The 1,153,433-nt window shown below is 43.6% G+C and overlaps 4 protein-coding genes, 2 long non-coding RNA genes and 2 other non-coding genes across 16 annotated transcripts in view; 6 read left to right on the plus strand and 2 right to left on the minus strand.

Moving 5' to 3' along the window:
- LOC126443006 (uncharacterized) overlaps nucleotides 1-19,629 on the minus strand; it is a 44,930-nt gene extending 25,301 nt beyond the window's left edge. The window contains exon 1 of the long non-coding RNA XR_007581805.1: nucleotides 19,426-19,629. This is a non-coding gene — a long non-coding RNA (uncharacterized LOC126443006). The remainder of the gene's footprint in view (nucleotides 1-19,425) is intronic.
- A 104-nt stretch (nucleotides 19,630-19,733) lies between these two features.
- On the plus strand, nucleotides 19,734-133,727 carry LOC126443036 (protein AF-17-like). The gene is made up of 15 exons (XM_050090882.1): nucleotides 19,734-20,358; nucleotides 27,000-27,079; nucleotides 43,056-43,220; nucleotides 50,012-50,227; nucleotides 58,090-58,201; nucleotides 67,932-68,193; nucleotides 73,647-73,942; nucleotides 79,185-79,548; nucleotides 84,653-85,027; nucleotides 97,273-97,459; nucleotides 99,492-99,654; nucleotides 102,830-102,979; nucleotides 106,464-106,728; nucleotides 116,323-116,419; nucleotides 126,877-133,727. Exons 1-15 carry the CDS (start codon nucleotides 20,250-20,252, stop codon nucleotides 126,934-126,936), a joined length of 2,901 nt encoding a protein of 966 aa, XP_049946839.1. The 5' UTR covers nucleotides 19,734-20,249; the 3' UTR covers nucleotides 126,937-133,727.
- Nucleotides 133,728-174,231: 40,504 nt separating this feature from the next.
- On the plus strand, nucleotides 174,232-215,688 carry LOC126443018 (uncharacterized protein C1orf50 homolog). 4 transcript variants are annotated; one of them, XM_050090867.1, is made up of 5 exons: nucleotides 174,232-174,250; nucleotides 174,342-174,449; nucleotides 191,198-191,254; nucleotides 203,180-203,341; nucleotides 214,513-215,688. In XM_050090867.1, the coding sequence occupies exons 2-5, from the start codon at nucleotides 174,429-174,431 to the stop codon at nucleotides 214,732-214,734; spliced, it is 462 nt and encodes a 153-aa protein (XP_049946824.1). In that variant the 5' UTR covers nucleotides 174,232-174,250; nucleotides 174,342-174,428; the 3' UTR covers nucleotides 214,735-215,688. The 4 variants fall into 4 exon arrangements, with proteins under 4 accessions (XP_049946824.1, XP_049946825.1, XP_049946822.1 ...); XM_050090868.1 differs by having other exon boundaries at nucleotides 174,241-174,257; XM_050090865.1 differs by lacking the exon at nucleotides 174,232-174,250 and adding an exon at nucleotides 174,524-174,636 and having other exon boundaries at nucleotides 174,268-174,449.
- A 21,000-nt stretch (nucleotides 215,689-236,688) lies between these two features.
- LOC126443022 (proteasome subunit alpha type-6-like) lies at nucleotides 236,689-263,619 on the plus strand. Its single transcript, XM_050090869.1, has 7 exons — nucleotides 236,689-236,840; nucleotides 237,385-237,479; nucleotides 246,556-246,637; nucleotides 251,698-251,853; nucleotides 253,550-253,728; nucleotides 258,262-258,356; nucleotides 263,352-263,619. The coding sequence occupies exons 1-7, from the start codon at nucleotides 236,765-236,767 to the stop codon at nucleotides 263,407-263,409; spliced, it is 741 nt and encodes a 246-aa protein (XP_049946826.1). The 5' UTR covers nucleotides 236,689-236,764; the 3' UTR covers nucleotides 263,410-263,619.
- Nucleotides 263,620-270,366: 6,747 nt separating this feature from the next.
- Nucleotides 270,367-270,440, plus strand: Trnat-ugu (transfer RNA threonine (anticodon UGU)). The gene has a single exon. It is a non-coding gene; the product is annotated as a tRNA-Thr (tRNA).
- Nucleotides 270,441-302,190: 31,750 nt separating this feature from the next.
- Nucleotides 302,191-839,001, plus strand: LOC126443008 (amyloid beta A4 precursor protein-binding family B member 1-interacting protein-like). Of its 6 annotated transcripts, none has more exons than XM_050090859.1 (17): nucleotides 302,191-302,435; nucleotides 458,924-459,062; nucleotides 752,175-752,274; nucleotides 757,900-758,031; nucleotides 782,662-782,828; nucleotides 793,839-794,076; nucleotides 798,610-798,809; nucleotides 798,911-799,114; nucleotides 802,548-802,718; nucleotides 804,590-804,906; nucleotides 806,471-806,703; nucleotides 814,895-815,103; nucleotides 825,554-825,809; nucleotides 827,213-827,393; nucleotides 829,111-829,316; nucleotides 831,800-832,127; nucleotides 835,348-839,001. In XM_050090859.1, the coding sequence occupies exons 2-17, from the start codon at nucleotides 458,934-458,936 to the stop codon at nucleotides 835,745-835,747; spliced, it is 3,471 nt and encodes a 1,156-aa protein (XP_049946816.1). In that variant the 5' UTR covers nucleotides 302,191-302,435; nucleotides 458,924-458,933; the 3' UTR covers nucleotides 835,748-839,001. The 6 variants fall into 6 exon arrangements, with proteins under 6 accessions (XP_049946816.1, XP_049946814.1, XP_049946815.1 ...); XM_050090858.1 differs by lacking the exons at nucleotides 302,191-302,435; nucleotides 458,924-459,062 and adding exons at nucleotides 664,348-664,467; nucleotides 698,165-698,653; XM_050090856.1 differs by lacking the exons at nucleotides 302,191-302,435; nucleotides 458,924-459,062 and adding exons at nucleotides 664,356-664,524; nucleotides 698,165-698,653.
- On the plus strand, nucleotides 330,744-330,818 carry Trnat-cgu (transfer RNA threonine (anticodon CGU)). Its single transcript has one exon. It is a non-coding gene; the product is annotated as a tRNA-Thr (tRNA).
- A 34,040-nt stretch (nucleotides 839,002-873,041) lies between the features above and the next one.
- LOC126443012 (uncharacterized) lies at nucleotides 873,042-874,874 on the minus strand. The gene is made up of 2 exons (XR_007581808.1): nucleotides 874,756-874,874; nucleotides 873,042-873,261 (listed from the first exon to the last, which is right to left on the minus strand). It is a non-coding gene; the product is annotated as an uncharacterized LOC126443012 (long non-coding RNA).
- Nucleotides 874,875-1,153,433: the final 278,559 nt, after the last annotated feature.

Consider the following 1,153,433-nt stretch of genomic DNA (forward strand, 5'->3'; position numbering starts at 1 on the left):
CTCTTAACGAGACAGACCAATGAAACTGCTGCGGTAAAAATTTACACGTTAGCCTCAATATCATTTGCAGCCGAGTGTCTGAGGTGAGACAAATAGGCGTCTAAAGCATCCGCAGCAAGCAGCACGTGCCTTAACAATACCTCAAACACTCACATATTTCAGTTTCACACCACCGATAAAACCCGCTAGGAACTGAAGTGTACAGTAATGGTCACACAGTTAGTTCAGCACAGTGTGTAAAATTCCTTAGCGCCAGCTGCATAAGAAGCTAAAATGGAGTCAACACGAGGATAAACTAAGCGAGACACTCAGTTCGGCGTGTTGCGCCGTTAGAAGCACCCCCCGTCCTGCTGACGCCAACTCGAACGTGAAAGAATATTGGCTTATTCTGCATATCTTCACTCTTTGTCGTCTTGTCTTATAGGGCAGTGCAGAAAAAGTAAATAAAGAGCTCGTTCAGCAGAGGCGAGCAGTAAAACAGTCCGTAAAGCACGTTACCCAGAGGGCTTTTTAAGGCTGTCTAAGTTCTTACCCTCATTTCCCCAATACATTTACTATTCAACGGTGTACATTGGTGACGATACAATCTAGTTTCAGCTAAGTTGTGATGCACACTACATTTGTCAGCAAAATAGTAAATACACACAAAAACAATTTTCTCATAGACACTGCCCTCTCATCCAGACTTCAGAATAAAGTTGCATACTTTGATGAGAAGGTATTCGATAAGCTGCCATCTAACATAAAACAAGCAATTGATAACTCTACCAGTTCAGAAGAAAATTTAAAAACATTTTCATTAGCAACACTTTTTGATTTGGGAACTGCAAAGTTCTGTCAGCCACAGGTCAAGCAGCAATGTTTGCTACGAAGCTGCACAGCGAGTGGTAATGTACTGTGAATATTCACGTATCCCATTGTCCACCGTCATCACCTCCGGCTGCCGTACTGCCACAGACATCTGGACAGCTCCTCACTGAAAGTGTCCCCGGCTGTTCAAGCTGGCACTCTACGTTCATGTCATACAGTAGGTGTCTGGAGACTTTTGACCACACAGCGCACTTTCCAAACTCCACGGAAGCTCTCCCAAATATCGGAGCCCTGCCAGAGACGCGGAGGTTCCGGATTGAGAACCCCAGTCTGGCACACACTTCTGAGCCCCCGGGAATTTTTGCCATTCCCCTTCGACACAAACTGCAAGAGCGGCGTACTAATTTTATTCGATGCCAAAAGAAATCTCGGGAAATTTCAGTTATACAGTCTGCACAGTGATCGATTTGTGACGGTATGCACACGTGCCCCGTACCGGTACCTCTTGACAAAAAAAGTCATAACTGCAGGTTTTGAGATGCAGTACAGTAGAACTCTTTTTTTTTTTTTTTTCCTTTACCAGCACAAATGCTGTATTTGAACTTTTAAAATGGTAAGAAGAGAGTTACAATAACTTTTTAAGAAGTCTACAATGTAAGAAAATATAGATTAGCAATTTATCTTTTCTTCAGGCAAATTGACCCATTACGGGAACTATCACTCAGTACGAAATGACACACAAAACCTACAGACAACGGCCTCATCTGGCGGCACCGATTCGGCTGCACACAGAGTCACCTGTAATGACACGTGTAGCTTTGTGTTCAAATGATCACCTGCTGTCACGAAAATTCTCTTTATTGTACACACGTACAGCTTTTTTCAAATTTCAAATACAGACTAGGTAATCTCTCGAACTCGATATAATATAGGAACAGTGCTCAATCGAAACAAAAACTAAAATACAATGACGGTTCAAAAAGGTAATAATTCCTCTGTAACAAAAGGCTTATTGAGAAATCAAAGAGGTACACAAAGTTATTAATTCACTGGTCCATTTTAGTTTTCTTCACGGTCACCACCACTTTCTAAGCATTGGTGCCATCAGCAAACCATCCTGTCAAAATCAGCACGAAAGAAAACTGAATCCTGGTATAAGAGCTACTTGACAAAAGCCTCCCAAACACCATTTTGTCCCCCCTGACAATACGGTGCAGGACCTTACAACCCTCTACCCGATACGGCATCAAATGACGGAGACGGCACTATTCGCTCAGCTCCATTTTCGTCTGAAAGTCACTCCAGTGCTCGGCGAGGACACTTCTTCAAATTGTCCAGTGTGTTGTGCACGATATCATTCTATAATGGCAACACATGTGTCGGATTGTGTACCACACAGAGTCACGAGCAGCAGCTCGAATCGATTCTTCAATGCGACACGTTCCGTAATCTGCATTGCACGTACCAAGCAAACTTCTCCTTTGCCCCTTTCACACTTCTGTTTTGCCTCTACCAAACTGTTTGTTTGTTTTCTGAAAAGGAAAGTTGCTGCTCACCATATAGCGGAGATGCTGAGTCGCAGACAGGCACAACAAAAAGACTCAACAGTAGAGACACAAACAAACACACACACACACACACACACACACACACACACACACACACAGTGTCTACTGCTGACAGTCTTTTTGTTGTGCCTATCTGCGACTCAGCATCTATGCTATAAGGTGAGTAGCAACTTTCCTTTTCATAAAATTACTGCATTCCATCCTGGACTTTCCATCATTTTTTTTTTTAAATTTATTTAGGGCGCAAAATCAACTAGGATCATAAGAACCCGCGTCAGAACCACAGAACATGGAAAAGAGTTAAGACCACTGCACATTAGGCACAATCAATGGAGGGAAAGACAGCTAAAAACAGGGACTTGGAGATACGCCATAGAGAAACGGAGGTTCTGAACTAAAGATTAAATGTCTTTCGCCATTCGGTACAACGGATAAAATGTAAAACGTGGTTGATAGCCTCGATGTTCTCTAAATGGCCGATAACTCAGATGGCAAACTTAAAATGAGAACCTAAGTGTCAAAAAGAGTATTCGGCTAGGAAATAGCGGACCGTCAAAGGTCGAGAGCAACGATTACAAAGTGGTGGAGGAACAGCACTTAACAAACGGAGATGGCTAAAAAGACAGTGCCCGATACGCAACCCGGCTAAAATGATCTCCTCACAGCAAGAGGACCGAGAGGAGGCTGTCCAAGCCGCTGGTAGAGGCTCGATACCCCCGAGCTCGTTTCCACGGAGGAAGAATCACCTGCCCACAGGCGGCGGCACGGAGGTCGTCGCGGGAGTAGAAGAACTGGCAGGCCGACGTACGAGGACCGCAGCATCGGCAGCCTCGTTTCCGGTCAGACCGGTGCGAGCGGGAACCCGCATAAACGTCACAGTGGGTCGATCGCGAGTGAGCACGTGACGGCTTTCCCGGACCCGTCGCACTAAGTGACGAATAGTGTACGGCACACACACGCTCCGAAGGGCACCGAGCGAGTCGGAGCAGGTGACACAATCGAAAATCCCGTGTCGCCGGATATACCGAGTGGCCCGATACGGGGCGAAGAGCCCTGCCGTAAATACTGAGCAGTGTTCCGGAAGCCGATACTGAAAATTGTCAGCGCCAACGACTGAGCCGCATTTAACTCCGCACTCCGTCCGAGAGCCGTCACTGTACACAAAAGTACTAAAGCGAAGTTCCATCCGAAGGTTGTGAAACTTTTGGTGATAGAGTGAGGCCGGAGTAGTGTCTTTAGTAAGCAAATGAAGGCCAAAGTGAACACGGGTCACTGCACGGAGGTGGTGAAGGGTTCGCACCCACTGGGAAAGTGGCAGGGAGCGCGAAGTTAAGCTGCCAGAGAAAGAGTCAAAAGTGAACTCCACGAGGTAACAGAGAAGAGGGACGTGCCCCATTACGGCGATCGAAGGAGTCGTCGAAGGAGGAGACGTAGGACGGGTGGCCGGGCACGGCAGACAAATGGCACGCGTACCTGCAGAGGCGAAAGTCACGGCGGTACGACAGTGGTAGTTCGGCAGCTTCGGCATACGGACTCGACCGGGTTAGTGTAAAAGGCACCAGTGGTCAAACAGGTGCCACCACTGTACAGTCTATCCAAACAGCGTAACATGGACAGATGCGCATATGCATAAAAGAAACACCCGTAGTCTAGTTTCGATTGGACTGGATCGGACTGTTTGGGGGAAGAGACCAGACAGCGAGGTCATCAGTCTCGTCGAATTAGGGAAGGACGGTGAAGGAAGTTGGCCGTGCCCTTCCAAAGGAATCATCCTCGCATTTGCCTGGAGTGATTTAGGGAAATCACGGTAAAGCTAAATCAGGATGGCCGGACGCGGGTTTGAACCGTCGTCCTCCCGAATGCGAGTCCAGTGTGCTAACCATTGCACCACCAGAGCCTGTGACATCGTGGGGTCGAGAGAAAACTTGTTATATAGCTACAGTTAATCGACATCTGTTAATGAAGACAGAACATTTTTGGACTTTGTCCGTATCAGTCAATGTTTTTGCGACGTTCCGCAAAATGTAACAACTTTGTAATGCACAGTTACTGTAATTGATAATATAACAAACGAGACATCGTTAACGAGAATTGTCAAATTTATTTTGAAAGTTGGATTTGCACTCTCAACTTCCAGCAGTAGCTGCAGTACTTCAAGAAAAGAATTACAATTGAAAGATGTCGACGACAGTGGCAAAGTATGGTGAAAGCGGTTAAATAATGGCAGATCTTAGCTCCCGATCAGACCGTTTTGCCACCCAACATCACGGTACCAGTCAAACGTCGCATTAGGAGCATTCCCTGTGAAAGGACCCTTTATACCAAAGGACTGAAGTAGTTCAAAGTATTTGTAATAATAACTTTTCTACAGTGGAAGATTCCTTCTCATAACTAAACAATTTATTTAAAAAAAAAATATATACTTCATTATTTTTTTTTCTATAGTTATTTCGATTTCATCATTGTAGAACTACCCAGCAAAGGGAAATTACAGCTTGTGGGTTGACTGCCCTGATCACTTGCTCTTTTCTTTCCTTTTTGAAACCTTTTGGAAGTGAGGTTATGCCAAGATCTGCATTTTTCTACAACATCGTTTCTTTATAGCACAACTCTCTCGTACCTTAAACTGTGATGGTGTGTGACACTACTTTACTGCATTATATCAACATTTTTGATTCAGTGTCATACATCAAATAAATTAAACAGTTATTTCTTTGTTTGCCTCCTAGATGTCTAGCAAGATCACACATGTTTATACAATAACTCAAACAGAATGCAGTCAAGTATTCAGAATATCAATCAAAAGTGTCGAAAGGTTTAAATTACGAAGGATGAAAGAAAAACGAGCATTTCAAATGATGGAACGAAGTTAAAATTCGAGTGTGAGTGGGATAGGATAAGACAGAAGCAGCACAGAGAAAAGCTAAAATCATTCGGCAAGACAGGCAAAGGATTTCTAGAAAGTGATCTTAAAGCAGTACTGTAGCATGCCACTAGGAAAAGCAGCTGATAAGGCAATGACAAGTTTGCCAACACCCCAAGGAAATTAAAACTGGCAGAAAAACTGTTTGTTGAAAAGGTACCAGAATTTGTGAGTAATCTGAATCTGTGCCATAAATTAAAAAAAAAAAAAAAAAAAAAAAAAAAAAAAAAAAAAAAAAAAAAAAAAAAAAAAAAAAAAGATGTAAATGTCTGAATGAACAAATGAAAGCTAATGCGGTACAGTTTTATCTTTGTGATGACATTGGCAGAACAGAACCAGATAAAAAGGACAGAGTTACCATAAAGAACACCCAAACTGGGAAGAAAGGAGTGGTTCAAAAACGTATGAATATATGATGATTACCGCTAAAGGCTATGAAGTAGTATTCTGACTGTGTTATTGAAAAATCCAAGTTTTCTGAGCTTTGCCCACCATTTGTATTTCCTGTTTCCTCTATGTTCCGTAACATGTGCACGTAGATAGCACACTAACACGCAGTTAAACAGGAGTATTTCCACGTAGAATACTATAATTAATAGCCCTCGCGGGGGTGATCCTGAAAACTTTGCCTGTATGTCAGACAGGCTGAAAATAGGCAACTGCAACTTTGCACATATCTTCAGTGATGATGAAACAATTCGTAATGAAATACAATGTACCCAATGGAAGGTTTTGACGGACACCCCAAACTATAACGGAAACTGGATTTATATCTGCCTGTGTGAAAAAAGATACGCCTGCAGTTCCCAGCACTCAAAATTTCACTGTTATGTGGAAAGAAAAACAGCCTCGGCACTCTGAAGATGTAAAGAGAACATTTGTAAATTGTGATGCACTCATTCGGACAGATTTTGCGCAACACTACACCACTGTGAGCCGAGATGAAATTGAAAGTGTTCACTGGGATCAGCACAAGTCTACTATTTTCACTGCTGGCGTTTGGTTAAATTATCATATTATTGCTAATTATGCCATTATAAGTGACGATATGTCCCATATGGGCATTCTTTAAAATCCTCGTTCAGGATCTGAAGAAAAAACAGTCGAATTTTCAGCATGTCAAAATTTTTCCCATGGCTGTGCTTCACAGTTCAAGAATCACTTTACACTTTCTTATCTTCCATGTTTTCAGACTGAATTTGACATTTCTGCTCTGACTGGAATTTGCTGCCACTTCCCTCGGCAAAGAGGCAGGTTGACGGTGTTGGAGGAACTACGAAAAGAATCGTTTGGCAAATGGCAAAATCACCTCAGTAGACAGTAAACTTGCCATACAAATTATGTATATGTGCAAAACAGAATTAAAAATGTGTAACGCTTCTTTTCACAAGTGCAGGAGTAGTTCAGTCATCAGCGTCATTTCTGGATAGTCGCTGGAAAAATCTATAACCAATTCCATACCTTTGTGAAGTTCGTTACAGTTTGGTGGTGGTGGTGGTAGGAGAGTGAATAGAAAAGTCCTCATCCAGCAAAGGAAACAGTACCACTAAGCCAGGAGATTTTGTACTGCAGTGGGAAGATCCAGGACGAAGGAAGACTATTTGGCAAAAGTGAAGGAAAACGAGGAGGAAACTAACCCAGTATTACTCAACTACAAGCTGTATTTGGCCAGTAAATGAAGACAAGTCTTGAGAAGACATATCAATAATTGTGAAGAAAGTACAAACTCCTAATTTGATCAACAAAAGAGGCCAGTTTGTGTTTCAGCAGAAATAAATGCACATTTGCAAACTTGTCACTCTCCCCCCCCCCCCCCCCCCCCAATTTTGTATTGCATATATGGAATTGTATGATTGTTTTTACGTTAATTTCAATCATAAGTTCACTTTCATGCCTCCCATTTCATACTAAAGTACTACATCTCTCTCTCCCCCCCCCCCCCTCTCTCTCTCTCTCTCTCACACACACACACACACACACACACACACACAAGCAAAATGTAAAAGTGCACAAAAAAAAAACAACAAACAGGAAAGTGATATTGTCTGATCACAGTATCCACCAGTCATGTCTGCAATCAGTCAACTATTACAAATACCTGCTGTAACACTTTGTAGGCATACAAAGCAGAACAATAACCCGGGCTCAGTCGTAGGTTGAGAAGGTGCAACACTGTAGGGTAATATTGGGAAATGAAGTCAGTATACAGAGAAGACCACTTCCAGAACACTCGTTCAACTCATCCAAGAGTATTGCTCTAGTGTATCACAGACCCGTACCGATTAGGACTAATGAGGGGATTCTGAACTTACAGCAAGCAGGACAGCACAGACAGTCACCGCATCATCCGACTGACAGGATGGCACCACAGAGGTGCGGGAATACTGGATTTGGCAGAAATTCTGAGGTGGATACAAACTGACCCACGAAATCCTACTTACAACTATAGCCGGGTGCATATCATTCCGGTAGGGACCTCAAATAAAACATTACACTAGATTTTAAATCATCATTCTTACCGTGTTCTGTATACAAACAGAATGGGAAGAAACCATAAAGTGTGAGACTGAGAAATATCCTCAGCCGTGCACTCCGTCTGCAGAGTACGGACATAAATAACATAGACCAAAAGTGTGAAAATACTGAGGGATGCCGAGAGATAGGAATGCAAACATACAGGGAGAGGCAGGGGATTCATTGTGCTCCTGGTGTCAGTTGAAAACATATGTGAGCAGGGTCTGCAATGACCCATAATGGGAAGTTCAAAAAAATATTGTTACTTAAGTTTTGGAATTAACCAGGCTTTTAACTAATTATACACCTATTACATTCTAATTATCTTCTACTGCTGAATTAAGCTGACATGTATAATACCACAAAGATGTCTAACATCAAAACAGCAAAGTCCAAAAATTGACAAAAATGAACTTCCGTAGTCAGTTTAAAGTAGAAGTATATCACTATCACGTGAAGCAAGAATAGGCATCAAAATCAGCCTTTTCTTCGTCATACAGAGCACGGAATTCTCGGTCGTGCAACAGAATGCTCCGAGTTGTGCGAGCAGTCAATTTGTAATCGGCTCTGTCGAGCAACAATCTTTGAGTCAGAGCGTATAGCAAACTCTAGCTGTTTGTAATGTATATTCTCTGAACTTATAATGTTTCGTTTGTCTGTATCCTCAGACTTCTTACCATACAACATGCTGTGAAACATTATTAAATGCCTTCTCTAGAACAGATAGTTAAAACCTCACTCACAATGGAAATATATTGGCAACAAATAGACCTGACCCCTCTGAGGATGTCCACATCAAAACTGGTATCGGTGAACACGATGTGGTGGTTGTTGTTGTGGTCTTCAGTCCTGAGACTGGTTTGATGCAGCTCTCCATGCTACTCTATCCTGTGCAAGCTTCTTCATCTCCCAGTACCTACTGCAACCTACATCCTTCTGAATCTGCTTAGTGTATTGATCTCTTGGTCTCCCTCTACGATTTTTACCCTCCACGCTGCCCTCCAATGCTAAATTTGTGATCCCTTGATGCCTCAAAACATGTCCTACCAACCGATCCCTTCTTCTAGTCAAGTTGTGCCACAAACTTCTCTTCTCCCCAATCCTATTCAATACCTCCTCATTAGTTACGTGATCTACCCACCTTATCTTCAGCATTCTTCTGTAGCACCACATTTCGAAAGCTTCTATTCTCTTCTTGTCCAAACTGGTTATCGCCCATGTTTCACTTCCATACATGGCTATACTCCACACAAATACATTCAGAAACGACTTCCTGCCACTGTTGTGGCAACAATAATTATGAAAGTCCAAAGGACAACTAAAACATGCAGAAAGGTACGCATCTTCAGTAAACTAGATAAAAAATCAATAGTTTTGTACCTCTATGAGAAATTTGAAACTTTCAGCACGTCATGAGGATGAGGACAGATATTTATGCAGAAAAACAGTCCATAATGTAATGGAACCCCCATGGTGTACAGCCACTGTAAAGAAACTTGTACAGAAACACAGAGTACTGCACAACAGGTGTAAAACAAAGCACACGGCTATAAATGCAGAGATGCTGAATGAAACACATTTGGCTGTCAAGAGAGCAATTTGTAATGCCTTCAATGAGTACCGCAGCAGAATATTGTCAAGTGATCTTTTAGAAAACTCAAAGAAATTCTGGTCGTATATAAAGGTTCTCGGTGATAAAGTTAAAGTCCAGTCACTCGGGAATGAGACAGGAACTGAAATTGATGGTAACAAAGAAAAATGAAAGAACATAGCATCCTATGCCTACGATATCAGGAATTGGCCAACTCACACATGTACCTGGGTGTAACACTTTGCAGGGATGTGAAGTGAAATTATCACATAGGTTCAGTTATGGGTAAAGCAGGTGGTAGACTTTGGTTTATTGATGGAATACTGGGGAAGTGCAATCAGTCTACAAAGGAGACTGCTTTAAATCACTCACGTGACATTCTAGAATACTGCTCAAGTGTGTGGGACTGTACCAAGCAGTGGATATTGAGCGTATGCAGAGAAGGGCAACATAAATGGTCACAGGTTTGTTTGACCCGTGGGAGACAGTTACACAGATGCTGAAGAAACTGAACTGGCATTCTTGAAGATAGGCATAAACTAACCTGAGAATGTCTACTAACAAAGTTTCAAGAACCAGCTTTAAATGAGAGCTCTAGGGATATACTACAACTTCCTACATATCACTCTCATATGTACCATAAGAACAAGTATATAATAACTACAGCATGCACAAAGGCATCAAACAATCATTCTTCCCACACTCCATATGTGAATGGAATGGAGAGAGACCCTATGCCATCATCCAATTTATGATGAAATGCCTTTTTTTTTTACTGCTATAAAGGAAAGTAATTACAATGTCACTTTATTTATTACTTTTTCTGAAGATTTTGGAATTTAAACAGAGACAGACACAGACACAGAGAGAGAGAGAGAGAGAGAGAGAGAGAGAGAGAGAGAGAGAGAGAGAGAGAGAGGACAGGGTGTTACAAAAAGGTACGGCCAAACTTTCAGGAAACATTCCTCATACACAAAGAAAGAAAATATGTTATGTGGACATGTGTCCCGAAACGCTTACTTTCCATGTTAGAGCTCATTTTATTACTTCTCTTCAAATCACATTAATCGCGGAATGGAAACACACAGCAACACAACGTACCAGCATGACTTGAAACACTTTGTTACAGAAAATGTTCAAAATGTCCTCTGTTCGCGAGGATATGTGCACCCACCCTCTGTCGCATGAAATCCCTGATGCGCTGATGCAGCCCTGGAGAATGGCGTATTGTATCACAGCCGTCCACAATACGAGCACGAAAAGTCTCTACATCTACATTTGGTACTGTGGTTGCGTAGACGAGAGTTTTCAAGCGCCCCCATAAATGAAAGTCGAGAGGGTTGAGGTCAGGAGAGCGTGGAGGCCACGGAATTGGTCTGCCTCTACCAATCCGTCGGTCACCGAATCTGTTGTCGAGAAGCGTACGAACCCTTCGACTGAAATGTGCAGGAGCTCCATCGTGCATGAACCACATGTTGTGTCGTACTTGTAAAGGCACATGTTCTAGCAGCACAGGTAGAGTATCCCATGTGAAATCATGATAACGTGCTCCATTGAGCGTAAGTGGAAGAATTAAAATAAGCTCTAACATGGAAAATAAGCGTTTCCGGACACATGTCCACATAACATCTTTTCTTCATTTGTGTGTGAGGAATGTTTCCTGAAAGTTCGGCCGTACCTTTTTGTCACCCTGTATATGTAATTGTTGGATTCAATCGTATTCATATCATGAAACGTCTGCTTGTGTCTGTATATGTGCAGATGGATATGCGTGTTTGTGTGAGTGTATACCTGTCCTTTTTTCCCCCCCTAAGGTAAGTCTTTCCACTCCTTACCCTCTCCCTTAAAACCCACATCCTTTCGTCTTTCCCTCTCCTTCCCTCTTTCCTGATGAAGCAACCGTGGGTTGCGAAAGCTTGAATTTTGTGTGTGTGTCTGTGTGTCTATCAACATACCAACGCTTTCATTAGGTAAGTTACATCATCTTTGTTTTTAGATATATTTTTCCCACGTGGAATGTTTCCCTCTAATATATATATTAACCCTCCCCCCACAAACCATGGACCTTGTCGTTGGTGGGGAGGCTTGCGTGCCTCAGCGATACAGATAGCCGTACCGTAGGTGCAACCACAACGGAGGGGCATCTGTTGAGATGCCAGACAAATGTGTGGTTCCTGAAGAGGGGCAGCAGCCTTTTCAGTAGTTGCAGGGGCAACAGTCTGGATGATTGACTGATCTGGCCCTGTAACAAAACGGCCTTGCTGTTTTGGCACTGCGAACGGCTGAAAGCAAGGGGAAACTACAGCCGTAATTTTTCCCGAGGGCATGCAGCTTTACTGTATGATTAAATGATGATGGCGTCCTCTTGGGTAAAATATTCCGGAGGTAAAATAGTCCCCCATTCGGATCTCAGAAAGAAAACTGTCGTTTTACGGATTGGAGCGTGGAATGTCAGATCCCTTAATCGGGCAGGTAGGTTAGAAAATTTAAAAAGGGAAATGGATAGGTTAAAGTTAGATATAGTGGGAATTAGTGAAGTTCGGTGGCAGGAGGAACAAGACTTCTGGTCAGGTGACTACAGGGTTATAAGCACAAAATCAAATAGGGGTAATGCAGGAGTAGGATTAATAATGAATAGGAAATTACGAATGCGGGAAAGCTACTACAAACAGCATAGTGAATGCATTATTGTGGCCAAGATAGATATGAAGCCCACACCTACTACAGTAGTACAAGTCTATATGCCAACTAGCTCTGCAGATGACAAAGAAATTGAAGAAACGTATGATGAAATAAAAGAAATTATTCAGATAGTGAAGGGTGACGAAAATTTAATAGTCATCGGTGACTGATTTCTGTAGTAGGAAAAGGAAGAGAAGGAAACATAGTAGGTGAATATGGACTGGGGCTAAGAAATGAAAGAGGAAGCCGCCTGGTAGAATTTTGCACGGAGCACAACTTAATCATAGCTAACACTTGGTTCAAGAATCATAAAAGAAGGTTGTATACATGGAAGAAGCCTGGAGATACTGACAGGTTTCAGATAGATTATATAATGGTAAGACAGAGATTTAGGAACCAGGTTTTAAATTGTAAGACATTTCCAGGGGCAGGTGTGGACTCTGACCACAATCTATTGGTTATGAACTGTAGATTAAAACTGAACAAACTGCAAAAAGGTGGGAATTTAAGGAGATGGGACCTGGATAAACTAAAAGAACCAGAGGTTGTACAGAGATTCAGGGAGAGCATAAGGGAGCAATTGACAGGAATGGGGGAAAGAAATACAGTAGAAGAAGAATGGGTAGCTTTGAGAGATGAAGTAGTGAAGGCAGCAGAGGATCAAGTAGGTAAAAAGACGAGGGCTAGTAGAAATCCTTGGGTAACAGAAGAAATATTGAATTTAATTGATGAAAGGAGAAAATATAAAATGCAGTAAATGAAGCAGGCAAAAAGGAATACAGACGTCTCAAAAATGAGATCGACAGGAAGCACAAAATGGCTAAGCAGAGATGGCTAGAGGACAAATGTAAGGATGTAGAGGCTTATCTCACTAGGGGTAAGATAGATCTGCCTACAGGAAAATTAAAGAGACCTTTGGAGAAAAGAGAGCCACTTGTATGAATATCAAGAGCTCAGATGGAAACCCAGTTCTAAGCAAAGAAGGGAAAGCAGAAAGGTGGAAGGAGTATATAGAGGGTCTATACAAGGGGATGTACTTGAGGACAATATTATGGAAATGGAAGAGGATGTAGATGAAGATGAAATGGGACATACGATATTGCGTGAAGAGTTTGACAGAGCACTGAAAGACCTGAGTAAAAAACAAGGCCCCCAGAGTAGACAACATTCCATTGGAACTACTGACGGCATTGGGAGAGCCAGTCCTGACAAAACTCTACCATCTGGTGAGCAAGATGTATGAAACAGGCGAAATACCCTCAGACTTCAAGAAGAATATAATAATTCTGATCCCCAAGAAAGCAGGTCCTGACAGATGTGAAAATTACCGAACTATCAGTTTAATAAGTCACGGTTGCAAAATACTAACGCGAATTCTTTACAGACGAATGGAAAAACTAGTAGAAGCCGACCTCGGGGAAGATCTGTTTGGATTCCGTAGAAATGTCGGAACACGTGAGGCAACACTGACCCTACGACTTATCTTAGAAGCTAGATTACGGAAGGGCTACCCTACGTTTCTAGCATTTGTAGACTTAGAGAAAGCTTTTGACAATGTTGACTGGAATACTCTCGTTCAAATTCTGAAGGTGGTAGGGGTAAAATACAGGGTGCAAAAGGCTATTTACAATTTGTACAGTAACCAGATGGCAGTTATAAGAGTCGAGGGACATGAAAGGGAAGCAGTGGTTGGGAAGGGAGTGAGACAGGGTTGTAGTCTCTCCCCGATGTTATTCGATCTGTATATTGAGCAAACAGTAAAGGAAACAAAAGAAAAATTCGGAGTAGGTATTAAAATCCATGGAAAAGAAATAAAAACTTTGAGGTTCGCCAATGACATCGTAATTCTGTCAGAGACAGCAAAGGGCTTGGAAGAGCAGTTGAACGGAATGGATAGTGTCTTGAAAGCACGATATAAGATGAACATCAACAAAAGCAAAACGAGGATAATGGAATGTAGTCGAATTAAGTCGGGTGATGCTGAGGGAATTAGATTAGGAAATGAGACACTTAAAGTAGTAAAGGAGTTTTGCTATTTGAGGAGCAAAATAACTGATGATGGTCGAAGTAGAGAGGATATAAATTGTAGATTGGCAATGGCAAGGAAAGCGTTTCTAAAGAAGAAAAATTTGTTAACATCGAGTATAGATTTAAGTGTCAGGAAGTCATTTCTGAAAGTATTTGTATGGAGTGTAGCCATGTATGGAAGTGAAACATGGACGACAAATAGTTTGGACAAGAAGAGAATAGAAGCTTTCGAAACATGGTGCTACAGAAGAGTGCTGAATATTAGATGGGTAAATCACATAACTAATGAGGAAGTATTGAATAGGATTGGGGAGAAGAGAAGTTCCTGGCACAACTTGACCAGAAGAAGCGATTGGTTGGAAGGACATGTTCTGAGGCATCAATTTAGTATTGGAGGGCAGTGTGAAGGGTAAAAATCGTAGAGGGAGACCAAGAGATGACAACACTAAGCAGATTGAGAAGGATGTAGGTTGCAGTAGGTAATGGGAGATGAAGAAGCTTGCACAGGATAGAGTAGCATGGAGAGCTGCATCAAACCAGTCCCATGACTGAAGACCACAACAACAACAACAACCATATATATTAACAACAATCGTCAAGCGAGTTTGTTACTACGTACCTCAGCTAGCTTTTTACCACCAGTTTCATACGTATTTGTGTAAGTCACACACATTGCAGACACGTGTCACTCTTTGCTCTTTTACACTGCAGTACCCAGAGAGGATGTTACATCATTTTAAACAGTTTTACATTTAACCCTCCCCTCTCATCCACATCCTAATCCCTACGAGTAGCAGAGTTATCTTACGCCCACACTACTTTTACTATAAAAACTGGCCAAGTGCAAGTAGGATTTACGTGGTAAGGATTCTGTAAAAACTTAATTGCGTATACTGATAGTTAATCCTCCTCCCTCCTGGAATCGAGATGTTATTTATATTGATAATGGCAAGATATTGCTCCCAGGAATTCCAATACTATATTAAAATCTCTACAAAGAGATGTGGACTTTGGCTTATACATTTAGAAAGAGAAAATTTAATAAAATATTTTTTATTTACTTTCAAAAATAATACAACCTATATCTTATGATTACATGCAGTAATATGTTCCTCATAAGTTTTTGATGGATGATGAATGCAAAGTAAGCTCTAAAAGCAAAAAGATATTTTTCTGTTACATAATTATAGTTTGACAATTTTTCGATGTTTTTGTTTACTTGTACTGCGAATCCTCAGTTCTTGCCAAATTTCATTATTCTAGGTCAATGGGACAGGTTTCGGCGAGTGTGTTTGCTAATATCAAAATATGTAACATAAATGGCCATATCTCTTAATTGTATTGACTTAAGAGCTTTAATTTTTGGCACCACCGGAGAACTGTAAATATTAGTATCTGCCATAAATTTCAATTTGACACGCTTACCATTCCTGAAAGAAATGCTTCTTAACAGAGATGCAGGCAGGAGGGCAGACAGACAACAAAGCAATCTTATAAGGATTTCAATTTTACTGATTAAGGTATGGAACTCCGTTTTGTATATACCAAATTTTCTTGAAATTTCTTCAGGCATCTCCTACTTACACTTTTATGTCACCCCTTCTTACCCCACCCTCAGTCGTTGGGGTACTATGGAGGTATTGCTGAAACACACCTGGGCTGAAACACTGTTACCCTGAAACTATTGATTCAACACTAATATCAATCTTGTTGAATATGTTTATATATCGCGGCTTCTCATCCACACCCCCACCTCTAAGCGTGCAGGCACATGTAAACTGTCCACAGTACTTTCATAACGATAGTAAGTGATGAATACAAAAATTAGGTTGAATCTGGTGCAGACCCTTCAGGAGGGTCGGTTTGTTTAGGGGAAGAGACTAAAGTCCGAGGTCATCGGATTAGGGAAGGAAGTCGGCCATCCCCTTTCAAAGGTACCATCCCGGAATTTGCGTGGAGGGATTTAGGGAAATCAACGGAAAACCTAAATCAGGAGGACCGGACGCAGGATTGAACGGTCATCCTCACGAATGCGAGTCCTATATGCTAACCACTGCGCCACCTCGCTCGGTGACCTTTCGGTGTTATCCTCACACATCACCCCATTTTCACCCTATCTCCACTCCTGTGGAAGGCATCTCTACCTCTATGGAAGGCAGGTCATTCTTACTCAAACAGTGCTCCAAGTAATTGACAGATAAAATAACAAGCAGAACAACATTAAATCTCCATTGAATTAAGTACACCCAATCCAACTGCTACATTACATCGTCCCAGAAAATTGTAGATCAGGCAACATAATCAAATCGACACGGAATAATGTTAAAAGAGCAAGGGAACAGGTCTTAGAAGATGACAGTATTTCTACTAAAGAGAGTGGTAGCAATGTAAGTGTCGAAAAGTAGGAGATATTCAACAGATTCTTTAAAAAGGTATGTTAAAAATTGTTTCAGAGGTGAAAGCAAAATAGTTGGCCTACACTGGAGAATCGATAAAGTTGAGATTCAGTGAAAAGACAATCTGTCACATGGCCACATCTGGATTAAGGACAATAATCGTGAACCTACAAAGTAAAAGTCCATACGAAGTTGACGAAATCTCCAAGACACTAAAAGCTCGTATCTCTCTAATCTGCTATGTTCTCAGTCATATGTGTAACGTGATAATAGTTCAGGCCTTCTGCCCAGACATATCAAAATATGCCACTGTTAGGCACCTCTACAGAAAAATGTGACTCCACAGATGTCAGTAAATATTGGCCAGTCTCATTCCTTACATTATTTTTCAAAATTTCTGATTAGCTAATGTAAAAGAATATTGCAACCCACCTGAGTAATAATGGGATATGTAATGACTCACAGGTTGGATTTCAAAAGGACTGTTCTATTAAAGACCCTATTCATACCTCAGATGGATACAGAATAAAATACCACCAGTCTGGACCTTCTGTAACTTCGTAACGGAACTCTATTGTGTCAATCACAAAATTAAAACGCTAAGGCTTTGCCACATCATTCGGTATGGACTGCACTGTCATCCCCTGCCAAAGACACCATTTGGACGGGCGACGCGGCTAACACATCACTCTCCTGGCCATTGCCAGTTTGGCAGACATTTTGAGTCACCACACATCACTTGAGTAGCTTCTCAGCTGACAGCACAATCACGAATGCACCCCTGGTCTCTTCCCCCCCCCCCCCCCCCAACAACAACCACAACCACCACCACCACCACCACCACCACCACCGCCGCCGCCGCCGCCGCCGAGGAAAAATCCCAAACAGTACCAGGAATTGAACCTGGGTACTCCGCATAGGAGCCAATGGGCCACCACTCTACTACAGAGCTGGGCGATTGTGACAGTCTCTTATAGAAATTAAGTTCTTATGGAATAAGTAGTTATTTAAGAAACAGATTGCAGGAACTTGGCCTAGGCCATTGGTGTAATACAAAGAGGGACGATACATTGTCCGCACGGGTAGAAATTACAATCGGGGTCCCACAGTGTTCGATTATTGGGCCCTTACTGTTCTCTGTTCATGTTAATGAGCTAGCATATTATTGGAATCAGAAGACAGAATTAGCACTGTTTGCAGATGATACAAGCATTGTTCTGAAGCTGAAAAAGCAAGCAATTGTAAAGAAACAGTAACCTAAACAATGTTCTTCTGAAAGTTAATTAGAGTAGATTCAGTTTTCATTCCATCCCAAACATGAGATGATTCTTGAGTGTGTGGAACAAGTCAGGAAGTATAACATAAAAATAATGACTGGTTTTGCACAAATGGGGTAGCTTTAAACATTGGAAAAAAAACAGCCATTCCAGGTTTGCTTTGGCCAAAATATCCCAGTTCCTACTAATCAAATAACATAGGCTACAAACAAGAAATAATAAACTGAGAAAAAAAGTTTCAACTGTCTGGCTAATTCTGGCAGAAGAATAACTTTAGGAAGTGAGTTAACATATTTTTATTCACTGTTGTCTTATGAGATAATATTCTGGGGAACTCCTTGCTTATGCAAAAAGTATTCATTGCAGAAAAGAAAGTAATCTGAAATGTGTGTGGGGCACACAGACAAACATCTCATACACGTCTCTTTAAGCATCTGGGACTACTGGACTAATCTCACTATACAATTTTTCCCTCACAGAATTTACCATCAAAACGCCATGTGAGAGTGTGATTAACATAGATAATTCCAACTGCAACACTAAAAGGAAAAAGATATGGATTAACCTTTAATGAAATATATGTTTTGAAATGTAGATTAAAGATGTTTCTCCTCAACTACAGCTCCCATACCATAGAGAAATTCTTGAATGGAAATAGTCATTTTTACATAAAAGAGCCTGTAAGTGACCAGCACAAAGCAACATAAAAATTCTCCTAATGTTAACAATAAATGTGACTTATGGAACAATAACTATCAGATATAACAGAAAGAACATAGCACTCAAGCATCTGTAACTTCTACCTTGTGTGGGTATATAATAAGGATTGCCCCCCCCCCCCCCCCCCCCCCCCCAAGGATTCCAGGCCATCAGCATGAATCTATTCGCAGTGGGCACCACACCACAAAGATATAAGTTGTATTTCTGACACATACATTTCCAATACATTATATTATTATATATTTAATACATTTAACTTTCACAAATACTGACCATGAAAGACTTAATTCAAATTGCCCACTAATTTTCAATAATAGTTTGTCGACGTCTAAAAACTTAGTTCAGAGCTAAACTTTCACTCATTGTAAGATACCGGTATTGCAGTAAACACGTGCAGCTTTCACAACACGTCAAAGTAAAAACTTTCTTTGCAAAGCACAGATGATGCTTCATATTTCATAATGATCTTCCACGGGATTAAACTAAAAGGAAGCATGATATATTGAAATTTACTGCATTTAAACTATTATGTTCGTGTGATAACGTTTCACTTCTAAGTACAATTTTACGTATGTTGTAATATATGAGACGGTAAATGAGCAATTGTTTCAGTTTAAAACACAATGAACTTAACTGCAAACTACAGGCGTGGCTGCAAAGGCTTTTGAAAATCTGATATTTCAACGAATGCTTTGTATTTTGTACGGAATAGTATGTTTATCATTCTGCTGCGTCTAAAATTTTAGGGAGTATGTAGCCTCCCGTCATCTCGAACGGGAAACTAAATATTTACTGAAACATTATAGCCACTGCCATGACACACTAGTTAAAGTATGTAGCTTCCTCACCAGTGTCGACAAGATAGACTGTTGAATGAAAAACGACTTCTAATTTTTTGCTCAAAACTTATACCTACGTTTTACTATCGTTGTCTTCTATGTTAGCGTCCCAAAGCTCATCAATCAAAGATAATGCTTCGCTACAGAAGACCATGCCGGTAAGTCTAAGTGTGAACAAAATTTAGTTTTATGACTGACTGACTTGTTCTTATATATGGTAGGTGGTATTTGGTACTGTAGACATTGATCTGATACACTTGTTGAAGAAAAATAGAAGTATTACGGGGCTACTTAGCGTTCTATGGAGGTCGTTATAAAAGAGAAAGTCGGCAGCGCATCTTTGATCGAGTAACTATCCCGCCAACGCGCATGCGCGATAGTGTTTTGCTCGCGTACAATTCTTATTGTGTTTGGAAAGGCGAAAGTGTGGAGCGTAAAATGGTGAATTCGTCAATATTTACGTGAACTGATTAGTGAGGGAGGATTCCGTTGGTAAACACCGTTGAAGACGAGACGTCTGTCGCAACGGTACTACAGAGAAGGCCAGAATTGACCTGTTCACCACGGTTGGAAGCTCACATCACTCTTACTGTTTATTTCATACTTTTCCGTTTTCTGCTGTAGCTAAAAGGGAATTAATAATTTATAAATTGTACAACTCTTACGCGGATAGGAGAGCTCAGCAAGCGTGGCATCTGGCTCGGACTCTCCTCGAGACCGGGTTATACAAGAAGGCCCCGGGATGAGGTGACTTTTCGAAACGAGCCTTTTGTTCGACGAAGGCACATCCAAGACGCGGGGTCAAAATGAGACACGAAAGGGCAAGGGCGCTGGAGGACGGCGGAGAAAGAAGGGCGGACGAGACAATGGGCTAACACAGCAAGGTGCAGACCAGACAAGCATGAAGGAGATGGTAGGGGGGTGCTGTGTTTGTTCAGATGAGAGAGGGTGGGCTGAAAACCCACTCGTCTACTGTGATGGTCAAGGATGCACTGTGGCGGTACATCAGGGTGAGTTTTAGTCGCGTAAATACCATTGTATACGCTGTGCTTGTGCAGAGGACATATGCGCTAACATAACCTCAACGCTGTCCACATGAGAGTGTAAACAAACAGTGTTCGAATTTATCCATTTATTAGCCTTTGTTTTTTGAATTTGCTTCGTGCTACTAACTCTGATGCATTTTGTGTCAAAAGCAGTTAAGTCAGGTATTAACTACATAATGTCGTGGAACTACTGTCTGTGTTATGAGGGATGAAGTGAACAAAACTGCAGGATATTTACAGAAGTTCGTGCTATGACGAATATTTTAGAGTACTTTCTTGTCCAGATTTTGCCGTTGAAGGGGCCTGCAGTGGAATTATAAGGCATATGCCTTACAGTAGCATCATTCCAAGAATTTCTCTTGAGAAACACTGCTTTGCTGGATTTTTTTTTGTTTTTCCTTCTTAGCATTACCTATCCTACATAACAAAGAATAATTTCAGGGCCTATAGAAAGGTCTCATCAACGTTAGCTGAATAGTTTTCTAAGAACTGTTAATAGTTGAGGATGGCACATTTATTACATGAAACAAAAAATGGAGTGCCATGAGGTACTGTAGCACTTTTAGAAAGAAAACATGTAAGACTGCTGGAAACAAAAATATTTGTTGCGCTATTACTGGACAAAATTGAGCATAGGTATCATAACCAACTGCTCCATTAGTGCCTTTGAGATAAATCGTTAGATTTAACATGTAGGCCTATGTAATTTGCTAACAATTTAACGTCATATATTGGATATTTCTGACATAATTTGGGATCAGGAGACCAAGAAAAGTGTTAACTAAGAGATTGTATGTGTGAGGAAGGAATTAAAATAGGTAAGGAGAATTTGCTCTACTCCAATATGTAATTTCATTATTAAATAATTGGTGTAATTTTGAGGTGTGCATTAAAATGCAACAACATAGAAAAAGAAAGTTCTAATGCAGTAAAGGTTATGGAGATAATGTCTGATAAGTGTCTGTATCTTCACTTACCTATTTCTGAAGAATGGTCTGTTATGAAAATTCAGGTGCACATATTTATGTTATGTGATTGGTACTGTATTTATGTTAATGCTGCCAGAATGTGTGATTTTTTTGTGTGAATGATGCTGCCTTTGCAGTGTTCCTATTTGCTCAAATAATAATTATTTTAGGCTACACCATTATACTCTTGTTCAGTTGCTACATTTAATTGCAGTACTATTGTAACTTCAGTTAAATGTTTAGTTTGTTGATCTTTCATTGGTATCTCTTGTCTGAGTCAGTATAATCTACACTTATTCAACTGTTTCATGTTTGCAGTCTTTCTTAGGGTCTTTCCTAAATAATATGTTGTTAAAAGGAAAGTGGTATAGAATATCTTTCTTTCTGGCTTTGGTGGCCGGAAGATATTTGTATGTCCCTGTGAAAGACATAGGCATGTTGTCCTATTTATCTTACAGATGGAAATTAATATTCTATAACCAACTTAAAATGCACAATGTATGGTACCAATTCATTTCTTCCCCTTCTTTTCAGTTTGTGGTGGAATGCATTCTCTCTTCAGCTTAATTATTTTGATTTTTATCTTTTTCTTTTTTTTTTTTCATTTTGATCTTTATGTAAAATTTGTCTCACAAAGTGAAGTAGCTCAATGGTAGATGAAGCAGGAGGATGATTTCATCTCAAATTGTACAGGTCATGTCAACTTGTGGACTGAATTTCTCTGGAAAAAATATATGTTGGATGTCTATATCATAACTGTTAAGAAATAAAGTATTTTTGTTTTATCTTAATTTTTATAAATGGTTTGACCCTTTGGAAAATGTTTATTTTATAAATAGCTCTTAAAATAGTAGGGAACAAAAAAATTAACTAATAAACCAAAAATACTAGTGACCAGACAGTTGTTTTGTGTGAAAGCTCCTGTTCGTATGTTGAACTTTAGTTGACACCCGCACACTTATGGGCTCCCTTTAACTTACAAATTTAAGACAAAAATCCAAAATTTAAGTTAATTTTTCCACTTAAATTTTTTCCCTGATTTGGAAAGTCACAGAACACTATCTTTTTTGTCATATTACCAGATATTACTGATGTAATTATAAACAGTATCTTCTTTGCCCTGGTTATCTGTATTGTGTGAATATTAATTACAAAAAAAAATTAAGAAATAGCATTTAATGAATTGTTAAAAATTATTTAGCCTACTCAAAAAAAAAACCATCCAAAAACTTTCAAATGCCCATCATCGAAAGATAAGTGTACAGTTCCAATTTCTCAAGTACTGCTCTTGGTTGATCATCCTTGTCTGTGTGCAAATTCAGCTATACAGGTTCAATTGTGGGGGAGAGAGAGAGAGAGAGAGCAACTCATTTCAACAGTGCAATATTGATTGTTACATTGTAGGCAATTTTAATTCATGGAAAGTCATGAAGATATAAAATCATGGCAGAAGACAGTAATAATTTCATAAAAAGAAAAGTGGGTATGAATATTGTATATATATCTTTATTGTTATAAAATACTTTCATACGGAATTATGAATTGTTTTCCCACTCACTTATAATGTTGTAAAGTAATTATTTTGATTCGGAAATACCAGTTTTCCATGACATTTACTTAAAAATCAGTGATCAATTTAAATATTTAAGTGTCCATGATTTTTTTACCTTGAGAGTGAGTTAGGTCTACCTAAAAAGTTCCTCACACCTTGTACAGACAAGTATTGCCCACTCTGATCATACATTCCCTACATAGAATGACCAACTTACATAACATGAAGTTTTTAGCACACTTAGGATGAGGATTTATGTCTGTGGTTAGCTGTGCCTGTTCATGTAGAACTTATTGCTGAAGTGAGGGGTGACTATGTTACATCCGAATCCTAACTATACAGATACATCATTGAGATTGATTTATTTGGCTCTGTACAACTATGGCATTGTGTAAAGCATTACCGTTATATATATGATTACACAAATGGTTGACATATATAACCATTATTAAACCGACATTGCTTATCTTGTACGTAATTAGTTTTGTTTTATCAGATTGCATAGGCTAGGCTACAAATTAGATTGTATGTAACATAAGTGGTACAATTTGTTTTGTTCACCGTCACATTTATAAAAAAAAGATAATTTATTTCATTAAGTCATTGATGTCGTAGAATGCGTCTTCTTAGCCATGTTTCTACAACCATTTTAAATTTGCACGCAATTCCCTTGTGTCGTATGGTTGTTGTTGTTGTTGTTGTTGTGGTGGTCTTCAGTCCTGAGACTGGTTTGATGCAGCTCTCCATGCTACTCTATCCTGTGCAAGCTTCTTCATCTCCCGGTACCTACTGCAATCTACATCCTTCTGAATCTGCTTAGTGTATTCATCTCTTGGTCTCCCTCTACGATTTTTACCCTCCACGCTGCCTTCCAATACTAAATTGGTGATCCCTTGATGCCTCAGAACATGTCCTACCAACCGATCCCTTCTTCTGGTCAAGTTGTGCCACAAACTCCTCTTCTCCCCAATCCTGTTCAATACTTCCTCATTAGTTATGTGATCTACCCATCTAATCTTCAGCATTCTTCTGTAACACCACATTTCGAATGCTTCTATTCTCTTCTTGTCCAAACTATTTATCGTCCATGTTTCACTTCCATACATGGCTACACTCCATACAAATACTTTCAGAAATGATTTCCTGACACTTAAATCTATACTCGATGTTAACAAATTTCTCTTCTTCAGAAAAGCTTTCCTTGCCATTGCCAGTCTACATTTTATATCCTCTCTACTTCGACCATCATCAGTTATTTTGCTCCCCAAATAGCAAAACTCCTTTACTACTTTAAGTGTCTCATTTCCTAATCTAATTCCCTCAGCATCACCCAACTTAATTCGACTACATTCCATTATCCTCGTTTTGCTTTTGTTGATGTTCATCTTATATCCTGCTTTCAAGACACTATCCATTCCATTCAACTGCTCTTCCAAGTCCTTTGCTGTCTCTGACAGAATTACAATGTCATCGGCGAACCTCAAAGTTTTTATTTCTTCTCCATGGATTTAAATATCTACTCCGAATTTTTCTTTTGTTTCCTTTACTGCTTGCTCAATATACAGATTGAAGAACATCGGGGAGAGGCTACAACCCTGTCTCACTCCCTTCCCAACCACTGCTTCCCTTTCATGTCCCTCGACTCTTATAACTGCCATCTGGTTTCTGTACAAATTGTAAATAGCCTTTCGCTCCCTGTATTTTACCCCTGCCACCTTTAGAATTTGAAAGAGAGTATTCCAATCAACATTGTCAAAAGCTTTCTCTAAGTCTACAAATGCTAGAAATGTAGGTTTGCCTTTTCTTAATCTTTCTTCTAAGATAAGTCGTAAGGTCAGTATTGCCTCACGTGTTCCAGTGTTTCTATGGAATCCAAACTGATATTCCCGGAGGTTGGCTTCTACTAGTTTTTCCATTCATCTGTAAAGAATTCGTGTTAGTATTTTGCAGCTGTGACTTATTAAGCTGATAGTTCGGTAATTTTCACATCTGTCAACACCTGCTTTCTTTGGGATTGGAATGTTGTTGAAAAATATGTTGCTCGCTTGTACATTTTTTTTTTTTTTTTTTACTTAATCAAGTGTGACGAGTGTCTAGTAATTTCCTGTTTCTGGTTTCACATGAGGGTGCACGCAATCTGCTTTCAGACACACAGACATTCTATTTGCCATGTGTAAATACTTTGGGTGTGTATAGACTGAGGACTTTAAGTATTTTGTGTGCAACAAAAATATTGTCTGCAAGAAGTTATTTGAACGAAAAATATGTTTAATGGCTCTCTTTTGCCAGAGGCAGGTTTATTTTGGCCCAGGGAGTTCTGCTAAAGAAATATTCTGTCATGTGTGTATGGAAAAGGGCACTGTATGCTGTAAGCATGAGCACTCCACTCACATGACCCTTGCCAGCTCACTGCAGAGATTTTCTGTGTGGGTGTTCTAGTGTAATTTATTACTGACGATAGACGATTAGCAATTTTACATAGTGATCCTGTTAATTTTGTCTGTAGTTAATATTTTTAGGACAATATTTTAATTTCAAAATATGAATTCAGTTTTTAGCACGCAGTAACCATCGCAAATAAATGAAAGGTAGTCAAGAATTTATGGGTCATCGGAAGCATCAGATTTACCCTTCTGCTTCTACCCTCGATGTAATGGTGGTGTGGCGTGTGACGTCACTATGGCATGGTGTTTTTGAGTTGATCCGCACTTGTAGATTCCATGTCGTTGTTTGTTAAATATTTTAGTGATTCATTTGCTGTTATTAGCCGAGTGTGTGAGGTTGTCGTTGAAAGAGCTTGTTCTGGTTCGCTAGTTATTTACTTTTGATTTTGTCTGTTATGGGCGACAGATTAGTGATCGGTACTGTTGATGCCATGTGTTTGTTACGGGCAGAAATTTAATAGTGTTTTTCTTTTGTCAGTAATGTGTATGAGAGCAATTTATGAATAGGTTATTGCTTGTTGCAGTGTGTGTGTGTGTGTGTGTGTGTGTGTGTGTGTGTTTCTGGGGGGAGAGGGCAGTGGCCAGATTTTGTTGGAAGCTTTTGTTGGCAAGTAATTTTTGTTTTGCCTGCTGTAGCCTATACTTTCGTATGTGGATTGTGTTTTAATTGATCTAGTGAATATGTTTTTTCAGTTGTTGAGATTTTTGTTTCTGTACTGTTTTGTGAATTATGTGTTTGTGTGAAGTTTGTAGTTGTGGGTTTTTTTATTCATGGTTTGCTAGTAGGTATCAAGAGCTGTGTTAGAGTTGTATAAGGCAAGGGGAATGTACAATTCCACTTTTCGGTGTCGGTTTTTTGATACCATGGGCTTCATTTGAGCTGTATAGGTTGCGTGAAATGTGTGATTCTTGTTGCTTTTGTAGGTGTAGCATCATGTTGTAAGTTGAAGTTTTGTAATTTTTTATTTATTTTTGTTTTTGGATGGTGCAGTGTTTTGTATTGTTCTATATTATAGCTTGTCCTCACCCTAAACCCCCCTATTTCCCATTTTTGTCCCATTAGTTTCATTTTATTGTTGGGGTGAGACTTTGTTTGTCATTTTATGTTTTTGTTCATATTTGTCGGTGTGTTTGTGTAGTGACAACATCATTGTCATTTAATATACACTGGAAGTTGTAATTCCATCGTATTAATGATGTAACGGGTCAAAGTTGACAGGCAGAATTGGACACTGCTCTAATGCCGAATTTGCGCATTGATGCATGGAAAGGTTTGTGGATAAACAGTTGCAACACAGTATTGTCTTACTAGGTTTCCTACGGTGATGCAACAGTTAACCTATGCTGATGTATGTTGTGCTTCATGGCCCAAGTAAATTCTCAGTTTGTGGCTGAACGTTATCTTTTACTCAGTGTTTTGCACAATAACTGATTCCCACTGCAGTAAATCCAGATACACCAGACAACCCTCTCTTGTACAGTTCTGTAATTGTAATGGGAGTTCAATGTACAATCTGTTCACTATAAACTAAATAAATAAATACGATTGCAGTTTGTGTACGTGCACCTTTATTTTGTGTGAATTACTGTAAATCTACAGGAGCCCGGCACTAATCTCGTCTGCCCTCTCGTGTTTTGCAGCTTGTTACGGGATAGTGACTGTACCGACTGGACCGTGGTTTTGCCGGAAGTGTGAGAGTCAGGAGAGGTCAGCGAGAGTGGTGAGTATGCCGGAGAGCGGCAGCCGCAGCCCTAGAACCAGCTCTGCGCGCAGTCGCTCAACTGTAACTTATAGTGGTAATGGCGGTGATACGACCGTGTTGTGACTGACCTCGCAAAGTTAGACGTTTGTTACAAAATTATTATGACAGTGTTATAAAAAGGAGAGTTGCTACTCACCACATAGTGGAGATGCTGAGTCACAGATAGGCACAACAAAAAGACTGTCAGAACTCTCAGCCAAATAAGCCTTCATCGGAATTAGACAAAATACACAAACAACTCACATTCAAGACCACAGTCTCTGACTGTTGAGGCCAAATGTTAGGTGTACGTTACAAAATTTTTTACAATTGATTCTTGAGTCAGTTTGTGGTATACACGTATTTCCTTAAAGGTGTCTACAGTTTCTCGTATTTTCTTACGGCGCCCTAGGGCAGTGATTTTATTTCGTGCACGAGGAAAATTCTTCAGACTTCTTTTTAGCCACGATGTTGTATCTTTTCTTTCTTGACAGTGTCACCTAGATTTTGAAAGAATTAACTTTTCTTCTCAGCATTGCTTAATGAAAAGGACCAAACTTAGTTTTCTTCATTTTGCAACTGTATTCTTGATGTATTACAACTGATACTCTTATTCTCATCTGTGACAAATTGACTTCTAATTATTATTCATAAAAAAAGCTCTTTTTTTGTATAGCAACTTCCTTAATGTCCACGAGAAGCTCAAATTGCTAACCTTTTTGTGTGTGTGTTCCACTGCTGCCATATGGTGACTAGATTTTTTATTGATACATTTAGAGTACGTTTTCAATAATATAAGGCACATAATACTTCGTACAGTTCCAAGTCTTTTAATGTTGAGTAAGTTACAGTATAATCTAATTTTAATAATAATTATTCCATGACACAGAACATCTGTGATCAAATCATGATTTAATAAAAGAAAAGTTTAAAAGTTGTTATTTATTTATTTATTTTTTTTTTTTTTTTGCCTACTTTTTACTGATTGACCTTTCAGCATTTGTCAGAAAGAATTGTATAGATTTAGACTTTACCCTTCAGCCAGTATCGTACAACAGAATGGTGGTCTACATCACCTGCCGACACTCGAACCCTCCTGCTCGTACCACAAACTCTTTGAGACTCCACGGCCTCTCCTAGCGGCTCCTGGGGCAGTGCTTATATTACTGCATAAAACTTGTTGTTCTGGTAGCTGCTGGGGAGTACACAGCAAGGGTACAGCTTCGAGGACCTGCTGAAAAGTAGTGCCTCCAAATTTTGTATTCTGTTTTTAATATCGGTATAGGTATTACACATCGTGTGTATTTCTCTATAGACTTTCCCACTTCGTGAACACTGAACTATGACCCTCTGGCACTAGAGATCTCAGTTATACAGAATAATGTGATGGCATATGATGCAACTGTGTCCGTGCACAAGAAATGTGTCGTAAGAGCTTCAGATCCCACTAGTTCGTCCACGTGTCGACCGACACGACAGTGCCGGACCGCACACGAGCACCACGACACTGGCGACTGCCCGATGCCGTAGGTTCGCCATTATCGAGCGTCCTCCGTACGGTCCCGACTGAACCCCATCTGATTTTTATTTGATTTCAAAAGTTAAAGAAATGCTTTGAGGACTTTACTTTGATATTTATAAAGTGGTGCGAGCAGAGGTGAGGTCGTGGCTCCGTCGACAGACTCGGACTTTTTACAGCTACAGCATCGACAACCCGGTCTCTCGTCGGGAGAGATGTGTTCGGCGTTAGCGAGACTGTGTTGAGGAACGAATAGTTAGACGTGATGAATAAAGATGTAGATCGTTAACAAAAGTTGTTTTATTTAAAAACCTTTAAGACTTCTTACATTACAAAATTTTGGGACATTACTTTTCAGCACGCCATCATGTAATTTGATCTACAGTGAGTCCCAGGAATAAAAGTGTCAGATACGATTCACTGTAAGTGTGCATCGTCGCCGTGACTCGTATTTTGAGAGGCGTCGTCGGACACAGACGTGGTCAGACATTTATTTAGTAGTGTAGGGGAGGTGGGAGAACTCGCACACAGGTGAACGAGGAAGATTGAGTGCCGTGTTTGTGTGCCCTGACCCGTGCCCTCGTTCTGTTGAATCGCAGTACACAGATAGCTGAAGTAGTACAGCAAACAGTCACTTTTTGTACGCTTCGTTTTGCCGAGACACGTTTCGGCCTTTCGTCTATCTCTAGTGGACTTAATGTAATAGAGGGAAACATTCCACGTGGGAAAAATTATATATAAAAACAAAGATGAGGTGACTTACCGAACGAAAGCGCTGGCAGGTCGATAGACACACAAACATACACACAAAATTCAAGCTTTCGCAACAAACTGTTGCCTCATCAGGAAAGAGGGAAGGAGAGGGAAAGACGAAAGGATGTGGGTTTTAAGGGAGAGGGTAAGGAGTCATTCCAATCCCGGGAGCGGAAAGACTTACCTTAGGGGGAAAAAGGGACGGGTATACACTCGCGCACACACACACACACACACACACACACACACACACACACATATATCCATCCACACATATACAGACACAAGCAGACATATTTAAAAACAAAGAGTTTGAGCAGAGATGTCAGTCGAGGCAGAAGTGCAGAGGCAAAGGTGTTATTGAATGACAGGTGAGGTATGAGTGGCGGCAACTTGAAATTAGCGGAGATTGAGGCCTGGTGGATAACGGGAAGAGAGGATATATTGAAGAGCAAGTTCCCATCTCCGGAGTTCGGATAGGTTGGTGTTATCCACCAGGCCTCAATCTCCGCTAATTTCAAGTTGCCGCCACTCATACCTCACCTGTCATTCAATAACACCTTTGCCTCTGCACTTCTGCCTCGACTGACATCTCTGCTCAAACTCTTTGTCTTTAAATATGTCTGCTTGTGTATGTATATGTGTGGATGGATATGTGTGTGTGTGCGAGTGTATACCCGTCCCTTTTTCCCCCTAAGGTAAGTCTTTCCGCTCCCGGGATTGGAATGACTCCTTACCCTCTCCCTTAAAACCCACATCCTTTCATCTTTCCCTCTCCTTCCCTCTTTCCTGATGAGGCAACAGTTTGTTGCGAAAGCTTGAATTTTGTGTGTATGTTTGTGTTTGTTTGTGTGTCTGTCGACCTGCCAACACTTTCGTTCGGTAAGTCACCTCATCTTTGTTTTTATATATAATTTTTCTAGTGGACTTAATACATTTTATGTCTTTGTCAGGAAAATGTTTTTGTTGATTGCATTTTAAATGCTGCAGGTGTCTTTGTTTCTGAAATTTGTTCCTTTTGTGCGTGTATGTGCGCAGCAAAAATACTTTTAGACTCATTGAAACGAGTGCCTTTGCCATGTGGTGAGCTCGTGTGTTTCTTTATGTTGGAAAAAGGGGCAACGAGTTAAAGGGCAAATGACAGAAAGTGTCTAGTCATTGTATTTCTTCAGGTTATTCATTCCACAGCCACCGAGCTCAACCGTCACTAATACGATAAATTTTGACATTTAAATAGGTCATTTTGACGCCAAATTTAATGCTCTTTCGTTTTGGCAACTGTAAAATTTTCAACAGGGTCTATAGTTTCTGAGTAATAGGTGAAATAAAATCTCGTGCCTCATTTTTTACTAGCAAAAAGTACCCTGTTGCTGGACTATTTGACTGTTGACTTTAATTTGATAGGTAGCAGTCCACAATTTACATTCAGGAGCTCAGTCGGACAACACGTAATTGTAATCACCGTAATGCGAGCATTCGACCCCTCGCTGTTCAGTTTGTAGTCACACTCTGGTCACTGCTTTTACGATACTGTACGGCATTAACTCTGGGTGGTGTCATTATGGATTATTCCCTACAAAGATTTAGCTGAAACATCACACAGGGTAATTATTGGTTCTCATCGTTCACTCGATTATCCAGCTTGATCCGTTTGAGCCACTTTAAACTTGAATAGCACCTTACTACCAACTTGTCCTCAATATTACTAGTCCTCAATATTACTAGTTAATATTCTCCCTCACACGGAATCTCCCATCTTACATATCATTTATGTTAACTTCACATTTCATTTAGTCAGTCTTCCATGTAACGCTGTTCCCCAAAATTGACTTGTAGAGAGGAGTGAGTACATAATATTTTGAATTGGAAACCCGTACTGTTTCAGTGCTACAACGATTTGAAAACTTGTATGTAATGCAACCGTTTTTGCAATTAATTGATTAAGGGTGACCCAGTAGATCACTTGTTTTACAATTCCACTCATCAATAGCCAAAGAAATTGCTCCTGTACTCATCGAGGTGATGTAGTACGGCCTCTTCCGATTCGGGTACGCGGCATCTCCTCCGAGCACCACAGTTGCACCTGCCGAAGGTGAACATACCATTTTTTAAAGCCGTCACATAATTGTAGTGAAAAGGGTACGCGGTGGAGTCGGATGTCGTGGAGAACGAACTCGGTAAAGGCGACGCGAGGCTGCTCCGCCACCTCGAGCGTCGACATTTGCGAGGATCGTGTCAGTGTATTCTGCAAACGTGTGCTCGACCTTGTTGTTCTAACACTCACAGACACGTGAATGAGTCTCGAACCGGGTCAGAGAGGTAGGATAGAGAACAGATGACATTGGCCAATCAGACACAACCGTTCCTCACCTCGACTACCGTGTTGCGAGTACCTGCCGAGCAAATATGTTTTCGAATGCTGTAACACAGAAACGGTACATTTCCAGATGTGGGTTCCTATTCAGAATATTATGTACTCACTCCCCTCTACGAGTCCGAGAAGTTCGTAACAGGCATTTCCGGCCACCCTGTATAAATAGATGAGAATTTTTATAGGCCTGTATCATAAAGTTTTGAAGATGCGGAATCCACTTCGAAGGCGGTAAATTATGCAAAGGCACAATTATTGCCATTTTTACTGACACTGTTATAAAGTCTAGCTCATTGAATGTACAGCCAGAGGGGGGGGGGGTGAAATCCAGACCAAAATAGTCATTGTCGGCTGACAGCGCACTCGGTGATGAACGAACTTGCAGATCGTTCGTATGCATATGAAGGACTTTGTGTAATGGTGCAGCCTCAACTTTCAAAAAATAAAGAACTGACGATACAGTGGTTAAGGCGCTCGATCGCTGCCTCACCGAGCGAGTCACTTCCGACTTAAATTAAATGGTCTAAAATCGTGTACTACATACTCTGAAATCAGGAGAGCTGAAAGGTAGAGCATTTCACAGATAAAAATGCACTATGATAGTGAACCATTTATTATTGGCAAAAAACTTGCAGTAGACACACTTACACCTGTATTGTGCTGCTGCTAAAACAGGAAGAAGAAGGGAACAAAAGCAATACATTGTTTTTTCTCAAATAAGATGATTATACCTCCATAGGACAAAGATTAATATAGTGACAGTGATCTGCAAAGATGAGTTTTCAAAAGATACGTCGACTGTTGTATAAGTACAGCTTTTTAACTATTCATTTGTTGTAGCTGTTACAAGTCTAGAAACATTTCACTCACACACAAGAGCCCATCTTCTTTGTTTTATGAAAAGGTGCAGTAAAACTATAACACTTTGTTTAAATTTTTCTGTACCAGTGGTGCAATGAGCTATCATTGCTACTTTTGTGCAAATCTAATTAAAACTCAATTTTTTGTGTTTTTCACAAGGCTCACACTGCAAGTTGTGAGTGACCTATTGTTGCCAAAATTAGTTTTTAGTTTGTAGATAAACTATGTACATTATCTTAATAACCTGTTCATATAGTGTAACACACAGTGTGCCAACTTATGAGACGGGAAGTGAGCCACTTCTGGATCGAATCCTTTGCGTATCAAAGATTGCGGGCTGAAACCAGCCACTGTACAGTCTCCCTTGCTCATTTAAGCAAATGCTGGGTTGACCCCAAAATTCTGCCCCAGAGACTACGCTACAGAAACATTTAAAGTATAGTGACACACAAAACACAGTATACACCCAGTAAATACATGTTTTGATAATCGCAAACTCACTCGTCGGAGCCTGAAGGGTACTTCCTGTTGACGTAGAATCATGAAATTTGGCTAAAAGAAAGATTTCACATTTCAAATAAAGGAGAAAAAAAAATATTTATATCATGCAAAAAATATTTCGTCTCTTGTTATCTGACTTCAAAGTTAAAATTAAAATATTTATGAAAGAAGTAGAATTCCACGGACCGATAAGTTGCCAGTAGCACTGTCAGTGGCAGGCAAAAGTTGTCGAGGTTCTCGACTCCCGTTACGGACAACTCTCTGTATATATAATTGAGTTCGTGTGGAACCCTTGGAGCATGAGTACTACTCAACCCTGACCAATGTATTTAATGTGGAATTGGGACGTTGCCATTCTACACTGCGGTTTTTCGTTTAGGCCTCATAACAGTGGAATGGGCTTTTGACACTCGTCGGAATGCTCGTCAAAAAATTGTCTCCTCCGTTTCAAATCGTCCAAAGGGGACTCGGGTTGGAGATTCTTCTGTGAATTTTCACCGATAAAATCTTGGGTGTGTGGGCACTAGCTTATCGATAACCCCAGCTTTGGAGCCATTTATGCGCCAGACCTATTGCAAGTTTTGTTGCAATTTCATTCATGTAGACATGGCCCCAGTCTCTAGTGGACAGGTCATATCTTCCCTTTCCTAATTCTGTAGGCTTCCAGATTCAGATAATACGAAAGTTTTCTTGGTACGGTACTGGCTTATGTTGTGAAAATCTGTTGCTGACGAAACTGACATTTTGGCCACAGTTTAGTGGTCTCCTTCTGGATCTGATAAGCGTCTGGAAATATGTGCTGGCCGAAGTGGCCGTGCGGTTCTAGGCGCTGCAGTCTGGAACCGCGAGACCACTACGGTCGCAGGTTCGAATCCTGCCTCGGGCATGTATGTGTGTGATGTCCTTAAGTTAGTTAGGTTTAACTAGTTCTAAGTTCTAGGGGACTAATGACCTCAGAAGTTGAGTCCCATAGTGCTCAGAGCCATTTGAACCATTTTTTGGAAATATGTGCTAACGACTTGAGGCCATATAACAGCATATAGACTCTCTAAATTTAGGGCAAACATTGATTGAAATAGAATATGAATATGGTACAGTTGATATTAAAATCCACATTTTGTTATATGCTGTGTAGTGTGCTTCAGTTTCTATCTCGGTGGATTTGAGTTTCTTGTCTAGTGTGATAAATACACCAATTCTATTTCCCATTTGCCTATCCTTCCAATACACCCTTAAATTTTCCCCAAAAATGTCAGGTTTCAATAAGCCTGCTGTACCTAGTATTATGTGACCTTCAATACTTAATGTAATATGAAAAACTATCTATGTGTTTGTTAAAATGCATTTGGGGAATTAGGAGTGAACTATTTTCACCACCTGTGATGAATTCAGTGGATCATCTGCAATACACATCCTGAAAAAAATAATTAAAATTGGTATAGTGGGTCATATTTGCCTGGAACACTATACGCTTACAGAAACTAGACTTCCAAAACTTCGCTTTAGTTGGTGTTGCAGTATAATACACATTTTCAGGTTCTGAGATGCAGAGGATGTCGACTTTGGGAGGTAGTTCTCATTACAACAAAAAATGTGTGTTAAAGGTGAGCTGACAACAGTTCAAATTCAGAATAGCCTTTACTAGTCGAAAGAGGGTGAAGTCACAGAGAAAACTGTTTATAAATAAACCCAAAATACGCAAAAAAGGAAAAAAGCGGACAAAATCAACCATTTTCTGGTCTGCAGTGACCAGAAATGAATATTTCATCGAGTTTTGTCTCGAGATTCTAGGCTATATGCATCAATATCCGAACCCCACTCGTAACACTACGGTGAAAGCATACAGAATAATCAGCTACGTAATCATCATCATCTGTACGGCACAGTGGGAAAATGGGTGGGCGAGTGAGTCTCCTTCAGCCCGCTCTTGTCGGACGTAACTCGGCTCAGGTGGGTAAAGCGGCTCGCCCTTCCTGCCGATGACGTGCGACAGCTGACCTGGCGGTAAGCGCGGGGAGGTTAAAAGCGGAATACGTACACCTCCGAGAGGTGGTCAGAGGGCGACAACTGCGAGGCCCCACATTTCCGTCTCTCGTGTGTCCCGACACCACCGGCACACACGTGCCTGACGCCGTACTCGCACTCGTGTCCGTGGAAAACTTCTGTGTCGGATTTACCTCTCCGGCAAGGAATTTCGCGGATGCACGGTGCCGAAACCCAGTAATTGTGCGACAGTGAGTGAACACACAATCTTTCTTCTTAGTACGTCATTCGAATAGCTGTCATAACGGAGGGTCGCTAACGAGATCCGATACGAGCCTCGTACTGACCTAGTCCTGACCTCTGTCAGCTCGGTAACCGCCAGATAGGGGAAGGAGGCAGTGTGGTACCGAACCCTGCTCGGCTGTAATTTCACTGCTCACCTGCCTGCCCCCTCACTTGGCACTGGGCTGCAGCCTCGGGGCCGTCACTACAAAATGCTGTAAAAGTAGAAACGGAAAACTGTTTCTAACAGCACGGTGTGAGTCGCCATGTGCTCGTAAAAAAAAAGGTAGATATAGTAACAGTGGGTAGGACCATCGTGCTTAGTTTTTTGTGCGACACGCGAGGCGCCCTCAAAGAAATGAGTGAAATTCGCTGTGGTGCCCAGTCGAATGTGTGGCACTTCGGTTGGAAAACTCGCCGGGACTTAAAGATCGGTTATCAGTACTTTTCGACGGAAGCGAGTCCGATACCTCATTTTGTTCGAAGGTGGGTGTATAATTTGTACGTACTTTGTACCGCTAGATGCAGATTAGTGAGTTCTCGAAGTTGGGGAAAGGAATTTTCTAATAAAATTATTCGGTATGCAGGTACTGCGATAAACGTGCAGTATTTCTTAGGACCTGTAGCGACTTGTGGTAGCTTACCAGCTTGTGACATCACGGCCATGGAGATATTGCAAGTTGTTAGTGTGAAATTTAGTGTTGAAGCAAATTAGCCAGTAAGATTATTTGAAACTCTGATTTTGAGCCTTATAGTTGGGGAAATTATTGTATTTAAGTGGAATATAAATAGAATTTTTGAGTTGTTACATTCCACTTGGTTATCTAGCAACAGACTTTATGAGCATTTTTGCTCCTAGCTGTGATATGTTGTTATTTTTCAGAAACGTCTCTGCAGGTATGAACTGTCCGTCAGGCTGGGTCTTGAACCTGGGACGTTTACCTTTTGCAGTCAGATGTCACATACCGTATAGGCCAGACTGTGCATCAGAACATACAGAGAATGCCTATAGAGCCCTTTCACAGTGGACAGAACCCTCTCACTGGTAACATAAAGCGACACATAACGTAAGTAAAGAAAGGGATCGAGTTGGTCATCATCTCCCAGAGACGTGCCAAAACTGTCATGTGCAAACATTAAAACACCATGCTGGGGGAGAGGTGGGGAGTAGGGAAGTGGAATAAGGACAGTTGAAGGGATAGAGGGGGGAATGATGGAAGAGATGATGAGTTCGAAGTGAAGCGACCTTACTCTTTAAAAAAAGAGATACATTACAAGAATTGCTCTAATTCTTACAAACACTGATTTCTCAATACCAGATGTATCAATCTTCTAAGTTAGGTCATAGATGAATATGTACCCAAATCCCTACCCGGACCTCTCCCTCATTAACCAGTGTTGGTGATTTATTTACAATTGTTGTTGTTGTTGTTGTTGTTGTTGTGGTCTTCAGTCGTGAGATTGGTTTGATGCATCTCTCCATGCTACTCTATCCTGTGCAAGCTTCTTCATCTCCCAGTACCTACTGCAACCTACATCCTTCTGAATCTGCTTAGTGTATTCATCTCTTGGTCTCCCTTTACGATTTCTACCCTCCACGCTGACCTCCAATACTAAATTGGTGATCCCTTGATGCCTCAGAACATGTCCTACCAACCGATCCCTTCTTCTGGTCAAGTTGTGCCACAAACTTCTCTTCTCCCCAATCCTATTCAATACCTCGTCAGTAGTTACGTGATGTATCCATCTAATCTTCAGCATTCTTCTGGAGCACCACATTTCACAAGCTTCTATTCTCTTCTTGTCCAAACTATTTATCGTCCATGTTTCACTTCCATACATGGCTACACTCCATACAAATACTTTCAAAAATGACTTCCTGACACTTAAATCTATACTCGATGTTAACAAATTTCTCTTCTTCAGAAACGCTTTCCTTGCCATTGCCAGTCTACATTTTATATCCTCTCTACTTCGACCATCATCAGTTATTTTGCTCCCCAAATAGCAAAACTCCTTTACTACTTTAAGTGTCTCATTTCCTAATCTAATTCCCTCAGCATCACCCGACTTAATTCGACTACATTCCATTATCCTCGTTTTGCTTTTGTTGATGTTCATCTTATATCCTGCTTTCAAGACACTATCCATTCCATTCAACTGCTCTTCCAAGTCCTTTGCTGTCTCTGACAGAATTACAATGTCATCGGCGAACCTCAAAGTTTTTATTTCTTCTCCATGGATTTTAATATCTACTCCGAATTTTTCTTTTGTTTCCTTTACTGCTTGCTCAATATACAGATTGAATAACATCGGGGAGAGGCTACAACCCTGTCTTACTCCCTTCCCAACCACTGCTTCCCTTTCATGTCCCTCGACTCTTATAACTGCCATCTGGTTTCTGTACAAATTGTAAATAGCCTTTCGCTCCCTGTATTTTACCCCTCCCACCTTTAGAATTTGAAAGAGAGTATTCCAGTCAACATTGTCAAACGCTTTCTCTAAGTCTACAAATGCTAGAAATGTAGGTTTGCCTTTTCTTAATCTTTCTTCTAAGATAAGTCGTAAGGTCAGTATTGCCTCACGTGTTCCAGTGTTTCTACGGAATCCAAACTGATCTTCCCCGAGGTCGGCTTCTACTAGTTTCTCCATTCGTCTGTAAAGAATTCGTGTTAGTATTTTGCAGCTGTGGCTTATTAAACTGATTGTTCGGTAATTTTCACATCTGTCAACACCTGCTTTCTTTGGGATTGGAATTATTATATTCTTCTTGAAGTCTGAGGGTATTTCGCCTGTTTCATACATGTTGCTCACCAGATGGTAGAGTTTTGTCAGGACTGGCTCTCCCAAGGCCGTCAGTAGTTCCAATGGAATGTTGTCTACTCCTGGGGCTTTGTTTCGACTCAGGTCTTTCAGTGCTCTGTCAAACTCTTCACGCAGTATCGTATCTCCCATTTCATCTTCATCTACATCCTCTTCCATTTCCATAATATTGTCCTCAAGTACATCGCCCTTGTATAAACCCTCTATATACTACAGAAGAATGCTGAAGATTAGATGGGTAGATCACATAACTAATGAGGAAGTATTGAATATGATTGGGGAGAAGAGAAGTTTGTGGCACAACTTGACCAGAAGAAGGGATCGATTGGTAGGACATGTTCTGAGGCATCAAGGGATCACCAAGTTAGCATTGGAGGGCAGCGTGGAGGGTAAAAATCGTAGAGGGAGACTAAGAGATGAATACAGTAAGCAGATTCAGAAGGATGTAGGTTGCAGTAGGTACTGGGAGATGAAAAAGCTTGCACAGGATAGAGTAGCATGGAGAGCTGCATCAAACCAGTCTCAGGACTGAAGACCACAACAACAATACTCCTTACACCTTTCTGCTTTCCCTTCTTTGCTTAGAACTGGGTTTCCATCTGAGCTCTTGATATTCATACAAGTGGTTCCCTTATCTCCAAAGGTCTCTTTAATTTTCCTGTAGTCAGTATCTATCTTACCCCTAGTGAGATAAGCCTCTACATCCTTACATTTGTCCTCTAGCCATCCCTGCTTAGCCATTTTGCACTTCCTGTCAATCTCATTTTTGAGACGTTTGTATTCCTTTTTGCCTGCTTCATTTACTGCATTTTTATATTTTCTCCTTTCATCAATTAAATTCAATATTTCTTCTGTTACCCAAGGATTTCTACTAGCCCTCGTCTTTTTACCTACTTGATCCTCTGCTGCCTTCACTATTTCATCCCTCAAAGCTACCCATTCTTCTTCTACTGTATTTCTTTCCCCCATTCCTGTCAATTGTTCCCTTATGATCTCCCTGAAACTCTGTACAACCTCTGGTTCTTTCAGTTTATCCAGGTCCCATCTCCTTAAATTCCCACCTTTTTGCAGTTTGTTCAGTTTTAATCTACAGGTCATAACCAATAGATTGTGGTCAGAGTCCATATCTGCCCCTGGAAATGCCTTACAATTTAAAACCTGGTTCCTAAAACCCTGTCTTACCATTAAATAATCTATCTGAAACCTGTCAGTATCTCCAGGCTTCTTCCATGTATACAGCCTTCTTTTATGATTCTTGAACCAAGTGTTAGCTATGATTAAGTTGTGCTCTGTGCAAAATTCTACCAGGTGGCTTCCTCTTTCATTTCTTAGCCCCAGTCCATATTCACCTACTACGTTTCCTTCTCTCCCTTTTCCTACTACCGAATTCCAGTCACCCATGACTATTAAATTTTCGTCTCCCTTCACTATCTGAATAATTTCTTTTATTTCATCATACATTTCTTCAATTTGTTCGTCATCTGCAGAGCTAGTTTTCATATAAACTTGTACTACTGTAGTAGATGTGGGCTTCGTATCTATCTTGGCCACAATAATGCGTTCACTATGCTCTTTGTAGTAGCTTACCCGCACTCCTATTTTTTTTATTCATTATTAAACCCACTCCTGCATTACCCCTATTTGATTTTGTGTTTATAACCCTGTATTCACCTGACCAGAAGTCTTGTTTCTCCTGCCACTGAACTTCACTAATTCGCACTATATCTAAATTTAACCTATCCATTTCCATTTTTAAATTTTCTAACCTACCTGGCCGATTAAGGGATCTGACATTTCATGCTCCGATCCGTAGAACGCCAGTTTTCTTTCTCCTGATAACGACGTCCTCTTGAGTAGTCCCCGCCCGGAGATCCGAATGGGGGACTATTTTACCTCCGGAATATTATACCCAAGAGGACTCCATCATCATTTAATCATACAGTAAAGCTGCATGCCCTAGGGAAAAATTACGACCGTAATTTCCCCTTGCTTTCAGCCATTTGCAGTACCAGCACAGCAAGGTCGTTTTGGTTAGTGTTACAAGGCCAGATCAGTCAATCATCCAGACTGTTTCCCCTGCAACTACTGAAAAGACTGCTGCCCCTCTTCAGGAACCACACGTTTGTCTGGCCTCTCAACAGATACCCCTCCGTTGTGGTTGCACCTACGGTACGGCTATCTGTATCCCTGAGGCACGCAAGCCTCCCCACCAATGGCAAGGTGCATGGTTCTTGGGGGGGATTTACAATTAGATTGACATAATGGAATATGAATATAGGAGAACTGTCCAGAGGGAGGGGTAAGAGGAAGGGGGGGGGGGGGGTTGGATGACCAGAATGTAAAAGGTTTACTGTGATTAGTAGAGTGAAAGGTTTAATGTGATGTAAAAGAGTAGTGTCATTAACCATTAGAATATACCATTCCGAGCAAGATAAGATATCACCTCCAAGAAGCAAAGATTCTTCCCGGTCACATGAGTTACTCACTACGTAATTCCTGTTTTGAGTACTCTCAGATCCACTGAGTTCAATATTCCAATAAACGTTCTTCCAAACCGTTAAGAGAATACTGCTGCTGCATAGCTGCACAAAAATAAAATTGGCTAGGGGAAGGGGAGGTTGGAACGAAGAAGGTGTTGCATAGAGGACATAAGGTCAAGTAATGATCAAGATGGAAGTGAATAATGACAGAGTGTAACCGAACCATTAAAACTCAAAAGTTAATCACTCTAAAGTATTTTAGAATTAGAAGAGCCCGATGAAGCACTATTCCTCATTTTTAAACAGTGCAAAATAATGGTCGAAGTGAAACTCAACGTGCTCGTTCGATGCTTTATCAGGTTCCTTTAGGTTTCCCAGAAAATCTCCAAGTCTTGTACAGGGGTCACTTCGAAAGAAATGCACACTAATTTTGTAAAAATACAGTCGGTGGGCGAGAAGGTTACGTGATGAAAGCGGGCACGACAATATTGAGGATTGTCCTCGCAGCGGCAGGCCTCGTGCTGCACACACTCCAGACAATGTGCAGAGAGTTAACGAATTGGTGACTGCTGACAGATGCATCACAGTGAACGAATTGTCACGCTACGTTGGGATAGGGGAAGGAAGTGTTTGCAGAATACTGAAAGTGTCGGCATTAAAAATGCACGGCCACATGTCAGTCAAAAAACCGTGGAAGCCGTAACAAAATTCGGATGGACAACACTGAAAAACCCGCCATACAGTCCTGACCTGGCTCCGTGTCACTATCATCTCTTTGGGAAACTGAAAGACTCTCTTTGTGGAACAAGGTTTGAAGATGGTAACTCCCTTGTGCATGCTGCCAAACAGTGGCTCCAACAGGTCGGGCCAGAATTTTACCGTGCGGGTATACAGGCGTCGGTTCCGAGATGGCGTAAGGCAGCTGAGAGGGATGGAAATTATGTGGAGAAATGAAAATATTGTTACTAAAGGATGTATCTACACACTGTAAAACTTTCAAACGCGTAGAATAAAAGATGGTTTTTTTAAAAAAGTGTGTGCAATTCTTTTGGAGTGACTCTCATAAAGAGTGGAGACGTAAACCCTTACACACACGATGCAGCACTTCCACCCTTAACTGGATACCACTTTGCAGATCACTTTTGTCTCTTTAAATACTGGAAGAATGCTGTCTTATTAGCTCAGCTCTATGTTCCTTAAAGTGGTGCTTATAATATTTTTTTTATTTAGACATGGAGAAAGTGTAGGCTTCTCTATCTTTCATAAAGTGGCACAGTCTGATGTCATTATTGGGAAAGATTCCAGTGACTGTATTCAGCATAAAGTGGCCTTTTTTCGCTTTGCAATTACAGGACGTAATAGACTCTGGCTAAATGACGAGGTGAATGAGAGAGAGTTAAACATATTGCAACAAATTGCTGTTGCCTGTGGCTACAAGAAATCTGTTGTTACCCAGTTGTACAATAAGCACAAATGAGGTAAAATTCCAAATGCAGATAAGTATAAAAAAAATTTATCTACCCATTATGTGGGTCCAATGTCCTCAGAGTTAATGTAATGTTTTTCCTCGATGTAATTCACTTGTATGCGATTGCCTCTGTTTTACTTCTGTATAACCTCCCTTCGATACACTACACGTCGCATTTGACAGGTCTCGCAAGTCCTTCGCTATCTCTCAGAATTACAGACTAGTCTGCTAATCACAAACTTTTTATTTTGTATCTGTCAGATTTAATTCCTTTTCCCCAATGTACAAATCAAATAAAAATGGAGTACGCTACGTGAACGACTCCCGTCTCGTCCACTGCTTCTCTTTCGTTTCGTCAGATTCTGATAGCTCCAGTTTGCTTCTGGTGCAAGTTACATACGATCTTACGCACCCTGTACTTTACTACTGCTAACTTTAGAATTTCAGAGGGTGTAGTCCAGTAAGCACTGTCAAAAACCTTCCCTAAATCTACAAATGCTTCACTCTTATCTCACAAGAGGTCACCGGGGCAGTATTCCCGCGAACCCGAGCTGGCCTTCCCCCAGGTCATCTTCTACACATTTTCCCATTCTCCTGTAACTAACTGCCCTCAGCATTTTGCCACACTGACTTATTAAATTGACAGTCCGGTAACGGCATCGAGTAGTTTTGTCACGCATAGCTCTCCCGAGGATCTGGGTAATTACAGAGTGTCGTCTACTCCGATGACTTCAGATCGGCTCAGGTCTTTCGGTGCTGTGTCAGATTCGTCCTACAGTATCACGTCTCCATCTACTCCCTCTCCCTTTCCTCAGTGTTACCTCGAGTCCTGCGGGCGCTTAACGGGCAAAACAGTTTTATTGTGAAGTGTGGACCCCAGAGTGTGACCGCCTGAACTCGCGACGTCTGCGCAGAGGTGTGAGCTGTGCCCGAGCCGGGACGGTGCGCTGAAGCGGACGGACAACAATGGTTGGGCGCACGTGGTGTGTGCGCTGTACATCCCCGAAGTGCGCTTCGGGAACGTGACGACGATGGAGCCCATCATCTTGCAGCTCGTGCCCCCGGAGAGATTCAACAAGGTGAGCCTCTGTCTGTCTCGTGAAGGGTGAAAGCAGTATGCTGTAACCGGTTGCGGTGCTTTATTTTGCTTAATGTACGAGCTGTGTGTTACGTGCAATACTGGATTACTTTCACTCGTGTGATCGGAGGAGTTCTCCGATATTCGTCTCCCCTGTGGGAAAACATTAGTGTTTTAAAAGAGCACCACTTAGACCAAAGTTGACACAGTGTAGTACAACTCGGACTCAGCCGTGTTGCCACGTGGTGACAGATATCGGAGGACACTTGTATCTATCCGAGGGGTGAAATTAGTCAGATAAATCAAATAATACCTCGCCTTTTTATCTGTATTTGAAGTACAATTCTTGCTCTTTGTGCTGCAGTATACGTCCTCGTATCATTTTTTTTTTTTTTTTTTTTTTTTTTTTTTTTTTTTTTTTTTTTTTTTTTTTTCCCGACCTCAACAAATTTTACGAAGTGCATCCTATTGTAATAATATCCAACAGAGCAACTTTTTTATATTTTATCTGCTGTTATCAGTTTCGCGCGATGGCTCATTCTCGGGCCGTACTTAACGTACATTCCAGCATTTATCAGTGTGTGTGTGTGTGTGTGTGTGTGTGTGTGTGTGTGTGTGTGTGTGTGTGTGCGCACTCATGCACACGCACATACATACATAAAATAAGAGATATTAAATTTTGTATTTCAGGTATGATCAACTTACGTTTTGTGATATTTAACGCGGTTGCTACAAGTGTGATTTATGTGTCAAAGATAAGGTTTGTTGTCTCTTCGATGATAATTTATTTATATCATATGTACAATTTAGGTTTCTGTTTATGCTCTGAATTATCTACAGTAGATTTTACTACTTATGTTTTTGTTCTTCTTGGAGGCAAAAAAGGAAGACACTCCAATATCTTAGAGGAAATAGAAATTTTTACGGCAAACAATCTGAATAATGCGTAAAAGATGAAGAACGACCTTCGGGGGTTCGGGGGGGGGGGGGGGGGGGGGGGGAGGGACAACCTTCGACAAAATTCTTAATGGTCGTAGATGATTCAGAACAAAGACTATCCTAAATTTTACATATAATATAAGTCAATTAACAAACCTTATCTTTGACACACATATCAGTATTCCATAAAGAAAAAGAGATCTTATTTGAAAAATATCAATTGAGAGTGTATAATGTAAGCAAAAATTATAACACAACTAAAAATTGTTCATATATATATTTCATGTGTATGTTTGTGTTTGTTTGTGTGTCTATCGACCTGCCAGCACTTTCGTTCGGTAAGTCACATCATTTATCAAAAAACAAAGATGATGTGACTTACCAAACGAAAGCGCTGGCAGGTCAAAAGACACACAAACATACACACAAAATTCAAGCTTCCGCAACAAACTGTTGCCTCATCAGGAAAGAGGGAAAGACGAAATGATGTGGGTTTTAAGGGAGAGGGTAAGGAGTCATCCCAATCCCGGGAGCGGAAAGACTTATCTTGGGGGGAAAGGAGGACAGGTATACACTTACACACACACACACACACACACACACACACACACACACACACACACACACACATATCCATCCGCATATACACAGACACAAGCAGACATTTGTAAAGGCAAAGAGTTTGGGCAGAGATGTCAGTCGAGGCGGAAGTACAGAGGCAAAGATGTTGTTGAAAGACAGGTGAGGTATGATCGGCGGCAAAATGAAATTAGCGGAGATTGAGGCCTGGTGGGTAACGAGAAGAGAGGATATACTGAAGGGCAAGTTCCCATCTCCGGAGTTCTGACAGGTTGGTTCAAATGGCTCTGAGCACTATGGGACTCAACTGCTGAGGTCATTAGTCCCCTAGAACTTAGAACTAGTTAAACCTAACTAACCTAAGGACATCACAAACATCCATGCCCGAAGCAGGATTCGAACCTGCGACCGTAGCGGTCTTGCGGTTCCAGACTGCAGCGCCTTTAACCGCACGGCCACTTCGGCCAGCTGACAGGTTGTTGTCAGTGGGAAGTATCCAGATAACCCGGACGGTGTAACACTGTGCCAAGATGTGCTGGCCGTGCACCGAGGCACGTTTAGCCACAGGGTGATCCTCATTACCGACAAACACTGTCTGCCTGTGTCCGTTCATGCGAATGGACAGTTTGTTGCTGGTCATTCCCACATAGAAAGCTTCACAGTGTAGGCAGGTCAGTTGGTAAATCACGTGGGTGCTTTCACACGTTGCTCCGCCTTTGATCGTGTACACCTTCCGGGTTACAGGACTGGAGTAGGTGGTGGTGGGAGGGTGCATAGGACAGGTTTTACACCGGGGGCAGTTACAAGGGTAGGAGCCAGAGGGTAGGGAAGGTGGTCTGGGGATTTCATAGGGATTAACTAAGAGGTTACGAAGGTTAGGTGGACGGCGGAAAGACACTCTTGGTGGAGTGGGGAGGATTTCCTGAAGGATGGATCTCATTTCAGGGCAGGATTTGAGGAAGTCGTATCCCTGCTGGAGAGCCACATTCAGAGTCTGATCCAGTCCCGGAAAGTATCCTGTCACAGGTGGGGCACTTTTGGGGCTCTTCTGTGGGAGGTTCTGGGTTTGAGGGGATGAGGAAGTGGCTCTGGTCATTTGCTTCTGTACCAGGTCGGGAGGGTAGTTGCGGGATGCGAAAGCTGTTTTCAGGTTGTTGATGTAATGGTTCAGGGATTCCAGACTGGAGCAGATTCGTTTGCCTCGAAGACCTAGGCTGTAGGGAAGGGACCGTTTGATGTGGAATGGGTGGCAGCTGTCATAATGGAGGTACTGTTGCTTGTTGGTGTGTTTGATGTGGACGGACATGTGAAGCTGGCCATTGGACAGGTGGAGGTCAACGTAAAGGAAAGTGGCATGGGATTTGGAGTAGGACCAGGTGAATCTGATGGAACCAAAGGAGTTGAGGTTGGAGAGGAAATTCTGGAGTTCTTCTTCACTGTGAGTCCAGATCATGAAGATGTCATCAATAAATCTGTACCAAACTTTGGGTTGGCAGGCCTGGGTAACCAAGAAGGCTTCCTCTAAGCGACCCATGAATAGGTTGGCGTACGAGGGGGCCATCCTGGTACCCATGGCTGTTCCCTTTAATTGTTGGTATGTCTGGCCTTTGAAAGTGAAGAAGTTGTGGGTCAGGATGAAGCTGGCTCACTCACCCTTCACAATCTTTTCCAGCAAACCACAACCTCCTCTCATTGCACACAGACCCAGTCTCTCCCATCTACTCAATCTCCCACTTCCAGCTCCTCTCCCCCCAAAACCTCAAAATTCCAATCAACACAATCCGTAACCACAACACCCTAATTCAGTAGTTAACCTTTCCTCCAAACCTCTCTCCCAATCCGAAACCTCTGTCCTATCCAAAGGCCTCACCTTCAGCCCCACTCCCAGATTCAACCAAACAGCTTTTGTCAAAGATTTATTGACCTACACCCGTACTCTCTGCTGGAAATATCACTTTGCCACGAAGAAAAATGATCCTAATCCTACTCCTAATGGTCCAACTCCCCAAGACACTATCCAAATTGAACCCTGCCTGGAACAGTTCCGTCCTCCGTCACAGCGGGACCCACCTCCTCTTCCTCAAAATCACCCTCTCCAAACTTTCCAGGAATTTCTGACTTCCAGCCTTGCCTCTCAATCCTTCTTAAAAAACCTTAATCCTACTCCCAACATCACCACTGCTGAAACCGAGGCTATCTGTGATCTGAAGGCTGACCAATCCATCGTCAATTCTTCCGGCGGACAAGGGTTCCACAACTGTGGTACTCGATCGTCGGGAGTATGTGGCTGAGGGACTGTGTCAGCTTTCAGACAACACTACATACAAAGTTTGCCAAGATAATCCCATTCCTGATGTCCAGGCGGAGCTTCAAGGAATCCTCAGAACCTTAGGCCCCCTACAAAACCTTTCACCTGACTCCATCAACCTCCTGACCCCACCAACATCCCGCTCCCCTACCTTCTACCTTCTTCCTAAAATTCACAAACCCAATCATCCCGGCCGTCCCATTGTAGCTGGTTACCAAGCCCCCACAGAACGTATCTCTGCCTACGTAGATCAACACCTTCAACGCATTACATGCAGTCTCCCATCCTTCATCAAAGGCACCAACCACTTTCTCGAACACCTGGAATCCCTACCCAGTCTGTTACCCCCGGAAACCATGCTTGTAACCATTGATGCCACTTCCTTATACACAAATATTCCGCACGTCCAGGGCCTCGCTGCGATGGAGCACTTCCTTTCACGCCGATCACCTGCCACCCTACCTAAAACCTCTTTCCTCATTACCTTAGCCAGCTTCATCCTGACCCACAACTTCACTTTTGAAGACCAGACATACCAACAATTAAAGGGAGCAGCCATGGGTACCAGGATGGCCCCCTCGTATGCCAACCTATTCATGGGTCACTTAGAGGAAGCCTTCTTGGTTACCCAGCCCTGCCAACCCAAAGTTTGGTACAGATTTATTGATGACATCTTCATGATCTGGACTCACAGTGAAGAAGAACTCCAGAATTTCCTCTCCAACCTCAACTCCTTTGGTTCCATCAGATTCACCTGGTCCTACTCCAAATCCCATGCCACTTTCCTTGACGTTGACATCCACCTGTCCAATGGCCAGCTTCACATGTCCGTCCACATCAAACCCACCAGCAAGCAACAGTACCTCCACTATGACAGCTGCCACCCATTCCACATCAAACGGTCCCTTTCCTATAGCCTAGGTCTTCGTGGCAAATGAATCTGCTCCAGTCTGGAATCCCTGAACCATTACACCAACAACCTGAAAACAGCTTTCGCATCCCGCAACTACCCTCCCGACCTGGTACAGAAGCAAATAACCAGAGCCACTTTCTCATCTCCTCAAACCCAGAACCTCCCACAGAAGAACCACAAAAGTGCCCCACTTGTGACAGGATACTTTCCTGGACTGGATCAGACTCTGAATGTGGCTCTCCAGCAGGGATACGACTTCCTCAAATCCTGCCCTGAAATGAGATCCATCCTTCACGAAATCCTCTCCACTCCACCAAGAGTGTCTTTCCGCTGTCCACCTAACCTTCGTAACCTCTTAGTTCATCCCTATGAAATCCCCAAACCACCTTCCCTACCCTCTGGCTCCTACCCTTGTAACCACCCCCGGTGTAAAACCTGTCCCATGCACCCTCCTACCACCACCTACTCCAGTCCTGTAACCCGGAAGGTGTACACGATCAAAGGCAGAGCCACGTGTGAAAGCACCCACGTGATTTACCAACTGACCTGCCTACACTGTGAAGCTTTCTATGTGGGAATGACCAGCAACAAACTGTCAATTCGCATGAACGGACACAGGCAGACAGTGTTTGTCGGTAATGAGGATCACCCTGTGGCTAAACGTGCCTCGGTGCATGGCCAGCACATCTTGGCACAGTGTTACACCGTCCGGGTTATCTGGATACTTCCCACTGACACCGACCTATCAGAACTCCGGAGATGGGAACTTGCCCTTCAGTATATCCTCTCTTCTCGTTACCCGCCAGGCCTCAATCTCCGCTAATTCCAAGTTGCCGCCACTCATACCTCACCTGTCTTTCAACAACATCTTTGCCTCTCTACTTCCGCCTCGACTGACATCTCTGCCCAAACTCTTTGCCAGATCTCTGCCCAAACTCTTTGCCTTTACAAATGTCTGCTTGTGTCTGTGTATGTGTGGATGGATATGTGTGTGTGTGCGCGAGTGTATACCTGTCCTTTTTTCCCCCTAAGGTAAGTCTTTCCACTCCCGGGATTGGAATGACTCCTTACCCTCTCCCTTAAAACCCAGATCCTTTCGTCTTTCACTGTTTCCTGATGAAGCAACCGTTGGTTGTGAAAGCTTGAATTTTGTCTTTATGTTTGTGTTTATTTGTGTGTCTATCAACCTGCCAGCGCTTTTGTTTGGTAAGTCACATCGTCTTTACCAGAAATCCATTGGCAAACTTTCATCAGAGTTCGAGTATGGACCAAAACAAAAAAAAGAAGTCCATTAAACAAGGGCTCTAAAATGCATACATGGTACTTGTTCATCTTTGCTACTTTGAAACACTTTTCTTCTACTGAACATGTGGTCACAGCTGTTAAGGTATACATTTTGGAGCCCACGTTTACGGGAAGTTTTTTCTTGTTTTGGTCCGTAAGACCTCCTCCCAAAATACGAAAATGAAAGAGGGTGCAATGAGAGACATATTTTACAGCATCAGAGACGAACAACTGCTCACAGCTCTTAACATATGCATTTTAGAGACTTCTTTACCCATTTTTAATCCATACTGTCACCTCCAAAAGTTTGTCGGTGGAATTCCGCTTCACGATATATATACCGAGAATGGCACAATCGCGTGTAGGTATTGCCAGAGGACGAGGCATTTCTCGAAATCCACTTTAGTTAATGAAATATTAAAAAAACAACCGTGGCATATCTTATAGCTGTAGTACAGATGTCGTAAAACATTTTCTTTTGTTTTATCGATACTCCACTTTCTTTCATTTAGAAATTTTCTAGTCGACATTCTGTAAACTACGTGCCGATCGTTCCTCTAAATCGATTCCCGTCCAGATTTAGATTTTCCTCAATATCCCCAAACTTCCCACAGCAAATTCCTCGACGATTCTGTCGAGAGTGTGTCACCGACGTCCTCCTCGGGCGTCCCACCGCTACCCCGTGCCGGCGCCCCACTCGTGGGGTCGCGACCTCCCACTACCCCCCGTCCCCTCCCCCGCTAACGGCGGCCCGCACCCCTGTCGGCAGGTGTGCTACATCTGCGAGGAGCAGGGCAAGGCGGGGCCCGGCGGCAACGGCGGGCGCGCGACCGTGGGCGCGTGCATGCAGTGCAACCGGTCGGGCTGCAAGCAGCAGTTCCACGTGACGTGCGCGCAGGCGCTGGGGCTGCTCTGCGAGGAGGCGGGCAACTACCTGGACAACGTCAAGTACTGCGGCTACTGCCAACACCACTACTCCAAGCTGGTGCGTACGCCCGCAGCTCTGCCTTCTGCCTGTCTCGCTCCTCTGTTTCCTCAGCCTCTATTCCATCTGGCAGTGGCTGCTCTGTTGCAGGTAGGGAAAATTTTATTCCATTATTCAGGTCTGGAAGAAAACTGCACGGGATATTTTGCACGAATTGTACGGTTTCGAGGTCACAGGTTCTGAAAACAGCTTCCACAATATCCCGTCACGTAAACTTTCTTGAAAAATTACAAAAACTTTTTAATATAAACACTTATTTATTAAGGTGGTAAACACGGCAACTGGCCGCTTTATCGGTCGAGATTTGCCAATTTTGTAAAGGTGCCAAATTGTAGCCGACGGAGCAGTAGGCGTCGGTCGAGATTCCGACTGCGGTTTTAACTTTGGAGCCTCGGTGTCGAGTCGAGATCGGGACCCGCCTCCTAGTGTGGACACCGGCTCGAATGCTTGTCGGTTACGTAGTGTCACTTAAATGAGTATGTATTTATAGTGTCTTAAAAATATGTGTTTATCGAGTGAAATACGGAGATAGCATTAAACTTACAGTCTTATCGTGTGTGGGAATGTTTTCGGGGTCCTACAAACTATATTTAAAAAAAAAAAAAAAAAAAAAAATTAAGATTAGGCACTTAAAGAAAAGTAAATGAGCTAGTAGAAATTAATGTGCACAGTGTGAAGAAGAAAATGGAATCTTTGGATAAAGTTTTGCTGCAGGTACAGCTTTCCTAAAGAGGATGTAATCTTTGGAAATTTTAGGGCTCACAGAATTCGATAAAAATTCCAAATCTGTATCTCCGATTTGCAGAAAATATATGAAGTGGCCCGTATTGCAATTCAGTTTTAAGGTGGACATTGCTTTTGTCCCATCATACTGCTTCATACGGTTTAAACGAGACGTCATCCACCTGTGTCATTTTTTCCTTCGATTTTTTTCCGTGTGAGGCCACTACTAAATCCTCCTCGTTCCTCGTAATATCTGCTAGTGAAACTGTTATTAAGACACTGCTTTGAACAGCGGAACAGGAGTGACCCTGGCTCATTGTCAGAGTCAGCTGTGATTCCACGTGCCCAAATCGGTCGGTCCCAAACCCCCGGCTTGGTGAGGATGACAGGCCCGATGCCAGTGCATTGGCGACCGACGTTTGGCTGAATCCACCGGCTGTTGTTCGGGCTAGTGTTTGTGAACCTCTGTGGTGGACTCGGCATGTTATATTTTCTAATAATGAAAAATCGTTTCTGATTTGTACGCAATTTCCTACTTCGTTTTCTCGTGCAGTCTTTTCTTTGTCTCATTGGTGCTTTTATGAAATCATTTCAGAATTCCTTCTCTGGTTTCTTAATTGAGCAGCTAGCAGTAGTCTGCTAACGTATTGATGTTACATCATTCTCGGTACTGTCTCTCCGTATTTTGTGGACATCCCGGTGCGATCTTCCACTCCGTGCTACACTGTAGATTCCCATTTTTCTGGAAAATAGTCAATACGGCAGTGCAAGAAATGAAATATTAGCTCACCTCACATCCTCCAGCTTTGTACACTGCCGACGTGCGTCGTACAGTGTTTTTGTAGTCGGGACCCTGGGTATTTCCCAGAAACTCGTGCTCTACATTCTCGAAAGAGCTCCACTCTTCATTTTCCTTGTCTGCCACTGCTTTCAAAAAGAGGGGACCAAATAAGACTCCCTTGTCCTGATCTGCAAGTTTCAGTTTGAAATATGCAAAATAAACTTTCTTGACAAACTCACTTTAAGTCTCTTTGTTGACTTTTCACTGTGTATTCACCAGAAACATAACAGTAGCATGCGGGAGAAATTATCTGGCCTCTGTGAGCTGTACTCCAGAAATAAAAACACGAGCACAGTAGCCTTCGAGTGCTGAGTATAAACTGAGTGAGGTGTTCAATGGCCAGTGACTAACTGAACATTTTTAGGTTGTTGAAACACGATCTGATATAACGGCTGGTTCTTTATGTTTATTCCTAGTACCACAGATGACATACCGAAACACGTACTGCCCACTGTAGACAAGTTTAACCTGTTACGACAGGATCGTGTGGCATTCCTCGTAACACAGAAATTACTTTACACATCTCCCTCCGACCCTACTCTCTTCGACTCTTAACAATTTTTTTGCTTTAAAAAAGCCCACCATTACTTGGTTAAAACATTATTTTTTTAAATAAAAATAAATAGCTTAAAATTTAGTAATTCGGAATGTTATGCTTAATATAAACAGAAAATTGGCTGGAACAAAAAAATTGCCTGGTGCAATTTTTTTGGTGTGTTTTTTGTTTGTACTAAGTTGAAATCTATAAGAAAGTGTATAAAAATCCCGTGCAGCTTTTTCCTTGCAGACCTGCGACATTTAACTCCGCGGTCAGACGCCCTTCTCGTCACGACAGTTGCAGCTTTTTCCTTGCAAACCTGCGACATTTAACTCCGTGGTCAGACGCCCTTCTCGTCACCACAGCTGTCGAGTGAGGGGTGTAGTGTCCCAACTTACCGACGTCTTTTTTACGCCTCTGCCTCGTCGAACTTTTCCTATATTCTTCTTCCCGTGTTTATTGATTGTGTTCAGCTGTTATTAAATGATGTACAAAATACAAGACATTACATAATTCTTTTTCATTTATTACCTCACAGTTAAGTGTGACGACCAGCGTCTTAAAATGTGGCAGCTTCACTATTTTAACATAGGTGAGTGAGCTACACTTCTACATCTACATTTATACTCCGCAAGCCACCCAATGGTGTGTGGCGGAGGGCACTTTTATGTGCCACTGCCATTACCTCCCTTTCCTGTTCCAGTCGCGTACGGTTCGCGGGAAGAACGACTGTCTGAAAGCCTCCGTGCGCGCTCGAATCTCTCTAATTTTACATTTGTGATCTCCTCGGGAGGTATAAGTAGGGGGAAGCAATATATTCGATACCTCATCCAGAAACACACCCTCTCGAAACCTGGACAGCAAGCTACACCGCGATGCAGAGCGCCTCTCTTGCAGAGTCTGCCACTCGAGTTTGCTAAACATCTCCGTAACGCTATCACGCTTACCAAATAACCCTGTGACGAAACGTGCCTCTCTTCTTTGGATCTTCTCTATCTCCTCCGTCAACCCGACCTGGTATGGAACCCACACTGATGAGCAATACTCAAGTATAGGTCTAACGAGTGTGGTGTAAGCCACCTCCTTCGTCGATGGACTACATTTTCTAAGGACTCTCCCAATGAATCTCAACCTGGTATCCGCCTTACCAACAATTAATTTTATATGATCATTCCACTTCAAATCGTTCCGCACACATACTCCCAGATATTTTACAGAAGTAACTGCTACCAGTGTTTGTTCCGCTATCATATAATCATACAATAAAGGATCCTTCTTTCTATGTATTCGCAATACATTACATTTGTCTATGTTAAGGGCCAGTTGCCACTCCCTGCGCCAAGTGCCTATGTGCTGCAGATCTTCCTGCATTTCGCTACAATTTTCTAATGCTGCAACTTCTCTGTATACTACAGCATCATCCGCGAAAAGCCGCACAGAACTTCCGACACTATCTACTAGGTCATTTATATATATTGTGAAAAGCAATGGTCCCATAACACTCCCCTGTGGCACGCCAGAGGTTACTTTAACGTCTGTAGACGTCTCTCCATTGATAACAACATGCTGTGTTCAGTTTGCTAAAAACTCTTCAATCCAGCCACACAGCTGATCTGATATTCCGTAGGCTCTTACTTCGTTTATCAGACGACAGTGCGGAACTGTATCGAACGCCTTCCGGAAGTCAAGGAAAATGGCATCTACCTGGGGGCCTGTATCTAATATTTTCTGGGTCTCATGAACAAATAAAGCGAGTTGGGTCTCACACGATCGCTGTTTCTGGAATCCGTGTTGATTCCTACAGAGTAGATTCTGGGTTTCCAAAAACGACATGATACGCCAGCAAAAAAATGTGTTCTAAAATTCTACAACAGATCGATGTCAGAGATATAGGCCTATAGTTTTGCGCATCTGGTCAACGACCCTTCTTGAAAACTGGAACATCATTTGTAACCTTCCGTTCCTCTAGAGACTTGCGGTACACGGCTGTTAGAAGGAGGGCAAGTTCTTTCGCGTACTCTGTGTAGAATCGAATTGGTATCCCGTCAGGTCCAGTGCACTTTCCTCTGTTGAGTGATTCCAGTTGCTTTTCTATTCTTTGGTCACTTATTTCGATGTCAGCCACTTTTTTGTTCGTGCGAGGATTTAGAGAAGGAACTGCAGTGCGGTCTTCCTCTGTGAAACAGCTTTGGAGAAAGGTGTTTAGTATTTCAGCTTAACGTGTGTCATCCTCTGTTTCAATGCCATCATCATCCCGGAGTGTCTGGATATGCTGTTTCGAGCCACTTACTGATTTAACCTAAGACCAGAACTTCCTAGGATTTTCTGTCAAGTCGGTACATGGAATTTTACTTTTGAATTCACTGAACGCTTCAAGCATAGCCCTCCTTACGCTAACTTTGACATCGTTTAGCTTCTGTTTGTCTGAGAGGTTTTGGCTGCGTTTAAACTTGGAGTGAAGCTCTCTTTCCTTTCGCAGTAGTTTCCTAACTTTGTTGTCGAACCACGGTGGGTTTTTCCCGTCCCTCACAGTTTTACTCGGCACGTACCTGTCTAAAACGCATTTTACGATTGCCTTGAACTTTTTCCATGAACACTCAACATTGTCAGTGTCGGAACAGAAATTTTCGTTTTGATCTGTTAGGTAGTCGATGAAGTTCGAGAAGTCTACAAGTGGCAATGACCGAAAAAAAATTGTACTTTCAGATGCTTATTACTTACTCACTGTGAACTTTGCATAGTGATCGATAAATTCAGACTCCCGATAACTGTACAGTGTTTAAGTATAACAACAATGGAAACTCCTAAACGGACAATACATAAGATAAGCGAAAGGGAGCCACTCGCTTATAGCCGACTGACGTACAGCGTATAGAAACTTGCGACAGAAAACGGTATTCGCACTAGCTTCCGAGCTCTCGATGTTTCTCTACCGAAAGTACACACGTTTGTACACGTGACGGCACGGGCACCCGAAAGTGCAGACTCGTGGTGACACTGCCGATTATCGACGGCAGTAACACAGGTAGACACACTCGGGAGAGGGTAGGGAAGGCGAGGAGGGGTAGCAGGGTAGGTGGTGGTGGTGGTCTTCAGAGAGAGATATCGGAGGCTGCACGACGAAACGAAAGGAGTGCAGGGGGTAGAGCACACGAGAGGTAGAGATGGGGGGGGGGGGGATTGCGAGAGAACGGGATGTGCCGTGGTGACTTATACAGTCACTACTGTAAACACTTTTCACCTTTTCAACTAGTTTCACAACTAGAACACCCTGTGGAGGGTTGTGCCTATTAGGTAGAGCACTGTCTGGTGTTGAAACAACCTTCAGCTTGATGAGACCTTTACTCACTTTCTCACTTTAACATAATAATTTTTTTGTAAAATAGAGAAAGGCAACCACTTACCTACAGTGTTCGGAAAGAAGCAACAGAAAACGGTTAACTATGACTACGGAGCTCTCGCTCTTGTTATGGTACTCACGTTCACACACACACACACTCCCAAACGTACACACCTGTGCCCGTGCTAACGGCGGTCGAATATTTGGTACAGAAAGACATAACGTGGGTAGATGGAGTCGGGGATGCGGTAGGGAAGAATGTGTGAGGTAAGGAGGGGGTAGCAGGGTAGTGTGAGGCAGCTCTCGTGACACAGTAACTCGGCAGCTGCACAGGATGGTGAACATTCGGGGGATAGAGCGCATAAGAGATGGAGAGAGGGTGACGGGGGAGAAGAGGAGAGGAAGGTGGTGACGAGACGGAAGACAGAGAGAGAGAGAGAGAGAGAGAGAGAGAAGACACCAAAAGAAAAGCTGAAATTCTAAATTTCACGTTTAAGAAATCAGTTACCCAAGGGGAATGTTAGGAACGTACTGTTGTTCGACTGTCGCACGGACTCTCACATTGAGAGCGTGGAAATGGGTGTCACCGGTGTGTAGGGAAGCGACCGAAAGAGTTGAAAACGAGTAAGGCGCCAGAGTCAGATAGAATCCCAGTTAGGTTTTATGGAGAACACTCTGCAGCATCGGCCTCATATATAAAACTATCATTTATTGTGAGAGTCGCAACTGACTCGTACGTATAAAGAGGGTAAAAGAAGAGACCCACAGTATTACAGTCCGATAACCTTAATACTTGAGTCCTACAGAATTATCAAACATATTCTCATTTCGAATATAATATATTTCCTCGAGATAGAAAACCTTCTGTCGGCAAATTGGCACAGATTTAGAGAGCGTCGCTCGTGCAAAACATGACCCGCCCTTTTCTCATTCGATAACCTGCGAACATCGTACGGGGGGAATGGGCAGATTCCGCAATCCTAAATTTTCAAAAGCGTTCCCAGATACACGAGTGGGACGAGACTTCTTACGGAACAGAAACTGGTACGTAATCGTCGACAGTGGCTGCCGGATGACACGAGATGGCTCAAACAAAATTTCTAGTCGGTCTGACGAATGAGAGCGGGCAATAAATGTAGAATAATGTAAGTAAATGCAGAGGAGTAGGAAAAACTAAAACATAATGTTCGAATACGGCACCCTGCTCGACAGTCGTGTCAATTAAATATCTAGGTATAACTTTGCAGAGTGACACAAAATGGACTGCGAATGTAAGGACAGCAGTAGGGAAGGTAAACAGTCTAGTTCGGTTTATCCTTAGAAAATTTTGGGAAGTGTGGTACCTCTGTAAAGGAGACCACGTATAAGGCAGTAGTGCAACTCATTCTCGAGTACTGCTCCAGTGTTCGGGATCCCCACTGTGTCGGTTTAAAGGCGGGTGTCGAAGTGATTTAGAAGTGGGTGGTCGGTCTGATAAATGCACGAGTATTACGGAAATGCTCCGTGTACTCTAGTGGGAATCCCCCGAAGGAGGACGACATTCTTTTTGTCGGACACAGTCGAGAAAATTTAGAAAACCTACATTCGGAGTACTGCAGAACGTTTCTGCCGGCAGTGACGTATATTTCGCACGAGGACTGCAGAGGTGAGAGACTTTACGGCTCGTACGGAGGTATTTAGATGGTCGTTTTATTTGTGAGTGGGTGGAACGGGAAAGGAAGTGACCGGTAGCGGTACGAAGTATCCTCCGGAACACACTGTGCAGTGGCCTTCGGAGTGCGTATGTAAACGTAGATAAACGGAACGGCAGCAGCGACTCGGAAGTGGACAGTGAGATCCTGGGTGACATGTGAGGCGGGCTGAGTCCCTGTTAATACCTGTATCTAAACCGAATATCACACTAGAGTAATTTGAGGCCACTCTTATCAAATGGCTACATAAAAGTCCTCTCTTCCATTTTAAAAACGTTAAGTCTGCAGCAGGAAAGAAACTGACACTTTGCGTCAACACCGGTCATCGCATTAAAGTATTTGTCGATCTGACGGCGACTACACATTGCGAGAAGAAAATTGCAAAAATCTGCCGAAACACTAGAGGAAAATGTGGACGACAACTCTTTCACCAGCTGAGGACTACAATTGAGCAGCTAATTAGTTTTATCCTTTCTCTTAAAGTCTAGTTATATGAATAGTATTAAAGACCAATATGATAATTCTTGTTGAATTGAGGCCAGTATGCTGTTCAGTTACTTGTGCATTCACGTGCGTAGCTATAGTCCAAAACAAATTGTGTGAATGTAGCTTATAAACTAACTCTTTCTGCAACATAGGGACAAAAATTGTGAAAAACATGTTTGTAACGTGTAACTGAGTGACTAAACCCTTACACTATTTTTCAGTGCTGTGCGTGTCTTTTTACAGAAGAAAGGTGGCAACGTGAAGACGATTCCCCCCTACAAGCCGATCCCGGCTGCCGGAGTGTCTCCCAGCTCGTCGCCGGAGAAGGAGCTCGTCATCGACACCTCGGCCAAAGGTCGGCACGCGACTCTCCTACCCTCGTACTGCCTGCTGCCACTTTACAATTTGTGAGCCTTTTTTCTTTGCACCGAGTCCCACTCGTGTGAGGTTCGAGTGTGCTGCAGGCGCTCCGAGAGTCGGATTTAAATGTGTTACACGTTGTCTAAAGTGCGGGCATAAAATTTTTAGATCACCACGTGTGACGTATCTCGCATCGAAAATTTTTAGGTATTTGCCACAGTGGAACGGAGTGACTGCGTCCGTGTCTAACTTCCCATCCTCCCGGCTGTGTGTCCCACCTGCCCCCTTCTCGTTTCCGTTACGGTCTGGCGTGATGTCACGTCTTCCACTCCTCGTGTCGAGTGTGCTAAATATTTGCACAGTTACATAACAATTGTAGTTAAACACTCGACAACTTAAAAAGACACCGGGATGGGGTGGATTTCAGTAGAAGGGACTTACATGTACAGACAAGCAAATGATCACAATTTCAGAAAAATTGGATGATTTATTCGAGAGAAAGAGTTTCAGAAATTGAGCAGAGCAGTAACACATTGGTCCGCCTCTGGCCATTAAGCGGGTAGTTATTCAGCTTGGCATTGACCAGTAGAGTGTTCTCGGACGTCTTCCTGAGGTATATTGTGCCAAATTCTGTCCAGTCGGCATGTAAAAATTGTGAGCTGGTTGCAGGGCCCTCCCCGTAATACTCCAAATATTCTCGACGGGAGAGAGATCTGGTGACCTCACCGGCCGACAGGGGGTTCAGCGAGCACGAAGGCTATCGGTAGAAACTCTCGCCGTGTGTGGGCGGACGTTATATTGCCGAGATGTGAGACCGGCACGGCTTACCGTAATGAGGAACGACACGGAGCGTAGAACACTGTTTACGTGCCGTAGGGGTGCCACGGATGACGACCGAACGGATCGTGCTACGAAAAAAAGGACACCCCAGACCGTCACCCCCAGTTGTCGGGCCGTACGCCACGTGACATTCGGGTCGGTATACTGCCACTGTCAGGAGGTGTCTCGAGACACGTCTCGGCCAGACCACGGGCACCCAGTTTGAAACAGGACTCTCCACCGAAGATAATTCTGCTCCAGTTTACGAGATTAGGGGCGTCGACCGACAGAGGCATATCCGGATACGAGCCGAAGACAGTCGGATACCAGTCTGTCACCCGTCGTACAGTACGACAACTGGGAGTGCCGTTCCTTTTCACGGGTGGAGGCCTCCGGTCGCCACCTGCGGCACCACTCGCGGTTGTCACGGCGTACGGTGGTGACAGATCAGTATCTGACTGCCGGCAGCTTGTCTCCGGACGGGTCTTCGGTGATCGAGGCCTCTAATCTCGTCGCCCGGAACAGAATTATCTTCGGTGAAGAGTCCCACTTCAAACTGAGCCCCCACGACCGTCGAAGACGTGTCCGGAGACGCCCCGGCCGGCGGTAAGATACCGGCACGACTGTCACTGGCCGTACGGTCTGACAGCCGGGAGTGGGGTGGCGTTAGATTTCACGGCGGGACCACTTCAGTGGTCATCCACGGCACTCTTAAAGCACGGCAGTGTATCGACGGTAATCTACGCCCCGATACGTGGCCCTCTGTGGCAAAATGCGCCGGTCTCACATTTCGACAAGATAATGTCTGTCCACCCGAGGCAAGAGTTTCTATTGCTTGTCTTTGTGCTTGTGAAACTCCGTGCTGTGTCGTGTGTGTGTGTGTGTGTGTGTGTGTGTGTGTGTGTTTTTGCGTATATATATATATATATATATATATATATATATATATATATATATATATAAAAAAATCACAAAAAGTAAATTAACGAGACAAAGGATATGACCAAATCCACACTCAGTTAACATTTCTACAAAACTGAGCCCCACATAGGACATTGTCATCTGCAAGCAGTAAATTGTGGCTGAGTGTGAAGAATTATTTAAATAAAAATTAGTTTTTAATATAACACATTTTTAAAACAGGTTAGAAAGTATAAAATAGTTTCTCCTAGCCCTATACAGATACTTAACCCCTTAAAGTCTTGAAAATTTTTGGTTGTGAATTTTTAATAAATATGAAAATACTTATCTTGGTGTTGAAGCTCTTTTTTCTATGTTTTCTTTAACAGTAACAAATGTTTTTGAATGGGGTCCGCATTTAGCAAAACACAATTTTGTTTTTTGTCCCAGACATGTTTCACTGCAGTTGCAGCATCATCAGTGGGTTTTTTATTATTACGGATTCTTGCAACACGGTGTGGTTTTCCTGCTGTTATACGTTTTTACAGTGACTGTTTTTCTTTACAGTTTGTCACCTGCAAGGTTTCATTTTTCGTCACCTTCTTCATTGTCAAGTTCTACGTATTGAGTTGTCACTGTCACACTGACTTTCCAGGTGACAAACTGTAAAGAAAAACAGTCACTGTAAGATCGTAATACACCAGGCAAACCACACCGTGTTGTAAGAACTGATAATAGTAAAAAACCCACTCGTGGTGCTGCAACTGCAGTGAAACGTGTGGGACAAAAAACAAAATAGTGTTTTGCTAAAGGCGGACCCCACTCAGAAATGTGTGTTATGAAAATACTTTTAAGATTTAAAACAGAAAAAGATGTGGAGCATATATAGTAGATAATAGGAAGGAGATGAACTATTTGTCCATCAGTTGTGTGTTGCATGCACCAAAAATTTTCCATTTTCAGTCTTACAAGTATTTTCATAGCTATTAAAAATTCACAATCACAAAATTTCAGGATTACCTTTACAGGGATTAGGAATCTGCATGAGCCTGGGAGAAATTATTTTGTACTTTTGTGTTAAAATTTGATTTTTACTTAAATAATTATCTTCTGCTTTTTAGTTTTGATTGTGTGAAATTTATTGCTCAACATCAGACTTTTTGATGAAATTGCAACGGAAACATATTGTAAATTTCAGGTTTATTTCAGCATCTCTTCACCTGGGTCAACAGATCGAAATGAAACAGTAAATAGAGACGGCTTGTTACAGCTTTTCTGAGCCCAGAGGACACATTACGTTTCAACGATCTGCCACCTGTCTGCCGCTCGTGAACTTTTACCTCGACTGTTTGCGTTCCCGTAGTTTCTCAGTGCTGTGGACCTGCCGTGCTGTGCCACCAGCTACCACTGCAGAAGGTCGAGGGCTGCGAGAGATCGCTACAGTCGTCGAGCTACGAAATGACGAAATTGCTTTTTAGAAAATTCTTCCGTATTTTGTTGCTCTCGCGTAACATTTATACAGGGTGTTAAAAAAAAAAAATGTCGAATACGTCGAGAGGTGATAGCACTTGCGAAACGAGAAAAATATGTTCTATAAATGTGGTTCCGGAGAAACGTACTTTCTCAGGTAATCACTGTTTACGGGAAGGGCTTCGCTACGCTCGGCTGCAGATGTCAGTGCAGTCGTCGCACCGGCACTCCGTCACATGTGTCGGCAGAGTATTACTCGCAGTACTGTTCCTACCGTCAGGTGGTCTGCCGCCAGTCGTGTCGCGGGCTACATTATTTTTTGTCACGTTTGCGTGCCTTATTGTACAGTTCTGTAAATTCTGGGTACGTGTCACGTCGTTTTTACCTTATTCCGAACAAGATTTCACTTACGCGTTTACTGTTATTGCGCCGTATGTACGTACGGATGGTGTAGTACATTCGCATTTTCTCTGTTCCCCCACTTGCAGCGGCGGAACCCCACTACTCGATAAGTCGAAAGGTGCACGTAATGTACTGGCACAGTTTAGCAAACTGACGTATCGTGCGAGTCGTGCCCTCCGATAAGCTATTCGGCAGAATTTTCCGGCGTCCGAGGGACGCGGGGACCCTCACGCCTCGGAACACTGACGGTGGCAGGCCCCGCACGCCCGACACGGAGGACCGCGTGCCGTGTTCGATAGGAGAAACCCGCCGGCGTGCGCCGAGTAGCGGCGGCAGGAGACGTGTCTCGCTCTCTTATCCGGGTGCTACCTAATGGAGAGTCGCCGTACCCGCGTCGTACGCTGCGCATTCGGATCCCGAGGCCACGGGATGGTCGTGGCGGGCTGCATTTTTGTCGGTGGCCTTCGCAGGACCGCCGTTCCCGTCCGAGATTTTATTTACTGACGAGGCGGGGTTAACGAGATACGGTGTCGTGAATTTCCGTAACCGGTCTGTACGGGCAGATCCGAGTCCCCGAGCAATTCGGGAAAGAGGGCACCGGTACCAATTCTCGATCGGTGTACGGGCAGGTGTACGTGGCGACAGATTAATAGGGCCGTACGTGCTAGCACGGAGGTTAACTGGGGCACAGTATCTGGACTTTGTCGCTAATGTATTGCCTCCCTTGCTGCGGGCTGTGCCGTCACGGCAACAAATATAAGTAGTAGCGGTTTGTGCGTGATAGCACATCGGCACACTAAATACAAAAACCTGTCATTTGGCTGTTTCTTCTTTCTCAGTTTGTAGTAATTTTTTCTCGTGTGTCGGTTATACGTGACAGTAGTGTAGTTAAAATTGACTTCTTTCATCTTTTCTAGAGGGAGACAGTACGGTGTCACCAGCGGCTCGGGCATCTATTCTTCCTACCCTTTCTCAGTTTAAGAATCGATAACATTCTTCGTGACCCCTCCCCCCCACAAAATCGTTGCCGAAAGGAGACCGGAGCTCGTAGGGCGTGCACTGCATATGAAAAGCGGTAGAATCTGCAAATCTGCAATGTTGTGGGAACTGGTGGACGGACACGGGAGTAGAGGAAGACCTGGTGACACTCGGAAACGACATTTTACAGAGTACCTTCAGTATGCGGGCACATACTGTTCGAGCCTCGAGGAGGTGGCAAAACGAGGCCACGTCTCCACTCTGCGGGGCTAACCCGCACTTCCGAGACAAAATTTATAAAGTTATCGGTGTCATTTCCCTAGCGTTTCCGTACGGTCACCACGTGGTTTCTGACGACTTGTTACAGAGTTAAAGATAATTGACTTTGTTAATCCGAGTTACCTCCGATTCTGTGAGAATGCACACATAACAGTAGAAAAGTGTTTAATAAAACAATAATGAAAATCTAGAACACAAAAGTAATGTCGTACGGCTGGGAAGAGCTCGGTGCGGTTTGTCGTGCTGCCGTTCCGTCACACTCCGTGCAGCCACGCGTGACGTGCGTCTTGGCCGACCCTTCACTGTGTGACGGCACTGTCCCCACAGTCGAATTAGCGAGAACATCTGATGGAGGTGACAACTAAACACTCGCATTTGTTTTTCTGTAGCATGTCTGATTTATGAATGCAGAACAAAATCAAAGGGAAAATAGGGCTGCAGAATAGCTGTTCTATAGACGGTTGTTGCACAGACTGGAGGACAATGAAAAATACTCTCAGCTCATCGTCTGAAAATATTTGTGGAGTTTGATTCTTCGGGAGGTCCAGGTCTGAAATGTTTTAGCGAAGGTATTAATTTGTAGATAATAAAGTGTCATAGTGTATTGCCTATTTCAGTTTCTGAAAATTTAACTTCTCATTTTAAAATGTACTGAAATTTGTTACAGAGTACCACTATTAAATAATTGCAGATTTTGTAATTGAAGATACCGTATTTCCTTTCCCGATTATGAAAATTGACATTTCTTTTACGTACAGTGTTTAAACTAATCGGTTCACAAAATAATACTTAACTCTGTCTTACACAAAAACGAGTCGAGAGCGACTCGTGCGAATACCTAGCGGAGACACTCGAGAAACTGAACGGGGCCGTTGCAGGTTTCCAATGTCGAGCACTGGCGATTTGATTTCGCAGTGAGCCCCAGTTAACATTCTACCGAGAAAACGACGTTAGAGACGCGAACTCAATTTATTGAAATAAAATGACGTGTTGTTGAAGATAATTTTGAAATTGTTTTCACAATAAAACAATGCAAAATGCTGAAGTTTCTGTCAATTACTGATGAAAGAATTGATTGGAATTTTATACTATAATTAATTTATTAAAAATGGATTTCCAGAATATTACAGAAAATGTGAGAAAGAAAGAAATTTTGACTAGGTTTTCCGAACAACGTATCAGTCCTGTAGGCTCTCTTTTTGAATGTCAGATTTGCCGTTTTTGGAAAAATGGACGGAATCGCAGATTTTCTTAATCGAAATATATGTCGCAGTCTGCTACAAAACAGACGCCCCTGTGCACAGATTAGTTGTAACTGGCAGGCGTGTGCCTGCTGCCCAGTATTGTACAGCTGACTGAAATGAGCAGCAGCGAGGTCAGACTTCAGGCTGAAGACCGTGTGAGCCAGGCAAGTCTGTATCCATACATACACGCAAAAAAGAAACACACACACACACAGAAATGACATTTCCGCTGTTGTGCAGTGTGACACAGATAGAAAGGTAAATGTGATGCACACTACATTTTCGTTTTGCCAAACCACTCGGGAAATATTCCTGAACAATCTTAAGAATTTTGTCCATAGAGTTCGAGTTGACCCTGTCTAATTTAGAGCACGCTACATTGTGCTGTACCGTATTGGAGTGTGTCCATTTGCAAAGCCAAACGGTTCCTCTGCACAATTAGAACCCAGTCCTTTTTGTATACAGTTAGCGACAATTTTAGTGGGTACCTCATTTGCAGCAGACAGGGAGATATAAGGACCCCTTTGTGGCTAGGCTGCTAAAACTTCACCTGTGCACTTCCAGTGAGTATCTGTTACAGAAGGAGGCCTCTCGGCTGAAGGCTTATTTGTTTAGCAGTCTTTTTGTCGTGACTGTCAGCGACTGAACGTATCCTGTATACGGTGAGTAGCAATCTGTCCTTTTCAGAACATTGTTGTTGTTCCATCCTGGGTTTTCCATTGTTAGATAGTAATCTTCATCGTCTTAGGGTTCATCCGGGCTTTTTTGTTAAAAATACTGAATCACTTAATTGAGATTTTACTTTGACATTTTTATGCCAATGATTTCTATCACCCTTTCGATTACCTGAAGATTTGATTACAGAATCACAACATACCGCTTTTACACAACAGAGAGCCATTTGTGTATCACGTTTTGGGGGGGAGGGGGAAAAAAGACATTCTGTATGTGTAGTACAAGTTCTTACGTACCACAGCTGATTGACTCTCACTAAGAGCGAAGAAGAATGAGAAGTGGCAGTAGTCTGTATGCAGGGGGGGGGGGGGGGGGAATTGGCATAACAATTGATCTTTATCAAAGATTATGTTCTTTATAAGGAATGCTCAAGACATGAGCCGTCATTCGTCAACTGTTCCTGTAGTCAAGGGACATCGTTGTGAACAGCAGTGCACAGCATATCAGTAGGTGTGGCTGTCGGACTTTACCTCTTAGCGTCCCTAATGAGGTCGGACGATTGCGGTAGCCTTAGGGCTACGTGTAACCCCGCAACCGGTAATCACTCAGATTGTGATCCGGGAGGCCGAGCGTGACAAAAGTGACAGTTCGGCAAACGGTTCTCACCGAACGATGTGCGCGAGAGACGTTCTGTGTGCGCAACAATATTGGGAAGAGCGCCATCCCACTTAAGTCATATCTTCTGGCAGGTGTTTATCGGCCAGACTGGGGATGGTGCAATTGTCTAACTTACTGACATACCGTGTACCCGTCCCACTGACAGTTCAAAAAGCGGCACTCTGCATTTCCTCAAACAGGAAGGGTCCGATCACGGTGGCTGTGGTAAAATCACACCGCACCGGCTTTCTTGTCACGCTGTGATTGCTGACGTGTCTGACTCCCTCTCTCGCAACAGCTCATTTTACACGTGATTCTCGTGTGGCATCACTAACGTGTTGTTGTCCAGTGATATGTGGCTCAGCTTTGCACTCTCTCTCTCTCTCTCTCTCTCTCTCTCTCTCTCTCTCTCTCTCTTTTTTTTTTTTTTTTGGGTAAAATATTGTGTCATTTCAGGCATGTGTTATTCCGTGAATTAGTGCATATTCAAATGTTTACTGACTTTTGGATCATCCTGTATAAAGCAGTATTGCTTCCAGAATGTTCTAGAAATTTCAGTGCATCAAATTAGTAGGTTGCACAAATTTTTATTTATGAAATTCTGACAAATGTAAGTTAAATTACATTTTTTATGACTGCAAAATTCCCTGATATATGATAGAAGCAAAGATATTCTAAAATTATGAAAAATATTCAGTTATTTCCAAAGTATGCTACATTACAAGGTTTGTTTGTATTTAACTTTTACAACAACATAAGTTATTTCTGTGACTTTGGAGTATAAATAATACAATGAGCAACAAAGCTTTCTTTAACATTAAGTAAATTAAGTATGGAAAGTAATGGTGTCACCATGGTATTAGTTACAAATGATATGAAAGAACAAATAAAAACCAGATTATGTTTTTCATTTCGGTTACTGCAGAGCACAATCCCAAGGACAGTTAATTTTCGTAGCACAGCATTATCACACAGAAACTTACGGTACTGTTACTATGTTACGGACAAATTTAGAACAGTATAAAATTTCGTAAATGCACCGTGTATCATGTAATTATGTGACAAACATTAATCTCTGACTTCATTGACAAAAATCGGAATAAATGAAAATCAGAATAAAAATTACTGGAAAGGAGGTGGCCTCACAAACTCCATGTGACCTGTGAAGCTTTTAATTTTTTTATACACACACACACACTTACCAAACAAGTGTTGGTATGTTGATAGAGACACTACCAAACACATACACACACACACAAATTTCAAGCTTTCGCTACCCACGGTTGCTTCATCAGGAAAGATGAACATATCGATCTGCACATACACAGACACAGGCAGACATTTGTAAAGGCAAAGAGTTTGGGCAGAGATGTCAGTCGAGGCGGAAGTACAGAGGCAAAGATGTTGTCGAATGACAGGTGAGGTACGAGCGGTGGCAACTTGAAATTAGCGGAGATGGAGGCCTGGTGGGTAACGGAAAGAGAGGATATATTGAAGGGCAAGTTCCCATCTCCGGAGTTCTGATAGGTCGGTGTCAGTGGGAAGTATCCAGATGACCCGGACGGTGTAACACTGTGCCGAGATGTGCTGGTCGTGCACCGAGGCACGTTCAGCCACAGGATGATCCTCATTACCGACAAACACTGTCTGCCTGTGTCCGTTCGTGCGAATGGACAGTTTGTTGCTGGTCATTCCCACATAGAAAGCTTCACAGTGTAGGCAGGTCAGTTGGTAAATCACGTGGGTGCTTTCACATGTGGCTCTGCCTTTGATCGTGTACACCTTCCGGGTTACAGGACTGGAGTAGGTGGTGGTGGGAGGGTGCACGGGACAGGTTTTACATCGGGGGCGGTTACAAGGGTAGGAGCCAGAGGGTAGGGAAGGTGGTTTGGGGATTTCATTGGGATGAACCAAGAGGTTACGAAGGTTAGGTGGATGGCGGTTTCCACTCCCGGGATTGGAATGACTCCTTACCCTCTCCCTTAAAACCCCCATCCTTTTGTCTTTCCCTCTCCTTCACTCTTTCCTGATAAAGCAACTTTTGGTTGTGAAAGCTTGGAATTTGTGTGTGTGTGTTTGTGTGTTTTTTATTGTGTCTATCAACATACCAGCGCTTTCTTGTTTGGTAAGTTACTGCGTCTTGGTTTTTTATTTATATGTATATAAGAGAGAGGGGTAGGGGGTGAGAGAGTGCATGTTTTTTACATTTAGTCAGTCTCATTTACTGTGAAGGAGAATTTGTAGACAATATTCCCCAAGGCAATTTTTAAATTTTTAAACCCTAGTGCTCCTTCTCCACAGCGACTGGGACGAAGCGGAAGACGGCGTCCGGCATCACTTCCGGCGGCCCGTCCTCGGGCGGTGCGGTAGGCGCAGCGGCAGCAGGCGGAGTGAAGCCCGCGGCATCCCCCACCGTGCCGGGCAGCGTGTCCAAGGCCGGCAGCGGGCGCGCAGCCGATGGCTCGAGTCCCCTGGCGGTGGCGGGACCCGCGGCGGAGCTGCTCGTCGTGGGAGGGGACTCGAAGGACGGGCTGAAGTACGCGCCGGGGCTCGTCGCCAGCGGGTGCGTATGCCGGGCGTGCTTTGTCGTATGTTTAAAAAAAAATTCTGCGGCGGAGTTCGGGTCGTAACTTTTTGCAGTCACCGGCAGTCGGCCGAATACGCCCTCTGACTAACTCGGTGACTGCTCCCGCCCTGGCATTTGAAACTGTGTCACTCTGACCTCCACTTGTTTCTGACTTGTAACATAAAAGAGTAAGTGTCTTTTAATTGTGCCCAACTACAACTTAATGTATCTTCTTTACAGTAAGCTGCAGACTGTCTGCTCCAACATTGTTGTTATTCCTTCATTGAGTTTTCATTGCTTGGTCATAAAAAAATAAACATTTTGTGATTACCGTATTTACTCGAATCTAAGCCGCACCTGAAAAAAGAGACTCGAAATCAAGGGAAAAAAAATTCCCGAATCTAAGCCGTACCTGAAATTTGAAACTTGAAATTCAAGGGGAGAGAAAAGTTTTAGGCCGCACCTTCAAATCGAAACAGAGTTGGTCCATTGTAATATGAGACACAATTTAGGTCGAATGAAAGACGATACAGCTACAGTAGTTTGGTTCGATTCGTAAGCTTAGCAGTTAAGCTTTACCAGGTAGCCATTGCTATGCGTCAGGTGCTCCGTCCGTATTTATACGGGTACCCTTCCTTTTTCACGTGCTTCGTCTGGTTTGAATCGATTGCTTATTTTGCTTTGATCTGATAAGTGCCGTTTTCTTTGTTATAGGCGTTTACGTCACTCTAAGCTGAAAATGCATTACTGTACTGCGTCATGCATTGTTTGTCCCATTCTGATAGTGCCTGTTTACGGCCTGTCGCCGCCCGCGGCATGACTTGCTTTTGTGCGCGCTACCGCCGCTTACAATTAAAAAAAGAGAGGAATTGTCTCATTAGCGAAACAATGGCAAGTGACTGCTACTTGTTGTTACTTACACTGCTGCTGCTGCTGCTTTCTTTGATAATGATCAACAAGAACCAAATAATAGACTGCGTATGATAGAACATGTTCTGAACGAGAGTTACGCGAAAATTTTTCTCCGTTTGAAAATCTTTGCGGCCGCTTCATTAGTACATCAAGTTCTGCACAGAAATTAGTCATTTTAGATTTAAAAATCTAGTCAGTTGCCGTGTTTCATTTCTGACTGTATCACTATTAGGCATAAGCATAATACGAATATAAACATGACACGATACGTATATTCTTCCGCGTTTGCTGTTGTCTCACTCTAGTTTCGTAGTTTATTAGGCAGACAGGATTTAAATGAGATAGCAGCAAACAGGAAAGAATACATGGCAAAATGTTTATATTCGTATTATTCTTATGGTGAAGAGAAAACTGCACGTGATTCACATTTCATCAGGTTCCTATTAGCAACAGTCTTGCCAGTCGGATTTTCGTAGTACATTGAAATTCTGCTACTTTCGAAGATGAACAATACGGAATTTGTATTTACTTTGTTGGATAATGTATGAAAATGCAGTGGTCAAAACTCGGGGCGGAGGAAAAAAAGCTCGTCTTCCACTTTTTTTTTTTTTTTTTAATTTATTAACTGACGCAAAGGTTTTGGCGCCAGTATTTATCTCTGTGCCTACAAAGCATGCCTGTGTAGCGCTACATATATTCGACGGCAGGAGTTAGTTGTGGCGGCACCCACCAACATTTTTCAGAACTTCCGCTTGCTTTGCACTCGATTCTAAGCCGCAGGCGGTTTGTTGGTTTACAAAAACCGGAAAAAAGTGCGGCTTAGATTCGAGTAAATATGGTACTTCTTAAATTGTGCAAAACTTCGTTAAATACCTTCCAAGAAAGAAAAAATATGTACCTCGAAGAAATCATCGGCATAGGATGGAGTCAGTAGATGTAATGTACGTGCACAGACAGATGAATAATTAAATTTCAGAAAAGTTGAATGAGTTACTCGAGAGAGAGGCTTTCACAAATTGTGCATGTGAATAATACACCGGTCCAGCTCTGGTCCTTACGCGAGCAGTTACTCGGCTCGGCATTGGCTGTTGCAGTCGTCGGGTGTCCTCCTGAGGGATATTGTGCCAAATTCCGTTCAGTCTGTATACTAGATCGTTAAAATCTGAGCTGACGGAGGAGTATCGTGCCCGTAATGCTCCGAATGTACTCTCTCTATTGGGGAGGGAACTGGGGACCTTGCCGGCCGAGGTAGGGTTTGCCGAGCACAGAGATGATCAGTAGAAAATTATGCTTACCCGTTGCGGTTAGTTTAGAACTGGGACTGTATGTTGAATGTAAATACGTTATACAAAACTGCAACAAATCACTTTTTTGAGTAATTACGTTTCATTCCGTGAACCGGTTTTCAAAGCTTTTCAGGTTCATCTTCAGACAGTTTCAGTAAGTTACATCATTACTGCTAGCAAAATGCTGGGTGCTGGCTCTGACAAAACGATGGAACACACTTTAATGCATCGCCGTAATCTCTCGATACAGGTCTAAATTTCTTTCTTTACTTACTGCGTCAGTATAGGCAGCTTCTTTTGGTTAGTGTCCATCTGTCTGCCTCCATTTTGAACTCCAGTTGTTATATCACTACACACATTTACACACAAATTATATTAATTTACACTTTGATGGCGAGACTTTTCCGGCGTGCGCTTTGCCACTGTTGCTTGTAATAAAGATCTTGACAGGAAGATAGGCCTAGTTTGCACAGAGATGTAATTTGGTCTTTTGGTATTAAAGTCGATATAAGGGCAAATATTTTAATCATACTGGTGATAACATGAGAGCTCAAAATAAAATAAATAAATAAATAAATTACTACAAGAACAAACTTCATCTGATCTGATATGTGATTTCTATTTGTATATTACGTATATTACTGGCAGTTTATAGCCTTCTTTAAAAAATAAAAGAAATCATGATTGGCATTAACATGAATACCGAGGAATCAATGATACAGAGTTATTGTATCTGCAGTGAGATGCAGCTGTCTGTATGACTAAAACCTTTATATTTAAATTAATAACAAACCTTCGAATGAAAAGAGCAGTAGAAAGTCGTCGTGTGCGGACAGGCATTATGTTGCCGAAATGAGAGCTCGGGATTGCGTGCCGTGAAGTGGAGCAAAACGTGGTGTAGAATATGATCGACATACTACTGTGCCGAAAGAGTGCCACAGACGACAACCGACGGTGTCCCGCCACGTAAAGAAATACCACTCCCGGCTGTCGGGCGGTACGACGGGCGACAGTCGTAGCGGTATCGCACTGCCGTCTCGGGCACCTCCAGACGTTTCTCTGTTAGTCGTCGTGTTCACTTTGAAGCTCGACTCGTCACTGGAGACTGTTCTCTTCCAGTCAGTAAGTTTTCGGGCCAAAGACGTACCCCGAGATTCCTCGGACAGCGGCGGGATACTAATGTGACCGTCACCCGCCGTACGGCCCGACATCTGGGAGTGACGGTCTGGGACGCCATTTCTCTACGTAGCAGGACCCTTTTTGTTGTCATCTGCTGCTCCCTTTCAGCACAGCCGCACATTAATGATATACTACACCTTGTTTTGACCTCCTTCGTGGCGAGCAATCCCTGGTGATCGTTTCGGCGAGACAGTGCCCACCTGCGTGCGGCGAGAGTTTCTGCTGCTCGTCTCTGTGTTCCGAATAACTCCTTGCATAAGAACGAGAGGCGGTCCGATGTGTTATTGACTTGCTCAGTTTGTGAAACTCTTTCTCATGAATAAATTGTCCAATTTTTCTGAAGAGTGCAATCGTCTGTCTGTACGTGTATTCACATCTGCTGATTTCCATCCCATTTGGGCAATTCCTTCGTGGTGCGCTGCCCCCCCCCCCCCCCCTCCCCCCCCCCCTCCCTCCCCGTCCACATGTTTTGTGACAGTCACCAAAAAGATTTACTGACCCTATTAGTAAAATCTGCCCAGAAACTAGGAACTGGTGTCAACTATTTGCTGTAAACAAAAAATATGACAGAATATGATGTCTTTGATAAATTTTTGTGTGAATGTAATATATTTATTCAAAAGAAAAAGGAATGTTGTAATACATTTGGGTTACGAAATCTCAGAATATGTAGGTAGCTGTATGGTGAATATGTCCAAATACCAAAATAAGTTAACGGTATTCAGTGACTTTACTTTTAGACACAGTGTCATGTGTCGGCCTCTCAGTCCCTGAGGGCCGTCGGCAGGTGTCTCCCACACTTGTGGTGGCGTCGGTCCCTCACTGCGAGTACTGTGAGTGGCCGTTCTGCTCTCAGCTCTCGGGTATTATTAGCTTTGAGCACCGGCTTCAATTTAGCTGGATTTTGACCATTCTGTTATGCTCTTCCGGAGCCTGTGCCCGATATTTGAGCTAGCTGCGCACTAACATAATTTCTTTTATCATTCTCAATACACCGTGTTACAGTCGTAAGAATTAACATCTCTGGTCGTAGGAAATAATAAGCCAGTAGATTGTCGTTTCCGTCTTCCGAGTTTGGACTCTGAGGACAGACTACAGTATACTATGCTCCAAATACAGGGTGGTTAGGATTAAATTTTCACTACTCGTCAGGTGATCGTAGGCTGTTGAAACTTGGTGAAAACTTTTGTAAGAGTAATAATGAATAAACCGTTGAAAGAAACATATTTTTACTTCAACACAGGAAGGTAACATTTGTAAATTGCGTACCGTGTTTACCTTCCGGTTACAAATGTCACTCGAGTGTGACGACCACCTCTGTATCGTTTGCACAGGTGTCGTTTCACGATTGTTCACAGCGTTTTTCGAACGGTGGACCGCAGAATGTTCAGCTGTTGTGACGAGCTCTTTAGGTCACACGGTATGTCCGTCATTCTCGGCCCTGGCTACAGTAACATCTCAAATGATTTGTGGCTCCGTTGGAAGTCTGTCTCTCCCAGGAGCAATTCCCAAATCACCAGTTAATTCTAACTTCCGAAGGTAAAATAAATGTTCGAGTGAAGCCCTGCTCACCCCGTCCGGGCCCACATCGACTGTCTGCGGCTGTAATGCACACTGACGTTCCCGCTTCGACCCTACGTTGCCGTAGCAGTTGCAGTGCCCGAGGGTGAGTCGTCGCACTGACACTCCGACGACACATCCTGCGGCACACGTCTGAACGTCATTCCTATAAAGTTGGGTACCCGTACCGTAAATAGTTTTTTGTCTGCTCTGGCTCGAGTATCGGAAGTTTAATTGTAATAAACCTTTACTGTGTGGTCCGCAGTTATAGTGCCTCTTACTTTTCACTTATAATAAAAGCACCGTTACAGCACTTCCTGCTGCACGTTACAAAGTCTTCCGCGCGTGACTCTGCAGCGACCCGAAGCCGCGGTGTGTCACTCGGGCGTCTGTCTCTCTAGGGGTCGGGTGCCGTCACCTCCCGTCCCGGCACCGTACCGTACGTCTCTTTACCTCTTTGCTGGCAGTAAACACGCCACGGCACGCCTCCGAACTGTTACGTCTCTGTCGCAGGTACGAGACGGACGGCCCCACGGGGAAGAAGAGGAAGACGGGTGGCCGGCGGACGCCGACTGCCGCCTCGGAGAGCCCCGCCGCGTCGACGCCGACTCCGCCCCCGGACGTTGGGGTGGGGCCGGTCCTTCCCGGGGAGGTGGTGCCGGAGGTGGTCGGCGGCCGGAAGGTGAAGCTGGAGGTGGGCGCCAACGTGACGGTGGGCGGCGGGGGCGGGGGCGCGGTCCCGCCGGGGGCGCAGCCTCCGTCCGTCGTGGTGCGGTCTCCCAACGTCATCGCCACGGCGGGGGGCCCCGGTGAGTAAATGTGTGACGGCACCGTACTGAGGGTGTTGCTGCCTTTTTGACTTGTACTTCTTCGGACTAATATTGTTTTCGTCTGTGTTATATGCTGCGGAACAGAGCTAATTAATGGGGCTCTATTCCTTTCGTTCAGAGGTCTCGCACTGGAGCGAGAAAAAAATTCGCAATAATTATCGTTAAAATGAAGAACGGTGTCAGTGCGGTGTCCTGGGGCTCGTCCTCTAAACTTCGGTGGCCCATGTGGCGAGTGCAATGTATAGTGTCCCCCTTAGAACATTTTGCAAGTAAAATTAATTACGAGATCATTCCTGCGTTTCAGAATAAAGACAGATTTGTATGAATTTATACTTTTTGTGAACTAAAAACTTCTAGAAAAGTAATAGAAATAAAAGATGTTTATGTGATTATGAAAATAAAGTACTATTTTTCTGAAATATGCCAAATCGTAAGCATCACTTAATACAAGTTTGTAAATTAATTTAATGTATAAGGCATCTGTTAGAAACTGTATTATATTGATTTAATGAAGCAGAAATAAAAACAGAGGTCATATTTTGAACTTTGTCGTGACACTTGTAGGAAGACTAATTTTTGTAGCATAATCCGGAAGCGTGTAAAATTGTCATTATGTGGCGGATCAACTTTCAACAATACATAACTTCGGCAGAGTCCTAATGCATTGTGTAACTATAGAAAAATATGAATGACATATTTCATATCTGAAAATTGTTAGACCATTGCTGAAAATAAAGTGGTGTCCCGAGTTACCCCTACCTGAGGCTGTTGCCTTACGTCTCAGTCTGTTGTATACGGTAGCCGGTGCTGGACACAGCAGACAACCTGAGCCGGCTTCGGTGCTCACTCGCAAAAAACAAAAGTTAAAAAATATCGAACTGCAATCACAGAAGAATCAAATGTATTAATTAACAGTGCTTATTTGCACTATTATGTATTGTCTGTCAACCTTACCGTACAAAATGGAGATAATGCTGCACTTTGGCACCGTCAATGGTGGACTCCTCCGACAACCGACATTGGCTGAAGACATCCGGTGTTTTCAAATCGGTACATCGGTACGTGCGGAGTCTCGGTGCGACCAGTCTCCGTGTTCAAAAGTACAGACTTCGGACAGTGGTCATTCCTTTTTTTTCTTCTTCGTCGCCTTCGTCTTACTTTCTTTTTTTCCCCCCCCCCCTCCCCCCCCCCCCCCCTCCCCCACCTCCCCCCGCCCCAAATGAAATGCTAGAGATTTCCACATGTGAAATGTGGATCTTGAGAAATTTTAAAGCTCAGTAGAGGAGAGGAAAAGTTTACGGCATCCCGACGATGAGGAACGTAGTGACACGGACGCGTCTCCCAGTCTGACGTCTGAAGTCACTGCTCTGTTGGGAGATGTAAGCACGTTCTGTGGCTGTGAAGCTATTCCAGCCTCATATCTGTACTTGAAGCAGCACGTCATCTGCAATTTGGCAAAATTTGTATCCAGACTTTTAGGCCTAGTGTATAAGCTCAAAAAATTGTGTGTTCAAGCGAGAAGGGTGGCATATGTCTATTTTGATGCTTAATGTTACTGTTGTGGATCTTTTTTGGGTGACGGTAGGCAGACATTAGCTGTCTACAAATTATTATTAGTGCTTACTGGTGCTCTCGAGCCAGTACCATGGTGATTCTGTGTTTTCAAATGTGGCGTACGTGTTCAGTGCTTTAGGTGTTTGGATTATCGTACTCTAAAATTTATATTCGTCTTTAGCACATAAGCTGAATGACAGTCATTGAAGGTTCATTGAGATGCGTGCTTTTTGTTGAATTTGTGTAAAACTGGACGGAAAGTTCGTAATGTCAGTCTGTGTGGCTCCTGTTCGTCTCGAGTGTGCAGCAGAATATTTCTCCCTCTTTCTCGTACACTCGTATTACTTGTGTGGTTATTCCTGTAACTGAGTAAAGTATGTACAGTACAAGTCACATTCTGTCGGAACCAGATATCGGTTGGAATAGGAACAGAAGAGCTTCTCACCACAGACTGACAGAGGAGGTCGGACACTGCGAACGAACTGTCGGCCGACATCACGGGGCGAACGTCTGGAGACCTGTTGTCGGTGCCACTGTGGCTGCAGTCCGAGTATAACGATACCTGTGTTTACTACGTCTGTAGGAATGTGAACATTTGTGTCGAAATCGTTTACCGTTTTGTTTTCGCATTGAGACGTACGCTATGAAAAGTGACGGTGAAGAATTAATGATACTCGATGAAATGAACAGATGAAGAAAATAGTGCAGTGGACAAAAACTTGCTGTAGGAGATGCGGTGCGAATGACGTGACGTTAGAGCAGAGTTTGAGAGACAGTTACGTTTTTCGTAACTTCACGAGGATGTCGCCGTCAGATTTTGAAATTCTAATGGATATTACAGGGCCAGTTGTTTCAAAGAAAGACACAAATTTCAGTAAATCAATTCTGTAAAGCAAAGACTTGCTGTTTCTCTAAATTATTATTATTACTTTTCTTTTGACAACCGGAGATCCCCATCAAAGCCTCGCGTATTTATTCCGTATTTCAAAGCTGACCTTATCTCAAATATTTCCTACAGTTTCTGAAACTTTCTTTGAAGGATTGAAGGGTTATGTAAGCTATAATCCAATCATGTTAATCACTGAAACAATTACTTAATTGACTATATATATTTTTTTAATTTTCATATTAAAATTAACCCAAATTGTCATTTTCGGCTTCAGTTGCACTCACACTTGCAGTGAACGTGGCAGTGGATCTGCTGTCGACGGTTCTCCTGCCACTCCCACATTTACTGCGAACAGCTGTCTTCTGGGTGCATCCGTCCGTGCCTCCGAGAAAGCGTTGCACACTTTATTCGTCACTGCCATTTCCTGTGGCGGCAGCCCACATAACTTACCGGTGGCAGATTTTTTTCCAAACTCTTATAACGAATCCCGTCATTGCTGAAGCATTGAGAAATGAGAAAGTTAATTTCCCTATCTGTATCACTACTTTGGGGCTGAGCAGTGCAGCAGTTCTTTGTAGGGAGTTGTGCTTATGTTTACTATTCTTTGACTTCGAACATTCCAGGGCACTACTCTGCCTCCCAGAGTGTGACCAGTTCGTAAATCTCATTTCTCGTGCCCTCCATTTTGTAAAAGGATGCACAGAAAGACGATACGGGACACTGGTTTCGTGTTGCCGATACGTTCTGAACGTCGGTAGTCCAGAACTGGCCGTGAGAAGTGTCGCGGGGCGTGTTATGAACTCGGCACGTTCGTGCGTATACGGTGTGTGCCCTTACCAAACGAAAGCGTCGGTATGTTGATACACACACACACACACAAAATTCAAGCTTTTGCAACCCACAGTTGCTTCGTCAGGAAAGAGGGAAGGAAAGGGAAAGATGAAAGGATGTGGGTTTTAAGGGAGGGGGTAAGGAGTCATTCCAATCCCAGGAGCGGAAAGACTTACCTTAGGGCGAAAAAAGGACAGGTAGGTATACACTCGCGCGCGCGCGCGCGCCCACACACACACACACACACACACACACACACACACACACACACACAGATATATCCATCCGCGACCCGCAACCTTTCGTCTTTCCCTCTGCTTCCCTCTTTCCTGATGAAGCTACCGTGGGTTGCAAAAGCTTGAAATATGTGTGTGTGTTTGTGTTTGTTATCGTCTCTATTGACATACCAACGCTTTCGTTTGGTAAGGTACAGCATCTTTGTTTTTAGATATATTTTTCCCACGTGGAATGTTTCCCTCTATTATATATAATATATTCGAACCGACGCCGTAAGTGTGCCGGGCTGTCGAGCAGTATTCTAGATTTGATCAAACAGATATATCGTGAGCCAGCAAACGGGAATGTCAGTCACTATTCGATTGGCGTGCAGACGTACTGTGGCCGAAACCTCAGTCCGCATATTCGTTCTTTAACGAGTCGCCCCAGTGACGAGGACATTTCTCGCACCGAGAGACCGGTTCGTCGGTACCGTCTCAGGACCTCACCTCTGCCGGCACCACTCTCTCACTACCGAAGTGAAGTTCGTGAAGGTGTTCTTAGAGTTTTGGAAGCATTTCGCAACGAAACGGTGAACCCGGCTTTCACCACCTGTCACAGTATTGCCGAGGAAACTGTCAGCCTGTCACTCGTAACACGAAACGGACTGTCGACAGAGCCGAGTCTCCTCCATTTCGTGTCACGAATGGGCCTAATTTGGAGTCATCTACTTTGCAACTCGGGTCAGAGAAGGGGGAAAGTTGAAAAAGTAATATGTGTGACGTGCAATACCTTAAACAATATTGAGAACAGAGTAAAGAATTTGGAGGCATTATGTTTCAGCATAACCTGGTTTTCCGGTTTGTTACAGTCGTAGCACTTTTTCTCTAGTTTGAAAACTGTGTTCCTGTTATCGAGTAAGATACAATCATTTTCCGTTGTGCAGCTGTGGTGGAAGATATCCTAGAAAATAGTAATAGCAATAATAATAATAATAATATACTTGTACAAACAATGTCCACATGTCAGTGTGTGTGAGATTAAGCTTGCACGTACCCAGTGTCAGTGACAGCACGTGTATCGAATCCCCCTTCCCGTCGTTACGGCACAATTTCTGTGCTGACGTGTGCCCCCAGCTGTATGGTGGTGGCATTGTGTCGGACGAGCAGTAACTGCTTTCAAGATTCCAAAGTAAAGGAGCGATCCTTTTTAATCCTCTCGACCACTAATTGCGTTAGATTTCTCTATCTCTGTCGCTATCTCTCCCCTATTCGTATTACATTACGACCACGTATTCCAAATCGGTATTCACTTCTCTGCAGTTGCTTTTGTGCCGACCCTTCACATCTGATAAAACATTAGTACTTACCTGTAACATTCCTCTACTTTAACAGAATAAATTGTCTGACATACACCCCAGAGAACCAGTCCGTCTCAGTCTGGTAACTCCTATTACAAGAAAACACTGAAGTACTGTACATTCGGCGGCAACTCTCAACAGTCGGGAGATGCGCCCCACCGCTCGCCACTCGTCAGTCGGGCGTCACACACACGCAGAAATGTGGCACATTGCGACGCTGTGGAGACTTTAAAAATTACTGTTAAACTATTGTCTAAAATCAACAGTTTTTAGAATCAATACAGCAGTCAGCCTACTACATTTTTTGGGTCGGTGCCGAGTGCACACACGCATTCCGAGAGATTACAGGAACGAACTCCGGCGTACTCAAGTTCCAGGTGGCGTGTCGAGCCCCCACCAGGGCATCGTGGTGTCGGTGCCGCTGTCGGCCGCCAGCGCGGCCGTGCCCGCGGCCGCCCCCGTCTCCGCGGCATCCGCCGCACCCGCACCTCCGCCCGTGGCGGACGCCGCGGCGACGTCGTCGAACCCGACGCCTCCGCCGCAGGGTCCGCCCGCGCCGCAGCCGACGCTGTTCCAGCAGCTGCAGCAGTCGATGGCGCACTCGGCGCACCACATCCAACCGCCGCAGCCGTCGCCCCCGCCTCCGCGCCACACGCCGTCGCCGCAGCAGACGTCGACGCTCGTCATGGTGGAAGAGCCGCAGCCGGCCCACCACCACCCGGCCAAGAGGCAGAGGTGGGTGGGGCACTCCTTCGCAAAATGTCTCGGTCACCTTCGGCAGTGTCGGTTAGTGGTGTACGTTTGGGTGTTTGCGCAACACGTCTCCACCTGAAATATATACTCGTCGAGAATTCTACGTAAGCGACTCTGCTCACGTTGTAGACCGTCTCAGTCTACTGTGGCTCTGAGATACAGAAGTTACGGTCTGCTTCATTGTGTTCTCCCATTTTACTAGTTGCGGAAACATTAGACATTTGTTTGACCGAATTCTTTGCAGAAAGCCATTTTACACTTTATTTTCCGAATGCGTAACAGAGAACAAATGTTCCATAGTTTAGAAAATAAAAAAACTCTCACAAATGAATGTAAACAATTGTTTTGACAAAAGTTTACAAAATCAGATTGGGAAATACTCAATCAAAGTTTGACACAACTCTTCTCGCACAAAGTCAGAATCGTCATGGGAACTGTCAGTGTCCCATTTCACACTGTCGTCATGAACTAAATCTGGCTCTTATTTGTGCAAAATTTCGTCAGCCGTGTCTGTCGTTTCTGTACCTACTGGACTGATAGTTTCTGTCCTCTGGCAGCTCGGTTTTGCACAACGTACTCGATCTACCAGTCAATTTAGAAGCTACGTACATTTCAGAAATCTTATCAGCTGGCACTTGCAACACGAGAGAGAGTGACTGTGCCCGTCACTATACACGATTCCCTATTACAAAGTGTGAGAAATCGCTTCCCGTCGAGTGACAGGACTGGCAGCTATTGACATTGTCACGTCCCGACAGGTGATGAGATTGTCAGTCAGAGTGTTAAACTTTCCGGAATGCACCAGATTGTGAAATACATTGTGGGCATTTTTTACAGCGTAATAAACATTTCAGGTCTACATACAATAATGTCGAGTGTCCCAAATTATCGAATGTTCCAAACTTTGTTCTATAAACATTCTCGGGGTTGTGTACACGAGAGTAATTTCAGACTACAACTACCCACGTGCACCGAGCGAGGTGGCACAGTGGTATCGTGTACGTGTTACAGATAACACACGGAAGGTACTACGTGCGTACCGAGTCACTTTACACGTATCGGAAACTGGTTAATGGAACCCATCTATGTTACGTCGAGTGGAGTTTCTGACGTGCAGATGTTCGTTTCGGAGTCGTGGCTGCATACATTTTAACATTATTACTGGTTGCTGCCAAATAATTGTAATACACACGTTAACTTGGTACCAACTATGTCTTGTCCGTGTAACAAAGTATATCCTCCGACTGACTGCGTTGTTCGTAAATTTGGTGCTCGCCTCCGATTGACAGAAGCATTGTTCTGCACATCTACTTACAGTTAAGCATAATAGTAAAAAGCAGAATGAATTATTATGTTTTGATATTAACCTGAAAGAGCCAAAATTAGTGAAAATAAAAGTATAATTAGGAAATAAGTAAGTCTGTTTAACTGTGCTTTGGATAAAGAAAAAAATTGAGAAAATTATAAGAACTTCATGTAAACAATTTCTGCTTCTGCGGGGATCGCAGGGTTCATAGTTGTTTATTCATAAAGTGATATAGCTCAGTGAAAAGCACTCATTCTTCTCTTCTCAGTAAATGAGTGAAATTTTTTAAATTGAATGATAAGTAAAATAACGAATTCTAATGAAAGTAGACATTTTTGGAATCAGAAAAATAATGGCTACAGAACTATGGCATTTATTTTTGGTAGTAACCGTTATTTAAGATTCGAAGGTTCTGAAACACAAGAATGTTGATTACAATAATTTTTGAAATAGGACATTGGTACGCCTGCTAAACCCACTGGGCAGAACAGGTGATTAGGATTGTGGAAACGGCCAAATAAGGTTGGGGTCAGTTTCACCTTAAAAGTGTAATTTATTGTAATTTAACAACACATTTACAACCAAAGCGGCACTTAGCCGAACCTTTACAACTACGAGTTTCAAAATGCAATTCTTTCATGGCTCAAGACCTCCAAACAAGAAATCTAAAAAAATCAACAGGATAAAAATGCAGTTAAAATGGAATATAAAATCATTAAAATGTATGGGGTTGAAAGCTTCAAGGCAGTGGTGGTTAGACAAACATAAACAAGATGGCTGAAGGCCCACAATAAAATTTTCAAGATTTTAAAATTAATTACCATAACCTTTCAAAGGCAGAAGCTCGCAATGTTTAATCTTGAAAGGTAATTTTAAGAATAAGGTCATAAGCCACAATGTTTAATCTTGAAAGGTAATTTTAAGAATAAGGTTCCAAGTTTGGAGGACCACAATTAGTTTTAGAAAATTTTTATAAAAATTTTAACCATAAACCTTAAGTTTTTGTAGATGAAACCGGACTAAAAGAAAGACAACACAATGGCAATAACCTTTTAGCAAATATCTACGTGTCGGAATTCAAACGTACTTCCATAAAACACAGTACAACCGAGAATTTTTCTTTTTTCATTAGCTCTGATAGATTATAAACAGACAATTAAACGCCACTGAGGAAGACAGTAGAGACAACAGCACTCGGAAGCCTCCAGGGGGTCGGTCTGCCCTCGTTCACGTCGGTGAGACAGGTGGTGATCCGTCGGAACACGACCGAGTGACAGCCACGGACCGACCGACAGACGAGTGACTTGCCACCAATCGGTACGTGAGAATTCAAACACAAAATGATACGGGCACTATTATCCACAATCAAATATGTATACGTGTTAAGCTGTCGAACTACCCACCGTGTCGGACAGCGACAACAGGTGAGGAAAGGACACTGCCTGACCGGGGCAGGTAACTGGAACACTAACGGCCACAAGGCGGAAAATTCCGCCGGTGCACTCGAATTGTAGTCAGCCGATATAGTTAGTTCCACCACATGGCGGCTAAATTTCAGCAATATAAAGACTCGGTGTCGCTCACAGGGAAACCTCCCCAATAGTGAACCACCGAAACAAACCACGTAACGCGAATGGACGTGGCTCAGGTACACGAAACCACTAGTCGACTTTGACGTCCCGAGTCGGAGCACCACGAAGCTCGTAGCGATCGGACAGCTCCACACGTGCTCCGACACTGCACAGGGACTGCCTGCAGACTCAGCCGACTGCACCGCACGGAGACAACTTCCGCGGTCCACAGCATTCGACCGACTCACTCGGAATGCCGACAACACCTAAAATGGTCGTCATTGGAATCTGACAAACACTTGCACGAAGGCCTGAACGATACCCGACAGTAGCTAAGCACGCACAAAGACAAAAAGTGAGTCGATGTGCACACACACACACGGCCGACTCGTGAACGATCGGTGAGCCGAAACACGTCGTCTGGTAGGGCGACTGACCAAAGATCCGGCTCGAGTGACGGGTGGCAGCAACGGTCGGTCGAGCCGTGTCGACGCAGACCTCATTGCTGCACCGACCCGACTGCACTGGTGCCGCATTGCATCTCCCCGACTGGCAGGTCCAGACTGTGCACCAGACGCGTTGCATCTGACTGGCAGACCCGAACACCTTACGGCAGACAACAGCCGGGAACTAATAGCAGTCGAGCAGAGATACTACGAGAGGGGATATATCGATACACGCTGCAAACGCCACTCACGCTCAGGCAAAGCAGCGACCCATTGACAGCGTTGGGCTCAGACATTTTTGTAAAAATTAGGATGTTTACTGAGAAGAGAAGAATGAGCGCTTTTCACTGAGCTATATCACTTTATAAACAAACAACTATTTGCTCACTAAAATTTTAACTACATGTCTTCTTTACAAAATATAAATTCTTGGTATCTCTTTATAAAAATTATTTCAAGATAAACAAATTAGACTATTGTAATCAGGAAATTACAGTGTTAACAATCATATTTTATGAATTCCTGCTCAAATGGAAAGTAGCTAATGTGTGAAACTGTTATGTATGTGCCATTTGTAAAACGAGATCAAATAAAGAAAGAAAAACAAATTAGAATAATATCGACAATCGTATGAAAACAGATACGATGGTACCAACTTGCTCTGGTGCGAGACTGCTACAGTCAAATTTTAAAAATTACACTGTGATAGCATCTCTCATGACAATATATCATCCAATATTGTATTATTAAGTTTAAGGTCACATCGAGAATAGCCACTGTGGCCTATTTGAAATTATGTAAACTGTAGTGCTGCGCAATTGTCTCGCATATAATCGCTCCGATACTTAGGGACAGAAAAATTACATGAAAAAGATAATGCGAAATTGATAGTTTTTACTGAAATATCACGAAATAAGAGATTTTTATGCAATATCGTTAAATATGTCATTTTTCCCATACAAAATTGTTATAAAACTAATGATGACAACCAAACAATATTCGTAACCGGTAGTTATTGAACACTAAAGTTGCATTTTCTCTTCTCTTTCCTCTCAAGGCTGAGGTTCGTGTATAATCTTAAAATGACAGTTCATTGCCCACCTAACGAAGTATGATGTGACATCTGAAGTAACAGCCCCCCCCCCCCCCCCCAAAAAAAAAAAAAAAGAAAGAAAGAAAAAAAAAAGTATGTGGCAATGAAACTGAGAAAAAAATCACCAAAATTGACAAAATTAACCGACTTTGGTAATAAAACACATTAACTCTGGCAAGAAGTAACACCAAATTCAACAAAAAATAACACAAAATTTGGCAAAGAATAAAGCTGTGTTAGGGAAAAAGTAGCACTGAATTAGAAAAAAAATCAAATTTGACACATTAAAGAAACTCAGAATTTGGCAGAAAATAACTCATAATTCGGCAAAAAATGACACTGAAATTGGAAAAAACACTGAAATTGGAAAAAAGCACTGAAATTGGAAAAAGCACTAAAACCGGAGAAAAATAACACGGAAAAGGAAAAAGTATCTCAGAAATAGACCAAATAAAACAACTGAGAATTTGGCAAAAAAGAATGGAGGTTAATGTGACAAAAAGTAGCACCAAACTCTGCAATAATTAACACCCAATTTCGCAAAAATTTATACCAACTTTGGTAAAAGCTAACACTGAACTTGCCCATAAAATAAAACTATTTTTTCCTGTCCCTATCGATACCTCGTCACAGTGGAGCACGTGTAACGAAGTATGTGCATCCCGTGCAGGTCGCAGTCGACGGAGAAGCCGGGGACGTCCGCCTCGACCCCACCGGTCGACACGAAGTCGGCGGCGCCGGTCGCCGTAAATCGCAGCGGGAAACCGCGCCGCGGGATGGGCGGGAGCAGCAGTCTCCCGTCCGCCCCCACGGTGGCCCCCGTCACCAAGAGCCGGCGCGGGGGCGGCGATCCCACCCCTCCCCCTCTGCCCGTCAAGGAGTCCCCGCCGAGCAGCCCCGGGTCGGAAAGCGCGCAGTCGGCGCCCGCCGCCTCGTCGTCGCGCAGGTCCTGCACCGTCAGCAGTGCCGCCGCCGCCAAGGCGGCCCTTCCCGTCGCCGGCGTCAGTCGTGCCCGCCGGGAGAAGGACGAGCGGGACGTCAAGCCGTGAGTAGGACACTGCTGCTGCGTGCGGGAGGGGAGGAGCCACTGCCTCCGGAGTGCGGGGCGTGCGGTTATTTCTGGCAGGCGGTCATAAGGGTTTGCCTTTTTACGGTACTCGGTCTAAAGAGTGATTCCGTGCACTCTCCCATCTAAAGTATTCTTTGAGTGTTTCTTCAGCTGTGCACAACTACTCCGACCTACGTCCACTCGTACCCAGTCGAGGCTCGGTCTCTCCCTTAGAATTGTCACTCCCCAGGAGACTGAATTTCATTGCCAAATTGACCGTTGTTCATTGCCCAACCCCTTCTTTTAGTGAAGTTGTGCTGTAAATTTTTTTCTTAGCTTTATCGAGTCGTTCTGTAGTCCTCATTTCAAATAGTTTATTCTGTTATTGTTTCAACTGTTTACAGTCCGTATTTCAGTTATGTACGACACTATATTCCACACCGATTCCTTCAAAAAGAGACTTCCTAACTCTTAAATGTATATTTAACAGTAACAGATTACTTTCTCGAGAAGAACTTTCCTCGCTAACGGTAGTATGCGTTTTGTACCTGTCACATCTTATTTAGCTGCCGAGTTGTAAAATTATACTACTTTTAGTGTCTCATTTTCTAATCTACTTCTTAGATTCAATTTGAGTACATTTCTGTTATTGTTAATTGTATAAGCAATTTTCATTCAACTCGTTGCCTGCTTTCGAGACTTCCCAGTCCGGAAAAAAAATGTGAGAGCTTCGAGGACAGAGTCACTTTATTACGAGTGAAGAGACGGGTAGTTTCGTCACTGTAGGAGTGAACTGTAGCAAATTCGGATCTGTCGAAACACACGTCACGGTGAAGTGTACCCGAACAGTGTAGTCGGTGCACAGTGTAACCCCCTCCGGCAGCGAGGCAGGTGAGTAGACGGTCACAAAAGTGCCGAACGGCAGACCGCGATAGACTGTCCGGAGTCCGTCGCACCTCCCGTCGCGGTTCGGCGACAGTTCTCTCGGGCCCCGGAGTACGAGAAAGTTCTCGCTACACTGCAGCTCGTAGGCTACCGGCGAGAGATCTGCCGATCTCGCAGCCGTCTTACACCGCAGAGAGCACGTCACAGTTCGGCAGCCGTATGCGGACGTTCCTCTTCCCACCGGTAGAGCCCGTCACCTTCCGTTTGAAGAAATGACGGCGGCAGGAGAAGCGGGAGCTCTGTACGGTAGTGGGCACTAGAGAAACACCGGATGTGGCCACGAGCTGTAACTGACAGCTCCCCACACAGTGAAGCCCCGGTCGCGGGCGAACGTAGTCCGGAATAGGTCGCCAGCCAGGTCTGCGTCCTACACGCGTACGTCAGCAACTCACGTACCGTTCGAACCCGTTCTCGTACCTGTAAATGACAGAACACCGTTCCGGGCTCTGACCGACTGTTTCGTGACGCCACAGTAGGTGCGCTCGGCGGGAGTGTTGCCGGAGGCACGGACGATCTCGATACTGCCGTGAGCAGACACTTCCCACCGATCTCTGCCGACTCCGCAGTCGCGACACGTGCCCGTGCCGTGTCCCCGGACGACATCCGGTCGGCCGGCGCCGTTCGCGCGGTACGTAGAACTCTGTGTGTGTCTGCACTGCACGGACGTCAGGTACCCGGTCTGAGGGTGCGGGAATGTTCCGCTGTCGAAAGTGGTGAGACGCCGCCGGTGGCCGAAGCTGCATGACGGGAGTGTGCACTCGTACGCAGGGCACGGGCGTACTGTGGAACGAATGTCGCAAACACTGTTTGCCTCTAAACTCTGCACCGTTACTGTCGGCAGAGTCAAAACTTGAGGGACCACGGCTGGCCTCCCGAGCACCGTCTGGTCTCCGATAGCCGCGACTGATGAATCCCCGACACTACGACCTCTTAGTGTGCACATATTGTACCTGGTGCCACCGAACCTTTTTCTCGAGGGTGCTGCGTTACTCTGTTCCTACACCCCCCCCCCCCCCTCCCACCCCTCTGCACCTGCCCCTGTCCCGCAGTGTAAAAGTCATTAGCAAATGTGTAAAATTTTCTTTCTTCTCCCTGCACTTTTAATCCACTTTCCTGATTTGTTCGCAATTTTATTTATTGCTTCCTCATTCTACAAATTGCCGGGGTAGTAACCCACGTAATTAATCCCTTACTGGATCAACTGCTCTTATCTAGACTGAAGGATCACCTGTGTATGTGACACATAATGGGTTTTACTATTAGTGGATAGGCAATTGGTGAGGCATATTCAGATATGTTACTAAGAACGAATTGTGTTCTGCTTGTTACACTAAATACGTGTGTACCTACCTGCAGAAACACGAATATCTTATAGACGCATTGTGGACTGCAGGATAAGACAATCGATTCCTGTTTCTTGGATAGCGGTCTGCAGTTCCTCGTCTGACTGAACCGGCATTCACCCGTACTTTTCTTCGAGTTGCCCGAGACGTGAAAATCACGTGGTGAACAATTCGGGCTGTACGGAGAATGTTAGTTTTTGTTACTCAAATCACTGAAGTGTAGCCTTCGTCGGATCATCAGTGTGGGGGCATTATTGTGCGACGGGACGATTCCGTCCAACTGCATTACCGTAGATTTTGACTTTACGGCATGCCGGTCACAGTTCACGCTCGAGGAACTCGACGAGCGGAGGGTGCCTGCTGTCTCGGATGCTACGCTTCAACGATTCGGTCGGGAAACACTGCGTCGTCACCGTATAGCCCAGATGTTTCGCTGCGCGATTATGACATATTTGGCAATTTAAAGAAAGACATGGACGGACGCGAGTTTTGGTCGGACGAAGAAATGCTAGAGTGGGTGCGGTTATAGATCTGTCAGCGACCGACCGCATTCTACGAAACGGGAATTGATCGTCACGTCTCTCAGTGGAACGAACGCCTCGATGCGTGCGGTGATTAGTTTTGAATGTAACCGTCGTTACGGTTTTCATTTGTCGCCCCTCGTAAAAATATTGCCGCTTCAAAAAATGTGTCACCCTATACCGTCTGACGCTTTGAGAATGAATATCCTCGTATTTCAGTTGACGACTCGTCGTAAAAAGCATTGGCCGATAGAGATCTTTACTCGGGTTCTGTTTCTCTTACAGTCGAGTGGGACAGCTCTCATTTTCTCACTTTCTCTTAGGAATATTTTACCAGTTATTTTTGCCCACAACTCTGTACATTTGTACAATATGCCTATTTTGGCGAACCCCAAATCTGGAGAACTGGGCTGCAGGAAACTGCGAATCGGGCAGCGCACCACACTCGTCACCACTCGCGCCAGTTTGCGTCGCAATCGCCTTGTTCGGTCACCGTTAAAGTGATCGCTGTCTCGATTTGTACACTCGTTCGCATCTGCTCAGTTGTAGGTGAAGGAGGCTGCAGGACTGGGAAAATGCAGTCATTCTGTAACGGTACGGTACGGACCTCATTCTCTCGGCGTACGACGCACTGTCCCGCTCCCCCGGGGTGTGGGCGCAGTACGGCTGTTAGCTTTGTGTGTGGCTGACGGACGTCACTAGTGGGTTGCCGTACGCTTCTACTCTCTGTCCCGACAACACGGCGTAATAATGTGAGTACCGAAACCTCGTATTAGCGGTGAAATACTAGCAGACAGTTCGATAAAAGATGTACCGAGGTTGGACCTGTCGGACAAAATCCCGAAGGATAATAACATTGCTCGAAACTGTTTTCGTTTTTTGAGAGCACAGTATGTGAATGGCAGCCACACACAGATAAAGTTGGCCACCCCCAACAGACACGTCGGCCCGTAACCGATCTGTCGTATTCGGTCAGTCCTGTGGCAGTGAAACCGGCTGCTTGTAATGTTACAGTTGCAAACCTGAAAGTTTGAACGAGTGTGGGATGTACACGACACCTCGTTCAGTTTGCACTAACACGCACATTTATTCTTCGTTACGTTTGATTGTTAGCAATGGTGACCAGCTTGTCAACTATGAAAATACCTCAGCGCACAAAAACTGACTGGCATTTACAAATACAGTGGTGAAGTTCATTGTTCCGTTGTGGCACAAAACGAAGCTCATATTTACATAAAAATACCACAGTTCGCATTTATGATATTGCATTACACATCAGTAATTCATTTAATTTGAGCCATTAGGAGAAACACCGTGTCCGGCAATCACTAGTTCTGATGACAGTAGCATTCCGCACTTCCTGTCGATCGTGCACAGTTCAATTGAATTATTGCAATTGCTCAAAAGTTATTAAATGTCAGTATTAAAGAGCTACACAGTTGTCTGTTAGCGTATTTTACTTAAAGAATGTGCACGGCCATGTGCACTCAGAGTGCACTGGATGCAGGCCTTACTTGTAATCTTTCAGATTGCGAACTGCCAATTTTGAGTGATATCCGTGTGCTTACGGGCAGACTTGAAAAAACTTATTTTGTAAAGTAGATTATGCTTTAAAAATTAGATAGCTTGGATGTTACTATTTTAGATGAACTACAAAAGCTAGTGTTGTTTTGGCTGATAGAAAATGTAGATGATGAGAAATTTAGAAAAATATGTGGACACTAACATTTTTACAGGATATGACTCTCGTCATTTATGTTTTTGTTGTGTTGTGGTCTTCAGTTCTGAGACTGGTTTGATGCATCTCTCCATGCTACTCTATCCTGTGCAAGCTTCTTCATCTCCCAGTACCTACTGCAGCATACATCCTTCTGAATCTGCTTAGTGTATTCATCTCTTGGTCTCCCTCTACGATTTTTACCCTCCACGCTGCCCTCCAATGCTAAATTTGTGATCCCTTGATGCCTCAAAACATGTCCTACCAACCGAACCGTTCTTCTAGTCAAGTTGTGCCACAAACTTCTCTTCTCCCCAATCCTATTCAATACCTCCTCATTAGTTATGTGATCTACCCATCTAATCTTCAGCATTCTTCTGTAGCACCACATTTCGAAACCTTCTATTCTCTTCTTGTTCAAACTATTTATCATCCATGTTTCACTTCCATACATGGCTACACTCCATACAAATACTTTCAGAAATGACTTCCTGACACTTAAATCTGTACTTGATGTTAACAAATTTCTCTTCTTCAGAAACGCTTTCCTTGCCATTGCCAGTCTACATTTTATATCCTCTCTACTTCGACCATCATCAGTTATTTTGCTCCCCAAATAGCAAAACTCCTTTACTACTTTAAGTGTCTCATTTCCTAATCTAATCCCCTCAGCATCACCTGATTTAATGTGACTACATTCCATTATCCTCGTTTTGCTTTTGTTGATGTTCATCTTATATCCTCCTTTCAAGACACTGTCCATTCCGTTCAACTGCTCTTCCAAGTCCTTTGCTGTCTCTGGCAGAATTACAATGTCATCGGCGAACCTCAAAGTTTTTATTTCTTCTCCATGGATTTTAATACCTACTCCGAATTTTTCTTTTGTTTCCTTTACTGCTTGCTCAATATACAGATTGAATAGCATCGTGGAGAGGCTACAACCCTGTCGCACTCCTTTCCCAACCACTGCTTCCCTTTCATGTCCCTCAACTCTTATAACTGCCATCTGGTTTCTGTACAAATTGTAAATAGCCTTTCACTCCCTGTATTTTACCCCTGCCACCTTCAGAATTTGAAAGAGAGTATTCCAGTCAACATTGTCAAAAGCTTTCTCTAAGTCTACAAATGCTAGAAACGTAGGTTTGCCTTGCCTTAATCTTTCTTCTAAGATAAGTCGTAAGGTCAGTATTGCCTCACGTTCCAACATTTCTACGGAATCCAAACTGATCTTCCCCGAGGTCCGCTTCACCAGTTTTTCCATTCGTCTGTAAAGAATTCGCGTTAGTATTTTGCAGCTGTGACTTATTAAACTGATAGTTCGGTAATTTTCACATCTGTCAACACCTGCTTTCTTTGGGATTGGAATTATTATATTCTTCTTGAAGTCTGTGGGTATTTCACCTGTCTCATACATCTTGCTCACCAGATGGTAGAGTTTTGTCATAACTGGCTCTCCCAAGGCCATCAGTAGCTCTAATGGAATGTTGTCTACTCCCGGGGCCTTGTTTCGACTCAGGTCTTTCAGTGCTCTGTCAAACTCTTCACGCAGTATCTTATCTCCCATTTCATCTTCATCTACATCCTCTTCCATTTCCATAATATTGTCCTCAAGTACATCGCCCTTGTATAAACCCTCTATATACTCCTTCCACCTTTCTGCTTTCCCTTCTTTGCTTAGAACTGGGTTTCCATCTGAGCTCTTGATATTCATACAAGTGGTTCTCTTCTCTCCAAAGGTCTCTTTAATTTTCCTGTAGGCAGTATCTACCTTACCCCTAGTGAGACAAGCCTCTACATCCTTACAATTGTCCTCTAGCCATCCCTGCTTAGCCATTTTGCACTTCCTGTCGATCTCATTTTTGAGACGTTTGTATTCCTTTTTGCCTGCTTCATTTACTGCATTTTTATATTTTCTCCTTTCATCAATTAAATTCAATATTTCTTCTGTTACCCAAGGATTTCTATTAGCCCTCGTCTTTTTACCTACTTGATCCTCTGCTGCCTTCACTACTTCATCCCTCAGAGCTACCCATTCTTCTTCTACTGTATTTCTTTCCCCCATTCCTGTCAATTGTTCCCTTATGCTCTCCCTGAAACTCTCTACAACCTCCGGTTCTTTCAATTTATCCAGGTCTCATCTCCTTAAATTCCCGCCTTTTTGCAGTTTCTTCAGTTTCAATCTGCAGTTCATAACCAATAGATTGTTGTCAGAATCCACATCTGCCCCTGGAAATGTCTTACAATTTAAAACCTGGTTCCTAAATCTCTGTCTTACCATTATGTAATCTATCTGATACCTTTTAGTATCTCCAGGATTCTTCCAGGTATACAACCTTCTTTCATGATTCTTGAACCAAGTGTTAGCTATGATTAAGTTATGCTCTGTGCAAAATTCTACGAGGCGGCTTCCTCTTTCATTTCTTCCCCCCAATCCATATTCACCTACTATGTTTCCTTCTCTCCCTTTTCCTACTGATGAATTCCAGTCACCCATGACTATTAAATTTTCGTCTCCCTTCACTACCTGAATAATTTCTTTTATCTCGTCATACATTTCATCAATTTCTTCATCATCTGCAGAGCTAGTTGGCATATAAACTTGTACTACTGTAGTAGGCATGGGCTTTGTGTCTATCTTGGCCACAATAATGCGTTCACTATGCTGTTTGTAGTAGCTAACCCGCACTCCTATTTTTTTTATTCATTATTAAACCTACTCCTGCATTACCCCTATTTGATTTTGTATTTATAACCCTGTAATCACCCGACCAAAAGTCTTGTTCCTCCTGCCACCGAACTTCACTAATTCCCACTATATCTAACTTTAACCTATCCATTTCCCTTTTTAAATTTTCTAACCTACCTGCCCGATTAAGGGATCTGACATTCCACGCTCCGATCCGTAAAATGCCAGTTTTCTTTCTCCTGATAACTACGTCCTCTTGAGTAGTCCCCGCCCGGAGATCCGAATGGGGGACTATTTTACCTCCGGAATATTTTACCCAAGAGGACGCCATCATCATTTAATCATACAGTAAAGCTGCATGTCCTCGGGAAAAATTACGGCTGTAGTTTCCCCTTCCTTTCAGCCGTTCGCAATACCAGCACAGCAAGGCCGTTTTGGTTAGTGTTACAAGGCCAGATCAGTCAATCATCCAGACTATTGCCCCTGCAACTACTGAAAAGGCTGCTGCCCCTCTCCAGGAACCACACGTTTGTCTGGCCTCTCAACAGATACCCCTCTGTTGTGGTTGCACCTATGGTATGGCCATCTGTATCGCTGAGGCACGCAAGCCTCCCCACTAACGGCAAGGTCCATGGTTCATGGGGGGTCGTCATTTATATGTATTGCAAATTAGGCTAAATTATGTGAAATTATTTGTTAGTTAATGAATTTGTACTGTATGTGATATTAACTGGAAAATTAAGGTAACAAGGGTTAGTAGTTCAGATTTGCTGTGTAACATTGGTTACAACATACATTGGTGACAGAAAATTAGGCTTCGTACGAACTTAAAAGTTTAATTATTTTAAAGGTAACTAGTTTTAGGTAATTTAAAATGCATTTAAGGGACGGTGGAACTGTTAGTTTTCAAATAGTATGTCGCTATATGGGATTAAGGTGATTATGTCACAAAGTTTTGCACATATTGAACTAAAGTGTTAACTTCATTTAGCTGTAACTCTTAGTTATAGTGATTTATAGCAAAAATAGCTACTGACAATACTCTTAGAATTGGCGTAGGTGAAATGAATACCTGAACAATAAATGTAAATGGCGGCAAAGCTGAATCGTGTTTTTGGAATATCAGAATGTGCACCACATATTACTTGCATAACAGTATTGAAAATATGGCAAAAAATTAGAGAGAGAAAATAAAGATATTATTAGCCGAAGTCAAAAACTCGACAGGCGGGGACGAATCACCGTGCCAAACAAACGAGGTAGCTCGGAAAATTACTACCCGAACGTGCGTAACCTGCACCGAGTAGGACCGTCGGGGGATGTCCAACGTATACGTAGGGCGACGACACGAACGGTGACGAGTGCGTCTGACACTCGAGAGAGGGCTTCAGTTGAATCGGAGGACATTCGGTGATACGTGCAGACCATCCCGCCAAAGCTGGCTTAAGAAGTTAGAAATGGACTTCAGCTCCGGGTGTATCACTCCCAAAGAGATTGCAAACGTGAGACGAGACTCGTTACGGCGAACGTTCAGCAGTCCTCCTTCCTGTGAATAGATTGGAAGGTAATCTGGATATGTTGTGCAGTGGCAACAAACCCCTTCCGTGCTCTTTGTAGTGGTTTATAGAATATACAGGCGGTTTAAAAGAGACTTGTCACCTTTTCCTAAAGGAGATAGTATTAGTCTACAACGATATGTCTACAAATTGATAAGTGTCAAGATATATGCCGATACGTCCTCTCGTTCCCACGCGTCTCACATAGGAGAAGACGCTACAGGCAGTGCCTCATGTCTTCTGGCCCTCACTTGCCGTGAATCACGAACTCTTCGGAATACGTCCGAATCTGTTCTGATCGCACCGGTCACACGCTTCCGTAAGGTATCTGTTGACGGGTCGTGCGTACACTGGTGCCTTTAAACGTCCCCGTATCCAGAAATCTGACAGATTCGAGGTTGCAAACGGGAAGGTCGTGCTATCGGATCACCTCGAGCGATCCGTCTTTCGCGGAACGGAGCGGTGAGATAGTCCCTCACAGATGGAGTGACACACTGTCGCGCGTGATCCGCAGTCGTCTTCCTGCAAGAGCGATTTTCCCCGGTAGCGGTGGTAATTTGTTGTGCAGAAATCGGTGCCAGTCAATCTGTCCGGTGAAGTACGTCGCCGACAGTTTGTCCCCTACGTCGATACCGAAGCTTTTGCGACGTCTCGACTGCGATTGACGGCACGAGGATTTATGACTGCCCACACGTGCGTATAGTGGTAATTTACTGTGCCGTCTCGTGTGAATCTTGCCTCGTCTGCAAATAAAATTCGGGCTGTGTATTGCACATCCTCAATTGCCCGTATCTCAGTCGATATAGTTTTCCAGACTTATAATTACAGGAACTTTTCTTCTCGTTTTGACCAGTATGCCTCCTGTAGGAATATGTGATCTTTTGCCATTAAACATTGTAAATGAAATAATTGCCTTCACTCTTTCTCAGTCAAAAGTCGCACAGAAACTCTACGTGACAGGGTTGTCACGAGACTCGACATCTGTATTGTGTGAGTTGCAGTTGAGAGTACATCCTGTTGTATATCCTGTTGCACCACGTATTAAAGTTTAATTTAAATTAAATTAATAAAAATTAAAATTTCCGTTTGGACTTAGAGTTTGGTAAGAATGACTGGTTAAATCCTCTGTCTGTATTGTAATGAAACTCTTTCTGTGTACTAAATTGTTACTGTAGCAATACGAAGGGGTTCGGCACGTACTGGTCTTCGAAACTTTGTAATACACGGCTCACTGGTAGCCAGCGTTTTGCTAGAGTGTGAAACGAGTAATGTGTCACAGTGGCAGTAACTTATATTTGATGCAAACTTAGGCAACTTCCGAACAAACCAGCCACCACTTAACGTGAGACGCAGGAAGGAGAATGTTCCTCGGGACCTGTATGATGCGGCTGCGAAGATATGTAACAATTCAATTATTCCCACAAACGACACAGTGTGCATACACAAGTCTCAAAGGCCTTCTGTGATCCGTCTTCTACTTTACGCTCGTACAACTGAGGATTGTACCCTGCTTACTTGAATTTCTTTTCTGTGTCTTAGGAGGACTTATTTATTCTTCTTTTGTGGTCGTGTCATTTGTACCTCTGCTATAAAGAATAAACCTTATACATTTCAGTAATACACTGGGAACTAAAAGTTTTAAACATTTGACAAATTGTATTACCTTACTAAAGTTTGCTCTGTGTAATCGACACTCCTGTGAGTACAGTTGAAGAGTGGAAATAGAAAGGGTTCCGAGTGCTAAATCTCACATTTTTGACGAGGATTAAAAAAAAACACACAGTGAATATCTGTCCAAAAAATTGAGAAACTATTCTGATACCCCAGAATTCCGAGTCTGTCACCCACCTCGTCACAGCAAAAAATAATGAGACAAATGAGAGAATAAATAATTCGTTAAGTACATTCTAAGTGCCGTACCAGAGAACTGACCGGTTCTAAATGTCAATAAGAAAGTTTCTATTTCAAATGCCATTAACGCAGAGGCTTTACATTTATTTTTACTAATACAAGTACAGAAATAAAGCAGCAATATTTTAATTACAAGGTGCATCAGAAGAGTTTGGTTAGAGGTCTCAGAAAATAAAGGAATCGAGAGGTACGAACAAAATACTTGACTGTCAAAAGTAACCACCATTAGCTACAACATGCTTCTAATATCGGTTGCGAAGCTGTCGGAACTATTCGGGAAATTCTCCTCACAGAATTGCTAGAAACACTGCAGTCACGTGTGGGGGCAGTTTGATGCAGGAAACAAAAAGGGGTCTGCCGCCACCAAATGTGGCAACCTCACACTGACCGAGAAAGTCCAGCGTGCAGTCCTAGCGGATATCCGACGACGGGGGAGCTCAGTGTTCGCAGCGATTCTGTGAGAAACGTTTTCTGACAACTTTATAACTGATTTTGGAAATTTGTCGTTGTGAATAGTGATTACTTTGAAGACAAGTAAAGGTATTTTGTTTTTTGCTCTTATTTCATTTACTTTCTGAGACCATTTCAAATGCACCTTCTAGTACAACTGTAATCAACAAAAAGCACATCTCATATCTTTTAAACTTTTTGCAAGAGAATAACATAAGTAAATAGAACAAAAAAGTCTCGCTATTGACTTCTGTTTCGTACACAACTCCATTATTGGCATCACGTGTTGCAAAGTTTAATGTAAAGCTACCAGTGCCGTTTAAGTAGAAATGGCAGCACCGTCAACAGGTCTTCCCGTTTCATAACTGACAAACACGACCGGTCCTCAGATGAGACACGGCGCGGTAGACATCCACCGTGTCTGTTCCTGTGGCGAATACGTTCACATTTTTCCTTCCTCGTGTTTCAGAGTACAGCTTTTTATTTAGCTATTTCAGATAGACGAGTATGAGGCAATTTGATCGTACTGCATTTGCAGATCTTGTGCACCTGCATTGACAGCAATGTTTCAGCAGCAACTTTAAAAGGTCTGTCGTAGGCACTGGTATTACACACTTCCAGTTTACAGCTGTATCTGGGCAAACAATCTCGTGTAAATCTCACAGTCGAGAGGCCTCACTTACGTTTCTCTTCGATCACAAAATCTCTGTCGCAGCTGAAAAAACTGGGCCCGTCGGCGAATACTCGCGTGTCACCTCTCGGAATTATCCCGGGCTAAATGTGGGAGACCTCGACGTGCGGCACTCGGAACTCCTTCGGGAAGCACTGCTCCGTGTAGACACCGCGCACAGTCTAGTGGCGAATGTTCGAAACACTTTCTCCCCGATTTGACACTCGGAACGGGCCCAGGGGCGCACTGTGGAGTACCGAGAACGTGGGAGCACCGAAAATGCATTTTATCGAGAAATGGCACCGGTACGTTATCCACTTCCACTCTCGAACCGGAGATTTGCCAAATGTACAGCCGAGCCTCGCATTTCGGCTCGTCGTAACACCGAGTGTTCCCGAGGTTTCGAGTAGACGTCGAACTCTGACGACTCGTACCGCTAACAGTTTCCAGAATGGAGTGTCGGCGCCGCACATGCTGGGCAACCAGCTGAACCCCGCTTCGACGATGGCGCAGAAGATGTCGGACACGCTGTCGGCAGAGCTGGAGGCGCACGGCAACGCGTACGCGCCGGCCGACTCGAGCAACTCGTCGCTGGTGGGGCCGCCGCTGCACTCAAGGGTCATCGCTTCGGTGAGTACTCGCCCCGCCCCGCCCCGCCTCGCCGGAGGTGCTCTAAAATGCTAGTAGAAAGTTAACAGTGTGCGAATGAAAATACCCACATCGGGTTCGACGTTTAAGTAGACTATTTACTTAGCGTGTCACAGTTCGAATTTCAGAAAGGTTACTCGACTGAGAATGATATTTGTGCATTCGCTTGCCAAATATTACATCGTAATAATGTACTGCCAGTTAATATTTTCTGTGATCCTTTAAAGCCTTTTGGTTTCATTGATTGTGTTACTCTCTTGTAAATACTTAAGTATATTGTGAAATTGATGTCTTCAAGTGGGCGTCCATTGAAATCGGTGTGAAACGTTGAAAATTAGTGCCACACCGTAGTTTGAACCTGGGTCTCCTGCTTAAAAGGCAGATGCTCTGGCCACTGAGCCGTCCGGACACAGTGGTCATCGCAACTACACAGATTACTGTAGTACACCTCCTGCCAGATTCAAATTCTCGACTTATCTGCTCGCTACTAAAGTAGTACCCCTTGCCCATTATCCTTATTACCCGTGCCATTTCGCCGATTCTCGCAAGAATTTAAGCCCGGTGTGCGTCTGCATTAAACAGATCGTTGGCAGTCTCGTCTTAATTATGTATATATGAGGTGTCTGTTCTTTCGGACACGTCCAAAAGGGCAGACACTGTTTCAGTTGAGAATTTGGGTCTGACGGGAGGTGTGCCAGTGTAGTCCGTGCAGTTGCGACGAACACCGATTCTGGACGGCGTTTAGGTCAGGGCGGCCGCCCAGAAAGCGGGACGCCCGGGTTCGAATTGTTCTTCGAGACAAATTTTCAGTTTAACCCGTCGATTCCAATTGGTGCCCGCGTGCAGCCGATATCTGTAATTTCTTTGTGTCTCTTAATTCGTAATGACTGCCGGATCGGAATGGTGTCTGCTGTTTTGGATATGTCCAAAAGAAGACACTACATACTATTATTATTTATTTGGTTTATCTCGTGATTTTAAATTTTTATATAAACTCTTATTAAATATGTAGTACAGAAACAAACATATTATAAAAACCACGCACTCATATATTTTATAACTGAATATCTAGGTGTTTTAACTAGTCCCCTGATCTTGTTCACTAGACGCAGTCCATCGAGTCCACCGGGAAATTTTCATAATAATCTCTCCTCGGTGAATTGCTCTGTAGTTTGCGCGATGACCCCGTAGTTGCACGACTGGACGTTCTCTGACCCACGACGGTACGGACAGTCACCACACCTTCTAGCCCACACGGAATCGATTCCAGTCTGTCTGTAGTTTCCTCGGAAGACTGAAACTGTTTACCCATTTCGTAGTATCGGTAATAAGGCGAGAATTTTCTGGGGGAAGCTTCTGCCAAACCTCACTCCGTTTACAACTCCTACCGTACAGAAGAGGCTCGTCTCCTGTCGGTGAGGGTGGTTTCTCGGGTTTAAGTCTGCTGGCAGATACGTTCTGTAGCTAGCTCTGCAAAAGAGACTTGTGGCTAGTACCACACATTCGGAGCTCTCTTACAGCTGCCGCTTCTCGTTTAATTGACGATCGAGCGGTATTACACCGTACTGCCAGAGACGGGACTGGTGTCAATTTAGTGGTGCCACTAAAGGGCTTCTTTCAGCAGTACATCACTGCAGAAAACTGCACCGTCTGCAAAAAGTCCGATTTCATTATTAATATTGTCTGCGAGGCCATTAATATACGACATTTACGGCGAGGGTCCAGACACACCTCCCTGGGACACGCCCAAAGCTACTCCTACACCTGACGACAACTGGACTCGGTCGTATTACTCGAGAAGTCTTCGGGCCACTCGCGTAACTGCGAGTAGGCATTTCGCCAACACACACCGGTGAGGTCCCGGTACGGCAATTCCGAAGTCGGTCGTGTACCGTTACGTGACCTCCGAGGATGCGGCAGTGGGCGGGAAATAAAATTTGCAATGCGATACTCTCGGCGTGCGCACGGAGTTCGACGACGAGAATCACGGCGGCACTGCGTGTGTCCGACGCAGGCGCGGTCGGCGGCGGCGGCGAACGGGCAGCCGGGAGTCGGCGGCGGCGGGGCGGCGGCGGCGGCAGCTCCGGGCACGGTGCCGCAGAGCCTGGACCAGCTGCTGGAGCGGCAGTGGGAGCAGGGCAGCCAGTTCCTCATGGAGCAGGCCCAGCACTTCGACAGTGAGTACTCAGACTGTGTATGTAGTGCAGGTTGATAAGGTTTCAGATTAAAAATAAGTAGACGTTGCAGTTGTATTTTGCATTAAAAATTAAATGTTAATTTTAGTTTACCTCCCTATTATAGAACTCTTCTACCTGATACATGCATCTGGCCCCTTATGTAGCACCCGAAGCAATTGTATGGCACGTCTTTCACTGATAGAAACAGTTCATTGTAGAGCTTTATGCCAGTTTATTTCAACCTATTTTGGAACTTACTTAGTCTAATATATTCTAAATATATATTATTTCTGTTCTTTGTTCCACAATCATTGTTAGAGTCTCTGAGAAAATTAATGTCTTTGACTATTTTTTCATCGAGTGGAACCAATTAATATTTTTAATTCTTTGAAATGTGGCCAGTGTAACATTTTTTCAGATAAACACTGTTTTCACACTCGAAGAGTTGCATCGTGATATATTTCTGTAAGTTAAGTAGAGTGGAAGAAAGCTTAATACGAAGAGTGAAATTGTTTCTTACCGACACAGAATAGTCAATTTGTGTAGCGAGTAAATCACTCGTGATGGTGCTCTCTGTGTGCATCCCGTATCAGCTGCGAGTCCAGACTCACTCCTGGTACTCAGATCCACATCGTTTACCTTTTGATTTAGTTTCTGGAGATAGAAGTATGTAGTTTATTTTTGTGTAACCGTTGTGCAACATATCCACTGCTTCTCACTTCGTCTGTATTCGAATCTGTCATTACGAGGGTCACCGTCGAACAATCTTTTTTGAAACAGAAAGAAAGAGCGGGATAATAAAACACGGGGAAACTATATTACAATATCTACTCGACTACGTGCGGTCGAAAACGTAACGCAGTAACTCGTCAAAATACTATCGAGTAGGCAGAACGGGCACTCGTCGTGCTCCTCTCGGTGGAACTGAAGAACACAGTTGGCTGCACAATAGTGTGAGCTCGGTACCTTGCAAGTCGCAGTTATACGAGATCAAAATATTCAGTGTTTACAACTGACTGTGGGAAAAGCCTTTCACAGATTGTAATATAGGTTGTGGCACTTGGATGAAATATTTCTCGGTTTTCATTTTAAATAGTGCAGATACGAAGTGGGACACACAGATCGACATCTGGATATCTGTTATTAAGTTCCTCAGGGAAGCAGTTTTGATACACTTCAAGAGCTTGAAATTTTTTCCTAATTTTAAAAAATACTGACAACAGTTGTTAAATGAACAAAACCGTTTCCGTTTCCACAGGAAAGCCTTACCGAGTCACACGTTACTGTGTCTCTTCCCTTTTTGCATTGTATGGGCCGCACTCTTTGCAGGTTTGCCCTTACTTGATAGCAGGTCGGGTGTTTGGTGTCGTCTGCACGTACGACTACCGGTCACCAGTTTGCTACTCTCGGATCATGCTTGTAGGCAGGTGTCTTGTAATTGGCTTCTGTATACAGTGAAAACTCGCTTTTGCGCTATTCTAGGGACGTCAGAAAAATGGTGTTGTAAAGCAGAGAATGTAAAATGTGGGCTTTTTGAGCAGTAAAGGTTCCTTATATTATCCCCTCTTGCAATTTCATAGTTTACGTATGATGTATGTATAGAATAGGCATCAAAATATTCGTCAGCATATTGTTTGTAATCCAATAATGACTATCTGAATTTCTACTATGTTTACAAGCTGATGTAACTGGAACACAAAACTGTCTGTGAAGTAGAATTGTTTTATTTAATTTTATTAATCGTAATCGATGTTTTCAAGAAGCCTGCTGTTGGGTCAGTCTCTATTTAAGAATGATAGCACTGTACCAGTTACATATTTTTTCCTGCTCAGTGTGGTGCTTCTCGAGAATTTATTCTCGTTGTCGAGTGCAAATATTTATGTAAGTCTTACGTGTAATGTGTGCGTACGTGCTGTTCTTCGATGTTTTTGTAAGTGTGAAGAGATATGTAACAGTTGCAGTATTTCATTATTTAACACTGAAACACTGAGGCAGACAAAAAGTACAAAGGCTGCTCGCCTTCCCGCTTGCCGAAGCCTAGACCGGCCGTCGAGGTCGCCAGGTCTCTTCCCGTTCGAGAATGTTTGACGTATTGAGGGCAGCATTCTCCGACCGGCTGAGAATTTTGATGTTCTAAAATGCCAGTTGAACAGCATTTGTCACGATAACCCCCAGGAGGACATCTGGCTTCTCTGTTAATTAATGCCAAACCGAATACCTGCTTGCATAAGGACCAGAGTGAATGCATTATTGACTAGCTCAATTTGCGAAGTTCTTTCTCTTCAATAAATCGTCCAGTGTTTCTGAATCTGTATCACGTATTCGTGTACACGTGTACGTCACATATACCAATTTCCGTCCGATTCAGATAATTCCTTCGCGGTGCATCTTTTTTAGTGTATACCGTCCGTAAAGGACGGCACCGTGAGGGCTGCGACTGACAGTTCAGTAAAAATAAAACAGTTTTCTGAAGCAGGCACTTATGTAGTGTGTCACGAAGCATTTTTACAGTTCACACTGTCGACTTCATTCCGGTGCAGAATCACACAGGTACGTGCCTCGTACCGGTGAGGAGCACAGATCTCTTTTCAAAGTAGAAGTTACGAGACGAAACAGTCGGCCAGTATGTACTGGCAGGAGGTAAAACTTCTAGTACCGGCACTAAATGCACATTAAGAAACGGGAAACTGTCCTAGCTTTGGGAACAGTCAGCTCGTTCTTCGGGAAGGAATCGGGAACAGTTTTCCTCCCTGTCATCCCCCAGTGTCTCTAACTTACCACTTCGTTTCCCTCCCTCCAAACTGGGAAATGAACACAGAGTTCCTTTCGTGTGCTTCTGTGGGCAGTATTGAGGAGGACCGGTCGGCTATTCCGTCGCACGTATTTATAGTTTCTCAGTTTTGTCCGTTTCGTTTTTTAAATCTGCATTTGCAGTTTCTCATTTCTTTGCATCCCTTTCATTTTCCATTATTCTACCTTACAAAATGCTAATGTAGTTTCAGATACGAGAACCGGTTTAGTGTAAAGAAAAGGACACGAATACCACGTAACTGTTAAAGAATAAAGTGGGTCGGGCCGTACCGTTTCTTCGGCGACGGTACGAAATTGTCTGCCACGTAACCTCCGGCGCCCGACTACGTGGAGATGTGACGGGGAGTGTTGTGTTGTGTTGCAGTCGCCAGCCTGCTGTCGTGCCTGCACCAGCTGCGTGCCGAGAACCTGCGCCTGGAGGAGCACGTGAGCTCGCTGCTGCAGCGCCGCGACCACCTGCTGGCCGTCAACGCCCGCCTCGCCATCCCACTCGCCTCGCAGCCGCCGGCGCAGGGTGAGGACGCACACAGCTCGCGGTCGCTGCCACTGTCAGTGCCGCCGCTGTCGCAGAGCCGGTAGACTAGCCGCGAGTCCTCGTCGATTTCCACCGTATCCGACTGCGGACTATAGTCCGAACTACGTACCTGCCTGACGGGTATAATGTCGAGAGCTCCGACGTCGACAATGCTAGTTGTTTTTTCCCAGTGACGACTTCCTCTCGAGTAGTCCCCGTCTGGAGGTCCGACAGGGGGCCGTCCGACTTCCGAAATATTAGTCTCGAGGATACCGTCGTCAGTAATCCGTACGGCTGAGCTTCACGTCCTCGGAAAAAGTGACGGCTGCGGTTTCCCGTCCCTTTCGGCAGTCCACAGTCCCAGCATACCGAGAGTGCGTCGGCCGATGTTGACGTGCCGCGTCGGTCGACCGCCGGGACTGTCGTCACTGCGACTACCGGGTCTGTGGTGTCCACAGTCTGTGGGTGGGTGGGTGGGGACCGTCGGTAGACACTCTGAAAAAGCGTCGCTGTCACTCGCACTTGTCTGTGGATTCAATTTTTTTCTGCACCTGCGCCACATTTCAAGATACTGAAATATTTCACAAGAAAAGTTTTTAGAAAAAATAGCTAGCAAAACAGCCGAAAGAAGCTGCTTGTTTGCTCTTTCGTCTGAACGGTACGGCAGCACGTTAAGTGAATGCGGTCTGGGGATTCCTTCGAAAAAATGATTGTCCAGTGGTTTCTCGTGTTCCTCGTATACTCGACCCGGCGTGTAGCAACTTCGAGCTCCTCTTGCTGGCAGTACGTCGTCGATTTGGGCCACTGTTACATTGGCAGTCTTCTGGTGGTGAAAATGGGTTCCTAACTAAAAGCACGTTTGTAGCAACTGCAGAATTGTGGCACCGATACTGTATAAAGTGTGTGTGACGGCACCGAGAAATGACACTAGTTTCTAATAATTTGTAAAAAAAAAAAAGGACGATACCTTAGAACCTGAACGGATCTCGTAGTGAGCTGAAATAGGAGGGGACGGACAGATGTACAGAAAGTCACACCCGCACTGACAGACGAGGATATTGCGCCAGTCGTAGAGGTGGCAGAATATCTCTACGGATGAGGGTATGGGGCGTACTCTTCACTTTGGGAAATCAGTTAGAGGTAGTCGGAGCTCCGACACGGTACACGACACAGTTTCGTACAGTCGCGGGCGATTCCAATTAGCGGTGCGGGTGTACGTCGTACCCTAGTCGGCACTCGACAGAGGAGCGGCGAGTCCGTCTGCGGAGTATGGGGAGTTTGTCCCGGCATCGAGAGGCAGACGAGTTGGAAATAGGTGACAGCCGGTAACCCGGGGAGACTTTTACCTAGCCGGGTGGAGTGAGGCCTCGAGAAGTAGCAGTAGAGAACATTTTGACTGTTGCGGAACTTCTCGTGCATTTAATAGCTGCCACAGACGTGTGACAGTGTTGACGAGCTTATCTCGCAAACAGACCGGGCGTGACGGTATCGGCCACTGGGCGTGCTCCTGACGGTGAACGGGAGTTTAAGTTACGGCTCGGGTAGATATGGGAAAGGTACTGTCCATTTCTGAACTAGACTAGATCTGGTGGATGCACCGGTTATATATACCGTAAATTTGTGCCGAAATATATGGTACGTGCCAGTGTACAGATTACGTATACGTGGAAACTGGTGAACAATTCGGGATCGGAATGACAGCCAGCCGCCATTGCTCGTTAAGAAAGTTGGTGCCCAGGTTTTGCACCCGTATGAGGTATATACGTGCAGATGTTTAGCATCCGTGTTACCCCGCACTTTATTTAACTACCGTTTCATTTGTCACCGTGTCCACTTTGAGTTGGCTTATAATTTTCCAAACTGCTCGGGCACTTTGATGTGTCCGTAGAACGCTATCCTCCTTTCTGTAATTTTCTCTCTAATTTTTTGCACACAATTGTATAGTTCTGTTTCCTAATATCTGCAGATATTCTTTCCTTTCATTGTCTTTTTATACATTTTTTATTTATTATTTCTCAATTGCATTTTTACTTCCACCTCCTTTTCTTGTAGTTTTTAACTGCACTATTCCCTTCCTGTAACCTGCTTGTACTTTTCAGCTTGTGGGTGGAAGCAGGCTCAGTGCTTACCAGTGTACTACGAAGGCACACTCAAAAGAAATGCCTCCGAAATTTTTTTTCTGTCGTCGGTATCGGTCGTGCCGCATATTATTCGGTCGACTCTCCCACTTCACCGACACTAGTTGCGAACCCGTAACACTAGTCGGGGTCCGAATTGTAGTGTGTGGTGTGATGTGCTGTAATCGGGTCTCTGACTGCAGTAAACTTCGTCCACACATGGAGCACTGTCTCCTTCGGTACGACAGTGCTGGGCCGCACACAAATTCTGCACCGATCCGACACCTCGGGGTCACTGTCGTCTAACATCCTGTCACCTGTCTGCAAAACTTAAAGAACTCATACGGGGACTTCAGTAGTAACAAAGTCGGCGAGTGGAGGTGAGATCGTGTCTCCATCGACAGAGTGAAATGTCGTACAGTGACAATATCGACAAACTGGTCTCTGACTGTTAGGAAATGAGTTCGTCATCGGTGTGTTGAGAAATAAATATGTAGACGTGAAGAATGATGATACAGAATGTTATTAAAGATTGTTGTATTATTTAAATAGCTTTAAGATTTTTTACAAGAGAGTTTGGAAGCATTACTTTTCAGCACACACTCACATATTTTACCTCGTGCCCCTCGTCCTCTCCTCTCGACCTCAGCTTTGAGCATCCTGCCCTTCCTTTTTAATCTGCTCTGACCTACCCCTCTCTGGTCCTGTAAGAAGGTACTGACACTCGAGAGGAGTGGGTCCGTACCGTGAAGTGTTATCTGCTCGAATAACTTACGGGAATGCGGCCGGGTGACTGTTTCAAATGCCGATATTTCGACAGATACGCACCGTGTAACTTTTGAGGCAAAACTGCAGCGAGTAAGTGTTCTGTACAGAATTTAAGCAGAAACCTCCATCTCTATTTACTGGTTTACTTGCTAATTTAATCTCTACCGCATTCTTAGATACACTATCTCGTTAGCTGGAAGTACGGAAGTCTCCGTGTCGTTTTCTTCCGTAGGATGACAGATTGCCGAGAGTGTACCCCTCGAAGTCGATCGGGACCGTGACGGCTATCGTCCCGTAGATAAGGGTCGCTGCGAGTAGGGTCCCTATTCGCGGTCCGTCCCGACGGGGCTCTCGCAGGGTCCGTACTCTGTACAGTTTTGCCTCGAAAATGACAGGGTGTGCCCCTCTCGAATTATCGGCTGTCGTCGACTACCTCCCCCGGCCGCATCCCCGGAAGTTATTCGAGCACCGTAAACGCGAGGATAAACTCGAGTCGCGCAGTACTGTGCGTGTTTACGGAAGTACCCAGTTGGCCGTCTCCCGGAGGCGGCGGCCGCGCTCCGCGGCTCGCTCTGTACCGCCGCGCCTTCTGCCCGCAGTGAACAACGTGCACCCGCAGCACGGCGGGGCGGTGGGGGCGACGCCCGCGCCGGCGCCTCGCCACAACAACAGCTACCTGGCGCCGCAGCACTCGCACCACCACCAGCACCAGCACGCGCACGCCGGCCCGTCGCCCGCACCCGGCCCGTCGCCGGGGCCGCCGCCCGCGCACCCGGGCATCGTGGAGAACGGTCTGCCCCCGGAGCCGTACCCGCAGCCGCAGCCCCAGCCCCAGCCGCACCGGAACCCCTCGCCCAGCGTCAGGTAGGCTCCCTGCTGCTTCTGTGTCTCTGCTAGGTGATTACACTGTTTAATGAGGGCATATTGTCACCAAAGCTGACCCTAAAAATGTCACAAAAAGCTCTCGTTACTAACTGTGTGAAGGTGTGTGGGTGTCTCTGTAATGAAAGTATCAGGTAACAGTGTCTGTCCACGAGTTGCACAGCTGACAGTGTATATTATCAGGTCCCTAGTCTTATGAGTCTGTGTGGCCCTACTAATTGAAATACTGAAAAATCTGTTACCAACTGTCTGCTTTGACCTGTCACTTCATTGAGATGACGGACACGGGCGTATCTCCTATATCCGATATGGTAACTGTAACGTCACAAATTCGACAAAAAAATGTAAATACAAACAATTTGGTGAAGAAAGTGCAACTAAAGGGTTGCCCGTAAGAATTAGGGGTTTTGGTTGGGAAGAAAGAAAACAATTAATTTTCCTAGCTTCATACAGTACCCAAACAAAAAGATATGCAAAAATCGTTACACAAAGGCCACGAAAATAACCACGAGATGCAATATTGTCACCTTCGATTGACTTATTAGGTTAACTCGACCTTACTGTACTAACAGATGGTTGACCTACAAAACTGCTGTTAGAAAAGTCACTAACCTGGAAAACCAAACCTCACTGACAAATTTTGGTATCAGAAACTTCAGCCGACCTCCATTACTAGAAGAAATCTATGTTACTAGGAAGCTGTAACTCACTGCAAAAACTGGTCCCGAAAACATCACTTCACCTGTGTCAGTAGAGCAAACTCCACAATAACTGACAAATGTAAATAAACATTCTTAGCTACCAAACTGAAAAAAGCAATCCACAAATCCGTATGCAGTTTCATTAACATTAATTTTCATATACAGCTTAATCACTACACAAAATACACACACGACATACTTTTTGAAACAAAAAGTTAAAAATATACTTACCCCTCCCCTCCCAAATAAATAAAATCAACCTTCATACAGAAAAATCTGCACTAGAAAGGAAAAAAAGGGAAGAAAAAAGCTAAAACGTAAGAACACATCAAGAGGCAGTTGAAAGAGACTGGTACGTCTTAAAATCATTGGAAAGCACTGAAACGTACATCTACTATGTAGCGCCAGATATACAGATTTTTCAATCCAAAATTTTTCTTTTGCGTCCGTGTAATTTTTTTTTCCAAATTAAATTACTTGGCATGAAAATGAAAATTAACACGGATTAATAACAGGGAAGACAATATTGTTGTAAATTTCATGCATGTAACATCACAATTGAAATGAATGAGAACTAATCCAAATTCATTTTCTGATGCTATTAAGTGATTAAAATAAGATAAAATATCCAAAATCTATAATAAATGCACTTGTATCAAATCCGGAGATTGTAAGTCCTGTCACGGTCGCCAATTGTAGTGTTTCCTTTCCTCGGGGTTCTGCCGTGAAAATATAAAATAGAAAATGTGATTGGGTTTTGAATTTTGATGGAATAAGTTACGGATAAGGCGGACTTCGTATTACTGATTGAGATAGTTCTGTAATTTGACCGTGCATGGCGGACCGGGTCGGCAACACTACAAAAAGCGACTGTACGGAAATAGGATCAGAAATTAGTTCAAATTTACCTTATAAGTCTGTTAGAAACGTAGTATTAATTATATTATAGTCTTCGTGGCTGTCTTTTTAATTTTTTTGTAGTATGACCTGTTTTCATTGTTCTCTGTCTGTTGAAAATTTTTTTTAGTTGTCACTGTCAGGATTAATTTATAAATTTGGCGATAACCATTTCGAATCACTATTGAAATAACTTCGTTTCGTAATATAGTTTTAATTTCCACTTAAAAGCATATTTAACACAGCGCTGAAAAATACACGTCTTTCGTATGAAGACGAGAGAGAGAGAGAGAGAGAGAGAGAGAGAGAGAGAGAGAGTAATCAATTAGTTGTTAAAAACAAACACCTATGCAAAAGTAAAACAAAAAAAAAATCAAAATTATTTATAAAAATCGGTCGCTGGCGCAGTGCTCTTCTGCATGTGTGATCGTAAATCATATCTTTGTATTGGCGGAGGTGCGGTAGTCAAAGTACCATTACAATGCCTCCTCTACTGACACGCTCAGCAAGCGAGCGTGGCAGTATAGAAAATTTACATACATATATGAGAAAATAAGAAATTTACATATTACAAAAAATATTTCTGAGCACAATGCTCTTTGCATATCAGTCTTTGTATACAGTCTTTTTGGTGTGTATCTTCTTTAGAAGTCGTAACATTAATGTCTTTGAACTGCGGCGTATTATTGTTACTTAGCACAGCGTTTGAATTCAGTTCACATGATTCGTGTTTACAATGGAATTAATTCAAACAATAAATGTTTCTATTATATTGCTCGAATGTCTTTAAATGTAGTATCGGATTCTGAGCGTGTGTGTATTGCCTGGATCTCTTGCGTGTGACTTGAAGAAAATCCAAAGTTTGTTCATTGTGTCAACACGTAATTGTGATCTCCAGCAGTCGAATTTTGGTGGCGTCCGCCGGAGTATAAATGGTCAATGAGGGCACAGGAAACACCTCACTGCCTACGACAGGTGATGAGCTTGTCCTTTACACCAACCTGAACACCTGCCGGCTTCCACAACACCACACACTTCAAGGAAGGCATATTGACACTACGTAAATATTTCTTGACCAGTGTTCCATCACGTTGGTTTCTTCTTTGCATTTTCAGTTCCATTTATATGAATCATGTGCTACATGCACAAGTCCTTTGCAGTTAATTAACATCTCCTTAAAATACCTTTCTTGATATAATAAGTACATGAATATACAAATATTTACAATTAGTCGTTACATGAGATATTTACATTGTTGTCATATAGTACTTATACAGAATTAAGTGAATAATATAGTAAATTTTTACGTTACATTCAATATCATTGTGCTGACATGTGAATTACATTACATTCAGATTGAAATTAACATTTTATTTATTTTATTTGTTAGCTCATTCTTTTTCTTTTCTTTCCCTTTTTTTGTTCCTTTCCCTTTCGTTACACTTGCAACATTTTAATTGTGGCAACTTGCTAGAATATTCAACTTAAAATTCATCTTGCCTCCTGGAATAAAATTTACACATATTTCGAGCTTCAAGACAGCCCTCTGTAGGAGGATAGGTTCATGGGATGGTTGCTAACTACTTCATAAATACTAGTAAAGTCATCCCCTACAGTGGACTACACAAAATAAAATATGATAGACGAAATACATGTTTACTTAATATAATGTAACATTCCACGTGGTAAAAATATATCTAAAAACAAAGATGATGTGACTTACCAAACGAAAGCGCTGGCATGCCGATAGACACACAAACAAACACAAATATACACACAAAATTCTAGCTTTCGCATCCAACGGTTGCTTTGTCAGGAAAGAGGGAAGGAGAGGGAAAGACGAAAGGATGTGGGTTTTAAGGGAGAGGGTAAGGAGTCGTTCCAATCCCGGGATTGACTTACCTTAGGGGGAAAAAAGGACGGGTATACACTCGCGCGAACACACACACACACACACACACATATCCATCCACACATATACAGGCACAAGCAGACATATTCTGCCAGTCTGAGACTCAAACACGGGACCTTCGCCTTTCGCGGGAACATGCTGTACCGTCTGAGGTACCCGAGCGCGACTCGCGCCCCCGTCTTCACAGCTTCACTTCTGCCGGTACCTCGTCTCCTACCTTCCAAACTTTACGGAAGCTCTCCTGCAAACCTCGCAGAACTGGACTCCTGAAAGAAAGGATATTGCGGAGACACGGCTTAGCCACAGCCTGGAGGACGTTTCCAGAATGAGATTTTCACTCTCCGGCGGAGTGATACGAAACTTCCTGGCAGATTAAAAATGTGTCCCGGACTGAGACTAGAACTCGGGACCTTCGCTACCCCGAATATGAGCAGTCCTATTCACTTCTCAGCTGCTACTCTCTCTTCCCCAGCCGTAGAGCTCTTTCTGCCCTCCCGTCCTCGCAGACTCGGCCCGATAGGAAGCGGCTGACGACGTTCGTTCTAGTGACCACTTCCCACTGTGGATCCACCTACTGCGAGGCAGATCGTTCGAACGGGAACCTCCGAATCGGACAGTCGGGAGGGCCGACCAGACGCCGTTCGGCCAGCTGGCTCCGTTCGAACACTGGGACCGCGTCCAGGAACGGACGGACCACATTACGCACGCGATCCGTAGTGCTGCCGACGTACCCCTCACGAAGTCTCGGCATCGTGTCAGGTGGTGGCCTGTACCTCGGTGGGCGGGAGTGCAGCTCTCGGACAGTTTAAATGCCACTCGACAGCGAGTAACCTCGCAGCCTTTAGAGCTGCGGGGACCGACACTCGACGTACAATTGAGGAGAGCGGGAGAAGGTTGTGGTGAGCTTTCCCGCACTCCGTCAACTGTTCCACTTATTGTACGTTAGTGTCAGAAGCTTTGCGGAGAATTTCTGGTAGACGCAGTCGTTAACAAAAAACGGCAGTTCTGAAACGGGGGTGTCTTTAGACGGTGTCTGGAGTCGTCGCTCGGACGAAGGCAGTGCATTTTGCTACGACTACTGGCAATGTAGTACGGGATCTCACTTTGCCCGCTACCGTGCGACTGTAGAGAGGGCGTGTTAAACTTTAGATCCGACAGTTTTGACTCCTACAACTATCCTCTCTCCTGTGGGAGCTGGAATCGGCACTGTCGGAGACTCGTACGCTGCTTCCGGTCGCGACCGAATCCGATACTGCGTCCTTCGACATTTGCCTCCGTCGACGCGGTGTAGTTGTTAATAAAAAAGAAAAAGAGAAGAAAGGAAAAGAAAAGGTTGAAAATGTGGGAACAAATGGTGAATAAAAAGGGGGTTTTAAAATCGTTAATGACCGTGAAAAAAGGGAAAGAATGAAATGCAAAAATCTGCTGTCGCTGAGCACAGTATCGCAAAATAAACACGGAATAATGTTTGAGAAAACTAAAGTCTCATCCCGTGGTTACGTGTGCTCTCATTCTGTTATTAAAGAAGCAGAAGAAATTACAAGGTGCGAGAACAACTGTTACGTCAGTGGCTGTCGATACTGAGAAGACTCGGAGAGATGCACTGAATTGTTTACGCGACACCACGAGGACAGAAGTGGTCACAGTGTTCGGCACTGTGATTAAATGATTATACTGTACAGTGCAGTACTGAGAAAATTGTGAGAGTAACTGTTTTATCTGTCGGCTTTGGCTTTAAAAGGTGTCGCAGCAAATAAATTGTCACGCGTGACCGAAGAGGACCTAGCGGAAAGCATCGGAATTAAAGCAGCCAGTGATTTACTTTGACAGAATGTGGATTAGGCAACAGTACGCTTCGAATAAATGTTGTATAAGTGAGGGTATAAAAGTGCAGTCAACGTCACACTGCCGTTCCGTCCACGGGACCGGCGTACGGAGGTTTGGTGCGTGACACCACTCAACTGCCGAGACAGCGCGAGTGTCCGTCTCCTCGTAGGCGATTCGAGATCTGGTCGGCCTCCGTTATGGTCCGACCTCTACCGCAGCGAGCAGTTACTTGCGACCCCACCGTTCTTAAAATATTTTCAGTATTGAAATTGCCTTCTACGAAAACCTATTATTTTGATTACAAATATGTGTGCCGAGTGTCTAAACATCACAAGAGCTGAAGTTTCGTGCTCTCGTGAGCAGTAGATTGGGAGTTATTAACATTTCGTTCATGTTTGATAGAAATTGAGATTATCTGTAGGTCAAACCTATGAACACGAGCTTTGTTACGGGGGTTTATATATTATTTTTATTATTTTCTAGTCTAGCTCCATAACACGAAATTGAGGATCCAATCTGCACGTTCATGTTACGAATCAGTACGAGAAATTACACAAGAAAAATTAATGATTCATACATTTCCAGAAAAAAAATGCAACACTCTCGAGGACAATACAATTTTATTGACAAGGGATGTGATAGACAGGCGAAGTGTTATACGTAAAATTCAGACCGAATTAAACACACGACACAGTAAACGGTGCTCAAACAGCTATGTCGGTATGCAGTTTAGCCCCCTCCAGTGGCAACATGGGCACTTACTCTCAAATGCGAACGACGGTAAAGGTGCCAAAGGGTATCCGGCAATAGACCGCCATGAACACAGTGCTCCATTTTGTCGCAATTCGGCAACAGGTCTCACGGGCCCCGGAAGACGAGTTAGTTCCCGCTCCGTCCCACCCCGTACGTTTTCGGTCGACGAGAGACCCGGCGAGTAGCGAGTTGTGTCGTAGCAGCTGTATGTTGGCGTGCACCGTCCTCTGGAAAAGTACACCACCTTCCTGCCAAAGAAATGGCCGCCGCACGGGATAGTGTGCAGTGCGACACAGCGCGCACCACTACTTCCCTCTGCAGAAACGCCGAGTCGTAACTGACGGGCCCCACGCCGAAATACGCAACTCGCCAGGTGCGAGCCGTACGGGGGAACCTACTCCCCTCACCGAAGATGGCGGAGTGCCGTTCCGATCGACGCTCGACACTTTCGCGACACCGGAACGGTCGTGCTCGGCGGTAGCCCAGCTGGAGGCGTAAAAGATTTCGGTCCCGCTGCGAGCAGACCGTTCGCGGCGGTCCCCGGTGACACTGCAGGTGCGGCACGTGCCCCAGTCTCGTCCCCGCTCGCACGTCTCGACGTGCCTCCGTGTTGAGCGGATGTACGTAATCTGGTTTACGGGTGTTGAAATATTCCACAGAAAACTAACAAAAGCTGTGGCACACTGCCAATAAATTGTTCCCGATGCTTGTGGTAGTCCGTCAGTATAACAGTCTGACTGAAAGCGGGCCATTTGAACGGCCGAAATTGTACGACAGGAGTACGTAGTCGTTGTCAGGGTACGATTGTGCCGTAGAGTGAATGTTGCAAACAGTGTTCACCTCCAAACTCGGCACAGTTACTGCATGCAGTGTCAAAACGGACGGCGCGCAGACAGCTCTCTCTAGTGCCGTACGGTCGCCGTTACTGACACTGCGGCCCCTCTGTGAGCCTATATTGTACCACAGTGCCACTGAACGCAGTACATAAAGTGTGTCATATTTATTTTCCTGCCAGTGTAAAATTTACACAAGTTCTATGCAGACGACAAGCTATTGAGAATATATTAACACAGTCGACAATAGGGAGTGCGTCAAAAAGAATGGACCAGTTGTAAAAAAAATTGTAACTGTTATGTCAATTGAGATATGTGCGTGAATGACGTACTGTCGGAGAGAGAAAACTCTCGAGTTTTCCACGGTTCCGGCTAGGCAGAAGCTGTGTGTGCCCACTTCAGTTCCAGTAAAAATGGTGTCGGGACAACAGGAGGCGTTTTGTGTTCTACGTTTTGTGCAGTGCAGGCCAGTAATAACTGTTCAGCGTGCCTTTTGTACTAGATATGCTGTGCATCCTCGCAGAGCATTAGACAGTGGCACGAACAATTCCGAGATACAAGTTGCTCGTGTAAAGACAAATCTCTGGACCGGCCCCGAGTGTTCGACACAGACGTCGAACGCATCCGCCGTGGTTTCGCGAGCGGCCCGCAGAAATCCGCTCGCTGAGGGAGAACTGCAGTTCGCTGCAGACTGGAGCTGATGTGCGAAGCGTTCCGAGCAATTCTGATCGGTAGGTCGTAGGCCCGAGGCGAGGGGTCGGGTTGTACACATTGCTATGTACGCTGTGTGTGTTCATTTTGTAGAATGCCTTCATCCTTACGGTCCGACTAGGGAAATATGTTTAATGCTGCGTCCTCTACGTATATTTTCTGCCTAATTTGCTTGCCCCTATTCTGTGGCTCAGGAGTGTGAGAAAATAAATGAAAGTTCTCGATATCCCTATATAGTCGTCATTTTATGCTGGAGAGCTGTGTTTAAATATCGACATGTACTAATTATGCAACCTTTGTGTGTGTATTGCCGTAAGATTAATAAATAATAGTGGCTCGGCACAGCATTATTTTTCCAAACGTATATATAGAATGCTGTCACGCATTGACAGTAAGATTTTGCAGTGCCCGTGTTGTCGAGATGTCGATACGTTGTACTTCTGAACGACACAGGTTCTGCAGGTTCGCACTTGCCCACAGACACTGGGCAAGTGACTTTCAGTTAAAATGTCTCGCTTGTACGGAAATATGCGTAACGGATGTACTAGTGCAGGTAGCTGAGACACTGTCGACGACATACGGACGTTTGAGCCCGGCAGTGAGGTGATCCGTCAAATCGACTGCCGCTCCGGCACAAATTTTCATTGTCGTCATTTGATTACGCGGCTGACGGTTGTCTGTACTCACAACTGTGAAAACGTGCATTGACATTTCACGTATTGACAAAGTTTTTGCAGATTAGGGGACACAATAGCTCCTGATTTTTTGCTATTAAAAGTTTTCATCAAAGTCTTGTAAGATTGTTGCAGTTACTGATAGTATTGCTATGCTAACTGGTGATACTCCACAATTGCCACACAGCAACTTGCAGCAGTCTCTGTGACTCAGATTGGTTATTAAAATGAATTAAATTATTCTCGTTCCGATAACTTGGGGAGTGCAGCCGGGTGACATTATCGACAGCTGCCGATATTTCGGCAGGAGCCCACACTGCCATTTTCGAGGCAAAAGTAAGTTTACAGTATGTGAGAGAAGTTTAACCTTTCCAGAGTTTCTCTGAAAACGGTGGATTTAAATTCCCTCGCACTACTCGGTACAGGTTCGCCTCTCGTCGAAATATTGGCAGTTGTCAGAGCTGCATTGCAGTAAGTTATTTGAACGCAGCATATGCTAGGGGAAACTCTAGTTTTAAATGATTCGTTTCATTTTTAACTGTTTTTGTATCCTTATCGGGAACTGATAATTGACGTCGTGCTTTCAGCAGTGCACAGCTCGTAGATCTCCGTATCTCGCTACGTGTGAAAATGTTTTTTTGTGTCCACTGGACGTCGTAACGTCAGAAAACTGGAGATTACTTTAGAGAAATATTTTGTCACCTTATTTGGGTTCCAATTTCATCTCTGACCTCTTAATTACTTCAGGATTGTTATTTCCACTGCTGCAGTTGAATTATTTTTTTAAATAAAAGTTTTCAGCTAATAGTTCATCACGTAATAACAGATTAATTTTCAACAGTTCTCAAAGATTTAGTGTAGTTCAGTGTACACACTGCTGCTACATATTACATTAATTCACAAAGGTATGAAACCAAACACGGCTAAACACGAACAGATGTGAAGCATTTACAGTGTTGCCCGTATTTTCTCAATTTACCTTTTTACGACAGTCGGCAACGGCGTCTCGACACGACCGGATGAGATTGCTCGCGGGGAACTGCTATCGGATCGGCAGTAAGTCGGTCCGGTGTCTGCGAGCCGCACCGGAAGGTCTCTCCGCCGGTGCAAAAACACCAAACACCTGTAGTATTAACTTACTTACTGTGGTGGCACTATTTATCGTCGGTCGAAGTAAGAGGCCGTACTCAGTGTACCACGTTTCTCGACGGAGACATCGCTCGTAGTGCTGCAGATCCGGTGTGCTCACGTGTGCGTTCTGTCGGCAGGGCGAGTGTCCACCAGGCGGCGCCCCCGCAGTACGCGGCCTACCAGCCGGCACCGCCCCCGCCGCCCACCTCCAGCCCCGCCTCTGCCGCATCCCAGGTGAGCACTGTCACAGGTGACGACTTCTGAACGGTGCGAGTCTTCAGTGTTTCCAGGCGCGTACTGTGATTGTGAAGTACTCCGGCACACGACGGACCCGTAGTGGCACGCGGAGCGGCGTACTGGTGGGACGCTGCAGCAGGTGCTCTGTCCCACGTCCACCCTCTAGTGCGTCTCTCCGGTTACTGGTGCATTATTGTGACAGGCGCACGTGCTCGACTGGAGTCGTGCCCTGAGTCTTGTAATTTTACTGGAGTGTATATAATGACTCATTTCAGTGTGACACTACATCTTAAATGATAAAATTATTCTTCCTGTTACTTTTGAATTCCTGAATGTTTTTTCATTAATAAACTGAAGATATAAATAGGACTCTATTATTAGAACAACCTGTGACGTGAAAGTGAGCAGCTATTAAAACTGAAAAATTTCCTAATTATATCAGCTACCACAGAAATTATGTAATCTCTGAGCTCGCATCAACTTTATGTGACGAAATCAATTTGTTGTGAAATGTTACTTAACAATTTATAACTGCTTTTGTTCTCGGCTTTAGTTCGGCAGTTGCGGAATGTGTCGACAGAGAAAAAAGTGTGTCGTCAGCTGGCAGTTTTCCGTTCGCTACTCGTCACACGTATCGTGTCGCTCTGTGTAGCGGAGGGCACTGCTGTCCGATTCTTATTTTGGTGTCGGCTTACCGGTGACTGGAGCTTATTTCACTTCTGAAGGTGAAGTTCGAACTGTCGAAACCGGTAAAGCGCTGCTGACGACTCACTTCTTATCTGTGTCACAATTTTTGACTGCTTCAAATTTTAGTAACTAATTTTATCCTGGCATACGTTAGGTTGAAAACTATGATCAGTTGATGCAGTTTTATTTGTAAACAACTGATGTAGTTTTATTCATTAATTCAGATTCGTAACTGAAATTAAATAACTCAAACGGTTCGATTAGATGTCGCGTAAAAGGTGCTCGTGTACTTATGCCAGCTATTTGTGATAGCCGACTCTTCTCAAACTGGCATCCGGTACATTACAGTGGGTTACATTTTTATATTTATTGCCATTACAGTTACAGAGAATGTACAACTCGCTTATGCAATTTCAAAATTACGAATTCGGAGATTAGGGACAGTGAACGGTGGGATCTGCTCAGAACCACCGGAGGCTGGCCGACACTGAGGAGGGAAAACATTACGACCGTCGATCGTCAGCTTTCGCGATCGATATTTGTGTTATTGTCGACATTTGTTTCGCGAGTGTAATGCCGCGATCCGAGGCCTACTTATCTGCCCGACCTTTCGTTTTCTGACACCGGGGGCGTCGTCGGAGGCTTTAACGACTCGAAAAGCGGTTACAGTCCCGAACGAGCTCTGCGAGACGAACTGACCGTACGGGGTGTCCCGAGAGGAATGCTCCGTATTTGCGGGTATGAGAGGAACGAGCATTCTGAGCAAAAAGGTCTACTAAACGAAGCTCATAGAATGCGCCCGTTAAAGAGCTACTGGCACACTTGACATTGTGAAACAAATCAGTTCTGCTGCATGTTCTTCGCTTTCTGTGTATTGGGAAAGGGTATTATGCGCCAAAACAAGAGAAAAAAGTTCAATAAACGTGAGCTCTAAAGCCTCTAAAGCGCATACCTTTAAGAGCTCTGTGGACTTGGCCATCTCGCTACTGTGAAACACATATCTTCTGATGAACAAAGGCTCATAGCTCCTGAAGTGTGCTTCCAAAATACGGGAAGCAAAGATTTTGCAGTAGAAGAGTTTTGTTTAAAAAAGTATCAAAGATGAAGTCGTGCTTGTATCTCTTACGGTGCACTGAATACTGCGGACGGGTTAACTCGCCGTCTTCCGCCACTCTGCAGATGCCGAGGATCGTGGCCCCCGTGGTTTCCTGAGGTGCTGCTGACTCATTTGTGTGTCACGTTCCACCAGCTTCTCACTGCCGTGGACAACTTACATCGATATCTCGGTGGATAAAATAGTTAAGAGTATTTATCGCACCATGCGTGTGCATCTTTCTGTGCTGTCGTTTGCAAGAAATTGTGTTTCGGTATCTTCGACCGTTTACGAAGTATGACGATTGTTATGACCGTACGATTTGCAATTCTTAGTGAATGATATCTTATTCACATTTCGTACACTGCAATATACAAACTAAAATCGACTACAGGCAAAGTTTACAAGTGCATTTTTACATGTGCAAAATCTTTAAAAATTCGTGCAATGTTTTCTTAATTTTGGTGCAGCACACTAATTCTGGTGTACGACGAAAAGAGATTCAGTCTCGTATCGAGCAAAAATATGGGACTGTAAGAAGTGAAAAAATCAAATTTTTTCACCAAATAGTTTTTCTTAAACAAGTATTTTGTAGCAGCCAGAATGGCACCTCCCAGCTCAAGTAGCAGTATTTGGTGAGCAATAGGGAATGCAGAGAGCGCGTCGGTATCAGCGAAAGGGTTAAGGACTTTTTCCTGAAGTATTTCCCTGTTTAGCAAAGTTAACCCGTGTAGGTACACGTGCACGCAGTCAGCATTTGTTTTAGAGAGTGACAGGTCTGGCAACTCTTACATAAATACCGTGTGCTGCAGCTGAATACACCGAAACGACTGATGTCATTTGTAGACACCGGAAACCGAACGGTCGGAAATGCAGAGCAAACGTGGGCACCGCACATATGTAGGACACGCAGGCGACGTGAGTGTTTAACACTTCGGCTTAAACTGGTTTCAGTTTTTTACCAAATCTGGTCAGTTACATTCTCGTGCAAATTCGTTTAGCATTAATGGCACATTTAGCACCGGACTTCCCCGTGTCATAGACACCGTTCTCGTCTGTGCCGTTCGACTCGAAGAGTATCACTTACGGATACAATTCTCGCACGACGAAGAAGTAATCTCAAATCTCGGAAAATAATGTGAAGGTCCATTTATTTACTGAGGAAATGGCATACACCTGCACAATTTGAGAAAGAGAACGGTGACACCCGTTATCGGATTTCCCGCACGGACCTCGGTCGGCAATTGCGAGTCGGCCACACGTCCCGTGTCGACCGTGCGGTCTCTCGGGGCGAAATCTGCGAACGAAAGTCTGCCGAAGGACAAAACGGGAGCTGCGGCCGGGCCGCCACACTTGCGGAGCTGGCACTGGGAGCGTGGCTGCCACACGTACTCGTCTGATGGTGAGCGGGACGTGTAGCTTGAACGGGTGAGATTGCTGATACGGGCTCCTAACTTTCAAGATTACGTCCCAAAAGAATATGACAAATTTACAATTTCGTAGATTGGATACCACCTCGGTAAAGTTCGTGACTTCGAGCACCCTGCCATTTATCGCACCAAATAGAAATTCTGCCCGAGTCGTCCCGTATCCTCGGACAGTCACTCGACGACTGCACTGCCGGTACACTACACACGGTGTCACGGGAGAACGGTTGCAGATTGCCGCTCGCACGTCCTTCAGGTTATTTGTGTGTGTGTAGAGAACGGGCGTGGTCGTATCACACTTCCCCGGAGCAGCACTGACACTACCCTTGTCTCTGACGAGCGCTTGCTGTTGTCGTCGACGGTAGAGTTTTCTCATTTTCTTTTGAGTGTTTTAGAGTGGATAAATGAGTGGACGTCAGATTTGAATTATTTAATGAATTTGTACACAGAAAATTGACAGTGGAGTACGTTCAATTTTGTATAGAGGCTTTGCGTGAAAATGCTTCTCGTTTGTTGTCTTTTCTCTTCTGTGCAAAATTCTTTTGACAGCACAGATAAAAATGTGTACAGTTGTGAAAGACGTAGCCGCGTGTCTTGGAAACTAATGAAAATGATAATATGCAGGAGGGCTGTAACTAATTTCTCTTTCTGGTCTCTTCAAACAGCCGGCTGCGTACATACACGCTTTGAGTTACAGTATTTCTTTTCAGTGGAAAATGCGACAAAGTGCAGACCGTTTACACATTCCGGTTCACGACCTGCCGTTCATTCACAAACACGAGTTAATCTCTCACTCGACTGTCGATAACAACTGTGATCGCCTTCACTCTAAAGTAATTGTCTGTTCCTATGTCCGAAGAAGTAAACCGGGGTGTATACGACCCGGGAGATCTGGGAAAAACCCAGGAATTTTTTCATACGTGAGAAACCCGTGAATTTTTTAGAATTCTGGGAATTTTTCGTTGTTTTAGTTTTCAGTTAAATTTTTGTAATTTCGACTGGTAAGAACTGATACTCTAACAAAGTATATTATTGTGTCCCGCTACTGCAGAATAATACTGCAGCATTAAAACATGAACGAGAGGAAAAACGAAAATAAAACTTAAATTGCGAAGGAAATGAGCCGTATAAAATAACACAGTGCTCGTACAAGCGTCTGCCGACAGCAAAATGTGTCAAAGGCTTTCGGAAGACTATGCAATACTTCGTAACAACTAATTGCCTCCGATGAGCGTGACGTCACAACTGTTTGCATTAGACTCATTTAATCGATTACGAGCAGGCTTTTGCATACGCACAGTAGAGTCACGTACGAGTAGTACCTTCTCCCACTTCTGGCTACAGAAATATGGCTGTTGGCTGTGTAAGCAGCAGTAGCAGCAACCTGCCACACCGTACCCTGAAAAATATTACCGGCACACCCGAGCTGCCAGATTCACGCGTGCGCTGCAGACCCGGACGTAGTGGGGGGTGAGAGCAAACCGGGGTATGTAACCGGGCAGCAATTTCAGGGGGAGGGGGCAAATTCATATTCTTGAGGGGAAAAAACCTCGTTTCACAAAGCACCTAGCATCCAGCGCACGTCAGTCTATCGATTATTCGTATGATTTTGAAATGCACCCCTGCTGGTTTTTGAACACATTCTAAATTCGTTTCTGAATGAATTATAAGTTGATTTTTGAATGCATGCAGAATGTATGTGATGTTCCTGCTAGGGAATCCTTGGCACACCTAGACAAAAACTTTCCTACAGACAAAACGGGACGAGGCTATACGAGCTGAGCTGGGCGGAATAAAGCCAAAGTGGTGAATGCCACCTGCTGCTTGTTTATGTGGTGGATTCGGTTTGCGAATGTTCAGCGTTGTTATAATTACTAGCGAAATCCATAGATTCGGACTAACAGAGTGGAAATAAATGACTAACAGGAATAATAGGTAAGAAAGATTACGTATCATCTTGTCAGTGTATCCAAGAAAGTGAAATTTTGACAGAAAATTTTTGGCCAGATCGCTACACTAGAAAGGGCCAGTTGTAGGCCCCAGCTAGCTCCATTCTGGGAGTAGCGCGGAAAACGCATTGTACGAACACGTAATAACACCTAACTGGAGAATAATTGCTGGATAATTAAACCGGTGATTATGGCAGGGTCAGTAAAGTTAACTGGAGAACAAGTTTTGACAGTGGTAGGGATAGTTACAGTATTAGTGATGACAAGACTGTTTGTTAGAATGAGGAAGGAGAAGTAATGGGGGTATTACACAAATTACTGAAGAATATGATGATTCCAAATTTATACAAAAATTTTGTTCTACTACTTTTCAGTCCCTTGCATGAGAAACTGGAGCATATGAATGAAATGTGAACTATTTCCTAACGTAAAGCTGTTTGCTTGTAGTAAGCCAAGTAGGTATTTCGTATTGGTACTTCGTGAATTATATTCTGTTGTATTATAAAAATGATTATTATTGCCAAAACAGTCTCGCTTATTTGGTGTGTGTTACAATTGCTGCAATGTTAGAAAGGCCTATTTTGTTTTGTTCGGCACACAGTGACAAAATAGACGTAATCAGATCGAGAAACCACACCAGTCTTGGGTACTATTTGTATTAACAGCTTTTTCAGTATTAGACGATGACATTTCTATTTTTCGCATAGCAAAACGTTTGACGAACTTTGATAAGGTAATAGTTCTTTCACAGAAAGGAAAGCACGCCATGTAAAGCTGTAGCAAGATTACAGAGAAAAATCGCTAGGGCCTAAGGATTGAAGAAGTGTGTATTTTCTTCTTGCCTGTCTCTTGTCTTTACTGGTTTAAGGTATCCTATATTTAATTTTGTGTCACTCACAAGAACAAGTTATTAGCTAATAGGCAATAAAGACTCCAGATTTTCTGAAGAGTTCTTGTTCTCCTCCTCCTCCTCCTCATCATCATCATCACCATCACCATCATCATCATCATCATTTAAGACTGATTATGCCTTTCAGCGTTCAGTCTGGAGCATAGCCCCCCTTATAAAATTCCTCTGTGATCCCCTGTTCAGTGCTAACATTGGTGCCTCTTCTGATGTTAAACCTATTACTTCAAAATCATTATTAACCGAATCCATTTACCTTCTTCTTGGTCTGCCCCGACTCCTCCTACCCTCTACTGCTGAACCCACGAGTCTCTTGGGTAACGTTGCTTCTCCAATGCGTGTAACATGACCCCAACATCTATGCCTGTTCGCCCTGACTGCTACATCTATAGAGTTCATTCCCAGTTTTTCTTTGATTTCCTCATTGTGGACACCCTCCTGCCAGTGTTCCCATCTACTAGTACCTACAATCATCCTCGCTACTTTCATATCCGTAACCTCAACCTTATTGATAAGGTAACCTGAATCCACCCAGCTTTCGCTCCCGTACAACAAAGTTGGTCGAAAGATTGAACGGTGCACAGATAACTTAGTCTCGGTACTGACTTCCTTCTTGCAGAAGAGAGTAGATCGTAGCTGAGCGCTCACTGCATTAGCTTTGCTACACCTCGCTTCCAGTTCTTTCACTATGTTCCCATCCTGTGAGAATGTGCGTCCTAACTTGAAACCGTCCACCTGTTCTAACTTTGTTCCTCCTATTTGGCACTCAATCCGTTTATATTTCTTTCCCACTGGCATTACTTTCGTTTTGGAGATGCTAATCTTCATACCATAGTCCTTACATTTATGATCTAGCTCTGAAATATTACTTTGCAAACTTTCAATCGAATCTGCCATCACAACTAAGTCATCCGCATATGCGAGACTGCTTATTTTGTGTTCACATATCTTAATCTCACCTAGCCAGTCTATTGTTTTCAACATATGATCCATAAATAATATGAAAAACAGTGGAGACAGGTTGCAGCCTTGTCTTACCCCTGAAACTACTCTGAACCATGAACTCAGTTTACCGTCAACTCTAACTGCTGCCTGACTATCTATGTAAAGACCTTTAATTGCTTGCAAAAGTTTTCCTCCTATTCCATAATCTCGTAGAACAGACAATAACTTCCTCCTAGGATCCCGGTCATATGCCTTTTCTAGATCTATAAAGCGTAGATACAATTCCCTGTTCCACTCGTAACACTTCTCCATTATTTGCCGTAAGCTAAAGATCTGGTCCTGACAACCTCTGAGAGGCCTAAACCCGCACTGATTTTCATCCAATTTGTCCTCAACTAATACTCGCACTTTCCTTTCAACAATACCTGTGAAGATTTTACCCACGACGCTGATTAAAGAGATACCTCTGTAGTTGTTACAATCTTTTCTGTTTCCATGTTTAAAGATTGGTGTGATTACTGCTTTTATCCAGTCTGATGGAAACTGTGCCGAATCCCAGGCCATTTCAATTATCCTGTGTAGCCATTTAAGACCTGACATTCCACTGTATTTGACGAGTTCCGACTTAGTTTCATCCACCCCAGCTGGTTTATTGCACTGCAATCTATTGACCATTTTCTCCAATTCCTCAAATGTGATCCTATTTCCATCATCATTCCTATCCCCTTGTACGTCGAAATCTGAAACATTACTGACCGTATTTTCACCTACATTGAACAACTCTTCAAAATATTCCCTCCATACTGCCCAAGGCATCAACAGGATTCACCAGCAGTTTTCCTGACCTGTCCAAAATACTTGTCATTTTCTTTTTACCTCCCTTTCGAAGACTGCTGATTACACTCCAGAATGGTTTTCCAGCAGCTTGACCCATAGTCTCCAACCTGTTTCCAAAGTCTTCCCAAGATTTCTTCTTGGATGCTGCAATTATCTGTTTGGCTTTGTTTCTTTCTTCAACATAACTTTCTCTGTCTACCTGAGAGTTCTAGTATGTAGCCATTTTTGATACACCTTCTTTTTCCTTTTACAGGCTGCCTTGACTGTGTCATTCCACCAAGCTTTGCTTCATCCTACCTTTACACACTACTGTTCAAAAACATTCTTTACCCACTTCTAGTACTGTGTCCCTGTACTTTGTCCATTTCTTTTCCAATGACTGTAATTGACTATATTCAACTAACTGGTACCTTCCTGAGATCTTGTTCTCCTGGTTACAAATAATCCTATCCAGTATTAATTGCGAGGGGTCAAACTGGATGACTGGGAGCAGGAGAGGCACTACAGAACATTTTAATTTCCACTGTCCTGAAATAGTTTGATGGCATCCATCACAAACTACACACGGTTGAGTTCCACAGAGCGAAATAATACGACAACGTGTGGTATAAGATGGTTGTTTGAAGAGACGTGGCACTGCACTGAACACTTAGGACCAAATAACGCGTGTTACATTTCCTCGAAGATATATGTTTTATGTATCAGACTCTTCAGAGAGATGTCCGCTACAAAATGAACTTATTTTTGAACAGTTTTTGATGTTCTGGTGCACATAGCAGTGTGAGTTATAGTCGGGGAGTGGGTAGTCTGCACGTGACCCGTGTTTACATTTAGTGATTTTTCTGTTTCCTCTTTGTTTACTTCTCTCACGTCAAATGAAAACAAGATGGATTTCTGTGGCTGGGAGCTATCAGGTGAATTAAAATACATTCGCATAATTATGGAAGGTTATAATATGTTACTCATTTCAGATTTTATTTTATTTCCACCTTTCTGACAGTCAAGCATTAATTGCCTTGCAGAACAATGAAGTTATTTTTGTTGGTTTGCTAAAGAAATTTTGCTTTTATTAAGCTTTCCTGCTGAGGCAGTCAATTTATTTGAAACGAAGTGTTTAATTCCACACTATTGGCTACTTTAAACTATTCGCTGCATTTCAAGTGCACGTTTTCATTATCTAGCATGTACGAAATTATAGCATAATGAAGAACCAAACATGAGCTAATACAGTACTGGCACTCCAAGAAAATTTACGTCCCGAAAACCAAACCAAAAAGCTTACTATCAGGTCGAGGCCTACGTCATTGGCAGTCTGGACATACGAATGTGCGCTTTAAGGCGAACTATGCATTTTAGTATGATTCACGAAATTCCAACACTCTTGGAGTATCCTCTGGTGTCTTGTTTCTTTTCTGACATAATTTAAGATCTTTTAATGTCTTACACGTATGAACATACGTAGCTGCGCAAGCACGGTGACACCTCTTATCTGGCGTTCTCTGGCAACTGCTGAAATTAATCTATTTCTAACAGGTCGCGGGAAAATATTGCGAATTGTTGCTCGAAAAGCTTCATTTTCAAAGTAAATTTCCTTTTACGCAAGATGAACTACGTGTGAGAATGCACGATGAATCTCTTAAATTGCAGAGCATTTACTCTTTTTTAAAAATCAACTCTTTGATGACGATCCATTTAGAAGAATTTCGAGCCCAGATGACCAGAGATTTACATCGGTATTAAAAATTTTACTGGCGTATTTGTGTGATGTATCTTAAATTGTAACATGCGCTTAACACATCAGCATTGTATGTGAAACCTAGCTTCTCTTGTAGCTTATGAATGTTTGAGACAATTATCATATGCGAAATTTTTACTTCTCTTGTAGCAACACTATGTATATTAATTTAAACCGTTGACTTTTCCTGTTGGTGGAATCAGAATTTATACTTTCGTAATACAAAAATATGCAGTTTATCTGTTGCTGCATGTCAAAGATCTTTCCAAAACGTGTTTTTTCCCCTGAGTTCCATTTTCTAAAGTGCCGGGAAATTCTATGCTGCTGTATAAAACCATATCCATTCAAAGGATAAGTTTTACAGTTCCAAGGGAAAGTATACTGTCACACGGAAGAAGTGTATTTTCACCCGGGAGAAAATGTATTTTTAACCTGAAGATTCGGGAAAAACCTGGAATTTTTTTTTTCTTTGTCCGCATATACATCCTGTAAACAGAAACACACACTGTGCGGCACCTGCCGTGGCATCAGGATTTCAGCCGACCGACCCCGTCTGCCTCGTGTCGCCCGAGGCGTATCTCTCACAGGATAGTAAAACACAAAATGAGCATCAGAACGTACTAAAAATATTATCCGTGTGTAAATAAGAGTGCTTCTCGGACTACTTGCACATTGTCGTCCCTTTCACTCGATATTAAATTTCCAAAACTTTAGTTCTGCCGAATCCCGTACCTTCTCAGCTGTACGAAATGCGCAGATCGGCCTGTTAATCGGCGTTACTACCGCCGGAGACTCCCGTCGGCAATTCGCGGCCCCCGCACGTGTCCTCCGACCTTCGAGCACACGGCTCACCGGCCCTCTCTTCCCGTTTCAGATGATGCGGCGCGACAGCGGGGGTAGCCTCCCCGACCTCCACCACCCGCTGCCCCCATAGTCCGAGCGGTGGGCGGCGCAGCCGGGGGCGGAGAAGCGCGTGTGGGGCGCACTGCTGCTGCCGTCACCGCCGCCGCCGCCGGGGCCGCGCTCCCCGCCCCCGGGGCTCTGGTGACCGGGGGCGGCGCGCACTCGCCGCCGTCGGCCGCACTGCCGCCGCCGACTCACTTCGGCACCTCTCGCTAAATATTCAGTACAACGTTTTGCTCTGGTAGCGAACTAGTGAAGATGACGTGCAAACATTTCTTATCGTTAGTGCCGTAGTATAGTTCTGCTAGCCTGTTTTTGTAGATGGCATTCTTCTGTAATGTGTAAAGAGGAAAGCTTAAACGTGGATCGTGTCAGAAATTTGCTCGTCACGTCCGGATACGTTATTCTCACTGTAATTTTTTTCACTACGATATGTATTCTTTCTGTTTCTCGTACTTTTTCTAATGACTGAGGTCTGCTTTCTCCTTTTCCTGGGCCCAACTTTTGCATTTGTGTAGTTTTTTATTCTGCGGGGATTCGAGAAAAGTAGACGAGTGTCACGTACGTAAGTGGAATTCTCACTCTGCCCATTCACTCCTAATTCTGACATCCCATTTGTCCCGGCTCGTAATTTGAAGGCCGTTTTGTCGGGCACGCATTTATGAAGTAAGTGAAATGTTTATCGGATTTGTTGGGTGTCGTGAAATAGACTCGTTACCGTAAGGTGTTTCATCTGTACTAAAGAATGGACACTTCGTATGTGTCTATCGCGAAGAGTTAAGTGTTGCTTTCATTATGGCTGCTAAAGATATGAAGTCTTTTCTTTTATTATAAAATATGAGCTAGTTTCCTTTTATTATACAGAAGTGAAAGATTCGTAGATAAAAATGTAAAAGTTCTACGAGGAGCGAAAATATCCCGGAATTGGGCTTCATTTTAAACACAGTATTTTTGAGAAACAGCCTATGCATTTTCCATCATCTAGCAGTGTTCAGCTGCACGTATCACGTTTATTGCGCAATGATGTTGCTTAAATCAGGGATGTTATACTTACTAATGTGTTTCCAATCTGCTAACTAGCTGTGTGCCGGTTGTAAAAAAATAAAATATTTCTAGACATTCTTTATTTTTATCGTTTTTACTTGTACACTGGTGGGATATTTTGCAGTGTTACCACATTGTACACCTCACCTCGGGTCTTCATTTGCCCTTTCTTCTTCTTCTTCTTCTTTTTGATTGTGACCCCTGTCAGCAATATTTGAGAGCATGCATAAATTTTTCTGGGACTGCCTCTTTTGAGAGGGCTGCCGCTTTTGAGTGTCTTCGGTCGCTTCTGATGGATTGAAGTTTTGTAAAGTCTTGAGCTTCTCTACAGAAATGTAATTTCCACTGTCTGGAGTGTACTATAGTCCTTTGCTCTTGTTATCCAAATTTCCCTACTGCACAAAAATATCGAGCTAAAAATAAAAAAGTAATTTGTGTGTCTTTTGTATAGAGTTCCTCATAGCTTTTGCACTTACCTGGCAAACTAGCTTCACTATTCCTTCTTTTAATGTAGGATGACACATTTCTTCTTCGGATACGGAAAATTCGGTGCAAAGAAGTAAATAAATGAAATAGTGAAGGCCCGATATATTGTTCTTAGGGAAACGTCGAGTAAGGGATGGACACAGATTAGTGTTTCCTGTACAATAGTCACATCCTAGCGTCGTTAGTTTGTTCTGAGGTGAAAACGGAACTTCGACATCACTTCACACCTCGGTGATACTTGTCACTGTATCACACACAGCTGCCAACTGTTCGAGATTTCCTCTTTAATTCACCACTCGAGAACGTCGACGGTGGGTTGCCGTGCGTCGAAAAATGGATTTGATAAAATGGAATGCCAGAGGTGACTGCACATTGGGCACAGCCGAGGTATCAGAGTGAAATAGTGGTACTGTAGTAGAGGGTGCGAAGGAAACAGTGCGCTACACTCGACAAAAGAAAGGACTCGTGCTCAGTATTGCGACAGAGCACTCGATTCAGGAGTTAGTGCCGAGGGAGCATTACGCGTTGTCAGTTGCAGAGCACATAAGAAATCGATTGCAGGTACTGAACACCACAGGTCCCCGTCTGATCTTACCTTCGCATCTCTTACCGAGCCACGTCATTCTGAGCAACTTCAGAAAATATATATGAACTCGCAGAAAATACGGTGTAGCCAAATCTCAAAACATCGCAAAGGGAAAGATCGGCACGGGAACGAGCAATTACTTGCAGTAGGTTAACGTGTTAAGTCAGTGCGAGTGTATACGATCGAAAGCGAGGAACTTAACTGTGTGTTCGACTGAAGCTCTGGCACAGTGCAGTGACCCGAGGGTAGAAATCCCACCCGATCCTATCCTCCTGTTCCCCAGGTCCTCTCCTCACCACAGAATGGCAGAGTGAAGCACTGCGTGCCGTGTATTCCTCGTACCGAATGTGAGTCTCACCTCTTCCACTCGACACTCTCCCTGCTGCGGACTGTCTGTTATTTGGTAATTCACTCACAAGTATTTTTTTTTCTCTAATTGATCCTTTACTGGGCCCAGGAAAAGGCCATTTGTACATTAATCTAATGTAACTCTTTTGTGCCCTCGTGGTACTGTTTTGAGAGCCTACGTGCGTTTCTAATGAGAGATTGCTGTGTTTGTATATTTCCAGTATTTGCTGTACTGTGTAATCGGACGTACTGTTAAGGTGAGTCTCTTCGAGGAGGAGAAGAGAGGAGGATAAACGATTTAAAACCTCAGGGATAAATGACGTATTTGTATCTCGCTGTGTGCCTCACTCTACGCGGAAGTATTAGGTGTACGAATCCGTGTCCGTCATCTCGGTCTCCCGAATAGTAGTGTTAAGTAATGTCTAGTAGAACGGTCCGACTTCACGGATCTTGCCGACAGTCGGGTGTGTTTGTTGGCAGAAAACTTCAGGGATTATTTTAAAAAAATGTAAAAGTGATGATTATTTAGCTATCGTCCATTTTAGGGAATGCCTGTAGAGCCTCAACTTCGAACGTGGGGTAGAACAGTCCAAAATGCGAACCTCTCGGAAGTGCCCGAGGCACGTCGTGTCGTCCGTGTGTAGGTCAGGTGCGGGAAACGGGCAGTGGCTGTTATTTGGCAATTCACGCGATAGCTCGCCGCTGGCACCTTCGGGTTAAAGGTGACATCGTGCGAAGTGTATTTCTCAAATTACAATATAGGTGTAGTTCGTCCTGCCTCCGATTTTGAGCCAGTATTACTTCTCTCGAGGGTGTAAACTCGAACAGAAATCCTCACCGTATTGAGATTTTCCGGTTGTAGAAACTGCAATGCCTCACTCTGCCAAAGTAAAGTTCGAGGTCGCACGCGCCAGAAGGGACGAGAATCGGGAACTCGACACGAGTGCGATTTTACAGTGACCGAAACGGGCACGAAGGTGGTGCTCTAAATTTCTAAGTCATTAAAAATACTAAACACATTACTCGGAGGAAAATACGGCACGATGGTACATTACATTTGTTAGCAGTCTTTTTAATCGGGGCGAATCGGTGACCGAGTTATGGACGACCGAGTGTTCGCCGGCATGCCGAAACTGCGAGCTGAGGAGCTCGACTGTGGAATAAAATGTGTACACTTCACAGGTAGTGAAGTCGGCGAAGGAGCACGGGTCGAAAATAAAACTGACGTGTGGAACCTGGGACATTTCTGTCCCGAGGCACGAGTTTCATCTCCGACCGGCACTCTCGTGCTGGCAGTATCGCCTGCGAAGTGTGCTCACCTTACTCCACAGTACGGCTTTGGAATTCACACTTCTGGCATTTCGGCGCAGGAACGGGCACGGTTGCACACGGCGACCGTCGTCGACGATTCGATTCGGAGGCAGTTCGCAGTCAGTACGTCACAGAGAGAAGTGTCGTCACCACGGGTAGGCGCCAGAGTATCCCCTCTTCGCGAAAACTTTCGTAACTTGCGAGACGTGCCGTGCCGTTCGGTTCCCAAACTCCCCACAAAAATGGTGGCTCGGTGTCAGCGATTGGGAAGAACTCTTCGAAAAGTCGGCCTCGAGTGAGCTGGAGTGACTGGCCAAACAGGTAGTTAGCTAGCCGGCTGGAGCTCCCCTTTCACTCCCATTTGCAGCCGCTGCCGGTTCCTGTTGTGTTATCTGCATTTACCTTACAGAAAAGGATTTGCGAGTCGGTTCCATCCTCTGCGGCCCGGAGCTACCGGTTGCAGATTCTCGACAGGTTAACCGAGGTACGGGTTTACTTTTCTCTATTAAAAGTGCAGAACTTATTGTTTACTCTTTGACAGATTTTGTTCCACTTTCTGCCTGAAAATTACATCTCCACAAATGATAATTTTTTTTCAGTTTGCCGTCGGTATAGGTCTACATATTTTTACCCTACACTCGCATTTAATTGTGGCGGGCGGAAGCATTTTTGTCGACATTCGTCAGTCTGTCTCACGTCCCTCTCGTAATACGGAAATGTCGGATTTTTGCTCACCATCCACTTTCTTATTTCGGGACTACACGCGATAGGACAGTACACCGTACCTCGTAGAAGTAACTGTCGCACGAATGGCGCACCGTGTCGCCGTACACATTCTGTAATGTCGTTTCTCGGTCTAATTGTAATTGTACTGTTGTGTGAATGTGTGAAGAAGGGGGGCAGTGTAGTGTCAGATCTCGACTCCACCCGTACGACACGTTCCGGTGTAACGTGTAGTGTCGCGGCCCAATGTAGGATTCCTCTCGGTCACAATTCGAGTGCCACTTTTCTTCTGTTGTGTGAGAAGCCAAAATCTGCTGCCCCTGTTCCCCTTTATTCTCGTTTCCACCTGTCATTCTCTTTACCTGGCAGAAGACTGCTTTAAAGAAGTGGAGGTCGTCCAGTAAATAAGGGGCAGGTGTGTCGCTCCAGTTGTGGCAAGGGAGGTATTTTGAGCAGAGCTAGGACCACTCTGTACTGTTCGGAACAAAAATAAAATTGTGTGTGGAGCTCGTGGCCTTCACACACTGTCTGTTAGTAATCCAAATCTGTGACAGGAAACTGTAATTGAAAAGATTCATTTTGGGTTTGCACACTGTAGCATCTAGAACACAGTGTAATTGATTACGAATTTCTAGAAACCCTATGAAAGACACACAAAAACGTAATGTGCTCCGAAGACATTCCAGTACCGCAGATGAACTTATGCGAGCTAATAATTGGAACAGAGTATTTTGGGGAAAAAAGCAGAACAGCATTTTGCATCCTAACATAAACCTTTTGTGGTAGGAATTTTGTGGGGGCTGTAGATTTTTGCTGTTCTGCCGGAAAATGGGGAGAATTGTTCCGATCGGTTCTGCAATGTATTCCGCTCTTTCTGAAATGTCGGGCACTGAAATACTTATACAGTTACCGCAGTGTCTGTGAAACATATTCTATTACTTCGAGGCGTGGGCTGTCGACAGGTGTCACTTTCTTTTCCAGATCTGTCAGATAATTGTATCCTCAGCTTTTACCCGCAAGCCCAACTGTTCACGGTATGACGGTTACTTTACTGATTCGATAAATGTTCACTGTTGCGTACGTACTACCTGTGCAGATGCCGTACTGATGATTTTGTACAAAATGAGAGGCAAATTTGATGGAATATAACTAAATATCTGACCATTAGTTTGTACACAAAAGTCTGACAATATATAATAAATGCTCAATAAGATAGAAAGAAACAGTATAGAAGTGAGTGTTACAGGAAGAGAATATTAGTAGAGAAAAGGGTGAACCAGTTGTTACAGTAATCCGAATTTCTCTCGTTTGAAATCAGCTGTATTATTGATGCAGTCTTAGCAAAATTTTAGTCCCCAGTCAATAAGTTTTGATGCACACTTATTAAATAATGGAAGACAGTATTTCAAACGTTTGTATACTTGTCGAATAAATTTGTACACCACTGTTATAAGACTGCAGAATTTTTGGAAGTGAACTCCTCTGTAGTCTGCTCGTTGTATGGGAATCAGTTTGACTGAAGTGAAGTGTGTAATATTAGATACTCAATTTCGTGTAAACAGAGATTGAAATTTTAATAACCAGTCGCGTTAAAATTCGGTGAAACTAAACCTTTGCGGACAGAGATAGTATAGGTGGGAGCAGAAATTGCGATCTCAAAATTGACGCAACACGCGCTCCTATAATACTGGATGACCTCTGTACCGTGCAGTTCTACTGGGTCGGATAGCCTCAATTTTTCTTATGTGACAGCAAATGTTTACAAACAATGTAATAAATTATTTTTAAAGCCAGTACGGCTATTTTTTATAGTTACAGTAACTGCATAGCATTGTACAATTGAAGTATGTTCGTGTTTGCCCTCCTCATACGAGACATGTATGTGTGTACGTACGTATGTCCCCCACTGTCTCTCTCTGTGCCCTTCACGTGTGTCGAGTCTGAATGTCTCCGTGCTGACTGTGTCGGCAGTGGAGTGTATACTATTACTGTCAAGTGGTAGCTAGTGACCTTTTTTCATCTCTCGATCTTACGCCTAATGTGTGTTTGATGGTCTGTTTTAGAAAAGTTAGGTAAATGTAATTGTGATGAACGTGTGTTCTTTGAACTTTGTTCTAGGTTTTAAAATGTTTCCTTTTTTGTCATTTTTGTGTCCTTTGGTACTAGGTGTAAATATTCATTGAACAATGTTCTGATATGAGATGTGAAATAATCTTTTTTTAAGTTGTACATATGGACAGCAAATTTGTCCTTTAGTGAGAATATTCTATTACAAATTACTTCCATTTTATAAACAAATGTAATAAAAATTGTGCCACAAAGTATATATTTTTGGTGTTCATTTAACCTGTCGGGAAAGTCTCCACAGTTTAAGGCAAACGAACGTACGGGGTACCGAACAAAATTTGCGACCAGATTGAGGATTTCTCGGGAGTGACGGTGCGGCACATCGTCTCAAACGGAGACTCGCTGACAGATGTAGAATTTCTGCAGGTGTGCTGCGACTGTGTAGGCTCGCGCTGTCGTGGAGCGGAACAACCCTACGGGTGAGATTGCCTTCGCGTTTCGATTCGATCGTTCGGTGGAGGGTGGTCGAGGTTTACGAGTAATGCTGGGCATTCGCTGTCGTTCTACGCCGCAGGAAGTGAATCGGAGGGGGGCCGTCTCGGTCGAAGAACGACGTCGACATAACCTTTACTGCACTCGTGAGGGTGGCATTGGCTTTTTCTGGTGGTGGTGAGCCCGGACGCTTTGTCGTTTTTATTTCAGTTCGAAATGGTGACACGTGACTAGTCTCCGGCCACCACTCGAGTCGGGAACGCATTCCCTTCCCGAACACAGTGGGCCGTTCGACACGTTTCTCGGTGTGGTCAGAGACTTCGGTGCTCCCGTCGGCCACACACTTTGTGCACGTGCAGTCGTTCCTTCACGACGGTGCGAATACTTCAGACTCTCGATCCGATTACGGCAGATGCGGCTTTCACTGTCACCCGGCGGTCCCGGGTAATGAGTGCATCCTCTGGCTGGACGATGTCGTCGGTAGTGCAGTGTGGCGCTCCAGACCGTGCGTCGTCGGCTAACGATACCCGTCCTTCCCTGAAGTGCCACGCCTCGACGATTGTGAGGGACGTGCAGTATTCACCGTACATTTGTGACATTCGTCGACGAATGTCCGTTCCTCTTACTCCTTCTGCTGTCAGAAAACAAACGACACTTCTGTCGGTGCATCCGTGTCACTGTTTGCAATACGACTGGCAGCGTTGGACCATTGACGGATGCGGCTGCTAGCTCTGTATAATCACGTGACTCGCACGCGTGCCCTCTGGCGACGGGCTGTGAACTTGCGAGCTCTGGTCGGAACCGCACCTCATTACACGCGCCACGATATTACCGTCCTGTCACCGGGGTGTGCATTCTGGACTCCGGCTCGTTTCTTTTTGAACGCTCCTCGTACGAAGGCTCGCTGAGAACTGTGGCTTCTCCTGTGTCTCATTATATGTGAAACTTCGGAGATTTAATGTATCTGAGTACGACAAAAGTACCGGTATGTTGCAAAGTTCTGGTTCCAATGATAACTTCACAAACACTAACACTTAAAGTTCCAGTAAGTTAAATTTGTCAACCACGTTTCCAATTAACATTTAAGTTGCTACATAATTATAGCGAGATGTACAATATGAACACAGTTTGGTGTTACTTAAAATGTGTTTTATAGATCCAAAGACTTTTATTGCAGAGAACTGTGAGCTGACATTGTTTACATATCAATAGCAGAAAATATGTTTTACAGTCACACAGTTTAGTGATTGTATTGACTGTGTAATTGAAAATTACTCAGTTGCGAGTTAACGAGTCAGTCAGAATTAGTTATGTACTAAACACATAAAAAACAAAGTTCAGTAGTACTCAAAGTGAGTAGATACAATACGTGAGATCGGTACCGTAATGTGCAGTTAAACCAAAATATTGTCATATTGCCAGGTACCGAATGTGTGGTTCTCGAGCCGGCCGGTGTGGCCGTGCGGTTCTAGGCGCTTCAGTCCGGAACCGCGCGACTGCTACGGTCGCAGGTTCGAATCTTGCCTCGGGCATGGATGTGTGTGATGTCCTTAGGTTAGTTAGGTTTAAGTAGTTCTAAGTTCTCGGGGACTGATGACCACAGAAGTTAAGTACCATAGCACTCAGAGCCATTTGAATTTTGTGGTTCTCGTGTGTGCCAAATTACGAGGTGCCCCTGGGAAACATAATTGAACCCTTGCTGGTCACCTGACAGACAATGTTAACAGTAATGTAAAACTTTTTGCAGTTATGTGTAATTAAGTACTATCTGACAACTTGAAAGTGGTCAATTGACAACTGGTTAAGATGTGCAGAAAGGTGAAATACTGTGCTTCACAAACTACTGGACGGTAGTATCCTATGATTATAATATAGTGAGTAACAGCTGTAATTACTGAATTCTTACAAAGGAGACTCGCTTGCAAATCCTCCCAGTTCTACTTCAAATAATGCTAGAGTCTGTGGGACACATGACTAACGGGGAATTAAGAGCGTATTCGAAGTAAGGCACTGCGGACGATCACGGGCTCGTCTGACTCGCAGGAAAGCGTCACAGAAAGGCACAGAAACTTGTAGCAGTTAATAAGAAAGGAAAAGAGAAGAAAATAAAAGGTTGAAAATGTGGGAAGAAATGGTGAATGAAAAGGGGTTTTTTAAATTCGTTAATGACTGTGACAAAGGGAATAATGAAATGCAAATCGGACTTCGTATTACAGAAAAGTTATCGGACTTCGTGATTCGGAAAAGCTATTGTTGGGGTGGTCTTTGTGGCACTTCTGAGCAAAAGTCAAACCAATTTCCACTTCAAAAATTATTTGAAAGAGAACAGAGAATAACAAAATGTGATTAACAGGGGGAAATGGCGTAGATAAGAGTTCATCCATTACCGTGTTAACACGTCTTCTCTCGTGCGGCGTCCAGGTCTTGTTCTCCAAAAATCTCCTGCTTCATTTCTGCGTGAAAAGTCTTAGCTGCTCCGAAATTTTGCAATAAATTTCACTGTCCAGGATATACTAATGTATACAAATCAAAATTGTCTTGATATTAAATGCAATGTATTTTATGTTGCTGCTTCCATCCTCCAAATTTCATACAAATTTTCACAATACGTCTGCACATCAATAAGTTTTCTCGTCTTCCACTCTCAAGAGACAAAAGAGTTACAATTTTAGTACCTTCATTTTCTTGTATATTTTCTCTGCCGTCAAGCGCTCATACATCTGTGACGGTATAATTTATATCTGAGGGAACGAGTGTAGTGCGGTGAAATTCAAAGTCCCGCTACATCGCCCCCTCGACTGTCACGCTAAAACATTTAGCGTGGCAGGCTAGCAAACAATATAATAGATATACCTAAATGTCAATATATGCATATTTTCATAGGAAAGGCCATGTGCATTCATAGGGGATAATCTTTGTCAGTACTTACTTTCTAAACCTATATACTAAATACAATTGTCACAGTTTTGATCATTTTTACAAAATTAATATACATATATTTACATAGAGTTTGTTTGAACAAGCTGCTCGCCAGCGCAGTTAATGTTGTGCGCTTCCAGCGTTGGTTTCCCAATGCATCTCTGGCAGCACGTAGTCTTTGCGCATGTGCAATAGCATCACTGAATTTCGCGTGCGGCAGTTTCAAAATCGCCGTGTTATGACAGTCTTGAACAGTATTCACTTTCACATAGTGTTCATTACAAGTTGTTATTCCCGCATAAATGGCGTGTTAAGTCCGGAGACACCATAAGATTGAGCGTGTGCGTGATCTGAAGCAAAGTTCATGTCTTCTGTTACGGCACAACACTCCAGGTCCTTGTGCGTTTTATGACTATTGTTCCCGGGGCATATGTGGTCGATGTAGTTTATAGCCTCCACATCGCCTACGACAGGTGCTGAGTTTATTGTCTCCAAAGCATCTGAAGGCTGGCCAGGAACAACGGCGTCGATGTTCGCAAAGGTAGGTGTTTCATCACGTTGTTTACACTCGCCAACAAACGTTCATTTGCAATGTGAAAATCCTCATTATCGTCAAAGTAAATTGCAGTTTATATCAGTTTACAAACAGTTATTTGGTTTATGCGCCATAAGTTTCACAAATAACACAAAATTCGTCATTTATAACGTTCACAGTTTAACACAGTTTGCAACACATTTTGCCATATTTACATCTTAACAAAGTTCACTGTGTCCCAGCATGTTTACATCGTTAATTAAGAAAGCTTACTCTTGATGGTCACATTTCAAAATATGTTAACAATATGCAAAGTTTTAACACATATACAAATACATATAAGTTTACAAGAATATGCATGTGAAATATTTACACTAAAAAAATTATACTAAGTCCCATTGGCTTTCTTTTATTGGGGTATTAAATTTTTTTTTTTTTTTTTTTTTTTTTTTTTTTTTTTTTTTTTTTTTTTTTTTTTTTTAATTCGGGTTTGGGCGTGCCAAGGGATATCAGACTTAACATTTAAAGCACGGGCTTTCCTTCATTTATTATTTATTTCTTTGTTTTGATTCCATATCTTGGCTAGTGGTTGACCAGGCTTGTAATGCCACCAATATCCATGTCTTTTTATTCATACCTGAAAGTTTACTGTCACGCAATATATTCTTACATTCCATAAACAAACAATACCCACCTGCAGGAGGTGGTAATATAATGGAGATAGAAAGAAAGATAGACTGGAAGAAACTATTCACTACCTATAAACTACCAAATCCTACAGCTACTACATAAAAAGAGAACACAATACATTATAACATTTGCATCACCTTCAAGGGGTGTGTGAAAGGAGGTGCTTACAATTTACCAAATCATGGGTAAATGTAAGTGTCCTTACGTCAAGTCTGTGTAGTGTAACATCATGACAGATTCTCTGTTTGTGTTCTGACTGTCCATATGACTAAGAGTATTATACATTAACAAATCCTTGCATGAATAAATCACATAGCTGCTCAGTACTTCCTCGATATCTCCACTTCTTGTGGATACTGCCTATACAAATGGGAAATATATCTCACAGAGATTGTCTTTCTCATAATAACATATCAAATTTCCTCTCAAGAGTGCAACCATGAACTTTCTTCTACTTTAGTGAAGGTTAAACATCATGTATGTTGTGTATATATATCATTTCTTTCTATAAAACATAAATAAAGAACATAGTACTATAATTGACAGTAAAATGTCGATTTCTCAGTGTCCGTTGCTTGACGTCGGCTGCACGGGTGGTCACTTCTCCTTTGCACTTACCTTGCATAGCCTGAAAAGTCAAATGTTGTCTTCAACGTAGATGTTATTTTGTCATCTGTTCGCTTAAGTGGAGATGTTGTACGAGTCGCAAAAACGGCCTTAATAACTCTCCTGTCTTTTGCTTCCTCAGGGTTTTCTGTAGTGTGTAAGTATAATAAAGGCTAACATGGCACTAAATTTCACTTTCGTAAAAAAAATGTTTTACACAAATGTATTCACATGAGGGCTGTGTAAAAACTATATCTCAACTTAAGTTCCTTAAAATATCATTCTCCTGTCTGAACACGAACTATAAACGTTTTCTTCCACACAGTGGCTTAACAAAACTTAATGAAAGGTTACCAAGTTACACTTCTGCCATAAATTAAAGCTAATCTGTTTCCAAGTTACATTCTTATCACACTTATTTCCACAGCTGTAATCATCATTATGTTCACTCTGCTTTTCTTGCATTCGTTCATTTTCAAGGGCACAGAAAATAGATTCACATTTAGTGTCTTGTACTCATGCGTTCTAACTCATCACAAATGTTTTCTTTCAAACTTAAAGTCTTATGTAATCTTAAAGCTGTAGCCTATTTACTCAATTCTCTGTGTAACACAATATTACCAAAACATTCTCACTCATTCCTTACTCACAAATTTCTCTTATTCATTATATACACACACATTAAACATATTCCTCATCAAACATTAATATATCACATACGTGGGGCCATTTGGCACTTCCATTCTCATAAAACTCAATAATATTTTCCTCAAATAATCTCTTGTCTCCATCAACTACTTCACAGTAACTTACCTTCTCATATTAACCTAAATATTAACTCATTCATACTGATCATTCATTCTTACATCCTCATTGATTCTGCTGCATACCTTTGTCATTACTGATCTCAAGAGCTATTATCACCTGTCATTAGAGTGCCTTGAAATAACTAACTAGTTGTTGATTTATAATTTACAATTAACAACAAATGTAACCTGCGTAGATCTCATTCCTATATGAATATCTTTTCTCATTCAGTAAGTGTACTTACCTGGGTTTACATTCTCTTCATAATTGTGTGTACAAGTGTAACTGCAGTATATAATTTCCATAAATTAACGTTTGTGCTCTCAGGCCGTATAACTTAATGTTCGTGTATTCAATACAAATATTTATGATCTCGTTTCCACAGCAACTTGCTCATGTTCAAATTAGTTGTCATTATATTATGTTGTTTTAGTGCACAAAGGGTTTCAAATGTCTGTGGGGATGCAGCCCCCTCGGCTTGTTACATAACGGGTATTCTAGGGAGTAACAACCTGGGTGAGGTATGCTTGCTATTCTGAAAGAACCTGAATATAATAGCTGCCATTTTCTGTTCAGTTGTTTTAATTTTGTAGACTTGGGATGTGAACGCAAAAGAACAAGGTCATCAACCTGATAGGTTTGTTGATTCCTGTTCTGCTGTCATTTTGTCGTCGTACCTGAGGAAACAAACCGTCTCAGCCGTTGCGCTCTTACAACACCTCACGACCGAAGCACGAGCGCTTAGCTCGGTCGTCGACTGTTTTCCGTCGTCTGCTGTGTTTGGCCGGGTCCATTGACCAGCTCCACTATGTTTACATTCCGGCCGGTTGGCGCCCACGCGTCAGCTGATGGCGCGCCGCAATTGTTATTGCTACTTCGTGGCGGGGAGTGCATGACTGTGCTGGGGAACGGCGGCGGATTCCGTGGAGGGTTATGATTTGTCATGCGTGAATTTTGTGTGTTCCACATATTCTGTCGGTGATTGTTGGGATTGTTGTTGCTTTGGTGGTAATTGTGTCTGTTAAATGGCATGTTCCTGTCAAAGTAGCCCGGGTTGTACCGGTTGTTCTCACGTCTCCTATTGCAGTTGTTGTTGTACTGTCTGTGATTTTCATTCTGCATGTAGTTACGATTTTGATATGGGTGATAATTATTGTTGTTATTATTATTCCACGAATTTCTGCGGTTGTTCCTACCGTCATACACGTTTCGATTTGAATATGTTTCGCGCGCAGGCATCGTATTGTGTCGCGGCGCGGACGGATGGTTCCACCAACCACCGTCACTACGGTTCCTTTGGGGTGGGTGCTGGTTTTGGTTACTAATATGAGTAAAATTTGAGTGGCGTGAGTCGCCTCTGTAAACTACGTCCATTTGATCTAAGAAGTTTAAGAAAGTCTTAACGTCATTCTCCGGTACTCCTATTAATCTGTCTCGGTATGGAAAGGGTAAGTGGCTCTTTAAAGTGTCAATTATCGCTGGCAAGTCGGCTGGTTTGGACCAGTACAGTGTCTTGTCTAGGTACCCCTCAAAGTATTGTCTTAATGTCTCTTTTTTAGGGTCATAGGTCTCGGGGTTGCACACTTCACTCCTTAGACTCTGTTGCTCATTCTCGGACCAGAATTCGTCCGAGATGGCTTGTTCGAACTGTTCAAACGTAAGGCACCGCCGTTTCATAGCGGCACCCCACTTAGCTGCTCGTCCTCTCATGACTGATTTTATCGACTTCTGACCAACTACGTGGAAAAACACCGTCAAATGATGTAATAAACACAATAGGGTGGGCTTTGTGCTTGTCCTCACTGGAAAATGTCTGGAAATGCCCATGTCTTACAAACGTGTCATCGGCCATGCCGGTTGGCATACCTGTATTGACGTAGTTTGTGTCACTTGCTACTCTAGGTGTCGTACCGTAATATTGCTCGTTTGGTGGAAAAGAAAGCGGCACATTGTAATTTTGGCTTGAAATAGGGGATTCCACAATAGGTGTTCTGTGTCATTAGCCATGGTTTTAGCTGTTTTGTCGTTCCCTGACGATGCGTTTGCACCAATCACCAAACACGGCACAACATTGTCTCGTAATTTTGTCACTTCGTCTTTTATGTGTTTTGTCTCGTCTTTAACATGTCTTTGTTTTTGAAAGTATGTCCTGTGTAATTGTTTCAAGTTTTTTGTCCAGATAGTCGTCACACAATTTACATTCGTGTACAATTCTTTCGGCCATGTTGGTGTCGTTGTTTAGTGACGCGAGTTCCGCTCGGTCTTCTAATTTTTCTATCTTTTCTTTGAGGTGGGTTTGTTCGAGAACTACCATTGTGAGCTGTTGGGTAATATTTCCGACTTCTTCAGTCAGCTTTTCTTGGGTGGAGCTAGCTGAAGTGTGGGCCTGAGCTAACTCTTCACACGGGTGTTCACTTCCTGCTGCACATTAACTATTTGAGTTAACTGATTCTCACATCGGGCTATATTGTTTTTTGTTTCATGTGTGAATGTAACCAAAGTTTCTTCCTGTTTAGTGACTCGGTCGGACAATGTCTCAAATCGCTGGCTGAGCTGTTGAGTGGTGTTATTTAATCCTGTCATCTGTTTTGTCGTCCGTTCAAAATTTTTGGTCATAGTACGGTTTAATATGTCAATTTTCTGACTAACGTCTCATTTCATGTCTGCAAATAACTCTAATAGTCGGTCCAGTTTGTCAGTTTCCTGTGTCCGATTTGTGTCACGTTGCTGAATTTGTCTCGTATTCGGTTCTGACATTGATGTTAACAATGGCGCTGACGGTCTAGTCTCGCGTCCATTCCACATTTCGTCATTTAAAGTCGCCATCTGTGTATTATCACAAATGTTGCGAGTTTGAGGCAAAATCATTGCATTGATCTGTGAACTCGTCCATGGAGGGAAACGCGGACTTTCTTGTTGGTTGAAAGATGAATCTACTTCACTTAACTCATCTGCCGAAACTATCTCTACCTTACCACGTTCCATTGTAATAGGATGTGTAATCGTAAGTCAAAAAGGGAATTATATAAGTGTGATTGATAAACATTTGACTCAAATTTAGGTGGAAATATTTTCTCGTCAATGTAAATGATTGCTCTATTGCAACAATGGTTGAGAAAGATGCAGCAGGGCGGACAAAATTTTTCTTAACAGATGATTGTTTGGCCGTCAAATTCACGATCTCCATATGCAGCTACAACAATACTATAATTACCACAAACTACGATAGAGATAGATAATTTTGGACGAATCTAGAAGAAAACTACAGGATGTGTGGAAATGGAAAAATGGATTCTGCAGTTGGCTATTGAATGTTTGAACGAAATATAATTGTGTGACTCACCATTAAATTTTCTGTCCTGCAGCGGCTGGTCAATCACTTCTGCGTAAATCGTATTTGTCAAAATATGGATTTTCTTAATACATCTCCATCGGATAATCACCAAAAGGTCTCACAGTAACAGTTTTGCATCAATATATGCCATGCAAAGAAAAACAGATTGAATTAGTTATAAAAATTCTTTACAATATTGTATAATCATTTGCTTAGGTACAATAAATTTGGTCTTTTAGTTACCATTTAAACTTCAGGATTTTTGGTTATTCTCTGTTGGGAAAAAATACAAATTAAAGTTTCAAATTTGCTCAAATACGACACGTCCGAAAATTGCGTCCTGTCGCGGGAGCCAGTTGTAGTGGTTAATAAAAAAGAAAAAGAGAGAAGAAAAGAAAAGGTTGAAAATGTGGGAAGAAATGGTGAATGAAAATGGCTTTTAAAATCGTTAATGACCGTGACAAAGGCAAGAATGAAATGCAAATCGGACTTCGTGATTCGAAAAAGCTATTGTTGGGGTGGTCCTTGTGGCGTTTCTGAGCAAAAGTCAAACAAATTTCCACTAAGAAAATTATTTGAAAGAGAACAGAGAATAACAAAATGTGATTAACAGGGGGAAATGGCGTAGATTAGAGTTCATCATTTACCGTGTTAACACGTCTTCTCTCGTGTGGAGCCCAGTCTTGTTCTCCAAAAATCTTCTGCTTCATTTCTGCGTGAAGAGTCGTAGCTGCTCCGAAATTTTGCAATAAATTTCACTGTCCAGGAATTACTAATGTATACAAATCAAAATCATCTTGATATTAAATGAAATGTATTTTATGTTGCTGCTTCCATCCTCCAAATGTCATACAAACTTCCACAATACGTCTGCACACCAATAAGTTTTTTCGTCTTCATCCGATCAAGACTAGCTAATGAGTAAGCTAAACTACCGCTCTCAAGAGACAAGAGAGGGTAGAAAACAAAGAAGTTACAATTTTAGTACCTTCATTTTCTTATAAATATTTTCTCTGCCGTCGAGCGCTCATACAGCTGCGACGGTATAATTTATATCTGAGGGAACGAGTGTAGCGGGGCGAAATTCAAAGTCCCGCTACAAACTTTAACTGGCAGACGTCGGGAGGTAAGGGCCGACTGTCAAAAGCTACGAATGAAGGGTAACAGGCAGATTCCATATTTCTAGATTTCTGAGAAGCATTTGACTCTGTACCCCACCGCATACTCTTAACGGAGGTACTCGCATACGGAATAGGCTCTCAGATATGTGAGTGAATCGAAGACTTCTCGAGTAATGGAACACAGAATGTTGTCCTCGATGGCGAGTATTTTTCGAAGACGGGGGTAACGTCGGGAATGCCCCAGGGAAGTTTGATAGGGCTTCTGTTATTTTCTATACACATAAGTAATCTGGCAGACTGGGGGGCTAGCAATCTGTAGTTGTTTGCTGACGGTGCTGTGGTGAACGGGGAGGTGTTGAAGATCAGAGACTGATAGGAGATGATCTAGACAAAATTTCTTGTTGGTGTGATGAATAGCAGCTTGCTCTTAATGTAGAAAAATGTACGTTAATGCGGTCAAGTAGGAAAAACAAACCCGTAATGTTCGGACACAGCATTTGTAGTGTCCCGCTTTACACGATCACATTGTTTAAATGTCTGGGTGTAACGTTGCGAAGAGATACGAAATGGAATGAGTGTGTGAGGATTGTGGTAGGGGAGGCAACAGTCGACTTCAGTTTATTGGGAGAATTTTAGAGAAGTGTGGTTCGTCTGTAAAGGAGGCCGCAAATAGATGCTAGTGTGACCTATTCTCGAGTACTGCTCAGGTATTTGGGATCCTCACCGGGTCGGATTAAAAGAAGATATCGAAGCAGTTCCGAGGCGAGCTGCTAGGTTTGTTACCGGAAAGGTTCGATCGGCGTGTTACAGAGATCGAGTGGGAATTCCTGGAGCGAAGAAGACATTCGTTTCGAAGAACACTGCCAGGAAGTTTCATATCAGCGCACACTCCGCTGCAGAGTGAAAATCTCGTTCTGGAAACATCCCCCAGCCATGTCTCCGCAATATCCTTTCTTTCAGGAGTGCTAGTTCTGCAAGATTCGCAGGAGAGCTTCTGTAAAGTTTGGAAGGTTGGAGACGAGGTACTGGCGGAAGTAAAGCTGTGAGTACCGGGCGTGAGTCGTGCTTCGGTAGCTCAGATGGCAGAGCACTTGCCCGCGAAAAGTAAAGGTCCCGAGTTCGAGTCTTGGTCGGGCACACAGTTTCAATCTGCCAGGAAGTTTCACTACTGATAAAGTTTAGAGAACCGACATTTGAAGCTGACTGCAGGACAGTTCTCCTGCCACCAATGTATATTTCACTTAAGGACAGTGAAGATAAGGTACGAGAAATTAGTGCTCGTACAAAGGCATATAGCAGTCAGTTTCCGTCACTGAGTGGAGTAGGAAAGGAAACGACTTGTTGTGGTACACAAAAAACCGTAGACTATGTATGGAGATGAATGCACAAATGGGCTGGCTTTAAAGTTTGATAACACACGGTTCACTTGGTTTTTCTGTGTCAATAATATACCCTCTCCTTCTAACATAGTAGAGCAACAAGAAGTAATGGACAGGGCAGGAAGTTCTAAGATCTCAGATGTTAATATCAACTAAAATTTGAACTGGAAAACCGTATAGAAAAACTTGACCTTTAGCTAGTTTTATCGTAAGAATAATTGCAAATTCTGGGGGTATAGAAATCAGTAAGGTAACTTACTTTGCATATTTGCATTTACTGATGTCTTATGGGATAATATTCAGGGTAAGAAACTCCGCTATGTACATTTTTCAGGTACCTCTTTAAGCACTTTGGAATGTTAACCACGGCCTCACAGTATGTTTATTCCCTTATAAAATTTGTTATTAACAATCCTAAGTTTGAGAGTAACACAGATATCCTCAAGAGCAACACAAGAAGTAAAAATGATCTGCATTTCTCTTTAATGGCCCTAAATTTGGCACAGACAGGGCTGAAAGCACACAAAGCCCACACCTACTACAGTAGTACAAGTTTATATGCCAACTAGCTCTGCAGATGATGAAGAAATAGATGAAATGTATGACGAGATAAAAGAAATTATTCAGGTAGTGAAGGGAGACGAAAATTTAATAGTCATGGGTGACTGGAATTCGTCAGTAGGAAAAGGGAGAGAAGGGAACATAGTAGGTGAATATGGATTGTGGGTAAGAAATGAAAGAGGAAGCAGCCTTGTAGAATTTTGCACAGAGCATAACTTAATCATAGCTAACACTTGGTTCAAGAATCATAAAAGAAGGTTGTATACCTGGAAGAATCCTGGAGATACTAAAAGGTATCAGATAGATTGCATAATGGTAAGACAGAGATTTAGGAACCAGGTTTTAAATTGTAAGACATTTCCAGGGGCAGATGTGGATTCTGACCACAATCTATTGGTTATGAACTGCAGATTGAAACTGAAGAAACTGCAAAAAAGGCGGGAATTTAAGGAGATGGGACATGGATAAACTGAAAGAACCAGAGGTTGTAGAGAGTTTCAGGGAGATCATAAGGGAACAATTGACAGGAATGGGGGAAAGAAATACAGTAGAAGAAGAATGGGTAGCTCTGAGGGATGAAGTAGTGAAGGCAGCTGAGGATCAAGTAGGTAAAAAGACGAGGGCTAATAGAAAACCTTGGGTAACAGAAGAAATATTGAATTTAATTGATGAAAGGAGAAAATATAACAATGCAGTAAATGAAGCGGCCAAAAAGGAATACAAACGTCTCAAAAATGAGATCGACAGGAAGTGCAAAATGGCTAAGCAGGGATGGCTAGAGTACAAATGCAAGGATGTAGAGGCTTGTCTCACTAGGGGTAAGATAGATACTGCCTACAGGAAAATTAAAGAGACCTTTGGAGAGAAGAGAACCACTTGTATGAATATCAAGAGCTCAGATGGCAACCCAGTTCTAAGCAAAGAAAGGAAGGCAGAAAGGTGGAAGGAGTATATAGAGGGTTTATACAAGGGCGATGTACTTGAGGACAATATTATGGAAGAGGATGTAGATGAAGATGAAATGGGAGAGAAGATACTGCGTGAAGAGTTTGACAGAGCACTGAAAGACCTGAGTCGAAACAAGGCCCCGGGAGTAGACAACATTCCATTAGAACTACTGATGGCCTTGGGAGAGCCAGTCATGACAAAACTCTACCATCTGGTGAGCAAGATGTATGAGACAGGCGAAATACCCACAGACTTTAAGAAGAATATAATAATTCCAATCTCAAAGAAAGCAGGTGTTGACAGATGTGAAAATTACAGAACTATCAGTTTAATAAGTCACAGCTGCAAAATACTAACACTAATTCTTTACAGACGAATGGAAAAACTGGTAGAAGCAGACCTCGGGGAGGATCAGTTTGGATTCCGTAGAAATGTTGGAACACGTGAGCCAATACTAACCTTACGACTTATCTAAGAAGAAAGATTAAGAAAAGGCAAACCTACGTTTCTAGCATTTGTAGACTTAGAGAAAGCTTTTGACAACGTTAACTGGAATACTCTCTTTCAAATTCTGAAGGTGGCAGGGGTAAAATACAGGGAGCGAAAGGCTATTTACAATTTGTACAGAAACCAGATGGCAGTTATAAGAGTCGAGGGGCATGAAAGAGAAGCAGTGGTTGGGAAAGGAGTGAGACAGGGTTGTAGCCTCTCCCCGATGTTATTCAATCTGTATATTGAGCAAGCAGTAAAGGAAACAAAAGAAAAATTCGGAGTAGGTATTAAAATTCATGGAGAAGAAGTAAAAACTTTGAGGTTCGCCGATGACATTGTAATTCTGTCAGACACAGCAAAGGACTTGGAAGAGCAGTTGAACGGAATGGACAGTGTCTTGAAAGGAGGATATAAGATGAACATCAACAAAAGCAAAACGAGGATAATGGAATGTAGTCAAATTAAGTCGGGTGATGCTGAGGGGATTAGATTAGGAAATGAGACACTTAAAGTAGTAAAGGAGTTTTGCTATTTGGGGAGCAAAATAACTGATGATGGTCGAAGTAGAGAGGATATAAAATGTAGACTGGCAATGGCAAGGAAATCGTTTCTGAAGAAGAGAAATTTGTTAACATCGAGTATAGATTTAAGTGTCAGGAAGTCGTTTCTGAAAGTATTTGTATGGTGTGTAGCCACGTATGGAAGTGAAACATGGACGATAACCAGTTTGGACAAGAAGAGAATAGAAGCTTTAGATATGTGGTGCTACAGAAGAATGCTGAAGATAAGGTGGGTAGATCACGTAACTAATGAGGAGGTATTGAATAGGATTGGGAAGAAGAGAAGTTTGTGGCACAACTTGACTAGAAGAAGGGATCGGTTGGTAGGACATGTTTTGAGGCATCAAGGGATCACAAGTTTAGCATTGGAGGGCAGCGTGGAGGGTAAAAATCGTAGAGGGAGACCAAGAGATCAATACACTAAGCAGATTCAGAAGGATGTAGGTTGCAGTAGGTACTGGGAGATGAAGAAGCTTGCACAGGATAGAGTAGCATGGAGAGCTGCATCAAACCAGTCTCAGGACTGAAGACCACAACGACAACAGGGCTGAAATACATAGCTATAAAAGTCTTTGACAAACTATCCATGGAAATAGAATGTCTGACAGATAACAGAAGTGTTTTCAAATTTAGATTAAAGTTGTTGGTCTGTAGCAACTTCTGTGCCTTAGAGGGTTTTTTGAGTAGACGTATTTAGCCATTAAAGAAACCTGTCCCTACTGAAAATTGTTCATTGCCCAATTTGCAGTAGGGTACCTTTGCTCAGAGAAGCCAGCTTCAGTAGATACGGAAGTGAACTCGGCTACCGCTCTGTCTAGCATCACTGTTTTCCAGCTTATTTATAACTAAGACTCGTACAAGGTTACGCGTACTGTGCCATTTGTTTACACGATCGACAGCCTATCGACACCGTCGTTTAGGAGACAATATCGTGAATTGGAGAAGCCACAGGGTAAAGCACAAGTGTTGAAACTATTTAAAGTGTCATTGAAGTCATTGTGTTATCTGAAAGGGATGACAGATAAATGATATTGCAAGTAACTTGTTCAGAACAGTGATAACAAATTCTTTTTGTATCTTGCATGTGAAAGACAACCGGACCCCTTAAATTTTCTGCTGTGTGCTTATTGATAATGGCTTGATTAATGATTATGTGAATTAAAGGTGATTAAAATCGCGTGAATTTAATGTTAACAGCCCTCAAGATTGGAAGGTATTAATGCATGACAGTGATGTTTAGAGTCCAAATAAACATATGTTGCTTCGTTGTTTAATGCTTTATTAATTCAGTTGTATTTTTCACTAGACAGTGCTTTTTCTGAAATGGTGCTCATGTCTGGCAGTGAGGTATGAAAATGCAGCTTCTTTAGCAGAACACTTCAAATCACTGTTATTCCCACCTGTGGCTTTGAGTATATCTCTTACGTTTGGTGAAGCAGGTGCGTTAATAGCACACCATATTTAACTGTTTTTACTTGGATTTTACTACCACCCTTTCCTTTATGTGCAGCAGAAAATACTCCTGTGCATTTTTTGCAGTGAGAACGTAATACATATGCCTGTTACAGGTTAACATTAAACATACCAGGGTGTGTACATGGACAAGGAAAAAAAATTCCTGGATTTCCCGGTTAAAAATACACTTTCTCGTGGGTGAAGATACACATTTTCCGTGTTAAGTGACATTATACTGCTCCTCGGCACTGTAAAACTCATCAATCCTTTGAATGTTTATGTCGAAATGAGACGATCGTATGGCATTGTTGGCCAGGAGGCCCCATGCGGGGAAGTTCGGCCCCCGTATTGCAAGTTCTTTTTCGTTGACGCCACTTCGGCGACTTGCGAGTCAATGATGATGAAGAACACACAACACCCAGTCATCACAAGGCAGAGAAAATCCCTGACCCCGCCGGGAATCGAACCCAGATCCCCGTGCTCCGGAAGCGAGAACACTACCGCAAGACCTCGAGCTGCGGACTAATGTTTACGGTATTATATACCGACGTAGAATTTCCCGACACTTTAGAAAACGAAACTCGGGGGGAAAAAAACACGTTTTGAAAGACCTTCGATGTGCAGTAACACGTAGGCTGCTTATTTTCATATTACAAAGGTATAAATTTGAATTCCACCAAACACCGCACGTCACTTTCCGAAGCATCGAAATCGACATTGCGATGCGCTTTTGTAGGCCAGTGGTGGCTCGTGTCACGTGATCTCGCCAGCTGATGACAGCACAGGGCACGTGATGTAGTCAGCCAATAGCGAGATCACTCTCAAGTAATGCGAACACACAAATAAGAAAAGTGAATGGTTTAAATTAATATACATAGCATTCACAGATAATATTGGTCTCTAAGATTAATAAGCTGGAAGAGATGCTAAGCTTCCACATATAATGTTGATCTTTTTTGAGGGTGTTACGCTCTAAGATACATCACACAAATGTGCCAGTAAAATTTTTAATAAATACGTAAATGTCTGATCTTCTGGGCTCGAAATTCTTCTAAATGGTCGAGGACGAGAGTTGATTTTTAAATGAGAGTCAAGTCCTTTGTAATTTAAGAAATTCATCGTACATCTCGCACACAGTTCATCTTGCGTAAAAGGAAATCTGCTTCGAATGTAACGCTTCTCAAACCACCGTTCGCAATATTTTCCCGCGACCTGTTAGAAACAGGTTTGTTTCAGCAGTTGCCAGAGAGCGCCAGGTAACAGGCGTCATCGCGCTTGCGCAGCTACGGTGACGCAGGAAGACTGTGCGTGTAAAACATTAAAAGACCTTACATTATGTCATAAAAGAAACAAGACAAAAGGGGATACTTCAAGAGCGTCGGAATTTCGTGAACCGTACTAAAATGCATAATTTGGCGTAAATTGCACATTTGTATGTAAATTTTCTTCGAGTACCAGTACTCGATTATCTCATGTTTGGTTCTTTATTATGGCATAATGCCATACGTGCACTTGAAATGCAGCGAACAGTTGGAACTAGCCAATACTGTGAAATTAAACACTTCGTTTCAAATAAAGACAAAAAAGGAATAGATAAAATCATCAAACACGTGTGGAGGAGTTGCTTCACACACGCAAACGTCACAAGCACATTTCCCACGCTGCGTTGTCAAACGACTGACAGTAAGTGGAAAGTTGTGGCAGAACCGACAGCCACATCTTCTTAGTGATGACAGAACTCGCTCTGAGGTCTGCCGAGAGATGCAGTGTCGGACGTACAGGTAAGAATTAAGAAAACGCGCTCGCCAGTCGTAAGATTCTCAAACTGTGGGCGGTCCAGACTAGTCCCGGATGTACGGCGAGCCTAATTAGGCTGATAATTATGTTGCAAAAACTGCGAACGCCGCTCAGTTTATCCAGAGACAGAAAGTAATGTGACAGACACGAGATGCCTCTTAGACACTGGACTCGCATTAGGGAGGACGACGGTTCAATCCCGCGTCCGGCCATCCTGATTTAGGTTTTCCGTGATTTCCCTAAAACGCTGCAGGCAAATGCCGGGATGGTTCCTTTGAAAGGGCACGGCCAACTTCCTTCCCCAATCCGATGAGACCGATGACCTCGCTGTCTGGCCTCCTTCCCCAAACAAACCAACCCAACAAACCAGATGCCTCACTATACGTCCACCTAATAGGAGTGGTGTAAGTTATTCGTCTAATGACGATACGGGCCTTATGTAGCTGGAGCGTACATTGCTGTAAATAAATTCACGCACAAGTAGAAAAATTATGTCAGCAACTGAGAAACATTTTGCTCTAGCAAAACGAAGCTGCAGTTGTGCAGCAGTCGAGTCACCCCCTTCCCCCAGGCGGCTACGGAGTGCAGTGTGGACGAGTGCGCACCGCGGTGGTGGAAGATGCGACTGCAAACTAGGGCCAGACCGGTGGCGCGGTAGAGACACGAACCCGGGACTGCAAGCTCGCGGATCCCTGTCATCTCCTCGCTCCGCCGCTCCCTACTGGGACTGCAGATCTTACAGCTACTTGTACCGGCGACGCGACTGAATCCTACAGACGGACTGATCCGTGCATTATTGCTGCCGCTGCCCTCAAGAGTTTCACTGAACGAGCCTAGACTGGCCCAGCTCGCAGTAACGCGCCATCACACAGTGACGTCACCAGTTCACTTGCCAGCTACAAGTGGTTCCTGCAGCGCACCGGCACACATTTTCTGTCTTTTATTTGTAGTGGCACTACACCATTTCCACGCACTTTCTGTCTTTAAAACTAAAACGTGATGGTAAATTCACAGAACGCACATTAGTAACGTACAACTCTTTGAAGAGTATTTTGACGAATATTACACTACTGGCCATTAAGATTGCTACACCACGAATATGACGTGCTACAGACGCGAAATGTAACCGACAGGAAGAAGATGCTGTGATATGCAAATGATTAGCTGGCGATTAGGTGGCGACACCTACAACGTGCTGACACGAGCAAAGTTTACAACCGATTTCTCGTACACAAACAGCAGTTGACCGGCGATGCCTGGTGAAACGTCGTTGTGATGCCTCGTGTAAGGAGGAGAAATGCGTACCATCACGTTTTAGACTTTGATAAAGGTCGGATTGTAGCCTATCGCGGTAGCGGTTTATCGTATCGCGACATTGCTGCTCGCGTCGGTCGAGGTCCAATGACTGTTAGCAGAATACGGAATCGGTGGGTTCAGGAGGGTAATACGGAATGCTGTGCTGGATCCCAACGGCCTCGTATCACTAGCAGTCGAGATGACAGACATCTTATCCGGACGACTGTAACATTTCGTGCAGCCACGTCTCGATCCCTGAGTCAACAGATGGGGACGTTTGCAAGACAACAACCTTCTGCACGAACAGTTCGATGACGTTTGCAGCAGCACGGACTATCGGCTCGGAGACCGTGGTTGCAGTTACCCTTGACGCTGTGTCACAGACAGGAGCGCCTGCGATGGTGTACTCGACGACGAACCTGGGTGCACCAATGGCAACATGTAATTTTTTCGGATGACTCCACGTTCTGTTTACAGCATCACGATGGTCGCATCCGTGTTTGGCGACAATGCGGTGAATGCACATTGGAAGCGTGTATTCGTCATCACCATACTGGCGTATCACCCGGCGTGATGGTATGGGGTGCCACTGCTTACACGTTTCGGTCAGCTGTTGCTCGCTTTGACGGCACTTTGAACAGTCGACGTTACATTTGAGATGTGTTACGACCCGTGGCTCTACCCTTCATTCAATCCCTGCGTAACCCTACATTTCAGCAGGATAATGCACGACCGCATCTTGCAGGTCCTGTACGAGCCTTTCTGGATACAGAAAATGTTCGACTGCTGCAGATCTCTCACCAACTGAAAACGTCTGGTCAAAGGTGGCCGAGCAACTGGCTCGTCACAATACGCCAGTCACTACTCTTGATGAACTGTGGTATCGTGTTGAAGCTGCATGGGCAGCTGTACCTGTACACGCCATCCGAGCTCTGTTTGACTCTATGCCCAGGCGTATCGAGGCCATTATTACGGCCAGAGGTGGTTGTTCTGGGTACTGATTTCTCAGGATCTGTGCACCCAAATTGGGTGAAAATGTAATCACATGTCAGTTCTAGTATAATATATTTGTCCAATGAATACACTTTTATCGCCTGCATTTCTACTTGGTGTAAACATTTTAATGGCCAGAAGTGTATATAAACTACGAAAAATGCAAGGACCTAGACTCCAATTCGTATCGTTTACCGAACTTTGTTGTCAATAAAACCTTTATAATTGTGAAACACCATGTAATAAGTCGAAATATCATTATGACAGTCGAAAAAGAGATTTTAGTTATGATAAGGTCCATGGTAGTACGAACGTCCAAATTTTATTCACAGTAGTTGGAACGCCTTATGGTCGTGCAACGTTTGTGCATGGTAGTAAGAACGCCAGGTGGTCAGTCATGTATTGCCCATCGGACCAATATGGTCGTCCGAAGTTTGCACATGGCAACTCGAACGCTGCATGAAACTACGAACGCCATTCATATGATCGGTGAAATATGCCATGGTAGGACGGATTCTTAATGGTCGTGCAACTTACGTCCATGGTATTTACAAATGCGATAGAATGCGTTAACCCTAGTTTACACGACTACATTGGGTTGCGCCACTCGTTGCGTAGAATGAGTTGCATTCAAATGGTTTCATAATTGACTGTAGACATGGCGAAACCAGTACACACTTCAGTTTCGTCGTTTTGTGGGTTCCTGAATCGTGTCTGAAATGAAAGTTCTGGCGGCTGCACGTCGCACCTGTTGTGACAAAGTTAAAGCTTCTTGCGTGGAATCGCTGCATAAGAAAAAAATAAGAATCGTGTTTCTATTCGTGACTGGACGAAGGAAAGCCGTTAGCTCGGTTGCTCGGCATTCTTGCTGAAATAATTTGTAATGGAAGATCCAAGTAGTTCTTTTAATTATCTTAGAATGTCACCAGAACTGTTAATGTTTCTACTAAATAGGGTTACTTACACGATAAGGAATACAGATATTGTAATGCATGACGCACTGTCGCCAACTGAAATTACGTATCACATTGCATGCATTACAATCGAGGACGCTCGGCACGCTATAAGATGCGTTTTAGTTGGTGATGACGTTTTTTCATTAACACCAGTAATTATTAACAGTAATAATTACTAACATTAACAGCAGTAATTATTCGAAGGGGGCCGCATTAAGAAAAGAATGGTTTGCAAACTACTCTCTTGAAGATAGATCTGTATAGTGGCAATATTTTAAAATTCAAACATATGTGAATGGGGAGCACTGCTGTGACGTTTTAAACAGATGACTACTGAATACCAGGTTCCCGGGTTCGATTCCCGGCAGGGTCAGGCATTTTCTCTGCCTCGTGATGACTGGGTGTTGTGTGATGGCTTTAGGTTAGTTAGGTAACCATAGATGTTAAGTCCCATAGTGCTCAGAGCCATTTGAACCATTTTGAACCAATACTGAATAAAGAATGTAGCTTCTTGAATTGTGTAGTCTTCCCTCCTCCTCAAAATAAATAGTCGGCCAAATCGAATTATGGGATTTTAGCCTTGTAGACAAGAGCATTTCTACAGCTAAAATTACATTTGCCTGTATTTTTCTTAATTCAGTTGTATATGTGCTCCTAATTCAATAAATTTTGCCCTGCAGCTCAGATACAGTAAAACTATCTATGTTCCGATCGCACGTGACGGTCTCAGGAGCAGCAATATGTTGCTTACTTTTGTAATCAGCATCACTGAAATCCCACAAACACCTATGCAAAGCATAGATATCCAAAAGGCGAACATTATTCTCCGTTCCCCACTTCATATTCCAGTTTGTCTACACTCTACGAACACACATAACCTCATAACCCATGCAAACAGCGTCGCGAATGTTGGAACACGCCGAAACTGTTTAGTATCACCGACGAGTTCGGCAAACGCGTGGCACGCACGTGCAGTGGCCGGTAACGCAGTCGCCTGCAGCCTAGTGTCGTCGAGTAAACTAGGCTTTAAGTTCTATCCGTGTTAGAATGGTGTATGGTCAAGCTATTTTTGGTCACGGTAGTACTAACGTCATTAATATGGTCAACTAAGTTTTGTTTCACGGTGGTTGGAACACAGAATGGTCGAGCAACTTTTGTCCACGGTATTACGAACGCCAGAGAATGCCTTTAGTTTTATCCATGATAGTTAGAACGTTGTATGGTCATGCAGTTTTTGGGCCATGGTAGTACGAATGTCATTAATATAGTCAACATAGTTTTTTCCACAGTAGTTGTAACACTGAATGAACGTGCGACTTTGGTCCATGGTATTGCGAACGCCAGAGGGTGCATTCTGTTTTATCCATGACAGGACGTTGTATGCTCATGGAATTTTTGGCCACGTTTGTACGAACGTCATCGATATGGTCAACCAAGTTCTCTTCACGGAAGTTGGAACACTGAATGGTCGAGCAACTTTGGTCTATGGCATTACGAATGCCAGAGATTGCGTTCAGTTTTATCCCTGATAGAATGTTGTATGGTCATTCGATTTTTGCCCATGATAGTACAAAGGTAATTAATATGGTCAACCAAGTTATCTTCACGGTAGTAGGAATGACAAATGATCAACCAAATTTTGGCCATGGTAATGCAAACACCATCAATATGGCCGACAAAGTTTTGTTCAACTTAGTTTGAATGATGAATGGTCATGCAGCATTTATGGATGATAATTCGAATGGCAGGTGGTCAAACCTGTTTCGTCCATTGCAGTACGAAGTCCACCACATACGGTTTGTCAAAGTTCTGTACACGGTGACTGGAACACCGCATCTTCCTGCAAATTTTGTGCATGGTAGTACTAATGGCATCCACACAGTCAAATTATTTTTGACCCTGGTACTACAAACGCTGAATGGTCGTGCAACATTTGTCCATGGTATTATGAATGCTGCATAGTTTCCACGGTTGTTTGAATAGTGAATGGTCAGACATTTTTGTGTATGGTAGCTTGAATGCTGTTCAAATTGACTACCATGTTTTGATCGTGGTAGTTGGAACGCCAAATGATCAAACAAATTTTGGCTATGATAGTATGAATGCCATCCAAATGGTTGATCAAGATTTGTTATCTGTAGTATTGAACCCCATATGAAGGGCTTATTTCAATAGTGGTAAAAGTCTATTTTTGTTCATTCTGAGATACAGAGTCCTAAAGTTAAATATGCGCTGAAAAATCTGGAGTTGAGATACCAGAAATATTCAAGCATATGGCTTCTTGCTAGACATGAACATTCATTCCTGTTTGTTTGGATCATTAATTTCAGAAGCATTATAGGCACAAAAGTGGAGGTAATGGACTTGTACCACTATTGAAAGAAGCCCTTCATATGGTCGATCAACTTTGGCAATGGTAGAGGCCTCACAGAAGCAAATGAAAAGTAATGTGTATTAAGTACAGCTTATATATTTTTCGATTTTATTTTCGTTTTTAGATTGTTTTCATGCTAAGTTAATCAGAAAATTATTTCAGAAAGTTGTATGTTAAGCTTTGGACAAACATAAGTGTTTTCAGTGCCAATTTTCTTTTTTATTTTTGCCTGTCGTATCCCCATGAACTGCCTTCATTGTCTTCTTTTTCTGTGAAAGACTGTGAAGGCTTGTCTAAATAATCTTATACATCTCTGAGACATGGACCATAAAAAGTAGTAATGTGAGCAAAATTTCAGGTTTTATGTTGGTCAAAGATTCAATATGTAACAAAGACAGAAACCATAACCAATGCTTTCATTATACCAGAACACAGCATCACAAGAAGTTTATCTTCATGAACCAGTCAAGTATACTTCCAGTCCCTCATTTAGCGGGACTTTGAATTTCGCCGCGCTACACTCGTTCCCTCAGATAAAAAATATCCCGTCGCAGCGGTATGAGCGCTCGACGGCAGAGAAACTACCAAAATTGTTAACTCTTTTTTGTTTTTTTATTCCGTTTCAATTGTCTCTTGTTAGCCGAAGCTTAAGGCAGACGTGATCTGATGCTGACGTAAAAAACTTAATGGCTAATCTTGATCTGATTGTAATGTGTAGACATTGTGAAAGTTGTTAAGAAATTCGGAGAATGGAAGTAGCAAAGTAAATTAAATTGCATACAGTACCAAGATGATTTTAATTGGTATAAATTAGTGATTCCTGGACTATTGCAAGATTTCGGAGCAGATTTTTCACGCAGAAATGAAGGAGATTTTTGAGGACCTGGACGCCGCCCGAAAGAAGACATGTTAACCTGGTAAAGAATGAACTCTAAGCTACGCCATTTCCCCCTGTCAGTTACATTTTGTTATTCTCTGTCATTTTTCAAAATTTTTGTAGTGGAAATTGGTTTAACTTTTGCTCAAAAACGCCACAAGGACCACCCCAACAATAGCTTTTTCGAATAACGAAGTCCGATAGCTTTTCTGTAATACGAAGTCCGATTTGCATTTCATTCTTTCCCTTTTTCACGGTCTCTCATCTCCATTTATTTTTTTTTATTAACCACTACACTCAATGACATTTTGAGAAGTAAAGGGGACAATCTTGCAAAGCAAAATCTAAGGCAGAAGACCACAAGGAAGAGCAGCAAATTGGTGGTTGGGTCTAGTCAAGATCACTCTTCACTTTATATTGAAAAGAGCTGAAGACTGCTATGGGTGGAGAAGCGTAGTCAGCTATTTAAGAAATGTATGAAGAAATGAGATCACAGCTGTCACCAATTAGTTATCAAATTAATGATGAAATAATAAAATTTGTTTGTTAAAGTCACTATTTCCTATTAACGGGTTTCTCAAAAAAAGCGTGCATATGTACCAACAAAGTTTTTGAAATTTAACCTCACTTTTGAAGCTGTTGTTTCGAAGTATTTTGACACTATACTTGGTTAATCATAAGAATAAACCTGATGTAAACAAACACAAACACGATGATTGGTGAGAAGCCACAGCATACATACACTGTTTTTGTTACACTCTTGGAGGTAGGTCCTGCAAATGTATTAGATATATTATTACTAAGTTACTTTAAGATATTTTAGTGTATTAACAGCCATCAACGATTTTCTTAATCACACTTCAGATATGTAGTTTTTATTTCAAAACTCGTGTACAGTAACAGTCTCTGTACCACTGTTCTCTGATTGTAGCGCTGTTAATGCACAGTATGAAAATGCCAGAATGAGATTTTCACTCTGCAGCAGAGTGTGCACTGATATGAAACTTCCTGTCAAATTAAAACTGTGTGCCAGACCGAGACTCGATCTCAGGACCTTTGCCTTTCGCAGGATAGTGCTCTACCATCTGAGCTACTGAAGTACGACTCACGACCTGTCCTCACAGCTTCAATTCTGCCAGGTCCTGCGCACAGAATTTGCCAGGAAGTTTCAGTATGAAAATGGCTGGGATTTAATTCCGCTCTTTAGTGAGACACGCCTGTGGAACACGAAAAAAGAGGTGAGAAATAGGTTGTTTTTGATGTTTTTCATAAATTTACGGAACAAAATCGGCTTTGTAATTTTCCAAGTGACTGTATTTTCTACAGTTGTGATACAAACACGCAATGTCTGAACAGTGGACTTGGTAGTGTTGAATATTGAGAACCTAGGGCAATCCATGAGTTCGCTGGTTCATATCTCACCTTAAGTAATCTTTTTTTTCGTTCAATTTTAAATATCTACATCTTGTAATTATTAAATTCATCATCATTTTTATGAATAATACATGTCTCCTTGTTTCCAATTACATATTGCGTGTGGAATTCCTGCTTTCATTTCAAATATAAATGCTTAATTATCGATATTTTATGAAAGAGTGTTGCTTAAAACAAGAAAATATAACAATTTCATTTTTAGGGCAAAAATGAAAAACCAAATACCCTTTATTTGGAATATGTCCACTGTTTTATACCAAAGATATAGACTCACATGAACCAGAGTGATAAGTGTCATAGAAACAGGAAACAATCATTTTCACAGCATTGAGCACACCACGCAAATTCTGCAATTTTACATTTGCCACTGCACTATTACAATAAGAACCCAGCAGAACTGACGTGGAGTCAAGTTAAGGGATTGAGCCAGGGAAAGCACAAGACTGTTAAGCTGCCAGACATACTGGAACTAACGCATACAGCTTTTTCACATGTCACATCCGAATGCTGGTGGGATACAGAAGGTCACGTCATGAAAGAAGAGGAGATGATGTGGCGCCTGGGTGACTTCATGAATTCTGGTGTTGATCGATTTATTATCAGCATAGCAGATGACAATTCTAGAACTGAAATGTATTTCTGTGGTTGGGTTAACGAAGGAGCTGAGAGATTACCAAGACAACTGAGTGTAATTAATACTTTGAATGGCTTCAGTATTCTACAGTACTGTGAAATCACTTCAATGTGCTCTGCATCACACATAGCTCGCTCAGAAAATTACCCTGTGTATAAGTTGGGAACTTTCATCACTTTTGTTGACAATTAGAATACTATGTTAGGTGAGAAAGAGAGCATGTTATGCTTCCTGTCTGGTCACCTAAGACGTGTGTGGTAGTACTGAGGTTCCCTTTCAAAATTAAATGACATTCGAGGCTATGTTGTTTCTCTGCTCATCTCTTTTTACATCTGAACTGCAGCTGCTCACATCATTGCAGGTTACTTGGGCCACTGGCTGGCCAGTGCTGTCCAAGTTTACGCCCTGGTAAAGCTGTTGTCCCACATTATCACTCAGACTATGTGAGTGTAACACAGCATAAAACCTGTCCTTATGGTCGTACTGAGTGTACTGATCACAACTTGGCTTCCACTGCATGTGAAACGAAATCCAATGACATTCAAGTAAACGTGGAAAGATACGTGGCTTGATGTTTACATTAGGTTTATTCTTATGATGAGCAGACTATAGTATGAGATAAAACATTTTTGCATTGACTTAAGAGCATTGTGTATAAAAAAAGAAAAAAAAAGAAAAAGGAAACACAATGCTGGTCAAGGGAATGAGTGAAATTATAAACCTAATGAAAATTAATTTAAATACAATACTATTATGTTGTGCGTACAATATTGGTTTTTCCTTTTAACTGCTGGCCGGGGTGGCTGAGCGTTTATAGGCGCTACTGCTACGGTCACAGGTTCAAATCCTGCCTCGTACATGGGTGTGTGTGATGTCCTTAGGTTAGTTAGGTTTAAGTGGTTCTAAGTTCTAGGGGACTGATGACCTCAGATGTTTAAGTCTCATATTGCTCAGAGCCATTTGAACCATTTTTTTTCCTCTTACCTCTTTCTGCGTTACATATCGCTGTGAAATACGCAACGCCTCTACCAGCTTGGTAATTACCAGAGTCTGTTTGTTTTCTTTGCAATTGTGGAAACTCGCAGTACTGTGAGAAAAACTCTTTTCTGCTATGCATACCTGGCGAAACATCAACACAAACAACGTCCTACAACCTGTCAAATCCGCCATCAATCAAAATTTCTCCCCAAACATGTCAAACAGGATCTACGTTTGACAAGCACAGCAAACAAAGCCTTACACTGGCAAATAGCGGAGTTTGACGAATTGCTTCATCATTTACAGGGGGTCTTAATTGGTGGGAGCGGCAATAACAGGTTAGTGTTGTTTATTACAAAACGGCAACACTGTTGCCAACACCACAATCAACGTCAAAACTCGCTTCCTGTGAAACCTGGACTTTTGTCTCAGTTCTGTTGGCAGCCTGTGTGAACTCCGCCATTTGAGACGCGCTGTGGATTATTTTGGCGTTTCGTGCCGGCCTGTAAAGTGTGAATCGGCCCAAAGGAGCTTGCATACGTTCTATATAAATTGTCAAAGTTAGGTTGTCAGGCTTTCTATACATCGAGCCTCTCTCACAAAATATCGTCCGTTGGCAACACAGTTCCACAAGGTGAAGATGTCGAACTACCAACGAAAATGCGTGCTCTAGTTATATTAGCTATAAGTCGTAAATTACAGAAAACTATGAAAAAGAGAAAGTGAATCCTAGAATGACAGAAAAAGGTGTAGCGTTTTCTGACTAAATTTATCACTATTTTTGGATGAGTCTTGAATCATACAACGAAGTATTAACGTTGGTACAACATGAAGTAAAGAGGCCAAATGTGTCAATGAGAATGACATTTACAGGCGGCGATAGTTTAGGTACAACTATGAGATTTCTGTTGGGTAAGTTTGCTCGGAGTTTAGTGCTGGAATGTCAACAATCACAATTACCAAAGCTGTTACTGAAATTTGTGAAAGAATTATATTTGTCTTGTGATGATATACTCCTGTAATTAACACTTTTTTTTACATTTTGTTATGTGGTACCCATGGCATGTATTCTGCCAACCTCTTCAGACCCGTTCACATGGAACAACCTGTCTTCACAAATTTTTGTGCACATCAAACATCATTTACACAGAAATGAAATGTGTGCAGGCCTGGCAGTTGGAGTTAGAGGTTTGAACGAAACTGTTCAAATCAGTGGATTCAGATCACATCTGCACAGGCAAGCTGGAATGTATGGACACGAGGTCGCCACAAATCTAGTGCTAAAACATGTTTGAGTCATTTGTTTGTCCAGTCAGGTGTTTGTCGTCTGTGTGTACACAGTACATTTTTAAAATGGTAGCTACACATTAGTGTTCTAGATAGTTTACTGCCGAACTTATTGAATTTTATAGGGGTCATATATGTTTGTTGAAAATTAAAAGTAGGGGATAAAGTGATGGGGATAACATGGCAGCTGCTTATAATTGTTTGACAGAAAAATTATGAGTGGTTAACCCTATGACAAACAGAGAAATGGTACACAAAAAAGAAAAATTCTTTGCAGCCGGATTATCACAAAGAGCTAAGAAAAGTAACGAAATCTGTTCGATCTGGTGCAGGGGTTTCTTAGTGTACATCCACTCTGTACTCTCCCATGTCATCATCTAATGTCAACTGTAACAGTGTCACAGAAAAAAGAAGGTCCTACTTGATGTGCATCTTCATATTTGCTCTAAAGCAGAGTGCAGTGAGAATACTGTGATAACTTGATAATGGGACATGTTGGAACAATACCTTCACGGTCATAGTTATTATAACACTTGTATAACTTTCTAACGTAATACATGGTTCATACCAAGAGTCATTTAAAGGTGAACTGTTTAGAGTTTGGAATGGAATGTGGAATTTTATATTCTAGTGCAAAAGTTGCTGAGAACTGAAAATATAGACTTACAAAAAAACTGAATGATTGCTGATTGGGCACTTATATAGCTTATAAGAGTACACTGTATCTCAGACATGTCCAGAAATGTAAAAATATTATCCGTAACTTAGAACTGAGGTACAAATTCAGTACTTTTCTTACCTTCAGGTCAGCATGGAGCGAACAGCTCACATGTGTATGGTACGATTTCGTTCAATGCTTGGGAAACTTAACTTCACCATGATCTGATCACAGTGAGAAATTGCTCTCCTCATGCAAGCTTTTTTCGTGTTATACTAGGAGCTATGGGCATCAAAAGATAATTGTAGTACGTTCCTAAATCCATCCTCAAATAATTGCAGCAGTCGTCAAGTTCGCCCTGCTACTCGTGAAGTAAATTTTGTGAAGACCATTTTCATCAGTCTTTCTGTTTCTGACTTTTTGTCTGCATCTTTTAGTTTTATTTTATTTTATTTGCAACACAGATCGTTATAGAAGCTCCTTCATTTCTGAATAAATGAAACAACCTTTGAGGTTACTGTGCAAGAGTCCAGTTGCTTTGCCACCAAAATTCCTTTTCTGCACTAACAGATGGCCAGCGAGCAGTAGATCAGAACCTGTGTCATGTCAACACAACACATTTGTGCAGACAGATCGTTGCTTGATCGTTTCCAAAAGTTTAAAGGTTCACATTTTAAAGAAAATAAACAAATTAATAGCTTCCAAAATTGCAGTGAGTATACCAGTTGAGGATATAATAAGCTGCTCCTTTAATTCGCCTGCAAAACGGCTACCATCTACGTCAGATTATAAAAGTAAAAGCTTGTGTAAAAAAAAAAAAAAAAAAAAAAAAAAAAAAAAAAAAAAAAAAAAAAAAAAAAAAAAAGATCAAAACTGCATGTATATAAAAGGGTCTACTCTCCATCAGCTTTGCAAGAGTTTTCCTTAAAGTTAACACATGAAAGTTGGGAAGGAGTATGTACAGAAACTAAAGTGAATACCAATTTCTCCAATTTTATGTTTGAATTTAAATTAAAATTTGAAGAAACATTCCCCAATGTATTAATTCCTAATGGAACACTCACCAACAATAAATGGATTACCAAAGGAATTAGAAAATGTGCTCAAACTTGTAAATACCTAAACTCCATTAAAAAGGACAATAGTGGTCCAGTTTTTTTGCACTACTTCAAAAACAACAAAAGGATCTACAGGAAGATAATCAAACATTGCAAAAAAAAATCAGCTAACGATAGGTTCATAAATTTAGCCAATAATAAAACTAAAGCTGCATGGGCTGTAGTGAAACAAGAAACAGGAACTGTGATGCAGAGAGATATAAACACACAAATCAAGAACAAGGAAAACTCAGAAAGTAACCTGAAAGAATTAGTATATTATGTGAATACCTACTTTAGCAGCATTTCAATGAAGTTACAGAAAATTTTTCCAAAAAGTGCTAATCAACCAATACAGAAGCATATAGCAAACTGAATGGTATTGCTTCCAACTACTGAGGAGGAAGTATGCAATGTTGTAAGGCAATTAAAGTACCAAAAACTCGGCAGGTTTAGATGTGTGTGCTGAAAAATTGTGTAACTGGTATCAAAGCTCCAATAACAAAAATCATAAATGATTCTTTCAAAACTGGTTGCTTCCCTGACTATCTGAAGCATGCCAAAATCTTACCAGTTCACAATAAAAGGTGGCATAGAAAACTTTGAGAACTACAGACCAATAGCCCTACTGTCATGCTTTTCCAGAGTAATAGAAACAATAATGAAAAACAGGCTTATAAGCTATCTAAGTAAATTCAACCTCCTCTGCAATGGCCAGCATGGTTTCAGTCCTGGTAGAGGTACAGAATCTGCAATAGTACAATTTACAAAAAAAGTTTTAGAAGCACTAGACGAGAACAGCTATGTAACTGGCCTTTTTCTAGGCCTGTCTAAGGCATTTGACCATAGTTGACTACCAGAAGCTGTCGCATAGGTTAGAGGCACTAGGAGTAAGGGGAGTGGTTCTCAAATGGTTTCGTTCATATCTAGAAAATGCAGTACAGTCAGTAGAGATCACACATGTCTCGAGTGTATCAAAGTACATTGACAAACTTATATCGGATCTACAATATATAAATATTGGTGTCTCTCAAGGAAGTGTTTCTGGTGTATATAAATGATTTCCCACAACATATCCGCCATGGAGGAAACATGACACCAACATAGAAATCGTCATACATACTGGAAAATTCTACTGACGTGCTGAGGGATGTTCACAAATGGTCTCAGGAAAACAAAGTAACTCTCAACATAAAGAAAACAAATACAAGATGCTTTAGAATGAACAAAGAATAGAGTCCCTTAAATTTAAAGCTAGATAACATCTCCACAGATGATGCACCTACAACAAAATTCTTAGGGTTGCACATTGACAGCCAAATGAAGTGGAATGGACATGCTATGAAATTCTCGAAAAAGATATCCACAACATGTTATGCACATACAGTTCTTGTATCTGCATGCAGTAATGAATGTTTGAGAACTGTATACTTTAGTTATGTTCATTCAGTAATCAGTTACGGTATTATTTTCTGTGGAAACAGTGCTCAGAATTTACAAACAGTATTTAAAATGCAATAGAGAGCAGTAAGAATTATAACGAAAAGCAGTAAGCAGGCCTACTGAAGAGAACTTTTCAAAATGTTCGAAATTCTAACTGTTCCTTGTGAGTTTATATTCTAAACTCTAGTGTATATCAACAAAAGTATAGAAAATTACAGCACAACTAGCAGTTTTCATAACTGTAGTACACGAACAAGTCACTGTCTTCACCTAGACAGGAAGAATAAACATAAAACTGTATAATAAACTGTCACAGAAAATAAAAGAAACAGATAATATATACTCCTTTAGGAAGAATTATAAATTGTTTTTGCTGGAACACTTCTTTTACACTAAAGTGAATTCCTTAGTACAAAATGACTATAAATAACTTTTGTTTCACAATATTTAATTATATGTGACGTTTTGATAAGGAGCAAAAATGATTGTAGATAACTTATATGTCAGAATGTTTAACTACATGTAACAACAAACTTTATAACTATATGAATGTACACAAACTGACAACATCCATGCATTTTAAAATGTCCACAGATGGCTAAATAAATACGTAAATAAACGGCGACTCGGGCGATAACGAAAGTCGACATGCGGTCTCTGTCATCTTCCACACTGCGCTAAACATCACAACGACGCCACACATGGCTCTACCAGCGTGCAGTAGACCCATCCGTTCAGTCAATTAACATAGAAGTTTTTTTTCACTTTGTGATAATTTGGTGCAATTGGCATGCATTTCACTGACATCTTACTTGTCTTTGCAGATGTTGTTGTTTAGATTAGATTAGATTAGATTTACTTTCATTCCAATTGATCCGTAGTGAGGAGGTCCTCCAGGATGTGGAACATGTCAGAAAAACAACAATACATGACAAATATTTAAACTAAAACAAATAAGCTAATGTACCACAGGTCCCAAGTGGAATGATCGTCATTTTTTAATGAACACTAAGAGTCATTTTACAAATACTATTGCACTGAATTTAAAATAAAAAAGTTTTATATTTATTTATAAGGTAAGAAACATGTAATACAACTACTGTAATACTTATTTACAATGAACACATTACTGCACTGAAATGGTGCAGAAGTTAGATTATACTTACACACACACACACACACACACACACACACACACACACACACACACACACACACACAAATTTTCAGTGAACACATTACTGCACTGAAATTGTGCAGAAGTTATGTTGTACTTATATACAAATCAGTTGGTTTTCCTCAGAAATTCATCAATGGAGTAGAAGGAGTTGGCCACCAATAAATCCTTTAGGCTTCTCTTAAACTGAATTTCATTGGTTGTTAAGCTTTTTATGGCTGCTGGCAAGTTATTGAAAATGTGTGTTCCTGAATAATGCACACCTTTTTGTACAAGACTAAGTGACTTTAAATCCTTGTGAAGATTATTCTTATTTCTAGTATTGATTCCATGAATTGAGCTGTTGGTTTGAAAAAGTGATATATTTTTAATGACAAATTTCATTAAGGAATAAATATATTGGGAAGCTGTAGTTAGTATCCCTAGTTCCCTAAACAGGCTTCTGCAGGATGTTCTTGAGTTCACACCACATATAATTCTTACTGCACGTTTTTGTGCCCGGAAAACTTTAGCTTGGCTTGATGAATTACCCCAGAAAATAATCCCATATGACATTATGGAATGAAAGTAAGCATAGTATGCCAGCTTTTTCATTTTTATATCCCCTATGTCTGACAAAATTCGCATTGCAAACAGAGATTTGTTAAGACGCTTCAGCAGTTCTGTGGTGTGCTCCTCCCAGTTGAATTTATTATCAAGCTGTAATCCCAAGAATTTAACACCGTCCACTTCTTCTATCTTCTTGTCATCATATGTTAGACATATACTCTTGGGACACCCCTTACAAGTTCTGAACTGCATGTAGTGTGTTTTTTCAAAGTTTAGTGACAAAGAATTGGCTAGGAACCAGTGATTAATGTCTACAAATATTTTATTGGCTGATCTTTCTAAGACTACACTTGATTTGCTATTTATTGCAATGTTTGTATCATCAGCAAACAAAACAAACTTGGCATCTGGTAATGTTACTGATGAAAGGTCATTGATATACACAAGAAAAAGTAAGGGCCCCAAAATGGAACCTTGTGGGACCCCACATGTAATTAGTTCCCAGTTGGATGATGCCTGATAGCTTGATACATGTCTCTTTCCTAATAACACCCTTTGTTTCCTGCCAGAGATATAAGATTTGAACCATTTTGCAGCATTTCCTGTTACACTATAATATTCTAGTTTACTTAAAAGGATATTGTGATTTACACAGTCAAATGCCTTTGACAGATCACAAAATATACCAGTTGCCTGCAATTTTTTGTCTAATGAATTAAGTACATTTTCACTGTAAGTGTAGATAGCCTTCTCAATATCAGAACCTTTTAGAAATCCAAACTGTGACTTTGACAGTATGTTATTTGAGATAAGATGGTTATAAAGACGACTGTACATTACTTTTTCGAAAATTTTTGAGAATGCTGGCAACAGTGAAATTGGACGGAAATTTGATGCTATTTCTTTATCTCCCTTCTTAAACAGTGGCTTAACTTCAGCATATTTCAGCCATTCGGGAAATATTCCACTGATAAACGACTGGTTACACAGATAGCTTAATATGTTACTTAGCTCAGAATCACATTCTTTAATTAACTTTGTTGATATTTCATCATACCCACTAGATGTTTTTGATTTTAAAGATTTTATGATGGACATTATTTCTGTTGGGGTAGTGAGGGTCAAATTCATATTATGGAAGTTACTTGAAATGTCTGGTCTAAGGTAATCCATAGCAGCATCTACCGAACCTGACAACCCCATCTTTTCAGTAACAGTTATAAAATGTTTGTTAAAAAGTTCTGCAACACTATACACATCTGTCACCAATGCATCATTTACTCTTAATGCTATTTGTTCCTCTTCATGTCTGGTTCTACCGGTCTCCTCCTTCACTATATCCCATATTGTCTTTATTTTGTTATCTGATATGACTATCTTTTCCTTGTAATATATTTGCTTTGACATCCGTATTACAGTCTTTAATATTTTGCAGTATTTCTTATAATGTGCTATAGCATCAACATTGGAAATGTTTCGGATTGACAGATACAGTTTTCTTTTTGTTTTACAAGATACCCCTATTCCTCGAGTAATCCATGGCTTCTTTGTAGACTTTGCTCTAACCTTGGTAAGTTTTGGGGGAAAGCAGTGTTCAAATAAGGTAAGCACTTTATTAGCAAAAATGTTATATTTTTCATTCATGCCATGAGCACTGTAAACATCAGTCCAGTGAATGTCTCTGAGGAGTGTCCTAAAATAATCAATTTTTGGCTTACTGATTACCCTCTTGAGCTCAGATTTAACAGATTTTATATCCTGTTCAGTATTAACATTTAACAGAAGGAACTGCATGTCATGGTCTGAGAGGCCATTGACTATTGGTTTTGTAATATAATTTTGTTCATTTGACTTTTCTATAAAGATATTATCAATGGCTGTTTGTGAGCAAGTGGTTATCCTAGTGGGGAACTTTACTGTGGGAATTAAGTTGAATGATAGTGTTACTAACTCAAATAGGTTCTTATTGGGAGAGTCTTTAAGGAAATCTACATTGAAATCACCAGCAACCACTATTTCTTTGTTTTTGGTTGTTAAATGGGCCAGTACAGCTTCAAGGTGGTTTACAAACAGATTAAAGTTACCTGCAGGTGCTCGATATACACTTAATATTATGAAAGATTTTTTGTGAAAATCTAATTCTGTTGCACATGCTTCCATATGCTGTTCTAGGCAAAATTTATGAATGTCTATGTTCTTAAATTTATGACAGTTCCTGATGAATGTGGCAACTCCTCCTTTCTCCATTTCTGATCTACAATAGTGAGATGCTAACCTAAACCCTGTAACACTTAAAAGTTCTATACCAGTGGTCACATGATGTTCAGAGAGGCAGATTATGTCAGCTGGGTTTGAAGACTCTAATTCATCTATGCAGATAGTTAATTCATTAATTTTATTTCTCAGTCCTCGAATATTTTGATGCAATAAAGATAGCTGACATTTCACATTGACTGACTTAAAATTGGATGGAGTTAAAATATCTGCTGACAGTTGAAAATTCTTAACCAATGGCTGTTTATGTTGATGTAATAAGCTGGAATTATGTTTTTTGATTTCTTTCTCAAACTGAAGGTTTGTCTCAGTTCTAACCTCTCTTAAAATTTGTTTTCTTTCTGTCCTCCCTACCCTAAAAAAGGGTCTTTTCTGAATCCTATAACCACTGGTATTTTACCACTCATGACAGTGCCTCCCCCCTTTAACTTTCCTGCTATTTCCCCAGCCAATTTACCCTTCCCCTTCCTGTTGAGGTGAAGGCCATGCCTAGTATAATCCCACCTACTGACAGAATCAACATGAACCACACCAATGTGTGACCCCGCACCCGACATGAGCAGCCGTTCCAGCTCCAAATTAACTCTCTTGACAGAAGAGTTCAAATGAGGTCGGTCATGGCGCCCAAGAACAGATACAAACTCAACACTGGTATGCCTCGATGCTGATGCAATCTTCGCCAGGTCACACTCTATGCTGTACCCAGGATCTCTGTCAATACTGTTACCTGCCCCACCCCCTATAACCACGGTGTCTTCCTTAGTGAAATCTTTGCAAAGTGATCCTAAATCCTCTGTCACCTGCTCCAGACCAGCACTAGGTTTAAAAAAATTGGTGACCTGGTATTCTGATCCTAGTTCATCCTGCAAGAGTTGGCCAACACCTCTTCCATGGGAACTACCTAACAACAACACTTTCTTTCTCTTTACTGATTTCCCTACATTCTTACTTTTCAATTTGCTGCTGAAAGTTTGTTGTGCCCTGTCTACACCTGTAACTGCTTGAGGCTCACCAGCTTCTAACTGAAGCAACAGGTCAAATCTATTTTCCACATTCACCATAAAGCTGTCAGACAAAGTTCTAGGCCTGTTCCTCCTGTTGCCTGTTGCCACTTCCCACCTCTCTTTACCCTTCTCCCTCCTTAACCTGTCAAGATCTCCCCTGGCCTTGTCTAACTCAGCCTGAAGGGCAGCAATTTTCCCCTCCTGTTCCAGTATCTTCCTATCTCTACTACAAATCCTACAAAACCACTGATGAGTCTCATTTACTTCCCCTATTCCCACGCCACTACAGTCACCCACATGGAAAAAACTACAGCACCCATCACACCAAAGCCCCGACCTAACAATTCTACGGCAAGTCAAGCACTTTTCACTCATGATAAACGTAATAATTTATTAAGAATAAGTCAGTTAAATTACAGATAAACACGAAAATATGGTTACACAAATTTGGCCTATACGCAACTGTGTGTAAACAAAAACAAAAGTGCAAAGTTTCTGAAACAACAATTTAAACTTTACGCTACTTTCCGGAAATGCTAGTTAAATAATGAAGAGGTACGCTAAGTTAAATTGCTGGAGAGAGCAAGGAACAACTAAACGAAATTCTATAGATTTGCTGCAGCAGAACGTAAACAGAAAATACGACTGTACGGTCTTTTCGCGTTTTCTGCTATATTACGTAATGAGAAATGAAACCTTTAATGGTACACTTAAACGGCACACTAATACACTTATTTACCACGTAATCAGTACTAATCTATGTGTTTTATAATCTAAAATAACTTATCTTTACGAGAACACCAAACCTCGCGCTAGTCGCTTGGCTGCAGGGCTGCCAACCTCACCTGTTGTCGTAGTCTTCAGTCATGAGACTAGTTCGATGCAGCTCTCCATGCTACTCTATCCTGTGCAAGCTTCTTCATCGCCCAGTACCTTCTGCAACCAACATCCTTCTGAATCTGCTTAGTATATTCACCTTTTGGTCTCCCTCTACGATTTTTACCCTCCACGCTGCCCTCCAATACTAAATTGATGATCCCTTGATGCCTCGGAACATGTTCTACCAACCGGTCCCTTCTTCTAGTCAAGTTGTGCCACAAGCTCCTCTTCTCCCTAATTCTACTCAATACCTCCTCATTAGTTATGTCATTTACCCATATAATCTTCAGCATTCTTCTCTAGCATCACATTTCGAAAGCTGCTATTCTCTTCTTGTCCAGACTATTTATCGTCCATGTTTCACTTCCATAAATGGCTACACTTCGTACAAATACTTTCAGAAACGACTTCCTGACTCTTAAATCAATGATCGATGTTAACAAATTTCTCTTCTTCAGAAACGCTTTCCTTGCCATTGCCAGCCTACATTTTGTATCGTCTCTACTTCGACCATCATCAGTTATTTTGCTCCCCAAATAGCAAAACTCCTTTACTACTTTAAGTGTCTCATTTCCTAATCCAAATCGCTCAGCATCACCTGACGTAATTCGACTACATTCCATTATCCTCGTTTTGCTTTTGTTGATGTTCATCATATACCCTCCTGTCAAGACACTATCCCTTCCGTTCAACTGCTCTTCCAAGTCCTTTGCTGTCTCTGACAGAATTACAATGTCATCGGTAAACCTCAAAGTTTTTATTTCTTCTTCATAGATTTTAATACCTACTACGAATTTTTCTTTTGTTTCTTTTACTGCTTGCTCAATATACAGATTGAATAACATCGGGGAGAGACTACAACCCTGTCTCACTCCCTTCCCAAACACTGCTTCCCTTTCATGTCCTTCGACTCTTATAACTGCCATCTGCTTACTGCACAAATTGTAAATAACCTTTCGCACCCCTGTATTTTACCCCTGCCACCTTCAAAATTTGAAAGAGAGTATTCCAGTCAACATTGTCAAAAGCTTTCTCTAAATCTACAAATGCTAGAAACGTAGTTTTGGCTTTCCTTAATCTATCTTCTAAGATAAATCATTGGGTCAGTATTGCCTCACGTGTTCCAATATTTCTACCGAATTCCCGAGGTCGGCTTCTACCAGTTTTTCCCATTCGTTTGTAAAGAATTCGCGTTAGTATTTTGGAGCTGTGGCTTATTAAACTGATTGTTCGGTAATTTTCACATCTGTCACACCTGCTTTCTTTGGGATTGGAATTATAATGTTCTTCTTGAAGTCTGACGGTATTTCGCCTGTCTCATACATCTTGCTCACAAGATGGTAGACTTTTGTCAGGACTGGCTCTCCCAATGCTGTCAGTAGTTCTAATGGAATGTTGTATAATCCGGGGCCTTGTTTCGATTCAGGTCTTTCAGTGGTCTGTCAAACTCTTCACGCAGTATCTTATCTCCCATTTCATCTTCATCTACATCCTCTTCCATTTCCATAATATTGCCCTGAAGTACACTGTCCTTGTATAGACCCTCTATATAATCTATCTGAAACCTTTCGGTATCTCCAGGATTCTTCCATGTATACAACCTTCTTTCATCATTCTTGAACCAAGTTTTAGCTGTGGTTAAGTTATGCTCTGTGCAAAATTCTACCAGGCGGGTTCCTCTTTCATTTCTTAGCCCCAACCCACATTCACCTACTACGTTTCCTTCTCTCCCTTTTCCTACACTCGAATTCCAGTCACCCATAACTATTAAATTTTCGTCTCCCTTCACTATCTGAATGATTTCTTTTATCTCCTCATACATTTCTTCAATTTCTTCGTCATCTGCAGAGCTAGTTGGCATATAAACTTGTACTACTGTAGTAGGCGTGGGCTTCGTGTCTATCCTGGCCACAATAATGCGTTCACTATGCTCTTTGTAGTAGCTTACCTGCACTCCTATTTTTTTTATTCATTATTACTCCTGCATTACCCGTATTTGATTTTGTATTTATAACCCTGTAATCACCTGACCAGAAGTCTTGTTCCTCCTGCCACCGAACTTCACTAATTCCCACTATATCTAACTTTAACCTATCCATTTCCCTTTTTAAATTTTCTAACCTACCTGCCCAATTAAGGGATCTGACGTTCCACGCTTCGATCCGTAGAACGCTAGTTTTCTTTCTCCTGATAACGACGTCCTCTTGAGTAGTCCCCACCCGGAGATCCGAATGGGGGACTATTTTACCTCCAGAATATTTTACCCAAGAGGACGCCATTATCATTTAATCGTACAGTAAAGCTGCATGCCCTTGGGAAAAATTATGGCTGTAGTTTCCCCTTGCTTTCAGCCGTTCGCAGTACCAGCACAGCAAGGCCGTTTTGGTTAGTGTTACAAAGCCAAATCAGTCAATCATCCAGACTGTTGCCCCTGCAACTACTGAAAAGGCTGCTGCCCCTCTTCAGGAACCACACGTTTGTCTGGGCTCTCAACAGATACCCCTCCATTGTGGTTGCACCTACGGTACGGCTATCTGTATCGCTGAGGCACGCAAGCCTCCCCAAGGTCCATGGTGCATTGCATATATATGACGTATTTTTCCAAATGGGAGTGTTTTTCAAAATTGCTTTGCAACACAACGGTCTATACTATATTTTCAAATTAATGAAGTAAGCAATGTCATAGATAATCCTCTATTAACCATCCTAAAGCGGCATATAAAATGATTATTCTTAGATAGACCTAAAAGTTCTTTGTGATAGAAAACTCCTTAATAATTGAATCTGAGTTGTAATGCACACAACACAGAGTTGACAAAATAAATAGTGCACACTAACGCCATGTGACTTGTTTACGAAACTTTGTCAACATCTGAATGGAGAACATTGTCAAACCGTCAATATTTGACCTCACATGTTCAGTATGTATTGACAGTATTCAGAATGTTTTGAAATCCATCAATTTTGCTAGTTAATACTTTTGGTACTGGCAGTACGTCAATAGGCGCCTTACGATAGTGAATGCATTGACAGTTTCACTATATTGTTGAACGTGTGAGGGCCCCTAAATATCCTTGGTTTTGTCCATAGAATTTACTCTATGGTTTTGTCATTCCGATATGTGAATCTAGAGATCACTGTGTTGTGGGTTCTTCATGCAAAGAGCTTCGTAGAGTTTGTAGTTTGTACTTTGTTTTTGTTTTGCCTGTGTCTGTGTAATGACGTGATTTGTTCAAGGAAAACTGGAGAGTATTTTTGTCTGCAGAGTCGTGCTGATACTGAAATTGATTCGAAGCTGTTACGTAACATATTGGTGTTCGTATGAAGCGGCGTAGTATAGCAATGGACGCAGATGCCTTCATATCGTCGAAAGGTAAGCGGTTAATACTTTTGTCTGCTGTTCAAACCTTTATTCGAAAGATTTTGATTTACCGACTCTGTTCTTAGTTTCCCTTGTGGAAAGGAATCCCCAGCCGATGGGTCTGCAGCTGGTCAGCCCCACCGCCGTAGGCAGAACCGATCGAGCCAGCCTCATCGAACTGGCGCAGGAGATTGAAATGGTATGTAGGCCCCGTTCGTGGAAATGTGGGATTCACTGCGTAGTTAACAAACGAGACTCTGGAAGTACTCCGTGCTCATATCGCGTGTCATGTAACTACCGAAACTGTACGTCCTCAGGGTAATGGATGCCAACATGTTTTAGCACAAATGGCAACACGGTTATCCCATTGGTTAGATGCTACAACTGTGATAACAGAGCTGAACCACGGCGAGTTTCGAAACTATTTGGGTACATTCCTATGTTTTCACTAAAAATTTGTAACTCTTATTTAGTGCTGCCACGCAGATCAGTACTTGTGCACGGGACTGTCGGTTCCATGTAACGAACATTTGTTGTAGGTAGATCGTAACATAGTCAGCTGATAGTGGTCTGTAGGCGTTAATGTTTTGTCTGAACTGTTAGGTAGGAACAGCTGATTTGGTATTAAAGGAGCGGTGGTTTCTTCAAAGGTGATGATTTTTTTGCTCACGAATGTGTAAGGTAATCTAGAAGCAATGACATAGTCATCTGTTCCAGTGGATTTGTACTGGTCATAATTTATCGTTTTACTTTATACAGGTGTATCAAGCAATGGTTGCTGCTGCCTGTTCGTGTATAATTTGACTCGTTTGGCTTTCATGAAGGGATAAGACAGAACATGATGTGACTGAGTGAGGTGGCACAGGACGACCATGGTTCAAACCCACGTCTGACCATCTCGATTTAGATCTTTCGTGGTTTCCCTAAATCACTTTGGGTAAATGCCAGTATGGTTCCTTTGAAAGGTCACGGCCAATTTCTTTCCCCATCGTTCCCTAATATGATGGGACTGATGACCTCGCTGTTTGGTCTCCTCCCTCCAAACCGACCAACATGATGTGGGAGTGAGTTAATCACAGCAATGAGAACTCTTGTTTGACTGGCATTGAGTAAATGTATATTTGTTGATCCAGCCATAGACAGTATGTGTTTTGTGGATGAAGTAAAATTGTATGAATAGGTATGTAGGTAAAACTTTATAAAGGGCCTGCGGGGAAATCTGAGATGGCAGAACCGCTGAATTGTGCACCTGTGTTTCATATGATTGACAGTGAATCACCAGTAATGAAAAGTAATCTGTCTGCTGTCATTTTGGATAGAATTATCCTTGGCGGTATAACAATTATATTTTAGCTAAATAATGTTTCAGATCTGTCCTGAATGCATGTATATCTTTTGTCTTTAATCTGTTGTGGTAATCAGTTGTATAATTTAATTCCAATTTACAGTGCCTTGGATTCCCAGTGTGTCTGGTGAGGTAGAAATGCTGACAGGGTCGGCTCTTAGATTCCTATATAGACTTGATTGTGTGGTACTGATGGGAGTCTTCTTTATGCAGCTGACCAACTGCAAAGTGCATTTACGTGGGGCTGTCAGAATTCTCACAGTTGTAAGCTATTACTGCAGTGAGGCCTCTGCTGACTTCTTATTATAATTTGTAATGCCTTCTTTTCTATTTTAAATATTCTTTGCACATTAGTTTTGCCAGAAGGTAGTTCCATAACTAACTATAGAACACACACACACACCATTCTAGTTTTCATTAAAATGTTATTTTATAATTCACTTTTCATCTAGCGTGTATTGTAAGTGTTTTCACATTACTAATTGAAAAAGTTTTATTTATAACAAAAATTAACAGAATAAGATAAAGTTATGAAATTTGGAACTTGATGTACTGTATCTTCTGGTAGATACACTGTATTAGTGTAGGGTGAAGTGGGGTAAGTGTAACCATGGGGTTAATGTAACCACGGCTTATGGTGCCTTAAAGAAGCTGTATTTTTACCTCTGACCTATCACACATTACTCCTTTCTTTGTTATATTTAACCATAAGTTGTCATATCTGACATTAATTGGTAATTAATTTTTGGAGATTGATGTCTACATTTTCACTCTGCGAGAGAGTGACATGTTCAGAATTTGGTGGTCTGTCATTTTTGCAGTTTTGAAGATAACTGCACAATTTTTTGGTTACAATCTAACTTTTGCATGATAATTTCAAATATGAGATTTGCTTTACTCTTCTGATAAAGCTCTTGATATGCCAGGCATAGTTACACTTACCCCAACTTTTTCCCATGTGGGGCAAGTGTAACCAATCGGCTGGGGCAAGTGTAACCAGGGGAGGGCTACACTTGCCCCAAACAAACTTACTGGAGCATATTTACCTATTTAAGCCATAACCTTGTTTTTGCTATCACACTAGATCAACTAAACTGGCCTTCCTGTACAAATGGATACCAGAATACCTGATGTGCTGGATTTGTAGGTCCACTGAGTTTGTGTGAGATATATTTTATTTTTTATTTAAGTCTACTATATTTTTAAACCACGTTTCCTTTTATAAAATGACACAGAACTGTAAAGAATGCCACCATTTCAATTACAGCACAGTATGTGAAGCATTGTTTGACTGACAACAATGTTGAGCATGATAATTCATCCTGCAGCCAATGGGTGTAGCAGTGTTTAAGGGTGTGAAATCTACTTGGGACCAAAAGTTAACTTGTCACCAGAGACATCATCAAGGGGTAAAAATTAGCAAACGTGACTTTTCCAATCTCCTCGCTGCTGTATGGAATGAAACACCACATGAATTGTTGAAAAGTGGTTTTCAAAAAGCAGGAATATTCCCTTACAGTAGAGAAGTAATTGATAAAACTAAATATGATCCGGAGGCATATAAAACATACGTAGCTCATACCAAATCTTTGGCAGAAACAAATCCATTGCCAGCTCACGATAACGCAGCCATAGACTGTGTGGAAGCTATGTCTCTAACACAAAGTACTCAGATTTTTGGAAAGCTTCCAGTTGAACAACCTCCAGAATTTTATAGGCCTACATCTACTGAGCCCTGCAGTTCTCCCAGTATCAGAGTTCTTTCTCAACCATTCCCAAGCTAACCAGTATTTCATTATGTTCTGGAACTTCTGATTTGTCATTTGCAAGCTCATTATTGGAAACAGTCCGACAGTGTAGTCTCCCTGGTAAAACAAAGAAGAAACGGATTGCACCAGGAGCTGAAGTTATCACTTTTGAAAATGCCACCTATAAAGAAAAAGGTTTTAAAGGAAACAAGAATAATAAGGAGAAAGCAAAACAAAAAAGCATCATCGGCATAAAAAAGGGCTTGGTAATGAAAAGTAAATCTTCCAAACAAAGTGCTGTTACTTTATCCGAAATGGCATCTTTTAATGTGGAAAATAAAATCCCTGATTACTCATGTGAGTAACAAAAAAAAAGACGAAGTTGAATCAGTAAGTGAAGAAAGTGAAACTGAAGGAGGCCTATCTTTAATAAGTACTGATGAAGAAAATGGGACCATAAGAACACTGGACGATGTCAGGAAAGAAATGATAAACTATGAAGAAGAAGAAGACAAACTTTTTTGAAGCCAAATATAAAATTACAGTTTGAAACTATGTTCTGGTAGCTTTTGCAACAAAATGTAAGAAAGTTCATTTTATTGGCCAAGTTACCAAAATTAGTGATTTAGGAGATCCAGAAGTGATTTTCCTCAGATGCAAAAATAAGACAAAGCATGGCACCACATTGTACTGGCCTGATAGAAGAGATGAGACGGAAGTTCCATCCTCTGATGTCATTTCAGTGCTGCCTGAGCCTACTTTGGGTCACTGGGGAGACCTGACATTTGGTGTTACATTTGATTCATACAACATTCAGTGACCAAATAATAGTTAGGGCCTAAGTGTGAATATAATAAGTTGAATTAGGACAGTTTAGTATTAAACACAAATTGCCAACAACTTTAGTTCAATTACCATGAAAAATAATAGAAAGTGAACTTATAAAGTGATTTTTTCTTTTCTCTTGATATCAGATATTTTATTATTTTTGTTAAATTGCCTACTAAAGAAAAAAATATTACTTTTGTAGAATTTAAACTAATAAATTACTGGCTTAAAACAAAAATAAATCATCTATGAAGTATTCTGTTTCGGTGTTTTATGGTTTAGGCTAACACTTATTTTTTAGTTTAGCTAACATTTTCTGTGTATTTCATAATATACAAAGAGGTGTGTGCAAAAAAGTTCATCTCTTGAGTAAAATTTAAGATATTTTAGTAATTTAAAAATCCTCAAATTCAGTAAAAATTGCGTAATCAGGTCACTTACCCCAAGTCTCTTTTACAATGCTCTGTATGGGTACGACAATGCGGGGTTACACTTGCCCCGAACCGTGGGGCAAGTGTAACCTCACAACACAAAATTTTGAAAACAATTAATTGATCGTATAATTTTTTTTTTTTTTTTTTCAAAAACAAAATGTATATTGTTTAAAAGTCAATAAGTCAAACTTAAGCATGAGAAGTTTCAAAATCATATCTTCAATAACAAGTTGGCAATTTGATGTCAAAGTTGAACTATGCCAAAACGTGGTTACACTTACCCCACTTCACCCTATGTAAAAAATACAAATTCATAGTTTGGGTCTTTTGACACACCACATGCCAATGATAGAGTGCAGGTTCATGGGTGATGCCAGGTCAACTGAATCTAACGATACCAGATGTCGGCTTTGTCCTGTTGCATAATGACGAGGTGGTGTGTGACGATTTGTGTTTGCAGACAGAAAGAAAGCAGAATACTGACCATTTTTCTTTTGCATCCGTAATAGTTTCTGGGATGTAGGTTGTTTTTTAATACTGATGTGTAGTGTAATCAGAGGTCTTTGTTAGATCTGAATGTGGTGGCAGTTTGATTGTTAGTTGACATAGCAGTGTCGTATGCTTCAGTTAACCTGTGTTGTCATTTGCCACCCACAGTCACTGCTACCTCTCGGGTATATCATTGTTGATATATTGATAAACATAATATGCGCCAAAGTACTTAGTGTAGATTTATGGCCTCGGCAGCTGAGGAAAGTGGTCGTGTGTGTGTGTGTGTGTGTGTGTGTGTAAGTTCACTATATGGTGAATGGCAATCTATCCTTTTCATAATATTTTTGTTAGTCTATCCTGGATTTTCCTTTGTTTGCCACAGGTTTATCTATCAAATAATATTTCCTGTATTTTCTTTGCAGTTCATATTATTTCGTAATTTTTTTATTTTTACCGTCGTTCTTCACTTGCCTCTGTATTCCTTGATACGTGGTTTGTCTGATGCAACTAAAAGTAAGGCTGTTTGCATTGTGCCACACATGTTTCATTTCTATTTATTTGTGCAGCATCTTTCATTGTTTATAATGAAAAGTGCATTTAGTAGGAGGTGAACACAGCTCGTGCACTTACCAATACCTTTATTTTGGATTCGTGCTCTTTGGCTCCAGCTCACAACTGAACTGCTACATTACAGCCTCGCCTGAAACTCGATCTATACTACAGGTCAGATTGTCACTACAACAATGATTTTGAGGGGGTCACTGTTGCACTACAGAACTCAGCAGTTTCCCATCGGTACTGACTAAACCATCTTTCCTTGCGAGTAACTGCAGATGAAAAGCCTTGTTATCCAAACAATTTTATTCCACGTTATTTGAATATTGATAGAATTTTCTTTAGGTGGTGATTAATTTTGTTCAGTCATGAACTTCTCGAGATCTGACAAACACGAGAAGGTAATGAGTGAGAAAAGCATCAGATGGCAGTGTGTGGAAAACTAATGTACAAATGTGAGTGCAGAGTTCAACTCCCACAGTTGGGAGCAGGTACCTGAGTAATAATGTGGGGAAGTCGCAGACAAGCAAACCACAGCTTCGTAAGTGTACAGCCACAGTACCGCCCTAATCCAAATTGGACTTGTTCAAAAGTAAAAATTTTTGAAAGAAATGTTCATTAAAATCTGTGTTACTGCCCAGCCATAAAAAAGCAAAAGGAGAAAAAAAAACAGTAAGTTCACACACAGTTTGTGATTATCAGCTACTGTTGGTTTTTATCATATTTTAAGTAAATGCAGTTGTGGATGGAAGTGTCAATGAACTGTTGTTTTGCAGAAGTTAAGTTTTGAATAAGTCCTATTTGCATTATGCCACTACTGTGGTTGTACACAACAGAAGCTCTTAGTTGCTTGTCATTGACTTCTCTCTCGACTGTGATAGTTGAACTTTGCACTTAATGAAGTACCTCCCGTTTTGTGTAGATCTGCACCCATACTCTACAACACGCTTTGAAATGCACAGCAGAGAGTTCGTCCCATTCTACCAGTTATAAGGGCTTTTTTCCAGGCACATTCACATACGGAGCATAGAATGAGTGAGTGTTTACATACCTCCGTCTACGTTTACATCTACGTGATTACTCTGCTATTCACAATGAAGTGCCTAGCAGACAGTTCAATGAACCACCTTCCAGCTGTCTCACTACCGTTCCACTCTCGAATGGCAAGAGGGAAAAACGAGCACTTAAATTTTTCTGTGCGAGCCCTGATTTCTCTTATTTTATCGTCATGATCATTTCTCCCTATGTAGGTGGGGGCCAACAGAATGTTTTCGCAATTGGAGGAGAAAACTGATGATTGAAATTTCACGAGAAGATCCCGTAGCAACGAAAAACGACTTTGTTTTAATGATTGCCACTCCAAATCCGTGACACTATCTCCCCTATTTCGCAATAATACAAAACGAGTTGCCCTTCTCTGAACTTTTTCGATGTCATCTGTCAGACCCACTTGATACAGATCCCACACCACACAGCAATACTCCAGAGTAGGGCGGACAAGCGTGGTGTAAGCAGTCTCTTTGGTAGACCTGTTGCACCTTCTAAGTGTTCTGCCAATGAATCGCAGTCTTTGGTTTGCTCTACCCACAACATTATCTATGTGATGATTCCAGTTTAGGTTCTTTGTAATTGAAATCCCTTGGTATTTAGTTAAATTTACAGCCTTCAGTTTTGTGTGATGTATCGTGTAATCAAAATTTATCAGATTTCTTTTAGTACTCTTGTGAATAACTTCACACTTTCCTTTATTCGGGGTCAATTGCCACTTTTCGCACCATACAGATATCTTATCTAAATCATTTTGCAATTCATTTTGGTCATCTGACGACCTTACAAGACGGCAAATGACAACATCATCTCCAAACAATTTTAGACGGCTTCTCAGATTTTCTCCTGTGTTGTTAATATAGATCAGGAACAATAGAGGGCCTACAACACTTCCTTGGCAACACCAGATATTACTTCTGTTTTACTCAATGACAATTCGCACATCTGAGGCGATATTCCATAGGCACGCAGTTTGGTTAGAAGTCGCTTGTGAGGAATGGTGTCTAAAGCCTTCTGGAAATCTAAAAATATGGAGTCAGTGTGAAATCCCCTGTCGATAGCACTCATTACTTCACGAGTATAAAGAGCTGGTTGTGTTCCACAAGAACGATATTTTCTGAATCCGTGCTGACTGTCAATAAAACTTTTTCTTCGAGGTACTTCATACTGTTCCAAAACAACACTGCAAATCGACATTAGTGATATGGGCCTGTAATTCAACAGATTATTCCTACTTCCCTTTTTGGGCATTGGTGTGACTTGAGCAATTTTCCAGTCTTTAGGTACAGATCTTTCTGTGAGCGAGCGGTTGTATACAGGGTGTTACAAAAAGGTACGGCCAAACTTTCAGCAAATATTCCTCACACACAAAGAAAGAAAATATGTTATGTGGACATGTGTCCGGAAATGCTTACTTTCCATGTTAGAGCTCATTTTATTACTTCTCTTCAAACCACATTAATCGTGGAATGGAAACACACAGCAACAGAACGTACCGGCGTGACTTCAAACACTTTGTTACAGGAAATGTTCAAAATGTCCTCCGTTAGCGAGGATACACGCATCCACCCTCCATCGCACGGAATCCCTGATGCGCTGATGCAGCCATGGAGAAAGGCGTATTGTATCACAGCCGTCCACAATATGAGCACGAAGAGTCTCTACATTTGGTACCGGGGTTGCGTAGACGAGAGCTTTCAAATGTTCCCATAAATGACAGTCAAGAGGGTTCAGGTCAGGAGAGCGTGGAGGCCACGGAATTGGTCCGCCTCTACCGATCCATCGGTCACCAAATCTGTTGTTGAGAAGCGTACAAACACTTGGACTGAAATGTGCAGGAGGTCCATCGTGCACGAACCACATGTTGTGTCGTACTTGTAAAGGGACATGTTCTAGCAGCACAGGTAGAGTATCCCGTATGAAATCATGATAACGTGCTCCATTGAGCGTAGGTGGACGAAACTAAAATCAGCTCTAACATGGAAATTAAGTGTTTCCAGGCACTTGTCCACATAACATCTTTTCTTTATTTGTGTGTGAGGAATGTTTCCTGAAAGTTTGGCTGTACGTTTTTGTAACACCCTGTATAATTGCCAAATATGGAGCAACAAGTGGAAGTCACAGCCTGTGTGGTGACAACTTTCTTAATGACACATTTTGATTTATACATCATCAAATTAGTTCAGGTTAAGGAGATCGTGCCATACATAGTTATGGGGTCATGCATTTTATCCATAACACAATGCAAAAACTTTAATATTGTGACATATAAATCAAACACGTCATTGAAGAAAGAAGCCGCCACTCAACCTGTTACTTCAGTGTTTTTTATAGCGTCCATTACAGCACTGATACAACCTCTACATTACATAAAAATGGGCGCTTACCTCTTATACAACTTTACATCAGCGCTGATAGAACTGGAGTCAGTCAGCTCGACAGATACCTAGCCATAACACTGGGAATGGTCACATAAGTTCATTCATAGGTAAGGCAGCTGGCAATTTCAGTTCATTGTTAGGATACAGGGGAAATCCAGTCAGTCTACAAAGGAGTAGAAAATCCTGGTATGATACTTCCTACAATATTGCTCAAGTGTGCAGGGACCCGTAGCAAATAGAGCTGACAGTGGACATGGAACGTACACAGAGAAGGGCAGCACAAACATTTGCACGGATTTGTTTGACCGACAGCAGAGCATCACAGAAATGTTGAAAAAAGTAAATGGCCAGACTTTTGAAGATAGATGTAAATTATCTACTTACAAAGTAGCCTACTTACAAAGTTTCGAGAAATGACTTTAAGTAAGTAATCCACAAATATACTAAAACCCCCTATGTACCGCTCGCAAAGAGATTGTGAGGAAAAAATTAGATTAATTACAACGTCAGACAGAGCACCTCATGTTTCTGCTGCTAATAAGGTGAGTACACCATTCGCTTCTTGCATATTATCACGAGCTTCAAACGGGAGCAACTGCAGTAATGGATAGCACGTGTGATTGCTGCGTACAGATGTGAGCCGAGTTGGCAAACCTTCGCTCACAGCTCCAGGCTGTGTTGGCTTCTGTCTCACAGTTCGAGGCTGCAGCCGAGGGGCATCACTGTGGGGGGAGGGGGGGGGTCGGATGCAGGGATGTGTGGGAGGCCTAGCACATCCCACGTGTCCCCGATCGGTCCTCTGCTGTGGCCGCCCCGGATACTGCCTGCACTGAGGTTGACCCCTCACCCGTGGTCGAGTGGGAGATCATTCCAAAGTCTGGCATTCTTTCCGTGGGTCCGACTGATAGGGCCTCCAGAGTTCGTTTGACAAACAGATTTTGGGTGTTATCTGTGGCTGACAATGTCTCTGAGCCAGTGCAGTCGTCCATCCTGTTCCAGAGGAAGCTTCTCGGGAGGACGACGGTTCAATCCCGCGTCCGGCCATCCTGATTTAGGTTTTCCGTGATTTCCCTAAATCACTCTAGGCAAATGCCAGGATGGTTCCTTTGGAATGGCACGGCCGACCTCCTTCCCCGTCCTTCCCTAATCCGATGAGACCGATGACCTCGCTGTTTGGTCTCTTCCCCAAAACAAACCAACCAACCGGCAAGCTTCTCGGCCCTCGAGGTCTGGGGATTCACAGAGGGTGAATTTTCTAGCAGTTGGGAGCTCCAACGTTAGGTGCGTAATGGGGCCCCTTAGGAACATGGCTGCCGAGGAGGGGAAGGAAGCCATTGTGCACTCCATGTGTATGCTGGGGGGAGTCATTCCGGATGTGGAAAGGCTGCTTCCAGATGCCATGAAGAGTACAGGGTGCACCCATCTGCAGGTGGTCGCCCATGTCGGTACCAGTGAGGTGTGTCGCTTTGGATCGGAGGAGATTCTCTCTGGTTTTGGGCGGCTACTGGACATGGCAAAGACTGCCAGTCTTGCTTCTGAGATTAAGGCAGAGCTCACCATCTGGAGCACCGTCGATAGAAGAGACTGTAGTCCTGTGGTGCAGAGCTGACTGGAGGGTCTGAATCAGAGGCTCACGCGGTTCTGGACCGTGTAGGCTGCAGATTCCTTGACTTGCGCCATCGGGTGGTGGGTTTCCGGGTTACGCTTAATAGATCAGGAGTCCACTACACACATTAGGCGGCTACACGGGTAGCGGAGGCTGTGTGGAAGGGACTGGGTGGTTTTTTTAGGTTAGAGGGTCTCAGGGAACCACAGAAGGGAAGTCCGTCTAAAAGTGGGCAGGTAAGGTACTTGTAGAAACGATTGTTATTGTATGGTCGTACATAAAGCACACCACTGGCAACACTCAATACCTTCACTGTGCGACAACAACGGTGAAGCCACTGATAACAGTGCCACTGAAGAAGAGTTATTAAACGCGGTTTTCCGACACTCCTTCACCAAAGAAGACGAAGTCAATATTCCTGAATTCCAATTAAGGACTGCCAAGATGAGAAACATAGAAGTTAGATATCCTCAGTGTCGCAAAGGAGCTTAAATCACTTAATGAAGCCAAGGTCTCCATTCCAGACTGTATACCAGTTAGTTCCTCTGAGTATGCTGATAAAATAACTCCATATTTAGCAACTACGTACAACCACTCGCTCACAGGAAAATCCGTACCTAAAAACTGGAAAATTGCTCAAGTCACACCAATGCCCAAAAAGGGAAGTAGGAGTAATCCATTGATTTACAGTCCCATACCATTAACATCGATTTGCAGTAGGGTTTTGGAACATATACCGTATTCAAACATTATGAAGTACCTCGAAGAAAATTATTTATTGACACACAGTCAGCACGGTTTCAGAAAGTATTGTTCTTGTGGAACACAACTAGCTCTTTATACTCATGAAGTAATGAGTGCTGTCGACAGTGGATGTCAAATTGATTACATATTTTTAGATTTCCAGAAGGCTGTCGACACCATTCCTCACAAGCGTCTTCTAACCAAACTGCGTGCCTACGGAGTAACGCCTCAGTTGTGCGACTGGACTCGTGATTTCCTGTCAGAAAGGTCACAGTTCGTAGTAATAGACGGAAAGTCATCGAGTAAAACAGAAGTAATATCTGGCGTTCCCGAAGCAAGTATTATAGGTCCTCTATTGTTCATGACCTATATTAACGACACAGGAGACAATCTGAGTAGCCGTCTCAGACTGTTTGTGGATGATGCTGTCATTTACCGTCTCATAAAGATCATCAGATCATCGAAATAAATTGCAAAATGATGTAGATAAGATATCTGTATGGTGCGATACAGTGTCTGTGTGGTGGCGCCAGTTGCCCCTGTGCAGTCGGCACCTTGTGGTTCCCAGTTCCACATCTACGTCTACATTTATACTCCGCAAGCCACCCAACGGTGTGTGGCGGAGGGCACTTTACGTGCCACTGTTATTACCTCCCATTTCTGTTCCAGTCGCGTATGGTTTGCATGGAGAACGACTGTCTGAAAGCTTCCGTGCGCGCTCGAATCTCTCTAATTTTACATTCGTGATCTCCTCGGGACGTATAAGTAGGGGGAACCAATATATTCGATACCTCATCCAGAAACGCACCCTCTCGAAACCTGGACAGCAAGCTACACCGTGATGCGGAGTGCCTCTCTTGCAGAGTCAGCCACTCGAGTTTGCTAAACATCTCCGTAACGCTATCACGCTTACCAAATAACCCTGTGACGAAACGCGCCGCTCTTCTTTGGACCTTCTCTATCTCCTCCGTCAACCCGATCTGGTACGGATCCCACACTGATGAGCAACACTCGAGTATAGGTCGAACGAGTGTTTTGTAAGCCACCTCCTTTGTTGATGCACTACATTTTTGGACAGCCCTGTCCATCACGGATTTGAGCTGCCACGTGAGGCGACATCTCGTTTCGTCTGTGTGTCGAAGATGACGGCACGTGCGCTGTTCGAAAAGTCTGTCGTTGCCGAGGGTGTGACCTGGCTCCGTTCGGTAAGTTACTCAAAGGATCGTGATCCGGTCTGAGAGTTTACTCTAGCGTACGCGAACCGACCGTTTATCGAGTATCGTGCAGTTCGAGGTGGTGTCCGAAGTCCGAACTGTTGATCCCGATGCCGACAGACACGTTGTCGAGATAATGTGAAGCTTTCGGAACACATTTTAGGACAAAAAGGAATAAAGGAGAAGATACGTGTTAAGTTGAAGATTGGATTACATAGTGTATAAATGTGTGCTACAATATTATTTAGGTTGCAGTATCTCCTGTACAGGATGGCAGGTTTGAGGAATTGCCTGAATCGGTCGTCGTGGTGAGTAGACAGCTGAATATTTGAAGTCTCAGCAACTCTTTCCCACTGCAAGAAGTGGCAGTGTCACTGGCAATCTTTAGTGTACTGTTGCAGATTCTCCTGCACCTGTATCTTGTTTATCATTTGAGAATTAATAGTGCCAGAAAGGCAGAGATAGATTTCTTCATTTGTCCTTAGGTAATATAGCCAACGTTGAGGCTAATTCTTCAATTTAATGACAAGTAAATGACAGAATACATTTTTTGTTCTATCGGCCACTCTTTACGTCACACACGGACACTGAAGCCACAGGAAAAAATCAGTCTGTCTCTGCCGGCCAGCCTCCGTACAGGTCTGTGTGTAATCACCTTAGCAGCATTAAGACTGCTGTCACTGTTAAGAGTACGTGTGTTACTGCTTTGTTTGTAAACTGAAGAATGCCAATGTAACTGCTGCCAGCACCACAAGCAATAACACACACACACACACACACACACACACACACACAGTGATGGTTTCATTAATGAAAGGCGATAGGTTATTAGAAAAATGCTGATGTCCTTTCACAGGACACAAGAAGCAAAGAGCAGCTGAGAAGCACACCACACGGACTGGGAGCTGTCAAAGAAGCTCCTCAGTTCTCGGGTGCACGAGGGGTGAAGTGTCTGCCTGAAAATTTGAGAGAGAGATGACGTTCCAGGAACCTATTGATCATTATTTACTTAAAAAGGAATTTAATAGTGTACAGGAGCATACATGTAAACAATGGGAATGTTTAGCTTCTTTTATCTGTATACTGCAGACTTGCGTGGGAAATAATTTATGAATATAATACTGCAAGCCGACTATAGTTAAACTGTTGTATGTATTGCGTGTTCTTGGTGTAGGTCTGTGCTGTAGTTACTGGAGTTGGTTAACTTTAATATGTGAATATCAATCGAGAGATAAGATCATATTATGATTTTTACCAATTGTTTTGAATTGTAATGTGTGGGCTAAATATTTTGAGAAGAGAAGTGTGTGACGTTTTAAATGTTTACATAATAAAGTCGCTTAACAACTTTGATGTTCGTGTCATTGGTTTCGGCATTTGATTGCCATCTTCAGGTGTGGTGAATCCTCTAAATAGCTACACCAATATATACAATAATTCTAGTTAAGTTTTCTGAACATAATTAAGTCTTGTAAAATACAGGACTACTATAAATGATTCATTTGTCCTCAAAGCTCTATATTTTGCAAAGTGTAATGTGTACAAATACGATTGACGTGTCAATAGAGGCGTAACTCACAGAGTCGGCATTTTATGCTTTACAGTTGTTCTGTGAGTGCCCCTCGGGACACGTGACACACGCCCGAGTGGCGGTAGAGTTTGTTCCGACCTTATACGGGATGCCTCAAAGCCTTTTGGGTCAGATTGAAGCAGGTGACGGTGGGTCCACAACAGACTGTATTGACGTAGGGAACCAGTGGTCGGAAATGTATATTTATTGTGTTACGGACCTACACGGTGTACACTGTGGAACGACAGTGTAGCTCGTAGAATTGTTCAAAGTGACGACCGCCAGTCTACGCCCCCACATGGCAGCGGCGTGTGGAGTTCTGCCGCACTCTCTCGCGGGTCCCCGGTGTCTGTACCGGAAGACGGGCAGCTCGGACAGTAGCGAGCGGGTCTGCGTCCATTTCTACGGGGTTTTGGTACACCGACGTCTCGACGTAATGCCAGAGAAAAATGTCCAGAGGTTAGAAATCCGGCGATCACACTGACCTCGAGACGGGACCGCCGCGTCCGATACGACAGTGGAGGTACGTGTCGTCCGAGTGCCCGCAGCTGTCTTCATCGAAGTCGGCCAGTGCACCGTCGTCTCGAAACTGCTACCTTTTTCGGACAAGGAGGGGTACGGTCGCCGAGAACTGTGGCCAATGTCGACCGGTCAAACGGGAATTCGGATTCGGCAAACGAGGTCCTGCAAGTGAGCTCGGACAGTGTCGGCTCACAAGTTGACAGAGTAGTTACGGGTGTCCACCGATGTGAGTAGTGTGACGGATTGTCCTCACTTCAGATGTGGCTGTCGACAACACGGACGCGGGTGAATGTGGGTGCAGCCACGAACAATACGTACTGTACAGTGTGTGGCATTGAGGCACCGCGGTGGATAATCTACTGGCAGAAGTGAATGCGGGCTTCAAAATCCGTCGGTCCCAGTGGTCGTACAAATTCTTTGACAGTAAGGGTGTACAATACCTGTTCGACCACCACTCTCCGATCCGAGTGCTTCAGTGTGCGAGTTTCACGGGCACCGTGTTCTACCGCACCGTACATGAGGTGCGCGTCTGCCAGCTCTCGTGACGCGTAACGTTCGACGTCCGAACACGTGTCGTGCACAGTACACGGTAACACGTCTCACTGTGGACACATGACTACCTACGTGATGCGACAGTCGACCGATGTCGGAGTAGTGGTGTACTCGCGACGTAAGTTAATCTGCCGGTGTGACGCTTGAGGCCGTCACGTAGCACACGTACTACGAGCCGAGTCGCGTACGGTACGTCCGTTTTGTAGTCTGGGACGTGGGCCGGTAATCACGCGCCCGTTCCGGCGTACGGTAGACACCTGGGACGAGAGTGCGTCAGAACTGTGCACACCGGCATGATAGGGGCACCGAAACTGGTGGCCGCCGCTTCCGACAGTTACTGTCGGCTACACTGTAGTTACGCGGTGTACACTACTTGTGCCCGTAACACGATAAATATTCATTCTCGAATGCTGGTTCCCTATCTCAATATAACTGGTTGAGGACCCACTGTCAATTTGACCCAAAAGGTTCGAGACATTCTGTGCGGCAGTGTCCTGTCGGCGGTCGTCACAGAAGCGTCGGTGCACTCTGAGCTGTCCCGGTGTTCCCGGTAGTGGGGGGGAAAGGGGCAGGACGACACACAAATAAACACGGTCCTCAGTGTAGCCCCGAAGGAAAAAGCCATTAGGCGTCGGGTAGAGCGACCCGGGGGGCCGAGGGAACGGAGACGCGTCGTCTCCACTGCCGTGCCGACTCTGGCAGTGCCAGAGTCCGTCATTTGGGTAGCGACCGACACGGGTGCTCCGGCGAGCGGGTGCCCCGTCGTGCCTGAAGGTGAAACCCTCGATAGTCGGGTGGGGAAACGACCCCGGCTGCAGTATCTCGAGGTGAGAGTCACCCGTCGCACACTTCTCTCAGAAGAAGTGTCCCTCACAGATTCATCTGTTAAACTCGACACAAAACGTCAATGTCCGTCGAATCTCGTTCGTGTGCCACAATTTTGTGAGGATTTTCAGTGCTTCACACTCTCACATTGCGGCTATAACCTTTGTCAAATATCGGCACAGGGGCAAAATGTCTGCCGTCGAGTGCTTCTCGAATTGCGATTCAAAATTGGAGGCACAGATCACAATCTTCCGGTTTTAATTGTCGCGAGAGGTGCAGGTACGGTTGGAATTGTAACTACCGTCGCAAAATCTCCGTTAGAGCTCGCTGCAGGATTTAAGTTCTCGGCTCGCACGGATCGTCACTCCTTAAGGACTGCGTGCGAAACTTTTCCTCGCCCTCTCCGTGATCGTCGCCACCGGCACACTCGGTCGACCGGTCCTTTCCTGTTCACGGAGACGACCGGTGCCCCCAAATTGTCGATACAGACGCACGGTGCCCTGTCCTCGTGGTGTACCTTTTGCGTAATTCCTCATGAATGCACACGGCACTGTTGTAAGAGATAAACACCTCGACTATTCCGGCACACGAAAACTCTATTCTCACTCTGTCGCCATTTTTTCGAGGTACTGCACTCTTAATACCACGTGGCAGGCAGAATGCAAACTTGGTGAGTTTATGGTTCTATTGGCACATCAAGCGTATTTGTACATGTAACACTTCGGAAAGTATAGAACTCTGGAAATGAATCAATCGTTTATAGTAGTCCTGTATGTGTTGTGATGTGTTTCATACTCTCTGCAGAGAGAGAGAGATTGTGTGTTGTTGTTATCATTGTTGTTGTTGTTGTTTTCCAGTATAACTTGTGATGACACTCTTTCCTTTTGATGTGTGCAGGCAGATGAGTTTGTGCAGTCGACAGCCGGGGCACAGCTGCGGCTGATAGCAGAGCAGGTACCGCTTTCTCTTCTCTTTGGTTGGCTTAATATTCTCTCTCCCTCTCGCTGTCACACACACACACACACACACACACACACACACACACACACACACAGAATGTATTCCTGTAAAGAAACAGCATCATTTTCCAAAAGTTACTGTTACTGTGTGCGTAATGGACTAAGGCGAATACAGATTGTGGGAAAATAGGGTGGTGTAAAATAATTCCTCTGTGTCATCAATTGTGCAGCTATTCTTTAAATCAAAATTTTGTGCAGGTGGTGTCGAATGGCTTTCACGAACTTCTTTTGGAATGGCTTTATATAATAAACAGATGCACAGTACTCGTGTGTATTATTGAACTTAATTCCGAAAGATTATAAATTTTTGTTCTTTTTTTCTTGGAACAGATGGATCTAAAAGGCAGAAACTTTCTGAGAAAGGCATATATTTTCGAGTAGTAAAGTTTTGTAACTATTCGGTCTTAGACAACTCTCACTCACAGCTTACAGTGAGTCGTTTGTACCTCTCGGACACTCTGGGAATTCGAATTTAAATCGCTCACTCTTTGCTTCGTCTCGGAAAGCTACCTCGAATGTGTTCTTCTATTTTCTACATGCTTATAGAACTTTGATGTCAGTGCTCAGACAAGAAGTTCCTAAAGCAGCAGGAGAACTAAACTTACCTGCTGCAATCTGAGCTACCAGTTTTGTATTTAACGGCAGTGAGAGAGTTTTGAAGGTGGTGATAAAAATTGTCGTACTGCTGTAGGAAATAGAAAAGGACCCATAGCTTTTGCAAAGTAAACAAATTTTTTCATAAATAGGGACACCTCCTTCCAAAATTTTTGTCTCTGAAGTGGTTTTCTCGTGAATTCAGATTTATTAATCTTTATTAATGCCAAGTTTGGTGGTGTGGAGTATTTTCAGCAGCAGGTAAATAACCAGTTGTTTTATAAATTCAGTCACCTTTTCGTCTCTATTGCATATTATTTATTTACACCGTAGAGGCATTCCACTATTTTTGTTAAAGGCATTTTCAGTGGATTTTTTTTATTCACTTGCCTGTCCTGTGAGAATCTGTATTTCCTCTTGTCCGGATCAGAGACTAGAGGGCGCACTCCACTTGTAAAAATTAGGCACACAGCTGCATTTAGCTCTTTTGATTTTTTTTGTTTTCACACTTTGTTTTTCATTAGCTACATAATGAGAAAAGTGTCACTGTCGATCAATTTCGGGTCTTCAGTACGATATAACTGACGATTTTTGTCATACTTAAAGATTTGAAGCTATTGCTGGGTCAGATGAGAAGTGTTTCACGTTTTGTATCTAATGAGAAACAAAGTGCAGAAACGAGAAAACTGAAAGGTCTCAAGAAAAGTGTGTGCCTATTATAAGGGGCAATGCACATCCTGAGCTGTGATCCCACAGGAGGAGTCATAGATTTTGACAGGAGACACAAGTAACTAAAAAAAAAAGATACTGAAGGTGCCTTTTATTTTAAAAAAAAATGTGGAATGCATCTGAAAAGTAATACAAATATTATATTGTAGGAGCAAAAAACTTTTTGACTATACGAACTGAATCTCTGTTACTAGCTTCAGTACAGCACAGCGGCAAGCCTGTGGCCTTTGACTGACTGAGAAGTACTCGAGTAATTTCGTGTCGACGCAGAAAGTAACTTTTCAACCAGACTGTCTCAGATTTGTTTCAGACTTGGTGTATCCAGTGATCCAGATAATAGATGGAAAACTACCAGTTTACGGAGGCATATGACAGTTGTGAAGAAAGTTGCAGGAATGCAAAATTTGAGAAGTTCGTGAGATCTACGTGCATCTATCCCTACATAAATTTTTATAATTACGGTTCTAATCCAGAGACAGCAGTGAAACTTGTATAATTGAATACCTAATGAGTAGCGCTTTACACTGATATGAAAAAATGTGGGTTTCTAAGAATTTTTACATTTGAGGTCATTGGCCTCAACCTTTGATCTTGAATATATCATAACACCCCACCTTAAATAATAATAATAATAATTTATTTATTTTAATATACCAGGTGGTTATAATTAAACTTTCCCAATTTAACATGTCATAAAACGAAACTAATTACTGTAAGAGTACCAGACTTAGTAGCATTAATGTCAAGGACATGGAGAAGAGAGATAATGCAGAAGGAGTTCACTTGACACGCTTTTAATGTGCTGCTACAGTACACTACACCATTACATGCCGGTACCATTACTGCTACAGAAGGGGCTCAGTATGGCATCCATCAGTGTCCAGAAGAGTCTGGAAGAGCAGGATTGCATTTTGCACAGTAGAACGAAGCACTTCTGTAGGTATGCCGGCTACCTCTCTCGATACACTGCACTTCAGATCGGCACGTGTGTGAACGCTCCCCAGACAAATCCTGTCCTTCGGGTAGCCCCAGAACCTGAAATCACGGGGACTGAGATAAGGTGATCGTTCCAGCCGAGCATTTGAAAACGACCGGATGACAATTCGATCCTTTCCGAACGCGTTTCGGAGAAGTGGGTGAACTGCACGAGCGACGTGCGCCGGGGCCCCGTCTCGCACGAAAACTGTAGGTTTGACGCGTCTCCCTCCCGGAGGGTGGGTACGACACACCGGCGGAGCGTATCGCAGTAACACCTCCGATCCTCGAGCACCGTCCCGTTCGAAAAAGAGTGGACCGGTGACGAACGTAGCTGCGAAGTCACACCGTACGGCGATACGTTCGCCAAACGGAATAACTTCGTGCACAGTGACCGGAGGTGAAGATCCCCGTACTCGGCAGTTCTGCGTGTTCACCTCACCCGTCAGAGAAAAATGAGCTTCACCTACCCGTAGGACTGTTCGGGGGCAGTCCTCGTCGACTTCGTTCCTCGCGAGAAAGTGGAGAGCAGAGTCGACACACTGTCGTGCTTCCTGTGGTGCGAGCTGGCGTACGGTACGGATCTCGTATGGATACCGTCGGAGAACGGTTCGCGGCACCTTCCGTACGGTGGCCCGCGCGACGTCCGACTGTCGTGGCACGGCACGCGCACTGCCCGACGGTCGGAAAATGCCAGCAGTGTCGTCTGTCGTAGCGACGGCGATTTTCTGAACCGCCTGTGGTGCGACGGGTCGTGAGCCTCTTCCCGGGGTGACACCTAATTCTCCGGTCGGTTCGAACTTCGTCCTGCTCCACGAGGCGGGTGGAGCAGGAGGATTACCCTTTCAGCCGGTGATATTCTCGAAGTGGAGGTGCGGCATTACTGTCGTTTCGATAATACTGCTCGGTGGACAGTGCCCCGCTCCTTTAGTCTGAGCTGGTGTCGACACATCGACGAGTCCACTGCGACCGGTCGGGTCTGTGAGACTACAGATGACGGTGACCGATCGCGGCACCCGTCGGCCCTAGTCGGAAGTGGGCGGTGGCACAGTGACGTCTGGAAACCGTGCACCCCGTAGTCTGGACATTAGTGCAGCCGAGTTTGTGTTAAATAGGGAAAGTTTAATTATAACCACCTGGTATTGTATTGCCCCAGTATGCTAATATAAACATGGTAAATATCGAGAGAGTACGTCAGACATTGTGATCAAAAATTTATTTTGTCGACATCGATACACTGTCAAAATAGAAAAGGAAGCACATAAATATGAACTAAAAATAATTAAAAAATACAGTTCGTAAGCAGTGTTGTGCAAAATATGGTTTATATAATTGTAGTGGTATTATGAACCATTTACAGTGTAGCTTCAATGAAAAGACAATAAAAAGTGGTTGCATCTTGTTTCACAAGTCTCCAATAATTAAATTGTCAATGTTCATCAGATACGGTGCAAGGAGAGAGTATGTCCTTCCACTAGGTGTTGTCGGATCCAATCTCACGAGAACGCAACCCCTTCTGATAACACGAGTGTCCGGAATGGCAGGAAACACAAATGACGGGGACGGCCTGTGTGGATGCGAGAAGCTGATTCGATACGTGCTTTGTCTGCTTCTTTCGTCAGACGTGTGCAACTCGCCAGTTACTGTTGTACAAAATGGCGACAGATCCGTGTATGTGTGTTAACAGCATTTCTTTCCACATAGCAATCACCGACTCTTCCTGCCCAGCAAATAATTCAACATTTACATCTGGGTCTGTATCTTTGTCTTTCTAGCATGGCATGGCCCCCATATGATCACAGAAAAAAATCATACAGCTCAGTGTTCTCACAAGAGGTCTTACCTAGCTATGGATCTGGTGTATATAATAGAGGGAAACATTCCACGTGGGAAAAATATATCTAAAAACAAAGATGATGTAGCTTACCAAACGAAAGCGTCGGTATGTCGATAGACACACAAACACACACACACACACACACACACACACACACAAAATTCAAGCTTTCGCAACCCACGGTTGCCTCATCAGGAAAGAGGGAAGCAGAGGGAAAGACGAAAGGAAGTGGGTTTTAAGGGCGAGGGTAAGGAGTCATTCCAATCCCAGGAGCGGAAACACTTACCTTAGGGGGGAAAAAGGACAGGTATACACTCGCGCACACACACGCATATCCATCCGCACATATACAGACACAAGCAGGGTGTCATTGATATACCATGTTCTGCTACTAACTGTTTTGCTCTTTGCACCGTGTAATCTGAAGTGGAAAATTCTTTCACGGTTTTCCTTAACTCCAACTCTGCAGAAGTACTGTCAAAATTTGTATTTAGTCACTTGTAGGTACTGTAGTGTGGAACTTGTCTTTCAGTCAGGTAACAATTTCTCTTTCTCCATTTCTTTTACAGACTACTTTTTCCATTTGTGCAAAATAACTATGCTCTAATACTGAGACAGCATTATTTAAATTCTTGCTTCGGGCACTTGTTCTCATCCTAAAACCTATAATTTCTTTTCCACAGGAGATTCACCTAAAAACTGAGGACTAATATTTAAAGAATCCAGTGCCAGATCCAATGGTACTTCATCTCCAGTTATCATAATCTCTGGAAGTACTTAGCACAGCCGAGGCAACACCTGCAGGAGCGAGTGGGTCTTGTGATGTTTGCTTTCTAATTGTTGTAAATTTTTCCACCTAGGAATACACCAGGACTCTCGTTTACCATCCACTCGTCAACATTCCTCATTCTTCTGTAATCTTGCGTGGTCGTCTTTTTTAAGTAGCTTGCAACAGTACAATTTTACTTGGAGTCCTCTTTTTCTCTCTCTCTCGTTTTTTTTTTTTTTTTTTTTTCAAACAACTACTCAATACTACTTCACAGCACATGAACACTGCAGTTTGAGTAAACAATCCACACTCAAGAAACAAGCTAATAAGTGATTGAAATAAAAGGTCTCTCTGGACTAGCTGTTCCCAGCAAGAAATTTTCACAAACTTTTTAGAATAATAGTGACAGCTATTGTCTCCTGTTCCAGAAAAAACCAGATGCATAGCTGCTCGGATGTTGAGATAGATGTATGTAAATTTCATACAATTTCTGAACTTTGGGGACTTGTAGCTTTCTTCACGCACATCTGCAAATTGGTAGTTTTCCATCTTTTATCTGCATTATCGGATGCATCAAAATTGGAGGAAATCTGAGTGGGTCGGGTTGAGTGGCGTATTAAATTGACACCGAATTAATCCACTTACCTTCCGAAGGTGAAATGCCGAGATTGTCGATAGACACGCCGAAAGGGGGAAATAAAAGTACAGAGAGGCTTCGGAGGTGTCGGTTCCTTCTTGTCGAGGAGGCGAGGTATTGGGCTACCTCGCATCTCCCCTCATCCTGTGCTCTGAGGAGGGAACTGTTGTTTCCTTCAAAATATGAAAAGCTGCTATGTTAACTTTCTCACAATTTCTGAGTAGCACATATAAAGAGGAAACATTGGTAACAAAAATTTTCAAAAGTTCTTGACTGTTTTATCTCACATATGCAACACTCTTCTTAGCATTTGGACAGACATAGCCTATGTGAGGGGTTACTCAAAAAAAAGGAATAATTTTTAAAAGCTATATATTTTCAAATCGATTACAAAACCTCATTCATACCCATCAAAACTCTCTATTACAACTAACACATTTGGCCCTCTGGTACTTCATCTGTTCGAAACAATTTTTGCAGTCATGTTTAGAAATGGCTGACAGCCTCTCCCTTGTTTTTTTCTCGACTTTTGCAATGTTGTCAAATCGGTGTCCTTTGCGTGCACGAAAATAAGAAAGTCACACACGGAGGCAGATCGGACGAATAAGGTGCATGAGGCAGCAGAACTGTGCCATTTTTAGCCAAAAACTGTCTAACAGAGATGGCTGTGTGTGCAGGTGCGTTCCCATAGTGGAAGAACCGGCCTCCTGTCTGCCACAAATCGGGTGTTTTTTGACGAACACTGCTGCGCAGTTGTCTTAAAACTTGCAAATAAAAGGTTCGATTGATGGGTTTTCAATATTTTTGTCAATTTGGGCAGTTGACGGACGCCCAGAATGAGGTTCACCATCGGTCGACGCGTTCCCATTTTTAAATCGAGTGAACCACTCATACACGTGAGTTTTTCCCATACCGTCATCTCGGTGAGATGTTTACGACATTAAAACAGTTTCGGCAGCATTTTTACCGAGTAGAAAAAAAGTCAATGCTGCACGTCATTCACCTAAACTTGCCATCTTACAAAAAGGAGAAAACGACACAAACAAAAACGATCGCTGCCGACAAGCAGGTCGACAAGACACGTCACTGAACTGGCAGTCGGTTGTACTGTACATGCCTAGTTGCAGAAGTGCATACTACCCCCGAGACCAGCCCGTGGCGACGGGGTGTCTTTTTTTTTTTTTTACCCGGACCCCCTCGAATATTTGTCGGAACGACATTGTTCGGCCTTTCTGTTAAAACTGACTGCGAGAAAGAAAATGCTTGGCTGTGCTGTGAAAGTGTGCAGTTTTATTTCTGTTTAAGCAGGAAGCATATAAGGGAGGATATAAGATGTACATCAACAAAAGCAAAACGAGGATAATGGAATGTAGTCGAATTAAATCGGGCGATGCTGAGGGAATTAGATTAGGAAATGAGACACTTAAAGTAGTAAATGAGTTTTGCTATTTGGAGCACAATGTAACTGATGATGGTCGAAGTAGAGAGGATATAAAATGTAGACTGGCAATGGCAAGGAAAGCGTTTCTGAAGAAGAGAAATTTGTTAACATCGAGTATAGATTTAAATGTCAAGAAGTTGTTTCTGAAAGTATTTGTATGGAGTGTAGTCATGTATAGAAATGAAACATGGACGATAAATTTTTTCGACAAGAAGAGAATAGAAGCCTTTGAAATGTGGTGCTACAGAAGAATGCTGAAGATTACATGGGTAGATCACGAAACTAATGAGGAAGTATTGAATAGGATGGGGAGAAGAGGAGTTTGTGGCACAACTTGACTAGAAGAAGGGATCGGTTAGTAGGACATGTTCTGAGGCATCAAGGGATCACCAATTTAGTGTTGGAGGGCAGCGTGGAGGGTAAAAATCATAGAGGGGACCAAGAGATGAATACACTAAGCAGATTCAAAAGGATGTAGGTTGCAGTAGCTAGTGGGAGATGAAGAAGCTTGCAGAGGATAGAGTAGCATGGAGAGCTGCATGAAACCAGTCTCAGGACTGAAGACCACAACAACAACAAGCAAGAAATCTGTACGTTAATAAATCTGGATCGTCCAAAACCTTGTAGTGCAAGTAGTTCACAGATTAAAACTATGCAAAGTAATGCCATTAAAGGTACTAACCAGAAAGCCAGCAACTGGATAGTTCTCTCTCGTACATCACTTGCCACTTACCTCATTAAGTTTAAGGGACTAGAGTTCCCAATCAATGTTCGATTTACAGTAACAGATGTTCAAATGTCAGAATTGATTTACAGTGAGTGTTTTTTTTTTTTTTTTCTACGGTCAGTCGCACATTTCCCATTCACAGATCGGTAATTCGGAGAACCGTTTCGTAATTTTTCTCTCACTGTATCCAGCAAAACAAAAAAATGTATATTCCTAAGTCTTGTAGTTGTATTGTATACAAAAATTTAAAAAAAAATACTTAAAAACACTGAAAACTGAAAATGAAAACAGAGGAGTCTTTTTCATTAATTTTCTGTGTGTTTTATGATGATTTATTTTCACAGCTTCAAAGTAAGCAAGGTCATAATGAGGAGCTGGAATTTGTGTCCCGACACAATTCCAGGGATTTCCCCCAGATTACGACGTACTTCTAATTCCCGTACGTATTTTGCGTATGACAGGTTCGCTAGTAGTATTAAAAATGTGGCGAGGGTGGGTAGTGCGTTAACACGTGATAGGAGAGTGAGAAAGGAGCCCACTGTTCGCTCGCTTCACAGCTGTACAGATTTATAGGTCGTCATTTTGGTCACGTGCAAGCCCTCCCACAGCGCGTGTAACGCCTCCAGATAAATGTTGACAAACTGGGAAGTTATTTGTGTAGTGTTGTGGTACCTGCGCCTGTGACCTGCGGTCTGACTGGCGCCGGTCGTGCGCGACGTGGCGATAAGACGCGGTTCCCTGCCGGTGCTCTCCACCTCACCCGACGTCGGCCTACTCGCCCCCCGCTCTGTGTTCGAGATACTGTATCCGTTTGACGACCGGTGTTTGAAACTGTTATCACTCGGGTTCTCTGGTCTGAAGAACAGTTTGGGGAGACTCTCCACGCTAATCTGTCCTGTGCGAGCCGAGCCTCGGTCTCCCTTTGCAGTTACTGACCCCCGCACTTCCCTATGGGGGGGAGGGACTCGCGTGGGGTCACCGATTTTGACAGAGTTTTGGAAGGACGTTCTATATTGGATGTGGGCAGGTTGCAGACAAACTTCAGGTCTCTCTGCACACGTCCGTATGCCTTTCTTTCATTTCTGATGTCAGATAATTTTGGAACCCACCTCACACACACTTTCTCGAACAATACGGTGGGCCGATCTGACACTTACGTTTGTCATTGCGGCAGCATCACCCCCTGTAATATGCCCGCTTTCCCGTACAAACTCGTCAGCTCTGACAGTGTCGTTTTTCATGACCATGCGGTGCGTCTGAGGCGTGGCGAATATTCGACACTTGTTACGGCCGGTTTGAACTTATCTGTCCACTCGTACAGTTGTGTTAGACTCGAACCACTTTCACTGTACTGCACTGCCGTCTGCCAAAGAATTTAGATTGTTTTTGACCCTTCGGCCGACGGAAATCGAGTGACACTCGACTGCTCCCCGTCGAGGATGTCGCCGTCTCGCTTCACGGGTTCCCGGCATCCTGTTCGTGAGGCAGGCATACTGAGCACGTCTCGGACTCCGTCAAAAAAAAAACAGAGGAGTGCAAACTTGGCCAGAGTCAACACACCAGTTATTTATAGACTGAACATTGTATAATTCAGCGCTGTGCATTTGCCTGTAGAAGGAATTTGATTGCACTAGAATGTCGTAATGCATTATTTTCACAATTCTCGGTACACACTTTTTATTGTAAGTGTCATTTTGGTTACTCTACGTGCTCTCCTTGTCGAACTTCGCATTTTGAGAGAACGGACTTCCGTCTTTGGGGAAAACTGTTAATGTAGTTCTGTTGCACTGAACGGGAAGATGGGAGCCTGATCTCTGAAAACATTTAGTTAGACTGGGAGAAGAATATAATGTGGATTAATACAGTAATTTGAGGTATGAGTTAAGACTCGCAACCGCTACTACACCTCTGTCTCGACAGAGGATGTTAAAAGTGGTGCATTTGCTTATTTTGATGATAAATTTTGTTTTCTTGGCAGTGATTCGTACTTAGACTTTATTATAACATTTTTCATTCGTTTTGCTGTCTCAGTTTTATCAACAATGGCCTCTAGTATACTATAACCTTCCCCTCTACTGCTACAAAAATATGTAATAGAATGCACTTTTGTAGTTGTTTCGACGCTAGTGTTGTAGTGCGTGCTTTGTAAGTGACAAGGAAGATCGAATAATAGTAAAACGTAGTTTACTTACCTGCTTCTTGTAAATCCCTGTCAAAAACATAGCTGGCTGAAAAACATGGCTTTCAATAAAAATAAATTTCACATCTAGGAAGTAGGATTTGGTTTGATACTTTAGATTCCAATACTGTTCCTTCCAGTTTCTTCCATCCAATCTTTTATTTTCTTCATTTTACATTTCTGTATAATATTACAAATGAATCTTCACGTTACTACAGTTCACTGTACACACCGACAACCGTTACCGACTTCCTACTGTAGTCTGGTAGTCTGATTAAAATTACTTGATAGTTGACACTTCACACGTCAGAGCCGCCTTCCTCCAGTCAGAGCACATGCCACGCCCAAGCTGTTCGGCATTGCCAAACTGCCACAACAAATGGTCAGTTCACTTCTAATTCCGTGTCTGGCTTTTTTCCCTGGATGTGTTTCAACCCCAAATCCTAGGCCTGACTCTTTTATTTCATATTTTGTCGGATATGATAACTGCTCCAAAAGTAAAGCACACAAAACAGTAGTAACAAAATATGTATGTTTCTTACACAGCACTAGCCAAATATTACTGGATCATTTTGCACAAGATGCAATTTGGCGCCACATATTCAATTATTACTACCACAGAGATCGGACTAAAACATTGCACGAGGCTGAACTATTTGAAGGTAGCAAATGATAGTTGCAGCTTGTTGTACGGAGGAATAAATAAACCACCATAATGTGAAACAGAGCCGTAGCGCAGTGGTTAAAGTAGAATCTGGATGTGCAGAAGGTTTTGGGTTCAAATCTTGTCAGGTGTCATAATTTTTGTTTTTTTGTTAAAGCTCTGATTATTGTTATATTTTCAATTAATTGGCTTAAATTTGATTATTATTAATCTTTTTCACATCATTTTAACATTATATTGTCTTTTTTATTTGCTCTTATTGTTTCTTCCTATCATTCTTTTGTTATCTGCTTGTCGTGCCTACAACGTGGAACAGAGTGCCAGCCGGTACTGGTCACTGGTCGGTATCGTGTCGGCTCGTGTAGCCGTCGAGAGGACAGCTTCACGTAACTTGTGAAAGTGAGAAGTTACAGTTAGCTTTTAACGCTGAAGCAAATTTTTCCGTCTAGAGTTTGTTTGTAGAAATCGGCATTAATCGCCGTGAACAAAGGGAATGTGATAAATAGTTCTGTGCAGGTTGTCGACTGCTGTTTTCTCAGATATGTTGCAGTTCACGAGGTTGTGGTTAGTTTGGGACAAGAGTTTAAATTCACGGTTACAGAACGTGTCGTTTGCTGCAGTCCAGTCATCGGTCACTTAAAATCAGCTGCGGCTGCGAGCAAAGCGTCTCGTGTTGCCGCCAAACCCGACGGCGACTGCTTCGGACACTGACACTTTGGCACCTGTGGAGTGACGTGCCGTGTACGCGCGTCACCCTTACCCGAGTGACAGCCGACGTGGCGACACTTCAGCGCCAAATGACAGGTGTCGGCTCTCGAGTAATTTTAATCGGACTATAGTAACCTGTTAACTCGAGGAAAGATACGACAGCTTGCTGTACAGTGATCTTACAAAGTGCTGAAATTTTTTTTACGTCTGGATAGTTTGTGTACGATTATTGGCCTGACAGATCCTTTTAAACTATTACTCAGAATAAATTACAGAAAGAACAATAATGACAGTAATAATTATTATTTATTCTAAATGTATCTTCAAAATTTAGAAAGCAACTCTTTGGTATTTTAATTAAGAACAATTCATTATAACTTTTATAACTGAATAATTGTAGCATATCACTGTACTGTTTGTTCATATATATATAATTTTTTTCTTTTTTTTTTTTTTAAATGGGATTTCGCAATTCTTTTATCGTATTGAGTACTGCGGTACGTTAAAAAATGGCCCACTGACCAGTTCCACTATGAGGGCCTCTCCCTTTACCTTTCTGTCAGCCGCCTTCGGCATTCCACCGCCGGCCGTCTGTCGCAGGTGTCGGTGCTGCGGCGGCAGGCGGAGCGCGTGCTGTCGGAGGCAGCGCAGTCGCACCGCCTGCACCACGCGGCCTGCAACTTCCGCAAGGCGCCCGGCTCCGTCTACCACCTCTACCGCCGGCCCTCGGGACAGGAGTACCTCTCCATGCTGGCGCCACAGGTCTGTGAAACAGTGGGTCTCGAACGTCACCACTCGGTAGCGTTTCCGCCCCTCCGCGGCTCCCGCTCCGGTGCTCGGCGCCGCCGCCTCTAGGCCGGCGTGCCGCGGGTGTGGATCCCGGCCGGGTCGGAGAGATTTTTTTTTGGCTCGGAGATTGGGTGTTTGTATCGTCCTAATCGTTTCTCCTCATCTCCGTCACAAATGTGTGAAAGGCACCGGAGAGACTGTGTATAGAAAGTCGGCCAAACCACATCGGACAGATCTCCCGGCCAGTAATACCTGGTCGTCATTGGTTCGTTTATTCACTCGTTCGTCGATGTATTTGTTCACTCGTTCAGTATTTCTTCCTGTTCCATTTCCATACAGTGTGTTGAAGAATTACTGCTTAAACACCCCTGTGTGTACTTTAGTCAGTCCGCAGGAGTGGTACAGAGTGTAATGTAATATACTGCTAGTCTTCAGTTAACACTGGTTCTCAGAACTTTGTGTCTGGGCTCTTGTGGTTTAACTGATATCTATCTCACGTCTGCCATTACTGATTTTTCGACATTACCGTGACGTACTGTTGTGCATCGAACGAACCTGTGACCGTTCGAGCCGCATGTCTTTGCGTGTGTTCGGTATCCCCTGGTAGTCTTATGTGCTACTGGTTTGACGCACTCGAGCTATATTTTAGGGTTTATCTTGTGAGCAGTGCGTAAACGATCTCTTCTACGTCTGCACGTTAACATTACAGTTCACACTTGAGCACCCTGCAGAGAGTTCATTGAACCATCTTCGGAATTTTCCTCTGTGTTCCACTGTCAAACAGCTTGTAGAGAAAAATGAATATTTGAATCTTTCTGTGCCAGCTTTGATTTCTCTTATTTTATGGTCATCGTTTCTCCATATGTAGGTGAGCATTTTCGCATTTGGAGGAGATAGTTGGTGATTGACATTTTGTGAGAAGATCCTGCCGCAACAAAAAAACCATTGTTTTAATGATTGCCCCCCCTCCCAATTCACATATGATACCTGTGGCACTCTCTCCCCTTTGCGCTAATATGAATTGAGCTGACATTCGTAGACCCTTCTTGTCATCTGTGAATCCTATCTGGTACAGATCCTATACCCTGCAACAGTGCTCTAAGGAGGACAGACAAGTAGAGTGGGCACTCTCTTCAGTGGATTTCTCGCATATCCTAAGTGTTCTGCCAGTAAACACAGTCTGTGGTTTGTCTTCTTAACAACATTATCTACGTGATGATTCAAATTTAAGTTGTGCAGGTTCTTCACTTCTCTGAGGAGTTTCATTTTCTCGCACGGGCCCCTCATTTTCCTTTCCCGTTCTCTCTTCTTTTTTTATGCTCAATGTTTTTCATCAGCCTGCTGTGTCTGGTAAGGCTTTTGTTCGACCACTCGGCACTGGTTGACATCTCGGAAACCTGCAAATTTCCCTCTAGGTTATAATGCCGTCATATGATCGAGTATAGGCAGTGCTTCTTTGTGGCCGAATGCGATTTTTCTTCCCTCTCCATCTTGTGATTAGATGCCCATTTTCTCTGTATCTTTTTTATATGAATGTGTCAGAGTATTTTTGGTTTTCTGTCTAGTCAAAAACGTTGAAGATACAGTTATCAGGTTTAGTCATGTATTCTTCAGATGTGGCCACAAAATTGTTTGCATGTTAGATCATTTTAGAATATATCTGTTGTTCGGATTTTTTTTTTAAGTAGACCCCATTCTTGTAATTAGGACCCATTCTTGTAATTAGGACCTACTATATAGTGTAAGATGTTCCTCTCCTTTGATTGTTATTGCTTCGCAGAGGATAATATACTGACATACGTACACACACGTAAGCTGTCTCACATATTTGGAATGATTCTGTTATTTATAGGAAAACACTTTATGCTGTAAATGTTTCATGTGGTTTAGAGAGCTGTTCCCATATTTCTCGCTCTTACTTTTGAGGCTTTGTAATATTCTTTTGAATGTTCTATGTTTTTCTTTTTGTCTGGCTTCTCTGTTGACTTTTGTATAAACTGTTATTAGTGAAAAAAAACCTGAAACTTACTGTACTGTATAATTTTCTGCCTATTTGTTGCTTCTACAACTTAAAAAGATTTTCGGGACACTGTGCATATTGCCTTGATTTTTGGATCAGGAAAACTGGACTTCAGTTACGTTGAAGAAGCAACTTGACAGCAATACCATCTCACTATCATAGTCTGCGAATGGTAATTCCAAATGAATAACTGCGTAAACCTACACAATACCTCAAGTTCATTGTGACTTTACTCACAAGAAACACATAGTTTATTTAATTTGTGGCAATTAAAAGCAGCCACCAGTCCTGATATGGCATTTATTTACAAATTGCAATTATCATTTCTTTCCTTAATGGCATCTGAAAAGTGCGTTAATTTAGTGAAACAGTAAGGGGTGTTTTTATTCTCTCGTTGATATAATTAAAGTGAAACATTTATTTCATAGAAAACGGGCTGTACCACATGAAGTGATGCGTGTTAGTCAGCACGCTGACAACAATTTGAAATAACTGTGGTCTTCTATTGCAAACAATATTCTGTTCCATGCAAATGGAAGTCCAGTTGTTGTTAATTTAAAAATTTTTTTCAATCCTTTATTTATTTTAAATCATTTAGAGACGATAGATCGCACCCTTATTTTTCTGCACATATTTTTATATATCTCATAAGGAGTAGTCTGAAAAGCTTGTTGTAAAGCTGTTGCAGGGTTGTAATTGTAAGAAAAAAAATTAGTTACATTGCACCATTTCAGAGTTAATTAGAATCGAAGTTGGGCAAGTGGGCCACCACACGTGCAGATTCGGGCGACCCGTGAGAGACATCGTCACCGATGTGCTCTTTGTTCAGTTTTGTAAAACAGAATGAGAGTGATAATAAAAATTGCACAAGGGACGGTAGTGAGGATCGAACCTGTGCTGAAGGTCGAGTAGTCTCGTGCACCATTGTATATGCTGAGAGATCAGTTGCCACTAATTGTATCTGATGTGCCCCTCAAATTAGCGTGCGTGACAGCCCGATAGGCTAACTTCGGTGCTAATTAACTCTGAAACGGTGCAACGTATCAAATTTTTTTCTCGACAATTATTTATCGGCACAATCTACCCTAAGACACCCTCGAGAGCCTTTCAGACTGTTTCTGACCACCCTGTACGTAATTCTTCTATTAACAGGTCAGAGCCATACAGTCACTGCTTCGAACAGCTCGGTTAGTGGGATATCATCTTTTGCTTTTCGAGATCTACAAATACTTGGTGTCTTTCCAAATTTTTTTGAGATTTTTTTTCTATCAACTCGCACAGGGAGAATATATTATCGAGACATGATCTGCGTGCTCAAAATCCCATCGTGCTGTAAATCCCCTCTGTTCTTTGATATCTACATTTCCTGCTTCTGTTTTGTTTCTCAAAATCTGACCGTTTAAACTTCCTATCTATCTAACTGGCTGCACAGATGCCTTTACAATAACAACAGTCCTGTCGGTTTCCTTTTCGTAAATGGAACTTCCTACAGAAATATTAAAATTCTGCGGTAGCTCTTCACCGTTCCTCACCAGTTTATTAAAGAAGCGTGCCAGGAGCTCCATTAAAGCACTCGGTCGATATTTCACTAACTGTGGAAGAACCACAGCTCGAAGGGCAAAAACCGACTACAGATACACTTATAGTACAAAGGTGCTCGTGCTCTAGCACCTGTCAATGTTATGTAGCTGTGAAACTCCACAGTTGGGTATAATCAACGTTAGAAGGAGAACAAATCTAAAGATGGGAGGAGGACAAGTCACTGGTGCAATGGTAATGTGTAGTAGACAGTTACAGCCAGCAGATCTACAAAAGGCATAAATGAGGGAACAAAAAGCTACACAGCACTTGCTGTAAACAATGTAATATATTATCAGATGCAGTACATACCTGTCTGTATTTTCCAGAGTAGATGTTGTGTTGTGGAATGTTCTCCCCTCGTCATCAAAGTGCAAATCCGATCAAAACACGACGTAATGCGACAGTACGCACCCTCTACGAGGGCGTCGTGCGGACGTGTTACATTGTCTTCGGTGTATCTGCACTGCAACAGTCCAGTACCGGAAACCTCAGTGGACACACTATCGAATGATGCGACAGGAACACTGATGTTGTACCCGCACTTGTGCCACGTGTATGTTAACGTATGTGCAGGAAGTTGGTTGTAGATAACCTAGTGAAGCTGGTCGATGAAATATTGATTGTGGAGTGTGACCTGTGGTTTCTCATGTTGCGAGTGTACAAAATAGAGAAAAGTCTGCAGTAGAGTTTTGACTGTCTAAAGAAATATATGTCCAGAGGTTGGCAGTATTTGGTCGTCTTGGGTGGTAGTATCTGTTATATAATATTCTTGTTGGGGAAACATTCTTTTGTCCAGACTGTAGTCATTGTGCCCCGACTATGAAACACAAAGTAACAGACCGCAATCACCAACATCTTCACAAAGGGCTGAACTGAAGAAGCTTTTCGTGTGCTCGTTGGTCATTTTTCCACTTTTGCTGACTTCAGTAACGATGTTACATGGACACGTTGCTGCCAGTTTCTTTGCAACCTGCAAACTAAATGTTTCCTGCAAACAAATGTAAAGCTCGTTTTAATCTATTGTCTGTCGGCACAGCCACATTTTTTGTGTGTGGCACTGTGAACAAATTGTACCATACCAGATATTGCTTTTTTGCTTCTGTGTGTGTTGTAGATGATAAGAGTTCATAAAATATTGGCTCTAGTCGCTATTCCGTGTGTGTGTGTGTGTGTGTGTGTGTGTGTGTGTGTGTGTGTGTGTGTTGACGTTGTTTTTGTCTTTAATGAACATTTTTATATTTGCCACAAGTGTTTCTGCTCTCTGTCTAATATTACGGTCTTGTTCGGCCTATTCGAATGCTACGACTGTAGTGATAAGCCCAGACAAAATGTTATATTCTTCTTTTGAAGCCACTGACGAAATACAGAGAAACTTTAAAATTGTCGAGACCGACTGCCGTAGCAGCTTCCAAAGCCCGACCTCGAATGTGCCGGTAGTTGACTGCCGATCCGCACTCTCTGTTCTCTGACAGGTTGTTTTACTGACTTAAGTTGTGACGTTTTGTTCCCATCAAAGTGGTCCGTGTCTTGCCTTTCCCGCATAACCTAAAATCATCTCGCAGTCAGATTTTGAAGTGACACAGCTTTAACAGTTCGTAAGTTTTCTGTAAGAAGGGTGACTGTGATTACAGTAATCGTTGTAAATATTGGCCAGTGTTCAGTCATCAGTAGACTGCAGCACACTGGGGGTAAAGGTTCGTATTCACTGTGACTTGCACTTCCATCATTTGTTTGTGAGGACGCTCCAGAACTGGTGGAACTCTCACATTCGTGTGCAGCTTTTTGTCTGCCGTAAGTATCTGAATCGCTATTCCGATCCAATGTGTCGGCACGTATTTCTGTTCAATCCCCATAGTATTCTTGCATTATTGCTTGATATAACGTGCACACAAACAGCTCATCCCCCACTCCAGTTACACCCTATTATCCGGTACGTAAGTTCGACGTACTTTTCCACACGGCAGATTCGCAGGATTGATTTGCACCGATCCATTGACGTGCATTTCACTGCAGCGGGCACGCTCGTACTGCCGTACAGCTACGGATCGGTGGGTTAGTGCACTGACCTTCAAATGGTGCCCTAATAACAATCAATATTCAGGCATTGTCATAGATTTCAGATTGTGAATACAAAGGTTTAGTTAATATACGTAAGTGCACCCATTGATATAAGTAGTTGCAGTGGTACGTGGCTTTATGCTTAATTACAGACTTACTGATTCATCAGTTGATTTGTTTCCACCACGTAACGCCCACGGTTTACGTCCTCCTTCGTTGCTGAGCGATGTATCACTTTTTGTTCTGACGCCGCAACTCTTCCTTTCCTATACCTTTACTACTTTATATCTGTATAAATGATGATCTATTGGTTTTGCCGTTTAACAACTTTTTAATAACTGTGGAAGTATTACAGGCATCGGGTCCCCACTTCATGTGTCGCCTGCCTGTACGTTTCACGTGAACCTTTTAAGACTTGATCCACCTGTTTACGAAGAGAAAACAGAATATCTCTTCCTTCGAAGTTGTCCGACAACGACCTAGGAAGCTCGACGCCCTCGCGGCCTGGGCTCTTCCGCGGCTCGCGGTACTTTGCGGCATTCGTTTTATTCCTTGTCCACTTGCCGCTACGTCGAACTTTCGTGGTGATCATCGGGCAATGTCTTCCACAATATCTGCATCATAAATAAACTTTCTTCCCACAGTATTTCTGAAAACCCAAAAACAAAATTATTTGTATAAGTCTTGGTCGATTTAATGAGGGATGGGACAACACATAGTTGAGATCAGAAATATAGTTTTTTTGTTGGGGAAGGAAAAAAAAAAGCTGTATACACTGTTTTACAAAGGGGTATTACAATTTGAAATCGTCTACTAAATAACATCTTTTCTCTATTAATAAATGCTTAAGTTTATTCTTTAACGTGTTTAAATTAGCTGTCTTGAGGTCAGATGGTAGTCCATTATAAAAGATTGTTCCTGTTGTATGTCAACTACAGTCTGCAGCTCTTTTTTTTTTTTTTTTTTTTTTTTTTTTTTTTTTTTTTTTTTTTTTTTTTTTTTTTCTCTCCTCCCAAAATTGCAATTTCGTGAAAGTTTTCCCTTCCCCCTGTGTTGTGCCTACGTACATTACTGTTTGTTACGTGATACTCTAGATTTTGTTTCACAAACATTATTGCCTACAGGATGTACGTAGAGAAGATGCTTAGTATTTTGTACTCTCTGAAGCGTTCTCCACGGGGCTCTCTCCTGTTTACCTTACCTACCACTCTTACTGCCTCTCTTTGCAGCCTGAAGAGCCTGTCTGCATAGGCAGCTGGTGGCCGACTCGGTATCTCGATACCATACCGGAGGTGTGGAGAGGATAGTATATTTGTCTCAAGCTATCGTGCTCCACGAGTGCTGAGACTCTTTTCAGTAGATACACACTTGTACCGATTGTATTGCAAATATAATCTATATGTTCTTCCTGTGATAGGTGTTCCTCATCAAATTATACCCAAAAACTTGTATTTTTTCTTTTTATTCAGGTAGCTTAAGATAACTTGACAGAAAATTAGAATTGATTGCACTACTGTTTGTAGTAGTTTGTATACCACGGCCCCAGCTGATGAGATGTGCTGTCAGCATAGCTTATGACCTTATAGTTTTGAGATTCAGTGACATTGTTAACGTACAACATAAACAAAAAAAGGCCTCAATATGCTTCCTTGGGGCACACCGCATTGAAGTATCTTGTGGGTTGATTTGGTTGTTGCCAAATGTTCATTCCTTTTGTAACTTAGTTTGACACATTGTTCCCTGTCCTTCAAATAGGAGGTTAGTAGTTGTAAGGCTGCCTCTCACAACCTGTACGCTTCTAATTTAGGCAATAGAATTGTATGATTCACTGTACCAAGAGCTTTACTCATGTCCAGGAATATGCCTGTTACCGTGCCTCCTTCATCTAGCTTCTTCAATATTTCATGTATAAAAATTGCTACTGCTGTTACAGTAGATCCTCCCTTTCTAAAACCACATTGTAGACTGTTAAGTAGATTGTGTTTGATGAAATATGCCTCCGATTGATTTAATATTACTGTCTCTAGTAATTTCCCGAGCTCTGAAGTTAATTGTATTGGCCTATAGTTTTTCATGTCAGCTTTTATTACCTTCTCGTACACCGACACAATTTCGGTGAGTTTCAAAAGGGCGGGGAATTCTCCGTGGCAGAGGGAGATATTTATTAGATGTGTCAGTAGCTTCACTAATTCTCCTCTGCATTCCTTTAGCAGCTTAGGTGAAATGTGATCCCAGCTGCAAGACATTTTAGTTTGAAGTTTTGAAATGACTGCTAGGAGGTCCCTCTCGGTAATGTCACGGATGAAAAAAGATCGGCTAGTATTTGTGTCGTTTAAATTTGGTGCCCAGTCACATGTCCCATTTGTGTTAATTGTATTAAACATCTGTATGAATTTCTCGCACACTTCTTTTGGATCATTTGTTAAGTCTTCATTGTCTTTAAACGCTATGCTGGTGTGTTTGAGAGACTGCTGTTTCTCACATTTTTATTCAATGTTTTCCAGTGCATTTTGCTAACACAAGTTCAGTTGTTTATTTGATACGCATATTTATGAGCTTTAATGTTAGTCAAAGAATCTATTTTTTTCTGGACAGTTTGTATTTTGTTAAATAGTATTATAATTTAGTATCTCTAAAGAGTGTCAAACAGTCTTTCATGTCCTCTCTGTCCAGTGATTTCAGGAGGGAAATTCACAGTTTGTGATTAATAGCTTTGTTTACTTGTTTTACCAAAGGACATGTTTCATTTAAAGTTTTATTGAATAGTTCGTGGAATTTTTCCATTTATCATTCAGATTTGTGACATTGTAAACTGCTTCCCATTTTTTATTGCCTAATGCACTCTTAAGTGTATTATAATTAAATTTTCTTTTATACGTAAACGTATCAGTTTGTCATATCTACATTCCTTACATAAATTTTCATAGTAAGGGCTCTACAGTCAGATATGTTGTTTTCTACAGTGGTTATGTTTGTTCTCCTTTGTTATGTTTTTGAGAATGTGGTCAATGCATGTCTATCTGTGTTTCTACAGTAATTCTTGTAGGTTCTGAGTTTGTGGTAATAGTTATAACACTGAAGTCAAAGTAACACAAATTATAAATCCTATTATTTAAAGAGTCTATGTAGATGTCTCCAACAAACGGCACATGTTTTCCATACACTGATGTCTTCTACAGCAGGTTTTCCAGACAGTTGAAAAATTCTTCAATACTGTTTCCAAGTGATCTATAGAGAGCTGCTATAATCGAGCTGTTGTTCCCTAGTTTTAAATTTACTGCCACAACCTCGAGCGCCATTTCTTTATGCTGATCATCAATCCATTTGACATTTTCACATGCTACGCAATTTCTGCTACAAATGCCCACCCCTCAATCTTTGTGTGTGTGTCTTTCTACAGCACAAGTTTTTGAGTTCGTAATTTCTTAGCCTGTATCCATATGCTTCCTCGTCCTTGCAACCTAATTTTCTTGGTATGAAGAAATGAGAGGTTTTGACTCATTTAGGTATATGTCACAAAGTGATCTATTTTGTTCATTATATACTGAACATTCTGGTATGTAAGGGTTAATTTGCTCATTTTACTCTAAAACATCCCTATTTCCTTTGTGCTTGATAATTTTTTTTTTTTACGTCACCTATCTCTGCGATAATTTTCTTTAGTTTCTCACATAAGTTCCTTGCATTCGAAATTTAGATGCATCCTGAACTCGGTATGTATCATTTGTCCATTTTACCCATATCCACTATTCTACATTTTCCAAACGAATCACACATCTGTTTAATTTTAATGTTTGTCTTTCGTATCTCCTTGTTGGCATATAAATAGTATATTAACAATGAAAACAACCAATTATTGACACACACACACATACACACACACACACACACACACACGATGGTTGTAATTGGCAAGCTTTGAAGCCAGTGGCTACTTCTTCAGGTAGAAGGATTGAAGGGCAAGGAAGAGGGGTGAAGGAAAAGGAAAGTCAACGTACAGGATATCATCCTGTACGATGCGTCCCCACTGACCTGCGCTTCTGGATTACTTCTCCGAACTCTGTCCCTCTCCATGAACCTCTCCAGCCCTTTTGCTTCACCACTCGTCCTTCCCCTTCAACCCTTCTGTGTGAAGGAGGAGCCACGGGCTCCGAAAGCTTGCCAATTACGACCGTCTTATGTGTGTGTTCTGCCGCCACTTGGTGAGTAGATTTTTTATCTATCCAATTAAATAAACAGTATATTAAGTCATGCCTGTGAGGTAGTGTTGTAATAATTGTGTATCGAGATTTTTTTTTTTAGCTTCTGAGAACTTTTCCAGGCGTGCTAAGCGATTTAGCGCCTAGTTTCTTGTGACATTGTTGGCACCAGCTATGCACGTGATATATTCATTTTCATCTTTACTTTTTTCCTGCAGGTCGACATGGGTAACATTTTTCGTACTTGCACCCAGTTTTACTATTCTCATCACTTGGAAGTCTTTGTGATCGGCTTGTAAAATACTCACCAAATTTCCGCTGTGGCTGTCTGTTAAGAAAAGAAAACTGCGATGGATTCTGGGTTCTGTTGTCACTGTGTCTCACTATTTTTTAGTTTGTTACGCCACTGCACTATTTACAAACTTCATTGCCACCACACTTCACATTTTCACGTTTGCTGCAAACACTTGTTTCTGTAGTAGTTGCAGTCCACTTATCTGGAAGAGTTTGGTTGTCATCCGGAAAGGTATGCGATTTTTGTAGCAATAATGGTTCATGACACTTTTTACTTGTTAGTTTTTTCATATTCACGTTTGGAGCAGTTTGGCTATCACCCGGAAGTGTACGCGATTTCTGTGATTACTGAAGAATATTTATAAAATCATTTAACTTTCTGATCTCACTGTTACAATTTCTGCACACACTGCTGTTACTGGTATAATTTTCACTTTTTTCACACGAACACGAGCCACCATTACAGCTACACGACAGGTACAAAGGGAAAAACCCTCTGTCATGTACTTCACAGTAGACTGTTAGATAGGTAGCTTAAGATCTACAATCGTAACATATCACAGGAGAGCATGTTCATTTAAGTGAGCAAGCAAGGTGTGTCAGCAGTGGAGGTATGTGCGCACGGTTTAACATTTGAATCGCTGCCTGTAGCGTGTCCAGTATAAATAATCTGAGTAAAGGTTCCCCGTTCTTAAACAGTTGTTTAGTGGTGTGTGATAAGACACTGTGTGATGGAAAAAGTATTGATATCGGAGTGCTTCTTAATCGACCAGTGAAGCCTCAAAATTCGAGTGATAGATACTACAAATTATCTTTCTGTGACAATTAGTGAATGTGCTTTACGTATTTGGGAAGGGGGAGGGCTACAAGTGTGACGACGGATGTAGACAGTAGATACGGGTCTCTGCGGAATACGCTAGAGGAATCTCGACTTTTCTGTCCCGTCACCACCCGTGCGGTTGCACCTCTCGAATTACCGCCTCTTCTTCCAGGAGTGGGGTCCGAAGGGCCCGCCAGCGGGGCACGAGTTCCGCGGTTCGTTCAGGCTCGAGGCGGACCGCAGTTGGACGCCGGCGGGCGAGGGGCCCCCGCGGCCTGCGGCACGCGCCGTCGCGGACATCTTCGGGCCCGCGGAGGACGCAGCCGCACGTTTTGACGTGACGCAGCCGCTGCGCGCCATCGAGGGGCGCACCCGCGCGGCCTGGACGTCGTGACGCGAGCTCTCGGCTCGCGTGCGGCCGCGTTTTGTCGGCGGGTACTGCCGACGTGTGTCGGCGTAGGGAGTGAAGAATTCTGTGTGGAAAACTGCTCCCCTTTCTGAGAGCTACCCCCTACACCGTGAAGGGAGTGCTTGGAATTGTGTGCGGTGTCTGCCCGAGTTCCTGCTTATCTCAATGACTTAAAATGTCAAGAGTTTCATTTCAGATAATATATGCACTACTACAATTAATGTTACATGAGAAAATTGTAAACATATAGTAGAACAGCATTATCCGCTTCTCACTTTTAATGCACAAACACATTCACCACCTTCAGAACAGAGAAAAATTTGAAATGGATGCGTGAGGTTACTGGCCTTTGTCTCCTGTGACATCCAGCGGATGACTGCCAAGTGCTTCACGTCACTGTGAAATAGACTGGAGGTAATTTTCGTGTGCTTCATATTTGTCTCTATGCACACTGACTATAATTGGCTCATTGATAATACGTTTCGTAAGGTTATCAATTCGCAAAGACTGCGAGGAGTCTGACTTTATTAAGCTACTGCTCATTTGCCATTATACAGGTGGTTGACTTGGTGCGACTTCACTGAAGGCGAGCTTTGTAGTTGGATACATTTGATTGAACTCTTAGTGTGCTCAACCACTTGTGTGTGCAGGTTTTTGACAAAATGTTAAAATACAAAGTGATTCTGCTAACATATCCACTTTGTGGGGCGACGGGTTAATAACTTTTACGAGAGCCCGGAAACTATTTCTGTGATCAGCCAGAAAGCGACGGAGAACGTACTGGCCGTAGTTTCCGGTCTGCGAGTCCACATTCTTGTCCGGCCCACTGAAAGAAATGTTTCTATTCTCTATTTGCTCAGCGGGATCAGGACTGTGATTATAAATGAAGATTCTGATTTCTAATTGATACATAAATTTGGTAATGTTTCACACGCACAACATTGTAATATTCTTTATGTTCATACTGACACAAAATCTCTCTATCCCAAACAGCACTACGAGCAGTTCAGATGCGACCTCTACTGTAAGTTACTATTAAATTGTCCTTCACCCCGACTTCTGCTAATCAAAATAATTTCTCACCACAAAAGTGGAAAATAAGTTTGACCACCGGCCGTGTGGGTTTGTTAACCTTAAGGGCAGCACACTGACAGTTACTTCAGTGAAATCTGAGCGATCCGGGACGGTGTACAGTCCTCGTAAGTTCACTCTCTATTATTACTGAAAGTGTGAGTTTAGTAACAGCCTGTAATGTCATCCTAGGCAACGTGCACTCCAGTGTTTGACTGACGCAGATCATACAGCGGCTGGGTGCGAAGTAGAGCCTGGTCTTGCCTCCCGGACTGTATTGATATATGTGGCACAGCGGAGGGCTGAGGGAACACCTGCTGTCATCCAGTCTGTGCCCACGGTAGTAGCCTCCAAATGGCCACTTCCTCAGACCTACAATATTTTACAAGACGGTTGTGTATTAATTTTGAATTTTTGTATGCATGTAGTAGGTAAGTTGGTTAAAATCACAGAAAAAATTTTAGCTTGCCTGCATTTAAACTTTGCCGTCTAGAATTTTCAGAACGGAACTTACAGTAGAACCTGACCTCTGAACTACAACTTTAACAGACCTTGTACTTTTTATCATTTACATCCAGACCTTGAAACTTGTTACAGCTCTATAATTAATAGGTTTCATGATGTACTGTAAACAAAACTTTCTAGCATTAATACAACAGATACTACTACAAATACGGATGTTTTAGTTCCAATTTGTATGGAGTGTAGCCATGTATGGAAGTGAAACATGGACGATAACTAGTTTGGACGAGAAGAGAATGGAAGCTTTTGAAATGTGGTGCTACAGAAGAATGCTGAAGATTAGATGGGTAGATCACATAACTAATGAGGAGGTATTGAATAGAATTGGGGAGAAGAGGAGTTTGTGGCACAACTTGAGTAGAAGAAGGGACCGGTTGGTAGGACATGTTCTGAGGCATCAAGGGATCACCAATTTAGTATTGGAGGGCAGCGTGGAGGGTAAAAATCGTAGAGGGAGACCAAGAGACGAATACACTAAGCAGATTCAGAAGGATGTAGGTTGCAGTAGGTACTGGGAGATGAAGAAGCTTGCACAGGATAGAGTAGCAGGCAGAACTGCATCAAACCAGTCTCTGGACTGAATAAAACGATGACGACAACAACAACAACAACAGTTCCAAATTTAGTTTTCTGCAAATTACTCAAAAACTGTTAGAGAAAGCTTAATGGGGTTACATAATTAATGTTTTTGTGTTGAAGTGAAGCTTCATATAAATTTTCATATTTCTAAGTCCAATATTGAGCGCCTTCCATTTTTCTTAAAAACACAGATTCTGACCAAAATATTGGATTAATCATGTTGAGACTTCCACCAGTTAATTTTGACGTACATCTGCTCATAGTGAACAATTTTTGGGTTTCTAACTTTATTATTTAGCGCCACTTACTTTTTTCTTAAAACTATTTATTTAGGATAAAATGTTAACGTGATCGTTTTGAGATTTGATATTTCACTAACTAATAAACTAAAGCACTTGCTGACAAAGTTTGGAAAAGTGACTGTAACTTGTAACGCCATTCTTAAATTATGGTGCAATACTTCTGCGCTTCACACAGACGCGTTGTGGCGACATTGTGCTACTAGCAGTGAACTGGGGTAAGTCCCGACACACTCGCTTGCCTCTGTATTTCACCAATGATACAGCACTTGTTTCGCCACAACTTTGACATGTTACACAATTTTGTTATTTTCGTGAAAAGTATTTTTGCTGATGATTTACTTGGCCAGTTAACCAGAATACATCACCACCTGCCAGTTGTGAGGTAATTGATGTTCGATGAATAATAAAAGTTTGAACATTCGTAAATCGTACTTGGTTTTCGTGTTGGGTTGACAGGACACCGATACTTTCTTCCAACGTATCTTTTATTTGCTTCAGGCAAGTGACAAAGTTATAGAGATCACCACAGACACCGTTATTTCGGGACTCACATTCGGGAGGACGACGGTTCAATCCCGCGTCTGGCCATCCTAATTTAGGCTTTCCGTGATTTCCCTAAATCGCTCCAGGCAGATTCCGGGATGGTTCCTTTGAAAGGGCGCGGCCAACTTCCTTCCCCGTCCTTCCCTGATCCGATGAGACCGATGACCTCGCTGTCTGGTCTCCTCCCCCAAACAATCCAACCGTTATTTCTGACACTGTTATTTCTGCCACCGACCAACTTGACAGCATCTGCCTCCTTCCTAGTTGTAAAAATCTCCAACCAGCTTCTTACAGTATATCCTTTTTTGGATTCAATAGAATAGCTTTTCCCATTTTGCACCAGTTTTCATTATTTATTATTTATTTATTTATTTATTATTATCTACAATAGTAGAGCATTTAGCATTTTTAAATTAAAATTGAGAATTATCAGTGTAAATCCAGTGCAAAGACTGAAGAAAAAATTCATGGATATGAAATATATGTGTACTGATTAGTTTTATGTATTGTGTTCTACAACACTATTTTACAGTGTGGCAATCACTTTACATTACATATTCAATAACAACAGAAAAGACAGGAATGGCCGAGAATACGTGTACAGTTTTGGCAATGGAGTTACTTTAACTATTAGCTGTATATGCTTTAAGTATCATAAACGCAGGTTCTGAATTCCGTAGCATAAATTTGAGTGAGGACTTTGGAATGTAACACGCCTACCATTTCCAGAATGAGATTTTCACTCTGCAGTCGAGTGTACGCTGATATGAAACTTCCTGGAGATTACAACTGTGTGCTGGACCAAGACTTGAACACGGGACCTTTGCCTTTCGTGGGCGAGTGCTTTACCGTCTGAGCTACCCGAGCACGACTCACGCCCCGTCCTCACAGCTTCACTTCTGCCAGTACCTCGCCTCCTACCTTCCAAACTGCAAGGTTCACAGGAGAGCTTCCGTAAAGTGTGAAAGGTAGGAGACGAGGTACTGGCAGAAGTAAAGCTGTGAGGATGGGGCGTGAGTCGTGCTCGGGTAGCTCAGATGGTAGAGCACTCGCCCACGAAAGGCAAAGGTCCCGTGTTCGAGTCTCGGTCTGCCACACAGTTGTAATCTGCCAGCAAGTTTCACGCCTACCATTGTTCGGGCGTCTTACAGAGGTGGACTACATAAAAGTTTTTGTACTTGACATTACTTACCTATATTGACTGTGAGACTCGGCAGTGTCGCTATCTCTCGATGAAGCGACACTCCTTTCTCGAAGCTGCCGAGTCTGTTTCAACTGGAATATCAGACGCCTGTCCCGACAAAATAAATTCACGTACCATTTCTCGATTGCGCACATATTTCACCTCCGTTATCTGCGTTCCGCGTTACGGCATAAGACTTCAGTACGTATTAGTGTTTGTCATTTTCACTCCGTACGCCCTCTGAGCTTCCCTCAAAGAGTGTGTCGGGCACACCGAGGTTCTGTGGCCCGTGGCAAATCTTGGGAGGCGGACAGCGTCTCCACGGAATAAATACCCCGACCTGCAGGTGCCTCCGCACGCAGGTATGCGGGTGCCCGTCACCCTTGCCTCGCAGTTCACTTTCACTCTTGTGATATGTGCAGAAGGAATGGAAAGTTTCTTGCACAATATGCTGTCCAAAACAAACACTATAACAATTATCACCAGAAATTATTAAAACACACCAAGAAACTTGCAGAAGCCCAAATTTTCTAACTGAAATGTGTCATAAACTAATACGTTTGCATAAGGTGAGTATATGTTTTGGAAACTGAAAAATTAGGGCTACTAGAGAGTAAGACTGGACTTGAGAAAAGATTGCATTTTAAATTCAAACATTGTTGAACTCTCAAGGTGGCAGAAAAAACAAAATTTTCATTAGGGAGATGTAGATATGAGATACAACATGGGTTTGTCAATCCTAAAACAAACATTTATTAGTGAGGTAAAATTGTCAAGTGCACATGGTTTTTGCGAATTTTAAGTTTTTAATGTTTCATTACAAAAATTCTTCATGAAACATTTGCACTGTTATCACACACACACACACACACACACACACACACACACACACACACACACACACACAGAGAGAGAGAGAGAGAGAGAGAGAGAGAGAGAGAGAGAGAGAGAGAGAGAGAGAATAGTTGGCTCGCTTCACAGCCCATGTTATTCTTTCTCAAGACAGAATAATTGAAAACGTGCCATGGACGGCTGCTCTGTCTTCGTGTTGTTCTGCATGTGCTGTTACTTTCAATTTATTGCCCACATCGCACAAACTAGCTACTAACAAAAATACTGTACTATTACCTATTACACAAGTAATTGGTAAATGTGTTGTTGCCCTCCTAAATACTGTCTCTACTGTGTCAGGTGGTTAATTACAACAGTTGTGATAAACATCATGTTTCTTCACTGTTGTTGGAATGATGTAGTGCAATTGCAATTTGACTTCTACTGTGTGGCATATTGGCACTATATTAGCAAGCTCCAAGCAACAGAAATACTATATGCGGGTGTGAAGAGTGAAAATCATTTGCACATTTATAATGTAATAATTTTGTGCCTGGAACCCACGTTTTACATATTTTTAACTTCCTCCACTGTGTTAGTGCGGTACAGGCTGTCGTGATCGAGTGACCGAAGCTAATTGCGTCGACTCGGCCACCTTACTCACGAGAGCCTACGTGTGTCAAACTCTTCTGATTCGGCAAAACTTGAGGCTCCTGACAGAACCTCCCGAGTTACTCATTACAGTAATTATAAGTAACTCAACAATTTGTGGATAAAACACTATTTAAACTTCACTCTCTATACGACAACTCACTCTCATCGCATTTTACTGACGAGCTCTTAAAATGAACGCACAAAGAAGTCTCGATGCCGTCAGACGTTCGGGTCGTCAGTATTCCTCAGAGCGGCGTACAGTGTGGACGTGTCTCCGCTGCTGTCGTGGGTGGTGTCAGGCGCAACTGGACCGACCCCCGTGTCGGGCAGAGCCCGTAAGGAATACCTCTGAGAAACTGAAGACGACAGCGACGACAAAAAAACGTAGTCCGAGGGAACTGGGATCCTTTCTGCCGATAACTTCGATCCTCTCGCTATGTTTTCCACTCGGGCGAGACTTACCCGATTGCTTATATGCTATTGCAGTATGCGATTTTTCCCGCCAGTCTGTCACGTACACCGGCATTATTACTTATAAAATCACGGGAGGTGTCGTAGCCTCGCGTACCGGTCGACGCACGGGGCAGCAGACTCGTTTTCCCACCTCACGCAACTTCTTCCTTGCAGAAGAATAGTAATGGGCACACGTGACAAAAACCCCGGTTTTGTAACTTAACTCATTAACGATACACAGATGTAGATTATTTTTAAGCTTATTTGTGGAATTTCTCTTCATTTACCAGTCGTCTGAGTGATTTGAAGTTTCCCACCAGAAATGCCTCTCCTGTGCCAACCGGTGTCCTCAATTATTTGCCGGATGTATTCAAACCTCCATCTTCCTCGATAACCTCTGCAGTTTCTACCCTCTACAGCTCCTCCTAGTGCCACAGATCTTACTCCCTGAAGTCTTAACACGTGTCCTATCGTCCTGTCCCTTCTTCTTGTCAGTGTTTTCCACACATTCCTTCCCCTGGCGATTGTGCGGAGGACCTTGTCGTCCCTACGTTTGGCGTTATTGTGTAGCACCACATCTGAAACACTTTGATTTGTCTCCGTTCCGTTTCACTCACTGTCTACGATTCACTACCGAACGTGCTGTGCTCTGAGTGTCCATTTCTTCCTCAAATGGAGGCCTATGTTTGATACTGGAAGATTTATCGTGGCCAGGAATGCCCTTCTTGTCGGTGCTCCTTAACGTAGTCTGCTTCCCGATAACCGATGTCGGTGTTAAGTGTCTCGCTATTCTCATTTCCGCTGTTTCTCATTGCTTTGGTCTTTTTCTGGTGTACTCTCAGTCCAGACTTCATACCCATTATACTGTTCATTTCATTCAGCTATTCTGTAATTCTTCTCCACTTCTGCTGAGGATTTTAATGTCACGAGCGAATCTTATCGGTGATTCCTTTCAGCCTGAATTTTAATCCCACTGTTGAATCTTTTTTCCATTTCCATCATTGCTTGTTTGATGTATAGATGAAATAGCAGGGGGTGATGGACTACATTCCTGTCTTACACCATTTTTAATGCAAACTCTTTGTCCTCGGTCATTCGGTCTTACTATTCCTTCACAGCTCTCGTACGTACTATATCTTACCTGTCTTTCCGTAGCTTACTATTATTTTTCTCATCATTTCGAATATTGTGCTTCATTTTACTTTATCACATGGTTTTTTTTCCCTAGATTGACAAATCCTGTGAATGTGTGTCGATTTTTCTTTGGTCTTCCTTCCGTTATCAAAGACATCGGAACCAACTCTCTGGTGCGTTTACCTTTCCTTTAGCCGAACTGATTGTCATCTAAAGCACCCTCAATTTTCTTTTCCGTTCTTCTATGTATTAGACTTACCGGCAGCTCAGATGCCTGAGTTGTTAAGCTGACTTTACGATAGTTCTCGCACTTATCAGACTGTGTTATCTTTGGAATTGTGTGCGAGACATTTTTCCAAAATATGACTGTACGTTGCCAGTCTCATATGTTCTTAAATAGTCAATCGGTTGCCAATTTCGCCAATAATTTTAGGAACTGTGATGGAATTGTGTATCTCTTCTGCCTTATTTGATCTAGATTGACTCCAGTGCTGGATCCCCTGTGTCCTAAATTTCTTCTCGAGTCGTGTTCTCAGACAAGTCCTTCCTCTCACAGAGGCCTTGAGTGTACTTTTCCACCTACCTGCTCTCTGTTCTGTGGGTAACAGTGGAATTCCTATTGCAGTCTTAAAATTACCAGCAGACGTTGCTTTCACTTTTCTATAAGCCAAGTCAGTTATTCTGACCAGCTCATCTTCTTTAATTTCTTCATATATTTCCTGCAACTGTTTCATCTCGGCTGCCCTGTGCTCCCTATTTACATTATTTTACTGGCTACAAGGTGCTACGGGCTATAAGATGCACCTCAATTTTAACCTTTTTTTAAAAAAAAATAACATATTTACCATTTTCATTACTAGATTGCAAAGCCAGACAAAAAATTCCTAGTTTATAAAACCAAACTGACTTTTAAAATCATCATCTGAACTTTCTTCTTCCTCTTTGTTGTCGTCATTGTCCTCTTTCTATATAAGATGGTCTTCACTGCCATCGAGTGTGTTACTAATGCCGCACTTTGTGAGAGATTTAACAGTAATGTCTTCTCTCACTGTAGACGATGACTGTTACGTGTACTGACACACTTATCCGATTGTAGATCGTTTTAAAGCTGCCTTCACCACGAATTCGTATTGGGTTTCATCCGTGGTCCATTTCTTCCATTCCCCTCTCACGTAGACTTCAAATGGTTTATTTATCAAGATATCCAGAGATTGCAGTTGTGAATTAAGTCCTCCCAGAATAGCAGCAAGCTCTGTATTTCCTTGTCTCAGTTTCTCTTTCACATAATTTTCCAAATGACTATTAAACAGGTGTAGCGCAAGAAGACAAGTGTGCTTTGATAAAGCACCTTTCCTTCTCCGTAACTTGGTGCCGACCTGTGACGTGTACGTGGCCACCACCACCTGTCATTGGATTAAGTTTAGTGCCGTAAGCACAGCATGAAAGGGCAACAGTGTAGTGCATTTTTTCGTGTCCACCTGTTTCTATAGTTGCAGTTTGAGCACCTTTCGTACCAGCAGTTCTGTTACTAGGCACATCAAATGTCAGAGGAGTTTCATCCGTATTCTCTGTTTGACTTAGTTACATGCTTCTTTTTCCAATGTTGACTAATAAAGTGATCTAAAGATAATATTTTCTATTTGTACTTTTGTGGCATTTTCTTAGATATTGTGGTTTTCGTTTGTGGGATGCTCGATAAACCTTTAGCACAAACCAACTCCACCCTGAAAGTCTGTCAAGTTCCCCTGTAGCGCTAACTTACAGCCGTGTATTTGAATTATTTTTATATCAATATTAATGTCATTTTGATGGCGTCCTCGAATCCGTTTCAGAATGTCGTATTGTAGTTTTGGCCATTTTGCATTCAGTCCTGTGTTTGCACATTTAGTCTTCCTCATTTCTTATCGGTTCTCCTCTACCAGCCCGCCAGTCGCGAACGGTTTCTTTTCCGTCGGTGGAGGGCCGAAATGCCGCTCGGCTGCTCTGTCTCCGTGTTGTTCTGCGTGTGCTATTACTTTCAATTTATTGCCCACATCGCACAAACTAGCTACTGACAAAATACTGTACTATTACCTGTTACACAAATCATTTTCAGTTAAAGTTCACTGGCACCGTAGACTGCAATGACGTGTCGTAGGCTATACGGCGTTCTGGGTTCGTGACAGTGTGTGCTCGGAGGGAAACAGTGTTAACAATTTCGTAAATCCCTGCAGCTCAGGTTCGTCGCAACGGTACTCCGCTGCTGCAGGTTAAATAGTGTTGCCAGATAGAGATAGGTGGCCCATGGCATCGAATTGGTGGCCATTTTTAAGACTTGCAGGAATTTTAAATCGATCACTGAATAATTTTATATTAAGTTAAAGACACACCTGAATTTTGGTGGCAGTTTTTTTAAGATAAAAGTGCTTCTTGTAATCAATTAAATACAGTATTCTGTTCCCGAGTGATTTATATTTCTGTATTCCCTTCTTCCCCTGAATATTTTTGTACTTTAATCGGTGGGTGGGACGTAATGGGGTCGACTCGGCCCACCGATACGGATCGAGTAGCGAAACGGCCACTCAGAGATCTGCAAAGTGGGCGACGGCCGGGAGAGCAGTGAGGCGACCCGCGCCACTCCGTACTGCACCGAAATGGTGCGACCGGCTTAAGGGCGACACGGTATTCGGTCGGTCCCGATCGGCCCGGGCTCCCCCGTAGTGACGTTCGCAGCTCGGCTGTGCGTGTCGGAAGGAGGCAGATGGGTTACGCACTCCGGTCGGGAGTCCCGGACCCGTAACACTGGAAAATTAGTCGGCAGGAGGCTTTGGAGCTCCCGTCTTTCGGACTGACACCCGTAAGTGTCCATTTCCAGATGCCAGGCACAGTTCCACGTGCGTCAGTGTACGTGTCGACACGACCTTGTGGGGCGGCCGGGTGCGCAGTTACGCGTCGGGTCGGACGTGCTCCGTACGGGAATGTGGGGTGGCGTGGCATCCGGTGTGCTCGCGCGGGCTGCCGTCGTTCTCCCTCCGGAGCTCCCCGTCGGTGGGCTACGGTAAGCGGTGCAGTCGTGGTGGCTTCCTTCTGCCACACTGTACTCTTAGTGACGGACTTTATCGGAGCGTACGACGAGCGACGGTGCTCGCAAAAAGTGATACGGGAAGACTACGAGAGTAGCAGTTTGTACACTCGGTTCTACATTTGCCCTCCTCGAAGAGAACAGTAGTGTCATCTGTCACGTTTAGTGCCAAATCGTTGATATATATCGAGAAAAGTGGTGGAGTCACAACAGATGCGCACGGTACCCCTCTTTAGATGACCCGAGTCACATTCGTACCTCCTACCCATTTGTCGACATCGGAGGATGACCTTCCACTTCCTGCTTGTCGTATACGAAGTGAACCGTTACGAAACTTTTCCCCCTGTTGCGTAGTGTTCCGACTTGCGTAAAAGTGCTGTACGGTCCACACAGTCGGAAGCTTTTGTCGAAGAAAACTGTCCTCGGTGTACTGGAGAGCCTTGCTAGGGCCTCCGACACTAGAGAATAGATAGTGTGTTTTTGTGGATAGTTCCTTCCTCGAACCGAACCGAGCGTGACAGCAAATTGTGTGTACTGATATACTGCACTTCTTCACATTGCGCTTTTAAAAACGCTGGTAGTAAAGAAACTGTTCGGTAATTGTGTGTTGTCCATTTCAGCCTTTTGTTATAAAGTGGTTCCAATAACAAGCGTCTAAGTCTGTTAGAAAATTGGTCACACGTGAAGGTACATCGCACACACGATTTGAGTGCAAAAACCAGTTTATGGTGCACTTGTCTTTACAATCCGACTAGAAATTCCACCGAGTGTGTAGGAGTCTTTAATCTTTAGTGATGTGATAATTGATTCAATTTCATCTTTGTTCCCTGTAGCTCCACACGTGATGCATTGGTTTCAGAACACCAGCTTTAGTAGTTCTACAAATTTAATATGTTACGGAAAAAAGCTACAAACTATTAATTTAAAGACTTTTTGTTCAACACATTTTATTTGTATAAGATATGTTGAACAAAATGCCTTTGAATTTTTTATTGGTAGTTTTTTATAAAATGTTTTGTAATACAGCCACAGATCCCTCAAAATGTCAGTTTTCGACACAAAAGGTGTAGTTTTGCTAATTCACCTATGCAAATAAAATTTTGATTTAAGTCATTGACTGTTGACGAGTAGTAGTTATGTGACAAGACTTCAGTACTAAGATTTGCTTCTGTCTTGCTGCTGTTTGATCAGAGCAGTGTGATTGCTGTATTAGCTGTATTCCTTAACTCGAGTACCACATTTTCTTCGATTTTTATCGACGCTATTAACTGCGGTACCTATTTCTGTAGTAGCAATAATAATATGTGTTCAACTCATTTTCACACAGAATACGCCAGCAACTAATTTTCTCGCTGTGAAGGATAACCGGAACTGGCAAAACTCCACACGCCGTGCAGTTGCACGGGTTTGATCCTTTACGTGTAGGCTCCTCGGTGTGCGTAAATATGGCATTTTCTGAACATTTACAGGCTTCTTTATTTCGTTTTATATTTTTAAACACACGGATGCGAGTTAGTAGTTCCTACCCACCACCTTTTACACAACACAGTATTAGAAGTTCTGCTACTGAATAAGAGGGATTGTCAAACAAACTTTTTCAGATTGTTTTCAAATTTTACTTTGCTATTTGTCCGACGTTACATAATACTGGATGAGTTACCAAGGTTTTTCCCACACCTTTTGGTGGTTAAGACAGTTTTAATGTGGTATAATGAATGTCATTTTTTCTTCCGGTCTTGTATGTGCGTCACACTGTAGTGGATTATTTACAACAAATTTCGTGAGGGAATAAATGTACTGAGAAGCAATATTCAGCATGCCAAACATCAGTAAGCAGATGTCTACAAGACAATTGTGAGTCAGCTCCACATATTATTCTAAAAACATGTTTTCGAGCAATGAATATACCTATTCCATATGTATGTTATTGAATGAAAATGTCCAGAATATGTCAACTTACTGAATTGTGTCTCCCGAAAGTGTTCAATGATTCTAAGTGCAAATTAGTTGAACTAAGTTGTTTTAGGAGTTCCAAAATGTGCTTTTTCCAGTTTAAATTCTCATCAATATGGACACCTAAGAACATCAAAGTTTTCACTTTATCTGTTATATCCTCACTGTGTGTAGTACCACTAGCTGTGCATAACTGAATATCTTATTTCTTTTTTAAAAATTGAAGGTGAGACATTTTGTGGAAAATCAGGCAGTAATGCTTTTAAGAATATTGTTTAAAATTTCTTCACTTTCTGTACATACGTGTGTACTTACAGGAGTCATTCCACAAGTCACAGCAACTACGGTGTATGTCGAGATAATGCGAAACCGTGATAATTCCACGTCGTGCATTGAACCGGTACGGCTGTTTGTATCTCGGTGCCGACATAAAATAAGGTTCCAGCACGGGAGGTCACGGCAGAAGTTGTAACAAAACACAGACGTTGGAACTCTGAGTAAATTTATTGTGCACGAGTACAAATGAAACAAAAATTAATCAAAATGAAATACCGTGCTTCAGAATAGTTCCTCCTCAGTGAATACGCACAGCATTGCCAACAATGTGGAAGCGACGAATGCCACTGGCATTTCTGTCAGTGTATGCCGTGACCTGTCACCGAAATGCCGTGAGGATATCTGTGCTGTTTGCAAAGCGCCTCCCACACTGTGGTCTCCCCAGTCGTGGAAAGAGGTCGAAGTAGTGCGGACCGAGGTCTGCCGAATAAGGTCGGTGGGGGAAGGATCCGTCTCGTAGCGCGGCCAACATCACGCCGAACGTTTCAGACGCCAGTAACGAGCCATCCTTGCCTGTGGTCCCAGTCTGGCAGTCGATTTCGGTGACGTCTGCCACAGCCTTTCAAATGTATTTACTGCTATTATCGAGTTGCCACACGTTCGCACGATATACCGTAGCTGCCGCGACTTGAGGAATGACCCTCACGTGTGTGATGTGATGTGATGTGATCTGAAGTTGAAAGCCCTTTGTCCTGGAGCTAACTCCTGCAGTGTGCGCAGCTGTGGTCATTAATTATCAACACGGCAGGGCCTCTGGTCCGGCATAGCCTGGCGGGGCAAACTTCCGCCACGACGCATCCGGCAGTCGGCGTGTTAATAGATACTGCATCAAAACACAGTTGACCGTACTGGGAACTGAAGTTCTACATCTATATATATACACTCTGCAAACTACCGTGGGGTGAATGCCAGAGGGTACATCCCATTGTACTAGTTATTAGGGGTCTTCCCATTCACATATGGAGCGCAGGAAGAATGATTGTTTGCACATATTCTTGAGTTCAGTAATTATTTTAATCTTATTCTCACAATCCCTATACGAGTGGTACATAGGGGGGCTTTAGTACATTCCTAGAGTCGTGATTTGAAGCTGATTCTGGAAATTTTGTTAGTAGGCTCTTTTGGGATAGTTTAGATGTCTGTCTTCAAGAGTCATCCAGTTCATTTCCTTCAGTATCTCTCTCTGACACCCTCCCACTGATCAAACAAACCTGTCACCATTCGTGCCGCCTTTCTCTCTATACTTTCAATATCTCCTGTTAGTCCTATTTTCGTGATCGAGATCTGCCCGAATATTTATGCACCTTCTTGCAGATAATAGTTTGTTACAGATAACTGTATCATCTGCAAAAAGTCTGAGGTCACTATTAAAGTTGTCTGCAAGCTCATTGATATACAATATACCAACACACTTCTCTGGGACACACCTGGAGTTACTTCTACACCTGATGATTCTACATCCGAGATAACGTGCTGTGTCATGTTTACCAGAGAGTCCTCAATCCAATCACAAGTTCCACCCGATACCCCATACAATTTTGGTGCGATAAGTGTAAATGTGGTACCGAGTCAAATGCTTTTCTGAAATCGAAAAATACTGCCTTGATTAAAGCTTTCAGTTTGTCGTGTGAGAAAAGTGCGAGTTGAGTTTCACACGATCAATGTTTTTGGAATCCGTGCTTGTTGGCATTGAGAAGGTCATTCAGTTCGAGATACCTCATTATCTTTGATCTCCCATTCTACAACAAATCCGTGTCAAGGAACTTGGATGGTAGCTTTGTCGATCATTTCGGCTACCCTTCTTGTAGATGGGTGTGACCTGTACTTTTTTTCCAAGAAGTGGGCACAGTTTTTTGTTTGAGGGATCTACGATTGATTATCCGTAGAAGAGGCGCTAGCTGTAAATTCAGTATAGAATCTGATAGGAATTGCATCGGGCTCTGGAACTTCATTGAATTTTAACGATTTCAGCTGTTTCTCAACACCAGTGACACTAATACTTATTTCATTCGTCTTTTCAGTGGTACGAGGATTGAATTGGGGCAATTCTCCTGGGTTTTCCTTTGTAAAGGAACATTTGAGAACAGAATTGAGCATTTCAGCTTTTGCTTTGCTACCCTCAGTTTCAGTACCTGTCTCGTTCGCTAGCGACTGGACACTAACAGCCTTTACGTACAACCAGAATTTCATTCAGTTCTGTGAAAGATCACTTGACAATATTCCGCTGCGGTAGTCATCGTAGGCAGCTAAATGTTTTACCAGCGTACCTCTACCTATAGCACTATGCTTCACCTATTATGCAGTAATGGCTGTTTCTTTAGAAGTTTCTGTACAGTTAATGGATACCGTGGAGGTTCCCTCCCATAATTAACTGTTCTACTGGGTACATATGTACCCAGTACAAAGTCAACTATTCTTTTAAACTTGAGCCCAAGTTCCACTATGTGCTCTTGCCCTGTCTGGACGTTTGAAGTCACTCATTGAGGTGTGACACTACCGATTTTTTAAAATCTGGTTTACTGAAGATATATCATTTTCTGCTTGTTTTAGCTGCCCTTTGTACTTTGGTAATCATTGTTGCCACAACCGCATCATGGTCACATATCAGTTTCTATGGGGATATTCTCAAAGACGCCAGGTAATGTGTTGCCGTTGGATCCAATATATTTTCACGTGAGTGGGTTTCCTGTGTGTTCTGGGTAATGTGCAGAAACAGCATCGCCCACGACCAACAGAAGTGTTATCATCATGACAATCGAAAAAGAATTTGCATTTACGATAGTAAAGCCGTGTGGTGAACAGAAGTCTTTTGTCCATGGTAGCACGGACGCCAAACATGTGGTCAACGGTATATCTAACGCCGCCTGCTCATAAAACATTTATCCGTTGTAGTTCAAATGGTGCATGGTCAAGCAACTTTCGGCCATGGCAGTACGAACGCTGTATGGTAGGTGACGGTACTGCGAAAGCCATCAATATATTCGTCCAACTTCCCAACACGGTAGCTGGAACGCCATGTAAGAACTCCAGGTTGTCAGTCAAGTTTTGTCCGTTCTACCAATATGATTGGACAAAGTTTTGTAAGAACTCGAACGCTGCATGGTGGTGACTGGTGCTGCTTCTGTGCATGGTACTTCGAACATCTCCACATGGTCAGTGAAATTTGTCCGTGTTAGTAGGAATGATTGATGGTCATGCGACTACTGTTCAATTATTACGAACACCATAGGGTGTGTTCAGTTTCATGGTGTGTGTTCAAGCAACTTTTGGCCATGGTAGTGCCGACGTCGATAATATGGTCAACCAAGTTCTGTTCATGGTAGTTGGAATGCCAAATGGTCAGGGAAATTTTGGCCATGGTACTGCGAACACAGTCAGTATGGTCGACCAAGTTTTGTTCAAGGTAGTTCGGACCACAGTCTAACATAACAGTCCCGACACTTCGCCTCGTTTTTGTTGCCTACCGCGCCAGCAGTGCCCCAAGCGGCCAGTAACTTAAACTGCGAGTTCGGCGCGATCGTGAAAGCTAATAGTGGTTGTTTATTTTGATTTCTACAATTGTTTTCACAAGCGGGAGCGTTTGTAGCGCAATAGATTGCAGCAACAACAGGAAAAAGACACCACAGCTGTCTCTTTTTAAGTTCCCTATGGATCCTGAGAGGTATATACCATCATGTTACTAAACTGTATCGTCAGGACTCACTTGCAAACTACAAACGTATTAATGTTTCGTTTTAGGAGCAGAAAATGGCTAGTTAATAGCAGACGAGAAGACCTTATGAAAAAAGACCCAGTTTAGCCGCATAGTAATATCAGATTTTGCTCATTACATTTCGAACAAAACCAGTTCATGAACGCAGACAATAATAAACTCGCGTGGAATGCAGTACCCATACTGTTTGACATCCCAAATAAGCCACCTCAACTGACGATGATTCGACAATCCAGCCAAAGCTGTAAAACAGTCCTGTGACACAGAAGCAGCCAGTTCAACTCTCCAGGTATCAGTGCCAGATTCTTGTGAATCGTCAACACAGACCTGCTTTGACGATGAAGTGGTTAGATTAAGTGCAGTTATTCGTGCCTTACAAAAGCGTAATGTTTGGTATGTATTTCATTCACTTCTGTTGTTAGTCTCTAAATTTTCCTTGCTTCCTTCGTGTAATGACATTATTTTGTTAGCACCTTGTTCACTGACAGATTGTTTGAAAATTATTCAAATGTTTGGTTTTGCGTGAAATGTAATCAGCTCATTATAATGTTTTCAACATATTTCTCCCACTATTTGGCAGTTGCTTGTCCCACTTAGAATAATATAAAGATGAAGATCATACTTGTGGCAACAGGCGACGACAATGACAAACACAGTAGGCCTACAGAACGATAAATGAGCTGTCGATCGCTTTTGCATGTAGAGGTACATGTCTGTGCTTCTTACGTGTGAATCTGTGTGTTTATATTCTTTTGATATCAACGTGGTAAGCTGCAGTTCTATGCAACGTCACAAGTGTTTCTTCACGAATGTGTTTAGCTTGCCACTCGAGTCACGGTTTTTTCCATACTTGCGCTTTTTTTAGAATCTTTTGTAGAAATACATAAGCCTTCTGATACTACACAAACCCTTAGAGGCAAGAAAATAACTCAAATATTTCATAAATTACGTAGGAAATGATCCACAACAAACATTATACTTACGACGCGTCTGACGTTCTCCTTACTCGCCGCTTGGAGCGCTAGTGTCGCTCCATCTGTCAGACGGTAACAACTTTTACAGCAGTGAGTGTCGCGACTGTTATGTTAGACTGTGGTTCGGACGCTGGATGGTCGTGCAACGTTTACGAATGATACTTCGAACGCTGTGCAGGCAATCATGTTCTGTCCATGGTAGTATGAACTCCACTCCATATGGTCGATCAAAGTTCTGTGCATAGTGAGTGGAACGCCGCATCTTCCTGCTAATTTTGTGCATGGTAGTACGGTCGGTTCAGTTATGTTCATTGTAGTTCGAGCGCCTAATGGTCAAACAATTTTCGTCCATATAAGTACGAATGCGATTCAAAATGGAGACCAAGTTTTGTTCATAGTTGTTAGAATGCCAAATGGTCAAGCAAATTTTGGCAATGCTTGCACGAACGCGATCCAAATGGCCGATCAAGACTTGTTATCAGTATTTTGAACCGCATATGGTCAATCAACTTTTGGCTATGGAAGCAGGCCTCAGGGAATCAACTGAAAAGTAACTTGTGGTAAGTACAGCTTATACTTCCCTATAACTTATTGCCATTTTTAGATTGTTTTCGTGCTATATTTATCAGAAAATTTGTTCAGGAACTTGAAGATTAATTTTTGGAAACACACAATTTTTTTTATGACCCCATGAACTGCCCTCCTTTTCTCCTTGGATCTGTGAATGATTGCGAAGGCTCCTCTAAATGATCTTATACATCTCAGACCTGGAACAGAAAAGGTAGTAATGAGAGCCAAATTGACACCTTTCAGGTTTTATGTTGGCGAAAGATGCATTATGTAACACAGACAAAAGCGTAACCAATGATGTCTTCGTAGCAGAACACAGCATCAAAAGAATTTTATCTTCCTGAATCAAATATACTTCCAGTTCCTTGAAGACATTTTGACAAGAGAAGGTGATGATTTACAGAAGACCACCTTGCAAAGCAAAATCAAAGGCAGAAGACTACGAGGAAGAGTATCCAATTGGTGGTTGGATCAAGCGAAGATGACTCTTCACTTTCTATTCAGAAGAGCTGAAGATTGCTGTGGGTGGAGATGTGCTGTCAGTTACTTAAGAAATGAGATTGTAGCTATCGCCAATGAGTTATTGGACTAATGATCATGAAATAATAAAATGTGTTTGTCAAATTCACTATTTCCAATTGATGGGCTTTTCACAAAAGCGTGCAGTTACCAACAAAGTTTTTGAAATTTTACCTTACTTTTGAAGCAGCTCTTGCGAAGTATTTTGACACCAGTGGGAATGACTAAAGGTAGATATTGCATTTTTGCATTGACTTAAGAGCGCTACGTATGTAAAAGAAAACAAGGAATTGGGTGAAATTATAAATCTGATGAAAATTAACTTAAATACCACAAGGAGGGGACAGATTTTCTTTTATTTATGGCACTGCCATTGCAGAATATTGGTTTTTTCCTTTCATATCTTTGTATGTTATATAATGCTGTGAAAGATTCAACACTTCAACCAGCTTGGTAACTACCAGAGCTTCTTTGTTTTCTCCAGAATTGTGGAAACTCACTCTGAGAAAGACTCTTTTTCACTATACATAGCTGGCGAAACATCGACGCAGACAACGTTCTACATCCTGTCAAATCTGCCATCAATCAAAATTTCTCCCCTAACGCGTCTAACAGATTAAATGTTTGACAAACACAGCAAACAAACCATTACACTACCAAATTGTGAAGTCTGACAAATTGCTTGATCATTTACAGGTGTCTTAACTGGTGGGAGCGGTGAAAACAGGTTATTGTCGGTTGTTAGCAGATGATAACACCTTTCCAACACCACTGTCAACGTCAAAACTTGCTTGCTGTGTAACCCGGATGTTGGGTTCAGTTCAATTGACAGCCTGTGCAAACTCTGCCATTTGAGACATGTTATGGGATGTTTTGGGGTTTCGTGTTTGCCCGTCAAGTGTGAATCGACCCACAGGAGTTTGCACACATTCTGTATAAACTGAGAACATTAGGTTGTCAAACTTCTGACATATTGAGGCTCTCTCAAAATATAGTGTATTGACCATGCAATGCCACAAGGTGAAGACGTCTAACACCCAACGAAATGTGTGGTCTAATTATAATAGCTATAGCTTGTAAATAACAGAAAACGACAAAAAAGAGGAAGTGGGTCCTAGAATGACCAAAAAGGTGCCATGTGTCGCGTGCTCGTTTTCTGACTAAAATTATCACCCCAGACACGAAAGATGCCATAAACTATTTTTGGATGAGCTTTGAATCTAACAACAGATTATTAATGTTCATACCACATAAAGTAAAGAAGCCAAATGTGTCAATTAGAATGACAGTCACAGGCGGCGATAGTTTAGATACTACTATGAGATATCTGGTGGGTAATGCTTGAAGTTTAGTTCTGTAATGTCAAAGTGATGGGGATAAGAAGGCAGCTGCTTATAATTCTTTAACAGAGATGTTATGAGTAGTCGACTGTATGGCACACAGAGAAACGGTATATAAAAAGGAAAAATTCGTTGCAGCCGGATTACTGCAAAGTAACAAAATCTGTTTGATCTGGTGCAGGATGTTGTTGGCATTCTTCCACTCAGTGTGTACGTATCGGCGGTCTGCGTCCCTGCCGACTCGGCGTCGCTCGGTGAGAGCCGCAGGCGGCCAGCTGCGGCCTTCTCACCGGTGTGGCTGAGATCGTGGTGACAAAAAGCGCCCGTGATCCGGTATCCGAATCTGCAGCTCTCGCCTCGCATGCCTCTGGCGTTCGTTGGAAGCCAGGACGACTGCCAGTGGTAGCGAGCCTTGGAGTGGCCCGCTGCTGGCTGGCTGGCTGCAGACCCCGCGTCAGCCTCAGAGGGTCGAACCAGCGACCAGCAGTGGACTGGAATGCTGGCGCCCCATCTGCTGCTGCGTGTTGGTGGTGGTGTGACACGCCCCGCCGTCCAGGAGAGCTGCCACACTTGAACGAATCTCGTTAGAAACCCATACCTATTTATACGCTGCTGTGCGCCTGTTTTTCCATATGCGCCGCTTCGTGTCACATATTCGTAACACGCTAGGTTGGCCAGTGGGCCCCTTCTGCCTGTGACTTCCGACATGCAAAACCGTTACGTATACTCTTTCACCAATTTGCCAGCCCTGTGGCTTCTATTCTACTTCGCAACTGTTGGTGTGCGTAACTCACTGCAATCTGGCCCACACCTGGCTGTACCTTGTGCTCAGAATATTGGACAAAACTAACTTCCTCTATCATAACGGTGGTGCTGCTACAGTTGTTAGAAAAAGAGTTTTTGTAATCAGTTGATGTTGGATCTAAATAAATAAATAAACAAATTTCCTTTCCAGGTGAAAATGCGCTCCAAACATGGCAAGACATGTTCTTTGCATGAAAATCATGGGATTTCTACAGTAGCGGACTCAAAGATGCTATTATATATTTAAATTAACTCTATACAAACAGACTTAATAGAGCTTCATTAACTGTGACCAACAGCAGTGACTTTACTTGGATACAGGTTTGCAACAAAAATAATCTCATGTTTTGCTCTTGCATATCTGATTCTTGTTTCGGCCCATTGATTCTACCGATTTAGAAATTGTGGCATTGTAGTGATAGAAAAGGGTAGAGTTTATACTTATACCTTGCAAAACTTTTCCTGTTGTTTTCGCGTCATCATCTGCTTATATTCCCAAATTTTTGACACTTCTTGAGTAGTTGCAAATGGATTTAAAAATGGGAAAATTACCAAAAGAGCTTATCAAATGTATGTTGCTTTTTTATCTTCTTCAAATGAGACATCTTACTGCTTCCACAATATCCACTGAGGAAACTTCCACTGAAATTCTTCTGCGTGACAAACCTCGTCGATGCATATTGCATTTGACATATAATAACAAGTTACTGTCATGTTGTACGTTTACTGACGTGGAAAACTTGTCTTTCAACGTGTGACATTAAGTGCATACCGACCATGCTGTTCTATACCGTGCTTTACTGCTGCAGAATGTTTTGTTTATGTGTATAATAACTTTCATTTGTTCATATTCCACTCTTTGCTATCTTAATGGGGAGAGTAATAGTGCTTCGTTCTTGCACAGTTCTGTTAATCATAACCTCAACGAGTGTGTATTCCACAGAGTATACCATATACTTTACGATTTTAATACGTCTCGTTTTCGTATATTATTATTATTTTAGACTTGTGCTAAAATTCCATTTGTGGCAAGTTGATTCGGAAGATCGTTAACGATTTGTTGTTGTTTCCAGCCCATAAACGTAAAATTACTCTTATCTCCAAGTACAACAGTTTTGTTTTGAACGTGCACAGAACTGGCATTGCAGAAAGTCAGAAGCCTGGAAGTTCGTTTGACACCTGTGCGACGTCGTTACATTGATGACTAGGCTTGTCAGCAATGGGGAAAGAGTATCTGTGTATTTCATTGCTAATTTTTTTTGTGGTTTGAGATGATATCCACTAGAAGTGTACATTTAAAAATGTAATTGTGGATATTTTATGCTAATTATGTTCTTTCAAAGTGATAATTCGAGAAATTGAGATAAGTCAAGGATATTGGAAATTTGTTAGTGTGTGTAATATCTTTGGTAGTGTAAAATAACTTCCACGAACTCGTCATTGGTCGTCAACTGCTGTTGAGTACTGAATAACTATGGCGCGAGGTAGTAGTGCCGGGTTTGATAGACATATTACTATATTTTCTCCAGAAGGGAGATTGTATCAAGTTGGTAAGTCCTACAGCTAAATTTAAGAATCTCCGCTTCGTTATTTGCAACAGTGGATTTCTGCCATTTTCTATTTTTAAGTCTGAAGAGAAGTGGTTTCTCAATGACTTGACACAATGGGAGAACTTTTAGGTTAAGGATGCATAGCTTTTGTACTTATTTACCTTCGGTATTCATGTATGGGACTGGTTGTTGTTATGTATTGTTTCTTGTTTTTACGAGATAGTTACGTGTCTATTACTGGTCCGTTACGCATTACGACTGGGTAGTGTTTCTGCATAGTCATGAAGGCTAAATTACAATCGGTTGGGTTTAATTTGAGAGTGAAGTAGTTACGTCTGTCTTGTAACACTACTGAATGCTGTAATGTGTCTTTTAAATATATATATATAGTGCAGTGATGAGTAAATTTAAACTTTTGTACAGCTAACAGGAGATTCATCACAAAGTTAGTACTATGTTTGTACGTTAAATCCTACTGTTGTTTATTGCCTGATACTTCCGTAGAGTGAATTGTTCGATATAAACGCCCAGTTTCGTTTTGCAGAATATGCATTCAAAGCTATAAGCCAAGGAGGACTAACGTCGGTGGGCCTGAAGGGAGTAGACACTGCAGTTGTTGCCACGCAGAAGAAAGTTCCTGTAAGTTCATTACATATTTTTCTTAAGTTAAGCGTTTTGTACTGTGCCACATCGTCCGCTATAAGAGTAACACATGCATAATTTTCTAAACTTTCGAGAAAGCAATTAAAACTGAATTACATGTCTCCAGATCATTAAGTAACTACTGATACACTATTATAATATGCATAGTATGTTTTAAGTTACTGTAAGCAAATCCTTAATTGATTAAAAGTCCGTAAAATTGTTTGATTTTGTGGGTGCTTAAATTTTACGTGAGCTTATGACATTTTAAAATACCCATATTAAGTATTGTCTACTATACTCACAATGATATTCCTCAATAATGATGATTGTTTAAACACAGATGGGTCTATAATCTTTAAAGCTGGTGAGTATGAGGTGGATGCATCAGGGCATATTTGCCAGTACTGTAGCCCATTATTTATATTTGCAGTGTATTTAAATCACTTTGTCATATTTGACACACTTTACATTACAAAACTAAAACTGCTAAGTAAATTCTGAAAACATATTAAATAATGTACAGATAACAATGTGTTTTGATGCATTTTATGTACATCTATGATACCTGAACATCAACAAAAATGCAAGGGTGTCAGCTGTTGAACTTCCACCAGTGACATATGCAAGTACTGACCAGTTAGTGTATGAGTCTCGTAATCTTTAATACGCTCTTAATGCAAGCAAAGGTCAATATGTGAACTGCAGCATCTCACATGTGAAATGCTACCCCTGCAAAGCATTCTGAGGAGCAATGAGTACTCCACCAGTAAGAAGTGTAACAGGTTCAGACACTCGGGAAAGTGTCACATCGGAAAAACAAATGTCGGGTAAGGCCTTTGTGCCATACTGTCCCAGAGTGACAGACGGAATTGGTCATAAATTGCACAAACACGGCATAAAGGTTCTTTGTAAACCGACAAAGAAGACCAAACAGTGTCTCGGATCGGCAAAGGAGAAAAGTGACCCACTTGCAATGTTGGGAATATACCCCATACCGTGCACATGTGGAAAAGTTTATGATTGAATGACTGGACGATCGATCAACACCAGGATTACAAACCATAAGGCATTGCTGGTTGGGGCAGGTGGAGAAATCAGTTGCACTGTGCGAGGCCAGCCACATAGTAGAAATTCACCAAAACAAAAGAGCTGTCACACCCTCTAGTTCAAAGAAGCTATAAAAATACCCAAGCATGAGAGTAGCTTCAGTGAGAAAGAAAAAGCCTCAAGGTGAACTGATTCAGGATTCCTGTGCTGCAGCAAACACCAGTTGCAGGTAGTAATAGAGAAACCATACCAGAAATTACTGTGGAGAAGCCCTCGGACATCGGTGCACGAGGTACATATAATCTGCACGAGTCCACCACCAGTAATGGTGAGGCTCTGACAATACCAGCCATTCGTGCTGCAGGAAAATCGTCAAACGTCGGCCGAAGAACCTGAGCCGGAAGCCAGCAGGCATCTCAATAAGTGGCAATGAAAATCTTCACAATTTTGTAAGCAAAAGTTGCCCATTTCAGAAGACTTTCCACAAAATTAGGCCTTCAGTGACTAAGGAATTGCACTTTTATGAGATTCCAAAGTTTGGGCTTTGACTCCCCAATCTTGTTCGTCCGATTAATGGTTTCTGCAATGCAGATGAAACGTATCAGGCTAGTGCGAGAAGATATTTTCTGTAACGGTATTGTCAGACAGCTTAGCCCTTTGTTCAGTTCACGAAATGATTATACCCTATACATAATTTCTCATTTGTATTTGCAAGTTCGCTGTTGTATATTCAGTCTTATTATTGTATTTGTATAGGCTAGTGTGTGTGTCTGCATGCTAAATGTTCACATATATTGAGTGAATTTTTTTTTTTAATACTTAAGGAGGAGAGATAAGAAGGTAGCTATTGTGTATTTGCATTAGCTATCGATACAACTCTCCGAGAGAAAAACTGCAAGCGAACAACCTCCATCAGGAAGGGCATGTGGTGAGGCTACAGCTTGCTGGACACTTTATAGCTGGCTTAGTGAAGCAGGTGCCTTGATGCTTAAAGAAATAGTCCATTTGTCCTCTCAAATCCTCTCCCAATTTTTAATGCTACTTACACTTGTCTGACCGATGGCATCCAGTACCAGCACGTGCACACAGTGATTTGGACCCTTTGCCCTCCACAGAGGCACCTAACCTGAGCATTAAGACAGAAAACTGAGATATGACGAACAAAACAAGCAGGGTACCGTGGAATGCTCTCTGTGAGAGGTAGGTGGGCACATAACTGGACGCATTACTTTGTTGTATGTGTGTTTGAGAACAAGGCAGTTAATAATTTCAAAGTATGCTAGATGTGATACTGATGACCTGCTGGTATAGCTTAATGTGCAGCATCCTGTATAATGATAGGGGGGGGGGGGGGGGGGGGTGTCACGCGAATCAGTTCAGTGGGATCAGTTAATGACCCTAGCTCTGATAACATTGGGCAGCTCAGTCTCCTCCCCTGCCCTTCCCCATGTTTGTTTAGATAACAGGTGACCAGTATCCAATCTGTGCTTCAGAAATTAATCTTCCAGAAGCCCACTGTGATATGTTTTTGTGGTGACCTGGGCCAGTTGTGTGCCAAAATAATGTACAAAAAAAATCCGGCAGGTGTTCACAAACTTATTGAGGATTAAATGCTATAATTTCAATATCTGGTGTTCCCCAAGGAAGTTATCAAAATAGTCATGCCTGTGGTATATAAAGGAATCTGCTAAATTTCGGTTACACTATAAATCTCACACTCTAAAGACTGTCAGTTCAGCTAAATGCCTAGTAATTAAAATTAAGATTGGCTTAAAATTGGAATGATTACATAGATAATGATATGGGAAAAGCAAACTAAACACTGCATTTTATTGGCAGGGCATGTAGAACATGCAACATATGTGATAAAGAGACTGCCTACACTACATTTGTCTGTTCTGAGCTGGAGTATTGCTGGATAAGATAGGTGGACGACATTGAAAAAGTCCAAAGACGGGCAGCTCGTTTTGTGTTACCACTAAATAAGGGGGAGAGTCACAGATATGACAGGTGTGTCCGGGTGGCAATTATTAAAACAAAGGTGTTTTTCGTTGTGGTGAGATCTTTACACAAAATTTCAATCACCAGCTACTGCCTAAAAGGTATTTACAAGTGTGTCGAAATTTTACTCGATATAATTAAAAATAACACTACCTCTGCAGTTTTTTCATCCACAGATGACAGCTGCTCCTATTTTCATAAACCTTTGGTTATTCATAATGCAACACCACATATGTTAGCAATATTAGCTTATTCCCAAGAGTTAGCAGCTTTCACTCAGTTAATACCAGGCAGAAATCAAATCTGCATGTGGAATGCACTTCCTTGACTTTTGTGCAGAAAGGAGTGCAGTATTCTGCTGCATCCATTTTCAGTAAGCTACCACAAGAACTCAAACATCATAGCAGTAGCCCAAACACTTTTAAGTCTAAACTGAAGAGTTTATTTCCTCATGGCTCACTCCTATTCTGTCGAGGAGCTCCTGGAAGAGCTGAAAAATTAAGAAAATTCCAGTGTTACATTGTTGATTTTATTTACTTAAGACTTGTTGCCTGAATATGTTTCTTATATTTCATTTTATCTGTTTCTACTGTCTTGTTATAATTTCATGTATTGACTAGTTCCATGAGCATGGAGACTTCTCCTAAATTTGGTTCCATGGAACAATAAATAAATAAAATAAAAAAGGATAAAAATTTGCACTGAAAACACCCTCAGAGCATATCAATGAGGTTTTTGATTGAATAGAGCATTACGGACCAGCTGTTATCGTAAAAAGCTTTTCATGGTTTTGCGACTAGAATTGTATAAAGCACTAAATGAATTGCCTCTGTGACAAATAAGGATGATTAGTAAGCACTGAAGGACAGAAAGGCGAAGAATAAAACGACCGTAAGCTCTTGTGTAACAGCTGTTGTGAGACATTGGGACAACGTCTCTGCAGCCTTGTTCAACAGGGTGCTGCTTAGTGTGCTGCAGAGTACTGTCGATGTGCAGTTACGTTAGCACTAACTGGCGAGATTGCAATTGCGGTAAGAGACGTAAACACTGTGAACGAAATATTTCAAGTAACAGAAGCAGGAGCAGCAAAAATTTTACTCGATGTAATTAAAAATAACACTACCTCTACAGTTTTTCATCGACAGGCGACTGCTGCACCTGTTTGCGTAAACCTTTGGTTATTAGTAATGCAACACCACATATTAATTTATCATCCCTGTTACTAGTCAAAACGAAGAAAACACCCTGAATATTCTTCACTGTTGTAGTCCTGTGAGCACCCTTTGTTAATGGCTGCTATTTTGTCTACGTGATAAAGTCCCTTGCCTCTTGACGGTACTAGGCAAGGTCCCAATGACTGTGGTTTGCCGTTGCCTTCTGCCGACCGTAATAGGGATGGGTGATGATGACGACGACACGACACACAGTCCTCTCGAGGCAGGTGAAAATCCCTGACCCTGCCAGGAATCGGACCTTGGACCCAGTGCTCTGGAAGTGAGAATGCTACCGTGAGACCACAAACTGCGGACTTGATTTACGTAGATAAGCAAATGTCTATTGCTGATGTATGATTATCTGGCAATTTTGTTCTATTTGATGATCTACATATGGAAGTGAGAGGAGGGGAGGGGGCTAAAAGTGTATGAAACTCATTTTGGAAAGCTTTTCTTGGGAACTGTTACAGAATTCATCACATTTTCCATTAACATTTGTGTGGACTGTACATCTTATGAGACTGTATTTTACAAATATGCCTTAAGATCCACAGTTCATTTTCCGTTTATTAATATTGTAGCGTGACTATAAGCATTTACACACTATCTATGCAATCTCTTTGTTTCTGTAGAAATGTTGCCAACAACAGCACTGTTGGTTCCTGTAACTCTTGTTGTGAACTAATATAGCAACAAAAACAATCCAATTTTTTAAAATATAATTGGATAGATAAAAAAATCTACTCATCAAGAGACTGTGAAGAGTCTACGGATTTTCTGCTGTGTAATGCTTTTGTATGGGGTGAATTTTTCACTTTCCTTGTCATACTTGACACCAGTCCTAGACATTTGAGAATTGTCAGACTAGGGATAAAGTACAAAATACAGCATAGTGAACTCGTATGTTATAGACATAGAGTGATTCTTCCCCCCCCCCCCCCCCCCCCCCCTCCCCCCCCCCCCTCTTCCACCGTGTACAAACTCGAGGGACTGATTGATGAGAGGATACGGAACACAAAAGGTCTAATGAACTTATATCCGGAAATGCACGGTTTCCCTGCTAGATACCATGTATGCAATCGTACGGTGTTAGAGAGACTGAAGTCTAATACGTGGTGTACCATGCAGCCACAGTTATATTTTGTGTCAAAAATGATTTCCACGTACCTTAATGCACACGCGTACGCACTGTAGCACGTTCTGTCTCGTACGTTCGTACATTGGCCGGGCTGCACCCGAACATTGTCAAAGGCAGAATGAATACACTGTTCCAGAGTCTCCACATCTGGAATGGGCTCCGCATACACGATACTTGCGAAGTGGCCCCGTAACCAGAAATCACACGGTTCGAGATCCAGTGATCGAGCAGGCTACGCAACCGGACCCCCTTGTCCGATCCGTGGACCGAGGAAGACAAAATGGAGATGCGTCCCGATGCTAATGACGAAGTGGACCGGAGTACCGTCATCTAGCAGCCACACAGACCTTCGAATCGTCAGTGACACCTCTTCCGGTAGGGAAGGTAAAGTCACCAGCAAGAAATGCCGGTAGTTCCAGTCTGGTAGGCCACGCGGAAGGAAGAGTGGTCCCCAGAATACGGTTGCCAGTTGTCCCGACCCACACATTCCAGCTGCACCGGTGCTGACGATTTGCTGTCACCGTACTGTGGGGGTTCTGCGTGCTACCTGACAGATGACTGTTATTAAAGTTGAAGATACCGCTCCGTGTAAAGGTGGCCCCTTGTATAAGTAGGAGGGATGACACAAATCCCAGAGTCATAGTTTCTGGTGAAGAATGACAAAACTGGTCGCAATGTGGAAAATCTGTCGTTATTTAGTCCCGCACACATTGTAAGTGATCAGGGTAGTAAGAATTGTCACGGAGAATGTTCCACACGGTCATCCGTGTTACACCGTAATGCCAGGCCAACTGCTCGGTACTGACACGGCAGTCGCTTTCCACAGTGTTAATTGTATTTTCCTTAGTCAGGTGTCCGAACATTTTGTGTAAATCTTTCCCAATTTCCTGCTTCCTGAAACACTGACTCAGGCAAATGGCGAAACACTGTTGCAAACATCGAACGGTGCAGTTGTTTTCAGCGGGGATAGATCTCCCGATATAACCTCGCTTCCTGCCGCCTGTTGCCATTTGCCCTTCTGTAAGTAAACACAATGTCGGCAAGCTTTAGATTCGGATATGGAACCGTTGCTTGTGACACTGTATCACATCCACTAAAAGGTGAGTCAGCAAGAGGAGTGAATCTGACACAACATTACCAATTACTGAGGCAGGAGGGGGCACTAGGGCGTGACGTATGAAAAATTGTACCACTCGCTAGGAGGAAACCGTGCGTGCTGTAACCGTTTGTGCACGGTACAGTGTGTACTAGACCGCAGTCTTTGTTACTGAGCAGCATTGAATAAATGGTCTCCTGGCAACCGTGCATTTCTGGACTTAAGTTCATTAGAACTTTTTTGTTCCATATCCTGTCACTGATTGATCCTTAGAGTTTGTACATGGTGGAAAAAATCACCCGGTGCTCATCAGTGACACTAAAAATGCAAATATTAACTTTTACATTTTGTCAGTTTCTTAATAAGAAACAGAAACTGGGGGGGGGGGGGGGGGCAAATTAAATGAACTCAAAATAATTGTACAAGGGAGTCGAATCAAATTTCACGATTGAGGCTGTACCTGTATTTGACAAGCTCTCTGTGGAATCTTCACTTTCATTTTGCCGTAGAAATTCGCAGAATGGTACTCTAATGCTAATCTGTGAGATGACGACATTTATTTTATTTTTGTAATGCGCGCGAGTGTATACCTGTCCTTTTCCCCCCTAAGGTAAGTCTTTCCACTCCCGGGATTGGAATGACTCCTTACCCTCTCCCTTAAAACCCGCATCCTTTCGTCTTTCCCTCTCCTTCCCTCTTTCCTGATGAGGCAACAGTTTGTTGCGAAAGCTTGAATTTTGTGTGTATGTTTGTGTTTGTTTGTTTGTGTGTCTGTCGACCTGCCAGCACTTTCATTTGGTAAGTCACATCATCTTTGTTTTTAGATATAATTTTGTAGCTGCATTGAAATGCATTTCATTTTATCATTTCTCCATACATAGCTTCTTATAGGGTGGAAAATGGTCCCAATTTTTCTCAATATTTTTTATGAAAATATTTTGTTTTTGTTTGCAGTGCCTTGACATCTGTGTGTTACTGACATTAATTTGTTTTTGTCTTGAAGCCTTGTATTCAGCGTATCCAGTAAAGTCTGTCAAAAATCCAATGTTTATTAACAGCTCAGTTGTGTCAATTTCTTTCCCGAGGTCAAAAAAATCTTTTCAGTTTTGCACATTTACATGACCATCTCACTTCAGAATAATAGAGAACATCTCTGTGATCTGCTTCCGTATCTGAATGAAACTCTCGAAACAGGTGATTTATTGATCCTGTCCTTCTGATGAAGTTTATAGTGGATATCATGAAGTCTGTCACTTCGTTCTGTATGAGAATTTTTCAGCATAACGCTTCTTGCCGGAGAGTGCAATGGTAGAAAGTGGGACATCCCAATTATCTTTCAGTTTGCTTTAAATTCTATTGAAAGCCCCTTCCTTCGTCGACTCGTCCTCCTGCCTCCATCAGTTGACACACTTACCAATTTTAACCGTAGTAATTACGTTGATACTAACGGTTTTTTCTAAGCAGCAAAATAAATCTTCCCCTGGGGTTATTTCAAAATGCGTAGCTGTAAAAGCTCCTCAAAAATAATAAAATTGTGATCAGTTTTCCACAAACGAATATTACTTGCCGCACAGTATTTGAAACTTTATCACTTTCATCGATAACTAAACGGACCGATTCAGATAATCGCATCTATCATTGCCCAAATACTCTATATTCTGGGACCACATTCTGGCAGCTAGACAAATATCTATATTTTTTTAAAAAAATGCCTGGACAAACCTCAACCTAAAGCATATTGTTTTATTAGTTTGCTGTCAATAAATGTTCGGTCACACTTCCCGAGTAGTCGGGCTACCCTTAAACGCTGACGTACACACGACTCGATACTTTTAACCTGAACACTAAAATATTTTGGCGGTTCTTTACCAACTCGAGTGCTTTAATTTTATTTTTCCACAAATCACGCACAAAACTTGCAGATTTTACTGAATGCTTTCTATCGACACAGTGTTAAAGATGATAATCTTTTTGAACACCAATATTAAGCGTAGGGGTTTTCCTGCACAATCGATAGAAAGTATAATTCTGTCTGTGCATCAGTAAACCCTTTATTTTCGTCCGGAGTAAACTCTGCAACATTGGAAGTATTTTGTGTTGGATGTGTGCTTTGTAAATTCAATTGTCAAATGATGAAACTCACATTTGCCAAAATTCAAAACAAAATAGTTTTTAGTTTTGCTCAGTGCCACAAATGTACAGTAATTTGCTTCTGTCAGTAGGCAGTGGTGATTTGTGGGTGGCAATTGTCACAGAGGCGAGCATTTAGTCTGATTGTCATTGTTTATTGGATTAAAATAATTCCAAATGATCAGGTCTTCATTTACAGTTGTGGGTGATAAGGTGAAGGGTGATCTCTCACGCCACACTCGTGTGTCATATATGTACGGACCTCACGACCGGGCAGCAGTCTGTCGGTTGTCGGTGGGGGAGGGGGAGGCAGCGTCAGTGGAGGGCGGAGAGTGAAGATTTATCTCACTTCCCTTGCAGTAGTTGCTGTGTAGTACTCCACATTGGCCTTAGTTACTGAGTATGAGACACTTCTGCGAACTTGTCAATGGTGTTTGGTTTCAGGACAAGCTGATAGACGCATCGACAGTGACGCACATATTCAAGCTGTCGGACAGCATCGGCTGCGTCATGACGGGAATGATTGGTGAGTTTCCGACTGTTTCTGCTTACGTAGCCCTGTTGTGTAAGTTTTGCCGAGTAATCTTAAATTTGCACCACTCACGATCTACAGTTGTGCTGCTTTCATTTTTCATTCTTCTGAAAATACTGTTTCTGTGGATACATCCCACTAACTTGTAACATTCTGCAAATTCTTTCTCTTACATTTGTGTTGCCCAGTACAGAGGCAGTGAAGTGTTATTTTGCCCACCTTCTTATGTGTTAGGAGATGAGTCTGAACACTTACATTTGATATTTCACCTGAAATGATGTGTGTTAATTTACCTTTAATGTAACTCGGTCACTGTCGAGTCTTCTTAATGCGGAGGTCTTGCAAAGCGGTAGGTTCGTAGAATTGTGCTTGACCCTGGAACGACTCAAACTCTTCTCCTTTGCAGCTGTTATCGGTATAAGGAAAAAGATGCCTATTTTAACTGCGCAATAATGTCGTCATTTCGTCATTGCCTGTTTTGTATTCGTTTCAATGGGTGTACAGTTCACAATTACTGTGTAACTTGGAGCAGATACAATATAAATTAAATTTTAACATTCACCTCGAAGGTTTGACAGGCAGTGACATTTCATTTTAGAACTACCTCGGTTCATTGCTATTTTCATTCTCGGAGAGGATGTGTTCTCGTCTACAGTGGAGACGCAGACGAGCCACTACGTCGGAACGTGAAAGACCCCGCCTGTAGCGGGTGAAAGCAGTTCAGCCGCTGTCACGTCTTGCGGATTACTCGAACTCTGCACAGACGTCAAACAAAAAGACTTTGCACAGTACGTGTTTCACAACTTATTCCATATCTAATACTACTTCGCTGTTTTGTCACAATCGTCTTTCCTTGTCACAAATACAGAGTGGAAAACGTCATTTGCCTAAAGGGCACAAACAGTACAGCAGGTACTCTAGATACGAATATTATAATTCGCATTACTCCTCGTGTATTGAGAAGTTGAGGTGAATTAGTGTGACGTTACAGTGGTCCTCGGGTCAGATCGTTGTACGTGTTTGCAGTCTGTAGCTGTGCTGTGGTGGCTATGGGGTTGTGCACTGTAGTGCAGTCTGTAGTGTTTCAGCCACAGTGAATGGCTTTCTCACTCGGCTACTGGCAACTTGCCTGCACTGGAGAACTGAACTGCTGCCATTCTACTGTACACCTCTGGGAGGAGGATCATTTTGTGGCACTTCCTAAAAGTATTCTCTCACGAGCCAAATTAAATAACTTCACGTTCTTCTGTCTTGCCATTTCGCGTTTCTATCGGCACTATTACGTGGAGTTCAGTGAAGTTGGTGATAGTGGCTGGCCAGATGACCTTTCTGGTACTACTGTCCCCACGGGATGGAATTCGTGTACCACGTATTTCTGTGCCTAGAGTAAGTCTCGTGTCAGTGTGTATACACTCGCGCGCGCGCACACACACATATCCATCCACAAATATACAGACACAAGCAGACATATACAGATATATATTGCCTCTGTATATGTCTGCTTGTGTCTGTATATGTGTGGATGGATATGCGTGTGTGTGCGAGTGTATACCCGTCCTTTTTCCCCCTAAGGTAAGTCTTTCCGCTCCGGGATTGGAATGACTCCTTACCCTCTCCCTTAAAACCCAAATCCTTTCGTCTTTCCCTCTCCTTCCTTCTTTCCTGACGAGGCAACAGTTTGTTGCGAAAGCTTGAATTTTGTGTGTATGTATGTGTCTGTGTTTCTATCAACCTGCCAGCACTTTCGTATGGTAAGTCACATCATCTTTGTTTTTAGATATATAAAGTAATAGCAGAACTGTTTATGAAAAGGGGTAAGGATGTAAGTGTACTGGCAGGAGGCTTACCAGCAAGTCTGTTGCTTTGTTAGCCTTCTTTTTCTTGCCTCGGCATTATCTCGCTTTCGGACCGGCATCTCTCGTCCGGGTTTCGGTTGTAGGTGCACCCTCGTTATGTGGCATTTATTCATCGACTACCCGTCCCACAAATATTATGGTTTTACCTTCTAAGGGTGGGCCTTCTGCATTCTCTGCTAGTTTTAATTTTTGTAAATACACTTACATCATTATCCCTTTACATAAATAGTTCCGCTGTAACTTTTGTGTGTACAGTTCGATCACTATCATTGTTTATTTCTTGTTCAGATATGCACTTCGTGTAGCTACAAGCCACAAAACTGGTTGTGTCTTAACAAAACTGGTTCAAGGTACAGCTGTTTGTTTGGGTTTCTTGATATAAAACAAGGCAGAATTATTAGGTTTTGTATTCCTCCAGTGGTGCAATTTTTTCAGTGTCACCTTATGCTTTGTTAGGAGAATAAAAGTAGATGCCGGCTAGTTCACTGAGCATTAGCACTAAAGTTTTGCGCCATATTTTACAGGAGGAGGAAGTAGTGGTTGGTTCTGCCTAACGTATACATCAGTTCATCCCGCATCCGTGGGGTCTCTGCTTCATTACAAGAATACAGTGTGTGAGCAAGTGAATGAACCCTTCCCCTTAGAAGCAGAACTTTTTTAAAAGCTGAGTTACACGGGAATACTGTCTCGATAGTTCATTAGGAAAGAATATTTCCCGCAAAATGTGGTGGCTGGGTTTGAATCTTAGTATGGCACGGTTTTTCAACCTGTGGGAAGACATTCCCACATTTTGTTCAGCCAAAATCTTGGTATTTTACTGGGCAATTTCATCTCAAACTGTACAGTGTATGTGAATTAATCACCATGAAATTCGCTAGAAAAAATATAAATTAACTTGAATACCATACATGTTAAGAAACAAAATATTTTAATTTTCTCCTAAATTTTTTTTTTTTTTTAAATTATACGTGCCTCTGGGAAATGTTTATTTTGTAAATGACTTTTAACACAGTAGGGAACTTACAAAAAATACGAACAATAAATCAAAAGTACTGTAGGGCTGGCAGATATTTTGCTTTAAATGTCCTTCTCAGTGTGTTGAAGACACGTACTTCTACACTTTCATTTTACTTTACAAATTTAAGAAAAAAATATAATGCAAATCTTCTGGTTATATTACTACATATAACTGATCCCTCTATTAACATTGTGTGTTCTGATCTGGCCAACTTATATTTCATAAATATTTTATTAATAAGAACTTTAAAAAATCACATTTTTAAGAGCTTTTACAAATTATTTACCCAAGTCCCCATCATAAAATTTATGAGATTGCGCAGTGCATTATTTGGATTTGGTGCAATCAAAGTGGGCAATTTTTTGTGTGTAAAGTGTTAAATATTTTTCAACATTCTCCATATTTTTCTGTGTAACTTCAAGTGTGATTTAAGCATGTGTCATAAACACACCTAAACTTAAAAGTGAATCTTTCTGCTCAGTTTTGTGTGTGGTTTGAACTTTTTACTGTACACTGTGTCAGTGAGCTAATACAGTAGTAGCAAAAGAGTGAGACTGTGAAAATACACAAGATTATGTTAAAGAAAAATTAAAAACATTTCACAATTGCTGGAAATTTGGCTACGTTACTGCAGAAATATCAGTTCTCGGTTAACGGTGGTACCGTCACAGTCATTGTGCAAAAATTGCTATACTCTTGTGTGTATGGGTGAGAGAAATAACTTGGTCTCTCTCATGAACAGCCAGTTCCCTTAACACCTCATGGTCAGGCATATGCTTTCAAATGGCCATCATCAGCTTACCAGTGTACAATTTCCTTTTACCAAGTGCAGCTCTTGCTGAATCATCTTTGTTCACATGCAAATTCGGCGTGGCACAAACGTTTGGTGAGAAGCAGGATGAAAAACAAATGAAGTCTTTTCAGCTGTGCGGTGTTGTTACAGTTGACCTCCTTTCAGCAGACTTGCTATAGCAGTTGAAATATACACCCACAGCATTAAAAAGAAACACCTGGACAGTAAAGTTCACACGCTTCGCCTTACATTTCAAACCCAGAGCCAGTGCTGGCAGTTCTAATTCACAGACTGTTGTAAATAAGTAAGATCAAGATAGGAAAGAGTAAAAATTTGTGAAAAATAACTAACAGAAAAATGTGTAAAGTTGGCTTACATTTTCTCTACATCATTATTTTATAAAATGCTTGAACAAAATCAAAAATTTTCGCTCTCACAGCTATGTAAAACAGTTATTTTGACTGAGAAATATCAATTCTGATTTACTTTTACTCGGCAGCAGCAAACATTTTAAGTATTTAAGTGTCAGATACCTTGACCTTGAGTATGGATAGGACTAACTTAAAAATATCTCACATTTTGCACAGAAAAATATTGCCTTTTCTGATTGTATCTGCTATAAGTACAGTGACTGGGTAATACCCCATGCAATTATTATAATATTCCAGATGGGGATTTTAGAGAAAATAACTTACAAGGAATTCTAAAAATCAGATTCTCATTTTAAAGAAGTAATATTTCGATAGTTCAACCAGTTAAGGCATTAAGGTCATTGCTGACAGCCAACTTTCAGTATTATCATTTCTCAAGAGAATTGACATCCAATGACTATTCGTGTTTTCATAAAACACAGTTTTGAAGTTTGCATAAAGTTACTGGTTTCCTTGTGTTACCTTTCCAGATTGTTTAATTACTACTTTACTTTCCCTTCCATTAAGAAAACGGTTCAATCCCGTCTCCAACCATCCCGATTTAGGTTTTCCTTGATTTCCCTAAATCGTTTCAGGCAAATGCCGTGATGGTTCCTTTGAAAGGGCACGGCCGATTTCCTTCCCAGTCCTTCCCTAACCCGCGCTCCATCTCTAATGACCTCGTTGTCGACGGGACGTTAAACATTAACCACCTGCCGTTAAGAAATTTTTATAAATAGCCGCAGTTAGACAAGTCTATAAAATTTTAACAAATCGACAGAACATGAAAATGTTTTATTGATTGTCATGTGGAGCTTAAAAATATATATTTTTCAGCAAACTTGTAAATATCGATGTAACTCGTTCACTGTGAACCTCTAAGATTTGAGACGAAATCGGTCCGCCGCGACGAGTGGACTGCGGTCACACTGCCAATACTCCGCACTCACACGGCCTCCCCCGTTTCCCGTTCGCAGCCGACAGCAAGTCGCAGGTGCAGCGGGCGCGCTACGAGGCAGCCAACTGGCGCCACGTCAACGGCTACGAGATCCCGGCGGACGCGCTGTGCCGCCGTGTCGCCGACATCTCGCAGGTCTACACCCAGAACGCGGAGATGCGGCCCCTCGGCTGCAGTGAGTAGCTCAGCACAGCAGCCGCGGGTTGGTGTGGCTGCCGTCACTGCTTATTCACCTCGTACTGCGTTCTTTAGTTCTTTAAATATTTTAATTTTTATCTGCAACTTCATATTGTCCTTTTTGTCGTTTAGCTGTATTTATTGATGATATGCTGAAATTTTCCATAGTCTCAAGTTTTGTTACCTTCTAATCGTGTTCCCCTCCCCCCTTTGTATTCAGATTGTCAGTTGGAGGGATCTGAGGACTTTGAAGTGAATCCTAAATTGATTTACTTTAAATCATTGGAGTAAATTTATATGTGGTTGAGGTGCACGTATGCTGCAGTACTTATTTGGACACGAAGAGGCTCGCACAAGATATTGTAGGGTAGAGAGCTGCATCGGACCAGTCGTCAGGCTGAAGAGAAACGAAATGATACATGTTTGTTAATACTGCGCATCGTGACAATTATCACCCGTATATTACTATTCGTACGTTTCGTATGCAATACCAGTAAACTCACAAGCGGCATTTATACTTCGTCTACTCACAATAACGTGAAAAATATGACTGACACAGAAGGTACGTTTTAGTTGTTCAATGTAGTGTGTGATCGGTTGATTTGAACAAAAGTTTGTGTAGACCCTGTTGTACGCCTTTTGTAAAGGTTAGGGTCTGCAGCATGCAATACACAGCTGTAGTTGTTTTTATTTTGACAATGTTTTTCAGTTAAAGTTTGATCATTCTTTGGTTATGAAGTACACAGGGAAGACTTCCTGAATGGGATGAGAGGGAAAGAGTTATTTATTTCGTAAGTCACCCCTGGTGCCCTTTAAATTTTGGAAATAGATGAAAATCAGTTGGGGCCGAGTCGAAACAGCACGGAGGATACACGAAGTGTAATCGCAGATACGAATACGGACTAATACCGTCTGTATAACGGCAGTCTGTGCCAGACTGGGACTCGAACATGGATTTCCCATTTATCGTGAGCAGTTGCCGCACCGTTAGGCTCCGAGAGCACAGCTCGCTGCCAGACCAAACTTCCACGTGTCGTCAGCAGCATTCCTTTAGCCAACTTTACCTGTCCAAGGGAACATTTCATTCTAATGGGGAATAACACGGGCACTGCAATATCGTATCGTACGGAGGACGGTAGATGACAGACGACCCGAGATGTCGCAGTGCGCGTGTGTGGTCTAGTCTGGCATTGTCGTGCGAAAGGAGTGTGTGCTCCGTATGTGGATGAACTCTTCAAATTCGTGCTGTCAGAAACTCAATTGCAACATGCTGTTCCTCACGCACGTATGTAGTTACGTGCTACACACGAGAATTTAAAGCCCTGTAGTGCAGAGAGTTGCAACTTACATCGGGAAAGTGAGAAAGTTGACCGAGTAACGTGCGTGACGTGTAGTACCTCGGCTGACATTGAAAACAGAATAATAAAATTGGGAGGAATTACTTTTCAGGAAGCCCTGATTAATTACAAGATTGAAACTATGGCAAAGACAGTGCATCAGCTATAAACAGGTACTGCAGACAACATCAGACTTTAAGATTGACGTGGAAAAATCACACCTCTGTTCAGATCTGGCACTATACTGCAAAGGCTTAGTAATGAGTTATTAAATTTTTGTGTGGAGTATTTTTACGTACAAGTTTTGACTGGAGATTCGCTCAGATCGACGGCTAACCGGCGGCGGTGATGTCGCAGGTATGATCGTCGTGGCGTACGACGAGGAGCAGGGGCCGTGCGTGTTCAAGACGGACCCGGCCGGTTACTACTGCGGCTACCGCGCCGTCACGGTGGGCGCCAAGCAGACCGAGGCCAACAGCTACCTGGAGAAGAAGCTCAAGAAGAAGCTCAACTACAGCGGCGACGAGGCCATACAGGTGCGTACCGGATAACTGGCGTAGACATTACAGCAATGTCACTCACTGCATAAGAGGCAGAAAGAGAGGGGGGGGGGGAGGCACACACGTGGCCCCTGTCTCCGGGTGTCTGGGTCCGAATACGGCCACACCTGCATTTTGAGCTACCCTGCTCTCCCTACTCCTCCCTGCCCATTACCCCTCCACCGACCCCAGTGGGCAGCTGTCAGACACGGAGATGGTCGTGTTTCAGTCTGGACACCCAGAGACAGTGGTCGTGTGTGTGCGAGCTGTGAAAGTGTGAGAGTTTTCAATATGAGGCTGTCAACTGAAAACAAGAAAGATGGAAAAATGTAAACTGTTTATTATTTCAGAAGCAGTTGCCATAACTGTTATACATTTATACCTCTGTGAGACAAAACAGTCAGTGCGTTAATGGAAAAATGTTTGCAGTTGCCTACAGAACTGTCATTGTGCCCAGGCGTGCTCCTCTTTGTCCGAAGCAAATTGATGGCTACAAATGCGTTCCCTCAGGGCTATAAAAAAAGAGGAAGTTGCACGTAGAGAGATCTGGACTGTATGGAGTGTAAGGGCTTCCCAGCAAATCATTTGTGGCACAGTCAAAATATTCTCGGCAACATTTGCGTGGGCCCCGAAGAAAGGCATTTGCCGCAATCCGTTTGCTTTGCACGGCGAGGTGCAGTCGTGGTTCTGTAGGCAGTCTTTTCCACTGTGACTGACTGTTACTCTCTGCCTCGTCTGTGATGCCTTCCCCTATTGTTATTCTGTCCCGGACTTTTCATTGTTCGATAGGTTGACAGGAGCGATGTAATGGCAAAAGTGTGGACAGAATTTTATCACGGAGTCGAGTACGTTCCTCCGAGAACCCGAGGCAGTATTCGGCAGGAGCCTGAAGACCTGAGGGTGCAGTCTAATTTTGGGACCACACTGAGTTTTATTGCAATAACTTTGTCGTTAGGAATTTATTCGACGTCTGAATTTGGAGCCTCGTTCGGTGTTCCACTTCTCACGTGTGGTCGGTACGTCACGGGTGATGGGTTATACACTTCTGTTTTGACACAGATTTTACCTCGTATGCACTCTTCTCCTTCAAAGTGTTTGCGGATTTCTGTATTGGATACAGCAGTGCCTGCAATATTGCTGACTTTATCCACATTGACCACAATCATTTTGGGTTGATTAATGCGGGTGCTATATCGGGCTGTATGCTTCGGTTCCAGTTATTTTTGAATCCTTAATTTTGTACAAAACTGAGAAAATTAAACCCACACTACGGAGGAAAGAGTATTATTACTACTACTATTATTACTACTAGAAGCGTAGTAATTAAGTGACCAATCCCGAAGCTATCAGATAGCTGCACAGGCCTACAGGTGGTTCACACCAGCTCTTAACAGCTCAAAGACTTGTGTTATGCAATTCAAAACGAGCACTAATCACCACCTAGTGAGAGAAGTAGACGTAAATGGTTATACACAGACTGGAGCACAGCAAGTGAAATTCCTTGCAGCCCATCTGGATAAAGGCACGACTGATCGCTTGTTCAGCATATTTTCACTCCTTGCTGCCTTCTCAAATTATCTTATAGGGTAGTGCATCTAGAGTAAGTAAATAGTGTTCAATTCATCAGCAGAGGCAAGCAGTAAGGGTATTGTGTAGAGAAGATAATGCTACAGCTTGCAGAAGCTTTCTCAAGGAGTTTTTGAACTCTTGACTCGCTTGCCAACACATTTACTCCTTAATAGTTTTTGTTGCTGGTATTAGATCAGTTGGAACCAAAGAGTGAGGTACATACAATCACAAGGCACAAAAATAATTTTCATGTAGTCCTTGCCTCCTTGTCCTGGGTTCGGAATGGAGTTCTGAAATCCGATGGTAAGACATTCGGTGAGCTCCTGTCTAACACAAAGCAAGAAATTGAGAATCCTTGCGAGTTCAAAAGTAGATTGAGACATCCCCATTAGCCATTGTTTTTGAAAATTATCTGAATATCTAGATTCAGAGACAGAAAAGTTCTGTTGCTGGCACAGAAAGTAGCAGTTTTTATGAGAATGCTGTATGACAAGCAGTAATCTGTACTAATATTACAAATGTGAAACTCTGCTGCATTTTTGCGACTAAGCAGACGAACAGATTATGACTAAATTTAGTGCGGAGATAGCGTGAAACCTGACGAAGAGCATAAGATACTTTGGAAAGTGTGTTAAAAACGATATCTATTCATTTCCAAAATATTATGTAAATTACCAATGACATTTACTCATTGAAAAAGCTATTTACTTGCTGACTTTTGAACCTTATCATATTTGTAAAACTGCTTCTATTGGTTATGTTCTGTGGGGTACGATTCAACATAATGAATACATTTATTATACAATCCTCAACACATTTAATCCGTACTTCCGTTATAATATTACTAAATGTGAAAGTAACTCTTACATATTCGTGAGTAAGCGGCTGAACAAATTTTGGTAGATTTGGTACGGAGATAGCTCAAACCCCGAGGAACGACAGACTATTTTAGTAAAAACGAGAAAGTCTATCCCTAATAGGGGGAAATAGGGAATTAAACTTCTTTTTGTACACCAGTGAACATAAACCGTCTTTAAAAATTGTTAAATTGGTTCTACAATGTACACGTTGTATAAAGCGTAGCTGCTTCAATGGCACTCCTGCCCTTGCACTGCTCGGCTATTTAGCTGTGTGCCGTGCAGTTGCGAGGAGGGTCACACACACACACACACACACACACACACACACGAGGGCAGCTGATATTGCATGTACAACAGCTTACATACTCACCATAACATCACATAAAAAGCCACTCATATGCAGCAGTGCTGGTAACAGCTAGTGTGCTAAAAACAGCACTCAATATTTCCAGAGGTAAACATATTTTCCTTGAAAAATACTCCACTACAATCAATATTAAGGTGCTAATAGCAGCTTCTTTATTTTTTTATTTTACATGTCTAGTTCTGCAGGACCAAATAGATGAGAAAATCTCAAATGTCATGGAACGTGTTAGTACATGAAATTAAAACGTAAAAGTAATAAGATAAAATGCAGTGTTTACTAACCCCAAAAGATACTAGCTATAAGTTTATGTAAACGCAGTCAACAGTATGGGACAGGAATCGGCTTAATTTTCAAGGAACTCCTCAACAGAATAGAATGAGGAAACCCTTCAGTTTCAGTTTGAAAGCGAGTGGGTTACTGCTAAGATTTTTGAATTCTTGTGGTAGTTTATTGAAAAATGGGTGCAGCAAAGAAGTTCTTTGAAACTACGGTGAGCTGTATTGTGTTTTATAGAACACTGGATCTTAAAATCGGTACAAATGTACTCCCAAAATGAATCGAACATGGAAGAAACGAGTTCATGCGTGCATTACTAAACGAGGCAGCCATTTTGTGCATATGTTAAGAATGCTTGTAGTCCCATCTGTAAGTACGTTAACTTCAGATACACTGGCTCGTCATTTAGCAACTGTGGGGGAATCGTGCTAAATGATTTCTAGGTTAGAGGGCCTCGAGGAACCACACGGAGGGCGTCAGTCTAAAAGTGGGCAGGTAAAACACATTAACGTAGTTGTAGAAACAATTGGTATTGTAGTTGTAAATTGTCGTAGCTGTGTTGGGAAAGAACCAGAGCTCCAAGCCCTAATAGAAAGCACTGTAGCTAAAGTAGTTGTAGGTCCAGAGATCTGGCTAAAGCCAGAAATAAGTTCAGCCGAAATTTTTTCAAATGGTCTAACTGTTCAGAAAGGATACATTAAATACAGTTGGTGGTGGAGTATTTATTGCTGTCAGAGGTAGTCTGCCTTGTAGCAGAATTGAAGTAGATAGTTCGTGTGAAATACTATGGGTCATTTTGCAGCAGCGTGCACCCCAAGCAGTGTGTGCTCGACATTTCAACTTCTGAATCGCTTATTGTACAAAATCTGAGATTCGACAGATAGCCTCGAGAGACATTTTAAAAGTGAGCACGGTCTGACATAATTAAAAAAAAATAGTTTCTTGGTTTTCTTCTTGTCTGAAACGACTGATCCCGGAAACGGGCAGTTAATCTCATTATCGTTGAATTTTTCGGCACTGTGGTATCTGGTTATTTCCCACAAAGTACCTGCGTGCCTGCATACGATTGACTGGCAGAATGCTGTTTAGTAATGAAAACCAGCTTTCGTGGGAAAATGGCACGTTTACCAAACAGTGAACTGCACAATACTATAGACGGGTAACCGTTATATTACAGTGGTGTTTCCAGTTGTTTGTAATACCTGTGGCGCTACCTGACAGTGTGCGATTAAAGAAATGCGGTACAATTCCAATCGACACACACATTTATTTTTGTGCGCACGAATTTTCTGTCGGACTGTATAACTCGGGATTGTGCAGCTTAATGTTCCTACAGTATGCTAAAATTTGGAAGTGAGCTCTTTTTGAAACACTTTGTATTTAGTGAAGATGAGCATAGTTTATAGATAACATTGATGTGTGAATTCACTGTTTTTTATAATTTTACTCGTGTTACAGTTGGCAGTATCTTGCCTGTCGTCTGTGCTGGCAGTAGACTTCAAGCCGTCTGAAATTGAAGTTGGGGTGGTGTCGAAGGACAATCCGAAGTTCAGGTACGTACTTCTTTTATTTCTAGCCTGTGAAACCTGTCGTGTAATGGGAAGTGCAGACGTTTTAATTCGTGCCGATCGGTACTCGGTCCTGTAGTCTAGAGTTGCGAAGACTGGACCGTCAATTAATTTTACTCGAACTGGCTAACACCTTTTATAAAAAAATTTAATACATTTGCTATCTCTGTGTATGTACGTGGGTGAGGGTCTACAAAGTTAATGCGTAATTGGTCACATTAGTAATATTCTGAAAATATTGTGAAATATCAGTACCATAATCCTTCAAATAGTGTCATAAAAGTCAGTCAATTAAACAAAAAAGATCCGTTATATACTTACTTATACATGGTGCACAGACCCAATTTGACTAAAAGTGTAGGGCAGAAAGCAGCACAAAATGAAGCCATTTGGTAAGTTTGCCAAGCAGGTAATGTTTTTATTATTAAACCCTTACAAACTTCAATTCAGTATTTCTTCGTGCTGTGTACACTTCATTTTGCCTTCCGAGCAGCATAAATTCTGTCATTTTCAGTAAAACAACTCATTGAAACTTAACCGTGACTGAACTTAATCAGCTTGAAGTATGCTACAGAGCTCGTTTCAGAAAACAGAAAATGTTCTCCACTTTTGGAAAGCTCCTCTAGTTTTGTTCGTACGAAATCAGTATTTGTTCTTTGTTTTGAGCAACATCCCCCACCCATATACTCGTGCTAAGAACATTCTCAGGTGAAGTAAATTCTCCAACTCGCTTTATTTGTACGAACCTGAGAGTGCTCTCCGAAATTTAGAGTATAAAGTTTATTCTTTTTATTTGTATGACCCACGGTTTCACACGGAACGAGCTAAATGACACACACTCGGGCTACGGGGCCGCCGGTTGCAGTACGAGGGCAGGCCGCGAGATTTTCTGGGAATGTTATCCGCACCGAAAGCCACCTCGGAGAAATACTCTTGTGACAGTTGACAAACTTAAGAGAGCAACAGGATCTTTATGAGCTAATAAACACGATACAGGCAAGGTGCTGTGTTCGTATAGTAAAAGTTTGATGAAAATGTGTTAAATCACACGGAGCAAGATCCGATGACAAATAAGAGACGAATCGCACGTGAAGTTGCTGTGGACCAGTGTCGGGCCTGGAGTGTCGTTAACAAGATCGTTCTGTATCCTTTCTGGCAACAAAAGGTAAAAGTTGTGAGTCCGGACGACTTCCCTGGGCGTCTGGGATTTGTCGATCGGTTCCTACGACGAGTAGCAAAACAGCCGCATTTCCGTGAACATTTGATGTTTACAGACCGGGGTTGCGATGTTCTAATGTGGTATGATAATGGTGGCCGGTTTGAACATTTGCTGTGAGATACTTGTGTTAGGTAACTTACGGGAAGTTTGTGTACAAGTGCATACTCATTTTTCATTTACTTTGACCTTCATAGGACATGCAGCCTGAAACATGGAGATGTGATTGTTTCAATTATTAAAGAACTGCTGTATTGTATGTCAACTAAGTACAGTAGACGTGTATGTGAGGCTTTGTTTTTCTCTCTCTTCACGATTAATTAGTCCAAGCATTTTGTTTACGTACACATTTTCTGTGAATTACTTTTCACTTCGACAAAAGACATCCGTACACCAATTTCAATCAAGTTTGTATAGCACCAAAAATATGCAACTGTGATCCGTAGTTCCTACACTCAGATTCCTTCACTTGATGCTGTCTTTCTGCCCTACACTTTCTGCACCCTATATATTAAAAGTGCCGTAAAAACGCACACCCGCGCATGCGTATGTACGTATGTAAATACTACATCTGGTCTTGATCAGAAATTTTGTATATGAAGGAACAATATTTTGTACGGCAACTACATTTGTTAGTATCGTATGCTTTGTTACTTGGGACTGGAATACAACTGGGTACAGCATTTTGAAATATAGTTAAGAACAAGAAATACTATAGTAGTCTTCAGTTATCCAGAAGTTACTTTTTAATTAACTTCTCATCCGCATAGTCCTCCGTCAACACATTGGGATTGTTTCCCATATTGTGCCTTAAGAATGCACTTTTTCAAGTTACCTTAACGGTTTCCAAATGGCGCAACCTTCCCGATCAGTTAGTAGATTTGTTGGAAGACCGAGCTGACGTGCTGTTAGGTGGCCGGTTAGAGCCGAACATAAATATACGAGCATTTCTTCTTGTGCGGCAAGGAAATTAATAGTTTGGAACAATGACACAGGTACAGTCTTTGAGTACGCTTTCCTAGGTCACAGGTGACTAAAGCCAGAGTAATCATTAATTGTGTAACTCGGCTATTTTACTTCTTCAGAGGTGTTCGAACTGAGGAGCACAGAATTCCGTCGAGACCAAGTTTGCCGAGCATCCTTTATCGGAATACTCGTTTAAGCTGCTATCCCGTACTTGTCTTTTCTTTATGGGAGGTGCCCTCTGTTAGAAGGGCCTGCTGAAAACCTTTACATAAACACCACTAACCGAACCCTTCTGAACAGAGCGTCAGAGAACTGAGCATTCTCTCACTGCAACCAGTTGGTGAGGGCGAGCAAACGGCATTCGGTCGCACTCAGTTCCCACTATCCCGTATTCCGCAAATTGTCGGGATTTCGACGAATCGTCAAATTATTTTGCATACCTGAAAATATTGTGAAAGAATTTGTGTTGTCAACTAAATGGAAAAACGAACGAAATGGATCTTTGGTTGAACATAAAAAAACTATTCATATATTTTAATTTCAAAGAAGATTGCTCTATTTTCTCAAAAATCAGAACAAATTAATGGTGCTACAGTAAGATTGTACTACCGAACTTGTGAATTACACAAAAGCATTAAATGCTGAAATATTTCTATTTTAAACAATTAAGTGTGAAAAACAGTATCAGACATATGTCTGCTAAAACTTTAACACACAAGTGACTTCGGGTAACCCCCACAGGAAACAGTCGCACGACACGAGATCTCGGTGGCCGGTAGTTGCCTCAGTGTTGCGATGTGGCACAGACAGGAAATCTCTCCCGTGACAGTGTGTGATGCACAGGTGGTACGACCTTGCTCACACCACTCGGTCCGCTCACTCTGTTTGGGGCAAGGAAACACTCTCACCGCGTTGCGATAACCTCTGCCATTCACAATCTTTTTCCCCCCACACCCATTATCCTCTCCAGACTGTGGCCACCTGTATCGAGTGTTGCCTGGCAGGTTTGTTGGCCCAAATCTGGCAGCTGTATGTGATCGATGCAACTGTCCAGTTGGAAATGGGTCTCATCACGAAAGGTGACTCTTCGCGAACCCGATGTCCTTATTTTGGTTTCGCATCAGCCAATTGTACCCAGTTCTTACGACAGTTAGCACTAGAAGTTGCGTCAGTTGAATCTCGTAAAAGTTCTCGCGAGGGATGACGGTTTGAGATTTGGGGAACCTGGAGCTACTTTCTCACTTACTGAGACAATATTTTTAGCAGACGGGCAAACACAATCACCTCAGTGTCGTAACATCAGCAGCTGAAACTTTCTGCAAACTTTTTAATCATTCGACAAATTGTGTACGTTTCACTGACCGAACTTTGTACGCAATTTGAGAAGTGTCGCTAAAGGGCTTACCCAGTATTTGTAATAAGGTTTGGTGGTGGAACTGTGTTCTTAGACTATAAGTGATTCATTTTCACCGACCACAATGTCTTCAGGTAACTAGTGAGCATTGCCACCTGACTTGAAAAAAAATAGACAATTTAGAAAATTCCACTGTGCAGTCTTATCAGGGGGAGTTGAGGCTCACAACCTCCACAAAACTTTTTCATAGAAGCAATTAAATTCTTGGATATAAGGTGTGTTCAGAACAGAACAAGGATTTTTGTTTCTGAAATGAATTTAATCCACGTCGAGATTATCGCTCTAAAAATTCTCGATTGGATGTTACGTGCTTAAGATAGTTTCCCAATCCCTGAAACAATTCTGGAACTTGATTTTTGGGATTGCTTTTGGCTCTCTCAGCAAAGTGTTATTAATTATTACATTAAAATATTCTATTTATCTTATCGTACGCAGACAATGTACTATTATTATATTGAAACATTTTATATATTTCAGTGTTACAATAATTAAACGTGCATGTTAAAAGTGGGGATTAATATAGAGCTACGGGAGAAAGTAGGTAACAAACTGCAACCCTCCTCCTGCCACCTTCTCGAATAGAAACCTTGTTTTGTAGATTCCTATTGGGACACACATTGTAATCTAAAAAGCTGAAAGCTTTCTTTGTCCCTAATTTTGCAAGTTGCACATTGCCAGTCTGTATTTTATATCCTCTCCTCTTCTGCTGTCAGTTTTGCTGCCCAAACAGCAAAACTGATCTTGTACTTTTACTGTCTCAGCTCTTACGCAATTTCCCCAACATTGCCCGATTTAATTAAACTACTTTCCATTTCCCTTGTGCTTTTGTTAAATTTCATCTTTTAAAACCTTTTGCAGACACTATCCATTCCATTCCATCCAATTTATGTTCCAATTCTTCGCCATCTCTAATAGACACAGACTTAAAATGTCATTGCAAATGCCCAAGTTTGTATTTCTCCCACCTGGACTTCAACACCTGTTCCAAATTTCTCCTCAGTTCCCCTCACTTCTTGCTCAATGTACAGATTGAGTAATATTGTGGATAGGCTACAACTTTGTTTCACTCCTCTTTCAACTATTCGTTTTTACCTATCGTGTACTCACTCTTACAACTGCAAATTAGTTGCTGTTAAGTTGGTAAATACCATTTTGTTCCCTGTATTTTATTCGTGTTAACTTAATTCTGAGGCCCTTATTTCGATCGAGATTCTCAAAAGCTTCTTCTTGATTGTCAGATGTTATAAAATGTTACCAGAATAATGGTTTCATTCAGTAGCAGTAGCCTGTCGGACGTGCAGTGTCACACATTAGGCTTTTTCTCAGTTTTAATTTAACAGAGTTACCGAGACGACGACGCTGTCATTAACTCGTGTCGTTCCAGGATTCTGACAGAGCAGGAGATCGACGTCCACCTGACGGCCATCGCGGAGCGGGACTGACGCTGAAGCGGCGACTCGGAAGTCCGCCGACAGGTCCGAGGTCGTCTGCCGAAGAGTCGCGGGCACTTTGCCACTTTTGGAGAATGTGCTGTCTTTTCTTTAAAAGTTACTCTGTTTGGCTGGCACGCTATTTGCCTCCATCCTTGTTGTCAGTGATTTTTAAATAATTTGTGTAACACACAGGTCTGGTAATAAATGAAGTGTCATACAGTTTTGTGTCTCGTTTAAAATTTCCAATGCGGATTGATTTGGTAATCTAAAATGCTTTTCAGGTTATGTATGTGCACAGCCAAATAAATGCAACACTGTAGGAGACAGCAAGTTGCTGATAAGGACCAAACACCTAAACTAGTTGGCAGTTGTAAAGGGGAGCAAACGTAACACGGTGGAGAGGTGTGTGCGTGCGCACTGCACACGATGAAACAGTCAACAGCTAGTCCAGACCCGTTTATAAGGACACTGGCTAAGTATATAAGTACTGTGTATATGTGGGGGGGGGGGGGGGGATGATTAATAAACTGGTATGGCAAAACATATATTGTATTTATTCTGTTGCACATAGGCTGTGGTGTCTCTTGTTCTTTAAAGGAAGGTAGATAGTGTCTTCCTTTACAGGATACACACCCCGGCATCTGTTCTTTCGACCGGCGTTGCCTGTGAGCAGAAGTAAGCCGGATGGAAAACTCACCGTCTGGTAGATGTGACCACCACCGTGTCTCTCGTACGTTGCAGAAACTGTTGGAGATACACACGAATACGACTGACTGTCCCGAAGTATAAATACAAAGAGGAAAATGTGAAGCGAGGTGGACTCTTTGTATTACTTGCAGTGTCGTGTAAGTTAAGGCTGGCACAAAAAATTCCAAGAAACAAGTGGCAGGAACTCTGTGGCTTACAGTTTCTCCCTTCAGTAGAACGTTAATATGAGGGTGTTATTTGTTTGACAGTTCATTAAATATATTTTGTTGGTTTAAAAATACAGGTATTAAAATTTCTGTCAGTGTGAGATTTAGTGAGGTGGACCGTGAGACTACCAACAGGTAACATTGAGACTGCAGCCCAATTGAAAATATTTTTAATTTTGTTATTCAACGTCTATAGCTATGTGTACACCACTACATCGTTATACGTATTAGGTATTTATTAATTTGCAGGTCTGACTATTTTCGAGAAGAAATAGTTAAAAATTTGCACGAACTTTGTCGTAATGCAGTTATCGTGTCGTTTAGACTGTTCGTAATTATGTACGTATGTCGTGTCTGTTCTTTTGGGCGTGTCACCATTTTGATCCGGCAGCCATTACGGATTATGAAACAGAGGAATTGCAGACATAGATTTCAATCGGTGCTCACTCGCAGCAAATATATGTAATTCCTTAGTGTCTTAATAATTAATATTGTCAGAGGGATATCTGGATTTATTATATGCTGCCAGTCAAATATAAATTCAGTGATTTCTGCTGTTACGTATTTTATAGTTACTTTCAATTATTTGGAATAAAACATCTTTCTTTCACATTTCATTACTATTTCACTAGAAAGTATGTCTCGGTGAACTATATTAAAACCAGAGATAGCCCTTATCACCTTTTGTATTGCTCACAATATGACTCTTCCGATGAAAAGGCACATTGGACGAGTGCAGGAAGCAGTCACCCGGGCACCACTTCGTCAGGCAATCGCAGTGTCACGACTTCGGGGTCACTGGGGGTGGCAGTGATCTGAAACGGAACAGTCGACACGTGGTTCTGAGTGAATGGTGACGACTTTTAACAGTCAGTACTCGGAGGCCGGCAGTCAGCTTACTGCACCCTCGTTAGAGGCACTGTGTTGGGGGCTCTTAACGTAACGTACTAGTGTATGTAGCCTAACAGTTAATAAGTTTGATACGTATCCGGCCCGAGGTGACCCCCCCCCCCCCCCCCCCCCACAGTCAATAGTGGGTCTTGTGCAAAAAAAATTGCTGACCACAGGGGTAAAAGTTGTGAGAAAAGTATTCCAGAACTACTATTGCAAAATTAAACTACATCCTACATCTCAAAGAAGTTTTTAATGCTATCGATTTTAAAAAAATAAATGGTCAAATGATTACAATGAAGCTAGTAATAAATTAATCAGATGTGAGTCACGCATTTAATCAACCCTTTCACTGTACTGTATCCACAAAAATAAGATTTTTGCAAAATTAATGCAATTGGATAGATAGCGTACTCACCGGGCAGTGGCAGGAGAACACATTTAAAATTGCAGTTAACAAATGTGGTTACCAAAACATAAATAAAGTCGTCTAACCACCTCAGATCACCTTCGCACGTATCTTGTCATGGAATGAAAGGGGGGGGGGGGGGTAGGAGAGAGGGACATAAATTCCATAAAAACTGTTCCCCTCCTGAGCCAGCTGACTGGGAACACTAACAAGAGTTGTTCAGTTTCTGCATTTTACAAAATGGCCTTTCAGCTGCATTTGCCCCACAAGAACAACTTTGTGCATCTCTTTCCTGTTGGTAGTTAAAAAAAAATAATGTATGTACAGTAGACTTTTTAAACACTTAAGGGGAGGCGGTGGCAATCTTGCACTGATATTTTTTGTAAATCCATATCTTTGCCATTTTTTGTTCAATCTCATTGAAATTTTGCACACTTATGTATAGAGATCTAATATGATTCTTTTAAAAATTCAGAATTTTTAATAACAATCTAATGCAGTGAGATAATTTTAAGTTTTTTATTGCATTATTATTTTAAGATACACCTTTTCATAATTTCGAGGGAAATTTCGCAAATTTTTTAATGGTAAAATAATCTACACTAATAGGTGTTCAATTAAGTGTAGTAACTTGTTGGTAAATTAATGCTATTATTTTGTCATATTTTGGATTCGAACATTTTTTACAAGCAAACTTTTCAATATATTATCAACTACAAAACTGTGTATAATACCTCGATTAAAATTTTGTTCCACTTAAATATTGCTTCAAAGTAAAAGAATAGGTGTGCCAAATTTCATTGCAATCCTTCCAGTAGGTCCTGAAAGCAGAAAACCTCAAGTTGCAGAAAAATCATTTTAAAGTTTGGCTGAAATGTGGTTAAAAAAAAACCATCATACCTTAGCTAAAACTGCCCATATCCATATTCCATATCATCATCATCATCATCATCTACAACTCTTTTAGCTTCTCCTTTGCCGAGCAATTTTTTGTGTGTTCCGACTGAAGTCTCCGCCTTCGCGATTCTTTGCTTATCGATGATCTGCAGTATCTGCTCAGTGAAGACTCCAGGTGTAAAGCCCAACTTGCTGAGGATGTGAAGTCTTGCCACATTCCCATCATTAAACACTGCTGCAGCTTCCAAAGCAGAAATCTTCACCACCAAATTGGAAACAGTGTCTTTGGACATCTTTTCCAAATAAGAGTGTTGAAACTTTCATTTGGGTTCTGTGTTTTCCCATGCAGACATTTTTCTAGCAGTTCTGGTGAAGCCAGTGCTCTAAAAGTTGGTTTAATGGCCATTGAAGCCTCATAAGGAAGGTTATTTTCATGGGTACAAGCTTCCCCATTTCCCTTACTTTTCAAAAATTTGAACCATTCATTAGAACAGAGGCCATGTCGAGGTGTAGTGTCTGTTGGCAAGTAACGAAACCGAATGGCCCGTACTGCTTTCCTCGTACTGTCCGAGCTTGTGAGGTCACTTCTAATTGTGGCACCATAATAGACTTGTAGGCTGTCAAGTCTCTTCTTTGTTAGTCTGATTTTACCTCCCAGTGGCTTCCCATCCTCTACTAGCTTGCCTTTATTGTCTGCAACAAGTCTTCGGAGTCGTCCTCCCGTCCTCTTCTGAATATGACCTAAGCACTCCAGTTCCTCAATATTGCAATCTTTCCCATAGGGCTGACTTTCAACTACATTCTTGAAAGCACTAGTCTCCATCTCCTAAATCTGTACATGTCTTACTCCATACTTTTGCAAAGATGTATGGAAAAAGTATTTCTTACCTGCAGCTTCCATCCCACCACTGGAGCGTGCATAATTTCTGCTACAAACAGCTTTATGGGCTTCTTGCATTCTGTTTCTTTACCTGCATCAATATATTTCTTGTGCGAGGAACATGCAGAACAATATTTAGACATCACCTCCAAGTCTAATATTTTTCCAGTGTCGACACTAACGATTGCCGAAACTCCGTTCGATGAAGTATGTGCCCCCTCTTCATCCGGGAACTGTTACGGGAAACTGCTATATCGTTGCTATTAGTTGCTTCACACATTTCTCAAAGGGAAACTGCTATATCGTTGCTATTAGTTGCTTCACACATCTCTCAAATTGCCCCCAGGACTGCCATTTTTGTGCTCTCTTCACTTCTGCAACTGCATTGAGGAGAGCAATATTCATTGCAGAAAATTTTAGGGGAGGACCAGACACGTTCATAATACCACATAAAAGGTTTCCACCATCTCTTCCAATCCCTATACATCTTAGTCCATAAGCAAATCGCATACAGATTCTATTACTGACCTTAGATGTCTTGAATGGTCTGTCAGCAACACAGTTTTGACACAAAATGTGCAATGTGCGAACCAAACCTTCTCTCTTTCCACCATCGACCAAATCCACATACAGAGCTCTTGCAGGCTTTTCTAAGTGCTTCTGCCACCATTTCCAGATCCAAAATTCTGACACCTGTATTTCTGTCAAGATTTGTTTCTTCTGACACAATCCCTGTCCCAAGTTTTATTTTAGATGCAGTTGGAGACAAGCTAATGTTTGCATCTGCAGGCCCGACCCTAACCTCAATGTCAGTTTTTCGCTTTATATTGGAAATATGGAACGTACTATATTTTTTAAATACTTTACCAGGCCTAGGCATTGTTATAAGGGATCAACAGATTCAACCTTGCACAAAGAATGGCGCACTAAATCGAGCGATACTCGAATTCCACCGAACAGAACAAAACTTGTTTACAACGCTCCACAGCCTTCTATACCACACTGATTGAACCAGAAAATGGCTCCACAGCCTTCTTTACAACACTGCTGTTACGTATACAAAAAAAATCACAGCCTTCTAAAGCTATATTTCCTAGGTTCACAGGTCAAATTCTGCAATAAAATTTTTCCTCCATTTGGTACATCGAAAAGCGGGCTTGGCACATTACGCTGCTTAGGGTTTTAATTTTTTTATGCCACTTGTAGTTCGAATTTCAAGAAAAAAATATGGGATAATAATCTGTTATATTTACTATCAAATAAGCAAATAAAAATAATTTGTAAATTTTTCATTATTTCTGCCACCATCTCCCCTTAATACAGAAAAACATACAAGGCTCCAAACAATTTCGTAGAGGACCGTCAACTGAACTGGCTACGGTTACCTTAACAGATGACATACTACAATCGATAAATCGTAACTTACACGTCACTTAGTATGTGGGACAATCACAGGTACAGTAATCCATTTTGACTAATAAAACTGCAACAACTGCAAAGAATTATTAAGAAATAATTCAATCACGACTACTTTCACGGGTGCGTGTTTCGTACACCAATTTTGAACGGGAAGATAGGGCCCTCCATTATTTACCCTCAGAGAGATGTGATCACAATTTAAAATCCATAATCGTCTCCTGTAATTGACACTGCGGGATGCTGAAGCAGTCGAGCTAAAGTTACAATTAGAACTAAACTCTGCGCGCTTAGGTTCACCTGATTTCCACCTGAAGATGTGACTTAATTGTCACGAAACTAGTTGTGATAGAGTGGTCAATAAATAAATTCCTGGCAGCTGTTGTGGTTTTATTAGTCAAAATCTCAAACTGCTGCCGTCGGAAACATTTCGTGCTTCGGCTAAGTCTTCACAAAAGCCCTGCTGCTTCCAACACGTTGGCCCGTGTCCCTGCAGACACAGCTTCGTCCCTTCGGCAGTTCTCTTCATTCCGTGTACGAACGGCATCCCGTCTCACCGATCATATTTTTTAGATAGGACATTTGCGGTGTAACATCCGTCATTTTCTCTAGAATCTCGCCTTTAAAAATCTTTTACGAGAGAGTATCGTCTCTAATTAAAGGTCCGACGAACTTTGCTCCGTGTCGGCCTACGACTTTGAGTTGTTCTTTTTTTCCTTATACTTCTCGTACGACTGTTACTTCTTACGAGAGGTCGTCGTAGGTGTTTTCTCGGTGTGCTCATTCCACCGGTGACTACTCTTACTTCGGGAGCCACCCTCGGCCAGTGCTATTCCTATCTCGATTTCCTCGAGACGTCTGTCCGGTTACGTCCTCGAGTTTCTCACTGCTTATTCTTATGACAGTCTTTCTTACTCTTCTTTTTTCGTCTATAACCGTGTAAGATGATACGGGGTACCACTGTCTCACTTTCCGTATCATTTCTTGCTTCCGTCCTGCTACCATTAATAGTTCAGTACTTTGACTTTTAGTATACTCGAAATTAGTTGTCTGTCTTTCCCTACTGTGAATGTGGCTTTAAACAACAATTTCCAAACAATCGTATCGTAAGCCTTTCCTAGCTCAGTAAACACTGCGTACCGTTTTCTGCCTACTTCTGAAATGTGCGTGTGGCTAGGACCTCCCATCGGGTAGACCGTCGGTGCGAGCCACTTTGGCGACCGGCTCGTATGTGAGGACGCGACGGTCACAGAGGTACTCGGCCCCCGAGCGGGGAAAATCTCTGACCTGGCTGGGAATCGAACTCGAGCCCTTCAGCTGGTGTTCTGCTACACTTACCACACAGCTGTGGTGACGGACTGTCTAATTCGAATGTTCTGTTACGCACGAAGACGGTAAAGGAACGGGAGGGGGGGAGAGAGAGAGAGAGAGAGAGAGAGAGAGAGAGAGAGAGAGTGAATTTTGGTATATACATATGTAGACTTGTGGACGGTTGGGAATGTGGGTCTCACGGGAAACGTGCAAGGGATAAGTCCCTGCAGTCGTGCTATTCATCTGTGTCCTCGGTGGCTCAGATGGACAGAGCGTCTGCCATGTAAGCAGGAGATCCCGGGTTCGAGTCCCGGTCGGGGCACACATTTTCAGCTGTCCACATCGAGGTATATCAATAACATCTGTCGGCAGCTTAGGTTGTCAGTTAGTCATCATTTAACTTAGTTATTTAATTGCTGTGATGGTCAGGTAGGATACTACCGACACTGTAACCAAACATTATAGGATTGTTTTTCCCACTCATCTGCATTAATTTACATTTTTCTACATTCAGAGCTAGCTGTGATGCATCACACCGACTAGAAATTTCTTCGTACATCCGTAGTTGAAAGGGAGGACTGTGGGACGTCAGCTGGTATAAATTTATATTAAAAATGAAGAAACTCCTACAACTGTATTTAAGGTGTCGATTTTATTTTGGCAACGAGTTTCAACGTTGTAACATCGTCATCTTCAGGCCCGTACACTTGTTGACGTCAACTGCGTGTGGCCGATACTAGAAGTCAGTTAATACCCATCTTCCACACGGAGCACGTCCGTATCTCACCACTGACTTTGTATCAGCCGCACGCAGTTGACATCAACAAATGTACGGGCCTGAAGATGACGTTGTGACGACGTTGAAACTAGTTGCCAAAATAAAATAGACATCTTAAATGCAGCTGAAGGAATTTCTTCTTTTTTAATATAGTGGGGAAGCCAGTGGGCATTCTGGTGAGATCCTCTCCTGGAACTGCAGGTTATGTAGCAATAAGTTGATAGAGGAGTAGGAGCGTAAGACTCGTGCAGTTGAAAAACGCACAGCAGGAGCTAGATAGGATGAGGAGGGGGTTGGGGAATGGGAGCTGGCTGTTGGCAAGAGATCTGCTAGGAGGAGGAGATATTCAGATAGTTTCACTATTGGTGTTTACAATAGATATGCAACTGTTGGAGTATAGTGGAGAGGAATCTCTAGTAGCTGTAGATGTAGGAAGTATGCAGCAGACCTCAGTAGTTACGGTGGCTAGGACAGTTGCAGAGTCGAAGAGGAAGAAGGAGGTTCTGCTGTTAGGTAGTTCTCATGGCAGAGGTGTAGGCCAGCAGTTGCAGGAAGTGCTGGGCAGTGAGTACCAGGTCACCAGCATTGTGAAGCCTACTGCAGGATTGGCTCAGGTGACTGTTAACATAGGGGGGTTATGTAGGGATTTTACTAAAGAGGATCACGTAGTGATTGTGGGTTGGGTTGGTAATAGTATTGATAGGGATGGGGAGTATGACATAGATGGTGACCTGGAAAAGATAGCCACTCAGACTGGCAACACGGATGTGCATTTTGTGGAACTGTTTCAGCGTCACGATCGGCCTCACCTTAATACAGCCGTCAGGCGTAATAACGTGAGACTTGGGGGTGCGCTGATGACAGAAGGCATGGGTCACATTTCAGTGGTGTCAGTGGAGTCTATCAGCAGGACGGGTTTCACTAGACATGGCCTGCACCTCAACAGGTATGAGAAGGGGAGGTTGGCAAAGCTTATAGGTGACAGCATAGGTGGGGGTGGTGGGATCACTCATAGGAAAATTCCTGCAGTAGTGGGTTTTAGAGCTGCACCTTTTTTAGATTGAAGTCAGCTGATAGGTATTCCTGCTTAAGGGAAGTCTCTCTAACAAAGAAACCACTTTCGACAAAGCTTAGGTATCCGAGTAATGAGGGAATTAGTATATTTCATCAAAATATACAACGTATTAAAGTTAGTGAACTGTTTATACATGTTGACACTGAAATTATTGGTATATCTGAACACTTCTTAAACAAAGAGATAATTCAGAGGCTTCGTTTACCAGGATACAGGTTGGCTGGCAGCTTTTCTAGGAGCTCTTTGCGGTGTGGGGGAGTAGCCGTGTATTTAAAAAACGGCATCCCATTTGAGTCAATTGATGTTTCAAAGTACTGCACTGAAAAGGTGTTTGAATGTTGTGCAGGTGTGGTTAAATTTAGTGGAGTTAAACTTCTAACTGTTGTTATTTATAGATCCCCAGACTCAGATTTCACAACATTTTTGCTAAAGCTAGAGGAGGTTCTTGGTTCACTTTATGGGAAATACAAAAAGTTAGTTATATGTGGTGACTTCAGCATTAAGTGTATAAGTGATTGTGCAAGGAAAAGGGTGCTGGTAGACCTCCTTAATTCATATAATCTTATGCAAACCGTATTCTTCCCAACGAGAGTGCAAGGGAACAGTAGAACAACCATAGACAACATTTTTGTTCATTCATCATTACTAGAAGGGCATTCTGTTAGCAAAAAAGTGAATGGTCTTTCAGATCATGATGCACAAGTTTTAACTTTAAAAGATTTTTGTGCTGCAACACATGTTAAATATAGTTATCAAGTTTTTACGAAAGCTGATCCAGTTGCTGTAGAGACCTTTGTAAACCTTATCAAGGAACAAGAGTGGCAAGATGTTTACAGTGCTGACACAGTAGATGATAAATATAATGCTTTCCTCAAGACTTCTCGTGCTCTTTGAAAGTTGCTTTCTGTTGGTACGTTCAAAACAGGGTACTAGCACAAACAGCCAGCCTGGGTGGCTGACTAGAGGAATAAGAATATCTTGTAGAACAAGGTGGCAATTATATCAAAACGTTAGAAACAGTGAAAATCTAAATGCAGCAGCCCATTACAAACAGTATTGTAAGGTGCTTGAAAAAGTTATTAGGAAGGCAAAAAGTATGTGGTATGCAGATAGAATAACCAAGTCTCAGGATAAAATTAAAACCATATGGTCAGTCGTAAAGGAAGTGGCTGGTCTGCAGAGACAGGTCGAGGATATAGAATAAGTGCGTAGTGGGAATGTCTGTGTTACTGATAAGTCACATATGTGTACAGTATTTAATAATCACTTTCTGAATATAGCAAGTGAACTAAATAGAAACCTAGTCCCCCACAGGGAAACATATAGCGCTCGTAGAAAAAAGTGTTCCGAGACTGTTACCTGAAATGCTCCTCCATGATACTGACAAGAGGGAGATTGAGTTAATAATTAAATCACTACAGACCAAGAACTCTCATGGATATGACAGGGTATCTAGCATAATACTGAAGTATTGTTCTATGTATGTTAGCCCAGTACTTAGCCATATCTGTAACTTTTCCTTTAGGAGTGGTCGGTTTCCTGACCGATTAAAGTACTCGGTAGTGAAGCCACTTTGTAAAAAGGGAGACAGGGATAATGTTGACAATTATAGACCTATTTCTATGCCATCAGTGTTTGCTAAAGTTATTGAGAAGGTTGTATATACAAGGTTACTGGAGCATTTAAATTCACGTAATTTGCTGTCAAATGTACAGTTTGGTTTTTGAAACGGTTTAACAACTGAAAATGCTATATTCTCTTTTCTCGGTGAGCTTTGGATGGATTAAATAAAAGGTTGCGAACGCTAGGTGTTTTCTTTGATTTAACGAAGGCTTTTGACTGTGTTGACCACAAAATATTACTGCACAAGTTGGACCATGATGGAATAAGGGGAGTAGCTTACAATTGGTTCGCCTCTTACTTTAAGAACAGAAAGCAGAAGGTAATTCTCTGCAATATTGAGAGTGGTAGTGATGTTCAGTCCCAATGGGGCACTGTTAAGTGGGGCGTTCCCCAAGGGTCGGTGCTGGGGCCACTGCTGTTTCTTATTTATATAAATGATATGCCTTCTAGTATTACAGGTGATTCAAAAGTATTTCTGTTTGCTGATGACACCAGCTTGGTAGTGAAGGATCTTGTGTGCAATATTGAAACAGTATCAAGTAATTTAGTTCATGAAGTAAGTTCGTGGCTTGTGGAAAATAATTTGATGCTAAATCACAGTAAGACTCAGTTTTTACAGTTTCTAACTCACAATGCAACAAGAACTGATATTTTGATCAGACAGAATGGGCATATTATAAGCGAGACGGAACCGTTCAAGTTCCTAGGCGTTCGGGTAGATAGTAAGCTGTTGTGGAAAGACAGTGTTCAGGGTCATGTTCAGAAACTAAATGCTGCTTTATTTACCATTAGAACAGTATCTGAAATAAGTGACAGTTCGACGTGAAAAGTAGTCTACTTCGCATATTTTCATACGCTTATGTCGTATGGTATTATTTTTTGGGGTAATTCTTCTGATTCAAAAAGGGTATTTTTGGCTCAAAAATGGGCTGTTCGAGCTATATGTGGTGTAAGTTCGAGAACCTCTTGTCGACCCCTATTCAATAGTCTGGGAATTCTAACATTGCCCTCACAGTATATATTTTCTTTAATGTCGTTTGTTGTTAGCAATATTAGCTTATTCCCAAGAGTTAGCAGCTTTCACTCAGTTAATACTAGGCAGAAATCAAATCTGCATGTTGAGTGCACTTCCTTGACTCTTGTGCAGAAAGGAGCGCAGTATTCTGCTGCATCCATTTTCAATAAGCCACCACAAGAACTCAAAAATCTTAGCAGCAGCCCAAATGCTTTTAAGTCTAAACTGAAGAGTTGCCTCACGGCTCACTCCTCCTATTCTGTCGAGGAGCTCCTGGAAGAGCTGAAAAATTAAGCAAATTCCAGTGTCACATAGTTGATTTTCTTTATTTGAACTTACGAATTGTCACCTGCATACGTTTCTTGTATTTCATTTTATCTGTTTCTACTATCATGTTATAATTTCATGTATTGACTCGTTCCATGACCATGGAGACTTCTCCTTAATTTGGTCCCACGGAACAACAAATAAATAAAAAAACAAAGTTCCAGCTGGTCACTGTACATTTCTGAAACAGATTATAGCTTGAATAAAAAAGTCAGCCTTTATTAAATAGTGACTGCTGATATTTAACTTATAAAAAGTATCAAGTAAAGTGAAATATTTCTGTATGCCATATAAATTCAAAGATGGCGAAGTTATTTGTCTCGCATGTAGCCTCGTAGGGGAGTGGAATTTGCATGGTAAACAGTTCAGAAAGAACACAACAGAAGCTTTTGAAATGTGTTGCTACAAAAGAATGCAGAAAATTAGATGGGTAGATCAGATGACAGCTGAGGAGGTACTGAACAGAGCTGGAAGAAAAACAAATTTACGGCACAACCAAATTAAAAGAAGTGCTCGGGCAACAGGAGACGTTCGAGCCTTCGAGGACTCGTCAATTCGGTAACGAAGGGGGGGGGGGGTGTTAAAAATTGTAGAGGGAGACTGAGGGATGACTGCAGTGGACAGGTCAAGACGGATGCGGGTGGCAGGAGTCACCGGGAAGTGAGGGGACTCACACAGGATAGAGCAGCGTGGAGAGCTGTGCCAGAGGCAACGAAGACGGTACGGCCCACACGTTTCCCGGTTTTTATGTAGCCCTCTTGATCGTATGCAGTACAGTGTGCTAGGTGATATCGGATCTAACTTAAATACAGTTTTTTACAGAGACGAGTAAGCATTCAATTACCGAATACAGGCGGTGGCACTGCCAATATTCTCTAATAGGTCTTTTGAATGCATTTATATTTACAGTAATACGTAACGGTGGCAGGGGTAAAATACAGGGAGCGAAATGCTATTTACAATTTGTACAGAAACCAGATGGCAGTTATAAGAATCGAGGGGTATGAAAGGGAAGCAGTGGTTGGGAAGGGAGTGAGACAGGGTTGTAGCCTCTCCCCGAAGTTATTCAATCTATATATCGAGCAAGCAGTAAAGGAAACAAAAGAAAAATTCGGAGTAGGTATTAAAATCCATGGAGAAGAAATAAAAACTTTGAGGTTCGCCGATGACATTGTAATTCTGTCAAAGACAGCAAAGGACTTGGAAGAGCAGTTGAACGGAATGGACAGTGCCTTGAAAGGAGCATATAAGATGAACATCAACAAAAGCAAAACGATGATAATGGAATGTAGTCGAATTAAGTCGGGTGATGCTGAGGGAATTAGATTAGGAAATGAGACACTTTAAAGTAGTAAAGGAGTTTTGGTATTTGGGGAGCAAAATAACTGACGATGGTCGAAGTAGAGAGGATATTAAATGTAGACTGGCAATGGCAAGGAAAGCGTTTCTCAAGAAGATAAATTTGTTAACATCGAGTATAGATTTGTCAGGAAGTGAAAGTATTTGTATGGAGTGTAGCCATGTATGGAAGTGAAACATGGACGATAAATAGTTTGGACAAGAAGAGAATAGAAGCTTTTGAAATGTGGTGCTACAAAAGAATGCTGAAAATTAGATGGGTAGTGAACAGTAACGAAATCCTAGACACAGAATGGAATATATACCGCAAGGATAGGATAAACGCCAATGGTGGAGGAGTATTTATAGCAGTAAAGAATTCAATAATATCCAGTGAAGTTATTAGCGAATGCGAATGTGAAATAATCTGGGTTAAGTTAAGTATCAAAGGTGGGTCAGATATGATAGTCGGATGCTTCTATACACCACCTGCATCAGCAACCGTAGTAGTTGAACGCCTCAGAGAGAACCTGCAGAACGTCGTGAAGAAGTTTCGTGATCATACTATTGTAATAGGGGGAGACTTCAATCTACCAGGTATAGAATGGGATAGTCACACAATCAGAACTGGAGCCAGGGACAGAGACTCTTGTGACATTATCCTGACTGCCTTGTCCGAGAATTACTTCGAGCAGATAGTTAGAGAACCAACTCGTGAAGCTAACGTTTTAGACCTCATAGCAACAAATAGACCGGAACTTTTCGACTCCGTGAATGTAGAAGAGGGTATCAGTGATCATAAGTCAGTGGTTGCATCAATGACTACAAGTGTAATAAGAAATGCCAAGAAAGGAAGGAAAATATATTTGCTTAACAAGAGTGATAGGGCACAACTCGCAGAATATCTGAGTGACCACCATCAAACGTTCATTTCTGAGGAAGAGGATGTGGAACAAAAATGGAAAAAATTCAGAAACATCGTCCAGTACGCCTTAGATAAGTTCGTACCGACTAAGGTCCAAAGCGAGGGGAAAGATCCACCGTGGTATAACAATCATGTACGAAAGGTACTACGGAAACAAAGAAAGCTTCATCATAGGTTTAAGAGTAGTCGAATCATAGCTGATAAGGAAAAGCTGAACGAAGCGAAAAAGAGCGTAAAGAGAGCAATGAGAGAAGCATTCAACGAATTCGAACATAAAACATTGGCAAACAATCTAAACAAGAACCCTAAAAAGTTTTGGTCATATGTAAAATCGGTAAGCGGATCTAAATCCCCTATTCAGTCACTCGTTGACCACGATGGCACCGAAACAGAGGATGACGGAAGAAAGGCAGAAATACTGAATTCAGTGTTCCGAAACTGTTTCACTGCGGAAAATCGTAACACGGTCCCTGACTTCAGCCGTCGCACGGACGCCAAAATGGAAAATATTGAAATAAACGATATCGGAATTGAAAAACAACTGCTATCACTTAGTAGCGGAAAAGCATCCGGACCAGACGAGATACCCTTAAGATTCTACAGTGATTATGCTAAAGAACTTGCCCCCTTTCTATCAGCAATTTATCGTAGATCGCTGGAAGAACGTAAAGTACCTAGCGACTGGAAGAAAGCGCAGGTCGTTCCCATTTTCAAGAAGGGTCATAAATCAGATGCGAATAATTATAGGCCTATTTCGCTTACGTCAATCTGTTGTAGAATAATGGAACATGTTTTGTGTTCTCGTATTATGACGTTCTTAGATAATACAAATCTCCTTCATCATAACCAACATGGATTCCGCAAACAGAGATCATGTGAAACTCAGCTCGCCCTATTTGCCCAAGAAATTCACAGTGCCGTAGACACTGGCGAGCAGATTGATGCCGTATTCCTGGACTTCAGGAAGGCATTTGATACGGTTCCGCACTTACGTTTAGTGAAAAAAATACGAGCTTACGGAATATCGGACCAAGTTTGTGATTGGATTCAGGATTTCCTAGAAGAAAGAACACAACATGTCATTCTTAACGGTTCAAAATCTGCAGATGTAGAGGTAATTTCGGGAGTACCGCAGGGAAGCGTGATAGGACCTTTATTGTTTACAATATACATAAATGACTTAGTTGACAACATCGGTAGCTCCGTGAGGCTATTTGCAGATGACACGGTTGTCTACAAGAAAGTAGCAACATCAGAAGACTCGTACGTACTCCAGGAGGACCTGCAGAGGATTAATGCATGGTGCGACAGCTGGCAGCTTTCCCTAAACGTAGATAAATGTAATATAATGCGCATACATAGGGGCAGAAATCCATTCCAGTACGATTATGCCATAGGTGGTAAATCATTGGAAGCGGTAACGACCGTAAAATACTTAGGAGTTACTATCCGGAGCGATCTGAAGTGGAATGATCACATAAAACAAATAGTGGGAAAAGCAGGCGCCAGGTTGAGATTCATAGGAAGAATTCTAAGAAAATGTGACTCATCGACGAAAGAAGTAGCTTACAAAACGCTTGTTCGTCCGATTCTTGAGTATTGCTCATCAGTATGGGACCCTTACCAGGTTGGATTAATAGAAGAGATAGACATGATCCAGCGAAAAGCAGCGCGATTCGTCATGGGGACATTTAGTCAGCGCGAGAGCGTTGCGGAGATGCTGAACAAGCTCCAGTGGCGGACACTTCAAGAAAGGCGTTACGCAATACGGAGAGGTTTATTATCGAAATTACGAGAGAGCACATTCCGGGAAGAGATGGGCAACATATTACTACCGCCCACATATATCTCGCGTAATGATCACAACGAAAAGATCCGAGAAATTAGAGCAAATACGGAGACTTACAAGCAGTCGTTCTTCCCACGCACAATTCGTGAATGGAACAGGGAAGGGGGGATCAGATAGTGGTATAATAAGTACCCTCCGCCACACACCGTAAGGTGGCTCGCGGAGTATAGATGTAGATGTAGATGTAGATGTAGATCACATAACTAATGAGGAGGTATTGAATAGAATTGGGGAGTAGAGAAGTTTGTGCCACAACTTGACGAGAAGAAGGGACCGGTTGGTAGAACACGTTGTGAGGCATCGAGGGATCACAAATTTAGTATTGGAGGGCAGCGTGGAGGGTAAAAATCGTAGAGGGAGACAGAGAGATGAATACACTAAGCAGATTCAGAAGGACGTAGGTTGCAGTAGGTACAGGGAGATGAAGAAGCTTGCACAGGATAGAGTAGCATGGAGAGCTGCATCAAACCAGTCTCAGGACTGAAGACCACAACAACAACAATACGTATTTTAAATAATTTCCCTGGCAACTCAGTGAACAATTCTACTCCCATCGTAGCTGTGCCTTTCTGGCACAAACTTGTATTAGCTAGGATTTCGTATAAGTTTCCCTTCAATAAAGCATTCTTCGTGTATGTTACAAATTTTTTTCATAATACCATAATTGCCAATTAACTTTTAAAAATATGTGTTAGTGTGACCACAATATACTTGCACTCTGAGGGTTTTATGTGACTTTGTTCCTCTGCTGCTTGTGCTGCCCCCAGTTGCTATCTCTTCTATTCTGGAAGTCCCCAGAAGTGCTCGGTATTTTCCTCAGAATATCGGGCCGTGTTCCAGATACGCATTAAAATGTGTAGGTACTCGCTAGCGAATGACTGTCCGTGCATCCTTTTAAGAACCTTAAAGATAACAGTCTGTACCTTTCTCAGAATTGTGTATTCCCATGTTCGGTCACTTTCTATCCAAATACTAAGAAACTTGGTGTCTGTAACATTCACCAGAATGTTTGCAGATGTCTGCAAAATCATTAGACGCAAGGGAAACTAATACGGCCTGAAGGGGGTGAAAAACCATACACTCTAGCTGGAAAAGAAAAATATAAGCACCGTACAAAAAAAAGACGATACTAAAGAATTTGCCCCAGATTACAGCTCACAACATGTAAACCAACAAAAGAAAAATTACATAAAAGTACTTCACCAAAATATTCAATACTTTGGTAACAAAAAATTAGAAGCAGAAGTACTCCGGACTGAAGTAAAACCAGACATATTATGCACAAGTGAACATGGACTAACTGAAAGTGTTGCAATAAAGGACTACAAACTAGCTAGTTACTTCTGCAGATCTAAATATAAGGGTGGTGGCGTTTGTATATACATTAAAACAGGTACTCTATCAAAGAATGTAAACAGTGAAGCTGCTACATTGCCCATAGCTAGAGAAAAAGACTTTGAAGTTACTGGTATAATGACAGAGGATTTTATAGTGTTTTGTGTGTACAGGGCACCATGTGGCAATATTAGCATCTTTCTGAAAAAAATTGCTAGCTTATTGAGAATGAATATCAAGAGAAATCTTATTATATGTGGAGACTTCAACATTGACATGGGAAAGGACACAAAAATAAGACAGGATTTTGAAGAACTGTTAACACAGCATAACGTGAAAGTAACAATAACTGCACCAACAAGAGTGACAAAATGAGACAGTTATTGACAACATAATTACTAATTTGTGTAACTATGAGTCACATGTAGTTCATACAGAAAAATCTGATAATCATGGACAACTAACCAGCTTTTGCAGAAGTAATGACACAGTATCAGAACCAAAACAAACAACCAAAGAAATTAGGATCATCAGTGAACAAAATATCAACATCTTTAGAACAATGTTAAGGAAACCTGGAATGAAACCCTACAGGCCCAGAGTGTAAATGAAAAATATGATGCATTTATTTCAAAAATTAAGTACCATTTTAACGTAGCATTTCGCAAAGTAAAGAGACGAGAAAGGCAGCAAGATCAAACACAGTGGATTACCAGTGAAATACTAGAATAGTGAAGGAAGCTTCAGGATGTGACACGGATGGGTGAAGCTGAAAACCATAAAATTTTAAAAGAGAAGTATAGAAAAACAATAATAGAAGCCAAAGCAAGAGCAATTGACACCACCATAGCAAACTCAAAAAAACAAGGCAAAGGCAGCTTGGAGTGCAATCAATGCTGAAAGAAAGGAAAAAGATGGGTCAAACAAAGAAGAGAAGGTATTAGGTCAGTTAAAATAGACAACACAGTGGTCACAGACGGTATGGAAATCACAAACATACTGAATAATAGTTATATCAGTGTTGTAGAAAACTTAAAACTGGAAAGAAATAGTCAAAAACAGAAGGGTATTAAGGTACCAAAAAGATCATGCAGTATTATGTTCTTAAGACCAGTCACGGAAGATGAATTGCAGAAAACTATACAGAACTGAAGTCCAAGAAATCAGCTGGTGATGATGAAATATCAAATCATGTAATAAAGCTGGTAAGTGAGGAGATAATAACACCTCTGCTGAACATAGCAAACTGTTCTTTCAGAGATGCAGTTTTTCCAGAAAGACTGAAGATAACGAAGGTAGTGCCAGTGTACAAGAAAGGGTATAAGGATGATCCCAACAACTACAGACCAGTTTCACTGATATCAGGTTTCTCAAAAATCCTAGAGATGCTTATGTATACCAGATTAGTTAACTATTTGGACAAACATAACATTCTCATACCCTCACAACATGGTTTCAGAAAGGGTAAATCTACAGAATCAGCAATTGCCAGTCTAACAGAATACATTTCACAGCCCTTAGATGAGAAAAAGGTTGTCTCTGCAATGTTTCTGGATCTTTCAAAAGCATTTGACACCATTGGCCATGAAATACTGATACAAAAATTAAGCAACTATGGAATTCGAGGGCAACCAGGTGAACGGATAAAATCATACTTGTGCAACCGCAAGCAGTATGTATCATGTACCAAACCCATCGAATATGGAGTGCCACAGGGTTCGGTAATGGGGCCATTATTATTATTTAATGTGTTTGTTAACGATGTAGGTGTTGAGGAGGAAGAAAAGAAAATATTGTATGCTGATGACATGAAAATACTAAATAGTGACCAAAATATGGAACAGCTTGAGAGAAGAGCATACATATCTGCAAATGTCACAGCTCAATGGCTGTTGGAAAATGAACTGGTTATAAATCTAAAAAAGACTATGTATGCAGTGTTTAAAAACAAGAAAAATGCTGTAGACATGGATTTAGAGGTTGATGGAACAAGGCTGGAAGAAGTAGAATCGGCTAGATTCTTAGGTATTCTTGTGGATAATGAACTGAAATGGAAAAAAAACATACTAATAATGTCTGTAAGAAACTGAGCTCTGTCATATTCTTAATGATGCAGCCATCACAGTATTCAGACAAGAACATTCTGTGTACAGTCTATCATGGACTTTTCGAACCATACTTACAGTATGGAGTGACTGTGTGGGAAAACTCAAACAAACAAGACACAAAACAGATCCGCCGTCCAGGAGACCGAGACGGATAAGTTGAGGAAAGAGCAGGTGAGGAAGCGAGCTGGAATCGAGATGTTCCCTTCAGACTAAATCAACATCCAGATTGAAGTGGTCCACACATTTCACGAGGTTTGAGACTACGAGAACAGCCCGAATAAACTCGGAAAGAGAGACGGAACGAAAATGTGCAGTAGGAAGACCCAGAACCAGTTGGACTCAATCGAGGACGTCTTCGCTGCCAGAGGGAGGACAGTGGACGATGCTCCCCATGGCAGGTAACATGTGGGCAGAAGGGAGGGGAGGGGAGGGGAACTGGAACTGGAACTGTATGATGATGATGATGGATGATGGATGATGGCGGCAAAAACAAAGGAAAAAAAAGCTGTTCACACAGAATCACATGAAAATCATTTATTTGTCCACAGTGAAAAATTATGTCTCTAAATCCAGTGGCAGGAAGGAACACCAAAGATAATAAAAAGCCCAAGAGAAACAAAATGATGTGTACTGCTGGATTATCATCTACAAAAATTAAAAACTGACACAAAACTGAAGAAAAAAATAGCAACCAGAATACTATAGACCCACTGCTGTTCTACCAGTCATACCAAAAAGATCTGAATGAATTTACACACAGACTCATTACATTTCTGACGACATACAGGGTTATCGAGCCAGGTTTACTTCCACCAAGATAAATGTGCGATACGTGCAATCGTGGATATCACTGAGAACATCGTAAACAACTTATACTCTTAATAATATACGTGTAGAAATATTTACGGATCTAACAGAGGCTTCTGACTGTGTCGATCCAGAAATATTAGTATAAACAGATATGTTCGGTGTAACGGGGAATGTAATACAGACACAACTGTAGTGATAAATGAGACCGACACAGAAAATGGGGAAATAGAAGTCGAGTTGGAAATAAATAATGCTATTAAAACATTTGCTGGAACAAATTTCCATAACAACATTGCTAAAACACTTGATTTAAATTTCAGACTAAAAAACAAATAAATTAAAACAGCAACATTTGTATTGACAGGAGCATAACAGAAATCATACACAAAATTCCTTGGGATAATAACTGATGAAAATGTAAATTTTCCCCCCTTCTGAGCCAAAGTTAGATTTAACCTTGAGTAGTGAATATCATCCTTCCTCCTAGTGTTGTAGCCACGTACACTGCTATTACTTTTGAATTCGTTTGGATTGTTAATAACAATTTTCATAAGTGAATATAACATATATTGTGAGGCTACAGTGAAGATCTCTAGCTCTTTTAATAAGTTATGCTTATCTATTACGGATATTTTAGAACCGTGACTGTATATTGAATGTAAATAAGTTATACAGAACTGCAACCAGTCACTTTTTTGAATAATTATGTTTTGTTCCATGAACCAGTTTTCGAACCTTTTCAGGTTCATCTTCAGATGGTTTCAGGAAGTTGCAGTTCTGTATAACTTATTTACATTCAATATACAGTCACGGTTCTAAAATATCCGTAATGGATAAGCATAATCTGTTGCTACCACACCAGGTAATTAGAACAATGCGCGAATTTCGGTAATGTAAACTTAAACTAATGAAAACCATCCTTGCAATAAGATTTAACAAAAAGTGTCTCTCAGAAAACGTGACTCGAAATTATATCAGAACAAAAATAACGAGTCAAAGTATGTCAGCCAAGATAGCAGAAGCACGATGTGAAATTATTTGGTTAAAAACTGAAATTAGGTCTCTTTACAAAAAGAAAGATCTGCTCAATTCAAAGTTGTATAATATGCACTTAGAACTTAGCCATAAACTTGTTGTTCATGTCTTCATGGTCTTCCTAGACTATGTCAATATATATGTCAACAAAGAACATATTATCATCTTACATAGACATGAGAAAAAGATAAATGCTCTAATTTCAAAGAATGCAGTGAAGTCTCCGATTATCTCTTCTCAAACAGAACATAAGTTTTTTGATAAAGTGATAAATACTACAGAAATATGCTTCAGTATTAATGAATTAAAGCTGTTAAACAAAGGCCTTAAGCACACATTACCCCCTCACTAAATAAAAGCAACATTTTTTATGAGAAGCATTCACCAGAACAAAATGTACAATAAGATGAATACTGAACATAAGACATTATGTGACATAAACAAGAAACTTTCAGCTGAAAATGCCCTCGTTGTCAGAGCAGACAAAGGTAGCACAGCTGTTGTCATGTATGAATCAGACTATATTAGCAAAACTTGTGAATTCTTCAGAAAGAATAATATGAAGGAAATAGCATATGACCCTACTCCCAAATTGCATGGTAAAATTAAAAAGTTTCTTAAAAACTGCAACTTCTTGTTGCAAAGCACTGTACAGTGATGAACCCATCAGCACCAAAACTGAGATCACAGCCTAAGATCCACAAACCAGAATGTCCAATACGTCCCATTGTGAACTCCATCAATAGCTGAAGCTATAAAATCACCAAAAAACTTAATGATATTATCCGCAAGGCATATGTTTTTGAAAATAACTACTCCATTAAAAACAGTTATGAGGTCATCAATAGTATAAAAGATATCGCACTCCCAGTCACAGCTAAATTTGCATCTCTTGACATAGTAAACCTATATACAAACATACCTGTCAAGGAAACAATTATTTTATATATCTAAAAACAAAGATGATGTGACCTACCGAACGAAAGCGCTGGCACGTCGATAGACACACAAACAAACACAAACATACACACGAAATTCAAGCTTTCGCAACAAACTGTTGCTTTATCAGGAAAGAGGGAAGGAGAGGGAAAGACGAAAGGATGTGGCTTTTAAGGGAGAGGGTAAGGAGTCACTCCAATCTCGGGAGCGGAAAGACTTACCTTCGGGGGAAAAAAGAACAGGTATACACTCGCACACACACACATATCAATCCACACATACACAAACACAAGCAGACATTTGTAAAGGCAAAGAGTTTGGGCAGAGATATCTCTCTCTCTCTCTCTCTCTCTCTCTCTCTCTCTCTCTCTCTCTCTCTCTCTCTCTCTCTCTCTCTCTCTGGTGTGTGTGTGTGTGTGTGTGTGTGTGTGTGTGTGTGAGTGATGAAGCAACTGTTGGTTGCGAAAGCTTGAATTTTGTGTGTGTGTTTGTGTCTCTATTGATCTGCCAGCACTTTCGTTCGGTAAGTCACATCATCTTTGTTTTTAGATATATTTTTCCCATTCAAACAATTATTTTAGTAAGAAATAACCTACTCAAACATGGGACAATGCGTAGAGCTGAAGTCTATGAACTCATAGAGATCCTGGAACTTATATTGTCACACAACTACTTCTTGTTCAACAACAAGTTTTACATTCAGGAAGATGGACTGCCAATGGGGAGTAATCTTGCAGGCTTGCTAGCAGACAAATATATCAATAACCTTGAAAATAACTTTTTTAGGTCCCAAACCCAACTAAAAGATAAGCTGCTTTATTACAAACGCTATGTTGATGACACACTCATGCTGTTCAATGGAACAACAGAAGAAATAGATAATCTAGCCAAAGAACTTAATAAAATACTCAAGAAAATCCAATTCACAGTAGAACATGAAACGCCAGAAGGCATTAACTATCTTGATCTAACAATCTCGAATAAAAATCAAAAGCATAAATTTCAAATTTTCAGAAAGCCAACAACAACCAATGTTACCATACACAAATCCTCTTGCCATCCAGACCAACATAAAAAAACATTCTTCAGAACAATGGTTAATCACATACTTAAAATCCCAATGTACACAAGTGAAAGACAAAAACAAACAGAAATTATTAAATCAATTGCCTCCACCAATGGGTACAGCCCCGCAATAATAGATAAACTAATCCATACAGCAAAACTAAATCGACCAACTGCTGAACAACCACCCACAAACAAGAAAACCACATTTGTTAGCCTGCCTTTCCTAGGGAAGATTTCTCACCAAATTGCCAACCTCTTCAAGACATACAACATAAAAATAAGTTTCTTCACCAACAACAAAATACAAGATAAAATCATACACAGCACTGAAACCATTATACAACCGTATCAAAAGTCAGGTGTGTACAGACGCTCACTTGCAACTCGTGTCCAAGCTTCTACATTGGACAAACTGGCAGAAGCTTCACAACAAGATTTAAAGAACACATTGATGCACTCCGTCTTAACAACCCGAACAAGTCCAGCTTTGCCTCACATCTTGCCCAACACAATCATTCTGCAAACAACACAGAACAAAATCTCCGAATACTACATTTTGCCAACAAAGGCACAATACTTCACCTTCTTGAAGAAACTGAAATATTTATCTACACAAATACATCACCTGACTACCTACCGAATGATCAAACTGAACTGAGAAACAAATTCCTCTCCTTACATCCTAACTACACTGGTGTAAATGTAATCTCCTACCACTGAATAAAACTGGTACTATATCTCTAAATGTTAAAGCCCTCTACTGCTAACATAAATCAGTACTTTTATACATATTAATTCTAGCTGGAACAAACAAAAGCTGCCTTTACCAATATTCCAGATCACTCTAAAGTAAGAATAAAAATAAGTCAACAGTTAAAGAACTTTTGTTCATGATTTTTTAAATATGAAGTGTACAGACATACAAACAGCTTTAGTCCATTACAATCACTATAACTCTTATACATATACCTTTAGCTAAAATAAACAGAATCTGCTCTTGATAATACCTCAGATCATGTTAACACTGCAACAGAAATAAGTCAACAGTTCATCTGAAGATCTGTTATTAATTTAAATATAAAGGTCCTAGTCATGCAGATACAATAACTCTGTATTATTGATTCCTTGGTATTCATGTTAATGCCAAACATGATAACTGCAATTTAAAAAAAAATAGAAATAAGATATCAGACCACCTGAAGTTTGTTCTTGTAGTTATTTATTTATTTATTTATTTTATCGTGTGCTCTCATGTTATTCTAATTAAAATAGTTGCCCTTATATCGACTTTACTACATGTAAAGAACAACAAATTACATCTCTGTACAAAGTAGGCCTATGCCATATCTTTCTGTCAAGTTTTTTGTTACAAGCAACAGTTGTGAAGCGCATGCTGGATGCTGGAATAGTCTCGCTGTCAAAGTGTAAACTAATATAGTTTGTGTCGAAGTGTGTATCCTTATAAAACTACTGACCATCAAAATGGAGGCAGACAGTTGGACACTAACCGAAAAAAGCCGCCTATACTGTCGCAGTACGTAAAAACTAAATTTACATCCATATCGACAGATAAGCTAGAGTCATCGCGATACATTAAAATGTGACCCATCTTTCTGCCATAGAGCCAGCACCCCCATTATGCTACTACCAGTAATGATGTAACTTCCTGAAAAGGTTTGAAAACCGGTTCATGGAATAAAACATAATAATTCAAAAAAGTGACTGGTTGCAGTTCTGTATAACTTATTTACTCTTTAAATAAGTGTCTGCAGGATGATCTCGGATGAGCTCCAGCAATTATTCTGATTACACGCTTTTGTGCAATGAACACTCTTTTACTCAACGATGAGTTACCCCAGAATATGATGCCATACGAAAGCAGAGAATGAAAATAGGCGTGGTAAGCTAATGTACTGAGATGTATATCACCAAAATTTGCAATGACCCTAATAGCATAAGTAGCTGAACTCAAAAGTCTCAGAAGATCTTCAGTGAGTTTTTTTCCAGTTTAACCCCTCATCATTGCATAAACCCAGAAATTTTGAATATTCTACCTTAGCTACCGATTTCTGATCAAAGTCTATATTTATTAATGGTGTCATTCCATTTACTGTGTGGAACTGTATATACTGTGTTTTGTCAAAGTTTAATGAGAGCCCATTTGCAGAGAACCACTTAATGATTTTCTGAAAACATCGTTTACAATTTCACCAGTTAACTCTTGTCCGTTGGGTGTGATAGCTATACTTGTATCATCGGCAAAAAGTACCAGCTTCGCATCTTCGTGAATATAGAATGGCAAGTCATTAATATATATTAAGAACAGCAGAGGACCCAAGACCGAACCTTGCGGCACCCCATTCTTGATTGTTCCCCAGTTTGAGAAATCACCAGTTTTTTGCATATTATGTGAACTGTTTATTTCAACTTTCTGCACTCTTCCAGTTAGGTATGATTTAAACCATTTGAGCACTGTCCCATTAACACCACAGTACTTGATCTTATCTAGAAGTATTCCATGATTTACACAATCAAAAGCCTTTGATAGATCACAAAAAATCCCAATGGGTGACTTCCGGTTACTCAGAGCATTTAATATTTCATTAGTGAAAGTATATATAGCATTTTCTGTTGAAAAACCTTTCTGGAAACCACACTGACATTTTGTTAAAACTTTATTTTTACATAGTTGTGAAGCTACTCTACAATACATTACTTTTTCAAGAAATTTGGATAAGGCAGAGATTGGGTGGTAGTTGTTGACATCAGACGTATCCCCTTTTTTATGCAGTAGTTTAACAATGGCATACTTCAGTCTATCTGGGAACATACCCTGCTTCAGAGAGCTATTACATATGTGGCTAAGAATCCCACTTACTTCTTGGGAACAAGCTTTTATTATCCTGCTGGAAATGCCATCAATTCCATGTGAGCTTTTATTCTTGAGAGAGTTTATCATCTTCCTAATTTCAGAAGGAGAGGTGGGTGGAATTTCAAATGTATCAAATCGTGTGGGTAAGACCTCTTCCATTAACTGCCTTGCTTCTTCTAATGAACATTTAGATCCTGTTTTCTCTACAACATTTAAAAAATGATTATTCAAAATGTTTTCAACTTCTGGCTTGTTGTTTGTCGAGTTTCCATTCGCTTTGATGGTGATGCCGTCATACTGTACTCTTGGTTGCTGTCGCCCTTGCAATAATATTCCAAATTGTTTTAATTTTGTTATCAGAGGTATTAATCTCAGACATGATGCACATGCTTCTGGACTTTTTAATAACCTTTCTTAATGTAGCACAGTAGTTTTTATATTATTTGCCTGTTTCTGGGTCATTACTCTTTCTTGTTGTTAGATACAGTTCCCTTTTGTGGTTCCAAGATATTTTTATTCCTTTAGTAAGTCAAGGTTTTTTTTGCATGGTTTCTTATAATTAGATTTAACACCTTTCTTGTGGAAACAATTTTCAAATTCTCTTACAAGTGTATCATGAAATAAGTTATATTTTAAATTAGCATCGGGTTTCTTGTACACCTCATCCCAGTCTAACTGCTGAAGATTTTCTCTGAGTCATTAATTGAATGCACAACTTTGGAGGGTAGTTTTGAATTACTGAATGGAGCTATGCCATATACTGTAACTAGCTGAGCATCAAGATCAGAAAGGCCATTCTCAACAGGTCAAGAATTTATGTTTTTAAACCTATCTTGGTCTATAAAAGTGTTATCTATCAATGTGCTGCTGTCCTTTACTACCCGAGTAGGAAAATTAATGACAGATGTCAAACTGAAAGAACCAAGCAAGACTTCCAGGTCATTCTTCCTATTACACTCTTTCAGTGAATCAACAATGAAGTCCCCACAAATAATAATTTGTTTTCCCCTATCTGACAGGTAGCACAGCAAGGCGTCCAAGTTTTCCAGGAATAAATGAAAGTTTCCTGAATGGGACCTATACACTGTTACAATTATAAAAGAGCCCTCCTTCAGTTTAAGTTGACAGGCACGTGCTTCTATATGTTGCTCTAGACAAAACTCTTTTGTATCTAAGCTTTTTACACAGTGATAACTTTTGACATATGTGGCAACTCCTCCTCTCACCTTATTCTCTCTACTCATATGTGCAGCTTGTTTATAACCACTGATATTTACCTTTTCCATATCAGACAAAATGTGATGCTCAGACAGGCATAGTATATCTATTACATTATCAGATTCAATGTCATCTAAACAAACCAGGAGGTCGTCTACTTTATTCTTCAATCCCAGAATACTTTGGTGAAAAATGGTAACATTATTTTTTACTTTACTTTTGTGAGAATCTACTTTTTTCTTTAATCCACCAATATTTTGGTTAAATATGGTAACATAATTATTGACTTTACTGTTGTGAGAATCTGGTGAGTTCTGGACCTCTTTAGCACCTGCCTGCCTAAACTTCTCAAAGTTATAGACTGTATAACAAAATTTTTAGGGATAAATATTGATTACGAATTAACACGGAGTGAACACACATTGACACTGGTAAAAAGAATGGCAGCAGCACCTTTTGCTCATACGGTTTTGTCATCAGATAGTAACATCAACTGTCTGGTGGTGACATTCAATTCCTACAACACTCAGTTTTAGCTACGGGATTCTTTTCTGGGTAGATTCTTATTAATACTCAGTTTGTAGCTACAACACTTTTTTCTGGGCATCAGTGGCACAAAATATGGACACAATTTTTAAACAGCAAAAAAGGGCCCTAAGAATAACAACTAGAAGTTGTAAGTGGGCTCGTCATAAAGAAACGTTTAAGAAACTATGTACCCTTACCACACCGAGACAGTACATCCAATAATATGATGTGCACATTACACCTAATAATCTATTGTATATATCAGGGAAACTAAGTATTTCACAAAGAGTCCTATACATACAGGTAGTACAAGACCTAGTTTGGATTTACATTTACCAAGGAAAAAACAACCAAAGCAATTAAAATAGCATTTTCTATCAAAGAATAAAAATATATGATAAGCTGCCCGAGATGAAAAGGATTACTAAAATACATCTGTTTAAAAAAAGCAACTAAAATGTTCTTTGTAAAAGTAATGTATACTTCGTACACGAAGATTAGTTGGAGGACTCGGGCAAGGGGTTAATGTCACATTACAGTATTGCAACATTTTTGTAAGAAAATCGTATGCCAAGATCCATAGAGCATGACAGTAATGTCTCGTCATTGTCCCGGGTTTAACATCCCACTCATCTTTCCAGGTGCACTTACAGTGAGAGCAGTTTTTACACTGTGTGCTGCAATTGGTAACTGTTTGCACAGCGAATGATGGGGAGATGGCAAAACCGATGAGGAAATAGTGTTTGGAAAAAGTCTTCACGAAGTGGTTCAAATGGCTGTGACCACTATGGGACTTAACATCTGAGGTCATCAGTCCCCCAGAACTTAGAACTACTTAAACCTAACTAACCTAAGGACATAACACACATCCACGCCCGAGGCGGGATTCGAACCTGCAACCGGGACAGAAGCGCGGTTCCAGACTGAAGCGCCTACAACCGCTCGGCCACCGCAACCGGCCCGTGAGGTGCAGTGTATGAAATTACGCAGCAGCACAGTGGAATATATTGTGGAAAATGTTGTCGCACAAACAAAATTTAAACAGGACTCTTGTTGTTATTCTTGTGGTCTTCAGTCCTGAGACTGGTTTGATGCAGCTCTCCGTGCTACTCTATCCTGTGCAAGCTTCTTCATCTCCCACTAGTTACTGCAACCTACATCCCTCTGAATCTGCTTAGTGTATTCATCTCCTGGTCTCCCTCTACGATTTTTACCCTCTACGCTGCCCTCCAATACTACATTGGTGATCCCTTGATGCCTCAGAACATGTCCTACTAACCGATCCCTTCTTCTGGTCAAGTTGTGCCACAAACTTCTCTTCTCCCCAATCCTATTCAATACTTCCTCATTAGTTATGTGATCTACCCATCTAATCTTCAGCATTCTTCTGTAGCACCACATTTCGGAAGCTTCTACTCTCTTCTTGTCCAAGCTATTTATCGTCCACGTTTTACTTCCATACATGGCTACACTCCATACAAATTTTTTCAGAAATGGCTTCCTGACATTTAAATCTATACTCGATGTTAACAAATTTTTCTTCTTAAGAAATGCTTTCCTTGCCATTGCCAGTCTACATTTTATATCCTCTCTACTTCGACCATCATCAGTTATTTTGCTCCACAAATAGCAAAACTCCTTTACTACTTTAAGTGTCTCATTTCCTAATCTAATCCCCTGGCATCACCCGACTTAATTCGACTACATTCCATTATCATCGTTTTGCTTTTGTTGATGTTCATCTTATACCCTCCTTTCAAGACACTGTCCATTCCGTTCAACTGCTCTTCCGCGTCCTTTGCTGTCTCTGACACAATTACAATGTCATCGGCGAACCTCAAAGTTTTTATTTCTTCTCCATGGATTTTAATACCTACTCCGAACTTTTCTTTTGTTTCCTTTATTGCTTGCTCAATATACAGATTGAATAACATCGGGGATAGGTTACAACCCTGTTTCACTCCCTTCCCAACCACTGCTTCCCTTTCATGCCCCTCGACTCTTATAACTGCCATCTGCTTTCTGTACAAATTGTAAATAGCCTTTCGCTCTCTATATTTTACCCCTGCCACCTTCAGAATTTGTCAGAGAGTATTCCAATCGACATTGTCAAAAGCTTTCTCTAAGTCTACCAATGCTATATATGTAGGTTTGCCAGGACTCTTAGATACCTGCATAATGACAACCTCAGAAATCGGAACTTTTCAAAACTACCCCACAAAGTTTTCAGAACAACCACAGCGCTACACTACTGACTGGACCATTACAGTGCTCAGTTTTCCTTTGGCCACTTTTGTCGGCATCATCAACTCACAGCGACAGTATAACACTGGAATACGAAACAATATACCAAGAAATGTACAGTGAATCCGAGACATGTACAGTGCAAGAAATACACACGAAAACCACTAACCAACCATAATTGCCAAATCGATAATCGTCAGTCCCACACAATCTGTGTCGAAAACATAACTCGTGGACGCGTATTTTCCATTGAAATGAGACATTAGATTCGGCGATTCTCATCGGCTATTCTACCCTGTCACCCAATTGGCTACAACTGATGGAAATTAATTTCCACCAGTAGCACCCGGCAGAAGAGCTGCTGACACCGTAATAGCAGTTTAACCTTTCGTGTGGACTGAAGGGAAGAGCTAAATATCTGCATGAGAAGTAGTGGGACGCTGACAGGCACAGAGTCAGTCTTTCGAACAGACAAAAATTAGTGCGAGGAGCATAGCGGCACGTTCCACAGTTGCCGTCACCGGCACATGTCTTCTGTGTGTGCAGTGCAGTGATGGACAGTGAAACTGTGTGCAGATCAGAGAGCACTGTACAATGGGGACCAACGCAATGAGGCATGGCAGGTGTTAACACAATGACCTCGTAATTGGGAGGATGGAATGTATTCTGTCCAGCACTCCCGATTTATGCTTTGCGTGGATTTCCAAAATCATTTCAGGCAAATGCCAGGATGGTTTCTTCATCAAGACCTTGGCCAACCACCTGTCTTAACAACAAAACTGTGACGCAAGGAAACAGTACTACTTCCATAAGCCCAGACACGTCACCATGAAATTCAAGTCAAAGCCATCCCATCCAGGTTCACAAGCCCTAGAAATACTCCTTTCATATTTGAGAGAAAAATCCCCTGCGGTTAACAACCATAGTTGTAAATCGGAGCTTGCTCCAACTAAGGTTGACAACCTTCGAAAGTCAAAAATGGAAAGGTCTTTTAGGAAAAAAATTCCACCGTCCTGCTCAAAAAGGCAGGAAAAGGCTACATCGGATTCAGTGGGTAGTCAGCTAGAAGACAGCAACGAATCGGAGCGTTTACAACCGTCAAAATGCACACTAAAACACAAAAAGAAGATTAAACATGAGCAAATAAATTATATAGCAACACACAAAATAAACTCACTACTTCAGACCGAAAAACTCAAGGAGCTCACAGATGAACTAAATAAACAAAAAATTTTAATAACAGGGATCCGAGAAATGAGAAACACCACAGAGGATCCATTTGAATCACAAGGATACAGAATTTATAATGGGATACCAGGACCGAGGGCAATGAAACAATGTCCCCAGTTTGGAACAGGGTTTTTAGCAAACATAAAAATAATAGATTCAATAATGGATTTCCAAGCAGTATCACCAAGAATTGCGACTCTAAGCTTTAAAACAATGAATAAAACCTATACAATAATAAATTCTCATGCCCCAACAAATGAAAAAAATTGTCTAACAAAAACAAGGGAAGAGATAGATAAATTTTGGGACCTCCTAGAACAAACTGTGATCAGAGTAAATAAAAAGAATGTAAAAATCTTATTGGGAGATTTCAATGCTCAGTTGGGAAAAGAAAGGAAATATAAAGATATAATTGGAAAATGGAGTCCACATAAATTTACAAACAAAAACAGTCAAAGACTTGTAGAACTCTGCAGAGAACACAACCTTATATCTAAATCAACATACTTTAAGAGGAACCAAGTAAACTTAAAACATGGAAACATCCAGACTGGAGGGTGGGGGAGTGGCAGCTAGACCATGTCTGTATGGTCAAAAATTTTCATAAGGAGATCCACAATGTTAAAGTACTGAGAGGAGTAGACACAGGTTCACACCATTATATAGTTAAAATTAAAATCAAACTCACTCCATTAAAGAAGAGGACCGGAAAACCTAATTAAAAAAAGGAGGTTTGACCCGCATCAGCTAATTAAAAATAATAAATACCAACAAATAACACAAACCGTCAAATTAACAGATGATCAAGAACAACTAGTGCCTAATCTTAAAAAAGAAGCAGAGAATCTAGCTCCATTGAACCCACAAAGGAAACATGCATGGTGGACATCAGAATATGACAAATTCCATGAAGATAGACACCAAGCATGGTTAAAGTTTCAAACACATAAAACTGAAAAAAATGCCATCAACCTAAAAAATGAAAGAAAATAATTCACACAAAATGTTGGAAGGATCAAGAGAGGATTCCATAAAGATATTATAAACTCTATAGAAGGTAAGTATCATAAAACCAACTTCTGAAACTACTACAAAATCTTTCGGAAACAACTACAACAATATGAGGCCCCTACACTAATAGTGAAAGATGAAGATGGAAGAATGATATACAGTAACAAGGAAAATGCAGAAATCATGGCAAAAGCATTTTACAAACTTCTGAATTACGAGTAACCCAAAGAACCCTTACAAATCAACGTAAATACCCCAATAAAAACCAAACCTAACAAACTAGACGCTCCAACTTCCCAAGAAGTAGAAAAAATTCTTAAAGAACAAAAAAATTATAAGGCATTTGGAGAAGATCAGGTTTTTGATGAAATGTGGAAATATACAAGTGACACAGCCAAGACCTCCTTACACATGGCTGTAACAAAAATTTGGGTAACAGAATGATTCCCCGAACATTGGACGACAGCTATCATCCACCCACTACACAAAAAGGGAGATAAGAGCAACCTAGACAACTACAGAGGAATCTCTCTCCTAGATTGCACATACAAAATTCTATCCAAGATCCTATACGAAAGAATCAAGGAGCAATTAGAACAGGAGTTAGGGGAATATCAGGGAGGTTTCAGACCACGGAGAAGCTGTGCGGAGCAGATAATTAGTTTAAAATTGATTATGGCATACTACAAGAAACAGAACAAACCTCTGGCAATAACATTTGTAGATTTTAAGAAGACCTTCAGTATTAAAAATTTTAAGAACTCTAGGACTCCATTCAAAACTAATTAAAATAATACAACTCACTCTAACCAACACCAAATCAAAAGTGAAGTTTAGAGGAGAAATCTCGGAACCATTCCTCATAAAAACAGGCTTAAGATAAGGTGACTGCCAATCACCATTACTGTTCAACTGTGCACTCGAATACATAATGAGAGAATAGTACAAGGACAATCCAAAGATGATAAGAATTGTAAGTGCAAAAGATGATATTAGTGTAAACAGCTTGGGATTCGCTAATGATCTTGCTCTCCTAGCCAACACTGTTCAAGAAGCCAGGCAACAAGTGAAATCGCTACAAGAAATAGCAGAGAAAGTAGGCCTTAGAATATCATTTGAAAAAACAGAGATTATGCTAACTGATCCACCACTTGTAAACAAAATTACAATAGGAGAGCAGGAAAGCAAAAACGTTGATAAATTTAAATATTTAGGCGAAATAATAACATACAATCTAAATGAGAAGCCATCTTGGCAGAATAGAATAAAAACAACTGAACTACGCAAATTACATTACCAAAACTACATACAACAAAAAATGCCTATGTATAGATGCAAAATTAAAACACTATAAAACAGTTACACAACCAGAAATAACGTATGCAGCTGAAACTATCTTCAAAACAACTAATACAGCAGAAATTGACAGAATACTAAAAATAGAAAGCAGAATAATTAGGATATGTATAAATAAACAGTATAAAATAAATGGACACTGGAGAATAGCATCAAATGAAACAATATATAAGAAAATAGAACCAGTCATGTGCACGATCAGGAAGAAACACATCTCATTCTTTGAACATCTGATGAGAACTCCAGAAAACAGAATTAGTAAAAAAATAATACAAAAATTGTGGAATAGCAAGAGCAACATTAAATGGATCACAGAAATTAAGGAAGATATAAAAGAACTCCAAATTACAGTAGATGACCTAAAAAACAAGACAGAGAAAACCAGAATACTGCAAGACCCGCAAACCAGGCTACAAATGAAAATCAATAAAAGGTGTACAGGAAGAGTGGTCTCAGACGAAGAAAGAAAGAAAATATCTGAAAGAATGAAGAAATATTGGGCAGACAGAAGAGCAAAACACCTTTCATATAAGAATAGACTCTAATAATTATATTACCTAAATATCATATTAAGTTATTGTTGAGCCAAATTGTATCCCTGTGTAACAACTTGTTTACAACTTTGTATTTTTGACTATAGTGGTCCAATGAAGGCCATAAAATAAATAATAATAATAATAATAATAATAATGAGAGAAAAATTAAAATGGTACTTGAAAAATCGCTTTAAATATTATTTCAAAAAATCTGTTTCTATAATATGTACGATTTCATATTTATTTATTTATTTATTCTTTGCCCATGGACTCCAGCTGAAAATCCAGCTGAGAGTATTGGGTGTGTCATACAATAGCCTATTAACATCAAACTTGATTTCAATATATATATAAATGAAACAGATGATTAAACAGAAATAGTCCATAATCATACAAAGGTTTTACATGTTCCTCATTATACGTACACACAAATAAAAAAAAAACATACAGAAATGATAATTTTTACAGGTAATTTCAGTAATGATATATTTAAACACCATCTTAGTATTCACTCAAACTGTATATACATTTCTCTGTGAGATATAGTTTCAAATGATTTTTAAAACATTTTAGATCTGTTTCTTTTTTAATGATTTTGGGGAGTTTATTAAAGAACCTTTTGCCTGCTTCTTCTGGGGCAGTCACAGTCAGTTTTAGATTTCTGTTTATCATGTAGTAATTTTCATTTCCTCTTGTACCGTGTTTGTGTACATCTTTATTTAGAAGGTGTTTATCACTTGACCTTACCACCATTATACTTTGGTATATATACAGTGAATATACTGTCATTATATTATAGTGTACAAAAGCTTGCCTACAGGTCTGTCTTGGTGGTATTTTTGCAATGCATCTCACTGCCCTTTTCTGAATTGTGAATATTCTTTTTAGGTAGCCAGCTTGTGCATTTCCCCATATTTGAACTGAATAAGACAAATGTGGGAAGACAAGTCCATAATACATTGATCTGAGGACTTTATCACCCACAGTCTTAGCTGTTTTATGCATGATGAAGATCTGTTTGTTTATCTTTTTACACAGTGCATCTATGTGCTCCCCCCATGCCAAATGTTTATCTACACTCCTGCAAATTGAAATAAGAACACCGTGAATTCATTGTCCCAGGAAGGGGAAACTTTATTCACACATTCCTGGGGTCAGATACATCACATGATAACACTGACAGAACCACAGGCACATAGACACAGGCAACAGAGCATGCACAATGTCGGCACTAGTACAGCAATGCAGGCTGCTATTCTCCCATGGAGACGATCGTAGAGATGCTGGATGTAGTCCTGTGGAACGGCTTGCCATGCCATTTCCACCTGGCGCCTCAGTTGGACCAGCATTCGTGCTGGACGTGCAGACCGCGTGAGACGACGCTTCATCCAGTCCCAAACATGCTCAATGGGGGACAGATCCGGAGATCTTGCTGGCCAGGGTAGTTGACTTACACCTTCTAGAGCACGTTGGGTGGCACGGGATACATGCGGACGTGCATTGTCCTGTTGGAACAGCAAGTTCCCTTGCCGGTCTAGGAATGGTAGAACGATGGGTTCGATGACGGTTTGGATGTACCGTGCACTATTCAGTGTCCCCTCGACGACCACCAGTGGTGTACGGCCAGTGTAGGAGATCGCTCCCCACACCATGATGCCGGGTGTTGGCCCTGTGTGCCTCGGTCGTATGCAGTCCTGATTGTGGCGCTCACCTGCACGGCGCCAAACACGCATACGACCATCATTGGCACCAAGGCAGAAGCGACTCTCATCGCTGAAGACGACACGTCTCCATTCGTCCCTCCATTCACGCCTGTCGCGACGCCACTGGAGGCGGGCTGCACGATGTTGGGGCGTGAGCGGAAGACGGCCTAACGGTGTGCGGGACCGTAGCCCAGCTTCATTGAGACGGTTGCGAATGGTCCTCGCCGATACCCCAGGAGCAACAGTGTCCCTAATTTGCTGGGAAGTGGCGGTGCGGTCCCCTACGGCACTGCGTAGGATCCTACGGCCTTGGCGTGCATCCGTGCGTCGCTGCGGTCCGGTCCCAGGTCGACGGGCACGTGCACCTTCCGCCGACCACTGGCGACAACATCGATGTACTGTGGAGACCTCACGCCCCACGTGTTAAGCAATTCGGCGGTACGTCCACCCGGCCTCCCGCATGCCCACTATACGCCCTCGCTCAAAGTCCGTCAACTGCACATACGGTTCACATCCACGCTGTCGCGGCATGCTACCAGTGTTAAAGACTGCGATGGAGCTCCGTATGCCACGGCAAACTGGCTGACACTGATGTCGGCGGTGCACAAATGCTGCGCAGCTAGCGCCATTCGACGGCCAACACCGCGGTTCCTGGTGTGTCCGCTGTGCCGTGCGTGTGATCATTGCTTGTACAGCCCTCTCGCAGTGTCCGGAGCAAGTATGGTGGGTCTGACACACCGGTGTCAATGTGTTCTTTTTTCCATTTCCAGGAGTGTATTATAGTTCCTAGAAAATTTGTGCTGGTTACTTCTTTAATAGTCTTTCCATTTATATTAACATTTATATTATAATTTTCACTATGCTTGGTCTGAAATACTACATTCATTGTTTTAGACTGATTCATTAACAGGTTGTTTTGTGTTAAATATTTATTTGCATTTTCAATAGTCAGGAGAGCTTCCTTCTCAAGCTCCTCCTTTGTGTCAGCTGTGCAAATGATTGTTGTGTCATCAGCATACATTATAAGTTTCTGATTTATATAGCTAGGGAAGTCATTTACGTAGAGTATAAATAGTATTGGCCCAAGCACAGACCCTTGCGGCACACCGTGTTTAACTGTTTGTAATTCTGATATGTAGTTTGTTATATTTCCCCCACTAGTATGTCTGATTTCTGTGCATTGTTTCCTATTTGTAATGTATGATTTAAGTATGTCATAGCATTTTCCTCTAATTCCATACTGATATAAGTTCATCATTAATTTTGAGTGGTTCACACAATCAAATGCCTTAGATAGGTCCATAAAAATCCCACAAGTCTTTTGTTGCCTGTCAAGTAAATTAAGAATGTGCTCAATTATATCTGTTGATGCTGTTTTTGTTGACTTCCCTTCTCTGAAACCATGTTGTGATGAATGCAGTATACTGTACTTTGTTATAAAACTTACAGTTCTATTCTTTATTATCATTTCATAAATTTTAGCAAATGTTGAGATCAATGATATTGGCCTGTAATTTCCTAATTCATCCCTGTTCCCTTTCTTAAATATTGGCTTCACTTTACTTACTTTCAGTGAATCTGGAAATATACCTTCTTCTATCGCAGCATTCAGCAAGTGTGTCAATGGTTTTAATATACATTCTCTGCATTCCTTTATGAGATGTGATGTGACACCATCCAAGCCAGAAGAATGTTTAATTTTAAGTTGTTTTATTAGGTTTGACACTTCTGCATCTGTTGTAGGTATGAAAACCATAGTATGATTTGTATGTGGGGGGTTTAACAATTTACTTACTGCATTTGTTTTATTTTGACTTATTAATTTGTCTGCTACAGTAATATAATATCTGTTAAAAGTATTGGCTACTTCTAGAGGGTTTGCGTTGCTTTTCCCACTCATCAGTGGGCAGATGTCCTCTGCCCGATCTGTTACTTTTCCTCTCGCTCCATTAATGAACGACCATAAACCTTTTGAGTAGTTCTTTCCCTTATCTATAGACATCCTGATGAATGATGCTTTAGTTTCTCTGATAAAACTACAGTACTCTTTCTTTTTTATTTTATACAGTGTGTTGTAGGCCTCATTATTTTTTTGTTTGGATAAATTTCAATGTAATACAGTATACAAAATGGAGATGTAGTCACATAAACCACAAAATATTTTGTTAAAAGTGAGAGAAAAACTTCTGAAATCATATGGAAATGACATATAACATAAATGGTGTAATCAAAATTGTAATTTAATGTAGTGTAAGTGTAGATTTTTGATGTAGTTAATTCGATGTATGGCAGCTATTAAAATATGTACAATTTTCTGTGATAAAAATTTGACTTGATTCCTGCATCTATACTCTGCAAACCACAATGAGATGCGTGGCAGAGGGTACGTCCCATTGTACCAGTTATTAGTGTTTCTTTGTTCCATTCACGTACGGAGCGCGGTAAGAATGATTGTTTTAATGCCTTTGTGCGTGCAGTAATTATTGTAATTTTATTCTCACGGTAGCTACGTGAGCTATACGTAGGAGAATGTAGTATGTTCCTAGTCATACAATGCTCTGTTGTCCACGGATCCAATAAAGATTGCGTTAAATTTCGAATAACTACACTTATTTTTCTGTACGTTACATCTGCTTCAATTTATCACCTTTATTTGGCTATAAAATGTACGCCCAGAGCCTGTTTCATTATTTAAAGTACAATCACGAAACTTTTTCACCTTTCGCGACAAAATGGAGATCATAATCTGAAGTAAATGTAATCAAAATAGAATTTTATGTAGCCCTTGGGAGTGGGGGCGTTATATTAAAAGCGGAAAATAAAGTAGTTTCACTAAGGTCGGTGTGTTACTAGTAAACATATTCCTAACCTACAAGTTAAGAGTCGGGACTATTTGACTACATGTCTTTCAAAAATGTATGTAACATGCTATTTGTTAAGGAATGGAGGGACAAATGTTGATTTCTTCGGCCTGTTTAGATGTAATCCAACAATACAGCAATTTAGATTAACAGTTACGAGTAATGTGACAGCTGTCAAACAAATGCAACTAAACTTTACTTATTCATTTGTCTCTCGCCGAAGCGGCGCTGCCAGCGCAAGCACGGTGTGGCATCTCTTGCTGTCCAAAGTGCGTAGAACTACGGAGACGGCGAGTGTTCTCAGAAGGCACGGATTGCGTGGGCGCCATAGCAGTGGCAGACAGCTTATTAGAGTGGAGAAGAGTGTGTGCGCCGCAGGGCGATGTGAAGTGAAGTGCGCGAGATCAGATCGTGTCGCGAGTGAGTGAGTGCCGGCGGTTTGTTCGCGATCCTCGCACGAAACTCGGAAGTCAGCGGGCGGCTGCTTGTCGACCAGTCACGCCCACGTCTTTGCCTTTCGTCTTTTTACCCTGGTGAGTACTCTGCGGCCTGGCCGAGCTGCACCTCTGGCTGTCAATGACTGTGCTGGCCCCGATTTCGTCTTGACAGTAACAGATTTTCGTGCTCGTGATGATGTAATACGCCGGGTAGTCGTGGTGGCTTCTTCTCAGGGAATGCGGGATGATTCAGTCAGCTATGCGGGCTAGTCACACGGGGGACAAAGTGCAAGGCACGGCGGAGCAGCCATAAGCTGCAGTATCGATGTGCTCGCGAAACTGCATTGCGTTCTTCCTCAATTTTTTTCTGTCTCTCCCGACCCATCGTTTGCTAGCACTGATTTCCTCGCAGCCAATGCTGTGTGTGTGTGTGTGTGTGACCTAATCTTCTAAACTTCCTCAGCAAGCCGGTGTCGTGTGCGCGACTTTAATATTTTTAATGCGCACCATTACAACACCGGGCGTGATTAACGTAAATTAAATGCTTGCTTCGCATGGGTGACCTGTTTCTGAGTAATGCATTGGCGTCTCAATGGATGTGGGAGACACGCAAACTGTGGTGTGAATGAGTGTGTGGCTATCGGAGTAGTGAGCAGCGACGAAAACCGGCTGATTGTTCTCGCAGAAAAAAATTACGTAAAAGCTGTATTATTAATCTAGACTTGCTGCTCTCCAGTAGTTCAGTCGGTGAGTATCTGGTTATCATTACGCAGGTTAATACATCCCTATCCTTTACCCAACGCCTCCTCTAACCTATTTTTTCAGGATCAGCCTCGCGACTTCCCTCTTTTAGATTCTGTCGAAATTGGCCACAAAGTTAAAATAGATTTGCAAAATGATTAAACACAGCGTTATAAACGCAAGCAATTATTGCGTGTCTTCGCCCACTATTGTTTCTACGTTTTGTAGCAGGCTCTCTCGTGTCAGGAATTGCGCCGTGGTGGGACTACGTATGAAGCCCCAACAGGCTCGTAATGTATCGCTTCCCTGTTATTTTTTTTTTTTTTTTATGATTTACGTCACGCGCTTGGCTTCTTTTATGGCCGTGCGAGGCTGTCCGTGCGCAGCAGTGGCGAAGGCAGGCAGCAAATGAATAGGAATGGCCCGTTCAGCGATACGCCGCCCCTGCCTTCTTTGGAAATGTGGCTGGCGGCGATTTTATTCAATCGATAAGGCGGGCAGGCTGTGCGCGCTCACGGTCATTACCAGCGGCCGAGCCCTTGCCCTTTTGCCAGCTCTGGAATTTTCTGCGCACGGTTCGGGAAACGGGGTGGCTTCAGCTTGCAGGCCGACGGCGCATAACGTAATATAATATGGCGAAGCAATCAATTCTGGAGTGACCCAGACAGAGGATGTGCGCAGACGAAATCTATAACGTCATATATCTTCCGTCTGACACAAGAAGCAGAATTATACTTTCTATGGATGACACCAGTACTGTAATCAACCCAACCATACATAGCATACAGCAACAGAATAAGTCGTAAACAATCTTCTTGAAACTATCATTGACAGTTTTTCTGCGAATGGCCTCGCCATCAATTTCAGAAAGGCACAGGATTTTTTTTTATTTTTTATTTGTTGATTCGTCCTTGGACCATTCTGTACAAAAGTGTCGGGCATGTCAACCACATCACAGGTATAAACACAAAGTACGAGAGAATTAAACGAGGATAGTGCGGGAAGTCGGCCCATCGCCTAATCAAAGGGATCATATCAACATTCATCTTGGCAGCTTGGGAAAACTCAAGTCAGGATGCGAGTCCTGTGCGTTATGACTGGAATAGCCAACTCGCCCAGCATGTGATTGGAAGGGAAATTACAGACACGGACTGGAACATGCACAAGAAGTAATTCAGCGATGTAATTAGAACATGAAACTTTGATTTAAAACACTTCTGAAAAGTGTAATACATGAAAAACATGGCACCACAATGTCCAACACCATCTAGCACTTTCTCTGAGGAGATGAAACTGCTTTGCGTCTGAAACAGAGGAAGTAGAAAACACAGTAGAAACACTCGTTTGCAAACACACACACAGCATAAACAGCACATCAGCTGACACAGGCAAAAGAACTCAACAATAAGTGAGGGCACAGGGTAATATTTCACTTACATTCTAGAAACACTACTCAACAAGAAATGATTTTAACTCTGCTCTAAAAGCCCTTTCCTTTCCAACGTCTTAATGTAAGTTGGCAGTGCATTGCAAAGAACGACCCCATGGTGGCTAATACGTCGTTGATAAGAGTTATTCTTTCGTTTTCTATATGGAGTGACCAAGAGCTGCGAGTATTAAAACTGTGGTAATCGTGGTTGGTTTGAAGGTCACGAAGTGTAGCAGTTATCAACATACATTTATATATGTAAAAGGATGATTCAGTAAGCAAACACTACTCTTTTAAATAGAGTCTTGCAGTGAGCTTTAGTAGACCTGTCTGACAATATTCGAAGACCCCTTTTCTTTAGTGTAAAAATTTCACTTAATGTGCTATTAATTTTACAACAGAAAACTGTTTCGTAAGTTATATGGCACTGGAAGCAACCTACATAAGCCACTGTGGCACCCTCTGAGGAGCAAACTTTAGAAATAACAGAGTAAAACATACAGAAAGATCACCGTAGATTTCAAAAAGTTTTGATCATCATACCCTTTCTAATTGATCTCTGCCTAGTACCAGTTGGAGATCTTGGTTTTGATTCATCTTTCCAAATAGAATATAATTTGTTTCCTTCACTTTAAGGGTCAACCTGTTGACATTGGGCAATGAATGCAAGGACTTCGAAGGCTTAATCAGTTGTTGTAGACACAGATTCCTTAACATCAGTCGCTATTACGCTGTCGTATGCAGACAGCATGATCTTAGATGCAGCTTGTGTTCGTCATGTATATAACCGAGGAACAGAAGGGGCGAACACACTACACTATGGTACACCTACTTCTGATTTTTTGATTAGAATGAGTTGATGTGAGTTCCACAAGCTGCGAGCTGTTAGGTAACTATAATTGATTTGAAACCACTTGTTTTCAACCTCTTTTATGCCTGTTGCTTCCAGCTTATCTAAAAGAATTTCATGACTAACAGTATCGAAAACTTTAGAAAGATTTAAATTATCTCCCTCAACATAACTGTTTTTTCCAACAGTTTCATTTTTATAATCCTCCATCACTGTTTCTGTACATCTACCTATGCATAAGCCATGTTGCTTATTGTTCAGAAGACAGTGGTCATGTAAGCACTTGGCAATTAGTTATTAATCTGTTATTTTAGAGAATAATGAGAGGAGTGAAATATGTCTATAATTTTCAACTTTATGCCTGTTACTACCCTTCAATAAAGATATCATTTTCGAGATTTTTAGTGTTTGGAGGAACACTCCATCAGTGAATGATAAATTAACAATGTGAGCCAACATATTGTTCTGAATGTGTAGCGGTACTACGCCAATGATGAGTGTAACAAATGGTTAGGATGTAATAAGTGGGATGGAAACTTAAAAATTTCCACATGTTCATACTGTTGAGAATTTAAACTGGATAATAGCACATTTCGAAATTCCAAAATCAACTTTGTACTTAGGATTACCACACATCTTTTGGAGGAGCAAATCAGTGAGTTGACATCCTTATCATATTTCCATTCAGTAATGCCATATGGAATAATTTTCTGGCGTGCCTCATCTTTAAGAAAGATCTTGATTGTTCTAAAACGTACTATAGGAATAATATATGGTGCTAACCCATGGTATTATAGACATCCGTAGATATTAATACGGTTTCCGACACAGTTTCTTATATTCTTTTTTATTAGTGACTAGTTTGGAACATTTTCTTTCATTCTAACTATTATCTACATCAGAAGGTAAAGTTTTATTAGCACAACATGAAATACAAAATTTTGAAACATTTTGTATGCACAGATTACAATACCGCAATAAATGTTTTATGGCATACCTGCAGTTCCAAATTTTCGCCGTAATAGTTTGTTTCTACATGAGATAAATCCAAAAAATCGTATTTAACCGTCTTAGATTGTCTTGGCACCTTCAAAATTCGACAGGCATCTGTAGTTGTTTACACAAAACAATTTGACAAGAGATTCAGTTGTTTAGTGTGTTGACATGTCCTCTTTCCACAGATGATAATGTTACAACCAAGGAGATAGAACACCATAGAGTTAACACCACGATCAGAGTGAAGCAAATTGAACAAAACTCCGTTTTTGGAAGACAAAACAAAGATGCGGAAGGAAATTACGAAACCTAGCACAAAATAATTAATTCACATAACAGTACACACGTGAAAGTTTGTGCTGGTGTATAACTCAAATTTGCAAAAATCACTAACTGATAATATTTTTAAAAAGTGCGTACATGAAATGAGATATATTAGTAATCTTACTGCTTTTGTGTGTGCAGTTACACACTGAACAAACTTAAGGCATGATTTCGAAAAGAAATTCGGCAACTGCATATTTTCAAGGCACAACCGCTTTCGATTGGCGTTCGTCTGAAATCGGTCACCTGAAATCCCACGCTCGTTAATTTTCAGAGGATTCACTGTATTTCATTGTTTCCGTATTAGATAACTTGCTTGTTATGACAGTATACTGTTTCAGGCCTTTGGTTTTAGTTATGTCATGTTCCGTAGAAAATTTTCCCGATTATTTTATCGATTATGATGTGGAATAAGTCAGATTACAAGATATATATACACACACACATATGAATAGTGCTAATATTAATATTACTGAAATTTTTAGTTCTACACATGCAACTACATTTAGAGGTACCTTTTTTTTTACCATTTCTGAAACAAAAACTCGTCCATGGAGTAGGAGTAGTTATCCAAAAGAAATGATTTTAAGCTAGATTTAAAACTTTATCTGCTACCTGCCAGACACTTTATTGTCGGGCAAATGATCAAAGATTTTTGTTGCCGAATAATGTACTCCTTTTTGAGCAGCTGACAGCTTCAATAAGGGATAGGAAAGGTCATTTTTCCCTCTAGTGTTGTACGTACGAACATCACTGTTCTTCGCGAATTGCGATGGATTATTTGTAACGAATTTCATTAGCGAATATATGTACTCTGATGGTGTAGTTAAAATACCTAACTGCTTGAAAATGTGCCCGCATGACGTCCTTGGGTGAACACCGCTAATTATTCTCACTGCTCTCTTTTGTGCAATCAATACTTTGTGTAAGTGGTGAGTTACTCCAGAAAAGTATTCCATAAGACATTATTGAGTGGAAATATGCAAAGTACTTTAGGAGGCTGATCTGTTTATTACCAAGGCTAGCGACTATACGAAGAGTGAAAGAAGCCGAACTTAGTTGTTTGAGTAGCTCAGTAATATGCCTCTTCCAGTTCAAGTTGTCATCAATCTGAACACCCAAAAATTTGGAGAAATCTACCCTGTTAACTGAGCTCTGTTCATATGCTATATCAGTTGTCAGTATGACTCTGTTCGGTGTAAAGAACTGGATATAGCGAGGTTTTTTTTGTTTTTCAAAATTGAGGGACAGTCCATTTTCTGAGAACCACTTAATAATTCTTTGAAAGGCATCCTTAGCAATATCTTAAGCTACTTTTTCTAGAATGGGATTTATTATAACACTCGTGTCATCTGCAAAAAGTACTAGTTCCGCTTGCTGAACGTTAAGTGGGAGATCATTCACATGAATAAGGAACAGCACAGGACCTAAAATTGAACCCTGTGGGACTCCCTTTGTGATAACTCTCCATTCACTAGAATTTACCACCCTCCCAACATTATTTGTGCTGAAACTTCCTGGCAGATTAAAACTGTGTGCCCGACCGAGACTCGAACTCGGGACCTTTGCCTTTCGCGGGCAAGTGCTCTACCACTTTTGCTTTTTGTTCATTAAGTATGATTCAAACCAGCTGTGTGTATAGCGTTCAATTCCATAAAACCTGAGTTTTTTTAAGAGCGTGACACGATCCACACAGTCAAATGCCTTGGAGAAGTCACAAAATATACCAACTGGCGATAATTGGTTATTTAGGGCTTGTACTATTTCATGGGTAAATGTGTAGATAGCATTCTCATTCGAGTAACGCTTCCGGAATCCGAACTGTGACATGCTGAGTAAATTATTTTCACTTAAATGTGATACTACTCTTGAATACATAACTTTTTCGAACATTTTAGAAAATGAAGTCAGCAATGAGATTGGTCTATAATTATTTAAGTCATTCTTGTCCCCTTTCGTATGAAGAGGTTTGACAATTGTGTATTTCAATCTGTCTGGAAAAATTCCCTGTGTCAGCGAAGCATTACATATATTGCTAAGGACTCCTCATTAAATTAGAACAACACTTCAAAATTCTGTTAGAGACTCCTTCAATACCACATGAGCTCTGGTTTTTCGGTATATTTATAATTCCCTTAATTGCAGTGGGGGGTGTTGGTGCTATTTCTAAAGGCCTAAAGTCCTGGGAACAACATTTTTTTGCTTCAACTGAACCGTTTAACACAATTTTTGCTGCTACACTCAGAAAGTGATTGTTAAAAATACTTGCAGCTTGTGAATTAGCACTCACAACATCACCATGTAGCTTTATTGCTATAGTATGCTGTGTACTGTCAGGCTGCCCCGTCTCCTGTTTGACAATATTCCATATAGTTTTTATCTTATTATCCGCATTATTAATTTCTGTCAGAACACACAAGCTTCTCGACTTCTTAATGACTTTCCTTAAAATATTACAGTATCTTTTGTAATAAGCAAGTAACGTCAGATCCTGGCAAATTCTGGCCTGTCTGTATATTTCGCTCTTCCTCTTACACGGTATCTTAATTCCCTTAGTAATCCATGGCTTGCTTGACGTTGTAATGGCTTTTTTGGATAACGTTTCAGGAAAGCAATTCTCAAATATTGAGATAAATTTATGATGGAATAAATTGAATTTGGCATCAGCATCATTTTCTTTGTATACATGTTCCAGGCTGCACTTAAAGCTCTGTACCCTGTTCGCATTAATAAGCCTCCCTGCCTTGTATGAACGTGCCTGAATCATGTAAGGTGCTAATGTGTTATTTCCATTAGCTGTGCATCATGATCACATAGCCCATCGACGACTGGGTACACATTAATTGTTTCTGCCTGAGCACTGTCTATCAAAATGTTATCGATAAGTGATCTATTATCCTGTTGCACACGAGGTAGAAAATTTACAACAGACACTAGATTGAAACAACCAAACAAAGATTCTAGCTCATTTTCCCTATCGGTATCTTTTAAGAAATCTTCATTAAATCACCACAAACCATTAACTGCTTCTTTTTGTCTGACAGGTAGCTTAATAATGCCTCAAGATTTTTCACGAATAGCTGAAAGTTACCTTGAGGGGCTCTGTAGATTGTTACAATTACTATAGAAGTACATTGCAGTAGCAATTCACGAGGACATGCCTCAAGGATCTGATCTACACAAAAACTATTTGTTTCAATATTTTTGACTTTGTGTCCAGTTTTTATATAAGTAGCAACTCCTTTTTCCACGTTGACTCTACACGAATAAGATGCTAATCTGTAATCCCTTAAATTTAACTTCTCCATCCCTGCGGTTACATGGTGTTCAGAGAGACACAAAACATATATACCTTCAGAATTCACCCCATTTTCTAGGCGTGCAGGAAGCTCATCTATCTTGTTTTTCAGTCCTCTAGTGTTCTGATGAAACACCTAAATTTTATTTCTTTGGACACTGCTACAGACATTATGGCACTGTTCTGTTTTAATCTCTTTCAATACTCTGTCTGCAGCCTGACTCTAAGCTAAAAAATGTGTCCCTCTGACTCAGGTATTTTGTTTTGTGTGCATGTGGCCCCCCTTACATTTTCTGCGAGATGATCAACTAATCTATCCTTCCCCCTCCTAAGGCGCATTCAAGATTTATCACAAACACGCCACCCTAGGGGCGGTCTGTCATAATAAAATGTTAGTTACGGGCACAGCAACTGTAAAAGCCCTCCTAAGACAAACGATGATGCTTTTCGAAACTAGACAATCGCTGCAGTCAGCGTGACACGTGCTTCTCTCTGGGACTTTCTTACTCACATAACAGAGTTACATTACGCAACGTTCGATGTTATCTGCATATAAGAGGGTGCGCTATCAGGAATGAGTGCTTAGATTTCGTGACTTTCTCGGATTAAAAAACCGAGAGACGACGCTGTTGCGAGTGAAATAGCCAGCTGTGACATTTATATTTTTTCTTCTAACAAATATTTGACTTTTTTCCAGAATGTTTCGTGATTTCAAAGCGTGTGATTAGACAGGAATCTAATTTAATTACTGCGAGTGAAGTGAGCAGCAATGACATAAAAAGGAGTCTAGGAAAGTTTTGCAATACGGCTTCATTTATTTAATTTTTTCGAAGTAATTTCCGCCGCTTCGAATACACCACTCCATCCTCCGGTACCAATCCTTACACCAGTTCTCCCAAGTTAACTGTTGTTGTCCCTAGCACTCAGCAGGTCCTCTTCACTTGAAAACTGCACTGCTTCCAGCTTCATTTTCACGTACGAAAACAGTGGAGAGTCACAAAGTGCATGGTCTATCCGAAATTTGAGCCACTTCGCTTGTAGCACGCCAGGTGGAATAGTTCTGTCATGGCTGCCTTGCAGTATTTTAAAGGAATACGTGGACAGAGGTGGTACAGACTGCGCGTAACGCCACTACATTGAAACAGACTTCTGGACCAAACACTAGCAGCAGCAGCATCCAGAGGGACTCAGAATGTGTTATCTGCCTGCTAGCATCCATTTGCAGATCGCTTCAAAGAAGAACGCAACAAAAAAAAGTCGAGGCGATCTTGTTCTTCCACGGACAATGTTTGCTCCAAAGCTGTGGTATTTTAATAACTTACATTACAGGAACATGTAGACGAGAATAGGTTTTGACACATTGCGCCTTCATTTGCAATTTTGTAACATTCTTTAAAAACTTTTCTCTGTAATACCCCATTGAATGAATGCCTCAACTAGGAATGCTTACAAAACTGGAGTTATTGTGTAGCGTGTTCTAAGTGCGAATGGTGCGCTTACTCTTTGTTATTGTTAGCAAAAACTTTATACGAACTGATTGCGCAATGCAACTCGCAATACCATTAAAGAAATACAGTCATCGCAAAATACACTCAGCCCCCCTTACGCACTGAATCCTCTGGCCCTGCTCATAACTGGAAACTTTGGTCCCTGTGCACATTAAAAAAAAAAAGTTTTACCTCGACAGCTGCAACAGTGCATCGCGCAATGCAACTCGCAATACCATTAAAGAAATACAGTCATCGCAAAATACACTCAGCCCCCCTTACGCACTGAATCCTCTGGCCCTGCTCATAACTGGAAACTTTGGTCCCTGTGCACATTAAAAAAAAAAAGTTTTACCTCGACAGCTGCAACAGTGCATCGCGCAATGCAACTCGCAATACCATTAAAGAAATACAGTCATCGCAAAATACACTCAGCCCCCCTTACGCACTGAATCCTCTGGCCCTGCTCATAACTGGAAACTTTGGTCCCTGTGCACATTAAAAAAAAAAAGTTTTACCTCGACAGCTGCAACAGTGCATCGCTATATATTCTGGTCTCTCATGAAGAAGAATAAAATAAGAGCGTAAGTCAATTTTTATCCGCAATTTAGCTATTTTTGTTTATTTCGGTAGTACTGTCGTTTTACGTCGATGACCCATGCTTTATTTGTTGTCGTATCTCTGCAATTTCCGACCTGCTAGGTTAGTTTGGTTATCGCTGCCGTGCTGTCAATCGTGGCTGCTCCGCCGTCTATTCGCACCAGAGAAGAGCGACGTCCAGTGATCCGCTTTTTGTGGTCGGAAGGCGTATCAGGGGCCGGAATTCATCGAAGACTTCCGGTACAGTACGGGAACAGTGTTTTGCACAACGGAGTGTCTACGAATGGATTGAAAAATTCCGAAATGGTCGCACAAGTGTTACGCACGGTGTAGGAGCCGGACGACCGCCTACCGCCACAAATGAACAAACCATTCACATGAAATGATTCTCTTAGACGATTAACTGTGGACCAAGTGGCACATGGTCTGCACATTAGTCACGTTTCTGCCTACGAAATCATCCACAACAGGCTTGGGTTTCATAAAGTTTGTGCAAGATGGGTCCCAAAACAACTCCCACAGTTGCATAAACAAACGCGCTCGGACATCTCCAAAAAACGTTTGGATCGCTTCTTAGACGGCATCATTACGGGTGACGAAACATGGATCCACCATTACGAGCCGGACAGTAAACGGCATGCAGTAGAAACATCCAAATTCGCTGTGCAAGTAGTACTTCAAGACCCAACCGTCCGTACGAAAACTGATGCTCACGGTTTTTTTGAACGTACGAGGTCCAGTACTGGAACATGGGGAAAGGGGCACAACAATAAACAGTGTACGCTGAAGTGAGATGCCTACTGCCAGGCTAAAGGCTGCAGTTCGAAGCAAACGCCGAGGACTGCTGTCAGAAGGTGTTGTTTCTGCACGACAATGCCCGTCCTCACACTGCTGCCCACACTGCTGAAACGCTTCAGAAACGCAAATTTGAAGTACTGGATCATCCCCCGTATAGTCCCGATCTTGCCCGTTCTGACTTATCGCTTGTTTGGTCCACACCAACGAGCATCAAGGGGCCGTCGATGTGCCTCGGACGAAGCAGTGAAAGAAGTTCGCAGCTCAACCGAGAACCTTCTTTTATGACGCCACCAGGAGGCTTGTGCAACGATGGACAAGTGCGTTGCCGGCCGGTATGGCCGAGCGGTTCTGGGCGCTACGGTCTGGAACCGCGCGACCGCTACGGTCGCAGGTTCGAATCCTGCCTCGGGCATGGATGTGTGTCATGTCCTTAGGTTAGTTAGGTTAAAGTAGTTCCAAGTCCTAGGGGACTGATGACCTCAGAAGTTAAGTCTCATAGTGCTCAGAGCCATTTTGAACCAAGTGCGTTCAAACGAACGGAGACTATGTCGAAGAATGATGTTCTTGTAAGTTTCCTGTTTGATTACAATAAAACTTTATAACTACTTTGCGGATGATTGACTTACCCTCGTATTTAACATCTTTACCTTGCTTGCGAGAAGACTTCTGCCTCCACATCTACGTTTCCAATAATACATGCACTCTCAATTCCTACATTATAATCTAACACTTGGTGGCTTTACAGAGCACGCCAGAAAAACTGCCTACTTCATCCTCTTTCTCTCACAGACAGCGCACTCTTACTGCAACACTACGATCTCAGACCAGAAGCAGTATCTTTGGCTCGGCAATCGTGCAAAGTCAGCGATCCCCTTTATAGACCCGTCAGAGACATAACATCGTTTATAATACAATAGTTTCATTTTAGTGTACGTTAGTACCATTACAATATTCGAGCGCCACATGTAAAGGTACCCCAGTATACTCCTTTCCATTTTAGTGCGAGGTAATTGAAATACCTTATTAAAAGGTTAACAAACAGTCAATTTGGAGAAAATTAGTGTAATCTTCATGTTCTGAGTGTAAAATTTCCTTCAGCAGATTTTGATGGGTACATTTATGTGGGCCGTAAGCGCGTTCGTCTTATATTGTGTACAGACAGTGCTAAAGTTAATGGAGAAATGCTTTGTCTGCACAGATAGCGACAGGATGACAGCTGCTCGAAAAGTAAGGATAAATTTGACAAACCTGGCAGGTACGCGTACGTGCTTGTTTGACAAACTCGTGGACAGCTAAACAGTGAATTTGAGAAAAAAGTTGGACATGGTTTCAAATCTGAACACGGGAGAGAGGGGGGCCGTGGGCAGCCTGTACTGGTCGTCAGCATTCGGGGTTGTCACAGGAACTCACGGGCTCTAAAATGGATTCCTTAACAGCTATGAACACGATCTTCGCTATGGTGAAGCGTATCTCTTCTCCCGTAGCTTTTATGGTATGCGTTTCAGAGGCTATGTTTAGCACTGTTTTTAAAAAACCAATCTGATTGGAATTATTTTCATTAAAATGAGTTCGGAACCACCGGTGCACATTTATTTACACATTTTTATTACCTTCTGCATTTATGTCTGCAGAGTTGCGTAATTTGAATTTGCCGCTGAGATATTTGTTAAGATGGCGGCAGACAATTGATAGACTTTCTATTGTTAGAGCAAATTTCATTTTAACAGGATAAGTATTTGAAATGCTTATTATACTTTACCTTTATATTCTGCACTATTTAGACTAATTTTCATCGAGCAAACCTTTGATGCTTTCGTAAGAAACACAGATAAAAACGCGATACAAATCGCTATCATCAATGGCTGCGCTCCTTGCAGCGGAAAGAAATAATTAATACAAAAAAATGGCTCTGAGCACTATGGGACTTAGCTACTGAGGTCATCAGTCCCCCAGAACTTAGAACTACTTAAACCTAAATAACCTAAGGACATCACACACACCCATGCCCGAGGCAGGATTCGAACCTGCGACCGTAGCGGACGCGCGGTTCCAGGCTGTAGCGCCTAGAACCGCTCGGCCACCCCGGCCGGCATAATTAATATAGATAATGCTTATTGAGAGAGGAATAATTATTCACTCATATGTATAATAATAATAATGAACTCTATTCTCAAGTAATAATTAACAAATAATTACCATTTCTTAACAGACCTCAGTTTGATATACGTCTTGCGTCCGCAACCTACAAAAGCCAACCAACAAATGGTAAAGACAAAAGTAAGACAAACGCAGATCATAAAAGGAATTTACAATCCTTGTTGTCTTTGTGTGATACACATCGATATGTCCAATTACATAATAAAATATTATATAAATTATTAATATTTATCGTCGTTTTATTTCACTGTTTTTTCATATGTCGGATAGATAATGTTCATAACTGTTAGATGCATTATTTCCTTTCGTCGCACTGTAGCTAAAATTATCTCGTGGACGTTACAGTACGTTCATTGTGAAAGCCGTAGGAATTCTCCACAAAAGCTATGCAAAACTTGCGAAATACTTGGAGAAGCAGCTAACAGATGGCGCCGGACACCGTGCAGCTCGTGCATAATCTAAATCGCCCCCTCTGCAGGCAGTACGGAGGTGGCGCAAGCGAACAGTCAAACTTGCCCTGTAGTGCGTCAACACGCCACACAGATCGCCGATGCGAGCTCGCCCGGTGTGGTGGGATGGCTGGCGAGGAGTGAGATGGGCGAATATTGAGTCCAGTCCGTACCTGTGCTGTGCTGTACTCACAAGGGAACCTCCCCATCGCACCCCCCTCAGATTTAGTTATAAGTTGGCACAGTCGATAGGTCTTGAAAAACTGAACACAGATCAATTGAGAAAACAGGAAGAAGTTGTGTGGAACTATGAAAAAATAAGCAAAATATACAAACCGAGTAGTTCATAGGAAGATAGGCAACATCTGGGAACGCAGGAACGCCGTGGTCTCGTGGTAACGTGAGCAGCTGCGGAACGAAAGGTCCTTCGTTCAAATCTTCCATCAAGTGAAAAGTTTAATTTTTTATTTTCAGTTTGTGACACTCATATGTTTTCATCACTTTTTTGGGAGTGATTATCACATCGACAAGAAAACCTAAATCGGGCAAGGTAGAAGAATCTTTTTACCCATTCGCCAAGTGTACAAGTTAGGTGGGTCGACAACATATTGCAGTCATGTGACGCACATGCCGTCACCAGTGTCGTATAGAATATATCACATGTGTTTTCCTGTGGAGGAATCGGTTGACCTATGACCTTGCGATCAAATGTTTTCGGTTCCCATTGGAGAGGCACGTCCTTTCGTCTACTAATGGCACGGTTTTGCGATGCGGTCGCAAAACACACACTAAACTTATTACAGTGAACAAAGACGTCAATGAACGAACGGACAGATAATAACTATGCAAAAATAAAGAAAGTAAAACTTTCACTCTAGACAAGACTTGAACCAAGGATCTCTCGCTCAGCAGCTGCTCACGCTACCACGGGACCACGGCGTTCCTGAGGTCACAGAATCCTTCGTGTTGCCTATCTTGCGCATGGACTACTCAGTTTGTATATTTTGCTTATTTTTTTCATAGTTCCACACAACTTCTTCCTGTTTTCTCAATTGATCTGTGTTCAGTTTATCAAGGCCTATCCACTGTGCCAACTTATAACTAAATCTGAGGGGGGTGCGATGGGGAGGTTCCCTTGTCAGCACAGTGAGCATGTCTGAAGTATTCATTTACAAAGCAAAACATCTGTCGGGTGCGGGATAGAGATCCTCCGACGTCATCTGTGTGGCCACAAATTGTTCCAAAATTGCAACGTAGTCTTCACCGCTGACCGTTTCTCGCATGACTAACGCCTCTGCTGCTTACTACACCTCAACAGCGACTTTGCGAGAATACAGCAGTTTTGGCTCACGTAAATGAAGATGTTTATTCACGTGGACGTGAGCATCGTCTACGAACAAGAAGTAGCCAATAATATAAAACACTTCACTGTCGGTCATTGTGAACATCTGGTTCGCAAAGTCGGCTGGTACAGGTGTGGTCTAGTGGCTTTGGATTTCTAATTGACACGTGTGTAGGCGACGTCTGCTACCTACAACGCTTGAAACCATTATCTTGGATTTTGCTGACTAATTCCAGAAACGGTGGCGCCATTTTCAGGAGTAACAGCAGTTCGCCTGACGCCGACATTCCACATCTACATTCTCCTCTAGATCGTCAGCTACGCTGCCCTTCCGTTGCAACTTGGCGAATAGCTCACGGATCGTTAGCGAATCGGGGCTTTCCGGGACATTCCATCGCGCTTCAGAGCTGCGCCTCGTTGCGGCACGACTGTGTTCTCGCCTGCGCTATTCCGGTACCAGCAAACACGTTGTTCAGTTAAATACGGGGGCGGTGGCAAGGGGGTGTCATATTACACTGGATAAAATGACTTCAGAAATCAACGAATATAATACTTCAACAGAATCAATTATAAAAAAAAAATAATTATGTAGCAATATAGGTTGCAATGTATTGGAAACACATTTTATTAAAAGAATAATAGTGGCAAATAGCTTACTACCTAAACCAATAAATATCATTTAACTTAAAATAGGCATCTTATTATTTATTAATACACATTTTTTACACTAAACTCCAAAACAGTTATCAAAACTATTTTAAGCAACACCAAATTTTACCAATTTGTCGGTAGAGGACTTCCAACTCTCCAAGCTTATTTCACTCCCCCAGCCCCCCCCCCCCCCTTGACTGACTTCTAGGGTCACCCTGGTTGAATGCCCCGTTTCAGCCTCTTCTTTCTATGCTCTAACATCCATTCAGTTTCAGCGGTGGAACCGCATAACACCAAAACTCCAGAAATGCCAGGGTACGGAAAGAGAGACCGACAGTGGCGCTCCGAGTGGCCTGGCAGTGAACTTCGACTTCGGGGAGACCATCTGCAGTGTTTCTTTGCGAAATACGAGCACTAGATGCTGATATTTCTCATTTATGCTTTATGCAGCGGTCTGGTAGTCTGGTGGTAAAACGTATTTATTTGCAAAGCAAAGTATTGCAATTTCGACCGTGTGGCTGTTATCAAGTGGAAATTTTATTTCAGCCATGTTGGATAAAATTCAACCAAATGGAAATTATCTTCCTGATTACAACTTTGTGTGTATTGCTCTCTTCAATTTGCAGTGTAAACATGTCGCTCGCATTCTACTTAATTTTTACTTTCATCCCTGACAGTAGTTACCGCAAATGATTCCATATTTGCTTTTGTTTCGTACGAAATATAAGCTGGTTCCGTCGTAATGTGTTCTGCAGACTCCTTGTCTATTTGTTACTGCTCACGAATCTGCGTGCGAACTGCTCGATTTAAGTGCGCTGTAAGTATCTTTATAGTATTCCTTGTTAATATTGTTTCCATCCGTTTGTCGTACTCTCGCATTCAATGGAGCCACCGACTTTGTCATAGACTTCTGCTAAAACGTGTTGTCTGTAGTACGCGTTAGTAAACTGTGAAGACATTTGCGTAACTACTGTCGCACTTTCACCATTTGCAAAGAAGAAAGCTCCACCCACCAAAACAACAACGCATCTACATCCATGCGTTGACCGCCTGGCAAGAAACTACGCCATCCGACGCTGGATTAATTCCGTGACAAGACGTAATAAAGCTGGATTCCAGTACCGTCAAAACCTGCCACTTTGTGCGAGAAAATGCGAAAAACGGGTGCAAGCAAAAAACGTAGAACACGATCAATATACTTAACAATGCATTTAAATCGAGCACTTGTCCCACACATCCGTAAGGAATAACATAGACACCTAAGTCCACAGAATATCATGCAACGAATGTTTCGTGTGAAACAAACACTAATATGCTAAATTTACGCCACGCAGTATTACGAATGCGAGAAGAATGCAGTCAGAATACGAAAAACATATTTTACATGTAATTCAAAGAGTGCAATACACACGAAAAGTCGTAATCAGAAGCACAGTGTCTGTTTCTATTAACTAGGAAGCGAAAAGAAACACGGAACACCAAAGTCAGCCAGTATTAAAGCGAAATAATGGACTGACATACGTGCAGCGCTCCAAGTGGACTGGCACCGAACCAACGTGAAGTGCCTGTACGAGTTGCGAACGTAGTTGAACGGTTGCTCTTCTAAACTGCGTCCCATGCGAGCAGACCAGTCGCTCCTCTACCTGTGGTTACTCCTACTTCAGATGCTTGGTTCTGTACAGACATAACAGATCAATGTAGTCATAGGGTGGAGCTTTCATGACCCGCAGCTGATCCGCCGCGAATAGTCCTCCAGTCACAGTCACGCGTTCGTTACAGCTGCGAGTTAATAAAATACAAAGAAGTATGGAAAAAGATGAATGAATAACTTAATAATAAGGGTTTTAGCCTATTGATGTAGACGACAGAGAAATATGTCGAATACTGTTTATTCGAGAAAGAGCATCTCAAAAAGGATGTGGTCCTATGATATTCACTTAAAGTACAGATAAAAAAATACCCTTATCAAGTGGGACAAAGTTCCGCTGAGAGCGTTACAAAAATGGTAGCAAAGTTCACATACTAAAGTCACCAAAGATAAAATTAAGCCCATTTCGTGAACACAATATTATCATACACGATACGAGGACTTAGTACCCCGTACTCTCCCAGTATTCTGAGTTCTGTAAATCAAGGGGAAAATGTTACGAGGCTTACTGTGGAACACATTCAGACCTATCGAAATATTAAGTGAGAGCATTGTAGCGGCTGTGCGGCTCAATCGCGCACGTTACTCTAGACAGGTTTGAGTCCTTCCAGAGCTCCGGAATCGCTCCCTCCAACTCGTCACCCGAAAAGTCGCAGTCTCCACTTGACTCCCATAGTGTTCCGCTTCAGTGTGCTGAAGACTGTCCCCATCAAAAATACAAAGTCTACAAGCTCTGGTTCAACTTTGTTGTTGTTGTTGTTTTCAGTCCTGAGACTGGTTTGATGCAGCTCTCCATGCTACTCAATCCTGTGCAAGCTCCTTCATCTCCCAGTACTTTTACCACAATAATATTGAAATAAATAAATGTCATAAACATACGGTCAGACTCCGATTACTAACAATAAATATAAGCAATAGTTAGTTCATAAGTAAATGAGCTAGCATTACTGCGCAAGTGAGCCCACGATAAATAACAAGAGGCTATCGCTAAATATCATTTATACAATTACGTATGCCTTCTTAACACAAAGCATCTTTCGGTGCTCTTCTCAATTGTCGTTTCCGCTAACACGTGCAACTGACCCATTTTATATTAGCTGAGGTTTTTAATAGCACTTGCGATCGGTCTTTAAATAAAGTTAGTGCAAAATAGTAAACTGTTCATTAAAAAATACACAAGTATGACAATAGTGAGATATTTATGCTGTACTCATTTGCTGTGTAACTGAGGCAAGTACGATGTTATGACAAACATTTGCATTATGAAAAGGGTATAAAAGAAGTCGCAAATCAGTAAATAAAATATACAGGTCGGTAGCTTGCAGGGGTGACAGCTATAGTGCAATGCTAACGTCAGAACGTTTTGTGGAAATCGCATGAAACTATTTCAAGTCGTTAGTCCAGAAGTTCATTGTGTAAATGTTTATTCGCTGTGAAACATAAACTTCCGCAGTTTTAAAGATATCAGCTTAATAAGTCACGGTTGCAAAATACTGACACGAATTCTTTACAGACGAATGGAATAACTGGTTGAAGCCGACATCGGGGACGATACAGTTTGGATTCCGTAGAAATATTGGAACACGTGAGGCAATACTGACCCTACGACTTATCTTAGAAGAAAGATTAAGGAAAGGCAAACCTACGTTTCTAGCATTTGTGGACTAGGAGAAAGCTTTTGACAGTGTTGACTGGAATACTGTCTTTCAAATTCTGAAGGTGGCAGGGGTAAAATACAGGGAGCGAAAGGCTATTTACAATTTGTACAGAAAGCAGATGGCAGTTATAAGAGTGGATGGGCATGAATGAGAAGCAGTGGTTGGGAAAGAAGTGAGACAGGGTTGTAGCCTCTCCCCGATGTTATTCAACCTGTATATTGACCAAGCAGTAAAGGAAACAAAAGAAAAATTCGGAGTAGGTATTAAAATCCATGGAGAAGAAATAAAAACTTTGAGGTTCGTCGATGACATTGTAATTCTGCCAGAGACAGCAAAGGACTTGGAAGAGCAGTTGAACGGAATTGACAGTGTCTTGAAAGGAGGTTATAAGATGAACATCAACAAAAGGAAAACGAGGATAATGGAATGTAGTCAAATTAAGTCGGGTGATGCTGAGGGAATTAGATTAGGAAATGAGGCACTTAAAGTAGTAAAGGAGTTTGGTATTTGTGTAGCAAAATAACTGATGATGGTCGAAGTAGAGAGGATATAAAATGTAGACTGGCAATGACAAGGAGAGCGTTTCTGAAGAAGAGAAATTTGTTAATACAGAGTATAGATTTGTCAGGAAATCTTTTCTAAAAGTAGCCATTTTATATTTCATATCCTCTCTACTTCGAGCATCATCAGTTATTTTGCTCCCAAAATAGCAAAACTCGCCTACTTCTTTAAGTGTCTCATTTCCTAATCTAATACCCTCAGCATCACCCGACTTAATTCAACTACATTCCATTATCGTCGTTTTGCTTTTGTTGATGTTCATCTTATATCCTCCTTTCAAGACGCTGTCCATTCCGTTCAACTGCTCTTCCAGGTCCTCTGCCGCCTCTTGACAGGATTACTATGCATGTATGTATGTGTGTGTGTGTTGTGATACTGACACAAAGTAGCCCTCACCGCAGCGCCCGCGGTGTCTCGCTTCGAATGTATTATGCAGAAAGCAGAGGCGCGGGGAAACGGGTACTTTGCGCGCGCCAGTTCTTTTGTATTCGGACGCCGTCGCCGCCACCGCTAAACCGTAGAGTGAACGGGCGAGGCGGTTTCGTCAGCGAATTTCCCGCCGTGTCTCAGCGCTCGCGAATAGGCCGTGACGGAGCGTCGGGTCTGCTCTTTTTCTTTTATTTATACCGCGGGCCGCGCTTTGGTTTCTGCTGCGACCCTTTTTTACTTTCGCGAGTCGCGGCGCGTTGGATCGTGAATCAGTCACGCGGCGACCTGTCAGAAGTCACAAGTGACTGGGAACCCGCGGTTTCCACAGTACCGAGCCACCAGTATCTGGCTGTGGTTTCAGTCGCAGCTAGAAGTCACAGGTGACAACTAGAAGTAGCAGCACCGTAGCATTCCGTCACGCCAGAGAGCCAAGCCTGTCGACCGACGTCGTGTTCCATTGTAAGAACGTCCCGTCTCGCGCTGTCGACGTACATCTTGAATCCTCACAATCGTCTCTCATGTGTGTGGACAGATCAGTAGAGGAGCCAGCAGTTCAGAGTTCAAATGTTCAAATGTCTGTGAAATATTACGTGAATTAACTGCTAAGGTTATCACTCCCTAAGCTTACACACTACGTAACATAAATTATCCTAAGGACAAACACACACACCCATGGCCGAGGGAGGACTCGAACCTCCGCCGGGACCAGCCGCACAGAACATGACTGCAGCGCCTCAGACTGCTCGGCTAATCCCGCGCGGCTGCAGTTACAGTGGCAACTGCCTCTGGAAATGGGCCTGTGTTCGAACATTATCAAATACACTACTGGCCATTAAAATTGCTACACCACGAAGATGACGTGCTACAGACGGGAAATTTAACCGACAGGAAGAAGATGCTGTGATACGCAAATGATTGTCTTTACAGCGCATTTACACAAGGTTGGCGCCGGTGGCGACACCTACCACCGGCTGACATGAGGAAAGTTTCCAACCGATTTCTCATACATAGTTGACCGGCGATGCCTGGTGAAACGTCGTTGTGATGCCTCGTGTAAGGAGGAGAAATGCGTACCATCACGTTTCCGACTTTGATAAACGTCGGATTGTAGCCTATCGCGATTGCGGTTTATCGTATCGCGACATTGCTGCTCGCGTCGGTCGAGATCCAATGACTGCTAGCAGAATATGGAATCGGTGGGTTCAGGTGGGTAATACGGAACGCCGCGCTGCATCCCGACGGCCTCGTATCACTAGCAGTCGAGATGACAGGCATCTTATGCGCATGGCTGTAACGGATCGTGCAGCCACGTCTCGATCCCTGAGTCAGCAGATGGGGACGTTTGCAAGACGACAACCATCTGCACGAACAGTTCGACGACGTTTGCAGCAGCACGGACTATCAGCTCGGAGACCGTGGCTGCGGTTACTCTTGACGCTGCATCACAGACAGGAGCGCCTGCGATGGTGTACTCGACGACGAACTTGGGTGCACGAATGGCGAAATGTCATTTTTTGTGATGAATCCAGGTTCTGTTTACAGCATCACGATGGTCGCATCCGTGTTTGCAGTGAACGCATATTGGAAGCGTGTATTCGTCATCGCCATACTGGCGTATCACCTGGCGTGATGGTATGGGGTGCCATTGGTTACACGTCTCGGTCACCTCTTGTTCGCATTGACGGCACTTTGAACGGTGGACGTTGCATTTCAAACGTGTTACGACCCGTGGCTCTACCCTTCATCCGATCCCTGCGAAACCCTACATTTCAGCAGGATAATGCAGGACCAGCTCCTGTACGAGCCTTTCTGGATACAGAAAATGTTCGACTGCTGCCCTGGCCAGGACATTTTCCAGATCTCTCACCAATTGAAAACGTTTGGTGAATGGTGGCCGACCAACTGGCTCGTCACAATACGCCAGTCACTACTCTTGATGAACTGCGGTATCGTGTTGAAGCTGCACGGGCAGCTGTACCTGTACACGCCATCCGAGCTCTGTTTGACTCCATGCGCAGACGTATCGAGGCCGTTATTACGGCCAGAGGTGGTTGTTCTGGGTACTGATTTCTCAGGATCTATGCACCCAAACTGCGTGAAAATGGAATCACATGTCAGTTCTAATTTAATATATTTGTCCAATGAATACCCGTTTATCGCCTGCATTTGTTCTTGGTGTAGCAATTTTAATGGCCAGTAGTGTACATCCAAGAAAACGGTATTCAGCGCCAATTCACAAAATCTTATTCTTGTGCAACAGAACTGACGTTCTATTCACACGAAATAATGAGTTTATCGACAGGGATTTCAAATCATTTCCATATTTCCAACTTTCCATTGTGGTTTTCCACCGTTCCTGACAAGCATATTCCGCGCCTATGGAGTAGCACTTGTAGTGCGACCGGATTCGTGATTTCCTGTCAGAAAGGTCCACAGTGCAGAGTAATCGACGAAAAACTATCGAGAGTAAAACGGAAGTGTTGGAGACCCACTGCTGTCGCCGGTGTACAAAACCTGTTTAGGGGAGACCGTGATCGGCCCTCTAGTAAAGTCATCAGAAGATCGAAACCAATTTGCAAAATAACGTAGAGAGAAATCTGTACGGTTCGAAAAGTGGAAATTGAACGTAAATAATGAAAAGTGGATGGTCATCCACGTGAGTACTAAATGGAATCCGCTAAAGTTCGGTTACACGATAAATCACACCTATTTAAGGGTACCTAATTCAACCAAACACGTAGGAATTACGAGGAACCTAAATTGGAACGATCACATAGATAATGTGGAAAAGGCAAACCGAAGTCCGCGCTTCGGCAGAAGATGCGACAGATCTGCTAAAGAGACTGACCGACCACCCCATGTTTGTCCGTCGTTACCGTCGCCAAATAGGGGACAGAGCGGCGCGGGTGTGATAAGAATTGGGGCGGTGGTCGTTGAAGCAAAGGCGTTCTTCGTCTATATTTGGAGAAATGATCATTGTAGTAAATGAAGAGGGATTATCCCGCAACGACAGATTTAAGTGTTCCTTTCCCCTGTGCGCTGCTCCAGAGTGCAACGGCAGACAAATAGTGTGACATCGTCATTTTTATCTGTTTTCCGTCATTTTCTTTCAGTTGCCTTGAATTCGTGAAGGTACGTGCCGTCTATGCAACTAAATGCAGGCGGTTTGTTTGTTGCCTTACGGGTTTCGCTGCATTTATTTGGGCAGTGGCCTGAAATACATGTTTCTTTTTATACACACAATAAACGTATTATGTGATAGATTTAATCTGCTGATATATTACCTTTGTTTTTTCTTGTTTTTTAGGTTAGAAGCTACTTTTGTAGCACAACTTCCATATTGTGAATGTATCTTTCGTGTTACTTCAGATTTCGAGCGCTGCTAACACACATATCTGTGTTCCTGGTTACGTATTTGATAGTCTTCATACTCCAGTTAATCGAATCTGGCGTTGTTTATACACATGTCACATCACATGTTTGACTTTCACTGCCGTTCCGCGATCAGCATTGTGTGTTCTCGGTGTGTAGTGTTGCCAACTGTTCTTGTGTCTTTGTCTTTTGTTTTCTGTTGTGTTTGGTGTTTTCATTTGGGGTGTGTGTGTGTGTGTGTGTGTGTGTGTGTGTGTGTGTGTGTGTGTGTGTGGTTCGACGAACACTCTAGCAGGCACTTTAAATGTTCACACACAGGTGTCGAGTGACTGAAAATGTAGTTCAGACACCTATGAACATAACAAAGCAGTTGCAATCCGTATTCTAAAGACGAACTCGCACTGTATTGTACTGTATGATAATTTGTTATGATTCTCAACATCACATTTTTCACACTTGTTTCACTGGTACAAACATTTGAAGCCAAAGGAAGAACAGACGTAAGCGATACTTACTACAGACTAGTTTGCTGGGATGACATTTTCTCTTTGCTCAAGCCAGCTAATTACTAACACAACTTGTGTTTACCGTGTAACATATGACGAAGAGGAGTTGCAAATGTTAACAGAACCATTCCGCGTAGCATTTTGTCGGTTGCATTACCGAAAACGCCAACATTAGTCCTGACAAGTAGTTGGCGCTAAGAGGCGAAAACGTGTAACTTGTGTTGCAGTGTGCGGTTGACCTGAACACAGAAACCGGGTCCTTACACAGTCGACCTCCCTTGTATAAAACTCGCTCAAACGTCTGATTACCGTACAAATGAGTTCATGTCTTAAATATGTGATGTTAGGCATGTTAGTGAGGAAAAGCTTGAACTTATGACTTAAGTTTGTTGGTAGTTAAACAGTGAATGAGTGTTCTTTGACTAATTCGCGTTCCATTTGGAAAAAAGGTTGTTTTTTTCACGCATCTGGACGTTTACGGCGTCTTACCTCCTGAATTTGTCGTCGAACGATATAATTTTGCACGTACATTCGGTGTAGATAGTTCCTGCAAAGCGGTGTCGCCAATAGAGTTGGTAATAAAGAAGCAATAAATGAAAACGTCATATCTCATTCTGAAATCGGAGTACGTGAAGAGCCAAAATGTAGTAGTCGGTAAACTTGTTTTCTTTTCATCATTTTGTGGGACTTGTCAGGGAGAAAAAGTCGCCTAAATGGGTGGAGTGTTTGTCTGGAAGTCGCTCACCGCTCTCGTGCTGCTGAACATTGTCTGGATAAACTGCAGTCGTTTCAAAGAAAAATGCCTTGTTTTCATGCTGCACATAGAAATTATTATTTATGGGTGCATAAGTAAAAATAAAAATTTCGGTATGCAGCATGCAAAAAAGGCATTTTCTTTGAAACGACTGCAGTTTATATAGAGCTGCTGCGAAAATTGCCACTACAAGAAACGTCTGGGTAATTTGGCCGTAGCGAGCCACACAGCTTCCGACTGTCCGCTTCTCTTAGTGTGTTGAGGCCTTTAACGTAAGATTACACATCTTAATGAGTAGACTACGGTAGCACTTGACATTTTTAAAATCGCCGTGTATACATGGCGGGGAAGTGTGGGGGGGGGGGGGGGGGGGAGGGAATGTCCTAGAGCTCCTGCCGCATCCCAAATCTCAGTCTCCGTAATAACCCAACATATTTTGTCTGTCTTCGAGGTTAAATCCCTGCTGGGCAGGGAATGGAGTCAGAAGAAATTTTCTGTACTCTGAATCCATTTTACTTGCCTCTGCGCCTTGGGTTTGTCTATCTACTTACTTACGTACTCGCTGGTCATACCGGACTCGAGAGTCCATTACCGCAGCAACGTATTTTCGCCACCTGTCCCTGTCCTGGGCTATTTCCTTCCATTCCCCTTCAGTACCTAGGCTCCTCAAATCAGCCTTCACGTTGTCCTCCCATCGGCGCCTCGGTCTCCCCACAGGACTTTTTCCCTCCACCAGTACTCTGCGCGCTGCCCTGCCCTCATCCATTCGAGCTACGTGACCCGCCCATCGCAACCTACTTGATTTAATAATACTGATTGTGTCAGGGCTCGAGTAGAGTTCGTGAACCTCTTCGTTATCCACTTTTCTCCACTCTCCGCTAATGTCATCCCTTTTTGCTCCGAAAATTTTCCTCAAAATTTTGTTTTCAAATACTCGAAACGGCTTTCCATTTTGCACAGTGAGGGACCAAGTCTCACACCCATACAACATAACTGGTAGAATAATACTTTTGTGTATTCTAATCTTTAAATTCCTAGACAATATCCGTGATGAAAGTAATCCATTCAGTGAGAAGTAGCACGCATTTGCCGCCCGTAAACTCTTCTTCAGTTCGGATTCGATCTCATTTCTCGAAGTGATGTCCACGCCTAGATACTTAAATGTGTTCACTTTTTCAAACTGCATGTCTCCAACTCTTAACATTTCCTGATCTACTGCTGTTGGCATTCTGGTAGTAACCAGGTATTTAGTTTTGTCTTCACTTATCCTTAGACCTACGTCTTCACTAGCCTCGATTAACGCATTCGCATTTGCTGTTACAGATTCTTTCCTATCGCTAATGATGTTTAGATCATCTGCATACCCTAGTGTCTTAATATTTCCATTTAACTCCACACCCTCCGAATTATCTGCTGCCATTCGTACAATATATTCTAGGACTAAATTAAAAAGTAGCGGAGACATGGCATCTCGCTGCTTAAGTCCGTTCTTTATTACAAATTCTTCTGACTCCAATTTCCCCATGCGTAGTCTACCTTTTGCGTTTCTCAAACTCGCTTCTACAAGTCTAACATACTTCTTTGGTATCCCAAGTTCCAAAAGAATTCTGTACAATTTTGACTGCAATACTGAATCATATGCTTTTGTAAAAACTATGAAAAGATTATGAACTGGTTTATTGTATTCCCATTTCTTTTCCAAAATTTGACGCAGGGTCAATATTTGGTCTACAGTTGATCTACAGTCACACATAACTTTGGGTATTCTTTCATGTGACGAAAACATAAAACTTGTCCGCTTTCTATGCCATCAATTATAGTATCTTTATAGTGTGTTGTTTGCCGGAACTCATTCGCTGTGTGTTCCAAACGGCACGCTCATTTCAGAAGGGGCCCCCACCTACAGCTTCAGTCTACTCGCTGTTCTCCGGTAATCACCCAGCACTCCGAATCGTAGATGCTAATTCGATTTACATTTTCGGTTTTATTGGTGCTTCACAGGAAAGAAACGAAACGCGAAAGGTACACTTCAAACAGCCTTTGATTTAGCTGCACCAGACGACGCACAATCTTCAAAAACATACAAGCAAGTGAGGGGACGACGAAAGACATGTACAGTTAGACGGCGCAATGCGATTTTAAAACTGTGACGAATCGCGACTAGAAGTAGCTGTTGCAGCGAAAAGTAGCGTTCACAGAAATCACCGTTATCGCGAAGTGACAGTTTTAGCCCATCCCTGCCGGGGAACGTTTAGTCACGCGGTCTCTTGCGTGTGTTGACCGCGGACTGACGTCGGCTGACGTCACGGTTTTGCAACGGCCCCCTCCGTGGCCGCATTTGACTCTCTGTCCCTCTCTCCCTCCCTACCTCCCAGACCCAAAGCAAGTGCTGTGTGTACCTTGCGGAGACGAGATGATTTCGTAACGCACCGCTCGCTCGCTCGCTATCTCGCACTGCACGCGCACACAATGCACCGCTTGCCAACACAGACGGCGGTTTTTCTTTTCTTCTGAGGTCTCTTCTCAGAACGGTAGTTCAGGTGGGGGAGTCCACTCTACTTCTTATGTCCTGAGACACAGCAGTGGTGGGGCGATTCGACCAAACTGCAACGCAAGCATAGCGTCTATCACAATTAATGGCGTGTCGGTACCTCGTAAAATGACATTAAAAAAAAGTGTGTGATACCTTATGGGACTTGGCTGCTAAGGTCATCAGTCCCTAAGCTTACCTATTAGTTAACCTAAATTATCCTAAGGACGAACACACCCACACCCTGGCCCGAGGGGGGACTCGAACCTCCGCCGGGATCAGCCGCACACTCCATGACTGCAGCGCCCAGACCGCTCGGCTAATCCCGCGCGGCTAAAATGACCTTCCATCGCCACCCTTGGTCCTCTACTGCCTGTGTATATCAATGACCTTTCATCGTTAACATTACCAAATGCCAAGCTTCTTCCGTTTTCAGATGATACAAACATAGCAACATGTAGCAAATATAGTATAGAGTACTCCGTCTTCAGGCCACGAGTGGCCTACCGGGACCATCCGACCGCCGTGTCATCCTCAAGGAGGATGCGGATAGGAGGGGCGTGGGGTCAGCACACCGCTCTCCCGGTCGTTACGATGGTTTTCTTGACCGAAGCCGCTACTATTCGGTCGAGTAGCTCCTCAATTGGCACCACGGGGCTGAGAGCACCCCGAAAAATGGCAACAGCGCATGGCGGCCTGGATGGTCACCCATCCAGGTGCCGGCCACGCCGGACAGCGCTTAACTTCGGTGATCTCACGTGAACCGGTGTATCCACCTCGGTAAGGCCGTTGCCAAAGTATACAGTGAATCACTTTAATATTGGGACACTATGATATGCTAACCTTGCAGCCTCATAACTTTATTCGTAAAAAAACATATATCCGAGCATTATATTCCGTGATATGTCTTGTAAGTAACAGCATAAACTTTACTAACGTAACGTACGTAAGTTCTTTTATAATACTGTTTAAATACAACTCGGTCCTATATATTCGCGTTAGCTCAATATTCGGACACTTTGCAGAACTAATCATTTCAGGACAAGATTTTGTGGAACATGAAATGTTTCAATATCTTGTCGGGTAGCCATTCTGTTTTACCACTTCTTTCAAACGCTGCGGCATATTGCAAATGATCTTTTCTAAATAGTCCGCATGTGGACTGTCCCAATCTTCTTTTCATCGACGATACTGGTGCCTTTCTAATACGTCGCTCCACTTCTCAGTGGGGTTAAGATCTGGTGATTGAGGTGGGGTTGTAGGACTTTGGGCCAATTGTACAACAAATATTCGTGCACAGCGCCAGCCTTACGCTTCGCGTCGTTGTGCTGGTAAAACTTGAACGTGTTTGATATCCACACGGTTCCAGCACTTTTCCGCAAATTGTTCTTCAATGTGTTCAAATAGACACATTTGTCCATAATACTGTCGACGAAGAGCAATTCGCCCGGTCCAAATATCGATATACAGCCCCAGACGAGAACGCTGTCACCCGCATGCTTTACAGTCGGTTCAGTATTTGTTGACTGTGAATTCTTCGTTCTTCTTCCGCCACACCATGCTTCGTCCATCCGACCCAAAGACGTTAAATTTACAGAATGAGATTTTCACTCTGCGGCGGAGTGTGCGCTGATATGATACTTCCTGGCAGATTGAAACTGTGTGCCCGACCGAGACTCGAACTCGGGACCTTTGCCTTTCGCGGGCAAGTGCTCTACCGACTGAGCTACCGAAGCACGACTCACGCCCCGTCCTCACAGCTTTATTTCTGCCAGTATCTCGACTCCTACCTTCCAGGCTTTACAGAAGCTCTCCTGCGAATCTTGCTTCGGTAGCTCAGTTGGTAGAGCACTTGCCCGCGTAAGGCAAAGGTCCCGAGTTCGAGTCTCGGTCGGGCACACAGTTTCAATCTGCCAGGAAGTTTCACGTTAAATTTACCTTCGTCGGCAAAACTGCCGTCGTTCCACCGTATTTCATCCTTCACAATAAACTCCCTGGGCAAAGTACGATACCTTGTTCCGGTTCTGTTCACTCACGTACTGTTTCTTCACGGCCACTCTTCCACTGCAGCCGCTTTTGTTGAGGGCACTTCGATCTGTTTGAGGATGCGCCCTTTCTCGCCAGCCTCTTTTAGCAGCTCACGTGATAAGCCGGCTGCACTGACTGACGGATCCTCCTTCATTTTCCGTATTAGCTGCGCAGTAGTTTGTCCACATGATTTACCTTTCGCGTTGCGACACAAGCTGTCTGTCGTACCTCGAAACTAGCGTTTGCTTTGCTTGGCGTTATGCCGTGTGGTCAGTCGGCCGCGCTTGTAAACACACACTTGCCGTCTGACCCGAGGCTTTCACCCCGGTGAGAGCGCTGGAAGCGGGTGCAGCCCTGCCATCCGTCCAGATAATAAAGTAACGACACCATCGCTTTATTTCAGTCGCTTACTTAACGAGTAGTATACTATTATTTACTAGACACCTGGCTTCATATAATACGTGCATATATACACTACTGGCCATTAAAATTGCTACACCAAGAAGAAATGCAAATGATAAACAGGTATTCATTGGACAAATATATTATACTAGAACTGACATGTGATTACATTTTCACGCAATTTGGGTACACAGATCCTGAGAAATCAGTACCCAGAACAACCACCTCTGGCCGTAATAACGGCCTCGATACGTCTGCGCATTGAGTCAAACAGAGCTCGGATGGCGTGTACAGGTACAGCTGCCCATGCAGCTTCAACACGATACCACAGTTCATCAAGAGTAGTGACTGGCGTATTGTGACGAGCCAGTTGCTCGGCCGCCATTCTCCAGACCGTTTCAATTGGTGAGAGATCTGGAGAATGTGCTGGCCAGGGCAGCAGTCGAACATTTCCTGTATCCAGAAAGGCCCGTACAGGACCTGCAACGTGCGGTCGTGCATTATCCTGCTGAAATGTAGGGTTTCGCAGGGATCGAATGAAGGGTAGAGCCAGTATGGCGATGACGAATACACGCTTCCAATGTGCGTTTACCGCCATGTCGCCAAACACGGATGCGGCCATCATGATGCTGTAAACAGAACCTGGATTCATCAGAAAAAAATGACGTTTTGCCATACGTGCACCCAGGTTCGTCGTAGAGTACACCATCGCAATCGCTCCTGTCTGTGTGCAGCGTCAAGGGTCTCCCAGCTGATAGTCCGTGCTGCTGCAAACGTCGTCGAACTGTTCGTGCAGATGGTTGTTGTCTTGCAAACGTCCCCATCTGTTGACTCGGGGATCGAGACGTGGCTGCACGACCCGTTACAGCCGTGCGGATAAGATGCCTGTCATCTCGACTGCTAGTGATACGAGGCCGTTGGGATCCAGCACGGCGTTCCGTATTAGCCTCCTGAACCCTCCGATTCCATATTCTGCTAACAGTCATTGGATCTCGACCGACGCGAGCAGCGATGTCGCGATACGATAAACCGCAATCGCGATAGGCTACAATCCGACGTTTATCAAAGTCGGAGACGTGATGGTACGCATTTCTCCTCCTAACACGAGGCATTACAACAACGTTTCACTAGGCAACGCCGGTCAACTGCTGTTTGTGTATGAGAAATCGGTTGGAAAGTTTGCTGATGTCAGCAAGTTGTAGGTGTCGCCACCGGCGCCAGCCTTGTGTGAATGCTCTGAAAAGCTAATCATTTGTATGTCACAGCATCTTCTTCCTGTCGCTTAAATTTCGCGTCTGTAGCACGTCATCTTCGTAGTCTAACAATTTTAATGGCCAGTACTGTAATTACCTCGCAGACAAAATTAATACTAAAATCAGGCTTTTTGAAGATGATGGACATATCTACAATGAAATACTGTCTGAAAAAGTTGAACAAGTATTCAGTCAGATATCGATAAGATTTCAAACCTGTGCAAAGATTGGCAACTTGTTCAAACGGTAAAAAATGTAAAATTTTGCACATTACAGAACGAAAAACTGGCGTATCCTAAGATAATTTCAGTGAGTCACAGTTGGTGTCGATTAATTCGTACAAATACCTGTGTGTAATCCTTTGTAGGGATATGAAAAGGAGCGGTCACTTCATTCAGTGGCGGGTTAAGCAGGTCGGAGACTCAGGTCTACTGGTAGAAGAACACTGCGCAAAGTGCAGTCAGTCTAAAGGAGATGGCTTATAAATGACGTACAACCGGTTCTAGAATACTGACCAAGTGTGTGGGACCTGAACCAGACAGGGCTAACAGCAGGCATCGATCGTATACAGAAAAGGGCAGCACGAACGGCCAAAGGTTTGTTTCATGCAAGGAAGAGCCTCACGGACGTGGGAAGAAAGTGAACTAGCAAACCGTTGAAGACAGATGTAAAGTCTCCCGAGAAAGTTTCAAGAACCGGCTTTAGATTGTGCCTCTAGGAATACACTAAAACCCCCCTACCTATCGTTCACATGGGGATAACTTCAGTAAGATTAGAATATTTCCTGCACGAACAGACAACTCTTCCCGCGAACCGTACTTGAATGAAACGGGAAAAAAACCTTAACTGGCACAGTGACATGTACCCTCTGCCACGCACCTCAATGGTTCGCAGAGTATGTAGAGGCCTAAAATACAATTTCAGGTCGATTATGTTTTCTACGGAATCAGGAAGCAGTCACCATTGTAGTGCTGTTGCTATAAACATGTCCTGTGTACAAAAATATTCAAAATTGCTCTGACAAGGGAACCTTCCCATCGCACCCCCCTCAGATTTAGTTATAAGTTGGCACAGTGGATAGGCCTTGAAAAACTGAAAACAGATCAATTGATAAAACAAGAAGTTGTGTGGAACTGTGAAAAAATAAGCAAAATATACAAACTGAGTAGTTCATAGGAAGATAGGCAACATCAATGACACTGGGACCGCAGCAGCGCCGTGGTCCCGTGGTAACGTGAGCAGCTGCGGAACGAAAGGTCCTTGGTTCAAATCTTCCATCGAGTGAAAAGATTAATTTTTTATTTCCAGTTTATGTGACAAGCTCTTTATGTTTTCATCACTTTTTTGGGAGTGATTATCACATCCACAAGAAAATGTAAATCGGACAAGGTAGAAGAATCTCTTTACCCCTTCGCCAAGTGTACAAGTTAGGTGGGTCGACAACATATTCCTGTCATGTGACGCACATGCCGTCACCAGTGTCGTATAGAATATATCAGACATGTTTTCCTGTGGAGGAATCGGTTGACCTATTACCTTGCGATCAAATGTTTTCGGTTCCCATTGGAGAGGCACGTCGTTTCGTCTACTAATCGCACGGTTTTGCGGTGCGGTCGCAAAACACAGACACTAAACTTATTACAGAGAACAAAGACGTCAATGAACGAACGGACAGATAATAACTATGCAAAAATAAAGAAAATAAAATTTTCACTCCAGGGAAGACTTGAACCAAAGACCCCTCGTTCAGCAGCTGCTCACACTACCTCGGGACCACGACGCTCCTGAGCTTATTATGTCCATTATGTTGCCTATCTTGCGCATGGACCACTCAGTTTGTATATTTTGCTTATTTTTTTCATAGTTCCACACAACTTCTCCCTGTTTTCTGGATTGATCTGTGTTCAGTTTTACAAGGCCTATCCACTGTGCCAACTTATAACTAAATCTGAGGGGGGTGCGATGGGGAGGTTTCCTTGTGAGCACTATGGGAATCAACATCTTAGGTCCCCTAGAACTTAGAACTACTTAAACCTAACTAACCTAAGGACATCACACACACCCATACCCGAGGCAGGATTCGAACCTGCGACCGTAGCAGTATAAACATATTGAAATTACGTATTACCAGTAAAGGTTAGGCGCAAGGAGTGTGTTGCTATTGGTCGTGATCGACTTTGCTGAGTAATCGATAGTCGGCTATGGAATTGTATCACAGTAACTAGCCGCGAGATTCGATTAAAGCAGGTACTGTAACTGCTTTCTGTACACCCTTCCTCGATCTGCTGGGTGACGTTGGGTATCTGATAATAGATGACTTATCTGGTCTGAAACCAGACTGTTCTTTGTAGATGACAACAGAAAACTCGATTTACAATCATTCTCTCCAGAACTTAAATAGGCGGCACAGAAACGACATATGTTTCAAGTGCTTGGGGCTATTAGCTGGCTTAAGCAATGCCACAACTTTATACCACGCACCAGAGCTGTGGAATTATCATTCTAGTTAGACAAGCGTTCATAATTTTCAGGAACCATTTCAGGGTTACAAAGTTTTTTTCTTGCTCCAATGTCTCGGTTTTTTTTCCGCCCGATGAATAGCAGTTCAGTCCATTGTGTGGGGATCGAGTGTCAATGCTATTATTCGAAATAAGCGCCCAAGGAATAGAAAAGCAACTGAAATCATTCAATAGAGGAAAGTCCACTGGATCTGACGGGATACCAATTCGATTCTACACAGAGTACGCGAAAGAACTTGCCCTCCTTCTAACAGCCGTGTACCGCAAGTCTCTAGAGGAACGGAAGGTTCCAAATGATTGGAAAAGAGCACAGGTAGTCCCAGTCTTCAAGAAGGGTCGTCGAGCAGATGCGCAAAACTATAGACCTATATCTCTGACGTCGATCTGTTGTAGAATTTTACAACATGTTTTTTGCTCGCGTATCGTGTCTTTTTTGGAAATCCAGAATCTACTCTGTAGGAATCAACACGGATTCCGGAAACAGCGATCGTGTGAGACCCAACTCGCTTTATTTGTTTACGAGACGCAGAAAATATTAGATACAGGCTCCAAGGTAGATGTCATTTTCTTTGACTTCCGGAAGGCGTTCGATACAGTTCCGCACTGTCGCCTGATAAACAAAGTAAGAGCCTACGGAATATCAGACCAACTGTGTGGCTGGACTGAAGAGTTTTTAGCAAACAGAACACAGCATGTTGTTATCAATGGAGAGACGTCTACAGACGTTAAAGTAACCTCTGGCGTGCGACAGGGGAGTGTTATGGGACCATTGCTTTTCACAATCTAACGTTACCGCTGGATATATTTCGTAAACCACATCAAATACTGACGAACCGATTCCACAGACCGAACGTGAGGAGAGGGGCTAGTGTAATTGTTTAATACAAACCATACAAAAATGCACGGAAGTATGTTTTTTAACACAAACCTACGTTTTTGTAAATGGAACCCCGTTAGTTTTGTTAGCACATCTGAACATATAAACAAATACGTAATCAGTGCCGTTTGTTGTATTGTAAAATGTTAACTACATCCGGAGATATTGTAACCTAAAGTTGACGCTTGAAACCTCCGACGTTCAGTTGCGTGTTGTAACAAACACGGGCCACGGTCGGCGAGCAACATCTGCAGGGACATGTTTACGATGACGACCGTGTTACGAGTGTGGCTGTAGTGCACTGTTGTGGTTTGGTCTCGCTGTCGCAGTGTCCGCATGTAGCGCTTGCTGCTATTGTTATTCTGCATTCGCCTCCGCACGCAGACCAACTGTAGTACACCGTGTTACCAGACGTCTGTGATAGTGTAGTGTTGTAGGAACTGTGACCATGGTGTATTCGAACTCTGAAAAGGCGGAGATGATACTCATCTATGGCGAGTGTCGACGAAATGCAGCTGAAGCCTGCAGGGTGTATGCAGAACGGTACCCGGACAGAGAGCATCCGACGTGCCGCACATTGCAAAACATCTACCGCCAGCTGTATGCAACAGGTATGGTCGCAGTACGCAAACGGGTCCGTAACAGGCCCGTCACAGGAGAAGCGGGTGCAGTTGGTGTGTTAGCTGCTGTTGCCATGAACCCACACATGAGTACACGGGACATTGCGAGAGCCGGTGGACTGAGTCAAAGTAGTGTCATGCGCATACTGCATCGTCACCGCTTTCACCCGTTTCATGTGTCGCTACATCAGCAATTACATGGTGATGACTTTACTCATCGAGTGCAATTCTGTCAATGGGCATTAACAGAGAATGCGTTGCAGCTCTACCTGTTTACCGATGAAGCGGGTTTCACAAACCACGGGGCAGTGAATCTACGGAACATGCATTACTGGTCCGTGGACAATCCTCGCTGGTTCAGACAGGTAGAGCGACAGCGACTGTGGACTGTAAATGTATGGTGCGGAATCATTGGCGACCACCTCGTTGGTCGTCACTTCATTGCAGGGGCCCAAACAGCTGCAACATACATCGCGTTTCTACAGAATGATCTGCCAACGTTGCTCGAAAAGGTCCCACTGGAAACGCGTCGACGTATGTGGTATCAGCATGATGGTGCACCTGCACATTCCGCAATTAACACTAGGCTGGCCCTTGACAGGATGTTCGACGGGCGTTTCATAGGACGTGGAGGACGCATAAATTGGCCAGCCCGTTCTCCTGATCTTACACCTCTGGACTTCTTTCTGTGGGGTACGTTAAAGGAGAATGTGTACCGTGATGTGCCTAAAACCCCAGAGGATATGAAACAACGTATTGTGGCAGCCTGCGGCGACATTACACCAGATGTACTGCGGCGTGTACGACATTCATTACGCCAGAGATTGCACTTGTGTGCAGCAAATGATGGCCACCACATTGAACATCTATTGGCCTGACATGTCGGCACACACTCTATTCCACTGCGTAATTGAAAACGGAAACCACGTGTGTACGTGTACCTCACCCCTCATGGTAATGTACATGTGCGTCAGTGAAAGAGACCAATAAAAAGGTGTTAGCATGTGGACGTAATGTGCTGTTCCAGTCTCTTCTGTACCTAAGGTCCATCACCGTTTCCTTTGGATCCCTACGTAATTCGGTGCTCTCCGATACACACGATCGAACAGCGGAGGAGTGGTACTCAGGCGTCAACTTTAGGTTACAGTATCTCCGGATGTAATTAACATTTTACAATGCAACAAACGGCACTGATTACGTATTTGTTTATATGTTCAGATGTGCTAACAAAACTAACGTGGTTCCATTTACAAAAACGTAGGTTTGTGTTAAAAAACATACTTCCGTGCATTTTTGTATGGTTTGTATTAAACAATTACACTAGCCCCTATCCTCACGTTCGGTCTGTGGAATCGGTTCGTCAGTATTTGATGTATCCAGCGGTAATGTTAGGTGACTCACCCTGTAATATATATATATATATGGCCTTGTAGGTAGTATCGGAAGTTCCATGCGGCTTTTCGCGGATGGTGCTGTAGTCTACAGAGAAGTTGCAGCATTAGAAAATTGCAGCGAAATGCAGGAAGATCTGCAGCGGATAGGCACTCGGGGGCAGGGAGTGGCAGCTGACCCTTAACATAGACGAATGTAATGTATTGCGAATACATAGAAAGAAGGATCCTTTATTGTACGACTATATGATAGCGGAACAAACACTGGTAGCAGTTACTTCTGTAAAATATCTGGGAGTATGCGTGCGGAACGATTTGAAGTGGAATGATCATATAAAATTAATTGTCGGTAAGGCGGGTGCCAGGTTGAGATTCATTGGGAGAGTCCTTAGAAAATGTAGTCCATCAACAAAGGAGGTGGCTTACAAAACACTCGTTCGACCTATACTCGAGTATTGCTCATCAGTGTGGGATCCGTACCAGGTCGGGTTGACAGAGGAGATAGAGAAGATCCAAAGAAGAGCGGCGCGTTTCGTCACAGGGTTATTTCGTAAGTGTGAGAGCGTTACGGAGATGTTTAACAAACTCGAGTGGCAGACTCTGCAAGAGAGGCGCTCTGCATCGCGGTGTAGCTTGCTCGCCAGGTTTCGAGAGGGTGCGTTTCTGGATGAGGTATCGAATATATTGCTTCCCCCTACTTATACCTCCCGTGGAGATCACGAACGTAAAATTAGAGAGATTAGAGCGCGCACGGAGGCTTTCCGGCAGTCGTTCTTGCCGCGAACCGTACGCGACTGGAACAGGAAAGGGAGGTAACGACAGTGGCACGTAAAGTGCCCTCCGCCACACACCGTTGGGTGGCTTGCAGAGTATGAATGTAGATGTAGATTCTCCTCTTACACACCAGCGGATGCATCTTCGACCACCAGAGGCACTGGCTACAGCGTCTGTAGCAGTGAATACAGATGAACACTCTGTGCGGTGCCAGATACAGAACAGTCCGTGCGGATGGAAGCGGCTGGCGGGGGCGTAAAGCTAGTGAGGGCGGGCCGACGTTCTCTGCACGGACTGTAGCCGGCCTGCGCTGCCGAGGCGGCTGCCGCTCCGTATCAGCTGCCACGTTGGCGGCACTGATACCGCCTTCAGAGTTCGTCGCCGAGTACACGGGACAGCCAGAGATCGCACGGCGTTGCTTTTACACTAAGCCTTTCCTTAAAAAAGATTTTTGTGTCAGGATTATATAGTTACCAAGGTATGTCGACACACTTACACACAGATCTCTTACCTGTACTACTAACCCACTATCCCGGAATTCTTTAGAAGTTACAGGTGGCCTCTGTAACAGCATCCACGGGCCACGAACATTTGATTTTCACTGTCTCGTATAATTGTTGTTGTTGTGGTCTTCAGAGATTTCTTTGATGCAGCCCTCCATGCTACTCTATCCTGTGCAAGCTTCATCTCCCAGTACCTACTGCAACCTACATCCTTCTGAATCTGCTTAGTGTATTCATCTCTTGGTCTCCCTCTACGATTTTTACCCTCCACGCTGCCCTCTAATACTAAACTGGTGATCCCTTGACGCCTCAGAACATGTCCTACCAACCGATCCCTTCTTCTAATCAAGTTGTGCCACAAACTCCTCTTCTCCCCAATTCTATGCAATACCTCATTAGTTATCTGATCTACCCTTCTAATCTTCAGCATTCTTCTGTAGCACCACATTTCGAAAGCTTCTATTCTCTTCTTGTCCAAACTATTTATCGTCCATGTTTCACTTCCATACATGGCTACACTGCACACGAATACTTTCAAAAACGACTTCCTGACACTTAAATCTATACTCGATGTTAACAAATTCCTCTTCTTCAGAAACGCTTTCCTTGCCATTGCCAGTCTACACTTCATATCCTCGGTACTTCGACCATCATCAGTTATTTTGCTCCCCAAATAGCAAAACTCCTTTACTACTTTAAGTGTCTCATTTCCTAATCTAATTCCCTCAGCATCACGTTATTTAATTCGACTATATTCCATTATCCTCGTTTTGCTTTTGTTGATACTCTTTATATCCTGCTTTCAAGACACTGTCCATTCCGTTCAACTGCCCTTTCAGGTCCTTTGCTGTCTCTGACAGAATTACAATGTCATCGACAAAACTCAAAGTTTTTATTTCTTCTCCGTGGATTTAAATTCCTGCTCCACATTTTTCTTTTGTTTCCTTCACTGCTTGCTCAATATACAGATTGAATAAGATTTGGGATAGGCTACAACCCTGTCTCACTCCCTTCCCAACCAGTGCTTCCGTTTCATGCCCCTCCACTTATAACTGCCATCCGCTTTCTGTACAAATTGTAAATAGCCTTTCGCTCCCTGTATTTTACCCCCGTCACCTTCACAATGTGAAACATAGTATTCCAGTCAACATTGTCAAAAGCTTTCTCTAAGTCTACAAATGCTAGAAACGTAGGTTTGCCTTTCCTTAATCTTTCTTCTAAGATAAGTCGTAGGGTCAGTATTGCCTCACGTGTTCCAACATTTCTACGGAATCCAAACTGATCTTCCCCGAGGTTGGCTTCTACCAGTTTTTCCATTCGTCTGTAAATAATTCGCGTTAGTATTTTGCAACTGTGACTTATTATACTGATAGTTCGGTAATTTTCACGTCTGTCAACACCAGCTTTCTTTGGGATTGGAATTATTATATTCTTCTTTTAGTCTGAGGGTATTTCGCCTGTTTCATACATCTTGCTCACCAGATGGTTGTCCTCGATGGTGAGTGTTCATCGGAGGTGAGGGTATCATCTGGAGTGCCCCGGGGAAGTGTGGTAGGTCCGCTGTTGTTTTCTGTTTACGTAAATGATCTTTTGGATAGGGTGGATAGCAATGTGCGGCTGTTTGCTGATGATGCTGTGGTGTACGGGAAGGTGTCGTCGTTGAGTGACTGTAGGAGGATACGAGATGACTTGGACAGGATTTGTGACTGGTGTAAAGAATGGCAGCTAATGGCTTAACATTGCAGAGCGATATGAAGTGGGACAAGCATGTAATGGCAGTTGTGGGGAAGGCGGATAGTCGTCTTCGGTTCATTGGTAGAATTTTGGGAAGATGTGGTTCATCTGTAAACGAGACCGCTTATAAAACACTAATACGACCTATTCTTGAGTACTGCTCGAGCGTTTGGGATCGCTATCAGGTCGGATTGAGGAAGGGACGTAGAAGCAATTCAGAGGCGGGCTGCTAGATTTGTTACTGGTAGGTTTGATCATCACGCGAGTGTTACGGAAATGCTTCAGGAGGTCGGGTGGGAGGAAAGGAGTCGTTCTGTTCGTGAATCACTACTGAGGAAATTTAGAGGACCAGCGTTTGAGGCTGACTGCAGTACAATTTTACTGCCGCCAACTTACATTTCGCGGAAAGACCACAAAGATAAGAGAGATTAGGGCTCGTACAGAGGCATATAGGCAGTCATTTTTCCCTCGTTCTGTTTGGGAGTGGAGCAGGGAGAGAAGATGCTAGTTGTGGTACGAGGTACCCTCCGCCACGCACCGTATGGTGGATTGCTGAGTATGTATGTAGATGTAGATGAATTTTGTCATGGCTGGCTCTACCAAGGCTATCAGTAGCTCGAAAGGAATGTTGTCTACTCCCAGGGCCTTGTGTCGACTTAGGTCTTTCATGCTCTGTCAAATTTTTCACGCAGTGTCGCATCTCCCATTTCATCCTCATCTACATCCTCTTCCATTTCCATAAGACTGCCCCTCAATCACATCACCCTTGTATAGACCCTCCATATAGTTCTTCCTGCGTTCCCTTCTTCTCTTAGAACTGGTTTGCATATAATTATTGGCTGTAAAATGTTGTAATAGTGTACTACTTAAGAAGTAAAAATGTTAGCAGCGGAAAAATTCTTCTGTAGGAAAGCAAAAAAAGGCGAATACGTTCCTGATTAAAAGACTGGCGGGAAAGTGGGGAACCAGCCGCTTCAGTCGTCATTCGGTTACCCTTGCCAGGGATTCTTGTTCGCAGTCCCTCTTCGTAGTGAAGCCTTCATACTGTCCCAACTTTTGCTTCTCCTGTGTGTCCTTCCCACAGCCTCCCTCTCCCCCTCCCCCTCCCTCTCCCCCTCCCCCCTCCCCTCCCCCTCCCTCTCCCCCTCCTCTCGCCCTCCCTCTCCCCCTCCCTCTCCCCCTCCCTCTCCCCCTCCCCCTCCCTCTCCCCCTCACCCTCCTCCTCCCCCCTCGGCCACTTCCGCTGTCTCTCTGCGCCACTGCCACGGTCTTTGTCCCATTATTTCTCTCTCCCATTGCCGCAGTCTCTCTTTGTCGCTTACTGTCAGCTGTCTTTCTCTTCAACCTCCTATCCGAACATGGCAGGTCGAGGTAACCTGTGTAGGCGCGAAGTCCCCATTATGCAGAAGCAGTGCGTCATAAAGTTCTAAAGCGGTGAAAAAATACTGACGAAGAATCTTCCCGATGGTCCTAGAAACCTTACCATTTGTTCACTGTCAGTTAAAAACTGCATTCACGTCCCACACATTCGTGCATACTTTACATGCTTAAGTAAGGTAACTCCGAACCCATGTACAGGGTGAGTCAGGAGGAAAGGTACATGCTTTGAGGTATATTAGTGACTGAACAAAAAAAAAACTTAGTATGGACGTATGCCCTATTCCGAATGGTTTCCGGAATAGAACACATTTAATATCACTTTTGTACGTACAAAAATGGTCCTATTCATTTTTTTCCCTCTAGAACTAATGGTTTGTACGAAGAGAGCGCGAGAATGTTGAAAACTCGCTCGACGCGCTTGCGCCTTGAGGTAGTTTCGCGACTTGATAGACCACAACTGTTCGTCTCAAGGTGCTGCCTCAATCAATACGGTACCTCAAAACGGCCTACAAAAACTACGTAAGCTACAGCGCATGATGGTGCGTCGAGCGAGTTTTAAACATTCTCGCGCTCTCTTCGTAGAAACCATTAGTTGTAGAGGGAAAAAATGAATAGGACCATTTTTGTACGTACAAAAGTGATATTAAATGTGTACTATTCCGGAAACCATTCGGAACAGGTCATACGTCCATATGAAGTTTTTTTTGTTCGGAATCACTAATACTATCAACTTTCCTCCTGACTCACCCTGTATGTCGGTAACGAATAATGATATCGAAAATAGTTTGTTCTCCGAGAATATCATCTACAGAACAAACATATCGTAAAAATTCGGACGATTTGCCGTGAATGGTAATTATAGAAGTGGCCATCCCCACAACTCGTATTCCTGGCATCCAAAAACCACGGTATTTCGGTGTTTTCTGAGGAACCACCCGTGAACAACTGGTGTTCTTATAAGCCGCGTAATGCAAAAGAGCCAACTAATTTGCTCAGTTTGCCTGGTCTGGAGGAAATGTGTAATGTTTCAACTTTGACCCAGTACTATAGGATAGCCACAGTCCGCCCTTTCTTGCGATAGCTGTACAAATGGTTGCTAGGCAAAGCTCTATCCAAAACACTTGACCCCCTTATCCATAGAACCCGAGACAAACACCTTAAAAATGGTTCAAATGGCTCTGAGCACTATGGGACTCAACTGCTGTCGTCATAAGTCCCCTAGAACTTAGAACTACTTAGACCTAACTAACCTAAGGACATCACACACACCCATGGCCGAGGCAGGACTCGAACCTGCGACCGTAGCAGCAGCGCGGCTCCGGACTGGAACGCCTAGAACCGCACGGCCGGCGCAAACACCTTAAATGTCGCTTTTTCGCACGCGTCTTTTTGAGGAATATTGGTACCGGCCAGTGTCGTTCGTGGCCCGATGTTGAAAGCTTTAATACAGTATTTACAAATTTGAAAAAAAAGTTTTGTATATATACCTTGTCAGCACATCTTTCGGTTTTCCAGGGTTTTTATGTTTTTATTGCACGCGTTCTCTTTCACAGTTTGTCATCTGCGTTAGAAATGCCACGAATGAAGAAATTTAACACTAAACGAAGGTGAAGAGCAGTAAATGCTGTTACCGCGGAGGCTAGGATGAATAAAAGAATGAAGAGAAAGCGAGGAGGATAAAGAAACGTACGACCAACAGCAATATGCATAGTTCGTAAATCTTATTTTGCAATTTACCGGAAGCAATTTTTAACATTCAGGTACATTTTTCTCCTAAATGACAAGTTAAAATCACCAAAATTGGCACATATGCTCTGAATAACCTTCTCTGCTTCCCTTGCCTCTATTTAGAGAAATTTCTAAAATATGGCAATGATGTGTGTGATTTATTGATCTAAATGTTTAAATATACTTCTCGTAGTAAAACAAACTTTGTATTTCACAGATTAGCATCAGAGGAGGAAATGGCTGTAGAGCAACTGTTTTTCTAAGCTGTGCAGTCAGTGAGACCAACGAAAATTGTAGCTCAGCTTCTGCCATAGATTCTAGTAGACTGGCCTTGCAGTGCAGAGGATGTAGGGCTGGTGTGGCTCCAACATAAACCACGTGACTGTTGGCAAAATGTGGCGGGATTTCAAATCAGCGGTCTGCCGTCCTATGTTTGTATCGTATTTTACCCACATTTCTCAGTTGACTGCCAAACGCTGCCAACAAAAATTACTTTTTTATTTGCGAAAAATTACGTCAGAACTACATTTGACCTTGATTTGTTCACAGTACCATTTATAAAATCTAACAAATACATGGAACGCCCCTATGGTGGGCAGCGGGACGAAATTACTATAAACTATCAATTAAAGTAAAATGTAGTTAAAATTATTTTAAGCAGTAAGAGTGGGCTCGTGTCGAAGCTTTAAACATTGGATTCGCCGCGTTTTGAGCTCTAGTCACTTATAAGATTTCTCTTATACGGGAATTATGTCAACTATAGGTGCCGAAATTGTCGACTTTAGGAGCAGGTCCATTTTAGAGTGTCAATTTTAGGTGCACTCGAAAGGTTCAGTTGCTACTATTTTTACAAAAGTTTAAACTAACAGTTTTAAAAAAATATTTTAGATGAAAGGTGAGACTTTGAAGTTTCAGAAAATAGTTTTGGAGCCTACATTTATTTAATAGTATTAGAAGGTAGAAAAAAATTCTCTTCATGTGTCGACTATAGGTGCTCTTAGCTTATTATAATCTCACTTATATATACAAAAAGGCGCATATGTGCAGAGGGCTTAAAGTTTTCCCGTTTCAGGGCCTGTATCCAAAGCTGCCTTCGGTATTCATCCTTAGTGAACCTATGCGTAGGAACGAGAAACAGTTGTACTTACTTCTGTAACCGAATTATGACAGATACTTTCCACAATGTAATATGAGTCTGACTTTACAGGCATCACTTTCAACACTTTAATTTACGTGATACTCTATTTCAAGTGTAAAAAACATATAAAACTCACTTTAGCAGATTTCAATAAACTCATCTGCACTGCCATAGAAACACTTACACGTGAAATGTAATGCCATTTCCCCCGACAAAACGCTGAGTACAGCCATAAGCGCAACACGAAACTACCATGTTTTGCCAACATTCACGTGACTTTAGCCCAGAGATGTTGGAGCCACGAAAATGACGTCAGGGCCAGTCTATTATATTTATGGTCGAAGTAGCTCAGTTAAACGGTGTTCTGTTTCTTAGTCATTCATAAATACCGTTGCCAACATCACGCTATAATAGAGATACGGTTTTCTCAGAAATGCTTTGACTAATAACGCTCATTGTTTGTACAAATTTCGAACAACTTCTGCTTTATAGACTAGTAATGCTGCGAGAGGGAAGAGATTGTTAAAAAGTCGTTCAGGACGGGTCTCCTTAAGCTGTGTACGCAATATAGTAAAACTCATTGACGTTCAATGCAGCGAATGAGAAAAGCGTCGATGCATGGGCAGTGCAACTCGTCAGTTTGTAATACATCGATGTTTATCGTCAGTCGCCTAGTCTTAGGGAATGCGGCGGTGCATCGTGCAACGGCGGAAAAGTGCCAAAGAAAAGCGAAAGCGGAAGAAGCCAGCAGCGGTGCAACAACGCGGAAAGGACGCCAAGGGCAGAGAAACAGCTGCTACACGGCCGGCCGGCCGGCCTTCGGACGTAGTCGGAAGCGCTCGGCTGTACTCGGGCCTCAAGGTCGACATTGCGGGCAGAGCGCCGCGCTGCATTGTTCTGGCGCGTGACCGGGGTTGGGAATTCCGTGGATGAATGTCGATATTCGACTTTACTGAATTTCGCCATGATAAGTATCGATATCAGCCGTTTTAGGAAGAATACAATCGATATCTCAACGTATCGGTACGAAAATTTCAGTTTTAAAATTTAGATTAAGTCTCATGTTTTCACGTGTTATTCAAAACTGTGGGGAATGAGGTTTATGAACTAATAAAAAATCAAGCAAAATCAAATATAATGATACATTACTTTCCACATAAATAGAGAAATCTTATGAAAAGTAATAGAAAAACAAAAGATAAACACAATCACTTTTGACAGGCTCCCCTTCTTCGTCTTAACTCTCCAAAATCAAAGGAACAGACAGACAACTATCAGCGAACAACAGAAAGAGTGTTCTTGAGAAATGCAATTCAAATATTTCTACCAACCTTACTTTCGAGTGAAAGATTACAAAAATGCACTATTGGCGATAGTCAAACTTTCTCTAATAACTTCAAAATAAGTGTCTGTAGATACCGTTCTTATCGTGCAAATATTTCACTATTAAAAAGAAGATAGAGCTGAGTTTTCTCTATTATAAGATGGTGATGATGTTGATGATGGTGATGATGGTGATGATGTTGATGACGTTGATGATGATGATGATGGTGGTGATGATGATGATGGTGATGTTGATGATGGTGGTGATGTTGATGATGGTGATGATGTTGATGATGGTGATGATGTTGATGATGGTGATGTTGATGATGGTGATGATGTTGATGATGGTGATGATGTTGATGATGGTGATGATATTATCCGGTTATATCGCCAGAAATATCGTTGTTGCGATATATCGATTGGACGAAATATCGTATAAGTAATTAGGATGTATTAATATTTCGATATTTCGCTGTCAACCCTTGCCTTACCACTTCAGTACAATGGGCGATGACAGGAACACTGTTTGTATAAAGCTGCTGTTTGGTGAATATACTCGTATATTTTCATGAGTCCTGTTGTTCACTAGACTTCTTTATAGTAAACGTTATGGTAACGTAAACGTTCTTAAACAGTGCAGTATTTCAGAAAAATTGCTTTATATTTCTGCTTTATTTGTAATTAAAACCACAGTGGGTACTACCTCGCAATGTCTCGCTGATTATCAGCATGGACATGTTACAAATTCCCAAAATGACTCTAAGGAAAACCACATTTCAGTTATAAGAAATTTTATTTGGAATCAATTTTGTGTTTGCTACTACTGCAATCTGTAATTCTATGAAAAGAGACTTTGCCACATTTTAATTCTAAAAGATGAAGTCGCAGGTAATTAAGTATTCGTGTGAAGGCCTTAAACACTTCCAGCCTGCATGCATTTCACGCAGACGTTCCTCAACTGTTTGAGTCTCAGTAACATAAAAAATTAAAATTTTTCGCAAAATTCGCCATCATGGTAAGCAACGAATACAGGAAATAGTTGTCAAAACTTAAAGGCTCATTTGTTTTAAGCAAGAGGTTTTACTTTGGAATCAATAGGGCATACAGCTTTCAACCACCCACCGTTTGATAAGGCATTTCAAAGCAATTTCGCGATTATTTAGAAAGAAACCCACGTGTAGACACTTCCCTGCACTCATGATGGCCAAAGGAAATAACATTCCTAAGTTGTTGTTGTTGTTGTGGTCTTCAGTCCTGAGACTGGTTTGATGCAGCTCTCCATGCTACTCTATCCTGTGCAAGCTTCTTCATCTCCCAGTACTTACTGCAACCTACATCCTTCTGAATCTGCTTAGTGTATTCATCTCTTGGTCTCTCTCTACGATTTTTACCCTCCACGCTGCCCTCCAGTACTAAATTGGTGATCCCTTGATGCCTCACAACATGTCCTACTAACCGATCCCTTCTTCTGGTCAAGTTCTGCCACAAACTCCTCTTCTCCCCAATTCTATTCAATACCTCCTTATTAGTTATGTGATCTACCCATCTAATCTTCAGCATTCTTCTGTAGCACCGCATTTCGAAAGCTTCTATTCTCTTCTTGTCCAAACTAGTTATCGTCCACGTTCCATAGACGGCTACACTCCATACAAATATTTTCAGAAATGACTTCCTGACACTTAAATCTATACTCCATGTTAACAATTTTTTCTTCAGAAACGCTTTCCTTGCCATTGCCAGTCTACATTTTATATCCTCTCTACTTCGATCATCACCAGTTATTTTGCTCCCCAAATAGCAAAAGTCATTTACTGCTTTAAGTGTTTCATTTCCTAATCTAATTCCCTCAGCATCACCCGACTTATTTCGACAAGACTCCATTATCCTCGTTTTGCTCTTGTTGATGTTCATCTTATATCCTCCTTTCAAGACACTGTCCATTCCGTTCAGCTGCTCTTCCAAGTCCTTTGCTGTCTCTGACAGATTTACAATGTCATTGGCGAACCTCAAAGTTTTTATTTCTTCTCCGTGGATTTTAATACCTACTCCGAATTTTTTTTTTTTTTTTTTGTTTCCTTTACCGCTTGCTCAATGTACAGAAGATTGAATAACATTGGAGAGAGGCTGCAACCATGTCTCACTCCCTTCCCAACCACTGCTTCCCTTTCATGTCCCTCGACTCTTATAACTGCCATCTGGTTTCTGTACAAATTGTAAATAGCCTTTCGCTTCCTGTATTTTAACACTGCCACCTTCAGCGTTTCAAAGACAGTATTCCAGTCAACATTGTCAAAAGCTTTCTCTAAGTCTACAAATGGTAAAAACGTAGGTATGCCTATCTTCCTTCCGAGATAAGTCATAAGGTCAGTGTTGCCTCAAGTGTTCCAACATTTCTACGGAATCCAAACCGATCTTCCCCGAGGTCGGCTTCTACCAGTTCTTCCATTCGTCTGTAAAGAATTCGCGTTAGTATTTTGCAGCTGTGACTTATTAAACTTTCACATCTGCTAACACCTGCTTTCTTTGGGACAGGAATTATTATATTCTTCTTGAAGTTTGAGGGTATTTCGCATGTCTCATACATCTTACTCACCAGATGGTAGGACTGGCTCTCCCAAGGCCGTCAGTAGTTTCAATGGAATGTTCTCTACTCCCGGGACCTTGTTTCGACTCAGGTCTTTCAGTGCTCTGTCAAACTCTTCACGGAGTATCTTATCTCCCATTTAATCTTCATCTACATCCTCTTGCATTTCCATAATATTGTCCTCAAGTACATCACACTTGTATAGACCGTCTATATACTCCTTCGACCTTTCTGGTTTCCCTTCTTTGCTTAGAACTGGGTTTCAATCTGAGCTCTTGATATTCATACAAGTCGTTCTCTTTTCTCCAAAGGTCTCTTTAATTTTCCTGTAGGCAGTATCTATCTTACCCCTAGTGAGATAAGCCTCTACATCCTTACATTTGTCCTCTAGCCATAGGGATACAGGTAGTCGTTTCTCCGTCGCTGTTTTTGAGAGTGGAAGAGGATAGGAAATAACAGGTATTGGTACAGGAGACCCTCCGCTATGTACCGTACCGTGGCTTGCAGAATGTACGTACCTAGAGGTAGATGGTGTATGTACGTGGTGCTCTTCAGCGGACACTGGTGGCTTGAGGCTTTTGCCAGCAGCGGCTTTTAGCATCGGTGACAGACTGTACCACGGCCAGGGATGGCGAGGACGTGTCGCACTGAAACATTCAGCTGGTACCGTGTGTGTGTGTGTGTGTGTGTGTGTGTGTGTGTGTGTGTGTGTGACAGTGAGGGGGGGGGGGAGGGAGGGAGGGGACAGCTGGGAGCGAGGCCACACGTGGCCAGCCTACCCCCCTTTTCTCCCCCCCCCTCCTTTCCCCCTCACTCCTGCCCGGAAGCTGGAAGCTGCCCCATTGCACACTACTGCGGCTGTACACTCTGTTCATCAAAAGAATAAAACCTGATGTAAGCATTACACCGTGTATTCTTCCGCGCCACCTCGAACCTCATTGGATTTCGCTTCACGTGGAGCGTACAGTCAAGTACGATCGTAAGCGTACACGCTCCGTGCTGTGCGTTACACGCACACAGACCGGACCGCAGTGCGGGACAACATGTTTACGGACGCGGTTAACTTGGACATTACTGGGCAGCTGGCCGTTCCAGCTCCACTGCACTCGTGTGAGGAGTCGCAGTTTTGACGCAAAGAAACAGTTTACGTAACTTCGAATGTCACTAATTTTTAATGAGAATGAAACACTGTTCGGCAAAACTCCAGCACGGCCGCGCGCGCCTCCTGCGTGACCAGACGGAAAGCATACAGTGCTCTCACCTAACATAGTATTCTGATTACAGACAAGAGTGATGCATTCAAATAACTTCCGGGAATTCAGCCAGGCAACACTTTCAGCGACCTTGCATTGGAGTCGGCGCCTTTGAAACCCGCCTGTTTCTTTACATACGTCGCCGATACCTTCGTTGTTTGGCCTCGTGGTAGGGAGAATTTGAATGTCCTTCTAGAACATCGGAACTCGATCCACCCGGACATTCGTTTTACGGTGGAGGTGGAAGAGGATGGTTGCCTTCCCTTTCTTGACGTGTTGGTTAGGAGGAAGGATGATGGATCATTGGGACATGCAGTCTACAGGAAACGTACTCACACCGACTTGTACTTGCAGGCTAATAGTTGTCAACATCTAGCTCAGCGTGGAGGGGTACTTCGTACCCCGGTACACAGGGCACATGTTGTTTCTGACGCTGAGACTTTGCCAGCTGAGGTGTCCCATCTTGAAGTTACGTTTCGTCAAAATGGTTATAGTGATAGACAGATTGAACGTGCGTTGCGCTATCGACCAACTGTACATCGGGTGATTGACGATAATTCTGAGTCAACACCTAAGTCTACTGCCTTTTTGTCTTACGTAGGAAACACGTCCAACAAGATAGGCCGTATTTTACGGAAATACGATGTGAAATGTGTTTTCCGACCAGCGTCTAAAATTAGAGCACTTTTGAGTTTCGTCAAGGATGATCTTGGACTGCGTAAGGCGGGTGTACATCGTATTCCTTGTAGCTGCGGCACGGCATATATTGGTCAAACTATCAGGACCGTGGAGGACAGATGTACTGAGCATAAACGGCACACACGGTTACAGCAGCCAAGTAGATCTGCTACTGCCGAACATTGCTTGGATACTGGTCACCCCAGTTTATATAACAACACCGAGATCTTGGCATGCACGTCCAGCTATTGGGTCAGTGTTATTAGGGAGGCTGTTGAGATTAAATTAGCGAGCAACCTCGTTAACAGGGATGCAGGTTTCTGTTTAAACTCTGTTTGAAATCCGGCTCTCTCCCTTGTCAAAAATCAGAGGGGCAGAGTCAATGCTGCCTCACCTGCGAATTCGTAGTCTCACCATCGATAGCTCTGACTTTGGTCATCTTTGGTGGCACTAGTGTTCAGTGTGTGTGTTATCTTTCCTGCTTCAGTCCGAAACCCAGGTTTTAAATTTGCACGTACGCCGCCTGTGCCTTGCAGTTTGCTCTGAAAATGGCGGCGTGTTCTCCCGCCGAAATATCGGCGGTCGCTGAAAGTGTTGCCTGCCTGAATTCCCGGAAGTTATTTGAAAGTTGTATACGCCAGGAGAAACTCAGGTCTGACAAGAGTGATGCAAATTCCCAACTTAAACACAGAGTAGTTCTGGGCGAACTATGTGTGACGCAAAAGCATACTGCAGGGATTTCACCGTACTGTTGAATACTGAAGCCACTGGAGGTGTTAATGACAGTCAGTTGTCTGGTAATCTGTTAGCTGTTTCCTTATGCGAATCCGAGAAATACACCGCAGCTCTGGGACTGACACCTGCTGCGTTGACAACGAATCGATCGACAGCGGAATCCACGAGGCCGCCCGGGCGCACCATTTTGTCCTCTTCTTTTATGACGTGACGTTCTACACCACTGGCCAGTAAAATTGCTATACCAAGAAGAAATGCAGATGATGAACGGCTATTCATTCGAGAAATATATTATACTAGAACTGACATGTGACTATATTTTTACGCAATTTCTGTGGATAGATCCTGAGAAATCAGTACCCAGAACAACCACCTCTGGCCGTAATAGCGGCCTCGATACGCCTGGGCATTGAGTCAGACAGAGTTCGGATGGCGTGTACAGGTACAGCTGCCCATGCAGCTTCGATATCGCAGTTCATTGAGAGTAGTGACAGGCGTATTGTGACGAGCCAGTTGCTCGGCCACCATTGACCAGACGTTTTCAGTTCCTGAGAGATCTGGAGAATGTCTACTGGCCAGGGCAGCAGTCTAACACTTTCTGTATCCAGAAAGGCCCATACAGGACCTGCAACGTGCGGTCGTGCATTATCCTGCTGAAATGTACGGTTTCCCAGGGATCGAATGAAGGGCAGAGCCACGGGTCATAACACATCTGAAGTGTAACGTCCACTGTTCAAAGTGCCGTCAATGCGAACAAGAGGTGACCGAGACGTGTAACCAATGGCACCCAATACCATCACGGCAGGTGATACGCCAGTATGGTGATGACGAATACACGCTTCCAATGTGCGTTCACCGCGATGTCGCCAAACACGGATGCGACCATCATGTTGCTGTAACCAGAACCTGGATTCATCCGAAAAAATGACGTTTTGCCATTCGTGCACCCAGGTTCGACGTCGAGTACACCATCGCAGGCGCTCCTGTCTGTGACGCAGCGTCAAGGGTAACCGCAGCCACGGTCTCCGAGCTGATAGTCCGTGCTGCTGCAAACGTCGTCGAACTGTTGGTTGTTGTCTCGCAAACGTCCCCATCTGTTGACTCGGGGATCGAGACGTGGCTGCACGATCTGTTACAGCCGTGCGGATAAGATGCCTGTCATCTTGACTGCTAGTGATGCGAGGCCGTTGGGATCCAGCACGGCGTTCCGTATTACCCTCCTGAACCCACCGATTCCATATTCTGCTAACAGTCATTGGATCTCGACCAAAGCGAGCAGCAATGTCGCGATACGATAAACCGCAATCGCGATAGGCTACAATCCGACCTTTTATCAAAGTCGGAAACGTGATGGTACGCATTTCTCCTCCTTACACGAGGCATCACAACAACGTTTCACCAGGCAACGCCGGTCAACTGCTGTTTGTGTATGAGAAATCGGGAACTTTGCTCGTGTCAGCACGTTGTAGGTGTCGCCACCGGCGCCAACCTCGTGTGAATGCTCCGAAAAGCTTATCATTTGCATATCACAGCATCTTCTTCCTGTCGGTTAAATTTCACGTCTGTAGCACGTCATCTTCGTGGTGTAGCAATTTTAATGGCCAGTAGTGTATATCCCGCCAGTGTTCGGCAGTGACGTGTGAACAATCTGCGTGCGTGAGACCCAGTACGTGTGGCTGCTGAACACTCTCGTCATTTCTGGCGACAGATCCATTAACTTGGCTCCAGATCAGTTCTGTTGAGTTCATTTTGTAATGGTACAGTGGCAAATGTAGAAATGCAGCGTTTGTATGGTGTGCTCCAAGCTGTGAAAATTATTTTCCCGTTTCTACACCACCACTCTGGTTCGTGTGATCGGCCTGTGGTATAGAACAATGGACTCAGTCCAAATAGAGTATTTGTGCTTTTTTTCCGTTGGTCCTAAAAATTAAATTTTCTTAATTGTAGGAACCATTATTAAGAATCTTTCATAAAATATCGATAATTAAGAATTAATATTTGAATGAAAACAAGAATTTAGCGTGCAGTATGTAAATAGAAACAAGAAGACGTGCATTATTCATAAAAAATGACGATGAATTTTACAGTTAGGAACTGTATTTTTAAAATGAATGAAAAAAATGGAGGCGAAGGTTGAAGCAGCGATCTATGAATTGCGCCACATTATAATTGTACTAGCTCTGAGGGATGAAGTAGTGAAGGCAGCAGACAATCAAGTAGGTAAAAAGAAGAGGGTTAGTAGAAATCCTTGGGTAACAGAAGAAATATTGAATTTAATTGATGAAAGGAGAAAATATAAAAATGCAGTAAATGAAGCAGGCAAAAATAAATACAAACGTCTCAAAAATGAGATCGACAGGAAGTGCAAAATGGCTAAGCAGAGATGGCTAGAGGACAAATGTAAGGATGTAGAGGCTTATCTCACTAGGGGTAAGATAGATACTGCCTACAGGAAAATTAAAGAGACCTTTGGAGATAAGAGAACCACATGTATGAACATCAAGAGCTCAGATGGAAACCCAGTTCTAAGCAAAGAAGGGAAAGCAGAAAGGTGGAAGGAGTATATAGAGGGTCTATACAAGGGCGATGTAATTGAGGACAATATTATGGAAATGGAAGAGGATGTAGATGAAGATGAAATGGGAGATATGATACTGCGTGAAGAGTTTGACAGAGCACTGAAGGACCTGAGTCGAAACAAGGCCCCCGGAGTAGACACTATTCCCTTGGAACTACTGACGGCCGTGGGAGAGCCACTCCTGACAAAACTCTACCATCTGGTGAGCAAGATGTATGAAACAGGCGAAATACCCTCAGACTTCAAGAAGAATATAATAATTCCAATCCCAAAGAAAGCAGGTGTTGACAGATGTGAAAATTACCGAACTATCAGCTTAATAAGTCACAGCTGCAAAATACTAACACGAATTCTTTACAGACGAATGGAAAAACTAGTAGAAGCCAACCTCGGGGAAGATCAGTTTGGATTCCGTAGAAACACTGGAACACGTGAGGCAATACTGACCTTACGACTTATCTTAGGAGAAAGATTAAGGAAAGGCAAACCTACGTTTCTAGCATTTGTAGACTTAGATAAAGCTTTTGACAATGTTGACTGGAATACTCTCTTTCAAATTCTAAAGGTGGCAGGGGTAAAATACAGGGAGCGAAAGGCTATTTACAATTTGTACAGAAACCAGATGGCAGTTATAAGAGTTGAGGGAGATGAAAGGGAAGCAGTGGTTGGGAAGGGAGTAAGACAGGGTTGTAGCCTCTCCCTGATGTTGTTCAATCTGTATATTGAGCAAGCAGTAAAGGAAACAAAAGAAAAATTCGGAGTAGGAATTAAAATCCATGGAGAAGAAATAAAAACTTTGAGGTTCGCCGATGACGTTGTAATTCTGTCAGAGACAGCAAAGGACTTGGAAGAGCAGTTGAATGGAATGGACAGTGTCTTGAAAGGAAAGGCAAACCTACATTTCTAGCATTTGTAGACTTGGAGAAAGCTTTTGACATTGTCGATTGGGATACTCTTTCAAATTCTAAAGGCGGCAAGGGTAAAATACAGGGAGCGAAAGGCTGTTTACAATTTGTACAGAAACCAGATGGCAGTTATAAGAGTCGAGGGACATCTCACCGATGTTATTCAATCTGTATATTGAGCAAGCAGTAAAGGAAACAAAAGAAAAGTTAGGAGTAGGTATTAAAATCCATGGAGAAGAAATAAAAACGTTGACGTTCGCCGATGACATTGTAATTCTGTCAGAGACAGCAAAGGCCTCGGAAGAGCAGTTGAACGGAATGGACAGTGTCTTGAAGGGAGGATATAAGATGAACACCAACAAAAGCAAAATGAGGGTAATGGAATGTTGTTAAGTCGGGTGATGCTGAGGGAATTAGATCAGGAAATGAGACACTTAAAGTAGTAAAGGAGTTTCGCTATTTGGGGAGCAAAATAACTGATGATGGTCGAAGTAGAGAGGATATAAAATGTAGACTGGCAATGGCAAGGAATGCGTTTCTGAAGAAGAGAAATTTGCTAACATCGAGTATAGAGATTTATGTGTCAGGAAGTCGTTTCTGAAAGTATTTGTATGGAGTGTAGCCATGTATGGAAGTGAAACACGGACGATAAATGGTTTGGACAAGAAGAGAATAGCTTTCGAAATGCGGTGGTACAGAAGAATTCTGAAGATTAGATGGGTAGATCACGTAACTAATGAGGAGGTAGTGAACAGAACTGGGGGGAAGACGAGTTTGTGGCCCAACTTGACCAGAAGAAGGGATCGGTTGGTAGGACATGTTCTGAGGCATCAAGGGATCACCAATTTAGTATTGGAGGGCAGCGTGGAGGGTAAAAATCGTAGAGAGAGACCAGGAGATGAATACACTAAACAGATTCAGAAGGATGTACTGGGAGATGAAGAAGCTTGCACAGGATAGAGTAGCATGGAGAGCTGCATCAAACCAGTCTCAGGACTGAAGACAACAACAACCACCTTGACTAATTTGCAGGCGATGTGCCACTTGGTCAGTAGTTAATCGCCTGTGTAAGAGAATCATCTGACGTGAACGCTCAATCCTTTCTTCATTTGTGGCGGTAGGCGGTCGTCCGGCTCTTTCATCGTTCGTAACACTCGTGCGACCATTTCTGAATTTTTCAATCCATTCGTAGACACTCCGATGTGCAAAACACTGTTCCCGTACTGTACCGGAAGTCTTCGATGAATTTCGGCCGCTGATACGCCTTTAGACCACAAGAAACGGATCACTGAACGTCGCTCTTCTTTGGTGCGAATAGACAGCGTAGCAGCCACGACAGCGACAACGAAACTAACCTAGCAGCGTGAAAATTGCAAAGATATAACAACAAATTAACAAAGCATGGGTCATCGACGTAAAACGACAGTACTACCAAAATAAACAAAAATATAACTAAATTGCGGATAACAGTTGACTTACGCTCGTAGTTTGTGCGGAGCGCAGAGAATGCGCCTTCCGGGTCTCGTGGCCAGCTTCAGTTCGTGTTCGCATCGTGCCGTTTTTTCAGTTTCCTCTTCGACGCGGCCGTAACTCTCGCAGTCGTTCGGCACAGGACTCTTCACGCTTCTTGGATTCCTTTCGACGCGAGCTTTGCTCTGACTCGAGTTAGCCTTAGTGAAACGAGACATTTCGTCGTTTTGTAGTTCACAACGCCACGCCGATTCTCTCTCACTGTTACTTTCCCACTGCTTTCGCTATTATGTCTACGCCTTTTGCCCAAGCCCTTCACAGCTTAGGACTTAATTTAAGATTTATGTCCGAACGGCCTACGACCACCTGCCAGGGAATTTCTCTCTTTATTTTTTTTAAATGAGCGTAACAACTCTTTGCGGGAGACTTACAATAGCAGAGGTGTGTTAAATCGCAATGCAACTGTACAATGAGGCGACCTCTTCATTGCGGCGCCAAATCATTCGTTCCAACTGTCCACAGTGTTCCTCAAAACCACTCGCGAAGAGTTGTGGCTGACCTGGCGCATTTCCATTCATAAAAACTGCGTCGTTGTTTGGGAACACACAGTCCGTGAATATGTGCAAATGATCTCAAAGTATTTATTTAAAGTCAAAATGGTTCAAATGGCTCTGAGCACTGTGGGACTTTACATTTATTATTATTATTATTATCGGGGGAGGCGAAGAGTGGAGGAGGGAGTGGTTCTATGGTTCGGTAGGTGCGCTTCGGAGAAACTAACCGCTGCCTCGACCCGTAACCTACGGCTGGTTTCTGTACAAGTTGTATACGAGCTTTCGCTCCCTGTATTTTACACACTCCTAGCACCACGTACAAATTACGAAGTAACTCTATCCAGGTAGGGTAAAAATCACAGAGAATGAAGAATGTATTTACAATCAGGAGTCGAAATCATAGATAGAGTAATTCCAATTTGTTGCGTCTCAGGATGTTTACCACTTGGTAGAATCCATATCGTAATTTTCCGTGAACACAGAAACGTCTCGTATCAGTTAGAGAGAGAGAGAGAGAGAGAGAGAGAGAGAGAGAGAGATTTGTCCCGCTCGCTTTGCGCAACCGCAATGCACGGCCAGGCCAGCAACCGCCAAGCAGAAACAGCTGACTGTCGCAGCACATTCCTGTCGGGCGATGCGGGAGCCGCCTGCCGGCAGCGCGCCCAACCAACCACTGCAATTCGCGAACACAGCTACCGCCTGGGACGGGAAAAACCGTTACAGATATTTTAGTTCAGATTATTCGGCGTTTTTCGGTATTTTAGTCTCGCTTATGACAGATTTTTTTGATTTTTTACTAATAACGGGTTGAGAAAACCGAAATAAGAAATAGTCACAGTAGCACTACTAACGGTTTTTCTTTTTAAATAAACTTTTTTTTTTTAAAAAAGTTATTCATGAAATCAGGATTGCTTTGAAATGTTGCGTTATTATAGGAAATGAGAAAAGCAATCAGTGCCATTTTAACCCATTAAGTCCTAAATTAATTTTTTTAAAATTGATTTTTTATTCCTTAATTATAATGTACATAGTGTATGAACTACAATAAGTACAAAAATAGCCAAAGAATATACATGCTGATACAATGGCCGTCCTCAAAATAGGACGCTGGGATCTAACAGTACCGTATAGCATACTAAACTGTATTCAAGTCTTAACTATTTATTTCTTGTGAAAAACACTTCACCATAGTGTTCCACGTCATTTAACACAATATGTTTTCGGTTTCCCGTTGCATTTAGCTCTTACACATCTTCTTTGCGTGCTTCTTTTGTCAACCATATGACCAATTCCATCAAACCTGATGTCTTGTATCACTCTCAACTGACTTGATGGGTATTCCATTGGACGTCCAATATTCGGTCTTCCAGAGTCCAATTTCAAGTATGTAACTGTAACAGCACGTCGTAAACCCAGTGCATTTTTCCCACGTACTAGCCTGTAGAAGAGACAGACATTTACGAGGGCCATTTCCAGCATACGTGTAAATAGGACCCAGCACCATTTTTTCCCTCTGATTACCGTTGCATATTTTCCAACTAACCAGTCATGGTGGTCAACACCTTCCATGTACGCGTTATACAACTTCAAAACGACAGGCTGTTGCACTTGTCTCTTCTTACTTGCTTGTCTACTGTACCGCGTAGCTGCTCCCAAAGGTTCAACTTGGTCAAAATTTGTACCAATTGTAACGTATCTGTTGTCGTGCCATCGAACAAATAAGACTTCACCATTCCTGTCGAACTGGTAGTCATAGTTTCCTCGAAGTTCGTTGCTGCTCAGTAGTGGACAGTCAGAGTTGCTCGAAAACCCAAATTTCTCAGGTGAATCAGAAAATCTCTACTAGTGAAGAAATTGTCAAAGTACACACAATGATTCTCGGGCTGCTGAATGCAGTCAAGCATGTTTAGGACTACTCCTGATCATTATAATTTATATAAAATGAAATAAAATAGAATAAAATAAAGTGAAATGAAAGAATAATACATTAGCACAAACTAAAACAGAAAAGGGAATGTGTAAATACCTCTGTCCATCTGGAACTGTATTATTTACTAGTGGGTAAAATATATATATATATTATGGGTCGTTACTTACCTCAGCAACAAAATCTGGTAAAATTACCACGTTCTAAGAAGAAAATACATCAGCAGTAGGAGAGTTTCATGTTGGAACGTGCAGCAATACAAATAACTGAAATGATAAACACCAAGTCGCAGTGTCCCATTTCGAGTACACCAAATGTTATAACAATAGAAAACGATGAATATAACTCCAATTGAGCTAACAATGCAAGTAGTTTAAAAGACACTTTGTTGACTGTAAATAATCACAAAAAGGTCTTTGCCACATATTTCAAATATTACTAAATTGTCGATAAAGTAAATACCTGTAATAACGAAAAGTGTGCCTTAGTATTCAATAATCAATTAATGGTAAAAAATGGAAATGTCGTGTGGCTAGGGCCTCCCGTCGGGTAGACCGTTCGCCTGGTGCAGGTCTTTCGATTTGACGCCACACTTCCGCGACCTGCGCGTCGATGGGGATGAAATGATGATGATTAGGACAACACAACACCCGGTCCCTGAGCGGAGAAAATTTCCGACCCAGCCGGGAATCGAACCCGGGCCCTCAGGATTGATAGTCTATCACGCTGACCACTTTTTTTTTTTTTTTTTTTTTTTTTTTTTTTTTTAATCTCGTTTTGTTTCCTTTTGTTCGTTGCATCTGCTCGGGGCGGACGTCGTAAGACAGCCGTTTAGTTCGTTGTTGATCGATTAGCTCAGTTTTTTCATTACAGAGGGCTGCTAACCCTCTGACCGAACACGCTGAGCTACCGTGCCGGCTTGTTGCTGCTTTTGGTGGTCTTAATCGTGTGCTGGAAAAAATACCACTCAGCTACCGGGGCGGTAGGAGTTATTGCTTTTAATTTCCTGTAACCATACATTTGTTATAAAAAGCATCAACAAATGACGTAGAGCAGTAATAGTTGCAAATTAATAATTGTGTATTTATAAATAAATATGTGCTCTGTCCTCAAAATAGGACACTGGCACTTAATGGGTTAGTAACAATGCCGACAGAAACGAGCAACAAATAAATTGGCATAAGAACTGACACACGATTGCCGAGACAATAGTTGTACGGGTTACCATGGTGCGTGGTCCGTTGGATGGTAGGCGTGTACATGCAGTGTACGAGGCTTGCTCCATCTGATCTACAGTGGTGGAAATATTTAATTCCATCACCACGAATTACTTCGTCTTTTTGTCTTTTGCAGCAGTTTGCTTCAGGTTATACCAGTCCTCTTGTTGCTAAACTTTGTTGACTTATTCTCCCCTCAATACTCTGGCTTCTTTCACACATGTTTTCCAACCATACACAACTCTTTGTTGTTGTCGTGTGGTTTTACAATGAAACCATTGTTTACACTGCCATTCTGAGTTGAGACTTTGCAGTGAGAAGATGGGCAGGCCAGTTGAATTAACGCCAGAAAAGAAAGCCGCTATACTTGCTTATTCGTCTTTTGGTCTCAGAACCAGAGAGAGAACCTCCAACACAGGATTTAATATAAAATTAAGAGGTTACTGAAAAAATACAGTGAAAAAGGAAATGCTGCTCGTGAGAAAGAAAGAGGTCAGAATAGGGCGCCTACTGCCAAACAAGACAGGGTATTGAAAAGTCTTTCGCTCGACGGTCGCCGGCTGTCATCAACTGAACTAAAGCGAGACTGGCAAGAAATGTGCGGCATCTCGGTAACCTGTAGAACTGTAAGAAACAGACTACTGGAGGCTGGACTCTCAGCCCGTCGCCCTAGAAGGGGAGCCTTTATTGACCAAGATAATGCGACAACAGAGACTGCAATGGGCAAAGGCACGTGCGACACGGACACCAGAGACGTGGAACAAAGCAGTCTCTTCAGACGAGTCAAAATTGAATCTGTATGGCTCAGATGGAAAAGTGTTCTTGTGCCGAAGAAAAGGTGAAGAATTTTTACCATCATGCATAACACATACAAACACCCACAAGGACAGGTGGTCCGGGGGTGCATTTCCAGTCAACGCAGATGCCTACATAAGCATCCTTGAAAGGAAGCTGATGCCAACCATCGGGAAATGGTGTCACCAAACAGAAGCCACGGAATAAATGGGAGCTGTTGGAGACTTAGAGAAAGCTTTTGACAATGTTGACTGCAATACTCTCTTTCAAATTCTAAATGTGGCAGGGGTAAAATACAGGGAGCGAAAGGCTATTTACAGTTTCTACAGAAACCAGATGGCAGTAGTAAGAGTCGAGGGGCATGAAAGGGAAGCAGTGGTTGGGAAGGGAGTGAGACAGGGTTGTAGCCTCTCACCGATGTTACTCAATCTGTATATTGAGCAAGCAGAAAAGGAAGCAAAAGAAAAATTCGCAGGAGGTATTAAAAGCCATGGAGGAGAAATAAAAACTTTGAGGTTCGCCGATGACATTGTAGTTCTGTCAGACAAAGCAAAGCACCTGAAAGAGCAGCTGAACGGAATGGACAGTGCCTTGAAAGGAGGATATAAGATGAACATCAACAAAAGCAAAAAGAGGATAACGGAATGTAGACGGATTAATTCGGGTGATGCTGAGGGAATTAGATTAGGAAATGAGACACTTAAAGTAGTAAAGGAGTTTTGCTATTTGGGGAGCAAAATAACTGATGATGGTCGAAGTAGAGAGGATATAAAAGTGTAGACTGGCAATGGCAAGGAAAGCGTTTCTGAAGAAGAGAAATTTGTTAATATCGAGTATAGAGATTTATGTGTCAGAGGTCTTTTTTGAAAGTATTTGTATAGAGTGTAGCCATGTATGGAAGTGATACGTGGACGATAAATAGTTTAGACAAGAAGAGAATAGCTTTCGAAATGTGGTGCTACAGAAGAATGCTGTAGATGGGTAGATCACATAACTAATGAGGAGGTATTGAATAGAATTGGGGAGGAGTTTGTGGCACAACTTGACTAGAAGAAGGGATCGGTTGGTAGGGCATGTTCTGAGGCATCAAGAGATCACAAATTTAGTAATGGAGGGTAGCGTGGAGGGTAAAAATCGTAGAGGGAGACCAAGAGATGAATACACTAAGCAGATTCAGAAGGATGTAGGTTGCAGTAGGTACTGGGAGATGATGAAGCTTGCACAGGATAGAGTAGCATGGAGAGCTGCATCAAACCAGTCTCTGGGCTGAAGACGACAACAACATTATGCTGTTCATATATTAGACTATGTACAACTAGTTTTGACGTGTTGGTCAAACACAGAGCGCGTTTGGCTTGTTGGAGAGAAATTTTGATTGACGTGAGATTTGTCAAGATGGCGGACGTTGACTTCGCCGACGTTTCGCCGCTTCTGTTTATTGAGAAACCGTTTCGATTAAAATTTGTCACTGTAATGCGAGTTGCCGCAATTGTAGAGTCATCGTGAAATGTTAAAGCAAAAGGACGCTGGCAATTACGAAAATGGTAGAGATGATGCGTCTTTTCCAGCCATATGTTATGGAGGAACACTTAACAGAAAAATTGAGATTCTGCGCGCAACATACAACCGGGGGTGCAGTGAAACGAAAATAATTGGAGGCTCTCGGGTTGTGCCACGGACGGTGTATGTGTTGCCACTTTGTCGTTTAGAGAAAGGAGCGGAAGAAAATATATTTTCGCATAACCGTGTTTTTCTTTTTCAGTGTGACAGCGAAATTAAGTTCAAGTAATTAGGCGAGCGACGTGGGGCAGTGGTTAAGCACTGGACTCCATTCGGGAGGACGACGGTTCAATCCCTCGTCGGACCATCGTCATGTAGGTTTTCCGTGATTTCCATAAATCGCTCCAGGCAAATGCCGGGATGGTTCCTTTGACAGGGCACAACCGACTTGCTTCCGCATCCTTCCGTAATCCGATGAGACCGGTGACGTCGCTGTTTGGTGTCTTTCCCCGAAAGCAACCCAACCCTCCGAGTAATTATGAGATCGTCTGGTTACTCGGAGGAAGTTGACGCAGTCCCCGGGTCCTGAGTATAATATTTGCTTCGGCAGAGCTTCAGCCATTCCGTGGAACAGCGTCTCGATTTCTTCTTCTTCTTCTTCACGCGCAGCGTCAAAGTAAATGCAATAAGTGCTTCGTCCCTCCACTGCTACTAGCATCAAAATCCTTGCCGACACGAACGGTGTCTATTCCGAAAGTGAGGTTACGTTTGACGAATTCTGTTGGTACGTGAACGACCCTTTTTGACAGTTCCGTGGATAGGACTGAAGGAATGTGAGAAATAAGCCTCATCGGTCGGTTTCAATGTACCGGGTGATCAAAAAGTCAGTATAAGTTTGAAAACTGAATAAATCACGGAATAATGTAGATAGAGAGGTACAGATTGACACATGCTCGGAATGACACGGGGTTTTATTTGAACCAAAAAAACACAAAAGTTCAGAAAATGCCCGACACATGGCGCTTTATCTGATCAGAATAGCAATAATTAGCATAACAAAGTGAGACAAAGCAAAGATGATGATCTGTACAGGAAATGCTCAATATGTCCACCATCATTCCTCCACAATAGCTGTAGTCGAGGAATAATGTTGTGAACAGCACTGTAAAGCATGTCCGGAGTTACGCTGAGGCATTGGCGTCGGATGTTGTCTTTCGGCATCCCTAGAGATGTCGGTCGATCACGATACACTTGCGACTTCAGGTAACCCCAAAGCCAATAATCGCACAGACTGAGGTCTGGGGACCTGGGAGGCCAAGCATGACGAAAAGTGGCGGCTGAGCACACGATCACCACCAAACGACGCGCGCAGTAGATCTTTCACGCGTCTAGCAATATGGGGTGGTTCTAATGAAACCTCATGTCATTCCAAGCATGTGTGTCAATTTTTACCTCTGTATGTACATTATTCCATTGTTTATTAAGTTTTCAAATTCATACTGACTTTTTGATCACCCGGTATCCGTCGTCTAAGATTTGAAACAGGCCTCACTTGAAGCCAGAATGTGCACCTGCACCTCACGCGCCCCCTGCCGGTCCGGTGTGAGGTGTGTGGCAGGGGGCACTCGCGACTGTCGCTGCGCGGGTTGAGCGGATCGCCGACGCGATGACGTCACGGCGCGCTATCGCTTCCGGTCGCTCGGCGCCTCTGCTCAGCTCAGCTCAAAGTGGGTCGCCGATAATCCGCAAACATCCGGCCCGCACTGTACTCTGCCGCCGTCCCGAGCCGTCCGTAGTGTAAATACGGCGTACTGCGTGCTGCGGAGTCTTTAGCCCGTCTGCACCGAACACGGCGTCCCCCGAGATATCGCCAACTGCCGGCTGCGCGCACAGGGCTGCTAGGTAGGAATGTTCCGTTCGTTTTCAGAGCTCTGCATTTTCCCGATTACAGGGGGCGGCGCGGGGGAGCTCAGCGTTGGAAACGGGCACCGCGCAGCGGCCTGTCTGAACTGCTGTGCGGGTCGCGGGCAGCACTCACCTCAGGCTAGGTGAGGAGAGCCCTACGTCAACGCGACGTAGCCATATCGACTGTTGTGTGCGTCTTGAATCTGCATTACAGATGGGCAGACTCAAACACGTAACTGTTTCGAAACAAATGAAACAGCACAATGTAATGTTTCGATACGATGTTTCGAAACACTGAAACAGTTTGTGTTTTGTAATTTAATAAACCTACACATTTTATCATCTTTAATGTATACTCTGTAAGTATGTCCACATAAACACAAATGAGGTGCGAGAGCGCTAATCATATCGCAGAAAGCATGAAACTATCACTTGGGCGTCTTGGCAGTTTCGTATTTCCTGCAGCAAGTGCGCTGCTTTCGTGTCGTGTGACTTTCATACTTTTCAATTGGTTGAGGACAGCCATAGCTGAAGACAGAAGATGGGAGCAAACTGCAGAAACAACGGATATTCTACTGGGATTCCCACATTCCGTTAGTGTGGGTAATATACCCATCCTGCTAATTTCCATTCACACAAAGGGAATGATTGTGGATAATAGGCACAGCGACTATAGACTCACAGATAACGCCGAATAATTCAAATAAATAACAAAATAATTTTGTCTTTCAAGGTGTTTCGAACTGTTACTATAAATTCACAATGCGTCCCAGCCCTTCCCGTTCACCATTACACTATCAGTGATATGTCAAACAGATTGCTTGCATCAAATTTATGTATGTGTCTAATAACTGTCACTCTACGCCTTTTTTTATTCAAAATGTTGTAGGCTTACTTGCGTTTCTTAATGTGATTACTGTAGATGACCAGAGAAACGTATGTTATAAAAAAAGTGCAATTTAACTGAATGATTTTCACATATTTATTATTTTGAATGTGAATAGTATGCGTTGTTTTATTGTTTGGTTAGTGTTTGTAAAGCAGATGTTACACCATTCCGGAATAGGACAGTCAGCTAGAAACGAAGCTTTATTTTCGGATACCTTAAGCTTCATGCTATTGCTTGTCAAAAAGATTTCGTCGCTCTTGAAAGTGTTTCATGAAGTGGTATGTTGTGTTTCAGTACCTGTGGCGAGCCCGAATCTCGTCCGACACAGAGCGGAATGAAACACCACAGCCGGCCGCGGTGGTCTCGCGGTTCTAGGAGCTACAGTCTGGAACCGCGCGACTGCTACGGTCGCAGGTTCGAATCCTGCCTCGGGCATGGATGTGTGTGATGTCCTTATGTTAGTTAGGTTTAAGTAGTTCTAAGTTCTAGGGGACTGATGACCACAGCTGTTAAGTCCCATAGTGCTCAGAGCCATTTGAACCATTTTTTTGAAACACCACTGTTTCGAAACAGTGAACCACAGCCGTTCCGAAACACTGAAACAGTTCCACGTATCGATACACTGTATCGAAACATAGAAACAGTGGCCAAGTCTAATCTGCATTATTGTTTGTTTGTGTGCTTTCCTTGTCCTATTGTCCGGTGCTGCTAGCCTGCACGTCGTTCTGAACATGGGCACTGACGGAGATGAGAGAACTTTCGAGCAGATCCACGAAGATAGTCCGAAAGATTTCACTCTCTTTCTTAGTTGGTTTACAGCACGAAGGCAAAATTAAATGGAACTAGATGGTTTAATGTTTCTAGCAACATTCGGAATTGTCTTCAGAACCACTTCAATTTCTCAGTTTAACGTTTCTGCCCACATGAATTATGTACAATTCGTTGGATTTTATAAAAATACGAAACACTTTAATTTCTTCCTATGTCACGTTTTTATCCACACGATTTATTCAATATTAATCGGATTGAAAACATGACTAGACACTTCTTTAACTTTCGTTATGGTTATGATTGCTTCAAAAAAAATGGTTCAAATGGCTCTGAGCACTATGGGACTCAACTGCTGTGGTCATCAGTCCCCTAGAACTTAGAACTACTTAAACCTAACTAACCTAAGGACATCACACACACCCATGCCCGAGGCAGGATTCGAACCTGCGACCATAGCAGCAGCGCGGCTCCGGACTGGAGCGCCTAGAACCGCACGGCCACCGCGGCCGGCTATATGATTGCTTCATTCAGATATTGGTTACGTTCACGAAACACACAATAACATCCCACATTCTTTGGATTGCAGCTTAATAATTAAGTACTTCACTTTTCTGTCGACACGATTTATGCACGATTCATCGGATTTAAAAAGAATGACAAGCTTTTTTTTTATTTCGTTGTGGCTCCTTCGCTCAGACATTAATTATGTTCATGGAATACACAACAACATCGCATATTGTTGGGACTACATTTGACAATTCATTCAGCGGATGAGCATATCACACAGCTCCTGCCACTTCGTCTGTACACATGTATTCACATTTAGCTCTGACGTTATCGGTAAAACTGCAAAGATCGATATACGTACTCATTTAGTCGATTTAGGTTATTTACGTCACGATGACGTTGCGTTACGTCATTATGACGCAGGGTTCTCCTCACCTAGCGTGAGATGAATGCTACCCGCGGGGGTCGCGCTCAGTGTTGCCAACTCTTCGAAACGAAATAAACTAGATGTGTCTAAAATTTAAAAAAAGAATCTGATGTAAAACAAGGTGTGTAGCAGGTGTAGAAGTATGCAACCGGAACTTCCCCTATAGGTGGTGCTAGCCGTCATTGTAGGGCCCGTGAGACGTGGAGAGCCTGTATAGGGAGAGAGAGTGGCCGCAGGTGGAGCTGCCCGCGATCGGTCGATCAGCTCTGGTGCCATTTTTCTGCCGAACTTCTCTCGCGCTTCCTATGTTCGCCACGCTTTTGACTTGCATTGAAGTTCAGAGGACTTTTGGAAACGATTAAAAGGTATTCGAATTATTGCGAGACTCGTTATGCGTTGTGCACGCATGTTCGACTCAGTTGTATATCGTTTTTAGTACGTAATTCGCGTCTGCGATCTTAAATACGAGTCGAAATAATGAAACGTTTTGTGATGAAGTCGGCAGGCCTGCGTGTTTGTACGTCAGTAATTTTGTGCAGTATTGTTTTTGACATCCGTAATTCGTTGTGCAGACGTTCGTAAAGGATGCCAGGTTGTGCTGCATTTGGTTGTTCCAATAGAGGCGTTACTTTGGTTCCAGTATTATTGCCTGACTGTTGACGCAGGCGAGTTGTAGGCACGTTTTCCGCAGTCGTCGTGGTTGCTGAAACATTATTCGTAGTAAATAATCGTAGGTACTCTCTAAGGCAGTTCTTAATAGGCGTACTTGCTGTGGAGTAGAACGGATACAGTAGTTTTCTTGTTATATTTGGTCGTTATTACAGTAGCCTACATTTAACATTACCTGATTTTTGTAATCTTTTTCGTTTGTTATCTACGAGAGGTAGCCAGTAAAGTCGTAAGCAGTTATTTACTTGTGACATGCAAAAAGTTTGAAGACGTGACAAGAAGTACTAATACGTCTCACACTTTTTGCACGTCACAAGTAAACAACTGCTTACGACTTTCATTCTTCTGACGTAATACAGGTATGTTAAATCTTATGCTCTTCCGATACAAAACAAATGCTATACACTATACTTTTTTGTATTTACGTTACTTTCGTTGCAATATGTCTAGTAAACGATCTTTAAAGGAGACAAATGCAAGTAACGAATAATTTTTACAGCCACTGTGTTGTACGTAGTAGGCTACTATTCAGATTCAGATTCTTTATTAGTCATTCAGCATTATTACACGCAATAGACTTCGTCAGTTCACTTAACCTATTAATTTTACAAAATAAATTTTTACATATTTAAGTTGATATTGGGCATTTCTAAAAATTCTTCTAATGAATAAATGGGTTAGTTAGCAAGAAGTTATGAACATTGTCTTTAAATAATTGGTCAGGCTTGATTGACCCATTCTTAGACAATTTGTTATATATTTTAATTGCCGTATACTTATGACTATTGTTAGTTTTAGCTAATCTATTTTGTGGCAACAGCAGAGAAGCACACGTTCTTGTATAGTAGCCATGCCTTACATTTGTTACACTTAAATTAGCTAGTTCAGCAAGTATGTAGTTAACACTGTCAAGAATATATAAATTAATTACTGTTAAAATTCTATATTTAATGAACAATGGTTTACAATGTGTTCTATTATCTACACTAGCCATTACTCTGATTGCTTTCTTCTGGATCGGCATAATTTCATTTATCTTTCTGCTGTTTCCCCAGAGTATTAACCCATACTTTAAAACAGATTGAAAAAAGGCAAAGTACGCTGTCCTTAGGTTCAAAAATGGTTCAAATGGCTCTGAGCACTTTGCGACTTAACTTCTGAGGTCATCAGTCGCCTAGAACTTAGAACTAATTAAACCTAACTAACCTAAGGACATCACACACATCCATGCCCGAGGCAGGATTCGAACCTGCGACCGTAGCGGCCACGCGGTTCCAGACTGAAGCGCCTTTAACCGCACGGCCACACCGGCCGGCTCGCTGTCCTTAGGTAGTCAAATGTCACACAACACATCAGTCTCTTGACAACCTAACCACTATGTGATCAACATCAGAGTTCCATGTCACACTGTTGTCAAGTACAATACCTAAAAACTTTGTCTTTTGTTTTTCTGTTTTTGTAGTCTTTGATAGACTGAATCACATATTCTGGGTCTTTTCCTCATTTAATAGCAGACCATTGGCATTAAACCATGAGGCTCCATTTTCTTTTGCCAATTTCATATCACTTACAAGGTTATCAAGTACATGGCTTACAGATAGAAAAGTTGTCATCTGCATACGTATATGTGTGAGTATATCATAGCTGTAAAGAAAGGCATTTAACGAATGATTTCGCCGTATTGTCTTGTGCTTTTGGTTCGGTGAGTGTGTACTCCACTACTCGTTGGCCACTCTCTCTCTCTCGCCCTATACAGGCCCTCTAGTACAGCACTGCGTCTGCTCCCTGTAACGGCCGACGACGAATGTCAACACACAGTGACCCGAGTTCCGTTCCTCGGTGTCTGCTTCAGACCCGTAAACTCGTCGAGTTTTGCGCCCACGAACTAAGATTTGCCGACACCACTGGCTCTCTGTTATTTGGAGAAAACTGCTGCAGACTGAGTCGAATGTACGTCAGTGCATTCGGCGAACATGCTCTTGGAAAAAACGCAGTGTTTCGAGTGGTTAAACGAAAATTCAGAAGCGCTCATTTTGACGTGAGAAGCGACGAGCGCTGGAAACGACCGAAGAAGATGGAAGACAACGAAATGCGAGCCTTATTGGATGAAGATGATGAACTGAACAGCAGCTCGGCGGCACAATTCAGTGTGACGTAGAAAGCCGTCTGTCTAGACTGAAAGCTATGCGAAAGGTGCGTAAAGTGGGGAAAGTAGGTTCCGCACCAGCTGAATCAAAGACACCGACCACATCGAAACACCACTTGCGAAATGCTCCCCGTCAAGTACAAAAGAAAGTCGTTTCTCCTTCGAATAGTGACAGGTGATGGAAAAATGTACATATTTTGAGAATCCTAAGCGTCGTAAACCGTGGGTGAATCCAGGCAAACCGTCGACATCCACTGCCACACCAAATCGCTTTGGAAACAAGACAATGCTCTCTGTGTTTGGTGGCACCGGAAGGGTGTCATGTAGTACGAGCTGCTAAACCCCGGTGAAACCGTTAACACTGATCGCTTCCAACACCAAATGATGGATTTAAATCGAGCATTACGTGAAAAACGACCGGAATGTGGAAAGAGGCAACACAGCCACATTGCCCCGTGACAACGCCGCATCGTACACAGCAAAACGGGACGGGTCAGGGAAACGATCGATCCGTTCAGCTGGGAAATACCAGGGCAGGGGGCTTGTTCTCCAGACACGGTTCCGGGAAATACCAGGGCAGGGGGCTTGTTCTCCAGACACGGTTCCGTCCGACCAGCATCTGCTTGCATCACTGGGACGCGCTCTAGCTAAACAACGCTTCCTGAAAACGCACGAAAACGGCGCTCTAACTGGCTCCCTTCGAAAGAATATTTTTTTTTTTTTACGAGGCATTCATAGCCTGCCTGGGGGGGAGGGAGGGAGGTGGGGGAAATGTATAAATAGCAGTGGAGATTATTTAGAATACAATATTGTTTATCAGTGTCAAACAACAGACGTGCAGTTATTGCAACCAAATTCAGGTTTCATACTTGTACACCTGGTAACTGTGCAGTTTTATTTTCGCAATAATTACACTGCGTAAGACATCTGAGAGGGGGATGGATGTGTACGAAGACGCAGCTACGTGCGTATTATCAGACAAACCCAACTTCATGAACAACAATTGGATCATACGATATACACAGACAAGCCAAATGTGCACCACGCTGGTACTACTTTGATGGATTTTATTTTCTTTGGAATTATGTTCTTAAAAATAATTTACTGACATGTACGCGTAGCAGGTATGCAGATGAGCTTAAAAGTACTTCAGGAAGTAACTGTTCTGTGGCATTCTGCATCATACTTGAAATGCATGTATGGCGTTTCATTTTAATGACTTCAGTAGCGGGAGAGAAAATGTGTAGATATTAAAAAATTTAAAGCTTCCCAAAAAACAAAAGAATAAAAATTTAGAGGGTTGCCTCGTGGATCTCGTTAGGGAAATGATTTCTGGATGCACTTGTACTTCGAATGCAGATATAATAATTTGAGATTTCTTTCTGCGATACGCATATACAAATCGGTCCATTTTTTAAAAAAACAACTCAGTATTCTGAGGCAAAAATGTATTTAAATAAAAGTTTTCGTCTGAGTTGCTTTCACATTACTTTCTTTTTCTCACCATAAAAATAGAAATAATGTTTGTACTAGCTACCTGTAGGACGAACTTGACAATATCTGCACTGCATTCTCGTTTCAAATTCTATCGAGCGGATAGACGTGTTGGAGTATGGAGACAACGTCACGAATTCGTGCACCCTGGATGTCAGCACAGGACTGTTGGAGCTGGTGGAGGCTGTGTAATGGTGTGGGGCGTGTGGAGTCGGAGCGATGTGGCACCCCTGACACGTCTAGATACGACTCTGACAGGTGGCACGCACGTAACCATCCTGCGTCATCAGCTGCATCCATTCTGCATTTCGACTGACTTGGGCAGTTCCAGCAGGACAATGCGACACGTCACACGCCTAGAGTTGCTAGTCTCAGCACTTCCGCTGGCCACCGGACTCCCCAGACGTGGAACACTACTCAGCCTGTCTGGGACGCCCTGCAACATCTCCACCCACTCGTACTCTTCAGGATTTATGGACAGGCCTTGAGCTCCCTCCAGCACTGCTTCAGACATTAGTCGAGTCCGTGGCGCCCTACACTTTATGGACCGAGCGAGGTGGCGCAGTGGTTAGCACACTGGACTCGCATTCGGGAGGACGACGGTTCAATCCCGTCTCCGGCCATCCTGATTTAGCTTTTCCGTGCTTTCCCTAAATCGCTTCAGGCAAATGCCGGGATGGTTCCTTTGAAAGGGCACGGCCGATTTCCTTCCCAATGCTTCCCTAATCCGAGCTTGCGCTCCGTCTCTAATGACCTCGTTGTCGACGGGACGTTAAACACTAACCACCACCACCACCACCACCACAAACACTTCATGAGCAGGTGTGCCGGTTTCTTTGGCGCTTCAGGGCAGGAGTGGGAAAAGTAGAAGCAGCTCCCCGTTTCGAGTACCTAGGAAGCACGACCTCGAAAGAGATCGCCACTGAGCAGCGAGCACTGAGCAGGACACAGAAAGCATCCAAGTTGTACACTCGAATCACAAATCTCCTCTGGGACGACAAAATGCCACGAAAAAGCAAAAGCGACTGTGTACCACACGCATTTCACACTAGTCCCAACATACGGTTTAGAATCACGTAACCTAGTGTACAGAGACCTCGGCAGAATTCGGGCGATAGAAATGAACCAAACAACGGGAAAAAGGGCACAGTCGGGAATGAGGAGAGTAGAAAAGCAGCTGGTGTTGAGCTTGCTGTTGAGAGTGTCACGAAGAAATGCAGGCTTCAGTGGGATGGGCACGTAATGGGAATCGACAGCAAGAGAGCTGTCAAAAAGCATTGCAGCCTGAACCTCGTCGTAAGAAGACTGCGGGGAAGACCGAGAAAAAGCTGGATAGAGACTGTAAGGGCAGATCTGCAGGAGGGAGGACACAAATGGGAAGTTGTTGCGGAAGGAAAACTGGAGTTGGGTGGTGGTGGTTGTCATGATGATGGAGTTGGTGGTGGTGGTGGTGGTGGCGGTCATGATCATGATGGAGTTGGTGGTGGTGGTGATCGTGGTGGTGGTGGTGGTCGTGGTGGACGCTGTTAGATGGGTAACCTGGAGCGTGACCACAGCAGCAGGAAGCCTTTGAGTGTACAGCAGACGGAGTGAGCGCGAGAGCAGAGCTGGCGGGCTGGTATCGCACCGTAGCGGCCTCCACTCCCCCCGCCGGCTTCCTCAGGAGCAGATACGGGGTATTTTTAGCGGTGCAGCGGCGGGTCGCCGCCTCCGGCCGCTCCAGCACGCGCGCGCACACACACACACACACACACACACACACACACACATAGCGACAACAGCTGAGGGGGCCACACACGCGTCAGCACGCGACGGCACACACACAACCTGGCCAGGTGGCGGCGACCTAGGCAGGCAGAGTCCTGAAGCATCCAGCGTGCTTCACACGCCACCATCGGACCATTTCCTCTGCAAACAGGGCCGCAACGAGTCGGGCTCCAGTGGAACACTCATCCCCCGCAGCCCCTCCTCCCCAAGTCTACCTGCACTGCTGGCCATTAAAACTGCTGCACCACGAAGATGACGTGCTACAGACGCGAAATTTAACCGACAGGGAGAAGGTGCTGCGATGTGCAAATGATTAGCTTTTCAGAGCATTCACACGAGGTTGGCGCCGGTGGCGACACCTACAACCGATTTCTCATACACAAACAGCAGTTCACCAGCGTTGCCTCCTGAAACATTGTTGTGATGCCTCGTGTAAGGAGGAGAAATGCGTACCATCACGTTTCCGACTCTGATAAAGGTCGGATTGTAGCCTATCGCGGTAGCGGTTTATCGTATCGCGACATTGCTGCTCGCGTCGGTCGAGATCCGATGACTGTTAGCAGAATATGGAATCGGTGGGTTCAGGAGGGTAATACGGAACGCCGTGCTGGATCCCAACGGCCTCGCATCACTAGCAGTCGAGATGACAGGCATCTTATCCGCACGGCTGTAACGGATCGTGCAGCCACGTCTCGATCCCTGAGTCAACAAATCGGGACGTTTGCGAGACAACAACCATCTGCACGAACAGTTCGACGACGTTTGCAGCAGCACAGACTATCAGCTCGGAGACCGTGGCTGCGGTTACCCTTGACGCTGCATCACAGACAGGAACGCCTGCGACGGTGTACTCGACGATGAACCTGGGTGCACGAATGGGAAAATGTCATTTTTTCGGATGAATCCAGGTTCTGTTTACAGCATCACGATGGTCGCATCCGTGTTTGGCGACATCACGGTGAACGCACATTGGAAGCGTGTATTCGTCATCGCCATACTGGCGTATCACCCGCCGTGATGGTATGGGGTGCCATTGGTTACACGTCTCGGTCACCTCTTGTTCGCACTGTTAACAGTGGACGTTACATTTCAGACCGGTGGCTCTACCCTCCATTCGATCCCTGCGAAACCGTACATTTCGGCAGGATAATGCACGACCGCATGTTGCAGGTCCTGTGCGGGCCTTTCTGGATACAGAAAATGTTCGACTGCTGCCCTAGCCAGCACATTCTCCAGATCTCTCACCAACTCAAAACGTCTGGTCAATGGTCGCCGAGCAACTGGCTCGTCACAATACGCCAGTCACTACTCATGTTGAACTGTGGTATCGTGCACGGGCAGCTGTACCTGTACACGCCATCCAAGCTCTGTTTTACTCAATGCCCAGGCGTATCGAGGCCGTTATTATGGCCAGAGGCGGTTGTTCTGGGTACTGATGTCTGAGGATCTATGCACCCAAATTGCGTGAAAATGTTATCTCATGTCAGTTCTAGTATAATTTATTTGTCCAATGAATATCCGTCTATCATCTGCATTTCTTCTTGGTGTAGCAATTCTAATGGTCGGTAGTGTAGTCTCTCAATGCTTTGTCAATATGCAACAGGACATAGGTGACGATGACAAGGGAGATACGATATTGCGAGAGGAGTTTGACATAGCACTGAATGACGTAAGGCCTGGGGAATAGACGACCTTTCCTCAAAACTTTTGAAAACCTCGGTACAGCCACCAGCTACGACAAAACTCTTCCGTGTGGTGTACGAGATGTACGACCCACGCGAAACATCCTCTAACTTCAGGGAGGACGTAATAACTCCAATTCCGAAGAAATCAGGTGCTGACACGTCAGAATACTTCAGTGGTGAATCGTCGTTGCGAAATACTAACACGATTTCTTTACTGAAGAAAGTAAAAAAACTGGTCGTATCGACCTCTGGGAACATCGGTTTGCGTTCTGGAGAAATGTAGGAACAAGCAGTGCAGTACTGACCCTACGATGAATCACACAAGATAGGCTAAGGAAAGGTAAACCTACGTCTGCAGAGCATTTCTAGACATACAGAAAGCTTTTGACTCTGTCCACTGGAATTCTCTGTGTGAAATTCTCAAGGTAGCAGGGGTAAAATGCAGGGAGCGAAAGGCTATTTACAGCTTGTACAGAAACCAGACAGCAGTTACAAAAGCTCAGGGCATGAAAGCGAAGCAGTGGTCAAGAAAGGAGACAGGATTGTACCCTATCTCCCATGTTATTCACTCTGTGGGATAATGGAATGCAGTCGAATTAAATCAGGTGATGCTGAGGGAATTAGATTAGGAAGTGAGACAAAGTAGTAGATGACTTCTGCTGTTGGGGGAGCAAAATAACTGAGGATGGTCGGAGTAGAGAGGATATAAAATGTAGACCGGCAATGGCAAGGAAAGAGAAATCTGTTGACATCGAGGAAAGATTTGTCAGGAAGTCTTTTCTGAAAGTATTTGTATGGAGTGTAGCCATGTATGGAAGTGTAACATGGACGATACACAGTATAGACAAGAAGGGAATAGAAGCTTTCGAAATGTGGTGCTACAGAAGAATGCTGAAGATTAGGTGGGTAGACCACGTAACTAACGAGGAGGTAGTAAACAGAATAGGGGAGAAGGGGAATCTGCAGCAGAACTTGAGTAGAGGCAATGATCAGTTACAGGACACATTGTCAGACGTCGGGGGATCACCGGTTTAGTGTTGGAGGGAGGGGCGGGGGCAAAAATCGTGATGAAGGGAAAGAGATGAATACAGTAAGCTGATTGCGTAGTAGTTATTCGGGGATGGAGGCTCGCACTGGATGGAGTAGCATGGAGAGCTGCATCAAACCGCTCCAAAAGACTACAAAAACTGTTTTGAAAATTAATGTTTTATTTATACATTTTGTTAAGCTGATAATAACCTATTTATTATTAGTACAAAGGATAAAGACAACTTTACCCTTATTTATTTCCACAATTTCTGTTTAACTAATGATATGTCATACAATTAATGAAAAAAAATTTTATTACGATTTTTCATAATTTCGGCAAGTGGCGCAACAATCAGGCAGTTTTCGCAACGCCGTACTTTTATACTCGAATGAAAGAACCGAATGAAACTATTTGTGGTCATGCCAGTTATGTGAATGTTTTCACTCCTGTCGCTCTCTCGGTTTGAGTGATTTCACTTGGATGCTTTTTCAGCTGTTTCGATTACAAGTGAACAGTGATTGGGTTTTGCAAACTTCCACCGAGACAAGTATCGTAAATCATTTCCTTTCATTTGTGGCTCCTTTAGCGATTTGTTTTATGTTGTTTATATTACCCGGTGCAATATCAACGGCGTTTAATATTCATGTTATTGCCCAAAATATTGACCCTAGAGCACATGTCAACCACTGTTTTATAACTCTTCGTCTTTTTAACAAAACTTTTGATACTTTATAAGCTTATTACAGATTTTAACTATTGTATCCCCCCTTTTATTTTAGCTATTTCAATTAATTATTGAAAAATAGTGGATGCTGACATTAGCGACATTTGGTCAACTTACTACACACACACATCTTGTGGCTACTGTGCGGCAGCTAGTTTTAAACAGTAGTTTTGCTGACAACATGATTCGTGCGTGTGATGTGATTTATATGTATTTGACGATGGTGGTGCTGATTCCGCATTTAACAGTTGACTATGCCACTATGGGTGCAGTGCATTAGGACTTTGATTTTACGAGACAGGTATGCCTCTTCACATTTAAAGCGCACAAATGTAAATTTTGTCAGTACTACTTCTCAATATGCTCTATGTATTGTTCTTCAGCTGTTTACGGGTTGCGAGTGTATTTATATTTGTCCCATTCTTGCTGCAGATCTGATGATGGTCATTAGAGACCGAAACCGGTAATCTGTTAAACAGAAAAGATTGTGACCATGGACGTAAATTAAAGGAAACTCACATCGAGGAGAGATGAAGAGAAAATATATTTCTAAAAATGACTTACATTAAAAATTTATGTACGCGGGTCATTCAATAAGTTATGTAACACAACTTTTTTTTCTGAAAGCAGGTCGGTTTCATTCAGGTTTCCGATAAACCGTATTACGCCCCAATCTTCCGGCTACAAAGCCAGCCTAACGCCACCTTGCTGGCAGGCTGTGCACGTCCGACGTCTGGCTGCATCAGTGCGCCCCACCCCCCTGTGACCCACGTACCCCTCCTGCAGAGTCCGTCCTCCATTGCTTTTTATAGTCCAGTACCCCAGCTGGTGGAAGAGCCTGTCACCACTGCCGACGGAGACGCCCAATTGAGCATCGGGGTGTTCGGTTGTGATCCGTCGGCTCACCTCGAATGCCTGTGTCCGCACGTCCCGACGTGACACGAGTCCCAGCCGTGTGCGGGATGTCGGACTGGTTTGCACCACCTGGTTGGCCGACGACTCACCGTGCTTTTGTTCACCGCCAGCTCTCGGTAGACATTCTGCAAGCGCCTGGGAACATCTGCGGCACGCCTGTTTTCCGACAAAAGAAACTCTTCGGGAGCTCTCTGCTGCGAACGCACCTCCGCTGGAGTCGCCATTTTGAAAATGACGCACGGCGGCGCCGACTGTCGGAAGTTCGTGAAACTACAGGGGCTGAGGCGAGAATGTTGCACAGCGCACTACAACAAACTCTGTGCTCCTTCAACCGAAACTGGCCAAGGAGAAGGAAAAAAAAAGTGTCGCATTACTTAGTGAGCGCCCCTCGTATTTACTTAGTTGATTACGATTGTTTCGTAATTCTAGTATTAAATATGAATTTTTGAGTGATATTAACGTGTTAGTAACTGGTGGTACTGTAGACATTTATGTTTAAATAGATGTGCAACTGCTCACTTATGTAAGGTCCCGTCACACTGCTCTCGCTGGTGTCCACCCATCGCCGACGATATTATTTCAGCAGACGGTGGGGTGACTCGGTCTGAACAGGGAACATACGTAGAGACAATTTTCTTCCATTCTTTAGCGACTTCATCACTCGATTTTTGATCGGATTTGTCAGAAGTACTTTTTTGTGATAAATATTTACCACTCGTTCACTTTACTCGAATTTCTTTAATACGGTTTTATCTACATCTACATCTACATCGATACTCTGCAAATCACATTTAAGTGCCTGGCAGAGGGTTCATCGAACCACCTTCACAATTCTCCATTATTCCAATCTCGTATAGCGCGCAGAAAGAACGAACACTTACATTTTTTCGTGCGAGCTCTGATTTCCCTTACTTTATCACGGTGGTCGTTTCTCCCCGTGTGGGTTGGCGTCAGCAAAATATTTTCGCATTCGGAGAAGAAAGTTGGTGATGGCTATTTCGGGAGAATATCCCGCCGCAACGGAAAACGCCTTTTGTTGTAATCATTTGAACTTGTTCGATGTACTCCATCAGTCCTATGTGGTAAGGATCCCACACCGAGCAGCAGTATTCTAAAGCCTAGTGCAGGCTGTCTCCTTAGTAGATCTCTTGCATTCTCTAAGTGTCCTTCCGACTAACCGCGACCTTTGCTTAGCCTTCCATACAACACTTTCTGTGTCTTCTTTCCAATTTAAGGTGTTCGAATTGTGATTTATAGATATTTTGTCGAATTTACGGCCTTTAGATTTAACTGATTCATCATGTGACCGAACTGTAACAGATTCCTTTTCGCATTCGTGTGGATGACATCAAATTTCGTTATTTAGTGTCACATAAAAAGAACCATTATTAGAGGTAATTACACGGCCTCGAATTATATCGACGGTTGCTTTTTATCCATTTGCGATTTCTCGCGTTCCCGCGCCACTGGCCGATTCGTCATTCCCACCAACGCGCCGAGTTCGCTGTTAATGCAACGCCTGTTGGTAAACGTGGACGAGAACTAACAGCTGTTCATTGGCACTCGGTGAAAAGCAACTATCGGCAGACAGTAAGAGTGGAGCGTGGCGACAACTGCCTTCGACAATAACAAGCTGACAGCGGCGTTCGAGTTAAGAGATGGGCAGACTGGTTCATCCTTGGGAACTAGTTCACTGCTCATCGTTCTTTTTTGGGAACCGTTCGTTTTTACTCGTTCACCGTTCATTTGTGCTTGGTATATGGTTCTTATGAAAAACTGAAAACTAGTGGTGTAGGTGACTGAAGGATGTAGGGTACCAAGAGGGGACACTTCCCTCCCCCCCTGGAGTACAGAGTTTTTATTCATTACAGAATTCTTACACACTTGTAGAAGTAATTTCTGTGATTCTGCAGAACCTCTAGTTTAGCCAACCGTAGCCTTGTGTGGCTGATCGCAGGGAAATAATTCAGGGTGGCGCACGGAAAACCGGCCCCGAGTACAGACTGCTCGCCGATTACGGACGATGTGTTGCCTGTTACGAGCAGATACAACAAACAGACAAACGTGTAATAATTGGGCAGTGGAGAAATAACAAGCTAATGCAAGCAACAATTGCGAAACAACCGATCACGATGTGTAGAGAGCTGGAGAAGAGAACATGAAAATCTCACGCGACGCGCATGGGCTATAGCTCGTGTAGTCTTGTAAACCTGTTGGTGGCTGTTTCCCAACTTAATAGACCACAAGTGTCTTGTATAAAATTCTTCGTTTCGACTTCCACTACATAACTATGCTACGTTGTAAACAATAATCGTTTACACCCTACATATACTTCACGTTGTCTAAGAGTTCGTAGGCGAAGTAGAGACTTCATGGAAGCATAAAATAAAATGTGGTTTTCTCATACTTCCGTCACACGCTTAGTAAAAATTTGGTTTTTATGTTGCATTATTAGAGTTAATGCAGCAATAATAATAATTAAGTTCGCAGAAATAAAGGTTTTGGTTTGAAAGCTCCTTCTGAACAAATGTTTTTGAGATAATAAGTAAATACGATTTTATGGCAATCTGTGTGTTTTCAAATAGAGAGGCACCGCTTTTCCTACTGAGCCAAAATGACCCAGAACCTTTTTTTTTTCCCCAAAGAAACCAAACTAGCAGGTAATGCAAATTGGAAACAACCAAACTTAAATATAATTAGGGCCTTCGTAAATGCAATGTTTTGTGTATGAAAGATACACGAAAATCGTTTTATACAAATGTTCTTACACTAAAAATTGAGCAAATTATTGAAAGTTAGCTGCAAAATCAAGTCGATGAAACCAAAAAATATGACAAACGTCCCGAGTTCGAGTCTCGGTCCGACACACAGTTTTAATCTGCCGGGAAGTTTCATATCAGCGCACGCTCCGCTGCAAAGTGAAAATCACATTCTGGAATGATACGGTTTATTGAAATTCTGAATAAAATAGACCTGCTTTGAGAAAAAAAAGTGTGATGCATTACTTATTGAACGTCCCATGCAGATGGCAGGGCACTTTTGATCAGGTAGCGTGTGTTCGGCATTTCACGCACAAGTTGGTCGATCGGTAGTTATCAGGTACGAGTCTTCAGACGTCGCTGGTGAAATGGGAACGAGTGCAGATATCTCGCCAGCGTGGCAGATCCCTACAGCAGGGTTGCAACTCAGCACTTCGCACACTGACGGGTCGTTACTTACAGAGGTTTTCGACGTCTGCCGACCGGCAGGTGAGACAGCTAGCACGGCCCGGGTGTCGAACTCGGGAGCTTCGGGTCGGCCGCTTCCCCTGCACCCGCCACCAGACACGCGCCCCACCTGACTCCTAGCGTCCCGCTGCAGACTGTTTTGCGTGTTACTGCGAGCGACGTATCTGCCACTGATTCCTAATGTTTCTTTTTTTTCTTCCTTTTCACAGGTAAGCGTGCAGCGCCGCGACGCCCGGGCCGCAAACGAGACTCGGGTGAGCGCCTCTGTCACCACCTCCAGCAGAAGCCTTGCTGCTCCACTACTTCTTCTTCTTCTTATGGCGGTGCTTGCTATGAAAATAGGACGAGGATTCCGCCGTATGAAAAGCACATTTTGAGTCTGATGTTTACCCAGACATGTCTCAGCAATTTTTCTGCCATCTTCAGTGGGTTATTTTATTTATTATTATTTGGGACAGCCAGTCCTGACAAAACTCTACCACCTGGTGAGCAAGATGTATGAGACAGGCCAAATACCCTCAAATTTCAAGGAGAATATAATAATTGCAATCCCAAAGAAAGCAGGCGTTGACAGATGTGAAAATTACCGAACAACCAGTTTACTAAGCCACGGATGCAAAATAGTAACGCGAATTGTTTACAGACGAATGGAAACACTGGTACAAGCCGACCTCGGCGAAGATCAGTTCGGATTCCGTAGAAATGTTGGAACACGTGAGACAATACTGGCACTACGACTTACCTAAGAAGTTAGATTAAGGAACAGCAAACCTACGTTTCTAGCATTTGTAGACTTAGAGAAAGCTTTTGACAATGTTGACTGAAATACTCTCTTTCAAATTCTGAAGGTGGCAGGGGTAAAATACAGGGAGCGAAAGGCTATTTACAATTTGTACAGAAACCAGATGGCAGTTACAAGAGTCGAGGGGTATGAATGGGAAGCAGTGGTTGGGAAGGGAGTGAGACAGGGTTGTAGCCTCTCCCCGATGTTATTCAATCTGTATATTGAGCAAGCAGTAAAGGAAACAAAGGAAAAATTCGGATTAGGTATTAAAATCCACGGAGAAGAAATAAAAACTTTGAGGTTCGCCGATGACATTGTAATTCTGTCAGAGACAGCAAAGGACTTGGAACAACAGTTGAACGGAATGGACAGTGTCTTGAAAGGAGGGTATAAGATGAAGATCAACAAAATCAAAACGAGGATAATGGAATGTAGTCGAATTAAGTCGGGTGATGCTGAGGGAAGTAGATTAGGAAATGAGACACTTAAAGTAGTAAAGGAGTTTTGCTATTTGGGGAGCAAAATAACTGATGATGGTCGAAGTAGAGAGGATATAAGATGTACACTGGCAGTGGCAAGGAAAGCGTTTCTGGACAAGAGGACTTGGTTCACATCGAGTATAGATTTAAGTGTCAGGAAGTCGTTTCTGAAAGTATTTGTATGGAGCGTAGCCACGTATGGAAGTTAAACGTGGACGGTAAATAGTTTAGACAAGAAGAGAATAGAAGCTTTCGAAATGCGGTGCTACAGAAGAATGCTGAACATGAGATGGGTAGATCACATAATTAATGAGGAGGTATTGAATAGAATTGGGGAGGAGTTTGTGGCACAACTTGACCAGAAGAAGGGATCGGTTGGTAGGACATGTTGTGGGGCATCAAGGGATCACAAATTCAGCATTGGAGGGCAGCGTGGAGCGTAAAAATCGTAGAGGGAGACCAAGGGATGAATACACTAAGGAGATTCAGGATGATGTAGGTTGCAATAGGTACTGGGAGATGAAGAAGCTTGCACAGGATAGAGTAGCATGGAGAGCTGCATGAAACCAGTCTCGGGACTGTAGACCACAACAACAACATCTTATGTTCTTACTGTAAAATTGTTCAAAATTGTTGAGGCTTTCGTGGCCATTTGTTGACAAACTGCCTACTGGCTCCTGTCTCGGGTTCTTCGGCCGACGTTCATCTAGTGATTTTTCTGACGTTTCGCCAGCACGAGTGGCTGGCATTGTCAAAGCTTCACCCTCCATTGCCGGTGGTGAACTGGAGGCGAGCTCGCTGCCGCAGACTGTATGTACCTGGCGCGCCAACGTCCGAGGGCTTCTCCGCGGTCATTTCCGGTGCGGTTCTCCTCTTGCTACCTGCGGCGGTCGTTCACTGCAGTACGGGAAGCCAGGATCCGAAGCTTTAGGTACAAAATATTTACAATTGTGGATCAGTAAGTGTTGCTAAATATTATACATCATTTGTTGCCAGGTGAGGTAAGTATTAACGGGAGATGCAGTGTGTGTTCTTAATAACATGTCTACATTTCTAGTTGAAGCTTAACTGGCAAAAGAGTGGATGTATGCGTTAGTTCACTTACCTTTCACGTTGCTGTTGGATATTTAAGCTGATAGCTATTCTGCTACACAAGCTACAACTTGTCGTCTGCAAACAGCAAAACGTAATTTTTATTTTTCGTTTATTACGCATTTACAAACGGCAACGAGTGTATATGACGTTTTTTGTGTGTAATTTGCTGCATTGATGTAGTGTTTTGTCGTACGTTGTTTTCGCTGCCATTACGTGTTTTTGGGTCGTGTGTAGTTTTCATTTGTTTCGTAGAGTATTTGGCTGGGTGAGGCGCGGAAGTTCGCGTTTGCGATGTTTCGTTCGTTCGTTCGTTCGTTCGTTCGTGTGTGTGTGTGTGTGTGTGTGTGTGTGTGTGTGTGTGTACTAAAGCAGAGAGAGAGAGAGAGAGAGAGAGTGTTTTTTTTAACATGACGTTGTAGATGGTGTTGCAGAATAGCTACCAACATATCCAACAGCATCGTGTGAGCTATGTGAAGTAATGCATACGTCCACTCTTTAGCCAGTTAAGCTACAAGTAGAACTTCAGACGTAATGTTTCAAACAAGACACACTGCATCAGCCGTTAATGCTTACCTCAAGTGTGAACAAATGATGCATAATATTGTATAACAATTACTGATTCACAGTAGTAAATATTTTGTTCCTAAGGTTTCGCTAAATCTTAATATGTAACAACAATTGAAACGTCCCCTTAGAAAAAGTTTTGAATTACTGTGCTGATAAACTCCTTACGTTATTTGATTTTACGACAGCTGAGCAGAACTGAACGTACTCAGACATTTCTCTCTTTACTTATTCTGATCAACACTAAACTGACACACAATATTTTTAGCGCAACGCAATCTGACTTTCAAAAGTCCCTACAAAAGAATGACCCTGAGTAACATTAACCTATACCTTTCATGAATCACTTACCTCACAAAAATCTTCGTTACTCGAAATACTGCAATACAGCGAGCGCCACTACTGCCAGCTAAATAAAAGATTCAAACTACTGAAGGCACTAACTACTGATAGGCATAGTTAGCAAATGAAAGATTTTGATAAAGAACAAACAATGTATTTACCTTAATAGTGTTCAAAAGTCATAATATATATATATATATCAGTTCATGATATCCAGTCTTACAAATTTAGTGTCTCTGATGGACACACGTCCCGATCATCCGCTCTCAAAACTCCGCCATCTCTCTCCCCACATCCACCGCTGCTGGCGGCTCACCTCCAACTGCGCAACGCTACGCGCTGTTCACAGCCAACTGCCCAACACTACAATAGCGAATATTCCGACAATGCCACCCAGCCACAGACTGCACACAGCACAGCCAGTGATTTTAATACAGAGCGCTACGTGCCGTTACCAATATAAAAACCTAAAAAGCCTACTTACACAATTTTATAGTTAGAAAATAAAAAATAACCCACTGAAGATGGCACAAATAGTTCTGAAACATGTCTGGGTGAAACCAAACTGAAAGGGTGTCTCGGGGTAAGGCGGAATGCCTCGTCCCACCACCCGGGACGTGTCGCAGTGGCTTCTCGCCGAAACTCGCGAAGAGCTGCCTGTCAGACGCGGTGCGTTGTCGTGCTGGAGCGCGCAGCGCCAAGTGTGGTCTGCGTTTCTTTGGACGGCACGCTAGCGGCGGAAAGCACCCCCGTAACGTAGCGTAACGGCAGCGCATGCGCGATGGCAGGTAGTGTTGTACACGCATTGCCGGCAGCCAAACTGTGTGTCCTCGCGACAACACACGCCGCGGCTCACCGCTCCGAGTCACTGGCTCCCGCTGGCGCCTCTCCGTAGTCCACTCCAACCGCCGCGTCGGTCAGCCGTGACCACAGGAATGTGTGACCTGCACTCCGTGATCAAAAGTATCCGGACACCCCCCAAAAACATACGTTTTTCACATCAGGAGCACTGTGCTGCCACATACTGCCAGGTACTCCATATCGGCGACCTCAGTAGTCATCAGACATCGTGAGAGAGCAGAATGGGGCGCTCCGCGGAACTCACGGACTTCGAGCGTGGTCAGGTGATTGGGTGTCACTTGTGTCTTACGCCTGTACGCGAGATTTCCACACTCCTAAACATCCCTAGGTCCACTGTTTCCGATGCGACAGTAAAGTGGTAACGTGAAGGGGCACGCACAGCACACAAGCGTACAGGCCGACCTCGTCTGTTGACTGACAGACACCGCCGACAGTTGAAGAGGGTCGTGATGTGTCACAGGCAGACATCTGTCCAGACCATCACACAGGAATTCCAGACTGCATCAGGATCCACTGCCAAGGACTGTGGCAGTTAGGCGGGAGCTCAGAAAACTTGGATTTGACTGTCGAGCTGCTCATGAGCCACACATCACGCCGGCAAATGCCAAACGACTCCTCGCTCGGTGTAAGGAGCGTAAACATTGGACGATTGAACAGTGGGAAAACGTTGTGTGGAGTGACGAATCACGGTACACAATGTGGCGATCCGATGGCAGGGTGTGGGTATGGCGAATGCCCGGTGAACGTCATCTGCCAGCGTGTGTGGTGCCAACAGTAAAATCCGGAGGCTGTGGTGTTATGGTGTGGTCGTGTTTTTCATGGAGGAGGCTTGCACCCCTTGTTGTTTTGCGTGGCTCTATCACAGCGCAGGCCTACATTGACGTTTTAAGCACCTTCTTGCTTCCCACTGTTGAAGAGCAATTCGCGGATGGCGACTGCATCTTTCAACACGATCGAGCACCTGTTCATAATGCACGGCTTGTGGCGGAGTGGTTACACGACAACAACGTCCCTGTAAAATGGACTGGCCTGCACAGAGTCCTGACCTAAAGCCTATACAACACCTTTGGGATGTTTCGGAACGCCGACTCCGTGCCAGGCCTCACCGACCGACATCGATACCTCTCCTCAGTGCAACACTGCGTGAAGAATGGGCTGCCATTCCCCAAGAAACCTTCCAGCACCTGACTGAAGTGGAAGCTGTCATCAAGGCTAAGGGTGGGAGAACACCGTACTGAATTCCAGCATTACCTCGCCAGTGGTTCCTTCGGCTGGTTCTGTGCAGCGAGCCTCCGCTACGCCAGACGGACCCCGTGGCTCAGTGCGAGAGGGCTGTGTGTTCGTTCCTCTGCTGCAGTGCTCTTGCCCTTTTACGCTGGCTGGCCAGGCTCCCGTGACGTCTGGTGGTCAGTTCCTCATTACGCAGGCTGTGCCGGTACTTCTGAGCAGATAGTGTACGGCTGCTGAGCCCCTTTACTTGGCCGCTTTTTCGCTGCTACTAATGAGAGTCTGCTTGTGTTAAAGATTCAACCATTTACGGATTTTGGCGTGGCTCATCATCAGAACTTAGTTTGCGTTTATCGCGAATCTCTTGCCCAACGTAAAGTCCCGAGCGACTGGAAAAAAGTGCAGGTGACGCCTGTATATGGATCCTCAAAATTACAGACCAATATCCTTAGCATCGCTTTGTTGCAGGATTCTCGAACATATTCCCAGTTCGAATATAATGAATTTCCTCGAGACACAGAAGTTGCTGTCAGTGCATCAGCACGACTTTAGAAAGCATCGCTCCTGCGAAACGCGACTCGCCCTCTTTTCTTACGACATCTTGCGAACCGTGGATGAAGGGTATCAGACGGATGCCATATTCCTCGACTTCCGGAAAGCGTTTGACTCGGCGCCCCACTGCAGACTCCTAACTAAAGGACGAGCATATGGGATTGGTTCCCAAGTATGTGAGTGGCTCGAAGACTTCTTAAGTAATAGAACCCAGTACGTTGTCGTCGATGGTGAGTGTTCATCGGAGGTGAGGGTATCATCTGGAGTGCCCCAGGGAAGTGTGGTGGGTCCGCTGTTGTTTTCTGTCTACATAAATGATCTTTTGGATAGGGTGGATAGCAATGTGCGGCTGTTTGCTGATGATGCTGTGGTGTACGGGAAGGTGTCGTCGTTGAGTGACTGTAGGAGGATACGAGATGACTTGGACAGGATTTGTGATTGGTGTAAAGAATGGCAGCTAACTCTAAATGTAGATAAATGCAAATTAATGCAGACGAATAGGAAAAAGAATCCTGCAATGTTTGAATACTCCGTTAGTAGTGTAGCGCTTGACACAGTCACGTCGATTAAATATTTGGGCGTAACATTGCAGAGCGATATGAAGTGGGACAAGCGTGTAATGGCAGTTGTGGGGAAGGCGGATAGTCGTCTTCGGTTCATTGGTAGAATTTTGGGAAGATGTGGTTCATCTGTAACGGAGACCGCTTGTAAAACACTAATACGACCTATTGCTGAGTACTGCTCGAGCATTTGGGATGCCTATCAGGTCGGTTTGAAGGAGGACGTAGAAGCAATTCAGAGGCGCGCTGCTAGATTTGTTACTGGTAGGTTTGATCATCACGCGAGTGTTACGGAAATGCTTCAGGAACTCGGGTGGGAGTCTCTAGAGGAAAGGAGGCGTTCTTTTCGTGAATCGCTACTGACGAAATTTAGAGAACCAGCATTTGAGGCTGACTGCAGTACAATTTTACTGCCGCCAACTTACCTCGGGGAAGATCAGTTTGGATTCCGTAGAAATGTTGGAACACGTGAGGCAATACTGACCTCACGACTTATCTTAGAAGAAAGATTAAGGAAAGGCAAACCTACGTTTCTAGCATTTGTAGACTTAGAGAAAGCTTTTGACCATGTTGACTCGAATACTCTTTCAAATTCTGAAGGCGGCAGAGGTAAAATACAGGGAGCGAAAGGGTATTTACAATTTGTGTAGAAACCAGATGGCAGTTACGAGAGTCGAGGGGCATGAAAGGGAAGGAGTGGTTGGGAAGGGAGTGAGGCAGGGTTGTAGCCTCTCCCCGATGTTGTTCAATCTGTATACTGAGCAAGCAGTGAAGGAAACAAAAGAAAAATTCGGAGTAGGTATTAAAATCCACGGAGAAGAAATAAAAACTTTGATGTTCGCCGATGACATTGTAATTCTGTCAGAGACAGCAAAGGACATAAGAAGATCAGTTGAACGAAACGGACAGTGTCTTGAAAGGAGGATATAAGATGAACCTCAACAAAAGCTAAACGAGGATAATGGAATGTAGTCGAATTAAGTCGGGTGATGCTGACGGAATTAGATTAGGAAATGAGACACTTAAAGCAGTAAAGGAGTTTTGCGATTTGCGGAGCAAAATAACTGATTGTGGTCGAAGTAGAGAGGATATAAAGTGTAGACTGGCAATGGCAAGGAAAGCGTTTCGGAAGAACAGGAATTTGTGAACATCGAGTATTGATTTAAGTATTAGGAAGTCGTTTCTGCAAGTATTTGTATGGAGTGTAGACATGTATGGAAGTGAAACGTGGACGATAAATAGTTTGGACAAGAAGAGAATAGAAGCAGAAGAATGCTGAAGATTAGATGGGTAGATCACATAACTAATGAGGAAGTGTTGAATAGGATTGGGGAGAAGAGAAGTTTGTGGCACAACTTGACTAGAAGAAGCGATCGGTTGGTAGGACATGTTCTCAGACATCAAAGGATCACCAATTTACTTCTGGAGGGCCAGCGTGGAGGGTAAAAATCGTAGAGGGAGACCAAGAGATGAATACACTAAGCAGATCCAGAAGGATGTAGGTTGCAGTAAGTACTGCGAGATGAAGGAGCTTGCAGAGGATAGAGTAGCATGGAGAGCTGCATCAAACCAGTCTCAGGGCTGAAGACCACAACAACTTACATTTCGCGGAAAGACCACCAAGATGAGATAAGAGAGATTAGGGCTCGTACAGAGGCATATAGGCAGTCATTTTTCCCTCGTTCTGTTTGGGAGTGGAACAGGGAGAGAAAATGCTAGTTGTGGTACGAGGTACCCTCCGCCACGCGTCGTATGGTGGATTGCGGAGTATGTATGTAGGTGTAGATATCGCACGACCGCCGTGTCAAAGGGTCTGAGGTGTGAGGGCGGCGCTCTGCAGCGCTGAGGCAGGAGCTGAGCTCCAGCCGTCTCTCGCGCTCGTCCAGCTCGGCCTGCCCACACACTGGCGGCGAACTCGGCGACCCGACGCCAGTACAGAGCGGCGGCAGGATGGGCAGGGAGGCGAGCGTCGCTCCCTGGAGCACTGGAGCTGGCTGGAGTCTATTAATAGCGCGGCAGCGGCCTCGCTTTGTGTGCGCCGGAACCGGTCCGCCGACAGGAGCTTCTGCCGTTGCCATAGCGACGGCGTCGGCGCTCCAACCCGCGCCCCTCCCTCATCCCCCCATCCGTCCCTCCCTCCCTCCCTCCTCCCTCCCTCCCTCCTCCTCCCTCCCGCCCTCCGTGTTTCCGTGCTCCACCTCTCCGGCGCGTCTTCGCCTCTACACACGTCCACCCCAACCTGCTCGCTATAGTCAAGCCTCGGTTTCCCATCTCCAGTTCTCAAGCCCCCCCCCCGCCCCCCCCGGACTCCATCACGGTCATCAGTTTTCTGTGTCTCGAGGTTAAAAGTGGTGACCCAGCTCGATTGCCTCGACATCCTGTCCCCACTGTTGGCCATCTTCTCCATCTCGCCCAGTGTTCGCCCTCCCCCTTCGTCTGGTCCGTCCATCGTCTCGCTGGTTTTCCTCGCACTCTTTTTCCTTTTATCTTGCGAGGTGCCGGGACCAGCAGTGTATTTAACACTAAATTCTTCTAGAGTCTTCGTATGTAAATGATTAAGAAGAAACGCGAACTGACTGAAATCGATCCTGCAAGTGGAGTAGAAAAGAGTTTGGCACCTGCAATAATTTAATTGGATAGAAATTAATTAGATAAAGGAAAGTTTCATTAACACAGTGAGAAATGAAAGGGTTGCTCTACCGATTAACCGAATGAAAGTTCTGTCCAAAATAACTATTTGATTCATTATGACTAAACTCAAAATAATAAACAAAACACATGAAACACTTACAAAACATCAAATTGGATACTCAAATAAATGCTGTAAAGATGTTGTCCCTAAACTAGATTGTGAGGTTTATGACGAAGTGGTATGTGGAGCCAATTCCTTGCACCTCCAAATCTTAAGAGAGACACACAGCTAACCCAACATTAGTTGCTGCTACAGTAGTGAGAACTCTGACAATGAACACCCAAGACAGAACAAAGTTAGAAAAGACGAACAGGCGCGCTCTGCTGAGCTCTGATTATCACCTGGGAAAGTCACTAATCTGCCAGTGCTGCGGACATACGTTACGGAGCTGTCTTCTTAACTGCGAGGACACGATCTGGCGTACCGGAAGCGATGGCGGGTTGCTTCGACGTCCCGTCGTGGTGATGATAATGTCGCGAGTATAGCCCAAAACAAATTATCCTCGTCTGTTTGTTCCAGACTAAAAGCTTCCTAGCAACACGAATACGCCTTTGAGGGAGACGAAGAAGGCTCGCCACTCAATCACTGACGGTACAGTGAGTGATTTTAGCAAGAGAAGTCACACAGTAACTCCGATACAGTAACTCCGATACAGTAACTCCGATACAGTAACTCCGATACAGTAACTCCGATACAGTAAACTTCAGGCAAAACTGATCGAAACGGACAACATAGGCCGCTTGTACACAGAACACTCAATTGCCAACTGTAATCGGAAAGTTACGTTGAAGTCGAAACTTCAGCAACTTTGTCAAAGAGTTACAATTAAATCAAAGTATATTAGACAGCCAACGCAGGGCAGGCTGTCCAGAGCAGCGAGAACTCAGTCTTGTAACCTACCCTGACCGAAAGGCGAGAGCTGACTACCACAGGAGCACCCGTACAAGCCGAACACAGAACATTCCCGCCCCCACGACAGTGGTCGTGGTTAAACGTTCCACAGGCGGAAAATTCCCCTCTATTGCCGCCACACTACTATTCCACCAATGGAGATACCTGCGCCGATTTTGCTATGTCACGGAGCTATGCCCTGAGCAAGCAAATCACAGTTATGATTTTGCAAAAAAATGGTTCAAATGGCTCTGAGCACTATGGGACTTAACTGCTGAGGTCATTAGTCCCCTAGAACTTAGAACTAGTTAAACCTAACTAACCTAAGGACATCACAAACATCCATGCCCGAGGCAGGATTCGAACCTGCGACCGTAGCGGTCTTGCGGTTCCAGACTGCAGCGCCTTTAACCGCACGGCCACTTCGGCCGGCTATGATTTTGCAGAAAACGCGGGAATTTGCCCGCCAAGACTGCCTGGGAACACAAGTCACTCCCACGCTTTCACCACTTTTCTGTGAAGTAACGGAAACTCTAGCCCAGCCGCTCCGTCAGACCCCTGCGGGCGTGTCCCTCCCACTCTTATGACAATGTCAGAGCCTGGACAGCATCCACTCGACTCCCTCACACCCGTCGGCTTAACCCTTTCGAGATCAGCAGAGCCCGCCTGTCACCAGACCACCCGGCTGACGAGAGACGCTGCGTGGGAAGTCCGCGTGTGAAGGAATAGCGACTTTTCACCGCACGCAATTGGAGAGGAAAATCGAATTACTCAGAGTAAGATAGAAATATGAGAGGGGGTTCGTGCCACCTCTCAATCTTTGCCTCGGAAGATCACTTTTCACGAGTTACCCTCTCGTCGAACGACACCGAAGAGCCAGAGAAACTGGCGCACCGGCCAAATATCGCGCAGGGCCCTGGCGAGAGCGCAGAAGTGCCGCAGCACGACCTACCGTAGGCTCCAGCAGTGTCTGAAGCAGTGCTGACTCCACGAATCCTGCAGGGCTGACTCTCTTCTCGAGCATCCCGGAGAAGCTCAATAATGTCCGTGTCTGGTGAGTTTGGTGGCCAGCAGGAGAGTGCAAACTCGGAAGAGTGTTCCCGGAGCCACTCTGCACGTGTGGGGTGTCGCATTGTCCTGCTGGAATTGAATTGCCGAAGTCAGGCGATGAGACGGGATGCTCACATACCTCCCACCTGTCGGAATAGTACCTAGGCGTATCACGGGTCCCGTATCGCTCCAACCGCACACGCCCCACACCGTTACAGGGCCTCCACCAGCTTGACCAGTCCCCTGCTGACGTGCTGGGTCCGCGGATTCGTGAGGTTGCCTCCATGCCTGCACCCGTCCATCCACTCGATACAACTTGAAGTGAGACTCGTCCAACCAGGCGACACGCTTCCAGTTCTAACATTCTGTGTGGTGTCTGTCTGTTCCGAGTCGTGTCTCCCTGCCACTTTCGCGGAACGACACTCTGAGCGTGTTTTTTTAGGGAATTGACTAGTTGGAACCTGCGACCACATGACATGGGGAGTTCAGAAGAGTTCAGTGAGACTAGCGATGATATAACCAAATACTTAATGATTTCAGCGTCAGCTCCACTGCACTCCCTGTAAAAGAATCTTAATACTAACTAAATTTAGTGGAAGGGGTTCAAGACTTTCCTATTTTTAGTTAGCTGGTAAAATAACGTCGAAAAAGCAGTTAAGTTTACCATTGGAAATTTTATTCTACTCACAAAACATTGTTTATAAATTGCGCTATTGATGAAAGGAAATATATTAATATAGGATGATAAAAACCAACTACGTTCAACAAAAATGTGAACGAATATTCCCTGAATGGGTTTCCAACTTCTACAATGGATCGAAGGGTGAGCTATGCCATATCACATCTATAATCTAGATTTAAGTTAAGTTTCATAAAAGAGAAAACTATCAAAATGGTCTACAGTGACCCTCAATTATCTTTAATTATTTATCTAACTTGTCGTAAATTACAGTGGCTGATGTGGCTTCTCAATAATTATGTAACAGAAAAATCATCGCGTTTCAGATCTTAACTTGTAGAAGCAAATGTGAATACCACGAAGGTTAATTGACGATCGACACTAGTATTACGCAAAAAGGGGGTGTAACAGATGAGACTTCTGCAGTTCTGAGTGAAGCCTTATGCAGCATCGCGTGCGTTCATTACCTTGTCGGTGGTTAGGCAGCGTCAGGGGGCGGCGGCCGGCGCAGCTCCACACACCTCGCCGTCTCGGTAGCAACTCTCTCTCTCTAACATCTCTTTACTACTGTTTACCGAAGTTGGTTTAAGAAAAAGGTATCAGGCTGTGTTTTCAACTGACCAATCAGTGTCTCAATATTAACCTTAAGCTCCGCCTACAGAACTTTTGTCTATCCGATGAGAAACGTTATACTTTTCGTGGTGGGGCAGTGTTTTTAACGTTTGCTACGTAACAGAGACGCGTATAGTGTCACGCTAAAACTTGCAGCTGGTGCAGTCCTTTTAGTGTTACTGTAAGATCTATACTGTTCTACTGGAGGGCTCCATCTTTTAACACGGGCTGGGGGGTGGTCCTGGCGGTCGGCTGGCATCGTGGGTGTCCCTCCCTTATCGTAGGGCCTCCTAGCCTACAAGGCTCTGCTCTCGCCTTCTGTTCTCGTTTCTCCCCTCGGAACTGCGTCTGTCTCACGGTGGGAAGGTATGACATGCATTTAGGCCTTCTTGTGTTAGTCTGTGGTATTCCATTTGCTCACTCGTTGATCGTATTACTTTGGTTAATTTAATGTCAGGATTTATTCGGAGCTATGTGACATAGTGCCGGATTTGCTATGATGTCAGGGTTTTCACGGAAAGTGTTGGATTTGCCTGACACCTTGCAGAGTGATCAAAAGTCGAATGTCGGTGGTGACGGGCCCAGGCGAGACGTAAAGCGTTCTGTTGTGCAGTCGTCGAGGATATACGAGAGGGCCTTCGACTCCGAAAGCACGTATCGACCATGTTTCGCCGATTGGTTCGCCCGCTGACACTTGCTGACGGCCGAGCACTGAAATCTGCGGAAGTTTGCGGAAGGGTTGCACTTCTGTCGCCTTAAACGGTTCTCTTCGGTCGTGGTCGGCCCCGTTCCCGCAGGATCTTTTTCCGGCCGCAGCGACGTCGGGAATTTGATGTTTTACCGGATTCCTAATATTCACGGTACACTCGCGAAATCGTCGTACGGGAAAATCCCCCAGTTCATCGCTGCCTCGGAGATGCCGTGTGTCGCATCGCTCGTCCGCCGACAACAGCACCACCTTCCCTCCCTCTTACGTCTTGATAACCAGCTGCTAAACAAGCAACAGTCGTAACGTCCCCTCAGAAAAATTATACAGGACTGTGCAATATTTTTAGCGCAACGCAATCTAACTTTCAAAAATCCCTACAAAGGAATGGCCCTGACTAACATTAACCTATACCTTTCATGAATCACTTACCTCACAAAAATCTTCGTTACTCGAAATACTGCAATACAGCGAGCGCCACTACTGCCAGCTAAATAAAAGATTCAAACTACTGAAGGCACTAACTACTGATAGGCATAGTTAGCAAATGAAAGATTTTGATAAAGAACAAACAATGTATTTACCTTAATAGTGTTCAAAAGTCATAATATATATATATCAGTTCATGATATCCAGTCTTACAAATTTACTGTCTCTGATGGACACACGTCCAGATCGTCCGCTCTCAAAACTCCGCCATCTCTCTCCCCACATCCACCACTGCTGGCGGCTCACCTCCAACTGCGCAACGCTACGCGCTGTTCACATCCAGCTGCCCAACACTACAATAGCGAATATTCCGACAATGCCACCCAGCCACAGACTGCACACAGCACAGCCAGTGATTTTCATACAGAGCGCTAAGTGGCGTTACCAGCATAAAAACCTAAACAGCCTACTAACACAGTGACCGACGTAACAGCTGGTAGACACACTTGTTTTCTTACGTACGGATTGCCGATCGCACCGGCTTATCCTGCCTGTTTAGATATGTGTACTGGATTATCCATGGCTATACCAGTTTCTTTGGTGCCTCAGTGTGTATGACCGAAGAACTCAAAGATTTACTAGAAACAAATACTGAACAACCTTTTCTTCTCCACGCTGAGTTCTTTGAATGATTGATTAGTCTCTTCGCTTGTCCATCGGTGATATTCTGAGCACCCTTCTGTTTGTCGACACCTCAAAAGCACCAGCCGAAGACGTTCGTGCAATAACGAAAGTCTGCACTCTTTCTCAATCTGAACTTCTCGCTCATCTTCAGGTCCGGCAGTCGCGCATCTGCACTTTGCGGCGCCACAGGTGAGACCGGAAGTCGGTAAATAAAAAGTTGTGACCCACAAAGTGTTTCTTCATTTACGTCCCCTTTTCGGCGGAAAATGTTGTTCTACCATTGTCAGCTTTGCAGATGGCTCGATCACACACACACACACACACACACACACACACACGTGTGTCCGCGAGTTCGCCTCCCGTCGCGTCAGACACTGCTGACGTGACGTGGTGGTGGCAGCTGAGACAGCTGATTCTGCGCTCACATCTCTGTCTACAAAATGTCGTCATGCTTCAACAAACAACCGTCGATTCATTTTGTAGAATTCACGCAATACACAGTGATTTTTTTTCCGCCGCCTGCAAACCTTACGGATTGATCTCTGAGACGGTATACAACGAAAAAGGGCAATGAACTTGGGTCCGGAAATGCACGGTTTCCACGCTGCAGACCATTTTCTGGAGACCGCCGTCTAATACTCGCTCCGCCATGCGCCACCTCGAGGCAAGCAGACGCACATTTCCTAACCGTAACACTCGCTTCTCTCTGCTAAACGTTTAACATACCGATACACCTCTTAATGAGTTGACTATGACAGCATTTTAAATGTTTAAATCCGATCAATAATTATATAATTTTCGTTGCCTGTACGCCTCAAATGGTGCCGCATTCCCGGATAACGTTTTAGTAATATACGGCGTGTTCAAAAAGTCTCTCAGCAGTGCCGTATGATTGTTAGCCGTATGCCGCAGTGAATATACCGAAATGAAACTCAGCGAAATAAAAGTTATTAATTCATACAATATTCATTTGAACTTACAAATTTTCACATTAAATGCTCAAAGTGTCGCCTCCCTGTTGTTGAATACACAATTAAATTCACCTAATCGTGTTTCCAACCAAGAACTGTAACATTTGTTCTGTAACATTTGTTCTGTAACATTACATTTGTTCTGTAACATTTGTTCTGTAACATTTGTTCTGTAACATTTGTTCTGTAACATTTGTTCTGTAACATTTGTTCTGTAACATTTGTTCTGTAACAGAAGCAATCAAAATGGATATTGCATTCACCGATGGATTTTGGACGCTTTTCAGACAGTTGCTTTCGCTGCATCGCAGAAGCAAAAGCCAGTTGGTGTTAGGCCAGGCGATCGTGGAGGCGAAAGTCCCTGTGAAATTATGCGATCACCAAAAACATCCGGGAGCAGTGACATTGAAACGCAAGCTGTATGCGCGGTTGCGCCATTATGTTCAAAATAACCGTTCAGTATTTCACGTAACACAAGTTCTCCTACGAATGGACACAGAATATCACTGCAGTATCGTTGTGCGTTTATTGTTTCGTTGAAAAATATGGGACCCACAATCCGACGTCTAGAAATTGCAATCAAAACTCCTATTTTCACATAATGAAGTGGTTCCTCGTGAATACACAAAGGATTTGCAGTACTCCACATACGAGAATTTTGCGAGTTCATGTACCTGGATAAATGAAACCGCGCCTCATCCGTGAAAAACGTCTCATTACGAATATCCCTTTTATTTTGTTGAACGAAATTTTTGAACCATTGCCAATTATGCAGCCTCTTGCCATTATAAGTATTTTTCAGTTCTTTCACGACTGGCACTTTGCACGTAATTTTTTCCTTAGAGCTGTGTGGGTCGTTCCGACACTAACATCGATTTCGTGGGCGAGTTTTCTTACTGACTTGTTCGGACTCGTGGACATTTTATCTGAAATATCGAGCAGTTTGTCCCCAGACAAAACGCTAGGACGACCACTTCTCGGTGGATCCGTCCCTGAACCCGTACTTGGAAATCTGTTAGTCAAATCTCGCACAGTATCGCGATGTGGGCGTGTTGCCTCCGGGAAAACTGAATTAAATGTTTGACGAAATAAAACTACGTATTTACCGATAGCTTTGAACACTCGTTCGACTAAAAACACACGTTCTTGAATGGTCAGCATTTTAACAGTGACAAAAAACGAAACAAACGAACGAAGGAACTAAGACGTTCACTTCGACACGTAACGACACACACACACACACACACACACCAAAGATACTACTGACGCTGGCCGAGATAAACGAAACAGTGGAATGTCGGGAGAGTCCGCTTGGAGGGGACTAAACCAGTGACTCGGATGTGAACTCAGTGAAACAGTTGTCAGGATGGCGTGCGCGTCCTTCTGGAAGTGGATCAGTGACAACTCGCTTCACCCTGCTGTCCACGTTCCGTTATTCCATATGCTGTTACACATTTCATGCAGCATTTCGGCAGTAATCGTGTCACGTCCGGGTGCGTTGTTATTTTGCAGTTGAGTTTTAAGCTGTTAGCTTATTTCTGCAGTGAAATGTTTGCACTATCAAGTTGTCGACTTGCAGTACGTTCTCCGCGGATCAGCTGGCCGTTGTACAGTGGTTACGGCTGTGACCCTTACACGGAGTTGACGCTCCCTTGATGGCTCGCTATGCGCCCTATCAACCACTCTCTTCATTTAATCAACTTGCGCCATAAATTCCTTTCCTCTCGAATTCTCTTTAGTGCCTCCTCAATGGTTACTTCATCTACCCATCTAATCTTTCAGCATTCTTCTGTAACACCACATTTCAAATCCATCTATTCTCTTCTTGTCCAAACTATTTATTGTCCATGTTTCACTTCCATACATGCCTACTGTCCATACAAATACTTTCAAAAAAGACTTCTGACACACAAATCTCTATACTCGATGTTAGCAAATTTCTCTTCTTCAGAAACGCTTTCCTTGCCATTGTCAATCTACATTTTATATCTCCTCTACTTCGACCATCGTCAGTTATTTTGCTCCCCAAATAGCAAAACTCCTTTACTATTTTAACTGTCTCATTTCCTAATCTAATTCCCTCAGCATCACCCGACTTAATTCGACTACATTCCATTATCCTCGTTTTGCTTTTGTTGAGGTTCATCTTATATCCTCCTTTCAAGACACTGTCCATTCCGTTCAACTGATCTTCTTAGGTGATTTGCTGTCTTTCAGAATTACAATGCCATCGGCGAACCTCAAAGTTTCTATTTCTTCTCCATGGATTTTAATACCTACTCCAAATTTTTCTCTTGTTTCCTTTACTGGTTGCTCAATATACAGATTGAATAACATCGGGGAGAGGCTACAACCCTGTCTCAGTCCTTTCCCAACCACTGCTTCCCTTTCATGTCCCTCGACTCTTATAACTGCCATCTGGTTATTGTACAAGTTGTAAATAGCCTTTCGATCCCTGTGTTTTACCCTTGCCGCCTTTAGAATTTGACAGAGAGTATTCCAGTCAACATTGTCAAAAGCTTTCTCTAAGTTTACAAATGCTAGAAACGTAGGTTTGCCTTTTCTTAATCTTTCTTGTAAGACAAGTCGTAGGGTAAGTATTGCCTCACGTGTTCCAACATTGCTACGGAATCCAAACTGATCTTGCCCGAGGTCGGCTTCTGTAAGATTTTCCATTCGTCTGGAAAGAAATCGCGTTAGTATCTTGCAGCAGTGACTTAATAAACTGATTGTTCGGTAATTTTCACATCTGTCAGCACCTGCTTTCTTTGTGATTCTTCTTGAAGTCTGAGCGTATTTCGCCTTTCTCATACATCTTGCCCACCAGATGGTAGAGTTTTGTCAGGACTGGCTCTCCCAAGGCCGTCAGTAGTTACAATGGAATGTTGTCTACTCCCGGGGCCTTGTTTCGACTCAGGTCTTTCAGTGCTCTGTCAAACTCTTCACGTAGTATCGTATCTCCAAAAGTCATCTTCATCTACCGCCTCTTCTATTTCCATAATATTATCCTCAAGTACATCGTCCTCGTATAGACCCTCTATATACTCCTTCCACCTTTCTGCTTTCCCTTCTTTGTTCAGTACTCGCTTTCCATCTGAGCTCTTGATATTCATACAAATCGTTCTCTTTTCTCCAAATGTCTCTTTAATTTTCCTGTAGGCAGTATCTATCTTACCCCTAGTGATATATGCCTCTACATCCTTACAGTTGTCCTCCAGCCATCCCTGCTTAACGATTTTGTACTTACTGTCGATCTAATTTTTGGGACGTTTGTATTCCTTATTGCCTGCTTCATTTACTGCATTTTTAAATTTTCTCCATTCATCAATTAAACTCAATAGTTCCTCTGTTACCCAAGGATTCCTACTAGTCCTCGTCTTTTTACCCACTTGATCCTCTGCTGCCTTCGCTACTTCGTCTCTCGGCGAGATACCGGAAAGTACGGGCGCCCCTCATTCACCGCCTCGCAGCTTACCTCATCGTCGTGTCAAAGACATTTGCCGCGCTGCGCCTGCCTTCTCACCTTACAGTTTAACGGAAAGACAGCACGTGGATGTAAGATGGCGGGCCATCTTATTGTAGAACGGGGTCCTCTGACGTCCGGAAAGCGCGGCAGAAGCATTCGTTGTTCGGAGACGGATGACTGAATGGCTCGTACACGTCTTCCGTGACGTGAGTGCAAGACGAGTTAAAACAGTCGGATTTTAATGTCTGAGCCGCTGGTTGCTGTGAACAGAGAGAAATTAACGGCTGCACGCAATATACGTTAGGCTGTTACGTCTCTCCAGAATCGTCTGCCGATTGGCTGCATCCTGTCTGTAAGACGTTACACGACAGCAGAAAGTCCTCTACTTCTCCACACTGGCAGTAGCTAGATTTAAAACCAATACGAAAGTTTTAAAGATACACCGGATTTAATTACTTTAAGCCAGCGAACATTACAACTGAAGCACAACGAACACACAATGCCTATCCGCTACGACAGACTGTCAGAGAAAGAGAGAAACGGGAAAAAATGTCAGTGAGCTGCCGCTCGTATAGAGACACAAGAGAGAATTTTTTCCTGCTATATTCTGTTTCAAAACAGTATCGCCGGTCATTGGTAAATTTCCACAAAGAGCCTATTAAAGGAAAAGATAATGTACAGGACATTTGCTTTTTACAAGTAAGGATTTCTTATTTCCTCCAAGAAGTGCTACTTGATATTTAAGGGTTAAAACTGGCAAATAATTTTTTTATCCTGAAAGGGCCAGCCAAATACACTACTGGCCATTAAAATTGCTACACCAAGAAGAAATGCAGATCATAAACGGGTATTCATTGGACAAATATATTATACTAGAACTGACATGTGATGACATTTTCACGCAATTCAGGTGCATAGATCCTGAGAAATCAGTACCCAGAACAACCACCTCTGGCCGTAATAACGGCCTCGATACGCCTGGGCATGGAGTCAAACAGAGCTCGGATGGCGTGTACAGGTACAGCTGCCCGTGCAGCTTCAACACGATACCACAGTTCATCGAGAGTAGTGACTGGAGTATTGTGACGAGCCAGTTGCTCGGCCACCATTGACCAGACGTTTTCAGTTGGTCAGAGATCTGGAGAATGTGCTGGCCAGGGCAGCAGTCGAACATTTTCTGTATCCAGAAAGGCCCGTACGGGACCTGCAACTTGCGGTCGTGCATTATCCTGCTGAAATGTAGGGTTTCGCAGGGATCGAATGGAGGGCAGAGCCACGGGTCGTAACACATCTGGAATGTAACGTCCACTGTTCAGAGTGCCGTCAATGCGAACAAGAGGTGACAGAGACGTGGAACCGATGGCACCCAATACCATCACGGCGGGTGATACGCCAGTATGGCGATGACGAATACACGCTTCCAATGTGCGTTCACCGCGATGTCGCCAAACACGGATGCGACCATCGTGATGCTGTAAACAGAACCTGGATTCATCCGAAAAAAAACACGTTTTGCCATTCGTGCACCCAGGTTCGTCGTCGAGTACACCGTCGCAGGCGCTCCTGTCTGTGATGCAGCGTCAAGGGTAACCGCAGCCACGGTCTCCGAGCTGATAGTCCGTGCTGGTACAAACGTCGCCGAACTGTTCGTGCAGATGGTTGTTGTCTCGCAAACGTCCCGATTTGTTGACTCAGGGATCGAGACGTGGCTGCACGATCCGTTACAGCCGTGCGGATAAGATGCCTGTCATCTTGACTGCTAGTGATGCGAGGCCGTTGGGATCCAGCACGGCGTTCCGTATTACTCTCCTGAACCCACCGATTCCATATTCTGCTAACAGTCATTGGATCTCGACCGACGCGAGCAGCAATGTCGCGATACGATAAACCGCAATCGCGATAGGCTACAATCCGACCTTTATCAAAGTCGAAAACGTGATTGTACGCATTTCTCCTCCTTACACGAGGCATCACAACAACGTTTCACGAGGCGACGCCGGTCAACTGCTGTTTGTGTATGAGAAATCGGTTGGAAACTTTCCTCGTGTCAGCACGTTGTAGGTGTCGCCACCGGCGCCAACCTTGTGTGAATGCTCTGAAGAGCTAATCATTTGCATATCACAGCATCTTCTCCCGTCGGTTAAATTTCGCGTTCTGTAGCATGTAATCTTCGTGGAGTAGCAATTTTAATGGCCACTAGTGTAAGAGTTACGTATTCAGCATCGTTTCGATACTAATGCAGTAACGCAATACTTGGCCGCCAAAACAGTTTTTTCGGTGCGCAGGACTCGTTCCTAAATGCCAAAGCTGGTTTTGTAAGCGGAAATGTGATAATTCTTCTTTTTTTATCATTCCGACTCTTATCAATGAGGAAGACGAAGTACTGTACGGACGTGTTTGAAGGCCGAAGAGGAAGGAAATCCGTGTCGAACAATCGGGACTGCGGTCGTGTGCTATCTAATGGGGGCAGCGAAATGCGTTCAGGCGTAACGAGTGGGCTAAATGCGGCAGCGAAAAAACACTTCCGGTGTTGTGTTTTCGCCTCGAGTTAGTTGTGTCGCCTTGGGGGGGGGGGGGCGACAGTCGGGGGGACAGAGAGAGAGAGAGAGAGAGAGAGAGAGAGAGAGAGAGAGAGAGAGATCAGGATAAGGAAGACGCGGCGCCTGGCAGGAATGCCTGGCTCTTCCGGAGTACAAGGAGTGGGGGGCAGCCTTGGTGTACGCGTGTCGGGGAAGCGGTGGGGCAGCAACAGAGGAGGTTCGTCCGAGTAAAGCCGTCACGAACGAATGCACCAGTTTTCAAACTGTCTCTACTGCGCATGCGCACCTTCGTTATAGTTTCGACCGTCAGAAAGAAGCCTTTGCGCTTACTCGAACGCATATTCCGCGTGTTTCGTTGTCTCACCACCTGTAGCGCTAGGTGCTGACATCTCTGCCCACGTCGCGTTGCTCAAATGTTTCTGATTTAAATGAGGAGACAGTGCGCGGGGGTCGTTTTTTCTTCTTCTTCTTCTTCTTCTTCCACGCTCAGCATTACGCATTTCGAGAATTTGTTCCCATCGTCGAGTGAAAATATGTGCATAAGTATTTTGAGTGGTGTTTGTGTGACGTTTCGTGCCTCTCTTGCACCGTACTTTCTCGAGATTAACGTACCGTTCTGTGTCTCTTACATCGTGTAGAAAAGTACACGCACACATACACTGCAAAATTTCACAAACAGTAGGAGTGATGATTCGCGTGTGTCTGGTTTTCTGCGTAATGGAGAAGGCGCGGTATCTTGTAACTGCAAGAAGACGGCTACGGCGGAACAAAAAAATATTAATGCAAATATTTGATGATGACGATCAGAAATTCTCGAAATGTATCGTGCAAGAACCGTGAAGAAATACTTAATTGATGCAGTGTTTCATTACCGTATTTAGCGAACGAATGACAGCTGCAGACATACCAAAAACACGTTGATTACGATGCATGAAATTGAGTCAAACGTTTTTGCATCCCATTTGTGACCGGCATTTTTTGGAGAACCAGTTATACAAAATGTTAACTGAAGCCGTTCACAATTATTCCCGACACCACTTTTGTCATCAGCAGCTGGCCGGAGTGGCCGAGCGGTTCTAGGCGCTTCAGTCTGGAACCGCGCGACCGCTACGGTCGCAGGTTCGAGTCCTGCCTCGGGCATGGAAGTCTAAGTTCTAGGGGACTGATGATGACCTCAGAAGTAAAGTCCCATACTGCTCAGAGCCATTTGACCCATTTGAACCTCACCAGCATCCTGTTTTTTTTTTTGACATATTGTGATTATTTATGCTTGTGATGAAACAAATTGATGCGCTTGTGTCATTGATTTTCGTAACAAATGGTTCAAATGGCTCTGAGCACTATGGGACTCAACCGCTGTGGTCATCAGTCCCCTAGAACTTAGAACTACTTAAACCTAACTAACCTAAGGACATCACACACATCCATGCCCGAGGCAGGATTCGAACCTGCGACCGTAGCAGTCGCACGGAATCGGACTGCGCGCCTAGAACCGCGAGACCACCGCGGCCGGCTTTTCGTAACACAAGTTTTGTTTAACAAGCTGCGACATCGTTGCGAAAAACACAGTGACTCGTATATGTAATAAGTTTCCTTTAATTTACGTCTACGGTCACAATCTTTAACAGATACAGATCTGATGATGGTCATTAAAGACGGAAACCAGTAAGCTGTTACACAGAACAGATTGTGACCATTGACGTAAATTAAAGGAGACAAGTTTTGTTGCTGATTGACAATACATTCGAGGTAATTAGTACCAGTGTTAAGAACCAACAATATGGTAAATCCCGAGACATTGGAAATACCGGAAGTTATCGAATTGGAAGAAAAATTGTAGTTGGTTCAGTTGGTAGGGACTGGCCGCAAGTTGTCCCGTGTTAATGATCTGGTGAGCAGCTTAATTTCGTTATTACATGTGTAACAGCGTAGCATACTTACTTACGCTTGTGCTCGCTCCCCTCTTCAGTGAGCCAGCTTAATGTGCCGATGTCACTTATAGTAATGAGCATAGTATGTGGCTCTGTTATCGGCTCTTGTGATCGGATCGTTGTGTGAAAGAGAGGAAATTTATTCATTTTGAAAATGACGTCCGGAACCGCGCGACTGCTACGGTCGCAGGTTCGAATCCTGCCTCGGGCACGGATGTGTGTGATGTCCTTAGGTTAGTTAGGTTTAAGTAGTTCTAAGTTCTAGGGGACTGATGACCACAGATGTTAAGTCCCATAGTGCTCAGAGCCATTTTTTTGAAAATGACGTCAACAGAAGACAGTGGGGTTGTTTTGCTTTCGATACCCGAGGCTTCATACACGTAACACATTTGTGCAGAAAAATCCCTTAAGGGAATGAAATTACACTCGGTTGCCGTAAATATTCGCACGATTGAGATATAGAGTTCGTGTGAAAGCTTAACAGGAACCTGGGTCTAATTTTCAGCAGAGAGAGTGCGACGAGAGAGAGCACAAACGCCGTCTCTGTGCAGCAGGCGTAGGGAAAGGCTTTGCAGCCACACACAATAATTTTATCGGACGACTGGAAACTAAAGTTGGAGTCACGTACGGTCCGACAGCCAATGAGCGTTCACTATATCTTCTAAGCCCTCTTACCGTGTTTGCCGTAGCTAATCGCGAGCAGTAAGCGCAATCGTAGCGAGATGTTGAGTGCATTTCGACTGCAATCGTTGCGAGTTGTCATTACTGACTCTGGCGGTAGGTGATAAATTCCGCATAAGTAAGCGAGAGACGTAATTTTCAGGATATACCCTTTGTTCGAGCGGAAAGCGTGCGCATGCGCGTACCGCAGCTGGCGCTTGGAGTCGTCAACAATGCAGTCGTCAACAATGTAGTCGCCGTCCGTCCTGGTAATGAGGGGGGGGGGGGGGAGGGAGAGAGAGAGAGAGAGAGAGAGAGAGAGAGAGAGAGAGAGGGGGGGACGGATGAGTAGGGGGGAGTGAGCTTCCGAACTGGAGTCAGGTCTGCGCTCAGCTATAAATAACTGGCCAGCACACGGCTGTAGAGAGTGTGTGTGTGTGTGTGTGTGTGGACTGGGTACACATAGCCACATACGGCACACGCCGCGCTGCCGAATCACAGCTCATATATAATAGGCCGAATCGTCCGCCACGTCTTCCCCAACTCAGACGATACGGCAATGCTTCCCTTCTGGGTGGGCAACCTATTCTCGCAACTTGGTACAGTGTTTATTGTAAAATATTTGATACTGCATGTACGAAGTGTACCGAATTAATGTGTATAGATATAGTTAGATTTGCCTTTTCATACAACAGAAAAATAGAAACGTAATATTTCATGTGTGGTACTTTCCAAGTATTAAATATAATGGATTACAAAGTCAGTACGAATGCCTTCAAACAGGGATGTTGTGAAGTAACACGAAGATATGCAAATATTTTAATATATTATTCTACAAGTAAAACTAAAGAAAAAGGTTCATATAAACATTAGCAACTTCGCTAATATGAAGCATCTCAGAACTCGACGAGCTCAAAGTAAACGACGATTTCCATTTACTTTGTTGTTTTTGGTCTGGTGAATCTAATAGAACATCTCCCAGGCGTGTATCTGCAGGCGTTTTCCAGAACGCCCAGAGAAGCAGAGGTTATTATACGGGTACATTTGTTTACTTTCCATTAAGAATGTGGAAACGTCATTGTTGGCAACCGTCAGTAAGTTGTTTCAGTCCATTCCTAACCTTGAAACGAGTTAGTTTTCTGTATTGTTGAGTGAAAGAACGTAACAACAGTGTATTTAAGTGCAACCACGTAGTAACAACCCTGACAAACTGAAACGACTAACAAAATCTGTTCGTACACGTGCAGCTAAATGCACTGAGCTCGGTGGAGACTTTTTGAACATTTCTTGTGAATGTATTCTGAAATCGCATGTACACTGTACAACTTCCTGAACACTGAGCTTTATTTTTCGCGGTTTAACATGAATTCGCGTGTGCTATGGTATTAATAAAAGCAGATTACCTGAAACATTCATACAGTTTCAGTTCAGAGGAGATGAAAGGCAATTTTTATCCCTGTTCTGCCAATGCTATTTTACTCTTTGAATAGGTACACTTTTCAAAAGAACTGTGCTAAAAACAACGAAATTTTAAACATGTCTTAATTTACAACTAAAATGAACGTAATACCTCTTATGGTTTTGAAGGAGGAAAAAAATTATTCTTTCACTAGTAAAATTCATCTTTGTTTGTACATTAATTATTATAAAAAAGTTTGATTGTTTTGTGGTTCTCAATAACTTATCCCATCTGCACCACAAACTGACCAAATTTCATGTTTGTAACCCCATTAGTTTATCAAATAATGGCACCTGAAAGTAAAAAAAGAAAAGTAGTTTTAAGAAAAATCCATTTAAAGTTTAACATTGCAATTCTAGTATTGTTATCGATGAGAATTACCATTAACATTTTCCCGCCCCATACTGAGCATCATCTGTGTCGTACTGATCTTCTTTTCTTCTCTTGGTCCCTCTTCTTCTCTGCCTGGCTTCTTTTGTGCATTTTAAGTTAGCAATATCTGCTCTGCAGATTCTCTCTTTATCTATTTGCACCAAGGATTTTGCAGTATTTCCACTAGAATTTATGCCCAACAATTCCAAAACCTCCAGTTTTCTAATTAAGCTTTCGTTGAAGCAGAAAACAGCACCATAAACACCAAATTTGAGGGTTGTAAGCTGAACAAATACTGTTTTCGGTAACCGGTTCCAAATGACAGAATTCACACATTCGTTTAAATTTTGAGTTTTTCCATGAGGAGATTTCTTCAACAAGGTATCTTATAAAGGTCTCTAAATATGGGTTTAATTTCATTCATCACTGATGGAAGTAAAGAATGTTTGTGGTCATATCCGGCATTTCTCCTGTACTTGCAGCAAGTGTCAGGGTCATTTGGGCAAAGACTGTGGAAAGCTTATGGAAAAAGATACCCCATACAGCTTTGTTCGTGTCCTCTAAATTCCCTACATTTCTTATGGCCAAGTCATAATAATTCTGTAATCCATTTCATCATTTGTCAGGCGACCTTTACCACCAATCTTCTTACAGTCTTCCAATACTATTTTTTACTTTTCTTTCAATAATCTTCTCAGCCTGGACCTCATTCTCTTCTGGACATGCCCAATGCACTCTGATTTAGAAATTATGACATTAGGACCATAGGGTTGTTCTGCATATAGCCTTGCTGTCACCGTTCCCAGATTGCACAGAGCGTCAGGAAAACAATCGTCTCTCACGAAAAAATTGTATTTATATACAACAAAAACCGTTTCACGCAGGAAAGACGAGGCATTTCAAATATGCCCAAATCTAAAAATCGAATATTTGAAGCCCACTTGGCTTCGGTCTACCCTTAAGGTTATTACCATCATTTTTCGAAAATTAAATTCTGTAAAACTTCAGTTGAAAACTTTGTGCAATTGTCTGGTATTTAAAAAACGAATTCGGCCAAGTAGTTAATTTATTAAAAAATTTAGGAAATTACTTCTTTGCTTCTCCGGATGTTCTGGAAAACTACTGCAGATACACGTCTGGGACACCTTTCATTAGATTCACCGGACGAAATAACAACGAAATTAATGGAAATCGTGCTTTACTTTAACCTCCTACAGCCGGCCGCTGTGGCCGAGCGGCTGTAGGCGCTTCCGTCCGGAACCGCTCTGCTGCTACAGTCGCAGGCTCGAATCCTGCCTCGGGCATGGATGTGTGTGATGTCCTTAGGTTAGTCAGGTTTAAGTAGTTCTAAGTTCTAGGGGACTGATGACCTCAGACGTTAAGTCCCATAGTGCTCAGAGCCATTTGATCCCATTTGAACCTCGTACATTTGTGAGATGGCTTTATATTAGCGAAGTTGTTAAATTTCAGGCAAAATCTTTTACTAGCCGTAACTCGGCAACTAAACATTTGCCGACCTGTGTTTATATGAACTTTTTTCTGTAGTTTTACTTGTAGAATAACGTATTAAAATTTTGCATTTGTTCGCGAATGACCCTGTAGACGAGGGATTCCCAAAGTGGTCGATGTCGACCCCTTGGGGTCGATATCGGTTTCCTAGGGTCGAGATAAACGAAAACTGATTTTGGGGGTCGACGAGGTCTAAAAATCGACCCTTATTAAATTAACACAAGTTCTTATTTAAAACTTTCAAGATAGGTAGGTACTGTATTGTTTATGTTGTGTTGCGTGTACTAAGAATAATTAATATTTTTGTAGGAAATAGCATTGTTGTAGTAATGTAAAGTCTCAAGTTCGTACAAGATGAAAAACCCGGCAAATCTGTGTGGACAAGCTTGTGCAAGATAATGAGTTCGAGCGTACGTCTTTCAGGCGCGTTTTGACTTGCTCTCTATTTGACGCTTACGCGATTTAACACGAACGAACTCATGATCAAGTCCAAACATGTTCCTGATATTTTACTATTTAACGAGCTTGCACTTCGGTTGAAAGTTCATTTGCGTTTTGAAGAAGTTTGAGCATCTTTTAAATTTACAAATTCCTCAATGGATAATAAATCTGTACAATACCACAGCCACAGAAGAAGCCAATGTGATAATGCAAGAAGAGTTGATGACCATCAGCACAGACGAAGAGCTTAAGCAAAAGTTCAACCAAGGCTGTCAGAGATTCTGGATGCAATGCAACATTGAAACACAGTAACCTACATTGTCGAACATTGCTGAAAAATACCTTATCGCTTTTCCATAATCATACATAGTTGAAAAAAGCTTCAGTGTGGTAACAAACATTTTGACGAAACAAAGAAACCGTTTGAAAATCAACGAACGTGGAGATTTAAGGCTGCAACTCACCAATATTGAACCGGATGTAGCTAGATTGGTAGATAGCCGCCATGTTCGTCCATAACACTGAATGTTTCATTTTCTCTTTGTGAATTAATACTTTTTTAAATATAATTTCCTACCTACTTAAGATTCTGTAAGTACTTAAATTTTAATAATCATTATAAATTAAACTTGGTATTTACTAAATTGTATGTCTTTTTATTTTGTTAAATTTTGATGTGAAAATGAAGTCAACTTTACTCACTTAACCAAGTGCAAAGTTTTCCAGTTGGTACCTTAGTACCTAGGTATTTTGTATCAATAGGAAAAAACTAAAGACAGACCCCCTTATTCATAACACTCTGCTAACTTAAAGCATTGCTGATTCTCACTCTGTCTTCTTCTATTGACCTAAGTCAGAATGAGAAATAACACTCTGTAGCAGTTGTTTTAAGTTAGCGGACCATTACGAATAAGGGGGTTGATCTTAAAAGTAGGTAATTTGGCCATGGGGGTCCGAGGTAACAGTTCATTTTGGAAAAGGGGTCACTTGTCCAAAATAGTTTGGGGATCCCTGCTGTAGACAGTCGCTTTGCCCCACTGTCCGTCTGCGAGTGGAACGGGAGAGGAAGCGGCTATAGTCGGCGTCACGAAAGATGGCGGCAGCCCAGTGAGCGTTCGGGCCGGCGCGAGCACTGAACGCGAGCGGCGAATTTTTGTTCCTATTTGTTGCCGTTTTTATAGATTTAGAAAACGCTTTTGACAGAGTTCGGTGAAACACGCCGACGGATATTTTGAAGAGGAAAGGAGTAGATCGGAGAGAGAGACGACTGATACAGAATCTATATTTACATGAGAAAGTAAGGCTAAGGATCGGAAACGAAATGTCTGAAGGAAGCAGCAGCGGAGGAGGTGTCTGACGTAGTCCTCGAAGAGATTATGGCTATAAGGTCAGATGGGAAAAGAGGAATACGTATTGGTGGAAAGAGAATATAATGTATAAGATTTGCTGACGACACGGTATTAGTGGCAGAAAGTGAGCAGGCAGCGAGGAACGTGCCGAGAGATCTGAACGAAGCTCGTGTGGAATACGAGATGCAAATAAACACAGGCAAAAAGCAGAGTGTTCTGTCATCAGTGGAGGCCGCAGACTGTCCGATATTAAAATAGGACAATCTACCGTTAGCCTGGTAAGTGCATTTACATATCTCGGAAGCACGATAACTGAAGACTCGAGATGTCACCAGGAAGCATTCGACAGAAACAGGAGATTGTCGTGTGGCAAATTAGATAAAGGTCTAAGGAAAAAGCTCGGCGAATGTTTTGTCTGGAGTGTGGCACTATATGGGGCAGAAACGTGGACGCTGAGACGAGAGGATGAAAAAAGGTCAGGAATGGAGAGAATAAGCTGGATGGAAAGAGTGAGTAATGAAAGAGTATTGGAAAGGGTTGGTGAGAGATGATGTCTGCTGAAGGTTGTAAGAGAAGGGAAAAAGAAATGGTCGGGACATTCATTGAGAAGGGAGTGCTTGCTAGTAGATGCTTCGGAAGGATTGGTTTGTGGGAGAAGACTGAGAGGAAGAAGGAGATACAAGATGATAGACGACTTAAAAGGAAGAGGAAATTATGCAGACGTGAAGAGCATGGCAGAAGAGCGGACAGCCTGGAGAACTACCATGTGAAAACCTGCCTTTAGGCAGAACACAGATGATGATGATGATGATGATGATACGATGATGATGATGATGATGATGATGATGATGATGATGATAGTTACTGAGCCTTTCCGCTGGTTTACTTAACATGGGACCAGGACCTCTTTCGATTTTCCGCCACATTTATAGAGAGACTTTCGTTGTGGAAACTGTTAAATGCATCTCGCATTGAAATCCGCACCAAATTTCGAGCCTCAGAAAAACTTCGCCAGTCTTGGAGATTTTGCGCTCGTCTAAATTACACGTGCCTTTTTCGGTGCTCCTGCAGCAGCTTTCTGTCGTGTTTTGTGTACCGTGGGGTATCAGTTCAGTCTCTTATTAATTTATTTGGTACGAATCTCTCGAGTGCTGTTGATAACATTTCTTTGAACTTTAAGCCTCATATGGTCTTCATTTACATAGTCTTAGAAAGACGTCAACCGAATTTTTAGTTGTTTTTATAAACAGATATATTTCGCCTTTAGTTTTGGTGAGTTTCTTTGTTCAAGGAATTGAGCCTCGCTGCGACTGTGTGTTCACTAATCCCTGTATCCGTCATGATGCTCAGGATTATTTGTGGCTAAGAGGTCAAGCGTGTTTTCGTCACCGTTTACAATTTCAATGGCCTCGTGAACTAATTGTTAAAAATAACTTTAAAAAAGCATTTAGAAGAGTTACGGAAATTGTTTTCTATCTACAATAGGGTCTGAAAATGTATTTTTGTCAACATACGGAAGGTAGATTGAAGTCACTGCCTGCTATAATTGTATGAGTGTGGTACCTATTTGTGATGGGACTCGAGTTTTCTTTGAACTGTTCAGCAACTGTTTCATCTGAGACAGGGGATCGGTAAAAGGAGCCAGTTATTAATTTATTCCGGTTGTCGAATATAACCTCTGCCCATACTAAGTCACAGGAACTATCTGCTTCAATGTCACCTGTGAGATGGAACACACATACACTATTTTTCGTTCAGTTGTGCCTCTTGCTTCTGTTGCAGTGCAGATAATTACAATTACTGCTTTTCCCTCCAAAACTTAGGATGCTTTCTCTGTGACCCTGCAAATACCAGAGCTAAACAATGTAGAACAACAACGTACGTTACAAGCATAGCATTCTGTATTACGTCATTTCCTTATTTCTAACATTTTAAAATTGTACGTCGACTTTAGATGACATCTCAATCATAGGTGTTCTTATCTCTATTTAGTGAACGTATTTTCAGCCACGTTTTGAACATTGTCCCGCTACACTTTTTTAACTAATGTTTTGCCGCAAAAGATATCGGATTTTAGAGAGCAAATTAATATGGAGTATCTCGTTGTTCTTTCCAAACATTCACATACCCATTTATTCTTTCCTTATTGTCTTTTGGGCATGCAGTTGTAGTAATTAAAGTAGGCACAAATGCAGCGTTCAAAAAGAAATGATTAGCCTATATTCGCATTCTGTTTACATCGTTCCTTTCTTGTTGCTCCCGTGGCGATGGACTGTTTCTACCGCAATCAGTAAGCGTGAAAGGAAGCTACCGTACAGACAGAGGAATCTATATTTATACTCGGCAGAAGTAATTACATGCGGACATAATCGTGGTATTGCTTTCGTTTCCCAAAAGTTATAAATATTTCGATTTCGGAAAAGAAGCTCTGTATTTGGCCAAGATGTCGAAGAAGCAGCTCCCTTACGTACCGGTTGTATCGAGTAAGACGTGGAGGCGGCGGTTTGAAAGCCGACAGAAGTAGTGCGAGGAAGGGCGTCCCTTACGTGAAGGATCGCTACTCGAGCTACCTGGCCAAGGGGCTGGTGTGGCGAATGTCGGGCATTCGTGAGTGTGTGTCTGACTCTACAACTCTGAGTTCTTTGCGGGCAGCAGTGACGCCAGCACAGCAGCCGCGAAAACGTGTGTGTGTGTGTGTGTGTGTGTGTGTGTGTGTGTGTGTGTGTCGGCCCTGTGTCTCAGCGGGTTTTTTGAGGCGTTGCGTCAACTGCGCGGCCGTCCCTGTGAGACGCACAGCCAGCCACTGTGTGTAAACACGAGCCACGGCTGCCAACTTCGGCGTTCCGAACCGCCACGTCGCCGACACTGCCCTCTCTCTACCTCCCTCCCACCCTCCCTCCCACCCCTCCCCCCCCCAACACCACTTGCCCATAAAACTGAAACCATCCAAGGGAAATTTTTTGACACGGGCAGTAATCTCGCCACAGTCCCACGGTGGACGAACGAGTGTAGTGTAAGCTGTCTATTTAGTGGACTTGTTGCATCTTCAAAGTTTCCTGCCAGTGAAACGCAACCTTTGGCTCGCCTTCCCCACAATATTATCTATGTGGTCTTTCCAACTGAAGTTGTTCGTAATTTTAACACACAGGTACTTAGTTGAATTGACAGCCTCGAGAATTGTACTATTTATCGAGTAATCGAATTGAAACGGATTTCTTTTGGAACTCGTGTGGATCACCTCACACTTTTCGTTATTTAGCGTCAACTGCCACCTGCCACACCGTACAGCAATCTTTTCTAAATCGCTTTGCAACTGATACTGGTCTTCGGATAACCTTACTAGACGGTAAATTACAGCATCATCTGCGAACAACCTAAGAGAACTGCTCAGATTGTCACCCAGGTCATTTATATAGATCAGGAACAGCAGAGGTCCCAGGACGCTTCCCTGGGGAACACCTGATATCACTTCAGTTTTACTCGATGATTTGCCGTCTATCACTACGAACTGCGACCTTCCTGACAGGAAATCACGAATCCAGTCGCACAACTGAGACGATACCCCGTAGGCCCGCAGCTTGACTAGAAGTAGCTTGTGAGGAACGGTGTCAAAAGCTTTCCGGAAATGCAGAAATACGGAATCAACTTGAGATCGCCTGCCGATAGCGGCCATTACTTCGTGCGAATAAAGAGCTAGCTGCGTTGCACAAGGAGGATGTTTTCTGAAACCGTGCTGATTGCGTATCAATAGATCGTTCCCTTCGAGGTGATTCATAATGTTTGAATACAGTATATGCTCCAAAAACCTACTGCAGACGGACGTCAATGATACAGGTCTGTAGTTCGATGGATTACTCCTACTACCCTTCTTAAACACTGGCGCGACCTGCGCAATTTTCAAATTTGTAGGTACAGATCTATCGGTGAGCGAGCGGTTGTATGTGATTGCTAAGTAGGGAGCTATTGTATCAGCGTAATCTGAAAGGAACCTAATCGGTATACAATCTGGACCTGAAGACTTGCCCGTAGCGAGCGATTTGAGTTGCTTCGCAACCCCTAAGGTATCTACTTCTAAGAAACTCATGCTAGCAGCTGTTCGTGTTTCAAATTCTGGAATATTCCATTCGTGTTCCCTGGTGTAGGAATTTCAGAAAACTGCGTTCAGTAACTCCGCTTTAGCGGCACAGTCGTCGGTAACAGTAGCATCGGCACTGCGCAGCGGAGGTATTGACTGCGTCTTGCCGCTTGTGTACTTTACATACGACCAGAATTTCTTCGGATTTTGTACCAAATTTGGAGACAACGTTTCGTTGTGGAACCTATGAAAGGCATCTCGCATGTCAGACGCTCAGATCGATACCAAACGTCGTATATGGACAGAGCAGAACCAAAACAGCGAGTTACTTGGTGCTGCCTGCTGTCCTGCAGTAGAACACGCGTGAACGGCAATTAAAAGCAGCCAACACCAGAAGCACGGCCGCAACTGCCACCAACACACACGTATACCTTCCGCGGGAAGTTGGTAGGCCGTTACGTCGTGCTATCGAGGGTCCTGCGTTCAAACGCCAATGACGACGACACTTCCTTTACTGTGTGATGCGTGAAAGTGTTACGTGGGGCTGTTGATATTTCCACACGCCCTATCCAGGTGTTCCTTTATTCTACTGCTCGGATTGTTTATTCTGTGAAACTACAAATGCACCGGCAGTTGCATCGTCGCGACTGCTGTATGTCCGATAGAACAGCACATCCATCTGTACAAGTGTACTCTATATACACTACGTGATCAAAAGTATCCGAACACCTGACTGAAAATGACTCTCAAGTTCGTGGCGCCCTCCATCGGTAATACTGGAATTCAGTATGGTGTTGGCCCACCCTTAGCCCCGATGACAGCTTCCACTCTCGCAGGCATACGTTCAGTCGGGTGCTGGAAGGTTTCTCGGGGAATGGCAGCCCATTTTTCACGGAGTGCTGCACTGAGAAGAGGTATCAATGTCGGTCGGTGAGGCCTGGCACGAAGTCGGCGTTCCAAAACATCCCAAAGGTGTTCTACAGAATTCAGGTCAGGACTCTGTGCAGGCCAGTCCATTACAGGGATGTCATTGTCGTGTAACCACTCCGCCACAAGCTGTGCATTATGAACAGGTGCTCGATCGTGTTGAAAGATGCAGTCGCCATCCGCGAATTGCTCTTCAACAGTGGGAAGTAGGAAGGTGCATAAAACGTCAATGTAGGCGTGTGCTGTGATAGTGACACGCAAAACAACAAGGGGTGCAAGCCCCCTCCATGAAAAACACGACCACACCATAACACGACCGCCTCCGGATTTTACTGTCGGCACTACACACGCTGGCAGATGACGTTCACCGGGCATTCGCCATACCCACACCCTGCCATCGGATCGCCACATGGTGTACCGTGATTCGTCACTCCACACAACGTTTTCCCACTGTTCAATCGTCCAATGTTTACGCTCCTTACACCGAGCGAGGAGTCGTTTGGCATTTGCCGGCGTGATGTGTGGCTCATGAGCAGCTCGACAGTCAAATCCAAGTTTTCTGAGCTCCCGCCTAACTGCCACAGTCCTTGGCAGTGGATCCTGATGCAGTCTGGAATTCCTGTGTGATGGTCTGGACAGATGTCTGCCTGTGACACATCACGACCCTCTTCAACTGTCGGCGGTCTCTGTCAGTCAACAGACGAGGTCGGCCTGTACGCTTGTGTGCTGTCCGTGCCCCTTCACGTTTCCACTTCGCTGTCACATCGGAAACAGTGGACCTAGGGATGTTTAGGAGTGTGGGAATCTCGCGTACAGACGTACGACACAAGTGACACCCAGTCACCTGACCACGTTCGAAGCCCGTGAGTTCCGCGGAGCGCCCCATTCTGCTCTCTCACGATGTGTAATAACTACTGAGGTCGCCGATATGGAGTACCTGGGAGTAGGTGGCAAGACAATGAATCTAATGTGTTTTCGGGGGTGCCTGGATACTTTTGATCATAGTGTATATGGGGCTAAGACACATTTCTTAGACTTTCTGCTCTGATTTGAAAACATTGTTGTTGTAGTTGATGTTGTCTTCAGTTCTGAGACTGGTTTGATGCAGCTCTCCATGCTGCTCTATCCTGTGCAAGCTTCTTCATCTCCCAGTACTTACTGCACCCTACACCCTTCTGAATCTGCTTAGTGTATTCATCTCTTGGTCTCCCTCTGCGATTTTTACCCTCCACACTGCCCTCCAATGCTAAATTGGTGATCCCTTGATGCCTCAGAATATGTCCTATCAACCGGTCCCTTCTTCTGGTCAAGTTGTGCCACAAACTCCTCTTCTCCCCAATCCTATTCAATACCTCCTCATTAGTTATGTGATCAACCCATGTAATCTTCAGCATTCTTCTGTAGCACCACATTTCGAAAGCTTCTATTCTCTTCCTGTCCAGACTATTTATCGTCCACGTTTCACATCCATACATGGCTATACTCCATACAAATGCTTTCAGAAACGACTTCCTGACACTTAAATCTCTACTCGATGTTAACAAATTTCTCTTCTTCAGAAACGCTTTCCTTCCCATTTCGAGTCTACATTTTATATCTTCTATACTTCGAACATCATCAGTTATTTTGCTCCCCAAATAGCAAAACTCCTTTATTACTTTAAGTGTCTAATTTCCTAGTTTCATTTTAAAAACGTGGGGTATCAATAATTCATTTTCATTCAAATGGTTACTTATGCGAATTTCGAAGACCATCTTGCACTTCCAATCTCGGAAACATTTTTTTTGGTAAGGCCGAGAGATTCTGAGGAGGAGTGTCGATTATTCATAAGCAGTGGGAGTGTTTCAAAATAGAATTGGAGTCCGGAGTCGTGAAAACCTCTACGCCGGCAGCTGTTGCTGAAAGGAGCGCGTCTTTCCGAGAACTGAGCTGTCTCTCTCTGTCTCACACACACACACACACACACACACACACAGCCCGCGTGTGAATGGCCGCTATAAATACATCGCGGCACACGCGCTTCCTGTTCCGGTGATAAATAACGCCCCCTACCCCCCCTCCCCGCCACCTCCTTCCCCCCTCCTCCTCCTCCAGGAGACGTGCGCAGCGCCTCTGGTGGTCAGTACAGTAGCATAGCTAACCTGTAGCTGGCAGCTGCCAGGGACCTCACTTCCACGAAAAGGGCTGTGTTTGGACTTCAATCCACAACGTGCGAGGCGACCTTCGCGTTTCAAACGATAGCGTTCGCCTAAAAAAAAAAAGCTACCACTTCAATAAAAGGTTGTTTATTCGTCACACGACCGGTTTCGGGCTTGCACCCATCTTCAGGTGTTTATACTGTTTCTACTGTTGGAGATCACTGTATAAATACAAAAAAATTATTTGCTGGTGACTACACAGATACAAGTGGGACAATTTTAAGTGGTAAGGCGGCATTTGACGAAAATATACGTGTGTACTTACATAAAGATGAAGCACCATTATTACACTTGTGCTCTGATGGTAGTTTTGCCACTTAGTTACACACTTATGGTCATTTTCGCGTCCATGCGTCAGGCATCACACCGGTGGGTGCAGTGTGGCGCTGTCATACCTTCCCTCTCAGTATTCAGCTGTCGTCGGACTGTGCTTGTTTCGCGCCACCATGCGCCGGGTACATCCGGTGAGAACCTGGAGTTCTTATCTTCCTTTCTTTTTCTTTTCTTTTTTTCCTGACCACTCCTTTTCCCTTCCGGCCGTCGTATTTTTATCAGGAGCTCGTTTCCACTACACTATATCCGACGTTAGTACGTTCGTGGCACTGTACATACGGTTATTTGCCTCCAGGTGAGCACAGTAGAACAGACTGTAGTAAGCGTGTAACCTCGCCGCGTCACTTACCGACCTTAATGACAGTGAAGAGTTAAACCGCGTGCACCTAATGGAAATTTGGGAAAAGCAATCGTCACCGAAGTTAATCTGTCGGTAAAGAAGGAGGAAAGGGTTACATCCAAGAGAAAGGAAAAATACAAACGAAATTGGTCGAAATTAATTTTGAAAAAGGGTAAAGTTAATGAAGAAAGTAAATGTGCGGTCGTTACGTAAACAGTTAACTGGCGTTAATTAGATACTTGAGATTTGGGGAAAATTACGCTCGCCAGTCCTGTGGACAACTACTATAATAACCGAAAAGGAAAGGTTATTGGTCGTATAATTAGCACTAGAAGCGTGGCAACTGAAGGTCGACACGTGTTGTGTGAAAACTGAATGTTTGTCAGAAGTAATAAACTTCGCTAAACTCTGACTTAATTTAGCAAAAGAATTAATAAAACCGGAAAATTGAAAGTTAAAGTAGTGACTGACATTGATAGTGAGCTTTGCTTCTGAAGCAGTACGGAATTAAATAAAATAAGGTTGGTCTTGCGCTACCTCAACAATCATCTCAGAAGCAACTTGAATCGACGGAATTTAGAAATAAGAGATTTAACTTCGAACTTGAATTAAATGATTCTGAACAATTAACAATAGTAAAATTTAGTACGTACCAAGCTGAGCTGCAGTCACAGGCAAGCTAAAATACGGTAACAAAACACGCACTCTTAATTTGTGCTTGTGTAATCTAAATATTGTAGCCAGCTATGAATACTTTAACTGAACTTCGAAATTAAAGCAGTGAAATGGAATGATATTACTTTAAGGCTGGCGTATGAATTTCAACGACACTCTGGTTCATTCCGGGAAAGGAAGGGACCCTGCTTGGTAACGCAATTGGGACAATGAGCAACAAAGGTTCATGCTAAGTTGCTGTATTTTACTGATGATAATTTGAAAAGCTGAGGTCTGCCATACAGTTCTCAAACTTTATACGTGCTTTTAGTCTTCCTTGTTGGTTGATTGAAGGTTTGAAGCCGTCGATCGAGGAGGTGGCGACAGTCACTCATTGTCGGCCGTCGCTGTTGCAGAAGCTCGATGTTGGCGCGCCTTCTTCTCGACACGGTCACCAGGCGAAACGGGCTCTCGATGTGCGCCAGCCCTCCATTATTTCCTGTGGGAATATATAAAGTCTTAATTTTGATAATCAACAGCCTCAGCTGCACCGTTTACCTAGAGTTTGCCTAGATTTCAGTCGGGATGACCCAACCTTCTTCAGAGTAACAGTAACTGCCGTTTGTCCATAGTGAACACCGTCAAGCTAGAACTAGAAATCCATAAATTATCAGCCTGTAAGAACTCGTGTGAAACTTGCTCGGCCCCTGGTGCTGCCACGGGAACTGACCGTAGTAGCGGCGTGGGGCCGACACAGTACCTCGCGGCTGCGCATAAACTGTCTGCTAGTCACTTGCTGACCTCGAATTTACTGCTAAAGTGAAATAAAAGGTACAGCTGAGGGAAAGAGCGTAAAGGACGTACTTAGATGGACTGTCCTAACATTTATCAACTACTCATTGGTCACGATACGACGAAGATAGCGTGTGCTTACAAGGTATGGCTTGTCTAAGCACGAACTGTAATCACGTAAAAAGAACTCGGCAGTGGGAAGGGTAATGTAAAGCCAACATCGCCACTATTATGAGCAGGTCTAGAAATTTTTAAGGCGTAATTGTCAAACACTTGCTTAGCTACGGTTACAACGCACCAACATCCTATTGCCTCGGCACAGAAATGGTCACGATTGCACTTGCGAACAATTCTATATCTAATCTGTAACAGTCGCAATACGGGCCTTATAAAACAATGATCATTATTCGAGATTAGTATATTTGACCTGAAATGGTCTAGAATCGTATTTCTACAGTTGCTGACAGGGCAGCGAAATGTCGAATATTCAGTCCCTCGTTTATACGGCAGTGGACAAGGAATTACCTGCCAGACCGCAGAAGCGGAGACGTGATTCGAAACACGTCAGGGATACAAGGTGCGTCATCGTCGCGGAAAAACAGTGATCCGTATATGTAATAAGTTTCCTTTACTTTACGTCTACGGTCACAAACTTCTTGTTAACAGGTTGCCGGTTTCGGTCTTTAATGACCATCATCAGATGTGTTTCATAAAAACAAAGTCCTAATGCACTGCAGCCGTAGTGGCATCGTCAAATGTTACGTGCGGAATCAGCACCAGCACCGCCAAATACGTATAAACCACATCACATCACACGCACGAGTAATCTGTTAACAGAAAGTTTGTGACCACAGGCGTTGTTGTGGCGTGGCAAGACAGCCAGGCCACTAGGAGGAAGCCGAAAGGCACGCGTTTAAGCTCACGCAGGCTGGCGTGAGGTCTGCAACAGGTAAAGTAATTGAGACTAGCAAGAAAAGTACGTAGCTGCTGGAATACTTAACTTTAATCCATAATTGGTGAACATCGCTCGTGACGGTACATGTTTTACAGCATCAATAGTAACTGGTAATGGCGCCTTGCTAGGTCGTAGCAAATGACGCAGCTGAAGGCTATGCTAACTATCGTCTCGGCAAATGAGAGCGTAATTTGTCAGTGAACCATCGCTAGCAAAGTCGACTGTACAACGGGCGAGTGCTAGGAAGTCTCTCTAGACCTGCCGTGTGGCGGCGCTCGGTCTGCAATCACCGACAGTGGCGACACGCGGGTCCGACGTATACTAACGGACCGCGGCCGATTTAAAGCCTACCACCTAGCAAGTGTGGTGTCTGGCGGTGACACCACAGGCGTAAATTAAAGGAATTTACTACGCCAGGGATATTTGTCAGGGTGCGTCAGAATTTTGTTCGCCGACGTCGTGCTGGCATTGAGATTGGTGGCCTTCAGTTTCAAAAGATTTTGTAAAGAACATTACAGATGACATGTTCATCGTGTCAGTGGTGGTATTTGCTGTTAACTAATGTAAACAAGAAGTAGACAGTAATGTGATTTTATTGTTATTACCTCCTTAAACTGCCGTCTCCTACGCCATGTTCGCTGCCTCAAATCGGTGGCTGGCGCATCCTCTTTGTCCTGTCAGCTCTTGCACGCTCTTACGGAAACACCCTGTAGATATACGTCCAGAACTGGGTACTTTCTTTGCCGGCCGGTGTGGCCGAGCGGTTCTAGGCGCTACAGTCTGGGACCCCGCGACCGCTACGGTTGCCGGTTTGCATCCTGCCTCGGGCACGGATGTGTGTGTGTGATGTCCTTAGGTTAGTTAGGTTTTAGTAGTTCTCAGTTGTAGGGGACTGATGACCTCAGATGTCAAGTCGCATAGTGCTCAGAGCGATCTGAACCATTTGGGTACCTTTTGGAAGTCAGATGGCGCCAAAACTTGTGCTCCGTAAAAATGGACCCAGTGGGGCAGAAATCCGCTGCACTACAATGGAGCGGAGAAGTGCTGTGGGCTGAGTGACTGTGTGTGTGTGACCCGCAGCAGGTCAAGTCGTCCACAAAGGCGCGCAGATAAGCCCCGGTCTGGAGTCCGACCCAGCTGCAGATAGAGAGACTACAACACAACAGGCGGAGCCCGCCCGAAGCATGTGTGAGCCCCAGCCGAGGATAAACACACCTTCTCCGTCATCCAGGACTGACGCAACTCCACACTTGCGACTTTGTTGCTGCAGAGACACCAAAAGCAGCGGCAGCGCCCTCAAAAGTAACGGCTCCGCATTTTATATGTCAGAACCCTCAAATCAAAGTTTATTACCATTCTGCCTATTTTCTTCGTACCTAGATACTTATTTCCGAGCATAGGCACCATGGCGAAACACACACACACACACACACACACACACACACACACACACACACACTTCTCCCGACAGACGACTATGTTGTAACGTTGTAACGGGACATCCTCCCCCTCTAGCATTACATTTCCTCGACAGCAGTTGTCGATACCAGTATTGTGTGTCCAATTTTGGTCGGGTCAGTATTATCTCAGCTGCTTTTCTGAAAACTATAATATCATTTCTCGCACAGTATGTCATATTTCTAAGTAAAATTTATGAAAAGGTATTATTTTATTTTCGGTGTTACAATCGTTACAAATTCGGAGTAGGTATTAAAATCCAGGGAGAAGAAATAAAAACTTTGAGGTTCGCCGATGACATTGTAATTCTGTCAGAGACAGCCAAGGACCTGGAAGAGCAGTTGAACGGAATGGACAGTGTCTTGAAAGGAGGGTATAAGATGAACATCAACAAAAGCAAAACGAGGATAATGGAATGTAGTCGAATTAATTGGGGTGGTGCTGACGGAATTAGATTAGGAAATGGGACAGTACTAAAGGAGTTTTGCTATTTGGGGAGCATAATAACTGATGATGGTCGAAGTAGAGAAGATATAAAATGCAGACTGGCAATGGCAAGCAAATCGTTTCTCAAGAAGAGAAATTTGTTAACATCGAGTATAGATTTGTTAGGAAGTCGTTTCTGAAAGTATTTGTATGGAGTGTAGCCATGTATGGAAGTGAAACATGCACGATAAATACTTTGGACAAGAAGATAATAGAAGCTTTCGAAATGTGATGCTACAGAAGAATGTTGAAGATTATATGGGTAGATCACATAACTAATAAGGAGGTATTGAATAGAGTTGGGGAGAAGACAAGTTTGTGGCACAACTTGACTAGAAGAAGGGACCGGTTGGTAGGACATGTCCTGAGGCATCAAGGGACCACCAATTTAGTACTGGAGGGCAGCATGGAGGGTAAAAATCGTAGAGGGAGACCAAGAGATGAATACACTAAGCAGATTCAGAAGGATGTAGGTTGCAGTAGGTACTGGGAGATGAAGAAGCTTGCACAGGATAGAGTAGCATGGAGAGCTGCATCAAACCAGTCTCAGGACTGAAGACCAGAACAACAACAATCGTTAAGTAGTAGATCTGAATGTACAGTTACAAATATTTTTTTCAGATAGATTTCAACTTACGAATTATTTGACACACTTAAAATTTGTATTATTAACTACACAATCTAGTACTGTTTACTATGTTTATTTCTGGATTCATTTATGAAATAATAATCGAAATTAATAGAAATGCGTGTGTCAAGAAAAACTGTAAACCCTTTGGAATACGGTTATTTCCGCTGAGTGAGACAGCACTAACTCTGTCTCGTGGGATCGTATTTTTGTATTTTGGGGAACAATGTGATTTCGGCTGTGTTAACGTGAAAATTCGAAAGACTGTATGACATACTTAAATGTGACAAAATACCGGGTGATCAAAAAGTCAGTATAAATTTGAAAAGTGAATAAATCACGGAATAATGTAGATAGAGAGGCACAAATTCTTAAAATTTTAGAAAGCGCTCTGGTAATGCAGCGTCAAGACAGATCGGCGTAAAATGTTGAAATTGAGTAAAGCAGTCTCGATTCGAACGGAAGAGTTTTTTTTTTTTCAGGATGACAATGAGTTCCCTCTACAATTGAAACCCCCCGCATGCCGTAAGCCGTGCAATACATCAGAAATACGTATTCAGACCGGCCTACGATGTACAACACCCGTGGTGGGGAATGCTTACAGCGGACGGCCACCTACGAGGTGACAGTTACTGAACTGTACGAAATAAAACAGTCCAGGCTTCTGAACGGTTTCCGTTTGGACGCTCAAACTGCACGGTTGGGCGTCAGGCGTGATAGCGTGTGGTTTGGTTTTCCGGCGAAGCCCAGCTTCGTTTGGATGGGTCCGTCAGTAGGCGAAACTGGCGCATGTGGAGGGAGCGAGAGTCCGCATTTCGCGATCAACATGTGGCTGTGTCCTATGCAGTGTCCACTCATATAGTACGAGGTGCATTCAAGTTCTAAGGCCTCCGATTTTTTTTCTAATTAACTACCCACCCGAAATCTATGAAGCTGGCGTTACTTCTCGACGTAATCGCCCTGCAGACGTACACATTTTTCACAACGCTGACGCCACGATTCCATGGCGGCGACGAAGGCTTCCTTAGGAGTCCGTTTTGACCACTGGAAAATCGCCGAGGCAATAGCAGCACGGCTGGTGAATGTGCGGCCACGGAGAGTGTGTTTCATTGTTGGAAAAAGCCAAAAGTCACTAGGAGCCAGGTCAGGTGAGTAGGGAGCACGAGGAATCACTTCAAAGTTATCACGAAGAAACTGTTGCGTAACGTTAGCTCGATGTGCGGCTGCGTTGTCTCTGTGAAACAGCACAAGCGCAGCCCTTCCCGGACGTTTTTGTTGCAGTGCAGGAAGGAATTCGTTCTTCGAAACATTTTCGTAGGATGTACCTGTTACCGTAGTGCCCTTTGGAACGCAATGGGTAAGGATTACGCCCTCGCTGTCCCAGAACATGGACACCATCATTTTTTCAGCACTGGCGGTTACCCGAAATTTTTTTGGTGGCGGTGAATGTGTGCTTCCATTCAGCTGACTGGCGCTTTGTTTCTGGATTGAAAAATGGCATCCACGTCTCATCCATTGTCACAACCGACGAAAAGAAAGTCCCACTCGTGCTGTCATTGCGCGTCAACATTGCTCGGCAACATGCCACACGGGCAGCCGTGTTGTCGTCCGTCAGCATTCGTGGCACCCACCTGGATGACACTTTTCGCATTTTCAGGTCGTCGTGCAGGATTGTGTGCACAGAACCCACAGAAATGCCAACTCTGGAGGCGATCTGTTCAGCAGTCATTCGGCGATCCCCCAAAACAATTCTCTCCACTTTCTCGATCGTGTCGTCAGACCGGCTTGTGCGAGCCCGAGGTTGTTTCGGTTTGTTGTCACACGATGTTCTGCCTTCATTAAACTGTCGCACCCACGAACGCACTTTCGACACATCCGTAACTCCGTCACCACATGTCTCCTTCAACTGTCGATGAATTAAAATTGGTTTCGCACCACGCAAATTCAGGAAACGAATGATTGCACGCTGTTCGAGTAAGGAAAACGTCGCCATTTTAAGCATTTAAAACAGTTCTCATTCTCGCCGCTGGCGGTAAAATTCCATCTGCCGTACAGTGCTGCCATCTCTGGGACGTATTGACAATGAACGCGGCCTCATTTTAAAACAATGCGCATGTTTCTATCTCTTTCCAGTCCGGAGAAAAAAAATCGGAGGCCTTAGAACTTGAATGCACCTCGTAATGTGCGACATTCCTCGGTGGCACGGCCATTACCCAACTACGTGAAGGTTTCGGAAGATGATTTCGTCCCCATTATCCACAGCGACCCTGACTTGGGGAAGATGTGTGCTTCGTGCAAGACGGAAGCGGGAGAGTGTCTGGTGTCCTCGAGGAGCAGGCTGGGGACGGCAGTCTGGCTCTGCGGAACCCAGAGGCCTCGCTTCGCCGCCATATTCTCCAGATCTCAACATACGCGAGTCCTTTTCGTGGGGGCTGTATTAAAGGCGAGGCGTACAGCAGTGACCCCAAAACCACTGCTGAGCTGAAAACAGCCATTCAGGAGATCAGAGACAGCATCCATGTCCCGGCACGTCAGCGGCTCGTGCAGAAATTCGCGATTCGTCTGCGCCACGTCATCGCCAACGATGGCGGCCATATCGGACATGTCGTAACCAAAATCCGACTGCCTGTACTGACGTCTACATGTGGAATGAAGTGTGTGCACTGTAATGGGACACCCTCGCCTCACATTGCCCTTTTTTATAGAATTAGCCGATACCACATTTTCGCGTCGTGTGTAGGTGGACATCATCTCTGCCGCTTAACTAAAAGAATGTCACATGATTTGTGTTCGATGCGTTATATTTCGGGCTACAATGTATAGAAAGAAATTATTTTCTTACAATCAATATCTACAATATCTGTATATACAATAAAAGCCGACCGCGGTGGCCGAACGGTTCTAGGCGCTGCACTCTGGAACCGCGCGACGCCTACGGTCGCAGGTTCGAATCCTGCCTCGGGCACGAATGTGTGTGATGTCCTTCCGTTAGTTAGGTTGAAGTAGTTCTAATTTCTAGGGGACTGATGACCTCAGATGTTAAGTCCCATAGTGCTCAGTGCCATTTGACCGATTTATACAGTTAAAATTAATTTTCTTTTAGAAATATTTGAAATTACAAGATATCTGCCATATTTAAAATTCCTGTTATTAATTTCGCAATTTGACGATATTAATTACATTTATTTCTGGACTCGTTTACGAACTAATTATGCAACTTCGTGACGGTTCTTCGTTCGTCAAGAAAGTTTATAAACTCTTTTGTTTTGTAAAGTCTTTGGAATATCGTGAGTACCGCAGAATCTAGGCGTGCCTCTGATGGAATCGCACGTTTTTAACTATATATGACGGTAGTATCTGTTCCCGAAAGAACAATTACCGCAGATGACTGTGCAGCTTTACTAGAAATGAAATGATAATTAAATGTACACCCTAGCTGCAAACAGGCACACATTTTCAACATGTCCCCCGCGAAGTACGTCAACGCCTGTTTCCAGCTAGGGTGTACATTTAATTATCATTGCATTTCGGACGTTTTTCTTTTGTGATTGGCAATAACAGTGTAATTTGTAGTGTTATACAAGTGGAAATTGTAAAAACGGGAGTCATATTGAAAAGATGTGACGAAAAATAAAATTCAAGAGTAAGACAGGCAAATCTTCGAACACTACGTCAAGCGGAAGCCAGAGAGTTAAACAATTTCAGCCTCAAGAATCCTTCCGTAGACGTGACTGGAGCCAACAACGAGAAGAGGAAAATAAAGTTTTATATCCGGTGACGCCTGTGCGCTAAGGACGACACGGCGGCCGGACGGAACCCGTTGACCCTTCACGGCCTGTTCGGGAGGAGAATATATAAAGCCTCTCAAGCTTTTAAAACTGATGAAGAGACTAAAACTTCACTCGTCATGTGTAGAAGTGTAAGATTGCTACATGCTGTAGTTTGTAACTAATTTACGTGGTTTCTTTCTTTTTTTTCCATGTTGTGTTGTTGTGGTCTTCAGTCGTGAGACTGGTTCGATGCAGCTCTCCATGCTACTCTATCCTGTGCAAGCTTCTTCATCTCCCAGTACCTACTGCAACCTACATCCTTCTGAATCTGCTTAGTGTATTCATCTCTTGGTCTCCCCCTACGATTTTTACCCTCCACCCTGCCCTCCAATGGTAAATTGGTGATCCCTTGATGCCTCAGAACATGTCCTACCAACAGATCCCTTCTTCTGGTCAAGTTGTGCCACAAACTCCTCTTCTCCCCAATCCTATTCAATACCTCATTAGTTATGTGATCTACCCATCTAATCTTCAGCATTCTTCTGTAGCACCACGTTTCGAAAGCTTCTATTCTCTTCTTGTCTAAACTATTTATCGTTCACGTTTCACTTCCATACATGGCTACACTCCATACAAATACTTTCAGAAACGACTTCCTGACACTTAAATCTATACTCGAGGTTAACAAATTTCTCTTCTTCGGAAACGCTTTCCTTGCCATTGCCAGTCTAAATTTTATATCCTCTCTACTTCGACCACCATCAGTTATTTTTCTCCCCAAATAGCAAAACTCCTTTACTACCTTAAGTGACAAATTTCTTAATCTAATTCCCTCAGCATCACCCGACTTAATTCAACTACATTCCATTATCCTCGTTTTGCTTTTGTTGATGTTCATCTTATACCCTCCTTTCAAGGCACTGTCCATTCCGTTCAACTGCTCTTCCAGGTTCTTTGCTGTCTGTGACAGAATTGCAATGTGATCGGTGAACCTCAAAGTTTTTATTTCTTCTCCACGGATTTTAAATCCTACTCCGATTTTTTCTTTTGTTTCCTTTACTGCTTGCTCAATATACAGATTGAATAACATCGGGGAGATGCTACAACCCTGTCTTACTCCCTTCCCAACCACTGCTTCCCTTTCGTGCCCCTCGACTCTTATAACTGCCATCTGGTTTCTGTAGAAATTGTAAATAGCCTTTCGCTCCCTGTATTTTACCTCTGCCACCTTTAGAATTTGAAAGAGAGTATTCCAGTCAACACTGTCAAAAGCTTTCTCTAAGTCTACAAATGCTAGAAACGTAGGTTTGCCTTTCCTTAATCTAGCTTCTAAGATAAGTCGTAGGGTCACTATTGCCTCACGTGTTTCAACATTTCTACAGAATCCAAACTGATCTTCCCCGAGGTCGGCTTCTACCAGTTTTTCCATTCGTCTGTAAAAAAATCGTGTTAGTATTCTGCAGACTTATTAAAGTGATAGTTCGGTAATTTTCACATCTGTCAACACCTGCTTTCTTTGGGATTGGAATTATTATATTCTTCCTGAAGTCTGAGGGTATTTCGCCTGTCTCATACATCTTGCTCACCAGATGGTAGAGTTTTGTCAGGACTGGCTCTCCCACGGCCGTCAGTAGTTCCAATGGAATGTTGTCTACTCCCGGGGCCTTGTTTCGACTCAGGTCTTTCAGTGCTCTGTCAGACTCTTCACGCAGTATCATATCTCCCATTTCATCTTCATCTACATCCTCTTCCATTTCCATAATATTGTCCTCAAGTACATCGCCCTTGTATAGACCCTCTATATACTCCTTCCACCTTTCTGGTTTCCCTTCTTTGCTTAGAACTGGGTTTCCATCTGAGCTCTTGATATTCATGCAAGTGGTTCTCTTTTCTCCAAAGGTCTCTTTAATTTTCCTGTAGGCAGTGTCTATCTTAACCCTAGTGAGACAAGCCTGTACATCCTTACATTTGTCCTCTAGCCATGCCTGCTTAGCAATTTTGCACTTTCTGTCGATCTCATTTTTGAGACGTTTTGTGTCATAGAGTTCAATAACTGCCGCGCTGTGTAAAAACTCTGGTTGCAAACGGGGCTGTTCTACTGAACTGCAACATCCTGCCGGTTACGTGCTCTAAGTCAAATACTCGGCACGTGAGCTCATTTGTGAAGCAATCAGACTTTAGTGTGATACAGGTTTTGATTCTTCGAGGTATTGTCGGTGGGTGGTTTGACGGTGTGCGACAACGGAGACGAGCTCATGAATCGCGCTGTCTTTTGAGCCCTCGCCTTGGCTGCTGAGCTGGCTCTGCTTAGCTGGCTGGCTCTGGCTGTTATCAGTTCAGCGCCTCCTCGGGCAGCCGTTGCCCTGCAGATAGCGCCGGCCTATCGCGCAGCCCGCTTCCGCCAACCCTCCCTCCCTGTCCACCTCCTATTCTCCCTCTCTCTATCTGACCGTTACCCCCTTCATTGCTGTTGCAAAGGAAACCTTAACTCAAGTCGCTCAAAATTGCGTGACTCGGTTGCGGGGCAGGTACGTGGCACAGTTTTAATCTGCCAACACGTGGCATCACAAAGTGTCCGGCGACTCGCATTCCGTACCAGTACTCTGAACACCTACACTTCTCTCCAATTCTACATCCACATCCGTACTCGGCAAGCCACGTGAAGGCGTGTGGCGGAGGCTACCTTGAGTACCTCTATCGGTTCTCCCTTCTGTTCCAGTCTCGTATTGTTCGCGGAAAGCCGGCCGAAGTGGCCGTGCGGTTAAAGGCGCTGCAGTCTGGAACCGCAAGACCGCTACGGGCGCAGGTTCGAATCCTGCCTCGGGCATGGATGTTTGTGATGTCCTTAGGTTAGTTAAGTTTAACTAGTTCTAAGTTCTAGGGGACTAATGACCTCAGCAGTTGAGTCCCATAGTGCTCAGAGCCATTTGAACCATTTTTTTTGTTCGCGGAAAGGAGGATTGTCGGTATGCCTCTGCGTGGGCTCTAATGTCTCTGATTTTATCCTCATGGTCTCTGCGCGAGATACACGTAGGAGGGAGCAATATACTTCTCGACTCCTCGGTGAAGGGATGTTCTCGAAACTTTGACAAAAGCCCGTACCGAGCTACTGAGCGTCTCTCCTGCAGAGTCTTACACTGGAGTTTATCTGTCATCTCCGTAACGCTTACGCGATTACTAAATGATCCTGTAACGAAGCGCGCTGCTCTCCGTTGGATCTTCTCTATCTCTTCTATCAACCCTATCTGGTACGGATCCCACACTGGTGAGCAGTATTCGAGCAGTGGGCGAACAAGCGTACTCTAACCTACTTCCTTTGTTTTCGGATTGCATTTCCTTAGGATTCTTCCAATGAACCTCAGTCTGGCATCTGCTTTACCGACGATCAGCTATACATGAGCATTCGATTTTAAATCACTTCTAATGCGTACTCCCAGATAACTTATGGAATTAACTGCTTCGAATTGTTGACCTGCTATATTGTAGCTAAATGATAAGGGATCTTTCTTTCTATGTATTCGCAGCACATTGCACTTGTCTATATTGAGATTCAATTGCCATTCCCTACACCATGCGTCCTGCATTTCAGTACATTGTTATAACCTCTCGATATACCACAGCATCATCCGCAAACAGCCTCAGTGAACTTCCGATGTCACCCACAAGGTCATTTATGTATATTGTGAATAGCAACGGTCCTACGACACTCCCCCGCGGCACACCTGAAATCACTCTTACTTCGGAAGACTTCTCTCCACTGAGAGTGACGTGCTGCGTGCGCAATTCAGCGCGTCGCGGAGGGTTCGTAGACTTCGCCTCCGACCACTACTCCGCCGTTCCACCCTTCAACAGCACGCGGGAAATGCCAAGACGTCTCTCTTTCTCTGTGAGATCTTACTTCACTTATTTCGTCATTGCGATCATTCCTCCCTATCCAGATGGGTGCCAACAAAATACTTTCGAATGTTTTTTTTATTCCAGTCTTCGGTCACAGTATCAGTTCTTTAGGCGCTGACCGGTTTCAGTCAGTAATGACCATCCTCAGATTTAAAATATAAAAATGTAAACACCTAGTTAGCAGCGTGCCTTTCAACACAATACGGCATTACGTATCACAGTATCCTATCGTACAACCAGGGAAATGTACAGATAAAATACGGTAGAACGTACCTTTTTCTACACCGCGTCTTTAACTGGAATGGCCGTAATGACGTCGTCAAAACATAAATATGCTCAGCACAGCATCGTCACATAGATATGTGGGAGACATATCAGGATGTATGTAAACCCCTCCGGTGGTTGAGTTGTTACGATCGGTGCGCGCCTACATAAAGTCCTGGTGCCGACCCAACAGAGGGCGCTGATCTTTCCTTCAGCTGTCATACAGACGTTTTACCTTTCATAGGCAAGTTATACGTTGCTACAGGCAATGTACAACCTATATTAATTGTTGACCGTAAATTCACCGTAAAAGTGTCATACCTATTATCTTTATACATTTCCTTTTAATAATTTTATATGGGTAACTGTATTCTTATTTTACTGTATCACAATGGGTTTCTATAATGATTACCAATATTTAAAAGTCTGCTACGTCTATTGTACCTAATGTGTTCTTATCAGATTATGTTTCTTACGTAAATGATGACTACATCTAAGCCCACAGTACCGACATCTATGTAGGTTGTAGGCAGAGGTATTTCTGGTAGCTATCTCGCGTCCGTCCACCGTCGTAATTTGATATATTGTTATTATTTTGATTATTGCCGACTTACATGGTGGGCCTTAATAAAAGTGATATTTCATTTTATTTTCAATTTCAGTTAAATGCTTTTGTGAAGTTCTCCTTTTCAACAATATTATTCTTAAATTATTTGTTGCGTTAATGAATGTTCGACTCGCTGAATCTTAAAACATGAGCATATAAGTTGTACAATGGAATAAACTTTTCATATTAATTTCTTCGGCTAGTCAGTTCACTTTAAAGCAAAAAATCTTTAGTTATTAATTACAATTACGGCCAACACACGCCCGAGAGTATTTTCTGTTACCTCCGTTAACCATTACATTGCAGTCGTAGTCCTGGCTCTGGCTCTAGGCTGTCGTACTGAAAACAAGAATCTTAAAGCTACGTATTTTCTGCAGCGTCCGGCGACTGTGGAGAAAAATGAATATTATGTTAATAGCGGGCGAGTTGTTCGCTTCCGCAAATTTTTTGTAAGTTAATATCGCCACGTAATGGCGTCGTTGGCTGCATCGGCCGCTGCGATTGTTGAACTGTAAATTACTCGAATGCAGGCTAATTCAAAGGAAGGCGGACATGAAATCGGGATCGCAAATTAAAAGTGAACAATGATATTAAATCAATATATTATCTGCTTAATTAGTACAAATATGCTTACATTTGCCAACACTAGCAAGATGTCCGTCTACACGCAACCGAGACAAGAGAAGTGAAGACGACTAAAAATCAACAAAAGAGCGTATCTTGTCGTCTCTTTAGACCATTACGTTATATTTCTTTGCCCTCGAAACTTACACAGAGAAATTATTATAATACGGATACATGATAAAAATGTATATTATTCAATTTTTAAATGTCTCTTCTTTATAAAGTCTTTTCGTATTATTTCGCTGGGCCGGGCGCTGGTGGCCGAGCGGTTCTAGGCGCTTCAGTCCGGAACCGCGCGACTGCTACGGTCGCAGGTTCGAATCCTGCCTCGGGCATGGGTGTGTGTGATGTCCTTAGGTTAATTAGGTTTAAGTAGTTCTAAGTTCTATGGGACTGATGACCTCAGACGTTAAGTCCCATAGTGCTCAGAGCCATTTCGCTGGGGACGCAATAGCTACTGTACTTCAGTAGCCAACTGCAAAAATGACTGTGCGGACAATGTGGCATATTCTACACCTTATTTTAGATCAATGTGACGATGCTGTGCTGAGTATATTTATATGATTCGACGACGCCATTGCGGCCTTACCGCTTAAAGACGCGGTGTAGAAAAAGGTACGTTCTACCGTATTTTATATGTACATTTCCCTGGTTGTACGATAGGATACTGTGATACGTAATGCTGTATTGTGTTGAGAAACACACTGCTCTCTAGGTGTATATATTTTTGTATTTTACGTCTGCGGATGGTCATTACTGACTGAAACCGGTAGTCGCCTAAAAAACTGATATTGTGATCGAAGACTGAAATAAAAAACATTCGACAGTACTGGATCACTGTTCGTATACGTGACTACGTCGCAGCTGGTGAAAATATTTTTGCACTCTGAGGAGGAAAATGGTGGTCGTGAATTCGTGACAAGTTCCCGCCGCAACGAAAGACGCCTTTGGTTCAAATGGCTCTGAGCACTATGGGACTTAACAGCTGTGGTCATCAGTCCCCTAGAACTTAGAACTACTTAAACCTAACCTAAGGACATTACACACACCCATGCCCGAAGCAGGATTCGAACCTGCGACCGTAGCAGTCGCGCGGTTCCGGACTGAGCGCCTAGAACCGCGAGACCACCGCGGCCGGCAAAAGACGCCTTTGTTTTAGTCATCGTCACCTCAATTCCGTATCATTCCTGTGGAGCTTTTTTCTCTATTTCGCCACAATTCAAAACGAGCTGCCTTCCTTCGAATTTCTTCGACGTCCTATCTGGTCCCGAGTTCGAGTCTCGGTCCGGCACACAGTTTTAATCTGCCAGGAAGTTTCATATCGACGCACACTCCGCTGCAGAGTGAAAATCTCACTTTTAATCCACTTGCAGTTTCCAACAGAAATAGAAAGTAGCGCATGCGCGCTTGTGTCTACAGAATATCTGCTCGCAGCCCTCGAAAACGGACAAAGTAACTCGAGAACAGATTTCTTCGACATCAGTTTTCACTCATTAGCACCGAAAATACTGTGGTCTCCGGCTGCAGCACATTTCTTGAGCAGAGTTTCAGAGAAATAGAGGCAGTAGGAGAATATTGGGGATTTTTTTGTACTATACAACCACCTATCACTTTTCGAGGCAAACGGCGAACCGTGGATGGACTAAATTACTTTAATTTCCCACCTATCACTTTTCGAGGCAAACGGCGAACCGTGGATGGACTAAATTACTTTAATTTCTCTATTTCACTTAATATTTTGATTCTGTGTATCTCGAAACTGACAAGGGGAGGCCGCCAATTGTGAAATTCAGATTCGATTCATACTGCGCATACTAAAAGCTCATGGCCAGAGGTGTAATGTCGCAAAGCACCAGGATGCACTTCTCAGCCGTTGTCGAGAAAATCGACAGTTAAAAGAAACCGTTGCGGTGAAATACTCTCTACGATTAATAACTTCCTACAGCGTCGTGGCGCAGCGGTAAGCGCTCGTGTTCGTAATCCGAAGGTCACCGTATCGAATCTCGCGTCATGCAACCTTTTTTTTTTAATATTTGTTTTTTGTAATTCAAATATATATATAATTCCCGGCAATCAGTTGCAACAATTATGCATATAAGTTGTTGAAAGTCGTTTGTCGTGGAAAAACTGGCGACTTCGAACATCGTTATGTTTTCCGTACACAAAGTTGTATTTCACAAATGTTATTAATTGTCTTCATAATGTTAACCACGTATAGTTAACGGAAGACGTAGAAACGATATTCCGAAACGAATACGTATAGCGTAAGTCAAACGTTCGAATTAGAATAGAGACCCCCACGAACACAAACTTGCTGTGGCAGGTATGAAATATAAACTCCGTTACTCGCTCGTTACACTTGAAGGACAGATGTTGAATGGGGCGAAACGAGCCGCCGCATAACTAGCGTAGTTGCCTGCTAACTTCGAAAGAAAGTTGATGCGGGCCCTAGCGCACCATACATCGTCGAAAATCAGTGCGGACGGGAGAGCTTTGGTACACCTTGTTAAACAAACGGAAAAATGGAGGCGGTACAATTTAAGAGCGATCCGCCTTCACCAACATGCATAAGGAATTCATATATTTGAATTAAAAGAAAAACTAATTATAAAAAGAATTGCATGGTGCGAGATTCGATCCGGCGACCTTTGGATTACGAACCGGAGCGCTTACCGCTGCGCCACGACGCTGGAGAAATTTGTTAATCGTAGAGAGTATTTCACCGCAACGGTTTCTTTTAACTGTCGATTTTCTCGACAACGGCAGAGAAGTGCATCCTGGTGCTTTGCGACATTACACCTCTGGCCATGAGCTTTTAGTATGCGCAGTATGAATCGAATCTGAATTTCACAATTGGCGGCCTCCCCTTGTGAGTCGAATTTGTTTCATCTTTATTCGATTTCTACGTTTATTGCCGGCATAATAGGAATAAAAAAAAGGAAAATCGATTACGGATTAATCGTAGGTCAGCAACTTCTGTCAATCGATGCAATGAAGAAGCAGCCAAAGTTGCAAATTTCACTTTTTTTTATTGACTCGACGATTACTTTCGGGCAGTAACTGTTCGTTTCCATATTTTTGACACGGTTTTTATATTTTCGGTAATTCCATTTACGACTACGTTAGGATGACTCGAAAATGGGTCCCGGCGCGGAACTACTCAGCGAACGAATAAAGGGAATTTTGCAACTGTAGCTGGTCCTTCATTGTACCGGAAGTCCGTTATTTCAGAAACCGGTTATGTGGTGCAGTTTCGACAGTCAGGTTAAATTGGTATCGAAGAAACTGTATAATCGCAAACCGGTTGTTTCACCGATAACCGCCGTCCCTAGGGCAGGGACACGAGGGGCAAGCAATTTAGAACGTATATCAAATTCGCATACAGGAATTACGAAGCTTTACATAAGTTACAAATATCCCCGTAATTTAGGAGGAAACCGGTCAGCTTCGGCATACGAATAAGAGGTGTATGGCTCACTTTGAAAACACACATTAGTTTATTTTACTTCGGCGTTCATCAGTGTGGTATGGTACAGCGCATGTGGCCGCCCCTCCACGTGGTTGCGCAACGCGCCGTAAACGAGCCGCTGCGACTGTCGCTTGTTGCCGGAGCGACGCATGCGCAGACATCCCCCCCCCCCCGATCGGCAGTCGCTTGTTTTTTGGCCGTGGCGGCCGCCTTCTTCATTCCTGTGTGCGCCGCCTGCCTGCTAGGACGCTGGTGCTCTTTCATTTGTCTGCTCTACGTTTCCCCCTCCACTGTTTTCGCATCGCGTCGTCGGTTTTTCGTTTCAGCATCCGTATTAATTCGCGCGATATAAAAATTATCACAGCGATGCTTATTAGCACCGACTTTAAATGAAGTACAGCGCGTTTACAAACTCTGTATGTATGGTTAAAAACGTACTACAAACGTGGGATAAATTGCAAAATACTCACGAAACCTTTAAGTTTTACTTGTTGCAAATATTGTGTGTGTCCACCTGTAGCAGCACGAACGTCATCTACACGATAGCGTAATTCGCCATCTACTTCACGCAACGTATCTGCTTTAACAGAAGTTACCGAGGCTGTTATTTTGTTAATTTCTACATCTACACGGATAATCTGCAAATCACATTTAAGTGCCTGGCAGAGGGTACATAGAACCACCTTCACAATTCTCTATTATTCTAATTTCGTATACAGTGCGGACAGTACGAATACCTATATATTTCCGTACGATCTCACAATTTATTTTATCACGATGATCGTTGCTCCCTGGCCGTGCTGTTCTAGGCGCTTCAGTCTGGAACCGCGCGACCGCAACGGTCGCAGATTCGAATCCTACCTCGGGCACGGATTTGTGTGATGTCCTTAGGTTGGTTAGGTTTAAGTAGTTCTAAGTTCTAGGGGACTGTTGACCTTAGAAGTAAAGTCCCATAGTGCTCAGAGCCATTTGAACCATTTTTTTGTAGGTCAGTATATACTTCCACACGTTTATGTACTTAAGCACATATAAACAACAAATAAGAATGTGCGATGTCGAGTTCACACGAAATTGTATACTTTACATTTTTTCTGGTTTCTGTGCACATCGACCGCAATCGTCGAAAATGCGCGACCCACGATTTGTGTCTTAAAAAGAGTAAAAATGTCGTTAGAAATATTTTACGGAACCCGCAGTCTTTCCAGCTTTACATTAGTTTTGGCAGTCCTTTTATTTTCTGGCACGTTAAGACCCTTTTCGGCCCTTCTTTTCTCACTGCAGTGCCACTGACCATTATACGGGGACACTCCGTCGTTAAGGTTTATCGGTGGAAAAACGTGCTGACTACAGCACAGTCTGGTGGCCTCAGAGCCCTACAATCATTCGCACGTGCTCACTACGCCAGTTGAATCTACACCCACGCCTCAGACCGGATGTTACGTGCACAACTAGGATAAATGTGGACCTCTAGATCTCGGTAACGGATAACGATATCGAAAAAAGTTTAGAGATTCCCTGAGAACATCTGCCACGAACAGAAGTTGTACAATAGGCCATCCCCACAACTGGTCCTTCCGCGTCCACAGAAACCCAGATTTTTCGAAGGTTCCGTCAGAAACCGCCGGTCAGCAGTGTTCGTCGTGTAACACGCCCAGTTCGCCGCGGCTGTCGGAAGTGTGTGTTGTTTAAATTTCGCGCCTTTACTGTGTGCCCGCGTGTCAGACAGCTGGGCAGAGGTCTCACCGAAACACTGCAGCCCCCATCTCTGTGTACAGTGGAACCCGACACACGAGCGCACGTCGGCGCGCGAGTCTTGGGAACGCACTGCTACTGTGGACGGACCGATGGAATGTGAGGAACACGATCACGCGAGAACACTCACACTCGACACCGTACTTTGTCCATTCCGTCCGAGTGGAAGAAGTACAGTGTCACCGACAAACCTCATTCTTATTTCTTGTCGCTGAAGCTTAATTCCTCCTCCAAATTTCTGTTAGTTATCCTTTCCCTCCTCAGCCACTGCTTCCCTGTCGTGCCTTTCGACTGTTGTGACTCTAGTCAAAGTTAGAACTTGTAAAGAAACTTCCCGCGGCTGTATTTTACCCCTGCTGCCTTGATAATTTCAGAGGGTATATTCCAACAATTTGTACAGAAACCAGATGGCAGTCATAAGAGTCGAGAGACATGAAAGGGAAGCAGTGGTTGGGAAGGGAGTGAGACAGGGTTGTAGCCTCTCCCCGATGTTATTCAATCTGTATATTGAGCAAGCAGTAAACGAAACAAAACAAAAATTCAGAGTAGGTATTAAAATACGATGACATTGTAAGTCTGTCAGAGACAGCAAAGGACTTGGAAGAGCAGTTGAACGGAATGCACAGTGTCTTGAAAGGAGGATATAAGATGAACATCAAGAAAAGCAAAACGAGGATAATGGAATGGAGTCGAATGAAGTCGGGTGATGCTGAGGGAATTAGATTAGGAAATGAGACACTTTAAAGTAGTAAAGGAGTTTCGCTATTTGGGGAGCAAAATAACTGACGGTGGTCGAAGTAGAGAGGATATAAAATGTAGACTGCCAATGGCATGGAAAGCGTTTCTGAAGAAGAGAAATTTGTTAATATGGAGTATTGATTTAAGTGTCAGGAAGTCATTTCTGAAAGTATTTGTATGGAGTGTAGCCATGTATGGAAGTGAAACGTGGACGATAAATAGTTTAGACAAGAAGAGAATAGAAGCTTTGGAAATGGGGTGCTACAGAAGAATGCTGAAGATTAGATGGGTAGATCAGATAACTAATGAGGTATTGAATAGAATTGGGGAGAAGAGGAGTTTGTGGCACAACTTGACTAGAAGAAGGGATCGGTTGGTAGGACATGTTTTGAGGCATCAAGGGATCACCAATTTAGTACTGGAGGGCAGCGTAGAGGGTAAAAATCGTAGAGGGAGACCAAGAGATGAATACACAAAGGAGATTCAGAAGGATGTAGGCTGCAGTAGGTACTGGGAGATGAAGAAGCTTGCACAGGATAGAGTAGCATGGAGAGCTGCATCAAACCAGTCTCAGGACTGAAGACAACAACAACAACAACAACATTCCAACCAACATTTTCCGAAGCTGTCTCTACGTGCTATAAGCGTTCCTTTCCCGCTCCGTGGTTCATCCGCAGTACCAGTGTTGTTCGACAGCCCTTCGTTTGTTTCGGGGACGGGACGGCGAGCACGCCCGCGCACGTGTCGGTCGTCGGTCGATCAGTTGGTGAGTTTCTCTTCCCCCCCCCCCCCCTCCCCCACCCCCTCCGCGCCGTGATGTGACGTGAAGCGGCCGTGTAGGCCTACGCCACGCGCCATACATCACAATCGGCGCCATTCAGCGCTCGACCGCAACAATCGGCTTCATTCAGCGCTCCCTCCCTCCCTCCCTCACCCCCCCCCCCCCCCGCATTCCTCTGTCCGCTTCTTCCGCCGCGACAGCGATACGTCACAGTGACAGTCTCCCTCCGCCAGTCACCGCCGCTCAGAGCGCCTCGTTATGCCCGGCCGGCGGCAGCGCCCCCTGCTGGAATGTCTCCAGCACGCGGCGCCTGGAGATCTCGCCCGGATATTTTTAGATCCGTGGCCGTCGCGCTGCCGCAACGTAACTGCCCATTATAATGATGATTATCAGATGAGGTGCGTGCTGCACGTGCTCGGATTCTGAGAGAAGGTAGCGGTAAGCTGTAGGGGAAGACGGATAGTACACAGGGTGGTTTCACGAAGATATGCAAGATGTTATTCTACAAGTGAAACTAAAAAAAAAAGTTGATATAAAAATAGGTCCGCAAATGTTTAGTTACGAAGTTACGGCTGAAAAAAGATTCTGCGTGAAACGCAGCAACTTGGCTGACACGAAGCCGCACAAAACTGTACAAGGTTAAAGTAAAACACGATTTCCATACCTTTCGTTTTTATTGATCTCACGAATCTAATAAAAAATGTCTCAGAACTGTATCTGCAGTAGTTTTCCAGAACGTCACATTCGCCATAAACAAATACTATCGGCCGGTATTACACTATCAAATTTCTTTGACAAAGATAAGATGAAATATTCCGTAAAATATATTTGGCCAAGATCTTTGACGTGGCGCTAAGAAGGGGTATTACACTGTCATCTTTTTTTTCGTCAAAGCTCGAGAGCGCATTCGACAATAAATTGTACCACAAGCAGTTTCATGTACCACAATTGCACTGTGTGCGCATCCGGAAGAGAAGCGGGGAAAAAAAGGAAACTTACCTGGGTGAAGCCGTGGGTTTTACGAAGACACGATAAAAGCATTCGACAAAACTTGTTACGTGAGCTTACAGTGCAAGACGTCAAGTAGTGCATTACATCAATTACTTAAGAATGGATGAGCATACATTTCTGTATGTGCTCAGTGAAGTGTGTCCTCATATCACAAAGCACAATATTCACTTAAGAACTGCTACATCTGCAGAAGGCAGGCTCACTGTAACACTCCGATTCCTTGCTACAGGAGAGGGTTGGGTTAGGTCTGCAATCTTCTTAATCTATTTTCGTACTGAGGGTGCCTCACGTTGTAAAGCGCCTCATCAGCTTCATACACGTCTATTAGTTTTGTAGTCGACGGTACACACCAATTGTATTTACCGGCCATTTTTATGAACACACTACAGATTACACAGCACTGCAGCTTCACGTGGTCACGAGTCACACTGCAGTGAACAGAAGACAATCGACTTTTATGATCAAATCTGCAGCGAGGCCTTAGATTTGATCAAATTTATTTGACGACAGACGAGATTTGACAAAGTGCCCTATTACACCATCAAACTTCTTAGACATAAATATTTGACATATGAGCTTTGACAAAGAAATTTGATTAATACCGGCCATATCGGCGTATTCCTCTGTCGTAAACTTGAAAGGCATCTCTATTTCATAAATAATCTAGGTAATTGGACAGTTACTATGTGGTTTCACTTAAATACACTGTTATGTTCTGTCACTGAACAATACGGGAAACTAACTCGTTTGAAGGTTAGGGAACGACTGTAACAACTCACTAACTGCTGCCAACAATGACATCGATGTTTCTACACGAGTAATAGAAAGTAAACAAATATACTCGTATAATAATCTTTGCTTCTCTCGACGTTCTGGAAAACTACTGCAGATACACGTGTGGGACATGTTTTATTAGATTCACCAGACGTATAACAACGAAATACATGGAAATCGTGGTTTACTTTAACCGCGTAGTTTTGCAATGGATTCACATTAGGGAAATTACTAGATTTCAGGAAAAATCTCTTAGTAGCCGCATTTCCGCAAGTAAACCATTGGAGACCTATATTTATATGAACTTTTTTTGTTGTAGAATAACACATTAGAATGTTTGCATATGGTCGTGAATGATCCTTATACACTCCTGCAAATTGAAATAACAACACCGTGAATTCATTGTCCCAGGAAGGGGAAACTTTATTGACACATTCCTGGGGTCAGATACATCACATGATCACACTGACAGAACCACAGGCACATAGACACAGGCAACAGAGCATGCACAATGTCGGCACTAGTACAGCGTATATCCACCCTTCGCAGCAATGCAGGCTGCTATTCTCCCATGGAGACGATCGTAGAGATGCTGGATGTAGTCCTGTGGAACGGCTTGCCATGCCGTTTCCACCTGGCGCCTCAGTTGGACCAGCGTTCGTGCTGGACGTGCAGACCGCGTGAGACGACGCTTCATCCAGTCCCAAACATGCTCAATGGGGGACAGATCCGGAGATCTTGCTGGCCAGGGTAGTTGACTTACACCTTCTAGAGCACGTTGGGTGGCACGGGATACATGCGGACGTGCATTGTCCTGTTGGAACAGCAAGTTCCCTTGCCGGTCTAGGAATGGTAGAACGATGGGTTCGATGACGGTTTGGATGTACCGTGCACTATTCAGTGTCCCCTCGACGATCACCAGTGGTGTACGGCCAGTGTAGGAGATCGCTGCCCACATCATGATGCCGGGTGTTGGCCCTGTGTGCCTCGGTCGTATGCAGTCCTGATTGTGGCGCTCACCTGCACGGCGCCAAACACGCATACGACCATCATTGGCACCAAGGCAGAAGCGACTCTCATCGCTGAAGACGACACGTCTCCATTCGTCCCTCCATTCACGCCTGTCGCGACACCACTGGAGGCGGGCTGCACGATGTTGGGGCGTGAGCGGAAGACGGCCTAACGGTGTGCGGGACCGTAGCCCAGCTTCATGGAGACGGTTGCGAATGGTCCTCGCCGATACTTCAGGAGCAACAGTGTCCCTAATCTGCTGGGAAGTGGCGGTGCGGTCCCCTACGGCACTGCGTAGGATCCTACGGTCTTGGCGTGCATCCGTGCGTCGCTGCGGTCCGGTCCCAGGTCGACGGGCACGTGCACCTTCCGCCGACCACTGGCGACAACATCGATGTACTGTGGAGACCTCACGCCCCACGTGTTGAGCAATTCGGCGGTACGTCCACCCGGCCTCCCGCATGCCCACTATACGCCCTCGCTCAAAGTCCGTCAACTGCACATACGGTTCACGTCCACGCTGTCGCGGCATGCTACCAGTGTTAAAGACTGCGATGGAGCTCCGTATGCCACGGCAAACTGGCTGACACTGACGGCGGCGGTGCACAAATGCTGCGCAGCTAGCGCCATTCGACGGCCAACACCGCGGTTCCTGGTGTGTCCGCTGTGCCGTGCGTGTGATCATTGCTTGTACAGCCGTCTCGCAGTGTCCGGAGCAAGTATCGTGGGTCTGACACACCGGTGTCAGTGTGTTCTTTTTTCCATTTCCAGGAGTGTAGATATAGATCTTGTTCGGGTTTGCTGTTTGAGTCTGTAGAGCACGTGCTCTCTTAGAAAAACATTCAAGTTTTGTGGAGTTTTTGTCTCTACGGCCACCTGCTATGAATCGTAGGCCTAGTTAAGAAACAGAATGTAAGAAGTTACGGTGAATAATGTAAGCAGTGAAAGAAGCGTAGACAGTTCCGGTAACTGGGGTGACGTGAGAAACGGAGTCCCAGAGGTTTCAATTCTGGGTCCACTCGTTTTCCTCGTAGAGATTTTTTTTTTTTTTCTTTTCATTCTACTGACTGGTTTGATGCGGCCCGCCACGAATTCCTTTGCTGTGCTAAGCTCTTCATCTCAGAGTAGCACTTGCAACCTACGTCCTCAATTATTTGCTTGACGTATTCCAATCTCTGTCTTCCTCTACAGTTTTTGCCCTCTACAGCTCCCTCTAGTACCATGTAAGTCATTCCCTCATGTCTTAGCAGATGTCCTATCATCCTGTCCCGTCTCCTTATCAGTGTTTTCCACATATTCCTTTCCTCTCCGATTCTGCGTAGAACCTCCTCATTCCTTACCTTATCAGTCCACCTAATTTTCAACATTCGTCTGCAGCACCACTTCTCAAATGCTTCGATTCTCTTCTGTTCCGGTTTTCCCACAGTCCATGTTTCACTACCATACAATGCTGTACTCCAGACGTACATCCTCAGAAATTTATTCCTCAAATTAAGGCCGGTATTTGATATTAGTAGACTTGTCTTGGCCAGAAATGCCTTTTTTGCCATAGCGACTCTGCTTTTAATGTCCTCCTTGCTCCGTCCGTCATTGGTTATTTTACTGCCTAGGTAGCAGAATTCCTTAACTTCATTGACTTCGTGACCATCAATCCTGATGTTAAGTTTCTCGCTGTTCTCATTTCTACTACTTCTCATTACCTTCGTCTTTCTCCGATTTACTCTCAAACCATACTCTGTACTCATTAGACTGTTCATTCCGTTCAGCAGATCATTTAATTCTTCTTCACTTTCACTCAGGGTAGCAATGTCATCAGCGAGTCGTATCATTGATATCCTTTCACCTTGTATTTCAATTCCACTCCTGAACCTTTCTTTTATTCCCATCATTGCTTCCTCGATGTACAGATTGAAGAGTAGGGGCGAAAGGCTAGAGCCTTGTCTTACACCCTTCTTAATACGAGCACTTGGTTCTTGATCGTCCACTCTTATTATTCCCTCTTGGTTGTTGTACATATTGCATATGAATTGTCACATTAATGTGAGCACCGCGTGTGGTCGACTTGACGGCGCAACGAGGAAGGCGGCAGCTCTAGGAGTGGAGGGGAGGGGAGGGGGCGGAAAACAGTGCAGTAGTAGCCGTAATGCGGAAAGGGAGCGGTCTGCCTGACGTCCCTAAGGGCACGGCTGCCGGCTTTCTGCCGAAGGGTGGAAGCAGTTCCGTGGCGGCTAACTTTGTAAAGTGTTTGCGAACCGGAGTGGCGCCGTCCGTAACCGGCAGCGAGACAGTCGTGGTGGAGCACGGGCCGTGCTGAGTTGGCAGGCCGCGGAGGTGTGTAGGAGCGACTGCCCGCACGGAACGACGAGTCGAACGGGCTACCTACAGCATGCTGCGTACAGGCGTGGCTGGTGGCTGGTGGCGGTGGCTGACACCTTCCCACAATCGTCAGAAGGGTCCGGAGCCTTGTGCTCTGGGGAATGTCTTCGTCGTATTGCCTGGGTGACCTCGCCATTCGGCAAGGCACAGAGCGTGAACGAAAGTGTGTGTTTGTCGTCGGGGACTGTGTCGAGCCCTGCACGCAGTTTGCTTCGCCGCAGCTGGACGGCACTCTCCAGCACGACAACGCGCCGTGTCGGCCAGCTCGCGGTGTACGTGCGCGGTGCCCCCCTGGGGCCCTATTCGTACCGATCGGTGCAGTAGGTTAGTCTCGGTAGTGACATCATTTTCGGTTCCTTATCGAAATACCGTATTCAGTAAGCTTCTGAGACCTGTTACCGAACCGTCCTCCCACCGAGAGGATCTGGGTTTCGGTCTGGTCCCGTCGATAGGTGAGCTGTCGTTTATGTACACCTATAATTTGTTACTTTAAACACATTTAGCGGTTTCAGCTTTGGATTTAGTGATTGTGTTACTAAAGAAGCACCAGAGGACGCATCCGGTTGGAAAGTGAGTTCATAATAGACCATTTTCCTTTGTTAGAAAATGGTTAGGTTGTTACTGTGAATGATTAAATAAGAAAAAAAGGTTTTCGGTCAATATTCTCTCAAAATACGTCTTATTTTAATGCAAATAAGAGTTTAAGCATCATTAAATATTAAGACATCGGCTGTGCTTACGTATATTACATGCGCGTGAAGTGATGTTACTAGTGCCTTTGTGTACTTCTTCTTCTTCTTCTTCATACAAGTGGGTTGGTTAGTAATTATCGAAACGTGTTTACAACTTTCAAGTAACAATGGAAAGCAATTATGTGAAGGCTGATATTGCAAACCTCTTAAAGTATCACGCATTTATGACTTACGCAGCACCGTTTGACAACGGAGTCAGCCCGCGTTCCTCCGCAATAGTACAAGAACTCAGCCCGGGGTGGCTGTTGTTTGGCGCGGCCAAGTGGTTAGCGCGCGGGAATGAGATATGTGAGCACGCGGGTACCCGCACGGATGTCTGCAAATTACATTTTTTTTTTTTTTTTTTTTTTTTTTCCTCTTCACATGTGGAATACGTTCTGAGACATGGTTATTCGCGTTAAGTTAAGAACTTTCTGCACTATTCGTTATTACTTACACGTAAGAGCGCACTTACTCAATAATGATTTCGTGATTTGTGTGTGTCTAAAATACGAAATATGAAGTTGCTGTGAGTGAAACAACCGGCAGTGACCTTTATATTTTTTTCTTGTCACAAAAAATTCACCATTTTTTCCGAAGATGTAGCGATTTCCGACTATGCGGTTAGAGAGAAATCTGAGGGCACAATTTAAATTACTGGGAATGTAAGTAGCAGCAGTCATCTTCATAATCTTGCTTCTCACAAGTCTTTATCTGCGATCGAATCCCCAACCACGGTATACAGAGGTGAAAGATGTCCGCCGTAATATCTTTAGGTTGTGTCATCATATACGAAACATTTTCATTCATGAGATGCATGTTATTAACTTCGACGAAATGCAGGAGCTCTCGAAAATGCGGTTTTTTTTCAGTTTTCTTTTTAAGATCCAAATCGTTGACGCATCACATAGGGAAGTGGGCCACTTAATCATTTGGATCTCTAGGAGCGAATTATAACCACATTCTGTATATCTTCTTATTCTTCGAAACTCTCAGAATCAATTTTTCGGGTGTTTTCGTAGCTGTTTCAGTACAATGTGGTACTACACACTATTCCTAACTCATTTTTCGAAACGTAGAATCCAAAACACGATGTGAGTGTGAATAAGACGACATAGTGCGGCATTTAGGACAATCTGCAGAATACAGTCAAACACGCCATCTTTTCGGTACTCTGAAGAATAGCCTGCCTGTGTCGTCTGCCAGCCGCTTTGTGTTGGTGGCGCTGTGCGCATGCGCGGATGTGCGGCCGCTCGCTTTTGATTGGCTTGCGTGACACGAACCGACGACACCACTTCGGTTCTGTAGCCCCCGAACGGTATCGCTGCCGAAATGCGCACTGGATAAAGGCGGGACTCAAATTCGAGTACTAGACCGTTCGGCCCTGTTGAGTACCGAAACGATCGGCACAGTGGCGGAGAGACACAGAAGAGGGACCCTGGCCACCGAACTGGCGGGACTGGAACGCAGCGGCTGGTTCCTGCCACCACCTCACCGCCTGCCTGCCTGCCTGCGCTCCAAAAGCTGGTCGATCGCGCTCTTCGCACGTGGCCACCCTAATGTCACTGCACAGTGGCAATAGATACAGACAAACGTGTTACTTTCGTATACATCGAGTGTTAGATACCCACCGGCATTGCAAGGTTCCTAGTAGGCATTAGGCATTTAGTTTTGATACGTAGATGGGTAGACCACATAACTAATGAGGAGGTATTGAATAGGATTGGGGAGGAGTTTGTGGCACAACTTGAGTAGAAGAAGGGATCCATTGGTAGGGCACGTTCTGAGGCCTCAAGGGATCACCAGTTTAGTACTGGAGGGCAGCGTGGAGGGTAAAAATCGTAGAGGGAGACCAAGAGATGAATACACTAAGCAGATTCAGAAGGATGTAGGCTACAGTAGGTACTGGGAGATGAAGAAGCTTGCACAGGATAGAGTAGCATGGAGAGCTGCATCAAACCAGTCTCAGGACTGAAGACCACAAGAACAACAACAACAACGTATTAGGCAGACACGGCGAAACGAACGGTCTGTGCGCTACGTGGAACAGCAGGCCCTGAACAGGTGTGTGTGTGTGTGTGTGTGTGTGTGTGTGTGTGTGTGTGTGTGTGTGTGTGTGTGTGTGTACACACCAACACTACACTACAGTGCAGCACTGGAACTGCCCGTACTGCTGGAGGATTCTCCAGGCGTGCCGCGCCGGCTCCAGGCTGCCTGCCTGCATCCATCACGCTTCTATTTCCGGAGCCCTGCGTGACTGGAAAAACGCCGAGGGGTGGTGGATGGGGGGAGGGTACGCACACACGCGGCCGTCACGTGCTCTATCCTGTCCTGTCCTGTCCTGTCCTGTCCTCCCTCCCTCCCTCCCTCATACCGCCGCCGACAGGGCACCCTAAAGGCTTTTGTCGCTCTGCTACGGACGCGCCGCTAAAATCAGACAGTTTTGTTTCCACGGGTGTGAAAGTTCACATATAGCGGTTTGCGTCAAAGTCCGGAATAACAGTGAAACACGGGCAGCGAAAGGCAGCTCACGGGACAGGCCGTCACTCGCGGATGTGTACAGGGTTTTCCCAAACTGTTCGTTCAAATGAGTACGCGAGCTGGCGAACGCCAAAGAAATATATATATATATATAATATAGTTTTAGTACGTATGTTGCCCGACGGCAGTTTCCGATGATAACGACTTGCTGGAGGGAATGAACAGCCTAATCAGTACCGAATATGGGTGGAGAGTAAATGGAAGGAAGAGGAAAGCAGTGCGAAGTAGCAGAGATGGGAAGAGCGTGAAACTGGACGGTGGGGTTGGTGATGAGAGAGCCGAGCAACTCTGCTGCCTAGGCACCAAAATAACCAATCACCGACGACGTCAAAAGCAGAGCAGTGATGGCGAAAAGGGAATTCCGGGCCAACAAGAGTCTGCTGGTATCAACCGTAGTCAGTAATTTGTGGAAGACATTTCTGAGAACGTACGTCTGCAGCACAGCATTGAACAGCAGTCGAAGTAGAACTGGGAAACCCGGAAAAGACGAGAGCACAAACATATCACATGTACTGTGAACAGTGATTTATTTTCAAAGAATATTCTTAAGAATTTATTTTACTTACAAGCGATTTATCAAGAACATTAACACATTTAATCACACTATGTAAGCGTCGAAGTAGTTGCCAGGGACTGACTGATGAAATCACAACCAAATTCCTTTTAACAAATGGGAATTTTATTCACTCGAATAGTGCCTAATAGCATTTTTTAAAAGAAACAAATCAGAAAGCACCCTCTAAATATCAAACTTACAATGTATTCAGAGGCAGAAAGAAGTTTTGACTGTATGAGCTTTCGGGCAGAGAACCTTGCCGCTCCGTTTTGACACGGCCGTAGTTACGACCGCTTACAACAGTCTCCGAAAGACTACACTGGTGGAAACCAGATAACTTTAAACTAAGAGTTTTAACAATTTACACAAGCACACAACTATGCACCCCAGTAGGAGGGATGGAAATGGTACAAAACACTAACAATGAAAATATGAACTTTGCCACCGAAGGTGCAACTTGATTTTAAGTTCTAAGAAAAGTCTTACGGTGAAAAGGTGGCAACTTTATTTACTAAAATGGTCATTTAAATAGAAGCCCATGAAATGCAATCTTACATATAATTCTACAAGGTTGGCCAAACAATAGTTACGATGCTGTACAGTACACAGATACCGCCTCTCAAGATCAAAGGCAATAATGTCAAAGGTTCCAAAGATCAAAACATATTTCAGGTATTAGGCCGTTACACTGCAAGCAATAAATTCGTTTACACACCAAATCCGACAAACGTGACAGAGGCAGCTACTAACGTACGGTAGATCGATATGGAGATTACCGAACAACCCGAACCGCAGGTTGCTCTAACCCGCCCCTACCCCACAGGGGAAAAACAGACCAGCCAATTTATAAACAACCACCTTCCTGCGGGTGGGCAAACGGAGAAGAATGGTGGAACCACCCCCTAGCAAAACGGCTGGTGACCTCACGAAGAAAACAAGTGGAATTTAACAAGAGTAAATCAAACAACGTATCTCCAACCACTTAACTTGTAATAAACTGCGGTTTCTCGAGAAGACCTGGCGCAGCACCCCCAAATCGCTCTCCCGAACCGTCGGCTGCCAGCCGCTCCAACGGACGCAGGAAGGCGCGCCGACCTCCCGTCTCTCGCGCCGGCCAGACCGACGTCGTGGGTTCACGACTCCTGCTGCCCTCGTGTACAGACGTACTAGCACCCTGAACGACAGACACACACACGAACTGCCCAACAAACGCGGCCGAGAGACACACTAGCAAGCTGGGGACGAGACACTGACCCACACTGACCGACTGAGTCTCTCTCTCTCTCTCTCTCTCTCTTTATAACCCCTATCTGTCTTTCGCTCTAGCCACTGTCTTCCCTTCTCTCAGTTCCGCTACCTCTCCGTGCCAATGCTTGTCCCACTCTCTCTCTCCCATCACCACTTCCTCTTTCCCGCTTGCAGTCTGCCCTCTTTCTCTCTAACCACCATTGTCTCCTCTCCTCCCCGCCCACGCCCTTGAGGATGACTATATTACGGTTCCGACAACTAGACCAGGCATAGGAGATGGGGGGAAATTGGGAAAACTTTACCGTCTTAAATGTCCCTCGCTCTTGAGGGGTGGAGCCCGCCCCCTTGCCACCATCTGAAGGCCGTATGTGGTCTCCACTCATCTCTGTTTTTGATTTCCATCGTCTCCCCGTCACTTGCCGCCACTGCTTAAGCCTCCTTCCGCCTCTGTTTCTCTTATATTGCCACTGTCACTCACCGTCACTTCCTCTCTTTGCCTCTTCATTTTCCTTTCTGTTTCACTGCCACCCTCACTCACCATCACTTCCTCCCTGACTCTCCATCCATTTTTCTCTCTCTTTCACTGCCTCACTGCCACTCCTCGTCTCTCTCTCTCTCTCTCTCTCTCTCTCTCTCTCTCTCTCTCTCTCTCTCTCTCTCTTTCCCCCCCACTGTCCCCGTTCTCTGCCTCTTTTATACTCACTCTGTCAGCACAAACTTCGAATACCTTCACATAGCAAAATTTTTGTCGATGGATAGCGTATCATCATTCAGGCAGCTGGTTGCCCAGTTTGCGTCAAAGAGGAGTGTATTCGCCTGCTTTGTGCTCAGACAGCAGCAGTTTCCGTGGTACAGCGAGATGTGCTGCTTATATAAAACGGAGTTCTGCAGTTCAGAAAAGTCGTAACACTTTATCTATATGCTTAGACATGTTTATATAAATTGACATTCAGAAACAACAAATTAGTCTGCGTGATAGATCAACACGGAATGGCCTGCTTTAAATTTTTTTTTTTTTTTTCCTCATCCATCGCAATTCGTCCAAAACGCCCGGCTTATGACTATTTTAAAAATAGTAAAAATCTGGTTAGAAACATTGTACTGAATTTGCAGTGTATTCAATTCTATACAATTTTCAGCAGTCATTACAAGTTTTTTCAAGCCTATTAACGGACTTTTTAGCGCACTTTTTATCACTTCGGTACCACTTTCGGCATACTTGTCTAGGCGTGGAGACCTGGTCGACATTGGTGTAGAAATGGCGTCTAAAAGCACAGTTTGGTGAGTCGAGAACCCTTACCGTGTGTTCCCTTCGTGAGTTAAAACTAAATTTACACATCAGACGGAATATTAAGTGTTTATGCACGGTAACTTTGAACCTCTAGAAGTAGTCTTCCCGAGAACATCATCTTACGAAGAAGTGATAAAAATTTCGACGATCTACCCCGAACAGAATTTATAGGACGTCGGTGGTTGGAATTTCTGTGTTCGTGCAGTGCCTGCATCTTCACAACACGATGTCCTTCAGGCTGCGAGACACGTTGGAGCGTGGGCGGCTCGTGCAGGCGTGCTGGGATCCTCCAAGCGGTCTCGCTAAGACGGGACATGCCGGTTCGTGCACAGGCAGAGCGTTTGTCACGACCCGCCAACTTATTTGCTAGGAAATTGCACAAGTCGAGACCCCCCCCCCCCCCCCCCCACGACTGGCACTTTTCATACCCCAAAAGTTAGGGATTTTTGGGTTTTTTTTCTCGGGAAACCTCCGCGAACAAAAGGTGCACAGATTGGTTTGCTTGCGTGGCCACCGTCCGCAGCGGTCACAGGGCTACTTGTCTTACAGATAGAACCGCCTCCTCTTTCTGCAACTTAATTTATTTTTCTCAGGCGCTTGTTTGTTACTCTAAGGCATCCTCTGTGGGCTGTACACCGATACAGTTTCGTTATTTTTAGATTATCAAACAGTTCACATCGCGATTTTTCTAATGTAAATAAGTAATTACTTACGGTTATGCTGATCGTTTCCTCTCACATGATATGGAGGCCGCACTGCCACTTTAATTCCAACACATCAGCGCAATTTTGTGTTCCGCACTTTCTCACGCCGTTCACCATGTTTCTCTTTCCTTTTTGTGGTGTACTGTTATTGTTTCCAGACTCGATGTAGCTGTTTGAACAGTGAACTTTTGTGTTGTTGTTGTGGTCTTCAGTCCTGAGACTGGTTTGATGCAGCTCTCCATGCTACTCTATCCTGGGCAAGCTTCTTCATCTCCCAGTACCTACTGCAACCTACATCCTTCTGAATCTGCTTAGTGTATTCATCTCTTGGTCTCCCTCTACGATTTTTACCCTCCACGCTGCCCTCCAGTACTAAACTGGTGATCCCTTGATGCCTCAGAACATGTCCTACCAACCGGTCCCTTCTGCTGGTCAAGTTGTGCCACAAACTGCTCTTCTCCCATATTCTATTCAATACCTCCTCATTAGTTATGTGATCTACCCATCTAATCTTCAGCATTCTTCTGTAGCACCACATTTCGAAAGCTTCTATTCTCTTCTTGTCCAAAATATGTATCGTCCACGTTTTACTTCCATACATGGCCACACTCCATACAAATACTTTCAGAAACGACTTCCTGACACTTAAATCTATACTCCATGTTAACAAATCTCTCTTTTTCAGAAACGCGTTCCTACTTCGACCATCGTCAGTTATTTTGCTCCCCAAATAGCAAAACTCCTCTACTACTCTAAGTGTCCCATTTCCTAATCTAATTCCCTCAGCATCACCCGACTTAATTCGACTACATTCCGTTATCCTCGTTTTACTTTTGTAGATTTTCATCTTATACCCTCCTTTCAAGACACTGTCCGTTCCGTTCACCTGCTCTTCCAAGTCCTTTGCTGTCTCTGACAGAATTACAATGTCATCGGCGAACCTCAAAGTTTTTATTTCTTGTCCATGAATTTTAATACCTACTCCGAATTTTTCTTTTGTTTCCTTTACTGCTTGCTCAATATACAGATCGAATAACATCGGGGAGAGTCTAAACCCTGTCTCACTCCCTTCCCAACCACTGCTTCCCTTTCATACCCCTCGACTCTTATAACTGCCATCTGGTTTCTATACAAATTGTAAATAGCCTTTCGCTCCCTATATTTTACCCCTGCCACCTTTAGAATTTGAAAGAGAGTATTCCAGTCAACATTGTCTAAAGCTTCCTCTAAGTCTACAAATGCTAGAAACGTAGGTTTGTCTTTCCTTAATCTTTCTTCTAAGATAAGTCGTAAGGTCAGTAAAGCCTCACGTGTTTAAATATTTCTACAGAATCCAAAATGATCCTCCCCGAGGTCGGCTTCTACCAGTTTTTCCATTCGTCTGTAAAGAATCCGCGTTAGTACTTTGCAGCCGTGACTTATTAAACTGATAGTTCGGTAATTTTCACATCTGTCGACACCTGCTTTCTTTGGGTTCGGAATTATTATATTCTTCTTGAGGTCTGAGGGTATTTCGCCTGTGTCATACATCTTGCTCACCAGATGGTAGAGTTTTGTCAGGACTGGCTCTCCCAAGGCTGTCAGTAGTTGTAATGCAATGTTGTCTACTCTGGGGGCCTTTTTTCGACTCAGGTCTTTCAGTGCTTTTAATGAACGTGAATATTGTAACTTAGATAAATGCGGTTGCAGCAACGAAAGGCGGTTTTATTTACAAAGCAAGAATATCAAATGGAGCGTTTATACGCCTTCCGAGGTCCACACCCAACGGGAAAGCACCAGCTCATTGGCCAAGTTTGCCTGCGCCTGACGGAGGTGGTGTGTAGTGTTTACACGTGGACCGCCTGCTGCAGGCTAGCTGCAGCCACGCCGCATCTTCCCGTAGGCGTGCGTACAGACGGCCGCGGCGCCAAACGAGGGCTGCCCGGGACGACACTGGCCGCCGACCTCTGCGGGGGGGGCGCGGCTGCCTGGAACTCTCCAGCCTCCTCCAGTCGGCGCCTTTGTGCGCTGACGTCACGCGGCGGTGCGGCGCCGCCGCCTTCCGGTCAGCTCACGCGCGCACGCACACGCGCGTCCGGCCATTCACGCACCCCCCGCCATTCACGCCGGCTGCCACGCAGCTTCCGCCGCAGCATTCGGACGCCGGTTGTGACCCGCCACGTGGACGGCTGCCCACGTGTGTACGGCGAGTCGCCTCTGCAGAAAATTCCTATCTCGATTTTGGCAATGTCGTCCGAAAGGAGTCACGTGTGGTGTGCGGCGATCATATGTCCAAGTTTCTGAGACGCGACCGACCGATACGGCAAACAACATCGACTCAAAAAATCCCGACACCGAGAAATAATTAACGAAATTTCGGGAATACATTTGTCTACGTAACATATCTACATCTACTCCGCAAGGCACATGACGGTGTGTGGCGGAGGGTACCTTGAGTACCTCTATCGGTTCTCCCTACTATTCCAGTCTGGTATTGTTCGTGGAAAGGAGGATTGTCGGTATGCCTCTGTGTGGGCTCTGATCTCTCCGATTTTATCCTCAAGGTCTCTTCGCGAGATATACGGAAGAGGGAGCAATATACTGCTCGACTCCTCGGTGAAGGTATGTTCTCGAAACTTCGACAAAAGCCCGTACCGAGCTACTGAGCGTCTCTCCTGCACAGTCTTCCGCTGGAGTTTATGTGTCATCTCCGTAACGCTTTCGCGATTACTAAATGATCCTGTAACGAAGCGCGCTGCTCTCCGTTGGATCTTCTCTGCCTCTTCTATCAACCCTATCTGGTACGGAAGGGCTTATTCCAATAGTGTTACAAGTCCATTACCTCCACTTTTCTGCCTGTAACGGTTTTGACATTAATGATCCAAACAAACAGAAAGAGACGTTCATCTCTAGCAAGAAGTCATATGCTCGAATACTTCTGGTATCTCGACTGCAGATTTTTCAGCGCTCATTTAACTTCAGGACTCTCTGTCTCAAAATGAACAAAAACGGAGTTGTGCCACTGTTGAAACGAGCCCTTCGTATGTAAGTGATCGACACTGGAAGATCAGAGGTTAATGTAAGCGCGAGATAAGCCGCTCCAAATCTGAAACAGAAGAAACAAACTCCTCCCGAATAGGCCCGACGGGACCGCCCGGCCGCCGTGTCGTCCTCGGCTCACAGGCGTCACCGGATGTGGATACGGAGGGTCACGGGGTCAGCAGACGGCTCTCAGCTGCCGAGATCTGCTCAGTCGAGTGGCTCCTCGGTTCTGCCTCAGCAGGGAGGAGTGCACCCCGCTAGCCGACACCGCTCGGCAGACCGGACGGTCACCCGTCCGAGTAGTAACCCGGCCCGACAGCGCTTAACTTGGTGGATGTGACGGGAACCGCTGTTACCACTGCGGAAAGGCCGCTGGCGCAAATCCCAAATGCCGGTACATGAGTGACAGATGTGACGGTCAGAACAGGCAAACGTGCATACACTCTGATGTACAGGTGCCCTAGGTCAGTGTGCGGGATAGAGTTCCGTGCCTGTTTCAGTCGGTCGGTGAACATAGAGACGGTTAATGGTGTTCATGCATGACGCTCGAGTCGTCGGCCCACGGTGTCCCATACGTGCTCCGCTGGAGACACATCTGGTGACCGAGCGGGCCGAGCCTACCCGTCGACACTCCGCAGAGCGTGTACTATTGAAACAGCCGTGTGTATGGGCGAGCGTTATCCTGTTGGAAAACACTGCCTGGAATCCTGTTCATGAGTGGCAGGACAACAGGCCGAGTCACCAGACCGTAGTACGGAGTGGCTGTCCGGGAACGTGGGATGACCCCAAGAGTGCTGCTGCTGTCAAACGAAATCGCACTCCAGCCCACAACTCCAGGTGTAGAGTCCAGTGTGTCCAGCACGCAGACGGGTTGGTTGCAGGCCGTCAACTGTCCTCCTCCTAACCAAAACACAGCCATGACCGGCACCGACACAGAAGCAGCTGTCGTCAGAAAACACGACAGACCTCCGGTGAGCTCTCCCTCGGCACCACTCAAGTCGTAAACGGCAGTGGTTCGTTCGGGGTCGGTGGAATGCACGCTATGGGGCGTCTGGCTCGCAGCTATCCTCGCAGTAACCGTTTTTTAGCACAATGAAATGTTTTCCCGAGACTTTAAAGTCTCTTTACTATCTACGATAATGATGGAAGCAGACGAAATGAATTAAAATTTGTGGTGTGGCCGGGCCTCGAACGCGGGTCTCCTCGCTCGCTCGGCAGAAATGCTGACCGTTACACCACCGCAGGACGAGGGTGAAGATTGCTGCAGGAACTACCTGAGCCGAGTGCTCTCCCAACACAGACTTCGAATCGTTTTTCCCGTACGTATGCTGCGGTGCTTCCCAATATCGGAGACAGTACGTAAGGGAAAAATGAATAGAAGGTCGTGTTAGGGAGGCCACTCAGCTGAGGTAGTTCGTGCAGAAATCTTCACCGTCGTACTTCAGTGGTGTAACGCATAGCATCTCTGCCTAGCGAGTGAGAAGACCCGGGTTCGAGTTCCGGCCGCAGCACAAATTTTAATTCGTTTCGTGCGATTCCACCATTACCGTACATAATAAAAAAGACTTAAATGTCTGAGGGAAAGATTTAATTATAAGATCTGTAAGATCACAAACGGTACAAGGACGTCCCATTACGTCCAATACTGGGGTGCCTGCCAGTATCGGACAGCCCTAGCAGTAGTGACGCCGTGTGAGGGAACTAGTTTGTGTCGGGGAGGGCACTCAGCTTAGGCATACACTCGCCGCCGATGGTGTCTACGATGTAGCGCTGTCGTGTCGGTGCTTCACTCTCTTCTCTGACCAGTGTATGAACGATATCTCCCAGGTGCAGGGTTTGTGTGGGGGCGTCCACGCGGGCTGACCCCCAGCTCCAGTTTCTGTGAGGCTGAGAGTGTGTGGCTGGTGTGTTGCAGACCGGCGGCCATGGAGGGCTACCACCGATATCTCCCAGCTGCAGGGTTTGTGTGGGGGCGTCCACGCGGGCTGACCCCCAGCTCCAGTTTGTGTGAGGCTGAGAGTGTGTGGCTGGTGTGTTGCAGACCGGCGGCCATGGAGGGCTACCACCGATATCTCCCAGCTGCAGGGTTTGTGTGGGGGCGTCCATGCGGGCTGACCCCCAGCTCCAGTTTCTGTGAGGCTGAGAGTGTGTGGCTGGTGTGTTGCAGACCGGCGGCCATGGAGGGCTACCACCGATATCTCCCAGCTGCAGGGTTTGTGTGGGGGCGTCCACGCGGGCTGACCCCCAGCTCCAGTTTCTGTGAGGCTGAGAGTGTGTGGCTGGTGTGTTGCAGACCGGCGGCCATGGAGGGCTACCACCGATATCTCCCAGCTGCAGGGTTTGTGTGGGGGCGTCCACGCGGGCTGACCCCCAGCTCCAGTTTCTGTGAGGCTGAGAGTGTGTGGCTGGTGTGTTGCAGACCGGCGGCCATGGAGGGCTACCACCGATATCTCCCAGCTGCAGGGTTTGTGTGGGGGCGTCCACGCGGGCTGACCCCCAGCTCCAGTTTCTGTGAGGCTGAGAGTGTGTGGCTGGTGTGTTGCAGACCGGCGGCCATGGAGGGCTACCACCGATATCTCCCAGCTGCAGGGTTTGTGTGGGGGCGTCCACGCGGGCTGACCCCCAGCTCCAGTTTCTGTGAGGCTGAGAGTGTGTGGCTGGTGTGTTGCAGACCGGCGGCCATGGAGGGCTACCACCGATATCTCCCAGCTGCAGGGTTTGTGTGGGGGCGTCCACGCGGGCTGACCCCCAGCTCCAGTTTCTGTGAGGCTGAGAGTGTGTGGCTGGTGTGTTGCAGACCGGCGGCCATGGAGGGCTACCACCGATATCTCCCAGCTGCAGGGTTTGTGTGGGGGCGTCCACGCGGGCTGACCCCCAGCTCCAGTTTCTGTGAGGCTGAGAGTGTGTGGCTGGTGTGTTGCAGACCGGCGGCCATGGAGGGCTACCACCGATATCTCCCAGCTGCAGGGTTTGTGTGGGGGCGTCCACGCGGGCTGACCCCCAGCTCCAGTTTCTGTGAGGCTGAGAGTGTGTGGCTGGTGTGTTGCAGACCGGCGGCCATGGAGGGCTACCACCGATATCTCCCAGCTGCAGGGTTTGTGTGGGGGCGTCCACGCGGGCTGACCCCCAGCTCCAGTTTCTGTGAGGCTGAGAGTGTGTGGCTGGTGTGTTGCAGACCGGCGGCCATGGAGGGCTACCACCGATATCTCCCAGCTGCAGGGTTTGTGTGGGGGCGTCCACGCGGGCTGACCCCCAGCTCCAGTTTGTGTGAGGCTGAGAGTGTGTGGCTGGTGTGTTGCAGACCGGCGGCCATGGAGGGCTACCACCGATATCTCCCAGCTGCAGGGTTTGTGTGGGGGCGTCCACGCGGGCTGACCCCCAGCTCCAGTTTGTGTGAGGCTGAGAGTGTGTGGCTGGTGTGTTGCAGACCGGCGGCCATGGAGGGCTACCACCGATATCTCCCAGCTGCAGGGTTTGTGTGGGGGCGTCCACGCGGGCTGACCCCCAGCTCCAGTTTCTGTGAGGCTGAGAGTGTGTGGCTGGTGTGTTGCAGACCGGCGGCCATGGAGGGCTACCACCGATATCTCCCAGCTGCAGGGTTTGTGTGGGGGCGTCCACGCGGGCTGACCCCCAGCTCCAGTTTCTGTGAGGCTGAGAGTGTGTGGCTGGTGTGTTGCAGACCGGCGGCCATGGAGGGCTACCACCGATATCTCCCAGCTGCAGGGTTTGTGTGGGGGCGTCCACGCGGGCTGACCCCCAGCTCCAGTTTCTGTGAGGCTGAGAGTGTGTGGCTGGTGTGTTGCAGACCGGCGGCCATGGAGGGCTACCACCGATATCTCCCAGCTGCAGGGTTTGTGTGGGGGCGTCCACGCGGGCTGACCCCCAGCTCCAGTTTGTGTGAGGCTGAGAGTGTGTGGCTGGTGTGTTGCAGACCGGCGGCCATGGAGGGCTACCACCGATATCTCCCAGCTGCAGGGTTTGTGTGGGGGCGTCCACGCGGGCTGACCCCCAGCTCCAGTTTCTGTGAGGCTGAGAGTGTGTGGCTGGTGTGTTGCAGACCGGCGGCCATGGAGGGCTACCACCGATATCTCCCAGCTGCAGGGTTTGTGTGGGGGCGTCCACGCGGGCTGACCCCCAGCTCCAGTTTCTGTGAGGCTGAGAGTGTGTGGCTGGTGTGTTGCAGACCGGCGGCCATGGAGGGCTACCACCGATATCTCCCAGCTGCAGGGTTTGTGTGGGGGCGTCCACGCGGGCTGACCCCCAGCTCCAGTTTCTGTGAGGCTGAGAGTGTGTGGCTGGTGTGTTGCAGACCGGCGGCCATGGAGGGCTACCACCGATATCTCCCAGCTGCAGGGTTTGTGTGGGGGCGTCCACGCGGGCTGACCCCCAGCTCCAGTTTCTGTGAGGCTGAGAGTGTGTGGCTGGTGTGTTGCAGACCGGCGGCCATGGAGGGCTACCACCGATATCTCCCAGCTGCAGGGTTTGTGTGGGGGCGTCCACGCGGGCTGACCCCCAGCTCCAGTTTCTGTGAGGCTGAGAGTGTGTGGCTGGTGTGTTGCAGACCGGCGGCCATGGAGGGCTACCACCGATATCTCCCAGCTGCAGGGTTTGTGTGGGGGCGTCCACGCGGGCTGACCCCCAGCTCCAGTTTCTGTGAGGCTGAGAGTGTGTGGCTGGTGTGTTGCAGACCGGCGGCCATGGAGGGCTACCACCGATATCTCCCAGCTGCAGGGTTTGTGTGGGGGCGTCCACGCGGGCTGACCCCCAGCTCCAGTTTCTGTGAGGCTGAGAGTGTGTGGCTGGTGTGTTGCAGACCGGCGGCCATGGAGGGCTACCACCGATATCTCCCAGCTGCAGGGTTTGTGTGGGGGCGTCCACGCGGGCTGACCCCCAGCTCCAGTTTGTGTGAGGCTGAGAGTGTGTGGCTGGTGTGTTGCAGACCGGCGGCCATGGAGGGCTACCACCGATATCTCCCAGCTGCAGGGTTTGTGTGGGGGCGTCCACGCGGGCTGACCCCCAGCTCCAGTTTGTGTGAGGCTGAGAGTGTGTGGCTGGTGTGTTGCAGACCGGCGGCCATGGAGGGCTACCACCAGCACGACTCCTCCTACAACTCGACCAGCGAGAACGAGGTGGAGTCCGACGCCGAGGACGACCCCGAGAAGCTGCTCAACGCCTGGCTGGGCGAGCTCCACTCTCTCACCGGGGTGAGTAGTCTGCTCCCTACACACTACTCCCTACACACTACTCCCTACACACTACTCCCTACACACTACTCACTACACACTACTCACTACACACTACTCACTACACACTACTCACTACACACTACTCCCTACACACTACTCACTACACACTACTCCCTACACACTACTCCCTACACACTACTCCCTACACACTACTCACTACTCTGTCTGTAGCGCTGCCAAACCACGCAGCCTCTTCCATCTCAGCCGGCTTCAACAGTTCCGTCACAATCTTATAAACTCTTATCCTCTACTTTTGTCATCACTCACATATTTGACAACTTCAATAACAAATACTGTGTACAAAACTACACAATGGATTCGTGTCTGGATTTACACTCCGAAAACGTGAGTGGAAACGGCAAAAAACCGTCCGTCAGCCCGTTTCCAAAATTGGCATACGCTGTCAATTTTCGTATGGAAAATGTCTTTATTACACCGTGCACACATCGGCTGTTACACAATACACGTTACACACTTTCAGAGGTTGCAGAAGCGACTTTGCAGATAAAGTTTTACAGGCGAACCCGTGTTCCCCAAGTCTGATCCAATGACGCTACAGAGCGTCATACTTAGGGACGCCGACCCGTGTAATTGTGTCTGTACACAGGGTCATTCCGCCACGATGATACAAACTTTTTACGATGACAGACGAGGATAAAGGCACGAGTTTCATCGAGGATCCCTCTACCAGAAACGAATGTGTCGAAACTTAAAAGAGAAAATGTTGCCTACACCTTGCAATACATCTACCGACACTGTTGTTCCTAACATTTTTGGGTAGGCAATTTTCAGATTTGGCAGTGTGGACGAAAACAAGAAAAAAGTGTCTGCCAAACGTCGACTCTGAAGCGAGCAGTGTTTGAAGCAGAGAGCTGCCATCGAGTTTCTTTGTCTACGGCGACCTGGCAGTGAACAAAAGCACGGAGCCGTTGGCCGAGGCGTCTGTCAAAATTGCGCAGGTCGCACCAGTGTTCAAGAAGGGCAGTAGGAGTAATCCGTCCAACTACAGACCTATATCATTGACGTCCGTCTGGAGTAGGGTTTTGGACCATATACTGTATTCAAACATTATGAATCACCTCGAAGGGAATGATCTACTGATACGTAATCAGCACGCTTTCAGAAAACATCGTTCTTGTGCAACGCAGCTAGCTCTCCATTCGCACGAAGTAATGGCCGCTATTGACAGGGGATCTCAAGTTGATTCCGTATTTCTAGATTTCCGGAAAGCTTTTGACACCGTTCCTCACAAGCGATTTCTAATCAAGCTGCGGGCCTACGGGGTATCGTCTCAGTTGTGCGATTGGATTCGTGATATCGTGTCAGGAAGGTCGCAGTTCGTAGTAATACACGGCAAATCGTGGAGTAAAACTGAAGTGATATCAGGTGTTCCCCAGGGAAGCGTCCTGGGACCTCTGCTGTTCGTGATCTATATAAATGACCTGGGTGACAATCTGAGCAGTTCTCTTAGGCTGTTCGCAGATGATGCTGTAATTTACCGTCTAGTAAGGTCATCCGAAGACCAGTATCAGTTGCAAAGCGATTTAGAAAAGATTGCTGTACGGGGTGGGAGGTGGCAGTTGACGCTAAATAACGAAAAGTGTGAGGTGATCCACACGAGTTCCAAAAGAAATCCGTCGGAATTCGGTTACTCGATAAATAGTACAATTCTCGAGGCTGTCAATTCAACTAAGTACCTGTGTGTTAAAATTACGAACAACTTCAGTTGGAAAGACCACATAGATAATATTGTGGGGAAGGCGAGCCAAAGGTTGCGTTTCATTGGCAGGACACTTGGAAGATGCAACAAGTCCACTGAAGAGACAGCTTACACTAGACTCGTTCGTCCTCTGTTAGGATATTGCTGCACGATGTGGGATCCTTACCAGGTGGGATTGACGGAGGACATCGAAAGGGTGCAAAAAAGGGCAGCTCGTTTTGTATTATCACGTAATAGGGGAGAGTGTGTGGCAGATACGATTCGCGAGTTCGGATGGAAGTCATTAAAGCATTGACGTTTTTCGTCGCGGCGAGATCTATTTACGAAATTTGAAACTTTCTCTTCCGAATGCGAAAATATTTTGTCGAGCCCAACCTACATAGGTAGGAATGATCATCAAAATAAAATAAGAGAAATCAGAGCTCGAACAGAATAGGTGTTCGTTTTTCCCGCGAGCTGTTCGGGAGTGGATTGTTAGAGAGATAGTGTGATTGTGGTTCGATTAACCCTCTGCCAAGCACTTAAATGTGAATTGCAGAGTAATCGTGTAGATGTAGATCGCAAGAGCGTCGCGCGAGCTCGCCTGACCTCCCGCCGCACACAGCTGAGAGGCTGCTGCAGTGTTGCAAAGTGCGGAGACTCACTGGAGGTGATGGCCGCACCACAGCCGCACACCTGCCTGCGCAACCCGGCGCTGACACAGCGGTCCACTGGCTGCGGCTCGGCTCGGCTCTCAGGGGCGCGCGCCACACCTGCAGCGTCCGTCTGTCTGCCTGTAGGGACGCAGCTGGCGGCCGGCACATCCAGCCGCTGCCGTGTCACGCACCGGCTGTCCTGTGGGTACGGTACGCCCAGTTATCTGGGACAACGTAAAGACGTAATGTCTTACTGTCGACAACACAGACGTTCTTAAGCGCTAAATGAATGTTTCGTTATGTTTCCTCTGCAACTGTCACGCCTAATAACTGTACTGCGGCACGCCTATTCGTTCCCTCGAGCGGAGCAGGATGAGTTAAGCAGCTGATTTGAAACCGTGGTAGAACGCAGAGACGGTACTTTCCCCCGACACGGGTTGCTGTTCAGAATATTACGTACTCTCTGCCCTCTACAGGTCCTAGAAGTCTGTCACGGAAATTTCCGATCATTATACACTCTGGGTGAATCACCTAAAACTTGCACCGGAAATACTGCGGAAGCGAAAAATGCTATTGATGCGCGGTTTTCACAGAATGGACTGGTAATCAGGGGCTCGTATTGTTAGCCAGTCACCACATTCTAATAATATTTAGAAACTGTGTTTTTCTACAAGTGTACAATTTCTTAAATGGGACAAAATTCGAAATACCTAACCCCTAACACAACAGAATAACCAGCAGTGAAGGACCATTTGCAACGAATTGCTTGCGCGTTACGAGGCCGATCGTGGTAATTTTTTTTTTTTTTCAGTGTTGTCACAGGCGATCCAACTTAGGTTCATCACTTGGAAATGCCAATCCCTGGAGTCGATCTCTCACCACGTCTGCACCCTCAGCCCCTAAAGTCGTGCTGACGTTTTTATGAGGCAGTCAGTGAACGGCTTATTCTGTTTGATCTCCTCCCTTATGGTGCAGTGTTCAACAGTCAAGGTAACTGAACAAAAAAAAAGAAAAAAAAAGATGTCCGCGTCGTCGTCGCCACAAAAACGCAAACTCACTCCTGCTCCTACTCCTGCACACCCCGGAGAAGGTCAGAAAACTAAATCTGCCTGAACCTCGTTCTTCACGTTTCCACTTAACTGTCCCACCGGAAACAGTCGACCTAGGGATGTTCAGCAGTGTGGAAATCTCGCGTATGTCGTGTGATTAGGCCTTGCGGTCGGGTAGACCGTTCGCCGAGTCAAGTCTTTAGATTTGACGCCAGTACGGCGACTTGCGTGTCCGTGGGGATGAAATGATGATGAATAGGACAACACTCTGTCTCTAACCGGACAAAATGTCCAACCCAGCCGGGAATCGAATCCGGGCCCTTAGGTTTGACATATCACGCGTGCAGACGTACGACACAAGTGACACCCGATCAGCTGACCACGTTCGAAGTCCGTGAGTTCCGCGGAGCGCCCCATTCTGCTCTCTCACGATGTCTGATGACTACTGAGGTCGCTGATATGGAGTACCTGGCAGTAGGTGGCAAGACAAAGAATCTAATGTGAGAAACGTATGTTTTTGGGGCGTCTGGATACTTCTGATCACATTGTGTATGTTTGTATGAACTTGTATCTTCAGTTTTACTTGTAGAATAGTATATTAAAATATTTGCTTATCTTTGTGACTCACCCTGTCTATATGTTCAATGTCCAGACATGTTGTTGTTGTTGTTCGTGCAGACATGTTGTTGTTGTTCGTGCAGACATGTTGTTGTTGTTCGTGCAGACATGTTGTTGTTTTGTTCGTGCAGACATGTTGTTGTTGTTCGTGCACATATGTTGTTGTTGTTCGTGCAGACATGTTGTTGTTGTTCGTTCGTGAAAACACGTTGTTGTTGTTGTCGTCGTCTACAGTCCTGAGACTGGTTTGATGCAGCTCTCCATGCTACTCTATTCTGTGCAAGCTTCATCATCTCCCTGTACCTACTGCAACATACATCCTTATGAATCTACTGCAACATACATCCTTATGAATCTGCTTAGTGTATTCACCTCTTGGTCTCCATCTACGATTTTGACCCTCCACGCTGCCCTCCTATACTGAGTTGGTGATCCCTTGATGCCTCAAAACATGTCCTACCAACCGGTCCCTTCTTCTAGTGAAGCTGTGGCACGAACTCCTCTTCTCCCCAATTCTGTTCAATACCTCCTCATTACTTATCTCATCTACCCATCTAATCTTCAGCATTCTTCTGTAGTACCGCATTTCGAAAACTTCTATTCTCTTCTTCTCCAAACTATTTATCGTCCATGTTTCACTTCCATACATCGCTACACTCCCTACAAATACTTTCAGAAACGACTTCCTGACAAATCTATACTCGATGTTAACAAATTTCTCTTCTTCAGAAACGCTTTCCTTGCCATTGCCAGTCTACATTTTATATCCTCTCTATTTCGACCATCATCAGTTACTTTGCTCCCCAAATAGCAAAACTCCTTTACTGCTTTAAGTGTCTCATTTCCTAATCTAATTCCCTCAGCGTCACCCCTCTTAATTCCACTACATTCCACTATCCTCGTCTTGCTTTTGTTGATGTTCATCTTATATCCTTTCAAGACACTGTGCATTCTGTTCAACTGCTCTTCCAAATCCTTTGCTGTCTCTGACAGAATTACAATGACATTGGCGAACCTCAAAGTTTTTATTTCTTCATGGATTTTAATACCTACTCCGAATTTTTCTTTTGTTTCCTTCACTGCTTGCTCAATATACAGATTGAATAACATCGGGGAGAGGCTACAACCCTGTCTTACTCCCTTCCCAACCACTGCTTCCCTTTCATGTCCCTCGACTCTTATAACTGCCATCTGGTTTCTGTACAAATTGTAAATAGCCTTTCGCTCCCTGTATTTTACCCCTGCCACCTTCCGAATTTGAAAGAGAGTATTCCAGTCAACATTGTCAAAAGCTTTCTCTAAGTCTACAAATGCTAGAAACGTTGGTTTGCCTTTCCTTAATCTTTCTTCTAAGATAAGTCGTAGGGTCAGTATTGCCTCACGTGTTCCAACATTTCTACGGAATCCCGAGGTCGGCTTCCATCAGTTTTTCCATTCGTCTGTAAAGAATTCGTGTTAGTATTTTGCAGCTGTGATAGTTCGGTAATTTTCACATCTGTCGACACCTGCTTTCTTTGGGATTGGAATTATTATATTCTTCTTGAAGTCTGAGGGTATTTCGCCTGTTTCATACATCTTGCTCACCAGATGGTAGAGTTTTGTCAGGACTGGCTCTCCCAAGGCCGTCAGTAGTTCTAATGGAATGTTGTCTACTCCCGGGGCCTTGTTTCGACTCAGGTCTTTCAGTGCTCTGTCAAACTCTTCACGCAGTATCGTATCTCCCATTTCATCTTCATCTACATCCTCTTCCATCTCCATAATATTGTCCTAAAGTACATTGCCCTTGTGTAGACAACCTATATACTGCTGCCACTTTTCTGGTTTCCCTTCTTTGCATAGAACTGGGTTTCCACCAGAGCTCTTGATATTCATTACAGTCTCATTTGTGTCTGTGTGACGTACGGCCCCCAGATACTGGCACTTATATGCAAACGTGTGTCGGCATCCGCTCGAGTTGTACGCAGATATTTGCCGGTGGACTTGTGGGGGACGGAGCTTCATCTGGGTGAGTGGAGGGGGCGGCAGCGTTGTGTGTGTGTGTGTGTGTGTGTGTGTGTGTGTGTGTGTGTGTGTGTGTGTGCGTGTGCGCCGACGCACCACTCGGCGAGCGGGCGATATTAACAGGGGCAGTAGGCGCGTGACGTCACCAGGGGCGGGATTCCGCAGTCCGGCTCGCGTGTAGCGAACCCCGCAGCTCGGCTCTCTGTCACTTCCCAGGGTTTCCCGTCCCAGCCGGTGAACACTACGTGGCCGTAGTAGGAGACGAGGTACTGGCAGAAGTAAAGCTGTGAGGACGGGCGTGAGTCGTGCTTCGGTAGCTCAGTCGGTAGAGGACTTGCCCGCGAAAGGCAAAGGTCCCGAGTTCGAGTCTCGGTCGGGCACACAGTTTTAATCAGCCAGGAAGTTTCGTAACGGCGCACACTCCGCTGCAGAGTGAAAATCTCATTCTGGATACCGTATTGTCCTCCGTCTGTCTTGACTGTCCGAGTGTTAAAAACCCTTCTAAATGGTTAATGCATTTTTCCGCGTGAATTTAATAATTATTTTTTAAAAAAGGACCATTTGAGTAAATTGACACGTGTGACGTCACTGGCTGCTGCTGACGTAACGGTCGTTCACAGCGTTGTCTCGTTTTCGAATTTACGTCTCGCAAAACGGCTTACAAGTGGTGTGTTGACAACACAGTCTATAAATATATCTATAAAGATTGTAAAACTTTTTTTTTTTCAAAAATGAGATTGTGCTTAAAATGCGTTATCAGTGATCCAAACGAGACAGTGATCAGTAAGTGTGTTTGTTTCTGTGAGGACCATCATGACTGAACACTCGTTGTTGTCGCTTGTAGCGCCGTGGGCTTCAAATGCGGTGCTTTTTTTCCCTCCCCTCCCTTCCTCGTCTCTCCGCTTCATTCTCCTGTCCCTTTAAGTTTGGTTTGCCCGTAATACATTTATCTGACACCCATAAATTCCACTTCATATTACATTTTAATATATACACTATTGGCCATTAAAATTGCTACACCACGAAGATGACGTGCTACAGACGCGAAATTTAACCGACAGGTAGAAGATGCTGTGACAAAGAAATCATTAGCTCTTCACAGCATTCACCCAATGTTCGCGCCGGTGGAGACACCTACAACGTGCTGACATGAACAAAGTTTCCACCCGATTTCTCATACACAAACACCAGTTCACAGGCGTTGCCTGGTGAAACGTTGTTGTGATGACTCGTGTAAGGAGCAGAAATGCGTACCATCACGTTTCCGACTTTGATAAACGTCGGATTGTAGCCTATTGCTGTAGCGGTTTATCGTATCGCGACATTGCTGCTCGCGTCGGTCGAGATCCAATGACTGTCAGCAGAATACGGAATCGGTGGGTTCAGGAGGGTAATACGGAACGCCGTGCTGGATCCCAACGGCCTCGTATCACTAGCAGTCGAGATGACAGGCATCTTATCCGCACGGCTGTAACGGATCGTGCAGCCACGTCTCGATCCCTGAGTCAACAGATGGGGACGTTTGCGAGACGACAACCATCTGCACGCACAGTTCGGCGACGTTTGCAGCAGCACGGACTATCAGCTCGGAGACCGTGGCTGCGGTTACCCTTGACGCTGCGTCACAGACAGGAGCGCCTGCGATGGTGTACTCGACGACGAACCTGGGTGCACGAATGGCAAAACGTCATTTTTTTTCCCCCAGATGAGTCCAGGTTCTGTTTACAGCATCACGATGGTCGCATCCGTGTTTGGCGACATCGCGGTGAACGCACATTGGAAGCGTGTATTCGTCATCGTCATACTGGCGTATCACCCGGCGTGGTGGTATGGGATGCCATCGGTTACACGTCTCGGTCACCTCTTGTTCGCACTGACGGCACTTTGAACAGTGGACGTTACATTTCAGATGTGTTACGACCCGTGGCTATAACCTTCATTCGATCCCTGCGAAACCGTACATTTCAGCAGGATAATGCACTATCTCATGTTGCAGGTCCTGTACTGGCCTTTCTGGATACAGAAAATGTTCGACTGCTGCCCTGGCCAGCACATTCTCCAGATCTCTCACCAATTGAAAATGTCTGGTCAATGGCGGCCGAGCAACTGGCTCGTCACAATACGCCAGTCACTACTCTCGATGAACTGTGGTATCTTGTTGAAGCTGCATCGGCAGCTGTACCTGTACACACCATCCGAGCTCTGTTTGACTCAATGCCCAGGCCATTGTTACGGGCAAGAGGTGGTTGTTCTGGGTACTGATTTCGCAGTATCTATGCACCCAAATTGCATGAAAATGTAATCACTTGTCATATTCTGGTATAATATATTTGTCCAATGAATACGCGTTTATCATCTTCATTTCTTCTTGGTGTAGCAGTTTTAATGGCCAGTTGTGTATATTTTTATTTATGTACTTCATTTCACGCCTGTTCAGTTTGAAATGAATCGCAAGGGTGGCATTAGGGAGCCGCGCCTCATGCCTGTTGTAGCTCCTACTCTCAAGAATCTCACAAACCATTTAACAATGTCCAACCACACTGTGCTTTGCAAACCAATGGACTGCATCGAGCCGACTGTGAAACTGCATGCTTTTGAGAGAGAGGGGAGTGAACATTGATTGTAAGCTATGAGGAAACATAACGAGTCCTGGGTACTATGCCAAGATGAAAGCGGCACTTTGAGCAAGCAGCACGTCAGCAGACACTTTCCTCTGCTGCGTCAAGTGCATGTTTTGTGGCCACAGTTTTCCGGCCGTTTAAATTAATTACCTGGAGGAATAGAAATACTGAAATGTGTAGAGCCACTGAAGGCAGACTCGGTGATTCTCTACGGTTCACCACGAGTGTTACGACGCTGTCTTAAAATCTGAAATTTGAGGGATGAGGTATCTGGAAAACAACAGTATCTGTGGCCGCAACCAGAGCAGTTAACAATCACAAGTACACTCTGAGTGAAAACGGTTCCACTGTACAATGTTTCAGAAGTATTCTCGGAAGCCTTTTCAGCACAGTCAGAGCACACGATCCACACCCAGATCGAGACAGCTCGGCTGCCCTCATGACCGCCGTGTTGGGCGGGTAGTATCGCAATGCGTCGCAGGCGGCGCTCGATCCGACGGGCAGTGCGCGGAGGTGAATATTGCTTCTTCTCTGTCTGTCGGTTTCTGTACAGCTTTTCAACTAATTTTATACTAAGTTCACAATGAATTAGAGACTTCAAACTACAAATATAGCTCAGAAACAGATGGTTCAAATGGCTCTGAGCACTACGGGAGTTAACTGCTGTGGTCATCAGTCCACTAGAACTTAGAACTACTTAAACGTAACTAACCTAACGACATCACACACATGCATGCCCGAGGCAGGATTCGAGCCTGCGACCGTAGCGATCGCACGGTTCCAGACTGTAGCGCCTAGAACCGCTCGGCCACTCTGGCCGGCCAGAAACGGATGGCACAGCTGTATTAACTCGGTTTTATTGTCTGGTGTGTGGTGGAGGGTAGTTTGTTTCACCAGCGTTTCCCCTTTTCCTGTTCCAGTCGCGAATGGTTGGCAGGAAGAACGGTTGGTGGAAAGCCATTGCGAGAGATCGAACCTCTCTTAGTTTTACGTTCGCGGCATTTTCGGGAGCTACATGCAGGAGAAAGTGGTATGTTAGTTGACTCGGACGAAGAAAAATTCCAATAAACGTGACATTTACCACATCTCTCTTCCGTAATCTCATCAAAATGTTTGAAATCGATTGAGAAATTTTACATACACAAGACTAAAAAAATTGTAAATAATTATTTCAGTCAAAAAGAATATTTAATGTATCACGTTTTTAAGCGGGACTAGAAACTATAAAAACTTTCTCTTAGCCCCCATACAGACTCCTCGCACATGCAGATAGTCCTAAAAATTTCCCCCCGTGAAATTTTAATAACTGTGGAAATACTTTTCGGATTTAAAACGACAGACGTGGTGTGTGTGCAGTACATAACTGATGGACTGGTAGTTAATTTTCTTACTAGTTACTATTGCATGTGCCACACGTTTTTCGTTTTAAATCTTGGAATTTTCATAGCTACTAAAAATTCACAGTAACAGATTTTCAGTCCTATCTGTGTGGGACTAGGAGACATTACTTTATACTTCCTTTTAAAATCGTAGTCACATGTTACAAGCACATTTTTGTTCAAACAATTACATCTTTATTTATTGTCCTAAGACTCATTTCAAGGAATGCATCGCAGTATGATTTTCCGCGTAGTGTGGCATCTCGAGCAAGATATTTGCGATGTGCGGGCTGCTGCATTGTTCTGGTGACTTTACTGTCACGTAAAGGCGCGCATTTGCGTGATAAGCGATGTAATGCACGCAGCAGATGACGCCGAATTGCTTTGTAGCGTTTACTCAAAATCATCACACCTCTGACTTGAATGACGTATCTTGTGTTCCACGCTAAGAAGTTCTGTCTGTCGCATTTATCGAATTATATATTCTCGAAAGTCGTCGCTATTTGCAGGGAAGGCACACGATAGTAGGCATAAATAATTCTAATGCGTGATTCGAAGGCCTAATTGTCTTCGCTTCTGATGAGAATCGGAGACTAATGTAAGGAACAAGTCGGTTCTTTTGAGAATTTGTGCAGTAAAGTTTCAATGAAATATCACAAATAAGTTGTTTCAAGTAGATCCATTATGAGTGTTTTATGCAGATGACTCATTGTTTTTAGGTACTTCTTGAGTAACGACATAGCAGAAAGTTGTAATTGCAGTGTAACTACCGACGTCCAGGCTCTAAGTAGTATCGTATGGCGGGAAAAGTTGGTAGAGAGGCTAACGCGTTAGTGTGCAACTTATTTACCTTGAAAAAAAAAAGTAGTTCCAATTTTGGCCACCAGGTGTAGACCTGGCGCTGTATAGCGTCCCGTTGATGTCTCCGGTGCCCATACTGAAGAAACTGTTTAAACGGCCGTTTCTCACACGTTCGACTCTTTCTGCCGACCTCCTGGTCCTGACCCAGTACATACGGGTAGTTAACATCTTCCTGGTGTTAAGTACGTTGAAACATGGGCCTTATATAAAAGAGCTTTGCAACAAGTGCTCGAAAGTAACGTACTCCTGAAATAACGTAAAACATCTCGGATTTATTTTAATAGCAACCCCTATCTCCCCTGCCCGTGGCATCTGCTCTCCCTTCTCCCTCTCCCACCCACCCACCCCCCTCCTCCTCTCTTGGCAGGTCCCCGGACTCGTACACGGTTAGTGAACATTCGCGCGCCGGAGATCATCGCCTCGTGTTCTGTGTCTGCCGTCGTTTTGTGCTTAAGTGGTTCAGTGTTATTCGTTTTGTGCACCTACGTTCACGTGTGACAATTTTCGTATATGTATGTGTCGAAGTGTCTGAACAAATTTTATCTTGGACTCTACGCCCGTGAACGGCTCCATGTATTTTAAAAAGTGTTTGTCTCCGTTTATCTGTCCACCGTATTTTTTTCTCTAAATGTCTTCATTTGTATCTTTTGTGTTTCTCTGAGCCCCAACAGCGGCGTAGGATGCTGCTGCTGGCCTGCCTGTACACAGGTTTCAAAATAACAATAAAGAAAAAAAAAATTTATAGCATAACATGGAGTCGTAGGAGCAACGACATACATGGGATAATTTACTACCAAAAAATCATCCATAAAGTAAGTTACAATGCGCCTAGTATATCTGCAAGTACGAGTTGTTCCCGCATCAAAATTACAGTGCATCTGATTTATAATGTTTCCTTACCATCATCATAATTTAGATACCCGAAAATGGCTTAAGGCCGAAATTGTTCAATCGTACATGAAATACAGAGAATTTTTCGAAACATACCGGGTTCTGTTACTCGGGAACTCTTTCAGCCATTCACGTGGCTGGGAATCCGCTGTGTGCGCCCTTACCTCCGCGACCAGACGCTTTCGGGAAATCGAATACACGTGGATCCTGCCTGTCGCTCTTGCTCCATGGTTCTCGGTACAGCATTTGATAAAAGGGCGAGCTGAGTTCCACCGGAGCGGTGCTCCCTGAATCCGTGCCGATTTGCAGACAGACGGTTTTCTGCGTGAAGGAAGTTCGCCTCGGGCGATGCAGCAGAATGACAGGAAACGCGCAAAGCCGGCTTGCTGCCCCGGGCAGCCCGGCCGCTCGCGTGACGTTTCGGAGCGTTAGTGGCCGTCCTCAGGTGCTGGCAGCATTGGACGCCGGACACAATGCGAGACGCCGGAGCAGGCGCGGGGCGTATTGTTCGGAATTTGGGTGATTGTTCCCAGTCGACGTGGAGCTGGGGAAGACGGCAAATAAATCCCCACCGCTGCTGTTTTATATATATATAGTAATAAACTCCCCTGGCCGGGGGATGCCCCTCCCGTCCATTGTGGGAGGGTATGCAGTATACCCGGGTAGGCCTACACAGCGGGCGTCGATAGCCGTCCGCTTTGTTCCGTACATTGTGTGGCGGGCGTTATTGTAGCCGAGGGGAGCGAAGGGTGCGCCGCCAGAGGCACCTGGTGGCGGCGATAGGAAACACACACAGCTCGCTGTGGCCAACTCTCTCTCTCTCTCTCTCTCTCTCTCTCTCTGTGTGTGTGTGTGTGTGTGTGTGTGTGTGTGTCCGTCACACATCATCAGGGTAGCAGGGCTGTTTTTTCGATCAGTTTTTGTCAGCTTTGCGCCTGGTTCGTACTCCGTTGATTCCGTATTTCTAGATTTCCGGAAAGCTTTTGACACCGTTCCTCACAAGCGACTTCTAATCAACCTGCGGGCCTACGGGGTATCGTCTCAGTTCTGCGATTGGATTCGTGATATCGTGTCACGAAGGTCGCAGTTCGTAGTAATAGACGGCAAATCGTCGAGTAAAACTGAAGTGATATCAGGTGTTCCCCAGGGAAGCGTCCTGGGACCTCTGCTGTTCGTGATCTATATAAATGACCTGGGTGACAATCTGAGCAGTTCTCTTAGGTTGTCCGCAGACGATGCTGTAATTTAGCATCTAGTAAGGTCATCCGAAGAACAGTATCAGTTGCAAAGCGATTTAGAAAAGATTGCTGTACGGGGTGGGAGGTGGCAGTTGACGCTAAATAACGAAAAGTGTGAGGTGATCCACACGAGTTCCACACGAGTTCCAAAAGAAATCCGTTGGAATTCGATTACTCGATAAATAGTACAATTCTCGAGGCTGTCAATTCAACTAAGTACCTGGCTGTTAAAATTACGAACAACTTCAGTTGGAAAGACCACATAGATAATATTGTGGGGAAGGCGAGCCAAAGGTTGCGTTTCATTGGCAGGACACTTGGAAGATGCAACAAGTCCACTGAAGAGACAGCTTACACTACACTCGTTCGTCCTCTTAGAATATTGCTGCGCGGTGTGGGATCCTTACCGGGTGGGATTGACGGAGGACATCGAAAGGGTGCAGCTAGTTTTGTATTATCACGTAATAGGGGAGAGAGTGTGGCAGATATGATACGCGAGTTGGGTTGGAAGTCATTAAAGCAAAGACGTTTTTCGTCGCGGCGAGATCTATTTACGAAACTTCAGTCACCAACTTTCTCTTCCGAATGCGAAAATATTTTGTTGAGCCCAACGTACATAGGTAGGAATGATCATCAAAATAAAATAAGAGAAATCAGAGCTCGAACAGAAAGATTTAGGTGTTCGTTTTTCCCGCGCGCTGTTCGGGAGTGGAATGGTAGGGAGATAGTACGATTGTGGTTCGATGAACCCTCTGCCAAGCACTTAAATGTGAATTCCAGAGTAGTCGTGTAGATGTGGATGTTGGTTGTTGAGAGTTTGGTCGTATGTAAAATCAGTAAGTGGGCCAAAGTCATCTATTCGTTCTCGCAGCGACCACGCCTTCACCGAAACGGAAGATACCAGAGAGAAGCCCGAAATACTGCATTCGGTCTTCTGAAGTTCTTTCACCGCGGAAGATCGAAACACAATCGTCCCGAGAACGTCGAAATGGCGGATACTGAGGAACTGCGGAACTGAAAAGCAGCGGAAAGGATTCAGGACCAGATCAGATACATGTAAGATTCCATAAAGATTGTGCGAAAGACCTTCCTCCCCTTGTAGCAGTAGTTTAGCGTAGATCGAGAGAGCGACGAAAGGTACCTAACGATATGGAAAACAGCGCAGGTCATTCCCGTTTTTAAGAAAGGCCGTAAGACAGATCCACACAACGATAGACCTATATCGTTGACGTCAATCTGTTGTCAAATTGTGGAACATGTTCTATGCTCAAGAATTGACCTTTTTGGAAAATAATAATCGACACGGATTCGGTAAACAGAGATCCTGCGAAACGCGCTGCTCTGTGTTCCTCACGCCGTGTTCATTGATTTCAGTGAGGCGTTTGGAACGGTCCCGTCGGCTGTGGTGTCCGAGCGGTTCTACGCGCTTCAGTCCGGAACCACGCGACTGCTACGGTCGCAGGTTCGAATCCTGCCTCGGGCATCGACCTGTGTGGTGTCCTTAGGTTAGGTTAGGTTTAAGTAGTTCTAAGTTCTAGGGGACTGATGACCACAGATGTTAAGTCTCAAAGTGCTCAGAGCCATTTGAACAGTCCCGTACTGCCGTTTAATGAAAAAAGTAGTCTACGAGCTGACGCAGTATCGGAGCAGATCTGCGATTGGATTGGACACTTTCTAGCAGACAGAAGTCAACACGTCGCTCTTAACGTAACTAAATCGACATATGTAAACGTAATATCCAGAGAACCACAGGGAAATGTGATGGGACCGTTGCTGTTTATGGTCCGTTGATAGTGACCGGGCCAAATATCTCACGAAATAAGCGTCAAACGAAAAACCTACAAAGAACGAAACTCGTCTAGCTTGAAGGGGGAAACCAGATGACGCTGTGGTTGGCCCGCTAGATGGCGCTGCCATAGGTCAAACGGATATCAACTGCGTTTATTAAAATAGGAACCCCCATCTTTTATTCGTGCAGTACGTAAAGAAATATGAATGTTTTAGTTGGACCACTTTTTTCACTTTGTGATACATGGCGCTGTAATAGTCACAAACGTATAAGTACGTGGTATCACGTAACATTCCGCCAGTGCGGACGGTATTTGCTTCGTGATACATTACCCGTGTTAAAAGGGACCTTCTACCAGTTGCGGAAGAGGTCGATATCGTGTTGATGTACGGCTGTTGTGATCAAAATACCCAACGGGCGTGTGCTATGTATGCTGCTCGGTATCCTGGACGACATCATCCAAGTGTCAGAATCTGGAATCTCAAAAACGTCGGTGTTAAGAATGCTAAATCAAGATCGATTGCACCCGTACCATATTACTATGAACCAGGAATCGCATGGCGACGACTTTGAACGTTGTGTACAGTTCTGCCACAGGGGACAAGAGAAATTACGGGACGATGACAGATTTTTTGCACGCGTTCTATTTAGCAACGAAGCGTCATACACCAAGAGCGGTAACGTAAACCGGCATAATATGCACTATTGGGCAACGGAAAATCCACGATGGCTGCGACAAGTGGAACATCAGCGACCTTGGCGGGTTAATGTATGGTGCGGCATTATGGGAGGAAGGATAATTTGGCCCCCATTTTAACGATGGCAATCTAAATGGTGCAATGTATGCTGATTTCCTACGTAATGTTCTACCGATGTTACTACAAGATGTTTCACTGCAAGACAGAATGGCGATGTACTTCCAACATGATGGATGTCTGGCATATAGCTCGCGTGCGGTTAGAATAGCATATTTCGTGACAGGTGGATTGGTCGTCGAAGCACCATACCGTGGCCCGCACGTTCACCGGATATGACGTCCCCGGGTTTCTTTCTGTGGGGAAAGTTGAAGGATATTTGCTATCGTAATCCACCGATAACGCCTGACAACATGAGTCAGCACATTGTCAATGCATGTGCGAACATTACGGAAGGCGAACTACTCGCTGTTGAGAGGAATGTCGTTACACGTATTGGCAAATGCTCTGAGGTTGACGGGCATCATTTTGAGCATTTATTGCATTAATGTCGTATTTACAGGTAATCACGCTGTAACAGCATGCGTTCTCAGAAATGGTTAGTTCACAAAGGTTCATGTATCACATTGGAGCAACCGAAATGTTCACACGTACCTACGTTCTACATTTCAGTTTAAAAAACCTACCTGTTACCAACTGTTCGTCTAAAATTGTGAGCCATATGTTTGTGACTATTACAGCGCCATCTATCACAAAGCGAAAAAAGTGGTCCGAGTGAAACATTCATATTTCTTTACGTACTACACGAATATGTAATTTAAAAAATGGCGGTTGCTATTAAAAAAAACTGCAGTTGATATCCGTTTGACCTATGGCAGCGCCACCTGGTTTCCTCCTTCAAGCTAGACGAGTTTCGTTCGTTGTGGTTGTTTCGTTTGACGCTTATTTTGTGAGATATTTGGCCCGGTCACTATCAATGGACCACCCTACATATATATATATAAGTGATCTAGTAGAAAACGTCGGATGCTCTTAAAAGGTATTCGCTGATGATGCAGTTGTTTGTACCAAAGTAGCAACGCGGGAAGATAGTAAGAATTTGCAGAACGACCTGCAGAGAACTGACGAATTACGCAGGCTCCGGCAGTTGACCCTGAACGTAAACAAATGTAACATATTGCGCTGACGTATGGAAAGAAATCCACTACTGTACAGCTACGCTATTGATGACGAACACGTGGAGGCAGCGTCTGTCGTAAAGTATCGAGAGCGACCTTAAGTGGAATGACGATATAAAGGTAGTGGGAAAGCAGGCGCCAGACGCAGATTCATCGGAAGGATCGTAAGGAAATTTAACTTATCCGCGGAGGAAGTGGCTTGTAAGGCGCTTATTCGCCCGACTCTCGAGTACTGTTCATCCATCTGGTATCCCTGTCAGGTGGCAGTGGCAGAGGAGATGGATACGTTCGAACGAAGAGCGCCGCGTTTCGTCACGGGATCGCTTTGCATCACCACCATTCCGAGAGTTCCGGAACCTGTACAGAGATTTGGAATAGAGATAAATATAAACATCATTTCCGACGTTTTTATTGCTCACGAAAACCGCACTTTGCATGTTGCACCGCCATACGCAGCAAAAGTGGGTCTGACGCGACGACTGCCGACGGCCCAGCACTGAAATCTGCAGCAGTTGGCGGAAGGGCTGCACTTCCGCCACGTCGGTCGGTCCTCTTCAGTCGTCGTCGGTCCCGTTCTCGCAGGATCTTCTTCCGGCCGCACCGACGTAGGGGATTTGATGTTCTACCCGATTCCTGATATTCACGGTACACTCGTGAAACGGTCGTACGGGAAAATCCCCACTTCATCGCTACCTCTGAGATGCCGTGTCCCATCGCTCGTGCGCCGACTACGACACCACGTTCAAACTCACTCACACCTTGTTAACCTGGCGTTGTAGCAGCAGCAACCGATCCAACAGCTGCAGCAGACACCCTTGCGTCATATCGACGTTGCCGGCCGCAGCGCCGTACTCTGTTTACATATCCCTGTATTTGTACACGCATGCCTGTACCAGTTGCTTTGGCGCTTCAGCGTATGTTTCAGTTGTCACATTCTCACCCCCCCCCCCTCTCACTCACTCACTCTCTCTCTCTCTCTCTCTCTCTCTCTCTCTATCTCTCTTTTTCTTTCTTTCTCTCTTTTTCTCTCTTTTTTTCTCTTTCTCTCTCTCTCTCTTTTTCTCTCTCTCTCTCTCTCTCTCTCTCTTTTTCTCTCTCTCTCTCTCTCTTTTTCTCTCTCTCTCTCTCTCTTTTTCTCTCTCTCTCTTTTTTTCTCTCTCTTTTTTCTCTTTTTTTCTCTTTTTTTCTCTCTCTTCTCTCTCTTCTCTCTCTCTCTCTCTCTCTCTCTCTCTCTTTTTTTCTCTCATATCTCCTCCACCTGTCCCTGCTACTTGCGTTTCCTCTCCACCGACTGCGGCGCTTTGCCCGCCTCATGACTCGTTAACCAGCCAGCCAGCCAGTGGCGGCCCGCCCCCGCCGTTGTAACCACTGACGCCGCGTCCGCCTCCCAGCGGGGTGGAGGCGAGAGCTGGGGGCGGCCCGTCAATCCTCATTACGCCGGCTGCCTCCAGATTTCCGCCCCCGCATCTTCCGGCTGCGGCTGATCCGCCACCGCCCCCGGGAGACTACAGTGTGTTTCCGCGGCCCGTATCCTTCCTTTCGCAACACTGCCTGCATCCAGGGCGGCTGTGTCAGCTGTGTGCTTCACACATACAGAGTCTGCTGAAGCAGAACACAGTGGCCAGTTGGTCAAGTTTTGCAGCGCCCCTGCCTGGCAGATTACAACGACGCTGACTAACGCGACCCAAAAGAAGCACGAGCTTTTTCAATACATTAAAAAGAAAACCATAAGACGCAACTATACTCGACTACCTTACTCACCCTCTGCTTCGCTCGAGTACACTGCACGCTCTACACCGATATCTTTATGTGGAATAATCATATACTGCTGCAGTCACTTTTTAGTAACTTTTTAGTAGCAAAATGCATTTCGGCAGCATGCTGCCATCATCAGGTGCATTATACAGTTACTTATACATCAGCTGATAGGTTATCTACATTAGCTGAGTGTGCAGGTCGGGTTAAGAATCGAAAAATAAACCTGTGTCGAAGAATACATTATGTGAATAGCATGATCAGGTAATACATATTAATACGTTTTTGATGGCGATATTTTTCAATTTCCTTTAATCGAATTTCTATGTTGTTTGCAAATAGTAAAAACTTCCATGCTTTTCACGCTAATTGCCGGCTGGAGTGGCCGAGCGGTTCTAGACGCTACAGTCTGGAACCGCGCGACTGCTACGGTCGCAGGTTCGAATCCTGCCTGGGTCATGGATGTATGTGATGTCCTTAGGTTAGTTAGGTTTAAGTAGTTCTAAGTTCTAGGGGACTGATGACCTCACATGTTAAGTCCCATAGTGCTCAGAGCCATTTGAACCTTTTTTTTCTTTTTTTTTCACGCTAATTGAGACCATAGAAAGATGGTCTTTCTCGAATGTACTTCTGACCAAAAAGCGATTACGGTAGCTGCAGTCCAGTCGGACATGTTTGATGATCCTGCCTTCTCAGCTCCAGTTGTGATATTTCCAAAGGAACTTTAATCCCCCCCCCCCCCCCCCCCAACACATATTTGTTTTGCTAGTGTATAACCACTTTTCCTAGATTTACCTCTGAAAATGTTTTAATATAACGAAATGTTTTCATAAGAATAGTCATCTCCTATTTTATCCCCTTATCAGCTGAATTACTTAAAATGCTGAAGCAGTTTTTTTTTTGTCCTGACTGAGGAACCAAACACCATTTTTCGTTGTTTTGGAAACTGCCTAAATAGCGACATATTTTCAGAAAACCTTTCATCTCCTGTTTCACCCAGTTAGTGGTGGAATTCCGAAAAATCCTTTTCTCATTGCGTTAGACAATAGCACGTGTTAACGTTGAGGGAGGTAACATTCGTTATTGTTTTATTTACCGCTCTCTCGGTCGTTGCTGGTTAACTGCAGAGAACAGCACGGCAGAAACGCCTAGCGCAGCATCGTAAGTAAATAAGCTTCCGAATCACATCGCTACCAGGAAATTACGTAAGATGGCTCTGAGCACTATGGGACTTAACTGCTACGGTCATCAGTCCCCTAGAACTACTTAAACCTAACTAACCTAAGGACAGAACACAACACCCAGCCATCACGAGGCAGAGAAAATCCCTGACCCCGCCGGGAATCGAACCCGGGAACCCGGGCGTGGGAAGCGAGAACGCTACCGCACGACCACGAGATGCGGGCAATTACGTAAGAGTTCTTTGCTAAATGAGGCCTGTAAATAAGGAAGAGGGAGAAAAGCAAAGGGACACAAAATTAGGACGGCTTTTGCTCGGCTACAGCCAGGGCGATAATTTTGTGACCTCTACACTTGGAACAGATCTCGTTTACAAAAGGTGTGCGAAAACAGAGTAGCTCAGCAGAGAGACCTGTAGCGCTGCGTAGGATCGACAAACCCAACCGCTACACGTGTAGCGACGTATGGTGACGTCACATGTCCTACATTTGTCATCCACTTTTGGGGTAGTTTCTCGAAGCATCTCTGTGTACAGGTTACAGTTTGATAAAAGTGGAGATTTTGTAAGAGTGTAACACGATCTACGTAGTGAAACGGCTGGGGAAGACCGCCTGGCGATATTTTATTACGAAAGGCTCGAAATACTCGGTGAGCGATCTCCTTGTGGACGGTTTAGCGGGTGGCGGGAAGAGAACGATGCAGCGGACAGGGGGTCGGGGTGGGGGTGCAGAGTCGGCAGACTGCAGGCAGGGGGTGGCCGTGATCGATGGCGGGCGGCGCGCCCAGTGGGGGGGTGGGGGGGTGGGGGTGGCCACCCCCGCGCCTGCGGCCGTTCACCCCGGCGGCCTTGAACTGGACTGCCCGGGCAGCGGGGGCGGCCGGGGCTGCTGTACTCTGCCGCCCCTACACGGGGTGTCGGGGGTGGTGTACTCAACAACGCTGTATCGGCGTCTGCTCCATCTGCAGACAGGTAATTACAGCGGCTAGGAGCTGCAGGTTTTGGGGGCGGTACACGTGGCAACAGTGAGACAGTAGTGCGTATTTTCCCCCAGAGCTGCAGGTCCGGTCGATACACAGTGGCGGGCGTAGTCCGTTTACATTCCCAGGTGTCAGTACATGATCTTCACGAAAAAATTTGGTGGGTGTGTAGATGGTGCTAAGTAGCGCAGTAGTTATTTCCTTTTTTTTTTTGTGCCCACTTTAACTTTTAAGGCACAAAGCACAAAAGTTAATTCGGCATTTTAGACTAAGGGGAAATAGCTTCGAAACGATGATAAATAAAATATATGATGATTTTTATATCGGCACCCTAGCTGCAAACAGGCGTTCGTATACACCATTGGGGACATGTAGAGAACGTGTGCCGCAACCGGGACTCGAACGAGGTACCTGCTTACGTGGCAGACGGTCTATTCGTATAATTTGCATTTTGTTGCTTGTCGATCGTTGTGCTCGGTCGTTGCGGACGTCACATGACATTCGCCTGTTCGTCGTTGCACGCAGTTTCCTGTTACAGAGGTCGGCCAGCTCATCTGAGCCACAGAGGATAGTTGGCCTGCAGGGACTTGTCCATCCCTCGCACGCGCTTGCGTGTCCCCAGTGATGTATGTAAACGCCTGTTTGCAGCTGGGGTGTCTGTTCTAATTATCATTTCATTCTGCAGAAGCTGCACGTTCCATCGGTGGTATCTGACGTTTCGGGAACAGATGCTACGTTGGTATACAGTTACGGAATATACGGTCGGCGACGTGGAAGCTGGCGCCCGGCCGCGCGCCGTGCTCGGATAGCCACATGCCGCGATGAGCGGCATATGCGGGTTCGATTCCCGGGCCGGCACAAATTTTCGTCGCCGTCGTACCGTTCTACGGCCGATCGTAGTCCTCATTCGCAATTGCGAATTCATCGGATATATCAGTAAAAGGTCTTTCTTTTATTTACAGATTCGTCTTACCGACGTGCAACAAACGCTGTCTAACAGACATTCCGAATAAAACGTTTTTATTAAAGGCACCGCCTGTGGTCGCCAGCCGCGTACCTGAGTAATGGCGCGAGGTCACACACAGCGTGCAGTGGCACAGATGCGGCGACTGCTGCATCAGAGAGACCGCGGCGAGGCGCTCTCTCTCTCTCTCTCTCTCTCTCTCTCTCTCTCTCTCTCTCTCTCTCTCCCCCTCCCCCCTCTGCAGCCTGCTACCATGGTGCTACTGCTGGGGACGTTCAGCTGCCAGCACAACAAACTGCTGCGCTCAAATTAACCCATTAGCGCCGGAATTAATTTTTTCGTCATTTTTTTTTTAAATTGCGTTCTTATGTCTGTAAAACGCATAAATTACACAACAGATGTCTTTCGACGAAAGTAATTACCTCCATTAGTGAGGTATTTGATGTCGCCACTTGGCAACGCTAGGAGCTTTCACTACCTACATTTATATTGATTACAACTTCAACTAAAATAAGTAGGTTATTGAAATTTCTTATTACATAAACAAGTTTTGTGCAAGTTTATTATTCAGTCTTCATCGTACAATTGATACTTTATAACACAGTACAATTAATAATCAAAAATCAAACCTCGAACTCGGCATCATTTTACATGAAATGGAATGAAACAGTCAGTACACAGTCCCACATTACACTTTGAACACATTGTTCTCACAATACATTTACAGTCGTTGTGTGCACACCTTTTCTTCTTCTCCTTTCCTTCTGTGTGCTGGTCGAGGTGGTCAGTGTTACCAAACCTAATTGCATCTGACACGCGGCTGTCGGAACGTGCCCTTCATGCAGGTCTCCCGGCTCCTTCCGGTAAAGCTTGGTGTCTTTTCATGTACACTGTTGCTACTTCTCTCTTGAAATCGAGCTGAGAAATAGTTTGGTTTCTTGCTTTATTATACAAATTCCAACTGTTTTGTATAGCGACATCTAACATCCACGTAAAGACACACCAGTACCATTTCTTGCTTCTTGTTGCAATGCGATAGCAGGCTAGATTCTGATCCATCTGATCAGTACCTCCCATATATGTATTATCTTTGGCTACCAGTTTTGGTCTGCGAATCATAATTTTTTTTTTTTTCAAGAATCTCTTGACTTTGTCAACTTCTTGTGCACCACATGATGAAGAGATCATTGTGACAACTGAGTTCTCCAGCCACCGCACATACATCATTCTTCTCTATTGCTGTCTCAAAATATGGGGGCTCAACAAACACATCACCTTCAATATTGTCATTATAAGGAATCTCCACCGCCTCAGCAAGCGAGAAACCTCTTCTAAAACAACTGAGTACAAGCGCCTAGCGTTGCCATATGGCAACACCGACGTTCAAACGGCCTAAATGAACGTAATTTATTTCACAGCAAGCAGTAACCTTAAAAGAATATATATTTTATTTAAAGCACAACCGTAGTAAAAAAAAAAAAACTAAATTATATATCGTAAGTTACTGTGTGAAACATACTCACTCGAACTTACACTGCATTTTTCTTCATCATTCAGCAACGGCGACTTCCAACACTGCTTACGCCGCAGAATTTAAATGTATTATCAAAACTGTTGCATTGTAGTGGTCTTTACTGTCGTGCGGAACGGAATCCAGTGCTGCCAACACTCTCGCTTCGTCGATGTCGTGGAACCAACGATTTAAAAAAAAGTGTTACAAATGTTGCCATATGGCAACGCACAGCGCTAATGGGTTAACGCTGCGATATTACACTCTGGCAGCATCCAATCTCGCAGGCGTACGTTCAGTCAGGTGCTGGAAGGTTTGTCGGGGAATGGCAGCCCATTCTTCACGGAGTGCTGCACTGAGGAGAGGTATCGATGTCGGTCGGTGAGGCCTGGCACAAAGTCGGCGTCCCAAAACATCCCAAAGGTGTTCTGTAGGATTCAGGTCAGGACTCTGTGCAGGCCAGTCCATTACAGGGATGTCATTGTCGTGTAACCACTCCGCCACAAGCCGTGCATTATGAACAGGTGCTCGATCGTGTTGAAAGATGCAGTCGCCATCCGCGAATTGCTCTTCAACAGTGGGAAGCAAGAAGGTGCTTAAAACATCAATGTAGGCGTGTGCTGTGATAGTGACACGTAAAACAACAAGGGGTGCAGGCCCCCTCCAGGAAAAACACGACCACACCATAACACCACCGCCTCCGAATTTTACTGTCGGCACTACACACGCTGGCTGGTGACGTTCACCGGGCATTCGCCATACCCACACCCTGCCATCGGATCGCCACATGGTGTACCGTGATTCGTCACTCCACACAACGTTTTCCCACTGTTTTCAATCGTCCAATGTTTACGCTCCTTACACCGAGCGAGGAGTCGTTTGGCATTTGCCGGCGTGATGTGTGGCTTATTAGCAGCTCGACAGTGAAATCCAAGTTTTCTCACCTGCCGCCTAACTGTCGTAGTACTTGCAGTGGATCCTGATGCAGTTTGTAATTCCTGTGTGACGGTCTGGATAGATGTCTGCCTATGACACATTACGACCCTCTTCAGCTGTCGGCGGTCTCTGTCAGTCAACAGACGAAGTCAGCCTGTACGCTTGTGTGCTGTACGTGTCCCTTCACGTTTGCACTTTACTGTCGCATCGGAAACAGTGGACCCAGGGATGTTTAGGAGTGTGGAAATCTCGCGTACAGACGTACGACACAAGTGACACCCGATCAGCTGACCATGTTCGAAGTCCGTGAGTTATGCGGAGCGCCCCATTCTGCTCTCTCACGATGTCTGATCACTTCTGAGGTCGCTGATACGGAGTACCTGACAGTAGGTGGCAGCACAATGCACCTAATACGAATAAGCCACGTTTTTGACGGTGTTCGGATACTTTTGATCACATAGTGTATATACTCTTCGGTAATATAGATCATCTTATATACAATAAGAAAGCTGCTGTTTGTTTAAGAAGATGCAGTTCCTGTTTCGTCCTGTGCTACTCTCGCAGATTTAAGCAAGTGTTCGGTTATGATGCGCATCCTGTTTGTAACGATGGGAACGTAGGGAGGATGAAGTTATGAGAGGGAATGGGCAGTAAGATTGAAGACGTCTTAAGAATAGATTTACTAAGTGTCTCTACAGCTGGAAAGCCAGTTGAATGCCTGCTACAGGAAAGAAGGCAGCAGAAAGAAATCAGCAGACAAATCTGGGGCCTTCTGAAGAGGTGACACAAGAAAAAAAAAATGTTACGTTCAACTATAAATTGCCGAACGGTGCGGCCGTGCGGTTCTAGGCCCTACAGTCCGGAGCCGCGCGACCGCTACGGTCGCAGGTTCGAATCCTGCCTCGGGCATGGATGTGTGTGATGTCCTTAGGTTAGTTAGGTTTAATTAGTTCTAAGTTCTAGGTGACTGACGATCTCAGAAGCTAAGTCGCATAGTGCTCAGAGCCATTTGAATCATTTTTTGAACTATAAATTGCGTTTCCAGGATATTATATGTATTTTTTAAATTTTTGCACCTTTTTTCTCAGAATCTGTGAGAATCGTGAGATTTCGTGCGCATTTCTATAAACGCAATAAATGTTGTGTAAAGAGCAAATTTTGAAATTTTTATTTTAAGGTAGGATACGGAGCAGAATGCTTCGTTTTTGAACGAATTTTATATTTTACTTAGAGAATTGTAATTCGGAAATTATTGAAATTCTACGATTCGCTATATTAAAAGAAAGTCTCATAAGGGTTTACTGTATGCAAAAAGGTTAAACAGGCTAAATTTTGTAGAAATCTGATGCGTAGTTTCTGAGGGAAAGGTACATATTGTTTGTGAAGAAAGTTTTTAAATTACATAAAAAAGGTAAATATTGTATATATAATGCAAGAAACTTTGCAGTAAATGTGTTAATTTCGTGTAAATAGCGGTAAAAAGTTTCTGTGCCGTATCTTTCAAATTGTGGATTTGGTGCATCTCTTAAGTGCTCTGTGTTTTTCATAAACGCCCCCTCTCGAGTACAGAATTGTATCGAGAAGCCTCGTACACTTAGTAGAGGTGTCACCTTGCGGCAAAATACTGAAAGTTTCAACCCGTACAATCAGTTCCACTTCGGTTCAATGCGTCTGCTATTGCTCGTACAGCAAATTTCGCATCTGGAGTGAATTCCTTCCCACACTGGCAAATGCTGGGATGGTTCCTTTGAAAGGGCACGGCGATTTCCTTCCCCATTCTTCCCTCACGCGAGCTTGCGCTCCGTCTCTACTGACCCCGTTGTCGACGGGACGTTAAAACAACACTAACCTAACCTAACCTTCCCACACTTTTATTCGTCCTATCCGGCATCACTTCTGCAGCTACATAATATACCATTTTGTCGTTCCTAGTGGCTGAATTCGGTGTGATGGAAACACGATGCGTTTTGCTGCTGGATGGATCCTTAACCTCACGCCACGTCTCAGTATAAGTCTGCATTTAAGTCAAGTTGTAGAATCGTTTCAGAATCACCCCTTATTAACAGCAAAACGTCACGGCATATGGCCGACATTCAGCGATACGACGAATGCCGGACATTCGCCACACTCGTCCCTTGGCCAGGTAGCTTGAGTAGCGATCCCTCAGCTAAGGGACGCCCTTCCTCCTACTACTTCTGTCTGCTTTCGAACCGCCGCCTCCACGTCTTACTCGATACAACCAGTACGTAAGGGACCTCCTTGTTCGACATCTTGGCCAAATACAGAGCTTCTTTTCCGAAATCGAAATATTTATAACTTTTGGGAAACGAAAGCAATACCACGATTCTGTCGGTATGTAATTACTTCTGCCGAGTATAAATATAGATTCCTCTGTCTGTACGGTAGCTTCCTTTCACGCTTACTGATTGCGATAGAAACAGTCCATCGCCACGGGAGGAACAAGAAAGGAACGATGTAAACAGAATGCGAATATAGGCTAATCATTTCTTTTTAACCACTGCATTTGTGCCTACTTTAATTACTACAACTGCATGTCCAAAAGACAATAAGGAAAGAATAAATGGGTATGTGAATGTCTGGAAAGAAGAACGACATACTCCATATTAATTTACTCTCTAAAATCCGATATCCTTTGCGGCGAAGCATTAGTTACTAAAGTGTAGCGGGACAATGTTCAAAACATGTCTGAAAACACGTTCACTAAACGGAAATAAGAACATCTATGATTGACATGTCATCTAAAGTCGACATTCAATTTTAAAATGTTAGGAATAAGGAAATGAAGTAATACAGAATGGTATGCTTGTAACGTACGTTGTTGTTCTAGATTGTTTAGCTCTGGTATTTACAGGGTCACAGACAAAGCATCCTAGGTTTTGGAGGGAAAAACAGTAATTGTAATGATCTGCACTACAACAGAAGCAAGAGGCACAACGTAAGGAAAAATAATGTAATGTGTGCTGCAGCTCACAAGTGACATTGAAGCAGACAGTTCGTGTGTCTTAGTATGGGCAGAGGTTATATTCAAGAGCCGGAATAAATTAAGAACTGCCTGCTTTTACCGACCCCCTGTCTCAGATGAAACAGTTGCTGAACAGTTCAAAGAAAACCGGAGTCTCTCCATAAATAGGTACCCCACTCGTACAATTCTAGTTGGCAGTGACTTGAATCTACCTTCCGTATGTTGACGAAAATACATTTTCAGACCCTATTGTAGATAGAAAACAAATGCTTTTTTAAATTATTTTGAACAATTAGTTCACGAGACCATTCACATTGGAAATGGTTACGAAAACACACTTGACCTCTTAGCCACAAATAATCCCGAGCATCACGACGGATACAGGGATTAGTGAACACACAGTCGTAGCGAGGCTCAATTCCGTAACAAAGAAATTCACCAAAACTAAACGCGAAATATATCTATTTATAAAAGCAACTAAAATTTCGCTTGACGTCTTTCCTAAGAGACAGTCTCCAGTCCTTCCAAACTGTGTAAGTGAAGACCATATTTGGCCTAAGTTCAAAGAAATAGTATCAACAGCACCCCAGAGATTCATACCAAATAAATTAATAAGAGACGGAACTGATGCCCCGTGGTACACAAAACACGTCAGAAAGCTGCTGCAGGAGCACCGAAAAAGGCAAGTATAATTTACACGAACGCAAAATCTCCAAGATATGCAAAGTTTTTCTGAGGCTCCAAATTTGGTGCGGATTTCAATGCGAGATGCATTTAATAGTTTCCACAACAAAAGTCTCGATTCTGGTTGTATGTTAAGTAAACCAGCGGAAAGGCTCAGTAAGCGATGAGGAGGAGGGGGTGGGGCTGGGGGGGTGGGGGGGAGACAAGGGACCCAACCCTTCGGAGCAGGTGAAAGCGTGGCAAATGTCCGCACACCGATACGACATCAGCGGTCATTCGGGGGAAAGGACTCGGGCTGTCGCTCCTACACGGGTTTGTGAAACAAGCGCGCAGCAGTACCGGTCAAGTTCGTCAAATCTAAACTCGCATTCTGAACGAGCCGCCACAATGCGCGTGTATGTTCGCGAGGTGCATAGAGGCTAGTTCGCAACGTACGAGCCGCAATGCGAGATACAAACTCTCTTTTTTTTTTCTGCCAGATGTCTAGCACGTGTCCAGTAAGAAACTCACTGTTGCCTGGTAAAGAAGAAAGTTCCGTGAATGTTTTCCCGTAGACAGAGGAAAAGGTCAAATTCTCAGGGCGCAACATCAGGTGTGCGTAGAGTCACTTGCCAGCCTAACTCCTGCGCAGTGTTTTTTGTCAGTCCAGCAGAATGCGGGCGGGCAGCATCGTGGACTAGGATCACTTCCCGCAGCCTTGCCAGTCATTGTTCTTGCACTGCGTCTGCAAGATGTCTCAGTTGTTGATGGTTACACCTCGGCGGAGTTTCGAGTCCTCCCTCGGGCATGTGTGTGTGTGTGTGCGTGTGTGTGTGTGTGTGTGTGTGTGTGTGTCCTTAGGATTTAGGATATTTTCGGTTAAGTAGTGTGTACGGTTAGGGACTGATGACCTCAGCAGTCGAGTCCCGTAAGATTTCACACACATTAGCATTTGTTAGACCTCGCGGAAGGAATTCGTCGTAGACCAGATGCGTGACATTCTTCTGACGACGTGTGCGGCTGTTCGTAACGATACACGGTAGGAATGGCCGGCGGTGTTGACGAACCGATTGGTGACGAGCAAGCGGAGATGTACACGTGGCCTCACTTTTGTGGTTTCAGCTTACGGCAGGCGAGTTTTGAATCTTACCAGGTGGATGGAAATGCCGCGCGATGGCGCAGTGAGCGCACAGCTGGTCACGTGCGCCAGTTCCCGAGTACACCCACCAGCATCGTCGTGGATTAACGGATTACAACCATCTCCATCAGACCCTGCCCGCCTACCTCGACGTAGAGACTCACTGATGTCGAAACGACCCTCTCCAAAACGAGAAAACCATTCTCTTGTCGCGCTGTCTCCAGTGTCATTATTCGCACACACGGCGCAGATGTTTCTGCCTGCCTTCAAATTGTACGGAAGAATATGTCAGAAGTGTTGCGATTTCTCCATTTGGCACTCCATTTTCTGACGTCCACATCTCCACTCACTACCTGCAAATGACACAGTGACAATTTGCACACGCAAATAGCAATAGTGAACTAAAAATAAAAAATGTCAATCGATAAAGAAACCTGTAGCAAACGGAATGCCAACATGCAAAACTAAAACGCTATGAAGTTATGCACCAGTCTAATAGGTTGTGTTCCTTTTTTCAGGCTATCGAATATGAAAAAGTGCTCATAGGTCTTACGGTACCTATTTTAGACCCCATGTTTACCTCAGCTTTTTCCTGGGAATGATCATTCGTGATATATCGCAGAGTTCTGTCCGTTCCTGATCGGAAACCCTGTATAGCGTTGTTGTTGTCGTTGTTGTGGTCTTCAGTCCTGAGAGTGGTTTGATGCAGCTCTCCCTGCTACTCTATCCTGTGCAAGCTTCTTCATCTCCCAGTACCTACTGCAACCTACATCTTTCTGAATCTGCTTAGTGTATTCATCTCTTTGTCTCCCTCTACGATTTTTACCCTCCACGCTGTCCTCCAGTACTAAATTGGTGATCCCTTGATGCCTCAGAACATGTCCTACCAACCGATCCCTTCTTCTAGTCAAGTTGTGCCACAAATTTCTCTTCTCCCCAATTCTATTCAATACCTCCTCATTAGTTATGTGATCTACGCATCAAATCTTCAGCATTCTTCTGTAGCACCACATTTTGAAAGCCTCTATTCTCTTCTTGTCCAAACTATTTAGCGTCCATGTTTCACTTCCATACATGGCTACACTCCATACAAATAATTCCAGAAACGACTTCCTGACACTTAAATCTATACTCGATGTTAACAAATTTCTTTTCCTCAGAAACGCTTTCCTTACCATTGCCAGTCTACATTTTATATCCTCTCTACTTCGACCATCATCAGTTATTTTGCTCCCCAAATAGCAAAACTCCTTTACTACTTTAAGTGTCTCATTCCCTAATCTAACTCGATCACCATCACCCGACGTAATTCCACTACATTCCGTGATCCTCGTTTCGCTATTGTTGATGTTCATCTTATATCCTCCTTTCAAGACACTGTCCATTCCGTTCAATTGCTCCTCCAAGTCCTTTGCTGTCTCTGACAGAATTACAATGTCATGGGCGAACCTCCAAAGTTCTTATTTCTTCTGCTACTCCGAATTTTTCTTTTGTTTCCTTTACTGTTTGCTCAATATACAGATTGAATAGCATCGGGGAGAGGCTACAGTCCTGTCTCACTCCCTTCCCAACCACAGCTTCCCTTTCCTGTCCCTTGACTTTTATAATTGGCATCTGGTTTCTGTACAAATTGTAAATACCCTTTCGCTCCCTGTATTTTACCCCTGCCACCTTCAGAATTTGAAAGACAGTATTCCAGTCAACGTTGTCAAAAGCTTTCTCTAAGTCTACAAATGCTAGAAACGTAGGTTTGCCTTTCCTTAATCTTCCTTCTAAGATAAGTCGTAAGGTCAGTATTGCCTCACGTGTTCCAACATTTCTACGGAATCCAGACTGATCTTCCCCGAGGTCGACTTCTACCAGTTTCTCCATTCGTCCGTAAAGAATTCGCGTTAGTATTTTGCAGCCGCGACTTATTAAACTGATGGTTCGGTAATTTTCACATCTGTCAACACCTGCTTTCTTTGGGATTGGTATTATTACATTCTTCTTGAAGTCTGAGGGTAACATCCGTCATTGGCTGCCAGCGGTGTGGTGTGCTGGCACAGTGGCTGTGTTGTCGTACGCACGCCGGGACACGTGGAGCAGACCACACCTCCCCCTCCACCTCCCCCGCGTCTTGTGAATACTGCATCGCGCGGGCATCCGCAGCGGACGGAAGATACGTAAATATTATAGGGGGGGGGGGGAAGCGGTTCACGTGAGCGGCCTCTCCGGCGTCCTAAAAAACCCCCGCCACTGTCAAGGTCGAATTCGAGGGGGGTTCAGGTGGTGGCGGCTGAGGGAGGGGTGGCGTACATCACTCCCTCCCCTGTCTGTCTGCTACGTCGACGCGCCGCCTACTGTCCAGGCTGGAGGGTGGAGCACATCGACTGCCCAGCGGAGCTTCGGCAGCGGATCGCAGCGCAGAGCCACCTGGCGGCCGCGCGGCGCAACCTCGCAGCGCTTCGCCGGCCTAGTTCCGCTCGGGCGCCGCTAGATGGCGAGAGCAGAAGCTCCGACAGTTGTTGCACTGGTCCCGGCTATTGCTTTGATAGGTTATATTTTATTGGCAGCAGCCCCTGCGTTTTTTCCGCATGTCTCTTTTTTAATCGATTTATCGATAATCAGCCGTCCTTTCAATATACGATAAGATATTGTGTTCGATCGTCGTCATCGTGAGCTATTTGATACCTCGGTTCCTTCATGTACACATCGGTGGCTCTTAACTTTCAACTTTCATGTTTCTTAGTGCTGCCACGTAGTTGGGTTAAATGGCACGATGAAACAGTTCCGTCTAATGTGTTCCCACAGGAAAGAGGGGTGCCGCGCCCTTTGGCCACTAAATTTTGAAAAGAAACAGAAATTACGTACAGACCTTATCTACGACACACATTATCCGAGAGAAATATGACGTTGAAGTATCTGATTAACAGCTTAATTTTAATTTGTTTCTTGTTCTTTCGTTTCACCCTGTTTGCGGTACGCTGGATTACTCATTTCTTTGTGTGGTGTTCTTTTCTTAGGGCCCAGTATTTCTTCATTCTTTCTGATCTTATTTTCCTCTCTTTTTCCGAGATGAGGGGTTTGGACTTTTGTGTAGATTTGTCTTGAAACCTTATGTTTTCATCTTTAGTAATTAATTTAGCTGTTCAATCAGTAAGTGAATTTCTTTATTAATTTTGTCCTACTAATTTTAGTAATTCCATCTCTCAACGCTACAACGGTGAAATTGGCAATTTTTGCCAGTTGCAATACGGCTAGTTTAAATAAAATTAAATGACTTCATTTCTTTCTAAAATATTCCCCTTTAGCAGCAGTACACTTTTGCGTTAGCTGAAACCAGCCCTTAAAGCAAACATACCACTCTTCCTAAACAACTTCAAGAAACTAGATTATTATAATACTCCACTCCTTCATTTCTTTATCTTTTTTGGGAACACAAAATGCTGGGACACGTCTGTATGGTGAAAAGGCCATGGAGCTGATCCATACGCCATGCAAATATTCAGTTACAGTTTTGCTTTGTCGTGGTGGTAAATTTTTTTCGTTTTGGCCGTTTTTCACGAAATTTTTCAAGAATTTGTGGTTAACAGACACTAACGGTACATATATCGTCTAATGCTATAGTAGCAACATGAGCAGTTCCGTAAAGAAGGAAAAAAAAACTTCTAACTAGCCCTGCGAATTCGGACTTTTCTAAGATTAGACTCTGTCGGGAAAAACCCATTGAGCCGACTGGCTTTTCTTTTCAGGGCCATAACAGTAAATTCAAGATTCATTACCTGGTACGATATTACAAACCAAACTTAAAGTACCATTTGGAGGTTTTCCAGAGTTGTTCTGATCAATCGGTGCGTTGTTGTATCTGATCGGAACTAGGTTTATATGGAAACCACCGACAACTAAGTTCTGTTACGTCTAGGTGTCGATATAACATGTTTCGGATTTGACTCTTACAAATGCCCAATGTCGGCTGAATAATCTCGTAAGATCTTCTTCGATCTTGTTCAGACGTTGCTGGAACAGCGGCAGTATTTTCATCAGTTTCACAAGCTGCGACAGGGTCGCGGAAGCGTAGAAGAAATTTCTTTCATTTTTATTAACGACCACAAAACGTCTGGTCCTTAGACTACAGGTTTCGGTGGCGACGCCACAATGCCTTAATCATACTAGGACATGTTGTCAAACGAATCTGAAGATGGTCACTGCTGTCTCAGATGGGTGGTCCAGGGACCACGTGGTTTGTGAACAGTCACGGGAATAAAGGTAGTTTATTTTCATCAGTAACAGCAGGCTTTAGACAAATGCTTCATTGCATCTTGACGTTCACCAGCGTCTTCGTATGTGTGCTTACAAAGTGCAAATTCCGCTGCATCTGACGCCGAATTTGTTCTCAGATGAGGCAACCTTTCATCTATCAGGAAAGGTTAAGCGGCAAAATTTTCGGATTTGTCGTTCGCAAAATCTGCACGTTGTCACGAACATGGCAAGAAATTGAATATAGACTCGATATTCTTCGTGCTACAAATAGTTCGCACGTAGAGGTGTATTGATGATAAATAAATAAATTCTTTGAGATGCTCTATAATGTGGTGCATTTTTCATTGTCGTATCTACTGTGGTTCTTTTTCTTCCTGTGCCTTTGAAATCTGGCAGGTTTGAGTGGGACACCCTCTCTGTTTACACGGGCCGTACAGAAAATACACCTGAAGCCTTTCGCTTCTTACATCAAAGACAGAGTTGTCAAGGTAGTTTGAAGACATGGCTTCTATGGACTTTAAATAAGACATAATTACATTTTTTCGTATACAATACTAACTAAATTTAACGTCCTTTTGTCCTGTTGCTGGAACTTTCTCGAAATTAACTCTGACGCAACACTATCTGAACTGGGCGTGAGCAGTTGTGCTCTGAGGAAAAATGATGAGGAAGGTGTGCAGGATAGCGAGGCAAACGATCGGAATACGACCACAAGTATTATCAGCTTCGGATAGGTTGTGGATTTTTTGTTTTCTTTCGCTTTGAAATACACTCCTGCATCTACGATGGCTGTTTGAAAAGTCCGTGCAAAGTCCGAGAGATGGCACCACCGGCGTGTATAGAGGTCACCTTTAGTTAGTAGCATCTTTGGAAAGAACGCGCACCAAGTTTCAGCCATATTGATCTATTTCTTTGTGTTTTCCATTCGTGTGAATGAAGGAAGTCGGGTGAATGTCAAAAAATTGACCAAGTATTTCGTCTGGTGATTAAACATTACTTTATGAAAGCCAAAACATCTCATGAGACTAAAGAGAAGGTTAATAAACATTACGGTGACTCTGCACCTACGATCAGAACAGTTTATAAGTGGTTTAAAATTTTTCGGAGTGGCCGTATGAGCACAAGTGATGCTGAACGTTCTGGACGCCCTGTGGAGGTTACGACTCCAGAAATCATCAACAAAATCCGTGATATGGTGACGGATGACGGAAGAGTCAAGGTGCGTGAGATTGCTACTACTACGGGCGTTTCGAATGAACGGGTACATATTATTTCGCGTAAACATTTGGACATCAGAAAGGTATCCGCAAGGTCGGCTCCGCGATTGCTGACGCTTCACCAGAAACGGAATCGTGTGAAGTGTTGCAAGGATGGTTTGCAGCTTTTCGGGAAGAATCCGCAGGACTTTAAGCGTCGTTTCGTCGCTGTGGATGAAACATGAATACATTACTATACTCCTGAGACCAAACAACAATCTAAACAATAGGTTACCGAGGGAGAATCAGCACCAAAAAAAGGCGAAGACCACTCCTTCGGCCGAAAAGGTTATGGCGAGTGTCCTTTGGGATTTGCAAGGGATAATGCTCATAGACTATCTGGAAAATGGTAAAACTATTACAGGTGAACATTATTCATCGTTACTGGACCGTTTGAAAACCGAGCTGCAAGAGAAATGCCGGCGATCGGACAGCAAAAAAGTCCTTTTCCATCACGACAATGCACCAGCACACACCTCAGCAGCTGTGGTCGCAAAATTATTGCAAATACGATTCCAACTCGTTTCACATCCCCCTATTCCCGAGACTTCGCTCCCTCGGACTACTATTTCTTCCCCAATTCGAAGAAATGGCTGCCGGGACCAAGATTTTATTCAAACGAGGAGATGATAGCAGCTACAAATAGCTATTTTGCAGACTTGGATAATTCTTATTATCCGGAAGGTATCAACAAATTAGCGTTGGACGAAGTGTATAAGTGTAAAAGGGGATTATGTCGAAAAATAAGAAAGGTTTTCTGCAAACACGTGAGTAGTTTTTATTTTTTCACGGAGTTTTCAAACGGCCCTCGTATCTTACTCTAACCGACTAATGCGATTCGGAGTTCACGATCCCAATTTCAGGTTGGCTACCAAACAGCGTACAGGGATGTTTACTGTAGTTTATTTTTGATCGATTCGAAAACTGTAAAATGCTGCCACTACCTGCTCATTAACAGATAGAATATTGCGTTACAGGTTCGCCACAAATAAACAAGCCTTGCAGTTGTTACAGACTGTGTGTGTCTGTCCTGAGTCGGCATTCTACGCACAGTATGCGGAGGGACATGCCCCGCCTGCCCCCCCCCCCCCCCCCCTGTCCTGGCAGTGGCGGACCGTAGGTCTGTTGAGGAGCGAAGCGTTCGTAGTGATTGGAAAAAAGCCTTGGTATACGGTATACCCGTTCATAAGAAGGGTCGACGAACAGGAACACAAAGATATATATATATATATATATATATAGGGCCATTAAAATTGCTACAGCATGAAGAAATAGAAATGATAAACGAGTATTCATTGGACAAATATATTATACTACACCTGAGGTGTGATTAGATTTTCACAGAATTTGGGTGCATAGATCCTGAGAAATCAGTACCCAGAACAACCACCTCTGGCCGTAATAACGGCCTCGATACGCCTGGCCATTGAGTCAAACAGAGCTTGGATGGCGTGTACAGGTACAGCTACCCATGCAGCTTCAACACGATATCACAGTTCATCGAGAGTAGTGACTGGCGTATTGTGACGAGCCAGTTGCCTCTGTCGTTTATTTCGATATCTACCATTTTGTCATCTAGAGAAGGAACTACAGTACAGTCTTCCTCTGTGAAACAGCTTTGGAAAAAGACATTTAGTATTTCGGCCTTTAGTCTGTCATCCTCTGTTTCAGTACCATTTTGGTCACAGAGTGTCTGGACATTTCGTTTTGATCCACCTACCGCTTTGACATAAGACCAAAATTTCTTAGGATTTTCTGCCAAGTCAGTACGAATTCATTGAACGCCTCTCGCATGGCCCTCCTCACACTACATTTCGCTTCGCGTAATTTTTGTTTGTCTGCAAGGCTTTGGCTATGTTTACGTTTGCTGTGAAGTTCCCTTTGCTTCCGCAGCAGTTTTCTGACTCGGTTGTTATGCAAGGGGACAATGTTGTTGTTTCGAAAAAATAAAAACTTGACTTCGGTAGATAAAAAAAACTCAGCCTCATTACTTTCCTCTCACAGACCTCGTGCACGAAAACCACGTTAGGGCTCCTGAGGAGGCGTCGAAACGATCATTGTTCCCGCGCTTCTGCAAGTGAACGGTACTGGAAAGAGCCCTAACAAGTCGCACAGTGATACGCACCCCTTCCACTCACTTGACAGTCACTTCCCTGTTACGGGATATAGATGTAGATGTAGATGTCACGAACGCTAGAAGCAATTTCTAGATCAGCAGATTCGGACTATAAAGCGGGAAGACGCATTAGTGTGCATATTTACCTATGGCACACACAAAATTCAGCAGCCAGAGGCACAGTTTAGTGGCGCCACTCACCAAGTATGTCACAAAATTAATAATAATTACTTTGGAGTCTTGTTCAATGCGCACGCGAGAGGAAAAGGTATAATTAACGATCTACATCTACACGATTACTGTGCAATTCACACTTAAGTGCCTGGCAGGGGGTTCATCGAACCACCTTCACAATTCTCTATCATTCCCCTCTCGAATGGCGCGTGGGAAAAAGGAACACCTAAATCTTTCCTTCCGAGCTCTGATTTCTCTTATTTTACTAACGATGATCATTTCTCCCTACGTAGGTGGGTGTCAACAAAATATTTTCGCAATTGGAAGAGAAAGTTGGTCATTGAAATTTTGTAAATAGATCTCACCGCAAAGAAAACTGCCTTTGTTTCAGTGACTGCCACCCCAACTCGCGTATCGTATCAGTGACACTCTCACCCCTATTGCGCGAGAACACGAAACGGGCTGCCCTTCTTTGAACATTTTCGATGTCCTCCGTCAATCCTACCTGGTAAGGATCCCATACCGCGCAGCAGTATTCTAAAAGAGGACGGACAAGTGTAATGTAGGCTGTCTCTTTAGTGGGTTTGCCGCACATTCTAAGTGTCCTGCCAACAAAGCGCAGTCTTTGTTTCGCCTTCCTCACAATATTATCTATATGGTCTGTCCAATCTAAGTTGCTCGTAATTGTAATTCCTAGGTATTTAGTCGACTTGACAGCCCTTAGATTTGTGCGATTTATTGTATACCCAAAATTTATCGGATTTCTTTTAGTACCCATGTGGATGACCTCGCACTTTTCTTTTTTTTTGGTGCCAATTGCCAGTTTTCGCACCATACAGAAATTCTCTCTAGATCATTTTGTAAATTACAGCGTCATCTGCAAACAATCTAAGGGGCCTGCTCAGATTATCACCTAGAGCATTTATGTAAATCAGGAACAGCAGAGGGCCTATGACACTACCTTGCGGAACGCCAGATATCACTTCTGTTCATGATTTACCGTCAATCACTACGAACTGTGACCTCTCTGAGAGTAAATCACGAATCCAGTCACACGACGGAGACGATACTCCATATGCACACAACTAGATTAATAGTCGCTTGTGAGGAACGGTATCAAAAGCCTTCTGGAAATTTGCGAATATGGAATCGATCTGAGATCCCTTGTCGACAGCACTCATTACTTAAAGGGAATAAAGAGCTAGCTGCGTTGCGCAAGAACGATATTTTCTGAATCCGTGTTGGTTATGAATCAATAAGTCATTTTCTTCAAGGCGATTCATAATGTTCGAGTACAGTATATACTCCAAAATCCTACTGCAAATTGAGGTCAGTGATAGGGGTCTGTAATTCAATGCTTTACTGCTATTTCCTTTCTTGAATATTGGTGTGACTTGTGGTACTTTACAGTCTGCAGGAGTGAATCAGAAGGTTTATCCGTCACTGACCTACGAGCACTGTGGATTACACGTAAACTCGTACCCAGACACGTAGTCAGCCATTCTAAATTTTTTCACATCCTGTTAACGTTATAAAAGTGGACAATTTCTGTTGTTGATAATTCTTCCGGGTTATGTGGCCGTGGTCCATGGAATACTTCAATTCCTAACGCTTCGTCCAATACTACGTCGGACATCTTCAGAGGTATGGCTGGTCCTCCCGACTGACGAGTCTCGCGTCGGAGAGCGGCCTAAATACCGAGGAAAGTGGGCGTGGTCTAGCAGAGAGAAAACTAGTCAAAGATAAAATGTAACTATCGATAATAGTCCGTCATGGATAAAAATCACTTATCGATTCTGTAACGCCACTGTCCATATCTCGCTTAATTTCAAGGCCTCTTCTTTTCTATTAAAATATTAAGCGAGATGTGGACAGTGGCGTTACAGAATCGATAAGTGATTTTTATCCATGACGGACTATTATCGATACTTACATTTTATCTTTGACTAGTTTTCTCTCTGCTAGACCACGCCCACTTTCCTCGGTATTTAGGCCGCTCTCCGACTTGTCAGTCGGCAGGACTCGGCAGGACCAGCCATACCTCTGAAGATGTCCGACGTAGTATCGGACGAAACGTTAGGAATTGAAGAATTATCAACAACGGTACCATCCGGTCGTGAAAGCCTTCATTGTATGATCGACAATTTCTGTTCCGTTATGAAATTAGTTCCAAGCAAGACGCTTACTTCGGTACAAGCGAATGATAAATGTTCGTACTCAGACTGGCTGGAGACGAATATTGGACAAGCGGGACAGGCAGTAAGCTACGTGGCTGGGGGTGCTCTGTTAGCGCCTGCACACTCGTCCACACGCTGCCCGCCACGCACGTCTGTGCGGCAGGCTGCATACGCGAGTTGGGAACAGGGGACGACCTTTCGTTCCGGGAAACTTGGGTAGCCCTTGTAGCTACCAGGGTGGAGGTGTGCTGAAAAGTAGTCGCTCCGAATTTTGTATGTGCAGACTCTTAGCGCTATTTAAATAAAACGCAATTTATCGGGATTCTTCAGGTCTACATTTGTTTTTCTCAATGCTGTCTCACTGGCGACGAACACATCTGTCCCAGTGACACGCCAATTTGTCGATACAGTGAGTGCAGAGTGTTTGCCTCTGTTTCCGCGGCCACAACCTCTCCCGTGCTTGCACTGCTACGCCACTATCAAAGCGAGGCCCTCGAACGTGTTCTTACAAGGGAACCTCTCCATCGCACCCCCCTCAGGTTTAGTTATGAGTTGGCACAGTGGATAGGCCTTGAAAAACTGAACACAGATCAATCGAGAAAACAGGAAGAAGTTGTGTGGAACTATGAAAAAATTTGTAAAATATACAAACTGAGTAGTCCATGCGCAAGATAGGCAACAGAAAGGAAACTATGGTCTCAGTAGCGCCGTGGTCCCGTGGTTAGCGTGAGCAGCTGCGGAACGTGAGGTCCTCGGTTCAGCTCTTCCTTAGAGTGAAAAGTTTACTTTCTTTATTTTCGTAAAATTATGATCTGTCCGTTCGTTCATTGACGTCTCTGTTCACTGTAATAAGTTTAGTGTCTGTGTTTTGCGACCGGACCGCAAAACCGTGCGATTAGCAGACGAAAGGACGTGCCTCTCCAATGGGAACCGAAAACATTTGATCGCAAGATCATAGGTCAACCGATTCCTCCACAGGAAAACACGTCTGATATATTCTATACGACACTGGTGACGGCATGTGCGTCACATGACAGGAATATGTTGTCGACCCACCTAACTTGTACACTTGGCGAATGGGTAGAAAGATTCTTCTACCTTGCCCGATTTAGGTTTTCTTGTGGATGTGATAATCACTCCCAAAAAAGTGATGAAAACATACGAGTTTGTCACATAAACTGCAACAAATGAATGCAACAGTTTCACAGTCGCACAGTTTTCCCTGTACTCTGTCAAAACATATGTTTTTAACATTTCAATTTTTTCCGTTTAAGTGCAGTTACCTCGCATCGGACGGACGGATAGATAAAAATTGTGTGAAAATAAAAAATTAAACTCTTCGCACGAGGGGAGAATTGAACCAAGTACTTCTCGTTCCGCAGCTACTCACGCTACCCACAGGACCACGGCACTCCTGAGTTTACAATATCCTTGATGTTGCCTCTCTTGCGCACGGACTACTCAGTTTGTATATTTTGCTTATTTTTTCATAGTTGCACACAACTTCTTCCTGTTTTCTCGATTGATCTGTGTTCAGTTTTTCAAGGCCTAGCCAGTGTGCCAACTTATGACCAAATCTGAGGCGGGTGCGATGGGGAGGTTCCCTTGTGAGAGTTTTGGAAAGGATTGTTGCAGATGTCCGAGCGTTCGCGAGTGGTACGAATCTGTCATGCTCTTCCCCGTGTGTGGAGAAACTGTTCTGCTGTCAGAAAGTCGATTGCAGCACTCTGCTGCTCCTGCACCGACATAGTTACGTACAGAGCCGTGTTACACGCTACAATTCGGAGCCGTCTGGCGGCAGAAGGCTCAGATATGTAGAACGTTCAAATAACGTACGGGTTTGCTGCCGGGTGACTTCGTCGACCACCGCCGATATTCCGACAGGAGCACACCCTGCCATTCTCGAGGCACAAGTGCGAGGAAGAAGGAATGTGCAAGCGTGCAGGAGTACTTCGCGCCTCGGTTCACAGGGCCCACGTCATCTCAGACCCTGAAAGTTTGGCAGCTGGGCTATCACATCTCCAAGTCACCTTTCGTCAGAATTGTTATAGCGCGAGGCAGATAAAACGTGCGTTGCACCATCAGCCTTCTGTGCAACGGGTGAGTGACGATAGCAACGAAGTGGCACCCAAGTCTACGGCCTCTTTGCCTTACGCAGGAAGCATTTCCAACAGGATTGGCCGTATTTTGCGGAAATACGATGTGAAATGTGTTTTTCGACCACCTTCTAAGATTAAGACCCTGTTGGCGTCCGTAAAAGATGCTCTCGGTTTGCGTAAGGCTGGGGTCTATCGTATTCCTGGCAGTTGTGGCATGTCACATATCGGTCAGACAATCAGGACTGTGGAAGGCCGGTGTACTGAACATAAGCGTCACACACGCCTACAACAGCCGAGCAAATCCGCTATTGCAGAACATTGCCTTGACACTGGCCATCCTATGGAATACAACAACACGGAGATTCTCGCTTGCACGTCCAGCTATTGGGATAGTGTTATTAAGGAAGCTGTTGAAATCAGACTATCAAGCAACCTTATTAACAGAGATGGTGGATTTTGTTTAAATGCTGCTTGGAATCCGGCTCTGTCTCTCGTCAAAAAACAGAGGGACAGAATTTGTGCTACCTCACATGTTGATTAATAGTAACTATCGATTTTTCTGATGTTGGTTATCCTTGTTTGTGTTGACACTTGCTCTGTGTGTGGTGTCATCCTTGTTCCTCCTCTGTGAACCGAGGTATTAAATTCCCTTGCACATTCCTCCTTCCTTGCATTTGTGCCTCGAGAATGGCAGGGTGTGCTCCTGTAGGAATATCGGCGGTGGTCGACGACGTCACCCGGCAGCAAACCCGTGAGTTATTTGTACAGCCAAAGTTAAGGTCTCACATGTAGGATGTTGATAACGTTGTTTTATTTGGCAAGTTGTAAGATTTTCCACATACAAAATTGGAAGGAATTAGTTTTCAGCACTCACCAGTACTTATTAACACGCAATGTTGCGGCCAACGGTGGAGAAGCAGAGTGAGGTTGTTGTTGTTGTTGTTGTTGTCTTCTGCTCTGTTGCAGCTGTGTGCGTTGCTCCACCCTCGTGAAGCCTCTTCCTCTCCAAACGACCCCTGCAGCCCTCATAAACTCGGTCAGAATGGTCAGGCCTATCTTTGCACCTACAGTTGGTTTTTTTTTACTACCGACACTTCCCTGCAGCAGAAAACTGACGATTCCTGTATGCCTCGAGATATACGCTGCTGAGCGTTCCATTCTCGTCCTAGAGTTACATAAATTTGTTTTCTCCCTAATTCTATACAGCAGGGGAGTGGCGGAATTCAGCGCACCTAAGGCATTTTGACTGTAACCTATATTCTGTAATATACACAGGCTCCAATTTTCGTCTAACATTAGCCGCATGTGTTCATTGTCACGTAGCTTAAAACCGTAAATATACAGCTATATGTTTTGGAAAAAAAGACGTGCTAATTATGATATTATTACAGTGCGTCATTTTACCCGGCATATGGTGCAATGTACTTAACTCCACACATCTTATAATGCAAAATCTATGTATTGAATATTATGTTTTTGTAAACGAAACACTGAACAAGGAAGTTTAGAAAAATAAAATAGCGAAAACATCAGGTTAATAAACTATGGAAGAGGTACAACACAATAGTAAGTTTTCTTGTAAAATAGCGACACAAATGAAGACGTCGACTAGAGTATAAGCGTATTCAATCATTGGTCTCGTGTATATCCGTAAAGCAAGTGACGTTTCTTCAGACACGAGTCACAGCTTGCGATACAACCAAACCCACCGGATTCAGAATGACGCCTAAACGCACAAGAAATACGAAGGACCTTTGAAAGCTCCGTGAAAAATTAAAAACTACTCACGTGTTTGGGGTAAACCTTTTTTTATTTTTCGACATAGTCTCCTTTTAGACTTATACACTTCGTCCAACGCCGTTCTAATTTTTTGAACCCTTCCGAATAATAGGGTATTGTCCAAGTCTGCAAAATATCTATTAGTTGCTGCAGTTACCCCTTCGTTTGAATAAAATCTTTGTCCCGCCAGCCATTTCTTCAAATTTGGGAACAAATAGTAGACCGAGGGAGCCAAGTATGGAGAATAGGGGGGATGTGAAACGAGTTGGAATCCTAGTTCCATTAATTTTGCGACCACGACTGCTGAGGTGTGTGCTGGTGCATTGTCGTGATGGTAAAGGACTTTTTTGCTGTCCAATCGTTGGCGTTTTTCTTGCAGCTCTGTTTTCAAATGGTCCAATGGTGATGAATAATGTTCACCTGTAATAGTTTTACCATTTTCCAGATAGTCTATGAGCATTATTCCTTGCGAATCCCAAAAGACAGTTGCCATAACCTTTTCGGCCGAAGGAGTGGTCTTCGCCTTTTTTTGGTGCTGATTCTCCCTCGGTAACCTATTGTTTAGATTGTTGTTTGGTCTCAGGAGTATAGTGATGCATCCGTGTTTCATCCACAGTGACGAAACGACGCTTAAAGTGCTGCGGATTCTTCCTGAACAGGTGCAAACCATCCTTGCAACACTTCACCACGTGCTCATTTCTTTAATAGATGGCCCAATTTTACAAACGTGAGTGCTGTGCATAAATGGGACTTCTGTCCGACAGTGCGCCATCCACCGCAACATACAAGAGCCGTACATCCGTGCAAAGATTGCGACCGATGGTGGGGCACCGGCGTACGTGGGGCGTTTGAAAAGTCCGAGAGATGTCACCACCGGCGCATATCGACGTCATGTTTATTTAGTAGGATCTTTGGAAAGAACGCACACCAAGTTTCAGCCGTGTTGGTCTATTTCTTTGTGTTTGGCATTCGTGTGAATCGAGGAAGTCGAGTGATCGTAAAAAAATGGACGAAAAAGAATTTAGAGTGGTGATTAAACATTACTTTATTCGAATCCTGTTAATAGCACTGAAACCGGTGCATAATAATACAGTTCAGTTAGTGATGTTCTAACATTCTGTGTGGTGTCTGTCTGTTCCGAGTCGTGTCTCCCTGCCACTTTCGCGCAACGACGCTCTGAGCGTGTTTTTTAGGGAATTGACTAGTTTGAACCTGGGACCTGTTGCTGGTAAGGAGACGCCAGACCACAAATGACATGTAGAGTTGAGAAGAGTTCAGTGAGACTAGCGATGATATAACCAAATACTTAATGATTTCAGCGTCAGCTCCACTGCACTCCCTGTAAAGGAATCTTAATACTAACTAAATTTAGTGGAAGGGGTTCGAGGCTTTCCTATTTTTAGTTAGCTGGTAAAATAACGTCGAAAAACCAGTTAAGTTTACCATTGGAAATTTTATTCGACTCACAAAACATTGTTCATAAATTGTACTATTGACAAAAGGAAATATTTTAATACAGGATGATAAAAACCAACTGCGTTCAACAAAAATGTGAACGAATATTCCCTGAATGGGTTTCCAAGTTCTACAATGAATCGAAGGATGACCTATGCCATATCACATCTATAATCTAGATTTAAATTAAGTTTCACAAAAGAGAAAACTCTCAAAATGGTCTACAGTGACCCTCAATTATCTTTAATTACTTATTTAACTTGTCGTAAATTACAGTGGCTGATGTGGCTTCTCAATAATTATGTAACAGAAAAATCATCGCGTTTCAGATCTTAACTTGTAGTAGCAAATGTGAATACCACGAAGTTTAATTGACGATCGACACTAGTATTACGCAAAAAGGGGATGTAACAGATGAGACTTCTGCAGTTCTGAGTGAAGCCTTATGCAGCATCGCGTGCGTTCATTACCTTGTCGGTGGTTAGGCAGCGTCAGGGGGCGGCGGCCGGCGCAGCTCCACACACCTCGCCGTCTCGGTAGCAACTCTCTCTCTCTAACATCTCTTTACTACTGTTTACCGAAGTTGGTTTAAGAAAAAGGTATCAGGCTGTGTTTTCAACTGACCAATCAGTGTCTCAATGTTAACCTTAAGCTCCGCCTACAGAACTTTTGTCTATCCGATGAGAAACGTTATACTTTTCGTGGTGGGGCAGTGTTTTTAACGTTTGCTACGTAACAGAGACGCGTATAGTGTCACGCTAAAACTTGCAGCTGGTGCAGTCCTTTTAGTGTTACCGTAAGATCTATACTGTTCTACTGGAGGGCTCCATCTTTTAACACGGGCTGGGGGGTGGTCCTGGCGGTCGGCTGGCATCGTGGGTGTCCCTCCCTTATCGTAGGGCCTCCTAGCCTACAAGGCTCTGCTCTCGCCTTCTGTTCTCGTTTCTCCCCTCGGAACTGCGTCTGTTTCACGGTGAGAAGGTATGACATGCATTTAGGCCTTCTTGTGTTAAGTCTGTGGTATTCCTTTTGCTCACTCGTTGATCGTATTACTTTGGTTAATTTAATGTCAGGATTTATTCGGAGCTATGTGACATACTGCCGGATTTGCTATCATGTCAGGGTTTTCATGGAAGGTGTTGGATTTGCCTGACACAATGTAATTTTGAGGTGAGTATCTAAACAAAAGAATGCAAATTGCACATACTGTAATTCTTAGTCCTACAGCAGTTAAATTATTATAGATATCATATTGTGCTTCACAGAAATAAAAATCTCACCCACAGAAGATGACACGAAACGGTCGAAACATGTCTGGGTAAATATAAAAATAAAGTAATTGTCTTTGCATAAGGCTCATTTTCAAAAGAACCCAGTTTCCCCGTACAGAGCCACGCATGCACTCACGAGAGATGAAGCTGAGCATCCGGTGGGTCAGCGACGGTGCGGCGTACCCCGAATTGCTTTCCCTGGCGCCTGGCGTGTAAACGTCAGAGCTGACGTTTGTTGTCAACGGCTGAGGCGTCTCGCAGACTGCGTGGAGTGGCGCTCCAACACGATAACGGCCGCCCTCGTTCTGCTAGACTCACAAAGAACGCTGTACGGGGAGCCGTCCACCTGATTCTGCACCTTTTCCGCTCTCTATCGAACAACCTTAGAGGAACTTTGGTTCCGGGTGAAAATGTGATCCAAACATGGTTCGAGGAGTTCTCCACCCGAGAACCACGGTTGCGGAATCGAGAAGTCACCTCCGCGTTGGCAGACCGCTGTAAGCAGGAAAGCAGAATGTATTATTTACATGCATGCTGTGAGTTCTTTTGGTCGTGTTCGAAAGCGGGCAGTGCCACATCCGCAACTGTGATACGTATCATGTAAATTGGACGGCGAGGAGCGCGAAAGGATATGAATTTTTCCAAAGCTGTTTCACAGAGCAAGACTGCAGTGTAGTTCCTTCTCTAGATTGTCGCACAGATGACAAAATGGTAGATACCGAAATAGACGACAGAGGGATAGAGAAACAATTAAAATCGCTCAAAAGAGGAAAGGCCGCTGGACCTGATGGGATACCAGTTCGATTTCACACAGAGTACGCGAAGGAACTTGCCCCCCTTCCGTGTACCGTAGGTCTCTAGAAGAGCGTAGCGTTCCAAAGGATTGGAAAAGGGCACAGGTCATCCCCGTTTTCAAGGAGGGACGCCGAACAGATGTGCAGAACTATAGACCTATATCTCTAACGTCGATCAGTTGTAGAATTTTTGAACACGTATTCTATTCGAGTATAACGACTTTTCTGGAGGCTAGAAATCTACTCTGTAGGAATCAGCATGGGTTTCGGAAGAGACGGTCGTGTGAAACCCAGCTCGCGCTATTCGTCCACGAGACTCAGAGGGCCATAGACACGGGTTCCCAGGTAGATGCCGTGTTTCTTGACTTGCGCAAGGCGTTCGATACAGTTCCCCACAGTCGTTTAATGAACAAAGTAAGAGCATATGGACTATCAGACCAATTGTGTGATTGGATTGAAGCGTTCCTAAATAACAGAACGCAGCACGTCATTCTCAATGGAGAGAAGTCTTCCGAAGTAAGAGTGATTTCAGGTGTGCCGCAGGGGAGTGTCGTAGGACCGTTGCTATTCACAATATACATAAATGACCTTGTGGATGACATCGAAAGTTCACTGAGGCTTTTTGCGGATGATGCTGTGGTGTATCGAGAGGTTGTAACAATGGAAAATTGTACTGACATTGAGGAGGATCTGCAGCGAATTGACGCATGGTGCAGCGAATGGCAATTGAATCTCAATGTATACAAGTGTAACGTGCTGCGAATACATAGAAAGAAAGATCCCTTATCATTTAGCTACAATATAGCACGTCAGCAACTGGAAGCAGTTAATTTCATAAATTATCTGGGAGTACGCATTAGGAGTGATTTAAAATGGAATGACCATATAAAGTTGATCGTCGGTGAAGCAGATGCCAGACTGAGGTTCATTGGAAGGATGCTAAGGAAATGCCTTCCGAAAACAAAGGAAGTAGGTTACAGTACGCTTGTTCGCCCACTGCTTGAATACTGCTCACCGTTGTGGGATCCGTACCAGATAGGGTTGACAGAAGAGGCAGAGAAGATCGAACGGAGAGCAGCGCGCTTCGTTACAGGATCATTCAGTAATCGCGAAAGCGTTACGGAGATGATAGATAAACTCCAGTGGAAGACTCTGCAGGAGAGACGCTCAGTAGCTCGGTACGGGCTTTTGTTGAAGTTTCGAGAACATACCTTCACCGAGGAGTCAAGCAGTATATTGCTCCCCCCTACGTTTATCACGTGAAGAGACCGTGAGGATAAAATCAGAGAGATTAAAGCCCACACAGAGGCATACCGACAATCCTTCTTTCCACGAACGATAGGAGACTGGAATAGAAGGGAGAACCGATAGAGGTACTCCAGGTACCCTCCGCCACACACCGTCAGGTGGCTTGCGGAGTATGGATGTAGATGTAGATGTAAAGGAAAGGAAAGAGGAGGAACAAATGACGTCAGCTACATCGGGACTTTGCGCGGAATCGTCGGCGGCGAGTAAAACTGTGTGCCGGACGGGATTCGAACCCTGGTCTGCTCTTACAAGGAAGTCGCATTAAGCCCTGCGCCACGCGGACAATGGGGGAACTGTGCTGACAATCTCTGCTCGATGGGCCGCGAATCCCGCCCGCACGTGTGTGTGTGTGTGTGTGTGTGTGTGTGTGCGTGTGTGTGTGTGTGTGCGGCTGATGCCGCACATACTCCCGGTGCAGTGGATATGAGTACTTCCTTCCCTTCGCTCTCCGTTCTCACTCCTGCCTCCTTTAATTTACGTAAAACAATATATCGTTCAGTTTTTGCTGTGTTAAAGATATTCAAGAACGCTACAAACTTACGCACCAATCCAATACGTGTGTGCCTTTTTCTCACTGTCGCCCCTGTTATTTCTCTTTGCAGGTAAGTCGCCGCAGCCTCTGGCCACATCGGCAGACCGATGGTGTGTGGTGAGTACGGCGAGTTTTCGACACGCACGCATGTAGTCTCCGCTCGGCCCCGTAAGCGGAGAGCACTTCTGCCGTAGCGACCTTTTGCACCGTTCCCCTGTTTCACTCCCGAATGTCGCGTCGGAAAAATGACGGGTTGGTAAGCGCCCGAAACATCTCCCGTCTGTCTGTCTGGCTGGCTTTGTCCTTGTGCTCGTCTCGCGAGACTCGCGCTGCCCAGCCAGCCGTCAGAAGCCCGGGTGACCTCCGTCTGTAGCGCGGACCGCCGCGAGGTGCGCGGGCAGAGAGGCAGAGAGTTTCGTGGCCGGGGGCGTACAGGAAACTCACAGAGACCGGCCTGCAGGTAGCTGGAATTGTGGAAAGGGGCCAGAAGGGGGCTGCCAGTTACACTCAAACAATGTCATCTTATTTAGTTGTCCAAACAATGCCTTAAAAGCACAAACACATGTAAAAACTGCTGAAAGCCATTAACTTAAAATTGAGACTCAAAACAATATTTATAAGGCAGAAGGCCTCACGTAAGTTAGTTCTACAACTTGGCTGAGGGCTCACAATTTATGACTGCAGGAAAAATTAAAAAAAAAAAAAGAGCACAAGGCAGAAGGCCCCACACTGTCTGATACTTGAAACACAAGAACTTCAATTTAAAAACGGCTGAAGGCCGATTACTCAAACCAACTAAAATAATTTTTGTAGGCAGATGCCCCAAAGGTTTATGTTTAAACCTTGTTTTACGCACGCTGAAGGCCCAAATAATCAAAGATTTAACAAGTAAGGAGTAATTTTGAAAGCAGCTGAAGGCCCATTATTGAAAATTCAACTAAAAGCGTACAAATTCAAAGCATCGGCTACGAGCCATTGAAATCCACAATCAAACACCAATAAGAGAAGGCAGTAGGTTTCCGGGGGTCGGTCTGCACCGGTCGCTTAGGAGAGACAGGTAGTCGGCCCAGCTGTGTCCGATGCACCCAGTGACGCGTTCGGGTAGCAGTGTCGTCCTGTCACGGGTTAAGCCTCTTCCGCTTTTGCCTCTCCGTAGCCAGTCTTTCCATTTCTGAATATTTGTCTCCTTTTATACTGTCGAGCATTTGATGTCTCGGTTTTCCTCTTCCCCTTTTCCCCTCCACCATTCCTTCTATTCCTTCCTTCAATAAACAGTCCCTCCTCAAACAATGTCGAATTCAGTTCCGTTTTCACTTTCTGATGACTTTCAGCACGTTTCTTTCTTCTCCAACTCTTCTTAATACTTCTTCATTCCTTGCTCGGTCTCACCATTTCACTTTTTCCATTCTCCTCCATATCCACATCTCTAATGCCCCCAATCTTCTCTCATCTTCCTTCCTCAATGTTCAGGTCTCCGCACCGTACAGTGCAACGCTCCAAATGTAACATTTGGCAAGTCTGTAATGGTACTTTGACTTCCGCGCCTCCGCCAATACAAAGATATGATTGACGATCGCGCACGCAGAAGAGCGCTGCGCCAGCGACCGATTTTTATAAATATTTGTTTTTCTTTTTTTTTTACTTTTGCGCAGGTGTTTGTTTTTAACTACTGATTCCTCAGATTTTTATTTAGTAGTCCACAAAGTAATTTCTGTTTCCTCTCGAATCCTTCTTTTGCCATTGCAATTCTTTTCCTAATTTCTGTCGAACAATACATATAATCCATCATTACACTTCCCAAGTAATTATTCACTTGCCCTACTTCCTCTCCCCCTATTTCCATACGGCATTTTCTCCCCTTTCCTCCAGTTACCGTGCTTTTCGTTTTCTTCTTGTTAATCTTCACTCCGTATTCTTCTGATTTTGTGTTTAGATCATCTAACATTTGTTCCATCTCTCTTGCACTCTCTGCCATCACAACCGCGTCGTCTGCAAATCTTATACAGTCCACTCTCGGACCCCCTATACAAACTCCTCTCCTTCCATCAAAAATTTCATTAATAATTTCCTCCATATAGATACGGAACAGTGTCTAATGTACTGTAATGTTTAGAAGAGGTATCGATTCCCAAAAAAGTTGTACCGCTAGAATGCGTATAAAGGGTTCTGGTGAAAATTGCAACGCCTACGAAACAAGTTACACTTCTAGCGATCGAAATGAGAAGAAATGTGTGTTTTCATTGACTACGAATGGTTAACGAGAATTTTAATTAAGACCTTGAAATTGTTCGATGAAATAACGTGGGCACCTGTCCGAATAAGGTCAAAAATTGTGGAATTGGTTGCATTGGGTTGAAATTGAGTTTACGTGCCTAACCTGTTCTTGCACTATGTACAGTTTCAGGCAAGACGCGGGCGAGAACTCGGTTGAAACGGCAAGATATAAAACCTTTGAAAGTCACTTAACATCACACTGAACACTTTGTAATAATTCAAAATCAAAATTAACAAGTAACGCGGCAGTGATAACTCTGTTTAGGTTTCACCGAGTTTCTTTCTAATACACAAGACTCATTACCAGAAATATAACTCGACATCGAATAGTTGACAGTAAGCATCAATGGAAACAGCCAACGCCGGAACTACGCAAACTGACAATCACACATCGTGATATTGCCACGTGAACATGGAAAACTCAAGTACCGATTTTTAACAATTATAGGAAGAGTCCACTAAAACTTGAGTTATTCGACCGGTATTTTACCATAGATGTGCACAAAAATAAAAATCGTGTGTGTACGTAGGTGTAAATAGAGCTGAAAAGGAAGTAGACAACCACACACACGAGAAAAGTTTCCCTCTGTCTCTACCAACATCTACCCCACGTGCTCTGCTACAGAAGACACACAGAAGTAACGACGCTTCGTGAAATCGCATTGTAGAGCCGCCAATATTCAAACGTTGCAGATGGTTCATTTGCTGTAACTGATGCAGCTACAATGGCGTAACTGCTAGCTCACTGATGTCTGCAGAGGAAAACAAAACATAGCCGTGTCGAACCCTTAGAGGACAACGGACAGACTGTACATTGCGTTATTTGTTGGCGTCGCTTTTCGGTTCACTGTTGTCTAATAGGAGTAAACTTAAGTCACCTTGCGTCCGTTTGCCGCAGGTACCACACTATCAAAGACTCGCACTAAAGACCGGACAGTTAAGAGAAATCAAAGAATTATTTCAGTAGAATTCCTGTCTACAGTGCAGTGTTTGCTAAGGCCATTTCTGAGGCTGAAATTTCAGATACAGTTTTACGCTGTGTGTGTGTCTGTTAAAGAAACGTGACATTTTTTTTACATACAGCTCTGGTCGTTCACCGTGTTCTACATCTACATTTATACTCCGCAAGCCACCCAACGGTCTGTGGCGGAGGGCACTTTACGTGCCACTGTCATTACCTCCCTTTCCTGTTCCAGCCGCGTACGGTTCGCGGGAAGAACGACTCTCTGAAAGCCTCCGTGCGCGCTCTAATCTCTCTAATTCTACATTCGTGATCTCCTCGGGAGGTATAAGAAGGGGGAAGCAATACATTCGATACCTCATCCAGAAACGCACCCTCTCGAAACCTGGCGAGCAAGCTACACCGCGATGCAGAGCGCCTCTCCTGCAGAGTCTGCCACTCGAGTTTGCTACACACCTCCGTAACGCTATCACGGTTACCAAATAACCCTGTGACGAAACGCGCCACTCTTCTTTGGATCTTCTCCACCTCCTCCGTCAACCCGATCTGGTACGGATCCCACACTGATGAGCAATACTCAAGTATAGGCCGAACGAGTGTTTTGTAAGCCACCTCCTTTGTTCATGGACTACATTTTGTAAGGACTCTCCCAATGAATCTCAACCTGGCACCCGCCTTACCAACAATTAATTTTATATGATCATTCCACTTCAAATCGTTCCGCACGCATATTCCCAGATATTTTACACAAGTAACTGCTACCAGTGTTTGTTCCGCTGTCATATAATCGTACAATAAAGGATCCTTCTTTCTATGTATTCGCAGTACATTACACTTGTCTATGTTAAGGGTCAGTTGCCACTCCCTGCATTTCGCTACAATTTTCTAATGCTGCAACTTCTCTGTATACTACAGCATCATCCGCGAAAAGCCGCATGGAACTTCCGACACTATCTACTAGGTCATTTATATATATTGTGAAAAGCAATGGTCCCTTAACACTCCCCTGTGGCACGCCAGAGGTTACTTTAACGTCTGTAGACGTCTCTCCATTGAGAACAACATGCTGTGTTCTATTTGCTAAAAACTCTTCAGTCCAGCCACACAGTTGGTCTGATATTCCGTAGGCTCTTACTTTGTTTATCAGGCGACAGTGCGGAACTGTATCGAACGCCTTCCGGAAGTCAAGGAAAATGGCATCTACCTGGGAGCCTGTATCTAATATTTTCTGGGTTTCATGAACAAATAAAGCGAGTTGGGTCTCACACGATCGCTGTTTCCGTAATCCGTGTTGATTCCTACAGAGTAGACTCTGGGTTTCCAAAAAGACATGATACTCGAGCAAAAAACATGTTCTAAAATTCTACAACAGACCGACGTCAGAGATATAGGCCTATAGTTTTGCGCATCTGCTCGACGACCCTTCTTGAAGACTGGGACTACCTGTGCTCTTTTCCAATCATTTGGAACCTTCCGTTCCTTTAGAGACTTGACATTGTGCGCGGAGTTACATTTTGTATGACACCGTCACAGTTAGTCGAACCTAGACCACCGGCGATACTTGTTACATAAGTACATAAAATTATAAAGTAATGCTAATTAATCTTTTGAAATTTCCTTTGGTAGAACAGTTAATTATAATACCTTGTCAGATAATGGCCTTCTCAGAAAGATGATGGAGGCAATATAATATGAAATAGGACGTTGAATTACGTTTCAACAATTACCTTTCGTTGGGACAACAATAAGATTTATTTTGTGGCTCTTTCACGAATTTAATGTGCCATTCTTTATCATCAATGCGACACACTATAATTACGATAGCAACAGGATCCCACTATTGCTAGTGACCACTTAGAAGGATGGGAATAAGAAGTTGACCAAAAAATTCTAATGTTCAGTGAAACGAATCAACCGCGTTGGCAAGTCTTTTGTCTCAGTTTTAAGGTGGAGCTGCTGCAGATGCGACAACGTGAACTGGTGACTGATCTTATTATGAGAACAATTAAATACGTGTGGCCATAAAGCAGTCTTCTTCCATCAGTGACTTGCAAAGTAATTCGTATGCGGGAGAGGTTAGCGGGACTGGGGAAAACCGCCTAACAGGCGGGCAGCTAAATCTTTTCAGCCAGAGATACTCGCTCTTGCTACGACGCAGAGCTAAAACCGGCACGATCTCAGTTTACCCAGCGAAAGATACTCATTAGGAAGAAGTGTTTTGAAACATTTTTCGGCCTGACAGGGGACGCTGTTCCAAGTGAACACATTTGCGACAGGAATTTAATCTGTTCTTTTACGTTCCTGGCTAACCACATTCTCGGTGATTGCTACATATTCGGAAATGAACAGCCAAATGGTTGTGACAAGCGAGGAATATAAATCTCATTCCAGCTCGTTTCTCTGGTAGCATTTTTGAGATGCTTTATTAGGTTCCTGCCTAAACGTCGCCACATTTCAGGAAAAGACCGAATGTTTGTGACGGCCAATAATAAGATATGTATATATGTATTAAAGTGTTTAGATTATAATGTAGATTGCGGTCGGCATTGTTTGTAAAAAGGTAAGACATTTGATAGACTGTTGGTGTCGCGTGTATTCTGTACACTCGTAAATGCGGCTGACACATACGCAGGCATAAATGTTAATAAAAATGGGAACAGTTTTGCTTGCAGTGCTTTAATTACGTTACCCATACAGGCGGCTAGCTCGAAGATAATCGGAAGTAGCGTGAAACTACTATTGTTATTGCACGAAAAATGTAATTGTTGCGAGGAGAGAGGCTACGTACCGTAGGGATACGTACTAGCGATAAATAATTCCCGTTATCACACTGGCTTGAGCTTGGCTAAGCATTTGCTTCACAGAAATAAATTTAATTGCCAACTCAAAGATATCGCTGAGCAAACCCAAGCCTTGTTGCCTGCCGCAGTTAAATTTATCTCTGGAATTCCGTAAAAAATCTGATAAAATGAACATCGCAAATATTAATGCTCGAAAATTATCATCAATATTCGAAGCATTTATTATGTTAACTTGACGGTCAAGCCCAATATTGAATATTTTAATTAAATTCCACGCGATGGCCGCCTGGCGCCATTACGACAAAAGAAAGTCACATAGGCAATCATCTACAAAACTCACTGTAAAAATTTATTTTCACTTAAATATTTCCACAGGGGTTTCGAATAAGAAAAGGAGAAATTCACTTTTTACTATGTATTGTAACACAAGATACGTACATAGAAGTCTTATTTAACCTTAATGAGAAGTTAGTGGTTACAAAGAATATCTTTAGATTGTATAGTTAATCTTTGATGCTGAAATATATATTTTATTAACATTTTAACACAAAAATATCATTAATGAGCTGCAGGATTTATATTTATCTTTCGTATTAGCTGAGGTTTTTATCGACAGAAATACACTCAGATTTGAACTTTCTTTACACTTCACATTTACACGTGTGGTGTAGGTTTAGTTTGATTTTTGTAGGGCTTTCCAGGTGGTGTCACAAGGGGCTGCAGAACTGCACTGCCGGCCGTTCCAGCCGCAACAAATCCGTCGTTTGCTTTCAAACCAGACAGGAGTCACAAAATCGAAGAAATTCATTTGTGAGAGAGTGCTCTCTTCTCTTATGTAACATCGAGCGCTGCAGACGAACTTCTATTAACACGGATAATCTCTTAAGAACGCTACTGCAAAAAAAAAAAGAAGAAAAATTGGGAATGAGCAGGATGCGAACGTGCACAGCTTACTTCTCGAGCCGTTTTTCCCTTTCTGTTTCTCCATTTTGTTTGTCACTGTTCTCGTTATTTGTCATGGTCGAACACTTGGCTCGGCTGCCCTCTGAACGCTGGTATCTGCCACGCCGGCGAATGTCTCGAGAGTTTTTATCGCTGGTGCGTCAGCATTGACATTTAATGATAAGAAATCGAGACTGATAAACCTCCTTCAGCGTATCGTTGTCTTGGAAGTGCATACTGCATTTATTATTTGAGAACCGTGAAATGCGACGAATGAATAATGGTGACTGTCGCACGGTCGCCCCGAGTGACACGTCGTTCCCAGCTAGCTTGCTTCTCCCGCTACAGAAACTCTTGGGTTAAGAAGCTGCCCATTGGCCAACAGCGCACCAAGTGGCACTGCTGGGAAACAATTTTATTCTATGCGCCAGCACAAGCTGAATGGTGGCTTCATACAGCTCTTCGAAATGCGACTGTAAATCGAAGTGAAACATTAATGCAAATCCAAATACATCTGCGATCTCAAAGAAATGAGGTGCATTCAATGACACAGCAGTATTTAAAAGTCCTCAGCTCGCAGTCCAGTGGGCTAGCGTCGTTGCCTGTGGATCACGGGGTCCCGGGTTCGATTCCCGGCCGCGTTGGGGATTTTCTCCGGCCGGGGACTGGGTGTTTGTGTTGTTCTCATTATTTCGTCACACAGAAAATGAAAGCACCACCTCATTCGCTATCATACTTGTGTAGTAATTTGATGAACATTTTACTATTTTTCCAGTAATTTCATTTAGATGTTGAAAGTGCTATTAAAAAATCACGGGAATTTAAGAAGTGCTCAATTGCCTTTGTTAGCTGACACCACATCTGAAAAGAGAACCAAAAGACGCTTCCGTCAAGAAGACATAAATGATCATTTAAACCATATTTAAAAACAATTCGTAGTCATTTAATGTGAGCCAATTACACAAGAATACTGGCTTTATTTGTGAACAAATCTTTATTATAATTTATTGTGAATGATCTTAGTGTGACCAAATGTTTATAACATTTCTTTTAATTAATTTTGTTGCAGTATGTTATTTTAAACTGGGAGGTGGACAAGTGGAATCAAATCGTGTCTGCAGTACATAAGAATGACACATTTTTAGTGGGGACAGCCGACTGCCAATGGGAAAGCAGGCAGTGGCGGGACTCGAGTGGAGAGAGACGTTTTTTGCAGTCAAACTATTCTGAACATTTTTCGTTTGGCTCTTGAACAGGGCACTTTTGGGTTGGGATCTGGTGGCTGCGATAGGACGTGATATTTGGTCGTGTCGGCTGTAGGTTCTGGGTGCTGAAGAGGCCACTCTTTCTCCAGTCGCATTACGGAGTTGATGACAGACGGGGTATGAGTTTCTACTCGTAATGTCACATGTGTTAATTTTTTAAATAATCATGTTTCGAGCTGCTGAATATTTTGTGTATTTTGATCACGAAATGTACTTGGTTTTCATGTGTCTTTGATTATTTAGTTTGAGGACTTTGCCTCAACTCAACTTTGCCACATCTAATAGGGCTATTTTCTGTTTTTATTTTAATTGGATAGTGTAGGACCGCTTTCTGTGTATTTGAGATGTCCTTTCTTGTATAAACGTTCTCCAACATAATTCTCTGTCGTCTATATCAGTTACGGGGGTTTGAATAGAAGCCTTGTTAATAACCATTCGTGTAACTTTTATTTCGCAGTTCTAGCCAGTGCATAAGACTACATTTGACAGCAAGATGTCAGCTACAGGATGTTATTTGCAGCCAGTTAGCAGCGGGCCACGGAAGCGGACGTGCGCGGCTTCACCGTATGACTACACCGAGCTATTCTTCTTAAACGAAGCCGTGCACAGTCCCAGTAGCTGAGATTCGAGTAACCACAGATCAAGACGCAGCTGGTTTCCTCGTATGCGAAGCTGCCTAGCAGAGCAGACACTGAGGTAGCGTCGGCTGCTCTCGAGACACTTTCGTACACACTGCCTTGCCTAACACTTCATTGCTATGTAGTTGGGACAGTAAGTTTTGCGCACGGTTTCGCAGTTAGTCGCGTTCGACGTAGCTCAGTGTCGTTAAGTGTGTCGGCGGTCTTACGTGGCAACCAGTCCTACTTCCGTGCCGGTACGATTAGACACAGGAAACACCTCGACTCTGCAGGGAGTCTGCTACATAACTTACAATGTAGTTTCCAAATCAATTGGCACAGGTGGTCATTGCAATAGTTCTAGCAATTGGTATTGACAATGCAATGGCAAAATATACTGGGTCTGCAACTTTGCTTCCGACGTTTTTTCTTGGAGTTCGGGTCTTTATTGTGCAAAACTTGTAAAGAAATTGTGATTCATAGTATTGCCCATCGCTGGCTACTACATTATCCCATCCTCCACATAGCATACGAATCCCGTGGCGGAAGAACGGTGCGTCTTTGGTGGGGATCCACGAATCGATTCAATTTTGCACCTGTTCATGCGATCGGAAGTGCTGGTCAGCCAGACTGTATGCCACTGATCGGAAAAGTTGGCAGTGAGAGAGCAACGCATGGAGAACACGGCGAGAGGGATAGGACTTCTCATTTCAATGTTTCCATGAGCATTTTGACGGGTTGTGCGAGCACTGACCTGCTGCAAAATTACCTTTACGTGTCTCTCGCTGTATTGTGTGTCAGTGCTGGGCTCGAACGCATCACTTGCTTTCGATAGTGATGTGCTGTGACTCTCTTCGTCTGTTTCAGTAGCTACCAAAACGTTCTGTCTTCCCCCGCCGTGCAGGTCTCTGTCATCAGAATCAGCGTTCTTGAGGCGTTGAAAGCACTCTCTGCACGTTCTTCCAGTAATAGTTCCCCCACCACTGGTCTCACCCAGCGTTTTAAGAGCCACAGCCGCACATTTCTTCATGTTAAGGCAGAAAATTACAACTTGCCGCAAATGGCGAGAAATGTGTATGTAAGTTGACGTACTTAGTCGAGAATAACCTTACGATGCAATCACAAATAGACTAATATTTTTATGGCATTACGTTTACAGATGCGTAAGCTTATTGTGTTACACTTATGAGCAACCACCTGAACCAGACTTGCCGCTGCTGCCGCCTATTGTAAAACGGCGGAAGCAAAGTTGTGGAACTAATGAGGTAAAGGCGGGACAGACGCCGCACACTTTTCAAATTAATTTTTATCAATATATCAATATATATATTTTATCAATATATCAATATATAAACACTTAAACCGTAATAAAATTAGGCAAGATGGATGTTTGAACATTGTTTTTTTAATTATAGATACCATCGCATTACAAAAAACTTTATAACAAAGGAACAGTCTTATGATGTAAAAAGGCTTGTAAATTTCAATTGCCGGCCGCTGTGGCCGAGCGGTTCTAGGCGGTTCAGTCGGGAACCGCGCTGCTGCTACTGTCGCAGGTTCGAATCCTTCCTCGGGCATGGATGTGTGTGATGTCCTTAGTTTAGTTAGGTTTAAGTAGTTCCAAGTCTATGGGACTGATGAACTCAGATGTCAAGTCACATAGCGCTTAGAGCCATTTCAACTATTTTTTGAAATTTCAATTAATTATTAAGTGCCGGGCAAGATGCCGCAGAAGGGGGAGGGAGAGATGACCAATGGCAAAATACATAGAAAATGTCATTGACCTTGCTTTTTGTTTTTTAAGTTTATTTTTAAGTCGTCCATACAAACGACACATGTTCTCATAGAGAGTGCACGATTTTGTTAAGTCACCAAAAACATCCTACACATTGAGTTCAGTCAGAGGTAGACGTTGATCCTTGGTAAAGTTTAAGGCAATCTACACATTCGTTTTCTTCGAAATTTAATTCATCGGAGACACTTCCGTGTAGGAAAATAACATCGTCTTCTTCTGAAACTGGCTTCAGACGGACGCCTCTTTGGCGGTTTTTCCCCTTCTAGTTTGGGGGATTTGGTTTCTTTTAGCTGCTACATTTTTGTGGGCAAGAGCTTTTCCTTTCTTGTTTCTTTCGGTGATGTTCTTTCTTTTTGTTGCTATAAAATCGTCTGATGCTATACTTGTTTCTCATTGCTTTCTTTTGGATTGATTTCTCTGAGACAGTATAGGAACGGGTGAAATCTTTTCCAGCAATTTTGATGGAGTCTCTCCGTGAGTTCTCATTCAGAGAGCAGCTGCCTCGATTAGTAGCCAAATTTGTGCAATGTTTGCAGGTAGGCATCTGTCCCACAGTAATGGCGCGTCATCTGTCCGTCTTCGTAGGGACAGACGCCGCGCCCCCCATTTTCACCAAAGACGTTATCGGAAGAAGCCATTACAAGACCGACATAAGGTACAATGTTTCTACTGCACAATCTAAATAAAAGTTTTAAGCTACTAGCCGCGTATCTACTAGTACATACTATGAAGCCGTCGGCTCACGGACCGTGCATCCGTGGAATAGCACGTTCGGGAGTCTTTCCGAACGTGCAGAGCCAATATCTGGCATCTCAGATATTCTGCGCGTCGACCAATGAGATGGCGCAACGCCGCCTACGTCACACGCACGCCGTCTCCCTTCAGTACAGAGCTGTGAGGCGCCATATTGGCATTCATTTCAAGCTTATATGTATATATGCCGTTCCGAGCACTAGAAAATTGAGAATCACTGGAAAATTCGTTGTTAACTGTGTGATTCGTTCCAATAAAATAATGAGAAAGATATTCGTGGCAAAAGAATTATTGCAATTTGTGTATAATGAGAGTAGGCTATTTGAAGGCAGCGACACACTGAAGATCCACATAAAACGCATTGCTCTTGGTACAATTTGTTATATTGGTAAATGAAATTTAATTATATCTACGATTAAAGTTTTTAGCAAGTGGTAAGATATTATTATTAGATACTAAATGCATGATGTTGGTTTAGCGTTATCTGTTGGTTTAGCGTAATGAGTAGCCTTACTGCCTTCGAATGAGTTTATTTTGTTGGGGCGGTGGTTCGCGTACTGACACAACCGATTTTTTTCCCACTAACATTCGCGTTTTTATTAGGTTCTGATACTTTATTATTAGTCTAATGTAAGTATTGACTATAATATTTGATGTTATGCAAATGCAAGTTCACCTTTTTTTGAGGGGTGACTTTGTTCGATTGGCTTAATCTTGTATAGCTACTTGTATAAAAATATTTTGCTCCTTCTTCTTTTATGATTCCTAAGTCACATGTTGCAAAGATTCTGCTACTGGGTAGGAACAGTCATAGAGTAAGACTGACCTTGGGGTTTTACTGAAATGTGGGAATGATGAAATAATGTTTATCTTATGCGGAGAAGTATTCCAAATTTGTAACGCACATTTTGTAATGGAACTTCTATAAGCCTGTGCCCTTATTGACTGGACACGGTACTTTCGTTTTCGATCGCGTATACCACGTCGGGGCCCACGTACCGTATGCACAAGTCGCATCGTTCCCGAGCGTTCAGCAGCGTGTTGGCACGCTCAACGTTCACGTTGGCTCTACGTTAATGTCAGACAGCACGGTCCGTGTGCCGACGGCTTCAGAAATGAATCGTAAAAATTTTGACTTACCTCGGTCTCTAAATGCTATTTTCTTAAATTTCTCCTCTATTTTCCGCTCCTGAAGTACAAAAACTGGAGTAAACTGATCTGACCAGCGGTTATGACAACAATGAGCGCCGCGCGCACAACAATGTGTGCTGGCGAATTTGTCGGAAGCGCGGCGCCTGTCCTCCCGCGCCATCTGTCCCGCCTTTGGCTTATATGTTACCGATCTCGAGTTACTATGAAAAGTGCGAAAAGAAGAATTGCGACGTTGTAGTGTTACAGTCGGACGGACCTTTGGGTCTCGGTGGCAACGAGTGGCTGGCCCGAGCGCCTGCCGAGTCTGGACGAGCGTTGTCCTGTTGGAAAAAGACACCGATGAACCGTGACTTGTTTTCAGAGAGTGTACTTACGAATTTATTTTATTTACTAGCGAATCAACAAGAACATTAACACATTGAATTACACTATGTAACCATGGAAGTAGTTGCCAGAGAGTGACTGATGAAATCATAACCAAATTCCTTTTAACAAATGGGAATTGTATTCACTTTAATAGTGCGTAAAAGTATTTCTTTAAAAGAAACAGATAAAAATTATAATCAGAAAGCACCCTCTAAGTATGAAACTCACAATTTATTCAGAGGCAGAAAGAAACAAGTTTTGACTCTATGAGCTTTTGGGTAGACCGCTCACAACAGCCTCTGAAAGACTACACCGTTGCAAATCTGCAACACACCAGATAACTTTAAACTAACAAGGGAACCTCCCCATCGAACCCCCCTCAGATTTAGTTATAAGTTGGCTTACTGGATAGGCCTTGAAAAACTGAACACAGATGAGTCGAGAGAAGAGGAAGAAGTTGTGTGGAACTCAAAAAGAATAAGCAAAATATACAAACTGAGTAGTCCATGGCAAGATATGAAACGTCAACGATCGTACGAGCTCAGGGGCGCCGTGGTCCCGTGGTTAGCGTGAGCAACTGCGGAATGAGAGGCCCTCGGTTCAAGTCTTACCTCGAGTGAAAAAGTTTAATTTTTTATATTCAGACAATTATTATCTGACAAACTTATGTTTTCGTAACTTTTTTGGGAGTGATTATCACATCCACAAGAAAACCTAAATCGGGCAAGGTAGGAGAATCTTTTTACCCATTCGCCAAGTGTACAAGTTAGGTGGGTCGACAACATATTCCTGTCATGTGACGCACATGCCGTCACCAGTGTCGTATAGAACATATCAGACGTGTTTTCCTGTGGAGGAATCGGTTGACCTATGACCTTGCGATCAAATGTTTTCGGTTCCCATTGGAGAGGCACGTCCTTTCGTCTACTAATCGCACGGTTTTACGGTGCGGTCGCAAAACGCAGACACTAAACTTATTACAGTGAACAGAGGGAAACACCAAAGCTGCGATTGCCACAGCTGCACTACCGCCAGAAACTGAGGGCGACTGCTTCACACTACGCGCTGCGGCGCGCTCTTCAAAACAGCAATTTTTACCACGGCTCAACCGCCACACTGGCGTCCGAGACGTGACGCACGGCGCCGCTGCGTGTCCGCGACGTCACGTCACGTCACGTGCACGGGAGCAAAGACGGTCGTGTGACACCCAGCTCGCGCTATTCGTCCACGAGACTCAGAGGGCCACAGACACGGGTTCCCAGGTAGATGCCGTGTTTCTTGACTTCCGCAAGGCGTTCCATACAGTTCCCCACAGTCGCTTAATGAACAAAGTAAGAGCATATGCACTATCAGACCAATTCTGTGATTGGATTGGAGAGTTGCTAGATAACAGCCGGCCGAAGTGGCCGTGCGGTTAAAGGCGCTGCAGTCTGGAACCGCAAGACCGCTACGGTCGCAGGTTCGAATCCTGCCTCGGGCATGGATGTTTGTGATGTCCTTAGGTTAGTTAGGTTTAACTAGTTCTAAGTTCAAGGGGACTAATGACCTCAGCAGTTGAGTCCCATAGTGCTCAGAGCCATTTGAACCATTTTGCTAGATAACAGAACGCAGCACGTCATTCTCAATGGAGAGAAGTCTTCCGAAGTAAGAGTGATTTCAGGTGTGCCGCAGGGGAGCGTCGTAGGACCGTTGCTATTCACAATATACATAAATCACCTTGTGGGTGGCATCGGAAGTTCACTGAGGCTTTTTGCGGATGATGCTGTGGTATATCGAGAGGTTGTAACAATGGAAAATTGTACTGAAATGAAATGCAGGAGGATCTGCAGCAAATTGACGCATTGTGCAGAGAATGGCAATTGAATCAAGTGTAATGTGCTGCGAATACATAGAAAGAAAGATCCCTTATCATTTAGCTACAGTATAGCAGGTCAGCAACTGGAAGCAGTTAATTCCATAAATTATCTAGGAGTACGCATTAGGAGTGATTTAAAATGGAATGATCATATAAAGTTGATCGTCGGTAAAGCAGATGCCAGACTGAGATTCATTGGAAGAATCCTAAGGAAATGCAGACCGAAAACAAAGGAAGTAGGTTACAGTACGCTTGTTCGCCCACTGCTCGAATACTGCTCAGCAGTGTGGGATCCGTACCAGATAGGGTTGATAGAAGAGACAGAGAAGATCCAACGGAGAGCAGCGCGCTTCGTTACAGAATCGTTTAGTAATCGCGAAAGCGTTACGGAAATGGTAGATAAACTCCAGTGGAAGACTCTGCAGGAGAGACGCTCAGTAGCTCGGTACGGGCTTTTGTTGAAGTTTCGAGAACATCCCTTCACCGAGGGTCAAGCAGTATATTGCTCCCTCCTACGCATATCCCGCGAAGAGACCGTGAGGATAAAATCAGAGAGATTAGAGCCCACACAGAGGCATACCGACAATCCTTCTTTCCACGAACAATACGAGACTGGAATAGAAGGGAGAAGCGACAGACGTACTCAAGTACCCTCCGCCACACACCGTCGGGTGGCTTGCGGAGTGTGGATGTAGATGTAGACGCAGAGTTTCCTGAGTCACTGCGAGCCGTGACCCGCATTCGTACCCGACGGCTCGACACCCCGTGACGCGAGGGGTGACCGCGTCTTGCGTGTGCAGAACATCGTCAGAGCCGGACCTCTCTCCAGGTCGCCAACATCTCGCCAGATCCCTCGCCACTGGTCAGCAGTCAGAGTTTCCACCATTCCAGACAGTCGCTTAGCTGTGTGGCGCGCGCCCCCGGACTCGAACCGCGTGCTGATGTAGTCGACGCCGTGGAGCTGCTACTGCCACGGCTTTCGCGGCAGAGTACGGACACGATGCGATATAACGTCAGTCCCCGTAGATTCACGGGAGGAAAAAACCTGAAAAACTTCCGAAAAGGCGTACCTCGCGTAGTCGTTAAGTCCGCAGCGTTTCCACTTATGCGACCTGTATAATTGATACTTTTCATTATTAATGTTGCATTGGTAATTGCCCGGATTTGCAGTAGGTACTAATTCTTCTCACGTTCGCATAGCACACACGACTGGTTGCGAGGAAATATTTTAGTTAACAGTGGTTTTTTACGCTGTTGTCTCGTTGCTATGGAATTGTATGCAGCGAGATCCAGAGATACTCTTTGATTCAGTCTCCGTAAGATTGCGTCGTAATACGAAAATATTTTAAAGTTCACAACTAATGACGTGAATATTTGCACTTAAATGAAGTAATCTTTCACGAGTAGTCGTTCATTTAGTCATTTATCAAACTATTTAATGATGTAGTCCACACCGGGTATTTAACTGGTAACGAACAGTTTATTGTTATTTTGTCACTAAATTACTTATAACTCCCGCACCACACGCACACAGAATAGTTTAGTTAAGTCAGTCCGATTGGATTATTAGCTTTTTGGCAATTACCACAACTCAACACTTTAGCGTAATTGTTTTATCTTCACGATGTCGTGTTCTTTGGTCCTACTCGAGACTAATTGCGTGTATTCTTTCATAGAATGTTCACTTCTCCTTAAGGTCCAACTAATTTAAAGTCAAGTCCAATGTTCACTAATTACGTTATTAGATTTCAATTAACCCGTAGTGCACGGTTAAATGAGTCTATCTGTTCCTGTCTCAGTTTATAAAATCAGTTTCTTAAGCCGTGAATCCCGTCACGCAACAAACACTTCTAAACTCGAAAACAATGTCGTCACGATTCGCACTCTCAGTAATTCAGATCACAACTGCTCACGTACGTCTGCACTGGATGAGTTCTAGCAAGCGACTTCTTCTGTGGAAGTGCATTGTAGGCGCGTTGAATTTCTTCGTTGCGCCTACAACTCTCTTCCACATAACAGTTATCTCTGATGACATTACTTTGGACTCAACTTTTGAGATATTAATTTCACATTTGTCACACGGATATTTGTCCATTGCTGAAATACGATGTTTCTTCTTTCTCTTTCGCTAACAAATATGCTCAGTGGTGTACAATGTTGTTGTTGACAAAACTCTTTCGTGTTAGCTCATCGGCAAAGATGTCGGAACTGCCAAGATAACTTTCCCTTCTTCATGTTCTTTCTTAATTGACTTTAAGGTGGTCGTTGGGGCGTTGCAACTGCCAGTCGCTTCAGGCAAACGCCGGGATGGTTCCTTTGTAAGGGCAGCGCCGACTTTCTTCTTCTTCCCCCGTAATCTGAGCTTGTCCTCCGTCTGTAATGGCCCCGTTAAAACCATGTGTTGTCGGACTCTGTGATCACTGCGTATGTTGGGAGGCGGAAGGCGTGTGAGAGATGTGACAAGTGGCGAGTTGTGCGAAGGAGAGAGAGAGAGAGAGAGAGAGAGAGAGACGGGCAGGTGCGGCCGCGCTCGAGATTTGCATGGAGCAGGTGTGTCTGGAGCTGGAAAGCACGGCGGCAGGTGCTGGCCTCCAGCAGGTTCCAGCAGCGGCATCTGCCACCGGCGCGCCCTGGAAGTCCGGACGCCAACACCGCGCTGCTGGCCTAGCAGATTACAGTACCGCCGAAACTTTGGCTCAACAAAACGCAGCCGCTAACACCGTCAGTTTAAAAACTGCTTCGAATGGCTCTGAGTACTACGGGACTGAAGTCATCAGTCCCCTAGAACTTAGAACTGCATAAACCTAACTAACCTAAGGACATCGCATACATCCATGCCCGAGGCAGGATTCGAACCTCCGACCGTAGCGGTCGCGCGCGGTTCCAGACTGAAGCGCCTAGAACCGCTCGGCCACACCGGCCCACTGGTATTAATAGGCACACAAAAAAATCGTTTTATTTTGTTGCCAAATTCGCAGTCATTTTTTTGCCGAACTTGATGTTCTTTTTTTTTTTGCCAGACTCGATGTTATTTGGCAAATTCGGTGTTCCTCTTTGTCAATTTCGGTGCTATTTATTGCCACATTCAGTGTATCTATGCTTTATAGATCTAGAAAAGGCATATGACCGGGTTCCTAGGAGGAAGCTATTGTTTGTTCTACGAGATTATGGAATAGGAGGCAAACTTTTGCAAGCAATTAAAGGTCTTTACATAGATAGTCAGGCAGCAGTTAGAGTTGACGGTAAATTGAGTTCATGGTTCAGAGTAGTTTCAGGGGTAAGACAAGGCTGCAACCTGTCTCCACTGTTGTTCATATTATTTATGGATCATATGTTGAAAACAATAGACTGGCTGGGTGAGATTAAGTTATGTGAACACAAAATAAGCAGTCTTGCATATGCGGATGACTTAATTGTGATGGCAGATTCGATTGAAAGTTTGCAAAGTAATATTTCAGAGCTAGATCAGGAATGTAAGGACTGTGGTATGAAGATTAGCATCTCCAAAACGAAAGTAATGTCAGTGGGAAAGAGATATAAACGGATTGAGTGCCAAATAGGAGGAACAAAGTTAGATCAGGTGGACGGTTTCAAGTACTTAGGATGCATGTTCTCACAGGATGGCAACATAGTAAAAGAACTGGAAGCGAGGTGTAGCAAGGCTAATGCAGTGAGCGCTCAGCTACGATCTACTCTCTTCTGCAAGAAGGAAGTCAGTACCGAGACTAAGTTATCTGTGCACCGTCCAATCTTTCGAGCAACTTTGTTGTACGGGAGCGAAAGCTGGGTGGATTCAGGTCACCTTATCAATAAGGTTGAGGTTACGGATATGAAAGTAGCTAGGATGACTGCAGGTACTAGTAGAAGGGAACAATGGTTCAAATGGCTCTGAGCACTATGGGACTTAACATCTGTGGTCATCAGTCCCCTACAACTTAGAACTACTTAAATCTAACTAACCTAAGGACATCACACACATCCATGCCCGAGGCAGGATTCGAACCTGCGACCGTAGCAGTCGCGCGGTTCCGGACTGAGCGCCTAGAACCGCTCGGCCACAGCGGCCGGCGAAGGGAACAATGGCAGGAGGGTGTCCACAATGAAGAAATCAGAGAAACTGGGAATGAACTCTATAGATCTAGCAGTCAGGGCGAATAGGCTTAGATGGTGGGGTCATGTTACACGCATGGGAGAAGCAAGGTTACCCAAGAGACTCGTGGGTTCAGCAGTAGAAGGTAGCAGGAGTCGGGGCAGACCAAGGAGAAGGTACCTGGATTCGGTTAAGAACGATTTTGAAGTAATAGGCTTAACATCAGAAGAGGCACCAATGTTAGCACTGAACAGGGGATCACAGAGGAATTTTATAAGGGGGGCTATGCTCCAGACTGAACGCTGAAAGGCATAATCAGTCTTAAATGATGATTGTGATTCAGTGCTGTTTGTTGCCTAATTTTCCTGCCGTCTTATTTTTTTGCCAATTTCCACGGTTTTTTTTCTTTTTTACTTGTCATTTTTAATCAATTTCGGTGTCCTTTTTGCCAGTGTCGATATTATTTTTCCCCATCTTCTGCATTATTTCTTCTCAAATTGAGCTTTACTTTCTAAAATTATATTTTTCGCCAGTTCACTGCTACTTTTTGCTCGACTCTTGTTACGTTTTTGCCCGTATCGCCTCGCTGTTGCTCGTTTTCGGTCGACCCGGTTCTACCAAAGCCGGTGTTGCTGTTTTGGCAGAGCCGGCGTTACTTTTACCAACTTAGGTGACTTTCTTGCGAAATTCTGCGTTCTCTGCCAGTGAGGCTGTAATTTGTTTGCCGATTTCGGTGTTACGTTTTGGCAGATTTCGTTTCTGTCTTTGACGACTTATCACAATCTGTTAACTGTAAGCGGGAAATGAACTGTTAGTGAGTATACAAAAACCTCACTCTTTAGGAACGAAGAAGGTAAATGCATTTCACCATTCAATAACAGTTACAGATATTGGTAAGCTGTAAGCTGTCGGCCACACTTTTGTAATACTTTTTCCAGCGGAAAATGAGACTATATCACGTTATTTCGTAAAAATAGTAGATCTCGCATTTCTTCGATAAAAACCGCCAATTTCGCGTTATCGTTCTCGCGATATTTTCCTGATCCTACGTATTAATACTAACAACATTAATAACTAGCAAACCCGGCAGTGCTTCGCAAGTGCTAAATAACTGTGGGAACGGGATCAACGTTCAACTTCCGTTCCCTTCTCTCTTTCTCTCTCTCTCTCTCTCTCTCTCTCTCGGACTTTGGGCCTCGTTTATTGTTATTGCAAACAAAAGCTTGACTCGGAATTGAATTCGCTCGAAATGAATAGAGAGGGAGAGAGAGAGAGAGAGGGAGAGAGAGAGAGAGAGAGAGAGAGAGAGAGAGAGAGAAAGAGAAAGAAAGAAAGAGATCTGTGAGGACAGTAGCTCCGATGACTCTGCATTGCACAGTTTTAACCTGCAAACGGGTACGATGATTCAGGTCGCGTAGTAATGTTCTAATCTCAATCCGATAAGCCGTAAACACAACTTCGCTATTTTCTGCAAAAACAGAGTGCGAGGGAAAAAAATGCCGCAGTTTTTTCCCGTAGTCGGTTTCTAACAAAAAACTTGTACAGTCGCGTTCGATAACATATATAGTCCGTGCCCGTCTGAATGTTCGTTAAAGTATTGTGCAAAAATTCGAAGTAAATTGGTGAAGAACTTTTCGAGACTTTCGCTGACAGCGATTCACCTTTGCGTAGTACACTACTGGCCATTAAAATTGCTACACCACGAAGATGACGTGCTACATACGCGAAATTTAACCGACAGGAAGAAGATGCTGTGATATGCAAATGATTAGCTTCTCGGAGCATTCACACAAGATTGGCGCCGGTGGCGACACCTACAACGTGCTGACACGAGGAAAGTTTCCAACCGATTTCTCATACACAAACAGCAGTTGACCGGCGTTGCCTGGTGAAACGTTGTTGTGATGCCTCGTGTAAGGAGGAGAAATGCGTACCATCACGTTCCCGACTTTGATAAAGGGCGGATTGTAGCCTATCGCGATTGCCGTTTATGGTATCGCGACATTGCTGCTCGCGTCGGTCGAGATCCAATGACTGTTAGCAGAATATGGAATCGGTGGGTTCAGGAGGGTAATACGGAACCCCGTGCTGGATCCCAACGGCCTCGTATCACTAGCAGTCGAGATGACAGGCATCTTATCCGCACGGCTGTAACGGATCGTGCAGCCACGTCTCGATCCCCGAGTCAACAGATGGGGACGTTTGCAAGAAGACAACCATCTGCACGAACAGTTCGACGACGTTTGCAGCAGCACGGACTATCAGCTCGGAGACCGTGGCTGCGGTTACCCTTGACGCTGCATCACAGACAGGAGCGCCTGCGATGGTGTACTCGACGACGAACCTGGGTGCACGAATGGCAAAACGTCATTTTTTCGGATGAATCCGGGTTCTGTTTACAGCATCATGATGGTCGCATCCGTGTTTGGCGACATGGCGGTAAACGCACATTGGAAGCGTGTATTCGTCATCGCCATACTGGCGTATCACCCGGTGTGATGGTATGGGGTGCCATGGGTTACACGTCTACATCTACATCTACATTTATACTCCGCAAGCCACCCAACGGTGTGTGGCGGAGGGCACTTTACATGCCACTGTCATTACCTCTGTTTCCTGTTCCAGTCGCGTATGGTTCGCGGGAAGAACGACTGTCTGAAAGCCTCCGTGCGCGCTCGAATCTCTCTAATTTCACATTCGTGATCTCCTCGGGAGGTATAAGTAGGGGGAAGCAATATATTCGATACCTCATCCAGAAACGCACCCTCTCGAAACCTGGACAGCAAGCTACACCGCGATCCAGAGCGCCTCTCTTGCAGAGTCGGCCACTTGAGTTTGCTAAACATCTCCGTAACGCTATCACGCTTACCAAATAACCCTGTGACGAAACGCGCCGCTCTTCTTTGGATCTTCTCTATCTCCTCCGTCAACCCGATCTGGTACGGATCCCACACTGGTGAGCAATACTCGAGTATAGGTCTAACGAGTGTTTTGTAAGCCACCTCCTTTGTTGATGGCCTACATTTTCTAAGCACTCTCCCAATGAATCTCAACCTGGTACCCGCCTTACCAACAATTAATTTTATATGATCATTCCACTTCAAATCGTTCCGCACGCATACTCCCAGATATTTTACAGAAGTAACTGCTACCAGTGTTTGTTCCGCTATCATATAACCATACAATAAAGGATCCTTCTTTCTATGTATTCACAATACATTACATTTGTCTATGTTAAGCGTCAGTTGCCACTCCCTGCACCAAGTGCCTATCCGCTGCAGATCTTCCTGCATTTCGCTACAATTTTCTAATGCTGCAACTTCTCTGTATACTACAGCATCATCCGCGAAAAGCCGCATGGAACTTCCGACACTATCTACTAGGTCGTTTATATATATTGTGAAAAGCAATGGTCCCATAACACTCCCCTGTGGCACGCCAGAGGTTACTTTAACGTCTGTAGACGTCTCTCCGTTGATAACAACATGCTGTGTTCTGTTTGCTAATAAGTCTTCAATCCAGCCACACAGCTGGTCTGATATTCCGTAGGCTCTTACTTTGTTTATCAGGCGACAGTGCGGAACTGTATCGAACGCCTTCCGGAAGTCAAGAAAAATAGCATCTACCTGGGAGCCTGTATCTAATATTTTCTGGGTCTCATGAACAAATAAAGCGAGTTGGGTCTCACACGATCGCTGTTTCCGCTGTCTCGGTCACCTCTTGTTCCTATTGACGGCACTTTGAACAGTGGACGTTACATTTCAGATGTGTTACGACCCGTGGCTCTACCCTTCACTCGACCCCTGTCAAACCCTACATTTCAGCAGGATAATGCACGAGCGCATGTTGCAGGTCCTGTACGGGCCTTTCTGGATACAGAAAATGTTCGACTGCTGCCATGGCCAGGACATTCTCCAGATCTCTCACCAATTGAAAACGTCTGGTCAATGGTGGCCGAGCAACTGGCTCGTCACAATACGCCAGTCACTACTCTCGATGAACTGTGGTATCGTGTTGAAGCTGCACGGGCAGCTGTACCTGTACACGCCATCCGAGGTCTGTTTGACTCAATGCCCAGGCGTATCGAGGCCGTTATTCGGCCAGAGGTGGTTGTTCTGGATACTGATTTCTCAGGATCTATGCACCCAAATTGCGTGTAAATGTAATCACGTGTCAGTTCTAGTATAATATATTTGTCCAATGAATACCCGTCTATCATCTGCATTTGTTCTTGGTGTAGCAATTTTAATGGTCAGTAGTGTATATATACACTATATATTTAAAAATGTGTAGCAATTGTCCGCCCGAACGCTTATTAGAAAAACGTGTAAAATTCTGAAGTGACTCGGTTAAGGACCTTTAGATATTTGTGGATTTTTCACATATCCAAGTGGAACACTTTCTGAAGTCAGTCAGAGTAACAGAAAGGAGAAAGAATAGCTGGAATACCTATAAATGAAACATGTCAGAAAGGACAGTGGTGGAGAGTACCTTGGAGAGGATACAAAATGAAGAACGGCAGTAGCAAGAAAAACATTTCCGAGGAACAGAAATTTGTTAAAGTCGAGTAGAAATTTGACTGTTGGTAAATATTTTGTGAAGACATTTCTCGTGTGTGTTGGCCATGTGAGACGTGGATGATAAACAGTTTAGGCAAGAAAAGAACAGAAGGTTTTGAAATGTGGAGCTGAAGATTAGAGGGGCAGATCACGTAACTACTGGAGATAAACTGAACAGAATTGGCGAAGCAAGAAGTATGCGGCACAACCTGACTAAAAGAAGGGACTTTCTGAGATGTCGAGGGATCGTCAACTTAGTATTGGAGGGAAAAGTAAGTAAGCAAGTAAGTACGTGTGTGTGTGTGTGTGTGTGTGTGTGTGTGTGTGTGTGTGTGTGTGTGTGTGAGAGGATTGGGGGGGGGGGGGGGGGGTAAAATTGTACAGGGAGACCAAGAGATGAATACAGTAAGCAGGTTCAGAAGGATGTAGGTTGAAATAGTTACGAGAGGCTTTCGCAGGATAAAGTAGTGTGTGAATTGCATGGATCCTTCAGTTTGGTACCACTGTTGTATCAGTGGCGTGTTTTTGGAAGACTGTTGTAATACAGTTGTTTGTTCACTCTCTGTAATTCGTAATGCGGGGGACCTTACAAAAAAGTTCGAATAATTTTGAGTAAGATTTGCCGATCATTTCGTCAATCCGTTGATCGGAGGAATCAAGACGAAGTCAAAGTACCGGTTACCACTTTCATAAATGAACTTAGAATATTTTGTGATAGATTCAAATAAATGCCAATACATTGTGCAAGAATTCAGTACGCAAAACGTTTTTGTACAGTACGCACCAATAACCATGTAATTGAAGGACAGCGGCGATCCTTCGTGTGTTTGAAGTATCGCTGTATCTCGATTCTCTCCCTCGATGCAGCAGTGTTTGCGTATTAGGGAAGACCGACATTATCAGAAAAACTGGGGGGAAGAAGAAAGGGAGTGAGTGCCTCAGGGCGAAAGCGAGAGAATGCCTTTGCCCGGCGGTGTTTCGCGAGCGAAAGCACACCGTGACGTTTGCGCAATGAAATATGCATCGGCGCAACGAATTACTGCCGCCGGATCGTTTGCCGTTTCATTATCGTCACCGCCCATTGTGTCTGGCTCGCGCTACATTGTGGGACCACGAAGCTTCCCCCCAGCGTGTTTTGCCTACATCCCGCGCCGAGATTTGCGTTGTTTCCCGTGCTTGCGTCTGCTAGTCGCGCGATTAACCAGCGATATTCCTTGGCGTGGAAGCGAATGCACGCCACTGCAACAGCGAAGTCGCGTAAAAGAACAGCAGAGAGAGAGAGAGAGAGAGAGGGGGTGGGGAGGGGTGAGCGGGGGGGGGGGGGGGGAGAGAGACGAAAGGCAGGCAGATCCGAGCACGGCGTTAACTGCACTTACAATGGCCGCCTGCCGCCATTGTGCTACCAGCGCAGTCTGGCGGCAAAACGGGCAGGCGGAGGCGTTTACAACAATTGCCTGTCGGCGGGCGTCAAAGAGAACCGACAAAGCAGATGCTTCACATGAAGATTGTGTGTCTGCATCTCGCAAATTGCGTTTTTAATACCAGGTCTGCCTTTCATGTTTTTACAAAAAATGAAATAAAACATTTTGTAATACTAATCGTTATGTAGTTTCCCAAAATATTTGCTTTTAAATTTTTCACAGTTCAGCATGTGTTACAACCAATTGTGGAAACATATTTTTCCACTCGGATGACGACAGCTGTTGAACTAGATTTTGCAAGGACTACACAGCTTCTTGAGGTGCTGTTTTATGGGAATGAAAACAAATCGTTGGGCAGTGAATTACGTGAATACGGATAATGGGACGTCAATTCCATGTTTTTCTTCCAGCAAATAATAAGCTGTGTGAGGTCTGGCGTTGTCATGGTAAAGTACGATACTAAGTTTTCGGCTTTTTATTTCTCTATTGTTTGTATGTGTCTGTCGCCGATTATTTGCAGCAGATAGAGCACACACTATTTGAGTGCCTGTACTACACTAGATTACTGTGCAACTAGCTGGTAGTAAATATAAATATGGTAAAAATACGTATGTGTAGTGTCTCGCAGACACGTACGTGACTTACTGGGCTGTATCCAAATGTCTTACCTGTGTAAAATCATTACATCTCCGCCGCTGTTGGCTCTCTATTATTGACTTTCAGTTCACTGCTGTGATCAGTCTACAGCAAGACATAAATTAGCGGCGCTTCATTCAAAGAACATTTATCAAACCAGCGAGACAACTTAAGTGTATGTAGCAAAGTAGTCAACATATAAATTTGTTTATTTTTATTTTATTCATTTGTCCTGCGATGTACAACTGTACCGTGCACGAAAGATATTGGACCATTCCTTAATTACTAATGCACTTTTTCCAAATCAGTGCCACATCATTTTAGTAAAAAGTAATATTACACGATATTTCATTACTTTATACACTATGCAGATACAATCCTAATTGGCGCAAAAATGTGGTTTCTGTAGATACTGTGTAGAAGCAATGCTTGTCGAAGTAAGCCTTCACGGTTGATGGCTGTCCTCCTCGGGTGATGCTTTCTACACTCTGATGCCGGGGTGGAGTAAGACTGCGCATTTCTGTCTGTTGCACATTTAGAATCATTACTTGCCTTGTGTGGTGCCTCTGCACAGATTCACTAAAGGTCATGTCTGGACTGTAACAGTTTAATTTTTCCTTTGCAATAATTACATTTTCTACTAAGTAGATACGTCGAAGTGGTTGTGGTTGTTGTTGTGGTCTTCAGTCCAGAGACTGGTTTGATGCAGCTCACTCGATCCTGTGCAAGCTTCATCATCTCCCAGTACCTACTGCATCCGACATCCTACTGTATCTGCTTAGTGTATTCATCTCTTGGTCTCTCTCTACGATTTTTACCCTCCACGCTGCCCTCCAATACTAAATTGGTGATCCCTTGATGCCTCAGAACATGTCCTACCAACCGATTCCTTCTTCTAGTCAAGTTGTGCCACAAATTTCTCTTCTCCCCAGTTCTATTCAATACCTCCTCATTACTTATGTGATCTACCCATCTAATGTTCAGCATTCTTTTGTAGCATCACATTGGTCGCACTCCATACAAATACTTTCAGAAACGACTTCCTGACAGTTAAAACTATATTCGATGAGAACAAATTTATCTTCTTCAAAAACTCTTTCCTTGCCATTGCCAAGTACATTTTATATCCTCTTTACTTCGACCATCATCACTTATTTTGCTCCCCAAATAGCAAAACTCCTTTGCTACTTTAAGTGTCTCATTTCCTAATCTAATCCCCTCAGCATCACCCGATTTAATTTGACTACATTCCATTATCCTCGTTTTGCTTTTGATGATGTTCATCTTATATCCTCCTTTCAAGACACTGTCCATTCCGTTCAAATGCTCCTCCAAGTCCTTTGCTGTCTCTGACAGAATTACAATGTCATCGGCGAACCTCAAAGTTTTTATTTCTTCTCCACGGATTTTAGTACCTACACCGTATTTTTCTTTTGTTTCCTTTACTGCTTGCTCAATATACAGATTGAATAACATCAGGGATAGGCTACAACCCTGTCTCACTCCCTTCCCAACCACTGCTTCCACTTCGTGTCCCTCGACTCTTATAACTGCCATCTGGTTTCTGTACAAATTGTAAATAGCCTTTCGCTCCCTGTATTTTACCCCTGCCACCCTCAGAATTTGAAAGACAGTATTCCAGTCAACACTGTCAAAAGCTTTCTCTAAGTCTACAAATGCTAGAAACGTAGGTTTGCCTTTCCTTACTCTATCTTCTAAGATAAGTCGTGCTATTTTATTTTTGCTAAATAGCTGCGTGGGTGATGATATTTGGTCTGCCCCTTCCATTAGCCTAATAATATTTTTCTGTTACCTAAATACACACAATTTCCCCAAAATACGTGACCATAATATTTTAGAATCTAGTGAGGAAATGCGAAGTATATGGTGAGCCGCCAGAACACAATGGCCACCTACCGAATACTCGGTATGCCCACCTTTGGCACGGATAAGAGCGTTCATTCTACATCTATCTACATCTACATCCACAGTCCGCAAGCCACGTGACGGCGTGTGGCGGAGGGTACCTTGAGTACCTCTATCGGTTCTCCCTTCTATTCCAGTCTCATATTGTTCGTGGAAAGAAGGATGTCGGTATGCCTCTGTGTGAGCTCTAATCTCTCTGATTTTATCCTCACGGTCTCTTCGCGAGATATACATAGGAGGGAGCAATATACTGCTCGACTCCTCGGTGAAGGTGTGTTCTCGAAACTTTGACAAAAGCCCGTACCGAGCTACTGAGCGTCTCTCCTGCAGAGTCTTCCACTGGAGTTTGTCTATCACCTCCGTAACGCTTTCGCGATTACTAAATGATCCTGTAACGAAGCGCGCTGCTCTCCGTTGGATGTTCTCTATCTCTTCTATCGACCCTATCTGATACGGATCCCACACTGCTGAGCAGTATTCAAGCAGTGGCTGAACAGGCGTACTGTAACCCACTTCCTTTGTTTTCGGATTGCATTTCCTTAGGATTCTTCCAATGAACCTCAGTCTGACATCTGCTTTACCGACGATCAACTATACATGACCATTCCATTTTAAATCACTCCTAATGCGTACTCGCAGATAATTTATGAAATTAACTGCTTCCAGTTGCTGACCTGCTATGTTGTATCTAAATGATAAGGGATCTTTCTATGTATTCGCAGCACATTACACTTGTCCACACTGAGATTCAAAAAAATGGTTCAAATGGCTCTGAGCGGTAAGGGACTTAACATCTGAGGTCATCAGTCCGCTAAAACTTAGAACTACTTTAACCTAACTAACCTAAGGACATCACACACATCCATGCCCGAGGCAGGATTCGAACCTACGACCGTAGCAGTCGCGCGGTTCCGGACTGAGCGCCTAGAACCGCTAGACCACCGCGGCCGGCACACTGAGATTCAATTGCCATTCCCTGCACCATGCGTCAATTCGCTGCAGATCCTCCTGCATTTCAGTAAAATTTTCCATTGTTACAACCTCTCGATACACCACAGCATCATCCCCAAAAAGCCTCAGTGAACTTCCGATTTTATCCACAAGGTCATTTATATATATTGTGAATAGCAACGGTCCTACGACCCTCCCCTGCGGCACACCTGAAATCACTCTTACTTCGGAAGACTTCTCTCCATTGAGAATGACATGCTGCGTTCTGTTATCTAGGAACTCTTGAATCCAATCACACAATTGGTCTGATAGTTCATATGCTCTTACTTTGTCCATTAAACGACTGTGGGGAACTGTATGGAACGCCTTGCGGAAGTCAAGAAACACGGCATCTACCTGGGAACCCGTGTCTAATGGCCCTCTGAGTCTCGTGGACGAATAGCGCGAGCTGGGTTTCACACGACCGTCTTTTTCGAAACCCATGCTGATTCCTACAGAGTAGATTTATAGTCTCCAGAAAAGTCGTTATACTCGAAGACGTGTTTCAAAATTCCGCAACTGATCGACGTTAGAGATATAGGTCTATAGTTCTGCACATCTGTTGGGCGTCCCTTCTTGAAAACGGGGCTGACCTGTGCCCTTTTCCAATCCTTTGTGACGCTACGCTCTCGTAGAGACCTACGGTACACGGCTGCAAGAAGGGGGGCAAGTTCCTTCGCGTACTCCGTGTAGAATCACGTCTGAGGCGAGGTGTGTTCGGTCGGGTTCAGCTCTGGCGAGCTGGGGGCCCAGGACATCAGTCAGAACTCGGCACTGTGTTCGCCGAGCCACTCCGTCACACTGCTCGCCTCGTGAAACGGCGCATTGTCTTGTTGATAACATATTTCGCATCCATAGGGAAAGGAATTCACTAATGTATCGCTACACTATTCGTGACAAATTACTGGAAACAGTATCCACCATAAAATATCTAGCAGTAACTATCCAGAGCGATCGCAAGTAGAATGAACACACAAAAGACACAGTGGGAAAAGATGGAGATACAGAAGAAGACTGTAACTGGTCCGGCAAGGAAGTGGCTTATACGGCGACCGTTCGGCCGAACCTCCAGTAGGCAGAGGTCTAGAACGCTTAGCAGGTAGGACGGAGAGGAAGGATAGAGAAAATGCGACGGACATTGGCGGGTTTCGTGACGGGACCGTTTGGGTTACAGAGGTGGCCAGTAAACTGCACTCGCAGACGCTGGAAGAGGCTATGTGCGTCGTCGACTCGTCTCAGTAGGCCGGGGTTTTCCAGTAGTGTAGGGGCCAGCCAGGAGCCAGGGAGAGGCGACGTCGTGCTGTCAGCGAAGGCCGTCTGCTGCCGTAGCACCATTAACGCCAGATTTCGCCACTCGTCCTGGCGGATTCGTTCGTCCCACACTGATATGTGGTGTTACTGCACGCAGTGTTGCTCGTCTGTTAGCACTGACAAATCTGCGCAATCGCCGGTGCTCTCGGTCGTTAAGTGAAGGCGTTCAGCCACTGTGTTGCCCCTGGTGACAGGTGAAGCTACTCTCGACACTGTGGATGTCAGAATAGTGAATTCCTAACGATTTCCGAAATGGAAGGTCCCGTACGCCTGCCTCCAACTACCATTTCGCGTTCAAAGTGTGTTAATCCCCACCGTACGACGTTTTCAGACGGCTCACCTGAACACAAATGGCAACTCCCCCTAATCCACTGACCTTTCGTACCTCGTGTACGCCGTACCACCGCCATCTGTGTGTGTGTGTGTGTGTGTGTGTGTGTGTGTGTGTGTGTGTGTGTGCGTGCGTGCGCCGCGATCGCTGTCTCACGACTTTCGTGACCTCAGTGTATTACATCCCCCCGCATACGTCCCGCCAAATGGCGAGGATCGGAGAAAATTCGAGCAATGGGAGCCAGTACAGAGGTTTACCGACAATCATTCTTCCCAGGCGACATTCACGAGTGGAAGGGGGGATCGGTTAGGCCGGTATTACACTATTAAATTTCTTTGTCAAAGATTTGATCAAAGATGAGATCCAATATTCCGTCCAATATATTTGGCAAAGATCTTTGACGTAGCGCTGCAAGGGGTATTACACTGTCATCAAATTTTTCCTCAAAGTTCAAGATCGCTGACAACAACTTGTTATTAACCGCAGCAGTTCTACGTACTCCAATTGCATTGTGTGCACATGCGGAAAAGAAGTGGGGGGGAAAAAATGGAACCATACATACGAGGTTGACAGCCTTAAAAGTCCTGGGATTACAACTTGATAATAAATTCAGTTGGGAGGAGCACACCACAGAACTGCAGAAAGGCCTTAACAAATCTGTATTTGTAATTCGAGTGTTAGCAGACATAGGAAACATAAAAATGAAAAAGCTTGCATACTTTCATTCCATAATGTCATATGGGATAATATTTTGGGGTAAATCTTGAAGTCAAACAAAAGTTTTCTAGGTCCAAAAGCGTCTAATACGTATTATTTGTGGAGTAAATTCACGGACCTCTTCAAAGAACTGGGTATACAAACTACTGGCCTCTCAGTATATTTACTCCTTAATGAAATTTGTCCTAAATAATATATCTCTTTTTCCAACAAACAGCTCAGTTCATACATACAACACGAGGAACAAAAATGATCTGCACAAGGACTTAAAAGCACTTACTTTAGTTCAAAAAGGGGTCCACTACTCGGGAACACTCTTCTTCAGTAATTTGCCAGGAAACATAAAAAATTTGTTTAGAAATAAAGATCAGTTTAAAAGGAGCCTGAAAGACTTACTACTGGCCAACTCCTACTCCATTGGCGAAATTTTTAATAGAAACAAATGATGTATTGTATTTATTCATACTATTAGTATTGTTATTTCAGCTTAAAACAAAAAAAAATCGACATGTTCCACATCCACGAGGATCTCCTCAGCACAGATCTATGGAAGGAAAAACTAATCTAATCTGGGTGAAGCCGTGGGTTTTACGACGACACGATAAAAGCATTCAACAAAACTTGTTACGTGAGCTTACGGTGGAAGACGTCAAGTCCTACATCAATTACTTAAGAATGGATGAGCATACATTTCTGTATGTGCTCAATGAAGTGTATTTTCATATCACAAAGCACAATATTCACTTAAGAACTGCGACATCTTCAGAAGACAGGCTCACTGTAACACTCCGATTCCTTGCTAACAGGAGAGGGTTAGGTTAGGTTAGGTCAGGTTAGGTCTCCAATCTTCTTAATCTATTTTTGTATTCAGGGTGCCTCACGTTATAAAGCGCCTCATCAGCTTCAGACATCTCTATTAATGTTGTAGTTGTCGGCACACACCAATTGTATTTACCTGCAATGGTTATAAAAACACTACAGACGACAGAACGCTGCAGCGATGCCAGCGCTCCATGCGGTAACATGTCACACTGCAGTGAACAGAAGACAAGCGACTTCTTTGATAAAATCTACAGCGAGGCCCTAGATTTGATCAAATATTGGACGACATTTGACAAAGTCCCTATTACACCATGAAATATCTTTGACAAAGATATTGGACAAAGAAATTTGATAGTGTAATACCGGCCTTAGTGAAGTACCCTCAGGCGCACAGTTAGCTGGCCTGCTGGGTACTGATGTAAATGTAGCTCCAGATGGCGGCGTGGCATACGCAACTGCCCTTTGCTTGTCAGTGCCGAGAGAGGGACGGCGAGGGAATGAATGAGTGAGTGAGTGAGTGAGTGAGTGGAGCAGCGTCCAATGGCGGCTGCGGGGCGCGCGCGTGTTGCAGCCCGGCCCGTAGTGTTTGCGGCCTGCCGCAGGGCGTGGCTCCTCCGTCGCCGGGCGTCGAACCCGGCACCGCGGAAGTGTGGGAGGAGTGGGGGAGGTGTCCGGCAGTGTGCGCGGCGCTAGTCCAGCGTCGCAGACCGGAAGTGGCCGTCAGCGCGCCGGAAATGTGTGTGTGTGTGTGTGTCGGCCAGGTGTGCGCGCACACGTGCAGGCCGCGCCTTCCCCCGGCACGTGATCGCAGCTTCCTGCGCGCAGCCACGTCACATCCGGCGGCTCCCGCCTCGCCTCCTCTCGTCTCGTCTTGTCTTGTCGCCCAGCCCTCGTGCTCCCCTCCTAATCTCCAGTTCGGTTAACTTTATAATTTTTATTATGTAAGCTAATTCTTAATTAACAGTATTTAGTGGAAAATTTGGAAGAAAGGTTTTCGAGGCATGTCATTAATGAAAATAACCGACGGTCGTGAGTTCCTCATCGTAACAAAAATAATTAAATCGAAACTGAACTTTATACTCCTGAGCAATCTTACGTAAGTATAGTTAGTGGCGTCGTGACGTAGGAACAGTAGCTAACGCACACTTTCGAGTACTTCACATCACACGTCACGGTAGTCGGATAATAATCAAATAGTAGACACGTACAACATATTCTATTAATTTTCAAAGGTCAATTATAGTAACATTGTTTCCTGGCTGTGACCGGAAACCTGTCGTTAAGTTAATCCCCGTAATTCTGACTGTCGTAACTGTAGCGAGCAGAAAGATTGTTTTAATTTACTCGTCGGTAAGGACGATCATTTACGGAGCAGTTACTGACATTTCTTTGTAATCAAAGTTGTAAATTATGCCACAAGCTATAAATTACGAACTGTGCTTTCACTGTGAAATTCAGTGCCCAAGTTACGTAAAGTTTTACTACCAATTTTTTTATGATGAAAGTTACTGTTTTTAGGAAACCAATTAATACTGGCTTTTGCATCATTCTATTTCTGACATTATTCGTACCACAGCCAAAGATTTCATTATTGTTTAATTGTCCAAAAGTTGGAAAAATTATGTTTTGATAATGTAATAAATTAATGTTCGTTACATTTTCAGTTCATTTTCCCCATTATCTCGGTTCGTACAAAGGAATAGGATCGATACTACTCGGATAACGACTTAGCAAAATTATTTACGTCACAATATGCACGAAAACAATGTTATTTAAACAAAAATTCCAACTACGCTGGTCTGTCTATTACACTTCCAGTTATAAAAAATGTAGATCTTACTTTATGATGCCGTCGGTTTGTCGAGCGGCTTCATTTAGTGGTAAAACAGGGCACAGGTTGATCTTCTTGCCATATCGTAGCAAATACCAACGGTCGACAGTGCTCTCGATGTTATGTGAATTACTCTCGCTGCGTTTGTACTGTGCCCAATAAACGCCATACAATTAGCTTGCCCGTATTAAACAACCATTTCAGTTTTCGCTGCTCCGCACTTCGGAAACATACTTTTAGTCTGCTCAGTTTTGCCAAGCCACACCGGCGAATTCACACAACCGACGACACCAATTGTCTCCTCGCGACTCCGAACTGCTGCTGTTTTTTGGCGCGCTCGCTCGCCCAGCGATAATGCATTTACAGTTTATTACACTCTCTGACAATAGCTTTTCCCTGACTAGCCAGCGTGTCTACTTACAAAATGTTAACTTTCCGCGCGTATTCTGTTTCGTAAATAACAAACAGCATTTGTAACTTGACAATATATTTACGAGAATAATATTCAGCAGAACTAATAAAACAAACTTCGTAAAACACGTAGAAAATGTACGATCATCCACAGAGGCGATATGAACACAGGCTTGACTCAAAATCCAGCAAACATAAACGCGAAGTATACCTGTTGAAGAAAGCAGATAAAAATTCGCTCGACGCCTTCCTGAGAGACAGTCTCCACTCCTTCCAAATGAACGCGGCTCGAATTCAAACAAACAGTATAAACAGCAATTGAGAGTTAAACCACAAGAAACAAATGACTATCGGTGTCGTAAGTGTAGCCCGCTCAATGATAGTAAGTACAGGATGGAATGTAATGTTTTTTAATCGTTATTTCTGTTTTTTTTTTAATTTATGTAGTTTCGCTATTTTTTAACTATTTACCGGTGGCACAGTACAGGACACCGTATGTCTCAGACGTCACTTTTTCTTCGCATAAGCAACGGCTTCAGTCCGTATCAGACTCTTGCTTGTCCTACGTCACACTTCGGACTAATGTCACCTGTTGTTATATGGTATGTAACTCTGTGGTGCTACGTTATCAAATATCTTACATTTGTACCCGATTCTCCTGTTTTGCAATTTTTAGTGCTGCAGATGACTATGTAATAGTCGAAATCTAGATCTGCTATAATAAAACGGCGGATTTGGCGATCGATTGCTGTTCTTTTCTCCATTGTCTAAGAAAACGTCTCTTTTGATAGCATTATTGTTTCTACTTGCACGATTTCTTCTGAGTTGTCATCTCTCCTTGTGTTACTTAATCTGTTTTCCTGTTTGTACAGCATTTACTTCTATCTGCTTGACTTTTCTTGCTCTCTCCGCCCTCGTTTTATTTCTTCCGGATTTTTTGCGTCTCCCTCTTTTGCTTCTTCCCTTACTTTATCTATTTTTTTTGTCTCCCTTTTCCCTGGTCTACTTTTTCGGCCCTCTTCGTTTTACTTCTGTTTTTTTCTCTCTCCCTCTTTTACTCGTTCAACTTTTTCTGTCTGCCCGTTCTACTTCCCTAGCTACCCCTGCTGCCTTCTCCCCTACTTCCTGGTACTCCACAGCAGAGAGAGTAGCCGTGAGAAGTGCGGCCCCGCCGCTACTAGTGTCCCGGGAAGTGCCGTTTAGCCTCTGCCCTCGCGTAACCGGACTCCCGGGGTCGCCAGGAAGCGGGCACAACTACACTAGACCAGACCGCCTCTCCCCGCGCGGAATACATCACAAACTGGCGCTGCAGTACGAGCGAGCGTCTCTATATACAACACATCTCTATTGGACCAGACGACAGCCAATCAGTGCATGCAATCTTCCTCGTCAGCCTAGCATCTAGTGCCTTCCACCTGTTATTCTTTTGAGATTAATCGTCACAGAAATTTGACATGTCTCTTCGTGGATGACACCTTCACTGTATTTTCAATTACGCGATACTCCGTCTGCTCAAAAAGTTTTTAAAAATTTTGGCATGCCAAAATTCTTGAGTGGCCGGACGTTGTGGCCGAGAGGTTCTAGGCGCTTCAGTCTGGAACCGCGCGCCGCTACGGTCGCAGGTTCGAATCCCGCCTCGGGCACGGATGTGTGTGATGTTCTTAGGTTAGTTAGGCTTAAGTAGTCCTGAGTTCTAGGGGACTTGTGACTTCAAATGTTGAGTCCCATAGTGCTCACAAGGGAACCTCCCCATCGCACCCCCCTCAGATTTAGTGATAAGTTGGCACAGTGGATAGGCCTTGAAAAACTGAACACAGATCAATCGAGAAAACAGGAAGAAGTTGTGTGCAACTATGAAAAAAAAAGCAAATTATAAAAACTGAGTAGTTCATGTGCAAGATAGAATTTTAGAACATGTTTTTTTGCTCGAGTATCATGTCGTTTTTGGAAATCCAGAATCTACTATGTAGGAATCAACATGGATACAGAAAATATTAGATACAGGCTCCCAGGTAGATGCCATTTTTCTTGACTTCCTGAAGGCGTTCGATACAGTTCCGCACTGTCGCCTGATAAACAAAGTAAGAGCCTACGGAATATCAGACCGGCTGTGTGGCTGGATTGAAGAGTTTTTAGCAAACAGAACACAGCATGTTGTTATCAATGGAGAGACGTCTACAGACGTTAAAGTAACCTCTGGCGTGCCACAGGGGAGTGTTATGGGACCATTGCTTTTCACAATATATATAAATGACTTAGTAGATAGTGTCGGAAGTTCCATGCGGCTTTTCGCGGATGATGCTGTAGTATACAGAGAAGTTGCTGCATTAGAAAATTGTAGCCAAATACAGGAAGATCTGCAGCGGATAGGCACTTGGTGCACGGAGTGGTAACTGACCCTTAACATAGACAAATGTAATGTATTGCGAATACATAGAAAGAAGGATCCTTTATTGTATGATTATATGATAGCGGAACAAACACTGGTAGCAGTTACTTCTGTAAAATATCTGGGAGTATGCGTGCGGAACGATTTGAAGTGGAATGATCATATAAAATTAATTGTCGGTAAGGCGGGTGCCAGGTTGAGATTCATTGGGAGAGTCCTTAGAAAATGTAGTCCATCAACAAAGGAGGTGGCTTACAAAACACTCGTTCGACCTATACTCGAGTATTGCTCAACAGTGTGGGATCCGTACCAGATCGGGTTGACGGAGGAGATAGAGAAGATCCAAAGAAGAGCGGCGCGTTTCGTGACAGGGTTATTTGGTAAGCGTGATAGCGTTACGGAGATGTTTAGCAAACTCGAGTGGCAGACTCTGCAAGAGAGGCGCTCTGCATCACGGTGTAGCTTGCTCGCCAGGTCTCGAGAGGGTGCGTTTCTGGATGAGGTATCGAGTATATTGCTTCCCCCTAATTATACCTCCCGAGGAGATCACGAATGTAAAATTAGAGAGATTAGAGCGCGCACGGAGGCTTTCAGACAGTCGTTCTTCCCGCGAACCATACGCGACTGGAACAGGAAAGGGAGGTAATGACAGTGGCACGTAAAGTGCCCTCCGCCACACACCGTTGGGTGGCTTGCGGAGTATAAATGTAGATGTAGATGTAGACGTAGAACATCAAGGGTAGCGAGAGCTTAGGAGCGCCGTGGTCCCGTGGTTAGCGTGAGCAGCTGCGGACCAAGAGGTCCTTGATTCAAGTCTCCCCTGGAGTAAAAAATATATTTTCTTTATTTTCGCAAAGTTATGATCCGTCCGTTCGTTCATTGGCGTCTCTGTTCACTGTAATAAGTTTAGTGTCTGTGTTTTGCGACCGCAAAGCAAAACCGTGCGATTAGTAGACGAAAGGACGTGCCTCTCCAATGGGAACCGAAAACATTTGATCGCAAGGTCATAGGTCAACCGACTCCTCCACAGGAAAACACGTCTGATATATTATATACCACACTGGTGACGGCATGTGCGTCACATGACAGGAATGTGTTGTCGACCCACCTAACTTGTACTCTTGGCGAATGGGTAAAAAGATTCTTCTACTTTGCCCGATTTAGGTTTTCTTGTGGGTGTGGTAATCACTCGCAAAAAAGTTATGAAAACATAAAAGTTTGTCACATAAACTGCAACAAATGAATGCAACAGTTTCACAGTCGCACAATCGCACAATTTTCCCTGTGCTCTGTCAAAACATACGTTTTAAACGTTTTCAAATTTTTCCGCGTGTAGACCGTCAAATCCTGCATATGTCCAAGCAAATCTGAACATGTCCTGGAATTTTGGAGAGCGAAGTTGATTATGTGTGAGTGCCTCAACTTTGATAATTGTCTGAAAATAAAAAATTAAACTTTTCACTCGAGGAAAGACTTGAACCGAGGGCCTCTCATTCCGCAGCTGCTCACGCTAACCACGGCACCACGGCGCTCCAGAGCACACACCCCCCTTGAAGTTGCCTATCTTGCGCACAGACTACTCAGTTCGTATATTTTGTTTATTTTTTTCATAGTTGCACACAACTTCTTCCTGTTTTCTCGATTGATCTGTGTTCAGTTTTTCAAGGCCTATCCACTGTGCCAACTTGTAACTAAATCTGAGGGGGGTGCGATGGGGAGGTTCCCTTGTCAGAGGTATTTGAACCAAAAGTTCTTGGGAAAAGTTTTGAAGGCGTTTACTTACGTCAGATGGAAATAACGGAAAACTACTTTTGCACCTCAGACTAGATTTTACGTGCACAAAATTTTTGCCTGTGCTTCGGTATTACATCACGCGGTTGTGACAAGCGCTGTGGTCGTAACGGCATCTTTACAGCACGTTTCTGCGTCCTAGGCCACTTCATAAGTTACGTTTTCGTCTCGCACCGGATTTAACGTGTACGAGAGAGGTAACATTGAACCGAACGGATAGAGATACCGAGAACATTTGCAAGGTTGTTGGAAATCGGGATGCTAGGAAAGTCTCGTAAAAATTTTCAGCCGTTTGCTTTGTGTGTACCCTTCCTGGAATCCACAGGTCGGTTTTGGTATTCGAAAACAATGTTTTTTCGGGTTTTCTCGGGAACCGCCCACGGAGTAGATGATATCTCCGTAACTCACTTATGGCGTGTCTGTAGCAGAAAGAACCAGACGATTTGGTCCATTAACCTAAGTTGACTGACACCGGCGCAGTCCTCCTGTATAAATGGTCCCTAGCGCAAGGGCTGACCAAAACACGAGACACTACCTTTCTGTCACCAGCAGAACGCGAGGTATGACCCCCTCTCCCCCCCTCTCCCCCCCAAAAAAAACAGTTTTTACGCGCGGCTTTTTGGAAGACATTGCATGGCGAATCCTATCGCATGCGTAGCGGTTAACAAGCGAAAATAGTGTTTTCAAAAACGAGACGCGATCCCACGTTGTTATGGAAACACAGATAGATGAAAGAATAGCACGCGAGACACTGCACGGAACTGTCCTACAAACGTGTACCGTTGTGCACGTGTGACGCACTGGAGGGACTCTCGATAACGCACCGTGAAGCGTGCGTCAGCAACATGCCGATGAGGAGAGCTGCCAGGAAGTGAAGTCGTGTGTATGGTCAGTGTGTGTGTGTGGGGGGGGGGGGGGGGGGGAGCAGCGTTTCGGTGCGTACTGTTATACTGGACCATGGACCACAGGAACTCAGACCAATTGACTGAAGTGGCTCCACTAAATGACAACAATTCAAAGAATCAGGAAAAGTACTGTTATAACCTAGGCTAATTACCACGGGCAAAAATGTGGATTTACGTTTTGACAGGAAACGTTTTGGAAGTCGGGAAACTGCCACTTAACGTCAGCGGTATCTATAGTTAAATATAACGCGATATTTACTTATTATGCTGTCGAAATTCTTCCAATCCATATGTGGCATATAGCAAACCAGTGCTTCAAAGTATTGGTTAAAAACAGTCTTGGTTGCAATTTAAAAAAAAAAATTTTTTTTAATTTTCAACTACGCGTTTTCGCCTTATTTAGGCATCTTCTGGTTGATCTTAATTTTGTATTTGTTAGAACGATCCTTTAGACAGTGTAGCCAAAGGGCATCGTCGAGTACATCAGGCCAACATCGCCTTCCTTAAACTCAGTAAAAGCTTTTCTAGATGGACGCGAGTCACTCCGAGACCTGCATAACGCGTTCACGTTCACAGCAGCTTAAATGCTTACTACCTAAGCCCCATCTTATTCTATTATTTGCTCATGTGAATTCTCAGTCATCAACTCAGGCAGGGGAAAAACAAAACGGGTAAAAGAAGTTGAACAGGACCTCAGACAAGCACACATAACAGGAAACGATGCAGAAAATAGAACTGAATCCAGGAACATCCTCAAAAAAACATAAATTTGACACCACAACACAGAAGAGACCAGGATGCAAATGGACAGCGGAGCGAAAGAAACAACACAGTCAACACATGAAGAAAATTTGGGCTCAGGAAAAACATAAACAATCATCATAAAGAAATTAAAGTTCAAACGCTCTCTTTAAATTGGAATAATCGAAAATAATAATAATAATAATAATAATAATAATAATAATAATAAAACAATAAACACCAGATATTACAGCAAGCATATTATTAAAGATCCCAATACCACAACCGATAAATGCAGACTTTGCAAACAACAAATAGAAACAGTAGATCACATCACAAGTGGATGTACAATACTAGCAAATACAGAATACCCCAGAAGACATGACAATGTATACATCAACAGCTTGCCTTACAACATAAACTTATAAAACAACACGTTCCTACATACAAGTATGCACCACAAAGTGTACTGGAGAATGATGAATACAAATTATACTGGAACAGAACCATTATAACAGATAAAACAACGCCACATAACAAACCTGACGTCATACTCACCAATAAAAAGAAGAAATTAACACAACTAATCGAAATATCCATACCCAACACAACAAATATACAGAAGAAAACAGGAGAAAAAATTGAAAAATACATCCAACTGGCTGAGGAAGTCAAGGACATGTGGCATCAGGATAAAGTCGACATTATACCAATTATACTATCAACTACAGGAGTCATACCTCACAATATCTACCAGTACATCAATGCAATACAGCTACATCCAAACATATATATACAACTACAAAAATCTGTAATTATTGATACATGTTCAATGACCCGAAAGTTCCTAAATGCAATGTAACACATGCCGTACAGTTAAAAGGAAGTCACGCTTGATCAAGGTCCGCGTCACTTTCCATTTTTGACCAGACCTAAGGTCTGAGAAGAGAGAGAATAATAATGATAATAAAGGAATAGCAAGCAAAAGTAGGCCAGTAGCCTAATGTCTCTGTGATTTCTAAAACACAGTAAATATTTAACCAATTTCTTCATGAATAGCATATATCGGATTTACACAAAGACATAGATGGATAAATATGTTTATAAGCATGCTGCTACAGTTTTTTCGTGTAACTGTGGAGTACTTACGGCCTGACGCGATCGATAGTAATCGGCCATTTTGACCTCCAATAACTCGTGTACTATTAAAGGTACATGCCTGTAAGTCGTAACAATTTAAGTTTACACTAATAGCTTTCTAAAGACACACAGATCGAAGAAATCGGATGAACCGTTTAGATTTTGGAAATTCGTTGTTGCGTGTTACTTGTACGATTTTGTCAGATACTAAACTTTAAACTAGTAAAGACTAGCTGACCCTTCAAACTCTGTTCCGCCTTAAAGCAAATAAGTAATCACATTTTGGATGTTAAGTTCAATTTTTTATTAGGAAATACAAATTAAAAAATAAGTATTTTAATGATTCTTTATTGATTGTTTTTTGGTGCATAGCTTGCACTCTTCAATTAAGTACCTTGTGATACGACATTTTCTGTTTTATTACGAGGCGCAAGAACATACAATGCAGACGGTCTTCTGACCCGTGAACATGCCACATATAATTAACCGTGTGAAAAGCACGGATATTCCAGATTTAAACCAAAATATTTTCAAGGATCGGCCTTGTGATTTGTTAATGGTCATGGCGAATGCAAGACGCATCGGAAACTGAAGTCAAACTCAAACGGTATATCGGTTGGGATCCTCGGAATGAGAACTTCGTCACCTTCGAATTTTCCTTTGATGAACGACGCGTAAGTAACATAGTTCGTCAGTTTACTTACCACCAAACGCGTCCCGTTGCACAGTTTCGGCCGGTTTGTGTTTCGAAGCACGGTTACCAGGGAGCCGAGCATCAGGCGTAAGCTGTGCGGGTGGTAGGCCAGGCGCATCCGAGGAGTTTAAAAACTCAATTCGATAGGCGGTGGCTTCATCTTCATCTGTTACACCGTTAGTAGATTTGAACGAATGCATTTTACCAATGATCTCATTCTGAATTGTCTGCATGTTGATCTCTGTCGTTCGCTCGACGATTTCGCGCACTGGCAACCGAGCCGCTTCACGTGGGGCCGCCTCACTTTGCTCTCGTGACTGAGAACCACGCAGTCGAGCCGTACTAACGCGGCGCTCTTCACGGGAAATTTGTTGTTCTTCTCCAATCCTTTCATTCGCAATGTTTTGTATCCTTCCTGCATTACGGCTTTGTCGAGAAATATTCGATCGTGTCGGTCGTCGCATTTTTAATGGTGATTCGAAGAAAATACAAAATTTTCTTTAAATTTTTAATTAATGATACATACTGATGCTTAACCGTAGATGTTTAGCTGCCATTTGCGTTTTGTCATTCCATGCCAGATTCGTTTTTGTTGCGTTGTTGTTGTTGTTGTTGTTGTTGTTGTTGTGGTCTTCAGTCCTGAGACTGCTTTGATGCAGCTCTCCATGCTACTCTATCCTGTGCAAGCTTCTTCATCTCCCAGTACCTCCTACATCCTACTGAATCTGCTTAGTGTATTCATCTCCTGGTCTCCCTCTACGATTTTTACCCTCCACGCTGCCCTCCAATACTTCAATTGGTGATCCCTTGATGCCTCACAACATGTCCTACCAACCGATCCCTTATTCTTGTCAAGTTGTCAGAAATTTCTCCCCAAATGTGTTCAGTACCTCCTCATTAGTTACGTGATCTACCCATCTAATCTTCAGCATTCTTCTGTAGCACCACATTTCCAAAGCTTCTATTCTCTTCGTGTCCAAACTAACACTTTCAGAAACGACTCCCTGACACTTAAATCTATACTCGATGCCAACAAATTTCTCTTCTTGAGAAACGCTTTCCTTGCCATTGCCAGTCTACAATATATATCTTCTCTACTTCGACAATCATCGGTTATTTTGCTCTCCAAATAGCAAAACTCCTTTACTACTTTAAGTGTCTCATTTCCTAATCTAATTCCCTCAGCATCACCCGACTTAATTCGACTACATTCCATTATCCTCGTTTTGCTTTTGTTGATGTTCATCTTATATCCTCCTTTAAAGACACTGTCCATTCCGTTCAACTGCTCTTCCAAGTCCTTTGCTGTCTCTGACAGAATTACAATGCCATCGGCGAAGCTCAAAGTTTTTGTTTCATCTCCATGGATTTTAATACCTGCTCCGAAATTTTCCTTTTTGTTTCCTTTACTGCTAGCTCAACATACAGATTGAATACCATCGGGGAGAGGAACCCTCACTTTGTTATACCACGTTTTATAGCGGTGCCCGCAAACTCTGAAATTGAAATATTTCCAGGGCGCCGCAACCCGCCCGTTACACGTTCCTTGTCGGGACTCGGTTCGAGGTGGGGCTCACCACTCAACACAGTTTCCAGTTTCGTTCTTTTACCTTTTCCTAAGTGACAGACCGGGCGCTAATGACCGAAGCAGTTTTGCGCCCTAAAACCATAACAAAAAAAAGGACATAGAGCAATAGGTGTTGAGCCCAGCACCTGCTTGCATAACTGCCAGATGTCGACCAGCACTTTACTGTGTCGCTCAAGTTGGGAAGAATAAATGATCCAGTTTCGTGAGTTTGTAGTCGTCCGTTTTTGTCTTTATGTACATCATTTCTGCCGATTTCCGTCCCATTTGGATAATTCCTTTACTAGTGTGACTTAGTTCGTTCTTCTTCTTCTTCTTCTTCTTCTTATGGAGACAGGACGCCATACAGATGTGCATTCCTCACAGACCGGGTTTTGCTTGAAGCGGGGCGCAAACTACCCGGACCGTACTGATGCAGTCTTCGACAGTGAGAGAATTTAGCGAACATTGCGGGATGTGAGGTCGTGCTCCGAGAAACCCCTCACTTGCTGACGTTTCGTCCAGGACTGCGCCGGACATCCTCAGAGGCGCTCCTCCGATGTGTGTTGCCGACTCGCCGGTCGGACGTCCGAAATCACCTGTAGCGGAGCGTGCTCTCCAGTCAGCAAACGACGAAGTGAACTTCCCCGAATCGGAAATTCTATCTAATACGGCATATTATTATCCAAATTTGTAAGCATCTGGATGAGTTTAATAGGAAAGACGAGGCAATGAAACTGACGACGTACGGACACTAGCTCTCTACAATCGCTAGGCAGTTTCATCTTTGACAAGACGACTGTCGATAGTTGTGTTTTACCTCTAACATGCATCATCTCTGCTCGTGACGAGTTATTCTGACCACGCCCCCCTCTCCGACAGTATACAGGGTGAGTCACCTAACATTACCGCTGGATATATTTCGTAAACCACATCAAATACTGACGGACCGATTCCACACACCGAACGTGAGGAGAGAGGCTAGTGTAATTGGTTAATGCAAACCATACAAAAATGCACGGAAGTATGTTTTTTAACACAAACCTAGGTTTTTTTAAATGGAACGCCGTTAGTTTTGTTAGCACATCTGAACATATAAACAAATACGTAATCAGTGCCGTTTGTTGCATTGTAAAATGTTAATTACATCCGGAGATATTGTAACCTAAAGTTGACGCTTGAGTACCACTCCTCCGCTGTTCGATCGTGTGTATCGGAGAGCACCGAATTACGCAGGGATCCAAAGGGAACGGTGATGGAGCTTAGGTACAGAAGAGACTGGAACAGCACATTACGTCCACATGCCAACACCTTTTTATTGGTGTATTTCAGTGACACACATGTACATTACCATGAGGGGTGAGGTACGCGTTCGACGGGCGTTTCATAGGATGGGGAGGACGCATAAATTGGCCAGCCTGTTCTCCTGATCTTACACCTCTGGACTTCTTTCTGTGGGGTTCGTTAAAGGAGAATGTGTACCGTGATGTGCCTGCAACCCCAGAGGATACGAAACAACGTATTGTGGCAGCCTGCGGCGACATTACACCAGATGTACTGCGGCGTGTACGACATTCATTACGCCAGAGATTGCAGTTGTGTGCAGCAAATGATGGCCACCACATTGAACATCTATTGGCCTGACATGTCGGGACACACTCTATTCCACTCCGTAATTGAAAACGGAAACCACGTGTGTACGTGTACCTCACCCCTCATTGTAATGTACATGTGCGTCAGTGAAAAAGACCAATAAAAGGGTGTTAGCATGTGGACGTAATGTGCTGTTCCAGTCTCTTCTGTACCTAAGGACCATCACCGTTCCCTTTGGATCCCTACGTAATTCGGTGCTCTCCGATACACACGATCGAACAGCGGAGGAGTGGTACTCAAGCGTCAACTTTAGGTTACAATATCTCCGGATGTAATTAACATTTTACAATGCAAGAAACGGCACTGATTACGTATTTGTTTATATGTTCAGATGTGCTAACAAAACTAACGGCGTTCCATTTAAAAAAACCTAGGTTTGTGTTAAACATACTTCCGTGCATTTTTTTTATGGTTTGCATTAACCAATTACACTAGCCCCTCACCTCACGTTCGGTCTGTGGAATCGGTTCGTCAGTATTTGATGTGGTTCACGAAATATATCCAGCGGTAATGTTAGGTGACTCACCCTGTATATGTCGCTGTCGGACGTCGGAGCGGTCAGTCGGCCAGACTCGTCGGAGGAGCGCCTCTGAGGATGACCGGCGCAGTCCTGGACGAAACTTCAGGAACTGAAAAGTTTCTTGCAGCACGACCTGACATCGCGAAAGGTTTAGCAGGAGCTGTGTCACCCGGTACTGAAAGCCTTCATTCTACGAACAGTTTAGCGACTTGGAACCAACTTTGAATTTAATTTGAAACGCTTTCCACCCGGATTCTGCCTCTCACGCTTAACGTCAAGTATTTAACGCGGTGACTCATTTCTAAAGTAAGCATAGAAAATGTTGTGGGGAAGGCCAACCAAAGACTGCGTTTTATTGGCAGGACACTTAGAAACTGTAACAGACCTACTAAGGAGACTGCCCACACTACGCTTGTCCGTCCTCTTTTAGAATACTGCTGCGCGGTGTGGGATCCTTACCACATAGGGCTGACGTATTACATCGAAAAAGTTCAAAGAAAGGCAGCACGTTTCGTATTATCGCGAAATATGGGAGAGAGTGTCACAGAAATGATACAGGATTTGGGCTGGAAATCATTAAAAGAAAGGCGTTTTTCGTTGCGACGGAATCTTCTCACGAAATTCCAATCACCAACTTTCTCCTCCAAATCCGAAAATATTTTGTTGACACGGACCTAAATAGGGAGGAACGATCACCACGATAAAATAAGGGAAATCAGAGCTCGTACGGAAAAATATAGGTGCCATTCTTTCCACGCGCCTTACGAGATTGGAATAATAGAGAATTGTGAAGGTGGTTCGATGAACCCTCTGCCAGGCACTTAAATGTGATTTGTAGAGTATCCGTGTAGATGTGTTTGCAGCTTTTTATACGTCGGAGTTGGAGTCTTTAAAGAATCTGGTTGCAGGTACTAGTGTCTGCTGAACGTCGACTTTGACGCTCTGTCACGTACGGACCTCCCGTCTTTCAGTAGCGACGAAATTTCGTCCGCTTTCGAGCTGCTAACTGATTGTGCGCATCACTGTCCAGGGGCGAGGAGGTGTGGACGTTGGCAGGGCGTTGAGCATGTGTGTGTGTGTGTGTGTGTGTGTGTGTGTGTGTGTGTGTGTGTCGGCGTGAGTCAGACGCGAGGGCGTGGACCCTGCGTGCACACGTGCGCGCCGCGTGCCGTATTGATCAGCCACGTGCGAGGACGGGCTGGCTGGCCACTGTGGCCGTGACGTCACTCGGTGGCTGCGCCGACCCCGGCGTTGATCGTCGGCTGCTTCCGAACCTCCCTGCCAAAGAGTTTACCCTCCACAGGTTCACCTGTCGGCGCGGGGAATCCCCTCCGTCACGAAGTGGCGCATCCCTCACAAGTGTCGACTCAGCTGAGTCGATACGACCGGAAACACTCGAGGCACCGGACACTAGAGAACGGCGCGGCAGTCTAGACGCCGTGTGTAAGAGGCAGTCAAATGAAGAGAGCACGTAAACTGTTTATTATTTCTTAACACTAATCGCCACAACTGTTGAGACACACACTCTGGAGAAATGTTTTCGGCTGTGTGCACAACCGTCATGGCACAGAGCACATGTTCAGCAGAAGCAAATCGAAGGCACGAAAGTCTTTATTTACTTTTTAATATACACGTCCATATCCGTAAGACAATATTATGGAAATGGAAGAGGATGTAGATGAAAATGAAATGGGAGATACTATACTGCGTGAAGAGTTTGACAGAGCACTGAAAGACCTGAGTAGAAACAAGGCCCCAGGAGTAGACAACATTCCATTAGAACGCCGGCCGAAGTGGCCGTGCGGTTAAAGGCGCTGCAGCCTGGAACCGCGAGACCGCTACGTCGCAGGTTCGAATCCTGCCTCGGGCATGGATGTTTGTGATGTCCTTAGGTTAGTTAGGTTTAACTAGTTCTAAGTTCTAGGGGACTAATGACCTCAGCAGTTGAGTCCCATAGTGTTCACAGCCATTTGAACCATTTTGAACTACTGACGGCCTTGGGAGAGCCAGTCCTGACAAAACTCTACCATCTGGTGAGCAAGATGTACGAGACAGGCGAAATATCCTGAGACTTCAAGAAGAATATAATAATTCCAATCCCAAAGAAAGCAGGTGTTGACATGCGTGAAAATTACCGAACTATCAGTTTAATAAGTCACAGCTGCAAAATACTGAAGCGAATTCTTTACAGACGAATGGAAAAACTAGTAGAAGCGGACCTCGGGGAAGATCAGTTTGGATTCCGTAGAAATATCGGAACACGTGAGGCAATACTGACCCTACGACTTATCTTAGAAAATAGAATAAGGAAAGGCAAAGCTACGTTTCTAGCATTTGTAGACTTAGAGAAAGCTTTTGACAATGTTGACTGGAATACTCTCTTTCAAATTCGGAAGATGGCAAGGGTAAAACACAGGGAGCGAAAGGCTATTTACAATTTGTACAGACACCAGATGGCAGTTATAAAGAGTCGAAGGGTATGAAAGGGAAGCAGTGGTTGGGAAAGGAGTGAGACAGGGTTGTAGCCTCTCCCCGATGTTATTCAATCTGTGTATTGAGCAAGCAGTGAAGGAAACAAAAGAAAAATTCGTAGTAGGTATTAAAATCCATGGTGAAGAAATAAAAACTTTGAGGCTCACCGATGACATTGTAATTGTGTCAGAGACAGCAAAGGACGCGGAAGAGCAGTTGAACGGAATGGACAGTGTCTTGAAAGGAGGGTATAAGATGAACATCAACAAAAGCAAAACGAGGATAATGGAATGTAGTCGAATTAAGTCTGCTGATGCCGAAGGTATTAGATTAGGAAATGAGACACTTACAGTAGTAAAAGAGTTTTGCTATTTGGGGAGCAAAATAACTGATGATGGTCGAAGTAGAGAGGATATAAAATGTAGACTGGCAATGGCAAGGAAGGCGTTTCTGAAGAAGAGAAATTTTTTAACATGGAGTATAGATTTAGGTGTCAGGAAGTCGTTTCTGAAAGTATTTGTATGGAGTGTAGCCATGTATGGAAGTGAAACATGGACGATAACTAGTTTGTACAAGAAGAGGATAGAAGCTTTCGAAATGTGGTGCCACAGAAGAATGCTGAAGATTGGATGGGTAGATCGCATAACTAATGAGGAGGTATTGAATAGAATTGGGGAGAAGAGGAGTTCGTGGTACAACTTGACTGGGAGAAGGGATCGGTTGGTAGGACATGTGCTGAGGCATCAAGGGATCACCAATTTAGTACTGGAGGGCAGCGTGGAGGGTAAAAATCGTAGAGGGAGACCAAGAGATGAATACACTAAGCAGATTCAGAAGGATGTAGGTTGCAGTGGGTACTGGGAGATGAAGCTTGCACAGGATAGAGTAGCATGGAGAGCTGCATCAAACCAGTCTCAGGACTGAAGACAACAACCACAACAACGACAACCGTAAGACCAGATCAGTAAATCTAAGAGGTCACTCAACGTTCTGTACACAAAAATACAACATAAAAGTAATAACAGATAAAAATAAAAGGTTTATGAACCCTAAAAAAGTCAAGCGATAAGTTTAAATAAATGCAATCAACAATATAACATAAGGATCAGCTTAATTTTTCGGATAATTCCTCAACAGAATAGGAGTGATCCAGGAGGAAACACTTTAAGTTTCGACTTCAAAGGGCGTATTAGTGCTAAGATTTTTGAATTCTAGTGGCAGCTTATTGAAAATGGATGCAGCAGTATACTGCACACCTTTGTGCACAAGAGTTAAGGAAGTCCGAAACAAATGCGGGTTGGATTTCTGCCGAGTATTGACTGAGTGAAAGCTGCTTATTGTTGGTAATAAGCTGATATTGTTAACAAGAAACGACAGTAAACCAGAGAGAGAGAGAGAGAGAGAGAGAGAGAGAGAGAGAGAGAGAGAGAGGCCAGATTGGTGAACAGGGGGCTGACGAGAGGTCCACGGACTTGCTCCACGAACTGCCCGAAGCGCCTGTTTCTGAGCCAGGAATATCCTTTCAGAATGGGAGGACTTACCCCAAAATATAATACGACACCACATAAGGGAATGAAAATAAGCAACATAGACCAATGTTCGCGTCGAACGATCACTTTCTTCAGATGCCGTTCGAATAGTAAAAATGGCAGCATGAAATCTTGGAACGAGGTCCTCAACGTGGGCTTATCGATGTACACTAACAGATTTGAAAGTATCGTGATGTAATAGCAGATGGTTAAGAAGAACAAGGAACGGATGATTTTTGTGTGCGACGGATGGAATTTGAAGCATTTTTACGTAAATCAACCGAGCTATCAATTTGAAAGTATTATTCCAGTCTAGGATCAGTACGTGGAAGGTATTGGTAAGGCAGAACGTAAACACCCCTAAGGCTGCAGTGTTCCGCACTTAAAAACGGGCTACAATGTTAAATTGCTCAAGTTTCCGACCTATCAGTCGTATGGAATGTAGCGCTGTTCATATTCCAATGTGAAATATACACTGCTGGCCACCGTAAATGCAACACCCTGAAGGAAGCATCCCAATCAAGTGAAATTTACACCATGGGTTTGCAGCGATGAGATATGCAACTGATTAGAAAAAAATGGTTCAAATGGCTCTGAGCACTATGGGACTCAACTGCTGAGGTCATTAGTCCCCTAGAACTTAGAACTAGTTAAACCTAACTAACCTAAGGACATCACAAACATCCATGCCCGAGGCAGGATTCGAACCTGCGACCATAGCGGTCTTGCGGTTCCAGACTGCAGCGCCTTTAACCGCACGGCCACTTCGGCCGGCTAACTGATTAGAATTTCAGCGCAGACGCACATCACGCGCGCCTGTGGCGCCACCTCATAGCGCCATTTAAGGCTTGGCGATTTCGATGAGTGTACGTTCGGCACGTGTGTTTACCTTCTGGTTGTTTCACAAGACGATCAGTTATGCCTCGTAGACAACAGCGAACATCTTTTGATCGAGTATCCGAGTTCGACAGAGGAAGGATAGTGGCTTACCGAGATTGTGGATTATCATACAGAGAAATCGCTAGTCGTGTTGGACGGAACCAAACAACTGTAATGCGGATATGTGACCGTTGGATGCAGGAGGGTACGACGGACCGACGTGGTCGATCGCATTCACCTCGGTGCACCACAGCACGTGCTGATAGGCAAATTGTGTGCATGGCAGTGACGGATCGCTCAGTGACATCCCGAACCATAGCACAGCACATTGCGTCTGTAACGCATCATCCAGTGTCTGCGCGTACCATTCGACGCCGTTTACAGCAGAGTGGTCTGTCCGCAAGACGTACATTGCTTCGTCTACCACTGACGCAGAACCACAGACGTCTCCGTCGCCAATGGTGTGATGACAGACGGATGTGGACGGCAGAATGGAATGACGTTGTCTTTACTGACGAGGCACGCTTCTGTCTGCAGCACCACGATGGTCGGATTCGAGTGTGGAGACACCGTGGAGGGAGGATGCTGGACAGCTGCATTATGCACCGCCACACTGGTCTTGCACCGGGTATTATGGTATGGGGCGGTATTGGATATTACTCTCGCACGCCTCTAGTACGCATTGCCGGCACTTTAAATAGCCGGCGCTACATATCCGAGGTGCTGGAGCCAGTTGTCCTTCCTTACCTTCAGAGCTCGGCCACAGCCATATTTCAACAGGATAATGCGCGACCACACGTGGCACGCATTGTCCAAAGGTTCTTCGTCAATAACCAGTGCTTCCCTGGCCGGCTCGCTCTCCGGATCTTTTGCCGATAGAAAACATGTGGTCCACGGTTGCTCAACGAGTGAGCCAGATTACATCCCCAGCTGCCACACCAGATGATCTTTGGCAACGTGTGGAAGCTGCTTGGGCTGCTGTACCCCAGGAACACATCCGACGTCTCTTTGACTCAATGCCGAGACGTGTGGCAGCGGTGATCTCCAACAATGGCGGCTACTCTGGCTACTGATTCTGGCAGGAACCACATGTCACAGACGTCTGTAAACGTAATCATTTGATACTTGGTCAACATGTTATCTACAAAATAAATCTTGTTGTGCTACCTCTTGTCTTTCTTGGTGTTGCATTTACGGTGGCCAGCAGTGTATTTCGAGCGCATGACATACATCCTTCTTCACGGTTTCTCTACGATAAACTGTGTTATGGAACCATAAAACGAAAACGGGTACAGTATAGCTTTCTGTAGACGCGTAGTGTCCGATGTTCACATCCAATCACGGTTCAGAAATTATACTACGCATTTATCGGCCCTATAGAAAAGGATCGTTAGTAACGGCGAATACAGCTTACAAGGGAACAGATAAACATGCGAAAATTAAGTCATTCCGTCACTAACTCTGTAAACAGCACATCCGTCAAATAAATGTATACAAGTGGATTACAATGCCTCACAAGCACCTATCGCTAACTTAGTTATGAAGCTGAAGTCTCGATTTTACACTCGAGATCCGACAGGGGATGGAGTACATCGCATAAATCGTAGTTCGTTTAGAGGAATGTGTGACATTTCGGCGAGATGGGACTCCTCCGATGTCCGACATGTTTTGCCGTTAACGATCGCAAGTAGACACTGCTCTACATCACATACAGAAGACGTGGCTGTATACGAGTCGAACGGAGGCTACGTCACGCGACTGGCGCATCCTGACGGAACGGCGGATGGAATTGACCTGCAGTATCTTCTCGCTCTCTAGCGTGCATCATCAGTCCAGCATCGAGTCCGCCACCCTGCCCACTCTCTGTTATCCTTTGACGCAGATGTGCCTAAGTCTAGAGGCGGACGGTTCACCTACAGGAGTCAACTCGCGTGTGCCTGTGGTACTGAGCAGTGCGCGGCTCGTGTTCCTGCCGTTTACTGTTCGTCACATTCTGTTACGGTACTGCCGCCTCGTGTCCTTATTCCATTCACTGGCGTCACCAACTTGCTGCCGTGAGCGGCAGTAGCAGCGCGTGCGGATAAGTGGACGGTTGTGCCGTCTCTGGACCGACCGACAGTATTTCCGGGTCGTCGTGTGTCTGGCAGGCAGGCAGGCAGGCGGTTCGGGACGGACCAGCAGTGCAGTCGGAGGACGGAGCGCGGGTGAGGCGCGCACTACCAGTGCTCATCAACTGTCCGACACAGGGAGATTGGAGCTGCGCGACTGTCGGTCGGTCGGTCGGGTCGTTCGTTCGGTCGGGTCGTTCGTTCGGTCGGGTCGGGTCGTTCGTTCGGTCGGGTCGGTCGTTCGTTCGGTCGGGTCGGTCGTTCGTTCGGTCGGGTCGGTCGTTCGTTCGGTCGGGTCGGTCGTTCGTTCGGTCGGGTCGGTCGTTCGTTCGGTCGGGTCGGTCGTTCGTTCGTTCGGGTCGGTCGTTCGTTCGTTCGGGTCGGTCGTTCGTTCGTTCGGTTGGTCGGTCGTTCGTTCGGTTGGTCGGTCGTTCGTTCGGTTGGTCGGTCGTTCGTTCGGTTGGTCGGTCGTTCGTTCGGTTGGTCGGTCGTTTGGTCGGTCGTTTGGTCGGTCGTTTGGTCGGTCGTTTTTTCGGGTTCGGCTCGATTCGTTCGGGTTCGGTTCGATTCGTTCGGGTTCGGGTTGAGTTGGTTCGGGTTCGGTTCGATTCGATTCGTTCGGGTTTGGGTTGAGTCGGTTCGGTTGGTTCAGGTTCGGTTCGATTCGTTCGGGGTTGGGTTGGTTCGGGTGCGGATCGGTTGGTTCGGGTGCGGATCGGTTGGTTCGGGTGCGGATCGGTTGGTTCGGGTGCGGATCGGTTGGTTCGGGTGCGGATCGGTTGGTTCGGGTGCGGATCGGTTGGTTCGGGTGCGGATCGGTTGGTTCGGGTGCAGATCGGTTGGTTCGGGTTGGTTCGGTTGGTTCGGGTTGGTTCGGTTGGGTTGGGTTGGGTTGGGTTGGTTCGGTTGGGTTGGTTCGGTTCGGTTCGGTTCGTTCGGGTTGGGTTGGTTCCGTTCGTTCGGGTTGGGTTGGGTTGGTTCGGTTCGTTCGGGTTGGGTTGGGTTGGTTCGGTTCGTTCGGGTTGGGTTGGGTTGGTTCGGTTCGGTTGGTTCGGTTCGATTCGTTCGGGTTGGGTTGGTTCGGTTCGATTCGTTCGGGTTGGGTTGGTTCGGTTCGGTTCGGTTCGATTCGTCCGGGTTGGGTTGGTTCGGTTCGGTTCGGTTCGATTCGTTCGGGTTGTTTTGGGTTCGGTTGGTTCGGTCGCCTTATCAGCCGACATGTACTTGGTACTCTGGCCTGGGCTGCTGCTTGCGGGTGCTACGAAGTTCGTCGCCCGCTGACCTTGGACATGAAAGTTGAGTCCTCACTTAACCTACTATGGAGCCTCAGCTGTTTACACTTCTTCGTTTGATCGTGGTTGTCTCTTTTGGGACATTCCCACGAGCAACGTGGTGTGTGTATTCGAGTCAGCTTAGATTCCAGCCGTCTTGCTGTGCAGTTTAACTTAGTTTATTATCGAAGCTGACCAGCGGTGTCTTCTACCTTGTGGCCGTTGACGTTCCGGTTACCTGCACCGGTCGTTGACGTAACTTCCTCATCGTGTTGTTGGTGTCCAGCGCGGTGTGTAATTCGACAGCTGAGGTGTTGTCGGTCGTTGTGGGCGCCAATAGTTTGGGAGTGTCGTTGTATTGACACCTTGTGGTCGTTTTGCTGGTGGCGTGGAGCGGAACTGATTTTGTGGATTGGTCTGTCGACTGTCTATCCGTTGGGTTGCCTTCAGATTGAGAAGTCGCTGGACAGGTTGCCTGTTTCACCGTCTCACCTAAACGGGCGTTGGTGTTACAACCCCAGGCCGACCCTTGGAAACTTGTGACAGCCGTTCCTCGTGTTTGGGTTTTAGTTATTTGGTTGATGTGTGGCCTTCAGCCGACTATCAACATCTCTTAAATAAATGTTCTGTCGCCGTTAAGGCATGAGATTTTTTATTCTTCGTGGGGATCTTGAGACGAATTTTTTTAATATGAAATTCGCATCATTGCTGTAATATTGTGTGTCGATAAACAAAGTTCGTATGTCGAGTGCAACTCACAGGAACTCACTTTGGCTTCCTTTCCACAACCTGATCCGCTCTGTCCTGCTGGGCCAGCCACCTCAGCGGACGTACAGTATAACGCTCCTCGACGGGAAGAAAACTGGCTGCTCCCCCGGTTCCCTCCGCTTCCGTGTCGACGTTTTCGAGGATTCCTCTCGCTGCCGCTTACTTGCTCCCATGTGCGAGTCGTTCTGCGCCAACCAGATGGTACGCAAGCACTTCCTCGATTCTCCCCATTTCGGTGAATATTCGGTCAATTTAAACCTATTGCCTCGTCATTTTTTCGCAGATCTATGGAGTTTGTCAGATGTATCCATGCGAGCATGACGTAACCTCTTGTTCTGTGTTTTAAAATTGATTACACACCACTGGCCACTGAAATTGTGACACCAAGAAGAAATGCAGATGATAAACGGGTATTCATTGGACAAATATATTATACTAGAACTGACATGCGATTGCAATTTTCACTCAATTTGGGTGCATTGAACCTGAGAAAACAGTACCCAGAACAACCACCTCTGGCCGTAATAACGGCCTCGATACGTCTTCGCATTGAGTCAGACAGAGCTCGGATGGCGTGTACAGGTACAGCTGCCCGTGCAGCTTCAACACGATACCACAGTTCATCGAGAGTAGTGACTGGCGTATTGTGACGAGCCAGTTGGTCGGCCACCATTGACCAGACGTTTTCAACTGGTGAGAGATCTGGAGAATGTGCTGGCCAGGGCGGCAGTCGAACATTTTCTGTATCCTGGAAGGCCCGTACAGGTCCTGCAACGTGCGGTCGTGCATTATCCTGCTGAAATGTAGGGTTTCGCAGGGGTCGAGTGAAGGCTAGAGCCACGACTCGTAACACATCTGAAATGAAACGTCCACTGTTCAAAGTGCCGTCGATGCGAACAAGAGGTGACAGAGACGTGTAACCGATGGCAAGTTACACCGTCACGCCGGGTGATACGCTAGTACGGCGATGTCGAATACACGCTTCCAATGTGCGTTCACTGCAAACACGGATGCGACCATCGTGATGCTGTAAACAGAACCCGAATTCATCCGAAAAAATGACGTTTTGCCATTCGTGCACACAGGTTCGTCGTCGAGAACACCATCGCAGGCGCTCCTGTCTGTGATGCAGCGTCAAGGGTAACCGCAGCCACGGTCTCCGAGCTGATAGTCCGTGCTGCTGCAAACGTCGTCGAACTGTTGGTTGTTGTCTTGCAAACGTCCCCATCTGTTGACTCGGGGATCGAGACGTGGCTGTACGACCCGTTACAGCCACGCGGATAAGATGCCTGTCATCTTGACTGCTAGTGATACGAGGCCGTTGGGATCCAGCACGGCGTTCCGTATTACCCTCCTGAACTCACCGATTCCGTATTCTGCCAACAGCCATTGGATCTCGACCGACGCGAGAAGCAACGTCGCGATACGATAAACCGCAATCGCTATAGGCTACAATCGGAGCTTTATCAAAGTCGGAAACGTGATGGTACGCATTTCTCCTCCTTACACGAGGCATCACAACAACGTTTCACCAGGCAACGCCGGTCAACTGCTGTTTGTGTATGAGAAATCGACTGGAAACTTTCCTCGTGTCAGCACGTTGTAGGTGTCGCCACCGGCGCCAGCCTTGTGTGAATGCTCTGAAACGCTAATCATTTGCATATCACAGCATCTTCTTCCTGTCGGTTAAATTTCGCGTCTGTAGCACGTCATATTGGCGGTGTATCAGTTTTAATGGCCGGTAGTGTACTTCGCAGCCGCAAAGACCACGTGATCGGTGCGTACACGCAGTGCGTGTCCGCCGCCTCTCCAGCAGGCTGCAACGAGCAAAGCGACTGACGCCGCGTGATGGCGGCCGAAAGCGAACCGCGTTGAAAAATGACTCCGCGCTGCACCCGAGTTGAGCGGCCGAGGGAAGCTGCGCGCCAGCCTGGAGGCGCTGACACGTAAGCCGAGACACGTGAGCCCGTGTGGCGTACGTTCAGTTTGTGCACGTGTCAACTCCTGACTGGCTGTCGGCGCCTGCGTCCACGTGGTTGCTCTCCTATTGACAGTGTCTCTCTTCCGTTCCACTCTGGAACGGCGGGCGGGAGAAGCGAGCACTTCAGTTTCTCTACGCGAGTCCCGATTTCTCTGATTTTTATCGTCACGGTCATTTCGCCCTGTGTAGGGCGGCGTGTAACAAAATCGTTCGCATTCGGAGGAGCAAATTGGTGGTAGAAATTTCGTGAGAAGATTCCGTTGCAACGAAAAATGCCTTTGTTTTAATGTGTCCCACCCCTCCCCAAAAATCCTGTATCATTTCAGTGGCACACTCTCATATTTCGCGACGATACAAAACGTGCTGTCCCTCTTCGAACTTCCCCAGTGCACTCCGTCAATCCTATCCGCTAAGGATCACCGTCTCTTTAGTAGACCGCCAATAAATGACAGCCTTTGCTTCGCCTTCTCCACAACATTTTCTTTCTTATTTCCAAGTAAAGTTGTTCGTAATTGTAATTTGTAGGTATGTAGATCAATGTTCGGCGTTCGGACAGCACTGATTCGTCGTGTAAGCCAAGTTTACCAGCACTCTTGTCTATGACGTCACACTTGCCTTACTTAGGGTCATCTTTTCCAAATCGTTTTGCAACTTGTTTTGATATTCTGATAACTTTATTTGACTACGGACGACAGCGAGATCTGCAAAGAAGCTAAGACGGCTCCTCAGATTGTCTCCTAAATCGTTTATATACGTAAGCAACACCGGAGGGCCTATGACACTACCTTCGGGAACGCCAGAAATCACTTCTCTTTTACTCGATGGCTTTCCGTCAATTATCAATGTGACCTCTCTGGCAGGAAGTCACGAAACCAGTCGCATAACAGACGCGATATTCCATAAGTACGCAATTTCACTACGAGTCGCTTTTGTGCTACAGTGTCAAAAGCCCTCCGCAAAACCAGAAGTACGGAATCGATCTGAAACCCCCTTGTCAATAGCACTCGACACTTCATGTGAATAAAGAGCTACTCGCGTTTCACAGGAACGATGTTTTCTAAACCCATGTTGATAGTCTGTCAATAGACCGTTCTCTTTGAGGTAATTCATAATGTTCGAAGACAACACGTTTTCCAAAATCCTTCTGCATATCGACGTTAACGATATGGGCCTGTAATTTAGTGGATTACTCCTACTACCTTTCTTGAATACTGGTGTGACCTGTGCAACTTTCCAGTCTTTGGGTACGGATCTTTCGTCGAGCGAACGGTTGTATATGATTGTTAAGTATGGAGCTAATGCATCAGCATACTCCGAAAGGAACCTAATTGGTGTACAGTCTGGACCAGTAGACTTGCTTTTGTTACGTTACTTAATTTGCTTGACTACTCAGAGGATATTTACTTCTACGTTACTCATGTTGGCAGCTGTTCTCGATTCGAATTCTGGAATATTTACTTCGTCTTCTTTTGTGAAGGCATTTCGGAAGGCTGTGTTTAGTAACTCTCCTTTGGCAGCGCTGTCTTCGATAGTATCTCCATTCCTATCGCGCAGAGAAGGCATTGATTGTTTCTTGCCGCTAACATACTTCACATACGACCAGAATCTCTTTGGGTTTTCCGCCAGGTTTCGAGACAAAATTTCGTTGTGGAAGCTGTTATTAGTAACTCGCATTGAAGTCCGCGCTAAACTTCGAGCTTCTGTAAAAGATCGGCAATCTTGCGGATTTCGCGTCTGTTTAAATTTGGTATGTTTGTTTCTGCAACGGTCTTCTGACCCGTTTTGTGTACCAAGGAGGCTCAGCTACGTCCTTTGTTAATTTATTTGGTATAAATCTCTCAATTGCTGCCGATACTATTGCTTTGAATTCCAACCACATCTGCTCTTCGTTACCAATCTTTTGTAAAACATTTTTAATCAAAATTTTTTTTAAAATCGAGATTGTAAAGTTAAAGGCCACGAATTTTTTCCGTCTTTTTGTGTTTTCCGCTCGAAAAACATGCACAGCTGTTTCAAAATATGAATCCATCTGGTATCGAATCCAGGCTCCCACTGCAACGAGCAAGCACGATAGCGCAGAACCACACGAGTTGTCGCAAAAAGACTCCGCCTTACTTTGCTGTATTAGAAGTGGTCGGTTTTCTCGAGAATCGTTCAGAGTTTTCTTTGGCAGAACTGCATCTAAGTTTTGAACTCGAGACGTGCCATCGGTGTAAGAAGTTACAAAAATGCGACTGTCGTGTGGTGTCCTTGCGGTGTGGTCACGTGTGTAGGCGCTGTGCGATTCTGCCCTCGGAAATTTTGACTCCTAATTTGATAACATTTGTGCGTTCATCTTGCGTGCGGCGTGCGCTCCGGGACGCATTGAGTGTGTGTCGGTACACGGGAAAGCCTATTTCTATGCCATCGGTGTTTGCTAAAGTTATCGACAAGGTTGTATATACGGGGTTACTGGGGCATTTATATTCACATAATTTGCTGTCAAATGTACAGTTTGGTTTTAGAATTGGTTTAACAACTGAAAATGCTGTATTCTCTTTTCTGTGTGAGGTTTTGGACGGATTAAATGAAAGGTTGCGAACGCTTTTGAGTGTGCTGACCACAAAATATTACTGCAGAAGTTGGACCATTATTGAGTAAGGGGAGTAGCTTACAATTGGTTCGCCTCTTACTTTAAGAACAGAAAGCAGAAGGTAATTCTCCGCAATATTGAGAGTGGTAGTGATGTTCAGTCGCAATGGGGCACTGTTAAGTGGGGCGTTCCCCAAGGGTCGGTGCTGGGGCCACTGCTGTTTCTTATTTATATAAATGATGTGCCTCTTAGTATTACAGGTGATTCAAAAACATTTCTGTTTGCTGATGACACCAGCTTGATACTGAAGGATCTTGTGTGTAATATTGAAACATTATCAAATAATGTAGTTCATGAAATAAGTTCGTGGCTTGTGGAAAATAATTTTATGCTCATGTTCAGGATCTTGTTCAGAAACTAAATGCTGCTTTATTTACCATTCGGACAGTATCTGAAATAAGTGACAGTTCGACGTGAAAAGTAGTCTACTTCGCATATTTTCATACGCTTATGTCATATGGTATTATCTGTTGGGGTAATTCTTCTGATTCAAAAACGGTATTTTTGGCTCAAATACGGGCTCTTCGAGCTATGTGTGGTGTAAGTTCGAGAACCTCTTGTCGACCCCTATTCAATAGTCTGGGAATTCTGACATTGCCCTGACAGTATATATTTTCTTTAATGTCGTTTGTTGTTAGCAATATTAGCCTGTTCCCAAGAGTTAGCAGCTTTCACTCAGTTAATACTAGGCAGAAATCAAATCTGCATGTCGAGTGCACTTCCTTGACTCTTGTGCAGAAAGGAGTGCAGTATTCTGCTGCATCCGTTTTCAATAAGCTACGACAAGAACTCAAAAATCTTAGCAGTAGCCAAAACGCTTTTAAGTCTAAACTGAAGAGTTTCCTCACGGCTCACCCCTTCTATTCTGTCGAGGAGCTTCTGGAAGGGCTGAAAAATTAGGCAAATTCCAGTGTTACATTGTTGATTTACTTTATTTAAACTTACGAATTGTCGCCCGAATACATTTCTTGTATTTCAGTTTATCTGTTTCTACTGTCGTGTTATAATTTCATGTACTGACTCGTTCCATGACCATGGAGACTTCTCCTTAATTTGGTCCCACGGAACAGCAAATAAATGAATGTTAGAACCGTGCCGCCAACAGAAGCACGGTAATGTGGCGAAACCCTGGCCGCAGCCAGGGGCAGAGTCGGTAGCGTCCAGCAGACTCCGCCTCGGTCAGCTTCCAGCCGGCCGCTCCTCCGTGTGTGGCGCGCCGGGGGCCCTGGAAGGTCCCCTCTCGCTGGCCGAAGTCCGCCTGCGGCACACGAATCTGCAGCGGCACGCCACCTGCAGTGTGTCTGTCAAACTCAAGAGCGGGCAGCGCTTTTGGTGTGGGGAGTGGCCTTTGCCGGAAGAAGGCTGCCGCCGGCCTACAGGGGCAGCCACAATGTGTCGCCCTACACCTGTCTAGCGGAGTAGATCGGCGTGCAGTCATACACGTCCTTTCTGTTCCTGGAATATTAGTCGCCAGTGTCAGTCAGCTAACATTGTATACTTACTGATGGATAATCGTCTAGCATTGCAAGAAAATGTACAGAACACGAGGAAGATGAGGTATTTGGGGAGAAACGAGCGTTCGATCGTCTCTAATGTTATTACAGCGTGTATTAAAGAGGCGACCCAAAAGGAACTGTTGCCTAATATTACCAGTCCCAATCAAAGGGCTGCAATTTATGCAAACGTCAGCCTCCTGCAATAGGACGCATAAGTAAGGAGTGGAAAAATAAGCCGCACGGTTTACTAGAATCGCCACGAAGGAAAACTAATAATTTTGCGAGGAAACCCATCGTTAGAGACCGTTTCAAGATCTCGTAAAACCTCTGACGCTTATGGAACACTGAATCTCTATCTCGGTCGCTATTCACCTGATTCTGAGACATATTGCTTGAAATTTGTTCGCAATAGCTATTCTAAACACTGCTGAAATTTCCTTAGGAAGGTGTACACTGATTCTGGACTTGAAAGCAAAAAGCTTGACATAGGTGGTGCGTTCAGGTATTAATTTTTATTTTTTGATGAGAACTTTATTTGTTAATCTACAGCAATGTTATCCTCTTTTAAATATTCCCCATTACATACTACAGACTTATAGCAGTGCTTTTCCCAATTCCCTAAACACTTTAGGAACTGGAATGAGATTTTCACTCTGCAGCGGAGTGTGCGCTGATATGAAACTTCCTGGCAGATTAAAACTGTGTGCCGGACCGAGACTCGAACTCGGGACCTTTGCCTTTCGCGGGCAAGCGCTCTACCAACTGAGCTACCGAAGCACGACTCACGCCCCGTCCTCACAGCTTTACTTCCGCCAGTACCTCGTCTCGTACCTTCCAAACTTTACAGAAGCTTTCCTGCGAACCTCATTCTGGAAACATCCCCCAGGCTGTGGCTAAGCCATGTCTCCGCTATATCCCTTCTTTCAGGAGTGCTAGTTCTGCAAGGCTCGCAGGAGAGCTTCTGTAAAGTTTGGAAGGTAGGAGACGAGGTACTGGCAGAAGTAAAGCTGTGAGGACGGGGCGTGAGTCGTGCTTCGGTAGCTCAGATGGTACAGCGCGTGCCCGCGAAAGGCAAAGGTCCCGAGTTCGAGTCTCGGTCGGGCACACAGTTTTAATCTGCCAGGAAGCTTCACTTTAGGAACTGTTTCTTCGGTGTAGTTTATAGGTCTCCTAACTGTGCTTTTTTAATGTCATCCGTGCTTGTAAAACCGCTGTCCTTAAAGGTCTGCTTTGAAATGTTCATATCACTTGTCTGCCCTTGGTTTACTCATAACGCGCTCACCAAAAGCAATATTTACCATTTCTAAAAATTTCATAGACTTTATTCGGTACTTATGACAAAATTTAATACGGATTCTCTAATTCTTTTAATGCAAAAAAAGTAATCGTTGATGCTACGAAAACACACGTAACCTTTCTGACAGATGACAACAGAGTGAATACCGAATATGCATATCATTGAACACACGCTTTAGAGGCGTGTTTACGAAGACAGTGACAAAAAAGTACTGCAAATCAGACTAATACAAAAAATTGTAAATTTCTCCTTACTTTTTAAACACTCTTCGTGCTGCAAGAATCGTTAAGTTTCAGTGCAGTTGTGTTGGGGTCGGGTTGTTTGGGGGAGGAGACGAGACAGCGAGGTCATCGGTCTCATCGGATTAGGGAAGGATTGGGAAGGAAGTCGGCCGCGCCCTTTCAAAGGAACCATCCCGGCATTTGCCTGGAGCGATTTAGGGAAATCACGGAAAACCTAAATCAGGATTGTCGGACGCGGGATTGAACCGTCGTCCTCGCGAATGCGAGTCCAGTGTGTTGACCACTGAGCCACCTCGCTCAGTTTCAATGCAGTACTTCAAAGAAAACACAAACTAGGAATAAGCCTTAAATTCTACAGACTGATCGCATCATATTGGGTTCCTTTTACGAATAGCAGTAGAGGAACATATATTCACACGAACAGGCATTCGGTTCTATGTTTGTAGAAGAATACTAACTCCCGTTCTTATGTTAATATTATTTACTCTATCGTTGTGTTTGGAAAGAAGCTATCGTTTTTTGCATCCCTTGTGGTCCTAGTGCATTTGTCTAAAACTGAACGCACCCGAGACGTATGTGCACACGGCTTCGCCGCAGATTTAAATGGCGCGCCGCGGCAGGGCCGGCACTACAGCCTGTAGAAGCGCCTCGTGACGTAGCTGGGTAGCCAGAGTTGGGACTCGGTCGCTCGCTCGCTCTTCAGTTTACCGACAGACTATAGCAGTCGCATTTTTGATATTTATAGTCCGTGCAGTTCAGAACTCAAAAGCAAACCCTCCGAAGCGAGCCCACGGAACTCGGCCACGGTCACCATTAGACGCACAAGAAGGCCGCTGCAACCGTGGCCCAAACTTTTCTTTTCTTTTTTTTTTTTTTTTTTTTTTTTTTTTTATACCATGTGACGCGGTATCGTAGCCAGAAAACTTTCATGTCGAGTGCCTCTGGCCGCGGAAGCCTAAGCAATTAAAAAAGAACACTGTCGCACTACTTCTCTCCGTTCCTATTTCATTATTTCATTCTCTACTTTTCTGCTCCAACCATCACTCTCTGCCTCTCTCTGTCTCTGCCTCTCTCTGTCTCTGCCTCTCTCTCTCTCTCTCTGCGCCTCTCTCTCTCTCTCTCTCTGCCTCTCTCTCTCTCCGCCTCTCTCTCTCTCTGCCTCTCTCTCTCTCTCTGCCTCTCTCTCTCTCTCTCTGCCTCTCTCTCTCTCTCTGCCTCTCTCTCTCTCTCTGCCTCTCTCTCTCTCTCTGCCTCTCTCTCTCTCTCTCTGCCTCTCTCTCTCTCTCTCTCTCTGCCTCTCTCTCTCTCTCTCTCTCTGCCTCTCTCTCTCTCTCTCTCTCTGCCTCTCTCTCTCTCTCTCTCTCTGCCTCTCTCTCTCTGTCTCTCTCTCTCTCCCCCACTTGTAACCTGCCCCCTCACTTATCGACCTTAATGACAGTGAAAAATTAAACCGCGTGTACCTAATGGAAATTTGGGAAAAGCAATCGTCACGGAAGTTAATCTGTCGGTAGAGAGGGAGAAAAGGGTTACATCTAAATGAAAGGAAAAATGCAAATGAAATTGGTGGGAATTCATCTTGAAAAGGGGCAAAGTTAATAAAGAAAGTAAATATGCGTCCGTTACGTTAACAATTAACTGGCGTTAATTAGATACTTGAGGTTTGGGGGAAATTACGGTCGCCAGTCCTATTGACAATTACTATAGTAACTGAAAAAGAAACGTTATTACACATATAATTAGCACTAGAAGCGTGGCAACTGAAGGTTGACACGTGTAGTGTGAAAACTGAAAGTTTGTCAGAAGTAATAAATTTCGCTACACTCTGACTTAATTTAGCAAACGAATTAATAAAATCGGAAAATTGAAAGTTAATTTAGTGACTGAAATTAACAGTGAGCTTTGTTTCTGAAGCACATCGAAATTCAGTAAAATACGGTTAGCCTTGGGCTACCTCAACAAACATTTCAAAAGCTACTTGTATCTACGCGATTTAGAAAGAGGAGATTTAACTTTGATCTTGAATTAAATTATTCTGAACAATTAACAATAGTAAAATTTAGTACGTACCAAGCTGAGCTGCAGTCACAGGTAAGCTAAAATACGGTAAGAAAACTCGCACTCTTAATTTGTGCTTGTGTAATCTAAATATTGTAGCCAGCTATGAATACTTTAACTGAACTTTGAAATTAAAGCAGTGAAATCGAATGATATTACTTTAATGGTGGCGTTTGAATTTCAACGACACTCGGGCTCATTCCGGGAAAGGAAGGGACCCTGCTTGGTAATGCAATTGGGACAATGAGCAACAAAGGTTCATGCTAAGTTGCTTTATTTTAGTGATGATAATTTGAAAAGCTGAGGTCTGCCATACAGTTCTCAAACTTTATACGTGCTTTTAGTCTTCCTTGTTGGTTGACTGAAGGTTAGCAGTCGTCGGTCGAGGAGGTGGCGACAGTCACTCATTGTCGGCCGTCGCTGTTGCAGAAGCTGGATGTTGGCGCACCTCCTTCTCCACACGGTCACCAGGCGAAACGGGCTCTCGGTGTGCGCCAGCTAATGCTTCCCGTCTGCGACACCGGGCCAGAAAGTATCGCAGCGAGTCGAGCGCAATTACATGCTGCCAAACCCCGAAAGCGCGCCAACTCGCGGGAGCGTCACTCAACACACCTGCTCCACCGCCCTACTCCAGCCAGACTCTGCTCTCTGCCCGCGCTCCACGCGGCAGAGTTAACACTACCAAAGATCCTAAACATTTTGGTTCTCCACACGACCTATCGATGTATTCGTTCGATAGCATAATTTTCCCTAGGCAAGACCCAGCGTAAAAATACAAATAGTATTTACAAAACAAACCAATTACACATCGACATAAATGCATGTATATACAAATAGTAAAACAATTACAATATACAAAGACACAGAAACGTCATATCTTCAGGTAACAAAATAAGGAAAAAAAATTGTAGTACAGTAGATGGAAATAGGAGGATATGCATTTCCGGCGTTACACACTCTGCCTGTTTTCTCTGTCCTTGGTCGTTCTTACCTCGCCTCCTGCTTCTCTGTGCCCCTCTCCTTGTTCCTTTTGCGCTGTGATAACTATTTGGCAGAGCGCGCGAGTTTCCCTCGGTAGCTGCGGCGCTGACGTCAGAGGTCCAGAGCGCCGCGCTATCGGCCAGTGCTGGGACTCGAGTGGGTGGAGCAGAGGTCGCCACAGTAGCAGAACCCCGGCGGCGGTGAGCCGGCCTTCATATTAATGTGGCAGGGGCGGCACGTGACAGAGACACACAGCCTGCACACACCACAGGCAGCTGCAGCTGCCGGCTCGCGGCAGGTGTGCCCTGCCGTGGCACGCGTGCAGCTGGCGCCAGGTGCGGCCGCAGCTGCAGCTGCCTGCGGCGTCTGCAGGGTCGCTGCCAACACCTGCTGTTCCCCCCACCCCACCCCGCTGCCTTATAAACCAGCGGAACGCCGCAATCCCGCACATCACAGCGCTCTGGTAACAACAACACGGGCCCCGTATCTGCTTCTCCTACATCAACACCCGTACTGCGCAAGCCACCTCACGGTGTGTGGCAGAGCGTACTTTGAGTACCTCTATAGCTTCTCCCTTCAGTTCCAGTCTCGTATTGTTCGTGGAAAGGATTGTCGGTATGCCTCTGTGTGGGCTCTAATCTCTCTGATTTTATCCTCACGGTCTCTTCGCGAGATATACGTAGGAGGGAGCAATATATTGCTTGACTCCTCGGTGAAGGTGTGTTCTCGAAACTTCAACAAAAGCCCCTACCGAGCTACTGAGCGTCTCTTCTGCAGGGTGTTCCACTGGAGTTTATCTATCATCTCCGTAACGCTTTCGCGATTACTAAATGATCCTGTAACGAAGCGCGCTGCTCTCCGTCGGATCTTCTCTCTCTCTTCTATCAACATTATCTGGTATGGATCCCACACTGCTGAGCAGTATTCAAGCAGTGGCTGAACAGGCGTACTGTAACCTACTTCCTTTGCTTTCGGTCTGCATTTCCTTAGGATTCTTCCAATGAATCTCAGTCTGGCATCTGCTTTACCGACGATCAACTATACATGACCATTACATTTTAAATCACTCCTAATGCGTACTCCCAGATAATTTATGAAATTAACTGCTTCCAGTTGCTGACCTGCTATGTTGTATCTAAATGATAAGGGATCTTTCTTTCTGTGTATTCGCAGCACATTACACTCGTCTACATTGACATTCAATCGCCATTCCCTGCACCATGCGTCAAATCGTTGCATATCCTCCTGCATTTCAGTACAATTTTCCATTGTTACAACCTCTCGATATACCACAGCGTCATCCGCAAAAAGCCTCAGTGAACTTCCGATGTCATCCACAAGGTCATTTATGTATATTGTGAACAGCAACGGTCCTACGACACTCCCCTGCGGCACACCTGAAATCACTCTTACTTCGGAAGACTTCTCTCCATTGAGAATGACATGCTGCGTTCTGTTAACTAGGAACTCTTCAATCCAATCACACAATTGGTCTGATAGCCCATATGCTCTTACTTTGTTAAAAAAAAATGGTTCAAATGGCTCTGAGCACTATGGGCCTTAATTTCTGAGGTAATCAGTCCCCTAGAGCTTAAACCCATCTAACCTAAGGATTCAGTGATTTATTCAGTTTTCAAATTTATACTGACTTTTTGATCACACTGTATATTAAGAAGCCGTTGCTGAAAATTTACATTCTCTGTTGTATTTTTCCCAAAATACCACAAACCACCTCCAGTAGAGTATTCAAACTTTCAAGGAGTAATAACGTACATATCTTGCGTCTACTGAACTAAAAGGAGAATATAATGTTACGTATAAGTAAAATTATTTAGGGTAACGTAAAAAAAGTACACAATTTTGACTGTGTAATTAAGAAATTGTATTTCCGAAAGCAGTGGCTGCAATGCAACTATTGTACCTCAGAAGATACAGTTTAATGTCCTGTAAAAGAGTCGTGCCAATGGCTGCAGTGGTTCCCGAAATAGAGGGAAGCCACCTGACTAAATTTAACGTTGCTGGAATAGGGCGCTACCTCCGCAGCGCAAGCTTAGGCACTGCTGTAACAATCCTACTTGGACAATAAGTCCAGCACGGAGCTCCTGTTGATTTACGACCGTTTGGCCGGCCGGAGTGGCCGTGCAGTTCTAGGCGCTACAGTCTGGAACCGCGCGACCGCTACAGTCGCAGGTTCGAATCCTGCCTCGGGCACGGAAGTGTGTGATGTCCTTAGGTTAGTCAGCTTTAAGTAGTTCTAAGTTCTAGGGGACTGATGACCTCAGATGTTACGTCCCATAGTGCTCAGAGCCATTTGAACCATTTGAAAAAAAATAATTTTGTCGATCTAACTCAACTTAGGTGTCTTTGTTTGAACGGGGCAAGAAGGTCAACAGGTTCTCGTATCGCATTACGCCGCGATGTTGCAAATATGTCAGGCGTATTCCCGTTTGACTGAATTTTTGCAGCGAAGATTGGAGCTCCAATTGCCGATAATCTTATGACTGTCTCTAGCACGTCGAAGCACGACTTGAATCTCGTGCCGACAGCTTATATCAAAGAGAAACGTCTGCGTTTCGCACATCGCACCCATCATCTGCAGTGAAGCAGATGACACGCGGAAGCAGCAAGCTTTCGCGAACGTGCAGTACAGGTATATTCGTGTTCAAACCCGGTGCTCATTTGTAGTGCTGAATGTGAAACTGAATCGAGCCCCGTGTAAGGCACTTACTGTTACATTCCAAAGGTCGGTATTCGAGCCGGAATGGGCGAAAAATCTGCCGATCTGAACTACGCCGCCCGTCTGTCATTGCACGTTTGCTTTTAAGAATTAGCTCACAGTGCATCGAACTGAAAATAAACGTAAACACAGTCCATTGTACGGTGTAATACGATATTTATTTAACCGCACGATTAAACAAACATCGCATCGCAGCCTACTGCGGACCGTGTTAAAGTTTATGAAGCGTCTGGAGGCCGTGGATCCCCAGAAATACAAAATTTTAAACTGAAAATTTGTGACGTGTAGAAATGCAAACCAATTTCCGTACTTTCCACTAATGTGACTGTGCCATTACTATCATTTTATTAGTTGCACAGCAGCCTTACGCTAGGTAATATGGATTGGTTTTGTTCTACTATTGGTTAAACTAATGCATGTTGTTTTCAAACTTTGCTTCTTCGGAACCAGTTTTCTTTCAGCCATCCCTTCTCTGTATGACGCTTATTCATTTGTTCCTTTCTTTTTTTTTTTAAACAAAAGTTCATTTTAATAGGAGACACAGCAAGACATAACTGTCACGTGTTTTTCAATATAATACTGAATTTTACGACAGATACTTTAAGAGTGTATTTGTAAAATTATGTGGTGAATTTTATGTAGTTTTCATTGATGCGGTATACTGTGAAACTGGTTCGAAGCGTATTTTACACTCCATATCGTAGCCGCATTGGACGTCGAAAATGTAACATGTCTTGCATTTCTGATGCCTTGGTACACTACTGGCCATTGAAATTGCTACACCATGAAGATGACGTGCTACAGGCGCGAAATTTAACCGACAGGAAGAAGATGCTGTGTTATGCAAATGATTAGCTTCTCAGAGCATTCACGCAAGGTTGGCGCCGGTGGCGACACCTACAACGTGCTGACACGAGGAAAGTTTCCAACCGATTTCTCATACACAAACAGCAGTTGACCGGACCGGTGTTGCCTGGTGAAACGTTGTTGTGATGACTCGTGTAAGGAGCAGAAATGCGTTCCATCACGTTTCCGACTTTGATAAACGTCGGATTGTAGCCTATCGCGACTGCGGTTTATCGTATCGCGACGTTGCTTCTCGCGTTGGTCGAGATCCAATGACTGTTAGCAGAATACGGAATCGGTGGGTTCAGGAGGGTAATACGGAACGCCGTGCTGCATCCCGACGGCCTCGTATCACTAGCAGTCGAGATGACAGGCATCTTATCCGCACGGCTGTAAAGGATCGTGCAGCCACGTCTCGATCCCAGAGTCAACAAATCGGGACGTTTGCGAGACAACAACCATCTGCACGAACAGTTCGGCGACGTTTGCAGCAGCACGGACTATCAGCTCGGAGACCGTGGCTGCGGTTACCCTTGACGCTGCACCACAGACAGGAGCGCCTGCGATGGTGTACTCGACGACGAACCTGGGTGCACGAATGGCAAAACGTCATTTTTTCGGATGAATCAAGGTTTTGTTTACAACATCACAATGGTCGCATCCGTGTTTGCACTCAACGCACAATGGAAGCGTGTATTCTTCATCGCCGTACTGGCTCTACCCTTCATTCGATCCCTGCGTAACTCTACATTTCAGCAGGATAATGCACTATCTCATGTTGCAGGTCCTGTACGGGCCTTTCTGCATACAGAAAATGTTCGACTGCTGCACTGGCCAGCACATTCTCCAGGTCTGTCACCAATTGAAAACGTCTGGTCAATGGTGGCCGAGCAACTGGCTCGTCACAATACGCCAGTCACTACTCTTGATGAACTGTGGTATCGTGTTCAAGCTGCATGGGCAGCTGTACCTGTACACGCCATCCGAGCTCTGTGTGACTCAATGCCCAGGCGTATCGAGGCCGTTATTACGGCCAGAGGTGGTTGTTCTGGGTACTGATTTCTCAGGGTCTACGCACCCAAATTGCGTGAAAATGTAATCACATGTAAGTTCTAGTATAATATATTTGTCCAATGAATACCCGTTTATCATCTGCATTTCTTCTTGGTGTAGCAATTTTAATGGCCAGTAGTGTATTTCCTGTAGCCTTTGACAGTCACATACGTCGAAACACGTAACACATATTGGAGTAACAAAAATTTTGCCGAAGCTGTCTCATAATGTGGAAGCACGAGGGTGGTTTGAAAAGTTCCCGGAATCACCACGAGAGGTCAGCGCTAGCGCAATGAGTTGGTCACGTGATATTCACTGGACTGTTACCTGTAAACAGGTGCCACGTCAGCGCTCTAGGAAGAGCGCTTTGACGTTGACGTGGGTGGCTATGTTGTAGTTCGCGCGCAGTGATTTGCGAAGATGGAAAAAAAAATAGAGATTCGAGCACTGATTAAGCACTTCATAAAGAAAAGTACGAAAGCAACGGGTGTTAATGCCCATTTCAAGAATACGCTGGGGGACTCTGCCCCCTTCATATTCAACTGTTGCCAAGTGGACAAAGGAATTTAAGTTTGGTCGGGAGAGCCTAGATGAGGATCCGCGCAGTGGTCGGCCAAGATGTGTCACTACTGCAGAAATCACTGCAAAAGTGCGCAAAATGGTCACACGGAGGATCGCAGGGTGAAAGTGCTTGAAATTGTTCACGCTTGGCACAAGTCATCTGAAAGGGTGGATCACATTGTAACTGAGGACGCAGAAATGCAAAAATTATCTGTAAGATGGGTGCCGCGACTCTTGACGATGGATAAAAAACGCACGACAATGGGCATATCGAAACAACGCTTGGCCCGTTTTAGAAGAAACGAACGCGGTTTTTTGCGCCGGTTTGTGGCCACAGATGAAACTTGGAAACGTGCTGATTCTCCGCCACCAAAGAAAGCGATGACAGTTCCTTTGGCGGGAAAGGTGGTGGCATCAGTGTTGTGGTATGCGAACAGCATTCTGTTCGTAGATTATATCCCCACTGTGCAAACAATTACTGGAGAATACTATGCTAACTTCCTCCACAAATTGCAACAAAAGAAACGCTAAAAAAGGCCGGGTTTAGCACGGAGGAAAGTCACCTTCCATCAAGACAATGCGCGCCTGCACACAGCCACCTTAATCACCCGATATGGCTCCGTCAGAGTTCCACCTCTTCCCAACCTGAAAATTTTTCTCGGTGGACGAAGATTCACTTCAAACGAAGAATTGATAGCTGGAGTTGACAACTATTTTGCAGGCCCTGAGGAAACTCGCTTTCGAGATGGGATCAAGGCAGTGGAACGTCGTTGGACCGAGTACATTATTCTACAAGGAGACTACACTGAAAAATAAAGTTTCAGTGTTGTAAGTCCTTTTTTTTTCTATTCCGTTCTGAGGACTTTTCAAACCAGCCTCGTACTTTCCAGACCACACTGGAACGCAACTTCCACACCCGTCCACGTGCAGAGCAACTGGTCTGGGTAGCAGCGACCGCTGCGTGTCTAGGAGCACTGACGTCGTCTTCCAACAAGATAACGCCAGACCGCACAGTGCCTGCGTTGCCTCGCATTGTCTGCACGAAGGGAGCCCTGCTGGGCTAGAGACAGTGTTCGTACCATAGGCGCCAGCCCGGGAAACTAAATTTCCCACCCTGCGTATCCGCAGATCACATTCGACTTTAATTCTATACTCACCCTACTATACGAGGGGCGTTTGAAAAGTCCGAGAGATGGCACCACCGGCGCGTATCGAGGTCACGTTTAGTTAGTGGCATCTTTGGAAAAAACGAACACCAAGTTTCAGCCATATTCCTCTATTTCTTAGTGTTTGGCAGTTGTGAGAGTCTAGGAAGTCGAGTGATTGTCAAAAGATGGACGAAAAAGAATTTCGTTTGGTGATAAAACATTACTTTATGAAAGGCAAAACGTCTCAGGAAGCTTGATAAACATTACGGTGACTCTGCACCTTCGATCAGAACAGTTTATAAGCGGTTTCAAAATTTTCGGAGCGGCCATATGGGCACAAGTGGCGCTGAGCGTTCTGGACGCCCTGTGGAGGTTACAACTCCACAAACCATCCATAAAATCCACGATATGGTGATGGATGAGAGAAGAGTCAAGGTGCGTGAGATTGCTAGTGCTGTGGGCATCCCGAATGAACGGGTACATAATATTTTGCACAAACATTTGGACACGAGAGAGCTATCCGCAAGCTGGGTTCCGCGGTTGCTCACGCTTGACCAAAAACGGAATCGTGTGAAGTGTTGGAAGATTGGTTTGCAGCGGTTTAGGAAGAATCCGCAAGACTTTCAGCGTCGTTTCGTCACTCTGGATGAAACACGGATACGTTACTATACTCCTGAGACCAAACATCAATCTAAACAATGGATTACCAAGGGAAAATCGACACCAAAAAGGCGAAGACCATTCCTTTGGCCAGAAAGGTTATGGCGACTTTCTTTTGGGATTAGCAGGGAATAATGCTCATCGACTATCTGCAAAAGAGTAAAACTATTACAGGTGCAGATCATTCATCGTTATTGGACCATTTGAAAACGAAGCTGCAAGAAAAACGCCAACGATTGGCCAGCAAAAACGTCCTTTTCCATCACGACAATGCTCCAGCACACACCTCGGCAGTTGTGGTCGCAAAATTAATGGAAATAGGACTCCAACTCGTATCCCATCCCCCCTGTTCTCCAGACTTAGCTCCCTCGGACTACTGTTTGTTCCCCAATTTGAAGAAACGGCCGGAGGGACAAAGATTTTATTCAAACGAGGAGGTGATTGCAGCAACAAATAGCTATTTTGCAGAGTTGGACTGTTCCTATTTTTCGGAAGGGATCAACAAATGCCAGCCGGTGTGGCCGAGCGGTTGTAGGCGCTTCAGTCTGTAGCCGCGCGACCACTACGGTCGCAGGTTCGAATCCTGGCTCGATATGTGTGATGTCCTTAGGTTAGTTAAGTTTAAGTAGTTCTAGGGGACTGATGACCTCAGCAGGTAAGTCCCACGGTGCTCAGAGCCAGTTGAACCAGCTGATCAACAAATTAGAACAGAGTTGGACGAAGTGTATAAGTCTAAAAGGAGACTGTGTCGAAAAATGAAAAAGGTTTACCTCAAACACGTAAGTCGTTTTTATTATTGCACGGAGTTTTCAAACGCCCCTCTGGCTGTTGCCAGCACTGTCCTTGTAATTCCGAAGCGCCACGATGTGAAAACTCCTCGTCCAGTCGTACTGTCTTATTTCCCCGTAGTTTGCCGTACTGCTCGTTTTGAATTTTGAATGATTGTTCAAAAAAGTTGTATTTCCCCACAACCACACACGGTACCATAACGGCGTTCCCACATACGGCTACTAAGCCAGAGGTAATGCTTCTGTGTTGCAGTTTATGCAGGTGTGTAGTGACTTTCACACACAGTATAGACAAACGCAGAACAGGTTCATGACTCCATCTCTCTTCTTATGTTTTTTGATAAATTGTGACATTGTGTGTTTGTGTGTATAAAACGTGGCCTTCTCTGTCTTTTGCAGGTAAGTGTCGGATTTCATCTCATCTCGACAGTTCTGTCCAGGGTGCCGTTTTGGTAAGTAACACCAAGTGTCATCGTCCGACCTGCGACCACTCGGCTTTCGCGGCTCGACTTTTTAACTTTAGCTCAGTATTGCCGCCCTCCGTTTCCTGCGCTTTTCCCCTCCACACTCGCTTTTCCCCTCCACACTCGCTTTTCCCCTCCACACTCGCTTTTCCCCTCCACACTCGCTTTTCCCCTCCACACTCGCTTTTCCCCTCCACACTCGCTTCCGCTTTTCCTCTCCACACTCGCCTTTCCTCTCCACACTCGCTTTTTCCCTCCACACTCGCTTTTTCCCTCCACACTCGCTTTTTCCCTCCACACTCGCTTTTTCCCTCCACACTCGTTTCTTCGGTACACATAAAAATGCGAAAATGTATCCCAGTACAAAATTTAACCAGATTAGAATTCCTACAAAAACGGCCTGTTCATTTTCTTCTGCAGGACTAATACTTCACACGTAGCGAGCGGGGTAATTGAAAATCTTGCGCGTGGGCTTTGAAAGTGTTGGGGGTTGCATAAAAACCAGAGCTGACTCACCGAGGGCCCGGGCATTGCACCGGCTGTCTAAAGCCTTCTGGGCAACTATAGTGGGCGTCATGTACGACGGCGGCCGAGTTTAGGTTCGTTCTGCGCATCTGACGTCACAAAAAAGTCAGCCAATGAACAGAGAACGACGTTGCCAGAGCTCGACTGCAGTGCAGAGCACGGACGAGTGTCTTCAGTTTTAGAAACGTTCAGTCATAAATAAAGTAACTGAGCAAAAGCAATGTCTTGATAGCAGACTTTCTTTTATAGAAAGTTTGGAGAAAGCATTCTTTATACCAATTGCTTCATATTCTATTAACTAATTAAACCAAAAAAGCAATAAGCCTCCAAATTCACGCGATAGCAAGGAAAGGTGTCTGTATCATTCTCTCTAACCACTTTTTCGCAATAAAGAACAGCGGTGATTGTTCATTTCCTATTGTACTTCGATGAAACGTGAGTAATTCATAGTCATACCAACAGTGTTAGTCGGTATTTTGCGTGATGTTTTAGACTCCTCCAGGAGTTCTGAGGAAGGACGAGCTGTGTTAGCGTAATGGTTAAAGTGTTTGACTGCTGAGCAAAAGGTTGTGAGTTCGAACCTGAAGGTGTGTAAAAATGCCGGCACGGTAACTCGACGTGTTCGGTCAAAGAGTTTAGCTACCCTCTGTAAGAAAAAAAACTGAGAGAACGAATCGACGATCAACCTGAACAGGCGTCATCGGATGTCCGCCACAAACAAATTCAACAAACGATATAGAACAAAATGAGATAAAAAAAAACCTTGATCAGTGATTAATATTTCCTTTATTTAAAAACAATATGAAGTGTCTTACTTCATGAATTTTATTCGTTTGAATGTAATTTTTTGAAATTTCTAGTGCTTTCTCTCCTCATTCTAATCGTAATAAGTTTCCGGGTTTTGTAATTTTGTCCTCCAATATTTCTTTTCACAGCAATTAAAAACAATGAAAAGGCACACATGCAATATTCATGTTGTCTGTTTTGTTTGTATATCTTCTCTTCCGCCGTCGCTGATTTACTGTCCATATCGAGATACAGTCTTTTGCGACAATATTAAAAGTATGATTTAGAGCAGAATTGCAGGTCGTACGTTGCCGAGCTACTCGACCGTCTGACGCAGTTCTTTGCTTCGCTGCTTTGGCAACATCATCTTCAACGTTTTCGTCGGCTGATCTATGTTTTGGCAAGTATTTTGGTGTCCGTTGTGACAAAACACCAATTGCTTCGTGCAATGGTTTACTACATATAATGCTGCACAATAAGTACGTTGAACATCAAAACATAATTACAGTAACTCATTTATGGGGAAAAGGTATCAGTCAAGAAGATGTGTATAAATCAAATTTTTGGGCCAAATAGTTTTTGTGAAATCGAATAATGAAGTGTGTCAAAGTCAGTCGGAACACCGTGTGTCTGCACAGGCGAGCAGTGCAGTGATGACAAAATGCGGGGAGCACGTCTCTGAAGCAGCGAAAGGGATAATGCGGCCGTGGTGGCAACACTTCATAAACTGCGCGCTCCCCCCTAAACGTAAGTCTGCGACGTATACTATGCTATACTATGGCGCTGCTTCTCTTGGCGCGTACAACTGGCAACGCAGCAATATCCCGCGTCTGGGTGGACATGCACTAACCACCAAGATAAAAGAATTAAACTATAGGCACACGGCCTCAGCTTCAGATACTCCCCGGATTGTTGTTGTTGTGGTCTTCAGTCCTCAGACTGGTTTGATGCAGCTCTCCATGCCACTCTATCCTGTGCAAGCTTCTTCATCTCCCAGTACCTACTGCATCCTACATCCTTCTGAATCTGCTTGGTGTATTCATCTCTTGGTCTTCCTCTACGATTTTTACCCTCCACGCTGCCCTCCAATACCAAATTTGTGATCCCTTGATGCCTCACAACATGTCCTACCAACCGATCCCTTCTTCTAGTCAAGTTGTGCCACAAACTTCTCCTCTCCCCAATCCTATTCAGTACCTCCTCATTAGTTATGTGATCTACCCATCTAATCTTCAACATTCTTCTGTAGCACCACATTTCGAAAGCTTCTATTCTCTTCTTGTTCGAACTATTTACCGTCCGTTTCCCTTCCATACATGGCTACACTCCATACAAATACTTCCAGAAACGACTTCCTCACACTTAAATCAATACTCGATGTTAACAAATTTCTCTTCTTCAGAAACGCTTTCCTTGCCATTGCCAGTCTACATTTTATATCCTCTCTACTTCGACCATCATCAGTTGTTTTGCTCCCCAAATAGCAAAACTCCTTTACTACTTTAAGTGTCTCATTTCCTAATCTAATTCCCTCAGCATCACCTGACTTAAATCGACTATATTCCATTATCCTCGTTTTGCTTTTGTTGATGTTCATCTTATATCCTCCCTTCGAGACACCGTCCATTCCGTTCAACTGCTCTTCCAAGTCCTGTGCTGTCCCTGTCAGAATTACAATGTCATCGGCGAACCTCAAGGTTTTTATTTCTTCTCCATGGATTTTACTAGCAACTCCAAATTTTTCTTTTGTTTCCTTCACTGCTTGCTCAACATACAGATTGAATAGCATCGGGGAGAGACTAGAACCGTGTCTCACTCCCTTCCCAACCACTGCTTCCCTTTCATGTCCCTAAACTCTTATAACTGCCATTTGGTTTCTGTACAAATTGTAAATAGCCTTTCGTTCCCTGTATTTTACCCCTGCCACCTTCAGAATTTGAAAGAGAGTATTCCAGTCAACATTGTCAAAAGCTTTTTCTAAGTCTACAAATGCTAGAAACGTAGGTTTGCCTTTCCTTAATCTTTGTTGTAAGATAAGTCGTAAGGTTAGTATTGCCTCACGTGTTCCAACATTTCCGCGGAATCCAAACTGATCTTCCCCGAGGTCGGCTTCTACCAGGTTTTCCATTCGTCTGTAAAGAATTCGTGTTAGTATTTTACAGCTGTGACTTATTAAAGTGATAGTTCGGTAATTTTCGCGTCTGTCAACACCTGCTTTCTTTGGGATTTGAATTATTATGTTCTTCTTGACGTCTGAGGGTATTTCGCCTGTCTCATACATCTTGCTCACCAGATGGTAGAGTTTTGTCAGGACTGGCTCTCCCAAGGCTGTCAGCAGTTCTAATGGAATGTTGTCTACTCCCGGGGCCTTGTTTCGACTCAGGTCTTTCAGTGCTCTGTCAAACTCTTCACGCAGTATCTTATCTCCCATTTCATCTTCATCTACATCCTCTTCCATTTCCATAATATTGTCCTCAAGTACATCGCCCTAGTATAGACCCTCTATATACTCCTTCCACCTTTCTGCTTTCCCTTCTTTGCTTAGAACTGGGTTTCCATCTGAGCTCTTGATATTCATACAAGTGGCTCTCTTTTCTCGAATGGTCTCTTTAACTTTCCTGTAGGCAGTATCTATCTTACCCCTAGTGAGACAAGCCTCTACATCCTTACATTTGTCCTCTAGCCATCCCTGCTTAGCGATTTTGCACTGCCTGTCGATCTCATTGTTGAGACGTTTGTATTCCTTTTTGCCTGCTTCATTTACTGCATTTTTATATTTTCTCGTTTCTTCAATTAAATTCAATATTTCTTCTGTTACCCAAGGATTTCTACTAGCCCTCGTTTTTTTATAGCATTCGTTATTTCGTGAGGACAAAGAGCCGGTTGTGTTGCACACGAACGATATTTTCCCAATCAGTAACGACTGAGAGTGTCAACAGATACTTCGACGTAATTCATAATATTCGAATGCAGTATATGTCCCAAAGTCCTACTGCAAATCGGCGTCAGCGATATGATTACCTCTAATTCGCTTCTCGAATATTGGTGTCACTTGCGCAAGTTTCCAGTCTTCGGGTACGGGTATTTCGTAGAGCGAACGGTTGTACACGATTGCCACGTTTGCGGCTATTACCTCGGCATACTCTGAAAGGAGCGTAACTGGTATACAGTCTGGACAGGAGGCCCCGCCTTTACCGACAGATTTGGGCTGCTTCTCCCCACCTGGGAAATCCACCCCTAAGTGAGTCGCGACTTGAGCTGCTCTAGTTCCCAAGTCTGCGATATTTCGTTCGTCTTCTTTCGTCAAGGAATATCTGCCAGGTTTCGAGACACGGTTTGGTTGTGGAAGCTGTGAAAAAGCATGTAGGGACAAGTCGTAGTTTAACGTTGCTATCAACAACTCGAAAAGTTCTTGACCGCTATCCCTCAGATTTTTGCACGATACTCTTAATAAACTTCGGACAGACATAGGGGATAAATTTTTGAAGTATATGCGGTAAACAATGATGTATGTAAAATTTACAGTTATTAATGACAACAAGTTGTTGGTTTTAAGGTTGTTACTAAAAATCTCCAAACATACTACATTGATCTACTTCCGGTTTTTACAATGTACTCTAATAAAAGTGTGTACGGACGTAGCCTACATATTTTTTAAAACTGTGTGTGGTATATAAGTATATAAATGCTATATAAAGGAGCAGCGTTGTTCGCAAAAAGCTCGAGAAGTTGTTCAACAATTTACTTCAGGTTGCTACACGATACCCTGACGAACATTCAGATGGACATAATCCACACGCAGTATTTCTTTAATGTATCAATGTATGTAAAGGGAAAAAGTTGTCCAAATTTTCTAAAATTTGTGACCAGTTTAAAGTAAACTTTTACAGACGTTCAGACGGACATGAGCTACATAGTTTTGAAACAAGTAGTACAGGTTTTCTGTCTAAATCGACTGCAAGGAGGAAAATAAAGCGCTGTGCTCTGCTGTGAAAATGTGAGGTTTTGTTTTCTTTATCTGAGACAGACGGATTGTTTCTCCCATATACAGGGTGGTCCATTGATCGTGACCGGGCCAAGTATCTCACGAAAGAAGCGTCAAACGAAAAAACTACATAGAACGAAACTCGTCTAGCGTGAAGGGGAAAACCAGGTGGCGCTATGGTTGGCCCGCTAGATGGCGCTGCCATAGGTCAAACGGATATCAACTGTGCGTGTTTTTTTTTTGTTTTTTTTTAATAGAAACCCCCATTTTTATTACATATTCGTGTAGAACTAAAAGAAATGTGAATGTTTTAGCTGGACCACTTTTTACACTTCGTGATAGATGGCTCTGTAATAGTCACCAACGTACAAGTACGTGGTATCACGTAACATTCCGCCAGTGCGGACGGTATTTGCTTCGTGATACATTACCCGTGTTAAAATGGACCGTCTACCAATTGCGGAAAAGGTCGATATCGTGTTGATGTACGGCTATTGTGATCAAAATGCCCAACGGGCGTGTGCTGTGTATGCTGCTCGGTATCCTGGACAACGTCATCCAAGTGTCCGGACCGTTCGCCGGATAGTTACGTTATTTAAGGAAAGAGGAAGTGTTCTGCTACATGTGAAACGTCAACCACGACCTGCAACAAATGATGATGCCCAAGTAGGTGTTTTAGCTGCTGTCGCGGCTAATCCGCACATCAGTAGCAGAGAAATTGAGCGAGAAAATCTCAAAAACGTCGGTGTTGAGAATGCTACATCAACATCGACTGCACCCGTACCATATATCTGTGCACCAGGAATTGCATGGCGACGACTTTGAACGTCGTGTACAGTTCTGCCACTGGGCACAAGACAAATTACGGGTCAATGGCAGATTTTTTGCACGTGTTCTATTTAGCGACGAAGCGTCATTCACCAACAGCGGTAACGTAAACCGGCATAATATGCACTATTGGGCAACGGAAAATCCACGATGGCTGCGACAAGTGGAACATCAGCGACCTTGGCGGGTTAATGTATGGTGCGGCATTATGGGAGGAAGGATAATTGGCCCCCATTTTATCGATGGCAATCTAAATCGTGCTATATATGCTGATATCCTACGTAATGTTCTACCGATGTTACAACAAGATGTTTCACTGCATGACGAAATAGCGATGTACTTCCAACATGATGGGTAACCGGTACATAGGTCGCGTGCGGTTGAAGCGGTACTGAACAGCATATTTCACGACAGGTGGATTGGTCGTCGAAGCACCATACCGTGGCCCGCACGTTCACCGGATCTGACGTCCCCGGATTTCTTTCTGTGGGGAAAGTTGAAGGATATTTGGCATCGTGATCGACCGACTACACATGACTACACATGACTACACATGACTACACATGTCAGCGCATTGTCAATGCATGTGCAAACATTACGGAAGGCGAACTTCTCGCTGTTGACAGGAATGTCGTTACACGTATTGCCAAATGCATGGAGGTTGACGGGCATCATTTTGAGCATTTATTGCGTTAATGTGGTATTTGCAGGTAATCACGCTGTAACAGCATGCGTTCTCAGAAATGGTTAGTTCACAAAGGTACATGTATCACATCGGAACAACCGAAATAAAATGTTCAATCGTACCTATGTTCTGTATTTTAATTAAAAAAGCCTACCTGTTACCAACTGTTCTTCTACAATGGTGAACAATATGTTTGTGACTGTTACAGCGCCATCTATCACAAAGCGAAAAAAGTGGTGCAAGTCAAACATTCATATTTCTTTACGTACTACACGAATATGTAATAAAAAATGGGAGTTCCTATTTAGAAAAACGCAGTTGATACCCGTTTGACCTATGGCAGCGCCATCTAGCGGGCCAACCATAGCGCCATCTGGTTTCCCCCTTGAAGCTAGACGGTTTTGTTCTTTGTAGTTTTTTCGTTTGACACTTATTTCGTGAGATATTTGGCCCGGTCACGATCAATGGAGCACGCTGTATATTCTTCCTCATCATACATTTTTTTAATTGTGTGCGCAACAATGTGTGATTCCGTTTTGTTCCTCTCGGTCTTGCAAAAAAAAAAAAAAAAAAAAAACAAAAAAAAACAGAAAAGCTGTATATATGGATTATCGGCTTATGATTACAATAGTGCTACAGGACACTAATTTACAAAAAAAAAAAAAAATAAATAATGAAGGATGCATGAGGCCAGAGAGGGATGGGAAGGGTAGATGGTCAGAGTGTTGGGGAATGAAATGGACGTAGAGAGGGAGAAAGAGGGGCTGGGCAGGTAGATGGGGGGAAGGAGGGAAGACAAGGCGGACGCAGAGAGCGGGCGTGTATAGCCAGTTGCCGGGTTTGCTAGTTTCGTATAAATTTCTCAGTTCCCTCAGATACTGTTGTATCCATTTGAACTCAGACGTACACTTACATAGTTCAGAAATAGTGGATACTTTGTCTTAGGATGGCGCTCTGTTTTTTTGTAGCAGGTGCACTTTGCCTTTATTTTTGTTGCTTCTGGATGTTAGGCCGGTATTACACTATCAAATTTCTTTGTCAGATATCTTCGTCCAGTATCTCTGTCAAAGATATTTGATGGTGTAATAGCGAACTTTGTCAAATGTCGTTCAATATTTGATCAAATCTAGGGCCTCGCTGTAGGTTTGATCAAAGAATTCGCTTGTCTTCTGTTCAGTGCAATGTGACACGTTACCGCGTGGAGCGCTAGCATCGCTCTGTCGTCTGTAGTGTTTTAATAAACATTGCTGGTAAATACAATTGGCGTGTGCCGACAACTACAAAATTAATGGAGATGTACGAAGCTGATGGGACGCTTTATAACGTGAGGCACGCTGAATACAAAAATAGATTAAGAAGATTGGAGACCTGACCTAACCTAACATAACCCTCTCCTGTAGCAAGGAATCGGAGTGTTTGGTGTGAGCCTGTCTTCTGAAGATGTAGCAGTTCTTAAGTGAATATTGTGCTTTGTGATATGAGGACACACTTCATTGAGCACATACAGAAATGTATGCTCATCCATTCTTGAGTAATTGATGTACGACTTGACGTCTTCCACTGTAAGCTCACGTAACAAGTTTTGTTGAATGCTTTTATCGTGTCGTCGTAAAACCCACGGCTTCACCCAGATTAGATTAGTTTTTCCTTCCATAGATCCATGCTGAGGAGATCCTCGTGGGTGTGGAACATGTCAATTTTTTTTAAAGCTGAAATAACAATACTAATAGTACGAATACTTACATCATTTGTTTCTATTAAAAATTTCCTCAATGGAGTAGGTGGAGTTGGCCACTAGTAAGTCTTTCAGGCTCCTTTTAAACTGATCTTTATTTGTAACTACATTTTTTATGTTTTCTGGCAAATTATTCAAGATGAGTGTTCCCGAGTAGTGGACCCCTTTTTGAACTAAAGTAAGTGCTTTTAAGTCCTTGTGCTGATCATTTTTGTTCCTGGTATTGTATGTATGAACTGAGGTGTTTGTTGGATAAAGAGATATATTATTTAGGACAAATTCCATTAAGGAGTAAATATACTGAAAGGCAGTGGTTAGTATACCCAGTTCTTTGAAGAGGTTTCTGCAGGAGGTCCGTGAATTTACTCCACAAATAATACGTATTACACGCTTTTGGGCTCTGAAAACTTTTGTTTGACTTGAAGATTTACCCCAAAATATTATATCATATGACATTATGGAATGAAAGTATGCAAGCTTTTTCATTTTTATGTTGCCTATGTCTGCTAACACTCGAATTGCAAATACAGATCTGTTAAGGCGTTTCTGCAGTTCTGTGGTGTGCTCCTCCCAACTGAATTTATTATGAAGTTGTAATCCCAGGAATTTAAGACTGCCAACCTCGTATGTACTGTTCCATGTCTCCCCCCCCCCCCCCCACTTCTTTCCCGCATGTGCACACAAAGCAATTGCGGTACGTGCAAGTGCTGCGGTTAATAACAAGTTTTTGTTGTCAGCCATCTTTAAGTTTGACGAAAAATATGATGGCAGTGTAATACCCCTTCTAGCGCTTCGTCAAAGAGCTTTGTCGAATATATTTGACGGAATATTTGATCACATCTTTGACATAGAAATTTGATAGTGTAAACCGGCCTTAAGGAATTAAGTCCGGCCACAACGCCCTTATGGCCACTAAGCCCTGTATACGTCACAATTGTCTCTATTTGAATTTTCTTGTCCGCGGAGAACGCGGCGCTGTGTTGCGTTCGCCGGGAGCTGCTCGGCTGTTGTCGCTTCTCTGGCGCACGCGTGCCGCCGCCGTTTCCCGTTACGACAGAGCAGAGCAGGCAGTCTGCTGCACTGCCGACTCCACGCTCTTAGGACCGGTCCGGTGTGTTCGCCGCCACGAGTGATGGTGTGGTGGGCGGGGGGGGGGGGGGGGGGAGAGGAACGACAGGAAAACGGAAGACGGGAGAGGGGAGAGGACAGCACAGGACGGGCTGTTTCCAGGTCTCGCCGACAGCTGGCGCCGGCGTGCTACTAGCCGTGCTGCAGACATCCGACCTGACCCTGGCGCGTACAGCCCGTGCAGAAAACATGGGCGCCGGTCGCTAGGGCGCTACGCGCAATCTCAGAACAACACACCTGTTCAGGGGCGCCCGCAGGTTTTTGTCTCAGTAGGGGCAAACAATTTTCACAGGGGTAAAATACAGCGAGCGAAAGGCTATTTACAATTTGTACAGAAAGCAGATGGCAGTTATAAGAGTCAAGGGACATGAAAGGGAAGCAGTGGTTGGGAAGGGAGTAAGACAGGGTTGTAGTCTCTTGCCGATCTTATTCAATCTGTATATGGAGCAAGCAGTGAAAGAAACAAAAGAAAAGTTCGGAGTAGGTATTAAAGTCTATGGAGAAGAAATAAAAACTTGGAGGTTCGCCGATGACATTGTAATTCTGTCAGAGACAGCAAAGGACTTGGAAGAGCAGTTGAACGGAATGGACAGTGTCTTGAAAGGAGGATATAAGATGAACATCAACAAAAGCAAAACGAGGATAATGGAATGTAGTCGAATTAAGTCGGGTGATGCTGAGGGTATTAGATTAGGAAATGAGAGACTTAAAGAAGTAGGCGAGTTTTGGTATTTGGGGAGCAAAATAACTGATGATGGTCGAAGTAGAGAGGATATAAAATGTAGACTGGAAATGGCAAGGAAAGCGTTTCTGAAGAAGAGAAATTTGTTAACATCGAGTATTGATTTAAGTGTCAGAAAGTCGTTTCTGAAAGTATTTGTATGGAGTGTATCCATGTATGGAAGTGAAACATGGACGATAAATAGTTTGGACAAGAAGAGAATAGAAGCTTTCGAAATGTGGTGCTACAGAAGAATGCTGAAGATTAGATGGGTTGATCACATAACTAATGAGGAGGTATTGAACAGAATTGGGGAGAAGAGGAGCTTGTGGCACAACTTGACTACAAGAAGGGATCGGTTGGTAGGACATGTTCTGAGACATCAAGGGATCACCAATTTAGTATTGGAGGGAAGCGTGGGGGGTAAAAATCGTAGAGGGAGAGCGAGAGATGAATACAGTAAGCAGATTCAGAAGGATGTAGGCTGCAGTAGGTACTGGGAGATGAAGAAGCTTGCACAGGATAGAGTAGCATGGAGAGCTGCATCAAACCAGTCTCAGGACTGAAGACGACAACAACAACATATTTTACAGGTATTTTAAATCATACATAACTGAGCCATAAAGTTACAGGTACTTTTTATATTGGTAAACTGAATGAATTCTCACTAGGGGCAATTGCCCCCACTGCCCCGCCCCCCCCCCCCCCCCTCTCTGCGGGCGACCCTGCATCTGTTGCTGTGTCACGCGTGCCACGGTATCTTTTTCATTCTTTACGAACTCGTCTCGTGAGCACCTCTTCGAGATGACGTTATAACTGGGACGAAATCGATAGTTGGGAAGGAATCCCAGCAGCAGCGCTCCGAGAGAGTTTTGTAGGGCCGTCACTGTTTGCAGCGTACACGAGCGATGTGCTGGCTAACATCGGAGGCTGCGTGGCGGCGTTGGCGAACCGTGCTGTCATCTGGAGGGAGGTACTTACGCCACAGCGCGGTGGCGGAGTGCTGGAATACCAGCAGAGCGTCCAGAAAAGCTCCAGGACGATAGTTAGTTAGCTACGTGTTTCACTGATCAATCTCACGGTAACCTTTATGGTGTGGAAGATCCTAAGTGCATAATAAAAACACACATTGAAACGTCCCCTTAGAAAATTATATGTGACTGTGCTTAAGCAGCCGGCCGGTGTGGCCGAGCGGTTCTAGGCGCTTCAGTCTGGGACTACGAGACCACTACGGTCGCAGGTTCGAATCCTGCCTTGGGCATGGATGTGTGTGGTGTTCTTAGGTTAGTTAGGTTTAGGTAGTTCTAAGTTCTAGGGGACTGATGACCTCAGAAGTTTAGTCCCGTAGTGCTCAGAGCCATTTGAACCCCCATCTTTTTTTTTTTTTTTTTTTTTTTTTTTTTTTTGTGCTTAAGCTGACACACAACATTTTTAGCCCAACGCAATCTGACTTTGAAAAATTCCTACAAACGAATGGCCCTGACTAACAATAACCTATACCTTTCATGAGTCACTTACCTCACGAAATCTTCGTTACTCGAACTACTGCAATACAGCGAGCGCCACTACTGCCAGCTAAATAAAAGATTCAAACTACTGAAGGCACTAACTACTGATAGGCATAGTTAGCAAATGAAAGATTTTAATAGAGAACAAACAATGTATTTATCTTAATAGTGTTCAAAAGTCATAATATACATATATCAGTTCATGATACCCAATATGACAAATTTACTCTCTCTGATGGACACACGTCCAGATCGTCCGCTCTCAAAACTCCGCCATCTCTCTCCCCACATCCACCACTGCTGGCGGCTCACCTCCAACTGCCCAACGCTACGCGCTGTTCGCATCAAACTGATCAACACTACAATAGCGAATATTCCAACAGCGAGTCCAACCAGCCACAGACTGCACACAGCACAGCCAGTGATTTTCATACACAGCGCTACGTGACGTTACCAACATAAAAACCTAAACAGCCTACTTACAACATGTATCAAGGTTTTTTTTTTTTTTTTTTTAAGAAATTGAAATTATTACCTACCCTATTCCCTTAAATGGTACAAAGTGCACACATTATACTTCTAGATTTAATTATTCCTACTGGCAGTTGACCCTCAAGGTCAATAAATACAACGTACTCGGCGTAAACAGCCTCAGACACGAGTCAAGCAGTTCGATACATATTTGACAGCTCGTTTGTGTCCAGCCTAAAATGAAAGACTCGGACAGAATCCCTCGTTTTTGAGAAAAACTTCCCCTAAAATTTATGAAGCGCCAACTCAAAACAGAGGGGACCATTCATTAATTAAAACTTCCGGGATCATTTTTCATGGACATACACACATCAGAGGAAGTGCTGCATCAGCCCTGTTCCCAGAACTCCTGAACATAGACGTTGACTGTGCGAATTATATCGCAGACACAGTCCTTTTGACTGTTCAGAGATGTCACTAAACCCGCCAAAGATGTAAAGAACTGACCAGCGCCTATTAGACGGAGGGGGTCCGACAGCCGATCAGTTCCAGTCATTCCACCAGGAAGGAGGTACACGGCAAGTGTTGTCTGTAGTTCAACCACACCTAGACGGTCAATACAGCCGTTCGATCGCGTCCGCATTGTTACTTTGTGCCAGGAAGGGCTCTCAGCAAGGGAAGTGTCCAGGCGTCTCGGGGTGAACCAAAGCGATGTTGTTCGGACATGGAGGAGATACAGGGAGACAGGAACTGCCGATGACATGCCTCGCTCAGGCCGCCCGAGGGCTACTACTGCAGTGGATGACCGCTACCTATGGATTATGAGCCAGAGGAAAAAAATGGTTCAAATGGCTCTGAGCACTATGGGACTTGACCGCTTTGGTCATCAGTCCCTTAGAACTTGAAACTACTTAAACCTAACTAACCTGAGGACATCACACACATCCATGCCCGAGGCAGGATTCGAACCTGCGACCGTAGCGGTCGCGCGGTTCCGGACTGTAGTGCCTAGAACACCCCGGCCACTCCGGCCGGCTGGAGGTTTTTACCTCATGGCGTTAAGAAGTTGGCGAAGTTGGAAAAGATTAAGTTGGAAATATATATATATATATATATATATAAAATGTGTGTGTGTGTGTGTGTGTGTGTGTGTGTGTGTGTGTGTGTGTGTGTCTGTGTGTGTAGAGGGTGTTTCAGAAGTGATGGTCAATATTTACGGATATGAAAGCAATGACCATTTGAAACCAAAAAAGTCTACTAAACATGGGGTCTGAAACGCATAGCTTAAGAGCTATTAGCAATTATTGATCTTCGATACTGTGAAACAAATCTCTTCTACTGCACAAGCTCTTTGCTTTCCATATTTTGGGAAGCGGCGGTACGGACCAAAACAAGGAAAAAGCGTCCACTAAACATGTACTCTAAAATGCGTACGTTAGGAGCGATCAGCATTTTTTGACCTTCGCTGATTTGAAACGTAGCCCGACTGTTCTAATGAACGAATGGCCATACGTTTTACGGTATGCACTTTAGAGCACATGTTTAGTGGACATTTTTTTCCCTTGTTTTCGTCGATACTGCCACTTCCCAAAGTATGGAAAGCAGAGAGCTTGGAGTAGAAGAGATTTGTTTCACAGTATGAAAGATCAAGAATTTGATAATGCATTTTTAACTATGTGTTTTATATCCCATGTTTACTCAGACTTTTTGCTTTCAAATAGTCATTCCTCTCTCATATCCCTGTATACTGACCATCACTAACGAAATACCATATACACTCCTGGAAATTGAAATAAGAACACCGTGAATTCATTGTCCCAGGAAGGGGAAACTTTATTGACACATTCCTGGGGTCAGATACATCACATGATCACACTGACAGAACCACAGGCACATAGACACAGGCAACAGAGCATGCACAATGTCGGCACTAGTACAGTGTATATCCACCTTTCGCAGCAATGCAGGCTGCTATTCTCCCATGGAGACGATCGTAGAGATGCTGGATGTAGTCCTGTGGAACGGCTTGCCATGCCATTTCCACCTGGCGCCTCAGTTGGACCAGCGTTCGTGCTGGACGTGCAGACCGCGTGAGACGACGCTTCATCCAGTCCCAAACATGCTCAATGGGGGACAGATCCGGAGATCTTGCTGGCCAGGGTAGTTGACTTACACCTTCTAGAGCACGTTGGGTGGCACGGGATACATGCGGACGTGCATTGTCCTGTTGGAACAGCAAGTTCCCTTGCCGGTCTAGGAATGGTAGAACGATGGGTTCGATGACGGTTTGGATGTACCGTGCACTATTCAGTGTCCCCTCGACGATCACCAGTGGTGTACGGCCAGTGTAGGAGATCGCTGCCCACACCATGATCCCGGGTGTTGGCCCTGTGTGCCTCGGTCGTATGCAGTCCTGATTGTGGCGCTCACCTGCACGGCGCCAAACACGCATACGACCATCATTGGCACCAAGGCAGAAGCGACTCTCATCGCTGAAGACGACACGTCTCCATTCGTCCCTCCATTCACGCCTGTCGCGACACCACTGGAGGCGGGCTGCACGATGTTGGGGCGTGAGCGGAAGACGGCCTAACGGTGTGCGGGACCGTAGCCCAGCTTCATGGAGACGGTTGCGAATGGTCCTCGCCGATACCCCAGGAGCAACAGTGTCCCTAATTTGCTGGGAAGTGGCGGTGCGGTCCCCTACGGCACTGCGTAGGATCCTACGGTCTTGGCGTGCATCCGTGCGTCGCTGCGGTCCGGTCCCAGGTCGACGGGCACGTGCACCTTCCGCCGACCACTGGCGACAACATCGATGTACTGTGGAGACCTCACGCCCCACGTGTTGAGCAATTCGGCGGTACGTCCACCCGGCCTCCCGCATGCCCACTATACGCCCTCGCTCAAAGTCCGTCAACTGCACATACGGTTCACGTCCACGCTGTCGCGGCATGCTACCAGTGTTAAAGACTGCGATGGAGCTCCGTATGCCACGGCAAACTGGCTGACACTGACGGCGGCGGTGCACAAATGCTGCGCAGCTAGTTCGACGGCCAACACCGCGGTTCCTGGTGTGTCCGCTGTGCCGTGCGTGTGATCATTGCTTGTACAGCCCTCTCGCAGTGTCCGGAGCAAGTATGGTGGGTCTGACACACCGGTGTCAATGTGTTCTTTTTTCCATTTCCAGGAGTATATATATATATATATATATATATATATATATATATTGTGTGTGTGTTTTGCATTTGTATTATATAAGCGAGAAAAAAGGACGGCATAATAGGGGCGCTTGTCAGTAAATGTGCTCATTCCACCTTAAATCGCTCCTTTCGCACGCTCCAAGACGTAATTACGTGAGGAAACGCAGCTGACTAGCCGGATGTGTGTAGCTTTCTTTAATCGAAGGACGTACTTTTAGTTTAGGCACCCACAAGTTCCTTAACACCTCGAGCTCTACGCCACAATGAAGTGTCTCATCGGCCGCATTTTGGATGCCGCTGTTGCCGTGTGCGACATGACACAGCTGCCGCGTGTTCCCAGTCGGGTGTTTACCTTTAAGCAGGCAAGAGAACAAAAGTACGTGCACATAAGTATTAATTGAGGCTAAAACGACAACTAGGGGACAGATGAAGGGGGTGTCGTACTGTACAAGGCGGCGGCGGCGGCGGCGGCAGCGTTCGGAATGCAGTCCCATAACAGACGTTACACTGACGAACATGTGGAGGTGTTACGCAAGTCGAGGATGGGAGAAAGCCCGAAACGCGTCCCTGCGTACAAATAAAACTGAACGGATAAACGTGCCCGTTTGCCGAGTTGTCTCAAGTACAGGGGTCCAGTCCACGGCGTAGCACTTGGCCTGCCAGTAATCTACATCTACATCCATACTCCGCAAGCCACCTGACGGTGTGTGGCGGAGGGTACCTTGAGTACCTCAATCGGTTCTCCCTTCTATTCCAGTCTCGTATTGTTCGTGGAAAGGAGGATTGTCGATATGGCTCTCTGTGGGCTCTAATCTCTCTGATTTTATCCTCACCGTCTCTTCACGAGACATACGTAGGAGGGAGCAATATACTGCTCCACTCCTCGGTGAAGGTTTGTTCTCGAAACGTCGACAAAAGCCCGTACCGAGCTACTGAGCGTCTCTCCTGCAGAGTCTTCCACTGGAGTTTATCTGTCATCTCCGTAACGCTTTCGCGATTACTAAATGATCCTGTAACGAAGCGCGCTGCTCTCCGTTGGGTCTTCTCTATCTCTTATATCGACCCTATCTGGTACGGATCCCACACTGCTGAGCAGTATTCAAGCAGCGGGCGAACAAGTGTTCTGTAACCTACTTCCTTTGTTTTCGGATTGCATTTCCTTAGGATTCTTCCAATGAATCTCAGGCTGGCATTTGCTTTACCGACGATCAACTTTATATGGTCATTCTATATTAAATCACTCCTAATGCTTACTCCCAGATAATTTATGGGATTAACTGCTTCCAGTTGCTGACCTGCTATATTGTACCTAAATGATATGGGATCTTTCTTTCTATGTATTCGCAGCACATTACACTTGTCTACATTGAGATTCAATTGCGATTTCCTGCACCATGCATCAATTCGCTGCAGATCCTCCTGCATTTGAGTACAATTTTCCGTTGTTACAACCTCTGGACATGCTACAGTATCATACATGTGGACAAATTAGCAGCCCAACATGTTACGTGCGTGCGAATGCTTCCAGGGGTGGTTGTGCCGCTGTGTCGTTATACAGTAAACACGCTACGTTTCCTACATTTCGCCACCCTGTCCCGCTTTCGCGACTTGCCTGCGTACACCGGCACCATCCGCAGACAGCCTCACGGAACTCTGCTCGCTGTGAGCTCCACTGCTTCTCTTCGTGCGTTCCTCCCCTGCGCTCACCTCTGCAGGCACCGCCTCACGTTTACGCAGAGCGCTTTCCTCGGCAAACATTCCCGCCGCGGCGCCACGTCACATAAAGAGGGCTGTCACAGACTTAGAGGCAGCAGCCGAGTGGACTTGCCAAAAACATCCTGAAGCCAACATCCGATGAACATTTCAACGTTTAAAACAAACGGTGTCGAGAGACTCTGCTGTCATCTTCTGACCTTAAAAAATCTTCTTGTTATGGAAGGCGTGTTCTGAGACCTGAAGATGACGCCAAAGTCAGCCGAAACCGGTTGTTTTAAATATTCGTGCGATCTTGGCTTTAGAATCTTGTTAGCAAATAAAACAGACAACTGTCTTCTCAAGATAAGAACATTCTGTCAGCTGATTGTTGGTTGATTTTTTTGGGGGGGGGGGGGGGATGGGAGGGGGGGGGGGGAAGGGGACCAAACGGCGAGGTCATCGTTCCCGTCGCATTAGTGGAGGATGGGGAAGGAAGACGGCCGTGCCCTTCAAAGGAACCATCCCGGCATTTGCCTGAAGCGATTTAGGGAAACGACGGAAAACGTAAATCAGGATAGCCGTACGCGGGTTTGAACAGTCATCCTCCGCAAATGCGAGTGCACTGTGCTGACACACTATCAGCTGAGTCAACGTAGAAGAGCGTGTTTACCTTTTTGTGCGAGGCGAGTAATTTATGAATATGCGTTCGTTTACACGAGATATTTCCACTTTGTTGTTGTTGTTGTGGTCTTCAGTCCAGAGGCTGGTTTGATGCAGCTCTCAATGCTGCTCTATCCTGTGCAAGCTTCTTCATCTCCCAGTACCTACTGCAACCTACGTCCTTCTGAATCTGCTTAGTGTATTCATCTCTCGGTCTCCCTCTACGATTTTTACCCTCCACGCTGCCCTCCAATGCTAAATTTGTGATCCCTTGATGCCTCAGAACACGTTCTGCCAACCGATCCCTTCTTGTAGTCAAGTTGTGCCACAAACTCCTCCCCAATCCTAATCAATAGCTCCTTATTAGTTGTTTGATCTACTCTTGTAATCTTCAGTATCCTTCTGTAGCACCACATTTCGAAAGCTTCTATTCTCTTCTTGTCCAAACTATTTATCGTCCCCGTTTCACTTCCATACATGGCTACACTCCATACAAATACTTTCAGAAAAGACTTCCTGATATTTAAATCTATACTCGATGTGGGGCGCCTTACGAAATTCCGACGCTGCTGGAGCGGTCTGTGAGGTCCTGTTTCTTTCACTAAGATCTCTTAATGCTACGAACATACGTAAATATTCACTTAAAGCTGACGATTTTGGAAAAACAGACATAATGTCTGCAGGGATACCGCAATCACTTTTTATACAATATTACGATCAGTCTCGATTGGGAAAATGTTTATTCACATGGCAGGTTTCGGTTGCTCTAGAACCATCTTCAGACGTGCAATTTCGGTTACAGCAGGAACCCGTCCAGACTCAGCAACCTTGACATGCTGCATCACATTCACGCAGCTTGTGAAGGTTGCTGGGTGTGGACGGGTTCCTGCTGTAACCGAAATTGCAGATCTGAAGATGGTGCTAGAGCAACCGAAACATGCCATGTGAATAAACATTTTTCCAATGAAGACGGATTATAAGTAATATTGAAGCTGACGAAGCGGCCATGTTTTGGTCAGTAGTTTTAAGTTGAATATTCTCTTTCAAATATATTGACAGCTTTAGCAGAATTTTACAAATCTGCCTCTCGTCAAACACAACGGTTTTTCGATCACACGACCCTTGTATACTAGGCTTGATGTTATTTCCTAATTTGTGTTTTTAAAATCTTAAATTTATGGGATGCCATTCCATGCTAAATTTTAGACTGTGTTTTATGATTTCAACTCCGCACGTGGCTTTTTACAGTAAAAACTCTGTTAACCGCCACTCTTTAAACCGTCAGTTTCTGTTGACCGTCAGTGCTGTAACAGCATAATAACACAGGTACTGTAATAACAGAATGCTCTAAGGTGCAGTGACGCGTTCGCTTTGTTTATTTACTCTATTTTAGTGGTAAGTGAATGTACCCGCCCGCCGTAGAATGGTACATAAAATATGACCTCCAGCTGACGCGCTAACACATCTCCCCCTTTCCTTGTCTTTGTCTCACTTGTGAGTCGACAATCACCACTGGATTGGTTTCCAGTTGTGGCGAGAGACTGTAATTGTCACAGTGTATCTGACGGGCTGTGCCGTGTTACGTGTTTTCCACTTGAATAAGCTTTATTCACTAATATTTTACACTACCGTATTTAGTGCAGGTGTGTGTGATACAGTGACTTGATGAAATGTCTGAAAACGTAAACGTGTTGTTTTAGGACTTAATCAAAAACTTGAAGGCAGAAGAAATGGACTATTTCCAAGCTAGATAAACTGTTTCACCTGTAAGTTTATAGTACAGTACAGTACTGTACATTACGCATTTTGCAACTTTTGTAGCTACTGTACGGATGTTTTTATCATGTAATAAATAGTTTTATTTGCTTTTACAATCGTGTTTAAGTTGTTTTCGCTCCAAAATATTATTATATTACTGTGAGAGTGATATGTGTCTGTACATAAAGTAATTGATTGAGGTTATGTTTTGGAGGAGTACAGTGTTTCTGTTATCCGTCTATTCGCTCAACCGTCACGACCACGGTCCCGAAGATGGCGGTTAACCGAGTTTCCACTGTATTTATCGCTGTACAAACTGTCAGTTGTACAGTTCCTTTGCCTCACAAGCAACCTTGTTAATTTTTTACACAATTTGAAATAGTCATAAAATAATTTATTGTCCTTTATTCTGGCGTAAGCTACGCAAGGAACTGCGTATTTTCGCAAGAAAAGTCCTTCCTTCTAACTTTTTGTAGTGCTGTAAACGTGATTGGAAATGCCACATAACAATATTGCAGATACGGATAAAAAGAAAATCCATCTTAAAGTCACGACATAGCAAGATTTCAGAGTAATTTGAGCTGTGGAGTCTAGTTTTGAAATGAATATTACGCCAAGAAGTGTTTCCTCATTTGCGTTCCTTATCCAAGTAGGATATGATAAAAAAAATTAAGAAAATGCTCTACATACAGCTCCGTGTGTCTCCTGAACGACACGCCGTAGGGCTGCAAACGGCCTCGCCAGGGATGGGCAGACTCGGTCATCCTCGGGAACTGGTTCACTGCTGATGGTTCTTTTTTGGAAACTGTTCATTTTTACTCGTTCACCGTTCATTTGTGCTTGGTATATGGTTCTTATGAAAAACTGAAAACTAGTAGTGTAGGTGACTGAAGGATGGAGGGCACCAAGAGGGGGCACTTGCCTCCCCCCTGAAGTACAGAGTTTTTATTCATTACAGAATTCTTACACACTTTTAGAAGTAGTTTCCTTGATTCTGCAGAAACTCTCGTTTAGCCAGCCGTAGCCTCGTGTGGCTGATCGCAGGGAAATAATATAGGTTGGCGCACGGAAAACCGGCCCCCAGTACAGACTGCTCGCCAATTACGGACGATGTGTTGCCCGTTACGAGCAGATACAACAAACAGACAAAGATGTAATAATTAGGCAGTGAAGAAATAACAAGCTAATGCAAGCAACAACTGCGAAACAACCGATGACGATGTGTAGAGAGCTGGAGAAGAGAACATGAAAATCTCACGCGACGCGCATGGGCTATAGCTCGTGTAGTCTTGTAAACCTGTTTGTGGCTGTTTCCCAACTTAATAGACCACAAGCGTCTTGTATAAAATTCTTCGTTTCGACTTCCACTACATAGCTATGCTACGTTGTAAACAATAATCGTTTACACCCTACATATACTTCACGTTGTCTAAGAGTTCGTAGGCGAAGTAGAGACTTTATGGAAGCATAAAATAAAATGTGGTTTTCTCATACTTGCGTCACACGCTTAGTAAAAATTTGGTTTTTATGTTGCATTATTGAAGTTAATGCAGCAATAATAATAATTAAGTTCGCAGTAATAAAGTTTTGGTTTGGAAGCTCCTTCTGAACAAATGTTTTTGAGGTAATAAGTAAATACGATTTTTTGGCAATCAATGTCTTTTCAAATGGAGAGGCACCGCTTTTCCTAGTGAGCCAAAATGACCCACAACCCACTTTTTTTTTCTCAAAGAAACCTAACTAGCAGGTAAATCAAATTGGAAACAACCAAACTTAAAAATAATTACAGCCTTCCCAAATGTAATGTTTTGTATATGAAAGATACAAGAAAATCGTTTTATATGAATTTTCTTACACTAAAAATTAGGCACATTATTGAAAGTTAGCTGCTTAATCAAGTCGATGAAACCAAAAAATATACGAATAACAAAAAAACTTGCCTCGTTATAAATATGTCTTTTGCTGTTCATCGATGTAATGAAGTGAGCTGATATGCTCTTTTGTTACCTGAAAAGACGTACCTATTACATACGACGTAATGTTTATGTAATTCACGTAACTATAAAATACTTTTTGATTGCCGGTCGTGGACGCTGAATAGCCAGAACCAAGTGCAAGAGCAGTTTGGAAGGCATGAAAAATGGGCGAGCGCAGTGAACGAAACGAACACCTGGATGCTGAACTAACTAGGAGCAGTCGGCAGTGGAAGTGAGACAGGCGGTCGTGCGAAGAACGACGAGTGAGGCCGAGGGAGACCGAGACTGAGACAGACGAGCACGTGACCCAGGCTGGGACGAGAACTGCCCGAGTGACCGCCGCGACCGAAGTGAACTAGGGACCGATCTTTTCCTTGGAATTCGTTCCTTTCGTTCATCTTGGTGAACCGTTCCTTTGCACCCGTTCGTTCGCCAACTACCCATCGCTAGGCCTCGCGATTCCCCACCAAACAGAAAGGCGACGGAAAGCGTACACCAAGCACGGGCTGGCTACGTCGTGCGCAGTACGGCCTGTTCCCTGGCGCTCTCTGCCAACTGCTCAGACGAACCTCCGAGCAGCCCTAGGGGTGGGGTCTGACACTGCCCACCACAGCTGCCACGTGAATACAGCCCTGGCACACACACCGGAAACGTGCGCTTCCCTCGGGATGTGTTCCCGCCAGACCCTTCCCTCCTCTCCCCTCCTCACCCCGACATCCACGACACTCCACAGCCAGGTCCCACAGGCAACACTACTGCACCTCAGCATAGACATTAGCGATGGGATAAACTGCGATTTTCCCACAGCAGTGATTTCTGTAGATCCTACTTTCCGGTAACTGCGATTTATCGCAGTTAACGACTTCATAACTTGTTGTTGTTCTGGTCTTCAGTCCAGAGACTGGTTTGATGCAGCTCTCCATGCTACTCTATCCTGTGCAAGCTTCTTCATCTCCCAGTACCTACTGCAACCTACATCCTTCTGAATCTGCTTAGTGTATTCATCTCTTGGTCTCCCTCTACGATTTTTACCCTCCACGCTGCCCTCCAATACTAAATTGGTGATCCCTCGATGCCTCATAACATGTCCTACCAACCGGTCCCTTCTTCTAGTCAAGTTGTGCCACAAACTCCTCTTCTCCCCAAATCTGTTCAATACCTCCTCATTAGTTATGTGATCTATCCACCTAGTCTTCAGCATTCTTCTGTAGCACCACATATCGAAAGCTTCTATTCTCTTCTTGGCCAACTATTTATCGTCCACGTTTCACTTCCATACAAACAATTTCAGGAACGACTTCCTGACACTTAAATCTATACTCGATTTTAACAAATTTCTCTTGAGAAATTCTTTGCTTACCATTACCAATCTACATTTCATATCCTCTATACTTCTGCCACCATCAGTTATTTTGCTCCCCAAGTGGTAAAACTCCTTTACTACTTTAAGTGTCTCATTTACTAATCTAATTCCCTCACCATCACCTGATTTAATTCGTCTACATTCCGTTATCATCGTTTACTTTTGTCGATGTCCACCTTATGTCCTCCTTTCAAGATACTGCCCATTCCATAAGGGAAATTTACAAATAAACACTATTCATTTTTGAAAAGTTTATTTAAAAACCAATAATTTTAACACTGCCGCTACGGTGTTGTAACCGTTTAATAGCAGAAAATAAAAAAAACACTCATTGTAACAGAAACCAAACAAATACGGAAAAATACAGGTAACAGTCTTCAACCGGGCCGATTTTTCCAGCGCTAGGTTGAGCGCGAAGGGATGCAGGTCGGAGTCCGTAAAATGTGATTTCAAACCTCTAACAAAACATATCTAAAAATACCAGTTACTGGAAGGTAACATTAAGAGAAATAACGTATCGGCAATTCTTCAGGCTGTTTCTGTCCGGCGTTGCAACTACAAAAATGCGTGATTTTTTTTCTTCACCAAAGGCGTTTAGCTTTATCGAGGTAAAGCTTCATCAGTGACCTGTAATTATGTTATTTACATTTTTATTTGCTTTAAGATTAAAAACAGTTCGTTAAGAATATGTTAATTTGTACTAAGGGTGATATTGCTCGATTTCTCTTACATCGGGCCGGCCGGAGTGGCCCTGCGGTTCTAGGCGCTACAGTCTGGAGCCGAGCGACCGCTACGGTCACAGGTTCGAATCCTACCTCGGGCACGGATGTGTGTGATGTCCTTAGGTTTAATTAGTTCTAAGTTCTAGGCGACTGATGACCTCAGAAGTTAAGTCGCATAGTGCTCAGAGCCATTTGAACCATTTTTTTCTTACATCGGGAAATACCGTCTGCTAGCACAGCGTTGTTTTTCTGCGTTGCATACTGATAAATTTATGCTTATGTGGATACGGTGTCTGTTCTTTCGAACTCTTACGTCTTCCACGAGCAATGAGTTGACGGCTGCGCCGGCGCCGTTCTGCCCATGTGGGCAATTGCTGGCGGTCCGCCACATTTTAACGTCCTGTCCGGATTTTAGCACACTGCGTCTTGATCTTGGCCAGCCATGTACTCTAGAAGCCATTTTAGCGGATGACCCACGAGCAGCTGCTCGCGTTCTTCGTTTTATCAACTTGACAAACCTCTCTCAGGACATTTGATTATGCTGGTTTTTTTTAATCCTATGCCTTTTAGTCGTCTTTTATCGTGTTTTCCCTTTTAGTTGCTGTTTTAAACTTTTGCCTCGCGGTGCATTCCTAACGTAGTCTGGGCGCTATTGACCATTGAAGTTGTGCGCCCTAAAACCACAAAAAAAAAAAAAAAAAAAAAATACGAGCAATGAGTGTGTTGGGCTGGGACACTACGAATGTAGTGTGTGTACATGTGTGCCCTCGGTGGCTCAGATGGACAGAGCGTCTGCCGTGTAAGCAGAAGATCTCGTGTTCGAGTCCCGGTCGGGGCACACGTTTTCGCCTGTCCCCGTTGATCTATATCAACGCCCGTGCGCAGCTGACGGTATTAATAAAATACTGATAATTTTGGTCATTACTCTTTTTCGATCTTAAAGCAAATCCAAATGTAAGTAAGTTAATTACAGACCACTATTGATGTCCTACGTCAGGGGTCTCCAAACTACGGCACGCGTTAGCTGGCGGGACATCCCTGGTCTCCGGCCCGCCGAATATTTGAGGTGGTACCTGTACTGCCGACAATTGAGTTTGGAGGCCTATCGCGACCGAAAAAACCGCGACATTGTCGGAGCTCTATCTTTACAAAGCGGAATGTCGTGGTTAAACTTGTGGCTATCCACAATAAACAGACAGACCATTCTCCGTGCGATAGTGAAAAAAAAGAACGGTTAACAGACTAGTTTGGCGAAAACATTTTAAGTAAAAAAACTCTTTCCATTTTATTCTACTCACGAGTCTGGTGCAAGTCTTTCAAATGGACGCCACTTCGGCGACTGTCTTTTGTAATCAATCATTATGGAAGATGCTTCTTAAGCAACTTTCTTTACGTATTTCGATTTTCAGATTTTCCTTGTCTCTTCGAATTCAAATTTTGAATTGTCCCACACCTACTAGTAGAGCGCATAAAACACTAAAAAACTCGTGAGACACTCGCAACATAGAAGAAACAATCACGCGACAGAACTATCAAATATACGCTCTGGCTCTGCTACTCGCTACAAGACTACATAACTAAACTTATTGTTGCGCTGCTTGAAATAACAATGCGTTGACATACTCTACCTCTGTTACGTCTTGTAGTAATAGTGTTGTTACCAGTGATTTTTGAGATTTCGTTAACTTTGCAGGACGCTTTCGTGAAGAATGTGCAGTGACATACTTTTTTGTCGGTGAAATTCGCCAGAATAAAATATGCCAGAAATTCGGTCATGTACGTCCCCCAATCAAAATTATGTAATTAAATAAAAATCGTAGTTCGTTTCAGTGCTGGCTATTCCAACAACCTTAGATTTTTGCGATTTCATCTTTCCTTTAGCCTTACATTACGGTGATCGTGGAGTGCTAGGATTGTTTAACCCTAGGACGCCCAATCCTTTTTTTCTAACTTGGATGCGTAATGGGAGGGTTCGGCGAGCCCACAGATTTTAATAAGTTTACTGACGAAAAATTACAACTTCCAAATTGGTTTATGTATTTTAACTAAGGCATCGGCTTATAAATGTTGTTAATTGTTATAAATATCGGATTGAGTAAATAAAAAATTGACATATTACAATACAAAATACAGATGTGTTCATATACAATAGACTACTGACTCCTCAACTTCGAGGCAAGAGACACACTTCACAGTTTTTTCTGAATGTGTGTTACACACATGTTTATGACACTGTCCACAATACTGTTTTGGTTTACTTAGATTGTTGTACTTCTGCTTCTTTGTTTTAGCTTCTCTTACACAAATATGGCACCGTCCTTTCCCTGCAGGAGGGTGACGTGCTTCTGTTGTCACTTCTTTGATTTTCTTTTGTAGAATAGTCTCTATTGATTAATCACTTTGGTTAGATAACCCTCTTGCATTGGCACTTCTTTCTTCTACCTGCAATTTCACTACTTCCATCCCAGCTTGCAGAAGATAAAGTTTCCGTTTGTTGTGTTTCTTTTCATTCCATCTCGGATGTTGCTGGATGAATATGGTGGTTGCATTGATAGCACAAATGTCGATGAGAGAGTAAAATACAGATAGAGGCCATCTCTTTGTTCCCCTCTTGCAGGTGTACATACGCACCATTTGATCAATGGTATCAATTCCACCTTTAGTGGAATTACAATATGCATTTATCTCGGTTTTATTATTCTCTCCTCCAACAGTGCCTTTATCTGGGTGCGTTGTTGACAACATCAGTAATTTTTTAATCGGTTTCATTTTTGCTGTGTAGGACACCAAAATTACTGGAGGCCTACGTGTCGGAAACTGCACTAACTCACTGCAAATGTACAAGATAAATAACAGCTGACTGACATCAACAATCACTTCCTCTGAAATTAAACTGATTGTTGTGAATATCAAGAATACCAACCAACAAGAAACTAACTTGCATTGCTGTAGAAATGAGAAATATGAAATCCTAGTAAGGGAAATTTTCTATAGCACGGAAGCCTCAGGGGAGGGTTTGTTGGACCCATAATAAGTTTATTTTTTCTTTCAAAGCAGGAATTTTCTATAAATAATATTGACACTGACGTTTCTTAAAATAGCCAACAAACAATAACTCAAAGGGAATAAGTAGTGTGAAAGTTACTTGGGCAAAAGCAGGGGACATAAAAAATTTTGGGTCCAACGAACCCCCGCCCCCTCCCCCATTAGGCGTCCTAGGTGTAACTTCCCCGTGAGAAATTTAGAAAGTCAATGATTACAGAAATGGAGCCAAATGTTGTCTTCCCACAAAAGTGAAAAATAAAAATGAGCCAAGCGTAACCTCCTTGCAAAATTAAAGAATAATAATGGCCCAAATATAAACTCCCCACAAAATATCGTTAAGGGATGAAGATTGATCACAAACCCACAATAACATTAATTAAATAATGAACCATGAACTGAATGTAACAACTCAACAGCAATAATTAAGCCTGACAAATTTTATAAGGACAGCAGCGCTGACCTTCGGCCCTGTGAAATAATTAAACCAAAATTCGTACCTCAGTAAAACTGCATCTATATCTGATTTTTCGGCATAGCTTCGTGCAATGCTGACTTAAATTTAATTTTGATTCTTGGAGGGAATGCATAGGAAATATTATTTAGCTTGAAATGAATCTTTTTCTTTAAATGAGTTACTTTATAAAAAGTTATTATTGGGGCATCATTTTGAACAAATGAATTACAATTAACATACGTTATTAGCTGAGCGCAATGCTGCTTCATTAGCTTCTACAATAATATACATATCGTCCACCACATTCCTGACCAGACTCGTGGGCAGAGCACACCGCGGACGCATGCCGACTCGCTACACACTGGCACTGACTGAGTACAACTATCCAACTGTCTACGCCCTCTGCCGACTCGCCACACACAACTAAACTCTCGCGCGGTCAAGCGCAGACTAGCCACGATAAATAACTCTCTGGTCAGAGATTCTGTCATGCCTCGCCATCGCTGGTAATGAATACATATGAAACGTACGCGTTTCATAGGGTTAATCCCACTAGGTAGATCTTGGCCCTTATGACTTCGTGGAGGAATCAATGTGACCCGCAGACTAGAACGTTTGGAGACCCCTGCTCTACGTCAATAAAGCGAAACGCGTCTGGAGAAAAAAATCACGCATTTTTGTAGTTGCAACGACAGAACATAAGTACCTTCCAGAATTGTAGAGCAGCCACGGACACAGTATGGCCGCAGTTTAGTCCATCCCTTGTAGACCGGAGGAGACGCCGGCGAGGTGACCTGGTTAGCTGCCCCCCCACCACTCGGCCCCGGTTAGTTACCTGGCAGCACCTGCCCCCCCCCCCCCCTTCCACCTTATCCTGCACGCCGGCCAGGCAGAGATTGTTCGCGCCGCTACCGGTTTGTCGGGCAGTCAGTCGGAGGTGCGTGTGCTCCGTGCTCGAACGCATCTGTCGGCGCTGCGGTTTCCGCGATCGCCGCCGTGTGTCGGAGGAAGGAAGAAGAGGTTGCAGCGGGGCGGTGCACCTGCCGGGCCGCGCAGCTGCCGGAGAGGGGGAGGGGCGGTGGAAGTGGAGGGGGGAGGCGGCAGGAAAATCTCGGCCGCCGGCCGCGCCGCCTCCAGTGCTGACGCAGGTGCGCCGCGTTCCGAACGCGAGCAGTCTCCAGCTGGACAAAGGAGCTCTATCCAGCAGGGGAGCGACAGCAGACCGTGCCGTTACCCAGCCTTCGTTCTACTCCCACCGACTGGAAAGTCGGCCGCGCTCGCGTCCAGATATTACGTGAGCTCACCTTCGCTGCCTGCCTTCCTAAAGGAGACACACAAAAAAATTGAACGGCGCGTGTGAAATTTAGCATACTTCGCTCTTTCGTCAATGAACAGTTCAGTCTGTGCCTGGCATCAGTAATATCGACGCCACAGATACATTAAAAGGCGTATATTGTGTGAAATATAGCCGTGTGGGCACCATCGCAGATGTCCGACAAGCGCCGTGTGGTACGAAACAATCCGAACATTTACTAATTCGTTAAAAATTCCTCACTATAACTCTTCTTCGTACTGCACTGCGAAAAATGTCAGTAATCTCGTAATCTTGCCCTTTTTTCTGCACACTATAACTGCGTAAAGAACAGAACAGTCGGCTAGCTCGCTTCGCCGTGCTATCCGCGAGTTGTTTGTTGCCGAGACACTGCCGGCCGAGTTCGCAGATATTAACTCGTGTGACAATTGCCGAGCGCCAACGACGTTACTCGACAAGTTCGGGAAACACCTGAAGTGCGACTCTCGGTGAGACTGCGACGCTACGATTCGCAGACAATTTACGTGCTCCGTCGGCATTTCGTAACGAACGGCGAGAAAGAAAATAAACTCGAGGTGCGATTGTCGGCGGGTCAGCGACAATAAGAGTGCTAATAGTGCTCCGGCGATGTTACGTAACGAGTAAGAGGGAAAGCAAAAACATCTGTGGTTTGTACTGTGAAGCGGCAGCCATTACAGACGACGGAATGGCGGCTGGAGAATCGTGTGTCGTTCGCGTGACGCGCGGGCGTGAGTGAGTCAGGTGTTGGCGTCGCTTCGATCGAGCGAGACACGCGGTGAAAGGAGCTGACTCGCAACATGCTGTGCGGCATTTCTCGGCCGCGCAGGGCGCCCTCCTGCGTCGACGGTTTCGCCGAGGATCGGGATAAGGATAAGGATAAGGACACGGGACACTGCAGGACCTGCGGCAGGAGTCCTGTCATGGCGCCCAGGAACACACAGGTGAGTCGCCAGCAGTGTCTCCCCATTGTTTTTTTTTTTTATTGCCAGACCCTTCCACTCAGATCTCAATTACATCTGTTATGGATTACCAATAATCGAACTCTCCTGTAAAAGAAATAGCTTCGCACATCTGATTACTTTATAGACGAATTTCAATGTGTTTTCATTTAATTTTCATCAACATGAGTGCTATGCAGTTCACACTTAAAAGCCTGGCAGAAGGTTCTTCGAACCACTTTGTTAGTTTTCTCTACCGCCCCATACGCTAATAGCGGGTAGGAAAAATAGACACTTAAATCTGTCTGTAGGAGGTCTGATTTCTCTTATTTCATTTTAATGATCATTTCTGCCTGTGTAGGTGGGTTTCAACAAATTATTTTCGCATCCCGATGAGGAAGTTGGTGATTGAATTTCGTGGAAAAATCCCTCCGCAATGAAAAATGCCTCGTTTTAATGACTGCCATCCCAAATCGCGTTTTATATCTGTGACGTTCTCTCCCGTATTTCGCAAGTGTAGGAAACGCGTTGCCCTTCTTTGAACTTAGTCGATTTTTCTCCGTCAATTCTATCCGACTCCAGGGCAGGGTGGACAAGCGTAGTGTAGCCAGTCTCATTAGTAGGCGTGTTGCATCATCTAAGTGTTCTGCCGATAAAACGTAGTCCCCCCTTTGACATCACCGCAATATTATCCATGTCATCGCTCCAACTTGTTCGGTATTTAGTCGAATTTACAGCTTTTAAATTCGCGTGATTTATCGTGTAATCAAAATTTAAAGGATTTCTTGTTGTACTCATGTGGATGACATCATACTAACTTTATGGAGAGAGAATTGCTACTTTTCCCACCATTCAGATGTAGTGTCAAGTCATTTGCAATTGGTTTTGATATTCTGATGACTTTACTAGACGGTAAATGACTTTATCTGCAAACAATCTAAGACGACTGTTCACATTATCTGCCAAATCGTCTAAGTAGATTAAGACCACCAGAGGGCCAATAGCACTTACTAGGGAACGTCGGATATCACTTCTGTTTTACTCCATGACTTTCCGTCAATTACTTCGGAGTGTGACCTTTGCTACAAAAAAATCACGATTCCAGTGGCAGAACTGAAGCGAAACTCTCTAGGCATACAATTTGAGTAAAACTATCTTGTGGTGGAAAAGTGTCAAAAGGCGTCTGGAAATTCAGAAAAATGGAATGAATTTGAGATCCCCTCTTCATAGCACTCGTTACTTCGTGCTAATAAAGAGCTACTTGTGTTTGACTAGAACGATGTTTTCCGAATCCGTGCTGACTGTGTTTCGCTGGACCGATACCGTAAGGTAGTTCATTTCAAACATGTAAGCGAGAAAATATTCAGAAAAAACAGTGAAATTAAATTTAAAGTTGGTTGGAAGTCGCTAAATACATGCATTATCAAACAATGGGTTAATTTGCGTTCATTTCGTATCTCACTTCGCCCATCATCGGTTTTGCTGCCCAAACAATAAAAGCCATCTAGTAGTTTTAGTGTCTGATTTCCCTCTGTATCACCTTATTTTATTACATTCCTCCATCCTTGTTTTAATTTTGTCGATGTACATCTTATAATCTGCTTTCGAGACTCTCTCTCTTCCGTTTAGTTGCTCTTACAAGTCCTTCGCCGCCTGCGACTGAATTACAGTGTCATCGGTAAACCTCAAAGTTGTTGATTTCTTCTTCTTGAACTTCAATTGCCTGTCGAAATTTTTGTTCGGTTTCATGTATTGTGCGCTGGTGATAGGCTGGCTGGTTGGCTCTAAACATTATGGGACTTAACATCTTAGGTCATCAGTCCCCTAGACTTAGAACTACTTAAACCTAACTAACCTAAGGACATCACACACATCCATGCCCGAAGCAGGATTCGCACCTGCGACCGTAGCAGCCGCGTGGTTCCGGACTGAAGAGCCTAGAACCGCTCGGCCACCTCGGACGGCTGGGGATAGGCTATACAACCCTAGTTATGTTGAAATACCAGTTTCGGAACATGGGAAAAACAAATCAATGGGCCTGTGTTCTGACATGGAAGTTCGAAGCTCTGTTTTTAATCAAGTTCAGTTTTGAAAATGTCCTTTTCCAGTGATGTCTGCAATAATTAGAGACAGCTACACTGTTTGAGCGACCCTAAAATTCCGAACACTTTTTAACGGCTAGTGTGTAACAGTTTGTATGAAATGAGGTGTGCAAGAAGTTGACCTTCCTCGCAATATAACCCATTTTCAAACTGCCGCAATTCCGTTAACCGTCGTCTTAAAAACCTCAACGCGACCCGTTTCACCGGCCGCCACTGAGACTTGGACGCGAGGGAGGGGCGAATGCAACCTAATTTTTATTAGCTGCCCGGTGAGACATTCAGTAGAATAAGCCCTTACTGGTTCTGAGGCATCTGTATCACTCTATGGCATTCAAGACTTTGTGTTTAGTTTCGACTTGTCAGTGTGCGGTATACAGGGTGCACCTGTCGATGTTGTTTCATGCAACCCGCCATGTTACGCCTGGCCTTCAAGAAAACCACGCCCGAGATTTTTGCATTGTGTCGCTAGCTACGCGCAGACTGTTGGCCCGACAGAAAAAAATGGGCAGGACCTTTTTGTAGGAAATGTAATGTAGCTAAATTTTGTACCGGGATAAGTTTTCGCTGGAGGCCACGGTTTTACAGTCACTCAAGAAAATCGTAAAAAAGTGACCTCGAAACACGCCTCAAAGCCCAATCGCATCCCTCGCCAGCCAGTACACCTGTATGTCGTGTGTTGTTCCAATCGAGTTTCGGTCTCTCCTGCATTTCGTCCCACAAGTCAGCAAGGGAGACTTAAGTTCGCCAGCCGCTCCCCAGACTCCCATCTCCTCGGCTGATGCTGGATATGTACCAGTCCCCGAGTGCTGAAATGAGATTTTAAATGCAGCCAGATTAGCCATAACCCGACAGTTTTTTTTTCCTTCCTGGTGATTCTACATCCGTACTCTGCAAATGATACGGGAGTGCATGGAAAAGTTGACGTCCCACTGTTAGTAGAGCCTTTCCAGTTCCATTCACATTTGGAGCGGGGGTGGGGGGAAGGGGGAAATGATCGTTTAGATTCTTCTCTCTGTGTGTGTGTGTGTGTGTGTGTGTGTGTGTGTGTGTGTGTGTGTGTGTTGCAATTAATCTAATCTTGTCCTCACAGTTTCTGTGTGAGCGATATGCAGGAGGTTGTAATATATTCGTACAACCATCATTTCGTCCGCAGCTCGTGGCTAGTGTTGCTGCCACGGGGTCCCGGGTTCGATTCCCGGCCGCGTTGGGGATTTTCTCTGCCCGGGGACTGGGTGTTTGTGTTGCCCAAATCATTTCATCATCATCATCACTCATGACAGTGGAAAAAATCGGACTGTGTGGAAAAAATCGGACTGTGTGGAAAAAATCGGACTGTGTGGAAAAAATCGGACTGTGTGGAAAAAATCGGACTGTGTGGAAAAAATCGGACTGTGTGGAAAAAATCGGACTGTGTGGAAAAAATCGGACTGTGTGGAAAAAATCGGACTGTGTGGAAAAAATCGGACATCGGAGTTTGTACGGGCGCTGATGACTGTGCAATTGAACGCCCCACAAACCAAACATCATTACGCATCATTTAAAATCGGTTGTTGATATTTTTTTTAGTAGACTTTCTTGGGAAAGTTAACACCTGCCTTCAAGGGTTTGGTAGTTGAGTTTGTTCTATATCCCCGTGACACACTCCCACGGATCAAACAAACGTGTGACCATTGGTGCTGCCCTACTGTTAGTCCTATCTGGTACAGGCAGCCTTACACTTCAGCAGTATTCTAGGATGTGTCGCAAGAATGATTTGTAAGTAATCTCCTTTGTAGACTGATTGCACTTCACCAATATTCTACCAGTACCCACGACTGAACCTGTGTTATCATTCTTTTCCTGTCCCAACAAAGCGTTACACACAGATATTTGTATGCGTTGGCCGATTTCAACTGTGACTCAGTGATTTTTTATAGCCACGAAATCAGTGGCGGCTCGTGAGTATACGTTTTGGGTGTTCTCAAATTTTTAGATTCAGATAAATTCGAGTGTGTGAAATAAATAGCGTCTGTTGTATAACAGTAGTGCTAATCGACAAGTGCCGGCCAGGGTGGCCGAGCGGTTCTAGGCGCTACAGTCTGGAACCGCGCGACTGGTACGGTCGCAAGTTCGAATCCTGCCTCGGGCATGGATGTGTGTGATGTCCTTACGTTAGTTAGGTTTAAGTAGTTGTATGTTCTAGGGAACTGATGACCTCAGCAGTTAAGTCCCATAGTGCTCAGAGCCAGAGCCATTTGAACCATTTTTGAATCAACAAGTTTATACAACTACAGCCACTGCCAATAATAATGATGATGATGATGATGATAAGTTGCGTAACGAATCTGACAAAAACAATTCTTTGTCGAATTTTATTCTTTAGTGCGTAATTAAGTACAGTTTGGGGCAATATCAAAATAACGTATAAGTTTTGACAACTCTATTTCGCATTTTTGTGTAAGTGAGAGTTTTCGAGCTTTTCCATTTTTTTTTTTCGGAAAAATGTTCAAGGTCCCTAACAATTTTATTCGTTCGCGAATTTACTTCCGGGCGGAAAATCAGATATTCTTACGCTGCACCCACACAACAACCTGTGCTAACTGTACACTTCCTTCTTAAATGTTCGCTTGTAGTCAGGCCCAGTTGCTTTCGTCACTCTCTCAATCAAAAGATACCTTCTTCGAGGCCCTAGTTCCTTTTGCGGCTGACTGTTCCCGGTAACTTACTTTTCTGTCCCCGGAATGGGATTTTCACTCTGCAGTGGAGTGTGCGCTGATATGAAACTTCCTAGCAGATTGAATCTGTATGCCGGACCGAGACTCGAACTCGGGACATACGCCTTTCGCGACCAATTGCTCTACCGGGTGAAGCGCGACTCACGACCCGCCCTCACAGCTCTGTTAGCATTTTTAAAAAAAATCAACGTAGGTGATATTTACACTGCACACGAAAGCCGATTCCCGCACACTAAACGACCAACTCGAAATACAAAGTGCCATTTGTGGAAACTGTTAAACCCGAGGAATAATGTCTACTAACGTGGTCACGTGATGCGCTGCCAGCCACAAGGGCCTAGAGCACTCTGCTGTCGATCCCTCTTTCAAGTGATACAGTTTCCTGTGAGGTTTCATATGCACAATGTGGGCCGATCGACGGGACTCACTATGGGATTTCAGAACTATGACTAAACGCTAGTCTCGCAATGGACAGTTATGTGGCTCTGAGCCCTAAGGGGGCTTAACATCTGAGGTCATCAGTTCCCTAGAACTTTGAACTACTAAAACCGAACTAACCTAAGGACATCACACACATCCGTGACCGAGGCAGGATTCGAACCTGCGACCGTAGCGGTCGCGGGGTTCCAGACTGAAGCGCCAAGAACCGCTCGGCCACACAGGTCGGCAGCACGAGGCAGCCGAGGTTGAAGGCGGAGGGGCGAATCCGACGTTCCGGCACGGACCCCAGTTATCACACGGAAAGTGCCGCTTAACGCGATCTGCGGCAGTTGCCGGCGTTATTCGGATCTCGGACCGTACGCTTTGTTCACGGAAACGGACACGCGTAAAGTTCCTGCGTCAGCACATTTCCTCCCGTATCCACACGGTAATCGTGTTCCCTCCTTAGCGTATATAAATAAAAGGTCAAACGTGCACGACGAACATGTTTTAAGGCAAAAAGGAAAATTCCGTCTGCAGTCAGTAAGTACGTCGGCTTACGAAACTTCAGGAACCCGGACAAAGTCGGTGGTCATAAAGGCAGCACCTAACATCTACGTGACGGAAAGGCGTTCAATTAAGCAGTGGAACAAATTTTTCCCCGGATAATTTAGGTTACAAAATACAGAATCGTGGAGAACTCCCCCTTCAGTGCCCACAGTTCTTCGAAGCTCCGCTAGCTGGCGGCGCTGTACGTAGCGTCTGGAGCGGAGCTGCGGTCCGAGCAGAGAACGGGCTTCAAGTTTCCTTTGCCGGAAAACCAGAGTTTTCCAGAAATTCGTAGGCGCTCGCAGAATGTCCACGGTTCCCTCCAATGCTAAATTTGTGATCCCTTGATGCCTCACAACATGTTCTACCAACCGATCCCTTCTTTTTGTCAAGTTGTGCCACATACTCCTCTTCTCCCCAATCCTATTCTATACCTCCTCATCAGTTATGTGATCTACCCATCTAATCCTCAGCATTCTTCTGTAGCACCACATTTTGAAAGCTTCTATTCTCTTCTTGTCCAAACTATTTATCGTCCACGTTTCCCTTCCATACATGGCTACATTCCATACAAATAGTTTCAGAAACGACTTCCTGACACTTAAATCAATACTCGACGTTAACAAATTTCTCTTCTTGAGAAACGCTTTCCTTGCCTTTGCCAGTCTACATTTTATACCCTCCCTATTTTGACCATCATCAGTTATTTTGCTCCCCAAATAGCAAAACTCATTTACTATTTTTAAGTATCTCATTTCCTAATCTAATTCCCTCAGCACCACGTAATTTAATTCGTCTACATTCCGTTATCCTCGTTTTTCTTTTGTTGATGTTCACCTTATATCCTCCTTTCAAGACACTGTCCATTCCGTTAAACTGCTCTTCCAAGTCCTTTGCTGTCTCTGACACAATTACAATGTTATCGGCGAACCTCAAAGTTTTTATTTCTTGTCCACGGATTTTAATATCTACTCCGAATTTTTCTTTTGTTTCCTTTACTGCTTGCTCAATGTACAGATTGAATAACATCGGGGATAGGCTACAACCCTATCTCACTCCCTACCCAACCACTGCTTCCCTTTCATGCCCCTCGACTCGTATAACTCCCATCTGGTTTCTGTACAAATTGTGAATAGCCTTTCGCTCCCCGTATTTTACACCTGCCACCTTTAGAATTTGAAAGAGAGTATTCCAGTCAAAATTGTCAAAAGCTTTCTCTAAGTCTACAAATGCTAGAAACGTAGATTTGCCGTTCCTTAATCTTTCTTCTAAGATAAATCGTTGGGTCAGTATTGCCTCCCGTGTTCCGTTATTTCTACGGAATCCAAACTGATTTCCCCGAGGTCGGCTTCTACCAGTTTTTCCATTCGTCTGTAAATAATACGCGTTAGTATTTTGCAGCTGTGACTTATTAAACAGAAAGTTCGGTAATTTTCACATCTGTCAACACCTGCTTTCTTTGGGATTGCATGTTCATTGGGTGCAGAATACTCACCAGGAGTTCAGTACTGCGCCTGTCTAGTTCCGCTCCCTCCTAATCGGTCTCACTTTGCGTGGTTCGTCGCCCATACGTATTTTGTACATCACGTGACAGAAGGCTGGCCGCCGCTCCACGTGTGTGGCTGCGGAGTGCCTGCGCGCGCTTGCCCTTGCCGGCCGGCGCCGAGGTCACATTCCAGCCTGGAGCCTCCAGCGGGCGCCGGCCCGGCAGCGCGACTCCGCAGCGCCCTCTGCTCACCCAGGCGTGCCGGAAGCTGGCTGACTGGAGCCTTCTTGTCCGGCACGTTTGTCCACTGCTGCTGTCGAGTTTCGCGATCGCATCCAGTTTTGTGGAAGTAGGATGTGTGGGTGGAGGAAGCAAGGTTGGGGGTGGGGGCGGCCAGATTGTGACGAGGTCTGCCCCCCCCCCCCCTAAAGGAAGACGATGCGATGCCAGCACCTAGAGAACGTTTAGCTAGTGCCACTCTGAAGTTACAATCGGAGGCCAGTTACTGAGATGTATCCGGTAAAAACGCATGTCTCTAGAGACGGACGCTCGAATTCGAGAGCTCTGTCTTTCGTGGGCAGGTTACAAGACCCCCCACCCCCCACCGCACTTACAGGAAACCCCCCAGTATAGCCAGTCGGTCGTCGAGATGACGTAAGATGCGTAACTATGATTGGTTGTGCTCCCCCATCCTAGTTTTGCGGAGCCCGAGACAGCCCGTCCTCGGACTCTTGTGAGTCGTCGTGTGGGGCTCTTTCTTCCTGTTTTGCCGACAAGCTCTGCATGCCTGTATCCCTCGCAGAACACTTCTCAGCGACGTCGGGTTCTCTGCAAAGTGCACCTCTGCTTCCTGCCATTCTAACTGACGAAGCGGGAGACTGCATTACTCGGAATAATGTTCAAAAGGGATGCCGTTAGCATGTGTGGCCGATCGGTTCTAGGCGCTTCAGTTTGGAACCGCGCGACTGCTACGGTCGCAGGTTCGAATCCTGCCTCGGGCATGGATGTGTGTGATGTCCTTAGGTTAGCTAACTAGTTCAAAGTTCTAAGGGACTGATGACCTCTGATGTTAAGTCCCATAGTGCTCAGAGCCAGGGATGCCGTTATGACGTACTTGTTTACTAAATTCCGCAAGCTGACAACATCTTCATCCGTACTGCGCAAGCCACCTGACGGTGTGTGACGGAGGGTACCTTGAGTACCTCTATCGGTTGTCCCTTCTGTTCCAGTCTCGTATTGTTCGTGGAAAGAAGGATTGTCGGTATGCCTCTGTGTGGGCTGTAATCTCTTTGATTTTATCCTCACGGTCTCTTCACGAGATATACGGAGGAGGGAGCAATATACTGCTTGACTCTTCGGTGAAGTTAGGTTATCGAAACTTTAACAAAAGCCCGTACCGAGCTACTGAGCATCTCTCGTGCAGAGTCTTCCACTGGAGTTTATCTATCATCTCCGTAACGCTTTCGCGATTACTCAAATGGTTCAAATGGTTCTGAGCACTATGGGACTTAACATCTGTGGTCATCAGTCCCCTAGAACTTAGAACTACTTAAACCTAACTAACCTAAGGACATCACACACATCCATGCCCGAGCCAGGATTCGAACCTGCGACCGTAGCAGTCGCGCGGTTCCGGACTCCGCGCCTAGAACCGCTAGACCACCGCGGCCGGCTTTCGCGATTACTAAACGATCCTGTAACGAAGCGCGCTGCTCTCCGTTGTATCTTCTCTATCTCTTCTATCGACCCTATCTGGTACGGATCCCACACTGCTGAGCAGTATTCAAGCAGTGGGCGAACAAGCGTACTGTAACCTACTTCCTTTGTTTTCGGATTGCATTTCCTTAGGAGTCTTCCAATGAATCTCAGTCTGGCATCTGCTTTACCGACGATCAACTATGTATGATCATTCCATTTTAAATCACTCCTAATGCCTACTCCCAGATAATTTATGGAATTAACTGCTTCCAGTCGCTGACCTGCTATATCGTAGGTAAATGATAAGGGATCTTTCTTTCTATGTATTCGCAGCACATTACACTTGTCTACATTGAGATTCAATTGCCATTCCCTGCACCATGCGTCAATTCGTTGCAGATCCTCCTGCATTTGAGTACAATTTTCCATTGTTACAACCTCTCGATATACCACAGCATCATCCGCAAAAAGCCTCAGTGAACTTCCAATGTCACCCGCAAGATCATTTATGTATAATGTGAATAGCAACGGTCCTACGACACTCCCCTGCGGCACACCTGAAATAACTGTTACTTCGTAAGACTTCTCTCCATTGAGAATGACATGCTGCGTTCTGTTGTCTAGGAACTCTTCAATCCAATCACAAAGTTGGTCTGATAGTCCATATGCTCTTACTTTGTTCATTAAACGACTGTGGGGAACTGTATGGAACGCCTTGCGGAAGGCAAGAAACACTGCATCTACCTGGGAACCCGTGTCTATGGCCCTCTGAGTCTCGTGGACGAATAACGCGAGTTGGGTTTCACACGACCGTCTTTTTCGAAACCCATGCTGATTCCTACAGAGTAGGTGCATATTGAACACGTACTGAAAGTTATGGGAAAAAAACTTCTTTTTGTGTTCCCGTTCATCAAAAACAAAATCATTGTATATGTTCATTAGTTTCAAAAATATACAGGGTGAAAATTATTTAAACCGACAAACACTGGGAGGCTATAGGGGACATCAAAACAAATATTTTTCCCTAGTGTCATTTTTTCCTATGAGGTGTATTTAAACCGATAGTGGAAGATTTCTCTGGCTGCAAATTAATTAAAGCGACAAACACTTTTCCATTTTTTTATGACCAAGGACAACACATTAACACAATCCAATTTCAATTACGGTAGATTTTCAAAAATGCCTCCATTGATATGTAAACAAAGGTTGAACCATCGGATCATGTTCTGTCTGACACGGGCAAAAACCCCAGGAGTATCCTGAATTGTTCCTACTGCTGCTACCATCTGGGCAACCAGATCCTTTTCTGATGAAACAGGAGTTGCAGAAGCAAGGTTGCGCATCTCTCCCCACACAGAAAAGTCCGGAGGGGACATATCTGGGGATCGAGCAGGCCACGGTACAGGACCACCTCTGTCAATCCACGTTTCTGAGAACCGTCGGTCTAGGAATCGACACACACGACGCTTGAAATGTGCCGGCGCCGCGTCACGTCGCAACCACATGAGTTGTCTTGTAGGGAGCGGGACGTCTTCCAGCAATTCTGGCAATGCTCTGGCGAGAAAACTGTTACACTGCCTGCCATTTAATGGCCTGGGTAGCAGATACGGCCCAATTAAACAGTCCCCAGCAACACTGACCCACACGTTAACGAAGAACCGCACTCGATGAGCGCTAGTAACTGTGGCATGTGGGTTATCCCCATTCCAAACATGCGAACTGTGCATGTCGAAGACTCCATCACCCCCAAACGTTGCTTTATCGGTAAACAACACAGAAGATGGAAATGTAGGATACATTTGACACTGTTCCAGATACCACTACGAAAACTGTGCTCTGGGTGGATAATAAACTGGTTCCAGGTTGTGGATACGCTGTAAGTGAAATGGACGTAACAATTTCTCTCGAAGGGACTGTTCTTACATTCGTCTGATTCGTCCCCGTGTTACGTGCGAATGCACGAGTGCTGATTGAAGGATCCCGCTCCACATGGTGCAAGACAGCTTCCTCGAATTGCAGCGTTCTTACCGTGCGACGGCGTCCCTGTCCAGGTAATCCGCTAAATGACCCGGTCTCACGCAGACGTCGGTACACAGCAGCAAAGGTCGTATGATGCGGGATACGTCGATTAGGACGTTGTTGTTGATAAACCCGCTGTGCAGCTCGTCCGTTGTGGTGCGCTACGTAGTACGAACCAACCATATCAGTGTACTCACTCCAGGTGTGTCGCTCCATTAGTAAACAGAGACAATGCAGTACTACACTGGTGGACAGCAGTTGCCTACAACTGAAGAGCGTAATACCGCCTCTAACTACTGAAGAGCGTAATACGGCGTCCACAGGTTTAAATAATCCTCATAAGAAAAAATGACATTACGGAAAAGTATTTGTTTCGATGTCCCCTACAACCTCCCAGAGTATGTCGGTTTAAATACTTTTCACCCTGTAGATGTGCCGAATCGGGTGATTCTTTTCTATACACCCTGTATAGTAAGAAGGTAGGCTTCCCTTAACGTCTGCTTGTGTCAGCAAGTATTTACTAAGCGAGATTACTTGCTTCGCCTGCGTTCCTCGCTAGTGACGTAACGGGTGTTGCCACGTGTAGCCACAGAGCCACACTCCACCGTCCACTGGTGACGGAAACCTCGTAACTCCATTGTGTAGACTTTTACAAGAGAAGCGTAAACAGTTCCTTAAAAAGTAATACCAAGTGATGCAGCTAAACGTGCTACTTGACTGACTATGTAGTAAAAGGCCTTTGGTAATGGAGTTACTGGTTGTTTTCACACACACACACACACACACACACACACACACACACACACATCCGTATCAGAGGTTTCGATTGCCTCTCGTCGGCAGGATCCCCCGGTCTCTTCGGTGAGCGTCGGAACTCACATCCTACTCCCGAGTGTGTGCTTCGTGCAGTACCGCTCTACCTACCGAATGCTACACGATGTCTGCAGACGCGATGCGAAATTGTAAAACTGCGAGATGGGAAAATAAAATGTCTCTCCCTACCTCACACAGAACCTCTGCTGCGGAACTTGAGACTAGCACTCGGGGAAGAGAGGCTTACGGCTCTGAGCACTATGGGACTTAACATCTGAGGTCATCAGTCCCCTAGACTTAAACCTAACTAACCTAAGGACATCACACACATCCGTGCCCGAGGCAGGATTCGAGCCTGCGACCGTAGCAGCAGCGCGGTTCCGGACTGAAGCGCCTAGAACCGCTCGGCCACAGCGGCTTAGCCACAGCCAGGCGCGATGTTCCCACGGTGAATTCTCGCTCTGCAGCGGAGTGGTACTGGCTGAGTCGCTAGAGCACAGGTCTGGAGTTCGAGTCTCGATCCGGCACACAGATTTAACCTCCCAGCAAGTTTCGTATCAGCGCACACTCCGCTGCATTTCATTCCGTAAAGTCTTCTGTTGTCAACACCATCCCTTCCCCACCCCCCTGCATCTTCAATAAATCGAACTCCCGCCTATAAAAGAGCCTCAAACGTGCGACCACTTTGCGTAGCGGGAATTTTCGCGAGACAAAAAAGCACGACACACAGTAAGAAGTATACAAATGAACAATGGACAGTTGTGTAGGGAATAAGTGTTCTGTATAAATGTAAAAAAAAAAAAGGCTTAGTTATGCAGAGTAGTGAAAAATCAGATTGCAAGTATCAGTGCCTAATAAACAAAGAAACAAAGTACGTGCCAGCAGACGGCATTTCCTGATGTAGGCGAAAAACAAAGCAGGAATGACCGTAAATGAAAACCGACAATTTGTTAACGAACTGGTTTTAGATCTAGAAAAATGAAAGTATAAATATTTTTAATTACAGACCGTTTATGATCCTCTACTTCAGTAATGCGAGACGCGTATGGTGAGGAAAACACGCACTTTCTTATAGTTGTAACGACGGATCAGCTGTTAATTTTGTCTGACACACTGTGTAACAGAAACGTAGCATCTTTTTTAGTAGCGATGTGAATGAACTCACAATTTTTGTTGTTTAGGGGAGATTGCCAGTTTTCGCACCATACAAAAATGTTGTGTATACTTTCTACACATCTTACGCTTGTGTGTGTGTGTGTGTGTGTGTGTGTGTGTGTGTGTGTGTGTGTGTTGGCTGTAAGCACAGGCGAGACCAGAAAAAGAGCCTAGCGGATCAGATGTGTGCGAGATGACGCAACAGCCGGCGCGCGAGGGAGGGGGATTCCCCCCACTGTGCGCCAGCTCATTGTCGCTAACTGGCCAATTAGTCCGCGTTCCCCGGCCGGCTTTAGCTGGCTTCCCGTACACACACACACACACACACACACACACCGCTTCACTCTGCTTCTGTACTTTACAGGCCGCTTTGAAGTACGTGCCAGAGGTTACCTTACTTTGTAGGACGTGTTGCAGTTTCTTACTGCTGGATTTTCTTATCGGCGCTGTAATTTGTCTGCCCTGGTCCTCACGGTACCTACACGGCTGTAATACGCAGCTGAGTTCCTCAGTCAGCGTAGAACCAGTAAAAGCTGCACTCATTCACCCTTTCGTGAGCCGTGGGAAACATGCTTCCCACTACAGTCAACCCGCTCCTAGTCCCGTGGGATTCACAGTTCCCACCTCTGTACGGTCCTACCAGCTAGTGAACAGTATACGGTACTACTTCCAATCGGAAGTTCCCGCCGTTTTTGCTGTACCTTCGCGCAGAGCCATTGTATAGCTGAGTGTTGCCCTGTAGAGGAGCCTTTTAGTGCTGTTTGCGTGACATTCTGTGATTTTCGCCTCAAAGCTATAGTATAAGCTAAATACTTTTGATTTACCCAAATTTATGAAGAAAAACGTAAAACTGGAACGAGGAGAATTCCAGTTTGAAACAAAAGGAGCCATTTCTGCAGTAAAATAGATGGTCAACCGTCCAGTCACTTCCCTGTCCTCAATTCGTGACCCGTCAGAAACAGCCACAGTGAAAAGGAAAAACAAGGATGGTACTAGTACAGTGATTTCTTGTCCTGAAGTTGTGGCAGAATACAACAAAATAATGGTTCAATGGTTCAACGGTTCAAATGGCTCTGAGCAGTATGCGACTTAACTTCTCAGGTCATTAGTCGCCAACAACTTAGAACTAATTAAACCTGGCTAACCTAAGGACATGACACACATCCGTGCCCGAGGCAGGACTCGAACCTGCGACCGGAGCGGTCGCTCGGTTGCAGACTGTAGCGCCTAGAACCGCACGGCCACTTCGGCCGGCAACAAAATAATGGGTGGTGTCGATAAGTTTGATCAGTTACGAGAAAGTTATGCTACTGGCAGACGTTCTGTAAAACGGTGGCACACAATATTTTATTTCCTGGCGGACGTTGCCGCAGTGACCAGTTTTATCCTGTGGGAAATAAGTAAAAGAGAAAGTGGACAGCACGATCAGCTCACATACAGGATCCGTGTAGCCAGACAATTGATCGTTGGCTTCTCATCCCAAAAAAGGCGTGGACGAAAACCTGTCTTTCTGGCAAGAAGCGGTAAAGTACCTGAAGATTTTCGTCATGTGGCTGTAGGGGAGCATCGACCCATTGTAGGAGAAATCTACTGGAGGTGGCATGATTGTAGTACCAAAGCTACGGAAAAGCGCACTCGCTGTGTTGTACATATTGTCAAATACTACTTTGTATAGACACAAGTTTCAGAAAATTTCATGGCAGGTAATTGTGAATAAGCATTGTAACAAGAGAAGAAAATTTATCAAATAAATATGACGTATATAGCCGGGCGGAGTGGCCGTGCGGTTCTAGGCGCTTCAGTCTGGAACCGCGTGACCGCTACGGTCGCAGGTTCGGATCCTGCCTCGGGCATGGATGTGTGTGATGTCCTTAGGTTAGTCAGCTTTAAGTAGTTCTAAGTTCTAGGGGACTGATGACCTAAGATGTCAAGTCCCATAGTGCTCAGAGCCATTTGAACCAGTTTTTTTATGACGTATATTGAAAGAGTTGTTTTTGTCATTTAACTCCAAGGAATGGCAGTGGGAAGAATACTTACCACCTTGTTGTGTAACCTCACTTTCACAGTTGGAGCAAATTTGATATTCTGTATGATAAATATACCTATCAGTTAACTACTATCTGCTCTCCATTCATTAAAAAAACTGCTCGACAATTCTGCCCACGAAAGGGTTGAAGAAGAAATTCAGCTGCCACTCACTTGGGCGGTCGACGTCCCCATTACTTTACAAACGAGTTAACGTGTTAAGTACAGTCCTAGGGGTAAAAAAGGCACACCTGGACAGAATTGTCCGAATGGGACAGAAGTCGGTAGATCCGACGTACTAATGATAACTTTTTCATAAAAAGTGCTTCACAAATCGATAAAGGCAGTGAGAGGTTGGTCCACCACTGGCCCCTGCCGATTGGTCGACTCGTTCGATGCCCTCCTGAGGCATAACGTGCCACACTCTCTCCAGTTGTCTCCACAGAGCGTTGGAGGGCGCTACCCGAGTGCTCCCCCCGTTCTCAACTGGAGGCAGAGTTTGGCTGCTCAAAGAGAAACAGCACCAACTCCTGCCGCGTGCGGGCGGCCGTTATCGTGCTGAAAGGCGAGCCCAGAGGGCCGCGACATAAAGGGCAACACAACGGGACGTAGTTTCGTGTCGCAGATGATAACCAAAGGTGCGGTGCTGTGAAAAGAAACGGCATTGCACTTGAGCAAGACAGTGCCCGGCAAGAGTTTGTACTGCTTGGCAAAGCAGCAAAGGGAGTACGAGGTGCATTCAAGTTCTAAGGCCTCAGAGTTTTTTTTTCTCTGGACTGGAAAGAGATAGAAACATGCGCATTGTTTTAAAGTGAGGCCGCGTTCATTGTCAATACGTCCCAGAGATGGCAGCACCGTACGGCAGATGGAATTTTACCGCCAGCGGCGAGAATGAGAACTGTTTTAAATACTTAAAATGGCAACGTTTTCCTTACTTGAAGAGCGTGCAATCATTCGTTTTCTGAATTTGCGTGGTGTGAAACCAGTTGAAGGAGACATGTGGTGATGGAGTTACGTATGTGTCGAAAGTGCGTTCGTGGGTGCGACAGTTAAATGAACATCTTGTGACAACAAACCGAAACAACCTCGGGCTCGCACGAGCCGGTCTGACGACACAATCGACATAGCGGAGAGAATTGTTTTGGTGGATCGCCGAATGACTGTTGAACAGATCGCCTCCAGAGTTGGCATTTCTGTGGGTTCTGTGCACACAATCCTGCATGACGACCTGAAAATGCGGAAAGTGTCATCCAGGTGGGTGCCACGAATGCTGACGGACGACCACAGGGCTGCCCGTGTGGCACGTTGCCGAGCAATGTTGACGCGCAATGACAGCACGAATGGGACTTTCTTTTCGTCGGTTGTGACAATGGATGAGACGTGGATGCCATTTTTTAATCCAGAAACAAAGCGCCAGTCAGCTCGATGGAAGCACACAGATTCACCGCCACCAAAAAAATGTCGGGTAACCGCCAGTGCTGGAAAAAATGATGGTGTCCGTGTTCTGGGACAGCGAGGGCGTAATCCTTACCCATTGCATTCCAAAGGGCACTACGGTAACAGGTGCATCCTACGAAAATGTTTTGAAGGACAAATTCCTTCCTGCACTGCAACAAAAACGTCCGGGAAGGGCTGCACGTGTGCTGTTTCACCGAGACAACGCAGCCGCACATCGAGCTAACGTTACGCAACAGTTTCTTCGTGATAACAACTCTGAAGTGATTCCTCGTGCTCCCTACTCACCTGACCTGGCTCCTAGTGACTTTTGGCTTTTTCCAACAATGAAAGACACTCTCCGTGGCCGCACATTCACCAGCCGTGCTGCTATTGCCTCGGCGATTTTCCAGTGGTCAAAACGAACTCCTACAGAAGCCTTCGTCGCCGCCATGGAATCGTGGCGTCAGCGTTGTGAAAAATGTGTACGTCTGCAGGGCGATTACGTCGAGAAGTAACGCCAGTTTCATCGATTTCGGGTGAGTAGTTAATTAGAAAAAAAATCGGAGGCCTTAGAACTTGAATGCACCTCGTATAACACTGCCTCAGGGAACGCCAGACTCCTGTATACTCGATGGTTTTCCGTCCGTTGCTACGAACTGTGACCTCTCTGACAGGAAACTACAAATCCAGTCACATAACTGACACGATACTCGATAAGCACGCAATTTCACCACAATCCGCTTTTGCGGTACAGTGTAAAAGCCGTTCGGAAATCGAGAAATACGGAATCAATTTGAAATCCCTTATCAATAGCAGTAAATACTTGGTGGGAGTAAAGAGCTAGTTGTGTTTCACAAGAACGATGCTTTCTAAATCCGTCTTGACTGTGTGTCAATCTATCGTTCCCTTCGAGGTAATTCATAGTGTCGGAACACAATATATGTTACAAAATCGTGCTGCATATCGACGTTCGGTGGAATGGGCTGAATATTTAAAGCTGCCTTTGAAGGTAAATCGTCAGTTGATGGTCCACAGACTCTTGTCTCGAAGTACAGCATTTACAAAAGAACAGTTCTAGCTGAAACTTCCTGGCAGATGAAAACTGTGTGCCGGACCGAGACTCGAACTCGGGACCTTTGCCTTTCGCGGGCAAGTGTTCTACCATCTGAGCTACCCGAGCACGACTCACGCCCCGTCCTCACAGCTTTTATTCCGCCAGTGCCTCGTCTCCTACCTTCCAAACTTGATTCTAGAAACATTTCATTCTAGTTCTAGCTGAGACTGGAGTACGGGTGGCGTAAAGCGGTGGGGAACTGGCCCAGAGCGCTCCGTGTTGACCTCCGCTGCTGAGCGGGTTGCAGCACTGCACGGCGAACGTCCGTGTCGCGCGATTTCGGTCTTCCGTCGCTAGTTTGGTGCGGCTCGAAAACGACGACAACTGCAAAAGTAGAGGGAGAAAAATCTTCGTAACGTTGTTTCGGAAAGGAAGCACTTCTCGAGGAATCGGAGTAACCTCTGGGAGACGTGCTAGTACAGTGAAGACTATTATAAACACATTTAATCGGAAGTAATCGCACGGAAACCGGTCACGAAGCGGCTGTCTGGGGCGGAGAGACGTCAGCTACTTGGGCCGGGCGAGAAAAATGCAGCAGTAGGCGCTCCACAACTCGCTGCGGCAGTCCAGATGAAGACAGGGGGAAGTCTGTTCCAGCAGACGCGTGGTTTGTGGAGGCCGAACAGCCCGTGGTAAACACGGAGGCGACGGGGCAGGTTCCACTCGCGAGAGAAGATACGAATCTACTGACGGGGGTGCATCTTAGCTGTTAAAAGTTAAGTGGGACAAAAAAAAGATAGTAATCGCGAAAGCGTTACGGAGACGATAGATAAACTCCAGTGGAAGACTCTACAGGAGAGACGCTCAGTAGCTCGGTACGGGCTTTTGTCGAAGTTTCGAGAACATACCTTCACCGAGGAGTCAAGCAGTATATTGCTCCCTCCTACGTATATCTCGCGCACAGACCGTGAGGATAAAATTGGAGAGATTAGAGCCCACACAGAGGCATACCGACAATCCTTTCCACGAACAATACGAGACTGGAATAGAAAGGAGAACCGATGGAGGTACTCAAGGTACCCTCCGCCACACACCGTCAGGTGGCTTGTGGAGTATGGATGTAGATGTAGGTGGGCCGCCAAGTTCATATAAACATCCTAAAAATATATATATATCTATCCTGGGGTGTGAGTAATACGTCCCTTTCTGAGTATACTTTCACGCATGATAATGACGTAAAGGATACGGCTCTAGATACGTGGCTCTGGCGGTCGTACAACACTCCCTGGTGGATGCTGGCGCCAGACATAAAGGGGACCAAACCCGTGTCAATTAGGCACGTATTTGACCCATTTGTGAAAAAAAAACCTATTTGATGCAGAACCTTGATACTTTTACTGTATGTTACATGATGCTAATAGTGTCAACTATAGCAAAATCTACTTTATCCGTTTTATAGTTTTTAAGAAATACTTTTTAAAATTTATTAACAAAAAATATTAACTATTTTTCTGCACAAAATATTTTTTGTTAACTTCCTAATGCGGGAATATTAATGAATCTAGTACCAGAGGTGGCGTTTTATGTTACGCACAGTCTCTGTCATTCATTTATCTATGATACTTTCTGATATAATGGGACATATGTACTGAAAATTCTAGTTCGTGAGAAATTTTCTTTAAAGAAAAAAACTTTTCAAATTTGCTACTTACAGTTAATTACAACTGTCCTCCTGCATATGATAAGCCTTCTTTGGCCTCCAGCAGGTGTTCCAGCTTCTTTTTCATCTTCCTGGATGTTTGTCTTGCCTTCTTCGCCATATTAGATGCAGACCTGTCTGCATCGGCTATCCTAATTTTATCGAAATGTTGCAGCCCAGTCATCATATTTTCACCAGGATTAATTCCCAGCTTTTTCAGTACCCAACACTCTCCAATATTACCGCAATTGAATGTAATAACGAAAAATGTTCAAATGTGTGTGAAATCTTATGGGACTTAACTGCTAAGGTCATCTCTCCCTAAGCTTACACACTACATAACCTAAATTATCCTAAGGACACACACACACACACATACACACACACACACACACACACACACACACACACACACACACACACACACACACACACACACACACACACATGCCCAAGGGAGTACCCGAACCTCCGCCGGGACCAGCCGCACAGTCCATGACTGCAGCGCTTCAGACCGCTCGGCTAATCCCGCGCGGCGATGTAATAACAGCATCATGAACTCCTAGTAGAAAACTCCTACTAGAAAAAATATGACGAATGGTTCTTAATAGTGGTCGGAAGAATAAAGCGATATTGAAGTACAGTATCGTTTAACAACACTTGAACAGTACTAACAGAGATTCTTTTTGAAAAGTGATGGCGGAAAGGTAACTGCCGAAGAGCCAATCCCCATTAAGACGGCTATAACCTGAACTGAACTGTCCCCCATGATTTCCTCCAAGTCTAGGATATTCACAGTTCACACACGAGTATCGATGAGAGTGGAGATTTCTAATTAAATATATCGTACAATTCCTCGTAAATTGCGAGAATGGCTTTCGCGTGTCGATGTTTCCTAGTGACCCTGGCTGAAGGAGGATATGGGCCGTAGGCTGGCGGAGAAACAATGGAGAACCACCCGGCGCTCAGTTGCGTATTGCAGATACACGTTGATAAAAGTATGTATCTGCCTTTCTTCCCAGTCGAAAACTGAAGCAGTTCGTCTCCGAATTTTTAGATTACTGAGATATTTTCGCGATTGGCTAAGTGAAGCGGAATGATTACTGTGCAGTATTTATATTGAATTTAATTGATGAAAGAACCTTTGGAGAAAAGAGAGCCACTTCTATGACTATCAAGAGCTCAGATGGAAACCCAGTTCTAACCAAAGAAAGGAAAGCAGAAAGGTGGAAGGAGTATATAGAGGGTCTATACAAGGGCGATGTACTTGAGGACAATATTATGGAAATGGAAGAGGATGTAGATGAAGATGAAATAGGAGATACGATACTGCGTGAAGAGTTTGACAGAGCACTGAAAGATATGAGTCGAAACAAGGCCCCGGGAGTAGACAACATTCCATTAGAACTACTGACGGCCCTGAGAGAGCCAGTCCTGACAAAACTCTACCATCTGGTGAGCAAGATGTATGAGACAGGCGAAATACCCTCAGACTTCAAGAAGAATATAATAATTCACGTCCCAAAGAAAGCAGGTGTTAACAGATGTGAAAATTACCGAACTATCAGTTTAATAACTCACGGCTGCAAAATACTAACCCGAATTCTTTACAGACGAATGGAAAAACTAGTAGAAGCCGACCTTGGGGAAGATCAGTTTGGATTCCGTAGAAATGTTGGAACTCGTGAGGCAATACTGACCTTACGACTTATCTTAGAAGAATGATTAAGGAAAGGCAAACCTACGTTTCTATCATTTGTAGACTTATAGAAAGCTTTTGACAGTGTTGACTGGAATACTGTCTTTCAATTTCTGAAGGTGGCAGGGGTAAAATACAGGGAGCGAAAGGCTATTTACAATTTGTACAGAAACCAGATGGCAGTTATAAGTGTCGAGGGACATGAAAGGGAAGCAGTGGTTGGGAAGGGAGTGAGACAGCGTTGTAGCCTCTCCGCGATGTTATTCAATCTGTATATTGAGCAAGCAGTAAAGGAAACGAAAGAGAAATTCGGTGTAGGTATTAAAATCCAGGAAGAAGAAATAAAAACTTTTAGGTTTGCCGATGAGATTGTAATTCTGTCAGAGACAGCAAAGGACTTGGAAGAGCAGTTGAACGGAATGGACAGTGTCTTGAAAGGAGGGTACAAGATGAACATCAACAAAAGCAAAACGAGGATAATGGAATGTAGTCAAATTAAATCGGGTGATGCTGGGGGAATTAGATTAGGAAATGAGACACTTAGACTAGTAAAGGAGTTTTGCCATTTCGGGAGCAAAATAACTGATGATGGTCGAAGTAGAGAGGATATAAAATGTAGCCATGTATGGAAATGAAACATGGACAATAACCAGTTTGGACAAGAAGAGAATAGAAGCTTTTGAAATGTGGTGCTACAGAAGAATGCTGAAGATTAGATGGGTAGATCACGTAACTAATGAGGAGGTACTGAATAGGATTGGGGAGAAGAGGAGTTTGTGGCGCAACTTGACTAGAAGAAGGGATCGGTTGGTAGGACATGTTCTGAGCCATCCAGGGATCACCAATTTAGTATTGGAGGGCAGCATGGAGGGTAAAAATCGTAGAGGGAGACGAAGAGATGAATACACTAAGCAGATTCAGAGGGATGTAGGTTGCAGTAGGTACTGGGAGATGAAGCTTGCACAGGATAGAGTAGCATGGAGAGCTGCATCAAACCAGTGTCAGGACTGAAGACAAGAACAACAACAACATTTATATCTTGTTATCGTAAACGTACATATTTTCTCGGTATCATAAACATACATATTTTCGCGATTGTAGAAGTGGAGAAGAATATTTTTCATTGTTTTGTACGTCTTATCATAAACATAGATACATAAACTGAATAGTACTTAACCTTCATTTCTTAGTTACAGTAGCACAAGAAATTTTTATGGCGGACTGATCATTGTGAACTTGGAGAAGCAACATAACCTTCAAAGAATTACGATCTGAACTCAACTCGACGAGCAACAAACCTGTCATGAAGTACAGAGAATGAATACCGGTTAAATGGTAGATGAAACTATACTTTCCCCCACCCGTGTACAATAAATTCCGGAATTTCTGAAAGTACCTCCTGAACAAAAAATAAACGCCACTAAACCGATATTGAAGTCATTGGTACCGAGTTCTAAAGTCATTACATTCAAGATTTACAAACGATCACGCAGGTCCCGAGCCTACGTTTCTACAGCCGTGTAATGTTAATTTCAATTTTTCTGTTATACGAAAACGGCATTATAAATATCCCCTTAAACACTAATTGCTGTTTGGTCCACTTCATACGTGCAATATAAAAAGATACATTGTGAAAGATGTGTGAATAGGTTAACCACGTGGAAGGTAAACACTGGTGAATCCTCTGATATAGAGAAAACATGGCGGACTACTCAGCCTGTTACAAAGGAGCTCTAGCCGCCACCATTACGTCACGCCTTAGTTAAGATGAAGGGGATAGCATAGAAGCAATAGAAATAAAATCTTGGGGGCAGATAAAGCTGTAGAGCAGTGGTTCAGAACAGGTGGTTCGCGAGCTATGCCAGAGGGGTCCGCAAGATGCTATTAGAATAAAAAAAATAGATTAATTATATTTCGTATGATAACAGGTTTTTTTGCATCGATGATGCAATAAACAGAGCTTTAGAAATTACACAAAACACAGATAAAACATACTCCTTGGCAATCATGATAGACATCGCAGGAGCATTTGACAACCTGTGGTGGCCAGCACTGTTTCTGAGGTTACGCCAGATGGAAGTACCCGCAGCCCTATACAACAGTCTTTTAGACTACTGCAGAGACAGAATAGTGGAATGGCGCGTGGGCAACCGGAAGGTAATAAGGAAAATTACCAAGGGATGTCCGCAGGGATCGATCTGTGGACCCATCTTCTGGGACATAATTTTTGAACCTCTCCTGCAACTGCTGGAGGAGGATATGAGGACAGACGGTGCTGTCGCCTATGCAGATGACCTACTGGTGGTCATCTCAGCAAATACAAGAGCCCAGCTAGAGGAGAAGGCGAGTGGCACACTGCAAACAATAACACAATGGTGCAACACAAACAAGCTCAAGATAGCAGGCAACAAAACAACATACACACTGCTCAAAGGGCAACTCAGACGCAATCCATCTATTAAAATACAGAACAACAACATAAAGAGAATGACGGTAACCCGCTACTTGGGCGTATACATAGATGAGAAGCTGAACTTCCATGAACATATCAGAATAACAACAAACAAGGCAGAAAAATTACTACATAAACTGGCAAGGATTAATTCAGGACAATACAGACTTCCTCTGTCAGTCACACGAACTTACCACTGCGCACTCTTCGAATCAGTGCTAAGCTTTGCGGCCAGTACATGGGTGCACAGACTCAACCTCGTCACAAACAGAACAGCGGTTGGGCGAGGGCAGAGAAGCGTCCTTCTGCGACTATCGGGAGCCTTCGGCACTACATCAGTTGAAGCACTGTGTGTCGTGCTAGGAATCTTCCCGATAGATATCACAATCAAATATCGGGCCGCTCTGTACTGGTTAAAGATGGGTAGACTAGACCAGGTCAACATATTGACTGGTTCCCCGCTGAACAATAAGCGGGACCTCAAAAAATGGAAAATCGACACATGGCAACAGGAATGGGGCACAAGTGATAAGGGACGGAGAGTCTATACATTTTTTCCGAACATAACGGAAAGATTAAGAATGAAACATGCCGATCCTAGCCGCGGCATGGTGCATTTCTTGACTGGCCACGGACCTTATCCCACGCACTTAAATCGCGTGAGTCTTAGAGACACATCAACGTGTACATGTGGAGGTATGGGAACCCCCGAACACACAATCCTATTCTGCGGGAAATACAGACAGCACAGGAACACAACTGGGATACAACACATACAGACAGAGGAACACATATACGACGCGATCAGAACACCTGAACTTTGGGACATACTGAACGCACTAACAGACAAAATTTCTGACGAATGCCACAAAGAGTACAGGAACAGAAGACCACACAGACAATAAACCTATATGCAGCACCCAGACAGACACCATAGTGCGGAAGAACTATACTAAGTCTCAATATAAAACAACTGACATGCAATAGACTTACATAAGTAGACCTAAAACTGACAATAGATTAATGTATAAAATTAGACATAAACAGTGTCGGCGCACCGTCGCAATTGTCATCAGCTACCACGGCACTCTAAACCTGTATACAAGTAACCAGATAGAACATAAATAGAGATATCAAACGCCATAAATAGAATAGAATAGAACTTCCTAAGCTAAGGTTAGGGGACTGAGGATCAGAGGCTTGAAGATAAATCCCAAGGCGCTCATCCTCAGTCCCCTACGGTGGTGGGACTATCATCTCTTCCTTTCCTATCGTCTTTTCTCCTCTTCAGACTAAACTATTCTTTGTATTTCCTTCTTCCAATTCAAAATTAATTTTTGTAAAATTTTTGTTAAATCGGTTTTGGGAAAGCTGCCAAAGTAAAGAAACAAAAAAAAAAAAAAAAAAAAAAAAAAAAAAAAAAAAAAAAGGAAAGTGTGGCCGCTTCCTGCATGAGCAGAGCTTTAGCGAACGCTCACTTCTACGGCTAGCGGATTTTTTTCGCTGACTCCTTCTGGCGTTTTTCAGTTGCGTACTTAGCTGATGTGTTTGAACAATTGAATGTGTTAAACTTGAGTTTACAAAGGAAAAAAATGTAGACATGTACAAAGTCGAGGATAAGATTAGTGCTATGGTCAGAAAGTGACAGATCTGGGCGTCAAGGATAGAAAACGAGTCACTAACTTTCCTACTTTAAAACAATTCTTGGAGACATCAGAGGAGAGTTTGCCTGACCAGATCAAGATCAATGTAGCCGAGCGTCTACGCAGCCTAGCCACCACTTTTAGAGAGTATTTCGCTGAACCTGACCCCGACGACAGATGTATTCGAAATCCCTTCAGCTGTGAAGAAATAGACAAAATCTGAGGCCTCACTGAAGATGAGCAAGATCAACTTGTGGATCTGTCCAGCTGTGGTACAAAAATGGCTCGCTATGGGACTTAACATCTTAGGTCATCAGTCCCCTAGAACTTAGAACTACTTCAACCTAACTAACCTAAGGACATCACACACATCCATGCCCGAGGCAGGATTCGAACCTGCGAACGTAGCAGTCCCGCGGTTCCGGACTGCAGCGCCTAGAACCGCACGGCCACAGCGGCCGGCAGCTGTGGTACGATGATAAATATTTTCATCGGTGATAAAACTACAGACTTCTGGGCATCAGCGCGCAAGGACTACAAGAAACTCGGAGATAAGGCAATGAAAAAGATCCTTCCATTTGCAACCACATATCGGTGTGAGCAAGCATTTTCTTCTATGTGTTTCATGGAAAACAAATATAGGAATCGGCTCGACATGCGGTCGGCTTTGAGAGTGAAAGTTTCAAGTTTGGGACCTAATATTTCAGAAATAACGGACTCAAAGGTCAGATTGAACTCGTCTCATTAAGAACTAAAAATTAAAACTGACTGTATACTGATGGAGTTCTCTGTTGTAACTGTAGTTTTTCAAATAAATAATACCTCGTATGAAATTAGTGTTTACTAATTTTTCACACATGTCTACTCAATGCAATCTCAAGTGTAGTACAGTTGAAAGACCAATCCACTCAGTTTAAATCTCTTCCTGTCATTTTTAGTTCATTCTCAATTTTTATTTTTTTAAGGAGTGTGTTACACTAAACACCCAGATTGTGAGCAATAATCAGAAATTTAACAATAACAATGATGGCTAAACTGAAAAAAGTTTTGAGGTCAATATTTCCTTAATAATGAATATGTCAATGTTTTTTCTAAGTACCAAAAGTAGAAAACGTATAAAAAGACACTCAGTTTGGCTTTTTTAGGTACTCGATACTGTGATATGACAAGGTACCAATAATGCTCGATGAGGGGGGGGGTCCACGAGAGAATTTTCTCGGTAACCCCTGCTGTAGAGTGTAGAAAAGGAAAAATACCGCTACACTTTAAGAAGTTTGAGTGCTGGAATCGAATGAAGGAGAAGAGGCTAGCTCGTGGCACGTGCAAGTTGAGGCAGCCAGTGTGTTTGTGTGTGGGAGCAGGTTAACGGTCCGCCGAGGCCCTGCCACAATACAAACACAGCAGCGCTGGCCGGGCCTGAACAATGGCCGCGGAAGGCGCCGTTCTCCCGGCCCCAGCGGAGACAATGGCGGACCGCCAGGGGAGGAAAGGCCGCGAAACGAACGGATCTGGCCGCGCCACGTTTGTCCTGCACAGTGCGCCGCGACGACTCCGCTCGCCGGACACCCAGCCACGGGGGCGCACTCTTCTCGAACGCTTTGTAGGCACCCGCTACCAGAAAAGCGCGGTTGCATCTGCTACACGCAGCAAACACACACACATCGGTACTCGGCAAGCCCCTTCACGGTATGCTGCAGACTTGGCCACTGTTTCTACGTTTCGATACGTGGAACTGTTTCAGTGTTTCGGAGCGGCTGTGGTTCACTGTTTCGAAACAGTAATGCTTCATTCCGCCCCTGTCTCGGATAACCGGACCAGATTCGATCTCGAGCCAGACACAGAAACTGTATCGTTGTTTCAGAATAAGGCTGTTTCAGTCCACCTGTGCTTGGAACGGACTAACTGTATGGAAACAGTGGTGTTTCATTCCGCTCTGTGTCGGACGAGATTCGGGCTCGGCACAGGTACTGAAACACAACACACCACTTCGTGAAACACTTTCAAGGGCGTCGAAATCTTTTTCACAAGCAATAGCATGAAGCTTAAGGTATCCGAAAACAAAGCTTCGTTTCTAGCTGACTGTCATATTCCGAAGTGGCGTAATATCTGCTTCATAAACACTAAACAAACAATAAAACAACGCATACTATTCACATTCAAAATAATAAATATGTGAAAATCTTTCAGTTAAATTACACTTTTTTTTATAACATACATTTCTCTGTTCAAGTACAGTAATCATATTAAGAAACGCAAATAAGCCTAGAACATTTTGAATAAAAAAAAAGGCTTAGAGTGACAGTTATTATACATATACATAAATTTGATGTAGGCATAATTGCAAGCAATCTGTTTGATGGTTCAAATGGCTCTGAGCACTGTGGGACTCAACTTCTGACGTCATTAGTCCCCTAGAACACAGAACTAGTTAAACCTAACTAACCTAAGGACATCAGAAACATCCATGCCCGAGGCAGGATTCGAACCTGCTACCGTAGCGGTCTTACGGTTCCAGACTGCAGCGTCTTTAACCGCACGGCCACTTCGGCCGGCAATCTGTTTGACACATCACTGATAGTGTAATGGTGAACGGGAAGGGCTGGGAAGCATGGTGAATTTATAGTAACGGTTCGAAACACCTTGCAAGACAAAATTTTTTTTCTGTTATATTTTGTTATTTATTCGAATTATTTGGCGTTATTTGTGAGTCTATAGTGACTGTGCCTATTATCCACAATGATTCCCTTTGTGTGCATGGAAATTAGCACAGGACGGGTATATTACCCATACTAACGGAATGTGGGAATCCCAGTAGAATATCCGTTGTTTGTGCAGTTTGCTCCCACCTCCAGTTCCGTTCGTGGTGGTTCTTCTGTCTTCAGCTATGGCTGTCCTCAGCCAATTGAAAAGTATGAAAGTCACACGACACGAAAGCAGCGCATTTGCTGCAGGAAATACGAAACTGCCAAGACGCCCAAGTGATAGTTTCATACTTTCTGCGATATCATTAGCGCTCTCGCATCTCATTTGTGTTTATGTGGACATACTTACACAGTAGACATTCAAGATGATAAAATGTGTAGGTTCATTAGATTACAAAACACAAACTGTTTCTCTGTTTCGAAACAGCGTATCGAAACATTTCATTGTACTGTTTAATTTGTTTCGAAACAGTTACGTGTTTCAGTTTGTTTGCCCATCTCTAGTACATTATGTCGGTAAACTGAAGAGCGAGCGAGCGACCGAGTCCCCACTCTGGCTACCCAGCTACGTCACGAGGCGCTTCTACAGGCTGTAGTGCCGGCCCTGCCGCGGCGCGCCATTTAAATCTGCGGCGAAGCCGTGTGCATATACGTCTCGGCTGCGTTCAGTTTTAGACAAATGCACTAGGACCACAAGGGATGCAAAAAACGATAGCTTCTTTCCAAACACAACGATACAGTAAATAATATTAACATAAGAACGGGAGTTAGTATTCTACTAGAAACATAGAACCGAATGCCTGTTCGTGTGAATATATGTTCCTCTACTGCTATTCGTAAAACGAACCGCACATAATGCAATCAATCTGTAGAATTTAAGGCTTGTTGCTACTTTGTATTTCTACTGAAAGCTACAAGTTTCTTTGAAGGATTGTACTGAAACTTAACAATTCTTGCAACATGGAGAGTGAGAAAAAAGTAGTGCAAATCGGACTAACACACAAAATTATAAATTTCTGCTTACTTTTTAAACACTGTCGTCGTAAACGTGTCTCAAAAGTATGCGTACAATGTTATGCATATTGCCTATTTACTCAGTTGTCAGTTGTCAAAAAGGTTACGTGTGTTTTGGTAGCATCAACGATTATTTGTTTTGTATAAAAATAGATTAGAGAATCTGTATTAAATTTTGTTATAACAATGGAATAAAATGTATGAAATTTTTAGAAATGCTGAATGTTGCTTTTGGCGAGCCTGTTATGAGTAAACCTAGGGCATAGAAGTGGTATAAACATTTCAAAGTGTGTCTTAAAGGGCAGCAGTTTCACAAGTGTGGATGCACAGTTAGAAGACCTATAAACTATCCCGAAGAAAAAGTTCCTAAAGTCTTTCGGGAATTCGAAAAAGCACTGATATAAGTCTGTAGTATGTAATGGGGAATATTTTGAAGAGTATAACATTGCTGTAGACTTACAAATAAAGTTCTTACCGAAAAATAAAAAGTTAATATGTAAGCGCACCTCGAATATCAAGCTTTCTGCTTACAAGTCCAGAATCGGTTTACGTGTTTCGAAGGAAATTTCAGCAGTGTTTGCAATAGGTATTGGGCGCATGTTTTAAGCAATGTATCTTTAGTGACAGAGGCAGAGATTTAGCGTTCCATCAGCATCAGAGCTTTTACGTGATTTTGAAACCTTCTCTAACGATGGGTTTCCTCACAAAATTATTAGTTTTCCTTCGTGGCGATCCCAGTAAACCGTGCGGCTTATTTTTCCATTCCTTACTTATGCGTCCTATTGGACGAGACTGACGTTTGCATAAATTGCAGCCCTTTGATTGGGACTGGTAATATTAGCCAAGAGTTCTTTTTGGGTCGGCTCTTTAATACACGCTGTAATAACATTAGGGAAGATCGAACGCTCGTTTCTCCCCAAATACCTCATCTTCCTCGTATTCTGCACATTTTCTCGCAATGCTAGACGATTATCCATCAGTAAGTATACAATGTTAGCTGACTGACACTGGCGACTAAGATTCCAGGAACAGAAAGGACGTGTATGACTGCACGTCGATCTACTCCGCTAGACAGGTGTAGGGCGACACATCGTGGGCGCCCCTGTAGGCCGGCGGCAGCCTTCTTCCGGGAATGGCCACTCCCCACACCAAAAGCGTGGCCCGCTCTTCAGTTTATACGTGGCTAGGTGTTACGCGGCCTCGGAAAAACGCGAGCGGAGGCCTGGCGGGGGAGTGTTGGGGCGCTTACAGGAATATTAGTGCCAGAGAAGAATTGATAAAACCAAACTGAGAGTGGCATTCGTGGACAGGAAAATATGTAAAGCTAAATTATCTAGACGCGGCACAAAAACGTATAATAGTTCAAAAGTTGCTCTCGTCTTAGAAACTGCAAGTTTATGAAAGTTTAAAAGCTAATATTTCGACTATGTTTTGCCGGATTGATATAAACAAAGTGTCTACGGATGCTGCATCGAGCAATCATAGGATCAAATGGCTCCGAGCACTATGGGACTTAACGTCTGAGGTCATCAGTCCCCTAGAACTTAGAACTACTTAAACCTAACTACTCTAAGGGCATCACAAACATCCGTGCCCGAGGCAGGATTCGAACCTGCGACCGTAGACGTCGCGTTCCAGACTGAAGCGCCTAGAACCGCTCGGCCACTCCGGCCGGCAGCAATCGTTGGCGATTTAGCAGAATATGTACCATTTTTAATTAGAGAGCGCAATATGGGATTCGACTCAGAAGAAACTGTGTTCTTGCTAATAAATAAATTTAAAGAGACGAAAGTAGCGGCAGCATTCTAAAGTTGAAACAGGTTGGTGAGTAATACTGTATATACTTTTATTTGTTTGTATATGTTTAGTATCAAAAATTCGGGAAAAGCAAAATCAAGCCACAAGAGCATTATTTGTGAAGAAAACAGAGGCGAAAAAAAAGGACTTTAAATTGTTACTGCCCGGAAAATTTCCATATTTTTCATTGCCTCGTAGTTTATTGCTTGAGTTAGGTCGTCGTGTCGAGGGTGTATAGGGTAGCCATCTTGGAGTAGAGTGGAGTTTGAGCGACGCTAAGAGCCGGAGGTCTCGTCCATCTGGGACAGAGTATTGGGTCGGTAGCCACGATCGGGGACAAGTATGAACCTAGCGACGTTCGAAAACGATCGACTTGAGCGCGAGGTAGTGGTTTAGGACTGCAGACACCAGCTCTGAACGGACTGTGTAGTGCCGCGATCGCGACATACGAATTTTATAGTCGAGTGTTGTAGCATCACTTACTGACGGCCCCTCAGACTGCATTTTAAGTGTTTAGTCAGTATATTGATGGCTATTCGCGGAAAAATAGAAATAAACTACTTGTTGAAATTATAAATCAACGCGAGTGACTCAATATTTTTAAATTTCACCGCAGTACCGGCCTGCGTTGTTTTTTTTTTTAAATATTTTATTTCAGCCTGAAAATTGGGTTTACGACAGGTGTGAGCTGGCACCCTATGAGGAAAAACGTAGCCAAACATTGAGCCACATCTCTGGGGCCGCTCGATTCACGGTGAAATATTTGGCAAACATGGTGAAGTTTGACAAACAGACGGTGTGCGGCGAGCCCTGTTAGACCGCAAAGCACGGAGTAGGAGTCCGCGTGCTGGGCCCGCCTAGCCTAGCCTAGCCTAGCCTAGCCTAGCCTAGCCTAGCCTAGCCTCTGGATGTGTTTACGTGTCCCCCTTCCCCAGTGCTGCGGTGCGTTGCGTCAGCGCCCTGTTGGCGGCTTTCGCTCACACGCCACGGACCGCGCTCCGATGTAGGTCAGCGCGTTCACACCGCACCAGCGCCGGCACGCCAAAGCAAAAAGGGAGTCACCACTGTGCACACCAGGCCAGCCTGCGAGCCCGACCTGGGAGCAGCCGCAGAGAGACAGCGTACAGGGCAGGGCGGAAACTGGGCTCGAAGCCGTGGCCCGGGTCTGCCGTGTCGAAACACAAGACGCAGCGGGGTGTAATCTGAAGCAGTCGACTGTTCAAAGGGTTTAGAAATCCCTACATCCAGAAACACGGGGCCCCAATATGGCAGCAACCTTTATTTCTGAAAGATGCAAGTGGAGCCTGAAGGTGGCACACTGGAGTGCCGAAACTAGTAGTGAAAATAAAGTAACGTCCAGTTGCACAGGTGAACTCGTTGTTAAATAGTTGACTAGCCGCTGTTCCCAGGTCCACAGCGGATTAGCAGAGACCGGAATATCGACTTTGTCGTCTCGGGAGGACCGGACTCGACACCTCGCACGACCTCGACGGCCCCGTGCGACTAGCGCCCGAGAGGACACTGGCGTTATTAGCGCCCGCCTACATAGGACAGCGGCGCACACCGCTCTCTCTATGACCGACGAATATTTCCGCAGGTACACCGTACACGCAGGATGCGTTCGATTTCCTTACCTGCTAGTAACGCTGTTGACAAATTTCCGTACATCGATTTTCCCTAAAAAGTATCTTTATGCGTCGGCGATATGCTTTTCGCAGATATGTTGCTGTCTCGAGTCCAGAGACAGGTTTAATGCAGCTCTCCATGCAACTCTATACAGTGCAAGTTTCTTCATGTCCGAGTACCTACTGCAACCTACATCCTTCTGAATCTGGTTAGTGTATTATCGCTTGCTCACCCCCCCCCCCCCCCCCCCGACGATTTTTACCCTCCACACTTCCCTCCAGTGATAAATTGGCGATCCCTTGATGCCTGACAACATGTCCTGCCAACCGATCCCTTCTTCTAGTCAAGTTGTGCCAGAAGCTCCTCCACAATTCTATTCAATACCTCCTCATTACTTATGTGATCTACCCGTCTAATCTTCAGCATTCTTCTGTAGCACCCATCTCGAAAGCTTCTGTTCTCTTCTTGTCCAAACTATTTACCGTCCATGTTTCACATCCATACAGGGCTACACTCCACAGAAATACTTTCAGTAAAGACTTCCTGACACTTGAATCAATATTCAATGTTAACAAAGTTCTCTTCTTCACCAATGCTTTCGTTGCCATTGCCAGTCTACATTTTATACCCTCCCTATTTTGACCACCATCAGTTATTTTGCCCCCCAAATAGCAAAACTCATTTACTATTTTTAAGTGTCTCATTTCCTAATCTAATTCCCTCAGCACCACGTAATTTAATTCGTCTACATTCCGTTATCCTCGTTTTTCTTTTGTTGATGTTCACCTTACATCCTCCTTTCGAGACACTGTCCACTGCGTTCAACTGCTCTTCCTGGTCCTTTGCTGTCTCTGACAGGATTACAATGTCATCGGCAACCTCAGAGTTTTTATTTCTTCTCCAAGGATTTTAATTCCTACTCCAAGTTTTTCTTTTGGTCCCTTTACTGGTTGCTATATCGATACCGAAATGGCTGTATCGGGAGCGATATTTTTATTTTATAAATTTTGTCGGAAAATATTGAAAATTGTTCCTGACCATAATTTTACCTTCACTGTGTGAAGGAGTCTTAAGACTTTGTCACGTTTCATCACGTGCTATGTTTTTCTTCGATTGTGTGAAGTAAGTATAGGGGGCACAAAAGTACTAGTCCGATTGTAGTGGGGGGGTGGGGGGGGGGGGTGGCGGTGTCAGTGGAACGACTAGATAGCCGATGTGGAGAGGTAGCGCTCCATTTGCGTCGAAAACAGTTTGTAACGCAGTTGGTGTGCTATTTCTTCATATCGGCATTCTTTGAAAACAGTTGCTGAAAGTGACGGGCAAAGATCTAAATGAGAAATCCGGTCTTCGCAGTGGGTAGAGATGTGTGATGAGAAATGCCGGTGTAATCGGCGCTAGGCGGTACGAACAGGGATGCAACGATCGTCAAGCTTTAAGTGCATTTTTTTCCCTTTAAATTCTTGATGTAAGGGGGACAAGCGGGCTCTAGCTTGTTGATATATAGAATATCTAATAATAAATCTTTTAGATATATCGAGGGCCGACAACAGTATCGGTGTGTGTGGTTCCCGATGTTTTTAAAAATACGGACAGTCGTACTGCTAGAGGCAGGTTGTGTGTGTGGGAGTGCGTGGGAATGTGTGGGGTCCACTCCTCACCCCCCCCCCCCCCCCCCCCACCGCGCGTTCTTACGACCGGGCGTCGGCCCTTTAGCCCTGCGCTGCCCTGCTGGGGCCCTTTACAACCTGCGGCAGCGCCCAGAAACACCCACCGAGGAAAACAAATCTTTACTTTTTATTTGCTCCGAGTCCAGTCGCTGTATCCAGACAGACAAAGACGTACACGCAGCTTGGGGCCTGCCACACAGGTTTTGTTTCCAGACGTGTGTAGGGCGACCACGCCCTACCAGCGACCGTGCCGGACAAAGGGATGCAGGGCAGGCTCGCGGCCCGCAGCCCTACACAAGGTGTTCCCGCCAGGAGGTACGAGGCAGCAGGCTGTCCCACGTACACTTTGCGACACTCCTGCTGGCAGTGTGACAGCGGGCCCACAAGGTGCAGAACTCGACTCACTTGCAGTCTGGACGACAGAGAGGGAAACCCGCCAGGGACATCCCAAACCGACTGACAAGTGGAAACGCGAAGGGACAACCACAACTGACGACGGGGAGCCGCGACCTTCGGATGACGTACCTACTTGGAACTCTGGTAGGCCGCTAAAACATCTTGTGCAAGTAGTAACGGGCCGCTCCGAGAAAACCGCAGCACAAGTTTTACGCGCCTCGTGTAACTGGTGTACCTGTGCGGTGGTACCGGTGGTAACAACGCACTGAGGCCGAGCGGTTCGCTCTGTTCGAGGAATTCGTGGTTAAGGCGACGGTTCGAATCCCGTTAAGGCTTATTTTGTAATCTGCATTTTTTCATGACATTATTTAACTTAAATGGCATACGAGACGTAATACGAGGGCTGTTCAATAAAGAACGATCGTAATTTTTATTTTTACACAGTACCTTTAATCAACGTCATAATTTTGACGGTCCTTCTGAAAGTAGTCTCCCACAAATGCGATTCGCTTGTCCCAGCGTTTCTGCCAGTCTTCGAATACAGGTTGGTGACCATTTTTTGAGAGGTCCTTCAAAATCGCCTCCGCAGCCTCCACCACTGTTTGTGGTATCACTGATAATGCCTCCCACGGAGACGTTCAAATGGTTCAAATGGCTCTGAGCACTGTGGGACTTAACTTCTGAGGTCATCAGTCTCCTAGAACTTAGAACTACTTAAAGCTGACTAACCTAAGGACATCACACACATCCGTCCCCGAGGCAGGATTCGAACCTGCGACCGCAGCGGTCGCGCGGTTCCAGACTGTAGCGCCTAGAACCGAACGGCCACCTCGGCCGGCCACGGAGACGTTTCTTCGTGTTAGGGAGTAGAAAAAAAATCACACGGGGCTAAATCCGGACTATAGGGGGTGGGGGGGGGTGTCAGGGATGCACTTCACGTTGACTTTTGCAAGACGTTCATAAACAACACAGGCCGCGCATTATCGTGGTGCAATATACAGCCTGCTTCACGGAAATGTGGTCTTTTCCGCCTGATATATACTTACGATGTTTTCAGGAAATGCCTGTAGTATTGTCCAGTTACTGATGTGTGTGTGTGTGTGTGTGTGTGTGTGTGTGTGTGTATCGAAGCACAACATGCTGATAAACCATTCCACGAATATCAAAGAATGACACGAGCATAACTTTCCCAGCAGAAACAACCATTTTTGCTTTCCAGAATGAGACTCTGCAGCGGAGTGTGCTCTGATATGAAACTTCCTGGCAGATTAAAACTGTGTGCCCGACCGAGACTCGAACTCGGGACCTTTGGCTTTCGCGGGCAAATGTTCTACCATCTGAGCCACCGAAGCACGACTCACGCCCGGTAATCACAGCTTTACTTCTGCCAGTACCTCGTCTCCTACCTTCCAAACTTCACAGAAGCTCTCCTGCGAACCTTGCAGAACCAGCACTCCTGAAAGAAGGGATATAGCGGAGACATGGCTTAGCCACAGCCTGGGGGATGTTTCCTGAATGAGGTTCGCAGGAGAGCTTCTGTAAAGTTTGGAAGGTAGGAGACGAGGTACTGGCAGAAGTAAAGCTGTGAGTACCGGGCGTGAGTCGTGCTTCGGTAGCTCAGTTGGTAGAGCACTTGCCCGCGATAGGCAAAGGTCCCGAGTTCGAGTCTCGGTCGGGCACACAGTTTTAATCTGCCAGGAAGTTTCACTTTTGCTTTGTTTGGGGGCTTGCTACTGAAGGAGATTTCCACACTGGGCTTTCCTGTTTGCCCTCGGCATCAAGATGAGGTAGCCAAGTTTCATAGGCAGTGATTACATTTGAAGGTAACTCCTGATGTTCCTCCAGCATCGACTTTAACTGCATGCAGACCGGCACGCCAGAGTCCTTTTGTTCGGGAATCGAGAGTCTCGGAACCCATCGCACACGAACACGTGTCGTGTGTAATTTTTCTGCGCCCGACGTGTGCGTGGCATCCAACGAAACGTTCACTATTTCAGAAAGTGAACTTGAGGTAATTCGTCGATCCTCTCTCACAGTGGCAGCAGCACTGTTCGATATTTTGTTCCGTAAGAGCACTAACTGGAGCGCCGGGCCCACCTTCGTTTGAAATTGATTCTCTCTTCAAACATTTTAAACGACCTCAGAATTGAGCAGTAGCGAAGAACGGAATCTCCGTGGGCCTCCTGTGACACTGTATAGGCCTCGGATGAAGGTTTATCGAGACGAAAGCCGCATATTTTTCCTCGCGTGTTACCTCTATTGCAGCGGCAGGCGATACCGAACACGTCTGACAGGCGGGAACTGGGAATCGCAACAATGAAACTCTACTGCAGTGGCTTTTGTTGCCGGAGACCTGGTGTGGTGTGTTTCCACAGAAGAAAACATCTGGAGCGGAGCCGGCAGCGTCCCACCTGGGCTAATGTTGTGTTCGCAGGTGACTCCCAGAGTGGTTCTCGGCGTATTTCCGGACCCAAACATTGTGGAAACAGACCGATATCGTGGAGGATCCCTAATGGTGCGGGCAGAGATCGTGTTCCTCTTCGTGGAATTATACGGGCGAATCGGCAAAGTCAAAGTAGTTTCCGGTAACGCGACGAGATGTGGGAGCTGACACGCGGTTTTTGTGGGCCCGGCCTTCTTCGGATTGCTGGTCGACAATACTCGCCCTCGTGGAGCACCAGTGGTCCGTCTTCTCCCGGAAGCGGAAGACACCGCTCGTGTGGCGCGGTCTGCCCGCTCTCCCGATCTGAATCCCAAAGGGAACGTCTGGGAGGTGGTTTGCGTCACGTCAGCGTCCGTCGACTGTTCTCACAGATTTGCGAGCCGCTCTGCACGAAGAAACGGCGTCATTGCCTCGACACGAGACTGGTGACGTCATTCACAGCGTTTGTCTGGTCTGTATTGCTGCCAGAAGTGGTCACAACCCCATACTGAGCGCACTAACCACTTGTCCCAATGTTTGTGCAAAATCCCTTACGGTGAAAAAAAAAAAAACGGTGAACATCTTTCTCTACCGTTACGCATGTAGCAGTTGTTTGCGTTCTGTATTTTGTTGTTTCTACGAGGGTTGTTCTTTTAAGTAAGGGCCGTTTTTATTTTTAAAAAAAGATACAAATACTTTCGTAAAAAAAACTTTTCTTTTCTGATTCTACACACTTTTACCTATTTTTCTGCATAGTTGCCTTGTTTATTTAAGCACTTGTCATACCGTACAAGCAAGTTTTTAATTCCCTCTTCAAAGAATTCGGCCGCCTGCTCCGACAGCCAAGAGTTCACGGCCGCTTTCACTTCATCGTCGTCATTGAAGCGCTGCCCGCCAAGATGGTGTTTCAGGTACCGGAAAAGGTGAAAATCGCTAGGAGCAAGGTCGGGGCTGTGTGGTGCACGGTCCGAAACTTCGCAGCCAAAAGAATCGATCAGATCCCGAGTCTTTCGAGAGGTGTGAGGCCTAGCGTTATCGTGCACCAGCAAAACTCCTTTCGTCAGCGTGCCGCGCATTTTGTTTTGAATTGCTCTGCGGAGCTTCTTTAGAGTTGCGCAGTTGGCATCTGCGTTGATTGTCGTTCCTCGTGGCATAAAGTCCACTAGCAAAACACCGCGCACAGCTGCCGTAATCTTGCGCTTTGACAGCGTCTGTTTGGCTTTGACCTTGACGGGTTAGGTTGTGTGTCGCCATTCCATCGATTGTCGCTTGCTTTCGGGAGTGATGTGGGATACCCGTGTTTCATCTCCAGTGACAATTTGACACGACGTGTCACCCCCTTCTTCCTCGTAACGAATCAAAAAGTCCAATGAAGTGGCAAATCTCTTCCCTTTATGGTCCTCTGTGAGGAGTGTGGGCACCCACCGAGAACACAGTTTCTTAAAGTTTACGTTTTCAGACACAATTATGTACAAAACCGATCTTGAAACTTGTGGAAATTCCAAAGAAAGAGTGGAAATTGTGAATCTTCTGTCCTCACGAATCTTTGTTTCGACTGCAGCCACCAAATCATCAGTGATCACAGAGGGCCGGCCCGAGCGTTCTTCGTCACGGACGTTTTGACGGCCAATTTTTAAACTCTCTAACCCATTCACTCATTGCATTCGAGCCATAAACTTCTGTTAACTGACGACGAATTTCTGCAGCTGATAGGCTTCTCGCGGTCAAAAAACGTATCACTGACGGTATCTCACACGCGGCGGGCGATTCAATAATCGTAAACATTATAAAGTAGCACAGCGATGCGTACACGTCAGCTACAGAGCCGCAACGGGAAGGATGGCGGCAAGTGGCGCGGTGGCTTGTTGCGGCGTCCGCGCTAACTACAGGACTATACGCGCGAACGGCCCTTACTTAAAAAACAACCCTCGTACTTCACTATCATCGGAATAAACTGTATTATGGCAAACTAAACGCAAGCTTTCAAAAATTCGGTTCGGTGCTTTAATTTTGGACACCAGTGTAGTGAGCGAGAAAGCGTTCCGCTGAGGCGCAGCAGACTACAGTCGGAGATGACGATTCGCGACTGGAACAGTGAAGGGCCAAAGTCATCCTCGTACTCAAAGTACCCTCCGCCACACACCGCGAGGTGGCTCGCGCATTGTGGATGTTCGGCTGTTCCTCGTGTTGCGCGAGATACGCGAGAGAGGCGAAATACCCACAGACTTGGAAAAGAACGAAGTAGTTGCGAATAGAAAGAAAGCGGTTGCTGGCGGCTGCCATTACCACCTAACTGAGACGTCTCTGCAAAATACCTACACAAATTATTTACGGAAGAACGCAAAAACAAACAGAGATCGAAATCTGAGAAAAGCAGTTTGTGTTCCTGAGGAGCGTAGGAGATCGAGCGTCATTTGTGTAACACTATATGCCGGCCGAAGTGGCCGTGCGGTTAAAGGCGCTACAATCTGGAACCGCAAGACCGCTACGGTTGCAGGTTCGAATCCTGCCTCGGGCACGGATGTTTGTGATGTCCTTAGGTTAGTTAGGTTAAAGTAGTTCTAAGTTCTAGGGGAGTGATGACCATAGATGTTAAGTCCTATAGTGCTCAGAGCCATTTTTTTTGTTGCTAAGCAGCCAACCGAGTGGGGCGTAATGCTCGACGATTACGGTGATGAGGCAAATCCCTCAACACTGTACATTGAGGAAGCAGTAAAACAAACCGAGTAGGAATTTGGGAAGAGAATTAAAGTTCAGAGAGAAGAAACAAAAATATCGAGTTTTGGTGACGATATTGTCAATCCTGTAAGCAAAGGGCTCGGAAGAGCAGTTACACGGAATCGGTAACGTAACGTCTCGGAAAGAGGTTATGGGGTGAACGTCAGGCGAAGCTAATAAAGCGTTGTAGAGTTTGGTAGAATTAATCGGGAGGTGCAGCCGCCGGCTTATGCAGCCGAGCCGCAGGTTGCAAGTCCCTTATTTACATTGCCGTCTGAGCGTTGGTTCTTCTATGTTAATACGTACCAGTGCAAAACTGGGAAATCGATCTGTTTAGTAGTCTATAACACACTAGATTTCTTTCGATATTTTGCGAGTTTTTTCAGGTTTTGTTGTTCGTCCCTCCCCCCCAGTCACATCAAGAAAACACCCTCCAGAAGTTGTGTAGTGTGCAAAGCAAGGAGGGAGAAAAGTGAGATGTAAACTGGAGGGGATCGTTCGTGTCAGCAGGAGCGGGACGTTTTCCGAGATTTGGTACGTAGGAACATCCACAACTGAGAGGCGTCATAATTAATTAAGAGATACTCCCTGTAGTACAACTGAAACGGGTCTCTCTAAATTAATTAAGATTTTTTTTTTTTTTTTTTTTTTCACGTGAAAGCCTCTGTTTGCTCGTCAGTCGAACTCTCTCGTGTGACAAAAATGCCGGCAGATTTGAATCGCTAATAACTACTAATAGTGCGTAAAGAGTAGTTATCCCGCAACGGACAGATCGTGTCTGTATTACTGGGCCTGCGTTTCGGCCGACTGGCGGGTTTCTTCGGCTGTGCGCTTGAAGCTCTGCTGTTTCAACGACAACGTGCCGGCCACTCACAGTGTGGACTTTGTTTACTGCAGCAGTACAGCGTCTTTGTCGCGCTTTGTTTGTTTTGCCTGCGGCTGTTCCGTCAGCGTTAGCAGCGTAGGCACATGCGCTTGGCTGTTACGAACCAGCTTTGTGTAAAGTTCTAAACTAAACGCGTTAAGCCAGGACACTGATTTGGGCTGTTAGCTACTAGGACACGAGTCACCTTCCAATAAAATAAAATAATTGTCCTTTCCTGATCGAGCTGCATATGAAAGTTTTATCTTTACGCTAGTGGTCGTTCAACATAGCTTTTCGAAAACGTGCAAGCCCACGATGTGGTCTGCCGTAATTTACGAGGTGCCTTCAAGTTCTAAGGCCTCCGATTTTTTTTCTCCGGACTGGAAAGAGATAGAAACATGCGCATTGTTTTAAAATGAGGCCGCGTTCATTTTCAATACGTCCCAGAGATGGCAGCACCGTACGGCAGATGGAATTTTACTGCCAGCGGCGAGAATGAGAACTGTTTTAAATGCTTAAAATGGCGACGTTTTCCTTACTCGAACAGCGTGCAATCATTCGTTTTCTGAATTTGCGTGGTGTGAAACCGATTGAAATTCATCGACAGTCGAAGGAGACACGTGGTGACGGAGTTACGGATGTGTCGAAAGTGCGTTCGTGGGTGCGACAGTTAAATGAAGGCAGAACATCGTGTGACAACAAACCGAAACAACCTCGGGCTCGCACGAGCCGGTGTCTGACGACACGATCGAGAAAGTGGAGAGAATTGTTTTGGGGGATCGCCGAATGACTGTCGAACAGATCGCCTCCAGAGTTGGCATTTCTGTGGGTTCTGTGCACACAATCCTGCACGACGACCTGAAAATGCGAAAAGTCTCATCCAGGTGGGTGCCACGAATGCTGACGGACGACCACACGGCTGCCCGTGTGGCACGTTGCCGAGCAATGTTGACGCGCAACGACAGCACGAATGGGACTTTCTTTTCGTCGGTTGTGACAATGGATGAGACGTGGATGCCATTTATTTAATCCAGAAACAGAGCGCCAGTCAGCTCAATGGAAGCACACAGATTCACCGCCACCAAAACAATGTCGGGTAACCGCCAGTGCTGAAAAAATGATGGTGTCCGTGTTCTGGGACAGCGAGGGCGTAATCCTTACCCATTGCGTTCCAAAGGGCACTACGGTAACAGGTGCATGCCACGAAAATGTTTTGAAGAACAAATTCCTTCCTGCACTGCAACAAAAACGTCCGGGAAGGGCTGCGCGTGTGCTGTTTCACCGAGACAACGCAGCCGCACATTGAGCTAACGTTACGCAACAGTTTCTTCGTGATAACAACTTTGAAGTGATTCCTCGTGCTCCCTACTCACCTGACCTGGCTCCTAGTGACTTTTGGCTTTTCCAACAATGAAAGACACTCTCCGTGGCCGCACATTCACCAGCCGTGCTGCTATTGCCTCAGCGATTTTCCAGTGGTCAAAACAGACTCCTAAAGAAGCCTTCGCCACTGCCATGGAATCATGGCGTCAGCGTTGTGAAAAATGTGTACGTCTGCAGGGCGATTACGTCGAGAAGTAACGCCAGTTTCATCGATTTCGGGTGAGTAGTTAATTAGAAAAAAAATCGGAGGCCTTAGAACTTGAATGCACCTCGTAGAATGCGTTTAACGTGAAAATCAAATCGCGACACGATAATCCTTCACGGCTGTAATAATCTTGATACATATTTGAACTTCTTCAGTAAAAATGCAGGTTCCGCTGTACAGTGAAAACAAAATTACGAACAAGTTAACAAATCTCGCCAATGGCGGATGGAAAACCACATCAGTCCTTTGCGTAGTCTCCGCAATTAATCTGAAAATTGTTTTGAAAGTGACGGGTTAATGCATCAAAACTTAGGAGAGAACGACCGGACCGGTAACGTAATGACAAAAGTAAAATTTGTCTTAAAATGTCGTTATTAATCACAGTCACAGCCGTACAACAAAGAGATGCTTACGCTACCTCCCAAAACATGTGAAAGCTGAATCTTCTTTTGTTTATTGAGATATAAATTAAATATTTCACTTCATTTGACAACTGTTTTAAATTAGAAGATAAAAGTTTTCTTGGAGGAAGTCTCTCAGACCCGAAATCGGACAATCAAACTATTCGTGGCAATATAAGTGAAATTTTCTATTGGATCGAAAACGAGCAAAGAAGGAAAGGTCCTCTCACATGTATCCTAAATATGCTGGAAATCGCAGTAGACGCCGAGGCAGAGCAAAGTTCGCGTGGGAAAGAGCTGCAGCAGCGTCGGAGAGAGGGAGAGAGTGAAAAAAAGGCGGAAAGCCCTTACTCACATTTGTGGGGGAAAAAGTATTCACACGCCGTGGTTCATGAAGAATAATTTTATTTATTACAAGTAAAGATCACAACCAGAGATGTTATTTCGTAAACTAAGGCCTGCGATCCGTGCTGGGAGTTACGAGCACCGGGATAGTTCCCCGACGTATGCTTGTGCTTGCGATCACTGCTCAAACAGAAACCTGTGCCTAAACTCAAGCTCCAGCACAAGTGTGTCGACAAATGAAAGTTGCCCAACACCAGTCCTCCACCACCGTACTTCCTATATTTTGGGGTCCAGCTCCTCCACACCAAAATTCAGCCATCGTTTACAAATATTTCAAATTTACTTTTATATGTGTCGCAGAGTAAATTCAAGTCTCAATTTCTCGTTCGCCTTGATGATGTATGGTTTTCTCATACGTGCCCTACCTCTTCAACCTGCACATCTTACAGTGCAGCGAACAACCCTCGGTGCAATTTCCCTCCCGAAGTGATAATTAACATGCGCAAATAACGGATCTCTTTGGCCATTCTTATTAACATATTTCGTTCTCTTTGCATTAGCACCTGTGGCCGACCTCTTCTCTCGCTGTTAATAGGCGTATCTATTTCTCTAAATCGCGATATTATGCCTGCAGAGTTGCCCGCCTTAATGTAATATCATCAATTTCTGAAAGTGATTGTAGCATTTCATGCTGGGAGATAACTATTCGCCTTTCGCCTTCTAGTTGTTTCCTTCCTATTGCGTCCCATTTCGCAGCTGCACGGCATCCACCTCGTGTCAGAATCAACACGCACGAACTGCAGCCTGCCACTGAAAGCGGTTCATTAGTCTTTTCCGTGTTTACCTTTCTAGCGGTATACAAATGTTTATTTCTCCGCCGTCTGAAACCAGCAGGTACAGAACTTTTGTTCACTCGTTGCATCGGGCTAATTCAGTCAATCCTTTTATACGTACTGACTGGGAAGGAAAAACCTATAGTGTTTGTTTGCCAAATAACATCTGTTGTTACGATCGTTGGTTATTAGTTCTAATAAAAAGAGTTGTTCTACATGAACAACAGACTACGAATACCTTTCTCCATGACTGTAACTGGGCCAGCGACAGTCTAAACCTCTGCAGCCATGGCACCACTCGGTGTAAGCATTGCAGTAAAGAGAACGAAAATTAAATTACGTGTTATAACGAAAAGCTTGTTACGATTTTACCCCGAAGTTTTCACGAAAAATCTACAGCGCGGGCGCGAAGCGACTGCTGCTGGGATGCACACTGCCGGCGGGTTACACACAGCAGTTACGCCGTTTCTCGCCTCCGCTCTGCTCGCATTCCACGCGCGCAACAAGTTTCCCGCCAATTACGGCGCCCATTAAAAACACTTGAGCGTCGCGGACGAGTGGGCGGCGGCGGCGGCGGCGGCGAATCGGCGCCTCTGGGTGGTGAGTGGTGCTTCTGCCGAGTGGAGCTCTTTGCCCGCGGTGCGACAGCGTTTTGTCTCGGCCCTCTTCTGCCGCACAGCGCTAACGCGTCTGTGTGTTGAGCGGTCAAATGGGGCAGCGCTGCAGTCCTCTCTACAGGGGGCGTCAGTAGGAGAGACTCCTGTATTGAGCAGTCCAACTAGGAACTAATTACGTGTGGTGTCCCACAAGGATCAGTCTTGGGACCGTAGTTTTTCTTGTGTATAAAATAATACAAGATGTTTGAAATTCTGAGAAAAATAAGGGTAAGCTTTAGGAAGAGACGGTTAATGTGTAATGTATACGGTAGCCGAGAAAGAATAATAAGAGTGGACGACCGAGAACCAAGTGCTCCGATTTTAAAAGATGTAAGTCAGGGATGTACCCTTTCGCCCGTATTGTTCAATATGTACGTGGAAGAAGCAATGACGGAAAAAAAGAAAGTCTCAGGAGTGTCTCAGTGTGAATGGATGTCGATGATAAGATTCGCTGACGACATTGTTGTCCTGAGTGAAAGTGAAGAGGAATCACATGATCTGCTGAACTGAATGAGTAGTATAATAAGTACAGAATATGGATTGAGAGTAAATCGAAGAATTACAAAAGCAATGGGAAGTATCACACATGAGAAGAGCGAGAAACTGAACATCAGGATTGGTGACCGCGAAGTAGGCGAATTAAGGAATTCTGCTACCTAGACAGCAAAATAACCAATGACGGACGGAGCGAGCGCATCAAAAGCAGACTAGCACTGGCAAGAAGGGCATTTCTGGCCAATGCAACTCTACTAACATAAAACATAGTCCTTAACTTGAGGAAGAAATTTCTGAGAATGCACGTCTGGAGCAGAGCATTGTATAGTAGCGAGATACGGACTGTCGGTAAACCGGAGCAGAAGAGAATCGAAGCATTTAAGATGTGGTTCTACAGATGAATATTGAAAATTAGCTGGACTGATAAGGTAAGGAATGAGAAGGCTCTGCGTAGAATCGGAGAGGAAAGGAATGTATGGAAAACACTGACAAGGAGAAGCGACAGGACATCTGTTTAAGAAGAGACGAGGGAATGACTTTGCATGGTGCTAGAGGGAGCTGTAGACAGCAACAACTGTAGAGGAAGACAGAGATTGGAATAGATCCAGCAAATAATTGAGGACGTAGGTTGCAAATGCTGCTCTGAGATGAAGAGGTTGGCACGGGAGAGGAATCCAGACTGATGAAAAAAGAAAACAACGCTTGGCGACCCCTATGTTTAACATTTACGCGCCAATCATTTGAAATTTTTAATTTAAGTTATGTACCTATTAATTTTTACTATTATTTACATTGAAATTACAGTAGTTCAAAAGAAAACGTCGTTTGTATGTTGCATTTTTAGATTTTTATTTATCTTGTGCATCCAAATACGTTATGCCTTAGTTACAAGGCAGCTTCACTGCGTATCCTGAAACATTATACGATTTTATCGTTTGCGCGTATAGGTTATACATTTAGAACAGTTCAGTGAGACTTTTAACGTAAAAAAAAGATACAAGAAAAAGTCCGCAAATTTGACATTCAGCGCCGGTATCTACATTTTTCCTTATCACGACCCAGAACACGTTTGATTTTCACGAATACACGCATTTTATTGGAGAAACGTGAAGGTCCGCACCCCATTGTCCCCAAGTTGTTCTTCTGAATGACCCTTCGCTAGCAGAACTGTGATCACTGGCTGTTGTAAAATGGTCGTATTTCTCGTACATTTCTTAATCTGTATCGCTGACACCTTCTTGCACCCACCGTCCGCCAATTTAATCGAACTTAGGGTCGTTAAAACGGACACGTTCTTGCGATTTTATTGTAGGTATACTACACTGAAGAAAGGAGGTGCGTATTCACGAGATACAGAAGGCGATAATGCAACGTTGCAGGGTCGCCAAATCTACGTATCATACCTCGTGAGTTAACCCTTTACAATGAACTTTGATCAACAACATTATCACATCCGAGGTCTTTTTCGTTGGTGGTGATTTTCATTCAGTGACGTATTACAGGGAGTAGTTCTTCACTTTGACAAAAAGCTTCTTTGCACAAGAGGTGTTGGACATGAACACTTTTTGTCTGACAAGCAGACCACGTCGCAATCGCATTTTTTTTTTCAATTAATGGTTCGTAAAGATCAGATATCAACATTTCAAAGCAGTACGACGCAACTCGCAAAATTTCTCGAGGAAATCGATTTTGAACTTACTGAATATTCTAAAGCAAGGACGGTTCGCCTCTACAGGACAGGCAGCGTGGAGTTGTGGTAGAATGCTGACGTGTCATGTATGGGTCTCAGGTTCGATTCCCGCCAAATTCAAAATTTTAAATGTAGATGCATGTTCTACAATAGCATTCCCATGAAGCGTAAAATACATAACGCTGGGAAAAAACAATCAATAGCTTTCGAGACGGGTAGTCGCCGGTTCTAGTCTCGTTTCGTCCATTATTTTGTCGCTCAGTTCGAATATCTACTTCTTTGTAATATAAAATTAATCAGACATGGATTAATTCAGAGGTATTCGCCATTTTTATTAGAAATGTAAGTCGTCTTATTTCTAATTGAATACTGTACGGAAAAAAATCCAGTTTTAATTGCAGATATAAATATTACGAATACTTTATAAAGCATTGATTAGATTGAAAAACATTAGAATTGAATTCGTTTTTCATCCTTAACCCAAGTTACACCGAGACCGTTCTCATAGCGCACTTAACGCCCGAAAAAAAATTAAAAAACTAAATTTGTTAATTGTTGTTGAATTATATTAACAATACACTTTTTAAACAGCTACTGATGTGTAAGTAGGATCCAGAACCTAAAATTTAAAAAATGTAAATTTGTTTAAATGTGGTTGCTTCTAACCTCAACATACTTTTTAGAGAGATAGTGATGCGTAAGTATGGCTCTGAACCTGGAAATTCTGAATACGTCATTCACTAGGAAAAGTGACATCTGCTACGGAGACATAAATTTTTGGATTAAGTTTAACTCAACAATTTAAAACGTATATGGAGTCTGGTAGAAGACTTCACTAGAAACAGTATTCTTCCCAACCTGTATTGCGAAGGTTAACGTACGAGCGTAATCCCAAAAGTAAGGTCGCCTATTGTTTTATAAGTATATAGACCTGTTTATTTCTACAATGGTTTACATCAGTTTACTGGTTGAACATTTGGCTATTTTTTCGAGATAATCACCATTTCTGTCGATGCATTTTTGTAGACGCCGTGGCAGTTTTTTTTTATGCCCATGTCATACCAGCTCGCCGCCATGCTGTTCAGAAAGTTACGAACCTCTTCTTTCACCTCGTCGTCGGAGCTGAATCGCTTTCCGGCCAGATGTTCTTTTAACCTAGGGAACAGGTGATAGTCACTGGGCGCCAAGTCAGGACGACGAGGTGAAAGAAGAGCTTCAGAACTTTCAAAACAGCGCAGCGTGGCGGCGAGCTGGTATCAGATGGGCATACAAAAACTGCCACAGCATCTACAAAAATGGTGATTATGTCGATAAATAGCGAAACGTTCAAGCTGTAAACTGATGTAAACCATTGTAGAAATAAACAAGTCTATGTACTTAATACCCAAAAAATAGACCACCTTACTTTTGGGATTACCCCCGTATTAATGCTTCACGGAAATGTTTATGGAACGTGTACTAGCGTTTAAAATTTTAGGACGGATCGGCATCAAAGGCAAGCCAAAAAAAATCGAAAAAATCTTAATGCCACTTTGTCTCCATTGCGGGTGAGGGATTAGCCCAGAATGTTATGCAGAGAATATCCCGTTCAGTCATCTGGTACCTGCTCCTCACTTCTTTTGTAGTAATCTAGGATAGGGCACACGATTTATATGTAAGCATTGTGCTTCGTAAACTGACTACATTTTCCTATTGCCTTACTAGTGAAACCTGCATCAGCTGATCGTTCCATTTCGTATCCCTGCAGGCTGTTACATCTGACGGATTTCCAGTTCTGAGATGCGATGTTGTTTGCGCTTTGTAGACTGCATAATTTTTCATTTCTGAACATTTAAAGCGAGGCTTTTTCTATTTGTCAAGTGAATATCAGCCGACAATGTAGGTTTGGCAGTATTAGCTCGGCCTGACAGGAAACGTTTTCCCTTTGTCTGTTGCAGGTAAGTCGGCGCTGAACCCACGTGGTGTGCTGTCCGAGTGCCGGGTGAGTTGCAGGTCTGGGACGATTCACCTGCTGTGCCGAGCGATTTTGTTTTCGGAGACGTCAATAGGGGTGAGCCATCCTACAGAGTCGTGCGAGATTTTGTGCTACCTAACGGTGATCGAAGGGAATCGGCAGAAGTGGAAGCGGGCATAGTGCCAAGTCATTTGCGCGGAAAAACGTGACACTGCATTTCAGATGTTTTCTAAACTTTTTTCCGCTTACATGTGTCAGACACATCAACTCGTTTCTAAAACAATCAGAAGTTTGAAGCTGTTTTATGCACGTGGGTTTGCTTCTGTAAAGAATCACGGTTATAGATTTCACAAAGTATTATCTTGCGGCAAGTTGTTACTGTCGATAAGACATAAAACAGACGAAGGCAAGCAATCGCCGCCAACTGGAAATTAAAGAGTGACTTTCACATTCGTGGCGAGAGGTCGCTCGTCCCGCTTAAAGTTGACTGCTGTAACGTAAGGAAGCACAATTAGCAAAATATCGAAACCTGGGACGTAATTACATCACTTCCCCTTACTTTAGTGGCAATGTATTTTCGCGCACCTGTTAGTAGTCATTGCATACAAAGGGTGGCCTGCTAAAAGTTGCATCGCAGATATCGCGAAAACGGAAAGTGCAGTTGATGTGCGGTTTTGGCATCACGGGTTGGTACTCGAGGGCAGAACACAGATTGTAATAATATGTAGGAAGTGTACTTCTTGTGCAAACACACAACTTTTTAAAGCGGAACGCTACCTACAGACATTAAAAACTTAAAGCAGGGTAAATTAGAATGTGAGCGGTGTTTGTTGCAGAGGTGTAGTGCGAGCCGCTTGTGACGTATCGTATTTTGAAAAAGCTTTCTCACCGGCACTTGCCTGTGCTGTTGAGAGGTACGCTGTCGGTGTGTTCTGCGACTCGCTTGTCTGTCAGTCAGTCAGTGTGTGACGGCGAGTGTAGCAAGAATGCAGTTATCGTACGGTGTATCCCAACAGGCGTCGACCGTGTCGGCGATCATTTATCAGCCTCTAGAGCCAGGTACGTGAAGCTACCAGGTGTTCCGGTATGAAATGAGCGTTAAGATACTAATGTGTCGATAGGGAACATTTGTTGTGATCGAGCCTTATTTTTTATTTATTTATTTTTATTTATTTTTTTGTTTGGTTGGAATGACATCTGTCTAAGATATTTAGTATAGATCAACTCGTGGAGCAAACAACATAATATGTTTTCGTCGTGTTAACAATGTCGAATTTTGTACCAGAAAGTGATAATTTGCGGAAAGCATTAATTTTTTGTTTTCATTTTAAAAAAAAGTGCTGCAGAGTCGCATCGAATGCTTGTCGAGGCATGTGGTGATCGTGTTCTATCAGAAGCAACGTGCACAAGATGGTTTCAACGGTTTAGAAATAATAATTTTGATGTAAGAAATGAAGAACGTGGAAGACCAAAAAAGTTCGAAGACGCCGAATTGCAATCAATAATGGATGAAGATGATACTTTGAGTCAGAAGCAAATGGCAGCAATGGGAAATCTTGCACAACAAACAATTTCTGACCGTTTGAAAGCTATGGGAAAGATCCGAAAGTGCGAAAAAGGGGCCGGTACGGTCGCAGGTTCGAATCCTGCCTTGGGCATGGATGTGTGTGATGTCCTTAGGTTAGTTAGGTTTAAGTAGTTCTAAGATCAAGGGGACTGACAACCTCAGAAGTCGCATAGTGCTCAGAGCCATTTGAACTATTTTTTGGAAAATGGGTGCCACATGAATTGAATGAAAGACACATGGAAAACCGAAAAACCACTTGCCAAATTTTGCTTCAGAGACATGAAAGAAAATCAATTTTTCATCGAATTGTTACTGGCGATGAAAAATGGATTTATTTTAAGAATCCTAAACGGGAAAAATCATGGGTTAATCCGGGACAAGCATCAACATCGACTGCAAAACCAGATCGATTCGGTAAGAAGACAATGCTCTGTTTTTGGTGGGATCATAAAGGTGTGGTGTATCATGAGCTTCTAAAACCCGGTGAAACTGTGAATACTAATCGCTACACACACAACAAACGATCAATTTGAACTATGCATTGATCGAAAAATGACAAGAATGGGCCAAAAGACGTGGCAAAGAAATTTTTTTACACGACAATGCACCTGCACGCAAAGCAAAACTGGTTCAGGATAGACTGAAAGCACTCGGCTGGGGGCTGCTACCCCACCCGCCGTATTCACCAAACTTTCCTCCTTCCGACTACCATTTGTTTTCATCAATGGGACACCCATTGGCTGAGGAACACTTCGATTCCTGCGAAGAAGTCGAAAATTGGATGTCTGATTGGTTTGCTTCAAAAGACGAACATTTCTATGGGCGTGGGGGTCCACAAATTGGGAGAAAGGTGGTCAAAGTGTATAGAAAGCAATGGTCAGTACTTTCAATAAAATGTTTTTATTTTTCAATTCAAAATTAGTGTTTCATTTTCACAAAAAGCGCTCATTTCGTACCGGTACACCTGGTAGAAAGTGCAACAGAGGGAAACGAGAGACGACTGTTCTGCTGGTGTCGGAGCCGATCCGCATGAGGAAAAGCGGCAGCAGTCAGGCAAGCTGCATCCCTATCACATCGACAGCTCCACGGAACTGAGTAGGAGAATGTGTCAGGATTCTTCAGATGTACGGCGTATCTGGTTTTGTGACGAAGCCACGTATCTCAGCCTCCTAACAGAACATCTTCCAGGGACGCTAGGTGAAGTTCCTCTGGAACCTGTGCTGCTGACATAATGCCGGTGCGCCGAGTACTACAGCGTGTCTTCTTCGGAACTGTTTCCAAATCGGTGGATTAGACGCAGGGGATCTGTAGCGAAAGCTGAAAGACGCTGCCTAGTGGAGCTCCCAACTACAGCCGACGTATTACTGCAGCGTGCTCGTTCCGTACCAGACTGGAAGCTGAGCACAACCGCCGGCCTCCATACTGCTCACAATCCACACGACTAGTGTTGTTCTCTACATGTGTCGGTGTACGTACACTCACATTTTAATTTACCCTACTCCTACTGTATTACCGTGAATAGGCGTTGTTCCATTTAACACGGTACATGTTTTATGAAAAATACACTTTCTAATTACTATTACAATCTGTTGATAGGCTAGTTCCACGAGCCCCTCATTCTGTGTAAAGAGCACATCACTAACGCTTCCCATTTCCGCAGTATTTGCGATGCTAGTTTTAGGCAATTTACCCTGTATACAACGTACGTTCTACCATTTCCTACACTGTTTTGTGGTGCAACGAGCTAATAGGCCTACAGTGTTTTCAAATTAGTAGAGGGAGCAATGCCCCGTATTGGCATATTAAAAGCATTTTATATTGGATAAACCACAGGAAAAATCGAATCTGAGTAATGATTCGCACGCAGACGAACTAAAAACACAAAGAGTGCGCACTAAGACGGTGTCGCCCCTCCACGAATCTCTGTCGACAAGCGAATGGCGATTGATGTCAGATCGTCAGTTGTCGACCTCCCACGGTCAGGAAATGTCGGCGTTGCTGAGAAAATTTTTGGAACTGTCAATAGTGGTGGTCAGTATTTGTACCGATCACGCGCCCTATATTGCGCGTTTGACAACATTATTAACGTGTGACGGTTGAAGATTGCTGTGCAAATCTGCGGTGATTGTCAGTCGGTCAGAGATGATACACTCTGTCGGCCGTGGCGCTGCTGCTATGTTTAACAGCCGTCATTTGTTTTTTGCCGCGTGCCTCCCGCTTAGCAGTTGGAGCGGAGTCTGCCTCTGTCTCTCTCTCTGTGTGTGTGTGTTTTCTGCGTGCAGTCGCTGCCCCGCTCTCGCCTACAGCTGGGTTTTTGCACTCCCCTGGGAGTCTGCAAAACACATCGGGGCGGCAGATATGCTCCACAGTGGAGCAGAGCCGCAGATGCGGGCGACTGAGCCAGCTGTTGCCGTCTGCGGATTACTCACAGGGAGCGGCAGGGAGCCCACAGCCCGTGCCGCAAGTCGCGTCGGGGAAAAGTAAATGCAACAGCCTCGGTGACACAGCCGACCGGGAGCTAACGTGTCGTTCCAGACTCCAGGAGGTACAGTGTGGGGTGTAATTATCGTATGCCAAAAAGCTCGGTAGATCTGCTAATGTGCGAATGCCCGACGAATTTGTAGCAGTTCAGAAGCGAATGCCGCGAAGTGTTTCCTTCAGTTTAGTAATGGAGTTGAACTCGCGAGGGCTCGAATCAGGGGAGTGCAGTAGGTGGTATAGCACTTAGCTGCCCCATCGGTCAAACAAACCTGTAACTGCTTACACTGTACGTGCTTGAGCGTTGTCCTGGAAAATGATGTCCAGTTCCAGCAGAAAGTGTCATTACTTCTGTCTCTATGCTGTTTATTTTTGGAACACGACGTACGACCAGATTAGAGACAGAAATAATGACACTTTCTGCAGGACCTGACCATTTTCCAGGACAATGCTCAAGCACGTACAGTGCAAGCTGTTACCGGTTTGTTTGGCTGATGGGGCAGCTAAGTGCTGTACCACCTACTGCACTCCCCTGACTTAAGCCCTCGTGAGTTTAACTTGATTTCTGAACTGAAGGAAACACTTTGCGGCATTCGCTTCACAACTGCTACAAATTCGTAGGGTTCTTGGTTCCGCACGTGTTTTCTACGTCCCACATTCACAGATTGGCCTGGAACTGTAATGAACAAAAACTTCACGTCGTTGGGTAGGTATGTGACGTCTTTCTGTAATGCATGAGATGATGTCTGCTGTTTACTGTGAGTTTATTTATTTATTTTTTCAGAGAAGAAACTACTTTAGCAGGTATCGGTGTTTTATAAGACGACATAAACAATGTGATGCCAGGGTCCATAGGAAACTAAACAAACACAAATGTGGCGTCACTTTTTAGTTACTGACGATCTTTATTGGACCACATACGACGGTGGTTTGACCAGTCGGTTGAAAAAGCAAGAATTACTTTTCCGCATAGTCTCCTTTGGGGGAATATACAGTTGGTCCAACGGTCCTGCAGCTTTTTCGTCGTCGCACTGGGTAAAACAGCTTGCGTCCTCGACCGCAACTGCCGGTTCCTCACTCGATGAAAATTTCTTCCCAACAACCCGAGGTTGCAAGTTAGGGGCAGGAAGAAGTCAATTGGCGCTAAGTCTGATGAACAGGTCGGATCAGGGACCAGTTCAAATCCCAATTCGTGTACTTTCGCCATTGTCGTCACCGATGTGTGGGACTGTGCATTATCCTGATGAAAGAGTACTTTTTTGCGTTTCTCTCAACCGACACAAAAGATTTCGAAAATGAAACATAATGGAGTCCAGTTACGGTTCTGCCGTTTCCCAAAAAACCTTATGACACAATGATCTGTCCTCTCGTTTGATTACAGTCACATGTAAGAAGTTCACGTGACCATTGATTTCCTTTTCCACAGTGAATTGAATTCTCGGAATAATACTATTCATATGTAACAGGAACGCATCCAGTTGTTCTTCCCCACGGGTCCACATAACAAATGTATCGTCTACATAACGGTACGGTCTTTCTCTAGCTGTTTGCAGCGCCCATTGTTCAAAGTTCTCCACGAACAGGTGAACCAGAGCTGGACTAAGAGGACTTGTACCTAAAGGAAAAAAAATTCCGGAAACGTCCGTGTGATGTAATGGAGCCCAGAAGACTTATTCTTCGAGCTTGCAGTGAAGTTACGGAAGACATGTGCCGTAGGGTAATCACAAACTTCCGTGTTCGTTTGAAGGAAGTTAGGAAACGAAATGGTGGACATATTGAGCACGTGCCGAGTCAGAACAAATCTCCACGGACGGCTCTTCATTGTAGTATATGTTCGTTTCAGATTGTATTGACAGTGAAGTTTATATTCGAAAACAAAATGTTAACACATCTCGTGCGCCACCCTGTAGAATGTGGAGGACGCCTTCCGCAGTCGCAGTCGAAGGCGAAAAGTCAGGTGAGAGTTTTACGTATCGACCAGGGCATCTCAGCCCGGAAGTGTTAAGTGATGACAACACCTGCCGTGAAAGCCTTCATTCGATGATCGACACTAAATACTGTTGACTTCGTACGTGCAATTCGAAATATTTTATAAGAAATATTGTAGAAAAATTCCGTGAATAAGCCGACCTCCCAGAAGGTAAACACTGGCGAATCCTCACAGTTGGGGAGAACACGGCGGAAGGTACAGGCTGTTTACTGTGTGGGAGGTGTAGACGCGGCCCGGAGTGAAGGCGGAAGCGGCCGTGGCGCGACTTGCGGGGCAGGCTGTGGCGGCCGGCCGTCCCCCAGCCGGCGCCGCTCCCCCCCCCCCCCCTTCCCCGCCCCCACCCAGGCTGCGGGCCTCCCCCGCATCGCCGCTGTCAGTCGTGTGGCGCGGTCCGGGCAGTCGAGCCGTGGTGTTGTGTTGCCGTGCTGTAGTGCTCTGTAGTGTGTACGTGTGTGTGTCGGCTGTAGCAGAGCTGTGTGCCGTCGCAGCTGTCTGGCATAGCAGTGAGTGAGCCGAGCCTTTCCACTAGTTACGGGCTTGGGCTCGGGGTCACACGGACGGTAGGTGTCGTCAGCGATTCCCACTGTAGTCTCATATACTCGAACGAGTAAGTGGTCGTGGTAGCCGATTAATGCCTAGCGTAGCCCGAGGCCCAGGTCGCCTTTGGGTCGTAGATTGGTCGAGAGTTGGCGAAGGCGAAACGAATGTGAGCGCGGAATAAAGCTTGTGACAGAATAACCGGCATCCCTAGATGGCGAACGCTAATCAGAAAGCTAACTCCGCTAATGGCTAATACGTTACTTAAAGAAAAGAGACTCTTCTGCATTAAACGTTAAAGCGTGGCTCCACAGCAGATTTGTCGGAAGCTGAGGTTAATCGTTAATCGTGAACTTCACGTCGTGGGTGTAGTGAAACGAGCGGGTGAATAAGGCACATTTGCCGTAGCTCAAATAAAATGCCAGTTGCTGGTGAAACGTGCCCTTAGAAAAATTATTGAATTACTGTGCTGATAAACCCCTTACGTTATTTGATTTTCAAAACAGCTGAGCAAAACTGAACGTACTCGGGCATTTCTCTCTTTACTTATTCTGATCATCACTAAACTGACACACAATATTTTTAGCGCAACGCAATCTGACTTTCAAAAACCCTCAGAAAAGAATGGCCCTGACTAACATTAACCTATACCTTTCATGAATCACTTGCCTCACAAAATCTTCGTTACTCGAACTACGGCAATACAGCGAGCGCCAATACTGGCAGCTAAATAAAAGATTCAAACTACTGAAGGCACTAACTACTGATAGGCATATAGTTAGCAAATGAAAAATTTTGATGGAGAACAAACAATGTATTTAGCTTACTAGTGTTCAAAAGTCATAATATATATATCAGTTGATGACATCCAGTCTTACAAACGTACTCTTTCTGATGAACACACGTCAAGATCATCCGCTCTCAAAACTCCGCCATCTCTCTCACCACATCCACCACTGCTGGCGGCTCACCTCCAACTGCGCAACGCTACGCGCTGTTAACAGCCAACAGCCCAACACTACAGTAGCAAATAACAATGCCTCCCAGCCACAGACTGCACACAGCACAGTCAGCGATTTTCATATAGAGCGCTACGTGCCGTTATCAACATAAAAACCTAAACAGCCTACTTACACTGCGATGTCAAAAAAGACTCACTCCGATGTTGTTCTCCTGAGATGGCTCCGCTGCCTATACCTCAATGCCGAAGCTTCATTTTTCTTTTCGGCTTTCCACCGCAGGACGGTGCCTTCACTGTTTCTTCAAACTGTGCACGCTGACATTCGTGTGATACGTCTCGTTTCAAATTGTTAAACTTCGCAACCCTAATTGTTGATTTTCTTTCAGGCGAGCGCAGTTTACCAGTCCAAAAGTATTTGGTCCCCCGCTCTGTATACAAAATTAACGGAATCACCTAAATCCGGCTACATATGTTCATCAGTTGCAGAGCTCGAACACGATTCCACGCTTTACTTTCCAGAGTCAGTCCAGTAGCACAAACTACTACTTCACCCCAACTCGCAAGGGAACCTCCCCATCGCACCCCCCTCACATTTAGTTATAAGTTGGCACAGTGGATAGGCCTTGAAAAACTGAACACAGATCAGTTGAGAAAACAGGAAGAAGTTGTGTGGAACTATGAAAAAAATAAGCAAAATATACAAACTGAGTAGCCCATGCGCAAGATAGCCAACATCAAGAGGGGTGTGGGCTCAGGAGCGCCGTGGTCCCGTGGGTAGCGTGAGCAGCTGCGGAACGAGAGGTCCTCGGTTCAAGTCTTCCCTCGAGTGAAAAGTTTAATTTTTTATTTTCAGACAATTATCAAAGTTGAGGCACTGACACACAATCAACTTCGCTCTCCAAAATTCCAGGACATGTTCAGATTTGCTTGGACATACGCAGGATTTACCGGTCTACACACGGAAAAATTTTAAAACGTTAAAAACATATGTTTTGACAAGAGCACAGGAAAAACTGTTTTGTTGCATTCATTTATTGCAGTTTGTGACAAACTCTTATGTTTTCATCGCTTGTTTTGGGAGTGCTAATCACATCCCCAAGAAAACCTAAATCGGGCAAGGTAGGAGAATCTTTTTACCCATTCGCCAAGTGTACAAGTTAGGTGGGTCGACAACATATTCCTGTCATGTGACGCACATGCCGTCACCAGTGTCGTATAGAACATATCAGACGTGTTTTCCTGTGGAGGAATCGGTTGACCTATGACCTTGCGATCAAATGTTTTCGGTTCCCATTGGAGAGGCACGTCCTTTCGTCTACTAATGGCACGGTTTTGCGGTGCGGTCGCAAAACACGGACACTAAACTTATTACAGTGAACAGAGACGTCAATGAGCCAACGGACAGATCGTTGTTGTTGTTGTGCTCTTCAGTCCTGAGACTGCTTTGATGCAGCTCTCCATGCTACTCTATCCTGTGCAAGCTTCTTCATCTCCCAGTACCTACTGCAGCCTACATCCTTCTGAATCTGCTTAGTGTATTCATCTCTTGGTCTCCCTCTACGATTTTTACCCTCCACGGTGCCCTCCAGTGCTAAATTTGTGATCCCTTGATGCCTCAAAACATGTCCTACCAAACGATCCCTTCTTCTAGTCAAGTTGTGCCACAAACTTCTCTTCTACCCAATCCTATTCAATACCTCCTCATTAGTTACGTGATCTACCCACCTTATCTTCAGCATTCTTCTGTAGCACAACATTTCGAAAGCTTCTATTCTCTTCTTGTCCAAACTGGTTATCGTCCATGTTTCACTTCCATACATGGCTACACTCCATACAAATACTTTTAGAAACGACTTCCTGACACTTAAATCTATACTCGATGTTAACAAATTTCTCTTCTTCAGAAACGATTTCCTTGCCATTGCCAGTCTACATTTTAGGTCCTCTCTACTTCGACCATCATCAGTTATTTTACTCCCTAAATACCAAAACTCCTTTACTACTTTAAGTGTCTCATTTCCTAATCTAATCCCCTCAGCATCACCCGATTTAATTTGACTACATTCCATTATCCTCGTTTTGCTTTTGTTGATGTTCATCTTATATCCTCCTTTCAAGACACTATCCATTCCATTCAACTGCTCTTCCAAGTCCTTTGCTGTCTCTGACAGAATTACAATGTCATCGGCGAACCTCAAAGTTTTTATTTCTTCTCCATGGATTTTAATACCTACTCCGAATTTTTCTTTTGTTTCCTTTACTGCTTGCTCAATATACAGATTGAATAACATCGGGGAGAGACTAGAACCGTGTCTCACTCCTTTCCCAACCACTGCTTCCCTTTCATGTCCCTCGACTCTTATAACTGCCATCTGGTTTCTGTAGAAATTGTAAATAGCCTTTCGCTCCCTGTATTTTACCCCTGCCACCTTCAGAATTTGAAAGAGAGTATTCCAGTTAACGTTGTCCAAAGCTTTCTCTAAGTCTACAAATGCTAGAAACGTAGGTTTGCGTTTTCTTAATCTTTCTTCTAAGATAAGTCGTAAGGTTAGTATTGCCTCACGTGTTCCAACATTTCTACGGAATCCAAACTGATCTTCCCCGAGGTCCGCTTCTACCAGTTTTTCCATTCGTCTGTAAAGAATTCGCGTTAGTATTTTGCAGCTGTGACTTATTAAACTGATAGTTCGGTAATTTTCACATCTGTCAACAGCTGCTTTCTTTGGGATTGGAATTATTATATTCTTCTTGAGGTCTGTGGGTATTTCGCCTGTCTCATACATCTTGCTCACCAGATGGTAGAGTTTTGTCGTGACTGGCTCTCCCAAGGCCATCAGACGTGTTTTCCTGTGGAGGATCGTAACTTTGCGAAAATAAAGTAAACTCTTCACTCGAGGGAAGGCTTGAACCAAGGACCTCTCGTTCCGCGGCTGCTCACGCTAACCACGGGACCACGGCGCTCCTGAGCTCCCATTATCCTTGATGTTGCCTTGTCTTGCGCACGGAATACTCATTTTGTATATTTTGCTTATTTTTCTCGTAGTCCCACACAACTTCTCCCTGTTTTCTCGACTGATCTGTGTTCAGTTTTTCAAGGCCTATGCAGTGTGCCAGCTTATAGCTAAATGTGAGGGGGGTGCGATGGGGAGGTTCCCCTGTCAGTAAACGGGCCGGCGCCTCGTTACTCTGGCTGCCGCTCGGCTGTCTACACCCCCGCACCCACACACCCACCCACACACCCACACCCACGCGCGTCCCCGCAATTTGTCAGAACTCGATGCCCGCGCCGCCGGTGCTGCGTCATTTCTGTCATAAATAGTAGGTGCCTGGGTGACGGTTAAAGGACTCGCCAAAGTTACTTGAGATTAGACAGCCCGTTAAGGTTTCTTTTAAAGAGTTGACTCGAAAAAGTTAACCCGTTAGTCGAAAAGGTAACATCGTTAACAAAATTGCGAGATAAATTCAGAACACGGATGTTCCACAACGCACAAGTCTCGGACAAGATTTTCGGTACGTGAAAAGAAAAGAAGAAAAAAAAAAAAAGAAAACAAAATTTCGCGTGGCACCACGGCTCGGTGCAAGTATCTGAGTTGCGCCCCACTCTGGCGACTTGGCTGGCCTTGACAGCGACGGCTCGCACGTTTCTCCCAACGGTCACCCATGCAGGTGGTAGCCGAGCCCAAAGAGTGCTTAAGGGTCGGGACCGGCGTTGCGAACGTGGCGCCGGTGCAGGTTAACTACACGGGTTACGAAAAATGCTACGGAATTCACTGCGCGTAACTTTATAACGCGGTTTGCTGTACTCTTCGCATTATTCTGTCTTCGATTACACGAGCTCAAACTACAAGTTTGCGGTAGTCGATAACGGTTTCCACTGCGCGATTCTGAGGTTGCAAACCACGCAAGATCGTACACATTCGTGTCGAGACAGGTACTTCGATATTTTCCGGTAGTGCGACACAAAGACGAGACACCGGAACACTGGTTTTGTGGAGGCGTTTGACTGCATAGGTGGGGCGTGCTGGTGGCTGCACATCGCTTACACTCGGGCACTGGGCGTGCGATCGTGTAACAGTTGAAAAACAAAAATAACGTAATTCCTCTCACGGTGGATCACCTAAGACTTGGAACTGCAAATATGGCGAAAATGGAACGAGCTGTTGGCGTGCGGTTTTCGCAGAATGGATTCATAGTGAGCAGATCGTATTGTTAGCCGATCAACGGATTGTAAGAACACTTGGTGTATTTTTTTTTGTGCAAAGATACACTTTTTTTAAATGGTACAATGGCTGTTGACTTTGTTGTTGTTGTTGTTGTTGTCGTCTTCAGTCCTGAGACTGGTTTGATGCAGCTCTCCATGCTACTCTATCCTGTGCAAGCTTCTTCATCTCCCAGTACCTACCGCAACCTACATCCTTCTGAATCTGCTTAGTGTATTCATCTCTTGGTCTCCCTCTACGATTTTTACCCTCCACGCTGCCCTCCAATGCTAAATTTGTGATCCCTTGATGGCTCGGAACATGTCCTACCAACCGATCCCTTCATCTAATCAAGTTGTGCCACAAACTCCTTTCTCCCAAATCCTATTCAATACCTCCTCATTAGTTATATGATCTACCCATCTAATCCTCAGCATTCTGCTGTAGCACCACATGTCGAAAGCTTCTATTCTCTTCTTGTCCAAACTATTTATCGTCCACGTTTCACTCCCATACATGGCTGCACTCCATACAAATACTTTCAGAAACGACTTCCTGACACTTAAATCAATACTCAATGTTAACAAATTTCTCTTCTTTAGAAACGCTTTCGTTGCCATTGCCAGTCTACATTTTATATCCTCTCTACTTCGACCATCAAATAGCAAAACTCCTTTACTGCTTTAAGTGTCTCATTTCCTAATCTAATTCCCTCAGCATCACCCCACTACATTCCATTATCGTCCTTGCAGAACTATAGTTGAATTGTTTTATCTTGGCGGTTCGCGCATGCCCGCCCAGACGCGGGAGATTGCTGCGTTGCCAGTTGTACGCGCCAAGACAAGCAGCGCCATAGTATAGCATAGTATACGTCGCAGACTTACGTTTAGGGGGGAGTGCGCAGTTTACGAAGTGTTGCCACCACGGCCGCATTATCCCTTTCGCTGCTTCAGAGGCGTGCTCCCCGCATTTTGTCATCACTGCACTGCTCGCCTGTGCAGATACACGGTGTTTCGACTGCTTTGACACGCTTTATCATTCGATTTCACAAAAACTATTTGGCACAAAAATTTGATTTATACACATCTTCTAGACTGATAACTTCCCCTCATAAATGACTTTATTTTGTTTCCATGTTCAACGCAGTTATTGTGCAGCATTAGATGTAGTAAACCATTGCACGAAATTTTGAAGAGTTTGCAGGGGTAAAAGTCCATAGCGTATACTTTCTGTATGGTCGATTTTAGTTGCCACTAGAAATTTCACAAAATTACATTCAAACGAATAAAATTCATGAAGTAAGACACTTCGATATTGTTTTTACATAAAGAAAATGTTAAGCACCGAACAAGGTTTGAACTCAGAACCTTTTGCTTAGCAGCCATACACTTTAACCATTCCGCTAAAGCAGCTCGTCATTCAATATAACTTCCGGAGGACTTTAAAATAGTACACAAAATACCGACAAACACTGTTGATTTGACTATGAATTACTCAAGTTTCGTCGAAGTACAATAGGAAATAAACAATTACCGCTGTTCTTTATTGCGAATTCGGAGGCTTATTGGTTGTTTGGTTTAATTAATTATAGAATATGAAGCAATTGGTGTAAAGAATGCTTTTTCCAAACTTTCTATAAAAGAAAGTCTGCTATCAAGACATTGCTTTTGTTCAATTACTTTATTTATGAGTGAACGTTTCTAAAACTGAAGCCACTCGTCCGTGCTCTGCACTGCTGTCGAGTTCTGACAACGTCGTTCTCTGTTCATTGGCTGACTGTGTTTTGTGACGTCAGATGCGCAGAACTAACCTAAACTCGGCCGCCGTCGTAAATGTCACGCACTTTAGCACTCCTGAAAGAAAGGATATTGCGGAGACATGGCTTAGCCACAGCCTGGGGGATGTGAGGACCATGCGTGAGTCGTGCTTGGGTATTTCAGTTAGTAAAGCACTTGCCCGCGAAAGGCAAAGATCCCGAGTTCGAGTCACGGTCCGGCACACAGTTTTAATCCGCCAGGAAATTTCACCAGTCACATTGTCATTCACCCTACTTTTTGTTTGTTAATGTCAATACCCAGTGTCTCATATCAAAAACGGCATGTTTGCACAAAACCTACACCAACTTTATTACAATCTGTTTGTCGGTTAACAATACGAACCACTGGCTACCAATCCATTCTGCGAAAATCGCACGTCAGTAGCACTTGTAGGTGATGCATCCTTTACACACGTAGCCCTTCAAATAGGGGCCTGGTTCTGCAAAGGTGCGACAGCTACTTGGCGGTGGCCATATAGCAGCTACCGTCCGGGTATTCACCTATCTGGCTTTCGTCGTGCCTATATAGCGAGTGAGATGTTGAGCTCAGACAGAAGAAAAGTTGTGGGAATTGTATACCGCACACCTTTGGGAGTAACTTTTTTACAGAAAAGCAGATTGTTTGTGAACGTCTTACGTGAAATTGTAGACGTGTTATCGTCATTGTTAATTATTTGTATTGGCTTGCTTTATGAAATTACTACTTTGTGCCGCCTAAGTAAACCGCCACAGGATAGATAGCATTGCTTAGCTGTCGGTAATGTGAATGTGCGAGTACGTTCAGTGCTCACGCGCTGCGTTTCTTACGTCACACACGCTTGGCAGTAAGTGACGCTATCACGCCTCCAGGTACTTAGATTTACATTACAAGTATGGTAATTCGTCTGTGGGTTGTTAGCGAAACGCGGAATACTTGCTCAACTGCAAGGGACCGGTAGCAGGTACGACTGACACGGGATATGGAACGTATACAGAGAAGGGCGCCACCAATGGTGACAGGTTTGTATGGCCCGCGGGACAGTGTCGCAGAAATGGTGAAGAAACTGAACTGGCACAGTGTTGAGAAACGCTACTTAACATTGTTTGAAGAACCGACTCTTTACGTGATGACTCCGGGAATCCTCTACAACCCCCTACGTATCGCTGCCGTAGGGGTCGTGCGGTAAGATTAGGATAATTTCTGTTCGCACATTCAATCATTCTTTCAGCGGTCCGTGCGTAAATTGAACGAGAAGAAACGCTAATAACTAGTACAGTGGGACGTACCCTCTGCCACACACTTGACAGTGGGTTGCAGAGTTGCAGACTGTATGATGAATGTTACCCAAAGCCAAAATAAGTAAATTATGACTAAGTATCATTGTACATGCAGGAAGATACTCTATAAAAGAAACATTTCATTTGTTTTGTTTCACAAAACTTTATTTTGGTGCGACCCGGGTTTCGGGTTGTGAGCACATTTTCATTTCTGCACGACGTGATAACTCCGTCGTATGGAAAGAAATTTTTGTGAAACAAGGCAAACCTTCTCGTTTGATTTACGCGAGTCATTTACGTTATTTTTCACTTTTGCAGTCAAACACATCCGCAAAACTTTGAGCCTTAAACTGAACTAGCGTTTTTTTTTTTTTTTTTTCCGGACGGACAATACTGCCACGCTCATTAACTGAGACGAATGCACTAGGTGGTCGAGGCTAACCGTCCCGAAAAAGCGTACTGGAAATAAAAATGAAATCTATTGTGACTGGTAAAAGCAAAGTTGTACTTCCGATTCGTGTACTCATTGTGGTCGCGGCGGAGCCTGACTGGAAATATCCGCATTTAGTTATACTCGTTTTAGAGGATGTTCTACTTTGCTTCCCGATTCGATAATGATGAAAAGTGATCTTCAGTATCTAAGAAACCACCAACCGTTTGTGTGGCCTGAGCCCAACCGAAATATGTAATATGGACAAATAACAGTATTTACGTGAGTTTGCATGCTTTGTGTGTGTGTGTGTGTGTGTGTGTGTGTGTGTGTGTGTGTGTGTGTGTGTGTTATATTCCCGCAAGTCTTTCTCATGCCCCATTCTACCTGTCAAATTCCACGTGAAGTTTCCAATTTCGGAATTGTATAGGTATTTTCCAAAATTGCCTAACTATCTAGGGTTAAAATTCAGAAGCGAAATGAGTGATTCAAGATCTAAGTGGTATTTCGGGAGGTCGGATGTGAGACACTGCCTTTCGGAGCTACTGTGCGAGTCGAAGTACTTTCTCGCAGGTGAATACTGCGTGGCGGAATGAGACTCGAACCCGGAACCTTTCCGAAAAGCGCAGGTTTAAGCCAGGGCACACTCTGCTGCAGTGTGGATGGTCATTTTGGTATTGTGCGAGTGCTCAGCAGTTACGCAAGTAGCAGAAAGCAAGCTCTTGAAGTCTGTTCGCAGATGAGCAGGTTGTCTACAGGAATGTAGCGACGCCAGAAGCCGGTGGATCGATTTGCGGCCGGTGGGTTGTGCAGGCTGTGAGCGCAAATAAATGTAACGTGTTGCGCACACACGTAGGGAAATGAGTCCGCTACTACTGACGACGAATTGCCGGAAACAGTATCTACCGTCAAGTAGCTACCAGTAACTACGCAGAGAGACCTTGTAGAACAATTAGTGGGGAAAGGACTGCCACGCCTGAGGAATGTTGAGGACGTGTAACTGACCCACAAAGGAAGTGGCTTACATTTACATCTACATCCATACTCCGCAATCCACCGGACGGTGTGTGGCGGAGGGTACCTTGAGTACCTCTACCGGTTCTCCCTTCTATTCCAGTCTCGTATTGCTCGTGGAAAGAAAGATTGTCGGTATGGCTCTGTGTGGGCTCTAATCTCTCTGATTTTATCCTCACGGTCTCTTCGCGAGATACACTGCTTGACTCCTCGGTGAAGGTATGTTCTCGAAACTCCGAGAAAAGCCCGTACGGAGCTACTGAGCGTCTCTCCTGCAGAGTCTTCCACTGCAGTTTATCTGTCATCTCCGTAACGCTTTCGCGATTACTAAACGATCCTGTAACGAAGCGCGCTGCTCTCCGTTGGATCTTCTCCATCTCTTCTATCGACCCTATCTGGTACGGATCCCACACCGCTGAGCAGTATTCGAGCAGTGGGCGAACAAGCGTACTGTAACCTACTTCCTTTGTTTTCGGATTGCATTTCCTTAGCAGTCTTCCAATGAATCTGTCTGGCATCTGCTTTACCGACGATTTTTTTATATGGTCATTCCATTTTAAATCACTCCTAATGCGTACTCCCAGATAATTTATGGAATTAACTGCTTCCAGTTGCTGACCTGCTATTTTGTAGCTAAATGATAAGGGATCTTTCTTTCTATGTATTCGCAGCACATTACACTTGTCTACATTGAGATTCAATTGCCATTCCGTGCGCCATGCGTCAATTCGCTGCAGATCCTCTTGCATTTCAGTACAATTTTCCATTGTTACAACCTCTCGATATAGCACAGCATCAGCCGCAAAAAGCCTCAGTGAACTTCAGATGTCATCCACAAGGTCATTTATGTATATTGTGAATAGCAACGGTCCTACGACACTCCCCTGCGGCACACCTGAAATCACTCTTACTTCGGAAGACTTCTGTCCATTGAGAATGACATGGTGCTCGTTCGGACGATTCTGGCGTACTGTGCACCATTGTGGTGCCTTCCGCCACGGGACGGTGTGCGTCACGGGGAGGTTCTTAAAAAATTTCTAATGTGTGTGAAATCTTATGGGACTTAACTACTAAGGTCATCAGTCCCTAAGCTTACACACTACTTAACCTAAATTATCCTAAGGACAAACACACACACCCATGGCCGAGGGAGGACTCGAACCTCCGCCGGGACCAGCCGCACAGTCCGTGACTGCAGCGCCCAGACCGCTCGGCTAATCCCGCGCGGCGGGGAGGTTTTAATATTGGAATTGGGGAAGAGTCGGACGACCTACAGGGCTATTACAAATGATCGAAGCGATTTCATAAATTCACTGTAGCTCCATTCATTGACATATGGTCACGACACACTACAGATACGTAGAAAAACTGATAAAGTTTTGTTCGGCTGAAGCCGCACTTCAGGTTTCTGCCGCCAGAGCGCTCGAGAGCGCAGTGAGACAAAATGGCGACAGGAGCCGAGAAAGCGTACGTCGTGCTTGAAATGCACTCACATCAGTCAGTCATAACAGTGCAACGACACTTCAGGACGAAGTTCAGCAGAGATCCACCAACTGCCAACTCCATTCGCCGATGGTATGCGCAGTTTAAAGCTTCTGGATGTCTCTGTAAGGGGAAATCAACGGGTCGGCCTGCAGTGAGCGAAGAAACGGTTGAACGCGTGCGGGCAAGTTTCACGCATAGTGATGTGAAAGCTTCAGTGTTTAAACCTCCTCTACCAAGAAACGTGCCAGAACTGCGAGCTCGCATCAACAATGCTTTCGAACTCATTGATGGGGACGTGCTGCGCCGAGTGTGGGAGGAACTTGATTATCGGCTTGATGTCTGCCGAATCACTAAAGGGGCACATATCGAACATTTGTGAATGCCTAAAAAAACTTTTTGAGTTTTTGTATGTGTGTGCAAAGTATTGTGAAAATATCTCAAATAATAAAGTTATTGTAGAGCTGTGAAATCGCTTCAATCATTTGTAATAACCCTGTATTACTTCGTCCGAGATATACCTCGCGGAATGACACCGGTGACAAAATTCGAGAAAATTGAAACCGATAAACGGGCTGACCGAGAACGATCGTTGACGGGAGGAAGTGCTAGCGGTGCGAGAAGTACGCTGCGCCACACACGGGAAGGTGTCCCGCAGACCAGGGTGGCGCAGCTTTTGCCGCCACTCGTGTTCAGCTGTGAGGCGAGGAGGAAATTCCTGCGCTATCTGGGCGTGTTGACCCCGCGATAACCGCCGACACACACAGAGAGCGTCGTACCAGCTGCGCAGTCGCTGGGTGAGAGAGCCGAACTGCAGGCGGCCGCCTCTGACCACAGTCCCTCACTGTGGCAACGTGTGGCGGGACTCGGACGTCCCGCTCGGTTGGCCGCGCTCGTTACAACACCGCTTGCGGGATCCGGGGAGGCGCGCCGGGGCATTGACGACGAGCGTGGGTGTGGATTTTAGGCGGTTCCCCACATCCGACTACCTGAGTAATACAAGTAGTAGAACCCAGTACGTTGTCCTCCACGGTGAGTGTTCATCGGAGGTGAGGGTATCATCTGGAGTGCCCCAGGGAAGTGTGGTAGGTCCGCTGTTGTTTTCTATCTACATAAATGATCTTTCGGATAGGGTGGATAGCAATGTCCGGCTGTTTGCTGATGATGCTGTGGTGTACGGGAAGGTGTCGTCGTTGAGTGACTGTAGGAGGATACGAGATGATTTGGACAGGATTTGTGATTGGTGCAAAGAATGGCAGCTAACTCTAAATATAGATAAATGTAAATTAATGCAGACGAATAGGAAAAAGAATCCCATAATGTTTGAATGCTCCATTAGTAGTATAGTGCTTGACACAGTCACGTCGATTAAGTATTTGGGCGTAACATTGCAGAGCGATATGAAGTGGGGCCAGCATGTAATGGCAGTTGTGGGGAAGGCGGATAGTCGTCTTCGGTTCATTGGTAGAATTTTGGGAAGATGTGGTTCATCTGTAAAGGAGACCGCTTATAAAACACTAATACGACCTATTCTCGAGTACTGCTCGAGCATTTGGGATCCCTATCAGGTCGGATTGAGGAAGGGACGTAGAAGCAATTCAGAGGCGGGCTGCTAGATTTGTTACTGGTAGGTTCGATCATCACGCGAGTGTTACGGAAATGCTTCAGGAACTCGGGTGGGAGTCTCTAGAGGAAAGGAGGCGTTCTTTCCGTGAATCGCTACTGAGGAAATTTAGAGAACCAGCATTTGAGGCTGACGGCAGTACAATTTTACTGCCGCCGACTTATATTTCGCGGAGAGACCACAAAGATAAGAGAGATTAGGGCTCGTACAGAGGCATATAGGCAGTCATTTTTCCCTCGGTCTGTTTGGGAGTGGAACAGGGAGAGAAGATGCTAGTTGTGGCTCGAGGCACCCTCCGACACGCACCGTATGGTGGATTGCGGAGTATGGATGTAGATGTAGATGTAGATGTAGATGTAGAGTACCCACGTCCGACCGAGACAGGCACCATGTAAAGAGGCAGGAATCATTCTCACACTTGCAGAGCAAGTGTTCCCAAAGTTTTGCTCCGACGTAACGCTTTGAGAGCCCTAGTACGTTGCTGGAATACCTTGTTTGTGTGGAAGGTTAAACTTTTTTTTAAAAACAAATTAGGAAAAGCTAGTTTTATTGACCGATTACTTGAGTTTTAAGTCGTAAACGATGACACAGGAGTGCTAGCAGCGTGCGAGAACTGCAGGAAGAGGTGAGGGGGGGTTCCGGAAGGAGGTCAGCCGCGCCAGGTTTGTCAGCTGAGGGTCCGTGATGCAAACAGGCCGGTCGGGTCCTACATTGGGTGGAAGTCTGGGGAGTTTGGCGACCAGGGGAGTTCGCTAGATCCTCGTGCTGTTCGAACCACGCACGCATACTGCGAGGTGTGTGGGAGGCGTTGCGTTGTCCTGCTGGTAGCTGCCATCGTGTTGCTGTAAAACAAACTGCGTGAGTCGGTGGCTACAGTCCCCAGGGACAGACGCATACTTACGAGGTTTGTCCCGAAAATACGTATAAAAGTTGAATAATAACTATTTTACAATTATTCGGGTATTGCAATACGGTCTCCTTCAAAGTACTCGCCCTGAGACACGATACACTTCTGCCAACGTCGCTTCGACTGTCGATAAAATTGCTGAAAGTCTTCAGTTGTGATGGCGTTCAGTTGCCGTGTCGTTTCCGCGTCGGTGGCTTCCACATCTGCCAAGTGCCGCCGCCGAAGCGCCATTTTGCATTTCAGGAACACGAGGAAGTCACACGGGGCTAAATTGGGTGAATAAGGCGGGTGGTCTGTCTCGGTGGTTGAGCTTGGGGCCAAACACTCGCGCACAACGAGCGACGTATGAGCGGGCGCATTGTCGTGATGAAGGATCCACCTGCCCCCTTTTGCCAACTCCGGTCGAACTCGGACCGCACGAGCTGTGAGACGTGTCAGAACTTGGACACAAAAATTTCCGTCCACTCTCTGGCCGGGAGGGAAAAATTCCTTGTGAACAATGCCCCTAGAATCAAAGAAAACAATCGACATTGTCTTCACATTGGACCTTCTTTGTTCTCGGTTCTCCTGCTAGTTTCCATTCCTCGCTTTGAGATTTGAACTCCACAGGACTCGTCTCCGGTGATGACTCGGTCGAGAAAGTCCCCTCGTCGCTCTGCTTCCGACCAATCCTCACAGCACTCGACCCTCTTCGCTTTCTGTTCTGGCGCCGAGAGCTTCGGTACAATTTTCGCACACAATTTCTTCATTTCGAGTTTTTGTGTCAGGATTTCGTGAACGATTGATTTGGTGCTTGACAGCTCGTCAGCAATCGTTCTGACTGTCAATCTACGGTCTTTAAGAACACGAGCCCGAACTCGTTCGACATTTGCATCGGAACTCGATGTCGACGGGCGTCACCGTTCACTTCTTCTCGGCCGTCCCGGAACCTTTTTAACCACTCGTTCGCGGTCGGATCCTTCAGAGAATTGTCTCCGTAAACCTGTTTCAAACAGTCAAAAATCTCACGGCCATTCTTGCGCAGCTTTGCGAGAAACTCTATGTTGACGCGCTGTTCCTCGGTCAGAGAGAGAGCTCCGTGGCGACGGCAGGTGACAAAGGGTGACTGTCGACAAGCCGCCGCACACGCAGACTGCTCCGACTCGGACTGAGCGTCGGTGGGATTGATTACAGCAGTACTCCCACCTGGCGGTGACTGCGACCTGTAACATAAAGACATTATTCGACTTTTATACGTATTTTCCGGACAAACGTCGTACATTGACGCACTGTGGCGCGTAGAATGTCGACATCAGCCAGAGAATACCACGGAAATATTTCTCGAGACCGTAACTGTAGCAGGGTATGTACTTTAGGACGCAGAGCAGAGCGCGTGATTCACCCGCCAGCAGATTGCCCTAGTGGCGTGCCGAGTGCGGCCTTGGTCGCCGTCGAGCGGCAGTGAGCGACCCCCGCGTCGGCTGCTCGAGGTCCACACGGAGTAACGCTCGCTCAGGAGACACTGTTTGTGGGCGGTCAGCTGGACGTCGTCCGTGGCCCGGGCTACACCTGTTGCCTCGGCGCAGCTTGTGGACACCGCCGCCTTGCCACGCAGGTTCTACTTCGACCAGAGCGGCACGGGAGTCGTTTATAAAGTCGGGCTGTTACCGAAATGCTTCCACCCTCTGGCCGAACACCTACGATCGTGGTGGTTCGTTCATTGAACCCTTTGCCGGGCACGTTATTGCGAACACCAGAGTGATCACGTGGATGTAGGTGTTTCGGAGGCGAGATAACTCGTCGTGTTTCCGCGTTACGTTAGCCCATTAAGTCCGAAATTAATTTTTTTTTAAATTGAATTTTTTATTCCTTGATTATAATGTAGATAGTGTATGGACCACAATAAGTACAAAAATAGCCAAAGAATATTTATACATGGCCGTCCTCAAAATAGGACACTGGGATCTAACAGTACCGTATAGTATACTAAACTGTATTCTAGTCTCAACTATTTATTTCTTGTGAAAAACACTTCACCATAGTGTTCCACGTCATTTAACAAAATATCTTTCTGGTTTCCCGTTGCATTTAGCTCTTACACATCTTCTTTGCGTGCTTCTTTTTTCAACCATATGACCAATTCCATCAAACCTGATGTCTTGTATCACTCTCAACTGACTTGATGGGTATTCCATTGGACGTCCAATATTCGGTCTTCCAGAGTCCAATTTCAAGTATGTAACTGTAACAGCACGTCGTAAACCCAGTGCATTTTTCGCACGTACTAGTCTGTAGAGGAGCCAGGCATTTACGAGGGCCATTTCCAGCATACGTGTAAATAGGACCCAGCACCATTTTTTTCCCTCTGATTACCGTCGCATATTTTCCAACTAACCAGTCATGGTGGTCAACACCTTCCATGTACGCGTTATACACCTTCAAAACGACAGGCTGTTGCACTTGTCTCTTCTTACTTGCTTGTCTACTGTACCGCGTAGCTGCTCCCAAAGGTTCAACTTGGTCAAAATTTGTGCCAATTGTAACGCATCTGTTGTCGTGCCGTCGAACAAATAAGACTTCACCATTCCTGTCGAACTGGTAGTCACGGTTTCCTCGAACTGTCTTTCTCAGTTCGTAGTGGACAGTCAGCGACTCGATTCTCTCTGAGAGTCCCAGTTGCTCAAAAATTCAAATTTCTCAGATGAATCAGAAGATCTCTACTAGTGAAGAAACTGTCAAAGAACACACAATGATTCTCGGGTTTTTCAATGCAATCCAACATGTTTAGGACTACTCTTGATCCCAATAGTAGGTCATCCCTTGCAGTATCTTCTGGATCCTTTACACAGTATAAATCAAATTTGAAACAGCAGCCACTTGCTCCACAAAGAGACCACAACTTATAGTCAAATCTAATAGGCTTGCCTCGGATAAACTGTCCATCTGGAACTGTACTATTTACTAATGGGTCACATAGTCATAAATACACTTACACAATACACTGTAAATTTCAAAAGTAACTTCATATCGTATAATTTATATATAAAAGAGGGGTCGTTACTTACCTCAGCAACAAAATCTGGTAAAATTACCACGTTCTAAGAAGAAAATACATCAGCAGTAGCAGAGTTTCATGTTGGAACGTGCAGCAATACAAATAACTGAAATGATAACACCAAGTCCCAGTGTCCCATTTCGAGTACACCAAATGTTACAACAATGGAAAACGATGAATATAACTCCAATTGAGCTAACAATGCAAGTAGTTTAAAAGACACTTTGTTGACTGTAAATAATCACAAAAAGGTCTTTGCCACATATTTCAAATATTACTAAATTGTCGATAAAGTAAATACCTGTAATAACGAAAAGAGTGCCTTAGTATTCAATAATCAATTAAGGGGAGGATTTATTGCTTTTAATTTCCTGTGAGCATACATTCGTTATAAAAAGCATGAAGAAATGACGTAGAACAGTAATAGTTGCAAATTGATAATTTATTGTGTATTTATAAATGAATATGTGCTCTGTCCTCAAATAGGACACTGGTACTTAGTGGGTTAAGGACCGCACTGTGACCCCGACACGCCGTGACTCCAAGAAGGCCTCGGCGCTAGGCACGGCGAACGAACTATTGGCGGTAGTTGACCGACACACATTGTTCTCAGAGATTTCTGCAATCAATTAATTGTGCAATTCGTTACACTTCTTAACAGGTAGTGTACTCCTGAACTTAAATTTTCCACCTGTTTTAAGGGTTGACATACAAAAACAACTTCACGGCCCAGCAGCAACAGAATTCGTGCTTCTTTACCTTATTTGTAAATCTGACGTAGTTACGTTCGTACTGGGTTGCTTTTACAAGAAACTGTGAACATATTGGTGCTCTTCTTTATGCATCTTGGTTGGCTATGGGGTGAGGAGCACTGAATGTTAATGAAATATCTTGCGAGTGTACACGTTCGGGGAGGGGGTAGGGGACAGAAGAAGGAGGCAAAAGAGAGATACTTGTTTTATCAAATAAAATTTTTTCATCTTACGAAGTTTCTCCTTTCAGTTGCAAGAGGGGAATATTTATCTTTTCTAATGTGCATGTTTAAAAAAGTTTAAGCTCAGCAGTATTTTCGATGTATGAAGCTATTTTGTTTCCTGTTTAGAATTCCTTTCGTTGAAAACGACTGCAATCTAATGACTGGCAACAGTTGAACATTTACACATGTAAATTAGTTCACATTTCCAGTGACGATATCAGACGAAAATAAATAAATAAATAAAAGAAACGAGTTAGTTGTAAGGGGGTTGGGGTAAGTTTCGATAACAAAATGGATCAAGTAAATATAGTTACTTGAATGTAAAATTTCCGAAGCTTGCAATGGCGCAAAGCATCTTCTCATACTGATCTACGTTTATTTCGACAGGATTCAGTAATACAGAACTACGATCTTCATTTGTAGCTTTACGATAGTCAGGAAATCTTTCATCTAAATAAAACTGCAGAATCGGAAACAATACCAAACATTTTGTCCAAAAATAAGAGATTTGTAGTGGTAAGCAGGCGCTGGCGTTTCTGCCTGCAACAGAGCTGGCGTTCGCCGTGCACAGCCTACGTGACGTCACCAACAAGCGCCGAGGCCTTCCTTGGAGTCGGTGTTGCCCGAATGCCCTCCACTGCCAGTGCTGCCACACGGCGTCTGCCAGGGCTCACTGCACGCTGGCGTCCGACACGTTAGTGTGGCTCGGCCGTGTAAACAGGGTCGCCAAAACGTGGCAAACACGCCACCTGTCGGCAGAGTCTGGGAAACCTGGTCTCGACGGATCGGTTCAAAATGACTCCGACCACTATGGCACTTAACTTCTGAGGTGATCAGTCCTCTAGAACTTGGAACTACTTAAACCTAACTAACCTAAGGGCATCACACACATCCGGACTGAAGTGCCTAGAACCGCTCGGCCTCCCCTGCCGGCTAGACGGATGGAGCCTACAAGATAGGGAAGCTTACGGCACAAGTTGGCTGAGAGAAGAGATCGGCTGGCGGAGACATTCTGAGGCATCGAGGCATCGCCAGTTCAGCACTGGAAGAAAGCGTGTAACTAAGCAGATTTTGCAGCTTACATGGTGCTAAATCAGTACTAATACACCAAATAATAATTGATAATAGGCCCACCGGTGGGAGAGAATGGACACAGAAAAGGAAGTGGTGTGTGTCATGTCAGACTAACGAGATGGGGTCAGAGGCTGGAACACGGCCGGAAGCCCTAAGGAAGGTGTTTATGTCGTGTCAGACTAACGGGATGGCCGCGGCCGGGTCCCTTCGTCGGCTGGCACTGCAGACCACCGAAGACGTTGGGAGAGGCTGGGCCGTCACAAGAAGCGAGAAGCAGCTATATGCGAAAAAGAGAGAGAGAGACGATTTCGCGCCACAGTGGAAAATTTGCGGAAGACTGTCACGGGATTGGCGCAGAGCGCGTAGAGATACGTGTCAAAAGTTTGGCGGCAACAGTAACCGCGGGAGAATTCTGTGTCGCGGTTGGCTACAAACGCGCACGGATACACGGAAGTCTGTGTCGTGATTGGCTACCAACGCGCGCGGATCCGTGCGGCGAGGAACGGCCAGGTATGCAAAAACTCTGAAGGAGGGCTCTGGGGTCGACTGTGGAGTGGCGGTGTCTGGCTGCCCTGCTCGGAGAGAAGTTACCGGCATTGAGTCCGGTGGCTACTCTCCAGTTCTGGATAGTGCAGAGCATACGAGTCCACGCGCGTAGCATTATCGATTCCTCTGAGGAGAGAAACACATTTGTACTAACTTGTGGTGTTCGTATGTAATCTGAAGTGCACCTTTGCTGCCGCGCACTTGAGTCGACCAACTGCTCTTGGCATATCTACATCTACATTTATACTCCGCAAGCCACCCAACGGTGTGTGGCGGAGGGCACTTTACGTGCCACTGTCATTACCTCCCTTTCCTGTTCCAGTCGCGTATGGTTCGCGGGAAGAACGACTGTCTGAAAGCCTCCGTGCGCGCTCTAATCTCTCTAATTTTACATTCGTGATCTCCTCGGGAGGTATAAATAGGGGGAAGCCATATATTCGACACCTCCTCCAGAAACACACCCTCTCGAAACCTGGACAGCGAGCTACACCGCGATGCAGAGCGCCTCTCTTGCAGAGTCTGCCACTCGAGTTTGCTAAACATCTCCGTAACGCTATCACGGTTACCAAATAACCCTGTGACGAAACGCGCCGCTCTTCTTTGGATCTTCTCTATCTCCTCCGTCAACCCGATCTGGTACGGATCCCACACTGATGAGCAATACTCGAGTACAGGTCGAACGAGTGTTTTGTAAGCCACCTCCTTTGTTGATTGACTACATTTTCTAAGGACTCTCCCAATGAATCTCAACCTGGTACCCGCCTTACCAACAATAAACTTTATATGACCATTCCACTTCAAATCGTTCCGCACGCATACTCCCAAGTATTTTACACAAGTAACTGCTACCAGTGTTTGTTCCGCTATCATATAACCGTACAATAAAGGATCCTTCTTTCTATGTATTCGCAATACATTACATTTGCCTATGTTAAGGGACAGTTGCCACTCCCTGCACCGAGTCCCTATCCGCTGCAGATCTTCCTGCATTTCGCTACAATTTTCTAATGCTGCAACTTCTCTGTATACTACAGCATCACCCGTGAAAAGCCGCATGGAACTTCCGACACTATCTACTAGGTCATTTATATATATATATATATATATATATATATATATATATATATATATATATAATAATGAATAGGAAAATAGGAATGCGGGTAAGCTACTACAAACAGCATAGTGAACGCATTATTGTGGCCAAGATAGATACGAAGCCCACACCTACTACAGTAGTACAAGTTTATATGCCAACTAGCTCTGCAGATGACGAAGAAATTGAAGAAATGTATGATGAAATAAAAGAAATTATTCAGATTGTGAAGGGAGACGAAAATTTAATAGTCATGGGTGACTGGAATTCGAGTGTAGGAAAAGGGAGAGAAGGAAACATAGTAGGTGAATATGGATTGGGGGACAGAAATGAAAGAGGAAGCCGCCTGGTAGAATTTTGCACAGAGCACAACATAATCATAACTAACACTTGGTTTAAGAATCATGAAAGAAGGTTGTATACATGGAAGAACCCTGGAGATACTAAAAGGTATCAGATAGATTATATAATGGTAAGACAGAGATTTAGGAACCAGGTTTTAAATTGTAAGACATTTCCAGGGGCAGATGTGGACTCTGACCACAATCTATTGGTTATGACCTGTAGATTAAAACTGAAGAAACTGCAAAAAGGTGGGAATTTAAGGAGATGGGACCTGGATAAACTAAAAGAACCAGAGGTTGTACAGAGATTCAGGCAGAGCATAAGGGAGCAATTGACAGGAATGGGGGAAATAAATACAGTAGAAGAAGAATGGGTAACTTTGAGGGATGAAGTAGTGAAGGCAGCAGTGGATCAAGTAGGTAAAAAGACGAGGGCTAGTAGAAATCCTTGGGTAACAGAAGAAATATTGAATTTAATTGATGAAAGGAGAAAATATAAAAATGCAGTAAGTGAAACAGGCAAAAAGGAATACAAATGTCTCAAAAATGAGATCGACAGGAAGTGCAAAATGGCTAAGCAGGGATGGCTAGAGGACAAATGTAAGGATGTAGAGGCCTATCTCACTAGGGGTAAGATAGATACTGCCTACAGGAAAATTAAAGAGACCTTTGGAGATAAGAGAACAACTTGTATGAATATCAAGAGCTCAGATGGAAATCCAGTTCTAAGCAAAGAAGGGAAAGCAGAAAGGTGGAAGGAGTATATAGAGGGTCTATACAAGGGCGATGTACTTGAGGACAATATTATGGAAATGGAAGAGGATGTAGATGAAGATGAAATGGGAGATATGATACTGCGTGAAGAGTTTGACAGAGCACTGAAAGACCTGAGTCGAAACAAGGCCCCCGGAGTAGACAATATTCCATTGGAACTACTGACGGCCGTGGGAGAGCCAGTCCTGACAAAACTCTACCATCTGGTGAGCAAGATGTATGAAACAGGCGAAATACCCACAGACTTCAAGAAGAATATAATAATTCCAATCCCAAAGAAAGCAGGTGTTGACAGATGTGAAAATTACCGAACTATCAGCTTAATAAGTCACAGCTGCAAAATACTAACACGAATTCTTTACAGACGAATGGAAAAACTAGTAGAAGCCAACCTCGGGGAAGATCAGTTTGGATTCCGTAGAAACACGGGAACACGTGAGGCAATACTGACCTTACGACTTATCTTAGAAGAAAGATTAAGGAAAGGCAAACCTACGTTTCTAGCATTTGTAGACTTAGAGAAAGCTTTTGACAATGTTGACTGGAATACTCTCTTTCAAATTCTAAAGATGGCAGGGGTAAAATACAGGGAGCGAAAGGCTATTTACAATTTGTACAGAAACCAGATGGCAGTTATAAGAGTCGAGGGACATGAAAGGGAAGCAGTGGTTGGGAAGGGAGTAAGACAGGGTTGTAGCCTCTCCCCGATGTTGTTCAATCTATATATTGAACAAGCAGTAAAGGAAACAAAAGAAAAATTCGGAGTAGGTATTAAAATTCATGGAGTAGAAATAAAAACTTTGAGGTTCGCCGATGACATTGTAATTCTGTCAGAGACAGCAAAGGACTTGGAAGAGCAGTTGAATGGAATGGACAGTGTCTTGAAAGGAGGATATAAGATGAACATCAACAAAAGCAAAACAAGGATAATGGAATGTAGTCTAATTAAGTCAGGTGATACTGAGGGAATTAGATTAGGAAATGAGGCACTTAAAGTAGTAAAGGAGTTCTGCTATTTGGGGAGCAAAATAACTGATGATGGTCGAAGTAGAGAGGATATAAAATGTAGGCTGGCAATGGCAAGGAAAGCGTTTCTGAAGAAGAGAAATTTGTTAACATCCAGTATTGATTTAAGTGTCAGGAAGTCATTTCTGAAAGTATTCGTATGGAGTGTAGCCATGTATGGAAGTGAAACATGGACGATAAATAGTTTGGACAAGAAGAGAATAGAAGCTTTCGAAATGTGGTGCTACAGAAGAATGCTGAAGATTAGATGGGTAGATCACATAACTAATGAGGAGGTATTGAATAGGATTGGGGAGAAAAGAAGTTTGTGGCACAACTTGACCAGAAGAAGGGATCGGTTGGTAGGACATGTTCTGAGGCATCAAGGGATCACCAATTTAGTATTGGAGGGGAGCGTGGAGGGTAAAAATCGTAGAGGGAGACCAAGAGATGAATACACTAAGCAGATTCAGAAGGATGTAGGTTGCAGTAGGTACTGGGAGATGAAAAAGCTTGCACAGGATAGAGTAGCATGGAGAGCTGCATCAAACCAGTCTCAGGACTGAAGACCACAACAACAACAACATATATTGTGAAAAGCAGTGGTCCCATAACACTCCCCTGTGGCACGCCAGAGGTTACTTTAACGTCTGTAGACGTCTCTCCATTGAGAACAACATGCTGTGTTCTGTTTGCTAAAAACTCTTCAATCCAGCCAGACACCTGGTCTGATTTTCCGTAGGCTCTTACTTTGTTTATCAGGCGACAGTGCGGAACTGTATCGAACGCCTTCCGGAAGTCAAGGAAAATGGCATCTACCTGGGAGCCTGTATCGAACAATTTCTGGGTCTCACGAACAAATAAAGCGAGTTGGGTCTCACACGATCGCTGTTTCCGGAATCCGTGTTGATTCCTACAGAGTAGATTGTGGGTTTCCATAAATGACATGATACGCGAGCAAAATACGACCCTTCTTGAAGACTGGGACTATCTGTGCTGTTTTCCAATCATTCGGAACCTTCCATTCCTGTAGAGACTTGGAGTACACGGCTGTTAGAAGGGGGGCAAGTTCTTTCGCGTACTCTGTGTAGAATCGAATTGGTATCCCGTCAGGTGCAGTGGACTTTCCTCTGTCGAGTGATTCCAGTAGCTTTTCTATTCCTTGGACACTTATTTAGATGTCAGCCATTTTTTCGTTTGTGCGAGGATTACATTTGTGCAAGTAGCTCGGGTATTGACTAGTGACGGACTGCGCAATTGAACACTTGCGTACAGGAGTTTGCGGACGCAAACCACGTCCACGTTGCAGGTTGAAGCCGAGCTCGCTCACGGCAGAGACGGCGTCACGACGTCGGCTGGGCCGACCGTCGTAATCATCGCGGAGAATTACGGTGATACTAGCAGTCGTCAGCCAGAGTAGGGCACTGCAATTCTAAATGAGTTGGTATTCCGCTAGCTCTTTGACTGGCGCTCTCTGAGTGTGTGTCCGTTCACGCAGAACTTCAATAGAGCCACTTGCGGGTTCAGTGTTGACTTTAAGTAGTTAGGAAATGGGGATGCATTGTGCCAATGGTAGGCTAGTTAGGTTATCGAGTGTATTGGATTGTCACGTTAGGCTAGAAATATTGCTCATCCTGTTCCGAATAAATCATAATTTGGTATCATATGCTGATCACCGCATTATTGATTTCGTAGCTAGCAATCACCATATTTTTGTTTAATAGTTAGAGTGCAATGATAACTTCGATGCAAATTATACTGGGGGCGTAACCGTGCGTTTAAACAGAGCCAACTTCAGTCATGATAGCAACTCGAGGTCTTCTGAGACTACCGATAGATATTTTTCAATATATCGATGACTTTACAATAAACCCCCGTCCGTTGCAAGCGTGCGAGGTAGAACTGGTAGAGCGAGACCGAGAGATGAATACAGTAAGCAGGTCCAGAGGGCTGTCGGTCGCAGTAGCTAGAGGCCCACGCAGGATAGAGTAGAACGGAGAACCGCGTCGGAATGGAGAACCCGACAACAACATTCGTACGTAGACCCGATCACTATCAAAATCGTGTCGCAGGTAGCTAAAGGAGCTCTGGTGAAACCTGCGGAAAAAAAAGTGCCGTGCAGGCAAGCGCGGAATCGCCTACTTGCAAAGTGTCTGCTGACTTTGGGCGCGGTGATGGATGTCGTCACCACGCATGTGCAGGCATATAAATGTTAAATGCGAGCGTTTCCGGGAACGGTGAAACAACGACTACGGGAGAAAAGCTTTCCTTTATTTGTTTTTGTTGAGCCGTAAAACGCGGCGGTCGTATTACTCTGTGTCGTGGTTGTGTTCGTCAGTCCAGAGACGGGTTGATCCACCTCTCGACGCTACTGCATCCTGTGCGGGACTCTCGGCCGGCTGTACTCGTTCCAGGTCTCCGCACACTTTCCTCCGTTACCAAACGGACGATTCGTCGACGCGTCCTCTGAAACGACCGCTCCCTGTAGAGGATCGGGAACTGACGACAGTGGGCGGTAGCGGGAAGTGAGTGTGTGGTGGGTGGCAGGGGGTACTTCCTCTTCCGTGACGTATTTGGCTCGCGCTTCCTGGTAACAACGCGTCGCTGGACTGCTGCAGGCGCCTCATCTATATCTACATCTACATGATTACTCTGCAATTCACATTTAAGTGCTTGGCAGAGGGTTCGTCGAACCACAATCATACTATCTCTCTCTACCATTCCACTCCCGAACAGCGCGCGGGAAAAAACGAACACCTGAACCTTTCTGTTCGAGCTCTGATTTCTGTTATTTTATTTTGATGATCATTCCTACCTATGTAGGTTGGGCTGGATAAAATTTATTCGCATTCCCAAGAGAAAGTCGGTGACTGAAATTTCGTAAATAGATCTCGCTGTGACGAAAAACGTCTTTGCTGTTATGACTTCCATCCCAATTCGCGTATCATATCTGCCACATTCTCTCCCCTGTTACGTGATAATACAAAACGAGCTGCCCTTTTTTGCACCCTTTCGATGTCCTCCGTCAATCGCACCTGGTAAGGATCGCACACCGCGCAGCAATATTCTAACAGAGGACGAACGAGTGTAGTGTAAGCTGTCTCTTTAGTGGACATGTTGCATCTTCCAAGTGTCCTGCCAATGAAACGCAACCTTTGGCTCGCCTTCCCCATATTATCATCTATGTCGTCTTTCCAACTGAGCCGGCCGAAGTGGCCGTGCGGTTAAAGGCGCTGCAGTCTGGAACCGCAAGACCGCTACGGTCGCAGGTTCGAATCCTGCCTCGGGCATGGATGTTTGTGATGTCCTTAGGTTAGTTAGGTTTAACTAGTTCTAAGTTCTAGGGGACTAATGACCTCAGCAGTTGAGTCCCATAGTGCTCAGAGCCATTTGAACCATTTTTCCAACTGAAGTTGCTCGTAATTTCAACACCCAGGTACTTAGTTGAATTGACAGCTTCGAGAATTTTACTATTTATCGAGTAATCGAATTCCAACGCATTTCTTTTGGAACTCGTGTGCATCACGTCACACTTTTCGTTATTTAGCGTCAACTGCCGCCTGCCACACCGTACAGCAATCTTTTCTAAATCGCTTTGCAACTGATACTGGTTTTCGGATGACCTTACTAGACGGTAGATTACAGCATCTGCGAACAACCTAAGAGAACTGCTCAGATTGTCACCCAGGTCATTTCTATAGATCAGGAACAGCAGAGGTCCCAGGACGCTTCCCTGGGGAACACCTGATATCACTTCAGTTTTACTCGACGATTTGCCGTCTACTACTACGAACTGCGACCTTCCTGACAGGAAATCACAAATCCAGTCGCACAACTGAGACGATACCCCGTAGGCCCGCAGGTTGATTAGAAGTCGCTTGTGAGGAACGGTGTCAAAAGCTTTCCGGAAATCTAGGAATACGGAATCAACTTGAGATCCCCTGTCGATAGCGGCCATTACTTCGTGCGAATAAAGAGCTAGCTGCGTTGCACATGGAGGATGTTTTCTGAAACCGTGCTGATTACGTATCAATAGATCGTTCCCTTCGAGGTGATTCATAATGTTTGAATACAGTATATCCTCCAAAACCCTACTGCAGACGGACGTAAATGATACAGGTCTGTAGTTCAGTGCATTACTCGTACTACCCTTCTTAAACACTGGTGCGACCTGCGCAATTTTCCAGTCTGTAGGTACAGATCTAGCGGTGAGCGAGCGGTTCTATGTGATTGCTGAGTAGGGAGCTATTGTATCAGCGTAATCTGAAAGGAACCTAATCGGTATACAATCTGGACCTGAAGACTTGCCCGCATCAAGCGATTTGAGTTGCTTCGAAACCCCTAAGGTATCTACTTCTAAGAAACTCATGCTAGCACCTGTTCGTGTTTCAAATTCTGGAATATTCCATTCGTGTTCCCTGGTGAAGGAATTTCGAGAAACTGCGTTCAATAACTCCGCTCTAGCGGCCCAGTCGTCGGTAACAGTACCATCGGCACTGCGCAGCGGAGGCATTGACTGCGTCTTGCCGCTTGTGTACTTTACATACGACCAGAATTTCTTCGGATTTTCTACCAAATTTCGAGACAATGTTTCGTTGTGGAACCTATTAAAGGCATCTCGCATTGAAGTCCGTGCCAAATTTCGCGCGTCTGTAAATTTTAGCCAATCTTCGGGATTTCGCGTTCTTCTGAACTTCGCATGCTTTTTCCGTTGCCTCTGCAACAGCGTTCGGACCTGTTTTGTGTACCATGGGGGATCAGTTCCATCTCGTAACAATTTATGAGGTATGAATCTCTCAATTGCTGTTGCTACTGTATCTTTGAATTTGAGCCACATCTCGTCTACATTTGCGTAGTCAGTTGGGAAGGAATGGAGACTGTCTCTTAGGAAGGCTTCTAGTGACACTTTATCCGCTTTTTTAAATAAAATTATTTTGCGTTTTGTTTCTGGTGGATTTGGAAGAAACGGTATTGAGCCTAGCTACAAAGACCTTGCGATCACTAATCCCTGTATCAGTCACGATGCTCTCTACTAGCTCTGGATTGTTTGTGGCTAAGAGGTGAAGTGTGTTTTCACAACCATTTACAATTCGCGTGGGTTCGTGGACTAGTGTCGGAGTCGATGTGTGCAGGCTCCACTGCCTCACCCCGTCACGCACCACGCCTACAAACTCTTTCGCTGCCGCAGACGAACCGTTCGCACTGCGTCCTACTTCCGCGGCTGTGTTGCTGGCCCCCTCCTCACAAGGGAACCTCCCCATCGCACCCCCCCCCCCCTCTCTCACATTTAGTTACAAGTTAGCACAGTGGATAGGCCTCGAAAAACTGAACACAGATCAATCGAGAAAACAGGAAGAAGTTGTGTGCAACTATGAAAAAAATAAGCAAAATATACAAACCGAGTAGTCCATGCGCAAGATAGCCAACATCAAGGGGGGTGTGGGCTCAGGAGCGCCGTGGTGCCGTGGTTAGCGTGAGCAGCTGCGGAATGAGAGGCCCTCGGTTCAAGTCTTACCTCGAGTGAAAAGTTTACTTTTTTATTTTCAGACAATTATCAAAGTTGAGGTACTCACACATAATCAACTTCGCTCTTCAAAATTCCAGGACATGTTCACATTTGCTTGGACATTTGCGGGATTTGACGGTCTACACACGGAAAAATTTGAAAACGTTAAAAACATATGTTTTGACAGAGCACAGGGAAAACTGTTTTGTTGCATTCATTTGTTGCAGTTTATGTGACACACACTTATGTTTTCATCGCTTTTGGGACTGATTATCACATCCACAAGAAAACCTAAATCGGGCAAGGTAGGAGAATCTTTTTACCCATTCGCCAGGTGTGCAAGTTAGGTGGGTCGACAACATATTCCTGTCATGTGACGCACATGCCGTCACCAGTGTGGTATATAATATATCAGACGTGTTTTCCTGTGGAGGAATCGGTTGACCTATGACCTTGCGATCAAATGTTTTCGGTTCCCATTGGAGAGGCACGTCCTTTCGTCTACTAATCGCACGGTTTTGCGGTGCGGTCGCAAAACACAGACACTAAACTTATTACAGTGTTCAAAGACGTCAATAAACGAACGGACAGATCATAAGTTTGCGAAAATAAAGTAAACTTTTCACTCGAGGGAAGACGAACCGAGCACCCCTCGTTCCGCAGCTGTTCACGCTAAACACGGGACTACTCAGTTTGTATATTTTGCTTATTTTTTTCATAGTTCCACACAACTTCTTCCTGTTTTCTCGATTGATCTGTGTCCAGTTTTTCAAGCCCTATCCGCTGTGCCAACTCATAACTAAATGTGAGGGGGGTGCGATGGGGAGGTTCCCTTGTTAGAGGTGGCGTTCCGGCCGACGTGTAATACCTGTCACGCGACTTTTCGAAAACTATTGCTTGAAAGAATTAGATTTTCCGAAACGTTAATCTCATACTTTAACTCCATAAAGAAGTGAATTTCTTCTCGTTATACCTCATAGTTACTGCTTTGCATGAAGATAACTAAAACGTGACGCTAAATTTTAATGATTTTGCAGTCGTAAAAAGGCATTGCACGAACTTTGCGAGCGGTTCATTGTAGCTCAGACATTTCCCCAATGAAATGTAGACAAGATGTGGAAATTCTGTTTAAAGTGGAAAGCAGAACGGTATCTCACCGCGATACCGAGTTACAGGGTTTTATGCGTGAGGCGCACATGCACGTTCCTTCGCGTCGCGAATGGTGCGCTCATGAGGACCTCGTATGTGTCGTAAACGGTTCGAGATATCTGGACGAGGTTACATTCAAATGGCAGCAGGCAGCGAGGCACTTACGTTGTGTTACTCTTGGATGCATTATGGGAGAGACAGTGATCAATGTCAAACAACTATTTACTATTAAAAACAGTCATGATCACGATTTATTTATAAAGGGGACCGTCTGACGTTGACAGTCTTCGCCGTTCCACTTCCGCGACAACTTCGTTGGAAAGAAGCGTGCTGCCACATCTTTGCACTGGCGTTAGTCGTCACCATGGCAACCACTAGTTCGCCTCTCGACTTTACAGCAACTTCAGTGGAAAGGAGAAGCTTGCTGCCTCATCTGTGGAACTGCGTCCAACTTCACCATGGCAACCAGTGTTTCCAAATGGTTCACTAACAGGCCTTCAGAGGGCAACCCGTGTACTGCCAAACCGAAGTTCATTTATCCTACATATTTAAATATTTATAACGCTTCTTAATTGACAATAGTTGTTTAATAAGCTAAGTGTATTTATTTTGAATTCTTGACAATGTTCTTTTAAATTGTAATTCGACTTATGACTCATTGGTTAGTAGTGACATCATGCCGTCATAAGTGGGCGGAGCCTCCATTATATATATAGTAGGACGTGCACTGGTTTCTCCAGTAGTGATTCTCCAACAGAAAGAGGCTGCTACTCAATGGCAATTTATCGTTTTATAGCTTTGTATTTTCAGTAATGTATGTAGCCCTCTAATTGAAGCTCTGTATACAACTTGTAGGTCTGAAGATGACGACAGTAGTGGTCGAAACCGGTCACCTTGATAAATAAATCGTGATGAAGACTGTTTTTAATAGTAAATACTTGCGTTGTACGATGAGTTCTCGAAGCCCAGTGCGAGGTGGGTCGGTCACGAGCCGTAGAGACGTCCGTAGCACGTGTGTGTGTGTGTGTGTGTGTACACGTCCACAACAGGGAAAGGGTTCGTACAGGCCGACAGACGTTCCCACGTTGTTCGCGGATATCTCCCGCGGAGTTTGGAAGATAATTGACCCCTGGTCTCCACTGGCTGCTTGCACAGTAATCGCGTTCCGTTAGACTTCTCACCGCCTTTACTCCCGTGTCTCTGTTTGCACTGGAAATACCCGCACTTCCTCGTAGTCGGTTTTGATGCGAAGAGCCTTATCGGTTTATGATCGCAATAGTACTACGGAATACGAATTTTCAACATTGCACAAGGTTAAATGTCAGAGAGAGAGAGAGAGAGAGAGAGAGAGAGAGAGAGAGAGAGATAGGGGGGGGGGGGGGTGAGAAGGAAAGTTCGACAGGGAGGATTGAGAAGTATATTTGCATCTAATTCGCCGGGCTCGCTAGTGTACAAAGTAGAGCTTAGTGTCTGTGAGGAGTGAGTTTGATCTATGTTGTGGACCTGCCACGGTATGCTGACGAACAAAATGTTGACAATGGTGTTCTGCACAGTAGGCACATTGAAACTTCCTGGCAGATTAAAAGCGTGTGCCGGACCGAGACTCGAACTCGGGACCTTTGGGTTTTGCGGGCTGCAAGTGCTCTACCACCTGAGCTACCCGAGCACGACTCACGCCCCGTCCTCACAGCTTTACTTCCGCCAGTACCTCGTCTCCTACCTTCCAAACTTGGTCTCGGGTAGTTCAGTCGGTACAGCACTTGCCCGCGAAAGGCAAAGGTCCTGAGTTCGAGTCTCGGTCCGGCACACAGTTTTAATCTGCCAGGAAGTTTCATATCAGCGCACACTCCGCTGTATAGCGAAAATTTCATTCTAGTATGCACATTACTGCTGAAACTGCGGCTACGACGTCCTGATGTAAGTAGTAGTGTCTCGTAAGTAGTAGCAGAGACTAGCTGTCCCGAGGTCACTTAGCTGTCACTCTGTCCGTTGTTCCCCTCCGGTTACAGTGCGTGGTGACAGTACGTAGTAAGTACCCCCCTGCCACGCGCTTGCCGGCGGCTGGACAGCGAGATGCGCCGTGGAAGGCCAGAAATAGAAACGTGCGGCAGACAGCACAAAGGCGGCGGCACGCCCCCACACGCACGCACGCACGCACGCACGCGCTTCCAGGAACCGCCGCCTTGTGCGTGCGCCGTGCCGCCTGCCTCTTCCCTTACTTCCCAGTTCGGCACTCCCTCACCTGCTCGGCTCTCCTCAACATGAGGCGTCTACTGCCCGGTGCTTTTCTTTCTTATAAAATAACACACCCTGTGGCCGGACACGATTTTCCCGTACTGCTCATAAACAGCTCACTGGATGCAAAACACTAACACGAATGGAACAACGGGAAAACTGGTACAAGCCGACGCCAGGGGCCATCTGTTTGCATTCCGGAGAAATGCTTGAACACGCGACGCAGTACTGACCCTACGACTTACAAGACGGGTCAATGAAAGGCAAACCTCCGTTTATACCATTTGGAGACCTAGAGCAGCCTTTTGACGATGTCGATTGGAATACTCTCTTTCAAATTCTGAAGGTGGCAGGGGTAAAATACAGGGAGCGAAAGGCTACTTACAATTTGTACAGAAACCAGACGGCAGTTGGACTAGTTGAGGGACACGAAAGGGAGGCGGCGATGGAGCGGCGAATCAGACAGGGTCCCAGCCTATCCCCGATGGTATTCACTCCGTGCATTGAACAGGCAGTCAGGGGAACCAAAGAAAAATTTGGAGTAGGAATTAAAGTCTACGGGGAAAAAATAAAAACTTTGATCTACGCCGATAACATTGTAATTCTGTCAGAGACAGCAAAGGAGTTGGAAGAGCAGTTGAACGGAATGGACAGTGTCTTGAAGGGAGGATATAAGATGAACATCAACAAAAGCAAAACGAGGATAATGGAATGTAGTCGAATTAAGTGGGGTGATGCTGACGGAATTACATTAGGCAATGAGACAGAAAGTAGTAAAGGAGTTTTCTATTTGGGGAGCAAAATAACTGATGATGGTCGAAGTAGAGAGGATATAAAGTGTAGACTGGGAATGCCAAGGAAAGCGTTTCTGAAGAAGAGAAATTTGTTAACCTCGAGTATAGATTTAAGTGTCAGGAAGTCATTTCTGAAAGTATTTGTATGGAGTGTAGCCATGTATGGAAGTGAAACGTGGACGATAAATAGTTTGGACGGGAAGAGAATAGAAGCTTTCGAAATGCGGTGCTACAGAAGAATGCTGAAGATTAGATTGGTAGATCACGTAACTAATGAGGAGGTATTGAATAGAATTGGGGAGAAGAGGAGTTTGTGGCACAACTTGAGAAGAAGGGACCGGTTGGTAGGACATGTTCTGAGACATCGAGGGATCACAAATTTAGCATTGGAGGGCAGCGTGGAGGGTAAAAATCGTAGAGGGAGACCAAGAGATGAATACACTAAGCAGATTCAGAAGGATGTAGGTTGCAGTAGGTACTGGGAGATGAAGCAGCTTGCACAGGATAGGGTAGCATGGAGAGCTGCATCAAACCAGTCTCAGGACTGAAGACCACAACAACAACAACAACAACAACAACTCCAGACATTGTGTTGAAGTGTTGTGCCGTACACGCTTTAGGTCGACTGTGGGAAATCGCGACATCCACCTCGCACACAGCTTCTAAATGGCGGATTGTCCGATCAGGATATTACGCACTCGCTCAGTTCACGTGCCTACAGACTCGGCAGTCTCCTGTATTTTTTATTCGGGTGTCTCGCATTACCGCATCACGGATTTTGTCAGTGGTTACGATTGTGTTCACCACAGTTGAACAGACGGAGCGTGTTCAGTCTTCGGTGCTCGTCCGTCCGCTTTTGAATTCATTAACGCAGACGTAAATGGTTTCAGCGATGGTTCAGAGCCCGCGTGACTTCATCCAGTTCTGTTTTGATCCGTGCGCCAGTCCAACTCTTCAAATGAAAATGTTGAATGACAGCACGAAAATTGGTGTTCTCGGATTCGCAGTCGGCACACAAACTGACCTGCTTAGACGGTTGTCAACAGTAAACTGTCGGCTGTACGCTGTCCAAATTCTTTATACGATTCTTGCAATAGTCAACCGTCACGACGCAGGAAAAATGTTTCATTCTTTCGTGGAAATTTACCAGACTTACCAAACAAACTTCGGAAATTGTGCGGTTCTTTGTTCGCAAGTTGTTTCTCTTCACCGCTCCCTTCCTGCATTCCCCCTCTGCCGTGTGTGTGTGTGTGTGTGTGTGTGTGTGTGTGTGTGTGTGTGTGCCAGACAGACAGAGAGAGAGAGAGAGAGAGAGAGAAAATCACGATCATGAAATGATCGGCTTGTAGTCGCTTAAGGCTAAGGCGAAGAAAATAACATCGATTATACACATTCCATAGGGGTGTTCTGCTAATAGGCTGGGATTGCTTCCATCGGCAGGTACAGGTGTGACGTAACGCAGAGCGACTTGGCGGCTATCGGTGGAAGTTAGAGCAGCGGGCGGCGTTTCTGCATTTGCTCGACATCGGCAGGGAGCAGAGTCAGAGGCGAGGAGCTGTCGCAGCGGAAACAAGCGACAGGCGCGGCTGCGGTCAACGTTGACGATGACAAAGTGCGCGTGAGCCAGCCTCGGCGACGGCGCGGAGCGAAGTGCGTGCGTCCGGCCGGCACGCGCACGCATTGTGCGTGCGGCAGACAGATAGGGGAGAACGTGAGTGGCGAGGAAACGATAAACGGCAGTGAAGAACAAGAGGAGGAAGCAGCGCGCGTGCGCAGAGCGGCCGCATGGCGGCGCTGGCGTGCCGCTGGCGGGGAGCGGGTGGAGGGGGAACGGCCAATGGCGGCGCACAGCCGCGCCCCCACCACCGCGACGAGCGCGGCGCCTTCCGAGACGGCGACGTGGAAGACGAGGACGACGACGAAGGAATGGTTCGTAAACCGAGCTTCTTTGTCCTTGTAGGACGCCACACTGCAGTGGACTTGCTGTAATTTTTTGTATTTATTGTGCCGCAAACCGGGTATACTTTGACCGATTTTCAAGTCCAAAGGCGATTACCGTGACTGTTTCTTAGCGTCTGATATTTGTGGCAGTGGACATAGGGGCTTGTATAAGAACATTACATCCCAAATAGTACAATACATTTTGTAAATTGCAGAGGAAGTAATGAAAAGAAATTGTAGGTTGTCAAGTTAGCACCGATATATTGACTGCCCTATAATTTCGACATATCTGTCAACTACCATTCCATTTGTGGTCGATATTTCAAAAACACAATCAAATTTTACCACCTAGAAATAAATACATAAACTTAAAAGTTTTCTTGAGTCATGTTGTAAGCCTCATAAAAGAAGAAAAAAAGCATGTTATGGTACCTTACATAAATTACAACATTCTGATCGACCAACGAAATCTTTAAGTATAATGAAAGGTTTTTAGGATATAGTACCACACACATAGCTCCAAATTTAGTTCAGCATTATAGGCCTACCTTCAGTTTGATCTATCGTAAACCTAAATCCTCGTTTCAAAACATCCGGTGCAGTTAAAACAAAGGTTATAGTACTTCCTGGCAGATTAAAAGTGTTTGCGGGACCGACACTCGAACTCGGGGCCGAGTATAAAACAGCTTGTAACGTCTGATTACTTTACAAGTGAGTAAATGTGTTAAACATTTGAAATTGTAATGAAAGTTTCTTGCAGCTCACCAACAAGAAGTACGAACTTGGAACTCACGACTCAACCCCCGCAGTATCAAAGGCTTAATGCCGACCTTCTGAAAATATTGTTGTCATGTCACGTACTTTACAGTCTAAAGTTTTGAAAAAAAAGTATCTAGTGTTTTTTAATCATTTCTTGTACCAGATTCGGCAGTTCTTTTGTATTTTCGGTAAAACGTAACACAGAAGTCTTAGTAGTGAATGTGACTTTCCACAACAAATCTCATGTTCGTATTTCTAAGTTCAGGATCCTTCTTACACATGTGTATACGTTTTAAAAGTATGTTGTTGTTGTGGTCTTAGGTCCTGAGACAGGTTTGATGCAGCTCTCAATGCTACTCTATCCTGTGCAAGCTTTTTCATCTCCACGTACCTACTGCAACCAACATCCTTCTGAATCTGCTTAGTGTATTCATCTCTTGGTCTCCCTCTGCGATTTTTACCCTCCACGGTGCCTTCCAATACTAAATTGGTGATCCGTTGATGTCTCAGAACATGTCCTACCAACCGATCCCTTCTTCTTGCCAAGTTGTGCCACAAACTTCTCTTCTCCCCAATTCTATTCAATACTTCCTCATTAGTTATGTGATCTACCCATCTAATCTTCAGCATTCTTCTGTAGCACCACATTTCGAAAGCTTCTATTCCCTTCTTGTCCAAAATATTTATCATCCATGTTTCACTTCCATACATGGTTACACTCCATACAAATACTTTCAGAAACGACTTCCTGACGCTTAAATCTATACTCGATGATAACAAATTTCTCTTCTTCAGAAACGCTTTCCTTGCCATTGCCAGTCTACATTTTATATCCTCTCTACTTCGTCCATCATCAGTTATTTTGCTCTCCATATAGCAAAACTCCTTTACTACTTTAAGCTTCTCATTTTGTAATCTAATTCCCTCAGCATCACCCCACTTAATTTGACTACATTCCATTATCCTCGTTTTGCTTTTGTTGATGTTCATCTTATATCCTCCTTTCAAGACACTGTTCATTCCGTTCAACTGCTCTTCCAAGTCCTTTGCTGTCTCTGACAGAATTACAATGTCATCGGCGAACCTGAAAGTTTTTATTTCTTCTCCATGGATTGTAATACCTACTCCGAATTTTTCTTTTGTTTCCAGAGCATTGATATCCTCTCACGACGCGTATGCGCTGTAGCGTAGGAGTTTTTTTGTAGGCCGCCGTGAGGTAATGTGCAAACTCCATAGGTCACAAATGCGGCATTGCTCGTCTCGACTTCCTGTGCGCTGCAGTGGTACGTTGTAAACAGTGACACTGTACTGAATAATACGAGGGCGGTTCAGAAAGTAACCTCCGATTGGTCACAGTGCGGGTTGTGGGGGGAGTAGCGACGCCATCTGTGCGTTCACGCACTCAACAGGTCAGTCCGCATCAAGCCGTGGTCGAGTGAACGTCGTACCTGCGCTGGTTTAGTTTTAGTGGCAGTTTGAAATGTGTGCTGCAATAGAAAACCCCGCCAAACGTGAAGTGCGTGCTGTCATAAGGTTTTTTACAGCCAAAGGATATTCTGCAGCAGCTATTCATCGTGAGCTTTGTGCCGTGTATGGACCAAGAGTTATGAGTGAAGGAGTTGTCCGTGAATGGGTACGTTTATTTAAAAGTGGACGAGAAAACGTTCATGATGAAGAGAGGAGTGGTAGACCATCATTGGTGACTGACGAACTCGTTCAGACAGTTGATGCAAAAGTTCGTGAAAATCGACGTTTCTCAATGTCGGAGTTGTCTACTGGTTTTCCACAGATTTCTAAGACTCTCTTGTACGAGATAGTGACAGCAAGATTGGGTTACCGTAAGTTCTGTGCCCAAAATTCTTACCGACCACCACAAAACTCAAAGAATGGCCTCTGCATTACACTTTCTGTCACGTTATGAGGACGAAGGAGAACCATTGTTAAACAGAATCGTGACCGGTGACGAAACCTGGATTAAGTACGTGAACCCTGAGACAAAAGAACAATCAAAGATGTGGGCACATTCAAATTCGCCTACCAAACCAAGAAAAGCCTCGCAAGATTTTTCTGCCAGAAAACTGATGGCAACGGTGTTTTGGGATGCAAAAGGGGTGTTGTTGGTTGAATTCATGGAACGTGGTACGACCTTTAATCAAGACGTGTACTGTGAAACAATAAAAAAGTTACGACGGGCTATACAGAACAAACGCCGTGGTATGCTGACTTCCGGTATCGTTTTTTTGCACTCTGCTCGCAGAACAATGGCCCTTCTTGAGTCCTTCAGGTGGGACGTTATCAACCATCCACCTTACAGCCCAGACCTGGCCCCAAGTGATTATCACCTCTTCATGCATTTGAAGAAATGGCTCGGGTCACAGCGGTTTGATGACGACGAAGAGCTCAAAGATGCGGTCACAGGCTGGCTCCAGGCACAAGCGGGTGATTTTTATGCAGAAGGAATTTCAAAGCTTGTGAAGAGATACGATAAGTGCCTCAATCGCTATGGAGACTATGTAGAAAAATAGTGCAAAGATGTAGTTGTAAGATGTATATATTAAAATATTTTTATTTAACTTGGTGTATTTTTTTAAATCAACCGGAGGTTACTTTCTGAACGGCCCTCGTACAAAAAAATAAATAAGGATGTGCATTAAATGTGGTCTTTGTCGGAAACCATTCGGCATAGGTTATACGCTCGTATCGAATTGACTGCTTCAAATGAACGTTCCTGTCGCACATGTCTCCGTGTTCATCCCGAGAGAGCCTGTATTCAGCCAGCAAGTGTGAACGGAAGCAGTCGAGCACTGGGAACAAGCGCCCCCGCACAGTTTCAAAGCTTCACGTGAATGCTGCCAGCTGGTGCCAGCCGACAAAATGGTGAGAGGAAACGAGTGTACTGCGGGTTGGCGCAGCAGAACGTGGCCGCCGTGCAGCAGACAATGGCCCCTGGACGCCGCTTCGACAACTCGCACAGTTCGGGAGAGGCGGCGTCCACGTGTCGCGGTGCAGGCTCTGCCAGCCTCACTGCTTACGTTAAATCAGTAAGTGGCTCGAAACAGCATACCCAGGCACTCCGGGATGACGATGGCATTGAAACAGAGGATGACACGCTCAGAGCTGAGATACTAAGACACCTCTTTCCAAAGCTGTTTCACAGAGAAAGACCGCACTGCAGTTCCTTCTCTAAATCGTCGCACGAACGAAAAAATGGCTCACATCGAAACATGTCCAGAATGAGATTTTCACTCTGCAGCGGAGTGTGCGCCGATATGAAACTTCCTGGCAGATTAAAACTGTGTGCCGGACCGAGACTCGATCGCGGGCAAGTGCTCTACCGACTGAGCTACCCAAGCACGGCCCACACCCCGTCCTCACAGCATTACTTCTGCCAGTACCTCGTCTCCTACCTTCCAAACTTTACAGACGAGATACTGGCAGAAGTAATGCTGTGAGGACGGGGTGTGGGCCGTGCTTGGGTAGCTCAGTCGGTAGAGCACTTGCCCGCGAAAGGCAAAGGTCCCGAGTTCGAGCCTCGGTCCGGCACGCAGTTTAAATCTGCCAGGAAGTTTCGGAATGTACTCAAATTAAACTAGGTGGCGCTCAGGTCATTCAATTTCGAAAGGAGATACTGAAAGTAGTTGAAGAGTTTCATTATTTGGGGGACAAGATACCCGAAGATGAGTGAAATACTGGAGGTATAAAATGCAGGCCGGCAACAGCGAGAAAAATGTTTCCGAAAAGGGGATGATAACCTGAAGTGTCAGGAAATGTTTTCCGAAGACACTAGTCGGGAGTGTAGGCTCGTACAGAAGTCAACTGTGACAGTAAGCAGTTCAGACGAGAAGATAATAAAGGTTTTGAAGTGAGCTACAGAGGATACTGTATATTAGGCGAATAGAACAGGTAACTAATGAGGAGCTACTTACTCGAACTGGGCACAACCGGACCGAAGGGCACGAGCGGTGGGTAAGGACACGTGCGGTCAGTTCGGTAACGGAGGGAAGTGCGGGGAGTAGAAATTGTCGAGGGGGACACAGAGGTGAGAAGGACGAGCAGCTGGAGTGGGCTCAGGCCGCCGCAGTGTGGAGGCTCGCACGGGACAGCTCTGCAGAGATACCGACCGCGCCGGCTCTGTATTCACTCCCACCGATGCCCTACACTGCAACACTTACTCGAGAACTCGCAAAGCAGTTTTTATTTCTGTCGGTGTCGGCTGTTGCACTTAGCTGCATACATAAAAATGTAAATGTACATTTGTACAAAGTAGTAAATCTTCAAACGATTTTGACCGATTGCTCTGAAATTACAATCGTGTTGCACGCCAAATACTCGCGTGTTTTTATATCCCTATTTTTTAATGCATTCAATACGCAAACAAATATGTAATACATAAAGGGGAAACATTGTTACAGAAAATCTCTAAAAGTTAAATTTTCACAGGATATTCTAGTGCACATTCAGTGGAACTTTTACATATATTCTCTGTATGGAATAACAAAAAACACGGCTGTAGGTCAGAAAGAGGGGAGGAGAAGAGGTGGACAGAGAGGTGGGAGGAAACAGGCATTGAAAACAGGAAGGGGATATATATATAATATATATTAGGACGCATATCGAACTCGCATACATGTCGTGTGGGAAACATGTGTTGTCTGTTTCCTTTCTGAGAGACTGAGCCGTCAGCAGGGTGCGGGCAGGAACAGCCAGTATAAGATACGCAGTCCAGAGTTTCCCACCTTCCGAGTTCACGTCGAGAGTGGCGGCTCGGCACGACTGCCTGCGACCGAACACCCCGTCGCCTCGAGTCTCCGTGTGCGGCGCTACGTAGCGCCGGTTCCCCGTGCCAGCTCCGGCGGCAGTACGTGTCAGGTACGGACAGGTCTGACACGACACACTCGGAGAAGGCAGCCTCTTACCGAGATTCAGTACGACAAAACGTCTGCTGCGTACGGGCCCGACAGAAGCACTTCCGAGTGTCGAGCCCCGGAGGTTCACTCTCGAGAGATATTCGACCGCCAGTTTCCTCGCCGAACCGTTTATCGCAAACTGCAGTATTCGACACATCTCCGCGAGGTACCGTACTCCGCCGACCGCCGAGAACTTCCCCGGCACTTTGCCGCGATAGCCCGGGCCGCGCCGGTGCTCCGACGCGAGAGCGTGCCCCTATTGCTCAAGTATACAGACAAGTTGCAGCATTAGAAAACTGCGGCGAAATGCAGGAAGATCTGCAGCGGATAGGCACTCGGGGGCAGGGAGTGGCAACTGACCCTTTAACACAGACAAATGTAACGTATTGCGAATGCATAGAAAGAAGGATCCTTTATTGTACGACTATATGATAGCGGAACAAACACTGGTAGCAGTTACTTCTGTAAAATATCTGGGAGTATGCGTGCGGAACGATTTGAAGTGGAATGGTCATATAAAATTAATTGTCGGTAGGGCGGGTGCCGGGTTGAGATTCATTGGGAGAGTCCTTAGAAAATGTAGTCCATCAACATAGGAGCTGGCTTACAAAACACTCGTTCGACCTATACTCGAGTATTGCTCATCAGTGTCGGATCCGTACCAGGTCGGGTTGACGGAGGAGGTGGAGAAGATCCAAAGAAGAGCGGCGCGTTTCGTCACAGGGTTATTTGGTAAGCGTGATAGCGTTACGGAGACGTTTAGCAAACTCGAGTGACAGACTCTGCAAGAGAGGCGCTCTGCATCGCGGTGTAGCTTGCTCGCCAGGTTTCGAGAGGGTGCGTTTCTGGATGAGGTATCGAATATATGGCTTCCCCCTATTTATACCTCCCGAGGAGATCACGAATGTAAAATTAGAGAGATTGGAGCGCGCACGGAGGCTTTCCGGCAGTCGTTCTTCCCGCGAACCGTACGCGACTGGAACAGGAAAGGGAGGTAATGACAGTGGCACGCAAAGTGCCCTCCGCCACACACCGTTGGGTGGCTTGCGGAGTAAAAATGTAGGTGTAGATGCGGGTGCAGTACGGAGTACGCTGTGTACTCCACTCTGTCCCCGTGTGTGGCGCCTGCCGCCTTCTGCGAGCGGTGTCCCGGTGAGCCGCCGACTCGCCGGGGTGGACGGACTGCAACCCGCCGAGCAGCCCGGTCTGCGGCCGGGGCGTTGGCGGCGCGTTGCTTGCGGGTCCGTCTCTGGCCTCTCTTGTCGATCTTCTCGCAGACTTGTGCCGCACGGTGTGCCGGCGCCAGCAGCTTACGCCAGCACAGCTGGTATCTTTGCATTCGCCACCACGAGACACGACACTGCCGTGGCTCGTGGTGCACGGCCAGTCGACAGCGATGGATGCCTCGTCAGTCAGTTTGACCGGAATAGGACCCCATGCTCTTCCAAGTGCCACACCCACCTCAGCCGTGTTTTTGCATTCCTCCTCCTCCTCCTCCTCCTCCTCCACCACCACCACCACCACCACCACCACCACCACCACCTTCGTCTTCTTCAACCGATTCAGTGACATCAGTCTGTCCTCAGACCTTTCAGCTCGGTACTCTCTGAATGTTGCACTCTAACTGCTGCCGTTCGTGTGAAACAGTTTCAATAATCGGACTGGATTCACGAGGTGGCCACATCCCGACAGACTGCAAAATTTAGCCGACTGAAGACGACGTTGTAGCGAGAAACTGTTATTCGACGTCCTGTTACTAATATGACAGGTACAGATTTGGACGGTGCTGCGGTGACGGTTTTGAGTAAGGGACTGAATGTTGCACCCACGCCACAGGTTCTGTCATTGCCTTCGTTTATTGGCGCCATTGAAGAAGCTGTTCGACCAGTTCCATCTGATTCGGCAGAGGAAATAAGACGTGAAACGTGCCGTGCAATTGTGAAGGCTCGCCCACAGAGGAGCAGTATATCTGTGGCAGAGAGGGCTGCTCTACGCGAGCTTCGCCTGCATACTCAGACGGTGGTACTCCCACCAGATAAAGGTAATGCTACTGTTTCATTGTCTCGGGACCAATACCACGATAAAATGTACAATTTATTGAGTGGCAGCATGTACCGGAAGATCGGCAGGGTTCCCACCGAGTAGGGAAGAAAACTGTTTCGCTTCTGAACGATTCTCCCTTTACACTAGAAGTTGTTCGGAGATTGAAACAGAGTGGTCCGGTGCCTGCTAGACTTCGTGGACTACCGAAGGTCCGCGAGAAACGTGTTGCTCTACGCCCCGTAGTGCGTAACGTAGGCTCTCCGACCGATGACGTTGCCAGACGTGCGGCATCATTGTTGAGGCCTCTTGCGGGAAAATGTACTCGGCACATCAGAAACTCTGCTGAGTTCATTACTAACCTCAAATCATTGAAAATGAACCCGTCTGATATATTAGTTAGTATTGATGTGGTGGCTTTATTTACAAAGGTTCCCCTTTCAGAATCTCTAAAACTTATTGAAAGAGGTTTTGACAAAGAGATGTCAGCTTTATTTAAACATATTTCTTATTTAACAACGAATTTTTTTTGAACGGACGGACGGAGTCGCCATGGGTAGTCCCTTATCCCCTCTGGTAGCCAATTTATTTATGGAGGACTTGGAGCAAAAGCCGCTCGAATCTACTGACTTGAAACCCACGATATTCTGGAGTTATGTTGATGACACATTTGTAGTTTGGCCCCACGGTTAAGACAAGTTGCAAGACTTCTCAAGACATCTGAATTCCCTCCACGATCAAATAAAGTTCACAATGGAAATTGAAAAGGAGGGATGCCTTTTCCATTCTCGGATGTTTTGGTTCGGCGCACAGAGGATGGCACTTTGGGACACGGAGTCCACAGGAAGCCGACGCACACCGGTCTATATTTACGTGCAAATAGCTGCCACCATCCTGCCCGGACGACCAGTGTTCTCCGAACTTTGACCCACAGAGCGCATATTGTTTCTGACGAAAGCAGTCTGCAACAGGAATTTTCCCACTTACAGAGAGTGTTTGAAGAGAATTGGTACTCTCCACAGCAAATACAGAGGGCACTGAAAATGAAACCGAAAGAGGCCACAAAGAAAGCAGAATAAGATGAAGAAACCTTTAAATCGATGGCCTTCCTGCCACATGTGGGTAGCCTCTCGTCAAAAATAGGACGCATTCTCGGCAGACACAAAGTAAAAGTGATTTTTCGTCCTCCACCCAAGACAGCTGCACTCGTGGGCTCCGTCAAAGATGATTTTCTGCTCCGAAAATCTGGAGTTTACAAAATTCCACGTGAATGTGGCCTTTCTTACATCGGACAAACAACTCGTACTGTCCAACAAAGATGTACAGAACACCAGATGTACACACGGCTTTTACGACCTAACAAGTCGGCAGTGGCAGAGCACTGTATTGATAATGGTCACAGTATGTTGTATGACAACGTCGAAATTTTGGCAACTACATCATCCTTTTGGGACTCGATACTGAAGGAGGCAATTGAAATTCGCTTGACGACGAATTTAATTAATGGAGATAGTGGTTTCAATCTCGATAAATCGTGGAATCCGGCACTTGCTGTAATAAACTCACAAAGATGTCGTCACAGTGCAGCTCACAATGACATCTGCCGCCGACCGACGTCTCCGGCGCATTTGCATCTGTGGCCGCATGCGCAGTCGCGCGGCACAACAGTACGAGGAGCATTCAAGTTCTAAGGCCTCCGACTTTTTTTCTCCAGACTGGAAAGAGATAGAAACATGCGCATTGTTTTAGAATGAGGCCGCGTTCATTGTCAATACGTGTCAGAGATGGCAGTACCGTACGGCAGATGGAATTTTACCGCCAGCGGCGAGAATGAGAACTGTTTTAAATACTTAAAATGGCGACGTTTTCCTTACTTGAAGAACGTGCAATCATTCGTTTTCTGAATTTGCGTGGTGTGAAACCAATTGAAATTCATCGACAGTCGAAGGAGACACGTGGTGACGGAGTTACGGATGTGTCGAAAGTGCGTTCGTGGGTGCGACAGTTAAATGAAGGCAGAACATCGTGTGACAACAAACCGAAACAACCTCGGGCTCGCACGAGCCGGTCTGACGACACGATCGAGAAAGTGGAGAGAATTGTTTTGGGGGATCGCCGAATGACTGTTGAACAGATCGCCTACAGAGTTGGCATTTCTGTGGGTTCTGTGCACACAATCCTGCACGACGACCTGAAAATGCGAAAAGTCTCATCCAGGTGGGTGCCACGAATGCTAACGGACGACCACACGGCTGCCCGTGTGGCACGTTGCCGAGCAATGTTGACGCGCAACGACAGCACGAATGGGACTTTCTTTTCGTCGGTTGTGACAATGGATGAGACGTGGATGCCATTTTTTAATCCAGAAACAAAGCGCCAGTCAGCTCGATGGAAGCACACAGATTCACCGCCACCAAAACAATGTCGGGTAACCGCCAGTGCTGAAAAAATGATGGTGTCCATGTTCTGGGACAGCGAGGGCGTAATCCTTACCCATTGCGTTCCAAAGCGCACTACGGTAACAGGTACATCCTACGAAAATGTTTTGAAGAACAAATTCCTTCCTGCACTGCAACAAAAACGTCCGGGAAGGGCTGCGCTTGTGCTGTTTCACAGAGACAACGCAGCCGCACATCGAGCTAACGTTACGCAACAGTTTCTTCGTGATAACAACTTTGAAGTGATTCCTCGTGCTCCCTACTCACCTGACCTGGCTCCTAGTGACTTTTGGATTTTTCCATCAATGAAAGACACTCTCCGTGGCCGCACATTCACCAGCCGTGCTGCTATTGCCTTGGCGATTTTCCAGTGGTCAAAACAGACTCCTAAAGAAGCCTTCGCCGCTGCCATGGAGCCATGGCGTCAGCGTTGTGAAAAATGTGTACGTCTGCAGGGCGATTACGTCGAGAAGTAACGCCAGTTTCATAGATTTCGGGTGAGTAGTTAATTAGAAAAAAAATCGGAGGCCTAAGAACTTGAATGCACGTCGTATAAAGGAACGAAGCGAGAACCGGAGCGGCAGTCTCGAGACTCGCTCTGAAGATGGCTGGACGGTATACAGCGGAAATATTAGAAAAAGAAGAAGAAGATTTCTCGCGGCTGCACACCGGAAACTTAATGGAACAGTTTCACTAACGGCGTACGGTCTGCAGTCTCAGTAGCTGTAGCGTTCACTTGCGTTACGGCTTGCCAAATGGGAGCGTTGATGTATGAACAGTGTACAGCGCCAGATTTGCACCTGGCGGTCAAAACTGGGACTAATTTCTTTGTGGCGTAAATCGGTTCCCCATTAACACGTCTGTGTATCTACAGAGTTTCTCTGCGATGCGACAAATACACAGCTTGTAGTGGTTCTTTGTTTACTCCAAGCCCAGTTCTCGATACCACTAACATCGTGCTACTTTTGTGCGAAGTAACAGACGTATTTTCGTGACAATATTCACATTTGGTTTCATTAATGTATATGTACGCCGTTGTATCGATATGTCACAGTGATATGGTTCTTGTGTGTGTTCATTTCTGCGAGACTGTCATACTTGTTTGTAACCGTTTTGGCGCGAATGCGCACAGAGCAGTCTTTGTTTCTCATTGCAGAAGTTAAGTTGTTATTTCGCTTTGTAAAAGAACAGTCAAGTTAAAGTGGAAATTGAATATGTGAACATTGATACAAAACTGTTTTCTTCATGATGTGACAATTAAGAAGTAGTATACGTAAATTTACAAGAATTATAATAAAAATGTCGATCTTGAACACCAAGTCAAAAATTATTTCTACCATAGCATTGTTCTGATCTGCGATAGTTTGATCACTAAGAATTTCCTGAAAAACGCGCTTGTTAGGTCTATCAGACATTGCTTCAATACAGATCTCGACCTTCTAGCAGACAAAGTGGAATCACCCTAGAATCAACAAGATGAGCCATAACAACTTGGACGAAATCTAGGTGGGAATCCATTCGAGATAAGTGCCACAATTAATGACTTTCTTACAGTGACTTCATTATTTCCATTCTGACGATGCCATCCACAGTCAATAACTTTGTTGTTGCCGATAAAGCGAACATGTGCTGCGTGAGCAACATTATGAATCTGATTCCTAACCTAGTTTGCAGGTGGTGGTGTCGTGAGCAGGTGCACTTTAATTGGAACCCCCTTTTAGCAGTGGCAACCGTAGCGCCAGTACTTCCAGGGCTCGTGACGAAGGGACACGTGAGAACGGGCTGGCGCACCTATTTTTTTTTTTTGAGAGTCCCTGTGTAGCTGTGTGTAGTACGTTGTAATGTTGTTCTACGTATCTGTGTAGTGTTGCAGCAACGTAAAGTTTCTGCCACGTTGTACCTGGTGTTTTGCCGTGACCCTCGGCAGGGGCGGACTGCCTGTTTAGGGGGTGGGGCGCGCCCCTTACCTCTGACGCCCACCCCCCCTCCAGTCCAAACACGCCGCTGCCCCCTCTTACTCTTTAATTATGCCGCGTCCAGTTATCGTGCCGAAGAGCTCGCAAAGGCCCGCCCTCTGAATCGCAGTTTAAAGCCTGAACACGCTTCCACCCCACCCCCCCTCCCCTAAGTGCCTTCTTTTTTTATACGCCTCGCCCCCACTCTCGCCTCACGCGCGTTTTTTTCCGCTGCCTGGACGCCGCGCTGTTACGCTCCGCTCGCAGCGGCGCCTAATCACTCTTCCCTCGCCTGTTTCACGTGCATTCGACTTGCACACTTTCTTGTGTCGAACGAGCTGAAACATTTGGTGGTTAATAAAAAAGAAAAAGAAAAAAAAGAAGAAAATGAAAGGTTGAAAATGGTGGGAAGAAATGGTGAATAAAAAGGGGTTTTTAAAATCGCTAATGACCGTGAAAAAGGGAAAGAATGAAAAGAAATGCAGATCGGACTTCGTATTACAGAAAAGCTATCGAACTTCGTGATTCGGAAAAGCTATTGTTGGGGTGCTCCTTGTGGCGTTTCTGAGCCACAGTCAAACCAATTTCCACTACAAAAATTATTTGAAAGAGAACAGAGAATAGCAAAATGTAACTGACAGGGGGAAACGGCGTAGATAAGGGATCATCCTTTACCAGGTTAACATGTCTTCTTTCGTGGGGCGTCCAGGTCTTCAAAAATTTTCATTTCTGCGTGAAAAGTCTGCTCCGAAATCTTGCAATAAGTTTCATTGTCCAGGAATTTCTAATGTATCCAAAACCGTCTTGGTATTAAATGCAATTTATTTTAGTTGCTTCTCTCCATCCTCCGAATTTCATAACTTCCACAATGTCTACACATCAATAAGTTTTTTCGTCTCAATCAGATCACGTCTGCATAAAGCTTCCGCTCTATAGAGACAATAAAGAAACGGATAGAAAAAAAAGTTACAATTTTACTATTTTCTCTGTGGTCGAGCGCTCTTACCGCTGCGACGGTATACTTTATGTCAGAGGTAACGAGTGTAGCGCGGCGAAATTCAAAGTCCCGCTACAAACACATCGGCATGCTACGTGAGGTACCACATGCAAGCTGTGAATCATGTCAAATCCGCCGTCAATCGAAATTTCCCTCAAACACGTCGCAAACGCGACCGACATTAGCGGGCGTCCGCAGAGAGACGAAGAAAAAAAAAAAGGAGATATTGAGCAGGAGTTACGCGAACTGGTCACAAAGCGATGTATTCGTTGCAGCTCTGGCGCGACATACCGTCGGAAACGTGACGTAGGATTGTCGAATGTACGTCACGCTGAATCGCCCACTCTCTTACGTTCCTGATGTGGTCCGGGCTGCTGTCGAACAGCTACATCTATATCCATTCTTGGGAAGCCACCGCACGGTGCGTGGCGGAGGGTATCTTCCTTCGTCGTCGGCGTTGTCATTGTTACTGTGAGGCACCGTAATACCAACTGGAAAGGCGCATCGATCTTAGAGCACGAGATATGGTAACCTTAAGCCACTGACAACACACAACGGTCACGGTAGCACCCGATTCCAGAATAGCTGCAGTAGTTAGGATCTACCAACTACCCGCTCTTGACCAAGTCTCCAAAACTTAACTCGTAACGAGATTGTCATAAAGATCATCCATAAAGGCTTCGTACAACGATGAGAAATGTTACAGTTTATGGAATAATAACGGATACGACCAAACTGTCTTGTTTCTTCTGTTTTATTTAACGTAACTTTGTTCAGTTTTATTTCGAATTCACCACTCATTCACCGAAACACTTTGATGAACAGTTTTGGTTGCTTGACACCAACAGTCAATGATAATGATACAGTTTTTCTCCTTTTCATAAATTGGAGCCCGCTCTCCGCGATATAATAATAATAATAATAATAATAAAAACTGCCTCAATACCGCGTCCCTCGTGAGATGCGTATAGATTTATCCCGGAATTGACCGCCCCGTAGGTGTACTCACATTAATGACCACACTTCGCTATCAGCGATTTCGTGTAACTAAATGTCCATTTGTTAGTCTGATTGTATACCGTAGCTATTTAAAATTTGCCCCTATATTTTTTCACTACGCACAATTAGCACTTCTTTACTTGTTTATTTCTAAGAGTAAAGGGAAAAAAAATTACGCCGTATCATCGGCTTCGTCGGTATAAAGCAAATCACCTTAATATGCCCAATTTTACCTCTTCTTATAGGATCGGCTACCTTACTCATTAATTTACTACATATTATTTCTAATAACACTAAACGGGTATCGTCGTTATATTTTAATTGTATTCAAAAGCATGTTATTATTATTATTATTATTATTATTATTACCGACCAAATCGTAACAAATCGCGCGACGCGTGTTTTTAACGATAACTTTACACTCGCCCAGCCTTTATTCAGGCAATATTCTATATAAATATACCGACAGGACCAAAAGATCGATCTCCCTACCGTAACCAATAGAGGCAAATACGCTACTCAAGTTCCGTTACATCTATCTTGACTCGTAATGTTACAATACCTTCCCTTTTCGACTCTCAGGTGCAGCGAGGCAAACACGATTCTCTGTTGCTCTCTTATGTTAGTGCTCCCTGTGCGGAAAGTACGCTGTCGGCGGAAGCATCGTTCCGCAGTCAGCTTCAAATGCCGCCTCTCTGAACTTCTCACTACTGCTCTTCGAAATCTACATCTACAACTACATGGATACTCTGAAGATGACATTTAAGTGCCTGGCTTTTGAGGGTTCATCGAACCACCTTTAGAATTTCTCTGTTATACCAATCACGTATAGCATGCCAGAAAGAATGAACACCTATATCTTTCCGTGCGAGCTCTGGTTTTCCTTATTTTATCTCGGTGATCGTTCCTCCCCATGTAGGTCGTCGTCAACAAAATATTGTCGCATTCGGAGGACAAAGTTGGTGATTGGAATTTCGTGAGGAGATTCCGTCGCAACAAAAATCGCCTTTGTTTTAATGATGTTAACCCCAAATCCTGTATCATTTCAGTGACACTCTCTCCCTTATTTCGCGGTAATACAAACCGTGCTGCCCTTCTTCGAACTATCCGGTAAGGATCCCACACCGCGCAGCAGTATACTAGAAGAGGAGGGACAAGCGTAGTGTAGGCAGTCTCCTTAGTATGTCTGTTACATTTTCCAAGTGTCCTGCCAATAAAACGCAGTCTTTGGTTACCCTTCCGCACAGCATTTTCCTCAGTTCATTCCAATTTACGTTGTTCGTAATTGTAATTCCTACCTCTTTGGTTGTTTTTATGGCCTTTGGATTTGACTGATTTACCGTGTAACTGAAATTCAATGGATTGCTTTCAGGACTGATATGGATGACCTCACACTTCTCGTTATTTAGGAACAATTGCCAATTTTCGCAGAATACGTATACCTTTTCTAAGTAGTTCTGCAATTTGTTTTGCACTTCTGATGACTTTTGTAGTCGATAAACTAAAACGCCACCTGCAAACAACCCAAGACACCGCTCAGACTGTCTCCCGTTTATATAGATAAGGATGAGCAAAGGGCCTGTAACACTATGTTGGGGAACGCCAGAGATCACTTCTGTTTTACGCGATGACTTTCCGTCAATTACTACGAACTGTTACCTCTCTGACGGGAGCTCACGAATCCTGTCACGTACAGTGTGTAAACTTTTAGATGGCAGACCTCTCCCTAGCCCTGGATCAGTAGAAGTCGGTAAGCGCCGGGAGGCTTCGGTAGGCAGGCAGTTTCGACTGCTGCCAACATCACGTAGCCGACCGTGTTGTACAAGGTAGCCATTGTCGTCTGCTTCGTTATTGTTTAGCGCTGTACTGTTCCGCGTGTTTTTATTGTGCAGTTGTGCTAAACATTATCAAAATGAGTGAAGAGGCAGTTGCTGGCCCATCTCTGGAGTCGCCAGCAACCCCTACCGGTAGGCATACGGTTAGAAGGAAACCAGTATTACGTAGCGATGCTCGCAAAATTATATTGCGTGTGATTGAATGCTGCGAAAGGGAAAGGGAGCAGAAAAAGTTGCTTCACCCCATTTACAAATCTTCAGTGAGAGCTGCTACATACACAGGACACAGCATGCGTAGCATAATGGAAGATTCAAACAGTTTTCCAAGAATAATCCTGGCGTATCACCACAAACGCCTGGCAAGAAAAGGTGAGTTTCCATTTCAGATATTTAGTTCGCGGTCACTTTGAAGGAGCCCCCTATTTCGTCTGAATTACCTTATGTTTCATGTACATGACGATTTCAGTTCCGTTTACGAACAACATTTAAAGCGAGTTTTACTTCCAAGCGTTTCGTCTGCTTTCGTGTAAGCATGACGCGCAGTTTGTAGTGGCAGCACTGCAACTGGTAGGTATGCGTGCCTTGTCTCTCCCCCCCCCCCCCCCCCCCCCCCCGGCGGCCGCCCGCCCCTCGCCAGCCAATGCTTGCTTCCTCCTCTCCCCGCACAACTCTGCTCTGCCGTTTTACAGTTTACACACTGTAACTGAGACGATATTCGATAAGTACGCAATTTCAGTACAAGTTGCTTGTGTGGTACGGTGTCAAAAGCGACCTAGAAAAGATATGTCTGATTCAAAAATTGCAAATTCTTCCGAAATAATGAAAAGTGTGAGGTCATCGACACGAGTGCTCAAAGGAATTCGTTAAACTTCGGTTACACTATAAAACAGTCAAATCTAAAGGCCGTAAATTGAACTAAATACCGAGAAATTACAATTACGAAGAACTTAAATTGGAAGGAAAACACAGAAAATGTCGATTAAAATTCTTCTGCGTATTATGCCACGTCATCGCTAAAAACTAACAATAATAATAAACTAAAAGTGACGTTTCGGCGGAATTGCAACGGCCTTCCTCAGATCACGACTAGTCTTGCATGGGGTATAGGTGCTTCTGTTTATTACAGACTATCGATCTCTGACTTCACTGCTGTAAAACTTTTAATTGGCCGTCTAATATGATTGGCTGGTCACGACGTAAGGGCAGATGGAAGGAAAGAGTCTATTCGTGGATGTCCACGTCGTCATCGATTGGTAGCTGTCCGCCAATCAGCGTTCCGCTCCTGGTCGGCAAGTTTTCTTCCCGGTGTGCGCGGAAGTGGAGTGACAGTCGCTCCACAGGTACGCCCGTGTCCCGTGCGGCTCCTGCCCGTTGGACTGGGATGGCCGGCAGCCAGGACGCCGGCCGGCACTTTGTGGCCATCTTCTCTGTCGATGCTGTCGGGCTGCCCAATAATCTCGACCGCCTCCCGCATTCTGCGCCCCCGCACCCACGATGCTTTCGCCAGTACTCGGGCTTCCTGGAACCTGATAGGCTGTCCACAGTCACGGTGGTGCTCCGCTGTCGCCGATTTATTATGTTGTCGTAATCGTACATAGCGCTCGTGTTGTGCTACTCGTAACCTGACATGTCTCTCTGTTTCTCCTATATGGGTAGAAAATCTTGTCGGGAAGGCTAACTGGAGGCTGCGTGTTACTCGCAGGTTGTTGTTGTGGTCTCCAGTCCTGAGACTGGTTTGATGCAGATCTCCATGCTACTCTGTCCTGTGCAAGCTTCATCATCTCCCAGTACCTACTGCAACCTACATCCTTCTGAATCTGCTTAGTGTATTCATCTCTTGGTCTCCCTCTAAGATTTTTTACCCTCCACGCTGCCCTCCAATGCTAAATTGGTGATCCCTTCATGCCTCAGAATATGCCCTACCAACCGATCCCTTCTTCTAGTCAAGTTGTGCCACAAACTGCTCTTCTCCCATATTCTATTCAATACCTCCTCATTAGTTATGTGATCTACCCATCTAATCTTCAGCATTCTTCTGTAGCACCACATTTCGAAAGCTTCTATTCTCTTCTTGTCCAAACTATTTATCGTCCACGTTTCACTTCCATACATGGCTACACTCCATACAAATACTTTCAGAAACGACTTCCTGACATTTAAATCTATACTCAATGTTAACAAATTTCTCTTCTTCAGAAACGCTTTCCTTGCCATTGCCAGTCTACATTTTATATCCTCTCTACTTCGACCATCATCAATTATTTTTCTCCCTAACTAGCAAAACTCCTTTACTACTTCAAATGTCTCATTTCCTTATCTAATTCCCTCAGCATCACCCGGTTTAATTCGACTACATTCCATTATCGTCGCCGGCCGTTGTGGTCGAGCGGTTCTAGGCGCTACAGTCTGGAACCGCGCGACCTCTACGGTCGCAGGTTCGAATCCTGCCATGGGGATGGATGTCTGTGATGTCTTTACGTTAGTTAGGCTTAAGTAGTTCTAAGTTCTAGGGGAGCCATTTGAACCATTATCCTCGTTTCGCTTTTGTTGATGTTCATCTTATATCCTCCTTTCAAGACACTGTCCATTCCGTTCAACTGCTCTTCCAAGTCCTTTGCTGTCTCTGACAGAATTACAATGTCATCGGCGAACCTGAAACTTTTTATTTCTTCTCCATGGATTTTAATACCTACTCCGAATTTCTCTTTTGTTTCCTTTACTGCTTGGTCAATATACAGATTGAATAACATAGGGGAGAGGCTACAACCCTGTCTCACTCCTTTCCCAACCACTGCTTCCCTTTCATGTCCCTCGACTCTTATAACTGCCATCTGGTTTCTGTACAAATTGTAAATAGCCTTTCGTTCCCTGTATTTTACCCCTGCCACCTTCAGAATTTGAAAGAGAGTATTCCAGTCAACATTGTCAAAAGCTTTCTCTAAGTCTACAAATGCTAGACACGTAGGTTTTCCTTTTCTTAATCTAGCTTCTAAGATAAGTCGTAGGGTCAGTATTGCCTCACGTGTTCCAACATTTCTACGGAATCCAAACTGATCTTCCCCCAGGTCGGCTTCTACCAGTTTTTCCATTCGTCTGTAAAGAATTCGCGTTAGTATTTTGCAGCTGTGACTTATTATACTGATAGTTCGGTAATCTTCACGTCTGTCAACACCTGCTTTCTTTGGGATTTGAATTATTATATTCTTCTTGAAGTCTGAGGGTATTTCGCCTGTCTCATACATCTTGCTCACCAGATGGTAGAGTTTTGTCAGGACTGGCTCTCCCAAAGCTGTCAGTAGTTCCAATGGAATGTTGTCTACTCCCGGGGCCTTGTTTCGACTCAGGTCTTTCAGTGCTCTGTCACACTCTTGACGCAGTATCGTATCTCCCATTTCATTTTCATCTACCGCCTCTTCTATTTCCATAATATTGTCCTCAAGTACATTGCCCTTGTATAAACCCTCTATATACTCCTTCCACCTTTCTGCTTTCCCTTCTTTAGTTAGAACTGGGTTTCCATCTGAGCTCTTGATATTCAAACAATTGGTTCCCTTTTATCCAAAGGTGTCTTTAATTTTTCTGTAGGCAGTATCTATCGTACCCCTAGTGATATAAGCCTCTACATCCTTACATTTGTGCTCTAGCCATCCCTGCTTAGCAGTTTTGCACTTCCTGTCGATCTCATTTTTGAGACGTTTGTATTCCTTTTTGCCTGCTTCAGTTACTGCATTTTTATATTTTCTCCTTTCATCAATTAAATTCAATATTTCTTCTGTTACCCAAGGGTTTCTACTAGCCCTCGTCTTTTTACCTACTTGATCCTCTGCTGCCTTCACTACTTCATCCCTCAAAGCTACCCATTCTTCTTCTACTGTATTTCTTTCCCCGATTCTTATCAATTGTTATGCTCTCGCTGACACTCTGTACAACCTCTGGTTTAGTCAGTTTATGCAGGGCGCATCTCCTTAAATTCCCACCTGTTTGCAGTTTCTTCAGTTTTAATCTACAGTTCATAACTAATAGATTGTGGTCAGAGTCCACATCTGCCCCTGGAAATGTCTTAGAATTTAAAATCTGGTTCCTAAATCTCTGTCTTACCATTATATAATCTATCTGATATCTTTCAGTATCTCCAGGATTCTTCCATGTGTACGACCTTCTTTTATGATTCTTGAACCAAGTGTTAGCTATGATTAAGTTATGCTCTGTGCAAAATTCTACCAGACGGCTTCGTCTTTAATTTCTGTTCCCGAATCCATATTCACCTACTACGTTTCCTTCTCTTCCTTTTCCTACTGTCGAATTCCAGTCACCCATGACTATTAAATTTTCGTCTCCCTATACTATCTGAAAAATTTCTTTTATCTCATCATACCTTCCATGAACCTCTTCGTCATCTGCGGAGCTAGTTGGTATATAAACTTTTACTATTGTGGTAGATGTGGGCTTCGTGTCTATCTTGGCCACAATAATGCATTCACTATGCTGTTAGTAGTAGCTTGCCCGCACTACTATTTTTTTTGTTCATTATTAAACCTACTCCTGCATTACCCCTATTTGATTTTGTATTTGTAACCCTGTAATCACTTGACCAAAAGTCTTGTTCCTGCTGCCACCGAACTTCACTAATTCCCACTATGTCTAACTTTAACCTATCCATTTCCCTTTTTAAATTTTCTAACCTACCTGCTCGATTAAGGGATCTGACATTCCACGCTCCGATCCGTAGAATGCCAGTTTTCTTTCTCCTGATAACGACGTCCTCTTGAGTAGTCCCCGCCCGGAGATCCGAATGGGGGACTATTTTACCGCCGGAATATTTTACCCAAGAGGACGCCATCATCATTTGTCCATACAGTAAAGCTGCATGCCCTCGGGAAAAATTACGGCCGTAGTTTCCCCTTGCTGTCAGCCGTTCGCAGTACCAGAACAGCAAGGCCGTTTTGGTTAATGTTAAAAGGCCAGATCAGTCAATCATCCAGACTGTTGCCCCTGCAACTGCTGAAAAGGCTGCTGCCCCTCTTCAGGAACCACACGTTTGTCTGGCCTCTCAACAGATACCCCTCCGTTGTGGTTGCACCTACGGTACGGCTATCTGTATTCGCAGGACACTTACTAAATGTAACAGAGCTACGAAGTAGACTGCCTACATTACACTTGGCCCTCCTAGTTTAGAAGGCTGCGCGATGTGGGATCCTTGTCAGATAGGACTGATAGTTGGCATAAAGTTCAAAGAGGGCAGCACGTTTTGTATTATCGCTAGATATGAGAGAGAGTGTTACTGAATTGATACAGGATTTGGGATGCACGTCATTTTTTCCTAACATTTGCGTTTTTATTAGGTTCTGATACTTTAGTATTAGTGTAATATAAGTATAAACTATAATATTTGATATTATGTAAATATAAGTTCACGTTGTTTGGAGGGTTCACTTCGTTCGATTGGCTTAATCTACAGGACAGCTTGCGCTAGTTGTATAAAGATATTTTGCTCCTCTTTTCTTTTACGCTTCGTAATTCACATGTTGCAAAGATTCTGCTACTGGGTAGGAACAGTGATGAAGTAAGACTGACCTTGGGGTTTTACTAATATGTGGGAATGATGAAATAATGTTTATCTTATGCGGAGAAGTATTCTATATTTGTACCGCGCTGTTTGTAATGGAATTTTTACAATCCTGTGTCCTTATTGATTGGACATGATATTTCCCTTTTCGTGGAAGATGGAGGAAATCAGCGATTTAATAGAGCTGAAGTGGGAATTTTACGCGCACCCGTTGAGTAAACAGTGTGATTTGCGAACTAGGAACATCCCTCAACTGCCGCTGGAGTGCGTTGCGATCGCGTGTACCACGTTGGGGCCCACGTACCGTGTGCACGAGTCGCGTCGTTCGTGGGCAGACTTGGCCACTGTTCCTACGTTTCGATTCGTGTCGGACGAGATTCGGGCTCGGCACAGGTACTGAAAAACAACATACCACTTCGTGAAGCTGAAGGGCGTCGAAATCTTTTTGACAAGCAATAGCATGAAGCTTAAGGTATCCGAAAATAAAGCTTCGTTTCTAGCTGACTGCCCTATTCCGAAGTGGCGTAACATCTCCTTTGTAAACACTAACCAAACAATAAAACAACGCATACTATTCACATTCAAAATAGTAAATATGTGAAAATCATTCAGTTAAATTACACTTTTCTTACAACATACGCTTCCCTGTTCATTTACAGTAACCATATTAAGAAACGCAAGTAAGCCTACAACGTTTTGAATTAAAAAAAAGGCGTAGAGTGACAGTTATTAGACATCTACATAAATTTGATGTGGGTATAATTGCAATCAATCTGTTTGACACATCACTGATAGTGTAATGGTGAACAGGAAGGGCCGGGAAGCATGGTGAATTTATAGTAACGGTTCGAAACACCTTGCAAGACAAAATTTTTTCTGTTATATTTTGTTATTTGTTCGAATTATTTGGCGTTATTTGTGAATCTATAGTCGCTGTGCCTATTATCCACAATGATTCCCTTTGTGTCCATGGAAATTAGCAAAAAAATGGTTCAAATGGCTCTGAGCACTATGGGACTTAACATCTATGGTCATCAGTCCCCTAGAACTTAGAACTACTTAATCCTAACTAACCTAAGGACAGCAAACAACACCCAGCCCTCACGAGGCAGAGAAAATCCCTGACCCCGCCGGGAATCGAACCCGGGAACCCGGGTGTGGGAAGCGAGAACGCTACCGCACGACCACGAGATGTGGGCGGAAATTAGCACGGGATGGGTATATTACCCACACTAACGGAATGTGGGAATCCCAGTAGCATATCCGTTGTTTGTGCAGTTTGCTCCCACCTCCAGTTCCGTTCGTGGTGGTTCTTCTGTCTTCAGCTATGGCTGTCCTCAGCCGACTGAAAAGTATAAAAGTCACGCGACACGAAAGCAGCGCATTTGCTGCAGGAAATACGAAACTGCCAAGACGCCCAAGTGATAGTTTCATGCTTTCTGCGATATCATTAGCGCTCTCGCACCTCATTTGTGTTTATGTGGACATTCTTATAGAGTAGACATTCAAAATGATAAAATGTGTAGGTTCATTAGATTACAAAACACAAACTGTTTCTCTGTTTCGAAACAGCGTATCGAAACATTTCATTGTACTGTTTCATTTGTTTCGAAACAGTTACGTGTTTCAGTTTGCCCATCTCTACTCCTGAGCGTTCAGCAGCACGTTGAACTCTGCACTCTCGCCGTTGAAGTTCGACAGTACGGTCCGTGTGCCGACGGCTTAAGGGGCTCCGGAACGCCCTATACTTGCAATGTTAAAATAATGCTTATAAATTACACCTTTCCTCACAAAGTATTTGAGGTAGGAAGTTGAACTTTCTACAGATTATTTATTGGAATATGGGCTACAACTTAACACAGGGATTTTACAAAATTTTAGTTCAGTTATTAAAGATGATTTTTTTTCAATTGTAATGAAAATTCACATTTTTTTGCAATTTTTTATTTATATATTCAAAACTATACAGTTTTTTGGAAAAAGGCTGTGTTAAATTATGCAGAAGGTACTGTGTAACATTTACTGAAAGTTTGAAACAAATATGTTTGGAAGATCCTTAGAAGACATTTAATTAGTATGAGAAAATAAAAGTTTTGGGAATCGAGCGACAAAGATTGGATTAACTTTTTAGTGCATTCCAGGTCCATAGGATGGATTATCTTCATCCTCTGCAAACTCCTCCTCCAGCTTCCTCTTGTTCCTCCTCCTGTTTACTCTTGCTTGTATTTCTAGACTCTTTACAGCCCTGTCTGCAGCCCGAAGGCGTTCCTTGTCTAAAGCAAGCATCGCTGGTTGTTGTGTTCGTAGATTTTGCTACCATTTTCTTCAGTTGCAGTTACTGCAACACTGTTCCAAAAGGTGGTCATGTATGAACACTTATCACATTTCAGTTGTATTTCACTAGCTAGTCCTGCGTGCTTTATTATGGAGAGTTCCAGACCAACTTCACTACAATGAATACATCTTACACAGTTTGAAAAAATTCCTTTGAGAACCGACATATCAAATATTTCATTGACATCCGATTCGCCCATAAAACATTCATAGTTTTCACTCATTGAACCAAGCTTCTTCTGTGAAGTATTTTCTTTCCCACTTTGACTGCTATGGGCAGGTGTACTTGAGAGGTTAGGTTCACTCACTTGGTTATCGTCTTTATTGTTTACAGTAATAACACATACCTTTGGCTTTCCAACATTTCTCCTTTTCTTAAAAGCCTTCAGAGGATTTCTATTAACTTTACTTTCACTCATTATTATACTTCAACAAAACAGAGACTCAAGAAACAGAATTAATTACGAATATTTTCGAGATAACGACAGAGTAAATAAACATGAAACAATCGACAGTCACACCAGCGATATATATTGAGCCATCGCAGGTTAGCCACAACACATACTTTATCTCACATCACTAAAATGTACCTGATGAACACGGACGTTAATAATAACACCATTTGACAGCAGTTTAACAGCGCCACAGTGGGTCACGCCCATGTAGAACACATTTCAAAAAAAATTTTAAAAATAGTCTTCGGAATTGAATAAATTATATATCTATTAAAAGGTAATAGTCTGCAGATTCAGAAAACGCAAAAAAGTAAAAATTGAACTTTTCATGATTTTGCGCCTTTCCGGAGCCCCTTAAAGGGCTCGAGACACCTGCGGGCCGTGACATCACAGAACAATAGGCGGGGAGAGCATATCAGTCCCGGCGTTACGTGACGTCACACTGGGCTAGTCTGCGGCTCATTAGCCTGCTCGGCTGGTCAGTAGAGAGAGAGAGAGAGAGAGAGAGAGAGAGAGAGAGCGAGCGCGTGAGAGGGGGGGGGGGGGGCGGGCCCCGCAGTCTAACGGGGCAGTCCGGCACAGGCAGGCAGTTGACTTGCACCACGTGGGGTTGGCGCGTCGATAAGCGCCTCGGAAGATGCTTGGCAGTCTTTTCAGGGCGCCGTTCTGGACCCGCTGCAGAGTGGGCGAACCAGTGAGGCCGTGTTGCGGTGGCAGTGTCGGCAGCGGATACAAGCCGCGGAGGCGTCCAGTTGCTCTCCCTTCCACATCACGGATGTGATGCTCCCAGGTGAGCCGGCGGTCTAGGGTAAGCCCTACGTACTTCGCCATCCCACTCCGCGGGATACGTCCTCCCAGGATTTCGACCGGCGTAAGTCCTGGCGGCACAAGTCTTCGGGTGAAGACGACTGCCTGGCTCTTTGTGGCGTTGAATTTCAACCGCCATTTTGTTGCCCACAAGCCCGAGGCGTGACTCCGCCCGGGCCAAACTACGCGCCCGGAACAGTCCTCGCTGCTCCACGCACACCGACCGGCTAATCGCACACCGCACAGCCGGAACTACACTACTGGCCGTTAAAATTGCCACACCAAGAAGAAATGCACACCATAAACGAGTATTCATTGGACAAATATATTATACTAGAACCGACATGTGATCACATTCTCACGCAGTTTGGGTACAGAGATCCTGAGCAATCAGTCCCCAGAACAACCACCTCTGTCCGTAATAACGGCTTTCATACGCCTTGGCATTGGGAGTCAAACGGAGCTGCCCGTGCAGCTTCAACACGATACCACAGTTCATCGAGAGTAGTGACTGGCGTATTGTGACGAGCCAGTTGCTCGGCCACCATTAACCAGACGTTTTCACTTGGCGAGAGATCTGGAGAATGTGCCGGCCGGGGCAGTAGTCGAACATTTTCTGTATCCAGAAAGGCCCGTACAGGACCTGCAACTTGCGGTCGTGCATTATCCTGCTGAAATGTAGGGTTTCGCAGGAATCGAATGAAGGGTAGAGCCACGGGTCGTAACACATCTGAAATGTAGCGTCCACAATTCAAAGTGCCGTCAGTGCGAACAAGAGATGACCGAGAGGTGTAACCGATGGCACCCCATACCATCACGCCGGCTGATACGCCAGTATGGCGATGACGAATACACGCTTCCAATGTGTGTTCACAGCGATGTCGCCAAACGCGGATGCGACCATCGTGATGCTGTAAACAGAACCTGGATTCATTCGAAAAAATGACGTTTTGCCATTCGTGCACCTAGGTTGGTCGTTGCGTAGACCATCGCAGGCGCTGCTGTCTGTGATGCAGCGTCAAGGGTAACCGCAGCCACGGTCTCAGAGCCGATAGTCCGTGCTGCCGCAAACGTCATCGTCAGAAGTCAGAAGTCCCATAGTGCTCAGAGCCATTTGAACCATTATCCTCGTTTCGCTTTTGTTGATGTTCATCTTATATCCTCCTTTCAAGACACTGTCCATTCCGTTCAACTGCTCTTCCAAGTCCTTTGCTGTCTCTGACACAATTACAATGTCATCGGCGAACCTGAAACTTTTTATTTCTTCTCCATGAATTTTAATACCTACTCCGTATTTTTCTTTTGTTTCCTTCACTGCTTCCTCAATATATAGATTGAATAACATCGGGGAGAGGCTACAACCCTGTCTCACTCCCTTCCCAACCACTGCTTCCCTTTCATGTCCCTCGACTCTTATTACTGCCATCTGGTTTCTGTACAAATTGTAAATAGCATTCGCTCCCTGTATTTTACCCCTGCCACCTTCAGAATTTGAAACAGAGTATTCCAGTCAACATTGTCAAAAGCTTTCTCCAAGTGTACAAATGCTAGAAACGTAGGTTTACCTTTCCTTAATCTAAAGATAAGTCGTAGGGTCAGATTGCCTCACGTGTTCCAATATTTCTACGGAATCCAAACTGATTTTTCCCGAGGTCGGCTTCTACCAGTTTTTCCATTCGTCTGTAAAGAATTCGCGTTATTTTTTTGCAGCCGTGACTTATTAAACAGATTGCACCTGATTTCTTTGGGATTGGAATTATTATATTCTTCTTGAAGTCTGAGGGTATTTCGCCTGTCTCATACATCTTGCTCACCAGATGGTAAGAGTTTTGTCAGGACTGGCTCTCCCAAGGCTGTCAGTAGTTCTAATGGAATGTTGTCTACTCCCTGGGCCTTGTTTCAACTGAGGTCTTTCAGTGCTCTGTCAAACTCTTCACGCAGTATCGCATCTCCCATTTCATCTACATCCTCTTCAAGTTCCATAATATTAAGTTATAGATTGATAAATTCATCACGTTAGGCCCTATCTTACTTGCGCCAAGCCGGATGCGATGTTTCTTTTGGGATCACTGACATCGGAGGTACTAGCTGCGCTTCGAAATTAGATGAGAACAAAAATAAAAAGAAATGAAGGGTGGAGATGGGTCGACAGCGGGGCGCGATGTATCGATAGTGCGACGGCAGAGACAGGCCGCGTCGCCTCGGCCCTGTTCCGCCAGTCGTCCGGGCTGTGGCCATCTAGTTAGCTGAAGTGGCCGCCAGGTGGCTCCGGCGCCGCCGCGGCCCGCTTGCCCTGGATATCCAGGCCAGTCGGTGCTCTCCAGGAGCGGCGGGGCGGCTGGAAGCGCTGGAAGGGCAGCGCGCGGCGCCGCCTGCCTGCCCGGAAGGTCGCCGCCGCTCCAGCTCCAGCCGTGCGCGGCTGGAGAACACTGCTCTCGACACCACTACTTATCGCGTCCGTCACACCGTCCGTGTTTCACCCGCCGTCGCCGTGTCTGTTCGGCAGACCGGATGGTGCCCGCGTAATTTTTGTTTGCTGCTATCCGGCAGACGCGCGATGACCGAGGCTGCGACGCTCGAACTAGGTGACGAGCCGCCGGCTGTGACCCGTGTACAACCGACGTTGTAAGTACTCAGGAGACAAAACGGTGCCGACGGTCACAGAAGCGACGAAACAGTGGTAGAACTAGAATAGTTTCTAGACATAGTGCGCTTAACAGCTTTCGACAGACAGTTCTGTTGATTTACGGCGCTTCAGACTGCGAAGTGACCGGCGGAGGGTTCTATACGCTAAAAAAAAGCTGAAGCTCTCATTGAAACAGATATTATTTTGAACATCGTACAGTGCTCTGTCTTCTAGGCACTGCTTTCGTCCTAGAGGCTTACCCACACCCCTCCCTTGACCCGAGGCCGTCTCTCACATTGGCTGTTTCATAACCACGGGTTTGTCAAGCAAGCAAGCAGGCGGGCAACTAACTTTCACGCGATGTGTCTCGTGTTGGCGGAGTGTTTTGATACGTGGAGGAATGGCTCCAGTGCAGATAAACCATTTCTTGCGATCCGGCTTTTGTAATTTAAAAAAAAGGGTACGTATAGTTCAGAACTCAAGTATGGCTCCTTCGAAGCGGTTCTACCTTTACATGTACATCGATACTCCGCAAATCACATTTAAGTGCCTGGCAGAGGGTTTATCGAACCACCTTCACATTAATTCCCTATTATTCTGATCTCGTACAGCGCGCGGAAAAAACAAACACCTATATCTTTCCGTGCGAGCTCTGGTTTCTCTTGTTTTATTACGGTAATCGTTTCTCCGTGTGTAGGTCGGCGTCAACTAAATAATTTCGCATTCGGAGGAGAAAGATGGTGACTGAAATTTCGTGAGACTCCTTCGTTTTAATGGTGTCCGCCCCAAATCCTATATCGTGTCAGTAACATTGCTCGATATAACACAAAACGTGCTGTGCTCCTTCGAACTTTCTCGATGTACTCAGTCAGTCCTGTCTGGTAAGGATCCCACCCCGCGCAGCAGTATTCCGAAAGAGAACCGACAAGCGTTGTGTAGGCAGTCTCTCTTTAGCAGATCTGTTATATTTTCCAAGTCTCCTGCCACTAAAACGTAGTCTTTGGTGAGCCTTCCCCACAACATTTTCTGTGTGTTTCTTCCAATTTAAGTTGTTCGCAATTGCAATTCCTACATACTTGGCTGAATTTATGGCCTTTAGATATGACTGAATGGAAGTTTAACGTATTATTTTGAGCACTCGTGTGAATGACCTCACACTTGTCGTTATTTAGCGTTGCTTGTCAATTTCCGCAGCATGTAAATCGTTTTTCAAATTTTTTTGATTCTCTGACGAGTTTCCCAGTCGGTAAACTACAAAGCCATCGCCAAACAACCTAAGACAGCTGCTCAGTCTGTCTCCCGTTTATATAGATGAGGATCAGCAAAGGGCCCAGAACACTACCTTGAGGAACGCTAGAAATCACTTCTGTTTTACTCGATGCCTTTCCGTCAAGTACTACGAACAATGGCCTCTCTGACATGAAATCACAGATCCAGTCACACAACTGAGACGATATTCCACAAGCACGCAATTGCACTACGAGCTGCTTGTGTGGTACAGCTCGATCCAACAATCAAAGTCGATTTTCTCGAGAATTTTGAAGTTTTCCGCGTCTCCGTAATTCACTAAAGTTAAGGCGATTTTTACGTCGGGTAAGTATGGTTGACTCGGTAGCGTTGAAGAATGATTATTGGGCGATGATTGGATCACTGGTTCGGATCACAGTGTGGCCTTCTTTCCTAGTTCTATATTTTTTCATTGAGTTAAAGTACCTACACCATTTAAGTAAAAAAGTCTTCAAATACACACTAAGTAAGACGTATCTAATCATCATTTTCAGTGTTTCTTGTTTGTAATTACATATCGGGCACAATATTGTACTTTTCACTCAAATATAAACTCACAATTACGGATATTTTATAAAAGGTTGTTAATAAATTTGTAATATTTTTAATTTAAACAATGTTTTTTCTATAAAACATGTAAAGAATTTATAATTGCTGTGCGTGTGATATGTAGTTACAAAGGGGAAGACGTACATTTTTTTTGTACAAACGATTACATGTTAGTTAACCTTTTATCAATATTACGTTTAAATGATGTAGATGTTCTAATTAAACGAAATAACTAACGGGAAAGAAACAGGAGCACAGCGAGATTCGAATCGGCGATCCTTTGACAATCTGATTCCTATTTTCCAACGCTACCCAACGGGCAGCGCGACCCACGGATAAATTGGCCGTAAGTTAAGTGAATTTAAGTTGCTCGGAAATCTTCGAAGTTCATTTTCTCGAGGCTTTTTGAGCGTTGCGTGTAGATGCTTAGGAGCGTCAGCCGTGAGTGTGGAAAGCGATGAGCAGTCGAGGCGAAGACGGGTTTCAAGTACAGGGATGTGTATACAGGCAGAAGACGGCGCTGCGGCCTGTATAAGACAACAAGTGTCTGGCGCAGCTGTTAGATCGGTCACTGCTGCTACAATGGCAGGCTACCAAGATTTGAGTGAATTTCAACGTGGTGTTGTAGTCGGTGCACGACACACGGCATCTCAGAAGTAGCGATGAAGGCGGGGATTTTCCCGTACGACCGTTTCGCGAGTGTCCCGTGAATATCAGGAATCGGGTAAAACATCAAATCTTTTACGTCGCTGCGGCCGGAAAAAGATCCTGCGAGAACGGGACCGGCGACGACTGAAGAGAATCGTCGAACTTGACAGAAGTGCAACTCCTCCGCAAACTGCTGCAGATTTCACTGCTCGGCCGTCAGCAAGTCTCAGCGTGCGAACCGCTCATGGAAACATCACTGGTACGGGCTTTCGGAGCCGAAGGCCCACTCGTGTACCCTCGATGACTTCTAGACACAGAGCTTTACGCCTCGCCTGGGTCCGTCAACACCGGCAGTGGACTGTCGACGGCTGGACACATGTTGCCTGGCCGGAAGAGTCTCGCTTCAAATTGTATCGAGAGGATGGACATGCACGGGTATGGAGACAACCTCAGGAATCCGTGGACCCGGCATGTCAGCAGGGGACTATTCAAGCTGGTGGAGGCTCTGTTGTGGAGTCGGAGTGATGTGGGACCCCTGGTACGTCTAGATACGACGTCCGTAAGCATCTTGCCCCATCACCTGCGTCCATTCGCGTGCATTGTGCATTCCGACAGACTCGGGCAATTCCAGCAGGGCAATGCGACACTCCACACGTCCAGATCCGCTGCAGAGTGGCTCCAGGAACACTTCCGCTGGCCACCAAACTCCCTGGACGTGAACATTATCGGGCATATCTGGGACGCCTTCGCAACGTGCTGTTCAGAAGAGATCTCCGCCCCGTCGTACTGGTTCGGACTCATGGAGGGCCCTGCAGGGTTCGTGGTGTCAGTTCCCTGCAGCACTAGCTGTCCTAACTGCCTACTCTCAGAATTGTGGACCAAACTTTCGTCCGAGATCGACTTCTGCGGCCGGTATCCTGTAAGTGTGCTTTCTTTTCCTTAGCCCTAGCAATACCGACGCATTTCCCAAATTTCCAGAACGCGTACTACGAGAGGGAGGGATAGTTCGTTGTCGTGTTTTATCGACGACATACCTTTTAAAGACATACACATGTGTAAGAGGGGTCCTGAACTTGGAAATACGAACATGAGATTTGTTGTGGAAAGTCACATTCACTACTAGGACTTTTGTGTTACGTTTTACCGAAAATACAAAAGAACTGCCGAATCTGGTACAAGAAATGATTAAAAAACTCTGCATACTTTTTTTCAATACTGTAGACTGTAAAGTACGTGACATGACAACAATACTTTCAGAACGTCTGCAGTAAGCCTTGCCCCCTTGATACTGCGGTGGTTAAGACACCTGAGTTCCAGTTTGTTCCTCTTGTTGGTGAGCTGCAAGAAACTTTCAGTATAATTTCAGATATCTGGCACATTTGTAAAGTAATCAGACGTTACGAGCTGATTTATGCTTTGCAGTTCGATTCCGGGGTTTATTGGTCGAACGTAATATTGACTGCGTAAGAAGAAGACCACACGTGATCAGATTTTCGTATTTTTTTCTTTTTAATATATTTATGCTCCGTCAACTTCGGAACCCAAAATTCAATTACCTAAAGCAGTTCGACGCAACTCCCAAAAATTCTTCACAAAATCGACCTCGAATTTTTCCGACCATCTTTAATGCCCTAAAACGGGGTCGCTCTTCTTAAAGGCTATGTACGTAGCTTCGCGGTACAATACTTTTGCGGTAGGAAACTTGCCTACAAGTAGGGGAGCCCTTTGTTTAAAAGTTTGCGTAAGGCAGGAATCGAACTAAGGTGCATCTTCTACGAGCATTTCAGTATAGCGTACAAAACACACAGAGATGAAAGATCTTTTTTAATTTAAACAAGTAACTAAGAATTGCTGTGAAAACTGGGTTTCTGACTGTGATATGTCATTAGAGTACTGAATCCATCGTGAAAATGACAGCTACACGTGTGTTAATTGTCACTGAATTGATGAACATAAATGACCTAAGTATCAGAACTCAGCGTAAGAAAAACGACGAAAAAATAATGACTAAAAGAGATTCAAATCAGCGATTGTCAGTCGCCGGTGTTACTTCTTTTTTCTTTTCTTTTTTTTACTGCGAATAGTCCATCCGAGAACCACGTTCCAATTTCAGTTTTTCATTCTGTCTTATTTTCGTTTCTTCCAGTATACTTTCATCTATTCACAATGTTTCTTCTTTCTGTCTTCAGACGAGTTTGAACCAGTCTTTTTAGTTATCCTGACTTGGAATCCTTTTATTTCCAATACTTTTTCCCGAGAGGATTCTCTGTTGTTTGTATGTCCTGTTCTTATATTTCTGTTTCGTTGAGCCAGGTTGTTGTGGATTTGTTACCCCCACAAATATTTGAAAATATTGTTTGTTAATCTGCCACCTTTTTTCCATTTTTGCGCATTTTACTCCTCACGGAAATGCTCGTAGACATTGCACCTCTGTTCGACAATCTGCATCTGCCGCGAATCCTATCCCAGGACCCCTAGCAGAGAAGCATTCTACAGAGGCACGATGGCCATCGACAAGCAAGTAAGACGCTCGGAAAACTTGAAAGTCGATTTTCTCGAGAATTTTTCACAGTTGTATCGATATGCCTCGGGTGATGGATATTTTAGTTCCGAATTTCACAAAACCGTAGAGTGGGTAGAGTTTGACCATTTCATTCATCAAAAGCTTTGCGGCTGCCTGTTGGCTCTCAGTACATACAGTTTTGTGGTATAGATGCGACTCTTGACAGGTGACACGTATGTAATCATTCTGTTTGCATCCATTCGTATCCATTGTGCATTCCGACACACTTGGCCAATTCCAGCAGGACAATGCGACACCCCACATTTGCAGAATTGCTACAGAGTGGCCCGCGTAACGCTTCTGCTGCCCACCAAACTCCCCAGCATGTCGGGGACGCCTCGCAACGCGCTGTTCAGAAGAGATCTCCACCGCATCGTACTCTTCCGGATTCGTGGTGTCACTTCCCACCAGCACTGCTTCAGACATCAGTCGAGTCCACGCCACGTCGCGCGTACTCGCGGGGGCCCTACACGATATTACGCACGTGTACCAACAGATTCTTTGGCTCTTCAGTGTAAATAGGAAATAAAAATTTGACACTTGCTGCAGGGAGGTTTGTACTCGAAACAGTGTCCTTTTCCATACCGGCACCTGCAGATTTTTTTTCCTTTACAACTGTTATGCAGCGCGTTTGAACTTACTTCGGTGAAGTTCTTACGTTCTCTTAGATGTAACACGTGCTTCAGTTTTAAACTGATGCTTGTCGACCGAAGTTTTGAATGCAACTCGCTCCTGCACAGTTATCTTTGTAATGCCTGTTTCCTGTAGATCTTTTCCAGTTTCGAGTATCCGTTTGCTTTTGACTATCATCGAGAGTGAATCCTTCCGGTCAGTCCCTTTATCGTTCGTTCTGAGAAGGCCACCGTAAAATTCTTTTCCTGAAAGCGTGCGACATTTTCTGCAAGTTTTGAAATATCTCTCGAGACTTCCGTCTCATTAGATTCTGTCGACACAGACGGGACGATAAATGTTCTTAATTATGTGCTCCCCTCTTTCTTTGTCTTTTGTTTATGATGTACCTCCAAAGACTACAGTCTTTGATGCAAATAACGCTTCAGATTTGACTACTTTTATGTAATGTTTTAATTTTGCGTTACGAGGTACTGATTTTTTTTTTATTGTACCCATTCCGTGTAATTCTAAGTTAATCGTCACTTAATGATTCTCTCTTTATTTGCTGCGCGATTTAATCCACAGGACTGGATGATTTGCTAGGTATTTAAGACATGTAGCTGTTGAAGAGAACCTTCCATTTACTGTTTCATACCAAACTGCCAGTCCACGCTTAGCTGCTATTTCGTGGTGTTTTTCGAGGGAATTGAAATATGTCCACGTCAGTACTCAGCAAGCCAGCTGACGGTGTGTGGCGGAGAGTACTTCCGGTACTACCAGCTGATTCATCCCCCCCCCCCTCCCCGCCTTCCCTGTTCCACGCGAATGGCGCGTGAGAGGAATGATTGTCGGTAGGCCTCTGCGTTGCCTCTATAACTTCTCGACTTTTCTCGACTCACTACGCCTCTCTTGTAACGTCTGCCAGCGGAGTGTGTCTGGAACTCCCTCGCACCGAGCAAACGATCCCGTGACTAAACGCACCGCTCTGTGTTGGGTCCTTCCTATAGCTCCCACCTGGTAAGGGTCCCACATTGATGAACAGTATTCGAGAATCGGTCGACCAAGTGCTTTTAAGCCACGTCATGAGCGAATGAATTACATTTCCTTAAGATTCTTTCTATGGATATGTTAAGCAGTGGATTTTTTTTTCCTCTGCGTGCGCAATATGTTACATTTATTTACGTTCTGGTTAACTGCCAGAAGCTGCACCATTCATCAGTCCTCTGCAGGTCGTTCTGCAAATTAGTACTGTCTCCTGGCGTTGCTGGTTTCTATATAAAGCCGCATCACCTGCGAACGGGCTTAAAGAGCTTCCGGCGCATTCTACTAGTCCATTTATATATATGGCTTTATCGCAATTCCTTGAGATACTGCGAACGCTTCTTTTAACATCCGTCGGTTCTGTTCCGTCGAGAGTGACGTGTTGAGTTCCGTCCGCAAACGAGTCTTCGATTCATTCGCAATTTTCCATTGAGCTCGTTTGCTTGGCGTCACCAAATGAAGTCGAGGAATTGCCTCCTCGCTTTTGTTTGAAAACATCGCTTATCCCCTGCGTGTGCTAAACAACGTAAATGAATTATTATTAAATGCGAGGCAACATCCTCGAAGCGGTTAGTCTTTGACAGCGAATTATACTTCGGGAAGTGGAAGGAAGGAGGGAGGGAGGGAGGGAAACGAGAAACAGTTACCCTTCCCGTACAGACGATGATGTTGAAAAGAGGGTAAGCGGCGATGACGGACGGTTCAACTCTGAAAGCGACACATCGAGACGGTGGGACTTGGGAGCGAGCGACCTTGTCGCTTTCAGCTGTTGAGCGTGTTATCGCGCGTGTACGCACGCACGCACGCCCGCCTGCGTGTGTCCCTGAACCACCGCGCGCGCGCAAACGCCGCCTGTATAAGCCTTGTACTCCTCTGGCTCCGGCGAGCTTCCATTGTTCGGAGGCAGCCAGCGACAGGCTTTTGTTCCGCGAGTAACCATTTCAATTTCCTGCACCTGTCTCGTCTCACTGCTCCCAGAGGAGGAAACGAGAGAGAGAGAGAGAGAGAGAGAGAGAGAGAGAGCGCTAGCTAGCTCCGTTTCGACCTTGTTGCTACACTTTAAGCGCAAACTCCCTTGGCTGCTTGTTTTTTTTTTTTTTTTCTTCGTCTCGTTTTCTTTCCTTTTTTTAATTCCAGCACGCCGGAAACGCGGCACTCGTCGAAACTACGGCATTGCGCGTCTGTCCTTTGTTTTTTCTCTCCTTTTTTTGTGCGTACAAGGTTGCCACTACCGAAAGCGCATGCGGGCGCCCGCAGTCTTTTGTTTACGGATCTGCGAGTTGTAGCGGGAGAGGGGTGTGGGGGAGGGACATCTGTCGGCCTCGGTGCGGATACCCGTGAAGTATTGTCTCTCGAGCGAAGTTTCTTTACGCTCGCGTGAATTTAGTGTCCTTTGTGCTAAACAGCGATTGTCTTACTGGACGCAGAATCTCGCGGTCTCCTGTCTGTGAAGGCTGGTTTGATGTAGCTCTGCACCGTACATACACTTGCTCTTGCTTATCGTAGTCGAGTGTTGGTCTCCTCCTACAATTCTTACCTCCGACACTTACAAACTGACAATTCTTTGATGCCCCACGATGTCTCTCAACAACCGATCTCTTATTTAGTCAAGTTGAGCCATTAATTTCCGTGTTCACGAATTCGATTCAGTCCACGCTCAGTACTCAAAAGATGTAGGTGTCCAGAGCCGGCGGGAGTGGCCGAGCGGTTCTAGGCGCTACAGTCTGGAGCCGAGCGACTGCTCCGGTCGCAGGTTCGAATCCTGCCTCGGGCATGGATGTGTGTGATGTCCTTAGGTTAGTTACGTTTAATTAGTTCTAAGTTCTAGGCGACTGATGACTTCAGAAGTTAAGTCGCATAGTGCTCAGAGCCATTTGAACCATTTTTTGTAGGTGTCCAGTCTCGATCGTTCCTCTGCAACGCCACATTCCAGACGCTTCTGTTGTCTTCTTGTCGCCCACATTTCACTTCCGTGCACGGCAACACTCGACGCGGAGGCCTGCACGAAAGACTTGCAGTCGTCTAAAGTTATAGTAGACCTTCACTGTCTCCTCTTTTTCAGAAATGCCAATCTGCAGTTTGTACCTCCCCAGTTTCGGCCATCGTAAGTTATTTTACTGGGAACAGTAAGTTGCTAGGAGCAGTCATCAAGGGACAGGTTGCTGTAGTACTGGCGCTTTTTGCTCCCATCGTTGGTACAACCAATCTGTATTAGTAATCGGCTAACGCGATATACCGGTAAATCAAAGTTTCTCTCAAACTCGTCCAACACTTTGTGCCTAAGACAAACAAGTCGAAACGGACCGTCGGCGTTCAAATATTTGACAAACATTGTTAAGTTTAGCAAACTGTACTTCCTAACCTACGATTTACTTTAAAATGCAAGTATTAGTGTAAGTTGTATTTCGTCTACACAGATTTATTTTAGTTAATTTACGCTCTCTTCTGTTGCGGCGACATGGCGCGGTAAAAGGTAAACTGCATTCGGAAAGCAGACACTCTTTTTTTTTCCTAAAAAAAGCCTTGTTGCGCATTTAAAGATTTTCCGGATGCGGACGTTACGGAGGTGTGCTTGTCGCAGAGGACTTGTTTCCTGTGTGTAGGAGAGGGTACACACACACACACACACACACACACACACACACACACACACACACGCCTGCCCCTGCTTTGCATGCTTTATAGTAGCGGCTCTCGGCTCTGCATAATGCATATGGCGGCGGTTGTTCCAGAGAAATCCCGAAGCGAAGAGCAGCCCACCGAACGCTGCCTTTTATCTCTGCAGCGTGGGTGCTGCGGCCGGAAGCGGAAGTTCGTGCGGGGGGGGGGGGGGGGGAGGAGGCAGGCGGACAGCTGCGGCCGCGCCACAGGGCGACCAGCAAGTCGCGCCACGATTTCAAGAAGTGCTTCCTTCTACCGACGATTTTCTGACGCGTTTAGTCCGAAACGGGGCGTGTCGTGATCTGACACACACACACACACACACACACACACACACACACACACACACAGTGTAGGGGTGCAAGCTGCGCAGAATTTCATTTCACAAACTTCGGGGCAAACCGGTACATAATGACGATAAGTAAAATTTCAAATTCATCTGCTTTTTATTTTTTGTTTAGTTGTTCGTTTTTAAACATTGCTTAAATCAGAAGGTACAGTATTAATAAAAATACAAAACTGAAAATGTTAAAACTCGTAAATAGTTCTACGGAATTCTGTATGGACAGATCACAGCGGTGCAATACATTGTAGTTACATTCCTGACCTATTGTGTCTGACTGTTATATAATTCTAATGGAACATTGGTAACAGTTCTTAATTCACGATGCGAACGTAACAAATATAGTTAGGAGAACTTAACACGGGTCGTCCCGTTGTTCGCTAAGTTTTCATGCGTACTGTCACCGCTTACAACCGAGAGCACAGTTTCATATTTACATTCGGAAATAAACTCTAAAAAAAATTTTTTTAACAAATTTTCATTTTAAAACTATTTTCATTTTCGTCAGCCGGCCGCGGTGGTCTCGCGGTTCCTCGGGCATGGATGTGTGTGATGTCCTTAGGTTAGTTAGGTTTCAGTACTTCTAAGTTCTAGGGGACTGATGACCACAGCTGTTAAGTCTCATAGTGCTCAGAGCCATTTGCACCATTTGAACTATCATTTTCGTCAGTTGCGATTGTCACATTCCACCAGAATCGCAAACGAAATTATTTGGAAGTGTGAATAGGCCAGTCCTCTCCAGACCTCGTCCGCTTCAATCCATTTGAGCCTCGGTCTCCGTCCACAATAACACTCCCTCCCCTCCCCCCCCCCCCTACACACACACACACACACACACACACACACACACACACACCTCTTTGAGAAATGCTTTTGTTGCTGTTCGCCATCTGCATTTTTTCTGACCAAATACCGAGACTCCTGTACTACTTCCAGTATCGCCTTCCGTAATCTTTCCCAAATCTTGTCTTCGGTTTGCTTCGCTGCTCCCTCGGTGTACGGGTCGAATAACACTGGGAATAAGCTACGACCCCGTCTTACTGCCGTCTCGATTAGCGCTCCCCTTTTGTGCCCTGCGACTCTCGGAACTCCAGTGCTGTTTCTGTATTCGTCTCGGCGAGACTGGAATTTTAGAACTGGAATATTGTGGCGATGCGGCTGGTCCCGGCGGTGGTTCGAGTCCTCCCTCGGACACGGGTGTGTGTGTGTCCTTAGGATAATTTAGGTTAAGTAGTGTGTAAGCTTAGGGACTGGTGGCCTTGGCAGGAAGATTTGACACACATTTGAAAATTTTTGAAAGCCGACGTTCTCCCTACGAAGGCAGTGCTGTACTTGATACGTTCCGGGCATAAATAGTAGTGTCGTTCTCGGCGTCGCGCAATATATTGAGCCAATATTATTGGCCAACAAATAATGACCGTTTAAGGGTCCCCCTCCTTCTAAACCGGCACACGTCTCTCCTTGTTGTAACACGTCAGCGGAGACTCCACCTCCCGAGAGCGTCAAGTTGGGCAGGTGTGGATGGGACTGTTATGGATTTTGGGGCCGTCCCCCTTCACCTTGGCGGCGGTGACGTCACGGAGGCCCAGTTTCCATGGCGACGGCTGACCTTGGCTGCAGCGGCTGCACACTGCAGATTGCAGTCCGGCCGCCGCCGAGCGGTCCCGAGTCGCTCCGGAGACGGCCGAGGCGGACTGCCTGCCTGCCTCTGCAGCGGGCGTGCTGAAGGCGGCGTTTTATTGGCGAAACAGTTGACGCGGTAAACAGACTGACGTAATGTCGAAAAAGTTCAACGAAGGGCAGCTCGTTTTGTATTATCGTGAAAATGGGGGCGGAGAGCACCAGGCATGCGATACGCGAGTTGGGGCGGCGGTCATTGAAGCAGAGGCGTTCGCCGTTGCTGCGAAATCTTCTCACGAAATTTCGATCGTCAGCTTTGTGCCAGAGTCCGGAAATGTTTTATTGGCGGCCGCGTACTGTGGGGAAATTTATCATCCTAATGAAATTAGACAAATCGGAGCTCTCACGGGAATAGTTAGATATTTAGTGGAAAGGTCCTGTGCAAAATCGCTAAGCAGGTCAAAGGCTCCAGTCCACTCACTCATTGTCCAGCTCGATGTCGCTTTGGGATACAACCGAAAGCAACGCTGAAGATTAAAATTTTGCGTGCGTTCAGGAAATCGTCCACGCAGGAGAGTCGTACAATCGCACCGTCATTCGACCAATGGACAGACTCCTGTGTGGGCGACTTAGTAATAGACGTCCGCGGCTTTGGTAAACACCCAAAAGAGTTGAAAAGAAGTACGCCGGCAGGTGCTGGTGGAACACCGGTAGTGGGCGACATCGACCCCTGGCTTCGGCTCCCATTTGTCGCGAATATCCGGCGCAGCGCACTAGGAAAAAGCGCACACGCGACTCCCGCAGCCGAGAAGGGTAAAGCAACGGATCCGCAAAATAGCACACCAATATCCCTAACTTCGGTTTTGCTGCAGAATCCTTGGACGTATTCTCAGAGTATGTGGCGATATATATATATATATATATATATATATATATATATATATATATATATATATATATATATATTGAATTTTTGAAAAGAAATAAAATATGCATATGGCACTTTAACTTAAGAATTTTTGAAAGGCTTTCTTACGGACTGTATTGACGGGCTTGAATGCGGACAAATTCAGAGCTGCGTGAAATTTGCCTGTAATATAATTTACAATTCCGATTAGTAATGTTTTTGAATTCTCTCTCATTGTTGATTTATTCAGAGTTCTCACCTTAAACGTAGACGCAATTCATTAGTCGCCATCGATGTTCTTCTCTTTGTTGACCGTGAGGATCTTCATTAGTCCGCATCGGTTTACTTCACGATGACGGTCTAAACAATGGAATACAGTGCTACGTCACTTACAGTAATTGTGGCAAAACTTTGATTTTCACTATTTTTTACTCACAAGACAATAAGACTTGCTATGCCCGTCGCACAAACCATAAATACTAACAAGGTGGCTGCTTTTGAGCACACGCCAAAAATTACGTCCGTCCACTACAAGGCAACAATAGAGAGTGTAACTCCTACTTGGAGTAGGAAACAAAAGAGAATCGAATATGAACGTTACAGACATTGTATTCTGCATTCCTCTCAATTTAATCTTTGGCGCAGACGTTAAAGTATTGTATCTCTCTGCGTCGTAACGTGTCACTACGAGTATAATAAACTTCCTACACACTGAGAAGCTTATTTCCACGAATCGGTACGGCTTTAGAAAACACTCAGAAGGATGTAGGTTACAGTAGGTACTGGGACATGAAGAAGCTTGCACAGGGTAGAGTAGCATGGAGGGCTGCATCAAACCACTCCCTGGACTAAAAATCACCACCACCACCACCACCAACAACAACAACAACAACAACAAATGCGAGTACCATCACTGATACAATGAACGAGCCATCTGCGCTCTATCCTTCAAAATGTGCTCAACCGACGGCCGTCAACCTCAGTGGAAGCACCACAGCGACCAACAAAATTCTGACGCACCCTGGCGAATACAGGCAGCTACAGGTGCGACAACGACACGACTGGTCATTAAAATTGCTACACCGCCAATATGACGTGCTACAGACTCGGAATTTAACCGACAGGGAGAAGATGCTGTGATATGCAAATGATTAGGTTTTCAGAGCATTCACACGAGGTTGGCGCCGGTGGCGACACCTACAACGTGCTGACACGAGCAAAGTTTCCGACCGATTTCTCATACACAAACAGCAGTTGACCGGCGTTGCCTGGTGAAACGTTGTTGTGATGCCTCGTGTAAGGAGGAGAAATGCACACCATCACGTTTCCGACTTTGATAAAGGTCGGATTGTAGCCTATCCCGATTGCGGTTTATCGTATCGCTACATTGCTGCTCGCGTTGGTCGAGATCCAATGACTGTTAGCAGAATATGGAATCGGTGGGTTCGGGAGGGTAATGCGGAACGCCGTGCTGGATCCCAACGGCCTCGTATCACTAGCAGTCGAGATGACAGGCATCTTATCCGCACGGCTGTAACGGATCGTGCAGTCACGTCTCGATCCCAGAGTTAACAGATGCGGACGTTTGCAAGACAACAACCATCTGCACGAACAGTTCGACGACGTTTGCAGCAGCACGGACTATCAGCTCGGAGACCGTGGCTGCGATTACCCTTGACGCTGCGTCACAGACAGGAGCGCCTGCGATGGTGTACTCGACGACGAACCTGGGTGCACGAATGGCAAAATGACATTTTTTCGGATGAATCCAGGTTCTGTTTACAGCATCACGATGGTCGCATCCGTGTTTAGCGACATCGCGGTGAACGCACATTGGAAGCGTGTATTCGTCATCGCCATACTGGCGTATCACCCGGCGTGATGGTATGGGGTGCCATTGGCTACACGTCTCTGTCACCTCCTGTTCGCATTGACGGCGCTTTGAACAGTGGACGTTACATTTCAGATGTGTTACGACCCGTGGCTCTACTCTTCATTCGATCCCTGCGTAAGCCTACATTTCGGCAGGATAATGCACCACCACATGTTGCAGGTACTGTACGGGCATTTCTGGATACAGAAAATGTTCGACTGCTGCCCTAGCCAGCACATTCTCCAGATCTCTCACCAATTGAAACCGTCTGGTCAATGGTGGCCGAGCAACTGGCTCGTCACAATACGCCAGTCACTACTCTCGATGAACTGTGGTATCGTGTTTTAGCTGCATGGGCAGCTGTACCTGTACACGCCATCCGAGCTCTGTTTGACTCAATGCCCAGGTGTATCGAGGCCGTTATTACGGCCAGAGGTGGTTGTTCTGAGTACTGATTTCTCAGGTTATCTGTACCCAAATTGCGTGAAAATGTAATCACATGTCAGTTCTAGTGTAATATATTTGACGAATGAATACCCATTTATCATCTGCATTTCTTCATGGTGCAGCAGTTTTAATGGCAGTACACGAGTGCGAGGGGGATTCAGTTCGGTAGACCTCGCAGGCCGTGCAGTAGGACGTCCCCCTCCGATCCGGCGACCAGGAAATTCTGTGCCGGTACTGCTCCACCCTACTGCACTGTACCTCTATGAACAGCAGTGAGTCAGGAGTGGGTCTCCGTTCTGTCACGGGGCAATTTAAGTACGATACAACAGAGCCACCTTGTGGACGAGTAAAGTAAACAAAACCGGCACCGTGACTTGGCGGTAGTCAGGCTGACACTCCTAGTTTCTTTGCAGCAAATAAAGGACGTACATGTAAATAAAGAGCACGGTACGTGTGAACTTGTGCCATGTTAGTTGTAAATAAGCTGCTAGCAGACTGGTGGACAATTTTACTTCAAATATCTACTTACGCTGGCTTCTCCGACCGCTGGTTCCCTACCTCAAATTATTTAATGGAGCATTCTCTACGTCCTGTTCATTTCTGCACGCTCCCACTGAAACACCCTGCGTAGGCACTGAGGCATCCGCAGCTCTCTTGCGGTTCCCCTTTATGGGTACTCCACGTCGACGTCTCCTCGTAGATACGTATCGTCGGTAGGTTTTCCGGCTTCACTTCCCGACGTGACCGCGACGACTCTCCGATGGAGTGCGGGCCTTGTGTTTTGCTATTACTGCGAGTCTTGTAAATATCGCTTTTGTTTAGTAATTTGCCCGGCTAAAACTCTCCCCTTTTACGATTAAGACAGCCTGCGCCACCTTTCAGAGGGAGTGGAGACGTCAGAGTGTCACGAAAGTTCGTATTAAGCAGTCCGTGAAACACGTAAACCTTCACTTCAGTTAGCGTGTGAGTTAATGCCTACGCTTTCCGCTAGATGGTGCTGACTTACTGCTGTATAGCTTTGGTTCCGTAAAACCTTCACTGATTAGCAGTACGTAAATGATACAAGTACAACACTCTTGTATTTCACTTTCACTCTATATTCGAGGATTAAGATGGTGATGGATGATGGTCTATTTAAAAGGTTCCTAGCCTGGAGGAATCTAAATAGTCGGCAAATGCCGATATGCACGCGCTCTACGTCCAGAATCGCAACTACCAGCACAAGACACTTTCGAGAGTCCACACGTCACTATCTGAATACCGGCACCTCTGAATTCACTCGTATCAACAGATAATTTGAGTTTCTGTCGTCTATGTATCCGTCTATGTATCCGTACCCCCCCCATGAACCATGGACCTTGCCGTTGGTGGGGAGGCTTGCGTGCCTCAGCGATACAGATAGCCGTACCGTAGGTGCAACCACAACGGAGGGGTATCGGTTGAGAGGCCAGACAAACGTGTGGTTCCTGAAAAGGGGCAGCAGCCTTTTCAGTAGTTGCAAGGGCAACAGTCTGGATGATTGACTGATCTGGCCTTGTAACAATAACCAAAACGGCCTTGCTGTGCTGGTACTGCGAACGGCTGAAAGCAAGGGGAAACTACAGCCGTAATTTTTCCCGAGGGCATGCAGCTTTACTGTATGATTACATGATGATGGCGTCCTCTTGGGTAAAATATTCCGGAGGTAAAATAGTCCCCCATTCGGATCTCCGGGCGGGGACTACTCAAGAGGATGTCGTTATCAGGAGAAAGAAAACTGGCGTTCTACGGATCGGAGCGTGGAATGTCAGATCCCTTAATCGGGCAGGTAGGTTAGAAAATTTAAAAAGGGAAATGGATAGGTTGAAGTTAGATATAGTGGGAATTAGTGAAGTTCGGTGGCAGGAGGAACAAGACTTCTGGTCAGGTGACTACAGGGTTATAAACACAAAATCAAATAGGGGTAATGCAGGAGTAGGTTTAATAATGAATAGGAAAATAGGAATGCGGGTAAGTTACTATAAACAGCATAGTGAACGCATTATTGTGGCCAAGATAGATACGAAGCCCACACCTACTACAGTAGTACAAGTTTATATGCCAACTAGCTCTGCAGATGACGAAGAAATTGAAGAAATGTATGATGAAATAAAAGAAATTATTCAGATTGTGAAGGGGGACGAAAATTTAATAGTCATGGGTGACTGGAATTCGAGTGTAGGAAAAGGGAGAGAAGGAAACATAGTAGGTGAATATGGATTGGGGGACAGAAATGAAAGAGGAAGCCGCCTGGTAGAATTTTGCACAGAGCACAACATAATCATAACTAACACTTGGTTTAAGAATCATGAAAGAAGGTTGTATACATGGAAGAACCCTGGAGATACTAAAAGGTATCAGATAGATTATATAATGGTAAGACAGAGATTTAGGAACCAGGTTTTAAATTGTAAGACATTTCCAGGGGCAGATGTGGACTCTGACCACAATTTATTGGTTATGACCTGTAGATTAAAACTGAAGAAACTGCAAAAAGGTGGGAATTTAAGGAGATGGGACCTGGATAAACTAAAAGAACCAGAGGTTGTACAGAGATTCAGGGAGAGCATAAGGGAGCAATTGACAGGAATGGGGGAAAGAAATACAGTAGAAGAAGAATGGGTAGCTTTGAGGGATGAAGTAGTGAAGGCAGCAGAGGATCAAGTAGGTAAAAAGACGAGGGCTAGTAGAAATCCTTGGGTAACAGAAGAAATATTGAATTTAATTGATGAAAGGAGAAAATATAAAAATGCAGTAAGTGAAACAGGCAAAAAGGAATACAAACGTCTCAAAAATGAGATCGACAGGAAGTGCAAAATGTCTAAGCAGGGATGGCTAGAGGACAAATGTAAGGATGTAGAGGCCTATCTCACTAGGGGTAAGATAGATACCGCCTACAGGAAAATTAAAGAGACCTTTGGAGATAAGAGAACGACTTGTATGAATATCAAGAGCTCAGATGGAAACCCAGTTCTAAGCAAAGAAGGGAAAGCAGAAAGGTGGAAGGAGTATATAGAGGGTCTATACAAGGGCAATGTACTTGAGGACAATATTATGGAAGTGGAAGAGGATGTAGATGAAGATGAAATGGGAGATATGATACTGCGTGAAGAGTTTGACAGAGCACTGAAAGACCTGAGTCGAAACAAGGCCCCCGGAGTAGACAATATTCCACTGGAACTACTGACGGCCGTGGGAGAGCCAGTCCTGACAAAACTCTACCATCTGGTGAGCAAGATGTATGAAACAGGCGAAATACCCTCAGACTTCAAGAAGAATATAATAATTCCAATCCCAAAGAAAGCAGGTGTTGACAGATGTGAAAATTACCGAACTATCAGCTTAATAAGTCACAGCTGCAAAATACTAACACGAATTCTTTACAGACGAATGGAAAAACTAGTAGAAGCCAACCTCGGGGAAGATCAGTTTGGATTCCGTAGAAACACTGGAACACGTGAGGCAATACTGACCTTACGACTTATCTTAGAAGAAAGATTAAGGAAAGGCAAACCTACGTTTCTAGCATTTGTAGACTTAGAGAAAGCTTTTGACAATGTTGACTGGAATACTCTCTTTCAAATTCTAAAGGTGGGAGGGGTAAAATACAGGGAGCGAAAGGCTATTTACATTTTGTACAGAAACCAGATGGCAGTTATAAGAGTCGAGGGACATGAAAGGGAAGCAGTGGTTGGGAAGGGAGTAAGACAGGGTTGTAGCCTCTCCCCGATGTTGTTCAATCTGTATATTGAGCAAGCAGTAAAGGAAACAAAAGAAAAATTCGGAGTAGGTATTAAAATTCATGGAGAAGAAATAAAAACTTTGAGGTTCGCCGATGACATTGTAATTCTGTCAGAGACAGCAAAGGACTTGGAAGAGCAGTTGAATGGAATGGACAGTGTCTTGGAAGGAGGATATAAGATGAACATCAACAAAAGCAAAACAAGGATAATGGAATGTAGTCGAATTAAGTCGGGTGATGCTGAGGGAATTAGATTAGGAAATGAGGCACTTAAAGTAGTAAAGGAGTTTTGCTATTTGGGGAGCAAAATAACTGATGATGGTCGAAGTAGAGAGGATATAAAATGTAGGCTGGCAATGGCAAGGAAAGCGTTTCTGAAGAAGAGAAATTTGTTAACATCCAGTATTGATTTAAGTGTCAGGAAGTCATTTCTGAAAGTATTCGTATGGAGTGTAGCCATGTATGGAAGTGAAACATGGACGATAAATAGTTTGGACAAGAAGAGAATAGAAGCTTTCGAAATGTGGTGCTACAGAAGAATGCTGAAGATTAGATGGGTAGATCACATAACTAATGAGGAAGTATTGAATAGGATTGGGGAGAAGAGAAGTTTGTGGCACAACTTGACTAGAAGAAGGGATCGGTTGGTAGGACATGTTCTGAGGCATCAAGGGATCACCAATTTAGTATTGGAGGGCAGCATGGAGGGTAAAAATCGTAGAGGGAGACCAAGAGATGAATACACTAAGCAGATTCAGAAGGATGTAGGTTGCAGTAGGTACTGGGAGATGAAAAAGCTTGCACAGGATAGAGTAGCATGGAGAGCTGCATCAAACCAGTCTCAGGACTGAAGACCACAACAACAAACAACATGTATCCGTAAAGTTCCAATCTAGCACTAAAGTCCTAAAATCCCCTTAATACTCCGACAGTCAGAGACAATAATGACGATCGGGCCTTTTTATAGGTTTTCGTCACAAGAGTTTAACGTCGCTGCCTCGTCCGTGACGGAGCTACGTGGCTTTGCTGTACTTAGACGTTAAACTAGTTGCTGATATACTATAGTTTTGATCTGCAATTACCGAACTCTGATTCTACACTATTCTGCCGGCCGCGGTGGCCAAGCGGTTCTAGCCGCTTCAGTCCGGAACCGCGAGACCGCTACGGTCGCAGGTTCGAATCCTGCCTCGGGCACGGATGTGAGTGATGTCCTTACGTTAGTTAAGTTCAAGTAGTTCTAAGTTATAGGGGACTGACGACCTCAGATATCAAGTCCCACAGTGCTCAGAGCCATTTGGACCATTTTTTTTTCTACGCTATTTTCCCCTCTAAAAATTCTATTCTTAATTTTAAATTATTCTTTCTATAGCTTTTTTTGCTGTAAACTGAACCGAGGTGTTACAGCACGAAAGTGCCAGTCAGACAGAGGCAGCGCCTCGGCGAGTTATATCGGTGGAAAAAATGCCGACTAGGAGATGGTGACGTCAGGAGCCTCGCAATGACCCCGGAAGCCTGGCCATCGGTTCGACTCGCGAGTTAAAACCACATTTACTTCTCAGACTGGATACTAGACACACATTTTACCTGCAGCAAGTACGGTAATTTTGAACCTCTTGGTGTCACTAACTAATTGTGATACCAAATAAAGTTTAGAGGTTGGCCGAGAACACCGTTTTAAGAACATACGGTAGAAATTTCGACGAATTGTCAGGAATATAAAATATAAAAGTGGCTCCCCCTCCCCCCCCCCCACCACTGGTAGTACTGTCACCAAAAAAAGAGGACGGTTTTTCGCCGTTTCCTCAGGAACCGCCCACGAACAAACGGTGCTTCTACGCGCCGTCTTATGTCCACTGTGGACGACATCTAGCGAGCGCGAAACAGCCAACCGACTTGCTCGGTTTGGCCGGGCTGGAGGAAATGTTTAAATTTTGACCCTGTTGTCACGCTAGGCATACAGAATGTCAGCCGGCTATCAGAGACACGTGACCCCTTGCCTCTGCGGTCACCCCTCTCCCCTGCCCCGCTTTTTGGAAGGGACCGATAAAGAAGACTGCTTTGGTGACGTCACGGTGATGTTGGCACCGCAGGGTGACCGGCGGCCGAATTCCCTGCAGCGCGGACTGGCTGCCGCTGGGGGATTTCCGGGCCGCAGGGTTGGCAGCGCCGACGGCCGGCCGATCAATAGCGGCGGTCCGTGCCGGCAGTGCGTGGCGGAGGGCGTTCTAGCCGCGGGCACCGAGCGCTGCAACATTCGTCGCTCGAACGCCTCCCGGCGGTCCCGTAGGGCGCCGTACGAAGGGCACCCAGCGAGGGGCAAAGGGCAGAGACAGTCGCCGGGCAGAACAACACAATTACAGGCCTCTGTCGTTGACGTAAGATGTAAGGATGTACAGGCTTATCTCACTAGGGGTAACATGGATACGGCCTACAGGAAAATTAAAGAGACCTTTGGAGAAAAGAGAACCACTTGTATGAATATCAAGAGCTCAGATGGAAATCCAGTTCTAAGCTAAGAGGGGAAAGCAGAAATGTGGAAGGAGTATATAGAGGGTCTATACAAGGGCGATGTACTTGAGGACAATATTATGGAAATGGAAGAGGATGTAGATGAAGATGAAATGGGAGACACGATACTGCGTGAAGAGTTTGACAGAGCACTGAAAGACCTGAGTCAAAACAAGGTCCCGGGAGTAGAGAAGATTCCATTAGAACTACTGACGGCCTTGGGAGAGCCAGTCCTGACAAAACTCTACCATCTGGTGAGCAAGATGTATGAGACAGGCGAAATACCCTCAGACTTCAAGAAGAATATAATAATTCCTATCCCAAAGAAAGCAGGTGTCGACAGATGTGAAAGTTTAATAAGTTACAGCTGCAAAATACTAACGCGAATTCTTTACAGACGAATGGAAAAACTGGTAGAAGCCCACCTCAGGGAAGATCAGTTTGGATTCTGTAGAAATGTTGGCCCGCATCTCGTGGTCGTGCGGTAGCGTTCTCGCTTCCCACGCCCGGGTTCCCGGGTTCGATTCCCGGCGGGATCAGGGATTTTCTGTGCCTCGTGATGGCTGGGTGTTGTGTGCTGTCCTTAGGTTAGTTAGGTTTAATTAGTTCTAAGTTCTAGGGGACTGATGACCACAGATGTTAAGTCCCATAGTGCTCAGAGCCATTAGAAATGTTGGAACACGTGAGGCAATACTGACCCTACGACTTATCTTAGAAGAAAGATAGGCATACCTACCTTTTTACCATTTGTAGACATAGAGAAAACTTTTGACAATGTTGACTGGAATACTCTGTTTCAAATTCTGAAGGTGGCAGGGGTAAAATACAGGGAGCGAATGCTATTTACAATTTGTACAGAAACCAGATGGCAGTAATAAGAGTCGAGGGACATGAAAGGGAAGCAGTGGTTGGGAAGAGAGTGAGACAGGGTTGTAACCTCTCCCCGATGTTATTTAATCTGTATATGGAGCAAGCAGTAAAAGAAACAAAAGAAAAGTTCGGAGTAGGTATTAAAGTCTATGGAGAAGAAATAAAAACTTTGAGGTTCGCCGATGACATTATAATTCTGTCGGAGACAGCAAAGGACTTGGAAGAGGAGTTGAACGGAATTGATGGTGTCTTGAAGGGAGGATATAAGATGAACATCAACGAAAGCAAAACGAGGATAATGGAATGTAGTCGAATTAAGTGGGGTGATGCTGAGGGAATTAGATTACGGAATGAGACAGTTAAAGTAGTAAAGGAGTTTTGCTATTTGGGGAGCAAAATAACTGATGATGGTCGAAGTAGAGAGGATATAAAATGTAGACTGGCAATGGCAAGGAAAGCGTTTCTGAAGAAGAGAAATTTGTTAACATCGAGTATTGATTTAAGTGTCAGGAAGTCGTTTCTGAAAGTATTTGTGTGGAGTGTAGCGATGTATTGAAGTGAAGCGTGGACGATAACTAGTTTGGACAAGAAGAGAATAGAAGCTTTCGAAATGTGGTTCTACAGAAGAATGCTGAAGATAAGGTGCGTAGATCACGTAACTAATGAGGAGGTATTGAATAGGATTGGGGAGAGGAGAAGTTTGTGGCACAACTTGACTAGAAGAAGGGATCGGTTGGTAGGACATGTTTTGAGGCATCAAGGGATCACAAATTTAGCATTGGAGGGCAGCGTGGAGGGTAAAAATCGTAGAGGGAGACCAAGAGATGAATACACTAAGCAGATTCAGAAGGATGTAGGTTGCAGTAGGTACTGGGAGATGAAGAAGCTTGCACAGGATAGAGTAGCATGGAGAGCTGCATCAAACCAGTCTCAGGACTGAAGACCACAACAACAACATGTACTGACTTAACCACAGGGTAATTTTTCTGCGTAAGCTCTGTGGATAGGAATAGAAATAAAATACCTGCATTTGTTGGGCAGATCGCGAAACAACCAATAGTAAAAGCAAGCGTTATTTTAATTTAGCCTGAAATGCCTTTCTCTTCCAGTTTTTGTCTTTTTTTAAAATTCAAAGCATCGAGTTACATGCATCCCGGGAGCAAAACGGAAGAAAAGGAATCAACGAAGTACGCCCTTTCCTTTCGTCAGCTATGATCCAGAGTGCTTACAAAAATTATGGTTTTTGCAGTTTGATCGAAATTTCCGACTTCCCTTTGCAATTGCCCCGATTGTTTTCCCTGAAAACATTTCCAGAACCATGAAGCACAAAACAAAAACAAAAAAAAAAAAAAAAAAGAATTACGTATATCCATCATGCGAAGCGTGAGTTCATACAAAAACCGTAGGAAAAGGGACTTCCAGTTTTCCCGAATTTTCCAGGAAACTCTTCCAATTTGCTTTCCCTAACCACCTTACATGGATTATTACGAATATAAAAAAAAAGCAGTTTCGGTGCAGCCGTTCTCATCTTTTCCTATAAACTGGCTCAGTATGCAGTCTTTATAGTCCTCTCACCCTGCCTCTTTCCCCTCCTCTGCCCCTCTAATTCCATCTCCTCCCCCCTGTGTGCACTTCCCCTCTCCTTTCTCTGTCCACCCACGTTATAACCCGCGCCGCAATAGAAGACTGGTTGTTCTTACAACTTCTTCCTGAACCGTAGCCGGCCGCGGTGGTCTCGCGGTTCTAGGCGCGCAGTCCGGAACCGCGCGACTGCTACGTTCGCAGGTTCGAATCCTGCCTCGGGCATGGATGTGTGTGATGTCCTTAGGTTAATTATGTTTAAGTAGTTCTACGGTCGCAGGTTCGAATCCTGCCACGGGCATGGATGTGTGTGATGTGCTTAGGTTAATTAGGTTTAAGTAGTTCTAAGTTCTAGGGGACTGATGACCACAGCTGTTAAGTCCCATAGTGCTCAGAGCCATTTGAACCATTTTGAACCTGAATCGTATCTAATATGTGTGCCAAATTTGGTTGAAATCGTTCCAAGGGTTTAGGGTGAGCTGTCTACCAGTGGCTTTGCCCTTGCACGTACGTGTTAAATATTTAACATACTTTACACATACTTACATGTATATTTTACTTGTGTCTCGGGCAGGTTTATCCCTGTAGTCTCATTTTCACCCGGGAAATGTCTCCTGAATCGTGTGTCGTACAATGCTGCAGTTCTGTCAGTGGTACATTCAACGGTAGATGTGAATGCTGTTTATGAAACGTGTTGTGAATAGAGATAGTAGCACGGGAGCAATAAATTAAAACTTCAGCACTTTTACTGCATCAAAAGCGAAAACGCTGGCGATAAAGTTTTTTCATTTCAGGATTTTGTGCGGCCTGTGAGCGAGAAAAAAAAATTCATTAAGGTTTGAAATAAGGGTTACAGTATGTTGCAGGACACCAAATGCTCTCGTTGTCAAGTAACGAATGCAAAAATCTGTCTGTTTTCGTACGGTGGCGTCTCATTGTTTTATGACATCATTTCCACTTAACTGCATGTCGTACTTTTTTCTTTTTTTGTTTGGCTACGAACCTCCGCGGCAGTACGAAGAATTGGCCAAAATTTCATCGCAATCGGATGAATCGTTTAGTAACGCTCAGACGACGAACATAACAAAAATTCCTTTTTGGTTGTGTAGATCAGTTGTAGTCGCATTTTGCAACTGAATAGTGGTGCCTTTTTTTACTCATTGTCATCAGCAGTGACGTCTTTTATGTTTGATACAGACACTGCAGGTCTGCAGTTGCAGAAGGTAGCGGCTATGCATTTCACTGTACGTAACCTTTGTCACTGCGTGCAGCACGTGGCCCTGCGTGTAGGTTCATCTGGGTGTGGTGTCCAACCTTACACTGTCTCCAGGACTCGCTGGAGCGGTGTTGTTGTTACGTTACATTTGTTTTCTCATGTGTAATTGTAAAGTCAAGGCCGGAACACCTCTACGGCTTCAGGGAACACAGTTGTTGTCATGACTTCTTTCGACTTGACTAGTAAGTCTTCATCAGATAGGCTGATTAGAGTAGTAACATATAACTTTAGATTTTGACAAGTTAATGTGTCAAGTATTCAGATCTTCTGATCGCGGTCTATTAAGATTTCGGAAGCAGTCGCGATGCCACGACGTGAGGCTGGATTATAAAATTAAAAAAATGTTTTCTTTACACATTGTTCCCTTCAAAATTTATGCCCAGTCGATGTGTAGGGCTGCACCTAGGAAGTGAGAGAGGCAGGGGGGATGGGAGAGAGAGAGAGAGAGAGAGAGAGAGAGAGAGAGAGAGAGAGTGATTTCTGCTGAGCTTCAACAGCTGTGGCCCCACTTGACTGCCACTTTCGACTGGCCCATTTGACCTCGACCTATGACACTCTGCCAGGTCACGGGATTCGAGTTGCGGCAGACGGGTTAGTCACCTTACAGCTGCCAGGCTGACCCAGCGTGAGCCCTCTACTTCGCGGTGAAAAGCTTCCAGGTGCTGACTTGGCACAGACAATGACTTGAGCAGTGTATGCAACAAATTAGAGCGCCCAGTTGACAGTGTGAGTGTAATAAACACAACGGCGGTATCGGGAATGTCATGTTTGTAGGTGTAAAATCGTCTCGCGGCGGGAACTAATCGAATTAACAAGCTTCGGTTGTTGTTGTGGTACACTGTTAGAGTTTGAATCATTTGCCTGACTTCTTAAGTTAGTTGCATCACTTTAACAGCAATGTTTTCTTTCACCTTTACGCATCTGAAAGTGTTGCCAGGTGACAAGTTGATGGTGCAGTTGATGACGCCATGATTGATGGTGCCAGTGTTGATGGTGTGGTTGATGATGTAAGTGTAGATGGTGTGGTTGATGATGTAAGTGTTCATGGTGTGGTTGATGACGCCATGGTTGATGGTGCCCCTGTTGATGGTGCCTGTGTTGATGGCATGGTTGATGGTGTAAGTGTTGATGGTATGGTTGATGATGTCAGTGTTGATGGTATGGTTGATGATGTCGGTGTTGATGTTATGCTTAATTATGTCGGTGTGGACGGTGTTTCTGATGTCGGTGTTGGTGTCGTTGCAGGGCCTGGACAGCGTGGCGCAATGCGCGATGCGGCCACTCAACTCGCATCTCAACACGCCGCGGATAGACAGCTACAGGTTCAGCATGGCCAACCTAGAGGGTGAGTATCGTTTCCAACTGCTGCTGCTGCGGCACCCACATGTATGTACGTACTTCACAGGCCACTGTACAGTACCTGATGGAGGGGACCTCTCGCCAATATTAGCAATTTCTTTGTCTGTCCCATTCGCTTATGGAATGAAAGGAAAGAAAAAAAAGTGTCTACCTGCCTCTGTGCCTTATTCTCAGGGTCGCTTTATAAGATAAGACAGTGGTATCGGGACAGTCACAAACTCTTCCTCCATCACTGGTTGTCTATATGTACCCGACAAATTTGTCCGAGAATATTGGCATACTTCTGAAGGTTCCAGTTTACTTTACTCGGGAAACTTTGATGCCATTTTCATAGGGGCTGTACTCTTCCTGTTACGGTTCCAGAATCGGGTCGCCAGATTCGTGTGACGTGCGATGTGTGTACTCGATAAATGCCGGACCAGTGCTCCGGAACTGCCCGCACTGGTTTCACATTACAAGGAAACAGATGCCGCAGAAGAATGCCTTTTAAATTTGCAGCTGCCACTGTCTGAATTTCTTTCTGTTGCAACTAGTGGGCTAAGCGGCTTATCCGTGTCTCAGTCTCGTGATCGATTGCACCAGTAACCCTCCCGACTCGCAATTCTGTAAAGAGTTGAATTCCAGTGTACAAAAGAGGTTCACACATCCGATGACTGTAGAAGTCAGTTAATATGTTTATTATTTGACATTAACCGCGTAAGAACGGAAAAGTTTAGGGAAGGTTTGAATTGTTACGTCAAGTTTGTCGGAAGCCGCCAAGTGCCCTTGTTGCGAGGCGAGTGTACGCGCTGTCGTGCTGTGCAGCCGGCATCGGTGGTTTCTTCGAAATATTTGGCAGAAGCTTCGACCCGGCTGATGACCTCAGCTGTTGAGACAGGCCGGCCTGAAACAGGTGCCACATTCCGATGCTGGCGGAATCTACACTACTGGGCATCAAAATTGCTACACCAAGAAGAAATACAGATCATAAACGGGTATTCATTGGACAAATATATTATACCAGAACTGACATGTGATCACATTTTCACGCAATTTGGGTGCAAACATTCTGAGAAATCAGTACCCAGAACAACCGCCTCTGGCCGTAATAACGGCCTCGATACGCCTGGGCATTGAGTCAAACAGAGCTCGGATGGCGTGTACAGGTACAGCTGCCCGTGCAGCTTCAACACGATACCACAGTTCATCGAGAGTAGTGACTGGCGTATTGTGACGAGGCAGTTGCTCGGCCACCATTGACCAGACGTTTTAAATTGGTGAGAGATCTGGAGAATGTGCTGGCCAGGGCAGCAGTCGGACATTTTCTGTATCCAGAAAGGCCCGTACAGGACCTGCAACATGCGGTCGTGCATTATCCTGCCGAAAAGTAGGGATTCGCAGGGATCGAATGAAGGGCAGAGCCGCGGGTCGTAACACATCTTAAATGTAACGTCCACTGTTCAAAGCGCCGTCAATGCGAACAGGAGGTGACAGAGACGTGTAGCCAATGGCACCCCATACCATCACGCCGGGTGATACGCCAGTATGGCGATGACGAATACACGCTTCCAATGTGCGTTCACCGCGATGTCGCTAAACACGGATGCGACCATCGTGATGCTGTAAACAGAACCTGGATTCATCCGAAAAAATGTCATTTTGCCATTCGTGCACCCAGGTTCGTCGTCGAGTACACCATCGCAGGCGCTCCTGTCTGTGATGCAGCGTCAAGGGTAACCGCAGCCACGGTCTCCGAGCTGACAGTCCGTGCTGCTGCAAACGTCGTCGAACTGTTCGTGCAGAGGGTTGTCGTCTTGCAAACGTCCCCATCTGTTGACTCTGGGATCGAGACGTGGCTGCACGATCCGTTACAGCCGTGCGGATAATATGCCTGTCATCTCGGCTGCAAGTGATACGAGGTCGTTGGGATCCAGCACGGCGTTCCGTATTACCCTCCCGAACCCACCGATTCCATATTCTGCTAACAGTCATTGGATCTCGACCAACGCGAGCAGCAATGTAGCGATACGATAAACCGCAATCGGGATAGGCTACAATCCGACGTTTATCAAAGTCGGAAACGTGACGGTACGCATTTCTCCTCCTTACACGAGGCATCACAACAACGTTTCACCAGGCAACGCCGGTCAACTGCTGTTTGTGTATGAGAAATCGGTTGGAAAGTTTTCACATGTCAGCACGTTGTAGGTGTCGCCACCGGCGCCAACCTCGTGTAAATGTTCTGAAAACCTAATCATTTGCGTATCACAGCATCTTCTTCCTGTCGGCTAAATTTCGCGTCTGTAGCACGTCATCTTCGTGGTGTAGCAATTTTAATGATCGGTAGTGTAATTACAGCAGGGTTGTGCAGGAGACCAGTGGTCTCCTCTGGTCCCTCCGACCCCCACAAACCGACCGACCGTGCACTGCAGAATGGTCGGCACTCAGGGATTACGGAATTGTCGGCCGAGGAAGAATGCGGAGCAGGGGGTTAGCTCCGGCTGGCAGGGTAAGGCCAGTGCATGGCACACGTGGTCGCGCGGGGGGGGGGGGGGGGGCAGTCGAGTCGGCATCGCAGCGAGGCGTGTCGGTCGCCGGGGCGAACTGGTGTCGGCTCGTAAGTGACTCTGCCGGCCGGGGAGGTGGACGGGGGGGGGGGGGGGGGGGACGGTGAAACTGTAGGAGAGCTGAGGACTACTGTTCCACGTCCTGTCGACGCTGTGGTCGTCAGGTGCGGAGGACGAGTTTGGGTCGGGAAAGTCTGTGGACCGGACTGGGGCGTGCTCTTTGGGAAGAGTCCTCCTCGTTTTCGCGTAAAGTAACTTAAAGTAACTTCGGTTACTCACAGGAAACGTAAACCTCGACGGCCGGATGTCCGATCTGGACTGCAGTGTCTCGGCACCGCAACTGACGTGTGTGGCGTTTGCGAGACGTGCGGGCATTCGACTGGGAGCTAGAGCAGTGGAAAATGGACGAGTTTGTAAAGGGTTCAGGTTACAGTATCGTAGTAAACGAGGAGTGTACGGTGTCGGAGGATGTGGCGCCGCCGACGGAAACCTGGCGGAGTGGAGGCTTTGGAGAGGTTTCGGTGGTTAGTGGAGTGCATTTCTCGCGCAGTTTCTGTTGTGCATTTAATACGTGAGTTTTTCGACTCGGTTTAGTCGAGGTTAAGTTCGACGTAGTTTAGTCTCTCAACTTTGCAGCAGGGAGGGTTACAAAGAGACAGGTAAAAGTTACTGTGTGAAGGAGCTCTTCGAGTATAATTATTGTCTCGGCATCGGGAGACTTAGATTGCACCACGAGGTAAAACGGCTGAGGGACAGCCGAGACTTGCGAAATGTGTGCTAAGAGGGCTAGCACAGCGGTATCGGCAGTCTGTGGGAGGTGGGAGGAGGAGGGGGTGGGGAGTAGCAGCAGCAGCAGCGGTGTGGGCTGTCTGGAGGCAGTGGAGCAGGGGACAGAGGGCGGAGCACCTCCAGCTGGCTGCCAAGGATCGGCGATCGGCCGAGAAACTCGGAACTGTGCACGTTCACAGGAAACCTAATCTCGACGGCCAGCTGACTGTCTCGCTCGTCTTTCTCGGGACACGAAAGTGTGCACTGTCCACTATTATGTCGGCTGTCCGTAAACAAGATGGAATGGAAACAGCAGCTGTTGACAGGTGTCGGTGTGAGAGTTTACGCAGGACGGGGCCGACGCGGCAGCAGGCAGTTCCTTCGGTTCTTGCTGGGGTCGAGCTGTTCTTCTGGCGCGGACGGGGGGTCACACTCTACACTCTTCCGGTCTCGTCGTTAAGGTACCGGCTGATCAAATTTGAAAACTGAATAAACCACGGAGTAATGTGGATATAGAGGTAAAAATTGACACTCGTGCTTGGAATGACATGGGGTTTTATTGGAACAAAAAAAAAAAAAAAACAAAGTTCACAAAATGTCCGACAGATGGCGCTGGACAGCAAAACGTCAGTGACTGCGCGTGACAGTCGTGTACAAAAGGAGCCGTAATGAGGGAGAGAGAGAATCAGATGCGCCAGCAGCCGCTATGTGCCAGTTCAGCGTTACGATCCTGTCGCCATAGGAAGGGGATTCGGACGGGTAAAGGTCCGTGGACAAAAGCAGCTGTGGCGAGAATGATTTCGAAGTTCGAAGCCACGGGTTGTTTAGACGATAGACCCCGTAGTGGCCGACCGAGCACGAGGCGTAATGCTGCTGAGACAGTTCAGGAAGAAACGGAGACTGTGGCGGGTTCGTCTATGCACGGGGACGTCAGCGCTCGTGCAGTCGCACGTTGCACCGGCATTCCATACACTACAGTTTGGTTGGCACTGAGGCGTACCCTCCGATGCTATCCGTACAAAATCCATCGGCATCGTGAACTGTTACCTGGCGATTTAGTGAAGCGGAGGGCATTTGCGGTGTGGGCGTTTCAAAAGATGGCGGAAGATGACGCTTGGTTGACTAATGTGTTGTGGACCGACGAAGCTCATTTCACGCTCCGTGTGTCTGTCAGCGCCCGCAACTGCAGAATTTGGGCTACCGAAAATCCTAAAACTGCCGTGGAAACACCATTGCACGACGAGAAAGTCACGGTAAGGTTTGGATTTACCACATCTACCATTATAGGGCCTTTTTTCTTCGAGGAAATGCGTGATTCTGGTCTTGTAACTGCTACCGTGACGGGTGAGAGGTACGCCGATATGTTACAGAATCGCATCATCCCCAGCCTGGCTGATAAACACCTGCTGGAACGTACGACGTTTATGCAGGATGGCGCTCCACCCCATATTACTAGACGCGTGAAAGATCTCTTGCGCGCGTCGTATGGTGATGATCGTGTAACTCAGCCGCCACTTTCGTCACGCTAGGCCTCCCAGGTCCCCAGACCTCAGTCCGTGCCATTATTTGCTTTGCGGTTACCTGAAGTCGCAAGTGTATCGTGATCGACCGACATCTCTAGGGATGCCGAAAGACAACATCCGACGCCAATGCCTCAGCCTAACTCCAGACATGCTTTACAGTGCTGTTCACAACATTATTCCTCGACTACAGCTATTGTTGAGGAATGATGGTGGATATATTGAGCATTTCCTGTAAAGAACATCATCTTTGCTTTGTCTTAGTTTCTTATGCTAATTATTGGTATTCTGATCAGATGAAGCGCCATGTGTCGGACATTTTTTGAACTTTTGTATTTTTTTGGTTGTAATAAAACCCCGTGTCATTCCAAGCATGTCTGTCAATCTGTACCTCTCTATCCACATTATTCCGTGATTTATTCAGTTCTTAAATTTATACTGACTTTTTGATCACCTGGTATTTAGATGCTACGCGGCAAGGTTTCCAGATTCCGGTTCCCGTGGTGAAGTGTTTATAGACTCGTCGGTAATGTCTCTCTGTTTTGTCTCGCCGGCCGGAGTGGCCGAGGCGGTTCTAGGCGCTTCAGTCTGCAACCACGCGACCGCTACGGTCGCGGGTTCGAATCCTGCCTCGGGCACGGATGTGTGTGATGTCCTTAGGTTAGTTCGGTTTAAGTAGTTCTAATTTCTAGGGGACTGATGATGTCAGATGTTAAGTCGCATCGTACTCAGAGCCGTTTCAATCATTTTTGTTTTTGTTTTGTGTGTTGCCCGCAGACTCGCAGGAGACGGAGCTGGACGCCATCTTGGGCGAGCTGTGCGCCCTGGAGACGCAGTGCGACCAGGCGCTGAGTGCGAACGCCGCCGCCAGGCGGCAGCACCTGCAGCCCAAGCCCGCGCCCGCGGCCGGTGAGTGCCCCGGTTCACTCTGCCTCCTTACGGATCCTTCTTCCCTGCCTCACCGATCCGGCTGTGTCGAAAACTCCGTCTGTTTTCAAATATCTAAAACACCCGTTATGTCAGTCATCCCGAGCACGGATGTAGTATGTGCTAACCCCCTTACTATTGTGTGCTGCTAACAAGGGAACCTCCCCATCGCACCCCCCTCACATTTAGTTATAAGCTGGCACACTGGATAGGCCTTGAAAACTGAACACAGATCAATCGAGAAAACAGGAAGAAGTTGTGTGCAACTATGAAAAAAATAAGCAAAATATACAAACTGAGTAGTCCATGCGCAAGATAGGCAACATTAAGGGGTGTGTGTGCTCTGGAGCGCCGTGGTGCGTGGTTAGCGTGAGCAGCTGCGGAACGAGAGGTCCTCGGTTCAAGTCTTACCTCGAGTGAAAAGTTTAATTTTTTATTTTCAGACAATTATCAAAGTAGAGGCACTGACACACAATTAACTTCGCTCTCCAAAATTCCAGGACATGTTCAGATTTGCTTGGACATACGCAGGATTTGACGGTCTACACACGGAAAAATTTGAAAACGTTAAAAACATATGTTTTGACAGAGCACAGGGAAAACTGTTTTGTTGCATTCATTTGTTGCAGTTTGTGACAAACTCTTATGTTTTCATCACTTTTTTTGGGAGTGCTAATCACATCCCCAAGAAAACCTAAATCGGGCAAGGTAGGAGAATCTTTTTACCCATTCGCCAAGTGTACAAGTTAGGTGGGTCGACAACATATTCCTGTCATGTGACGCACATGCCGTCACCAGTGTCGTATAGAATATATCAGACGTGTTTTCCTGTGGAGGAATCGGTTGACCTATGACCTTGCGATCAAATGTTTTCGGTTCCCATTGGAGAGGCACGTCCTTTCGTCTACTAATCGCACGGTTTTGCTTTGCGGTCGCGAAACACGGGCACTAAACTTATTACAGTGAACAGAGACGTCAGTGAACGAACGGACAGATCATAACTTTGCGAAAATAAAGAAAGTAACCTTTTCACTCGAGGGAAGACTTGAACCAAGTACCTGTCGTTCCGCAGCTGCTCACGCTAACCACGGGACCACGGCGCTCCTGAGCTCACACTATACCGCGTGGACCACTCAGTTTGTATATTTTGCTTATTTTTTTCATAGTTCCACACATTTTCTTCCTGTTTTCCCGATTGATCTGTGTTCAGTTTTTCAAGGCCTATCCACTGTGCCAACTTATGACTAAATCTGAGGGGGGTGCGATGTGGAGGTTCCCTTGTAAGTATTGCAGAATTGGATAAAACCAAGTTCTTGTCACAACATGAATGCCATTACATGCATACATAAATAATTGATTTAATGTACAGGAGACTTGTCAATGTAACTAATATAACTGACACACATACAGAGTGTAAAATAATTTATCGTAATGAGTGTACAAGTTTATCACTTTACTCTACAAAGATAGATTTATCATTGTATAAAAATTGTGCACTGTGTAACAACATTTTTGCATAAGGATGCCGTGTAATTGTCTTTAGAGCAGACCTAGTTCCAAACCGTGAAAGCTCTTCACTCTCAGATTGTTGCACATTTTTGTAGCACGTACCGAGTGCCAGTAATGGGAAATTTTCTTTATTTCTACCATCACATACACTGTCTGACATGGAAAAGTGAAGCATCTAGAAGTCGATGGAGAAATGAGACGATATGTGATGTTATTTGAGTGATTACATAGTCTACCGAAATTTACGAATAAGTTAACTGTACGAACGCACGTATCGGTACAGCTTCTGGCCCGGGTGTACACACACACACACACACACACACACACACACACACACACACACACACACACACACACACAGATGTGGCCGGGAATTGCGCCGCGAGTCTGTTGTACGAGGAGTGATTGGAAACTTTTGAGAATGGATCCGGCAGTCCTTACTGGTTTGTCGGGCAGGCACACGGAGGGTGGGGAGTGGGTCATTGCTTCGTCCTCGAACGCCCCGTGACCGAAAACTGCTGCGTTTCCTTTATTCGATTCGTTGTGGCAGCTGGTAGAGTGCGGCTCTGTTAGGGCTTGTTGGCGGATTCTGTCTGTGTGAAAATGGACACAAAAACTGGGCAACGAGTTTGTGTGAAATTTTGTTTTAAAACCGGGAAATCAGCCGCTGACACTTACGAACTGTTAAAAACAACTTACGGAGACAGTTGAACGAGGCGGTCAAATGTTTTGGTCCGGTTCGACAGATTTAAAAATGGCCGCGAATCGTTTGAAGATGAACCACGGTCCGGCAGTCCTTCCGCCTCAAACACGAATGAAAATGTTGTGGAAGTTGGCGACTCGGTGCGCTGTGATCGTAGACTTACAATTAGGGAGATGGCTGATGAACTTCGTGTAAGCTTCTGTGCAGTTCAGACAATTTTAACTGAAGATGTGGACACGCGTCGAGTGTCTGCAAAATTCGTTCGAAAAATGTTGTCAGGTGACCGGAGACAATACCGACTCGAAGTGTGCCGAGAACTGATTAATCGGACGAAAATTACCCAGATTTGTTAAATGGGGTAATTGTTGTTGTTGTTGTGGTCTTCAGTCCTGAGACTGGTTTGATGCAGCTCTCCATGCTACTCTATCCTGTGCAAGCTTCTTCATCTCCCAGTACCTACTGCAACCTACATCCTTCTGAATCTGCTTAGTGTATTCATCTCTTGGTCTCCCTCTACGATTTTTACCCTCCACGCTGCCCTCCAATACTAAATTGGTGATCCCTTGATGCCTCAGAACATGTCCTACCAACCGATCCCTTCTTCTGGTCAAGTTGTGCCACAAACTTCTCTTCTCCCCAATCCTATTCAATACTTCCTCATTAGTTATGTGATCTACCCATCTAATCTTCAGCATTCTTCTGTAGCACCACATTTCGAAAGCTTCTATTCTCTTCTTGTCCAAACTATTTATCGTCCATGTTTCACTTCCATACATGGCTACACTCCATACGAATACTTTCAGAAATGACTTCCTGACACTTAAATCTATACTGGATGTTAACAAATTTCTCTTCTTCAGAAACGCTTTCCTTGCCATTGCCAGCCTACATTTTATATCCTCTCTACTTCGACCATCATCAGTTATTTTGCTCCCCAAATAGCAAAACTCCTTTACTACTTTAAGTGCCTCATTTCCTAATCTAATTCCCTCAGCATCACCCGACTTAATTCGATTACATTCCATTATCCTTGTTTTGCTTTTGTTGATGTTCATCTTATATCCTCCTTTCAAGACACTGTCCATTCCATTCAACTGCTCTTCCAAGTCCTTTGCTGTCTCTGACAGAATTACAATGTCATCGGCGAACCTCAAAGTTTTTATTTCTTCTCCATGAATTTTAATACCTACTCCGAATTTTTCTTTTGTTTCCTTTACTGCTTGCTCAATATACAGATTGAACAACATCGGGGAGAGGCTACAACCCTGTCTTACTCCCTTCCCAACCACTGCTTCCCTTTCATGTCCCTCGACTCTTATAACTGCCATCTGGTTTCTGTACAAATTGTAAATAGCCTTTCGCTCCCTGTATTTTACCCCTCCCACCTTTAGAATTTGAAAGAGAGTATTCCAGTCAACATTGTCAAAAGCTTTCTCTAAGTCTACAAATGCTAGAAACGTAGGTTTGCCTTTCCTTAATCTTTCTTCTAAGATAAGTCGTAAGGTCAGTATTGCCTCACGTGTTCCAGTGTTTCTACGGAATCCAAACTGATCTTCCCCGAGGTTGGCTTCTACTAGTTTTTCCATTCGTCTGTAAAGAATTCGTGTTAGTACTTTGCAGCTGTGACTTATTAAGCTGATAGTTCGGTAATTTTCACATCTGTCAACACCTGCTTTCTTTGGGATTGGAATTATTATATTCTTCTTGAAGTCCGAGGGTATTTCGCCTGTTTCATACATCTTGCTCACCAGATTGTAGAGTTTTGTCAGGACTGGCTCTCCCACGGCCGTCAGTAGTTCCAATGGAATATTGTCTACTCCGGGGGCCTTGTTTCGACTCAGGTCTTTCAGTGCTCTGTCAAACTCTTCACGCAGTATCATATCTCCCATTTCATCTTCATCTACATCCTCTTCCATTTCCATAATATTGTCCTCAAGTACATCGCCCTTGTATAGACCCTCTATATACTCCTTCCACCTTTCTGCTTTCCCTTCTTTGCTTAGAACTGGGTTTCCATCTGAGCTCTTGATATTCATACAAGTCGTTCTCTTATCTCCAAAGGTCTCTTTAATTTTCCTGTAGGCGGTATCTATCTTACCCCTAGTGAGATAGGCCTCTACATCCTTATATTTGTCCTCTAGCCATCCCTGCTTAGCCATTTTGCACTTCCTGTCGATCTCATTTTTGAGACGTTTGTATTCCTTTTTGCCTGTTTCACTTACTGCATTTTTATATTTTCTCCTTTCATCAATTAAATTCAATATTTCTTCTGTTACCCAAGGATTTCTACTAGCTCTCGTCTTTTTACCTACTTGATCCTCTGCTGCCTTCACTACTTCATCCCTCAAAGCTACCCATTCTTCTTCTACTGTATTTATTTCCCCCATTCCTGTCAATTGCTCCCTTATGCTGTCCCTGAATCTCTGTACAACCTCTGGTTCTTTTAGTTTATCCAGGTCCCATCTCCTTAAATTCCCACCTTTTTGCAGTTTCTTCAGTTTTAATCTACAGGTCATAACCAATAGATTGTGGTCAGAGTCCACATCTGCCCCTGGAAATGTCTTACAATTTAAAACCTGGTTCCTAAATCTCTGTCTTACCATTATATAATCTATCTGATACCTTTTAGTATCTCCAGGGATCTTCCATGTATACAACCTTCTTTCATGATTCTTAAACCAAGTGTTAGTTATGATTATGTTGTGCTCTGTGCAAAATTCGACCAGGCGGCTTCCTCTTTCATTTCTGTCCCCCAATCCATATTCACCTACTATGTTTCCTTCTCTCCCTTTTCCTACTCTCGAATTCCAGTCACCCATGACTATTAAATTTTCGTCTCCCTTCACAATCTGAATAATTTCTTTTATTTCATCATACATTTCTTCAATTTCTTCGTCATCTGCAGAGCTAGTTGGCATATAAACTTGTACTACTGTAGTAGGTGTGGGCTTCGTATCTATCTTGGCCACAATAATGCGTTCACTGTGCTGTTTGTAGTAGCTTACCCGCATTCCTATTTTCCTATTCATTATTAAACCTACTCCTGCATTACCCCTATTTGATTTTGTGTTTATAACCCTGTATTCACCTGACCAGAAGTCTTGTTCCTCCTGCCACCGAACTTCACTAATTCCCACTATATCTAACTTCAACCTATCCATTTCCCTTTTTAAATTTTCTAACCTACCTGCCCGATTAAGGGATCTGACATTCCACGCTCCGATCCGTAGAACGCCAGTTTTCTTTCTCCTGATAACGACATCCTCTTGAGTAGTCCCCGCCCGGAGATCCGAATGGGGGACTATTTTACCTCCGGAATATTTTACCCAAGAGGACGCCATCATCATGTAATCATACAGTAAAGCTGCATTTCCTCGGGAAAAATTACGGCTGTAGTTTCCCCTTGCTTTCAGCCGTTCGCAGTACCAGCACAGCAAGGCCGTTTTGGTTATTGTTACAAGGCCAGATCAGTCGATCATCCAGACTGTTGCCCTTGCAACTACTGAAAAGGCTGCTGCCCCTCTTCAGGAACCACACGTTTGTCTGGCCTCTCAACAGATACCCCTCCGTTGTGGTTGGTAATGGGGTATGGGTGGTATGGGGTAATTACAGGTGACGAAAGCAAAGTGCAGTCTTTGCTGTTGGAAACCCCCGGTTTCGCCACGACCGAAGATAGGACGGCAAAGTCGGTCGAAGGTCAAGACAGTGTTGGTGATTTTTTTTTTCCTATTCTACCGGTATTGGACAGCAGGAATGTACCGCTGCAGGACAGACAATTGACCAGGAATACTTCAAATGTGTCCTCGAGCGTCCGTGCGAAAAGGTGCGGAAGAAAAGGCGTGCGTCGTCGGGTACTACACCGCGTGAAGTCCGTTGTCATTCGCTACGTCACATACAAAAAAATTACATATATATTTTATCAGTATGCTTCTTTCTCTCAGGGATATTGTCTTTTCTTGTCACTTTTACTTACGTGCACAAGTAAGTATGAAACGGGTTCTTGAAGAGCCTCAGTTACTCATGTACCAACTTCAGATTTTGAACGTGATGGCTAAAATATAGTTGCCGTTAACTGAATTGAATGTAATTTTGTTAGTTTCTATTTATTGATTGCAAAGCAAGGCTCGAGAGAATTTCGATTGTTGCCGTGGAGCGGCCAAGATAAAACTTACTGAACTCGTGGAATCTGTATAGTTTAAAAACATGAACTTTAACGTAAATTACTTATCTGTTGCAATTTGAAAAGGTTCTTATAACGAAATCTCTCGCAGTTAAAGTTACTATTAACACTGAAAAATAAATTAATACTTCGGCGCGTAATGGCCGACCAGAGGCTGCATCGGAAGATGAGCTTCTCGCAGCGCAAATTACTGAAAAAAAAATGCTTATTAAAAATAATTAGCCACTGCGAGCATTTGAGGTGACAACTATTACAAAGAAATTCATTTTGTAATAATAATAACAAAATTAGTTTAGCAATAAATACGAATAACTCACACGAAATATGTGTAGCCGCACAATGGCTGCCTTCCGTATACTGAAACAAAACAGTGTGCGTCCCACAAAATCCGTCCTCCCTCCCCTCCTCGGCCGTACAATCGCGTCTCGTTCGATCCTTTTTTATTTTCATAAACATTAAATAAAGATGCTATTGCTGCATATCAGTTGTTTCAAGAACATTAACTACATCTTTTACACTAATTATATTCATAAAGTACGTAAACTACGATTTACAACCGCTAAAAAGTCAATATTTATGTGACGTACCGTCACAACCGTGGCACTGCTCCGGCTCACCGTGGCTTCTCCGTCTCTAAATTTTTGACCAAATTCAGGACTCGTGTGCTTCCCGCGATTCGGCCCTTGCGGACTCGTACGTGTTTCCTAAACTCAAATTTTCACCGAAAGGGAAGCGATTTGACTCGATCGGAGACATCCTGGCAAATACGGAGAGCGTCCTTAACACACTCGGGGGAAGAAAATTTCCAGGAATGTTTCCGAAAGTGGAAACACCGTCGGAGTCAGTGTGTTCAGTCGGGAGGGGTCTCTTTGGAAGGAGATTCGTCACAGCAGCACCGCCCCACACCTCGTACGATGTCGTGAGGCGAGGTGGCGCGCTGCGGACGTCAGCGGGACCGAACAGACGCCGGCTCACACTGGGAGAGAGTATCGGGCAATTCCTAGAGCCACGTGCTACGCGCCGACGAGTATTTTCCCTCGGAGAAACGGTACCGGGATACTTTGTCCCCGTGCCGAGCCACACCGCCGCGTCACGACGCTACTCGCTGCGTAACTGCCGTCCGTCCGCCGAAGCAGCGGCACGCCGTCCGTGTGGGAGGCGACGCGCGGGCCGGTGATTGCCCGGCGGCGGTCCTCGCACGACACCGCGGCGCGGCCCCCTTTGGAACTCTGTCGACCGCCGATAACGCCGTCTCGTCGCACCGCTACGTGCCACTGTGCGATAACCCGGCGTGCGGTGTCTTTTTTTTTTTCTTTATTGTTATTTGAACAACTTGTACAATGGTAGGCCGACAGCGGCAAAATTACGGCGCTCTTCGGCCACAGTTAGTGCAGGTAATGCGAGTGGAGACGTCGAAAAACTAAACGACACGGTGGATACGCGACATCGGACACGCAAATTTAAAATACGCCAAGTCGTTCACGGGTGCAGCGTCCGAAGAAAATCCCGGGTAGGGGAAGCCCGGGGCAGGAGGGAGAGAGGGAACAAACACGGGGTGTGCCAGGGGAGGATCGAAGTCGGTACGAGGGGTAGACGGAGGGTCCGAGGGGCAGTCGGTGGAAGCCACCTCGGCTCAGGGTGCGGAGAGTGGGGCGTGGGAATACAGGCGCGCCAGCAGACTGGGGAAAAGGGACGGATGGAGAAAGAAAGCGGCCGCGCTCTGTCGAAGGAACCGTCCCGGCATCGGCCCGGAGCGATTTACGGAAATCGGGACGGCGGGACGCGGGATGGAACCGTCGTGCTCCCGAATGCGAGTCCAGTGTGGCGACCACTGCGCCACCTCGGTCGGTCAGGTGTAGCCAGAGAAGCCGGCACGGGAGTGGTGTCAGGTGTGGCCGGCTGGCGCGTCGCGGCCAATCCACTCACCTGCAAAGCGGGCACTGACAAAATGCCGGTAGTCAGCCAGGTGTTGGCGCCATCTTGCGAGAAGCAATCGATCAGTGGTATCGATTTCGTAGGGCTGTCGATAAATCGCTGTCTCACTCGCTCGACGTCGTCCTCGTACCTGCACAGACGACCCGACCGTTTCCCGTGTCTTACGGAGCACCGTGTTTCTACAAAACATTTGTGCCACTCGTAAATTGTAAACCTACCAGGAGGACGTTCAGCGTAGTCCGTACGGAAATTACTCTGAACTGTTGTCGCCGAATTCGATTCTTAGAACCGAAACACACCACCAGCAGGCTCGGGTCCAGTAGAGGCAGCCATCTTTTGACGCAACCGCTGCTACGGCTCCTTGCACTAGCGAACTATGCGAGACAAAACTCGACGAATTTCCCTACAAGTTGACACTACAGTCACCTCTGTAGGTAATACGAATAAATTTGTACGAATTTTCTAAATTGTAAAGTGTTTTTTGGAACACCTTGTATATGTTAAGAAAATGACTTCGTGTAAATAATTACGAATTACGTGTTAACAGTTCGTGCAAATACACTACTGGCCATTAAAAATGGTGCACCACGAAGATGACCTGCTATAGACGCGAAGTTTTACCGACAGGAAGAAGATTCTGAGAAGTGCAAATCATTTCCTTTTCACAGCATTCACACAAGGTTGGCGCCGGTGGCGACACCTACAACGTGCTCACGTGAGGAAAGTTTCCAACCAATTTCTCATACACAAACAGCAGTTGACCGGCGTTGCCTGGTGAAACGTTGCTGTGATGCCTCGTGTAAGGAGGAGAAATGCGTACCATCACGTTTCCAACTCTCATAAAGGTCGGATTGTAGCCTATAGCGATTGCGGTTTATCGTATCGCGACATTGCTGCGAGATCCGATGACTGTTAGCAGAATATGGAATCGGTGGGTTCGGGAGGGTAATGCGGAACGCCGTGCCGGATCCCAAGGGCCTCGTATCACTAGCAGTTGAGATGACAGGCATCTTATCCGCACGGATGTAACATTTCGTGCAGCCACTTCTCGATCCCCGAGTCAACAGATGGGGACGTTTGCAAGAGAACCACCATCTGCACGAACAGTTCGACGACGTTTGCAGCAGCACGGACTGTCAGCTCGGAGACCGTGGCTGCGATTACCCTTGACGCTGCGTCACAGACAGGAGCGCCTGCGATGGTGTACTCGACGACGAACCTGGGTGCACGAATGGCAAAACGTCATTTCCCCCCCCCCCCCCCCCCCCAGATGAGTCCAGGTTCTGTTTACAGCATCACGATGGTCGCATCCGTGTTTGGCGACATCGCGGTGAACGCACATTGGAAGCGTGTATTCGTCATCGCCATACTGGCGTATCACCCGGCGTGATGGTATGGGGTGCCATTGGCTACACGTCTCTGTCACCTCTTGTAAGCATTGACGGCACTTTGAACAGTGGGCGTTACATTTCAGATGTGTTACGACCCGTGGCTCTACGCTAGTTTCGATCCCTGCGAAATCCTACATTTCAGCAGGATAATGCACGACCGCACGTTGCAGGTCCTGTACGGGCCTTTCTGGATACAGAAAATGTCCGACTGCTGCCCTGGCCAGCACATTCTCCAGATCTCTCACCAACTGAAAACGTCTGGTCAGTGGTGGCCGAGCAACTGGCTCGTCACAATACGCCAGTCTCTACTCTCGATGAAGTGTGGTCAGTTATGGTATAATACATTTGTCCAATGAATACCCGTTTATTATCTGCGTTTCTTCCCGGTGTAGCAATTTTAATGGCCAGTGGTGTACATACACAGAGTAGTTAAAAGTATTATGATCGGTAAATAGTGGTAGACATTAATGCGTAGTCTTAATATTACACGTATTTGTAATAACAGTTTTTGTGGTGATGATATCGTATTACTTTTTACATTAGTCGCGTCGCAGCGTACCTTACGGGTGATTGGTAGTGTCTGCGACGCCCCGCTGGTGCGCTGCCCGCTACCTGCGCTCTGTCACGTTGCAGGTGAGCCCCAGCCCGCCCCCGCCCACGCCCCCGCCCACGCGCGGCAGCAGCAGCAGCAGCCGCAGCCCCGGATGACGCACTCGCGCTCCAGCTCCGAGGGCGCCCGGGCCAAGCCGGAGGGCGACGACGCCGGCCGCGAACACGGTAACACAAAAAAAAAAACCGCCATTACCGTCGCCTACCGGTTCTCCCCACTCTTTGTCTCTGCCTCCTAACGTACGATCGATTACTCCACACATTCGGTCACGAAATCTCGCGCCAGACTGAGACTCGAACTCGGAACCTCAGCATTTTGCGGGCGAATGCTCTTACCGACTGAGGTATGCGGGTACGAAACGTGGCCCGTGTAGTGTTTCATAAAAAAGAAATATGAAAGAAAAGATTGAAAAGGTGGGAAGAAATGGTGAATAAAAAGAGGGTTTTAAAATCGTTAATGACCGTGAAAAAGGGAAAGAATGAAAAGAAATGCAGATCGGACTTCGTATTACAGAAAAGTTATCGGACTTCGTGATTCGGAAAAGCTATTGTTGGGGTGCTCCTTGTGGCGTTTCTGAGCAAACGTCACACCAATTTCCATTTGAAAAAGAAGAGAGGAGAACAAAATGTGATTAACAGGGGGAAATGGCGTATATAAGAGTTTATCATTTACCGTGTTAACATTGTCTTCTCGCGTGCGGCGTCCAGGCCTTCAAAAATCCCCTACTTCATTTCTGCGTGAAAAGTCTTAGCTGGTCCGAAATCATGCAATAAATTTTAATTGTCCAGGAATTACTAATGTATACAAAATAAAACCATTTCCGTGTCGAATGCAATATATTTTACGTTGCTGCTTTCAACCTGCAAATTTCATACAAACTTTCACAACACGTCTGCACATCGATGAGTTTTTTCGCCTTAATCCGACCGACAATAGCTAATAAGTTTTTACGTCTGAATTAAGCTTCGGCTCTCGAGAGACAAGACAGATAGAAAAACAAAAAAAGAGTTACAATTTTAGTATTTCCTCTGCCGTCGAGCGCTCTTACCGCTGCGACGGTATAATTTATATCTGGGGGAACGAGTGTAGCGCGGCGAGATTCAAAGTCCCTCTACACCCACCTTGGCTGTCTCTCTTTCTGCGGTACCCACTCTCCTCTGCTACCTTCCAGCCTCCACACTAGTTCTGACTTTGCCGGGACTGTCGTTTCTAGTGGACGGGACCTGTCGGTGCGCCGGTTTTGCAGCTACGAGCTCCGGCTTCAGCTGGCGAGACATTTCCGACTTGCACGCACTGTGTCTCAAGAGTGAAAATCTGTTCTGCGTGACGGGTCGCGGCTCTGTGTGTAAGGGTCCCGAAGCTGCTAATACGGTGAGCATTTAAACTGAGGAGGACAGACTGTCACGGCACGCGACAAGGCTCTTGTGTCTACTCGCGGCCCAATTTAGAGAAATACCTCGACTCTGAACGAAACTGTCCAGTTCTTTAGTCGCGCGAGGGTACGGCCGGCGAGAACTGCAGTAGGCGAGTGGGACCTTCTCGGTTCGAAATACGTCTACATCTACAGTTATACTCCACAAGCCACCCAACAGTGTGTGGCGGAGGGCACTTTACGTGCCACTGTCATTACCTCCCTTTGCGTTTCCTGTCGCGTACGGTTCGCGGAAAAGCGACTGCCGGAAAGCCTCCGTGCGTGCTCGAATCTCTGTAATTTCACATTCGTGATCTCCTCGGGAGGTATAAGTAGGGGGCAGCAATATATTCGATACCTCATCCAGAAACGCACCCTCTCGAAAGCTGGCGAGCAAGCTACACCACGATGCAGAGCGCCTCTCTTGCAGAGTCTGCCACTCGAGTTTGCTAAACACCTCCGTAACGCTATCACGCTTACCAAATAACCCTGTGACGAAACGCGCCGCTCTTCTTTGGATCTTCTCCACCTCCTCCGTCAACCCGATCTGGTACGGATCCGACACTGATGAGCAATACTCGAGTATAGGTCGAACGAGTGTTTTGTAAGCCAGCTCCTATGTTGATGGACTACATTTTCTAAGGACTCTCCCAATGAATCTCAACCCGGCACCCGCCTTACCGACAATTAATTTTATATGACCATTCCACTTCAAATCGTTCCGCACGCATACTCCCAGATATTTTACAGAAGTAACTGCTACCAGTGTTTGTTCCGCTATCATATAGTCGTACAATAAAGGATCCTTCTTTCCATGCATTCGCAATACGTTACATTTGTCTGTGTTAAAGGGTCAGTTGCCACTCCCTGCCCCCGAGTGCCTATCCGCTGCAGATCTTCCTGCATTTCGCCGCAGTTTTCTAATGCTGCAACTTGTCTGTATACTTCAGCAATAGGGGCACGCTCTCGCGTCGGAGCACCGGCGCGGCCCGGGCTATCGCGGCAAAGTTCTCGGCGGTCGGCGGAGTACGGTACCTCCCGCAGATGTGTCGAATACTGCAGTTTGCGATAAACGGTTCGGCGAGGAAACTGGCGGTCGAATATCTCTCGAGAGTGAACCTCCGGGGCTCGACACTCGGAAGTGCTTCTGTCGGGCCCGTACGCAGCAGACGTTTTGTCGTACTGAATCTCGGTAAGAGGCTGCCTTCTCCGAGTGTGTCGTGTCAGACCTGTCCGTACCTCACACGTACTGCCGCCGGAGCTGGCACGGGGAACCGGCGCTACGTAGCGCCGCACACGGAGACTCGAGGCGACGGGGTGTTCGGTCGCAGGCAGTCGTGCCGAGCTGCCACTCTCGACGTGAACTCGGAAGGTGGGAAACTCTGGACTGCGTATCTTATACTGGCTATTCCTGCCCGCACCCTGCTGAGGGCTCAGTCTCTCAGAAAGGAAACAGACAACACATGTTTCCCACACGACATGTATGCGAGTTCGATATGCGTCCTAATATATATTATATATATATCCCCTTCCTGTTTTCAATGCCTGTTTCCTCCCACCTCTCTGTCCACCTCTTCTCCTCCCCTCTTTCTGACCTACAGCCTTGTTTTTTGTTATTCCATACAGAGAATATACGTAAAAGTTCCACTGAATGTGCACTAGAATATCCTGTGAAAATTTAACTTTTAGAGATTTTCTGTAACAATGGTTCCCCTTTATGTATTACATATTTGTTTGCGTATTGAATGCATTAAAAAATAGGGATATAAAAACACGCGAGTATTTGGCGTGCAACACGATTGTAATTTCAGAGCAATCGGTCAAAATCGTTTGAAGATTTACTACTTTGTGCAAATGTACATTTACATTTTTATGTATGCAGCTAAGTGCAACAGCCGACACCGACAGAAATAAAAACTGCTTTGCGAGTTCTCGAGTAAGTGTTGCAGTGTAGGGCGTCGGTGGGAGTGAATACAGAGCCGGCGCGGTCGGTATCTCTGCAGAGCTGTCCCGTGCGAGGGGCCTGAGCCCACTCCAGCTGCTCGTCCTTCTCACCTCTCTGTCCCCCTCGACAATTTCTACTCCCCGCACTTCCCTCCGTTACCGAACTGACCGCACGTGTCCTTACCCACCGCTCGTGCCCTTCGGTCCGGTTGTGCGCAGTTCGAGTTAGTAGCTCCTCATTAGTTACCTGTTCTATTCGCCTAATATACAGTATCCTCTGTAGCTCACTTCAAAACTTTTATTATCTTCTCGTCTGAACTGCTTACTGTCACAGTTGACTTCTGTACGGGGCTACACTCCCGATAGTGTCTTCGGAAAACATTTCCTGACACTTCAGGTTATCATCTCCTTTTCGGAAACATTTTTCTCGCTGTTGCCGGCCTGCATTTTATACCTCCAGTATTTCACTCATCTTCGGGTATCTTGTCCCCCAAATAATGAAACTCCTCAACTACTTTCAGTATCTCCTTTCGAAATTGAATGACCTGAGCGCCACCTAGTTTAATTTGAGTACATTCCGAAACTTCCTGGCAGATTAAAACTGCGTGCCGGACCGAGACCCGAACTCGGGACCTCTGTCTTTCGAGGCAAGTCCTCTACCGACCGAGCTACCCGAGCACGACTCACGCTCCGTCCTGACAGGTAGTGGCAGAAGTAAAGCCGTGAGGACGGGGCGCGAGTCGTGCTCGGGTAGCTCGGTCGGTAGAGGACTTGCCTCGAAAGACAGAGGTCCCGAGTTCGGGACACAGTTTTAATCTGCCAGGAAGTTTCGTATCGGCGCACACTCTGCTGCAGAGTGAAAATCTCATTCCGAGTACATTCTGTTACCCCGTTTCGCTTCTGCCCACATTTCCGTTACGACCTCCTTTCGAGACTGTGTCTGTTCCGTTCGGTCACTCTTCGGAGTCCTTTGCCGCCTCTGACAGAATTTCGGTGTCGTCGTCAAACATCCGGTGTATTAACTTCTCCTTGTTCGACTTTAATAATCTTACTAAACTTCTCCGTTTTTTTTACTACCTGCTCAGCATACGGACCGAATAAAATTGGGGATTACTCCTGTCTCCACATCGGCCACTCGTCCGTGCCGCCCGACTCCGATGACTGCAGTCTTATTTCTGTACGAGCTGCAGACGACCTCCGACTGCCCGTATTTTGTCCGCGTTACCTTCGGAATCGATCTAAACGGCGGGACATTTGTAATGACAAAGATGGAAGGTGGAAAAGAGAATCCGAACAAACTGTGGAGTACACTAGTATTCTCTCCTCAAACGACGAGTGGCCGACCTATCTCAGAGTTGTAGTGACAATGCAGACCAATTGGCACACCTCATAGCACTGCACTTCCATCGTATTTCCAGTTGGACCGGCCCTGGGTGCTGTTGGATGGGTTGAGATATTAAACTTGAAACTGTAAACAATTGTGCTGCTATCAAAGGTGTAGATTACTAGTCTACACATAGCAGGGATGCCAAGTCACACATTGGCACTACACAAAGACTGTCAAACGGTTAAGCTTTCGACCGAGAAGGCCTTCGTCAGAATGGGACAATGGGCATGTGCGCTCCCCCCCCCCCCCCCCCCCCAACCCTCCCCACCCACACACACACACACACACACACACACACACACACACACACACACACAACCGCAACTGCAGCAAGTCTGGCCTTGGCAGCCACACACTGTGGTCATTTCGGTGAGGGATGTGTGTGTGGTGTTTAATTGTGGTGAAGGCCTTGTATTGTTTCCGTTCCTCGGGGTTCTGTCGTGAAAATATAAAATAGAAAATCTGATTGGGTTTTGAATTTTGATGGAATAAGTTACGGATAAGGCGGACTTCGTATTATTGATTGAGATAGTGCTGTAATTTGACCGTGCAGGGCAGACCGGGTCGGCAACACTACAAAAAGCGACTGTAAGGAAATAGCATCAGAAATTAGTTGAAATTTACCTTATAAGTCTGTTAGAAACGTAGTATTAATTATAATATAGTCTTCGTGGCTGTCTTCTTAATTTTCTTGTAGTATGACCTGTTTTCATTGTTCTCCGTCTGTTGAAAATTTCTCTATGTTGTCACTGTCAGGATCAATTTACAAATTCGGGTATAACCATTTCGAATCACTATTGAAACAACTTCGTTTCGTAATATAATTTTAATTTCCACCCAAAAGCATATTTAACAGAGCGCCGAAAATACACGTCTTTCGTATGAAGACGAGAGAGAGAGAGAGAGAATGAGTAATCAATTAGTTGTTAAAAACAAACACCTACGCAAAAGTAAAAAGAAGAACAAAATTATTTATAAAAATCTGTCGCTGGCGCAGCGCTCTTCCGCATGCGCGATCGTAGATTATATCTTTGTATTGGCGGAGGCGCGGTGGTCAAAGTACCATTACAATGCCTCCTCTACTGACACGCTCCGCAAGCGAGCGTGGCAGTATAAGAAAATAAGAAATTCAAATATTACAAAGAACATTTCTGAGCACAATGCTCTTAGCATATCAGTCTTTGTATACAGTCTTTTTGGTGAGTATCTTCTTTAGGAGTCGTAACATTATTGTCTTTGAACTGCGGCGTATTATCGTTGCTTAGAACAGCGTTTGAATTCAGTTCACATGATTCGTGTTTGTAATGGAATTGATTCGAACAATAAATGTTCTATTATATTGCTCCAATGTCTTTAAACGTAGTATCGGCTTCTGAGTGTGTGTGTACTGCCTGGATCTCTTGCGTGTGACTTGAAGAAAATCCAAAGTTTCTTCATTGTGTCTACACGAAATTGTGGTCTCCAGCAGCCGAATTTTGGTGGCGTCCACCGGGGTATAAATGGTCAATGAGGGCACAGGAAACACCTCACTGCCTACGGCAGGTGATGAGCTTGTCCTTTACACCAACCTGAAGACCTGCAGGCTTCCACTACACCATACACTTCAAGGCATATTGACACTACGTAAATATTTCTTGACCAGTGTTCCATTACGTTGGTTTCTTCTTTGCATTTTCAGTTCCATTTATATGAATCATGTGCTACACGCACAAGTCCTTTGCAGTTCATTTACATCTCCTTAAAATACATTTATTGATATAATAAGTACATTAATATACAAATATTTACAATTAATCATTACATGAGATATTTACATTGTTGTCGTATAGTACATATACAGAATTAAATGAGAAATATAGTAAATTTTTACGTTACATTCAGTATCATTGTGCTGACATCTGAATTACATTACATTCAGATTGAAATATACATTTTATTTGTTGGCTCATTCCTTTTCCTTTCTTTCCTTTTTTGTTCCTTTCCCTTTCGTTACACTTGCAACATTTTAAAATAGTTTTGGCAACTCGCTAGAATATTCAACTTAAAATTCATCTTGCCTCCTGGAATAAAATTTACACATATTTCCAAGCTTCGAGACAGCCCTCTGTAGGAGGATAGGTTCATGGGATGGTTGCTAACTACTTCATAAATACTAGTAAAGTTATCTCCTACGGTGGACTACACAAAATAAAATATGATAGACAAAATACATGTTTACTTAATACAGTGGAAAATTTCCTATACCTAATACCGTTTCTGAGTGTGGTGTCCCCACTATTGCTGTTTCTAAGAGTGGTACCCCTCTATTAACGTTTCTAAGAGTGATGCCCCTGTAAATATCTTAAGATCCTACAAGTAAGTACATCAGTGTGGTAAGTGTGTATATATATATCTAGTTCAAGTCGATCATGTTCCTATAAAGTTTGTGTAGTACATTTCCTTCCTGTCTTGAGTATCAAGCTATATGAATAAATGTTTTTCTTAATTAATGATATGAATATAATAGAGGGAAACATTCCACGTGGGAAAAATATATCTAAAAACAAAGATGATGAGACTTACCAAACAAAAGCGCTGGCATGTCGATAGACACACAAACATACACACAAAATTCAAGCTTTCGCAACAAACGGTTGCTTCATCAGGAAAGAGGGAAAGATGAAAGGATGTGGGTTTTAAGGGAGAGGGTAAGGAGTCATTCCAATCCTGGGAGCGGAAAGACTTACCTTAGGGGAGAAAAAGGATAGGTATACACTCGCACACACATTCATCCGCATATACACAGACACAAGCAGACATGTTTGTATGTGTGTGTGTTTGTTTGTGTGTCTGTCGACCTGCCAGCGCTTTTGTTTGGTAAGTCTCATCTTTTTTAGATATAATGTTTTTCTTAATAAATAAATAAATCTTCTTCGTTCTTGTCAGATAATTGCTGCTGCGTTCCATGCTTTATATCCACTCTGTACCCACCTTGTGGTACCTGTAAAAGTTTATTCATAAATAAATATGTGTGTATGTCTCTCCATACTGTCAGATAATCACAAATTATATGATGTCAAATATTTCATGAACATGTATAAATTTTTCTGAGGGAGGGATAAGAGTACGAGCCACAACAGAGAACTGACGTTTTGTTTTCTCCTCATTCTCCTTTCTGTTTAATTGTGTATTAGTTCAGTACAGCAAATGAGCTTTAATTATGCCAGTAGAGGACTGCTAAATATGTTCTCTTAAATAATTCTTCCAATCTGAAGTGTCAAGCCTACATAACTCCGAAAATTTCATTACAAGTTCCCATTAGATTAGTGTTAAAGTGTTACAGATTTAAATCTTCTGGTATATTTTTAACAGTGGCTGCTGTAAATAATTCTTTCCACATAAATCTATACTTTCACCTTTAGTTATAAGAATATATAAGACATCACATAAGTTATTATCTCTGGGATACCAATCTCTCGGGTCTAGTGTAGCAGGGGATACAAGCCGTCGGCTTTGGACAATGACGTCACAAGTCGCCAGAGAGCAGTTTACCATTTTCGCTTTTTCTGTTATGTTTCAGTTTCGTTTTTTTACTGATTGCTTAATGAAGTGGATCTGTTTATTCTATCTCGTGAGATTTTTTTTTAAAAAGCCAAAAAACACTTATCAGCCACTGAAGGGGGCTACAACACTAAGAAGAATCGCTTCTCGATTGGCGACTTGTGACGTCATTCTCCAAAGCCGACGGGTTGTATCCCCTACTACACTAGTCCCAATCTTTCAATAAATAATAATCTTTCCACTACTTTCATTCTGTATTCCATGAGTACATCTGATATAGCATTCAAATCTAGTTTCCCTCCTCTCAACATATTCTCAATTACTCATAACATTCTCACCTATCCATTATTCATTCGTCACAAAATAACATACTTATTCCTCAGCATTATATATATATATATATATATATATATATATATATATATATATATATATATATATATATATAGACACACACACACACACACTCTCTTATTCATCATCACTTACTTTTTTACTTCAACAGTATTAATAATAATAATACCCTTTTCTAGTCTTATATTCCATTACTCCATATTACTATTTATCCTCTTATTAAACTAAAATTACATTCACTCTTATCAACATTACTATTATCACATGCCTCCTAAAGAAAATAATTCTTTTCAGTTGTCTGCCTCCTCTAATGTGTATATGCCTCAATAGCAACTCCTCTTATAACCAAATATCTTATTAGCTATTGGATGGTTCACAGTGCTTTCTAGACTTACCTGCATTCATTAGATAGTAAGTATCTGTATAATTTCAATGTAGGCCCATCATAACTGTATATCATATTAATTATCTTCTTCTTATTAGCTAACATTGTACTGCATGTATTTTTTCAAATGTCTGTGTGGATGTAGACCTCTGTGTTTATGTGTTAATGGATAATCTAATGAATAACAGCCAGGGTGTGGAATATTTGCAATTCGGTATGGTCCAGAGTATAAGACCTGCCATTTCCTGTTTAAATGTTTCAGTTTTGTGGGTTTAGGATGTGTTCTTAGTAAAACTAACTCATCAACTTGAAATGTTTGTGCTTTCCTGACACCTCTGTCATATTTCTGCTTTCTTTCCTTAGTTTTGTCACATAATGTTGTGTAAGCTTGTCTTACCTTTTCTTCTAAACTAATAGGATTTGTTGTTGCTGTAAATTTAGGTAGAGGGTCTGCCCATTCATTTCTCTCTGTTTTATCCATAATTAATTTGGTTGGTGTGTATCCAGTAGAAATGTGAGTTAAATTGTTCACTATTCAAATGGTGCTAAGTATTCTACCCATTTTGTGTGCTTCTCTGGTGTGTGTTCTCATAAACTGTCCAAATTCTCGAAATGTTCTTTCTACCGGGTTTCCTGCCGCGTGAACTCTTGAAATTAAAATATGTTTAACATTCTGTTCTTCAATAAAAGTCTTCCATTCTAAACTGGTAAATTATCCGTGATCATAACTTCAGGTTTTCCTATTCTTACAAAATAATCTGTTAATAGATGTCTGGTAATAGCTCTGGAAGAAACTGAACGTAAAGCATATAATTTTAAATACTTTGTGAAAACATCTAACACAGCAAGGATGTATTTTATTCCTCCACGTGCTTGATGATTGGGCCCTGCAATATCTAAAGAAATTAGCTGTAATGGCCTCTTAGGTATTATTGGATCCAATTCATTCATGCTTGTGTGATTAGAATATTTGGCTTTCTGGCATATGATGCATTTCCTAATATTCCTCAATACTCTTCGCCTTAAATTTGGAAAATAGCAGTATTGTATAATCTTATCTGTACATTTGGTTACACCAAAGTGTCCCCAAGTTCTATGTGTAAATAAAATAAAATCAACAACATGAGCTTCAGGTAAGCAAACACACCAATGCTGTGATTCAGGGTTTCATCGGTGAAATAGTACTTCCTTGTGTGATGTGTAATATTTTTCAAGATGTGGGTCTGTTCCTGCACGTAATTTATTCTTTATCTGGATCCACCTGGGATCATTGTCCTGCAATATGGCTAACTTCCTGCACTTGTTTTTGTTGTAAGGTGCAAATGAACAGTCATACATGAGTAAAATTTTGAAATCTGGTGTTTGTTCTGTCACATCTGAAAATCCTTGTAGGTCTTGTGGCAAACGACATAGAGCATCGGCTATAATGTTGGATTCTCCTTTTATATATATATATAATATCAAAATCATATTCTTGTAGTGATGCACACCAGCGTGCAAGACGTGGATGTAATAACTTGCACGATAGCAAGAAAGAAAGAGCTTGATGATCAGTATAAAGCTTAGTAAGTTTTCCCCATAGAAAGTAGCGAAACTTGCGAAAAGCCCATACTATGGCAAGTGTTTCGCGCTCGGTCACTGAATATGACTTTTCGCATTCAGTGAGCGTGCGGCTAGCAAAACTTATAGGTTTGATGACTGTTTGTTCACTTTCTACATGAATTTGGAATAAAAATGCTCCGAGCCCATAGGAACTTGTATCTGTTACTAGGCAAAAGTCTGACGTCATGTCAGGATGACATAACAACAGTGCATTTACTAAAGCATTCTTAATCGCTTCAAAATCTGTCTGACAGAACTCTATTTCCAAATATTATTTCTTTTGAGTAAAGATAGAAGATGTGGACTGTTAAGAAGGTGGTAGGGTACAAATTCCCTGAAGAATGGAGATAGACCAAGAAAGGCTTTGAGTTGTTTACGATTCTGTGGAATGGAAAATTCTTTATTGCATCAATTTTTCTTGAGTCTGGATAAATGCCTTCAGTTGATATGATGTGACCAAGGAATTTGATTTCTCTCCTCCCCAATTTCGTCTTTGATAAATTGATAGTGACACCTGCGTCAGAAAATTTAGTCAGAAGTTGCTTCAAAAGATTAACATGTTCTTCCCAAGTAGGGGTGGCAATGACAATGTCATCAACATAAACTGTGATTTGTGATAATTGCGGTCCAAGGACAGCATCTAAGGCTTCAATAAATACTCCAGCACTCACTCGTAGACCAAAGGGTAGAACACAAAATTGATAACTATGTCCCTCACATAGAAATGCGGTGTATTTATGGCTGTTTTTATGGAGGTTCACCTGCCAAATCAATGGGCGTAGGTCGATATTGGTTAAATACTGTACATTATGAAATTTTGAAAGTTGTTCTTCCAAATTTATGACTTTGTTAATTTCTCGTGCGTCCAGCACTAACCTTACACTACCATGTACCTCTTTCTGAGTATTATGTGTTTCTCCCTTTACTTGTTCCTTTGTCTTATCTAAAATGATCTGTGTCATTGTCTCAAACTTCTCATCTAAATAATCATCACATAATTTGCATCCATGTACAAGTTTCTCTGCTAGAGTTGTCATTCTTTAAAGATGCTACATCTGCTCTGTCTTCAAGCTTTTCTAACTTTTCCTGTAAGGATTTCTGCTCCAATGTTACATCATTTAATCTGTCTGAAAGGCCTGTAATCGTCAGGTCTAAGTGTTCTTCATTTGTTTTTACGGAATTTTGTGTGTGTGTGTGTGTGTGTGTGTGTGTGTGTGTGTGTGTGTGTGTCGTAATTCGTCAACTTGGGTACTGGTTTTCTGTTGTTCAAAAACTACTGTTAACAATATCTCATTACATCATTGTAAGTCAGTTTTTGTCTCGTCACTGAATTCCACAAATACCTTTTCTTGTCACGTAACCTTGTCTGATAAGTCAGTAAATTTCCTTCCAAGACTAATGGTGGTTTCTGTCAAGCTGGCAATTTGTCTCGATTGTTTTTCAAAATTTTGTTTTCCGCGGAAACAATTTCTACGTGTCTAGCGCCCATCTTGTGATTTTTCGTAATTAACTGCAAATAAAATTTTCCAATGGCAAAAAAAAAAAAAAAATTTCAAAATATGATACGTTGAAATCTGAAATTTCTCTTATGGAAATGGCTATTTCTATATGATTTTTTAATTAGAAATTGAATTATTAAACTGGTACTGAAATTTCCCTCTCACAAATAAATGACTGTGAATATGCTCTTCACGTATCATTTGCAATAATAGTAAATCAATTTTAACTACAATTTAGAAAAATAATTTCGAAATAGATGGATTGGAATAAAGGAAGTACAGATGACTGCTTGAAACTGGAAAAAATATAAATTTCTGTACTCACCAGTTTTCTTTTGTTCTTCAGTCTTATGTTGCAAATGTTTTTTTAACAAATTAATTTCCTCAGCATGAAAATGAAAATTAACACGAATTAATAACAGGGAAAACAATATTGTTGTAAATTTCATGCATGTAACATTACAATTGAAATGAATGAGAACCAGTCCAAATTCATTTTCTGATGCTATTAAGTGATTAAAATTAGATAGTATGACCAAAATTTATAATAAATGCACTTGCATCACGGATATTGTAAGTCCTGTCACGGTTGCCAATTGTAGTGTTTCCTTTCCTCGGGGTTCTGCTGTGAAAATATAAAATAGAAAATCTGATTCGGTTTTGAATTTTGATGGAATAAGTTACGGATAAGGCGGACTTCATATTATTGATTGAGATAGTGCTGAAATTTGACCGTGCATGGCAGATCGGGTCGGCAACACTACAAAAAGTGACTGTAAGGAAATAGCATCAGAAATTAGTTGAAATTTACCTTATAGGTCTGTTAGAAACGTAGTATTAATTGTAATATAGTCTTCGTGGCTGTCTTCTTAATTTTCTTGTAGTATGACCTGTCTTCATTGTTCTCCGTCTGTTGAAAATTTCTTTACGTTGTCACTGTCAGGATGAATTTACAAATTCGGGGATAACCATTTCGAATCACTATTGAAACAACTTCGTTTCGTAATATAATTTTAATTTCCACCCAAAAGCATATTTAACAGAGCGCCGAAAATACACGTCTTTCGTATGAAGGAGAGAGAGAGAGAGAGAGAGAGAGAGAGAGAGAGAGAGAGAGAGAGAGAGAGAGAGAGAGAGAGAGGGGGGGGGGGGTGGGGGGGAGGCAGGTATTATTGGTAGTGGGACATCTACCTTCTAACCCCCCCCCCCCCCCCCCCCCCCCCCTCCCTCCAGCACGGGTGGCATCAAATTTGTATTTTGAAATGAGATGCCCATTTTATTCCATATTCATATTCTTTCTTAAAAAAATACGTACTGTATACTCGGACCACTGTTTCCCCTCTCGTGGTGGGTGGTGTCATAATTCACAAATATCGAGTGTTCTGCTTTTTCCAATTAAGAATCGATGCGTTTGATTGTTCGTTTCATTTACGATGGAAATGTAAACCTCTGCATTCAGAGGTTACTCAAATGTGCCAAATGTGGTTCTACAGTACTAACGATACGGCGGGACACTGACATTTCTGTAAAATGAGCCGGTCGTACGGTAATGTAGACGGTGACCGAATTCGGTGTGCGTGTCTGACTGCTGTGACACTCGCACCGGCAGAGTGCAAACTGCCACGTCTGTAATGAGGTAAAACGTCCGGGAAACGGTAGCAACACGCCTGCCTGCCACCGATACTCGCCGACGTCGTGCACGGCGACGGTGTCGGCCGAGGGGAAGGGAAATGTCACCGATCCCGACCGTACTTTATTGTACAGTCAAATTTTCGACACTGAAGTAAATTTCAAACACAAATATGAAACGTTAGAACACAAAACACATCTGTTATCAATTGCAAAAAGACACACACTGATTGCAAAACACCGGTTCGAGTGAACTGTACGTATTTTGTCGGTGTAGAATCTGAACGTGCAACGAAAGTGGGTTTCTGATTTAAGAATATGGTGTCGACCCCTCCCACGCGGCACGTAGCCACTCGGAGCACTTACGTATGCCCCCATTACTAATATCGGCGTTCCACCTATGACCCTTTTCTTGTACGGTGCACCATTTTGAGATACTTTGTAGTTTAGAGTTAAAACAGACATCCTGTGTTGTAAGATATTTGCACTCTCTCTTTTATCTATTTTTGGTCACGCTCCCACTCTGTCGGCAGTGGTGCGGACGGACAGCCCCGACAATGACTCCGCCTTCTCGGACAATGTATCGATGCTCTCCAGCGAGAGTTCGGCGTCCAGTGGCGGCAGCGGCGGGCGGGTGGTGGGCGCGTCCGGAGCTGCCGATCCCGGGAAGACGGGGCAGCCCGTCTCGCCGACGTCGCAGGTGAGTGCAGGTGCCGCTAGGCTGAGGCCGTCAACCTGGCGCTCGCTCGTGTCGTGCGCTCCCGGCAGTCGGTATGCCGTGCTGGAAACTGGAGTGTCCGTTTCGGGGTCACCTCTGCCATGTCAGTACTACGTGAAACACTCGCTCCACCTGGACTGTTCGATTCGTCAGTACACTGTCGGGTGTGACATTTTGACTGCATCTGTGAAAACATTTTAACACAAATACGATATGAAATGAGAGGTGAGGTTTATCTAAATACAGTTATGTAAACGTAACTGCTCTTCCGTTATTGTGTGTACGGAGTGAGACGTCACTCGTAAATGTGACGAGAGGCGTGTGCGGTACTGTTAAAACTCGGATAAATAAGGAAAAGCATACAGTTGTCAGAACACGAGGACGTACGTAATGTGACGGTACTGTACTGTAAGTCGTCATTAAAATACGTACGGCAGTCGCCCACACCTTCGTACGTCGCGATTCTTCTGTCGTGTAATCTGTCGGTACCGAGGTGCGTAGCGATCCGACAGTGTTCGCCCTGGCGGACAGTGTCCGACGACTGTCTCCGCGTAAGCGGTATATAGTGTGCCGACTTAAATATGCGAGGTTTACTCTCGGGCCTTTGTGAATTTTGTGCAGTTCATTTTCACATTTTCTATATTTGCAAATTTTCGACAGCTTTGAAGTGAAAGGACTGAGACGTACGACATTAGGTAATACTGTAGTCGGTGCGTGCTATACGGGGGTGTTGGTGACTGACGTGACTGGTACCTCGCCGATAGCTGAGGGTACGGGAAGTGGCTGCAGTGCAGCCGCCTCTTGTGGCAGATAAGTGTTCCTATTCGTACGTATTAATGTTTTAACAGTACAGCAGGGGGTCTCGCCTGGTTTACATGTGACAGTAAGCTTTGTATTTTAATGGTAACATTTTAATATTTAATTTGAGGAACCCACTAGTAGAAGACCATTATGTTTTGTGTTGTGCCATCTTGGTTTTTTCGTAGTAGACTCCTGTCAAACACTTCCGTGTACACATCTCGAACTGTTACAGGAAAGTGTACTTCAAAGTTTCACATTTGACAGAATACTAAAGGAGCATTAAAAAGCCTAACAACAACAACAACAACAATAATAATAATAATAATAATAATAATAATACACCCCGTGGAGGCCCGGGAAAAGAATAGGCCACCGGTATGTTCTGCCAGTCGTAAAAGGCGACAAAAAGAACAAACCACTAATAGGGCTAACCCCCCTTTTACTGTGATTAGTTGGTTCAGGACAGAACTAAAGAATCCTCGGACAAGCGCCGTCATGGTCGGGGACGACGCTTTAACCCTATGCCCGTCCACAATGGTAACGACACTGCTAGCCAACTGGAAAACGATTCAAATCCAAATAGAGGTGTTTTGCAGGACATGCTTCCTGCAACCACCCTAGAAGGAAAACAAAGACACAGGATGAGATGGTCAGATGAAGTTAACCGACACCTCATGTTCTGTTATTACCAAGCAACAAACCTAGGAACCAACACAGCTGGATACAGATCACAAGTATACACAACATTTATTACCAGATACCCAGAATTAAAATTTTTAACAGAACAATGACTAGCTGATCAGATCCGTGTAATAATCAAAAATAACAGGATACCCCAGTCAGAATTAGAAAACATCAAACAACAAGTACAACAAATACTAGAACAAAATAATGTGCAATCAGAAGAAGAAGAAAATACAGTAATGGACTCAAACATCCCAGAGCAAACAAACAAAGAACAACACGCATCAATTAAACAATCAGAGGAAAACAAAATCTTAAGACAGCCACCAGAACAAGCACAAATAGAACACCAAGTGACACACATGTTAGATATAGAAGAAAAATTTCTGCTGACATATATAGAATACAAAGACACAAAAACAGACATTAGACCATTCTTGCATAGACCACCTAATAACCCACAAGTCGAAACAACAAATACTACTATCAACACAATCACACACAACAAAGTAAATGAAAATACAACTATGGAAGAGTTACAACTACTGGTTTATGTAGGAGCACTCACTACACTAGATACACACACTAGGCAGAGATCAGAACCAACCAACACACAGAAGAAACCCACAAAACCAGCATGGCAACACAGGCTACAGATCAGAACAGAAAAACTGAGAAAAGACATCGGACAGCTAACACAATTTATAAGAAATGAAATGTCAGACAAAAAATGAAAGAGGTTAGGTAAAATCTCACAACAAGAAGCGATAGAGCAATTAGATGAAAAGAAGCAGACATTACAAGCATTGGCCAAACGACTTAGAAGATACAAAAAAAGTGAAAATAGAAGGAAACAAAACCAAACATTCAACACAAACCAAAAGAGATTTTACCAGACAATAGATAACACACACATTAAAATAGACAATCCACCAAACATAACAGGCATGCACGGTGGACACAAGCAGAAACAGACTCATACAAGATCATACCACAAATGCCTGAAGTGATAGTTTTTCAACATGAAGTCACACAAGCAGTTAATTCTACTCACAATTGGAAAGCCCCTGGAAAAGATAAAGTAGCAAATTTCTGGCTAAAGAAATTCACCTCAACACATTCACATCTAACTAAATTATTTAACATGTATCTAAAAACACAGATGATGTGACAGAAATTAATGACACATACAACACAGAACAAAATTATAAATGAAGAACAAAAAGGCTGTTGCAAAGGAGCACGAGGATGTAAAGAGCAACTGATAATAGATGCAGAGGTGACATATCAAGCTAAAACCAAACAAAGGTCACTACACTATGCATACATTGATTACCAAAAAGCTTTTAACAGTGTACCCCACTCATGGTCACTACAAATATTGGAAATATACAAAGTGGATCCTAAATTGATACAGTTCCTAAATATAGTAATGAAAAATTGGAAAACCACACTTAATATCCAAACAAATTCAAATAATATCACATCACAGCCAATACAGATTAAACGTGGAATATACCAAGGAGACTCATTAAGTCCTTTCTGGTTCTGCCTTGCTCTGAACCCACTATCCAACATGCTAAATAATACAAATTATGGATACAATATTACTGGAACATAACCAAACAAAATCACACATTTGCTATACATGGATGATCTAAAACTACTGGCAGCAACAAATCAACAACTCAACCAATTACTAAAGATAACAGGAGTATTCAGCAATGACATAAATATGGCTTTCGGAACAGTAAGAAAAATAGCATAGTCAAGGGAAAACACACTAAACAAGAAGATTACATGTTGGATAACCACAGTAACTGCATAGAAGTGATGGAAAAGCAGATGCCTGTACGTATCTAGGGTACAGGCAAAAAATAGGAATAGATAATATAAATATTAAAGAAGAACTAAAAGAAAAATACAGACAAAGACTAACAAAAATACTGAAAACAGAATTGACAACAAGAAACAAGACAAAAGCTATAATTACTTATGCTATACCAATATTGACCTACTCATTTGGTGTAGTGAAATGGAGTAACACAGATCTAGAAGCACTCAATACACTTACACGATCACAATGCCACAAATATAGAATACATCACATACATTCAGCAACAGAAAGATTCACATTAAGCAGAAAGGAAGGAGGAAGGGGATTTATCGACATAAAAGACCTACATTATGGACAGGTAGACAATTTAAGAAAATTCTTTCTAGAACGAGCAGAAACTAGCAAAATACACAAAGCAATCACTCATATGAATACATTGGCTACTCCACTGCAATTTCATAACCACCTCTACAACCCTCTAGATCACATAACATCAACAGATACGAAGAAAGTAAGTTGGAAAAAGAAAACACTACATGGCAAGCACCCGTATCCTCTAACACAGCCACACATAGATCAATACGCATCTGGCACATGGTGAAGACAAGGTAATGTATACAGTGAGACAGAAGGATTCGTGATTGCAATACAGGATCAAACAATAAACACCAGATATTACAGCAAGCACATTATTAAAGATCCCAATACCACAACAGATAAATGCAGACTTTGCAAACAACAAATAGAAACAGTAGATCACATCACAAGCGGATGTACAATACTAGCAAATACAGAATACCCCAGAAGACATGACAATGTAGCAAAAATAATACATCAACAACCTGCCATACAACATAAACTAATACAACAACACGTTCCCACATACAAGTATGCACCACAAAATGTACTGGAGAATGATGAATACAAATTATACTGGAACAGAACCATTATAACAGATAAAACAACACCACATATCAAACCTGACATCATACTCACCAATAAAAAGAAGAAATTAACACAACTAATCGAAATATCCATACCCAATACAACAAATATAGAGAAGAAAACAGGAGAAAAAATTGAAAAATACATCCAACTGGCTGAAGAAGTCAAGGACACGTGGCATCAGGATAAAGTTGACATTGTACCAATTATACTATCAACTACAGGTGTCATACCACACAATATCCACCAGTACATCAACGCAATGCAGCTACATCCAAACGTATATATACAACTACAGAAATCTATAATTATTGATGTGTGTTCAATTACCCGAAAGTTCCTAAATGCAATGTAACATATATCTCTTGATCAGGGTCCGCGTCACTTTCCATTTTTAACCAGACATAACGTCTGATAAAGGAAGGAAATAATAATAATAATAATAATAGATTATTATTATTATTATTATTATTATTTTACAAAAGCCAATTATTAGTCCAATAAATTTCAGCAATAACTAAAAGAAGGTACTATATTTGCCATTCTTTAGCTTTCTTACGGACTTCGAGAGGGGGATCAAATATTGCATTACATCACTGTTTGATTGAGATTCTTTTCTAACCTAGAGGCATTTAGTGAAGATTTTGGTTTCTTTATAGAATGAAATGGCTAGTAGGTAATAAGTCACAATGATTTGCAGTAAGATTTTTTCTACCTGCACAATAACATGAAACTGTGAAATTGTCTTCACTACAGTTCAAATGAAAATGCTTTATAGATGCAGGAAATTGCCACGCACCTATGGTACTAAAATCTCAAAAGCACTGAGACTGTTTTGTGACACGGGAGATAGTGGTGCCACAATTTTTACTGTAGCAGACCTGCACACACTTGAGTATTCACCGTGGAGGTCTTTTGAAGATGAAGTAATTGTGTCAGCTAAAGTTGTTCATTTTTGAAAGAATTGAGTGAAGTATAAGAAACTGAAAATCATTAGATTCTGTGCAAAATTATTACTCTAAAAGAAGTGTGCCCATCATAAAAATGGGTAGCCACAGAAATATTGTGGAAAATAAGTGAAGGAAAACTAGCATATTAAAAAAAATTATATGCCTGTCCTTTCTCGTTTAAAAAAGGGGGAGGGTTGCTCTCTATTTATTGTTAAGTTGGAGCAGGAAGCCACCAAAGGGAAAATCCGAGGAAAAATTGAAGGACAAAAAAAGGTCAGAAATGTTCGTTGCAGCTAATGTCATTTTGTTCATTAGTGTTTACTTTTATTTTATTTGTGTCACTCCACATTTTATTCAAGCTCCGACCACACAGATACAAAAATGATTCCATAAGTTATGTAGAAAAAGAACTAGAAACAAACATTACTCTTTACGACACGTACGAAGCTCGGAGATGTCCGTCTTTCTCGCCAGGTGGGGCGCTAGTGCAACAATTTTGTCTGAACTGTTTGTGACACTGTGGTTAAGCTGACTTTGTAACAGTTCCAGTTTTTTTCTTTTTTTAAGAGTATGTGTAATGCATTTGTTTACTTAGCAGGGTTACCCAATTGCACTTTCTTTCTAGTGGTCAGCACTGTATGTGAAATGAGGCAGAGGTAACACAAAACTGAAAAATTAGTGACAAAAAACAGTAACTTTTGGTCCAGTGACGTTTGGTTGACCATTTTTAAGTGTTTTAATTGTTTTATATGTGAATGCCCTATATTTGAGAAGTACAAAACAGTTTTTGAAAATAATTTATCTTGAACCTTTAGTGGATGGCAGCCATTTTTATTTGTTGGCACATGACAATTTTTCAGTCTGTAGACATTAGCGAAAATTTGAATATCTCTGCACTGGTTTAAGTTACATCATTGCAATTGACATGATTGCTTTTAGAAAAGTGTCCTCTACAACATTGTCTATTACTCAAAATACACTAAATTAAAAAATAACCAGTCAAAATGAGCTCCAAAATTTGGTATCCAAATTTTGAAAAATCCACTTTTTAGGCCCAAAAATAACAAACAAGAAGTGATTTATGAGTGTCTACTTTTTACCTATAGTTAGATATCATATACTACTAGCCTCATATAGAGAAAGAACACTTAAAAATGTTTCCTTAATTTTTTATGAATTTTTCAAATTCGAAGATTTTCATTATTTTTCTTTTTTTATTTTATTTTATTTTATTTTTTTTTTTTTGTAAAGTTTGGCGTTAGTTATCTCGCGTGGGACTGCATATAAAAATATGATTGTTGAAAAGTTTGTACACCTACATGAGAGCAACATATTGTAAAAAGTTCAACATTGATATCTGACTCTGAACAAAGGTATGAATTTTTGAAAATGAGGAAATAATTCACATTTCTCTACAACTGATCTTATGGCTGTTGCCTATTTAAATCGGTTATTGTTTCATTGTAATAACATTTAATTGTGACATACATTTAGTTAACACTATCTCCAAATATTCATTTAGTTCATTTATTTTTAATAATACAATGGGAGCTTTCACTTTTGTTCTATGGTAATAAAAATGCCCATTTACGTTTAGGTTAATTGTCAATAAAGAAGTACATTATTGCTGGGTGTGGCATCTGCAGTGTTACGTGGCTTTATGCTTAATTACAGTCTTACTATTTTATCAGTTGATTTGTTTTCACCACGTAATGCCCGCAGTCTACGTCCTCCTTCGATGCTGAGTGATGTATCACTTTTCGTTCTGATGCCGCAACTCTTCCTTTCCTTTATCTTTACTACTTTTTATCTATATCGATGATGAACTATTGGTTTTACATTTTAACAACTTTTTAATAACTGGAAGTATTACAGGCATCGGGTCCCACCTAATGTGTCACCCGCCTATACGTTTTACACGAACCTTTCGAAACTCGATCAATCTGTTTACAAAGAGAAAGGAAAATATCTCTTCCTTTGACGTCGTCCGACGCCGACATAGGAAGCTGGACACCCTTGCGGCCCGGGCTCTTCCTCGGCTCGCAGTAGTTTGCGGCATTCGTTTTATTCCTCGCCCACTTGCCGCTACGTCGAACTTCCGTGGTGATCGTCGGGCGACGTCTTCCACGTTATCTGCAACATAAATAAACTTTCTTCCCATAGTATTTCTGAAAACCCAAAAACAAACTTAAAGAACATAATAATAATAACTGTTCTTAAAATTATTTGTATAAGTCTTGGTCGCTTTAATTGAGGGGTGGGACAGGCCTAAACCACATTGTTGTAGTCAGTGTGTTCTGAAACCTCTGTTAGAGTGGATGTACTTACTTCATCGAGAGTGTAAAATGTGTTATGTGCTTTGTTCTGTGTGTAATTTGTAATTAGTTTTGAGAGATTAACTGGAATGCAATAACATGGATGAACAGTGAAGTGTGCCACGAAACAGTTTACAGTTCAGTTTCAAAAAACTTGAAAATGTCTGACTTTGATGAAGTTAGACAAACTTTGTTTAAATTTTGAGTACGTTCTTCTGTAGCACCGGTGTGTGAGTATCATGAGAAGAAATATATTCTGAAGTACAACCACATTTTTGGAAGAAACTGCCGTGATCCACTTTTAAAGTTCATAAAAAGCCTATTACTAAAGGTTTGAGGGAAGTAAAACTTGAACATTTGTCCTTGTTTTGTGAGAGTGAAACAGCTTCCCAAGTGAAACATAATGCGATTCCTGGAAATTCCTTGTGCCCAAATTGTTACTCAAAAATATTTGTTGTGATTCCAGAACCAGAATCGTGTAACCTTGTAAATGACATTTATATTCCTAATGAGGAAGCTGTGAACATATTGGATTTTTCTCGATCTAAGTTAGACATATCTCCTGCTTCGAAAATAATAAAATTAAGTAGCAGAAAAAGAAAAGCAACTATTGAAAATAGGGACAACAAATTTGAGACAAAATTAGAAAAGACTTGGAATCGTGCTTTAATAATACAGATACCGACATTATTTCTAAAGAAGAAGAAGAAAACCTACCACCAGCATCATATGACATTGAATATTTGAGCTTAATAGAGAAATTAAAAATTAAATGTTCAGTGATATCTAAAGAGGAAAAAGTTAAAATTTTAAGTTTACTCCCTGACTCGTGCTCAAGAGAAAAAAATAGTTCACAAATTCAACGTTTCTCATCGTTTGGTTAAACTGACCCGAAAATTAGTGAAAGAGCGAGGCATTCTTCCAGTTTTATGAAAGAAGAAAGGAGTAGGTATAAGTGAAGAAGCAATTAAAGAGATCCAGCAGTTTTATTAAGATGACGAAAGCAGTAGAATGTGGCCAGGTTGCGAAGATAGCAAACGAGTTGTTATAAATGGAGTTACAGTAACAAAGCAGAACTAGTAGTACTGTCAAATTTAAATGAACTTCCTGTAGCTTTCCAAAATTCTCATCCTGAATGCAAAATTGGAAGGTTAAAATTTTGTGACCTCCGCCCTAAGTGGTGTATTTTGCCTGGATCCTCAGGGACACACTCCGTATGTGTTTATTTATATCATAAAAATGTCAAACTGATGATTGCGGGTGCAAAACCCGGTGATCTTAACTACAACGAGTTACTAGATTTAATGGTTGTGACACTAACAGTAATGACTGCATGATGAGTTTGTGTAGTAAATGCTCTGGTAAGGAAACAGTTATCGAATTGTTTCCGAATATGATGAGGAAATGCCAGACAGTATTACCTTCAAACAGTGGGTCACAACTCACAGGGAAGAAATGATAACAGTGGTTAAATCTCAGGAAGAGCACTTGGAATCTTTAATTACAACTTACAAAGACTCAAAAGTCACCGCTATGTTTCTAAAATCCAAAGTAAGTATTTGAAGGACAAAAAAAGCACAACTTCATGAAACTGAATGCATAGTGCTAGCTGATTTTGCAGAAAATTTTACATTTGTGATTCAGGTTGCAACACAAGGGTACCACTGGGTCATTGACCAGGGAATAGTGCATCCATTTATTCTCTACGTTAAAAATGAGAAAGATGAAGTTTGCAGTTCTTCAATTTGCATTCTAAGCGACTACTTGGAGCACAACACTTTGGCTGTAGATGTGTTTCAAAAGTTTTTAGTAAAATAAAAGAAAATTTTCCCAGGGTTGAGAAGCTGATATACTTTTCAGATGGAAGTGGTAGTCAGTATAAGAACAAAAAGAATTTTTCAAATATGTGCAGCCACAAAGTATACTTTGGGTTGGAGGCCGAATGGCACTTTTTTGCAGCTTGTGATGGAGTGTGATAGAGTAGGAGGTACAACAAAATGTGAAGTAAAGCCAGCCTACAAAGACCAACCACAGACCAAATTCTCACAATACAGGACACGTATGTCTTTCTCAAGGATAATATTAAAGGCGTTACCTATTTTCTGATTGAGAACGAAAGAAGTGGTTCTGCGTATGAAAATGACACTTCAAACCAGATTTGAAAACTGTAGAGCAATAAAAGGAACAAGGCATTTCCACAAATTCCTTGGCACTGCAGAAAACTTAGTTCGATGCTGTGTAATATCAGAAACCGAAATTTATGAGGGTCATTGTGTCAGTAAATTTAAATCTCTTTCTTTAATGTTGAATGACATAGTGGCATGTGTGTCTGATGGACAGTGGTGGCTTGCAGAGGTTGAAAGTCTGCTAGTGACAAAGTCTGGATACCAATGACAAATGTTTTAAGGAAACTTTCAGTGCTCGAACTTACAACAGCGACTGGTGGGTCTTATTGTATATCGCAGAAGCTGTCTGAAGAAATGTGTGTTCTTAACATTCACCACCAAATTTAGGAACAGTCGCATCTCGAAGGATGTTAATTGAAAATATTTCTTTTAAGCAGCCTATGTAAAAATAATATAAATGTTAATTTCAGTGATGTTTCCACTTTTTGTATATAATTCAGTACCTCAGTTCAATAATAATTGATTATATCCCGCCAATATCACACACGAGTAGGCAACTGCCGTAAGATCGGTTGTAGAGTAATGTGAATTATCTCCTCATTTTCAAAAATTCATATCTTCGTTCACAGTCAGATATCAGTGTTGAAATTTCTACAGTATGTTGCTATCACATAGGTGTACAAACTCTGCAAAAATCATATTTTTATATTCAGTCCCACCTGAGATAACTAACACCAAACTTTACAAAAAATCAAAATTTTCAAATTTCAAAAATTCATAAAAAATCAAGGAAACATTTGTTAGTGTTCTTGCTCTATATGACATCTAACTATAGGAAAAAAATACTCTCATAACTCACTCCTTGTTTGTTATTTTTGGGCCTAAAAAGTGGATTTTTGAAAATTTGGATACCAAACTTTGGAGGTCATTTTGACTGGTTATTTTTGAAATTAGGGTATTTTCTCTAATAGACAATGTTGTAGAGGACACTTTTCTATAAACAATCGTGCCAATTGCAATGTTGTAACTTAACCCAGTGCAGAGATATTAGTATTTTTGCTAACGTCTCTAAACTGAAACATTGTCACGCGCTTACAAACAAAAATGGCCACCAGTCAGTAAATGTGAAAGGTAAAATTTTTTTAAAGAACTGTTTTGAACTTCTCAATTATAAGGTAATCACGTACACAAAATTAAAATATTTAAAACGGTCGAGCGACCGACTTAATTTTTGTCGGACCACTTCATTTTATTAACAAAAAACTGCACTCTGACCTCTCTCGCGGCAGCCGCATCTCGGGTGGGGAGCGGTACTGACCGATTCGGTGTCGCAGATGGACGTGGCGAGCCGTGCCAAGGCGGAGAAGATAAAGATCGCACTGGAGAAGATGCGGGAGGCGAGCGTGAAGAAGCTCTTCATCAAGGCGTTTGGCGGCGACGGCAGCTCCAAGAGCTTGCTGGTGGACGAGTCGATGACGGCGGGCCACGTGGCGCGGCTGCTCGCCGACAAGAACCACACCACCATGGACCCGGGCTGGGCCGTCGTCGAGCACCTGCCCGAGCTGCACATGGGTAGGTGGACCGGCGAGGCACATTCTAGAACTGAGCCGCAGTAGCGAAAGGGATTACTAGCTTCTTGCAATATGGTGAAAACTGCACTAGCCGAATTTTTTGTGTGATATGTTGTTGTTGTTGTTGTCTTCGGTCCTGAGAGTGGTTTGATGCAGCTCTCCATGCTACCCTATCCTGTGCAAGCTTCATCTCCCAGTACCTACTGCAACCTACATCCTTCTGAATCTGCTTAGTGTATTCATCTCTTGGTCTCCCTCTACGATTTTTACCCTCCACGCTGCCCTCCAATACTAAATTGGTGATCCCTTGATGCCTCAGAACATGTCCTACCAACCGATCCCTTCTTCTTGTCAAGTTGTGCCACAAACTCCTCTTCTCCCCAATCCTATTCAATACCTCCTCATTAGTTATGTGATCTACCCATCTAATCTTCAGCATTCTTCTGTAGCACCACATTTCGAAAGCTTCCGTTCTCTTCTTGTGCAAATTATTTATCATCGACGTTTCACTTCCATACATGGCTACACACCATACAAATACTTTCAGAAAAGACTTCCTGACACTTAATCTATACTCGATGTTAACAAATTTCTCTTCTTCAGAAACGCTTTCCTTGCCATTGCCTGTCTACATTTTATATCGTCTCTACTTCGACCATCATCAGTTATTTTGCTCCGCAAATAGCAAAACTCCTTTACTACTTTAAGCATCTTATTTCCTAATCTAATTTCCTCGGCATCACCCGACTTAATTAGACTACATTCCATTATCCTTGTTTTGCTTTTGTTGATGTTCATCTTATACCCTCCTGTTTGATATAAAGAAACAAAAAGTTCAGTAATAAATTGATCGAGTGAGTACGGGGAATGGAGCATTGTAAGTCCACGTTTTTCGCTATCAAATAATCATTTTGCATCGGCCAGTATTGTGTCGATGAGGAAGGATGAGACATTTACGGTTGTTTGTTCTGATTTTATTGGTGGCTCTTCCTCTTCTCCTGTTTACTTCATGGGTCTGCACAGTTGCACAGGTTGAAGCAATGTTGCTGGCAATTGGTGGCCGTATGCCCTCCCCAATGTCATCACTTCCCTCTGTACTTGATCTGTCTGCAACTAGAGTAAAATTTGTGTTTGAGTGTGAGAAGATTTTTCTAGAGGCAGGATGTGGGAACTGACGCGATTCATCTACACTGACTCGGTTGAAGATACCTCGGGTGTAAATGTATGTATGGTAAACAGTGATACCTTCAGTACAGATCGGGTGAGGCCGTGAGCGACGGGGCCGGTAGACGGGAGGGATACGTACGTAATCTGCGAGAAGTCGTGAATTTGGGTAGGACGGGAAGCACGGCCTGATAGCAGAAGTTGCGGAGGTGATAGGTCGCGTAAAGTGGGAAATTCATGTCGGAGTCTCGGCTCCGCACAAATTTTCACTCGTCGCTGTCGGATTTATTTCGGTACCCGTTTGCGGCCGATGTCGGTAGCTTCTCTTTCGTCGAGAGAATACTTTTAGCTTAGTGGTTTGGGATAGCTGCGGTGCCCACTTGTGCAAAAGCTGCAGGCTGTCGTCTGCGCCGTCACTGTAAATGGAATCGGCTGCCATATTCGAAAATCTCGCCATCCGGGAGCGACGTGCGAAAAAATGTGAAACCTGTAGGCGCTCGTTGTGCAGTGCACACAGAGAACATCACGACTTCTGAAAGAAATGGTGCCATTTGTTTTGGAAACATCGGACAGACGTCCCTGGTGGGGATGAAAGTGGAACGAGATAATTACTGCAGGTGAAGGTTAATGACACGACTGGCACAGTTCAGCGTTTCACAATTACAGAATCGTCAGCTAGTTTCCTCTCTGATATCGCAGACAACAGTTCTACAGATTTGTGGCCGATAAGGTCAGTTATCACAAATTTTGTCCACAGTGCGTCACGAAGCTTCTGAACGGTGTATGCAAAAGTAGGGGATTGCGAACCACGTTAATTTTTCTGCAGAAGGGGAAGAATTACACAGTCACGTAGTGACAAGCCGTGAAGTGGGGGGTCGAAAATGGCAACGTGGACGGGAAAACGACCATTTGTGAGGTGTGGGGAGGGTGGGGGGTCAGTCCTTACCGTCCAGACACACCAGCCTCTGAAGTGCCGCAAAATTTTTTCCACGTGAGAACCGGTAACTGCTGTCTTTTGGGACAGAAAGGAAATACTTCTGCTGATTTTATGGGAAGAGGCGGTACAATGAAGTCTGAAATTTACTGTGAACTACACGTTCAGAGGAACCGTCCAGAGCGAAAGATGTGCGAGTCGAATTCTGGCACGTTTTTGTGTACGGTAACACAACGGTACGTACTGCCCCGTGCACACGAACGTCGCCGAACAGTTTCGACTGGGGCCCAATCGATCGTTCTCTGTAAAGAACTGCTTTGTCACCCAGTGATTTTCACCTGTTTCTGAAGGTGAAAAAATAGTGATGTCACAGTGATTTGGAGGTGACGACAAGTTAGAAGAGAGTGTGAAAGTGTTGCTCGGTTCACAGGTGGCAGAATTACACGACAAGGGCTTCGAGAAACTCATTCTTCGATAGGACGAGTGCATTAATCTAATGGGCAGTTATCGAAAAACAGTGGGGCATTGGGGAGAGAGGGGGGCGGGGAGGAGGGGGGGTTGCACAGAAAACCAGAAACACCAAAAATGTGACACATTAGCATGCCTAGTAGTGCAGCAAAACAGTTCGCATTCAAAACACCTTTCAGTTGTCCCAGAATGGATACGTACAGGTCATGTTTGGTTTTCAGTGAAATCTCATGCTTTACTTCCTGCAAAAGGGTCGCAAGTTTGGGTAATGACCGTGGAGGTAGACTGCAGTCACACACCCAGCCCTCCAATACAGACCACTAAAGATCGATCAATAGTACTCAGATCAGCTGAATAGTACTCGGATCCGCAGACTGCGGTGGCCAGGGGAGGACAGTTCGACCTCGTACTCGTAAAACTGGTCTCTGATTATGCGAGCTGTATGAACCGGGGCGCTGTCATCGCAGAACACGGCATCACCGTCAGAGAACAAACGTTGTGCCACGGGACGGACCGCGCTCGGGGCGACGGTGGCAGTAGTTCGACCTTACAGAGTAACCTCGAGGCCCTCGGAATACCGCGGCACGGCTGGCCGAATCGTCACCGGCCCCAGCCACATTTCGTTCTCGTGACGTAAACTTGACCCGAAGTCGTAGACTGTGTGAAATGAACCGTCTGACCGAATGACATTTTTCTGTTGCTCCGTAGTCGTGTTTTACGACTTTGACACCACGTTTTCCTGTTTGATCTTTTGCATCACTGGAATTCCAGATTGCCGTGCTCCCTCCGTGCCGTTTCGGTGACGACGGGGTCGTTTGTGAGCAGGACGTTCGGCACTGCAGTGACTTCTGCGAATGTCATCGTCTCATTTTCTGTCACCGTCCTCTCCGGTGACTGTCGGTCACGACCGGTCGACACTCTTTCGTAGCTTCACGAGTTGCAGCAAAAGTTTTTCCACTCTCACTGTGAGCAGCTGAAGTCTCTGACACAGTACCTTCCAGTACAAAAAACACTGGACTCCCTCGGTCGCGAAAGCACTGCACTGTACGAGCACAGACAATTTGCCCACGTTCGAATTCACTCTGACGTAACACATTCGCGGCTATGTGGGATACTCTCCTGATTGCAACTGACGCTTGCGACGTATCGATAATGTCGCACGGCTGTCACTTGTGGCTGGACGGTGTGGCGCGACCCGTAGGCTCGGCTAGCCGTCCGCATTTTCGTTCGCAGTATTTCTGTGTTTTCGTTCGCACTGTGTAGCTGAATGTCGGTGCTGGAAGTTGTGTGCAGCTTAATAAAGAAATTATTAGTGTATTCGTATCCTTTTTGTAAATTGACGCAACTGACTTACCGGATAGTCCTCGTACGTAAGTTATAGACTGTGCCAGAAAAAAACTGGACGGATAGAACGGTACAGACGACGTGGAGAGTTAGGAGGGGGATTCGGGCTGAAATTTGGACAATTCGTCGGCACGCAGAGTGTCTCCGTACGTCTGTCCTAATTTAGGGGCCCCGCGGGTGCCTCGTACCGATCGTCGATCGAGGAGGACGTCTCGACACTTTGCGATGAAGAGGGGTGGGGATATCCTTTTCTGTTCTCCAATGTTGTATATATCTGAACTCGTTCACTGTCTGTAACGGACTACATTATAAATACTGCTCACTTTAACTTTCCGGACGTAATTTCGCAAAATTAGGTTACACCGGCACGGAACGGGACGGAACTGAACTGGTGGGTTTACTCGGCCGTAGTACGACCGACTACCATCTGTCGCCAGAGTCGTGGGAAGCTAGAGCTCACCCGTAAAGGGTGTACTCGTACGGAGTCGCTCGTGCTACGGGGTAGGCAGGCCCCGCTACGGCCGGGGTTGCATTTCGCGCTGTCGTGTGACGTGTAGGTCTCGAAGTGAAAAAGTGAAATTCGAGGAGGGCGCGTTCTGAGTGTCGGCTCCTCTCTGTGGACAGAGCGTGCCTACGAGGATCACGAGCTGCTGGTGGAGAACCTGCTGATGTGGACCCGCGACTCGAAGAACAAGCTGCTGTTCGTGGAGCGGCCCGAGAAGGTGGCGCTCTTCACCGGCCCGGAGCTGTTCCTGCTGCCGCCCGGGCAGCGCGGCTGCGCGCAGTCGGACTTCGACGACCACTCCCGCACCCTGCTGCTCGAGGTACGTACCGGGCGACGGTGCGTCGGGCGCACCGGAACGGGAAGTGGCTCTCGGCGTGACGGCCGGACGGAGCGAGTGACGGGGCCGTTTTCTCTGCGCAGGAATTCTTCTCGGGCGGAGCGGGCGTGCCGGAGGTGGAGGGCCCGCTGTTCCTCAAGTCGGAGTCGAAGAAGGGCTGGAAGCGGCACCACTTCGTGCTGCGCGCCTCCGGCCTCTACTACCTGCCCAAGGAGAAGGCGCGCGGCGGCGGGGGCGGGTCCTCTGCCCGCGACCTCGCGCACCTCGCCTCCTTCGACGTCAACCAGGTGAGTGTGCGGTCGACGGGGCCGGGAGCTGACGGAGGTGGTACGCGCGGGCCTCCGATTTCTTTTCCGAGTTTGGGTCTGAAACTTTTTGATGTCAGTGTAGTAGTCTTTACATTCATTTAATTTCGTGTGTAGTGGAACTGCAGAAAAAAGACACGCTCAGAAAACGAAAGAGTAAATTATAAAAACGTTCTTAACAGAGTAGTGCAAAACGCCTAAACGGGGCTATCCGCGCACCGTAAGTTCTCGTTAGCTCGTAACCTCAGCTTCGAGCACCCGTAGGTACCGACACCGCCTGTCCTCGTTATTAAGCTCATGTCTGTAATGTGTGTCTGTGTGGTACTGGATCTGCCAGTTAGTGCCTAGTTAATAGACAGCTCGTAATTTGATAAGTATTAGCACTACTGACGTGCTAATTAGACATAATTTTTGCAAGATATTCCTTTCTGGTTATGTTCGAATAGTGTTAATGAATTCGTAGGAAATGTGTCAACCTCGATAGTACTAACAAAATATTTTTTCAGTTTCTGCTTTTGTCCATTAAAAGTGTTTATTTTACTGATATATATATGCAGCAGATTTCCAGCATCTATATTGAAACGTTATTAACTTTGTGTCTTAGGCATAATCTAGTTTGTGATGGAAGTGATCTGCAATGTAGCCTGAGGTCTAGACTGGGTTATTAGATGGCAGTACGATTGTAAGTTGGTGAAGCGAACTAACGTGAAAGTGTGGTTGTGATGCAAACCAATCTGTAGTAAAGCTCGATGTCTAGGTTATGTCGGTAGATGAGAGTTTGGTTACGTGCTGGCAAAGACAACTGATGTGAAAGCAAAATACCTGGTTCTTGTGATAAATTGACTTGTAGTACGACCCGAGATCTGGGTTAGGTGGGTAGGTGTCAATTTGCTTACCCATCGCCAAAGGCAACTGACGTGAAGAAAGAAAAGGAGGAAAAAAATTTGGAGCGATTGTGAACCGTGCCTCGAAGCCGTACGGCACGGTCGACTCGTTTATCGTGCGGGAGGACTTCGTCAACATTTGTTGTCGATGACGATTCCCAGATGCGACACTCGAGTGTGTTCACTGCGACAGTGAGTGTAAAATGTGCTTCGTCACACTACAAAAACGTTCCTAGGTCACGTGTAACCAATTTGGACCTTTACGAGAAACATGACGTGTGCGTCACATTGCAAAACTCAACGAGTACTGTGAAGTTCGTGCGGCTACTGTTTCGCAGTCACTCGCAGCACTTCTCGAACAGTGAGCTGCGGAATTCTCGACTGTTGTGTTCTCGACTGTTGTGACACAGACATGCACCGCTCGAAGATCGTACTTCGCGTCCGGTATTCTCGGCAGTGACGACAGTAACTTCTGTGACAGAGTGTAGTACGACTGGCTGTCGGCACCTCTCGTGAGCCGTTCACGAATCGCCAGGTAATTCAAACTTCCAAATGGGATTCTTTGACCCCAGTGTGGAAAGAAGTCTCTCCGTATTCCTTAAAGGTGTCAGTACTCTCGAAGAGTAGCGACACGGTTGCCATCTTTCGGATAAAACTGTTTTACGAGTAAAGCCCCCCTCACCTCGTCCGGATCCGTGTCGACGTCTGCAACTGTGTCGCTCGTGTTTAGACGCTCCGGTACCGGCACTCGACGGGGAGTCGTATCGGTGACACTACTGACGAAACACACAATCTGGACTTCATTCCTGTGCAGTTGGTTACCCATATGGTAAATAGTTTCCTGTTTAACTTGACCCGAGTAGTGAAAGTTTAATTATAACCACCCTGTGTGTAGAATACCCAGTCAGATGTAACACAAGTCCTTATGGCACTACTGATTTCTGGAAAAGCAAACAAATAAATAAGTAAAAAATATATAAAAGTAACACAGAGTTTTGAGGTGAGTTTTTTATTTAATTTTGTGGAGAAGTTCACTGTCAGGAGATGGTAATTTTATTGTTTTGAACAATGTCGGAAATGGGGTGTACGTAAGTACACTACTGGCTATTAAAATTGCTACATCAACAAGAAGTGCAGATGATAAACGGGTATTCATTGGATAAATATATTATGCTAGAACTCACATGTGATTACATTTTTCACGCAATTTGGGTGCATAGATCCTGAGAAATCACTACCCAGAACAACCACCTCTGGCCATAATAACGGCCTCGATACGCCTGGGCATTGAGTCAAACAGAGCTTGGATGGTGTGTACAGGTACAGCTGCCCATGCAGCTTCGACACGATACCACAGTTCATCGAGAGTAGTGACTGGCGTATTGTGACGAGGCAGTTGCTTGGCCACCATTGACCAGACGTTTTCAGTTGGCGAGAGATCTGGAGAATGTGCTGGCCAGGGCAGCAGCTTGACATTTTCTGTATCCAGAAATGCCCGTACAGTACCTGCAACATGCGGTTGTGCATTATCCTGCTGAAATGCAGGGTTTCGCAGGGATCGAACGGAGGGTATAGCCACGGGTCGTAACACACCGGAAATGTAACGTCGACTGTTCAAAGTGCCGTCAATGTGAATGAGAGGTCACCGAGAAGTTTAACTTATGGCACGCCATGCCATCACGCCGGGTGATACCCCAGTATGGCGATGACGAATACACGCTTCCAATGTGCATTCACTGCGATGTCGCCAAACACGGATGCTACCATCGTGATGAAGTTTCGCCATTCGTGCACCCAGGTTTGCCGTCGAGTACACCGTCGCAGGCACTCCTGTCTGTGATGCAGCGTCAAGGGTAACCGCAGCCACGGTCTCAGAGCTGATAGTCCGTGCTGCTGCAAACGTCGTCGAACTGTTCGTGCAGCTGGTTGTTGCCTTGCAAACATCCCCATCTGTTGGCTCGGGGATCGCGACGTGGCTGCACGATCCGTTACAACCATGCGGATAAGATGCCTGTCATCTCGACTGCTAGTGATACGAGGCCGTTGGGATCCAGCACGGCGTTCCTTATTGCCCTCCTCAACCCACCGATTCCATATTCTGCTAACAGTCATTCGATCTCGACCGACGCGAGCAGCAATGTCTCGATACGATAAACTGCAATCGCGATAGGCTACAATCCGACCTTTATCAAAGTCAGAAACGTGACGGTACGGATTCCTCCTCCTTACACGAGGTATCGCAACAACATTTCACCAGGCAACGTCGGTCAACTGCTGTTTGTGTATGAGAAATCGGTTGGAAACTTTCCTCGTGTTAGCACCTTGTGTGAATGCTGTGAAAAGCTAATCATTTGCATATCACAGCATCTTTTTTGCTGTCTGTTAAATTTCGCTGTAGCTCGTCATCTTCGTGGTGTAACAGTTTTAATGGCCAATAGTGTAGTTGTCATGTCCATTTCCCGGTAAAGACCACGGAGACAGCACACGACCAGCTGCCTCCCCAGTGTACTGAAACCGCCGTCGCTTTGCAGGTCTACTACGGCGTGGGCTGGCGCAAGAAGTACAAGGCGCCGACCGACTTCTGCTTCGCCATCAAGCACCCGCGCCTGCAGCAGCCCAAGTCGACCAAGTACATCAAGTTCCTGTGTGCCGAGGACGAGGCCTCGCTGCACCGGTGGGTCGTCGGCATCCGCCTCGCCAAGGTGAGCGCCTGCTCGCACCGTCCGGTGTTCGCCGCGTACGAGCTGTCGGACCGCGCCCGGCGCTTTGTCGCGGTGTTACTTTTGTACTGCACGGTCGTCTTTCGTTTTTGTGGTAGTCTGCTCACAAAGTTTGAGCTTTTCTCAGAGCACGGACACAAACCAGTTTCACTTTGTAGCACAACAGAAAGTGCTGTCATTTGTCACTCTCAGCAGTTCACTTTATTCAGCACCGTGAATTTGTACAATTTATTCCTGTGCTTTTAAAAGGTAGATTTAGTACAGTTTCCTCCTCCTCTGCCGTTCTGATCCCTCTGAATCACACTCGGACACTACAAAATCTGAAGATTTAGAGTGTATCGAAAACTTCTGTCAGAAACTGTCGTCAGAGCGAGCTCTCCTGCCAGATTAAAACTGTGTACCAGACTGGGACTCGAACTGAGAACGTGTTCCTTTTGTCGCAGTGCTTCTAATGTATTCTTCTACAGTTTTCTGCATTACCGTGATTCAACAGGTGTCGAATTTAATGACAGGTTCTCCGAATGAAACGGGCAGCAAAAATGTGGTGAAACTCGCCGTATATTTGTGGAATGTCTTTAGAAGTACGAGATCGTGTCTGGACTAGAGTGTGCCTGAGAGACTGCCCCACAGTGACACAGATGTGAATTTGTCTGTTACCTTCATCAGTGAAGAGTGGAATTAAGTCTGCAGTGAAGATACACTTCACTTCTGTGACTGCCTAATTGACTGAAAAATATGAGAAACTGAACAAAATATATCGCACTACTTACAAACGCAGAACTAAACACACTGTTTCTTCTCGGAGTGCTAGTCCACGAATGAAGCGTCGGGATCGATCGAGCAAACTAATTGTGTCACTACTGCCGAGTCATTTCCACTTTCGACTCGTAAAGACTGACGGGAGAAAAGACAAATTTGAGTGTCTCTCATTCTGCAGTAGTCACTTACAGCGATGCAAATCTGGAAGCACTCGTACTCCTTCAGAGACTCGAAGAATATCTGGTGAGTTTTATCGTATTTCTACCGCCTACGTCAACTGGAGACCTCGTCGTCAAGTTTCAGGTCTGCTAAAGCGTAATACATCTGGCAAAACCTCGAAAGGAGTGTAAATCGTGTCACTCTCGTTAGGTGAGGTTCCGTGTTTCGGGCCCGGTCTCGCGCACAGTTTTAATCTGCCGGATGGGAAAACGGCACACACTTCACAGCCGAGTGAGAGGTCTGTCGCGGAGAAGACGTTTAGGCGGACCCACCTGTCTGAGGTTTCTGCCGTTCCTCCTCGTCAGCCGGACAGTGTGCGTAAAGGAAATGGCAGTCGGCACGACGCTGTTGCGATAAGCGTGCAATTTCCGTGTGGCCCGTCTAAAGGTGAACCTGAAAAGTTTTGAGAACTAGTTTACGGGAATAAACAAATATTTCGAGCGAGTAGCTGGCTGCAGTTCTCTGTTTTGTGTTCATTACTCACACAGGTTTTAGAATCTAAAACATCCGTAACGTAAGAGCTGAAACTGCGGCGAGGCAGAGGTGCCGCCCCTAAAAGAGCCGTCGCTCCACTCGGTGGCGGACGCCTCGGTCTCTCGGTTCGGATGACTACGGCGACCGTTTCAGTTCGGTCGCCAGCTGACGGACGATTACCGTGTTTTGTTTCGGGTTGTGTGCCAGCTAGTGGAAAACTGTTGTCTGTTAAACTGTTTGGCTGCCAGCTGATGGGCAACTAGTGTGTTTTGTTTCAGTTCGGCCACCAACTGACGGAGAAGTACGGTGTCTGTTTCAGTTCGGTTGCCGCCTGAAGGGCGACTACTGTGTCTGTTTCAGTTTGGCCGCCACCTGACGGACGACTGCCGTGTCTGTTTCAGTTTGGCCGCCAGCTGATGGACAACTACCGGGCGCTGGTGGACGAGCTGGCGCAGGACGACCTGGACCAGCTGGCGCAGGCGCGCTCCTGCTCCGTCAGTTCCATCGCGCCCGCGCTCGGGGGCGGCGGCGCGCGGTCCGGCGGGACCGGGGGCGCGGGCTCGCCCTCGGACTCGCCCGGCGGGGGCGGGGGCACGGCGGCGGACGCCGTCTCGACCGGCTCCAGCTCCAGCGGCTGCCTGAGCGACGGGTGCTGCGGCAGTGCGGCCGGCAGCGGCGGCACCGCCTCCACGCTCTCCGGCAACACAGCGGCTGCCGGGTGCGTGTAGGTCCGGCAGTGGGGAGAGCAGAGCGGTGGCGGGGTGTGGGACGAGTAGAGTGACTTTCCGGAGGGGACCTTACGGGCTAAGACTTTTCAATTTTCTAGAGCAGTACCATTATGGATTTTTTTTTTTAAAGGAAAGTGGATACTTCGAAAATTAGAAGATTGTTAAGATCATTTAAGTTCAAACATTTCAATGTTATTAATGGAATCTGCAGACATTTTGTGTGTCTTATCAAAGTTTTAATTTCTTGTTATGCAGTTAGCAATTATAAATGAGAATGTTACTTTTATCAAAAATATCATTCTTTGTTTGTTATTTAGTATTTCAGTGTGATAATAAATAAAGAACTGAAAGAAAAGTAATAAATGTGGCCCCTACTGAGACCTGAAATGCCAACTTCGCAATTACAAAAGTTTACACGATGGTCTGCTACTGCAGGTCCCGTCAGTGAGTTTCAGCCATTTCGTATACAGCAGGACTCCAAACATCTACTCTTCAAAGGCAGTTTTATTCTGACTTTTTTAGAATTGTGTTGCTGCACTGCTTTATGAAATTCACGTCCGGAATCTTACGCAAATTTGTAAGTACAAAGAAAACTGGAGAGAGCCAGTGTGTGAGGTCCCCTTGTTATAAGAAAGTTGTTAGGAAAATACGCACGAGAAAGATAAAAGGTGACTACCCTGTACCGACCTCGACGAGTGAAAACATTGATAAGTGAATACGCCATGTTTGGGTTTCAATACTATTAGACTGTTTCCAGGGGGCTGAGGGAGGGAAAATGTTGAGGAAAGCTATAAAAATGGAGGGCAGACAACTTTGCTGTGCGTTATGTTGCATTGGCACTTCAAAGGGAATGTTTTCACAAGAGAAAATAATTACTGATGTTGTGCATGTGTATCTGCAGGAAAATTTAATCTTAGGTGCAAGCAGTCCGCCCCCCCCCCCCCCCCCCCACCCGCCCTGCCCCTCCCTGCGTCCTGCCCTCCCAGTAACCCCCTACTCCATTGAAGTGCAGGCAGCCGATTCTCACTGTATTATGCAGAGACAAAGACTGCCCGTGTAGAATAATTCTGTCTCCTTCTTTAGCTTCCCAGTTTTGCTGTCAGCAGCTCTGTAACCAAATTTTGTCCCTGCATCAAAGACTGCAATCGATATGTAGATAGAAAGTAATTTAAGCAAAATAAGAGTGCACTGGAATAATTGCTTACCTATTTTAGTCTTCTAGCAGTATCACCTTTGTTAGAGTTCCACCAATTTCCAAGTAATCGGCATTCTAAACTTACGATCGACTGTTATCTCGTCAGCAGTACTGAGAAAAAAATAACTTTCTCGAGATGCATGAATCGTCTTCATTTAAGCAAATTATCCATTCACTGCAAACAATTTGTTTCCATTATTTTAAGAAAATTGACCAAATCTATATTACGACAAAATTCGTTCAGATTGACAGAATTGTGCCGAGGTATACTCGGAAATCACAAGTCGCACACTCCGACGCCCCACGGCATCCCCGCCTGCCAGTACCGCGGTGTTCTGACCCCCTGCCTCCGCCCGCAGGTTCGAGTGCGACTTCCCGACGACAGGCACGATCAAGCGGAAGCCGTCGGTGAACCCGAAGCTGCCGCTGACGTCGATCACGCGACAGCTGAAGGAGGTGGGCGAGACGGTGGCCTGCACCCCGTCGACGCCTTCTCCCTCGACGGCGGCCACCACGCCCACGTCCGTCTTCTCCCCGTCGGTCGACCTGGCAGATTCTGTGAACGTCAACGTGGGCACTGTCCAGAGAGCAGGTCGGTAATATCTTCTACCGTTTGTAAACTTTATTATCCTCATCTACTTTTGAGTTTCTCACAAAATTTGATACGGACACTTAGAGCGTGCAATCTAACTTATTTAGTTACTGCATCGACTCGAATATATGCCACACTATTTACCCGAATTTGATCCTCAAAAAGTTAGGGTGCGGCTTATACCTGCTGCCTTGTCTCCCTACAACCATTTGCCGTACAAATGTGAAGCTGATTTGCGACGGTGCGACTAGTGTCCGTATCTCGAATAGGTGACGGTGCATTCTTTTACGCGACAGTGCAAACTTTTACCAGTGTTTGATTGACATTAACATTGTGTAGGTCTTTCAGGATTATTTTGTTAGTTTATAATTCAGTTGCATTTAGATACTGCTAAGAAAGTCCATTTCGTGACAGTACGCACGACCGAGTAGAGCAAAAACCACCTTCGAGCCGAGGAATTCGGCACAGTTACGGTGTGAGCTACAGATTTACAATTGTGCACCGTGCCGAAACTGTGACCGAAAGAGGGACCAGAACAAGGTACGGACTGGACGAGCATAACGTGTGTAATGTCGTCTCTCTTCAGAAGGAAAATGAAACGGGACAGTTTCGTCGATAAAATTGTTAAGGGAACTGTAATGTGGCAAGTATCAGGAACTGGAAGCTAAGTTTCTTTCCTATGTGCAAGATAAGAGGAAAGATGGGGTGCCTATCTGACGAGAAATTATCCAACTGAAAGCCTCGGAAGTCGCAAAAGTCTCGAACGTGCCACAATGAGAATTTCGTGCGAGTATCGGTCGGTGTCGTCAGTTTGTGCAGAGACATGGCCTCGCTCTCAGACGAAGTACTGCACTGGCACGAAGGAAGCCGGCAGATGTCGAGGAGAAGCTGATCGAGCTCGAGCGTTACGTCATACAGTTGCAAAGGTGTCACGCGTACGCTTTTCATCGGACTGGAGGTGCTGACGAGCCACAAGTATTTTTTAACGTGCCGAGCAATACGACAGTAGACGTAAAAGGCGCAAAAAGTATCTCCTTGAGGGGAACAGGTGGGGTGGCGGGGGCGGGGGATAACTGTGATGATAGCTGTTACAGCTGATGGAAGGAGGTTATCCCCGTTACGTCGTTCTGAAGAGAAAAACTGTGTCCAGAGAAAAATTTACTAAATGCTCAGTGATAGGCTGCGAAGAAAAGGGCCGAATAATGACGCTACTGACGGTCAACTGGTGTGTGACATTCGGAATCGCACGTCTGGAGCCCTCGCTAAGAGGGCCGTATTAGTTTTGTATGTTTTTGGGGGACATCTAGCTGCTGAAGTAAAAGATAAACTTGCTGGACAAAAGACCTGGAGGAATGACTTGAAAACTACAGCTACTAGATGTGACTGTAAAAGTGCCGTTTGAGGGCAACCTCTAAAAAATGTATCCAGATTGCCTCCCGGAAGTAGACCGTGCCCTTAAAGGAGTCACCGGTCACCGCTATGTGCGAGTGGATTCTCGCTCTGCAGTCCTCGGTATCGTCAGTCCACCTCCGAGGGGTTCGACAGGTGCCGCCTGTCGAATGTGCAGCACAGCTATGAGGATGATGCACTCAGGGAAGAGAGTGAAGAGAGTGGTAGGAGTGAGGGCGATGAAGTGAATACCAGAACTGATAGCGATGATATTAACAAGACAAAGGATGTTGCCAGGGTGTTCTATCAAATACTAGGGCAAATGTTTGTGGTAATACTTGCACCCTGCAAGTATGTACAGATAAATGTTTGGTAACTTTTCTCCTCTCAATCAGTGTGCAGCTTATTTATGTGCAATTTTTTTTATCTTTTATTTTTATTTCCCCCCACCTCTGAATTTAGGGGTGTGGTTTACATGTGGTGGTGACTTATTTTTGGGCCAATACGGTTTACTTCCTCCCCCCCATGAACCATGGACCTTGCCGTTGGTGGGGAGGCTTGCGTGCCTCAGCGATACAGATAGCCGTACCGTAGGTGCAACCACAACGGAGGGGTATCTGTTGAGAGGCCAGACAAACGTGTGGTTCCTGAAGAGGGGCAACAGCCTTTTCAGTAGTTGCAAGGGCAACAGTCTGGATGATTGACTGATCTGGCCTTTTAACATTAACCAAAACGGCCTTGCTGTGCTGGTACTGCGAACGGCTGAAAGCAAGGGGAAACTACAGCCGTAATTTTTCCCGAGGGCATGCAGCTTTACTGTATGATTACATGATGATGGCGTCCTCTTGGGTAAAATATTCCGGAGGTAAAATAGTCCCCCATTCGGATCTCCGGGCGGGGACTACTCGAGAGGATGTCGTTATCAGGAGAAAGAAAACTGTCGTTCTACGGATCGGAGCGTGGAATGTCAGATCCCTTAATCGGGCAGGTAGGTTAGAAAATTTAAAAAGGGAAATGGATAGGTTGAAGTTAGATATAGTGGGAATTAGTGAAGTTCGGTGGCAGGAGGAACAAGACTTCTGGTCAGGTGACTACAGGGTTATAAACACAAAATCAAATAGGGGTAATGCAGGAGTAGGTTTAATAATGAATAGGAAAATAGGAATGCGGGTAAGCTACTACAAACAGCATAGTGAACGCATTATTGTGGCCAAGATAGATACGAAGCCCACACCTACTACAGTAGTACAAGTTTATATGCCAACTAGCTCTGCAGATGACGAAGAAATTGAAGAAATGTATGATGAAATAAAAGAAATTATTCAGATTGTGAAGGGAGACGAAAATTTAATAGTCATGGGTGACTGGAATTCGAGTGTAGGAAAAGGGAGAGAAGGAAACATAGTAGGTGAATATGGATTGGGGGACAGAAATGAAAGAGGAAGCCGCCTGGTCGAATTTTGCACAGAGCACAACATAATCATAACTAACACTTGGTTTAAGAATCATGAAAGAAGGTTGTATACATGGAAGAACCCTGGAGATACTAAAAGGTATGAGATAGATTATATAATGGTAAGACAGAGATTTAGGAACCAGGTTTTAAATTGTAAGACATTTCCAGGGGCAGATGTGGACTCTGACCACAATCTATTGGTTATGACCTGTAGATTAAAACTGAAGAAACTGCAAAAAGGTGGGAATTTAAGGAGATGGGACCTGGATAAACTAAAAGAACCAGAGGTTGTACAGAGATTCAGGGAGAGCATAAGGGAGCAATTGACAGGAATGGGGGAAATAAATACAGTAGAAGAAGAATGGGTAGCTTTGAGGGATGAAGTAGTGAAGGCAGCAGTGGATCAAGTAGGTAAAAAGACGAGGGCTAGTAGAAATCCTTGGGTAACAGAAGAAATATTGAATTTAATTGATGAAAGGAGAAAATATAAAAATGCAGTAAGTGAAACAAGCAAAAAGGAATACAAACGTCTCAAAAATGAGATCGACAGGAAGTGCAAAATGGCTAAGCAGGGATGGCTAGAGGACAAATGTAAGGATGTAGAGGCCTATCTCACTAGGGGTAAGATAGATACCGCCTACAGGAAAATTAAAGAGACCTTTGGAGATAAGAGAACGACTTGTGTGAATATCAAGAGCTCAGATGGAAATCCAGCTCTAAGCAAAGAAGGGAAAGCAGAAAGGTGGAAGGAGTATATAGAGGGTCTATACAAGGGCGATGTACTTGAGGACAATATTATGGAAATGGAAGAGGATGTAGATGAAGATGAAATGGGAGATATGATACTGCGTGAAGAGTTTGACAGAGCACTGAAAGACCTGAGTCGAAACAAGGCCCCCAGAGTAGACAATATTCCATTGGAACTACTGACGGCCGTGGGAGAGCCAGTCCTGACAAAACTCTACCATCTGGTGAGCAAGATGTATGAAACAGGCGAAATACCCACAGACTTCAAGAAGAATATAATAATTCCAATCCCAAAGAAAGCAGGTGTTGACAGATGTGAAAATTACCGAACTATCAGCTTAATAAGTCACAGCTGCAAAATACTAACACGAATTCTTTACAGACGAATGGAAAAACTAGTAGAAGCCAACCTCGGGGAAGATCAGTTTGGATTCCGTAGAAACACTGGAACACGTGAGGCAATACTGACCTTACGACTTATCTTAGGAGAAAGATTAAGGAAAGGCAAACCTACGTTTCTAGCATTTGTAGACTTTGAGAAAGCTTTTGACAATGTTGACTGGAATACTCTCTTTCAAATTCTAAAGGTGGCAGGGGTAAAATACAGGGAGCGAAAGGCTATTTACAATTTGTACAGAAACCAGATGGCAGTTATAAGAGTCGAGGGACATGAAAGGGAAGCAGTGGTTGGGAAGGGAGTAAGACAGGGTTGTAGCCTCTCCCCGATGTTGTTCAATCTGTATATTGAGCAAGCAGTAAAAGAAACAAAAGAAAAATTTGGAGTAGGTATTAAAATTCATGGAGTAGAAATCAAAACTTTGAGGTTCGCCGATGACATTGTAATTCTGTCAGAGACAGCAAAGGACTTGGAAGAGCAGTTGAATGGAATGGACAGTGTCTTGAAAGGAGGATATAAGATGAACATCAACAAAAGCAAAACAAGGATAATGGAAGGTAGTCGAATTAAGTCGGGTGATGCTGAGGGAATTAGATTAGGAAATGAGGCACTTAAAGTAGTAAAGGAGTTTTGCTATTTGGGGAGCAAAATAACTGATGATGGTCGAAGTAGAGAGGATATAAAATGTAGGTTGGCAATGGCAAGGAAAGCGTTTGTGAAGAAGAGAAATTTGTTAACATCCAGTATTGATTTAAGTGTCAGGAAGTCATTTCTGAAAGTATTCGTATGGAGTGTAGCCATGTATGGAAGTGAAACATGGACGATAAATAGTTTGGACAAGAAGAGAATAGAAGCTTTCGAAATGTGGTGCTACAGAAGAATGCTGAAGATTAGATGGGTAGATCAGATAACTAATGAGGAGGTATCGAATATGATTGGGGAGAAGAGAAGTTTGTGGCACAGCTTGACCAGAAGAAGGGATCGGTTGGTAGGACATGTTCTGAGGCATCAAGGGATCACCAATTTAGTGTTGGAGGGGAGCGTGGAGGGTAAAAATCGTAGAGGGAGACCAAGAGATGAATACACTAAGCAGATTCAGAAGGATGTAGGTTGCAGTAGGTACTGGGAGATGAAAAAGCTTGCACAGGATAGAGTAGCATGGAGAGCTGCATCAAACCAGTCTCAGGACTGAAGACCACAACAACAACAACAACGGTTTACTTTCATTAAAAATTGTCTCGGTTTCACTGAGCAAAATGATAAAGTAGATTGAGCAGTAATTATAACAAAAAATTTTAATAATATATATATATATATATATATTTTTTTTTTCAAATTGTAATAATTAGTAACCGTGTTTGTAAAGAGTAGGAAATCCAAGGTCATCCCTGAATTCCCAAAGTTAGCAAACAGAACTGGTCTCAAAATTTCAGCTGGAAAACAAAATTCATGACAAATATAAAAAAGCACCAAAATACATAAAAACACAAATAGGTAAAATAGAGCGAGTAAATAAATTTAAATATCTTGGAGACACTATACAACAGAATGGTCTAGAAAAATCTGCAATAGATGTAAGAATTAACAAAATGGAAGGAGAGCATATGGTTTGACCTAAAATATTTACAGCAAGAAATGTATATCTAGAAAAACAAAACTAAAACACTACACCACAGTGGTACGACTAGAATGTTTACACGGATCTGAATGTCTAACAATGAACTATAAGATGGACGAACTAGAGGTACTGGAAAAAAGGATTACTAGAAAAATAATGGGTGCAATGAAAACTACAGATGGTTGGAAATAAGTAATGAGGAGATCTACAAAAATATAGAGAAAATATCTGAAGTAATGGCCAAACGAAGATTAACCTGTTTTGGACATCTCTACCGAATGGATGGAAATAGACTAACAAAACAAATACTCCTATATTTCTGGAAGAAGAAATCAACAGTAGCGTGGATTACAGAAGTAAGAAAAGATCTTGAAAGAAACAATGTCAAAGAATCACAAATAGCAGAAAGAAACCATTTTAAAAACAAAATACTAAATTTGGAAAGCTTTCAAAGCAGAAGAAATAAAAAATCGGGAACAACGTGGACAGAAGAAAGGAAGAGACTTCGTGGGGAGAACATGAGGGAATACTGGAGAAATAGGAAACAACAACAAAAGAAGAAGAGGAACTGAAGTTGTCAACGTGATCCTAGTTGGTCAATACGATTGTAAAAAAAGAAAAAGAAAAGGTAAGCATGTTTGTGTGACAATTTGTATTAACTGACCACAGCAAGTCACGAATTTTCCATCTTAATTTTTACCAAAGTTCCCAGATAACCAGTTTTTACTGTGCGCCAGAACGAACACCATATGTCGGACCGGGACTCGAACCTGCAATCTTTGCCTTTCACAGCTGACGGAGCCTCGCGAGCGCTGTGTCGCGGGCCCCTGCAGGCTGGAAATCCCCTCAGCTGCAGCTGAGCAATTTCAGTGCAGTGCCCCTTCTTTCAGGAGTGCTAGTCTTGCAAGGAATGCCGAGGAACTCGTGTGAAGTACGTAAGACGGGAGAGAGGAGCTACTATGAGGCCGTGTCGCAAGTCGCGCTCGGTCGGCGGAGCACTCGCCCACGAGGGGCGGAGGTGCCGGGTTTGAGTCCCGCTCCGGCACGCTGTTCTAATTTCACAAATTCTCGACGGGTTTCACGTTATTATTTTTATATTTCCAGTTAGCGTACAGTATCCCGTTCCCGTAAGTGTCGCATAGGAGCGAGAGTGGCAGTTTTTATTGTCTTACTGAGACTCACGATTTTATCTGGTGATGAGCCGCACGGATGTAATATTTCTCGTATTCGTGCACTATTGGGTTTCCGTACGTAACAAATGTTGCTGGGGGGTACACCTTAGGCTCAGAATTGGAGGTGAGACAACTGGATTGCTGCTCTGTTACCTTCTTCCGAATGCTAAGTTTTGCAGTAATTGATCGTGAAAAACTTCCCCGTAAATGAACCACCGCAGATATAAGGACATCACACACACCCGTGCCAGAGGCGGGATTCGAAGCTGCGACCGTAGCACTTGCTCGGTTCCGGACTGGAGTGCCTAGAACTGCTCGGCCACACCGGCCGGCAGCTGTTTCTGACCTGTCACTGTTTTAACAATAACTTAGATAAAATTTAAAACTCTAATGGTGTCACATCTCAGTTGCCATCTGGTGGTTGTACAAAAAAACTTGAAACATGATAACAGAACTAATGGAAGCAGGGGGGGGGGGGGGAGGGAGGGGGAAAGAAAGGAAGACAGGTACGTACTTAAAAGAGGCACACGTAACACAGTACGGTTGTCACTACAGTCTGATTCAAATGAGATGATACTTGACACTTCGCTCACCAGAGCTGGTTTCCTCCAATCTGAGCACTCAGCCTCTCACCCAAATCATTTGCTGTTGCCGAACTTCCACAATAATTAATCACCTTGCTTCCAGTCTCTTGTTTGGGTTTGTTCACACACACACAAAAGCTAATGAAATACACGTTTCATGCACAGCACTGACCAAACACTACTGGATCCTTCTGCCCAAGACACAATTCAGTGTCACATGTACAGTTATTGTAGTTATAGAGATTGGCTCGCATCAGGCGACATTGTGTGAAGCTGAATTTTTTGAAGACCACAGTTCATCGTTACAACTGGGTCACCAGAGCTATAAATGTAACATTCTCCCCTAGTGAAGTGGTTAAGGTATAAACTTGACAAGTAGAAGCTTGTAGGTTCAAAATCTCATCAGATGCAGAAAAATTTTTTTATTTTTAAATCTAATTGGACGACTTTTATTATTATTTTTATTCAATTAATCAGCTTAAATGCAATTATTCTTGTACTTCTAATAATGTACCGTATAACATTTGTAGTCCTGTCGACTTCTTTTATTTGTTCTCGTTTTTCTCCCAATCGTTCTTTTTTTGTTTGAAATCTGCCCGTGTCGCCTGTAATCGGCAACCGAGTGCCGACTGCGACTCGTGTAGCCCACAGTGAGGACCGTGTCAGGTGTTCAGTGACGGTGAGAAATCGGACGTCGACTGTCGTTAGCTCTGTAGCTGCCACTCTGTCTGAGCACCGCGGTGTCTCTCGGCTCCGGTCGAGTGGCCACCTTTCCTCTTTCCTGTCCATCGCAGTCAGAGAACTGAATTTCGACTGCCCGTCTCGCAGGTTCGGTGCGGAGGCGGCGGTCGTGCCAGACGCCGTCGACGCCGGACGGCGGGGGCGGCGCAGACGGCGGCAGCAACTCGAGCACCCTCAAACGGCACCACAGCGTCGGGGGCGGGTCGGCTCGGAGCTCCGCCTCCGCCTCCTCGTCCAGCTCGTCCACCCCCGTCAGGGAGCCACCCCCACCGCTGCCTGTGCCGGCAGAGTCGGAGGTAAGAGAAACTTGCGCACAGGTGCGTATCTCGCATGCTACGTCTGCACCTCTGCGGATACGCAAATCGCACTGGAGTGCCCGGCAGAGGGTTCGTCGAAACACTTTTGCGATACTTCTCTATTATTTCCAGTCTCGAACAGTGTGTGGAAAAAACGAACATTTATATATCTTTCCGTGCGAGCTCCGATTTCCCTTATTTTATTACGTCGAGCGTTTCTCCCTACGTACGTCGGCACCGATTAAATATTTTTGCATTCGGTGGAGAAAGTTGGTGATTGAAATTTTGTGAGACGGTTCTGTCCGCCGTAACAAAAATAGCCTCTGATTTAATGATATCCACCCAAATCCCGTATCGTGTCGATAACATTTTCTCCCCTAGTTCTCGGTAATAGGAATCGTGCTCCCCTTCTTTGAACTCTTTCGATGTACTCTACTGATCCCATTTGGTAAGGATGCCACTCTGTGCAGGAGTACTCCAGGTTGTCAATAAAACTCAGTCTTCGACACGCCTCCCCCACAACATTTTCTGTGTGTTTTTTCCAGTTTCAGTTGTTCTTAACTGTAATGCCCAGGTATTTAGTCGAATTTACGGCCTTCGGATTTGACCGATTTATCGTGTAGCCGAAGTTAAATGGATTACTTTTAGCAGTCGTGTGGATGAGCTCACAGTTTTCATTATACAGGGTTTGCAAACGAACGTACTGACACGTCACGTCAAAACGACCACCGATTTGATCGATATCGACGTCTGAAGTCGACAGTTGTTCAGTAGAGTACCGAGACCCTGTTGGCAGTATAAAATTTTCTTTTCCTCCTCCTCCATTTTTCCTAACATTATGAAACCCTGACAAGTACAGGATGGTTATAATTAAACTTCTGCTACTCGAACCAGGGTAGGCAGAGAACTGTTTACGGTACGGGTATCCGACTTTATAGGAAAGACGATCAGTCTGTGCACTCCAGGGTCTGTGTTGTCAGTAGTGTTACTCTCACGACGGGTAATTGTCTGTGTAGCCTTCAAAATCTTTAAGAAATAATCTTGTAGGGATGTCCATTACAGTCGGATAACCTTGTGAGCAGCACAGTCAAAACAGGTAGTAACCCGTGAAGTCGAGATTTTGTTGTTGTGATTGACGCAGTATACGTGTAAATAATTTCTAAATTTTATAAGTTATTTGTGGAGTAAAGAATTTAATTATGTACAATACGTTTTGGGATCAATAGGTAATGAGTGTTTATGAACGGATATAAATGTGTTTTGACATAGCAGATCACAATGGTACTTTACGTGTGATATTTTTTCTCTTCGAGAGGGACGTTATTTTCAGAGTTGCTCGAGTGCGCGGTCGAGTCGTAATAGAGTGCGGGTCCTCTGTAATTTTTAGGAATGGACATAGAACTGATACTCCACAACCCTGAGTCGGTTTAGAAAATATTCTAGGGAACCACGGCCAAACTTCGTTACAAACAAATCGCGCGCGGACTTCGAAATATCGGCGCGAAGTTTGAGGTACGCGGTAGGCTGTCGCACGTTATAGTCGCGTGAAGGATCGGGTGACACCGACTGTGATTTATTGACATTAACTTAATAATAATTATCAAAGAATTATCGGAAGGGATAGTAAGTGTTCCCGATGCTTAAAGTGTGAGTCGATTTACGGTTTGAATAAAACAGATATTAATCACTGAATAGTCAGGTAGTCGATACGTTGCTCAGTGACCCGTAAACAGTTAGCGATAGAATTACCGGAATGATCATTTCAGTAATTAGTGACCACCACACACACACACACACACACACACACACACACACACACACACACACAACAGAAAACTAACTACTCTTTCTGTCAATTACATTTGGAACGGACGAGTTTTGTTTATGCTCGTTGGTATCAATAAACTTCATCCAAAGTTGAAACTTTATAGACTGTGTCGTGTTCCTTCAGTTTGGTAGAACAGTAGACATTATAGTCTACACTACTATCTACCTTTTTTCACAAAGAGAGCACTTACCTTTTTGTTTTAGAGGAAGGTTTCTGCTCCAGTCACCAATCTTCTCAAAGCGGAGATAAGGGTGACGCTCACACGTAGCACTACGTCACCGTGATCGACCGCACACGTGTGGCCCCTTTCTCCCTCCCTTTTCGTGTCGAATGCCCCGCGATATACGCGCGGTACGACTAAGGGAGGAGGTAGAGGAGAAGAGAGAGAAGAAAAGGAGAGAGGGCCTAAAATAGGAGGTGACACAGTTAGGTGCCGGTATCAGTACGGCGTCACGGGGTCAAAACGTGAGCGTCGGTGTAGGCGGTCGACTCGGGTCCGGAGGAGTTGAGTGGGGTTTTCACTCGTAAAGACGTTTCGTCAAAATGACGGCAGTAGTGCTGTCGACGCACTGACGGAATACGGAGAGGTCGTCCCCCCCCCCCCCCCCCCCCCCTCCCCGCCCCCTCCCCTCAGAGCGTCTCCTCCTCTCACCTTTCCCTCGGCCTCGAGTCTTGTTTGCTGTCACTGCAAAGTCAGATTCTGTAGCAGCTTCCAGACTGTGAGGCGTCTCCCCCACCTGTGCAGACAGTAGTCGAAATGGGAGGGCTCTGGCACCGAACTACCGAGAGTCGCCGGTATGGCTTATTGCGAAATGGCTCGATAGTGATGCGGCTAGCTACTCGCAGCTGTGAGGTTGCCGACGGTTGTCAAAGTTCTCTCCCACAGCCGTTAAATCAGTTGTGGGAACACTGGCCCAGTGTGTCGTACTTTCGTTCTTTGAAAATAGAGGCCGTATCGAAACGGCCACCATTTACGGGACATCCGCCTCGTACGGTTAAGTTCGGCGTTTCGATTCTGTCGAGTAATTAAATTGTCAAGAGACTGCACTTTATTCGAGTGGGACACACGGCTCGGAAGTATTGTAAGTGTGTTCTATTTTCCGACACAGGCCCCTGTTTTTTTAACGGTGGAATCTGGAGTAGTTAAGTTACGATCGGTTTTCGTTCCGCAGATCATATTTGGACATTATAAATGGTGAAGCGGCATACTTATGCGTAGGTACTGCCGTGTTTGCGACGGTACGACGTAACTGGTGGTTACGATCGTAATAGAACCCGCAGCTCGTGTGCCACTGTCGACACTGTAATACGGTGTATTTTAAGTACGACTTAACCTCGGTGGTGTCCATTTTAAATATTCGTTACGCTTCACACTCATCGAAAGTTCGCACGAGTTCTCAATTGACTTCAGGCTGGTACTTCCAGTTCGACAATCTGGCGATTACTCGATTCGTGTACTGGCAACGACCCACAGAGGCGAGCACGTAACAGTTACAGGTTTTCACACACGTCGAGCTCTGCACGTGTGTGTGTGTGTGTGTGTGTGTGTGTGTGTGTGTGTGTGTGTGTGTGTGCACGTGCACGCACTACTCGAACTTTTAATACCTTGGAAATTCAGCATTTATGGCCACACACTGACATAAAAAGTTTCTTACACTTTTTACTCGAGGAGACATATTTTGAAGCATTGTGGAAATTATTTTGTTTTTAACCAGACACCGTTTTTAACTGAATACCTCAACTATTCGTGGTACTATATTATATGAGGTATATGTAGAAAATAGTGGTACTTTTTTATTATTTCATTTACATCCTCCGTATACCACAAAGTCAATAACCATAATTACATATAAGGGGCAGTCAAATGAAAACTGAACACTTGCCACAAATGGTTCAATTCAAAACTAATTAGCACAAGTGTTTTCGGACGTAGATCCCACTGGGAGATGAAACAATAGATTCGTGTTCTGTATAGTGCAGTCGGCTGGGAACAGATCCACAACTGCATCCACTCTTACACGACCTCGTCTGACTGAAACTGATGTGAGAATCGCACAGTGAAAGATCTGGGCTGTGCAGACGATCTCGCACTGTTTCCCAGCCGAATCGGTCAAGTGTAGCCTTCGTCTACTCGACAGTGTGGAGACGTGAGTTATCGTGCGACGGGACGATTTGGTCGGGTGCCGTTCCCGAGTTTTTCAACTTTACAGCGAGGCGCAGTTCCTGCAAAAACGTATTTGTAGCCCGGTGCACAGATTGTGGCTCCGCACTCGGAATTGTCCTGTCGCACAGTAACACTCGCCTCTCCCACACGGCTGATCTGATGGCGGCTGCTCCGCTTGGGTATTTCGGTCTGGAAACACTGCAACTTTCTCTGTACAGCCCAGGTCTTTTGCAGCACAATTTTCACACCTTTGCCGACCTGAAGGCGGACGTCAAATTCGGTGGGAAGGGGATGTGCGAGAGTGGGTGCGGGCACCGATCTGTCGGCGGCCGACCGCGTTCTACGAAGTGGGAATCGATCGTCTCATCTTCTGGTGCGACAAATGTAGTGTGTGTGGTGACGACTACCGTTCCGCGGTCCCACTGTGGCTAGTGTTGATTTGTGTTCGACTGCCTCTCGCATTATGTCCTTACGCTAGCAGACAGTAAAGGAAACGAAAGAGGAAAGCCGCGATCGTGCCCCGAAGACTGCGTGATAGTCGACAGACCGCCGTACCGCCCTCGGATGCGGTACAGGGGGGGCGAGGGGTCCTGCTGTCGACGTTCTGTTCCCGGAGCCGCCGCCACCTCTCGGACCGGCAGCTTTTCCGTCGACGTCACGAGTGTAGCTCATTCAGTCCTCCCGCCGGAGAGCTTCTGTCTGTTTGGGGAATCGAACCCGGGTCCTTCTGTGACGGTATGTTGCGACGACCGTTCGTCTGTGATGGCGGAAACTTACACTGGCACTATTTCGTATCTCCAGAAACATTTTCGGAATGCGATCTTTGAAATAGCTTTTAGCTCTCTCGGCAGTACATTTTTAATCTCATCTGTGCTTCTAAAATGACAGTCCTCTTTTGGCGGCAAGTTGGATAAAGTTAAATCTCCAGAATTAACGATCATCACATTGAAAATGTAAGCTGTCTTTGCTGGAATCCATAGCCTTACTACCATTTCGTGTTTCTAGTAGCTGGAATAATAATGTTTGAACATAGTATGCTGAATAAGAGTGATTTGACGAACATCAGCGGTAACAGCCGAGTGCTGACAAACTGTAATTTGCACTGACAAAGGTGCCCGCTATAGTCTTCAGCCCGGAGTAATCTGTCGTCGTGTCAAGTCGGAAGCCATAAGCTTCAGACGACAGGCAGTATTATGTGTTGTACTGACAGCTGTAGTGAATCTTCTAGTATTAAAAGTGCCTCGGAAATTGATTAGAGTGGCTACGAAATATTTAATGTGAGGAAAAACTGATTACTATTGAATTTGATAAATTTCTCGAACGTGATGTTAGTTGCTCTCGATGGGCAAAATGTCGCTGTGCGATATGTCTTTCATATTACACCAATAAAAAGAGATGGCATCCCTTCTTTTAAATTAAAAGACTTTGAATTAATCATTCACGGTAGAAATAACTAGCTATATTAGCAACCTGGATTTCACGGTTCATATGTCACCTAAGAGAGAGACAGAGAGATGAATTCACTAAGCAGATTCAGAAGGATGTAGGTTTCAGAAGGTACTGGGAGATGAAGAAGCTTGCACAGGATAGAGTAGCGTGGAGAGTGCATCAAACCAGTCTCAGGACTGAAGACAACAACAACAACAACAACAACAACAACAACAACAAAGTCACCTAAGAATCAGCGACGAATGGAGAAGATAACTGATGAGACATCGAGATACACTATTTGACTGTACTGGACTGTACTGTTATTTATTTAATTACAACCTTGGTTCAGCCTTGTATGTTACTTTAAGTGATTGTGTTTATTCCATTAACACATTTTGCATATCAAGCTCAAGATTGGCCGTAAATTAAGAAAAATATCCGATCCCCACGAAATGGCAGGTGTAAAATCGTCATCTTGTAAAAAGATCAGTAAATAATAGTGGGCGCACGTTATATTTATATATTTATTAAATTTCTCACGCTCCCACTTTTTACAAGATGATGATTTTACATCTGGCATTTCATGGAGAGCAAATATTTTTCTTAATTTCTCGACAATTTTGAGCTTGACGTCCTGCAGAATATGTTAATGACATAAACTCAATCACTTGAAAATGGCATAAAAGGCCGGAATGTAGGTCGCAATTAAATAAACAACAATACAGTAAAATGGCGGTGTGTTAATTTAAAATTTATTGAATGACTGTTGCTCAACAACATCAAAAACTGAGGACTCTTATAGTTTACTCTTGCAGTTCATCCGATGCCCTCCACACGCAACTTCCTTACAGTGTTATTGTGGTTCACACACTAATGTTTCATGACAGGATTACTACGTGCTATGCTACAAGGTCCTCAGAAAGGAAAAAAGGCTGAGTAAGTAGAAGAAGAGGGATCTGGGCCAAGAAAAATGATCTGCAGTAAAAACTATGTATACGAAGTGTTTTAGAGTGTCTGTTGAAATATAATTAATGTGAATCAAGTATAGTTTACATGAAATGCTTTCTTTCTGGAACTTATTGCTTTGCTCATATAAGGTACGGTTTTTCGAAACCTACACAAAATTGAATTACATTTTAAAATTAACTCCCCGTTGGAAACCAGTTTCATAATATTTTACATCAATAAAGAGACAGAAACCTTTTAAGCCATTAATGATAATTTATATAAAATTAGAAGTGTGTGAAATTTTACAATTTAGTTTCGTTACATTGTGCTCCAGATTTTTCTTTTCCTCTTCATTTTTGGAAACAGAAATATGTCGTACAGGGATAGGCTGCAGCATCGGTGCAGTACTGTTTCGGCAAAAATTCACGAACTGGCAATGAAATGCATTAGGGTGGTGCAAAAGCTCAGCGTAGTTTTGCCACAAATCTGTTTTTATTTCCTCACTGACATCGCCGAACTTTGCCAGTAGTAGTCCTTATCGAATGTTCGATCTCGTAGGACACTGAACTGTTAAAATCGAAGGACGTAGTGAGTGTAACTTCACATCTGAGAGCACCTGTCGTTCAATTTTTGTCTCACCAACCGGGGTGATTCCACTGCGATGACCGAGCCTCAGTTGTGACGTATCTGCGATCCCTCATTTCGTCACCTTTTGTGATGTGTTTCAGTTCTGCATTGTTTTTGACTTCATCTAGTGACTTCTGAGTAACTCACATTCATTGCTGTTCTTATGTGAAGTTCAACAATTTTGAGGAAAAAAAAGAAAAGAAAATTAAGTCACATGCTTCATACACCATAAATATCACTGGGTAAGAGAGTTTTTTTTGCCAACATCAGCTGTAATTTCTCCAGCTGTGACTCGGTGACTGTTCGTAGTCATTTCTTTCCTTTTTTTCCACAATTTCGCAGGTCGACAGTGTGGCAGGGCATCGCGGGCGGTCGCTGCCTTCGACTTCTTCACGACCTTTGCTGAAATGCTTCTGCCATTTATAAACCCTTGTGTTATTCCTAGCAGCAGAATCACCAATAGCAATGTTGACATTTCTAAGACTTTCCTGTATTTAATTCTATTTTTATACCAAAATTTAATACATATCCTCTGATCCATTTTTAAGCTAAATAGACAGTTGCAGCTACTGTCAGAACATGTATTATCTTCTCGACAGCTGACGACAGACTAAATAGCCGGGCCGGGTAACACTGTACAGACACCTCTAAGACCCGTGTGTTAACAGAACAAGGAATCAAGTGCGCAAATCGACTAATAAGACGGGCAAAATTAGAAAATTTCTGTTACATTTTAAATGCAACTGGTGTTGGCTGCTCTGCTGGTCCATTTTCATCTGACCGACACAAACAAATTACGGAATGGAGTAAGAAAGGTGATGACCTACCTTTCTGCAAGTAGTGCCGTATCCGAAGCAACTGTCCTGGCATTGCCTCTTGCGATTTGGGAATCTACAGCGAACCGGGGCCAGGCGGCGATTCCAACTGCCGTCTTCCTGAAAGTGTGTTTGCCACCTGCATCGCCCTCGCTTCCTCCCCCTCCTCCGCCACCCACACAGCTCATCTGCCTGCCACCATTATGTCGCATAACACCGTAGCACACCCTGTCCTAGAGGGAGCCCTGATTTTTGTGTGTGTGTGTGTGTGTGTGTGTGTGTGTGTGTGTGTGTGTGTGTTAAGGCTGTCCGGGTTGATAAAAGATCCTGGTATCAGCACAAAGTTTACTCCTCAAAAGCCAGTCACCATAATACCTCCCCCCCCCCTCCCCTCCCCATTGTCCACTCACTGAAATTGCATCACTTCATTGGCCTTGCTAAATTATTAGAGTGCACAAATTTAGCACTGGCAGTTGCAGGCTAATAAAAATTACGGTAACGTCGTGAGCAAACCTCCTGAGGTGCCTACCTCCAAACTCGTATTTTGTTTTGTTTATCGTATCGCGTCGGCAGACCGAGGTTACGGATGCTGAGGTAGTTGAGATAACAAATCTGTAATCGAACAGTTACCGATGCAGATCTGCCATCTGGGTTAGCTTTTTCTACAGTACTCTGAAATTGCTCGAGGTCTGTTTGTTTCGCACATTCGCCGATTTTCCAGCCTCCTCGAGTTACGTTTGCAGACGTCAGGGACTTGTTCACTAGGCCACAAAATTTTGCACTTGGGATAGAGTCTGGCACGTTTTGGAGCTATGAGTTCACTTTCCGGGACCGTATTGTCTGATTTTTTTTGGCTCTGTACGTGCTTCAGCTTACGGCCTGGCAGTAAACGGAGTACGTATTTCTCAGTTTTACGAGAAAACCGTCTCGTATATTTTTAATTAATGAAATTTTATTTTCACTTGCTGATAAGTGGGTTGTCTTTGCTATTGGTTAGCAAGCTTGCCCAATCCTACTTACGCTTTAACTGATTTAAAATGTTTATGACTAAATTAAGTCACCAAATTGGCACAATTTGTGGTTCAAAGGTGTAGTAAAATACCAAATATTACATTATTTTTGTTTACGTATTAAGATATAAGGAATGTTATGCTTTACTGGTTTATTAATATTGTTACAGAAACATTTCTCTGAAGATGAAGGGGGGGGGGGGGGGGGGGGGGGGAACAGCTATGTCACACATTTTCTGCCGGGTGATGACATGGACGAGGTGCAGTCTCAAAAATTGTAGTATTTGAAAACGAAGTTGTAGCTTTCAAATGCATTGTACACAGACAGAAAAATGAAGTATTGCAATGACAGTGGGTGTATTAATAGTATAAATGCCCCTCATCTGTAAGCTGCTATTACGCACAGCTGACGTCTGTTAATAATGTTACACAGACAGTTAGAGAGTAGAAGGTATGCACCGGGGCCAGGATCCGCCAATTTCAGTTCAGACTGTGTGGCTCATCGACACGCTGTCATTGCCGTACCAGGATGAGAAGAAGAGCTGTAGAAATTGAAATACTCGAGAACCACTTCAACAGGGATGAAAGAGTATTACATAGAGATAGTTTAGGAGTAACAGTAATGACTCACCAAATAACAGAAGTGCGGCCAGTTGCATACTGTGCTGGCTGAATATCTATCCATTACGGTGTATCCACTCCTGTGTGGGCCGTTGTCATTTTCGTGTGAAACTGGTAAAGTCGAAAATTTATTACTTAGCTGATTCTTTTGCTGGCTTTGTTGCCTTCTTCTGTGAGGTACAACGGTCTCAGTATTTTCCTGCATGGAAAAATGTGTAATTTTCCAGTACCATTTCGTTTGTCGAGTAACTTCAACTATGAGATAATAATAACTTGTTCGTCAGTGCTTGTTTCTCAACCAGGAATCTGTAAATCCTAAAATATACAACACCCATCTTCCACATAATACGATATTTATCCTCTCAAATGAGCTACAAAATTCTAACTGCTTACTGTGTCTGCACAAAACTTGTCCGTCCATTTGGACTCGATTTGTGAGACTCCCTCTCAAGACTACTCCTCTCTCTATATGCAATTACATTTGTAGGCCACAGAGTTTAATCGATTGTGTCACTGACAGACATCGGTTAGATTAACTGATACGTATTTTTTACATAAATTTAACAAAATTTATTGTAAGAAAGATTTACATAGTTTTGTGTTGAGTAATTACCCAGATCACATTAAATGTAAGCAGCTGTGCACAGAACACAACATTTTTGTACCGGTATTAGGTTATCGGGCAACGATAGCGAAATTATCGTTACCTGTCAGTGCCGGAAAGTTCACAGTACGCGCAGGGCTCGATTACGGCACGGTCTGTCAGACGGGGTGTGCCGAATGGAGCGGACGGCGACTCTTCCCTTCGTACAGTAGAAGCCCCGTGGCACAATTCAGAGACGGTCGGGCACTGTCGGAACCCGACGGACGCACCGTTCCGCACGTACTGTTCGACTGCCCGACCCAGTTCGAGTTTACAATTTAACTAACTAGCTACATCTGCGTAGCCTCCGAACGTGTCTCTGGCACTGACGTTCACCGCGTACTACTACTGCGCTGCCGGCAGGTGGAGGAGGAGCTGCCGCCGCCCCCGCCGGACATGTTCGAGAGCACGCTGAGCCTGGACTCGCTGCCGCCCCCCGCCGCCGCCGCAGCCGGCCGAGCTGTCGGGCAGCCGGCTGAGCCTGGCCTCTCTGCCCCCGCCGCCTCCGCCTTACCGCCCGCCGCCCCCGGCACCGACGCCCGCGCCGCCCTCGGATGTCTCCGCCCCGACAGACTGCCCGTCGCCGATGCGCCGGGGGCCGCTCGCCGCCCCTCCTCCGGTAAGTACCCGTCACGAACGGGGGATCTGAGTCGCGTAGGAGTAGAAGTAGAACGGACGAGTGATGTACGTACGCAGTCATTTGCGAGAGGTGTTTTTCGAATATTTTTGTTATGACGAAACATTTATAATGTGCTGTTCTTTTTATCCGAACGACTACTTGGTACGAGGTCAGACTTGAAAGGAACACATTTTGTAAAGGAAAGATTGTTTTAGACCTGAAGATGACAGCAAAGTGTATTAAAAGTTCTTTTAAATAAGGAAATATTTGTGCCATCTCACCTGTAGAATGTTTATGGAGCAGAAGTGACTCGGGTCAAATCGGGGTGACGGGAACCACTCGGGAGCCCATTTTTGAAATTTCTCGGGTAGTGATAAATGGTGCTTGGAGGCTGGAATGTTAAATTAATTTTGCCTCTAAATGAACTTTCAACTTTTTTCACAAATAAAATATTCTCAGTCGATTTGCCGAGCCCCGGTGTCACGTTGTCACGACGTTCCTACTGTAGCCGGTGGATAGCAGATTCCTCCGTCGAGGGTCGGACGGGTAGGCGGTGGGATGCCACGTCACTTCTGGTGAGGGGTGGTGGGGCTGCCTGGGGGTTCTGGGCGTCGAATCCTGGTGCTGTGGAGGTATTTTTGCTAATGCCGAGTACCGTGTGGATCTCAGTCGGAAAACACTGTCAGAGTTGACGAGATAGTGGCGTACTTGTATTTATACAACCTGTCTGACGACCGAACGGCACACGGTGCCGTCACCTGGGACATTAGTTCACAACCGAGCTATGCGAGGGATGTGGCGTCGGCAAATATGTGCCGGTGAGAGTCCGATGTGAAATGGGCAGAGGCCGCAGACGAAATAGGCTAGCAGCTCTGAGATTTGACACCCGGACCTCCCTCCGCCCACCTGCCACCTTCGGTCGTGAGACCGCGACTGCCACACCGGTCGGGCCCTCGGCAGAGGAGTTGACTGTTCGGCACGTACGGACGGACGAACTGGAGACGAACCCGACAGACGGGAAACTCGTAAACTCGTCGTGACGACACGACACTGCGACTTGGTCGATAACCCGAGAAGGCGACGTTGATGAAATTTACCGAATGACTGCATTCTGGTATAACTTAAGGGCTCAAAATTTACTTGACGTGAACGGTGGGCTGTTCCGTATGTCCTTATTTTTGAGAGGCACTGTATGTTCGGCCAGCAACTAGAATTCAATTTTTTAAATGAAGGAAAATGCTCTGACGATGTATCGGACTCGAAAACTGGCTACGAAAAATTAACACCGTGGAGAGACCGAAGAGAGAGATTACAGACGTAAAATGTACGTACACCTCAGTTCCACGAATCGCATCCTACGGTACTGCTCGCCACCTCAGAGTTGGTCCCGTCCCGTGTCGCAGGTGTACTCGGCGCCTCCGTACCTGGCGGAGCTGAAGGCGGCGGGTGCGGCGCCGTGCGGCCAGCCGGGGTCTCCACTGGCGAGCAGGCGGCCCGGGTCCCCGCCGCCTCCGACGCCGCCCCCGGCGACGCCTCGCAGCCCCGTGCCGCTCGCCGAGACGCAGCAGAGGTCGCGCACTGCCGGTGAGTCGGCATCCCACTTCTACTCCCTTCCCTTCCCTTCCCTTCCCTTCCCTTCCCTTCCCTTCCCCTCCCCTCTCCCCTCGACCTAACCCGACCGGCGGCTTCAACCGTCGGTGCCCGAATGTGAATGTAGTACAGCAGTAAACACACGATAAAGTGAAAGGTGAAAATATCAATTTTTGAAGAACCGAGTGGTGCCAGATTTACACAGTTTTGAACTCTTAAGTAAAAGATCTGTAACTTGGTATGTACATCCCATTCTAGTTTCGTAATTCACACACACACACACACACACACACACACACACAGATGTTTTCCACCACTCGGTGCCTAAAGTATGACGACGAACGAAGAGAAGCAGCTGAGACTGTTAAATTCTCGGGATTACATCTCGATAATAAATTTGACGGGGAGGGGAACTGCCGAAGTGGCTAAACCGAATCTCTGTTTGCAGCACGAATGCCGTCGGTCGCAGGTGACGTAAAAATAAAAGAGGTGGCACACCGTGCTTACTTTCGTTCCGTGATGTCGTACGGGATTATTTTCTGGGTTACTCGTTGAGCCGAGCTATAGTTTCCGGGTCCAGAAACGTGTAATGAGAATTATTAGTGGTCTGAACTCTAGCATATCCTGCAGAGCTCTGTTTAAGGAACTAGGTACATTAATTACCACTTACAAATATATTTACTACTTAATAAAATTTGACACTTAAAAGTATATCTCTTTTCTCAAACTGACGTCTAAGTTCATGTAATCGACACTGGAAATAAGGATAATCGTTGCAAAGATTTAAAGTCACTTGTTTTGGTCCAAAAAGGTGTATATTGTTAGGCAACACACGTAAGGCCGCTATTACACTTTCAAATATCTTTGTCAAAAATCTTTGTCAAAGATATTTGATGGTGTAATAGGAATCAAATGTTGTCCAATATTTGATCAAATCTAGGGCCTCGCTGTAGATTTGATCAAAGAAGTCGCTTGTCTTCTGTTCACTGCAGTGTGACATGTTACCGCGTGGAGCGCTAGTATCGCTGCAGCGTTCTGTCGTCTGTAGTGTTTTTATAACCATTGCCGGTAAATACAGTTGGTGTGTGCCGACAACTACAAAATTAATAGAGGTGTATGGAGCTGATGAGACGCTTTACAACGTGAGGCACCCTGAATACAAAAATAGATTAAGAAGATTGGAGACCTGACCTGACCTGACCTAACCTAACATAACCCTCTCCTGTAGCAAGGAATCGGAGTGTTGGAGTGAGCCTCTCTTCTGAAGATGTAGCAGTTCTTAAGTGAATATTGTGCTTTGTGATACGAGGATACACTTCACTGAGCACATACAGAGATGTATGCTCATCCATTCTTAAGTAATTGATGTAATGCACTACTTGACGTCTTGCACTGTAAGCTCACGTAACAAGTTTTTGAATGCTTTTATTGTGTTGTCGTAAAACCCACGACTTCCCCCAGATTAGATTAATTTTTCGTTCCATAGATCTGTGTTGAGGAGATCCTTGTGGATGTGGAACATGTCATTTTTTTAAAGCTTAAATAACACTACTAATGGTATGAATAAATACAATACATCATTTGTTTCTATTAAAAATTTCGTCAATGGAGTAGAAGGAGTTGGCCACACTCCACTCACCATCCCTGCCGGTGTAAACGACGATACACTGTACGGAATGCGGCCGACTGACCGGAGTGCGGACCTTTGCAGGGAAGAAGATCTCATTCGCCATCCCGGCAGAGAGCCCGGGGGCGGACGGCACGCGGTCCCTGCCGCCCCCCGCCTCCCGCAAGCCGCCGCCGCCCCGCCGGTCGGAGTCGACGCGGCTGACGACGCTGCCGGCTCCGCAGCAGCTGGCCCCACCCCCGAAGGACTTCCTGAAGGACCTGCAGAGGGTCATGAAGAAGAAGTGGCAGGTGTGTGCCGCTAGGAGCTGTGTTTTAACTGACAACTTTCTTTTCGTGTAAAGGTGAAGTGTGGCTCACCGGCAGAGTGATAAACGCGGAGGAAAGGTGGCGCGCGATTTGAAGGACGTGTGACAGTAATCCACAGTAGCCCGTCCAACTCTGCTACACACTTGAGATGACCGCTACAAAATACCTGTTATTTACAAATCACTACAAATATTTTGTACGTTACAGAAAGGTAAAATGACGGATTGGAAGAAAGAAATTGAAATGTGCATCAATCTCAAAGACAGTATACGCTTTTAAATGAACAAAACGACCTGCAAAATTGGGAATTCTAGCCAACTTTTAGGCCTACCAGTTCTGCGTAATGCGAAAGATCCCGCAACCGTAAAAAAGGTAGTGAAAGATTTTACTCGATTTTCACGGTTTTCAGTACTATTACATTAGAGTACTGTTATTGATTTTGTATGTAGATCTTTGTAATGACTTTCCAAAAATGGCACACTCACACAACAGTAGAACAAATATATACGAGTTATTTTAAAGATATTACATACAGTTATTTTTACTCTGATCACAAACAATAATTAAATATAATTGAGAACAAAGACATATAGAGCTCAATTAAGAAATTTCTCTAAAATAATTATAATCTTCCTAAAGTACGTACATTAAAAATGTCAACCTTATATGTAAGAGCTTGGCAATGACTGCTCGAAAACGAGGAAATCTTTTTCTAATTTATTTTGTGACAATTACGTGCTGCCGTAGGAGAAAAGACGAACACGGCATAATGTACCGTTCAAAATCGACTGTAAAGTAAGTTATAATTCTCCTAGCGTATCTTGGCTTATGACTTGTTCCTTTCATAAATTTGTAAGTGATACTAATGCATCTGATGTGTAATGCTTCCATTTTGGATTCTAGAAAATGGCCAGAGGCTGAAATTGTACGATTCTACATCGAATAGAGAAAATGTCAGCCGAAGGCAGCACTCGTCACAGCTGTAGACCCTATCGTAGTGAAGATGTAAAATCCTAAGGACTCGGGTTCGATCCTAGGATTTTCATCTGTCATTTATCACTTCTTTCACTTCCTGTAGTGTACGTCAGTGTGAAAAATGCCGAGTTACACTGCGGTTCAGAATCCACTTCTAACTGCAAGGCACCCTCTGACTGACTGGGTGGGTTTTTATTTTTTGATATTAGAATTTCGAGTAAATGGTATGTACCGAGGATCAGAAATTCCTGTCACAGGAAATGGAAAATCTGCGACCGGGCAAAGTTTGGAAGAAGACGAGGATACAATTCGTATTGATGGCAAACAGGTGCTCGTGTTTTATCCACAACAACCGAGTTATGTAATCCAGTAATATCTTCAAAGAAACCGAAAGTTGGGGCTTTCGGGGGCGAGGAGACAGATATTGGCAGAGGAATAAAAAGTAATCTGGAAATAGGAAGTATTTCTTGGAAGGTCAGAGATGCGATTCCTAAGAAGAGTACCAGGGTACACACTCTGTGACAGGAGGGGGAATGCAGATACCAGAGGAGAAATGGGAGTGCAAAGCTCGAGTTAGCTTACCGAGAAACATGGGAACGACCAGAAGGACTGTGTCAACAGAGTAAAAGACGACACAGTGTTAAAATTGGTGCCCCGACGCATGCGCTGCATTTTGTATTGCGAGCAGGCGCACCATTTAATGAAACAATAATGATATCAACTTTCATTATATCAGTCTGCCGCTACAGACAGGTGTTAATATGCAGTAATGGCCCACTCGAAGCATTATAACGGTGCAATTGCATCGGATCCGAATTAACCACTTACTCGATAACTAATTATCTCGTAGATGACTGAGATTGTGCACCAATCATAAATTTTGTCTCACCTGACTCGCATTTTATTTTATATTGCTGCCACTCACTCGGACGTAAGACAACACAAGTTATCGTTGTGTTAGCTGAAGCAATAGTGAAGGAATAGGTATGTGCTTGCAGTTGCAAAACCACAACAGAACAGGCAAAACAATTTTGTTCGAGGATTTATGACGAATTATTACCCAGTTGACAGATAGTGTTTGAGAGGAACTAAGAAAAGGTGGAAAGATCTGTAATTTGAACAGAGATGGATTAACAGGCAAATGTCTAATAACACGAGAAAGAGGAGGAGAATTTTATATATAAGTTATATTTTTGTTATCGGAGGTTCAAATACGAAATATACATCGCACCTGTATTATACGTCAGTGATTCTGCTCCTCACACAAATGTATAATGTTGAGGGACAGTGTCGTTTTCATTAAAACCTGCCGTGTGTATGACTTTGTGTCATTTAAAATACTTACAATCAAATAACGAGGAATATTTTGCCAAGGATTTTACTCACATTTCAGTGGGGGACACGTACAAATGCCACGGATGCCTTCGGGGAACGTAATGCGACCGTGCCGTAATGTGAGAGTGTAACACTTTTCTGCCGGTCCACTGCAGGTCGCACAGAAGTGCAAGGCGGACCTGTCGACGACACCGCACGAGGTGCTCGGATTCCGCGACGCGCCTCCCCCGCCGCTGCCGCCTCCGGACGTCCGGCGGGAGAACAGTGTGCTGGACTGGGTGCAAGAGCACTACGGGGGCGGCGGGGGCGGTGCGCCCCACCAGTACAACCTCTACGAGAACGTCTACCTGGTGGGGGGCGGCGGGTCACCCGCCCACGCGCCGCCCGCCGTCAACGGCCAGCACTGCCTGCCGTACCGTCACCACCCCCACCCCCAGCACCCGGACGGGGCACCGCCCCCGACAGCTGTGGACTACCGAGCAGGTGGGTGCCAGCTTCTGCCGGAGACGTGTCGTGCACTCGAGAAACACGGGTGTGTTCCGATGTACTCTAGTGTATTACTACTCTGACATACATAGAAAATTAGTTACTTTAACAAAAATTCTCGTGAACCGGTTTACTTTTGTAGCAAATAGGCAGGCCTCGTTACCAGAAGTAGTGACATTAGAAGTGACCACTTGACTATTTACCTGATTTCTTTGATTTGTTAGAGTTGTCTCGGGTTTCTACAACACAAAAAAAGACACAGTCTGGTTAAAGTGTTCTGTTTGTTGTAGCAGGAGAAAAGAACCAAACTGTACACTAATACAAGACATTTTAGTAATAAAAGGATGGACTGTGTATCAAAGTGACCTCAGTGTAAACACGTAGCCACACGGAGCGGGACAGAAACCCTCGTGGTTGCAGCAGTGGTGACATTTAGAACTCTTTGACAGTGTACTCATTTTATGTGTTTGTCTTGACTTCAGTTGTAATTAGATTAATGATAGACACACAATTACAACTCCAGTTTCCTTGTAATAAATTGCTTCACATTCGCTAACTAACATGTTACACAAATTCATCAACATTCCTCTCTCTCTCTCTCTCTCTCTCTCTCTCTCTCTCTCTCTCTCTTTCTCTCGTCCTCTCTCTCTCTCGTGTGCCCACCTTTCATTACTTCGGGCTTTAAAATACACTCACATAACTCCAAGTACCCTGTTAATTTTACAGTAAATATAATTTCTCACAAAGCTGCCAGTCAGTGGTGCAAGCAGTGCACATTAATACTGTAGCTAATGAACATTTTCCAGTTTTAAATGAATAAAAATTCACTGGAAAATAATAATTATCTATACAAAGCCAAGATTTTATCAAAATATGGAAGAGAGGTACTATGAATATCAAATGTATGTATTATCTGGTTGTGCAGTAGTTTGGTGTTTCATGTTCTGGAATATTACTCGGCACTGGCTGTCTCATTGTAATACCTGCACCATTTGTGAAACTCCAGTAGATGTGGCGTGTCTGTCTCCTACGTGTTCAGTATCATGTTACACGTCTCGTGAACGAGCTTCCCTGTGTAACGTATGCAGAGTTGTATCCTGAACTTTTAAATTCAGCTTTTTTTAGTGAAATTTGAGTAATTGCTGATCTAGGTCACTAAATTTATTTATATTGCAGCACACGAAAAGCTAATAAGAAAGTTAGCTCAGTCGAGGGAGTGATTTTTCGTCCCAGGAACTTGGTGCGTTGCTTAAGACGCAAATAAATAAAAAAAAAAATAAATTGTGCCTCAAATAACTTCAAAATTTATTACTTATTACATCGTGGAACACACAAAATACTACACTTGACAAATATATATGTAAAAGTAAGACCACAATGAGCATCCGAGTTCACAGCCGCGTACCTATTTATAAACTTTCAACAATTGATATAATTCTTCTTTTGTTAAAAGCTATTACAATTCGATTTACCACACTCTAACCATTTTAACAGACAGTTTATTTAGTGTTTCTATCTAAATTTCTGAATTCCTTCTTCTACAAATTTAACTTCTCTGATACAAAAATGTGATGTTCTTCATACAGTCCACAAATTGTCGGTCTTTTGTGAAATTTGTTGCTCAGCTTATGCCTCGTCAAATGTCCTTGTATATTTCTTACGTTACATACAGAGTCAGGAGGAAAGGTATGTGCTCGGACGAGTGATAGTATTTGTGATTCTTAATGAAAAAAGTCATACGAACGTATGTCCCGAATGAAATTTTCACTCTGCAGCAGTGTGCGTTCTGATAAGAAACTTCCCGGCAGATTAAAATTGCGTGGCGGACCGAGACTCGAACTTGGGACCTTCACCTTTCGTGGGCGAATGCTCTACCTACCGAGTTACACGAGCGTGACCCGCGACCCGTCCTCACAATTTTACTTCTGCCAGTACCTCGTCTCCTACCTTCCAAAGTTCACAGAAGCTCTCCTTTGAGCCTTACAGAAGTAGCACCCCGGGAAGAAACGGTATTGTTGCAGAGTGAAAATCTCATTTTGGAAACATCCCCCAGGCTGTGGCTAACGTGTGTCTCCGCAATAGCCCTTCTCGCAGGAGTGCTAGTTCTGCAAGCTTCGCCAGAGAGCTTCTGTGAAGTTTGGACCGTAGGAGGCGAGGTACTGGCGAAAGTGAAGCTGTGAGGACGGGGCACAAGTCGTGCTCGGGTAGCTCAGTCGGTAGAGAACTTGCCCATGGATGGCGGAGGTCCCGAGTTCGAGTCTCGGTCCGGCACACAATTTTCATCTGCCAGGAAATTTCGACACATGTCCTGATCCTAACAGTTTTTGAAGAAACTAGTTCAAACAGTGGGGAACAGGACAAATGTAGGTGATAGTAAACAAAACATTGTGATCTAATCTTTTGTTTGATTGTCTACATATCCTCTCGTAGGCAGTTTACTCTCGTAGGCAACTGCTCTGTTGCCGATCTAAGTTCTTTCGTACAGTCTTCTACTCGAACACGTGCACGTACAATGTGAGCGAGGAGTTGCTCCTCTGTGGAACTCTGTGCTCAAAGATGTAGCTCTCGAACTGACCCCCGAAGACGGTAGTACGGTGGAGTGAAGTCGGGTGACCTCGGTGGCCTAGAAATGACTCCACAGTGGCAAAATCAGATTCCCAGGATACATTTCAGTGACGTACTGTGTCACTGGCCGTGCAGAAGGCGTAGGAGCTCAGTCGTGCCGCAAGTACGTGAGATGTCGCGGGAGGCAGTAAAGGTGACAGTACGTAGTGTGACCGACGCCTGCGGTATTCGAGCAGCCGAATGTCGGATACGGTTAAGAAAACGGCATACGTTCACTCAAAGTTTTACGTTCAGAATCGTCAGTACCGTCCCCTCTCGTTACTGACCCCCTGTAACCGTACACACTCTGCGTCGTACCGTTCCCTTATTTTTGTACGAGAAATTGTGGTTTTGCTAGCAGATGTAAAAACAATAAAGTACCTGCCACTAGCTTGCTAGTACCACACAATATTAGCTTTGCTAATTTTGTTATGCTAGAAAAAAATAAAATACTCAGATTATTATTTAAAAATGCTAATTGTCTATTCGGAATTATATATTGTCGGTAAAACCCGAAAATGACAAGTTACGAGATTGAAGTACACGTGCTCGTGTAGAGTTCTTCATGAGAACTGCAGTTCGGAGTGACTGACGTTTCACGCGCCTTCCGCAGGTCCAGCTCCGGGCTCGCGGCTCTCCCGTCAGAACAGCGTGGCGGCCGCCATCGCCGCCAAGAAGAGGCCACCTCCGCCGCCCCCGAAGCGCTCGGAGACGACGCAGCTGACGACGGCGGTCCCGCCGCACGCGCGGGCGCCCCTGCCGCCGCCCCCACCGCCGCACCCCTCGCGCTGACGCCGCCCAAACGGCCGGTAGAGCTGCGCCCCCGGCCGTCCCCGCGGCCGTCGCCACCACCCTTGCGGACTCATCTGACGGCCGGCGGGGTCGTGCCGGGGTCACGGGAAGTGCGCGCCTCGGAGGGACGCCCGTCTCTACGTCTACGGTCTTCGGAAACTGTGACGAACAGGACGAGTCGACAGTCGAGTTACGGGGCGGTCACTCTGGTTTTCCGGTAACCTCACTACCGTTTGCCAAAGTTTTTTCGCACGTACGGTGGCCGAGGGACCCGCCACCGCACGACAGCTGTAGTCGGACCGTCCCTACGGCGGTCGGACCGAGCCCTCGGTGTCGGAGTGACTTTTTGTAAATATTGTGCCGCAGCTACGGATCGGCAGGCGGCCACCTCTAGTGTGCGGGGAGAACGGTTCTCACGGTCGACGGTATCTTGTCCGACATTTTCTTTTTACTGCGAATATTTTGCAGTGCAGAAATGTACATGGGTATACTAGTTTCCAGCAGAATTGTATGTTAATGAGCTTCAGAGTTTCTGAGAAAGAAAATTCATCGATCGACAGTTGACGACGATATTCCGGGAAATAAATCTTGCTCTGTTATAATTCACTTCGGTTTCTATCTATTTGTTCTGAGGGTAAAGGCCCCATCGTCGGACGCTTCTCGCCACGGTACAGCCCTCGAGGGACCGCCGAGTAGTGAACACTGCACGGACATGGTGACGATTGTGATGTCGGTGATAATTTTATACCGAAACTTCGGCTGCGAACCGGGTTACGACAGAACGATCTGACGCTCGTGACACGTAGACCCCACCCACTCTTACCGAGCTATCCCACTGTCTGTCTACGAGGAAGTAACGGACACTCTTGAGAGGTGGGATACTTTTCCCGCCTGCCGCGTATGTCGTATTTCCGAGTGTTCGGAGCTGTGCCTGCCGAACGTAAATACGAGGCCGACGATTGTGCCACTATATTTTCTGCTTTTGAATAGATAACTGAGAAAAGAATTCAGTTGTAGGTACAGAAGATTTATTTTGCGAAATAAAACAGTGTCCGTGTTCATCAAATACAGTCGAGGTTTCATTTCCCGATTGCTCCAAATTCTCTGTCCGTAATAGCTCGCCGAACGGGTCTGTAATTCTCGTCTACAATGGGTCTCTGTTGCACCGGACGTCAGCTGTAGGGAGCCGAGGCGCGTTATTCCGTTCCCCAGCGTCAGCCAGAATAAATTTCGTCCCCGGTCAGATCGCACGATCTCGGAGTGCTGCCCCGTGAGCCGAGAAAGTGAACGGTGTGTACTGCTGCAGCGAGAGACCGGCGTGAGGTGCAGGCTGCTACACCACACCGGAACTGGACATTCTCGCCACGAGACACGGCCGGGGCATCGCGCGGAAGGGGTGGCCGGCACATGGCGGACGGTTTGTCGCACGGAGGGGGGCACTGAGCGAGGAAGAAGCAGCACTGGCGAGCAAAGAGAGAGAGAGAGAGAGAGAGAGAGAGAGAGAGAGAGAGAGAGAGAGAGAGAGAGAGACTCTTTCTGAAGAAGTTGTAACATTGTTCATAGATATGAAAGAAATCCAGCAATCATTCAGAAGACCTCACTAACCGTTCCAGTAGTAACAGTATTACCTAGTGGAAAATTCTTATGTTCACTGTTTTTCAGTAGTAGGTGGAATGAGTTGGACTGTTCGTGCGAATGATGCACACTAACATGTGTGTCCTGTCATAAGTTCTCTCTCTCTCTCTCTCTCTCTCTCTCTTTCTTTCACACACACACACACACACACACACACACACACACACACACAATAACATAGTAATAAACTGGAATATTCGCTCAGTGTCTTTAAGAGTCGTGGACTCGGAATCTTCTTTCAGTGCTGCTGAAGAACGCAAACACTCTCTTGTTCCGAGTGCAGGTTTGTGCAGTCAACTCGGTTCAAATGTGTTTCGTTTGACGTCCTCTGGTGCAGTTTGCTTTTGTGAAATGAGAATTTGAGAAACAATCGTACGTGTAAGAGAGGTCGAACTGAAATAACCAACTGAGCAGTTACATTTTTTTTCTACATATATGGGTAGTCTGCATAAACATTGTGTCACGCTACACGTCGGTGGTGCGTTCGGACTCTCGTCTCCCGTGCCTCTGTTTTGGGTGCTTCTAGTTGAGGGAAACTTTCTGTAATGATCTCCAGTTGTTTGTATAAAATATATATATATGTATATGTATGGACAGTAGTACAGGCCTCGTACTTGAGCAAGACTTTTTATTAGTCTGTTTTTTATAACGACGGTGCTTCTAACTTTAAATTTAAATTTTGCCGTAGAATCCGCTTTTTGTATGTACACATGTGATGTATGTCTAAAAGGATCGCCATTCGTATCGGTAGCTGTCGATACACAGACAGTACCGGATCAATGACACCTTTTTACACGTAGATTGTATCGGAACTTTTGTGATATATTTTCGTGTAAAAATTGTAGCTAAGTAGGCGTTTCTCCTCTGGACCCAGGTGTACCGCACACATCGAACGAGAGAAACGTGGTACCCGTTCCCTTACCCTCTCTCTTAGTGATGTGAATTTGTATCCCAGAAAATTTCCTCCTCCTCCTCCTCCTTCTCCTCCTCGTCCCTAGACAATTTTCAGTACTCTGGATGTATTTCTGAATCGTAGAAGAAGAAATTCCTGCCATCGATAAGTAGAACAAACTGCTGACTTACATGTATAAAATGATGCACAAATACGGTAAATGTGACTACTGGTTTTGTACTAGTTTTTTTAATTTTCTACAAAGGCAATGTCACTTACGTTCATTTTTATATGTATACGTATTATATAGATGAAATATAACTCAGTGATGGACTTTTATCCTAAATATATCATCTGTTGTATGTTGTTCTAATAATGCTGTGTATAGATCGAGATGTGATGTGGGGAAAACATTTCGGACGTGTTGTGACTACAGCTGTAAATAATACAGATTTTTGTAAACGAGGATCGCTTTTAAATTTTCACCCTCCAGCATCGGAGGACACGCATTTCAGACTGTGATGGGGCGTAAACACATTATTGGTTTACCTTTCGGAATTTGATTCAGATACGTACAGGAAAGAGTTTGGAAGGAAATGTTACGTCTCGGAGAGCTCCTTAATGTTCTAAAGAATTCATTAATTTCTCTTCGGGATTCTGTTATTAAAAATGTCATTTATACTGCCAATTGTAATGTAGAATTGACAGGCTGGGGCCAAAACTCACTTGTAAAAATTGTTTACAGTTTTGGAACTACTACGACAAGTGAAAATCTCCCGAGACTGCACGGAAACTTAATTTGCAATAGTGTGCTTTCCAGATGACATTCGTACTTAAGTATGTTACCATTTGCCGACACTGTTATTTCATTTGTAAGAAAGAAAGTGTTGCGACTAGTTATCACTACTACATACTGATGTTTTCAAAGTAAACTATACCTGAAATGATGTTTTCGCCTCTTTATTTAAATCCAAACCTGAAATTATTTAGCATATTACCTGGTCTACACACGCCATTTAGCACGCAAGAATGTGTGACGCTGCAGCACTCTCTGAAGACGCTGGACGCACGTGAGCTAACCTGTGTGTGTGTGTGTGTGTGTGTGTGTGTGTGTGTGTGTGTGTGTGTGTGTGTGTGTGTGTGTGTGTGTGTGTCTTCACCTGAAAAAAGGGAAGAATAATGTCGGGCAGCCTACTTCTAAATGTGCGCTGCTGCCACCTGCCGCCGACACCACGTGCCGAGTAGCGACGCACCGTAATCGACGGACCGAGAATCCGCAGTCGGAACGAAATTTCGAGAACCGCTACGGTAAGTGAAGAAACCTGAGGACGTTCTACAGTGCACTCCGTACCGCTCCCGAAGGGATCGTGGAGACTGAGCAGTTGTTCTTACCGCACCTCGGATGTCGTCGGAACGGAAAGAAACACCGGTGTGTGTGCTGCCGAGAAATGGGGAGCGACGAGTACGAAATGGCTCTGGCTCTTCTGTTCGTTTCTGGGAGTCCGTAAATGAATGCGCAGTATCAGTGGTACATTATAACTGTTTAATTAAGACTATTTACAACAAATCGTACATTAAATTGGAGGTAAACTAACCCATTTAATCTGCCAGACGTTCGATATGTGAACCTGCAGTTACACAGAACGTGCCCAAACTAAAATCCAATTCTTCCTACAATTTGGTTAAAAATTCTGGAGTAGTGGAAGCAGTAGCCTCTCGAATTCTGTGTCACGATTCTGGTAAATTGTTAGGTACTTGCAGGATGAGAGTTCTGTCGTACTAACTGCTACGACTGATCCGACAGTTGGGGACACTGATGTTCTTCCACTTTGGTACAGAGAGATGCCACTGGGGAGTGGCTCTGTCTCGTTGCCAAATGGTGTTTTCAGGCTTACCTTCCAATTAGTAAAAAGTGCCATTCTCGCAACATACCCAGGTAAACGACTCGCGTGCAAAAAAAATAAATGGTCCCCGCACTCGATGTCCGGACATGCCACAGAAAAGTAATTTTGGAGTATGTCTCTGATATTGTGCAGGTATGTGAGGATGTTTTCAGCCCCAGATGTGAACATTACGAGTATGTACCGTAACACTCGGTGAAAGGTTGCCTCGTCAGTGAACACCACACAATCACAAAAGTTGCTTTCCTCCTGCAACTCTTCACTCAGAAAGTTGTACCGTATCCTGTCGTCACCGGGCTTTAAAACGTGTAGCGACTCTAACTGTTGTGGATGTGTATCTAAACTTCTTCTTAAAACATGCCACACTGTCATCTTTGTAGCCGAAGTTACACACTCGCTTCCCGAACACACTACTCGTGACTACAGATGTATGAGGCTGTGATGCGACCGATTCTCTTCGGACACTTGCGGTGGTCTCTTCTCGTCCTCTCACTACGGAGCACAGACCGAGAGTGGAGAGCAAATTGTCCGAGAGCAGTGGAGCCCGACAGCCGTCAGCTGAGAATGACAACGCACGAATGGCAAATAACTCGGACATTTTTAATTGCGGGCCACGTCGGGACGCGATTAACTCTCGCTCGAGTGCTGTTCTGCGCGAAAAACTACGCTTGACGTTGCGCAGCTAATAGTTCAATTGCGTGCATTTTTTTCTGTATTTACACGGTAGGCACATATACGTATCGGCATAAAGTGTTTAATTTTTATTTGGCCGATACATCGGCATTTTAGCGTACCCTACCGATTTTTACCAATTTCCAGATTTGGTGCCACTCAACTAACATTTTTGCTAGACTACGTTACATCATCATTATTCTACACTATCAAAGTATTTTACCTCGCCATTTTTATTTTTTTTATCCTCTCTGCGTCTCACTACGGCACCCGATCCGTTCACTACAGAGCTCAGGTCACGAATGGAGAGCGGCGTCGTACGATCGATAAATAATAACCCGAGCACAGAGTCGAACGAAGAGCACGGGAGCTCCTCCGTCCTCAAAATACAGACAGCTATAGAATCAAATTACAAAAATTAAAACTGCTCAAAGTCGGTGGGAGGGAGGGGGGGGGGGGTCGTGTCGCGAGTTTGCACGGCATTACTGCCCTAGGGCTGCTCATCATTTCCGCATAAATGCGTATTGCCATCGGCCACAGGGGGGGAGGGGGAGGAAATTCCAGGAAAAGTGTCATCGCCCAAACAGCAGATGCCGACGGTGGCAATTCAGAGGGGGGGGAAAAAGCTCAGTGCTGGTGTCATCGATTCCAGGAGTTCTGATGTTGATGTTAGCAAAATTCCTGCCAGAACTTGCAGAGCTCCTCTTCTGCTGTTAACATCAAATGTAACAGTAAGTGTTGGCAAGTCTCTTTTTGGAGGAATTTGCCCGAAGTATAGCTTTGTAGAGAAGTGAAACGTGGACAGTAAATATTTCAGACGAGAAGAGAATAGAAGTTTTCGAAATGTGACGTTACAGAAGAATGGTGAAAATTAGCTGGCTAGATTGAATAATTAATGGGGTGGTATCGAGTCAAACAGCAGAACAAATGAATTTGTGGCACAGCTCGGATAAAAGGAAGGATCGGGTGATAGGCTACACTGTGAGACGTCGCAGAATCGTCAGTTTAGAAACGGAGGGAAGAGTGGGGGGGTAAAAACTTCAAAGTGAGACCAGATGTAAACGCCGAGCGAGGTGGCGCAGTGGTCAGCACACTGGACTCGCATTCGGGAGGACGACGGTTCGATCCCGCGTCCGGCCATCCCGATTTTCTTAAAACGCTCCAGACAAATGCCGGGACGGCCTTTGAAACGGCACGGCCAGCTTCCTTCCCCGTCCTTCTCTAATTGGATGAGACGAATGACCTCGCAATTTTGGTTTCTTCCCTCAAACGACCCAACCCACATGTAAGCAGTGTCGGCAGGTTCAGATGGAGAAACATAATTTACTGCTTACGACAGTATTTCACTGTCATCAGTTGCTCGTAATGTCTCACTTTCGATTCAATATTTACATTTAACTGTAGCTGAAGAGAAGTTTAATGAGAAATACGAATCTAAAATACAAAGAAGTAAATAAATGCCAAATGTATAAGCAACAACATTGTGTTCACTTGTTACCTGGTATGTCACTGAGGCACTTTGCCCTTCACTGTGAGCACGTTCGGCTGTAATAGCAATCAGAGGTGACAATGACAAAATGTGTTTGTCGCTTCGGAAAGTGTATTTGTTTAGGAGGGCCGGCTTCTACGACAGGCAGAGGTAATGGATGGACTCCACAGTAGCCACTGTTAGTATCTATAACGATGCTCTATATGCATTATCCAGTTAATAAGTACTTCAAAACAAATAAAATGGTGTCTGTAAGAAGATAACATGAAAAGGGAGTCACGTCTCTTATTTGTGATTAAAAAGTTACCTTTGTAATACATAGATATGAAATTGGGCACCCATATTGCTGTTTTATGTGCCATAGTTAAGTTTCTTTAGTGTTAAAATTTTCCACAAATGGTAACTTTTTGTGCAAAAGCGGTACAAGGTGTCAGAAGCCGGTTTAAAAACATTTGTAACGACAGCTCTCAATAGCAGAAAAGGAATGTCGACTTGTGGAATAATATGTAGGACTGGTGCGGCCAACTGGCAGGTCAATAGACACACAAACATACACACAAAATTCTAGCTTTCGCAACCAATGGTTGCCTCGTCAGGAAAGAGGGAAGGAGAAGGAAAGACAAAAGGATATGGGTTTTAAGGGAGAGGGTAAGGAGTCATTCCAATCCCGGGAGCGGAAAGACTTACCTTAGGGGGAAAAAAGGACAGGTATACACTCGCACACACACACATATCCATCCACACATACACAGACACAAGCAGACATTTGTAAAGGCAAAGAGTTTGGGCATTTTTTGGGCAGAGATGTCAGTCGGGGCGGATGTACAGAGGCAAAGATGAAGTTGAAAGACAGGTGAGGTATGAGCGGCGGCAAATTGAAATTAGAAATTAGCGGAGATTGAGGCCTGGCGGATAGCGAGAAGAAAGGATATGCTGAAGGGCAAGTTCCCATCTCCGGAGTTCTGACAGGTTGGTGTTAGTGGGAAGTATCCAGATAACCCGGACGGTGCAACACTGTGCCAAGATGTGCTGGCCGTGCACCAAGGCATGTTTAGCCACAGGGTGATCCTCATTACCAACAAACACTGTCTGCCTGTGTCCATTCATGCGAATGGACAGTTTCTTGCTGGTCATTCCCACATAGAACGCTTCACAGTGTAGGCAGGTCAGTTGGTAAATCACGTGGGTGCTTTCACACGTGGCTCTGCCTTTGACCTTCCGGGTTACAGGACTGGAATAGGTGGTGGTGGGAGGGTGCATGGGACAGGTTTTACACCGGGGGCGGTTACAGGGGTAGGAGCCAGAGGGTAGGGAAGGTGGTTTGGGGATTTCATAGGGATGAACTAAGAGGTTGCGAAGGTTAGGTGTACGGCGGAAAGACACTCTTGGTGGAGTGGGGAGGATTTCATGAAGGATGGATCTCATTTCAGGGCAGGATTTGAGGAAGTCGTATCCCTGCTGGAGAGCCACATTCAGAATCTGATCCAGTCCCGGAAAGTATCCTGTCACAAGTGGGGCACTTTTGGGGTTCTTCTGTGGAAGGTTCCGGGTTTGAGGAGATGAGGATGTGGCTCTGGTTATTTGCTTCTGTACCAGGTCGAGAGGGTAGTTACGGGATGTTTCTGTACCAGGTCGGGAGGGTACCAGGTATATATATAATAGAGGGAAACATTCCACGTGGGAAAAATATGTCTAAAAAGAAAGATGATGAAACTTACCAAACAAAAGCGCTGGCAGGTCGATAGACACACAAACAAGCACAAACATACACACAAAATTCTAGCTTTCGCAACCAATGGTTGCCTCGTCAGGAAAGAGGGAAGGAGAAGGAAAGACAAAAGGATATGGGTTTTAAGGGAGAGGGTAAGTTTCATCATCTTTCTTCTGAGACATATATATATATATATATATATATATATATATATATATATATATATATATAATTTTTTGCATTGGATTAGCTTCATGTTTTCATTCTATAAACCCAAAGATGAGGGTTTCATCGTAGGTGTGAAATATGTCAGAAAATGTGATGTCACAAATATATTTAGAGCACTAGAGTTTAACCATTTCACTGATCTTTAGTAAGGAAGCTGTCAAGATATGTAAGTAGCTTAAAATGAATTGAAACTTCTAATACTAACAGAATTGATACAATGTCAGAAGAAAACATAAATATGCACTTTCAATAAATTGATCCCCCCATGAACCATGGACATATCTTTGGTGGGGAGGCTTGCATGCCTGAGCGATACAGATAGCCGTACCGTAGGTGCAACAACAACGGAGGGGTATCTGTTGAGAGGCCAGACAAACGTGTGGTTCCTGAAGAGGGGCAGCAGCCTTTTCAGTAGTTGCAAGGGCAACAGTCTGGATGATTGACTGATCTGGCCTTGTAACAATAACCAAAACGGCCTTGCTGTGCTGGTACTGCGAACGGCTGAAAGCAAGGGGAAACTACAGCTGTAATTTTTCCCGAGGGCATGCAGCTTTACTGTATGATTAAATGATGATGGCGTCCTATTGGGTAAAATATTCCGGAGGTAAAATAGTCCCCCATTCGGATCTCCGGGAGGGGACTACTCAAGAGGACATTGTTATCAGGAGAAAGAAAACTGGCATGATATGGATCGGAGTGTGGAATGTCGGATCCTTTAATCAGGCAGGTCGGTTAGAAAATTTAAAAAGGGAAGTGGATAGGTATAGTGCGAATTAGTGCTGTTCGGTGGCAGAAGGAACAACACTTCTGGTCAGTGAATACAAGGTTATAAATACAAAATCAAATAGGGGTAATGCAAGAGTCGGTTTAATAATGAATAGGAATGCGGGTAAGCTACTACAAACAGCACAGTGAGCGCATTGTAGTGGCCAAGATAGATACTGTAACAAATAAAAAATATAAAATAAAATAATACTAAAATATAATAATAATTTGTAATAATAATAATTGTTATTTGTTTGGATAAGTAATTGAGGGATTAAAATTTTACGCCGTGAATTAATCGAGCTTCGCACGTCCGAAGATGTACGGAACGTAGCCAGGGCTCATTATGTATTTTTTTTTTTTTTTGTAGACAGAGTCTGATATCTGACCTCAGCATCAATCATGAAAATGGAGTGACTAAAACTACTAAAACAAAGAAAAGCATACGATTAAATAAACATATATTCATTTCAACATATACATTACGATATAAATTACACTTACGTAAAATTCTAGATAAATAATGGCAGATCATTCACAAATGAGAGCGACTTATTAATTCTGCGCCTCTTTTCTGCTAATAAATATCAATATGGCTAACTGTGGAGCCGCACAAAATATTAAGTCCTTCTAGGACAACGAATGACATGAGAGTGTTGATGCCTACTGGCTGTGACAAGAGAGCGGTGTTAATTGCTTTATTTTGCATTCTCTTGTCTTAAAAAATCGATACATATAATCTAAGTTAACTAAATTAAATATTGTCTGTGCTCGAGTGCAAATGGTTCCTTAAACTGCCCCCCAAATTGCGAGAGCAAAGGTGTACCACCTGCAGCTGAGCAATTTGTTGACGTATTTTCTTTATTTGTCATGTCATGAATCATAAGTTATTACGTATCTTGTTTCACAGATTCAACATACTTAAAATATCATAAAATGTCATACATCCACAAAAATACATAAATAATATTTACATACAAGATCAATGAAAGTGAAAAGAAAAATATTCGCTTTCGAGCAGTATTGAACTCGGGAACTTCAGTATCAGAAGCCAGCGATGTGACACAGTGCTATCACTGCTTCCCTGCATACAGTTCTCAATTTTATGTAACAGTTCTACACAGACAATAACGAATTTCATAGTTCGTATTCACTTGTGCTGTTACTTTGTAAAAATTTTGGTGGGCATATAGTCCGTTGTTCTCTTTCACTTCAAAATGTTATTACATATGTTCATTCAATAAATAAAATTAATTAATGGTTTTGTGCATATTCAGAGATATGTGAACATATTCTCTTTAGAATGTCACTTGTTAGTAAAGGTTTATACTGTGCTAAAGTCTTTGCACTTTAAAATAAATGTCACGTGTCACACGTTTTGTTTACATGGAGACGAAAGTTCTTGAAGAAACAAGTTGGAGATCAACAGTCCCGCAATGAAGCGTGCTTTGGAAGACGTAGTTAAAAATGTGGTTTCGTCTTGGTAGGAATTCATGGTGTCAGTGGTTCCATACTGACCAGTCCGTGTTACATCTACTCAATAACCTCCATATTTCGTCTTCCAAAAAGCGTATGTCGTCTCCTGGATATTGTGTCGTCGTTTCGTCGAAAAGTGTGCCGTGGTTTTGCTACTCACGTCACCTATAGTGCCCCATCATGAGCGCAGTGAACCGTTTTTTTTTTTAATATTTGCACACGACTTGTTCATACATTGTTCGTTGCAAAACAAAATGTTCGTTCACAACAGAGAGCACAAAACATAACAAATATCACTTCACTTTGAGTACAGTTTTCTGTTACATATTTACATAGATATAAAAATTTTCTGTGAAACATGTATCTATACATTTACACTACATTGTTTCGTAATACATATACATATTTTATATTTTTCAGTTGCATTAAACTAGATATTTACAAATATATATGGGTCAGACATAAAAAAAAATTATCTAATAGGTTCAGTGTATTGTGATACATTCAGAAAATCCATTTTCTTTTATAGGTCTCTTCCCCTTTTTAATAAAGTTTTCCTTTTAAGTATATTTTCCTTTACATCAGTACTACACAATAAGTGTTCTTCCTCATTAAATGTTTCCTGCAACATAAACTTTCATAATAGGTTAGAAAACATCCTTGAGATGATCTGTCCTGAAAAGTCATGATTACAATAAGACACGACACGTCACATCCACAATCAATTCCAAATTAGCACATGCACAAAGTATCATTTACAAATAAAATAAAGTATATAGCCTTGCTCAATTAATCTCATTTGTCATTTCCTGTAGAGTGTTTTTTTTTTTGTGCATGTTGTGTTCATGTGGATTGTGGTGTGAGTGTGAATAGCAAATCAAGTGTCTATCATGCCAATTAATATATCAGGTTCAGAGCAGCAATTGTCTCCGGTCATTTAGTCTGTCAGCTTGTCTGCAAGGTATTAACAAATATAATCAGTAACTGTGCTTTGCATGAAAATTGTTAGTTCTTCCTGTGTCTTATCTTCTTGCTGCTGCTGCTGCTGCTGTTACTGCTGGTGCTGTAAAATGTAGATACTTAATATTATAGCTTATATCTTCTTCTTCTTCCAGCTTGAAGTACCAAATGTGACTTACCTTGTTTTTGTATCAGCATACTCTGCTAAGGGCTAAAAGTTTTCAATCTTTGTGAGGGTACAAACCTAAAATTCTCTTATTCTTGGGGTTTTGTAACAGATATGCTCCAGGATGTGGTATATCAATGATTGTGTAAGGACCTTCATATAGTGGACGCCACTTAACATTACGTTTTAGAGGTAATGACGATTTGTAGTGGGTCTTAAGTAAAACTTGCATGCCTATTGTAAAGTTTTGCCTTCTTTTCAGATTAGCACCATAGTTCTTATTTCTAATGTCAGCTTGTTCAGTAATTGCAATGAGTACTTCCCTTACCTTTTCCTCGTGTGAAGGTTTGGTGTCAGAAAATTTTGGTAGTGGGTTGCTCCATTCATTAGTTTCCTTTGTGTCAAACATGATTTCTCTGGGAGTGTAGGGTGTATTGTATATATTTAAATTGTTGTGTATTTCCTCAAAAAGTGCTAGGTAATGTATCCAGTTTGTGTGCTGTGTTGAGGTATAAGTTCTCATGAATCTATTTAATTCTCTAAAAACTCTCTCACAAGGGTTGGCTGATGCATGAAACTTTGAAATAAAGATGCTCTTAATGTTATTGTCCTTTAGAAATTTTCTCCAGGTGAATCCTGCATAATACTTGGCGTTATCTGATAGAATGGCTTTAGGTTTTCCACAGTATGGCATGTAATCATTTGTGAATCTTCTGATGATGGTGTTTGCTGTGGGTGACTTAATGGCAAAAAGTTTGATGTGCTTAGAAAATATGTCATAAAATGCTAGAATGTATTTGCAACCTCCGATGCTAGTTGGATGAGGTCCGCTAACATCTGTACAAAGTATCTCTCTAGGTCCAGTAGGTAAGATAGAGCGCAAATCTGTTTTGGTGGATTGATTTTGTGGCTTGGATTTTTGACATATGAGACATTTGCTGATAACATCATGTATTTTTCTTCTCATGTTTGGAAAATAGCAATATGTATGTAACTTGTTTAGACATTTCTTTGTTCCGTAGTGTCCCCAAACTGTGTGAGTGTGTGCAACGAGATTGTGTACAGAATCTTGTGGTATGCAAACGCACCAGTTAGTAGCATTTGTGTGTCTTTTGTAGAAAAGTATGTTGTTGTGTAACATGTATCTGTCTTGTAAAGTGTCATTGTGTTGTTGTACTATGATTTGTTTTATTTTGTACCAGTGTGGATCTGAATCTTGTAGTGTTGCCATGTTCTTGCATAGGTCTATGTAGTATTGTGTAAACTGTTTGTCTTGCATGAGTAGTATTCTGTAATCGTGTGTGTTCTCAAAGTCTGTATTGTTATGGTGTAATCCTTGCGGTAGTCTTGAAAGTGTGTCAGCTATTATGTTGTCTTTTCCCTTGATGTGCTTGATTTCAAAAGAGTAATTCTGTAATGCAAGTGCCCATCGTGTAAGTCTAGGATGAATGAGTTTACATGACAAAAGGAATGTAAGTGCTTGATGGTCAGTGTATATAATGGTGTGTCTTCCATACAGATAATAATTAAACTTTTTAAATGCCCATATAATAGATAATGTTTCCAATTCTGTGGTGGAGTAAGATCTTTCACATTCTGTTAAAGTACGACTGGCAAAACCAATAATCTTAACATGTTCTGAAGTTTGTGTATTAACAAGTTGAAATAAACAACATCCCAAACCAATGTTTGATGCATCACAAGCAATACAAAAGTTCAAATTGAAGTCTGGATGTTCCAGCATGTTAGAATTTACTAAGGCTTCTTTGATTTTAGTAAAGTCATTTTCACAGTCTTGGTTCCAAATCCATACCTGGTTCTTCTTTAATAAGTTAAGTAAGTATCTGCTATTGAGTAACTGTTTAAGTATGAATCGTCTGAAAAACGAGCATAGACCGAGAAATGATTTTAACTGTTTCTTATTAGTGGGACTGGGGAAATGTCTGACAGCATCTAATTTTGAAGGGTCAGGTTTAATGCCTTGTGTGTTGATGATGTGTCCTAGGTATTTGATCTCACAACAAGCAAATCTAGATTTACAAATATTGGCAGTGATACCAGCTTGTGTGAATCTGCATAGTAAAGTGTTCAGGGTATCAGTGTGATCCTTCCAGGTTTTTGAGGCAATCAGTATGTCATCTACATAGTGTGTAACAGTTTCTAGTAAATCATCACCGAGTACAGAGTTTAGTGCAGTAATGAATACTCCTGAGCTTACATTTAGGCCAAATGGTAATACACAAAATTGATAAGTTCTGCCACCAAACATAAAGGCTGTATATTTTCTGGATTCTTTGCTTATTGGCACCTGCCAAAACGAATTTTTAAGGTCTATTGTAGAGAAATATTTTGCATCCAAGAACTTCTGAAGTTGTTCGTCAAGATTTTCTGGTTGTGTCCTCACAGGTAAGATAATTTGGTTGATAGCTCTTGCATCTAATACTAACCTGATACTTCCATTGTGTCTTTTCACTACATGCAAAGGGCTACAATATGGAGATGTTGATGGTTCTATAATATTCCATGTAATCATTTTCTTTAGTTCTTCCCAAACTGCAGGTCGCAAAGCTAGAGGTACATTGTATGACTTGTGGTAATAGATTTGGTGAGGCTTGACTTCAATCGTATACATATATGTGTTGATCCTACCTGGCTTACTAGTGAAAACATCCTTATTCTTAAGTAAAATATGTTTAAGCTGGGATCTCTCCTCTTCATTAATAGCATCACATTCTGATAACTTAGAATTAATTTGTGTAAGTACATCATTCACTACCTCACCGTATGATACAGGTTGCTGTGTGGAATCTATGTCAGTCTCACGTATAATCTGTATCTTGTAGCCAGAACAGTGCTTGTTATGGTCTACTAGTCGAGTGTCCAAGTTCAAAACTATGTCTCTGCCTTCATACTTAAAATAACAAATGCCTTTGGAGAAGTCTATAGTACAGTCCTTCTCGCAAAGAAAATCAATACCCAATATACAATTGGCAGCAAGGTTTTGGACAACTAGGAAAGGCCATTGTACGATTCCATTTCCCATATTAACAGTCACAAATACCTGCTTATTAACTCTACTTGACTTATTACCTAATGCAGTTAATATTAAACAGTTCTGAACTGGGAACTCTGGTATCTTAGAAGTTTTCTTCATCATAGTATAAAAATTGTGAGAAATCACACTGACAGCAGCTCCTGTATCAATAATTATGTTAGTAGGTATACCTCCTACAATGCCTGAGGTGGAAGACAGTACAAATCTTTTCTTTACATTGTGACATTGTGTGTTGTCATTTATCAGATCATCAGCTAAGTTTCCACTTTCATTATATCTTAAGAATAGTGTAGGCAACTCTTGTTGTGTAAATGTTAATTTTTCTTGTTTCACAGTTTCACTAGCAAGTGTGTATTCAAACATAGTTTCTAAATTGAAGTTGCCCCCCAAATGTTCCTCAGTCACGACCTGGGGCTCAGTAATGACTGGTTCTAGTTTACCTGGTTTGTCTGGTCATTGGTAAGTGTAGTTGTAGTTTCATTAGCTACCTCAATAATATTTACATTTGGATATTGTCTTTGCCAATCACCTGTCTGGTTTCGTTTGGCTGAAGTCACTTGTTGGTTTGTGTTGCTTGTTTGCGCAAAATTCCCTTGTGGCATCTGAATATGATTTTGTGGTGGCGGTTGCGGTGTTTGCCACTGTCTCACATCATACTGGTTGTCGTTCTGATTAAAGTGCGGTGTAAGTGTTCCATTTCTTGTGTAATCTGTGTTGTTGTTTCTTTGCCAGTGTTTGTGTTTTGCTTTGTGTCCGTTGTTGTTTCCATTATTGCTTCTTGAATTAAAATTGTTGTTTCTTCGTTTTTTGTACGGGTTATCTCCCTGTGTATAGTTGTAGTTGTTGTTTGTGTGCAGCTGTGAGTTGTGGTGACTGTTTTGCATGTTTACTGTGTGTTGTGAATTTTGCTGGGTGTTTGGTAATGTAGCAATGTAGACATGTTGATTCCTACTGCGTGAGTTGTGTGTTGATTCTTGTTCTTCATATAGTAAATCAACAGCATCTAACTTTTCCAAAAAATATTCAGGATCGTCGTCCGGTAAGTACAGTAATTTCTCTTTAATATTAAAAGGAAGTCTTGCTTTCAGTGATCGGATCACATCTTTTGGTTTCACTGGTTCATTAAGGAAGTGTGTCATGTTTAGGTACTTCTCGAAATATCTGCGCAGGTTGCCGTTTTTAGGATTGAAGTGTTCGGGTTCAGTGACTTGTTTGCGGATACGTTCCTGCACAGTGGGTGACCAAAACTTATTCAAGAAGGCGCGTTCAAACTGCTCGTATGTTACACATCTGTCGCTTTCATGGTAAGCCCAGACAGCAGCGTCCCCTTGAATGTAATCCACAACGTACGCAATGCGTTTGTGGTCGCTCCACGAACGTGGGAATGCGTTCCTAAAAGCTTTTAAGAAGATGACAGGGTGTACAGCGTTTTTGCCTGGTATAAAAGGTTGGAATTTACGGTGCTTGAATAGACTTTCTTCTTCTTTGTTACGTGTTCGTCTGTTTCTTTTCGTGTAATCATTGAATTCTTCCCTGTGTGTACATGGTTCTTCATCAGAATGATAATTGTATTGTATTTCAGGTGATGGGTATCTGTTGCTATGCGTGTCAGTGTATTGTGTATTTGAGTGTTGAAATTCGTGTGAGTACATGTGTTCATTCCCGAATCGAGATTTTCTTCTGTGTGTGTAAAAATGTGTAGTGGGTGTACTATTGGGTTGTACCTGACATTGAGTTGTCTTTGTTTGCATATCGTCATCGATTACTTGCCTATTGTTGTTCATGTATTCCACTACAGAATCGTGCACAATATGTGGCAATTTGTTTTGTATACATTCTTCAAAAATTTCGTCTTTGTGTGCCGTCCATTCTTTAAATTGTGAATTAATGCGAGACAAATGGGGTTCAGCCTCTATCTGTATTGTTGTGTGAATCTGTTTGTGAATGTCAGCTACGTTTGTTTCTATTGCATTCACCTTTAAATTAATTTCGTCACATGCGTGCGTGTTTGATTCTAATTTGCAATTAATAGTTTCACAGGTTTTTGTCAAGTCATGGATGTGATTGGCATTGTCGCTTTGTCGTAATTCTAAATTTTCGAATTTTTCCGTAAGATCGTCGACCTGTTTGGAAAGACGTGTATTAATTTCATCTACCTTTTGAGTCAGTATGGCGAAGTCTGATTTTATGTCATTTCTGAAGGCTGCATTGTCTGTCATTAATTGTGAGAATTTTTCGTCATTATCTTGCTTAATATTGGATATGCCTTCCAAAATTGAATTCAGTATAGCGCCAAAATTTTGATTGCAAAATGAGCTTGCCCCCGCCGCGTCATTAGACGTGACGTGGTCTCTCAGGTTTGGTTCTGAATTGCTCCTCTCGGCGTTTATTTGTGTCTGTAGCGGATTATTTTGATGTGTTTGCGTGTCTGTATTAATTTCTGTGTCTGAATGTGTCTGTGTATCCATGTTTGCATTACTTGATTGTTGTTCCATTGTGTACTGGTGTCGAGTTTTTACCATATCGTGAGTAAATTGTGTGCAAGAAAAAAATCGTTTAAACGCGTAGTGTGAAAATGTACTGCCTATGTGTGTGTTTAAATGACTGAGAATGATTGAGAGATGACTTTAAAGATCGAAAGTAGCATACGTGTTAATGGTGACTAGCCATGTTGCTTGAATCTTGTACAATGTCGGCCATATTGTGCAATGTAACTTGCGTATTGTTGGATCGGAATGTAATCGTCTGAATAATGAGATTTCGCGGAATTTGGAAAAAAATTACTGAATGGAAACTGAATATTGAATTTAATGCTGAGAAAAATAATTTTGAATGAAAAATGTGCTCGGAATCAATTGTGGATGCGCGAGTGCTGCGTCTTACCGTACATATCGTCTTGATGCGAAGATTGCATTTCCAGTCCAAATTGTCTCCAGATTTTATTCGTTTTCTTCAATATTCTCGTCACCGGTCAGGATGTACATGAAAAAGAACAATTAGTTGTAGTACAGATACAATAATGAGTCCTGGCACATAGTCGCCAGTGTAACATATAAAAAAAATATAAAATAAAATAATACTAAAATATAATAATAATTTGTAATAATAATAATTGTTATTTGTTTGGATAAGTAATTGAGGGATTAAAATTTTACGCCGTGAATTAATCGAGCTTCGCACGTCCGAAGATGTACGGAACGTAGCCAGGGCTCATTATGTATTTTTTTTTTTTTTTTGTAGACAGAGTCTGATATCTGACCTCAGCATCAATCATGAAAATGGAGTGACTAAAACTACTAAAACAAAGAAAAGCATACGATTAAATAAACATATATTCATTTCAACATATACATTACGATATAAATTACACTTACGTAAAATTCTAGATAAATAATGGCAGATCATTCACAAATGAGAGCGACTTATTAATTCTGCGCCTCTTTTCTGCTAATAAATATCAATATGGCTAACTGTGGAGCCGCACAAAATATTAAGTCCTTCTAGGACAACGAATGACATGAGAGTGTTGATGCCTACTGGCTGTGACAAGAGAGCGGTGTTAATTGCTTTATTTTGCATTCTCTTGTCTTAAAAAATCGATACATATAATCTAAGTTAACTAAATTAAATATTGTCTGTGCTCGAGTGCAAATGGTTCCTTAAAATACGAAGCCCACACCTAACTCAATAGTAAAAGTTCATATACCAACTAGCTCCGCAGATGACGAAGAGGTTGACGAAAGGTATGATGAGACAAAAGAAATTATTCAGATAGTATAGGGAGACGAAAATTTAATAGTCATGGGTGACTGGAATTTGGTAGTAGGAAAAGGGAGAGAAGGAAACGTAGTAGGTGAATATGGATTGGGGCTAAGAAATGAAAGAGGAAACAGCCTGGTAGAATTTTGCACAGAGCACAGCTTAATCATAGCTAACACTTGGTTCAAGAATCATAAAAGAAGGTTGTATACATGGAAGAATCCTGGAGCTACTGACAGGTTTCAGATAGATTCCATAATGGTAAGACAGAGATTTAGGAACTAGGTTTTAAATTGTAAGACATTTCCAGGGGCAGATGTGGACTCTGACCACAATCTATTGGTTATGAACTGTAGATTAAAACTGAAGAAACTACAAAACGGTGGTAATTTAAGGAGATGGGACCTGGATAAACTGACTAAACCAGAGGTTGTACAGTTTCAGGGAGACCATAAGGGAACAATTTAAAATAATGGTGGAAAGAAATACAGTAGAAGAAGAATGGGTAGCTTTGAGGGATCAAGTAGTGAAGGCAGCAGAGAATCAAGTAGGTAAAAACAAGAGGGCTGGTAGAAATCCTTGGGTAACAGAAGAACTATTGAATTTAATTGATGAAAGGAGAAAATATAAAAATGCAGTAAATGAAGCAGGCAAAAAGGAATACAAACGTCTCAAAAATGAGATCGACAGGAAGTGCAAAATGGCTAAGCAGGGATGGCTAGAGGACAAATGTAAGGATGTAGAGGCTTATCTCACTAGGGGTAAAGAAATTATTCCTGCCTACAGGAAAATTAAAGAGACCTTCGGAGAAAAGAGAGCCACTTGTATGAATATCAAAAGCTCAGATGGAAACCCAGTTCTAAGCAAATAAGGGAAAGCGGAAAGGTGGAAGGAGTATATAGAGGGTCTATACAACGGTGATGTACTTGAGGACAATATTATCGAAATGGAAGAGGATGTAGATGAAGATGAAATTGGAGGTATGATACTGCGTGAAGAGTTCGACAGAGCACCGAAAGATCTAAGTCGAAACAAGGCCCCGGGACTAGACAACATCCCATTAGAACTAATGACAGCCTTGGGAGAGCCAGTCCTGACAAAACTCTACTATTTAGTGAGCAAGATGTATGAGACAGGCGAAATACGCTCAGACTTTGAAACGTCCCCTTAGAAAAATTATACATGACTGTGCTTAAACTGACACACAATATTTTTTAGCACAACGCAATCTGACTTTCAATAATCCCTACAAGAGAATGGCCCTGACTAAATTAACTTATACCTTTCACAAATCAATACTCACAAAAATCTTTGTTACCCAAACTACTGCAATACAGCGAGCGCCAATACTGTTAGCTAAATAAAAGATTCAAACTACTGAAGGCACTAACTACTGATAGGCATAGTTAGCAAATGAAAGATTTTGATAGAGAACAAACAATGTATTTACCTTAATAGTGTTCAAAAGTCATAATATATATATAGCAGTTCATGACATCCCTTCTTACAAATGTACTGTTTCTGATGGACACACGTCCAGATCACCCGCTCTCAAAAATCCGCCATCTCACTTCCCCACATCCACCACTGTTGGCGGCTCACCTCAAACTGCGCAACGCTACGCGCTTTGACAGCCAACAGCCCAACAATACAATAGCGAATATTACAACAATGCCACACAGCCACAGACTGTACAGTGATTTTCATACAGAGCGCTACGTGGCGTTACCAATATAAAAACCTAAACACCCTACTTACATAGCCCCCATGCTCCCCACAATAAATTTTACAAATTGTTTTGGGTAGTGGCCAATACAGATTTGAAAAAATTTTTCATAATTACAATAACAAAGATATCAAATGCACACACTTATTGATACAATGTTGGTCAAAACCTAAAATTTTCTCACAGTCCATAAAGACAGTCCTGACCATTCATTACAGTAAAATTGCAGTGTTTTTTTTTTTTTTCTCCTCGAAGTCTGAGCAGTAAAAGGAAATGCACACGGAAGTAGTGGATTTCCATGTAGTCTTGAAGTAGTGTTGTCCTTCCAATGGAAAGACAGTGTTGACTCTTGACATGCAGATAGGTAATGGGCCACAACAGAGCAAACCCACAGCAGAGTCAGTCGAAGTTTTGAAGAATATTGGTGGGTAGGTCATCACAGAGCAGAGCCACTGTATTCCTGGTAGAGATTATGGTATTGGTGGGCCATCACGGATGCAGACCCACTGTAGTCCTTGTAGAAACGGCTAGCAGCCATCTGTCGCAACTGTGCAGGTGCACAATCACCATCGAAGAGTCTTGCGGACAATATAGCAAGTCCGTAAACCACCACTTGTGCACTCACAAAGTTTTTGGAATTGTTCTTAGAGCCAGCAATGCTGTTAACCAGTTATGTTATGTGGTTTATTCATCTCATTACATACAATTTTCAAATCATTTGATTTGATGTACAGGAGACATGTCAAGATTTACAAAAGAAACTTTTTTCACTTTTTTTAAGAGAAATACAAAAGTTTACATTATATTTTACATTTCTAAGTTACAGCTACACATGTACATAAAATAATAAATGTATTACAATCCCTGTGTTCAGATTGTGAAGCTGTCCTCAATGAATTCATCGACAGAATAATAACACTTTTCCACCAGGAGAGTAAAGAGCAATCTTTTCAGTGAACCAATCTCCATTTTAAATATATTACTGCCTTTTATTTTATTGAAAATTTTTAACCCCATATACTCTGGCGTTTGGGCATAAAGTTTTAAACAATGTGTTGGAAGTTTGAAGTTATCTCTGTGGCGAGTGCTGTAGTTGTGGTCAAAACGGAAATTGTCTAGTGTATGTTGATTTCTATATAGGAACACCACCATCTCATACACTCCTGGAAATGGAAAAAAGAACACATTGACACCGGTGTGTCAGACCCACCATACTTGCTCCGGACACTGCGAGAGGGCTGTACAAGCAATGATCACACGCATGGCACAGCGGACACACCAGGAACCGCGGTGTTGGCCTTCGAATGGCGCTAGCTGCGCAGCATTTGTGCACCGCCGCCGTCAGTGTCAGCCAGTTTGCCGTGGCATACGGAGCTCCATCGCAGTTTTTAACACTGGTAACATGCCGCGACAGCGTGGACGTGAACCGTATGTGCAGTTGACGGACTTTGAGCGACGGCGTATAGTGGGCATGCGGGAGGCCGGGTGGACGTACCGCCGAATTGCTCAACACGTGGGGCGTGAGGTCTCCACAGTGCATCGATGTTGTCGCCAGTGGTCGGCGGAAGGTGCACGTGCCCGTCGACCTGGGACCGGACCGTAGCGACGCACGGATGCACGCCAAGACCGTAGGATCCTACGCAGTGCCGTAGGGGACCGCACCGCCACTTCCCAGCAAATTAGGGACACTGTTGCTCCTGGGGTATCGGCGAGGACCATTCGCAACCGTCTCCATGAAGCTGTGCTACGGTCCCGCACACCGTTAGGCCGTCTTCCGCTCGCGCCCCAACATCGTGCAGCCCACCTCCAGTGGTGTCGCGACAGGCGTGAATGGAGGGACGAATGGAGACGTGTCATCTTCAGCGATGAGAGTCGCTTCTGCCTTGGTGCCAATGATGGTCGTATGCGTGTTTGGCGCCGTGCAGGTGAGCGCCATAATCAGGACTGCATACGACCGAGGCACACAGGGCCAACACCCGGCATCATGGTGTGGGGAGCGATCTCCTACACTGGCCGTACACCACTGGTGATCGTCGAGGGGACACTGAATAGTGCACGGTACATCCAAACCGTCATCGAACCCATCGTTCTACCATTCCTAGACCGGCAAGGGAACTTGCTGTTCCAACAGGACAATTCACGTCCGCATGTATCCCGTGCCACCCAACGTGCTCTAGAAGGTGTAAGTCAACTACCCTGGCCAGCAAGATCTCCGGATCTGTCCCCCCATTGAGCATGTTTGGGACTGGATGAAGCGTCGTCTCACGCGGTCTGCACGTCCAGCACGAACGCTGATCCAACTGGGGCGCCAGGTGGAAATGGCATGGCAAGCCGTTCCACAGGACTACATCCAGCATCTCTACGATCGTCTCCATGGGAGAATAGCAGCCTGCATTGCTGCGAAAGGTGGATATACACTGTACTAGTGCCGACATTGTGCATGCTCTGTTGCCTGTGTCTATGTGCCTGTGGTTCTGTCAGTGTGATCATGTGATGTATCTGACCCCAGGAATGTTTCAATAAAGTTTCCCCTTCCTGGGACAATGAATTCACGGTGTTCTTATTTCAATTTCCAGGAGTGTATATGTAAAGTGAGGGGATAGACAGTACTTTTAAATTTTTTAACAGTGGTCGACAGGATTCCCGTTTTTTTGCAACACACATGTTTCTAATTACTTTCTTTTGTAATACTAGGAGCCTAGTGACATTTGCTGAATTTCCCCAGAAGATTATGCCATAACGAATAACTGACTCAAAGTAGCAGTGATAAACTATCTTTCTGGTATCCATGTTTGTAGCACCTGACAAAATACACATTGCAAATGCTAAGTTGTTCAGTTTATTTGCCAAGTAATCTATGTGTACCTTTCAATTTAAATTTTTGTCAATCTTTCTGGTATCCATGTTTGTAGCACCTGACAAAATACACATTGCAAATGCTAAGTTGTTCAGTTTATTTGCTAAGTAATCTACGTGTACCTTCCAATTTAAATTTTTGTCAATCTTTCTGGTATCCATGTTTGTAGCACCTGACAAAATACACATTGCAAATGCTAAGTTGTTCAGTTTATTTGCTAAGTAATCTATGTGTACCTTCCAATTTAAATTTTTGTCAAGATTTAGGCCTAAGAACTTCACGTGGTTTGCTTCTGTGATATCCTGATCATGGCAAGTTATCTTTATTTCACTCCTTTCTACTGATTTAGCTTCAAATTGCATTTTGGTTTTAGTTACATTTAGTTTTAGTCCATTTTGATAGAACCAAGATTCGAGTTTTTCTAAAGTATTGTTGGCTTTTTCTGGAATATTTTCAGATACCTCATTTTCAATTAGAACTGATGAATCATCAGCAAATAAGACTGAATGAACATCAATAGCAAGTGGTAGGTCATTTACGTAAAAAAGAAACAGATAGGGACCCAATATCGAACCTTGTGGGACTCCTTGGGGAACTGTTTTCCAGTCTGATGAATAATTGGTTCCATTTGAAATTAAAATTACTCTGTTTCCTACCTGACAGGTAAGAGCTAAACCATTTTAAAGCAGTGTGTCTGATTCCATACATCTGTAATTTGTGGAGGAGTAATGCATGGTTCACTGAATCAAAAGGTTTAGTCAGATCACAGAATATACCTGTGACCTTTCTACCTTTATCTAACGTGGAGCATATTTTTTGGATAAACTCATTTATAGCATTCGCAGTGCTTTTACCCTGTTGGAATCCGAACTGGTTTTTAAAAATTATATCATTTACAGTAAGAAAGTTATTAATTTGTTTTGCTGCAATCTTTTCAAACACTTTAGAGAAGACCGGCAAGAGAGAGATAGGGGCAGTAATTCCCCATATCTTCTGTCGATCCTTTCTTGAATAGAGGTTTGATCCCACCATATTTCAATACCTCTGGAAAGCATCCCTGTTCATAAGATTGATTTATAATAGTTGACAGTGGTTGGGAAATAATATCGTACACATACTTGATTACAGATGTTGTTATTTCATCCCACCCATGTGAGGTTTTGTTTTTTAGAGACAATATTTCCTTTTCCACATCCCTTTGGGTTATTTTTTCAAATTGTTTAAAAGATGTGTTCTGGCTGTTTTCCAAATTTGTGATGCCCTGATAGAATGTCATATCCACATCCGATCTTACTATGTTTAGGAAGAATTCATTGAAACAACTTGACATCTGAACAGGGTTTACTATAATTTCATTTTCATGTCTAATTTTCAAAATCTCATGAATTTTTACTTTGGCTCCTAGTTCAGACTGAACAACTGACCACACTGCTTTTGTCTTATTTCTGTGTTCTCGTATGTATTTATTATTTGCCATTTTTTTAGCTGCCGCTACAACTTTCCTAAATACAGCTTTATACTGTTTGACATAAATAATAAAATCTGGATTTCTGTCTGATTTTAACTCATTGTGGAGCTCTCTCTTTCTGGCACTAGAGATCTTTATTCCTGTTGTAATCCATTTGAGTTTACCATTAACCTTCTTTTGTATATATCTACGAGGAAATGATTCATTAAATACCTCTAAGAAACAATTTATGAACTTGTCATAGTTTATCGAGCTTGAACTATTGTAGTCTACTGGCCAGCTTATTATACTTAATTTACTGTGGAATAAATCCATTTTGCTTTTACTGAGATCCCTTTTTATACATACTTCTGGAGGCTTTAGGTTATTTGCTTTTGGGAGCTCAATAAACAGAGCTGAGTGATCTGATATACCCAAGTCCAAGCAGTATTTGTGCTTATTTCCACTGTCAAATATGTAGTTAGTAATAATATTATCAATGCAGTCCCTTGTTGAATTATCAACACGTGTGAGCACTAACAGTTCCAACTTCTCACACACTTTTAATATACTCTGACCAACAGAAATGTGTGCAGTGAAATGAATGCTTGCAAGTTACTTAATTTGATGAACTGGTGTCAATTACAATTTTATAACATAAGAATACAATAACAAAGGTAGAAAATACATCATTAAAGAACATAACAATACAGATGACATTTATAGTAATACAGGCTTTACAAAAGAATCAAACTAACATATACATCAATGTTACAGGAATTATGACATAAGTACATACATAAAAGATCAGAATAACTTTTGAAACATCAACTTCACACACGAGTAACAAAACAGAACATATAAATAATGTCTAAATATCTTTACAAAGTAAATAACATAGTATTAGAAAAATTCTACAACATAACTCTCATCAGCTAAACACACAAAGGCAGGAAAAACACAAATACACAAGGGTGCACGAACACATAGCAGAATAACACAAGAGGAAAGGGCAGGGTTTGTTTTCAGTGTAACATTTGGTACTGCAGTCCAACACAAAACTTCATTCCATAGATCTTTCGTCTTATTTCAACATTTGTTTCCACTCAAAAAAATCCTATCCAAGCATGCTTTCTGTATTCTGTTCACATCCTCTTTCAAAAATAGTTTTTCTCCACTGTACACTACTTTTTTGGCCAAACCATTTTCTTATAGGTTCTCAATGCATTTCTTCCAATTCATCACAGTTAGTTTCTTATATAGTCTACCCCCTCTTAAGCTAACTTAAATCTACCGAGCTCAGATGCTAAACTAAGGGGCAAGGCAATGCAGCAGCACAAAACAATTAACACAAACAGCAATTACAAAAAAATGGAAATTGGCAAAGCAAGCAGCAGTAAATGTAATAACTTATATCTAAACATGACAAACCCACAGGCAGAAAAAATAGTACACTAAAGACAACAATGCAGATCAGGGAAATGTATATTAACATCTTAATGTCTATGTAATTAAAGTGGTGCACCACAAAAACTTATACTATGAAATAAATTACCAAGTACTTGAAAAGAAAATTATGTATGCAGTTCCTGTGAAGGGAAATGTCTTTTTGTGCTTTTTTTGGAAGTATATCATAAAATTATTATTTACTGGATCTGTAGACAGAAAATATTTGTTAGTACATCTATTAAATTTTATTTTAACCAATGCTACAGTGGAGCTAGAAACTAGATATTAAACAAATTGAGCAATGTCTCAACTAGAAAGACAATAGATGTAAAAATGTTTCTCATCATTTCATTAGGCATTTCAGCAAATATCATAAATTAAGAGCTCCACAGTGTAATTATGTTTTCAAGTTTGAGCGTGTCGTATTTGCGATGCTTTCTACAAAGGAATGTCAATAGTGAGGATAATGGCCTCTTTTTTTTTCTGCACCTGTGCCTCTGAAAGGCACACACTAATGGCTTTTTTTCCAGGTGACTGTCCCGCTGCTGGGTGCCCACGACGCATTACGTGAAGGTCGCTTAACTTTCTTACCGAAATATTTAGAACACCAGTTTGCACTACAGTGGCAGTCTCGTATAAAAAATTTCACAGGTCGAGAATTTGCTTTGCAAATGTGTAGAAACAAAATCCTATAAATATAACAGTGTACAAAAAATTTTCGTCAGCATTGTAATACATTCACACATTTCATAACTCTTAAAGTATGATTGTTGGTTTCCAACATCCTTTTTCACAAGTCAGAGTCCCTAACCACTACTCATTATTCCTTACCTTATTACACATATTCATCGACACTTCTTCAATATTTCATTATAATAACTACGTAGCATAATCAAATTCCTCATATAGCATCAGCTTATTGATCATAAACATACCTCAACAGCTTAATACACATTGTCATCGTTATAATATCATAAAAACTCAGCCAAGCCTCAAAAACGTCGTAGCTTTCTGGAATAATTTCAAACCCTAAAACATATTCTCTGCTCATTTCAATAGTGTAATCTACCTCAAACGTACTTTAAAAAATCATGATCTCATACCAAATATATCATTCGAAGCTCTCATAGAATCACAATGGTTCCGAAAAATATATGAACAGTTCACAAAGTACAGACAAAATACAATTTCATAAGTGTGAAGTTATCGAACTATGTAATTATGTAAACATCTGTCACTGACGTAGTAAAAAAAATGTTTGTTTCTCTGTTAAATAATCAGCTAGCTGTGTAATTCTGTGTTAGAGAAATATGGTACCGATGTGTAAAGTTGTATAAGCAAATACCATATTAGCTAGGGCTCCTCATGCTTGCCAAACACATGGTACACAAACTAAACGTGTACCCCCCTGAGGATTAATGTAATGATACCCTCAGGTGGTACAGATTACAGCAATGGAATGAAATGTATCACGGAAAACTTTCTTTGTATCATTTTAATCCAAAAACCTTTAAAAATAAATGTTTTAAGTACAAAATTAATCACTCGAATGCGTGTCCTGTAGCGCTAAATGTGCGTCTTGCTTTAAGATAATTGTGTGGAAGTGTCGTAGTTATCGTCCTCTGTAAGCAAAGTTCAGCAGAAGTCAATGTACTTACCTCATCATAAACGAAAGTGGAATGCTTTGCGTATAGATATCGTAGTTATTACGTACCCTACCGTGATCAAGAAAGTACCATAATGTAATGTATTGTTGTGCTATGAAAAAGGCTGTCTCATTGTAGCTAAACCACAAAAGTTACTTTCCAAAATAATACAGTATAATCGTGTAGCTGTCAAATAAACTAACCACAGTGTCATCTGGTATCTCTCAGAAAGCATTTTAAATCCATAATGTATTTTCAAGTAAACCAAAATGTTGCATTAAAATCTCATTAGCAGTACCGGTACATGTTTTAAGTATGTGAGCCTTATAATCTGTAGTGGTTAATAAAAAAAGAAGAAAAGAAAAGGTTGAAAATGTGGGAAGAAATAGTGAATAAAAAGGGGGTTTTAAAATCGTAAATGACCGTGAAAAAAGGAAAGAATGAAATGCAAATCGCACTTCGTATTACAGAAAAGCTATAGTTGGGGTGGTCCTTGTGGCGTTTTTGAGCAAAAGTTAAACCAATTTCCACTACAAAACTTATTGAAAAGAAACAGAGAATAACAAAATGTAACTGACAGGGGGAAGTGGCGTAGATGAGAGATCATCCTTTACCAGGTTAACTTGTCTTCTTTCGTGCGGTGTCCAGGTCTTCAAAAATCTCCTTCATTTCAGCGTGAAAAGTCGGCTCCAAAATCTTGCAATCGTCCAGGAATCACTAATTTATACCAATTAAAATCATCTTGATACTGTATGCAATTTAATTTACTTTGCTACTTCCATCCTCCGAATTTCTTAACAACTTCCACAATATGTCTACACATTAAAATCAGATCAAGACTACCTAAAAAGTTTTTTTTTTTAACGTCTGCCTTAAGCTTCGGCTATCAAGAGACAAACAAGAAACGGATAGAAAACAAAAAAAGTTACAATTTTAGTATTTTCTCTGCGGTCGAGCGCTCATACTGCTGCGACGGGATATTTTTTATCTGAGGGAAGGAGTGTAGCGCGGCGAAATTCAAAGTCCCGCTACATCGCCCCCTCGACTGTCACGCTAAAACATTTAGCGTGGCAGGCTAGTAAACAATATAATAGATATTCCTAAATGTCAATATATACATATTTTCATAGGAAAGGCCCGCGCTTTCTAAATCTATATACTACATACAATTATTACAGTTGGGATCCCTTTTACAAAATTAATATACATATATTTACATAGTGTGTGTTTGAGCAAGCTGCTCGCCAGTGCAGTTCATTTTGTGCGCTTCCAGCGTTGGTTTCCCAATAAATCTCTGGCAGCATGTAGTCTTTGCGCATGCGCAATAGCATCACTGAATTTCGCGTGCGGCAGTTTCAAAATCGCCGTGTTATGACAGTCTTGAACAGTATTCACTTTCACATAGTGTTCATTACAAGTTGTTATTCCCGCATAATTGGCGTGTTAAGTCCGGAGACACCATAAGATTGAGCGTGTGCGTGATCTGAAGCAATGTCTATGTCTTCTGTTACGACACAACACTCCAGGTCCTTGTGCGTTTTCATGACTATTGTCCCCGGGGCATATGTGGTCGATGTAGGTTTTAGCCTCCACATCGCCTACGACAGGTGCTGAGTTTATTGTCTCCAAAGCATCTGAAGGCTGGCCAGGAACAATGGCGTCGAAGTTCGCAAAGGTAGGTGTTTCACCACGTTGTTTACACTCGCCAACAAACGTTCAATTGCAGTGTGAAAATCCTCATTATCGTCGAAGTAAATTGCAGTTTATATCGGTTTACAAACAGTTATTTGGTTTGTGCACCATAAGTTTCACAAATAACACAAAATTCGTCGTTTATAACGTTCACAGTTTAACACAGTTTGCAACACTTTTTGCCATATTTACATTTTAACAAAGTTCACTGTGTCCCAGCATGTTTACATAGTTAATTATGAAAGCTTACATTTTCGTGGTCCGATTTCAAAATATGTTGACAATGTGCAAAGTTTTAACACACATAAATTTACAAGAATATGCATGTGAAATATTTACACTACAAAAATTATACTAAGTCCCATTGGCTTTCTTTTATTGGGGTATTAATTTTTTTTTTTTTAATTCGGGTTTGGGCGTGCCAAGGGATATCAGACTTAACATTTAAAGCACGGGCTTTCCTTCATTTATTATTTATTTCTTTGTTTTGATTCCATATCTTGGCTAGTGGTTGACCAGGCTTGTAATGCCACCAATATCCATGTATTTTTATTCATACCTGAAAGTTTACTGTCACGCAATATATTCTTACATTCCATAAACAAACAATACCCACCTGCAGGAGGTGGTAATATAATGGAGATAGAAAGAAAGATGGACTGGAAGAAACTACTCACTACCTATAAACTACCAAATCCTACAGCTACTACATAAAAAGAGAACACAATACATTATAACGTTTGCATCACCTTCAAGGGGTGTGTGAAAGGAGGTGCTTACAATTTACCAAATCATGGGTAAATGTAAGTGTCCTTACGTCAAGTCAAGTCTGTGTAGTGTAACATCATTACAGATTCCCTGTTTGTGTTCTGACTGTTCATATGACTAAGTGTAGCCTATTATACCCTAACAAATCCTTGCATGAGTAAATCATATAGCTGCTCAGTACTTCCTCGATATCTCCACTTCATGTGGATACCGTCTATACAAATGGAAAATATATCTCACAGAGATTGTCTCTCTCATAATAACATATCAAATTTCCTCTCAAGGGTTCAACCATGAACTTTCTTCTACTTTAGTGAAGGTTAAACGTCATGTATGTTGTGTATATATTTCATTTCTTTCTATAAAACATAAAGAACATAGTACTATAATTGACAGTAAAATGTCGATTTCTCAGTGTCCGCTGCACGGGTGGTCACTGCTCCTTTGCACTTACCTTGCATAGCCTGAAAAGTCAAATGTTGTCTTCAAAGTAGATGTAATTTTGTCATCTGTTCGCTTAAGTGGAGGTGTTGTACGAGTCGCAAAAACGGCCTTAATAACTCTCCTGTCTTTTGCTTCCTCAGGGTTTTCTGTAGTGTGTAAGTGTAATAAAGGCTAACATGGCACTAAATTTCACTTTCGTAAAAAAAATGTTTTATATAAATGTATTCACATGAGGGCTGTGTAAAAACTGTATCTCAACTTAAGTTCCTTAAAATATCATTCTCCTGTCTGAACACGAACTATAAATGTTTTCTTCCACACAGTGGCTTAACAAAACTTAACGAAAGGTTAACAAGTTACACTTCTGAAATAAATTAAAGCTAATGTGTTTCCAAGTTACATTCTTATTACATTTCTTTCAACAGCTGTAATCATCATTATGTTCACTCTGCTTTTCTTGCATTCGTTCATTTTCAAGAGCACTGAAAATAGATTAACATTTAACGTCTTGTACTCACGTGTTCTAACTCATCACAAATCTTTTCTTTCAAACTGAAATTCTTACGTAATCTTAAAGATGTAGACTGTTTACTCACTTCTCTATGTAGCACAATATTACCAAAACATTCTCACTCATTCCTTACTCACATATTCATCATAATATATACAGGGTGATTCAAAAAGAATACCACAACTTTAAAAATGTGTATTTAATGAAAGAAACATAATATAACCTTCTGTTATACATAATTACAAAGAGTATTTAAAAAGGTTTTTTTTCACTCAAAAACAAGTTCAGAGATGTTCAATATGGCCCCCTCCAGACACTCGAGCAATATCAACCCGATGTTCCACACTCTCTGTAGCATATCAGGCGTAACAGTTTGGATAGCTGCTGTTATTTCTCGTTTCAAATCATCAATGGTGGCTGGGAGAGGTGGCCGAAACACCATATCCTTAACATACCCCCATAAGAAAAAATCGCAGGGGGTAAGATCAGGGTTTGTTGGAGGCCAGTGATGAAGTGCTCTGTCACGGGCTGCCTGGCGGCCGATCCATCGCCTCGGGTAGCTGACGTTCAGGTAGTTACGGACAGATAAGTGCCAATGTGGTGGCGCTCCATCCTGCTGAAATATGAATTGTTGTGCTTCTTGTTCGAGCTGAGGGAACAGCCAATTCTCTAACATCTCCAGATACTGTAGTCCAGTTACAGTAGCACCTTCGAAGAGAAAGGGACCAAAAACTTTACTGGTTGAAATGGCACAGAAAACGTTCACCTTAGGCGAGTCACGTTCATACTGAGTTGTTTCCCGCGGATTCTCAGTGCCCCATATACAGACATTGTGACGGTTGACTTTCCCGTTAGTGTGGAAAGTTGCTTCATTCACTAAACACAATCTTTGAAACGAAAGATTCATCTGTTTCCATTTGAGCGGTCGCCATCTTATCATCAACTGACGCTGACGCCTAGTCAACAGCGCCTCAAGCGAACAAATGTACAACTAAATGAAACTTTATAGCTCCCTTAATTCGCCGACAGATAGTGCTTAGCTCTGCCTTTTGTCGTTGCAGAGTTTTAAATTCCTGAAGTTGTGGTATTCTTTTTGAATCACCCTGTATATTCTTATACATTAAACATATTCCTCATCAAACATTAATATATCACATACGTGGGGCCATTTGGCAGTTCCATTCTCATAAAACATCAATAATATTTTCCTCAAATAATGTGTCTCCATCAACTACTTCACAGTAACTTACCTTCTTATATTAATTTAAATATTAACTCATTCATACTGATCATTCATTCTTACGACCTCATTCATTCTGCTACATACCTACGTCATTACTGATCTCAATAGCTATTATCTCCTGTCATTAGAGTGCCTTGAAATAACTAACTAATTGTTGATTCACCTTATAATTTACAATTAACAACAAATGTAACCTGTGTAGATCTCATTCCTATATGAATATCTTTTCTCATTCAGTAAGTGTACCTACAAAAAGTGATATACAAAAGCAAACTTAAGAGAGAGTAGCATAGAAGGGCTGTCAAATTAATATGAAAAAGGTGAAAAAAAAGTAAACTATTGATAATACGGAAGTACCTGCCATAGTTGTTAACACAGTTATTCCACTGTAATTGCCACGCCTTTGTGGAAAAATGAAATGTATGCAGTTACCAGGCACGCACTTCTTTACCTGAGGCAATGGCAGAGCGGTGAATGTGTTTCTTCAGGACTCTAAAAATATGGAAATCACATGGGGAGAAATTGGGGCTTTATGGAGAACATGTAAGTGTTTCCCTTCGAAACTTTTACAGCATACTCTATACAACACTGGCAGGAGTTTTATTGGCTGGTTGCTTAAACTATATAATAGTAACTATTTACCGAGCACCTGCAGGAAATTATAGTCTATTCATAAATCATCTAGAAGGTCTTTTTGGTTATTTAACAGGAAGAAACAAAGAAATTTTGATTGCTGGTGACTTTAATACAGATTTTCTAATGCAATCTTCCAGTAAACATTTACTGCAGTTAGTAATGTTGTCCTTCAATCTAACTCACACTGTAAACTTTCCAACTAGGATCACAAAATCCTCAAGGACAGTCATTGATAACATTTTTATAGACAAATCAAAGGAACAGAATCATATCATAAAACCTGTAATAAATGGACTATCAGATCATGACATGCAGCTCCTTGTTTTAGATGTAAATTCTGAGCAGATCATAAAGACTGCTAAGTCTGAGTACAGGAGAGTAGTCAGTCAACCAAAAATTGAGTGTTTAAGAAAACTGCTCAAAGATATGAACTGGAAAGATGTTTATAGTGCCCATGACATGAATGAAAAATATAATACATTCATGAACAATGTCAGTACCATGTTTGAAAACTGTTTTCCTCTAAAAGTTACTCAAAGTAAACAGAAGTCTATAATAAAAGCATGGATTACACAAGGAATAAAGATTTCCTGTAAGACAAAAACGAAAATGTATCTGTCGACCAAGAATAGCTCCAATACTGATGATTTAGCTAAATACAAGGAATACTGTAAAATATTAAAAAAAGTAATTCAGACATCTAAGCAAATGCACTACAAGAAGAAGATAGCAATGTCAGGGACCAAAATAAAAACAATATGGGATATAGTGAAAGAGGAGACTGGTAGAACCAGAAAGGAACAGGAGCAAATAGCACTAAGGGTAGATGACACATTAGTAACCGATGGGCATAGTGTGGCAAATCTATTTAACAAGTACTTTATATCCGTTACTGATAGAATAGGATTGTCAGGATCAGTAAATAATACCCTTGAATATCTGAAACTAGCCTTTACAAATAGCTTCAGCTACATGAATATGTCACTCACTTCACCAAAAGAAATAACTTCCATAATAAAATCTTTGAAAACAAAGCATTCTAGTGGTTATGATGAAATATCAACAAATTTAATTAAGGCATGTTCTTGTGAGTTTAGTACAATTCTAAGTTACTTGCGTAACCAGTCAATTATAACTGGGACATTTCCTGACTGGCTAAAATATGCAGACGTTAAGCCTCTATTCAAGGAAGGGGATAAAGAAATACCATCAAACTACAGACCGATTTCACTTTTGCCAGCATTCTCAAAAATTTTAGAAAAAGTAATGTACAGGCAGCTTCTCAACCATCTGACCACAAACAACATATTATCAAGAACACGGTGTGGATTTCTGAAGGGTTCTGATATCGAGAAGGCTATTTACACCTACAACGAAAGTGTACTTAATTCATTAAATAACAAGTTACAAGCAGCAGGTATTTTCTGTGATTTGTCAAAGGCATTTGATTGTGTGAACCAGAACATCCTTTTAAATAAATTAGAATTCCATGGTGTCACGGGCAGTGCTGCAAAATGGTTCAAGTCATACCTAGCTAACAGGAAACAAAGGGTGTCAGTGCAAGGGACTAGTGAATTAAGTCATCAGTCATCATCAGAATGTGAAGAAATTACATGTGGTGTCCCACAAGGATCCATCTTAGGGCCATTGCTTTTTCTTGTGTACATTAATGATCTCTCATCAGTTACACTGCCAGAAGCAGAGTTCGTTTTGTTTGCAGATGACACAAGTATTGCAATAAATAGTATGTCGAGTGTAGTTCTAGAAAGATCTGCTAATGATATTTTCATGGATATTAATAAATGGTTTAAAGCCAACTCATTGACATTAAACTTTGAAAAGACTCACTACATGCAATTCAGAACCTCTAAGAGGTTTCCACCCAGCATATGCATAAAGTATGAAGAAGAGCAGATAGAAGAGGTTGACAGTTTTAAATTCCTGGGATTACAACTTGATAATAAACTCAGCTGGGAGGAGCACACCACAGAACTGCAGAAACGCCTTAACAAATCTGTATTTGCAATTAGAGTGTTAGCAGACATAGGCGACATAAAAATGAAAAAGCTTGCATACTTTGCCTACTTTCATTCCACAATGTCATACGGTATAATATTTTGGGGTAACTCTTGAAGTCAAACAAAAGTTTTCAGAGTCCAAAAGCGTGCAATACGTATTATTTGTGGAGTAAATTCACGGACCTCCTGCAGAAACCTCTTCAAAGAATTGGGTATACTAACTACTGCCTCTCAGTATATTTACTCCTTAATGAAATTTGTCCTAAATAATGTATCTCTTTTTCCAACAAACAGCTCAGTTCATATATACAATACCGGGAACAAAAACGATCTGCACAAGGACTTAAAAGCACTTACTTTAGTTCAAAAAGGGGTCCACTACTCAGGAACAATCATCTTCAATAATTTGCCAGCAAACATAAAAAATTTAGTTACAAATAAAGATCAATTTAAAAGGAGCCTGAAAGACTTACTAGCGGCCAACTCCTTCTACTCCATAGACGAATTTTTTAATAGAAACAAATGATGTATTGTATATATTCATACTATTAGTATTGTTATTTCAGCTAAAAATAAAAAACAAAGTTAACATGTTCCACATCCACGAGGATCTCCTCAGAGCATAGATCTATGGAACGAGAAACTAATCTAATCTAAGAGTTTTGTCTGGGAAGCCTCACACAACCTCCATATAGTCCCAATCTCTCCTCATGTGATTTCCATATTTTTGAAGTCCTAAAGGAGCAGTGTTGGCCATTCATTTGGATCACACCAGTAGGTGCACACACAGGTACAATCCTGGTTCTGTAGGCAGCCGCAAACATTTTTCTGTGAAGCGATTGACCATCTTGTCTCACAGCAGCATAGATGTATTCACGGCTATGGTGATTACTTTTGAAATACTGAACAGTTAACCCACTTTTTTCCATCAGTCTCGTATTCATTTGACTGCCCTTTATACAAGGAGCTTTCGTCTCGTGTACTCTTTCTGAAGTTTTGCGTCACTGTAACCAAAACTATTACAACAAAAAAAGATGAATGTGACAGGGCTCAGATCCCATGCAGAGCCAGTCACACAATATTTTGATTTCACTGATCACTTTCAAATTATTTTTTAATTCCGCTATGTTAACTCAATGATAAATGTATAATGGCAGATCCACGATTAGGTTGGTACTTCTTAATTAACACATACTAGGATAGATTTTTCCATGTGAGCAGTGCAAACCTTCCCCTCTGCCTCCACCCCGTCCCCCTGCCCACCACCACCACACAAAAATTCGCAAGACCAGTTTCGTTGGGTGGCAGTGTCGTAAACACAACTCAGACACACATACCTGACCAGCATCTGGCCAGAATGTGAGCAGCATTGCAAGATGCTCCAGGTCTCGGCTCGGCAGCCAGAGAATGGCCACGTCTCCATGCGTTGCGTTTTTGTGTTGTGAGCTGTCTAAGTCTAACATCCGTCTGGGTGTGACTATTGCACAAGTAACAGGTAAGGCAAAGTGCAGATAGCAGTTTGCTGGCAGAATCCTGAAGCCATGCAGTCCTTCGAAAAATGAAATTGCTTACAATATTACAGTTCATCCAGTCTCGGAATATTACTCGTCTGTATGGAACCCTAACTTAATGGATATTAGAGCTCATATTAAGATGTTGAGACAGTGCTTTTGCCCTCGTGCGATTTGCAAGTGGACTTTGGCACAAATAGTGCCCTCCACCACACACCACTTGGTGGCTAGCGCAGTATATATGCAGAAGTCAGCTTTTGTATTTTTTCAATCTTTATTTACCAAGACCAGTTTTGAATCACTATCATCAGAGGGTACATCCATATTTATTGTGTGTTTGCAGCGTTGTTGGAGGCACGAACTGTACATACTTCCCACCAAATGTGGTGCGTATGCGTTTTGTTCTCTTGCCATAACTACATGAGCCACCAGAATGCTGCATATATGCAATAAATATGCACCATCTGATGATAAATCGCTTGTCAATTTAAAAGCATTCATGGTGAATAGAAACTCAAGAATAAAACCAAAGGCAACTCGTTGCTGTAAGCCTTTACACAAATTTAAATCTGAACTGAAATTGCTTCTTCAGCCAACTTCTACTCTAAAGACGGATATTTAAAAAAAAAACTTGTAGTATAAAAGACTAAAATGATTGCTTGTCTATTTAGCAGTAAATGTAAACATTCTGTAACAGTAATGGGACAGTGACAGAGACCATTATGTTCATTATTATTACTTTTCAGCCAGTGGGCTATCTGGTAATTGTAAATAGCCAGTATGTAGCCATAAATACAAAAAGACACAGAATGTAAAACCAATGTAATCTACACCATTTTGATAGAAAGAGACCAATGGTCCTTGGAACATAGCATTATTTTTAATTAATTGAAATACACACAAACTATATCTGAAGAACAAAATCAGTTTACATGAAGTGATCTGCTACTGAATTATAAAAGGTAGATTGGCAGTAAGCCATTAATCCACCTGACTGTTTTGACCAGTAATGCCATCAACACGGTGTACACTATTTCAAGGACATACAATACGGTGATCACGACGTCACTCATTACACCTGCGAACAAACATAAATAACGTGTGAAGTATTTAACTCTAGCAGTGGAATGAAACTAACAGGACAACCAAATGAAGAGGACAAACTAAATATACGACAGTAAGAATAATGACATCACTACAAAACTCATATTTGCCCAAAAATCAAGGACACAAAATCCCCAAAATTTAACAAAAAAGTTTACAAAAATGAAAACTATTGGTGTTGTAAATTTCCCGTAACCTATATATCTCAAATGAAGACCTCAGTACTAGTAACCCAAACAGAACTCAAAAACTCAACACAATTTTCACATGACCTCCATAGCTCCAACAAAGCCCTGCATACCAGGAACCAACCACTCTAAAACATGGTGTTGCAGATTTCACTTCACCCACATAGCACAAGCAAAGCCCTAGAAACCACACATTCACTTACTCTACATGTAAACCAAAGTTGTCAGATAAACAAACGAAACCAAGCTTACATGACTAATATCAGAAATGTATCCCAATCAAAGATGGTACATCAGTACCCATGATACACACCAATAACAATCCAACAATTACCAAATGTGGTGTCACCGCCAGACACCACACTTGCTAGGTGGTAGCTTAAATCGGCCGCGGTCCATTTAGTACATGTCGGACCCGCGTGTCGCCACTGTGTAATCACAGACCTAGCGCCACCACCAAGGCAGGTCTCGTGATACGGGAGAGCACTCGCCCCAGTTGTACGAGAACCTAGCTACCGCCCAGTTGTACGAGAACCTAGCTACCAACCAGATGTACGAAGCCTTTCTCTCTCATTAGCCGAGAGACAGAATAGCCATCAGCTAAGGTAATGGCTACGAACTAGCAAGGCGCCATTAGCCATACAGTGATTGTAATTAAAGTCTCCTGTGTATTGTCAAGATCGATGTACCACAATGATATTAAAGATAAGTATTAATACAGCTACGTACTTTTCTTAATAACATTAATTACGTAGCCTGTTCCAGTACTTCACGCCCGTCTGCGTTAGTCTAGCGTGCATTTTCAGCCATCTCAACTTCACGGTGTCGGCCCAGCTACCGACACAACACCAAATACTAACAAGGAAATCCCGAAAATTCATGAAAACTTTCATTACCACCAATTTCAATTTACACAAACAACTACGCCCATTGCAACAAGCAATGAGCTACTCATAAATATCTGATTCTTCACAACTGAAGAAAAGAGAAAATATTAAATCCCTAAGCACAAGAAACTCACGGCACTAATATTTCCAAACATAAAAATGAATGCATCAGCTAAAATGCGTTCATGAGTACAACACTACATGTGCAGCTTGAGTACATACGTCACAGAATCAAATAAATCCTATACATTTATGTTCTATGGGAAAATACGATATTCTAACCAAAATCATTTTAACTGATCCCAGAATGGGAATGTATATTAAGTTTCCTGTTTCCTCTTCAACAATTTTGCGTTACGTTTTTCGTCTCTTAAAAATCACAGTACCACATACCCTGTTGCTGAGTTACTACCACAGTTCCATGCAGCATGTACCACTTCGATGAAAACAATAACAAACACAGATCTTTCGGCCCGCCAAAAATTTCTTCTACAAAGATAATACTCGCAACGCCTTCAATTGGATGTGGTAACTTGTGTGAACTACGTCACTTCCCGTGTTTCGCTGTCGCTAGACTAGAGGTGGGCCAAACGGTTATTCTGGAGTAACCGTTAACACAGTTCCAGTTATTCTTTGATAACCGTTATCTTTAACGGTTATTAATAACTGCCAAGTTATTTTTCGCTAGCGAATACCGAATACTCCGACAGTTAAATAACGACATAGTTGGAATCCATCAGTTATCAGTATAACTGCGAGTAGTGTGAAACAGCAGGAATGTCGTATGAATCGTGTCATAACCTTAGCTTATTAACTCCGGGTACATTTTAGTTGATGTTAGAACGATTATTAGTGTTTCATATTATATGTTTGTAGGTTATCGGTCGCTATTAGAAATATTATCTTCGCAGCTGCGACAGAAAGTACGGGGAACTTCGCCAAAGCACTGTTTAAGTAAAATGTTAACAACGTGCGTTTTTAAGTATGAAGTAGTATGTAAACTGAGTACTGTAGGTTAAATTCGAAGCTTAATTTCTTGTGCTGCTCACGTAATAGAATAAAGTGTACAGCCTTGTAATACAAAAAAAAAAAAATATACGTAATGTGACAGATTCGTTTACTCTTGTGCTGTAAAAGCTAGACCTATTGGGGAAAGTGTGAGTACGCTAATCCAAGTTTTATGTCAGATTTGCAAACTGCTCGATTTCTCCAGCTACAGCATGTTTATAACATATGAAGACATGCAGATCGAAATGGTTGACAGTGTTACAACTCGATAATAAATTCAGTTGGGAAGGGCATACCACATTTTTTCATTCTATTATTTCATAAGGGAGCATATTCTGTGGTAACTTATCAAACGTAGCAAAAGTTTTTCGCATGTAAAAGCGTGTAATAAAAATTGTTTGTGGTATCAATTCAAGAACATCATGTAGGAACGTGTTCAAGGAACTTTGTATTCTAACCACTGCTTCCTAGTATATTTATTCCTTAATGAAATTTGTTACAAGTATTTCCAACCAATAGCTTAATACATAATATCAGTACTAGAAATGGGAACAGCAATCTACATAAAGACCTAAAATCACTTACCTTGGTCCAAAAGGGGTCCAGTATTCAGGAACATGCATTTTCAATAAACTGCCAGCAAGTCAGCAACCATTAAAAACTTGGTTTCAGATAAAGCACGGTTTACAGTGTGTTTGAAAGACTATTTGATACAGAAGTGTCTGATTCCACCCGTCATCAATATGCCGGAAATGGCTATTTTAAGTGTGTCTATGATGTCACTACATACACATGGCAACAAACACGAAGATACATATAAATAATACAATAACATTTCTCACCAAAAATACAATCAAACCAATGGGACAACTGCGGGAAGTTGGGGGTTTTAGGGTGATGACAAGCTAGTAAAAAAAAACACACCATGATCCCAAAACACAAAATGAAGAACAAAAAGAAAAAAATACAGCATTCTGCTACACCAAAAAAAATCTGCAGGAATCGGACACTTCCCTTGAACAATATAGGTCAACTATAGGTGACCATACCAAAACACCAATACCCACAACTAAAAGTACGAAAATTGGAATCGGACATTTCCCTTGACCTACATAGGTCATTTCCGGTGACCTATATAGGTCCACCACAGCTACTGATGCCAAAAAACCAACACCTACAACTGCGAAAAATAAAACCACAATCCCAAAAGTCCACAAATCAATCATCCCTACATAAATTAAATCACATTCAATACTTCATAAATACACAAAACATCACAGCTAGAAAAAAAAAATTAATTACCACCAGCAAATTCCGGCACTGCAACCTAGATCGACAGCCCCCCCCCCCCCCCACACACACACAGACAAAAACCAACTCATAAACACCGTGCCGTAACGACATTCGCACACCACAACACCTTTACGTCAAAGCAGACGGGTGGAATCAGACGCTTCCATTAACCCCTCCTTCTATTCCGTAGATGAATATCGCAACAGAGGCTGATAGACCAGCTTAGGTAAAAATTCTGCTATATTTCAGTTTTGACAGCACTTGGTTGCAACAGTCAAGATCGGGTATTCTGTGTACGATAAATTTATTAAAAGTACGTAACTGTGTTTTATTCTGTCAGTGTACCAATTCTGTAAACATTAGCAGTTACTGTGATATATTCACATATTTTGACAATCTCCTGACAAATGATGAGGATAATAATTATTATATTCCACTGTATTATGTTATACTTTCTGACATGTTATTTGTCATTCGCGATGGCCAGCGGCTATTTCCGGAGAAGTACGTAAATATTTGTTCGCTCCAGTAACTATCGTCTCTGTAATATCACCGGGGTCTAAGACTGGAGTCACTGTATCAGGGAAACAGACACACAGTTATTCCGTTACCAACTTCCAGGTTACTTGTAATGGTAGTGCAATAACTGCCAGAGAGCGAGAACTGTGAGCCAATAACGATAACTGCCAGGGGAAAATATTTTTTTTTTTTTTTTCTTTATTGTGATTTCATGCCCCTGCCCCATATGGGCAGGGGAGGGCTGTCAGCAGCACAATCCGCCGCTCTTCAGCCGAATGACATGGCAACTAAAACAAGAATAAAATAATACATACATAAGGAGGTAAAAAAAGGGGAACATAAAACAGAGTAAGGGGAGAAAATGGTTAGCCTTACTGACATGTAGAAGTTCATGGGGGACAGTTAAAATAGTCACCAGAAAGTTTAAAAAAACACAGTCTGCGATTCTTAAAACACAGAGAAGACACTGGATGCGCATGCACAGTTTAAAAGTTGGCCACAGTATTAAAAACACTCCGAAAACAACACACTTAAAACCCACTCGGAGCACACACGACGAAGAGTAAAACTACCAGGCGGGACCTGCCGAGGGAGAGGGCAGAGAGGATGGAAAAGGAGGGGAGAGCATGGGGCAGCTGGGGAAGCGGCGGGATGAAGAGAGGAGGGGCAACCGTGGGTGCACGAAGAGGCAGGAGAAACATGGGGCGGGAGAGGGAAAGGGAAGACAGGGCAGGAGGGAGCGCAGAGACACTGAAAGAAGGCACAAGAGATGGACGGGGAGTAGGAGGGGAAATCCGCTCAGAAGGAGGGAGGGGGAGGAGAGGGAGCCCTGAGGAGGAGGCAGGAAGAGGGGGTTAGAGTTGGTAGGAAGGGTAGATGTCAGGGTGAAGCAGGAAGAGGGGGTTAGAGTTGGTAGGAAGGGTAGATGTCAGGGTGAAGCTCATCATCCGGGAGTGGTAGACAGTGGAAGTTGTGTTGGGAAAGGAGATGGAGGGTGTGGAGATGGAGAGAGGGAGGGACACAACGGTAAAGGCGCGGCAACTGGTTGGGAGTGGAGAGGAAGGGAGACACCAGGGGGTGAGGGGGATCAAGGCGGCGGACAATATATAGTGTGCGGATGTGTTCAAGGAAAAGGAGAAGGTGGGGGAAGGGGATGAGGTCATAGAGGATGCGCGTGGGGGACGGAAGGCGGATGCGGAAGGCGAGGCGGAGTGCATGGCGTTCGAGGATTTGGAGGGCTTTATAGAACCGGGGAGGGGCGGAAATCCAAGTGATGCTGGCATAACAAAGGATGGGGCGGATCATGGATTTGTAGGTGTGAAGGATGGTGGAAGGATGCAGACCCCACGTCCGGCCGGACAGGAGTTTCAGGAGGCGGAGGCGGTTGTGAGCTTTGTTTTGGATGGTAAGGAGATGGGGAGTCCAGGTGAGGTGGCGGTCGAGTGTGAGGCCAAGGTATTTGAGGGTAGGAGTGAGGTGGATAGGACGGCCATAAATGGTGAGGTAGAAATCATGGAGGCGGAAGGAGCGGGTGGTGCGGCCTATGATGATCGCCTGGGTCTTGGAGGGATTAACACGGAGGAACCACTGGTTGCACCAAGCGGTGAATTGGTCAAGGTGGGTTTGGAGCGTACGTTGGGACCGTTGAAGGGTAGGATAAAGGGCTAGGAAGGCGGTGTCATCAGCGAACTGGAGAAGATGAACAGGAGGGGGAGGTTTGGGCATATCAGCAGTGTACAGGAGATAGAGGAGAGGGGAAAGGACAGAACCTTGGGGCACGCCGGCAGAGGGGTAGAAAGTACGGGAGTTGGAATTGTGGATAGTCACATAGGTGGGATGATGGGAGAGGAAGGAAGCAACGAGACGGACGAAGTTGATGGGGAGAGCATAGGTCTGGAGTTTGAAAAGGAGCCCGGGATGCCAGACACGGTCATAGGCGTTCTGGAGATCAAGGGAAAGAAAGATAGCAGAGCGACGGGAGTTAAGTTGGAGGGAAAGAATATGGGTAAGGTTAAGGAGCTGGTCGTCAGCAGAGAAGGAAGGCCGGAAGCCACATTGGGTAAGAGGAAGGAGGTGGTGCTGGTGAAGGTGGCGGTGGATACGGCGAGAGAGGATGGCCTCAAAGACCTTACTGAACACGGAGGTGAGGCAGATGGGACGATAGGAAGAGGTAGCAGAGGGGGGTTTGTTAGGCTTAGGGAACAGCAGGACACGGGAAGTCTTCCACAGGTCAGGGTAAAATCCAGTGGAGAGGAGGACATTGTACAGCGTGGCAAGGACAGACAGGAAGGATGGAGGGGATTCCTTGAGGTGACGGTAGGTGACGCCATCATGACCAGGGGCGGTGTTGCGTTTGGAGCGGAGGACGAGTGTGATGTCTTGCATGGTGATGGGAGTGTTGATGTCGGAGGGGGGTAGCCGATCCAAGTACTGGAAGCTAGGGGCGAGCGGGGGGACAGAGGTGTCAGTGCGGTCAAGGACAGTGGGGAAGAGGGAGTAATCAAAATGGGGATCGTCAGGAATGGAGAAGACCTCGGACAGGTGAGAAGCAAAATGGTTAGCCTTACTGAGGTTGTCAGGAAAGGGTCGATCGTCATGGAGGATGGGGTAATGCGGGGTGGGATGGCTACCAGTAAGGCGGTGGAAGGCTGACCAGTACTTGGAGGAGTTGACAGGGAGGGTGGAGTTGAGGCGTGTGCATGTCTGTCGCCAGTCCCGGCGTTTCTTTGCTGTAAGGAGGTTCCGGATATGTCGCTGTAATTGCCGGTGGCGGGTGAGAGTATCCCGGTCACGAGTGCGGAGGAAGGAGCGGTAGAGCCTGCGGGATTCACGGAGAAGAAGGACGGCCTGTGGAGGAAGCGTAGGGCGGTGAGGGTGGATGAGTTTGGTAGGGACGTGAGCCTCCACAGCGTCAGTGATGGTCTTCTGAAGGAAGGAAGAGGCATGGGTGATGTCATCAGGGTGGTGGAAAGTGAGGGGGTGGCTTTCAACCTGTAAGGCAATGGATTCCCGGTAGGCATCCCAATTAGCACGGTGGTAGTCATGGACAGATTTTGGAGGGGCAGGTGGGCGGGTGGCTGCAGTGGCAGGACGGGTAGAGGAGATGGTGAGAAGGACAGGGAGATGGTCACTACCGACAGGATCGAGGACATCAACGGCAATGCGACCAAGGAGGTTGGGGGAAGCGAGGATAACATCGGGGGTAGAGTTACTTTCAGGACGGGTGTGCTGTGGGAGAGGAACAAGGTCACCATGGAGGGTGGCAAGGAACTGATGCCACCGCCGAAGAGTGGCAGGGTCACGGCTGTGGATGTTGAGGTCAGCGACGATCACATAGGTGGAGAAGGTACGGTCAACATGGGAAATGAAGTCAAAGGGGAGAGGAGCTGCAGGGCGAACATAGATAGTGGCACAGGTGACGGTGAGGGAGGGAAAAAAGAGGCTGAGGAGGAGGTGTTCGGTTGGGTCATTGAGGAGGGGTTGTGGCCGGACAGGGAGATGCCGGAGGTGGCCGATAGCGACCCCGCCTCGAGCTAGGGGAAGGGGATTGTCGGTGCGGTGAAGGAGATAAGGGGAGATGCGGACTACATGGTGGGGTTGGAGGAAGGTTTCATTAAGGATGAAGGAGTCAACCTGGTGCTGGGAGAGGGTATGCATGAAGAGGTATTTGTTTGCAGGGAGGGAGCGAATGTTGAGGTAGAGGAGACGATACTGTTGACGAGCCATGGCGTTGGGTGGGGGAAGGGTGTGGGAAGGGGAGAGAGGGGCTTAAACGAGGGTGTCTAGGCGGGTGAAGGTAAAGTGGGCCTGGTTGTGGGAGTATGTGGCGTAGGTGTTTAAGTGGAAAATAGAGCGGGCAGCGAGGGAAATCTGCTGGAGAGTGTGGGGCGCTGGAAGGGGTGGATGTTCTGCAGGACGACGGTGAGGAACCGGATGATGTCTTCTGCTGTAGGGGGAGGGCGGAGGGAATTGTTAGGGTGGATAGTTGGGTCAATGGGGCGAACGGGGACAGTGAGTTCAGGGTTGGTGGGAGGGGGCTTGGCTTTGCATTTGGAGGAATAGGTGGGGTGAGGTTCATTGCAGGTGTTGCAGGATGGGGGGAGGCGAGGTTGGGACACTGTTTGAGGAAGTGGGAGGCTTTACAATGGGGGCAGGTGGGTGGGTTCTTGCAGTGTTGGGTGAGGTGGTCATTGTACAGAAGACAACGCTGGCAGCGGTAGGATTGAGGAGGGGAACGGGATGGGTCAACAGGGTGGCGGCGGTTGAAAATCAGGGCACCCTGCGTGAGGAGGCGGTCGATGGAGGAAGCAGACTCTGTAAAGATACGCATGAGGAAAGTAGGGCCAGAGGAGTTGTAAATACGGCGGGCAGAGCGGACTTCCAGGGAGGGGTGGGCATTCAGTTCCGCCAACACCTCAGCCTCTGTGACCACAGGGCTGAGTTTTGTGATGACGGCAGTGAGGGTCGGCGGACGACGGGGTGGTTGGGGTTGACGAGGAGAGGAGGATGTAAGGAATGGGGTGAGGGATGCGTGGGGCCCAAAGGTGATGCGGGGAAGGCGCCGGAGGAGATCAGTATGGAAGGACGGAGAGGGAGACTTGATGAGGACAGAGTCTCTGCGAGGGATAAGTTGGATGATGGGTGCACTGGGGATGTACTTCCGGATTTCAAGGGTGAGGGTGCGGGCATCCAGGAATTTCGGATCAGGGTTGGCTAGGACAAAGGTATACAGGGAGGGGGCTGGAGAGGAGGGAGGTGGGGTGGTATCCATAGCGGGGTCAGTGGGAGGTGGGGCGGGCAGTGGCTTTTTGGAGGAAGGAGTAGAGGAGAGGTCGCCACTGGGCCGTTTGGAAGATTTTTTGGCGGGCGTTGCCTGGGAGGAGGGATGAGGGACGGGATGGATGGGGAGGTGGTGGGAGGCAGGGCCCTCCTGTGAGGCAGTAGCACCGGATGAGAGGGTAGGGCGCTCTGTGGCGGCGACTGTGGCGCGGCGGGCGGAGACTCTGGCAGGGGAAGTAGCGGTAGTCGCAGGGGGGAGAGGGGGAAAGTCGTCTCGGCGGGCGACAGGAGGGGTAGGGGGGTTGGGAGCAGGGACAGAGGCAGGAGTGGGAGAAGCAGCAGGGGCAGTAGCAGGAGTAGGAGCAGGAGTGACGTACAGGTGGGGATACATCGATGGAGAGGAGATAGATGGGGAGGAGACTGTGAGGAGGGGAGGTGCATGAGACGGGTGAATCCCAGAGGAAGCACTCCATGACGTGACAGTGGGGGCAGGTGAAGGAGAGGTGTAGATGATGGTGGTAGTTGGGGCGTCCATGATCGCAGGCGGCAGCGAACACCGAGAGACGGCGGCAGAAGAAGCGGCGAGCACCAAGAGACGGCGACAGCGGCGGCGGCGGCGGCGGCTGAAGAGGCGGCGGCGGCTGAAGAAGCGGCGACCAGGTGGCGGCGGCGGCTGAAGAAGTGGCGACCAGGCGGCGGCGGCAGAAGAGGAAGCGGCGAGCACCGACGGACGGCGACCAAGCGGCGGCGGCGGCGGCGGCGGCGGCGGGCAGCAGCGACGGCGTGCAGACGGGCAGCAATACGACAGGCACGTTGGGGGCTCTTCCACGTCGAAGATACACCCTGAGAGTAGCCCAGGCAGTGCGAGTCCTCGATGAGGAAGTGAGGGAATCCAACCCTCGAATGCCAGGGGAAAATACCGATCTCTGACAGTTATTTCCATAGTCGCTCGAATTCCTTATGGTACCTCTCTTTATACAACCCGTCCAAGCTAAATTGACATATGAGGCGGTGGCTTAAGGGAACGACCGTACTTGTTAATGCCTGTACTGCAGCTCCTATCAGCCACCACTCGGACATTAACCTTATTTAATTGTTTGTGCTAAAAGTAACGAAGGCGCACGATATAGTACACAGTTCTTATCAACAGATGGCGCGCAGTCTCACAGTTATTCCCATGGCCTATTGAACGCCTTCCAAATGGTCTACCCTCTCCTTAGTTCCTAGCCAGATCTCCGATGAGTTGACGGGAAAGCATAGTACGATCTTCTGTCAACAGATGGCGCGAGGCACTGTTGACATTAGACAGTTATTGAAATAACTGCCTGTATCAGAGGAACGGTTATCGCAGTAACCGTTACTTTTCAGTAACCGGTTATTTCTATCAGTTACGTTATTTTTTGCCACCTCTACGCTAGACTCCTGTCTAGGAGGTACAACAATAAAAAAAAAGAAAAAAAACGTGTGCTGACAGTCCATTATTTGCCAAAGAACAGCATTCTGCAAGTTCCTCCTCAGCTCTGCGCATGCGCGTGGGGCCGCATACGACTGCTTAAGCGAACCCAACCGTACACCGCCAATACGACTCGTTTCCGGCCAATGGCGACCTCTAGACGGCGAGAAGAGACGGCGTTAAACGGTTCGCCATATTTTCAAAGGTGGCGTGTTGAGCTGACATCTGTTGGCAACACGGAGCAACACAGCAGTTTTCGAAGCGCTGCTAAGTTTACTTCGCATTGCAAAGTTTAGCAGGAAAATATTGGAAGTAACAAACATCTTCACAGGTATATCAGTTACTTATTTCTAGTTTGCTAACGAAATAGCAATAAGCGCCCACATCTTCTGATTATTTGAGAAGGATGTGCTTCATACCCACGAAGATCGTTGGTAAGGTGTTCCTTAAATGTGTTACCATCTTCAGGAAAGTTTCATCCTGTACACCTCACGTAAACTTGATCCTCCTCACCCGCTCATTTCCCCGATCCTCTCCCACCCCCACCCGCTGCCGCGCCTGTATTCTCACGTCCCACCCGGTCTCCATCTCTCCACCCTCCATACCCTCTCCCAAGGTGGCTTCCGCCAGCTCCCTCTCCCTGATGATGTCCTCGTCCCCTCCATCTACCCCTCCTATCAACTTTGACCCTGCCCCGCCCCCCACTTCCCGTGTCCTGGACTCGCACACGTATAGTGAACATTCGCGCGCCGGAGATCGTCGCCTTTTGTGTCTCGTGTGTGTGACGTCGTATAGTGTTTTTGGTGTCCGCCGTCCCACTCCTACGCTCACTTGTGCCATCGGACTCATTAGTGTTTTGTGCGCCGTGCCGACGTGTTTTCAGTGTTGTCATCGTCACATGTGAACGACTCCGTGTTTTTTATGTCTCTGTGACCTCTCTCTTTTGCCCGTCACTTTGTTCATTGTCATTCACCATGTTTTATACTCTTGTAAAACGCTATGGCTGAAGAGCGGCGTAGTGTGCCGCTGCCAGCCTACCTGAGTTGTACAGGTTTTTTTAAAAAAAAAAAAAAAAAAAAAAAAAAAAAAAAAAAAAAAAAAAAAACAGGAAAGTTTCGACGCCAGCGTGTTGTTTCGTGGTTCTTATTTCTATATTTCGGGGGCATGGATAGTTAGTAGTAAACGTACGTGTGCCCTCAGTCATCGCTAGTGATGGGCTAAACTGCGATTTTCCGATATCAGTGATTTCTGTGAATGCTACTTTTCAGTATCTGTTATTCTTAACTGTGATTTGTCGCAGTTAAGAGTCGCAGTTAAGGAACCTAAGTCGCGTATCCCTCCGCCATGCTATTTCTGCTACTTCCGCGATTTCTGCGATTTCTGTGACTTCTGCTACTTCTGCGATTTCTGTGACTCCTGCGATTTCTGCGACGTACCACCGTATGAAAAAGTTACATCTGTCCACACAGAAAATTGCATCTCAACAAACATGTCATTGGTAAGTATGTTTTACGTTTATTCTTCCATTGGCTTTAATTTTGTATTAAAGAAACAACTGTGAAACTATTAATAGTGTAATTAATATGTAAGTAACCGCATAGTACCGTAATAGTTCGTGTTTAGAAAATGAATTCTAACATATTGTTATGTTCATAGGTACCTGAACTACATTTCAGTCACTCAGTAAAGAGATAATTCGAAGTATCATTGTCAACAGATCTGAAGAAATTGCCAGTCTTTAGACCGTTTTCGTCAGACGAGAGGTTAGTTTCTAAGCGTTTTGATGGACTTAATTACTTCAGTGAGATCGTTCTTGTGAATGTGATATAGCAAATATTAACAATCTACTCTGTCAATTATATTGCTAGTAATTAGTGACAGCAAAAATTGTTTAATAATCCTTGTGTTTTTGCAGACGCAGTTCTGACTGATTACTGGTTGCTGTACATACCTATCCACATCAAGGCTGTTGAGAGAGACTCGTGAAGATTTAAGACAGCTCTTAGAGGATTTGCAGTTTAAAAGTGAAATAATTATGAAATAAGTGTGCGACTGATTAAAGAGTTTTATTGAAGTTGTGCGATTTTAAAGGAATAATAAATGTTAAATACATTGAGTGAATAATAAAAATCTCATTTTCCACATGTTAAGCCGTCCTATACCCGTAATTTTCCGCCACTTATTTATTGGTAAACACTTGTTGGAGAGTGACTTGCCTCTCATTTTCCACATGTTAAGCCGTCCTATACCCGTAATTTTCCGCCACTTATTTATTGGTAAACACTTGTTGGAGAGTGACCTGCCGCCCCCCCCCCCCCCTTTCTCCACAATCTTGGTGTGACTCTGACCTGTAACATATCCCGAAGTCTACAATATGCATTTTGAGGCTGTTGATATGAAAGTGGGAAGTACAGATCTTCCAGTTTAATCAGGAATAGCTTAAGTGCATTACTTGAAAGTGACACAGGAAAAGCTTACTTATGTAGGTGGCAGTAGTGTCGGCAAAAAGTTCTTGTGTGTGAAGTTGCCATGTAGAACACCAGGTGTAAAAGTTTTCTCCCGAGTCTTGAACTGTGTCGGAACAAAAGTGAGGCATTCATATGACTGTTTTCATTTCTCTACACTTATACAGATGTCTGAGTTTCGCTGTGTTAACATTGCAAAGTCCTGTAGGCATGTGGAGTATTAACCAAAACTGTCATATTGGAAGCAGAATCAAACACATTTGTTACGTTACTTGATATTTTCAGGAGAAAAAGGCAATGTTGCTTCTTATTAATATAATACATTCAGAGTCACAGCAGTATTGGACCAACCATAACTGATGCTGAATGTGCATGTCGTCATATAATATGAAGGGCTTATTTCAATAGTGGTACAAGTCCATTACCTACACTTTTCTGTCTATAATGCTTCTGAAATTAGTGATCCAAACAAACATAAATAAAGGTTCATCTCTAGCAAGAAGCCATATGCCTGAATATTTCTGGTATCTCAACTGCAGATTTTTCAGCGCTCATTTAACTTTACGACTCTGTATCTCAAAATGAACAAAAATGGACTTGTACCACTACTGAAATAAGCCCTTCATGTGCACACACAGCACATCGATCTCGTGAGGCACAAGGCTCTCATAACGACGTACGTACGTCGGTCAACAGATGACACTAGGAAAAGCATGTTAACTGCGCTTTTTAGTTGCTACTTGCGACTCTTAGTTGCGACTTGTCACGGAAATCGCAGTTAGACTCCATAGCGTACCGCAGAGGTGGACGTAGTACGAACTTTGGCCAACAGATGCCACTGTTCACCGCGCTTTTTAGTTGCTACTTGCAACTCTTAGTTGCGACTTGTCACTGAAATCGCAGAAAGCAGTGCTACATTCGACCAATAGATGGCTCACGTCTTCGAATGTGAAATACTATTTGCGACTGCTAACTGTGACTGAAATCGCAGTTAGATTCTGTAAAGCTGCTACTGTGGTACCTGTGACTTCTGAGTCACTGTGATTTCTAACAGATACGCGATTTCCTGCCCACCACTAGTCATCGCAGATGGTAACACAGGACGGAGCGGCGTCGGAAATAGTAGTAGAATTGCTGTACCCATAATTTTCCATGCCTTCAACTGCAGCCACGAACTTCCTCAATCGATCTGCGATTCACGGTATATCCACACACTAGTGATGGGCTAAACTGCGATTTTCCGATATCAGTGATTTCTGTGAATGCTACTTTTCAGTATCTGTTATTCTTAACTGTGATTTGTCGCAGTTAAGGAACCTAAGTCGCGAATCCCTCCGCCACTGCTACTTCTGCTACTTCCGCGATTTCTGCGACTTTTGCTACTTCTGCTATTTCTGTGACTTCTACTACTTCTGCGATTTCTGTGACTCCTGCGATTTCTGCGACGTACCACCGTATGAAAAAGTTACATCTGTCCACACAGAAAATTGCATCTCAACAAACCTGTCATTGGTAAGTATGTTTTACGTTTATTCTTCCCTTGGCTTTAATTTTGTATTAAAGAAACAACTGTGAAAATATTAATAGTGTAATTAATATGTAAGTAGCCGCACAGTACCGTAATAGTTCGTGTTTAGAAATTGAATTCTAACATATTGTAATGTCCATAGGTACCTGAACTACATTTCAGTCACTCAGTAAAGTGATAACTCAAAATATCATTGTCAACAGATCTGAAGAAATTGCCAGTCTTTTAGACCGTTTTCGTCAGACGACAGGTTAATTTCTAAGCGTTTTGATGGACTTAATTACTTCAGTGAGATCGTTCTTGCAAATGTGATATAGCAAATATTAGCAAATGTAGTATAACAAATATTAGCAATCTACTCTGTCAATTATATTGCTAGTAATTAGTGACAGCAAAAATTGTTTAATAATCCTTGTGTTTTTGCAGATGCAGTTCTGACTGATTACTGGTTGCTGTACATATCTATCCACATCAAGGCTGTTGAGAGAGACTCGTGAAGATTCAAGACAGCTCTTAGAGGATTTGCAGTTTAAAAGTGAAATAATTATGAAATAAGTGTGTGACTGATTAAAGTGTTTTATTGAAGTTGTTGTGCGATTTTAAAGGAATAATAAATGTGAAATACATTGAGTGAATAATAAAAATCTCATTTTCCACATGTTAAGCCGTCCTATACCCGTAATTTTCCGCCACTTATTTATTGGTAAACACTTGTTGGAGAGTGACTTGCCCCCCCCCCCCTTTCTCCACAATCTTGGTGTGACTCTGACCTGTAACATATCCCGAAGTCTACAATATGCATTTTGAGGCTGTTGATATGAAAGTGGGAAGTACAGATCTTCCAGTTAAATCAGGAATAGCTTAAGTGCATTACTTGAAAGTGACACAGGAAAAGCTTACGTATGTAGGTGGTAGTAGTGTCGGCAAAAAGTTCTTGTGTCTGAAGTTGCCATGTAGAACACCAGGTGTAAAACTTTTCTCCCGAGTCTTGTTTTCGTAATTAGCGTTAAATTGGCCCTATCCAATAGTCAGCAGGACGAAAGCGAACCAATATTAGTTAGGAAGTGCAGAGAAAAATGAGTCGCTAATTTAAAGCTCTATCTCGACTTACTTCTTGTTCTTGCTACACCATATTACGAAAATTCATCCAAAATGGCCAGTACTGCCTGCTTTGCACTTACGAGATCTTTCTCACTGTGCTGGCCCACAAACAGGGCAGACAGCATACTTCTATTCAAATACTGATTGTGCACGTTTGAGGAATGCGCATAAAATACAGCAGAAGACATCGTTAAGTGCTTCAAGAGTGACTGCAGATTTTTGGCTGGTTTAAGATACATGGGGAGGAAGAGTATGTTATGGCAGTGCTAAAAAAAATGACTGTATTCCAATCATGGGATGGTAAGCGAGTCGTGCTCGAGTAGCTCAGTCGGTACAGCACTTGCCCGCGAAAGGCAAAAGTCCCGAGTTCGAGTCTCGGTCTGGCACACAGTTTTAATCTGCCAGGAAGTTTCATATCAGCTTACAGTCCGCTGCAGATTAAAAGTTTCATTCTGGATCTCTCATCTGGCTGCAAGCGACATCTCCTTGTCATCTTCAACTGGATCTGGTGTGATGGCGTCTTTACATTGCAGTGGCGGGAGGGCACCATTATTCCGGTGCTGCAACCAGGTGAAGACCCGGTTGACGTGGAGAGCTATCGGCCCACCAGCCTCACCAGTTGGCACTTGGGCTGGGTCCTGGAGTCACGTGGCTCCACGTCAGGGCGGCTTCCAGCAGGGTCGCTCTACCACTGATCATCTCGAGTCTGCCATCCGAACAGCCTTTTCCAGACGCCAACGCCTGTTGCCGTCTTTTTTGACTTACGAAAAGCATATAACGTGACCTGGTGACATCATATCTTTGCCACAATATATGAGTGGGTTCTCCGAATATTATTACCACCAACTTTCAAATTGCGCAATGGTGAGCGTTCAAATATAAGGGAAAAGCATTCAGAGGGAGAGGTGATGTGTGAAAAGAATCGAGGAAAAAGCGCTGAACACACGACATATAAGAAGCTGTGTGTCATTGGCTGAATGTGTTACAAGTGGCTCATTATACCTTATTCTAAACGTATGCACAGTGTATTTTTGATGAGGTTTCCAGGATAGGTGAATATTCAGTATTTCTTCATCGCATTCACGTTCGGATTGCTGGAAGTTATGCAGTCAAAAGAACTTGATGGAATATTTCCTCTCGACACGAGAGTTCAAGTGGGAGTCCGGCAGAAATTTTCACGTGTCACTAATAGGTATTACATTTATACCTAATACAGCTGTTGTCTAATAGTTCACAGTAAGCGAATAAGTTCTGGATAACTGAATATATTATAACAAAACATTCAACATTCCACGCAGAACCACAAAGTACTTTAGTTTCATACTTTAAACAGTTTTGGTTTTGAAAAAACGTAAACAACTCATCCAAAAAATAGTGTCCTTGGACGTGTAACAACACTGAACGTGAATTGTCTCACGCAATGAATGTTTTTGAACTAACCTGACGAGTGTTCGAATTGATGCTCGGCAGTGAAGTTCGATCCGGTGAAGGAACTGCGGACTGCAGTCTCAACAGCGAGGTACGGGTCGCAGCGAGTTCCTTGTTAGTGTGAGCAATGCGTTGTTTCAGCTCGTCATTCTCCCGCCAGAGGTGCACCGGTGAGTCGTATTCTGAAAGTAGGTCAGTGACAGAGGTCACAATCTTGCCCACGAGGGCGCAGCTCTCGCGAAGTAAATCCCACGTTGTGGCGCAAACAGTACGAGGAGTATGGGTGCTGGAGCACGGTATCTGAGTGTTAGAGGGGGTTGTAGCACTGAACTACGTCCAGGGAGAGCTTGGAATGGGACAAAAAAATCCATACCAAGAACTGGTTCGTCGATGTTGGCGATGTAGGAGGTTCACAGGAAATGGAGAGAAGGGGATAGCTACACCATCACTTTCAAGGAACTGACAGTTTGTAACATTGATGCGCTGACAGCTCGTAGGAGAGACTTCGTCAGTGAAAAGTTGGTAGGAGCCAACGATCGAGGTACGATAGACACGTCAGCGCCAGTGTCAAATAGGTGGACAGACTGCGATGAAAAGTCTGTCACGTATAAACGACCGCTCGGCCGAGGTGACGAGTGCAGTGTTGGGGAACGCCTGTGAAGTTCCCTGCAGGACTCGGAGCCACCTGCGGTCGCCAAGGTAACCTGCAGTTCTCGGCCTCGGCCCCAAAACTCTAGCGGTACCAACAGCACGGATGAGCCGGATGTGGCGGTGGCGGTGGCTGCGACAGCGCGGGAGGCTGGTCCTCGTCGACGCGTCCTGGGATGTAAACCGGGACGTAGGGAGCGTGGGCGAGTGCCGAGTGCTCGGGAAGAGGAGGCAGCAAGCGGGCACTGCCTGGCCTGGCGGCGTAGAAGGCGTGGGAGCGGAACTGGCCCTGGCCCTGCCTGCAGACGGCCGGTAGACAGGAGGTGTGGCGTCACACAGCGATGGGGGTGAGCTGCGTGTTTCTGGCGCAGGAGCGCATACAGCCCATCTGGCAGTGCGTAGGCGAGAACCGATAGCCTCCAAAGAGTGCGGCGGTAGGTGCATCTGTGGGTCGGTAGGTAACTTGGCACACAGTGTGGTCTGGCATTGTGTGTTCAGTCACGAGTAACCTGAGGCGGGGCCAAAGTTGTGAGGGACTGCGGTCCCCCAGGTGCTCCTTGAACAGAATCTTGATTATCAATTCCGGTGGCGAGCAGGCAAGTCGGTCCAATATCGTTTTCTTAGCGAACTCGTCAAGATGAATGAGACAGGTGAAATACCCTCAGACTTCAAGAAGAATATAATAATTCCAATCCCAAAGAAAGCAGGTGTTGACAGATGTGAAAATTACCAAACTATCAGTTTAATAAGTCACAGCTGCAAAATACTAACGCGAATTATTTACAGACGAATGGAAAGCTGGTAGAAGACGAACTAGGGGAAGATCAGTTTGGATTCCGTAGAAATTTTGGAACACGTGAGGCAATACCGACCTTATGACTTATCTTAGAAGAAAGATTAAGGAAAGACAAACCTACGTTTCTAGCATTTGTAGACTTAGAGAAAGCTTTTGACAATGTTGACTGGAATACTCTATTCTGAAGGTGGCAGGGGTAAAAAACAGGGAGCGAAAGGCTATTTACAATTTGTACAGAAAGCAGATGGCAGTTATAAGAGTCGAGGGGCATGAAAGGGAAGCAGTGGTTGGGAAGGGAGTGAAACAGGGTTGTAACCTATCCCCGATGTTATTCAATCTGTATATTGAGCAAGCAGTAAAGGAAACAAAAGAAAAATTCGGAGTAGGTATTAAAATCCATGGAGAAGAAATAAAAACTTTGAGGTTCGCCGATGACATTGTAATTCTGTCAGAGACAGCAAAGGACTTGGAAGAGCAGTTGAACGGAATGGATAGCATCTTGAAAGGAGGCTATAAGATGAACATCAACAAAAGGAAAACGAGGATAATGGAATGTAGTCGAATTAAGTGGGGTGATGCTGAGGGAATTTGATTAGGAAATGAGACACTTAAAGTAGTAAAGGAATTTTTGCTATTTGGGGAGCAAAATAACTGATGATGGTCGAAGTAGAGAGGATATAAAATGTAGACTGGCAATGGCAAGGAAAGCGGTTCTGACGAACAGAAATTTGTTAACATTGAGTATGCACGTAAGTGTGAGGAAGTCGTTTCTGAAAGTATTTGTATGGAGTGTAACCATGTATGGAAGTGAAACGTGGACGATAAATAGTTTGGACATGAAAAGAATAGAAGCTTTCGAAATGTGGTGCTACAGAAGAATGTTGAAGATTAGGTGGGTAGATCACATAAGCGATGAGGACGTATTGAATAGGATTGGGGAGAAGAGGAGTTTGTGGCACAACTTGACTAGAAGAAGGGATCGGTTGGTAGGACATGTTCTGAGGCATCAAGGGATCACCAATTTAGTATTGGAGGGCAGCGTGGAGGTTAAAAATCGTAGGGGGAGACCAAGAGATGAATACACTAAGCAGATTTAGAAGGATGTAGGCCACAGTAGGTACTGCAAGATGAAGCAGCTTGCACAGGATTGAGTAGCGTGGAGAGCTGCATCAAACCAGTCTCAGGACTGAGGACCACAACAACAACAGTGAACTCGTACTTCAGTAGCGGTGGAGGCAAAAGTAGGAGCTCACAAATTAAATCTTAGTGGTCGTGAAGGTGTGTGACCAAACGTAGGAACTTGGAGTTGTCATCAGCCACTCGATGGAGCTCGAAGAGGTGCTCCACCAGTGCGAACCGTGAAACAGGATCAGCCTCGTACAGGGGAGGCGGCTCGGGTAGGCGGCCTGGAGCTGGAGACGGAGGTGGCTTCAGCGTGTCTCGGAAGGCCTGCGGTCCCGCTGCACAAGAGTTCGTGCCGGGATCCGGCATCACCGGAGCGGAAATGTTACTAGCCCACACGTTCAGAACGACGGCTGCTTGCAATGTCTCCGAAGACGCCCGAAAACACGACACGGCAGGCACGGTACGTACCGTGGGAGCGAACGGGCGACTGGCGCTTAATGAGGGCCCGTAAACTGGACCGGAAATTGTAGGAATAGCATTGACATTGTCCAACTCGGAAATGACGCTGAAGGCCGGCACGTCAGATGCCGGTGGTACTGTGGAAGGAGCGAGCGGTCGTATGGCCGGAATCGAGGCCCCCCGTGGGTGAGTGCGGTTAAGGGGGAGGGGGGTGGCCTCAAGCTTAAAGTGGCAACAACGAGAGTTTTCCGCGCACGCTGGCCGTGCACCCTTCGTGGTAGGGCCAAAAACACCGGTGGAACCCGCCAGTGGTCGCAGTGTCGCAGTGCAACGTTGCTGGGCGAAGAGGCCGTGTCGGGTGCAGTCGGTAGCCACGTGGTCGCCAGACTGGGCCGCCGATCCGGTGGTTTGTCCTGGCGAACTGGATGCATAAAAAATGTCTGTTGCTGATTTGCGAGGAAGGCGAGGCTGGCGTAGCTCGGTGACAGTTGACTGTGTGTGCGTTTTGCACAAATGGCGGCATTGCACACGGCTCTACTGTAACCGACGTCATGGCGCGTAGAGGATCAAAGCACGTGTGCGAATTTTGGTCCCTTTGAACTTCGTACGAGTGATCGATCGTCACAGTATTTAGTAGACCGTCCACTTCACTTCTTGTTGTGCGTAATCTGGCGAAATAAAGCCCGAGTCCATTGACTGAGGTAACTGCATAACACTCGGTGACTGTGGGGTTGCTAAAGCAGAGGTTATCCTCGTCGAAGATCGTAGACCGTTGTCCGTTAGCTGTGAAATAACTGACCTGGTCGTAAAGAATGTTCGGTTACGTAGCCGTGGCGTCGGACGTGAAACCTGTCGATTCTATACGACCGGCGCGGAGGACGTACAACTTTCTGTCCGGGGTCACCAATATGGGATACTGGATACAGATTGTAATATACGTAATAAACAGTTCCCAAGTTTTCTATATACACACATATTTTACCATAAAGACTGATAGACATGAACAGTGCATGAAGTACAAAGGCAGACTGAATTAAATATGGCGGCTCGTCAGAGCAGTTCATGTTACAAGGTTTGTAATTCGTGCGGTTGAAGTGACCTATCGGCGCCACAGAAGGAAAGCATTCATTGAATTCCATCAAGAAAGCCTCCAGAAAGTTATTGAAATTTTCATTTACTGAGGACTTGACGGTAAATGGCCACGAGGTGAGGCTGACGACCATTCCTATATTTTCTTCTCTAAAATTTCTGATTTTCTTATTTTTGTGCTTTGACAAGCACAGACTAATGGCACTAATGCACAGCTCTGTGGTCTGAGGTCCCTAAGCTTACTGTACATTTCTCTGTCACTCTGTAGATTCAGCTACTAGCAACGTTATCTACGCAGGATGCCGAGTAAGCAGTTACCCTTGTCATTTCTACAAAATTTAGAATAAAATCGTGTGTGGACATCAGCTCCTTCATCTTCAAGGCAAATTTCTCATTTTTTCTCACATCTAAATTACAATCAGCATAAATAACCATTTCTTTACGTAATTTTTCAGTTTTGAGTTGTGGAGTAAATTTCAAGTTTGACCAGAAAACTGCAGTAGATTAATTAATCAGGGGTACGATATATGCTGAAAATCAGCATATTATAGTCCTTAAGTTCTACGCAGCAACTCTCAAATGTGCATTCTTCATTTCAATTATTGAAATTTTGCTTAATTTGGTATTTTACTGATGAATGAACCAGAATACATGAACCATCATACCCATTGTCTCTACAGAAGCTAGCTGCTGCTTCATAATCGGTAAGTTTGTTCAATAAATTTATATTTTCATCTCTAAGCCAATGTTCACTTAAGCAGATAACCTTTACAGACCATATCCTTCTCTCTAGACATATTTCTGTCATAAAGCTTACTGACCAGATTAGCTGATAAACCTCCAATATCCGAATGCATAATAAGATTATTATTTGCTATACTAGATGTGATGTCATCAAAATTATCTACTCTAAACTGACCAGACACAACTTTTTGCAGATTACTTATCTTAATGTTTTTTTCCTCCCAGTTTCTACTAAAAATCCTTAAGATGGCACGGAGGTGAAGTTTTTCTCTTGTTATGAGTGGCTCCTATTGATTCTTCTGCTGTTGTTTCTTCTGTTGATGTTGTTGGTTCTTCTGTTGTTCCTTGTTCATGTGGTGATGATAGTCCTGATTCTGGCACCACTTGTAATAGTGGCTCTGTTGCAGCCTCTTACGATCGCGGTTCTGCTGACCATCGAGATTGTGCTGAATCTGAAGTTGCTGCCACATCTGATGAGGATTGTCTTGCTTCAGTCTTTGCTGGTTTTCTTGCCGCTGGTGAGGGCTGTGCTATATCAGCTTGTAACGCCGGAAATGCATATCCTCCTATTTCCATCTATTGTACTATTATTTTTTTCCTTGTTTTGTTACCTCAAGATATGACATTTCTGTCTCTTTGTATATTGTAATTGTTTTACTATTTGTATATTTATGCATTTATGTCAATGTATAATTGGTTTGTTTCGTAAATATTATTTGTATTTTTACGCTGGGTCTTGCCTAGGGAAAACTGCTATCGAACGATTACGTCGATAGGTCGTGTGAAGAATCAAAGTGTGTAGGATCTTTGGTAGTGTTAACTCTGCCGCGTGGAGCGCGGGCTGAGCAGTCGGAGTCTGGCTGGAGTAGCGAGTGGAGCAGGTGTGTTGTGTGACGCTCCCGCGAGTTGCCGCGCTTTCGGGGTTTGGCAGCATGTAATTGCGCTCGACTCGCGATGATAGTTTCTGACACGGTGTCGCGGACGGGAAGCATTAGCTGGCGCACATCAAGAGCCCGTTTCGCCTGGTGACCGTGTCGAGAAGAAGGCGCGCCAACATCCAGCTTCTGCAACAGCGACGGCCGACAATGAGTGACTGTCGCCACCTCCTCGATCGACGGCTTCAAACCTTCAATCAACCAACAAGGAAGACTAAAAGCACGTAAAGTTTCAGAACTGTATGGCAGACCTCAGCTTTTCAAATTGTTCCATTTGCCTCGCAAAATTACAGCAACTTAGCATGAACCTCTGTTGCTCATTGTCCCAGTTGCATTGCCAAGCAGGGTCCCTTCCTTTTCCGAAATGAACCCGAGTGTCGTTGAAATTCAAACGCCAGCATAATTCCATTTCACTGCTTTAATTTCAAAGTTCAATTCAAGCATTAGCTGGCTACAATAGTTAGATTACACAAACACAAATTAAGAGTGCGAGTTTTGTTACCGTATTTTAGCTTACCTGTGACTGCAGCTCAGCTTGGTACGTACTAAATTTTACTATTGTTAATTGTTCAGAATCGTTTAATTCAAGTTCAAAGTTAAATCTCTTATTTCTAAATTGCGTAGATTCAAGTAGTTTTTGAAATGATTGTTGAGGTAGTCCAAGACTAACCGTATTTTACTGAATTTCGATGTGCTTCAGAAAGAAAGCTCACTATTAACTTCAGTCACTAAATTAACTTTCGATTTTCCGGTTATTAATTCTTTTGCTAAATTAAGTCAGGGTGTAGCGAAATTTATTACTTCTGACAAACTTTCAGTTTTCACACTACACGTGTCAACCTTCAGTTGCCACGCTTCTAGTGTTAATTATATGTGTAATAACCTTTCTTTTTCAGTTACTATAGTAATTGTCCTTAGGACTGGCGACCGTGATTTCCCCCAAATCTCAAATATCTAATTACCGCTAGTTAATTGTTAACGTAACGGCCGCACATTTACTTTCTTTATTAACTTTACCCCTTTTCAAAATTAATTTCCACCAGTTTCATTTGCATTTTTCCTTTCATTTAGATGTAACCCTTTCCTCCCTCTTTACCGACAGGTTAACTTCGGTGACGATTGCTTTTCCAAAATTACCATTAGGTACACGCGGTTTAATTTTTCACTGTCATTAAGGTCGATAAGTGAGGGGGAGGTTACACGTGGCGACCTGGTGACAGGACAATCTTCAGTTTTGAGGTTGTTCTGGACACGAATTTGGCATTGGTGCAAATGTCGTAACAAAGTACTGGTTACGTACAGGCCGTTACGTCAGCGAGAATAAGTAGTGGGAGTAATCCTAATTACATTTGAGATTTGTCATTTATATTGAAAATTATTAAAATGAGTGAAGGCAACAATTACCAAAATTTGGTAGACTTGGATACGGAACAATCGGTCGAACAGTGGGAAACGCGCACAGCGGTACCCATTGTTCCGGGCCAGGCGGCTAGCATGAAAGATGCGACCGCCGAAACGCAACAAAGAGCAGAAATGGAATTCCAGACTTTAGAAAATGTTTCGGAATCGGAAGTGAAAATCAAATCTGAATCCCTTGATGACGAATACGGGGGGACAATGAAAGAGGAAGCCGCTACGGAAGTAAAACCGGTGGTTTCCGGGAATTTAACTGATTTATTGAATGTTTTGATTAATGAAATCAAGAGTCAATCGGCAGAAATTATAGCTCTGTCTGCCAAGCAAGAAGCTCAGTCTGAAAAAATTGAACGAATGCTAGACAATCAGAACAAAGCTATTAATGTTGTTAACAACAATGTTGAAGTTGTTAACATAAAAGTTGATAAAATCAAAGACGATATTGTCGTGATTAGTACCGAAATCGGTAACCTTAAACAGGAAATGATAGGCGTTCAGGCGGAAATTGCGAGCATAAATACTCGTTTTGATTCCGAAATTAGCAGAATCGAGAAAAGTGTAGGAGACGCAGTTGCTCCGATCATCGAGAATAAGGTGACGGAACAAATTCAAATAGTGAGAAAAGAGGATCAACAGAAGGTGGAAACTTTAAAGGCTTTAGTATCCGAAGTAGATACCAAAGTGACGAAGCAGGCTAACATCTGCGAAGAGAAAAAGAGGGAAGTGGAAACGCTTGCGACAACCACTTGCCAAGTGATTACGAGGGTGTCGGAATTAGAAAGGAAACTTGACGAAAAACAGAGCTATGTGCCAATCTGTGCACATAGTTCGGAGTTGTTGACGAAAGAGGAGCGGTTCGACCCCTTGAAAAAAGGCGGTATACACCCGACGGATTTCATTAAAAATTGTGAAAGAGTTTTACCCAGATCATGGACTAATGAGAGAAAAATTAATGCGGTTATTGATGTGTTGGCTGGTGATGCCAAACGTTGGGGCCTAAACCTCAACATTACGAACGTGACTTTTGACGAGTTTAAAAATTTGTTTCTGGCTGAATACTGGTCAGAGCAAAAACAGCAAAGTGTCTGGCGTGAATTTGTCGTATCGAGGCCTTTCGATGCGAATTCGCGCGGCTCGATGAGGGAGTTTTGTGAGGGCTGGATCCGCAAGTTGGATTATTTGCGTGATCGCCGCACGGAATCCGAAATAGTCTGGGAACTCTACAAAAAGCTTCCAGATGATACAAAACGCTATGTAGGAAGCAATTACAGGACAATCAATGATTTCCTGGAAAGAGTTGAGGACGAGGACAATTGGCGCAATAATCGCGACAGTGGTGGAGGCCGTGGTAACAACAACAGGAATCACAACAACGATAACTATGGGAATAATGCATACCGCAATCTTGGCAGCAATAACAAAAATGGTTCGGACCGTAATAACAATCGGTACAATGCAAATAATAACAGGAATGACGGAAACCAGTATCACACTAACGTGATACGGGCTTCACAGAATAGTAATAACGCCAGAGGGTGTGATCAGCCGCCTCAGCAGCATCCGGGGAGCGTATCTGCTGGGACGAGACAGGGAAACCATTAGCCGCGCCGGTGAGGGGCCGACCGGGCGTGGAGAAATTTTGGCGGCCCAATAACAGGAGAAAACCCAGGTGTCGTCGTTATGAAAATTCCGTATGGAATAATCAACGGCGGGAGAGTGTGCCAGTGTTAGGAGAAAAGAGTGCGCCCACAAGTAGTAAATCAGCTGTATACATGGCAGCAGAAAATACATTCACTGTCAGTGAGAACAATTTAAGTAGTGTTCCGGAAATCGATTATAAAGTGGCAGCTGTAATACCCACAGTGGAACTGGAGATTGAGTTTAAGAATGATTCGCAATTGTTGAGAGAAGATCAGATGTCGGATAAAACGTCCGTCATCGAGCGAGGGGATGCAGAGAGGGATGAGGTCTGGTTAAGGCAGTTCGGTCGCTTATACGACGAACTAAGAGATTATAGGGGTCTGTATGGGAGAAGCGTTTATGGGGAGCGCGTGAAGGATTTTCCGCGTCTCGTCCCGCAGGAAGATAGTGTTTGTGAAGTGATAGAAAGTTCTGGCCCTAACCGGCAGACTTTACTAGAAATAGTTGATGTTAATGGGGAGCACGAGCAAGATGCATCGTGTTTCGTCCCGCAGGAGTTGAATGTTGAAGTAGTAACGGAAAGTTCTGGCCCTAACCGGCAGACTTTACCGAAAGTTGTAATGGTAGAAGTAGCCGACCCATCCGACGCGAACATCCAGTTTAAACATTGCGAGAGTATTAAGGAGAAAGATTACGAAAATTTTAGTGATAGCCGGACACGATTGGTAGAAAAGCACATAGATTACAGCGAGTATGAGGTTAGAGCTGACATTATACGGTCAGACGATAGCAGTGTGGGTTGCGCAGATCTAGAGGAAGCAATTGCAGATACTACTGGGCACATTCCTCCAGGTAGATTGGCAGATGAGATCAATCTGACCAAAGAGGAATCAACGAAGGTGACAATTAGTGAATCGATAGCAAAGCAACACTCACTAGTTGACGAGTTACAGGAAAAGGTTTCGGTATTGGAGGCGAAGCTAGAGACTAAGCCTCAGGACAAACGTGTTGAAATTAAAACTGTATGTGAACAGAGGCTGAAAAAGCCGCCAGATAAACCGGATTTGGGATCAAAGCCGGATGGTTTTTTCTGGAATGACCTGGATATAGACGAGGATTTACTGTGGGAAAATAAAGAAACAGTCGAGGACAAGTGTAGACAGATAGTAGTGTCTGTTAATATGCACGACCTACAACTAAACGTGTTGATTGACACCGGTGCAGAATTGAGTGCTGTATCTGGGAAAATATTTGAGTTACTGAAAGACAGACCTGGCATCGTAGTTATGCCAGTAACAGGAGTGAAAATTATCGGTGCTACTGGGAAGGCCAGTAAACCGGTCACAAAACAGATTTTTGTCAACTTCGAGATATGTGGGGCACGATTTGAACAAGAGTTTGTCGTCGTGCCAGACTTAACTACGGAAGTAATTATCGGGTTAGATTGGCTATTAAAGTACCGTGCAGTGATTAACTGCGAAAGCAAAACGTTGACATGTACGTCCCAAGATAAAACAATAGTAGTTAGTTTTGACGAGGCAGGAGACGGTGTGCATAGGCAATACCAGCCTATACACATTGTTAACTGGCCGGATGGTATTGACGTAGGTATGAATCTGAACTACTGTAATGTGAAGAATCTCGGCATTGACAATAATGTAGAAAGTGAATTGGAAAGTATTGTAGAAGGTGTGTCAAACGTAACACACGAACAAAGACGAGGCCGACTTTCCCGTACCTACTGCCATCACAACCATAGGGCATGGGGCAAATATGAAGCAGAATTTAAGAGAATTATGAACACCTTGAGACATGAATCTACGGGATTTTCTCCAGAGGAAATCCTGTTGGATGACAGAAGTAAAAGTTTAGTGGAAGTGATAATCAAATTCCCTCCACGGATTGACATTAGTATTGGTGTGAAAAAAGATCGTTTGCGAGAAGTAACGAAGCTAAAAGCTGATGCTCGCATACGTCGTCATGACGCTAAAGCGCGTTTTGCTAAGTTTGCAATCGGAGACTTAGTACTTGTAAAAGCTCATGAGAAATCGAGCGAGATAGACCATGAAATCTCTAAATTTAAGTTTGTTTATAATGGACCATATAAAGTCATTGGTATACCTCACACAAATGCTTACGGAATATTGTAGACTTGAAATTGTACCAACCAAGGATTTATTAGTACCACAGATAGGGTAATTTGCACAGTATGTAGATATAGAGTGTACGATTTAAGGATGTGCCATGTGGCGATGCTTTTGCCTGACCTAGAGGTCATTAAAGAAGTTGTAATTAATAAGTAATTTATGTTGATTAAATGATTTAAGAGTTACTGAATATTAATCAATTTAAAAATCCAAGCTGCTAGTTTAAGTTTTCAGCTGAGTCACAGTAGATTAAGCAATGTAAATATGATTTTGTAACTAGCTGTAAGATTCCATAAATATGTGATTTACTAGTCATTGCCGATGTACTTAGACGCTGTTTTAAGTTTCAGGCTAGTACATGCGTGTGATGATGGACAGTGTTGAGTTATCCACTGTGATAGTGTTTATGGACTCCTTGAGATTACTCGGGAGTGAGTTTTTCCGAAAGAATTCATTGGAACGGACGTTCTGGAAACGCCGTCACAAGGGCGAGTGAGATCAAGCGTGCCGCACACGCGGGCGCAACAATACTGGCGAGGCGAGCCGCTGTCGGCTCTTGTGCCGCTGTTGGCTCTTGGGCCGCTGTCGGCATTCTTTGTACTTGCGAGTACGGAAGGCGGAATTGTTTTTCTTCCTGGACAGCTGAAAGAATTCTACTGTCAATATTTATGTTTTTCTCGATCTGATGTGTGTTATTTTCTTGTTTAGCGTTTAATGGACTCCCATGACGAGAATATTAATTATGAAAGGGTTATGTAAAAATGTGTATTCTATGTAATTAATTATTAATTTGCGTATTTTGATCTACCTGTTTTTATGACCATGTACTCTGATTAATTTTGTAAATAGTATTCCATTTCTTGATACTGTTGGGAATTTTGACAATTTAGAATAGCTAAACCATTTTCTATGTTTTCTATGAATTTTAATATGTTGTCAACCTGTTTTATTTTGTGCAAGATGACAGAGTGGAATAAGATTAGGAGTGTCTCCACTCAATTATTATGGTCTAAAAAATTTATTTATACTTAATTAGACGAATGCTAAATTTTGTTGATGTTTTGAGAATATGCATTTCCGCTGTTTCTTTTTTGGGACATTTTCTGAGTCTGTTTACGTTACACGAACATCCTGAGACAATGTGGGGCACGTGTAACGCCGGAAATGCATATCCTCCTATTTCCATCTATTGTACTATTATTTTTTTCCTTGTTTTGTTACCTCAAGATATGACATTTCTGTCTCTTTGTATATTGTAATTGTTTTACTATTTGTATATTTATGCATTTATGTCAATGTATAATTGGTTTGTTTCGTAAATATTATTTGTATTTTTACGCTGGGTCTTGCCTAGGGAAAACTGCTATCGAACGATTACGTCGATAGGTCGTGTGAAGAATCAAAGTGTGTAGGATCTTTGGTAGTGTTAACTCTGCCGCGTGGAGCGCGGGCAGAGCAGTCGGAGTCTGGCTGGAGTAGCGAGTGGAGCAGGTGTGTTGTGTGACGCTCCCGCGAGTTGCCGCGCTTTCGGGGTTTGGCAGCATGTAATTGCGCTCGACTCGCGATGATAGTTTCTGACATGGTGTCGCGGACGGGAAGCATTAGCTGGCGCACATCAAGAGCCCGTTTCGCCTGGTGACCGTGTCGAGAAGAAGGCGCGCCAACATCCAGCTTCTGCAACAGCGACGGCCGACAATGAGTGACTGTCGCCACCTCCTCGATCGACGGCTTCAAACCTTCAATCAACCAACAAGGAAGACTAAAAGCACGTAAAGTTTCAGAACTGTATGGCAGACCTCAGCTTTTCAAATTGTTCCATTTGCCTCGCAAAATTACAGCAACTTAGCATGAACCTCTGTTGCTCATTGTCCCAGTTGCATTGCCAAGCAGGGTCCCTTCCTTTTCCGAAATGAACCCGAGTGTCGTTGAAATTCAAACGCCAGCATAATTCCATTTCACTGCTTTAATTTCAAAGTTCAATTCAAGCATTAGCTGGCTACAATAGTTAGATTACACAAACACAAATTAAGAGTGCGAGTTTTGTTACCGTATTTTAGCTTACCTGTGACTGCAGCTCAGCTTGGTACGTACTAAATTTTACTATTGTTAATTGTTCAGAATCGTTTAATTCAAGTTCAAAGTTAAATCTCTTATTTCTAAATTGCGTAGATTCAAGTAGTTTTTGAAATGATTGTTGAGGTAGTCCAAGACTAACCGTATTTTACTGAATTTCGATGTGCTTCAGAAAGAAAGCTCACTATTAACTTCAGTCACTAAATTAACTTTCGATTTTCCGGTTATTAATTCTTTTGCTAAATTAAGTCAGGGTGTAGCGAAATTTATTACTTCTGACAAACTTTCAGTTTTCACACTACACGTGTCAACCTTCAGTTGCCACGCTTCTAGTGTTAATTATATGTGTAATAACCTTTCTTTTTCAGTTACTATAGTAATTGTCCTTAGGACTGGCGACCGTGATTTCCCCCAAATCTCAAATATCTAATTACCGCTAGTTAATTGTTAACGTAACGGCCGCACATTTACTTTCTTTATTAACTTTACCCCTTTTCAAAATTAATTTCCACCAGTTTCATTTGCATTTTTCCTTTCATTTAGATGTAACCCTTTCCTCCCTCTTTACCGACAGGTTAACTTCGGTGACGATTGCTTTTCCAAAATTACCATTAGGTACACGCGGTTTAATTTTTCACTGTCATTAAGGTCGATAAGTGAGGGGGAGGTTACAAGCTGATGATGGTGGTTTTGTTTCTGATATTGATAGTTGTTTTGTTTGTTTTTTTTGTTGCTGTAGTTTCGGATGGTTTCACTGCTGTAGTTGATGGTGGTTGTTGTACTACTATTTGTGGCTGGCATGGTAATCTCGGTTGTGCTGTTACCATCAACGTATCCACAATTTTAGACCTGAGAAGTCTCTTTCCCTTTCCATTAAAGAGCATACCATGTTTTGTAAAACTGCCTCTCTCTCGGTAGTCAACAGGAAGAAATTGAGCGTTTTCATACGTTTCGAATATGTTCTCGAACTGTTTGTTGGCTTTCCTGATTTCTTTATTTACACACGAATCGTTTATGAGTTCGTGTCTGTGCGGAATTCCAGTGATGGTCATCGTTTTACTGTGATTGGTATCCAGTGTTTCCTTTAACTTTCGACGGCACTCGATAATTCATTTTTGTATACATCATTGGCCCCCCCACCATCACTGTAATTCATTTGCATTTGATGAAGTTCCGGCTTTTATGGTTTTCTCCTAATTTCGTGCATAGGTGCCCCTGGTCTCACGTAACTAGATGCGTTTGTACCATGTCCATAACTTAAAATTTTTGCGAGTCGACGCCCAAGGCTATCCGAGTGTATGTTTACTTTCGGAAATTTCGTTCCTACCTTTCTCATCGTAATTATAGACACAGTTTTAGTTGTGTATTGATTTGCATATAAGTCATCTGGTCTTTCGTCTGTTTCTAAAGCCCTGAAACTGTTTTTTAATATTTCGAGCAAATATTAAGTTGTCAAATGGTGAAGCATATAGTCGGCTAATCTGATCACATGTTGTATTCACATTGTAAATTGGGAGCTGCAGACAGAGATGCTGGTTCTTACCGACAGTCACTTTGTAGGTGCATCTTCAAAGCATTAAGAATTCTAACAGCACCTTCACAATATATACGTTTACTAATGTAGTTTGACATAAATAAACCATTACAATTTCAAAAGAATAGCGATTTCTTCCACTCATTCATGACATTCTGTACAAAACACCAAGAACGAGAACATACTAGGCTATGGAACAACGAAAGGTAGACATTAACAGAAGATAACCAAATACTGCTTAAGCCATCCACTATATTAACACTAGTGCTGTTTATGCCAGTTAAATGTGATCTAGTGAGTTAGAAAGAAGACTGCTGCTACTTCAGTTACATTAGGTAGCTGCAGGCTGTCTTATCAGAAACTTAATATTTACTTCATTAATCAAGTATTTTTCCAAGAAAATTGTAGCCTAAATATGTAATTTCACTGGACTGGCTGAGATAACCAATTACTTGCTGTATATTGGATGGAAGCTTCTCAAATATCTTCACACCATAGTATATAACTTTGTTAAATCCTACGTAAGAATACAAAGTTTACACAAAAGTTATATATATGTGTTGTATTGATAGTGCAGATCACAGTTCAGCTTGAACTGCTTTTTCACAACCACACTACTCCTTGTCTAAAATAACTCTGTGTTTGTGGCAGTGGCTAGGAGTCAGCCGACTGCAGTTCTTTCCTGACACCTATGAGCCCACTACAACGACTGACTTTCTGGGCACCACGCAGATTTCTCAGGCACAGTAGGACGCATGAGAAGGGGACAGCCGACCGTTGCCCTATTCACCACCCCCACTGATGTGCTTCCCACAACTGCTGACAACGACAACAATAAAAATAATCTGAATGTATTTTTTGCTCTATTTGCATTGCACGTGCAGCTCTTGCTCGTTCTAAGTATGTGGAATAATGTATACAACCAGCAACCCTGCGCCGCCACAGTTGATTATCAACTACAAAGTAGTTTTGATCCAAATTTTGAAGAAAACATAATAATCTTTTATCACTAAATCTGCCAAAGCCTCATGAAAGCGTTCAACATTAGCCACAAAAGTTTCGTATTGTTTTCCCACTAATATAATGTGACAGGTGCCAAAAAAATTTAAAACTTTTAATATCTACCCAATATATTTGTGGGACACTGTAACTGTGATGGATAAAGGTCTCCAGAAATTGCTTTTGTATTATTTTTCAATCTTTATTTACCATGACCAGTTTTGAATCACTATAATCAGATGGTACATATTTATTGCATTTTTGCAGCATTGTTGGAGTTTCACAGCTGTGGCCAGGCGTGAACTGTACATACTTCTCACCACATTCAGTGCGTACACGTTTCGTTCTCTTGCCGCAGCTACATGAGGCACAACAATGCTGCATATATGTAATACATATGTAACACCTGATAATAAATCACTTGTCAATTCAAAACCAGTCACGGTAAATAGAGGGGTACATGGCAGGGGCCTCCCCGAAGATCGCAACATGGGGAAGATATGACAAACAATACTGTTAGCGATCGGGCGGACCCCGGGCAATGTTGGGAGCAGTTCCAACGGCACATCCTTCGACCACCAGGACATTACACCATCTAGACACGTATAAATAAATAAAAATTATAAATAGAAACTGAAGAATAAAACGAAAGGCGACTGGCTGCTGGAAACCATCACACAATTTTAAATCTGAACTGAAATTGCTTCTTCTGGCAACTTCTGCTCTGAAGATGGATATTTAACAAAAACCTTGTGGCATAAAAGACTGAAATGATTGCTTGTGCTACTTAGAAGTAGATGTAAACATTCCTCAACAGTAACATGAGCAGTGATAGGTCAATGCGTTCAGTATTATTACTTTTCAGCCAGTGGGCTGGCTGTAAATATGTAAGTAGCTAGTATGCAGCCTTAAACACAAAGAAGACAGAGTGTAAAATCAATAATCTACACCATTTTGAAAGAAACAGACCAATGATCCTTGGAACATAGCATTATTTTTAATTAGTCAAAACAGACACAAACTATATGTGAAGAACAAAATCAGTCTATATAAAGGGATCTACCGCTCTAACTATTATAAAAGCTAGATTGGCATAACACAGTTGTGACTCTACTGACTGGTTTTGACCAGTAATGTCTCCAACGTGGTGTACACTTCCGTTTCAAACACATACATCGTAGTGATCACGACGACACGTCGTCACACCTGTGAACAAACATAAGTGACATGTGAAGTATTTAAGTCCTGCAACAGAATGAAACTAACAGGGTAACCGGATGAAGAAGATGGTTTCGGGCACACACAAGCTAAATATACGACAGTAAGATTAATGACATCACTGTAAAACAAATATTGACCCAAAAATCAAGCACACAAAATCCTCAAAATTTAACACAAAAAAATCACAGAAATGAAAACTATCGGTGTTGTAAATTTCGTGTGACCTCTATATCTCAAATGAAAACCACAATACCAGTAACCCACACACAACTGAAAAACTCCAACACCACAATTTTCACTTGACCTACATAGCTCCAACAAAGCCCCTGATACCAGGAACCAACATAAAACTCTAAAACATGGCGTTGCAAATTTCACTCCACCCAAACAGCTCAAGCATAGCTCTAGATATCATGAACTTGCAAGCAAATCCAAAACCCAAGGACAAAAATTTCACTCAATCTATACAGCAGCAAAAAAAAAAAAAAAAAACTAAGGCCACAGATAAAACATCCAACACACTCGAATTGTAAAACCCATTATCCACATTTTCACTTACACTGTCTAAAGCAGACTCCACAGTACAACAAAGCAAACCAAGCTCACATGACTAACATCAGAAATGTATCCTAACGAACGACAGCACATCAGTGCCCACAATACTTACTAATAACAATCCAAAACAATTACCAGTAATTTCCAAGAATGTTTACCTATCGAAGCCGCAGGGTGCAAACGGTAGATACCGAACGTGTGATTCTAAATCGATGACACGACTGTGGTGGCAGGCGTTATGAGCATGCTTATAGTGGTCGCTACAGCAACGACAAAAGAGCGTTGCTGAAGTAGTTGTAATTACAAAGGCAACGACTGACCTCACTCGTCGTCAACGTTGTCGTCATTAGAAAGTCCATACGATGTGTACACTACGGGAAGCATTCCCTTTTTGCCGTAACCTGGGTAGGCTCTGCCAGTGTCTCGTGGACATATGGGTACAGTGTCACATTTCTGACAAAAATTCAAACAATTTTCTACATTGCATAAGCATCGAATTAGATTCTTCAGCGGTAGCCAATTGGCCGAAGAAAAATCTACAATACCAGACACCCCACTCACTACTGTCATTAATCGTTTGGGTTTTCCTAGCATCATCATCATCATTTAAGGCTGATTATGCCTTTCAGCGTTCAGTCTGGAGCATAGCCCCTCTACAAAATTCCTCCATGATCCCCTATTCAGTGCTAACATTGGTGCCTCTTCTGATGTTAAACCTATTACTTCAAAATCATTCTTAACCGAATCCAGGTACCTTCTCCTTGGTCTGCCCCGACTCCTCCTACCCTCTACTGCTGAACCCATGAGTCTCTCGGGTAACCTTGCTTCTCCCATGCGTGTAACATGACCCCACCATCTAAGCCTGTTCGCCCTGACTGCTACATCTATAGAGTTCATTCCCAGTTTTTCTTTGATTTCCTCATTGTGGACACCTTCCTGCCATTGTTCCCATCTACTAGTACCTGCAGTCATCCTAGCTACTTTCATATCCGTAACCTCAACCTTGTTGATAAGGTAACCTGAATCCACCCAGCTTTCGCTCCCATACAGCAAGATTGGTCGAAAGATTGAACGGTGCACAGGTAACTTAGTCTTGGTACTGACTTCCTTCTTGCAGAAGAGAGCAGATCGTAGCTGAGCGCTTACTGCATTAGCTTTGCTACACCTCGCTTCCAGTTCTTTCACTATGTTGCCATCCTGTGAGAATATGCATCCTAAGTACTTGAAACCGTCCACCTGTTCTAACTTTGTTCCTCCTATTTGGCACTCAATCCGTTTATATTTCTTTCCCACTGACATTACTTTCGTTTTGGACATGCTAATCTTCATACCATAGTCCTTACATTTCTGATCTAGCTCTGAAATATTACTCTGTAACCTTTCAATCGAATATGCCATCACAACTAAGTCATCTGCATATGCAAGACTGCTTATTTTGTGTTCACATAACTTAATCTCACCCAGCCAGTCTATTGTTTTCAACATATGATCCATAAATAATATGAACAACAGTGGAGACAGGTTGCAGCCTTGTCTTACCCCTGAAACTACTCTGAACCGTGAACTCAATTTACCGTCAACTCTAACTGCTGCCTGACTATCCATGTAAAGACCTTTAATTGCTTGCAAAAGTTTGCCTCCTATTCCATAATCTCGTAGAACAGACAATAACCTCCTCCTAGGAACCCGGTCATATGCCTTTTCTAGATCTATAAAGCATAGATACAATTCCCTGTTCCACTCATAAAACTTCTCCATTATTTGCCGTAAGCTAAAGATCTGGTCCTGACAACCTCTAAGAGGCCTAAACCCACACTGATTTTCATCCAATTGGTCCTCAACTAATACTCGCACTTTCGTTTCAACAATACCTGAGATGATTTTAGCCACAACGCTGATTAAAGAGATACCTCTGTAGTTGTTACAATATTTTCTGTTTCCATGTTTAAAGATAGGTGTGGTTACTGCTTTTGTCCAGTCTGATGGAACGTGTCCCGACTCCCAGGCCATTTCAATTATCCTGTGCAGCCATTTAAGACCTGACATTCCACTGTATTTGATGAGTTCCGACTTAATTTCATCCACCCCAGCTGCTTTATTGCACTGCAATCTATTGACCATTTTCTCCACTTCCTCAAATGTGATGCTATTTCCATCATCATTGCTATCCCGTTCTACCTCGAAATCTGAAACATTACTGATCGTATTTTCACCTACATTGAACAACTCTTCAAAATATTCCCTCCATCTGCCCAAGGCATCCACAGGATTCACCAGCAGTTTTCCTGACCTGTCCAAAATACTTGTCATTTCCTTCTTACCTCCCTTTCGAAGACTGCTAATTACACTCCAGAATGGTTTTCCAGCAGCTTGACCCATAGTCTCCAACCTGTTTCCAAAGTCTTCCCAAGATTTCTTCTTGGATGCTGCAATTGTTTGGCTTTGTTTCTTTCTTCAACATAACTCTCTCTGTCTACCTGAGTTCTAGTGTGTAGCCATTTTTGATACGCCTTCTTTTTCCTGTTACAGGCTGCCTTAACTGTGTCATTCCACCAAGCTGTTTGCTTCATCCTACTTTTACACACTACTGTTCCAACACATTCTTTAGCCACTTCTAGTACTGTGTCCCTGTACCTTGTCCATTCCTTTTCCAATGACAGTAATTGACTACATTCAACTAACTGGTACCTTTCTTCTGAGATCGCTGTTATGTACTTGTGCCTGATTTCCTTATCCTGAAGTTTCTCCACTCTTATCCTCTTACATATGGACCTGACCTCCTGCACTTTCGGCCTCACAATCCCAATTTCGCTGCAGATTAAATAACGATCAGTGTCATCAAAGAATCCCCTGAATACACGTGTGTCCCTCACAGCCTTCCTGAATTCCTGATCTGTTATTATATAGTCAATGACAGATCTGGTTCCCCTGCCTTCCCAAGTATACCGGTGAATGTTCTTATGTTTAAAAAAGGAGTTTGTGATTACTAAGCCCATACTGACACAGAAATCCAAGAGCTGTTTCCCGTTCCTGTTGGCCTCCATATCCTCTCCAAATTTACCCATAACCTTTTCATACCCTTCTGTTCGATTTCCAATCCTGGCGTTAAAATCACCCATGAGCAGAACACTGTCCTTGTCCTTTACTCTAACAACTACATCACTGAGTGCCTCATAAAAACTATCCATCTTATCTTGATCTGTCCCTTCACAATGCGAATATACTAACACAATCCTAATTTTCTTGCTAGACACTGTCAAATCTATCCACATTAGTCGTTCGTTTACATACCTTACTGCAACTACGCCGGGTTCCATTTCTTTCCTGATGTAAAGCCCTACACCCCATTGTGCTATTCCTGCTTTGACTCCTGACAGGTAGACCTTGTATTCTCCCACTTCCTCTTCTTTCTCACCCCTTACCCGAATGTCACTAACAGCTAAAACGTCCAGCCCCATCTTACTTGCAGCCTCTGCCAGCTCTACCTTCTTCCCAGAGTAGCCCCCATTGATATTAATAGCTCCCCATCTCATTACCATTTGTTTGCCAAGTCGTATCTTAGGAGTCCCTGGTTTGTCAGTTAGAGGTGGGACTCCGTCACCTCCAAAGGTCCGAGGCATTTTGCTCTGATTGTTGCCAGCATCATATTTAAAGTACCAGGGAAGCAGGTTGCTAGCCTTACTTGCCCCGAGTCCCATTGGGTTTTACCCCTAACGGTTGAGGGACTAAATGGTGGATTTGGTAGTCTTAGCCGTATGAGCACAAAGGTGACCACGACTCAGAATATGTCCGAGATGCCCAGCCTTATTCCAAAGTAACTGGTATCCCGACTGTCGGGACCACTTACTTGGTCGCTCATATGTTGCCCGTGGTTTTCCTAGCATCTCACAAATAATTTACCATAACGCCTGACAACACAGTCCCGTGATCAGTTTAGAATCGCGCGTTGAATATATAACGTTCGAACCCTGCGGCTTCGATAGGCAAATGTTCTTGGAAGTTACCCAATTAACAAACACTAAAAAGGCAACACCGTAAAATTCATGAAAAGTTGCATCGTCACCAATTTCATTATAAACAAACTATAATCAACAAACTCATACTATACATAGAATATAAAACAAAAATCACAGAAGTACTTAACCCCCCCCCACACTCCCACACACAAAAGTAAAAAAAAAATAAAATAAAAACAATCCACCATGTGTCCGAGTAACTGTAGAAGCTTTATCACAACCGTCGTATCGTCTCCCACTGCAACCAGCAATGGCCTGTTCACAAATATCTGTATCTTATTCACAACTGAGGAAAAAGAAAAATTAATATTAAATCTTCGACCATAAGCAACACAATAGTCCCAAACATAAAAATGAATCAATCAGCCGTAATATGTAAATTCAAAGTATCCCACCAGAAAACCAGCACAAATTCTTCCAATAGGAACCTGAAACATTCAGTTAATGTCAAACAACTCACTAACAAACATCCAGCACAAGAGAGGGCCACCAAATGCTACAATACACCATCTACAAACACAAACAGAGTCGAAAACATCAAATCTCAGCATGATATCACACACCACATCATGGTTACGTCACGGGCCTAAGCAGATGGGTGTAGCATCAGCACCTGACCGAGTGCGAATAACCTTACGCTATCCCCTGATAGTAAATGGTGACAATGACTGCCAATTGGCAAGAAAACAGCACCAAATTATCTAGAATGAAGCTTAGTTACTGTTGGAACATTTGTTCAGAGTGTAAGTCTTTTGGTACAACCGAAGAATGTCAGTACTGCCTGCTTTGCACTTGGAAATCTTTCTCACTGTACTGCCCCACAAACAGGACTGACAGCATAATTTTATTCCAATCTGTCCTCCAGCATTTTCTTTTTAAGCAGCGCAGCTAGAATCTAAAAATTGTCCATTCTTACACTGAAATTCTTATACTTACATCCTAAACCATTTACTCCCTAACTGTGCTTGTGACTAATAATAAGGAGTGAATTTAGTACACATTGATTTGATATACGAATTTTCTGAATGTCACTCGAGACATTCGTATAGACACTTACCTGGAGGAGAAATAAGTACCACCACGTTTCCGACTTTGATAAAGGTCGGATGGTAGCCAATCGCGATTGTGGTTTATTGTATCGCGACACTGCTGGTCACGTTGGTCGAGATCCAATGACTGTTGGCAGAATACGGAATCGGTGGTTTCAGGAGGGTAATAAGGAACTCCGTGCTGGATCCCAACGGCCTCGTATCACTAGCAGTCGAGATGACAGGCATCTTATCCGCACGGCTGTAACGAATCGTGAAGCCACGTCTTGATACCTGAGTCAACAGATGGGGACGTTTGCAAGACAACAACCATCTGCACTAATACTTCGACGACGTTTGCAGCAGCATGGACTATCAGCTCGGAGACCGTGGCTGCGGTTACCCTTGACGCTGCATCACAGACAGGAGCGCCTGCGATGGTGTACTCGACGACGAACCTGGGTGCACGAATGCCAAAGCGTCATTTTTTCGGATGAATCCAGGTTCTGTTTACAGCATCACGATGGTCACCTCCGTGTTTGGCGACGTCACGGTGAACGCACATTGGAAGCGTGTATTCGTCATCGCCATACTGGCGTATCACCCGGCGTGATGGTATGGGGTGCCATTGGTTGCATGTCTCGGTCACCTCTTGTTCGCATTGACGGCACTTTGAGGAATGGACGTTACATTTAAGACGTGTTACGGCCCGTAGCTCTACCCTTCATTCGATCCGTGCGAAACCCTACATTTCAGCAGGATAATGCATGACTGCATGTTGCAGGTCCTGCACGGGCCTTTCTGGATACAGAAAATGTTCAACTACTGCCCTGGCCAGCACATTCTCCAGATCTCTCAACAACTGAAAACGTCTAGTCAATGGTAGCCGAGCAACTGGCTCGTCACAATACGCCAGTCACTACTCTCGATGAGCTGCGGTATCGCGTTGAAGCTGCACGGGCAGCTGTACCTGTACACGCCATCCGAGCTCTGTTTGACTCAATGTGCAGGCGTATTGAGGCCGTTATTACGGCCAGAGGTGGTTGTTCTGGGTACTGATTTCTCAGGATCTGTGTACCCAAATTGCGTGAAAATGTAATCACATGTCAGTTCTAGTATAATATATTTGTCCAATGAATGCTCGTTTATCATCTGCATTTCTTCATGGTGTAGCAATTTTAATGGCCAGTAGTGTATTTGCCTCCCAGAACGTGGATGTATATAACATTTCTTATTCTCTCTCCAACAATTTTGCGTTCCGCTTTTCGTCTCTTAGAAATCGGTTCAGTACAAAGCCTATTGCTGTGTTACTACTACAGTTCAACGCTGCATCAACTTATCTCGACGAGAACATTAACAAACATTGATCTTTCTGCCCGCCAAAAATTTCGTCTTCAAAGATAATACTCACGACCCCTTCTACGGGATGTGGTAACTCCTGTGAACAACGTCACTTCCCGTGTTTTATTGCCGCCAGCCTTGTCAAAGACTCGACGTTTACGTTTATGTACATACTCCGAAAGCTACTGTAGAGTGTGTAGCGGGGGTTACCCTGTACCACTACCAGTCATGTCCTTCCCTGTTCCACTCACAAATGGAATGAAGGAAAAGCGGCTGTCTATATGCCTCTGTACGAGCCCTCACGTCTCTAATCTTATCCTCGTGCTCCTTATGGGAAATGTATGTGGGCAGAACTAGAATCTTTCGGCAGTCAGCCTCAAGTGCCGGTGCTTAAATTTTCTCAACGGTGCTCTCGAATAGAACATCACCTTCTGTCCAGTTAGTCCTATTTGCTTTCCTGAAGCATCTGCACAACACTTGCACCTAGCAGCCCGCCTCCGAGTTGCTCAGAAGTCTTCCTTTAACCTGACCTCGTACGGATCCCAAACACTCGAGCAGTACTCGAGAACTGGTCTCCTTTACAGATGAACCACATTTTCCTAAAATTCTCCCAGTTAACCAAAGTCGTCGATTCGCCTTCCCACCTACAGTTCACACACGCTCGTTCCATTCCATACTGCCTTATGTCCAGATATTTAAAGGACTGTGTCAAGCGGAACACTATTAATTGTGTGTCCGAACATGAAGGGTTTCTTCTTCCTACCCATCGCCTAATCTACTGCTCAGGGTACGTTGACTTCAACATAGGCTTTTTTTTTAATTCTTACTGTGCAATACTGTTATGTAGCAATTCCCATCAGGTTCATGTCCATGCAACGCTACAGAAAGCTAGTAAGAAGGATTACGAATTTCTAGCAAAAATTAAAAATGTAATGAGGCAGTTGCTCATGTATACCAGATCTAAGGATAATAAGTTATTTATGACAGATTGGCAGGGAGGGGGCTAGACGTTGGCATATGAGAGTATTATTGATATCTTCGAAGATAAATGACGACTTGTAAGTAGTCATAAACGGTTCCAGCTACTGCCGTGTTAATAAACCTGCACAATACCGACTTTTAGATCATTTTCATGACAGAAATTCACCTGACTACGCTATGTCCCCCCCCTCCCCCCCCTTCATTGTATTTCAGTTCCCCATCGGGGTGGGCTGGCAGCAGCATATGCGCTGCTCTTCAGCCGAAAGGCATAGAACAAACGATAGAAGACATTTAAAAAAACAAAGGAGAAAAGATGGTGAACATAGATATAAAAAAGGGGGAACATCATGGAAGACAATAGACAAAACAGGGGCGACTGTAAAATGGAGATAAAAACCGTAAAAGAATAGCGCACACAAAAAACCACACACTGGGACAATTAAAAGAACACAAGGTACCGTATGACCAGCGCGTAGTGGATCCCCCTCTATGGGTATCAATATAAAGCCATGTGAGGAGCTACAATGGTAAAAAAAAAAAAAAGTATGCTGCCAGTCCGTAATTTGCCAAGGAATAGCATTCTGTAAATTTCACCTCACCTCTGCGCATGCGCGTGGAACCGCCGGCAACTGCTTAAACGAACCTAAAACCGTACGCCGCCAATAACTCGTTTTCGGCCAATCACGAACCGTAGACGGCGAGAAGAGACGGGGCTGAAAGGATCGCCACATTATCTGAGGCAGCGTCTTGGGCTGCCATCTGTTGGCAACACCGAACAACACTACAGTATTGAAGCGTTACATATTTTACATCGATTCGACAAGTTTAACACGAAAACATTGGAATTAACATACATTTTTGCAGGTATATCACTTGCTTGTTTGTAGTTTGCTAACAAAATAGCAATAAGCGCCCACGTATTTTTATTATCTGTGAACAATATACTTCATACCCACAAAGTTACTTGGTAAGGCGTGCTTTAGATAAGGTAACTTGCGCGTATGTGTAAATCGGAAGTCCTTGTCGCCACTTTTGTGGCGGTAAATTTTTGGACGGCTTTGATGATCATATCGGAGCCTGTTGGTTAAATTCAATCGTTAGCGTTATGGAGGTCCCCGTGCGTGAAAAGCAACGCACGGGATGACAGTAGTTATAGCAGTGGAATTGCCGTACACATAACTTTTCGGTTCTTCTCTCCATTATTGATATGTCTATTTTTTCGTTCGCCTAGGGCGTCAGACTGTTCATTGCGCTCAGCATTTTTTTTTTTTTTTAGGTTAGCGTGAACGCCACCGCGACTTTCAAAAATTGTGAGCCAGAAGGTCGCGCTTTTTTTGTAATTTATTTATTTATTAACACTGCAAATAACATCTTTACAACAATACATGAACAGAAATGTAATTGTGAGTGCAGGCCATATTATACAGAATCGAAATCCCTTAAAGAAAACAGAAATAAAGGCAATTGTAAACTGTGACTAATTATTCACTTGGTAACAGTCCCAAAGATACGTGTATGAGTTGTGAAATTTAAACGAATTGAAATAAGTGTATCATACAGTAAAGTAAAGAAAAAATGTACAACTTTAATGAAAAATGGGAAACAAAATGGATACTTTGGAAATCCAAGCAAGCAGAAGACGGCAGGAGGTGTAATGGCGGAGATTCGAACCCGTCCAGCTGCACGTAGTGTACAGGATTGACGCGAGAGAGCAGCACAGTAGCCGGACCCGCGTAGCACAGACTGCCACCGACAGATGGTAGGCGCGAGCCTCAGAGCTTGAATCTCCGTATTGGGAAAGTATGGCCGCCTGCTAATACATTGACTGCTGCAGAGTGTTTAGCCGTGGCCCGTGTTTATTAAAGAAGTACACTTAGCTCTCTAATGCAGTGCTAAAACTGATCAGTGGCTTCAAACGGAACATGTCGGATATTTTGCAACAAAAAATCTCAACAAATTAAAGCTAAATGAGTCGAAAAGCATTTGTTGTGGTGAGCATAACAGCTTTTTTTGCCTGCTATTCTTTATTAATAGCGAATGCAGATTTCGCAGTTCGTGATCCGGTATCGAGTTTTAACACCTGTTTTCGTAATTAGCGTTAAATTGGTCCTATCCAACAGTCGGGACAAAAGGGAACCAATATTAGGTCGCATGTGCAGGGTAAAATCAATCGCTTATTTAAAGCTCTATATCAACTTACTTCTTGTTCCTGCTACTCCGTAGTACGAAAATTCGCCCAATGTCTCTTTTGTTATACGAAATAAGGCATTGCATATTACGCATGCCTGCCTCACAAAATATTTTCTGCATATTCTTCATGGCATTAGGAGAATGATTACGAAAGTATCAGAGAATACAATATGTTTAAAATGTGTTCAAATAAAACTAGTCCTATGATTAAAAGTTGGCTGTAGGAAACAGTAACAACTCTACTCTTATTAGTATACTACAGATCTTCGGCAACGTTGCACCACAAATAATACTCTCCCAGTAACGTTAATGTTCACTGAATGTAAGGTTGTACTTGCATCTTGCATAATTTTTTTTTTTTTTTTTTTACTTTATATTGTGTTGAAGAAAGTACAATTTATTGCTGTGAGCATCCTAAATGTACGTTTAAACAACAATCTACAGTCAGTCAGGTTAAATTTTTACCAGTCATTACGACTTTGTACGGTCCCACTCACTATTTTTGTTTTATCTGCTAGCAGAGGCAATTTTGTCTCTAAGACTTCTATTTTGTTTTTAAATTATTATTAAACCATCCTATTACCTCTTCTGACTTTTCTTTGCTGTTCAAATGGATTGGAAAGCAAGTAACAGAAATGTAAAAGAAGACAAAAGGCCAGAAATGACTAAAATTAACTGAATGGTTAAGTCGAGTTCCGGCAATCTTTCCCATTGGGACCAAGATAAACCCAAAACCAAGAAAATGTATAAAAACTCTAGCTGCAGTGTTCAGACATTGAAATTGAAATACTGAGCCTGGAATGCTCCTGACAGTAGCATGAAGTTAGCTGAATTAGGTGTAAACAGCAGTCTCACAGGGAACTTATAAACGTCATTTCTGTCACTACCAATAAGGGAACATGGTTCTAGGCTTGCTGATAGAATTCTTCACTAAATTTACATTTATCTTTGAGTATGGCTTTCACATAAATATGTCATTACACTGTATGAAGGTAAATCATACGCAGGAAATGTCACTGTAGCAGATACGTAATGCAAGTATATCTCGTTTAAAATAAGTTGCAATTGCAGGATCAAGAAAGGGGAAAAGAAATAGGTTTTGGCTTCAAAGCTAAGGTGGAGTCTTGTACTGTAAAGACAGTGTATTAACAGAAAAGCTGAATCTCGCCCAATACCTGTTAACAGAAAGTGGCGTGGTCCATAATAGCAGTGAACATCTACGCTAAATAAGTGAAAATGTTTGACGGAATGTATTTAATATATGGTATTACTTAGTGTTGTTCTACTTTGAAGACAATGTGTGCACTATTATTTGTAACACGTGTTATCAAAAATATCCTTAACGAATGTGTTATTTTTACATTTACAACCCCTGAGCCTAAAAACTGTTAATAACAGGTCTATATAAATATCTTTAAATTTCAAAGTAAACCTGTGTTACTGAAATAGAACAGTTTATTTAGGCTTCTTATTAACCACCGATTTACTTTTGGAATGGCTTAAAATTACCCAGAGTATTTTATGTAGGTAAAATAATGTGTTGTCCAAGACTGACATAAACTTAGCCGGAATAGCAGAGCAACTTTTATAAATATTAAAATATAACAGCAAACAGTCAATTTGTCTATATTTTTACTATAAAAAATGATCAGTAACTGTAACTACAACATGTGTTGCAACAAGTAACATCTTTTGTGGGCAGTATTTTCAAAAAATGGTCTAAAGTGGGGCAAAGTTCCCCTAGTTGACTGCATTTCCATTCACATATTCCCGGTCTTCAACACAAAATGCTAAATTTTGATAATAAATAAAAATAGCAGTTACAATACAAAATATGCACGACATTTACTTGTAATGACATTTACTTTTTACCGTGATTGGAAACAAGTATTCTTCAAAAAGTATTCTTCAGCAGATTTTGCATATGTGCTATTTCATTCTGAGCTAGAAAAGAGTATAGAGTACAAGCTAATGTTCTTACTGAGTGAATGTATACTTTTTTCCTCTCTACAATATTATATAAAATATAGGTACATTGTATGTATAAAAACCTATTAAAATCCAGAGAAAAAAATAAACGACATAAATGAAGCACAAGGAAGAAACAAAGTTGGTGGCAAAGCACAGAAGTCAAATATGTACACAGGTCGGAAGGGTGAAGTTTTTATTTATATATGCATCAATCTGAAACCTGGAGAGCGACATAGTTTACTTGCAAATAATATATGAATTAATAAAAACACTCCATACCTAGAAAGAAACATAGAACAAAAATTTATAAAAACGACTGTGATTTAAACAAAAATGTGACCACTTGAAGAGAAAATGGCAACCAAATGAAGTTTGGATGTCAATTTTTCAAATCATTTACTAAAGAGTGATTTTGGAAATCACAGTTTCTGCAGTAACTTTCTCATGGCCTGCTTCTACTGCCTTGTGTCACTACACCCTGATATCTTTTATTTCCCTCCCTTGGAACCAGATGAATTCTTGTTGCCAGGAAACTGAATTATTTTCTCCTGTACACTGTGGCAGGCTGGGAAAACTACTTTCTCCTTCACTGATGCAGGCACGGCAGTGGCTGCATCAGAGACCAACAATTCACTTGAGAGTAATTTCTTCTTGTTGCTTCTCAAACACATCTCTGCCTTTTGCAACACACTGAAAAACCTCACTTGATGGCTCAATAAGTGAGGTATCTGTGAAGGACTTCAGACGTAAAAGCACGTTCACACACATACAGAGATTTTCTTTGCACGCTATTAGTCGCTCCTCGCAAAATTTGCAAAGTGCGTGACGCTTCATAACTTGCCTAACAGTGTGGCCAGGTAAATAGTATAGAGACTGGTGCTCACCATCACACACCATGTTACAAAGTGGCTCACCAACTTCCTCAGCACACTTGTCATCATCTTCTCTTACAGATTCCCCCAGTAGTTCTGCCTGGAAATTACTGCTTTCATTTCCATAATAATCAGTGGCAGTGTTAAAGAACTGAGAAAGAGTAATAACCCTCAGTGCTGATTTCTATTCTCGTGGTGTTGGTACTGGATGTTTGTAGCGGACAATTGAAAACAGATATTCTAAGCCATCTTGTCAGCAGAAATTTAAATTTCTTCTCATTCAGGAATGTGTCCTGCGACTGCAAAATACCTCCAGCTGTCAAAACTACGCCAGCCGGGGTGGCCGAGCGGTTCTAGGCGCTGGGGTCTGGAACTGCGCGACCGCCACGGTCGCAGTTTCGAATCCTGCCTCGGGCACGGATGTGTGTCGTGTCCTTAGGTTAGTTAGGTTTAAGTAGTTCTAGGTGATTGATGACCTCAGAAGTTAAGTCTCATAGTGCTCAGAGCCATTTTTGTCAAAACTACACCAGGCACCCTTTAGCCCAATTTTCAAGTTTTGAAATAAACACAGAGTGTCCTTAAGATGACAGAGAGCCTCACCGCATGTTTGTTCATCAGGACGACTCGGAATCATACTTAGAGCTCTGTATGTTATGAGGCACAACCACTTATGAACATGCTTTAGAAACCGTGCTGTGGTTAAAGTATTTTTCTGCAGTTTCTCTGTCTTGACACCATACTCACTGGCTGCCGCAGTCTGGCTGTTAATTAGGGCAGTAGGCGAGCCAACTTTCATTTTCTCGTAATGGTTTGGAATCAAACGCTTCTCACGCAGTTGTGGTGCCAGTTAAAGACTTAAACCACTGTCCACCTCAAGCAACTGTTCTACACGATTTATTTGTACCTCATTACGAGGCAGATCACGTTCCTCGACAACATTTTCTCAAAGGAAGACTCATTGTCCATTGAATAAGTGGTTCCTCATATTTTTCAAAATGTGTGGTGTATCTGCGAGGAAAATTAGTTTCCTATTATCATTGATTGATTTTTATTGTTGTAGAGACCTCAGAGATCATCTGAGGCATTACAAAAGTCAATAGTACACAGTATAAATGTTACACAAATAATTACAAAAACAAGAAAAATATTACACAATATAAATATTACACAAATAATTATGATACCTTCACACAAATACAAAACAGAGAAACTTCTGGTACAAATTGATATTGCATAGTAAATTTAGCCACTTACAGACTTACTCATATATAGAAGCACATAAAAACTGATCACAAAGTGTAGTCATACCCTATTCTTTGCCTCCCTTAAAAATTCATCAGTTTCATAAATGCTGAGCTCAAGAAGAAATTCTTTTACTTTTTTTTTTTTTTTTTTTTTGAATTGTTGAATTGTTGAATCCCTGATATGTTGGGGTATGGCATTAAAAATTTTGATGGACTTGTATAAGAAGCACTTTTGTGTTTTTTTTATAGTTACAAGTCCATAAAATTTTTTAATGCCATACCACAAGATATCAGGGATCTTCCAATTCAACAGTTCAAAAAAAAAAGGATACTGGTAGAAAATAATTTTGAAAACCTTTCGACAACAATTCCAAATTCTTGCTGTTCAGCTCAATTTTGCCCTGCCGTATCTGACACCATGCAGTGAACATTGTTCGAGTGCCCGAGATTCTCTAATAATGTTTATAATTATGTGTTTGACATGAGAACTGGAAAAAAGATGGCCACGTGTAATGGTAAAATGGCTCTAAGCACTATGTGACCTAACATCTGAGGCAATGGTAACCTATGATTTGTTTCCATCTTGAGGTGATACCACCCAGCATAAAAACTAATACATGAGAAGCTATAGTAGTTGCAAGGGCAAGATTTGATGGAGGTGTGTCATATCATTACCAATGAAGCAGCCATTGCTTCAATTGTATTCGAATGATGGAGTGATACTAACTTCATCCATCGTGGGAGCACGATGTTTCTCCACTGGTAACATGAGGGCAAGCTCTACTTTCAGGGAACTCATTAGCTCCTTCAGCACACCAGGTCTAAATTTCACATTCAGTAGTGAACTTCTCAGGGTTCTGTCTGAATGAAATGGAAATTTATTTTCCAGCAGGACTTTGTACCCCATACTACCACAAGGTGGTCTATTTTTTAGCCCTTTCTGCAGTGTTTCCACTGACCATTTGCTACCCTTACATGTCCCCTTTGTTCACACTGCAAACTGTTCTGCACCGAATAAACCATGCACACTGGCGAGGAGGTTGTCTTTTTCTGAACACACTCCTCTCTCCCTTTTCTGAGAGAGGACGAGTTTTCTCTGTAAAGCTTCAATTCCAGCCTGAAGCTGTTGTACTGGGTTCTTCAGGATGGTGACTTCATCTTCTGTTGTGTCCAAGTTCTCTGCAGGACTGATGTCATTGGGCACATTTGAAGGCTGTCCAACATCTGGAACATAAATCTGCAATATTGCAATCTTCAAAAATAAAAATTATTTAATACTATAATATGTTTTTAAGTAGCCAGTAATTGATTCTCAGTAGGCTGTGGTATATGACTTGAAGATTCATAAGGTGTGAAAACTTAGTTTCGAAGGACAGAAGCAAATTATGAAAATCTGAGTGGTAATATTCCAGGTGTCCTCTTACTACGTTGTAATGGAAAGTAATGCCATATACTAAACTGAAATTGGTGACCAATTATATTTAATTCCCAGCAAACAATACCATAGTGTTTCCAAAAATCTGTACGATCTTTGCTAGCCACCACATAAATCTGACTGCAATAGAATGTAACACAGCTTCACCGTGCAACACTTCAATAGCAGTGGAACACGTGAGGCTCGAATACTTGAATTACAAGAGCTGTGAGAACAGTGGTACTTACCGATGTGGGTGGTAGTGCGAGTTATTTTTAAGTGCAAATAAATATTACTTACAATAAAAGATTAAATAATCACGACCAAACCTAACCACAACATTAGACGTATTAGCACCTGTTGTACCACATATTGCCAACAAATCCTAAGCCCTGTATGCAGAGTTTTAAAACATAAATGGTACAGAAAAGCCACTGACTTTGAAGTAAACTTTAAACGGCTGTGGTAAGAAATCAAAGTATCTATTTTCTCAGATAGGTATAATGTTTAACTGCAAATTAGAATACGGTATATACAGTGTCCAATGGCAAGCTGTAGAAACGATGTAGCTGAAAGGTATGAGAAAAGACATTGGTTTTTATTTCCATCAGATACCAATACAAGTGAACTGTTTATGTAAGAGACTGAGCCGTTTCTGGCTCGTGTTATGCTTTGCGTTAAACCTCGGTCGCTATTCTGTGATTAGTCTCCCGCCGTTATTGAGACTGTGGTGTTATCCCCTCTCTCCGCAAAGTGGCAGCAGCAGCCTGTACCGATATTCGCAGCTTCGTAATATCTTTGGCCCCGCGCTTACAGTTTCCGACTGGGCCACGTGCGGGAGTCGGTCGGTTGGCGTGGAGCGTCGAGGAAGTCTCCGTGGCGCGTGGTTCGGCCGGGGCCGCTGGCGGTGTCCACAGTGTGAGGGGCTGCTCCAATTGCTACGAGGGCCGTGGCGCACCGATCCCGGACACGAAAGTTGAGTCTTTACTTAATTTACCCGCCAGCCCCAACTGTTCACATTGTGTCGCTTGAATTTCATTGTGGTCTGTTGGGACATTCCCGTGAGCAACAGTGTGTGTTTTCGAGTTGGCGAAATTCTAGCCCATCCTTCTGTGGAGTTTAACTTAACTCGATTATTTTGAATCGAAGTGCACCAGCGGAATCTTCTGCATTGTGGCCGTTAATGTTCCAGTTACCTGCCCTGGCCGTAGACGTAAATTCGGGCAGTGCATTTTCCTCGTCGTGTCGTGGCTGTCCAGCACGGCGTGTAGTTTGACAGCTGAATGTGTAATTCGTTGTGGGCGCCAATACCTTCTGCGTTGTTCCATTGAACTCCTCGTCGTGTGCTGGTCAGGTGGAGTGGAAGTTATCCTAACACTTGGTCCATTGACTGTCTGTCGGTTGGGTTGCCATCAGATTGAGAATTGTTGGGCTGACTGCCTATCTCCCCTAAGCGAGCGTTAGTGTTTGAATTCCATGCCAGCCCTTGGAAACTTCTGAGTGCAGTTTGATGTACTGTCTTTCCTTATTTGTTCTTGTTCTTTGTTTCTGTATGGCTTCTAGCCCATTTTAAGTTAAAGTTGTTTGCCCTTAAGGAGTGACGTTGTTTGGGCCTTCAGCCTGATTTTAAGAAATGCTTTAAGATAAGACCTTCTGCCTTTGAAATTCAAATTCCTGTTTTTGGTTTTAAGTTATTGGCTTTCAGTCAGTTTTAAATTAAACTTGTTTTTCCCTTGAGGGAATTGAATGGCTCATTTATTGAGGAATTAAGTTCTAAAATAAATGTTCGGCTTGGTCTGTATTTAATGTTTTCTTTTTTATTGTAATGTTTGTCAAATCAGTAAAGTACTATGTTTGATTGCAACTGATAGCCATTCATTTTGGCCCCTTTTCCACAAATTAAACTATCTGTCCTGTCCTGAGGGTATAGCAGAGGATTTCAGAGATGTGGTCCCATTCGCTAAATTACCGTGTGACAAAGTATTTTGTTCCCACCATCAACAGAGCCTGGACAAGTCAGTTTGAAAAATATACAGCTGTTATATATGAAATGTTTGAGTCTGCTTCTGTACACAACTGATGCTTAGAATGGGAGTACGATATATAATTTCTAAAGAAGAAAGTCTAAGCTACATATTTAGAACAACTTTTAAAAAGTATTTGCTTATTGTACTCAATTTACAAAGTAGATCCTGCGACAACTTCTACATTACAAGTATGTCCACTGTTGGCAAGAATAGTGCTCTGAAGGGAAATTCTGTGTGTCCTGCAGATGAAAACAATAAATGTGAACTGTTAGCAGTCACACAAGATGTTCAAAGTGCGATAATTCAGCAGCAAGTGACAGCATACCGCATGTAGAAATCTGTTGAAGCAGGGAACCTTATTTTCTAGTTTCATTCCAGTATGTTTCTCTAGTAGACCAACAGGTTTCCTCTCAGCAGGACCTTTACGTACCACTGGTGGCTTGTGATCACCAAAAATGGTTGGCACAGCATTTGGTTTGCGTTTTACCAGTCCACCAGCTCTGCTGGTTTCAAACTGGTCTGGAGTGAAATGATTCTTGTAAACAGAAACAGTACTATCAGTCAATTTAGTTACAAACTTCCTTATTTGAGCGATATAAAAAATTTCAAAACTATACATTATAACTATATATTATAACATAAAATATGTTTTTGTTGTGGTCTTCAGTCCAGAGACTGGTTTGATCCAGCTCTCCATGTTACTCTATCCTGTGCAAGCTTCATCATCTCCCCATACCTGCTGCAGCCTACATCCTTCTGAATCTGCTCAGTGTATTCATCTCTTGGTCTCACTCTACGATATTTCCCCTCCACGCTGCCCTCCAATACTAAACTGGCGATCCCTCGATGCCTCTGAATACGCCCTACCAACCGATCTCTTCATCTAGTCAAGTTGCGCCACATATTTCTCATCTCTCCAATTCCATTCAATACCTCCTCATTAGTTATGTGATGTACCCATCTAATCTTCAGCATTCTTCTGTAGCACCAGATTTCGAAAGCTTCTATTCTCTTCTTGTGTAAACCATTTATCGTCCACGTTTCACTTCCATACATGGCTACACTCCATACAAATACTTTCACAAAAGACTTCCTGACACTTAAATCTAAACTCGATGTTAACAAATTTCTCTTCCTCAGGAACGCTTTCCTTGCCATTGCCAGTCTACATTTTATATCCTCTCTACTTCGACCATAGTCAGTTATTTTGCTCCCCAAATAGCAAAACTCCTTTACTACTTGAAGCATCTCATTTCCTAATCTAATTCCCTCAACATCACCCGAGTTAACTCGACTACATTCCATTGTCTTCGTTTTGCTATATATAAAATATATGCAATATCAATAGAACTGAACACATGCTACTTATAACTACATACAGTGCAAGAAGCTCAGAAACCTATGAATTAGATACTGTAGCTATACACGAACATTGTAACACTCAGCTTTTACCAGCAAACTTACTGAAAAAATTTCATTTTACATCACATAACTAACATCTTTTAGGTAATGTATCTTTATACAAGCTTAATTTTCATTAGGTTCAGGTTTCCTGTGTGACAACAAGTATTGTGTGATGCACGTAATCTAGGCCTACCTACACTATGTGATCAAAAGCATCGGGACACCCCGAGAAACATACGTTTTTCGTATTAGGTGAATTGTGCTGCCGCCTACTGCCAGGTACTCCATATCAGTGACCTCACTAGTCATTAGACATCGTGAGCGAGGGGAATGGGGCACTCCGATGAACTCACAGGCTTTGAACGTGGTCAGGTGATTGGCTGTCACTTGTGTCATATGACTGTACGTGATATTTCCACACTCCTAAACATCCCTAGGTCCACTGCTTCCGATTTGATAGCAAAGTGGAAACGTGAAGGGACACGTACAGCACAAAAGCGTACAGGCCGACCTCGTCTGTTGACTGACAGAGACCGCCGACAGTTGAAGAGGGTCGTGATGTGTAATAGGCTGACATCTACCCACACCGTCACACAGGAATCAGAAACCGCATCAGAATCCACTCCAAGTACTGTGACAGTTAGGCGGGAGGTGAGAAAACTTGGATTTCAAGGTTGAGCAGCTGTTCATAAGCCACACATCACGCCTGTAAATGCCAAACGACGCCTCCCTTGCTGTAAGGATCGTAAACATTGGATGATTGAACAGTGGAATAACGTAGTGTGGATTGACGAATCACGGTGCAGAATGTGGCGATCCGATAGCAGGGTGTGAGTATGGCAAATGCCCAGTGAACGTCATCTGCCAGTGTGTGTAGTGCCAAGAGGAAAATTCGGATGCGGTGGTGTTACGATGGGGTCGTGTTTTTGATGTAGGGGGCTTGCACCCCTTGTCGTTTTGCGTGGTCCTATCACAGCACAGGTCTACATTGACGTTTTAAGCACCTTTTTGCTTCCCACTGTTGAACAATTTGGGGATGGTGATTGCATCTTTCAACACGATCGAGCACCTGTTCATAATGCCCGGCTTGTGGCGGAGTGGTTACATGACAATAACATCCCTGTAATGGACTGGCCCGCACAGAGTCCTAACCTGACTCCTACAGAACACCTTTGGGATGTTTTGGAATGCCGACTTCGTGCCAGGCCTCACCGACCGACATCGATACCTCTCCTCAGTGCAGCACTCCGTGAAGAATGGGCTGCCATTCCCAAGAAACCTTCCAGCAGCTGATCGAAAATATGCCTGCGAGAGTGGAAGCTGTCATCAATGCTAAGGGTGGCCCAACACCATACTGAATTCCAGCATTACCGATGGAGGGCGCAACGAACTTGCAAGTCATTTTCAGGCACGTGTCCGGATACTTTTGATCACATAGTGTAGTATTTGCATCTGAGACTGCTGATTATACAAGATGCTGTGTTAAAAGAAGTAATTATAAATATACTGTACTGTTACGACTGACTTTGGAATTCAACTATGCTATTTTTTTCATTTATTTCAATGTTAGTCGAAACCGTTGTCCTACACTATTAAATGCAAGTAATATTTACTTTAAAGAGGCACGTCATTATCACAATAGTTATTTTCACGAAATTTACTGAAAGTGAGGCATTGTTATTGATCTTTAATGTTCAGATAGCCATAATAGATTATTTTTTGGGGGACACAACGACATACATTAAAGCATCCAAATACTGCACTTTCCGTCTTCAACAGTTGGACCTACAAACTACGGAACGAAAAACAATGTTTACCTATTACATCTTTTGTGTTGCAAAAAGTATGCCTGTATAGCAGTCAGTACATTACAGATTTACTATAAATGTATAGCTTTCACTATGGTTTGTCCAAAAAAAATAGGCTTGCAAACAATGCACCTTTTAAAAAAAACTTGACCGGCTTGAGGCTGACCACGTGTAATGACGCAGCAAATCCGATCACGAAGTGAGTCAAGATAGGGCAAGTTTGTTACACAGCTATTCTCAAACCAGGAGATGATTTGCACTAATGAATAAAAACTACTTTCCACGCACAAGCGAGAGTTTCTTGTGGCCTGCCAGTTGGCTCCATTGATTTTCATCAGCCATATTCTCCTTCTCGTTGCATCACTCCCTTCAGAAGGAATTCTGTACAGTTTTCCTCCCTTTCTGCCTCGAAACGAAAAGCCGATAGCACAGCACTGAGGCATCATTCTATGTAAAACTTTGAAAATACGCAGCACTTACCGTGCTTCACACACAACGCTTGGGCCCACAATGGCTGCTAATGTCACGAGATGTGATTTCAGGCAACTACGGATGGCAGCAAACGCAGCAGAATAGGGTGGCCATACTTCCCTTTAAGCCGGGTTCCCACGGGGCGTGACACGCTGGAGTGAGATATGCTGTCGTGGGGAACACTACCCGTGTGAACGAAGAGACGTGAGTTTGACGGTGACGTCACGGGCAGGCGTGAGGGCTCACGCTTCATACCAATCGTGTTTTTCAGTTGTGAGTTTGCCTCGTCTGCGGCAGTGTCAGATTACAACATCTAGTGCTACGGACAACAAGATGGCAACTAGTGCCATTAAAGGTCGTGTGATCACGTTGCAAGACGGTGAAACTTTAGAATTTCTGGAACTTTACGCTACTGAGCTGGTCTTGTATGATGTAAACAGAGAAGAATACAGAGACCGAGATGCAAGAATGGCTGCTGCCAAAAGAATTAGTGATGCGCTCCAAATTCCAGGAGTCGGAGCAAAAGAAGTAATTGTGAAATTTAAAAACTCGAGGAGTTCGTATTGTCAGGAACTGAAGAAAAGAATCGAAAGCTAACGGTCTAGAGCTGGCACTGACGAGGTTTACAAACCAAAAATCTTCTGGTTTAACAAGATGAATTCTTTCATTCGCCCATTCGTTCAGCAGCGAGCCACACTATCAAATCTGGTATGTGAAATAAAAGTTTGTTTCCGTATTTGAAATTTTATACATTTTCAAAATTGTTCCTTACATTTACATTATTACAACAGTTTTTACAATGATTATACAGAGTAGTAGGCGTATCATAGGAACTGTACCAGCTTCTTTTAATACAACAATAGCTAGCACTGTAACAATACATTCTTATGATAAAATATATCTAGCAATGCAATTACTTTGTGACACATACTAATTGAAGACAACCATGTACTAAATAACTGAGCACAATATTGACACTGATGTGCTCTACGGTTCTGTATTTGGAACGTCGCCGAGTAGTACATTTTGCCAGGGCACAGCACCTTCATTATTAAAGTAATCACAGTACTTATCCCGAATTCGTTGTGCCTGTCGATGTGGATGTATGTTAACCGTTTGCAGAAGGTTCTGTAGGCCAGTAATTTCCTCTTGACACCACGATCCAGGGAAAATACGATGGTTTTCATCCTCGAAGTCAATTAAACCTCGTGAGATGTAGGCGGGATTCGTTTTCCGCAGCCAGTTGTGCAACGACCAGCAGGATAGTACTACTTTGTCCACCGACTGTATTTTTAAAGATATTGGTTTTTCAAATACTCTAAATTTACTCACATGTATGCCGAAAGTATTTTCTACAACTCTTCGAGCCTTTGAAACTCGATAGTTGTAGAGCCTTTCCTATCGAAACATGTTGCGCCGACTGTAAGGTTTCATCAGATAAGTCTTTAGCGGAAACGCATCATCCCCTACACTAACAAAATCAACACTACCAAGTGAGAGAGAATCAAATATGAGAGCTGATTTCTCAGATGACTATTTATTTACAAATTTATAGATCGATCTTATTTTATTACTCAAACGATTACTTTTTTCTATGCTGGTAATATTTTAAATGATCAGTACTATTGTGCTCATCAACCATTTTCGTATTATTGTTTCTTTCTATTCCTTAAATACTTACACCTAGAATACTCGTACATTACTATGTTGAAAATTCAAATAAATAATAAAAGAAAAAGTTGCATACTATATGTTATTGTAACTGCCTGTATGTATTCCATAAGTGCCTTGTGGACCGCTTCGTAGGTTTCAGGTGTAAATTTAGTGCTTGTGTTCTTTGGAACACGATATAAATATTCTAGACTTTTTTAGTCCCTTGTGGCTAAATAGCGTAAAGTTACTTGAAGTTTAATTTTTGCTTTTACTGCTTGTCTCATATTAGTATCTGGTTTTGAAATCAGACGTGAAACGCGTTCCAAAAGGTAGTCAAACTGCGCACGAGACATTCGTAATAAGCTGTTGAAATCTTCAGGATAATGGTTTCTTAGTTCCATGTCAACCAAATTATGTGCCCTCGATGTTCTTTGAAGTGTCCAGTTCCTGACCCACCATCGTCTTTTCTTCCGTTTTTCTTGGGGTTCCACCAACCGGTTCATTCTCTGTGCCAAAACGGTAGCAAAAACCGAACTCACCACAGCACAGCTCTCGATAAGGAGCTCGTTCACGGCCGGCTTCGCGCGATCAACTGAACTACGCTCTCGTTGACGCTTGAACACCGTGTGAACTGACCACGCCCCACGACTGATGGTTTCACTCCTGTCGTGGCACAAAAGCGTGGTACACATTCGTGGTCACGCCCCGCGGGAACCAGCTTTATAAAGGGCTGTACCGGTACTGCCCTAGTAAACACTCCACAACTCCAGCGCAGCAACGTGGAGTGCATCTCAACTTACACTGCTGCCAACTTCAGACTTTCTAGCAAAACGGCTTCCTCATGGAATAAAGACGAGACGTGTGGGTGGGACAGATCCTGGAAGTATTCAACGTTCACCTTTTGCATTATAAACACCACACATACTCTACTTGATAGTGTATCCCTCAGCAGTCTCCCAACAAATTCTCGCACTTTCTGAAATTAGGTGCTAATCATTTTCAACTGTATGAGCCAGCTATACGCTATCAGCAGAACTTGAATTTCTATAAGGGCATTACTTATCTCTAAACAGCAAGGTAGCTACGTCTACATCTACTGAATGCAACTCCAGTTACCTACTCAAAACGGTTTTAGCCCTTCCATTTGGTATAAGTTAATTGCATGCATGTACCCTTCCATTATTCTTCTGACATTATTGAGACAATATTCAGCAGTTGAAGTCGATGGAGTAACTTCTGTGAATGATGTTACTTCCCATGTTTTAGTGTGGGAACAGTCTTTTATAAGTTTCTGTCACATCGTAGTTAAAATAAGACACCTCTTTTAAATTACTTATTTCCAGTTCGTTAATGAAGTTACTATATGTGAACGTGGATTCGACGTACTTCCTTGGTAATCGTATACAATTTCATTGCGAGGAGCAAACGATCTGCTGAGTTGGAAGCAGCCTGACCCCTACTGAAGGAGGCTTGCCACCTACTGATCGCCCCACCACTGTCGAGCACGAGCAGAATCGTGATCAATGGAGGTCAGTGCGCAAAAATGGGTGTCACAACAGCATCCCAAATTAAAGATCACTCTCAACAACACGAGAGACACTGACACCCCAGGTGGACATCCACAATGGTCACTCTGATATCAAACGCAAAAAGGTGGCGTTGGCCAACTGCACAACATGAATGATGGGGGCTACCTGAGAGGATAAAATCAGATCACCTCGAACAGCGAAGATTGTCGAAACAGTGATAACTGGTGAAGTAATGCACCACAAAGAGTAGCTTGCACAGCAGAAGGAAATGAATCATAATATTAGCAACTTCGAAGAAGATAAAAGACACCAAAGACTGAGTCACCTGTGAGACACCATGGCAGACCATTTTGGCTACCATACTGGAAAGGAAAAGATTAGCCCCAGCTAAGGCTGGAACCCGAGAAAAACCCCAAGGTGTAATATTATTTACTTGTCATTTTCTTATAATATCTTCTTTAGGTATACATGTAGCACATATAAATTCATTGTTCCTGTTTTATCTTTAGCTAAACGTATTATTTGTGGATAAAATTTGTAACAGCAGTCTAAAGAAATAACTTAAAATGGTAAGACTGAACAATACCCACTTTTTGCGAGCAAAGGGATATAAATACAATAAAAATAAAAGTTGTTAAAAACCTGTGGCTGGAAAGGGTAGTTAGCATGCTCTCAAACAGCTTATTTTTTCTGTTTTTGTGAATAACAGTTCATATTTCGAGGACATCTATTACGGCAAAAAATATTTCTAGTGAAATTCTGCTCAAAGAAGCTCATATGCATGTTTTAACCAAAACAAACACTTTTGGATTACAGGAGGCCACTCACTGAGAAACAGAAGTACTGAGTTGTTGATAGGCACAAACAAAAGAAAGAAAACTTGCTAGCTTTATGATTTATTCTTTGACGAGCTAGACTAACAAAAACCAAAATTCTCTATCCCACTGAAGTATATAGTGAGGAAACTCGCTTAAAACAGGAAAAAATGCAACAAAACTGGAAATACAATGCGTAATTTGCATTTGCAAAACAAGATGCTGAAATAGCAGGCAAGGATTCATATGAATGTCTCACCTGACACTCAGAAAATTCGCAAATCAAATTAATGTCTAGTAAATTCACTCTTCATTATTAATCATAAGTACCACTATGGAGTAAATGGTTTAGGATGTAAGTATTAGATTTTCAATGTTAAAATGGACAATTTTTAGATCTAGCTGTGCTGCTTAGAAAGAAAATGCTGTAGGATAGATTGAATAAAAGTATTCTGTTTGTGGGCCAGTACAGTGAGAAAGATCTCATTAAGTGCAAAGCAGGCAGTACTGGCCTTCTTGGGTTGAACCAAAAACATGCAAACTCTGAGCAAATGTTCCAACAGTAATTAAGTTTCATTGTTGATAATTTAGCCCTGGGTTTTTTTTTTTGTCAGTTGGCAATCATTGCCTCATCACTATTTTGTACCTGATGCTAACATGAGTTAATTCACACAAGGTCAGGTGCTGACGCTTCACCCATCTGCTTTGACATGTGATGTCACAGTAAGCCTTGATGTTTTTGAGTCTTTGGGTATGTAGATTGTGTATTGTAGTATTTGGAGGCTCTCTGTTGAGCTGCATGTTTGTTAGTGATTAGTTTGACATGAATTGAATGTTTCATGTTGGTACTGAAAGAATTTGTGCTGGCTTTCTGGTGAGTTACTTTGAAATTGCATATTTTAGCTGATGGTTTCATTTTAATGTTTGGAAATATTAGTGTCATGTGTTTGTTGTGGTCGGAGATTTTATATTTTTCTTTTTTCTTCTGTTGTGAAGAAGATATAAATATTTATGAGTAGCTCAAAGGTTGTTGCAATGGGTATAGTTGTTTGCGTATATCGAAATTGGTGGTGGTGGAAAGTCTTCAAGAATTTTCGGGATTTCCTTGTTGTTGTTGTAGTTGTTGTTGTTGTTTTCTTCAGTCCTGAGACTGGTTTGATGCAGCTCTCCATGTTACCCTATCCTCTGCAAGCTTCTTCATCTCCCAGTACGTACTGCAGCCTTCATCCTTCTGAATCTGCTTAGTGAATTCATCTCTTGGTCTGCCTCTACGATTTTTACCCTCCACGCTGCCCTCCAATATTAAATTGGTGATCCGTTGATGCCTCAGAACATGTCCTACCAACCGATCCCTTCTTCTAGTCAAGTTGTGCCACAAATTTCTCTTCTCCCCTATTGTATTCAATCCTCCTCGTTAGTTACGTGATCTACCCATCTAATCATCAGCATTCTTCTGTAGCACCACATTTCTAAAGCTTCTATTCTCTTCTTGTCTAAACTATTTATCGTCCATGTTTCACCTAAGTCGAAACAAGGCCCCGGGAGTAGATAACATTCCATTAGAACTACTGACAGCCTTGGGAGAGCCAGTCCTGACAAAACTCTACCATCTGGTGAGCAAGATTTATGAGACAGGCGAAATACCCTCAGACTTCAAGAATAATATAATAATTCCAATTCCAAAGAAAGCAGGCATTGACAGACGTGAAAATTACTGAACTATCAGATTAAAATGCCACGGCTGTAAAATACTAATGCGAATTCTTTGCAGGCGAATGGAAAAACTGGTAGAAGCCTTGTTAGTGTTCGATAATTGTTGGATTGTTATTGGTAGGTATCATGGGTACTGATGTACCATCATTGTTTAGGATACATTTCTGATATTAGTCATATGAGCATCGTTTGGTCTTTTGTACTGAGAACTTTGCTTTAGGTAGAGTAAGTGAAAGTGTTGTATCTAGGGCTTTGTCTGAACTATGGGTTTGTTGTTGTGGTCTTCAGTCCTGAGACTGGTTTGATGCAGCTCTCCATGCTACTCTATCCTGTGCAAGCTTTTCATCTCCCAGTACCTACTGCAACCTACATCCTTCTGAATCTGCTTAGTATATTCATCTCTTGGTCTCCCTCTACGATTTTTACCCTCCACGCTGCCCTCCAATACTAAATTGGTGATCCCTTGATGCCTCAGAACATGTCCTACCAACCGATCCCTTCTTCGGGTCAAGTTGTGCCACAAACTTCTCTTCTCCCCAATCCTATTCAATACTTCCTCATTAGTTATGTGATCTACCCATCTAATCTTCAGCATTCTTCTGTAGCACCACATTTCGAAAGCTTCTATTCTCTTCTTGTCCAAACTATTTATCGTCCATGTTTCACTTCCATACATGGCTACACTCCACACGAATACTTTCAGAAATGACTTCCTGACACTTAATTCTATACTGGATGTTAACAAATTTCTCTTCTTCAGAAACGCTTTCCTTGCCATTGCCAGCCTACATTTTATATCCTCTCTACTTCGACCATCATCAGTTATTTTGCTCCCCAAATAGCAAAACTCCTTTCCTATTTTAAGTGTCTCATTTCCTAGTCTAATTCCCTCAGCATCACCCGACTTAATTAGACTACATTCCATTATCCTTGTTTTGCTTTTGTTGATGTTCATCTTATATCCTCCTTTCAAGACACTGTCCATTCCATTCAACTGCTCTTCCAAGTCCTTTGCTGTCTCTGACAGAATTGCAATGTCATCGGCAAACCTCAAAGTTTTTACTTCTTCTCCATGGATTTTAATACCTACTCCGAATTTTTCTTTTGTTTCCTTTACTGCTTGCTCAATATACAGATTGAACAATATCGGGGAGAGACTACAACCCTGTCTTACTCCCTTCCCAACCACTGCTTCCCTTTCATGTCCCTCGACTCTTATAACTGCCATCTGGTTTCTGTACAAATTGTAAATAGCCTTTCGCTCCCTGTATTTTACCCCTGCCACCTTTAGAATTTGAAAGAGAGTATTCCAGTCAACATTGTCAAAAGCTTTCTCTAAGTCTACAAATGCTAGAAACGTAGGTTCGCCTTTCCTTAATCTTTCTTCTAAGATAAGTCGTAAGGTCAGTATTGCCTCACGTGTTCCAGTGTTTCTACGGAATCCAAACTGATCTTCCCCGAGGTTGGCTTCTACTAGTTTTTCCATTCGTCTGTAAAGAATTCGTGTTAATATTTTGCAGCTGTGACTTATTAAGCTGATAGTTCGGTAATTTTCACATCTGTCAACACCTGCTTTCTTTGGGATTGGAATTATTATATTCTTCTTGAAGTCTGAGGGTATTTCGCCTGTTTCATACATCTTGCTCACCAGATGGTAGAGTTTTGTCAGGACTGGCTCTCCCACGGCCGTCAGTAGTTCCAATGGAATATTGTCTACTCCGGGGGCCTTGTTTCGACTCAGGTCTTTCAGTGCTCTGTCAAACTCTTCACGCATTATCGTATCTCCCGTTTCATCTTCATCTACATCCTCTTCCATTTCCATAATATTGTCCTCAAGTACATCGCCCTTGTATAGACCCTCTATATACTCCTTCCACCTTTCTGCTTTCCCTTCTTTGCTTAGAACTGGGTTTTCATCTGAGCTCTTGATATTCATACAAGTCGTTCTCTTATCTCCAAAGGTCTCTTTAATTTTCCTGTAGGCGGTATCTATCTTACCCCTAGTGAGATAGGCCTCTACATCCTTACATTTGTCCTCTAGCCATCCCTGCTTAGCCATTTTGCACTTCCTGTCGATCTCATTTTTGAGACGTTTGTATTCCTTTTTGCCTGTTTCACTTACTGCATTTTTATATTTTCTCCTTTCATCAATTAAATTCAATATTTCTTCTGTTACCCAAGGATTTCTACTAGCCCTCGTCTTTTTACCTACTTGATCCTCTGCTGCCTTCACTACTTCATCCCTCAAAGCTACCCATTCTTCTTCTACTGTATTTATTTCCCCCATTCCTGTCAATTGTTCCCTTATGCTCTCCCTGAATCTCTGTACAACCTCTTGTTCTTTTAGTTTATCCAGGTCCCATCTCCTTAAATTCCCACCTTTTTGCAGTTTCTTCAGTTTTAATCTACAGGTCATAACCAATAGATTGTGGTCAGAGTCCACATCTGCCCCTGGAAATGTCTTACAATTTAAAACCTGGTTCCTAAATCTCTGTCTTACCATTATATAATCTATCTGATACCTTTTAGTATCTCCAGGGTTCTTCCATGTATACGACCTTCTTTCATGATTCTTAAACCAAGTGTTAGTTATGATTATGTTATGCTCTGTGCAAAATTCTACCAGGCGGCTTCATTTCTGTCCCCCAATCCATATTCACCTACTATGTTTCCTTCTCTCCCTTTTCCTACACTCGAATTCCAGTCACCCATGACTATTAAATTTTCGTCTCCCTTCACAATCTGAATAATTTCTTTTATTTCATCATACATTTCTTCAATTTCTTCGTCATCTGCAGAGCTAGTTGGCATATAAACTTGTACTACTGTAGTAGATGTGGGCTTCGTATCTATCTTGGCCACAATAATGCGTTCACTATGCTGTTTGTAGTAGCTTACCCGCATTCCTATTTTCCTATTCATTATTAAACCTACTCCTGCATTACCACTATTTGATTTTGTGTTTATAACCCTGTAGTCACCTGACCAGAAGTCTTGTTCCTCCTGCCACCGAACTTCACTAATTCCCACTATATCTAACTTCAACCTATCCATTTCCCTTTTTAAATGTTCTAACCTACCTGCCCGATTAAGGGATCTGACATTCCACGCTCCGATCCGTAGAACGCCAGTTTTCTTTCTCCTGATGACGACATCCTCTTGAGTAGTCCCCGCCCGGAGATCCGAATGGGGGACTATTTTACCTCCGGAATATTTTACCCAAGAGGACGCCATCATCATGTAATCATACAGTAAAGCTGCATGCCCTCGGAAAAAATTACGGCTGTAGTTTCCCCTTGCTTTCAGCCGTTTGCAGTACCAGCACAGCAAGGCCGTTTTGGTTATTGTTACAAGGCCAGATCAGTCAATCATCCAGACTGTTGCCCTTGCAACTACTGAAAAGGCTGCTGCCCCTCTTCAGGAACCACACATTTGTCTGGCCTCTCAACAGATACCCCTCCGTTTTGGTTGCACCTACGGTACGGCTATCTGTATCGCTGAGGCACGCAAGCCTCCCCACCAACGGCAAGGTCCATGGTTCATGGGGGGGAGGCTGAACTATTCAAATTTCACTTCACCCACTGAACTATGTGAAATTTGAAACACCATGTTTTAGAGTGGTTGGTTCGTGGTATTGAGGACTTTGTTGGAGTTGTGTAGCTCAAGTGAAAATTGTGTTGAGTTTTTGAATTCTGTGTGAATTACTGGTATTGAGGTCTTCATTAGAGATATATATAGGCCCTGTGAAATTTACAACAGAAATAGTTTTCATTTTTGTAATTTTTATTAAATTTTGAGTATTTTGTGCGTGAATAGTTGGGTGAATAGTTGTTTTGCAGTGATGTCATTATTGCCAGTGGGTGGAAGAAATCACTATTCTTTTGAAATTGTGATTGTTTGTTTGTCATGCCACATTAGTAATGTATATATTGTGAAGTGCTGTGAGAATGCTTAATGTCTTGAAGATGCACCCACAAAATGACAGTTGTTAAACACTCGCATCTATCTCCAGCTTCTCACTTACAATTTGATGCAATATGTGATCAGATTAGCTGGATATGTGCTTCAGCATTTGACAACTTAATATTTGTTCAGATGTAGAAGATGTTACTCATAAGTACTTCATTGCATGTTGATTTGTACCTCATTGGCGACAGAGTGGTGTACTCTACACACAGAATTCATGTTACTAATCAGTACGTGTTTAATACTTTTCTAATTTGACCTGTTGTGACGATATTCTACTTACTATTGATCTTTTCTATACTGCCAGGTTCTATCACAAAGTATTTGATAATTCATTCAGTATACCTTTGATTTATTTTCAGAAACACATCACAAATCCAGTACCACACCAGAACTACAGGATTGTACAACTGAACCTCTTATGCCACCACCCTATATTTTTTTGGGATGGTTACTAAGGATAGGCCATGGTGTATACCAAACATCACTATTTTATATTTTACCATCTGTGCCAAATTAATGTGTCTGTTAATATATTAATGTTAGGGCACTGTCAATAGTATTATCACTGATACACTTTAAGAAGATGAAACAGTTTACATTCCCCTGTGAAAACCCACTATCATGTAATGTTTATTGAAATGGATGACACTTGTACCTCATGTGTTGGAGTTACTGTTGCAATGAATGTGATGTTTTAGTATGACATGTTAAAAACAACTGCAGTAAAATAAATCTGTTTATTTCAAAAGGAGTTATGTCTTTTACATATGTTGTTTTGTCTCATTTTATATGAGTGTGTGTTCACAATCCCTTCTCCCATCCCCACCCAGGGAAAGTAATTACAGAATCATTGCGTAATGTTACATCCTGTGTGTGTATGTCATGGAAGGGGGGGGGGGGGGGGGAGTGCACACACTTTTGAGAATAGTTTATTGGTCCATCCACTAATGATTATAGGTCCAAGGGTAATATTTTTTGACTGAGTTGCTTACATTTCCTCAAAAGTAAAGGTGTGAAAAATATGAAATTAAAATATTTTGTGACTGGGTCTGCATGGAATGCTGAATGTTTTGTTATAATATATACAGTTGCTCAACATTTATTCGATTACTGTGAACTGTTAGACATCAGCAGTACTAGGTACACATGGAATACCTATTAGTGACGAAAATTTCTGCCGGACTGCGACTTGAACCTACATTTCTCTCTTATTGTGAGGAAATATTCCATGAAGTACTGGATTTGCAGTCAGATGTTACTGAACCAGTCTTCCAGCAATGTGAATGGAATGAAGAGATACTGAATATTCATCTGTCTGAGAAACCTCAGCGAAGATTCAGTGTGTATATGCTTAGAATAAAGTATAAAAAGCCAGTTGTAACACACTCAGCCAATGATACACAGCTTCTTATTTGTCATGTGTTCAGTTCTTTTCCTTTGATTCTTTCCACACGTCACCTCTCCTCTGCTTGTAACTTCAGATTGATCAGTCTGTGAGAGTACATAATGGGCTCTGAAAATCAACACTGAGTTCTTCTACATATTTTGTTTGGTTTGTCATTTTGGATATGATATGATCTTGAAGAAATAGAACAAGCAGAAGTAGCAGCTGTTATGACCAGTGCTTGATTTGTGAAAAAGTAGTGGTACCCCCCAATGAACCATGGACCTTGCCGTCGGTGGGGAGGCTTGCGTGCCTCAGCGATACAGATGGCCGTACCGTAGGGGCGACCACAACGGAGGGGTATCTGTTGAGAGGCCAGACAAACGTGTGGTTCCTGAAGAGGGCTAGCAGCCTTTTCAGTAGTTGCAGGGGCAACAATCTGGATGATTGACTGATCTGGCCTTGTAACATTAACCAAAACGGCCTTGCTGTGCTGGTACTGCGAACGGCTGAAAGCAAGGGGAAACTACAGCCGAAATTTTTCCCGAGGGCATGCAGCTTTACTGTATGATTACATGATGATGGCGTCCTCTTGGGTAAAATATTCCGGAGGTAAAATAGTCCCCCATTCGGATCTCCGGGCGGGGACGTTATCAGGAGAAAGAAAACTGGCATTCTATGGATCGGAGCGTGCAATGTCAGATCCCTTAATCGGGCAGGTAGGTTAGAAAATTTAAAAAGGGAAATGGATAGGTTAAAGTTAGATATAGTGGGAATTAGTGAAGTTCGGTGGCAGGAGGAACAAGACTTTTGGTCAGGTGATTACAGGGTTATAAATACAAAATCAAATAGGGGTAATGCAGGAGTAGGTTTAATAATGAATAAAAAAATAGGAGTGCGGGTAAGCTACTACAAACAGCATAGTGAACGCATTATTGTGGCCAAGATAAACACGAAGCCCACGCCTACTACAGTAGTACAAGTTTATATGCCAACTAGCTCTGCAGATGATGAAGAAATTGATGAAATGTATGACGAGATAAAAGAAATTATTCAGGTAGTGAAGGGAGACGAAAATTTAATAGTCATGGGTGACTGGAATTCATCAGTAGGAAAAGGGAGAGAAGGAAACATAGTAGGTGAATATGGATTGGGGGTAAGAAATGAAAGAGGAAGCCGCCTGGTAGAATTTTGCACAGAGCATAACTTAATCATAGCTAACACTTGGTTCAAGAATCATAAAAGAAGGTTGTATACCTGGAGATACTAAAAGGTATCAGAGAGATTATATAATGGTTAGACAGAGATTTAGGAACCAGGTTTTAAATTGTAAGACATTTCCAGGGGCAGATGTGGATTCTGACCACAATCTATCGGTTATGAACTGCAGATTGAAACTGAAGAAACTGCGAAAAGGTGGGAATTTAAGGAGATGGGACCTGGATAAACTGAAAGAACCAGAGGTTGTAGAGAGTTTCAGGGAGAGCATAAGGGAACAATTGACAGGAATGGGTAGCTCTGAGGGATGTAGTAGTGAAGGCAGCAGACGATCAAGTAGGTAAAAAGACGAGGGCTAATAGAAATCCTTGGGTAACAGAAGAAATATTGAATTTAATTGATGAAGGGAGAAAATATAAAAATGCAGTGAATGAAGCAGGCAAAAAGGAATACAAACGTCTCAAAAATGAGATCAACAGGAAGTGCAAAATGGCTAAGCAGGGATGGCTAGAGGACAAATGTAAGGATGGAGAGGCTTGTCTCTCTAGGGGTAAGATAGATACTGCCTACAGGAAAATTAAAGAGACCTTTGGAGAAAGGAGAACCACTTGCATGAATATCAAGAGCTTTGATGGAAACCCAGTTCTAAGCAAAGAAGGGAAAGCAGAAAGGTGGAAGGAGTATATAGAGGGCCTATACAAGGGCGATGTACTTGAGGACAATATTATGGAAATGGAAGAGGATGTAGACGAAGACGAAATGGGAGATAAGATACTGCGTGAAGAGTTTGTCAGAGCACTGATAGACCTGAGTCGAAACAAGGACCCGGGAGTAGACAACATTTCATTAGAACTACTGATGGCCTTGGGAGAGATGAAAATTACCGAACTATCAGTTTAATAAGTCACAGCTGCAAATTACTAACGCGAATTGTTTACAGACGAATGGAAAAAATGGTAGAAGCGGACCTCGGGGAAGATCAGTTTGGATTCTGTAGAAATGTTGGAACACGTGAGGCAATACTAACCTTACAACTTATCTTAGAAGAAAGATTAAGAAAAGGCAAACCTACGTTTCTAACATTTGTAGACTTAGAGAAAGCTTTTGACAATGTTAACTGGAATACTCTCTTTCAAATTCTGAAGGTGGCAGGGGTAAAATACAGGGAGCGAAAGGCTATTTACAATTTGTAGAGAAACCAGATGGCAGTTATAAGAGCCGTGGGGCATGAAAGGGAAGCAGTGGTTGGGAAAGGAGTGAGACAGGGTTGTAGCCTCTCCCCGATGTTATTCAATCTGTATATTGAGCAAGCAGTAAAGGAAACAAAAGAAAAATTCGGAGTAGGTATTAAAATCCATGGAGAAGAAGTAAAAACTTTGAGGTTTGCCGATGACATTGTAATTCTGTCAGAGACAGCAAAGGACTTGGAAGAGCAGTTGAATGGAATGGACAGTGTCTTGAAAGGAGGATATAAGATGAACATCAACAAAAGCAAAACGAGGATAATGGAATGTAGTCAAATTAAATCAGGTGATGCTGAGGGAATTAGATTAGGAAATGAGACACTTAAAGTAGTAAAGAAGTTTTGCTATTTAGGGAGTAAAATAACTGACGATGGTAGAAGTAAAGAGGATATAAAATGTAGAATGGCAATGGCAAAGAAATCGTTTCTGAAGAAGAGAATTTTGTTAACATCGAATATAGATTTAAGTGTCAGGAAGTCGTTTCTGAAAGTATTTGTATGGAGTGTAGCCATGTATGGAAGTGAAACATGGACGATAAGTAGTTTGGACAAGAAGAGAATAGAAGCTTTCGAAATGTGGTGCTACAGAAGAATGCTGAAGATAAGGTGGGTAGATCACGTAACTAATGAGGAGGTATTGAATAGGATTGGGGAGAAGAGAAGTTTGTGGCACAACTTGACTAGAAGAAGGGAGCGGTTGGTAGGACATGTTTTGAGGCATCAAGGAATCACAAATTTAGCATTGGAGGGCAGCGTGGAGGGTAAAAATCGTAGAGGGAGACCAAGAGATGAATACACCAAGCAGATTCAGAAGGATGTAGGTTGCAGTAGGTACTGGGAGATGAAGAAGCTTGCACAGGATAAATTAGCATGGAGAGGTGCATCAAACCAGTCTCAGGACTGAAGACCACACCAACAACAACAACAACCAGTAACCGTGACCTACCACCAAATGTTTCTCATTAATGTCTGTAAAACATTATTTTAATGGTTTTTTATCAGAGGTATCAGTATGGTATGCTATCACAAATCAAGCACTGGTTATAACAACAAAAGCAATTGCCTGGTTTAAAATAGTCACACTGACAGTACCTGGATTGCTTTGTCATATCACAGCAATAAAAAAGGAAGTTAGTTTGACAATTAGACAACATATATTCAGTATCTCTGCTATGTGGTGAGTAGCAACTACCCTTTTCATAACATTGTCACTATTACGTAATGGATTTTCCATTGTCTGAAGGTTAGTGTTTATTGTACCATTGGCCACAGGAGTAAGGACAGACTATCAGGATTCTACCAACAGACAGAGCTTATCTCTTACTTTGTGGTCTCCATCGAGATGGACACAATCATCCTCAAGGCTATTCACATCAGATCAGTGGCTGAGTAGCAGGCAACAGCATATTGCCTCAAACTGAATTAGTGATAAGTAAAGAAAATAAACAGAGAGGAAATTTGTTCAGTGCATAAACTTGAAACTGATATTCAGTTGACAGATTTTTTTACCAAAAGTTGGCTTACACTACACAGTGTTTTCACAGTAGAAGTTTTCTTCTTAATTGAAAGTCATGACAGTTTCTGTTCATCATTATGTTTGAGAATTATTCCCAAACTATATGTATATATAAAAAAGCTTTTAGTCATGACTGAAGTATAGTGAGTTTGATTTCGTGGCTATTATTTATTTCCATTTATCTGCTTTCCTTTACTGATTTTCTCCAGCTGCCATATGTGACACAGCTGTTTCTGTCAGAATGATGGATTTTCATTCCCTTACAATCCAAATGTCAAAAAGGTAAAAAAAAAAAAAAAAAAATATGGAAATTCCTTATAAATTGCAAAAGAATGAAATACTGCATAACTGGAGCTTTAGTAGTTATGCGAGGCTATTTGTCTGTATGGAGGCTGAGAATCTGGAAGATTGCAGCGAAGTGCAGGAAGGCTTGCAGAGCATCAACAATTGGTGGAGTGCCTTGCATTGTGAATAACTGTCAAGGCAGATCTCCATGTTGATGCACCACTTTCTAGTGAGCAACAGTTTTTTAGTTGTGCCATTAATTTCTCTTCTTACCAGATATATTCAGTGCCACCTATTTAGTTATCCGGTATACCCACACAATCCTCACCATTCTTCTGTAACCCTACATTTCAGACGCTTTATTCTTATGCAAATTAATTTTCAGGTTGTGTAAACACGTACATTATCACCCTAAATGAACACTGACGTTAACAAGACTGAATACGTGTTTTGTTGTGATGACTGATCTGTAGTGTAACCAGAGGATTAGGTTAGGGTGGCTAGGTGACAGTTGAGTCATTTGTGGCCAAGCTGAAGTGTGAAAGCAGTGTGCTAAGAGTGAAGTATTGTCCCATACCTGTGCAGACAGTATTGTACGGGTGGGTACAGTGGAAGTGGTGGGGGTTTCATTGCGTGTGAACACTATCTGGCAGGGGAGATTCAGTTCAATGAATGAGTCCTGCTCAAAAGCAGAACTCCTAAGCTACACTTAGTGAGTCTGCAAAAGATCTCACGGACATCTCACCCCAGTATGACTAATAATATAACTGACTGAAGTGGCTAATAAGAAAAATCACTCCATTAACAATTAATGCAACTGCTGATAGTGTACTAAGCACACTGCTCAGCAGATTACTGCATACTAAGATGGTCACCCCCTCGTAACAAAAAGGTAGTCACACCTGGGGCAGTGTGGCTGCCAAGCTATTTTGAGCTAGATGTAACATATTGATCTGCAGAGCAGCATGATGTCTATGTTCATGCCATATTTAGTGCACTTTTTGTTATAAAAATGAAGTGCAAGGTAAATTCAGAAAGCACATACAGGTTAACAAACAACTATCTTGTGAGTGCACGACATGCATGGTACGTATTGTAAAAAAATAAATAAATAAATAAAAAATAAAAAAAAAGAATGTCATACTGTCATTTAACCACATACATTGTACATAATCTATTTTATTTCAAGATAAATAGTTGAGGACATCTAACTGGTACATGACTTCAATATATCACTGTTTGTTTATCTTCCATGCAATGACTAAAAATTTAAATATTACTTGCTTTGGTCATGTTTTCATTTTTATTGTTACTGTTACAAATTTGTAGAGAAATCCATGAAAAAGGAAACAATTACAGTCCTTTCATAGGACAGTTTTACAAATGTTCAATTATATTAGTAGGACATTGCAAAAAACAAATACACAGAATTTGGATGAAAACAAAGAAGTCATTGTATGAGAGTCTGCCAGAACAAGAAGGAAACAGTGATCTTTTTATGGGTGGTTCTGAGCAAATTACTTTGCTGGGAGCATCTGGATTCAATGCAATCCAGGAGCTAGCTGCTGCTGTTTGTATGCAATGTCCTTATAACAGAAGACTATGTATAAAGTGGAGACAATGATGTGCTGCTGTCTGAGAATCCAGCTTTACCCCTTTGTGGTGATGATTCACAATTACTCTCATTAAAAAATAAAATTGGTATTCTTAGTATTCCATCAGGTGTACACAAGAAGACTACATTATGTGTTAATAAACACCGGCTCAGTGAAGATAAGCTACAACTGTACATATCATGGGGGATGGTCCTGGCATACTGCAGCATATCGAGCTGGGATCCACCACCTGCTCTAATTACACCCCAACTACTACCAATAAATTTTTCTCTTCTTTCTGTCTCTGGGTGGCTTTTGGTTCTGATTTTCAGTAATATTTGTATGTGATGTAGGCATAAATCTGCCCATTTGTTATTTAGTTCAGGTTTCATTGTTACAGTTGTAGTCTCAGCGTCTGACAGCAAAAATACAATTAGTTTTGTTTAAAACTGTGTTAATTAAAGGTTATGTCTGATTAAAAATTTTAATAAAGTAAATAGCAGTGAAAATATTTTGAGGTAATTGAGCTAATAAATAGATTTGGTAGCATTCCTACTTTTCATTAACATAGTTAAAATTTTGTGGAAAAAATTAACTTACAAGATAATCGTCATTAAATTTCAGAAGTAGACACATTTTACATTGCAAATTTTGACTCTGTGCTTATTAGATTTCATCTCCGAGTGGTGTACTTCTGTTACTCCAGTTTTTGTGTACACGGTGGTTTACTTCATTAACTGATTAGTTATGAAAATTGTGTAATCTTCCACGACGTTCAGTATTGCGCTCGTACCTGTAAATGGATTAGTTCCAATGCGGATGCATAAAATGATTCCACATACTATTCCAAAGTCCTAGATCACTACACTTTTTACAGACCAAATTATTGTTAATAATTATAGTCTATACTGAGTAGTATATTTTTTTCATATGACGTAAAGAAATTGGTCATCATCCAACAATTGGACCTTGAAGACAACATATGAAAAGTGAGACCAAAATTGTGGCGGTGTGTACATTTTCGAGCAAACACCATCCTGAACTGATTACGATTTTCCACTTTATGACTTCAGAATGGTGTGCTACTGAAGAGGTCACATAGAAGTGACTACATAATTGTCCCATGGGGCTTATCCTGTAATAGACGCAAAACCTGACCCACATCACAACACACTCCAGTCCTGTCCCTGACGTCTCCCATCGCATGGAAGGCAGGGGAAAATGTGAAAGCAGTCATGTGATCTACACAGTTATCTGCAGCCACTTTCTGTCACACTACACGGTCATGTCCACTGCCAAGTTGTGTCTCCAAATGAATGGCCAATGCCAAACTGGCCGAGAGACAGCCGGATCACCCATTTGCCGAGCATGCCACCCGACACGATATGCTCGAATTCAGTGACTTCTTCACTGACTGGATTCTTTCCGCCCACACCACCACCCTCATCTTAACCTTCCCTGCTCCCACTGACATTCTCCGGCCCTACACAAATTCTACCCCACCGGCACACTGTCAATATGTTTCTCCCTTCTCTACTTTACTCCACTTCCCCCACAGCCCCAGCATAGCCTGCAGATGCTGCAACTAGCAGCTCACTAGCCTGTCTCTACTATGTCCCAGCATCCTCCACTCTCTCTCTCTCTCTCTCCTGCTCAGTTTCATTTTTCCATTTTCTAGATTCGTCAATGACTCTAAAATATTGTTGTGCACATTTCACAAGTGGGATTTCAAAATGTTTAAACAAACAATTTTTGTAAGTTCTACCTAAGTACACAAAATGGACATAATTTGATTTTCATTGTAAGTGTCAATCACTCATAGTGATATCTCAAACTGAGATCATGATTTAATGTATAGTTTACTGCAATAGGTGTGCAACTGGTGCCACTTGCAGAATAGTAAGATTCAGTTTTTGGATTCTGCTATCTCTCAATTGTACAATCACAGTTCTTTTATTTTGGACTATGCAGTACAGTACTGAGAAGTTCACAATCCATGGTGCTTATTCACTACCTCTATAAATTTCAGTTACTGCTCTTAAAATGTCTTGCCAGGCTGTTCTGCCACTTGCGTTTATTCATAAATTTTTGTTTGTCTGAAGTAATGGTATTGTGATCAGATATCTCATTACACATATTTCATTAATCCTAATGGTACATGGAAAATAAAAGGTAACTGTGAAAGTAAATACCTTTTTTATGTTTTCTTGTATCGTGTCCTGACATGAGGTCCTTCCTACGCAAGATTATACCTACTTAACCCAGAGTCCTTTTTTGTTACTCTTTGTCTTAGGTACATATCACAAAATATTTATGCTGGATAGCACCTTTGTGGATGTAGATCAGCTGCAACTGTTACTGCTCTCATTTACAACAGCAGTGTTCTGTTACTGTGTGTACTAATCCATAGAAGTACTAGTATTATTACATGCTACCACTTTGTCAAAAGGAAGGAATTATGACTGATCCAAGCGCTATAATGCTTATCTCTGAATTAATTAAAATTTTGGTGATTAACACAAATTGAATTCAGTATTAATCATCTGAGAAAGATCATTTTAATCCAGAAAGTTATGCAAATGGAGTGAAAGGTTTCATGTACTTTTTTATTTATTCTGTTTAGCCTTCAGCAGTATAACACTATTTAGCCAAGGTTCCCTGTACTTGGAATGTGTTTATTGTTTATGGATTCATCGCCTCAACCAACTCATTGCATTAGTATGTAGACTACTCCATAATTTAATTGTAAGATATGCATATTAACACTATGTGTAGGTATCTATTCCCCATTTGAAATTTTAGTTTTCCTTAATTTGCTTGATGAACCTATAATTTACTTAACAGTAACTCTTACAGTCATATCTTGTATATGAAGAATAGAAATATTTACAAAATGGACTCAATCGTCATATGATTTTTTTTTTTCTTTATTGTGATTTTAACACCTTATACAAAGGCGGGCTGTCAGCAGCACAATACGCCACTCTTCAGCCTTGAGTGTTACAACAAGTAGGACATAAAGGTGGCACAGAGTAGACAGTAAAAACGGTGGGCAAAAAATGTAGACACTAAAAATCGAAAAAAAAAAAAACATGGAGCCGTTCACGCTAGACGAGAAACATCACGAACACTGGGCGACACGATGCACAGAACATGGATGATGGCGACGGCACGTGAACGGTGGGGGCGTGACGGCGAACAACACTACACACAAACGAAGGCACACACACGAAACACTGACGGCGGTGATCTCTGGCGTGCGAATGTTCACTGAGCGTGTGCGAGTCCGGTGACCTGCCAAGATGGGTGGAGGAGGAAGGGGAGTGGGAGAGCGACAGGGTAGAGCAGAGATGCCACGATCGGTGGAGAGGGAGGAAGGGGGAGTGAAGCCCGGTGTAGTGGGTGGAGGGAGGGGCCGGGTGAAAAGGAAAGGGAAGGGATGGGAAGGGAAGAGAAGGGAGGGAGTGAATGCCCAGGCGTATCGAGGCCGTTATTACGCCCAAAGGTTCTGGGTACTGATTTCTCAGAATGTGTGCACCCAAATTGCTTCAAAATGTAATCACATGTCAGTTCTAGTATAATATATTTGTTCAATGAATACTCGTTCATCATCTGCATTTCTTCATGGTGTACTAATTTTAATGGCCAGTAGTGTATTTGTCTCCCAGAACGTGAATGTATATTGAATCCCCCTCTATGGGTATCAATATAAAGCCATGTGAAGAGCTACAATGGTATAAAAAAAACGTGTGCTGCCAGTCCGTAATTTGCCACAGAATAGCATTCCGTAAATTTCACCTCAGCGCTGCGCATGCGCGTGGAACCGCCGGCGACTGCTTAAACGAACCTAAAACCGTATGCCGCCAATGCAACTCGTTTTCGGCCAATCGCGAACCGTAGACGGCGAGAAGAGACGGGGCTGAAAGGATCGCCGTATTATCTGAGGCAGCGTCTTTGGCTGACATCTGTTGGCAACGCCGAACAACTCTACCGTATTGAAGCGCTGCATATTTCACTTCGCGTTGACAAGTTCAACACGAAAACGTTCGAATTAACATTCATTTTAGCAGGTATATCACTTGCTTATTCGTAGTTTGCTAACAAAATAGCAATAAGCGCCCATGTATTTTTATTATCTGTGAACAATATACTTCATACCCACAAATTTTCTTGGTAAGGTGTGCTATACATATGGTAACTTGCCACAAATGAGTATTTCTCGTCGCCAATATATGTAGTGTTGGTAATTTTTGGACGGCTCTGATAATTATATCGGAGCCTGCTAGTGTAATTTAAATGGTGATACGATGACGATGGAGGCCCTCATGCGTCAAATGCATCGCACGGGTTGACATCGCCAATATATGTAGTGTTGGTAAATTTTTGGACGGCTCTGATAATTATATCGGAGCCTGCTAGTGTAATTTAAATGGTGATACGATGACGATGGAGGCCCTCATGCGTCAAATGCATCGCACGGGTTGACATTAGTTACAGTAGTGGAATTGCCGTACTTAGGTGTGTAGCCAGGAACTTCCTCGGTCGATCTTTAGTTTAGTTCTTTGAATTTCAAGCATACTTTCCAACTTAATGTTTTAGGGTATTACTTCGACTGTACTCCAGGTTTATGTGGACTAGATGTAAACAGCGCAGCGACGTCGACCAAAGCAGGGTGCTTCACGTAAAAATTCTTCCCACGTTTCGTCTTTCCCAGTGGAACTCTCGAATTATGACGAAAAGTGATGCTTAGATGCCAAGAATATGTGCTTTGGTACCATCTGGGACGACGTCAGACTGTCCGTTGCACTCAAGATTTCTTTATTTTTTTTTTTTTTCCAGGTTAGTGCGAATGCCATCCCGATTTTCAAAAATTATGCGCCAGAAGGTCGTGCTTTTTTATGTAATTTAGTTATTTATTAACGTTACAACATAGCATCTTTACAACAACGCATGAAAAAGAGATGTAATTGTGAGTGCATGTCAATATTATACAGAATCGAAATCCTTGAAAAGAAAACAGAATTAAAAACAAAGACAATTGTAAAGTGTGACAAATTATTCACAGAGCACTTTTGGCAACTATCCTAAAGATACGTGTATAAGTTGTGAAATTTAAACGAATTGAAATAAGTGTATCATATAGCAAAGTAAAGAGAAAATGGACAACTCTAACGAAAAATGGGAAACAAAATGGATACTTTGGAAATCCAAGCAAGCAGAAGACGGCAGGAGGTGTATGGAGGAGGCTGCACGTAGTGTACAAGAGTGACGCGAGAGAGCAGCAGGTGGGCGCAGTGGAGAGTAGCCGGACTCGAGTAGTACGGACTGCGACCGACAGATGGTAGGCGCGAGCTGCAGCGCATGATCTCTGTATAGGGAAAGTATGGCCGCCTGCTGATTCATTGACTGCTGCAGAGTATATAGCCGTGGCCCGTGTTTATTAAAGCTCACTTAGCTCTCTAATGCAGTGCTAAAACTGATCAGTGGCTTCAAACGGAACATGTCGGATATTTTTCTACAAAAAATTTCAACAAATTAAAGCTAAATGAGTCGAAATGCATTTGTTGTGGGGACCATAACAGTTTTTTGCCTGCTATTCTTTATTAATAGCGAAAGCAGATTTCGCAGTTTGTGATACGGTATCGTGTTTCAACATCTCTTTTCGTAATTAGCGTTAAATTGATCCTACCCAATAGTCAGGACAAAAGGAAACCAATATTATGTCGCAAGTGCAGGGTAAAATCAATCGCTAATTTAAAGCTCTATATCAACTTACTTCTTGTTCCTGCTACTCCGTAGTACGAAAATTCGCCAAATGTCTCTTTTGTTATACGAAATAAAGCATTGCATTCATATATAGTAAATAGAATCGATAAACGTGCCTTTATGATTACGCATGCTGTATATTTTTGTCAGGTCTACCTCACAAAATATTTTCTGCATATTCTTCTTCATGGCATTAGGAGAATGGTTACGAAAGTACCAGAGAATACAATATTTTTGAAATTTGTTCAAATAAAATTAGTCGTATCATCAAAAGTAGGCTGTAGAAAACGGTAACAAGTCTACTCTTTATTAGTATACTACAGATCTTCGTCAACGTTGCACCAGAAATAATAGTCTCCCAGTAAACGTTAATGTTTACTGAAAGTAAGGTTGTACTTGCATCGTGCCTAAATGTTTTCTTTTTTTAATTTTTTATTGTGTTGAAGAAAGTACAATTTATTGTTGTGAGCACCCCAAATATACGTTTAAACCATACTTTACAGTCAGTCATGTCAAATTTTTTACGAGTCATTATAACTTTGTACGGTCCCACTCACTATTTTTTGTTTTATCTGCTAGCAGAGGCAGTTTTGTCTCTAAGACTCCTATTTTGTTATTAAATTATTATTTAACCATCCTATTACCTCTTCTGACTTTTCTTTGCTGTTCAAATGGATTGGAAAGCAAGTAACAGAAATGTAAAAGAAGACAAAAGGCCAGAAATGACTAAAATTAACTGAATGGTTAAGTCGAGTTCCTGCAATCTTTCCCATTGGGACCAAGATAAACCCAAAACCAAGAAAATATATAAAAACTCTAGCTGCAGTCTTCAGACATTGAAATTGAAATAATGAGCCTGGAGATGCTGCTGATAGTAGCATGAAATTAGCTGAATTAGGTGTAAACAGCAGTCTCACAGGGAACTTATAAACGTCATTTCTGTCACTACCAATAAGGGAACATGGTTCTAGGCTTGCTGATAGATTTGTTCGTTAAATTTTCATTTAGGCCTATCTTTGAATATAGCTTCCAAATAAATGATTTGTCATTAGACTGTATGAAGGTAAATCATAAGCTGGAAAAGTCACTGCAGCAGATATTTAAGGCAAGTATATCTCATTTAAAATAAGTTGCAATTGCAGGACCACGAAAGGAAAAAAGAAGTAGGTTTTGGCTTGAAAGCTAAGATGGAGTGTTGTACTGTAAAGACAGTGTATTAATAGAAAAGCTGAATCTCGCCCAATACCTGTTAACAGAAAGGGGCGTGGTCCATAATATCAGTGAACATCTACACTCAATATCTGAAAATGTTTGACGGAATGTATTTAAAAATGGTTCAAATGGCTCTGAGCACTATGGGACTTAACTGCGACGGTCATCAGTCTCCTAGAACTTAGAACTACTTAAACCTAACTAACCTAAGGACAGCACACAACACCCAGCCATCACGAGGCAGAGAAAATCCCTGACCCTGCCGGGAATCGAACCCGGGAACCCGGGCGTGGGAAGCGAGAACGCTACCGCACGACCACGAGATGCGGGCGAATGTATTTACTACATGGTGTTACTGAAAGTGTTGTTCTACTTTGAAGACAATGTGTGCACTATTATTTGTAATATGTGTCATTAAAAACATCCTGAAGGAATGTGTTATTTTACATTTATACCCCATTAGCTTAATAACTGTTAATAACAGGCCTATATAGATATCCTTAAATTTCAATATAAACCTGCATTACTGAAATAGAACAATTTATTTAGGCTTCTTATTAACCACTGATGTACTCTGGGAATGACTTAAAATTGCCCAGAGCATTTTATGTAAGTAAAATAATGTGTTGTCCACAACTGACCTAAACTTAGCCAAAATGGCACTGTAGCTTTATCAGAATAAATATTAAAATATTACAGCAAAAGGTCAGTTTGTTTATATTTTTACTATCAAAAGCACTCAGTAACTTTAACTACAACACGTGTTGCAACAAGTAACATATTTTGTGGGCAGTATTTTCAAAAAATGGTCTAAAGTGTTGCCAAGTTACCCCAGTTGACTGCATTTCCATTCGATTTTCATGGTTTTCTACATAAATTGCTAGATTATGAAGATAAATAAAAATAGCAGTTACAATACAAACTGTGCATGACATTTACTTGAAATGACCTTTACATTTTACCTTGTTTGGAAACAAGTATTCTTCAAGAAGTATTCTTTAGCAGATTTTGCATATGTGCTATTTCATTCTGAGCTATAAAAGGGTATAGAGTACAAGCCAATGTTCTTCCTCGAAAAATGTATGCTGTTTTTCCTGTCTACAATATTATATAAAATGTAGGTACATCATATGTATAAAAAGCTATTAAAATCCAGAGAAAAAATGAAGAACACAAATGAAGCACAAAGAAGAAACAAAGGTGGTGGCAAAGCACAGAAGTAAAATACACACATGTCGATGGATGAAGTTTTTATTTATATACGCATCATTCTGAATTCTGGAGAGGGACATAGTTTACTTGCAAATATTATACGAGATTGCAAATATTATACAATGCTTGCAAATATTATACACTCAAGACTCAGAAAGAAACATAGAACAACAATTTATAAAAATCACTGTAATTAAAACAAAAATGAGACCATTTGAAAAGAATAAGGCAACCAAAAGAAGTTTAAATGTCAATTTTTCAAATCATTTACTAAAGAGTGATTTTGGAACTCACAGTTTCTGCAGTAACTTTGTCATGGCCTGCTTCTACTGCCTTGTGCCACTACACCCTGGTATCTTTTATTTCCCTCCCTTGGAACCAGATGAATTCTTGTTGCCAGGAAACTGTGAATTATTTTCTCCTGTACACTGTGGCAGGCTGGGAAAACTACTTTCTCCTTCACTGATGCAGGCACGGCAGTGCCTACATCACAGAGCAACAATTCACCTGTGAGTAATTTCTTCTTGTTGCTTCTCAAACACATCTCTGCCTTTTGCAACACACTTAAGACCTCACTTGATGGCTCAATAAGTGAGGTATCTGTGAAGGACTTCAGATGTAAAAGCACGTTCACACACGTACAGAGATTTTCTTTGCACGCTATTAAGTGCTCCTCGCAAAATTTGCAAAGTGCATGACTCTTCATATCCTGCCTGACAGTGTGACCACACAAATAGTATTGAGACTGCTGCTCTTCATCACACACCATGTTACAAAGTGGCTCTCCAACTTCCTCAGCACACTTATCATCGTCTTCACTTACAGATTCCCCCAGTAGTTCTGCCTGCAAACTACTGCCTTCATTTTCATAATTATCAGTGGCAGTATTAAAGAACTGAGAAAGAGTAATAACCCTCAGTGCTGATTTCTATTCTCGTGGTGTTGGTACTGGATGTTTGTAGTGGACAATTGAAAACAGATTTTCTAAGCCATCTTGCATAAATCTACTTGTCAGCAGAAATTTAAATTTCTTCTCATTCAGGAATGTGTCCTGCTTCTCCAAAATACCTCCAGGTGTCAAAACTACACCAGCCAGGGTGGCCGAGCGGTTCTAGGCGCTGGGGTCTGGAACCGTGTGACCGCTACGGTCACAGGTTCGAATCCTGCCTCGGGCACGGATGTGTGTGATGTCCTTAGGTTAGTTAGGTTTAAGTAGTTCTAAGTTCTAAGTGACTGATGACCTCAGAAGTTAAGTCTCATAGTGCTCAGAGCCATTTTTGTCAAAACTACACCAGGCACCCTTTAGCCCAATTTTCAAGTTTTGAAATAAACACAGAGTGTCCTTAAGATGACAGAGAGCCTCACCGCATGTTTGTTCATCAGAACGACTCGGAGGCATACTTAGAGCTCTGTATGTTATGAGGCACAACCACTCACGAACGTGCTTTAGAAACCGTGCTGTGGTTAAAGTATTTTGCTGCAGTTTCTCTGTCTTGACAGCATACTCACTGGCTGCCGCAGTCTGGCTGTTAATTAGGGCAGTAGGCGAGCCAACTTTCATTTTCTCGTAATGGTTTGGAATCAAACGCTTCTCACGCAGTTGTGGTGCCAGTTAAAGACTTAAACCACTGTCCACCTCAAGCAACTGTTCTACACGATTTATTTGTACCTCATTACGAGGCAGATCACGTTCCTCGACAACATTTTCTCAAAGGAAGACTCATTGTCCATTGAATAAGTGGTTCCTCATATTTTTCAAAATGTGTGGTGTATCTGCGAGGAAAATTAGTTTCCTATTATCATTGATTGATTTTTATTGTTGTAGAGACCTCAGAGATCATCTGAGGCATTACAAAAGTCAATAGTACACAGTATAAATGTTACACAAATAATTACAAAAACAAGAAAAATATTACACAATATAAATATTACACAAATAATTATGGTACCTTCACACAAATACAAAACAGAGAAACTTCTGGTACAAATTGATATTGCATAGTAAATTTAGCCACTTACAGACTTACTCATATATAGAAGCACATAAAAACTGATCACAAAGTGTAGTCATACCCTATTCTTTGCCTCCCTTAAAAATTCATCAGTTTCATAAATGCTGAGCTCAAGAAGAAATTCATTTACTTTTTTTTTTTTTTTTTTTGAATTGTTGAATTGGAAGATCCCTGATATGTTGGGGTATGGCATTAAAAATTTTGATGGACTTGTATAAGAAGCACTTTTGTGTTTTTTTATAGTTACAAGTCCATAAAATTTTTTAATGCCATACCACAAGATATCAGGGATCTTCCAATTCAACAGTTCAAAAAAAAAGGATACTGGTAGAAACTAATTTTGAAAACCTTTCGACAACAATTCCAAATTCTTGCTATTCAGCTCAATTTTGCCCTGCCTTATCTGACACCATGCAGTGAACATTGTTCGAGTTCCCGAAATTCTCTAATAATGTTTATAATTATGTGTTTGACATGAGAACAGGAAAAAAGATGGCCACGTGTAATGGTAAAATGGCTCTAAGCACTATGTGACCTAACATCTGAGGCAATGGTAACCTATGATTTGTTTCCATCTTGAGGTGATACCACCCAGCATAAAAACTAATACATGAGAAGCTGTAGTAGTTGCAAGGGCAAGATTTGATGGAGGTGTGTCATATCATTACCAATGAAGCAGTCATTGCTTCAATTGTATTCGAATGATGGAGTGATACTAACTTCATCCATCGTGGGAGCACGATGTTTCTCCACTGGTAACATGAGGGCAAGCTCTACTTTCAGGGAACTCATTAGCTCCTTCAGCACACCAGGTCTAAATTTCACATTCAGTAGTGAACTTCTCAGGGTTCTGTCTGAATGAAATGGAAATTTATTTTCCAGCAGGACTTTGTACCCCATACTACCACAAGGTGGTCTATTTTTTAGCCCTTTCTGCAGTGTTTCCACTGACCATTTGCTACCCTTACATGTCCCCTTTGTTCACACTGCAAACTGTTCTGCACCGAATAAACCATGCACACTGGCGAGGAGGTTGTCTTTTTCTGAACACACTCCTCTCTCCCTTTTCTGAGAGAGGACGAGTTTTCTCTGTAAAGCTTCAATTCCAGACTGAAGCTGTTGTACTGGGTTCTTCAGGATGGTGACTTCATCTTCTGTTGTGTCCAAGTTCTCTGCAGGACTGATGTCATTGGGCACATTTGAAGGCTGTCCAACATCTGGAACATAAATCTGCAATATTGCAATCTTCAAAAATAAAAATTATTTAATACTATAATATGTTTTTAAGTAGCCAGTAATTGATTCTCAGTAGGCTGTGGTATATGACTTGAAGATTCATAAGGTGTGAAAACTTAGTTTCGAAGGACAGAAGCAAATTATGAAAATCTGAGTGGTAATATTCCAGGTGTCCTCTTACTACGTTGTAATGGAAAGTAATGCCATATACTAAACTGAAATTGTGGGTGACCAATTATATTTAATTCCCAGCAAACAATACCATAGTGTTTCCAAAAATCTGTACGATCTTTGCTAGCCACCACATAAATTTGACTGCAATAGAATGTAACACAGCTTCACCGTGCAACACTTCAATAGCAGTGGAACACGTGAGGCTCGAATACTTGACTTACAAGAGCTGTGAGAACAGTGGTACTTACCGATGTGGGTGGTAGTGCGAGTTATTTTTAAGTGCAAATAAATATTACTTACAATAAAAGATTAAATAATCACGACCAAACCTAACCACAACATTAGACGTATTAGCACCTGTTGTACCACATATTGCCAACAAATCCTAAGCCCTGTATGCAGAGTTTTAAAAACATAAATGGTACAGAAAAGCCACTGACTTTGAAGTAAACTTTAAACGGCTGTGGTAAGAAATCAAAGTATCTATTTTCTCAGATAGGTATAATGTTTAACTGCAAATTAGAATACGGTATATACAGTGTCCAATGGAAAGCTGTAGAAACGATGTAGCTGAAAGGTATGAGAAAAGACATTGGTTTTTATTTCCATCAGATACCAATACAAGTGAACTGTTTATGTAAGAGACTGAGCCGTTTCTGGCTCGTGTTATGCTTTGCGTTAAACCTCGGTCACTATTCTGTGATTAGTCTCCCGCCGTTATTGAGACTGTGGTGTTATCCCCTCTCTCCGCAAAGTGGCAGCAGCAGCCTGTACCGATATTCGCAGCCTCGTAATATCTTTGGCCCCGCGCTTACAGTTTCCGACTGGGCCACGTGCGGGAGTCGGTCGGTTGACGAGGAGCGTCGAGGAAGTCTCCGTGGCGCGTGGTTCGGCCGGGGCCGCTGGCGGCGTCCACAGTGTGAGGGGCTGCTCCAACTTCCACGAGGTCCGTGGCTCACCGATCCCGGACACGAAAGTTGAGTCTTTACTTAATTTACCCGCCAGCCCCAACTGTTCACATTGTGTCGCTTGAACTTCATTGTGGGCTGTTAGGACCTTCCCATGAGCAACAGTGTGTGTTTTCGAGTTGGCGAAATTCTAGCCCATCCTTCTGTGGAGTTTAACTTAACTCTATTATTTTGAATCGAAGTGCACCAGCGGAATCTTCTGCATTGTGGCCGTTAATGTTCCAGTTACCTGCCCTGGCCGTAGACGTAAATTCGGGCAGTGCATTTTCCTCGTCGTGTCATGGCTGTCCAGCACGGCGTGTAGTTTGACAGCTGAATGTGTAATTCGTTGTGGGCGCCGATACCTTCTGCGTTGTTCCACTGAACTCCTCGTCCTGTGCTGGTCAGGTGGAGTGGAAGTTATCCTAACACTTGGTCCATTGACTGTCTGTCGGTTGGGTTGCCGTCAGATTGAGAATTGTTGGGCTGACTGCCTGTCTCCCCTAAGCGAGCGTTAGTGTTTGAATTCCATGCCAGCCCTTGGAAACTTCTGAGTGCAGTTTGATGTACTGTCTTTCCTTATTTGTTCTTGTTCTTTGTTTCTGTATGGCTTCTAGCCCATTTTAAGTTAAAGTTGTTTGCCCTTAAGGAGTGACGTTGTTTGGGCCTTCAGCCTGATTTTAAGAAATGCTTTAAGATAAGACCTTCTGCCTTTGAAATTCAAATTCCTGTTTTTGGTTTTAAGTTATTGGCTTTCAGTCAGTTTTAAATTAAACTTGTTTTTCCCTTGAGGGAATTGAATGGCTCATTTATTGAGGAATTAAGTTCTAAAATAAATGTTTGGCTTGGTCTGTATTTAATGTTTTCTTTTTTATTGTAATGTTTGTCAAATCAGTAAAGTACTATGTTTGATTGCAACTGATAGCCATTCATTTTGGCCCCTTTTCCACAAATTAAACTATCTGTCCTGTCCTGAGGGTATAGCAGAGGATTTCAGAGATGTGGTCCCATTCGCTAAATTACCGTGTGACAAAGTATTTTGTTCCCACCATCAACAGAGCCTGGACAAGTCAGTTTGAAAAATATACAGCTGTTATAAATGAAATGTTTGAGTCTGCTTCTGTACACAACTGATGCTTAGAATGGGAGTACGATATATAATTTCTAAAGAAGAAAGTCTAAGCTACATATTTAGAACAACTTTTAAAAAGTATTTGCTTATTGTACTCAATTTACAAAGTAGATCCTGCGACAACTTCTACATTACAAGTAAGTCCACTGTTGGCAAGAATAGTGCTCTGAAGGGAAATTCTGTGTGTCCTGCGGATGAAAACAATAAATGTGAACTGTTAGCAGTCACACAAGATGTTCAAAGTGCGATAATTCAGCAGCAAGTGACAGCATACCGCATGTAGAAATCTGTTGAAGCAGGGAACCTTATTTTCTAGTTTCATTCCAGTATTTTTCTCTAGTAGGCCAACAGGTTTCCTCTCAGCAGGACCTTTACGTACCACTGGTGGCTTGTGATCACCAAAAATGATTGGCACAGCATTTGGTTTGCGTTTTACCAGTCCACCAGCTCTGCTGGTTTCAAACTGGTCTGGAGTGAAATGATTCTTGTAAACAGAAACAGTACTATCAGTCAATTTAGTTACAAACTTCCTTATTTGAGCGATATAAAAAATTTCAAAACTATACATTATAACTATATATTATAACATAAAATATGTTTTTGTTGTGGTCTTCAGTCCAGAGACTGGTTTGATCCAGCTCTCCATGTTACTCTATCCTGTGCAAGCTTCATCATCTCCCCATACCTGCTGCAGCCTACATCCTTCTGAATCTGCTCAGTGTATTCATCTCTTGGTCTCACTCTACGATATTTCCCCTCCACGCTGCCCTCCAATACTAAACTGGCGATCCCTCGATGCCTCTGAATACGCCCTACCAACCGATCTCTTCATCTAGTCAAGTTGCGCCACATATTTCTCATCTCTCCAATTCCATTCAATACCTCCTCATTAGTTATGTGATCTTCCCATCTAATCTTCAGCGTTCTTCTGTAGCACCAGATTTCGAAAGCTTCTATTCTCTTCTTGTGTAAACCATTTATCGTCCACGTTTCACTTCCATACATGGCTACACTCCATACAAATACTTTCACAAAAGACTTCCTAACATTTAAATCTGTACTTGATGTTAACACATTTCTCTTGTTCAGAAACGCTTTCCTTGCCATTGCCAGTCTACATTTTATATCCTCTCTACTTCGACCATAGTCAGTTATTTTGCTCCCCAAATAGCAAAACTCCTTTACTACTTGAAGCATCTCATTTCCTAATCTAATTCCCTCAACATCACCCGAGTTAACTCGACTACATTCCATTGTCTTCGTTTTGCTATATATAAAATATATGCAATATCAATAGAACTGAACACATGCTACTTATAACTACATACAGTGCAAGAAGCTCAGAAACCTATGAATTAGATACTGTAGCTATACACGAACATTGTAACACTCAGCTTTTACCAGCAAACTTACTGAAAAAATTTCATTTTACATCACATAACTAACATCTTTTAGGTAATGTATCTTTATACAAGCTTAATTTTCATTAGGTTCAGGTTTCCTGTGTGACAACAAGTATTGTGTGATGCACGTAATCTAGGCCTACCTACACTATGTGATCAAAAGCATAGGGACACCCCGAGAAACATACGTTTTTCGTATTAGGTGAATTGTGCCGCCGCCTACTGCCAGGTACTCCATATCAGTGACCTCACTAGTCATTAGACATCGTGAGGGAGGGGAATGGGGCACTCCGATGAACTCACAGGCTTTGAACGTGGTCAGGTGATTGGCTGTCACTTGTGTCATATGACTGTACGTGATATTTCCACACTCCTAAACATCCCTAGGTCCACTGCTTCCGATTTGATAGCAAAGTGGAAACGTGAAGGGACACATACAGCACAAAAGCGTACAGGCCGACCTCGTCTGTTGACTGACAGAGACCGCCGACAGTTGAAGAGGGTCGTGGTGTGTAATAGGCTGACATCTACCCACACCGTCACACAGGAATCAGAAACCGCATCAGAATCCACTCCAAGTACTGTGACAGTTAGGCGGGAGGTGAGAAAACTTGGATTTCAAGGTTGAGCAGCTGTTCATAAGCCACACATCACGCCTGTAAATGCCAAACGACGCCTCCCTTGCTGTAAGGATCGTAAACATTGGATGATTGAACAGTGGAATAACGTAGTGTGGATTGACGAATCACGGTGCAGAATGTGGCGATCCGATAGCAGGGTGTGAGTATGGCAAATGCCCAGTGAACGTCATCTGCCAGTGTGTGTAGTGCCAAGAGTAAAATTCGGACGCGGTGGTGTTACGATGGGGTCGTGTTTTTGATGTAGGGGGCTTGCACCCCTTGTCGTTTTGCGTGGTCCTATCACAGCACAGGTCTACATTGACGTTTTAAGCACCTTTTTGCTTCCCACTGTTGAACAATTTGGGGATGGTGATTGCATCTTTCAACACGATCGAGCACCTGTTCATAATGCCCGGCCTGTGGCGGAGTGGTTACATGACAATAACATCCCTGTAATGGACTGGCCCGCACAGAGTCCTAACCTGACTCCTACAGAACACCTTTGGGATGTTTTGGAATGCCGACTTCGTGCCAGGCCTCACCGACCGACATCGATACCTCTCCTCAGTGCAGCACTCCGTGAAGAATGGGCTGCCATTCCCAAGAAACCTTCCAGCAGCTGATCGAAAATATGCCTGCGAGAGTGGAAGCTGTCATCAATGCTAAGGGTGGCCCAACACCATACTGAATTCCAGCATTACCGATGGAGGGCGCAACGAACTTGCAAGTCATTTTCAGGCACGTGTCCGGATACTTTTGATCACATAGTGTAGTATTTGCATCTGAGACTGCTGATTATACAAGATGCTGTGTTAAAAGAAGTAATTATAAATATACTGTACTGTTACGACTGACTTTGGAATTCAACTATGCTATTTTTTTCATTTATTTCAATGTTAGTCGAAACCGTTGTCCTACACTATTAAATGCAAGTAATATTTACTTTAAAGAGGCACGTCATTATCACAATAGTTATTTTCACAAAATTTACTGAAAGTGAGGCATTGTTATTGATCTTTAATGTTCAGATAGCCATAATAGATTATTTTTTGGGGGACACAACGACATACATTAAAGCATCCAAATACTGCACTTTCCGTCTTCAACAGTTGGACCTACAAACTACGGAACGAAAAACAATGTTTACCTATTACATCTTTTGTGTTGCAAAAAGTATGCCTTTATAGCAGTCAGTACATTACAGATTTACTATAAATGTATAGCTTTCACTATGGTTTGTCCAAAAAAAATAGGCTTGCAAACAATGCTCCTTTTAAAAAAAACTTGACCGGCTTGAGGCTGACCACGTGTAATGACGCAGCAAATCTGATCACGAAGTGAGTCAAGATAGAGCAAGTTTGTTACACGGCTATTCTCAAACCAGGAGATGATTTGCACTAATGAATAAAAACTACTTTCCACGCACAAGCGAGAGTTTCTTGTGGGCTGCCAGTTGGCTCCACTGATTTTCATCAGCCATATTCTCCTTCTCGTTCCATCACTCCCTTCAGAAGGAATTCTGTACAGTTTTCCTCCCTTTCTGCCTCAAAACGAAAAGCCGATAGCACAGCACTGAGGCATAATTCTACGTAAAACTTTGAAAATACGCAGCACTTACCGTGCTTCACACACAACGTTTGGGCCCACAATGGCTGCTGATGTCACGATATGTGATTTCAGGCAACTGCGGATGGCAGCAAACGCAGCAGAGTAGGGTGGCCATACTTCCCTTTAAGCCGGGTTCCCACCGGGCGCGACACGCTGGAGTGAGATATGCTGTCGTGGGGAACACTACCCGTGTGAACGAAGAGACGTGAGTTTGATGGTGACGTCACGGGCAGGCGTGAGGGCTCACGCTTCATATCAATCGTGTTTTTCAGTTGTGAGTTTGCCTCGTCTGCGGCAGTGTCAGATTACAACATCTAGTGCTACGGACAACAAGATGGCAACTAGTGCCATTAAAGGTCGTGTGATCACGTTGCAAGACGGTGAAACTTTAGAATTTGTGGAACTTTACGCTACTGAGCTGGTCTTGTATGATGTAAACAGAGAAGAATACAGAGACCGAGATGCAAGAATGGCTGCTGCCAAAAGAATTAGTGATGCGCTCCAAATTCCAGGAGTCGGAGCAAAAGAAGTAATTGCGAAATTTAAAAACTCGAGGAGTTCGTATTGTCAGGAACTGTAGAAAAGAATCGGAAGCTAACGGTCTAGAGCTGGCACTGACGAGGTTTACAAACCAAAAATCTTCTGGTTTAACAAGATGAATTCTTTCATTCGCCCATTCGTTCAGCAGCGAGCCACACTATCAAATCTGGTATGTGAAATAAAAGTTTGTTTCCGTATTCGAAATTTTATACATTTTCAAAATTGTTCCTTACATTTACATTATTACAACAGTTTTTACAATGATTATACAGAGTAGTAGGCGTATCATAGGAACTGTACCAGCTTCTTTTAATACAACAATAGCTATACTGTAACAATACATTCTTATGATAAAATATATCTAGCAATGCAATTACTTTGTGACACATACTAATTGAAGACAACCATGTACTAAATAACTGAGCACAATATTGACACTGATGTGCTCTACGGTTCTGTATTTGGACGTCGCCGAGTAGTACATTTTGCCAGGGCACAGCACCTTCATTATTAAAGTAATCACAGTACTTATCCCGAATTCGTTGTGCCTGTCGATGTGGATGTATGTTAAGCGTTTGCAGAAGGTTCTGTAGGCCAGTAATTTCCTCTTGACACCACGATCCAGGGAAAATACGATGGTTTTCATCCTCGAAGTCAATTAAACCTCGTGAGATGTAGGCGGGATTCGTTTTCCGCAGCCAGTTGTGCAACGACCAGCAGGATAGTACTACTTTGTCCACCGACTGTATTTTTAAAGATATTGGTTTTTCAAATACTCTAAATTTACTCACATGTATGCCGAAAGTATTTTCTACAACTCTTCGAGCCTTTGAAACTCGATAGTTGTAGATCCTTTCCTATCGAAACATGTTGCGCCGACTCTAAGGTTTCATCAGATAAGTCTTTAGCGGAAACGCATCATCCCCTACACTAACAAAATCAACACTACCAAGTGAGAGAGAATCAAATATGAGAGCTGATTTCTCAGATGACTATTTATTTACAAATTTATAGATCGATCTTATTTTATTACTCAAACGATTACTTTTTTCTATGCTGGTAATATTTTAAATGATCAATACTATTGTGCTCATCAACCATTTTCGTATTATTGTTTCTTTCTATTCCTTAAATACTTACACCTAGAATACTCGTACATTACTATGTTGAAAATTCAAATAAATAATAAAAGAAAAAGTTGCATACTATATGTTAGTGTAACTGCCTGTATGTATTCCATAAGTGCCTTGTGGACCGCTTCGTAGGTTTCAGGTGTAAATTTAGTGCTTGTGTTCTTTGGAACACGATATAAATATTCTAGACTTTTTTAGTCCCCTGTGGCTAAATAGCGTAAAGTTACTTGAAGTTTAATTTTTGCTTTTACTGCTTGTCTCATATTAGTGTCTGGTTTTGAAATCAGACGTGAAACGCGTTCCAAAAGGTAGTCAAACTGCGCACGAGACATTCGTAATAAGATGTTGAAATCTTCAGGATAATGGTTTCTTAGTTCCATGTCAACCAAATTATGTGCCCTCGATGTTCTTTGAAGTGTCCAGTTCCTGACCCACCATCGTCTTTTCTTTCGTTTTTCTTGGGGTTCCACCAACCGGTTCATTCTCTGTGTCAAAACGGTAGCGAAAACCGAACTCAGCACAGCACAGCTCTCGATAAGGAGCTCGTTCACGGCCGGCTTGGCGCGATCAACTGAATTACGCTCTCGTTGACACTTGAACACCGTGTGAACTGTCCACGCCCCACGACTGATGGTTTCCCTCCTGTCGTGGCACAAAAGCGTGGTACACATTCGTGGTCACGCCCCGCGGGAACCAGCTTTATAAAGGGCTGTACCGGTACTGCCCTAGTAAACACTCCACAACTCCAGCGCAGCAACGTGGAGTGCATCTCAACTTACACTGCTGCCAACTTCAGACTTTCTAGCAAAACGGCTTCCTCATGGAATAAAGACGAGACGTGTAGGTGGGACAGTTCCTGGAAGTATTCAACGTTCACCTTTTGCATTATAAACACCACACATACTCTACTTGATAGTGTATCCCTCAGCAGTCTCCCAACAAATTCTCGCACTTTCTGAAATTAGGTGCTAATCATTTTCAACTGTATGAGCCAGCTATACGCTATCAGCAGAACTTGAATTTCTATAAGGGCATTACTTATCTCTAAACAGCAAGGTAGCTACGTCTACATCTACTGAATGCAACTCCAGTTACCTACTCAAAACGGTTTTAGCCCTTCCATTTGGTATAAGTTAATTGCATGCATGTACCCTTCCATTATTCTTCTGACATTATTGAGACAATACTCAGCAGTTGAAGTCGATGGAGTAACTTCTGTGAATGATGTTACTTCCCATGTTTTAGTGTGGGAACAGTCTTTTATAAGTTTCTGTCACATCGTAGTTAAAATAAGACACCTCTTTTAAATTACTTATTTCCAGTTCGTTAATGAAGTTACTATATGTGAACGTGGATTCGACGTACTTCCTTGGTAATCGTATACAATTTCATTGCGAGGAGCAAACGATCTGCTGAGTTGGAAGCAGCCTGACCCCTACTGAAGGAGGCTTGCCACCTACTGATCGGGCCACCACTGTCGAGCACGAGCAGAATCGTGATCAATGGAGGTCAGTGCGCAAAAATGGGTGTCACAACAGCATCCCAAATTAAAGATCACTCTCAACAACACGAGAGACACTGACACCCCAGGTGGACATCCACAATGGTCACTCTGATATCAAACGCAAAAAGGTGGCGTTGGCCAACTGCACAACATGAATGATGGGGGCTACCTGAGAGGATAAAATCAGATCACCTCGAACAGCGAAGATTGTCGAAACAGTGATAACTGGTGAAGTAATGCACCACAAAGGGTAGCTTGCACAGCAGAAGGAAATGAATCATAATATTAGCAACTTCGAAGAAGATAAAAGACACCAAAGACTGAGTCACCTGTGAGACACCATGGCAGACCATTTTGGCTACCATACTGGAAAGGAAAAGATTAGCCCCAGCTAAGGCTGGAACCCGAGAAAAACCCCAAGGTGTAATATTATTTACTTGTCATTTTCTTATAATATCTTCTTTAGGTATACATGTAGCACATATAAATTCATTGTTCCTGTTTTATCTTTAGCTAAACGTATTATTTGTGGATAAAATTTGTAACAGCAGTCTAAAGAAATAACTTAAAATGGTAAGACTGAACAATACCCACTTTTTGCGAGCAAAGGGATATAAATACAATAAAAATAAAAGTTGTTAAAAACCTGTGGCTGGAAAGGGTAGTTAGCATGCTCTCAAACAGCTTATTTTTTCTGTTTTTGTGAATAACAGTTCATATTTCGAGGACATCTATTATGGCAAAAAATATTTCTAGTGAAATTCTGCTCAAAGAAGCTCATATGCATGTTTTAACCAAAACAAACACTTTTGGATTACAGGAGGCCACTCACTGAGAAACAGAAGTACTGAGTTGTTGATAGGCACAAACAAAAGAAAGAAAACTTGCTAGCTTTATGATTTATTCTTTGACGAGCTAGACTAACAAAAACCAAAATTCTCTATCTCACTGAAGTATATAGTGATGAAACTCGCTTAAAACAGGAAAAAATGCAACAAAACTGGACATACAATGCGTAATTTGCATTTGCAAAACAAGATGCTGAAATAGCAGGCAAGGATTCATATGAATGTCTCACCTGACACTCAGAAAATTCGCAAATCAAATTAATGTCTAGTAAATTCACTCTTCATTATTAATCATAAGTACCACTATGGAGTAAATGGTTTAGGATGTAAGTATTAGATTTTCAATGTTAAAATGGACAATTTTTAGATCTAGCTGTGCTGCTTAGAAAGAAAATGCTGTAGGATAGATTGAATAAAAGTATTCTGCTTGTGGGCCAGTACAGTGAGAAAGATCTCATTAAGTGCAAAGCAGGCAGTACTGGCCTTCTTGGGTTGAACCAAAAACATGCAAACTCTGAGCAAATGTTCCAACAGAAATTAAGTTTCATTGTTGATAATTTAGCCCTGGGTTTTTTTTTTTGTCAGTTGGCAATCATTGCCTCATCACTATTTTGTACCTGATGCTAACATGAGTTAATTCACACAAGGTCAGGTGCTGACGCTTCACCCATCTGCTTTGACATGTGATGTCACAGTAAGCCTTGATGTTTTTGAGTCTTTGGGTATGTAGATTGTGTATTGTAGTATTTGGAGGCTCTCTGTTGAGCTGCATGTTTGTTAGTGATTAGTTTGACATGAATTGAATGTTTCATGTTGGTACTGAAAGAATTTGTGCTGGCTTTCTGGTGAGTTACTTTGAAATTGCATATTTTAGCTGATGGTTTCATTTTAATGTTTGGAAATATTAGTGTCATGTGTTTGTTGTGGTCGGAGATTTTATATTTTTCTTTTTTCTTCTGTTGTGAAGAAGATATAAATATTTATGAGTAGCTCAAAGGTTGTTGCAATGGGTATAGTTGTTTGCGTATATCGAAATTGGTGGTGGTGGAAAGTCTTCAAGAATTTTCGGGATTTCCTTGTTGTTGTTGTAGTTGTTGTTGTTGTTTTCTTCAGTCCTGAGACTGGTTTGATGCAGCTCTCCATGTTACCCTATCCTCTGCAAGCTTCTTCATCTCCCAGTACGTACTGCAGCCTTCATCCTTCTGAATCTGCTTAGTGAATTCATCTCTTGGTCTGCCTCTACGATTTTTACCCTCCACGCTGCCCTCCAATATTAAATTGGTGATCCGTTGATGCCTCAGAACATGTCCTACCAACCGATCCCTTCTTCTAGTCAAGTTGTGCCACAAATTTCTCTTCTCCCCTATTGTATTCAATCCTCCTCGTTAGTTACGTGATCTACCCATCTAATCATCAGCATTCTTCTGTAGCACCACATTTCTAAAGCTTCTATTCTCTTCTTGTCTAAACTATTTATCGTCCATGTTTCACCTAAGTCGAAACAAGGCCCCGGGAGTAGATAACATTCCATTAGAACTACTGACAGCCTTGGGAGAGCCAGTCCTGACAAAACTCTACCATCTGGTGAGCAAGATTTATGAGACAGGCGAAATACCCTCAGACTTCAAGAATAATATAATAATTCCAATTCTAAAGAAAGCAGGCATTGACAGACGTGAAAATTACTGAACTATCAGATTAAAATGCCACGGCTGTAAAATACTAATGCGAATTCTTTGCAGGCGAATGGAAAAACTGGTAGAAGCCTTGTTAGTGTTCGATAATTGTTGGATTGTTATTGGTAGGTATCATGGGTACTGATGTACCATCATTGTTTAGGATACATTTCTGATATTAGTCATATGAGCATCGTTTGGTCTTTTGTACTGAGAACTTTGCTTTAGGTAGAGTAAGTGAAAGTGTTGTATCTAGGGCTTTGTCTGAACTATGGGTTTGTTGTTGTGGTCTTCAGTCCTGAGACTGGTTTGATGCAGCTCTCCATGCTACTCTATCCTGTGCAAGCTTTTTCATCTCCCAGTACCTACTGCAACCTACATCCTTCTGAATCTGCTTAGTATATTCATCTCTTGGTCTCCCTCTACGATTTTTACCCTCCACACTGCCCTCCAATACTAAATTGGTGATCCCTTGATGCCTCAGAACATGTCCTACCAACCGATCAATTCTTCGGGTCAAGTTGTGCCACAAACTTCTCTTCTCCCCAATCCTATTCAATACTTCCTCATTAGTTATGTGATCTACCCATCTAATCTTCAGCATTCTTCTGTAGCACCACATTTCGAAAGCTTCTATTCTCTTCTTGTCCAAACTATTTATCGTCCATGTTTCACTTCCATACATGGCTACACTCCACACGAATACTTTCAGAAATGACTTCCTGACACTTAATTCTATACTGGATGTTAACAAATTTCTCTTCTTCAGAAACGCTTTCCTTGCCATTGCCAGCCTACATTTTATATCCTCTCTACTTCGACCATTATCAGTTATTTTGCTCCCCAAATAGCAAAACTCCTTTCCTATTTTAAGTGTCTCATTTCCTAGTCTAATTCCCTCAGCATCACCCGACTTAATTAGACTACATTCCATTATCCTTGTTTTGCTTTTGTTGATGTTCATCTTATATCCTCCTTTCAAGACACGGTCCATTCCATTCAACTGCTCTTCCAAGTCCTTTGCTGTCTCTGACAGAACTGCAATGTCATCGGCAAACCTCAAAGTTTTTACTTCTTCTCCATGGATTTTAATACCTACTCCGAATTTTTCTTTTGTTTCCTTTACTGCTTGCTCAATATACAGATTGAACAATATCGGGGAGAGACTACAACCCTGTCTTACTCCCTTCCCAACCACTGCTTCCCTTTCATGTCCCTCTACTCTTATAACTGCCATCTGGTTTCTGTACAAATTGTAAATAGCCTTTCGCTCCCTGTATTTTACCCCTGCCACCTTTAGAATTTGAAAGAGAGTATTCTAGTCAACATTGTCAAAAGCTTTCTCTAAGTCTACAAATGCTAGAAACGTAGGTTCGCCTTTCCTTAATCTTTCTTCTAAGATAAGTCGTAAGGTCAGTATTGCCTCACGTGTTCCAGTGTTTCTACGGAATCCGAACTGATCTTCCCCGAGGTTGGCTTCTACTAGTTTTTCCATTCGTCTGTAAAGAATTCGTGTTAATATTTTGCAGCTGTGACTTATTAAGCTGATAGTTCGGTAATTTTCACATCTGTCAACACCTGCTTTCTTTGGGATTGGAATTATTATATTCTTCTTGAAGTCTGAGGGTATTTCGCCTGTTTCATACAGCTTGCTCACCAGATGGTAGAGTTTTGTCAGGACTGGCTCTCCCACGGCCGTCAGTAGTTCCAATGGAATATTGTCTACTCCGGGGGCCTTGTTTCGACTCTGGTCTTTCAGTGCTCTGTCAAACTCTTCACGCAGTATCGTATCTCCCGTTTCATCTTCATCTACATCCTCTTCCATTTCCATAATATTGTCCTCAAGTACATCGCCCTTGTATAGACCCTCTATATACTCCTTCCACCTTTCTGCTTTCCCTTCTTTGCTTAGAACTGGGTTTTCATCTGAGCTCTTGATATTCATACAAGTCGTTCTCTTATCTCCAAAGGTCTCTTTAATTTTCCTGTAGGCGGTATCTATCTTACCCCTAGTGAGATAGGCCTCTACATCCTTACATTTGTCCTCTAGCCATCCCTGCTTAGCCATTTTGCACTTCCTGTCGATCTCATTTTTGAGACGTTTGTATTCCTTTTTGCCTGTTTCACTTACTGCATTTTTATATTTTCTCCTTTCATCAATTAAATTCAATATTTCTTCTGTTACCCAAGGATTTCTACTAGCCCTCGTCTTTTTACCTACTTGATCCTCTGCTGCCTTCACTACTTCATCCCTCAAAGCTACCCATTCTTCTTCTACTGTATTTATTTCCCCCATTCCTGTCAATTGTTCCCTTATGCTCTCCCTGAATCTCTGTACAACCTCTTGTTCTTTTAGTTTATCCAGGTCCCATTTCCTTAAATTCCCACCTTTTTGCAGTTTCTTCAGTTTTAATCTACAGGTCATAACCAATAGATTGTGGTCAGAGTCCACATCTGCCCCTGGAAATGTCTTACAATTTAAAACCTGGTTCCTAAATCTCTGTCTTACCATTATATAATCTATCTGATACCTTTTAGTATCTCCAGGGTTCTTCCATGTATACAACCTTCTTTCATGATTCTTAAACCAAGTGTTAGTTATGATTATGTTATGCTCTGTGCAAAATTCTACCAGGTGGCTTCATTTCTGTCCCCCAATCCATATTCACCTACTATGTTTCCTTCTCTCCCTTTTCCTACACTCGAATTCCAGTCACCCATGACTATTAAATTTTCGTCTCCCTTCACAATCTGAATAATTTCTTTTATTTCATCATACATTTCTTCAATTTCTTCGTCATCTGCAGAGCTAGTTGGCATATAAACTTGTACTACTGTAGTAGGTGTGGGCTTCGTATCTATCTTGGCCACAATAATGCGTTCACTATGCTGTTTGTAGTAGCTTACCCGCATTCCTATTTTCCTATTCATTATTAAACCTACTCCTGCATTACCACTATTTGATTTTGTGTTTATAACCCTGTAGTCACCTGACCAGAAGTCTTGTTCCTCCTGCCACCGAACTTCACTAATTCCCACTATATCTAACTTCAACCTATCCATTTCCCTTTTTAAATTTTCTAACCTACCTGCCCGATTAAGGGATCTGACATTCCACGCTCCGATCCGTAGAACGCCAGTTTTCTTTCTCCTGATAATGACATCCTCTTGAGTAGTCCCCGCCCGGAGATCCGAATGGGGGACTATTTTACCTCCGGAATATTTTACCCAAGAGGACGCCATCATCATTTAACCTTACGGTAAAGCTGCATGCCCTCGGAAAAAATTACGGCTGTAGTTTCCCCTTGCTTTCAGCCGTTTGCAGTACCAGCACAGCAAGGCCGTTTTGGTTATTGTTACAAGGCCAGATCAGTCAATCATCCAGACTGTTGCCCTTGCAACTACTGAAAAGGCTGCTGCCCCTCTTCAGGAACCACACATTTGTCTGGCCTCTCAACAGATACCCCTCCGTTTTGGTTGCACCTACGGTACGGCTATCTGTATCGCTGAGGCACGCAAGCCTCCCCACCAACGGCAAGGTCCATGGTTCATGGGGGGGAGGCTGAACTATTCAAATTTCACTTCACCCACTGAACTATGTGAAATTTGAAACACCATGTTTTAGAGTGGTTGGTTCGTGGTATTGAGGACTTTGTTGGAGTTGTGTAGCTCAAGTGAAAATTGTGTTGAGTTTTTGAATTCTGTGTGAATTACTGGTATTGAGGTCTTCATTAGAGATATATATAGGCCCTGTGTAATTTACAACAGAAATAGTTTTCATTTTTGTAATTTTTATTAAATTTTGAGTATTTTGTGCGTGAATAGTTGGGTGAATAGTTGTTTTGCAGTGATGTCATTATTGCCAGTGGGTGGAAGAAATCACTATTCTTTTGAAATTGTGATTGTTTGTTTGTCATGCCACATTAGTAATGTATATATTGTGAAGTGCTGTGAGAATGCTTAATGTCTTGAAGATGCACCCACAAAATGACAGTTGTTAAACACTCGCGTGTATCTCCAGCTTCTCACTTACAATTTGATGCAATATGTGATCAGATTAGCTGGATATGTGCTTCAGCATTTGACAACTTAATATTTGTTCAGATGTAGAAGATTTTACTCATAAGTACTTCATTGCATGTTGATTTGTACCTCATTGGCGACAGAGTGGTGTACTCTACACACAGAATTCATGTTACTAATCAGTGCGGGTTTAATACTTTTCTAATTTGACCTGTTGTGACGATATTCTACTTACTATTGATCTTTTCTATACTGCCAGGTTCTATCACAAAGTATTTGATAATTCATTCAGTATACCTTTGATTTATTTTCAGAAACACATCACAAATCCAGTACCACACCAGAACTACAGGATTGTACAACTGAACCTCTTATGCCACCACCCTATATTTTTTTGGGATGGTTACTAAGGATAGGCCATGGTGTATACCAAACATCACTATTTTATATTTTACCATCTGTGCCAAATTAATGTGTCTGTTAATATATTAATGTTAGGGCACTGTCAATAGTATTATCACTGATACACTTTAAGAAGATGAAACAGTTTACATTCCCCTGTGAAAACCCACTATCATGTAATGTTTATTGAAATGGATGTCACTTGTACCTCATGTGTTGGAGTTACTGTTGCAATGAATGTGATGTTTTAGTATGACATGTTAAAAACAACTGCAGTAAAATAAATCTGTTTATTTCAAAAGGAGTTATGTCTTTTACATATGTTGTTTTGTCTCATTTTATATGAGTGTGTGTTCACAATCCCTTCTCCCATCCCCACCCAGGGAAAGTAATTACAGAATCATTGCGTAATGTTACATCCTGTGTGTGTATGTCATGGAAGGGGGGGGGGGGGGGAGTGCACACACTTTTGAGAATAGTTTATTGGTCCATCCACTAATGATTATAGGTCCAAGGGTAATATTTTTTGACTGAGTTGCTTACATTTCCTCAAAAGTAAAGCTGTGAAAAATATGAAATTAAAATATTTTGTGACTGGGTCTGCATGGAATGCTGAATGTTTTGTTATAATATATACAGTTGCTCAACATTTATTCGATTACTGTGAACTGTTAGACATCAGCAGTACTAGGTACACATGGAATACCTATTAGTGACGAAAATTTCTGCCGGACTGCGACTTGAACCTACATTTCTCTCTTATTGTGAGGAAATATTCCATGAAGTACTGGATTTGCAGTCAGATGTTACTGAACCAGTCTTCCAGCAATGTGAATGGAATGAAGAGATACTGAATATTCATCTGTCTGAGAAACCTCAGCGAAGATTCAGTGTGTATATGCTTAGAATAAAGTATAAAAAGCCAGTTGTAACACACTCAGCCAATGATACACAGCTTCTTATTTGTCATGTGTTCAGTTCTTTTCCTTTGATTCTTTCCACACGTCACCTCTCCTCTGCTTGTAACTTCAGATTGATCAGTCTGTGAGAGTACATAATGGGCTCTGAAAATCAACACTGAGTTCTTCTACATATTTTGTTTGGTTTGTCATTTTGGATATGACATGATCTTGAAGAAATAGAACAAGCAGAAGTAGCAGCTGTTATGACCAGTGCTTGATTTGTGAAAAAGTAGTGGTACCCCCCAATGAACCATGGACCTTGCCGTCGGTGGGGAGGCTTGCGTGCCTCAGCGATACAGATGGCCGTACCGTAGGGGCGACCACAACGGAGGGGTATCTGTTGAGAGGCCAGACAAACGTGTGGTTCCTGAAGAGGGCTAGCAGCCTTTTCAGTAGTTGCAGGGGCAACAATCTGGATGATTGACTGATCTGGCCTTGTAACATTAACCAAAACGGCCTTGCTGTGCTGGTACTGCGAACGGCTGAAAGCAAGGGGAAACTACAGCCGAAATTTTTCCCGAGGGCATGCAGCTTTACTGTATGATTACATGATGATGGCGTCCTCTTGGGTAAAATATTCCGGAGGCAAAATAGTCCCCCATTCGGATCTCCGGGCGGGGACGTTATCAGGAGAAAGAAAACTGGCATTCTACGGATCGGAGCGTGCAATGTCAGATCCCTTAATCGGGCAGGTAGGTTAGAAAATTTAAAAAGGGAAATGGATAGGTTAAAGTTAGATATAGTGGGAATTAGTGAAGTTCGGTGGCAGGAGGAACAAGACTTTTGGTCAGGTGATTACAGGGTTATAAATACAAAATCAAATAGGGGTAATGCAGGAGTAGGTTTAATAATGAATAAAAAAATAGGAGTGCGGGTAAGCTACTACAAACAGCATAGTGAACGCATTATTGTGGCCAAGATAAACACGAAGCCCACGCTTACTACAGTAGTACAAGTTTATATGCCAACTAGCTCTGCAGATGATGAAGAAATTGATGAAATGTATGACGAGATAAAAGAAATTATTCAGGTAGTGAAGGGAGACGAAAATTTAATAGTCATGGGTGACTGGAATTCATCAGTAGGAAAAGGGAGAGAAGGAAACATAGTAGGTGAATATGGATTGGGGGTAAGAAATGAAAGAGGAAGCCGCCTGGTAGAATTTTGCACAGAGCATAACTTAATCATAGCTAACACTTGGTTCAAGAATCATAAAAGAAGGTTGTATACCTGGAGATACTAAAAGGTATTAGAGAGATTATATAATGGTTAGACAGAGATTTAGGAACCAGGTTTTAAATTGTAAGACATTTCCAGGGGCAGATGTGGATTCTGACCACAATCTATCGGTTATGAACTGCAGATTGAAACTGAAGAAACTGCGAAAAGGTGGGAATTTAAGGAGATGGGACCTGGATAAACTGAAAGAACCAGAGGTTGTAGAGAGTTTCAGGGAGAGCATAAGGGAACAATTGACAGGAATGGGTAGCTCTGAGGGATGTAGTAGTGAAGGCAGCAGACGATCAAGTAGGTAAAAAGACGAGGGCTAATAGAAATCCTTGGGTAACAGAAGAAATATTGAATTTAATTGATGAAGGGAGAAAATATAAAAATGCAGTGAATGAAGCAGGCAAAAAGGAATACAAACGTCTCAAAAATGAGATCAACAGGAAGTGCAAAATGGCTAAGCAGGGATGGCTAGAGGACAAATGTAAGGATGTAGAGGCTTGTCTCTCTAGGGGTAAGATAGATACTGCGTACAGGAAAATTAAAGAGACCTTTGGAGAAAGGAGAACCACTTGCATGAATATCAAGAGCTTTGATGGAAACCCAGTTCTAAGCAAAGAAGGGAAAGCAGAAAGGTGGAAGGAGTATATAGAGGGCCTATACAAGGGCGATGTACTTGAGGACAATATTATGGAAATGGAAGAGGATGTAGACGAAGACGAAATGGGAGATAAGATACTGCGTGAAGAGTTTGTCAGAGCACTGATAGAGCTGAGTCGAAACAAGGACCCGGGAGTAGACAACATTCCATTAGAACTACTGATGGCCTTGGGAGAGATGAAAATTACCGAACTATCAGTTTAATAAGTCACAGCTGCAAATTACTAACGCGAATTGTTTACAGACGAATGGAAAAAATGGTAGAAGCGGACCTCGGGGAAGATCAGTTTGGATTCTGTAGAAATGTTGGAACACGTGAGGCAATACTAACCTTACAACTTATCTTAGAAGAAAGATTAAGAAAAGGCAAACCTACGTTTCTAACATTTGTAGACTTAGAGAAAGCTTTTGACAATGTTAACTGGAATACTCTCTTTCAAATTCTGAAGGTGGCAGGGGTAAAATACAGGGAGCGAAAGGCTATTTACAATTTGTAGAGAAACCAGATGGCAGTTATAAGAGCCGTGGGGCATGAAAGGGAAGCAGTGGTTGGGAAAGGAGTGAGACAGGGTTGTAGCCTCTCCCCGATGTTATTCAATCTGTATATTGAGCAAGCAGTAAAGGAAACAAAAGAAAAATTCGGAGTAGGTATTAAAATCCATGGAGAAGAAGTAAAAACTTTGAGGTTTGCCGATGACATTGTAATTCTGTCAGAGACAGCAAAGGACTTGGAAGAGCAGTTGAATGGAATGGACAGTGTCTTGAAAGGAGGATATAAGATGAACATCAACAAAAGCAAAACGAGGATAATGGAATGTAGTCAAATTAAATCAGGTGATGCTGAGGGAATTAGATTAGGAAATGAGACACTTAAAGTAGTAAAGGAGTTTTGCTATTTAGGGAGTAAAATAACTGACGATGGTAGAAGTAAAGAGGATATAAAATGTGGAATGGCAATGGCAAAGAAATCGTTTCTGAAGAAGAGAATTTTGTTAACATCGAGTATAGATTTAAGTGTCAGGAAGTCGTTTCTGAAAGTATTTGTATGGAGTGTAGCCATGTATGGAAGTGAAACATGGACGATAACTAGTTTGGACAAGAAGAGAATAGAAGCTTTCGAAATGTGGTGCTACAGAAGAATGCTGAAGATAAGGTGGGTAGATCACGTAACTAATGAGGAGGTATTGAATAGGATTGGGGAGAAGAGAAGTTTGTGGCACAACTTGACTAGAAGAAGGGAGCGGTTGGTAGGACATGTTTTGAGGCATCAAGGAATCACAAATTTAGCATTGGAGGGCAGCGTGGAGGGTAAAAATCGTAGAGGGAGACCAAGAGATGAATACACTAAGCAGATTCAGAAGGATGTAGGTTGCAGTAGGTACTGGGAGATGAAGAAGCTTGCACAGGATAAATTAGCATGGAGAGGTGCATCAAACCAGTCTCAGGACTGAAGACCACACCAACAACAACAACAACCAGTAACCGTGACCTACCATCAAATGTTTCTCATTAATGTTTGTAAAACATTATTTTAATGGTTTTTTATCAGAGGTATCAGTATGGTATGCTATCACAAATCAAGCACTGGTTATAACAACAAAAGCAATTGCCTGATTTAAAATAGTCACACTGACAGTACCTGGATTGCTTTGTCATATCACAGCAATAAAAAAGGAAGTTTGTTTGACAATTAGACAACATATATTCAGTATCTCTGCTATGTGGTGAGTAGCAACTACCCTTTTCATAACATTGTCACTATTACGTAATGGATTTTCCATTGTCTGAAGGTTAGTGTTTATTGTACCATTGGCCACAGGAGTAAGGACAGACTATCAGGATTCTACCAACAGACAGAGCTTATCTCTTACTTTGTGGTCTCCATCGAGATGGACACAATCATCCTCAAGGCTATTCACATCAGATCAGTGGCTGAGTAGCAGGCAACAGCATATTGCCTCAAACTGAATTAGTGATAAGTAAAGAAAATAAACAGAGAGGAAATTTGTTCAGTGCATAAACTTGAAACTGATATTCAGTTGACAGATTTTTTTACCAAAAGTTGGCTTACACTACACAGTGTTTTCACAGTAGAAGTTTTCTTCTTAATTGAAAGTCATGACAGTTTCTGTTCATCATTATGTTTGAGAATTATTCCCAAACTATATGTATATATAAAAAAGCTTTTAGTCATGACTGAAGTATAGTGAGTTTGATTTCGTGGCTATTATTTATTTCCATTTATCTGCTTTCCTTTACTGATTTTCTCCAGCTGCCATATGTGACACAGCTGTTTCTGTCAGAATGATGGATTTTCATTCCCTTACAATCCAAATGTCAAAAAGGTAAAAAAAAAAATATATGGAAATTCCTTATAAATTGCAAAAGAATGAAATACTGCATAACTGGAGCTTTAGTAGTTATGCGAGGCTATTTGTCTGTATGGAGGCTGAGAATCTGGAAGATTGCAGCGAAGTGCAGGAAGGCTTGCAGAGCATCAACAATTGGTGGAGTGCCTTGCATTGTGAATAACTGTCAAGGCAGATCTCCATGTTGATGCACCACTTTCTAGTGAGCAACAGTTTTTTAGTTGTGCCATTAATTTCTCTTCTTACCAGATATATTCAGTGCCACCTATTTAGTTATCCGGTATACCCACACAATCCTCACCATTCTTCTGTAACCCTACATTTCAGACGCTTTATTCTTATGCAAATTAATTTTCAGGTTGTGTAAACACGTACATTATCACCCTAAATGAACACTGACGTTAACAAGACTGAATGCGTGTTTTGTTGTGATGACTGATCTGTAGTGTAACCAGAGGATTAGGTTAGGGTGGCTAGGTGACAGTTGAGTCACTTGTGGCCAAGCTGAAGTGTGAAAGCAGTGTGCTAAGAGTGAAGTATTGTCCCATACCTGTGCAGACAGTATTGTACGGGTGGGTACAGTGGAAGTGGTGGGGGTTTCATTGCGTGTGAACACTACCTGGCAGGGGAGATTCAGTTCAATGAATGAGGCCTGCTCAAAAGCAGAACTCCTAAGCTACACTTAGTGAGTCTGCAAAAGATCTTACGGACATCTCACCCCAGTATGACTAATAATATAACTGACTGAAGTGGCTAATAAGAAAAATCACTCCATTAACAATTAATGCAACTGCTGATAGTGTACTAAGCACACTGCTCAGCAGATTACTGCATACTAAGATGGTCACCCCCTCGTAACAAAAAGGTAGTCACACCTGGGGCAGTGTGGCTGCCAAGCTATTTTGAGCTAGATGTAACATATTGATCTGCAGAGCAGCATGATGTCTATGTTCATGCCATATTTAGTGCACTTTTTGTTATAAAAATGAAGTGCAAGGTAAATTCAGAAAGCACATACAGGTTAACAAACAACTATCTTGTGAGTGCACGACATGCATGGTACGTATTGTAAAAAAATAAATAAATAAATAAAAAATAAAAAAAAGAATGTCATACTGTCATTTAACCACATACATTGTACATAATCTATTTTATTTCAAGATAAATAGTTGAGGACATCTAACTGGTACATGACTTCAATATATCACTGTTTGTTTATCTTCCATGCAATGACTAAAAATTTAAATATTACTTTCTTTGGTCATGTTTTCATTTTTATTGTTACTGCTACAAATTTGTAGAGAAATCCATGAAAAAGGAAACAATTACAGTCCTTTCATAGGACAGTTTTACAAATGTTCAATTATATTAGTAGGACATTGCAAAAAACAAATACACAGAATTTGGATGAAAACAAAGAAGTCATTGTATGAGAGTCTGCCAGAACAAGAAGGAAACAGTGATCTTTTTATGGGTGGTTCTGAGCAAATTACTTTGCTGGGAGCATCTGGATTCAATGCAATCCAAGAGCTAGCTGCTGCTGTTTGTATGCAATGTCCTTATAACAGAAGACTATGTATAATGTGGAGACAATGATGTGCAACTGTCTGAGAATCCACTTTTACCCCTTTATGGCGATGACTCACAATTACTGTTATATATAAATGTCAGGTCATTAAAAAATAAAATTAGTATTCTTAGTATTCTGTTAGGTGTAAACAAGAAGACTACATTATGTGTTAATAAAAACTGGCTCAGTGAAGATAAGCTACAACTGTACATATCATGGGGGATGGTCCTGGCATACTGCAGCATATCGAGCTGGGATCCACCACCTGCTCTAATTACACCCCAACTACTACCAATAAATTTTTGTCTTCCTTCTGTCTCTGGGTGGCTTTTGGTTCTGATTTTCAGTAATATTTGTATGTGATGTAGGCATAAATCTGCCCATTTGTTATTTAGTTCAGGTTTCATTGTTACAGTTGTAGTCTCAGCATCTGACAGCAAAAATACAATTAGTTTTGTTTAAAACTGTGTTAATTAAAGGCTATGTCTGATTAAAAATTTTAATAAAGTAAATAGCAGTGAAAATATTTTGAGGTAATTGAGCTAATAAATAGAATTGGTAGCATTCCTACTTTTCATTAACATAGTTAAAATTTTGTGGAAAAAATTAACTTACAAGATAATCATCATTAAATTTCAGAAGTAGACACATTTTACATTGCAAATTTTGACTCTGTGCTTATTAGATTTCATCTCCGAGTGCTGTACTTCTGTTACTCCAGTTTTTGTGTACACGGTGGTTTACTTCATTAACTGATTAGTTATGAAAATTGTGTAATCTTCCACGATGTTCAGCATTGCGCTCGTACCTGTAAATGGATTAGTTCCAACGCGGATGCATAAAATGATTCCACATACTATTCCAAAGTCCTAGATCACTACACTTTTTACAGACCAAATTATTGTTAATAATTATAGTCTATACTGAGTAGTATATTTTTTTCATATGACGTAAAGAAACTGGTCATCATCCAACAATTGGACCTTGAAGACAACATATGAAAAGTGAGACCAAAATTGTGGCGGTGTGTACATTTTCGAGCAAACACCATCCTGAACTGATTAAGATTTTCCACTTTATGACTTCAGAATGGTGTGCTACTGAAGAGGTCACACAGAAGTGACTACATAATTGTCCCATGGGGCTTATCCTGTAATAGACGCAAAACCTGACCCACATCACAACACACTCCAGTCCTGTCCCTGACGTCTCCAATCGCATGGAAGGCAGGGGCAAATGTGAAAGCAGTCATGTGATCTACACAGTTATCTGGAGCCACTTTCTGTCACACTACTGTCCACTGCCAAGTTGTGTCTCCAAATGAATGGCCAATGCCAAACTGGCCGAGAGACAGCCGGATCACCCATTTGCCGAGCATGCCACCCGACACGATATGCTCGAATTCAGTGACTTCTTCACTGACTGGATTCTTTCCGCCCACACCACCACCCTCATCTTAACCTTCCCTGCTCCCACTGACATTCTCCGGCCCTACACAAATTCTACCCCACCGGCACACTGTCAATATGTTTCTCCCTTCTCTACTTTACTCCACTTCCCCCACAGCCCCAGCATAGCCTGCAGATGCTGCAACTAGCAGCTCACTAGCCTGTCTCTACTATGTCCCAGCATCCTCCACTCTCTCTCTCTCTCTCTCCTGCTCAGTTTCATTTTTCCATTTTCTAGATTCGTCAATGACTCTAAAATATTGTTGTGCACATTTCACAAGTGGGATTTCAAAATGTTTAAACAAACAATTTTTGTAAGTTCTACCTAAGTACACAAAATGCACATAATTTGATTTTCACTGTAAGTGTCAATCAGTCATAGTGATATCTCAAACTGAGATCATGATTTAATGTATAGTTTACTGCAATAGGTGTGCAACTGGTGCCACTTGCAGAATAGTAAGATTCAGTTTTTGGATTCTGCTATCTCTCAATTGTACAATCACAGTTCTTTTATTTTGGACTATGCAGTACAGTACTGAGAAGTTCACAATCCATGATGCTTATTCACTACCTCTATAAATTTCAGTTACTGCTCTTAAAATGTCTTGCCAGGCTGTTCTGCCACTTGCGTTTATTCATAAATTTTTGTTTGTCTGAAGTAATGGTATTGTGATTACACATATTTCATTAATCCTAATGGTACATGGAAAATAAAAGGTAACTGTGAAAGTAAATACCTTTTTTATGTTTTCTTGTATCGTGTCCTGACATGAGGTCCTTCCTACGCAAGATTATACCTACTTAACCCAGAGTCCTTTTTTGTTACTCTTTGTCTTAGGTACATATCACAAAATATTTATGCTGGATAGCACCTTTGTGGATGTAGATCAGCTGCAACTGTTACTGCTCTCATTTACAACAGCAGTGTTCTGTTACTGTGTGTACTAATCCATAGAAGTACTATTATTATAACATGCTACCACTTTGTCAAAAGGAAGGAATTATGATTGATCCAAGCGCTATAATGCTTATCCCTGAATTAATTAAAATTTTGGTGATTAACACAAATTGAATTCAGTATTAATCATCTGAGAAAGATCATTTTAATTCAGAAAGTTATGCAAATGGAGTGAAAGGTTTCATGTACTTTTTTATTTATTCTGTTTAGCCTTCAGCAGTATAACACTATTTAGCCAAGATTCCCTGTACTTGGAATGTGTTTATTGTTTATGGATTCATCGCCTCAACCAACTCATTGCATTAGTATGTAGACTACTCCATAATTTAATTGTAAGATATGAATATTAACACTATGTGTAGGTATCTATTCCCCATTTGAAATTTTAGTTTTCCTTAATTTGCTTGATGAACTTATAATTTACTTAACAGTAACTCTTACAGTCATATCTTGTATATGAAGAATAGAAATATTTACAAAATGGACTCAATCGTCATATGATTTTTTTTTTTCTTTATTGTGATTTTAACACCTTATACAAAGGCGGGCTGTCAGCAGCACAATACGCCACTCTTCAGCCTTGAGTGTTACAACAAGTAGGACATAAAGGTGGCACAGAGTAGACAGTAAAAACGGTGGGCAAAAAATGTAGACACTAAAAATCGAAAAAAAAAAAAAAAACATGGAGTCGTTCACGCTGGACGCGAAACATCACTAACACTGGGCGACACGATGCACAGAACATGGATGATGGCGACGGCACGTGAACGGTGGGGGCGTGACGGCGAACAACACTACACACAAACGAAGGCACACACACGAAACACTGACGGCGATGATCTCCGGCGCGCGAATGTTCACTGAGCGTGTGCGAGTTCGGTGACCTGCCAAGTGAGGAGGAGGAGGAAGGGGAGTGGGTAGAGCGAAAGGGTAGAGCAGTGATGCCACGATCGGCGGAGAGGGAGGAAGGGGGAGTGAAGCCCGGTGTAGTGGGTGGAGGGAGGGGCCGGGTGAAAAGGAAAGGGAAGGGATGGGAAGGGAAGAGAAGGGAGGGAGTGAATGCCCAGGCGTATCGAGGCCGTTATTACGCCCAAAGGTTCTGGGTACTGATTTCTCAGAATGTGTGCACCCAAATTGCTTCAAAATGTAATCACATGTCAGTTCTAGTATAATATATTTGTTCAATGAATACTCATTCATCATCTGCATTTCTTCTCGGTGTACTAATTTTAATGGCCAGTAGTGTATTTGCCTCCCAGAATGTGAATGTATATTGAATCCCCCTCTATAGGTATCAATATAAAGCCATGTGAAGAGCTACAATGGTATAAAAAAAAAACGTGTGCTGCCAGTCCGTAATTTGCCACAGAATAGCATTCCGTAAATTTCACCTCAGCTCTGCGCATGCGCGTGGAACCGCCGGCGACTGCTTAAACGAACCTAAAACCGTACGCCGCCAATGCAACTCGTTTTCGGCCAATCGCGAACCGTAGACGGCGAGAAGAGACGGGGCTGAAAGGATCGCCGTATTATCTGAGGCAGCGTCTTTGGCTGACATCTGTTGGCAACGCCGAACAACTCTACCGTATTGAAGCGCTGCATATTTCACTTCGCGTTGACAAGTTCAACACAAAAACGTTCGAATTAACATTCATTTTAGCAGGTATATCACTTGCTTATTCGTAGTTTGCTAACAAAATAGCAATAAGCGCCCATGTATTTTTATTATCTGTGAACAATACACTTCATACCCACAAATTTTCTTGGTAAGGTGTGCTATAGATATGGTAACTTGCCACAAATGGGTCATCTCCGGCGGTACACCGCAAGGTTACCGCCCTTCGATTGTGCCTTTTTCGCGCTAATCGAAGTGTTAGGGGTTCCAGGTGCCAGCCAGCCAGCCAGCCAGCCAGCCAGCCAGCCAGCCAGCCAGCAGTTCCCGGTCCCGGCCTGCAGCAGTGGTCCCGCAGCCAGCCAGCCAGCCAGCCAGCCAGCCAGCCAGCCAGCCAGCCAGCCAGCCAGCCAGCCAGCCAGCCAGCCAGCCAGCCCTCCGGTGGCAGCAGCAGTCCAGCCAGCAGCAGTCCAGCCAGCAGCAGCAGCAGCAGCAGCAGCAGCAGCAGCCGCAGCCGCCGCCGCCCCGGCCCCGTCCGCGGCAGCAGCGTCCCTGCCTGTCGCCGTCGCCGTCGCCGTCGCCGTCGCCGTCGCCGTCGCCGTCGCCGTCGCCGTCGCCGTCGCCGTCGCCGTCGCCGTCGCCGTCGCCGTCCGTCGTCCCCCAGTGTGTGTCCTGTCCTTTTAGTGCTGCGTTTTTCTTTCTTCTTCTTGTCGTCATGTCCGCCCCCACCACCACCGTCACTACTACCACCACCGCCATCGTGTATACGTCCCCTTCCGCCGCCTCCACCACTATCACTTGGTGTGCCCAATCCCACCCCCCTCCTTCCATCCCTCCCCTCCTCTCTATCCCTTCGCCCTCGCTCTTTGTCTCCCCATCTCCCGCCTCTTCCTCTCGTTCTGATCCTTTCCCCCCACTCCCCCAGCCTGTCACTGCAGCTCCGGCTAGGGTGGTGGCCCGTCGGGCCACTGCCCACGCCCAGCTCTCCCCATCGCCATCGCCATCGCCATCACCGCCGCCACCGTCATCCTCGTCACCATCACCATCACTGCCACATTCGCCTGCACCGTCACAGTCACTATCTCCGGCGCCGCCTGCTGTGTCCGTGCCGGGACCTGTCCCTTCCCACCACCTCCCCATCGTTCCCGTCCCTCCTGTCACCACCCGCCCATCTGCCGCTGTCAAACGCCCTAGTGGCGCCTCCACTTCCTCTGCTCCTAAAAAGGCTCCACCCCGCCCGCCATCCCCACCCCAAAATGCCATGGACGTCTCCCCACCAGGCCCCGCTCCTTCCACCTCCTCCTCCTCCTCCTCCCCACCCGGTCTCTACAAATATCTCCTGTCCCGTCCCGATCCTTCCTTCCTCGAGGCCCGGAATCTCTCCCTCCTCCTCCGCCAACATTTCCCTGGCGTCCCCATCTCTCTCCTTACTCCCAGACGGGATTCTGTTCTTATCTCCTCCCCCAGCCCAACCCTCCATACTGACATCCTCTCCCGCCTCCCCATCACCCGTTTTGGTCCTCACGCCTCCCTCACCCCTGCTCCCTCCCCATCTCCTACCCGCCAACCCCAACCCCCGCGTCGCCCGCCGACCCTCACCGCCGTGATCACTCGGCTTAGCCCGTCGATCACGGAGGAGGAGGTGCTGGCGGAGCTGAAGGCCCATCCCACCCTGGAGGTGCGGGCGGTCCGCCGCATTTTCAACGCGACCGGCCCCACCCGCCTTATGCGGGTTTTCTCTGAGGACGCCCCCTCCATTGACCGTCTCCTGAAGGAGGGTGCCCTCCTCTTCAATCAGCGGTTCAAAGTCGACCCCTCCCGTTCCCCCCCTCAATCCCTGCGCTGCCAGAGATGTCTGCGCTACAATGCACATCCAACAGCAGAGTGCCGCGAGGCCCCCACCTGCCCACATTGTCGGCAAGCGCACTTCCTCCGGCAGTGCCCCAACCTCCAATCCCCTCCCTCCTGTAATACCTGCAGCCTCCCCCACCCCACCTACTCCCAAAAGTGCAAAGCCCGACCCCCTCCCACCACTCCTGAACTCACCGTACCTGTCCGTCCCCTGGACGCCCCCACCCCTCCTGGCAATTCCCTTCGTCCCCCCCCCACTGCTGAGGACATCATCAGGTTCCTCACCATTGTCCTTCAAAACGTCCATCCCTTTCAGCGCCCCCACACCTTACAACAGATCTCCCTCGCCGCCCGTTCCATATTCCACCTTAAAATGTACGCCACCTTTTCCAATAACCAGGCCCATTTCACCTTCTCCCGCCTTGACACCCTCGTCTAAGTCCTTATCATGGCGCGACAGCATCGTATCCTTTTCAACAATATCCGCTCCTTTCCCGCCAACAAGAACCTCTTCCTGCACACCCTTGCTACCCACCGTGTGGATGCCTTCCTCCTCAATGAAACCTTCCTCCAACCCCACCGCTCCATCCACACCTCCCCCTATCTCCTCCACCGCTCCGATAATCCCCTCCCAGTTGCGCGTGGCGGAGTTGCCATTGGCCACCACCGCCAGATCCCCGTTCGGCTCCAGCCTCTCCTTCCCGACCCCACCGAACACCTGATCCTTAGTCTCTTCTTCCCCGGCCTTACCATTACCTGTGCCACCATCTATGTCCGCCCCAACGCCCCTCTTCCTTTCGACTTCCTCTCCCACATCGACCGTACCTTCTCCTCCTATGTGATCGCCGCCGACCTCACCATCCATAGTCGCTCCGCTGCCCAGTTACGGCGGTGGCATCGGTTCCTCTCCTCCCTTCAAGGCGACCTCATCCCCATCCCCCAGCATACTCGTCCCGAATCCAACTCCACTCCCGATGTTATCCTCTCCTCCCCCAACCTCCTTGGTCGCATTACGGTGGATGTCCTGGAGCCTGTTGGTAGCGACCACCTCCCTGTCCTCCTCACCGTTTCAGACGGCCGTCGCCCCCGCCCCGACCCTCGTCATGACCCTCCCCCTAAGTACATCCATGACTATTCCCGTGCCAACTGGAATGCCTACCGGGATACCCTCTCCACTCAGGTCGATAGCCACCCTCTCGCCTACCGCCGTCCTGATGATGTCACCCATGCCGCCTCCTTTCTCCAGCAGACCTTGTCTGAGGCCGTGGAGGCCCACGTCCCTACTGTTGCCATCCACCCCCACCGTCCTACCTTACCACCACAGGCCGTCCTCCTCCTCCGTGAATCCCGTCGTCTCTACCGTGCCTTCCTCCGCACGCGTGACCCGGACACCCTACGACGCCACCGGCAACTACAGCGACACATTCGAAATTTGCTCGCGGCCAAGAAACGCCGGGACTGGCGACAGACATGCACCCGTTTAACTGCTACCCTCCCTATAAACTCGTCCAAGTTCTGGACCGCCTTCCGTCGCCTTACCGGAACTAAACCCTCCCCCTACTATCCTCTTCTCCACGATGATCGCCCCTTTCCTGACGCCCTTAGTAAGGCCAATCACTTTGCCTCCTACCTGTCTGATGTGTTTTCCATCCCTGATGATCCCCAGTTCGATTACTCCCTCTTCCCAGATATCCGTGATCGAACTGATACCTCTGTCCCTCCCCTCGCTCCTGGTTTCCAGTACTTGGACAACATTCCACACACGGACCTTAATGCCCCCATCACCACACAGGATCTCATCAATACACTCCGCACCAAACGCAACACCGCTCCTGGTCATGATCGTGTCACCTACCGTCACCTTCGTGAAGCTCCTGTCTCTTTTCTCTCCACCCTGGCCAGGCTCTACAATGTAGTCCTGTCCACCGGTTACTACCCCGACCTGTGGAAAACCTCCCGTATCCTCATGTTCCTCAAACCTGGCAAACCGCCGTCCGCCGTCTCCTCCTACCGTCCCATCAGCCTTACCTCGGTCTTCAGCAAGGTCCTAGAATCTATCCTCACCCGCCGCATCCACCAGCATCTCCGCCAGCACCGCCTCCTCCCCGTTACCCAGTGTGGCTTTCGGCCGTCCTTCTCTTCCGACGATCTTCTCCTTCACCTCACTCATCTCCTTTCCGAACAGCTCAATTCCCGTCGCTCCGCAATCTTCCTCTCTCTTGACCTCGAACGCGCATATGACCGCGTATGGCATTCCGGTCTCCTCTTCAAACTCCAAACCTTCGCCCTTCCCATTAACTACGTTCGTCTGATCGGTTCCTTTCTCTCCCGCCGTCCTTCCTATGTCACCATCCATAACACCGATTCCTACACCTTTTTCCCCTCCGCCGGTGTGCCCCAAGGCTCCGTCCTCTCCCCCCTTCTGTACTTGTTGTACACGGCGGACATGCCGCCGCCGTCACCCCCCGTCCACCTTCTCCAGTTTGCCGATGACACCGCCTTCCTTGCCCTTGCCCCCACCCTGCGACGCTCCCAACACCTTCTCCAATCCCATCTTGACCGGTTCACCGCTTGGTGCAACCAGTGGTTGCTCAAGGTCAATCCTTCCAAAACCCAGGCGATCATTGTAGGCAAAACCACTCCCTCCTTCCGCCTCCTTGATTTCTATCTCACCGTTTATGGCCGTCCCATCGCTCTCACCCCCACCCTTAAGTACCTTGGCGTCACCCTCGACCGTCGCCTCTCCTGGACTCCCCATCTCCAGACAATCCAAGCCAAGGCACGTTCCCGACTCCGTCTCCTCAAGCTCCTTTCCGGCCGAACGTGGGGTCTGGACCCCTCCACCATCCTCCACACCTATAAGTCCCTCATCCGCCCTATCCTCTGTTACGCCCATTCCGCCTGGATCTCCGCCCCCCCTTCCTTTTATAAATCCCTCCAAATCCTTGAACGCCATGCTCTCCGCCTTGCCTATCGCATCCGTCTCCCTTCCCCCACGCGGATCCTGTATGACCTTATCCCCTTCCCCCACCTCCTCCTCTTCCTCGAAAGGATACGCATCCTCTACACCTCCCGTAAACTCGATCCTCCTCACCCGCTCGTCTCCCCGATCCTCTCCCACCCCCGCCCGCTGCCACGCCTGTACTCCCACGTCCCACTCGGTCTCCATCTCTCCACCCTCCTTACCCTCTCCCAAGGTGGCTTCCGCCAGCTCCCCCTCCCTGATGATGCCCTCCTCCCCTCCATCTACCCCTCCTACCAACTTTGATTCTCCCCCCCTCCTCCTGTGCTTGCTCCTCGGGGCACCCTCCCTCCCTTCTCTCCCCTTTCCCTCCCTCCTCCTTTTCTCGTCCCTCGTCCCCCGGGCCCCCCCCTCCCCTGTCCCTATCCTCCTGTCCCCGTCTCCTAAGCCATGGCATCCACTTTTCCTCCCCTCTCCCCCTCCTCATCCCTGTTGCCCTCTTGGCAGGTCCCCGGACTCGCACACGCTCAGTGGACATTCGCGCGCCGGAGATCACCGCCATCAGTGTATCGTGTGTGCCGTCATGTTTAGTGTTCAGTGTTTACCGTCACGCTCCATCGTTCACCAGTGCCATCGTCTCCTTCAGTGTTTGTGCGTCGTCTCAACAGTTTGCAGTGTGGCTTATCGTCGAGTGTGAACGGCTCCGTGTTTGGTTCTCTGTGTCTCCTGTTTATTGCCCACCGTTTTGTAACTTTTATGTTTTTCTCCAGCTTTTGCTGATTGTACCTTCTATGGCTGAAGAGCAGCGCAGTATGCTGCTGACAGCCTGCCTGCTGTACAGGCTTTAAAATAACAATAAAGTAAAAAAAAAACAAAAAAAAAAAAACAAATGGGTATTCTCGTCTCTTAATTTGTGTTCGTGAATTTTTGGACGGCTCTGTTAATTATATCGGAGCCTGCTAGTGTAATTTAAATGGTGATACGATGACGATGGAGGCCCTCATGCGTCAAATGCTTCACACGGGTTAACATTAGTTACAGTAGTGGAATTGCCGTACTTAGGTGTGTAGCCAGGAACTTCCTCGGTCGATCTTTAGTTTAGTTCTTTGAATTTCAAGCATACTTTCCAACTTAATGTTTTAGGGTCTTACTTCGACTGTACTCCAGGTTTATGTGGACTAGATGTAAACAGCGCAGCGACGTCGACCAAAGCAGGGTGCTTTACGTAAAAATTCTTCCCACGTTTCGTCTTTCCCAGTGGAACTCTCGAATTATGACGAAAAGTGATGCTTAGATGCCAAGAATATGTGCTTTGGTACCATCTGGGACGACGTCAGACTGTCCGTTGCACTCAAGATTTCTTTATTTTTTTTTTTTTTTTTCCAGGTTAGTGCGAATGCCATCCCGATTTTCAAAAATTATGCGCCAGAAGGTCGTGCTTTTTTATGTAATTTAGTTATTTATTAACGTTACAACATAGCATCTTTACAACACCGCATGAAAAAGAGATGTAATTGTGAGTGCATGTCAATATTATACAGAATCGAAATCCATGATTTTTTTTTTTTTTTTACTTTATTGTTATTTTAAAGCTTGTACAGCAGGCAGGCTGTCAGCAGCATACTACGCTGCTCTTCAGCCATAGAAGGTACAATCAGCAAAAACAGGAGAAAAACATAAAAGTTACAAAACGGTGGGCAATAAACAGGAGACACAGAGAAACAGACACGGAGCCGTTCACACTCGACGATAAGCGACACTGCAAACTGTTGAGACGACGCACAAACACTGAAGGAGACGATGGCACTGGTGAACGATGGAGTGTGACGGTAAACACTGAACACTAAACATGACGGCACACACGATACACTGATGGCGGTGATCTCCGGCGCGCGAATGTCCACTGAGCGTGTGCGAGTCCGGGGACCTGCCAAGAGGGCAACAGGGATGAGGAGGGGGAGAGGGGAGGAAAAGAGGATGCCATGGCTTAGGAGACGGGGACAGGAGGATAGGGACAGGGGAGGGGGGGGGCCCGGGGGACGAGGGACGAGAAAAGGAGGAGGGAGGGAAAGGGGAGAGAAGGGAGGGAGGGTGCCCCGAGGAGCAAGCACAGGAGGAGGGTGGGAGGATCAAAGTTGGTAGGAGGGGTAGATGGAGGGGAGGAGGGCATCATCAGGGAGGGGGAGCTGGCGGAAGCCACCTTGGGAGAGGGTAAGGAGGGTGGAGAGATGGAGACCGGGTGGGACGTGCGAGTACAGGCGTGGCAGCGGGCGGGGGTGGGAGAGGATCGGGGAGACGAGCGGGTGAGGAGGATCGAGTTTACGGGAGGTGTATAGGATGCGTATCCTTTCGAGGAAGAGGAGGAGGTGGGGGAAGGGGATAAGGTCATACAGGATCCGCGTGGGGGAAGGGAGACGGATGCGATAGGCAAGGCGGAGAGCATGGCGTTCAAGGATTTGGAGGGATTTATAAAAGGAAGGGGGGGCGGAGATCCAGGCGGGATGGGCGTAACAGAGGATAGGGCGGATGAGGGACTTATAGGTGTGGAGGATGGTGGAGGGGTCCAGACCCCACGTTCGGCCGGAAAGGAGCTTGAGGAGACGGAGTCGGGAACGTGCCTTGGCTTGGATTGTCTGGAGATGGGGAGTCCAGGAGAGGCGACGGTCGAGGGTGACGCCAAGGTACTTAAGGGTGGGGGTGAGAGCGATGGGACGGCCATAAACGGTGAGATAGAAATCAAGGAGGCGGAAGGAGGGAGTGGTTTTGCCTACAATGATCGCCTGGGTTTTGGAAGGATTGACCTTGAGCAACCACTGGTTGCACCAAGCGGTGAACCGGTCAAGATGGGATTGGAGAAGGTGTTGGGAGCGTCGCAGGGTGGGGGCAAGGGCAAGGAAGGCGGTGTCATCGGCAAACTGGAGAAGGTGGACGGGGGGTGACGGCGGCGGCATGTCCGCCGTGTACAACAAGTACAGAAGGGGGGAGAGGACGGAGCCTTGGGGCACACCGGCGGAGGGGAAAAAGGTGTAGGAATCGGTGTTATGGATGGTGACATAGGAAGGACGGCGGGAGAGAAAGGAACCGATCAGACGAACGTAGTTAATGGGAAGGGCGAAGGTTTGGAGCTTGAAGAGGAGACCGGAATGCCATACGCGGTCATATGCGCGTTCGAGGTCAAGAGAGAGGAAGATTGCGGAGCGACGGGAATTGAGCTGTTCGGAAAGGAGATGAGTGAGGTGAAGGAGAAGATCGTCGGAAGAGAAGGACGGCCGAAAGCCACACTGGGTAACGGGGAGGAGGCGGTGCTGGCGGAGATGCTGGTGGATGCGGCGGGTGAGGATAGATTCCAGGACCTTGCTGAAGACCGAGGTAAGGCTGATGGGACGGTAGGAGGAGACGGCGCACGGCGGTTGGCCAGGTTTGAGGAACATGAGGATACGGGAGGTTTTCCACAGGTCGGGGTAGTAACCGGTGGACAGGACTACATTGTAGAGCCTGGCCAGGGTGGAGAGAAAAGAGACAGGAGCTTCACGAAGGTGACGGTAGGTGACACGATCGTGACCAGGAGCGGTGTTGCGTTTGGTGCGGAGTGTATTGATGAGATCCTGTGTGGTGATGGGGGCATTAAGGTCCGTGTGTGGAATGTTGTCCAAGTACTGGAAACCAGGAGCGAGGGGAGGGACAGAGGTATCAGTTCGATCGCGGATATCTGGGAAGAGGGAGTAATCGAACTGGGGATCATCAGGGATGGAAAACACATCGGACAGGTAGGAGGCAAAGTGATTGGCCTTACTAAGGGCGTCAGGAAAGGGGCGATCATCGTGGAGAAGAGGATAGTAGGGGGAGGGTTTAGTTCCGGTAAGGCGACGGAAGGCGGTCCAGAACTTGGACGAGTTTATAGGGAGGGTAGCAGTTAAACGGGTGCATGTCTGTCGCCAGTCCCGGCGTTTCTTGGCCGCGAGCAAATTTCGAATGTGTCGCTGTAGTTGCCGGTGGCGTCGTAGGGTGTCCGGGTCACGCGTGCGGAGGAAGGCACGGTAGAGACGACGGGATTCACGGAGGAGGAGGACGGCCTGTGGTGGTAAGGTAGGACGGTGGGGGTGGATGGCAACAGTAGGGACGTGGGCCTCCACGGCCTCAGACAAGGTCTGCTGGAGAAAGGAGGCGGCATGGGTGACATCATCAGGACGGCGGTAGGCGAGAGGGTGGCTATCGACCTGAGTGGAGAGGGTATCCCGGTAGGCATTCCAGTTGGCACGGGAATAGTCATGGATGTACTTAGGGGGAGGGTCATGACGAGGGTCGGGGCGGGGGCGACGGCCGTCTGAAACGGTGAGGAGGACAGGGAGATGGTCGCTACCAATAGGCTCCAGGACATCCACCGTAATGCGACCAAGGAGGTTGGGGGAGGAGAGGATAACATCGGGAGTGGAGTTGGATTCGGGACGAGTATGCTGGGGGATGGGGATGAGGTCGCCTTGAAGGGAGGAGAGGAACCGATGCCACCGCCGTAACTGGGCAGCGGAGCGACTATGGATGTTGAGGTCGGCGGCGATCACATAGGAGGAGAAGGTACGGTCGATGTGGGAGAGGAAGTCGAAAGGAAGAGGGGCGTTGGGGCGGACATAGATGGTGGCACAGGTAATGGTAAGGCCGGGGAAGAAGAGACTAAGGATCAGGTGTTCGGTGGGGTCGGGAAGGAGAGGCTGGAGCCGAATGGGGATCTGGCGGTGGTGGCCAATGGCAACTCCGCCACGCGCAACTGGGAGGGGATTATCGGAGCGGTGGAGGAGATAGGGGGAGGTGTGGATGGAGTGGTGGGGTTGGAGGAAGGTTTCATTGAGGAGGAAGGCATCCACACGGTGGGTAGCAAGGGTGTGCAGGAAGAGGTTCTTGTTGGCGGGAAGGGAGCGGATATTGTTGAAAAGGATACGATGCTGTCGCGCCATGATAAGGACTTAGACGAGGGTGTCAAGGCGGGAGAAGGTGAAATGGGCCTGGTTATTGGAAAAGGTGGCGTACATTTTAAGGTGGAATATGGAGCGGGCGGCGAGGGAGATCTGTTGTAAGGTGTGGGGGCGTTGAAAGGGATGGACGTTTTGAAGGACAATGGTGAGGAACCTGATGATGTCCTCAGCTGGGGGGGACGAAGGGAATTGCCAGGAGGGGTGGGGGCGTCCAGGGGACGGACAGGTACGGTGAGTTCAGGAGTGGTGGGAGGGGGTCGGGCTTTGCACTTTTGGGAGTAGGTGGGGTGGGGGAGGCTGCAGGTATTACAGGAGGGAGGGGATTGGAGGTTGGGGCACTGCCGGAGGAAGTGCGCTTGCCGACAATGTGGGCAGGTGGGGGCCTCGCGGCACTCTGCTGTTGGATGTGCATTGTAGCGCAGACATCTCTGGCAGCGCAGGGATTGAGGGGGGGAACGGGAGGGGTCGACCTTGTACCGCTGATTGAAGAGGAGGGCACCCTCCTTCAGGAGACGGTCAATGGAGGGGGCGTCCTCAGAGAAAACCCGCATAAGGCGGGTGGGGCCGGTCGCGTTGAAAATGCGGCGGACCGCCCGCACCTCCAGGGTGGGATGGGCCTTCAGCTCCGCCAGCACCTCCTCCTCCGTGATCGACGGGCTAAGCCGAGTGATCACGGCGGTGAGGGTCGGCGGGCGACGCGGGGGTTGGGGTTGGCGGGTAGGAGATGGGGAGGGAGCAGGGGTGAGGGAGGCGTGAGGACCAAAACGGGTGATGGGGAGGCGGGAGAGGATGTCAGTATGGAGGGTTGGGCTGGGGGGAAATCCTTGAAAAGAAAACAGAATTAAAAACAAAGACAATTGTAAAGTGTGACAAATTATTCACAGAGCACTTTTGGCAACTATCCTAAAGATACGTGTATAAGTTGTGAAATTTAAACGAATTGAAATAAGTGTATCATATAGCAAAGTAAAGAGAAAATGGACAACTCTAACGAAAAATGGGAAACAAAATGGATACTTTGGAAATCCAAGCAAGCAGAAGACGGCAGGAGGTGTATGGAGGAGGCTGCACGTAGTGTACAAGAGTGACGCGAGAGAGCAGCAGGTGGGCGCAGTGGAGAGTAGCCGGACTCGAGTAGTACGGACTGCCACCGACAGATGGTAGGCGCGAGCTGCAGCGCATGATCTCTGTATAGGGAAAGTATGGCCGCCTGCTGATTCATTGACTGCTGCAGAGTATATAGCCGTGGCCCGTGTTTATTAAAGCTCACTTAGCTCTCTAATGCAGTGCTAAAACTGATCAGTGGCTTCAAACGGAACATGTCGGATATTTTTCTACAAAAAATTTCAACAAATTAAAGCTAAATGAGTCGAAATGCATTTGTTGTGGGGACCATAACAGTTTTTTGCCTGCTATTCTTTATTAATAGCGAAAGCAGATTTCGCAGTTTGTGATACGGTATCGTGTTTCAACATCTGTTTTCGTAATTAGCGTTAAATTGATCCTACCCAATAGTCAGGACAAAAGGAAACCAATATTATGTCGCAAGTGCAGGGTAAAATCAATCGCTAATTTAAAGCTCTATATCAACTTACTTCTTGTTCCTGCTACTCCGTAGTACGAAAATTCGCCAAATGTCTCTTTTGTTATACGAAATAAAGCATTGCATTCATATATAGTAAATAGAATCGATAAACGTGCCTTTATGATTACGCATGCTGTATATTTTTGTCAGGTCTACCTCACAAAATATTTTCTGCATATTCTTCTTCATGGCATTAGGAGAATGGTTACGAAAGTACCAGAGAATACAATATTTTTGAAATTTGTTCAAATAAAATTAGTCGTATCATCAAAAGTAGGCTGTAGAAAACGGTAACAAGTCTACTCTTTATTAGTATACTACAGATCTTCGTCAACGTTGCACCAGAAATAATAGTCTCCCAGTAAACGTTAATGTTTACTGAAAGTAAGGTTGTACTTGCATCGTGCCTAAATGTTTTCTTTTTTTACTTTTTTATTGTGTTGAAGAAAGTACAATTTATTGTTGTGAGCACCCCAAATATACGTTTAAACCATACTTTACAGTCAGTCATGTCAAATTTTTTACGAGTCATTATAACTTTGTACGGTCCCACTCACTATTTTTTGTTTTATCTGCTAGCAGAGGCAGTTTTGTCTCTAAGACTCCTATTTTGTTATTAAATTATTATTTAACCATCCTATTACCTCTTCTGACTTTTCTTTGCTGTTCAAATGGATTGGAAAGCAAGTAACAGAAATGTAAAAGAAGACAAAAGGCCAGAAATGACTAAAATTAACTGAATGGTTAAGTCGAGTTCCTGCAATCTTTTCCATTGGGACCAAGATAAACCCAAAACCAAGAAAATATATAAAAACTCTAGCTGCAGTCTTCAGACATTGAAATTGAAATAATGAGCCTGGAGATGCTGCTGATAGTAGCATGAAATTAGCTGAATTAGGTGTAAACAGCAGTCTCACAGAGAACTTATAAACGTCATTTCTGTCACTACCAATAAGGGAACATGGTTCTAGGCTTGCTGATAGATTTGTTCGTTAAATTTTCATTTAGGCCTATCTTTGAATATAGCTTCCAAATAAATGATTTGTCATTAGACTGTATGAAGGTAAATCATAAGCTGGAAAAGTCACTGCAGCAGATATTTAAGGCAAGTATATCTCATTTAAAATAAGTTGCAATTGCAGGACCACGAAAGGAAAAAAGAAGTAGGTTTTGGCTTGAAAGCTAAGATGGAGTGTTGTACTGTAAAGACAGTGTATTAATAGAAAAGCTGAATCTCGCCCAATACCTGTTAACAGAAAGGGGCGTGGTCCATAATATCAGTGAACATCTACACTCAATATCTGAAAATGTTTGACGGAATGTATTTAAAAATGGTTCAAATGGCTCTGAGCACTATGGGACTTAACTGCGACGGTCATCAGTCTCCTAGAACTTAGAACTACTTAAACCTAACTAACCTAAGGACAGCACACAACACCCAGCCATCACGAGGCAGAGAAAATCCCTGACCCCGCCGGGAATCGAACCCGGGAACCCGGGCGTGCGAAGCGAGAACGCTACCGCACGACCACGAGATGCGGGCGAATGTATTTACTACATGGTGTTACTGAAAGTGTTGTTCTACTTTGAAGACAATGTGTGCACTATTATTTGTAATACGTGTCATTAAAAACATCCTGAAGGAATGTGTTATTTTACATTTATACCCCATTAGCTTAATAACTGTTAATAACAGGCCTATATAGATATCCTTAAATTTCAATATAAACCTGCATTACTGAAATAGAACAATTTATTTAGGCTTCTTATTAACCACTGATGTACTCTGGGAATGACTTAAAATTGCCCAGAGCATTTTATGTAAGTAAAATAATGTGTTGTCCACAACTGACCTAAACTTAGCCAAAATGGCACTGTAGCTTTATCAGAATAAATATTAAAATATTACAGCAAAAGGTCAGTTTGTTTATATTTTTACTATCAAAAGCACTCAGTAACTTTAACTACAACACGTTTGCAACAAGTAACATATTTTGTGGGCAGTATTTTCAAAAAATGGTCTAAAGTGTTGCCAAGTTACCCCAGTTGACTGCATTTCCATTCGATTTTCATGGTTTTCTACATAAATTGCTAGATTATGAAGATAAATAAAAATAGCAGTTACAATACAAACTGTGCATGACATTTACTTGAAATGACCTTTACATTTTACCTTGTTTGGAAACAAGTATTCTTCAAGAAGTATTCTTTAGCAGATTTTGCATATGTGCTATTTCATTCTGAGCTATAAAAGGGTATAGAGTACAAGCCAATGTTCTTCCTCGAAAAATGTATGCTGTTTTTCCTGTCTACAATATTATATAAAATGTAGGTACATCATATGTATAAAAAGCTATTAAAATCCAGAGAAAAAATGAAGAACACAAATGAAGCACAAAGAAGAAACAAAGGTGGTGGCAAAGCACAGAAGTAAAATACACACATGTCGATGGATGAAGTTTTTATTTATATACGCATCATTCTGAATTCTGGAGAGGGACATAGTTTACTTGCAAATATTATACGAGATTGCAAATATTATACAATGCTTGCAAATATTATACACTCAAGACTCAGAAAGAAACATAGAACAACAATTTATAAAAATCACTGTAATTAAAACAAAAATGAGACCATTTGAAAAGAATAAGGCAACCAAAAGAAGTTTAAATGTCAATTTTTCAAATCATTTACTAAAGAGTGATTTTGGAACTCACAGTTTCTGCAGTAACTTTGTCATGGCCTGCTTCTACTGCCTTGTGCCACTACACCCTGGTATCTTTTATTTCCCTCCCTTGGAACCAGATGAATTCTTGTTGCCAGGAAACTGTGAATTATTTTCTCCTGTACACTGTGGCAGGCTGGGAAAACTACTTTCTCCTTCACTGATGCAGGCACGGCAGTGCCTACATCACAGAGCAACAATTCACCTGTGAGTAATTTCTTCTTGTTGCTTCTCAAACACATCTCTGCCTTTTGCAACACACTTAAGACCTCACTTGATGGCTCAATAAGTGAGGTATCTGTGAAGGACTTCAGATGTAAAAGCACGTTCACACACGTACAGAGATTTTCTTTGCACGCTATTAAGTGCTCCTCGCAAAATTTGCAAAGTGCATGACTCTTCATATCCTGCCTGACAGTGTGACCACACAAATAGTATTGAGACTGCTGCTCTTCATCACACACCATGTTACAAAGTGGCTCTCCAACTTCCTCAGCACACTTATCATCGTCTTCACTTACAGATTCCCCCAGTAGTTCTGCCTGCAAACTACTGCCTTCATTTTCATAATTATCAGTGGCAGTATTAAAGAACTGAGAAAGAGTAATAACCCTCAGTGCTGATTTCTATTCTCGTGGTGTTGGTACTGGATGTTTGTAGTGGACAATTGAAAACAGATTTTCTAAGCCATCTTGCATAAATCTACTTGTCAGCAGAAATTTAAATTTCTTCTCATTCAGGAATGTGTCCTGCTTCTCCAAAATACCTCCAGGTGTCAAAACTACACCAGCCAGGGTGGCCGAGCGGTTCTAGGCGCTGGGGTCTGGAACCGTGTGACCGCTACGGTCACAGGTTCGAATCCTGCCTCGGGCACGGATGTGTGTGATGTCCTTAGGTTAGTTAGGTTTAAGTAGTTCTAAGTTCTAAGTGACTGATGACCTCAGAAGTTAAGTCTCATAGTGCTCAGAGCCATTTTTGTCAAAACTACACCAGGCACCCTTTAGCCCAATTTTCAAGTTTTGAAATAAACACAGAGTGTCCTTAAGATGACAGAGAGCCTCACGGTATGTTTGTTCATCAGAACGACTCGGAATCATACTTAGAGCTCTGTATGTTATGAGGCACAACCACTCACGAACGTGCTTTAGAAACCGTGCTGTGGTTAAAGTATTTTGCTGCGGTTTCTCTGTCTTGACAGCATACTCACTGGCTGCCGCAGTCTGGCTGTTAATTAGGGCAGTAGGCGAGCCAACTTTCATTTTCTCGTAATGGTTTGGAATCAAACGCTTCTCACGCAGTTGTGGTGCCAGTTAAAGACTTAAACCACTGTCCACCTCAAGCAACTGTTCTACACGATTTATTTGTACCTCATTACGAGGCAGATCACGTTCCTCGACAACATTTTCTCAAAGGAAGACTCATTGTCCATTGAATAAGTGGTTCCTCATATTTTTCAAAATGTGTGGTGTATCTGCGAGGAAAATTAGTTTCCTATTATCATTGATTGATTTTTATTGTTGTAGAGACCTCAGAGATCATCTGAGGCATTACAAAAGTCAATAGTACACAGTATAAATGTTACACAAATAATTACAAAAACAAGAAAAATATTACACAATATAAATATTACACAAATAATTATGGTACCTTCACACAAATACAAAACAGAGAAACTTCTGGTACAAATTGATATTGCATAGTAAATTTAGCCACTTACAGACTTACTCATATATAGAAGCACATAAAAACTGATCACAAAGTGTAGTCATACCCTATTCTTTGCCTCCCTTAAAAATTCATCAGTTTCATAAATGCTGAGCTCAAGAAGAAATTCTTTTACTTTTTTTTTTTTTTTTTTTTTTTTTTTGAATTGTTGAATTGGAAGATCCCTGATATGTTGGGGTATGGCATTAAAAATTTTGATGGACTTGTATAAGAAGCACTTTTGTGTTTTTTTTATAGTTACAAGTCCATAAAATTTTTTAATGCCATACCACAAGATATCAGGGATCTTCCAATTCAACAGTTCAAAAAAAAAAGGATACTGGTAGAAACTAATTTTGAAAACCTTTCGACAACAATTCCAAATTCTTGCTATTCAGCTCAATTTTGCCCTGCCTTATCTGACACCATGCAGTGAACATTGTTCGAGTGCCCGAGATTCTCTAATAATGTTTATAATTATGTGTTTGACATGAGAACTGGAAAAAAGATGGCCACGTGTAATGGTAAAATGGCTCTAAGCACTATGTGACCTAACATCTGAGGCAATGGTACCCTATGATTTGTTTCCATCTTGAGGTGATACCACCCAGCATAAAAACTAATACATGAGAAGCTATAGTAGTTGCAAGGGCAAGATTTGATGGAGGTGTGTCATATCATTACCAATGAAGCAGCCATTGCTTCAATTGTATTCGAATGATGGAGTGATACTAACTTCATCCATCGTGGGAGCACGATGTTTCTCCACTGGTAACATGAGGGCAAGCTCTACTTTCAGGGAACTCATTAGCTCCTTCAGCACACCAGGTCTAAATTTCACATTCAGTAGTGAACTTCTCAGGGTTCTGTCTGAATGAAATGGAAATTTATTTTCCAGCAGGACTTTGTACCCCATACTACCACAAGGTGGTCTATTTTTTAGCCCTTTCTGCAGTGTTTCCACTGACCATTTGCTACCCTTACATGTCCCCTTTGTTCACACTGCAAACTGTTCTGCACCGAATAAACCATGCACACTGGCGAGGAGGTTGTCTTTTTCTGAACACACTCCTCTCTCCCTTTTCTGAGAGAGGACGAGTTTTCTCTGTAAAGCTTCAATTCCAGCCTGAAGCTGTTGTACTGGGTTCTTCAGGATGGTGACTTCATCTTCTGTTGTGTCCAAGTTCTCTGCAGGACTGATGTCATTGGGCACATTTGAAGGCTGTCCAACATCTGGAACATAAATCTGCAATATTGCAATCTTCAAAAATAAAAATTATTTAATACTATAATATGTTTTTAAGTAGCCAGTAATTGATTCTCAGTAGGCTGTGGTATATGACTTGAAGATTCATAAGGTGTGAAAACTTAGTTTCGAAGGACAGAAGCAAATTATGAAAATCTGAGTGGTAATATTCCAGGTGTCCTCTTACTACGTTGTAATGGAAAGTAATGCCATATACTAAACTGAAATTGTGGGTGACCAATTATATTTAATTCCCAGCAAACAATACCATAGTGTTTCCAAAAATCTGTACGATCTTTGCTAGCCACCACATAAATCTGACTGCAATAGAATGTAACACAGCTTCACCGTGCAACACTTCAATAGCAGTGGAACACGTGAGGCTCGAATACTTGAATTACAAGAGCTGTGAGAACAGTGGTACTTACCGATGTGGGTGGTAGTGCGAGTTATTTTTAAGTGCAAATAAATATTACTTACAATAAAAGATTAAATAATCACGACCAAACCTAACCACAACATTAGACGTATTAGCACCTGTTGTACCACATATTGCCAACAAATCCTAAGCCCTGTATGCAGAGTTTTAAAAACATAAATGGTACAGAAAAGCCACTGACTTTGAAGTAAACTTTAAACGGCTGTGGTAAGAAATCAAAGTATCTATTTTCTCAGATAGGTATAATGTTTAACTGCAAATTAGAATACGGTATATACAGTGTCCAATGGAAAGCTGTAAAAACGATGTAGCTGAAAGGTATGAGAAAAGACATTGGTTTTTATTTCCATCAGATACCAATACAAGTGAACTGTTTATGTAAGAGACTGAGCCGTTTCTGGCTCGTGTTATGCTTTGCGTTAAACCTCGGTCGCTATTCTGTGATTAGTCTCCCGCCGTTATTGAGACTGTGGTGTTATCCCCTCTCTCCGCAAAGTGGCAGCAGCAGCCTGTACCGATATTAGCAGCCTCGTAATATCTTTGGCCCCGCGCTTACAGTTTCCAACTGGGCCACGTGCGGGAGTCGGTCGGTTGACGAGGAGCGTCGAGGAAGTCTCCGTGGCGCGTGGTTCGGCCGGGGCCGCTGGCGGTGTCCACAGTGTGAGGGGCTGCTCCAGTTGCTACGAGGGCTGTGGCTCACCGATCCCGGACACGAAAGTTGAGTCTTTACTTAATTTACCAGCCAGCCCCAACTGTTCACATTGTGTCGCTTGAACTTCATTGTGGGCTGTTAGGACCTTCCCGTGAGCAACAGTGTGTGTTTTCGAGTTGGCGAAATTCTAGCCCATCCTTCTGTGGAGTTTAACTTAACTCTATTATTTTGAATCGAAGTGCACCAGCGGAATCTTCTGCATTGTGGCCGTTAATGTTCCAGTTACCTGCCCTGGCCGTAGACGTAAATTCGGGCAGTGCATTTTCCTCGTCGTGTCGTGGCTGTCCAGCACGGCGTGTAGTTTGACAGCTGAATGTGTAATTCGTTGTGGGCGCCAATACCTTCTGCGTTGTTCCATTGAACTCCTCGTCGTGTGCTGGTCAGGTGGAGTGGAAGTTATCCTAACACTTGGTCCATTGACTGTCTGTCGGTTGGGTTGCCGTCAGATTGAGAATTGTTGGGCTGACTGCCTATCTCCCCTAAGCGAGCGTTAGTGTTTGAATTCCATGCCAGCCCTTGGAAACTTCTGAGTGCAGTTTGATGTACTGTCTTTCCTTATTTGTTCTTGTTCTTTGTTTCTGTATGGCTTCTAGCCCATTTTAAGTTAAAGTTGTTTGCCCTTAAGGAGTGACGTTGTTTGGGCCTTCAGCCTGATTTTAAGAAATGCTTTAAGATAAGACCTTCTGCCTTTGAAATTCAAATTCCTGTTTTTGGTTTTAAGTTATTGGCTTTCAGTCAGTTTTAAATTAAACTTGTTTTTCCCTTGAGGGAATTGAATGGCTCATTTATTGAGGAATTAAGTTCTAAAATAAATGTTCGGCTTGGTCTGTATTTAATGTTTTCTTTTTTATTGTAATGTTTGTCAAATCAGTAAAGTACTATGTTTGATTGCAACTGATAGCCATTCATTTTGGCCCCTTTTCCACAAATTAAACTATCTGTCCTGTCCTGAGGGTATAGCAGAGGATTTCAGAGATGTGGTCCCATTCGCTAAATTACCGTGTGACAAAGTATTTTGTTCCCACCATCAACAGAGCCTGGACAAGTCAGTTTGAAAAATATACAGCTGTTATAAATGAAATGTTTGAGTCTGCTTCTGTACACAACTGATGCTTAGAATGGGAGTACGATATATAATTTCTAAAGAAGAAAGTCTAAGCTACATATTTAGAACAACTTTTAAAAAGTATTTGCTTATTGTACTCAATTTACAAAGTAGATCCTGCGACAACTTCTACATTACAAGTAAGTCCACTGTTGGCAAGAATAGTGCTCTGAAGGGAAATTCTGTGTGTCCTGCGGATGAAAACAATAAATGTGAACTGTTAGCAGTCACACAAGATGTTCAAAGTGCGATAATTCAGCAGCAAGTGACAGCATACCGCATGTAGAAATCTGTTGAAGCAGGGAACCTTATTTTCTAGTTTCATTCCAGTATGTTTCTCTAGTAGGCCAACAGGTTTCCTCTCAGCAGGACCTTTACGTACCACTGGTGGCTTGTGATCACCAAAAATGGTTGGCACAGCATTTGGTTTGCGTTTTACCAGTCCACCAGCTCTGCTGGTTTCAAACTGGTCTGGAGTGAAATGATTCTTGTTTGAGCGATATAAAAAATTTCAAAACTATACATTATAACTATATATTATAACATAAAATATGTTTTTGTTGTGGTCTTCAGTCCAGAGACTGGTTTGATCCAGCTCTCCATGTTACTCTATCCTGTGCAAGCTTCATCATCTCCCCATACCTGCTGCAGCCTACATCCTTCTGAATCTGCTCAGTGTATTCATCTCTTGGTCTCACTCTACGATATTTCCCCTCCACGCTGCCCTCCAATACTAAACTGGCGATCCCTCGATGCCTCTGAATACGCCCAACCAACCGATCTCTTCATCTAGTCAAGTTGCGCCACATATTTCTTATCTCTCCAATTCCATTCAATACCTCCTCATTAGTTATGTGATCTTCCCATCTAATCTTCAGCGTTCTTCTGTAACACCAGATTTCGAAAGCTTCTATTCTCTTCTTGTGTAAACCATTTATCGTCCACGTTTCACTTCCATACATGGCTACACTCCATACAAATACTTTCACAAAAGACTTCCTAACACTTAAATCTGTACTTGATGTTAACACATTTCTCTTGTTCAGAAACGCTTTCCTTGCCATTGCCAGTCTACATTTTATATCCTCTCTACTTCGACCATAGTCAGTTATTTTGCTCCCCAAATAGCAAAACTCCTTTACTACTTGAAGCATCTCATTTCCTAATCTAATTCCCTCAACATCACCCGAGTTAACTCGACTACATTCCATTGTCTTCGTTTTGCTATATATAAAATATATGCAATATCAATAGAACTGAACACATGCTACTTATAACTACATACAGTGCAAGAAGCTCAGAAACCTATGAATTAGATACTGTAGCTATATACGAACATTGTAACACTCAGCTTTTACCAGCAAACTTACTGAAAAAATTTCATTTTACATCACATAACTAACATCTTTTAGGTAATGTATCTTTATACAAGCTTAATTTTCATTAGGTTCAGGTTTCCTGTGTGACAACAAGTATTGTGTGATGCACGTAATCTAGGCCTACCTACACTATGTGATCAAAAGCATCGGGACACCCCGAGAAACATACGTTTTTCGTATTAGGTGAATTGTGCTGCCGCCTACTGCCAGGTACTCCATATCAGCGACCTCACTAGTCATTAGACATTGTGAGGGAGGGGAATGGGGCACTCCGATGAACTCACAGGCTTTGAACGTGGTCAGGTGATTGGCTGTCACTTGTGTCATATGACTGTACGTGATATTTCCACACTCCTAAACATCCCTAGGTCCACTGCTTCCGATTTGATAGCAAAGTGGAAACGTGAAGGGACACATACAGCACAAAAGCGTACAGGCCGACCTCGTCTGTTGACTGACAGAGACCGCCGACAGTTGAAGAGGGTCGTGATGTGTAATAGGCTGACATCTACCCACACCGTCACACAGGAATCAGAAACCGCATCAGAATCCACTCCAAGTACTGTGACAGTTAGGCGGGAGGTGAGAAAACTTGGATTTCAAGGTTGAGCAGCTGTTCATAAGCCACACATCACGCCTGTAAATGCCAAACGACGCCTCCCTTGCTGTAAGGATCGTAAACATTGGATGATTGAACAGTGGAATAACGTAGTGTGGATTGACGAATCACGGTGCAGAATGTGGCGATCCGATAGCAGGGTGTGAGTATGGCAAATGCCCAGTGAACGTCATCTGCCAGTGTGTGTAGTGCCAAGAGTAAAATTCGGATGCGGTGGTGTTACGATGGGGTCGTGTTTTTGATGTAGGGGGCTTGCACCCCTTGTCGTTTTGCGTGGTCCTATCACAGCACAGGTCTACATTGACGTTTTAAGCACCTTTTTGCTTCCCACTGTTGAACAATTTGGGGATGGTGATTGCATCTTTCAACACGATCGAGCACCTGTTCATAATGCACGGCCTGTGCCGGAGTGGTTACATGACAATAACATCCCTGTAATGGACTGGCCCGCACAGAGTCCTAACCTGACTCCTACAGAACACCTTTGGGATGTTTTGGAATGCCGACTTCGTGCCAGGCCTCACCGACCGACATCGATACCTCTCCTCAGTGCAGCACTCCGTGAAGAATGGGCTGCCATTCCCAAGAAACCTTCCAGCAGCTGATCGAAAATATGCCTGCGAGAGTGGAAGCTGTCATCAATGCTAAGGGTGGCCCAACACCATACTGAATTCCAGCATTACCGATGGAGGGCGCAACGAACTTGCAAGTCATTTTCAGGCACGTGTCCGGATACTTTTGATCACACAGTGTAGTATTTGCATCTGAGACTGCTGATTATACAAGATGCTGTGTTAAAAGAAGTAATTATAAAAATACTGTACTGTTACGACTGACTTTGGAATTCAACTGTGCTATTTTTTTCATTTATTTCAATGTTAGTCGAAACCGTTGTCCTACACTATTAAATGCAAGTAATATTTACTTTAAAGAGGCACGTCATTATCACAATAGTTATTTTCACGAAATTTACTGAAAGTGAGGCATTGTTATTGATCTTTAATGTTCAGATAGCCGTAATAGATTATTTTTTGGGGGACACAACGACATACATTAAAGCATCCAAATACTGCACTTTCCGTCTTCAACAGTTGGACCTACAAACTACGGAACGAAAAACAATGTTTACCTATTACATCTTTTGTGTTGCAAAAAGTATGCCTGTATAGCAGTCAGTACATTACAGATTTACTATAAATGTATAGCTTTCACTATGGTTTGTCCAAAAAAAATAGGCTTGCAAACAATGCACCTTTTAAAAAAAACTTGACCGGCTTGAGGCTGACCACGTGTAATGATGCAGCAAATCTGATCACGAAGTGAGTCAAGATAGAGCAAGTTTGTTACACAGCTATTCTCAAACCAGGAGATGATTTGCACTAATGAATAAAAACTACTTTCCACGCACAAGCGAGAGTTTCTTGTGGGCAGCCAGTTGGCTCCACTGATTTTCATCAGCCATATTCTCCTTCTCGTTGCATCACTCCCTTCAGAAGGAATTCTGTACAGTTTTCCTCCCTTTCTGCCTCGAAACGAAAAGCCGATAGCACAGCACTGAGGCATAATTCTACGTAAAACTTTGAAAATACGCAGCACTTACCGTGCTTCACACACAACGTTTGGGCCCACAATGGCTGCTGATGTCACGATATGTGATTTCAGGCAACTGCGGATAGCAGCAAACGCAGCAGAATAGGGTGGCCATACTTCCCTTTAAGCCGGGTTCCCACCGGGCGTGACACGCTGGAGTGAGATATGCTGTCGTGGGGAACACTACCCGTGTGAACGAAGAGACGTGAGTTTGACGGTGACGTCACGGGCAGGCGTGAGGGCTCACGCTTCATATCAATCGTGTTTTTCAGTTGTGAGTTTGCCTCGTCTGCGGCAGTGTCAGATTACAACATCTAGTGCTACGGACAACAAGATGGCAACTAGTGCCATTAAAGGTCGTGTGATCACGTTGCAAGACGGTGAAACTTTAGAATTTCTGGAACTTTACGCTACTGAGCTGGTCTTGTATGATGTAAACAGAGAAGAATACAGAGACCGAGATGCAAGAATGGCTGCTGCCAAAAGAATTAGTGATGCGCTCCAAATTCCAGGAGTCGGAGCAAAAGAAGTAATTGTGAAATTTAAAAACTCGAGGAGTTCGTATTGTCAGGAACTGAAGAAAAGAATCGAAAGCTAACGGTCTAGAGCTGGCACTGACGAGGTTTACAAACCAAAAATCTTCTGGTTTAACAAGATGAATTCTTTCATTCGCCCATTCGTTCAGCAGCGAGCCACACTATCAAATCTGGTATGTGAAATAAAAGTTTGTTTCCGTATTTGAAATTTTATACATTTTCAAAATTGTTCCTTACATTTACATTATTACAACAGTTTTTACAATGATTATACAGAGTAGTAGGCGTATCATAGGAACTGTACCAGCTTCTTTTAATACAACAATAGCTAGCACTGTAACAATACATTCTTATGATAAAATATATCTAGCAATGCAATTACTTTGTGACACATACTAATTGAAGACAACCATGTACTAAATAACTGAGCACAATATTGACACTGATGTGCTCTACGGTTCTGTATTTGGAACGTCGCCGAGTAGTACATTTTGCCAGGGCACAGCACCTTCATTATTAAAGTAATCACAGTACTTATCCCGAATTCGTTGTGCCTGTCGATGTGGATGTATGTTAACCGTTTGCAGAAGGTTCTGTAGGCCAGTAATTTCCTCTTGACACCACGATCCAGGGAAAATACGATGGTTTTCATCCTCGAAGTCAATTAAACCTCGTGAGATGTAGGCGGGACTCTTTTTCCGCAGCCAGTTGTGCAACGACCAGCAGGATAGTACTACTTTGTCCACCGACTGTATTTTTAAAGATATTGGTTTTTCAAATACTCTAAATTTACTCACATGTATGCCGAAAGTATTTTCTACAACTCTTCGAGCCTTTGAAACTCGTTAGTTGTAGATCCTTTCCTATCGAAACATGTTGCGCCGACTGTAAGGTTTCATCAGATAAGTCTTTAGCGGAAACGCATCATCCCCTACACTAACAAAATCAACACTACCAAGTGAGAGAGAATCAAATATGAGAGCTGATTTCTCAGATGACTATTTATTTACAAATTTATAGATCGATCTTATTTTATTACTCAAACGATTACTTTTTTCTATGCTGGTAATATTTTAAATGATCAGTACTATTGTGCTCATCAACCATTTTCGTATTATTGTTTCTTTCTATTCCTTAAATACTTACACCTAGAATACTCGTACATTACTATGTTGAAAATTCAAATAAATAATAAAAGAAAAAGTTGCATACTATATGTTATTGTAACTGCCTGTATGTATTCCATAAGTGCCTTGTGGACCGCTTCGTAGGTTTCAGGTGTAAATTTAGTGCTTGTGTTCTTTGGAACACGATATAAATATTCTAGACTTTTTTAGTCCCCTGTGGTTAAATAGCGTAAAGTTACTTGAAGTTTAATTTTTGCTTTTACTGCTTGTCTCATATTAGTGTCTGATTTTGAAATCAGACGTGAAACGCGTTCCAAAAGGTAGTCAAACTGCGCACGAGACATTCGTAATAAGATGTTGAAATCTTCAGGATAATGGTTTCTTAGTTCCATGTCAACCAAATTATGTGCCCTCGATGTTCTTTGAAGTGTCCAGTTCCTGACCCACCATCGTCTTTTCTTCCGTTTTTCTTGGGGTTCCACCAACCGGTTCATTCTCTGTGCCAAAACGGTAGCAAAAACCGAACTCACCACAGCACAGCTCTCGATAAGGAGCTCGTTCACGGCCGGCTTCGCGCGATCAACTGAATTACGCTCTCGTTGACACTTGAACACGGTGTGAACTGTCCACGCCCCACGACTGATGGTTTCACTCCTGTCGTGGCACAAAAGCGTGGTACACATTCGTGGTCACGCCCCGCGGGAACCAGCTTTATAAAGGGCTGTACCGGTACTGCCCTAGTAAACACTCCACAACTCCAGCGCAGCAACGTGGAGTGCATCTCAACTTACACTGCTGCCAACTTCAGACTTTCTAGCAAAACGGCTTCCTCATGGAATAAAGACGAGACGTGTGGGTGGGACAGATCCTGTAAGTATTCAACGTTCACCTTTTGCATTATAAACACCACACATACTCTACTTGATAGTGTATCCCTCAGCAGTCTCCCAACAAATTCTCGCACTTTCTGAAATTAGGTGCTAATCATTTTCAACTGTATGAGCCAGCTATACGCTATCAGCAGAACTTGAATTTCTATAAGGGCATTACTTATCTCTAAACAGCAAGGTAGCTACGTCTACATCTACTGAATGCAACTCCAGTTACCTACTCAAAACGGTTTTAGCCCTTCCATTTGGTATAAGTTAATTGCATGCATGTACCCTTCCATTATTCTTCTGACATTATTGAGACAATACTCAGCAGTTGAAGTCGATGGAGTAACTTCTGTGAATGATGTTACTTCCCATGTTTTAGTGTGGGAACAGTCTTTTATAAGTTTCTGTCACATCGTAGTTAAAATAAGACACCTCTTTTAAATTACTTATTTCCAGTTCGTTAATGAAGTTACTATATGTGAACGTGGATTCGACGTACTTCCTTGGTAATCGTATACAATTTCATTGCGAGGAGCAAACGATCTGCTGAGTTGGAAGCAGCCTGACCCCTACTGAAGGAGGCTTGCCACCTACTGATCGGGCCACCACTGTCGAGCACGAGCAGAATCGTGATCAATGGAGGTCAGTGCGCAAAAATGGGTGTCACAACAGCATCCCAAATTAAAGATCACTCTCAACAACACGAGAGACACTGACACCCCAGGTGGACATCCACAATGGTCACTCTGATATCAAACGCAAAAAGGTGGCGTTGGCCAACTGCACAACATGAATGATGGGGGCTACCTGAGAGGATAAAATCAGATCACCTCGAACAGCGAAGATTGTCGAAACAGTGATAACTGGTGAAGTAATGCACCACAAAGGGTAGCTTGCACAGCAGAAGGAAATGAATCATAATATTAGCAACTTCGAAGAAGATAAAAGACACCAAAGACTGAGTCACCTGTGAGACACCATGGCAGACCATTTTGGCTACCATACTGGAAAGGAAAAGATTAGCCCCAGCTAAGGCTGGAACCCGAGAAAAACCCCAAGGTGTAATATTATTTACTTGTCATTTTCTTATAATATCTTCTTTAGCTATACATGTAGCACATATAAATTCATTGTTCCTGTTTTATCTTTAGCTAAACGTATTATTTGTGGATAAAATTTGTAACAGCAGTCTAAAGAAATAACTTAAAATGGTAAGACTGAACAATACCCACTTTTTGCGAGCAAAGGGATATAAATACAATAAAAATAAAAGTTGTTAAAAACCTGTGGCTGGAAAGGGTAGTTAGCATGCTCTCAAACAGCTTATTTTTTCTGTTTTTGTGAATAACAGTTCATATTTCGAGGACATCTATTATGGCAAAAAATATTTCTAGTGAAATTCTGCTCAAAGAAGCTCATATGCATGTTTTAACCAAAACAAACACTTTTGGATTACAGGAGGCCACTCACTGAGAAACAGAAGTACTGAGTTGTTGATAGGCACAAACAAAAGAAAGAAAACTTGCTAGCTTTATGATTTATTCTTTGACGAGCTAGACTAACAAAAACCAAAATTCTCTATCTCACTGAAGTATATAGTGATGAAACTCGCTTAAAACAGGAAAAAATGCAACAAAACTGGACATACAATGCGTAATTTGCATTTGCAAAACAAGATGCTGAAATAGCAGGCAAGGATTCATATGAATGTCTCACCTGACACTCAGAAAATTCGCAAATCAAATTAATGTCTAGTAAATTCACTCTTCATTATTAATCATAAGTACCACTATGGAGTAAATGGTTTAGGATGTAAGTATTAGATTTTCAATGTTAAAATGGACAATTTTTAGATCTAGCTGTGCTGCTTAGAAAGAAAATGCTGTAGGATAGATTGAATAAAAGTATTCTGTTTGTGGGCCAGTACAGTGAGAAAGATCTCATTAAGTGCAAAGCAGGCAGTACTGGCCTTCTTGGGTTGAACCAAAAACATGCAAACTCTGAGCAAATGTTCCAACAGTAATTAAGTTTCATTGTTGATAATTTAGCCCTGGTTTTTTTTTTTGTCAGTTGGCAATCATTGCCTCATCACTATTTTGTACCTGATGCTAACATGAGTTAATTCACACAAGGTCAGGTGCTGACGCTTCACCCATCTGCTTTGACATGTGATGTCACAGTAAGCCTTGATGTTTTTGAGTCTTTGGGTATGTAGATTGTGTATTGTAGTATTTGGAGGCTCTCTGTTGAGCTGCATGTTTGTTAGTGATTAGTTTGACATGAATTGAATGTTTCATGTTGGTACTGAAAGAATTTGTGCTGGCTTTCTGGTGAGTTACTTTGAAATTGCATATTTTAGCTGATGGTTTCATTTTAATGTTTGGAAATATTAGTGTCATGTGTTTGTTGTGGTCGGATATTTTATATTTTTCTTTTTTCTTCTGTTGTGAAGAAGATATAAATATTTATGAGTAGCTCAAAGGTTGTTGCAATGGGTATAGTTGTTTGCGTATATCGAAATTGGTGGTGGTGGAAAGTCTTCAAGAATTTTCGGGATTTCCTTGTTGTTGTTGTAGTTGTTGTTGTTGTTTTCTTCAGTCCTGAGACTGGTTTGATGCAGCTCTCCATGTTACCCTATCCTCTGCAAGCTTCTTCATCTCCCAGTACGTACTGCAGCCTTCATCCTTCTGAATCTGCTTAGTGAATTCATCTCTTGGTCTGCCTCTACGATTTTTACCCTCCACGCTGCCCTCCAATATTAAATTGGTGATCCGTTGATGCCTCAGAACATGTCCTACCAACCGATCCCTTCTTCTAGTCAAGTTGTGCCACAAATTTCTCTTCTCCCCTATTGTATTCAATCCTCCTCGTTAGTTACGTGATCTACCCATCTAATCATCAGCATTCTTCTGTAGCACCACATTTCTAAAGCTTCTATTCTCTTCTTGTCTAAACTATTTATCGTCCATGTTTCACCTAAGTCGAAACAAGGCCCCGGGAGTAGATAACATTCCATTAGAACTACTGACAGCCTTGGGAGAGCCAGTCCTGACAAAACTCTACCATCTGGTGAGCAAGATTTATGAGACAGGCGAAATACCCTCAGACTTCAAGAATAATATAATAATTCCAATTCCAAAGAAAGCAGGCATTGACAGACGGAAAATTACTGAACTATCAGATTAAAATGCCACGGCTGTAAAATACTAATGCGAATTCTTTGCAGGCGAATGGAAAAACTGGTAGAAGCCTTGTTAGTGTTCGATTATTGTTGGATTGTTATTGGTAGGTATCATGGGTACTGATGTACTATCATTGTTTAGGATACATTTCTGATATTAGTCATATGAGCATCGTTTGGTCTTTTGTACTGAGAACTTTGCTTTAGGTAGAGTAAGTGAAAGTGTTGTATCTAGGGCTTTGTCTGAACTATGGGTTTGTTGTTGTGGTCTTCAGTCCTGAGACTGGTTTGATGCAGCTCTCCATGCTACTCTATCCTGTGCAAGCTTTTTCATCTCCCAGTACCTACTGCAACCTACATCCTTCTGAATCTGCTTAGTATATTCATCTCTTGGTCTCCCTCTACGATTTTTACCCTCCACGCTGCCCTCCAATACTAAATTGGTGATCCCTTGATGCCTCAGAACATGTCCTACCAACCGATCCCTTCTTCGGGTCAAGTTGTGCCACAAACTTCTCTTCTCCCCAATCCTATTCAATACTTCCTCATTAGTTATGTGATCTACCCATCTAATCTTCAGCATTCTTCTGTAGCACCACATTTCGAAAGCTTCTATTCTCTTCTTGTCCAAACTATTTCTCGTCCATGTTTCACTTCCATACATGGCTACACTCCACACGAATACTTTCAGAAATGACTTCCTGACACTTAATTCTATACTGGATGTTAACAAATTTCTCTTCTTCAGAAACGCTTTCCTTGCCATTGCCAGCCTACATTTTATATCCTCTCTACTTCGACCATCATCAGTTATTTTGCTCCCCAAATAGCAAAACTCCTTTGCTATTTTAAGTGTCTCATTTCCTAGTCTAATTCCCTCAGCATCACCCGACTTAATTAGACTACATTCCATTATCCTTGTTTTGCTTTTGTTGATGTTCATCTTATATCCTCCTTTCAAGACACTGTCCATTCCATTCAACTGCTCTTCCAAGTCCTTTGCTGTCTCTGACAGAATTGCAATGTCATTGGCAAACCTCAAAGTTTTTACTTCTTCTCCATGGATTTTAATACCTACTCCGAATTTTTCTTTTGTTTCCTTTACTGCTTGCTCAATATACAGATTGAACAATATCGGGGAGAGACTACAACCCTGTCTTACTCCCTTCCCAACCACTGCTTCCCTTTCATGTCCCTCGACTCTTATAACTGCCATCTGGTTTCTGTACAAATTGTAAATAGCCTTTCGCTCCCTGTATTTTACCCCTGCCACCTTTAGAATTTGAAAGAGAGTATTCCAGTCAACATTGTCAAAAGCTTTCTCTAAGTCTACAAATGCTAGAAACGTAGGTTCGCCTTTCCTTAATCTTTCTTCTAAGATACGTCGTAAGGTCAGTATTGCCTCACGTGTTCCAGTGTTTCTACGGAATCCAAACTGATCTTCCCCGAGGTTGGCTTCTACTAGTTTTTCCATTCGTCTGTAAAGAATTCGTGTTAATATTTTGCAGCTGTGACTTATTAAGCTGATAGTTCGGTAATTTTCACATCTGTCAACACCTGCTTTCTTTGGGATTGGAATTATTATATTCTTCTTGAAGTCTGAGGGTATTTCGCCTGTTTCATACATCTTGCTCACCAGATGGTAGAGTTTTGTCAGGACTGGCTCTCCCACGGCCGTCAGTAGTTCCAATGGAATATTGTCTACTCCGGGGGCCTTGTTTCGACTCTGGTCTTTCAGTGCTCTGTCAAACTCTTCACGCAGTATCGTATCTCCCGTTTCATCTTCATCTACATCCTCTTCCATTTCCATAATATTGTCCTCAAGTACATCGCCCTTGTATAGACCCTCTATATGCTCCTTCCACCTTTCTGCTTTCCCTTCTTTGCTTAGAACTGGGTTTTCATCTGAGCTCTTGATATTCATACAAGTCGTTCTCTTATCTCCAAAGGTCTCTTTAATTTTCCTGTAGGCGGTATCTATCTTACCCCTAGTGAGATAGGCCTCTACATCCTTACATTTGTCCTCTAGCCATCCCTGCTTAGCCATTTTGCACTTCCTGTCGATCTCATTTTTGAGACGTTTGTATTCCTTTTTGCCTGTTTCACTTACTGCATTTTTATATTTTCTCCTTTCATCAATTAAATTCAATATTTCTTCTGTTACCCAAGGATTTCTACTAGCCCTCGTCTTTTTACCTACTTGATCCTCTGCTGCCTTCACTACTTCATCCCTCAAAGCTACCCATTCTTCTTCTACTGTATTTATTTCCCCCATTCCTGTCAATTGTTCCCTTATGCTCTCCCTGAATCTCTGTACAACCTCTTGTTCTTTTAGTTTATCCAGGTCCCATCTCCTTAAATTCCCACCTTTTTGCAGTTTCTTCAGTTTTAATCTACAGGTCATAACCAATAGATTGTGGTCAGAGTCCACATCTGCCCCTGGAAATGTCTTACAATTTAAAACCTGGTTCCTAAATCTCTGTCTTACCATTATATAATCTATCTGATACCTTTTAGTATCTCCAGGGTTCTTCCATGTATACAACCTTCTTTCATGATTCTTAAACCAAGTGTTAGTTATGATTATGTTATGCTCTGTGCAAAATTCTACCAGGCGGCTTCATTTCTGTCCCCCAATCCATATTCACCTACTATGTTTCCTTCTCTCCCTTTTCCTACACTCGAATTCCAGTCACCCATGACTATTAAATTTTCGTCTCCCTTCACAATCTGAATAATTTCTTTTATTTCATCATACATTTCTTCAATTTCTTCGTCATCTGCAGAGCTAGTTGGCATATAAACTTGTACTACTGTAGTAGGTGTGGGCTTCGTATCTATCTTGGCCACAATAATGCGTTCACTATGCTGTTTGTAGTAGCTTACCCGCATTCCTATTTTCCTATTCATTATTAAACCTACTCCTGCATTACCACTATTTGATTTTGTGTTTATAACCCTGTAGTCACCTGACCAGAAGTCTTGTTCCTCCTGCCACCGAACTTCACTAATTCCCACTATATCTAACTTCAACCTATCCATTTCCCTTTTTAAATTTTCTAACCTACCTGCCCGATTAAGGGATCTGACATTCCACGCTCCGATCCGTAGAACGCCAGTTTTCTTTCTCCTGATAACGACATCCTCTTGAGTAGTCCCCGCCCGGAGATCCGAATGGGGGACTATTTTACCTCCGGAATATTTTACCCAAGAGGACGCCATCATCATGTAATCATACAGTAAAGCTGCATGCCCTCGGAAAAAATTACGGCTGTAGTTTCCCCTTGCTTTCAGCCGTTTGCAGTACCAGCACAGCAAGGCCGTTTTGGTTATTGTTACAAGGCCAGATCAGTCAATCATCCAGACTGTTGCCCTTGCAACTACTGAAAAGGCTGCTGCCCCTCTTCAGGAACCACACATTTGTCTGGCCTCTCAACAGATACCCCTCCGTTTTATTTGCACCTACGGTACGGCTATCTGTATCGCTGAGGCACGCAAGCCTCCCCACCAACGGCAAGGTCCATGGTTCATGGGGGGGAGGCTGAACTATTCAAATTTCACTTCACCCACTGAACTATGTGAAATTTGAAACACCATGTTTTAGAGTGGTTGGTTCGTGGTATTGAGGACTTTGTTGGAGTTGTGTAGCTCAAGTGAAAATTGTGTTGAGTTTTTGAATTCTGTGTGAATTACTGGTATTGAGGTCTTCATTAGAGATATATATAGGCCCTGTGAAATTTACAACAGAAATAGTTTTCATTTTTGTAATTTTTATTAAATTTTGAGTATTTTGTGCGTGAATAGTTGGGTGAATAGTTGTTTTGCAGTGATGTCATTATTGCCAGTGGGTGGAAGAAATCACTATTCTTTTGAAATTGTGATTGTTTGTTTGTCATGCCACATTAGTAATGTATATATTGTGAAGTGCTGTGAGAATGCTTAATGTCTTGAAGATGCACCCACAAAATGACAGTTGTTAAACACTCGCGTCTATCTCCAGCTTCTCACTTACAATTTGATGCAATATGTGATCAGATTAGCTGGATATGTGCTTCAGCATTTGACAACTTAATATTTGTTCAGATGTAGAAGATTTTACTCATAAGTACTTCATTGCATGTTGATTTGTACCTCATTGGTGACAGAGTGGTGTACTCTACACACAGAATTCATGTTACTAATCAGTACGTGTTTAATGCTTTTCTAATTTGACCTGTTGTGACGATATTCTACTTACTATTGATCTTTTCTATACTGCCAGGTTCTATCACAAAGTATTTGATAATTCATTCAGTATACCTTTGATTTATTTTCAGAAACACATCACAAATCCAGTACCACACCAGAACTACAGGATTGTACAACTGAACCTCTTATGCCACCACCCTATATTTTTTTGGGATGGTTACTAAGGATAGGCCATGGTGTATACCAAACATCACTATTTTATATTTTACCATCTGTGCCAAATTAATGTGTCTGTTAATATATTAATGTTAGGGCACTGTCAATAGTATTATCACTGATACACTTTAAGAAGATGAAACAGTTTACATTCCCCTGTGAAAACCCACTATCATGTAATGTTTATTGAAATGGATGACACTTGTACCTCATGTGTTGGAGTTACTGTTGCAATGAATGTGATGTTTTAGTATGACATGTTAAAAACAACTGCAGTAAAATAAATCTGTTTATTTCAAAAGGAGTTATGTCTTTTACATATGTTGTTTTGTCTCATTTTATATGAGTGTGTGTTCACAATCCCTTCTCCCATCCCCACCCAGGGAAAGTAATTACAGAATCATTGCGTAATGTTACATCCTGTGTGTGTATGTCATGGAAGGGGGGGGGGGGGGAGTGCACACACTTTTGAGAATAGTTTATTGGTCCATCCACTAATGATTATAGGTCCAAGGGTAATATTTTTTGACTGAGTTGCTTACATTTCCTCAAAAGTAAAGCTGTGAAAAATATGAAATTAAAATATTTTGTGACTGGGTCTGCATGGAATGCTGAATGTTTTGTTATAATATATTCAGTTGCTCAACATTTATTCGATTACTGTGAACTGTTAGACATCAGCAGTACTAGGTACACATGGAATACCTATTAGTGACGAAAATTTCTGCCGGACTGCGACTTGAACCTACATTTCTCTCTTATTGTGAGGAAATATTCCATGAAGTACTGGATTTGCAGTCAGATGTTACTGAACCAGTCTTCCAGCAATGTGAATGGAATGAAGAGATACTGAATATTCATCTGTCTGAGAAACCTCAGCGAAGATTCAGTGTGTATATGCTTAGAATAAAGTATAAAAAGCCAGTTGTAACACACTCAGCCAATGATACACAGCTTCTTATTTGTCATGTGTTCAGTTCTTTTCCTTTGATTCTTTCCACACGTCACCTCTCCTCTGCTTGTAACTTCAGATTGATCAGTCTGTGAGAGTACATAATGGGCTCTGAAAATCAACACTGAGTTCTTCTACATATTTTGTTTGGTTTGTCATTTTGGATATGACATGATCTTGAAGAAATAGAACAAGCAGAAGTAGCAGCTGTTATGACCAGTGCTTGATTTGTGAAAAAGTAGTGGTACCCCCCAATGAACCATGGACCTTGCCGTCGGTGGGGAGGCTTGCGTGCCTCAGCGATACAGATGGCCGTACCGTAGGGGCGACCACAACGGAGGGGTATCTGTTGAGAGGCCAGACAAACGTGTGGTTCCTGAAGAGGGGTAGCAGCCTTTTCAGTAGTTGCAGGGGCAACAATCTGGATGATTGACTGATCTGGCCTTGTAACATTAACCAAAACGGCCTTGCTGTGCTGGTACTGCGAACGGCTGAAAGCAAGGGGAAACTACAGCCGAAATTTTTCCCGAGGGCATGCAGCTTTACTGTATGATTACATGATGATGGCGTCCTCTTGGGTAAAATATTCCGGAGGTAAAATAGTCCCCCATTCGGATCTCCGGGCGGGGACGTTATCAGGAGAAAGAAAACTGGCATTCTACGGATCGGAGCGTGCAATGTCAGATCCCTTAATCGGGCAGGTAGGTTAGAAAATTTAAAAAGGGAAATGGATAGGTTAAAGTTAGATATAGTGGGAATTAGTGAAGTTCGGTGGCAGGAGGAACAAGACTTTTGGTCAGGTGATTACAGGGTTATAAATACAAAATCAAATAGGGGTAATGCAGGAGTAGGTTTAATAATAAATAAAAAAATAGGAGTGCGGGTAAGCTACTACAAACAGCATAGTGAACGCATTATTGTGGCCAAGATAAACACGAAGCCCACGCCTACTACAGTAGTACAAGTTTATATGCCAACTAGCTCTGCAGATGATGAAGAAATTGATGAAATGTATGACGAGATAAAAGAAATTATTCAGGTAGTGAAGGGAGACGAAAATTTAATAGTCATGGGTGACTGGAATTCATCAGTAGGAAAAGGGAGAGAAGGAAACATAGTAGGTGAATATGGATTGGGGGTAAGAAATGAAAGAGGAAGCCGCCTGGTAGAATTTTGCACAGAGCATAACTTAATCATAGCTAACACTTGGTTCAAGAATCATAAAAGAAGGTTGTATACCTGGAGATACTAAAAGGTATCAGAGAGATTATATAATGGTTAGACAGAGATTTAGGAACCAGGTTTTAAATTGTAAGACATTTCCAGGGGCAGATGTGGATTCTGACCACAATCTATCGGTTATGAACTGCAGATTGAAACTGAAGAAACTGCGAAAAGGTGGGAATTTAAGGAGATGGGACCTGGATAAACTGAAAGAACCAGAGGTTGTAGAGAGTTTCAGGGAGAGCATAAGGGAACAATTGACAGGAATGGGTAGCTCTGAGGGATGTAGTAGTGAAGGCAGCAGACGATCAAGTAGGTAAAAAGACGAGGGCTAATAGAAATCCTTGGGTAACAGAAGAAATATTGAATTTAATTGATGAAGGGAGAAAATATAAAAATGCAGTGAATGAAGCAGGCAAAAAGGAATACAAACGTCTCAAAAATGAGATCAACAGGAAGTGCAAAATGGCTAAGCAGGGATGGCTAGAGGACAAATGTAAGGATGTAGAGGCTTGTCTCTCTAGGGGTAAGATAGATACTGCGTACAGGAAAATTAAAGAGACCTTTGGAGAAAGGAGAACCACTTGCATGAATATCAAGAGCTTTGATGGAAACCCAGTTCTAAGCAAAGAAGGGAAAGCAGAAAGGTGGAAGGAGTATATAGAGGGCCTATACAAGGGCGATGTACTTGAGGACAATATTATGGAAATGGAAGAGGATGTAGACGAAGACGAAATGGGAGATAAGATACTGCGTGAAGAGTTTGTCAGAGCACTGATAGACCTGAGTCGAAACAAGGACCCGGGAGTAGACAACATTCCATTAGAACTACTGATGGCCTTGGGAGAGATGAAAATTACCGAACTATCAGTTTAATAAGTCACAGCTGCAAATTACTAACGCGAATTGTTTACAGACGAATGGAAAAAATGGTAGAAGCGGACCTCGGGGAAGATCAGTTTGGATTCCGTAGAAATGTTGGAACACGTGAGGCAATACTAACCTTACAACTTATCTTAGAAGAAAGATTAAGAAAAGGCAAACCTACGTTTCTAACATTTGTAGACTTAGAGAAAGCTTTTGACAATGTTAACTGGAATACTCTCTTTCAAATTCTGAAGGTGGCAGGGGTAAAATACAGGGAGCGAAAGGCTATTTACAATTTGTAGAGAAACCAGATGGCAGTTATAAGAGCCGTGGGGCATGAAAGGGAAGCAGTGGTTGGGAAAGGAGTGAGACAGGGTTGTAGCCTCTCCCCGATGTTATTCAATCTGTATATTGAGCAAGCAGTAAAGGAAACAAAAGAAAAATTCGGAGTAGGTATTAAAATCCATGGAGAAGAAGTAAAAACTTTGAGGTTTGCCGATGACATTGTAATTCTGTCAGAGACAGCAAAGGACTTGGAAGAGCAGTTGAATGGAATGGACAGTGTCTTGAAAGGAGGATATAAGATGAACATCAACAAAAGCAAAACGAGGATAATGGAATGTAGTCAAATTAAATCAGGTGATGCTGAGGGAATTAGATTAGGAAATGAGACACTTAAAGTAGTAAAGTAGTTTTGCTATTTAGGGAGTAAAATAACTGACGATGGTAGAAGTAAAGAGGATATAAAATGTAGAATGGCAATGGCAAAGAAATCGTTTCTGAAGAAGAGAATTTTGTTAACATCGAATATAGATTTAAGTGTCAGGAAGTCGTTTCTGAAAGTATTTGTATGGAGTGTAGCCATGTATGGAAGTGAAACATGGACGATAACTAGTTTGGACAAGAAGAGAATAGAAGCTTTCGAAATGTGGTGCTACAGAAGAATGCTGAAGATAAGGTGGGTAGATCACGTAACTAATGAGGAGGTATTGAATAGGATTGGGGAGAAGAGAAGTTTGTGGCACAACTTGACTAGAAGAAGGGTGCGGTTGGTAGGACATGTTTTGAGGCATCAAGGAATCACAAATTTAGCATTGGAGGGCAGCGTGGAGGGTAAAAATCGTAGAGGGAGACCAAGAGATGAATACACTAAGCAGATTCAGAAGGATGTAGGTTGCAGTAGGTACTGGGAGATGAAGAAGCTTGCACAGGATAAATTAGCATGGAGAGGTGCATCAAACCAGTCTCAGGACTGAAGACCACACCAACAACAACAACAACCAGTAACCGTGACCTACCACCAAATGTTTCTCATTAATGTCTGTAAAACATTATTTTAATGGTTTTTTATCAGAGGTATCAGTATGGTATGCTATCACAAATCAAGCACTGGTTATAACAACAAAAGCAATTGCCTGGTTTAAAATAGTCACACTGACAGTACCTGGATTGCTTTGTCATATCACAGCAATAAAAAAGGAAGTTTGTTTGACAATTAGACAACATATATTCAGTATCTCTGCTATGTGGTGAGTAGCAACTACCCTTTTCATAACATTGTCACTATTACGTAATGGATTTTCCATTGTCTGAAGGTTAGTGTTTATTGTACCATTGGCCACAGGAGTAAGGACAGACTATCAGGATTCTACCAACAGACAGAGCTTATCTCTTACTTTGTGGTCTCCATCGAGATGGACACAATCATCCTCAAGGCTATTCACATCAGATCAGTGGCTGAATAGCAGGCAACAGCATATTGCCTCAAACTGAATTAGTGATAAGTAAAGAAAATAAACAGAGAGGAAATTTGTTCAGTGCATAAACTTGAAACTGATATTCAGTTGACAGATTTTTTTACCAAAAGTTGGCTTACACTACACAGTGTTTTCACAGTAAAAGTTTTCTTCTTAATTGAAAGTCATGACAGTTTCTGTTCATCATTATGTTTGAGAATTATTCCCAAACTATATGTATATATAAAAAAGCTTTTAGTCATGACTGAAGTATAGTGAGTTTGATTTCGTGGCTATTATTTATTTCCATTTATCTGCTTTCCTTTACTGATTTTCTCCAGCTGCCAGATGTGACACAGCTGTTTCTGTCAGAATGATGGATTTTCATTCCCTTACAATCCAAATGTCAAAAAGGTAAAAAAAAAAATATATGGAAATTCCTTATAAATTGCAAAAGAATGAAATACTGCATAACTGGAGCTTTAGTAGTTATGCGAGGCTATTTGTCTGTATGGAGGCTGAGAATCTGGAAGATTGCAGCGAAGTGCAGGAAGGCTTGCAGAGCATCAACAATTGGTGGAGTGCCTTGCATTGTGAATAACTGTCAAGGCAGATCTCCATGTTGATGCACCACTTTCTAGTGAGCAACAGTTTTTTAGTTGTGCCATTAATTTCTCTTCTTACCAGATATATTCAGTGCCACCTATGTAGTTATCCGGTATACCCACACAATCCTCACCATTCTTCTGTAACCCTACATTTCAGACGCTTTATTCTTATGCAAATTAATTTTCAGGTTGTGTAAACACGTACATTATCACCCTAAATGAACACTGACGTTAACAAGACTGAATACGTGTTTTGTTGTGATGACTGATCTGTAGTGTAACCAGAGGATTAGGTTAGGGTGGCTAGGTGACAGTTGAGTCACTTGTGGCCAAGCTGAAGTGTGAAAGCAGTGTGCTAAGAGTGAAGTATTGTCCCATACCTGTGCAGACAGTATTGTACGGGTGGGTACAGTGGAAGTGGTGGGGGTTTCATTGCGTGTGAACACTATCTGGCAGGGGAGATTCAGTTCAATGAATGAGTCCTGCTCAAAAGCAGAACTCCTAAGCTACACTTAGTGAGTCTGCAAAAGATCTCACGGACATCTCACCCCAGTATGACTAATAATATAACTGACTGAAGTGGCTAATAAGAAAAATCACTCCATTAACAATTAATGCAACTGCTGATAGTGTACTAAGCACACTGCTCAGCAGATTACTGCATACTAAGATGGTCACCCCCTCGTAACAAAAAGGTAGTCACACCTGGGGCAGTGTGGCTGCCAAGCTATTTTGAGCTAGATGTAACATATTGATCTGCAGAGCAGCATGATGTCTATGTTCATGCCATATTTAGTGCACTTTTTGTTATAAAAATGAAGTGCAAGGTAAATTCAGAAAGCACATACAGGTTAACAAACAACTATCTTGTGAGTGCACGACATGCATGGTACGTATTGTAAAAAAATAAATAAATAAATAAAAAATAAAAAAAAAGAATGTCATACTGTCATTTAACCACATACATTGTACATAATCTATTTTATTTCAAGATAAATAGTTGAGGACATCTAACTGGTACATGACTTCAATATATCACTGTTTGTTTATCTTCCATGCAATGACTAAAAATTTAAATATTACTTGCTTTGGTCATGTTTTCATTTTTATTGTTACTGTTACAAATTTGTAGAGAAATCCATGAAAAAGGAAACAATTACAGTCCTTTCATAGGACAGTTTTACAAATGTTCAATTATAATAGTAGGACATTACAAAAAACAAATACACAGAATTTGGATGAAAACAAAGAAGTCATTGTATGAGAGTCTGCCAGAACAAGAAGGAAACAGTGATCTTTTTATGGGTGGTTCTGAGAAAATTACTTTGCTGGGAGCATCTGGATTCAATGCAATCCAGGAGCTAGCTGCTGCTGTTTGTATGCAATGTCCTTATAACAGAAGACTATGTATAAAGTGGAGACAATGATGTGCTGCTGTCTGAGAATCCAGCTTTACCCCTTTGTGGTGATGATTCACAATTACTCTCATTAAAAAATAAAATTGGTATTCTTAGTATTCCATCAGGTGTACACAAGAAGACTACATTATGTGTTAATAAACACCGGCTCAGTGAAGATAAGCTACAACTGTACATATCATGGGGGATGGTCCTGGCATACTGCAGCATATCGAGCTGGGATCCACCACCTGCTCTAATTACACCCCAACTACTACCAATAAATTTTTCTCTTCTTTCTGTCTCTGGGTGGCTTTTGGTTCTGATTTTCAGTAATATTTGTATGTGATGTAGGCATAAATCTGCCCATTTGTTATTTAGTTCAGGTTTCATTGTTACAGTTGTAGTCTCAGCGTCTGACAGCAAAAATACAATTAGTTTTGTTTAAAACTGTGTTAATTAAAGGTTATGTCTGATTAAAAATTTTAATAAAGTAAATAGCAGTGAAAATATTTTGAGGTAATTGAGCTAATAAATAGATTTGGTAGCATTCCTACTTTTCATTAACATAGTTAAAATTTTGTGGAAAAAATTAACTTACAAGATAATCATCATTAAATTTCAGAAGTAGACACATTTTACATTGCAAATTTTGACTCTGTGCTTATTAGATTTCATCTCCGAGTGCTGTACTTCTGTTACTCCAGTTTTTGTGTACACGGTGGGTTACTTCATTAACTGATTAGTTATGAAAATTGTGTAATCTTCCACGATGTTCAGTATTGCGCTCGTACCTGTAAATGGATTAGTTCCAATGCGGATGCATAAAATGATTCCACATACTATTCCAAAGTCCTAGATCACTACACTTTTTACAGACCAAATTATTGTTAATAATTATAGTCTATACTGAGTAGTATATTTTTTTCATATGACGTAAAGAAATTGGTCATCATCCAACAATTGGACCTTGAAGACAACATATGAAAAGTGAGACCAAAATTGTGGCGGTGTGTACATTTTCGAGCAAACACCATCCTGAACTGATTACGATTTTCCACTTTATGACTTCAGAATGGTGTGCTACTGAAGAGGTCACATAGAAGTGACTACATAATTGTCCCATGGGGCTTATCCTGTAATAGACGCAAAACCTGACCCACATCACAACACACTCCAGTCCTGTCCCTGACGTCTCCCATCGCATGGAAGGCAGGGGAAAATGTGAAAGCAGTCATGTGATCTACACAGTTATCTGCAGCCACTTTCTGTCACACTACACGGTCATGTCCACTGCCAAGTTGTGTCTCCAAATGAATGGCCAATGCCAAACTGGCCGAGAGACAGCCGGATCACCCATTTGCCGAGCATGCCACCCGACACGATATGCTCGAATTCAGTGACTTCTTCACTGACTGGATTCTTTCCGCCCACACCACCACCCTCATCTTAACCTTCCCTGCTCCCACTGACATTCTCCGGCCCTACACAAATTCTACCCCACCGGCACACTGTCAATATGTTTCTCCCTTCTCTACTTTACTCCACTTCCCCCACAGCCCCAGCAGAGCCTGCAGATGCTGCAACTAGCAGCTCACTAGCCTGTCTCTACTATGTCCCAGCATCCTCCACTCTCTCTCTCTCTCTCTCTCCTGCTCAGTTTCATTTTTCCATTTTCTAGATTCGTCAATGACTCTAAAATATTGTTGTGCACATTTCACAAGTGGGATTTCAAAATGTTTAAACAAACAATTTTTGTAAGTTCTACCTAAGTACACAAAATGCACATAATTTGATTTTCATTGTAAGTGTCAATCAGTCATATTGATATCTCAAACTGAGATCATGATTTAATGTATAGTTTACTGCAATAGGTGTGCAACTGGTTCCACTTGCAGAATAGTAAGATTCAGTTTTTGGATTCTGCTATCTCTCAATTGTACAATCACAGTTCTTTTATTTTGGACTATGCAGTACAGTACTGAGAAGTTCACAATCCATGGTGCTTATTCACTACCTCTATAAATTTCAGTTACTGCTCTTAAAATGTCTTGCCAGGCTGTTCTGCCACTTGCGTTTATTCATAAATTTTTGTTTGTCTGAAGTAATGGTATTGTGATTACACATATTTCATTAATCCTAATGGTACATGGAAAATAAAAGGTAACTGTGAAAGTAAATACCTTTTTTATGTTTTCTTGTATCGTGTCCTGACATGAGGTCCTTCCTACGCAAGATTATACCTACTTAACCCAGAGTCCTTTTTTGTTACTCTTTGTCTTAGGTACATATCACAAAATATTTATGCTGGATAGCACCTTTGTGGATGTAGATCTGGTGCAACCGTTACTGCTCTCATTTACAACAGCAGTGTTCTGTTACTGTGTGTACTAATCCAAACTCTTCAGCCTTGAGTGTTACAACAAGTAGGACATAAAGGTGGCACAGAGTAGACAGTAAAAACGGTGGGCAAAAAATGTAGACACTAAAAATCGAAAAAAAAAACATGGAGTCGTTCACGCTGGACGCGAAACATCACTAACACTGGGCGACACGATGCACAGAACATGGATGATGGCGACGGCACGTGAACGGTGGGGGGGTGACGGCGAACAACACTACACACAAACGAAGGCACACACACGAAACACTGACGGCGATGATCTCCGGCGCCCGAATGTTCACTGAGCGTGTGCGAGTTCGGTGACCTGCCAAGAGAGGAGGAGGAGGAAGGGGAGTGGGAGAGCGACAGGGTAGAGCAGAGATGCCATGATCGGTGGAGAGGGAGGAAGGGGGAGTGAAGCCCGGTGTAGTGGGTGGAGGGAGGGGCTGGGTGAAAAGGAAAGGGAAGGGATGGGAAGGGAAGAGAAGGGAGGGAGTGAATGCCCAGGCGTATCGAGGCCGTTATTACGCCCAAAGGTTCTGGGTACTGATTTCTCAGAATGTGTGCACCCAAATTGCTTCAAAATGTAATCACATGTCAGTTCTAGTATAATATATTTGTTCAATGAATACTCGTTCATCATCTGCATTTCTTCATGGTGTACTAATTTTAATGGCCAGTAGTGTATTTGTCTCCCAGAACGTGAATGTATATTGAATCCCCCTTTGTTTTTTTTTTTTTTTTACTTTATTGTTATTTTAAAACCTGTACAACTCAGGTAGGCTGGCAGCGGCACACTACGCCGCTCTTCAGCCATAGCGTTTTACAAGAGTATAAAACATGGTGAATGACAAAGAACAAAGTGACGGGCAAAAGAGAGAGGTCACAGAGACATAAAAAACACGGAGTCGTTCACATGTGACGATAACAACACGGAAAACACGTCGGCACGGCGCACAAAACACTGATGAGTCCGACGGCACAAGTGAACGTAGGAGTGGGACGGCGGACACCACTATACGACGTCACACACACGAGACACAAAAGGCGACGATCTCCGGCGCGCGAATGTTCACTATACGTGTGCGAGTCCGGGGACCTGCCAAGAGAGGAGGAGGAGGAAGGGGAGTGGGAGAGCGAGAGGGGAGAGCAGAGATGCCACGGGCAGGGGAGATAGGGGGGAGGGAGGAAGGGGGAGAGGAAGCCCGGGGGAAGAGGGGGAAGGGAGGGGACGGGGAGACGGAAAAAGAAGGGAAGAGAAGAGAAGGGAGGGAGGGAGGGTGCCGAAAGGAAAGGACACGGGAAGTGGGGGGCGGGGCAGGGTCAAAGTTGATAGGAGGGGTAGATGGAGGGGACGAGGACATCATCAGGGAGAGGGAGCTGGCGGAAGCCACCTTGGGAGAGGGTATGGAGGGTGGAGAGATGGAGACCGGGTGGGACGTGAGAATACAGGCGCGGCAGCGGGCGGGGGTGGGAGAGGATCGGGGAAATGAGCGGGTGAGGAGGATCAAGTTTACGTGAGGTGTACAGGATACGTATCCTTTCAAGGAAAAGGAGGAGGTGGGGGAAGGGGATGAGATCATACAGGATCCGCGTGGGGGAGGGGAGACGGATGCGATAGGCAAGGCGGAGAGCATGGCGTTCAAGGATTTGGAGGGATTTATAGAAGGTAGGGGGGGCGGAGAGCCAGGCTGGATGGGCGTAACAAAGGATAGGGCGGATGAGGGATTTATAGGTGTGGAGGATTGTGGAGGGGTCCAGACCCCACGTGCGGCCGGAAAGGAGCTTGAGGAGACGGAGTCGGGAACGTGCCTTGGCTTGGATTGTCTGGAGATGGGGAGTCCAGGAGAGGCGACGGTCGAGGGTGACGCCAAGGTACTTAAGGGTGGGAGTGAGGGCGATAGGACGGCCATAGACGGTGAGATAGAAATCAAGGAGGCGGAAGGAAGGGGTGGTTTTGCCTACAATGATCGCCTGGGTTTTGGAGGGATTGACCTTGAGCAACCACTGGTTGCACCAAGCGGTGAACCGGTCAAGATGGGATTGGAGAAGGCGTTGGGAGCGTTGCAGGGTGGGGGCAAGGGCGAGGAAGGCGGTGTCATCGGCAAACTGGAGGAGGTGGACGGGGGGCGACGGCGGCGGCATGTCCTCCGTGTATAAAAGGTACAGAAGGGGGGAGAGGACGGAGCCTTGGGGCACACCGGCGGAGGGGAAAAAGGTGTAGGAATCGGTGTTATGGATGGTGACATAGGAAGGACGGCGGGAGAGAAAGGAACCGATCAGACGGACGTAGTTAATGGGAAGGGCAAAGGTTTGGAGCTTGAAGAGGAGACCGGAATGCCAGACGCGGTCATAAGCGCGTTCGAGGTCAAGTGAGAGGAAGATGGCGGAGCGACGGGAATTAAGCTGTTCGGAAAGGAGATGAGTGAGGTGAAGGAGAAGATCGTCGGAAGAGAAGGATGGCCGAAAGCCACACTGGGTGACGGGAAGGAGGCGGTGCTGGCGGAGATGCTGGTGGATGCGGCGGGTGAGGATAGATTCTAGGGCCTTGCTGAAGACCGAGGTAAGGCTGATGGGACGGTAGGAGGAGACGGCGGACGGCGGTTTGCCAGGTTTAAGGAACATGAGGATACGGGAGGTTTTCCACAGGTCGGGGTAGTAACCGGTGGACAGGACTACATTGTAGAGCCTGGCCAGGGTGGAGAGGAAAGAGACAGGAGCTTCACGAAGGTGACGGTAGGTGGCACGATCGTGACCAGGAGCGGTGTTGCGTGTTGTGCGGAGGGTAGCAATGAGATCCTGTGTAGTGATAGGGGCATTGAGTTCTGTGTGTGTAATGTTGTCCAAGTACCGGAAGCCAGGAGCGAGGGGAGGGGAAGAGGTGTCAGTTCGATCGCGGATATCCGGGAAAAGGGAGTAATCGAACTGGGGATCATCGGGGACGGAAAATACATCGGAGAGGTAGGAGGCAAAGTGATTGGCCTTACTAAGGGAGTCAGGGAAAGGGTGATCATCGTGGAGAAGAGGATAATAGGGGGAGGGTTTAGTTCCGGTAAGGCGACGGAAGGCCGACCAGAACTTGGACGAGTTGATTGGTAGGGTTGCATTTAAACGGGTGCATGTCTGTCGCCAGTCCCGGCGTTTCTTAGCCACGAGCAAATTACGAACGTGTCGCTGGAGTTGCCGGTGGCGTCGTAGTGTGTCCGGGTCACGCGTGCGGAGGAAGGCACGGTAGAGACGACGGGATTCACGGAGGAGGAGAACGGCCTGTGGGGGTAAGGTAGGACGGTGGGGGTGGATGGCGACAGTAGGAACGTGGGCCTCCACGGCCTCAGACAAGGTCTGCTGGAGAAAGGAGGCGGCATGGGTGACATCGTCAGAGTGGTGGTAGGTGAGAGGGTGGCTATCGACCTGGGTGGAAAGGGTATCCCGGTAGGCATTCCAGTCGGCTCGGGAATAGTCGTGGACATACTTAGGGGGAGGGTCAGTACGAGGGTCGGGGCGAGGGCGACGACCGTCTGAAACGGTGAGGAGGACAGGGAGATGGTCGCTACCAATAGGCTCCAGGACATCCACCGTTATGCGGCCAAGGAGGTTGGGGGAGGAGAGGATAACATCAGGAGTGGAGTTGGATTCAGGACGGGTATGCCGGGGGATGGGGACGAGGTCACCTTGAAGGGTGGAGAGGAACCGATGCCATCGCCGTAACTGGGCAGCGGAACGACTATGGATGTTGAGGTCGGCGGCGATCACGTAGGAGGAAAAGGTACGATCGACGTGGGAGAGGAAGTCGAAGGGAATAGGAGCGTTGGGGCGGACATAGATGGTGGCGCAGGTAACGGTAAGGCCGGGGAAGAAGAGACTAAGGATCAGGTGTTCGGTGGGGTCGGGAAGGAGAGGTTGGAGCCGAACGGGGATCTGGCGGTGGTGACCAACGGCAACTCCGCCACGCGCAATCGGGAGGGGATTATCGAAGCGGTGAAGGAGGTAGGGCGAAGTGTGGACTGTGTGGTGGGGTTGCAGGAAGGTTTCATTGAGGAGGAAGGCATCCACGCGGTGGGTGGCAAGGGTGTGCAGGAACAGGTTTTTGTTGGCGGGAAGGGAGCGTATGTTGTTGAAAAGGATACGTTGCTGTCGCGCCATGACTGGGATTTAAACGAGGGTGTCAAGACGGGAGAAGGTGAAATGGGCCTGGTTGTTGGAGTAGGTGGCGTACATCTTGAGTTGGAAGATGGAACGGGCAGCAAGGGAGATCTGCTGGAGGGTGTGAGGGCGCTGAAAGGGATGAACATTCTGGAGGACGATGGTGAGGAACCTGATGATGTCCTCAGCGGTGGGTGGGGGACGAAGGGAATTGCCAGGAGGGGTGGGGGCGTCCAGAGGACGGACAGGTACGGTGAGTTCAGGAGTGGTTGGAGGGGGTCGGGCTTTACACTTTTGGGAGTAGGTGGGATGAGGGAGATTGCAGGTATTACAGGAGGGAGGGGATTGGAGGTTAGGGCACTGCCGGAGGAAGTGCGCCTGCCGACAATGCGGGCAGGTGGGGGCCTCGCGGCACTCAGCTGTGGGGTGCGCATTATAGCGCAGACACCTCTGGCAGCGCAGGGATTGAGGAGGGGAACGGGAAGGGTCGACCTTGTACCGCTGGTGGAAGAGGAGGGCACCCTCCTTCAGGAGACGGTCAATGGAGGGGGCGTCCTCAGAGAAAACCCGCATAAGGCGGGTGGGGCCGGCCGAGTTGAAAATGCGGCGGACCGCCCGCACCTCCAGCGTGGGATGGGCCTGGAGCTCCGCCAACACCTCCTCCTCCGTGATCGACGGACTGAGCCACGTGATCACAGCGGTGAGGGTCGGCGGGCGACGCGGGGGTTGGGGTTGGCGGGTAGGAGATGGAGAAGGAGCAGGGGTAAGGGAGGCGTTGGGACCAAAACGGGTGATGGGGAGACGGGAGAGGATGTCAGTATGGAGGGTTGGGCTGGGGGAGGAGATGAGAACAGAATCTCGGCGAGGAGTGAGGAGGGAGATGGGGGCACCAGGACAATGCTGGTGAAGGAAGAGGGTGAGGTTCCGGGCTTCAAGGAGAGAGGGATCAGGACGGGAGAGGAGGTAGCGGTAGGAGGAAGGGGGAGAGGAGGAGGAGGAGGGGGCAGGGACAGGCGGGGAGACTTCCATGGCATCATGGGTGGGGGAAGGAGGACGAGGCGCAGCCTTTTTGGAAGCAGAGGAAGCAGGGGTGCCACCGGGGCGCTTGACGGCGGTGGAGGAGGTGTGAGGGATGGGAACAACGGGAATGTGGCGGGGAGGGGCAGGTCCCGGGGCCGGAGTCGGCGCCGGAGATGGTGACGGTGACGGTGAAGGCGACGATGACGATGACGGTGGCAGTGGCGGCGGTGATGGCGAAGGTGACGGGGAGAGCTGGGCGTGGGCAGTGGCCCGACGGGCCACCACCCGAGCTGGAGCTGCAGTGACAGGCTGGGGGAGTGGGGGGAAGGGATCAGAACGAGAGGAGCGGGAGGAAGAAGCGGGAGAGGGGGCGACAAAGATAGAGGGTGAAGGAAGAGTGAGGAGAGGTGGAATGGAAGGAGGGAGGTGGGACTGGGCACACCAAGTTATAGTGGTGGAGGCGGCGGAAGGGGAGGTATAGACAATGGCGGTGGTGGTAGTAGTGACAGGGGTGGTGGGGGCGGACATGACGGGAGAGAGGAACAAGAACGAACAGAACGAAGAGGAGAGGACAGAAACCGGGGACAGACAAAGACGAAGACGGAGGAAGACGAAGACGGCCGTAGACCAGGGTCAGGACGGCGGCGATGGTGGCGACCAGGCGGCACCGGATGGCGGCGGCGGGCACCGGATGACGGCGGCGGCGGCGGGGGCGGCGGCGGCGGCGGCGAGCCCCGGCAGGCGGCGGCGGCGGCGGCGGCGGCGGCGGCGGCGGCGTCGGCGGCGATCAGCAGGCGGCGGCGGCGGCGGCGAGCACCGGCAGGCGGCGACCAGGCGGGGGCGGCGAGCCCCAGCAGGCGGCGACGGCGGCGGCGGCGGCGGCTGCGAGGACCGGAAGCCGGCGACCAAGCGGCGGCGGCGGCGGCGGCGGCGGCGGCGGCAGGCAGTACGGACGGCAAGCAGACGACACGGCAGGGATCTTCCACGTCGAAGGTGCACCCTGAGAGTAGCCCAAGCAGTGAAACTCTTCGATGAAGAAGAGAGGGAATCCAACCCTCGAATGTTGAATCCCCCTCTTTGGGTATCAATATAAAGCCATGTGAAGAGCTACAATGGTATAAAAAAAACGTGTGCTGCCAGTCCGTAATTTGCCACAGAATAGCATTCCGTAAATTTCACCTCAGCTCTGCGCATGCGCGTGGAACCGCCGGCGACTGCTTAAACGAACCTAAAACCGTACGCCGCCAATGCAACTCGTTTTCGGCCAATCGCGAACCGTAGACGGCGATATGAGACGTGGCTGAAAGGATCGCCGTATTATCTGAGGCAGCGTCTTTGGCTGACATCTGTTGGCAACGCCGAACAACTCTACCGTATTGAAGCGCTGCATATTTCACTTCGCGTTGACAAGTTCAACACGAAAACGTTCGAATTAACATTCATTTTAGCAGGTATATCACTTGCTTATTCGTAGTTTGCTAACAAAATAGCAATAAGCGCCCATGTATTTTTATTATCTGTGAACAATATACTTCATACCCACAAATTTTCTTGGTAAGGTGTGCTATACATATGGTAACTTGCCACAAATGAGTATTCTCGTCGCTAAATTTGTGTTCGTAAATTTTTGGACGGCCCTGATAATTATATCGGAGCCTGCTAGTGTAATTTAAATGGTGATACGACGACGATGGAGGCCCTCATGCGTCAAATGCATCACACGGGTTCACATTAGTTACAGTAGTGGAATTGCCGTACTTAGGTGTGTAGCCAGGAACTTCCTCGGTCGATCTTTAGTTTAGTTCTTTGAATTTCAAGCATACTTTCCAACTTAATGTTTTAGGGTCTTACTTCGACTGTACTCCAGGTTTATGTGGACTAGATGTAAACAGCGCAGCTACGTCGACCAAAGCAGGGTGCTTCACGTAAAAATTCTTCCCACGTTTCGTCTTTCCCAGTGGAACTCTCGAATTATGACGAAAAGTGATGCTTAGATGCCAAGAATATGTGCTTTGGTACCATCTGGGACGACGTCAGACTGTCCGTTGCACTCAAGATTTCTTTATTTTTTTTTTTTTTTCCAGGTTAGTGCGAATGCCATCCCGATTTTCAAAAATTATGCGCCAGAAGGTCGTGCTTTTTTATGTAATTTAGTTATTTATTAACGTTACAACATAACATCTTTGCAACAACGCATGAAAAGATATGTAATTGTGAGTGCATGTCAATATTATACAGAATCGAAATCCATGAAAAGAAAACAGAATTAAAAACAAAGACAATTGTAAAGTGTGACAAATTATTCACAGAGCACTTTTGGCAACTATCCTAAAGATACGTGTATAAGTTGCGAAATTTAAACGAATTGAAATAAGTGTATCATATAGCAAAGTAAAGAGAAAATGGACAACTCTAAAGAAAAATGGGAAACAAAATGGATACTTTGGAAATCCAAGCAAGCAGAAGACGGCAGGAGGTGTATGGAGGAGGCTGCACGTAGTGTACAAGAGTGACGCGAGAGAGCAGCAGGTGGGCGCAGTGGAGAGTAGCCGGACTCGAGTAGTACGGACTGCCACCGACAGATGGTAGGCGCGAGCTGCAGCGCATGATCTCTGTATAGGGAAAGTATGGCCGCCTGCTGATTCATTGACTGCTGCAGAGTATATAGCCGTGGCCCGTGTTTATTAAAGCTCACTTAGCTCTCTAATGCAGTGCTAAAACTGATCAGTGGCTTCAAACGGAACATGTCGGATATTTTTCTACAAAAAATTTCAGCAAATTAAAGCTAAATGAGTCGAGATGCATTTGTTGTGGGGACCATAACAGTTTTTTGCCTGCTATTCTTTATTAATAGCGAAAGCAGATTTCGCAGTTTGTGATACGGTATCGTGTTTCAACATCTGTTTTCGTAATTATCGTTAAATTGATCCTACCCAATAGTCAGGACAAAAGGAAACCAATATTATGTCGCAAGTGCAGGGTAAAATCAATCGCTAATTTAAAGCTCTATATCAACTTACTTCTTGTTCCTGCTACTCCGTAGTACGAAAATTCGCCAAATGTCTCTTTTGTTATACGAAATAAAGCATTGCATTCATATATAGTAAATAGAATCGATAAACGTGCCTTTATGATTACGCATGCTGTATATTTTTGTCAGGTCTACCTCACAAAATATTTTCTGCATATTCTTCTTCATGGCATTAGGAGAATGGTTACGAAAGTACCAGAGAATACAATATTTTTGAAATTTGTTCAAATAAAATTAGTCGTATCATCAAAAGTAGGCTGTAGAAAACGGTAACAAGTCTACTCTTTATTAGTATACTACAGATCTTCGTCAACGTTGCACCAGAAATAATAGTCTCCCAGTAAACGTTAATGTTTACTGAAAGTAAGGTTGTACTTGCATCGTGCCTAAATGTTTTCTTTTTTTACTTTTTTATTGTGTTGAAGAAAGTACAATTTATTGTTGTGAGCACCCCAAATATACGTTTAAACCATACTTTACAGTCAGTCATGTCAAATTTTTTACGAGTCATTATAACTTTGTACGGTCCCACTCACTATTTTTTGTTTTATCTGCTAGCAGAGGCAGTTTTGTCTCTAAGACTCCTATTTTGTTATTAAATTATTATTTAACCATCCTATTACCTCTTCTGACTTTTCTTTGCTGTTCAAATGGATTGGAAAGCAAGTAACAGAAATGTAAAAGAAGACAAAAGGCCAGAAATGACTAAAATTAACTGAATGGTTAAGTCGAGTTCCTGCAATCTTTCCCATTGGGACCAAGATAAACCCAAAACCAAGAAAATATATAAAAACTCTAGCTGCAGTCTTCAGACATTGAAATTGAAATAATGAGCCTGGAGATGCTGCTGATAGTAGCATGAAATTAGCTGAATTAGGTGTAAACAGCAGTCTCACAGGGAACTTATAAACGTCATTTCTGTCACTACCAATAAGGGAACATGGTTCTAGGCTTGCTGATAGATTTGTTCGTTAAATTTTCATTTAGGCCTATCTTTGAATATAGCTTCCAAATAAATGATTTGTCATTAGACTGTATGAAGGTAAATCATAAGCTGGAAAAGTCACTGCAGCAGATATTTAAGGCAAGTATATCTCATTTAAAATAAGTTGCAATTGCAGGACCACGAAAGGAAAAAAGAAGTAGGTTTTGGCTTGAAAGCTAAGATGGAGTGTTGTACTGTAAAGACAGTGTATTAATAGAAAAGCTGAATCTCGCCCAATACCTGTTAACAGAAAGGGGCGTGGTCCATAATATCAGTGAACATCTACACTCAATATCTGAAAATGTTTGACGGAATGTATTTAAAAATGGTTCAAATGGCTCTGAGCACTATGGGACTTAACTGCGACGGTCATCAGTCTCCTAGAACTTAGAACTACTTAAACCTAACTAACCTAAGGACAGCACACAACACCCAGCCATCACGAGGCAGAGAAAATCCCTGACCCCGCCGGGAATCGAACCCGGGAACCCGGGCGTGGGAAGCGAGAACGCTACCGCACGACCACGAGATGCGGGCGAATGTATTTACTACATGGTGTTACTGAAAGTGTTGTTCTACTTTGAAGACAATGTGTGCACTATTATTTGTAATACGTGTCATTAAAAACATCCTGAAGGAATGTGTTATTTTACATTTATACCCCATTAGCTTAATAACTGTTAATAACAGGCCTATATAGATATCCTTAAATTTCAATATAAACTTGCATTACTGAAATAGAACAATTTATTTAGGCTTCTTATTAACCACTGATGTACTCTGGGAATGACTTAAAATTGCCCAGAGCATTTTATGTAAGTAAAATAATGTGTTGTCCACAACTGACCTAAACTTAGCCAAAATGGCACTGTAGCTTTATCAGAATAAATATTAAAATATTACAGCAAAAGGTCAGTTTGTTTATATTTTTACTATCAAAAGCACTCAGTAACTTTAACTACAACACGTGTTGCAACAAGTAACATATTTTGTGGGCAGTATTTTCAAAAAATGGTCTAAAGTGTTGCCAAGTTACCCCAGTTGACTGCATTTCCATTCGATTTTCATGGTTTTCTACATAAATTGCTAGATTATGAAGATAAATAAAAATAGCAGTTACAATACAAACTGTGCATGACATTTACTTGAAATGACCTTTACATTTTACCTTGTTTGGAAACAAGTATTCTTCAAGAAGTATTCTTTAGCAGATTTTGCATATGTGCTATTTCATTCTGAGCTATAAAAGGGTATAGAGTACAAGCCAATGTTCTTCCTCGAAAAATGTATGCTGTTTTTCCTGTCTACAATATTATATAAAATGTAGGTACATCATATGTATAAAAAGCTATTAAAATCCAGAGAAAAAATGAAGAACACAAATGAAGCACAAAGAAGAAACAAAGGGGGTGGCAAAGCACAGAAGTAAAATACACACATGTCGATGGATGAAGTTTTTATTTATATACGCATCATTCTGAATTCTGGAGAGGGACATAGTTTACTTGCAAATATTATACGAGATTGCAAATATTATACAATGCTTGCAAATATTATACACTCAAGACTCAGAAAGAAACATAGAACAACAATTTATAAAAATCACTGTAATTAAAACAAAAATGAGACCATTTGAAAAGAATAAGGCAACCAAAAGAAGTTTAAATGTCAATTTTTCAGATCATTTACTAAAGAGTGATTTTGGAACTCACAGTTTCTGCAGTAACTTTGTCATGGCCTGCTTCTACTGCCTTGTGCCACTACACCCTGGTATCTTTTATTTCCCTCCCTTGGAACCAGATGAATTCTTGTTGCCAGGAAACTGTGAATTATTTTCTCCTGTACACTGTGGCAGGCTGGGAAAACTACTTTCTCCTTCACTGATGCAGGCACGGCAGTGCCTACATCACAGAGCAACAATTCACCTGTGAGTAATTTCTTCTTGTTGCTTCTCAAACACATCTCTGCCTTTTGCAACACACTTAAGACCTCACTTGATGGCTCAATAAGTGAGGTATCTGTGAAGGACTTCAGATGTAAAAGCACGTTCACACACGTACAGAGATTTTCTTTGCACGCTATTAAGTGCTCCTCGCAAAATTTGCAAAGTGCATGACTCTTCATATCCTGCCTGACAGTGTGACCACACAAATAGTATTGAGACTGCTGCTCTTCATCACACACCATGTTACAAAGTGGCTCTCCAACTTCCTCAGCACACTTATCATCGTCTTCACTTACAGATTCCCCCAGTAGTTCTGCCTGCAAACTACTGCCTTCATTTTCATAATTATCAGTGGCAGTATTAAAGAACTGAGAAAGAGTAATAACCCTCAGTGCTGATTTCTATTCTCGTGGTGTTGGTACTGGATGTTTGTAGTGGACAATTGAAAACAGATTTTCTAAGCCATCTTGCATAAATCTACTTGTCAGCAGAAATTTAAATTTCTTCTCATTCAGGAATGTGTCCTGCTTCTCCAAAATACCTCCAGGTGTCAAAACTACACCAGCCAGGGTGGCCGAGCGGTTCTACGCACTGGGGTCTGGAACCGTGTGACCGCTACGGTCACAGGTTCGAATCCTGCCTCGGGCACGGATGTGTGTGATGTCCTTAGGTTAGTTAGGTTTAAGTAGTTCTAAGTTCTAAGTGACTGATGACCTCAGAAGTTAAGTCTCATAGTGCTCAGAGCCATTTTTGTCAAAACTACACCAGGCACCCTTTAGCCCAATTTTCAAGTTTTGAAATAAACACAGAGTGTCCTTAAGATGACAGAGAGCCTCACGGTATGTTTGTTCATCAGAACGACTCGGAATCATACTTAGAGCTCTGTATGTTATGAGGCACAACCACTCACGAACGTGCTTTAGAAACCGTGCTGTGGTTAAAGTATTTTGCTGCGGTTTCTCTGTCTTGACAGCATACTCACTGGCTGCCGCAGTCTGGCTGTTAATTAGGGCAGTAGGCGAGCCAACTTTCATTTTCTCGTAATGGTTTGGAATCAAACGCTTCTCACGCAGTTGTGGTGCCAGTTAAAGACTTAAACCACTGTCCACCTCAAGCAACTGTTCTACACGATTTATTTGTACCTCATTACGAGGCAGATCACGTTCCTCGACAACATTTTCTCAAAGGAAGACTCATTGTCCATTGAATAAGTGGTTCCTCATATTTTTCAAAATGTGTGGTGTATCTGCGAGGAAAATTAGTTTCCTATTATCATTGATTGATTTTTATTGTTGTAGAGACCTCAGAGATCATCTGAGGCATTACAAAAGTCAATAGTACACAGTATAAATGTTACACAAATAATTACAAAAACAAGAAAAATATTACACAATATAAATATTACACAAATAATTATGGTACCTTCACACAAATACAAAACAGAGAAACTTCTGGTACAAATTGATATTGCATAGTAAATTTAGCCACTTACAGACTTACTCATATATAGAAGCACATAAAAACTGATCACAAAGTGTAGTCATACCCTATTCTTTGCCTCCCTTAAAAATTCATCAGTTTCATAAATGCTGAGCTCAAGAAGAAATTCTTTTACTTTTTTTTTTTTTTTTTTTTTTTTGAATTGTTGAATTGGAAGATCCCTGATATGTTGGGGTATGGCATTAAAAATTTTGATGGACTTGTATAAGAAGCACTTTTGTGTTTTTTTTATAGTTACAAGTCCATAAAATTTTTTAATGCCATACCACAAGATATCAGGGATCTTCCAATTCAACAGTTCAAAAAAAAAAGGATACTGGTAGAAACTAATTTTGAAAACCTTTCGACAACAATTCCAAATTCTTGCTATTCAGCTCAATTTTGCCCTGCCTTATCTGACACCATGCAGTGAACATTGTTCGAGTGCCCGAGATTCTCTAATAATGTTTATAATTATGTGTTTGACATGAGAACTGGAAAAAAGATGGCCACGTGTAATGGTAAAATGGCTCTAAGCACTATGTGACCTAACATCTGAGGCAATGGTAACCTATGATTTGTTTCCATCTTGAGGTGATACCACCCAGCATAAAAACTAATACATGAGAAGCTATAGTAGTTGCAAGGGCAAGATTTGATGGAGGTGTGTCATATCATTACCAATGAAGCAGCCATTGCTTCAAATGTATTCGAATGATGGAGTGATACTAACTTCATCCATCGTGGGAGCACGATGTTTCTCCACTGGTAACATGAGGGCAAGCTCTACTTTCAGGGAACTCATTAGCTCCTTCAGCACACCAGGTCTAAATTTCACATTCAGTAGTGAACTTCTCAGGGTTCTGTCTGAATGAAATGGAAATTTATTTTCCAGCAGGACTTTGTACCCCATACTACCACAAGGTGGTCTATTTTTTAGCCCTTTCTGCAGTGTTTCCACTGACCATTTGCTACCCTTACATGTCCCCTTTGTTCACACTGCAAACTGTTCTGCACCGAATAAACCATGCACACTGGCGAGGAGGTTGTCTTTTTCTGAACACACTCCTCTCTCCCTTTTCTGAGAGAGGACGAGTTTTCTCTGTAAAGCTTCAATTCCAGCCTGAAGCTGTTGTACTGGGTTCTTCAGGATGGTGACTTCATCTTCTGTTGTGTCCAAGTTCTCTGCAGGACTGATGTCATTGGGCACATTTGAAGGCTGTCCAACATCTGGAACATAAATCTGCAATATTGCAATCTTCAAAAATAAAAATTATTTAATACTATAATATGTTTTTAAGTAGCCAGTAATTGATTCTCAGTAGGCTGTGGTATATGACTTGAAGATTCATAAGGTGTGAAAACTTAGTTTCGAAGGACAGAAGCAAATTATGAAAATCTGAGTGGTAATATTCCAGGTGTCCTCTTACTACGTTGTAATGGAAAGTAATGCCATATACTAAACTGAAATTGTGGGTGACCAATTATATTTAATTCCCAGCAAACAATACCATAGTGTTTCCAAAAATCTGTACGATCTTTGCTAGCCACCACATAAATCTGACTGCAATAGAATGTAACACAGCTTCACCGTGCAACACTTCAATAGCAGTGGAACACGTGAGGCTCGAATACTTGAATTACAAGAGCTGTGAGAACAGTGGTACTTACCGATGTGGGTGGTAGTGCGAGTTATTTTTAAGTGCAAATAAATATTACTTACAATAAAAGATTAAATAATCACGACCAAACCTAACCACAACATTAGACGTATTAGCACCTGTTGTACCACATATTGCCAACAAATCCTAAGCCCTGTATGCAGAGTTTTAAAAACATAAATGGTACAGAAAAGCCACTGACTTTGAAGTAAACTTTAAACGGTTGTGGTAAGAAATCAAAGTATCTATTTTCTCAGATAGGTATAATGTTTAACTGCAAATTAGAATACGGTATATACAGTGTCCAATGGAAAGCTGTAAAAACGATGTAGCTGAAAGGTATGAGAAAAGACATTGGTTTTTATTTCCATCAGATACCAATACAAGTGAACTGTTTATGTAAGAGACTGAGCCGTTTCTGGCTCGTGTTATGCTTTGCGTTAAACCTCGGTCGCTATTCTGTGATTAGTCTCCCGCCGTTATTGAGACTGTGGTGTTATCCCCTCTCTCCGCAAAGTGGCAGCAGCAGCCTGTACCGATATTCGCAGCCTCGTAATATCTTTGGCCCTGCGCTTACAGTTTCCGACTGGGCCACGTGCGGGAGTCGGTCGGTTGACGAGGAGCGTCGAGGAAGTCTCCGTGGCGCGTGGTTCGGCCGGGGCCGCTGGCGGTGTCCACAGTGTGAGGGGCTGCTCCAGTTGCTACGAGGGCCGTGGCTCACCGATCCCGGACACGAAAGTTGAGTCTTTACTTAATTTACCAGCCAGCCCCAACTGTTCACATTGTGTCGCTTGAACTTCATTGTGGGCTGTTAGGACCTTCCCGTGAGCAACAGCGTGTGTTTTCGAGTAGGCGAAATTCTAGCCCATCCTTCTGTGGAGTTTAACTTAACTCTATTATTTTGAATCGAAGTGCACCAGCGGAATCTTCTGCATTGTGGCCGTTAATGTTCCAGTTACCTGCCCTGGCCGTAGACGTAAATTCGGGCAGTGCATTTTCCTCGTCGTGTCGTGGCTGTCCAGCACGGCGTGTAGTTTGACAGCTGAATGTGTAATTCGTTGTGGGCGCCAATACCTTCTGCGTTGTTCCATTGAACTCCTCGTCGTGTGCTGGTCAGGTGGAGTGGAAGTTATCCTAACACTTGGTCCATTGACTGTCTGTCGGTTGGGTTGCCGTCAGATTGAGAATTGTTGGGCTGACTGCCTATCTCCCCTAAGCGAGCGTTAGTGTTTGAATTCCATGCCAGCCCTTGGAAACTTCTGAGTGCAGTTTGATGTACTGTCTTTCCTTATTTGTTCTTGTTCTTTGTTTCTGTATGGCTTCTAGCCCATTTTAAGTTAAAGTTGTTTGCCCTTAAGGAGTGACGTTGTTTGGGCCTTCAGCCTGATTTTAAGAAATGCTTTAAGATAAGACCTTCTGCCTTTGAAATTCAAATTCCTGTTTTTGGTTTTAAGTTATTGGCTTTCAGTCAGTTTTAAATTAAACTTGTTTTTCCCTTGAGGGAATTGAATGGCTCATTTATTGAGGAATTAAGTTCTAAAATAAATGTTCGGCTTGGTCTGTATTTAATGTTTTCTTTTTTATTGTAATGTTTGTCAAATCAGTAAAGTACTATGTTTGATTGCAACTGATAGCCATTCATTTTGGCCCCTTTTCCACAAATTAAACTATCTGTCCTGTCCTGAGGGTATAGCAGAGGATTTCAGAGATGTGGTCCCATTCGCTAAATTACCGTGTGACAAAGTATTTTGTTCCCACCATCAACAGAGCCTGGACAAGTCAGTTTGAAAAATATACAGCTGTTATAAATGAAATGTTTGAGTCTGCTTCTGTACACAACTGATGCTTAGAATGGGAGTACGATATATAATTTCTAAAGAAGAAAGTCTAAGCTACATATTTAGAACAACTTTTAAAAAGTATTTGCTTATTGTACTCAATTTACAAAGTAGATCCTGCGACAACTTCTACATTACAAGTAAGTCCACTGTTGGCAAGAATAGTGCTCTGAAGGGAAATTCTGTGTGTCCTGCGGATGAAAACAATAAATGTGAACTGTTAGCAGTCACACAAGATGTTCAAAGTGCGATAATTCAGCAGGAAGTGACAGCATACCGCATGTAGAAATCTGTTGAAGCAGGGAACCTTATTTTCTAGTTTCATTCCAGTATGTTTCTCTAGTAGGCCAACAGGTTTCCTCTCAGCAGGACCTTTACGTACCACTGGTGGCTTGTGATCACCAAAAATGGTTGGCACAGCATTTGGTTTGCGTTTTACCAGTCCACCAGCTCTGCTGGTTTCAAACTGGTCTGGAGTGAAATGATTCTTGTAAACAGAAACAGTACTATCAGTCAATTTAGTTACAAACTTCCTTATTTGAGCGATATAAAAAATTTCAAAACTATACATTATAACTATATATTATAACATAAAATATGTTTTTGTTGTGGTCTTCAGTCCAGAGACTGGTTTGATCCAGCTCTCCATGTTACTCTATCCTGTGCAAGCTTCATCATCTCCCCATACCTGCTGCAGCCTACATCCTTCTGAATCTGCTCAGTGTATTCATCTCTTGGTCTCACTCTACGATATTTCCCCTCCACGCTGCCCTCCAATACTAAACTGGCGATCCCTCGATGCCTCTGAATACGCCCTACCAACCGATCTCTTCATCTAGTCAAGTTGCGCCACATATTTCTCATCTCTCCAATTCCATTCAATACCTCCTCATTAGTTATGTGATCTTCCCATCTAATCTTCAGCGTTCTTCTGTAGCACCAGATTTCGAAAGCTTCTATTCTCTTCTTGTGTAAACCATTTATCGTCCACGTTTCACTTCCATACATGGCTACACTCCATACAAATACTTTCACAAAAGACTTCCTAACATTTAAATCTGTACTTGATGTTAACACATTTCTCTTGTTCCGAAACGCTTTCCTTGCCATTGCCAGTCTACATTTTATATCCTCTCTACTTCGACCATAGTCAGTTATTTTGCTCCCCAAATAGCAAAACTCCTTTACTACTTGAAGCATCTCATTTCCTAATCTAATTCCCTCAACATCACCCGAGTTAACTCGACTACATTCCATTGTCTTCGTTTTGCTATATATAAAATATATGCAATATCAATAGAACTGAACACATGCTACTTATAACTACATACAGTGCAAGAAGCTCAGAAACCTATGAATTAGATACTGTAGCTATACACGAACATTGTAACACTCAGCTTTTACCAGCAAACTTACTGAAAAAATTTCATTTTACATCACATAACTAACATCTTTTAGGTAATGTATCTTTATACAAGCTTAATTTTCATTAGGTTCAGGTTTCCTGTGTGACAACAAGTATTGTGTGATGCACGTAATCTAGGCCTACCTACACTATGTGATCAAAAGCATCGGGACACCCCGAGAAACATACGTTTTTCGTATTAGGTGAATTGTGCTGCCGCCTACTGCCAGGTACTCCATATCAGCGACCTCACTAGTCATTAGACATTGTGAGGGAGGGGAATGGGGCACTCCGATGAACTCACAGGCTTTGAACGTGGTCAGGTGATTGGCTGTCACTTGTGTCATATGACTGTACGTGATATTTCCACACTCCTAAACATCCCTAGGTCCACTGCTTCCGATTTGATAGCAAAGTGGAAACGTGAAGGGACACATACAGCACAAAAGCGTACAGGCCGACCTCGTCTGTTGACTGACAGAGACCGCCGACAGTTGAAGAGGGTCGTGGTGTGTAATAGGCTGACATCTACCCACACCGTCACACAGGAATCAGAAACCGCATCAGAATCCACTCCAAGTACTGTGACAGTTAGGCGGGAGGTGAGAAAACTTGGATTTCAAGGTTGAGCAGCTGTTCATAAGCCACACATCACGCCTGTAAATGCCAAACGACGCCTCCCTTGCTGTAAGGATCGTAAACATTGGATGATTGAACAGTGGAATAACGTAGTGTGGATTGACGAATCACGGTGCAGAATGTGGCGATCCGATAGCAGGGTGTGAGTATGGCAAATGCCCAGTGAACGTCATCTGCCAGTGTGTGTAGTGCCAAGAGTAAAATTCGGATGCGGTGGTGTTACGATGGGGTCGTGTTTTTGATGTAGGGGGCTTGCACCCCTTGTCGTTTTGCGTGGTCCTATCACAGCACAGGTCTACATTGACGTTTTAAGCACCTTTTTGCTTCCCACTGTTGAACAATTTGGGGATGGTGATTGCATCTTTCAACACGATCGAGCACCTGTTCATAATGCACGGCCTGTGGCGGAGTGGTTACATGACAATAACATCCCTGTAATGGACTGGCCCGCACAGAGTCCTAACCTGACTCCTACAGAACACCTTTGGGATGTTTTGGAATGCCGACTTCGTGCCAGGCCTCACCGACCGACATCGATACCTCTCCTCAGTGCAGCACTCCGTGAAGAATGGGCTGCCATTCCCAAGAAACCTTCCAGCAGCTGATCGAAAATATGCCTGCGAGAGTGGAAGCTGTCATCAATACTAAGGGTGGCCCAACACCATACTGAATTCCAGCATTACCGATGGAGGGCGCAACGAACTTGCAAGTCATTTTCAGGCTTGTGTCCGGATACTTATGATCACATAGTGTAGTATTTGCATCTGAGACTACTGATTATACAAGATGCTGTGTTAAAAGAAGTAATTATAAATATACTGTACTGTTACGACTGACTTTGGAATTCAACTATGCTATTTTTTTCATTTATTTCAATGTTAGTCGAAACCGTTGTCCTACACTATTAAATTCAAGTAATATTTACTTTAAAGAGGCACGTCATTATCACAATAGTTATTTTCACAAAATTTACTGAAAATGAGGCATTGTTATTGACCTTTAATGTTCAGATAGCCATAATAGATTACTTTTTGGGGGACACAACAACATACATTAAAGCATCCAAATACTGCACTTTCTGTCTTCAACAGTTGGACCTACAAACTACGGAACGAAAAACAATGTTTACCTATTACATCTTTTGTGTTGCAAAAAGTATGCCTGTATAGCAGTCAGTACATTACAGATTTACTATAAATGTATAACTTTCACTATGGTTTGTCCAAAAAAATAGGCTTGCAAACAATGCACCTTTTAAAAAAAACTTGACCGGCTTGAGGCTGACCACGTGTAATGACGCAGCAAATCTGATCACGAAGTGAGTCAAGATAGGGCAAGTTTGTTACACAGCTATTCTCAAACCAGGAGATGATTTGCACTAATGAATAAAAACTACTTTCCACGCACAAGCGAGAGTTTCTTGTGGCCTGCCAGTTGGCTCCATTGATTTTCATCAGCCATATTCTCCTTCTCGTTGCATCACTCCCTTTAGAAGGAATTCTGTACAGTTTTCCTCCCTTTCTGCCTCGAAACGAAAAGCCGATAGCGCAGCACTGAGGCATCATTCTATGTAAAACTTTGAAAATACGCAGCACTTACCGTGCTTCACACACAACGCTTGGGCCCACAATGGCTGCTAATGTCACGAGATGTGATTTCAGGCAACTGCGGATGGCAGCAAACGCAGCAGAATAGGGTGGCCATACTTCCCTTTAAGCCGGGTTCCCACCGGGCGTGACACGCTGGAGTGAGATATGCTGTCGTGGGGAACACTACCCGTGTGAACGAAGAGACGTGAGTTTGACGGTGACGTCACGGGCAGGCGTGAGGGCTCACGCTTCATATCAATCGTGTTTTTCAGTTGTGAGCTTGCCTCGTCTGTGGCTGTGTCAGATTACAACATCTAGTGCTACAAACAACAAGATGGCAACCAGTGCCATTAAAGGTTGTGTGATGAAGTTGGAAGACAGTGAAACTAGAATTTCTGGAACTTTACGCTACTGAGCTGGTCTTGTATGATGTAAAAAGAGAAGAATACAGAGACCGAGATGCAAGAATGGCTGCTGCCAAAAGAATTAGTGATGCGCTCCAAATTCCAGGAGTCAGAGCGAAAGAAGTAATTGCGAAATTTAAAAACTCTAGGAGTTCTTATTGTCAGGAACTGAAGAAAATAATCGAAAGCTAACGGTCTAGAGCTGGCACTGACGAGGTTTATAAACCAAAAATCTTCTGGTTTAACAAGATGAATTCTTTCATTCGCCCATTCGTTCAGCAGCGAGCCACACTATCAAATCTGGTATGTGAAATAAAAGTTTGTTTCCGTATTTGAAATTTTATACATTTCCAAATTTTTGTTCCTTACATTTACATTATTACAACAGTTTTTACAATGATTATACAGAGTAGTAGGCGTATCATAGGAACTGTACCAGCTTCTTTTAATACAACAATAGCTAGCACTGTAACAATACATTCTTATTATAAAATATATCTAGCAATGCAATTACTTTGTGACACATACTAATTGAAGACAACCATGTACTAAATAACTGAGCACAATATTGACACTGATGTGCTCTACAGTTCTGTATTTGGAACGTCTCCGAGTAGTACATTTTGCCAGGGCACAGCACCTTCATTATTAAAGTAATCACAGTACTTATCCCGAATTCGTTGTGCCTGTCGATGTGGATGTATGTTAAGCGTTTGCAGAAGGTTCTGTAGGCCAGTAATTTCCTCTTGACACCACGATCCAGGGAAAATACGATGGTTTTCATCCTCGAAGTCAATTAAACCTCGTGAGATGTATGCGGGATTCGTTTTCCGCAGCCATATGTGCAACGACCAGCAGGATAGTACTACTTTGTCCACCGACTGTATTTTTAAAGATATTGGTTTTTCAAATACTCTAAATTTACTCACATGTATGCCGAAAGTATTTTCTGCAACTCTTCGAGCCTTTGAAACTCGTTAGTTGTAGATCCTTTCCTATCGAAACATGTTGCGCCAACTGTAAGGTTTCATCAGATAAGTCTTTAGCGGAAACGCACATCCCCTACAATAACAAAATCAACACTACCAAGTGAGAGAGAATCAAATATGAGAGCTGATTTCTCAGATGACTATTTATTTACAAATTTATAGATCGATCTTATTTTATTACTCAAACGATTACTTTTTTCTATGCTGGTAATATTTTAAATGATCAATATTATTGTGCTGATTAACCATTTTCGTATTATTGTTTCTTTTTATTCCTTAAATACTTACACCTAGAATACTCGTACATTACTATGTTGAAAATTCAAATAAATAATAAAAGAAAAAGTTACATACTATATGTTATTGTAATTACCTGTATGTATTCCATAAGTGCCTTGTGGACCGCTTCGTAGGTTTCAGGTGTAAATTTAGTACTTGTGTTCTTTGGAACACGATATAAATATTTTAGACTTTTTTAGTCCCCTGTGGCTAAATAGCGTAAAGTTACTTGAAGTTTAATTTTTGCTTTTACTGCTTGTCTCATATTAGTATCTGGTTTTGAAATCAGACGTGAAACGCGTTCCAAAAGGTAGTCAAACTGCGCACGAGACATTCGTAATAAGATGTTGAAATCTTCAGGATAATGGTTTCTTAGTTCCATGTCAACCAAATTATGTGCCCTCGATGTTCTTTGAAGTGTCCAGTTCCTGACCCACCATCGTCTTTTCTTTCGTTTTTCTTGGGGTTCCACCAACCGGTTCATTCTCTGTGCCAAAACGGTAGCAAAAACCGAACTCACCACAGCACAGCTCTCGATAAGGAGCTCGTTCACGGCCGGCCTCGCGCGATCAACTGAATTACGCTCTCGTTGACACTCGAACACCGTGTGAACTGACCACGCCCCACGACTGATGGTTTCCCTCCTGTCACGGCACGAAAGCGTGGTACACATTCGTGGTCACGCCCCGCGGGAACCCAGCTTTATAAAGAGCTGTACCGGCACTGCCCTGGTGAACACTCCACAACTTCAGCGCAGCAACGTGGAATGCATCTCAACTTACACTGCTGCCAACTTCAGACTTTCTAGCAAAACGGCTTCCTCGTGGAATAAAGATGAGACGTGTAGGTGGGACAGATCCTGTAAGTATTCAACGTTCAGCTTTTGCATTATAAACACCACACATACTGTACTTGACAGTGTATCCCTCAGCAGCCTCCAAACAAATTCTCGCACTTGCTGAAATTAGGTGCTAATCATTTTCAACTGTATGAGCCAGCTATACGCTATCAGCAGAACTTGAATTTCTATAAGGGCATTACTTATCTCTAAACAGCAAGGTAGCTACGTCAACATCTACTGAAAGCAACTCCAGTTACCTACTCAAAACGGTTTTTGCCCTTCCGTTTGGTATAAGTTAATTGCATGCATGTACCCTTCCATTATTTTTCTTACGTTTAGGTTGCGGATTGTTTGTGGCTTTTGGAAATAAGTGACTTACACGTAGTGTACGTCGATGAGCATTCTGGCGCCCCGCCATTGGTGAGTATATTTGTACAGCAGGCTTATGTATAACACATAAATGAGATATTTTGTGACCTTAATTCAATTACATAAATATAGTGGGGATGGGACCAGTACTTCATCCAGAAATCTCATCCAACCATGCTATATGAGCCAGCACTTACTGTGTCAAAGTGAAATCTTCATACACCCCTTCACTTCTGCTGCCACAGTATCTGTATTTCTCAGATAAGTTTTCATATTTGTGTAGGCCTCTTTGTGACATATTAAGTGAAACAACCTCTATCTAATTGATGGCACTATATCTGAGCAGTGATTTTAATAATTACCAGCAGCAGGAATCTACAGATTACTCGATTCAACTAAACTTTTCAATGTCTTAATTTATTGCCGTTTGGGCATTTCACGCTAAATATAATTTATAGAAATTAAATTTTTGCATCTGCTAGTACTACTGCTAAAAATCTTACTGAACGAGGTGGAGCAGTGGATAGCACAAAGGAATCGTATTCAGAAAGACAGTGGTTCAAACATGTGTCCAGGCAACCTGATTTAGCTGTTCCATCATTTCTCTAAATCACTTTAGTGAAATGCCGGGACGATTCCTTTCAAAGTGCATGGCCTAATTTCCTTCAGCATCCTAATCATTATTTTGTACATTTCAGAGAGATGGAAGCTCGTGACATGAAAGTGATGCTGTAGCAGCTTCCACCAGCAGTGCTGCAGAACCTATGGGAGGAAATGACATGGATTCTTCTGGGTGAATCAGATGGAGTAGTGGAACAGCTATGGCCACCACAAGCGACATGGAATCAGGAGGAGGTGATACACCCAGATCCTCCACACCAACAAAAACTAAGGAGACTGAAGATTGCTATTTTCGTGCAGCGCTACTACTTGCGCAGATACCCTGAAACAAAATGACAATGGTAATGTGGGCAGTTTCGTAAACTATCTGGCAACAGTTTGTGAAAGCAATTAAAAGGCATAGAGCAAGACCACCGTAGCACATCAATAAATGTTATGTATGTTATGTGTATGCGCGCTATTTAACCAAAATTTCATTTCTGTCTTGGAAATAAACTAAACCCTTATTACTTCCTGAGAGAAATGAATGTGTGTGTTTTCACACGACACTTGGCTGTATTCAAAATGATCGCTGTCAGCGATTGTAATTATGTAGCTCTGTATCCCTCCCCCCCTTTGACCCAGTGAACCGTGGACCGAGCTGTCGATGGGAAGGCTTACGTGCCTCAGTGATACAGATAGCCATAACATAGGCGCAGCCACAATGGAGCGGTATCTGTTGAGAGGTCAGGAAAACGTGTGGTTCCTAAAGAAGGGCACCAATTGACTGAACGTCCTTGTGACATCAAGCAGAATGGCCTTGCTCTGCTCGTACTGAAAAAGGCTGAAAGCGAGGGGAAAACTACAGTCATAAGTTTTCCTGGGGGCATACAGCATTGCTGTAGGGTTAAATGATTATGGCAACCTGTTAGGTAAAATATTACAGAGGTATAATATTCCCTCATTTGGATCTCCGGTCAGGGACTGCTCATGGGGACATAATTATCAGGAGAAACATAGCTGGGGTTTTATGGATAGGAGCATTGAATGTCAGACTCCTTAATTGGGCAGGTAGGGTGGAAAATTTAAAAAGGGAAATGGATTTATTACGGTCAGACATAGTGGGAATAAGTTAGTTCAATGGCAGGAGAAACTGGACTTCTGGTCAGGTGAATACAGGGTTATAAATACAAAATCAGGGGTAATGCAGGAGTGGGTTTAATAATGAATAAAAATTAGGAATGCGGATAAGTTACTACGAACAGTATGGTGAATGCCTAGCACAGTAGTACAAGTTTATATGCCAACTAGATGAAGTGATTGAAGAAATGTATGATGAGAAAAAAAATTATTCAGATATTTAAGGGAGACAAAATTTTTATATTAATTTTGGTCTGGAATTTGGTAATAGGAAAACTAAATATGGATGTTTAAGAATCATGAAAGAAGGTTGTATATGTGGAAGAGATGTGGAGACACTGAAAGATTTCAGATTGATTACATAACAGTAAGACAGAGATTTGGGAACCAGGTTTTAAATTCTATGACATTTCCAGGGCAGATGTGGACTCTGACCAAAATTTATTGGTTACGGACCATAGAGTAAATCTGAAGAAATTGCAAAAAGGTAGGACTTTAAGGAGATGGGACCTGGATAAACTGAAAAAAACATAGGTTGTAGAGAGTTAAAGAGAGAGCATTAGAGAACAACTGACAACAGGGGAAAGGAATACAGTAAAAGGGGAATGGGTAGCTTTCAGAGATGAAATAGTGTAGACAGCACAGGATCAAGTACATAAAAAGACGAGCTCTAGTAGAAATCCTTGGGTAACAAGAGAGATAATGAATTTAATTGATAAAAGGAGAGAACATAAAATGCATAAAATGAAGCAGACAAAATGGAATACAAACATCTCAAAAATGACATTGACAGGAAGTGCAAAATGGCTAAGCAGGAATGGTTAGACAACAAATGTAAGGATGTAGACACATATATGACTAGGAGTAAGATAAATACTGCCTACAGGAAAATTAGAGAGACGTTTGGAGAAAAGAGGACCACCTGTATGAATATCAAGAGCTCAGATGGAAAACCAGTCCTAAGCAAAATTAGGAAAAGCAGGAAGGTGGAAGGAATATATAGAGGGTCTGTACAAGAGCAATGTACTTGGGGGCAGTATTATGGAAATGGAAGAGGACATAGATGAAGATGAGGTAGGAGATATAACACTGCGTGAAGAATTCGGAAGAGCAATGAAACACCTAAGTCGAAACAAGGCTCTGGGAGTAGACAAAATTCCATTAGAACTACTGATACCCTTGGGAGAGCCAGCCGTGACAAAACTCTACCATCTGGTGAGCAAGATGTATGAGACAGGCGAAATACCCACAGACTTCAAGAAGAATATAATAATTCAATATCCACAGAAAGCAGCGGCTGACAGGTGTGAAAACTACCTAACTATCAGTTTCATAAGTCGCCACTGAAAAACAGATAAATGGAAAAACTGGTAGAAGATTACCTCAGAAGATCAGTTTGGATTCTGTCGAAATGTAGGAAACGCAAGCCAATTCTGACACTACTACTTATCTTAGGAGCTAGTTTAAGGAAATGCAAACCTACGTTTGTATCATTTGTATGCATAGAGAGCTTTTGACTATGTTGACTGGAACAAGCTTTTTCAAATTCTCAAGGTGGTAGGCATAAAATACAGAGAGCGAAAGGGTGTTCACAATTTGTTCAGAAACCGGATGGCAGTTATAAGAGTTGATGAGGGGCATAAAAGGACAGCAGTGATTGAGAAGGAAGTGAGACAGGGTTGTAGTTTATCCTCGATGTTACTCAACCCGTATATTGAGCAACAGTAACGGAAACAAAAGAAAAATTTGAAGTAGGAATTAAAAAGGTTTGCTGATGGCACTGTAACTCTGCCAGAAACAGCAAAGGACCTGGAAAAGCAGCTGAACAGAATGGACAGTGTCTTGAAACATGGATATAAGATAAACATCAACAAAAGCTAAACAGGGACAATGGGATGTAGTCAAATTATATCAGGTGAAGCAGAAGGAATTAGATTAGGAACTGAGGCATTTAAAGTAGTAGAGGAGTTTCTCTATTTGGGCAGAAAAATAGTTGATGATGATAAAAGTAGAGAGGATATAAAATGTAGACTGGCAAGGGCAAGGAAAGCGTTTCTGAAGAAGAAAAACTTGTTAAAACCAAGCAGAGATTTAAATGTCAGGAAGCCTTTTCTGAGAGTATTTGTTTAGAATGTAGCCATGTATGAAAGTGAATTGGACGATAAACAGTTTAGACAAGAAGAGAATAGAAGCTTTTGAAATGTGGTGCTACAGAAGAATGCTGAAGGTTAGATTGGTAGATGACTTAACTAATGAGGAGGGACTGAATACAAATGGGGAGGGGAGGAATTTGTGGCACAACCTGACTAGAAGAAGAGGTAAGTTGGTAGGAACGTTCTGAGGGTTTATTTAGTACTGGAAGCAAGTGTGGAGAGTAAAAATCGTAGAGGGAGACAAAGAGATGAATACACTAAGCACATTCATAAGGATGTCGGTTGCAGCAGTTACTCTGAGATGAAGAGGTTTGCACTGGATAGAGTAGCACAGAGAGTTGCATCAAACCAGTCTATGGACTGAAGACCAGATCCAAAACGACAACACCTGTACGCTACCAAATCACAATATAAGTGGCTAGTCTGAAGACTGTGTGATATGGCGTACATTTACGAGTACAACTATCGGGTTATACTTTCTCGTACAGTCCATGGTGAAGTGCTATATGCTAAAGTGGTGTCCAGGATAGCTATATTATTTGTAGATCTGAGCAACTCTGTGGGAAACAGATTTTAGAAGTGCGCAAGTGAAATAAAACACAGGTGCGTGATTTGTGTGTACGCGCACCACTGCTCTCGCTTGCAGTGCAGATTTTGAAAGGCAGTTCAGTTAATTTTTCAGTTACCACTTGACTCTTAGAGGGATATGTAGCTGGTACACATTTCACAGCCACGTTCTTATTACAGCTGCACATAAGAAGGTTTGGATTGATTGGTGATTACTGTTGAGCTCAAAACGAATCTCTTACATTTAGAAAAATGTATTATACATGAGCAACATCAATACAGAGTTAATGCATAAGTTTCAGTTGTCTCTGTAGCCATCAGCAACAAACAGTTGTTACTGTTAATGCGACTACTGTTACTATTTGCAAGCGTAACAGCAAATGAATGAGAACTCTGTATGAACAAAAATAATGACTAATAAGCACTATTATATACAATACAAAAAGCTTGTAAAAATCTGTTTAGCCTTTTGACAGGCTTAGACTTCAGTCTAAAAGTTCCTTTCTAATGAACATAGAAGGATAAAAATTTTGTCATACAATTTGTGTGATGTCCTATCATTATTATCAGGAAAGAAAAAGTTTTCAAGGAAAGTTGCTCCTCTTTTGTCTATAATTGCTGAGCGAAGTGGTACTTCCTTAGGTGAGTTTGCTTACTCGGGAAAAGAACTAGAAGTGGTATTGGGAATATGTAGTAGTGGCACATAAATGAAATACATAACGAACTGCCAATGCGATCTCAAGGAGGGTACGTGGATGCTCCTGCGGTGGTAGAAGTGGGAATTAGGGAGTTGTTTGGGTGGAGTGGTGTGTCAATAAGGCTAATTGGGACAGTCAGGTCAGGCTTGGTGGGAGCAGGTTTGGCTGCACATGTATGGGAGTAACTGGGGTGGGACTGGTTGCAGGTATTTCAGGTGGGTGGGGACTGAGGATTGGAACAGTGCCGGTACAGGGGGGCTGGCTTTGCAGTGGGTGCAGGTAGGAGGGTTTTTCGCAGTTGGGAGTTAAATGATCATTGTAGATGATGAATTTGTGGCAATGACAGTCTCTGACTAGGGATCGGGAAGGCTCTACTTTGTGCTCTGGTAACAGATGAACACTGCATTCCAAAGGTGGTGACCCACGGTTGAGGGGTCTTCAGAAAAGATGCAAATGAGGAATATAGGGCCAGAATTGTGGTGAATCAAAAGGGCTTCTTGGATCTGCATTTCAGAATTGGAACTTAGCTTCCACACAACTCCGCCCACTGTGACCTTGGGGGTCCTCCCCCACAAATCGCAACAATAAATGTCAGCAGGAGGCGGGGTAATGCGGTCATCTGGGTCACAGTGGACTGTTTTTGAGGAGGGAGGCGTGTGGACCAAAGGTGATGGCAGGTAGACATTGCAGGAGGTGGGTTTGGAAATCAGAATCAGTGGATTTGATGATTACCAAGTCTTTGCAGGATATGAGTTGTGATATACTGTCCAGTAAGTTTTTTTTTTTTTTTTTTTTTTTTTTTTAAGGAAAAGTGTTTTAGCACTGGGCAATCCGCAATAAGAATGTGATGTAGTAGATGCGTGGGCTGAGATGGGATTTGGCTATATAGGTTCAGATGTGTAGGGCTAATGCGGGGGTGTCACAGACATGTGGGGTACCTGTCTTAGGTGGGTTACTGCGATCGTTTCAGGATGGGGTGTCAGAGGATATTGACTGTGGAGTGGGACAAGGTTTTCAATGCCTTTTCTTATTTTTCTTACGTTTAGCAGGTGGGTTCAGGCCAATGCAGATGTAGCCAGTGCGGTAACAACTATGGCACAGGTGGTAGGTGTTGGTTTGTTGTTGCTGGAGTAGATGGGGATGCTGGTAAGCTGCTTCTGGACCCAGATGTAGTGATGGTGGGTGTGGAAGTGGAGCAGCAGTGTGGGCTGAAGGCACAGCTGCCTGCTGCAAGTGTGAGACGGATGTCACTGTCGGGAATTTTGTGTGTGTGTATGTGTGTGTGTGTGTGTGTGTGTGTGTGTGTGAAAGAGAGAGAGAGAGAGAGAGAGAGAGAGAGAGAGAATATGTGGGAAGATGGATGGAGTCATCTGAGTAGCACGATGGAAGGTAAGATCAGTTCATGGCCGAAATGTGTTTTGGTATAAACGACAGTTGCAGTTCTGTAACACACACATATATATGATTTTAATGCTACCTTTCACATGCTTTGCACTACCGCATGTTGCAAAGGTACTTCTCACTGTATTTCCTTCTTTTGAACTCCACTTAAAACCTGTACTAGTCGCAAGTCTGGTTTCTGTCACTGGGAATCATTCGTAGTGAAATCAAACAACACTATCTGTCAGGGAAAAATAACAGTTCATAGACACTTTTGCATCACTTGTGTGCATTCATCCATCATGTTTTGGTAAGAGTGAGAGGAAAATTAGCTGATGTGTGGTATAAAACCCAAGACTTTCAAATGATAGTTTAGAAGTTCAAACTTTTTCATGCACAGGTGTCAAATGCTGCAAGCCCTGTGCTCACAAAGATGATACACCAACTTTGTTTATTATTTATATGTGTGACTCGAAGTGGTTGACAGTTCTATTAATTATTAATTGACTAAAACCTGCTAGTCAAGACGTTTTGTTTCCTGTTTTAATAAAGCCACCACAACTTTGAGTTTTGAACTGTAACGTCCAAATTTTCTGCAAACATTTGTCATCCTTAAGGACATGTTTGCGATTCAGATATATTAGCATGTGATATCTGTAGTTATAGGTAAAATACATTTATGGTTAATATAAATAGTAATTTCCAAGCATTTCATGTATCATCATCCAGTTCATTGTATACATGACTGAGGAGTTGTCATGTGTGGAGACGCGGAAAGACCGAGTTTACAATTTGTAGCTACAAGTATTTATAACAATATAAACATTTCAGAGAATCACTTTTAAGTTACAGTCATAATAAACAAAATTTCTTCCCAGGCAGTTGAAGAAACAAACTTTTGCCTCTCTTGATAAGTGAGGTCTTTATATTAGTTGTAAGCATCCTATGGTTGAGCAGGTGCAATGTGAGAAGAATCTAACTTAAATAATAGTGAAACGACCATTATGTGTGTTGCTAATTAACATATCGCTCAGTGCTGTAGGGGCTTCATATAAATATCATTCTTTCTGAATTCTTTCAAGTTAAGTGAGCACGAAAGATATTTCCAATCTCTGGTAGGAGAGCTTTTGGATGTATTTTTTCTAGACTATTGGCCCTAAGAGTACAGATTAAATATAAAGACGACTAAAATCGGCCAGGGAACAGACTGGCAGGGCAGACATAATTACAGCTGTAGTGGGAATGTATTGCAGTTGGGCAGGACGTGTAGCCAAGGGAATCGATGGTTGACTGAACAAGGAACGTTTTCTTGCATTCGAAGACACACGGTGAAAATATGGACATGAGGACCTCCTTTGGAATTTTTTTTCAAAAACGAATACCTCTTCACAGGTTATCCAATCTACACATCTGATCTTCAACATTCTTCTGTAGCATCACATTTAAACAACTACCTTTCTCCTCCTCTCTACACTATTTGTTGTCCATGGATCACTTCCATACTTGGTTAAACTCCACACAAGTTCTTTCAAAAAAAGAAGAAAGAAAGACTTTCCAGTAGTTACTCAAACATATAGTTATGTAACGTAAACATATTTCACTTTTTTCAGATAACCATTTCTCTATACTGCCGCACTGCTGTTTGGCCATTGTGAAATATGTTGCTGCCAAAATAGCAAAATTCATCCAACCCCAGTAGTGTGCCATTTCCTGCTCTTAATTCCTTGTGCATTATGTTCTGTAATTTCACTACATCCCTTTACATTGTTTTACGTTTTCCATTGGTTTCTGTTTACTTGCATCAAGAGTCCTAAAAGGCATGCTGAGTGACCCAGCCAAGTCCTTCATCTCAACACATCTGAAGCTACTTTATATCAGTACTTTTGAAGTCACTTTATACAACTACATCACTTCAAATGAAGCAATGTGTTTACTGTTACCATTCACTGTTTAATTTGTTTCCCCAATGTGTTTCAAAGATTTAAACCTCCATTGTCAGGTGGATTGTTTGTATTAATATGATGTGCGTACTGTGTTACGATTTTTGGCTAACTTGAGGCACTGTCTGCTGGGAAACAAATCAATATTTGGAACACGGCTCTGTGGAGATCTTTGACTAAAACCTGAACATAAATCTAAATGTACAATAAAACAGTTATAATAGAATACAGGCTAGTTTCTGTGTCATAATACATCACAATAAACTGACACATTTTCTAAACAAAAATGATGTTTAGAAAGTGATAGATACAAAGAACATACAGCAGAAACACTACTTCAAAATACTAAGCACACACAGTAAAACAGACCACTATTGCTGAACAAGTCTTAAAGTATTGTGCATATCTGTGGTTGAGCACATGAATAGATATCTTAGATTTCGTATTTAAAATGGTACATGACTTTTCTTTTAACTTTAGGCAACTCAAACTTTGTACTCATTTGTGTGTTCAGGTGACCTGTTGAAGACATGAAATGTGATAATTATATTGCTAAATTGGTATAATTATACACAAATAACAATTTGGTTTGGGATTCAGAGATAGAGGATGAGAGGAGTGACAGAAGAAGAGCGAAATATAGGTTATCTCAGAGCTATGGGTTTGCTAGGCTTCCATCTGTTGCATGTTGCCGGCCGAAGTGGCCGTGCGGTTAAAGGCGCTGCAGTCTGGAACCGCAAGACCGCTACGGTCGCAGGTTCGAATCCTGCCTCGGGCATGGATGTTTGTGATGTCCTTAGGTTAGTTAGGTTTAACTAGTTCTAAGTTCTAGGGGACTAATGACCTCAGCAGTTGAGTCCCATAGTGCTCAGAGCCATTTGAACCGTTTTTTTTGTTGCATGTTATAACCAACTAGGTTGTTGTGGATCCAAACTGTATTGTCATTTTAAGTAGATCTAATAAGTACTGGGACTATGCTAGTCAAATGTTCGTTTAATAAATAGTAATGAAACACAAATTACGAAATTCATGGCGCAATATACTAAACTCACGTTTGGGAGGTCCGAGGTTTATTCCCTGTGTCATAGTGCTGACTTGGCTTTCCCAAGTTTCTCCTCGTTCCTGAGGTGAGTGCTTTGACGGTTCATTTGCTATCGCTGTGGCTGCATTCCTGTCCTATCCTCACCTTATCCTGTCATATCCTGTTAATGCTTCAGTATATGCTGCATGTGTTATGTTTCTGCCAAGTCTGATACAATTGTACTAAATGATCTACAGATGAATAAATAAATAAATAAAGAAATAATCAGTGAATGGTTTATTGTTATTCTATTTATATTATGAAGAGTTAAAGTAAAGCTGTGCATAAACACCAGTCAATGTTATTAACAATAAATGAACTTCGTATATCATCATCACTTGCATGAGGCAGACAGGCATACGAACAAACATAAATACAATAAAAAATATGCACCCCTAAATCACTATTTTGAACTCTTTGTTTATTTGCTGCAACTGACCAAACTTTTTTTTATTTGCTTTTTTCCATGTATGTGGAGAGATGGATTACCACCCTTTAGCTAGAATATGAAAAACAAGATTTTTAGTTAAAAATTAAGATAATGGGATTAAAATACAATCGACTTTGTTTTACCAGTTTCTTCTTTATTGTTATCTCATCCTTCCATACCTCATTTGGGTGGGAGTGGGGAGGGGGGTGAGTGGTGGTCCATCAGCTTTACAGTCAACCAGCAGCTCTTCAGCCAACTGGCTACAAAAACTAAATGAGAACAAAAACAAGGAACGGAGTGGTGCAATATTTACAATGAATTTAAAGCATTTTAATAGTGAAAATAAAATGTAAATTTTATATATGTACAAGAATTATGAGATCCTACACTTTTTGTTAAAAGCGGGGGGGGGGGGGGGGTGGAGTAGTGAGGAGATAGTAGTGAGGTTAAAATTTGATGGGACATGGGGATAGAAGAAGAATGGCAGAGGAGGAAGAAAAGACAATAAGGTAATATGCGGAAAAGTTGGAGAGGGGGCCACAGTAAGGTGGAATAGGTGGCGTGGGTTTAGAGCTGGTAGCATGTGTAAATGTCTGGTGGTGTTCAAGATCTGGGAGCAGAAGGTGGCTGAAGTTTCTTTGGGAGAGTATGCGGAGGGTGTGCGGGTGTAGGATCTGTTTGACATAAAGGTAAAGAAACATCAGCATATGAGGATTGAAAAGTAGAGGGGAAACTATAGGATTATTAGAGTCGAATTATCAGATGATGGAAGTGTTTAATGTATGTGAGGAGAGCGTGGAATGTGATGAGTCCCCAAAGGAACCTCTCAGGGAGCAAGGTAAACAGATGCGGAAAGCGAGATGAAATGTGTGGCATTCCAGGATATCGAGAGACTTACAGAATTGGGGTAGGGTAGAGATCTGTGCTACAATTCCAATCTGAAGGATGGATTGGATCGAGATTTTGTAGATGTGGAGGACAGCGGAGGCATGCATTCCCTAAGTTTGGCCTTTTAGTAGTTGCAGTCTGTTGTGGGCTTCCTGTCGGATGATTATTAGATGAGGTTTCCACATAAGTTGACGGTCGGTAGGTAGTCTGAGATATTTCAGTGTATTAGTTAGCAGGAGGGGATGGTCATAAATAGGAAGGTACAATTCATGGAGAACAGGCTGGACTGAGGGAGAAGTGAACTGTCCACAGTCCAGGGTGGCATGTTTCTGGGGGTGTCAAAATCAGAAAATCTGATATGGCTCCAAAAGGATAAAATAAATAAGACAATGAAAGATTTGCACAAATGAAGAACTGTGAGAATAAGACAGAAATAAAAATCATTCATAAAATCTAATGCATTACTGGAAACCGTCCACCGTATTGTGACACAGATGAGAAATGAAGTGCCAGAGTTGGTCACCTGGGATGTGTCTTTCAAAATAGCACAACTTGTGGCCAAGTCCGTTGCTACTGTGCCCCTACATAACAATTTTAAAGTATTTGCGTCAGTCACTACAGAAGTGGAAGTAAACGGAGTAGGTATTCAAATGTAAAAAGGAGTAGGCAGGGAGGAAATGTGCTGGAGGGTCTGGAGATGTTGGAAGGGGTGGATGTTTTGCAGGATGCTGGTCAGGAATCAGACGGTTTGTTCAGCTGTAGGGGGAGGGTGGAAGAAACTATTCGGGTGGATGGGCTGGTTGTTTAGGTGAATGGGGACAGTGGGCTCAGGGTTGATGGGAGGGTGTTTGGATTTGTATTTGGAGGAGTAGGTGGGGTGGGGCTCATTGTAATTTTTGCAGGAAGGAGGAGAGGCGAGGTTAGGACACTGTTTGAGGAAGTTGGAGGCCTTACAGTGAGGGCAGATGGGAGGGTTGTTGCAGTTTTGGGTGAGGTGATCATTATACAGAAGACATTGTCGGCTACGGTACGATTGAGGAGGGGAGCAGGACGGATCAACAGCGGAGGACAGTCGGAAATAGGGCTCCCCGAGTGAGAAGGTGATCCGTGGAGGAGGCGGACTCAGTAAAGAGGAAGGTAGGGTCAGAGGAGTTGTAAATACAAAAGGCCGAGCAGGGTGGGGTGGGAGTTCAGTTCTGGCAACACCTTCACCTCCTTGATCACAAGGAACAGTTTTGTGATCAGAGCAGTGAGTGTTGGTGGATGATGAAGGGGTTGGGGCTGACGAGAATATCAGTACGGAAAGAGAGAGAGCGGGGGATTTGACGAGGAGAGAGTCTCCGCAGAGGATAAGTTGGGTAATGGGGCGCTGGGGACGTATTTCGAGAGTAAGTGTGGCCGCATCTAGAAACTTCAGACGGAGTTGGCAGGAATCGAGGTATACAGGGTGGGGGCTAGAGAGGTGAGAGGAGGGGTGGTGTCCGTGGGGGGATCAGAAGTAAGATGGGCAGGCAGTGGTTATTTGGAGGAAAGAGGTGGAAATGAGGTCACCACTTGGCTGTTTAGGAGGTTTACTTACAGGTATGGCCTGGGAGGAAGGGTGAGAAATTGAATGGATTGGGATGTGGTGGGAGGCAGGCCCCTTTCGCAAGGTGGTGGCACTGAGAATGGAGGTGGGGCGCTCTGTGGTGGTGGCTGTGGCTGGGGAAGCATGAGTGACTGTAGCAGGGTGGGTGGGGAGGGGGCGAAAGTCGTCTCGGCAGGTGACAGCGGTGGGGGCGGTGGCTGGAGTAGGAGCAACATACAGATGGGGAGGAGACTGTGAGGAGGCAAGGTGGAGTAGATAGCTTGACCCCAGAGGAGGTGCTCCACGAGGTAGCAGTGAATGTAGGGGAAGGGGAGGTGTAAATGATGGTGGCAGTGGGGGTATTCACAATGGAAAGCGTTGTCCACTGGCGACAGGAGTCGCTGAAGTGGGAAAAGAGAACAAATATAGGGGGCAGCAGTGACGAGGACAGGTCGGCAGCGTCGAATGCACCCTGAGAGTAGCCCGGGCGGCGTAATCCTCCGATCTGTAAGTGGGGGGATACGACCCTCGAGATGTTCAGTCTTCCGTGATGTTTAAATATATTTTAAATCACGTGACAGCATCCACACACAGAATTCCATTTTGTTCTCATTTGACGTGAGAGCTATAAATGAAGAGAAAACGACAATACCTCGAAACGTAATCACGCGTGACGTGGAGACCGACCAGAACGACAACTGAGACCACTCTGCACATGTGTGAATCTGTCTGCAGGCTGCCGCTGCTGTCGCAGGTGACTGGCGCACCACGAGCAGCCGGGAGCGGCAGGAGGTGCTGGTAGTACGCGACCTCAGCTCTGCGCACGCGTGCGAGCTCTCCGGTGGCTGTCGAACGAACCTAACCGTACGACCCTATTCACCTGGGGATACTCAAATCACGTCTCCAGCTACTTGACAACCGAGAGACTGGGAGACTGGATGACTCGAGTAGCCGATCGCATTCACACAGCCACGACACGAGTCTCCCGTACTGCCAAGTCATTTGTGGTGTGAACAGAAAATTAAATCAGTTTGATTGGCTGTGGGCACAGGACGCATGTAACTCGCTTTTTTGTGTAGCGTGGCCCCAGTAGTACAATGTCTAGTGACTCTAGTAGTGAGGGTGATATTATAATAAAGTATTATTATTACCACCGGTACAGAAGGAGAAAATTGAGCAAGTTGTGTGTTCATCCTTACATTGAGAATAATATAAATTGTAGGTTACAAATTGCTGCAAAGAACTGGAGGAATCAGATTCGACGTCCCGAACGTTCTACAGGATGAGAAAGGAGACTTACCTACAACTAACACGGACAATCACTCCTTACAGTCATTGTACTGACACAGACATGAGGGAACGAGTGAGTTCTGATGAGCGACTTCTAATGACGCTGAGGTGAGTCTCAAATCACATTACACCAATATTTTGAATTTTACTTTTTCCACTTGTATTTACACAAAAATGAACAATGTAGGTGTACAAGGGATCACCCATTTTGTATTGGAAGGCAGTGTGGAGGGTAAAAATCGTAGAGGGAGACCAAGAGATGAATACACTAAGCAGATTCTGAAGGATGTAGGCTGCAGTAGGTACTGGGAGATGAAGAAGCTTGCACAGGATAGGGTAGCATGGAGAGCTGCATCAAACCAGTCTCAGGACTGAAGACCACAACAACAACAACAACAACAACAACAACAACAGGTGTATATTCATACTAAAGTAAACAAAATGTTTGTAGAGGTCAATGCAAAGACTGTACAGACAGTACGCTAGACAAAAATGATTTAGCTGGTGACTCTGCAAAAACAAATTACAGGGTGGTATCAGCCGAATAGAAAACGTCACACACTACTTCATAATATGTTTAAGAGCCCTGCCACTGCTCCTACTCGGGTGACACACGGCACTCTGAGTAGAATACGTGGACGCCTCCATAGGGGCCCGTCCACTGCGAACTTTGTGTTTTTCGCAATACATTACGTCATCAATTAGTTGCAGAAACCTATGCCAGAACGAACTCATCTACGTGTCCATCATTGGTTCGATTCTCGTAGCAAACTGAGAAGAAATGTTCTTCTGCTTTGCGAGTGATGGATGGATATTTCGTGCTACTGCAACCAAACACTGGATTACAAACAAAAGGTTAAACTTTCCATTGCCTTCTATATTACCAGTTGACGAAAACGAAAATGATTTCCCTTATTACTTTGTAGGAGACGAAGAGTTTCCATTAACACGCTACTTGATGCGACCATACACACAAAGAATACTCTATAATATTAAGAGAATTTAAAATTATAGATTAAGCAGAGGATGAACATCTGTGGAATGCAGTATGACACGGAAGTTCCAAGTCCTGAGCAGTCCTATTCGTTCTCGAACTGTAGAAAGTTTGGTTGATATAATAAAATCCGGGTACATTCTGCATAATTTCGTTCGAAAACGGGAAGGTATCCAACAAAGTTGTGCTGAACAGCACTGTAACAACTCCAAAACGCCAACACTCAGAATACAGCCAAGGAGGGACATGGCACTGCATCCTCATTCTACTGCTTATGAAGTAAGGAATTATTTAGCCAGTTTGTAACGCATATTTCTGTAAAACTTATAACTGAATTATATATATATATATATATATATATATATATATATATATATATATATATATAATGTATTGATAAGTATAGTATTTTATGCAGCCTCAGCAACTGTAGACGTATATAATGAAATAATAAGCAAACAGCTGCATAACAGAAAGAGAGAAGTGAGGCAGAGGGAGGGTACACGGGGGAAAAAAAACAGGATGGAAGGGGGGAGGGAGCATGGGAAAAGGACAGAGGAAGGGAGGAGTAGATGAGGATCAGAATTGATAGGAGGGATAAATGGAGGGAGAGAGGGCATCATCCAGGAGGGGGAGTCGATGGAAGCCACCTTGGGAAAGGAGATGAAGTGTGTAGAGGTGGAGGACAGGGGGGTACAACGGTGAAGGCACGGCAGAAGGCGGGGATTGGAGAGGAGAGAAGCAACCAGGGGATGAGGGGCATCAAGGCGGTGGGAGGCGCACAGGACGCAGGTTTGTTCAAGGAATAGGAGCAGATGGGGGAAAGGAATCAGGTCGTAGAGGATCCGTGTGGGGGATGGGAGGCGTATACGGAAGGCGAGGCGGAGTCCGTGGCGTTCGAGGATCTTGAGACTTAAAGAATTTGGGGGAGGGGGGGGGGCGGATATCAGGACAGGACTGGCACAACAGAGGATGGGACGGATTAAGAATTTGTAGGTGTGGAGGATGGTACGGAGCACAGTAGAGGGCCTCAACCCGCATGTCCGCCCAGTGAGGGTTCAGTGGCAGTTGTGGGCTTTGAATTAGATAGAGCAGAGATGAGGGACCCAGGTGAGGTGACGGTCAATGGTGAGGCCAAAGTAGGTGAGGATGGGGACGAGGCAGACAGGATGGGCGCAGAGGGTAAGGGAGAAATCCAGGAGCTGGAAGGAGCGAGTGGTACGACCTGTGACGATTGCCTGGGTCTCGGAAGGATTGATTTTCGGGAGCCACTGGTTACGCCGTGCAGCAAAAAGGTCAAGGTGATTCTGGAGAAGGAGCGAGTGCAAGGAATGCGATGTCATCGGCATATTGCAAGAGGTGTACTGGAGGGGGAGGGAGGTTGGGGCATATCTGCCGTGTACGGGAGGTAGAGGAGAGGGCTTGCAGAGTATCTCTCTCAGTCACTCGGAAACTGAAGTATCCCCATGTGAATAGGACCTACATCGCCAATGCGACTCGTTTTCGGCCTGTCACGAACTGTAGACGGCAAAAAGAGACGGGGCTAAAAGTATCACCATATTTTCAGAGGTAGCATCCCGCGCTGACATCTGTTGGCAACACAGAGCAACACTGCAGTGTTCAAGTGCTGCTTATTTTATATCGCATTGACAAGTTCAGCATGAAAATATTGAGGCTAATAAACAATTTCGTGGATACAACAAGTATTTATTTGTAGATTACTAACAAACTATCAATAAGCGCTCATGTCTTTTGTTTGTCTGTGAAGACTATATTTCATACCCACACACTCTCTCGGTAAGGTGTTCTTTAGATATGGGAACTTCATCCGTACGAAATCCATCCTCACCCGACGCATCCACCAGCATCTCTGCCAGCATCGCCTCCTTCCCGTTATCCAGTGTGGCTTTCGGCCGTCCTTCTCTACCAATGACCTTCTCCTTCACCTCACTCATCTCCTCTCCGAACAGCTTAATTCCAGTCACTTCGCTATCTTCCTCTCCCTTGACCTCGCATTCTGGCCTCCTCTTCAAGCTCCAAACCTTCGCCCTTCTTTTTAACTACATCGTCGGGTCCTTTCTTTCCTGACGTCCTTCCTACGTCACCATCCATAACACGGATTCCTACACCTTCTTCCCCTCTGCCGGATTCCTACACCTTCTTCCCCTCTGCCGGGTCCTTTCTTTCCCGACGTCCTTCCTACGCCACCATCCATAACACGGATTCCTACACCTTCTTCCCCTCCGCCGGTGTGCCCCAAGGTTCTGTTCTGTCCGGTACCTTTTGTATATGGCGGACATGCCGCCGCCTTCACCCCCCCCCTCCACCTTCTCCAGTTTGCCGATGACATCGCCTTCCTCGCCCTTGTCCCCACCCTGCAGTGTTTCAACACCTTCTCCAATCCCATATTGACTGGTTCACCACATGGTCCAACTAATGGTTGCTCAAGGTCAATCCCTCCAAAACCCAGGCGATCATTGTAGGCAAAATCACCCCTTCCTTCCGCCTCCTCGACTTCTATGTCACCGTCTGTGGCCGTCCTATCGCCCTCCCCCCACCCTTAAGTACCTCGGCGTCACCCTCGACCGTCGCCTTCCTGGACCCCCACCTCGGGACGATCCGAGCCGAGGCACACTCCCGCCTCCATCACCTCAAGCTCCTTTCTGGCCGTACGTGGGGTCTGGACCCCTCCACCATCCTCCACACCTATAAATCCCTCATCCGCCCTATCTTCTGCTACGTCCACCCTGCCTGGATCTCTGCTCCTCCTACCTTTTATAAATCCCTTCAGATCCTCAAATGCCATGCTCTTCGCCTCGCCTATCGCATCTGTCTCCCCTCCCCCACGCGGATCCTGTACAACCTTATTCCGTTGCCCCACCTCCTCCTCTTCCTCGAACAGATACGGATCCTTTACACCTCCCGGAAACTCGATCCTCCTCACCCGCTTGTCTCTCACATCCTCTCCAACCCCGTCTGCTGCGGTGCCTGTATTCCCACGACTCACCTGCTCTCCATCTATCCACCCTCCTTACCCTCTCACAAGATGGCTTCCGCCAGCTCCCCCTCCCTGATGATGCCCTCCTCCCCTCCATCTACCCCTCCTACCAACTTTGATCCTCCCCTCCCACTTCCTGTGTTTGTTCCTATGGGCACACTCTCTCCCTTCTCTCCCCCTTCCCTCCTTCCTCCCTTGTGTGTGTGTGTGTGTGTGTGTGTGTGTGTGTGTGTGTGTGTGTGTGTGTGTGTGTGTGTGTGTGTGTGTGTGTGTAGGGGGATGGTGCACGTTATCTAGGATTGAGAGTCATCGTCAGATGTAGAAGTTACTTCAGGTGTGTCCCAGGGGAGTGTGTTGGGGCCCTTACTGTTCATGTTGTATATTAATGACCTTGCAGACAATATTCATAGTAAACTCAGGGATATGAAATGGAATGCTCACATAGGCTCAGTCTAGGGTAAAGCAGGTGGTAGACTTTGGTTTATTGGTAGAAGACTGGAGAAGTGCAGTCAGTCTACAAATGAGATTGCTTACAAATCACTCTTGCGGCCAATATTGCTCAAGTGTATGGAATCTGTACCAGGTAGGATTAATGGAGGATACTGAAAGTGTACAGGCAAGGACAGCACGGATGGTCACAGGCTGGTTTATAGCGTGGGAGCGTGTCCCAGAGATAGTGAAGGAAATGAACTGGAACACTCTTGAAGATAGATGTAAACTATCCCGAGAATATCCGCTAACAACGTTTCGAGAACTGTCTTTAAATGATGAATCTAGGAATATATCACAATACCCTACATACCGCTCACATAGGGATCGTGAGGATACCAGCAGAATAATTACTGCACACACAGAGGCACTGAGTCAGTCATTTTTCTCGTGCTACGCACATGGATGGAATGGGAATAAACCCTAATAACTGGTACAATGGAAAGTGCCCTCTGCCTTTCAACTGGGCGCGGTTTTTTGTTCGAGGCCTCAACAGTAGGGTACAGTTAGAAGAGGGACATACTCAGCTGCAAATTCAGTGTAGAATCTGACAGGGATTTCATCGGGCCCTGGTCCTCTGTTCCATTTTAACGATTTCAGCTGTTTCTCAACACCGTTGCGGGCAAAGACAGAAGCAGCCCCTGTAAGTAGAAAGGAAAAAAGGGAGAGCTACAATGGACTTACCATTTATTTACAGTGCAAAATAGATTTATAGAAGATTAATTTATGAGCTAACTACTTAGTCTTCAGTCGCATGCTTTCACAACATCTGGTCGATACGGAAGTCAGCTGTGGGGGAGATAGCACACCTTACGTCCGCCTAACTGCATTCGACCACGAAATACGATACCAGTCGACAAGTGTGCTGCGCATTGGTATACACTGAGCTGCCAGAAACTCGCGGGACAGCGACATGCACGTGTCTAATGGCGGCAGTGTCACGTTGACAGGTTATAAGAGGGCAGAGGTGTCGTTTGTGTTCAGGTGATTCCCGTGAAGAGATTTACGACGTTATTGCAGCCGAGCAATGGGAATTAACAGGGTCCGAACGCAGAATGTTAGTTGGAGGTGTACTCGTGGGACATTCGATTTCGCAAATCGGTCGTAATTCAATACTCCGAGATCCGCGGTGTGTGTCGAGAATACAAAATTTCAGGTATTACCTGTCACCACGGGCAACACGGTCGCCGAAAGCCTTCGTGTAATGACCCGGAGCATCAGCGTCTCCGTAGAGTTGTCACTCCTAACAAACGAGTAACACTGTGTAGAACAACCTGAGAAGCCCACGCGGGACATACAACCGACGTATCCATTACGACACTGTGGCGAAACTTGGCAGCAGACAACTGGAGATGACTGCTGCAGTGCCTCTCGTGAGCTCGTGACCGTGTCGGTTAGGCCCTCGACTACTGCAAAACCGTGGCCTAGTCAGGTGAAACCTGATTTCAGTTGGTAACAGCTGAGAGTAGTGTTTAGAGAGCGGCGCAGACCCCACTGAGCCGTCGGTGCGAGTTGTCGACAAGGCGCTGTGCAAGCTGGTGGAGGCTCAGTTAAATATGTGGGCTGTGCTTACATCGAACGGACTGGGTCCTGGCTATGTTTGGCTACTTGCAGACAATTTTCAGTTATTCACGGACTTCACATTTCCAAACAACAACGGAATATTTACGGATGAGAACGCTCTGTGTCCCCAGGTTACTAACGCCCGTGTTCGGTTTGCACAACATTCTGGATAATTTGTGAGTGTGATCTGCCCACCCAGATTGCCCCGACATCAGTACGAGCAATCGTACATGCGGCATAACCGAGAGGTCAGTTCGTTCACAAAGTTCTGCACTGACAACCCCTTCGCAATTACGAAAGGCTGTAGAGGGGCGCGGCTCGATATTTCTGCAGGGAACGTCCAATGAGTGCACGCCACGTCCATCTCCTGCACCGAACCCCTCAGAAGGAGGTATCCCATTTCTTTTGTCGCATCAGTGGGCTGTACGTCATTTCGACGGCACTTCCGAGGGATTCTGAACCGTGCAGGAGTGGTACAACACTTGTGCTTGCTTTACACAGACGCTTTTCGTCGCATTTTCCGTTTGGGATTTTGTACATTCTTGGGCTACACGTGCACCACAACAGTGTGTTGTTCAGAGGGGGTGTATGTACCATTGTACTTAGGGCAGCTGGTTCATCATATTATACACGGTTACGGAACGCAAAGTAAGGGAGCAGTCCCTCACATAATATTCAATTCAAAACTAAACTCTACATCTATATCTATACAGATACTCCGCAAGGCACTGCACAGTGTGTGTCAGAGGGTACCCAGTACCACTGCTAACCGTGTCCTTTCCTGTTCCACACGCAAACAGAGTGAAGGAAAAAAGCCTGTCACTACGCATCCATATGAGCCCCAATTTCTCTTTTCTTTGTGATCCTCACATGCAATGTACCGGGTAATCAAAAAGTCAGTATAAATTTGAAAACTGAATAAATCACGGAATAATGTAGATAGAGAGGTACAAATTGACACACATGCTTGGAATGACATGAGGTTTTATTAGAACCAAAGAAATACAAAAGTTCCAAAAAATGTCCGACACATGACGCTTCATCTGATCAGAATACCAATAATTAGCATATAACAAAGTAAGACATAGAAAAGATGATGTTCTTTACAGGAAATGCTCAATATGTCCACCATCATTCCTCAACAATAGCTGTAGTCGAAGAATAATGTTGCGAACAGCACTGTAAAGCATGTCAGGAGTTATGGTGAGGCATTGGCGTCGGATGTTGTCTTTCGGCATCCCTAGAGATGTCGGTCGATCACGATACACTTGCGACTTCAGGCAACCCCAAAGCCAATAATCGCACGGACTGAGGTCTGGGGACCTGGGAGGCCGAGCGTGACCAAAGTGACGGCTGAGCACGCGATCGTCACCAAATGACGCTCGCATGAGATCTTTCACGCGTCTAGCAATATGGGGTGGAGCGCCATCCTGCATAAACATCGTACGTTCCAGCAGGTGTTTATGAGCCAGGCTGGGGATGATGCGATTCTGTAACATATAGGCGTACCTATCACCCGTCATGGGAGCAGTTTTGCTTTCGAGCGCCATCTGTCGGACATTTTGTGAACTTTGTTTTTATTTTTTTTTTGTTCTAATAAAACCCCATGTCATTACAAGCGTGTGTGTCAATTTTTACCTGTCTATCTACATTATTCCGTGGTTTATTAAGTTTTCAAATTTATACTTACTTTTTGATCACCCGATATGTTTGCGGCAGTAGAATCATTTGGCAGTAATCTCCACCAGTTCTCTAAATTTTGTTAGTAGTGTTTCTCGAAAAGAACGTCGGCTTCACTCCTGGGATTCCCGTTTCAGTTCCCAAAGCGTCTCCGTAACACTTGCATATTGTTTGAACCAGTCGTGTGAAGTTAGCAACCCCTTTTCGAGAAATATACATTTTTTTCACAGTTCTTGATAGATGTAGCATAGTTCTAGAGTTCTTTGCACAAAATTTCAATAGTTCTGCAGAATTTAGCGAAGAAAACAACAATATTCGAAAAAATTTTCGTATCGCAAATATTTTTTGTCACTTTTCGCAAAAATTAAACTTGTACAACAGTTCTGAGGACAGTTCTGAACAGAACCCCAAGAGCTCTATCGAAAATCCCAAACAACATTTTTCTATGGCGATAATGGTTTGAGATAAATTGATTTAATATGGGACACACTTTCTTTACGGAAAATATAAATATATTCGTACAACAGTTCTGATGATAGTTCTGGACACCACGTGAAGAGTTCTATCGAAAATCCTAGTGAAATTTTTTTGTGCAGGTAATAGTTTAAGAGGTAATTGCAACTTAATTAAGAATTCCATAAGAGCTCCTACTGTGAAGCTGGCACCCCTTTTTTCAGAAATATATATTTTTTTCAGAGCTCTTGATAGATAAGTCATAGTTATAGAGTTCTCTGTACAAAATTTCAATAGTTCTGCAGAATTTAGCGAAGAAAACAACAATACTCGAAAAATTTTCGTATCGAAAACATTCTTTGGCAATTTCCGCAAAATGTAAATAAGTACAAGAGTTCTGAGCACAGTTCTGAACAGAGCTTCAAGAGTTCTTTGGAAAATCCAAGTAACATTTTTTACTGCAGCTAATATTTTACGAGATAATTGCATTTTAATGAGAAAATCTTTTCACTTACTGTGAAGTAGGCACCATTTTTTTTCAGAAATATGTTTTTTTCAGAGTTCTTGATAGATATGGCATAGTTCTAGAGTTCTTTGTACAAAATTTGAATAGTTCTGCAGAATTTAACGAAGAAAACAACAATACTCAAAAAAATTCGAATAGCAAACATTCGTTATTAATTTTCGCAAAAAGTAAATTCGGACAACAGTTCTGAGGTCAGTTCTGAACAGAACCCCAATAGTTCTATCGAATATCCTAATTACAATTTTTTGTGCAGCTAACACGTTACGAGATAATTGCAATTTAAGAAGGGAATCTCTTCACTTACTGTGAAGTTGGAATCCTTTTCTTCAGAAATATATATGTTTTCAGAGTTCTTGATAGAAATGTCATTTTTCTAGAGTTATTTGTACAAAATTGGAATAGTCCTGCAGAATTTAGCGAGAAAAACAACAATACTCGAAAAATTTTTCGTTTCGAATACATTCTTTGTCAATTTTCGCAAAAAGTAAATTCGTACAACAGTTCTGAACAGAACACCAAGAGCTCTATCGAAAATCCTAATAATATCTTTTTGTGGCGATGATAGTTTATACGGTACCTGCTTTGATGTTAGACCCACTTTCTCCACAGAAAAAGTAAATTCTTTCAACAGTTTTGATGAACAGTTCTGGTTAACACCTCAAGACTTCTATCGATAATCATAATAAAATTTTTTGTGGTTATAGTAGTTTGTATGGTAATTGATTAATTGTGGGGCACTCTTACTAAAAAAAAAAAAATTGTTTCTGTTCGTATGCTCTGATGCCAGCTCTGGATAGCGTTGTAAGAGTTCTATCGAAAATACTAGTAACATATTCTGTGCAGGTAATTGTTTACGTAGTAACTGCCTTTATTAAGGAATGCTTATGAGCATTTCCCGTGAAGTTTGAACCCCTTTTACGATAAATATAAATTTTTTTCACAGTTCTTGATTTATATGCAATAGTTCTACATTTCCCTGCTCAAAACACGAATAGTTCTACAGAATTTCGGGAAGAAAACTATAACTCGGCAAAATTTTGGTATGGTAAAAAATTATTTGTCAGTTTGGAAAAAATAAATTTGTATAACAGTTCTGTTGGCAGTTCTGGATAGCACCGGAAGAGTTGCATTGAAAATGATAAGAACATTTTTGTGGCGATAATAGTTTATACAATAATTGTTTTAATCTGATACTCACTTTATCTAATATAGCAAAATTCGTAGAATAGTTCTGATGACAGTTCTGAATATCACCCACAGAGTTCTACCAAAAACTATAACAACATTATTTGTGACGATGACATTATATGAGATAATTAATGTGGGACTCACTTTTGTCATGTAAAAGTAATAAATTCGTACAAAAGATCTGATGGCATTTCTTAATACGACCCTAAGAGTTCTACCGACAACTGTAATAACATTTTTTGTGGGGATAACAGTTAATGAGATAACAGCATTTTCGAGAGACCCACTTGGTCTAAATTATAATAAATTGGCACAACCCTTTTGCTGACAGTTCTGGATAGCACCAAAAGAGTTCTTTTAAAAACCCTCATAACATTTTTATGGTGCCAGTAGATTATGAAATAGATTGTGTTTCACTCTGCAGTGGGTGTGCGCCGATGTGAAACTTACTGGCAGATAAAAACTGTGTGCCTGACTGGGTCTCTAACCCCAGGCTATGACGAAGGAATATTGTCACAATATCCTTTCGTCCAGGAGTGCTTCTTCTGCAATTTTCGTAGGACAACTTCTACGAAATTGGGAACGCAGGAGATGAAGTACTGCTGGAAGTACAGCTATGAGTACGATCGTAAATTCTCACTTTTATTTTGGAAAACCGAAAATCGAAAACCGGATGTATATTCTACTAAATACAAAAAGTCTAAATGTTCAGCACTATACAAATGCCAGTACACCTTCTTAAGACTGACTGTAGTAACTGCAGGTGGAAGCGTGGGATGTGCACGCTTAGATGATTCAAGGAGAGAAGGCTCGTCAGTGCAAAACAAACAGACGGCTGAGAGAGCAGATACATTCACACGCGCCACTAACCAGATGGTGTCACACCTGTCGAGAAGGTACAATGAGCTGTGGTGGAGTGCTGTTGGCGTGGTTACTATGCAACTTACTTGATGGGCATCAATACACCGTTATATTAATGTACAATACTTGAGAAACAATGTCATTCACACACTCCGAGTTCCTTATCACTCAGTACTAGACTAAATTACCGGCCTAGTGATAAGCAGCCTATGTATCTCACCGACTACACATCTTCGTGTTACAAGAAAAAAAGAGAAAAATACCAAGGGACAGAAAATATGAATCCGGATAAACCGGAAATCCGGATTACTGAGGACCAAATAAACGGGGTTCTTATTTACAAATTTAGAACTTCTTATTAACTTTAATACTGTATCCCCTCAACATTATAACACCTCTATCAGTCATGTATTGAATTACGATTTAAACATACTACTTAGTTCGTTTGTACGATATATTCAGTAAATATACTTACATTTCTATACATTGTAAAGACTTTTAACTCTCGCTGTAGTGTAACTCATCAAACTTCCACACTTCCTTTCTAACTAGAACAAATGTTTGCAACAATATTAACAACAGCAATTTCACATTTATTCGTTACACACAGCACATGTTTTTATGTATCCTAGCGGCTGGTGATGTTGCCACATAACTGTCATCCATGAGGGTCCTTGGCATATTTTTAGCTGTTAGTGGGTCCTGGATGTCATGAGAGCTCAAAACAATTACTGTTTTACGTAATAAAATTCATCTGGTTCTTCCTGATTCTAAAAGTATACACTTCATGTGTGCCTTTCATTGTTGTATGATTCAGTATCGACGCTAATGCTCTCTTGATGAGATATGAGCCGATTGCTCGTTTTTATCCACTGTGCCCTTTCGTATTTCATTTCAGCGATTAATTTATTTGTTTATCAACGTAGTAAGTAGTACAAAGCTCATCCAGAATGTAAACTGCACTTAAATTCTGTTTGAACTGTTTAATAGTCAGTGTCCGCTGTCTGAACGTCAAATTTCAGATTAATACACTGCGCGTGGTTGCGTTATTTTATAGGAATTTTATTATTGTAAGTGGGAAGTACTAGATAGTGTTGAAGAAATCCAAAGCATATTGTTCGAAGAGCATAATATTATTCGAAATTTACCTGTACCAATAGGTGCAGCCAAAGCAGCATTTGTGATGCAGTAATTACCTCATAGATAACGATATTTGTCTATTGTAGTTTTGTATTCCAATCAGAATTTTGAGAGCATCAAAGCCTCATTTCAGCGTGAGAGAGGGGTAAAATCAATAGATGATATTGAACTGAAAGCCTTCATGAGTCTCTTGTTTTTAATTGTTGTTAACAAAAGTAACAGATAAAGCCTGGAAGATCTGTGTGGAACTGATGGTGATGGCATTGAAAAATTTCACCTCGCAAATGAACATAAAACGTTTCAAATTTATTCTGGAGAGCCTTAGATTTTACAGTCGCGCTATTCGTGATGAAAGGAGACAATTAGACAAGCTAACAGCTATTCGGGAAATATTTACCGTGTTTGTACGCAACTACCACAAATCTTACACCCTTGGAGAAAATGTTACAGTAGACAAGAAGCTGGAAGGATTCTGTGGAAGGTACAGTTTTCGCCAATATGTATCAATCGAAACAAACGAGTATGGATTCTTAAGTGTGGATTCTTAAGTACTTTACCTGTACAATATGGAAATATACGCTGTGTTGCAACCAGAAGGATTTACCAACTGAGCAATAAACATTTTGATGTTGTTCTGTGACTGTGTAAACCTGTATATCAGTCAGGTCGAAATGTGAAAGCGGACAACTGGTTTACTAGTACTGGAATGATAATAGATCTATGAAGGGAGAATTTTTATTTTGTTGGCATGATGAAGAAAAACAAGCGTGGAGATTTCTCTAGAGTTTGCTATCAGTAAAAGAAGGGATGCCCACATTTCCTTTTTTGGCTTCCACAAGACTGAACTCTAGTTTCCTCCGTACCTAAAAAGGGGACGTCTGTGATCCAGGCATCACGTTTGCATGAAGATAATTCGATAGATGCTGACATTGTAGATAAACGGAAGCCATCCACCGTAAATTTTAAAATAGCGTTAAGTGGGGTATTTTCACAGCGGAGAAGCCGAATGCTTTGTACAACGCTGCAAGAAATGTGCGCCGCTGGTCAATGGTTGTATTTTTGTAATGATCAATACCGTTGGAATCTATGCACAAGTGATTTATTGTGGCAACAGTAAGAATCGTATCAGAAGGAAAGGGTTCCAAAATCAGCTATGTTATACAATGTTGTTTTCTTCGCTAAATTCTGCATAACTATTGAAATTTTGTACAGAGAACTCTATAACTATGACTTATCTATCAAGAACTCTGAAAAAAATATATATTTCTGAAAAAGTAGGAGCTCTTATGGGGTTCTTAATTAAGTTACAATTACCTCTTAAACTATTACCTGCACTAAAAAATTCTACTAGGAATTTCGATAGAACTCTTCACGTGGTGTCCAGAACTGACATCAGAACTGTTGTACGAATATATTTATATTTTCTGTAGAGAAAGTGTGTCCCACATTAAATCAATTTTTCACAAACTATTATCGCCATAGAAAAATGTTATTAGGATTTTCGATAGAGCTCTTGGGGTTCTGTTCAGAACTGTCATCAGAACTGTTGTACAAGTTTAATTTTTGCGAAAATTGACAAAAAATGTTTTCGATAGAAACATTTTTTCGAGTATTGTTGTTTTCTTCGCTAAATTCTGCAGAACTATTGAAATTTTGTACAAAGAACTCTAGAACTATGGCATACCTGTCAAGAACTGTGAAAGAAATATACATTTCTGAAAAAAAGGGTGCCAACTTCACAGTAAGTGAAAAGATTTTCTTCTTAAAATGTAATTATCTCGTAAGCTGTTAGCTGCACAAAAAAATGTTACTTGGGTTTTCGATAGAACTCTTGGAGTTCAATTCAGAACTGTGCTCAGAACTGTTGTACTTATTTACAATTTGCGAAAATTGACGAAGAATGTTTTCGATACGACAATTTTTTCGAATATTGTTTTTGTCGCTAAATTCTGCAGAACTATTGAAATTTTGTACAAAGAACTCTAGAACTATGGCATATCTATCAAGAAATCTGAAAAAAGTATACATTTGTGAAAAAAAGGGTGCCAACTTCACAGTAAGTGAAAAGATTTTCTCTTAAATTGCAATTATCTCGTAAACTATTAGCTGCACAAAAAAATGTTACTTGGATTTTCGAAAGAACTCTTGGAGCTCTGTTCAGAACTGTGCTCAGAACTCTTGTACTTATTTACATTTTGTGGAAATTGTCAGAGAATGTTTTCGATACGAAAATTTTTTCGAGTATTGTTGTTTTCTTCGTTACATTTTGCAGAACTATTGAAATTTTGTGGAAAGAACTCTAGAACTATGGCACATCTAACAAGAACTGTGAAAAAAATGTATATTTCTCGAAAAAGGGGTGCTAACTTCACACGACTGTTTGAACCCACCGTTAACAAATCTAGCAGCCTGCCTCTGAGTTTCTTCAATGTGTTGCTTAAATTTGACCTCGTACGGATCCCAAACACTCCAGCAGTACTCGAGAAATGATCTCACCAAAGTCCTATATGCGGTCTCCTTTACAGGTAAACAAATCTTTCCTAAAATTCTCCCAATTAACCAAAGTTGACCATTCGCCCTCCCTACCACACCTCTCACACTCTCATTCCATTCCGTATCGCTCTGCAATGTTACGTGCAGAGATTTAAACGACTTGACTGTCTCAAGCAGGACACTACTAATGCTGTATGCAAACATTACGCGTTTGTCCGTACTACTCATCTGCTTACTGTACAGCTCAGAGTACACTAGTACTTGGTTGTGCGATGAGTTTAACACAGATTTTGTTTTTTAATTCTTGTTGTGCATACTGTTATGTAGCAACTCCCATCTACACAACACTGCAAAAAACTAGTATAAAAGAACGCAAACTCCTACCAAAAATAAAAAAAACTAGGAAACAATAAAACACCTGCTCATGTGAACCAGAACTAAGGACTATATGTTATTTCACGACCATTTTAAACTGTACAAAACTTAACTAGGTTATCTGTGAATCTTGGAAACCGTACAACTGGCGGCTTGTATTCTATTCTAGGGAGGAGAGCGCCCATATGACATTTTGTGTGGGGTGGGGATGGGGAAGGGGGGCTACACCTTGGGATATGGAGTATTTGTAATATTTTGGAAGATACATGGCGACTTGTAAATAGCTATAGAAAAAGTTGCAGCTACCGTCCTCCTAAGAAACCCGCATAATAACGACTTGCAAATAATTTCCAACAAAGAGAAGCACCTGACTACGCAATATTTTTTCTTCTTCCCATGGGAACTGTCTTCTCGCCACGAGAGCCGTCTCGGTGCTGAGTATGGGTCCCCTCATGCAGCTATCAATACAAAGCCGTGTAAGGAGCTACTGTGATAAAAAACGGTGTGCTGCCGGTCCGTCATTTGCCAAAGCATAGCATTCTCCAAATTTCAGAAGTAAACAACACTTGTTAAGAAATAGCGTCAAGCCTAGAGGAGGCACCAGACAAGTGTCGAAACATGCCTCGTTATCGAAAAACGTGGTGTCTCACGGAGGGCTTATTTCTAAAATTCTGTTAATTCTGTCACATATTTCAAACAATACATTTTATTAAACGCTGTTGACCAAAAATGTATCTCCTTAGTTCTTTTCAACTGAATATACATGTTCATTTGTACATATTTAGCATTAATTGATCTAACATTATCTCATAAACAGTATATCAGAGAATGCTTCAAGAGCATTGAAATTTCGTAAACCACACTAAAATCGATAGTTAGGCTCGAAGTGCACATTCTATGTCCAGATTCACACCGACGTGGCTGGTATTAAGCCAATTTTCTTGGCCTACCAATTACTATATTATCTCATGTTTGGCTTTTTGTTACGGCATACTGCTGTAGGTGTCTGAAAATGAAAATGTCCACTCGAAGTTGACTGAACGGTAGAAACTAATCATTAGTGTAGAATGAACACATCGTTTCAAATAAATTTACTGTATCTGCGGAAAATATTAATAAAAGTCCAATTCTTTAGCAAACACGTAAATCACCTCAACGTAAGAACTTTCAACATCGCAGTGCATCAGCAGTCGTTGGTTAATATATTAGAAAACTAAAAACCCGCCTCGATTGCGAAAAAAGCACCTAGTATTAAGTGTTAAGCCAGGTTTCGACGTAGATAACGGCACCTTCTTCAGAACAACAATAATACCCACAAGTGGCTGAGAAGACAACTTGTGCAAACAGCTCATGCCCCGAACCCTCCAGTTGTTGTTCTGAAGAAGGTGTAGTTATCTACACCAAATCCTGGGCTAACACTTAACATTAGGTGCTTTTTTCGCAATCGAGGGTTTTTTTCAGTTTTCTAATATATCACCTCAGTGTTCTGCAAGAAGATTAATGGTTGATTGCTAATAATGTGGCAATTAAACAGAATCAAAAAACTGAAACTATACCCAGGCTGCTTAAACTTTGCACTTGCTGAATGCCGACTTCGTTTGGTGTGAACATAAACAACGTGCATTGAGTATCGTTTCTACTGTGTGCTTGCACTGTGCTGTGTTTTGATACACTGCGGCTTAGAAAATTAGGGTATGCGAAAAAATGTCGTTTGCCTCACAACAATCCTTTGCGCCAAGGTTTGCTGCTAGAGGGCGAAGCACCGGAGTTTTTACACAGAATTGGTGAGTCTTACAAGCAGAAGGAATACCCAAGTACTAATGCACGGCCATCAGTTCCTGCTGAGAAAGTTGTGGAACGAACATCAAAATATCGTGGAATTAGTATAAGAATAGAAGTAAGCGACAGAGTGTTATTGCAAAAATTCGGAGCCGTCTGGATCAGATTATATATTTTTGGTGACTCTTGGAAAGAAGAAAAAGCAGCCTGACCCTGTAACTGACTTGGATTCTTTCAAGACTGGTGCAGTTATTATGCATATTTACGCATACTACAGCAGGAAAGAGCATCCTACGGCAGCAAAGCTATTAGTGTTGTTAAAAGAAAGTAAGCTTTTCAGGGATGGGAAAACGTAACTGACAATTATGCTGAAAATTTTTCTTAATTTGCTTGGGGTATAAGAAAGGCGGCAAGCACAGGTTGTCCATTGATTATTCTTAACTGTCTTAAAAAATAATATTATCTCAAAGAAATAACACAGATAAATAACTATCAACTATATTCCCTGAGTAACACAAATTCAGAACCATGGGTATGGCATGTCATTAACTACATGGCTTAACACTGTATCTTACTTTTATTGATATTAGCAAACACAAATCACTCCATAGCTATCCAAGCCCCCCCCCCCACCCCCACCCCCAAAATTCAAGGTAAGGACATTCCTTACCCTTCGCCCCACCCCCACTCCCCACCCACCCTCCCCAGGCTCCTCCATCAGGGGGAAGAGCAAGCTGTTTGAGAGCATGCTAACTACCCTTTCCGGCCATAGGTTTTTAACAACTTTTATTTTTATTGCATTTATATCCCTTTTCTTGCAAAAAGTGGGGGTTGTACAGTCTTACCATTTTAAGTTATTTCTTTAGACTGCTATTACAAATTTTACACACAAATAATACATATAGCTAAAGAAAAGATAGGAACAATGAATTTACATGTGGTACATGTATAGCTAAAGAAAATATTATAAGAATATGGCAAGTAAATAATATTAGACCTTGGGGTTTTTCTCAGGTTCCAGCCTTAGCTGGGACTAATCATTTTTCTTTCCAGTATGGTAGCCAAAATGGTCTGCCATGGTGTCTCACAGAGGACTCAGTCTTTGGTGTCTTTTATCTTCTTCAAAGTTGCTAATATTATGGTTCCTTTCTTGCTGCTGTGCCAGCTACCCTTTGTGGTGCATTACTTCACCAGTTATCACTGTTTCGACAATCTTCGCTGTTCGAGCTGGTCCGATTTTATCCTGTCAGGTAGCCCCCGTCATTCGTGTTGTGCAGTTGGCCAACGCCACCTTTATGGCTTTCATATCAGAGTGGTCATTGTGGACGTCCACCTGGGGTGTCAGTGTCTCTCGTGTTGTTGAGAGTGATCTTTAATTTGGGAGGCTGTGGTGACACCCATTTTTGCGCACTGACCTCCATTGATCACGATTCTGCTCGTGCTCGCCAATGGTGGGCCCATCAGTAGGTGGCAAGCCTCCTTCAGTAGGAGCCAGGCTGCTTCCAACTCAGCACATCGTTTGCTCCTCGCAATGAAATTGTAAACGATTCCCAATGAAGTACATCAACGAATGTGATGATTCTCTTTGTAAATATGTCGAATCCACGTTCACCTATAGTAACTTCAATAACGAACTAGAAATATGTAATTTAAAAGAGGTGTCTTATTTTAACTACGATTTGACAGAAATTTATAAAATCAACAAAAGACTGTTCCCACACCAAAACATGAGAAGTAACATCATTGACAGAAGTGACCCCATCGACTTCAACTACTGAGTATTGTCTCAATAATGTCAGACTGTGCCCAAATACTGATGCTGCATGCTTGAGGAATATGTATATAATACAGCAAAAGACATCAATCATTAAGTGCTTTAAGAATGGCTACAGATTTTTGGCTTATTTAAGATACGTGGGCAGCAAGAGTACATTACGGCAGTGCTCAAAAAATGACTGTATTCCAATCGTGGGATGTTAAGTCCAATATATAAGATTAGTAAATCGAATAGCTTACAATGTATGCATTTAAGGTAGTTTTATTTTTCCTATCAACAAGTGAAGAACTGCTATGGGTACATATCTTGAGTTTCATCCTTTGTGGCCATTATTCTGATGCAGTTTTGAAGTCTTATTTTGACGTGTGTACAAAGATTTTTCTTTGTATTAACGCCTCATTTTCTGAAGAATTGGCTTCTATTCTACATGAAAGTCATAAACATGCAAATCAACAATGGTTAATGTAGTGTCTATTTTTGTTAGCTAATAACAGTACTCACTGTAATTTGTACAGTATTGATAGCATATCTACACACTGTACTGTGATCATTACAATTACATTTTTACAGATTTATTATTCAGCTGTGGCAAAGGAAATGCACCGAGAGTAAAGATGAGCAAAATGTGCAATTATAATTGTATTAAACATTACAGTATTGATTGAGACTCACTGTCTGATATTCCAGGTCCAACTTGGTTTGCAGGGACCAAGGGCATTACTAACACCACTGACAAAGTACAGCAAAGGATGTGAAACTTGCGTTGAGGGAGTATCCTGTACAGCTTGCTTCCTGTGTTCAAATACGTGTCTAATACACTTTATTCGTGGGAAAGCAATTTCTAATTAGTCAATTTTTTAATCAGTGATTTTGTAACATTGAAATAAAAAATATCACAAACACACAAATATGCTAGGAGTGATAATACTACACAGAAAACATAAATATATGGAGCCTGTAATAATTAAATATTATTTTGTGTTTAATGTTTCTTGTGAAAACATGCTGAAATCTGTGAGATATGTAATACAGCAAGGAACACGTGAAAGACAATTGCGCCCCAGTTTCCTTTGGTCAGAACACAATAAAAAATGAAACCGACATTTCTCTCGGCCAGTGGTCTTGCTGCAGCGGCAACACCAGTTCCCGTCAGATCACCGATGTTAAGCGCTGTCGGGCTCGGCTAGCACTCGGATGGGTCAGTATCCGGGTCTGCCGAGTGCTGTTGGCAAACGAGGTGCACTCAGCCCTTGTGAGGCGTATTGAGAAGCTGCTCGACTGAGAAGTAGCAAAACTGGTCACGAAAGCTGCCAACGACTGGGAGAGCTGTGCGCTGACCACATTCCCCTCTGTATCTGCACCTGGTAATGCCTAAGGGCTGAGGGGTGACGCAGCAGCCAGTCAGTACCGTTGGGCCTTCAAGGGCGGCTCAGATTTTTTTTTGTTTTTTTAAATACTTTCTTGTACATGCTGGAGCCATGTTATAAGTGGGTCTACACCCACTGACTATTATATCAAATGTTTGTTGATAGTAAATATTGGATCTGAGAATAGTTAATGGAAAATAATAATGATACTAATGATATTTAATACCCTTTAGAAGCAGTTCTGACAATTTGTACTGATGCACAAATCCATGAGGATATCACACTTAAAAGCATTGAATGTAACTGTAATTAATTTATTCGGGAAACTTGGATACATTTTGTTATAAGGCACAGCTTCCAATAACATTTTGTTATGAGGTACAACTTCCATCCATTTGAATCTGCTTACAGTAGTGAAACGCTAGGTTGCACCTCTGTAATTTTTATCCCACCCACTTCCCTGCAGTACCAAATTGACTTGACGATTCCTCGATGCCTCGGGATGTGTCCTAACAGTCAGTCCCATTTTTTAGTTGTGCCATTAATTTCTCTTCTTACCAGATTTATTCAGTGCCACCTATTTAGTTATCCAGTATACCCACACAATCTTCACCATTCTTCTGTAACCCTACATTTCAGACGCTTTATTCTTATGCAAATTAATTTTCAGGTTGTGTAAAGACCTACTTTATCACCCTAAATGAACACCGACCTTAACAAGACTGAATACGTGTTTTGTTGTGATGACTGATCTGTAGTGTAACCAGAGGATTAGGTTAGGGTGGCTAGGTGACAGTTAAGTCACTTGTGGCCAAGCTGAAGTGTGAAAGCAGTGTGCTAAGAGTAAAGTATTGTCCCATACCTGTGCAGATAGTATTGTACGGGTGGGTACAGTGGAAGTGGTGGGGGTTTTGCTGAGTGTGAGCACTATCTGGCAGGGGGGATTCACTTCAATGCAAAGCAGAACTCCTAAGCTACATTTAGTGAGTCTGCAAAAGATCTCAAGGACATCTCATCCCAATATGACTAATAATATAACTGACTGAAGTGGCTAATAAGGAAAATCACTCCATTAACAATTAATGCAACTGCTGATAGTGTGCTAAGCACACTGCTCAGCAGATTACTGCATACTAAGATGGTCACCCCCTCGTAACAGAAAGGTAGACACACCTGGGGCAGTGTGGCTGCCAAGCTATTTTGAGCTAGATGTAACATATTGATCTGTAGAGCAGCATGATGTCTATGTTCATGCCGTATTTAGTGCACTTTTTCTTATAAACATGAACCTTAAGGTAAATTCAGAAAGCACATACGGGTTAACAAACAAGTATCTTTTTTAAGTGCACGACATACATTGTATGTATTCTAAAAAAAAAAAAAAAATAAAAAGCATGTCATACTGTCATTTAACCACATACATTGTACGTAATCTAGTTTATTTCGTGATAAATAGTTGAGGAGATCTAACTGGTACATGACTTCAGTATATCACTGTTTGTTTATCTTCCATGCAATGACTAAAAATTTAAATATTACATTTTTTGGTCATGTTTTCATATTTATTGTTACTGCTACAAATTCATTGAAAAATCCATGAAGAAGGAAACAATTATAGTCCTTTCATTGGACAGTATTACAAATGTTCAATTACATTAGTAGGACGTTGCAGAAAACAAATACGCAGAATTTGGATGAATACAAAGAAGTCATTGTATGAGAGTCTGCCAGAACAAGAAGGAAACGGTGATCTTTTTATGGGTGGTTCTGAGCAAATTACTTTGCTGGGAGCATCTGGATTCAATGCATTCCAGGAGCTAGCTGCTGCTGTTTGTATGCAATGTCCTTATAACAGAAGACTATGTATAAAGTGGAGACAATGATGTGCTGCTGTCTGTCTTTACCCCTTTGTGGCGATGACTCACAAGTACTCTTATATATAAATGTCAGGTCATTAAAAAATAAAATTGGTATTCTTAGTATTCCGTTAGGTGTAAACAAGAAGACTGCATTATGTGTTAATAAACACTGGCTCAGTGAAGATGAGCTACAACTGTACATATCACAGGGGACGGTCCTGGCATACTGTGGCATCCACCACTTGCTCTAATTACACCCCAACTACTACCAGTAATTTTTTCTCTCCTTTCCGTCTCTGGGTGTCTTTTGGTTCTGATTTTCAGTAATATTTGTATGTGATGTAGGCATAAATCTGCCCATTTGTTATTTAGTTCAGGTTTCATTGTTACCGTTGTAGTATCAGTGTCTGACAGCAAAAATACAATTAGTTTTGCTTAAAACTGTGTTAATTAAAGTTTATGTCTGATTAAAAATTTTACTAAAGTAAATAGCAGTGACAATATTTTGAGCTAATAAATAGATTTGGTAGCATTCCTACTTTTCATTAACATAGTTAAAATTTTGTGGAAAAATTTAACTTACAAGATAATCATCATTAAAGTTTAGAAGTAGACACATTTTACATTGCAAATTTTGACTCTGTGCTTATTAGATTTCATCTCCGAGTGCTGTACTTCTGTTACTCCAATTTTTATGCATACGGTGTCTTACTTCATTAACCGATTAGTTATGAAAATTGTGTAATCTCCCACGATGTGCAGTATTGCGCTCGTACCCGTAAATGGATTAGTGCCAACGAAGATGCGTAAAATGATTCCACATACTGTTCCAAAGTCCTAGATCACTGCACTTTTTACTCACCAAATTATTGTTAGTAATTATAGTCTATACTGAGTAGTATATTTTTTTCACATGACGTTACGAAATTGGTCATCATCCAACAATTGGACCTTGAAGTCAATATATGAAAAGTGAAACCAAAATTGTGGTGGTGTGTACATTTTCGAGCAAACACCATCGTGAACTCATTAAGATTTTCCACTTTATGACTTCAGAATGGTGTGCTACTGAAGAGGCATCATAGAAGAGACTACATAATTGTCCCATGGGGCTTATCCCGTAATAGATGCAAAACCTGACCCATATCACAACACACTCCAGTCCTGTCCCTGACATCTCCCATCCCATGGAAGGCAGGCGCAAATGTGAAAGCAGTCATGTGATATACCCAGTTATCTGCAGCCACTGTCTGTCACACTACACGGTCACGTCCACTGCCAAGTTGTGTCTCCAAATGAATGGCCAATGCCAAACTGGCCGAGAGACAGCCGGATCACCCATTTGCCGAGCATGCCACCCGACACGATATGCTCGAATTCAGTGACTTCTTCACTGACTGGTTTCTTTCCACCCACACCACCGCCCTCATCTTAACCTTCCCTACTCCCACTGAGATTCTCCGGTCCTACACAACCTTCTACCCCACCGGCACACTGGCAATATGTTTTTCCCTTCTCTACTTTACTCCACTTCCCCCACAGCCCCAGCATAGCCTGCAGGTGCTGCAACTAGCAGCCCACTATCCTGTCTCTACTATGTCCCAGCATCCTCCCTCTCTCTCTCTCTCTCTCTCTCTCTCTCTCTCGCCTGCTCAGTTTCCTTTTTCCATTTTCTAGATTCGCCAATGACTCTAAAATATTGTTGTTCACATTTCACAAGTGGGATTTCAAAATGTTTACACAAACAATTTTTGTAAGTTCTACCTAAGTACATAAAATGCACATAATTTGATTTTCATTTTAAGTGTCAATCACTCATAGTGATATCTCAAACTGAGATCATGATTTAATGTATAGTTTACTGCAATAGGTGTGCAACTGGTGCCACTTGCAGAATAGTAAGATTCAGTTTTTGGATTCTGCTATCTCTCAATTGTACAATCACAGTTCTTTTATTTTGGACTATGCAGTACGGTACTGAGAAGTTCACAATCCATGGTGCTTATTCACTACCTCTATAAATTTCAGTTACTGCTCTTAAAATGTCTTGCCAGGCTGTTCTGCCACTTGCGTTTATTCATAAATTTTTGTTTGTCTGAAGTAATGGTATTGTGATCAGATATCTTATTACACATATTTGATTAATCTTAATGATACATGGAAAATAAAAAGTAACTGTGAAAGTAAATACCTTTTTTATGTTTTCTTGTATCATGTCCTGACATGAGGTCCTTCCTACACAAGATTATACCTACTTAACCCAGAGTCCTTTTTTGTAACTCTTTGTCTTAAGTACATATCACAAAATATTTATGCTGGATGGCATCTTTGTGGATGTAGATCTGCTGCAACCGTTACTGCTCTCATTTACAACAGCAGTGTTCTGTTACTGTGTGTACTAATCCATAGAAATACTATTATTAGAACATGCTACCATTTTGTCAAAAGGAAGGAATTACGATTGATCCAAGCGCTATAATGCTTATCCCTGAATTAATTAAAATTTTGGTGATTAACACAAATTGAATTCAATATTATTCATCTGAGAAAGATAACTTTAATCCAGAACGTTATGCAAATGCAGTGAAAGGTTTCATGTACTTTTTTATTTATTCTGTTTAGCCTTCAGCGGTATAACACTATTTAGCCAAGGTTCCCTGTACTTGGAATGTGTTTATTGTTTATGGATTCATCGCCTCAACAAACTCATTGCATTAGTATGTAGACTATTCCATAATTTAATTGTAAGATATGCATATTAACACTATGTATAGGCATCTATCCCCCATTTGAAATTTTAGTTTTCCTTAATTTCCCTGATGAACTTATAATTGACTTAACAGTAACTCTTACAGGCATATCTTGTATATGAAGAATAGAAATATTTACAAAATGGACTCATTCGTCATACGATTTGTTTACTTCACTAAATGGAAACAAACACTTCAAGTGTCAATGAGCACTCTGTATAGTATAGCATTTAGTATTGCAGTTCTGGGCAACCTGTTTTTCCAGTTGGAAAGGAAGTTGCTACGGGCCTTTCTGGATACAGAAAATGTTCGACTGCTGCCCTGGCCAGCACATTCTCCAGGTCTCTCACCAATTGAAAACGTCTGTTCAATGGCGACCGAGCACCTGGCTCGTCACAATACGCCAGTCACTGCTCTCGATGAACTGTGATATACTGTTGAAGCTGCATGGGCAGCTGTAGCTGTACACGCCATCCGAGCTCTGTCTGACTCAATGCCCAGGCATATCGAGGCCGTTATTACGGCTAGAGGTGGTCGTTCTGGGTACTGATTTCTCTGGATGTATGCACCCAAATTGCTTGAAAATGTAATCAAAAAATGGCTCTGAGCACTATGGGAGAAAATGTAATCACATGTCAGTTCTAGTGTAATATATTTGTCCAATGAGTGCTCGTTTATCATCTGCATTTCTTCTTGGTGCAGCAATTTCAATGGCCAGTAGTGTATGTGCCTCCCAGAACGTGAATGTATGTAACATTTCTTATTCTCTCTCCAACAATTTTGCGTTGCGTTTTTCGTCTCTTAAAAATCGGTTCAGTACAAAGCCTGTTGCTGTGTTACTACTGCAGTTCAACGCTGCATCAACTTATCTCGACGAGAACAATAACAAACATTGATCTTTCTGCCCGCCAAAAATTTCGTCTTCAAAGATAATACTCACGACGCCTTCTACCGGATGTGGTAACTCCTGTGAACAACGTCACTTCCCGTGTTTTATTGCCGCCAGCCTTGTCAAAGACTCTACGTCTACGTTTATGTACATACGCCGGAAGCTACTGTACAGGGTGTAGCATGGGGTACCCTGTACCACTACTAGCCATGTCCTTCCCTCTGTTCCACTCACAAATGGAATGAAGGAAAAGCGGCTGTCTACATGCCTTTGTACGAGCCCTAACGTCTCTAATCTTATCCTCGTGCTCCTTATGGGAAATGTATGTGGGCAGAACTAGAATCTTTCGGCAGTCAGCCTCAAGTGCCGGTGCTTAAATTTTCTCAATGGTGCTCTCAAAAAGAACATCACCTTCTGTCCAGTTAGTCCTATTTGCTTTCCTGAAGCATCTGCACAACACTTGCACGTCGTTCGAACCCATCGGTAACAAACCTAGCAGCCCGCCTCCGAGTTGCTCAGAAGTCTTCCTTTAACCTGACCTCGTACGGATCCCAAACACTCGAGCAGTACTCGAGAACTGGTCTCCTTTACAGATGAACCACATTTTCCTAAAATTCTCCCAGTTAACCAAAGTCGTCGATTCGCCTTCCCACCTACAGTTCACACACGCTCGTTCCATTCCATGCCCAGATATTTAAAGGACTGTGTCAAGCAGAACACTATTAATTCTGTGTCTGAACATTAAGGGTTTCTTCTTCCTATTCATCGCCTAATCTACTGCTCAGGGTACGCTGACTTCAACATAGGCTTTTTTTTTTGTAATTCTTACTGTGCAGTACTGTTATGTTGCAATTCCCATCAGGTTCATGTCTATGCAACGCTACAGAAAGCTAGTAAGAAGGATTACGAATTTCTAGCAAAAATTAAAAATGTAATAAGGCAGTTGCTCATGTATACCAGATCTAAGGATAATAAGTTATTTATGACAGATTGGCAGGGAGGGGGCTAGACGTTGGCATATGAGAGTATTATTGATATCTTCGAAGATAAATGACGACTTGTAAGTAGTCATAAACGGTTCCAGTTACTGCCGTGTTAATAAACCTGCACAATACCGACTTTTAGATCATTTTCATGACAGAAATTCACCTGACTACGCTATGTCCCCCCCTTCCCCCCTTCACCGTATTTCAGTTCCCCATCGGGGTGGGCTGGCAGCATCATATGCGCTGCTCTTCAGCTGAAAGACATAGAACAAACAATAGAAGACATTTAAAGAAACAAAGGAGAAAACATGGTGAACATAGATATAAAAAAGGGGGAACATCATGGAAGACGATAGACAAAAAAGGGGCGACTGTAAAATGGAGATAAAAACCGTAAAAGAATAGCGCACACAAAAAACCACACACTGAGACATTTAAAAGAACACAAGGCACCATATGACCAGCGCGTAGTGGATCCCCCCCCTTTTTTTTTCTTTATTGATTTTCAATTCCCCCCCAAGGGGGCGGGCTGGCAGCAGCTTACTACGTTGCTCTACAGCCTACAGACTTTTTTTAAATAAAGGAAGAAGAATGAAACAAGGAAAAACAGGCGATAAAATGGTGATTTAAAGTGTAAAATGGCGTAAAATTGCGGAAAGTTAAAACAGAAAGCAAAAGGGGTTGGTAATGTAGATAAAATACACAGGAATCAGACAAGTAACATAGTAGACACACAATTAAAAAACATGGCGACAGTCTGGTTTCTGTTCGCAAGAGATAAAAGGCACACGCAGCGACAGTATGATAGCCGTTCGCAACAAGTCCAAAAAAAACACAACACGGAACACTCACTGTAAAACACGCACTGTAGAACACTGACTGTAGAACACTGCACGAAAGTGGCAGCACAAAGACGACACTCCCGAGCCAAAGGCAGATGGGGGGGGGGGGGGGGACCTGCAGGAGGGGGAAAAACAAGGAGGGAGGAGAGGAAAAAAAACGAAAAGGGGGGGAGGGGGAACCAAGGAGGGAGAGAACTAATAAAGGGGGAGAAGGGCAGACGCGAGAGGGAAGGAGAGGAGGCAGAGGAGGGAAATGTAAAAGGACGCGGGAAGGAGAAGGGGGCAAAGAGAGGGGAGGTGGGGAAGAAACAGGAGGGAAGGGGGATGGATTCCTTTTTTTTTTTTTCCTTTATTGTAATTTTCATCACCTCATACAAGGTGGGCTGGCAGCAGCTTAATACGCTGCTCTTCAGCCTTATGGGGTACAATAATATGAGATAGGTGACACAGACAATACAAAAAATAGCGGGCAAAGAAAGTAGTTACAAAAAACAAAAAACAAGAAGCCGTTCACGTTGGACGATAAAAACACTAACACTTGTTGACACGGCGCACAAAACACGGAGAACTGCGACGGCACATGTGAACAGGTGAGTTGTAACCGCACGAAACACAAAACGAAGCACACACACTAGACATGGATGGCGATGATCTCCGGCGCGCGAATGTTCACTATGCGTGTGCGAGTCCAGGGACCTGCCAAGAGAGGAGGAGGAGGAAGGGGAGTGGGAGAGGGAGAGGGAGAGGGGAGAGCAGAGATGCCATGGGCAGGGGAGAAAGGGGGGAGGGAGGAAGGGGCAGAGGAAGCCCGGGGGGAAGAGGGGTGGAGAGAGGGGACGGGGGAAGAGGAAAGAGAAGGGGAGGGAAGGGAAGAGAAGGGAGGGAGGGAGGGTGCCTAAAGGAAAGAACACCGGAAGTGGGGGGTGGGGCAGGGTCAAAGTTGATAGGAGGGGTAGATGGAGGGGAGGAGGACATCATCAGGGAGGGGGAGCTGGCGGAAGCCACCTTGGGAGAGAGTAAGGAGGGTGGAGAGATGGAGACCGGGTGGGACGTGGGAATACAGGCGCGGCAGCGGGCCGGGGTGGGAGAGGATCGGGGATACGAGCGGGTGAGGAGGATCGAGTTTACGGGAGGTGTACAGGATCTGTATCCTTTCAAGGAAATGGAGGAGGTGGGGGAAGGGGATGAGATCATACAGGACCCGCGTGGGGGAGGGGAGATGGATGCGATAGGCAAGGCGGAGAGCATGGCGTTCAAGGATTTAGAGGGATTTATAAAAGGTAGGGTGGGCGGAGATCCAGGCTGGATGGGCATAACAAAGGATAGGGCGGATGAGGGATTTATAGGTGTGGAGGATTGTGGAAGGGTCCAGACCCCACGTACGGCCGGAAAGGAGCTTGAGGAGATGGAGTCGGGAACGTGCCTTGGCTTGGATTGTACGGAGATGGGGAGTCCAGGAGAGGCGACTGTCGAGGGTGACGCCAAGGTACTTAAGGGTGGGAGTGAGGGTGATGGGACGGCCATAGACGGTGAGATAGAAATCAAGGAGGCGGAAGGAAGGGGTGGTTTTGCCCACAATGATCGCCTGGGTTTTCGAAGGATTGACCTTGAGCAACCACTGGTTACACCAAGCGGTGAATCGGTCAAGATGGAATTGGAGAAGGCGTTGGGAGCGTTGCAGGGTGGGGGCAAGTGCAAGGAAGGCAGTGTCATCGGCTAACTGGAGAAGGTGGACGGGGGTGGTGACGGCGGCGGCATGTCCGCCGTGTACAAAAGATACAGGAGGGGGGAGAGGACGGAGCCTTGGGGCACACCGGCGGAGGGGAAAAAGGTGTAGGAATCTGTGTTATGGATGGTGACATAGGAAGGACGGCGGGAGAGAAAGGAGCTGATCAGACGGACGTAGTTAATGGGAAGGGCGAAGGTTTGGAGCTTGAAGAGGAGACCGGAATGCCATACGCGGTCATATGCACGTTCGAGGTCCAGGGAGAGGAAGATTGCGGAGCGACGGGAATTAAGCTGTTCAGAAAGGAGATGAGTGAGGTGAAGGAGAAGGTCGTCGGAAGAGGAGGACGGCCGAAAGCCACACTGGGTAACGGGAAGGAGGCGGTGCTGGCGGAGATGCTGGTGGATGCGTCGGGTGAGGATAGATTCCAGGACCTTGCTGAAGACCGAGGTAAGGCAGATGGGACGGTAGGAGGAGACGGCGGACGGCGGTTTGCCAGGTTTAAGGAACATGAGGATACGGGAGGTTTTCCACAGGTCGGGCTAGTTACCGGTGGACAGGACTACATTGTAGAGCCTGGCCAGGGTGGAGAGGAAAGAGACAGGAGCTTCACAAAGGTGACGGGAGGTGGCACGATCATGACCAGGAGCGGTGTTGCGTTTTGTGCGGAGTGTAGCAATGAGATCCTGTGTAGTGATAGGGGCATTGAGTTCCGTGTGTGCAATGTAGTCCAAGTACTGGAAACCCGGGGCGAGGGGAGGGATGGAGGTGTCAGTTCGATCGCAGACATACGGGAAGAGGGAGTAATCGAACTGGGGATCATCGGGGATGGAAAAGACATCGGAGAGGTAGGAGGCAAAGTGATTGGCCTTACTAAGGGTGTCAGGGAAAGGGTGATCATCATGGAGAAGAGGATAATAGGGGGAGGGTTTAGTTCCGGTAAGGCGACGGAAGGCCGACCAGAACTTGGACGAGTTGATTGGCAGAGTAGCATTTAAACGGGTGCATGTCTGTCGCCAGTCCCGACGTTTCTTAGCCGTGAGCAAATTACGAATGTGTCGCTGGAGTTGCCGGTGGCGTCGTAGCGTGTCCAGGTCACGCGTGCGGAGGAAGGCACGGTAGAGACGACGGGACTCACGGAGGAGGAGAACAGCCTGTGGGGGTAAGGTAGGACGGTGGGGGTGGATGGCGACAGTAGGGACGTGGGCCTCCACGGCCTCAGACAAGGTCTGCTGGAGAAAGGAGGCGGCATGGGTGACATGGTCAGGGTGGTGGTAGGGGAAGGGATGGCTATCGACCTGGGTGGTAAGGGTATCCCGGTAGGCATTCCAGTCGGCACGGGAATAGTCGTGGACAAACTTAGGGGGAGGGTCAGTACGAGGGTCGGGGCGAGGGCGACGACCGTCTGAAACAGTGAGGAGGACAGGGAGATGGTCGCTACCAATAGGCTCCAGGACATCCACCGTTATGCGGCCAAGGAGGTTGGGGGAGGAGAGGATAACATCAGGAGTGGAGTTGGATTCGGGACGGGTATGCTGGGGGATGGGGACGAGGTCGCCTTGAAGGGTGGAGAGGAACCGATGCCACCGCCGTAACTGGGCAGCAGAACGACTATGGATGTTGAGGTCGGCGGCGATCACGTAGGAGGAGAAGGTACGATCGATGTGGGAGAGGAAGTCGAAGGGAATAGGAGCGTTGGGGCGGACATAGATGGTGGCGCAGGTAACGGTAAGGCCGGGGAAGAAGAGACTAAGGATCAGGTGTTCGGTGGGGTCGGGAAGGAGAGGTTGGAGCCTAACGGGGATCTGACAGTGGTGACCAATGGCAACTCCGCCACGCGCAATTGGGAGGGGATTATCGGAGTGGTGGAGGAGGTAGGGCGAAGTGTGAATGGTGTGGTGGCGTTGGAGGAAGGTTTCATTAAGGAGGAAGGCATCCACGCGGTGGGTGGCAAGGGTGTGCAGGAAGAGGTTCTTGTTGGCGGTAGGAGAGCGGATGTTGTTGAAAAGGATACGTTGCTGTCGCGCCATGACAGGGATTTAGACGAGGGTGTCAAGGCGGGAGAAGGTGAAATGGGCCTGGTTGATGGAGTAGGTGGCGTACATCTTGAGTTGGAATATGGAACGGGCGGTGAGGGAGATCTGCTGGAGGGTGTGGGGGCGCTGAAAGGGATGAACATTTTGAAGGACGATTGTGAGGAACCTGATGATGTCCTAAGCGGTGGGGGGGGACGAAGGGAATTGCCAGGAGGGGTGGGGCCGTCCAGGGGACGGACAGGGACGGTGAGTTCAGGAGTGGTTGGAGGGGGTCGGGCTTTACACTTTTGGGAGTAGGTGGGATGGGGGAGATTGCAGGTATTGCAGGAAGGAGGGGATTGGAGGTTAGGGCACTGCCTGAGGAAGTGCGCTTGCCGACAATGCGGGCAGGTGGGGGCCTCACGGCACTCAGCTGTGGGGTGCGCGTTATAGCGCAGACACCTCTGGCAGCGCAGGGATTGAGGAGGGGAACAGGAGGGGTCGACCTTGTACCGCTGGTTAAAAAGGAGGGCACCCTCCTTCAGGAGACGGTCAATGGAGGGGGCGTGCTCAGAAAAAACCCGCATAAGGCGGGTGGGGCCGGCAGCGTTAGGTATGCGGCGAGCCGCACGCACCTCCAAATGGGGATGCGCCTTGAGCTCCGCCAACACCTCCTCCTCCGTGATCACTGGACTAAGCCGAGTGATCACGGCGGTGAGAGTTGGCGGGCGACGCGGAGGTTGGGGTTGGCGGGAGGGAGGTGGTGAAGGAGCAGGGGTGAGAGAGGCATGAGGGCCAAAGCGGGTGAGAGGGATGCGGGAAAGGAGGTATGTGTGGAGGGTTGGGCTGGGGGAGGAGATGAGGACCGAATCACGGCGAGGAGTGAGGAGGGAGATGGGGGCACCAGGGCAATGCTGGCGAAGGAAGAGGGTGAGGTTCCGGGCTTCAAGGAGAGAGGGATCAGGACGGGAGAGGAGGTAGCGGTAGGAGGAGGGGGTAGAGGAGGAGGATGAGGGGGCAGGGACAGGCGGGGAGACATCCATGGCATCAGGGGTGGGGGAAGGAGGACGAGGCGGAGCCTTTTTGGAAGCAGAGGGAGCAGGGGTACCACTGGGGTGCTTGACGGCGGTGGAGGAGGTGTGGGGGATGGGAACAACGGGGATGTGGTGGGGAGGGGCAGGTCCCGGGGCCGGAGTCGGCGCCGGAGATGGTGACGGTGACGGTGAAGGCGGAGGCGACGGCGACGATGACGAGGACGGTGGCAGTGGCGGCGGTGATGGCGAAGGTGACGGGGAGAGCTGGGCGTGGACAGTGGCCCGACGGGCCACCACCCGAGCCGGAGCTGCAGTGACTTGCTGGGGGAGTGGGGGGAAAGGATCAGAACGAGAGGAGCGAGAGGAAGAAGCGGGAAAGGGGGCGACAAAGATAGAGGGTGAAGGGAGAGTGAGGAGAGGTGGGATGGAAGGAGGGGGGTGGGACTGGGCACAACAAGTTATACTGGTGGAGGCGGCGGAAGGGGATGTATATACGATGGCGGTGGTGGTAGTAGTGATGGTGGTGCTGGGGGCGGACATACGACAGGAAGAAAAAACGCACAGCACGAAAAGGAAAGGACACAAACGGGGAACAGGCGAAGACGCAGACGGACGAAGACCAGGGTCGGACGACCAGGGCGGAGGCGGCGGCGGCGGGGAGCACCGGCTGGCGGCGACGGTGGTGGCGAACAGACGGACGGACAGCAGGCGGCGTCGGCGGCGAACAGACGGACGCACGGACAGCAGGCAGCAGCGGAGACGGACAGCGAGCAGGCAGGCGGACGGACGGACGGACGGACGGACGAACAGCTACAACAGTAAGCGGCGGGCAGACGGGTAGACAAACAGACAGACGAACACAATCTTCGAAAGCGGAGATTCCAACCAGAGAGTAGCCCAGGCTTTGGAATCAGGCGCCTTCGAATGAGGGGATCCAACCCTCTGATGGGTCCCCCTTTTTTCTTTTTTTTTTTTCTTTATTGTTAATTTCAAACCCGTACAAACAGGCAGGCCGTCAGCAGCATGGTACGCCGCTCTTCAGCCGTAGAGGAGATAAAGAAAGAACAGAAAGAATACACAAATGTGACACAACGGTGGGTAATAAAACAGTAGACACATAAAGACAAACACGGAGCCGTCCACACTCGACGATAATTCACTACAAACTGTTGTCACGACGCACTAACACTGAAGATGGCGATGGCACAGGTGAACGATGGAGTATGACGGGAACACTGAACACGAAACACGACGGCACTCACGAGAAACTGATGGCGATGATCTCCAGCGCGCGAATGTCCACTCAGCATGTACGAGTCCGGGGACCTGCCAAGAGAGGAGGTGGAGGAGGAGGAAGGGGAAATGGGAGAGGGGAGAGCAGAGATGCCATGGGCAAAGGAGAGAGGGGGAGGGAGGAAGGGGGAGGGAAGCCCGGAGGGGAGGGTAGGAGGGAGGGGGGAAAGGAAAGAGAAGGGAAGGGAAAGGGGGGAGGGAGGGTGCCTGAAGGAAAGGACACAGGAGGTGGGGGGGAGGATCAAAGTTGATAGGAGGGGTAGATGCAGGGGAGGAGGACATCATCAGGGAGGGGGAGCTGGCGGAAGCCACCTTGGGAGAGGGTAAGGAGGGTGGAGAGATGGAGACCGGGTGGGACGTGGGAATACAGGCGCGGCAGCGGGCGGGGGTGGGAGAGGATCGGGGACACGAGCGGGTGAGGAGGATCAAGTTTACGGGAGGTGTACAGGATCCGTATCCTTTCAAGGAAAAGGAGGAGGTGGGGGAAGGGGATGAAATCATACAGGATCCGCGTGGAGGAGGGGAGACGGATGCGATAGGCGAGGCGGAGAGCATGGCGTTCAAGGATTTGGAGGGATTTATAAAAGGTAGGGGGAGCGGAGATCCATGCAGGATGGGCATAACAAAGGATAGGGCGGAAAAGGGATTTATAGGTGTGGAGGATGGTGGAGGGGTCCAGACCCCACGTACGGCCGGAAAGGAGCTTGAGGAGATGGAGTCGGGAACGTGCCTTGGCTTGGATCGTCTGGAGATGGGGAGTCCAGGAGAGGCGACGGTTGAGGGTGACGCCAAGATACTTAAGGGTGGGAGTGAGGGCGATAGGACGGCCATAGATGGTGAGATAGAAATCAAGGAGGCGGAAGGAAGGGGTGGTTTTTCCTACAATGATCGCCTGGGTTTTGGAGGGATTGACCTTGAGCAACCACTGGTTGCACCAAGCGGTGAACCGGTCAAGATGGGATTGGAGAAGGCGTTGGGAGCGTTGCAGGGTGGGGGCAAGGGCGAGGAACGCGGTGTCATCGGCGTACTGGAGGAGGTGGACGGGGGGCGACGGCGGCGGCATGTCCGCCGTGTACAAAAGGTACAGAAGGGGGGAGAGGACGGAGCCTTGGGGCACACCGGCGGAGGGGAAAAAGGTGTAGGAATCTGTGTTATGGATGGTGACATAGGAAGGATGGCGGGAGAGAAAGGAACCGATCAGACGGACGTAGTTAATGGGAAGGGCAAAGGTTTGGAGCTTGAAGAGGAGACCGGAATGCCAGACGCGGTCATAAGCGCGTTCGAGGTCAAGGGAGAGGAAGATTGCGGAGCGACGGGAATTAAGCTATTCGGAAAGGAGATGAGTGAGGTGAAGGAGAAGATCGTCGGAAGAGAAGGATGGCCGAAAGCCACACTGGGTGACGGGAAGGAGGCGGTGCTGGCGGAAATGCCGTTGGATGCGGCGGGTGAGGATAGATTCCAGGACCTTGCTGAAGACCGAGGTAAGGCTGATGGGACGGTAGGAGGAGACAGCGGACGGCGGTTTGCCAGGTTTAAGGAACATGAGGATACGGGAGGTTTTCCACAGGTCGGGGTAGTAACCGGTGGACAGGACTACATTGTAGAGCCTGGCCAGGGTGGAGAGGAAAGAGACAGGAGCTTCACGAAGGTGACGGTAGGTGGCACGATCGTGACCAGGAGCGGTGTTGCGTTTGGTGCGGAGTGTAGCAATGAGATCCTGTGTAGTGATAGGGGCATTGAGTTCCGTGTGTGTAATGTTGTCCAAGTACTGGAAACCAGGAGCGAGGGGAGGGACAGAGGTGTCAGTTCGATCGCAGATATCCGGGAAGAGGGAGTAATCGAACTGGGGTTCGTCGGGGATGGAGAAAACATCGGAGAGGTAGGTGGCAAAGTGATTGGCCTTACTAAGGGTGTCAGGGAAGGAGTGATCATCGTGGAGAAGAGGATAGTAGGGGGAGGGTTTAGTTCCGGTAAGGCGACGGAAGGCCGACCAGAACTTGGACGAGTTGATTGGTAGGTTTGCATTTAAACGGGTGCATGTCTGTCGCCAGTCCCGGCGTTTCTTAGCCGCGAGCAAATTACGAACGTGTCGCTGGAGTTGCCGGTGGTGTCGTAGTGTGTCCGGGTCACGCGTGCGGAGGAAGGCACGGTAGAGACGACAGAATTCACGGAGGAGGAGGACGGCCTGTGGGGGTAAGGTAGGACGGTGGGGGTGGACGGCGACAGTAGGGACGTGGGCCTCCACGGCCTCAGACAAGGTCTGCTGGAGAAAGGAGGCGGCATGGGTGACATCGTCAGGGTGGGGGTAGGTGAGAGGGTGGCTATCGACCTGGGTGGAAAGGGTATCCCGGTAGGCATTCCAGTCGGCTCGGGAATAGTCGTGGACATACTTAGGGGGAGGGTCTGGATCCCCCTCTATGGGTATCGATATAAAGCCATGTGAGGAGCTACAATGGTAAAAAAAAACGTGTGCTGCCAGTCCGTATTTTGCCAAGGAATCGCATTCCGTAAATTTCACCTCAGCTCTGCGCATGCGCGTGGAACCGCCGGCGACTGCTTAAACAAACCTAAAACCGTACGCCGCCAATAACTCGTTTTCGGCCAATCACGAACCGTAGACGGCGATAAGAGACGGGGCTGAAAGGATCACCACATTATCTGAGGCAACGTCTTCGGCTGACATCTGTTGGCAACACCGAACAACACTACAGTATTGAAGCGCTACATATTTTACTTCGAATCGACAAGTTTAACACGAAAACATTCGAATTAACATACATTTTTGCAGGTATATCACTTGCTTATTTGTAGTTTGCTATCAAAATAGCAATAAGCGCCCACTTATTTTTATTATCTGTGAACAATATACTTCATACCCACAAAGTTTCTTGGTAAGATGTGCTCTAAATACGGTAACTTGCGCACATGTGTTGCATTCGAGGGTTGGATTCCCTCTGTTCTTCATCGAAGAGTTTCACTGCCTGGGCTACTCTCAGGGTGCGCCTTCGACGTGGAAGATCCCTGCCGTGTCGTCTGCTTGCCGTCCATACTGCCTGCCGGTGCTCGCCGCCGCCGCCGCCACTTGGTCGCCGCCTTCCGGTCCTCGCAGCCGCCGCCGCCGCCGCCGCCGCCGTCGCCGCCTGCCGGGGGTCGCCGCCCCCGCCTGGTCGCCGCCTGCCGGTACTCACCGCCGCCGCCGCCATCCGGTGCCGCCTGGTCGCCACCATCGCCGCCGTCCTGACCCTGGTCTACGGCCGTCTTCGTCTTCATCCGTCTTCGTCTTTGTCTGTCCCCAGTTTCTGTCCTCTCCTCTCCTCTTCGTTCTGTTCGTTCTTGTTTCCTCTCTCCCGTCATGTCCGCCCCCACCACCACTGTCACTACTACCACCACCGCCATTGTCTATACCTCCCCTTCCGCGCCTCCACCACTATCACTTGGTGTGTCCAGTCCCACCCCCCTCCTTCCATTCCACCTCTCCTCACTCTCCCTTCACCCCTATCTTTGTCGCCCCCTCTCCCGCTTCTTCCTCCCGCTCCTCTCGTTCTGATCCCTTCCCCCCACTCCCCCAGCCTGTCACTGCAGCTCCGGCTCGGGTGATGGCCCGTCGGGCCACTGCCCATGCCCAGCTCTCCCATCACCTTCGCCATCACCGCCGCCACTGCCACCGTCATCGCCATCGTCGCCCTCGCCGTCACCATCTCCGGCGCCGACTCCGGCCCCGGGACCTGCCCCTCCCCGCCACATTCCGTTGTTCCCATCCCCCACACCTCCTCCACCGCCGTCAAGCGCCCCGGTGACACCCCTGCTTCCTCTGCTTCCAAAAAGGCTGCGCCTCGTCCTCCTTCCCCACCCCATGATGCCATGGAAGTCTCCCCGCCTTGTTCCCTGCCCCCTCATCCTCCTCCTCTCCCCCTTCCTCCTACCGCTACCTCCTCTCCCGTCCTGAACCCTCTCTCCTTGAAGCCGGAACCTCGCCCTCTTCCTTCGCCAGCATTGTCCTGGTGCCCCCATCCCCTCCTCACTCCTCGCCGAGATTCTGTTCTCATCTCCTCCCCCAGCCCAACCCTCCGTACTGACATCCTCTCCCGTCTCCCCAACGCCTCCCTTACCCCTGCTCCTTCTCCATCTCCTACCCGCCAACCCCAACCCCCGCGTCGCCCGCCGACCCTAACCGCCGTGATCACGCGGCTCAGTCCGTCGATCACAGAGGAGGAGGTGTTGGCGGAGCTCCAGGCCCATCCCATGCTGGAGGTGCGGGCGGTCCGCCGCATTTTCAACTCGGCCGGCCCCACCCGCCTTATGCAGGTTTTCTCTGAGGACGCCCCCTCCATTGACCGTCTCCTGAAGGAGGGTGCCCTCCTCTTCCACCAGCGGTACCAGGTCGACCCTTCCCGTTCCCCTCCTCAATCCCTGCGCTGCCAGAGGTGTCTGCGCTATAATGCGCACCCCACAGCTGAGTGCCGCGAGGCCCCCACCTGCCCGCATTGTCGGCAGGCGCACTTCCTCCGGCAGTGCCCTAACCTCCAATCCCCTCCCTCCTGTAATACCTGCAATCTCCCTCATCCCACCTACTCCCAAAAGTGTAAAGCCCGACCCCCTCCAACCACTCCTGAACTCACCGTACCTGTCCGTCCTCTGGACGCCCCCACCCCTCCTGGCAATTCCCTTCGTCCCCCACCCACCGCTGAGGACATCATCAGGTTCCTCACCATCGTCCTCCAGAATGTTCATCCCTTTCAGCGCCCTCACACCCTCCAGCAGATCTCCCTTGCTGCCCGTTCCATCTTGCAACTCAAGATGTACGCCACCTACTCCAACAACCAGGCCCATTTCACCTTCTCCCATCTTGACACCCTCGTTTAAATCCCAGTCATGGCGCGACAGCAACGTATCCTTTTCAACAACATACGCTCCCTTCCCACCAACAAAAACCTGTTCCTGAACACCCTTGCCACCCACCGCGTGGATGCCTTCCTCCTCAATGAAACCTTCCTGCAACCCCACCACACAGTCCACACTTCGCCCTACCTCCTCCACAGCTCCGATAATCCCCTCCCGATTGCGCGTGGCGGAGTTGCCATTGGGCACCACTGCCAGATCCCCGTTCGGCTCCAACCTCTCCTTCCCGACCCCACCGAACACCTGATCCTTAGTCTCTTCTTCTCCGGCCTTACCATTACCTGCGCCACCATCTATGTTCGCCCCAACGCTCCTCTTCCCTTCGACTTCCTCTCCCACATTGACCGTACCTTCTCCTACGTGATCGCCGCCGACCTCAACATCCATAGTCGTTCCGCCGCCCAGTTACGGCGGTGGCATCGGTTCCTCTCCTCCCTTCAAGGCGACCTCATTCCCATCCCCCAGCACACCCGTCCCGAATCCAACTCCACTCCTGATGTTATCCTCTCCTCCCCCAACCTCCTTGGCCGCATAACGGTGGATGTCCTGGAGCCTATTGGTAGCGACCATCTCCCTGTCCTCCTCACTGTTTCAGACGGTCGTCGCCCTCGCCCCGACCCTCGTACTGCTCCTCCCCCTAAGTATGTCCACGACTATTCCCGAGCCGACTGGAATGCCTACCGGGATACCCTTTCCACCCAGGTCAATAGCCACCCTCTCACCTACCACCACCCTGTCGATGTCACCCATGCCGCCTCCTTTCTCCAGCAGACCTTGTCTGAGGCCGTGGAGGCCCACGTTCCTACTGTCGCCATCCACCCCCACCGTCCTACCTTACCCCCACAGGCCGTTCTCCTCCTCCGTGAATCCCGTTGTCTCTACCGTGCCTTCCTCCGCACGCGTGACCCGGACACACTACGACGCCACCGGCAACTCCAGCGACACATTCGAAATTTGCTCGCGGCTAAGAAACGCCGGGACTGGCGACAGACATGCACCTGTTTAAATGCAACCCTACCAATCAACTCGTCCAAGTTCTGGTCAGCCATCCGTCGCCTTACCGGAACTAAACCCTCCCCCTACTATCCTCTTCTCCACGATGATCACCCCTTCCCTGACACCCTTAGTAAGGCCAATCACTTTGCCTCCTACCTCTCTGATGTTTTCTCCATCCCCGACGATCCCCAGTTCGATTACTCCCTCTTCCTGGATATCCGCGATCGAACTGACACCTCTGTCCCTCCCCTCGCTCCTGGTTTCCAGTACTTGGACAACATTACACACACGGAACTCAATACCCCTATCACTACGCAGGATCTCATTGATACACTCCGCACAAAACGCAACACCGCTCCTGGTCACGATCGTGCCACCTACCGTCACCTTCGTGAAGCTCCTGTCTCTTTCCTCTCCACCCTGGCCAGGCTCTACAATGTAGTCCTGTCCACCGGTTACTACCCCGACCTGTGGAAAACCTCCCGTATCCTCATGTTCCTTAAACCTGGCAAACCGCCGTCCGCCGTCTCCTCCTACCGTCCCATCAGCCTTACCTCGGTCTTCAGCAAGGTCCTGGAATCTATCCTCACCCGCCGCATCCACCAGCATCTCCGCCAGCACCGCCTCCTTCCCGTCACCCAGTGTGGCTTTCGGCCATCCTTCTCTTCCGACGATCTTCTCCTTCACCTCACTCATCTCCTTTCCGAACAGCTTAATTCCCGTCGCTCCGCCATCTTCCTCTCCCTTGACCTCGAACGCGCTTATGACCGCGTCTGGCATTCCGGTCTCCTCTTCAAGCTCCAAACCTTTGCCCTTCCCATTAACTACGTCCGTCTGATCGGTTCCTTTCTCTCCCGCCGTCCTTCCTATGTCACCATCCATAACACCGATTCCTACACCTTTTTCCCCTCCGCCGGTGTGCCCGAAGGCTCCGTCCTCTCCCCCCTTCTGTACCTTTTGTACACGGCGGACATGCCGCCGCCGTCGCCCCCCGTCCACCTCCTCCAGTTTGCCGATGACACCGCCTTCCTCGCCCTTGCCCCCACCCTGCAACGCTCCCAACGCCTTCTCCAATCCCATCTTGACCGGTTCACCGCTTGGTGCAACCAGTGGTTGCTCAAGATCAATCCCTCCAAAACCCAGGCGATCATTGTAGGCAAAACCACCCCTTCCTTCCGCCTCCTTGATTTCTATCTCACCGTCTATGGCCGTCCTATCGCCCTCACTCCCACCCTTAAGTACCTTGGCGTCACCCTCGACCGTCGCCTCTCCTGGACTCCCCATCTCCAGACGATCCAAGCCGAGGCACGTTCCCGACTCCGTCTCCTCAAGCTCCTTTCCGGCCGCACGTGGGGTCTGGACCCCTCCACAATCCTCCACACCTATAAATCCCTCATCCGCCCTATCCTTTGTTACGCCCATCCAGCGTGGATCTCCGCCCCCCCTACCTTCTATAAATCCCTCCAAATCCTTGAACGCCATGCTCTCCGCCTTGCCTATCGCATCCGTCTCCCCTCCCCCACGCGGATCCTGTATGATCTCATCCCCTTCCCCCACCTCCTCCTTTTCCTTGAAAGGATACGTATCCTGTACACCTCACGTAAACTTGATCCTCCTCACCCGCTCGTTTCTCCGATCCTCTCCCACCCCCGCCCGCTGCCGCGCCTGTATTCCCACGTCCCACCCGGTCTCCATCTCTCCACCCTCCTTACCCTCTCCCAAGGTGGCTTCCGCCAGCTCCCCCTCCCTGATGATGTCCTCGTCCCCTCCATCTACCCCTCTTATCAACTTTGATCCTCCCCCCCACCTCCTATGTCCTCTCCTTTAGGCACCCTCCCTCCCTCCCTTCCCTTCCCTCCTCTTTCCTTTCCCCCCTCCCTCCTCCCCTCTACACCGGGCTTCCCTCCCCCTTCCTCCCTCCCCCTCTCTCCTTTGCCCATGGCATCTCTGCTCCCACCTCTCCCATTCCCCTTCCCATTCCTCCTCCTCCACCTCCTCTCTTGGCAGGTCCCCGGACACGTACACGCTCAGTGAACATTCGCGCGCCGGGGATCATCGCCGTCAGTGTTTCGTGTGTGTGCCTTCGTTTGTGTGTAGTGTTGTTCGCCGTCACGCCCCCACCGTTCATGTGCCATCGCCGTCATCCATGTTCTGTGCATCGTGTCGCCCAGTGTTCGTGATGTTTCTCGTCTAGCGTGAACGGCTACATGTTTTATCGATTTTTAGTGTCTACATTTTTTGCCCACCGTTTTTACTGTCTACTCTGTGCCACCTTTATGTACTACTTGTTGTAACACTCAGGGCTGAAGAGCGGCGTATTGTGCTGCTGCCAGCCCGCCTTTGTATAAGGTGTTAAAATCACAATAAAGAAAAAAAAAAAACACATGTGTTGTTCTTAAAAACTGGTCGCCTAATTTGTTGTGTCGAATTATTGGAAGGATCTGATGATATTATCGGAGCCCATTAGTTTAATTTAAGGGGATACGGAATCACCTATCCCCGCAATGTTAATATATGCCTACTATAGGGAACATTTTCTCACAAACTACTGGAGACAGAGAGGTAAAAATTTTACTGTATGTGCATTCATATGTTACAACAATACTGAAACAACAGTTTATTGTCAAAGTATTTTCTTACAGAGATATTGTACATTTATTTTTAAGTAAATTTTTTCCATCGCTTTTTACTAGACTATCACCCCTAAGTCTTTTGTAAATCAAGTAATTAAAAAATCGTTGTTTCAGTATGTAATAGGGACCTATGTCACTACGTCATAAAAATTTCAGACTTCTAGGTTGACCAGTACCTGAGATAATGTTCCTAGATGAAGTAAAAAGTAAACTTACGGGAAACGGAGAAAGAAGATTAAAACATTCCTGATCCGTAGCTAATACCCCCTTCACAGTCTTCATAATCATCTTCAAGTCTTCTTTTGGCACCCCTCTGCACCTGTCTTGCTTTTTTCACTAATGTCTTGATTATATTATCAGCATGCCTTAGTCTGTGCTGATCTAAAAAGAACATAGCACGTACCGTACGGGAACCAACACACATACCCAACTTTTGAAGGACCTGGCATTTAGTTATATTTCCAAGATTGAAGGTTGCCACAGCATCATACACACCAAAATGTAGTGTATTAATTCCGACAAACACTGTTTTTGGGAGACGATGCCATATCACACTATTCAAGCACTCGTTGGGGTTCTGCGTTTTTCCGTGAAGACATTTCACCAGAAGACTTCTGTCAGCCAGATCTCTGAAAATGGGCTTTATTTCTGCCATGATGGCTGATGGTAGACTGTGGTGGTGAATGTATTTCTCTCCTGTTGTTAGTCCCCTATTGTATTTACACCAGCTGTTTTCACCTTTGGGGCACAAACCATGTTGTGGATGCTCATCCGTGGATGCGGTGTGGAAATACACTCCTGGAAATGGAAAAAAGAACACATTGACACCGGTGTGTCAGACCCACCATACTTGCTCCGGACACTGCGAGAGGGCTGTACAAGCAATGATCACACGCACGGCACAGCGGACACACCAGGAACCGCGGTGTTGGCCGTCGAATGGCGCTAGCTGCGCAGCATTTGTGCACCGCCGCCGTCAGTGTCAGCCAGTTTGCCGTGGCATACGGAGCTCCATCGCGGTCTTTAACACTGGTAGCATGCCGCGACAGCGTGGACGTGAACTGTATGTGCAGTTGACGGACTTTCAGCGAGGGCGTATAGTGGGCATGCAGGAGGCCGGGTGGACGTACCGCCGAACTGCTCAACACGTGGGGCGTGAGGTCTCCACAGTACATCGATGTTGTCGCCAGTGGTCGGCGGAAGGTGCACGTGCCCGTCGACCTGGGACCGGACCGCAGCGACGCACGGATGCACGCCAAGACCGTAGGATCCTACGCAGTACCGTAGGGGCCTGCACCGCCACTTCCCAGCAAATTAGGGACACTGTTGCTCCTGGGGTATCGGCGAGGACCATTCGCAACCGTCTCCATGAAGCTGGGCTACGGTCCCGCACACCGTTAGGCAGTCTTCCGCTCACGCCCCAACATCGTGCAGCCCGCCTCCAGTGGTGTCGTGACAGGCGTGAATGGAGGGACGAATGGAGACGTGTCGTCTTCAGCGATGAGAGTCGCTTCTGCCTTGGTGCCAATGATGGTCGTATGCGTGTTTGGCGCCGTGCAGGAGAGCGCCACAATCAGGACTGCATACGACCGAGGCACACAGGGCCAACACCTGGCATCATGGTGTGGGGAGCGATCTCGTACACTGGCCGTACACCACTGGTGATCGTCGAGGGGACACTGAATAGTGCACGGTACATCCAAACCGTCATCGAACCCATCGTTCTACCATTCCTAGACCGGCAACGGAACTTGCTGTTCCAACAGGACAATGCACGTCCGCATGTATCCCGTGCCACCCAACGTGCTCTAGAAGGTGTAAGTCAACTACCCTGGCCAGCAAGGTCTCCGGATCTGTCCCCCATTGAGCATGTTTGGGACTGGATGAAGCGTCGTCTCACGCGGTCTGCACGTCCAGCACGAACGCTGGTCCAACTGAGGCGCCAGGTGGAAATGGCATGGCAAGCCGTTCCACAGGACTACATCCAGCATCTCTACGATCGTCTCCATGGGAGAATAGCAGCCTGCATTGCTGCGAAAGGTGGATATACACTGTACTAGTGCCGACATTGTGCATGCTCTGTTGCCTCTGTCTATGTGCCTGTGGTTCTGTCAGTGTGATCATGTGATGTATCTGACCCCAGGAATGTGTCAATAAAGTTTCCCCTTCCTGGGGCAATGAATTCACGGTGTTCTTATTTCAATTTCCAGGAGTGTATAAAGCCCATATAGCTCTCCTCATTTCTTCAAGATTGCCTGTATTTTGCCTGATTGCAAGGCCATAGCAGTTCTGAATGTGGTCTATTATGGAATCAGTCAATCTTCCTCTGCCATCCAAGGTTTTCCCATCATCTAGTTTTTTCCCTTTCATAACTGATTTTAACCTTCTCAGCCTGGCACCCATTCTCTTCTGCACATGTCCTATACATTCAAGTTTGCTTATATTTACACTGTTCCCATATGGTTTGCTTTCCAAAACTTCTTTGAATGCTTTAGAGTCACCATCTCCCAGATATTTGACATAGCGAACATTATACCACTGTGAAGAGCGATGAAAAATTTTCTTCACCCCAGCAACCTCCATGCCACCACTACTACCATAATAATTAGCAATACAGTCATCACTGTGTTCATTTTTCAGCCTGCCTGTGCACCTACAGTATTTAGACATTATTGCAACATCAATAACCTTGCCAGTATCAACACTAGTTGCTGTTACAACACCATTGTTGGAGGTGTGGCCCCTTTTCTGCCACGTGCCATCAAACGCCACTGTGAGGTCACGACTGCCGTCATTTTCTTCCACTGCTTCTTCCACAGCAACCTGCATTGACTTCTGTGCTACATCTTCAACTGCAGATCCTAGTACATAATTGTAAGCTTCAAACTTTGAAGGTGCACTTGGAAGATTTAGAACACCACATAGCATATCACCAGCTGCTTTGCCCTTACCAATTGCTCGCAATCCATAAACTAACCTAATATTTACACTATAAAGTTCAGTTTTCTTGTATCCATTATTTACAGTTACTGAAACCGAACTTGGAAACTTACAGCTGTATTTACAAACACTGCATATTAAATTAAACTGGGCAGCCAGGCCAACATGGGATTCTACTTTCAGAGAAACGTTTCCATGACATTTTTTGCAGCACAAACTGTTTTCAAGAGCTTCACACAATATATTCGTATCAATGAGTTCAAAAACTTCATTCCCTCTATCAAGTAAATTATATTTCTCTTCCAAATCTCTTAGTTTTTTATGAGAAGCACTGTTTTCATTTGGTGTAAGTTCGTTCGGCAAATCAGTAATAAGTGGATTCACATTTTCCAACAGTGATGATGATGAACTGCTTTGCTTTGCTAATGAATCATTATTTCTTTTCTTTTGCCAGTTCACAGGCTTTTTAAATACTTTTGCTTTAGCTCTAGGCATTTTCACTGCGAAAAATGAAGCACTAAATACGAAATAACTCAACAACAACTACTTTCTTATATCACACTGTTTACAAAACAGTCCCGCCACAAAGTCAAAGAGTAACTTGAGGAAACCAGAGAGAAACATTTTCGGGCAACTAGTGTATAAATAGTCGCTGGAAACCGGGATATTTGAATTCATGTCACTTTAAAGGTACTGCCAAAAAGTTCATGGTCAGCCACGAGAGACGTGTATAACTAAAGCGCAATACCCGATCTCACAAATATATAAAAATAAAATAGTTATAATTGTAGTAGAGCTATGTATGATACGTCATTTTAAAGAGGAAACATGGCAGAATATAATACGCCAATAAAAAAAAATTCGATTTTTTAACCCAAAATCCGATTCCGTATCCCCTTAAACGTTAGCGGTGCAATGACGTTAGTCAAAGCAGGGTGCTTTACGCAAAAATTGTTCCTACGCTTCGTCTTACCCAGTGGAACTCTCGAATTAAGTGCCAACATATCTGCTTTGGTACCATCTGGGTCGGGATTAGTCTTCCCCTCTCTCCATTATTGATATGACAGTTTTTTCGTTCGCCTAGGGCGTCAGACTGTTCGTTGCGCTCAGCATTTTTTTTTTTTTTTTTTCAGGTTAGCGTGAACGCCATCGCGACTGTCAAAAATAGTGAGCCAGAAGGTCGCGCTTTTTTTGTAATTTATTTATTTATTAATACTACAAATAACATCTTTACAACAATACATGAACAGAAATGTAATTGTGAGTGCAGGCCATATTATACAGAATCGAAATCCCTTAAAGAAAACAGAAATAAAGACAATTGTAAACTGTGACAAATTATTCACAGAGTACTTTTGGCAACTATCCTAAAGATACACGTATGAGTTGTGAAATTTAAACGAATTGAAATAAGTGTATCATATAGTACAGTAAAGAGAAAATGGACAACTCTAATGAAAAATGGGAAACAAAATGGATATTTTGGAAATCCAAGCAAGCAGAAGATGGCAGGAGGTGTAAAGGCGGAGATTCCAACCCTTCCAGCTGCACGTAGTGTACAGGATTGACGCGAGAGAGCAGCAGAGTAGGCGGACTCGAGTAGTACGGACTGCCACCGACAGATGGTAGACGCGAGCCTCAGAGCTCGAATCTCCGTATAGGGAAAGTACGGCCGCCTGTGATACATTGACTGCTGCAGAGTATTTAGCCGTGTTTATTAAAGAAGTACACTTAGCTCTCTAATGCAGTGCTAAAACTGATCAGTGGCTTCAATCGGAACATGTCGGATATTTTGCAACAAAAAATCTCAACAAATTAAAGCTAAATGAATCGAAAAACATTTGTTGTGGTGAGCATAACAGCTTTTTTTGCCTGCTATTCTTTATTAATAGCGAATGCAGATTTCGCAGTTCGTGATCCGGTATCGAGTTGTAACACATGTTTTCGTAATTAGTGTTAAATTGGTCCTATCCAATAGTGGGGACAAAAGGGAACCAATATTAGGTCGCAAGTGCAGGGTAAAATCAATCTCTAATTTAAAGCTCTATATCAACTTACTTCTTGTTCCTGCTACTCCGTAGTACGAAAATTCGCCCAATGTCTCTTTTGTTATACGAAATAAAGCATTGCATATTACGCATGCCTGCCTCACAAAATATTTTCTGCATATTCTTCATGGCATTAGGAGAATGATTACGAAAGTATCAGAGAATACAATATGTTTAAAATGTGTTCAAATAAAACTAGTCCTATGATTAAAAGTTGGCTGTAGGAAACAGTAAGAACTCTACTCTTATTAGTATACTACAGATCTTCGGCAACGTTGCACCATAAATAATAGTCTCCCAGTAACGTTAATGTTCACTGAATGTAAGGTTGTACTTGCATCTTGCATAAATGTTTTTTTTTTTTGTTTTTTTTTACTTTATATTGTGTTGAAGAAAGTACAATTTATTGCTGTGAGCATCCTAAACCTACGTTTAAACAATAATCTACAGTCAATCAGGTCAAATTTTTACCAGTCATTACAACTTTGTACGGTCCCACTCACTATTTTTGTTTTATCTGCTAGCAGAGGCAGTTTTGTCTCTAAGATTTCTATTTTGTTATTAGATTACCTTTAAACCATCCTATTACCTCTTCTGACTTTTCTTTGCTGTTCAAATGGATTGGAAAACAAGTAACAGAAATGTAAAAGAAGACAAAAGGCCAGAAATGACTAAAATTAACTGAATGGTTGAGTCGAGTTCCTGCAATGTTCCCAAGATAAACCCAAAACCAAGAAAATATATAAAAACTCAAGCTGCAGTCTTCAGACATTGAAATTAAAATAATGAGCCTGGAGATGCTCCTGATTGTAGCATGAAATTAGCTGAATTAGATATAAACAGCAGTCTGATGCTCATGATCACAGGGAACTTATAAACATCATTTCTGTCACTACCAATAAGGGAACATGGTTCTAGGCTTGCTGATAGATTTGTTCGTTATATTTACATTTATCTTTGAATGTAGCTTCCAAATAAATGATTTGTCATTAGACTGTATGAAGGTAAATCATAAGCTGGAGAAGTCACTGCAGCGTAATCCTTCGTCGTCACTTCAGTTATGTGGGCAACTGTCAGTTGTAATGGACCGTCGCACGCTCTACACACACTGAAAGAGTTTCAGAACACATTGGGTTAGTTAAGCATAGCGCCTATTTAACAGTCAATTAAATTTAAACTTTGAACCTCACTAATATTGCGGTCGCATATGGCTTCACTATTATCAACGAAAGCCTTGCATCTATCCAAATTGCGCCTATTTACCAATCACTATTATTACACATTGAGCCTCTCTAATATTGCGGTCGCATATGGCTTGACTAACATTAGATTTAAGGCAAGTATATCTCATTTAAAATAAGTTGCAATTGGAGGACTAAGAAAGTAAAAAAGTAATAGGTTTTGGCTTGAGAGCTAAGATGTAGTGTTGTACTGTAAAGACAGTGTATTAATAGAAAAGCTGAATCTCGCCCAATACCTGTTAACAGAAAGGGGCATGGTCCATAATAGCAGTGAACATCTACACTCAATATCTGAAAATGTTTGACGGAATGTATTTAATACATGGTATTACTGAAAGTGTTGTTCTACTTTGAAGACAATGTGTGCACTATTATTTGTAATACGTGTAATTAAAAACATCCTGAAGGAATGTGTTATTTTACATTTATATCCCATTAGCTTAATAACTGTTAATAACAGGCCTATATAGATATCTTTAAATTTCAATGTAAACCTGCATTACTGAAATAGAACAATTTATTTAGGCTTCTAATTAACCACTGATTTACTCTGGGAATGACTTAAAATTACCCAGAGCATTTTATGTAAGTAAAATAATGCGTTGTCCACAACTGACCTAAACTTAGCCAGAATAGCAGAGCAACTTTATCAGTATAAATATTAAAATATTACAGCAAAAGGTCGGTTTGTTTATATTTTTACTATCAAAAGCACTCAGTAACTTTACTAACAACATGTGTTGCAACAAGTAACATATTTTGTGGGCAGTATTTTCAAAAAATGGTCTAAAGTGCTGCAAAGTGACCTCAGTTGACTGGATTTCCATTCAGATATTCATGGATTTGTACATAAATTGCTAGATTATGAAGATAAATAGAAATAGCAGTTACAATACAAACTGTGCATGACATTTACTTGAAATGACCTTTACATTTTACCTTGTTTGGAAACAAGTATTCTTCAAAAAGTATTCTTTAGCAGATTTTGCATATGTGCTATTTCATTCTGAGCTAGAAAAGGGTATAGAGTACAAGCTAATGTTCTTCCTGGAAAAATGTATGCTGTTTTTCCTCTCTACAATATTATATAAAATGTAGGTACATCGTATGTATAAAAAGCTATTAAAATCCAGAGAAAAAATGAAGAACGCAAATGAAGCACAAAGAAGAAACAAAGGTGGTGGCAAAGCACAGAAGTAAAATACACACACGTCAATGGATGAAGTTTTTATTTATATAGGCATCATTCTGAACTCTGGAGAGGGACATAGTTTACTTGCAAATACTATACGAGATTGCAAATATTATACAATGCTTGCAAATATTATACACTCAAGACTCAGAAAGAAACATAGAACAACAATTTATAAAAATCACTGTAATTAAAACAAAAATGAGACCATTTGAAAAGAATAAGGCAACCAAATGAAGTTTAAATGTCAATTTTTCAAATCATTTACTAAAGAGTGTTTTTGGAAATCACAGTTTCTGCAGTAACTTTGTCATGGCCTGCTTCTACTGCCTTGTGTCACTACACCCTGATATCTTTTATTTCCCTCCCTTGGAACCAGATGAATTCTTGTTGCCAGGAAACTGAATTATTTTCTCCTGTACACTGTGGCAGGCTGGGAAAACTACTTTCTCCTTCACTGATGCAGGCACGGCAGTGGCTACATCGGAGAGCAACAATTCACCTGTGAGTAATTTCTTCTTGTTGCTTCTAAAATACATCTCTGCCTTTTGCAACACACTGAAAACCTCACTTGATGGCTGAATAAGTGAGGTCTCTATAAAGGACTTTAGATGTAAAAGCACGTTTACAGGCTTACAGATATTTTCTTCAGGTGCTATTAGACTCTCCTCGCAAAATTTGCAAAGTGCATGACACTTCATAACCTGCCTGACAGTGTCACCACACACCATGTCACAAAGTGGCTCACCAACTTCCTCAGCACACTTATCCTCGTCTTCACTTACAGATTCCCCCAGTAGTTCTGCCTGCAAACTACTGCCTTCATTTTCATTATTATCAGTGACAGTATTAAAGAACTGAGAAAGAGTAATAGCCCTCAGTGCCGATTTCTATTCTCGTGGTGTTGGTACTGGATGTTTGTAGCGGACAATTGAAAACAGATTTTCTAAGCCATCTTGCATAAGTCTACTTGTCAGCAGAAATTTAAATTTCTTCTCATTCAGGAATGTGTCCTGCAACTCCAAAATACCTCCAGCTGTCAAAACTACACCACACTGAACTGGTTTCCAGGCACTGTTCAGGCCAATTTTGAAGTTTCCAAATAATCACAGAGTGTCCTAAAGATGGCAGAGAGCCTCACTGTATGTTTGTTCATCAGAACGACTCAGAGGCATAACTGGAGCTCTGGATGTCATGAGGCAAGACCACTTATGAACGTGCTTTAGCAACCGTGGTGTGGTTAAAGTATTTCTCTGCTGTTTCTCTGTCTTGACAGCCTACTCAACGGTTGCTGCAGTCTGGCTGTTAATTAGGGCAGTAGATGAGCCAACTTTCATTTTCTCGTCACGGATTGGCCTCAGACACCTATCACGCAGTTGTGGTGCCAGTTTAAGACTTAAATCACTGTCTACCTCAAGCAACTGTTCTACGCGATTTATTTGTACCTCACTACAAGGCAGATCACATTCCTCGGCAACATTTTGTGAAAGGAGGACTGATTGCCCATTGAACAAGTGAATCCTCATATTTTTCAAAATGGGTGGTGCATCTGTGAGGAAAAATTAGTTTCCTATTATCATCACTAGGATGCTGGCAGAAACTGACTACTTCTGAAAACCTGCCAACAACAATTGCAAATTCTCCACATACAACTCGATTTTGCCCTCCCATATCTGACAGAACACAGTACTAAGATCATCCATCATTCATGAGAACAGCATGTTTTTCCTCTGGTATAATGAGGTCAAGCTTGACTTTCAAATAACTCAGGAGCTCCCGCAGCACACTAGGTCTAAATTGAATGTTCTGTAGCGAACATATCGGGGTTCTGTCTGAAGGAAATGGTAATTTATTTTCCAGCAGGACTTTGTACCCCATACCACCACAAGCTAGTCTAATTTTTAGCCCTTTCTGCAGTGTTTCCACTGACCATTTGCTACCTTTACATGTCCCCTTTGTTCATACTGCAAACTGTTCTGCACCGAATAAACCGTGCACACTGGCGAGGAGGTTGTCTTTTTCTAAACACATTCCTCTCTCCCTTTTCTGAGAGAGGACGAGTTTTCTCTTTAAAGCTTCAATTACAGCCTGAAGCTGTTGTACTAGGTTCTTCAGGATGCTGACTTCATCTTCTGTTGTGTCCAAGTTCTCTGCAGGACTGATGTCATTGGGCACATTCGAAGGCTCTCCAACATCTGGAACATAAATCTGCAATATTGCAATCTTCAAAAATAAAAAAGCATTTAATACTATAATATGGTTTTAAGTTGCCAGTAATTGTTTCTCAGTAGGTTGTGTATGCAATTGAAAGATTCATAAGATGCCAAAATCGTAGTTTCAAGGGACAGAAGCAAATCCGTGACAATCTGAGTGGTAATATATTCCAGGTATCCTCTTAATACTATGAAAGGGAAATGTAATGCCATATACTAAACTGAAATTGTAGGTGACCAATTATATTTAATTCCCAGCAAACAATACCATAGTGTTTCCAAAAATCTGTACGATCTTTGCTAGGCACCACAGAAATCTGAATCTAACACAGCTTCACCGTGCAACACTTCAATAGCAGTGGAACACGTGAGGCTCGAATACTTGAATTACAAGAGCTGTGAGACCAGTGGTACTTACCAATGTGGGTAGTAGTGCGAGTTCTGTTTAAGTGCAAATAAATGTTACTTACAATAAAAGATTAAATAATCACGACCAAACCTAACCACAACATTAGACGTATTAGCACCTGTTGTACCACATATTGCCAACAAATCGTAAGCCCTGTATACAGAGTTTTAAAAACATAAATGGTACAGAAAAGCCACAGGCTTTGAAGTAAACTTTAAACGGCTGTGGTAACAAATCAAAGTATCTATTTTCTCAGATAGGTATAATGTTTAACTGCAAATTGGAATACGGTATTTACAGTGTCCAATGGCAAGCAGTAGAAACGATGAAGCTGAAAGGTATGAGAAAAGACATTGGTTTTTATTTCCATCAGATACCAATACAAGTGAACTGTGTATGTAAGAGATTGAGCCCTTTCTGGCTCGTGTTATGTTTTGCTTTAAACCTCGGTCACTATTCTGTGATTAGTCTCCCGCCGTTATTGAGACTGTGGTGTTATCCCCTCTCTCCGCAAAGTGGCAGCAGCAGCCTGTATCGATATTCGCACCCTCGTAATATTTTCGGCCCCGCGCTTACAGTTTCCGACTGGGCCACGTGCGGGAGTCGGTCGGTTGGCGTGGAGCATCGAGGAAGTCTCCGTGCCGCGTGGTTCGGCCGGGGCCGCTGGCGGCGTCCACAGTGTGAGGGGCTGCTCCAACTTCCACGAGGTCCGTGGCTCACCGATCCCGGACAAGAAAGTTGAGTCTTTACTTAATTTACCAGCCAGCCCCAACTGTTCACATTGTGTCGCTTGAACTTCATTGTGCGCTGTTGGGACCTTCCCGTGAGCAACAGCGTGTGTTTTCGAGTTGGCGAAATTCTAGCCCATCCTTCTGTGGAGTTTAACTTAACTCGATTATTTTGAATCGAAGTGCACCAGCGGAATCTTCTGCATTGTGGCCGTTAACGTTCCGGTTACCTGCCCTGGCCGTAGACGTAAATTCCGGCAGTGCATTTTCCTCGTCGTGTCGTGGCTGTCCAGCACGGCGTGTAGTTTGACAGCTGAATGTGTAATTCGTTGTGGGCGCCAATACCTTCTGCGTTGTTCCATTGAACTCCTCGTCGTGTGCTGGTCAGGTGGAGTGGAAGTTATCCTAACACTTGGTCCATTGACTGTCTGTCGGTTGGGTTGCCGTCAGATTGAGAATTGTTGGGCTGACTGCCTATCTCCCCTAAGCGAGCGTTAGTGTTTGAATTCCATGCCAGCCCTTGGAAACTTCTGAGTGCAGTTTGATGTACTGTCTTTTCTTATTTGTCCTTGTTGTTTGTTTCTGTATGGCTCCTCACCCATTTCAAGTTAAAGTTGTTTGCCCTTAAGGCATGACATTGTTTGGGCCTTCAGCCTGATTTTAAGAAATGCTTTAAGATAAGGCCTTCTGCCTTTTAAATTCAAACTCCTGTTTTGGGTTTTAAGTTATTGGCCTTCAGTTAGTTTTAAATTAAAGTTGTCTTTCCCCTGAGGGGATTGAATGGCACATTTAGTCAGGAATTAACTTCTAAAATAAATGTTTGGCTTGGTCTGTTTTTAATGTTTTCTTTACTCTTGTAATGTTGTCAAATGAATAAAGTATGTGTGTGTGTGTGTGTGTGTGTGTGTGTGTGTGTGTGTGTGTGTGTGTGTGTGCGCGCGCGCGAGTGTGTACCCGTCCTTTTTTCCCCCAAGGTAAGTCTTTCCGCTCCCGGGATTGGAATGACTCCTTACCCTCTCCCTTAAAACCTACACCCTTTCGTCTTTCCCTCTCCTTCCCCTCTTTCCTGATGAGGCAACAGTTTGTTGCGAAAGCTTGAATTTTGTGTGTGTGTTTGTGTTTGTTTGTGTGTCTATCGACCTGCCAGCGCTTTCGTTCGGTAAGTCACATCATCTTTGTTTTTAGAATAAAGTACTATGTTTGAGTGCAACTGACAGCCATTCATTTTGGCCCCTTTCCACAAATTAATCTATCTGTCCTGCCCTGAGGGTATAGCAGAGGATTTCAGAGATGTGGTCCCATTCGCTAAATTACCGTGTGACAAAGTATTTTGTTCCCAGCGTCAACAGACCCTGGACATGTCAGTTTGAAAAATATACAGCTGTTATAAATGAAATGTTTGAGTCTGCTTCTGTACACAACTGATGGTTAGAATGAGAGTATGATATATAATTTCTAAAGAAGAAACTCTAAGCTACATATTTAGAACAACTTTTAAAAAGTATTTGCTTGTTGTACTCAATTGACAAAGTAGATCCTGCGACAACTTCTATGTTACAAGTAAGTCCATTGTTGGCAAGAATAGTGCTCTGAAGGGAAATTCTGTGTGTCCTACTGATGAAAACAATAAATGTGAACTGTTAGCAGTCACACAAGATTTCCAAAGTATGATAATTCAGCAGCAAGTGACAGCATACCACATGTAGAAATCTGTTGAAGCAGGGAACCTTATTTTCCAGTTATATTCCAGTACGTTTCTCTAGTAGGCCAACAGGTTTCCTCTCAGCAGGACCTTTATGTACCACTGGTGGCTTGTGATCACCAAAAATGGTTGGCACAGCATTTGGTTTGCATTTTACCACTCCACCAGCTCTGCTGGTTTCAAACTGGTCTGGAGTGAAGTGATTCTTGTAAACAGAAACAGTACTATCAGTCAATTTAGTTACAAACTTCCTTATTTAAGCAATATAAAAACTTCAAAACTATACATTATAACTATATATCATAATATAAAATATGTTGTTGTTGTGGTCTTCAGTCCAGAGACTGGTTTGATGCAGCTCTCCGTGCTACTCTATCCTGTGCAAGCTTCATCATCTCCCAGTACCTACTGCAACCTACATCCTTCTGAATCTGCTCAGTGTATTCATCTCTTGGTCTCCTTCTGCGATTTTTACCCTCCACGCTGCCCTCCAATGCTAAATTGGTGATCCCTTGATACCTCAGAACATGTCCTACCAACTGATCCCTTCTTCTTGTCAAGTTGTGCCTCAAATTTCTCTTCTCTCCAATTCTATTCAATACCTCCTCATTAGTTATGTGATCTACCATCTAATCTTCAGCATTCTTCTGTAGCACCAGATTTTGAAAGCTTCTATTCTCTTCTTGTGTAAACTATTTATTGTCCACGTTTCACTTCCATACACAGCTACACTCTATACAAATACTTTCAGAAATGACTTCCTGACACTTAAATCTATACTCGATGTTAATAAATTTCTCTTCCTCAGAAACGCTTTCCTTGCCATTGCCAGTCTACATTTTATATCCTCTGTACTTCGACCATCATCAGTTACTTTGCTCCCCAAATAGCAAAACTCCTTTACTACTTTAAGTGTCTCATTTCCTAATCTAATTCCCTCAGCATCACCCGACTTAATTCGACTACATTCCATTATCCTTGTTTTGCTATATATAAAATATATTGCATATCAATAGAACTGAGCACATGCTACTCGTAACTACATACAGTGCAAGAAGCTGAGAGACCCATGAATTAGGTACTGTAGCTATGCACAAACATTGTAACACTCAGCTTTTACCTGCAAACTAACTGAAAAAATTTCCATTTTACATGACATAACTAACATCTTTTAGGTAATGTATCCTTATACAAGTTTAATTTTCATTAGGTTTAGGTTTCCTGTGTAACAACAAATATTGTGTGATGCACGTGATCTAGGCCTACCTACACTATGTGATCAAAAGTATCCAGACACCGCCAAAAATATATGTTTTTCGTATTTGGTGAATTATGCTGCTGCCTACTGCCAGGTACTCCATATCAGTGACCTCAGTAGTCATTACACATTGTGAGAGAGCAGAATGGGGCACTCTGCAGAACTCACAGGCTTCGAATGTGGTCAGGTGATTGGGTGTCACTTGTGTCGTACGACTGTACGCGATATTTCCACACTCCTAAACATCCGTAGGTCCACTGCTTCCGATGTGATAGTAAAGTGGAAACGTGAAGGGACACGTACAGCACAAAAGCATACAGGCCGACCTCGTCTGTCGACTGACAGACTGCCGACAGTTGAAGGAGGTCATGATGTGTCACAGGCTGACATCTATCCACACTGCCACACAGGAATTACAAACTGCATCAGAATCCAATGCAAGTACAATGACAGTTAGGCGGGAGGTGAGGAAACTTGGATTTCAAGGTCGAGCAGTTGTTCATAAGCCACACATCACGCCGGTAAATGCCAAACGACGCCTCGCTCGGTGTAAGGAGCGTAAACATTGGTCGATTGAACAGTGGAAAAATGTTGTGTGGAGTGACGAATCACCGTACACAATGTGGCGATCCGATAGCAGGGTGTGGGTACGGCGAATGCCCAGTGAACGTCGTCTGCCAGCGTGTGTAGTGCCGACCGTAAAACTCGGAGGCGGCGGTGTTACGGTGTGGTCGTGTTTTCCGTGGAGGCGACTTGCACTCCTCGTATTGTGTGGCTGTATCACAGCACAGGCCTACACTGATGTTTTAAGCACCTTCTCGCTTCCCACTGTCGAAGAGCAATTCGGGGATGGCGACTGCGTCTTTCAACACGATCGAGCACCTGTTCATAATGCACGGTCTATCAACCGTACCACAACAAAGTTTAATTATTGTGGTGTTGCTCACGCTGCTAAATATTGCATTTTCGGGCAACAGCAGTCCTATTATGTGGCAGGTGTAATTAGAGCACAGTTAATAAAGTCATTTCATGTAATAATCAAAAAATTAGGCACTCATATTTTTGTGTTTCCCACACCGGTCTCATCGTAAAATCGTGGCTCAATCGTTGAAAATCTAGATGGTTATGATCCCAGGCTCGGACGCAAAGAGGCCTAGGTTTTATCGTGCTATGTTCAAAAGATGCGCTTCACAAACCATTCTTGAAGAGTACACTTTTGCTGGACAATGGTGATGTAAAAAAATAATCAGCACTCCGAAATTAAGTTCCACTTCCTTTTAATTGCTTTTATTGCAATATCACGTGACACACTAACATCACTTAACGATACAAAACATACTCGAAAACATCTTCCTCACAGTCACTGTTAAAGTTCACATTTTATAAGCGGACGACAATATTCGTCTTTCCAACATGACGTCCACGACTTGACTTTCTCAAGGTCCAGCTCTCTAACAAGTTAACAACCAACTAACAATGGCTTATGCGCCCAAAAATCAGAGTTACAAGTACGTCAAAGATCATAGTGATACAAGAAAGAACACACATAAGAATAATATCATTGCAATATAAACAAATCGATGTATCAAAAGTGAAATCAAATCTGAATGTTGTCTCAGAAATATGTTAAGTAGTTAACAGAAATACAGTAGAAAATTACTGGTATCGAGGGGTTCAGGTGAGGTACCATAATGGTTACGTAATTCAAGTACCATTACAACGGCCTGTGGCAGAGTGGTTACACGACAACAGCATCCCTGTAATGGTCTGGCCTGCACAGAGTGCTGACCTGAACCCCCCCCCCCCCTTTCCAGTGCAGCCCTCCTGTGTGTCCGTGCTCCCTGCTGACTTCCCCTCCCACTCCATCTCCCATCCCACCCTTCTCCTGCCCCTCAGTGCGCCCCCACCCCCTTTTCCATTTCACCCCCACTCCTCCCCTCTCCCCATTGCACCTTCCTCTCCCCTCTTTTCACCTCCTCTCAAAACTCCTTCTCCTCAGCAGGTACATCTCGGCAGTTTTTATTCTTCGTCGTGTGCGCTCTCTCCCTTACCGTGCTTTTTAAGTGTCTTCCCCATTCTGGAGTGTTTTTATACTGTGGCCAACTTTTAAACTTGTGCATGTGCCTGCAATGTACTTTATGTGCTCCGTGAATCGCCAACTGTGTTTTTAACTCTATGTCGACTTCTATAACTGTCCCACAATGAACCTCTTCGTGTCAGTGAATATTTTCCCCCCATCGCCTCCACTTGTTATGTTTTTATGTCCCCCTTTCTAGCCCCTTTTCTGTGTATAGTTTCCTCTTTTTTAACTGTAATGTCACTCGGCTGAAGAGTGGCAGATTGTGCCACTGAGCCCTCCCCTGCTCGTATGGGGTAGGGGAATGAAATCACTTTCCCTGTCCCTAGGGGAGGTTAATGAGGTAGTGCGGGTGGGGGTGATTGCTTGGAAGAGAAAGAACCCTCAGGGGTGCTCTCTTTGCAATTGAAGGAAAAAGACCTTCAAAAACTAATGTTTTAAGCTGGTTTGATATTCAAAAATTTTAGACAACAAAGTTTTAAATTTCCTGTATTATACAGAAAGCAAATGTAGTTAATTCGTATCTTTGGTAACAAGAAATTAGATTCAGTAATTCTCATCGGGTACCGTATCCTATCATTCGGTTGGCTACGAGTGTCATTAATGACTTAGCCATAATGGGCATGCGACGAATGAATTCCTGACACTGTAAGAGCACTTTAGCTGAGACAAATGCTGAAATACGATACTGCACTGCCTGTGTTATTCTGATGACAGTGCACTGTGGTGACTACAGCCTTAATGAAATACATCAGATGAATTTGTAATTGCAAATAATGACTGCCATCAACTGCAGAATGGAATGGAGACAATGAAAATTTGTTCAGGTCCGGGACTCGAACCCGGATTTCCCACGAGTGGTCGCCTTATCATTTGGCTATCCGTGCACGACTCACGGCCGGACCCAAACTTCCGTACGTCGTCGACCGTCCGTCTACGATATGTACTCGCACGTCTGTTATGTGCGGGAAGTTCGGGTTAAAGTCCCAGAATAGCACAAATTTTCATTGGCATCATTCCACTCTACAGCTGACAGTAGTCATTATTCACAATTGTGAATTCGTCTGATGTAAAAGCTAAAATGGTTCCACCGTCGAGTGGGAAGAAGCGGTGGAAGCCAATACAAACTGAACTTGAGCTTTCAACAACAACTGCTCTACAATTATTTGTGAAACTCTGTTCTAAATGGTCGTTTCATTATGCACCAGCCGGTGCATCGTGAGCAAACTGTGCTGATTGTTTTTTTTTCCGTAAGTTATTGCCCAGCACTGACATATACCACAGTCAACCAACTGGCACATTATTTTAATGAAACAATCAGGATGCTATGTCTGGGTTCGTACCCTGAATATCAGATCCTGTAAATGTCAATGTTATCTGCAAACCAGAACTGTATTACTTAGCATGTCGGATTGTGTATAATCTTACAAGTGTTTGTAAGTCAGTCACATGCATTAAATCACTTCCAGTGACCCATCCCTGTGAGCGAACTTGAGCCGTAAGGAAAGTGCGCTTGTGCATCCTACTTAGTGTGCTTTTACCATTATGTGTCGCAATGAAGAGCTCTTTCAGAAATATTAACTGTTAAAGCATAATTCAAATATGCATTGAATGAAAATTTCTTAGTGCTGTTGAATGTGTGAACTGCCCTTTCAGTCTGGTTCATAAGATTTTTCTCTCTGTGAGGCTGCATATTTTTGCTGAAGATTTAAATGTACATTTCAGTGATGAAAAACCTATGCCAGTAGAAGTCCATATAACACAGATTTGTCAGATTTTAGTTAAAGGATGTAATTAAAGTTTTCACGTGGTATCAACTTTCTTACTGTTTAGTCTGTATTACATGTAAATGAGTGGACGAATAAATGGGCAGGTACAATACTTTTAAGTTTAGAGTAGTAGCAAAACGAATTTTAGACTTTTTTACTGCCATTGTTGCCATTACATGAGTGTATGTACCATATAAGGCATTACTTTACTGCTATTGTTATTTATTGCAGCTCACTTACAGTCTCCTTATTTATGTCACACAGATCATCTCATAAGTTGATTCAGTTAACTGTTGTTTATTTCCTTTCTTTTTTACATTGTCACTATGCATTTTTCAGCATGCTCTCATATTTTTGTTTTGGAATAATGTACATTTTTCATATGTGGCATTAGGTTCAGGATGTCAACTTCTGTTTCTTATTGTTGGCACTAATTTTTGTGATGAAAATGGATTTCTACTTTCAATCACAAATTTTGCAAAATATTTTTATTGAGGCTCATCTGCTGCAGGTTTCCATACTTGTGAGAAATTGCTGTTTTCTGTTAAAAGTTAAATTCAGTCCCATCCATGAATTGCTATTAAATAGCTGTGTAAATAATATTTACTTTGCTTCTGTAACTTTAGTTGTAAAGCTATAATGCACAGTTTTTAAAAAAACAATATGCAATGCAATAAAGGTTTTTACAAATCTTTGAAAATTTGTGTGAACCGAAACTTGGCCCATATCATTGGTGTTGTAACTAGGTGTAGTATGGCACGAGCAGTAGACTGAAGTTTAATTTTATTTCATGGAAGCATTAACAAACTGAACACAGTATCTAAGTAACATTCAGCATGAAACAATTACGTACACAAAGAGCTGTAGCAGCACACACAGAGAACTGTTTGTGACTTGGAAACAATTAAAGCTGCATACCTAGGATATTTCCAGTGGTCTATCAGATATGGCATCATATTTTGGGATAACCAGTCGTGAACAAACAACCCCAGATGCTCTTGCAGGAACTTATTCAAACAGCTCAGTATCCTCACCTACATTTTTTTCAATAATGTGTTTAAAAAAACAGTGAATATCATGGTCATGATACAAAAAGTAAACATGATCTTCACAAAGATATAAAAAATCTGAGCATGGTGAACAAAGGTGTACATTATTCAAGCATAAGAGTATACAAAAAACATTCATTTTATGTTAAATCTGCCATTAGTGATATGACTAAATTAAAAAGCCAGCTGAAACTTTATCTTTTAAATAGTTCTTTCTATTCTTTACAGGAATTCTTGGACAGTGTGTAACAATTGGTACAATGTATTTAATTTTAAGCATTCCTATAAGAACCGATTATGTATCACTGCCATATTAAATGATGACAATGCTTTTTATATGTATCAGAATGTAAGACTCATAATTTTTTGTGTAATCATTATTACTACTATAACCTGTGACACTTGAACCTCATGTATCTGTGTATATAAGATTTATTTTGTGAGCCTCATCACCATTTAGATATGGTTATTACTGTAATGATGTGACACGTTTTATATTCTAACAAGGATCTATGAAACATGAAAATAAAAGAATGAATGAGACTAAGCATAGCTCGGCTAGCCTCGAATAGACTGAGGCCCGTAGTGGACTCTGACGGTGATCCGCTCCCACACATATGAGGCGTCCTCTGCGGATGACACAGCACTGCTGCACGGTTCAGGTGACATGTTGCAGTGGTAGCGTACAGCCTGAAGTGCTTCGGGTGTGGACACATTCTGCGTCCACCTTTCCGTGTCAAACTGTACGGCAATCCCGGTGCTGTCTCCGTGTCGACCTCACGCATCGGCTCCAGTCACAGTGTTTACGGCGCAGACAATACGGGTATCAGCGGTTGCTCGGCAACAGTTGACACGACTCCCTGACGGTGGTGTATTAAGCAATAGAGGAACTTTCGGTACAGCCACTGAGAATATTTGCTCTCGCTCACGCAGAAGTGGAGAATCGTTAGCAGCAGGTGATGTGACACCCGAAGTCGATGGGATCGGAGTGTGACATCAGGGGGCACCCGGCCCTCCGTGTGACGCTGAAGCCGACTGTAGTGCCTCGAGCAGAGGCCGTCCTCTGCACGGATTTCACAGAGATGCCACCCCCGGCACCTCACGACGACAGCTGGAATCCGTTTAGGGCGACGCCTGAAACCACGTGCCGAGACGGCCGTACCCGGCTACAAGAGTCACGGCGGCTGCACGAATCGATTCGCAGGTGGAGGACATGGGACGCGTAGTGGAGGAGCTCTGCCGGACTCTTATCGCCGAACAGTGTGGAACGCCACGAGCAGAGAAACCGATCTGAGGGTCGAGTTCTTTGGGGAAGGAAATCGGCCGTGCCCTTTCCGAGGAACCGTCCCGACATTTGCCTGGAGCGATTTAGGGAAATCACGGAAAACCTAAATCGGGATGGCCGGACGTAACCAATCTGAGGCAACGTTGGACAAATAGTTGGCAACATATTTTCTCACCTGAGTTTTGAAAGTTTACACTTTGCATTCCACCTCACCGTCAGATTGTGGATGGAACGGTCGGGTCAGGATGTGACGGATACCACAAGAATCGCAAAATGCCGCAAACTCTTGCGATGGACACTGTGGTTCATTATCGGACACTAGCTGAGATACTAAACACCTTTTTCCAAAGCTGTTTCACAGAGGAAGACTGCACTGCAGTTCCTTCTCTAAATCCTCGCACAAACGAAAAAATGGCTGACATCTAAATAAGTGTCCAAGGAATAGAAAAGCAACTGGAATCACTCGACAGAGGAAAGTCCACTGGACCTGAAGGGATACCAATTCGATTCTACACAGAGTACGCGAAAGAACTTGCCCCCCTTCTAACAGCCGCGTACCGCAAGTCTCTAGAGGAACGGAAGCTTCCAAATGATAGGAAAAGAGCACAGGTAGTCCCAGTCTTCAAGAAGGGTCGTCGAGCAGATGCGCAAAACTATAGACCTATATCTCTGACGTCGATCTGTTGTAGAATTTTAGAACATGTTTTTTGCTCGAGTATCGTGTCGTTTTTGGAAACCCACAATCTACTGTGTAGGAATCAACATGGATTCCGGAAACAGTGATTGCGTGAGACCCGACTCGCTTTATTTGTTCATGAGACCCAGAAAATATTAGATACAGGCTCCCAGGTAGATGCCATTTTCCTTGACTTCCGGAAGGCGTTCGATACAGTTCCGCACTGTCGCCTGATAAGCAAAGTAAGAGCATATGGAATATCAGACCAGCTGTGTGGCTGGATTGAAGAGTTTTTAGCAAACAGAACACAGCATGTTGTTCTCAATGGATAGATGTCTACAGACTTTAAAGTAACCTCTGGCGTGCCACAGGGGAGTGTTATGGGACCATTGCTTTTCACAATATATATAAATGACCTAGTAGATAGTGTCGGAAGTTCAATGCGGCTTTTCGCGGATGATGCTGTAGTATAGAGAGAAGTTGCAGCATTAGAAAATTGTAGCGAAATGCAGGAAGACCTGCAGCAGATAGGGTGTGGCAACTGACCCTTAACATAGACAAATGTAATGTGTTGCGAATACATAGAAAGAAGGATCCTTTATTGTATGATTATATGATAGCGGAACAAACACTGGTAGCAGTTACTTCTGTAAAATATCTGGGAGTATGCGTGCGCAACGATTTGAAGTGGAATGATCATATAAAATTAATTGTTGGTAAGGCGGGTACCAGGTTGAGATTCATTGGGAGAGTCCTTAGAAAATGCAGTCCATCAACAAAGGAGGTGGCTTACAAAACACTCGTTCAACCTATACTTGAGTATTGCTCATCAGTGTGGGATCCGTACCAGATCGGGTTGACGGAGGAGATAGAGAAGATCCAAAGAAGAGCGGCGTGTTTCGTCACAGGGTTATTTGGTAACCGTGATAGCGTTACGGAGATGTTTAACAAACTCAAGTTGCAGACTCTGCAAGAGAGGCGCTCTGCATCGCCGTGTAGCTTGCTCGCCAGGTTTCGAGAGGGTGCGTTTCTGGATGGGGTATCGAATATATTGCTTCCCCCTACTTATACCTCCCGAGGAGATCACGAATGTAAAATTAGAGAGATTAGAGCGCGCACGGAGGCTTTCAGACAGTCGTTCTTCCCGCGAACTATGCGCGACTGGAACAGGAAAGGGAGGTAATGACAGTGGCACGTAAAGTGCCCTCCGCCACACACCATTGGGTGGCTTGCAGCGTATAAATGTAGATGTAGCATTGAGGGCAAGAATTTGAGTGAAAATTTTGGACAAGGCCACAACGGTGGCAGTTCTGGACGTGGAAACGCAAAGAATGACATGCAGGAAACGAGAATATTCATCGACGACCGACAGCCAGTAAGTGTTGAGAAAGGGGCCAGCAAAATCCACATATGTACAGACAAGTGCACGTGATGGCATCGGCCGAGGAGACAACGGTGCCGTGAAAAGGGGGCAACCGGACGGGTTACGTCACTTTCTGAGGCGGGCCAAAGCACACGTCGACTAGCCGACACTTCCGCGTGTGTGGCACAACCCGACGATCTGCGTGTAATAAACAGAGGACCTCCAAACAAAGTACTGAGGTGAACACTACCCGAGGCACCACGTTATCCGTGTCTGAAAGAAGAATACCGTCCACGATGGAGAATCGATGTCAAAAGATCTAATAATTATAGAGGGGGTCAGACACGTGAGAAGGTGGTGGTTAATCCAGACACTATGTTGTACGAATGCTATGACCTTCCACAAAACGGGATCTGAAGCTACAACCTTTATGACCGGTGTACTAGTTACAGGAAAACCGTCAACTATCTGTCGTGTGGCGACATCAATGTGGAAACAAAGCAATTCCTCCTGATCAGATCCTAAGTCTGTACTGGCCCAGCAGGCAGAACAAAGCATCTGCATTTGCATGTCGATTTGTACGGTGGAAATGACTCTCGTAGTTGAAATGCGACCCTTTACCTGGTAAAGGCACAGAAGTACTGAATAAGGAAACTAGTGGTTTGTGATCAGTGGCTAGGAAATTTGGTGCCATAAAGAAAAACACAGAATTTTTCGCAGCAAATATAATGACCAAAGCTTCCCTTTCTACCTGAGAGTACTTAGTTCGAGCAGGTGTCGGCATTTACGAGGCACGAGCAGATAGGCCACTCGGAGCCAACGGGATATATATGTGCGCCGGGACTGCCCCCAACCCGTACCGTCGCAAGTACCCAGTGGAGGCCCAATTGGTACGTCACAAAGCAGGGCGCGGACTGCGACACACTCTTTAAGGGTGGAAAACGCAGTTTCAAAAGCCAGCGACCAGTGAAGCTGAGTCCCTTTGCACGGCAATACATGTAATGGCTGTGTGATTGTCACTGGCAGTAGGCGACTCTCTCTAGAAAAACCTGAAATCCTTTCACTGACGTAAGACGTGGAAGCAACACAGTAGCAGAAACATGTTAATGCAGCGGTTTGAGACCATCTTGAGAAAATGCGAACCTGAGATGAAGTATATAATGTTGAAAAAAAAATAGACATTTTTCTTAATTACACTTCAATCCAGCCACTCGGAAGACGGAAAAAAAAAGAGTACAGACTTTTGTAAATGTCTAAAAACTATGATGTGATTCAAATAGTTCGCACAACCCAGTACAGATGCTGTGACATATTTCAAAAAAATGTCGAAAAGTAGTGGGAGCGTTGGCGACTCCAAAGGGCAACCGCAAGTATTGGTTTACACCAAAAGGGGCATTGACAACTTACATACATTGTGACTCTGTATCTAATAGTGGTTGTAAATAGGGATCAGAGAAGTCAATTTTTGAAAAATATTGACTACCTGATAACCTTTCAAAGAGTCTGTCTGGGCACGGTATTGGGTTATGTATCCACTACAGATTGTGGGTTTATAGGAACTTTAAAATCACCACAGAGGAGTTTCCTTACTATAACTAGGGGGTAGTCCATTAACTTGATGCAATAGGCTGAAAAATGCCAGAATCCGTGAAGCAATCTAATTCACCTTTCACTTGTTCCCGATTGCCACTGTAGCTGGACAGGCCCAGAGAAAATGAGGACAAGCAGAAGTTTTCACGGTAGCGTGCACTTGAAAATTTTCGGCACACACCAGTCCCGGAGCCAACCGAGGGCAAAACCTCGGAACACAGTGCACCGAACTGTGTATACCAACCTTGTTCAGATACTAAATTCACTGCAACTGAAATGGTAAACCGAGCAACTTAAAAGCATCTAATCCAAAAAGATTCCGATAACTGTGTTATCTACAACAAGAAATTTAAGTGACCAGACTACTGACTTGCAGGTCACTGGGGCAGAGAATTGGCCGAAAATAGGAATACCCTGTTTATTGTAATTTAGCATCTTTGGTGACACGGGAAGAATTGGAGGGAAGCCCAAGTCCTTACGAGTTTGTGAGTTTAAGAAGGTTACCACAGCTCGTGTGTCCAGTTACACAGGGTGTTACAAAAAGGTACGGCCAAACTTCCAGGAAACATTCCTCACACACAAAGAAAGATAATATGTTATGTGGACATGTGTCCGGAAACGCTTACTTTCCCTGTTAGAGTTCATTTTATTACTTCTCTTCAAATCACATTAATCGTGGAATGGAAACACACAGCAACAGAATGTACCAGCGTGACTTCAAACACTTTGTTACAGGAAATGTTCAAAATGTCCTCCGTTAGCGAGGATACACGCATTCACCCTCCGTCGCACGGAATCCCTGATGCGCTGATGCAGCCCTGGAGAATGGCGTATTGTATCACAGCCGTCCACAATACGAGCACGAAGAGTCTATACATTTGGTCCCGGGGTTGTGTAGACGAGAGCTTTCAAATGCCCCCATAAATGAAAGTCGAGAGGGTTGAGGTCAGAAGAGCGGGGAGGCCACGGAATTGGTCCGCCTCTACCAATCCGTCGGTCACCGAATCTGTCGTGGAGAAGCGTACGAACACTTACACTGAAATGTGCAGGAGCTCCATCGTGCACGAACCACATGTTGTGTCGTACTTGTAAAAGCACGTTCTAGCAGCACAGGTAGAGTATCCCATATGAAATCATGATAACGTGCTCCATTGAGCGTAGGTGGAAGAACGTGGGGCCCAATCAATACATCACCGACAATGCCTGCGCAAATGTTCACAGAAAATCTGTGTCGATTACGTGATTGCACAATTGTGTGCGGATTCTCGTCAGCCCACACATGTCGATTGTGAAAACTTACAATTTGATCACGTCGGAATAAAGCCTCATCCGTAAAGAGAACATTTGCACTGAAATGAGGATTGACACATTGTTGGATGAACCGTTTGCAGAAGTGTACCCGTGGAGGCCAATCAGCTGCTGATAGTGCCTGCACACGCTGTACACGGTACGGAAACAACTGGTTCTCCCGTAGCACTCTCCATACAGTGACGTGGTCAACGTTACCTTGTACTGCAGCAACTTCTCTGACGCTGACGTTAGGGTTATCGTCAACTGCACGAAGAATTGCCTCGTCCGTTGCAGGTGTCCTCGTTGTTCTAGGTCTTCCCCCGCCACGAGTCGTAGGCCGGAATGTTCTGTGCTCCCTAAGACGCCAATCAACTGCTTCGAACATCTTCCTGTCGGGACACCTCTGTTCTGGAAACCTGTCTCGATACAAACGTACCGCGCCACGGCTATTGCTCCGTGCTAATCCGTACATCAAATGGGCATCTGCCAACTCCGCATTTGTAAACATTGCACTGACTGCAAAACAACGTTCGTGATGAACACTAACCTGTTGATGCTACGTACTGATGTGCTTAATGCTAGTACTGTAGAGCAATGAGTCACATGTCAACATTACCTTCCTTCAATTGGGCCAACTGGCGGTGAATCGAGGAAGTACAGCACACACTGACAAAACTAAAATGAGCTCTAACATGGAAATTAAGCGTTTCCGGACACATGTCCACATAACATATTTTCTTTATTTGTGTGTGAGGAATGTTTCCTGAAAGTTTGGCCGTACCTGTATGTGCACAACTTTACGAAAAACTGTAAGATTAATGTAAAGCTCGTTTGTTGGAACAGAAATACCTGGTACAACACTTACATTTGTATACACGTCAGGATTGCTGTGCTGATTTTTTGCATTGCAAACAGAAGCAATGTGACCGTTTTTGTTGCAATTATGACAGGCAGCCCAGCATTTTGGGCAGTCTGGGCGCTCACGGTTAAAGAAACGAGAAGGGCAGGAAGGGAGTGTGAGAACGCGTAGGTTGCCGTTTACCGGCTCATTTGCTTTGTCTGTAGAGAGCGAGGCTGGCTGTCTCGACGCTGTGACCGCATGCGGACCACTGACTGTATCCTCCCCCTGTGAACCGTCTGGAGCTCGGTACGGAGGAGGGATTGGCTCGTTGATGCCTCACACCTGCGGCTCACGACACCTCGAATAACTGTGCCGTAGCTGAAACTTCACGGAGGGATGGATTTTCACCACTGGAGGGTACACCCTCAAACCTCACACTCCAGAGCTAAGCAAATGATAGCACGTCTCACCATTTGAACACCGCACGGCTCATTATGCACACCGGACACAAAATGCGACGATAACAATCTGTGGAGTTCAGGATTGAAGCAGTTGCTTCCTACGACAGTAAAACTCGACCAGGGATGCAGTACTGTGGGTGTGTCTATTTACTCGAATCTAAGCCGCACCTGAAATTTGAGACTCGAAGTTCAAGGGTAGAGAAAAGTTTTAGGCCACACATCCAAATCGAAACAAAGTTGGTCCATTGTAATATGAGACACAATTTAGGTCGAATGAATGACGATACAGCTACAGTAGTTTGGTTCGAGTCGTAAGCTTAGCAGTTAAGCTTTACCAGGTAGCCATTGCTATGCCTCAGACGCTCCGTCCGTATTTATACGGGTACCCTTCCTTTCTCACGTGCTTCGTCTGGTTTGAATCGATTGCTTATTTTGCTTTGATCTGATAAGTGCCGTTCTCTTTGTTATAGGTGTTTACGTCAGTCACTCTAAGCTGAAAATGCATCACTGTACTGTGTCATGCATTGTTTGTCGCATTCTGATAGTGCGTGTTTACGGCCTGTCTCCGCTTGCGGCATGGCTTGCTTTTGTGCGCGCTACCGCCGCTTACAATAAAAAAAAGAGAGGAATCGTCTCATTAGTAAAACAATGGCAAGAGACTGCTATTTGTTGTTACTTACACTGCTGCTTACTTTGATAATGATCAACAAGAACCAAATAATAGACTGTGTATGATAGAACGTTCTGAACGAGAGTTAGGCGAAAATTTTTCTCCGTTTGAAAATCTTTGCAGACGCCTCTTTAGCACATAAAATTCTGCACAGAAGTTAGAGTCATCCTAGATTTAAAAATCTAGTCAGTTGCCGTGCTTCATTCCTGACTGTATCACTATTAGGCATAAGAATAATACGAATATAAACACGACACGATACGTATATTCTTCCTCCTTTGCTGTTGTCTCACTCTAGTTTTGTAGTTTATTAGGCAGACAGGATTTAAATGAGATAGCAGCAAACACGAAAGAATACATGGCAAAATGTTTATATTCCTATTATTCTTATGGTGAAGAGAATACCGGATGTGATTCACAATTCATAAAAGTTCCTATTACCAACCATCTCTTCTCACAGGTAGGAAAAAATTCAGAATGTAGAGTTGGCCATATTGACAAACATCCCAAACAGTCTTGCCAGTCGGAATTTCGTAGTACACTGAAATGCTGCTACATTCGAAGATGAACAATACGGACTTTGTATTTACTTTGTTGGATAATGTATGAAAATGCAGTGGTCGAAATTCGGGGCGGATACAAAAGCTCGTCTTCAACCTTTTTTTAATTCAGAGGTTTTGGCGCCAGTATTTATCTTTGTGCCTGCAAAGCATGCCTGTGTAGTGCTACATATATTCGATGGCAGAAGTTGGTTGTGGCGGCACGTACCAACATTTTTCAGAACTTCCACTTGCTTTGCACTCGATTCTAAGCCGCAGGCGGTTTTTTGGATTACAAAAACAGGGAAAAAAAGTGCAGCTTAGATTCGAGTAAATACGGTACATTACTATTCTGAAACATGTTCACACATTTGGTCAAACGTTAAAGAAGACAGATCCTGCAAAGGGGCGAGTTGACACAGGACTCGATACATCCAGATTCGTCCTCGGCCATATCCTCAAAAGGAACGAGGCACGATGTGAAATAGAATCGGTAATCCAAAAAGCTTTGAAGTGTTGTTGCAGAAGTTTCTCTCACGTGTCCCATTCCTCCACAGACTCGTCGTATGTAGAAAATTGAGGTGGATAAGCTGTGCGGTACACGCAGGGCGAAACAGGGTGACGAGCGTCCCGACTAGACAAAACAGAAGCCAGTGACTGAACTAGCCGAATTTCATTCTTTACTGCACGACATTGACGGTGTTACATCACGGCGAACGATTCTCGCCGTTCGACCGACCTGACGTAAAATGTCCTCCGTGCCACCGTCAGCCGTCACGAGAATTTACAGTTCAACTTCATTTTTTTAGAAATATCTTGGAAAAGTATCTCCTATAAGTGTTGCCCTTTCATAAACATAAACGCAAAAACAGGAAGACTTCAGTAGCAATATGTACAATATTTAAAACTTTATCCTTGTGCTGCAGCAAATGTGGGTATTCTTAACAAAGTTTTGCACGATCTTCTCAAAGTAAATTGCCAATATGAGCTTACCACACAGAACACACGTAAAGTTGCAGACAGGCACGATTAAAAGACACTCAAGTGTAGCTTTTGGCTGTACATTTGTGTGTGTGTTTACTGAAGAAGGCTGTGGCCGAAAGCTATACGTGAGTGTCTTTTAATCGTACCTGTTTGCAACTTGACGTATCTTCTTTACGGTACGTAGCAATCTATCTTTTCCTACATTGTTGATACTCACCAGGAGTTTCTATTGTCTAAATTATCAATATTAGATGTGTGTCCTCTGCTGCAGCCCCCCATATGTCAACTCCATAAAGAATACTCACTGCTTGTGTCCAGACCGCTGTATAAAGACCGAGGCCCCACAAACTCCAAAGTGGTCTGCTGTGAACAGTACACAAACTGAATAGGCTCTCGGTGGCCACTGTGTTGGTAAACTTATGCACAAACTTTGAATGTATTTACAGTATATTTGATTCTATCACAAACAAAGTGTCTCATTTAAGTACAAAGCTACAACACAGTTGTTTAATTTATGAATAAACAGAAAGCAGTCATGGTTTATCAATGTATTTTATGTGGTACAATAAATTCAGAAAAACTGTGTCCCCAACTAAATACAGCTTACTACGTTAGCATGAGTAGGAATTGTAGCATTTTAATATTTACTTCTCCAAATTTATGAAGCAAAATGTATTTTGCATCACATTATTCCTCTGGTATACTACATTACAACCATTTTGTGCCATATGCTAAAAGCTGGTGAATGCTGTGTGCAAATGTACGAATTTCGGGAGGTACAAAGTTCAGTCTATACCTGACTGTAGTGGATGATGCACATTTCAGTCTTTACTTGACGTTGATATTTCCAACAATATGTTGACTACCAGCACCACATAATAAAATCTTTTGAGACTCATATCCATCAGTATTGCCAGAGAACAGATATTTTTTTTTTTTTTAAAAAAAAGAAGAAGTTGTGTGAAGTACCCTTCTGAAAAGGTAAGTGCTAAGAAGGAAAGTTCCTAATATAGTCTTACTTTACAGTATGTTGAATAATTTACACTTTCTGTTATCCACAAACCAGAATAACAGCTACTTCCCTATGAAGGCTAGATTTACTGATTGTAAAGTAGTTTTTACCTTCTATTATCCGTGAACAGGAATACATACCACCCATCCAGGCTATCGAACTTAAGCTTGTTAAACAGTATCTTCTTTTCCTAACTGCATTATTGTATGACTTACGTAGGTCTAAGAAAGGTCATCTAAAGTGGCAAACAGTAGGTGACGTTATAACAGTAAAAGAAGTAACAGCTCTTATCAAAGTTTTCAGTTTCACAGTCACATCAAAATTAAGTCTGCTGGTACTGCTGATTTGCAAGTAAGTTATAGTAGCAAACTGCTATAGAAGTTGGCCAGCAGATATTGGAAATAAATTATGCTGAAATGCTGCATAGATAGAAACTAGAATTTATTTTTTACTATTTTGATATGAGCCAGAGGAGCCAGCTGAGCCTCCCTTTAGGTCGAGCCTCACAAGGCACAGCCCGCACCTCAAGTGGGGGTGGGCAAAGTTTACAGGTGACACTATGGGGCGGGGGAGATCACTCACCGTACAATTCCTGCAGCAGTTTGTATTAGAGCTGCCCTTTTTTAGACTGAAGTCAGCTATAGGTATCCCTGTTTAAGGGAAAACTCTTGCAAAGGGGCCACCTTCAAAAAAGGCCGGGTATCTAAGTAATGAAGAAATTAGCGTATTCCGTCAAAATATAGGATGTAGTAGAGGTGAAGTTAGTGAACTGCTTGATGACTTTGATTAAACAATTTGACAATTCAGAGGCTTTCTATACCAGGGGATTCATTAGCTATTTTTCAAGGAGCACTTGGCAGCATAGGGGGAGAGGCCATGCACATGAAAAATTGTATTCCATTTGAATTTATTGACGTATCAAACACTGCAGTCAACAATTCATTGAATATTACACAGATGTAGTTGAATATAGTAAAACTACACTTTTGGTTATAGTTCTCTATAGATCCTGTAGCTGTAGTTTCAGGACGTTTCTGCTTAAGCCAGAGAGAGTTCCAGTTTCACTTTCTAGAAAGTACCAAAAATTAATGAATGTGGCTACTTCAGCGTTAATTTTGTAAGTGGTTATGCAAGGAAAAGAATGTTGGAAGATCTCCTAAATTCACATTTGATACAGAATGTATTCTTTCCATCCACAGAGCAGGGCAACAGAAGGACAACTATAGACAATATTTTCATGAATTCTTCCTTGTTAGAGGGGAATTCCTGTTCATAAAAGGGCTTCAGACCATAATCCACAAGTTTTAACACTAAAAGGAACTTTTATACTCTTTCATGGTTCATATAATTACAAGCTATCTACAAATGTTAATCCAATGGCAACAGAACATGTTTTAAGCCTCATTAAAGAAGATGAAGGGTGGCAAGTTTATTGTGCAGGTAACACAGAAAATATATATAATGCTTTCTCCAACACACATCTCACACTCTTTGAAACTTGCTCTCCATTAGAACGTTTAGAACAGGGTACAGGCACCAACAAGCAGCCTGGGTGGCCGACTGAGGAGACAAAGATATAATGGAGAACAACACTAGTGATAGTAAAAAGCGAGATGCAGTAGTCCAACTCAAGAAGTACTGTAGGTGCATAAAGATGTCATCAGGAAGGCAAAAAGCATGTGGTACCAGTATGCAGATACAATAACCAGTTCTCAGGATAAAATTAAAACCAAATGGTCAGTCATATTGGGAGTGTCTGGTAAACAGCTTAAGTAATTACACAGTAAAAGTATTTGTTGTTTACTTGTTTAACAATCTCTGAATAAAGCACGTGAATTAAATAAAAACTTAAGTTTCTACAGGTAACCACATAACTCTGTTAGAAAATGGCTTCCCAAGGCTGCTATCTGAAGTACATTTCAGTGGTACTGACATGGGGGAGACTGAGTGAATAATTAAATTGTTCAAGACTCTCATCGGATACGAGGTGTCGAAGATAAGTGACTCCAGATTGATACGAGATGACCTACACAAAATTTCTAGTTGGTGCAATGAATGGCAGCTGGCTCTTAATGTAGAAAAATGTAAGTTAATGTGGATGAGTGGGAAGAACAAACCAGTGATGTTTGGATACAGTATTACTAGAGTCCTGCTTGACACTGTCAAGTGGTTTAAATGTGTGGGTAGAACATTTTGAAGCAATATGAAATGGAACAATCCTGTGCGGATTATCGTAGGTTAGGCTGAAGTTCAACTTTGTTTTATTGGCAGAATTTCTGGTAAGTGTAGTTCATCTGCAAAGGAGACCTCTAGTATAAATTGCATTTTTTATATACGTGTGGCATTTATACGTGATGATGATGATATATATTGCTGATAATCTCAAGAATACAATTTACACTAGATTCCATACTCACAGCAATTGTTTTACTGATTTTGGTACGGGTCTGAGAGAGAGAGAAAGCAGATGATCTGCGTCATGTCGGGTCTTGATTGTGTTCAGGACGAATAAAGCTCAATTACGCGAAGGTTTGAACCTGACATTTAACCCGGATTGTCTTCACGCAATCTGAATCTCTGATGCAAATACCTAAGGGACCTAACTGAATATTAAAAAAGGAAATGAATGCACGAAAGTTGATTTTTGGTATTGGTTATCAAATCTGGGGTTGAACACATTAGTCACCTCCCAAAAACAATCAAGATACCACTATAAAGAGCTGACCTGTAACGTAGCTTACATACATCGGAAAGCCACTGAGGTTATTTAAAGAAAAGAATAGAAAGAAGATTTCATTATGACATCAATATATTCTTAAAGAGGTACAAATATTCAAGAAACATGAATCTTACATCACGATGTTCAACAATGTCGTCTCTTGTCTGTCCAATAGTTATTAAAATTAAATGTACTGGCATGTGCGTGAGTATTTCATTATGTCACACATTTTTTTGAAGCGTCTGTTCAATGATTTACATTTTTCAGTACTCAAAATAGAATATAACTCGTGGGGATACTACACAGTGCTTCTTAACATGTCGGCGACCAAACAGTAAAAGGTAATTGAGTCTCTAGAAGTAAACATAACTATGTATACAAATTTTCATCATTCATACGTTTCACATCTTATTAGGATCGAGTGCTGCAGCAATGATTTAAATATCGGTGCCCAGCAGATCATGGTGTGTATTTGAAGTAGTTTATGCTGGACACGCGTCTTAGTGTAGATGCATGTTACAAAAATATAACATTTTACCAACTACAGCTCAATGGCTGTTCTTCTCTTTTATGACAAATATTCCATAAACAGAGCATCGGAAACCCAATAATATTACAGACTGCATATAGGATGCTAGTGCAACCTATTCTTGAATACTGCTCAAGTGTTTGGGATCCACAGGAGGTCAGAATGAAAAAAAAAAACATTGAAGCAAGTCAGCCACAATCTGCTAGATTTGTCACCAGTAGGTTTGATCAGCATGCTTGGTAACTCAAGAGCCGTTTCCCTGGAGACATTCATTTTTATTGAACACTACTGAGAAAGTTTACAGAACCAGCATTTTAGGCAGACTGCAGGACAATCCTGCCGCCACCAGCGTACATCTCGCATAGGGATCGTGAAGATAAGATATGAGAAACTAGGGCTCATAAGGGGTCATTATTCCCTTACTCTACCTGCAAGTGAAACAAGAAAGAAATGACTATTGTCGTACACGGTACCCTCTGTCACGCACCGTACAGTTAAGAACTGACAGCAAAATGTCCTCCTCCACAGTAATGATGTGGAGTCTGATTAGGGTACAGTGAAATATGGTGTGCCTTGGGGGTCAGTGCTGTTTCTTTATACCATCTAATCGCTTTGCTGACGGCACTAGCTTGGTAGTGAAAGATGCTGAGTGCAACATAGTCAGTGTACGAGATAATTAATTGCAACACATATGAGTTCATGACTAGTACAAAATAAATTGATTCTAAATCACAATGGAAAATACAGGATGGAATGTAGCAATACTGTGAAAAGGAAAGTTGTTACTCACCATATAGTGGAAATGTTGAGACGCAGATAGGCACGACAACCAAACTGTCACAAGTTTACATTTTATTTTACTTTTCTAAGTTACAGCTACATGTGTACATAAAATAATACATGTAACACAATCCCTGTGTTCAGACTGTGAAGCCGTCGTCAATGAATTCATCGTCAGAATAACAACACTTTTCCACCAGAAGAGTAAAGAGCAATCTTTTGACTGAACCAGTCTCCATTTTAAATATATTACTGCCTTTTATTTTATTGAAAATTTTTAACCCCATATACTCTGGCATTTGGGCATAAAGTTTTAAACGATGTGTTGGAAGTTTGGAGTTGTCTCTGTGGCGAGTGCTGTAGTTGTGGTCAAAAAGGAAAGTGTCTAGTGTATGTTGATTTTTATATAGGAACACCACCATCTCATATATGTAAAGTGAGGGGATAGATAGCATTTTTAATTTTTTTTTTTTTTTTTGCAACACACGTTTCCAATTACTTTCTTTTGTAATACTAGGAGCCTAGTGACATTTGCTGAATTTCCCCAGAAGATTATGCCGCAACGAATAACTGACTCAAAGTAGCAGTGATAAACTATCTTTCTGGTAACCATGTTTGTGGCACCTGAAAATACACCTTGCAAATAGTAAGTTGTTCAGTTTATTTGCTAAGTAATCTATGTGTACCTTCCAATTTAAATTTTTTGTCAAGATTTAGGCCTAAGAATTTCATGTGGTTTGCTTCTGTGATATCCTGACCATTGCAAGTTATCTTTATTTCTCTCCTTTTCTACTGATTTAGCTTCAAATTGCATCATTTTGGTTTTAGTTACATTTAGTTTTAGTCCATTTTGATAGAACCAAGAATCAAGTTTTTCTAAAGTATTTTTGGCTTTTTCTTGAATATTTTCAGATACCTCATTTTCAATTAGAACTGATGTATCATCAGCAAATAAGACTGAATGAACATCAATAGCAAGTGGTAGGTCATTTACGTAAAAAAGAAACAGATAGGGACCCAATATCGAACCTTTCGGGACTCACAGTAAGACTCAGTTTTATAGTTTTTAATACATAGTTAACTAAAACTGACTTTTTCATTACTCATAATGGGTAAAAGATTAGGGAGTCTGGAAAGCTCAAGTAGCTAGGTGTTCATATAGATAGTTATCGCTTAAAGAACGCTCATGTTCAGGACCTTGTTAAAAAGTGAACACTGCTGTATTTACCATTATAATCAGCATATTTATCTGCAAGTGATAGTCCAACACAAAAATTAGTCCAATTATCTTTTTTCAAGCAATGTTAGGTCCAGGATGGAATAATGACAATATTTTGAAGAGGATAGATTGCTACTCACCATTTAGTGGAGATGTTGAGTAGCAGCCAGGCACAACAGAAAGACTGCTAGATGTATAAGCTTTGGGCCAAAAAGCCCCCCCCCCCCCTCTCTCTCTCTCTCTCTCTCTCTCTCTCTCTCTCTCTCTCTCTCTCTCTATATATATATATATATATATATATATATATATATATATATATATATATATGAGGTGACTTACCGAACAAAAGCGCTGGCAGGTCGATAGACACACAAACAAACACAAACATACACACAAAATTCAAGCTTTCGCAACAAACTGTTGCCTCATCAGGAAAGAGGGAAGGAGAGGGGAAGACGAAAGGAAGTGGGTTTTAAGGGAGAGGGTAAGGAGTCATTCCAATCCCGGGAGCGGAAAGACTTACCTTAGGGGGAAAAAAGGACAGGTATACACTCGCACACACGCACATATCCATCCACACATACAGACACAAGCAGACATATTTAAATATGTCTGCTTGTGTCTGTATGTGTGGATGGATATGTGCGTGTGTGCGAGTGTATACCTGTCCTTTTTTCCCCCTAAGGTAAGTCTTTCCGCTCCCGGGATTGGAATGACTCCTTACCCTCTCCCTTAAAACCCACTTCCTTTCGTCTTCCCCTCTCCTTCCCTCTTTCCTGATGAGGCAACAGTTTGTTGCGAAAGCTTGAATTTTGTGTGTATGTTTGTGTTTGTTTGTGTGTCTATCGACCTGCCAGCGCTTTTGTTCGGTAAGTCACCTCATCTTTGTTTTTATATATAATTTTTCCCACGTGGAATGTTTCCTTCCATTATATTGATATATATATATAGAGAGAGAGATATATATATATATATATATAATGGAAGGAAACATTCCACGTGGGAAAAATTATATATAAAAACAAAGATGAGTGACTTACCGAACAAAAGCGCTGGCAGGTCGATAGACACACTAATCGTCTTCCCCTCTCCTTCCCTCTTTCCTGATGAGGCAACAGTTTGTTGCGAAAGCTTGAATTTTGTGTGTATGTTTGTGTTTGTTTGTGTGTCTATCGACCTGCCAGCATCTTTGTTTTTTTTAATATATATATATATATATATATATATATAGACACACACACACACACACAAAGGGTATTTTTGGCTCAGAAACAGACGATTTGAGCAATATGTGGTATAGGTTTAGGAATCTCTTGTTCGGAATCTGAGAATTCTGACAATGACCACTCAACATATACAACATTAAATGTTGTTTGTTAATAATATGAGCATATCCCAAAGAATCAGCAGCCTTCACTCAGTTCATACTAGGCAGAAATTCAGTTAATGTGGATCTCACCTCCTTGACTCGTAAGCAGAAAGGAGTGCAGTATTCTGCTGCATCCATTTTGAATAAGCTGCCACAAGAATTTAAGAAAAAAAATCTTAGCAGTAATCCTTACACTTTCATTTCCTTATGGCTCACTGTTCCTGTTCTGTTGAGGAGTTTCTTGAGGGGGGGGGGGGGGGGGGGGAAGCTAATTCCTCTATTTTATTGTCGAATATGCTAATATATACTCAGAGCTGTCATCCACATAAAATTCATGTACATTTTATTTTATTTACTATTACTTTCTTGAAAATTTAGAGATATTTGCTTCAGTTTTATTAATAATTATTTATTCAAACCATGACCACTTTTGGGATTTTAAAATTCAGCTGTATGAAATTGTCTTTGGTAACACACAAAATGCAGTCCATGCTAGTTAGGATTCCTGCCGTGTGGCGTTGTTGCGCCTTCTTGCTGGAGCCGGCAGTGTTATTCAGCAGCCTCTGCCAGTGCTACGAATTGAACGTTTATGTACTTTTAACATTCAGCCGTTATCATTTAAAAAAAAAAAAGTCTACAATTCTTTTTGAGTGGAATTGCACAACAATCTCCAAATTCCGTGAATGTTGAAAGTGATGGTTTTCTCAACTTGAATATCTGTCATTCTGGCTGTTTACGTAGCTACTTGGATGGAACATTGCTTCGTCAGAGTAGAAAACACAATACAGTACCCAAACATTGTTGCGAATAAAATGCAGACACTACAGAAGTAATGTCGTCTTTTTCCTCTTATCAGGTTCTCAAAGCTCATGCACAATTTGAATGCCACACGGATGGTGTTTCAGGTGCTTTGTAGCTCTGAAAACACACCCAAAAGAGATTCCAGTTTGCTGACACAGTTTTCGTATTAAGTTTCTTTGTGAAGATAGCAGTGCTGCACAGACATTTTCCAATGAAGCATCACTCAACACTGAAGGTCGGCTGGAACGATCACATCCATTCACACCAATTTTTCTGAAATGTTGCAACTATGCACCAAATCTGAGTTGTTAGGCACCCTTCCTTCAGGAGAAACTAACCTAAGGTCTTCCTGACGTTTTAAGAAAAATTTCAATTTGAAGTAACTTTGAAGAATGAACATATGTCGAGCAGGAGAAAACTGCACATTTCTTGGCAGACAGCTAACTCTACTGACATCAAAAGTAGTAGTAGTAGTAGTTTTATTCATCTGTAGATCTGTTTTTACAAGAATATAGGACATGTCAATGTATTTAAAAGTTTAGTACAATTTAAAATAAGGTAATTCATATACACATACATCTGCAGACTTCTAGTTAGAGACAATCATCAAATTTACTCCTGGTGTACAATACTTTCCTTACAAATAACTTATTAAGTAATGTAATGCCACACTGTTGCCTCATACCTCACTATCAGTCACTCCACACACTATACACACATTGTTTCATAACACTTCACTCACTCACTCACTAAGAGGTTATGAAGGTTCGGTGGATGGCGGAAAGGCACTCTTGGTGGAGTGGGGAGGATTTCATGAAGGATGGATCTCATGAACCTCTTGGTTCATCCCTATGAAATCCCCCAACCACCTTCCCTACCCTCTGGCTCCTACCCTTGTAACTGCCCCCGGTGTAAAACCTGTCCCGTGCACCCTCCCACCACCACCTACTCCAGTCCTGTAACCCGGAAGGTGTACACGATCAAAGGCAGAGCCACGTGTGAAAGCACCCACGTGATTTACCAACTGACCTGCCTACACTGTGAAGCTTTCTATGCGGGAATGACCGGCAACAAACTGTCCATTCGCATGAATGCACACAGGCAGACAGTGTTTGTCGGTAATGAGGATCACCCTGTGGCTAAACATGCCTCGGTGCACGGCCAGCACATCTTGGCACAGTGTTACACTGTCCGGGTTATCTGGATACTTCCCACTGACACCAACCTGTCAGAACTCCGGAGATGGGAACTTGCTCTTCAATACACCCTCTCTTCTCGTTATCCGCCAGGCCTCAACCTCCACTAATTTCAAGTTGCCGCCGCTCATACCTCACCTGTCTTTCAACATCTTTGCCTTTGTACTTCTGCCCGACTGACATCTCTGCCCAAACTCTTTGCCTTTACAAATGTCTGCTTGTGTCTGTGTATGTGCGGATGGATATGTGTGTGTATGCGAGTGTATACTTGTCCTTTTTTCCCCCTAAGGTAAGTCTTTCTGCTCCCGGGATTGGAATGACTCCTTACCCTCTCCCTTAAAACCCACATCCTTTCGTCTTTCCCTCTCCTTCCCTCTTTCCTGACGAAGCAACCGTTGGTTGCGAGGGCTAGAATTTCGTGTGTGTGTGTGTGTGTGTGTGTGTGTGTGTGTGTGTGTGTGTGTGTGTGTGTGTCTATCGACCTGCCAGCGCTTTCGTTCGGTGAGTCACATCATCTTTGTTTTTGGATGTATTTTTCCCACGTGGAATAGAACTTCCCATTTCCTATTCTGAAAAACTGAGTCAGCATCCCTCTAATGTGAGATGTTGAGCTCAGAAAGAGGAAGAGTTGTTAGTATTGTGCTATGCATGGGGATAAGTTTTTCTAGAAAAGGAAAAAAGGAGAAATCAAAACACAGTGTGAAGGTTTATGTGGAATGTTTTATAATCATTGTCAGTATTTATTTGTATAAAATTTTTTTTTAGCAAACCCATACTCTGTTTCATCTAACTAATCTTTCAATGTATAAAATGTATTGCATAACAGGTACAAGGGTAATCCCAAAAGTAAGTACTATTTTTTTATAACTATATAGACCTGTTTATTTCTACAATGGTTTACAGCAGTTTACAGCTTGAACATTTAGCTATTTTTCGACATAATGACCATTTCTGTCGATGCACTTTTGTAGACGCCGTGGCAGTTTTCATATGCCAAAGTCATACCAGCTCACCGGCTGCCATGCTGTTCAGAAAATTATGAACCTCTTCTTTCACCTTGTCGTCGGAGCTCAATGGCTTTCCGGCAAAATGTTGTTTTAACCTAGGGAACAGGTGATAGTCGCTGGGCGCCAAGTCAGGACTATAGGGTTGGTGGGTGATCATGTTCCACTGAAACTGTTGCAGGAGAGCAACGGTTTGCCGAGCGATGTGTGGGCGAGCGTCGTCACGGAGAATGTGTACGCCCTCGGTCAACATTCCTCTTCTCCGGTTCTAAATTGCTCGTTTGAGTTTTTTCAGAGTCTCACAGTACCTGTCAGCGTTAATTGTGGCCCCAACGATTCAGCTCTGACAACGAGGTGAAAGAAGAGATTTATAACTTTCTAAACAGCATGGCAGTGAGCTGGTATGACATGGGCATACAAAAACTGCCACAGCATCTACAAAAATGCTGTGACAGAAATGGTGATAATGTCAAAAAAATAGCTAAATGTTCTAGCTGTAAACTGATGTAAACCATTGTAGAAATAAACAGGTCTATGTACTTATAAAGAAATAGGAGACCTTACTTTGGGATTACACTCATATTTTTTTGCTGCCTTTTTAAATAAGTGTATTTTTGTAATTTCTTTAATGTCTTTTGGTAACTTATTGTACAGTTTTATTCCTTGGTAGAAAATGCTGTTTTGAGTTTTATGTTTATTTTTTCTTAGTAAATGTTGAGTGTAGCTCTTGTTCCATGGTCATGGACGGAGCTATTTGTGCAGTAATTACCAATGTTATTTTTGATGTATACAACTGACTGGTAAATGTACTCACATAGAGCAGTCAAAATCTCCAGCGTTTTGAACAGATCTTTACAATGAGCTCTACTACTATTTTTGGTTATTATTCTTATGATTATTTTTCTATAGTTTGAAAATTGTGTTTATATTTTGTACATTTGTTCCCCAAAAAAGACGGCTAAGAACTGAGTGTACATATGAATAGTATCTAACTAAAAGACATTGCGTGTTACACACTGATGATAGGATTGTAAGGGCATAACATGCTAATGACATTCTGTTTGAAAGTACCTTTGTGTGTTCACACCACTTCAACTGAGAATCAATATTCATTCCTGGGAAGTTTGCATTTGCTATACAGTTTATAGAGGTGCTGTCTACCTTTAATTTAACGCTGTTATTTTCCCTCTTCAAACAAACTCACGACATTAGTTTTCTTTATGTTAAATGTCACTTTATTGCTTACTAGCTGACCCGGCGAACTTCGTACCGCCTAACAGTCAATGAATGTCGTGTTACCTTTTAGCTGAACTAATTTAGGCTTTGATGAGCGCAATACAATGATACAAAATAATATTAATATAGATAGAAATATAAAAGTATTTTATTTTGATGAATGATGATGAATACATACAGAATGAGAATAAAAATTAAAAAAATAATAATAATTAAGTATTTCAAACACATGTCAGAAAAAAATCATTGAAAACTATGTTGTGCAGGTTGAGATACACTCTGATTAATTCATTAATCGGATTTTCATTCAAGCACCTTGTGGTAAACGACATTCTTTGTTTTTTGGTCAGGCGCAAGAACAAATAATGCGGATGGTTTGCCGACACATGAGCATGCCACGTACAATTGACCATGAGAAAAACACGCATTTTCTAGATTGAGGCCACAAATAGTCAAGGATTGGCCCTGTGATTTGTTGATCATCATGGCGAAGGCAAGACGAATCGGGAATTGAATTCGTTTAAACTCAAAGGGCATATCTGTCGGGATCATCGGAATCCTTGGAATAAGAACTTCCTCATCTTTAAATTTTCCTTTAAGTATCGACGCGTGAATCACATTGCTCATCAGTTTTCTTATCACCAAACGCGTTCCATTGCACAGTTTTGGTTGGTTTAAATTTCTAAGGATGATGACTACCGAGCCAACCTTCAGTTGTAAATTGTGCGGTGGTAAACCAGGCACATCCAAGGAGTTCAAAAATTCAGTTGGATAATTAGTGGCTTCTTCTTCGTTTGTTACACAGTCGATAAGATTTGAATGAATACAGAGTACCTACGATTTGATTTTGAATTATAAAATTGAGGTCATCTACATCTTTATTTTTAGCCGCCAAAATTGCTCGCTCACTTAACCATTTAGTATTTTTGTGGTTAGCAATGATATCCGGAAATACTTTGTTGATAAGCTCGTCTTTTGATGAGACGAAATTGCAAAAATTTGGAGGAAATGAAATCAAACCGCTCGATTCGTCAACAGGAACACGGCCATTACCGATAGTCAGCAATTGCTTCGAGAAATCATCAGCAGATAGATCATTCAACAATGCAACTCTCATATTTACAGACAGTTGAAGTTTGTTTACATATCGCCACAGATTTGATGCTTTGAGGCAAGCGTTTATTTCGTCGGCAGCAGTAGATCTTGGAATTACTGGTAGTGTTTGTCGGAAATCGCCAGATAATAAAATCATTGAACCACCAAAACATCTCGAGTCATTGCGCAGATCTTTTAATGTTCGGTCTAGTGCTTCCAATGCGCGTTTGTGCGCCATTGTGCATTCGTCCCATATGATGATTTTTGATGCTACTAAAACTTTGGCCATTGCGGAGTGTTTCGAAATGTTACATGTCGGCTGTTCAGTAGTTTGAAGGTTTAAGGGCAATTTTAACGCTGAGTGAGCCGTACGGCATCCGTCTAACAATGTGGCCACTATTCCAGAAGAAGCAATTGCTACCGCAATTTCGGATCTCGCACGTACAGTGGCCAAAATCAATGACATGAGGAATGTCTTCCCAGTTCCACCGGGGGCATCCAAAAAAAATAAGCCACCATTTCCATCATCAATTGCATTAATCAGTGTATCATAGACTTCCTTCTGCTTAGGATTCAACAGTGGTACATTCGTTTGAACTGATTGGATTAGTTCATGTGGATCATATTCACGTTCACATTCCAATTCTCTATTAAATGCGTCATTCATTCCGCGATCTGGCGCTGGCATTCCTAACCTAACTAACAAACTGCCGCACATGAGGTAACACGTATCTTCGATCAAGAGCAAAGCCTGGTTATGCATCTCCTCATTCGCCTCAAGATCGGGATTTCTTGAGCTGACACGAATTCGATAGAAAATGTCTTCTGACATGTTATCTTTGTATTTGTTCCACAGGTCACGTGGGTTCGATGGGAAGCATGTCGAAATGATGATAGCAAATAATGTGCGTATCTGACTTGGAGATGCAGAAATAATTGCTTCAGCGATTGTCGTGTCCCAATGAGTATCGTTTTCAAGCAAATTCAGCTCTTGACATGCTGCACGAAATGTGGGGCACACTATACCATTAACAGTTCGTAGTGATTCAAATGATGTTGGCCCTCGAACATGTACCAGCAACAACCGCAAATAGAAACATTCATCATTCTTCGGATGAACTGTGTAAATACGACCAAGAGCATCAGCAGAACGCATATCTGGATGACCAGGAACTGCATCGCCTTGCTTCCGACGTTGAAATTTCTTCGATGTAGCATTCCAAGTGTAATAACGTGGCATTTCCGAGTAAAGCAACGTTCGTGCGAACGGATTGTTTTGACAAATCGCAAAGAAACTGGTCAGTGTTGTCGCTGGCGGTGTTTCGGCACGTTGAGCAGCATTCGACGCTGTGAAATATACTCTCTGACCGTTCTCTAGGTGCACCCCCAAATGTGCAACAGTGGGATAACGTTCGTGAATAGGGAATGAGAATATACGCCAAATTGCTTCATTGCAGTTCACATATCTACCAACTTGATAGCGCGTGATTTCATCGTTGATATTGGATGTTTGGATACCAAAAACCGCCATGTCGCTCCCTTTCGTGACATATTTGCAAATGTATTTAATAGATTTGACCGAATTGCAATACTCAACATTACAATGTGCCTTGAATGTTTTGGAAAGAAGTGGCGAATATGGAACAATCCAACTGTTGTCAACTATGAAATCGTTTCCTTTCACTTTAGTTGTGATAGTTCTACCATTATCATCGGGCGATCGACGCCGATACAATGGATAACCATCGCTGCCTGTAATGGTCTCTGCCGTGAATTTTCGCGGATACCGTTTGGAACAGTTGCCGTCGACCATGCACGGTGATTGGCGGTTGATAGTGCCACATGGTCCATGAATCATATTCGTGATTACAACATCATGTAGGTCTGGATCGGTTTCAGGAGCAGGAATCTCCGCACATATGATGTCATCTATTTGATCTGGCCAAATTCTGTCTACTAACCAAATTAGAATGTGAGCATGCGGTAGGCCTCGTTTTTGCCATTCGACTGAATACATCCAGCATCGAGTAATCCCAAAGACGTGTTGCTTAACAATGTAATTTATTAGTGACCGAATTTTTTGCTTGAAAACCCGTGCGGTGATGTCGTGTCGATCACTTGATGTTTGTCCGGGAAGCAGCAATTGAATAATTTCCATCCATTTCGGATTACATGTAAATGTAATGAATAGATCTGGCCGACCATAATGACGAACATATGTCGTTGCATCTTGCGCATATTCATGCATATGACGCGGGCTACCTGTGTATGTCGCTGGTAAAATAGTCAATCGACCAACATTTTCTGAATCTCCTTCTGTGCTTATTGCATCGCGTAATTGAATATACTCTTCCGAACGCAATTTAGCTCGATTCAACCGGATGAAAGTCGGGTGCTCCGTTTCGATTTTAACGTACATGTCAATGCAGTATTGTTGAAGCCGTCGATGAAATCGCAACAAATAATTGTCAGAATTTTCACGAATCATCAAACGATATGCGTAATAATTCATCGAACTAACCTTCTTGGTAGTTTCCTCACCTGAAACAAATACAGTAAAAATTGTATTTTAGAACCCCTAATAGGTTAACGACTCTTAAAGCTACTCTCTACTAAATTAGGAGTGACAACTTTTTTTGTGTACCAAAAGCAAACAGAATAAAATGTATATCAAGTTAAAATGAAAACAATGATATTGATCTTACCATTCAATGGATTAATCATTTTGATATTAAAGTGATACCCATCGTCTTCTTGCCAAAACATCAGCGGGTATTGTAACGCGTCATATGAACGGTGTGTTTCATATATTCTTTGTAGTTGCCCAGTATTGCGTCGTGTAAGCACAATATCACGTGTTTCCAAGTTTTCACCAACAATCAGGATTGCCACTTCATTGATTGTTGGAGCATTAAATGTGTGTTCATGTGTTCCAGCTGGTCTTTTATCTGCTCTGATTACAACTTTATAGTCATCACTTGGCATGCGCTCTAAAGCAGTCTTGAACAGCCTGACCAATGCATGATGTTCATGAAGCATTTGCTGCAAATCTTGGAGAATTGCTCTTTTTGTAGCTGTGTTGATCCCTTGACGCCGGTCAAGTTGTTCTTCCGTATTGCCCATGAAGTATATTTGCAAGAATTTGTGCTGTGCACCTTCAATAGGTTGCAATGATCCAATGCGATGGCAAATCTGGCCTTGAATCTGTAAATTCAAAGCCATAGTTATAGTTAGATTTACAAACACTTTTTTGTCAAATAATAACATACCATTTTTATTTTAGAGACAAATACAGAAATCTAACAAACTACATTCCAAATTTTTTTTACAATCACAGAAAATAAAGTTTCTAACCTAAATTACCTTAAATGTCGGATTATATCCATGTTCTTCGATAATTTCCGCCCCAAATGAAGTCATTTGGAAACAGACATTGTATTTTTGAGTGTTCGCTAGAAAATGTCGTGATTCTAGTGTTTCGCCATAAAGCAGGGAACGCAATGGCTCTGGTGGCGGGACCACTAATGGCAATGTCACTTTACCACTAAGGCAGCACAAACCAGGCGTTTCACCAGCAAACTTCAATGCGCCACAATGCTGGCAAACAACGTCCATTGGACCAATGCAAACTAAACGATGCAAGCTGTAGTCGATGGTGCAATCATATCGAAACGCTGCTCGATTCAAATCAATACTTGAACCATTTCTTCTCGCACTTCGAAGATTATTCCTCTGTTCATCTGTACGATAAGCTCGACGATTTCTCGTTTCTAATCTAGCCGTTTCACGGGCTGCCTCTCTTTGCTCTTGCGTTTGAGAAGCACGAATTAAGGCCCTTCTTTGCTCCATCCTAATGTGGCGCTCTTCTCGGGCAATTTCTCGTTCTTCATCAGAAAATTGACTCGTGATATTCCGTTGCCTAATTGCATTACGGCTCCGCTGGGGAAGATTAGATCTTTTAGGATGCAGCATTTTTATTAATAGTAATACTGAATATGCACTCGCACAAAACCACATAAAACAATCGAGACATAGACAATAGCTTATCAAGAAAAATCATAGACAACCTATGAAAAGACATTTACACTTTTGTTAACCTGTAGAATAAGTCTTTAATTAATTTAATAAATAATTTACACAAATTAATGTCTAAAACAAACAAATATAACAGTACCCACCTGAACTTTCGAGACATTTTACACAAAATAAATTTCTGAACGCACACATAAATAGTTGTTACAGTATTTGACAGGATTGGACAACAAATGTTTGACATGTAATAAACAAATGAGCATTTATTGAAATGATTAAGTATTCATTACACATTTCTGAATGCACGCGTAATATTTTTCAATCTTTTTTTAAAAAAAATACACATAATAGTTTATTCATCCATTTTAAATAGTTTATGAACGCATACATAAATGTCAATCATTACTTACAGATTTTGACAAAAAAATTTGACAGCTCTGAAACTAAAGAACTTTTAGGGAAAATAACACATTTTTCAAGTATTCGTCAATTTTTCATTATTTTTAAGATGTATTCTGCTATTCGGGGTGGAGACAAATCCAACAAATCAAAAACCATGAAAATTTTTATACGTCAATTTTTCATTATTTTTAAGATGTATTCTGCTATTCGGGGCGGAGACAAATCCAACAAATCAAAAACCATGAAAATTGGTCCAGCAGATCTCGATTTACAAGTGTTGTAACAACCCCGACTTTGTTTTATATATATAGATTGACCAATCGTAACCTTCCTTCAGAGTTTCATTTGCTTTCTCTGCAAGGAGTTCTCTCATTTTCTCAGTCACTATAACATTGGTGTCATCAGCGAAGAGAATTTTTTCGCCACGAGTAATACTACTGGGAAAGTCATTGATGTATATCAGGAATAGTACTGGTCCTAATATGCTATCTTGCAGAACCCTGAATTAATGTATTTTGGTTCTGATTAGTGTTTTACTAAATGGTTAGATCTATTTGAAGTATGTGTTATCTCTACTGTTTGTACCCTATTTGTTAGGTATGATCGAAACCAGTCATTAGCTACCCCTCTTACTCCTGATGCTTCTAATTTATTTAATAGAATCTTGTGGTCGACTGTATCAAATGCCTTAGAAAGATCCAAAAAATATGGCTATGACACACTCATCTTTGTTAAGAGCATCAAGCACAACTTTTGTGAATTCTACTATGGCTGACTACATATTTTTGCCACTTCAGAAACCAAACTGATTTGCTTAAAAGATTGTATTTATTTAGGTAATTCATTAATCTATCTTTCATACTTGCTTCTGTTTTTTTGTGAATGGTGACAGCAGGGAAATGGACCGCTAATTTTCTGTCTGTCCTGCTTTATCTTTCTTAAGCAAAGGTACAACTCTTGCCTGTTTTAACTGCTCTGGAAATGTTCCTCATGTGAAGGATTCATTTATTATATTTGTTAATGGGTGGTGAACTGCTTGGATGCCACAAGCTGTACATCTATCCCCAAAGTTATCTGTTGCCAACACACACACATTCATCAACATACAAATGAAATGGCGCAATTTCAGAGACTTCACTGGTCTCTGACAGGTATGATTTTATGTATACAGACCGAAGTGATGAGTGGAAATTTGGACCAAGGCTGGGAATTTTACTCAAGTCTGCTCCTTACTAGTGTACATGAGACCAGTGAAGTCTCTGAAATTGTGTCACATCATTTTTATAAGTACCTGCATCTCGGCTTCAGGCTGGATCACCCATTTACATTAGATGCTGAGGAGCTTTTCCAGAATGTGGATAGCCTCGGCAATTCTGTTTGTGTGTAGGGGGGAATTTAAAATAGACTGAAGTAGCAGTGAGAATTTGGATTGAGGAGAGGGGGCATGCCAGTTTTATGACCTGCTGTCCCAACGTGGCTTAGTGGCTAACATGCCGGGCTAGTAAGCAGGACTCCCGGGTTCGATTCCCGGGCTCGGTACAAATTTTCACTCGCTGCCTCTGTCTGTATACATAAATTTCACAAACATTCCTACTGATAAGAAGCTCAATTTCCCCACCCCATTATGTTTTTGAACTTAGGGTCATGTACCTTCTGGCTCTCCCTGTTTGTGACCTGTTTCCTGTACTACACATGTCTATAGAAAGGCATGGCAACAACAGCCTGAGTGAGCAGACATTACACAATCTACCTCTCTTTATGTAACTTCCAGTGCAGTTCGTGCTATGTAGTCTAAACGTAACTGACATGTAATTTTCAGTAGGGTTTAGTAGTCTACACGTGTATGTCTACGTGAGTAAGTTAGAGCTGAACTGTTAAAAAAGGAGTTACTACGCCTCTCCGAGTTGTGTAACGCGGTACGTTAAACTGTCACCCGTGAACTGTGAGAATGTTTTGTAACTGGTACAACTTACTGATCTGACTTAGTTTTTCAGGCTAGGAAATGCCAAACTGCAGCCAAACATAGTCACTACGATCCCATCATCTGCTGACAGTGTGTGTAGTGTTAAGAGAGGACTGTGTGCCATGACTGAGTGAGAAATAAATGAACAGTGTAGCACCAGCCTCTCACGCTATTAAAGAACGTCTTCACAAACAGTAAAGTACACAGTTCGTAAACTGTAAGAGGTAGCACGGTTTTACACAGAGTGGCCCCGTGTTTGGGAATGTGGAGGCTGCCGTCTCTATCCAGCCGTCCCGATTTCTGTGGCTTTGCTAAGTTACCTCGGACGAGTGCCGGCACGGTTCCCCTGACGAGGGCGCAGCCCACTGCCTATCCCACCCTTGTCGTACTAGACGTGTACAAAAAAGTTTCACTTCAACAGTTTATAGCTATGGTGATCACAAATTCACACAAAAAATGAGACTGCATTTCTTTAAACCCTGCTAATTCCCTGCAGTAATATGGGTTGAGAGTGTGTGTGGGTTGGGCTGTATGTTACAGATTAGTATTTATACAGGATGATTTTGGTGAATGGGAAGAGACTACAAGAAATGGTTGCTGAGAGAATAATGAGCAAAAGAGGTCCTATGGAGATACAGTCAGAATTGCACTTCGAGTGAGGTACACCCACATGAAGGTGGACCACACACGAGAGCAGACCGGGCAACTGGCAATGTACTGTTTGTATCAGTGACCCACAAGGGTACTAATACTGTCCGACTCGTGTGACCAGTCGTTTCCCCCAAAATGCTTCACAAGCAAGGCACATCTGCTTTTCCTACAGGAAAGCCTGACCCCCCCCCCTCCCCTTCTGGAAGATACGCCTTTTGTAGTGTTTTTTTTTTTTTTTTTTTTTTTTTTTTTTTTTTTTTTTTTGTGGTTTTAGGGCGCACAACTTCAACGGTCATTAGCGCCCAGACTACGTGAGGAATGCACCGCGAGTCACAAGTTTAAAACAGCAACGAAACGGAAAACACGATAAAAGACAGACTGACAGGCATAGGATTAAAAAAGGAAAACAGCAGAATCAAATGTCCTTTGAGAGGGTTGTCAAATTGATAAAATGAAGAACGCGAGCAGCTGCTCGTGGGTCATCCGCTAAAATGGCTTCTACAGTACATGGCAGGCCAAGATCAAGACGTAGGGTGTTAAAATCCGGACAGACCGTTAAAATATGGCAGACCGTCAGCAATTGCCCACAGGGGCAGAACGGCACCGGCGCAGCCGTCAGCAGATGGCGATGGCTGAACCGGCAGTGGCCAATTCGTAACCGGGCCAAAACGACCTCCTCCCGCCGAGAAGGGCGTAAGGAGGACGTCCAAGCCACGGGAAGAGGTTTCAGGGCCCAAAGTTTGTGGTCTGTGAGTGCAGCCCAATCGGCATGCCACTGCGATAAAATTCGCCGACAAATTACCCTGCTACAATCGGACGAAGGGACACCACAAGATGCTGTCCGAGGCTGGAGGACCGCAGCCTTGGCCGCGGCATCTGCAGCTTCGTTCCCAGGGATACCGACATGGCCAGGAACCCACATAAAGCTAACCGGAGAACCGACGTCCACCAGCTGCTGAAGAGAGCGTTGGATCCGGTGCACGAAAGGGTGAACCGGGTACGGATCACGGAGGCTCTGGATAGCGCTCAGGGAATCGGAGCAGATGACATATGCAGAATGTCGGTGGCGGCAGATGTAAAGGACAGACTGGTAGAGGGCAAAGAGCTCAGCTGTGAAGACCGAACAAAGGCTATGGAGCCGGTATTTGAAACTTTGTGCCCCGACAATGAAGGAACACCCAACCCCGTCATTGGTCTTAGAGCCATCTGTATAAATGAAGGTCATATTAATGAACTTCGAACGAAGTTCGATAAAACGGGAGTGGTAGACTGAACCGGGGGTAACCTCCTTTGGGAGCGAGCAGAGGTCAAGGTGGACGCGAACCTGAGCCTGGAGCCAAGGTGGCGTGTGGCTCTCGCCCACTCGACTTTTGTAGTGTGAATGGTAATGTGGCTACTGCGTGATCTCGAGCCTTTGAATTTCTACCAGTGGGGGTACCTGACAGAAGTTTTGTATGTGGAGCCCATTTTAGACATGCAGACACTGGAACAATGCGCTTTTGCTGCCTGTGATGCCATTTGTTTGCAAGAGGGCACATTTGAGAACGTTTGTCACTCGCCACTGCACTGTGTTCACACAAGCTAAGAGGCCTATGGGGGCCACTGCAAACACCTCGTCTAATGGCAGTCTCCTAACAGCGTGTTGTGTGCTGCACTGTTACTGTGCAGGTATGATTAATTAATAAATACCTTGTAGTGCAGACAC

Source organism: Schistocerca serialis, unplaced genomic scaffold (genome assembly GCF_023864345.2).
Source record: "Schistocerca serialis cubense isolate TAMUIC-IGC-003099 unplaced genomic scaffold, iqSchSeri2.2 HiC_scaffold_1420, whole genome shotgun sequence".
In the NCBI taxonomy this organism is placed as follows: domain Eukaryota; kingdom Metazoa; phylum Arthropoda; class Insecta; order Orthoptera; family Acrididae; genus Schistocerca; species Schistocerca serialis.

Excerpts from the sequence above, each read along its gene's own strand:
- LOC126443018 (XM_050090865.1), top strand. The coding sequence starts at position 174,398 with ATGAAGCGGCGTAGTATAGCAATGGACGCAGATGCCTTCATATCGTCG. Across the intron at positions 174,450-174,523 it reads TGCCTTCATATCGTCGAAAG|TTTCCCTTGTGGAAAGGAAT; the intron begins GTAAGCGGTTAA and ends CTCTGTTCTTAG. Across the intron at positions 174,637-191,197 it reads TGGCGCAGGAGATTGAAATG|GCAGATGAGTTTGTGCAGTC; the intron begins GTATGTAGGCCC and ends TGATGTGTGCAG.
- LOC126443022 (XM_050090869.1), top strand. The coding sequence starts at position 236,765 with ATGGCGCGAGGTAGTAGTGCCGGGTTTGATAGACATATTACTATATTT. Across the intron at positions 246,638-251,697 it reads CGTCATGACGGGAATGATTG|CCGACAGCAAGTCGCAGGTG; the intron begins GTGAGTTTCCGA and ends TCCCGTTCGCAG. Across the intron at positions 258,357-263,351 it reads AAGGACAATCCGAAGTTCAG|GATTCTGACAGAGCAGGAGA; the intron begins GTACGTACTTCT and ends GTGTCGTTCCAG.
- LOC126443008 (XM_050090857.1), top strand. The coding sequence starts at position 609,655 with ATGCTGTGCGGCATTTCTCGGCCGCGCAGGGCGCCCTCCTGCGTCGAC. Across the intron at positions 758,032-782,661 it reads CAAGCCCGCGCCCGCGGCCG|TGGTGCGGACGGACAGCCCC; the intron begins GTGAGTGCCCCG and ends CTCTGTCGGCAG. Across the intron at positions 802,719-804,589 it reads TCGGCATCCGCCTCGCCAAG|TTTGGCCGCCAGCTGATGGA; the intron begins GTGAGCGCCTGC and ends TGTCTGTTTCAG.
- LOC126443036 (XM_050090882.1), top strand. The coding sequence starts at position 20,250 with ATGAAGGAGATGGTAGGGGGGTGCTGTGTTTGTTCAGATGAGAGAGGG. Across the intron at positions 50,228-58,089 it reads AACACCACTACTCCAAGCTG|AAGAAAGGTGGCAACGTGAA; the intron begins GTGCGTACGCCC and ends GTCTTTTTACAG. Across the intron at positions 79,549-84,652 it reads CACCCGGCCAAGAGGCAGAG|GTCGCAGTCGACGGAGAAGC; the intron begins GTGGGTGGGGCA and ends CATCCCGTGCAG.